Genomic DNA, 982,500 nt, shown 5'->3' with positions numbered 1-982,500 from the left:
TGTCCATGTACCTGTTCAAGTATCTCTAAAATGTTGTTCTAGTACCTTTCCTATCCATGTACCTGTCCAAATGTTTTTTTAATGTTGTAATGTACGTGCTTCAACTACCTCTTCTGGCAGATCGTTCCATATACCCACCACCCTCTGAGTGAACAAGTTGCTCCTCAGGTCCCTATTAAATCTTACCCCTCTCACCTTAAACCTCTGTCCTTTGGTTCTTACCCTGGGTGAAACTGTTTGATTTATTTAAGAAGGATTATATTCTTAATTTATCTCAATTTATGTTACTTTATTCATTAATTTTTAAAAGTTGTATCAGTTCTCATTTTGCATCTTCGTAACTTGAACCACGGCATTTCTCTCGCTGGATTCTAGAAGGATGAAGGTGGATGTAATTGAAACAAACCACATAATGAAATGCCTAGATAGAGTGGATGTGGAGAGGATGTTTCCAGTTGTGAGAGAATCTTGGACCAGAGGACACAGTCTCAGAATTAATGGACGTACCTTTAGAATAGAAATGAGGAGGAATTTCTTTAGTCAGAGGGTGGTGAGTCTGTGGAATTCATTGCCACAAATGGCTGTGTAGCGCAGGTCATTGGGTGTTTTTAAAGCAGAGATTGATGTATTCTTAACTAGTAAGGGTGTCAAAGGTTATGGGGAGAAGGGAGGAGAATGGGGTTAAGAGGGAAAGATAGATCAGCCATGTTTGAATGGCATACTAGTCTTGATGGGCCAAATGGCTTAATTCTGCTCCTATGATTTATGGTCTTATTGTCTTTCTCCAAAAACCAGAACACCCTGTGGTTTAGTTTAATTTAGAGATACAGCGCGGAAACAGGCCCTTCGGCCCACCAAGTCAGCACCGACCAGCGATCCCCACACATTAACACTATCCTGCACACACGAGAGACCATTTACACTTATACCAACCCTATTAGTCTACAAACCTGCACGTATTTGGAGTGTGAGTTGAAACCGAAGATCTCGGAGAAAACCCACGCAAGTCACGGGGTGAACATACAAACTCCGTACAGACAGCACCCGTAGCCAGGATTGAACCTGGATCTCCGGCGCTGTAAGCGCTGTAAGGCAGCAACTCTACCGCTGCGCCATCGTGTTGTTGCAAACTAATAATTTTTATTCAAAGTATTTGACAGTGACAGAATAAATAGACCTGTTGGGTCCATTTTGGCTCCTGCCCTCAGCTAGTTCGCTACAGGTATTGAGCCACTGGCTTCATTAATGTTCTTCAATCCCAGTTGTTCCGATCCACTGCCTCACTCCCAGTATTTGTGTTCAGGAAGGTCAGTCCAGATCTTTTGAGTTAGTTTAACAAATTTCAAGGGAATTGTGTGACATTCTGCATCCCCTTTAGAAGATTCTAGTTGCTTGAGAAAGTCCAAGTACATAAATCTCCCATTGACCTGGAAAATCAACATGGAGGATCCCAATTGAAAAAAAAGCACTGGGCCTTAGCTTCAATGTATTCATGGATATCTTGAAATACTTTCTAAATCCTTCACCAACATATGTGAATGGAGAGCAATTAAAAAATGGTAATGAGCATAACCTTTTTGTCACTTGCCCCACTGAAGAAACTGCAACTACCTAACTCTGCTCTTTACTGGTGATTTAATCTTGCCTCAGCCAGAGGATTTGGAAACAGCAATTTTCAAGATACCGATAATTCCTCAGCTAGCAAGACCCCAGAATGCATTAAAAATTAATCATCATAAAAATGTATAATTTCAACTGGAGGTCTGACATCATATAACTGTTAATAGCACTTTATTTCTACATGTTTTTGGAGATGTCTGGCGTCTTTGTTCATTTCATTTCAACGCTACGCAATAGTAATGCATAATGATCTGGGCTTTCTACAGGTGTACAGTTGTGACACAGTTGCACAGCTGGTAGAACCACAGCCTCGCAGTGCCAGAGACCATGGTTCTATCCTGACCTCGGGTGCTGTCTGTGTGGGTTTTGTGTGTTAGAAACATAGAAACATAGAAAATAGGTGCAGGAGTAGGCCATTCGGCCCTTCGAGCCTGCACCGCCATTCAATATGATCATGGCTGATCATCCAACTCAGTATTCCGTACCTGCCTTCTCTCCATACCCCCTGATTTTCCAATGGGTTCTCATGGGTTCCCATGGGTTTCCCCCAGATGCTCCAGTTTCCTCCCACATCCCAAAGACATGCGGGTCTGGAGGTTAATTGACCTCTGTAAAATTGTCCCCAGAGAGTGGATGCAAAACTGGGATAACATAGAACTAGCACAGATAGACACAAAATGCTGGAGTAACTCAGCGGGATGAGCAGCTCATTCTTTCTCTCCAGAGATGCTGCCTGTCTCACTGTGTTACTCCAGCATTTTGTGTCTATCTTCAGTGTAAACCAGCATTTGCAGTTCCTTCCTACATAGAACTAGTGCAAATGGGTGATCGATGGTCGGTGTGGAGTTGGTAGGCCAAAGGTTTCCATGTTCCCATGCTGCATCTTTCAATCAATCGACAATACAGACCTGTACAGAAGTGAGAAACAAGGCTAAGAACTCTGTTCATTCAAAACAAGTAAATCATAGAAGTGATAGCAAGCACATATTTTTCCACCCTTGCAGTGGCAACCATATTAAAAGGAACGTTGTGATGGAAATGCACCCACTGAGGTACATTCAATTATTAAAACTCACAACCAAACTGAAAATAATTGCATTTGTTGCAGTGGGTATGTTTGAAGGCACAATACGCTTTACTTGTGAAAAACCAATTCTGCCCCCAGGAACATTGTAGCATATTACCAATAAAACAACAGTTTGAGACAGAGTGAAAGGAGTTCAGAGACAAGAGGCTGTAGATGCTGGAGCCTTGAGCAAAACACAACTCTGCTGGAGAAATTCAGTGAGGCAGGCAGCATCTGGAGAGGGAGTGGACAGAGAACTTCTTCAGAGGTGTACCCCGAAGCCTTTACCATCATAGCCGGGGACTTCAACAAAGACGACGATAAAATCACTTCCGAACTACCACCAACATGTCTCGTGCAGCACCACAGGATTCAACACCCTTGATCACTGCTTTACGACCATCAGAGATGCCCATTGCTCCATCCCCTGCCCTCACTTCGGGAAATCTGACCAGTCAGCTGTGTTGCTTCTTCCTGCATACACGCAGCAACTGAAGAGCACGTCCCCAGCGGTGAGGACTGCACAGAGCTGGTCAGGGGAGGCAGAGGCACAACTATGGCACGGCTTGGAGTCCGTAGACTGGGCAATGTTCAAGGACTCGGCAACGGACCTGAATGAATACGCCACAGTCGTTACAGACTTCATAACGAAATGTGTGGAGGGCTGTGTTCCTACAAAAAACATCTGAGTGTCAGAAGCCTTGGATGAACCAGGAGATCCGCATTCTTCTGAGGACCAGATCCTGGGCATTCAGGTCTGGCAATGCAGAGGTGTACAAGAAGTACAGATTTGATCTTGACAAGTCCATCAAAAATGATAAAAGGGACTTCTGCTCTAAGCTGGAGAATGAGGTGGGTGTTCGGTAACGGTGGCAAGACTTGAATACCATCACTTCCTACAAGGCGAAATCAAGAGGCAGCTCTTGTAACAGCGAAGCAGCACTCCCTGACGAGCTCAATGCGTTCTACGCAAGCTTTGATAGGGAGAACACTGACATGCCTTCCCGAGCCCCCATTCAGTCACAGGGTATTACAGTCACAGTCACAGAGGCCGACGTCAGAAGATCCTTCAGGGGGGTGAACCCTAGGAAAGCGTGTGGACCTGATGGTTACCCGGTCGAGTCTCAAAACCTGTGCAGACCAACTGGCTGGAGTTTTTCGGACATTTTGAACCGCTCATTACTGAGGTCTGAGGTTCCCACCAGCTTTAAGAGGGCATCAAGAAGAGTCAGGTGATGTGCCTCAATGACTATCGACCAGTGGCACCAACGTCCATGGTGATGAAGTGCTTTGAGAGGTTGGTTATGGTGCATATCAACTTCCAGCTCAACATGAACCTCGTCCCACTACACTTTGCCTACCGCCACATCAGGTCAACGGTGGATGCGATCTCACTGGCTCTCCACTCCCCACTGGACCACTTGGACAATAAAAACACATAAGTCATGCTGTTGTTTATAGACTACAGCTCAGTGTTCAATACCATCATCCCCTCCAAGCTGGTTCCCAAGCTCACGGAACTGGGTCTCTGCACATCCCTCTGCAACTGGATCCTCGACTTCCTCATCCACAGACCACAGTCTGTTAGAATTAGCAGAAACTCTTCTTCCTCAATAACAATCAGCACAGGAGCACCTCAAGGCTGTGTGCTCAGCCCCCTGCTCTACTCAGTCTACACTCATGACTGTGTAGCTGGACATAGTGTGAACTTCATCTTCAAGTTCGCCGACGACACCACCGTTGTTGGACGAATTACAGATGGTGATGAGTCAGAGTATAGAAGTGAGATCAACCGATTGACCAAATGGTGCCAGCACAACAACTTGGCTCTCAACATCAGTAAAACCAATGAACTGATTGTGGACTTTGGAAGGATGAGGACCCATAATCCTGTTTATATCAACGGGACGATGGTGGAGAGAGTCAAAAACTTCAAATTCTTGGGTGTGCATATTTCCGAATATTGTTCCTGGACCCAGCACACTGATGCAATTATAAATAAAGCACATCAACGCATCTACTTCCTGAGGAGATTATGGAGGTTCAGTATGTCAGAGAGGATTCTCTTGAACTTCTACAGGTGTACAGTAGAGAGCATATTGACAGGTTGCATCAAGGCCTGGTTCGGCAACTTGAATGCCCAAGAGTGAAGAAGACTGCAAAAAGTTGTGAACACTGCCCAGTCCATCACCGGCTCTGACCTCCCCATCATCGAAGGGATTTACCGGAGTGTGTAGGAAGAACTGCAGATGCTGGTTTCGACCAAAGATAGACACAAAAAGCTGGAGTAACTCAGTGAGACAGGCAGTAACTCTGAAGAGAAGGAATGGGTGATCTTTCGGGTTAAAAACCCTTCTTCAGACCAGTTAGGGAAAAGGGAAATGAGAGAAATAGATGATGATGTAGAAAGATAAAGAACAATGAATGAAAGATATGCCAAAAAGTAACGATGATAAAGGAAACAGACCATTGTTAGCTGTTTGTTGGGTGAAAACAAGAAGCTGGTGCGATTTGGGGAATGATGGGGAGAAAGGGAATGCCGAGGTTAATTGATATTAGAGAAATCAATATTCATACCACTGGGCTGTAAGCTGCCAGAGCAAAATATGAGATGCTGGTGCTCCAATTTGCATTTAGCCTCACTCTGACAATGGAGGAAACCTAGGACAGAAAGGTCAGTGTGGGAATGGAAAGGAGAATTAAAGTGTTTAGCAACCAAGATTTTAATATTTTTGCTGCAGAAAATGCAAATATTCTACAAGTAGAATGGTTGTAATAAATTAAGATGATTGCAATTGGATAATGCAAATCATATAATCAGCTTCCCAAAGACATGGAACAAAAGTAAACATGCACAATTGAAGCAATAACCTTCTCAAGCAAGGTTAAAATATAGACAGGGTAATTAGTCTGTTCTGTTTCAATGGAAGTTTTCCAAATTCAAAGTGAAACAAAAGTATTGGAAGAAGGTATTCTCGGATAATAAACAAATATATCACTAAAGAGATTAAATGTGTTTCTCCAGTAACCATCGTAGAGGTTCTCTCTCTATCTCTCTCTCTCTTTCTTTGATGTTTCTACAATGGAATTACTACAATTCTCCTGCTCGTTCAGGTTCTGAAGATCAGTAAGAAGGGCGGCATAGTGATGCAGCAGGTGGAGCTGCAGCCTCACAGCACCAGAGACCAGGGTTCGATCCTGACCTCGGGTGCTGCCTGTGTGGAGTTTGCATGTTCTCCCTGTGACGGTGTGGTTTTCCTCCAGGTGCTCTGGTTTCCCCCCATATTCCAAAGACATGCGTGTTTGTAGGATAATTGGCGCCTGTAAATTGCTGTTAATGTATAAGGAGTACATGAGAAAGTGGGAATAACATAGAACCAGTGTGAACAGGTGATCGATGGTCAGCTTGGACTTGGTGAGCCTGTTTCCATGCTGTTGCTTTGAACTAGAGGGGACCTAATTGAAACATACAGAATAGTGAAAGGCTTGGATAGAGTGGAGGTGGAGAGGATGTTCCCACTAATGGGAGTGTCTAGGACTGGAGGTCCTGGATATTTTCTCAGATTTAAAGTAACTAGTCTCTTCCATGCACAAATCTAATGTCCTTTATTATTAGGATGTACTGGATCTCTCAAAACTCTCTCTCCATACTCCAAAACCGTTGGAACAGATTTAATCCCTGGAGGAGCATGAAAATGCTTCCATTAGTGGGACCTTTCCATTAGTGGGAGAGTCTGGAACTAGAGGTCACAGCCTCAGAAATAAAGGACATTCTTTTACGAAGGAGATGAGGAGACATTTCTTTAGTCAGAGGGTGGTGATTCTGTGGAATTCTTTGCCACAGAAGGCTGTGGAGGCCACATCAGTGGATATTGTTTTGGCAGAGATAGATAGATTCTTGATTTGTACAAGTGTCAGAGGTTATGGGGAGAAGGCAGGAGAATGGGGTTAGGAGGGAGAGATAGATCAGCCATGATTGAATGGCGGAGTGGACTCGATGAGCCAAATGGCCTAATTCTATTCCTATTCCTTATGACCTTATAACTAAACCTATTCCACCCAGTTTACAGTATTGGAAATGCAATGCTATTCTTTTATTGCAATGTCAATGTCATCCCATAACTCCCAAACTATCAGAAACATGGATGTGTATTCTGCTCAGATACTGCAGCAGTTCGAAAACATTACTTATCAACATCTTCTCCCGGATAATTAAGCATAGGTATGAATACAACACATTGTTAACAATGGACATATCTTGTGAAAGAATGGAAATACATCCTTTCCTTATTTAAAACCTAATTATTTGGCAGTGGTTTGAATGGGAATGCTTACCTAATAGGAATGTTTAAGAACTTTCAAGTCGGGAATGTTGTTGAATGTTCTCTGACAGGGGATAGTTATTGCTTGCCACTTGTAGACAATAGCGAATATATTATTATTGCCACTTGTAGACAATAGCGAATATATTATTATTGCCACTTGTAGACAATAGCGAATATGTTATTTTTTAGCCCAAGTCAAAATGTTATACAAATCTTTCTTTACAAATTGTTTTATTCACTCAGTCATGTTGGCACTGCTTAGGTTCAATGTCAAGAAAGGTGAACCCTGGGGCCTTTCGACTGCTCTTGACCCAAGAAGAAAGGAAATTAATTTCACTCTTCTAAAGTACAAATTCTCTGGCAACTCACCAGCATCGTGTTGCAACTTAAGAGATTGTGGCTGGCATCGTGACAGCTTTGTGGAATGGTCTGGGTGACAAGAGAGAGGCAAAGGCGTCTTCCTCATGGTAAATTCTTTGTGGTGGTCCTGTCCCAACTCCTGCTCTCCGCACCGGGAACATCTGGCAGTGAAGTGCCGACCCTTCTACCTCTTAAGGTAATTTAGTTTACTTTTTTTTAGTTTAGAGATACAGCACGGAAACAGGCCCTTTCGTCCCCACTGGGTCCGCGCCGACCAGTGATCCCCGCACATTAACACTATCCTATACCGGCAAGGGACAATTTTTACACTTACCAAGCCAATTAACCTGCAAATCTGTACGTCTTTGGACGTGAGGAAACTGAAGATCTCGGAGAAAACCCATGCAGGTCACGGGGAGAACGTACAAACACCGTGCAGACAGCACCCGTAGTCGGGATTGAACCCGGGTCTCCGGCGCTGCATTCGCTGTAAGGCAGCAACCCTTCCGCTGCGCCACCGTGCCGCCAATTCACTTCCATCATCTATATCCCATCCCAGGCAGACATTCATGTAGCGCGAGAGGAGCTGCACGCCATGGTTAACGAATACCAGACAGCGTACCCCAACACCTTTCCCATCATACATATAACATATAACATATAACAACTACAGCATGGAAACAGGCCTGTCCGGCCCTACCAGTCCACGCCGACCATTCTCCCTGACCTAGTCTCATCTACCTGCACTCAGACCATAACCCTCCAATCCCCTCCTATCCATATACCTATCCAATTTACTCTAAAATAATAAAATCGAGTCAGCCTCCACCACTTCCATCGGAAGCCCATTCCATACAGCCACAACCCTCTGAGTAAAGAAGTTCCCCCTCATGTTACCCCTAAACCTTTGTCCCTCAATTCTGAAGCTATGTCCCCTTGTTGGAATCTTTCCCACTCTCAAAGGGAAAAGCCTACCCACGTCAACTCTGTCCGTCCCTCTCAAAATTTTAAAAACCTCTATCAAGTCCCCCCTCAACCTTCTACGCTCCAAAGAATAAAGACCCAACCTGTTCAACCTCTCTCTGTAGCCTAAGTGCTGAAACCCAGGCAACATTCTAGTAAATCTCCTCTGTACCCTCTCCATTTTGTCGACATCCTTCCTATAATTTGGCGACCAGAACTGCACACCATACTCCAGATTCGGCCTCACCAATGCCCTGTACAATTTCAACATTACATCCCAACTTCTATACTCGATGCTCTGATTTATAAAGGCAAGCATACCAAACGCCTTCTTCACCACCCTATCCACATGAGATTCCACCTTCAGGGAACAATGCACAGTTATTCCCAGATCCCTCTGTTCCACTGCATTCCTCAATTCCCTACCATTTACCCTGTACGTCCTATTTTGATTTGTCCTACCAAAATGCAGCACCTCACACTTATCAGCATTAAACTCCATCTGCCATCTTTCAGCCCACCCTTCCAAAAGGCCCAAGTCTCTCTGTAGACTTTGAAAATCTACCTCACTATCAACTACTCCACCTATCTTAGTATCATCTGCATATTTACTAATCCAATTTGCCACACCATCATCCAGATCATTAATGTAAATGACAAACAACAGTGGACCCAACACAGATCCTTGGGGCACTCCACTAGACACTGGCCTCCAACCTGACATACAATTGTCAACCGTTACCCTCTGGTATCTCCCATTCAGCCATTGTTGAATCCATCTTGCAACCTCACTATTAATACCCAACGATTTAACCTTCTTAATCAACCTTCCATGTGGAATCTTGTCAAATGCCTTACTGAAGTCCATATAGACAACATCCACAGCCTTGCCCTTATCAATTTCCCTGGTAACCTCTTCAAAAAATTCAAGAAGATTAGTCAAACATGACCTTCCAGGCACAAATCCATGTTGACTGTTTCTAATCAGGCCTTGATTATCCAAATAATTATATATATTGTCCCTAAGTATCTTTTCCATTAATTTTCCCACCACAGACGTCAAACTAATAGGTCTATAATTGCTAGGTTTACTTTTAGAACCTTTTTTAAACAAAGGCACAACATGCGCAATGCGCCAATCTTCCGGCACCATCCCTGTTTCTAATGACGTTTGAAATATTTCCGTCATAGCCCCTGCTATTTCTGCACTAACTTCCCTCAATGTCCTAGGGAATATCCTATCAGGACCTGGATACTTATCCACTTTTATATTCTTCAAAAGTGTCCGTACCTCCTCTTCATTAATCCTCCTAATTTCCATCACTACTCTACTTGTTTCGCTTACCTCACATAATTCAATATCCTTCTCCTCGGTAAATACCGAAGAAAAGAAATTGTTTAATATCTCCCCCATTTCTTCCGGCTCAGCACATAGCTGTCCACTCTGACTCTCTAATGGACCAATTTTATCTCTCACTATCCTTTTGCTATTGACATATCTGTAGAACCCCTTGGGGTTTACTTTTACATTACTTGCCAAAGCAGCCTCATATCTTTTTTTTTCTTTTCTAATTTCCTTTTTAAGATTCCTTTTACATTCTTTATATTCCTCAAGAACCTCATTTACTCCCTGCCGCTTATATTTATTGTATATCTCCCTCTTTTTCCGAACCAAGTGTCCAATTTCCCTGGAAAACCACGGCTCTTTCAAATTATTATTCTTTCCTTTCCACCGAACAGGGACATAAAGACTCTGTACTCTCAAAATTTCACCTTTAAATATCCTCCATTTCTCTATTAGATCCTTTTCATAAAACAACAATTTCCATTTCACTCCTTTTAAATCCTTTCTCATCTCCTCAAAATTAGCCTTTCTCCAATCCAAAATCTCAACCCTTGGTCCAGATTTGACCTTCTCCATAATGATATTGAAACTAATGGCATTATGATCACTAGACCCAAAGTGCTCCTCAACACATACCTCCGTCACCTGACCCATCTCATTTCCTAACAGGAGGTCCAACACTGCCCCTTCTCTGGTAGGCACCTCTACGTATTGCTGCAAAAAACTATCCTGCACACATTTTACAAACTCCAAACCATCCAGCCCTTTAACAGAATGTGATTCCCAGTCTATATACGGAAAATTGAAATCACCCACAATCACCACTCTGTGCTTACTACTAATATCTGCTATCTCCTTACATATTTGCTCTTCCAATTCTCGTTCCCTATTTGGCGGTCTATAATACACCCCTATAAGTGTTGCTAAACCTTTCTCATTTCTGAGTTCCACCCAAACAGCCTCCTTATTTATTTATACCAAAGGGATAATAACATAAAAAGGCCAGTTGAAGAATTCTCTTCCAAACTACCACCAGCAAGTGTCCTGCAGCACCAGAGGATCAACCACCCTTGATCACTGCTATTCCACCTTCAAATATGCCTATCGCTCCATCTCTCACCATCACTTTGGGAAATCAGAACACCTGGCTTTGGTCCTTCTTCCTGCATGTAGGCAGCATCTGTAGAGCACAGCTCTAGAAATGAGGACTGCACAGAACTGGTCAGGGAAGGCAGAGGAACGACTCTGTAATTGTATGAAGTTACGAATACTTGACTTAACGGTACCCTATAGATATAAATAAGTGTTTTGGGAACGAGTTATAGATTTGAAGATTATGCAGAAACAAATACTCACACTAACAACATTTTAGATGCAATAAGTACTTTGGTCTTACTCAGCTTTTCAGGAAGTAGCTTCCAGACCCCTACCACCCATTGAATTAAACATTTTCTCCCCATTACTCCTTTTACCAATAACGTCAAGTCCATGGTTATTGATCTGAGGGAAATAGCTTTTTCATATTTGTTTTTTTCTGGTGCTCTTCTTATTGACTGTTCACCACAAAGAATTGACCATTCACCCTCTGTCCAAAGTGGGGCAATGCCAACCTAGCCAAATTTTACTCATAACGTAATGAGTCCACTGACAGAGGCACAGGTATCTAAACCTCTGGAAGTCTTCATCTTCTTCATATGGCCTTGCATGGGATACATTTTGCCATTGCCATTCTGGGTTTCTCTGCAGTAAACAATGACAGCAATAAAAGCAATGAGCCAATTGTTCCAGAATTTCAAGTTTGCAGTTTTTGACTTTCTTGGGAGGGGGAGGAGTTGGTTATTGATCAATTTGAACCTTTTCCCAGGCATCCAATTGTATCACTCCGATGTACAGGCCAATGCTAGAGAAACACTGTGCTTATGCCTGTCTCAATCCTGGTATTTTTCACAGCCGGTTACCAAAGTCATCCATTCCAGCATTAAAAATCCAGTAACTGACCCATATTTATAAAAATGGAACAGTTTCCAGCTAAGCTTGGGCTTAGTATAACCACAAAATTACAAAAGGTGAGAAAAGGCAGGTGAAGGAAATGTGAAATAAAGCAGAGAATGTTGGAAATACTCAGCAGGTTAGGCAATGGAATTTTAATTTTTTTCGTTTTAGAGATAGAGTGCGGAAACAGGCCCTTCGGCCCACTGTCCACACTGACCAGTGATCTCCACACATTAACACTTTCCTACACACACTATGGACAATTTACATATACACCAAGCCATTTAACCTACAAACCTTTGGAGTGTGGGACAAAATCGAAGATCTCGGAGAAAACCCATGCAGTCACGGGGAGAACGTACAAACCCCGTACAGACAGCACCCATAGTCAGGATCAAACCTGGGTCTCCGGCGCTACAAGCACTGTAACATAGAAACATAGAAAATAGGTGAATCGAGTAGGCCATTCAGCCCTTTGAGCCAGCACCTCCATTCAATATGATCATGGCTGATCATCCAAAATCAGTACCCCGTTCCAGCTTTTTCCCCGTATCCCTTGATTCCCTTAACCCTAAGAGCTAAATCTAACTCTCTCTTGAAAACATCCAGTGAATTGGCCTTCACTGCCTTCTGTGGCAGAGAATTTCAAAGATTCACAACTCTCTGGGTGAAAATCACAACTCTCTGGGTGAAAAAGTGTAAGGCTGCAAATCTACCGCTGCGCCACTGTGCCGGTCTGTTTTATTTCTTTAAAAATCACATAGTCTCAAAAAAGGCCAACAATTCAGACTACTTCACCACTAAAGTTTATTGCTTTTGACACATTGTGTGGATACTAAAATCACTCCCATGTGGCTGTAAGTGAAATTGTGGGATGTAACCAACAGGATCTATGCTCTGCTAATCCCTGACCCACATATTAGCTATTGGTTCAAGTTTGAAGTTCTGATGTAGACATCAAGCATGTATATATTTAAAATGGGAATAAGTCAGTGCCTGGGAATTCTAGACCAATTACTTTGATATAATTTTGGTCAGAAAATTAATAGAGAGGCTCTTTGCAATCATTTGCAAAGGTTATTATGAAATCCCAACATGGCTTTTGGAAATGGGGTCCTGTCTCATCAGTTTAGTTTAATTGATAGATGATGTTAGTGCAGTGGTTATTAGACATCCTGATATCCAAAAAGCCTTCAATAATATGGCAATTGGAAAACTGTCAGGTGAGGTGGCTTTCAACGTGACAGGCAGTCAAGTTTTAAGCTTGGCAATAAATTGATTGGATTGGTGTAAGATGATTATACGTCATAGGACATGGTGTTAAATTGGATATACAGTCACGACGATTTCCATGATACAAACATGTACAAGAAATAGGTGCTACACAAAATGAACATGGTCCAATCTGATTTCCTTTGGATTCCACATGAGAAATATTTTTCAAGGGAATAACTAATATGTTATAAGGGTTATTTGGTTAAGGCTGCAAAGCGGGAGAGGATTATGAGGTTGTAAATTATGATACATTGAAAATTGATAACCAATTTTGCAAGGCTTTATTAAAAGCCTGCTTTTCTACTGAGGGTATAAAATTTACTCTTTCTGTTACGTGGATTGTAAGATCTTGTAAGATAAGCACTTGAGAGTCTCTGATAGGTTACTTGATCTACTGTAGGCAAATTGTTGAAGCTATTTCCACATTAATGATCAGTAGTGAGTTCCAGTATTTTAACCTTTCAAAATCATGATGGCGGAATTCTCTTCACATTAGAGAAGATCTTGCGAGTGGTGATTTTACCTGCTTTCTTCGTGTTGTGAAATGCTGGCAACAAACTCCTTGGACAGTTGCTGCAATGCACTCTTGGACACTCTCCATCCATGACGGTCCATTGGTGAAGGAAGTGAATGTTTAGGATAATGGATCAAATGGATTTATTTTTGTTGTTGGTGAAATGTTGTTCCTTAAGTGTTTTCGGAACTGGAGTCACCCAAGCAAGTGAAGGGTATTCCATCATATTCTTATTGAGCATTATAGATGGTGAACTGACTTTGGGCACTTAGAAGATAAATCGTTCATCACAAAATAGCTGGCATCTGACCAGTAAGAACCCAAGCCTTTGGTCAATGCTGACCACCTACACCCTGCAATCATCCATCTTCCTGGGATAGCCATGGTTAGGCTTCAATAATGATTTTACTGTTGAATTGCATCTGGTTTATTGCATTCAGTGCACACAATAAAACTTTCATTTGGCCACAGCTGGAATGTTATATGCAGTTAGCATACGGTATGCTGTTATCTGGTTAGCATACGGTAAGGGGGACAGGAATACACTCGAGAGGATACAGAGGGTTGTACATAAGGTTGTTGTGTCACTAAAGATGGAATGTCAGAGCTTTGAGGAAAGACTGGAGAGGCTATGGGTGTTTCCCTTGGAATACAAGAGATAGATGGAGCATTATACAATCGTTTATTCACAAAATGCTGGAGTAACTCAGCAGGTCAGGCAGCATCTCAGGAGAGAAGGAATGGGTGACGTTTCGGGTCGAGACCCTTCTTCTGACTGACACCATACAATAGTTGGTGAAGTGACTTTGGGCACTTACAAGATAAATCGTTCATCATGAAATAGCTGGCGTCTGACCAGTAAGTTAATATGGGCGGCACGGTGGCGCAGCAATAGAGTTGCTGCCTTACAGCGAATGCAGCGCCGGAGACCCGGGTTCGATCCTGACTACGGGTGCTGTCTGTACGGAGTTTGTACGTAATTCCCCGTGACCTGTGTGGATTTTCTCCGAGATCTTCGGTTTCCTCCCACACTCCAAAGACGCACAGGTATGTAGGTTAATTGGCTTGGTAAATGTTTAAAAAAATTGTCCCTAGTGTGTGTAGGATAGTGTTAATATGTGGGGATCACTGGTCGGAGCGGACCTGGTGGGCCGAAGGGCCTGTTTCCGCACTGTATCTGTAAACTACACTAAACTAAACTTGAAAGAGGCATACAAGATAATGCCTTAGGTAAGATGGCTTGTGGGAAGCCTATATGCATGATGAAGATGTCTAAACCTAGAGGCCCTATGTTTATGGTGAGGGGTAAGAGGGATTGGCGAGTCCAAAGATTTTTTCTCTGACCCTAAAGGTGACAGTTGTCTGTGACGCACTGCCTGAGAAGGTGATGTAGGCAAGTACTCTTACAACATTAAAGAAGTGTCTGGATGTGCACTTGAATCGCTGAAGCAAAGAAGGCTATGAACCGAGTGCTGGAAAATGGGATTAGTAAAAATGGGAAGAATGACGGGATGAACATGATGGACTAAAGGTCTTGTTTCTCTGCTACATGCCTCTACTTCAGGTGGTCCCCCCTTGGCACTGGAGAAAACAAATACAGATTGTCTGATTGCTTTGTGGACCACCTGTATTCAGCTCAAAGGGCCAAATGACCTAATCCTGCAACTGCATTTTATATTCTTACTAGACCAAGTGGACCCGTTGGGCCCAAACCTCTCCTGCATTGGTGCAGCACCCTCTCCTCCCCCCTCCCCCTCCCCCTCCCCTCTCCCTCCTCCCCTCCCTCCCCTCCCTCCCCCCTCCTCTCCCCTCCTTCCTCCCTCCTCCCTCCCTCCCCACCACCTACTCCATCCCCCTTAATTGCCCTTATCCTCCCCCCGTCCCTCCCTCCTTCCACCCTCCCTCCCTAGGAGATAGATTTAAACTTTAAAATGTGAATAATTTTAAAAATATAACACCGATCTCAATGAAACTTCTTCCATTAGCACCAAAGGGACGACGGTGAGTAAGGTGGGCCTAAAATTGTTGCGCTATCGTGTACCGTTTTGGTTGTAGTTCAGGAACAAACAAACAAACAAACGAGATCTTTAGTATATAGATGGCTGTATCTCTCTGTTTTTTTCTTTCTCCCAGTTCTGATGCAGAATCTTCAACCTGAAACGTTAAATCTGTTTGAGACACAAGGAACTGCAGATGCTGGAATCTTGATTTTTTTTAAATCACGGTGTGATGAAGTAACTAAGCGGGTCAGGCAGTATTGGTGGATGGGATGGATAAATGACATTTCAGGCTGGGACACTTCTACTGATGCTGAGTGTTTGCAGTAATTTCTGCTCTTCGGCTATAGTCTGAATGAAGGACTGCATAATTTGATAATTATTTACTCTGAATTGTGTTCCGTTTTGGTTGTGCAGTTGAAGAGTTATTGCTGTTGGCCACGTTTTCCGACAGATGACACATTCGGGTTCAGAAGTCAGAGAAAAAATTCCCAGCAAGTTTTGCATGAATAGAACATCCTGTCCCCGAAGGTTATAGGATGTGTTAAAGCTGCGCACAAACAGCTCCATGCCTGAATGAAACACAGTGGAGAAGAAATTGTCATTTATTTTCTTGTGTGTTGTAATATTCCTGACTAAATTTTAAACCTTTGTTTAACCACTGAAGTGATCTCAATACTCATAGCTGCATAAAATTTACACTCCAAGACAGATCAGGTTCTGTTACCATAGCAACACACATTGTTACCCTGAAGCATTGGATTTAAAGACATCAATTTTACTTTGCAAAATTGAGTCTAATGTTTTGAAATTTATGATATGAGCGTTTTTCTGAATTTTTCTTATATATATATATGATTGCAGTTTACCAGGAATTAAATTAGTAAAAAAGATTGGAAAACATAATTAGAAATAAATGCCTAATCTGCAATTGAATTGCACAAGGAAAATGGTAGATAATACACATGTACAATAAACAACAAAACAGAAATTAAAGAGTTAAACATATCTTGACAAATCTTACAATCCAAACTGATTTGTATCTAAATGTCTTATGAAGCCTTATGAGGAACAGTCACAGAATCATAGAGCACAGAAACAGGCCCTTCTGCCCAACTTGTCCATGCCAACCAAGATGCCCCATCTAAACTAGTCCCATTTGCCAGTGTTTGAAATACTTTGTCTAAACCTGCTTACAAATTGAGTCCTATTGTGACTTAAATGCAAAATTATGCACTTGATTTTACAACCTATGTTCATTCTTGATATTGTTCATCACCAGCAATTCAGCCTTCCAAAGCATACCTCTCAGTCCTGACAATATTTTCTTTGAGCTTATATTTGAAGGTTTCGAAAGTCCATTGACCTGCCAGTGAAATTGCTGGTGTACCACTATGATTTTCCACTCAGATAGTAATTGGTTCAGGGACACATTTACAGTCATCTGAGTGGGTATTATTGAGGTTTAGGAACAGCATTGCCTGAGGAAAAGAATTTCTGTTATTCCATTTCCTTTCAGTTCTACAATATTTGGTATTGCTTCTTCACAGCTTCAGAAATGATAGAAACCTGTTTTTTTGCAAATGACAGGTCTTTCCTGGATATTTTCTCAGATTTAAAGTAACTAGTCTCTTCCATGCACAGATCTAATGTCCTTTATTATTAGGATGTACTTTCACTATTCAATCACCAAATGTGTGGCAATACGATCCTGGGGTGTAATTGTGAAACTTGACACCTTCTAGTACACAGATTGATTTGTATTTTAGTGAGCTAAAATCAAATACAAACCATCAAGCTGCCTTATTTTACAATTAGCAAGCAAATATCTGAAGGAACAAAGCAGCAAATTCTTGTACTTTGGAGAGAAAAAAAATCTTCACATTGATCCTATTTGTTGGTGAAGTCTTACAGTCTTATAACCATATAACCATATAACCATATAACCATATAAGAGTAAGACAGCACAGAAACAGGCCCTTAGATGTAACAGGCCCTAATATGTAAAGCGTCTTTGGGTTTCTAGAAAAGCGCTATATAAATGTAATGCATTATTATTATTATTATTATAAGATTATTTGGTCAAATGTATGAATGGAATCCGATGGTTTACCTGGGCTGGGTCTCCTTGCTAGGTTTCTGAATGGTCCTTCCATAAGCTAGGGTACTGTCTGATTTACTTCTATCCCATTGTGAACATAGGACTTTGTCAATGCAACTGCAGCACAACAATGCTGAGAACTATATTCTGCATTCTGTATCTTCCCCTTTGCTCTATCCATTTTACTTGAATTTGACTTGATTGTATTTGTGTATCGTATTATCTGATCTGATTCAACAGTATGCAGAACAAAGTTTTTCACTGTACCTCAGTACACATGACAATAATAAACCTAAACCTAAATTAATACCTGTTTTTTCTTTTGTTTGTATTGCAAATCAAGTTGCCAATTTGCTATCACTTGCAATGCACGATCAATTGTATCCCTCCCCACTCCCCTTCCACATGTCTGATGGAACTATGGGAACAATGTGCTATGTGCTTTAATTTCACTCTGTTCAGTCTAAATTAATAGGAAGTAGTTTGTAAAATCAAGTATCGTGATAAATGATAGAGACAACCTCCTTTCAATAGCAATGAACATTAGAACTCATTAAATTGGATCGGTGACCATTTTTCAGCATGAACTGACCTTCTTTGGTTATGTACATCATTATTAGTGCATTGCCAAGGAATTTATTTCTGTTTTTAAACAGAGGCCAAATCTAATAAGTTTTAAATGGCAAGTAATTCCTACCCTCCGTGAACCAATGTTCTCCCCTGTTTGACTGCAAATCATTTTGAACTAATAAGCCCAGTGCCGGATGATATTCTGGGTAGCGTTAAAACTGTAAGCTTGAAAATGATAATAATACACTTCTCTGGCTGATACACTTCATGAATAATTGGACCAGATGCTTCAAAATAAACCCTTGACTATTGTGGAATAGTGTAGCACATTATTCTGTATGAAAATATATTTAAATTTGAGATGCCATAGAAGGAAATCACAAAGGGAGATTGTGGAAAATGCATGTGGTGAGATCTACCATTGTATAGCCACCGGATAGAGGTTTTCCTCCCCCACCTCTCCCCCTCCCCTCCCCCCCCCCCCCCCCCACCTATTGTTGCTACTGGTTACATCTTCCTCAACCATAAGACGCAAATGGAGCCACATAATCTGTGATGAAGTAGTGGAGAGGGACCCCAGCAGTCCTTCTAGGCGACACAGAGGTTCATGTGCACTGTTTCTGACCTCATCTACTGTGCCTGGTGTTCCCAATGTGGCCTCCTGTACATGAGCAAGACCAAGTGTAGACTCGGCAACCGTTTCTCCATCCGCCAAGGCCTACTGGATCTCCTAGTTACCGACCATTTTAACATTTACACATTCCTTTACTGACCTTTCTGGCCTGGGCAGTGCACTCCATAACTCAACGTACTTTTCGACTTTTTCACACTATTCTTGACTGTTCAATTTTGCAGAGGTTTAGAAATGATTTTGATTGGGGTATGAACTAGACCGGTGTTCACTGTGTAAAGAGAAACACCAACAGAAGATAAAATATATGTGGGGGAACTGTAAACAGAACTCGAATCTCAATGGACCAGGAGAGATGTACAGATTTTGTCTTATAGTCAGCAACAAATTCCCTCTGTTCCTTCAAGTATTTGTTCCTCTTTTGACTGATCCTCCATTGAATTTGTCCTTCCACTTCTGCCTTACAGCGCCAGAGACTTGGATTTGATCCTGACTACAAGTGCTGTCTCTATGGAGTTTCAACATTCTCCCTGTGACCAAATGGGTTTCCTCTGGGTGCTCAGGTTTCCTCCCACATTCCAAAGACGTGGAGGTTTGTGGTTTAATTGGCTTCTGTATGTTGTCCCTAGTGTGTGTAGGATAGAACTAGTGTACAGGCAATCGTGGTCGGCGCAGACTCGGTGGGCCGAAGGACCTGTTTCCACGTCATCAGCCAATGATCAGCCATGATCGCATCGAATGGCGGTGCTGGCTCGAAGGGCCGAATGGCCTCCTCCTGCACCTATTGTCTATTGTCATATCTCTCAAACTAAAACTAAAAACTTCTGTGAATTACTGCATCAGGCAGTTCACAACCTGGAGATCTTGGCAAATGGACCTTGACTATTTTTCAAGCTTTAGGCAAATGAAGCACAATCTGAGAATATCAGTGTTGCATCTTCCGACTCTGAGTGTTGTACGCATCTCATTACACCAAGTCAAGTCAAGTCAAGTCACGTTTATTTGTCACATACACATACAAGATGTGCAGTGAAATGAAAGGTCACCCACAATCCAGCAATAGAGCAATAAAAATAAACAATTTCACACACAATCACAACCAACACAGAACAAAAAAAAAAGAAACATCCATCACAGTGAATCTCCTCCAGTCACCTCCTCACTGTGATGGAAGGCCATAATGTATTTTCTCTTCCCCTGCCGTCTTCTCCCACAGTCAGGCTGTTGAAGTTGCCACGTTCCAGGCCGCGCCGGACGGTGAAAGGTCCAACACTTAGTTTGTGTCCTGGACCACCACATTGGTGTCATGAGCTGTGATTGGATATGATCTAAGTTCCCAGGAGCCACTCCACTGCTTTCTACATGGTGAGATTGAGATGTGGCAGCTGACAAAGGAGTGAGTGTAAAGACACAGGTTTTGATGCTGATGGTGAGAAACAAATGGGCAATTTGATATGGGAAAAATTCCTTGTTGATACCGGCGTTTTTAATTAAGCAAAGGATGTAGACAAAATCTATCCTTGGCAATCCCATGAGTGTAGGCAGTTCAATGACTTCTGCTGCTGCCAGCTGAAATTAATTAAATGGCTTGATTTCACAAATTGTAATTGTGACATTAGATATCTCCGCACACCTGTTTGGCTCATGTTATAGACATCATCAACAGTAACCTTAAAAACATTAGAAACATTAAGAGCACTTCCAGTCTCTCCATTTTCTTCTTCTCCGGGCAAGCAAGTTGGGCAATTCTGCCCTAGATGGGATGGGGTGAGATAATGGAAGCTCCACATCTTGGGAAAATGGGATTATTTTAGATTAGATATTTTAGTTAACATGGATTATTTGGGCCAAAGGGCCTGTGTCCCTCCTATATGATTATATGTTTCATCTAAAAGAATAAAAGCAAATCCTGAAGGGACCTAAAATGACTGTACCTATTGTTCTCTCTAGATCCATTTTTCTCTTTGGTCATTTATAACTTTGGATTTCCTTTCTCATCCTGCTACTGCTTGGAGCTGCTCCCTCACCAACCTCAATGTACATTTAAGGCTATTGTAGTTCAATACAAAGATCTTGAATTTATCATCACCATGAAGGAGCTCAAATTCAAGAGTGTCCGGCTACACATTGCAGCAATCATGCTTCCTGGATAGTCCTGGACAACTGTTTTACTGGCCGAGGCATGTATAGAATGTTACCCTGAGAAAAGGCAACATGTTCATTAAAGTGATGTTGTAGCGACCATAGAGAATGGTCCAGGTCGTCGAACCCTCGGATTGGCCAGCGAGGTCACGTGGGAACGCGACCATAGGGATTGGTCCAGAGAGCGACATCGCTGATTGGCCAGCGATGTCATGTGCGCGTTTGGCGCCCGTTTTAGTCAGTTCGGCGAAGTCTTCAAGGAAGACAGTAAGTTTGTATTGGTTGTCCCTTACCTTGTTGTTTAACTCTGTATTCGAATATTGCGGCTGCAATAAACTCCTCTTACAACCACCAAGTTTCGGACTCGCTATATTGGTGACCCCGACGTGATCTGGACGATCACCGACTGAGCAGGAACCCGACGCCTCGTTGACGATGACCGAGCAGGGCACACCGGAGTCAAGCGCGGCAGACGTTCATCTACCGTTGTTTTGGACGCACGCACCGCAAGCTTGGTTTATCCACGCCGAGGCTCAATTTCATATAAAGAAGGTGTCGGACGAATCCACGAAGTACTTCTACCTCGTCAGCGCTCTATCGCCGGACACAACCAAGCGCGTGATGCGGTTCATCGTGAATCCACCTGCGGAAAACAAGTACGAGGCCATGAAGAAAGTATTACTGCGAACCTTCGGGTTTAATAAGCATGGCGGTGCGGCAAAACTTCTGCACCTACCGGATCTTGGAGACCAACTGCCTTCAGTCCTCATGGCCGAAATGATGATGCTAGCCGGTGAGCATACGGATTGCCCTATGTTCGAACAGGCATTCCGCGAGAAACTTCCCGAGGATGTCCGACTGCTGCTCACGGATTGTTCTTTTAAGGACCCCGAAGCATATGCAGCGAAAGCGGACGCGCTCATAGCGGCAAAAAACAAGGCAAGTGGTTCGATCAACAAAGTCTCGACATCAGTTACCACGCCACAGCGACGGCAAGATGGCGCCACGTCTCCCGCCAATTCTCCGAAAGCCCGCCAAAAAGATCCGCACAAGCGCGGCTGGTGCTATTATCACCTACGATGGGGTAACGGATCCCGCAACTGTCGTTTGCCTTGTACCTTCGCGGGAAATGCCTCGGCCGATCGTACATAGGGGCAGTTACGATTGGCCAGAACCGGCGCCTCTATGTCCATGATCGATTCACGGACACAGAATTTTTGGTAGACACGGGAGCCATCGTCAGCATAGTGCCACCGACCGACCTCGAAACCAGATCGGGTAAGACAGGTCCCACCCTCATCGCGGTTAATGGCAGCCCAATTCCCACTTTCGGTACACGGAAGATGTCCCTTGTGTTAGGCCTCCGCACGTACGAATGGCCATTCATCATAGCCGACGTCAAACAAGCGATCCTGGGCGCAGATTTTCTCTGGGCTTTTTCACTGGTTCCTGATGTCCGCGGTAACGACCTCCGACCCTCTGCCGAAGATGAGCACGTCGTTCCGACAATCGCCTCCTCGCCCAGCCCTACTGTCCAGGCCGTCGTCGCGGCCCCCGACTCGTATGCTGCGATTCTGGCAGAGTTTCCAGAGCTGCTCGTCCAACGTTTTGACACACCTTCGGCTAAGCACGGTGTGGTCCATCACATCCGCACCGAAGGCCCTCCCGTTTTCGCTCGGGCCAGGAGACTACCGCCAGACAAACTGGTGGTGGCAAGGGCGGAGTTCAGGAAGATGGAAGAAATGGGAATTGTCCGTCAGTCTGACAGCCCGTGGGCCTCGCCGTTACACATGGTCTCCAAGGCATCTGGGGGGTGGAGACCATGTGGCGATTATCGGCGTCTCAATGCTGTCACCACGGCTGATCGCTACCCCATACCGCACCTACAGGATTTTTCATCTGGGCTGGAAGGAGCGGTGGTGTTTTCCAAAATCGATTTGGTGCGAGGATACCATCAGATTCCGGTGCGACCGGAGGACATACAGAAAACTGCAACTATTACTCCGTTCGGGTTGTTTGAATGGTTGCGTATGCCTTTCGGTTTAAAGAACGCGGCACAGGCTTTCCAGCTACTGATGGACCGCGTGGGCCGGGGTTTACCCTTTTTGTTTATTTATCTAGACGACATCCTGGTCGCCAGCCCCTCAGTGCAGGAACACCAGGCCCATTTGCGGACCGTGTTCCAACGGCTCCAAGACCACGGGCTCATTATCCAACCCTCCAAATGTCAATTCGGCCTTCCTGCTCTTGATTTTCTAGGGCACAGAATTACCCCTGCCGGCGCCTCCCCTTTGCCCGAGAAGGTGGAGGCTATCCGGGCATTTCCCAGGCCCACCACAGTAAAAGGGCTGCAGGAGTTCGTAGGCATGGTTAATTTCTACCATAGGTTCGTTCCGGCAGCGGCGCGAGTCATGCGCCCGCTTTTCCAATGCCTTGCAGGGAATCCGGTAGAGTTGTTGTGGTCCCCGACCGCAGAGTCGGCTTTTACAGCAGCTAAGGCAGCCTTGGCAGACGCCACCATGTTGGTCCATCCGAGCCCCTCCGCCCCCACGGCCCTGACGGTTGACGCCTCTGACGTGGCGGTGGGCGGGGTTCTGGAGCAGCAGGTCGGTGGCCGTTGGCAGCCTTTAGCGTTTTTCAGCCGGCAACTAAATTCGGCCGAGCTGAAGTATAGCGCATTTGACCGAGAGCTTCTGGCTCTCTATTTAGCTGTTCGTCACTTCAGGTACTTCCTCGAGGGCCGCCCATTTGTGGCATTTACGGACCACAAGCCATTAACATTTGCTTTTTTGAAATTGTCTGACCCATGGTCGGCCCGCCAGCAGCGGCACCTGACTGCTATCTCCGAATTTACCACCGATGTCCGTCATGTCGCGGGTAAGCTTAATGCCGTTGCTGACGCCCTGTCTAGACCTGCTTTTCCCCCTATTTCGGTGGTGGACTGCGAAGTGGATCCCCAGGAGCTTGCGGAGGCACAGCTCCTAGCGGATACCGTTTCGGCTTACCGGTCCACCACTTCGGGATTGAAGTTGGCCCAGGTAGCTTGTGGGTCGGAGGGCACGAAAGTCTGGTGCGATGTTTCTCTTCCCCGTCCCAGGCCGGTAGTACCGCCCTCCCTTCAGCGCCGGGTTTTCGATGCCATTCATGGGCTGGCGCACCCGTCCATCCGCTCCACCTCTGCCTTGGTAGCAGCGAGGTTTGTCTGGCATGGCCTGCGGAAACAGGTAGCGGGGTGGGCACGTTCCTGCGTGCCCTGTCAGACCGCTAAAGTCCAGCGCCACGTCCAGCCACCCGTACAGGATTTCGAGGTCCCGGCTGTTCGTTTTTTCCACATCCACGTGGATTTGGTCGGGCCTTTGCCTTCCTCCCGGGGCTACACCCACCTCCTCACGGTGGTGGATCGGTTCACCCGGTGGCCAGAGGCTTTCCCATTGTTTGATATTTCATCAGCGTCTTGTGCTAGGACTTTGGCCCTTCATTGGGTAGCTCGTTTCGGGGTCCCGGCAGTTATTACCACTGACAGAGGGCCACAGTTCACTTCGTCCCTCTGGGCCGCGCTGGCAGAACTGTACGGGTCCAAGTTACAACCCACGACTGCATATCACCCCCAGGCAAATGGACTCGTAGAAAGGTTCCACCGCCAACTTAAGGCGTCCCTCAGTGCAAGGCTTGAAGGCCCGGACTGGGTAGACCAACTCCCTTGGGTTCTTTTGGGCATCCGGACTGCTCCTAAGCCAGATCTCGGTGCGTCGTCCGCAGAGCTAGTATATGGCTCGACACTTCGAGTACCCGGAGATCTGTTTCCGGACCCTTCAGACCTGCTGCCTACAGTCCCATCAGTGTTAGCATCTCTCCGGGAACGGGTGGGCTCCCTGGCTCCAGTTCCGACTTCACGTCATGGGTGTCCCATGGTACACGAACCGTCTTCCCTGAAGGACTGTGAGTTTGTTTTTCTGCGTAAAGATGCCCATCGCGCCCCGTTGCAGAGGGTCTATCAAGGGCCGTTCCGGGTTTTACGTAAGGGAACGGCTACCTTCACCTTAGACATGTGCGGCAAGAGTGAGCTCGTCTCGGTGTCCCGGCTCAAACCTGCCCATTTGGACCCGGATCAACCAGTCCTGGTCGGTCAAACCCCTAGGAGAAGCCGACCTCCGTTAGTTCCGCTCAGTACGGGACCCCCCGTTCCGACAGTTCCTCCAGGACCCCCCGTTCCGGCAGTCCCTCCAGGACCCCCCGTTCCGGTAGTTCCTCCAGAACCTCTCGTTCCGGCTGTTCCGCCAAGTCCGGAACCTCCGGCTCCTGTGGTTCAGGCTGTCCCTCTCCATACTCGTTATGGTCGCGAAATCCGGCTCCCTGCTAGGTTCCGCACCTCGGGTTCTGGGGGGGGTCATGTAGCGACCATAGAGAATGGTCCAGGTCGTCGAACCCTCGGATTGGCCAGCGAGGTCACGTGGGAACACGACCATAGGGATTGGTCCAGAGAGCGACATCGCTGATTGGCCAGCGATGTCATGTGCGCGTTTGGCACCCGTTTTAGTCAGTTCGGCGAAGTCTTCAAGGAAGACAGTAAGTTTGTATTGGTTGTCCCTTACCTTGTTGTTTAACTCTGTATTCGAATATTGCGGCTGCAATAAACTCCTCTTACAACCAACAAGTTTCGGACTCGCTATAATGTTCCTGTTAAAAGGCGGTTGCTGAGGATTTCCTCACCAAAGGGTTCTTTAAGTTTCCCTTTGAAAGCTTTTGAAGATGTTTGCGGCAGCTTACATTGTGTGTCGCATTTGTTCAAGAGTGAAAGTGTGAGAACAGCAGCAGATGGTAAGTGGGAGTGCGCAGTCAGAAATAGTGTGGTGAAATCTCTTGGAGTTGAAACTGAACTCAAAGAAAAATGCAAGAAGTTGCACATCGGCCCACATGCAGTTATAGAACTGTACATCAGAGAAACAGGCCCTTCATCCCAGTGTGTCTTCCTTTTTGTCCATCTGCACTGTTCCTATTTGCCAACATTAGGACGTATGCTTTTTTTGTCTTGTAGAAACAAAGAACTACAAGTGTTGGTATACCAAAAGAGAAACAAAGTGCTCCTCTGCTGATCAGGCAGCATCCCTGGAGATGCTGTGCAAATCAGTGCACATAGGAATGGATAGGTGACGTTTTGGGTCGGGACCCTTCTTCTGACATATTCACCTATCCATGTTCTCCAGAAATGCTGCCTGACCAACTAAGTCAATCCAGCCCTTTGTGTCCTTATTTGTCTTGCCTTTTTAAACGTCTCTTAAACGTAGGGAATGTATCTGATTCCACCACCTTCACTGGCAAAACATCCAGATATCAACTACTCTCTGTGTAAAAAACTTACCTTACAGATTTCCTTTAAAAGTTCTTCCTCTCACTTTAAACCTAAACCCTTTTATTTTTGATACCTCTATCATGGGAAAAGGATTTTGATAATCTACTCTATTTATGCCTCATAATTTTCTTTGTATCCATCAGGTCCTCTCACAACTTTGTTGACTTGGTCTCTTTGACCTTGCAAAAGCATTCAGCTCTGTCTACTGAGCAGAATCCTTCCTAAATTTGACTATCATCAGATATTCATCTCTGTCTTACTTCTGTGTAGGAAGGAACTGCAGACGCTGGTTAAAACCAAAGATAGACATAAAAAGGTGGAGTTACTCAGTGGGACAGGCAGCATCTATGGAGAGAAGGAATGGGTGACGTTTAAGTAACCCCGGCATTCCCTCTCTCTCCATCCCTCCCCCACCCAAGTCACAACTGCTTCTCGTTTTCACCCAACAAACAGCTAACAGGCCTGTTTCCTTTATCATCGTTACTTTTTTGCATATCTTTCATTCATTGTTCTATATCTCTCTATACCATCATCTTTATCTCTCGTTTTCCTTTCATAAGTGCTCCTCTGCTGATCAGGCAGCATCCCTGGAGATGCTGTGCAAATCAGTGCACATAGGAATGGATAGGTGACGTTTTGGGTCTGGACCCTTCTTCTGACATATTCACCTATCCATGTTCTCCAGACATGCTGCCTGACCAACTAAGTCAATTCAGCACTTTGTGTCCTTATTTGTCTTGCCTTTTTAAACGTCTCTTAAACAAAGGGAATGTATCTGATTCCACCACCTCCACTGGCAACACATCCAGATATCAACTACTCTCTGTGTAAAAAACGTACCTTTCAGATATCCTTTAAAACTTCTTCCTCTCACTTTAAACCTAAACCCTTTTATTTTTGATACCTCTATCATGGGAAAAGGATTTTGATAATCTACTCTCGTTTATCTCTCGATACCCTTTCCCGTGACTTTCAGTCTGAAGAAGGGTCTTGACCCGAAAAAAACGTCACCCATTCCTTCTCTCCAGAGATGCTGCATGTCCCATTGAGTTACTCTGGTTTTTTGTGTTTATCTTCTGTCTTAATTCTGTCTATGATGACCTGATAACCTCCACAACTTATCCTCATGGCAAACCCATACAACACACTATCAGAGATGTTTCATTTTTCTTACATTTCCCTTCCTCCCATCGTTCTACAACTTCAACCTACCTTGTTTTCTCTCTTCCCCTGTTCACTTGGAGAATCTTGACTCATTTTCTCTAATGCTGCCTAACTTGCTGAGTGTTTCCAGCATTTTTTGTTTTTATTACAGCTAACAGTTAAGTGCCACAAACATATCATTGTTACATTTCACATATCTGCACCGATTTTTACAACACATTTTTTTTCTCATCCAGTGCCATCTCCTCATTGCTATTTTCAGCCTTGAATTTCTGCAGCGATTAAAAAAACATTAACTGCAAAATATTACAACAGCATCCGAGAGTGAGAATTAAGACACTAAATGGAAATAGATTTTGTTTCTACTGATTCCATATGCAGTGAAGAATTTAACTGTGTTTCTACATGCCCACTTTCCCAAAGATTGAAAATTAATTGAAGTTCCATTTATGCAATCCCCATCAGTCCGAAGGGCCACAGACAGTTCCAATTAAATTTAAACAGGTATCTACAATCTGTCTTATTTAAATTGGGTAGTCAGTCTGAAGCCATTGGGGAGAAAAAGATAGGCTAGAAAGAGACTTCATGAATGGTCAAAGTCCTTTAATGTGCTCCAATTTGCATCGCGCTTGAGTGCAGAAAATGCAACGTTTATGCTCTTTTGCCCAAGGAATGATTCTCTAGCCTGAAACCATACAAAATAAAAGATAATGGCTTCAAATGCTTGACTGAGCAGGAGGAATAGCATCCTTGTTATAGTATCTTCCTGGCCATTCAACTGCAAAAGCACTTAGGACATTAGGAAGCCTGTATTTCTAATACTTTAAAACCCATGCCAAGAAGTAGTGCAGCAAAATAATTATTTAAGAAGCCAAAATAAATGAGACCAGATCAACAAATATAATGAAGTGATTACTGGACCAAAGCAGCTTGAGTATTGGAATGGAACAATTAGAATCTGTGAACCAAAAGGGACTTTGTAGGATATCTATTAGATGCCACTAAATTATAGAAATGGAGTTTGAAAGGAGATTAATTTGTTATTCAATTTAGGTTGCTGAACCAAAATTTGAGAGAAATTTAATTTGTTATCCTTACAAAATTACTAAATTGGAGTCTGAGGTGAGCTTGATTAATTCTCCAGTATTGACTGGCTTTGTTAGAGATTGAAAAAAAAGAAGAGTTAGCTCCATAGAAGTAACTTATAAAGGGGAGCAGAGAGCAAACAATTATTTTGTTCAAGGCTAAGTTATTACTGAGATTGTAGCAGGAGGGTTAGTGGGTGCAATGTAATTTGGTGAGAGCAAATGGTGAATTGATTTAAGGAGAGGGGTGAGTGTGAGGCATGAGAATGAGTAAATAAGGTGAGCATGAGAATGGATGAAACAAAATCAGGCGACTGCATTCAACCTGCATTTCTGTCGAAGCAATGACGGCATGCAATTTAAAATTATTTATGAAATAAACAATCTGTTGCTATGGAAGCACCGTTCAACAAATTAATTTCTAAGAATCTAATCATGGGAGGATAAATTATTCTGGGAATGTGATATTAGTGGATCATGAAAATGTTGATTTATCTAGTTATTTATCTAATCCAAGTCTGAGGGATAAAAGGAATATGCTTTGATTTGTTCCAGTCATGGTGGCAGGATGAAAGCAATGACATGTAGAACTTCATACGTCATCAACATTGGTGGCAGGTTCAACCGAAGACACAAACATGTACTGCAGAGAGTTGTAGGCATATCTCAGTCCATCACATAAACCAACCTCCCTTCCACTGACTCCATCTACACTTCACGCTGCCTTGGCAAGGCCACCAGAATAATCAAAGACTAGTGGCACCCCGGTCACTCCCTCTTCTCCCCTCTTAAAACTGCGAATTTATTTTTCTGATGATTCCTTGGACAGTAGCTTTTAGTTGCCTGAAATAAACTGCCAGACATTACTCCTGCCCTTCCTCTCTTCCAAATGGATCCTGACCTGAAATGTTTCCACGCCATGTTCTCCAGAGGTGCTGCCTGATCTGCTGAGTTACTCCAGCACTTTGTGTCTCTTTTGAATTATTGTGACATTGCCTGATTGTCTAAAAGCAAAATAATGATCAAAACCTAGTTTGGAGGAAAGGTCCTCGACCAAATCATTATCTAATTTTTCATTTAACATATGCTGACTGACTGGCTGATTATTTTTCTTTTTTTTCTATTTTATTATTTCATTACTATATATGCCTAGAAAAAAACTTGAATTGGAGTTTAGTTATGGAATTACATTGCTTTCCTTTCACTGACCTTGTTAAGCTAGAGTTTAAAGCTATCATGAAAACTGTGTTAGTTTGATCTGAAAACAATGGTTTTCAATCACACATGATCCATTGCTTTCAAGTTTCTTGTTAGTTAAATATAAAACTCAGGAACAATATCTTCAGTATTTTAGCAGATTTTAAAAAGTACAGTGTTTTGCAACCATCGTACTGTGTTTTTTGTTACCCTATAATTCTGCTCCTTTAACAGTTTTGCTTTTAGAAGATGGGAACAGGAAAACTTACTTAGTTCCTCAAACTTGTTCTGTCATTTAATTAAAAGTAGTCGACTTGTACCTCAGCTCATTTTACCCATCTTTATTTCATATCCATTACACATACACCTATCAAAATATATCTCCAGTTTGATTTAAATTTAAAAAAATTATATCAATAGCTTGGAGCCACAAGAAACTGCAGATGCTGGAATCTTGATAAAAGATCCAGATTTTTTTTATCAAGTAGGAACTCAGCAGGTCAGGCAGCACCTGGGGAGAGAATAGACAGACAGGGTTTCAGATCAGGATCCTTCTCAATACTCCGATAGATGCAATGTCCCAAACTAAATGTAATACATGAGATGTGATCTAAATGGAGCTTGAGATAGAGCTCCCGTAATGTAATACCTCAAATTCCATTAGTCCTTTTAATTACTTTTGTTCCTGGCCACTGGGTTTTAGTGATTTCTGCTCCTCCGCAGTTCTTAGTTTCTTCCCATTAATAAAATATTTTAATCTAACTTTCCTTCCTCCAATGTGGATGAAATCACATGACCTCACATTGAACTCTCATGTGCCGTTGAGGTTCTTGGCCTATGTTTAACCTAGCAATGTTCCTTTGCAATATTCTGTTCCCGTCAATGCTATTTATTGTGCTGACATTATGTCACCAGGAAACATGAATAAACCACAAAGGTACATAGTTATGATTTTTGTTTCATCAGCATGTTGTCCAATGCGATGTCCTAGGCTTTCCTATTTTCAAATACTACATTACTGAATTTCACTCCGCACAGTGGCGCAGCAGTAGAGTTGCTGCCTCACAGCGCCAGAGACTCCAGTTCAATGCTGACTATGAGTGCTGTCTGTACGGAATTTGTACATTCTCCCTGTGACCGCGTGGATTAAATCTGGATGCTCCAGTTTCATAGAAACATAGAAACATAGAAAATACATGCAGGAGGAGGCCCTTTGGCCCTTCGAGCCAGCACCGCCATTCATTGTGATCATGACTGATCATCTACAAACAGTAACCAGTGCCTGCCTTCTCCCCATATCCCTTGATTCCGCTAGCCCCTGGAGCTCTATCTAACTCTCTTTTAAATTCATCCAGTGAATTTAATCCAGTTGGGCTGATCACCAACGGTGATGAAACAAACTACAGAGTGGAGGTGCAGAACCTGGCGGACTGGTGCTCAGATAACAACCTGTCCCTAAATACCACCAAGACCAAGGAGCTGATCATCAACTTCCTTAGATCACACAGCGGGGAATACGCTCCGATCTTTATCAACGGGGACAGTGTGGAGAGAGTGTCCAGCTTCAAGTTTCTGGGCACTCACATTTCGGAGGATCTCACATGGTCCACTAACAACGCTGCGCTGGTCAAGAAGGCACAGCAACGACTGTTCTACCTGAGAACACTGAAAAAGTCTGGTCTGCACCAACAGCTGCTGACGACCTTCTACCGCTGCACCATAGAGAGCATCCTAACGCATGGCATCCCTGTGTGGTACCTCAGCTGCTTGGAGGCAGAGAGGAGAGCTTTTCAGCGGGTAGTCCATAGAGCTCAGAAGACTATCGGAACACAGCTACCAGCCTTGGAGGGCATCTACAACACAGGATGCCTCAGAAAAGCCACCAGCATCCACAAAGTCTCCTCACACCCCCGCAATAGTCTGTTCGAAATTCTACCATCGGGCAGACGCTACAAGGCCTTCTACGCCCGCACCTCCAGACTCAGGAACAGCTTCATCCCCAGGGCCATAGCTGCCATGAACCGGTTCTGCTGAGCCGGATGGTCACATCGCACAGTGAACCGGCACAGACCTTCTTGCATTTTATTCTGTTTTAAAACTGTTTCTAACTTTGTTTCACTGGGTTGTCTAAATTTATACTGATTAGCTAATTAATTTATTGCATCGTATGGAAGTCGCATTCCCAATCTCGTTGCATCCCTGTACAATGAGGATTTAAAAGGAGTGAAATGGAAATTGTTGTTTTATGAAAAGGATATAATAGAGAAATGGAGGATATTTAAAGGTGAAATTTTGAGAGTACAGAGTCTTTATGTCCCTGTTCGGTGGAAAGGAAAGAATAATAATTTGAAAGAGCCGTGGTTTTCCAGGGAAATTGGACACTTGGTTCGGAAAAAGAGGGAGATATACAATAAATATAAGCGGCAGGGAGTAAATGAGGTTCTTGAGGAATATAAAGAATGTAAAAGGAATCTTAAAAAGGAAATTAGAAAAGCGAAAAAAAGATATGAGGCTGCTTTGGCAAGTAATGTAAAAGTAAACCCCAAGGGGTTCTACAGATATGTCAATAGCAAAAGGATAGTGAGGGATAAAATTGGTCCATTAGAGAGTCAGAGTGGACAGCTATGTGCTGAGCCGGAAGAAATGGGGGAGATATTAAACAATTTCTTTTCTTCGGTATTTACCGAGGAGAAGGATATTGAATTATGTGAGGTAAGCGAAACAAGTAGAGTAGTGATGGAAATTAGGAGGATTAAAGAAGAGGAGGTACGGACACGTTTGAAGAATATAAAAGTGGATAAGTCTCCAGGTCCTGATAGGATATTCCCTAGGACATTGAGGGAAGTTAGTGCAGAAATAGCAGGGGCTATGACGGAAATATTTCAAACGTCATTAGAAACAGGGATGGTGCCGGAAGATTGGCGCATTGCGCATGTTGTGCCTTTGTTTAAAAAAGGTTCTAAAAGTAAACCTAGCAATTATAGACCTATTAGTTTGACGTCTGTGGTGGGAAAATTAATGGAAAAGATACTTAGGGACAATATATATAATTATTTGGATAATCAAGGCCTGATTAGAAACAGTCAACATGGATTTGTGCCTGGAAGGTCATGTTTGACTAATCTTCTTGAATTTTTTGAAGAGGTTACCAGGGAAATTGATAAGGGCAAGGCTGTGGATGTTGTCTATATGGACTTCAGTAAGGCATTTGACAAGGTTCCACATGGAAGGTTGATTAAGAAGGTTAAATCGTTGGGTATTAATAGTGAGGTTGCAAGATGGATTCAACAATGGCTGAATGGGAGATACCAGAGGGTAACGGTTGACAATTGTATGTCAGGTTGGAGGCCAGTGTCTAGTGGAGTGCCCCAAGGATCTGTGTTGGGTCCACTGTTGTTTGTCATTTACATTAATGATCTGGATGATGGTGTGGCAAATTGGATTAGTAAATATGCAGATGATACTAAGATAGGTGGAGTAGTTGATAGTGAGGTAGATTTTCAAAGTCTACAGAGAGACTTGGGCCTTTTGGAAGGGTGGGCTGAAAGATGGCAGATGGAATTTAATGCTGATAAGTGTGAGGTGCTACATTTTGGTAGGACAAATCAAAATAGGACGTACAGGGTAAATGGTAGGGAATTGAGGAATGCAGTGGAACAGAGGGATCTGGGAATAACTGTGCATTGTTCCCTGAAGGTGGAATCTCATGTGGATAGGGTGGTGAAGAAGGCGTTTGGTATGCTTGCCTTTATAAATCAGAGCATCGAGTATAGAAGTTGGGATGTAATGTTGAAATTGTACAGGGCATTGGTGAGGCCGAATCTGGAGTATGGTGTGCAGTTCTGGTCGCCAAATTATAGGAAGGATGTCGACAAAATGGAGAGGGTACAGAGGAGATTTACTAGAATGTTGCCTGGGTTTCAGCACGTAGGCTACAGAGAGAGGTTGAACAGGTTGGGTCTTTATTCTTTGGAGCGTAGAAGGTTGAGGGGGGACTTGATAGAGGTTTTTAAAATTTTGAGAGGGACGGACAGAGTTGACGTGGGTAGGCTTTTCCCTTTGAGAGTGGGGAAGATTCCAACAAGGGGACATAGCTTCAGAATTGAGGGACAAAGGTTTAGGGGTAACATGAGGGGGAACTTCTTTACTCAGAGGGTTGTGGCTGTATGGAATGGGCTTCCGGTGGAAGTGGTGGAGGCTGGCTCGATTTTATTATTTAAGAGTAAATTGGATAGGTATATGGATAGGAGGGGATTGGAGGGTTATGGTCTGAGTGCAGGTAGATGAGACTAGGTCAGGGAGAATGGTCGGCGTGGACTGGTAGGGCCGGACAGGCCTGTTTCCATGCTGTAGTTGTTATATGTTAATGACAATAAAGATATATTGTATTGTATTGTATTGTATTGTATTGAATAGGCCTCTAATGCCTTCTGTGGCAGAGCATTCCACAAATTCACAACTCTCTGGGTGAAAAAGTTTTTTTCACCTCAGTTTTAAATGGCATCCCCTTTATTCTTAGAGTGTGGCCCCTGGTTCTGGACTCCCCCAACATTGGGAACACTTTTTGTGCATCTAGCTTGTCCAGTCCTTTTATAATTTTATACGTTTCTATAAGATCCCCTTTCATCCTTCTAAATTCCAGTGAATACAAGCCCAGTCTTTCCAATCTTTCCTCACATGGCAGTCCTGCCATCCCAGGGATCAACCTCATGAACCTACGCTGCACTGCCTCAATAGCAAGGATGTCTTTCCTCAAATTAGGAGACCAAAACTGCACACAATACTCCAGATGTGGTCTCACCAGGGCCCTTTTCACCCAGAGAGTTGTGAATTTGTGGAATTCTCTGCCACAGAAGGCAGTGGAGGTCAATTCTGGATGAATTTAAAAGAGAGTAAGATAGAACTCTACGGGCTAGTGGAATCAGGGGATATGGGGAAAAGGCAGGCACAGGTTACTGATTGTGAATGATCTGCCATGATCACAATGAATGGCGGTGCTGGCTCAAAGGGCCAAATGGGCTCCTCCTGCACCTATTTTCTATGTTTCTATGTTTCTAATAATCTGCCTCCTTGTTCTTGCCTCCCAAACTCCAAAGACATGCAAGTTTGTAGGTTAATTGGCATCTGTATATTGTCCCCAGTGTGCAGGATAGAACTAGTGTACAGGTGATCGCTGGTCGGCATGGACTCAGTGAGCCAAAGGGCCTGCATCACTAAAACTAAAACTAAAACCATAAGCTGGAAAGAGAGAATGTTCACGGATGATAAAACGGTACTCAAGCCCATTTCCAATTCCTCAGGTAATGAGGCAGTTATGCCTGCATGGATGATAAATTGACATGACTCGATAAATCACAAGCAGTATTCATGCATTACAAGTGAAGGCATTGATCATCTCAAACAAGGAAGAGACTAACCATCTATTCCTGAGATGTAACAGCATATCCATTACAAAATCTTCCACCATCAATATCCTGAAAGATGTCCTGACAGGCACATAACTGTGGTTACAAGATTCACTGCAACAATTAGCCAAATTTGTGATCCCTACCACGTTATAGGGACATTGGCTGCATTATAGTAGTGTTGTTGTCTGTTCATGGTTGGGCACGGTCCTTCTTTGAACAGTGGCTCAACCAGTTCCCCTTCACGAATATACCCTTTTTTATTGCTGAACATGTTCTTATATTGTTGTACGACAGATGTACAATCCGACTATACCTCTAGTCCACAGCAAGGTCACCTGAGTGCCCTCCAATCTTCTTTCCTCAAGGAGTGAACCAACCAGATCTTCTCCACCAACACACTATTCGTCTGGCTGAACCTGTTCCCATTTTCAACAACTTTCTTTGGGCAGCACAGGAATTTATTTTAGCCAGAGAGTGGCAAATCTATGGAATTAATTGTCACGGTGGGCTGTGGAGGCCAATTCTTTGGACATTTTTAAAACAGAGATCGAAAGGTACTTGATTAGTAAGGGTGTCAAAGGTTATGGGGTGAAGGCAGGAGAATGAAAGTTGAGAAGGGAAGATAGATCAGCCATGATTGAATGGTAGAGTAGACTCGATGTGCTAAACAGGCGACCTGCGGTTCAGAGGTAGACTTGGAAGAGTACACATCCACTGTGCTCTCCTACATCAACTGCTGTGTGGAGAATGTCACAGTGGACAAGGAAACAAAGATGTTCCCAAAACCGGAAACCATGGATGAACAAGGAGGTACAGAATCTGTTGAGGGCACGCAACAATGCCTTTAAATCTGGTGACACTTCAGCACACAGTGTTGCCAGATCAAACCTGAACAAAGGTATAAAAAGGGCCAAAGACACCCACAGGCAACGGGTGGAAGACCACTTCAATACCAGGGACACCAGAAGCATGTGGCAGGGTGTCAGGGACATCACTGGCTACAAGAGCAGCCCTGCCTGCCCCCACAGCGATGTCACACTAATCAACGAGCTTAACACCTTCTTTGCCCGCTTCGAAACTGGCAACATCACCATGAGTGGAAGAACCCCAGCCAAGGCGGAGGGACAAGTCTTAACAGTGAGCACACAGGAAATACAATGCGCTCTGTGAAAGGTCAACCCATGCAAGGCTGCAGGCCCGGATGGAGTTCAAGGAAGGGTACTTAAGGACTCGAACAGCTGGCTGAGGTATTCACCAGGATCTTTAACCTGTCGTTATCTCTGGCTATGGTCCCCAAGTGCCTGAAGTCGGCTACCATAGTGCCGGTGCCGAAAAAAACAAAAGTCACCAACCTGAACGACTACCGTACGGTTGCCCTAACTCCGATAGTCATGAAGTGCTTTGAAAGGCTGATCCTCTCACACATCAAATCCAGCATCCCTGCCTCACTGGACTCGCATCAATTTGCATATAGGGCAAATAGATCCACAGAGGATGCCATCTCTCTGGCTCTTCACAATGTCCTGACTCACCTGGAGAGACAGGGTACGTACGTGAGGATGCTATTCATTGACTATAGCTCTGCCTTAAACACGGTCATCCCCACCAAGCTCATCACCAAACTCCACCAGTTAGGCCTCAGCTCGTCGATATGCGACTGGATCCTGGACTTCTTGATGGAACAACCGCAGGCAGTGAGAATGGGCCCGCATCTGTCCTCCATCATCACCCTGAGTACCAGCACACCACAGGGCTGTGTTTTGAGCCCCATGCTCTACTCCCTATTCACACACAACTGTGTTCCTGCATTCGACACCAACACCATTGTCAAGTTTGCAGACAACACAACGATGATCGGGCTGATCACCAATGGTGATGAAACAAACTACAGAGTGGAGGTGCAAAACCTGGCAGACTGGTGCTCAGATAACAACCTGTCCCTAAACACCTCCAAGACCAAGGAGCTGATCATCAACTTCCGTAGGTCACACAACGGGGAATACGCTCCAATTATTATCAATGGGGACAGTGTGGAGAGAGTGTTCAGCTTCAAGTTTCTGGGCACTCACATTTCAGAGGACCTCACATGGTCAAGAAGGCACAGCAACGACTGTTCTACCTGAGAACACTGACAAAGTCTGGTCTGCCCCAACAGCTGCTGACGACCTTCTACCGCTGCATCATAGAGAGCATCCTAACGCAAGGTATCCCTGTGTGGTATCTCAACTGCACGGAGGCAGAGAGGAAAGCTCTTCAGTGGGTAGTCTATACAGCTCAGAGGATTATCGGAACACAGCTGCCAGCCTTGGAGGGCATCTACAACACACGATGCCTCAGAAAAGCCACCAGCATTCACAAAGTCTCCTCACACCCCTGCAATAGACAGTTCGAACTTCTACCATCTGGCAGACGCTACAAGGCCTTCTACGCCCACACCTCCAGACTCAGGAACAACTTCATCCCCAGGGCCATAACTGCTATGAACCAGCCCTGCTGAGCCGGATGGTCACATCGCACAGCGAACCGGCACAGACCTACTTGCATTTTATTCTGTTTTAAAACTGTTTCTAACTTTGTTTCACTGGGTTGTCTAAATTTAAACTGATGAGCTAATTAATTTATTGCATCGTATGGAAGTCGCATTCCCAATCTAGTTGTACCCCTGTACAATGACAATAAAGATATATTGTATTGTATTGTATTGTATTGTATAGCCTAATTCTGCTCCTATAAAGTATGAACTTATAGAACTCTGGGACTCTTTATCTAACAGGATCACCATAGCAGTTTCAAGAGGGGATTCGTAATCAAAGGGACACCCTCCAAAGACACTGTATAATATCCAGGCTTACTGCAGTCTACAAAGAAACCCACTCATTAGCTCCAACATTGCCCATCTTTCATACAGTCGGAACAACAGACCAGGAACTCGACTAAACCAATCCTTGAATTATATGACCATCAAGACCAACAAAGACTGTTTCCAATACTCTCTGTACCCCAGAACCATCCCTGTTTGGAATCCTTTTCCACCGCATATAAAATCTGCTGCTGATAGTAAATCTTTTAAACTGTTGCTTGCAAACACTAAATTTTAAATCTGCAACTGCAAGCATGAGGGACTACACGTTTATAGCCCAACAGCGGCAGTTGGTGCAGTAGCAACAAAACAAGACAAGACAAGTTCTCTGCAAAAGTAAAAGATGGATAATAAATGCTGGCCTTGTCAGAGCCGCCCACGTTGTATGAAATAATTCAAATTGTAGGAACTTGATTTAATGTAGAGGTGTCCATATGTCAGATGCTTCCAACCTGCAGAGGCCTGTGCCCATTATTTGTATTAATTTTGACAATACCTGAGAACACTATCAATGCCTCACACCAGTCCAAAACAAAGCACCATATATTGAGTGTAGGGAGGAACTGCAGATGCTGGTTTAAACCGAAAACAGACACAAAAAGCTTGAGTAACTCAGAGGGTCAGGCACCATCTCTGGAGAAATGGAATAGGTAATGTTTCGGGTCTGAAGAAGGATCTCGACCCGAAACATCACCCATTCCTTTTCTCCAGAGATGGTGAGTTAGTCCAGCTATTTGTGTCTGTCCTCACTTTATATTGAGGTGCTTGCACCCAATAAGTATGTACATCAATGCAGATTCCACAAGTACTTTTTCACACCAAGAATCAAAATGATTTCTTTATTCAAACTTCTATTAATAGACTACAACTCTATATCACTTTCTCTTTAGCAAATGTACAGGTGGTTTTGCTAAAACACATGTTTCCCGAATGCTAATTGGATAGAACAACAGTGATGCATCATGGAACAATATCTGCATTATGGTTATCTCTCAATTTCGAGCGGGAACGGGAGAACCACTCAAATGTTACTTCTGAAATTGACAAAGCAGAAAAAAAAATGCTGCCACTCTCTCCCTGTAACTTCCCCGGAGTAATCAGACAAAATTGTCCCCTAAGAACACAGCTGCTACTTTAACCACGGGTGGCCGTTGAAATTGACCAGCAAACTCAAGAATTTCCAGTTGATTAATATAAATATTATTTGCAACCATTTGAACAAATAAACTTCTGCTTTCCAGGTGGCAAATTAAGCTTCTTTTTTGTGACAATTTATTGTGATCTTTGCAGGGGAAAATAATCTTTCAAGGTGTAATTAGGAGACGGTTCCCTGAGACTTGCACGTAAGTTCATAAGGTCAAAAGAGGTGAAGCACGGAGTTGCTCAAGGAGTACATGGCAGCTTCCGGCATACACTAGTAACACATGCAACACTTACATTCTTATCTTGAAAAAAACGCCAAAATGGTCAATTTTTGTTCTGTAAAAAATGGGGAAGAAGCTGAAGGATCCAGCGGAGGAAGAGGAACCGGGCGGGAGAAAGGCTGCAAAGCCCGCGGATGCAAGAAGCAGCTAGGAAGACGTCTGACCAGCCAGCGGGAGAAGGGAAAAGGTGGCCGGGAAGGGAGGCAGGGGAGCAAGGCCGAGAAGCAGAGGGCCGCCGGGGGGAGAAGAAGAGGAGGAGGAGGAAAAGATGGGGTTGAGCGAGCTGGGAGAGGAGCAGCGGGAAGACCCCGAGCCGAGGGGCCTGGAGGGTCTGCAGGGGCAGAAGTCGCGAGCGCTCGGGGCCTGAGGGCGAAGGGCCCAGGGAGCCGTGCTCGACGGCCTTGGACGAGGAGGCGGTGGAAGAGGAGGAGGAGTGGAGTGTTGAGCCCGAAGAGGAGGAGGAAGTGGAGCCGGGGAGAGGCCGATCGGCAGTGGAGATCAAGTAGCAGCGAGAGCTGGGCCGGGCGATCGGAGCTGAGGTGGAGGACCAGGCGTGGCTCTGCTCGGCGGCCCCAGCCACGGGGTGTTGAGTGCCGGCCAAGTGGAAACAGAGCTCGGCAGCCCGGCTGATGGAGAGAGCGAGCAGGAAGAAGGGCTGGAGGGCCAACAAGAGCGGCGAGAGGCCGAAGAGCCGCAGGAAGCGAGGCGTGGAGCAGGAGTGAGGAACGCAGGATCGGCGAGAGGTGGCGGGACACTCGGAGCGCCAGGAGGGAGCCGGAGATGCGCTGATGGGAGAAGACCAACTGCAAGGTCCAGGGGAATACAAGCTTCAGCAAAGTGCAGCTGCAATATTCAACTGCAACACCCTCTCAAATTAGGACTGACGAATTGTTCCACAACAGATAGTATAAGAAAATAGCTGCAGATGCTGGTACAAATCGAAGGTATTTATTCACAAAATGCTGGAGTAACTCAGCAGGTCAGGCAGCATCTCAGGAGAGAAGGAATGGGTGACGTTTCGGGTCGAGACCCTTCTTCAGACTGATGTCCGGGGGGCGGGACAAAGGAAGGATATAGGTGGAGACAGGAAGATAGACGGAGATCTGGGAAGGGGGAGGGGAAGAGAGGGACAGAGGAACTATCTAAAGTTGGAGAAGTCAATGTTCATACCACTGGGCTGCAGGCTGCCCAGGTGAAATATGAGGTGCTATTCCTCCAATTTCCGGTGGGCCTCACTATGGCACTGGAGGAGGCCGAGTGGCCAAGCACTTCAACTCCCCCTCCCATTCCCAGTCTGACCTTTCTGTCATGGGCCTCCTCCAGTGCCATAGTGAGGCCCACCGGAAATTGGAGGAACAGCACCTCATATTTCGCATGGGCTGCTTGCAGCCCAGTGGTATGAACATCGACTTCTCCAACTTTAGATAGTTCAACTGTCCCTCTCTTCCCCTCCTCCTTCCCAGATATCCCTCTATCTTCCTGTCTCCACCTATATCCTTCCTTTGTCCCACCCCTCTGACATCAGTCTGAAGAAGGGTCTCGACCCGAAACGTCACCCATTCCTTCTCTCCTGAGATGCTGCCTGACCTGCTGAGTTACTCCAGCATTTTGTGAATATGTTCCATAACAGAAGTCGTTCCAATCATAAAATAGAAGAAAAAGACTAAGCAAATATCCAATTCTTCAATGCGTTGATGCTGGGACAGATGCTGGTACTGCCAGCCATAGTAAGCGCTTACCTGAAGTTCACCGCTTGCACTCCAGAAGGTGTTGTGTGGCAACAGTACGGGTCAGGGGTCGTGACCTCACCTGCCGTGCAACCAAAGATAATAGAGGAGCAAGATAGACCACTCGACCCTAAAAACCGTAGTAGGTCATGGGTAAATCTCAGCGCCATTTTGGTAAGCAAAATCGCTGGAATCGTTATGGCATCTACAAGCTCAGCGCACTGTTCTGCTGTAAATTGTTCAAATCGCTAAAGCAAACGACCCGAACTGTCTTTCTTCAGGTTCCCCAAGAACAAAGAAAGGTGAGAAAATATTATTTTCTGTCGTTTATTATATTATTAAAATATTATTTTCACTTGGTGAGGATGTTTGATCCCCCCCCCTCCCCAATCCAGGATACCTGGCTATGCTAATGCCATAGAGTAACAATAATTTAAAAGAATATAAAGTATGCAGAACTTAATAAAAAGTCCTTTTAATAGTAAAGTTATCAATTTTTACACTGCTGTACATTTTTGGTTTTGTTCTTGTTCTAAGACATTCATGCTAGAGTCTCAGGTCCAAAAGAGGATAGAAAGAAAATGCTAAAAGGGTCTATGTAGGAAGATTTTAAAAAGCTCTTCTACATTTAAGGTAAATTAACATATTGGAGGAAAAACATTTTCAGTCAGAGAATTGTGAATCTGTGGAATTCTCTGCCTCAGAAGGCAGTGGAGGCCAATTCTCTGAATGCATTCAAGAGAGAGCTAGATAGAGCTCTTAAGGATAGCGGAGTCAGAGGGAGAAGGCAGGAACGGGGTACTGATTGAGAATGATCAGCCATGATCACATTGAATGGCGGTGCTGGTTCGAAGGGCCGAATGGCCTACTCCTGCACCTATTGTCTATTGTCTATTGTCTAAAAATGCACCTTCGATTTTCAGGTCTCTCCTCACCCCTGAAAACAATGGCACTTAAGTGACATGTCATCCATTCTACTCACTGACTGGTCACTGAGGCTTTTCCCTAGTGGAATCAAGGCCATCCACCCAGCAACTGCTGCTGCCCTGGCCTGGATGTCTACCCTTGACCTACAACTCTAGGCTGTGCACGGCACACGCAAGAAGAAGAGGATCCATTCTGCAGGTTGTAATAATAATCAAATTTGTTCTTATGTTAATCCTATATGATCTTTTCTATAATTTCAGATGTCAACAGTGGGTCCAGAATACTCATCGACAAGATCTCCTATACCGAACTCCGGAGTACTTGCCAAACAACTGCCGTCTTTGTTCAGAACACTTCGAACTTCACCATTTTTCCAACAAGCAGACCAAGAACAGGCTGCATTGGAATGCAGTTCCAACGCTCTTTGAGATCCCTAATCCGCCAAAACTTCTGTCCACCCCACGCATGTCACTCAAGAGGAAGAGTGAGAACCTCCCATCTTCCCCAAAGCCTTCAAAGCAGCAAAGAGGTAGGCCAAATTGCAAGTAATCTTTTCCTTTTTTAAATTACAATAATTTTCTCACTTTGGCTAAATTACAAATTTGTATCCTAACTGATACAATTGGTACTGGCACAATATGCAATAGCATGTATGGTACTTCTCTTTTCATTTGTAATAGAATGTGTACTTGTATTTTCTTTTGGTAGACTGAAATTGGTGCATCACATCTATTTTACTTGATAATTAGTGGTAGATGCTGATTTATTTACATGTATATGCTAAATCTATCTCGTTTGTATACCTCATTTTTTTCCCTTCCTCATGATTTTTTGTCTTGGCAGCGTCACACAACACACAGGCCGAACATTCTTACTGCTTCGCTGCAGACCAAATTCATGAGAATGAACCCAGCAGTGTTTCTGCAACTCCTGGTACAGATGATCCTCAATTCACACCAAATGTACATGACACCAGAGCTCTGAAGAAGGAAAGACAGCGTATTTTCTGTCTCAAAAAGAGAGTAGAACTGTTGCAAAGATCAATGGACAAGGAAATTAAAGAAAGTAAAACAATTAGTGAGTTGATCAGAGGAGCTGGTGAATTCTTACAAAAACCAGCCCTGTCTTTCTTTGAGGCACAATTGCGGAATGCGTCAGGACGTGGAGGATCAAGAGGAAGACAATGGAGTTATTCAAGTTGTCTTGTCCCTCTACCACCAGAGTCCCCATGCATACCAGTTCTGCCAAAGCGTTTTCACATTTCCATCAATCACATCACTGCGTAGGTGGTTGAGTAATATGGAAGTGAGGCCTGGGTTTCCCCCTAATGTCTTTGAACTTTAGAAAGATGGGGTAGTAGGAATGACAGAGATGGAAATGTTCTGTGTAGTGTCCTTTGATGAAATGAGTCTACGTGCAGGACCCTCATACAATATTACAGAATATTCAGTAGAGGGTTTTGAGGACTTTGGATCCCTAGGGAAGACGTCACGGCCTGCCAACCATGCTCTCGTTTTCATGGTTAGAGGCTTGATGGGAAAATGGAAACAACCTCTAGGTTACTTTCTGTTGTGAGACTCCACAAAGGCTGACAAACTGGAAACATTACTAAAAGAATGCTTACAAAAGGTGAAGGCCATTGGACTACAGCCGAAGGCTATGGTTTGTGACCAAGGCTCAAGCAATGTTCGAATCTACACAAAATTGGTTGTGACAGAAGATCATCCTTTCTTCGTCCACGGGGGAGCCAAGATCTATTGTATGCATGACCCACCACACTTGTTAAAAAACACTAGGTTAAATTTGGAAAAGTATGTATTTGAAGTCAAGAGAGAGGATGGCAATAAGAAAAATATCTGATGGTCACATATTTGCAACTTGTATGACCTTGATTCTCAGTTGCCCATAAACTGACCAGGGGCCACTTTGTTCCAAACAGCTTCCCTAAAATGAGAGTTAACAAGGCAGCGCACGTGCTCAGCATTCGGGAGCAGCGGGCGTCTACACCTATTCAGCTCTTGGAAAGTTGCCTGGGGAAGCTGTTTATACGGCGGAGTTCATTGAAATGGTTGATGGGCTGTTTGATTCATTTAACAGCAGGTTTTTCAAGGACCCCAAGAAGTTGAGGAGGCCTATTTGAGACAATTCTACGCATAAGTCATTCTTTGATTCATGTTTGCCTGTACTCCAAAGCTTGACAGTGCTTGGATCAAAAAATGTGTTGTTTGTCAAGGGATGGCGGCTTGCAATTTCTTGCGTTTCACGGCTGTGGCAGCACATGAAGGAAAGCACAGACGTTCGTTTTCTGTTCACATCTCGGCTTAATCAGGATATTGTTGAGAATTTGTGCTTCACTATTTGGCAAAAGGGCGGATTCCTAGACAATCCATCAGTGAAGGAGTTCCGATGGGCTTTTCGAATGGTTATGGTAGCTGAACTGATAAAGCCAGCCGTGAGTGCAAACTGTTCCCCCGACTCTGACACATTTATCTTAAAACTGCAAACACTCACAAAAAGCAGAGTAAAGAAACCATCTCCATCTATCTCCCACGCCAATAAGACAAAGCAGGGCAATGCAGTCTACAGCATTTTACTTGATCTCCCTGAAGTGAATACACTGGCTTACATCGCAGGTCACATCTGTTGCAGAATCATCATCACTTCACATGAACTGTCCTCAACATGCCAGACACGCAGAGAAGTTCTACTAGACCGGATGCGCCTTTAGTTCATCCTGCCGTCATGTTCATCCATCATAAAGCATATGACACATCAACGTCTGACTTTGGTTCCTTGATGGTGCCTTCTGAATTCTTTCTAGTGTTCTGTGAAGTATGTGAGATTGCACGGAATTTGACGATGTCAAAATGACCAGGAACAACATCTCCCATCTGATAAACCAAGCAATACAGAGTACACAAGAATGCAAGGACATGAACCTGTGCAACAAAAGAATCAAGGCTAGAATTGTCTCAATCTTTGTGAGTGTTCACATACATTATGGACTCAAATTTAAGAATAGAAAACTGCAGGACATGACTTAAAAGAAAGTGTAAGAAAGCTCAAAAAGTGCAACATAAGTTGCTTGAAATATATATTTAAAGTAATACACTTGTTTATGTATATAGTTTGAAATTTTGTATTGTTACCCACACAAAATTATGCAAATTACGATGTAATTATTATTGTCTATAAGTTGGACATTTTATCCTTTGGGGTAAGGAAGATTAGATACTGAAGCAATCGGTACTGTATTGTCGGTAAAGTAATTCTAATTCTCCCAAAAGCTCTTTTTATATGAGATTATTCTGATAGTAAATTGCCACTAATATTTCTTCATTCCTTCTGTAGAACGTAATTGTAATTAATCAGTAAAAAGCAACATATAAGTGCCAATGGGGAAAAGGAAATTAATAATGCAATCGAGGATTCGCTGCATGGTGGCTCTATCTGCATTTATATGGAAGACTACTGTATTTAGGTGCTTGGAATGTACTTTTGCACATTTGCGACTCGCGATATACTGCTGATTATTTTTGCAATTAACAGATAATCTAACTCCAGTCTTTCTCAAAGAATACGCAATTGATTATATAATTTGCGTTGTGATTTTGAGCCACCTTTGGTAATAATTTGAATTCGTTATTACATAATGTTAATTCGTTGCTAAAACTGGAGCTGGAGCAATTCCTGCAACTTAGAAGTTAGAGCGCTTGAAGTTTGTTGCATGCGTGTGTGCGCGGCCACTCCTGTTGTTAACAAGTGAGGTAGGAGGGGTGCGAGTTTGGGAACCTGCTGCAGGGAATGAAGCAAATTGAAGGGGTGTGTCGGACTGTAACCGAGAGAAAGGCGGAAAATAAAAGAAATGGCATCGCCACTTCGCTGCAAGGCAGAAGGTGGGTGATTGTTTCTTGCAAACAAACAAGCCAGCGGGTGGCTGCACAGTTGGAGCTTGGGCTGGAGCGGCGCGCGATCCAGGCACGACTTGTCCCGTCCCTGGGTAGCTCGCGGGGAGGGAGCCCCTCTGTTGCCCCGGGATACGGCGGCCGTGTTCTCCCTCCCCCCCTCAGTTCCCGCTCTCGGCTCGAGCCGCCGCCCGCCCGGCCGGCGTTGCCCCGGTGACCACCAACGGTCCCCCGGGCGCAGTCAGCGCGGCGCCGGGTTCAGACGGAGCCAGGCCGCCGGCCTACGCTAGGCCCGGCCCGGCACGGCACGGCACAGCACGGCACACGGGGCTCCAGCTCAGTCAGTCATCCGTTGTCAGGAGACTGCTGCCGGAAAAGAATGAAGCCCCTTGAAGATAGTGCATATGTTTGTTCATGGTGAGACAATGTCAACAAGTAAAACATCTTTAAATCACAATGAGCCAGGCTGATTTCACTGGGCCTCTGTGCACTGAAATAATATATACTTTCTGCAAACTGTGAAAACTTGCACCTCAGCACAACTTTATGTTTCAGCAAGGGTATTGTGGGCACCGCTCACAATGCCAGAGGCGTTTTCACTGATACTCAGTGACCTCACGTGTGGGAAATAAAAGTTGTTGAAAATCTAAAGCCGTTTACAATAATATCCTGAATGGAGTTTCTTAAAATTAAAATAATTTTCCTTTAGGGCCATCAACTAAGCCTTCCGCAGTTAAATATCTGCCTTGTGACTTCTTACTTTCTTCTAATCTGCTTACAGATCAATTTTGACTCGCAACACTCTTATATCAAGTCCCAAAACTAGTTAAAATAGTATTAGCAAGGAAACTGACAAAACCAGTTTTGTTGACATTTGTCATTCCCAGTTACACTTTTAGGTTTATTGGACTTTTACTTTGGTTGCTGTTTTGTTGGCAGTGGTGATTGAAAATAACTTGAAAGTGCTCAATTTTGTATACTTCAATAGGGAGACCAAAACCAGGGTAAGGAATTGCTGATAAGGAAACCACAACCTGAGTCTACTCTGTCAATGATAATCTATTGCTGTCTCATAACTGAAGCGAAATAATGTTTCATTCCTTCCCTCCAGAGATGCTGCCTGTTACTCCAGCTTTTTGTGACTGTCTAATGTTTCATACTTTTCTGTTGAAAGATGGTGGGATGTTTATCCGTTCATGATATTTACTAAATACAAAACTATGATGGAAATACAAACTTTTCCTTTTGTTAAATCCTCCTGGTCCCATTTACTTCTATTACAGGTGTTTTCCTGCACCTCCCCATCTTGAATTGGCACTATCTAAACTAAATTGGCACTTTTCAAATTGGTTCTCACATCGTTTCATTTGACTGTACCATTCCACTGTTTTGTACTCAGCTTTGTGTTTATTGTTGTATTTATCATTGCCATGTAAACTGTTTACATTCTGAGCTTCATATGAATGAGGAATTTCATATCCTGGTGTATATGACAATAAACAAATTTGAATCTGACTCCCCTTTCCCCTCTCTCCCCCTTTTAATTACCACATTAATTATTTTTGGATCTGCAGACTTCTGTTAAAATGGAATCCATCCGTTAATACTCTAGGGAAACATGAAGAATCATTACCCCAGATTCAGCCTCTCCGTGACCAATGATTGCTTGCTCTCATGTAGATGTGTTAGAATGGATTATTTTCCAATTTAGCCACATGAGTATAGTAATATATAGATTGTCATGTTACTCAGTAATTCAGACACACCATAGATGGTATGTGTAAGAAGGAACTGCAGATGCTGTTTTAAACTGAAGATAGACACAAAAGCTGGAGTAACTTAGCGGGACAGGCAGCATCTCTGGAGAGAAGGAATGGGTGACTTTTCGGATCGAGACCCTTCTTCAGCTTTTTGTGTCTATCTCCACCATAGATGGTGGCATATTGATATACGACAATTGATAGGGAAATGCTCTGGGAATCCTTAATTATGACAGTAGTAGATTTTCATAAAACACATTCACTAATGTATTTTAAAGAAGTGTATTTTCCATTCATCATCCTTTTAGCTCAAAAGTGATTGAAATAACACAATAATTTGTTAATCTTTTAACAACTCTGACTCCTGCCAAAGTAAAATAAAAGATGAATTAGGGCTTTGATTTAATATGGTTCTGATGTCAACTTTTGAAATTTGCCTTACTCCAAATGTTAGTCTGCCCTTATTCCTGCTTTCATTAGGTTTAGACACTGGCATCAGGTTTAGACACTCTTTCATCAGGTTTAGACACTTTTTTGTTTTCAATATTTAAAAAAAAAGAATGGACTTTAAAATAGACTGAAAGGTGGCCTTTGCCAGTTTGAGTGATTTAGCAATAGCTTGGAATGCAGCTTTGTAATCATGATGTTAACTGGATGTCAGGGTTATGAAGAGAAGACATGAGAATAGGGTTAAGAGGGAAAGATAGACCAGCCATGATTGAATGGTGAAGTAGACTTGAATGGCCTCATTCTGCTCTTATCATTTTGAAGATGAATAATTAGTTATCAAGGATATTGCTATATAATTAAAGAATTCAACTAAACTTTTTTGTTACAGTATTGAGTATAGAAGTTGGGGAAAAAAACTGCTGATGCTGGTTTAAATCAAAGGTAGACACAAAATGTTGGAGTAACTCAGCGGGGCAGGCAACATCTCAGGAGAGAAGGAATGGGAGAAGTTGGGAGGTCATGTTGCAATTGTATAAGACATTGGTGAGACCACATTTAGAGTATTATGTTCAGTTCTGGACACCATGAAATAGGAAAGATATTGTCAAGCTTGAAAGGGTTTAGAGAAGATTTACGAGGATGTTGCCAGGACTATAGGGAGAGGTTATGTAGGCTAGGTCTCTATTCCTTGGAGCGCAGTAGGATGAGGGGTGATGTTAGATTTTTTTTAGATTTAGAGATACAGCATGGAAACAGGCCCACCGAGTCCGCGCTGCCCAGCGATCCCTGCATATTAACACTATCCTACATACACTAAGGACAATTTTTACATTTACCCAGTCAATTAACCTACATACCTGTACGTCTTTGGAGTGTGGGAGGAAACCGAAGATCTCAGAGAAAACCCACGCAGGTCACGGGGAGAACGTACAAACTCCGTACAGACGGCGCCCGTAGTCAGGATCGAACCTGAGTCTCCGGCGCTGCATTCGCTGTAAGGCAGCAACTCTACCGCTGCGCCACCGTGCCGCGCTGTAGAGGTGTATAAAATCATGAGAGGAATAGATCGGGTAGATGCACAGAATCTCTTGCCCAGAGTAGGGGAATCGAGAACCAGAGGACATAGGTTCAAAGTGAAAGGAAAAAGGTTTAATAGGAATCTGAGGGGTGACTATTTCACACAAAGGGTGGTGGATGTATGGAACAAGCTGCCAGAGGATGTAGTTGAGGCTGGGGCTATCCCAACGTTTAAGGAATAGTTAGACAGGCACATGGATAGGACAAGATTGGAGGGCTATGGACCAAGCGCAGGCAGGTGGGACTCGTGTAGCTGGGACAGTGTGGGCAAGTTGGGCTGAAGGTCCTGTTTCCACACTGTATCACTCTATGACTCTATGAAAACAAAATGTCTGACTTTGATATCTTTGTCACATAACTATTTCTTCCAAATCAGCTTTTGACCAGTGTTAGACATAATGCTATAATATAATTACAAATCTAATACATCCAAATTTCTGTTTATAACACATTATTAGTCTGACTTCGTTAACTGGCACTTGTCATGTCATAGTTCTCAAAAACATAAAGAAACAAGGCAGCACTTCAGGATCATATAATTCGTGAATCACGTTGCGTAAGTGTCTTGGTGCAATTTGAATAAACTTGCGTTCTCAAAGACTATTAAATTTTGTAACCTTCAGGTAATGATAATTGAACTTTGTGCCTTTATGTCACCTGTACTGATCTATCCTTCATGTTCTGATCTTAGAAAGCAGCAGTCTGATTTACTAGTCACACCAGAGAGAGTTTGCGAACCCTTGTATTTACAAGAAACCTTGCATTTATGAGGATTTCTTGTAAAAATCCTACTTTCTTCTTGAGATATCACATTTTATTGACCTTTAATACAAAGGAAGACAGCAGTAAATTCTCTGTATAAGTAGGAATTATGGAGCAAAGCATGTGGAAGAAAAGTTCAAAGACTGCGTGCCATTTGTGAGAACCAACAGTCAAGAACAAAAAAGTTAATCAAATGAATCATTTTAAGCACTTCGGATGCTGCATCTCATGCTTTTCTTAAGAAAGTGTATTTAAAAAAAAATAGTTGTGTAACACAATCTATATTCTAATATATTCCTTTATTCATCCCACACCGGGGAAATTTACAAACTCTCGTTTGTTTGTTTGTTCCTGAACTACAGCCAAAACGGTACACGATAGCTCGACAATTTTAGGCCCACCTTACTCACTGTCGTCCCATTGGTGCTAATGGAAGAAGTTTCATTGAAATCGGTGTTATATTTTTAAAGTTATTCACATTTTAAAGTTTAAATCTATCTCCTGGGGGGAGGGGGAGGGTGAGGAAGGAGAGTGAGGGGGGGAGGGGAAGGAGGGGGGAGGGAGGGAGAGTTATATAGCGCTCAATGATAATGGAGTCAGGGGGTATGGGGAGTGAGCAGGAACGGGTACTGATTGTGAATCAGCAGCCATGATCACATTGAATGGCGGCGCTGGTTCGAAGGACCAAATGGCCTACTCCTGCACCTATTGTCTATTTGAGAGGGGAGGGGGGGAGGAGAGGTTGCTGCACCAATGCCGGAGTGGATTGGTCCCAACGGGTCCACTTGGTCTAGTGTATTATAATGCTCCACTTCACAACAATTTGGTAAATGTAGCTCTCCGACTATTTGTATCTTTCAGTCTTTTATTTATGATTTTGCTTGGCAATTTTAGCTTTTACAACATTGTCCTGGACTTGGTTTTGATAGTTTTGTGTCAGAATGTGACTTTCTGGGTTAAGTCAGACCCTGCAGTCACAGCAAGTGTAATTTGTTTAATTTCTGTTGATCCATTGGAATGTTGTTATTGTAATTGTTAAATCGCTTTCTCTTTGATTTCTTAATGATATCTGGTTGGTTGGCTTTCCAGAATTATTGTCTCCTACTAATGGTTTTACATTGAGTTCTTGCAATTTAACTAGCACTCTGTGTTCTGGAAGAAGGCTATCCACTTAACAATGAATAGATCTAATCATATCCCAGTGTACCTTTATATTCATTTGCGAGTGATTGAAATGCTAACAGTAAATTTTGGAAGCTGCATGAATTGATTTTTTATATATTAATTTTTAATCCAAAAATTGTTCATTTTATTCATAGTGGGAAAAAACAAGTTAATTTTTGAAAGTTTTACGATGGATTGAGTGAAATTGCCTATTTGGTTGTACGATGTACATTTGCCTTGCATGAGTTACAAAGTCATCTCAGTTTTACTCAAGTAATATGTTTTCAAGAGAGAGTTAGATTTTGCTCTTGAGGCTAAAGGAATCGGGATATGGGGAAAAAGCAGGAACGGGGTACTGATTTTGGATGATCAGCCATGATCATATTGAATGCTGGTGCTGGCTCCAAGGGCTAAATGGCCTACTCCTGCACCTATTTTCCTATGTTTCTTTTTCTATGTTTCTAAGTAGCTAATTAGTTCACTTCATATTCCTCATTTTCCCATAACCACAGTATCCTTTCCTGGAATTGCAAGTTCTTGGAGTACACTTAAAAAAAAAAAAGAGCACTCTGAAAGAGTGCAATCATACCCTTGGCTTCTCTTTGCTAGCAAGTCATAATTTCGGCAAATTGGTGTCCCTGGTATTGATTACAGGCAAAACCTCTGATTTATCCCAAGCAAGACGATTAAAGATATGCACAATGTAAAATACTGTATGTTGTAATTTTTCAAAAATGCTTAATATTTACCCTTTTTATCATTTTATATAGAATTTGCTGAATCGAAGCCAAGTTAACGTAAGATGCTAACTAAGTAAATCAGGGAATGTTAATAGGAGGTGTGTAAATTGTTCAGTTTTACAGCTTTCCCCAACTTCAATATGTTTCAGTGCAAATAATAGATTTTATGAATTCAATTTTAAATGCAGGGATATGTTAATGAATTAAAAACATGCAAGCTCAATTGAAGTAATGACTAGAGTACTGATCAGCAAACCTATTGTCTCAACCTGCCATGTCACCTATTCCTTTTCTCCAGAAACGCTGCACTGTTACTGCAGCATTTTGTGCCTATCCTGAATGTACACAATTATTGAGCAGTTTGCAGATTTGTCCTTGAAGTCAGTTACTGACAGAAATATAAAGAGCTGATAACATCATAGATTGGGCAAAATAAAGTTGGTGACTGCCTGAGAAGTTGGAACTGCTCCCAAATCAGGCATGGTTTAATCAATCTTAGGCATTTTCCCTTGCTGTTTACAGAGCTTTCTGCTTGCATGGTGCTTCCTAAATTTTATTAGCTGACCCAACAATGAATGTTCACTTGAATAATTTTCAGTATTGGCATAAATTCCGAGTTGAAGGAAAATAGGCTGATCTTTCAGTTGCATAGAGAATTTATTTGGATCAGAACTAAGAGACGGTTGCAGATGGATTTACATAATGTGGAGAACTTTAAATAAAGAAGCTTATTGTCATTCTACTAATTTGCATTCAATAGGTTAGTGTATCCTTTTTGACTTGTTGCAATGTTTGCAGACTAGGTGCATAAATATTGATTCTACTTTATAAAGCAAAAATTTCAACCCTAATTTAAGTTACTGAATTCAATTTATAAGCATATTTGAAACTTAAGATGGAATATATTGAAATCTTTACTTTAGATAGCATTAAAATAACTTCAAACTCTCCTGAAAGTGGGGTGGTACGTTCTAGCAGATAAAGCAGTTTCATGATTATGTGTACAAAAGCAAAATACTGCAGATTTCAGATCTAAATAAAGACAGAAAATGCTGAAAAAAATCAAGCAGGCAGCACCTTTGTGGAGAGAAATGGTGTTAATATTTCAGATTGATGATTTTTTTAGAATCTTGTTTTCCCTCATGTGAATAAAAGGCTCATGTTGATGGGATAGAAGTACTTTAGGAAAAGGATTAGGAAAAGGATAGGTAGTGTAGATGGTCAACTTATTTTCCAATAGAGGTATCCAAAACAAAAGAGCATAGGTTTAAGATGGAAGAAAGTAGTTTTAAAGAGGATTTGAGGGATGGGTCTTTTCACAGAGAGTGGTTGATATTTTGAATATGCCGCCAGAATAAGTGGTGGCATTGGATACAATTACTGTAGTAGGTTTAGAGGCATTTAGAGAGATACTTAAATTGGCAAGCATAAAAGGACACAGCGGCTAATGCAGGCAAATGGGATAAGTGTAGATAGGCAGAACGGTCGACATGGAACTGATGGCAAAGAGCATGTCTGTGCAGTATGATTCAGACTTTGAAAGAAGGAATGTTTGTTGTGCCAGTCAGATATGAAGAGTTTCTGTGAACTGAGGAATTTTATTGGCTTGAACTAATTCCCATACAAAGATAATTTGATCAAAAATTATTGAAAACATTTATTAAGATGCCTGAACTTTCTTAACAATGCTGTAGGCGGTCAAAGATGAAGTTCAAGTAAATGTAGTGGAGGAATTGCAATGAAAAAGCATTGCACTTATTCAGTCTGAAGAAGGGTCTCGACCTGAAACGTCACCCCCTTCTCTCCAGAAATGCTGCCTGTCCCACTGAGTTACTCCAGCATTTTGTATCTATCTTCAGTTCTTAAAAGGTTTGTTAGATGTTACACTATCTGGAAAACCTAAGGTCTCATGTGGAATTATCTAATATGAAGCCTGCAGTTTGCATCTCGTTACATTTGGTTTATTTAAAGTTATGTCTGGGTAATGTATATCATTAGAATTTGAACTTGTGGACCAATTCCTTAATTTTCCTGACGTTTCTGAGCAGAAACTGATGTGCAAAGATCAACTGCACGGCATTAATAATACCCACATCTCAAGGATATGATTATCATTTGAATATATATATACAGCATCTAAAGACAACACTGAATTTTTTAGGCGGTTTGTTCCTATTGTAATGAAGAATTTGAAATGAAAAACTATTTTGCAGCATTTTTCTTTGTTTGCTGAATTACTTTCTTACTGTGGTAAAGCTGTTTTTCCGCCTTAAAGGAAGTTCATGTATATTGGTGCAATCATGTCTTCTTTCAAGAAAGCAAATTACTTAAATTATGTGTAGTACATATTTTCAAGCAGAATTTATTTACTTCACCCCTCCTCTCCCCCCCCTCTCCCCCCCCCCTCCCCCCCCCCTCTCCCCCCCCTCTCCCCCCCCTCTCCCCCCCCTCTCCCCCCCCTCTCCCCCCCCTCTCCCCCCCCTCTCCCCCCCCTCTCCCCCCCCTCTCCCCCCCCTCCCCCCCCTCTCCCCCCCCTCTCCCCCCCCTCTCCCCCCCTCTCCCCCCCCTCTCCCCCCCCTCTCCCCCCCCTCTCCCCCCCCTCTCCCCCCCCCCCTCTTCCCCCCCCCTCTCCCCCCCCCGGTGGTGGTGGGGGTGCAGTTTCAGATTGGCATTTCAAACAAGCGTTACCATATCAGGATGGGATGTGGGAGGCCGCTGGCAGACAGGCATCAAATTGTGGATGCCATTATGTTAATCCATTTGTTCAGATGGGTGGAGATCCTGTAAGGAAAATCATGGATTGGTGTGAGACATCCTGTTTTATTTTTCATTGTGATTGTGTCCAGTGTAACACAGAAACATGGCACAACACAGTTGAATTTCTAAGTAGTCAAATTCTAAGAGAATTTCACAAGGAAGATATAAGAAAGCTGTTTCTTCTGGCTCAAGACCAGAAGAAAGATCTTCAGAAACAGAAAATACATGCATATAACTGCCTGAAAGCAGAAATTAACCAAGGGAATATTTTTGTCGTAATCCAGATCAATTATTGTGGAGTTCTGGAGAAGAGTGCTTTGGATGTGTTTCTGAAATTAATTATTTGAAATATGTATGACATCTGAACTAGCAATGTGTCTTCATTAAATACAGGAAAATTATTATTGTCTCGTTTTATTAACGCAAGGATATTAGTCTGAAATAAATGTTGAATATGGAAAATACTATTGCTCACAATTTGTCATTTATTACATATATAACTTTTCATAAAGGGTACAAACAATTTTGTTCATGTTGACAGGTTTATCGCTTGAGCATTAAATGCCCTAAGTTTATGAGAATCAAGGCATAAAATTAATTCTCCCTTTGAGTGAAGTTTGCCTGAGCAGACTCACATCAGCCTGAAGAAGGGTCTCGACCCGAAACGTCACCCATTCCTTCTCTCCTGAGATGCTGCCTGACCTGCTGAGTTACTCCAGCATTTTGTGAATAATTGCCTGAGCAGAGATGCTTGTGGTTATTTAAGGTCCATCATCAGCTTCAGGACGTTGCTGCTGGAGTTTCTCAAAGCATTTGCTTAGCTCGAACCACCTTCAGAAGGTACCACAAAATGCTGGAGTAACTCAGCAGGTCAGGCAGCATTTCAGGAGAGAAGGAATGGGTGACGTTTCGGGTCGAGACCCTTCTTCAGACTGATGTCAGGGGGGCGGGACAAAGGAAGTATATAGGTGGAGACAGGAAGATAGAGGGAGAACTGGGAAGGGGGAGGGGAAGAGAGGGACAGAGGAACTATCTAAAGTTGGAGAAGTCAATGTTCATACTGCTGGGCTGCAAGCTGCCCAAGCGAAATATGAGGTGCTGTTCCTCCAATTTCTGGTGGGCCTCACTATGGCACTGGAGGAGGCCCATGACAGAAAGGTCAGACTGGGAGTGGGAGTTGAAGTGCTCACCCACCGGGAGATCAGGTTGGTTAAGGAGGGCTGAGCGAAGGTGTTGAGCGAAACTATCGCAGAGCCTGTGTTTGGTTTCGCCGATGTAAAGAAGTTGACATCTAGAGCAGCGGGTACAATAGATGAGGTGGAGGAGGTGCAGGTGAACCTCTGTCTCACCTGATCTGCTGAGTTACTCCAGCATTTTGTGATACCTTCCTATCCTATTACCTTCCTATTTTCCTGATACCTTCCTATTTTCCTATCCTTCCAACCACCTTCAAGTAGTTTGCTTTGTTTTGAATGCGGTTGTATCTGAGGATTATTGGAACTGCGCATATCCAACATGTGGAGGGTTTTCTGTCACACTTTAGCTCTTCCACAAATGAAACTTCTGGGCATGCATGCTGAAAGTTCTGGATAATATTTAAGTAGGGGTAAAAAGTACCAGATAACATTCAATGACAAGCAATGATCATCTCCTGAAAGGTGGAAATTGACCAGTTAGTATTGATTGTTAAGGGCTTAATTGGTTGTCAAGGGCTTAATTATGTTCTCTATCAACATTAAGTGGGCTGCCATTAATCTGTAACTTGGTTATACATGTTTAAAAGTACCTGTATTGAGTAACTCAATTCCTGATTCCTCCAAATAGAAAGAGAGAGAGTCGTTGTCATGGAGTGATACAGTGTGGAAACAGGCCCAACTTGCACACACAGGCCAACATGTCCTCACTACACTCGTCCTACCTGCCCGTGTTTGGCCCGTATCCCTCAAGACCTGTCCTATCCATGTACCTGTCTAACTTTTTCTTAAATGTTGGGATGGTCCCTGCCTCACCTACCTCCTCTGGCAGCTTGTTCCATACTCCCACCGTCCTTTGTGTGAAAATCTTCCCATTGATTCTTTCCAAAGCACACCTGGGCTGTGATAGAACACGCTCCACTTGCTGAATAAGAGCAGTGCTAATAACCCTCGCATCCAACCTCTTTCAGAACAAGATAACATGTTTAATTCACCATTCTTCATATTAGTTTTGTAAAACACTTTGTTTCTAGATCTTCAGCTTTGTGCCAACCATTTGCCAAGGCCAGTATATTAAGACCAACCCTATTGAAATGACCTGCGCAAGTCATGACTTCAACCTCGGCCAGCATACCGCGTGCGGCTGGCGGGGATCCCAATCAGCGGTCAAAATAATAAGATTGAAAGTGAAGTCATGGTCATCTTCAAACCCGACGGACGAACAACAACAACATTGAAATGAATGAGGTCACCAACCTGAATGGGGAAAATACAAGGTAGACCCAAAATGCTGGAGTAACTCAGTGGGTCAGGCAGCATCTCGGGAGAGAGGAATGGGTGTCGTTCGGGTCGAGACCTTTCTTCAGACTCGAACCCTAAACGTCACCCATTCCTTCTCTCCCGAGTTGCCTGACCCGCTGAGTTACTCCAGCATTTTGTGTCTACCTTCGATTTAAACCAGCATCTGCAGTTTTTTTCCCTGTGGAAAATATTTTTTTTTTGCTCTATTTGAATTAATAGTAATGTTTTAAATTAATTCTGTCGATTTAAAGTTATCTTTAAGTTCATTTAAAATTATTTAATTCTATTTAATCTATTTTTAATTGTCTCTGATAGCAGTCATCAGGAAACATTTGAAAAGACCTTTGACAGCATAAACTGTAGGCCTATTTGCTGCCGGTAGATTGTTTTATTTTCTTTCAATTTTCTGCTTTTTTCATTTGTGTTCGATGGTTAATCAACTAATTTACTATCACATTCACACAACTCATTATGGTTATTTTATTTTCTCTTGCTCTAAGCTGCACCGTTACCCATTTTGAGATTTGATGCTAAAGGAGGGCATGCTTGTTTTTCAGTTCAAATAATGGACTTTTATTTTAATTAATCTTTTCATCAGTTGGATGTGAACTGATCTAATTTCTAGCATTTCTGTTCTGGTTTCATATGACCAAAATTTGAATCAACTAAAATGTATCTTGGATGTAGGAAATTATTTGAATGTGTTCTTTCTGACACTCCAAGGAAAAGTAACCTCAATACACCAAAACAAATGCAATGCAATTGCAGCATGAAACGTGAGCACCTCAGATTGGATGGGAGGCAACGTCGGAGGTGGTGGATGTATATAAAGAATCTAAGTGGTAGAGTCAAAATACCAACAAAGTACAAGGCTGTGAATCAAGGTTTTCTTTTGCTATATGTGCTCTTTGGCCAAGAAGACAGTGGATAGATAGGTATGTTTTCACATGACTTATGAAGTGTGATTTTTAGCAAATATACAAGAGGAGCTATAATGAAATTTTCCTCCAATTCATAACTCTCAATGTCATGTTGCTACCTCCTGTAGATGACTCAACCGAGAGCAGTTAGACTGATAATGCATCTGAAGTTTGATCGAATTTGTAGCTGAAAACAGATTTATAAAGTTCAGAAGAAAGTAATACATAATCTGCTTGAAAGCTAATTCCTTTGCTTTAGTTGATTACACAGTACATTAACTTCACTACATCAAGATATATTTTCAGTGTAACATTAAAATGCTCTGCATTGTTTTTGTCTTTTATTTTATTTAGTCATAGAGTTGTATAGCACAGAAGTGTGCTCTTCGTCCAGGCTGACCTTTTGCCCTTCTATCCCGCCAGCCTTTCCTCTTTGAACGTCTATCTAAAGGTGCTTCATCAGTACCTCTGCCAGCATTTTCTATACCTCTCATCACTCTTAAAAGACCTAACAAAACTCTGTCCTCTTGTTTTGATAGAATATTTTGACTATCCTATCTGTGCGTCATGTAATCTTATACTTCTTTCACTTCCATCACTTTTCAACCTTCTTTGCTTCAGGGAAAACAAACTCATGACTATCCAATCTCTTCTCATTGCTAACGTCCTCCAATCCAGGCATCATATTGGTTAATCCCCTCTGCACTTTATCCATTGCAACTACATCCTTCATATATTGTAGCTATCAAAACTGGTCTAAATGTTCCACGTGGTCGGCCCAGTGTTTTGTAAAGTTGTAATATAACGTCCTGATTTTTATGATCTGTGTCCTTAACTATGAAGGCAAGCATGACATATGCCTTCTTTATCACTATATCAACTTGTGTAGCCACTTTCAGGGAACTATAGACTTAGCACCACTCATTTGTTGGGATTAAATTCCAGTTGTCAATTTCCCAGTTGATCGAACTCCTGCACCAGACTGAAATGACCTTCATCACTGTTCACAATACCACCACTTTAGTTTTTAAATATATTTACATTTGTTTTTAATCTAGTATTTACAAATATATATCAAATTCAAACCAAATTAAAACCTTGTCATCTTTGTCCAGGACGCTCTTCTGCTCCTGTTGAACCCACAGGCCTCGGGACATATCCTGAGAACAGGAGCAACCTGTTGGCTCTTGGTCCCGGCTCGGGTATGAGTGATCTCCTTAGCCAGACCTAATGGTAGAGAACTTTTACAACAGTGACCTCTTCTTACTTTTGTTGAAAAATAATATCTCAACTGTTCCTATATGTTTAAAACAAAATATGTTGCCTACTTGGAAATTGTGGTTCAATGGATGGCCAAACTTGCACTATTCACTGTCATTGCTCTGTGAAGCTGACAACAACTTTGGCAACTGTCAATGTGCAGTTAAAATTAGAAATTCAAGTTTTACTACCAGTGATATCCTGATGCATCTTACAGCAGATACTGTTTGCGCAGAATCAGCGATTTCTGTTTCCGTGCAATACCCAGTTTACATATATTCAAAGTGTTAAACTTTGATGAATAGAATGAAACTAAGCTCTTCAATGGTTCAATGGTCCTTTGTCAAAACTTAGGAAATTCATGCATCAAAGCCAATTTTATTTCTATGTGTGTTTTCTTTCTAAGGTCAATACCTTAAGCACTGACTTGAAAATCCAAGTAACTATCTCCAGTGTAAGATTTAGATTTTTTTTTTAGATTTAGAGATACAGCGCAGAAACAGGCCCTTTGGCCCACCGGGTCAATAGACAATAGACAATAGACAATAGGTGCAGGAGTAGGCCATTCAGCCCTTCGAGCCAGCACCGCCATTCAATGCGATCATGGCTGATCACTCTCAATCAGTACCCCGTTCCTGCCTTCTCCCCATACCCCCTCACTCCGCTATCCTTAAGAACTCTATCCAGCTCTCTCTTGAAAGCATCCAACGAACTGGCCTCCACTGCCTTCTGAGGCAGAGAATTCCACACTTTCACCACTCTCTGACTGAAAAAGTTCTTCCTCATCTCCGTTCTAAATGGCCTACCCCTTATTCTTAAACTGTGGCCCCTTGTTCTGGACTCCCCCAACATTGGGAACATGTTATCTGCCTCTAATGTGTCCAATCCCCTAATTATCTTATATGTTTCAATAAGATCCGCCCTCATCCTTCTAAATTCCAGTGTATACAAGCCCAATCGCTCCAGCCCAGCGATTCCCGCACACTAACACTATCCTACATCCACTAGGGACAATTTTTACATTTGACCAGCCAATTAACCTACATACCTGTTGGTCTTTGGAGTGTGGGAGGAAACCGAATATCTCGGAGAAAACCCACGCAAGTCACGGGGAGAACGTACAAACTCCGTACAGACGGCGCCCGTAGTCAGGATAGAACCTGAGTCTCCGGCTCTGCGTTCGCTGTAAGGCAGCAACTCTGCCACCGTGCCGCCCCTTGGAGAATCTTGGAGAAAGCTTGGAGAATCTTTTTTTCTCTTTATTGCTTGAATGAAGCTGAAAATGGCGTTTTTGCATTTAGTTCAGTTCAGTATAGTTTATTGTCATGTGTACCGGGACAGTAAAAAAGCTTTTGTTGATTAAATGTATTACATTATTTAAATAACACCATTTAATGATTAGAACTATAAGGATTCTATTATCTGAATAACTATCAAAATGATAGAAAATAAAGCCAGTACTCAATGGGTTAATTTGGCTTTGTCTGGTGATAATCCTTGCTGAATTATCAGGTTATACGGGTGAAAGTGAAGGCTTTGATTTTTGTTGGTAGAAAGTATTAGATGGTGGTCCTAATGCAGAATCTCATTAAAGAAACTGTCAGGACTCGTCCACTTCGTCATCACCTGGGTTATCCTGCAAGAGGCAACTGTCGCTTCTTGTCAGTGCATTATAAAAGAGGCACTTACAAATAAATGAAAAATGTCACATTTGATATCAGTCTTTAAAGCTTATCGTATGTCAGCTTTGCCACAAACTGCCCCCGTTGCTCTTTATTTCAGGTTTTGGCGTCTTCAGCAGTCAATAGTTTTAGGATGGGTGGAGTCTCGTCCATTTTATTAGAGGTAAGCACCATAAGAATTGCCTTTATTGAAATACCAGAATTGTTTGGATTGCTGCTTCAATTGCCTGATATATTGACAAAAAACAGTAGGAGCTTTGTGTGAATGGTATGGTAATGCTAGAATCTGAAAGAAGTTACTGCAAAGATGTGTTTTTTTAAATGGATTAAATTCCAAAAAGTAATCTACTATAAAGTTTATAAACAATTACAATGGTGGACTTGATTGCTAGTACAGTATTGTTCTACTTTAACATAGCTTTTCCTTTATGTTCATCCCTTCCAAAAGCAGATCTTCTAAAGGCACTTCACTAATTTCTCTTTTCAAGTGCCTTATCTTAGACTGATTAGTTTGAGATCTCACATGCCTATTAATTTCGCAGAAAATCATGGCTTTTATTGAATATGTTGAACTGATAGAAGAGTTTAAATTCTCAATCACAATATTTTCTGGCATGGTTAATTTGCACCAATTTCAGTAACTATTGATTTGCACATAGTGAGTTTTATGTATATTTGTACTTGTGAGTACTATGCAGTGTACTTGAAACTTATCCAGTTTTTATTTGAAAATAATGTGGTTGATCCCCTTGCATTTATGTGGACTGGAAATACCATTCTTGTAAACGTACCTCAGTCTTCTGGAATAAATAAGGCAATATTCCAAATCATTGCAATTATCACAAACAATGATGCTTAAATATTTGCTTTTCTTTAGTTGCATTCTTAAAATATTACTGGTTCCCAGACTCGAACATTATTTTGCCTTGGTTCAGATTTGCTTGTGGTTTCCAATGAAACATTATCTAAATTCAAATTGAACTCCAAAATGAAGATGTCTTTAAATGGATTTTACTTGAAACACTGGAGAAATTAATTTTAAGGAGGTTCCCGAAATTGAGGAATGACTAGCAGTTTGGTTGAATCATCCATGTTCTCCAGAGATAATGCCTGACCTGCTGAGTTTGTGCCTTTTTTTGGTTGAATCATTCGATGGAATTAACCAAAGAACAATGATGAGCAGAACATGGTGCAATAAATAATGCAGCAAAGTTTTGCAGGTAATGATAAAATGCTTTAGAAAGAGTAGGCAATATGGATTTTTTGGATACACATATTGTGCTGATAGATGAAAAGTGATCATCAAATATATTTTTCCCTGTCTTCTTCCAAAATAGACCTCCCTGAAGAAGGGTCTCGACCTGAAACGTCACCCATTCCTTCTCTCCCGAGATTATGCCTGACCTGCTGAGTTACTCCAGCATTTTGTGAATAAATCGATTTGTACCAGCATCTGCAGTTATTTTCTTATACACCCTGATCAACAGCTCCCTTCTTCATTCAAATCCACTGGAAGTAAAAGTGAAAGAATGTTAGTGAGCTTCTGCAGGCCAATAACCCCAGCATTGGGGCCCAAACTCATTTAGAAACATAGAAAATAGGTGTAGGAGTAGGCCATTCAGCTCTTCAAAAAGCCAGCATCGCCATTCAATATGATCATGGCTGATCATCTAAAATCAGTACCTGCTACTGCTTTTTCCCCATATCCCTTGATTCCTTTAGGCCTAAGCCAAATCTAACTCTCTCTTGAAAACATCCAGTGAATTGGCCTTTACTCCTTTCTGTGGCAGAGAATTCCACAGATTCACAACACTCTGGGTGAATATGTTTTTCCTCGTCTCAGACCCAAATGGCCTACCCCTTATTTTTAAACTGTGACCCTTGGTTCTGGACTCTCCCAAAATGGGGAACAGTTTTCCTGCATCTATCCTGTCCAATCCCTTAAGAATTTTATATGTTTCTATAAGATCCCCTCTCATCCTTCTAAATTCCAGTGAATACAAGCCCAGTCGACCCATTCTTTCATCATATGTCAGTCCCGCCATGCCGGGAATTAACCTGGTGAACCTATGCTGCGGTCCCTCAATAGCACGAATGTCCTTCCTCAAATTAGGCGACCAAAACTGCACACAATTCTCCAGGGCCCTGTACAACTGCAGTAGGACCTCCTTGCTCCTTAACTCAAATCCTCTCGCAATGAAGGCCAACATGCCATTAGCTTTCTTCACTGCCTGCTGTACCTGCATATTTACTTTCAGTGACTGATGTACAAGGACACCCAGGTCACATTGCATCTCCCCGCTTCCTAATCTGACACCATTCAGATAATAATCTGCCTTCCTGTTCTTGCCACCAAAGTGGATACCCTCACATTTATCCACATTATACTGCATCCGCCATGCATCTGCCCACTCACCTAACCTATCCAAGTCACCCTGCATCATCACAGCATCCTCCTCACACTGCCACCCAGCTTTGTGTCATCCGCAAACTTGTAGTTGTTGGAGTGCAATTTTTGTCTTGTCTAAATCATTAATATATTTTGTAAATAACTGGGGTTCCAGCACTGAGCCTTGTGGCACCACACTAGTCACTGCCTGCTATTCTGAAAAGAACCCGTTAATTCCTGATCTTTGCTTCCCTGTCTTCCAACCAGTTCTCTATCCATGTCAATACCCTACCCCCAATACCATGTGCTCTAATTTTACACACTAATCTTTTGTAATCTAACCTAATATCTGTAGGTTCTGATGGTCAGGGCACACAATTCACATACCTGATATCAGACCTTTGAAACTGATACAATGCTGAGGTCTGCAATGAAAAGTGATCATAGAATGGACTAGATTCCAAAGTTAAGTAAAGTAAAGTACCTTTATTGTCATCCAAAAACATGTTTTTGGACGAAATTACGTTACCCACAGTCAACAATGACAGGCAATAAAAAGAAAGCAATAAAACACACAATCACAAAAAACAACATAAAACAAAAAACATCCATCACAGTGAGTCTCCTCCAGTCACCTCCTCACTGTGATGGAAGGCCAGAATGTCTTTCTCTTCCCTGCCGTCTTCTCCCGCGGTCAGGCAGTCGAAATTGCCACATCGGGGCGGTCGGGGCTCCCGACATTGAAGGCCCGCCGGGCGGTGGAAAATCCCGCGGCCTATTCCAGCCTGCACCAGACGGTTAAAGAGGCAAAATAAGTTGATAATATCATGTCGATAATTTAGAGTTGTGATGATTGGGATTTCTAACAGAAAATAGATAATGAACTTTGTGTATCTGTACTTATGAAAAACAGACTATCATTTAATTGTAGTCAGTTGATGTGGATATTTACCTCTCATTCTGTAGTTTATACAATAATTAGTTGTGCAACTAAAGTATGCAGATATGCATCATCATTAACTCCAGCCTTTAAACACAAATAATGAGATTAAACACAATACAATTATAATGAAACCCGATTGTTTCCAAACCATTGTGAGATGCATTGTGCAGAAATAGTTGATTTTTCCTTTCAAGGCCGAATTATATTTTAATTTAATGAAGATTTATTTTCAGTTTCAAGCTAAGGCAATAATTAGTACCACTAGCAAATCATTTCTGTAAATTAATTTATGCAACAAAATTTTAGTGGAAAATATTCAGGATATTTTCTAAATGGGGAAAGGATTCAGAAATCTGAGGTGCAGAGGGACTTAGGAGTGCTGTTGCAAGATTCCCAAAAGGGTAAATTTGCCGGTTGAATCGGTAGTAAGGAAGGCAAATGTAATGTTAGCATTCATTTTGAGAGAACTAGAATAAAAAAAACAGGGATGAAATGCTGAGGCTTAATAAAACACTGGTCAGACAACATTTGGAGTATTGTGAGCAGTTTTGGGCCCCGGATCTAAGCAGGCATGTGCTGGCATTGGAGAGAGTTCAGCTGAATTGAAAATATCACTCCACCATAACCAAAATCATAATTGATTGGTATGTGGACTATATTTCTAGTATCTGACTTCTGATCTTCTAATCTGTGGTGGTCTTTTAAGACCATCTGAGTGGAAAGGTGGAGGTTTTAACTCTTAATAGTGCAGTAGTCCTTCAATATTTCAATGTTAGCTTAAATTTTGTGGTTAACTCGTAAGATTGGGCCTTGAATCACATTTTTAAAGATTAGAAGGTGAAAATTAGCACTTAACCTCTCTTAGTCATGGCTATGTTTTATTGCCATTGCATGTGACTGCAATTGAGTAATTGTTCAAACAACTATCGAGTCAACTCAGTGGGATCTTCAGAGTTGCTGAAATTTAGTATTCAATTGAAAATATTCTGAGAAGTTTTATCAAAGTGACAAGATAGGTTCCCCATTCTGTTTGTGTAGAAATAAATGGTCCTCATTTAAAATCGTGTTATTAATGCTGAAATTGGTCTTGGGTGAGCAACAAGTGTGATAGAGGAAGATTCGGATAGGATTTCTGTTTTGTGTTATTATCCAGTGATATTGGTTGGAAAATAACCATGTGTAAAGTGAGAATGTAATGGGGATTGGCTAATTTCTCCCTCTGTTTAAATAGCATACTATTGTTTTTTTTTACTAATAAAAATTGAAACTGATGTTTTTGGGCTATTTTGATGGAGATAGCAGAGCAAAGTAGTTGGTGCAACAGTGGTCCGTGCCCATTATCAGCCCAGGTTACATGGGCTTCCTTGCAGTTCCACAATTGGACAGTAAAATGATCTAACAAATGGCAGTGCTTGGACCAGGGTGTTGCTTGTCCCTTTGATGCAACAGTGTGTTTGTTATGATGAGGCAATGTTACACGAATTTTGTCAGGCGAAGACTGCATTGGCGTTAGCTTTCCCCATATCTTGTAATCACACCTTGCCACGGGTGCTATTTCTCTTCCAGAATATAGTTGTTCAGGAGGATCAATTTGTCTTAAGTGATAGAGAGGAGATTTTGTTTTCATTCTTGGCCTCGCCTAAAGTTTCTAGGGTTGGGATATATGCACTGATAACTGCAATGTTTTGATTCTGTTTAGAATTAACCAAAGGGTCACAAGGCACTCATTATTTTTACAGGAGAGTTGCTGGACCAGCTCATGCAAGATGAGGAAGCTCATTTTGAGAAGGTGGAATTCTGATTCTGGTTTGCCTCACCTGGAGATATTCTTTAAAATTGCTATTTCCTGCCTATCATGTCTCACTTATTATGGCGATGTTCTTGTTTGAGATTCCTACCCATGAGAAAAGAGCGTTCATGTCTCTAGTTGGGGTTGTTAAGGATCCAATTGAAGATCTAAAAGTGGTGAAGAGCTTCTGCAACTTTAGATACTTCATATGGATAGAGGGTGAGGTACCAGAGACCTTGGAGGTCTTATATTCATGTCCATCTTCAAAAAAGGGGAATTGAAAAGACTGACTCAAAATTATGAGTAGAATACAAAGTACTGGAGTAACTCAGCGGTTCAGACCACTTGTCTAGAGGACATGGACAGGTGATATTTTGGGACGGGACAGTCTGATTGTAGATGCCTGACCCGCTGAGTTACTCCAGCACTTTGTGTTATTACATAAAACTAATAATGTAAAACAGTACAGCACAAGAACAGGCCCTTTACTGTGAGAGAATGATGCCAAGACCAATTCTTATTTGCCTGCACATAATCTATATCCCTCCATTCCCAACATGTTCATATGCCTATCGAACGGTCTCTTAAATGCCACTATCGTATCTGTTTCAGCCACCACCCCCGACAGTGTGTTCCAGGCACTTGCCACCCTCTGTAAAAATAAAGTCCTCTAGTATGGATGTTTCCATCCTGCAAAAAAAGGTTCTGACATTTTGTCTATGTTCTGCACGAGATTCCAGCATCTGCAATTCCTTGTGTCTCAAAACTATGAGTAATGGTTCCTGATATCTGCCACAGAAACTCATGTCCAAGGTCTGTCTGATTCTTCCAAACATTTAGTGGCAGAATGGACATGACGGTTACCAATGTATAATCCAAGAAAAATGCCAGCAACAGCACCACCATGTGCACTTTAATAACCTGACTAAAGCTTTCAACTCCATCAATTTGGAGGTACTGCAGAACATCTGTAAATGTAACCTGCCACAGAAATTTGCTTCGGGTGTAAAGTATTTTGATTTTGTTAGTATGGTTCCTCTTTATAAAAAAACTAGACCAAGTGGACCCGTTGGGCCCAACCTCTCCTGCATTGTTGCAGCACCCTCTCCTCCCCCCTCTCCTCCCCCCTCTCCTCCCCCCCTCTCCTCCCCCCCTCTCCTCCCCCCCTCTCCTCCCCCCTCTCCTCCCCCTCTCCTCCCCCCTCTCCTCCCCCCCTCTCCTCCCCCCTCTCCTCCCCCCCCTCTCCTCCCCCCCTCTCCTCCCCCCCTCTCCTCCCCCCCTCTCCTCCCCCCCTCTCCTCCCCCCCTCTCCTCCCCCCCTCTCCTCCCCCCCTCTCCTCCCCCCCCTCCCTCTCCTCCCCCCTCTCCTCCCCCTCTCCTCCCCCCCCTCTCCTCCCCCCCCCCTCCTCCCCCCCCCCCTCTCCTCCCCCCCCTCTCCTCCCCCCCCTCTCCTCCCCCCCCTCTCCTCCCCCCCTCTCCTCCCCACCCTCTCCTCCCCCCCCTCTCCTCCCCGCCCCTCTCCTCCCCCCCCTCTCTCCTCCCCCCTCTCCTCCCCCCCCTCTCCTCCCCCCCTCTCTCCCCCCCTCTCCTCCCCCCTCTCCTCCCCCCTCTCCTCCCCCCCTCTCCTCCCCCCTCTCCTCCCCCCTCTCCTCCCCCCTCTCCTCCCCCCTCTCCTCCCCCCCTCTCCTCCCCCCCTCTCCTCCCCCCCTCTCCTCCCCCTCTCCTCCCCCCTCTCCTCCCCCCCTCTCCTCCCCCCTCTCCTCCCCCCCTCTCCTCCCCCCCTCTCCTCCCCCCTCTCCTCCCCCTCTCCTCCTCCCCCCCTCTCCTCCCCCCTCTCCTCCTCCCCCCCCCTCCTCCCCCCCTCTCCTCCTCCCCCCCTCTCCTCCTCCCCCCCCTCTCCTCCTCCCCCCCTCTCCTCCTCCCCCCTCTCCTCCTCCCCCCCCCTCTCCTCCTCCCCCCCTCTCCTCCTCCCCCCTCTCCTCCTCCCCCCCTCTCCTCCTCCCCCCCTCTCCTCCTCCCCCCCTCTCCTCCTCCCCCCCTCTCCTCCTCCCCCCCTCTCCTCCCCCCCTCTCCCCTCCCTCTCCTCCTCCCCCCCTCTCCTCCTCCCCCCTCTCCTCCTCCCCCCCCCTCTTCCTCCCCCCCCCTCTCCTCCTCCCCCCCTCCTCCCTCTCCCCCCTCTCCTCCTCCCCCCCTCTCCTCCTCCCCCCTCTCCTCCTCCCCCCTCTCCTCCTCCCCCCCTCCTCCTCCCCTCTCCTCCTCCCCCCTCCTCCTCCCCCCTCTCCTCCTCCCCCCCTCTCCTCCTCCCCCCTCTCCTCCTCCCCCCCTCCTCCTCCCCCCCTCTCCTCCTCCCCCCTCTCCTCCTCCCCCCCTCTCCTCCCTCCCCCCCTCTCCTCCCCCCCTCTCCTCCCCCCCCCCTCTCCTCCCCCCCCCCTCTCCTCCCCCCCCCTCTCCTCCCCCCCCCTCTCCTCCCCCCCCCTCTCCTCCCCCCCCCTCTCCTCCCCCCCCCTCTCCTCCCACCCCTCTCCCCCCCCTCTCCTCCCCCCCCTCTCCTCCCCCCCCTCTCCTCCCCCCCTCTCCTCCCCCCCCTCTCCTCCCCCCCCTCTCCTCCCCCCCCTCTCCTCCCCCCCCTCTCCTCCCCCCCCCTCTCCTCCCCCCCCTCTCCTCCCCCCCCTCTCCTCCCCCCTCTCCTCCCCCCCTCTCCTCCCCCCCTCTCCCCCCCCTCTCCTCCCCCCCTCTCCTCCCCCCCCTCTCCTCCCCCCCCTCTCCTCCCCCCCCTCTCCTCCCCCCACCTCTCCTCCCCCCCCTCTCCTCCCCCCCCCTCTCCTCCCCCCCCTCTCCTCCCCCCCCTCTCCTCCCCCCTCTCCTCCCCCTCTCCTCCCCCCCTCTCCTCCCCCCCCTCTCCTCCCCCCCCCTCTCCTCCCCCCCCTCTCTCCCCCCCTCTCCTCCCCCCCCTCCCCTCCCCCCCTCTCCTCCCCCCCTCTCCTCCCCCCACCTCTCCTCCCCCACCTCTCCTCCCCCCCCCTCTCCTCCCCCCCCCTCTCCTCCCCCCCCTCTCCTCCCCCCCCTCTCCTCCCCCCCCTCTCCTCCCCCCCTCTCCTCCCCCCCCTCTCCTCCCCCCCTCTCCTCCCCCCCCTCTCCTCCCCCCCCTCTCCTCCCCCCCTCTCCTCCCCCCCCCTCTCCTCCCCCCTCTCCTCCCCCCCTCTCCTCCCCCCCCTCTCCTCCCCCCTCTCCTCCCCCCCTCTCCTCCCCCCCTCTCCTCCCCCCCTCTCCTCCCCCTCTCCTCCCCCCCTCTCCTCCCCCCCTCTCCTCCCCCCCTCTCCTCCCCCCTCTCCTCCCCCCCCTCTCCTCCCCCCCTCTCCTCCCCCCCCTCTCCTCCCCCCCTCTCCTCCCCCCTCTCCTCCCCCCCTCTCCTCCCCCCCTCTCCTCCCCCCCCTCTCCTCCCCCCCTCTCCTCCCCCCCCTCTCCTCCCCCCCTCTCCTCCCCCCCTCTCCTCCCCCCTCTCCTCCCCCCTCTCCTCCCCCCCTCCCCCCTCTCATCCCCCCCTCTCATCCCCCCCTCTCCTCCCCCCTCTCCTCCCCCCCTCTCCTCCTCCCCCCCCTCTCCTCCTCCCCCCCTCTCCTCCTCCCCCCCTCTCCTCCTCCCCCCCTCTCCTCCTCCCCCCTCTCCTCCTCCCCCCCTCTCCTCCTCCCCCCCTCTCCTCCCCCCCTCTCCTCCCCCCCTCTCCTCCCCCCTCTCTCCCCCCCTCTCCTCCCCCCTCTCCTCCCCCCCTCTCCTCCCCCCCTCTCCTCCCCCCCTCTCCTCCCCCCCTCTCCTCCCCCCTCTCCTCCCCCCTCTCCTCCCCCCTCTCCTCCCCCCTCTCATCCCCCCCTCTCATCCCCCCCTCTCATCCCCCCCTCTCCTCCCCCTCTCCTCCCCCCCCCTCTCTCCCCCCCCCCTCTCCTCCCCCCCCCTCTCCTCCTCCCCCCCTCTCCTCCTCCCCCCTCTCCTCCTCCCCCCTCTCCTCCTCCCCCCTCTCCTCCTCCCCCCCTCTCCTCCTCCCCCCCTCTCCTCCTCCCCCCCTCTCCTCCCCCCCCCCTCTCCTCCCCCCCCTCTCCTCCCCCCCTCTCCTCCCCCCCTCTCCTCCCCCCCTCTCCTCCCCCCCCCTCTCCTCCCCCCCTCTCCTCCCCCCCTCTCCTCCCCCCCTCTCCTCCCCCCCCCTCTCCTCCCCCCCCTCTCCTCCCCCCCTCTCCTCCCCCCACCTCTCCTCCCCCCACCTCTCCTCCCCCCTCTCTCCTCCCCCTCTCTCCTCCCCCCCCTCTCCTCCCCCCCCCTCTCCTCCCCCCTCTCCTCCCCCCCCTCTCCCTCCCCCCCCCTCTCCCTCCCCCCCCCTCTCCTCCCCCCCCCCTCTCCTCCCTTACTGTTTATGATAATTTAATTTGCAGTTTTGGATTTAATCAAATTATATTTGTGTTATGTGTACAGGCAGCCTGTGATTCCAATCATTCAATCAATATTTTTGAGTCTCTTGCAGTGTGATTTCACAACACAACTGGTATTATGCTGTATAACTGTGCAAGATTTTATTTGCTAGCTCAGCATGACAAATAATTTGACAAAGTCTGTCAAAGATGACAACTAAAGCATTTCCTTCACTACCTTGAGGTTGTCTGCATTAAATAGCTAGAGCATTGTGCTTCATTAAACTTTCAACATGAACTGCCAGCCACTCATTGTCTTAGTGATACTGAATGCAATTTCCAGTTAACATCAAAACATGGGTTTCTTCTGAGCATGTTCACTCAACAGGCGGATACAAATTATTTTTGTGAATCTGAGTTTCGTTGGTCAGGCTACCATGTTCTGGAAAATTAAACTTACCATTTATTGCTGGATTGTTTAAATATGTAGGTAAATCAGCATCTGCAGTTCCAAGTGTCTATGTTTAAATATATTGTTTGACTATGTATAATTTGTTAAAAGAATCTGCTGATAGGAATCACTGTTGATGGTTATGCTTTGGATCTACACAATTTGAGTCCATGCATCTGACAAATTCTGCAGAAATTGATGTGATAGACATGACATTTTCTGTCCTGCAATTAATTCTGCACAACTGTGGTGTAAATTGGGGTAGATTCTACTTGACTGACAAGTTCATACTCTTGAATCTTTAACCAGAAATTGCCTTTCCTTTCTTGCTACTAAGGATCTCTTGTGGCTTTGCTCACACAATTTTGGAGGCCATGCTGTTACAAGATAGAAGGGCTGGATAAGAGAGGGTTATTGTTGTGAATTAAAGATGAAGGTAAATTGTGTGGAACATTGCATAGACAAAAAAAGCAGTTGTTTTTCATTGTTTCCAAAAATAAATATACCCTGTTGCTCATTTATAAAAGCTGCAATGAATAAATCTACGTACGTGGTGGATGAGATACTTCCGCACACAAAACAAGACTGTCTAGTCCTCTAGATCCTGTCTCAGTCTTGCAGTGATCTAGTTTATTTATTTTCAGTTTTTAACATGTAGTACTCAGTGATTGGAATTGGTCCTGTGGGTTTCTCAATTTTGCTATTTTTATTCAGCCTCAAAGGTGGTTTCATCTCTGCCAGCTGGATTAGCAAATGGGCCATTGCCCGGAAAATTAGCATTTTTTCATAAAAGCCTAAAGTCACATGAATATCTATTTCACGTTTCAGATTCCTCATTTCTCAGCCAAAAAGACCAATCTATCCAGTATTTCCTCAAAACCAAGGCAGCTGACATTCTTTCTGCACTGCCTCAAAATATCCGTAATGTAGACATACATATCATTGCACTGTTTGAGATGCTGGTTTTGGACGAAATATTAACTGGAGCTCCCATCTGCTCTAGATTGTCATTTAAGATTCCATGAAACAATTTGAAGAATAGGGTATTCTTCAGCCTGGGCAACATTTATCTCTAAGCCCACAATATTAAAAAATGACTGTTAGACATATATATGGCTGTTCTTTCTCCTTATTATCTCATTAAAGGAACATTATCCACTGTTTTGCTTCACTGTAATATATACCACATTTCAACATATACTAGACCAAGTGGGCCCGTTGGACCCATTCCTCGTAGAGGGGGGACAGGGAAGGGGAGAGGGTGTCACTGACCTAGGCTCCGTGGTGCCAGCGCTGCAGCGAGAGCGAGCCTTGGACGCAAAGCCTCTCCTAAATTGGTTTAGCACCTTAATGACCCCCCTCCTACCCCCCCACTCACCCACTTCATGTCCCCCCTACCCCACCCCCACTTCCCCCTCCCCACCCCTACTCTCCCACTTCCCCAATCGGGTGTCGAGCATGTGGTTGGAGCTGAAGACAACATGGCAACCCTCCCCCAACTGAGCATGCGCCGGAGTTGACCCACTCCATCTCTCCTCCACTCCACGCCCACCCTCCCCCCCTCACCCACTCCATCCCCCCTCCTCTCCCCCCACCCCCCTCCCCTGATGCTCTCGTCATCCCCTCCCCGACCCCCTACTCCCCATACCCCGCAATCGGGCATCGAGCGTGTGGTTGGAGCTGAAGTCAACATGGCAAGCCTCCCCAACTGAGCACGCTCCCCCAACTGAGCACGCTCCCCCAAGTGAGTTCACCCACTCCATCCCCCCTCCCCCTCCCCCCACCCCCCCAGTCACCCACTCCATCCCCGCTCCCCTCACCCATTCCACCCCCCCACTCACCCACTCCATCCCCCATCCACTCCATACCCCCCTCCCCCACCCACTCCATCCTCCTCCCTTCCCTCACTCACCTACTTCCCCCCACCCCCCTACTACCCCCCACCCCCCACTCACCCACTCTCCCACACTCCCCCACTGCACCCCCCTCCCCCCTCACCCACTCCATCCCACCTCCCTCACCCACTCCATTCCCTCTCACTCACTCCATCCCTCCTCCTCCCACACCCACCATCTCCCTCCTCCTCCCCTCTCACTAACTCCACCCCCCCATCCTACTTCCCCCACTCCCCTCACCCCCACTCTCTCCTCCCCCCACCCACTCTCTCCTCCCCCACCCCCACTCCAACCCCTCCCTCCTCCCACCCACTCTCCACCACCCCCTTCCCCCCCACCCCCACTCTCCATGCCTCCCACCCTCACTCTCCCCCCCCCTCTCCCCCCCCTCTCTCCCCCCCTCTCTCCCCCCCTCTCTCCCCCCCTCTCTCCCCCCTCTCTCCCCCCCTCTCTCCCCCCTCTCTCCCCCCCTCTCTCCCCCCCTCTCTCCCCCCCTCTCTCCCCCCCTCTCTCCCCCCCTCTCTCCCCCTCCTCTCTCCCCCCTCCTCTCTCCCCCCTCCTCTCTCCCCCCTCCTCTCTCCCCCCCCACTCTCTCGTCCCCCCCCACTCTCGTCCCCCCCACTCTCTCCTCCCCCACTCTCTCCCCACACCCATTTCCCCCCCACTCTCTCCCCCCACTCTCTCCCCCCCACTCTCTCCCCCCCACTCTCTCCCCCCCACTCTCTCCCCCCACTCTCTCCCCCCACTCTCTCCCCCCCACTCTCTCCCCCCCCACTCTCTCCCCCCCACTCTCTCCCCCCCACTCTCTCCCCCCCACTCTCTCCCCCCCACTCTCTCCCCCCCACTCTCTCCCTCTCCCCCCACTCTCTCCCCCCCACCCTCCCCCCACCACCACTCTCCATGCCTCCCACCCCCACTCTCCCCTACACCCATTTCCCCCACTCTCTCCCCCACCCTCTCTCCCCCCCTCTCCCTCCCCACTCTCTCCTCCCCCACCCCACTCCATGCCTCCCACCCCCACTCTCCCCCCACACCCATTTCCCCCCACTCTCTCCCCCCCACCCTCCCCCCACTCTCCCCCCCCACTCTCCCCCCCCACTCTCCCCCCCCACTCTCCCCCCCCACTCTCCCCCCCCACTCTCCCCCCCACTCTCCCCCCACTCTCCCCCCCCACTCTCCCCCCCATTCTCTCCTCCCCCCATTCTCTCCTCCCCCACCCCCACTCCAACCCCTCCAACCACTCTCTCCCCCCCACTTTCTCCCCCCACTCTCTCCCCCCCCCCACTCTCTCCCCCCCCACTCTCTCCCCCCACTCTCTCCCCCCCCACTCCCCCCCCACTCTCTCCCCCCCACTCTCTCCCCCCCACTCTCTCCCCCCCCACTCTCTCCCCCCCACTCTCTCCCCCCACTCTCTCCTCCCCCACCCCCACTCCCATTTCCCCCACTCTCTCCTCTCCCACCCCTCCCTCCTCCCACCCACTCTACACCACCCCCTTCCCCCCCACCCCCTTCCCCCCCACCCCCACTCTCCTGCGAGGAGGATGCTAGGAGGCTGCAGAGTGACTTGGATAGATTAGGCGAGTGGGCAAATGCATGGCAGATGCAATATAATGTGGATAAATGTGAGGTTATCCACTTTGGCGGCAAGAACAGGAAAGCAGAGTATTACCTGAATGGTGACCGATTGGGAGAAGGGGAGATGCAACCTGACCTGGGTGTCATGGTGCACCAGTCATTGAAAGCAAGCATGCAGGTGCAGCAGGCAGTGAAGAAAGCGAATGGTATGTTGGCATTCATAGCAAGAGGATTTGAGTTTAGGAGCAGGGAGGTTCTGCTGCAGTTGTACAGGGCCTTGGTGAGACCGCACCCGGAGTATTGTGTGCAGTTTTGGTCTCCTAACCTGAGGAAATACGTTCTTGCCTTAGAGGGAGTACAGAGAAGGTTCACCAGATTAATCCCTGGGATGGCGGGACTTGCATATGAGGAAAGACTGGATAGACTGGGCTTGTACTCGCTGGAATTTAGAAGACTGAGGGGAGATCTTATAGAAACATATAAAATTCTTAAGGGGTTGGAGAGGCTAGATGCGGGAAGATTGTTCCCGATGTTGGGAGAGTCACAGCTTAAGGATAAGGGGGAAGTCTTTTAGGACCGAGATGAGAAAACATTTCTTCACACAGAGAGTGGTGAGTCTGTGGAATTCTCTGCCACAGAAGGTAGTTGAGGCCAGTTCATTGGCTATATTTAAGAGGGAGTTAGATGTGGCCCCTTTTGCTAAAGGGATCAGGGGGTATGGAGAGAAGGCAGGTACAGGCTACTGAGCTGGATGATCAGCCATGATCATATTGAATGGCGGTGCAGGCTCAGATAGCTGAAAGCAACCCCAGCTCACTGGAAACTAGCAATTTTCACCATCAGCATCGTCCATGCTGAGGAATGGCTTCTGAGATTTGGAAAGTGCTCTTCATTTTCCAAAGATTTGTCATGGATCTTTATTAACAGTGGTGTGGGTTTGATGTGAGTGGGTTAGTGAGGACTTTTGTCTTCTGGGTGATTTGTGTGTGACACTTCAGTAAAGATGCAGACAATGCCGACTAGACTCTGGCTGAGTGTGCACACAAATGTCATTTGGGTACTGTAATTTCATTACTGAAGTTGGAGTAATCTTGGCTCTGGAGTGGTGGTAATGGAAGTTGAACAGTCTTCTGTTTAATCTCCAGATCAACTCTTCTCCAGAAAGAAGCTTGTTGATGGTGATATGAATTGTTGTAGCAACAAACATTAAAAAAAGATTTGTGCAATATCACTGACTTGCTCTACCTTAGCCTTAAAAGGCATTGTGTCTTTGGGGGGAATCACTGGGCTTGCTTGCCTGCCTTATGAATTATAAAAATGAATTTTTGATCATCTTGATAATAGGCATTGGCCGATGAAGTTTGAACACCTTTGTGAGGTGAAAAATTTGCCAAGTCAGGTGTTGTTTTTTGTTCTTCATATTTTTCTTGGATTATTTATGTTATGTAGATTAAGCTGCTGAATGTGATTCTAGGTGCTGTCCTTCACCAACTAGGAAGAGTCCTTAGAGTGGGATTCTTGTTGTAGTTTTTTCCCCTTCCTTTTTTGTTAAGAAAGTCATAATCACAGGTATTTTTGAGAGATCCTTGCAGATCCTTCGAGCCAGCACCACCATTCAATGTGATCATGGCTGATCATTCTCAATCAGTACTCCGTTCCTGCCTTCTCCCCATACCCCCTGACTCCGCTATCCTTAAGAGCTCTATCTAGCTCTCTCTTGAATGCATTCAGAGAATTGGCCTCCACAAAATTGCATTTTGTTTGCAATTATTGTATTTGTAATTTGGCCTCCACTGTCTTCACAAAATTGTATTTTGTTTGCAATTATTTGTACTTGTATTTGTAAAAACGTTGTTTGCTGCTCTAGCTATTTCTTGGCACAATCACTCCTCAGTGAAGCAGAGTAAAAGGGCAAAAAAACTGGTTTGGGATAAGACACAAAACTAAGAAAGATGATTAGTGGCAGTCAGAAACAATTTGGAACAGAAGATCAGAGCTCGAAAACAATTTATCATCTGCACAAAACTCATTTTTCAGCATTTTTTGTACAATAAGCATACTTGGCATAAAATCAACTTCAAGAAAGCATAAAATAGAGGGTAATAGATGGGCTGCTTATTTTATACACTTGACAAATCCATGGGGATTTCCTTTCCATTCATTTAAATAGTTAACAAGGCGTATAATTCTCACCAGTTTCTCATCATCATATTCATCTGTGACTCAAATTCTCCTTCATTCCGATTCTATTGATTCTTATGCATTCATTTAATGCAACTCCCGCAAGCACCTAAATTATTCTCCTCCACCTCCTCCAGATCATTGTTCACTCTGTAGCTGCAGTCCTTCTGTTTCTGAATGACAAATGCCGTAAGAAAACTGAAGCTTCCTTCCATCATGGTTAAAATAACACAGTTTCAGCAGTTTAATTTTATGTTTTTGGTACACTAACTATTTGTACATCTTGGAAAAGACCTCTAACATTTTACCATGTTTTGAAGGTCAGGAGAAATTGATGCAACTGAGTAGAGATCCACGGGGACTCCATTCAGGGGAAAACAATTATGTTAGAAATAGGATTTAAAGGACAAAGATATGTGTTGGGGCAAGCTAGATTTTTCTTCTGAGGACAAAGAATGAGAATTAAATGAAATTATACTTGGGTCATGCATTTCAAGATTAAAGAAATTATTAGAGGCTCTTCAGCTTGAAAATTTTGAATATAAGTTGAACATGCTTGGTAGCATATTGTTTAATGATTTATGAATAATGTGCTGATTGGATGTGTTTAGGAAGTATGTGCAAGAAGTAGCAAATTTTCTGAGTAAGTGGTCTTTAACACTGAAAATATAGATCCGTCCAGACGATCATAAAGTAATATAACAGAGGCCATTCAGCCATACATGTATACATTTTTTATACTTTCAATAATTTACCTGTTTCTGACTGGAAAGTTTTACTAAATCTGCTTCGACAATAACCTACGTGTTGTGTTGCAAATCATATAAATACATCGTTTTTCCAAAAGATATCTGGTTCTTTTGCTATTCCTCTTAATTCTCTGAGCCATCTGCCACTGGAGAGTTCCTCCTCATTTACTTTATCAAAAAGCTATTCTTTTTTGAAAATTTCCATAAAATTTCTTAATTGTCTCTCTACAAATATTCCATACACCTGAATAATTTTTATGTGCATAAATCTCCAAGTATCACTGTACCTCCACCATTTTTAAAATTGAACCACTTCATTTGTGTTTCAGCATTAAAATGAATCTCTTCTTGATCATGTGGTAAATTTTATCTGCTGTTTGTCATTCCTTTTCATTAATTTGTCTGTGCGCTCCTGAAGTTCTTTGCTATACTTCCTCAAAACTGAATAAATTCGGCATGTCACCGAATATTTCATCTAAGTTCTTCAAGTGCCACTATATCACATCAAGCTTCCTGGCCATGCTTTCTTCTCGACGTCTCCATTGAGAAGAAAGCATAGGAGTCTGAGTACCTCTACCTCCAGGTTCAAGAACAACTTCCTCCAACTACAGACTCTGCAATACTATGTGTTTGTACTTTAGTTTTTGTATTATCATGGTCTTATACAGGTCATGGTATTATATTTGTTAATTTATTGTATATTTAATTTTGTTGCTGCATCAAATGTTTCTGTAAAGTTGCAGCAAGTGAGAATTTCATTGTTCTGGTTCACATCTGATGCAAGTGACAAATGGACACCCTGGACTCTTGACTATTCACTTCACTGTTTCTTCGTTTGTTGTGATCTGAACACATTGAAATTATATCTGTATGCTCAAACCGAGATCAGTATGGTTAATATATGTCTATCTTTTCTTCAAGCTTTAATGCCAACTTCAAGGGATATCATTGCATACTTTCTTGAAATCTGAAACCGACTGTTCTATACTTGTTATTCCCCTAGCTAATCTTTCCATACAACCACTGCACATTTAATATTGGGGACAATCAATTTTGATAACGTAACGTTTTAGCAACTGCAATTAGAAAGTCAATGCATATAACTTTAACCACTAAACCGCAACAATAGTCTCTGTAATTTTTGTTGCTGCATTATTAATGAAAAATAGCCACCAAATCAAAGAGGAGCCTTAGTTTCTTGATAGCTTGTTCTTCGTATTTGGGCACCTCACTGCCCTAATCACCACATTATGTATAGAAGAAACCATGCATCCTTTGAATTTGATCCATATGGATTAGTGTTCAGTGTCCTCAATTCTTATTTCCCTGAATAAACTTGTATTAATGATATGAATATTGGAAATCTGAATTAAAACCAGGTGCTTTAAACACATCAACGGGGAGACTAATCGAGTTAATGTGTCAAGTTGATGGCCTTTCAGTAGAACTGGGAAAAGTTAAACAGATCTTCATCTCTGTGGCATGACTTACCTCCTGTATCTAAGCTTCCAACATTTTGAGATTTACAAAATAGAAAGAAGCTATTTGGCCCATTGATTCTATACTACCTCTTGTGTAGAGCAATATAGTCAGTTACATTATACTGCATATTTCTTCTTGACCTACAGACTAGAAGAATTAGGGGTCTGTGACTGAGGCAGATATGATAGTAGCAGTTAAGAGACTTTTGGATAGGCATACTGATATGCAGTGAATGGAGGGATCTGAATTGTGCAGGCAGTTGAGAGTTGGTCTCAGCATCATGTTTGGCACAGACATTGTGGGCTGAGGGGCTTGTACTTGTGCTGGACTCATCTATATTCTATTTCCCCTTAATTGCCTCCCAGTTAATTTATAAAAGGCCTGTTATGACTGTGTCCATCCTTATTATTAGCAGTAAGCTCCATGTCATTGGCTTTCTGCTCCCCAAAATGTTTTTACTCATTTCCAACTCTGCCCTGTATCTATAGCTCATCACTTATTATTTTTAATCTGTGTCCCATGTTCCTATTAAATATTCATTAATTAGAAGAAATTCTATCTATCCCATCGAAACACAAGTCTCAAATCTTCTTTGAACTTCTTTGCCTAATGAAAAACAACTCTAGCTTCTCCAGTCAAACTTGTAGTTAAAAATTCCAGTAATCCTCTGCGCACTTTAGGATTTCCACACTCTTCCTAAAGTGTGGTGTCCAGAATTGGACACAATTTAAGCTGTAGCCTAACTTGTATTGAATCAAAGTTCAACATCACCTTCAACCTTTCGTTCTCTTGCCTTTGTAACGCCCAGGATTCCCTTTCCGTTAACATTGAGACAAAAGGAACTGCAGATGTTAGAATCTTGAGCAAAATACAAAGTGCTGGAGGAACTTGTGGTCAGGCAGCATCTTTGGAGGGAATGGACCGGTGTTATCTTGGGTCAGGATTCATTCCTTTTGTTTTGCTAGCCACACAATACAATACAATATCTTTATTGTCATTGTACAGGGGTACAACGAGATTGGCAATGCGACTTAACAACCTCTCCAAACAACCTCTAAAAACGACTTCAGATTAATGCTAGCTTTACCCCGATTCTTTTGTTCCTGAAAATTCTTCAGCATTGTGCCATTTGGCCTATAATGTTCTACAAGTTTCTGCAAATAGAACATAGATCACAGAACATAAAATACGCATTTAATTCTTCTCTGCTTTAAATTTAATCTGCGTCTTATTTGCCATCTACCAACTATATCCACTTGCAGATAAATTCTCTCTGTTTATTACACCTCTTCCGAGTTTAGTGATGTGCAAATTTGGAAAATTTACTGAGCACGCCCATATCTAAATCATCAACATAGACAAAAAATACCGTGGACTTGGGTTCACCACACTGAGATACAGTGAAAAACTTTTGTTGCGTGCTATCCAGTCAGCAGAAAGACAATAAATGATTATAATCGAGCCATTTACAATGTAAAGATACATGATAAGGAATAAGGTTTAGTGCAATGTAAAGCCAATAAAGTCCGATCACGGAAAGTCCAAGGGTCATCAAAGAGGTAGATAGTAGTAAGAAATGTTGCTGTATGAATAGAGATTTAAGATTGTGGAACAATTGTAATATGTGTTTGTAGATCTGCTTCTGTGGCTAGTATACCAATAGTCGCCTGGGTTGGTTGCCATCTTGGAAGCATAGCTAGTGTTTGGGAAAGTGAAGGGAGGGGGAGGGTGCTGCACCAATGCAGGAGAGGTTTGGGCCCAAGGGGTCCACTTGGTCTAGTTCCCTTTAAACTCACAGTTCACTGGAAAATGTAGTACACTAAAGTGTAATATGCAAAAAAAGGTGACTTAAAAATGCATTGCAGCTATTAATGAAGTAATATTCAATAATCTAAAAAATATATTTGGCACCACAAAAGTGCTGTACAATAAATGATTTGTTAAAAATGGTGGTTCTTGGCATGGAAGTTGAGGAAATGGTGGATATTATTTCATCACAATGGAAAGGAATACAGAATTTCAAAACCATTACAGCAAGGATGGAGATTATTTATTCCATAGTGCCATAGTGATGCCCACCGGAAATTGGGGGAGCAGCACCTCATATTTCGCCTGGGCAGCTTGCAGCCCAGTGGTATGAACATCGACTTCTCCAACTTTAGATCGTTCCTCTGACCCTCTCTTCCCCTCCCCCTTCCCAGATCTCCCTTTATCTTCCTGTCCCCACCTATATCCTTCCTTTGTCCTCCCCCCCCGACATCAGTCTGAAGGGTCTCGACCCGAAACGTTGCTCATTCATTCTCTCCCGAGATGCTGCCTGACATGCTGAGTTACTCCAGCATTTTGTGAATAAATACCTTTGATTTGGAAAATGATCACCAATGCGTCCACGATTTCTAGAGCATTCCTTGAGTACCCTGGGATGCAGCCTACAGTCCCATCAGTCTACCCAATACTATTTCTTGCCTAATGCAAATTTCTTTCAGTTCCTCTGTCTCCCTTGTCCACTAGTACATCTGGGAGATTGTTTGTGTCTTCCATAGTGAAGACAGATCCGAAGTACCTGTTCAACTCTTCCGCCATTTCCTTGTTACTCATAATAATTTCACCCGTTTCTGCCTTAAAGGGACCCACATTTGTCTTTATTAATCTTTTTCCCTTAACATACCTTAAGAAGCTTTTACTGTCCTTCTTTATATTCTTGGCCAGCTTCGCATCGTACCTCATCTTTTCAGCCCGTATTGCCCTTTTTGCTATCTTCTGTTGTCCTTTGAAAGTTGCCCACTCCTCTGGCTTACCGCTACTCTTTGCTATGTTGTACATCTTTTCTTTTAGTTTTATTCCATCTCTAACTTCCCTTGTCAGCCACGGTTGCCTCTTACTCCCCTTATAATCTTTCTTCCTTTTTGGAATGAAATGATTCTGCACCTTCTGGATTATGCCAAGAAATTCCTGCCATTGCTATTCCATGGTCATTCCTGCAACGATTCTTTTCTAGTCGACCTTGGCCAACTCCTCTCTTATGCCTTCATAGTCCCCTTTGTTCAACTGCAATGCTGACATTTCTGATTTAACCTTCCTCTCAAATTGTAGATTAAAACTAATCATATTATGGTCACTACCTCCAAGGGGCTCCTTTACCTCGAGTTCCCTAAATAAATCTGGTTGTCATTGGACAACACTAAACCCAGAACTGTCTTCTCTCTGGTATGCTCCAGTACAAGTTGTTCTAAGAATCCATCTCGGAGGCACTCTACAAACTCCCTTTCTTGGGGTCCAGAACCAACCTGATTTTCCCAGTCTACCTGCATATTGAAATCACCATAACCACAGTGGCATCACCTTTGTTACATGCCGGTTTTAACTCCTGCTGCAACTTACACCCGAAATCCAGGCTACTGTTAGTGTCTTCTTACCTTTACAATACCTCAACTGCATCCACAGTGACTCTACATCGTCAGTCCCTATGTTACCCCTCACAAGGGACTGAATTTCATCCCTCACCAACAGAGTTACCCCACCTCCTCTGTCCACCTGCCTTGTCCTTTCTATAGGACATATAACCCTGAATATTCAGTTCCCAGTCCCGATCCTCCTGCAGCCTCGTCTCTGTTTAATTCTGTGGTCTTTCTTAACTTTTCCTATACTCTCTTTCCCTTTAACTCCATCCTTGTCTATCCCATTTGACAACCCCACCCCCATTTAGTTTAAAACCACCCGTGTAGCAGTGGCAAACCTGGCTGCCAGAATGCTGGTCCCCTGCCTGTTGAGGTGCAACCCGTCCCTTATGTACAATTCACCCTTACCCCAAAACGGATCCCAGAGGTCTAAATCCCTGCCCCCTGCACCAGCTCCTCAGTCACATTCAGATCCCCTATCTCGCTGTTCCTGTCCTCACCAGCACGAGAAACTGGAAGCAAGCTGGAGATAACCACCCCGGACGTCCTGCTTTTCAGCCTTCTTCCGAGTTCCCTAAAGTCACGCTGCAGAATATCTTTCTTCTTCCCGATGTCGTTTGTGCCGACATGCACTACCACTTCCGGCTGCTCACTTTCACCCTTGAGGATGCTCTGCACTCGGTTCGTGACATCCTGGATCCTGGCACCAGGGAGGCAACACACCAGGAATGCCGCAGAAACCCTTGTCAGTACCTCTCACTACTATACTAGTAGTAGTGAGAGATACTGACAAGGGTTTCTGTGGCATTCCTGGTGTAGAAACAGAAACATAGAAAATAGGTGCAGGAGTAGGCCATTCGGCCCTTCGAGCCTGCACCGCCATTCAATATGATCATGGCTGATCATCCAGCTCAGTAGCCTGTACCTGTCTTCTCCATACCCACTGATCCCTTTAGCAAAAAGGGCCACATCTAACTCCCTCTTAAATATAGCCAATGAACTGGCCTCAACTACCTTCTGTGGCAGAGAATTCCACAGACTCACCACTCTCTGTGTGAAGAAATGTTTTCTCATCTCGGTCCTAAAAGACTTCCCCCTTATCCTCAAGCTGTGACCCCTGGTTCTGGACTCCCCCAACATCGGGAACAATCTTCCCGCATCTAGCCCCTCCAACCCCTTAAGAATTTTATATGTTTCTATAAGATCCCCCCTCAGTCTTCTAAATTCCAGCGAGTGTTGCCTCCCTGGTGCTACTAGTCCCATACTACCACGGCTCTGCCTGACTTCGGTCTCTTCGGCTTTGTCTCAGCGCCATGTTTTGCCTCGCTGACTTATCTGCCGCTCAGACTGGCAGTGTCTTTTGTCCCCACAGCTTCCAAGAGGGTGAACCTGTTTTCAAGAGGTACAACCCCCAGGGTCTCCTGTACTCCAAGCTTCCTTGTGCAGGAAAAAAACCTGCAGATGCTGGTTTAAATTGAAGGTAGACACAAAATGCTGGAGTAACTCAGGTCAGGCAGCATCTCGGGAGAGAAGGAATGGGTGACGTTTCGGGTTGAGACCCAAGCTTCCTTCCCTTCCTAACCGTCATTCACCTTCTCTCTTCCGGTACCTTCGGTGTCACAATCTCCCTGTAGGTCTTGTCCAGGAACATCTAATTTTCTCAGATGATCCTGAGGTCATCCAGTTGCCTCGCCAGTTCCCCAAAATGGTCCTTCAGGAGCTGAACCTGGACACACTTTCCACATTTGTAGCAGTCAGAGGCCCCAGCAGTGTCCCTGACCTCTCACATCCTGCAAACATCACACTGACTCAGCTTACTCCTCGCCGAAGACTCACACTTTTCTCACAAGGCACTTCCCTCAACTAGGCTGCTCCCCCGAGAGCAAGCCTTGCTTATATTAGCTGTTAAATTGATTAATTGACTAATTAGATAACTTACCAATTTGCTAATTTAATTGCTCAGCTAATCCCCACACTCACTCCTTCACCTGCTGCACCTCTGCCGACCTTGAAGGTATATAATTGTAGGCTGATCCCGACCGGTTTTTAAATCTCCTGCTCCTGTGAAAAAAACTCTGAAAACTCAGAGTTTGAAGTGCATTGCCGTCACTTTCTAACGCAAGTTGAAAAGACAATTAATACATAAAGCTAAAACATTATGAAATGCTTTAGAAAATATATAATGTCTGTCATGCAGATGCTGGATGGAAAAAAGAGTTATTTTCTTTGCAGGATATCTGGGATCTGAGTGATGAAGCACAGCCACTGTGCTGTACTATGTGGGAGATTTGGGATGTTTCCTGTGGCCAGTGGTACTATACATGTAGGAAATGCATCAAGCTACTCAAGCTGGAGTCAGTGCAGAGGACAAAAGGAGGTGTCATACATTTCAAGAAGTAGTCACACTGCAGGCCTTGAGACATCGAAAAGGGTAAGAGGTGAAGTGAATTCCATGGAATAAATCAGCATTAGTGAATGCTGAGAATATTGAAGAGATATAATCCATAGTATTGCAACTGTGGAGATCTCAATAGAATAGATTAGTGAAAGGTCATAAGTGATAGGAGCAGAATTAGGCCATTCGGCCCATCAAGTCCACTCTGCCATTCAATCATGGCTGATCTATCTCTCCTAACCCCATCCTCCCACCTTCTCCCCATAACCCCTGACCACAGCTCTAATCAAGGGTACAAAAGTTAGAAATGCCATAGATGATGTGGCAACCACGGAGAGAGATGGAGGTAATGCATTGTATATTATATCTCTGGTGCCTGGGTACGGAATAACATGAAAAGGATGCTGAAGGTTCTTTAGGCATTAGTGATGAGCAGTAGGTCATGATACACATTGGAGCCCACAATGCAAGAAGGTAAAGAGTTGAGGTGCTATCCAAAAGTATTAACTGTTGGTTTACTCAGTTCCGGCCAGGAATAACTTGTTCAGGTTGGTCTGGTTGGACCTCAGCAGTTTTTGGAGATCAATATAAATCTTTAGGCAGATGAAAAAGCAACAATGGTCAAAAAGTGAATGGACTGTCTTAAAACATAGCCCGTTTCTTTTAAGGGAACTAGCCATCATTGTCTTGTTTTGTTCAGTTTTAGTCCATATGCTTGGCCCATCATCACTTGCCTAGGGGAGCATGGCAAGGGATGAGCCATGCATGGTGCTTGGCGAGGGACACCCAGAATTATTCAAAATTGAAGTAGTTAAATCAGGTGATGATGTCTGATAATCTTTTGTCAATTTTGTTTAATATTTTATCCATTGAATGGCATTGACTAATTTCAATATAGATTGTGAAACTTTGATATTGAGCAGTCGGTCTCCTGGCCTTTACAGCATTAAATAAAACTGGAAATTTTGAGAATACTCATTCGGTCAAGTAACATGTGTAACAAATGCAGAAGTCACTTACATTAGTGCTGCCTAGTTTGACATCCAGTAACACGGCAATTTAGTTCCTTTTTATTCAAGTTTCTTTCCTCTTTCTTCCTTCTGACATTTTCCACAACTTTGAACAGCTGAAAGCAGGCAGTACTTGTTATTAACTTAGGTTAAGGTAGAGGAATGGATTTGGAGGGAAGGGCTATGGAAGAATGTATAAGGAATGTGTGTACCTTGTTTGTGTGTGTGCATCTGTACAGATCCGGTGCATCAGTGTGTAGAAAATGTCATCTCTGTATGCTCATGTACATGTAACACTGCAACAGAACATGAAGGTCAATCATCTTGGACTTTCTTGATGGACCAAGCCCTTGCAATGACTAGAGCAAGTAAAGAATTGATGCTCTGGCTTAAGTGTCTTTTATTTGTGTGTGGAACAACATTTCTCGAGTTTAATGTCTGTATGTCGTTGGGATTTTTTGGAGAGGAAGTTTATTGTGACAAAATTTCTATTTAATTTTTGTTTAAGAGTATATTTTGTTGTTTAATCCTCTATAACCCTACATTTTCAAGAGTTTGTTATGCCATTTTTATATTAAGTGCTTGGAGCACTTTTTTCTGTTTGGATTATTTTCAGAGGATGAAAGATGTCAGCTTTTTTGCAGTCCTCCTTGTTATGAATGTCATTCAAGTGGAATGCTGGAGATGAAACGGTATGGTAGCGCAGCGGTAGAGTTGCTGCTTTACAGCGAATGCAGTGCCGGAGACTCAGGTTCGATCCTGACTACGGGTGCTGCACTGTAAGGAGTTTGTACGTTCTCCCCGTGACCTGCGTGGGTTTTCTCCGAGATCTTCGGTTTCCTCCCACACTCCAAAGACGTACAGGTATGTAGGTTAATTGGCTGGGTAAATGTAAAAATTGTCCCTAGTGGGTGTAGGATAGTGTTAATGAACTGGGATCGCTGGGCGGCACGGACTAGGAGGGCCGAAAAGGCCTGTTTCCGGCTGTATATATATGATGATATGATATGAAGTAAAGACATTCTGGTCAAGAGAAAAACTTGCTTCGATGTGATGATATGTGAGCATCTTTCTGATGCTTATTACCTACATAAGATATTCACACATGACATATTGGAAGTTATAAATGGTATAATAGATGAAGGAATAAAAGTAGCAGCAGAACTCTATCTCTGGGCCCACCAGCCTGTGACTTTTCTGTCTTTTAAAATGAATGGGTGAAAAATCATGCCTGGTGATCTCAGAAGTGGAAAACCTAACCAATGCCTTCAAGAGAAAATAGGAAATTCCATTTGCAATAAATTAACCTGAAAGAATTCAGATCAGTGCCTTTCTCTGCAAGTTCCATTAACGTATGTCTTGATCCATGACCAGTAGTTATTGTGGATCTCTGTAGATGGAACAGGTATATAAAGAAATGATGCAGTGCATTGTAGATAATTTATATTTCTGAATGCCAAGGCCATCCTGGAGTTCAATTTGAAATGTAATTTGATGGCTATGGCCTTTGACCTGCCAGTACTGGTTATGTGGATAGTCAAAGAATACTTCTCCAACTTTTCTCTACGCTCATTTCTGTTTTTCTAATTTCAGCTTTCTGTTTTTCTTTTTGTTCTTTTACTGATTTATTTTTCTTTCTCCATAATTTCTCCATGAATATATCTCTTTTTCTCATATTTCTTTTCGTTCTTCCCTTTCACCCTTCCTCCTTTCCTGCCATCACATGCCCTCTGCACTTATTTCCTCTCCATATCTTTTTCTCCTTTGTTTATTTCTCCTTTTTTTAAATGCTTTCATTTGTTTATTCAAAGTCCTCAAACTTGGGGCTCTTTACGTGCATGTTTTGAAGGAGTAAAATTGCTACATCATAGGTTGCTGGTTACTTTGACATTTACTTATTCAGTGCTTTGGTAATGTAAGTATGTCATGAAACAAAAACAATTATTTGATTTATTTAAAAAGCCATTTGGTTTTTTTCCTGTAACTACTGGAGCTGTTGAGTCCTTACTTACTGAGAAGCCTGGTATTCCACATAGTGTTATAAATGTCATGGGCTTAACATTTTTCAATGATGCAAAGTATTATTATTTTCATCTTATGGATTATCATTGAAGGAAGAATAAGTTATGGTTTTTGTACTGATCTCATTTAGTTTAATTATTTTCTGAGCATTCCTGATTATAGAAACATAGAAAATAGGTGTAGGAGGAGTCCATTTGGCCCTTCGAGCCACAACCACCATTCATTGTGATCATGGCTGATCATCCACAATCAGTAACCTGTGCCTGCCTTCTCCCCATATCCCTTGATTCCACTAGCGCCGTGAGCTCTATCTAACTCTCTTTTAAATTTATCCAGTAAATTGGCCTCCACTGCCTTTTGTGGCAGAGAATTCCACAAATTCACAACTCTCTGGGTGAAAAAGTTTCTTCTCACCTCAGTTTTAAATGGTCTCCCCTTTATTCCTAGACTGTGTCCCCTGGTTCTGGACTCCCCCAACATTGGGAACATTTTTCCTGCATCTAGTTTTATGATTTTATACGTCAATAAGATCCCCTCTTATCCTTCTGAACTCCAGTGAATGCAAGCCTAGTCTTTCCAATTTTTCCTCAAATGACAGTCCCTCCATCCCAGGGATTTACTTCGTGAACCTACGCTGTACTGCCTCAATAGCAAGGACGTCCTTCCTCAAATTAGGATACCTAAACTGCACACAATACTCCAGATGTAGTCTCACCAGGGCCCTATACAACTGCAGAAGGACTTCTTTGCTCCTGTACTCAAATCCTCTTGTTATGAAGGCCAACATGCCATTAGTTTTCTTCACTGCCTGCTGTACCTGCACGCTTACTTTCAGTAACTGGTGTATAAGGACACCAAGGTCTCGTTGCACTTCCCCTTTACCTATCTGACACCATTGAGATAATTATCTGCCTCCTTATTTTTGCCGCCAAAGTGGATAACCTCACATTTATCTACATTATACTGCATCTGCCATGCATCTGCCCACTCACTCAACCTGTCCGAGTCACCCTGCAACCTCCTAACATCCTCTTCGCAGTTCACAGCTTTGTGTCATCTGCAAACTTGCTAGTGTTACTTCTAATTCCATTGTCCAAATCATTAATATATATTGTAAATAGTTATGGCCCCACCATCGAGCCTTGCGGCACTCCTCTCTCCACTGCCTGCCATTCTGAAAAGGGCCCGCTTATTCCTACTCTTTGCTTCCTGTCTGCCAACCAATTCTCTATCCATGTCAATACCCTACCTCCAATACCATGTGCTCTAATTTTTCTCACCAACCTCCCGTGTGGTACCTTATCAAAGGCTTTTTGAAAGTCTAGATACACTACATCCACTGGCTCTCCTTCATCCATTTTACTTGTCACAGCCTCAAAAAATTCCAGAAGATTAGTCAAGCAGGATTTCTCCTTCATAAATCCATGCTGACTTGGACCAATCCTTTTACCGCTATCCAAATGCGCCGTTATTACCTCTTTAATAATTGACTCCAGCAGCTTCCCCACCACCGATGTCAGGCTAACTGGTGGATAATTCCCCGTTTTCTCTCTCGCTCCTTTCTTGAAAAGCGGGATAACATTATCTACCCTCCAATCCACAGGAACTGATCCTGAATCTATTGAACATTGCAAAATGATCACCAATGCATCCACGGTTTCTTGAGCCACCTCCTTGAGTACACTGGGATGCAGACCATCAGGCCCTGAGGATTTATCAGCCGTCAGTCCCATCAGTCTACCCAATACTATTTCTTGCCTAATGCAAATTTCTTTCAGTTCCTCTGTCTCCCTTGATCCTCTGTCCACTCGTACATCTGGGAGATTGTTTGTGTCTTCCTGAGTGAAGACAGATCCGAAGTACCTGTTCAACTCTTCCGCCATTTCCTTGTTACCCATAATAATTTCACCCGTTTCTGCCTTCAAGGGACCCACATTTGGCTTTATTAATCCTTTTCCCTTAACATACCTAAAGAAGCTTTTACTGTCCTTTATATTCTTGGCCAGCTTCGCTTCGTACCTCATCTTTTCAGCCCGTATTGCCCTTTTTGCTATCTTTTGTTGTCCTTTGAAAGTTGCCCACTCCTCTTGCTTCCCGCTACTCTTTGCTTTGTTATACATCTTTTCTTTTAGTTTTATTCCATCTCTAAATCTCTAAATTCCATTCCCCTTGTCAGTCACGTTAGCCTATTACTCACTCCCCTTATAATCTTTTTTCCTCTTTGGAATGAAATGTTCCTGCATCTTGTGAATTATGCCCAGAAATTCCTGCCAGTGCTGTTCCACCGTCATTCCTGCTAGGTTCCTTGTCCATTCGGCCTTGGCCAGCTCCTCTCTCATACCTTCATAGTCCCCTTTGTGCAACTGCAACACTGACATTCCTGGTTTAACCTTCTTCCTCTCAAATTGCAGATTAAAACTAATCATATTATGGTCACTACCTCCAAGCGGTTCCTTTACCTTGAGTTCCCTCATTAAATCTGGTTCATTCACTGAATCCAGAATTGCCTTCTCTCTGTTAGGCTCTAGTACAAGCTGCTCTTAGAATCCATCTCGGAGGCACTCTTCAAACTCCTTTCTTGGGGTCCAGAACCAACCAATTTTCCCAGTTTCACTACATATTGAATTCCCCCATAACTACAGTGGCAATACCTTTGTTACATGCCAATTTTAACTTCTGCTGCAACTTACACCCTATATCCAGGCTACTGTTTGGGGGTCTGTAGATAACTCCCATTAGTGTCTTCTTACCTTTACAATTCCTCAACTCTATCCACAGTGAATCTACATCATCAGTCCCAATGTCACCCATTTATCAGATTTTGTATGGGGTATTTTTATTTTGTGTTGAGTTTGCATGCAATGTCTGCTAGCATTTTTTTCTTTTAAATAGATATGTGGTGAAATACCTATTGAATATCCCATTCTCAACACCGGTCCCCCACAAAAATGCATTCTTAGTCCTCCAATTCCAACTGTAAGTTTGCAGACACCACCAGTGAAGTGGGCCGAATCACGAACAATGACGAGTACGGGAAGGAGGTAGAGAACTTTGAACTTAAAACTCACAGCCATACAAAGAATGCGATGAGTGTGTTTTGCACTGATTCGTGTAACCCACTTAGGAATGCTACTTCAGGAACAGAGTACTGCAGAAAATGTTCATCTTAGATTCCTCAATCAATTGATTTCCTGTGGAAAAGATGACTTTGGTGCTGCATTTGAAGGTGATAATTCTCTCATTTATTATCTATTAACTAGAAGCATATTGGACTTAATATGTTTCACTGAATTATTACAATTCAAGGCACCTGAACAATTTTCCATGAATGTAATGTTTTTTGGATATGATGAGAATTTCAACAATCCAGCATGGACTTATAAAATGTGAACTGTAGATGCAAATTTGCATTCTAGACTCTGCTTTTGCCACAATTCTGGCAATTTATTTTATGAAGTCACTGCTTCATTGAAAATATTTTCAGCAAACATGTTTTTTTAAAATTTGTAAGCATTTAATATGCTAATGGATTAAAAGAGCACAAAAAATCTAGTTTTTTAATCATTGCAGACAATAAACTTGATTATCAAACTACGATAATGGCCTTCTGTCTGTTTAATGCTAAAGTTGTATTGCCATTTCTGAATCAGCACAAAATCATTTTGGGAAGCATCAGCTCAAATATAATAGGAAAATGTGGTTATTGATTTGTTATGAAACTGCACTGAAGTGGGTGGTAAGACTGATTCCAGATACTCATCATATATATTTGGTTGGTACCGAGCACATTACAAACAATATAAAACTGCTAGGTGAATTTATTAGAGGACCTGAATATTTTTAAAATGTGTAGGATAATTTCATTGCTGACAGAAGATCAAAATATCCATCTTCTGTTATTTAACAGTAATTAGTAGAGCTAGGATTTTGCCATGTGCCATAAATGCCATTTCATGCCTTTTTTGATGATTTCAGCAAGATAATGTCTTTTTCATGATCGAGTGCATAATCAGCCTTTTTTTGCCGTAATAACGTAACTTACAAGAAAATTTCCACCACCGGGGCAAAACCGGGGGCGCCACCCTTGGTCGTTTATTCGTGGGTAGTGGACGAGGCCCCAGTCTTTTGCAGTCAGACTGTAAGTGGGTGTTAATTGGTGATTGGAGAGGGGTGGGTGGGGAAGGGTCCAGTCTTTTCAAACTGGAGTCGGGGTGGGTAGGTGTGAGGTTGGGGAGGGGATACCAGGGTTAAGTTTCTGTTTATCGAACCTGCAGTAGAACTCGTTCAGGTCGTTGGTCAGCTGACGATTGTCCAAGGAGCGGGGGGTTTTCCTCTTGTAGCTTGTGATTTTTTGCCATCCCTTCCAAACTGAAGAAGAGTCATTAGCTGAGAACTTTCTTCTCAACTTCTCAGAGTACCTTTCCTTGGCAACTCTGATTCCTCTTCTCAGCTTGTACTTGTCCTGTCTGTAGACGTCTGCATCCCCGCTCCTGTAGGATCTCCCTGCAAGCGTCAAAATGGCTAAAGTGAAGTCAACGCCTTGTAAAAAAGTGAACGATTTGGTGAGAGTGTACAGGAATAATATATTCTCTACAGACAACTGTGTGCTGTTTTGCAAAGCATGTGAGAAAGCAGTGTATTATGAGAAGAAATACTTTGTCTCCCAGCATATATAGGCAACTAAACACAAGTTGGCGGCAGAGAAATTGAAGGCGGGAAATATGCAAGCTTGTCTCTCACTACATTTACTGCTGGCTCCAGTCGCAAATCTGAGTTTTCTGTGCAAGGCATTTATTGATGCTGGAATTCCACTGTGGAAATTGGAAAACAAATCTCTCAGGTATTTTCAGCTGCAGTCAGGATCGTCAGTGAAATCATGCAGAAAAAGTCCCTCCACCGTGATCTTGTGTTTATTGCTTCCAATTTTGCAAACTTCCCACAAGCTATCACTTCCCTTCAGAAACGTGGCGAAACATTAGTGAATAACTTGCAGGTTTTCAACAAAGTAACTGACGATATTCGTAAAGTTCCTGGCGATGTAGGTAAAGACATACAAGGAAAATGTGAGAGTGATTTTAGGTAACAAGAATCTTGAAGAAATACAAAACATAGCTAAAGTTCTCAAAGGTAGTTGTTATGCACAAGATATCGGCATGAATATAGAGTCTGTAGCTTGTTTCGGGTATGCACCAGTGACCTCAGCTGGGGTAGAAAGAGGTTTTTCACAACTGAAGCATATTCTGTCTGACAGACGGCATAGTTCAACAGTTCAACAACAGTTCAACAACAACAGTTCAACAGAGCTTTATTTGTCATTCGGTACCAAGGTACCGAACGAAACTACATAGCAGTCACACAAAAAAGAACACAAGACACATAACCCCAACACAAACGTCCATCACAGTGACTCCAAACACCCCCTCACTGTGATGGAGGCAACAAAACTTCCACTCTCTTCCCCACGCCCACGGACAGACAGCTCGTCCCCGACCGACCCGCACAGTCCCCGCAAGGGGGTGGAAGTCCTCGCGGCCGAGTCGCACCGGGCGCTGAGACACCAGATAATTTGAAAACAATGCTAGTAATTATGTGCAACCAGGCAACTTTGGTCATTTAATGTAGTATACCTTTTATATTATCCTTTTAAACCATATTTTGGTGGTGGAAATACATGCTTTTTTATGCCTTTTTTTTGTCAATAAATGCCTTTTTCAAAATGTTGTTATGCCTATTTGCCTGCCTATTTCAGAGATTTTTTGCTCCTAAACATCGTGGCTCTAGTAATTTGTTTGACCGAGGAACAAAGCTGTGCAAATATATGTAACTACAAATGTAGGGCTCCTTTGTGGTTGTCATTCTTGTGACTTTCAGTCAGGTACAGTTAGCTGTCTAAGTCTTTTCTATCTTTCAATACCTGATTGGAAGCTGAAGTATAATTGGAGCTTTAAAGTTTGAGACCACCAAATGTAATCTTACGAAATCCCCTCTGCATAATCCATTTATTCCAAGTGAGCGGACCTCAGAGAATACGAAGCAAGAATGCATTTTCATCATTAAATGTTCACCATGATGGCATGTATTACAAAATCATCGCCCGGTGCAGCTCGGCTGCGGGGCTTTTCATCGCTGGTGCGGCTCGGCTGCGGACTTGACATCGCCCGGTGCGGCTCGACCACGGGACTTAGCAGCGCAAGGCTTGGTCGCGGGCCTTTCATCGCCCGGTTCGGCCGCGAGACGTTTCAGCGCCCGGTGCGAGGACTGTGCGGGTCGGTCGGGGACGAGCTGTCTGTCCGTGGGCGTGGGGGGAAGAGAGTGGAAGTTTTGTTGCCTCCATCACAGTGAGGGGGTGTTTGGAGTCACTGTGATGGACGTTTGTGTTGGGGTTATGTGTCTTGTGTTCTTTTTTTCTATGACTGCTATGTAGTTTCGTTCGGTACTTCGGTACCGAACGACAAATAAAGCTCTGTTATACCTGTTATACCTGTTATACCTGTTATATGCATAAAAATAACTTGTTTAATCCTAGATATTGCACTTAATTATGTGAGGATTTTGTTTATATTTTATTAAGGGTCTACAAACATTTTTTCTAATCCTTATCGGGGTAATTAATATTCCATGATTGTTGATGAGTTGAGAGAGTGTGCCATTTCAGTCCTATTTCAATATTCTCTCTACAGTAAAGAAGGCTGTTACTTTCAAGGTATAGTAGGAAAATAACTGCAGATGCTGGTACAAATCGAAGGTATCGCAAAATGCTGAAGTAACTCAGCAGGTCAGGCAGCATCTAGGAGAGAGGGAATGGGTGACGTTTCGGGTCGAGACCCTTCTTCAGACTGATGTCAGGGGGGGCGGTACTAAGAAAGGATATAGGTGGAGACAGGAAGACAGTGGGAGAACTGGGAAGGGGAGGGTGAAGAGAGAGACACCATCTATAGTTGGAAAAGTCAATGTTCATACCGCTGGGCTGTAAGCTGACCAAGCAAAATATGAGGTGCTGTTCCTCCAATTTCCGGTGGGCTTCACTATGGCACTGGAGGAGGCCCATGACAGAAAGGTCAGACTGGGAGTGGGAGGGGGAGTTGAAGTGCTCAGCCACCGGGAGATCAGGTTGGTTAAGGAGGACTGAGCGAAGGTGTTGAGCGAAATGATTGCCGAGCCTGCGTTTGATCTCGCCGATGTAGAGAAGTTGACGATGTAGGAGCCAGCGCTGCCCTCGCAGCTGCGGCTTGCCTGCAATCCGTCCGTCTTTTGTGTTTTTTGTTGTCTTTGTATGAATTGTAGTTTTAATATGGTGTAGTGTTTGTATGTTATGTTGGGGGGACGGGGGGGGACGGGGGGGGTGGGAGGGAACGGGAACTGTAAAATTCTCTCTCCCGAATGGAGCCGCGACCTTTGTTTCTGTGTCGTGTCTCCGTTCCCGCTGCGGCCTACCTGGGGCTCTGGTTCGCAGAGCCCGCAGCCCGGACTCACCACCTGCGGCGCTGGCCGCCTTCGGATGCTGCGGGAGCGGCTGCGACTCGTCTCCGGAGGCTTCGGCGCGGGCCGTGTGGATGTCGGAAGCCCGCAGCCCCCTGGGTGGGGGCCGACATCGGGACCTGCGGCAGCGACAGCGTCTTCACCCGCCCCGAATCGCGGGGCTTGGGTCGGCCCGCCGCGGACCTTTCAGCACCCGGCGGGGGCTTCAATGTCGGGAGCTCCGACCGCCCCGACGTGGCAACTCCAACAGCCTGACCGCGGGAGAAGACGGCAGGGAAGAGAAAAGACATTCTGGCCTTCCATCACAGTGAGGTGACTGGAGGAGACTCGCTGTGATGGATGTTTCTTTTGTTTGGTGTTAGTTTATGATTGTATGTGTTATTGCATTTTTATTGATTATTCTTATTGGTCTTATTGTTGAACTGCGGGTAATGTTTCATTTCACTACACATTTATGTGTATGTGACAAATAAACGACTATTGATTGACTATTGACTATTGATCTGGAGCAGCGGATACAATAGATGAGGTTGGAGGAGATGCAGCTGAACCTCTGTCTCACCTGGAAAGACTGTTTGGGTCCTTGGTGGCGCAGCGGTAGAGCCGGATGCAGCGAATGCAGCGCTGGAGACTCGGGTTCGATCCTGACTACGGGCGCCGTCTGTACGGAGTTTGTATGTTTTCCCCGTGACCTGCGTGGGTTTTCTCCGAGATCTTCGGTTTCCTCCCACACTACTCCAAAGACGTACAGGTATGTAGGTTAATTGACTGGGTAAATGTAAAAATTGTCCCTAGTGTGTGTAGGATAGTGTTAATGTGCGGGCATCGCTGGGCGGCGCGGACTCGGTGGGCCGAAGGGCCTGTTTCCACGCTGTATCTCTAAATCAGGGGAAAGATGAGGGAGTGGGGGCCTGGAAACCAGAAGTTATCGAGGAGACGGAGAGCATGTGAGGTGTCTTGGACAAGAGACAAGGACTTTCTATGGTTTATTCATTCCTTCTTTGGAAAATAAAATTTAAAATAATTATTGACATTTGTTATATGTTTCTATTTGGAATCTTGAAAATAATGGAAGTTTTTCATGAAACACAGTGTTTGGCTCGCGTGATGTAGATCACTTAATAATGATCAAGAGATTAAAGGGAAATTCAGATAAAACTTCTTTACCTAGAGAATGATCAACAATGTAAATTGCTATCACAAAGCGTTGTAGTGCTCTTGATGTACCTGTATATGGCGAAGGAAGAAGGGAATGTAAATTTCAGAAAATAATGATGAGAGGAGACTCAAATTTGGTGTAAATGTCAACCTGGTTTGGTTGGGCAGAATGATCCATTTCACTTTGAAAAGTAAGTACTGGAGTAACTCAGCGGATCAGGCAATATCTCTGGAGGAAATGGACAGGTGACATTTTGGTTCGTATCAGGCTACTACTTTTTATGTTTCTAATTGGTCACCTTCCGAATTCAGCACCCACTATAGGAGGAAGCACATTTCCAATTAGCCTGTGCATCACATTTCATAATTGGTAAACTTCTGGTTAAATTGGTATATTTTGTTTACCATCAGTTGAAAGTTTGTGCTCATAACCATATCAAATAGCTTGGATGTTTTGTGTGGAGGCACTACATCAGGATTTGAGGCCCTACAGATTCAAGACCTACATCAGGATTTGAGTCCACAAACTATGTTAAAACATTGTTGTACTGCAACTGCAATAGTTTACAGAGGAAATACTGAACTGAGAATCAGCTTTGCTTGCTCACTTGAATTGCAAGATGTATAATATCACTTGAGATGAGCAGAGATATTCATACTTGACTATAATCAATATTCACACTTTGGCCAAAACCTCCTAATAGTCAATTTGCCCCTTGGACTGTTTCTAAGATTTGGTGGCAGGAGAACAAACGGAAGGTGTGATTGTCACTGTTATTCTATGGTAGCATTGCAGGTGGACTGTTTTATCAACTTTTCAGTGTATCATCCTACTCCTTTATAATTGGAGATAAAACAAGATATCTTTCATAACCCATTTTTAAGAGGATTAATTGATCTTGCTTTCTGAAGGAAGCAGATTAATTTGATGGAATTTCCCATTTGAGTTAACTGAGAAAATGTTATTTTGTTTGCAAATCTCTGAACTGTGACTGAGTGGTATCACGTTTATTTCTGCATCAGAAAATTTCATGTTATTGCCATATTCCAGTGACTGGATGATTTTTTTAATGGCTAAAGTAGCATGGTGGTTGGGATACTGGACCAATAATCCAGTAGTTTAGACACATGGAATTAAATTCACACACCATCACCACAGCAATAATGTTTAATTCACATAACTCTTAATTAAAGAAAAATAAGATTGTATTTCACAGGGTGATAGCATCATGCAGCAAGAAAACAGGGCCCTTCAGCCCTATTTATTCATTCTTACTAGGATGCCCCATCTAAGCTAGTCCTGTTTGCCCACATTTGCCCCTATCCCTCGAAACCTTTCCTATCCATGTAACTGTCCAAGTGTCTTTTAAATGTTGTTATTGTACTTGCCTCAGCTATCTCCTCTGGCAGGTCATTCCACATACCCAGAACCTAATGAACGAAAAAGTTGTCCTCGGGTTCCTATTATATCTTTCCCCTCTCACCAGAAAATAAATCTATTTAATGAATTCAAGTCTTAAATCTGTTGTCCTTACTCGTCTGGCCCATAAGTGTCCTGGCCCAATCCTTGACTATCCTCTGAAATGAACTAGCAAACACTTTTTGTTTGGTTCCGAAATGCAGCTTGGAATCAGGCCCTTTGGCCCACCAAGTCCACACTGACCATCGATCACCCATTCACACTAGTTCTATGTTATTTCATCTAGTCCCTACACTAAATTCACTGGAATTTAGAAGGATGAGAGGGGATCTTATAGAAACATATAAAGTTTTTGAGGGATTGGACAGGCTAGATACAGGAAAATTGTTCCCGATGTTCGGAGAGTCCAGAACCAGTTGTCACACTTTTAAGAATAAGGGGTAGGCCATTTAGGACTGAGATGAGAAAAATCTTTTTCACCCAGAGAGTTGTGAATCTGGAATTTTCTGCCACAGAAGGCAGGGGAGGCCAATTCACTGGAAGTTTTCAAGAGAGAGTTAGATTTAGCTCTTAGGGCTAACCGAATCAAGGGATATGGGGAAAAAGCAAGAGTGGGGTACTGATTTTGAATGATCAGCCATGATTATATTGAATAGCTCGAAGGGCTGAATGCCCTACTCCTGCACCTATTTTCTATGTTCCTATGTCTTTTACACGCTCATGGCAATTTATAGAGGCTAATTAACCTACAAACCCACACACCTTTGGAATGTGGGAGGAAACGAGAGCATCCGGAAGAAACCCACACCTTCACAGAAAGAACGTGCAGACTCCACACAGATGGTACTCGAGATCAGGATTGAAGCAGGATCGCTGGTGTTATGAAGCAGCAGCTCTACCAGTTGTGTCTCTGTGCTGCCCTCGAGGGTATTTCGGGATGCGCTATATATGTATTAAATATCTAATTTCAAGGCTATAATATCAATTCTAACCAATTTAAAGCCAGGAGTCAACATTTCAAAATCAACATCTTGCTGCAATCTATATTTTGTTTGAAAAGGCTGGAAATGTTGATCAGGTCAAGAGAGGAACAATGTTCCCCCTCCACTCATTCCTTTGCCGTCCTCTTTCAGCGGGCATTGCTGATATCTGTCATTAATTCTTTCCTGGCTTCCATCTCAAACCTTCTCATTTGTGAAGGTCACGCCTTTTCTGCATATTTAAAACTTGTTTTAATACTAACTTTTATCAGTTCTGATGAAAAGCTATTGACCTGAAATGGTACTTCTGTTCTTAACTCCACAAATGCAAAATGACCTCCTGAATACTTCCAGCATTTGTTTTTATTTCAGATTTTCAACATTTGCAGCAGTTTATTTCCTTCCTGTTTTTAGTTCTCAATATTTCAGATTATCATTTCAAATCTTCCAGTTTGTTTTATTTTGTTTCTTCTCCATCCCTGGGTATCTTTACTGTTGAATAACACCACTGCCAATTCTACTCGATCTGTAGTGTGGAGAGATATTTCTTCAGTCCTGGTACCCATTAATTGGTTTAGTTTAGGTTGCATTTTACGATTTCATGTTGTTTTCCACTCATTTACAACTTGTAGAAATGTAATCAATTTAGAAAAATCTCCTAACGTTTGGCCAACAATCCATGGGAATGAAATTATTATGTTGTTATTGTCCTTATTGTGATGTTTATACTTTTTTATCTAAACATATTACAATAATGAATACCTAAATCCTGGAAGTTTGTATCTACCAAGTATGTATGTATGGGTTTTGTTTTCCTTGGAGCAGAGAAGGCTGAGAGAGATCTTGAGAGAAATCTCCAAAATTGTGAGCGGCGTAGTGAGTAGAAATCTTCCTCAAAGCAGAAGTGTCTGTAACCAGAGGGCATAGGTTTGTGATAAGGCATTGGGTTTCAGAGGGGATAGAAGGAAAAGTATTTCACTAATTTGGTGGTTGGAGTTTAGAATGTACAATCTAAGAAGTATCTAAATGAGGTCAAAGCATATAAGGCTACTGATCAAATAATGGTAAATTGGATGGATGGGGTGGGCCAATGGTCCTGTTTCTGAGCTGTATGACTCAATGGAAACATGTATAATTGCAAATAGTGAACAGACAAAGTTATACTGAAGTACCAGTTAATTGCTACAAATCGGGGAACTAAGTTTCCAATGTTCAAAAATGTACATTCGATATCTATGCAAAGGACAAAGTCTAATACAGATACAGGGCGGCACAGTAATGTAACGGTAGAGCCCAGGTGTGACCCTGACTATGGGTGCTGTCTGTATGGAGTCTGCATTATCTCTCTATGCCGGCGTGGGTTTCCTCTGTGGGTTCCGGTTTAAACCCACATTCCAAAGACATGGAGGTCTGTAGGTTAATTTGCTTCTGTAAATTGTCCCAAGTGCGTAGGATAGAACAAGTGTATGGGTGATCGCTGGGCGGCGTGGGCTGAGGGGCCTGTTTCCATTCTGTATCACTGAACTAAACTAAACAAGAGCAATTATTTGAATATATCAGAATGCACGACCTGTTATTTTTAAATTCCACTGTACCAATGCTGAATATTTTCTCGTGTTGTAATTTTGTGTTAGCTTAATTGGGATTGCTTCACACAGAATTTTGCTTTGTATACACAGAAGCATTGCCCAAATGTAATAGGAATTAGTTCAATTGCAAATTCATTAGTCCTGCAGTCCTCGAAACAGTAACAAGCACTTCCCTCGTGTGGTGAGACGAGCAGGAGTAGAGACTTGGATATGGTGAGGGAGGCTAGTGAAGGAGGAGTAATGGTTACTAGGGTTGATAGCAATTGAGGGTGTGGGCGGCAACAATGGGTTGATTGATGGAGTGGCAGCAGCAGTAGCAGAGTCCGAGAAGAAAAAAATCTAAGAAAATGGGTTGATTCAAATTCAATGCAGAAATATCCAGGTAAATATTTACATTATAGAATCATTCTCTTGTGATAACACGTTAGTAAGAAACCGGAAGCGTCGAGAGGGCTTCTTGGCACACATTAAGGTATGATTTTTGAGCAATTCATTTTAATTGTGCACATTTATTTCTTAACTGAAATAATTAGGCTACAATGGGAAAATTGTAAAAGATATTAAAAATACAGATTCATTTAAGGAAAGTGAGATGATGTACACACATTTTTAGAGGCTTAAGGCTTTAAGGCATTTTTAGAGGCTTGATATGAAAATATTTGAAGTGAGTTGATCCAATTATGTAATTGGGGTGGGAATACACCATTTAATTCCTTGAGTTGTGAAACATGCATTTTCATTTCCTTTAGACGACTATTTCAACACTATCCTGACTGACCACTCATGTACTAACTAACATAACATGACATCATGCAAAACTGTGCTGATGGTATCTTTACATGCATCAACCAGTTTTATCCTATCACCATTGTACTTGCAGGCATATTGGATCTCAGTTCAATTTAAAAATTCTCATCCTTGTTCAGATCCTCCCAAGGCGTTGCCCTTCCCAATCTTCACAGTCTCTTCCATTTCATAACGCTTGCTACATTAAATTCTGACCAATTATGCACCCATAAATTTAAATAAAATTCTATTCTCCTACAGATTAGGGTAAATTGTGACCTGATAACATTCTGTGATATTTGTATTTAAATAATATATTTATTCAAGCTCATGGAAAGACTTAGTTAACACCAATATCCCATATTATTAATTTGATTTTGACTACTGCTATGAAGGGGGAATCCTACAGGAATTAATATTTTGATATTTAGAAAAAAATAATTTCCATTAATATACCTTTCACAGCCTTGAAATATCTTATAGGACAACAGTTAAGTATTTTTGTGGTGTAATTACATACGATGCAGGTAATTGTCACCCCCATCTTGCACACCGTGGTCTAAAACATAAATGGAATAAGTGATTAAATAACTAGATAACCTATTCCAGTGACGTTGGCTGAATGAATATTTATCACTCAGAATTAACACTCCTATTGGTCTTCAAATTAAAATGATACTTTCCCCACAACAGTGGGTCTCGGTTTAATGTGGCTTTTGAAAAATGCCGACATAGCTGGTGAAGCTCCCCCTTAGCACTATACTGAAATGTCGACCAAAAGTTTGAACACGTGAACTTCTTATCAGAAGTAGCATATAACCTTGTTCCAGTCTTGATCTGTTATTTTATTTAAATATGCCCAAACTCAGTTATTTATTTTCAAAATGTTATTGTTTTTGTGGATAACTGAAAACTTGCACTCATACGAAGGTGGGTTATGACAATTTAGTTTCCCAAATAGGTGTATTTTATCTCAATTATGTAAGAATGATTACGTGTTAAATTTTGTGCTAGTTTTCTCTGAATCCAACTTTGAAATAATGAGATTGTTTGCCCGAGGAAACGATAGCTTTCATTCTGTTAATGGAACATTTAGTTATTTTTCCCAACTGGCTCTCGTCCAGGGGCTACTTCGTCACCAATGTAATGGATGGATGCAAACAATTGCAATGCTGCATACATAAAGACACCATCTTGACCTGTATCTGGGAAATTATCATTCTGGTAGCTTTTACATTCTTGCCAAATATGAACGTAGTGGTAAACCATATAAATATGGGGAATGTATGATTGTATTTGTTACGCGGAGGATGGTGAGTGCCTGGAACGCACTGCCAAGAGGGTGGTGGATCTCCATTTCTTTTAATTTAAAAGTTGTTTTAAGAACAGTGCAAAGAGTAAGAAGAATGGAAGGGGTGCAGAAAATTGAGAGGTAACTTGATTAAAACATATTAGATATATTGGATGTAGAAAAGAGAATTTAGAATCCGAGGCCCCTTGTTTTAAAAAAATGTATTGACATTTGAGACAGAAATGGGGTGTATTCTTTTCTAACAGCAAGTGTTTGAAATTCTCTTCCTCAAAGTACAAATGAGGCAGACTTTAAAAAAAAATAGAACAGGGTGGACTCGTTGGGCCCAAAGCTCTCCTGCATTGGTGTAGCACCGTCCCCTCCCCCCCTCCCCCCCCACTCACCCCCTCAAACCCCCTTTTCCCCCCCTCACCCACCATCCCCACTCAACCGCCCTTATCCCCCCTCCTCCCCTCACCCCCTCCACTCTTCGGGGCTCTCTGGCAGGCCTCCCTTTCCCCTCTTTCCCCCCTTCCCCTGCTTCCACTCACCAACTCCATCCCCCCTCAACCCCCTTATTCCCCCCTCCTCCCCTCCCCCCACTCACCCACTCCATCCCCCCTCAACCCGGGCACCCAGGATCTTGGAGATCCTCGAGACTGTCCCCTCATTCAGCAGCAGCGGCAGCTCGACGGCTCAGCAGCAGCAGCAGACGCTTGACGGCGATGGCCGTTGCTTTGAGTGGGAAGGTGGGCACCACCCCCCCCCTCTTTGGCCGCCACTCCCGTCACTCTGGTGGGGTCCCATTGTGACGGGAGGGTGGAAAAGTGATTTTTTAAAAGTTTAAAATGTCAATAACTAAAAATACAACACCAATTTGAACGAAACTTGCTATTTGCACACCCCAGGAGTAAGGTGGGCCTAAAACTGCCGCACTATCGTGTGCCGTTTTGGCTGTATTTCGGGAACAACAGACAAATATATACACAAACACACAAGATGAGAGTTTTAGTAATATGTATAGATAGATTTATAAAGCAGAGATAAATAGATACTTGATAAGCAAGGACATAAAAGGTTATTGTAGATGGATAGGAATGTAGAGTTAAGGTTTCAATCAGATTAATCATGTTGTTCTTGAATATTAGAACAGGCTCAGGTCAAAAGACTGAATCAATATACCTAATGTTCTGAAGAGTTTACAGTCTTACAAACTTTAGCTTTTGGTAATGTGAGAATGTTTCCTTTTAATGCTTTTGATAAATTAAAATGTGAATTCTGAATAATTATTATAAGTCTTGGAAATGAATATGCCAAGTCATTGTTGATTCGGTTATTGGCTGACCAATATAGACTTCATTGGCAACCTAAGTAAGATCTGGGATTTGGGATTAAGGATAGAGGCCAGGAAATGAGTTGGTGAATAATGGTGGTGTGTGGATGTCCAAGAGAAAGCTGGGACTGGGTGTTGAGGTGATTGATCTGAAAGATTGAATACGGGATTGGGCTGGCATTGGCGTTGAGATCAGGTAAGTGGCCAATGAGGAGGAGATAAGACTTTTCTTTGCCTTCCATCACAGTGAGGGTGTGCCTGGAGCAATCACTGTGATGGTTGTTTGTGTTAAATTGTAATTGTGTGTCTTGTGTTCTTTATTGTTTACTGTCGGACCCTGACGTGAGAGGACGCTGGCGCTGTTTGTTCGCCGCTTCTCCGTCTGGAGAAATCTTTTGTTTGTTTGTTTGTTTTTATGTCTTGTTTGCTCTGTAAAGCGTCTTTGAGTTTCCTGAAAAGCGCTATATAAATTAAATGTATTATTATTATTATTATTATTATTATTATTATTATTATTATCACAGCAGGCCTGGAGATTGAGTAAGTAGTAGAGGGCTTGGGCCTGAATTTGGCATTGGGATCAGATAAGTGGCTGATAATTTGACCTGTAGTCATGTGTGATTTGATGAGGGTCAAAGAATGGTGTATATGGTTGGTGATGGTGATCTGACAAGTGGCTAAGGTTTTGGATTTGGATTCTGGATGGAAGATTGGAGGGCTGGGAGATGAGAAGCATTTTGGTTTTGTGAGTTCAAACCCAGATGTTGTGAGGCTGGGAATGAGATTAGAGAATATAATAGTCGGGTGGTTTGTGGAGCCGGCCTATTGAATTAAAGGAAAGTAGGAAATTTAGCTGACAAGCATCCCAACTGCATTCCCAGTCCCAGCCCCAGGACTTGAGAGTGATTGATGATCACTCACAAGACAAATTGGTCTAATACAATCAAAATAAGCACTGCGCCGTGCACAACTGATGTGGAAAGGCGCTGGTCTATAAGGCGCTGGTCATGCTGTATTTGGAGTATCGTGAGCAATTTTGGGACCATACCCGAGGAAGGATGTGCTGGCTCTGGAAAGGTCCAGAGGAGTTTTACAAGAATGAGTTTACATTAATGAGTGGGTTAACATATGAGTGTTTGACGGCATTGGGCATGTACTCGCTGGAGTTTAGAAGGATGAGGGGGGCCCTCATTGAAACTTACCGAATAAAGGGTTGGATAGAGTGGATGTGGAGAGGGTGTTTCCATGAGTGGGAGAGTCTAGGACCAGAGGTCATCGCCTCAGAATTAAAGGAAGTTCCTTTAGGAAGGAGATGAGGAATTTCTTGAGTAAGAGGGAGGTGAATCTGTGGAATTCTTTGTCACTGAAGGCTGTGGAGGCCGTCAATGGATATTTTTAAGGCAAAGATAGTACGGGTGTCAAGGCAGGAGAATGGGGTTAGGAGGCAGAGATAGATCAGCCATGATTGAATGGCGGAGTAGACATGTTAGGCTGAATGGCCTAATTCTTCTCCTATCACTTATGATCTTATGACCAGGAATTCCAATCAAAACCCAGTGACTAAAAATGATTTAGAAAAAGTTGTAATCATATTTGCCTAACATTGAAAAAAAAATCAATATCACATTAATGAATTGTTTGGCAGTATTGTTTCATCAAGATCACTGTGGGTTTACGTAATAAATATCACAGCTTGTCACATTCCTTTACCCTGAGAAAGCACAGTTGGCGAATATCCTATGTTTTTAAGGATTACAAATGGTGTATGATGTCGTCTTGTATTCAACCAACCTAGCTAGCTTCTGGTCTGAAATTATTCCACGTAATCTTGTGTTTGAATTGCTTTGCATTTATGCTTTTCTATTCCTCATTTCCAAAACACTTTTTTTGTGAAAAATATTTAATGAGTTCTAAATTATCATATTCCATTTAATATGTAATCTTCATTTTTTCTTTCAAACATTGTTTGTTTACCTTGTTTTTAATTGTGTAGGGAAAAAAAACTGCAGATGCTGGTTTAAATCGAAGGTAGACACAAAATGCTGGAGTAACTCAGCGGGTCAGGCAGCATCTCGGGAGAGAAGGAATGGGTGACGTTTCGGGTTGAGACCCTTCAGACTGCATTTTTAATTGTATTTGTTAATTTGAATCTATTTTGGGTTATTTTTGAAAAGTGGGTTAACTTGTGTAACAGACTTCAATAAATATCAGTTGATCGTTTATGCATTAATTTCAATGCTAAATTAATTATTTTTGTTTTCTAATGGTGGTCGGCAGAATTGAATTTACAATCCATGCTCCTTATAATATATTTTTCTCCAGTAAAGTAAATTATTTTAGTTCTAAATTACTGTGCATTACTGAAGGGAAAGAAAACTAGAACATACTTCACCAATATCAGAAAATAATATTTGGTAAACAAATATTTTAAAGATTCACGTTTACGACTTTAAAAAAAAAATCACACCTGAAGGTTAGTTTGTCGACTTTTATGGAGTGAAATAAGTTTCTAAATATCCTGTTTATAGTTCATTGAGTGTACATAAATTAGAAATTATTACCTGTAATACCAATTTTTGCTGTTTGCTATTCTGAATAAACTTTGACAATCATTATAATTTATAAATCTATATACTTTGAGTGTGGTTTTATTATAATTTATAAATCTATATACTTTGAGCAAATGATTTCCAGTAGCGTGCAGTAACATTTAGAGTTTATTTTCAAAAAGCTCCCTATTTGAACAGCACTGTGGAATGATCCTAAAAAAGCAGAGAGAATCACCGGCTGCCCATTGCCCTCTCTGGAGGATATTGCCATCTCACGCCACCTCAGCAGAGCCACTAACATCATTAAAGACTCCACACACCCGCGGTCACCACCTGTTTGAACTGTTGCCCTCTGGCAGGCGTTATAGGTCAGCCAAAACACGCACCTCCAGACTAAGAGACAGTTTCTTCCCCAAAGCAATCTGCATACTCAATATGAAAAGCTACTGAATATTACTCATGCTGCACTCTTCCATGCTGTTACCTATCTCACCATTGTTTATTGATATATTGCAATATTGATTATTTATTTATCTTAAGCCCTAGTTAAATAATATTGTTTTTAAATTGTGTCCTGTGCTTTAATGTTAGTATATTATGCACCAATGGAGTGGCAATAATAACTTTGTTGTATGCAGTGCTTTCAACGACAAATAAAGGCATTCATTCATCCTTATTGATTCTTCTGCCTTGCTCCTTTTTCCTTCTCTCTCAACAGGCTGATTTATTTTGATCTTGTCTATTGTCACAGACTCTTCTGATTGTAGTTCTATGACCATTTATTGAAATCTTGTTGAAATAATTTAAGACATTAAATTAAACAATGAACGACTATTTAGATGGCATCTAATCCTGTCCTAAAGACATTGAAAGCATGTTAGTGTTTTGCTAATATAACTATATTTTACATCATTGGTGAACCAATTGATTAAAGCAATTCTATCTATAAAATGCATTTGATTGCAATTATACTTTGCTGCACATTTGTGTTCTGCACCAGTGAGGTTGTTGGAAAGAAAAAGCTGTGAATCTGAGGCATTATCTCTTGCCTCTCTTGCATTATTTTCGAGTTTCTGTATTTTCTGTCTGTGCTATGAAACTGGATTTTTTTCTTTGTAGCTAGTTCAACAAATTTAAAAAAGTTATCTTATGAATAGAGGGTCCCTGATGAATAATGATTTAGCCAGGCCATTGTAAACCTTTATAAATTAATGATAGGTATCACAAAATGCTGGAGTAACTCAGCGGGTCAGGCAGCATCTCAGGAGAGAAGGAATGGGTGACGTTTCAGGTCGAGACCCTTCTTAAGACTGATGTCAGGGCAGGGGGCGGGACAATGAAAGGATGTAGTGAGAGGCAGGAGGACAGTAGGAGAACTGGGAAGGGGGGGGGGGGAAAGAGGGACATAGGAGTTATCTGAAGTTAGACAAATCAATGTTCATACCGCTGGGGTATAAGCTGCCCAAGCGAAATATGAGATGCTGTTCCTCCAATTTGCGGTGGGCCTCACTATGACAACGGAGGAGGCCCGTGACAGAAAGGTCAGACTGGGAGTGGGAGGGGGAGTTGAAGTGCTGAGCCACTGGGAGATCAGGTTGGTTAAGGCGAACTGAGCGAAGGTGTTGAGCGAAACGATCGTGGAGTCTGCGTTTGGTCTCGCCAATGTAGAGAAATTGACATCTGGAACAGCGGATACAATAGATGAGGTTGGAGGAGGTGCAGGTGAACTTCTGCCTCACCTGGAAAGACTGTTTGGGTCATCAACAGTCAACAGAGCTTTATTTGTCATTCGGTACCAAGGTACCGAACGAAATTACATAGCAGTCACACAAAAAAAAAGAACACAAGACACATGACCCCAACACAAACGTCCATCACAGTGACTCCAAACACCCCCTCACTGTGATGGAGGCAACAAAACTTCCACTCTCTTCCCCACGCCCACGGACAGACAGCTCGTCCCCGACCGGCCATAGGTCGAGGGGGGAGGTAAAGGGACAGGTGTTACATCTCCTGCGGTTGCAGGGGAAAGTGCCCGGGGATGGAGTGGTTTGGGTAGGTAGAGACGAGTGGACCAGGGAGTTACGGAGGGAACGGTCTCTGCGGAAAGCAGAAAGGGGAAGAGTTGGGAAGATGTGGCCAGTAGTGGGACCCCTTTGGAGGTCACGGAAATGTTGGAGGATAATTTGTTGTATACACTTTCTGATGAGGTGGAAGGTGAGGACAAGGAGGACTCTATCCTTGCCACGAATGGGGAGAGGGGGAGCAAGACTGGAGCTGCGGAATATAGAGGTGGCCCTAGTGAGAGCCTCACCTATAATGGAAGAGGGGAAGCCCTGTTTCTTAAAGAATGAGGACATCTCTGATGCAAATGTGGTGTAGACGGAGGATTTGGGAGTAGGGGATAGACTTTTTGCAGGAAACAGGGTGGGAAGAAGTGTAGTCAAGATAGCTGTGGGAGTCAGTAGGTTTGTAGTAGATGTCAGTCACTAGTCTGTCTCCTGTGATGGAGATGGTGAGATGGTGAATTAATTAACCGAATTAATTTCCATCTACCTTGACTCCATCCTATCCCCTCCTGGTCAAATCCCTCCCCACCTATGTCCAAGACACCTCACATGCTCTCCGTCTCCTCAATAACTTCCGGTTTCCAGGCCCCCACTCCCTCATCTTCACCATAGATGTCCAGTCACTCTACACCTCCATCCCCCACAAGGATAGTCTTGAAGCCCTCCGTTTCTTCCTCGACTGTAGAATCAGCCAATCTCCATCTACTAACACTCTCCTCCACCTAGCAGAGCTGGTTCTTACCCTCACCAACTTCTCCTTTGACTCCTCCCACATCCTCCAAACCCGAGGCGTAGCTATGGGCACTCGCATACAATACAATATATCTTTATTACAATCCCTGTTCCAGGCGTAAACAGGCGCCATCCCCGAACTCTACCTCCGCTACATTGACAACTGTATTGGTGCTACCTCTTGTACCCATGTAGAACTCACTGACTTCATACATTTCACCACTAATTTCCATCCTGCTCTTAAATATACTTGGACCATCTCTGACATCTCCCTACCATTTCTGGATCTCACCATCTCCATCACAGGAGACAGACTAGTGACTGACATCTACTACAAACCTACTGACTCCCACAGCTACCTTGACTACACTTCTTCCCACCCTGTCTCCTGTGAAAAAGTCTATCCCCTACTCCCAATTCCTCCGTCTATGCTGCATCTGCGCCCAGGATGAGGTGTTTCACACTAGGGCATCAGAGATGTCCTTATTCTTCAGGAAGCGGGGCTTCCCCTCTTCCATTATAGATGAGGCTCTCACTGGGGCCTCCTCTTGTCCTCACCTTCCACCCTATCAGCCAGCGTATATAACAAATTATTCCCGAACATTTCCGTCACCTCCAATGGGATCCCACTACTGGCCACATCTTCCCATCTCCTCCCCTTTCTGCTTTCCGCAGAGACCGTTTCCTCGACTCCATTCAAGGACCCAAACAGTCCAGGTGAGGCAGAGGTTCACCTGCACCTCCTCCAACCTCATCTATTGTATCCGCTGTTCCAGATGTCAACTTCTCTACATCGGCGAGACCAAACGCAGGCTCAGTGATCGTTTCGCTCAACACCTTCGCTCAGTCCGCCTTAACCAACCTGATCTCCCGGTGGCTCAGCACTTCAACTACCCCTCCCACTACCAGTCTGACCTTTCTGTCATGGGCCTCCTCCATTGTCGTAGTGAGGCCCTCCGCAAATTGGAGGAACAGCATCTCATATTTCGCTTGGGCAGCTTGCACCCCAGCGGTATGAACATTGATTTGTCTAACTTCAGATAGCTCCTCTGTCTCTCTCTTTCCCCTCCCCTTCCCAGTTCTCCCACTGTCTTTCTGTCTCCGATTACATCCTTTCTTTGTCCCGCCCCCTCCCCTGACACCAGTCTGAAGAAGGGTCTCGACCCGAAACGTCACCCATTCCTTCTCTCCTGAGCTTCTGCCTGACCGGCTTAGTTACTCCAGCGTTTTGTTATACCTTCGATTTGTACCAGCATCTGCAGTTATTTTCCTACGTAAATTAATGATGGTTGAGCAAGATTGACACTTACAGCAGGATTGAACTATTGAATGCGGCACTGCTTGGAACATACTTGGTTATGACCATTTTACATTGCAGTATATATTTCTTCTCCTTTTCTTCTAATATTCAGGATTTCTTTGTGCATTTTTCATTGTTCCCTTTATTTCTCTCTTAGCCCCCACATTTCTGAATCTCACTTGTTAGAAACACTCTTAATCTCTCTCACTTTCTCCATTATTTAATGTCATTTATAGTACATTTAATTTTTCAGACTTGAATGCACTCGTGCATAATTGTGGATACGTTCAAAAGTCAGATATATTATGAAATTGAAATATTCTGCGTAAATCATGGAAATAATGATTAATTTCCTTTATTTACTGAACAGTGTGTGTGGATAGTTTTGTATTCCATCTCTTGAGTTAAGAATCACATTTAATTTTGTTTCAGCGCATTAAATATTTTCTAGTTTTAGAACTTCAGGTTGACTTTGCTTATAATAAAGATGGAGTGCAGGTTCCAAAAACCTCTACAGAACCATTTGCTGCCTCTGTCAGAAAACCTGTGAATATTTGGTATCTTAGTTAATTTGCAGTTGAATGTTGTAAAAATGATCCTCTGATTATCTAATGCACATTTATGAAATATAAGAATGTTGGAACCTAAATATAATTTTAAAATACTAGTTTTGAAAACATTTCTTTGATGAGTTGCATCTGAACCTGAGGGGAACCAATATCCTGGCGGGGAGATTTGCTAAGGTAATTGCGGAGACTTTAAACTAGTACGGTTGGGGGGAGGGACTCAAACACAGATAGCTAATAGGCAGTGTGTGAGGCAGGAGGCAGAAAAGGGAAACACTCAGACCCAATATGTAGGAGAGAAAGAAGTGAAAAGAAATAAACTGAGAATAAGATATGATGGGTCCCTTAAATGTGTATATTTTAATGCTAGGAGCCTTGTAAGAAAGGTGGATGAGCTTAGCCTGGATTGACATCTGGAAGTATGATGTTGTGGCGATCAGTGAAACATGGTTGCAGGAGGGTTGCGATTGGCAATTAAATATTCCAGGATTTCATTGTTTCAGATGTGATAGAATCGGAGGGGCAAGAGGTGAGGGTGTTGCATTGCTTGTCAGGGAGGATATCACAGCAGTGCTTTGGCAGGACAGACTAGAAGGCTCGATTAGGGAGGCTGTTTGGGTGGAACTCAGAAATGAGAAAGGCTTAGCAACACTTATAGGGGTGTATTATAGACCGCCAAATAGGGAACGAGAATTGGAAGAGCAAATATGTAAGGAGATAGCAGATATTAGTAGTAAGCACAGAGTAGTGATTGTGGGTGATTTCAATTTTCCGTACATAGACTGGGAATCACATTCTGTTAAAGGGCTGGATGGTTTGGAGTTTGTAAAATGTGTGCAGGATAGTTTTCTGCAGCAATAAGTAGAGGTACCTACCAGAGAAGGGGCAGTGTTGGACCTCCTGTTAGGAAATGAGACGGGTCAGGTGACGGAGGTATGTGTTGAGGAGCACTTTGGGTCTAGTGATCACAATGCCATTAGTTTCAATATAATTATGGAGAAGGCCAAATCTGGACCAAGGGTTGAGATTTTGGATTGGAGAAAGGCTAATTTTGAGGAGATGAGAAAGGATTTAAAAGGAGTGAAATGGGACATTTTGTTTTATGAAAAGGATATAATAGAGAAATGGAGGATATTTAAAGGTGACATTTTGAGAGTACAGAGTTTTATGTCCCTGTTCGGTGGAAAAGAAAGAATAATAATTTGAAAGAGCCGTGGTTTTCCAGGGAAATTGGACACTTGGTTCGGAAAAAGAGGGAGATATACAATAAATATAAGCGGCAGGAAGTAAATGAGGTTCTTGAGGAATATAAAGAATGTAAAAGGAATCTTAAGAAGGAAATTAGAAAAGCGAAAAAAAGATATGAGGTTGCTTTGGCAAGTAATGTAAAAGTAAACCCCAAGGGGTTCTACAGATATGTCAATAGCAAAAGGATAGCGAGGGATAAAATTGGTCCATTAGAGAGTCAGAGTGGACAGCTATGTGCTGAGCCGGAAGAAATGGGGGAGTTATTAAACAATTTCTTTTCTTTGGTATTCACCGAGGAGAAGGATATTGAATTATGTGAGGTAAGCGAAACAAGTAGAGTAGTGATGGAAATTATGAGGATCAAAGAAGAGGAGGTACAGACACTTTTGAAAAATATAAAAGTGGATAAGTCTCCAGGTCCTGATAGGATATTCCCTAGGACATTGAGGGAAGTTAGTGCAGAAATAGCAGGGGCTATGACGGAAATATTTCAAACGTCATTAGAAACGGGGATGGTGCCGGAAGATTGGCGCATTGCGCATGTTGTGCCTTTGTTTAAAAAAGGTTCTAAAAGTAAACCTAGCAATTATAGACCTGTTAGTTTGACGTCTGTGGTGGGAAAATTTATGGAAAAGATACTTAGGGACAATATATATAATCACGTGGATAAACAAGGCCTGATTAGAAACAGTCAACATGGTTTTGTGCCTGGAAGGTCATGTTTGACTAATCTTCTTGAATTTTTTGAAGAGGTTACCAGGGAAATTGATAAGGGCAAGGCTGTGGATGTTGTCTATATGGACTTCAGTAAGGCATTTGACAAGGTTCCACATGGAAGGTTGATTAAGAAGGTTAAATCGTTGGGTATTAATAGTGAGGTTGCAAGATGGTTTCAACAATGGCTGAATGGGAGATACCAGAGGGTAATGGTTGACAACTGTATGTCACGTTCTAGTGGAGTACCCCAAGGATCTGTGTTGGGTCCACTGTTGTTTGTCATTTACATTAATGATCTGGATGATGGTGTGGCAAATTGGATTAGTAAGTATGCAGATGATACTAGATAGGTGGTGTAGTTAATAATGAAGTAGATTTTCAAAGTCTACAGAGAGACTTGGGCCTTTTGGAAGGGTGGGCTGAAAGATGGCAGATGGAGTTTAATGCTGATAAGTGTGAGGTGCTGTATTTTGGTAGGACAAATCAAAATAGGACGTACAGGGTAAATGGTAGGGAATTGAGAAATGCAGTGGAACAGAGGGATCTGGGAATAACTGTGCATTGTTCCCTGAAGGTGGAATCTCATGTGGATAGGGTGGTGAAGAAGGCGTTTGGTATGCTTGCCTTTATAAATCAGAGCATCGAATATAGAAGTTGGGATGTAATGTTGAAATTGTACAGGGCATTGGTGAGGCCGAATCTGGAGTATGGTGTGCAGTTCTGGTCGCCAAATTATAGGAAGGATGTCGACAAAATGGAGAGGGTACAGAGGAGATTTACTAGAATGTTGCCTGGGTTTCAGCACTTGGGCTACAGAGAGAGGTTGAACAGGTTGGGTCTTTATTCTTTGGAGCGTAGAAGGTTGAGGGGGGACTTGATAGAGGTTTTAAAAAATTTAAGAAGGACGGACAGAGTTGACGTGGGTAGGCTTTTCCCTTTGAGAGTGGGGAAGATTCCAACAAGGGGACATAACTTCAGAATTATGGGACAAAAGTTTAGGGGTAACATGAGGGGTAACTTCTTTACTCAGAGGGTGGTGGCTGTGTGGAATGAGCTTCCGGTGGAAGTGGTGGAGGCAGGCTCGATTTTATTATTTAAGAGTAAATTGGATAGGTATATGGATGGGAGGGGATTGGAGGGTTATGGTCTGAGAGCAGGTAGATGAGACTAGGTCAGAGAAAGTGGTCGGCGTGGACTGGTAGGGCCGAACGGGCCTGTTTCCGTGCTGTAATTGTTATATGGTTATATGGTTATATGGAATAGAAGTAAAAACAGGATTAAGATTTGCTTTCACAACTATAGCTATAAATGATTTAATCCTCACTAGAATCTCAACATTTCCGCCTAATCTCTTGATTCCCCAAGGGACTCATTATAGAAATACGACTGAAAGAATTAATTAGTGCATTCAGATCGGTTGTGGCCTTGATGCACCAGAGACCGAATGTTGGTCCATTGGAGCATGAAGAATAATACAGTGTGTTTCAGATCTAAAGGACATAGTGACAGGGATGTTGTGGGAGCTGTGTTTTATTTTGCAAATCCAATCCATTTTTTTAATCTGTTGGTATATCATATGCATATTTAGGTTAATTGTTCCAAATTATTCATCCTTCATTGTTCAAATAATCCAGTTAACTATTTGAGAAAAAAATATCTTGTCATTAAATGTACTCTTCCATAATATTATCTTTCATTTTTTGTTGACTTCAGCAGAAATTTGCCATTCTCTTTGAAATGCTTGACAGGAAGAGTCTTTCTGTCTTTTACAGTTCTCTCGATACTACTGGTACCAGAATTGCTAACTTAAATAAAAGCAACTTCAGCCCAAGGGAGCGAGGGAAGATGGTTGGACAAGATTTTGGTTTGAGGCAATGTATAGCATATAAAAAGATTGTCATGTTATCTGCATGCAGAATCTTGAAAATAAAGGATATGTTGTGTTTGCTACAGAGCTCTGTACTTGGGTAGAATGTAAAGTCTTCAATGGTTTTCATTTGGCAGATGATAGTTAGTTTACGCCATGAATCTAAATGGAACTTTGTAAGTGAACATATTTATATTTTAAAACACTAGATCGAGTTCTATTTATTCATGTGAAGAGTTGAACATTTACAATTTGGAAATTCGAGTCATTGTTTCCAGTGAAGGAGATTGGAAAAGGTTTAGTTTAGTTCAGAGATAGAGTGCAGAACTGGGGCATTCGGCCCTCTGAGTCCGCACCGACCAGCAATCCCCGCACACTAACATATCCTACACACACTGGGGATAATTTACAATTTTACCAAGCCAAATAACCTACAAACCTGTACGTCTTTGGAGTGTGGGAGGGAATCGGAGCTCCCGGATAAAACCCATGCAGGTCATGGGGAGAACGTACAAACTCCTTTCAGAAAGCACGTAGTCAGGATCAAACTCTGGTCTTTGGCACTATAAGGCAGCAACTCCACCACTGGGCCACCGTGCCGCCCTGGTGTTTTAAGTGTTAGGCTTTTATATTCACACAAGCTTACAAAAATACTCCGAAAGAAAGATAGTTCAAATACTCCAGACCGTAATTTTAATATTGCAAAGACTGAAAATGATATAGAATTAGTTAAACCAATTTGGTAACATTCCTGAATCTTCGCAAATTTGAAACTTGGGTCAAGATATAGAACAAATTTGAAATGCTTCATGTGCCCAGCATGAATGTTGCTTTTAAAAATACTTATTTCCTATTACACTGGGGAGAATTCTAAATTTCCTCAGTAATTAATATCACAGTTTTCAAGAGTATTAGGATTTTATCAATAATGCTTTATATCTCCTTGAGAATGCAATGTATAACAATGTAAATTTAAGTTAATTTTCATTTATGGCATCTTTTAAATCTCATCAGTATGGTTAGCTTTTCCTAGCTACTTTCTTCCTCGGGCATTTATATTTTATCCAATCACAAAAGACAGTTACCCTGTCTGATAAACTGATAAACAACCCTAAAGGTAATTCTTTTAGCAACTTTGCAATGAGAATTTTCAGATTTTGTTTTAATCCCACTGTGCTTGGAAAAAATCCAATCCATTGTTGATCCTTCCTGTTATCCTTTCCTCCATCAGTGTTGCTGACCTTTTTATTTGAAACAAAAAGTGAACAATAAAAGCTATGGATGAATATTTGCAAATTGCACATTTATTTTGGTTGGTTTGCATAGCAATTTGGTTTCAAAACAGCACCTGATCCCCAAGCCCTTTGATGGTGGAGGCATGGTAGATGTTATATTGTTGGAGTTAGTACGCGTAATCTGCCAACATGTGGAGTGGTCAGATCAATAATACACTTAAACATAAATATTGTCTTACGATAAAAAGGTAATTGGTGATCTAGAAATTAAGGAGCTTTTAGGAAAGCTTAAATTGATAGCTTTTAAATGTTCATGTAAAACTTTATTTAGTTCAACCTGAAAGCAAGATTGGAACAAAGCAAACGCTGCAGCTATGAAGTATGAGTTGGTTTTGGTAAATCGCAAAACTACACGAAAAGGCATGATAGTAACTGAGCAAAGATCAACACTTAAAGAATGGCTTTATAATTTACAAAAGAATAAATACACGGTTTAAAAGTAACGTCTTTTAAAATTCAATCGAGAAAATGGTCTAAAAGTGGATATCAAGAGAAGTTAAAGATAACATGAGATGGAAGGAAAAGGTACATAATGTCGCCACAAAAAACATTAAACCCGAGGAAAAGAAAAATTGCAGAAATTAGCAATGGAGGTCCAAAACCTTGACAAGGTATAGGAAAGTAGAATTTGAGGCTGAACTTGAAAAAGTATAAGAAACAATCTTGTAAATATGTGAACGGGAAACTATTAGCCATACCTAAAGTGGGTACATTATAGAGTGAAACAGGTGAAAATATTTTGAGTAGTAAGGCAATGGTAGTATTAAGGCATTAATAAAATAATAGTATTGGAGAAATTAAAGGGACCGAAAAGCCCAGGACCTGCTGGTCTGCATCCTAGTGTTTGGATACCTTTAATCCTATTATCTTGGCCTTTAAAGGATGGTTACAAGCAATCTCGGAGAGTGTAGCAATCATTACAGCTCCATTGAAATGAGTATACACTCTCAGAGATAGATGTCAGAATATGTGGCATAGCTGCCGCAAGCTAATTTTCAATTTGTGCCTTTGATTTATGCATGGGCACCATATGGCTCTTTGCATTGTAATAGTTTGCTGTAGTTTGCTTGATATTACCTGGAGTGATTATCTTGCATGCAGATATTTAAGCTACAATTTATTTCTCTCTTGTGGCTTCTAGATTTACTGCCATCACATGGCCTATTGAATTCTCTTTTTAATGTTACTTGAGTATTCACTCTCTTATGCTTTACTACTCTGGGATGCTCCAATTGCATTAAATATCCTTCTGTTACTCACTTGATGTATTTTGCATTCCTCTGATGTTATTGATTAAGATTTGCTAATATGCATTCCAATTCTTGATAACCATGTGCATTACTTAAATTTAATTCTTCTCTCTTATTTGGGAGTCTTTAAGTTTAGTGCTCAGGTATCCTTTGGAATTAGCTGAAGATTTAGGTAATTTGAAAGACATGGGAGGATAGAGCTATTGCACTCCATCCAGTTCATACTCATAGCTTCTTATGCAATCCAACACTCACTTATCTCCCTTTGCCAATTATGTGCCGTTATTTTTGTGTCCCCATTTGCTTCAAGATATATTTGCAGATCATAGGAGATCTCCAGAACAGATGTCATAATAATTTATCAATTAGCTCTCAATCAACAGCACCTTGGGATTCTGTATCACATTGTTCAATTTCAAATTTGTGCATGGTTTTCATTACATTTAGTATATGTGGCCTTACATCTGCAAAATTCATCACGCAAGCTGCTGGATTGTCATAAAATCCCAGCAGGCTGGCTGAAGCTTTTAAAATACATTGATAATAGTTGGGATGCTGTATTGCTTTGTCCAAATAAATCAATATAAACAGAGTAGTTCTGCTCATTGAGAGCTCTTGGCTTGGTTTGGAGTGTTATTTACTTCTTAATTGCTTTATTTGCAGTTTGAATTTTGAGGTCATGTTGTTTATATTTAATTCTTGGGCTTGGAGGTGAATGGATATAGCGACAACTGCAATGCAGGGCTTAAATTTTGACAGGTTGGCAGCTGTTTGGGGAATGAAAGAGCGTGTGTTGGCAGAGACAGCAACAGCAGTAACTGGGAAAGTGGTAAATGCAAGCAATAGTATATAAAAAAAGTTTAAAGTTACAAATTGAAATAAGCATGGCTCATTCTTAAATTTTGTTTCACTTTTCTACATATTTTCCAACTCTCTTCTTTTAATGTTAACTTTTAACTTTTCCCTTAACTAATTCACACAACCTAATTTCCCAGTTGCTGGACACTTTAATTCTCCTTTCCATTCCTACACAGACCTTTATTCACAAAATGCTGGAGTAACTCAGCAGGTCAGGCAGCATCTCGGGAGAGAAGGAATGGGTGACGTTTTCGGGTCGAGACCCTTCTTCAGACTAATGTCAGGGGGGGCGGGACAAAGGAAGGATATAGGTGGAGACAGGAAGATAGAGGGAGATCTGGGAAGGAGGAGGGGAAGGGAGGGACAGAGATTCTATTGCATCCGCTGCTCTAGATGTCAACTTATTTATATCGGCTAAACCAAGCGCAGGCTCGGCGATCGCTTCGCTGAACACCTGCGCTCGGTCTGCATTAACAAAACTGATCTCCCGGTGGCCGAGCACTTTAACTCCCCCTCCCATTCCCAGTCTGACCTTTCTGACATGGGCCTCCTCCAGTGCCATAGTGAGGCCCGCCGGAAATTGGAGGAGCAGCACCTCATATTTCCCCTGGGCAGTTTGCAGCCCGGTGGTATGAACGTCGACTTCTCCAACTTCAGATAGCTCCTCTGTCCCTCCCTTCCCCTCCTCCTTCCCAGATCTCCCTCTATCTTCCTGTCTCCACCTATATCCTTCCTTTGTCCCGCCCCCCTGACATCAGTCTGAAGAAGGGTCTCGACCCGACACGTCACCCATTCCTTCTCTCCCGAGATGCTGCCTGACCTACTGAGTTACTCCAGCATTTTGTGAATAAATCGATTTGTACCAGCATCTGCAGTTATTTTCTTATCCTATACAGACCTTTCTGTCCTAGGTCTCCTCCATTGTCAGAGTGAGGCTAAACGCAAATTGGAGGAACAGCATCTCATATTTCGCTTGGGCAGCTTGCAACCCAGTGGTTTGAATATTGATTTCTCTCACTTCAGGTAGCCCCTCCATTCCCTTTCTCTCTATCCCTCCCCCATCCAGGTCGCACCAGCTTCTCATTTTCACCCTACAAACAGCTAACAATGGCCTGTTTCCTTTATCGTCGTTACTTTTTTGCATATCTTTCATTCATTGTTCTTTATCTCTCCACATCACCGTCTATATCACTCGTTTCCCTTATCCCTAACCAGTCTGAAGAAGGGTCTCGACCCGAAACGTCACCCATTCCTTCTCTCCAGAGAAGCTGCCTGTCCCGCTGAGTTACTCCAGCTTTTTGTGTCTGTCTTCGGTTTAAACGAGCATCTGCAGTTCCTTCTTACACATTTCGTCTGCTCCACTGCAAAATTTCGTCAAAGTATTCTACTTTGATGAAGCTCTCCTCTCTCCGACGTGAGTTCTGCAACATCCTCTCTCGCTGCTCCCCCTCTGTGATTCCTCCTGCTCTCCGACTCTACCACCACTTTTTAATCCATACTCGCCACCACAGCCACGTGTGTTTTCTCGGTGCTTGCCTGCGCCTCCATCTTCTACCTCGTGGATTCCAGCTCCGGTTCCAGACATTCCATTTCGGACCCAACCCGGATTACAGGTACAGACAGTCGATCTGCCGCTTTTCGCAACAGTTCTCCTTCCATGCCCTGCGTTCTACACTGACTGCGATGCACCGGCAGAAGCAGGCCCTCGCTCTGACGCTCCCACAGATCCGGGCCTCACTCACCCAGACCAGCAATGGACCCCAACTGTACTTCATTCGACGCCAGATCCACACCCTTAACTAACGCTTCCTCGCCTATCTGGGATCCCTACCAAGGATCACAAACTTGCCCACCAGTCCCTCCACCGACACTCCTCGACTCGACCACCCGCAGGCCCGTGGCTCCACCGCTGGACCGCGCCGCCTGCCTGAACACCACGAGGCTGAGATTGCCACCACGAGGAGCTGCACCAACATTCTCCGACCCTCACCGCCTTCCCGGCCGAACCCAGGCCCAGAGCACCGAAACTGCCGCAGCTGTCGAATCTCACAGCCTCCCTGGGGCCACCGCTGTTGTCGCTGTCTCTAATCAGTTCCCTGGGGCCAGCGAAGCTACTGTCGCCGACCTTCACTTTCTCCCCGGGACTGCCGATGCTGCTGCAGCTGACCCGTATCTCTGCTCCAGCCCCCCACGGGCCTCCACCAGGGACTCCGCCGACCCTCGCCTTTCCACCGCCCACCAGCGGGCCGGAGCCGTCGCCTCACCTGAGTTCCAGGCTCAGCACCAGGCCCACAGCCTCCACGATGCAGACTCCAACATCATTTGGTCTGACTCTGCTGAGTCCTACTGCTCCCCCCCTCCTACAAGGAACCTCTGTAGTGATGGGTCTTCCCCTTCCCCCTCTTTTAACCAGGTTACCCTGACCACGCCGCAGCCATTCAATAGTCCTCACGCTCCCCTCCTCTCTGAACACCCACCATCCTCCCACCAGATCATATCATCATCATCATCATATATATACAGCCGGAAACAGGCCTTTTCGGCCCTCCAAGTCCGTGCCGCCCAGTGATCCCCGTACATTAACACTATCCTACACCCACTAGGGACAATTTTTTTACATTTACCCAGCCAATTAACCTACATACCTGTACGTCTTTGGAGTGTGGGAGGAAACCGAAGATCTCGGAGAAAACCCACGCAGGTCACGGGGAGAACGTACAAACTCCTTACAGTGCAGCACCCGTAGTCAGGATCGAACCTGAGTCTCCGGCGCTGCATTCGCTGTAAAGCAGCAACTCTACCGCTGCGCTACCGTGCCTCTTGCCTCTGTCTTTTTCCACTCCTCGGCCCTCCTCTGACCACAACCCCAACCCTTGTCGTGTCTTCACTATCCCCTCTGACTTTCCCCTTTCTGATACAGAATGGTCTGTCCTCAACAGAGGCCTCACCTTCGTTCCCCTCCGCCCCGACATCAACGAGTTTTGGGTCTGCCAAGACGTAGAGCTTTTCTTCCATCGCCTCTGTGCCTTTTTCTATGGGAAGGAGTCCTCACCACCCAGTGATGACCCCTTCTCCCATCTCCACCGGTCCCCCTCCTCTCGGACTTCCCAGAACGGCCTTCTACCTTCTCTAGACCTCTTTATTTCTAACTGCCGGCGTGACATCAACCGTCTCAACTTTTCCTCTCCCTTTCCCCCTCACCCCCTTCTGAACGTACAGCCCTCCACTCACTCTGCAGCAACCCTGACATTATAATCAAACCCGCAGACAAGCTAGTCAGAGTAGGAATAGGAGGATATTTCATATGAATACGTGGCTTGAAAAATGGTGCAAGGGGGAGGGATTCAAATTTTTAGGACATTGGAACCAGTTCTGGGAGAGGTGGGACCAGTACAAACAGGACGGTCTGCACCTGAGCTGGAATGGAACCAATGTCCTAGGGGGAGTGTTTGCTAGTGCTGTCGGGGAGGATTTAAACTAATGTGGCAGGGGGATGGGAGCTGGAGCAGAGAGACAGAGGGGTGTAAAATGAGGGTAGAAGCAACAGGTAGCAAGGTGAAAAGTAAAAGTGGCAGGCAGACAAATCCAGGGCAAAAATCAAAAAGGGCCACTTTTCAACATAATCGTACAAGGGGTAAGAGAGTTGTAAAAACAAGCCTGAAGGCTTTGTGTCTCAATGCAAGGAGTATACGTAATAAGGTGGATGAATTAAATGTGGAGATAGTTATTAATGATTATGATATAGTTGGGATTACGGAGGCATGGCTCCAGGGTATCCAAGGCTGGGAGCTCAACATCCAGGGATATTCTATATTCAGGCGGGATAGACAGAAAGGAAAAGGAGGTGGGGTAGCGTTACTGGTTAGAGAGGAGATTAAAGCAGTGGAAAGGAAGGACATTAGCTTGGAGGAAGTGGAATCGATATGGGTAGAGCTACGAAACACTAAGGGGCAGAAAACGCTAGTGGGAGTTGTGTACAGACCACCTAACAGCAGTAGGGAGGTTGGGGATGGCATCAAGCAGGAAATTAGAAATGCATGCACTAAAGGCGCAGCAGTTATAATGGGTGACTTCAATCTACATATAGATTGGGTGAACCAAACAGGCAGGGGTGCTGAGGAAGAGGATTTCTTGGAATGTTTGAGAGATGGTTTTCTAAACCAACATGTCGAGGAACCAACGAGAGAACAGGCCATTCTAGACTGGGTATTGAGTAATGAGGAAGGGTTAGTTAGCAGTCTTGTTGTGCGAGGCCCCTTGGGCAAGAGTGATCATAATATGGTAGAGTTCTTCATTAGGATGGAGAGTGACAAAGTCGATACAGAAACAAGTGTTCTGAACTTAAAGAAAGGTAACTTTGAGGGTATGAGGCGTGAATTGTCCAAGATAGACTGGCGATTGATGCTGAAAGGGTTGACGATGGACATGCAATGGAAGGCATTTAAAGGTCGCATGGATGAACTACAACAAGTGTTCATCCCAGTTTGGCAAAAGAACAAACCAGGAAAGGTAGTGCATCCGTGGCTAACAAGGGAAATCAAGGATAGTATTAAAACAAAAGATGAAGCATACAGATTAGCCAGAAAAAGTAGCATACCAGAGGACTGGGAGAAATTCAGAGTCCAGCAGAGGAGGACAAAGGGCTTAATTAGGAAAGGGAAAATAGATTATGAGGGAAAACTGGCAAGGAACATAAAAACAGACTGCAAAAGCTTTTATAGATATGTCAAGAGAAAAAGATTAGTTAAGGCAAATGTAGGTCCCTTGCAGTCGGAAACAGGTGAATTGATCATAGGGAACAAGGAGATGGCAGACCAATTGAACAAATACTTTGGTTCTGTCTTCACTAAGGAAGACATAAACCGTCTGCCGGAAATAGCGGGGGACCGGGGGTCTAAAGAGATGGAGGAACTGAGGGAAATCCAGGTTAGTCGGGAAGTGGTGTTAGGTAAATTAAATGGATTAAAGGCAGATAAATCCCCAGGGCCAGATAGGCTGCATCCCAGAGTGCTTAAGGAAGTAGCCTCAGAAATAGTGGATGCATTAGTGATAATTTTTCAAAACTCTTTAGATTCTGGAGTAGTTCCTGAGGACTGGAGGGTAGCTAATGTAATCCCACTTTTTAAAAAGGGAGGGAGAGAGAAAACGGGGAATTATAGACCAGTTAGCCTAACATCGGTAGTGGGGAAAATGCTAGAGTCAGTTATTAAAGATGTGATAGCATTACATTTGGAAAGTGGTGAAATTATCGGACAAAGTCAGCATGGATTTACCAAAGGCAAATCATGTCTGACGAATCTTATAGAATTTTTCGAGGATGTAACTAGTAGAGTGGATAAGGGAGAACCAGTCGATGTGTTATATCTGGACTTTCAGAAGGCCTTCGACAAGGTCCCACATAGGAGATTGGTGTACAAACTTAAAGCACACGGTATTGAGGGTTCAGTGTTGAGGTGGATAGAAAATTGGTTGGCGGACAGGAAGCAAAGAGTAGGAATAAACGGGTCCTTTTCGGAATGGCAGGCAGTGACTAGTGGGGTACCGCAAGGCTCAGTGCTGGGACCCCAGTTATTTAGTGTATATTAATGATTTGGACGAGGGAATTGAATGCAACATCTCTAAGTTTGCGGATCACACGAAGCTGGGTGGCAGTGTTAGCTGCGAGGAGGATGCTAGGAGGCTGCAGAGTGACTTGGATAGATTAGGCGAGTGGGCAAATGCATGGCAGATGCAATATAATGTGGATAAATGTGAGGTTATCCACTTTGGCGGCAAGAACAGGAAAGCAGAGTATTACCTGAATGGTGACCGATTGGGAGAAGGGGAGATGCAACGTGACCTGGGTGTCATGGTGCACCAGTCATTGAAAGCAAGCATGCAGGTGCAGCAGGCAGTGAAGAAAGCGAATGGTATGTTGGCATTCATAGCAAGAGGATTTGAGTTTAGGAGCAGGGAGGTTCTGCTGCAGTTGTACAGGGCCTTGGTGAGACCGCACCTGGAGTATTGTGTGCAGTTTTGGTCTCCTAACCTGAGGAAAGACGTTCTTGCCTTAGAGGGAGTACAGAGAAGGTTCACCAGATTGATCCCTGGGATGGCGGGACTTACATATGAGGAAAGACTAGATAGACTGGGCTTGTACTCGCTGGAATTTAGAAGACTGAGGGGGGATCTTATAGAAACATATAAAATTCTTAAGGGGTTGGAGAGGCTAGATGCGGGAAGATTGTTCCCGATGTTGGGGGAGTCCAGAACCAGGGGTCACAGCTTAAGGATAAGGGGGAAGTCTTTTAGGACCGAGATGAGAAAACATTTCTTCACACAGAGAGTGGTGAGTCTGTGGAATTCTCTGCCACAGAAGGTAGTTGAGGCCAGTTCATTGGCTATTTTTAAGAAGGAGTTAGATGCGGCCCTTTTTGCTAAAGGGATCAGGGGGTATGGAGAGAAGGCAGGTACAGGTTACTGAGCTGAATGATCAGCCATGATCATATTGAATGGCGGTGCAGGCTCGAAGGGCCGAATGGCCTACTCCTGCACCTATTTTCTATGTTTCTATGTGCTGTGGTAGTCTGGCATGCTGACCTCAACCGGGCTGAGGCCAGGCGACAACTCTCAGACACCTCCTCCTACTTATCCTTGGACCATGGTGCCACAGATGAGCACCAGGCCTTAATCTCAAACACCATTACTGATTTCATCACTTCTGGCTGTCTGCCTTCCACAGCCTCCAACCTTATCGTTTCCCAGCCCTGCACAGCCCGTTTTTACCTTCTCCCCAAAATCCACAAACACAACTGCCCTGGCAGACCCATTGTTTCCACCTGCTCCTGTCCCACGGAAATGATTTCCACGCACCTCGACTCCATCCTATCCCCCATTGTTCCATTGCTGAGGTTTGGGTTTTTTTAGGATTTGGGTTGAACCCATGTTCTAGAATCTGATGGTTGAAGAAAAGTAGCTATTCCTGAACTTGGAGGTATGGGTCTTGAGGCTTCTATACCTGCTGCCCGATGGTAGCAACGAGAAGAGGACGTGGATCATTGATGATTGATGCCGTCTTCTTGAAGCAGAGCTTCACGTAGACGCTCAGGAGGCCATGTTTCTGCAAAAGCAAAGTTCTTTGTGAGAGAAGAGTTCTTGGGCTGTGTATCACAGTTAGTGAAGGGAAGATCACGAAGGGAATGATTATGATCATCCCTATAACTCCCTATAACTAGGGAGTAGGTAGACCACTCAAGGATAAAGGGAATTTATGTATAAAACCAGGAACTGCAGATTCTGGTTGAAACAAAAAGATCCAAAGTGCTAGACTAACTTAGTGGGTCAGGGAGCATCTCTGGAGAACATGGATAGGCGTTATATTAGTTTGGCAGCATCAGGAGTCTGAAGGAGGGTCTGACCTGGAATATCGCCTGGCTATGTTTTCCAGAGATGCTGCCTGACCTGTTTCATTACTCCAGCACTTTGTGTCCATTAGAGAAATTTATGTTTGAAGTCAGTGGATTTAGGTAATGTACTAAATGAGTACTTTAATTCTGCTTTCACAGAGGAAATCTATGCCCCCCCCCTCAGCCTCCTTCGTTCCAGGAACAAGACCAGACTTTCCAATCTCTCCCCTTTAACTGAAGTTTTCCAAACTGGGCAATATCCTGGTAATTTTAATTTGTCACCAGCAGTACTGCATTGTTGATACAAATATGAAAAAAATGATAAAGTGGCATCGTGATCATTGGATCCTAAATAGTTCCTCAAAGTTTTGTATTTAAAAATGGAGCTAAAAAGAATATTTTGCTGTGGTGAGCTCAGTGTGTGTTTTCACTGAACGTTGTGTTTGCTTTTCAGTTCTAAATTAGGTACTCGTTTCTTCAAAATAAACCAATCAACAGACTGATCACCAGGTGAAGTTCAGGTTTTTGTTAATTCAGGCATTGGTGAATATGCAGTTAAAGCTGGGATTTATTTTGATATCACTTGAAGAACCAAATGTTAAAGCTGTGGGATGATCTATGAAAGAGTGAACATGCCTGATTTACACATGGAGATGGCAAAGTTCTTTGCAATAGCTCATGCTGTTTGGTGCAAACTCTTGTGGTCCAGCTTTGAACTGTGATTATATATATATTTATCAGCTTTGTTAAGGATTTTTCACAGCAAGGTGTAATGGGCTTAAGGCAGTGTTTCCCAACCTTTTTTCCCTTGCAGAACCCTTGAAATAATTTTCATGTCTCAGGGAACCCCTACATAAAAATTTGTCACATACAGCTCCTGTCCACTGACCACTAAAGGCCGTTTCACACTGGCGCCGTATAGATGTCGCTAAATATATTCCCTATGATTATTATACTTTTAAATGACATAACAGGTTGAAGATTTTATTATAATACCCAAGAATTTTCCAAGAATATGCCGTACGTGTATAATAAAATTCCGAATATGAAATTAAACACAAAAATGACAAAAATGCATTTACATATGATTAGCAAGGATGTGCATTTCTGCTCTACATTGGTTCTAGTCCTGTGGAAAACAAACCCACATATGACCACTAATTGTAGTAATTTAGAGTATAATGTCATCTTGCTTATTGAAGTACATATTGAGGAACTTGTTGAAGTAAATTCGCACATAAATTGATAATCTGCTCAAAACGGTGGCAATAGGCTTTTCTGCTGTGTTTTATATTTTAACCATGACTTAATTAAATATATAGTTATATAATCTTGCACTTAAATTTAATATTTACTCATTACAGTTCCACCACTGATTTTCTGGCATTCTTGGTTCCAGAAAATCAGAAAATGGTTTATCCATTTTACCTGACCAAAGGAGGTACCGGTACAACCGGTACCGGAACGGTCCACCTAGGCTGCTGGGGGGCCGAGATACCGGCCTGCAAAGCCGGCCAAGGAAGTCGGCTATGGGGATAGATGTGCTGGCTCCAGCTGGGCTGGAGTTCCAGAGCCCCGGCTGCAGGTTGCAAATTCAACCCACCGATCGGCCATGGAAGTCCCGATGAGGTCGAGATTGGCTGCCTTGCCCAGCCTAGGTGCCACATGTTTGGGGAGACTTCCAGGGTGCGGGGGATGTCTCACGGAACCCCTAGCGACCTCAGCGGAACCCTAGTGTTCCGGAGAATCCCGGTTGAGAAACGCTGGCTTAAGGTGTAACTTGTGAAACTGCTAGATGTTTAAATATTGGTTTATTTTAACAGCGACATTACCAATCCTTGTGTCATACACATAAGACATTGAACTTCAGATGGGCTTAAAAATGTTTGTAAAATTTGAATTAAAATTATCATCATACACCATTTTGACAAAGAACAAAGCAAGATTTTGGCAGGTTAAACAATACTCCAATATAACAATATAAAAATATCTGTTTTAGATTATTTTAAGCGTTTGCCTAACCACTTCTGACTCGACAAATATTGTAAAACTTCCATAGCCTAGAAATGTATAATGCAAATATTTGGAATGATTTTGCAAAAACTGGATGGGTGGGATTGAGTTGACAATTTATGCATTTTACTACATCACTGCAGTTATATATTATATGACAGATAATTGCCACATCTCACTTTGGACAAATGCAGTTTTATTTTTGAACTGTTTGTATACTCATTTCCATCTGCTGTTATATCTTTCTTGTATATTTTTTAAATTGTGTTATAAAATGCCTTTGTTTATAAAAGTCAAAAAGTGTATTGATTGCATTATCAGAATGAGAAGCCATCCATCATCATGGTTCCAAAGCTATGAAAGCTTAGTTCATTTCATCACTGTAAACTGTATAGATTATTTGGATAAATAGATGATATTTGTTGAAATTGATATATGAGTGACAATACAAGCATGGGGGAAAATCAAGTCATGAAACGGTACATGAAATGGATTCTTCAGAATGTTTATCAATCTCATTACAACAGTATGTAATGACAAGGATTTTAAAAAGATGAAGGGATTTCCCAGGGTCAATGCGAGAGATTATTGCCTCTCAAGAATAATCCCAAATAAAGGGATCTTAGTTTTTATGTATAGTCACTTAGGAATGAAAGTGGAAGTCACTTTTTTGATACCATGGATATTGAAAATCTTGGATATTCTCTGCAAAAGGCTGAGTTGATAGAAATTTAGAATTAAGTCAGTAGATTTTTATTGGGTAAACATGGAACAAAGTCGGAAATTGGAACTAACCCACATATCAACCATGATCTGATTGACTGGGGACCAGTCTGCAATTAGCAGAAGTGGCTTAATGTTATCCATGATGTTAAGATGGATTATAGATATATACTGATAACAAGAACATCTATGAAGCAGAAAATGGACCGCAAGTGAAAAATGTGCATTATCATTGTGCCACTCTTGTTGTTGGGTTCCATGAAATGCCTTTTGGGCAGCAATATTCTATCACTCATGAGGTCCGAGGGCTAAAATGTACATCTAGGGTTCTCTTCCTTCAACTCTGCCACGGTTCATGGAGAAAGACTATTGGTTGCAAATTGCGGGTGTGGGTGAGTCATGGGAAGAATTGTTGAGTTGTTGACTAGTTGTTTGAAAGTAGCATGTTTCAGGTGAAGTTGATCAGAGGTTGGAGAGAAGAGGAAAATGTTTTGCATGGGACCGGGCGGGGGTTGTTGGAATGGGAGAATCAGTCAAAGGATTGTACAAAGGATACAGGGGCAGTAATGATCATTGACAGAGTTAGGATGAGAGAATGGGAGAACTGATGAAGGTAACCACTTAATGGAGAATCCATATAGTGGATCAGTACTTGCTGGCAGCAGTCCAGCTAAAATCAGGGCACCTTTAACTAATCGTGGCTTCAATTTTGTAGTTGCTGCATTTTGTTGTACAGCATAGAGTTGTACAGCATAAAAATAGGCCTTTGGTCCACATTGTCCAGACTGATGTTTATGCCATCTGTACAAATCCTATTTACCTGCATTAGTCAGTATTTTTCTATTCCTTATCTATTTAAATGACTGTCTAAATGTCTTTAAAACATCGTGATTGAATCTGACTCCAATTCTACTTCTGACAGCAATTTCCAGATATGAAACACTCTCTCCCTTTAAAGTTCGTATGTTCTCTTTTTTTAAATATCCCCTGGTGAAAAGATTCCATTTACCCTATCTAAGTCTCTATCATGTTATCCCTCACCCCCCCCCCCCCATTGTTCCAGGAAAAACAAACCCAGTCTATCCAATCTCTCTCCATAACTAAAGTTCTTCTGATAGTTCTCCTCTGTACTCTTTCTAGCGCTACTACATCCTTGTGTGTTGACCAGAATACTCCAATTTCAGTCTAATCAGTGTTTTGTAAAGTTACAACATAACATCTCCACTTTTATATCCTGTGCCCCAATCTATGAAGACGAGCCAACCATATGTCTATTGATCTATGTTGCCACTTCCAAGGGAATATGAACTTAAACCTCTAGATCCCTCTGTTCATGAGTGACCCTATGCCCTTGTGACCATATACTGTATATATGTCCAGCCTTTGTTTGACTTCCAAAAATGCATCTCTTGGGATTAAATTCAACCTGCCAAAGCTCAGCCCAACTTTCTATCTGATCTATATTATGCTATAGCCTTTATTGCCTATCCACAACTTCACCAACATTCATGTCGCTCACAAACTTACTAATCATAGCACCTACGTTCACATCCGAATCTTGAATTATATATCACAAACTGCAAGGCTTCTAGCCCTGATCCCTCTGGTACACCACTACTTACAGACTTCCAGTCAGAAAAACATCCTTCCACAACTATCCTCTGCCTCCTTATCACCAAGCCAGGTGACTTTTCGGGTCGAGACCCTTCAGGTCTGAAGAAGGGTCTCACCCCGTAACGTCAACCATTCCTTCTATCCAGAGATGCTACCTTTCCCGCTGAGTTACTCCAGCATTTTGTGTCTCTCTTCAGTTTAAACCAGCATCTGCAGTTTCTTCCTGCAACATCTTTCCAAAAACATGGTGCCCAGAACTGAACACAATACTCTAAATGTGGCCTCACCAATGTCTTACACAACTGCAAAATGATCTCCCAACTTCTATACTCAATACTCTGACTGATGAAGGCCAATGTGCCAAACGCGTTTTTGACCACCCTATTTACCTCAGACTCCATCTTCAAGGAACCATGCACCTGCACTCTAGAGCCCCCTGCTTTACAACACTCCCCAGAGCCCTATCATTCACTGTGTAGGCCCTGCCCATGTTAGACTTCCAAAATGCAACACCTCACATTTCTCTGTATTAAATTCCATCAACCATTCCTCAGCCCACCTTGCCAATCGATCAAGATCCTGCTGCAATTTTTCACAATCATCTTCACTATCTGCAAAACCACCCACTTTTGCATTATCTGCAAACTTGCTAATCTTGCTGTTCTCGTCCAAATCATCGCCCCTCTTTTCCAGGCAGTTTCCCCAGCAACCTCAAAAGATGCAACACTTGTCCCTACACCTCCTCCCTCGCCTCAATGCAGTCCTTCCAGGTGAGAGAAAGGTTTGCTTGCATCTCCTGCAACATCATCTATCAATTTAGTGGTCTTGATGTCCCCTCCTCTACATCAGTAAGACCAATCATAGACTAGATGACTGCTCTGCCCAACACTTGCGCTCTGTCTGTCAGAGCCTGCTGGACATTTGAATTTGTCTTCCCATTTCCACACTGTTTGTCCATTGCCAGAATGAAGCCATACACAAACTGGTAGAACAGTACCTCATATTCCGCTTGGGTAACCTACAACTTAACAGTATTAACATTGAATTTTCTAATTTCAGGTAACCTCATCCCCTTCTCATCTTGCCCACTACCCCCCTCCCTTCCCCCATGCACACCTCTCTTTTGTCATTTTGTTCCTTTCCCCTCCTCCCTTTACTCATGTCCCACCCATATTTCTATGTCATTAAAAAATACGAAAATCACTCGTTGTATTTTGTGTTTTCAATTTAGCATAAAGCTACAGCTGATGCATAATTTTGTTTTTACTTTATTGCCATCTTATACTTTTTCTCCATGACTCGAATATTTTTTTAAATTCTGCTTTTCAAGCCTGCAGAAGAATTGGCATGAGCTGAATATGATTTAATGTGTACAAACCGTGACATTTTCTTCAAGACAACTGCCATGAAACAAATCAGATTTAATGGACTAAAGCAACAACCACTGTATACGTAATATGTAGCACAAAGGAACATTACTAATGAAGTATAATTGTATTATTTAAATGCAATGACAAAGCATTTAATGTTTCAATTATCTCCATGCTTTTCTTATTTTGTGTTACAGCTATTTGTATTGCTTGTGACATGAAGAACATTGAAGGACCATTTTTGATCCATTCAATAATTCGTAGCTAATGAAGTGTCAACAAAAGACCACGTGTTTGTTACAGGACCCTGTAACTTGTTGGGATCCGTTTAGAGTCAGTTCCCAACTGCTGGTTACCACATTTCGAGATCTAAGTTTGCAGGTTTGATGGTATTGTTAGGTCCTGAAATCACGGTGATTGACTGCCCAATGTCCCGTTATGCCTACTTTGAAACCAGTAGCCCATATTTAGTTCCAACTTTGTGCTACATTGGGTTTTTAAAATTGTTTTTTTTGAGGGATTTAGTGCAGGTTGAAAAAATCTTATCAGAGATATAAAATCGGAAGATACTTACAAATTTTGTTTTTCACTTAAAATCTTAAATATTTTCTAGCAAATTGTATGCAATTGTCCAACTTTTGAAGTTCAAATGATTTAATGTAGTTAAATCTGTGTATGAAGCAATATACATCATTAAGGGAAGCAGGAAATGGCATTTCAGTTTTGAAAATGTAAAAACTGCATTGATCTCAAAGGCAAGTCATCCATCAAAATTTTGAACACCAATCCAGTTGCTCTTGGCTGTGAAGGTACATGATTGCCATTTAATATTCATGTAGCATTTCTAGAAAAGGTCATTCCACTTCACTCTCGTACTCTTTTTCTTGTGGAATGCATTATGTTGCAGAAGGAGGTCTGGGAAGGTTTTATTGGCCCATGGTATTTCTATGAAGCACACAGTTGCATTTCCAGTTGAATTTTATTAACTTGAAGAACAGATTGAATGTAGTGATGTTCCTAAAGCACTGCATAAAATGTTTAAATTGATTTATTTTCCATAAGAGGGAAAGTGCTTTCTGTTCAAATTATTGTAAAGCCACTTGTAAGGGACTGTTGCAGACAAATATGAAGTTCAGTTTACAGTAAGCAAAAAGCTTTGTTGAACTTTCATCCTTCTGGGAATCTGCTATCCCATTTTGAAGTTGTGTTTGTTTAATGCAGGTATTAAACATCCAGCTGGATTAGTCGTCTCATGTGTAAGGAACCGATGGCAAAGCCAGCAATAGGTATGAGGATTCACAAGAGCAAAGTTCAAAATGAATAAGCAGATTCTTAAATTTATCTCTAGATTACCATTAAATTACCATGGTTATTCAATGTAGTAATATGTGGATAAGGCATTTGAAAGAATGGCTCAGTGTAGCATACATAATAATTGTTTCGATTTATGGACTGTTAGCAAAGATGGTTTCCCACTGGAATAGAGTGCAGTTATTTTAGGCCTGGATCTGGGTCTTGGATAATTGAATAATAGGGGCTTTCAAAGGGCTGAGCTAAAACAGAAGGGGGAGTGTGAAAGGGCATTTATAAATCTGACGAAGAAGCAAATGGTTTCTGAGAAATTGTGATTTTGGTATACGGAGTGATGAATATCTATTTACTTGCAAAACACTGTACAAAGCAGCATACCAATAAATTGATGTGGTGGGCCCATGTTTATTATGGTTGTGCAGCCATGTTGGGTGGAACTCAAAGCTTCATGTCTTTGGTTTGACCAATAAGAAAATGAATACATTTGGGGTGGCCATAATACGAGAATTAATCAGTGCAGGCGCATCATTATTTGCGGTAACTGGAGGCGGTAGTGGGTTTGACAGATGTGGGAAAAGTGATTATGTGTTGATTGGAGGTCCAGGAGGTACTGAAAGTAGATGAGATAAGGTTTGTTGACATTGAGGGCTTAGAGTGGGGTTGTATGTGACATGGGGGCTTTGGGTGATGAAGGTGCGGAAATAATTGATTGGCTTTTATGATAATAATCTCTGGAGTGTCAGTGTAAGTTCGAACGAAGTGTCCAAGGCTGCACAGTAGGACTACGGATGGAGCTGGGGGTGAGATTCTGAATTAGAGAGGTTATTAAAGTTATTAAAGTATTGATAGTGACCATGATTTAGAGTGCTGGTCAGATCTTAATAAAATACTAGACCAAGATGACCTGTTGGGCCCACATTTCTCCTGAAATGGTGCCGCACCCTCTCCTCCCCCTCTCCTCCCCTCCCCTCTCCCCTCTCCCCCCTCCCCTCTCCCCTCCTCCCCTCTCCCCCCCTCCCCTCTCCCCCCTCCCCTCTCCCCCCCTCCCCTCTCCCCCCCCTCCCCTCTCCCCCCCTCCCCTCTCCCCCCTCCCCTCTCCCCCCCTCCCCTCTCCCCCCCTCCCCTCTCCCCCCCTCCCCTCTCCCCCCCTCCCCTCTCCCCTCTCCCCCCTCCCCTCTCCCCCTCTCCCCCCTCCCCTCTCCCCCCCTTTCCCCCTCACCCCCCTCCCCTCTCCCCACCTCCCCTCTCCCCACCTCCCCTCTCCCCCTCTCCCCCCATCCCTCTCCCCCTCCCCCCTCCCCTCTCCCCCTCCCCTATCCCCCCTCCCCTCTCCCCCCCTCCCCTATCCCCCCCTCCCCTATCCCCCCTCCCCTCTCCCCCCCTCCCCTCTCCCCCCTCCCCTCCCCCCTCCTCTCTCCCCCCTCCCCTCTCCCCCCTCCCCTCTCCCCCCTCCCCTCTCCCCCTCCCCTCTCCCCCTCCCCTCTCCCTCATCCCCTCTCCCCTCCCCCTCCCCTCTCCCCCCTCCCCTCTCCCCCCTCCTCTCTCTCCCCTCTTCCCCCTCCCCTCTTCCCCTCTCCCCCTCCCCTCTCCCCCTCCCCTCTCCCCCTCCCCTCTCCCCCTCTACCTCTCCTTCTCCCCCTCCCCTCTCCCTCTCCCCCTCCCCTCTCCCCCCTCCCCTTCTCCTCCCTCCGCTCTCCCACTCCCCTTCTCCCCCCTCCCCTTCTCCCCCTCCCCTCTTCCCCCTCCCCTCTTCCCCCTCCCCTCTTCCCCCTCCCCTCTTCCTCCTCCCCTCTTCCTCCTCCCCTCTTCCCCCTCCCCTCTTCCCCCTCCCCTCTTCCCCCTCCCCTCTTCCCCCTCCCCTCCCCTCTTCCCCCTCCCCTCTCCCCCTCCCCTCTCTCCCCCCTCCCCTCTCTCCCCATCCCCTCTCCACCCCCCTCCCTCCACCCCCCTCCCTCCACCCCCCTCCCCTCCACCCCCCTCCCCACCACCCCCTTCCCCTCCCTCTGACTCCATCCCCCTTATCCTCCCTCCTCCCCTTCCCTCACCCCCCCCCCCCAGGAGATAGATTTAAACTTAAAAATGTGAATTACTTTAAAAATACAACTACGATTTCAATGAAACTTCTTACATTATCACCAAACGTACGACGGTGAGTAAGGTGGGCCTAAAATTGTCGCGCTATTGTGTACCGTTTTGGCTGTTGTTCAGAAACAAACAAACAAATGAGAGTTTTAGTATATAGATAAGTATAGACTCTTAAGTATAGCATTACTTAAATGTGGATACTCCGGGTCGATATTATACTTTAATTAACAATCATATTAGCCAAAACGATTACATGAGATAACATCATCAAACCATGCCAATGATATATGATTGGTGTAAGGTTTCTACGATGACTGGAAATACTCAGACAGATTTCTGTCACAGTGTTTGAGAGTGATAATAAATGTTGCTGCTGCCTTTTTATGACTTTTCGCTCCATATTGGATTTCATAGCCTTGAAAGAAACAGCATGCCAGGCAGGCTCCAATATCTCAGCCGGAGTTCAATAACTAATGGGAGTTCAATGAAACTCTTAAATCAGGAAACATATTTTTAAAGTTACAACTGTCCGGAAATATTTCCTGAATGTTTGATGCATCTGTAACAAATGAAATGAATCAATTACACAAAAACAAATATATGAGTTTGCTCTATTGTAGAGATGTGGTTGCATGATCACCATGTTGAATAACCATCAATGGGAAAAGAATAGGTGAGTACTCAGATAACTGAGATGATTATGTTGGTAGTAAAGAAGGTCCATAGAAAGGTTGGAAAGTTGGTATGGATGGAGATATGAAATGTTAAGGGATAGTGAACACGATTGGAAGCAATTTGTAGGCCCCTAATAGTTGCAGTTGTACAAAGAATTAATCAAAAATAAGTGGAGGATGTCATTCAGGATAGTGTAATAATCATGCAAAACTTTAAACTTAGACTGGATAAATTAGATTGATGGTAGTAGTTTGGAGGATGAGTTCATGGAATAAATTTGAGACAATTAATACTCCAAGTTGTGGAACCAACCAGGGAACAACTCTTTATCATCTTGAATCGTCTAATCTGACAGGGTTAATTAGTAATCTAATAGTAAGCGATCCTCTAGGGAAGAATGGTCATAATATTACATTAACTTAAAAGCCACCTGAGTGTGAAACCAGTGTCTTCAATTTAAATAAAGCCAGTATGTAGGAATGAAGAATGAGTATAAGAAAGACGCTGGAAAGGCAACAGAAAATATTAAAATAATATTTCATAGTTTACAATGGATATGCATTCCATAGGGAAATAAAGGCAATCTACAGGAGAAGTAACCCATCTGCAACTAACTGAGGAGATTTAAGGATGCCACTTGATTTAATATGTTACTAGACCAAGAGGCCCCGTTGGGCCCAAACCTCTCCTGCATTGGTGCAGCAACCTCTCCTCCCCCCCTCCCCTCTCCATCCCTCTCTCCTCTCCATCCCCCCCTCCCCCCCTCCCCCCTCCCTCCCCCCCTCCCTCCCCCACTCCCTCCCTCCCTCCCTCCCTCCCTCCCTCCCTCCCTCCCTCCCTCCCTCCCTCCCTCCCTCCCTCCCTCCCCCCCCCACCCTCGCCCCTCCCTCCCTTCTTCCCCTCCTTCCCCTCCCCTCCCCTCCCTTCCTTCCCCTCCGCTCCTTCCCCTCCCCCTCCCCTTCCTTCCTTCCACTCCCACTAAAACCTCCCCCTAAAACCTCCCCCCCCACCATCCCCCTCAACCCCCCTTATCCCCTCACCTTCCCTCCCTCCCTCCTTCCCTCCTTCCCTCCCTCTCTCCCTCTCTCCCTCCCTGATAGATTTAAACTTTAAAATGTGAATAACTTTAAAAATATAACCGATTTCAATGAAACTTCTTCCATTAACACCAAAGGGATGACATTGAGTAAGGTGGGCCTAAATTTGTCGCACTATCGTGTACCGTTTTGGCTGTAGTTCAGAAACAAATGAGAGTTTTGGTATATAGATATTGGAGGAAGAGTAGAAGAGTAGAGTAAATCTTTAAACCTAAGGATTGTGACATTGCTGATCAGCATAACTAGTAATTGATAAAAGGGTTGGGAGGGAATTAGGAAGGAATACAACATAGGTAGTTGCAGCAGGCACTATAACAATATTGAAAAGACACTTGGACAGGTAAGTGGATAGAAAAGGTTTAGAGGAATGTGGACCAAACATGGGCAAATGGGTCCAACTAAGATGGGGAATCTTGGTTGGCATGGATGAGTTGGGATGAAGAGCCTGTTTTCATGTGTACGGCTTGATTGTAATCATGTTTTGTCTTTCTGCTGACTATATAGCATACAACAAAAGCTTTTCACTGTACCTTGGTACATGTGACAATAAACAAAGCTATAAAATATAAAGACTCTCAATGTAAAATATTGTGAGCTTTGTTCATTTATTTTCTGGACTCCGGATATCACTGCAAGGACAGCATTTATTGCCTATCTTTAATAGCTTGAGGCACCGGTTGTGAGGTACTGCGTTTAATCGCTGAAATGTTGTTGGGAAGGGCCTTCCAGGATTTCGATCCAGTGATGAAATGAAGGACTCTATTTTCGAGAGGTGCAGAGGTTAAGTTACTGAAAATATTCAACATGGAGATCAGATATTTGAATAGGAAGGGAGTTGGTATCTGGAGAGAGATGGAAAGAGTGGATCAGCAATGATATAGAATGGTGGAGCGAACCTGAGGGATTAATTGTGTAAGAAGGAACTGCAGATGCTGGTTTAAACTGAAGATAGACACAAAAAGCTGGAGTAACTCAGCGGGAAAGCAGCATATCTGGAGAGAAGGAATGGGTGATGTTTCGGGTCGAGATCCTTCTTCAGATTGATTCTGCGGGAGACAGCACAAGGCATGGGTGAGTCTAATGCTTTAATATGTCTGAGTACATAAGGATTGCAAAAGAAAATAATAAGATTGCAGCTAGTTTGTCTACCAACCTGATTGTTAGATGATATAATAATGGAGACTCAAGAAACTGCAGATGCTGGAATCTTGAGCAGAATCCAAATACTGGTGGAACTCAAGAGTCTGAAGAAGAGTTCCGACCCGCGATGTCACCTGTCCATGCCGTTCACAGATTGTGTTGTGACTTGCTGAGTTCCTTCAGTACTTTGTGTGCTTTGCTTTTCACATCCCAAAAATGTGCAGACTAGTTGGATAATTACTTCTGTTAACAATAAATTATATAGAGTGTATAGTGGTAAAATGGGGGGAAGAGTTGATGGAAATGTGAGCAGGTTACAGGGAAAATGAGTGGAGAATGGAGTTGCTCTGAGCCAGCAGAGATCGTCTCTTTGTCATTTGTACGGAGATGACAACATTTTGGCCATTTCCCCCTGCTGTCTGAATATCCATGCACAAATTCCTTTATATGGTGGTACTATTTTCTCTTCTGAAAAATGTCTCAAAGTCTGTCTTTTGCCAAATTTCAATTATTCCTTTTGAACTTATTTCCCCAACTTGAGATTTGATTCCCCTCTAACATTATTTTGAAAGAGCCATGAGATGATATCTGTTAAGAATCCTTAAAAATTATCTATTGGTGACTATGACAAAGGTGCTAATTTAAGTTTAAAAAAAAATCAATCAGAGTTCTAAGCAAGGTCATAATACCTTGCTGCTTTGTTGAAGTTTATTAAAGCAAGCCTTTCACAAAATATTTAATTGTGAAATTAAGACATTCTAGCCCCATTTTTGTTGAAAATACTTGTAATTGTAGGTAAATGACGGCTAGTATACTCTTTTAAATGAAAAAAACTATTTTTATTTGCCAAAAATATATTAATTCATTTTAATGAAAAATACAAAGGAAAATGCCCTTGCTCGCAAAAGGACTCATCTATCTATATACTAAATTGTTTGTTTGTTCCTGAATTACAGCCAAAACGGTACACGATAGCACGACTATTTTAGGCCCACCTTACTCACCGTTGTCCCTTTGGTGCGAATGGAAGAAGTTTCATTGAAATCGGTGTTATATATTTTAAGTTATTCACACTTTAAAGTTTAAATCTATCTCTGAGGGAGGGGGGGGGGAGGTAGGGAAGGGGGTGGTGAGAAGGGGAAGAGGGATGAGGGGGATGGAGGGGGGGCAGTGGAAGGGGGGTGGAGGGAGGGGAGGGGGGTGGAGGGAGGGGAGGGGGGTGGAGGGAGGGGAGGGGGGTGGAGGGAGGGGGAGGGGAGGGGAGGGGGTGGAGGGAGGAGGAGGGGGTGGAGTGGAGGGGAGTGGAGGGAAGGGGGAGGGGGAGGGGGAGAGGGGAAGGGGAGGGGGAGAGGGGAGGGGGAGAGGGGCAGGGGAGGGGGAGAGGGGAGGGGGAGAGGGAGAGGGGAGGGGGAGGAGAAGGAGAAGGAGAGGGTGCATCACCAATGCAGGAGAGGTTTGGACCCAGTGGGTCCACTTGGTCTAGTTAAAAATAAAAGCTCAGAACTTGAGCTATTTAAATCAAATGCAAAGAAATTTCAATTTTGTAAAGTCAGCAACAAAATGCCGCATAAAATCAAAGAGAATATTTAATGGTGATAGGTTATTTTAGAAAGCGCATCTGTAGCGGGGAACCCTCATAGACAAGCCTAACATTCACAGGTACCTGGTAAAGTAAATACTCTGCGCTTTCTTGATTACCACATCAGGGTGAGGGGACCAGGATAAGTTGCTGGTAAGGTGAATGCTTTGGAACTTGAAGATTTCACCCATCTCTCTAGCAGCTCCAATGCTGAGGATTGGGTTGTGATAACCGACTTTGCTTCCTTGACCTTTTTCTGTACTCCGTCTCATTGATTTTGGTCTGGTCGATGATAGTGGCATCACAGGCAAACTTAAAGATTGAGTTGGCATTATATTTGGCCACACAGCCATGGGAGTTGAGTAGGGGACTGAGCACAATCCCAAGGGGCACCTGCATTGAGGGTCAGGCTGGGGGAATTGCTGTGATCAATTCTAACTGATTGAGGTCTGCTGGTCAGGGAGTCCAAAAGACAGCTGCAGATAGAAACCCCGAGATCCGGGAGTTTAGAATGAGCTGTTCAGTATTATGGTGTTGAAGGCTGAGATTTTGACAATGAATAACATTGTGACTGAGGAGTTTTTATTGTCATGGTGATTCAGAGTTGATTGTAGTGCAAGGGAAATGGTATTCTCCTATTTTTGCTGTATGCAAATTGCTTTGGCATTGTTAGGATTTTCAGGAGAAAACTGGGATGATTCTTCTACTTGGAATTTGTAATTGAACATAGTTATAAATGGCATATGCTTTGGGGAATCCAGTGGCAACGTTTTGTGACAGATTTGGCTCCAAAAACAGCAAATTACAACATAAACGAATACAAGTAAAAGATGTAATGTTAAGTGCGTTATCTTACAAAAAATAGTTTAAAACCAATATATATTCAATCTGAAATGAAAACCATAATTTCTGAGAGATTAATAAAGATGTGATTGGATACTTTCTCTACCCATTATGGCAGATGGACAGGCTGGAAGGAGCATATTTTTTAAATCTCTTTCTTGGGTTGTGATCAGTATTAGTAAGGTCAGGATTTCAGGATGTTGAATTCCTCTTGAAATGAGTGCATTTCAGAAGATCATTCATAGTCAGGTGACTTGCTGTGAATCTGGAGTTGCATGCTGGCAGTCCAATTAAAATAAACTAAGTTAACGAATCAGATGTGTTTTTAATGTCAATTTGGATGCTTCATTTCAAGCACTTAATTCAAGAAGTATTCAATTACCAGAATTCAATTCTCCAGATGTGTGGTGAGATTTCAACTTGTGTCCTTGGTTTGTTAATTTTCAGGTCCAGGGATTATTATCCCAATAATAAAGTCACGATTGTACCGTAATGCACTTGATGCAGTCCAGGGTTAATGTTGGAACTGTGAAAGCAAAGGAATAAATAAGCCTGTTCAGCTGCTTTTTATATAGCTTTCTGTGCCCCGGCAGATTCGCTCTTCACTGATCAGTTCAGACTTTACTTTAGACTTTAGAGATACAGCAAGGAAACAGGCCCTTCAGCCCACCAGTCCGCGCTGACCAGTGATCATCCTGTACACTAGCACTATCCTACACACTAGGGACATATTTCAGTTTTTACTGAAGCCAATTAACCAACAAACCTGTATCTCTTTGGGGTGTGGGAAGAAATTGGAGCACCTGGAAAAAACCCATGGGTATGTATGTACGTACAAACTCCATACAGTCAGCACCCATTGTCAGGATCAAACCCAGGTCTCTGTTGGCCACAGCTCTACCGTAGGCCACTGTACCGCCCTGTAAGGCATGATAAATTTATGAATCTTGGGGAATGTATATTACTGGATTTCAGTGTCTGGTTTTCGCCTGGTTATAAGTTGTTACTTTTGAATGAGTTAAAATGTATTTCCTGATAATTAGTTTTGGTGGAAATCCTTTCAAACTTGAAAATAGCTTTAGCTGCTGGAAGCAGCACACCAATTCTGCTTAGCTTTCTGGCTGTGGTTGGACTTGCCTTGCATATGAACAGCATGCAAGCTGGTTTCACTCTTGGCATTTATTGATCTTGCAAATTTATACAGTTTAAAAACACTTATCTTTCCCTGAATGCCTTCTGAGAATTTCTTTAATACAGACCCTACCATTCTAAATGGAAGTATTTCATAAGTAATCATGTTTTATATCAAATAGGTGGAACTTATAGTAGAAATGTCATCATTTAACTGCTAGTACAGTACCCTCCATGATGTTTGGGAGAAAGATCCATCATTTATTTATTTGCCTCTGTACTCCACAATTTGAGATTTGTAATAGAAAAAATTACTTGTGGTTAAAGTGCACATTGTCAGATTTTATTAAAGGGTATTTTTATACATTTTGGTTTCACCACGTAGAAATTACAGCTGTGTTTTTACATAGTCCCCCCATTTCAGGGCACCATAATAGACAATAGACAATAGGTGCAGGAGTAGGCCATTCGGCCCTTCGAGCCAGCACCGCCATTCAATGTGATCGTGGCTGATCATTCACAATCAGTACCCTGTTCCTGCCTTCTCCCCATACCCCCTGACTCCGCTATCTTTAAGAGCTCTATCTAGCTCTCTTTCTGGCTTCCCATCTTTGCTATGTTATACTTCTTCTCCTTTATTTTTATACTGTCCTTAACTTCCCTTGTCAGCCACAGTTGCCTGTTACTCCCCTTAGAATCTTTCTTCCTCTTTGGAATGAACTAATACCTCCCATTGTTGTTCCACCGTCTTCCCTGCTAGGGTATCTTTCCAGTCAACTGGCCAGCTCCTCTCTCATGCCTCCATAGTCCCCCTTGCTCAACTGCAATACTGACATATCCGATTCTCCCTTCTCCCTTTCAAATTGTAGATTAAAACTGTTTATATTGATTAAACATATTATGAACACCTAATGACTATTTTACCTTGAGTTCCCTTATCAAATTCGGTTCATTACACAACACTAAATCCAGAATTGCCTTCTCCCTGGTAGGCTCCTGTACAAACTGCTCTAAGAATCCATCTCAGCAGCACTCCACAAACTCCCTTTCTTGGGGACCATTACCAAGCTGATTTTCCCAGTCTACCTGCATGTTGAAATCTCCCATAAGCACCGTAGCATTACCTTTGCGACATGCCAATTTTAGCTCTTGATTCAACTTGCATCCTATATCCAGGCTACTTTTTGGGGGCCTGTAGATAACTCCCATTAGGGTGTTTTTACCCTTACAATTCCTCAGTTCTGTCCATACAGATTCTACATCTCCTGATTTTATGTCACCCCTTGCAAGGGACTGAATATCATTCCTTACCAACAGCACGACCCCACCCCCTCTGCCCACCTGTCTGTGTTTGGGACATGTGGCTTCACAGGTGTTTGTAATTGCTCAGGTGTGTTTAATTGCCTCCTTAATGCAGGTATAAGAGAGCTCTCAGCACCCAGTCTTTCCTCCAGTCTTTACATCACCTTTGTAAACTTTTATTGCTGTTTATTAACATGTGGACCAAAGTCAAAGAAGCCATTATGAGACTGAGAAACAAGAATAAAACTGTTAGAGATATCAGCCAAACCTTAGGCTTACCAAAATCAACTGTTTGGAACTTCATTAAGAAGAAAGAGGGTCACTGGTGAGCTTACTAATCGCAAAGGGACCGGCAGGCCAAGGAAGACCTCCACAGCTAATGACAGAAGAATTCTCTCTGTAATAAAGAAACATCCCCGAACACCTGTCCGACAAATCAGAAACACTCTTCATGTGTCAGGTGTGGATTTGTCAATGACCACTATCCGCAGAAGACTTCATGAACAGAAATCCAGAGGCTACACTGCAAGAAGTATACCACTAGTTAGCCGCAAAAATAGGATGGCCAGGTTACAGTTTGCCAAGAAGTACTTAAAAGAGCAACCGCAGTTCTGGAAAAAGGTCTTGTGGACAGATGAGATGAAGATTAACTTATATCAGAGTGATGGCAAGCGCAAAGTATGAAGGAGAGAAGAAACTGCCCAAGATCCAAAGCATACCCCCTCATCTGTGAAACATGGTGGTGAGGCTGTTATGGCCTGGGCATGTATGGCTGCTGAAGGTACTGGCTCACTTATCGCCATGGATGATACAAGCGCTGATGAATTCTGAAGTATATAGACACATTCTATCTGCTCGTTCAAACAAATGCCTCAAAACTCATTGGCCGGTTGTTCATTCTATAGCAAGACAATGATCCCAAACATACTGCTAAAGCAACAAAGGAGTTTTTCAAAGCTAAAAAATGGGCAATTTTTGAGTGGCCAAGTCAATTACCCAATCTGAACCCAATTGAGCATGCCTTTTATATGCTGAAGAGAAATCTGAAAGGGACTAGCCCCCAAAAGAAGCATAAGCTAAAGATGGCTGCAATACAGGCCTGGCAGAGCATCACCAGAGAAGACACCCAGCAACGGGTGATGTCCATGTATTGCAGACCAAGCAGTCATTGCATGCAAAAAATATGCAACAAAATACTAAACATGACTACTTTCATTTACATGACATTGCTGTGCCCCAAACATTATGGTGCCCTGTAATGGGGGGACTATGTATAAACACCGCTGTAATTTCTACATGGTGAAACCAAAATGTATAAAAATGGCCTTTATTAAAATCTGACAATGGGCACTTTAACCACATGTGATTTTTTTCTATTACAAATCTCAAATTGTGGAGTACAGAGGCAGAGACAAATAAATAAATGATGGGTCTTTGTCCTAAACATTTTGGAGGGCACTGTAGATGAGAAGCTGACGGAGCCCAAAAAAGACAACATTTGGGTTCTAATATTACTTGTAGAAGAGATAAAGAAGCACTATTACAGATGCTGCTGTGGATGGTATATCAACTTAAGGATTGCAGAACAATGCACGCCCTCCTTCCAACAATTTAATAAACACGAAGATTTGTGGAAATCATTGTGATATTGTGGCATGAATTTATTTGGAACATAATAAATTTCATGTCTCATGACCATGTCCGACACAAACATTGTGGGCCGAATGGCCTGTTCTTGTGCTGCAGTGGCTTTTGTTCTAAAATGTCTTCATTATGATTTTTTTAAGGATACTTATTACACAAATAAAAGAGCCGTCATGATTGGGAACATTGTTCACTTCCTACCTCTCTGAACTGAAAACGTAGAGGGAGAATTGTTGTGTTCTTACTGGAATTTAAACATTGTTTAAATTTTTGTTTTAACCTGGTTGAGCAAATACTTTGGTTGCTTGTGGATTGCTATTATTCTGAGGTTTTTAGGTCAATTGGAGAATGCAACATCTCTCTGAACATCAAACATACAAAACGATAGTTCAAACTGTTTGATTAGTTAGAATTCATGTTGTCAATGTAAGTAGCACCATTTGCAGCAACAGAAAAGCAGTGTTAGAATGGATCATGGTAACAAGTCCCAGAGGGATCTATATATATTTTAAAATCCACATCCCGTTGCATGCATGGCTGATAAATTGGGTTTTACAATACCGGAAATATTGAACTTGGTGTGCTGCGGATGTTTTGTGAGTGGGGAAGCAGAATAAAAGATTTTCCAACCCAGCCTTCATTGTGGAACTTTAGCTGAAGCCTACATAATTTATTGGTATTATTCAGGAAACATAGAAACATAGAAACATAGAAAATAGGTGCAGGAGTAGGCCATTCGGCCCTTCGAGCCTGCACCGCCATTCAATATGATCATGGCTGATCATTCAGCTCAGTAGCCTGTACCTGCCTTCTCTACATACCCCCTGATCCCTTTAGCAAAAAGGGCCACACCTAACTCCCTCTTAAATATAGCCAATGAACTGGCCTCAACTACCTTCTGTGGCAGAGAATTCCACAGACTCACCACTCTCTGTGTGAAGAAATGTTTTCTCATCTCGGTCCTAAAAGACTTCCCCCTTATCCTTAAGCTGTGACCCCTGGTTCTGGACTCCCCCAACATCGGGAACAATCTTCCCGTATCTAGCCTCTCCAACCCCTTAAGAATTTTATATGTTTCTATAAGATCCCCCCTCAGTCTTCTAAATTCCAGCGAGTACAAGCCCAGTCTATCTAGTCTTTCCTCATATGTAAGTCCCGCCATCCCAGGGATCAATCTGGTGAACCTTCTCTGTACTCCCTCTAAGGCAAGAACGTCTTTCCTCAGGTTAGGAGACCAAAACTGCACACAGTACTCCAGGTGCGGTCTCACCAAGGCCCTGTACAACTGCAGAAAAATGTCTGAATATTGCCAATAAATTATATAGGCTTCCGATAAAAATATTTTTTGTTTGAATGAAAAATCTCATAACTTTTTTCATAGCTATGATTTTATAAATCGGTTTTAGTTTTAATAATGCTTTTTCCAAAATGCTCAAAAACATAAAAGCTTCTGCCAAAACAAATTAAAAATGTTGCATCCATAAATTTTATTTCTGGTAAAGATAAAATGAGCTGGGGGAAGTATGACCTGTACAAAAAGGACGGGTTGCATCTGAACCTGAGAGGAACCAATATCCTGGCGGGGAGATTTGCTAAGGTAATTGCGGAGACTTTAAACTAGTACGGTTGGGGGGAGGGACTCAAACACAGATAGCTAATAGGCAGTGTGTGAGGCAGGAGGCAGAAAAGGGAAACACTCAGACCCAATATGTAGGAGAGAAAGAAGTGAAAAGAAATAAACTGAGAATAAGATATGATGGGTCCCTTAAATGTGTATATTTTAATGCTAGGAGCATTGTAAGAAAGGTGGATGAGCTTAGAGCCTGGATTGACATCTGGAAGTATGATGTTGTGGCGATCAGTGAAACATGGTTGCAGGAGGGTTGCGATTGGCAATTAAATATTCCAGGATTTCATTGTTTCAGATGTGATAGAATCGGAGGGGCAAGAGGTGGGGGTGTTGCATTGCTTGTCAGGGAGGATATCACAGCAGTGCTTTGGCAGGACAGACTAGAAGGCTCGATTAGGGAGGCTGTTTGGGTGGAACTCAGAAATGAGAAAGTTTTAGCAACACTTATAGGGGTGTATTATAGACCGCCAAATAGGGAACGAGAATTGGAAGAGCAAATATGTAAGGAGATAGCAGATATTAGTAGTAAGCACAGAGTAGTGATTGTGGGTGATTTCAATTTTCCGTACATAGACTGGGAATCACATTCTGTTAAAGGACTGGATGGTTTGGAATTTGTAAAATGTGTGCAGGATAGTTTTTTGCAGCAATACGTAGAGGTACCTACCAGAGAAGGGGCAGTGTTGGACCTCCTGTTGGGAAATGAGACGGGTCAGGTGACGGAGGTATGTGTTGAGGAGCACTTTGGGTCTAGTGATCACAATGCCATTAGTTTCAATATAATTATGGAGAAGGTCAAATCTGGACCAAGGGTTGAGATTTTGGATTGGAGAAAGGCTAATTTTGAGGAGATGAGAAAGGATTTAAAAGGAGTGAAATGGAACTTTTTGTTTTATGAAAAGGATATAATAGAGAAATGGAGGATATTTAAAGGTGAAATTTTGAGAGTACTGAGTCTTTATGTCCCTGTTCGGTGGAAAGGAAGAATAATAATTTGAAAGAGCCGTGGTTTTCCAGGGAAATTGGACATTTTTTTCGGAAAAAGAGGGAGATATACAATAAATATAAACGGCAAGGAGTAAATGAGGTTCTTGAGGAATATAAAGAATGTAAAAGGAATCTTAAGAAGGAAATTAGAAAAGCGAAAAAAAGATATGAGGCTGCTTTGGCAAGTAATGTAAAAGTAAACCCCAAGGGGTTCTACAGATATGTCAATAGCAAAAGGATAGCGAGGGAAAAAATTGGTCCATTAGAGAGTCAGAGTGGACAGCTATGTGCTGAGCCGGAAGAAATGGGGAGATATTAAACAATTTCTTTTCTTCGGTATTCACTGAGGAGAAGGATATTGAATTATGTGAGGTAAGCGAAACAAGTAGAGTAGTGATGGAAATTATGAGGATTAAAGAAGAGGAGGTACTGTTGTAGTCTGTGGCCTATTAGAAAAAACAGGCAGACAACCGAATTCGTTTAACCTCTTTATTCTACTCACCCAGGTGGGAGAGAGTCTAGAAACCGAAGCGTTTAGAAACGCTTAGGAAGCTAGTGTAGTCTCTCTCCCCGAATGCTAACAATTACACATATTTATACCCGAAATACATGTGTCAGTACATTTCCTGTTGCTACCTTATATGGCAAGTTTTACAATGTCCTATAAATCTTTGTCTCTTTCGGGACCTCCGTGTCCGTTGTGTCCATCATGACCTCTTCTTTCTTGGGAACAGAGGGCAGTCCATATGGCAAGTTGTTCTTCTTAACACTTCAAAGGATGGCTAACCATCAAAGCCTTAAAGCCAGTTGCCCATATCAAAGGATACCCTTAGCCATAAACAGGATGTCTTGGCAACATAATCGAGCTGGAGCTTTTACACCTTTTTAACACCCCTGCAATAAAACCCACATGGCTACGCTGAATTTGAGCCCTTACATCCCCTCTTTGATTATACTATAATCACAGTCTTTTAAAGTGGTTGATTGACAAATATTTGGCATATACATGGACCGAAACAATAACAGATTAACAGAATCACAACAATTAACGCAATGATACTGCCATAATGGAGAATCGGCCCCCACACATATCCTAAGCCAAACCAATCCCATCCTGAAGCATTAATTCGATCTTGGGCTAAATCTGCCCCTATTTTCTTAGTCAAGTCAAGTCAATTTTATTTGTATAACACATCTAAAAACAACCCACATTGACCAAAGCGCTGTACATCAGTTCAGGTACTAAGAACAAACATACAATGGCACACAAACATAACAGCACATATATAAACAGTTCACAGCACCCCCTCAGAGGGCTCAAACGCTAAATGCTCTTTCTATAACCTCCTTCACATGCCCCGCGATATTGGTGATATTAGAGGATACATCTGGTACAAATGTACAACATTCTTGCCCTATCATAGCACAGGTACCCCCTCTCTTGGCTAGCAGGAAATCTAGAGCCATACGATTCTGGAGAGCGACAAGATGCAGGGCCACCATTTCAGTTGTTAACTGGCCTATTTGTTCCTGAGTCTCGTACAGTCCATCAGCGGTACAATTTGCTAATTGTTCCAGGGCACTAGCTAAGTTTCAAATTTCAGTTCCCGCCCGAGCGGTTCCCCATCTCGGGAATATTAGCCACCAAAACCCCTCAAACTCCAATACAACTCGATTAGAGCTCCACTCTGGATGCTGCAGAGGATGATTTATGATTTGTAAAGGTGGGATCACAAAAGCTAGATAACAGCACCCTGTCCAGGTCTCATAAGATCCCTGATCATACCGTGGCGAAAGTCCTGGTAACCAGACATATGCTCAGCTCCCACATTTTAAGTAAGTCCCATTAAGAGGTCTTGGGGGAACTGCAGTACTGATATGGGTGCATGTGCTGAATCCCACAGACAGACCAACTTCATTTGGTCTAGATCCCATTTTACAGAAACAAGTTGTATTTATCGGTGTTTCTGGAGAGTCATGAGGAGAATTAACTTGTATCCGGGGCCAATTCTCCTGTGTTTGATTAAGATAGGGTCTCAAGGACCACCCATTAAAACATTGAAATCCACAGTCATCTGGTCGGTTATCATAATCCGTACACCAATTATTGGAGCCAGGGCTCTGTGAGTGATTCAAAAAGAACCGGGCAGACCTGGTGTTCTAAAGCACCAGCTCACCCTCCGAGCAAATGGTTATCGCTCTCAATACTAGGCAGTAAATAAGTCAATAGTAAAGCGTGCACGGAATAGGAGTAAGGAAAGGTGTTATCCATAAAATAGTTCACCATGACGTTGCTACGCCTGATTAAAAGCTTTGTCAACTTGTAACATGAATTTAAAAATACCTGGACTGAAAGACAAAAACAAAATTCCCATGTAACCTCCAATTTTTCCCAGTCTATTCTTCCCCTCATCTCCTCTCGTAGGGACGACTGATGTAACCCTCGAGTTCGTCTACATCGACCCTGATACGGCTGCTGCTTCTTACATGGAAAACTAAATTCATCTGTCAGGCATTGGAAATTAAGCTGGCACAAAGCATGTCCACAGGGTACAACCCAATAGGCTTGGTCTCTCAATTGTTTAGCTCTGGTCTTATTAAACCATTAAACTATCCTGAGCAGGGTCCTATTCCTTCTGCCTTCCAGGGTATTGTGCCTTTGTCTCCTCTGCACATCATCTGATCGTCTTTACATAAATGTCATGGAGTAAATACAGATTGACCACAATACCATATAATTCTTGAGTGCACTTCCCCTAATAGCAGGAGTAACAATAGCTAAATAGCAACATCAATAGCAAAATCAATCCATCAGCTAAACACATCAACAATAACTAAGCAATACTTATAACTATGTACACGTGGCAATTCAATAAAATCAATTTGTAAACCCCAATGTATTTTGGGGTGATACCATGTAGCATTTATTACATCCAACATTCCCCTCTTACCAGCATAGGTAAGAGAGTGCACATAATACAACAAAACAGGTAAAAGCGCGTTAGGGACACAAACTTTGCCAGAGGCAGTAACCCAAAGCAAGTCAGATTCGCAAGGGGAACACCCATCCTGGCTCCACTGGTGTCTCTCAGCCTCGGGGGCGTCCCCCTGAAGCTGGCAGAATTCCGAAACACTGGGCATAGCGGTAGTTGCAGAAAACTGCTGTTGTTCGCCTGAAGAAACTAAAATGGTTGGGGTCAGGGCCTCTGTGCATGCCAATGTGTCAGCCAATGCATTCCCGAAAGAAATGGGATCCTTGACAGATGTATGCGAATTACATTTAATGACAGCCAAGGTTTTTCGGGAGTGTTAAACTCGCTAGTAGATTTCAGAAAAACAGGACATTTTTAATAGGAGTGCCTGCTGCAGTCAAAAAGCCCCTGTGCTGCCACAGGTTACCAAAATCATGTGCAACCCCAAAGGCATATCGTGAGTCGGTGTAAATACTAGCACATTGGTCAACGCAAAGGTGGCAGGCCTGCTGGGCAGCATGAGGTGTACTGAAAAAGGCGAGGGTGGGCAGCATCCTCAATCTCTAGCGCCGATCGTGCGGATTCTTACTCGTGGCGCAACTTAACCCTTTGTCTGGGACCTATCCATATTCCCTGATGCTGTCTCATTATCGGGGGGTAGTCCCCAATATCCTGACGGGGAGGGTAGAACCGGGACTGGCACCACCGCAGCCGGTGGATCTGCCTGTGGGGCTGTGGGGATCGGACACGTCCAGGGTTCCTCGTCACCCTGGACTCCTGATTACCTAATAAAGCCGCTATATACTCCAGTGGTTCGGATTCTGACTTTTGTTGTTGTGCGGGATATATCCCTTTGGTACCGGTTTAAAATTCACCTCGAGCTCGGGTAGCACGGTCAAGTCTTAGATCATACACCTTCATTTTCCCTCCAACTTCGCTCCCTCGACTCCTGATGGCACTTCTGCACCCCCTCTTTGATAGTCTCTACATTCCATGTACCTCCTAATGGCCAGGCCTCGTTTCCCAATCTTTTCATTAACGAAGCAAATAAATAAATAACACATGTGTTGTACCGGGGCACCGCCATCACTCTTATCCAAAGACTGTCCCATATGTCTGATTGTCAATTATCCGAAAATATGTTATCAATAAATACTACCAATAAATATTACCAATAAATATTAATTGCACCCAGACCAAGACAATGACAAGAGTGACCGCCCCTTACCTTCCAAATCCGGAACCTTATCCTTATCCTTTTCCTTATCGGTTCGTCTGTGAATCTCAGTTGAACACGAAATCAACCCCAAACGAGGGACTTCAGTGTCTGAAAAACGTCAACGTCCGGGGTCTCGAACAACGGTCGAGAAGTGCACTCTGTCCCCTGCGGACGTGTTTCAGCCACCGATGCCGCTTAGTCGTTCGTGGTTGACGGTGCCAAAGAGATCCTGCCGACTACGCCAAATGTTGTAGTCTGTGGCCTATTAGAAAAAACAGGCAGACAACCGAATTCGTTTAACCTCTTTATTCTACTCACCCAGGTGGGAGAGAGTCTAGAAACCGAAGCGTTTAGAAACGCTTAGGAAGCTAGTGTAGTCTCTCTCCCCGAATGCTAACAATTACACATATTTATACCCGAAATACATGTGTCAGTACATTTCCTGTTGCTACCTTATATGGCAAGTTTTACAATGTCCTATAAATCTTTGTCTCTTTCGGGACCTCCGTGTCCGTTGTGTCCATCATGACCTCTTCTTTCTTGGGAACAGAGGGCAGTCCATATGGCAAGTTGTTCTTCTTAACACTTCAAAGGATGGCTAACCATCAAAGCCTTAAAGCCAGTTGCCCATATCAAAGGATACCCTTAGCCATAAACAGGATGTCTTGGCAACATAATCGAGCTGGAGCTTTTACACCTTTTTAACACCCCTGCAATAAAACCCACATGGCTACGCTGAATTTGAGCCCTTACAGTACGGACACTTTTGAAAAATATAAAAGTGGATAAGTCTCCAGGTCCTGATAGGATATTCCCTAGGACATTGAGGGAAGTTAGTGCAGAAATAGCAGGGGCTATGACGGAAATATTTCAAACGTCATTAGAAACGGGGATGGTGCCGGAAGATTGGCGCATTGCGCATGTTGTGCCTTTGTTTAAAAAAGGTTCTAAAAGTTAGCCTAGCAATTATAGACCTGTTAGTTTGACGTCTGTGGTGGGAAAATTAATGGAAAAGATACTTAGGGACAATATATATAATTATTCGGATAAACAAGGCCTGATTAGAAACAGTCAACATGGATTTGTGCCTGGAAGGTCATGTTTGACTAATCTTCTTGAATTTTTTGAAGAGGTTACCAGGGAAATTGATAAGGGCAAGGCTGTGGATGTTGTCTATATGGACTTCAGTAAGGCATTTGGAAGGTTGATTAAGAAGGTTAAATCGTTGGGTATTGATAGTGAGGATGCAAGATGGATTCAACAATGGCTGAATGGGAGATACCAGAGGGTAATGGTTGACAATTGTATGTCAGGTTGGAGGCCAGTGTCTAGTGGAGTACCCCAAGGATCTGTGTTGGGTCCACTGTTGTTTGTCATTTACATTAATGATCTGGATGATGGTGTGGCAAATTGGATTAGTAAATATGCAGATGATACTAAGATAGGTGGTGTAGTTAATAATGAAGTAGAGTTTCAAAGTCTACAGAGAGACTTGGGCCTTTTGGAAGGGTGGGCTGAAAGATGGCAGATGGAGTTTAATGCTGATAAGTGTGAGGTGCTGCATTTTGGTAGGACAAATCAAAATAGGATGTACAGGGTAAATGGTAGGGAATTGAGGAATGCAGTGGAACAGAGGGATCTGGGAATAAATGTGCATTGTTCCCTGAAGGTGGAATCTCATGTGGATAGGGTGGTGAAGAAGGCGTTTGGTATGCTTGCCTTTATAAATCAGAGCATCGAATATAGAAGTTGGGATGTAATGTTAAAATTGTACGGGGCATTGGTGAGGCCGAATCTGGAGTATGGTGTACAGTTCTGGTCGCCAAATTATAGGAAGGATGTCGTCAAAATGGAGAGGGTACAGAGGAGATTTACTAGAATGTTGCCTGGGTTTCAGCACTTAAGCTACAGAGAGAGGTTGAACAGGTTGGGTCTTTATTCTTTGGAGCGTAGAAGGTTGAGGGGGGACTTGATAGAGGTTTTTAAAATTTTAAGAGGGACAGACAGAGTTGACGTGGGTAGGCTTTTCCCTTTGAGAGTGGGGAAGATTCCAACAAGGGGACATAGCTTCAGAATTGAGGGACAAAAGTTTAGGGGTAACATGAGGGGTAACTTCTTTACTCAGAGGGTGGTGGCTGTGTGGAATGGGCTTCCGGTGGAAGTGGTGGAGGCAGGCTCGATTTTATTATTTAAGAGTAAATTGGATAGGTATATGGGTAAGAGGGGATTAGAGGGTTATGGTCTGAGAGCAGGTAGATGAGACTAGGTCAGAGAGAGTGGTTGGCGTGGACTGGTAGGGCCGAACGGGCCTGTTTCCGTGCTGTAGTTGTTATATGGTTATTTATATGGAGCAAAGTTAAAAGCAGCTCTATAAAGTTGGGATGTGATGGATAATTGATTTTTAGATGTATCTTCGATGGACATTTTTGTTTTTGCTTAAAAACCCATTTTAGCAGGCTTAGGGTCATGACACTCTCGTCTATGATGAATTGATCCATTGATGGGCAGAAAGGTCATCAAGTATTGTACATGTGGACACAAGGTACTGTAGATGCTGGAATCTTGTGTAGAATATAAAGTGATGGAGTAACTCATCGGGTCAATCAGCATCTCCGGAGGACAAAGGCAATGTTTCGTGTCAGGATCTTTCTCTGGTCTCTGGTCCCTTCTGTGTTTGAAGAAGGGTCCTGTCAGCTATCCATGTCCTCCAGAGAAGCTGCGTGACCCACTGAGTTACTACAGCACATTGTGTTTAGTTTAGTTTAGAGATACAGCGCAGAAACAGGCCCTTCGGCCTACCAAGTCCGCACCGACCAGCGATCCCCACACATTAACACAAGCCTACACACACTAGGGACAATATACACTTATACCAAGTATACAAACCCAAGCCAATTAACCTACAAACCTGTACGTCTTTGGAGTGTGGGAGGAAACCAAAGATTTAGGAGAAACCCTATCTGGTCACGGGGAGAACATACAAACTCCATACAGACGGCACCTGCAGTTGGGATCGAACCCGGACCTCAGGCGCTGCAAGCGCTATAAGGCAGCAACTCTACCGCTGCGCACTGTACTGCGTTCTGCATGAGATTGCAGCCTTGTTGTTCTTTGCGTCTGCTTTTTGAAAAAAAAATTCCATCCATTTGCTATATGACGCATGCAACCCATGGCTCTAACCAGTGGGTCCATAGAAGATGGATTTTTTTTTGTGATTCCCCAGATAGCTGAAACATCTTAATTCTCAGTGAATAAGGTATTTTAATCTTAAATTTTAAAACATCTTGAGTTATTAACAAGTGAATATTTTTCATTTTTCTTCTTGGAGTGCAACAGCAAGTACACATTAAACAAACACACACACAGGCGTCTTCGTTCCGTGAGCAGCACAAAACTTCACTTAAGACTTTCGGCTATCGGGGAAGGGTGACGGGAGCAGGCTGCGTGATGGCTGGACGCTCCTAGTCAAGAACCGGCACAGAAGCGATGATTCAGTCGCTACCACGGAACGTAGACCATCATCCTCGACCTCGAGGGATAGCCAGGACGATTTTTCATTTCTAGAAAAATTGCATCACCTACAATTATCATTTTTCTTCATTGCTTTTTATGAGGTAGATAGTATTGATGGACGTTTGGAAAGATATGTTGAAAGTGGCCAGAAGGCATCTTATTACTGATGCTTGCTAATTCAACTTAAATTATACAGCTGAATTTTCTCAACATTTTTTTTAATCATCTTTAGCGCTCTGCTGTCTTGGCAGAATTTCAAGTAGCAGTAATTACTTGTAGTGTAGTTCATTGCTACAATTCATTGGAAATTGAATATAAGAATTTAACAGTTTAACTCAACACAAAATAACTTGCATTTTCATGCATCAAAATTAACTAAGAATTTCAAATTTGGAGAAGCACTTTCTAATTTATACAGAATTGGTTATATGTGTATAGAATCATCTTCAGAAGCTATTGACCTTTCTATATCTGCGCAAGTTAATTTTTGGGGGAATCCCAAATATGTCATGTTCCTTTGCTCACCCCTGCAGAACTACATTTTCTTCTGATTTTTCCTATATAATGTTAAGTGAGCACTGACTAAGGTCAATGAAGCATTTAGATTCTACTCTACCAAGGCCTTCCGTACTTCCATGATTGCATATGTCACGTTTTTCTCCCTAATTTGGTTAATTTTTCCATAACTAGGTAATCTCCTCCAACTTAATAAAAAGCTAGTGACATACAAACAAAAAATTGCAGATGCTGAAGATACAAAAATAAAAATGTAAAATTCTACACTTATTCATCATGACAGGCAGCTTCGCTGGAGAAACAAATGAAATGTTTCAGGTCAATGAAGCATTTAGATTCTTGACCATATACATACCTGCATATTTGTGAATAGTTGTGCTTTCCTGAATATTACAGCGCTCCTGCACTAAAAATCTAATTGAAACATGAACAGTGGCACATATTCTGCCAATGTCCCTGTTTGCACAGGACTGATAGCTGTTCACATTGAAATAATGCATACGACAGCTTAATTACTTCTGTTGTCAGGTTTCTGAACGGTCTTTCCATAAGCTAGGGTATTGCCTGAGTTCCTCAACCCCAATATGGACCTTGGATTTTGTCTATGGAACTGAAGAATGGGAGATGTTTTGGGTCGAGACCATTCTTCAGACTGACTGAAGAGGGTCTCGACTCGAAACGTCACCCATTCCTTTTCTCCAGAGATACTGCCTGTCCCACTGAGTTACTCCAGTGTTTTGTGTCTAGCTACCTTCCATTTAGGCTGAAGTCTGTAGGAGTATGCATCAAAGAAACCCTATCAAAATAAAATAAGCACATTAACTTTTACTGCTAATTTGCCCAAGAATAATTACTTTTTTCTTGTTAAGGTCAAGGTGTAGATGAAATTGAGTTGTTTTAATAATACTCATTTTCTATATTTAGCATTGGTGTTAACATTTGGAACAAAGTGAGAATGAAATCTGTCATATCCCTCTGAGGAACAACATTTTAATGGCGACAGTAAGGCTGGCAATGATACTGTGGAAACAAAATCCGGATGATACAGGAAAGGCTCTTTCAAGTTATCCAGGCAGAGAAATTGTTGCTTACGTTTGCAGTGGCACCATAGATTTTGTGTTTTTTACTGCAGTGGTCAGCTTCCTGACTAGAATTGTAGTCCTTTGGCATCCCATAAGCAACGAATGATCTGACAACCACATTTGAATAAAGTTAACACAGAGGATTGCAAAATTGAATGAATCCTGTTCAGTGGAAGAAGGTGGTAATGCTACTTGATTCACTACCTTTATTTGCAAATGAACTGCATTTTAGGTGAATGCCATACTGGTAATGGAAGATGACGCGTGACAAATTTATCACCCAGTTGCCAGCTAATCATCTGAAATGTTTTTGCTTCCACACCATTAGCTTTTGTTCCCAAATATCTGGTTTTGGGCCTTTCGTATTTTTGCCTACATATTTGCCTCTGTGTTTTTAGATGTCACAAAGTGTCAGATTTGGCATTGTTCACATTATCCATCCAGGTCACGTGACACGACCTCTGTTGATAACTTAACTACTTTAAAATTTTCAAACATTTATTCAACATCCAGAACAAAATTAGCATTAATTTTATGCAATTAAATATTGGGAAGAAAGAAAGACATGTCTTCTGTCTCCACAAATTCTCATCTTATGGCTCCATCCCATTATTTTTTAAATGATGAGAAATGGAGGAATAGGTCCTCCATTGCATTACTAAACATAGCACAAAAAGTAAGGAAATTTGTGTTTGGTAGATTATTTCTTTCTCTGCCAATGCCAAACAGCTTATTCTGCTGTTGCTATTGACTCTTGTTTTGAGCTTCTGGTACCCCCAGGTGCTGACAATCAGGTGCCTGATTGGCACCTGATTGACAGCATCTGTGAGCATGGGCCCTGCTACAGTGGTCAGTAGGTGTCTGCTCCAAGAATCGGCATGCCACGTTTGACTGATCTGGATAGGGCCCGTGCGATAGGGCAACTTCAAGCTGGTGTTCCGCAAAACCAAGTTGCGGCATTATTTGGAGTGAGCCCTAGTACCATCTCCAAAGTGAAGGCCAAGTTCCATATAACGGGGGATGTCAGAGACAGGCCGCGAAGTGGGCGTCCCAAGAAGACGACACCCGAAGAAGACCGTTTCCTCACCCTGTCAGCACTTAGGAACCGTAGGCTGTCTTCTACAGATTTGCAGTCAAGGTTTGCAGGACGATATGGCCGATGGCTCTCTTCCCAGACAATTCGGAACAGACTGCACGCAGCCGATCTCCGGTCTCATAGGGCTGCCAGGAGGCCTGGCATGACTGCCCTTCACCGTCGGCAACACGTGCACTGGAACCTGAACATGTTGAGGAACGTTATGTTCAGCGATGAGTCCAGATTCTGCCTACGGCAGTTGGATCATATGGTCAAAGTGTGGAGAAGACGCGGAGAACGCTATGCTGATTGCGGCACCGATAGAGTAACATCTTTTGGTGGAGGCAGTGTGATGGTGTGGGGCGGCATCTCCCTCACTGGAAAAACGAGGCTTGTCATCATTGGAGGCAATCTCAATGCAGAGAGATATCGAGATGAGATTCTGCAACCAGTGGCAATCCCATATCTCCACAGTCTGGGACCGAACTCTATCCTCCAAGATGACAATGCTCGCCCCCACAGAGCAGGGTTTCTCAGAGACTACCTCCTGAATTTGGGAGTGGATAGGATGGAATGGCCTGCCAGCAGTCCTGACCTCAACCCCATTGAACACTTGTGGGATCAGCTTGGGCGTGCTGTTCGTGCCAGAGTGACCAACACAACCACGTTGGCTGACTTGCGACAAATGCTGGTTGAAGAATGGGATGCCATCCCACAACAGTGTGTGACCAGGCTGGTGACCAGCATGAGGAGGAGGTGCCAGGCTGTTGTGGCTGTGTATGGTTCTTCCACACGCTACTGAGGCTCCTGTTTATTAAATGAATAAATTGTTAAATTGCCAATATGTCTTGTTTCTTCAGACTTCAATCATCCAATCCACCAAACAACACCGAACAAGAGTCAATGGCAGAATAAGCTGTTTGGCATTGGCAGAGAAGATTTGGCAGATTTTTCATGGGCGCAACCCACATACTCAGCTCTGCTGCTCATCCCACAAATGCATGTTCCTTACAAATGTGGCACCATTTAAAAGGGAAATAAACAGGCTTTCCAACGGTATAAGATTTATTGCCAAGAAGCATTGTTACAACAAATAAATAATCTACCAAACACAAATTTCCTTACTTTTTGTGCTATGTTTATTTAAAAATGATTATGGATGATCATTTAAATTCCAAACCTTGTTCCTGCTTTCTCCTCATATCCATTGTTTCCTTCGCCATAAGAACTGTATCTAATAATTTTCTTAAATATATTTAAAGATATGGCCTCAATTATCTTCTGTATCAGACAATTCCACAGGCTCACCATCATTTGGAGAAAATAAGTCTTCTCATCTCAATCCTGAATGGCTTACCCTGTATCCTAATTGTAGATGGACTTCCCCATCATTCCACAATCTTATCCATCAGGATTTAGATTCATAAAGTTATACAGTATGAAAATAGGTTCTTCGGCCCAACTCCTCTGAACTGCCAAGTTGCTGATCTAAGCAAATTCCATTTGCCTTTATTTGGCCCACTGTACTAATAGGTTGATAATTTGCTCTCTTTTTTACTTTCTCCCTCGTTTTTTTCAATAGTGGAGTTTCCTTCAATGTGTAGCATCTGATTCGGAATAAAAGAAAATGTTAGGAAAACAAAATCACCAATTCTTTCACTGTTTCTAGGACCACCTCTTTAAATACTCCGGGATGCAGGCTAACAGGCCATGGAGATTTATTGGCATACTTTTCTCACTGTTACTCATTATCTTCAGTTCTTACATCTCACATGATCCAAAGTTCCATAACATCTCTGGTAGGTTATTTTTGTCCTCCTTGTGAATGCAGACCAAACAATTTGTGCAATTTAGTTTAGTTTAGAGATACAGCGCAGAAACAGGCCCTTCGGCCCACCGGGTCCGCGCCGACCAGCGATCCCCGCACATTAACACTATCCTACACCCACGAGGGACAAACCTGTATGTCTTTGGAGTGTGGGAGGAAACGGAAGACCTCGGAGAAAACCCACGCAGGTCACGAGGAGAACGTACAAACTCCATACAGACAGCGCCCGTAGTCGGGATCGAACCCGGGTTTCCGGCACTGCATTCGCTGTAAGGCAGCAACTCTGCCACCGTGACCGCCCAAATAATATAACTTTTTTTTGTTTCCCATAATAACTCCTCTGTTTCTTAATGTAAGGGGGTTGAATTTGTCTTTGATCTTTTTCTTGACACGTATAGAAACTTTTAGAGTCCATTTTTATGTTTCCTGCAAGATTACTCTCATATTATATCCCCCACACCCACCCCCAATTCCTTGGTTCTCATCTATCAGGATTGCTGGGGGGGTTTTGGGACCACTGTATATGTCTCCTTCGTGGATCTAAGATCAATCCTTTTTTCTCCTGTTATCCATATTATCTACTCTTCCTGCTTAATTTTTGTGCCGGACAGGAATGAACTACTATAGTTCATCCATATTCAAATGTTTGTTGATCCAAAATAAACCCCATTTTGGTAATGTTCCTCGTTGGATCTTGCTCAACTCTTGCCTCATACAATTGTTGTTTCCATTATTTAGATTCAGGACCCTACCACCAGTTGCAACTACATCACTCTCCACGTTCACAAACTTTCGAATGAATCATTTCTAATTATACAATACCCAATAAATGATGTCTGCTCTCCAGTTAGTAAGTTTCTTAATGTATTTGAAAACCATCCCACATGCAATAGACTATAGACAATAGGTGCAGGAGTAGGCCATTCGGCCCTTCGAGCCAGCACCATCATTCAATGTGATCATGGCTGATCATTCTTAATCAGTACCTCATTCCTGCTTTCTCCCCATACCCCCTGACTCCACTATCCTTAAGAGCTCTATCTAGCTCTCTCTTGAAAGCATTCAGAGAATTGGCCTTCACTGCCTTCTGAGGGAGAGAATTCCACAGATTTACAACTTTCTGACTGAAAAAGGTTTTCCTCATCTCTGTTCTAAATGGCCTACCCCTTATTCTTAAACTGTGGCCCCTGGTTCTGGACTCCCCCAACATTGGGAACATTTTTCCTGCCTCTAACGTGTCCAACCCATATATGTTTCAATAAGATCCCCTTTCATCCTTCTAAATATCCTTCAATGTATACAAGCCTAGTCGCTCCAGTCTTTCAACATACGACAGTCCCGCCATTCCGAGAATTAACCTAGTGAACCTACGCATTCTTGGAATACCTCCTTGTGATTTGAACGACAAATTGATGTGTCAATTAAATTTGCCATTATTGTACCTACCATTAATTTCCTGGTTAATGAGTTTTTGCACATTACCAATTTTTGGAGGGGAGGTACACATCTCCGGCATGCAGTTTCTGCTTTGAGCTATTTCTTTGCTCTACCCATGCATATTTCACCTGTATCTATAAGTGTAAGAAAATAACTGCAGATGCTGGTACAAATCGAAGGTATTTATTCTCAAAATGCTGGAATAACTCAGCAGGTCAGGCAGCATCTCAGGAGAGAAGGAATGGGTAACGTTTCGGGTCGAGACCCTTCTTTAGACTGATGTCTGTCTGAAGAAGGGTCTCGACCCGAAACGTTACCCATTCCTTCTCACCTGTATCTATGCTAATTTCTTCCTCACTATTGTACTGATCTCTTTAACCAGCAATGCTACCCCACCTCCTTTTTGTTTTATTGTCTGCCAGTTTGAAATTGAACCAAATGTCTGCAATTTTAGTGCCACACTTGACCCCGAGAAAAGCCTCACAACTAAACTATACCATTACTAACATCCCATACCTCTATCTGCAATGCTGCCTCGAGTATAGCTTATCTCCAGATGAAGCCTCACCTGTACATTTGTTACTTCTGGAGGTAACTATTCCTGGCTGACCTTAATAAACCTGGGGTTATACACCGATGTGCCAAAACATTATGACCACTGATAGGCAAAGTCAATAACATTGATTATCTTGTTACAATGGCACCTGTCAAGGGGTGGGATATATTAGGCAGCAAGTGAACAGTAAGTAACAGGAGAAATGGGCAGGAGTAAAGACCTGAGCGACTTTGACAAGGGCCAAATTCTTATGGCCAGATGACTGGGTCAGAGCATCTCTGAAACGGCAAGGCTTGTGGGGTGCTCCCAGTTAGCAGTGGTGAGTAGCTACTGACAATGGTCCGAGGAGGAACAAACCACAAACCGGCGACAGGGTGTTGGATGCCCAAGGCTCATCGATGCGCGAGGGCAATGAAGGCTATCCCATTTGGTCCGAACCGACAGAAGGTCTACTGTGGCACAAGTCACAGAAAATTTTAATGGTGGTCACAGGAGGAATGTGTCACAATACACAGTGCATCATACCGTGCTGCGTAAGGGGCTGCACACGGAGGACCAACAGCATATTAGGCAGGTGGTCATAATGTTTTGGCTCATCAGATCATAATGTTTCGGCTGATCGGTGTATAAAGCACTGCTGCCTGTGCCTGAAATTGTATCAAGTCTTGTTCGCACTATGTTTTTGTGAACCTATGCTGGGTCCTGGTTTCAATTTTAAAATTGACATCCTTGTTTTCAGATGCCTAGCCTATCTCTATAATCACGTCTCCTCAATAATGATCTGCATTATTCTAATTCTGGTAATTTAAGAATCTCTGGTTTTATTTACCCTGTGTCAGTGGCAGTAGTGATTTGAATTTCCAAGGCTCCATGCTCTTCAATTCCCTTATTAAACAAATCTGTATCTCTTTAAGATTGAATCTTAAAACCTGCCTCTTTAATCAAGAGCCAGTTATCTGCCATGACTTCTTCTTATATGCCTTGAGTTGCATTCTATTTAATAACACTTCTGTGAGGGGACTCAATGAGAAAATTTCTGCTCTAATGGTATTGTATGAATATAAGTTAGCGCAATTAGCATGGACTTGAGCGGTTTGCTTGTATTTCATGTTTGTAAGTGTTAACTCTTCTGCAACGACAATATTTGCAGTGACAGCTACATGTCTGGAGGCCAAAAGTATTTCATTCTTGGATGTAGCTTTAGCTGAACTGATTTCTGTTCACATGTTTCATCTTGTCTTTGAAGCTTTGCTTGTCAGAGGGTAGAACAACGATGGATTATTTTTCACATTTCGGCAATAGATCTTTGAATTAATTTAACAATTTGAAGTAAGTTGCTATCTTTATTCAAAATTTAAAGGGGAAATTAAGTATGTTATTTTTATTACGCAACTCAAAAATATTGTGAATAAAATCTAAATTGACAGATTATTTTCCACTTCCCCTTTCCACTAAAATAATTGAGAGCCAAATTGTGAAGATGTGAAACTGGATTCTCCCTATTTTAAATCCCTGTGAAGTAATTTTTTTCTTGAAGGTAAAATGTTTCCTTAATATTATTGTGTCAAACAGGGATGAATGATGCTTTGAGCATACTGATCAACAGAAGCTCTGTCTGACATGGAGAAAATGAATGGGATATTCTTTAAAGGTCATTGACAGTATCTGGATTATTTTCAGTGCAGAAGAATACAGATAGAATTGTATATTATGTATTCTCCAGAGGGGAAATTTTAATTCCGTAATGACACCAAGTTCAGAGAATGAGGACAAAGTGGAATAAGCTTAAAAGCTTAAATGGTGTGAGCAATATTAGTTTAGTGTCGAGATACAGCATTGAAACCGGTCCTTTGAACCCCCAAGTCCACACTGACCATCAATGTCCCACTCACTCTTGTTCATTGTTATCCCATTTTCTCATCCAGTCCCTGCACACTAGGGGCAATTTACAGAGGCCAATTCACGTACAATGTCTTTGGGATGTGGGAGGAAACCCGAACACTCAGAAGAATCCCACATGGTCACAAGGAAAATGTGCAAACTGCACACAGATAGCACCCAAGGTCAGGATCGAACTTCGATCTCTGTTACTGAGGAGCAGCAGCTCTACCAGCTGTGCCTCTGTGAAGCCTCATGGTGGAGCATTGTGTCTGTGAGGTAACATGAGGCAGGAAATAGTTATGAATCCCTTTGTTATCTTTGTAACTTCATATAGTTAAGAAAAAATTCCAACCACAAGATAATCCCAGATTGAAGCATTCCTCTGGGGTGGTTGGAAAACAAACTACTTCGAACAGCCTTGTTTGCATGTGCTACATTTGAGAGTTATGAGCTGAATGAAACAGATTAGCTGTTTCTCCAGTTGGAAGTTTTGTTGACCACTGGAGGTGACTTGTTGGTCTTTATTAAAGCTAAAAGACAGATTTTATCTCAAGGCCTTTGGAACCATCCTAAGCCTGGGGCTGGAAATGGATAGAGAAGCAATGAAAAGATGTATGCACAGTTGGATAGGTGCTTTAAAATGGATGTGGTCACAAAAAAATGGAACAATCAGGAGAATACAGTCATAGTGCATTTGTAAAGTGAATGGAGATGTTTCGCATTGCAAACTACATTATTCATGGTGGCCCAGAGCCCTGTGGAGAAAATTGGGCAATCTTTTTGACCAAAGCAGTCCTTAAAATTTATGAAGATATCAGAGACTGCAGATGCTGGAATATAGTACAACAGCCAGCTGGAGATACTCAGCAGCTCGATCAGCATCTGTAAGGGGAAGAGAATTGCCGTGATTTGGGGTCAAAAGCCTACATCAGGACTGAGAGTAGGGAGGAGAGACAGCCAGTATAAAGAGAAGAGGGAGAGTGGTGAGATGGAGCCAGAGGTAATTGGTGAACTGAGGAAGGGTGATGGATGATGGGCATATGGAGTTAGGTAGGGGAGGCAGAGATGGAATTGGGTGATAGTTGGAAGCAGACTGAAAGAAAAGAAAAGAGGTAGATGGAACCAGATGGGGGGAGGGAATGATGAAGTCGGAGACAGTTTCTGGAGGGTAATAAGCAGGAAAAGAAGGGTACCAGTGCTGAAATATAGTACATAAGGATGGTGATAATCCGAACTATATGGGGAAAGGTGAATGGCATCATCCACCAATCCATCTTCCAACCTCGCCCTGACACTACCTTGATACATCTGCTTGCACCCTTCACATTCCTCCAATCACTTCCAGTTCGTATCTCACACTTTCCCTCTCCTCTTTACAATGGTTGTCCCCCTTCCACCTTCAGTCCTGATGCCAGGTTTCGACACAAAACATGCACAATTCCTGTTCCCACATTCAACCCACTGAGTTCATCGTGCAGATTGTTTTTTTGCCCCTGAAATTTATGAAATCCTATAAGAGAAAAAGTGCTCCAAGACTTTATGGCAAAATGGAACAGTTGGAAGTATGAGCCAGTCAAGATACTGTATTTTATTATTTTGTGACAAGGAATCATCCCTAAAATGTGAACACAAGTAAGTTCATAATATAATAATAATAATAATAATAATAAGCATTTATTTTATATAGCGCCTTACCAGAAGCTCAAAGCGCTTTACAAAAACAATCATAACATAAAAACAAACAGACAAACTATCCTAACGGAGAAGCGGCGAATAAACAGCGCCAGCGTCCTCTCACGTCAGGGTCCGGCAGTAGACAACAAAAAGCACAGGACACACAGATACAATTTTAACACAAACAGCCATCACAGTGATTGCTCTAGGCACACCCTCACTGTGATGGAAGGCAAAGAAAAGTCTTATCTCCTCCTCATTCTTCTCCCGTGGTGCCACGAGGTGATCGAGGCTCCCAACTTTTTGAAGCCCCCACCGGGCGATAGAAAGTCCCAGGGCCGAGCCGAGCAGGCCGATGAAGGTCCTGAGCCCCCACCGGGCGATGGAAAGTCCCAGGGCCGAGCCGAGCCGAGCAGGCTGATGAAGGTCCTGAACCCCCACTGGGCGATGGAAAGTGCCGCGGCCAGGCCACGCAGGGCGATGAAGGGCCTGCGGGCGGGTCGATCGTACCTCGGGCTCCGGGAGCTGCTACGGCTGGAGCTCCCAAAAGCCGGTCGCCAGCCAGGGACCTGCGAGCTCCCGATGTTGCGGTCTGCAGGGCCCACGGCCGAAGCCTCCGAGATGGTAAGTCCAGGCCCTGCGACCGGAGTCTTCAAGGTCGATCCCAGCTGGAGGCCGCCGACTCCACGATGTTAGGCCGTAGCGCGAACGGAGACACGACACGGTAAAGGTCGCATCTCCGTTGAGGAGGAGATTAGAAAAAAGCACTCAATAGCACTCAAAAAGTCTTCAGGGCCAGATTGCGTAGCCTGAAGAATGAATGTGTTCAGCCAGTCAAAACATATTGTCCAAGGATAGATATTCAGAGATGGAAGAAGTGAATTAGCTGCAAATAAGAAGGCAACCAAACCCTAATATTGATTTGATGGCCATACTCTATTCTCTTTGAATCTATCATGATGAGCAACAGAGAAGTGGACGTGACCATTGTGGATCTACTGGTAATATTGAAGCCATGGTAAAGTCTTGCATTTTGGGACGTCAAACCAGAGTAGGACTTTCACAGTAAATAGTAGGGCCCTGGGGAGTATTGTAGAGTAGAGTGACATAGGAGTAAAAGTTCCTAGTTCTCTGAAAGCGGTGTCACAGGTAGATAGGGTGCAGAGAACGATTTTTGGCATGCTGACTTTAATCGGTAAAAGCATAGAGTATTGAAGCTGGGATGTTATGTTGAAGTTGTACACAATAATGATGAGGCACTTGGAGTACCGTGTTCATTATTGATCACCCTGCTATAGGAAATATAACTTTAAGCTTGAAAAAGTGCAGAGAAGATTTATAAGGATATTGCCAGGACTAGAGGGACTGAGTTATAGGGAGTGGTTGGGCAGGCTATGACTTTATATTTTGGAGCAGAGGGAATTAAGGGTTATCTTATAGAGATGTATAATCATGAGGGGAAATTGATAGGGTGAATGCACACAGTTTTCTTTAGCAGGGTTGGGAAATCAAGTACTAAATGGCATAAATTTAAGGTGAAAGGGGAAAGATGTCATAGGAATCTGAGGGGCAACTTTTACACACATGGTTACATGGAAATAGCTGCCAGCGGCAGGATGAGACATCTATAATAACAACATTTAAAAGACATTTGGGCAGGATAGGAACGTTTTAGAGGGATATATGGGTCAAAAGCTTGAAAATTGAATTTTCTTAAATAGGTATCTTGGTCACCATGGACGAGTTGGACCAAAGAGCCTGTTTCCATGCTGTTTGACTTTTTGATACTGGTCAGCATTTAGTGTAGAATTATCTTTTCTTGAAGGCAGAAGGCTGTTGCTAATAGCGAACAGGTGATATTGCTAAGGCACATCAGAAGCAGAACAGAGTAGGAAATGCTGTAAGGAATAATCGCTGGTTAATTCTTCCAACACATGGGGCATTCACATCATCAGTATCAGAACAATGACCAATTGGTGTGTCAATTAATGCCATTTCAGAATTTCTTTATCATAAAAAGCTGAACAATCAATCGCAAGCTGAAAAGAAAAAAATCACGTAGAGATCTGTAGCTATGGAAGAGGGAAGATTTCTGTCTAGCAACTGTGTCGATTGTGGTCAAAAACTGTGTCACTTGGCTATCATGGTAGTGAAACGTGACTAACCATCCTTGAAAGGAAGTAATCCGCATGGTTTATTGAAGCTATAGTCAATAGCAAAATCATTGCATGGTGACATTGCTTCACTGCAAGAATTTTTCAGAGTGAACAGAACTAAATTTTGCAAGGATTTGCAGGATTGGTATATTGTTGGTATAGTTTTACCATCTTAGCCATGAACAGCCAAACCCATGATGACAGTTCGAAAGAAATGCTCCAACATTTGGAAAACCACACAAAAGTGAGCTATTTCACAATTCTATAAAGTACGGGTCATAAAGTGGACGTGGTTTGTCTGCATCCTGACACTCACCTTCGCCTCTTTATATTAGCTTCTCCACTCACTCTCTACTCTTAGTTCTGATACAGGTTTTTAACCACAATTGTTGATGATTTCTTTCCCTCACAAATGCTGCACAACCTGCTGAGTTCCTCCAGCAGATTGTTTGGTGCTTCTCAAACAAATGCTTGGTCCAAATTTAAAATCCAGCTATCACAGACAAGCAGAGTTTTGCTAATATTGAACCATTCTTCAAGCCATTACTTATAGATCACCATCTGAGCTGCTTTTCAGAAAACAGTCAAACAATATTCCCATTGTTGAATCAAACAATACAAAGAGACCATGAAACGACTAACAAAAAGAAATCTGAAATTGAACAAGATGTTTAGAGGCAAAAATTACAAGCAGCTGAAATGGATACATTAAAGACTTGTGAAAATATTTGGCCATATTTTTTGGTAGTGGCAAGATGAAACGTCAATCATATCTTACTTATCTGTCAGCAGCACTTGAAAGGTTGTCAAATATGCTTTGAGTGTTACTTGCACTCAGTTACCCTGTCCACTGGTGCCCTTTGTTAGTTTTGTCTGGACCATTCAACTTCATCATCACAATACAACTTTGTCCAAACATGGAAATATAACATGGTATTCCAGAGATGAGTTGAGGCTCTTTCATAGCAACATCTTACTGCGTGTGGCATCAAGCAGACCGGGGAAAGCGGAACTCATTGCACATAGAAGGGAAATTATTCCAGATATTAGAGTTGTGCCTCACATAATGGAAAATGGTTATTGACAATTATTGATCAATTGTTGCTGATTGATAGGTAAGGTGTGGCAAAACTAACCTCACCACTATCAAACAATTCAGCAAAAATTGTCACAATTCTTTAAGCTAGCTATTTCAGCTAATTGTTGTGGTTATTTTTCACTCTGAACTTCTTGTTCGGTTTCAGATTTCTTTCTATAGCTTTGTTCAATGCTCCTTTCATGGTTCCCTTTGTTGTAGTTGCAGAGCAGTCATCCACACCGCTGAACATTGAAGCAGGAGTTACTCATGGCAGTGATCTAGGCTGAATCATCCTTTTTGTTGATTGGCTAGGCCATGGTGGACATGCTTCTTAATATCCCATCCTATTGAGAACTCCACATAACATGGAGCAGTTCATACCTGCAATTATTAAAGCCAACACAATATTTGGACATTTTTCCACAAGCATAATTTAATGACCCACTCTTGATATTCAATGGCTTTTTAATCACCCTATTTCCATTGACATTCAGAGGGTCAACAGTGACCAAACTCAATTAAACTAGCTGCGTTAACACTCTCATTACACGTGAAGGCTGCAGATCCTCTGACCATCTGACACACCAGAAAATTTCCACCACTTAAAAAACACGTCTGGAGTGTGATTGAATACTCGCCACTTGTCTGGATACTCCCAACAACATTCTGAAACTCAATATCATATTGGATAAAACAGTCTGGTTGATTGGCAATCTATTACATTCACGCCACCACCATTGGAATATCATTGCAGTTTTTAACCATCCACTGCAGTTGCTTGCCTAAGCTACTCTGACATCGCAAATCTGCTATGACTCCAGGATAGAAAAAGGTAAAAGTACGCGGGAAAGCCACCAATTATGGACTCCTCTTCAAATTGCATAACACTCTGATTTTAGGAATATTGCCATTTCATTAGCATTGTTGTGTTGAGGGAGTAAACCTATCACAAGTCCAGTGGTGTTGAAAAATGTGGTTCACCACCATGAATAAATAAAAACAATGAATATTGGGAGAAATTAAACTATATTTGAATCGGGTAGTCTAATTACAAGTAGATTGATTCAAAATTTTATAATGTGGTTTTAAACTAGGTGGTTAAAGGAGATTACTTTTAGGAGAAAGGAAAGATATTATGAAGTTCAATTTGTTCAAAACAAACTTGTTTAATAAATACAAACATGCATCATAGAAACATAGAAAATTGGTGCAGGAGTAGGCTATCCGGCCCTTCGAGCCAGCACTGCCATTGCATATGATCATGGTTGATCATCCTAAAATCAGTACCCCGTTTAAGCTTTTTCCCCCATATCCCTTGATTCCCTTAGCCCTAAGAGCTAAATCTAACTCTCTCTTGATTGATCATTGATTTAGTTTCCATTCAGAGATGAGACACAAAAACTCCCTTTTTGCCGGAGGAATAATATACTGCTTTGCATCCTATGACCTTGCATGGTTCATTGCTCTGGAAAGTATCACAATCTGAGTAAGATGATGTCAACTAAATTTGGCGTAAGTAGCTTCGTGTTATGGTGGAACAAGGCTGATTTGTATTGATGTTCAAGACAGTTACCTAACTAATGTCTGCTTTAAAGGCATGTTTGTATTTATTAAATAAGAAGAGAATCAGATTTGGCTGAGATGTTCCCTGTGGTTAAAAAGACCACAAATGAATTATTTCAATTGGGGAAAATGATGGAGGCTAAAAGAGAGAGAAATAGAGAACTTGAGGGACAGAGGCACATTGATTCTCCTGCATTTTCACAATAGCCTACATAGAAACGTAGAAAATAGGTGCAGAAGGAGGCCATTTGGCCCTTTGAGCCAGCACCGCCATTTATTGCAATCATGGCTGATCATCCACAATCAGTAACCCGTGCCTGCCTTCTCCCCATATCGCTGGATTTCGCTAGCCCCTAGAGCTCTATCTAACTCTCTTTTAAATTAATCCAGTGAATTGGCCTCTACTGCCTTCTGTGGCAGAGAATTCCACATATTCACAACTTTCTGGGTGAAAAAGTTTTTTCTCATCTCAGTTTTAAATGGCCTCCCCTTTATTCTTAGACTGTGGGCCCTGGTTCTGGACTCCCCCAACATTGGGAACATTTTTCCTGCATCTAGCTTGTCCAGTCCTTTTATAATTTTATACGTTTCTATAAGATCCCGCCATCCCGGGGATTAACCTCGTGAACCTACGCTGCACTGCCTCAATAGCAAGGATGTCCTTCCTCAAATGAGGAGACCAAAACTGCACACAATACTGCAGATATGGTCTCACCAGGGCCCTGTACAACTGCAGAAGGACCTCTTTACTCCTGTACTCAAATGCTCTTGTTAGGGAGGCCAACATGTCATTAGCTTTCTTCACTGCCTGCTGTACCTGCATGTTTACTTTCAGTGACTGGTGTACAAGGCCACTCAGGTCTCGTTGCAATTCCCTTTTTCCTAATCTGACACCATTGAGATAATAATCTGCTTCCTTGTTCTTGCCGCCAAAGTGGATAACCTCATATTTATCTACATTATACTGCATCTGCCATGCATCTGCCCACTCACTCAACCTGTCCACGTCACCCTGCAACCTCCGAGCATCCTCTTCGCAGTTCACACTGCCACCCAGCTTTGTGTCATCTGCAAAATTGCTAGTATTACTTTTAATTCCATCTAAATCATTAACATATATTGTAAATAGTTGCAGCCCCAGCACTGAGCCTTGCGGCACTCCACTCGCCACTGCCTGCCATTCTGACAGGGACCCGTTTATTCCTCCTCTTTGTTTCCTGTCTGCCAACCAATTCTCTATCCATGTCAATACCCTACCCCCAATATCACATGCTCTAATTTTGCCCACTAATCTGTGTAGGACTTTATCAAGGGCTTCGTGAAAGTCCAGATACACTACATCCACTGGCTCTCCTTCATCCATTTTACTTGTCACATCCTCAAAAAATTCCAGAAAATTAGTCAAGCAGGATTTCCCCTTCATAAATCCATGCTGACTTGGCCCAATCCTTTTACTGTTATCCAAATGTGTCGTTATTACTTGTCGTTATTACTTACCTGTTTTCTCTCTCGCTCCGTTCTTGAAAAGTGGGATAATATTAGCTATCCTCGAATCCACAGGAACTGATCCTGAATCAATAGAACATTGGAAAATGATCACCAATGTGTCCACGATTTCTAGAACCACCTCATTGAGTACCCTGGGATGCAGACCATCAGGCCCTGGGGATTTATCAGCCTTCAGTCCCACCAATCTTCCCAATACTATTTCTTGCCTGATGCAAATTTCTTTCAGTTCCTCTGTCTCCCGAGATCCTCTGAAGAGTAATTCTAGGTCTCTATTCATATGGATGGTTAAATGTTAAGAGCAACATATTAAAATAAGAACATTCATGTTAACCATCAATGGTTTTGTGGAGCAGGCATATTGATTGTAAATTACATAATTTAAAAAGACACACGGATGTATACCTGTTATTTGGTACTTCGATCAGTTTCTTGTATTTTTCATATGCTATCTTTTCGCAAGCATTTAATATATTCTCCTGAATAAAAATGCTTTTGAATTGGTTTCAAAAATAGTAATGAACGTTGCAACGTGCCGTATAACGTACTGAAATTATAAAAACTAAAACAACAGGACAGTTACAGGTTTTGTCCATGGGTTTCTTTGTGTGGTAGCTGATTGCACGCCAGATAGAACAGAGATTTTGATCCATGGCTGCTGTGTTTTGCAGTTTACACTTGGGGTGTCAGCAGAGGTGGTGCAGCACTTAATATGTTCAGTCAACTGCAGGCAAGGAAGGAAGGATGCCAGATTTGAACCGAGGATCATACAGAAGTTGTCCCATAAATGGGCCATATACAGAACCGCAATATCCTATTATAGTTTCAGTTCTTCTTCTTTACCATCTGTAATTCATGTTTGGTCATGTTTCCTTTCCAGAATCAAATGTTAACAATGAAATCAACATTAACATCTCTGCATTGAGAACAACTGAAGGAGGAGTCAAAGTGCAAATAACTTCTTAGAAGTAAGAACTGACTTCGTTTTTTTACCATTTTTCTTTAGAGTGATTCAATGAATCAATTTAACATGATATATTCATATTGGAAATAGTCATTAGAAAGAACATTCTCAATATATATATCCTGCATAAATGATTTTCTTTTAAATCCACAATGCTGAAATATAAATCTTAAGAAAAATTAGTCTCTGGTTATTCACATCCTGCTGAAAGTTTGGAGAGGGGAAAAAATAATTGTCAGCTGTACTGGAGACTTGTTTGACAAAAATCCACTTTGTGGGTTACATAATTTGCCCACTACTATATATTATAGTTATGAACTTATTGGTCCATGTAATGTTTACAAAACCTGCTAATTTTAGCTAAGTTTTTTCTTTTTGTTTTTTGCACATATATCTTGACATGCATATTTTTCTAAGTAATTAATATTTTAGTTACATTGATCTCTCAATTTCTAATTTGTAGCATTTGCTTTTGTCATCTGTGATTTGCTAGGCCACATTTTATCTTCTCAAATATAAATTGTGATTGATATTGAGAAGCAATATATTTAAAAACTATGTGTTGCCTCCTTAAGATTCAAGAGATTCAAGATTCAAGATAGCTTTATTGTCATCCAAATTGGACGAAATTCAGTCACCCACAGTCCAACAACAAAAGCATCGAAATAGGCATTAAAATTACACAACCCCAAAAACTCACAAAAGAAGAAACATCCATCAAGAAAACATCCATCACAGTGAGTCTCCTCCAGTCCTCTCCTCACTGTGATGGAAGGCCACAATGTCTTTTCCCTTCTCCTGCCGTCCTCTCCCGCGGTCAGGTTGTTGTGGTTGCAGGCCGCTCTGGACGGTCCGCAGCGGCCCGAGCCTAAGGCGAGTCGCAGCCGCTCCCGCAGCCTCCGAAGACGGCCGGCTCCGCCGATGATAAGTCCGATCCAGGGCGGGCGAACACGCTGCCGCTGTTGCTGCTCGTCGGGGCGGTCGTGGCTCCCGACATTGAAGCCCCCGCCCAGCAGAGAAAAATCCCGCGGCCTATCTTAGGCCGCGCCGGATGGTGAAATGTCCGCGACCCAAGCCCCGCGATCCGGGGCGGGCGGACACGCTGCCGCTGCCGGAGCTCCCGATGTCGGCATCCACGCGGCCCGAGCCTAAGGCGAGTCGCAGCCGCTCCCGCAGCCGCTCCCGCAGCCTCCGAAGACGGCCGGCTCCGGTGATGGTAAGTCCGGTCCGCGGGCTCAGCGAACCAGAGCCCTTGAGGCCGCCAGCTCCAGGAGTTGGGCCGATGGTAGGCCGCAGCAGGAACGGAGACACGACCCAGAACACAAAGGTCGGGTCTCCGTTCGGAAGGGACACATATTTACAATTTTACAGTTCCCCCCCTCCCCCCCACACCCAGACATAGTACACAAACACAAAAACACCACATCGCATCTACAATTAAGACACAAAAAAACAACAAAACACAAAGACAAATGGACCGCAGGTAAGCCGCAGCTGCTAGGGCAGCGCCGCCAATGTGATTTAGGCAAATCAGCATGGTTCATTGAGATTTCTCTCACCAATCAATCTGACAACTGACATTTGGCTTGTGTGTTATAATATATTTATTAAGATTATGATGGTGGCATAATATTTAAAAGTGTAATCAAATTTGGTTTGAATATTTGCATGTAATCAACATTTTGAACATTTGTATCAGATTGTCAGTGGATGGGTCTTCAGGAGACTGCTGGATTCTTGCCAATAGTGTCTTAGCGTGTCTCAGATTTAAATACATGCTCTTCAAATGTAGGTGTTTGAGGTGAGCTGTATATAAACGCCGAGGCATTTCGACTCTTGATGTGCCAACAGACCTGCTTGGAGCACCACTGTACTGATGGGAAGAGTCGGGTGCCCTTTGTGTTGCGTCCCCTCAGCTTCCACAAGTTGGGCTGGGTTTACCAGTTGTGCCATTGTGCCAGACATCATGCTGGATATTAAGTCCAATTTATTGTTTGTTATATTTCTTTGTGTTATTCATTATTTAATAGTTAATGCTTTTAAAGGTTTTATTTATTTATTTAACACTTGAAAGGTAGTAGTTTTTATAGGAGGAGTGAGCCAAATGTCCCTCTAATCTGTTCCATTATTCAATGGATGATCTTGGGCCATTTTCTTGCCTGATACCCATATTTTCTGATTCTCTCGGTGCTCAAAAATATGCCCGTCATCTTCAATGTACTCAATCTTTGTAACCTTTGGTTCTCTGAGGTAGATGCAACAAATATTTAAGATCTCTGTGCAAGACTATTTCTCCTCCCCTTACAGGTCCAACTGCAGCTGTGAAAGTTAAACATAACTTGCAAGGCTTTTCTCAAGATCAAAGCAATGCTGAAACTGGAAGAAACCGCTTTGACCTTTTCACTTTTGTTCAGAAGAATTTGAGATTGTTAATTATTAATTATGATGCCCAGTGAAAGGAATCTGAGCAAATTCAACTATTCCCAGTGGACGAGGGAGGAATGGGGGAGTCACAGCCCAGACATATCTCAAAACTATGAATTTCACTTAATGATGTTTGAGAAACTGAAGGTGGCTGTGCTATAGAGTCAGAGTCATACAGCATGAAAATGGCCTCTTGGGCCCAATTTATCCAAGTTTTCTACCTGGAAAGTCCCATTTGTGTATGTTTGGTCTAGATCCCTCTCAACTTTTTCTGTGCATGTACCAATCTAAATGTCTTTTAACCTGAATTGTACCCACCTCAAGTGCTCCCTCTGGCAGCTCATGCTACAAATCCACCGCCCTACATGTGAAAAAATTGCCCTTCGTACCCCATTTACATCTTATCCCTCTCAAATATCTATGCCCTCTAATCTCCAACTTCCTATCAAGGGAAAAAGACAGTGACCATTCACCTTAGCTATGCCGTTCGTCTATATACTAAAACTAATTTATTTGTTTGTTTGTTCCTGAACTACAGCCAAAACGGTGCACGATAGCGCTTCAATTTTAGGTTCACCTTACTCACCGTCATCCCTTTGGTGCTAATGGAAGAAGTTTCATTGAAATCGGTTATATTTTTAAAGTTATTCACATTTTGAAGTTTAAAGCTGTCTCCTAAGGAGGAAGGAGGGAGGGAGGCGGGGAGGATAAGGGGGGTTCAGGGGGATGGTGTGGGGGGAGGGAGAGGGGGGGAGGAGGGAAGGGGAAGGGAGGGGGAGGGGAGGGGGCAGGAGAGGGTACTGCACCAATGCAGGAGAGGTTTGGGCCCAACGGGTCCACTTGGTCTAGTTATTTTATAGACCTTCATAAGGTAACCCCTCAGCCTCCTACGCTCCAGGCAAAACAGACTCCACCTATCCACTTTCTTACAATTCAAGCCTTCCAGTCCTGATATAATCCTTGTGAATCTTTACTGCACCATTTCCAGCTTAGTCAATCCTTCCTATAGCAAGGCAACCAGAACTGAACACAATACTCCAGTGTGGCCAAACCCACAATTTCTAAAAGTATAACATGACGTCCTATACTCAGTATAGAATATTCCTATACTCAATACCTCGGCTCATAAAGGCAAGCATATGCCTTCTTCATCATCCTGTCTACCTGTGTGGCCATTTTCGGGCAACCATGTAATTGTACCCCAAGGCCTCCTTGTTCTACAACACTCTCAAAGGCCCTGTCATTTATTGTGCAAGTCCTGCCTTGGTTTAACCTCCGAAAATGCAATACTTATACTTGTCTGAGTTAAATTCCATTGACCAATTCTTGATCCACTTTCCCAGTTCATTTAGGATCTTTTGTAATCTTAGGAAACCTTTTTTTACTGTCTACAAGACCACCAATTTTAGTTTCACCCGCAAACCTGCTAATCATGCCAACACATGGTTATCCAAATCATAAATATAGATGATGAGCAACAGTGGGCCCAACACTGATCCGTGCGGCACATCACTAGTCACGTTAGATTATTCCTTTTGGTGAAGCTTATATCCTTCATTTTGAGCACTGCCTTTTTCTCAGTATCGACAGTATTTTATTTTTGCATTTGAATAAAAAATAATAATTTATAGATCTATTTTTGTCATATAAATGTTGTTTAAAGTAGGCTGACAATGTCAGTAATGTTTGTAGACAGTGGTGAATAATTAAGCATAGTTGGTTGATGATTAAGGGAGCCCTGAGTTGCTTTCCATGTGCACAGCATTAATGCTGTGTGTTTGTCCTTGTCTCGAAAATGTGATCACAATTCTATTTCACCTTTCAAGGACGTATAGATAGTAGGGCAGAAATGGAAGGTACGCTGTGCATGTCAAGGAAGTGCCACAATTGCAACATAAAGTTATAGCAGCCATCAATCAGACACAGTTTCTTTTCCATAAATAGTCAGGCAAGAGCAGGATTTGTGTATAAGAAAATAACAGCAGATGCGGGTACAAATCGATTTATTCACAAAATGCTGGAGTAACTCAGCAGGTCAGGCAGCATCTCGGGAGAGAAGGAATGGGTGACCTTTCGGGTCGAGACCCTTCTTCAGACTGATGTCAGGGGGCCGGGACAAAGGAAGGATATAGGTGGAGACAGGAAGATAGAGGGAGATCTGGGAAGGAGGACGGGAAGGGAGGGACAGAGGAACTATCTAAAGTTGGAGAAGTCAATGTTCATACCACTGGGCTGCAAGCTGCCCAGGCGAAATATGAGGTGCTGTTCCTCCAATTTCCGGTGGGCCTCACTATGGCACTGGAGGAGGCCCATGACAGAAAGGTCAGACTGGGAATGGGAGGGGGAGTTGAAGTGCTCGGCCACCGGGAGATCAGTTTGGTTAATGCGGACCGAGCGCAGGTGTTCAGCGAAGCGATCGCCGAGCCTGCGCTTGGTTTCGCCGATGTAAATAAGTTGACATCTAGAGCAGCGGATGCAATAGATGAGGTTGGAGGAGGTGCAGGTGAACCTTTATCTCACCTGGAAAGACTGTTTGGGTCCTTGGATGGGGTTGAGGGGTGAGGTAAAGGAACAGGTGTTGCATCTCGTGCAGTTGCAGGGGAAAGTGCCCGGGGTTGGGGTGGTTTGGGTAGGAAGGGACGAGTGGACCAGGGAGTTACGGAGGGAACGGTCTCTGCGGAACGCAGAGAGGGGAGAGGATGGGAAGATATGGCCAGTGGTGGGGTCCCATTGTAGGTGACGGAAATGTTGGTGGATAATATGTTGGATCCGCTGGCTGGTGGGGTGGAAGGTGAGAACGAGGGGGATTCTGTCCTTGTTGTGAGTGGGGGGAGGGGGAGCAAGAGCGGAGCTGCGGGATGTAGAAGAGACCCTAGTGAGAGCCTCATCTATAATGGAGGAGGGGAAGCCCCGTTTCCTGAAGAACGAGGACATCTCGGAAGCCCTAGTGTGAAACACCTCATCCCGGGCCCAGATGCGGCGTAGTCGGAGGAATTGGGAGTAGGGGATAGACATTTTGCAGGGGACCGGGTGGGAAGAAGTGTAGTCCAGATAGCTGTGCGAGTCAGTGGGTTTATAGTAAATGTCCGTCACTAGTCACTAGCAGGATTTATGTATATTTGGTGAACTGTGGAATTAATTACTGCTGCCCTGCTTAACCAATCTTCTTAGCTATCTTTGGACTTACAAGCCATTTCAAAAATGATGACATGCAGGCTTTGCTTTCTTTGAGTTCTCTCACATAAGTGAAGTACCTGGGCATTTCACAAAGATGAAATAAAATTTTAGAAATTATTGGTGTGATTGATAAAAGTGACTTTTGGAGCAATTATATTTATGTTCACATTGAGGATTAATTAACCGTGGGTATTTTGACTTTTTAGCACACTTAACTTTCAGTCATTTAGAAATATTGTTCATTAATTACGAATTTTGCAAAGCATGTGGCAATTTCTCGATTGGAAAAGGATCCTAGCAGGAATGACAGTGGACAGCAATGGCAGAGATTTCTGGGCATAATCCAGAAGATGCAGGATCATTTCATTCTAAAGAGGAAGAAAGATTCTTAGGGGAGTAAGAGGCAACCGTGGCTGACAAGGGAAGTTAGGGATGGATAAAACTAAAAGAAAAGACGTATAACATAGCAAAGAATAGTGGGAAGCCAGAGGATTGGGGAACTTTCAAAGGACAACAAAAGGTAACAAATGGGCGATACGGGTTGAAAAGATGAAATACGAGGGGAAGCTGGCCAAGAATATAAAGAAGGACAGTAAAAGCTTCTTTAGGTATGTTAAGAGCAAAAGATTAGTAGAGACAAAAGTGGGTCCCTTGAAGGCAGAAACGGGTGAAATTATTATGGGTAACAAGGAAATGGCAGAAGAGTTGAACAGGTACTTCGGATCTGTCTTCAAAAGGAAGACACAAACAATCTCCCACATGTACTAGAGGACAGAGGAGCTAGGGAGACAGAGGAACTGAAAGAAATTTGCATTAGGCAAGAAATAGTATTGGTAGACTGATGTGACTGAAGGCTGATAAATCCCCAGGGCCTGATGGTCTGCATCCCAGGGTACCCAAGGAGGTGGCTCTTAAAAATCGTGGACACATTGGTGATCATTTTCCAATGTTCAATAGATTCAGGATCAGTTCCTGTGGATTGGAGGGTAGTTAATGTTATCCCAATTTTCAAGAAAGGAGCGAGAGTCAAAAAAGGGGAATTATAGACCAGTTAGCCTGACATCAGTGGTGGGGAAGATGCTGGAGTCAATTATTAAAGAGGTAATAATGGCACATTTGGATAGCAGTAAAAGGATTGGTCCAAGTCAACATGGATTTATGAAGGGGAAATCCTGCTTGACTAATCTTCCGGAATTGTTTGAGGATGTGACAAGTAAAATGGATGAAGGAGAGATGTAATGTATCCATACTTTCAGAAAGCCTTTGATAAGGTCCCACACGGGAGATTGGTGAGCAAAATTAGAGCGTAGGGTATTGACATGGATAAAGAATTGGTTGGCAGACAGGAAGCAAAGAGTAGGAATAAATGGGTCAATAGACAATGGACAATAGCAGGAGTAGGCCATTCGGCCCTTCGCACCAGCACCGCCATTCACCGTGATCATGGCTGATCATGCACAATCAGTACCCCGTTCCTGCCTTCTACCCATTTACATGGACTTCGCTATCATTAAGAGTATCTAACTCTCTCTTGAAAGCATCCAGAGAATTGGCCTCCACTGCCTTCTGAGGCAGAGAATTCCACAGCTTCACAACTCTCTGAGTGAAAATGTTTTTCCGCATCTCCGTTCTAAATGGCCTACCCCTTATTCTTAAACTGTGGCCCCTGGTTCAGAACTCCCCCAAAATTGGGAACGTTTCCTGCCTCTAGCGTGTCCAATCCCTTAATAATCCATTCATTAAGATCCCCCCTCATCCTTCTAAATTCCAGAGTATACAAGCCCAGGCGCTCCAGTCTTTCAATGTACTCCAGTCCCGCCATTCCGGGAATTAACCTTGTGAACCTACACTGCACTCCCTCAATAGCAAGAATGTCCTACCTCAAGTTTGGAGACCACAACTGCACACAATACTCCAGGTGTGGTCTCACTAGGGCCCTGTACAATTGCAGAAAGACCTCTTTGCTCCTATATTCAACTCCTCTTGTTATGAAGGCCAACATTCCATTGGCTTTCTTCACTGCCTGCTGTACCTGCATGCTTCCTTTCAGTGACTGGTGCACTAGGACACCCAGATCTTGTTGTACTTCCCCTCTTCCTAACTTGACACCATTCAGATAATAATCTGCCTTCCTGTTCTTACCACCAAAGTGGATAACCTCACATTTATCCACATTAAACTGCATCTGCCATGCATCTACCCACTCACACAACTTGTCCAAGTCATCCTGCAACCTCATAGCATCTTCCTCACTGCCACCCAGCTTTGTGTCATCTGCAAATTTGCTAATGTTACTATTAATCCCTTCATCCAAGTCATTAATGTATATTGTAAATAGCTGCGGTCCCAGCACGGAGCCTTGCGGTACCCCACTAGTCACTGCCTGCCATTCTGAAAGGGACCCATTTATCCCTACTCTTTGTTTCCTGTCTGCCAACCAATTTTCTATCCATGTCAGCATCCTACCCCCAATACCATGTGCCCTAATTTTTCCCACTAATCTTCTGTGTGGGACCTTGTTGAAGGCTTTCTGAAAGTCCAGGTACACCACATCCACTGACTCTCTCCTGTCCATTTTCCTAGTTACATCCTCAAAAAATTCCAGAAGATTAGTCAAGCATCGTAGCGTGTGCACACACTATTTCCCAATATTAAAGCTGGCAGGCTAAGAGACTTTCCTATATGAACATTTCTAAAGTCTCTATTCATGTAACTCCATTTGTCAGTAAAACATTTCCCCTTCGTAAATCCATGCTGACTCGGAAAGATCCTGTTACTGCTATCCAAATGCTCCGCAATTTCTTCTTTTATAATTGACTCCAGCATCTTCCCCGCCACCGATGTCAGACTAACTGGTCTGTAATTTCCTGTTTTCTCTCTCCCTCCTTTTTTAAAAAGTGGGATAACATTACCTACCCCTCCAATCCACAGGAACTGATCCTGAATCTATAGAACATTGGAAAATGATCTCCAATGCGTCCACGATTTCTAGAGCCACCTCCTTAAGTACCCTGGGATGCAGACCATCAGGCCCTGGGGATTTATCAGCCTTCAGTCCCATCAGTCAACCCAACACCATTTCCTGCCTAATGTGAATTTCCTTCAGTTCCTCCGTCACCCTAGGATCTCTGGCCACTAGAACATATGGGAGATTGTTTATGTCTTCCTTAGTGAAGACAGATCCAAAGTACAGGTTCAACTCATCTGCCATTTCCTTGTTCCCCATAATAAATTCACCTGCTTCTGTCTTCAAGGGACCCACATTTGCCTTAACTATTTTTTTTCTCTTCACGTACCTAAAGAAGCTTTTACTATCCTCCTTTATATTCTTGGCTAGCTGACCTTCGTACCTCATCTTTTATCCCCGTATTGCCTTTTTAGTTATTTTCTGTTGCTCTTTAAGAGTCCCAATCCTCTGGTTTCCCGCTCATCTTTGCTATGTTATACTTCTTCTCTTTTATTTTTATACTGTCCTTGACTTCCCTTGTCAGCCATGGTCACCTCTTACTCCCCTTAGAATCTTTCCTCCTCTTTGGGATGAACTGATCCTGCACCTTCTGTATTATTCCCAGGAATACCTGCCATTGCTGTTCCACCGTCTTCCCTGCTATGGTCTCCTTCCAGTCAACTCTGGCCAGCTCCTCCCTTATGCCTCCATAGTTCCCTTTGCTCAACTGTAATACTGACACTTCCGATTCTTCCCTTCTACCTCTCAAATTGTAGATTAAAACTTATCATATTATGATCAATGACTCCTAATAGCTCTTTTACCTTGAGTTCCCTTATCAAATCCGTCCAGTTCATTACACAACACTAAATCCAGAATTGCCTTCTCCCTGGTAGACTCCAGTACAAGCTGCTCTAAGAATCCGTCTCGGAGGCACTCCACAAACTCCATTTCCTGGGGTCCATTACCAACCTGATTTTCCCAGTCTACCTGCATGTTGAAATCTCCCATAACCACTGTAGCATTACATTTTCAACATGCCAATTTTAACTCTTGATTCAACCTGCACCCTATCTCCAGGCTACTGTTTGGGGGGCTGTAGATAACTCCCATTAGTCTTTTTACCCTTACAATTCCTCAGTTCTGTCCATACTGATTCTACATCTCCTGATTCTATGTCACCCCTTGCAAGGGACTGAATATCATTCCTTACCAACAGAGCGACCCCACCCCCTCTGCCCACCTGTCTGTCCTTTCAATAGGTCGTATAACCCTGAATATTCAGTTCCCAGCCCTGGTCCTCTTGCAGCCATGTATCTGTAATTCCCATAACATCATACTTGCCAATGTCCTTTTCAGAATTGCAGGCAGTGGCGAGTGGAGTGCCGCTCGGCTCGGTGTTGGGGCCACAACTATTTACAATATATATTAATGATTTAGATGATAGAATTAAAAATAACACTAGCAAATTTGCAGATGACACAAAGCTGGGTGGCAGTGTGAACTGCGTGGAGGATGTTAGGAGATTGCAGGGTGACTTGGACAGGTTGAGTGAGTGGGCAGATGCATGGCAGATGCATGGCAGATGCAATATAATGAGATAAATGTGAGGTTATCCACTTTGGTGGCAAAAGCAAGGAGGCAGATTATTATCTCAATGGTGTCAGATTAGGTAAAGGGGAAGTGGAATGAAACCTGGGTGTCCTTGTACACCAGTCACTGAAAGTAGGTGTGCAGGTACAGCAGGCAGTGAAGAAAGCTAATGGCATGTTGGCCTTCATAACGAGAGGATTTGAGTATAAGAGCAAAGAGGGCCTTCTGCAGTTGTATAGGGCCCTGGTGTGACCATTTCTAAAGTATTGTGTGCAGTTTTGGTCTCCTAATTTGAGGAAGGAAGTCCTTGCTATTGAGGCAGTGCAGCATTGGTTCACGAGGTTAAAGGAAGAAGGGTCTCGACCCAAAATGTCACCCATTCCTTCTCTCCAGAGATGCTGCCAGACCCGCTGAGTTACTCCAGCATTTTATGTCTACCTTCGATTTAAACCAGCATCTGCAGATTTTATTTCCTTCACGAGGTTAATCCCTGGGATGGCAGGGCTGTCATATGAGGAAAGATTGGAAAGACTGGGCTTGTATTCACTAGAGTTTAGAAGGATGAGAGGGAATCCTATAGAGACGTATAAAATTATAAAAGGACTGGAGAAGCTAGATGCCGGAAAAATGTTCCCAATGTTGGAGGAGCCCAGAACCAAGGGCCACAGTCTAAGAATAAAGGGGAGTCCATTTAAAACTGAGGTGAGAAGAAACTTTGTGGAATTCTCTGCCACAGAAAGCAGTGGATGGAAATTCACCGGATGAATTTAAAAGATAGTTAGATAGAGCTCTAGGGGCTAGTGGAATCAAGGGATATGGGGAGAAAGCAGGCACTGGTTACTGATTGTGGATGATCAGCCATGATCTCAATGAATGGCGGTGCTAGCTCATAGGGCCAAATGGCCTCCTACTGCACCTATTTTCTATGTTTCTATGATGCACTCTAATCCTTTTAATAAAATGATATGAAATAGGGAATGCTTTACTTTTGAGCTTTGAATTTTAATCAAATTCCAATGTTGAAAATGTGGAATATTGTCTTGAAACTACATTATGCAGTGTGTATTTTCAAGATATAGAATTCATGTTGGGCTATTTCCATATTTTCAATGAATCCTCGCTGTACTTCAGACGTCATGCTGTTATCATTCCATAGCAAGAAGTTTAGATTATTTTATAAAGCAGTTCTGAAGCAGTCTTCAACAGATAGTATTTCCACCTTCACCAAAAGTTGGAAGTGAATGGTCCTTGGAGATCAGAGGACAGTGGCATGATGTGCTTCATTTTCCTATTGGTGAGTAATTGGATTGTCAAACTATTATACATTCGTAAAAGAGATTTGTATAAAACAAGCAGAAAAGGGCCGAACAATCCTTTGGGGTTACAGTCCATGGCTCACCCTCCATTCGTATTTCATTTCTCAGAGTTTCAATTCCCATTTTGTCTAAAAATCTTTCTCATCCCTTGATATCCTTAAGATGCTTTGCCATCAAACTACTGAAGTTCTTTGATTTTCCTTTTCCATCCAAAGTCCTCTGAGAAAGAAAAATTTAAAAATTCACAACTTTTGATCAAAGAAATTCAAAGGTTTCAAAGGTCTTTTATTGTCACGTGTACCAATTAAGGTACAGTGAGATGCGAATTAATATACAGCCGTACGAAAAAATAAGGGGAAAAAATAAGGGGAAAAAAACACCGACACCGGCCAACAATGTTCCAGCTACACTATTCCCACTTGCCTGCGCTTGGTCCATATCCCTCCAAACCTGTCCTAACCTTTTACCTGTCTAACTGTTTCTTAAACGATGGGATAGTACCAGCCTCAGCTACTTCCTCTGGCAGCTTGTTCCATACACCCATCACCCTTTGTGTGAAAAAGTTACCCCTCGGATTCCTATTAAATCTTTTCCCCTTCACCTTGAACCTATGTACTCTGGTCTTTGATTCCTCTGCTCTGGGCAAGAGACTCTGTGCATCTACCCGATCTATTCCTCTCTTGATTTTGTACACCTCCGTAAGATCACCCCTCATCCTCCTGTGCTCCATGGAGACCCAGCCGACTCAACCTCTCCCTATAGCTCACACCCTCTAGTCCTGGCAACATCCTCATAAATCTTTTCTGAACCCTTTCAAGCTTGACAATATCTTTCCTATAACATGGTACCCAGAATTGAACACAATATTCTAAATGCGGTCTCACCAATGTCTTATACATCTGCAACATGACCTTCCAACTTCTATACTCAAAACTCCGACTGATGAAGGCCAAAGTGCCAAAGGCCTTTTTGACCACCTTATCCACCTGCGACTCGACCTTCAAGGAACCATGCACCTGTACTCCTTGATCCCTCTGCTCTACAATGCTACCCAGAGGCCTACCATTTACTGTTTACGGTCCTGCCCTTGTTCGACATCCCAAAATGCAACACCTCACACTTCTTTGTATTCAATTCCATCAACCAATCCTCGCCTTTACCGACCATAATCCCCTCACCTTCGCATTCGCCAAGGTTGCGGAGCCTTGGTCCGCTCTGCAGTAGCGCCAACTCACGTTAATCTCGGAGTTTACCACGGACATCCGCCACATCGCCGGGTAAAGTAACCTGGTCGCAGACGCCTTGTGGTAGCTGTTCACGACGTGGCCCCGGGAATTGATTATTCCGCTTTGGTGGCGGCACAGCTGGCGGACGAGGAGATGAAGGCATACCGAACTGCGATCACAGGTCCGGTGCTCAAGGACGTTCCTTTGGGTCCCGCCGGCATCACCGTCCTGTGTGACACCTCCAAGGGGCAGCCATGGCCGGTTGTTCCGGCGGCCTGGCGTCGTCGGGTTTTCAACGCCATTCATGGTTTGGCCCACCCATCTATCCGGGCGCCCATGCAGCGCCCATATGAAGGTCCTTTTCGGGTGCTGTGACATGGGCCCACGACTTTTGTATTGGACATGGGGGGTCGACAAGAGACTGGGTCAGTGGCTCGCTTGAAACTGGCCCATTTGGATCTGAGCGAGCCAGTACAGGAGGCCCAGCCTCGCCGTCGAGGGCATCCGCTGTCTCGGGTCCAACCTAATTCGTCCTTACAGGGCATGCTAGTTTTGCACGGGAACGTACAACAGCAACAATGTGGTTCGTATTGGCTCAGGTGTGTTGGGTTTGCTTACCATGTGACATCCATCACATGACCTCACATGTCGTTCCACATCTGTTTCCATCCCTGGCCACCATACTTTAATACAAAGATTTTGTTTCGTTCCAACAACTCCTAAATGTCGTTTGTGAGCCAACTCGGTCATCCTTGATCTCAGCTTTGTTGGCACTATGATCCTGTTTCCTCTCAGGACATACCTTCCAATTGTGCATTGTTCATCTCTGATAGCTGCATATATCCTGTGTGGACATACCTTCCAGTCACCTCTTTGGATCCTCTCCCTAACATCTTGTAGTTCTGGATCCTTGTCCGATTCCGTTTTGGACGATCAGCCATGGTTACAATGAATGGTTTTATTGGGCCGAAGGGCCAAATGGCCTCCTGCACCTATTTTCTATGTTATTTCCCTTGTTCTCATGTCCATGCAAAGCCTTATTTCTCCATTTGGTTTTGGAGTAACTCAGCAGGTCAGGCAGCATCTCAGGAGAGAAAGAATAGGCGACGTTCGGGTCGAGACCCTTCTTCAGACTGCCTTAGTGATGCAGCAACAAATTCTGCCTTATCACCTGCTTGGACATCTGCCTTGAAACATCCAACCGTCAGGTAGTTTCGATGATGTACACGGATACAATTTATTCTCCCACTTTCTTTAAGTGCATTTTATCTTATTCCATTTTAAGTCTTCCCACAGAGCTCTCTCAATAACATAGCTGTCACTCCCCGAGTCTACGAGTCACGTGTGGCTGCGCCTAACGGCTGCGGCTCTCTGGCAGTCTGTTTGTCTTTTTTTTCTTTTTTTGTGTGTGTCGGTGTTGGGATGGTTTTTGTTTCTGTTTTTGGCTGTGTATGTGTGGGGGGTGTGGGGGGGGGGTGATGTGGTGGGGTGGGGGAAACCTTTATTTTATTAGGTCTCTTCCCCGGGGCGCAGCTCAGCCGCGGGGCCTTCCATCGCCCGGGGGGCCTTCCATCGCCCGGCGCGGCTCGGCCGCTGGACATAACATCGCCGGCGCGGCTCGGCCGCGGGACCTAACAGTGCTCGGTGCGGCTCGGCCGCGGTGCCTTCCATCGCCCGGTGCGGCACGGCCGCGAAACAGTTCAGCGCCCGGCGAGGCCGCGGGACCTTCCATCGCCCGGTGCGGCTCGGCTGCGGGACTTAACATCGCCGGCACGGCTCGGCTGCGGGACGTTTCAGTGCCCGGTGCGGCTCGGCCGCTGGACTTAACATCGCCGGCGCGGCTTGGCCGCGTGACGTTTCAGTGCCCGTTGCGGCTCGGCCGCGGGACTTAGCAGCGGCCACGGTGCCTTCCATCGCCCGGCGAGGCTCGGCCGCTGGACTTAACATCGCCGGCGCGCCTCGGCCGCGGGACGTTTCAGTGCCCGGTGCGGCTCGGCCGCGGGACGTTTCAGTGCCCGGTGCGGCTCGGCCGCGGGACGTTTCAGTGCCCGGGGGGCCTTCCATCGCCCGGCGCGGCTCGGCCGCTGGACATAACATCGCCGGCGCGGCTCGGCCGCGGGACCTAACAGTGCTCGGTGCGGCTCGGCCGCGGGGCCTTCCATCGCCTGGTGCGGCACGGCCGCGGAACAGTTCAGCGCCCGGCGAGGCCGCGGGACCTTCCATCGCCCGGTGCGGCTCGGCTGCGGGACTTAACATCGCCGGCGCGGCTCGGATGCGGGACGTTTCAGTGCCCGGTGCGGCTCGGCCGCTGGACTTAACATCGCCGGCGCGGCTTGGCCGCGGGACGTTTCAGTGCCCGTTGCGGCTCGGCCGCGGGACTTAGCAGCGGCCGCGGTGCCTTCCATCGCCCGGCGAGGCTCGGCCGCTGGACTTAACATCGCCGGCGCGGCTCGGCCGCGGGACGTTTCAGTGCCCGGTGCGGCTCGGCCGCGGGACGTTTCAGTGCCCGGTGCGGCTCGGCCGCGGGACGTTTCAGTGCCCGGTGCGGCTCGGCCGCGGGGCCTTCCATCCCCTTGCGGGGGCTGTGTGTGTCGGTTGCCTCGGCAGGGGTCGAGCTGCCTGTCCGTGGGCGCGGGGGGAAGAGAGTGGAAGTTTTGTTGTCTCCATCACAGTGAGGGGGTGTTTGGAGTCACTGTGATGGATGTTGGTGTTGGGGTCGTGTGTCCTGTGTTCTTTTCTTTTTTGCTGTGTCTTGTGGCTGCTGAAATTTCGTTCGGTATTTATACCGAATGACAATAAAGTTCTGTTATACTGTTATATGACTACTTCCACACCTCCAATTCTCACCGGCACCTTTGCATGCTTATTGTTGATAGCAACTGACGGTCTAAAAGCATATCCTGATTCCATCCTTGTTTCGTCAAGTTTACATTCACTTGAACATTCATCAACTTGGCGTAAATTTTGATAGTATCCATCTCTCTACCCTCTTCCTCCAAATTAATTTGTTTTTCCATCATCTCTCTTTGGTTTGCCTGGAGTTCGACACTTCTTTGCAAAATGGTATTTCTTTCCCACACCTTCTACACGTTTGACCTCTGGCAGGGAAAAATGAATCCTTGGCAAAATGTCCAAAATTCCCACATCGAAAACACTCACAGTCATCTTCTGTGACCCTTTGGAATGACCCTTACCATGTCCATGTTCCTTGTGCGTGCCAGTAGATGTCATCTTGTTATCTTGGCTTCCTCCATCCATTCACATGGTCTGAAACTCGGTTTCTACGGCCTCAAATGAACAGGCAATTTTTTGTGTTTCCTCTAATATTAGCGTTTCACCTTTCTCCAACAACATTTGTTTGCACCACATAATACTTCTTCAAAGCAGCAACTGCCATCACATAATCTGCTTTTCCTCCTGTCTCCGAAAGTATTTTGAAAATCTCCCGAAGTGAAGCTCCAGCACTGAACAATAACAATGCTCTCCGTCGTGTGAGCTCCGGCGTTGCTCCTTCAACAAGCAGACCTACGCTGTCTGTGTCGGAGTAAAATTCCTCTAGCCACGCCTCAAACTTTGCACTCACAGTATTCGCCTCCTCATTTGGGTCGAATTAATTCAAACTTCTAATTCCAGTTGCTTTGTTAAACGACATATCTGCTTCAAAAGTTGAACTAAACAATCTCTAGTTCATCCTCGTTTGAATGTCAGATCCTCGTCTGTAATAAACGTGCTTCAAGGACACTGACCATAAATGCTTTGTTTTATTCATCCGCCATTCCTCTACATCCCGGCAACATGTGTCCTCTGACCTTTCTGACTCATAGTAACACGTGATACATTTAAATACAATGTCAGTTACCATGACAAACAAGTGTGCCACTTCAAGGTTAAACAGTGGAACAGCTAGAAGAGCCACTGCTCACAACATCTGAAATGCCCTTGTTTTTCAGAAAATGTGTTCTCCCTCTGCTGCGGTTGATGGAGCCTGACCTGTATCTCCTCCATTTCCTGCACCTCTGCCTTCTCTCCAACTCCCGTCAGGTAGAATAGAGGCAGAATTTCCTTCATTCTTGCTTTTCATCCTACCTGCTTCTACTTCCAGCACATCATTCTTTGTCATTTCTGCCAAATGCTCTTCGATCCCACACCAGTCGCATCTTTCCCTCTCCCCCCTTTCTGGTTTCTGCTAGGACTAACCCCGGACTTCCAGGTTCACATATGCCTCTCCACCCACTTTTCACCATCCCCTGGCACTTTCCCTTACAGATGGTGCAACAGTTGTCCCTACACCTCCTCCTTCATCACCATCCAGTGGCCTAAATAACTCTTCCATGTGTGAAGAGATCCACATGCTTCTCCAACTTCTTCAGTTGCATTCACTGCTCACGATGAGGCCACCTCTACATTAGCAAGACCAATGCTGATTGTGAAAATAATTCACCCTCCCTTTGTTTCCAATATGTTTGCCATTTGAAATCGATAGGGTCATGAATCGTGCCACTCCCCACTCTAACTTGCCATAGGATCTGAATAACAGTTCCAGATGGAGAATCCTATTGTAACTTGTTTCCACCACTTGACTTTGTGTGGGGCAGCAGAGACAGCTAATTGATTCAGTCTTCCAAATCAATCAGTAAATCCTGGATTTCACATTTTGTAATATGTAGTGAAAGTCCAGGACTGATTTCAGTTTGCAGTTGCTGTTAAATCTAAGACTAAACATGAAATGGATTTAATTCGCAAATTTGTGTGCACTTTGGATCATTTTTACTTCCCTTGACAACTGAGTGCACTCATGCGCTCTATTTTGTTGGATTGTTATATTCCTTTTAATCATCTTGATTTCATTGGAAGTTCGATAGAGTAAAATCAACATCTCATTGTGAAGAGTATCTTAAATGAGATTTGTAATCAAGGAATTGTTATCAATAGATTGTGGCGCCTTCATGCCCACGTTGGTTTTGCATACAGCCTGTCACCACTGGCGACTTGCCAGCAATCACGCGAGAAGGTCCAGCATCACAAGAGCTCAATAACAACTCCAAGGTCAGATGCGCTAACTGGCCTTATCTGCACACTGGTTATGATTGGTGAGAATGTAGGGAAAAGGGGCTTCCGGAATAAACGTGACACAAGGTGTCTGGCTCAGCTAAACGTCGTTTGTTCTTTGCTTTCTCTCATGGGATTTAGTAGATCCTACAACTGGTGACCCCGTTGCTACCCGCAATCTTCCACTAACTCACAAAATGTATGACGATAAAAGTGACGAAGTAAAATTCGGGTACCTAGCAGCTCGTTTTCCAGAGCAGATCGCATGGAAGTAGAGGACGTGCTCCTTAATCCTGAAGAAATGATGCCATACGAAGAGCTTAAATGCGCTATCTTGGAGCAAATGCAGCCCGCGAAGCAAGCCCGCACTTCGGAGCTGCTGGGAGATGATAATCTTGGCAATAGGAGGCCATCACAAATGCTGCGGAGATGGCGCAGGCTGGCAGCAGATGAAAAGATTGATGGTGATGTCTGGAAACAGAAGTTTCTCCGCTGCATGCCTACTCGGGTGCAGGGGCACCTGATGGGTATGTTTCAAACAGGCTGACGTTGTCATGGAACCAACCACTGCGTTGCAGGTGACAGTGGTTAATGCAACAACAGTAAAGCCGGAAAATGCACTGCAGGAACAGCAAATTGCAGCGCTCACTGCGCAAGTTGAGGTTTTGGCAGCCCAGCAGAACCATCCCCGTTTCAGGTTCAACACAAACCTTGAGGGCCGGGGACGGGGCCGAGACCGAGGTGACACCCAACGCATTTGCTGGAAACATCGGAAATATGGTGTAGTGGCCTGGTCGTGTCAACCTCCTTGCTCCTTCTACAAACATCAACACCCGGGAAACAACGAGGCCCGGCAGTAGAGGCGACTGCTGCCCGTGGGCAAACTAGCCACCACCTTTTTCTCAGCGACCGCCTCTCAGGTATGCAATACCTCTGACTCTGGCGTCGTGTGATCGGTCTTTCCTCCCAGTTCCCAAGAGCATTTTCACCCTAACCCTGGATGTGTTCTCACTGCCGGGAAAAATTCTAGCATACAGACATTTGGTCAGAAATCAATCACACTTGACTTCGGTCTGCAGAAAACGTTTCGCTGGATTTTCACAGTCTGTGAAATCAAATGTATCAAAACCCATTATCGGCGCTGATTTTCTTTCACACTTTTCTTTGCTGGTGGATTTTAAAAATCAGCATTTAAGTGATTACTGCACCCGCGCACAGGTGAACTGCATCTGCCGCCCAACAATGACTGTCTCTCGCCTTACCAGCCTCCAACCCAGCCCATATCAGGAGTTACTTAAACAATTCCCATGACTAATAATTCCGTCTTACCAACACAACGATATCAAACACTCTGTCACGCATCATATTCAGACCCGCGGCCTTCCAGTTTCGGCAAGAGGCGCAGGTTACCTGTAGATCGCCTCAAAGTCGCAAAGGGTGAATTTGACCATATGTTGGAGCTGGGGATCATCCGCAGGTCTAAGAGCTGCTGGGCATCACCTCTTCACATGGTCCCGAAGAAGTCTCCTGGAGATTGGCGTCCCTGCGGCAACTACTGTTTGCTTTACGGAACGTAGCACAATCATTCCAGTGTATCATGGACCACGTACTCTCCGGCCTCTATTTCGTCTATGTATACATCGACGACGTGTTGGTAGCGAGCTACAGCGAAGATGAACACAAGAAACACCTCGGATTATTGTCCCGGCGTCTCAACGAATATGGTATTGTCATTAACGAACAAAGTCGTGTTTGGCACTCGCGAACTCACATTCCTCAGGCATCACGTGACGGAGAAAGGCATCTTGCCCGGCGAAGTAAAGGTGCAGGAAAATCCGAAACAACCCAGTGGCAAATTTGTTAAACCAATTATGCCGATTTTTGGGGATGATGAATTTCTACCGCCGCTTTCTACCAAACGCTGTTGGTTCCCTATTACCCTTGACCAACTTACTCAAAGGTTTGGACAAATCGTCTTCAAAGAAACCATTGTGTTTACCTGAGGATGCAGTTCAAGCCTTCAACGCCGTTAAGAGGACTCTCGCCGACACAACTATGCTGGTCCATCAGAAGCCCAATGCCTTATTTTCAATTACCACTGATGCCTCCGTCAACGTCGTGGGAGCCGTCGTCGAGCAGCGAGTCAATGGCAGGTGGGAGCCTCTGGCATTCATTTTGGCAAAATTATCACCCACTCAGATGAGGTACAGTACTTTTGGGCAAGAACTTTTCGCTATGTACCTTGCCATTAAGCATTTCCGCCATCTGTTGGAAGGCCGTCCCTTCACTATTTATACGGATCACCAACTGCTCACATACACTACTTGTACAAGTGCAGGGAGCTATTCACCGTAGGGAATCCGGCACTTGGACTTCGTTCTGCAATTCTCCAGTGACATCAGGCATATTCAAGAAAAAGCAAATCCAGTTGCCGAAGCCCAATCAAGACTGGAGTTGGATGCTCTGAATGCAGACACACTCATCGATTTTTATGCCATGGCAGCATTCTGACCCCGATCCTATCTATTACCACCGGACACATATAGCCCTAAAATTGGAAGATGTACCTATTGGTGACACGAGAGAAACCATCATATGTGACACTTCCACTGGCAAACCAAGGCCGTTTGTGCCTCGGATGATGCGTCGAGAGGTTTTCAGCTCGCTGCACAAATGATCACATCCAGGCAAGAAAGCTACGATAATACTAATCTCCAATACTCATCTGGTCTTTCATCAAGCGTGACGTTGGAATATGGGCGAAGACTTGTCTACCGTGTCAACAATCCAAGATTTCCAGGCAAACTAGGACCCCTTTCGGTGAGTTTCCTGTACCGAACACCTGTTTCGAGCATGTTCACCTGGACTTGGTCGGCCCACTCCCACCGTCAAGAAATTACACATATCGGCTCACTTGTGAAGACCGGTTCATAAGATGGCAAGATGCTATCCCAGTCATCAACATTTTAGCAGAAACAATAGCCCGCGCTTTTGTTGACTGATGGATTTCGGTCTTTGGGGTCCCAAGTACGATCACAACAGACCGAGGACCTCAATTCGGGTCGGCGCTGTTTCAAACACTAACCAACCTCTTGGGTACGAACCGGATCTGAACAACTGCGTATCATCCACAAGCGAATGGCCTGATTGAACGGTTCCATCGCCAGTTGAAAGCCGGTCTGGTAGCTGGAAGAGACGCGTCGCATTGGAGTGAACAGTTGCCTCTGGTTCTGATTGGCATTCGTACGGCGGTGAAAGCAGACCTAGGATGTTTGTTGGTGGAAATGGATTATGGCACAACTCTGAAGCTGCCCGGTGAATTTGTCGAACCAATCCCCATAAACAGATCCGATGATCCAAGCAGGTATGTCGATCGATTTAGGCAAACTATGTAGCTACAGTTGCTCCTCAACTTACGATGTGGTTGCGTTCCGATAAATCCATCGTAAACACATTTAAATACACTTGATCACATGACCGGAAACGAGCTGCAGTTCACTGCTGTTGCTCAACGTTTGCACCATCGCAAAGTTGAAATATCGTAAGTCGAAGCATCGTACGTTGAGGAGCATCTGTACTCAGGCCAACACCGACACGTCGAACACCTGCAATAGACTACGTGCCTGCTGACCAAAGATACTAGAGGAGCAAGATAGACTCCTTGACCCTAAAAACCGTAGTATGTTATGGCGCCATTATAGTAGGCAGAAACTTGCAGAAACATTTACAAAGAAAAATAACAAAAATCTGTGAATTGATAGATGAGATATATTCTGCATTTTAATGGTATCATCACGCATTCTGTTCCTCCATAACACTAATTACACTGTGATAAGCATAGCGAACGGCGGATTTTGCCTACTAAAATGGCGGACGTTACGCTCCTTTGCGTACTGCACTTCAGTATAGGCAATTTCAACGGAGTGGTCTATCTTGTTCCTCTAGTATCTTTGCTGCTGACCTCCATCGCTGCACACATGTTTTTGTTCGACATGACGCCGTTCACTGACATCTTCAGCAAGCATATGATGGCCCTTACCGTCGAAATGAAAAACGGATACCGTATACGTTGAACGGTTAAAGCCAGCATACGTCGAGAACCAACCGACTACCTCACCCACCAAACCGACTAAGTCATAAGACCCCAACACTTCCTGTCAAAGACTTTCCACACTGTAGTACCAAACAAGATCAGGCCGTAAAATCAACCCATCAGACCGGTACGGTCAGGACAAAGCCAGGCAGTCGCCATCTTGTATGACTCGGCGGCTGAGGGGGGGGGGGAGCTGTGGCGCATTCACGCCCACGGTGGTTTTCCATACAGCCTGTCACACAAGAAGGTCCAGCCACAAGAGCTCAATAACAACTCCAAGGTCAGATGCACTAATTGGCCTTATCTGCACACTAGTTATGATTGGTGAGAATGTAGGGAAAAGGGGCTTCCGGAATAAACGTGGTGTCTGGCTCTGCTAAACGTCGTTTGTTCTTAGCTTTCTGTCGTGTGATTTAGTAGATCCTACAAGATAATGATAAACTCATTAAATAAGTAAATTGTTTATTTTAAAGCATAAAGTGTTCAGCAGAAATGACATTTTTGCACTATATGAGTGGGAATTGAAGATTCTTATCAAAAGTTAATCTAAAATATTTCAAATTTAATTGTCTTCCTGTTTTTGGTTCAATTAAAAAGACAAGTGAAAAATTATGACCATTGAAAGAATTTATTTAAAAAACATTGGGGAATGTAAGAATGTTCAAGTGCCAGAGTACATAGTTCTAGATGTTTATTAACCAATTGAGTTTCTTCCAAATGTGTGTCATATTCCCCTTAAAATTGCTGGTGTTATCGCCTTTGATTATTTTTCTCAACAAAACATTTCAAACAATCATATTCTATCATCAACTTCATATTTTGTCTAAACTTTTTGTTCTCAAGCTTTATAGTAGATAGTTCATTAGGTTTCAGCGTTGCTGGATATTGAAAAATTCTGTTAGTTTGTATTGATTTCTCTGGTGCTTCTTCCTGAAACTCTCACCATTATGGAAGCCAGTCTCAAACCAATTTGATTTATTCCTGAGAGAACTGGAAAAAGCAAGGAAGAACTGGAAAGGGCACACGATGAGACCACCAGCTATGGCTCTATCATGCTGTTCTAGTAAAGTCATAACATTGGCATCCATTCAACAATGAGGCATGTTGTACAATATAACCTGTTAACAAAAAGGACATATTTATTTTGGGCACCCATTCCTTCTCTCCAGAGATGCTGCCTGTCCCACTGAGTTAATCCAGCAATTTGTGTCTTTCTTTGATTTAAACCAGCATCTGCAGTTCCTTCCGACATATAGGAAGAACCATTATTGACAGTGCTACCAAGAGGCACTTAACATTGGATTGACCAGGAACACTCATCACAGCAAGGTTTAACCACAGAACTCAGAGCTCTAATTCAGTAGTGAGATGAAAAAGATGGAAACAATATGGTGAAATTGAACTCGATGGGTTCAAAGTGAGAATATGCTGATACATGGCATCTTTTGGCTGATGCTGGAGCATAACTGCAACACTTTTTGGTTAGAATTCACTTTTTTTTTGGAGTAATGAGCAGGAGGAAGGTATCTAATCTTGATTTGGTTAAGTGTTCTGTTGCACAGTTAGCAAAACATTAATATTGCTATTCGGTTTACTATATCTTGCTGAATAGAAACATTAATCTCCAAAGAGATTACTATAAAATACTTGTTTAGGTTGAGCAGTTTACATCATCAGATGTGTTTGAATTGAATAGTGAAATAAGATTTCATTTGAATATTTTTTGTTTGTTCTCAATAACCTGTGATCCTGCAAGATTTGATTTACAGCTACATGTATTTCAATTTGTCTGTTATGTTGGTTATTTTTTCATGCAGTTCAGTCAGTGTATGTTCTGTTATCTTTCAAAACCATTAATCATTGTAGATAGGGGCGTTTGTAATAAGTAGTTAAATGTTCTATGGGTCATTCAGCAAGGTGATATGACCTTGGAATAAAGTATGTTAAATTATTTAGGGGAGAGTGTTATAATTTTAAGATCTAACCTACATTTCACTGTTTTATAATATGCCACTGGTGAATTTGTAAAACCACAAGGAACTTGGTCTAATCCACGATAGTCATTAATTAATACGCCTTGTTATTCCTAGATGGTCCAAGGGGTCTCATTAATTTACTGCTCCAATTACAAATGGGTTCGGGAATTTTGTCAGCTAGTGACCCATAGCTTAGACAGTCTGGTGAACATATGAATGTAAAATTAGCACTAGCTAAAACAAAGCATTCTTTACACTTCACCCCTGAATGCTGCAGATGCACACTAAAAGAGCTATGCTTGGAAAAAGTAATTACAGCAGTCATATTCTCAGTTCTTGAAATATTGTGGGACCTTCAATATCCCAATGGGTACTAACATTGGATGAGATTTCCAATGAAGAATATCCATTATGAAAACCAGTGCATGTATACACCTATAGTTCAAAATCCCTTTGGTATCATCATATCTTATGCAATTATCTATAACACATTGGTGACACTTCCTTAGCTTAGATAATTAATAGTGTAGGAGCCATTTACGCTTAATTTAGTTACTGTCATTGTATTATGGCTATGTTTAATATTTCTAGTTTCTGTCTTTTTTGCATGCTTGTGGGTGTGATTTGATATGTAATGGGGAGTGTCTATATGGGAGGAGGCTAGCGTAGTGACAGAGATTGTGGGTCAGTTTAGTCTCGGAGGATGGAGAGAATACAGTTTTTTACCACGCACACGCCAGTCACACTCATGTCTGCCACACTCGCGACTGCCACACTCGCGCCAGCTACACTCACAAGGACCACACGGTAACGACTACATGATTTTTACTGTATTGTTTGAAGAAGAAACAGTTGATAAGAACAAAAAGTTATGAATTTCTCTTTTGATTTGTGCTACTTTAATAAAGACCAATAAATCAAGAAACAGTGTTTGGAAGATTAGTTTTTGTTACCTCAGAGTGCGGTGTGTGCGTAAGCTATACCTCCATTCCATCCCCAAGCAGTAATGGCTATCGAAGTTGGACTTTGAGAAGGTATAGAAACTGCCATTACATTAGAGTAAAAAACTCTTCTCTGAATGGATTAGAGTAAAAAACTTCTCTGAATGGATTAGAGTAAAAAACTTTTCTCTGAATGGAGCCATAGAGTAAAAATCTTTTCTCTAAATGGACTAGAGTAAAAACTTTTCTCTGAATGGACTAGAGTAAAAAAAGCTATTCGGACAGAAGAATCTAAGAAAGACTTGTTCTACAAGCAAAATCCGATTCAACAGTGGAATTGAAGAGGAAGCTGAATCTGTGCCAGGGATTAGAGCTGAAATCAAAGGAACAAAGAATCTGCCGGTCGAAGGCAAATTGACACGGTCTACACCTGGATCATTAGAAGATTGAAGACTTCATTGACCGGGTACCGTGAGTAGACGACTGTTTAGTCGTAATTTTAAGTCAAGAAGTTTAAAAAACTTAAAAGCCTGTGAGAAAATTCTGCAGAAGTACTATTTGATACAAGAAGCTTGTTTATGCTACGAGGAGATAAGAAAACCAAACTCGCAGAGCACGACCTTGAAAATTAACGATGTTGTGAACTACAAGATAAGGTGCTCAGCTAGCGATTGTTTACCATAGGTACTGGCCAAAGACTCTCAGCCTTGGAATTAATGATGTGTTTTGAAAAAAAAACCTCATTCAGTTTTGAATTCTTCTGGTGTTTCTGGAACATCGCGATAAGCACCAATTCATCATGGATCTTCCATCAGGTAAGTATGAAGAACCACCACAGGAGGGAGATGCGGAGCAAAAATCAAGAAGATATGAGAAAAGGGACATTAAACTTTCGGAAAAAGGGAGAGGCAGCCTATCTGGAAAGATGCCAGAAGGAGAGAGACAAGTTGTGGAAGCAGGTCATCAAATTAATTGAATATCAGAAGGAACTAATGGAATCAGATGGGAATGCGAACATCAAGAAACAGCGTTTGGAAGATTCGTTTTTGTTATCTCAGAGTGCGGTGTGTGCTTAAGCTATACCTCTATTCCATCCCCGAGCAGTAATGGCTATCGAAGTTGGACTTTGAGAAGGTATAGAAACTGCCATTACAATAGCATCAACCAAACTGAATCAGAAATTCCCACAAAACCAATTAAATAAAGGCCCAGATGGTGTAATACAAATTTTCGCAAGATCACAACATTTTCTTTAACTGTTGACAGATCCAAACTCATCTCTCATTGAACACCCTCTAACTGAGAATTATCAAGGCTTGTTGCCCCAGGCTCACCATGAGAAACGCTTCTCATTCACAGTTGTCCCCATACAATGCTGATCTCAACCTCTGTGTGTCCACATATTCGCACTTAGTTTACTTTGATTATGAGAAATTTCAGAAATGTTGGGTATCATTGAAGATCATTTAGAGTCATGCAGCACGGAAACAGGCCCTTTGGCCCATCTTGCCCATGCTGATGCCCCATCTACACTAGTCCTGCATGCCTGCGTTAGGTCCATATCCCTCTAAACCTTTCTTATCCATGTACCTGTCCAAACATCTTTTATATGTTGTTATAGTAGTTGCCTCAACTACGTCCTCTGGCAGCTCCTATTAAATCTTTCCTTTCTCATCTTAAATGTAAAAAATAAACTGCAGATTGGCTGACTGTTGGCTAGGGACAGATGTGAGCCCAAGAGGGTTACATAACTACGAACTGTGGAACGAATGAACCAACTTTTAGTGGAGGATGGGGAGGAGGGAGGGGGTGCGCGGTGGGAGAAGAGGTGAGAGGAAGGGGTGGAGAGACGTGTTTGTAAAAGTTACCTAACATTAGAGAATTCAACGTTCATGCTGCTGGTTTGCAATGCGGAATATGAGTGCTATTCCTCCACTTTACCTGGACTTCACTCTGGCAGTGGAGGAGCCCCAGGACAGAAAGGTCAGTTTGGGACTGGGAAGAGGAGTTACAGTGGTTAGCAACTAGGAGGTCTAGTGGACATTGGCGGAGCGAGCGCAAGAGTTCAGCGAAACGATCGCAGAATCTATGCTTAGTCTCACTGATGTACAGGCATAAACTTCCCCTCTCTACCCCTTCCTCCACTATAAGTCAGTTAACTAGTTCCACAGTTTGCAAGTATGTATCCCCTGGTTCTTACTCTGGGTCAAAGACTTTGTGCATTTGCTCTATCTATTCCAAGATAGGGTAAATGTAAAGAGGACCTGCACACTGTACAGTGATAATGAGAACTGCAGAAAAGGAAGTAGAAAGAAAATAAAAGATTGAGAAAGGTGGATATAGTTTAATATAAAGGGAAAGGTATCAAGCTGAGAAATCTTTGTGGTCTGCCTGTAATTCAAGAGGGAGAGAAGGAATGGAACTGAACACAAACAGAATATCCCAATGAATTCAAAGTATCAAGGCATCAGAAAAATAGTTGGAGAAATTAACACAATAGTTTTAATATCCATTTGAAAAGAGACTATTTATTTTGGTATTTGATAACCAGCTATTGGGCTGTGCATCTGGCCTCAATAGCCTGGATTTCGTAAGAAATTCGAGCAACATAAAGTTACAATGATTTATTATTGTGCCTGTCAAAATAAGTGGTTTTCCTGTGCAGCAAATGATTTAACCATCTTGCCACCTTTGACAATTTTTTTCTAACCATACCTACTTCTTCAGGTGATGTATTTATTCAAAATGGGATTTCCCAAGTGCATTTTTCTCTGGCGACTGTCCTTTTAATATCTTAGTTATTTATTTTAGTACTTAATATCTTTTTTGGACAGGAAATATGAGTAAATGTTAAATTTTGTAGTGTCCTTATTGAAAAGAACTGCTGCAATGGAAAATACTATTTTTAAAAGTCTTAAAATACTATTTTTAAAAGTCTTAAAAGTCTTAAAGGTTCTGCTTTAAGTGACATGATCGAGGTGACCTGTTCAGGATTATGAATTACTTTGCTAAATATATGTGAGAAACAGTAATTGCTGAACAGTTAAATTGATTTCACAAAAAAATACTCTTTCAATTATATCTTCACTCCTTTTACCTCACCAGTGCATAAATTATTAAAGAAAATCCAACACTCTTAAATTTCAAGGGCACAACCTTCAATGATTGACAGATGGCTTGAGCTTTGTATGTCCCAGCACAAGGTTCCAAAATGCTCATCTCTTTACAGATAGTTGTCCTTTCTTTTTTCTTATGTACTTGTCTGCTAATGTATTTAAAATCAGTTTGAGGAATTTAAAATAAAAGCAACTCCAAAAAGGCTGTTGTTATTCAGAGGGAGACTGACCTGGTTTCGTTTTGTAGTCGATTCTATTATGTTTCCCACTCAGTAATGCCCTAGATCATTTAACTTTGATAAAACTGTGATGCAATACACAATATGCAATTCCTATTCTACTGCATAAAGTTGATGTTATATTCAGATGCTCTGCATTGCTGAATTCTCCATAAATTTCTGTGCACATTTAATTTATATCTCACTAGATTTCAGATATATGTATTATAAGTTAATGCAGTATATATCAATCTTCATTATTGACACAACCTTATAATCACACAATGAAAAGCTGAAGGAGACTGGCTTTATGTGGATTAGAGTTTTGAAAGTAGCTGTGAGGGAAGAGGAGAGAAGACCAACAGTGGAACTGCCGTTGGTTTTCCACCAAGCTGATCTTTCAATGGTTAATTCAAATAGTTTTGCAGCCAATTACATTTGATACTCAAACGACAAAAAAACAAGAAATTCCCTCTCATATTTGAAAGTAAGTGAACTTATTATTGGCTTTTAAAAATGTAAATATCAGTTTTAAACTATAATATGAATGGTTATAATATGCATAGCTTCTAGTAAGTTTCATTTGTGTAGTCTAATTAACAGAACTTTAGTATTGTTGGTGAGAATAATGTAGTTACATTCTCACAGTGATACGTTTGCTTATTAAAAAAGCTTTCATACAGGAAGTTAAGCAGAAAATGTTGAAAACCAGCACCAGGTCTTGACTGAATGTCCCTGATGTTCAGAAACATTTGAGAATTATTAAAAAGTAAGTTAAAAATGTGACATAAAATTAGCTGAATGGACTTTAAAAAATACTCCAAACACAAATAAATAAATGTAATACCTTATTCTTACTTTTCTTCCTTATAGCTGTAAAATTTAAATTGAACTGAATGAACTTGGAAATTCCATGCTTGTTACAGATCCAGATTTGATGCAGGTTTTGGGAGATCATTTCACATGTTGTGGGGAATTCTAGCAAATTGTTACTCCATTGTTGAACTCTGCAAAGCCAAGTGTGGAGCACAGCTGAAATCACAGACAAAGCCAGGCTTCCTTCCCAATTCTGGATGTCCTTCTCAATTGATGCAGGCATTCCACTCTTGCAAACATCCAGAAGGCTAAATTTTGGAAGATCTTTTGTAGAAACCCAGCAAAATCCAGGCCTTTGTGTAACAGATGGTAGTCACAAAATGCTGGAGTAACTCAGTGGGACAGGCAGCATTTCTGGGGAGAAGGAATGGGTGACATTTTGGGTCGAGACCCGAAACGGCCTTCTCTCCAGAGATGCTGCCTGTCCTGCTGAGTTACTCCAGCATTTTGTGTCTGCCTTTGATTTAAACCAGCATCTGCAGTTCTTTCCTGCATGTGTAACAGATGGTTGTGGACTTTGCAAAAAAAGCTGAGGGTACAGATATGTTGAGAGCCATATTACTTTAATGTGTGGGAAAATGAACTTCTGCCTCTTACATCTACAATACTTTCTAACAATATAGTAATACTCTGTAACAGGCCTTTAGGTTTGAGATTAAAACATCTGTACTCTAAATGACATTTCTCAAAAATCATATGCAGATTTATCATAGAATGTTCCCGTATTGATTAATTATTAAACCAAAATATGCAACTAAATATATGTGCTAACTTTATCTTAGATATTGACTTTATTAATAGTGGTTTGTAAGCAACAGTACAATGTAGGTTATTCCCAATTAATATTCCATAATTTTTAATTGCATAGAAATCTCAACACAAAACATGGATTTTTATCATGACCATTCACTTTGTCAAATCGTGTTGCTTATTTTAGCCACCCTTGTTTGCTCCTAGCTGATTCACAGTCTGATCCAATACTCTTATTGCATTTTACAAGTTAGAATTAACTGAATGAGATGGCTTGTGAGTGACATAATTGTGAACAAAATGCATTTCTTGAATTAAATTTGTTTTGTAGTTCAGTATACAGAGTGTGTTTTGGTGCTCTTATGACTGTCCACGAATTAGTATCATTCATCATATATTCATGGATGTCTTTGCTCTTTGGCCTTTTTCATAGTGTCTCATCATTTGTCATTTAGTAGGCATTATTTACCCTCTTGTATTTGGAGTAGGTGTCTGAGATTCACGTTAAGAGTCTGAACATTAAGTGTTGACATACTGTTCACAAATAGTCGACATAAATAGACACAAAATGCTGGAGTAACTCAATGGGTCAGGCAGCATATCTGGAGAAAATGGATAATTGACACTTTGGGTCAGGACCCTCCATCAGACTCCTGATGAAGGGTTCTGATCCAAAACGTCACCTGTCCAATTTCTCCAGAGATTGAGTCTGAAGAAGGGTCTCGACCCGAAACGTCACCCATTCCTTCTCTCCAGATGCTGACTGTTCCACAGACTTACTCCAGCATTTTGTGTCTATCTCCAGAGATTCTGCCTGATTTGCTGAGTTACTCCAGCATTGAGTGTCTATCTGCAGTATAAACCAGCATCGGCGGGTCCTTTTTATAACATAACATAACATAACATAACATAACATAACATAACATAACATAACATAACAACACTTTATTGTCATTCGGCACAACACCGAACGAAATTTCAGCAGTCACAAAAGAAAAGAACACAGGACACCCGACCCCAACACAAACATCCATCACAGTGACTCCAAACACCCCCTCACTGTGATGGAGGCAAGAAAACTTCCCCTCTCTTCCCCCTGCACCCACGGACAGGCAGCTCGACCCCTACCGAGGCAACCGACACGCACAGCCCCCGCAAGAGGATGGAAGGCCCCGCGGCCGAGCTGCCCCGGGCACCGAAACGTCCCGCGGCCGCACCGGGCGATGTTAAGTCCAGCGGCCGAGCCGCACCGGGCACTGAAACGTCCCGCGGCCGAGCCGCGCTGGCGATGTTAAGTCCAGCGGCCAAGCCGCGCCGGGCACTGAAACGTCCCGCGGCCGAGCCGCACCGGGCACTGAAACGTCCCGCGGCCGAGCCGCACCGGGCACTGAAACGTCCCGCGGCCGCACCGGGCGATGTTAAGTCCAGCGGCCGAGCCGCACCGGGCACTGAAACGTCCCGCGGCCGAGCCGCGCTGGCGATGTTAAGTCCAGCGGCCGAGCCGCACCGGGCACTGAAACGTCCCGCGGCCGCACCGGGCGATGTTAAGTCCAGCGGCCAAGCCGCACCGGGCACTGAAACGTCCCGCGGCTGAGCCGCGCCGGCGATGTTAAGTCCCGCAGCCGAGCCGCGCCGGGCGATGGAAGGCCCCGCGGGCGAGCTGCGCCCCGGGGAAGAGACCTAATAAAAGAAAGGTTTCCCCCCGCCCCCCCACACCCCACACCCACACATACACAGCCAAAAACAGAAACAAAAACCATCCCAACACCGACACTAACAAAAAAAAGAAAAAAAGACAACAGACTGCCAGAGAGCCGCAGCCGTTAGGCGCAGCCAACTCCTCACATTAATGCCATGTTAACTCCTGCTATCTTCTAACATTGACATTCTTATTGCAGAGTTTTGGAATTAATTATTATACCTGATTATTAACCCAAGCTAATGTCAAACACTCTGCACAGACAGTGACTTTGACCTCATATGTATGATTCTTCTACTAGACAATAGACAATAGACAATAGGTGCAGGAGTAGGCCATTCAGCCCTTCGAGCCAGCACCGCCATTCAATGCGATCATGGCTGATCACTCTCAATCAGTACCCCGTTCCTGCCTTCTCCCCATATCCCCGCACTCCGCTATCCTTAAGAGCTCTATCCAGCTCTCTCTTGAAAGCATCCAACGAACTGGCCTCCACTGCCTTCTGAGGCAGAGAATTCCACACCTTCACCACTCTCTGACTGAAAAAATTCTTCCTCATCTCTGTTCTAAATGGCCTACCCCTTATTCTTAAACTGTGGCCCCTTGTTCTGGACTCCCCCAACATTGGGAACATGTTTCCTGCCTCTAATGTGTCCAATCCCCTAATTATCTTATATGTTTCAATAAGATCCCCCCTCATCCTCCTAAATTCCAGTGTATACAAGCCCAATCGCTCCAGCCTTTCAACATACGACAGTCCCGCCATTCCGGGATTAACCTAGTGAACCTACGCTGCACGCCCTCCATAGCAAGAATATCCTTCCTCAAATTTGGAGACCAAAACTGCACACAGTACTCCAGGTGCGGTCCCACCAGGGCCCGGTACAACTGTAGAAGGACCTCTTTGCTCCTATACTCAACTCCTCTTGTTATGAAGGCCAACATTCCATTGGCTTTCTTCACTGCCTGCTGTACCTGCATGCTTCCTTTCATTGACTGATGCACTAGGACACCCAGATCTCGTTGAACTCCCCCTCCTCCTAATTTGACACCATTCAGATAATAATCTGCCTTTCTATTCTTACTTCCAAAGTGAATAACCTCACACTTATCTACATTAAACTGCATCTGCCATGTATCCACCCACTCACACAACCTGTCCAAGTCACCCTGCAGCCTTATTGCATCTGGTATATCTAAATATATTGACTTAATGGGAAATAAACCTTTGTTTTCTTATTCCTATCAGAATTAAATTTATAACATAATTTACCACAACAAATAAATGTATCTCTGGCAAAAGCTACTTTTCTCATCACCTCACTGTCTTCTCAAGAAATTACTAAGGATTTATTTTTGGTATACGGCTTCTTGTTATCTGGATAAGCTCTTGAAGAGATCGTTGAAATGAAATTGCTTAACCTGCTTTCTTCCATGAAAATGGATGTAGCTCTATTGATCTTTTTGTAGTTCAGTGAGATGGTTCATTACTGGATCCTCTACTCTCGTCTTACAGTTTGTAGATTATTCCATTCTGGGGTACGTAAGTTATCTTGAAACATAAAAGCAGACCAAGTGATTGGGCAAAACTGAGATGAACAGAGCTTAATGTGTGGAAGGGAAAGATCTCTACTTTGCACAGGTCAAGTTAGAATATTTTCTGAATTGCAGGAAACCAAGAGCATAGGCTATAACTCCTATAGCACGGTAGCGCAGCGGTAGAGTTGCTGCTTTACAGCGAATGCAGCGCCGGAGACTCAGGTTCGATCCTGACTACGGGTGCTGCACTGTAAGGAGTTTGTACGTTCTCCCCGTGACCTGCGTGGGTTTTCTCCGAGATCTTCGGTTTCCTCCCACACTCCAAAGACGTACTGGTATGTAGATTAATTGGCTGGGTAAATGTAAAAATTGTCCCTAGTGGGTGTAGGATAGTGTTAATGTACGGGGATCGCTGGGCGGCACGGACTTGGAGGGCCGAAAAGGCCTATTTCCGGCTGTATATATATGATGATATGATATGATCCCCAAAGTTGAAACACCAACAGGTTAACTTGGTGAACTGGGGCCACAGACTTATGATTCAGACACAAACTGAAGGGTGTCAATGCTCAATGTGAGGGAACTGTCCACATGAAACGGGTGGCCAGTCTTTTGTACTAGCCTAAGATTGATCACGACATGGAAGATAGAGGGAAGGACAGGAAGGTCTCCTCACAAACTCCCATCCCTGCTGAAATGAATGCCGTAAAGACATTTCCAAAGGAATATCTTTATTGGAGACCCTAGCAATCTCTTTGACTGTCATTAGAAAATCATCATCAACAACTGAAGACTACCCACCACTTGGTACATTCCCAATCAACCATTGCCTCCTCCTAAGCATATTCTACCTAAGTGTGATGAAAGGCCAGCCTTTCCTTGTAGTTTTACCATCACTGTTATTGGAATGACCAATATTGTTCCAATTATTAGCAATACTTTATGGTGCACAGTCAGAAGGTTGTGATTCCTGACGAGAAACATCTGAGATTGAATAAATGACAGCTGGAGCTTTTTTAACCTCTGCATAACTTTTCTAATTGGAGGCTAGGGTGCCTGAAGCATAATGGTAGCTTGTGGCCATATTCAATAATATGGATCATGACTGTACTTATCCCTTAGCTGGAGGCATCATGTATCATTTACAGAGATATGTTCTCAAAATCTCTGTAAAGCGTCTTTGAGTATATGAAAAGCGCTATATAAATAAAATGCATTATTATTATTATTATTATCTGTCAGGATGGTTTCCACAGGAAATAATGGATGAGGCAAGTTTCACTAATTTTAGATAAAGCTTATATGTTTTCCATTGCTCTTCAGTCCAGAGCCAGGGCTCACCTTTATGTTTTAACGTGAAGAAGACTTGGTATGGTCCTTCTCCTGGACCACCCATATTAACGCAATGACCAAGAAAGCACACCAACGCCTCTACTTCCTTAGAAGGCTTAGGAAGTTCGGCATGTCCCCTACAACTCTCACCAACTTCCACAGATGCACCATAGAAAGCATTTTATCAGGATGTCTCACAGCTTGGTTTGCAGACAGCTCCATCCAAGACCACAAGAAATTGCAGCGAATTGTGGACGCAGCCAGACCATCACACAAACCAACCTCCCTTCTATTGATTCCATTTATACCTCATGCTGCCTTGACAAGGCCAGCAGCATAATCAAGAACGAGGCACACCCTGGCCACTACCTCTTCTCCCCTCTCTAATCTGGCAAAAACGCACACCTCCAGATTCAGGGACAGTTTCTTCCCAGCTGTAATCAAGATTGCTTGATGCACCAATGTATTTTGTGTTTCAAGTCCTGTGTGTCTCTAATAGGCATTCTTTCCCTCAACTTTGACAAATTATTCATCCTCGAGAACATTTTTAGTTGTTGAACATGCAGTTCAAATGACTAATAGTCATCTCTTGATGAGCAGCATTCGTTGCCTGCCATAACTATTATTCTGGTTCAAGAATCATGTTCTTTCTTTGCTCTGAATAATTTTCCAGCCACTGCCGATCGATGCAAACTCAAAGCCGGTACTGTGCTGTTGGTTCTTTCGTGTTGCTGCTTGAGAAGGAAAATGACTGAAGTAAAGCGCTCAACAGGTCATCCTGTATTCAAAATTTTCAACTAAACAGCAGAGACCTATCCAATTACATATGACATCTCATCCATATATTTATGTGCTTTTTTCCCAAAACGCTGATTAATTTATTACTAAAGCCATTGACAGAAAACTGCATTTAAAATCTCCTGCCACTCTTTAGATCTTGCAACTTCATTTGCTTGTCTTTGCTGACTGTCAGTTTCTCTCTGCTCTTAGAGTTAATTACCTTCACAGCCCAACCTATTTTGCATGTATCTTCTTGCCCAGTCACAGATAATTCTGTTTGGCCCAATACACCCTGATACAACCATCAACTGGTTTTAATCCAGTAGCTTTTTACATTGCTTCCATTTCCACGTATGCTCCATGAAGGAATTATGCTTGCTGCCTGAACATCTGGCTTTGTTTATTGTGTTAGCTTATTTTCAGATTTTCCACATAATTTCATTAAGTTCTCTCATATGATATTCTGAAACAATTGCATATTGTCTAAACATTTTATTAACATTTAATGTTAAATTTTGAGATTCACCGTGTTACAAATCTACCTGTGTTCACAAAACTAGTATCAACATTGCAATGATGTGATTCTTAAATTTGATCAAGAATATTAGATATTGCAGTGGGTGCTGCAAAGTAAATCAGATTTGAATATTGATACAATCATTTCAAACTCTATTAGAAATGTGTTCGATATTCTTCTGCAGCTGTTTTTATGCAACCAAGTTTAGCCTTCTTGTGCTAGTATCTATCTTTAATGTTGAAGGAATACAAACTAAAAATAAACTCTGGTGTTGATTAAAATGAATGAAAACCTGCATGCATAATGATAAGCCAGGCACAGAACTAAATAAAGGTCAAGGGTGCTATCTTGAAAGTAGAAATTTTGAATTTTGAATCTCCGGTAGGCTTAAGTGAGCCCTTCCGACTTTTGTTCATAATGTGCATTGAACAGACTTCATGCTAATTCCTGCACTTGCACCATTCGCTCTCTCTTTAATACTGCAAATCCTCATTTAGGGAAGGGGCTGGACTAAAACCTTAAAGTACATTTCTTCTGCCAAATTAATATATGACTGATGTTGCTAGAATAAAATAAGTGGCAGTGAGAGCGATGCCTACTTTAACAAATAGAATAACTTCGGTAAAATGTTAGGTACACTGGGTTTTTTTAATGTTGTGGAATCGAAAATTATGTTTTTTTTCTGTACTGAACCATAATCACAATTATTGTAAGATTTAAATCCCAGCATGGCAATTGGAGAATTTCAGTTTGAGTAATGAAGTAAAAGTAGTTGAGTACTAAACTACCATCTGTTGACTCTGAGATCCATCATCATGAAATGCCTTGAGAGGCTGGTCATGGAGCACATCATCTCCAGCCTCCCAGAAAGTCTTGATCCACTGCAGTGTGCATACTGCTGCATGGCAGATACTATCTCCCTGGCCCAACACTAAAATATCTGATAACAAGGACACCTTTTATTGACTCTGCCTTCATCAGCATAATTCCAATCCCTAATCCTCTTTTTCACAATCCCACACCTTTTACCCCGATTCCCTTAACCCTTCATGCCCTTTTGATTTCCCCTCTCCATCAAGACATCTCCAAGTTTTACAGTGTCCTCCTCACTGAAGATTCCCTGAAGACCCGGATTTCCACCACTCCTTCCCCATGCTTGGTCACATATATCATCACTTCTTCCAATCACAATTACCAATTTTCAATTAGATCATGGCTACAGGGCCCAATTATACTAAATGATCTGATTCTCAGACTTCAGATATGATTGAATTTGAGTACACTGAAATCTCAAGGCAATTCTGCCTTCCCGCTGGCTGTGGTAGAAATCGCATGATATCTCCTTATTTCAGATGCAACACACGATTCACTGTTTCCTTTTTCTTTAAAATGAGTATTCCAAGAAATTAAAAATGAACATTTTCCTAAATGCTTATCTTTAAAATCACTCTAGGTTGATTATATTTGTGCGCATGATTGGCATGGGTTGGTGACTTGTTACTGTGGAATACTCACTGACCTATCATATCAAGCACCTTAGCCACACTTGTGGCAGAGTCTTCAGATGTTGCACTGAGCTCTTTGGCCCCTCAGACCACACAGAACTGGCTAGAAACATTAATCTTTATCCTGAAGAACTGCTGAAGAAGAAAAGGTTAGCACCCTAAAGCATATTCAACTTACTCTGCCTCTTCACACAGTTTTAATCCCACTTCCCTGCCCTTACCCCAAGGAGTTAAAAAATTTCCCTTTCCAATTGTCGTACACACCATACATGTGTGGGGAACCTCTTGCGTCATTACTTCTCAGGATGTAACAAGTTTCAGAAAACAAAATATTGCAGAAAGGTTACTTTTGAATGTATTCTCTAGCAGGATAATCTAATTTTTTTAAGTGAAAACATACAATTTGTTTCAGCACACAAGTTGAATTAAGCTGTACTTCAATTATGTTACAATTGCTACATTACTGTTAGTTGTGTCAGAAGTTGAAAGAGTTTAATTTAACTGTAAGGGACCTGCAATAACCAGTTGAATCTAGAATGAACACATCGTAGGTATTTCCCTTATAAAAAGAGATATTGGCCACATTACAAAAGGAGCAAGAAAACTATTTCACTGGGCAGCTGTATCTATCCAGGACTGTTTGGGAGCTGTTCTTTAATTAGAATCTCGACGCAGAATCATGCATAATGGCAGTAAGGATGTCTTTAGTGAAGCATGCCTCATTTCCAGCAATAAATCAAACCTCAGAATGTGCTTAAGATTGTTCTGCCACAGCTGTCAAGGTCATTGTGGCTATGGACCAGCCATAGCTGGAAATATATTGCAGTTGCTTCCCATGGTTGTTTCAGGGTGTTCGCAGATGCTCTCAGTAACAAGAAGACTGAATCGATTTAATTTTGTTCTGCCCGAAAGCTGCAGGTGAAACAGTCATAAAGCTTTATAAAGATAGAAGGCATCTCTATGGCGTAGATGCCATAAAGAGTGGTCACACCATGCTACAGCACCATATATCAACTCGGAGGTGCATTGTGTTCAGAAAGGAATTTCCTCTCTCCCCAGCACAATTTAATGCCAATATCCTGACATCATACACAATAACTTAATTCTGTGGCATTCTGTAGTGCAGTCTGTGTTAAGCCAGCACGATAAAGAAAAAGAAGCCACTGGGGAACAAGGACTATCAGTTAAGAAGGAACCTCAACACCAAATGAGCCACCAAATCAGTTAAGAATGAGCAGGGAAGTAGGATTAAAAGAGCATGAAGAGGCACAGTGGCACAATGGTAGAGTTGGTGCCTTACAGCACCAGAGACCCTGGTTCGATCTTGACTACGGGTGCTATCTGTACAGAGATTACACATTCTTCCTGTGACTGCATGGGTTTTCTCCGGGTGTTCCGGTTTCCTCCCACATTTCAAAAGGTGTGCAGACATTCAACAATTAAAACGTTAATTGTCTTTCTGTAAATTGTCCCTTTCTGTAAAGTGTAAGATAGAACTAGTGCATAGGGTGATTGTTCGTTGGCATGGACTCGGTGGGCCGAAGGGCCTGTTTCTAGGCTATGTCTCTAAAACCAGTGTGGAGGTCATGTGCACATGGATAGTGTGCATGTAACAAATCCATATTGACATATGTAATTTTTGAAAGCTGACATTGAACAAATAGAGAAATATCTTTGATCTCTCTAAAGGAACCTATAGCAGTCAGTCATTTCAGATTCCAAAACATCTCCAGGTTGATATATAATGCCTGTAACGGTTGGTTTATTGCATTTTCTTTTCATCAGTCACTATCTGTGTGGCAAATAAGTGCTGAGTAAAAGGAACGAGGGAGGAAATAACCTTGGCAGCCCCTGTTCTGTCAGGTTTTCCACGACTGATTCGTCCATTTTGTGTTATCAAAAAATGCAAACCCAATTTCTCATTTTATCTCTGCTGTTTTCCTTCACTGGGCCACTATCGCAATAAAAGCCATCAAGAAAATCAACATTCCAAACTAAATTTCTAAATCAGAATATATGAAAGCGTGGACCATTAACAACTTATTATCGGTGTGTATTCTTTTAGTGTCAGTTTTCCCATTTGACATTGCCTGTCCGAGCTTGTATGCATACATTAGCAATCCAGTATTTCCAGTGTAGCTGGTGAGTTTGACCTTCAGATGAGGGGATTACAGATGAACAGTGTTGCACCCAGAAGGTGCAAGAAATGTAGCATTTTAGTATGGGTGACTTCAGTCTGGGTTGGCAGGGTGCTCAATGGGCAAGGACACCTGGTAAGTAGAAGTGGTGGAGGTAATTTTAATGATATGCTGGATTGCCTTTGAAGACTGGTGTCAACAAATGTGAGAAATGCAGGCTGGGATGGCATGACAGAACACCCAGATGTTGGAATACTTCTCTTTGTGTTGCAATTGAAGATGTGTTATCAGTCAATAGAGACAATAGAGAATAGGTGCAGGAGTAGGTCATTCGGCCCTTCGAGCCAGCACTGCCATTCAATGTGATCATGGCTGATCATTCTCAATCAGTACCCCGTTCCTGCCTTCTCCCCATACCCCCTGACTCCGCTATCCTTAAGAGCTCTATCTAGCTCTCTCCCTTAAATGCATTCAGAGAACTGGTCTCCACTGCCTTCTGAGGCAGTGAATTCCACAGATTCACAACTCTCTGACTGAAAAAGTTTTTCCTCATCTCCATTCTAAATGGCCTACCCCATATTCTTAAACTGTGGCCCCTGGTTTTGGCACCAGGTCACAAGGTTCTGAATCTCCTTCTTGCTATTCTGTCTTGTCATTATTTAATATCTGACCCACTATGATGATGTCATCTGCGAATTTGTAAATGAATTTGGATTGATATTTGGTTGCACAGTCACGAATGTACAAGGGGTTTAGTAAGGGGCTGAGAACACATTCTTGCGGGGCACCTGGGTTGCGGATTATCGTGGAGGATGATTTGTCATCTAGCCTCACTGATGGTGGTCTAGTGGTCCGGAAGTCGAGGCTCCCGTTGCAGAGGGGAGTGATCGTCCCATCTTTACTTAATTTTTTGAATTTTAGAGACACAGCACGGAAACAGACCCTTCGGCCCACCGAGTCCCATTGACCATCGATCAACCATCCATGATAGGGGCGGCCACGGTGGAGCATCGGTAAAGTTGCTGCCATACAGCGAATGCAGCGCCAGAGACCCGGGTTCCATCCCGACTACGGGTGCTGTCTCTATGGAGTTTCTACGTTTCCCCCGTTACCTGCGTGTGTTTTCTCCGAGATCTCCGGTTTTCGCCCACAATCCAAAGACGTGCAGGTTTGTCGGTTAATTGGTAAACAATTGTCCCTAGTGGGTGTAGGATAGTGTTAATATGCGGGGATCGCTGGTCGGCACGGACCCGGTGGGCCGAAAGGGCCTGTTTCGGCGCTGTATCTCTAAACTAAACCCTTACACTAGCACTATCCTACACACTAGGGCCAATTCTCAGAAGCAAATTAACCTATAAAAACCTGTTTTTCTTTGGAGTGTGGGAGGAAACCGGAGCACCCGGAGAAAGCCCACGCGGTCACAGGGAGAACGTGCAAACTCCGTACAGACAGCAGGATGGAAGCCAGGTCTCTGGTTCTGTGAGGCAGCAACTCTACCGCTGCGCCACCTTGGTACTCCTTTGGGACATATTGCTCCAAACCATTCCTATCCATGTACCTGTCTGAGGGTCTTTCAAATGTTTTTACAGCACCTGATTCTCTGACAGCTCATACCGTAAATCACCACTCTGTGTCATCATGTCATTTGAGCCTGCAAGTGACCACGTGGTATGCCCACTTTTTCCCACATGTTCCTGGCAGATCTGCCAATATATCAAGCCAATGGCTACCAAATGTTGTGAAAGTTTCTTTCTTCCAGTGGTGTTTAGAGAAACCCTGAACTGATGCCAGCTTTAGTTAGTATTTTACTTTTGTTCCACTATTACAGAGCCAAAACTCCTCGATAGAAACACAAGTTTTGTAGTGAAACTACTTTGTAAAGTGGGGGTGTGACTGCGTTCTGCAGCTGCGGCTCACCGGCATTCTCTCTGTCTTTTTTTTGTTTTTGTCTTTGTTATCGTTTAAATGTTTCTTTTGATTTATTTTTAACTCTGTATATGTGGGGGATGGTGGGGGGGTGTGGGAAACCTTTTTTTCCAATCTCCTCCTCAACGGAGATGCGCCCTTTATCGTGTCGTATCTCCGTTCGCGCTACAGCCTAACACCGTGGAGTTGGCGGCCTCCAGCTGGGATCGACCTTGAAGACTCCGGTCGCAGGGCCTGGACTTACCATCTCGGAGGCTTCGGCCGTGCGCCCTGCAGACCGCATCATCGGGAGTTCGCAGGTCCCTGGCTGGCGACCGGCTTTCGGGAGCTCCAGCCGTAGCAGCTTCGACCGCCCCGGAGCGCGAGGTTGATCGACCCGCTCGCAGGCCCCTCATCGCCCTGCGTGGCTCGACTGCGGCACTTTCCATCGCCCGGTGGGTGCTCAGGACCTACATCGGCCTGCTCGGCTCGGCCCTGGGACTTTCCATCGCCCGGCGGGGGCTTCAAAAGTCGGGAGCCTCGATCGCCTCGTGGCACCACGGGAGAAGAATGAGGAGGAGAGAAGACTTTTCTTTGCCTTCCATCACAGTGAGGGTGTGCCTGGAGCAATCACTGTGATGGCTGTTTGTGTTAAAAATTGTAATTGTGTGACTTGTGTTCTTTATTGTCTACTGCCGGACCCTGACGTGAGAGGACGCTGGCGCTATTTGTTCGCCGCTTCTCCGTCAGGATAGTTTGTCTGTTTGTTTTTATGTCTTGACTGTTTTTGTAAAGCGTCTTTGAGCATTTGGAAAAGCGCTATAAAAAATATTTTTTTATTATTATTATTATTATAAAGTGCAATCACATGCATAAGTTCTAATAATGGAGCAAGATTTTTATTTGAAACACATTAATACTTCAAAGCAGACAAAATACCTTCTTTTAGCAGCACGATTGAACAGAGTTCATTATTATTATAGAGGTATGAAAGACACTAAATACTGGAGTAACTGAGCGGATTAGACAGCATCTCTGGACAACACGGACAGGTAACATTTTGGGTCGGGACCCTTCTTTCTTTGGTAAACTAGCACCTGCGATTTCTCGTTATTTAATTTATGTTATATTTTAATAAAACTTGAAATTAGAATCAATGTCTTATTGCGGTTATAATTGGGACAAAATACGATATTAACAAGGATCTTCCATTTTGATTTTTTAAAATTGTAGCTAGACTGTATTGCACGTCCCATGTTGATGTATTGCTGCAATAATTGGCTGACAAATATACGAGCTCTGCCAAGGTGTTTCATGCTTTACAATGTGCATAGTTAACAATAATTATTCAAGCTGGTACTTTGATGAAGGTTTGTTAAACATTCTGAGTGCAAGGGGAAAGTGTAACGTGATTATTATTTATAGTTATAGAGAAATTCAATTTCACAAAATCACGGCAGCACACTTCACGACGGTGTATTATATTTTTATTGGAAGAAGGAAATAGCTTTTTTCAGTCAGTATAACCACTTCCATTTCAGTTCTGGTAGTAGATTTATGAAAGGTTATATTTACTCAACTTATTGGACAATATATGTAACTTATTGTGCAATAAATGTGTGGTTTTAAAAGCATAAAACAAAGGAATTTACTTTATTCAAGCAAGGAGAATTCATAACTGCAGAGATGTTGAAACTCCAGGGCAGTTTTATCACCAAATATTTTCTTTTATTCAGCAGATGTTCAATTGTCTTGTTGAAATCAGACATTAATATTGATTCTTCTGTCAAACTGGGAGATAAAAATGATAGTTTCAATAATAGTGCTGTATAAACAATATTCAGGGAATAGTCAAACTGATGTTCTGCTCAGTTGGATTGTCTTGTTAATTATATCTGTACTGTGTGTCTGGATTACAACAAGCCAACTGTTAACTCCAAGAGAGTGATTTAGGTTTTTAAGTATTCTTCTGAGAGCTACTTGGAATACTTGACCAAGAACTTACCTTTTGTTTTAAATGTTGGGAAAAAATATAAGTTCATGTCATTTGTAATAATTTGATTAGGGAGAAGGAATTGTTTTTCAAATTTGAAATATCAGTAAAACATTAATTGGAACCAACAATTTGAATATATTTGGGTTTAAAGTTGTTAGTCTCTGTTGGTAGTACTTTTTATCTGCAAAGAACAATGATTTGGAATACACAATGGGAGGTTATTAAAATCTTTGAGTGCTTTGCAGTACAATCTCCTGATCGTTCATTTTCCTGAATTTATATGATGTTTAATTGGCATGCACAAGTTAGAATATTGGGACCAGACAAGTAGTCGTAATTTATTTAGCAATATCACGTACAATGGTTTCTCAGCCATAGGTATTACACCTCCAGGCAGTATTAGAAACATAGAAACATAGAAAATAGGTGCAGGAGTAGGCCATTCGGCCCTTCGAGCCTGCACCGCCATTCAATATGATCATGGCTGATCATCCAGCTCAGTAACCTGTACCTGCCTTCTCTCCATACCCCCTGATCCCTGGGCCACACCTAACTCCCTCTTAAATATAGCCAATGAACTGGCCTCAACTACCTTCTGTGGTAGAGAATTCCACAGACTCACCACTCTCTGTGTGAAGAAATGTTTTCTCATCTCGGTCCTAAAAGACTTCCCCCTTATCCTTAAGCTGTGACCCCTGGTTCTGGACAATCGGGAACAATCTTCCCGCATCTAGCCTCTCCAACCCCGTAAGAATTTTATATGTTTCTATAAGATCCCCCCTCAGTCTTCTAAATTCCAGCGAGTACGAGCCTAGTCTATCCAGTCTTTCTTCATATGAAAGTCCCGCCATCCCAGGGATCAATCTGGTGAACCTTCTCTGTACTCCCTCTAAGGCAAGAACGTCTTTCCTCAGATTAGGAGATCAAAACTGCACACAATACTCCAGGTGCGGTCTCACCAATGCCCTGTACAACTGCAGTAGAACCTCCCTGCTCCTAAACTCAAATCCTCTTGCTATGAATGCCAACATACCATTCGCTTTCTTCACTGCCTGCTGCACCTGCACGCTTGCTTTCAATGACTGGTGCACCATGACACCCAGGTCACATTGCATCTCCCCTTCTCCTAATCGGTCACCATTCAGGTAATACTCTGCTTTCCTGTTCTTGCCGCCAAAGTGGATAACCTCACATTTATCCACATTATATTGCATCTGCCATGCATTTGCCCACTCGCCTAATCTATCCAAGTCACTCTGCAGCCTCCTAGCATCCTCCTCGCAGCTAACACTGCCACCCAGCTTCGTGTCATCCGCAAACTTAGAGATGTTGCATTCAATTCCTTCGTCCAAATCATTAATATACACTGTAAATAACTGGGGTCCCAGCACTGAGCCTTGCGGTACCCCACTAGTCACTGCCTTGTGAACATAAATTACATCATGGCTCTTAAAGCAGAAATAATTAGTCCGTGTTTGGAATTACACATGGGAGAAAAAATGTTTAAAACGAAAAAGATAGTTTAAAGGAGCAAACTATATAATAATATGTTTTATATCTATTTTTTAACTACAAATCCAGTTCTTTGCAGAGAAAATGTTGAGCTGCTTAGAGAAAATCGACAATAAGTTGCAACTGAAAATAGTGGAATGCTTTTATGGCTGTAAATCTAATTGGGCAACAACAAATATAAATGTGTTCTAGATCCTATTTTTTTTCCATTCTGTGCAAAAGTTGAACAGGGAGTCCCAACTCAATGTTTTTATAAGACTATTTCAGAAATCTATAACTAGCTATTACCAACACAGTCCATCTCTTTTACATTTCTACGTCTATGTACCAGACTTTCTCTTCTATTCACTTGGTTTCCTCTTTTCCCCTACAGCTGACCCTTTTCTTTCCTCCCTTTTCTTTTCCAGAGTAGCCCAGAGAAAACCATTAAGTCCATCAAGATCAAGCTGGCCAAAAATGGAGGCAGTTTTTCCCACTTGCCAGCTGGAGGTGCTCCACCAGATCCTTTTCAAGGCAGTGAGGATTTCTGCCTGCATCGAGTTCCAAGTCCTCGCCAAGTGAAATAATGTTTTTCTCAGCTACCTGTTATTCTTCCATCAATTATATTAAAACTATGGTCTCTGGTTACTGTTCTCTCTGCAAAGAGTTACGTCCTATCTGGTTACCTTGTTCAGGCCTCACATACTTGTATACTTGCAACATGCAGCACTTACTCTAGGTGTTTAGACAGCGACTATTTTGTTTCATAATTAGAGACCGCACAAGCAAGGTATTAATCAATGCAAGCTTTATTGTGGACAAAACATCTATTCTTAACAACTTATACTTATCAATGCCTGGTGGATCCCCAGTCAGTGGCAGGTGGCTCCGACTACAGCATAGTTCGCAGTTTCCCATGGTACTGGTCGGGACCAGTCCGAGGATGGTCCCACTCACCGAGCGCCACGGGATTCTGTCCTTGTTGCGAGTGGGGGGAGGGGGAGGGGGAGTAAGAGCGGAGCTGTGGGATGTAGAAGAGACCCTAGTGAGAGCCTCATCTAGCGGAGGATAGCGGAGTCAGGGGGTATGGGAGAAGGCAGGAACGGGGTACTGATTGAAAATGATCAGCCGTGATCACATTGAATGGCGGTGCTGGCTCGAAGGGCCGAATGGCCTACTCCTGCACCTATTGTCTATTGTCTAAGCATTTTTACTTTTCCACTTTTGCTTTCTTTTGTTCTGTTTTTTGTTAATGACTTTTGTAATTAACATTTTTACTCCTTCCTTGCTCTCTGATTTCTTTTGCGTTTGTTTTTCCATATGCTCATCTTGTGTTTAACATTCACTCTGGCATGCAAGCTAAATCCCAAATAGCAATAAGGTGTCATGCTCAATCTAAGGTGTGAGCTACCTTCTTTTATTGGGTTGACATAAGGCATACCGAAAAAATACACAAAGTACTGTATTAACTCACCGATCTGGCAGTATCTCTGGAGAACATGAATAGGTGATGTTTTGGATCGGGACCCTTCTTCAGACTGATTGTGGTAGGAGGGGAGAAAGCTGGGAGAGAATTGAGGACAAAGCCTGTCAAATGATAGGTGGATACAGGTGGGGGGGGGGGGTTGTTGATTGACAGATTGTTGGACAAAGGCCAGAGATGAAAAAGCAAAGTAAAGTAAGAATAGAAGCACAGTTTAAGAATAAGGGGATAGGCCATTTAGAACGTAGATGAGGATTTTTTTTTCACTCAGAGTTGTAAATCTGTGGAATTCTCTGCCTCAGAAGGCAGTGGAGGTCAATTCTCTGAAGGCATTCAAGAGAGAGCTAGATAGAGCTCTTAAGGATAGCGGAGTCAGGGGGTATGGGGAGAAGGCAGGAACGGGGTACTGATTGAGAATGATCAGCCATGAGCACATTGAATGGTGGTGCTGGCTCGAAGGGCCGAATGGTCTCCTCCTGCACCTATTGTCTATTGTCTAAGTACTGCAAATTGTGAAGGCAAGGGGCAAAAATGGATGTGAATCCAGGTGGGACACTGGGAAGAGAAGGGGAAGGGCGGGGACATTATTTGGAGGTTTGTTACCTAAAATTGGAGAATTCAATATTCATACCAAGCTACCCAAGCAGAGGTGCTGTTCCTCTAGTTTGCATGTGGCGTAAGTCTGGAAATGGAGGGCGCCCAGGATAGAAAGGTCAGTTTGAGAATGGGAAGGGGAGTTAATGATTAGCAACTGGGAGATCCACAGACCTTGGCGGATCATGCGCAAGTGTTTGGAAAAATAGTCGCCTGGTCTATGCTTGGTCTCGCCGATATATTGGCCAACTGAGTAATACTGCTGGTACAGTACTAACCTGTTGTGTTAGAAGCCCAAAGGTTTTTGGTGAATGCTGAATGCAGTAGATGAGGTTAGAAAAGGTACATGTGAACCTCTGTCTCACCATAGGAGTCTTCCATCCTTATCTCCACAATTCGCACCTGTTCTATCCTTATCTCCTTAACACATTTTTCATCTTTTCATCTTTGGCTTTTGTTCAACCATCTGCCAATCAAAACCCCACCTCACTTGTATCCACCTATCATTTGGCAGGCTTTGTTCTCCCACACTTTGCTTCCAGCTTTCTCTCCCCCCCTACTCCCCCACTGCAACCAGACTTGTGAAGGGTCCCGACCTTAAACGTCACCTATTCATGTTTTTCAGAGACCAGCTCTTTGTGTCTTTATTTGTAAACCAGCATTTGCAGTTCCTTGTGTCTCTAATGTTAACTAAGGTTTCCCAGATAATGAAAAGAGATAGATTGTACTTCTGATCAATTTTTATTGAACCTCGCCAGAAATCCAGTTGTGATCATTGGATACGAACAGATTAAGATTGCACTCTGATGTTTCCAAAAAGAGTTCTCAGAGTTCATAAATGAAGGACTTGTGCAAGCAGTTGGAAAGCACTGGTTTTCTTTGAATTGCAGCTCAGCAAGTAGCCAATAGTTTACGGCAAGAAAATCGGGTCCAACATTTTCTTGGGTAGTGGGAAAGGAGATAAAAGTAAAGAAGCAGCAATTGCATCTGTTTTAAGCTTATTGGAGGCCTTTTGTCATGAATTTTAATCCCATTTTATGCCCTGCCTTTCCAACTGTTCAAATAGTAGTCTTCAAAGTGCAAATAAGTAATGGCTAGAAGGTAAAATATTAAGTGATTTTCAGTTGGTGGAATCCACCGGAGGAGAATAAGTCTATGAAGGCATTTTAGTGAATGTAACTTGCATTCACATTGTAAATGTGTAACTAAAGGTCTGCAGTGTTAGCTCGAGATGCACTAAATCCTGAAATACCTTCATGGATATTTGCATTATGAATTTACTCGTATCCTTTATGATTCAGTATTCCTGTCCTGCAACATGCAAACATTTTCACATTGACAAATTATTTATAGATTAGTTAAGCTATTAGTGTTCTGATTGAAATTCTGAGTTCATATTAACAACTAATTAGGCTACAGAAGCATGTATCCTGTTTATCAAACTTATTGGAGCCTCTGACAAGTGTGTTTTATCAAAATGTTAGGATAATTAGCCAGGGGATAATTACACATTTTCAGTGTGAGTATATCTACTGTTTATGAACTGCTAATTGAATAGTTTGTGTTTAACTGTGGTACAATACAGGAAGAAATCAGTATTTACTCTGAACTTTCAAAACTATGCAATATATTTTCTGTCATTAATGTTTAAGCTCTATTTTAGCATGATGTTAACTCCAATAATGGAACAACTCCTTGCGGTGTTAACATGCTTCCTTTTATTTATATCTGGTTGCATAAATTATTTGATAGATAATGTTTATTGGATATATAAAAGCAGATTACAAGTTAATTGTATGCTTAAGATCATCAAATGATCTCAAGCATTTGTGATCTGAATGTCCTATTGATTCAGCAAAATGTTAATATTTGGAACAATGGTTCAATGATTCAATGGTCCTTTATCGTCACGTGCACCGAGGTACATAAAATTACATAAAACATTTAAACATAAACAGCCACCACAGTGGCGTGGGGGAATCTCTAAGGCACACAGCATAAACGGAGACACACAGCCATCAGTGCAATGTCCGGGCCACACACAGGCTCCTTCACCGTGATGTGACCAGAGTTGTACCGACCGCTGTCACTCTGTCTGCAGTCCCTGTCCGCCCGAACAGTCAGCAAGCCGCCCGCACTCACACCAGACTCCAGGATGTTCCCATGGTGTCGCGATGTCCCTGCAAACACGGAGATCACGGCACTCACGGCAATCCCTCCGAGTCCCCACCAGCAAAGGCAGCACGTCCATCATTTTTCGGCGACCTCGCATTCCCAATTGTGATGGAAGGCGAGTAACATTTACCTTCTTCCTCCTTTTCTCCCATTGTCGGGATGATCAAAACATTCGTAGTCAGGGCGATTGAAGCTCCCACAGTCTGCGATCGAAGCCCCTGCAAAGGGGTTGATCGAGGCTCCCGCAATCGGGGCGGTCGAAGCTCCTGCGGTTGGACTCCCAAAGTCGATCCCTAACAAAGGACCGCCAGCTCTACGATGTTAGGCCGCAGTGCGAACTGAGATACGATACGGAAAAAGTTGTATCTCCGTTGAGGGAAGAGATAAAAAAGGTTTCCCCCAACCCCTGCCCCCCCCCCCCCCCCCACCCCCCACATAATACAAAACTAAAGATACACTAAACCAGACCAAAAACAAACAAACGAAAAAGAAAGGGACGAGACAGGCTGTTGGCGAGGCTGCCACTTATGGCGCCACCCAATGGAGGGTGACATTGCCTAAATCATGGTACATGTTGTAATTTGGTATATTTCTTCCTTTTAGTTTAGTTTATTGTCACCTGTACCGAGGTACAGTGAGAAGCTTTTTTGTTGTGTACAATCCAGTCAGTGGAAAGACTATATATGATTACAATCATGTAGTCCACAGGGTACAAATGCAGGATAAAGGGAATAACATTTAGTGCAAGATAAGGTCCAATTAAAGATAGTTTGAGGGTCTCCATTGTGGTAGATGGTAGGGCAGGAATGCTCTCTAGTTGGTGATAGAATGATTCAGTTGCCTGATAACAGCTGGGAAGAAACTGTCCCTGAATCTGGAGGAATCTGGAGATCTTATCAAAACGTATAAGATTATTAAGGGGTTGGACACGTTAGAGGCAGGAAACATGTTCCCAATGTTGGGGATTCCAGAACAAGGGGCCACAGTTTTAGAATAAGGGGTAGGCCATTTAGAACTGAGATGAGGAAAAACTTTTTCAGTCAGAGAGTTGTGAATCTGTGGAAATCTCTACCTCAGAAGGCAGTGGAGGCCAATTCTCTGAATGCATTCAAGAGAGAGCTCGATGGAGCTCTTAAGGATAGCGGAGTCAGGGGGTATGGGGAGAAGGCAGGAACGGGGTACTGATTGAGAATGATCAGCCATGATCACATTGAATGGCGGTGCTGGCTCGAAGGGCCAAATGGCCTCCTCCTGCACCTATTGTCTATTGTCTATTGAATGTGTTTGCACACCTCTGCACCTCCTGCCTGAGGGGAGAAGAGGGAGTGACTGGGGTGAGACTCGTCCTTGATTATAAATACTGTTTAGTCTCAATATGCAGCAATGAGGTTCATTCCATTGAGCAGGATAATAAAGAATGGAGGAACAGTTTTGAAGGTTGCAGGGTAGTTTAGGGTACTGGGTAAGAATAGTGCAACATGCTTGATGTCATTGAACATATAATTTGTATCGTTATTTTTGGTCACATCAGTTCTGTCAAAGGAGTGGAAATCTGGTTATAAACTTACGGAAGAGTAAAGTTTCAGTAAAGATGGGTGCAGACAGTATGCTTTTTTATGATGCACCTACAGAAGTTTGGAGGAATCACTGAAGACATGATGAATTTCCACAGTCTCCTCAGGAAGTAGAATTGGTGTGTTTTCTTGGCTGTCGCATTCATGTGGTTGGTCCACAACAAATGATTGGTAATATTAACACCAAGAAACTTGAATCTCACAACCGTACCGGTATGTACTCCACAATGCACCCTGAAGTCAATAACTAGCTTCTTCATATTGCTGACATTGTGGGAGAGGTTATTGTCCTGACATTATGTCACTCAGATCTTTATCTCCTTCCTGCACTTCATCTCGTCATTGTTCATGGTAAGACCCACCATGATGGTGTTGTCTGCAAACTTGTAGATGGAATTAGAGCAGAATGTGTCCGTGAAGCCATGAGCGTGTCGGGAGTATAGTAGGGGATTGAGATTGCATCTTTGTGAGGCACGGTGTTGAGAATTATTGTGGAGGAGTTGTTGCCACCTTACCTCATTGACTAAAGTCTTTGGGTCAGGATCTACTGGCGGAGAGAGGAGCTGATTCCTAGGTCCCAGAGTTTGGAGATTAGTTTGGAATGGATCATGATGTTGAAGGCAGAGCTGCCTTGAAGGCAGAGCCTAACTTGAGAGTCCTTGTTACCTAGTTTAGGGCAAGGGAGATATCATCTGCTGTGGACTTGTTGCAAAGGAAGCAAACTGCAGTAGATCATGGCTGGTTAGGAAGCTTGAGTTAATGTGCACCATCACCAGTCTCATGGATGGTGGATGTTAGAGCTACTGGACGGGAGTCATTAAGGCAAGCCACCTTACTTTTCTTCACCACCTGGATGATGGTCTTTTTGAAGCAGGTGGGGACATCAGAATGGAGAAATAATAATAATAATAAAAATGCATTACATTTATATAGCGCTTTTCATACACTCAAAGACGCTTTACAGGGATTTAAAGAACATAGGGAAGTGAATAAATAGATAAATAAGTAAACGAACAGAGAAAGGAGACAGAAGGTGAGGTGACCGTCAGTGGTTGAAGGCAGTACTGAACAGGTGAGACTTCAGTGATGTTTTGAATGTGGTGAGTGAGGAGGAGTCTCTGACGGTTTGGGGTAGTGAGTTCCATAGGGTGGGAGCAGTGATGGAGAAAGCCCTGTCCCCCCAGGATCTGAGTTTGGTCCGGATGGGGGGTGATAGGAGATTGGCAGCAGCAGAGCGGAGGGTGCAGGTGGGAGTGTGCCTGTGGAGGAGGTCAGTCAGGTAGGATGGGGCCAGGTTATGGAGGGCTTTGTAGGTCATGAGGAGGATTTTGTACTGGATTCTCTGGGGGATGGGGAGCCAGTGGAGTTTGTAAAGGACGGGGGTGATATGGTCACGGATCGGGGTGTGGGTGAGTAGACGGGCAGCGGAGTTTTGAATGTATTGAAGTTTACTGATGATTTTTGAGGGTGCGCCATAGAGGAGGCTGTTGCAGTAGTCCAGACGGGAGGTGATGAAGGCGTGGATGAGGGTTTCTGCAGCTGTGGAGGAGAGGGATGGACGGAGACGGGCAATGTTTTTGAGGTGGAAGAAGGCTGTCTTTGTGATGTGTTTGATGTGTTTGTCGAAGGAGAGGGTTTGATCAAAGATGATTCCAAGATTCCGGATGTGAGGGGAGGTGGATACTGGGAGACCATCAATATTGAGGATGAAGTTTTGGGTGGATTTGGTGAGCGTTTTTGGACCAATGATGATGATTTCAGATTTGTTGCAGTTGAGTTTGAGGAAATTTGATTGAAGCCAAGATTTTATTTCAGTGATGCAGTTTGTCAGTGTAGAGTGTGGTGGTGGAGATTGACTTGGTGGAGATGAGGAGCTGGATATCATCGGCGAAGCAGTGGAAGTTGAGACCATGACGGCGGATTAATTGACCAAGGGGGAACAGGTAGAGGATGAAGAGGAGGGGGCCAAGGACTGAGCCTTGGGGGACACCTTGGGGGAGGGGAGCGGTGGGGGATTTACAGTTGTTAATGGAGATGAACTGGTGCCTGTCAGAGAGGTAAGATTTGAACCAGGATAGGGCTGTGCCGGTGATGTTAAAGGAGGTTTCAAGTCGGGTGAGGAGAATGGAGTGATTTATGGTGTCAAAGGCGGCGCTGAGGTCAAGTAGGATGAGGATGTTGAGGTTGCCAGCGTCGGAGGAGAGGAAAAGGTCGTTTGTGATTTTGAGGAGCGCAGTTTCAGTACAGTGGTTGGAGCGGAATCCGGATTGGAATGTTTCATACAGGTTATTGGTAGAGAGGTGGTATTTGAGTTGGGAAGCTACAGCACGTTCCAAAACTTTGGACAGAAAGGGTAGGTTGGAGATTGGTCTGAAGTTGTTTGGGGTGTCAGGGTTGAGACCAGGTTTTTTCAGAATGGGGGTGACAGCAGCGATTTTGAGGGATGGCGGGACAATGCCAGTGGACAGGGAGGAGTTTATTGTTGCAGTGATAAGTGGAGAGAGAGCAGGAAGGCAGGCCTTGACAAAGCTGGAGGGGATGGGGTCCAGAGAGCAGGTGGCAGTTTTTATTCCTGTGAAGAGGTCAGAGAGGTCGGTGGTGGAGACTGGAGAGAACTGAGGCAGGGGTTGACAGGATAAGGGGGGGCAGGTGGTTTGAGGGGGAGCAGGTGCGTTGGTGGTTAAGGTGCTGTAGATGCTGTCTATTTTGCTTTGGAAGAATGAAAGGAAAGTGGTGAGAGGTTAAAGATGGTTAAAGACTCCCCCAACATCAGGAAAATGTTTCCTGCATCTGGCATGTCCAATCCCTCAATAGAGATAGAATCTAGTCAGAGACAGTAAAACTGGTTGGAGAACTGGAAAAGGGGAGGAGATGGAGAGAGAGAGGGAAAGCAAGGGCTATTTGAAGTTAGAGAAGTCAATGTTCATACCACTGGGGTGGAAGCTACCCAAGCGAAATATGAGTTGCTGTTCCCCCAATTTGGGATAGGCCTCACTCTGACAATGGAGGAGGCCCAGGACAGAAAGGTCAGATTGGAATGCGAGGGGGAGTGAAAGTGCTGAGCAACGGAGAGATCAGGTAGGTTAAGGCGGACTGAGCGGAGGTGTAAAGCGAAATGATCGCCGAGCCTGCGCTTGGTCTCGCCGATGTACAAATGTTGACACCTGGAACAGCAGCGGAATCAGTAGATGAGATTGGAGAAGGTGCAAGTGAACCTCTGCCTCATCTGAAAAGACTGTTGGAGTCCTTGGATAGAGTCGAGGGGGGAGGTAAAAGGACAGGTGTTGCATTTTCTGTGGTTGGGGAGGGAGGTTTTTTAAAATCTCCTCGGGGGGGGGGGGGGAGGATGATTGGAAGACGTTTCTGGCTAATGGGGAAAAAAAATCGACATAAATGACAAGCTTTAATTTCATAGTTTCACACTGAATTGCTGATTGGATTGCAAATTGATCAAGGAAGTGTGCACACCCATTCTGCGTTTAACTTTTCATTGACCATGTGTTGCCTTATTAACATAATAATTATCCTTCAATGGAAACAGGTATAATTGCAAATAGTGAACAGATAAAGTAATACTGAAGTACCAATTAATTGCTACAAAGTAGGGAACTAGTTTTCCAATGTGCACAAATGAACATTCGATATCTGTGCAAAGGACAAATTATAATCCAAATTGTAATCGGTGGTGCAACGGTAGAGTTGCTGCCTTACAGCGCCATGGACCCGGGTTCGATCCTGACTATGGGTGCTGTCTGTATGGAGTTCGTATGTTCTCCCTGTGACTTGTGTGGGTTTTCTCCGGGTTCTCAGGTTTCCTCCCATACTCTACGCATTCTGGCAGGGAGGTTTGCCACTGCTACATGGGTGGGTTTAAACTAAATAGTGGGGGGGGGGGGAACAAATGGGATAGACAAGGATGGAGTTAAAGGGAAAGAGCGTGTGGGAAAAGTTAAGAAAGGCCCCAGAATTAACAGTGCATAAAGCTCACGAAGGGATAGGGGAGTAATGCCAAGTAAAATAGGAATCAATGTGAAAGGTGAGGAGAGTAATGGATTAAAAGTATTATATGTAATGCGCGAAGTATAAGAAGTAATGTGGATGAGTTTGAAGCTCTGTAGGAGATTGGTAGGTATGACATTATGGGAACTACAGAGACGTGGCTGCAGGAGGATCGGGACAGGGAACTGAATATTCAGGGTTATGCGTCCTATACAAAGGACAGGCAGGTGGGCAGAGGCGGTGAGGTAGCTCTGTTGGTGAGGGATGAAATTCAGTCCCTTGCTAGGAGTGACATAGGGACTGACGATGTAGAGTCGCTGTGGATAGAATTGAGGAATTGTAAAGGTAAGAAGACACTAATGGGAGTTATCTACAGGCCCCCAAACAGTAGCCTGGATATAGGGTGTGCGGCAGGAGTTAAAATTGGCATGTAACAAAGGTAATGCCACTCTGGTTATGGGAGATTTCAATATGCAGGTAGACTGGGAAAATCAGGTTGGTTCTGGACCCCAAGAAAGGAAGTTTGTAGAGTGCCTCCGAGATGGATTCTTAGAGCAGCTTGTACTGGAGCCTTTTATTCACAAAATGCTGGAGTAACTCAGCAGGTCAGGCAGCATCTCGGGAGAGAAGGAATGGGTGACGTTTCGGGTCGAGACCCTTCTTCAGACTTTGTACTGGAGCCTACCAGAGAGAAGGCAATTCTGGATTTAGTGTTGTCCAATGAACCAGATTTAATAAGGGAACTCAAGGTAAAGGAACTGCTCAGAGGTAGTGATTAGTTTTAACCTTAATTTGAGAGAGAGAAGATTAAATCAGAAGTGTCGGTGTGCAGTTGAACAAAGGGGACTATGAAGGCATGAGAGAGGAGCTGGCCAAGGTCGACTGGAAAAGGATCCTAGCAGGAATGACGGTGGAACAGCAATGGGTCCCTTTCGGAATGGCAGGCAGTGACCAGTGGGGTACCGCAAGGTTCGGTGCTGGGACCCCAGCTATTTACGATATACATTAATGACTTAGACGAAGGGATTAAAAGTACCATTAGCAAATTTGCAGATGATACTAAGTTGGGGGGTAGTGTGAATTGTGAGGAAGATGCAATAACGCTGCAGGGTGACTTGGACAGGTTGTGTGAGTGGGCGGATACATGGCAGATGCAGTTTAATGTAGGTAAGTGTGAGGTTATTCACTTTGGAAGTAAGAATAGAAAGGCAGATTATTATCTGAATGGTGTCAAGTTAGGAGGAGGGGGAGTTCAACGAGATCTGGGTGTCCTAGTGCATCAGTCAATGAAAGGAAGCATGCAGGTTCAGCAGGCAGTGAAGAAAGCCAATGGAATGTTGGCCTTCGTAACAAGAGGAGTTGAGTATAGGAGCAAAGAGGTCCTTCTACAGTTGTACCGGGCCCTGGTGAGACCGCACCTGGAGTACTGTGTGCAGTTTTGGTCTCCAAATTTGAGGAAGGATATTCTTGCTATGGAGGGCGTGCAGCGTAGGTTCACTAGGTTAATTCCCGGAATGGCGGGACTGTCGTATGTTGAAAGGCTGGAGCGATTGGGCTTGTATACACTGGAATTTAGAAGGATGAGGGGGGATCTTATTGAAACATATAAGATAATTAGGGGATTGGACACATTAGAGGCAGATAACATGTTCCCAATGTTGGGGGAGTCCAGAACAAGGGGCCACAGTTTGAGAATAAGGGGTAGGCCATTTAGAACGGAGATGAGGAAGAACTTTTTCAGTCAGAGGGTGGTGAAGGTGTGGAATTCTCTGCCTCAGAAGGCAGTGGAGGCCAGTTCGTTGGATGCTTTCAAGAGAGAGCTGGACAGAGCTCTTAAGGATAGCGGAGTGAGGGGGTATGGGGAGAAGGCAGGAACGGGGTACTGATTGAGAGTGATCAGCCATGATCGCATTGAATGGCGGTGCTGGCTCGAAGGGCTGAATGGCCTACTCCTGCACCTATTGTCTATTGTCTATTGTAATGGCAGGAATTTCTGGGCATAATCCAGAAGATGCAGGATCATTTCATTCCAAAGAGTAAGAAAGATTCTAAGGGGGAGCAAGAGGCAACCATGGCTGACAAGGGAAGTTAGGGATGGAATAAAACTAAAAGAAAAGATGTATAACATAGCAAAGAGTAGCAGGAAGCCAAAGCATTAGGAAACTTTCAAAGGACAACAGTGTAGATTAGTGTAATGGTGTCACTCATGTTATGTGTCATGCTTTTGTAGTTACGCCCCTTTAGCTTTTGAGTGACCACTGCTTGTGTGTTTGGAGTGAGTGTAAGTGGAATGTGCAGGCGTGAGGTCGTGCTTGCTATGTAGTTAATAAAGTCTTTGGATCATTATCCAGGTCAATTATTAAAGAGGTAATAACGGCGCATTTGGATTGGTCCAAGTCAGCATGGATTTATGAAGGGGGAATCCTGCTTGACTAATTTTCTTGAATTTTTTGAGGATGTGACAAGTAAAATGGATGAGGGAGAGCCAGTGGATGTAGTGTATCCAGACTTTCAGAAAGCCTTTGATAAGATCCCACACAGGAGATTGGTGGGCAAAATTAGAGCACATGGTATTGGGGATAGGGTATTGACATGGATAGAGAATAGGTTGGCAGAGAGGAAGCAAAGAGTAGGAATAAACGGGCACTACAAACTCCGGTTGTGAATTTGTGGAATTCTCTGCCACAGAAGACAGCGGTGGCCAATTCACTGGATGAATTTAAAAGAGAGTTAGATAGAGCTCTAGAGGCTTGAGGAGTCAAGGGATATGGGGAGAAGGCAGGCACTGGTTACTGATTGTGGATGATCAGCCATAATCACAATGAATGGCAGTGCTGACTCGAAGGGCCAAATGGCCTCCTCCTGCACCTATTTTCTATGTTTCTATGTTTCCAAAGACGTACACGTTTGTAGGTTAATTGACTTTGGTAAAAATTGCAAATTGGCCCTAGAGCGTAGGCTCGTGTTAGTGTGCAGGGATCACTGGTCAGCGGGGACTTGATGGACCATATGGCCTGTTTCTGTGCTGTATATCTGAACTAAAATAATTAGGAACATGAACGCGTATCACGATATATCCAAAAGGTCTTTACATTTCTCACAAGGTAAAGGAAATTATGGAGGCACAAAGAACTGCAGATGTTGGAATCTTAGGCAAAGTGCAAAGTGCTGAAGAGCTCTGTGGGACAGGCAGCATCTATGGAGGGAATGGATGGGCGATGTTTTGGACCCTTCTTCATATAAAAGAAGTTGTGGACTCAATTAATTATGCTGTCATTTACCGTGATCCAGATTTTCTGAAAGCATTTGCACTGAAGCGGTTACCTACTGCCAAAAATAGTGAAAAAATAAGTTTCATAAGATGGCCTCTGTGAAAAAAGGTGGGAATTATTGTTTTGCTGGATAATTGGCACTACTCACAATGTTGCCACGTAGGCAAAGTGGTCTTTATAATCTTCTTTGAAAGTTGCTCGCACTATTGTAATATAACATTGCATGAGTTGCACTGTAGCCAAAGCCATATTTACAGATTTTATAGGATTTCTCTACTCAAGTATAGGACACTTAAACAATGTAATCTAAATAGTAGCAAGCCCATCAATTCCATCAATAGAAGGTTATATTGTCACATTGCTAACATGTTGAATGTGTTAACTGAATATTTTTTTTGGGGGGGGGGGGGAATGGCAACCATTCTTCCAATTTACATGTACTCTAATTGGATAGTACAGCTTTTTCCCCTCTTCCCCTCTGTTCTCAGGCTTCTGAATGTTCCTGCTATATGCTAGGATGCTGTCAAATTCACCTCTACCCCCTTTAGGAACTTGGATATTGTCTATGGAACCGACATGCCACAATGCTGAGAACTATATTCTGCACTCTGTATCATCCCCATTGCTCCATCTATTGTACTTGAGTTTGACATGATTATATTTGTCTATGGTGTATCTGATCTGTTTAGAAAACAGAGTATTAGATGTTAACTTCGATGAGATTGTTGCAAAATTGTGAACAGTATGGGCCAGATTCAATAAATGCCAGGAGACTGATCTATGAAAATGTATACTTGGATAATTGATTGTTTGTAACATTCTAAAATATCTGTGATCTCCAAGCTATTTAGTTTAGTTTTGAGATACTGCGCGGAAACAGGCCCATCGATCCACCAGGTCCGCACCAACCAGCGATCCCCACACATTAATACTATCCTACACACCAGCCAATTAACCTACATACCTGTATGTCTTTGGAGTGTGGGAGGAAACCGAAGATATCGGAGAAAACCCACGCGGTCACGGGGAGAACGTAGATACTCAAGTCAAGTCAAGTCAAGTCAATTTTATTTGTATAGCACATTTAAAAACAACCCACGTTGACCAAAGTGCTGTACATCTGATTAGGTTCCAATGGAAAAAAAAAAAGAAACATACAGTAGCACGCAAACAGTTCACAGCGCCTCCTCAATGAGCCTCAAACGCTAGGGAGTAGAAATAGGTTTTGAGCCTGGACTTAAAGGAGTCGATGGAGGGGGCAGTTCTGATGGGGAGAGGGATGCTGTTCCACAGTCTAGGAGCTGCAACCGCAAAAGCGCGGTCACCCCTGAGCTTAAGCCTAGACCGCGGGACAGACAGCACCCGTATAGACAGCACCCGTGGTCAGGGTGGAACCCGGGTCACTGGCGCTGCAAGCGCTGTAAGGCAGTAACTCTACCGCTGCACCACAGTGGCCAACCTCAACTTTGAACGAAGAAAATGAGGGATTTGTGAGCTGTACTTTCAGCCATCATCATAGAGTCGCAAGTTCCAAGGAGGAAGCTGTTTGGTTTCTCACACTTATACAGGACCTAAATGTTTGTTTGTAGCTACAGTGCCCTCCATAATGTTTGGGACAAAGACCCATCATTTATTTATTTGCCTCTGTACTCCACAATTTGAGATTTGTAAAAGAAAAACTCACATGTGATTAAAGTGCATATTGTCAGATTTTATTAAAAGGTATTTTTATGCATTTTGGTTATGGCCTGGGCATTATGACTGCTGAAGGTACTGATACACTTATCTTCATTGATGATACAACTGCTGATGGTAGTAACATAATGAATTCTGAAGTGTATAGACATATCCGATCTGCTCAAGTTCAAACAAATGCCTCAAAACATATTGGCCGGTGGTTCATTCTACAGCAAGACAATGATCCCAAACATACTGCTAAAGCAACAAATGTTGCAACAAAAGGAGTTTGTCAAAGCTAAAAAATGGTCAATTCTTGAGTGGCCAAGTCAATCACCTGATCTGAACCCAATTGAGCATGCCTATTATATGCTGAAGAGAAAACTGAAAGGGACTAGGCCCCAAAACAAGCATAAGCTAAAGATGGCTGCAATACAGGCCTGGAAGAGCATCACCAGAGAAGACACCCAGCAACTGGTGATGTTCATGAATTGCAGACTTCAAGCAGTCATTGCATGCAAAGGATATGCAACAAAATACTAAACATGACTATTTTCATTTACATGGCATTGCCGTGCCCCGAACATTATGGTGCCCTGAAATGGGGAAACTATGTATAAACACTGCTGTAATTTCTACATGGTGAAACCAAAATGTATAAATCTGACAATGTGCACTTTAACCACGTGATTTTTTTTCTATTACAAATCTCAAATTGTGGAGTACAGAGGCAAATAAATAAATGATGGGTCTAGGTCCCAAACATTATGGAGGGCACTGTAACTTGTATTAGCTGCTTGTCCCTTTTTCCTTTTTGTATGAATTTTCAATTGCATCCAAATCTCTCTCATCTGCTATCAGTCTGTCCCAGTAGCGGTTGGTGAAAATCTGAATAAGAATTGCTTTTGTAACTTCCGCTTTGATGCTGGATTGTGGCTAAGTGGTGCTAACTAACTGGAAGAAACTGCCTTGCGATTTAGTCTTTATAAACCAGATGAAAAGCCAGTGATAAATAATTGTGTGACCAAGGATGAGTACAATTAATTTGGCATATTGTGGACTTGATTTACATGGTATGGGGATATGCAGTAGTTTTAATATTCTTTTTTTTTTTAAATTTTAATCAAAAATATTTATTCAAATATTAAAATAATATATACAATACATTAAAACCAAAACAGAACCCACCACCAGAATACTATACAAACAAATATACTAATTGAAACTATTATACAATTATATTACAATCCCCATCCAGGATACATCCAACCCCTCGCGGGGCCCAGCGGTCCCGGAAATCCTCCAGTGTGCCCTTGGACAGCGTGTAGTCCCTCTCCAACACCACCCGGGCGCGGATGTAACCCCGGAAAAGGGGCAGGCAGCTGGCTCAGGCGGAGCCCTCTTCCGCCTGGCGCCGTGAGTTGCGGATGGCCAGCTTGGCCAGGCCCAGGAGCACCCCAACCAGGACATCTTCGGCTCTCCCCTACGCACAGGCTGTCCAAAGATGAGGATAGTGGGTGAAAAGTGCAGCCAAAAAGCAAGGAGCAGCCCCATTAGATATTGGTTTTAATATTCATGGTCCCATTGCACTGCTTAAAAGAGAGCAGGTGAATTCTCATGCCCAACCTTCATTGCTTAATTAATTAATATCAATAAACAATAGTTTGTGTAGGAAGGAGCTGCGGATGCTGGTTGAAACCAAAGATACAATGCCCTCCATAATGTTTGGGTCAAAGACCCATCATTTATTTATTTGCCTCGGTACTCCACAATTTGAGATTTGTAATAGAAAAAATCACATGTGGTTAAAGATTTTTGAAAGTGAGAGAGAGAGAGAGGGGCCAAAGTTTTGTCAGAATTCTGGTTACACTTGCACCAGTGCATTCACATCTAGTGATTGTGCGCATGGTCTACCTTGAGATATATTGCCAGATGATTACAATAAAGAGGAACACGAGGTTGAAAATTTGAAATACAACCTTTGGTAATATTGGTTTTGCTAATGACATATTAACGATGTTCAAACCAAAACTCAACAGTCCTCCAATTACTGGTGCGGTCGATGCCAAGTTGAAAAATAAATAATATGTGAAGACACTGATTATAATTATTTTCTACTTGATAGCCATACTTGTCATATTTGAAAGAAAAGCGAATGGTGGTGAATAATGAAGCAATACAGTTACCTGTTTAAATTTTAAATATTTAAAAAAATGTTTTGGTGTATCATTATTGGACATTCCCACATTCTCTCAATGCAATTTCAGATGAGATCATTCTGGGAAATGATTGGGTCCTTGTTGTCCAGGACATCTTCCCTTTTGATGAGTTTATGTATGGACCAGTGCATTTCCCCCAGTTTCTTACAAGGTGAATATTGGCAAGCAGGCAAACAAACCCACTGGAAAAGTTACGATCTGCATTTGTTCAAGGGGAAATGTCAAGATTATGCAACATATTCTTATGATTTAATCTTTTTAAACTTCAGTATTTTTTCTGGCAAGTCTGTGCCATATCCTCCCTAAGGCCACTGCATTCCTCTTTGGATGCTGTGCCCAAAACAGCAAATAGTTTACAGACCATGTGAGGTCAGACCAAAGTTTAGTAAAAATATAACTTACTGTTTGTTGTTTTCTGGGATTTCTGAGAGTGAGAGAGAAAGAGAGAGAGAGAGGCCAAAATTTTGTCAGAATTCTGCTTGCACCGACCGGTGCATTCACATTTAGTGATTGTGCGCATGGACAGCCAAATCCATTTGCTGCTCCACAGTTCCTAGTCTTGGCTGTTTGCAATTTTTTTTTTAGATCTGAAGTTGATAACTTCACAAATTATATCCCATCTGCCTGTGGTGACTTGTGAACTAAGCCAATCGGAGGTTGAAGCTAGTTGAATGAATGAATGAATGAATGAATGAATGAATGAATGAATAAGTTTATTGACCAAGTATGTACACATACAAGGAATGTGCCTTGATATAAAAGTCTTAATTCACCTGGAGAAGCAGACATTCACTTGGAGACTCTTGAAGCATTTCAAAAACACAAAATACGTAATTTTTTTATATTCTTAGGGTTAAAGATAACAGCAAGTGATTTCATGCAATTTCAATAGCTACAATGATATTTGATATTTTGAGCCTGGCAAAAGGTTCCATTGAATCACACATTGACAATGTGGGAACGCTGTAACTGACAAGACAGTTCTGAATGTTCAAACACCTCAGCCTGAACAAAGTAATTCACATAGATGGTCGAAAAGATTCTGGAGGCAGGTTCTGTAACCCAAACACCCAGAATTAGTGTTGTGAAAGCTGACTCTCTTGGGCACACAAACACCCCAAATATGGATAGACAGAACAATATGCCTATGGTCATGTTTGATGTGCCAAGTGTCAGGTGAGTTTAATTTAGAGATACAGCGCGGAAACAGGCCCTTTGGCCCACCGGATCTGCGCCGACCAGCAATCCCCACCCAATAACGCTATCCCACAAACACTAGGGACAATTTTTACAATTTTACCAGGCCAATTAACCTACAAACTTATACTTCGCATGTGGGAGGAAGTCGAAGCTCCCGGGGAAAACCCATGCAGGCCATGGGGAGAACATACAAACTCTGTCCAGACAGCACCCATAGTCAGGATTGAATCCGGGTCTCTGGCGCTGTAAGGCAGCAAATTTCCCGCTGCGCCATCGTGCTGCCCAAATCTGGTCTGGAAGTTTCCTTCATTTCCATCATAATGGTGTGGGGATGGGGAGTTTGAGTGGTGGTGGGACTCACGTTTAAAATGGTGGAAATGTTGGAGAGTGAGATGTTCAATGGGGTGAATGTTGAGGACCCCAGGAGCACTCTACCCTTGTTCCATCTAGGGAGAGAGGGCACTGAGAGCAGGCATGCAGTATACAGGAGAGACACGGGTGAGGGTTCCATCAAGAACAAGGGGGAGGGGAGAATTTGCGATCTGAAGAATGAGGACATCTCAAATGTCCTAGAGTGGAAAGTCTAATCTTGGGAGCAGATGCGGCGGAGACGGAAAATTGAGAGTCAGAGCTGATATCCTTGCAAGAGGCAGGGCGGGAGGATGTGTAGTGACGTTAACTGGGAAACAGTGGGTTTGTAGAAGATGTCAGTCTGTTTAATGTGTCCACAGTGCGTTCTACATGATCCCTACAGCAGTCCCATCTTCTGTCCCCACCCCTTTCCGCTTTGCATTCAGACCATACACATCGCAACTCTTTGGTTCACTTATCGCTTCCCACCCAGCCTGTCCCCTCCCTGGGTGCTTTCCCCTGCAACTGCAGGAAATTTCAACACCTGTCCCTGCACCTCGTCTCTCACTTCCATCCAAGGATCCCAATAGCCCTTCCAGCATTTTGTATTTTTCGCATAATTTTAGCACCTGCAGTTTCTTGTGACCTGATTAAGATGAAGATTTTTGGTTTGATGTAAGCCATAAACATAACCCTTTGCCTTATTAGCTGATGTATACGAGAACGTGTCATGGTCATATCAGTAGATAGCCTGTAATGTAGACATAAAGAACTGTAGATGCTGGTTTATACCAAAGATAGATACTAAAAGTGCGGGAGTAACTCAACCGATCAGGCAGCATCGCTGGAGAAAAAGGATGGGTAACGTTTCTTTAGTTTAGTTTACTTTAGTTTAGTTTAGAGATACAGCGCGGAAACAGGCCCCCTCGGCCCACCGGGTCCGCGCCAACCAGCGACCCCCGTTTATTAACACTATTCTACACCCACAAGGGACAATTTTTAAAACATTTCCCAAGGCAATTAACCTACATACCTGTTCGTCTTTGGAGTGTTTCTGGTTGGGACCTTTTTTTCAGACTGAAGGTAGATGGTGGGAGGGGAGGGGGAGGTGAAGAGCTGGGGTGAACTCCTTATTCCAGATGTACATTGTAACTCTTTCTCCGCTACATTGACGACTGCATCAGGGGTACCTCCAGCACCCGTACAAATATAATGGACTTTACTAATTGTACCATTAAATGTCACCTTGTCCTTAAATTCACCTGGACTATCTCAGACTCCTCTCTCCCCTTTCTCAAATTCTGTTACCATCACAGGAGACAGACTATTGACGGACATCTATGACAAACCTATTGACTCCCATAGCTATCTGAGCTGTTTAGTTTTGTTTATTTTCAGGTGTACCAAGGTACAGTGAAAAGCTTTTTGTTGCGTGCTATCTGGTCAGTGGAAAGATATACATGATTACAATCAAGCGATCCACAGTGTACAGATACAGGATAAAGGGAATAACGTTTTGTGCGAGATAAAGTCCAGTATAGTCCGAATAAGTATAGTTCGAGGGGTTGTAAGGCATAGTCATGAGTCAAAAACACCAGGTGGCGCCACCACAGTGACTGCCTCGCCAACAGTCTGTCATTTCTAGTTTTTAGTATTTTAAGTATGTGTTAAAAGTATGTTTTAGTGTTTCTTGGTTTGTTTTATGTGGGGGATGGGGGGGGGTGGAATTGGGGGAAACTTTTTCTCCATCACCATCACCTCTGCGGCCTAACATCGAGGAGTTGGCGGCCTTTGCTGGAGTCTGGCCTGGTGCTTCAAATCGCGGACGCGATGCGGACTTTAACATTGTGGAGCTGGAATCCTTTGACGAGGATCGACTGTGGAGAGCTCCAACCGCGTGGGCCTGTGGACTTTAACATCGAGAAGCCCGCGGTCTCTGGTAAGAAGAGGCCGAATCGGGAGCTCCATGCCGCGGAGAGTATTTCAATCCGTCCCAACCCCTGGAGATTCGATCATCCCGACTCGAGGGCCTCGGACAGTCGGCAGCGGCGACTGCGGACGGTTCAACAGCCCCGACCGCGGGTGAACAAAGAGGAAGATGATTGAACTTTATTACCTTCCATTACAGTGAGGAATGTGGAATCGGCTGTGGTGGATGTCTATGTTCAATATGTGGCTGTGTGTCTTGTTGCATTTTACTTAGTATTGCTGTATGGTAACTCAAATTTCACTGAAACTTAATTGGTACATGTGACAATAAATTGAATCTTGAATCTTGAGGTATATGGTAGCTCAAGACTGCTCTCTAGTAGGTGAGGTGGTAGGAGAGTCAGGAAGGAGTTAATGGGCCTGTGTGAGAGAATCACTTGCGGGGAACCAGGTGGGAGAATGGGACTAAGGGGAATGTTTCTGAGACGTAGCATTGACTTGTTATGCCAAATGGCCTCAATCTGTATTGTAAGGAAATTTGAGAAACAATTGTCAATCCTGTAATCCTGTGGCAACAATTCTGTAGGCTGTTATTTTTGCTAATAATCTCACATGCCAAATCTTGTCTCCTGAAAAATAGCAACATCCATAGTCACTTCTCCTTCCACAATATTAATAATTTCCTCAAGATATTCAAATAGGTTAATCAGATCTGATATTCAAGGCAAATCAAGGCCAGGATCTGACAGGGCTGTTGCTATATTTCTTATAATACTGCATCTTTATCATCAGGTTTCCTAAATATGCTAAATCACATTTTTTCAGTTAATTTCCATCAGTCTTTGGAAAATATCCAACATGTTATTCTCTGAACTATATTTTAGAGTAAAATCCTGGATAAGTGATAAGTAAAAATGATAAGTAGTTCATTTTTTCATTATATCCCTCTGAAAGCAGTAGGGGCCGAAATATAATATTGTTCCTCTCTTCTTTTAAACATTCATTTATCATCCAATATGTGTCTTTTGAGCATGGGGATTTAAGAATTTTTTTAAAAGCCACAAGAAATGGAATAGAAATAGGCCACTCAGGCTCTCAAGCACGGTTTCCCGTCTTCATCCTCAAAGAGCACTTTATGCCTTATCCCCATGATCCAGAAATCTGCCATTCCCTGCTTTGAACACCATCAATGACTGGGCCTCCACACCCCTTGGGTGAAGAGAATTTGAAAGATTTACCACCCTTTGAGTGTCTCCTTTCAGTCCAAAATGGCCGACCCGTTATTTTGCATCTGTGATGGCTAGTTTAAACTCCTTAGCCAGAAGAAACATCCTCACAGTGTCTACTCTTTTGAGCGCTACATTTTGTATTTTTGAATTAAGTCACTACTTGTAAGAAAGGTGAGGGAAAGAGGAAGAAATGGTAGACCATATCAGAATATGCTGCAAGATTGTGAACAAGGATGAGTAATATTACTTATAGTTATAGAGTATACTCTCTGTATTGCCTTTGATGATGATACTTTGATGATGCAACATAATTTTGATGTTCAGTGTGTTAATACATGGACGATTGAGGTGAGCAATTGGTTCCCTTTATTATGATAGTAATCTGATGTGAAGTTTTTTTTAACTGAGAATGGGTCTGGATATATAGTAATAGACCACCTTTTAACAATACTTTTTGAACCATTTAAATGCATTCATGGGGCAGCAGGGAACAGTTCTTTATAAAATATTTGTTCCATATAGCAGGCTTCGTGCTACCTTGAATTTATTGAGTTTGACGAAGCACAAGAGGCAGTGTAGATAATTTTTATGCCTTGTCGCTTACAGGCAGCCTTATGAGCCTGATAGAAATCATGACTTTTAAAAACCTCTGATTCAACCCAAAGGAAGTTTAAAAAGAGCATCTTTCATGGGCTTGTAACACTGGGCACTATCATATGTCCATCATTCAGTGTGATATTTACGCATAGGATTGAGATTCTGGCGTTATTTCAACTAATCAATGCAGAGAATGTTTTTCAAATTTTTATTTTGCATTGATTTAAAGTTGCAAAGGTTAAATCAATATAGTGATAAATATGGTTGGAAATCTTTTGCAATTAACATCTGCCAGTCTGTTGTGAAGTAAGCTCATTTCTCTTTATTCATTTAAGTGGGACTAAAAAGAAAGTACTATCATGTAATATGCCACTTTGTGGGAATTTTGGTTGAGTTTGATAACTGAGATAGCCCCCCCCCCCAAATTCTGATGAATTAAAAGAATTTCCCTCCAATAATAAAATTGAAAACAGGCCAGATATATTATAAATGTTGTGACCTACTCTTGGATAAAACTCTTGGGATTATAGTATTTAAACTTAATCCTATTTACATATTTTTTCAGTGGAGCTAATCTTCAATTGATTTAGTAAAGCAATCCTTAAATGATCCATTCCAACATGTTTACTAAATAACGTGCATGATATATATTTTTAATTTGGTTATCTTGATAACATTAAAATGGATAAATCCCCATGATTTGGTGGAATCTGTCCTTGGGTACAAGGGAAATTAAGGAATGAAATTGTTTCGGCTTTAACAAAGATATTTGAATCCTCTTTAGGCGCAGGCAAGGTCCTGTTGGATTGGAGAATTACTAATGTTGCTACTTTATTTAAGAAGGGTATTGGCAAAACACAGGAAATTATCGGCCAGTAGGCCTTACACAAGTGGTAAGGAAATTATTGGGGAAGATGCATGGACAGTCAAAAAGCATGGACAATCAAACTTGCTTGCACTCCTGGTTTGAATGTGAGAATGCTCGTTATAGCCAATTGCATCATTCATTCAATTTTCACCCACAAATTGTTGTTGGGGAGGTTACAAACACCAGTAGTGACCACAGCTGCCCAAGTCAGCTGAACAGCAAAACTTTAACATTTAGTGTAAATTATTTTGTTTGTCTCCTTATAATGCCATATTGAAGGAAAAGTGACAAGCTTTGAAACATTTGTACGTATGAATACAGCCTGCTTGTTGATATTTATTGAATGTCACTACCATCTTTGTGATCCAATAGCAGCTATTTTTAGCCACAACCTTCACATTTAATATCCACAAACAAGAACTACAAAATCTACCAAATATGACCGAGATACATTTCTGCTTCACCATTGTTCTCAAAAGTGATTGTTCAGCCTAACTACACAGGAATCCAGAATTTAGCTTGACTGGAAGCGCTAAGAGAATAAAACATGAAAATGCATAAATAGCTAAACGTAGCAAGCGTTCTCTACCATCAAGCAGTGACAGGCATCCCAATGGTTTTTACATTGGTCCATGGATCTGGTTAAGGTGGGCAATCACAGCTCCTGGCAGCAGGCCTTCAAGGCTTCCACCGAAGCCAGCTGCCTTATCCCACCCGTCGAAGATACGTCCTTGTCCTGGTGTCTCAGGAGAGAGAGCAGGTGGTGTCCACTGACTCTGAGAGTTTTCTAGGACCAATGCTTCCTCGACATGAATGATCATACTTGAATTTGAATCTTGTGTATATTCTAATGGAAATGTATTTGTGGACATGGACATGACCTTTTTTAAAATATATAAAAGGAACAAAAATTGATACAGCCATAAGGCGTGTAAAAAAAGCAACATGGTTTAACTTTAGTGAAGTAGAATACAAGTGCCGGGAGATAATTTTAAAGGTACATAGAATTTAGACAATTTTTGGTGGTGCTGCTCTTGGAGAAAGTATGGATAATCTGTCCTGATATTAAAGGGAGTGTGCTTTCTGAAACCATTGAGCAAGTGGGACTCTCCACTGAAAATAAAACACAGAAAGAAGATATAAAAGAGATGGAAAACATAGAAAATAGGTGCAGGAGGAGGCCATTTGGCCCTTCGAACCAACACCGTCATTTATTGTGATCATGGCTGATCATCCACATTCAGTAACCCGTGCCTGCCTTCTCCACAGATCTTGGAAACCATGGAGGTTTGATAAGGTGATGGAGGAGAAATTGTTTATAATTGTTTTGCTGGGTAGCGGAGGGAGGCAAATGTAATATAACTATTAACAAATCAAATGCAGGTAACCCCAATGTTACTGTCGATTAGTAACAGAAATTCGTCCTTCTTGAATTCACAGATCGCTAATCATAAGTTTTAGATACGGAATAAAATTCACTCTCATGGAATTTATGTGAAGATAGTAAATAAGCACCAAATGTTTTTTTTTACCTTGTGTTTCTTGACGCATGTGCCAATGAAGCAGTTTTGCATTATGGCAAGTCGCACTATAGACTGTTTTCTAGGAGTTCAAACCCCCCCACACTCCATCCTTAACATGGTGGGGTGGGGGTGGTGAGGTTACCTGTATTGAATTCGTTAGGGTTAAGCTTGTTGCCACATGGAATGACGAAGCAGAAAGAATCCATGTTAAAGGAATCTTGGGAAATAAATAGAGAGAGCAAGGGTATCATGCTGCACCTTTATAAAACTTTGATTTGGCCATTACTAGAATATTGTTTTGGGCACTACATTTGAGAAAAGATACAAAAGGCTGTGTGTTAGTGCAAAAGACATTTTCTGGAATGATCCCAGCAATGGGAACCATTAGTTGGGTGGATGGACTGTAGGAACTGCACTTTTTCATTATTGAATAAGATTGAGAGAGTATCTGACATGGAGGATGTTGAATGAAGGTAATCAACCAAAACAATGACATGGGGATAAAAATGTAACATAGCAAGCGATTGGGACTTGGAATGCACTGCCAAACAGAGCAGTGACAAAAAATTAAAATGTGCTTTTCAAGAATGAGCTGGACTTGAAATGGAAAAAATATGTACGGCACTGGGGATTTCTTTAAAATCTAGCAAGCATTGATACAAAGGGCTGAGTGATCTAATTTCACACTGCAATTTTTCAGTGAATTTGTTGAGAGGATTGAAAGAGAGAATAGATTGGGGTTGAAGGAGGCTCATTTTGCGTGTGCTCATCAACAAAGTCCATAAGGGCAGACCAAGATTTGTGTGGTAGATTTTATATAATACTATGTAAATTTCAGTAAGGAAATCCTTATTTAATTATTTTAGATTTCAAATGTTTGTAATCTTTCTTTTGTGGAACCCAATGGGTATTTCATATATGGCTTTTGATAATGCTTCCCAAGTGATATGAGGTTAGAGTGCAAATCTACCAATGGTTTGAAGAATTATGTCTAAAATTGTACAGTCAGCAAAAGAGAGATCTTTCTGATCTTTGACAGATATCTGTTGAATTTCAAAAGTGTGATGTTTAAATTTAAAAAAATTCAAGCAAAGCTCTCAATCATAGAACTTTCAGAAACATCTCTGTTTTAAAGTCACTTGAGAATTGTGGATTTTTCTTTAGTAGAAACCTGTGACAATGGATTGGTGCAGCACTTGAGCAAGACTTTTTTCATGTGTTTTAGTTTTCTTATGCAGATATATATTTATTTTTCTGAGCTGCATTTGTTACACAGCTTACTTTTGGATACTTACTTCTTAAGAACTATTGATCTAGAAATTCATTGGTGCTGTACCTACTATGCAGGTGTGAAATAATATACTTCAGATTCACTCCACATTGAAAATTACTTCCTATTCACCCCCCACTTTCAGCCGATTGGGCTCATGTTTAAAACTGGCTTTGATATTGGTTTGACCCTCCTTGGAGGGCAAAAATGGGGCAGGTGATAGCTTTGACAGAGATGATTATCGAGAATCCGTAGAGATTTTACGTATCTTAAGGGATATGGTACAAATTGCCCAAATAAGTGGTTGAGACAGGTCCAATAAGAATGTTTAAAAGACATTTGGACAGGTACATTCAAAAGAAAGGTTTAGAGGAATGTAGGTTCATGGTTGGAAAATGGGACTAGTTTAGATGCGCAACTTGTTTGGCATGGGTGAGTTGGGCCAAAGGGCCTATTTCTACGCTGTATGATTCTGTGACTTAACTATTTGCTTTTTGTTTTAGAACTGTTTAGTTCTGCTGTAAAACCATCGATCTGTAATATTAATTCAGCTTTTCTTTTTTTTTTCTGCAGAAGAGCCCTATCCGAAATATTCTTTTTTCCCTGTCCATTCACCCATCTTCCAATCACTCTGCAACTTAATTATAACTTCAACTTCTCAGTTCAAATGAGGGGTCTGTAACCTGAACATTAACTGTTTCTTTTTCCATTGATGAATTCTAAACTTTTGATTATTTCCAGCATTTAAAATTTTTATTTCGGACATCTAAAAACGACAGTGTTATTTTCCCTTATGGATAATGGCTAATGCTATATAACAATATTTAACGTTCTCAATCACCACTGTGTACAGGGTTTGCCTATTCTTCTGTCAAAGAACCCTTATGTAAGTTCGTACTGTTTAATGTGTGCTATTTTAAGGCAGTGTTTTACATAAACTAGTATGTTCCTGTTGATTATAACAATGTGTCTGTACCTAATTCTTCAGGCGAACAGCTGCTGTTTGCTCATGTGTCATGACTTGGCACAATTTGTGCTTAACTCCTTCACAGAAAACAAACTCACTGAAACAAAACACTGATTCTGGTGATACAATGACTACTTCAATGTGGTGCTGGTTCATGGAACTGCCACTAATTTCAATCTGGTGATGGGACAATAAACCACTATCATCCTTGTTGCACAATGTTTAACAAGTTGGGAGACATACTTACTATTACGTTAGAAGTCAGACTGTTGGATATTTCTTTTTCCTGAAGGTGTACTGGTCAACTGACTTTTTTTTTGTTTGATAGGTTAACATTTTTTTCTGTGCAAACTTGTTTTTGGTAAACCTGTAGCAAATGAAAGTACTCTTGAGGAAAAACATTTTCAGTCAGAGAGTATGAGGAACATTTTTTTCAGTCAGAGAGTATGAGGAAAAGCTTTTTCAGTCAGAGAGTTGTAAATCTGTGGAATTCTCTGCCTCAGAAGGCAGTGGAGGCCAATTCTCTGAATGCATTCAAGAGAGAGCTAGATAGAGCTCTTAAGGATAGCGGAGTCAGGGGGTATGGGGAGAAGGCAGGAACGGGGTACTGATTGAGAATGATCAGCCATGTTCACATTGAATGGCGGTGCTGGCTCGAAGGGCCGAATGGCCTCCTCCTGCACCTATTGTCTATTGTCTATTGACTTTTAGTTTGTCAGAGAAATACAGGCTTTCTAGAATACAATGCTCAGACAATCACATTAAAGAATTCTTAGACAAAATAAAACAAATTTGTGCATGCCAGAAGTAATTGATATTCATCCTTGACCTGCCAAAATTAAACAATCATATCATATCATATCATATATATACAGCCGGAAACAGGCCTTTTCGGCCCTCCAAGTCCGTGCCGCCCAGCGATCCCCGTACATTAACACTATCCTACACCCACTAGGGACATTTTTTACATTTACCCAGCCAATTAACCTACATACCTGTACGTCTTTGGAGTGTGGGAGGAAACCAAAGATCTCGGAGAAAACCCACGCAGGTCACGGGGAGAGCGTACAAACTCCTTACAGTGCAGCACCCATAGTCAGGATCGAACCTGAGTCTCCGGCGCTGTATTCGCTGTAAAGCAGCAAATCTACCGCTGCGCTACCGTGCCTAATGTTACATGTTCCTAATTTTGTTTTACTGCATGAATTATTAGCATAGAGTTTCTTGTGTGCTCAGAAGAGGTCAGTAAATACGTTTTGTGATCTATTGAGATGATGGTAGATCAGAATATGAGAGGGAGAACGATCAGAACTGTACTTTGATCCATAGATGGGGGTGGAAGGGTTGAAAGGGATGTGAGTTTTTTGCGTCACTTCCGAGAGGTTGAGAGTAGGGAAAGGAATCAGATCTTTGTTCTGTGGCAGGGAAAAGTCGTGGGAATGGAGATTTATACCTTGGATCAGAGGAGACAAGAATCTGTTAGATTGGTAATGAGATAATTGATAGCCCAAATCTGTGGGATCGTAGAGTATTAGGCCTTTGGGCCAATGGGTTGGTGAGTTGGGTTTTGGGGATAATAATGCAGAGAGTTGGAGGTAAGCATTGGGTGAGCATATCAGGAGTGGAAGCATGGCTGGTAGGATTATTGGTGCAATATAAGGGAATGGGTGGTACCAGGAAGGCTAAAGTAAGTAAGAACTTGCCTAATCTCAGTCCAGCATGTCATGGGAAGGTCTATTTGCTCCAGTATTAGTTGTTTAAGGGTGACATAGCCCAACTTCCTTTGTAGTACAAAAATGCTGCACAGTGCATGTTTTGTTCCCCCAGCATCCCTGATGTAAAAAAATTCAGGAAAATAGGTCATTCGTGCTCTTCTGTCTATTTAAATTGATGGAGTGACCCAGAAATGAGCTTTACCTATCACACCAGGAAACACTGATTTTCAAATCCTGACAAAAATATTGTTGTGCAATCAAATTTGAAAGTAATTTTTTTTCACATGTCTCATGATTCACCTTCACTTGCCCAAACGTGTATGAAATATTGGAGGGAACTGTCAAGTTAGTTCCATGTCAAGTGTCTCTGAAGTAGAATGACATAACAAGACAAGAAAAAAATAGTTTGATAACTTTGCTTTATAGTTGAGTTAAGAGCACTGGAGAATACAAGTTAAATGGAAGTCCAGAGGCATTAAAATCGATTTTATCTTTTAGTAAGACCATCAACTGTGGATCAAAATCTAGTAGCTTTATGTATGATCTCCTAAATTACTCTAAAATAAATTGGAAGAATGAAATTGTAGGTATGAATATGGATACCAGTAAACTTGTTAATAATAACTCTAATTTATTCTCTTTTAGGAGATGAACTGAGATCCATAGAAATAAAGATCTGCAGATGCAGGTTAATGCACAGAAGGACACAAAGTGGAGTAACTCAGCAGGAAAGGCTGTAACCCTGGAGAACTTAGATAGGTAATGTTTTGCATCAAGACTGCCTCAAGAAGGGTCTCGACCCAAAACATCACCTATCCATGTTCTGCAGTGATGCTGCCTGACTTGCTGTGTTACTCCAGCACTTTGTGCCCTGTTCCCAGATCCCTTTGCTTTGAGGTGGTTCCATTTGAGGTGTTAAAGATCATATCACTCTCATGGCTTGGTCAATGTAATGAATAATGTTTGAGCATTACAAATATATTTTTTTGTGGGCTGTTTATCAATTATTATTCAGCTTGGGTAAGCATGGAAATATGAGGAGAGAGGCTTGCCAGTTCTTGAAAGCTGTGATTATTTTCACTTGCCTTGAGATGTCCCTACAAACTAGCAAGTTAATATGTAGTGACGTCCTAGCTAGGCAAATACTGAGCGGTGTGCTTTATCCTGCTTTCACAGGATTTAGGATTTTAATTATTCAAAAATAATGCCACTCTGCCAGAATTTCCAAACACTTGGAATGGATATCTCTTCAGAACTGTTGTCATGATTGTCAAGAACAAAAGGACAAACCGAACAGCTATGTTTTGTGTGAGCACAATTTTTGGAGCTCTGGGATTCCATGAATAGTGGAACCACAGGTAGTCCGGGCACTGATGGAAGTGTTAGACATGCTTGCCTTTGTCGGATTTGAGTACAGGAGCAGGGAGGTTCTGCTGAGACCACAACTGGAGTATTGCGTACAGTTTTGGTCTCCTAATCTGAGGAAAGATATTCTTGCCATAGAGGGAGTACAGAGAAGGTTCACCAGATTGATTCCTGGGATGGCAGGACTTTCATATGAAGAAAGACTGGATAGACTCGGCTTGTACTCGCTGGAATTTAGAAGATTGAGGGGGGATCTTATAGAAACTTACAAAATTCTTAAGGGGTTGGACAGGCTAGATGCAGGAAGATTGTTCCCGATGATGGGGAAGTCCAGATCAAGGGGTCACAGTTTAAGGATAAGGGGGAAGTCTTTTAGGACCGAGATGAGAACGTTTTTTTTCACACAGAGAGTGGTGAATCTGTGGAATTCTCTGCCACAGAAGGTAGTTGAGGCCAGTTCATTGGCTATATTTAAGAGGGAGTTAGATGTGGCCCTTGTGGCTAAAGGGATCAAGGGGTATGGAGAGAAGACAGGTACAGGATACTGAGTTGGATGATCAGCCATGATCACATTAAATGGCGGTGCAGGCTCGAAGGGCCGAATGGCCTACTCCTGCACCTATTTTCTATGTTTCTATGGTATTGAGCTCATGTTACAGCTGTCCAAGACATTGGTAAGGCCAAATTTTGAGTGCTGTGTGCAATTTTGGTCGTCGTGACGTAGCAAAGATGTCATTAAACTGGAAAGGAATTTACGAAGATATTGCCTGGACTGTAGGGACTGATTTACAAGGAGAGATTGGGCAGGATAGTACTTCATTCCTTGGATTGTAAGAGATGAGGGGTGATCTCAGAGGTTCTCAAAATTATGAGGGTCAGAGATAAAGTCAGTCCTTTTCGCAGGATTAAGGGAGTCTAAAACTAGGCAGCATAGGTTTATGGTGAGAGGCAAAAGATTTAAAAGGGACCTGTGGGGCGACAGTTTCACAAGAAGATGGTGGATATATGGAATACGCTGCCAGAGAAAGTGGTAGAGGTGGGTATAATTATTACATTTAGAAGACAGTTAGATGGGTACATGGATACGAAAGGTTTGGTGGGATATGGCCCAGGCACAGGCAAGTGGGACCAACTTGGTTAAGCAACTTAATCAGCGTGGAGCAGCTGGACTGAAGTGCCTCTCTCTGTGCTATACAGCCGTATGACTTTATTAATAATTTAGACATTTACGTGTACTGAATTGTAAATAAGCAGTAAAAAGGTGATAATTGTTATTTTGGATCTCCAAAGAAAATGGAGAACCAAGAACCAAGTAGAAACAAAGAACTGCAGATACTGGTTTATACCAAAGATAGACACAAAGTGTTGGAGTAACTCAATGGGTCAGGCAGCATCACTGGAGAAACATATAGATGACATTTCAGGTCGGGCCCCTTCTTCAGATTGCAAATGAGTAAGTAAAAATAAATAAGTCTGTATCAGGTTTTTTTTAAACGACCAGAGAAGTTAATGAGTCTGAAAAATCATGAAGTCTGAGAACATGATGATCTATATCTGAGAGTTTGGAGAAAAGTGGTTAAAAATATATTGAATGGATACACTAGTTAACACATTTCAAAATTAGATTCTGGAAAGTTTCCTGCAGATCAGATGATTAAGAACATTTATAGACAATAGACAATAGGTGCAGGAGGAGGCCATTCGGCCCATCGAGCCAGCACCACCAGTCAATGTGATCATGGCTGATCATTCACAATCAGTACCCCGCGCCTGCCTTCTCCCCATATCCCCTGACTCCGCTACCTTTAAGAGCTCTATCTAGCTCTCTCTTGAAATCATCCAGAGAATTGGCCTCCACTGCCTTCTGAGGCAGAGAATTCCACAGATTTACAACTCTCTGACTGAAAAAGGTTTTCCTCATCTCCGTTCTAAATGGCCTACCCCTTATTGTTAAACTGTGGCCCCTGGTTCTGGACTCCCCCAATATTGGGAACATGTTTCCTGCATCAAGCCTGTCCAATCCCTTTATAATCTTATATGTTTCTATAAGATCCCCTCTCATCCTTCTAAATTCCAGTGTATACAAGCCAAGTCGCTCCAGTCTTTCAACATACGACAGTCCCGCCATTCCGGGAATTAAACTAGTGAACCTACGATGCACGCCCTCAATAGCAAGAATATCCTTCCTCAAACTTGGAGACCAAAACTGCACACAGTACTCCAGGTGCGGTCTCACTAGGGCCTTGTACAACTGCAGAAGGACCTCTTTGCTCCTATATTCAACTCCTCTTATCATAAAGGCCAACATACCATAGGCTTTCTTCACTGCCTGCTGTACCTGCATGCGAACTTTAAGTGACTGATAAACAAGGACACCCAGATCTCTTTGCACTTTCACATTTCCTAACTTGACACCATTCAGATAATAATTTGCCTTCCTGTTCTTTCCACCATAGTGGATAACCTCACATTTATCCACATTAAACTGCATCTGCCATGCATCTGCCCACTCACACAACCTGTCCAAGTCACCCTGCATCCTCATTCAAGATTCAAGATTCAAGATAGCTTTATTTGTCATCCAATATTGGACGAAATTCAGTCACCCACAGTCCAACAATAAAAGCATTAAATAGGCATTAAAATTACACAACCCCAAAAACACACTAAAAAAGAAACATCCATCAAAGAAACATCCATCACAGTGAGTCTCCTCCAGTCCTCTCCTCACTGTGATGGAAGGCCACAATGTCTTTCCCTTCTCCTGCCGTCTTCTCCCGCGGCCAGGTTGTTGTGGTTGGAGGCCGCGCCGGACGGTCCGCAGCGGGCCGAGCCTAAGGCGAGTCGCAGCCGCTCCCGCAGCCATAGCATCTTCCTCACAGTTCACACTGCCACCCAGCTTTGTGTCATCTGCAAATTTACGAATGTTACTTTTACTCCCTTCATCTAAGTCATTAATATATTGTAAATAGATACGGTCCCAGCACCGATCCTTGCGGTACCCCACTAGTCACTGCCTGCCATTCTGAAAGGGACCCATTAATCACAACTCTTTGTTTCCTGTCTGTCAACCAATTTTCTATCCATGTCAGCACCCTTCCCCCAATACCATGTGCTCTAATCTTGCCCACTAATCTCCTATGTGGGACCTTATCAAAGGCTTTCTGAAAGTCCAGATACACTACATCCACTGGCTCTCCCTTGTCTATTTTCCTAGTTACATCCTCAAAAGATTCCAGAAGGTTAGTCAATCATGATTTCCCCTTCGTAAATCCATGCTGACTCAGAACGATCCTGTTACTGCTATCCAAATGTTCCGCAATTTCTTCTTTAATAATTGACTCCAGCATCTTCCCCACCACTGATGTCAGGCTAACTGGTCTATAATTTCCCGTTTTCTCTCTCCCTCCTTTCTTAAAAAGTGGGATAACATTAGCTACCTTCGAATCCACAGGAACTGATCCTGAATCTATAGAACATTGGAAAATGATCACCAATGCGTCCACGATTTCTAGAGCCACTTCTTTAAGTACCCTGGGATGCAGACCATCAGGCCCTGGGGATTTATCAGCCTTCAGTCCCATCAGTCTACCCAACACCATTTCTTGCCTAATGTGAATTTCCTTCTGTTCCTCCGTCACCCTAGGACCTCTGTCCTCTAGTACATCTGGGAGATTGTTTGTGTCTTCCTTGGTGAAGACAGATCCAAAGTACCTGTTCAACTCGTCTGCCATTTCCTTGTTCCCCATAATAAATTCACCTGCTTCTGTCTTCACGGGACCCACATTTGTCTTAACTATTTTTTCCTTCTTCATGTACCTCTTCAGTATTCTTGGCTAGCTTACCTTCGCACCTCATCTTTTCTCCCCGTATTGCCTTTTTAGTTTTCTTCTGTTGCTCTTTAAAAGAGTCCCAATCCTCTGGCTTCCCGCTCATCTTTGCTATGTTATACCTCTTCTCCTTTATTTTTATACTGTCCTGGACTTCCCTTGTCAGCTACGGTTGCCTGTTACTCCCCTTAGAATCTTTCTTCCTCTTTGGAATGAACTGATCCTGCACCTTCTGTATTATTCCCAGAAATACCTGCCATTGTTGTTCCACCGTCTTCCCTACTAGGGTATCTTTCCAGTCAACTCTGGCCAGCTCCTCTCTCATGCCTCCATGCTCCCCTCTCCCTCTCACATTGTAGATTAAAACTGATCATATTATGATCACTACCTCCTAATGGCTCTTTTACCTTGAGTTCCCTTATCAAATCCGGTTTATTACACAGCTCTAAATCCAGAATTGCCTTCTCCCTGGTAATCCATCTCTAAGAATCCATCTCGGAGGCACTCCACAAACTTAGTTTAGAGATACAGTGCGAAAACAAGCCCTTCAACCCACCGAGTCCGCACCGACCAGCGATCCCCGTACATTAACACTATCCTACACACACTAGAGCCAATTCACACTTATACCAAGCCAATTTATCTACATACCTGTACGTCTTTGGAGTATGGGAGGAAACCGAAGATGTCGGAGAAAACTCACGCGGTCATGGGGACAACCTACAAACTCTGTACAGAGAGCAGTTGTAGTTGGGATCGAACCTGGGTTTCTGGTGCTGCAAGCGTTGTATGGTAGTAACCCACCCGCTGCTCCGCCGTGCCGCCCTACAAATTTTGATAATATCCCACTAAACAGATTGATAAACCGGATTAGAGTGTATGGAATAGGAAATGATATACTCGTATGGAGAGAGAGCTACCAGAGAAAATTCTGTGAAAATATTTCTGTCGCACTGTCAGTTAGAGCATTAGACACTGTGCTACATATAAACCTTGCTGACTGATAGGAGATGGCTTTGTTCCAGAATCTGCTTCCAGACTAGCTTGTGATGAGAGCTGAGCGAGGAGCTGAGGGAATTCCAGAATGAAAGTAAATTCTAGTTTTATATTCATTTATATTTGAATCATTTCAAAAGTTACCCGCCAAAATCATGCATCCAAAAGATCCAAATTATTTTTTGGAGTCACTTGCAAAGCCTGCAAAAAATGCAATTAGCAGAAACTCCCAAAGTTGATGAATTCATCCTTTGGGATTGCCAGTTTTGTTGACAAGGCCTATCTCTAATGAGATGTGTCTAAAACTAGCGCAAAAGATCATAAATGTGGAATATGATTGGTTTATATTTGTGTGATGTTTTGCACTGTCAAGCAAATTACGCTGAAATAAATGAAATTGAGTAGAAATTCCTTGACAGATATGCCTGAAGTGGCTAACATTGTTTTGATAAACAATAGACACAGAATTCAAGGGAATGGAATCACTTTTCACGTCAAATATAAGTATATAGGTTTTTTAACATATGTTTGTTTTCTCACTGCACATTTAAATTTCTGAAGCCCAGTCATTTTTTATAAATATGTACCTCAGCCTACCGTGCTGTCTGTGAATACAGTTAATATTTTGTTCACATTTCAGTATAATGTAGCAGTTGTGACCTACTTTTTTTCTGATCTTCTGAGAAGGAATAGTTAAGCCCTTAGCTACAGTTTGTCAATGCTAGGTTCACCTAGCGTTTATCATTTAATAAATTAGCTTGGAATATGTACTGCCAGGAACTGATCATTTAGGACTGTCTTTTCTATTGTTTAATTGGAGCCTTTAATATCTCTTTATTTACCCACCTTATCTTCATGGTCCTGATACCTGTACATGATTAAAGCATCAATCTGTCTCTAAAATTCTATCTGCAGATTTCCACATCATGCCACCTCTCCCTAATTTCAAAACTTCCTCAAACATTTTAATTTCCAAATATATATTTGATTTTACCCTTTTTTCTCTTGATGTTTACTTCCACTGAATTTTTCATCTGTTCATATGTCATGGAGTCATAAAGCCATAGAATTATCCAGTGGGAGAATCTAGGACTCATAGCCTCAGAATTAAAGGACTTTCTTTTAGGAAGGAGATAAGGAGGAATTTCTTTAGTCAGAGGGTGGTGAATCTGTGGAATTCTTTGCCACAGAAAGTTATGGAGGCCAGGTCAGTGGATATTTGTAAGGCAGAGATGGATAGATTCTCAATTAGTACAGGTGTCAGAGGTTATGGGGAGAAGGCAGGATAATGGGATAAGGAGGGAGAGATAGATCAGCCATGAACCCAGAACAAGGGGTCACAGTTTAAGGATAAGGGGGAAGTCTTTTAGGACCGAGATGAGAAAGTTTTTTTTTCACACAGAGAGTGGTGAATCTGTGGAATTCTCTGCCACAGAAGGTAGTTGAGGCCAGTTCATTGGCTATATTTAAGAGGGAGTTAGATGTGGCCCTTGTGGCTAAAGGGATCAGGGGGTATGGAGAGAAGGCAGGTACGGGATACCGAGTTGGATGATCAGCCATGAACATATTGAATGGCGGTGCAGGCTCGAAGGGCCGAATGGCCTACTCCTGCAACTATTTTCTATGTTTTCTATGTTTCTATGATTGAATGGTGGAGTAGACATGATGGGCCAAATGGCCTAATTCTACTATCCCTTATGACCTTATGAGCATGGAACAGATCCTTTGGCCCAACTTATTCCTGCCAACCGAGATGTCGATATGAGCTAGTCCCATTCACCTATGTTTGGCCCCTATCCCTCTAAACTGTTTCTATTCATGTATCTACCGTTATTTTATATGATTATAAAAATACAATTATATTGGGAGTTAAGTGCATTAATATAAGAACACCATTTTTTGCTGTCATGTGGCTCATACGATATTGGCCATGGAAGTTTTTTGATGGAATATAATAGCAGTATTTGAGTATCTGGATGCCTATGTAACTTAATGGAATGAGAGTTTTCCAATAAGGCAATGTAGAAAATCATTGCGTATTCCAGCTGCATCCGAAACAAGTTTATGTGGCATTATTTTTCCTGCATGATGTTACTATTTAGATGTATAGTATTAAAATGTTTATTCATAACTAAGAGCAGAATATACATCAGTATCATTATTTCTACATTTAAAGATGCAGAGGTAATATACCATAGCGTAAGAAAGGAAATAGGAACTATAGACAGTAATTGCTGTGGACCCATGAAGTGCAAAATTGCGCAGGTTGCCATGGCAACGCAGGATAGTTCCCTGAGCAATGAGTAGTGGATTGATCCACGGAGATTTGTTTGTGATGGGAAAGAAAGGGGAATTAAAAGCAACTCTGGAGTCTTAGTACAGTATTCGTGAAGGTTTGCCAACATCAAAGAGTGTACAGCTGCTTTCCTTGGCTGAAAAGCCAGTTGATCTAAAAATAATTAAACTAGAATCTTAAAGTACATTTTTATAAGCATTGTCATTTTTATTGAAAAATTATTTGCCGTTTCAAAATAGGAATTTAAAAACTGAAGAAAATTTTATTTTAAAAACTATGAGAATTCCTGATTAAAATTCAACCACAGGGTATACATCGTGTTATTAAATAAAGAATGGAGGAATTTTTTGAAAAATATTTATCTTCCATTCCTGTTTCTAATCTAACTCGGATAGCGGAGGGCAATATGTATCAGACCTCCTCCCTTCAGCTATGACGGAACATTTTCCAGGAACGACAGCTCGTTTAGTCAGTAACTGCCCTGTATTCCAGTTTTTTTCTGACTTAGTCCAATCAGTACAGAGTGAACATTAATTGGTTTCAGTAGTTGAGTGCAGTAGTTGAGGGATGGTATTGAGGGCACAACTTCGATGGGTGGGCTGAAGTAAAAGTACAAGGATTTTCACTTTTTAGTTTATCAATTGTACAATCAATTAGCTTTGTTCAAAGGCATTTTTTCACAGGGATTATTTCTTCCACCTTTTCAATTCAATCTCATACTTAGTCTTTTCAGTGAAGCTCATTACATTAAGTACATTACATAAGTATTTGTAGCAGCCTTGAAAAAAATGATACAGCATGATATCTACTCAAAGAAATAAACGGGGGTGGCAAGTTCAAGGTCTGTTCTTTATGCCAAGTTTTGACGGAAGTTGCAACTGATTTGATTTTCATGGGGGGATTATATTCACTGCTAGAAATAAATAAAATCTTGTGAATATATTCAACTTGTGGTCATTTATGACGTTATTAAAAGCCCCAAACCATTTTATAACCTCACACCCTGTCAAAGGCTACTTCCTATTCCTTGCCCATCAAGCATTGGAAAGACATGTCTTTAGGCAGAAATTTAAAACAGCAATTTCAAAGGACCCTGAGCTGAATTCCAGTAAAGTTAAGAGTTTTGCACAGTTTTTGCACAGTTAGCGTTGATCTCACTTTTAGGTTAGGAAAGTGTTTATCTGTCAAAGATTCTGATTTGTTGAACCACTTTGGGCATTGCATTCATTTTGGAAAGAAGCTCCTTCTAAGCACACCTTCTTTAATGGAGAAAGAAGAGCTGTATTTGCACACGACAAAAAAGAATGCCTCAACATTAATTGGCACTCATAGAACCAGGTTAATTATTTTATGATTAACTTGGTCATATCATATCATATCATATATATACAGCCGGAAACAGGCCTTTTCGGCCCTCCAAGTCCGTGTCGCCCAGCGATCCCCGTACATTAACACTATCCTACACCCACTAGGGACAATTTTTACATTTACCCAGCCAATTAACCTACATACCTGTACGTCTTTGGAGTGTGGGAGGAAACCGAAGATCTCGGAGAAAACCCACGCAGGTCATGGACCTCCCACATGAAAATTTAACAGAACACGAGTCCCAAAGTATTGGGCACTACTGAATCAACCTAATGCACAGATAATGCATTTTCTTCATTTATGGTATCAGTGCAGGCCATGAAAAGAAAACAGTAAATGTCATTGAGAAAAAGGGCTTGAGTTTGTCTGGGATTAGAATTGTGAATGTGAATGGAAGTGGGTCAAACAGTGGATATTGGAAAACAATGTCAGCAGTTTGTGATTGTCCATTAAAACAGGGTTTGTGGAGGGAATGGTCAGGGCTGGGGCATCGTGAGATTAGGGTATCAGGTATGAATCCTGAATCTGTGGAGGTGTGGGTACCGATTGTGCCTAAAACAAAACAAGTAAGTCAATAAATTGAAAGGGACCAAACGGAGTCATATTCCCAGTACTGGCTTTGTGACAGCCCCCTATAAATCACATTGCTGCATTAATAATCTTGTCCATTAGATGAACCATTCCATCCTCATTATAATCAATAGTTCACGACCTAAAGTCCATGGTTGAATTTCTGGAGTCCCACAGTTTGATCTCGGAATCATCTTATGGCATTCCATTCCACACACACAAAAAATAAATTGGGGGATATTGTTCATATGCCCCCTGGGCCTGATGGATTACATCCTAGGGTCTTGAGAGAAATAGCGGTGGGGATCGTGGATGCATTGGTGATAATTTTCCAAAGCTCCCTGGAGTCAGGAAGGGTCCCGGTGGATTGGAAAATGGCTAACGTAACACCTATATTTAAAAAGGGAAGTAGACAGAAGGCTGGTATTTATAGACCGGTTAGTCTAACATCTGTGGTGGGTAAAATGTTGGAGAGCATTATTAAAGAAATACTGACGGGGTATTTGGATAAACATAACTTAATTGGACAGAGTCAGCATGGTTTTACGAAGGGGAAGTCATGTTTGACTAATTTGCTTGAATTCTTTGAGGAAGTAACATCTCCGGTGGATAAAGGGGAACCGGTGGATGTGGTATACTTGGACTTCCAAAAGGCTTTTGATAAGGTGCCACATAAAAGACTATTAGTTAAGATAAAAAATCATGGGATTAGGAGTAATATATTAGCATGGGTAGAAGATTGGCTTTCAAACAGGAAGCAGAGAGTTGGGATAAATGGATCATACTCGGGATGGCAATCGGTGACTAGTGGGGTTCCGCAGGGGTCGGTGCTGGGACCCCAGCTGTTTACAATTTATATAAATGACTTAGAGGAGGGGACCAAGTGTAATATATCCAAGTTCGCAGATGACACAAAAATGGGAGGAAAAGCAATAGACAATAGAAAATAGGTGCAGGAGAAGGCCATTCAATGTGATCATGGCTGAGTGAGGAGGATAGAAAAAGCCTGCAAAAGGATATAGATAAGCTAGGAGAGTGAGCAGCGACTTGGCAGATGAAATTTAATACTGATAAATGTGAAGTTATGCATTTTGGAAAAAAAAATCATAAAGCAAGTTATTTTCTAAATGGGGAGGAGCTGCTTGGTAATACAACGCAAAGGGACCTGGGGGTACTAGTACAGGAATCACAAAAAGTTAGTATGCAGGTGCAGCAAGTGATTAGGAAGGCCAATGGAGTCTTAACCTTTATTGCCAGGGGGATAGAGTATAAAAGTAGGGAGGTTTTGCTGCAGCTGTATACAGTATTGGTAAGACCACATTTGGAATACTGCCTGCAGTTTTGCTGTCCATATTTAAGAAAGGATGTACTTGCTCTGGAGGCAGTGCAGAGAAGGTTTACATGGTTAATTCCAGGGATGAGGGGGTTGACATATGAGGAAAGGTTAAGTAGGTTGGGACTTTTCTCATTGGAGTTCAGAAGAATGAGAGGCGATCTTATTGAAACGTATAAGATCGTGAGGGGCCTTGATCGGGTGGATGCGCTAAAGATGTTTCCGATGATCGGGGAGACCAGAACTAGGGGGCATAGTCTTAGAATAAGAGGGGGCTCTTTTAAAACTGAGATGAGGAGAAACTTCTTCACTCAGAGGGTGGTTAGTCTGTGGAATTCGCTGCCTCAGGGAGCTGTGGAAGCAGGAACGTTAAATAAATTTAAAACGGAAATAGATTGTTTTTTAATAGACAAGGGAATTAGGGGGTACGGGGAGCGGGCAGGGAAGTGGACATGAGCTATTGTTAGTATAGTAAGACCTGAGTAATCTCCTGGACAAGTTTTGATCGCCTAGCTTGGGGTCGGAGAGGAATTTCCCGGATTTTTTTCCCAAATTGGCCTGGGTTTTTATCCGGTTTTTCGCCTCTCCCAGGAGATCACACGGTTCGTTTGGGTGGGAAGAAGGGCGATAGTGGGAAGGGGGTTGGGGTAGGATCAGCCATGATCGTATTGAATGGCGGAGTGGGCTCGAGGGGCCGGTTGGCCTGCTCCTGCTCCTATTTAATTGTGTTCTTGTGTTCCTGCTTTCCAGAATTCTTTTCCCTTCAGCTCAGTCAGTCTGCTAACTGTACATGTGTTCCATCAGCTTACTGGTGTCTTGTTTGCTGGAGTAGGCACATCCATCATTTTCCACTGAGCATTTGAAATAAGAACAGAATATGGTATTCACATAATTTGCAGGAATTCTTAAGTGTCAGGCATCATTGACTGCTCTTTAATGTCTATGAGGTCCATGAGAGGCTTGCCTCAAGGTGATAATCTCCATAACTTACAATCATTAGCATTCAATCAATGGGCATTTGGTGTGTGCCGAGCTGATTTTAATGCTGCATAAATTGACCCCAAGTTGCAAATCGAGGACTGAATTATTTTGAGACATAGTCTATTGGTTCCATGGCTTGGGAACCAGACTTTTAATTGAACAAAATATTGGAATTTTTCAGAAAAAGATAGCTGTCTCGAGCATGGCTTCCTGCAAAACAATGGAGAAAGTGGTGTGCTCAATGCTCCATTAATTTGATGTGGAACATGTACACATTACATGACTAGTAGGGGTAAAGAAAGGATTTTGAAGACTATGGATGGCCTGATTGAACGTGCCACAGTGCAAGCAGCTGGCATTTTTGTGAGCAACTCATTGAAAACCACTTGAGGAATAATCCATGCTTCCCGACTTTCATAGTTGTGTTTATTATATGGGCAACTACAATCAATAGCAATGTCCAAATATCGCTACTGATAATATGCCGCTTATTATAACATTACTATGTGTTATAGGAACATTCCCTGCATAAAATGATTTCAAACAGGGTTTTTTTCCGGCTTACAACAATTCACACCATAGCGCCTGTAGAAATTGTGCTTCCCTGCGGCTATAACATTGCAGAAAGGAGACTATAGACAATAGACAATAGGTGCAGGAGGAGGCCATTCGGCCCATCGAGCCAGCACCGCCATTCAATGTGATCATGGCTGATCATTCTCAATCAGTACCCCGTTTCTGCCTTCTCCCCATACCCCCTGACTCCACTATCCTTAATAGCTCTATCCAGCTCTCTCTTGAATGCATTCAGAGAATTGGCCTCCACTGCCTTCTGAGGCAGAGAATTCCACAGATTCACAACTCTCTGACTGAAAAAGTTTTTCCTCATCTCCGTTGTAAATGGCCTACCCCTTATTCTTAAACTGTGGCCCCTTGTTTTGGACTCCCCCAACATTGGGAACATGTTTCCTGCCTCTAACGTGTCCAACCCCTTAATAATCTTATACGTTAATCTCATCCTTCTAAATTTCAGTGTATAATACTATAGTATAATAAAGAGGTTAAAAGAGATGCTTGCAATTGGCGATCAAAAGCTCAGACCTAAGTAGGTCCAACAGCAGATTGTAACAACTTTGCCTGCATAATCTGGTCAAGCTTGCCTTTTGGCACTGCAGAGGACATTGATTTAGAAGATCACAAGAATGGTGGTTGACACAAGAGACTACAGATACTGGAATCTTAAGTAAAATATAAACTGATGGAGGAACTCAGTGGGCCAAGCAGCATCTGTGGAGGGAAAATAGGCAGATGACATTTTGGGTTGGGATCCTTCATTCTCGAACACTGGAGTAAAGGGATAGCTATTGGAATGAGATGAAGGGAAGGGGTGCAGCAAAAGCTGGCTTTACACCTTTTTTCGCTCGGAGAATATCATGTGTGATTATATTGTTTTATTTTTGATATAATGATTTTGTACTATTTAACTTTCACAACTGCATGGTCAATCTGTTGTATTGCATTGACCGGAAAAATAAATAAACAAGTAAAGAAATAAATAAAAATAAAATGATCAGTGGATCGAGGTAGGAAAGGGCTGCTTGGCAGATGAGTCAGGTGGGGGAAGGATGGGTAGAGGTAGTCAAAGGCTTGAGGTGATGTGGAGAAGCCAAAGGGAATCTGATAAGAAAGGAAGGGAGGAGTGAAATGTAGAACAAGAGGGAGGGATGATTGGTAAATGAGAGTATGGGTGTATATGTGGGTGGGGTCTTGTGGAAATCTTCTTTCTAAATCCCATAATGTTTGCCTTTGGCCTCCATAATCAGAGTGAATTCACAAGCAAACAGGAAGAACAGCATCTCTTATTCCGCCTGGGGAGCATACAAAATTTTCAGGTTCGATGCATTGGTTGAGTTGAAGCCTCCAAGTGTATATAATGTAATCAAATTTTAAGATTTGATCATTTTTGTAAATGATCTGTTAAAAGAGGCATTAAAATAATGCATCTTAAATAATGTGATTTAAGAAAGGCACATATTTCAAAAATGAATTTGGCAGTTTCCAATCAGATTAACTAATACAGATCTGGTATCGCTCATGAAGGTCATAAGATCATAAGTGATAGGAGAAAAATTAGGCCATTCGGCCCATCAAGTCTACTCTGCCAGTCAATCATGGCTGATTTATCCCTCGTCACCTCATTTTCCTGAAGAAAGGTCTTGACCCAAAACGTCATCCATTCCTTCTCTCCAGAGATGCTGCCTGTCCTGCTGAGTTACTCAGCTTTTTGTGTCTATCTCCCATTCTCCTGCTTTCTCCCCATAACCCCTGACACCCGTACTAATCAAGAATCTATCTATCTCTGCCTTAAAAAATATCCATTGGCTTGGCCTCCACAGCCTTCTGTGGCAAAAAAAATCCACAGATTCACCACCTTCTGACTAAAGAAATTCTTCCTTATCTCCTTCCTAAAGGAAGGTCCTTTAATTCTGAGGCTGTTATCTCTAGTCCTAGGCGCTTCCCACTAGTGGAAACATCCTCTCCACATCCACTCTATCCAAGCCTTTCACTATTCGGTACATTTTAATGAGGTTCCCCCTCATTTTTCTAAACTCCAGTGAGAACAGGTCCAGTGCTGTCAAATGAAATGTGATATAATTTAAATTTCTTGCTGAAAGAAGTGTCCATGTATATAATTTTCCCACTATTCTGAACTTCAGATCTGGATAATATGAGGATCTTTAGCAAAGGGCCAATATTCAGTTTGCAGTTAAGATTTTTTTTTTTTTTTCTTTCGCACAATACCTTTTAATTACAAAACACAAAGGGTTGGAGTAACTCAGTAGGCCAGTAGAGGAAGTGTGCCCTCCATTTCCTCTACGGTTTCTGCTTGACCTGCTGAGTTTCTCCAGCATTTGGTGTTTCACTCAAGATTCCAGTATCTGCAGTCACTTTTGGCTCTTAGTTGCAGGTGACCTGAGCTATCAATCCTGGATGTATGCCCTGAAATGTATACACTCTTGTGTCAAAGTCTCAGGTTTGCATGCATATACCATGTGAAAGAACTTGATTCTTATTGCTATTCTTCTGGCACACTTCTGTTCACGTAGATTTTGATAAATTCAATTCATCACAGTTATAATAAAATTACTTATTAAACTCATTACTTTGTAATTACACAACCTGGCCTCTAAGTGGCTTTCTTTACAAATTGCCTGAAGTATTTTCTGAAAAATGTATTTTTTTGCCATCTCAAATACCATTGGCCGATATACAAATTTGAATCCAGATTTTACAGCCCAAACAGGAGTAATGTACCTAACTATCGTGAATATAGATGGAATATTTTTTGTTGATAAATAATTATTGATAAGCGATAATCAGAGAATGGTTATATCAGAGAAATAAGCTTTTCAGCCCATTGTATCTGCTCACTTCTCCACCAACTCAACTCTTGAATTCCATCCCCAAAGTTCTGCATTTTTTCTATCATCATGTCCTATTTTGGCCAAAGTAAATCTTCTTCCCCTGTATTTGCAAACAGTTTATTTCAGATTTTAACCAAAAGCTGCATGAAAAAAAATCTCACTCTTAATTTTCTTTCCCTATAGTTTATTGCTGTGACTTCTGGTTCTTGATCCCAAAGGGACAGTTTCCAATTGTCCAATCTGTCCATTCCCTTCTTAATTTTATCTATACATTTGAAATCTCATGTTGGCTTTTTCTTGGAAATCACTGCCATCCCCTTTGTAATTTTTTGATAATGATCTCAGGAAGCATTCTCATAAATCTTTTCTGGACCTTTTCTAACACCTTTGAATTCTTACTACAAAGTAATGGCCAAAATTGTACAGTATTCCAGGTGAAGCCAGCCAAGTGTTTTATGAAGAATCAGCATGACATCCCTTTTTTTTTGGCATTTTTATTGATTATTCTTATTGGTCTTATTGTTGAACTGCAGGCAATTTTTCATTTCACTGCACATTTATCTGTATGTGACAAATAAATTGACTATTGACTATTGACCATTGACTATTGCCTTTATACTCTGTGCCTCTGTCAATAAAGCCAGGATTATGGTTGCTGGTTTCTCAACCTGCCCCGCCACTTTCAGTGATTTGTACATACATAGATAGCCCAAGGTCTGAAGAAGGGTCTTGACCCGAAATGTCACCCATTCCTTCACTCCAGACTTGCTTCCTGTCCCGCTGAGTAACTCCAGCTTTTTGTGTCTATCCAAGGTCCCACTGCTCCTTTGTTCTATTTGGCTCACTGCATTCCCTACCAAAGTCAGTTATGGGGAGAAAGCAGGGGAATGGGGTTAGGAGGGAGAGATAGATCAGCCATGATTGAATGGACTTGATAGGCCGAATGGCCTAATTCTGCTCCTATCATGACATTTCTCTGCATTAAGTTTCATTTGCCATGCGTCAGCCGATTTCAACAAACTCTTTATATTTGCTCCAGTCTATCACTATCCTCTTTGCAGTTCACAAGACTGCCATGCTTCATGTCATCTGCAAACTTAGAAATTGTGCCTTGCAATCCCAAGTCTAGATTGTTAATATTGATTAAAAAAAACAATGTGCCTACCATTGTTCCTTGGGGAACGCCATGATTCACATTCCTCCAGTATGAAAAACTATTCACCAGTACCCTCTGGTGCTGGGCTGCTTTGCCTAGTTAGTATCCATGTCTTGTTTGCACCACACGTTTCAATGTGACTGGTAGATCTGTTATGTATCTACTTATGCAAAGCCTTCTGAAAGTCCACAGGTCAATCACGTTATCTTTATCAATTCTATCTGCTCTTTCATCAGAAAATTCAGTTGTGGAATGAGAGGATTTCTTCAAGTACCTTCGTGTAGATTTAAGAATGTGGAAGACATTTGAAATGGCTAAATTGTACCAGATTGCTCTATAGATGATGAGGAGGAATGACAAATCTCATGGGGTTTTTGCTAAAGTTGAAACTGTCAAATTGGATCTGATTAAATTCCTGGCTGGAATAACAAATCAGGCTGCTGACTGGCTTTCATTCAAAGATGCTCAAAGAAATGATGTCTCTGCTTTGTGAATCTCTCTCTCATACATGAACCTCAGAAAAGAAAAAAAATCTGCAAATTTGCTGTTTTGATTGCTATTATCAACTTCAGTAATTTCTAATCTATGTTGCTCTTACAAAACTGTCAGATTGACAGTAACATCATTATAATGGAATCATTTGCAAAATAATATCTTAAAATGCCTGAAAGTATAATTTTAAGGAACAAAGAGAGGCAGCACAAGGAATGAACATGACAAACCACTTTAGAAGTGAGATCTATTATGAATTTTAATTTCATACCTTATATTCAATCGTGGATGTTAATTATTGCAGATAGATTTTTTTCTTTTGTTGCCACTTGGTAAAAACCAAATGTAAAAACGTATTATAAATAGTCCACAAATTTACACAATTTAACCAGGTGCTGCACCTGCACACAATAAACTCAGTGGTCTAGATCATGGTAATAACAAGATAATTACCAATGAGATGTACCATCTGGCTCACAGTTCACCCATTCAGAGAGATTCTAATATCCCACCATTGTAACATCTAATGGTTTTTTAAATGATTCCAAGGTTTCTGGCTGCATTACACCGCAAGGAATCAACGTCAGAAAATGCAGGAAGCATTCAGCATTTTCTGACGTTGATTCCTTGTGGTGTAATGTTACAATGGTGGGATATTAAAATATTTGTCTGCTCTGGATTACGAATGCCAGATTTATGGACACCGCATGCATACAATGAGCGATTAGGAAACTGGATAGGGTAGATAGTCAAAACATTTGATATGAGGAAAGACTGGATAGACTGGGCTTGTACTCGCTGGAATTTAGAAGACTGAGGGGGGATCTTATAGAAACATATAAAATTCTTAAGGGGTTGGAGAGGCTAGATGCGGGAAGATTGTTCCCGATGTTGGGGGAGTCCAGAACCAGGGGTCACAGCTTAAGGATAAGGGGGAAGTCTTTTAGGACCGAGATGAGAAAACATTTCTTCACACAGAGAGTGGTGAGTCTGTGGAATTCTCTGCCACAGAAGGTAGTTGAGGCCAGTTCATTTGCTATATTTAAGAGGGAGTTAGATGTGGCCCTTTTTGCTAAAGGGATCAGGGGGTATGGAGAGAAGGCAGGTACAGGCTACTGAGCTGAATGATCAGCCATGATCATATTGAATGGCGGTGCAGGCTCGAAGGGCCGAATGGCCTACTCCTGCACCTATTTTCTATGTTTCTATGTTTCTATGAATGAAGATTGGAACGGTAGTAACATAAGTGTGCTTTGCCAATCTCTTTGAATGTTGACACAGATTATCCTGTTTAGAATCAATTGGTACCTGCCCATTTTGCTTTGACTCTCTCACAATTCTCCTCCCTGAATTCTCCCAGTACTCTGGGATTTATGTAATTTATTCCAAGTGACATTTTAAAAAACCTCATTGAGCTTGTTGAAGAGTTTTATTTGTTAAACTTGGGAGAGTAAGTTGGGAGAATATTTTTCTCATATAATTTCTTGGAAGTAATGGATATGCTTGCATAAATGGTATTTTCAATGAAATGAATTATGTTATTCTACATTTGGTTTCCAAGTAATTCCATTATCAGATACAATTTTAAATCCCCAAAAATGCGTTTAGTTATCAATAAAGTAGGTAAATCGTCAAATAATATAACAAATAGGCATGGTTAAAATCACAAAATGCCCTATTTTGTTTGGCTACTACGTTTATTCTATTGTGCTCGGAAATAGGAGGTAGTGAGATCAATGACTACACATCAAATTACCATGGAATATCTGGGAGCAAGCAGCATCAAGGTTCTTTGTTATTTCATGCCACTTTTTGCCCATCCACTTGAACCACACACACGCAAACATGCACTTATACGTCCTTAAACTTTGATGCCAATCCACTGTTCAGAAATGGATGCCCTCTTAGACTCCACATTCCTATTGGCCTTCTGTACAAGGGATCTTGCCAATTAGAGCACTTTGAAAATAAATTTATCTTCAAATTTCAGCAAATCCTCTGGGCTGGAACATACTACAACGAGCCCTAATTGTCAAGTAGTAAGTCTTGCCTGTTGGGAATACCAGTCTCCATTGATGCACTAGACCTTGACTTAGGCATTGAAGTGAGAATGCTCAAATCGTGGGAACTTGCTCATCTCTTCCTGAGACGGAAGATATTTTGCTTCACGGCAAAGATCAAGACAAATTGAGGATGCTAAAAATGGCAGATAGCTAACCTATTTGAGGAAAGAGACCGGCAGAAAAGTTAAAGAATTTCCACATCAAGACCATAAAAATTATTGTTAATCCAGTTGTTGTGCAATTTTTTTGGTGTAATTTATGCTCTCACTATTTTTTACCATGAAGGCATCAAAGATCCTTCCTGGTATTCTGTATTTATTAGACTGTGGTTATCCACAACCACACTGCCCTCAGATATCCAAAACAAAATCCAGCAATTAATTAGTACAACCTTGAATACAAGGCAGAAATGAGCAATTCATGTATTATAAAAATATTGGCATTGAATGTAATTCAGGAGGCTCATTTATATATTCAACTATCACCAAATATTTGTCAGTACTGTAACAGGAGGCCCTTGGGAGATCTGAGTATGTTGGTTTTGCCAGTCAACTGGTTTCGAACTGGCAGGCGGATTTCCTTTCTGTTTTTGACTGCGAGATAATTAATCTGCCCTGGAGGCTTTTGTTTCTTTCCTTGTTAATGAGATGTTTACAGCTAAGCCTGCTTTTGACAAATGGATCTCTGCAGGGCTCCATTCTTGCCATAGATGACAAAAGGACTGTCTTAGCATATATTTGTTAGTTGATTGTAACATGAACAAGTTTATTTAAACTGATGGTATTTCAGTTTGACAAATATGATGACATTTTTATATATCGTAGTGCACAATGTTGAGCAGAGGGTCAAAAGTAATGTATTTAAGCCGTTTAATTTGTTACCATAGAAGATTCTCTGGACTGAGGAAGCCATGCAGCCAAACAAAAAAAGGTCCGAAACATCACCTATCCATGTTCTCCAAAGATGCTGCCGGACTTGCTGAGTTACTCCAGCACTAAGTATCTTTTTTTTGTATACCAGCATTTGCATGAGAACACTATAGCAAATAGTGTTTACTAAGAGGTTGGCTATTTTCATGAGGAATGGTTTTCGGTAACACAGCATTGTTTGAGTGGAATAATTATTAATTCTTTTTAGCTGCAAACAATGGCAACCAAAAGTAGAAAATGTCCACAATCCCCATTCCTAAAGTTCACAAAAATGGATTGGAAAAAAATGATGACAATAAAAATATGATACATTTCCAGAGATGAGATAAGCTTGAAAAACTAAGTGAGGAATTAATACAACTGTGTAGTCATATCTTCAGGTCTACGCCACCTTTGAGTGCAGAATTGCTGAGTTTTCCCTCTGGTGTTCATTGCTGAATTTTTCCCATTTCAATCAATGGAAACTTGAGTCAGTAGACTCTAGAGGTAGTCATTACTGCATTGCTGAAAACATTGCATATGTCACTGAAACATAACGGGTTTAAAAATATATAAAGACAGAAATGGTAATATCAGATAATACTTTTGCATTCTCAAGATTAGCAATTAGTAACTTGCATTCAGAAACAATAGGTCCATGGAGGATACCATCCCTCTACAAACTACATTCCGTTCTGGATTACCTTAACAATAAAACCACCTATGACACATGGGTATTCATTGACTACAACTCACCCTTCAACACTATAATACCGAATAAGCTCATCTGTAAACTCCTGGACCTTGGCCTTGGCAACTCCATCTTCAACTGGCTTCTGGACTTCTTGATCGGCAGATCTCAGTCAATTCGAATTGGTCACAACATTTTCTCCACACTGACCCTCGACTAATCAGGGTTGTGTGCTCTGTCCCTTGCTCTTCTCAATGTATATCTATGATTGTGTGGCCAAGTACAGTGACAACTCAATCTTTAAGTTCGCTGATAATACCACTTCAACACTTCAGCCAAATCAACAACTATGATGAGACGGAGTACAGGAAAGGTATCATGAACCTTGAGTCATGGTGTCAGATAAATAGCCTTTAAACCTAGCAAGACAAATGAGATGGCTGTTGACCTAAAGAAGCGGGAACATGACTGGACCCTTCCCTCATCAACAAAGCTGCTGTAGAGATGGTTGACAGTTTCAGGTTGCTGGGCATCCATATCACCAGCAACTTAACCTTAGCATATTTACTTTCTTAGGCATCAGAGACGATTCAGCACGTCCACGAGGATTCCACGGATGCACATTAGAATATATTCTGATGGGTTGCATCTTAACCTGCTATGGAAACTTCTCATCTCTTGACCACCTGAACACAGCCCAGTCCATCACAGGCTCGTCACTTCCTTCCACCCAGTCCATCTTAAAGGTGTGTTGCATCAATAAGGCTGGAAGCATCATCAAGCATGCTTGCCACTTTTCTCCCTTCTGCCTTCAGAGAGAAGATACACAAGATTGAAAGCTCAGGCATCCAGACTGATGAACGTCCCCACTGCTATCAGACCTTAACCACTCATCTCATCCACATTTCCCCTCCTGGATACTATTAATCTCAACCTCATTCGGTTATTCCGTTGTTGCACTGTAGATTTTTTTGCAGCACTTCTGATTGCATTACAATCTTTGCACCATTCTGCTTAGTTGATTTTTAGTTTAATTTAGAGATACAGCGCGGAAACAGGCCCTTTCGGCCCACCGGGTCCGCGCCGACCAGCGATCCCCGCACATTAACACTATCCTATACCCACAAGGGACAATTTTTACATTTACCAAGCCAATTAACCTACATACCTGCACGTCTTTGGAGTGTGGGAGGAAACCAAAGATCTTGGAGAAAACCCACGCGGGTCACGGGGAGAACGTACAAACTCCGTACAGACAGCACCCGTGGTCGGGATCGAGCCCAGGTCTTCGGTGCTGCATTCGCTGTAAGGCAGCAACTCCACCGCTGAGCCACCGTACCGCCGTTCTGCTGTTTTGTACTTGTTTTTATTGTATTTATATTACGTGTTGTGATGTCTTGAGAGGACGGGAGCTTTTCTCTTGAAGGTTGGGAGGTGTGGGTGCCGGAAATTAAGACAGAAACGTTCTTGTTTTCAAACTTAAATTCCATATATTTAGTCTTTTCCAAAAACAGGTAAACTTAATTGTTTGCAGATAGGTACACAAAACCAAAACAGGTAGTTAAATCAAAACTGTAGCTTGCTGCCTTCATACAAAATATAACTCAAACACTGCTTCTCTCCCTCTCTGCTCCAGTCGTTGTCTCTCTCCTTAAATATACTGCTTCCCTTCCCTTTTAGCTCTGTCACTGAGGCAATCAGCTCATCTGGTTCAGCTGGGCAGCAATCAGTGTCAGCAGCAATCAGCAGCAATCAGCAGCAATCAGTATCAGCAGGGCAGGCAGCCCTGCCGACTATGGGTTTTGTAGTCTTTTGCTGGCAGCCATGATGGTTTGTAGTCCTTGTTGCATCCACCAGGAGGAAATGTATCTCCCCTCTATGACTCTACCTCTCATGATATCACAGTGTGTATGCTGTTTAGTCTGTGAGCTTCATGTGGACAAGGTATATCATTACACCCCGGTATATATGACAATGAACTGACCTGAGTTTGAATCTCAACAACTTAAAAATAAATAAATTTATGATCACATTCTGTTACCCACATTTGGTAGGCATGGAGAGTGGTGCAACTGGCAGAGCTGCTGCCTCACAATGCCAGAGAACTGAGTTCGATCCTGACTTTGGGTGCTGTCTGCGTGAAATCTGCACTTTCTCCTGGTGACCGCATGGATTTCCTCCGGATGCCCTGGTTTCCTCCTGCATCCCAAAGAAGTGTGGGTTTGTAGGTTAATTGGCCACTTTAATTTGCCTCTAGTTTGTAGGGAATGGATGAGAGAGTGGGATAACATAGAATGAGTGTGAGAAGGTGATTGGTGTCGGCGTGGGCTCGGTGGGCCAATGGGCCTGTTTCCATGCTGTATCTCCAAAGTAAACTAAACTACTACTTGGCAATAAAGTTATCGTATCCAATAAATCATAATTTGATTTTTTTAAATACTGAGGTGTTCAGAGTTTTCACACTCCTTCCAGAAAAATGAATCTATGATGATTAAATAGCTGCAAAATAAAAATAAAATCTATCTTTGTCAGAAATAACAATAACAATAACATAGATGGAGGCCAGTGTCTAGTGGAGTACCCCAATGATCTGTGTTGAGTCCACTGTTGTTTGTCATTTACATTAATGATCTGGATGATGGTGTGGCAAATTGGATTAGTAAGTATGCAGATGATACTAAGATAGGTGGTGTAGTTAATATTGAAGTAGATTTTCAAAGTCTACAGAGAGACTTGGGCCTTTTGGAAGGGTGGGCTGAAAGATGGCAGATGGAATTTAATGCTGATAAGTGTGAGGTGCTGCATTTTGGTAGGACAAATCAAAATAGGACGTACAGGGTAAATGGTAGGGAATTGAGGAATGCAGTGGAACAGAGGGATCTGGGAATAACTGTGCATTGTTCCCTGAAGGTGGAATCTCATGTGGATAGGGTGGTGAAGAAGGCGTTTGGTATGCTTGACTTTATAAATCAGAGCATCGAATATAGAAGTTGGGATGTAATGTTGAAATTGTACAGGGCATTGGTGAGGCCGAATCTGGAGTATGGTGTGCAGTTCTGGTAGCCAAATTATAGGAAGGATGTCGACAAAATGGAGAGGGTACAGAGGAGATTTACTAGAATGTTGCCTGGGTTTCAGCACTTAAGCTACAGAGAGAGGTTGAACAGGTTGGGTCTTTATTCTTTGGAGCGTAGAAGGTTGAGGGGGGACTTGATAAAATTTTAAGAGGGACGGACAGAGTTGACGTGGGTAGGTTTTTCCCTTTGAGAGTGGGGAAGATTCCAACAAGGGGACATAACTTCAGAATTAAGGGACAAAAGTTTAGGGGTAACATGAGGGGTAACTTCTTTACTCAGAGGGTGGTGGCTGTGTGGAATGAGCTTCCGGTGGAAGTGGTGGAGGCAGGCTCGATTTTATTATTTAAGAGTAAATTGGATAGGTATATGGATGGGAGGGGATTGGAGGGTTATGGTCTGAGACCAGGTAGATGAGACTAGGTCAGAGAAAGTGGTCGGCGTGGACTGGTAGGGCCGAACGGGCCTGTTTCCGTGCTGTAATTGTTATATGGTTATATGGTTATATGTAGTTTTGGCTGGTGGAAGCATTATTTATGAAAACTAATTCCTTATTTTAGTAGCTAATGGAATAAGGCAGTTTTCTGAACGATTTATTTTTATTTGTTGCTGAAGACACAAAATAAACTTCAGATCCTGGTCTCAAGAAGGAATTGATTACTTCCACAAAATCATCAAAACTGTACTTTGAAGGCACTATGCGTGGGTAGTTTAGTATTCAATTTGAGAACTTTACATACCTATAACTATTTTCCTGCTTTCGTCGATTTCTGTTGACAAAATACAGTAAAGTTTGGCCTAATAAATTGGTTATAAATAGTCAACTAGTCTTTGCGCTCAATTTTATATCTTCCAATGTATATCTATATACTAAAACTCTTGTTTGTTTGTTGTTTGTCCCTGAACTACAGCCTAAACGGTACACGATAGCGCGATAATTTTAGGCCCACCTTCTCACCGTTGTCCCTTTGGCACTAATGGAAGAAGTTTCATTGAAATCGGTGTTATATTTTTTTACGTTATTCACATTTTAAAGTTTAAATCTATCTCCTATGGAGGGAGGGAGGAGGAAGGGGGATGGAGGGAGGGGAAGGAAGGAGGATAAGGGGGGTTGTGGGGGATGGAGTGGGGAAGGGGGGCAGGGGGAGGGAAGGGGGTGGGGAGGGGGGGAGAGGGGAGGGGGGGGGAGAGGGGAGAGGGGAGGGGGGGGGGGGAGAGGGTGCTGCACCAATGCAGGAGAGGTTTGGGCCCAAAGGGTCCACTTGGTCGAGTATTTTCCTAAATGTGAGAATCAGGCAACGTTGATGTTTTCAGTCATAATATTCTTCACAAATAATGTGAGGGGCTGTTTCACGTTCAGATTGAATAACCACCTTATGCTTGACAGAAATTCAGATTAAGTAGTTCTATCATATATGAATCAAAAATCATAGAATTGCATTGGGAACCTACAGGACAAATCAGTAATGCAGTATGATCTGTAATCACAACAATTTCTGGCAGTTTTTATGATTTCTGCCTGCAATGTGGCTGAGATAATGTTCCCAAGATTAAAAAACAAAGGCAAATGAAGGTCAGTTGTTGAACTGTAAAATCATATTAAGGATGGCTGATAAATGTTGGAATTAGAATTTAATCTTACTTTTTGAATGCAATTATACTAATACATTAACCAATTACTTTTCAGGAGTATGTTAAATACTGCTGTCATTATAAAGTTGAGAAATTATTGTATGTTTTTACTAAATTGTAGATTTTTGAATTAGATCTGAAATTGCTGTAGAAATAGAATAAATCTATATTAGTCAAGCTGTTTTGAAAGATATTGGTCCATGTTACTTCTGGTTACAGATCCACAACAAACTACCAACTGTGTCTTGCTCTTTGGACCATGCAGATCTGACGTTTGCTTATGTGCGTTGAAATACAGAAGTCAGGGATGCGTTGGAAGTCAAATGCCAGCATATTAAACTCTCACTTGGCCTTTGAGTTTATTTGCAGAGTACTGTCAGACAGCCTAGCTACCTGGTGAACGTAGCATAATCAACCTGGTCGCTGATTTTGATTAAAAAAAGTAAATGAAGATTTTAATTAATTGGAGATGTGTTGAATTAAAGCTATATTAAAAAAAATTATTGAACAGTTTTTAGCTGTTTATCTGAGATATTTTAAAACAATTCCAAGCCTTTGACAAGCTGTCAAACGGTCATTCGGGCCTTTTGGGAGCCTGACCTCGTGGGGCCTAGTTGCCACTCATGAAGTATTCTGTTTACTTGGGAATCGTCGACATGGAGGGTCAATTCAGTTGACCCTCCACATTCACATCCACTTTAGGCAAGTGTGGGGGTGCCAATCTGGCATGCTTTGGCCCTGTAACAATTTGTGCAGTTTTAGTTTCATTTCCTAAATATTTTTTTACTGAACAGTTTAAGCGTTCTACATGGGATGTTAAAGCATCAGGCTAGATTGTCTTAAACTCGGTCTCTGCTTAGACTCCGAACCTATGGTACCTGCCCAGATGGATTTATTTTGTGTCTCGCAAGGATGACCCAAATCTGTCCATTTCCTAGCACCAATGCTGCCTGACCCACTGAGTTCCTCCAGCAATTTATTTGATACTTCTTTTTGTTAAAACTTTACTCACCCTTGTTTGCCCTGCTATTTGCAATTCTCCATCCAGAAGTTCTTTTTTTTTGTTTGTACTCCCCTATATACTTATTGCATGTTTGTTTTCCACATACTTATTTAATTTTAGAAATTGTGCACACACACAAGGAATAATACCAAAAATATATAAGAAAATAACTGCAGATGCTGGTACAAATCGATTTATTCACAAAATGCTGGAGTAACTCAGCAGGTCAGGCAGCATCTCGGGAGAGAAGGAATGGGTGACGTTTCGGGTCGAGACCCTTCTTCAGACTGAAGAAGGGTCTCGACCCAAAACGTCACCCATTCCTTCTTTCCCGAGATGCTGCCTGACCTGCTGAGTTACTCCAGCATTTTGTGAATACCAAAAATATGATGATTTAAAAATAATGGATATCAAAACCTGTGAAGATTAGAAGAGATTCCTCAAAAAGTTCAGTCCATCGATCAGATGGGTTAAATGCAAGAGGAAGTTATGGTGCAATGCAGTAGAAATCTTGGAAACATGAATTTCCCTAGAACAATGAGTAGCTCACACCTAGTTGAAAAGAATCCCCCTGAAAGAACAAAATTAACACATAGACACAAAAAGCTGGAGTAACTCAGCGGGACAGGCAGCATCTCTGGAGAGAAGGAATGGGTGACGTTTTGGGTCGAGACCTTCTTCAGACGTCTTGACCTGAAACGTCACCCATTCCTTCTCTCCAGAGATGCTGCCTGTCCCGCTGAGTTACTCCAGCTTTTTGTGTCTATCTTCAGTTTAAACCAGCATCTGCAGTTCCTTATTACACAAAATTAACTCTAACTTGCGGTGCAGCAATTTCCACAGAGAAGCTGTGACATTGAATTAAACTATTGTTCTCTATTGAACCTGCTGCTAACTCTGTTAAACATTTACAAATATTCAAAAGCTATTGGAAGTATAACTTCTTTTTCATTAGATTATTTACAGATTTATGAAACTAAAACATAAATATGAATAAACAATTGAATCATTTAAATTAACTCAATTAAATTGTAAAAATACATCTCATCTGAAACGCCCACCTCCTCCACAGTTCTGCCTGACCCATTGAAATGAATAAAGTTGTTAAACATTCACCCCATTTTCCAGGCCATTTTCCCCATTTAACAATGATCAACTATCTCTTGTGAGGAAGTCTGGCATTTCCATTTGATGAATTGATCACACATTCTATGATTTCCACTTTGAAAATTAAAAGGTTGGAGGTTGGGAAATGTGTTTTTGCAGAAATTTTAGACTGAAGAGTTTTTTAACTGTCAGTGGGTTTCAAGACAGAAGCCATAAAAAGGGTTTAAAAATGAAAAGGTCGTTTGGTTTACTTAAGAGCTTCCCAGTCTAATTCCATCTTCCCCACCCGGTCTGTAGCCTTACAGGTCATAGCTCTTGAGCTACACGTTCAAGTTCTTGTGATATGCAATGAGAGTTTCTGCCTAGTCAGCCTTTCAGGCAGATACTTACAGACTTGATTTTTTTTCCATATCTCCCCATTACTCCTTCTGTCCAATATATTAAATCCATTCCCACTGTTTTTTTTGACCTCTTCTAGAAAAATAGATTCCTCTGAATTATTCTATCAAAGCCTCTCCTAATTTTATGCATTCCATTTGAGTCTCCCCGAGGCTATGCAGTCTTTAATCATATCACAAATGTCAATTGCTGGCAACATCCTCACAAACCTATGATCCCTCTCATACAGTCACAGTTTTTCTGTATTGTGTTAACCACAGCGATGCACAGTTGTCAAGCTTTGGGCAAATTGATATAGAGTTGTAGCATTACTTCCCTGCTTGTATATACCATGCCTTGGGTTTCTTGCTGGCCTTTCACCTGGCACTCGGTAAAACACTGACCAAAATTTGGAAAGAAGGATATTTGAATTTTTTCTCGATCGGGGCTTCACCAACAAGGCAAAATCACCTGACTTCCATTCTCCCTCATTTATAGCTCATGCCTAATAGACTTGAACAGACTACATTTATGCATCACTTAAACATCACAAGCATGTGGTAGGTCTGGAGTAACATGCAGGCCAAACAGAATAAAGACTTTATAAATAAAGTTTCCCCCGGCCTTTTACTTCAAATACTTTCAATGCAAATGCAGCCTCATGTGGATAATATTGTGTATACAAAACAGTTTGGTGATTTCAAAATTAACTTTTTGTACAAGATACCAATCTGAATGAAATCTTCCAGATTTTATGTGGTAAAAGGTGTATGTTTATATGAAAGTTCTAACTCTCTCTCAAAACAGACACAGTACTGACGTGCATAGTGCATTGGAGTTCAATGAATGCCGCACCTGGTGTATTGTGTGCAGTTTTGGTCTCCTAATTTGAGGAAGGACATTTTTGCTATTGTGGGAATGTAGAGTAGGTTCACCAGGTTAATTCCCGGGATGGCAGCACTGGCATATGACGAAAGAATGGGTCGACTGGGCTTGTATTCACTGGAATTTAGAAGAATGAGAGGGGATCTTATAGAAACATATAAAATTCTTAAGGGATTGGACAGGCTAGATGCAGGAAAAATGTTCCTGATGCTGGGGGAGTCCAGAACCAGGGGTCATAGTTTAAGAATAAGGGGTAGGCCATTTAGGACTGAGATGAGGAAAAACTTTTTCATCCAGGGAGTTGTGAATCTGTGGAAATCTCTGCTACAGAAGGTGGTAGAGGCCAATTCACTGGATGTATTCAAGAGAGAGTTAGATATAGCTCTTAGGGCTAATGGAATCAAGGAATATGGGGAGAAAGCAGGAATGGGGTACTAATTTTGGATGATCAACCATGATCATATTGAATGGCGGTGCTGGCTCGAAGGGCCGAATGGCCTACTCCTGCATCTATTTTCTGGTTCGATGCTGGAGGAACTTAGTGGGTCTGTTATAAATATGGATAGGTGACATTTCTAGTCAGGACCCTTCTTCAGACTGATTGTAGTAGAAGAGAGAAAGCTGAACGAGAGGTGGGGAAAGGACAAAGCCTGGCAAGTGATAGGTGGGATAAGTGGATACAGGTGAGGGGGTGTGTATTTGATTGGCAGATGGTTGGACAAAGGACAGATGAAAAGACAAAAAGTGTGAGATAAAGATAGAAGAGGCATGAAATATGATGTCAGACGAATAATATAAGTGGAAGCGAGGGGTGGGAAAGAGGGAAGAGAAAGAAGTGTACATCTAGTTGGGGGATATCTCTCTCTCTCTCTCTCTCTCTCCCTCTCTCCCTCTCTCCCTCTCCCCCTCTCCCCCTCTCCCCCTCTCCCCCCTCTCCCTCCCTCCTCCCTCCCCCTCTCCCTCTCCCTCCCCCTCTCTCTCTCTCTCTCTCTCTCTCTCTCCCTCCCTCTCTCTCTCTCTCTCTCTCTCCCTCTCCCTCCCTCCCCCCCCAGGAAAGGTCCTCAGTGATGTGCACACCGAGGAACTTAAAGCTGCTGACCCTTTCAACCTCAGGATTTGACCTTTAAAAAACTTGTGTCTCCTTGTTAGTTTTCTTTCTTGGACATAGTGATCAGTGACTTTTTTTTTACAGTCTTCACCAATCTAATGTTTAAATTTGAAAATCAGTCTTTAAAAATTGTTCGGTAAAATTATTGGACCAATTTGAATCTTTGCAGCTGAAAGTAGTCAACTCCCTGAACATTAGTAGGTAAACGAGGGATTGTCCTGATGTTTTATGGTTTCATTCAACATTAAATTTTGCATTTAATAATGGTGCACGGTATGAATAAAAGTACTTTACAGATTGCTGCTTCAGAAAAAATGATTGGCATTCTGCGTTGCCCTGAGATTAATGTGGAGATTGATTGCTGGTGTAGGTAAATGATGACAGCTGTGTTCTGTTCTGGGTAGCTATCCATTTAACCTGCAGTATATTACCGGAAAATCATAATTAGTCTTAAACCTGATTTTGAATTCTATTTAACTATGTTGTATTGACCTCTATTATTCACTATATCATCTTTCAAAATTTACTGTTGTTTCAACATTAAATGGAATATATTCAGTAAGCTTCTTTGAATGTTCTTTTGAGGATTTGTCAGTCATTCTTGTTTTGATTTTTGAATTGCTGTCTCTACTTTTTTTCCCATTATTTTTCTGATATCACCTGATGTCTACTTTACCTCAATTTGTGTCCCATTTATCATGTAGTTAAACAAAGTCCTCTGCAATTATCATCCAATTCCCTGCAAGAGCCGTGTAATGTTGGAGTACATTGAACTGCAGAGCCATGGGCGCAACCAATATCTTTGTGATTAATGGGGAATGCATTTCTAGAATCTGCAGAATATTACATCAAGAAGCATATCTTCCTACACACCGAGTACAGATATTAATTGTATGTTGTTTTGCAGCAATCATTTGCCCTATTTAGTGGGTCAATCATAAAGATGAAAGCTTCAAAGAAACATATATTGACAGTTTGAAGTAATGTACTTCAGGGAGCATGACAACAGCACCATTTTCCATATGGCGAAACCAAGATAAACATTTCAAATTTGGAGTTGTTGGCAATATCATAACTATCTTGAAAATACACAGCGCTGGAGTAACTCAGCAGGTCAGGCAGCATCCAGGCACATTGTGTCTTTTTTAGTAAACATCTGCAGTTTCTTGTTATCATAAATGATAGCCCTGGATTTTGCTGGTAAATGCCAGCATATGCAGAAATTCCACGTCTTTCCAACATACAGTGCATTCAGAAAGTATTCAGACCGCTTCACCTTTTCCACATTTTGCTACGTTACAGCCTTATTTTAAAATGGATTAAATTCTTTTTGTTTTATCATCAATCTACACACAATACCCCATAATAAAAAAAGCAAAAACAGGTGTTCAGAAATTTTTGCTAAGTAATTAAAAAGAAATAACTGAAATATCACATTTACATAAGTATTCAGACCCTTTGCTGTGACACTCAAAATTGAGCTTAGGTTCATCCTGTTACCATTGATTATCCTTGAGATGTTTCCACAACTTGATTGCAGTCCACCAGTGGTAAATTCAAGTGATTGGACATGATTTGGAAAGGCACACGCCTGTTTATATAAGGTCCCACAGTTGACAGTGCATGTTGGAGCAAAAACCAAGCCATGAAGACGAAGGAATTGTCCGTAGACCTCCGAGACAGGATTGTGTTTAGACAGATCTGTGGAAGGGTATAAAACAATTTCTGCAGCATTGTAGGTCCTGAATAGCACAGTGGCCTCCGTCACTCTTAAATGGAAGAACTTTGGAACTACCAGGACCCTTCACAGAGCTGGCCGCCCGGCCAAACTGAGCAATTGGGGGAGAAGGGCCTTGGTCAGGGAGGTGACCAAGAACCCGATGGTCACTCTGACAGAGCTCCAGAGTATCTCTGTGAAGATGGGAGAACCTTCCAGAAGGACAACTATATCTGCAGCACTTCACCAATCAGGCTTTTATGGTAGAGGCCAGACGGAAGCCACTCCTCAGTAAAAGGCACATGACAGCCCGCTTGGAGTTTGCCAAAAGCCACCTAACGGACTCTGACCATGAGAAACAAGATTCTCTGGTCTGATGAAACCAAGATTGAACTCTTTGACCTGAATGCCAAATGGTGTGTAGATTGATGATTAAAAAAAATAATTGAATCCATTTTAAAATAAGGCTGTAACGTAGCACAATGTGGAAAAAGTGAAGGGGTCTGAATACTTTCTGAATGTACTGTACATGGGAATGATTGGCTCAGGATGTATAAACTTTATCACTGAACTCCCCATATGGTCCAGCAATGGGGTTGTATCTTACTGAGTTTGACATTTATCCCGGGGAATTGGTGCTTAGATCTTGTGTCAGGTTAATCTTGGCTCAGCAATCATGAGCCCATTGATTTTATTGAGAATTGTAGAGCTGGAGAAGAAAGTTAAAAGTTCCTATTTAAAATTTTTGGGTCGTATTTTATATGTTCAATTATGTATGTTTTCTTTACGTTAGATTGGTAGTTTTTAAAAGGTAATATTTAAATATTTCATTTTAAAATACATGTCAGACATTTAGAAACATTTAAAATCCTTAGCATTGATAGCCAGCAAAGGTGGATGACGGCCTTGAATGACAAAACTGAAATTCTCAATGAAAACAGAAAACAAATTTGAAGGAAACAGTAACTCTGCTTATCTTTGGCTTAAACCATTTAATCTGCCTCACTCTCTTAATGCTACAGTTTTAACCTTTAGTTTCAGATTTCTAATATCCTGTATCATTTTATTTTTACCAATTTGAATTTCTTGCCCTGGTTAATGGTTTGGTAGTAATAGTTTGCAAGGGTCTCTTTGTTCCGGGTGGACTTGAATTAGTAATGTGTGTAGATATAATATGAAATAGAAACATTGTTTTGAATGGCTGAATCTTATTTTGAAGATGTGATTTCTAGTCATATACACTCTAGACAGGGGAAACATCAACTTTATTCCTATATTGCTTGCATCTTGAGAAATTTGTAGTTAGTATTTGTCTTGGTATATGTTGCCTCTGGTATTGGTAAAAATAAAATGATACAGGATATTAGAAATATGTTGACTGCAGTGAAGTAAAAAAAAAAAAGGATTATTTGCATTCTAATTGTGTATCCTCTTATCTGTTGCCAAGACCTGCAGGTTGAAAATTCTGCAGAATTTTCTCAGCAGTTCTGATACCTATGGGTGTTTTAAACAACTTTGTCCCCAATGTTTGTATTGTTGGAAATGCAATTAAGCAAGAAACCTACGTTCAGCTTCCTTGGTGCAGATTTTTTCCCCAATGCTCTAACAGTGATTTAATTTCACTGAGGAAATTCTAGGCCAAGCTGAGTACTAATTAATTAGACCATTAAAACAAATGCACATTTGTCTGCCTAGAATTTTCTCTGTCCGCAGGAGTACATGAAGACCAAATGTAAAGAGATAATTCATTCCATTCATTCATGCTAATGCATTTACACTTTTAATGTATATTCAAGTTCGGCCTCGGTAAATGGAACTGTAAGACATGTTTTCCTTTAATTTTGTGGCTTGGCACTTGAGGAGATCAGCTTGTATTGAAGAGATCTGTGTTTTTTGTAGTGGTTGCTGATGACAAGCATTTTGGTTGCTGCATGTGAGTATTTTCTTGGGCTCTAATGCCATCATTTTCCCTTTGATGCTACTGAATGTTTTGCAAATGGTGCTCTGGCCAACTACAGTGATGTAGTTAGTGTTATGGAATCAAGTATTTGGTTTTCCAAATATTCTCAATTAAAGAGAAATGCAAAATGAAAAAATATCTAATTATTGTGTTTCTCCTTTAAATAATTTTCCCAAGTACTTTTTGAAAACTGAAATAGAATGTATTTATTGTAAGTTTCTCTATGGGCATGAGCACTATTTTAGCATCTGCAAACTAACCTCGTTTGTCCTGCTTAGATATTACAGATTTGCAGATACTCATAGTGTAAGGGGGAAATAGGGGACTGTTTGGCTCATCAAACACATTTGAGTTGAACCTAAGAGCCAGTCTCCCCCAAAGCTTGGAAAATTATTTTCTTACGAGTATTTGTGTTAGTACAGATACAACTACCTCCCTGTGTGTTTAACTGGAAAAAATGAACAATTGGAACTGAGCTGTTAATCTTTTGCCTTTAAATTTTGTGCAGTAACCTATTTCAGAGAGACTCTATGGATTAATATGGTTTTGTTATGTTATATATGGTTTTGTTATAAAATGAAAAACCTGGATTGGATTATGCAGAGTAATGTGAAGATCTATTTTAAAGTGTTCTATAAAAGGTAAATTATTAACAAAGGTAGTCATTGGAGAAATGATGCACTGAGACGGCAATGTTGCTTTAGAAAGAAGCAGTTAATTTTTCAGGTCCGGGATCTTTAATTAGAAAAATATACCTTTTTGATCGCATTTGCTGCCAACGGGAGTAACTTTCAACTCCCTTCGCCAGGTAATGAGATTGCTTTTATTGAGAAATGGAGGAAAGGAAAAGTCCAATTTAGTTCATTTGCTTTCGGTGAGTAAACCAATAATCTGTCATGGGGCGGGTTCCAGGAGGAATGGAATCTAATAGCCATGTGTGACCTTGACAATGTGCAGGAATTTGCTAACAATGCAGTACTGTCAGACAAAGCGGCAGCAGCACAGGAACAGGCAGGTAATCGAGGGATTTAGACCATGTGCAGGCAGATAGAATTACTATCGATTGGTATCATGGTCGGCACAGACACCATTGGCCAAGGTTCCTGTGCTGTACTGTTATATATTCTATGATCTATCAATCCCAGGCCGTTCCACTCCCTCATGGGGCTAGTGGCTATTCACACTATACCCTCACTTGCTGAAACACTATTTTAGGCAGACACTATACTAGACAGTAATTGGAATTGTTGCAATCTGAATGATGTACTTTTTTCAGTAAGAGCATGCTGCCTGTAGTAAATAAAGTTGCAGTCCTTGCCAATAATATTAGGAACACTCCTTAGAGGAAGAGGTTGACCTCCTCATTTGGTATGGATCAGAGTAGAGGGGTTCAAAATGTGTGGCAATTAAATCAGGTTGATGGAAGATAGTGGCGGTGAAGTTAAATAGTAATGAAGTGATAGCATGACAACGCTGAAAATGGGTGGCAAAAGAAGGAAATGGAAAGGCAAATGAATGGGTAGGTTTGAAATATGTAACAATAGAAGTTCCATATCATTAGCAGGAATATTTTTTTATGTCTATACATTTGGTGTATCAAAATCCAAGCCGAAGTTGATACTGGGCTGTCAGTCTAATTTTAAACAGAGGATAGACACAAAATGCTGGAGTAACTCAGCAGGACAGGCAGCATCTCTGGAGAGACGGAATGGGTGATGTTTCGGGTCGAGACCTTTCTTCAGCATTTTGTGCCAATCTTCGGTATAAACCAGTATTACAGTTCCACACTACACTACTAATTTTAAACATATTGGCCAGGATCTTGCTGAATTGCAACATGCATTCCCAATGACTCTGCACTTACCAAAAACTTGAACCTGCTGTTTGAAAGCATTCTGAAACTGATCAGCGAGCTTTTGCTCATTGCCACGCCTTGAGTGAGGTGATCAAGTCAGATGACTTGTTCACATCAAATCTTGTCCACTGAGAATATATTTGACAGAAGGCAAAGTCACATTGCAATCTTTGTTCTCTGCTAAAAATGTCAAGGTTTAAAAGAGTGTTTTATTGTCATATGTACCAAAACAGAACAATGAAATTCTTGCAGCAGCAAAACACATATATAAACAAAGTACTCAGTAAATGCCGTAATAAACAACAAAAAAGTTCAGTATATAAAAACCAAACAAACAATGATAGTGCAAAGACAAAAACAATAAAAGCAATGCCCCCCAAGTCTACGTAGTTCGGAGCCTAATTGAGGTGGTTGTGCGTAAAAGCCTGATGGGTGTTGGGAAGAAGCTGGTCCTGAAGCAGAACATTCAGTTTTCAAGCTCCTATGCCTTCTTCCCAGTGACAGGAGTGAAATGGCAGTGCGGCCAGAGTGGTGTAGGTCCCTGACAATGCGGGCTGTCTTTTTGAGACAGCGACTCCTGTAGCTCCCTTAAAAGACGGTGGAGAGGTCAGTCCTCGTGATGGACTGGGCAGTATTCACCCCTTTTTGCATTCTTCTGTGTTCATTTTCAAATTCAAACACAATTGTTTCTAAAAATATTCCTCACACAAATAATTAATGACATTGCTGCTCACCTTATCTCTTTCTTCCCTGCAGTAATAAAATCTTTGTTGAAAATATTAGCTTCTGGGATCCTTCGCTATATTAGATCTGGTGCAAGATTAGAGAACAGTGTTAAGTGGTGGAGAATCAGAGCAAGTTGTAGCCCACTGGCAGACTCCAAGTGGAGTCTATTACTAAGTGTGCAGTGGTGCGGTGGAGTGTACTGACAGATTTATCATCTACAATCTGTTAATAAATTCAGAACTTCTGCCTTCATTTATGAATATACAGAAGCACTAATCTTGTTTGCATTTCCATATGGAACTATTGACATTTACCAGTGCAATTTAGGCCATTGTCTTGGTCTTAAGACCAAGGCTGTGGCAGAGGTTAATTAAGATTTAACCACACTGTTGTGCTGCTGAAGTCACATTTCGGGCAGACTAATAAAGGACAACAGATTTCATTCCTAAAGGAAAGAGATTACCTCCCCTAAAGGACAGGAGCAAATTATTTTTTGTGTGCCAGTCCAATTGATATGTGGCCCTGTTGCAGGCATGGGCTTTGTTGCAGATTATTTCATTAACAAGTTCATTTCCACAGCTGCCATCATGGGATTTGATCTCTTGTTTCCAGATCATTATTAGTTTAGTAACATCGCTGCATTCAATTGAAGACGTGATGCTCTGTCGAAAAGCCAAATCATTGCTTTTGTTTTCTTTTGGAGGTATTGAGGTACAAAATGGTGTAATTTCTCTTCCATTCTCCAGCAACTATCCTCTGTGTATAAGTATTTAGTTTGACCTTGGAAAAACCCTTGAGATTTCAGTGAATGACAAGTTCAATACCACATTACAGTTTGAGTTTATTGCCCAAAGCAACTAATTTATTTATATGTTTCAAGCCTAACCATTTGTATCAACTAATCATTAACACAATTGGAAATATGTACTCTGCGCCTCATTTTCAGAAAATTGACAACATACCAAGAGTAACAATACATTTATGAAATAGTGCAATAGTGTAAAGGTAATCATTAATTTTCCTTTTCTTTTATCCTGCTCTCACACAAGAAGAATGCCTTAATTAATTTTCCTTTTTACCTGTGCTCCATTGCATTGTAGGCACCGTGTAGATTTTAGATTAGATTTTTTTTAGATTTAGAGATACAGCGCGGAAACAGGCCCTTCGGCCCACCGAGTCCGCGCCGCCCAGCGATCCACGCACATTAACACTATCCTACACACACTAGGGAATTTGTTTTACATTTACCCAGTCAATTAACCTACATACCTGTACATCTTTGGAGTGTGGGAGGAAACCGAAGATCTCGGAGAAAACCCACGCAGGTCACGGGGAGAACATACAAACTCCGTACAGACGGCGCCCGTAGTCAGGATCGAACCTGAGTCTCCGGCGCTGCATTCGCTGTAAGGCAGCAACTCTACCGCTGCGCCACCGTGCTGTAGTGAGAGATATGGTAAATATCGGCGGTCACAGTGGAGCAGCGGTAGAGTTGCTGCCTTACAGCAAATGCAGCGCCTGAGACCCGGGTTCGATCCTGACTACGAGTGCTGTCTGTACGGAGTTTGCACGTTTTCCCCATGACCTGCGTGGGTTTTCTCCGAGATCTTCGGTTTCCTCCCACACTCCAAAGATGTACAGGTTTGTAGGTTAATTGGCTTGGTAAATGTAAACATTGTCCCTAGAGGGTGTAGGAAGGTGTTAATGTGCGGGGATTGCTGGTTGGCGCAGACCCGGTGGGCCGAAGGTCCTGTTTCCACGCTGTATCTCTACACTAAATATAATACACGTTAATCTTAGGTCATGGATTAACTACTCAGGAAGTCACTTCTCAGGAAGAGTAGCTATGTGCACCAAATAGGACTAGATTTTTGTATGAAAGATGTGTTCAAATAATCCAGAAATTACCCAAAAAGTGTGAATACTCTGCATCCCATGATAGAATAGAAAAATGTACTTGGGACGTAGAGCGGTAGGTTGAGTAACGTGTATTTGATGACATTTAACTATCTCCCTTCTTCTCTGAATTCGTTTCTTTTTCACTTGTTACGTAGTATATTCACAATACAGTCATTAGTGGAGGGTTTCATAGCCAGAGGCTATTTTGTTGAAAAATAAAGCCATCAGAAAGTGTGATCCAGTGAAGCTAACAGGCTGCAATTGAAACCCATTTGTTTCTGCCTGAAGGTTGTATTTTATTCAAAAAGGCACAAAGTGCTTCACAGAAGATCAGGCAGCATCTCTGGACAACCTGGATAGGTGACATTTTTGGGTTGGGACCCTTCTTCATACTGATTGCAGGGTCCCAACCCGAAACGTCACTTATCCATGTTTTCCAGAGTTGCTTCCTGACTAGCTGAAGAGGGTCTCAACCCAAAACGTCACCCATTCCTCTCTCCAAGATGCTGTCTGACCTGCTGAGTTACCCCAGCATTTTGTGATACCTTCGATTTGTACTAGCAGCTGCAGTTATTTTCCTACACAGCTGAGTCACTCTAGCGCTTTGAGTCTTTTTTTTGTAACCCTGCATCTGCAGTTTCTTGCGTCTCCTATTGGGCTTTTTTCAATTACACGTGGCGTTTCATGTTAGCTAGGTTCAATAACATTCAAGGGAATAAAATTTGTGACTTGTATTTTCCCATTTGAAATGTAATTTCAACACATGATTCCATTGAAACTCTTTATCCAATTGAAAGCTCATTAAACTGAAACCTCATTGTAACTATTGAAATTATGTTTGATCACCTGACATGTAATTCGAAATTGTAACATTGTAAGATATTAAAATTATATCAAAGAGCAGATACAAATCAGATAGGAGGAGGGGAAGAGAGATGAAGATATATTTCTTCAGGTCAGAAAGGATGAAGGAGTGAAAAACTTAGTGTTAGATCAAAGTGGAAGTTACAATTTCAGCTTTTAATGACCAGCCTCAAAAGTAAGATCACACAACTGTGTGGGGACTGCTAGTGGGGAAGGAGGATTTACCAGAAGCTGTACCTCATTGGAGTGTCATAGGATTGATTCTTAGATGATCATGCATATTAGGAGCACAGAGGGGGTAGTAACAAAAGCATAAGGGATCATGGTGGTGGCTATAACATTAAGATTGCTGTAATCTCTCACCTTCCGATAAATGTATTTCATCGTAGTGTAAGAAATTCTAGTCATGGGGGCATACAACATGGAAACAGGCCCTTCGGCCCAACTTGCCCATGTCAGCCAAGATGCCCCATCTACACTAGTTCAAACTGCCTGCATTTGCCCTATATCCCTCTAAATCTTTCCAATCCATGTCCCAGTCTTTTATTATTTATTTAAATCTGCACCAAATGAATAATTAATGGTATTTGGCTCAGTGTAAACATAGGCCAGCTGGGCAGGACACAATTCCTACATCTTGTAGATATTTTGAGACCTGGAAGTTTAATTGATCACTGTAAATGTACCTTTTCTCCAGAGGTGCTGCCTGACCCGCTGAGTTATTCCAGCACTTTGTATCTATCTTCACCGTAAATTTTCCTTGGTGTCTATGTGACTTTGGGAGAGTTTGGGAGAGTTGGTGGGAATATGGGGAGAATACAATTAAAATGGTGTAGGATTATTCATGTAAAAGGCTGATTAACAGTCTGTGCATTGTGGGTAGGATGAAGAGACTGTTAAAAAGTAAAATAGTTCAGCGCTGTGATACTGCTAGAGTTGATGGGAATTTGGGGAGAGCAAAATGGGATTAATATTACTGGGTACTTGATAATTCGGTTTCGATTCAATGGGCCATAGGGCCTATTTCTATGAAGTATTTCTTTAGGACTCTGCGACTCCACATCCAAGTAATTGTAACATACATTCTTTAAAGAAAAAATGGCTTTGTTCATAGATGATTTCATATGGAGTTCGTAATTTGAAATCGAGCTATCAGGTAATTTCTTGCTATAAGGTAGAATTTCTGCTCTTGGTTAACTCGTTTAAAGAATTGCAATGCTGAACATGAGAAAAATGCAAATAGGTCCAAGTTAACTGATCTGCCAAAACAGCAGTGGCTGTGCATAGATTAGTTTTCTATATTTGACCGAATTAGTTTTGTATTAATCTCAGACTGGCATGATTGCCAAAAACTGGTACACAAGCAATTTGTTGAGATTTGTGTAGAATATTTCACAATTAAACAACAGTTAGTGGAGGCCAGTTCGTTGGATGCTTTCAAGAGAGAGCTGGATAGAGCTCTTAAGGATAGCGGAGTGAGGGGGTATGGGGACAAGGCAGAAACGGGGTACCGATTGAGAGTGATCAGCCATGATCGCATTGAATGGCGGTGCTGGCTCGAAGGGCTGAATGGCCTACTCCTGCACCTATTGTCTATTGTCTACTCATATTTGTGCCTTTGACTTTTGAGATTCACCTGCTTGCATTCTGTTAGATTTGCCATTTGACAGATGTGCCATTTTACTCATTCTGAGCATGTCCAAAGCATCTCTTGACAGAGTAATGAAACCCTAGATTATTGTGTGCAAGATGGGGGCTTTTTTAGATTGAGTGATTCTGTTGAGTGGGAAAAAGATTGAAATCTGGATGAATTTTGACATTTGTTGTGTATACTTAGGTGTGTTATTTGATCAATGTGGAGTGCTACGATGGAAGATAGATTTAGTTGCTGAAAATGAATACGTGCCTCGATGACATCATCATATTGCAGTGAAGGAACTCCATTCACGGAACTATGGTTAACCATCTGAAATATTTCATTTTCAATTTGGTATCGGAATACAGTTCAATCTATCTATAGTATGTATGCCGCAAAATTATTTTTTTATTGCTTCAGTACATTGTTGTCCAGGACGATTATTAAAGGAAAACTCAAATGATTCTTGATACATTCATAACTTGATTTTCTCCAGGTTTCCTGTACACTCCTTTTGCCCATGAGATTTGGCTTCTGTCTACTTAATCATTATCACTAAACTGCTTTTCCAGTCCCATAGTTGCCAACTTTGTTCTCTTGTTTCACTGTCCCCATCTCTTTAAAAGTCATCATCCCAATCTCATCCCATTCCTCAAACACCCAAGATTTTACTGTTCGTTTTTACCCTCTCAAGTCCTTGAATGCATTGTTATACGACCAACCCAGAGCCATCCTGTGATTCGCCACCATTATTCTAACTGATTTCCTCCAATCAGAATGATGACACAGCACCATAATGGTCTTATCTAAAATCATCAGTGGCATCTAATTATGAATATGACCATGAACCACATGGAGTCTTTGACATGATCTAACAAACCATAGCATAAAGAGACAGTTTTGTTATCCAAGTCTTGCTTCATTCCACTCAGTCAACTGACAATCCGCTATCCAAACATTAGAAACACTCATGTGTAGGAAGGAACTGCAGATGCTGGTTTAAACTGTAGACACAAAATGCTGGAGTAATTCAGCAGGGCAGGCAGCATTTCTGGAGAGAAGGGAATGGGTGACGTTTCTATTAGAAAAGCTGAATTCATTAACCTCTGTCCTATTACTTATTCTGCATTCTCACCATCAACTCCATCTTCTCCGCAGATATTGTGTTTGGATGATATATATTTTTGCATCCTCAGCACCTCTTCATCAGGTGGAACTCTTGGGGCCACTGTGCTTATTATAGGAACAAAAAGAATGGGACGCAGTTAATAACATTCTTACCCAGTTTCTATGAGAGGTTGTGAACTAAAAATGTCATCACTGTATCTTACTCTACATGACCTGCTGAGTAAGTTTTTATATTTCAACTGTTTTCACTATTTTGTCAATCTCAAAATGTATGCTGAATCTGACTGAATCATCATCATTATCTCAAAAGCACTCTCCTGCCAACACACCTTCCATCTATGTGCTTTTACCCTCTAAAATTAAATGCAGAATTGCATCTCTCTTGTTGAGCTTGCAGCATCCTGGCTAAAAGACATTCCCTCAAATGTAATTTTGTTTTTAACAGTTTTCTGTCCTTTGTAGCGATTTGTTCATATTGTTACTATTGGGACAGTTGAAATCTTGCAGTTACAGTTCTGTTTTTTTCTTTCTCATTCCAATTGCTTGTAGGCCTATAGTACACTCTGAGCTATGTGATCATTCCTTTTTTGGTCTTCAGTTCAATCCCAAGCAGCCTCATTTGATGATCCTCCAAACACATCATCTCCTTTCACAGCTGTTTCTTTAACCAATATATTGCCACCTCCTACCCACCCTCAGCTTTTAAACCTTTCATATATGAAAACCCTGAACAGTAAGCTGCCAATCCTGTGTTTCAGTAACAGTTAAAAATTGTTATTCCGTGTGTTTATCAGCATCTTCATTATTCACTATACTCCTTGGATTAAGAAAGATACCATTAAGCTCAGACAGTACAATCCGAGCCTCAGTCTCAGACTGTACTGATTAGTACAGGTGTCAGAGGTACAATGCTTTCCATAATGTTTGGGACAAAGGCCCATCATTTATTTATTTGCCTCTGTACTCCACAATTTGAGATTTGTAATAGAAAAAAATCACGTGGTTAAAGTGCACATTGTCAGATTTTAATAAAGGCCATTTTTATACATTTTGGTTTCACCATGTAGAAATTACAGCAGTGTTTATACATAATTTCCCCATTTCAGGGCACCATAATGTTTGGGGCATGGCAATGTTATGTAAATGAAAATAGTCATGTTTAATATTTTGTTGCATATCCTTTACATGCAGTGACTGTTTGAAGTCTGCGATTCATGGACATCACCAGTTGCTGGGTGTCTTCTCTGGTGATGCTCTGCCAGGCCTGTATTGCAGCCATCTTTAGCTTATGCTTCTTTTGGGGGCTAGTTTTCTCTTCATATAAAAAGCATGCTCAATTGGGTTCAGATCGGGTGATTGACTTAGCCATTCAAGAATTGACCATTTTTTAGCTTTGAACAACTCCTTTGTTGCTTTAGCAGTATGTGTGGGAACTGCCGGCCAATGAGTTTTGAGGCATTTGTTTGAACTTGAGCAGATAGGATGTGTCTATATACTTCAGAATTCATTATGCTACTACCATCATCAGCAACTACCATGAGCAATTACAAACACCCGTGAAGCCATGTGTCCCAAACATTATGGTGCCCTGAAATGGTGGGACTATATATAAACACAGCTGTAATTTCTGCATGGTGAAACCGAAATGTATATGAATGGCCTTTATTAAAATCTGACAATGTGCACTTTAACTACATGTGATTTTTTCTATTACAAATCTCAACTTGTGGAGTACAGCGGCAAATAAATAAATTATAGGTCTTTGTCCCAAATATTATGGAGGGCACTATGGGGAGAAGGCAGGAGAATGGCGTTAGGAGGGAGAGATAGATCAGCCATGATTGAATGGTAGAGTAGACTTGATGGGCATTATGGCCTAATTTTACTCCTATCACTGATGACCTTATGACACCACTTTATTATTTGCCCAATTTCACTGCTCTAATTAATTTTCTGCCTTCCATTTCTAGTCCTGCTTTCTCTCCCAAATAAATCTTTATAAGGCTTTGCATCCTCCTGCCATGCTATTTTAACCCCTTTTCAACAGTAGCATATCTGTGAGGATATTGTTTGCAGCCTTGTTGACTTCCAATTTACCTCGTCTGCAGAGTCCAAGCTTTCCCAGTAAAGTTCCAAATGCCACAAGAACCAGCAGCCTGTTTTCATCTGCCAGCTCTCCACTCAATGCATGAATCTGCATTGTTCTGTTTCTGTACTCACTGGCACATGGCAGCAGAAGTAAATGTCACAAAAACTAAGGAGCTGATTGTGGATTTTAGAAGGGCTCAACATCCAAGGACGTACACGCCACTGGAAATAAATGGGTCTACTGTGGATAGGGTGAGCAGCTTTAAATACCTGGGAGTTCACATCAAAGAGGATCTGACATGGACAACACACATTGCCGCACTGGTGGGTAAGGCAAAGCAGCGCCTTTACCACAAAATGGCGGCGCGGCCCAAGCAGCTGCGGCTTACCTGCGGTCCGTTTGTCTTTGTGTTTTTGTTGTTTTTTTGTCTTAATTGTAGATGTGATGTTGTGTTTTTTTGTGGTACTGTACTATGTGTGGTCACTGTATCATCATATCATATCATATATATACAGCCGGAAACAGGCCTTTTCGGCCCACCAAGTCCGTGCCGCCCAGCGATCCCCGTACATTAACACTATCCTACACCCACTAGGGACAATTTTACTATGTGTGTGCGGGGGGGGAACTGTAAATTTGAAAATTTGTCTCTTCCGAACGGAGACCCGACCTTTTTGCTGTGTCGTGTCTCCGTTCCTGCTGCGGCCTACCATTGGCCCAACTCCTGGAGCTGGCAGCCTCCACCCGGGACCACCTGGGGCTCTGGTTCCCAGAGCCCGCGGACCTGACTCACCATCAGCGGAGCTGGCTGTCTTCGGAGGCTGCGGGAGCGGCTGCGACTCGCCTTCGGAGGCTTTGGCTCGGGCCGCATGGATGCCGACATCGGGAGCTCCGGCAGTGGCAGCGTGTTCGCCCGCCCCGGATCGCGGGACCTGGGTCGGCCCGCCGCGGACATTTCACTGTCCGGCGCGGCCTAAAATAGGCCGCGGGATTTTTCTCTGCTCGGCGGGGGCTTCAATGTCGGGAGCCACGACCGCCCCGACGTGCAGCAGCAGCGGCAGCGTCTTCGCCCACACCGGATCGCGGGGCTTGGGTCGGCCCGCTGCGGACCTTTCACCGTCCGGCGCGGCCTGGAACGTGGCAACCTCAACAGCCTGACCGCGGGAGAAGACGGCAGGGGAAGAGAAATTACATTCTGGCCTTCCATCACAGTGAGGAGGGGACTGGAGAAGACTCACTGTGATGGATGTTTCTTTTTGTTTTGTGTTTTGTGTTGGTTGGGATTGTGTAATTTGCTTATTTTATTGCTCTATTGTTGGACTGTGGGTGACGAAATCTCGTCCAAAAGACCTGTTTTTTGGATGACAAATAAAGGTAAATCTGAATTCTGAATTCTGAATTCTCAGACAGCTGAGGAAATTCAGTGTCTCTGAGGATCCTTCATTGCTTCTACTCTGGGGCTGTAGAGAGCATCTTGTCCGGCAACATCACAGTCTGGTTTGGGAACAGCTCTGCCCAGGACAGGATGGCCCTGCAGAGAGTAGTGCGTTCGGTGAGTGGGAACTACACTCGTCCCCCTGCAGGACCTATACATCAGGAGGTGCAGATCCAGAGCAAGTAAGATTATGAGGGACCCCTGCCACCCCAGTAACGGACTGTTCCAGATGCTACGGTCAGGCAAACGCCTCCGCTGTCACGCTGTGTTGGGAGGGTGAGGATAAAACGGAGTTTCTTCCCACAGGCCATCAGGACTGTTAACTATTATAACTCCAGGGACTAAATTTTCTTTTCTGTATTAATTTTAATTTATATGCTGTAACTGTAATTCTTTTTTTGCACAATCCGCAGGCATTGCCACTTTCATTTCACTGCACATCGTGTATGTGTATGTGATAAATAAACTTGACTTGACTTGACTAGTGATGATTACCTTTGAGACCGTAATCCTTAATCCTTAATCTCCTTGCTAAATCTTCAATATCTGTCTGCAGGACATCAACTCTTTTATATCCTTTGCTGGAGTAACTCAGCAGGTCAGGCAGGGCATCTCTGGAGGACATGAATAGGTGATGTTTCGGGTCGGATCCTTTTATATTCTTGTTGTTGGTACTAATGTGGTAGATGACGCCTGGCTGTTTAAGATATAAAACATTATAGCCCTTCAAGGCTGCTCTTCCAGACCTCATAACAAAAGCATATTTTTTAGACACCACCAATAGTCATCTAATTTAGAAGAAGAAAGTGATCTTATTTTGTGATAATCTCCCACTTTCTTACCATGCACCACTGATCAAAATATGTACAATGATGTTCATTGTTACATGATAATGTGGTCTGAAATGTTCTCCAGGAAAGAGAATTCTGAGGAAGTCCTGAGGCACAAGATGAAAGATGAAATAAAATCATTGAATATGACAAAGTGGAATTTCAATATGACTTTAATTTTGAAGTAATATTACCTTAAGTTCAGAAAAGTAATTAACATTGACTTGTAGTGAGTCCAGACGAGTGGTATTATCCAAATACTTTATTGGTATAAAACCCGTGACAAACGCAACAGACTTCTTTCTGGACGAACACTAACTTCACTCACTAATCTAATCTCTAATCTAACGTTTGGCGCCAAGCATTTAAATACCCCGCGCTTCCTCACCCCGTGACCGTAACCCAATCCGAGGGTTCTATTACCTGGCCAATCCCTATGTCCCTACATGACCCCCCCCCCAGAACCCTCGAAACCATACCTCACGGGCGGCCGAACCTCCCGCCCAGAACGTGTACGGATAGGGGAAACCGATACCCCCAGCGTGACAGGAGGCGGGGTGGACGCCGCCGCTGGAGGCGATGGTGGGTCCACTGGAGCGGAGGGTGTAGGTAACGGGGGGCACTTGATGAACAACGGCAGCCCGGGACCAACCATAGGCGGCGGAGGCCCAAGAGGTGGTAAACTGGGCGCCGCTGACGGGACCAGTCAAGCAGCCACAGGCCGGCCCCGGCGCGGCGGCTGAGCCACCGACACGGGGAGGTCCTGGTCCAAATGGGCCGGCTTGAGACGGGACACTGAAACCAGCTCCTGACGATTTCCTACCTGGCAATCTTTCCGAAGAAACACGAAATCACAGCTCCGCAATTCCGAAGGAACGTGAACTGCTGTGCTTCCGTGACTAGAGGTGGGGACTGGAGCCAGAGAACCCACCCGTTCCCGGAGGGAGCCCAAGACTGACGTGACGGATGGCGGCAAGGCGGGAGTGGAAGGGAGAATGTCGCCCGGCACCCGCAGGGGCGAACCGTAGACGAGCTCGGCCGAAGATGTGCCCAGCTCAGCCCGCGGGGCCGTACGAATGCCGAGGAGGACCCAAGGCAGCTGGTCAGCCCAATCGTAGCCAGTCAGGCGAGCACAGAGGGACGCCTTCAGCTGCCGATGGAAACGCTCAACCATCCCGTTGGCTTGGGGATGATAGGCGGTGGTCTGCTGTAATCGAGCACCATACAGCTGCGCCAGCGCAGCCCAGAGGGACGAGGTGAACTGGGCTCCCCGATCTGTAGTGATGATAGCCGGGACCCCGAAACGAGCCACCCAATGCAACGCCAGGGCCCGTGCACAGGATGCCGCCGAGGTGTCCGACAATGGGAGCGCCTCCGGCCAACTAGTGAACCGATCAACCACCGTCAGTAGATGAGTGTAACCCCTAGAATAGGGCAATGGACCCACCAAATCCACATGGATGTGGAAAAAACGGGCGGGGGGAACCTCGAATCTCTGGTATGGGGGCTGGACATGACGATGGACTTTGGAGGTCTGGCACGGAATGCAGGCACGTCCCAGGCTGCCACCTGCTTTCGCAGGCCATGCCAGACAAACCGGTCAGCCACCATGGCTGAAGTCGCCCTGATGGACGGATGTGCCAGGCCATGAATGGCCTCAAAAACCTTACGCCGCAGAGCGGCAGGCACCACCGGGCGAGGGCGTGGGAGAGTAACATCGCACCACAACTTGATACCTGTGGGGCCACACGCCACCTGCTCTAAACGCAGTCCCGAGGTTGTGGAGGCGTACACCGCGGCAGTCCCTTCCAGGCGCTGAGCCTCCGCTAGCTCCTGGAAATCCACATGTTTACCAACCACGGCTACGGAGGGAACGGCCGGCCGGGACAGGGCATCAGCAACGGCATTCAGCCTACCCGCAATATGACGGATATCGGTCGTAAACTCCGAAATGAGGGTTAGGTGCCGCTGCTGGCGAGCCGACCACGGATCAGAAACCTTAGCAAAAGCGAATGTCAAAGGTTTGTGATCCGTGTAGGCTACGAAAGAACGGCCTTCTAAAAAATAACGGAAGTGGCGGACTGCTAAATAAAGGGCCAGGAGCTCTCTATCGAACGCACTGTACTTGAGCTCCGCTCGAGAGAGCTGCCTGCTGAAAAACGCCAGAGGCTGCCAATTACCGTCGACCTGCTGCTCCAAAACCCCACCCACCGCCACGTCTGAGGCATCCACCGTCAGAGCTGTGGGGGCGGAGGAGCGCGGGTGCACCAGCATGGTGGCGTTGGCGAGAGCCTGTTTGACCGCAACAAAAGCCGTCTCCGCAGCTACGGACCATACCAACTCCGCGGGGTTACCTGCGAGACATTGAAAAAGGGGGCGCATAACCCGAGCTGCTGCAGGCACGAACCGATGATAGAAATTGACCATGCCCACGAATTCCTGCAAGCCCTTGATGGTAGTCGGGCGGGGGAAAGAGCCGACCGCGTCCACCTTAGCTGGTAAAGGAGTGGCACCGGCCGGAGTAACCCGGTGACCCAAAAAATCCACCGCGGACAGGCCGAATTGGCATTTGTCCGGATGGAGAATCAGGCCATGGTCTTGCAGCCTCTGGAACACCGTGCGGAGGTGGACCAAGTGCTCCTGGACCGAACGACTGGCAATCAAAATATCGTCTAGATAAATAAAGACAAACGGCAACCCTCGACCCACCCGGTCCATCAGACGCTGGAATGCCTGAGCTGCATTTTTAAGGCCGAAAGGCATACGCAACCACTCAAACAGTCCGAACGGGGTGATGGTCGCTGTTTTCGGAATGTCCGGCGGGTGGACCGGGATCTGATGGTATCCCCGCACCAAATCAATTTTTGAAAATATTGTCGCCCCCTCCAGGCTAGCTGAAAAGTCCTGAATGTGTGGAATCGGATAGCGGTCCGGCCGTGTTGCCGCGTTGAGTCGACGGAAGTCACCACATGGTCTCCACCCCCCAGACGCTTTGGAAACCATGTGCAAGGGGGAGGCCCACAGACTACTCGAAGGCCGAATAATTCCCAACCTCTCCAAGTTTAGGAACTCCTCTCGCGCCCTGGCCAGCTTGTCGGGTGGGAGGCGCCGTGCCCGGGCAAAAACCGGCGGCCCTTCGGTTGGGATGAAATGGACGACCCCGTGCTTCTCCGAAGGTGAATCAAAACGCTGGACGAGGAGCTGCGGGAAGTCGGCTAGGACCGCATCGAACTGACCGGGAGCCATGGTAATGGACTGGATAACTAGGCTGGGTGGGGCGGCGCTTGTAGAAGCCTCTGGCCCAGTACCCCGAGGCCGTTCATCAGCCGAGGGTTGTAGGCCCCTCCCTCGGACGTCTGCGACCAAGGAAAACGCCCATAGGAAATCTGCCCCCAATATGGCCTGGCCCACATCCGCAACGATGAATTCCCAACGGTAAGTCCTGGACTCGAAGGACAGGGACGTGGTCCTTTTACCGTATGTACGGATGGTGCTACCATTCACTGCAATTAGGGGCGGTCCCTTTTCCCCCACTCGAACTTCACAGTCATAGGGGGGCACAATACTTACGACCGCTCCCGTATCCACTAGGAAAACGATCCCGGTACTCTGATCCGTAGCGTAGAGGCGGTGGTTACGGCCAACCGAGACTGCCTCTACAGTCGATCGGCCCAGGCGTTTCCCGGAAACGAACATGGGGATCTACAGCTTCGTGCCTCGCTGCCCCACCGCCGATGGAAAGAGCACCAGCACCGCCTATCCGGCTCTGTTGGTCGAGCCCGCTGCCAATGAACAGGCGCCGCCGCCCTCTCTTGGCGGGCCGGCTGCGAAATAGCGGCCGATGCGTCGCTCTCCCGGCCGCACCCCCGACTGCCGCTGGGCCTCGAGACCCGGTTAACGGAGCCGTCTCGGGTGTTGCGCTCCCTCACGAGCGTGTCGGCCTTCTCGGCGAACGCTACCGGATCTTCAAAAGGGACGTCTGCCAACACCAACCTGACGTCCCCAGGTAGCTTCTCCCGAAAGGCCGCTTCGAATATCATGCACGGCTGATGGTCGCCCGCCAAAGCCAGCATCTCGGACATCAGCTCCGACGGCAGCCGCTGCCCCAGGTCTGGCAAATGGAGGAGCTTCAGAGCCCGCTGGCTCTGGGCCCAGCCGAAGGTCCGCAGCAGGAGCTTCTTGAGCCCCACGTACTGGTCCGTTTGGGGTGGACTGGTCAGGTATCGGCTGACCCGCGCAGCCACCTCCGCCTGCAGACAGCTCACCAGGTGGTGGTACTTCTCCTGGTCTTCCTCCACCTTTTTAAGATGGAACTGTGATTCTGCCTGCACAAACCACAGGTGCGGCTGATGGGCCCAGAACGGCGGTAGATGGATTTCGCCCGCGCTCGCTCCCGCCTGCGACATGCTGCTGCTTTCTTCCTACGTTCGAGGTCACCAATGTAGTGAGTCCAGACGAGTGGTATTATCCAAATACTTTATTGGTATAAAACCCGTGACAAACGCAACAGACTTCTTTCTGGACGAACACTAACTTCACTCACTAATTTAATCTCTAATCTAACGTTTGGCGCCAAGCATTTAAATACCCCGCACTTCCTCACCCCGTGACCGTAACCCAATCCGAGGGTTCTATTACCTGGCCAATCCCTATGTCCCTACAGACTATTACATTTAAATTAATAATGCAAATACAAAACATTCTGCCCAGAAAGCTTGGGTCACTGGTTAAACTAAACCAAACAAAGATCAAAAGTGGTCAAATCTTTCATTGGGTTGTTGGCAAATATGAATTTTATTCAATTTTTAAATGAAGTACCATCGACACCAAAATTATTTTCATTCCATATTTGCCACCCAACTTGCTGAAAAATTCCAGCATTTTCAGTTCTTGTTACATAGTTTAAACGTTTGCGTTACTCATCTTAAAAACTGTTACTAAAACGAAGAAAAAAATTATTAAAAATAATGCAGAGCTAACTTGAAATATTTGAAGTAAAACACCTAAGTTTAAGTTAATTCAAAGAGATATAAACTTTCTGAAAATTGCCGCTCTACCACACAGCCATTTCTTTATACTGAAATGAATGTCGTCACTGTATCTGGACTTGGTCTCACGAAATATAGATTCAAGTGGCCAAATTTCACAGTATAATTTTATAGTATAATACACTACTAGACTCCATGAACTCTCAAGGTCAAAGCAGTATCAGGAAATCATTGATGACGATGTTTTATGAAGTTTGGGGCTTGTATGTTTTTGTATCAGTGCACAATATTCCCAAACTAACTCAAGTTTCAGAGAAACTGCAATCATTTCTCAGGAAAATCAAGGTAATTGTGTGATTTAGTCAGTTTAATCTAAAGTACATTGGATAAGAATATAGAAACAAAGAACTGCAGATGCTGGTTGATACACAATAAGACACATGTGCTGATGTAATGCTGGGCCAGGCAACATCTCTGGAGATAAAGGGATTGATGACATTTCGGGTTGACACCCTCCTTCAGTCTGAAGAAGTGTCTCTACCTGAATTGTCACTTATCCATGTTCCCCAGAGATTCTGCCTGACCCGCTGAGTTACTTCCGCACTTTGTGCCCTTTCCTGGATATGTATATAACGTCAATCTGCAATAGCCAAAGATTAACAACACCATCTGACATAGTTTCCTGCTTGAAATTGGTGCTGGTCGTTTCCTCACACACTCGTGACATAAAGTTCCTGTAAGTTTTGGTTAATTTTATGCATGTAAACTGTTGTTGGAAAGGAAGACCTCTCACAGAGTGATGGTAAGGGGACTGTTAGCCTAGGTTCCAGCAGGCAGTGAAGAAAGCCAATGGAATGTTGGCCTTCGTAACAAGAGGAGTTGAGTATAGGAGCAAAGAGGTCCTTCTACAGTTGTACCGGGCCCTGGTGAGACCGCACCTGGAGTACTGTGTGCAGTTTTGGTCTCCAAATTTGAGGAAGGATATTATTGCTATGGAGGGCGTGCAGCGTAGGTTCACTAGGTTAATTCCCGGAATGGCGGGACTGTCGTATGTTGAAAGGCTGGAGCGATTGGGCTTGTATACACTGGAATTTAGAAGGATGAGGGAGGATCTTATTGAAACATATAAGATAATTAGGGGATTGGACACATTAGAGGCAGGAAACATGTTCCCAATGTTGGGGGAGTCCAGAACAAGGGGCCACAGTTTAAGAATAAGGGGTAGGCCATTTAGAACGGAGATGAGGAAGAACTTTTTCAGTCAGAGAGTGGTGAAGGTGTGGAATTCTCTGCCTCAGAAGGCAGTGGAGGCCAGTTCGTTGGATGCTTTCAAGAGAGAGCTGGATAGAGCTCTTAAGGATAGCGGAGTGAGGGGGTATGGGGAGAAGGCAGGAACGGGGTACTGATTGAGTGATCAGCCATGATCGCATTGAATGGCGGTGCTGGCTCGAAGGGCTGAATGGCCTACTCCTGCACCTATTGTCTATTGTCTATTGTCAATAAAACTAAAATATAAGCTTGTGAGCAAGTCAATTCTTCAGGTTCTGAAATGGAAGTGGGTAGTTTAAGCATACTTTAATTTAAAAACCATCATTTTTAAAAGTTTGAACCATTATAACATATTTTACCCATAGTAAATCTGGAGCAAGGATGCGAAGCTACACTGCCTTTGTCATCTTCCCAAATTGACAAAAAAAGGCGAAAATCACTGCATGCCATTAAATCCTTAAGTTTATTACCTTTGATCCGTTCCTTCCTTCCTGTCTTGTGCCCTCTTACATACTGTAAATGTACAAAATAAATGAGCGGTCAATTCTTTGCTTGCTCAAAAGTTCTGGAAATTTGAGCAGACAGTGAAATTTTGAAGTAGTTTTACCCAGGATGTAATGTAGCATCAAAACAAACTGCTTGAGGTTTCTGTTTTAAATAAGTAAGTTCCACAAGATCAGGGAAAGTAGTATTGCCTGCTGTTGCTAAACAATGCAGATATTTGTATCTTTACCTCATAACTGACATTAGATTAGCTTGATAGACAGTCTGAAGAAGGGTCTGACCCGAGACGTCATATGTTCCTTTTCTCCAGAGATGCTGTCTGACCCGCTGAGTTACTCTAGCTTTTTGTCTATCTTTGGATGAAACCAGTATCTGCAGTTCCTTCCTACACATTAGATTAGCTTGGTTATGCTGTTGGTATTGTTTTGGTATGTAATCTAAACTTTTCACATGTTCAAAATGTAATGTGTAACTGTATTGTTAATAGATTAGATACCTATATCAACATGCCTTCGATTTGAACAGAATTTCAGTGGAAGTATTGAGTTTTGCATTATTTACTTGTCATGTTGTGTGGGTAACATGAATCCAGAAGGGTGAATATTGATTCTTAGTCACTGAATTAACCATGTGCAGCTTCCTGGGGCGAATATGCCAGTTGTCTGGAGCATTTGTGGGAGGAGACGAAACGTTGGAAGGATTTATTCTTGAATTATAAATGATTATCTTGAAAGCTATGGAGTAGTGTTTAGATATGATCTGTTTATCTTTTGCATATAAATTGAATGCCAAGAGATGAATATTTAAAACAAACAAGGCAATCTCTTGTGATGATATTCATGCAGTGTTTGTGTTCAGGAATGCAGGATTCCGTTTTATCTTTTAAGAAGACAGCACCCATTCTGTGCAACCCAAATGGCACAAACAGGAGATTTGGTATGGGGCTGCTTTTCTTTCCTTCAGGAAAGGCCAGGTTTACCTTGAATCACTATGGATTTTTTTTGTTTTCATTGACTTTTTGTATAACTATTTAAGAGATAGATACCATCTACTATCATGATTGTTCCTTCCATTCTATTTGGCAATGGAATGTCAATTAAAAAAAGAATTCCAAAGAGTTCTATGTTATTTTTTTCTAAATAAATCACAAATACATTGTAAGAAATGACATTAAAAGGCTGCGTATTATTTAAATTCCACCATCTGCAGTTTCTTGTGTTTAGTTTAGTTTAGTTTCAGCCCACTGAGTCCGTGCCAACCACGGGCCATCCGTACATTAGTCCAATCGTACACATTAGAGATAATTTATACATGCTAATTAACCTACAAACCTGCACATCTTTCTGTCTCAATTATTTAAGTTATGATAGATTGAGAATTGTTGATGTATAAAGAGATCTCAGCATCTTTGTGTATCTGTCACTGAAAGCAAATGTGCAGGTACAGTTAGCAGTTAACAAGGTAAATGGTAAATTACAAGCGGTTTTGAGAACAGGGACAAGGATGTTTCATTGAAAATATAGAGTGCCTAGTGAGACCACATCCAGGGTACCATGTGCAGATTGGTGTCCTTACAAAAAAAATATATACTTGCCTTCGAAAAAACACTAGCAGGACTTCCCCTAGCTGTGTCTAGAAAAAGTGGTTACAGTCTCATAACATTTAGGGCTGAGATAGGAAGACATTTCTTCACTCCCGGTCTGGAGGACCTGCTGAATGTCCTGCAACTGAAGGCTGTAGAGGTCAGGTTATTGATCACATTTAGGAAGGAATGGGATTTAATGTAAAAGGCAGCAAAGGTTATAGGTAGAGAATTGGAATATGGTATAATAGTGTGTCATGGTGGAGCATTCTCAAAGGCCCTTCTACTGCTATTTTTCTGTTGATGCATTATGATGGCAGTTGATGAAAACCATCAATAGACAATAGACAATAAGTGCAGGAGTAGGCCATTCGGCCCTTAGAGCCAGCACTGCCATTCACTGTGATCATGGCTGATCATCCACAATCAGTACCCCGATCCTGCCTTCTCCGCATATCCCTTGCCTCCATTATCTTTAAGAACTCTATCTAACTCTCTCTTGAAAGCATCCAGAGAATTGGCCTCCACTGCCTTCTGAGGCAGAGAATTCCACAGATTCACAACTCTCTGGGTGAAAAAGCTTTTCCTCATTTCCGTTCTAAATGGCCTACCCCTTATTCTTAAACTGTGGCCCCCTGGTTCTGGACTCCCCCAACATCGGGAACATGTTTCCTGCCTCTAGCTTGTCCAATCCCCTAATAGTCTTATATGTTTCAATAAGATCCCCTCTCATCCTTCTCAATTCCAGTGTACATAAGCCCAGTCACTCCATTCTTACAACATATGACAGTCCCGCCATCCCGGGAATTAACCTCGTGAACCTTCGCTGCACGCCCTCAATAGCAAGAATGTATTTCCTCAAATTTGCAGACCAAAACTGCACACAATATTCCCGGTGTGGTCTCACCAGGGCCCTGTATAACTGCAGAAGGACCTCTTTGCTCCTATACTCAACTCCTCTTGTTATGAAGGCCAACACTGCCTGCTGCACTGCCTTCTTCACTGCCTGCTGTACCTGCATGCTTCCTTTCAGTGACTTATGAACAAGGACACCCAGATCTCGTTGTACTTCCCCTTTTCCTAACTTGACACCATTCAGATAATAATCTGCCTTCCTGTTCTTGCCACCAAAGTGGACAACCTCACATTTATCCACATTAAACTGCATCTGCCATGCATCTGCCCATTCACCCAACCTGTCCAAGTCACCCTGCATCCTCATAGCATCCTCTTCACAGTTCACACTGCCACCCAGCTTTGTGTCATCTGCAAATTTGCTAATGTTACTTTTAATCCCTTCATCTAAATCATTAATGTATATTGTAAATAGCTGCAGTCCCAGCACCAAGGCTTGCCACTAGTCAATGCCTGCCATTCTGAAAGGGACCCGTTAATCCCTACTCTTTGTTTCCTGTCTGCCAACTAATTTTCTATCCATGTCAGTATCCTACCCCAAATACCATGTGCTCTAATTTTGCCCACTAATCTCCTATGTGGAACCTTATCAAAGGCTTTCTGAAATTCCAGGTACACTTCATCCACTAGATCTCCCTTGTCCATTTTCCTAGTTACATCCTAAAAAAATTCCAGAAGATTAGTCAAGCATCGTAGCGTGTGCACACACTATTTCCCAATATTAACGCTGGCAGGCTAAGAGCCTTTCCTATATGAACATTTCTAAATTCTCTATTCATATAACTCCATTTGTCAGTAAAACAAATGACATGGTAGCAATGTAAAACCATTGGACTAAAGATTAATGGCCTGATCTCTTGCACTGGAGAAATTGGTTTGAATTACATGAAGAAGTAAACAAAACAGAATGGAAACAATGCCTCTAAATATGATACCAAGAACAAATATTGCAAAACTGAAATAGCATCGTCAAGCCAGTCAAATGAACTTTGATATTGTATGGTCCAGTCTTCTTTGGTCTTCAGGTTTAGTGCATGCTACATACAAATGGAATCTAAGCAGAACAATCTGTTTGGAATTTGCAGAAAATTGGTTGGCAGGATATGCAGCAAACATAGTTGGAAAGCATTTGTAACATGACAGGTTTTTCCAGGAGAGTTCCAAATGACATAGGCTGTGTCAATTTGGTCTGGAATGTAAACTCTTCATCATTTTTGAACATGTACTGAATACATTTTCAGCATGTGGCCTTGAATGAGCAAATGATCAGTCACAGGAGATTAGATAACAGATTCATTCCAATCATGAACACTCAGCAAACTACGGCACAGGTTGCACTGGGAAAGGTCAAGAATTGAGTACGACAAACATGAGCACTTTACAACTCCTGCCTCAGAAATGACCTAGTTCTACTTCAATTTGCGTATCGCCACAACAGGTCAAGAGCAGATGCTATCTCACTGGCTCTCCAATCTGCTCTGTTCAATCTGGATAATAAACTACATTTGTCAGGCTGCTGTATATCATTCAACTCCAAAATCCTCACTGATCTCCAAGACCTGGGCCTCTTTATCTCCCTTTACAAATGGATCCTTGTCTTCCCCATCGGTAGACCTTAATCAGTGTCTACTTTAACTCACTGACCATCTACACAGGTGCACCTCAATACCACGTGCTCTACTCTCTTTACACCCACGACTGTGTACACAGCTCCAATGCTATCTTTAAATTCGCTGATATCAGCACCGTTGTCAGCCAAATCATGTGCGGTGATGAATCAGTGAATAAGAGAGAGAAAGGACACCTGGTTGAGTGTAGCCACACCAACACCTTGTTTGGTGTCAACAAACCTAAGGAACTGACTGTTGACTTCAGAAAGGGGAGATCAGTAGACCAAGTGCCAATTTTCATTGGTGGGCTGGTGGTGGAGAGAGATAGTATCTTCATATTTCTGGGTGTTACAATTATAGATTGCCTGTCCAGTGCTCAGCACATAGATGTAATCACAAAGAAGCAATGCCAGCACCTCTACATTCTTGGAAGTTTCTAGAGATTTGGCATGTTTCCGAATACTTTAACAAACCTCTACAGATGCAATGCAGAAAATATTCTGAGTGGTTGTAAAATGAGAATTCCACAGACAGGAGTGCAAGAGGCAGCAGAGAGTGATGGATTCAGCCCAGTTCGTCATGTTGCCTCAAGACGTTGGCATCTATCATCAATGATCCCCATCATCCGGCCCATACCCTCTTCTCGCTGCTCCTATGGGCTGAAGGTCCAGAAACCTGAAATCACACACCACCAGATGCAGGATCAGCTACTTTCCTACAATTATCCGGTTCTTGAACCGATAACTTGTTGATTTTATAACATTTGATAACCACAAAATAATGTAATCTATATTCAAAATATAAATAAAATATCTTGTCATCTTTCCTATTTATTTCTTGACTGCCTTTTTTTTATTAACTCTCTTTTATTTTTCATCCCATGGTGCATTCTTGTGTTTTTTCTTTTTTAAAATTCAGTTCCTGAGGGAGCTTTGCTGAACCAAAATTTGAATAAAAACCTGGCCTGTTATCCCCAGTCTTCAGTCCTGGGAAATATGGCTACATTAAATTTGAAGTAAGCACCATCTGGTGCTTGTTCTTAAGAGAACCGATAGATCTGGCAGGGAACATAGATACATAGACAATAGGCGCAGAAGTAGGCCATTTGGCCCTTCGAGCCAGCACTGCCATTCAATGGCTGATCATCCACCATCAGTACCCCGTTCCTGCCTTCTCCCCATATCCCTTGATTCGCTAGCCCTAAGAGCTCTATCTAACTCTCTCTTCAATGCATCCAGTGAATCGGCCTCCACTGTCTTCTAAGGCAGAGAATTCCACAAATTCACAATTCTCTGCGTGAAAAAGTTTTTCATCTCAGTTCTAAATGGCCTACCCTTATTCTTAAACTGTGCCCCCTGGTTCTGGACTCCCCCCAACATTGGGAACATGTTTCCTGCATCTAGTGTGTCCAGTCCCTTAATAATTTAAAATGTTTCTATAAGATCCCCTCTCATCTTCTAAATTCCAGTGAATACATGCCCAGTCGCTCCATTCTTTCATCATATGACACTCCCGCCATCCTGGAAATTAACCTCGTGAACCTACGCTGCACTCCCTCTCGAGCAAGAATGTCCTTCCTCAAATTAGGAGACCAAAACTGCACACAATAGTCCAGATGTGGTCTCACCAGGGCCCCGTGCAACTGCAGAAGGACCACTTTGCTCCTAAACTCAATGCCTCTCTTTATGAAGGCCAACATGCCATTAGCTTTCTTTACAGCCTGTTGTACCTGCATGCTTACTGTATGGAGAATCGGAGAAACTTACAGAACTGCATGATTTGTGTATGGAGAATAGGAGAACATTTTTAAACTGGGAGAAAGATGACCACAAGTGAAGAGATGTGAAAAGGAATCAAATGTAATTAAGGAACATAAGGATAAAAAGCCAGGACAAAAAAACCCACTGAGATGTACAAGCATCGATGTCAGAGTAAGCTTATGTTTAGGTGCATTAGGATGGAGAACTAAATAAATATAGAGAAGTCATGGCAACAAAAAAAGGGTCAACCCTATGGTCAAGCACAGAATGGACTCAAACAATACAGGGCCGGCTTTTATTTCCCTCCCCAAACCCTCATCATGCTGAACTTGATTGGCTATTTAAAGGCAAATTATAAATGAATCATATTGTTGAGGATCTTGAGTCACATTTAAGATGGGTCAGGTGAGAATAATATTAGAGATTCAAATAGATTTTGCAATAATCTATTGCAGTGGATTGCTGATGTTAACCTCTTAACCCAGAGATATTTCATTACTTCAGTTCTCATTCCCAGCTCCCACAGCACAGTTCACACCAATGTGCCCAGCACATAGTAATGCAGCTAATGAAGTTGTTACCTCAAAGTTGGAGAAATCTGGGCTCAAAGTTGGAGAAATCTGTGTGTTCTGGTTTCCTCCCATTTTCTAAAGACATGCAGGTTGGTAGATTAATTGGCCTCTGTAAGTTACGTGATGGGCGAATAAAAGGAGAGTAGTGTACTTGACGGTCATTGCAAACTCGGTGGGCCAAAGGTCTGTTTCTGGGCTACGTAGACTACTCATTTGTTTCAATAATGTCGCTCAAGAAAGGAAACCTGCCATCCCATCTTGGTCTGGCTTGTCGTGTGATAACATTGTGGTTGACATTTTAAATATCCTTTGAAATGGTTACCAACTTCTTTTCAACAGGCTATAAACGCTGGCCTTGCCAGTGACATCCAGATGAACAAATTAAAAACAAAACACTATGGCAGCTTTTAATTTGCTTGGGCTGGCTAACTGATTATACCACCAAGTAAAGCTGAAATCTAGTGCACCGAAAAGGATTTGTGCAAGACTTTTTCTGATCATAAGAAAACAAGAAATGTTTGTTACAAGAGTGTTGCAGAAGCAGCAGAACGTGAATGTTCTTATTTGCTGTTTTTGTTTTGAGAAAGCTATCAAGAGTGTACAACTGCAACATTGGAGATGATACTACACTTGGCTTCATAGGAAGGTCTTTTCCTAAACTTGTAGATGGTCCACAGCTTGGACACTGTGTACTGTTCAGGTGAAGAGAAATTTCAAATGAAGTTACTAAGACTGGAAATCTGTAACTATGAGAAAGATTAGATAAGTTGAGTTTGATTCTTTTAGAACAGATGAAATTGAGGGTAGAATTAGTTGAGTATCAAGTGATTAATGATCCATATAGATGAAATAGCCTGAAATGGGCCAAAACATGATGGTGAATGAACGTCTCACACTTGGAGAGAGCAAGCAGTTGGCATCTAATGAGTGGGAGAGGCAAGGGGAGGGGACAGTGGTGAGGGTGAAGCAGGTAAATCGAGAGGGACAGGAAGGGGTTAAGTGAAGACGAAGGATTCAAGGAGAGTGTGGATGGTGGGAGGGAGTGGGAGTGGGAATGGATACTGAGGAGGATTTGGCACAAAGGAAGGAGGGAGACTGAAGGAGTTGGTTAGTGGAATGTTTACAGAGGTTTAGAAAGAGGGAGGGAATTGGGTGGGGATGCTGCAAGAGATGGGTGGTCAAGGAACTGAGCTAGTAGATGAAGTCCTCCCATTGTCAAGCCTGCATAGTTGCTAATGCACATTGATCATCACACCTAAAAAGGAATTCACACGTTGGCGGATTTTATTTCTCAGAACTGGAACACAAGCAAGTCATCTGAGAGCTTGATATAAATCAAAAAGAAGAGTAATTGTGAAACTGTTCGTTATAATGGGCTCTATAACATGTTTTAGTTTGAAACCTGAAAGTATAATTTTGACTGAATTGTGACACAATATTGTTAACGTCTGAGTCGTGAGAACTTTATTCTCAAGTTTTAGTGAGAGAGTAGTTGAACATGCTATTTTGTTGGAATGAATTATATTTCTATGTTCTAAGTACAGATGTGTATCTCAAATAGATGACAAATCAGACCGAACCATACATATTTGCCACATGCTGTGCCATCACACTATAATTAATGTCTAAAGCTTCATTTGATGTTGTTTAAAAAATGTCATAATAATTTCAATTTTAATCTTTTGGATGCAGGTGGAGAAATGGCTTATCGGAAAGTAGATCAGAGATTTCCAGTACATAGGCAGAATCTGGATACTGAAGAACTTCCAGTCACTTCTCTGGAATTAGAATGGGACATGGAAAAGGAGTTGGAAGAAAATGAATTTGAAGGCATTGAGCCAGATGATTCTAGGCAACACCATTTGGGAAACTCGACTGGAAATACTGATCTTGATATGGAATTTGTACAACCTTCAGCATCACCACGGGGAAGATTTGAACGTCTGGAAGAAGAGTGTGATTATGTGGCTCAACCAAGAGCAGCACCAAAAAAACAGCAGAGCAACTTTCCAACAAAGGCAAAACTCTTTGCTGCAGGGATTATTATATTTATTTGTGGTCTTCTAATAGGTTACTATGGGCGGAAAGGTACCTCAAAAAATGTATTGGAAAATAATGTAACAACACCAACACCACCTGCATCCTCAGCTGCTGCACCTGATGACAGCGAAATCTTTCAGTATGTCCTTCAGGCAATCGAGGGTGACAGTATCAGGAACTTTTCTAGGTGAGTTTAATTGTGATGCAAAATATTAGGCATGATAACTTTGAAGCCAATGTAAAGACAAGACAAAGTAGGCATATTTCTCTGCACATTTTCCAAGAATAGCACAGTCTTTGATGAATTATTGTTTTACTTATATTTGTGAATTGTGCTTGAGATTAAAACTGAAGATTTTTTAAGATTAAAAAATGACAGTTAAAATCACTACATTTTATTCAGAAATGCATTTAGCATTACGTTATAACATTTGGAATTATAAATAAAGATTGCTCCAATAATTTTCTGACGAGCAAGAGCTATTATGTCACCATTTCAATTGCAGGTTACCAGTAACTTCATGGTGAGAAACACTTTAGCTGCATGATTAATTCATGCCTGTGACGAGAAGTGTCCATGAAAATGTCTTCTCATTTTTAAACAGGTTTTATGTATGTGATCTTGGGAAGTAGGTGTTACTGACAACTTGGATTTATTGCACATTTCATAATTGCCCTGAAAGCAGATGTAAGTTTACCTTTGAATGGTTGCAGGATTTTAACCACGCAGTAATAAAGGAATGGCATTATATATCCATGTTTGTGTTTAACTTGGAAAAAAGCTTGAAAATTATGCTATTGCCATGACCTTGTTGTTTTTATATTCCTCAGTGATGCACATTAAGCAGGTATGATCTCTATATCTCGTATAAAGTAAATAAACAACATCAACCATAGTAGTGAGTTTGGATATATGGGCCATTAATGATGGTACTGTTCTGTCATTTATTTTGGTGAGTTCAATGAATATGTTGCAGATTCACCACTCTCTAGAGGTACATTGAGTTTTCATCTCCTTATTTAGCCTTGGTGTTTAGCAATTACCTACATATTGTCAACCAGTGCCCTAACTTTAATTAATTATTGATTACTCCCCACTGCAACCAAGATGTCAATGGCAGGGATTTGACGATGGTAATGCTGTTGTAAGGCCCAGAGGAGGGAGTTGCACATGGATTTTTTCATGTATTTTTCTGAAGATGTAACAATATATCACGGCAGAGCAACTCTGATGGAAAGTTGGCATTTATTAAAGTAATAGACAATAGACAATAGGTGCAGGAGTAGGCCATTCAGCCCTTCGAGCCAGCACCGCCATTCAATGCGATCATGGCTGATCACTCTCAATCAGTACCCCGTTCCTGCCTTCTCCCCATACCCCCTCACTCCGCTATCCTTAAGAGCTCTATCCAGCTCTCTCTTGAAAGCATCCAACGAACTGGCCTCCACTGCCTTCTGAGGCAGAGAATTCCACACCTTCACCACTCTCTGACTGAAAAAGTTCTTCCTCATCTCCGTTCTAAATGGCCTACCCCTTATTCTTAATAAAAGATTAACATTAATACAAAAAAGGTAAATGCACATCTGCTATATATTAACAGTTGCTAATATTCGCTCACTATTGTCTGAATGTGTCGAAGCAATATGAGTATCCATTGGTCTAAAGCAACATAGAAACATAGAAACATAGAAAATAGGTGCAGGAGTAGGCCATTCGGCCCTTCGAGCCTGCACCGCCATTCAATATGATCATGGCTGATCATTCAGCTCAGTAGCCTGTACCTGCCTTCTCTCCATACCCCCTGATCCCTTTAGCAAAAAGGGCCACATCTAACTCCCTCTTAAATATAGCCAATGAACTGGCCTCAACTACCTTCTGTGGCAGAGAATTCCACAGACTCACCACTCTCTGTGTGAAGAAATGTTTTCTCATCTCGGTCCTAAAAGACTTCCCCCTTATCCTTAAGCTGTGACCCCTGGTTCTGGACTCCCCCAACATCGGGAACAATCTTCCCGCATCTAGCCTCTCCAACCCCTTAAGAATTTTATATGTTTCTATAAGATCCCCCCTCAGTCTTCTAAATTCCAGCGAGTACAAGCCCAGTCTATCCAGTCTTTCCTCATATGTAAGTCCCGCCATCCCAAGACTTCACACAATGCTTGTGATATTTGAAAGACTTTTGAGTATAAGCCTAAAATATTACATGTGGATTCTAGATTTTTAACATATGCTTTGTACGGGTGCAAAGTAGTGGTGTAGTTACTGTTCCGAAGGTTAAAGCATAAAATTTGATTACACAAAGGAAGCAGTTCAACCATTTTGCTACACTAAAGTTATCTGGCTTCACAATTTACACTTTTATCCTTGTTTCCCACCTTCTGTCTGTTCATCTCCTGCCTTTGTCCAACCATCTGCTTATCAAAGACCCCCCTCACCTGCATTTACACATCACTTGCCCCCCTCCATGCTTACAGCTTTATCTCCCCCCCCCCTTCTTCCCCACAACAATCAATCTGAAGAAGGGTCCCAACCTGAAACATCACCTATCAATGTTCTCCAGAGGTGCTGCCTGACCCACTGAGTTACTCCAGCACTTTTTTGAAGTCTGTTACCTTGCCCTGAAACAGTTGATAGTGATTTCAAAGGCATAACATCCAGTCATGGACCATTTAAAAAAAATTGTGCCCTCTCATAACTTCAAATATTAATTAGGAATTATCATAGACTATAAAAAAGTACAACACAAGAATGCCCTTTGGCATTCAGTATCTGTGCTGAACATGATGTCAAGATAAATTATTCTCATCTGCCTACACATGATCTATACCCCTCCATTCTCAGCATATCCATGTGCCTATCTAATAGTCTCTTAAAAGCCACTATTGTATCTGCGTCTACCACCAATTCTGGTGGCATGTTCGAGGCATCCATCATCCTCACCGTAAAAACCTTGCTGTGCATACCCTTTTGGAACACTAGTTCTGAACCTCGGTATCTTTTTCTACCTACAGAAATTAGGTTTTGTTTATTTCTCATCCTTGTTACTACAGTGAAGTACTTTAGCCCCCTCCATTTTATATGAATGGACCAATCTAGTCTCTTCAAGTAACAAATGGTCATCGTGAATCTAGGAGGCTGCAAAGTGCTCAGATGACGTGCTGTTCCTTCAGCTTGCTTGATTCCTTGTTATGAACCATGCAACACACAAATGGGTCAGAATTATTGTGCAATGGAGAATTAAAAAAGCAGAGCCAAGAAAATAATTTGTTCCAGTGGAATCGAGGACCAGAGGACATAGGTTCAAGGTTAAGGGGAAAATATTTAATAGGAATTTGAGGGGTAACCTTTTCACACACAGGGTGGTGGGTGTATGGAACAAGCTGCCAGAGGAGGTAGTTGAGGCTGGGACTATCCCAGCGTTTAAGAAACAGTTAGACAGGTACATGGATCGGACGTTTGGAGGGATATGGACCAAGTGCAGGCAGGTGGGACTAGTGTAGGTGAGACATGTTGGCCAGTGCGGGCAAGTTGGGCTGAAGGGCCTGTTTCCACGCTGTATCACTCTATGACTCTATGACTGAACGCAAGTGTTCGGCAAAATGGTTACCCACTCTGTATTTGGTTTGTGTAAGGTAAAGGAGACTCAGTGTTGAGAAGTTTTCCTTCTGTATGTGTTATTCAAACAGAACAGATGTGCAAGTGAGATCCAGACTTACGTATAATGTAGAACCTCTCTGCAGTTGTAAAAGCAGGGCACCAATACTACTGGAAAATAGCAGATAACATCCTGTCTTCAAACAGGAAAAGTTTAAGCAGTTAGGGATATGCAGATTTAGTCAGATTTTGGAGCTTGGGTGCATGGGCAAATTGTTGGAGGATATTTTGTTCTAAGGAAGAAATAAAAACCGAGATTGTTTTTATTTATTTTGTTCATTCATGGAATGTCTGTATCATGGGGAAGCCCATCTGACTGTCTTTTGAAAGCAAATTTTCAATTTTGTAATATATTGAAAACGATGTGATAGAGGGATCTCTCTTTTCCGTGTTTTATTGGTGTCTCTCAGCTGCCTTCATGTTTAATGGCCACTGATCATAGTTACCTCTTCAAAACGTAACATATTTACTTATTTGTTATTGGCCTTTGGTTAAAACTATTTCGCACCTTCTTTCCATCGTTCCCCAGATTCTTTTCATCACTATTTAGTGAGGCACTACATGATCATTTCACTTAAATCTCACAAAGCCGTATGCTTAAAGCATTGTGCCTTCGTGAATATGCCTGCACTATCCAGACTTTTGAAACTGACAGGTTACCACTACTCTATTGCTTTCTAACCGCAATACTAAGGGTACAACTTACACAGTATGTACTTACATTGAGTGTTGCTGCTTTGTACTTTTCAAAAGAAAGAAAGCTACATTAATTTTCAGTGAAATAAAAATATACTGTCTATTCAGCTCACCCATTACGAGAACATCTCCTCCCTGCTTCACAGATCCCCATGACTCCCATCCCTCGCCTTGTGCTTAAAGCTTGTGCCTTGTGCTTAAAGCTTTCCGCATGAAAGGATTGCAAGATAATTGCGTTTTTCTGGTGTAGGTACAGATAAGTGATTTGTTTACAAATAAAGTCTGTTTTGCACAATATTTGTTTTGACTTTTGCAATTATATTTATGGAAACCTATTAATAACTTAAATGTGAATGCTCTGACTAAATCTATTTACAACAAAGAATGTGATGTATAGCAATTGAGCTGTTACTATGTAATCATGGCAACGTTGTGAATTCTCAGTTTATATCATATGGTGAAGCACTAACTAGGTGGTGGGATTAGACTTCCATCAGTAAATACTGGGACATTGCAAGTTGTGATGATAATCTTTAGGCTGATCAAAACCTTTTATAAGTTTTATGGCTGTATTGTACGACCCTGTGCACTGAGAAGATTAAGAACTTCAGTCCAGCAACAGTTCTGTAGATGAGATGAAATAGTTTGTGCATTCAAAATACTGCTTCGTGTTACAAACCTATCTGATGACCATGAACCACTTTACAGCCTTTATTGTGCTTCATCATTAATGGGTTTGCAATAAAAATGAATGAAGATAGCCGTAGTAACAAAACTATATGGAATGGTGTGTTGTTATGCTAATTGGGTACATTTTTAAAAGCAATGGGGAAATGATGTAGAAATAATAAAAAAAAGTAAGCTGCTTTTGAAGTTGCTGAGATACATTGCAAATGAAAACAGTAAATTTGTTGCTGGACGGAATTGATGGTTCTCAAGGGAAGTGATTTCAAATGAAAGTTTCTTGCTTTGCCAGATAGATTGCCACGACTGAGGTCCAGTAACTGATGAAAATTTACTATTTGGCCATAATTTCTGTTCACCTTAGTAATATATTTGCTTAGACACAATGCGCACTTTGCTTGTGAAATAATTAAATAATTGTAATGTAGTTATAAACTGCACTTTGAAATTGCATACTTGATTAGTGCAATAGTATATTGAATATATTTGGAAGTGTGCTTTGGGGTAACTGTGTTGATTTATCTTAGACTTAAATGGATTACCTTTAAACTAACTGCTGTTTCATGATATGACGTGTGATTTAATTGTGGTTCCCACTCAACTCTCTGTATACAGCCAATGGCCATTGATGATTTTTATATTATATATTTATCTGTTAAAAGCTGTTAAAATATCCAACTGGAATATCGCTGATGCATTCAAGAGGATCGACACTATTTCATTATTGCACAAGCTGTGATTGCATCGTTGTGAATGCCACTTTTGATTTCTTATCAGAATGCTTCACCACTCACTCGCTTTGAGTAGCCAAAGTCATCGTGAGATTAGAATTGGCCTTCTGGAAGATTTCCCAAGCCGATTTCTGACTTGGGAATTGTTTTGGAAGTCATCTATTTTAATTTATTGTAATCAATAAAGATTTGGCCATTGACTGCAGAAAATATCCATATTTTAGAACATTCTCTAAATACAGCAGGTCGGGCAGCATCTGCGGAAAGAGAAACAGAGTTAACATTACAAGTTAAAGATCCATCATCACACCAAAGGAATTAAACCTGAAACCTTAGCTCCGTTCCCTCCGCAACTCCCTGGTTAACTCATCCCTTCCCACCCAAACCACCCCCTCCCCAGGTACCTTCCCCTGCAACCACAGAAGATGCAACACCTGTCGCTATACCTCCTCCCTCGACTCTGTCCAGGGACCACGACAGACCTTTCAGATTAGGCAGAGGTTCACTTGCACCTCCTCCAACCTCATCTACTGTATCCATTGTTCAAGATGTGGACTCTTATACATCGGCGAGACCAAATGCAAACTGGGCGATCATTTCGCGGAACACCTGCGCTCAGCCTGCCTTAACCTGCCTGATCTTCCGGTTGCTGGACACTTGAAGTTTCTTTCCCATTCCTCCACAGACCTTTCTGTCCTCGGTCTTCTTCGTTGTCAGAGTGAGGCTAAATGCAAATTGGAGGAACAGCATCTCATATTTCGCTTGGGCAGCTTGTAGCCCAGTGGTATGAATATTGATTTCTCTCACTTCAGGTAGCCCCGGCATTTCCTCTCTCTCTTTCCCTCCCCCACCCAAGTCGCACTAGCTTTCCATTTTCACCCTACAAACAGCTTACAATGGCCTGTTTCCTTTAACATCGTTACTTTTTTTGCTTATCTTTCATCATTTCTTCTTTATCTCTCCACATCACAGTCTATATCTCTCGTTTCCCTTATTTCTAACCAGTCTGAAGAAGGGTCTCGACCAGAAACGTCACCCATTCCTTCTGTCCAGAGATGCTGCTTGCCCCGCTGAGTTACTCCAGTTTTTGTGTCTACCTTAGCTCGTTTCTCTTTCCGCAGATGTTGCCTGACTGTTTTTGGTATTTTGCATTTTTATTTTAGCTTTGGAACCTGCAGTTCTTTGATTTTATCCATAGGTCTGAGATAGACTCAGTCGTATTATGTTAGCGTGCTCCAGATGTTGGTGCTGGAGTTTTTGAAGTATCCAGTTGTAATTAGTTGTAACCAGATGACCTATTCGCAATAACATAATTTTTAAAAAGCAGGAGTAGGCCACTTGATCTCTCTAGTGTGCGGCTTAACTATTGTCTTATGGAGTTACCTAACTCTTATACTCAACACCCTAACCGATGAAGGCCAGCATACCATATGCCTTCTTTAGCACTCCACCTTCTTGTGATGCCACTTTCAGGAGGCTATGGACTTGGACACCCATGGAAAATGCAGAAAGTATCGTTTATATTCCAGACCCAAATCAATTTCAGGGGAATGACAGAGCAGAGAGGACCTCAGAATGTAACTTTCTCTCCCAAACCTATCTATGCCGCCTCCTTTTCCTCAAAGAGTGTCCAAAATACCCCTCTTTTCAAAATATTTTCTTACCCTGGCCAACCATTTGGATTATATCAGGATAATCACCTCACCAACATCTACATGACAAATTGGAAACAAATCTGAGATATGTCTTCTCCACAAAAGTCAGGATAAATCCAACCCTGCTTGTTGACAATTGTTGGTCTACTCTTGAAAATCAATAAAGTGGGGGAACGTGCTGTCAACAATTTTTTTCTCCCTCTCTCTTCTTTTATCAAATGGCACTTGCTCATTAAAAAACCATGTTAAGTGATGCTCTGTTTCAATTGTGCCAGGAGTATTCCGCTAGAGAGCTATTTCAAAAATGAGCTGAAATCCAAGGATGAAGTGAGAAAATCTGCCCTTGATGTAAAGAGCATTTACCAGGATGTAACATTAATGTCCTTGGTAAAACTGAACTCAGTGCGAATCAAGGAGATATTTCATTGTTAGCCAAATCCCTGCATCATACAAAGATATGTGATTGTGGTTGTTCAAGATCAGTAATCCCATTTTAGGCCATTACAGCAGAGTTCATGAGCTGTACTCAGAACAGCTCAGATGGTTGATCACTTCAACCATCTTCAGCTGTTTCATCAATGACTTCTTGACTACCATAAAATCAGACATGTCTCTCCTGAAAATAAGAATATTTAATCATGATTCTGCTCACACTTCATACCAGATGACCCGACCAGATCATTTTTCTACTTTAATGAAGCACTTTGGGTTACAAAATGTTTCCGATTATTTACTTCTGAATAAATGTAAGATCAATTGCCATGGCCTACGTCCTAAATAACAAACACATTTTTGACAGAATTATTTGGCATTATGGCACATTTATACCAAAAAAGAGTAATGTTTAAGTCCTCTTTAAAAGACTGCAAGATCAAACAAAGCATGATACATCTGCCACTCCCATGATTAACTACATTTGAGATACTGAAGGTCAATTGGCAAACTCGTTGCGTATCAGAATTTTAACTAGAGTTGAATAAAATCTTGTAGAAATAGTAATTTTCTTTAATTTCATTTAAATTCTACGTGCATGTAACATTGACAATTATCCTCTTATATTTTTGAACCAGTTCTGAGTTACAAATTTCTGTTAAACAAATGGCGTGGTGAACAATGTTCATCCTCCGTTGTTAGGAGTAAAATGAGAACGCTGTATGCGCTGGGGTGTTGCTGTCAGGAGGAGTAGTTTTTGGCCCCTCATCATACTGGAGCACTGAAGCTTGTGGGCCTCACTCCAAACATTTTCACTTGAGTGTGGTTCTGGTGGCAATGGAATTATACCCGTGCATAAATCAGTGCCTTTTGGAGAAGTAAGAAAAATTGGCCATGGATTCAAAAGAGAAAAGGTTATTAATCTCATCCTAAGTTGGAATGCATGGACATACAAGGCATGTAGTCAGCATTTGTAGCAAAATATTAGATGAAAAATAAGCTGCAAAGCCCACAAGCCGCAAAATAATCGGCTAAGAGAAAATGATAAAACTAGAAGCACATACATAGTCATCTCATCAAAAATTTTGAGTGATAGAAAATTAAGTCATACAAATGCAAGATAAAACTTAAATGCAGGATTAATCATTTGTATGTTTTGATAGTAATGTACTACACAGTTCCTGAGGAGTTTCTAATTATGTTGGTTTTATCTCATGACAAAGATTCACATCCACAGTACAAATAAAACCACACAGTGCTGGAGGAACTCAGTAGCTCAGGCTACTGGAGAATGCAGCCAGGCGACGCTTTGGGTCAGGACTCCTCCTCCGACAGCATTTGGAAACAGGGGAATGAAGACATATTGAAATAAAGAATATCGAAACAAAGCACTGCCAATGGTGGTTAATACACACAAGGGCACAAAGTGCTGGAGTAACTCAGCGGGTCAAACAGCATCTCTGGAGAACATGGATAGGTAATATTTTGGGTCGAGATCCTTCTTCACTCTCAACCCGAAATGTCACCTATCCACGTTCTTCAGCGATGCTTCATGACCTGCTGAGTTACTCCTGCACTTTGTCGTTTTTGCATATTTTGCATTGCAGTTTCATCTTTAATTTTAAATGACTGCAGTTTAGTATTTGTGGGTTCCGGTGAATAACTTGTTCTTGTTTTGATATTACCTCCAACAACAGAACAAAAGATTATCATCGGCCTGGATTGAATTCTTCTGTTTTACAATAAATATTGACATGGCAGCAGTTTATCTTTGTCAGTAGTTGTGGTCACAGGCGGCACAATTTCTTCTGCAGAATGAAGTTATTGTAAAAAGTGATTGATACAGCAAGTGGATGAATATGATTCCTGTGTGGTGGAAGTCTGTACTTTTGGCTCTAACCTGTGATTCTGACAGGAGAAGGTAGATCATGAAAGTGATAATGTGTTCTGCAGCCTTTGCTAAAATTCTGAGTTTGCAAGTGCAATTATGCACAACAAATTGACATTAATGCTGTGAACCATTGCAATAGGTGAGCTGTGGAGAACAGTGTGCTGACATTGCTGGTTACAAAGATATTTGCAATGTCACAATAATTTAATTAATTTTAATATGTGATGAGGATGAATTTCCTTTTCATTTTACTGTGGAGAAATGGGTTAGAACTGTTCTGTTTGGTATATTTCAGCATAAGGAAACTCTTAAACTGCTTCCTCCAAGTTGACTCATGCCTTGAGTCTTCCATCATCTGTCTTCCAGTTCAACACTGACTTGATGTTTAAATGGCAAAGTGAACCAATGGGTTTCCTGGTTAATATTGGTCTTTCACTTGCACAAAATTGAGAAAGTGATTTGATTCACTTCCAAATTCCTGCACAGTTCCAAACCTCTAAGTTTAAATTATGGTCTCGATGAAGAACAGCAGAAGTGAATAGAATTCCTGACCCAGAATTGTTTAGGGATATTCAAGGAATGTCTTCTGCTTGAATTCTATTCCTCTGCATTTAATATAGTCCTGTGTGTGGTAAATTCGAGGGCAATTCTTTCAGGTTAGTGACATTGCAACAATGATTTACCAGTAAAGGCAGAGTAACCCGACGTTTTTGGTGTTGAATTCTCCAATTGTACTGGTCTGTGGGTAATAATTGGGATATAGTGGGTCCTTTAATCAGAGGCAATCACAGAAGCGGGAAACTTGATATGAAGTCTCCACGTGTTCACTAGGGGATTTCCTGCACTGCACAAAATACGTCCCTGATGCAGTATTTGGAGGGAGGATATAAAATTAATGGGGGGTGTGACTGACTAACCAAAATCATATAATAATAATATAATTACTAGCCATATAATAAAAACTATAGTAATAATATATTGTATTGTATTATTGTAACCATACAAAAATAATGCCATACAATAAACTAAGATTACAACAGGAACATGGAAGGTGCTGTTCTTAACTGTAGCTGGATTTATGCTTTTCAGTTTCGTCAGATGAACCACAGGTGGTTGCCCAACATGCTCATTCTTGTGCAAAAAGGAAAGTGCTGGAAGAGCCTAGTGGGTCGGGTGACATCTTAGGTAGCAATGGATAGATGGGTGTATCGGGTCGGGACCCTTCTTTGACTGATAGAAGGGAGGATAAAGTATGGAGGGGAGGGTGAATGATTGAGAGATAGGTGGAATGACACATGAAAGATAAACATATTGGATGAAAAATAGTAAGGAATGTCTGCGGGATCTTCTAAAAGTAATTTCAGAAATTCCCACGGTATCTATTTTCCTTCAACACTGCACTACAAATGAAGAACATGTTCATATTTAAAACACTGTTATAGATAGATACACAGATACATAGACAATAGGTGCAGGAGTAGGCCATTCGGCTCTTTGAGCCAGCACCGCCATCCAATGTGATCATCCACAATCAGTACCCCGTTCCTGCCTTCTCCCTATACCCCTTGATTCCACTAGCCCTAAGAGCTCTATCTAACTCTCATTTGAATGCATCCAGTGAATCGGCCTCCACTGCCTTCTGAGCAAAGATACTAGAGGAACAAGGTAGACCACTCGACCCTAAAAACCGTAGTACGTCATGGCGCCATTTTAATAGGCAGAAACTTGCAGAAACATTTTAAAAGAAAAATAACAAAAATCTGTGAATTGATAGATGAGATATATTCTGCATTTTAATGGTATCATCACACATACTGTTCCCCCAAAACACTGATTACACTGCGAGAGGCATAGCGAACGGCGGTTTTGCCTACTAAAATGGCGGACGTTACGCTCCTTTGCGTACTACACTTCAGTATAGGCGATTTCAACGGAGTGGTCCATCTTGTTCCTCTAGCATCTTTGCTTCTGAGGCAGATAATTCCACAAATTCACAACTCTCTGGGTGAAAACGTTTTTCCTCATCTCAGTTCTAAATGGCCTACGCCTTATTCTTAAACTGTGGCCCCTGGTTTTGGACTCCCCCAACATCGGGAACATGTTTCCTGCATCTAGCGTGTCCTATCCCTTCATAATTTTAAATGTTTCTATAAGATCCCCTCTCATCCTTCTAAATTCCAGTGAATACAAGCCCAGTCGCTCCATTCTTTCATCATATGACAGTCCCGCCATCCCAGCAATTAACCTCGTGAACCTACGCTGCACTCCCTCAATAGCAAGAATGTCTTTCCTCAAATTAGGAGACCAAAACTGCACACAATATTCCAGGTGTGGTCTCACCAGGGCCCCGTACAACTGCAGAAGGACCTCTTTGCTCCTATACTCAACTCCTCTCGTTATGAAGGCCAACACACCATTAGCTTTCTTCACTGCATGTTGTACCTGCATGCTTACTTTCAGTGACTGATGTTCAAGAACACCCAGGTCTCGTTGTACTTCCCCTTTTCCAAACCTGACACCATTCAGATAATAATCTGCCTTCCCGTTCTTGCCACCAAAGTGGATAACCTCACATTTATCCACATTATACTGCATTTGCCATGCATCTGCCCACTCACTCAACCTGTCCAAATCACCCTGCATCCTCATAGCATCCTGTTCACAGTTCACACTGCCACCCAGCTGTGTGTCATCTGCAAATTTGCTAATGGTACTTTTAATTCCTTCATCTAAATCATTAATGTATATTGTAAATAGCTGTTGTCCCAGCACCGAGTCTTGTGGCACTCCACCAGTCACTGCCTGCCATGCTGAAAGGGACCCGTTAATCCCTACTATTTGTTTCCTGTCTGCCAACCAATTTTCTATCCATGTCAATACCCTACCCCCAATACTGTGTGCTCTAATTTTGCCCACTAATCTCCTGTGTAGAACCTTATGGAAGGCTTTCTGAAAGTCCAGGTACACTACATCCACTGGCTCTCTCTTGTCAATTCTACTTGTTGCATCCTCAAAAAATTCCAGAAGATTTGTCAAGCAAGATTTCCCCTTCGTGAATCCATGCTGACTTGGACCGATCTTGTTACTGCTATCCAAATGCGCCGCTATTACATCTTTAATAATCGACTCCAGCATCTTCCCCACCACCGATGTCAGGCTGACTGGTCTATAATTCCCCGTTTTCTCTCTCCCTCCATTCTTGAAATGTGGGATAACATTACCTACCCTCTAATCCACAGGAACTGATCCTGAATCTATAGAACATTGGAAAATGATCACCAATGCTTCCATGATTTCTAGAGCCATCTCCTTAAGTACCCTGGGATGCAGACCATCAGGCCCTGGGATTTATCAGCCTTCAGTCCCATCAGTCTACCCAACACCATTTCCTGACTACTGTGAATTTCCTTCAGTTCCTCCATCACCCTAGGTCCTCTGTCCTCTAGTACATCTGGGAGATTGTTTGTGTCTTCCTTAGTGAAGACAGAACCAAAGTACCTGTTCAACTCGTCTGCCATTTCCTTGTTCCCCATAATAAATTCACTTGTTTCTGTCTTCAAGGGACCCACATTTGTCTTAACTATTTTTTTCCTCTTCCCATATCTAAAGAAGCTTTTATTCTCCTCCTTTATATTCTTGGCTAGCTTACCTTCGTACTTCTTTTTTTCTCCCTGTATTGCCTTTTTAGTTACCTTCTGTTGATCTTTAAAAGTTACTCAATCCTCTAGCTTCCCACTCATCTTTGCGATGTTCTATGTCTTCTCTATTATTTTTATACTGTCCTTGATTTCCCTTGTCAGCCACGGTCGCCTCTTACTTCCCTTAGAATCTTTCTTCCTCTTCGGAATGAAATGATCTTGCATCTTCTGGATTATTCCCAGAAATACCTGCCATTGCTGTTCCACTGTCATCCCTGCTAGGGTCCCTTTCCAATCAACTTTGGCCAGCTCCTCCCTCATGCCTCCATTGTCCCCTTGCAACTGCAATACTGACACTTCCGATTTTATCTTCTCTCTCTCAAATTGCAGATTAAAACGTATCATATTATGGTCACTACCTCCTAATGGTTCCTTTACCTTGAGTTCCCTTATCAAATCAGGTTCATTACACAACACTAAATCCAGAATTGCCTTCTCCCTGGTAGGCTCCAGTACAAGCTGCTCCAAGAATCCATCTCGGAGGCACTCCACAAACTCCCTTTCTTGGGGTCCAGCACTAACCTGATTTTCCCAGTCCACCTGCATGTTGAAATCTCCCATAACCACTGTAGCATTACCTTTGTTACATGCTAATTTTATCTCCTGATGCAACTTGCACCCTATCTCCAGGCTACTGTTTGGGGGCCTGTAGATAACTCCCATTAGGATATTTTTACCGTTACAATTTCTCAGTTCTATCCACAATGACTACATCTTCTGACTCTATGTCACCCCTCGCAAGAGACTGAATTTCATTCTTTACCAACAGAGCCACCCCACCCCACTGGCCATCTGTCTGTCTTTTCGATAGGACATATACCCCTGAATAACAAAGACTGTTCTACTTAAGAACACTGAAAAAGTCTGGTCTACCCCAACAGCTGCTGACGACCTTCTACCGCTGCACCATAGAGAGCATCCTAACGCATGGAATCCCTGTGTGGTACCTCAGCTGCACGGAGGCAGAAAGGAAAGCTCTACAGCGGGTAGTCCATAGAGCTCAGAGGGCCATCGGAACACAGCTACCAGACTTGGAGGGCATCTACAACACACGATGCCTCAGAAAAGCCACCAGCATCCACAAAGACTCTTCACACCCCTGCAACAGTCTGTTCGAACTCCTTCCATCGGGCAGACGATACAAGGCCTTCTATGCCCGCACCTCCAGACTCAGGAACAGCTTCATCCCCAGGGCCATAGCTGCTATGAACCGGTCCTGCTGAGCCGGATGGCCACAACGCATAGATCAACTTGCACTTTACCCTGTCCAAAACTGTTACAACTGTTCGTTTCGTTGGGTTGCTGCTGGAATTTAGAAGGATGAGGGGGGATCTTATTGAAACATATAAGATAATTAGGGGATTGGACACATTAGAGGCAGATAACATGTTCCCAATGTTGGGGGAGTCCAGAACAAGGGGCCACAGTTTGAGAATAAGGGGTAGGCCATTTAGAACGGAGATGAGGAAGAACTTTTTCAGTCAGAGGGTGGTGAAGGTGTGGAATTCTCTGCCTCAGAAGGCAGTGGAGGCCAGTTCGTTGGATGCTTTCAAGAGAGAGCTGGATAGAGCTCTTAAGGATAGCGGAGTGAGGGGGTATGGGGAGAAGGCAGGAACGGGGTACTGATTGATAGTGATCAGCCATGATCGCATTGAATGGCGGTGCTGGCTCGAAGGGCTGAATGGCCTACTCCTGCACCTATTGTCTATTGTCTATTGTCTATTGTCTAAATTACCTAAATTAGTGCATCGTATGGGAGGCGCATTCCCAATCTCGTTGTACCCCTGGGTACAATGACAATAAAGATATATTGTATTGTATTGTATTGTATTGTATATTCAGTTCCCAGCTCCGATCCTCTTGCAGCCATGTCTCTGTAATTCCCACAACATCATACTCACCAATTTCTAACTGAACCTCGAGCTCATCCACTTTATTTGTTGGCATTTGTTATGAGTTTCCACTTTCATCCCTTGCTCCTTTTGATTATCAGAAGACGCGTTTATTTTCACTCTAATTGTTTATTCTCTTCCATTTAGTGTTGCTATTATAGAAATGTTTCCTTCTTTCCACAATTTTAATTGTCAGGCTCTGGTCTTCTCACTGTTGTAACATTTGATGAGCTGATGCCGACTGTATGAGTGCTGAAGAAGAACATAGAAACATAGAAAATAGGTGCAAGAGTAGGCCCTTTGAGCCAGCACCGCCATTCAATATGATCATGGCTGTTCATCCAGAATCAGTACCCTGTTCCTGCTTTCTCCCCATATCCTTTGATTCTGTTAACTCTAAGAGCTATATCTAACTCTCTCTTGAATTCATCCAGTGAATTTGCCTCCATTGCCTTCTGTGGCAGAGAATTCCACAGATTCACATCTCTCTGGCTGAAAAAGTTTTTCCTCATCTCAGTCCTAAATGGCCTACCCATTATTCTTAAACTGTGGCCCCTGGTTCTGGACTCCCCAAACATGGGGAACCTTTATCCTGCATCTTGCCTGCCCAATCCCTTAAGAATTGTATATGTTTCTTTAAGATCCCCTCTCATCCTTCTAAATTCCAGTGAATATAAGCCCAGTCGATCCCGGTGCTGTACCCAGCTAAAGAAACAGAATATATTAGTGAAGAAAGATTTGATGGTGAAGCACATCAATTACAAGGGATACATCACGACACATTATGTGAGTCAAATCAGCCAGGGGAACATTTTGTATTTTCTCTGATTTGTCCAAGATTCATGGTTTCAGGAACGGTGTATGGGTAAGAGGGTTTCCAGGTTTCATGTACGGTGTATGGGTAAGAGGGATGTAGAGTCAGGCAAACTGAATTGATTTAATTTATTTCTTTTAAGAGGAGAATTGAGTCAAGCCAAACAATTTTGTGTTTTATTTTGTAGCTTTGCAGATTAATTTGGTTGTTCCTTTATCACGGTAAGAAAAGGTAGAAATGCCAACATCTGAAATGAACACATCACATTTGCAGAACATTTCCCTGAATTTATTGCTAAATAAGAATAATTCCAAGCCTCCAAAAAGAGAAAAAAAGGGCAAGCACAATTATTTTGCACTTATTTTATTTTGCAATTATTTTATTACTTGCACTTCATACACATCTTTTATTACTTGCTAATACTGCACAACAGTCTTCATATGAAAAACATTGTGCCATTCAACAGTTTATATTCAACAGTTTTGGTACTGATCAAGGAACAATCCTGTCCTTTTGACAGCAGAGGTGTGTGGCATGTAATAATCCACAGAGAACTACATTGGAGGAAGAGTGATATTGGTCAATAGACAATAGACAATAGACAATAGGTGCAGGAGTAGGCCATTCAGCCCTTCGAGCCAGCACCGCCATTCAATGCGATCATGGCTGATCACTCTCAATCCGTACCCCGTTCCTGCCTTCTCCCCATATCCCCTCACTCCGCTATCCTTAAGAGCTCTATCCAGCTCTCTCTTGAAAGCATCCAACGAACTGGCCTCCACTGCCTTCTGAGGCAGAGAATTCCACAACTTCACCACCCTCTGACTGAAAAAGTTCTTCCTCATCTCCGTTCTAAATGGCCTACCCCTTATTCTTAAACTGTGGCCCCTTGTTCTGGACTCCCCCAACATTGGGAACATGTTATCTGCCTCTAATGTGTCCAATCCCCTAATTATCTTATATGTTTCAATAAGATCCCCCCTCATCCTTCTAAATTCCAGTGTATACAAGCCCAATCGCTCCAGCCTTTCAACATACGACAGTCCCGCCATTCCGGGAATTAACCTAGTGAACCTACGCTGCACGCCCTCCATAGCAAGAATATCCTTCCTCAAATTTGGAGACCAAAACTGCACACAGTACTCGAGGTGCGGTCTCACCAGGGCCCGGTACAACTGTAGAAGGACCTCTTTGCTCCTATACTCAACTCTTCTTGTTACGAAGGCCAACATTCCATTGGCTTTCTTCACTGCCTGCTGTACCTGCATGCTTCCTTTCATTGACTGATGCACTAGGACACCCAGATCTCGTTGAACTCCCCCTCCTCCTAACTTGACACCATTCAGATAATAATCTGCCTTTCTATTCTTACTTCCAAAGTGAATAACCTCACACTTATCTACATTAAACTGCATCTGCCATGTATCCGCCCACTCACACAACCTGTCCAAGTCACCCTGCAGCCTTATTGCATCTTCCTCACAATTCACACTACCCCCCAACTTCATTGACTACAAAATTGAGTTGAATTATTGTTCTCAACAAAAGAATTTGCATTTAGAGTAAATCTTTTGAAAGTTACTGACCACAGATTGATTGCCATTTTTTTAATAACTTTGACTTGATCATTGGACTATAAACTATGTGTTTAGGCCTTGAGAATGCAGCGAATTGTATTTGCCCACAAGTTCTGTGCATCAAAAGAAGATCAGAAGCCCTGCTGGCAATCCCTGTTGGAATATCCTCCTTAATCATTTGAGATCTACAAAGGCATATAATTATAGCATTTAAATCAGAGATACGTCAAAGTTACCACAATATTTATAGAGTAGAGTGAAAACAAGATTCATTGGTGTCTCAATGTTTAAAAATCTATTATCTATGTGTACTGTATGACAGCTTTGTCCAAAATCCATGCAACATATTACAAAAAAAAATCAAATTAAATATTGTTTAAAATCAAATCATAAAGATTTGGGAATTGTTTATATTGGTAGCACATTAATATGTATATCAACACAAGGTTCTTCATACACAAATTTTGGTGTTGATAATTTTTTGGAAAAAGCAAAAAATATGTCCCAAATGTAAGTTCTTATCACATCTATTTTCACATTCCCCATGATATGTTTCAATCCTCTTTGGAGATGGTATTTATTCACAAAATGCTGGTGTAACTCAGCAGGTCAGGCAGCATCTCAGGAATGGGTGACGTTTCAGGTCGAGACCCTTCTTCAGACTGAAGAAGGGTCTCGACCCGAAACATCACCCATTCCTTCTCTCCTGAGATGCTGCCTGACCTGCTGAGTTACTCCAGCATTTTGTGAATAAATACCTTCGATTTGTACCAGCATTTGCAGTTATTTTCCTACTCTTTGGAGATGGCATATTTTCCAGTGGATAGTTGATTCAGTCAAGGACTTTTGAAGATGCCCCCAATGTAATGAATGTCTAATGTCCAATGAAAGTCCACTGAAGACAATAGACAATAGACAATAGACAATAGGTGCAGGAGTAGGCCATTCAGCCCTTCGAGCCAGCACCGCCATTCAATGCGATCATGGCTGATCACTCTCAATCAGTACCCCGTTCCTGCCTTCTCCCCATACCCCCTCACTCCGCTATCCTTAAGAGCTCTATCCAGCTCTCTCTTGAAAGCATCCAACGAACTGGCCTCCACTGCCTTCTGAGGCAGAGAATTCCACACCTTCACCACCCTCTGACTGAAAAAGTTCTTCCTCATCTCCGTTCTAAATGGCCTACCCCTTATTCTTAAACTGTGGCCCCTTGTTCTGGACTCCCCCAACATTGGGAACATGTTATCTGCCTCAATGTGTCCAATCCCCTAATTATCTTATATGTTTCAATAAGATCCCCCCTCATCCTTCTAAATTCCAGTGTATACAAGCCCAATCGCTCCAGCCTTTCAACATACGACAGTCCCGCCATTCCGGGAATTAACCTAGTGAACCTAAGCTGCACGCCCTCTATAGCAAGAATATCCTTCCTCAAATTTGGAGACCAAAACTGCACACAGTACACCAGGTGCGGTCTCACCAGGGCCCGGTACAACTGTAGAAGGACCTCTTTGCTCCTATACTCAACTCCTCTTGTTACGAAGGCCAACATTCCATTGGCTTTCTTCACTGCCTGCTGTACCTGCATGCTTCCTTTCATTGACTGATGCACTAGGACACCCAGATCTCGTTGAACTCCCCCTCCTCCTAACTTGACACCATTCAGATAATAATCTGCCTTTCTATTCTTACTTCCAAAGTGAATAACCTCACACTTATCTACATTAAACTGCATCTGCCATGTATCCGCCCACTCACACAACCTGTCCAAGTCACCCTGCAGCCTTATTGCATCTTCCTCACAATTCACACTACCCCCCAACTTAGTATCATCTGCAAATTTGCTAATGGTACTTTTAATCCCTTCGTCTAAGTCATTAATGTATATCGTAAATAGCTGGGGTCCCAGCACCGAACCTTGCGGTACCCCACTGGTCACTGCCTGCCATTCCGAAAGGGACCCATTTATCCCCACTCTTTGCTTTCTGTCTGTCAACCAATTTTCTATCCATGTCAGTACCCTAACCCCAATACCATGTGCCCTAATTTTGCCCACTAATCTCCTATGTGGGACCTTGTCGAAGGCTTTCTGAAAGTCGAGGTACACCACATCCACTGACTCTCCCTTGTCAATTTTCCTAGTTACATCCTCAAAAAATTCCAGTAGATTTGTCAAGCATGATTTCCCCTTCGTAAATCCATGCTGACTCGGAATGATCCCGTTACTGCTATCCAAATGCTCAGCAATTTCGTCTTTTATAATTGACTCCAGCATCTTCCCCACCACTGATGTCAGACTAACTGGTCTATAATTACCCGTTTTCTCTCTCCCTCCTTTCTTAAAAAGTGGGATAACATTTGCTATCCTCCAATCCACAGGAACTGATCCTGAATCTATAGAACATTGAAAAATGATCTCCAATGCTTCCACTATTTCTAGAGCCACCTCCTTAAGTACTCTGGGATGCAGACCATCAGGCCCTGGGGATTTATCAGCCTTCAGTCCCATCAGTCTACCCAAAACCATTTCCTGCCTAATGTGGATTTCCTTCAGTTCCTCCATCACCCTAGGTTCTCCGGCCCCTAGAACATTTGGGAGATTGTGTGTATCTTCCTCAGTGAAGACAGATCCAAAGTAACGGTTTAACTCGTCTGCCATTTCTTTGTTCCCCATAATAAATTCCCCTGCTTCTGTCTTCAAGGGACCCACATTTGCCTTGACTATTTTTTTCCTCTTCACGTACCTAAAAAAACTTTTGCTATCCTCCTTTATATTATTGGCTAGTTTACCCTTGTACCTCATCTTTTCTCCCCGTATTGCCTTTTTAGTTAACTTTTGTTGCTCTTTAAAAGAGTCCCAATCCTCTGTCTTCCCACTCTTCTTTGCTATGTTATACTTCCTCTCCTTAATTTTTATGCTGTCCCTGACTTCCCTTGTCAGCCACAGGTGTCTCTTACTCCCCTTAGAGTCTTTCCACCTCTTTGGAATAAATTGATCCTGCAACCTCTGCATTATTCCCAGGAATACCTGCCATTGCTGTTCTACCGTCTTCCCTGCTAGGGCCTCCTTCCAGTCAATTTTGGCCAGCTCCTGCCTCATGCCTCTGTAATCCCCTTTGCTATACTGTAATACCGACACTTCCGATTTTCCCTTCTGCCTTTCCATTTGCAGAGTAAAACTTATCATGTTGTGATCACTGCCTCCTAATGGCTCTTTTACCTCTAGTCCCCTTATCAGATCAGGATCATTACACAACACTAAATCCAGAATTACCTTCTCCCTGGTAGGCTCCAGTGCAAGCTGCTCTAAGAATCCATCTCGAAGGCACTCTACAAACTCTCTTTCCTGGGGTCCATTTCCAACCTGATTTTCCCAGTCTACCTGCATGTTGAAATCTCCCATAACCACCGTAGCATTACATTTTTGACACGCCAATTTTATCTCCTGATTCAACTTGCACCCTATGTCGAGGCTACTGTTTGGGGGCCTATAGATAACTCCCATTAGGGTCTTTTTACCCTTACAATTTCTCATTTCTATCCATACTGATTCAACATCTCCTGATTCTATGTCACCCCTTGCAAGGGAATGAATATCATTCCTTACCATCAGAGCAACCCCACCCCCTCTGCCCACCTGTCTGTCTTTTCTATACGTTGTGTACCCCTGAATATTCAGTTCCCAGCCCTGGTCCTCTTGTAGCCATGTCTCAGTGATCCCTACAACATCATACTTGCCCATGACTAACTGAGCCTCAAGCTCATCCACTTTATTTTTTATACTACGCGCATTTAAGTACAACACTTTAACTTCTGTATTTACCTCCCCTCTCACATCGTTCACAATTGGCCCTACCCTTAATTTCTTTTCCCCTCTAGAACTTCTGTTCCCATTCTTCCGAGAGTCTTTTGCAATATCTCCTGTATTCCCTTTTACCTCATCTTCATATTCACAATTTGTTAACCCCTCCCCCCCACTACTTAGTTTAAAGCCACAGGTATCACACTAGCAAACCTGCCTGCCAGAATGTTTGTCCCCCTGCTGTTAAGATGCAACCCGTCCCTTTTGTACAAGTCACCCCTAGCCCAGAAGAGATCCCAGTGGTCCAGAAATCTAAATCCCTGCTCTCTGCACCAGTCCCTCAGCCATAAATTCATACCCTCTATCTCTCTGTTCCTGGCCTCACCAGCACGAGGTACCGGTAGCAGTCCAGAGATAACCACCTTCGACGTCCTACTTCTCAGTGTTTTTCCCAACTCTCTAAACTCCCGCTGTAGCATCTCCTTCCTCTTCCGCCCGACGTCATTCGTGCCCACGTGCACAACGACTTCAGGTTGATCGCCTTCCCTCACTAGGATTTTCTGAAGCCGGTCTGTGATGTGTTGAACCCTGGCACCAGGGAGGCAACAGACCATCCTCAAGTCCCTCCTGCTGCCACAGAATCTTCTGTCCGTCCCTCGGATTATGGAGTCACCGACCACTACGGCTCTTCCTGACTTCGGTCTCCCCTGTCGAGTATCCTTGCCAACAGGTCCGCCACTCGGACTGGAAACGTCTTCTGCCCCGACAGTTCCCAAGAGGGTATACCTATTTGCAATAGGCACAGCCACTGGGGTCTCCTGTAGTCCACGTCCACGTCCACTCCCCCCTGAGAAAGGTTACAAATATCAAACAGGTCATACAATACACAATAGATAATATTCCTGTTCAATAATGTACGGCTTCACTCATTGAAACTGTATATACTCTCTACATGGCGCATTGGGCTCATAATATAAATGTCAGTATAGGTTCACCTAAAAGTTTTCATTGTTAGCATTCATTCTAAACATGGGCATGATTTGTAGTTTCTCATTTTGTGCTAGTTTTGAGATTTTTTTCCCTAAATTTGTATACAAGCTTATTTGTATTACCACCAAATATAAAATTGTTGTGAGAACATAAGAAAACAAAAGGAATATATTTTGCTACTCCCACATGCCTGTTATTCAATAAGATCAGGTGCCTCAAAGCCACTTTCCTGTACCAGCCCCTTATCGCTAGATCTCTTCTACCTAAGAAAACAATCAACTTTATCTTTAATATACTAAACAACTGAGCTTCCACTGTCCTGTTTAGACAGATGGGTTCAAAGATTCATCCAATGTGGGTGAAGACATTTCTCCTTCTTGTAGTGCTAGATGGCAAACTACTTGTTTTGAGGCTGTTGAACCACAGTATATAGAAACATAGAAAATAGGTGCAGGAGGAGGCCATTCGGCCCTTCGAGCCTGCACCGCCATTCAATATGATCATGGCTGATCATCCAGCTCAATAACCTGTACCTGCCTTCTCTCCATACCCCCTGATTCCTTTAGCCACAAGGGCCAAATCTAACTCCCTCTTAAATATAGCCAATGAACTGGCCTCAACTACCTTCTGTGGCAGAGAATTCCACAGACTCACCACTCTCTATGTGAAGAAATGTTTTTGCTCATCTCGGTCCTAAAAGACTTCCCCCTTATCCTTAAGCTGTGACCCCTGGTTCTGGACTTCCCCAACATTGGGAACAATCTTCCCGCATCTAGCCTCTCCAACCCCTTAAGAATTTGATATGTTTCTATAAGATCCCCCCTCAGTCTTCTAAATTCCAGCGAGTATAAGCCTAGTCTATCCAGTCTTTCTTCATATGAAAGTCCTGCCATCCCAGGGATCAATCTGGTGAACCTTCTCTGTACTCCCTCGAGGCTAGAATGTCTTTCCTCAGATTAGGAGACCAAAACACCACAATGAGCAGAAACATCATTCTGCTCTCAACCCTTTTAAGCCCCGCAAGAATGTTTGTTTTGATGAGGTCCTCTTTAAATTCTGGAGAGTGGAGGCCTGGTCTGTCAAAGGACATCCCACCATCCCAGGGTCAGTCTCGTGAAAGTACACCAGTTCAATTGGCCAGCATTTCAGAATGTAATTTTTATTAGCAATATGCTTAAAAAATTATTTGATAAATTTGCGAGTGGTAATCAAATTTGAATGTAATTTGAGCAGAATAGTAATTTTCCTGGAAAAATGCAACAAAAAAAATCAAGTTACTTTAAAACTGTGTACATTAGTGCCCTGATGCCAAAAGTAACTTAATTTTTAGTGCTCTCAAAAGCCAGCAAGTGATTCAATTAGCTGACACACATAATGGTAATTATATTGATTTGGAGTTGTGCCAGTTTTCAACAAAAATTGATATATTTTCACAAGATTGGGGAAACTGGAGGTATGCTGAATAGAATTTGCATGATAAAGTCAACGTTTTTTTGTGATGCATTTGACAATTTTGGCAAGCACAATTTTGGCAACCTTAATCTTTTTATGTAAACCTTTCTAGGTTTCAGAAATGTAAGACAACTGAAATAAGCTCTGACAAGATGTGATTTGCAATTTATTCATGTCCATGACTTGCTCGAAATCTGCTGATACAAAATGCCAGCATCGATTGCAGCAAGCTACATAATCATCACATCAAATAAAGATGAGCGTTCTTACTTTTATCCATGTCCTTTCTTGTGACTTGCAGAAAGGAGTCTTCAAAAAATGGATAAAGATTTTCTCATATTATTAATAATAATAAGAGAAAGGCAATTTATTTCTCCAGATTAATCTATTTTTACTTTACATGAGATGTACAGATATATTTATGACCCAACAATCATAGAATAGTAACGGAATAGTAGGATACCATTGGCACTTTGTCCAAAGCAAAGTAAAGTAAATGAAAGCATCCAGTGCAAAATGTAATTTGGTAAAATTGCCTTTTCTGCAAGTAACTAATGACATTTTTTGACAAAATGGAATTCATGGCATGAAATAGGTGAGATCTTACCTATCATGGCAGATCTTACCTATCATGGAGATCATGGCATGAAATAGGTGAGACACCAGGTGAAGCAGTAAAAATAGACAACATTTAGCACTTTGAGACTACCCACTCTCTATATTTATGTTTTTTTTAAACCTGTATTCCTATATTAATCTGTAGTTCATGCCAAATTTTTAAATGTAAGAAAGTATGCCAATGGGAAAAAGAATCCTTTGTTTTCTTTGCATGGAAAGCTTGGAGACGGTATGCAATAGTTAAGTTGTCAAGAACAGTTCCCTGGTGCGAGTGAAATAAGCTCTGACAAGATGTGATTTGCAATTTCCCAATGTTTATTTGTTTTGTTCAATCCAACTGAGATACAACGTACTTTGCAAATGGCAGGAAGATAACTAAAGGAGGAAACATATGGAGATTGTCAGCATTATGTGTAGCATGCAAAGACCTGAGAACAAGAGAAAAATAGAATGTCAGTTATGTTGCTGCATTATTTTTAAACTTGTGTCTTTGTAGGTTACTGCAGCTGAAAATAGGTTGCCAAATTTATGGCATCCATCAGTGAGATCGGGACTGTGTTCCATCAGCTTACACTTCTTTTGTTTTTCATGATCATGGATTACCTTTCACAGTTGTTAGATCATCATTATATTAATCCTTTTAAATAAAGAAATGCATACATATATTGCTTCTGTAAGCATAGTTGCCCATTGATACAACACTAATTTATTTTAGACAGGAACACAGAAGAGGAATTTGCCTTTTGCCTTACTATAGTTTTAAAACATTTAGCATAATGGAAGAGAACATTTCTTCAGTAAAATTTAATTTTCTGCGGCATAACATAGTTATGTTGTAGGAAATAAGCTTATTTTAAAATTGTAAACATGCACTTCATTCAATTTGGGGATTTATAGTATGTCTGACAAGAACAGCATTTAATGCACATCCCTAATGATCCTTGAGAACAGAGAACATAGCACAGGAACAGGCCCTTTGACCCAGGATGTTTAAACTGATCCCATTTGCCCACATGTGCTCCTTATCCATCCATTCCCCGTGTATGCGTGTGTCTATCCATTAGCCTCTTTAACACCACTATCATATCTGCTTCCAACAACATCCATGGCATTGTGTTCCAGGCGCCTACCAGTCTGAGTGTACAAAAACACTTGCTGCACACATCTCTTTTAAACTTTCCCCTCTGACCTTCAAGCTATACCCCCAGGTTCTGACTGTCCACCCTATATCTACCTCTCTTTAGACTTTAGACGAGGCTTGCCCCCTCACGTCAACTGAAAGTGATTGTGCCTGCAGGAAGTCAGCGCCCAGCAACAGCTGGGACATGTCTGCAACGGTGAAAGGCCAGGTGAAGTGGCAAGAGCCAAAGATAAGTTCGTATGGTGCTGCCATTCGCGGCAGTTAACGAGGGCCCCCGCTTCCCAGAATGAGTGACCACCCCCGATGGGGGCAAAACACTGACTTCTGCCCCTGTGTCCACCAGGAATTGTCGCCCCGAGCGCCGGTCCCGTGCATATAAGCGGTGTAGCTGGCCAACTTCTGAAGTGATTACTGGCGGCCAGCCCCGGCATTTCCTGGACAAACAGGGCGAGCGGCATTGGTGGGCCGCGGAACCCCAGCGTTGATGGTAGAAGCACCACTTCTTCTTGTTCATACCAGCTTCTCCTGGAGCAAGAGACTCAGCTGAGCCCCCGGTGGGCTAGGTCGCTGTGCCCTCGAAGGTGCTGTCGACACACGATCGAGCGAACCTCCGCCCTGCCGCCTGGCCGGCCACAGCTTGTCTGTGCATTCCGCTAGCTGCAGGGGGTCATGCAAACTCACCCCTGAAAGCAGCAGGCGGATGTCATCGGGCAACTGCTCTAGGAAGGCATACTCAAAAAATGGGCAGGGCCGGTAGCCGTCCCTGAGCGTGAGCATTTCGCTCAAGGGGGCGATGGCCTACGGTCGCCGAGCCTGCCCATGTGGAGGATCCGCGCTCCAGGCGGCTAAGCCCGAAAGTGCGGAGGAGCAGCGCTTTGACGCCTTTGCATTTGTGGGCTGCTGGCGGCTCGCGCAGGTAAGGCTCTAACCGACCGGCCGTCTCCTGGTCAAGCACGCCAACAACATAGAAGTAGCAGGTGTCGTCGGCTGTAATCCTGCGGATGTGGACTTGAGCTTCCGCCTGCTGGAACCACACCTGGGGCTGCGAGGTCCAGAAGACCGGCAGCATAAGTGCGACCGCATTTTGTTGGGCCTGGTCGGCGGCAACAGCGGGCCGAGTGCTGGCGGCGTCCATTATTGCGATCCAAAATACCTATTCGGACCGTCGGGGTCACCAATGAGGCAGGACACGAGTGTCAAGCAAAGCCAATTAAGCGGGACACGTGTAAAGCAAAGTTTTCTTTACTCCTCAAGCACCGTACAATTCCCCAAACCCCCAACCAGTTCAAATTCTCCTGGAACTCCACTACCAACTGCCACTCCTCCCCATTCCAAGTTCTGTGACCCCACCCCCCGAGGGTTCGCACCCCGCGTGGCTCACCACCAGGGACCGCCACACCTACACCCTCTTGGGATAATTTTAGAACTTACCAAAGCTAATTAACCTACAAACCTGTGCATCTTTGAGTGTGGGAGGAAACCGGAACATCTGGAGAAAACCTACGAGGTCACAGGGAGAATGTACAAATTCCGTACAGGCTTCCCCGTAGTTAGGATCAAACCCTGGTCTCTGGCGCTGTAAGACAACAGCTCTACCACTGCGCCACAGTGCGAACCTCAAACTTTAAAACTTCTACTAGATCTTCCCTCAGCCTCTGATGCTCCAGAGAAAACAATCCAAGTTTGTCCTACCCTCATCAATCATTTTTGTCACCTCCTCCAAAACGCAATCTGGTTTGTAAGACCTGGCATGAGGTTCACTGGCCTGTAATTTCCTCGGTTATTCTTATTTCCCTTCTTAAACAAAAGAACAACATTGTCTCCAGTCCCCCAGGACTTCGCATTTAGCAATCTTCTCTCTTGCCTCTCTCAAAATCCTGGGATAGATTTTATCACGCTTGGGGGACTTATCCATCTTAACGCTCTTCAAGAAACCCAACACCTTCTTGATCTCAAAATGCCCTAGCACATCAGTATCCACACAGCGGGATATTGTAACTTTGTCAACGCCAGAAACATGGCGACTCTTTGTATACTGCGTAGGTATATTCTGCTGTATGATTTTACAGGATTGTGTGTAAAACAAAGAATTTCACTGTACCTAGGTACATGTGACAATAAAGTATCATCATCATCATCACCATCACAGTGATCGTACTGTCCTCCCTGACCTCCTTGATGAATACTGAAGCAAAGTTCTTTGTCCACATCCTCTGATTCCAGCCATATATGCTCCACTTTATCCGTGAATGTTTCCACCCTCTTATTATAGTTATCTTTTTTTAAACATTTTATAACCTTCGGATTCTCTTTCATCCAACTTCAATGATATTTCACGGCCTTGACTGATCCTCCTAATTTGTTGCTTGAATCCTTTCTTGCTTCTTTATGTTCCTTCCAAGGCACTGAATGATTTCATCTTCCTAAATTTTATGTACACTGCCACTTTGTTTTGACCAAATTTACAACCTTATATTTACAAGCCCCTTTACATTGCCTTCCTTGTTGCCTGAAGGAAATTAGTGAACTAGATGACAATCCAATAGTTTTGTGATCATCTATACAAAGCCTGTTTTTAATATATATATTCCTGTCAATAGTTCCTTAATTTCCATGGGGGATTTAAATTCTCATCTCTGGATTGTTAATCCCGGCTTCTGGCAGGATTGTTTGGTAATTTTGATGATGTGGCAGCATTGTATCCTAGTTTATTGAATGGACGAGATTGATATTTTTGAGTTATTAAGCTCCAGGCATCTACTTTATTGTGAATTTGTGGTGTTATTAGCTTATAAATGGGTTGGTGATACATTTGTATGTTTGGACCTGTGAGTTGGGAAACAAGTTACAAAAGCTCCTTTGATTACACTTTTCAGTAAATAGAATCATTTCATTCTTCTGTTCACAAAACTGCAATCCAGGCTGAAAAGAAATCTATAGCCAATGAAAGCAAAATAAATAAGTAATATGTGATAGGTACTTGATAGACACTGCATGCTCTTGTGACCTTGTATAATAATAGGACGTTTCTCATAAATGTTTAAGGCATAGTCCATGATAAACTGAACACTGAGGTCAGAGGGTATCAGCAGCTATTACAAAACTACGAATCATCCTCAAAGCTGTCCTGTTCAATGGATTATATTGTGACTGGTTTTGTTGGAAACAGCAGAAAAACAGTTTTTTTGTGTTTGGAAGTCTTACAGAGGAAGGTGTATCATTTTGAAATGAGGCAAGACTGTAATGAAAGTCAGCTCGAGGGCAGTATGGATGAGCTTATAAATCCTGTTTCACTGTTGCCTGAGCCTACAAGTGGGTGATGTACAAGGTTTGTAAAGTAACTGGTACAATTTATTGCTTCATTTTGGGATAGTTTCAACAAACTGAATACAAGTGTGAAAACTTTGTTCCCCATGTATCTTTCTCTTCCATTTTTAGACTTTGGCCATACTTAAATAGAGATTTAAGGTGACTACCAAACCTATTCCAGTGAGTTCATTGAATTAAACCCAACACAACATGTGCAGAATTGATCAGGAGATAACAGAATCAAAGTTTATTCACATTTTACCCTCAAGGTTAGACAGACAGGAGATGTCAAATATTGTGCAATGCTTCATCCATCTCCGATCAGAATTTCTCAGATCTGTGTTTGAGAACTGAAATGTCTCTACTTTTAATTAACACTCAGTTACCCAGTTATGGGAGAATCTGTACAAAGGCAGACCTTTAAATGAGATTCTGGCTTGGAAACATATCCATCCTCATATCTCCTGGATACCCACATGCATGATTTCATAATACCCCAGTCCCGAAGCTCTTGTGAATTAATTGCTATGTGTTTAGCTATTGTGTTTCCTGATATTTTCCAAGGCAGTAGCAAGTAACAAACCCTGGTGCAATTTCCTGTACATTCTGAGTTTAGGACTAATAGAGGGATTTGTGGGCATTGGGTGGAGAGAGTGCAATGGTCATGTGGTCCAATAAAGGCTCAATAGGTTTGGCCAGGAGCACTTAAGCCTGAGATTCATGTGATCAATCATTGGGGCATCTTGATGGAGAATGCTTAAGAATAGGGCCTCTGGGAAGGTTGGGGTGTGCCTTATAACCCTTGCTCAGGCTTCATATTTCATTCTTCTCTCCTTATTTCATAGCCTTTTCTCTTTTCATCTCTGGCCTTCATCCACCAATCTTTGTCTGCCATTCAAATGCCCCTCGTGTGTCACTTGCCAGACTTTGTTCCACCCCTACCCTAAAGCTTTTCTAGCTTTCTTTCCCCTTCTATAATCAGTCTGAAGAAGGTCCCGACCCGAAACATCACCTATCATGTCCTCCAGAGATGCTGCCTGAGCCGCTGAGTTACGCCAGCACTTTCTGCCTCATTTTATAAACCAGCAACAGCAGTTCTTTGTGTCTCAAGTTTTTTCTTTCTGTTGCTGCTTAGCGTACAGTTCCTTATTTCAATCCAGTGAGTTATAATCTCTTGCCATGTATGGATGTATCCAAAGGCATCTTACTTTCAGCACAATACAAATATTTTTGTTTAATTCTTTGTAATTATAAAAATCTTCTGAATTCTGCAATTTTGAAAAAAAGCATTTGTTATTACGATAAATTAAAAATTTCTTCAATTTTAGTGTTCTACCCACTAAAGTCAATTTCGGGAAGCATTTGCAAACTTTAACAGTTCATGTTTCTTAATAAACAAAGATGACATGAACTCAGATTTGAATTTGACACTAAACCTAAATATTGAAATGTTACTGTGCAGTATTTCAGAAAGTATATTTCCAGCTAATTATGATGTTGAATTTGGAATTTCATTGATGGAGGAGCACAGTGAAACAACCAATTTAAAATGGCAGTTATGTCACAGCAATATCACTACTTTTCCCATATTTGTCAAGCTGTCAAATATTAAATATGTGTGCCAACTATTTGCCTTGTGTTTGATATTAGATGTATTTATCAGCGTACTAGAATTTGAGGATTATTTTGATACTTCTGGGAGGATCTTCTTTAATTGGGTGTACTATTTATTAATGCTCGATATACCTGCAATCTATTCTTTTGTATATTATACTGAGAAAGTGAAGAAACTGGACAATGACTCGGGTCTAACAACTTTATTCAGGGCCTCAAACGATGACAATCAATGATATATTTTTATTGGGCACGATAGATTCTGAAAGGCTGTGGAGGGCAAGTCGGATATTTTTAAGGCAGAGATAGATAAATTCTTGATTAGTATGAGTGTACTTAGTATAATTAGCATGGGGGCAGGGAGTTGCACCGAGTTCACCATCACTAAGATGAAACTCGGTGGCAGCGGGAGAGTCGGCAGCGGCAGCGGAAGACCCGGCGGCGGCAGCAGGAGAATCGGCAGAAGTGGGAGAGTCGGCAGCGGCAGCAGGGGAGTCAGCAGTGGGAGACTCAGCAGCGGCAGCGGGAGACTCAGCAGCGGCAGCGGGAGACTCGGCGGCGGCAGCGGGTGCCCCGGCAGAAGCGGGAGCCTCGGCAGTAGTGGGGCCTCAGCAGCAACGGGAGCCTCGGTGACCGTGGGGCCTCGCGGTCAATGAGCGTGAGAGGAGGAGAAGACAATGGGGACCCGGCTTGGGGGGACTCTCGTCAAGAACAATGGTGACCCGGTGTGGGGGGGTTGCTGTGAAGAACAATGGAGGATCCAGCGTGGGGGGTCACTGTGACTAATAATGGGGGCCCAGCATGGAGGAACCACCTTGAAGAACAATGGAGGACCCGGCGTGGGGGGGGGGCGTGAAGAACAATGGGGACCCGGCGTGGGGGGATCGCTGTGAAGAAAGATGGGGACCCTGCATTGGGGGATCACTATGAGCGACAGTGGGAGAACAAAGGGGCACCTGGTGTGTGGGGAGGGGGGGGGGGCACTCTAGTTTAGAATCCTCTGCCCAGGGAATAAGTCTGTGTTTGTTTGTTCATTTGTTCCAGTGAAGGCACTGTGCACACGGTACCTAGCCAACAGTCGCTTGTCTTTTTCTTTTTGTTTTCACTTTTAATTTCAGGTTTCTCGTGGACCCTATTGTGTGTTATGACTGTTGACAGACCAATTTCCCTCCGGGGATGAATAAAGTTTTATTGTGTCATATTGTATCGTTTCGCGGATAATCGGGAGAAAGCAGGAGAATGGGGTTAGGAGGGAGAGATAGATCAGCCATGATTGAATGGCGGCGTAGACTTAGTCATAGAGCGATACAGTGTGCAAATAGGCCCTTAGCCCAACTCGCCCACACTGGCCAACAATGTCCCAGCTACACTAGTCCCTGCGCTTGGTCGCATATCCCTTGGACATACCTGTCCTATCCATGTACCTGTCTAACTAGTTTCTTAAACGATGGGATAGTCCCAGTCTCAACTACCTCCTCTGGCAGTTTGTTCCATACACCCACCACCCTTTGTGTGAAAAAGTTACCCCTTGGATTCCTATTAAATCTTTCCCCTTTCACCTTAAACCTATGTCCTCTGGTCCTCGATTCCCCTAATCTGGGCAAAAGACTCTGTGCATCTAACTTGATCCATTCCTCTCGTGATTTTGTATACCTCTGCAAGATCTCCCCTCATCCTCCTGTGCTCCATGGAATAGAGACCCAGCCTACTCAACCTCTCCATATAGCTCACACCCTTTAGTCGTGGCAACATCCTTGTAAATATTTTCTGAACCCTTTCAAGCTTTCCTCTAACATGGTGCCCAGAACTGAATACAATATTCTAAATGCGGACTCACCAACGTCTTATACAACTGCAACATGACCTCCCAACTTCTATACTCAATACTCTGACTAATGAAGGCCAAAGTGCCAAAAGCCTTTTTGACCACCTTCAAGGAACCATGCACCTGTACTCCTAGATCCCTCTGCTCTACAACACTACCCAGAGGCCTATCATTTACTGTGTAGATCCTGCCTTTGTTCGACGTCCCAAAATGCAACAGCTCACACTTTTCTGTATTAAATTCCATCAACCATTCCTCCGCCCACCTGGCCAATCGATCCAGATCCTGCTGCAATCGTTCACAACCATCTTCACTATCTGTAAAACCCATTAACTTTTGTACCATCAGCTAACTTGCTAATCTTGTCCTGTATGTTCTCATCCAAATCATTGATGTAGATGACAAACAGTAACGGGCCCAGCACCGAACCCTGAGGCACACTACTAGTGACAGGCCTCCAGTCCGAGAAGAAACCTTCCACCAGCACCCTCTGCTTCCTTCCATGGAGCCAATTTGCTATCCATTCAGCTATCGCTCCTTGGATCCACATTAGGCAGGAAATGGTTTTGGGTAGACTGATGGGACTGAAGGCTGATAAATCCCCAGGGCCTGATGGTCTGCATCCCAGAGTACTTAAGGAGGTGGCTCTAGAAATAGTGGAAGCATTGGAGATCATTTTTCAATGTTCTATAGATTAAGGATCAGTTCCTGTGGATTGGAGGATAGCAAATGTTATCCCACTTTTTAAGAAAGGAGGGAGAGAGAAAACGGGTAATTATAGACCAGTTAGTCTGACATCAGTGGTGGGGAAGATGCTGGAGTCAATTATAAAAGACGAAATTGCTGAGCATTTGGATAGCAGTAATGGGATCATTCTGAGTCAGCATGGATTTACGAAGGGGAAATCATGCTTGACAAATCTACTGGAATTTTTTGAGGATGTAACTAGGAAAATTGACAAGGGAGAGTCAGTGGATGTGGTGTACCTCGACTTTCAGAAAGCCTTCGACAAGGTCCCACATAGGAGATTAGTGGGCAAAATTAGGGCACATGGTATTGGGGGTAGGGTACTGACATGGATAGAAAATTGGTTGACAGACAGAAAGCAAAGAGTGGGGATAAATGGGTCCCTTTCGGAATGGCAGGCAGTGACCAGTGGGGTACCGCAAGGTTCGGTGCTGGGACCCCAGCTATTTACGATATACATTAATGACTTAGACGAAGGGATTAAAAGTACCATTAGCAAGTTTGCAGATGATACTAAGTTGGGGGGTAGTGTGAATTGTGAGGAAGATGCAATAAGGCTGCAGGGTGACTTGGACAGGTTGTGTGAGTGGGCGGATACATGGCAGATGCAGTTTAATGTAGATAAGTGTGAGGTTATTCACTTTGGAAGTAAGAATAGAAAGGCAGATTATTATCTGAATGGTGTCAAGTTAGGAGGAGGGGGAGTTCAACGAGATCTGGGTGTCCTAGTGCATCAGTCAATGAAAGGAAGCATGCAGGCACAGCAGGCAGTGAAGAAAGCCAATGGAATGTTGGCCTTCGTAACAAGAGGAGTTGAGTATAGGAGCAAAGAGGTCCTTCTACAGTTGTACCGGGCCCTGGTGAGACCGCACCTGGAGTACTGTGTGCAGTTTTGGTCTCCAAATTTGAGGAAGGATATTCTTGCTATGGAGGGCATGCAGCGTAGGTTCACTAGGTTAATTCCCGGAATGGCGGGACTGTCGTATGTTGAAAGGCTGGAGCGATTGGGCTTGTATACACTGGAATTTAGAAGGATGAGGGGGGATCTTATTGAAACATATAAGATAATTAGGGGATTGGACACATTAGAGGCAGATAACATGTTCCCAATGTTGGGGGAGTCCAGAACAAGGGGCCACAGTTTAAGAATAAGGGGTAGGCCATTTAGAACGGAGATGAGGAAGAACTTTTTCAGTCAGAGGGTGGTGAAGGTGTGGAATTCTCTGCCTCAGAAGGCAGTGGAGGCCAGTTCGTTGGATGCTTTCAAGAGAGAGCTGGATAGAGCTCTTAAGGATAGCGGAGTGAGGGGGTATGGGGAGAAGGCAGGAACGGGGTACTGATTGAGAGTGATCAGCCATGATCGCATTGAATGGCGGTGCTGGCTCGAAGGGCTGAATGGCCTACTCCTGCACCTATTGTCTATTGTCTATCCCATGCGATCTAACCTTCCAGAGCAGCCTACCATGAGGAACTTTGTCGAACGCCTTACTAAAGCCCATGTACACAACATCTGCAGGTCTGTCCTCATCAACCTTTTTGGTCACATCTTCAAAAAAATCAATCAGATTTGTGAGACACGACCTCCCACGTACAAAACCATGCTGACTATCCTTAATCAGCCCTTGCCATCCAAATGCCTGTATAACCTATCCGTCAGAATACTCTCCAGCAACTTACCAACTACCAAGCTCAACGGCCTATAGTTTCCAACATTTTCCCTGCAGCCCTTCTTGAAAAGAGGCACAACATTTACCACCCTCCAGACTTCCAGCATCTCTCCTGTATTTAAGGATGACGTAAATTTCAACCAGGGCTCCCGCAATTTCCTCTCTAGTTTCCAGCAATGTCCTTGGATGGACCGAATGGCCTAATTCTGCTCCTATCACTTTTGACCTCATGATACCTGGTTTTCAGTAGTGTAATTTATTATTTATTCAATTGTACCACATAAGGCCTGATTTATCGATGCAATTGCTTGTGTGGTAAGGTGAATGAATTTACTTGGACTCAAGGGTCACTTTAATCAATATTAAATCTACTTTAACTTATTTAACATACCTTCATATGAAATCCTCTGAAAAGCTAAGGTATCCTTCATGTACTTGACATTGCAAATTATTGTATTTTAAACACACGTTTACTGTACCTACATATAATTTTATTTGTGATGCAATCTCAGATATTTTAACGCTATGTTAATAAATATATATATATAGACACTATTTTATTAGTTCCTGTAAAATTTATCTCATTCTTGCATGTAACTTGTTATTGCTAAAGATGCACCAAGAATCCAGTGCAAAGATACCTTGAAGATATTTTCATCCTGGCTTCCACTTTGGATTTCCATCTGTTTTTGTTGAATGTGCTGACAGCTTCTTATTGAGGCTTAATATCTTTGGGATTCACTGACATTCTAAACTGCTTAATATTTGTAGTTGGTACTTCAAACCGACAATTGCAACTAAATGCACAAAACTTCTGATAGCGTTTTGGATTCTGCTACCTTTTAATGGCATTTTCAGTACAACATCTGGATTAATTTTATTGAAGTAGGCAAAAAAGCAATTGAAATGAATTTAATTATTCTGAAATAGATCTACAGAACAGAAAGCATGTGCAACCTGCAATTGGTTATCCAAATTGAGACATTAGTTTATTAACCTCACAAATAAGTTTGTATATGTAACATGTTGTGAATACGTTGATGAGTATGTTTGCATTTCGAATCTATCTTTGGTTTAAACCAGCATCTGCAGTTCCTTCCTACACATGCGGTAGAAGACATGTTGGCAGTCACTCCAGAGAACTGACAGAACATTCTCTTTCACATGTTCCTAAATTCTTAAAATTATAATCTGCAGTTATTGCTGACTGACTCGTTTGTGATAGAATGTGGCACCTTGTGGCCTCAGGACTGGAGAAGGGGTGAACAGTTTTAACTGACTGCATGATTTAGAATTTATTTTTAGAATTTATTAAAACTGAACAGTTTTGTGAATGTGTTAAAATGCTGCCTGAAGGTTTATTTGTCCTTGAGACTACTCAATTCTAAATTGCATTATTTTGTTTCTTTCTAGCCTAGTCCATACATAGCCAAGTAAAAATCTCTCCATATTGGTCTTTGTTGGCCAATATCAATGTCAATTAAAGGAATACGATGTTGATGTTGGGTGGCAGAAGGCTTGTATGGAACATAAATACCTGAAAAGATATATTTCTATAATATAATATCTTAGGATGGGCTATTTTTACTTAAGACTGCATTATGCCTTTGGCTGTTATAACAAGTCTCATCTTACATCATCCATTTTTTTCAGGCTGAATTTTATTTCTATTTCCCAATCTATTATTTAAAATCCATTTCCGTTTGCAGCTAGAATATAAATAGAGTATACTGTATATCTGTTCTCCATGCCTTTCAATGAATAGATCTTGGTTGTATTTACGAATGAGTTCTTAATATATTGTTTTTATTTAGTTAGTACATTTGCATTTGATGAACACCTCCTTTCTCGGCATCTTATAAATTGGAATGAAAATATAGAGAAAGCATTTATGTTATGTTTATCATAGCCTCAGTATGTCTCAGCATTCCTTATAATCTTTTGATATACAATCATTCTTATAATAATACTTGTAGCATTTATAGTCTATCCAATTCTATTTGAGGCAAATATAAGTATAAATCTCGATGCGTACTTGTGTATGAACGTGTGTATACACACTCATGAACTGAGGACAGCAGGCGCTTGCGCACACACGTGTGTGTATGTGTGCGCGTGCGTGTGCACACGGTGGTGAATCTGGAATTCATTGCCGCAGAAGATTGTGGAGGCCAAGTCAATGGATATTATTAAGGCAGAGATAGATAGATAGATTCTTGATAAGTACGGCTGTCAGAGAATATGGGGAGAAGGAAGGAGATGGGGTTGAGAGGGAAAGATAGATCAGCCATCTCTCGCTCACACACATTAATAGGATTTATTATATTACTACAAGGAAATCTGTACTTTGTACAGATGTTTGAGGATGCTTCGGTTTTACTTCCCAATCAATGAATTTAAGAAAGCAAAGTATAATTCAGAACATTTTAACGTTTTTTTTGCAGAACAAACTCTTCATTGAACCTATCAGCATTTGACTTAGTTAAGGACAACAAGCAAAAACAGAAGATAAAAATCATTCTGTATGTGAATAATAACTTTCTTAAAATTGGCAGTGCTGGCTCGAAGGGCCGATATGAGAAAGACGAAGAAGGCTATGAGAAATTCATGATCTCTTTGAATGTGCCTGTTCACTATTTATTACTGCACCTGTCCATCTTAGATTTTGCTTCCGTCTGCAATGTACAGGAGCTAATTTAATTTCTGCTTAAAGTTCATAATGAGCACACACACACACACATTTATGTTATAATCAGACACATTTCCAGTTCCCCGTTGTGGTGATTTAATCACCACATGTGTTGTGGGGAAAGGAGAGTTAGGCAAGATTAGCAACTGGAATTTTCTCAGCATCATTGCCAGGTTAGATTTGTATGGTGTGTCGGATTGTGTCTTTAGCAACAAATTTGGGCTGCATGTTCATGAGGATAATACAACAATTTTTGTGTAGGTATTGCACTCCTGGGGTGGGATTGTAGTAGAAATCTCTGCAGGATTACGGGAGCCCCCAGGCTGTTGTGACATGTGTGGATAGTGACATTGGCTTTGTAGAAAACCAACAACAAATATGATTTTTTTACAATAGAGCACCAATTACCATAAATGATTATGTAAGTTCAGGAGCTCCTCTACTTTAATTTGTCAGCATCCTTAAAAAGTAGTGAACAATTAAGGTTCACTTGATAATCAGGGATTTGATAAGGTTGGGAAAACCATTATGAATGGTAATAGGGGGAATAATGACGATATAAGAATTTGGGAACTTAAGGTCAGTTACCAACTGGGACATTGCCATCAGAATACACAATGCAAAAGTTTATATTCAAGGTTGTGCAGGTTTTCTTATTCCACACATTACAAAAAATTCTTATACATGAAAATAATTCCATTTATTCATTAATATTGATTTGCTGAAGAAACTATTTCAAGGATGAAATCCTTTTTTTAATTTTGAGGCAATGTTCTGAAAATGAGATTTGTTCACTGTTTAAAGGCCATCCCCTCCCCATCCTATCAATGCACTTGATCTTTGGGGCACAAACTCTAAAAATAGAATTCAGTATTTAAAGGTCAGTAATCTAAGTATAGAATGTAACGCATCTTACTGATATCACAAAATATACAGTGAAATAAACTGTAGTTTCTTTCAGTATATATTTGAAGTCTGAAAAAGGGTCCCAACCCAATACGTCACCTATCCATGTTTTCCAGAGATGCTGCTTGAGTTACTCCAGCACTTTGTTTTTTTGTGTGATTTCTTACAATACAATACAATACAATACAATACAATACAATATATCTTCATTGTCATTGTACAGGGGTACAACGAGATTGGGAATGCGCCTCCCATACGATGCAATAAATTAATTAGCTAGTCAGTATTAATTTAAACAACTCAATGAAACAAATTGTAACAGTTTTAAAACAGAATAAAGTGCAAGTAACCGGTTTGCTGTGCGATGTGACCACCCGGCTCAGCAGGACCGGTTCATAGCAGCTATGGCCCTGGGGATGAAGCTGTTCCTGAGTCTGGAGGTGCGGGCGTAGAAGGCCTTGTATCGTCTGCCCGATGGTAGAAGTTCGAACAGACTGTTGCAGGGGTGTGAAGAGTCTTTGTAGATGCTGGTGGCTTTTCGGAGGCATCGTGTGTTGTAGATGCCTTCCAAGGCCGGTAGCTGTGTTCCGATGGTCCTCTGAGTTCTGTGGACTACCCGCTGAAGAGCTTGCACCTTATTTTGCATCAATTTGAGTACTGAAATTGGACTTAACTAAAAGACGTATTAGATATAATATGTTCCTGAAACATTGTTATGAAGTAAGCCAACCATAACCTGTGGGGTACAAGTAGAAATGTAAGGGAAACTGTGATAGCAGTGGCTGAACTGATCACCCTAGGTTGACCAAGATATTCCTGAGTGGCTTAGTGTGCCTAATTACCTCAAGCTTTACCAGGCGTACTTTTGCAACAGCTTCACTAGGGATTTATGCTTCATAAAGCAGGTGACAAATTGAACCTGTGAAAGGAAGAGGTTGACAATGTATTCATTTATGTTTCACAGTAATGTAACACAGTGAGCTTTCAGAAAAATATCACCTTGTATTCCAACAGACTTACTAATAAAATGTGTTGAATCAGTGTTTTTGTCATGTGAATGACAAAGATGATGGGTTTTTTTCTGTTACCTTCTCTGCCTTTTGGTATAACTGTCCTGGAAAAGCAGCAGTTAAAATGTTATTCATTTTTCATATTAATGACTATTTTATATTCCCAATTCCTTTCTGTAGGCTCCATTGCAAAATCTCATTTGTATGCTGTGCGTTCCTTATTTTGGTGGCTGTTTGAGGTTGAAGAGTAAATCTTTGACTCCATTCATGTTTTCACATACCATGGTCTGGTCTGTACAATGTTTGTTCTTTTGGAGAAATAGTATTTGATCTTTGAATTTTATTTTGGATGTTCAAGGTCGATGTGCTTTTAAGGTCTACCAGAAGACTTGTCTGCAAAAGAAAGTAATTAACCATTGTTTTTTTCTTTCCTCGTTCATAAATTGATCCTCTAAGCAATGGATGCCAGTTAAATAAAAGAACATTAATTTCTTGGGGTAGCGTAAGAAAAGTCAAGATTGTTTTATTGTCACATGTCCCAGATAGAACAATGACTTTCTTACTTGCTGCAGCACAACACAATATGTAAACAATATAATAAATGAGAGAGAAAAAAAGTTCAGTGTGTATATATACACATACTCACAAGTACACACACACATACGCATATATATATATATCTATATATGTATATAAATATATATATATATATTATATATATTATATATATATATATATATATATATATATATATATATATATATATACACACACACACACACACACACAAAAAACAAAACAATAGTAGTGCAATAATAGCAGTAACAGTCTATTGTAGTTCAGAGCTTATTTGAGGTTGTGGTGTTAAATAGCCTGATGGCTGTAGGGACCAAGCTGATCCTGAACCTGGACAGTTTTCAGGCTCCTGTACCTTCGTCCGGATGGCAGGAGTGAAATGAGGGTGGTGTGGGTCTCTGATGATGCTGGCTGCCTTTTTGAGGCAGCGACGCCAGTAAATCCCTTCGATGATGGGGAGGTCAGAGCCGGTGATGGACTGGGCAGTGTTCACAACTTTTTGCAGTCTTTTTCGCTCCTGGGTGTTCAAGTTGCTGAACCGGGCCGTGATGCAACCAGTCAATATGCTCTCTACTGTACACCTGTAGAAGTTCAAGGGAATCCTCTCTGACATCCTGAATCTCCGTAATCTTCTCAGGAAATAGAGGCGTTGATGTGCTTTATTTATAATTGCATCAGTGTGCTGGGTCCAGGAAAGATCTTCGAAAATATGCACACCCAGGAGAGTTACCTAAAATATGGTGGAAGTCTAATTGTTGGTCAATATTTAATTGAATGGAATCCATACCCAGGCATAAGATGACTTTGCAAGTTTACATGACCCAAAGTTTAAACTGCATGAACAATCAGTGGGATAAGGATGGCATGTTAGCCAATCAATTTGAACCAAGTGAATCCAATTAATTACAGTGCAGCTATTAAAACTGAATATTGTATTGCCATTGTGCACTGCAAGAAAATATGGGTTGCTTTTGAGCCAAAATGTATTTGAGGTTCCTGGTACACAATAGTTAAACCCTGCTATTAATTATAAGTGATGTCATAAGTGAATCAAAATTAATCACAGTTTTATCTCTGCAAAAGAATGAGGGGAAAGCGAAATAAATATCTCAATCTGGAACTTGGCATGAACTGTAAGGGAGTGCTGTGATGATAATGTCATAAATTTGAATAGTTCACCAAACCTGTACACTAGTTTATATATGTAATGTTTTTCAAACAAACTGATGTGGTTGTTATTTATAAGTTCTAGGAACAGAATTAGGCCATTCTGCCCATCGAGTCTACTCCACCATTCAATCATGGCTGATCTTCCTTTCCTTCTCTACCTCCTGCCTTCGCTCCATAACCCCTGACACACGTCTTAATCAAGAATCTGTCAATCTCTGCCTTAAAAATATCTATTGACTTGGCCTCCACAGCTGTCTGTCAAATTAATTCCACAGATTCACCACCTTCCGACTAAAGAAATTCCTCCTCATCTCTTTCTAAAGAGACAACTTTTTATTCTGAGGCCATGACCTCTGGTCCTAGACTCTCCCACTAGTGGAAACATCCTCTCCACATTCACTCTATCCAGGCCTTTCACTATACGGCAAGTTTCAATGTGGTCCTCCCTCAGCCTTCCAAACTTGGTATTTTACTTAACTTGATAATTAGTTTTTTTATTATATTATACATTTAATAAATGTATAAATACTTGACCTCGACAATTTAAATACCATATTAATGTTAAAGGATTAAAAAAATCATTCACTGTAAGTTTAAGAAAATCCACTGATAGGTGTATTTCAAGAGGGAGATTGTGAGAAACTTGAGGGTAAATAGACAATAGACAATAGGTGCAGGAGTAGGCCATTCGGCCCTTTGAGCCAGCACCACCTTCAACGTGATCGTGGCTGATCATTCTCAATCAGTACCCCGTTCCTGCCTTCTCCCCATACCCCCTGACTCCGCTATCCTTAAGAGCTCTATCTAGCTCTCTCTTGAATGCATTCAGAGAATTGGCCTCCACTGCCTTCTGAGGCAGAGAATTCCACAGATTTACAACTCTCTGACTAAAAAAGTTTTTCCTCATCTCCGTTCTAAATGGCCTACCCCTTATTCTTAAACTGTGGCCCCTGGTTCTGGACTCCCCCAACATTGGGAACATGTTTCCTGCCTCCAACGTGTCCAACCCCTTAATAATCTTATATGTTTCAATAAGATTCCCTCTCATCCTTCTAAATTCCAGTGTATACAAACCTAGCCGCTCCAGTCTTTCAACATAGGACAGTCCCGCCATTCCGGGAATTAACCTAGTAAACCCACGCTGCACGCCCTCAATAGCAAGAATATCCTTCCATAAATTTGGAGACCAAAACTGCACACAGTACACCAGGTGCGGTCTCACTAGGGCCCTGTACAACTGCAGAAGGACCTCTTTGCTCCTATACTCAACCCCTCTTGTTATGAAGGCCAACATTCCATTGGCTTTCTTCACTGCCTGCTGTACCTGCATGCTCCCTTTCAGTGACTTATGCACTAGGACACCCAGATCTCGTTGTACGTCCCCTTTTCCTAACTTGACACCATTCAGATAATAATCTGCCTTCTTATTCTTACCACCAAAGTGGATAACCTCACACTTATCCACATTAAACTGCATCTGCCATGCATCCGCCCACTCACACAACCTCTTTAAGTCACTTTGCAACCTCATAGCATCTTTCTCACTGTTCACACTACCACCCAGCTTTGTATCATCTGCAAATTTGTTAATGGTACTTTTAATCCCTTCATCCAAGTCATTAATGTATATTGTAAATAGCTGCAGTCCCAGCACCGAGCCTTCCGGTACCCCAAGGCTTGCGGTACCTTACGGTAAAGGATGCAGAACGCCAGGAAGAAAGTTTGATTGCAGAGCTAAGACTCCGAAAAGTTAGTACGAATAAGATAATTAAAAATGCATTGACAAAAAATGTGAGTGAGGAGACCCATTGTGTGAAGATGTGGGACTGGAGAATGATGGTGCAAAAGATGGCATAATTTTAATCATTGCACATTTGCAACGTATAATTAATTGCATTTAAATGTTTATTGATGAAGGTTTCTATACTTTGGAGACTTGGAAATATATCAGGGATCTGCACAAGATCCACACTGTTGTCCTCCACATTGTAAAATGGAAATTCCCAGCAGACACCATTTGTGAAAAGGGGAACAGAATCAACATTTAAATTCAGTGATGAATTGTCATTGGTCTGCAGTGCTTTTTTTATTACTTTCTCCAGAGATACTGCCTAGTCTGTGAAAAAAATCCAATATTTTTTCAGATTTCCATCTTCTGTTGATTTTTGCTCTTTGATTACTCTATTCCTCACTTTGCTTAGGCATAATATGCTGATACATTTTTAGCTTTGAATCTTTTGGTCATGTGCCAGTCAGAACAGGTTCTATTTTTTCAAGAGAGAGAAGAGCTGTAATGCCCAGAAAATAATTTAGTGGCTGCATCTGCTAAACCACGATGCATCGATTATGTTTCAGAAAGGAAGTTTCAAGTTGTGTGTAAGTGTATTTTAATGTGCTGCATGCCATGTAGATGTGGGGGTAAAATGTTCAATGAAATGCTGGCAGAGGCATGGATTTATAATCCGGATACCCAGGTCAAATCTGTTGTCAAATTTAAATGTCACTAATAAATTAGAATTTAAATAAGGGTAATGACAATCACATGACCACCAGGTTTTTGGAATAAGTGTTGTCCAGCGGAGAGAGTCTGCCATCGTTACCCAGTCTAGGCATTGGATGATTCTAGATCCACCAATGTTATTGACATTTTTGGGGGCTAGCTAGCCACTCGGTTACACTTCAACAGGAGAACCACTGATATTTAGACGGTGACTTTCCATTACCTTCTCAAGGGTAATTAAGAATAGGCAATGAATCTTGGTCAGTGTTACATAGATCTTGAATAAAGAATATTTTTAGAAAAAAAAATCTCCATTAATGTCCAAACGTAGCTCAGAAATTATTGGATATGAATGTTATATTTAAAGCTTCTTATGATAGGATCACAATTGGTGTGGAATAGTGTTACATTACTGTAAATGGTATATTATTCCAAGTGTGATATTTCTGCAAGCTGAGTGAGGAACGATATTGCCAGGTGCAATTATACCATTAACTAATCCTCGTATATTCTGTGTACTGAGTACATATATCATTCAGCCAGCGCATAGCCGGATGCTGAAACAATGAACAGGTTGTCAGGACACAGGACATCAGGGGGTATGGGGAGAAGGTAGGAACAGGGTACTGATTGTGAATGATCAGCCATGGTATTAGCGATGAGGTGAGTAAAGGGGGAAAAATGTATATTGCATGAAAAGAATAATCGTGAAATCCAAATAAAATCAATTCCAGTTTATGCCAATTGTTGTTATAACAACAACAGTTCCGTTTGACGGCACTGGGCCTATGCTCGCTGGAGTTTAGAAGAATGAGGGGGGGGGGACCTCGTAGAAATGTACAGAAGAATGAAAGGCTTGGATAGAGTGGATGTGGAGAGGATGTTTACACTAGTGGGAGAGTCTAGGGCTGGAGGTCATAGCCTCAGAATTAAAGGACTGTGGCGGCGCCCGGGGGCTAGGCCACTCCCTTGGTCATTCCACTCGGCACTCAGTGGACGGGAGGGATTAGGTCACTTCCTGGGTCAGTTCCCTTGGGTCAGGTGGTCTGGGACTATAAAAGGTTTTGGGTGTGTCGACTCACGAGTTCTTGAGTGCGGTGTTTGGTGCCTTAGGTAATAAAGTTATTAACTACTCACCTGGCGTCTGGCCTGATTACCGCGGTGACCGCACCCACTACAGGACGTTCTTTTAGGAAGGAGATGACGAAGGTAGACACAAAATGCTGGAGTAACTCAGCGGGTCAGGCAGCATCTCTGGAGAGAAGGAATGGGTGATGTTATGGGTCGGGACCCTTCTTCAAAGCATTTGTGACTATGGAGATATCTCTTGAAAGATTAAGCTCAAGCAGACAACTGATGGATGCATTATCAAAGAGAAAGGGTGCTGAGTTGTGGATTGGCATGCATACCTTTGAAGCCAAGCCCTGAAAATATCACTGAGAAGGAAACACCAAAGAAAAAAAAAAAAACTAAGAAATTTTCTGCAACAAATCCAATACATGAATCGTTTCATTCACACATATCGGAACATACGGTAAACCTGAGAAAACTATTGAAAGAAGGTGCGTAATACCGGTCACAATCTCAGGAAGTGCATTTCAACAAACTCAAGGAAATGTTTTGCATAGAGACAAGCCTATCATACTGCAACGGGGAAAATGTAATTTTACAGTTAGATGCTTCTATTAGAGGCCTTGTAATAGTTTTAGTACAAGATGGCCAGCTGACAGTATTTGCATTTAAAACACTTCTGTCAGCTGAAAAAGTGATATGCTGACACTGGAAGAGAACAATCAGCAGTTGTGCAATTAGAAAAAAATCCTCACCTATCTGTATGCGAGGGAGTTTGTGGTCAGAATTGATTACTGATCTCTAGAGCAAATCTACATGGAAAACCTATGCAGAGCACCAGGGAAACTGCTAGGATTATGCTTGAGGCTTGAGACTTGTAACTTCACTGATATGTCAACCAAGGAAAATAATTGGTGATGTTGACACAGGAGAATCATAATTTGGGATTTCAAGGCATGAGAATATATTCCTGGGTAAAAGTGACACCAATGACCTAAAATCAGAGATGAGAAAGATGGGGGAGTTACACTTGCTTTGTCAACCAGTGAATCAAAGATCGCTTGAAAAGATGAAATAACCAGACCCAGCAAAATAAGCTGTTGTCAGTCAAAGTGGTGTCTCATTGATAAATTAATTCCATTGTCTTGACTTCAAATTATCTAAAGATTCAAGGATATTTCCCACAGAAGTTATAGGTTGATGACATGGGTAGTGGGAAATGCAGGCTGAGAGTTTAGTCAGCTGTACACTCATCGACATGTACAGAAAATACAGCTAGAATAGTGTTACATATTGTCTATATAGAGGTACATAATGAAAAATTATGATGGCTGAGGGAGATCATCTGGACTGTGGTGTATCATGAGAGCTGATATGTTCACACAATGAAGAATGCTACTTCCTGCCTGTATACTTGTAGTTCCCATTCATCAGAAGGACAAAGGATGAGAGCTATAAGAATAATCACTGCAGTCTGCAAACTAATGGAAGCAATATAATGCAGGTGCTGGAAATCCTAAAGAAAAACAGAAAATCCCATAAAATGCCACAGATCAGACATGATTGATCCCCTTGTAATTTTCTCTCTCGTTCCACGTGCTGAATGGCCTGTGAAAAACCTGGTATTTTCTGTTTTTTACTGCAATTTAACAAGGGATTTGGAGAAGCGTCTTCATCTCCTCTCCCTGAATAAATATTGTATCCCAGTTCCATTGGCACCATCATCGGTTTCTATTCATCAACAAACAGTCTTTGAATATTTTCAAAGCAGATTCTTGATAAGCAAGGTATTGAAAGAATACATTGGCCAACTTGAACGCTAAGTTATGGTTACAGTCAGATCAGCCACAGTTTTATTAAATGGTGGAGCAAGTTTGAGGGGTTTGCAACTGCTTTTCATTCGGATATTTGTATTAAATTATTTTCCAGGTGGAGTAAAAAAATATTGATAACAGCTCTTGATGTTGTCCTTTTCATCATCAAAATTGCCACAGTGCTGAATGAAAAAGCTGCCTCTCAGAATTTGCAGGCAGTAAATTAAGACATTCAACCACACAAAATAGTGCTTGCGTTTTAAGAGATCAATTTTCATTATTACAGTAGATGATGGAAAATCTCAAACTAACCACTAATCTTTCTACATGCCCATCCATGGTCATTTAATATTGGAATTCAACATTTATTGTGTGATGGTAGAAGCTAAATTTACACCGTTTCATAACCTATTATTTTCCTTATGAGTTGTTGGTCATGCTCATGCCTTGACATTGGAAGCTGGAATGGCAGTGCAAACTAAATACATCATCAGTGATTCCCAAAATACCGATGGGTTTGATGGACTTACTTTTTAACACTTACTCTGTAGGTGGATCTTATATTTCTGTGCTCTTATCTATTTGAATGAATGCATAATTAAAGACAAAAGGACCAGAAGTTCTGGAGAGCAGAAGCCGAAATTCCTGGTGGCATATTTAGTCCAACATTGAAAACAAACATGAAATGTTATCCTTCCAGAAAATATGATGAAGCCGTTGCTGCCAGGGGCTGGCTGGGTGCCATCAGTGTGAGTGATATGTATTTGTGTGTCTCGGCAAGATTAATACTCTGAGTGCAGCAGACTCTGTAAGGTACTCTGTGGCAGCCAGCCAAATAATCCATTAAGGTGGGATTTAGTTAAATCTGCAAAGTAATTCATGGAAACAAAAATACTTCATTTAATTTTCAATAGATATTTCTCCCACCACTTTGGATATCATCACCCTATAGCCAATTTCCTCAATGGCAGAAGATTGATTTATTGCCAGATAATAAATAGTGCCAATGAAGTTATTATTAACAGGTCATGTGTGATTTGGCATCAAATGAATTTTCACCCTTTTGTGTAGAACTACATTTGTACATGTGTCTGCTATTGTTCATTTAAGCATTTTTGGCTGTCAAATTGTAAGAGGGATTCGCACTACCTGGGAGTAACATTATCTCAGTTTCTTTTAATATTTATTCACTCACAGTCGGTAGGAATCACTGGCAATGCCAGCAGGTATTATCCATGCTTACTTGTCAAGGTGATGGTGATTTGTGTGTTTGTGAAGAGCAACAGCTTTTGTATAACCTTACTGTAGTATTGAGAAGAGAATTCCAGTCATTGGATCCCCGTAACAATGATCTGCATCCAATGGCAGATGTGGTAGAAGTTGGAGCAGTGCTTGGAGTCGCTTATGTTTACATACTTGAGTTTTTCTGCGTAGTAGAGATGAGATATTCAGAGCTGCAGAATGGAAACACCGAATGATTGCAGCCTAAAAGGTGTCCAGTTGTCTTCTTGAGTCCATACTGCCTCTCTATATATAGGTCTCACTGATCCACCTGCTCCCCCATAACCAGGCAGATTTTTTTGGTTTGCATGTAGTTACCCAACTCCATTTTGAATGCAACAATTACTTTTGCCATCATTACTTTTGCTGGCCACTACAACTTTGATCCATAGTTTGACAGCATTTTATAAGAATTATATCCTGGAAACTAACCCTTCGGCGCACTGTTATACAAAATGTTGCCTGAACAGTCTGTAACCCATGGTGGTGTGTTTAAAGCCCATAGCACTGTGTTTAAAGCCCATAGCCCTGTGCTTAAAGCCCATAGCGCTGTGCTTAAAGCCCATAGCGCTGTGCTTAAAGCCCATAGCCCTGTGCTTAAAGCCCATAGCCCTGTGCTTAAAGCCCATAGCACTGTGTTTAAAGCCCATAACGCTGTGTTTAAAGCCCATAGCGCTGTGTTTAAAGTCCATAGCGCTGTGCTTAAAGCCCATAGCCCTTTGCTTAAAGCCCATAGCGCTGTGGCTGGTAGCACTATATTTATACCTCATACTGTTGTGTTGTGGCTGGTAGCTCTTTGTTTAAATTCCCACGCACTGGTGCTCTTGAAACCTGTGCGTGCCAAACCGGCAGGGTTATGTGTATTACCTTTACACGCCAAGTCTGTAGGGCTGTGTATTGCTTTACGCGCCAGTCTGCGGCTGATAACGCTTTGTTCCCAAACGGGGGGCCTTTGCTCAGATGCAGTCCCCTGCCATTGGTTATAGTTTGAATTTGGCCAGGACTTAACGGCGGTTATTTCAACAGCTGATTTCTTACCTGTATAAAGGCAGGCACCAGTAAGCCAGAAGTTAGTTCATGTACGAGAGGGGTTCACCGGCGAGCTGAGTCACGATAGGCAGAGGCAGGGGCAGGGGCAGGGGCAGAGGCAGAGGCAGGGGCAGGGGCAGGGGCAGGGGCAGGGGCAGGGGCAGGGGCAGGGGCAGAGGCAGGGGCAGGGGCAGGGGCATAGCAGGGGCAGGGGCAGAGGCAGGGGCAGGGGCAGAGGCAGGGGCAGGGGCAGAGGCAGGGGCAGGGGCAGGGGCAGGGGCAGGGGCAGGGGCATAGCAGGGGCAGAGGCAGAGGCAGGGGCAGGGGCAGGGGCAGGGGCAGGGGCAGGGGCAGGGGCAGAGGCAGGGGCAGGGGCAGGGGCAGGGGCAGGGGCAGGGGCAGGGGCAGGGGCAGGGGCAGGGGCAGGGGCAGAGGCAGGGGCAGGGGCAGAGGCAGGGGCAGGGGCAGAGGCAGGGGCAGGGGCAGGGGCAGAGGCAGGGGCAGAGGCAGGGGCAGGGGCAGGGGCAGGGGCATAGCAGGGGCAGAGGCAGAGGCAGGGGCAGGGGCAGGGGCAGGGGCAGGGGCAGGGGCAGGGGCAGAGGCAGGGGCAGGGGCAGAGGCAGGGGCAGGGGCATAGCAGGGGCAGGGGCAGGGGCAGAGGCAGGGGCAGGGGCAGGGGCAGGGGCAGGGGCAGGGGCAGGGGCAGAGGCAGGGGCAGGGGCAGGGGCAGGGGCAGAGGCAGGGGCAGGGGCAGGGGCAGGGGCAGGGGCAGAGGCAGGGGCAGAGGCAGGGGCAGGGGCAGAGGCAGAGGCAGGGGCAGGGGCATAGCAGGGGCAGGGGCAGGGGCAGGGGCAGGGGCAGAGGCAGGGGCAGGGGCAGAGGCAGAGGCAGGGGCAGGGGCAGGGGCAGAGGCAGGGGCAGGGGCATAGCAGGGGCAGAGGCAGAGGCAGGGGCAGAGGCAGGGGCAGGGGCAGGGGCATAGCAGGGGCAGAGGCAGAGGCAGGGGCAGAGAGAGGGAGGTGTGCTGCTGTAAAACGGATCCCGTGCATACTGAGACAAGTATTGTTTTTGTTCTCTTGACAATAAAACTGATTTGCGACTGGTTTACAGATGAGTGAGCCTTTTTCTGTTCTACTAGTCAGATCCTTGAACCTGTTCTCTTGCAACAAGCACCAAGTCCACCCGTTCACACTAGTTATATGTTATCCCACTCCCTTAACACCAGAGGCAATGTACAGAGGGCAATTAAGCAACAAACCCGCATGGCTTTGGGATGTGAGAGGAAACTGGAGCACCTGGAGGAAACCCACGCGGTCACGGGGAGAATGTGCAACCTGCATGCAGTGCAGAGGCAGCAGCTCTACCACTGCACCACTGTACTACCCCAGCCCCGCTTTCATGTTTCCTGCCGTGACCACACCACATCTGGTGATGCTTGCCTGCGCTACAAATAGAGTTCAGCTAAATGTCTTTTCCCCACGACAGCTGGGCAGCAGCAAAACATTCTGTTTACCATGGAGGAGGAAAGGGCTGCAGAGGAGAAGAATGGAGCTCCAAGATTTACACATAAAAGGGACAAAGGAGTACTTATAACTGAGGTGCAGACCAATATTGCTGAGATTTCCCCATTTCTCTCCCTGTAATGGTCAACTGGTACAATAGCTTAACATGAAACTCACCCAGGCTTCTGTAAGGGTTTTCTTCTAACTGAATGAGAATGAACTGCACTGTGTCAAAATATTAACTACTCTATTTCCCTCCCCATTTATTGACAGTCCCATCAATTTACTGTGATGCACATTACCCTCCGATGTATTGACTTTAATCGTGAAATGCCAGAATGCATATCCCAGGAGGAAAGTGTACTTTAAGCAGTAATCAGAGTTCTTCAAGAGAGATGTAATTTATCAGTAAATTCAGAGTTGTTGTAAAGAGCCCTTTATATAACTGGATTGGGGATTAATTCACTGAAGTGCTGTGGACTGTGCATCAGAATCTGAGAAAATATTATGCATCACCTGGATATCACCGGGTAGTTGTCTTAGCTGCTGCTGATCTTCAGGTTTAATCTCCTGGTTATCAGCCTGTAACTCTTTTTGTGCAAAGCCAGGAATCTCCGCTCAGTCCGCCTAAACCCACCTGATCTCCCGGTTGCCAAACACTCTATCTCTAAACTAAACTAAACTTTAACTCCCCCTCCCATTCCCACACTGACCTTTCTGTCCTGGGCCTCCTCCATTGTCAGGGTGAGGCCCAGCGCAAATCGGAGGAACTGCACCTCATATTTCATTTGGGCAGCTTGGGCAGCGGTATGAATATTGACTTCTCTAACTTGAAGTAACCTTTGCTTTCCCTCTCTCTCCATCCCTTCCCAGTTCTCCGACCAGACTGATTGTCTCTGACTACATTTAATCTGTTTGCTTTGTTGTTACCTTTTTCCAGCTAACAATGATCTATTCTACATCTTCCTTGATATCCATCCCCTTTGTCCTGTTTTCACACCTTATATTTCCTTATCCATGTATCTCCCTCTTCCCTGACATTAGTCAGAAGCAGCGTCTCAACCCAAAACGTCACCCATATTCCTTCTCTCCAGAGATGCTGCCTGTCCTGCTGAGTTACTCCAGCATTTTGTGTCGATCTTCATGAATCTTGGCCGATCTATCTGCCTAAGATGCCCTCCTTTTTAAAATTAAAAATGGAAATTAACAAAAAACATTATACTGTCCACTGCCTCTATATTACGAGTCAACATCACTCGGATATCTTCCTTGATTAATAACGCAATGGCATCTCGTAATGTGGTAGTAATGGGGTATAATTCTTGGAACGATTCACATAATAGCAGTGTGTTTAGATGGCCCTATTAATTGGATACTATATAATTGGAGATTAAATAAATGGTACACACCAGTTGTGTGTTTGAAACAATTGCCCAATGTGGTGCCATGAGGAAAAACGGAAGCTGAAAAATATTTCTCAATACTAAAAGTGTCAGCAATATTGTAAAAATACTGTGGCAGCTGGATTATTGACTTTATTAATTCTGGGGTTTTTTCACAGAGGGGTATGGAAAAATGGTGGTTATTTATTCAGAAGTGACAACTTTTAAAAACTTTTTTGCTTGTATTTGATTCATGCTTTTATTCGTTAAAAGCAGTCATTAGCTTTTGTGAAAACAGACGTACAAATTTTTGAAGAAAATGGGTTGAATTCTGTCAGCTTTTTTTACATCTAACAATTATCTTGTTCAACAATTATCAACTTTAGATAGTTCCTCTGTCCCTCTCTTCCCCTCCCCCTCCCCATATCTCCCACTGTCTTCCTGTCTCCACCTATATCCTTCCTTTGTCCCGCCCCCCTGACATCAGTCTGAAGAAGGGTCTCGACCTGAAACGTCACCCATTCCTTCTCTCCTGAGATGCTGCCTGACCTGCTGAGTTACTCCAGCATTTTGTGAATAAATACCTTTGATTTGTACCAGCATCTGCAGTTATTTTCTTACACTAAATTATCTTGATGTAATTGGTTCAGTCCAACTGAAACGGTTTGTTTTTTTTACTTCCAGCTTTGTTTCTCTGTTCTATAAGATTCAGTACAAAATATGTAGCAGTACCTTCACTCATTAAAAGTTGTGTAACATTAAGTGATATTTTATTTCAATTTGTTAAATATCAAATAATGATCAAATAACTGCTTTCATTAAAAATGTTAGTTTTTCTAAATGAGTGACTGATAATTGCATTTAATGCATTGAGATAAAACTTGGTAAGTTTGACTGTTCTGTACAAATTTACAATGGGAAATGGAAAAAGTTTACGAAATCTGCATTTTGAGTTTATTGAGGAGATGACAAAGATGTTCGATGAGTGTAGGTCGGTGGATGTTGTCTACATAGATTTTAGTAAGGCATTTGACAGGCTGGTTTAGAAGATTAAGATGCGTCATGTTAACAGTGACTTGGTCCAATGGTTTCCTAACTGGCTTACTGATTGAAGACAGCGGGTTGTGGTGGAAGGACAATGTTCGGGCTGAAGGTCAGTGACAGTGGAGTTCTGCAGGGATCTGTGCTGGGACCTCTGCTATTTGTGATAAATGACTTGGACATAAACATGGGTGGCTTGTTTGTAAGTTTGCAGATGGTACCGAGATTACAGGGCTCATGTACTGTGAAAAAAAAAAGTTGTGCATTTCATTTTTTTTAAATACATTGCCGGATTAGAATATTAGATTATTTGTTTTGTTAAATTTTATAATTCAAGATTGATTGGATGTCTGGAACACATTGCCTGGGGTGATGATGGAGGCAGATACCATAGTATCTGAGAGACATAGATTTAAGAGACATTTAGATTGAAATGTAGGGAATGGAGGAATATAGATTATGTGTAGGTAGATTAAGAGATGGTCTTGGCATCATGCTCAGCACAGACATTGTGGCTGACGGACCTGTTCATGTGCTATACCGTTCTATGTTTTATATTACAAATGTGAGATTTTTTAAATTAAATTGTGAAATATAAAATGATAGAACTGTGAAAACATGGAAACAGGCCACTTATCCCATTCAATCCAAACCAGCTGTATAAAAGAGTCATGTGGGTGTTGCTACTAACCCCATAGCCCAGTCTGAAGAAGGCTCTTGACCTGAATCGTCATCTATTCCTTCTCTCCAGAGATGCTGCCTGTCCCGCTGAGTTACTCCAGCTTTTTGTGTCTATCTTCGCCCTAAATTTATTTCCTTGTAGATACTTCGACCTTCCTTGTGCACACCACAATTGAACCTGACAATCCTACTTCCGCTGATGGTGCATTGCAGACTTATATTAACTCATGTTAAATGTATTCCATGCCCTTTACAAAACCTTTCTTAACATACTGTTACTTGACCTACTCCCAAAACTGGACATGTATGCAAGGGGAAGAAGCTACTTAGGGTCCAGTTTGAACTTTGTAGATCACATAGATCACGAGAGGTTGAGTAGGCTGGGAGTCTATTCCTTGAAGAGCAGGAGGATGAGGGGTGATCTTACAGAGATGTATAAAAGCATGAGAGGAATAGATCGAGTAGATGCACAGTCTCTTGCGCAGAGTAGGTGAATTGAGGACCAGAGGACATAGGTTTAAGGTGAAGGGGAAAAGATTTAATAGGGATCTGAGGGGTACCTTTTTCGCACAAAGGGTGGTGGGTGTATGGAACAAGCTGCCAGAGGAGGTAGTTGAGGCAGGGACTATCCCAACATTTAAAAAACAGTTAGACGCGTACATGGATAGGACAGGTTTGGAGGGATATATGAACTAAATGCAGGACAGGCCGAATGGGCCTGTTTCCGTGCTGTAGTTGTTATATGGTTATATGGTTATATGGACAAGTGTAGCTGGGACGTGTGGGCGAGTTGGGCTGAAGGGCCTGTTTCCACACTGTGTCACTCTATGACTCAGAACATTGACACTCACTGTCTTGGATATTGGGAGAGGTGCTATTTTACTGTTGGCATCTGAACCAGCACAGCATAAGGCACTACTTTTGTAAAATGAGGGAAAGAAAGCTATGTGAAATTTAACAAACAGAATACTACAGCAACAAGGTATATTATATTTTCCACTCAATAATGAGTCAAAAAATTTTAAGATAAATGTAATAGTCAGAAAGAACCAGCTCATTTCTACTGTACTCTGTGGAAGAGGCACCATTATTTTGAAAGGGCAATTACATGGGGAATTTTACAGTGAAATGTAGATTTGTTTTAGTTTCAAAAAATTCACTTTTTTTGTGAAAATATATTTTTAGTGGCTATGTAAGCAAGAATTGCAACATTATGTTCAGACTTTCTCAAAGAATGACTTTATCGGGGTTTGCTTTTCAAAAGCCTACCAATCTTAGAAGGACATATTTATTTATTTGGACAGGCTTTTTTCACAATTGAAATTATAATATGATGCAAATTTTCTCTTACGTTATCCCCATATTGTCTGACATAAAACAGGATATGCATTGGCATTAACTTATAATGCACATCATTATGTGCATAATAAACTAAAGTGTAAACTAAAGTGATAAGTGCATGGCATCGCTCAAAAATTGAGGCAATACTTAGTCGCTTCAACTTAAGCAGCCTTTGCATTTTGGAACAAATTGCTCTCATTTTATCTGGGCCAGTCCAGACAGTCTTTTCTCTGCATAAGATCTCCATTTAGCCACAATGAGTATTCTTTGCAGCTTCACATATATTCTAATATCAGCCTGCACTGCTCTTTGTTTCTACTCTTATCATCCTGTCACAAAGTCTGTTGTAGTGCGATTACACACACTTACTGCATACTGCTTCAACAGTCTGTTTTACAATTATCTGGATTGCATCAGTCTCTGTATCTGCTTCGTTCAGAGTGTCAGATATATATAGTGGTGACGAATTGCATATTTAAGAGATGATTGAATGCATGCTTTGTTTCTGACAGTGAAAAAGCAGCACTAAATAACAACTCCATCTTAATTCAAAATAAAATATTAACTGACCAGACACCGTTTAAATTTTCGGCAGATTGCCAGTCACTATTGAATAAAGGTGAATTGTTATCTTTTATATACAGCTGTGAAGGTAAAAGAATTTCATTCATGTTGGTTCAGCATGTTCATTACATCCATTTTATGTCATTTTTAATGTATTCTGGGAAGTGGCCACTCCATCAAAGTATTTTACTTACACTAAAATTATGGTGATTTTGTTTCTTACCTTTATTAGTAACTTCAACAGATTTTTGGAAATAAACATTTGAACTTGCAAATATGCCCTCTGCAATAAATATGAGTTTAGAGATTGACCAGTTAGGTAGAGTAATGTGTGAAAATGTTAAGGATTTGATTAGGGGATAATATTGTAGGAGCAATCCTTTTACCTAAGCCTGTGCAGTCAAAGGTGTGTATTTGGTTATGAAACACAATACAACAGACCGTTATGTTATGTAAGGGTAATAATGTCCAGGCAGAAATGTCTGGAAGTGGCTCAACTGGGGGGATCTCAAAAGAACCGCCAACAACCGAGTGAGGTGGAGGACATTTGTCAATGGCCTATGCTCCCTAGAGCAGCAAAAGGCTGAAGAAGCAGAGTGTAAAAATGGTCGAAATTTTCCATTGATGTTGAACCCAATAATACTACAGATTATCAAACAGAAAAAAGATGGTGAAGGAGGAAATATTAAGTGAGGCCCACCGGAAATTGGAGGAACAGCACCTCATATTTCACCTGGGCAGCTTGCAGCCCAGTGGTATGAACATCGACTTCTCCAACTTTAGATAGTTCCTCTGTCCCTCTCTTCCCCTCCTCCTTCCCAGATCTCCCTCTATCTTCCTGTCTCCACCTATATCCTTCCTTTGTCCTGCCCCCCTGACATCAGTCTGAAGAAGGGTCTTGACCCGAAACGTCACCCATTCCTTCTCTCCTGAGATGCTGCCTGACCTGCTGAGTTACTCGAGCATTTTGTGAATAAATACCTTCGATTTGTACCAGCATCTGCAGTTATTTTCTTATATTAAGCAGGTGTGTGTTGAGTGAAGAATGTAGAATAACAATTGTAGGATACATTGTGTGTGTGTTCCCCCACCCCTCAAAAAACCCTCTAAGCTGCATTAAAAAGTCATCAAAATGATCCAGGGAGTCTGGTTTCAGATTGTGTGCAGAATACTTTTCTCACCCAGCAGAAAGCCCAATGTCCAAAGAATTACCAATTCTACGCAGCAATAGGAAATGGACTAACATATATAAGTAAAGCAAACCGTGGGGAGCATCTGGTCAATAGCAGTTGCAAAATAATGTTTAAGATGAAGACTGAGCAGGGCTCGAAGTGCCGAATGGCCTCCTCCTGCACCTATTTTCTATGTTTCTATGTGCAGCAAAATACAAAGTAATACGCGAGGAAAGAGCCAATGCTCAGGGAAAAGAATGCAGCAAGGAAAATAAACTGGAATGAATGCTGACAACTAAAGAAATAGAACAGCGGTGGAAATATTTAAAAGAGTAATCTACAGTGTCGAGGGGAAATATATTGAGGCTTGGCACAATGCAATTTTTATTAGTGAAAGTCAATGAATGTCATTTCGCCTCGTGCACACAGAACAACAAAACCATTTCTATTTGTAATAGTCAGAATTCATTAATATATTGATCAGACAACCTTTTTAAAATGAGCATACAGCCTGAGGTAACATTTGTATTTGTCTTTCTTATAAATGTATCTCAACTGCCAAATGAACACACTGCTTTAAAAACAGAAAAAAATAACATTATTCAGAAAGCAAGAAAATAACAGAAGCTGGAAATCTGAAATAAAAACCATATAAATATTATGGCAAAGGAACAGGGCTGGGATCCTATGCGACTGATCACCTTCAGAATCCCTAAAGTCTATCTGCTAAGGCACATGAGGAGCATGATGGAGTAATCTTCCCTTGCCTGGATCAGTGCAGTACCAACCACACTCAAGATGTTCACACCATCAAGGACAAAGCAGCCTCCTCGATTCACAACCTGCCAACTACCCGAACCATTTTATGGAATAGTATATATTCTGTTGCATTGGAGCCTTTTCTGGAGTCTGCTGGAGTCATTTTTCATGTGGAGAGCACTGTTAGTAATGACTTAGGGAACTGAACATTCAATGAAACAAGGCTCTTCTGCTTCTGCCACTTTTTTGATTCTTTCGTCATTGATCTCTGCAGAGTTAAAAATATTACCTCCTCATTGGGAGTCAAAAGCGTGACCTCCACATCTGACCGCCTTTTCGTATAATATTGGCCTGAAATGAGAATGTAGATAGTGTGAGAACCATGAAAGTAATTGAGACATTGACATCAGTGGTGTCAATGCCTCAATTATCAAAGGGAAAAAATTATGATGTTTGCAATCTGAAATGATAAAGTACAAACTTTGTTAAATAATGGGTGTGAATTGAAGGGAACACTTTCAGTGTAAAGCGAGGCCACTACCTTGAGTTCCAACTAGGGAGAAGTATATTAATGTGTTAAGCATTTCATTGACTGAACTTGACCTGTAGTGTACAGATTTCTAATTGTATGCCAGAGTAATAAATTAACTTGTAATGTAAATATTCTTCTCTATATATAGTGAAATAATGCTGACATGTTACATGGGTGAACTCAGAACCAATGATCATTTTCACAGTGGATTTTGTGGTAGAAAAATAAAGGCAAGGTAATTTTATTTTCAAAGGTTTCAAAGGTTTATTGTCACATGTACCAATTAAGGTACAGTGATATGTGAATTATCATACAGCCATACGAAAGGAAAGCAACAAGACACACAACCGCATAAAAGTTAACATAAACATCCACCACAGCGGATTCCCCACATTCCTCACTGTGATGGAAGGCAGAAAAGTCCAATTTTAGCTGTGATTCTTCAGTTCCTGAAATCTGAATGTACACTATAGTTATTTTCTGCCATGTAACCCAAAGGGATTAGAATCTATTTTGTTTATCATAATGTTCTTTTCCCTTTGATTATTTATGCTGAAAGAACAAGAATAAACTAATTTCTTTCTAAAAAATAGTGAGAGGTCATTTTGAAGGGTATCTTGCGTTTGCATTCTGCAGTAAACACTGTCCTTCAAAGACAATGGCATGAAAGGAAATGAGGCAATAAAAATCCAAATGCGCCATCAGTAATGTACTACCTGCAATGATAATACTTGCTATTCAGTACCCATTTACACGTCTATAGCAAATATCATGAGCTTCTCAAAATGCTGTGCTGATGTTCATTTTCCTCTTGAGAGAAAATACCTGCTATTAATCACCACAATTTCATTGTTAATTAAGATAGCTGTTCATCATTTTGAAAAAAAATGTACATTTTCTGCAGAAAGAAATCATCTTTCTTCTTTCAAGTGTAACCCTAATGCACTTCAAAGAAAGTATTGTTTTACTTAATGTGACCCAAATTCCTTGAATTATTATTGTGCATGGATGAGTCGAACATCACATTTGGGCAAGAAATTAAATTCACAGTAAATTAATATGGACAGACTGTAATGATGTTTATTTGAATACTGAGACCTGAATATATTTTTACTTTCTCACAGAACATGGAGTACAGTACTTTGACTTTGTTGCCTCTACCTTGCACTAAACGTTATTCCCTTATCATGTATCTATACACTGTAAATGGATCGATTATAATCATGTATTATCTTTCTGCTGACTGATTAGCACGCAACAAAAGATTCTCAGTGTACCTTGGTACACGTGACAATAAACTAAACTGAACTGACAGCAATTTACAAAGATATTTTGAGCGAACATTTAACATTCTTTCAGAAAATAATGAACTCCAAAAGGCAAATTCTTCACACAATTTATATAAAGCACATTTTAATTATGTGGCACTGTGCTAATGTATCTCTGTAACTAACTTTTATCTCAGTGAATCATAACCGCAGTATATAGATCAGATTAAATTGTCTGACTTTATTCATGAGCCCTTTTGCATTATGAAATGCTTCCAAATATTTTATGACTTTTCCACTAATTATTGCGATTAATTCTGTTTTAACAACTGTCCTGCTACAGGGAGGAAAGCCTGTGTATATTTTTAGCAAAGATAATGGAGGGGGACACTGTGATGCTGGGATTACTAAATCTGCACTGAAAACAGGTTGCAGGATAAGGATCCATGACCAACCTGTGCACTTTCAACCTGGTGCAGACGGTGCAATACATATCCATGTTCCTTGCTCAGGATCATGAGTTAAATGACCAGCTGGCTGCTGATTATCTTCATGTTTATAGGGTCCAATTTAGTAAGAGGATGGCTAGTTCAATGTGTCTCAATGAAACAGGAGCTGCATTGTCAAAGTCTTTCCAGAGCACCAGATAGCCTCCAAAAGACTTGGAAGAGGCAGCATGCAAGCAAAGACTGATGGATGTACAAAACAAAATGCTGGGTGTGTTAGCAGCCCTGTAAGCATACCAGCAATGCTTCAAAGGAATACATGAGGCCATGGAGTCCATCCTTTCCTGTATGGGAGTGGAAGCCAACTCCATTTCAACACATGCAGATCAAACCATCAAACAGAGCTTCTCATGTTGATAACTTGGCACACACATTGTGGGCCGAAGGGCCTGTTCGTGTGCTGCACTGTTATATGTTCTATAATGCAGCACGTTAAGATCACCCAATGTTTGACAGACTTTGTGGAACAGGATATATTTGTTCTAAAGGGTCTTGAGGATCTAAAATACTTCAGCAATCCCATCCTTCATATTACTAGAATCATTAATGTGCCACCTTAGGGGAGTGGTGCTGCGGTGATTTCCATGGAGCATGAAATTACTATCATGTCTCAGCTTCTTGATCTTGCTATTCAATCTCTGCCCGTAGGTTTGTTGTTGCTTTCTAGGCACTCTGCAAATCCAGGTTGCTGCAACTCATGCAGTGTGAATTTTGATTCAGGCCATTGTCCAGATATATTTGCATCCTCAGTAATTGGAAGAAACTGGCTCCGAGCAGGGGAATTCAGGCGTTGCAGAAACACATGAGGGTAATCAGTTTGACAAATCTCTTTGTCACAATTGGATATGTAGATATGTTTTGAAATATTCTGATGCTCTGAGCCAGTTTTTTGAAGACGTGACTAAAACGATCGATGAGGGCAGAGCTGTAGATGTTGTGTACATGGATTTCAGTGAGGCATTCGACAAGGTTCCACATGGTAGGCTGCTCTGGAAGGTTAGATTGCATGGGATCCAAGGAGAGATAGCTGAATGGATAGCAAATTGGCTCCATGGAAGGAAACAGAGTGTGATGGTGGAAGGTTGATCTCGGACTGGAGGCCTGTGACTAGTGGTGTGCTTCAGGGTTCGGTGCTGGGCCCGTTACTGTTTGTCATCTACATCAATGATTTGGATGAGAACATACAGGGCAAGATTTGCAAGTTTGCTGATGTTACAAAAGTGAGGGGTTTTGCTGAGAGTAAAGATGGTTGTGAAAAATTGCCGCAGGATCTTGATTGATTGGTCAGGTGGGCTGAGGAACGGTTGATGGAATTTAATACCGAGAAATGTGAGGTGTTGTATTTTGGAACGTCTAACACGGGCATGACCTACACAGTGAATAGTAGGGCTCTGTGGAGTGTTGTAGAACAGATTTAGGCGTACAGGTGCATGGTTCCTTGAAGGGCGAGTTGCAGGTGGATCTGGTGGTCAAAAAGGCTTTTGGTACTTTGGCCTTCATCAGTCAGCGTATTGTGTATAGAAGTTGGGAGATCAAGTTGCAGTTGCATAAGACGTTGGTGAGGCTGCACTTAGAATATTGTGTTCAGTTCTGGGCATCATGTTATAGGAAAGATGTTGTCAAGCTGGAAAGTTTACAGAGAAGATTTACGAGGATGTTGCCTGGACTAGAGGGTCTGAGCTATAGGCAGAGGTTGAGTAGGCTGGGCCTCTATTCCTTGGAGCGCAGGAGGATGAAGGGTGATCTTATAGAGGTGTATAAAATCATGAGATGAATAGATTGGGTAGATATTTATTTTTTCATATTTCATATTTCAGATACAGCGCGGAAACAGGCCTTTTCGGCCACCAAGTCCGCACCGCCCAGTGATCCCCGCACACTAACACTATCCTACACACACTAGGGACAATTTTTACATTTACCCAATCAATTAACCTACATACCTGTACGTCTTTGGAGTGTGGGAGGAAACCGAAGATCTCGGAGAAAACCCACGCAGGTCACGGGGAGAACGGGGATGGTCACGGGGATGCCCAGAGTCTCTTGTCCAGAGAAGGTGAATTGAGGTTCAGAGGACATAGGTTTAAAGCGAAGGGGAAAAAAATTAATAGGAATCCGTGGGGTAACTTTTTCACACAAAGGATGGTGGATGTATGGATAAGCTGCCAGAGGAGGTAGTTGAGGAAGGGACTATCCCAACATTTAAGAAGCAGTTAGACAGGCACATGGATAGAACAGGTTTGGAGGGATATGGACCAAATGCAGGCAGGTGGGACTAGTGTAGCTGGGACATGTTGGCTGGTGTGGGCAAGTTGGGCCGAAGGGCCTGTTTCCATATTGTATCACTCTATGACCCTATGACTCTATGATGAAGTAAACACTGTGATGGCCATCAAAAGAAAGAAGCAAAAATTATGTGGAATGAGAATTGGGATTGTATTCATTGAAAGCACAGTCTGATTAGTTGCTCTTTGTATTCCTCTCATTCTCCTTCTCATCCTCCACCAGCATCTGCTTCACAGCAGCAAGGAAGAGCTGAGCTTGTATTATATCACAAATCACATTGAATATTGTGATTTGCTTTTGTGGCATGTTACAATCCTTCTCCAGAAGGTCCATGGTATGGTTCCATACTAGCTGGACATTCAGAAAGTGTCAGTCTAAATGGATGTGAAACATCTGTATTCACATATGGCGCCTTTCAGATGAAATGAATGCAGTATGTGCCCCTCGGCATCTTGAGAGCCCCATATTTCTGTTAAGAACTGGTTACTGAAACTGATGCTCCTGATGTATAATCCCTTGCTGAGGTGAACATTGCACTTCTGAGCTGAGCACCCAGAATGGTATGACACTCTTATCCCCTCTCTTTCACTCGCTGGCCCTGCTCTCTGTACCTCTTTGTTATTTCCATGTCAGATTCTTGGAGGATTGTAAACATAGATGCAATGGCTGGGGACACATTCCCTATAGTTTGGCCATCTGCAATATTATCTTCTCCCTTTGAAACGCCATATGTTCCAGAAGATTTGTCATTCCTTTATTTCATTATTTTCCCTAAATTGACCTTAAATCATGAATTTGATACTTCTTTTGCTGGTGTGATACTAATATAATAGTATTAGTGCATGGTTATTTTATCAGCAGGTTTGAATCACAAGAATGAAGATTGTGCCATTTACAAATTCCCTCGGAATGTGTCAGGCTTTGCATTATTATGTAACAGCATGTTACATTAACGTATTGCATAAAAATAAGCAGCATTATCATATGTTGGGATAGGTAGGGAGCACAAAACAAAGTGCACTTTATTGAGCTCTTAAACAATTACACACCTGAAATGTTGACTGTTCCTCATTCCGTATTTGCTGCCTGACTTGCTTAGTTTACCAGGCATTTTCTATTTTTGTGTGCATTTCATTAAGCTCCGAACAAAGTCTCTAGTTTCTTTCAAAATTTGCATCGTCGTACCATTGAAATTTTGTATTCAAAACTCAGGCACAATTTTCTATAATTCACATCTTCACATTATTTAATTTTAATATTTCCAACTACCTGGTATAATAGCTACAAATAACAGACTTCAATTTACAGAAAAGTGAGATGTATTCATTGAAAGCGCAGTCTGATTAGTTTCTCTTTGTTTTCCTCTCATCCTCTCATTCTCCTCCAACATCTGCTTCGAATAGAAAAGTACTGCACAGGAACAGGTCCTTTGGCCCACAATGTCTGTGCCATACATGATACAAAGAAGAACTAATATAATTTGCACATGATCCATATCCCATTACATTTTCCTAAAGCACACTTTATCTATTATTTGCTTATTTGCAAATAAAGTTCTTATTTGCTGTTATGGGAAATATCTCTAAGCTTTGCAGCATTTTATAGTTGCCTGGGAACTTCTATTTTTCAATAATTCTTGACTGCAAATTGTTTTTGCCATTAATCAATAATCTGTGGCTGATTTATTTGGCTGTCTGCAGCATTGAAATTTCCATTTGGTTTATCTGTCCTTCAGTTGCTTGCATAACTCCTTTGGTTCTGTAAGTGCTGCACCTGTTCACTCTCCTCCATCTAGCAGTGATTTTAAATGACTTCGATGATTTGCCAGGCAATTTAATATTTCAGTGTGCTGGTGATCTGTAACTTTGTTGCTTCCACATTAGCAGTATGGAATTAATTTGGCAATCAGTCAATTGATGTGGAATGGTCTCTTTGGATTTTCCAAATGCTTTCAATAAGGTCACTCACATGACAAAGTTAGAGTTCATGGCATTGGGTTTAATAGGCCTGTGTGTTAACAAATCAGAAAGAAAGAGCAGAAATAAATGGGTTCTTGGTTGGCAGATTCTGACTGGTGGGGTAGATTGGTGTTTGGGTCTAAACTGTTCACAAACTACATCAATGACACAGAGGGCATTTCACGTGGCTAAAGAGTCTGGAACCAAGGGTTGCAATCTCAGCCTGCTTTTGTACCCTATGATTCAATGAATAAAGGGTAGGCATGTTGTGACTGAGGTGAGAGAAATTAATTCATGCACAGTGTGGTAAGTCTTCTCAATTCTCTATCATAATCGGCTGTGAAAGCTCAGTCATTGACTACGTTCAAAATTCGGATCAATAGGTTTCATGTCATGAGAGGAATCAGAAGTTATGAAGCAGGGAAACATTCTTGGGCCAGAAAATTAGCTATGATGTTATTGAATGGCAGAGCAGGCTTAAGGGACTGAATTGCTTCTCTGGCTCCTATTTTACTTCCTAGACGTTTTATGTTTTGGAGACTATTTTTCGATTTCCAAATGTCTTAATAGCACAAAAAACTGTTTTCAGCAGGTCCATTTAAATATTTAATTCCCATTAAATTTTCACCCATTCCTTCTCTCCAAACAAATGTCCAAATTGGTATTTTAAACTTAAATTTCAAATGTGTTATTTATTAGTGATTGTGTTAACATATTGTGTGAATGACTTGTACCTTTGGGTTCTCCTCTTGGATAATAAAAGCTGATTAAATCTGACCTTTGAAATGCCATCATTTCCAACAAAGCACATTCACGGCTCCAAGGCTTTGAATCTCATTTTTTATTTATTAGGTTGCACCATGCTCAGAAATATAAGCGCTTTTTGCTTCGGCTTTTATTTTGCGAAATCCAGCAATGATTTTCTTTTCCACTTTTGCATTTCACCAGCTGGCAAGCTCCTTCCATGTTTCTTATGGGAATGCTGCACGTTGGATGAAAGGATCCTTAACTGTGTTTTCCATTCATTTTTTTAAACATATTTCTCTCAGACAATGCAGGGATAGGTAACTGTGTCGGAAAGAACCTCAGATGCAGGTTTAAATCGATAGACACAAAATGTTGGAGTAACTCAGCGGGCCAGACAGCATCTCTGGAGAGAAGGAATGGGTGACGTTTCGGGTCAAGTGTGAAGAAGGGTCTCGACCCAAAACGTCACCTATTCATTCTCTCCAGAGATGCTGCCCGTCCCGCTGAGTAACTCCAGCATTTTGTGTCTCAGGGATTGGTAACTGTTCTTTTTACAGATACCCAGGTACCTTTCTACCCAGGTATAAGCCAATGGTCCAGAGGCTGCCAGTGACCACAAGGTCAGTGCGGAGATGGTCATAGGAGGCCTGTGAAGCTCTACAGGGCTGTTTTGAGGTCACAGACTGGGACGCACTCTATAGTCCCCATGGATAGGACATTGATGGACTCATGGACTGTTACCAGCTACATAAAGTTCTGTGTGGATAACGTTATCCCTGAGGAGACTGTACATTGTTTCCCCAACAACAAGCCCTGGGTCACCAGTGATATAAAGGCCCTTCTCAACCAGAAGAAGAGGGCCATCAGGAATGGTGACAGGGAGGAGGTGAGGGTGCAGAAAGACCTGAAGGCGAGACTGAGACAGGGCAAGGACAACTACAGCAGGAGGAAGCAGAAGCTGAAACATCAGGTGAACAACATGAGGGATATGTGGAGTGGTATGAAGAGCATTACAGGCTACAAGAAGACCAGAAGCCTGGGGAGGGAAAGCAATCAGGACTGGGCCAATGATCTAAAACTGTTTTTTAATAGATTTGATGTTGGGCCTCTGCCCACCCTCTCCCGTGCCCCCGACAGACTCCCCCCCTCTATCCCCCTGGTCCACTTCCTCTGCCCTTTCTTTGCCGAGCCTGACCATCAAGGCTGAGCAGGTGAGGAAAGAGCTGAGCAGACTCTGCCCAGGCATGCCACGAGTCCCGATGGTGTCAGCCTTAGGGTACTCAAGGTGTGTGCCAGCCGGAGTACTCCAGCATATCTTCAACCTGAGCCTGAGCCTGGAGATGTGGAAGACATCCTGCCTGTTTCCAGTACCAAAGAGGACGTGCCCCAGTTCCTTCAATGACTACAGACCGGTGGCGCTGACTTCACACATCATGAAGTCCATGGAGAGGCTGGTGCTCATTCACTTGCGGCTGCTGTTTAAACCCTACCTGGACCCCCTGCAGTTCGCTTGCCAAACAAAGATGGGGGTTGAGGACGCCATCATCCACCTGTTGCATCGTTCCTATGCTCACCTGCATAAGCCGGGAAGCACTGCGAGAGTCATGTTTTTATTTACTTCTCCAGTGCTTTTAACACCATCCGGCCTGCACTGCTTGGGAGCAAACTGACGAAGATGAAGGTGGATGCTCCATTGGTGTCCTGGATCACCAACTACCTGACTGGAGGTGGAGAGGCTATTCAGGAAACAGCAAAGCCGAAAATCTCCAGGACCGGACAATGTTTCCCCCTCTACCCTCAAGCTCTGTGCCGAACAACTGGCACCGATCTACACAGACATTTTCAACCAGTCCCTGCAAACCTGCACTGCCCCTGCCTGCTTCAAGGTCTCCACTATTGTCCCTGTACCCATAAAGATAAGGATCACTGGTCTTAATGACTACGGGCCTGTCGCTCTGACCTCTGTAGTCATGAAGATCTTTGAAAGACTTGTGCTGGCCCAGCTGAACAAAACATCACAAACCCCCTGCTGGACCCCCTGCAGTTTGCATACAGGGCCAATAGATCGGTGGATGACGCAGTCAACCTAGGCCTGTACTTCATCCTCCAGCACCTAGACCACAAGGGGACCTATGCCAGGATTCTGTTTGTGGACTTTAGCTCTGCATTTAACACCATTGTGCCAGAGCTACTACACTACAAACTCTCCCAGCTGACTGTGCCTGAACCCCTCTGTCAGTGGATCATCAACTTCCTGGTGGACAGGATACAGCATGTGAGGCTGGGAAAGCACATCTCGGACCCGCAGACCCTCAGCATAGGAGCACCGCAAGGCAGCGTACTCTCCCTATCTCCTTTACTCTCTCTACACCAACGACTGCACCTCCACAGACTCCTTTGTCAAGCTCCGCAAGTTTACGGATGACACAACTCTGATTGGAGTGATCCAGGATGGGGAGGAATCTGCCTACAGACGGGAAGTGACACAGCTGGCGTCCTGGTGCCATCACAACAACCTGGAGCTCAATGCTCTTAAGACAGTCGAACTAATTGTAGACTTTCGAAGAGCTCCCCCTCCCCTCCCCCCACTCACCATCAACACCATAGTCACATTTGTGGAGTCATTTAAGTTCCTTGGAACCATCACCTCCAGGGACCTTAAATAGGGGGCCACCATCTATTTCCCCGGTGTTGGACAAATAAAGGAATATATTCTTCTTCTTCTTATTATTATTATTATTATTATTATTATTATTATTATTATTACCATCAACTCCACAGTGAAAAGGCCCAACAGAGGATGTATTTCCTGCGGCAACTGAGGAAACACAATCTGCCACACGCAATGATTGTCCAATTCTATACTGCTATCAGTGAGTCCATCCTCACCTTCTCCATCATGGTCTGGTTTGGCTCAGCCACCAAGCACGACATCCGGAGGCTGCAATGGATCGTTCGCACAGCTGAGAAGGTTGTTGGCTGCAACCTTCCCCCCTTGTACACTGCAAGGGCCAGGAAGCGAGCGGGCAAGATCATCTCTGACCCCTCTCACCCTGGCCACAAACTCTGGAAGGCGACTCCGGACTGTCAAAGCTGCCACAGCCAGACACAAAAAGTAGCTTTTTTTCCATGAGTGGTAGTTCTACTCAATAATCAATGTCTGCAGGGTTTTTTTTTGCTCTGGTTTATTTTCACCCACATGTTTAGACCGTAATGTTGTATCCTTATTGTTTTGATGTGGTTAGTCTTTATTCTTAATTGTTAACTGTATGTTTGTGTTGTCATTTGTGAACGGAGCACCAAGGCACATTCCTGGTACGTGCACATACTTGGCCAATAAACTTATTCATTCATTCATTCAATATGTCAGGCTACAGAACTGTGTCTGGGACATGGTAGTGAGCAACACAGGGGCCCCACAGGGGACGGTCCTCTCTCCCTTCCTGTTCCCAATCTACACCTCGGACTCCAGGTTTAACCTCGTCTCCTGCCACCTTCAGACGTTTTCAGGTGACTCTGCATTTGTGGGCTGCATCAGTGAGGGGAGGGAAGCTGAATACAGAGGTGTAGTCAATGACTTTGTTGAGTGGTGTGGGCTGAATCACCTGCAGCTCAACACCAACAAGGCTAAGGAGTTAGTGGTGGACTTTAGGAGGAGATGAACACTCCTGTCCCCTGTCTGCATCAATGGTGTGGATGTGCAGTTTACAGGGAGTACAAATACCTTGGAGTGTACCTGGACAGTAAACTGGACTGGTCCAGGAACGCTGAGGCCCTGTACAAGAAGGAACAGTGCCGGCTGTACTTTTTGAGAAGGCTCCGCTCCTTCAACGTCTGCAGTGAGATGCTGCAGATATTCTACCAATCGATGGTAGCCAGTGCCATCTTCTTTGCTGTCGTGTGCTGGGTAGCAAGGCGAAGGCTGCCAACACCAATAAAGATTTAAAAAATCATCAGGAAGGCTGGGCTCCTGATGAATCCAACTCTGGGAGCAGAGCTGGGTTCATGGGAGGTGGTCTTGGAGGGGAGGATACTCCTCAAACTGCAGAGCATCTTGGACAATACAGCTCACCCCCTCCATGACACACTGAGGACACAATGACACCTGAGGGGTACCTACAGCAACAGACTGGTCCCACCAAGGTGTAGTACAGAACGCCACAGGAGATCCCTCTTCCCTGTGGCTATCAAACTGTACAACTCCTCCCCCATTCGTGGGGTAGACTGACTCCCTCCCCACCCCCCCCTCCCTCCCCCCAATCTTTGCACATCCCCAATCCTTTCCACTCGTCACTTTAATTTCATGTTTCATGTATTTTGTGTTTAATGACTGTTGGCAGATCAATTTCCCTCCAGGGATAAATAAAGTTCCATCATATCGTATCGAACACCAACCTAGAACCACGGAAAACACAGTCAACAGCTTCAATAAATATAACTCATATCCAAAATGATGGCATTTTGAGCAAAAGCTGCACAGCGAAGACCTAAGATCATCAACACCATTTTAAGACAACTGAGAGATTGTTGGTTTTTTCCCCACATCACTTTGGATTTAGAATTCATATTAATATTCTGAAATTCAATTTAATTCCATCTGAAATCTGAAACGCTCTTAAAATTTGAGAATTTTTGTTATCAATTGAAAATGTGGTCAGTTCTCTAAGTTCCTTTGTGATTGTCCCCAATCCACACTTCGAGGGGTTGTTCCAGCATTATTGTCATTTTCTTCACTATCTGCTCCAACTGTCCATCAATGACTCAAAAACAAAAAGATGTCTTTCAATTAACTGATTGAGGAATGTTCCGCCTCCATTTGGATTCTATGTATCTGGTGACCATGAGCTGGACTCCTATCATTTGGATTCCATGTATCTGGTGACCATGAGCTGGACTCCTATCATTTGCCCAGTAACATTTATTCAAAAGAATTGTAATATCAGAATCAGTTTAATGACATCATGACGAATCTGCACCTCCACTCCACATACTTGCTTTTGACTTATTTTCCCTGATGCACTTAACAATAAAAGCAGGTGATCCCACTTTCTTTGGGAAGGGAAATCAAAATTTTCCCAATGCTTTTTACTTCCTTTGTGATTCCTTACTCCACCTCTGAATGGCATGTCTCATTTTAAGATTGCGTCACCTTATTCTGGATTTTGCCACAAGAAGAAATAGATTTTCCATGTCGATACTAGTAAATTACTTGATCATTTTATAAACATGATTGAGACCTCATAAATGGCTAGCCCCAAAGATCAAGCTATCCGGCATGATTGCCTCTTTCCCAACATTAATTCTATTCTGCTATAAACCGTAAAAGGCAAATAAGTGTAATATCATCAAGCAGACTGAGCAATCAATTACATTTTTGCAGAAAACAAGCATAAAGTGCTCTCATTTTTCAAAATATCTTTAATCATTTATTGTGGGTAAAATAACTTTGAAACGTATTCATGAGATTAAGATAGAATCTGAACTATCACATGACTAAATTACCAAATACTTTAAATATATAAATCAGAACAATGGTGTACTAAAATCCTTATTCTGAGGGAATTAACTTTCCAGCTAAAATTGTTTTTCAAGAGTGGAGAAGTGTTGTGCAATAATTATGGCTTAATAATATCTTGGATCTAATTCAACAAGATATAACACTATTGAGAGTTTTATAGGAGACTGTTCATAAAAATGTTGAAATTCTTGTCAATGCAATAACATCAAAAAGGATTTCCATTATACAGGCTTTAATGTAAAGGAGTAAGCGATAACTGACAACAACTTCTGAATTTGTACATTCAGCTACATCGACTCAAGAAATTAGGTTCATTGTGCGATGTAAGTGAGCATTGACTGTTTTGATAAGATTACAGCTGCAATCTTGAGCTTTAAGTGTTATCATCCCCGTCTTTCTAAGCTCAAGGGATTGCTTAGTGGAAGGCCAAGTTTATTGAATTAGGTCTTGTGATACAATCCTTTAATCTCTAGCATTATTCTCTGATGCCCATCTTCCAAAGTTTACATATATTTCTAGTTATTCAATGCACAAAACTCCACTGCGTAACCGAAACATTGCTTCCTCACTTTTGGATTCCAGCCTTCTTGAGATAGAGAGCAAATACTCCAATAACATTTTGAAGTTAATTCATGCAGCCCAGATGTACGATTTGATACGATAGAACTTTATTCATCCCAGGAGGGAAATTGATCTACCAACAGTCATAAAACACACGATACATTAAACATGAAATTAAAGTGACGTGGAAAGGATTGAGGATGTGCAAAGATTGGGAGGATGGGGGGGAAAGGGGAGTCAGTCCACCTCACGACAGAAGGGGGAGGAGTTGTACAGTTTGATAGCCACGGGGAAGAAGGATCTCCTGTGGTGTTCTGTGCTGCATATTGGTGGAACCAGTCTGTTGCTGAAGGTGCTCCTCAGGTTGACCAGAGTGTCAACGTTAATGTATACGTTAAACTAAGGCTATTTTAAATAACATTTGGATAATTACATAAATTATAAAATCAAAATGTGAGCAAACATCTGAGCCCATTGTGTGAGCGTGAGTATGTTTATGCAGCCTTCGATATTATTTAAAAAAGCTGCTTGCTTGGAAGCTCTGCTGTTTTAAACTGGTTGTGCCACATCCTCAGATCCAACTTCTTTTGTCAACTGAGCTGTTATTTTGATCTATTGTTATCACAGCAATTGTTGAACAGCTCCGAGGAGATCACAAACTGAAAAGTGACAATAGTGGTAAATCTTTGTTATCACGGCAATTGTAGAGTGTGAGAATAGCTGTCTCAGATAGTGTATGCTTCCTTACAGAACTACTGACCTTACATTGTTAATTCTCCCTGCAGAACTGGAAGCACAACCGATTTGTTTCCTAAAGTTAGTCAAAATGCATCCTGCCTCAAGGAAAACATGTTAACAAATTAATCATGAGATGGTAAACTCAGTTTGATGAGATTCTTGCACTGTGCTTTGTACTAATAATCCAAAAGATGCAGGATCATTTCATTCCAAAGAGGAAGAAAGATTGTAAGGGGAGTAAGAGGCAACCGTGACTGACAAGGGAAGTTAGGGATGGATAACACACAAAAGAAAAGGTGTATAACACAGCAAAGAGTAGCAGGAAGCCAGAGGATTGTGCAACTTTCAAAGGACAACAGAAGGTAACAAAAAGGGCAATACGGGGTGAAAAGATAAAGTATGAGGGTAAGCTGGCCAAGAATATAAAGAAGATTGTAAAAGCTTCTTTAGGTATGTTAAGAGAAAAAGATTAGTAAAGACAAATGTGGGTCCCTCGAAGACAGAAACAGGTGAAATTATTACAGGGAAGAAGGAAATGGCAGAAGGGTTGAACAGGTACTTCGGATCTGTCTTCATTAAGGAAGACACAAACAATCTCCCAGATATACTGGAGGATAGAGGATCTAGGGAGACAGAGGAACTGAAATAAATTTGCATTAGGCGAGAAATAGTATTGGGTAGACTGAAGGCTGATAAATCCCCAGGGCCTGATGATCTGCATCCCAGGGTTCTCAAGGAGGTGGCTCTAGAAATCGTGGACGCATTGGTGATCATTTTCCAATGTTCTATAGCAGGGGCCTCCAAACATTTCAGCATGAGGGCCACATTATATATTTGGCACATTTTTGCGGGCCGTAGGAAAAAATAAAAGAGTGTGAATTTTATAAATTTAATGAACTCAACAAAGTTTAGACTAGGTTAAGTTCGATTAGATTAGGAAAGGTTCAACTAGGTTAGGTTAGTTTAGATTAGGTTAGGTTAGATTAGGTTAGGTTAGGTTAGACTAGGTTAGATTAGATTAGGTTAGTTTACATTAGGTTTGTATGGCAACAAATAAATAATATTCAATTTTTAAAAAGAGCTTGAAATATTGGAATACATATATACCGTAGGTATACAATTATTTATAAAACAGAAAAAATACAGTAACCACCACTGGGGGAGAGAGAGAGGAGAGAGAGAGGTGGGGGGGGGGGGAGAAAGTGGTGGGGGGGGAGAGAGTGGGGAGGGAGAGAGTCGGAGTGGAGGGAGCAGCGGGTGAGAGCGGGAGCGCGGGGAGGGGGAGGATGTCAGTGCCGCCACTTGCGGGGGCTGCTCCGTCCCTCTCTCGCCCCCGCTCTTTCCCCTCTCTCTCTCCCAGCGCCAGTAAGATCTGCGCTGCTCCACTCTCTTCCCCTGCCCCGTCTCCCTCTAACGCAGCAAAATAAAAATGAACACAAATTTAGTTGTTGTTCAGAAGCCCCGCATCCCCGGGGCGAGCGGCGGCGGCGAGGAGGGAAGTTTCACTTGTGTTTGGTCTTATTTCGCTGCTTTCGAGGGAGACGGGGCCGGGGAAGAGAGTGGAGGAGCAGCGCAGATCTCGCTGGCGCTGGGAGAGATAGGGAGGGAGGGAAGGAGAGAGAGAGGGAGGGAGGGAGGCAGGGAGGGAGCAGCCACCGCTGACACCCTCCCCCTCCCCGCGCTCACCCGCTGCTCCCTCTACCCTGGCTCTCTCCCACACCCCCCCTCTCTCTCCCCAGGGTGAGTGGCGGCGGTGGTGGTGGCAGCGAAGAGGGAGGTTTCCTTGGGTTTGTTGTTTGCGAGGGGGCGCTGCGATCTCTCACCTTGTCCCAGCTCTGGGTCGGTGGCGATCCGCTCTCCGATGAAACTTCGCCGGCAGCTTCTGCCTCCAATCCCCACTGTCGAAGACCTTGCTGCGGGCCGGATAAAATCTCGTGGCGAGCCGGATGTGGCCCGCGGGCCATAGTTTGGAGACCGCTGTTCTATAGATTCAGGATCAGTTCCTGTGGATTGGAGGGTAGCTAATGTTACCCAACCTTTAGCCATTAGGGACTATAATGAATACGCTGTAACTTTGTTGGTGCCCTATATGTGGCGACTCTTTGCTTACTTTGTGTATGGCATGCAAAACAAATAATTCCACAGTGACATGTGAAGACGAGAGAGAAAACGGGGAATTATAAACCAATTAGCCTGACATCGGTGGTGGGGAAGATGCTGGAGTCGATTATTAAAGAGGTCATAACGGCGCATTTGGATAGCAGTAAAAGGATTGGTCCAAGTCAGCATGGATTTATGGAAAATCCTGCTTGACTAATCTGGAGTTTTTTCAGGATGTGACAAGTAAAATGGATGAAGGAGATCCAGTGGATGTAGTGTATCTGGACTTTCAGAAAGCCTTTGATAAGGTCCTACACAGGAGATTAGTGGACAAAATTAGAGCACATGGTATTGGTGGTAGGGTATTGACATGGATAGAGAATTGGTAGGCAGACAGGAAACAAAGAGTAGGAATAAACGGGTCCTTTTCAGAATAGCAGGCGATGGTGGGGTCGCAACTATTTACCATATATATTACTGATTTAGATGATGGGATTAAAAGTAACACTAGCAAATTTCCAGATGACGCATAGCTGGGTGGCAGTGTGAACTGCGAAGAGGATGCCAGGAGGTTGCAGGGTGACTTGGACAGGTTGGGTGAGTGGGCAGATGCATGGCAAATGCAGTATAATGTGGATAAATGTGAGGTTATCCATTTTGGTGGCAAGAATGGGAAGGCAGATTATTATCTGAATGGTGTCAGGTTCGGAAAAGGGGACGTACAATGAGACCTGGGTGTTCTTGAACATCAGTCACTGAAAGTAAGCATGCAGGTACAACATGCAGTGAAGAAAGCTAATGTTGTGTTGGCCTTCATAACGAGAGGAGTTGAGTATAGGAGCAAAGAGGTCCTTCTGCAGTTGTGCAGGGCCCTGGTGAGACCACATCTGGAGTATTGTGTGCAGTTTTGGTCTCCTAATTTGAGGAAGGACATCCTTGCTATTGAGGCAACGTAAGTTCACGAGGTTAATCCCCGGGATGGCGGGACTGTCATATAACGAAAGATTGGAAAGACTGGGCTTGTATTCACTGGAATTTATAAGGATGAGAGGGGATCTTGTAGAAACATATAAAATTATTAAAGGACTGGTCAAACTAGATGCAGGAAAAAAAATCCTAATGTTGGGGGAGTTCAGAACCAGGGGCCACAGTCTAGGAATAAAGGGGAGGCCATTTAAAACTGAGATGAGAAAAAACTTTTTCACCCAGAGTTGTGAATTTGTGGAATTCTCTGCCACAGAAGGCAGTAAAGACCAATTCACTGGATGAATTTAAAAGAGAGTTAGAGTTCTAAGGTCTAGCGGAATCAAGGGATATGGGGAGAAGGCAGGCACGGGTTACTGATTGTGGATGATCAGCCATGACACAATGAATGGCGGTGCTGACTCGAAGGGCCGAATGGCCTCCTCCTGCACTTATTTTCTATATTTACTACAATTGTATCAGAAGAATAAAATCTTGTTTCTTTTTAACTGAGTTTGTTCTGTTAAAATCTAATCATTCACCTTGACCATTACTCTTTGGTTAACCAATGCATTATTTGTATTAACTTTGGAAACTTTAATAATAGCTCTGCTTTTAAGTATATCTAGCAGGCTTTATGGGATACTCTACCTGCTTATGAAACCATATCCTGCTTCAGAAACCACAATTTGCTAACAAAATCATGCCCTGGGTAACCAGGCTCCTAAATCTCCCAATGCTTTGTTGATTTTAGCAACTAATTGGTGAGTATGGTCTGTGTACTGGGTCTGCTCAGCTATGTAAAATTATGTTCACATGCTGCCTGAATTTATTTGTTATTTATCAATTCCCACTAAGATTGAATTCTGAACTTTGAAAGCAACTAAGTCTTGGGCAGAGTAAGAACCGTATTGATCAGCAAAAGAATGGGATAGTTCCAGTAACATGATCTTTATTTATAAAGGATAAAATACATAATATCCCATAGTTGGACACATGCTCAACAAATTAGTCATGCTGAAAATCAAACATAAAGGTGTCCTTTTTACTATAATGTGCTTTGCTCTTGTAAATGGTGATATGGTGGGATTTTTCAGTGTAATGTAATGTACTGATATCAAGCACTGTATAATATTGATGCACGAGTGAGATATTGTATACACCAGAGTCACCAACTAGCAGCTTTCAGGCCATTTGTTTGCACTTACCCTGAAGGTCATTAGTCATTGATTTCTAAGTTGCTTGTGAATTTTGAATGAGAACAGACCTAACAATGGGCTTGTCCTAATCATGGCAAACCTCACTGCTTTGTTTCATTGGTTTATTTCTTTAACTTTATAATACGTCTATCTCTTTTCAATCTTAACTGCTACTCCTGTCTGATGATATAGTATTTTCATAGATACACATTTTCATTTTCATATCAAGACATTGATTGTGAAAATATTAGAACATAGAAACATGGAAAATAGGTGCAGGTGTAGGCTATTCAGCCCTTCGAGCCAGCACCGCCGTTCAATATGATCATGGCTGATCATCCAAAGTCAGTACCCTGTTCCTGCTTTCTCCCCATATCCCTTGATTCCGTTAGCCCTAAGAGCTTTATCTAACTCGAACAGTTGGGAAAGTTCACACTGTGGCATGTTTGGCGTTTCAGAACTCTGGCCATGAACCTGTAAGCTTGGTCTCATCTGCCTCTATCCTCGAAAAAATGTCATCACGTATGATCGTACAACTGACTCAAACTCTGATGCCTCCTCCCTGCTTCTTCCCACATTCAGTAGTTTGGTGCTCTTCCTCACTGCTGAAATAATTTGACAATCGGAACTCCCCAGTTGAGGTTACTTTCCATTTTATGTTTATTTCACTTCGGTTCTTTCTATTTCCTTTGCTTAGAGTCATACAGTGTGAAAACAGGCTTTTTGTCTCTAATTGCCCCTGCTGACCAACATGCCCCATCTACACTAGTCCCACCTATCTGTGCTTGGCCCGTATCCCTCTAATCCTATCCTATCCATGTACCTGTCTAAATGTTTCTTAAACATTGTGTTAGTACCTGACTCAACTACCTCCTCTGGCAACTTGTTCCATACACCTACCACCCTTTGTGTAAAAAAAGCTGGCCCTCAGGTTCCTATTAAATCTTTTCTCCCTATGTCCTTTGGTTCAATTCCCCTCCTCTGGGTAAAATGCTGTGCATTTATCCTGCCTATTCCTCTGATAACTTGAACACCTCTATTAGATCACACCTCAGCCTCCTGCGTTACAAGGAAAAGAGTCCTAGCCTACTCAACCTCTCCCTCTCGGCGGGAGTGTCCCAGAGGCCGCACCTGCTCGATCCACCCGCCGTGTGGGCCTCAGCGGCAGCAGCGGGGCCTCGGCGGCAGCAGCGGGGCCTCGGCGGCAGTGGGCCTCGGTGGTGGTGGGGCCTCGTGGTCTATGAGCATGAGTGGAACACAATGGGGACCCAGCGTAGGGGGACCGCTGTGAAGAACAATGGGGACCCAGCATGGGGGGACGGTGGGAGAACAAAGCGGAACCCGGTGTGGTGGGGGGGGGGGGGGGGGCACAGTTTAGAATCCCCTGCCCAGGGGATAAGTCTGTGTTTGTTTGGTTGTTCTGGTGAAGGCGCTGTGCACACAGCAGCCAGCCAACAGTTGCGTGTCTTTTTTTTTGTTTTCACTTTTAATTTCAAGTTTTTGTGTACCTTGTGTGTTGTGATTGTCAGCAGACCAATCTCCCTCCGGGGATGAATAAAGTTTATCCTATCGTATCCTAGCTCAGGTCCTCGAGTCGTGCTTCTTTTTACTCTTTTGTTTTTATCCACATTCCCCTTTTCTATCCTTAATTTTCCTTTCCGTCTGAATCTCCAACCTTTGTCTGCTCTCTAAACTCACTCCAGTAAATTATCCTCTCCTTTTTCCTTTTCTTTTCCCAAATCTCCTATTCATTTTCCTCCCAATTCCTTCCCACATTTTTTTCAGTCTTACTTCTGCTTGAGTATCATACATTGGTTTCACTTTCTCTTTGTATCATGAGAAATTGACCAGCTACATTTAAAAATGAGAGGGTCTGGTATTTGCAACATAAAATACAAAAACAATAGGAGTGTGTTATCATATTTATTTTGTGTAACTGTTGGTTTCGATGTGTATTAATCTCAACATATTTATTCGTGTATGTAATATTTCATTGTAATTGTGATAAATGTGATGAGCATTGGAAGTAATTATTCTCCTTCTACTTTTGTTTAGGGATTTTACAATATTTGCTGCTGAGTCAGGCCAGGGGAGTTCTGCGACACATATAATGGAGCAGTGGTCTGCATCTGGTTTAACAGAAACCCGCTTGGTAAATTACACAGTCCTTCTCAGCTTGCCTGATACAGACCAAAACAAAATCATTCTCACGAACAGCAGCCAGTGCTTTTATCCAAGTGGACAGCAATGCAGAACTCTCCCCTCAGCCCCGCGTGGGACAAAGGAGAAGAATGACCTTCTTTATTCCTATGCAGCATATTCTGCCAAAGGATCTCTGGAGGTAATGAAAGTGTTAGAAACCAATTCTGCCTGTCATCTTAGGGTATTTCATTTACTTGGTAAAATCAGAATTGCTCCAAATATTTTGACAAGGTTATTTGTTCTGCATTGTGGAGCTGCTCTGTCTTATTTTGCAGTCCAGTCATGTACATCTATCATAAGTCAGCCTTTGTGAGAGATCCAATTTGTGGTCCCTGCGAACAGTCTAAATAGTATTCATAATCCCTAAAACCCACCTTGAAAACCTACTTAGTGCCATCAAGATAAATGGTATACACTGGAACTTAGTTATAATTTGTCGTGCAAAGTAAGATGACATTTATCTTAAGTTCAGTGTTATGTAGGTCAGCAGCCTTTTCCTTGGAACCCATTGTACCACCTTATTAGTGTGCAGAACTCAAACACCAAACCTCTATATACAATGTCACAAGAAGCGATCAGTCTTTGGGTTTCAATGAACTCCAGGGGGCAGGGGCCAGTACGATAAGCCCTTTGCCTTTGGCCCAGGTTGGTTGGGATGTGGGGTTATGTAGACAGTGGGGTGAGGTAGATGGAGTCTGACCAGCACAACCCAGCCCAATCCCCACTTTTGGGCATAATGTAAATATAATGTGGATAAAAGGAACTGCAGATGCTGGCTTACAAAGTGCTGGACACAAACTAAGTGAATGAGGCAGATCTCTGCAAAACATGGGTTGGTGACGTTTTAAGTCGGGACCTTCTGTTGATTTGTGACAAATAATTAGATGTCAGTAATTAAGTATAATTTTTGTTTAGTTTAGAGAGACAGGCCCTTCGGCTCACCGAAACCGTGATGACCAGCGATCCCCGCACACTCGCACTATCTTACACATACTAGGGACAATTTACAATTATACCAAGCCAATTAGCCTACAAACCTGCACTTCCTTGGAGTGTGGGAGGAAACTGGAGATCCTGGAGAAAACCCATGCAGGTCATGGGGAAAACGTATAAACTCCAAACAGACAGCACCCGTAGTCAGGATGGAACCGGGGTCTCTGGCGCTGTGAGGCAGCAACTCTACCGCTGCGCCACTGTGCCTGTGCAATCTTCAAAATGTAAAATGAACATTAATAGGTGACAGTGTAACTTGCTGCCATAATCTATATTTTCCAACTTAAAACAAAAGTAAACAGGTATGAAAACCTTTATGAATAATTGGCACTTGCCTTTGTAGGGAATTTGTCAACTTTGATCTGAAATATTTGGTCTTTTATTTTTGTCTTTATCTAAAGATACTATGTAATGCTCCTCTTTTTCTTTTTTGAAAAATGTTATTGCATTCCTTGCTGCAGTATTCTGGCTGGAATGACTGGCCTTTCAGTACTACAATCACTTTTGATTTATTGAAACATAAAAAGAACTGCTAGAAAACTGAAATGAGACAAAAAATGTTGCAAACACTCAGGTCTGGCAGGTTCCATGGAGAGAGAAAAGGAGTTAATGTCACAGGTCTGAGATCTTTCATTAGCAAGAGGAAGCAGTAGAAATCAAGTTTTTTGAATATTGCGGGTAGGTTGGAGAGAACAAAGGGAATGTGTGTGATAGTGTGGAGATGGGTTAGTTTGGGTGTTTGATTAGCACGGGTGTCAGGGGTTTTGGGGAGAAGGCAGGAGAATGGGGTTAAGAAGGAAAGATAGCTCAGCCATGATTGAATGACGGAGTAGACTTGATGGGCCAAATGGCCTAATTCTGCTCCTATCACTTATGAATTTATGAGACACGAGGGACTAAATTATGCAAAAGGTGGCCATGTAGGCTGAGACAGGGTGGTGAAAAGACGCAAAGTGCTGGAGTAACTTGTTACAAAATGAGTGATATCTTTTTGTTCTCTCCTCTGACCTCAAAGAGAAACTTAGAAATACAGAACGCTGCAGTTGCTACAAACTCGAAATGAAGAAAAAGCTGCACAAATGCAGTAGGTCAGTTAGCATCTGTGAAGAGAGAAAAACACATTTTACAATACAGCTTGATAACCTTTCATCAGAACTCAACATTTTTGATACAACCTGCAGAGACTAGCAATCGGAAACGGTTGAATTCAATGTTGTTCCGAGGGTTTTAATGTGCCTTGTGGGAAGACACAATGTTGTTCCGAGGGTTTACCATTGCTTCACCTAAGAGAAATGTTTAGTTCCCAAGATGCTGTTTCTTTAGTTTCGTTTAATTTAGAGATACAGCGTGGAAACAGGCCCTTTCGGCCCACCGGGTCCGCGCCGACCAGCGACCCCCGCACATTAACACTATCCTACACCCACTAGGGACAATTCTTTTACATTTACCAAGCCAATTAACCTACAAACCTGTATGACTTTGGAGTGTGGGAGAAAACCAAAGATCTTGGCGAAAACCCACGCAGGTCACATGGAAAACGTACAAGCTCCATACAGACGGCACCCGCAGTCGGGATCGAACCCAGGTCTCTGGCGCTGCATTCACAGTAAGGCAGCAACTCTACCGCTGCCCCTGGAACCGCCCCTAAAAATCTACTGTGATTTGCTACACCTCATTGCATGAGGCCACGCTTTGGGTATTGTCTTCACTTTTGGTCACCCTGCTATAGGATGCAGGGGGTATGGGGAGAAGGCAGGAACGGGGTACTGATTGAGAATGATCAGCCATGATCACATAGAATGGCGGTGCTAGCTCGAAGGGCCGAATGGCCTACTCCTGCACCTATTGTCTATTGTCTATTAAGCTGGAAAGAATGCAGAGAAGATTTACAAGGATGTTGCCACAACTTGAGGGCCTAAGCTATAGGGAGAGATAGGAAAGGCTAGACTGTAAGCCTTGGATTCCAGGAGGCTGAGGGATGATCTTAAAGGGATGTGTAAAATCATGACAGGAATAGATAGGGTGAATACACAACAAGAACTAGAGGGCATTGGTTTAAGGTGAGAGGGGAAAGATTTAATAGAAACCTGAGGGGCAACTTTTTCACACACACGTGTGTGAATATATGGAATGAGCTGCCAGAGGAGGTAGGTATAATGACATGTAGAAAACATTTGGAGAGGTACATGGATAGAAAAGGTTTAGAGGGAGATGAAAATTGTCAGCAAATGGGACTAACTTAGAAGGGGCATTTGGTCGGCATGGACAGGTTGAGCTGAAGGGCCAGTTTCTGTGCTGTTTGACTCAATGGTTCCAAAGGCAGGAACTGAATCTGTAGTCAATAGACAATAGACAATAGACAATAGGTGCAGGAGTAGGCCATTCAGCCCTTCGAGCCAGCACCGCCATTCAATGCGATCATGGCTGATCACTCAATCAGTACCCCGTTCCTGCCTTCTCCCCATACCCCCTCACTCCGCTATCCTTAAGAGCTCTATCCAGCTCTCTCTTGAAAGCATCCAACGAACTGGCCTCCACTGCCTTCTGAGGCAGAGAATTCCACACCTTCACCACCCTCTGACTGAAAAAGTTCTTCCTCATCTCCGTTCTAAATGGCCTACCCCTTATTCTCAAACTGTGGCCCCTTGTTCTGGACTCCCCCAACATTGGGAACATGTTATCTGCCTCTAGTCGTTTGCGTAACTCTTAGTAACGTAACCTTGGAAATAAGCCACCTGAACTCTGTGCCAGGCACTATTACCTAGGTGATGTGTAAGGTCTTACACAAGAAAAGGAAAATAACAGTATTTATTGATATCATGAAAAATCCATCAAATTGGAGATGTGTGCCACAGCAAGCAGCCTGTAAAGCAAGAAAAAAGATAGTTTTAGGAAACAGAAACTACTTCAATTTCCTCCATAAAGATGATAATACTCCAGAAAATGCCCGATGTGGAGATGGGTTAGTGCATAAATCATCCCGCATTCTCAAAATCAAGTTGTCACCAACTTTCATTGACAAGGGAATATCGATCCGTACGGCAATATACAGCTAATGAGGTAAACCTGTAATGCTGAAACTATTAATTAAATCCATGAGGACATGGTTTTATAAAAGATGTTAGCCAATGTGGTTTTGTTATCTTGTATTTTGCCCTTTAAAATGAAGTAAAACACTTGAAATGTTGGGAATCCACTTGCAATCTAATTTGATCACGCTTGTATTAGAACGGCTGTCATCCTTTGAATGTGGTTTTAGCTATACTTTTCAGTTGTAAAATTGGTTAATCAATTATTTTTAAGAATGCAATGTATGGATTTAGAATAAAGTAATGAGTTAAACCCAAAACACCATTATCTGCAAACTCAATGCCAAATCATTGTATTTCAAAAGCCAAAAGGACTCAATTTTGCATCCTATCTTAAATCACTGCTCCCACTGGACCACCTTGCAAACAATTTCATTTGTGTTTCATTTGTTGTGCTGGGAGTCCATACAAACCCCTTGTGCAGTTAGGAAGATTTATTACCAAGGAATGTGGCACAGTTAAGATTTGAATGCCTTGTGACCACTATCAATAGGTTTTGTTTGATTGACCAACAGTTGTATTGTTCTCCTTCATAATGTAGATGAGATTATGCAGATAATTTGTGAAAATATAGCCTTCTGACTCCTTAACTGAGAAATGAGGATGATTAATCAGTAATTTATTTATTATCATTCTCAAACAACGTTAAGGGGCACGTTTCACCTACCTATTTAATGCTGCTGCCAATTTAAAATAAAAAAAATGTTTCTGTCACGAGGAAACAATGATTGAGATTGTTACCAAAGGTTACCAAGGAAAGCTGGAAATCGGGTCACAAAGTTGAATTCTGTGAGACTGTTAAAAAAAAACCAATCTAAAATGGCGGTGCCCAGTGGATATATTGGAAGATTGGGTGAGTTCCAGCAAAGCCGGGAAACGTTCAGTGCATACATCGAACGTTTAGAGATGTTTTTTGCTGCAAATAACATCACTGAAGTAGAAGCTTCTGATGCAGAATCAAGACGGTTGAATGAAGCAACTCAAACTAGGAAAAGAGCAATTTTTCTCACTGAAATGGGTCCCGATGTTTATGATACAGTAAAGAATTTATTAGCTCCAGCCAAACCAAAGGACATGCCTTTGAAGGATATTCTGAAGAAGTCAACAGAACATTTATTGATCTCTCTAGTTCAAGAGAGAACTAGATAGAGCTCTTAAGGATAGCGGAGTCAGGGGGTATGGGGAGAAGGCAGGAACGGGGTACTGATTGAGAATGATCAGCCATGATCACATTGAATGGTGGTGCTGGCTCGAAGGGCCGAATGGCCTACTCCTGCACCTATTGTCTATTGTCTATTATGACCCTAAGCCCTTAGAAATAGCTGAAAGCTATCGTTTTGGAGCGAGATGCCAACTTCCAGAGGAGGATATTAGTAATTTTATCAAGAGGTTATCAATTGTAATTTTGGACATTTCCAAGACTGGGCGTTAAGACACCGTTTCGGATGTGGACTAAAAACTGAGTGGATCCGAAGTAAGCTGATGACAGTGTATGACCTGATCTTTGAAACAGCTTGTAAAACTGCTTTGTCAATGAATATGGCAGAAAGTGGTTCTAGAGAAGTCAGGACAACTTCTAGACAACCAGCGGAAGAGTTGAACAAGCTGCAGTCCAGCAAACTAAAGATGGATAAGTCGACAAAGATGTCAGAGAATCGTTATCCATGGAAGGGTAGCAAGACGACTGCAAAGTCATGCTATCGCATTTAAAGGTCGCATGGATGAACTACAACAAGTGTTCATCCCAGTTTGGCAAAAGAACAAACCAGGAAAGGTAGTGCATCCGTGGCTAACAAGGGAAATCAAGGATAGTATTAAAACAAAAGATGAAGCATACAGATCAGCCAGAAAAAGTAGCATACCAGAGGACTGGGAGAAATTCAGAGTCCAGCAGAGGAGGACAAAGGGCTTAATTAGGAAAGGGAAAATAGATTATGAGGGAAAACTGGCAAGGAACATAAAAACTAACTGCAAAAGCTTTTATAGATATGTGAAGAGAAAAAGATTAGTTAAGACAAATGTAGGTCCGTGCAGTCGGAAACAGGTGAATTGATCATAGGGAACAAGGAGATGGCAGACCAATTGAACAAATACTTTGGTTCTGTCTTCACTAAGGAAGACATAAACCGTCTGCCGGAAATAGCGGGGGACCGGGGGTCTAATGAGATGGAGGAACTGAGGGAAATCCAGGTTAGTCGGGAAGTGGTGTTAGGTAAATTAAATGGATTAAAGGCAGATAAATCCCCAGGGCCAGATAGGCTGCATCCCAGAGTGCTTAAGGAAGTAGCCTCAGAAATAGTGGATGCATTAGTGATAATTTTTCAAAACTCCTTAGATTCTGGAGTAGTTCCTGAGGACTGGAGGGTAGCTAATGTAACCACACTTTTTAAAAAGGGAGGGAGAGAGAAAATGGGGAATTATAGACCAGTTAGCCTAACATCGGTAGTGGGGAAAATGCTAGAGTCAGTTATTAAAGATGTGGTTCTACTGCAGTTGTACAGGGCCTTGGTGAGACCGCACCTGGAGTATTGTGTGCAGTTTTGGTCTCCTAATCTGAGGAAAGACGTTCTTGCCTTAGAGGGAGTACAGAGAAGGTTCACTAGATTGATCCCTGGGATGGCGGGACTTTCATATGAAGAAAGACTGGATAGACTAGGCTTGTACTCGCTGGAATTTAAAAGACTGAGGGGGGATCTTATAGAAACATATAAAATTCTTAAGGGGTTGGAGAGGCTAGATGCGGGAAGATTGTTCCCGATGTTGGGGGAGTCCAGAACCAGGGGTCACAGCTTAAGGATAAGGGGGAAGTCTTTTAGGACCGAGATGAGAAAACATTTCTTCACACAGAGAGTGGTGAGTCTGTGGAATTCTCTGCCACAGAAGGTAGTTGAGGCCAGTTCATTGGCTATATTTAAGAGGGAGTTAGATGTGGCCCTTTTTGCTAAAGGGATCAGGGGGTATGGAGAGAAGGCAGGTACAGTTTACTGAGCTGGATGATCAGCCATGATCATATTGAATGGCGGTGCAGGCTCGAAGGGCCGAATGGCCTACTCCTGCACCTATTTTCTATGTTTCTATGTTTCATGATCAGCATTTGGGAATGTGTCTAATAAAGAATCTAGCTAGAAGCTATCTATGGTGGCCTGGTCTAGATAAGGACATAGAACAAACGTTGAATTTTCCCAAACCATCTGCCAATGGATCAAGGACTTCCTGACCAACCGCCCCCAGACCGTCAAAATAGGCCCTCACCTCTCCTCCACCATTACACTGAGCACCGGCTCACCACAGGGCTGTGTGTTGAGCCCCATCCTTTACTCCCTCTACACTCGCGACTGCACCCCCACCCATCCCACCAACACCATCATCAAGTTCGCGTATGACACGACTGTGGTTGGACTCATCTCAGGAGGAGATGAGACAGCCTACAGGGATGAAATCCAAAGGCTGGCAGCATGGTGTTCAGTGAACAATCTTGTCCTGAACTCCTCCAAAACAAAGGAACTTATAATAGACTACAGGAAAACCAGTGCAGAACACGACCCACTCTACATCAATGGGGTCTGTGTGGAAAGGGTACCCGCTTTCAGGTTCCTGGGTACGCACATCGCAGAGGATCTTACCTGGTCTACCAACACCATTACCACAGTGAAGAAGGCACAGCAGAGACTCCACTTCCTGAGGATCCTCAGGAAGACCAACCTGCAGGAGAAGCTCATGATGTCCTTCTATCGCTGCTCCATCGAGAGTGTGCTGGCATACTGTATAACCACATGGTATGCCAGCTGCTCAGAAAAGGACAGGAAGGCCCTTCAGAGGGTCATCACGACGGCCCAGAAGATCATCGGCTGCTCACTGCCCTCCCTGGAGCACCTGTTCAGCCTGCGCTGCCTCAGTAGAGCAGGAAAAATAATAAAAGACCCATCCCACCCCGGCCACCGTCTGTTTGTTCTTCTGCCCTCTGGTCGACGTTTCAGGTCGATCAAATCCCGAACAAACAGATTCAAGAACAGTTTTTACCCCAGGGCCATACGAGAACTGAACACCACTTTCTGCAATAGGTCACACTGTTAAAACTTTTGTATTTAATATATTGGTATTTATTTGTTTTGCATTTATTGCATATATGTTTTTTACGCACCGTCAGGATTGCTATTTTTTAATTTCGTTGCACTTGTTGCAACGACAATAAATGAATATTATTATTATTATTATTATTATTGAAATAGTGTAGCACATGTCAAGCAGTTGGAAAGAATCCACCCACAGTACAGCTACAGCCATGGAAATGGCCGGTTAGAGTGTGGCAAAGATTACACATTGACTTTGCAGAGTTAGATGGACAACAATTGTTCATTGTGATTGATAGTCACTCCAAGTGGGTTGAGGTGTTTTCGATGAAAAAAACGACATCCAGCAAAACGATAGACATTTTGCGTGGGTTGTTTGCGTCCTATATATTTCCAGAGGAAATTGTGTCTGATAACGGACCACAATTCTGTTCACAAGAGTTTGCACAATTCATGAAAGGGAATGCTGTAAAACACACTAGAGTAGCTCCATACCATCCTGCTTCCAATGGAGCAACAGAACGCACAGTGCAAATTGTGAAGCGTACTTTAGTCAAACAACTGCTGGATCCAAATCCAAAGAAAAGACAGTTGTCTTTGTTTCACAAACTGGCTAACTTTCTGATTACATATCGAAACACACCTCACACCACTACTGGTCAAACAAGAGCTGAACTGTTCTTGAAAATAAAACCCAGAACAAGGTTTTCACTGTTGAAACCAAACTTGGCTCAAACAGTAGAAGAGAAACAGGAGAAACAAAAAGCATATCATGACGGAAGTAGAGTAAAGGAAAGGAGTGTTGAGATGAATCAGAAGGTAAAGGTGAAAAACCATCATCACAAGTGGGTGAAGTGGTTACCTGGAAGAGTAGTGAGAAAGTGCGGACCACGGACATACTTGGTCAAGATGTTTGGAAGTGGAAAGGTGAGAAAAGTACACATTGACCATGTCATGCCTATGAAAGCACAGACAGGGTTGAAATCAGACCAATTAGACGAGTCAGATAATTGGGTTACCACTCAAGTACAGGTACCAGGTGAACCAGAAATGGTACAAGAAGGTACACAAGTTAGTGAGAGTTTGAATCAGCCTGAAAATGGAGGTTCAAGTGGGGTTGACAGTCAAACAAAATTGACTGATGGACTGGAATCTATGAGTGTAGGTCAAAAGGAAGGCTTGACTCGATTAAAAATGAGTCCAAGTGGCTCTAAACAGTCAGAAACTGTTGGTCAGGGAAGATATCCAGAAAGAAGGAGAAACCCACTGGTTAGGTTAAATTTGTGAAGTTATTTCCTGAAATGCACATATCATTGTATATGCAAAATATATGCATGATGCCCTCATTTTATTCAGGTTATATAAAAGTAAACTATCAGACAAGATTGTAATAATTTCATACCGTTGGTTATATTCAAAACAAAATGTCCACAAGGAAATATTTTTTTTTAAATTAGGGTGGAACGAGTTGAAATAGTGGCACCTTTGGTTGGAGGATTGTAAATGATTGAATAAACCACAGTACAGCTGTGCAGTTATGTTCCGGTCAGCAGTGAGTTCACTTGTTATTCTGTGTCTGAGCTCAAGATATCACAGCTAATTGTTTGGAATTGTGCCGTTGGCAATGATTCTATTTCCAATCATTGTTGTTAAAACAAATTGATATATCCCATTTTTGATTTGGAAACAACGAGTTAAATTGAGCAGGTAGTTTGGAATGGGACTGTTTGCATTCCACCCTTCATGGACTTGGATTTACCTGGTGTAAGTTCCAAATTTACTAAATGGCAGATGCAACAGGATCGAGAATGCCACATCCAAATTATCCTTTTTACGTAAATGATGAAAACCTCCCCCAAACGCACCCCTTTCCCCATCGCCCCAGAATTTATGTCTGTTCACCCTTAATGTTTGTTAAATAATTCTTGTAAAACCAGTGTTTCCTAATGTTTATATTCAATCTAGTAGTTTCTGAATCGTGAGGAAGGATATTCTTGCTATTGAGGGCGTGGCAGCGTAGGTTTACTAGGTTAATTCCCTGAATGGCGGGACTGTCGTATGTTGAAAGACTGGAGCGGCTAGGCTTGTATACACTGGAATTTAGAAGGATGAGCGGGGATCTTATCGAAACATGTAAGATTATTAAGGGGTTGGACACGTTAGAGGCAGGAAACATGTTCCCAATGTTGGGGGAATCCAGAACCAGGGGCCACAGTTTAAGAATAAGGGGTAGGCCATTTAGAACGGAGATGAGGAAAAATGTTTTCAGTCAGAGAGTTGTAAATCTGTGGAATTCACTGCCTCAAAAGGCAGTGGAGGCCAAGTCTCTGAATGCATTCAAGAGAGAACTAGATAGAGCTCTTAAGGATAGCGGAGTCAGGGGGTATGGGGAGAAGGCAGGAACGGGGTCCTGATTGAGAATGATCAGCCATGATCACATTGAATGGCGGTGCTGGCTCGAAGGGCCGAATGGCCTACTCCTGCACCTATTGTCTATTGTCTATTGAATCAGTGTTTAGGCTCTGGACATAAAATTAAAATTAATTGCTTTACTATAAATTAAGGCACAGAATTTGAATGTGAATTTTTAGGTCTAATTTGATATATTCAATGCATAAAGGAACTTGTAAGGCAGAGATGGCTATTGCACTTGACATTGGGCTGAGTTACATTGGATTCAGCGTGCAATCTGGACGCACCACATGCAGCCTCCGCCTGTCTGCACTTGCCTGGGCTGGATGCAGAAGGTTAACCCTGCACAACTGACAAGCATCCAGCTATGCATGCTGAGCAGCTAATGCCATTGTGCTCAGTTGAGCTATGGGCAGCCTTTGACATCTCTGGAGCATCATCTCATTTGAAGACATACGAGCTTTTTAAGAATTTACAAATATTTTCAATATTTATTTTGATATTTAACACAATTTTAAAACATCTAATTGATAAAAATATTTAGAAAGTGAATTAAAAACTAAAACTTTTGCAGGTCAATAAAAACATTAAAGTAAAAACAGAAAATGATGGAATAACTCAGCACCTCAGGCAACATCAGTGGAAAGATAAACCGTTTCAGTTCTGGAACCCTTTAACAGATGTTTGAACCTGGAGTCCAGGACCTGAAATGTTAATTGTCTCACTTTCCATAGAGGCTGCCTGACCTATGGAGGTTTCCGTTTTTCTTTTAGATTTCCAGCATCTGTAGTTTTTTTTAATTGTCATTAAACTAAAATAACTATTTTTAATTAAAGATCATTTCCTTTCCAATTCTGCAGGATGAATTTCACTGCCTATGTATTGTTGCCTTTCTGGTATAGGATCAGAGATATACATTTCCATAGGGTAATGCTTGGGAATCCCAGCAAGACCAGACTGTGTGATTGAACTCCATATGAAGTCCACTATTTGAGGGCATTCACAACCACAACACCATCTGTCTCCCATGAAAGTGCAGACCTGGATTGGGTCGACATAAATGGTGTACTTACATGTCTGGGAACAGCGGAACACTATGGTTCCAGCACGATTTGACCCATTATCATGCAACTGATTAATTGGTATTGATTTTGTAAGCTTCCTTGTGCAAGCGGGATAAATTGTGGATGCAACATGGCAAAAGTGCCAATATCTGAGACAAGAATGAATTGTACTAGTGATGGAGGAGTTGGAAGTGAATTTGTCAAGTATCTCACAACTTAACCTGTGTAAATGCCATCTGTGCCTTGTACAAAATTGAACATCTTAAGTCGTGTAATGTCAGGAATTTCCCTTTGCCTTTAACAAATGCTTCTTAAAATGTCAGCAACCTTTCTTTACATTATCAAACTCTTAGTGAAGATTTTTAATACGTTTTAAAAATAGTGCCAATTTTCATATTAGGTTTTGCTGTATATCATTTCAATTAAATAACCAAATTGATTTTTTTCAAATTTGATGGAGCAGATGTCAGCTAAATTAATATTAGTTTTTTTAATATTAAAAGTCTCAAATTCTAACATTACTGGAATTTTTCTGAAATTGGCCTTTGAATGGAATTACAGACAGTCTAGATAATAAACCTAATTAAAAAGTCGAACTTTCAACCAGCCTCAGTTTCATGTTATGAAAGTATGCTGCTAAATGTAAAAACTAATATTCCCTCAAAACGATTAGTAACATTCCAGAGCAATGTCACAAAGTTCATTATTATAATATCCAGCAGTATTAGACATTAGTTCACAGCATAGATCAAGACCTGTACTAAAGGATTTAAAATCCACTTGTGAATTGTTTGAACATGATGTAGATAGCCAATTTTTGAAAGGTTGAAAAGATGTATTTTTTTTTGCAAGATCACTGACTGAGATCAGTCACCAGCTCTAACTAAAATATGACCAGTGTCACATTTTTATTTTGTTTTCTTTCCAGTTGACCAATCACACCATAATAGCTTTAAACTCTTCATGACCCTCCCACACATTGGAAACCTAGCATGAGGCCCTGCCTTGAAAATACTCAGCCACAGATTTCCCACTGTGTTCTTAGGCAGAAAATTTCAAAGATTCCCTCTGTGTAAAGTCTTTCTTCTTATGTTCACCCTGAATGGCTAACCCTTTATTTTGACTCTGCAGTCTTGGTTTTGGGCACCCCAAGCATGCGAGACATATATTATGCCCCTTGTAATTTATTTCATGAACCATCTCTCATTCTTCTAAACTCAAGAGTATACAGGCCCAGTCTGTTCGATCTCTCCTCCAATAGCAAAACTGTTATTCTCAGGATCAATCTGGTGAAATTTCACTGCACTTCATCTATCACAAGTATGCCATTTCTTGGATAAGGGGAGCAGATTAGTGCACTGCATTCCAGATAGGTCTCATCGTGGTTCCATTTAATTGGAAGATTTCACACTTCTTGTACTTGAATCCTCTTCCAATAAAGACCAATTTCTGCTTTCCTAATTGCCTTTACAATAGACAATAGACAATAGACAATAGGTGCAGGAGTAGGCCATTCAGCCCTTCGAGCCAGCACCGCCATTCAATGCGATCATGGCTGATCACTCTCAATCAGTACCCCGTTCCTGCCTTCTCCCCATACCCCCTCACTCCGCTATCCTTAAGAGCTCTATCCAGCTCTCTCTTGAAAGCATCCAACGAACTGGCCTCCACTGCCTTCTGAGGCAGAGAATTCCACACCTTCACCACTCTCTGACTGAAAAAGTTCTTCCTCATCTCCGTTCTAAATGGCCTACCCCTTATTCTTAAACTGTGGCCCCTTGTTCTGGACTCCCCCAACATTGGGAACATGTTTCCTGCCTCTAATGTGTCCAATCCTCTAATTATCTTATATGTTTCAATAAGATCCCCCCTCATCCTTCTAAATTCCAGTGTATACAAGCCTAATTGCTCCAGCCTTTCAACATACGACAGTCCCGCTATTCCGGGAATTAACCTAGTGAACCTACGCTGCACGCCCTCCATAGCAAGAATATCCTTCCTCAAATTTGGAGACCAAAACTGCACACAGTACTCCAGGTGCGGTCTCACCAGGGCCCGGTACAACTGTAGAAGGACCTCTTTGCTCCTATACTCAACTCCTCTTGTTATGAAGGCCAACATTCCATTGGCTTTCTTCACTGCCTGCTGTACCTGCATGCTTCCTTTCATTGACTGATGCACTAGGACACCCAGATCTCGTTGAACTCCCCCTCCTCCTAACTTGACACCATTCAGATAATAATCTGCCTTTCTATTCTTACTTCCAAAGTGAATAACCTCACACTTATCTACATTAAACTGCATCTGCCATGTATCCGCCCACTCACACAACCTGTCCAAGTCACACTGCAGCCTTATTGCATCTTCCTCACAATTCACACTACCCCCCAGCTTAGTATCATCTGCAAATTTGCTAATGGTACTTTTAATCCCTTCGTCTAAGTTTGTTAATTTCCAGTCTCTCCAGATACCGGCCTTTTCGACCTCTCACATATAAAATTACTTGATTTTTCTATTTTTTGTCTGTCAAGCTGTTCTCACATTTTTACATTATATTCCCATAACCATGTGCATGCCATTTATCAGGCCTGTCGGCATTCATCTAAAACTTCTCTGTTTCATAGAGTCACAGACAATCATAGAGTGATATAGTGTGGAAACAGGCCCTTCGGCACAACTTGCCCACACTGGCCAACAATGTCCCAGCTGCACTAGTCCCACTTGCCTGCGCGTGGTCCATATCCCTCCAAACCTGTCCTATCCATGTACTTGTCTAACTGTTTCTTAAACGATGGGATAGTCCCAGTCTCAACTACCTCCTCTGGCAGCTTGTTCCATACACCCACCGCCCTTTGTGTGAAAAAGTTACCCCTCAGATTCCCATTAAATCTTTTCCCCTTCACCTTGAACCTATGTCCTCTGGTCCTCGATTCCCCTACTCTGGGCAAGAGACTCTGTGCATCTACCCGATCTATCCCTTTTGTACACGTCTATAAGACCCTGAGGCACACCACTAGTCACAGGCCTCCAGTCCGAGATCAACCTTCCACCATCACACTCTGCTTTCCTTCCATGGAGCCAAGATCAGTGGAGGCAAAGGGATAGTCGATGTTTGCCTCCACAGATTCTGCTTGACCTGCCCTTGTGTCTCACATGGCCACCTAGCTTTATATAATCAGCAAGCATGGATATGTTGCACTTGGTCCCCTCAGTTAAATCATTGATAAAGATTGTAAACATTTGAAGGCCAGTACCCATCTCTGTTGCACCTCACTGGTCACAGCTTTCCAATCTAAAAATGACCTATTTATTCCTACTTTCTGTTTTATTACCAGAACAAGCATGATATTTTATCAGAACAATGTTGATCAGAACATGAAGCTCTCAACAATTTGTACCAATAAACAATAGATTGGTTGACTGCAAATGCCTTTAATAGTTATACGATTCCTTGGTAACTGACATTGCCTGCCACATCCACACTCAATTAACAATCTCCCTGATCTCATCCTTGTTGTGAAATTATTGTATCCCGCTGTCAAAAACAGATTTATTTAATTAAGTTGCATGAATCATATTCTGTATTCATTTATAATAAAAGCAAACTAACAGAAAAAAGCTAATTACATTTATTCAGTGGCCTTCTGGACCTCAGGATTTTCCAATTCACAGTCAATTAAGTAGTCATGTAGTATAGATAACGTTATAAAGTGTGCAAACTTGACAATTAATTTGTGCACAGCATTTTTTTAAAAGACCAGTGAGCTGAATTTTCTTCTTATTTCTGACCCTCAACACCTCTTCTCATCCACTTAGCCTCCTCCGTTCATTTCCCCATACAAGTGCGTTCCACTCACAATTCCCTACCCCAGGCCAGGGCAACACCTTGACTTTTATTTTGTATCTTCCCCCTTGTCTGCCCAAATGACCAGATCATCCATGTCCTCCTGAAATAAAAATCTTTCTTCCTCTTTGTCAATCACTCAACCATTTTTTATGTCATTTAAAAAATTCCCTTTAATTCATTAAAACATACAATAAGCTGCAAGAGAATTAGTACTGAGTCTTCTCAAACAACATAAGTAAGAGCTGGTGTAGATGAAAGACCAACTGAATAGTTTTGTGGTTTGGAAATATCACCTATTGAATTGCATTAATAGGAGTTATTCACATCCAGAAGGCAGAGGAAACCTTGATATAATAATGCTCAAACAAAAGGTGGCCTTTTGGCAGCTCAGCACTTAATGCAGTGAAAGCTTGTGCACAACCCGCAGGCATTGCCACTTTCATTTCACTGCACATCGAGTATGTGTATGTGACAAATAAATTTGACTTGGACTTGGACTAATTTGTTCCTAAATCTTATGGAAAGACTTGAAGCTGCATCCTTCTCGCTAAAGAAGTGTCTTGAACTGCGCCGAGGCTGCTCAGTTCTGCTTTTTGTTTTCCTTTTAAACGTTTAACTGTGATGAGCTTTGAATTAATTGAATCATCAATCTTTTCAGCAGAGATTCACCAACCTTTTCAGCTAAAATATCTGTACCTGTTTTGATGCAGATGCAATTAATGGGCTGCGTGAACAAATGCAACAGCTGAAACTCTTTACTGAATGTTAAAAACAACTTGCTTTTTGCTCTTTTTCAGGCGGAGATCATAGATGTACAGTACGGAACAATTGATGATTTGCTCCGACTTCAATCCAGTACCAATGTAACCAAAAAAATTGCACTAATTAAACTTGGACAGGCACCTTTACTGTATAAGGTAGGGTTAATTAAAGCTATTTTAGACGTTTTTGATGAAATTATTCCCAATATATTAATGGTTTGGTTTTATTAAAGGTGCTGGGTGTCCTACATTGCTCTGTATTTGCACATGCTGTTAATCCAATGAAAGGAAACGCAATCACAAAGAGACATTGTTAGTGAGCATAGCTGGAAGGTTTCAAGTAACATATAGTGGAACGGGACCCAGTATGTTCAGACAACCAGATATTTCTTTCCAGTACCTGCAATCTCTTGTGCCTCTAAAATCCTTAATAGATATGTTTTAACACACAGTCATTAATTCAATTATAACAGGTTAGAAGGAATGGATTTCAAGAAATCTTTTTATTTGACTTGAGTTAAATGTTTGATTAATCGAATTATTGTCACAAAAAGTCAGTGTTCCTGAATTATTATTTCTAAAGATGAGAAAGTTTGTGTAAATTAGATGTTAATTTACAAAAGAACATTGTTGTTATCAATGTAATGAATAAGCTGGCTTGCGTGACCTTGATCATCAACCAATAATGTGCAGCGCCAGTTCATAAAAAAGACAAATCAAGCTCTTGAGGCGGATAGGTCAGCTGTCTTTTTTACCCTAATATGATTAAGTTAAAAGATAATTTGTCACTATGACATCTAATGGTTGTTGAGGAATAAAAACACTCATAAATTAGCACAAATTAGCACTAAAACTGACATTCAGAAGCCGTATGTGACAGCTGCTGCAAGAAATCGAAACAAATGCAGTTGCAATGATAGGTCTGAACAATAACGTCAAATCCAATGGAAACGCATGTTGCCGATGAAGAATGTTAGAAGTGCCTCTTGCCTGAACAACCAGATGGCACATTTTTACCATGTTAAAAAAGCATATGTATTATGGTCTGTGAGTGAGAATATACTATCTTGGATAGCAGGATGTGTGTGCACGCTTTTGGCAATAGAACATTGAATGGAATGTGATCTCGCGCAGAAGCCTGAAGACTTAATGTGTACATCGGTTCAGTGTTCTATCTTGTTATTAAATCACTAACTTCTTTGGATGCTGAATATGTTTACACATGTTTACATAACCGTCAATCTTTTAGTTATAAATGATAAAGGCAGATAAGTATTTTTATTGCGGACAGACTGTTGTTTCAATAAAAACTAAATAATAGGATAATTATCATAAGATAATTAGAATTAGTGAACATTTGGTGCACTATTTATAAATGGTAAACTTGAGCATATTGCCCTAACGCCGATAGTCATGAAGTGCTTTGAGAGGCTGGTCCTCTCACACATCAAATCCAGCATCCCTGACTCACTGGACCCACATCAATTTGCATACAGGGCAAATAGATCCACAGAGGACGCCATCTCTCTGGCTCTTCACACTGTCCTGACTCACCTAGAGAGACAGGGCACGTACGTGAGGATGCTATTCATAGACTATAGCTCCGCCTTCAACACGGTCATCCCCACCAAGCTCATCACCAAACTCCACCAGCTAGGCCTTAGCTCGTCATTATGTGACTGGGTCCTGGACTTCCTGCTGGAACGACCGCAGGCAGTGAGAATGGGCCAGCACCTGTCCTCCACTATCACCCTGAGTACCGGCACACCTCAGGGCTGTGTTCTGAGCCCCATGCTCTACTCCCTCTTCACACACGACTGTGTTCCTGCATTCGACACCAACACCATTGTCAAGTTTGCAGATGACACAACGGTGATCGGGCTGATCACCAACGGGGATGAAACAAACTATAGAGCGGAGGTGCAGAACCTGGCGGACTGGTGCTCGGATAACAACCTGTCCCTAAATACCACCAAGACCAAGGAGCTGATCATCAACTTCCGTAGGTCACATAACGGGGAATATGCCCCGATCTCAATCAACGGGGTCAGTGTGGAGAGTGTCCTGCTTCAAGTTTCTGGGCACTCACATTTCGGAGGACCTAACATGGTCCAATAACACTGCTGCGCTGGTCAAGAAGGCACAACAAAGACTGTTCTACTTAAGAACACTGAAAAAGTCTGGTCTACCCCAACAGCTGCTGACGACCTTCTACCGCTGCACCATAGAGAGCATCCTAACGCATGGAATCCCTGTGTGGTACCTCAGCGGCACGGAGGCAGAAAGGAAAGCTCTACAGCGGGTAGTCCATAGAGCTCAGAGGGCCATCGGAACACAGCTACCAGACTTGGAGGGCATCTACAACACACGATGCCTCAGAAAAGCCACCAGCATCCACAAAGACTCTTCACACCCCTGCAACAGTCTGTTCGAACTCCTTCCATCGGGCAGACGATACAAGGCCTTCTATGCCCGCACCTCCAGACTCAGGAACAGCTTCATCCCCAGGGCCATTGCTGCTATGAACCGATCCTGCTGAGCCGGATGGCCACAACGCATAGATCAACTTGCACTTTACCCTGTCCAAAACTGTTACAACTGTTCGTTTCGTTGGGTTGCTGCTGTCTAAATTACCTAAATTATTGCATCGAATGGGAGGCGCATTCCCAATCTCGTTGTACCCCTGGGTACAATGACAATAAAGATATATTGTATTGTATTGTATTGTATTGTGATTGGATTCAATCAGACTGAATGGATTTGCCACCAGCTAAGGAATCAATATGTAATATTTGGAATTTTTGTAGGAATATAAATTGTAAGGTCATAAAACATTTTGGGGCATACGCATGATAATTTGTTTGCAAAAATTAAAAATATTCTATATAATTTAAAAATTAATAGTTGGTCTGAAAATGTCACCTTAATAAATGTTTCGGAAGGCACAAAAGCATTATTTACAGTAGAATTGGGAATAAAAGCTTGTGAAGAACATCATCATTCTGATGATGATTTCTATGCACTTGCAAAAGATAGTTCTCACAGTCAGACATAATACATGATCTTATCACAATCAATGAGGACGCAGTTCTGGTCGCCCCATTACATGAAGGATGTGGAAGCTTTGAAAAGGATGCAGAGGAGGTTTACCAGAATTATATCTGGATTAGCTACAGGGAGAGTTTTGACAGACTTGGAAAGCCAGCGGTTGAGGGGAGACCCCATTGAAGGATATAAAACTGTAAGAGGCATAGATAGGGTAGACAGTCAGATCCTTTTTTTCCCATGATAGAAATCTCAAATACCAGAGGGCATAGCTTTGTGCGAGGGGCAAGCTTCAGGGAGATTTGCATGGCAAATTTGTAGTACAGAAAGTGGTGAGTGTTTAGTTGTTTTAGTTTGGTTCAGAGTGCCTGGAATGCGCTGTCAGGGTGGTGGTTGAGGTAGATACGAGAATGGTATTTAAGAGACTTTGGATAGGCACATGCAGGGATTGGAGGGATATGGATTATATGCAAACAGATAAGAGTTGTTCTGGACATCAAGCTCAGCACAGACACTGTGGGCTGAAGGGCCTGTTGTGCTGTACTGTTCAATATTCCATAATTTATAATAATACACAGTCTCACAGATTTATCAAAAACACGATAAAACAGTAAAAGTTTAAAGTTAATTAGAACATGGTTAATTAATTATTATTTTTGAAGTGAATGCTTATTTGAAATGTATTTTTAGCAGATGAGAGATATTTACTCCATAAAATTCAAGTATTAAGGCGTTTTAGTGATTGCCATTACTTTAGATGATGTACGAATATTTGGAATCAGGATAAGCATACTCACCATTAATCCTGGGCACAAAAACATTTATATTCCTTTGCATATTGCGCAGGAACTTGTAAGTGAGTTTTAAACTGTCGCCTAAACAGGGCATGAAAGAGAGGAATCCAAATATTTAAGTCACTGTGCCTTTTAAAAAATATATTTTAGATTTACAATGGGCATAATTATGGCAAATGAATTCTAACATAAGCAAATGTAGAATCTTGCGAATTGGAATCTGTGGAATCTGCCTTCCAGTGAGTCAGTCTGAGTCTGAAGAAGGGCCCGACGCAAAACGTCATCTGTTCACTTCCTCCACCCATGCTGTCTGGCCTGCTGTCCTCCAGCACTTTTTTGTGCTCAAGATTACATCTGCAGTTCCTTGTGCCTACATATAACAAGGCATGTTATATCCATACTCCACTTTATGATGAATAATATTATGAATAATCCTTTATATTATTAAATATTTATGCAAAAAGTTTACAATACAATTTTAAAAAAATAGTGCTGGGTAGTTTGCCAAGCAGGAATAATGCATTGAAGAGTTAATGTGGGCCATATATAACAAAGTGCATGATTTTTAGTTCAATTTACAGTTTGGCTTGACTGTAAGTGACTTGCAGGTCAGTTCAACTAATTTCCCTCAGTTGTGATGGTGAAGGCTGTAAATCATCCCCTTGTGAAGAGGCGTTGAATTACATACAGCCACATAGTGTCGCCATCCACATAAGGATGGCCATCCCAGAAATTGCTGTCCATTTCACAGAGCACTGATGGTGAATAGCAATAGTCTTGCTCCAATGAGTCGCTAAAATCCTATGCAATGGGTAACATCAATAGTCAATAGTCATTTATTTGTCACATACATGCAGTGAGGGGGCGTGGCTGCGTTCTGCAGCTGCGGCTCACCGGCAGTCTCTCTGTCTTTTTGTTTTGTTTTTTGTTATCGTTTAAATGTATGTTTTGATTTATTTTTAACTCTGTATATGTGGGGGGTGGGGGAAACTTTTTCTAATCTCCTCAACGGAGATGCGACCTTTACCGTGTCGTATCTCCGTTCGTGCTACGGCCTAACACCATGGAGTCGGCGGCCTCCAGCTGGGATCGACCTTGAAGACTCCGGTCACAGGGCCTGGACTTACCATCTCGGAGGCTTCGGCCGTGGTCCCTGCAGACTGCAACATCGGGAGTTCGCAGGTCCCTGGCTGGCGACTGGCTTTCGGGAGCTCCAGCCGTAGCAGCTTCGACCGCCCCGGAGCGCGAGGTTTGATCGACCCGCTCGCAGGGCCTTCATCGCCCTGCGTGGCCTGGCCGCGGCACTTTCCATCGCCCGGTGGGGGCTCAGGACCTTCATCGGCTTGCTCGGCTCGGCCCTGGGACTTTCCATCGCCCGGTGGGGGCTTCAAAAGTCGGGAGCCTCGATCGCCTCGTGGCACCACGGGAGAAGGATGAGGAGGAGATAAGACTTTTCTTTGCCTTCCATCACAGTGAGGGTGTGCCTGGAGCAATCACTGTGATGGCTGTTTGTGTTAAAATTGTAATTGTGTGTCTTGTGTTTTTATTGTCTACTGCCGGACCCTGACGTGAGAGGACGCTGGCGCTATTTGTTCGCCGCTTCTCCGTCAGGATAGTTCGTCTGTTTGTTTTTATGTCATGACTGTTTTGTAAAGCGTATTTGAGCACTTGGAAAATCGCTATATAAAATAAATGTTTATTATTATTATTATTATTACATACACATAAATGTGCAGTGAAATGAAAAATTACCCGCAGTTCAACAATAAGACCAATAAGAATAATCAATAAAAATGCAATAACACATACAATCATAACCAACACCAAACAAAAGAAACATCCATCACAGTGAATCTCCTCCGGTCACCTCCTCACTGTGATGGAAGGCCAGAATATATTTTTCTCTTCCCTGCCGTCTTCTCCCGCGGTCAGGCTGTTGGAGTTGCCACGTCGGGGCAGTAGGGGCTCCCGACATTGAAGCCCCCGTCGGGCGGAGAAAATCCCGCGGCCTATTTCAGGCCGCGCCGGACAGTGAAAGGTCCGTGATTCAGACAGTGGATTCACAGTGACTGAATATTTGCTCATGCTTTGGATATTAGATGGCCCAGTTGGTGTCATCTGAGAATTTTGAAAATGTAAATGAGTGATCTTTAATTAATACTAGCTGGGCGTGGAACCGTTGGGTCCAAAACTCTCCGGCGGGCCTGGCAACCCTCCGTGCAAACCTCTCCTGCGGGCGCGGCAACCCTCCCCCAACTGACACCCATGGACCCGTTGCCGGTCGGGGAGTGTCCCCCGGGGCCATGGGCAGGCGAGGGGGTAGAGGAAAGGGGAGAGGGAGCCGCTCACCTCGGCCCCGGGCGGCCATCACGTCGGCCAGAGTGAGCTGTGGACCTGTTGGGTGGAAACCTCTCCTGCAGCGGCAGCTCGGCGGCGACGGCCATCTTGTTTGACCCTCGGCCGCCGCGCTGCACCACGGGCGGACGGTCAGGCACGGGGCACGGGGCACGCCGGGATGGGCGCCAGTCCTCCTGGCGGGGGGGGGGAGGGGGAGCGCATTTATTAAAGTTTATTAAGTTAATTGTTTTTAAAATGTAACAAAACTTGATCAATCGAGACCACAGGGGAATGGTGAGTAGGGTGGGCCTAAAATTGTTGTGCTATCGTGTACCGTTTTGACTGTATTTCGGGAACAAATCTATCCACAAACCCACAAATAGATGAGAGTTTTACTAATATATAGATATATGTAAGTGCTGATGATTTGCACTGAGATAGTACACAAAATTACATGGATTTTCTGTTAAGTGAAGTGCAGTGCTGATGGGCATAGTGAACATTTTGAGGAGGTAACGAGGCAGGGTTAGGGTAGTTTATTATAGTCCGTAGATTTTAGAAACTCTTTGACAGGGTTCCCCATGTCAGCTGATCAAGAAAGTATAAGCCAATGGGATCTCACAAGGTGGCATATTGGATTTGGTCATTGATGGATGTCCTTGCTTCAGAAAGACTGCTTCCAATGAGGTTCCAGAAGTTTCAGTGTTTGGTCCTTTGCTGTTTTTGAATGGATTAATGAAAGTGGGTGAGGCGGCACTTTCATGGCAGGCATGGACGTGATGGGCCAAATGGCCTCATTCCCTAATGTCATTTTTCTGTGATTCTGTAACACATCTTTTGGATTTGAGTGTGGTTTAATTTATGTGAAGTTGCTGGAAACACTACATTAAACACCATAAGCAGCCGTTTGCACAATTTTCCAGAGCTTTTCCCAATGCCTACATGCACAGTTTAACAGGCATTCATGAAAATCTTGAATATAAAATGGAGGAAATTAATATAAAAAACATGACAAAACTGCAATGGGAATTGTCTGTGCAGTTGTAAACCTGCAACGTTGCTGCTGATCAATTTGATGAAAAATTGCTTTATAAGGATTACATTGTTATACCATGTAAGCCATAATGTATTTCTCAGCTGCTGAGATAGAGCACTGATCATTGAAAAAGAAAAGCTATAATTATTAAATGAATAACAACTCTGGGTCAGTCAGAATGTAGTTGCTGTGTGGTAGGGGAATAGTGAAAATTGGAAAATGTCTGCATCTTGCAGGCTCTGGGAAGAAGCATTTAGCAGTCAGTACGTGATATGTTTTTTAATGTAAAAAAAAACTTTTAGCTCCTTGAATATCCTTATGATGTAAAGCTGCGATGCTGGAAATTGTCTTTTCCTAATTATATTTTAAACGTTGCTTGTCCTTCAGTGTGTGTGCTGAGTCACCTTGCACATCTGTGCAATCAAGTTATTTTCCACAGCATCATTTCTGATGCTTGTGTTTAATTGTATTTCATTTAATCAAAAAACAAAACAAATGTTCAGGCATTTTGCCAGCATAATTTCATACTCATTGTAAGCAGGTATACTGAATAAACATTTAGAAAAAGAACAGAAGTGCATTAAAATGTAGAATTTACTGCTGCATTTCTCTTTGGTCCCACAACCACTTGCTCTCTGCATTGCATTAGATGAGACTTCGGCAGCTAATGTTTGCAAAAAATGATGTCCTCATTCTTTAGGGAACAGGGGCAAGCTGCAGTGCCCAGGAGTGGATCACCACCTCACATCCTGGATTCTGGACTACCTCACCAACCTACCACAGTAGGTGAGGACAAAGGACCTGGTCTCGGACAGGGTGGTCTGCAGCACTGGGGTTCCGCAGGGAACAGTGCTAGCGCCATTCTTGTTCACCCTGTACACTGCGAACTTCAAGCACAGCTCTGCAGACTCCTATCTACAGAGGTTCTCTGACGACTCTGCCATCGTCGGCCTCATCACAGGCGACGATGACAGGGCGTACAAAGAACTGATCAAGGAGTTTATGGACTGGTGCCAGCGGAACTGCCTCCGGATCAACGCTGGGAAAACCAGGGAGATGGTGGTAGATTTCCGCAGGCACAGACAGGTCCCCCCGACACCGATGAACATCCAGGGAATGGACATCGAGAGGGTGGATTCTTATAAGTACCTGGGCGTCTACCTCAACAATAAACTGGACTGGACTGAAAACACCAATGCGCTATTTTAGAAAGGGCCAGAGCAAACTTTATCTGCTAAGGAGACTCAGGTCCTTTGGAGTGCAGGGGGCACTCCTAAGGACCTTCTACAACACGGTGGTTGCATCGGCCATCTTCTATGGAGTGGTCTGCTGGAGCAGCAGCATCTCAGCGGCGGAAGGGAAAAGACTCGACAAGCTGGTCAGGAAGGCCAGCTCTGCCCTGGGTTGCCCCCTTGACTCAGTGCAGGCGGTGGGAGAGAGGAGGATGATGGCAAAGCTAACATCGCTGCTGGACAACGACTCCCACCCGATGTAGGACACTGTCCACTGCACTGAGTAGCTCCTTCAGTGACAGACTCCTTCACCCCAAGAGCGAGAAGAAGAGATATAGGAGGTCCTTCCTTCCCGCTGCTGTGAGACTGCACAACCAGCACTGCTCCCAGCAGACGAGTCAACAATAACAGCTAAGCACACACAGAAAACAGATGACAATTCATGTATCTTTTATTTATAATGAATGATCTCTTGCTCTCTTGCTATCCACTTTGCTGCTGTAACACTGTAAATGTCCCCGGTGTGGGACGAATAAAGGAATATATATTATTATTATTCCCCTCTTCCATTATAGATGAGGCTCTCACTAGGGTCTCCTCGATATCCCGCAGCTCCGCTCTTGCTCCCCCTCCCGCCATTCATAACAAGGACAGAGTCCCCCCTGTCCTCACCTTCCACCCCATCAGCCGTCGCATACAGCATATAATCGACATTTTCGCCACCTCCAACGGGATCCCACTACTGGCCACATCTTCCCATCTCCACGGCTTTCTGCTTTCTGCAAAGACCGTTCCCTCTGCAACTCCCTGGTCCGCTCGTCCCTTCCCACCCAAACCACTCTTCCCCAGGTACTTTCCCCAGCAACCGCAGGAGATGCAACACCTGTCCCTTTATCTCCCCCCTCGACTCCATCCAAGGACCCAACAGTCTTTTCAGGTGAGGGTTCACTTGCATCTCCTCCAACCTCATCTACTGTATCCGCTGTTCCAGGTGTCAACTCCTGTACTTCGGCGAGACCAAGCAAAGGCTCGGCGATCGTTTCGCTGAACACCGCCGCTCTGTTAGCCTTAACCTACCTGATCTCCCGGTGGCTCTCCCTTCCATTCCCAATCTGACATTTCTGTCCTAGGCCTCCTCCATTGTCAGAGTGAGGACCAGCGCAAATTGGAGAAACTGAACCTCATATTCTCATATTTCACTTGGGTAGCTTACACCCCAGCAATATGAACATTGACTTCTCTACCTTCAAGTAGCCCTTGCTTTCCCTCTCTCTCTATCCCCCCCCTTCCCAGTTCTCCCACCAGTCTTATTGTCTGCGACTACATTCTATCTCTGTACCGTCCACTCCCCTGACATCAGTCTGAAGAAGGGTCTCGACCCGAAATGTCACCCATTCCTTCTCTCCAGAGATGCTGCCTGTCCTGCTGAGTTACTCCAGCATTTCGTGTCTACCTTTTGCAAGGAATGACACTGATATGGAGAGTCTTCAATAAATTTTCCTCAGATCCATTGCAAACCAATGCAAATGTTAGTGAGACTTAAAATCCACATGGCTATGTCAGAAGAGTACAAAGTTACTCCAAAAAGTTTTGCTCGACCATTAAAAAATTAAACCACGCCTTTACAGAAATTATAATTGGCAGATTCACATTTTCTTTTATTTTTATAATACCTTAGAGTAATGAAACTTGGCATGCCACACAGTAAGACGCTTTCATGTTTAAAGTGTGATTCATACCCATAGATTAATCTTAATGTCTTTTGCACCTAATGAATTATTTATGAAACATTGTAGCTGGTATGTAGGAGAGCAGAGCAACATCATAGTAGGTATGATAATTCCCTTTCGATAGGGCGATTTTGGAGACAACTCTTTCTGAGCTTTTCATTATGGTACTGAGATTACAATAATTATTAACTTGCTGAGGGATAAAGGAGAATCTGCCAACTGCCCATGTAGGGTTTTTTATATCCATCTATAAAGAGAGATCACAACGGTTTAACAGCTCATCTGAAATAATGGCATGGAATTTGTATTAATAATCACAGTTATTATGCAGTAAATTGGTTCATAACTTCTAATGTTTCCCATGAAAATCTAAATATAATAGTAGAGAAGTTGTTATTCCTCAAGAGTCTGCGTTGAGTGTATCTACCGAGAGACTATTAAATATAAATCATACAATGACATGAAATTGTGCTTTTTCTCACTATTTCCACCAAATATTTATGCTGTTCATTACTCTGCTCAAAGGTGCCCTGCAGAGGGTGTCACTAGAAGAGGCCCTAGAGCAAGTCTCTACCCGAAGGCCCATTCAAACTTTGTGGACAGCTGGCCGAATGTTAAAGGGAAATCACCATTGCTTTACAGTTGCTGCAGTGGAAAAATTGCATGGGCTTATAAAATGGTTGTTGGAAAATAGTCACCTTGACATGCATTCTACTTTGTATATGGGATGGCCTGCAATCCAGGAAAATTCGTCAGGTTTCTTCAAGAGTGCCAGCGTGATGAAACAAGATGCTGCCTCTGTTGGTTCGATACTACTGAAAGAGAAATATTATGAGGTGAAGTGCAGATTCATCAGAATAGTTAAATCACATAGATAGAAGTAAGGGATAATTAAGGGCTTTATCGGCTACAGGGGGACCTGTGCTTGGTCTCGCCGGTTACATCAAAAACTCTTGTGGAGCAAAATTTAATTTTACTTTTAGTTATCTGCACACCTTGACTGTGAAATTATATTTTCAACCTTGTGATAATTGCATGAAAAGTATTTCTCTTCTCATCGCACCAAAGCAGATACACATTCTCTGGCCTACTTGACTTAAGAACTGGAGATGTTCTTGTCTTTTTCTTCACCAAATCTTGTTTGTTTGAGAACTATTATATCACAGGATTAAAATGATAAAATCTCATTAATTGATTTTAGATGTATTCACTTCTAATCCAAGCATGTGAATGGATTTCATGAAAAATAAGTGTTTTTAGTTACTTCATCCATTTTTATGGATTTTCTTTTGTACAGAAAATCTATTACAAGAATACAATTAAAGTTACTTTCAATTTAATCTTTGTATTGATCACAATAAGCCTTTCAGCCTTGCCTCAAATTTTGATCATTGTTGCATTTTCAAAATGTCATGAAAGAAATGTAATTATTTTGTTTTGTATCAACAGTGATAATGTAAGACCATATTACAGAATCCAGTTAAACCTTTTCAAAGTTTTAAAATTATAATATTGTTTAACTCACAATTAAATATTATTATTGTTAACCTTTTCTTTCACAATGAAACTTGTTAAATGTTGTGTTCCATTAATTTTAGTTACATATATTATTCTGGAATGATATAATTCAAATCTAGCTTGGTTTTAGTACTGGTTTCTTATTGTCACATGCATCATGATTTAGTGATAAGTCTTGTTTTGCATGCAAATCATATAATATGTAAATAGGTCAGTTAGTGCAAATGAGAAAATAAACAAAGTGCAGTAGTGTTACAGCTACAGAGAAAGTACAGATACAAAAAAAGTATAGGGACTACAACAAGGTAGGTTGGATTATCCCTTGCATACGAGAGATCCTTTCAAGAGTCTGGTCAATAGACAATAGACAATAGACAATAGACAATAGGTGCAGGAGTAGGCCATTCAGCCCTTCGAGCCAGCACCGCCATTCAATGCGATCATGGCTGATCACTATCAATCAGTACCCCGTTCCTGCCTTCTCCCCATACCCCCTCACTCCGCTATCCTTAAGAGCTCTATCCAGCTCTCTCTTGAAAGCATCCAACGAACTGGCCTCCACTGCCTTCTGAGGCAGAGAATTCCACACCTTCACCACCCTCTGACTGAAAAAGTTCTTCCTCATCTCCGTTCTAAATGGCCTACCCCTTATTCTCAAACTGTGGCCCCTTGTTCTGGACTCCCCCAACATTGGGAACATGTTATCTGCCTCTAATGTGTCCAATCCCCTAATTATCTTATATGTTTCAATAAGATCCCCCCTCATCCTTCTAAATTCCAGTGTATACAAGCCCAATCGCTCCAGCCTTTCAACATACGACAGTCCCGCCATTCCGGGAATTAATCTAGTGAACCTACGCTGCACGCCCTCCATAGCAAGAATATCCTTCCTCAAATTTGGAGACCAAAACTGCACACAGTACTCCAGGTGCGGTCTCACCAGGGCCCGGTACAACTGTAGAAGGACCTCTTTGCTCCTATACTCAACTCCTCTTGTTACGAAGGCCAACATTCCATTGGCTTTCTTCACTGCCTGCTGAACCTGCATGCTTCCTTTCATTGACTGATGCACTAGGACACCCAGATCTCGTTGAACTCCCCCTCCTCCTAACTTGACACCATTCAGATAATAATCTGCCTTTCTATTCTTACTTCCAAAGTGAATAACCTCACACTTATCTACATTAAACTGCATCTGCCATGTATCCGCCCACTCACACAACCTGTCCAGGTCACCCTGCAGCCTTATTGCATCTTCCTCACAATTCACACTACCCCCCAACTTAGTATCATCTGCAAATTTGCTAATGGTACTTTTAATCCCTTCGTCTAAGTCATTAATGTATATCGTAAATAGCTGGGGTCCCAGCACCGAACCTTGCGGTACCCCACTGGTCACTGCCTGCCATTCCGAAAGGGACCCATTTATCCCCACTCTTTGCTTTCTGTCTGTTAACCAATTTTCTATCCATGTCAGTACCCTACCCCCAATACCATGTGCCCTAATTTTGCCCACTAATCTCCTATGTGGGACCTTGTCGAAGGCTTTCTGAAAGTCGAGGTACACCACATCCACTGACTCTCCCTTGTCAATTTTCCTAGTTACATCCTCAAAAAATTCCAGTAGATTTGTCAAGCATGATTTCCCCTTCGTAAATCCATGCTGACTCGGAACGATCCCGTTACTGCTATCCAAATGCTCAGCAATTTCGTCTTTTATAATTGACTCCAGCATTTTCCCCACCACTGATGTCAGACTAACTGGTCTATAATTACCCGTTTTCTCTCTCCCTCCTTTCTTAAAAAGTGGGATAACATTTGCTATTCTCCAATCCACAGGAACTGATCCTGAATCTATAGAACATTGAAAAATGATCTCCAATGCTTCCACTATTTCTAGAGCCACCTCCTTAAGTACTCTGGGATGCAGACCATCAGGCCCTGGGGATTTATCAGCCTTCAGTCCCATCAGTCTACCCAAAACCATTTCCTGCCTAACGTGGATTTCCTTCAGTTCCTCCATCACCCTAGGTTCTCCAGCCCCTAGAACATTTGGGAGATTGTGTGTATCTTCCTCAGTGAAGACAGATCCAAAGTAACGGTTTAACTCGTCTGCCATTTCTTTGTTCCCCATAATAAATTCCCCTGCTTCTGTCTTCAAGGGACCCACATTTGCCTTGACTATTTTTTTCCTCTTCATGTACCTAAAAAAAACTTTTGCTATCCTCCTTTATATTATTGGCTAGTTTACCCTCGTACCTCATCTTTTCTCCTCGTATTGCCTTTTTAGTTAACTTTTGTTGCTCTTTAAAAGAGTCCCAATCCTCTGTCTTCCCACTCTTCTTTGCTATGTTATACTTCCTCTCCTTAATTTTTATGCTGTCCCTGACTTCCCTTGTCAGCCACAGGTGTCTCTTACTCCCCTTAGAGTCTTTCCACCTCTTTGGAATAAATTGATCCTGCAACCTCTGCATTATTCCCAGGAATACCTGCCATTGCTGTTCTACCGTCTTCCCTGCTAGGGCCTCCTTCCAATCAATTTTGGCCAGCTCCCGCCTCATGCCTCTGTAATCCCCTTTGCTATACTGTAATACCGACACTTCCGATTTTCCCTTCTGCCTTTCCATTTGCAGAGTAAAACTTATCATGTTGTGATCACTGCCTCCTAATGGCTCTTTTACCTCTAGTCCCTTTATCAGATCAGGATCATTACACAACACTATATCCAGAATTGCCTTCTCCCTGGTAGGCTCCAGTACAAGCTGTTCTAAGAATCCATCTCGAAGGCACTCTACAAACTCTCTTTCCTGGGGTCCATTTCCAACCTGATTTTCCCAGTCTACCTGCATGTTGAAATCTCCCATAACCACCGTAGCATTACATTTTTGACACGCCAATTTTATCTCCTGATTTAACTTGCACCCTAAGTCGAGGCTACTGTTTGGGGGCCTATAGATAACTCCCATTAGGGTCTTTTTACCCTTACAATTTCTCATTTCTATCCATACTGATTCAACATCTCCTGATTCTATGTCACCCCTTGCAAGGGAATGAATATCATTCCTTACCATCAGAGCAACCCCACCCCCTCTGCCCACCTGTCTGTCTTTTCTATACGTTGTGTACCCCTGAATATTCAGTTCCCAGCCCTGGTCCTCTTGTAGCCATGTCTCAGTGATCCCTACAACATCATACTTGCCCATGACTAACTGAGCCTCAAGCTCATCCACTTTATTTTTTATACTACGCGCATTTAAGTACAACACTTTAACTTCTGTATTTACCTCCCCTCTCACATCGTTCACAATTGGCCCTGCCCTTAATTTCTTTTCCGCTCTAGAACTTCTGTTCCCATTCGTCCGAGAGTCTTTTGCAATATCTCCTGTATTCCCTTTTACCTCATCTTCATATTCACAATTTGTTAACCCCTCCCCCCCACTACTTAGTTTAAAGCCACAGGTGTCACACTAGCAAACCTGCCTGCCAGAATGTTTGTCCCCCTGCTGTTAAGATGCAACCCGTCCCTTTTGTACAAGTCACCCCTAGCCCAGAAGAGATCCCAGTGGTCCAGAAATCTAAATCCCTGGTAATATCTGTTCTTGAATCAAATGGTGTATGCTTTCAAATTGGTATCTTCAACCTGATGAGAAAGGGGAGAAGAGAGAATGACTGTGGTGTGAATGGTTCTTGATGATGTTAGCTGCTTTCCTGAGTCAGTATGATGTTTACATGGAGTTGAGGAGGCTTGTTTCACGTGATTTTCTGGGATGCGTCCACAACGCTATAATTTCTTGTGGTGTTGGGCAGAGCAGTTGCCAAGCCAAGTTTTGTTGTAAGCAGACAGGATGCTCTCTATGATGCATCTATGGAAATTGGTAAGAGTCATTGAACACATACTGAATTGCTTTTGTTTTTCGGAGGAAAGAGAGGGTTTGGTGTTCTTTCTTGGTTATGGCATCAATGTGGTTGGACTGGGATAAATTGTTGGTCATATTTTCACCAAGGAACTTGCAGCTCTCGACCATCTCCAATTCAGCACCATTGATACAGACTGGAGCATGTACCTCATCCCGAAGTCATTGACCAGCTCCTTTGTTTACCTGATGTTGTTGTCTTGACACCATCCAATAAACCTCTCGATCAACTTCCTACTCTTCGTATCATCATTGTGTGTTATCTAGTGGTGACATCTGCAAACTTGTGAATGGAGTTAGAATTAAATTTGGCCACACAGTTGTGAGTGTATCGTGAGTGTATTAAAGGGCTGAGAACACAGCCTAGCAGGGCACTGGTATTGAGAATTATTGTGGAAGATGTTTTGTGCTTTAGCCTTACTCTGCAGGTCTGTGTAGTTTCTGAGATCATGGCCAGGGAGTGCAACCGGGCCAATTGCGCCCTGCACATGCACTCTCAGGAAAGCCGTTCTGATGATGTGGATACAGGTGCACCCAGGGCTATTGGGCCAGGTGATCTCATTTCACTGAACTTCTGTTCAAAATGAGGATGAAATGCGATGAGATAATTGGTGAGGGATGTGTTGTGGTCAGCGACATTGCTTTTTAGTCTGTGCAGCATGCAAGTCTTGCCACAATCGACGAGTGTCGATGTGGTTTGCCTGGTTGATTCTAGCTTGGCCTGGAATTTTTTCTTCCCATCCTCTTGGCTTTGTGAAGGTCGTACCGAGATATCTTGTGCAGGTCAGGATCACCTTGTTTGAGCGTTTCAGACTTGTTCTTCAGTCACGAGTGGATCTCACAGTTCATCCATAATTTCTTGTTGGGGAACACTTAGATTGACTTCTTTGGCATGCAGTCCTCCACACACTTACTGACAACGTCTCTGATGCCAGCAGTGTAATCTTTGAGCTTGGCTGCTGAGTTCTTGAATATGGATGCCGACCGACTCAAAGCAATCAAGTAGGAGCTCATTTGTTTCCTCAGACCAGCATCATATGACATAACAAGTGTTCACTAGATTTCATGGTATTATCATTGTCATGAATAAAACAGATAGATAAAATTTAACAAATATTTTAAGTGCTCCATATGTCAGGAATAATACTGAGAGTGTGCGCAGCTGTCATACCTAAGAGCTCAGACGTAGGCTCAGTATGCAATGCAATCTTACGTGTAATTATTTTCATAGGCAGCTAACTCAAAGTGAAGTATGTTTCATTAGAACTGTCTAGATGTGGCAAGCAATTTTGGATGTATTAAATGGGCAGTTTGTATTTGAGCTTTATGACCCCCATCTCCTATACTAGTCACATACTGTCTACCAAAGTCACATTAAAAAAGTAAATGAACTGTGAACATAGTGAATATTTTTGCAAATAGGTTTGCATATTTCCACAGTAAGATTAAAATAATATCCATAACAATGGCCACAGAATATGTGGTTGGAGGTTACTCGAATGTCCAGGATTATTATGTATTGAATTACAATTTGGGATTCTGCAGGATGCCAGCTAATGGTAACAATTATGTTTTTAACTCCACTACACTAACTGAAGGTTTTGAAGCCTTTATGAACCAAATTGTGCTTTCTGATATTTGCAGCTCTCATTACTACTGGAGGCTGGTTTTGGAGGAGCTTTAGTCTACATCGATCCCTGTGATTTACCCCCAGGGGAGAAGATGGGCAATGAAACGTTTTGGCTTTCTTTAAACCCTGGAGGAGATCCATCTACACCAGGATATCCCAGTGTTGGTGAGTAAAAGAGGTTTCCTAACATTTGTTGCCAAAATATCGTAGCTGTAGGGAAAACTGGCGTACCAGATGTCTTTTGTCAAATATTGTGATTTTCGGTACATGATTTGCTAACGAGCTATCTGGAATTTTGCATAAAAGCCCCAAAAGCACAGAGGGCAGGACCTGAATCAAGGCAAGTCACTTGCAGCAACAAATCATTTGCCCTGGTCATAACGACAGGAAAAAATAATTTGCATTGGTTCATTTGTACTGCTGATTATTTGCTCATTTGTGTCAGATAAAAGCATGTGTAGATCTATAACTGACGTAGGCAGCAGCTTTCTCTCTAAACTGGATTGTTGTACTAATAACAGCTTTAATACGCAACTGTATTGAATCATGATGTAATTTCCCAAGCTGAACTATCTGAGTAAGACACTATAGAGCCAATTATTGCTAAATTATTTCATTCTCTCCAAACTGCTCATTTCTTAGCATACTTGCCCCTGTAAGATGACACCTATTTAGGGTGAATTACATGTAAATCATTTTCCCTGAAGCGCAAGAACAGCACAGTATGTTCCTGAATAATTGTACTGAATATTTTAATATTCTGACTCATCAACTTTCTTCATATGGACATTGTACAATACCACTTTGATGATTTAGTAAGAAGTAACCTTGCATCAAATGATTTGTAAAGTAACCTGACGTGGCTGATACTTTAATTTAATTTCTACGGTTTGTAGAACCCAATGGTCAATATTAGAGATTTATTCAAATATATAACCTTCTCATTGTGAAATATATGACTGATTGCAGTGTTTAAGGAGCTTTTATAGACTTGGAATCAAGGTACGGGATTAACAGTTGATTTTGAGTCATCCTGTGGCATCTGGTTGATCTCATTAAATTCTTAAGTATTATTCTAAGAGAGCACAAAGATAATTACCGTGGACAGTTTAGACTTACACAGCACAGAGTGTTCTGAAGTGGTTAAAGTACAATCTCCAGGAATTCCCTTTGACATCTACTTTCATTATCTCAAAGCACCTTTCATGTGGTGAGATTCTGAGGAAGGTCCTAGCAATTATTTCAGTGGAGCATTTGGTACTTTAATCTCTATACTGTGTATATATGTTTCATAATATGTGGGATTACATTTTCAAATGCAGAAATGGTGGGGAAGGCAGATCTAACTGCATTTTTCAAAGATGAATAGATTGAATAAACCAGGGAATGAAGTGAACTAGATTCTACTCTGAAAAACCAGTCTGAAGAGCAAATCATTTTGTTATGTGCTGTGATAACTTGTCAACAGTCTGCATCTATTCAAAAAGCAAGGATGAAATTATTTATTCAGCATCTTAGGCAAGTAGGCCTAAAGGGGAAATGTCCCTCTCTGTGGAAACCCAAGCAATGTTGGGGCAGAGATCATTGCAGCAAAGCTTCATCAGACTGATTTGAGGAAAGGTGAGTCTGTTCATATGAAGAGAGTTTGATCAGGCTTGTGCTCAGGCCTCTGGAGGGAAGAGAGGTGACCTCATTGATATGGGGAAGATGCAGATAGGATACAGAGAAGGTTCACCAGATTGATCCCTGGGATGGCAGGACTTTCATATGAAGAAAGACTGGATAGACTAGGCTTAGACTTGCTGGAATTTAGAAGACTGAGGGGGGATCTTATTGAAACATATAAAATTCTTAAGGGGTTGGAGAGGCTAGATGCGGGAAGATTGTTCCTGATGTTGGGGAAGTCCAGAACCAGGGGTCACAGCTTAAGGATAAGGGGGAAGTCTTTTAGGACCGAGATGAGAAAACATTTCTTCACACAGAGAGTGGTGAGTCTGTGGAATTCTCTGCCACAGAAGGTAGTTGAGGCCAGTTCATTGGCTATATTTAAGAGGGAGTTAGATGTGGCCCTTGTGGCTAAAGGGATCAGGGGGTATGGAGAGAAGGCAGGTACAGGTTACTGAGCTGGATGATCAGCCATGATCATATTGAATGGTGGTGCAGGCTCGAGGGGCCGAATGGCCTACTCCTGCACCTATTTTCTATGTTTCTATGATACTATCCCTGAGCAAGGAATCTAGAAGCATGTGGCAAAATAGGAAATAGGCCATTTTGGATTGAAATATGAACAAATTTCTTCACGCAAAGGGTTATAATCCTTGGATAGACATAAGATGCTGCAGTAACTCAGCGGGACAGGCAGCATGGGTGACGTTTTGGGTCGAGACCCTTCTTCAGACTCAGTCCTTGGATTTCTCTTCTGAGGGCCGTGGAGACCCGGCCATTTATTGCATTCATAACAAAGATGCAATATAGAAATGAGGTAGAAAAATTGTTTTGCGCAGAACATGATCTTGTGAAAGGGAATGCACGAAAAGCTTTAACTTCCCATTTCTGCTGCAATTACTTCATGTAACTTTAAAAAATATAACCATGGTTCTTGAGAACCTGCCCTTTCTGTTCCCATTGCTTCCATATTTTCACAGGATTAAGAGAAATAGAGATATGATAAACTGGTGGCACACATTATTCAGGCAGCACTCTGGTGTTAGTAGTTTGCGGGGTCATTTTAAAAGGCAACTTAAGATCACAACACATTTTTTTTTACAAGAATTTGCTCATTAACATTGAGTCGGGCAGTTCTCATCAAGAGAGCAAGCACCAAATTGTGCAATTTAAATTGTTCTCCACTGCAAGTGAAACTTAATTTACAATGGTATAAATGATATGCACCCCATGCAGCATACTTACCATAAATATTTCTGTACTATAATAACTAAACACAACTTTGAAGCAATGTGCTTTCACACCTTCTGTTAAATTTATAGTCTTGTTTATTAATATCAACCAAAAGAGGCCTCAAAATGATCATGGGGTAATTGGGTTGTAGGTGACAAGAGCATGTGTCGAGATTACCGAGGGTGCACAAGGGATTTACTGAGATGGTACCAGGAATTAAAGTGTCTATTACGGGAGATCAGTGAAACCAGTGTACACCTTCTTATAAGAAATAAACTTTAAAACTGTTGTTCAAATTGCAAAGGGTTTTAATGAGATAGTTTGGGAAAAAGTAGTATATGTAAAGTTCATAATTATTATTTGATTATATTCAAAATAATATTATTTATGTATAATAATATTATGGATGTGATTTATGAATATCATTTGCAATTATAGTTGATACAATATGATACGATAAAACTTTATGTTTTATCGATAAAACGGATGTTTGTGTGTGTATGTGTGTCCACATGCATTGATATTTATATGACATTTTATTTGAGCACATGTGCACATGCATGGCCTTTTCTGTACAAGATTTTTCCTCTTCTTAAGTAAAATATCAGTACAAGCAAAACTATAATGAACTGTGGTGTCAGTCATCCAAATGAATGACATTGTTAAATCAATCCTTCACAATCTTAACAGGTTTCATTTAAATCAATTAAAAACAGTTGTTTTTACAATTGTTTTTGTCTGGGTGAATAGCTTCTTCATGACATCATGCTGTTCATGTGTAATGTTTAAAGAAAATTAAGTAGTTCATTTGAAAAATGACTAATCACAGCCTCATTGTTACACCATCTCCAGCAATTTAACTGTAATTACATTTTGTGCTTAAAATCCTAGTTTGTATTCCTAATCATCTGTTGAATCTGTGTTCTATTTTAATGCTACCTTGATTTTCTGTTCCTCTCCTGATTTGCTGGACTACCCCACTGCATACATTCTTGCTTTGTGACCATTGTACATGGTGCCTGCTGTCCTCACTTTGGTTGGTTCTACCAGATCCAGTCTTCCTTGTTTTTTTAGCGTTGTCTCGATATTCCAGTGTTTATTCTGTGGAATTCTCCGCCTCAGAAGGCAGTGGAGGCCAATTCTCTGAATGCATTCAAGAGAGAGCTAGATAGAACTCTTAAGGATAGTGGAGTCAGGGGGTATGGGGAGAAGGCAGGAACGGGGTACTGATTGAGAATGATCAGCCATGATCACTTTGAATGGCGGTGCTGGCTCAAAGGGCCGAGTGGCCTCCTCCTGCACCTATTGTCTATTGTCTATTGTTTAAAATGTCCAATACCATCCAGGATGGACAAAGCCACATGACTATTGTCAGTATTTGTGAATACACTCCAATGACAATTTTTAGGCTCGTTTTTCATTTTTTAATTTCTAAAGTACAATGGCAGCACTATTGCACACTTTTCATTCAAATACAATTAAAAACGATCTAAGGGTCCCAACCAGAAATGTTACCTATCCATGCCCTCCGATGACAATGGTCCTTGATTATGTAAAAGAGTCATGAGATTCGTACCAGCAGTACTATATTTGTAGACAAAAATGTGCAGGCATGCACGGCTAATGAACATACATGTCTTGTGGCTGGAAAACAAAAATAATGATGTTAAACATTTTGTTCACAAAATAGGACTGCATACAAGCAATGGAACAATGAAATTCTTACTTGCTGCTGCCTTACAAGCCATTAATGCACTAACACACAAATAAAAATACAATAATCAATAATACAATAAATTAATAATGAGTAATACGAGAGGATCTGTGATGAACCCGGCAATGTCTACCACTTTCTACAGCCTCCTTCATTCCTGGGCGTTCCAAGTTCCAACTTCCGATGTAAGCAGTCAGTGTGCTCTCTACCGCACTCCTGTAGAAGTTCAATAGAGTATTCAGCAACACACCAAGTCTCAACATTCTAAGGAAGTAGAGGCGTTATAAACTTTCTTTGTGATTGCAACAATGTGCTGGACCCAAGACTGATTGTCAGAGATGTGCACACTCAGGAACTTGGAGCTGTTGGCTCTCTCAACCGCTATCCTATTGTTGAAGATATCTTCATGGATCTTTGGGTTTCCTTGCCTGAAATCAGCCACCAGCTCCTTGCTCATTTTGAGAGCATGATTATTGGTCTTGGAAGTGCAGCGCGAGTATAGTAGGGGGATGTGGATACATTCTTGCAGGGAACCGGCGTTGAGTATTATTGTGGAGGATGTTTTGTTGCCTATCCTCACTGATTGTGGTCGATGGGTCAGGAAGTTGAGGATCCAGTTGTGGAGGGTGGCGACTCCTCGGTCCTGGAGTTTGGAGATGGAGTTTGGTAAGATACATAAATTTAAATTAAAATCGCACACACGAGCAGTTGAACCATTAAAAACTTTTTCAACTCAGTTTCACTCATTTATTTCAGTAGGATCACTGAACTACTACTAGTTGGTGCTGCTCTCATTTGAGAATATGTGCCTCAGTTAGGATGGTGTCAGGTATGCCTTCGTGGGCATGTTTTTGGATTATGTTTTACTGCAATTCCCTTCAGTTCCCTGTTCATCAGCTCAGGGGACAATTGGAAAGGCAAAAGGGCACAAGGTGCTGGAGTAATTCTGTGGCTCAGGCAGCATCTATGGATATGTTTTTGGGTCGAGACCCTTCTTCAGAAAATGAAATGAAAAGGCATTCTGTGCCTGAATCCAAAAAGAACTTGCCGCCAATTGATATTGGAATATAGAATCTATGAAGCAAGTCCACCAACTTGCAGGATCAGGGAGAAGTTCTCTACACATTAAAATACATTGCATGATTCCTTTATGAGTGAGCCTAAAGGTTCTGAATGCTGCTTTGCTTCGTTCATTTTGAAGCATTTCATTACAGTGTCATCATCAGGTATTCTCCTGTCATAAGCTCCAGTGGTGAGGGAAGGATGGCAATCAGATGTGAGACCCTAAATCTACTATCTGTGGGTGCCTGGCAATCCTGCGATTTGCTCCATTAGCCAAGCCCACAAAGGCGAGGCCCAAACGCATGCTGACTCCCTATCATTAATGGCATGCACATTCCTCTGCCATGCAGGCCAAGACGCTCACCACCAGGTTATCATGTGAAGCTTTTATCGTTTCCAGTTGACACTCAACAACTTCACCATCTCATGGATTAACACTTGCAAAGTGGATTCTAAGTGGCAAAATGTAATTACTTCGAAATGTAACTTCCTTTTCCTTTGTGTGAGCAATTCATTGTGTTGGTATTGTTCCACAAAAACAACTTCAAATTTCCCTCACAATAGGACAGTCTCTTGTCATCAGACACAATGTCAACTATGGCTATGTGTCAAACACTGACTTCCCAAGGACACCCAACACTCACAACTGATTTGGATAAAGAGAAACTCAAATGCGCACACTGCATTCACTTTGCGTTCCTTCTGTTACTGAACATCTCAGGGTCTCTTTCCATACACATCATGAGAGCCAGAAGCTTTTCAGGATGTGAACTATTTTTATACATCCAATCATAAGTAAATCTATCTAATTATCGACAAATCAGCCTTGTGCATGCCATCAAGTGCCTGTTTTGCTGCCAACACAGACTGCTGCTATCATCTGGTGGCAGAAATTTCAAAGCTGAGACAGAATGGTGTGATTCAGCCGCATGCAAAGTTTCTACTGACTCCACTAATTCTACAAATCCTTTCAGCAGGGCCGGAACCGTCCTGGTATCTTGTTCCTTCTCTCCCGAGATGCTGCATGACCCGCTGAGTTACTCTAGCATTGTGTGTCTACCTGGTATCTTGTTGTTTTCTCAGAGGCTGGGATGCAGATTCATGATCAACTGATATTAAGGTCTGTAAAGGCAGCTAGTTGAAGAAAGTGCCATTGAGAAAAGACCAACTATGTTCCTGTAGAGCAGACTCTACAAGAGGCTCTTAGTGGATGACTGCTACTTCTATTTCTCAAGTTCTCTGGACTGAGATGATCCTGACAGGTATTGTTTCATGCCAGGCTTCAATCTGAAGAGTTTGTCTCACTGGCCACTACAGGTTGGTAGTGGTGGGAATACAGTGCTGTCATGTCATGGACTCATTGATGTCCCAGCGGTTCTTCTGCTAAAGGGCAGATTGCTGAATTGTTATCATTACTTTGAAGCTCTTGCAGTTGTCAAGATCAGAGCCAGCAGGCTGAGCTTCCACTGTAGATTTTGCACAGTGAATGGCAACAACCATTCATAGAAACATAGAAAATAGGTGCAAGAGTAGGCCATTCGGCCCTTCGAGCCTGCACTGCCATTCAATATGATCATGGCTGATCATCCAACTCAGTATCCTGTACCTGCCTTCTCTCCATACCTCCTTATCCCTTTAGCCACAAGGGCCACATCTAACTCCCTCTTAAATATAGCCAATGAACTGGCCTCAACTACCTTCTGTGGCAGAGAATTCCACAGATTCACCACTCTCTTTGTGAAAAAAAACTTCTCATCTCGGTCCTAAAAGACTTCCCCCTTATCCTTAAACTGTGACCCCTTGTTCTGGACTTCCCCAACATCGGGAACAATCTTCCTGCATCTAGCCTGTCCAACCCCTTAAGAATTTTGTAAGTTTCTATAAGATCCTCCCTCAATCTTCTAAATTCCAGCGAGTAGAAGCCGAGTCTATCCAGTCTTTCTTCATATGAAAGCCCTGCCATCCCAGGAATCAATCTGTACTCCCTCTATGGCAAGAATGTCTTTCCTCAGATTAGGAGACCAAAACTGTACGCAATACTCCAGGTGTGGTCTTACCAATGCCCTGTACAACTGCAGCAGAACCTCCCAGCTCCTATACTCAAATCCCCTCGCTATGAATGCCAACATACCATTCGCTTTCTTCACTGCCTGCTGCACCTGCATGCCTACTTTCAATGACTGGTGTACCACGACACCCAGGTCTCGTTGCATCTCCCCTTTTCCTAATCGGCCACCATTCAGCAGGTTTCCACTTCTATACTGGGATGTGATATTGATTTGGAGCCCTCGGAAGAGCTCGTGTGGTCACAGGGAGAACTTGAAACCACCACCACCAGAGGTCAGGATTGAATGGTGGAGCAGAAAGGCAATAGCTCTACTAGCTGTATCTGTGTGTGCTGGAACAGATGGACTGCAGGCCCGGTAAAGCCAACATTAGAACGGAACTGCTTAATATCTCACTGTTTTCCAGGCAGGTGGACAATGCCCCAAGCATTTTTAAATGTCTGTTCAGCAATTTTCATTTGCAGCCTAGAAATATGAATAAAGCTTGAAAAGAAAAGTTTTCATTCAAAAATTTATAATTACGCTTGAGAATGGATGGAAAAAAGCAAACATGTGAAGCTAGGCACCTCGTTAAAAATGTTGAGAACATCGTGTCTGTAGGCTCCCATGTTGCAGTCGATATCTACATCTTTCAGGAGAGAACTGGTTTGCAACATCACACAAATTTCTCTTTGTCTGGCCACAGTCTACAATGTCATGTCTCATAATTCACCAGAAACAGGTCCCAAATTTACCCCCTCAATGTGCTAAGATCTAACGTCGAACACAAAGTAACTCAGCGGGTCAGGTGACACCCCTGGAGGAGCCGGATTGGCGATGGGACCCTCTTTCAGACTGGTAGGGTCTTGGCTGGCTTTACAGCACAGAAACATGTCGTTTGCTCATTGTGCCCATCTGATCTTTTTGCCTGCCTACATTAATTCCATTTACCCAGATTACTACCATCTTAGTCAGATGGTATTTCTTGTGTATTTCAAATGAAAAGGGTCTGTTCAAGAGAAGGGCAAGTGAGGCAAGAAAGAGGAATACATTGAACCTGGATGCTACAAGGCAAAATGGAATATAGGATGAGGGAGAAATGAGATGTGGCAGAGAGGATTTAATATGAACGTATCATCGTCGGTGTTTATTTGTGCATGCGTGCATGTGTATGCACAGATTTTTGTGGCAATAATTTACTGCCACCATGCAACACCAGAACTCGCATCCTGAACAACACACAAAGTGCTGATGCATTTCAGCAGCTCAGGCAATAAGAAATGGATAAGTGATGTTTCAAGTCAGGGCTCTGCTTCAGACAGGTTGTAGTAGTGGGGAGAAAGTTGGAAAAAAGGGTGGGGTTGGACAAAGCCTGGAAAGTGGAAAACTCTGAAGCAGCCATCTCAAAGTAGCTATGTTTTGAGGAGATTTTTCAGTAAAGCAGTAAAATGGAGACTCGAGGAACTGCAGATGCTGGAGCCTTGAGCAAAACGCAAAGTGTTGGAGTAACTACCTATTGTTCTAACCAGCAGTTTAATGCGGACAGTACTTTCTATTTGTAAATGGTAACAACATTTAAATTCAATTCTGCCAATTAATGATAACGCTGCTGGATAAAATTGACAAATACTAATTGTTTTTCCTCCAAGGTATTGAAGTTACTATATTCAATTACTGAATTATTTTATTGTTAGTTCATTTTAGACTGTAATTTAAATTTCCCAAATATTTTCTTGCTTTAATTGGTCATTACACATGCATATCTTTTAACGGTTGTGATGTCAGAATGGAAAGTAACCTCAAGATGAAACATTTTAATTGGCTTTCTTCATGATATTCTCGGGTAGAAATGCAGTGTATCATTTTTTAGTTGTTCCAGTTCAGTCATTATTTAGACTAAGATGAAAACTAATTCTGATTTGTTTTAACAAATAAAAAGCTTCTTTATTCAGAAGGGAGTGAAATTGAGTGAAAAGCAAGAAAGACTCTTGGACCTAGACATTGGCTCACCTTGTCCTTTGTTGGCACAGGCCCCTTCCCTGGAGCACGCTTGAAAAGCAAGGCAGTTTCCCATGGGTGTTCTGCCAGCTATTCTGAATTGGTAAGCATTTAAAGTAACGACAAAATAAACGTATTTAAAATCCCTCACTGCAAAGTCTTCAGTTTTGTGTACCACTGAGGTCCTTCGCCACCAGTCTTTATCACTCTTTTTACAAATGGATGCTTTCCTTTTTTTACCTTCCTGCTTTGCTTATTTGATTTTTAATCAGACTATAAGTTATTAAGATTAACTGTGTCAAAAAATAGTGGTAGGTTCTGCAGATTTGAACAATTTAAATGTACTGTTTGCATTCTTTTGGGTCTATACTTTTGGGAATTGCTATTCAAACTGCTTTTGTTTGACATGTGGCTGCTTTGTCTGCCTTATTAAAAAATACAAATAACCATTGTAATGTATATTAAATTAATATGTTGATAAATCTACATCAACAGCCACTTACGTTTATGGATGTCTCTGCTTTTCCTGTGCCCAGCCTATCAGACCTAGTTAACAAGGCTTTCTCAAGCACCAATATTTATTGCATTGTTTTCTTGAAGCTGCTCAGTTAGATGAGATTATCAAGCAAAGAATTGTAAATCAGCACCATTCAAATACATAGGCAGGCATTCAGAGCAATCAAAGGGTCCTTGCAATTCTCCTATCACAGCTCCTAATGGCAAATAAATAGTTCCTCACGTGAATCATAGTTATGCAACATCATAGGCTTGGAAACTACTTAGGCTATTAGTATCCAAATTTAATTTAAATTTGATGTAAGGCTGTGAAATTAATGAGTTAGTGCCCTTTCCATTTTCTCCCATCTCCCCTCGGGCAGAAGACAGAAAAGCTTCAGATTCATTATCAGCTTATTTCCTGCTGTTATTGGACTCACAAACAGACCTTTCATATGCAACGGATGCATTACCGATTCCAAACCTACCTTGTTGCAACACTTGCCCTTTTTAATCTGCACATTATCCCCAGTTCTAACACCGTACTCTGCACTCTGTACCTTTTTTTTTTTTACACCACCTATTGTACACGTGTATAGTTTGCTTGTCATCATATTTGAATTATTTACCTGGATAGCACGTGAAACAAAGTTTTTCACCGTATCTTGATACGTGACAATAATACAGCAATACCCATTGCTTGGATGGATGGAGATAGGATGAACCTTCCTATCGCCAACTAGGGAGCGGTTCTGAGCTACAGTCTACCTAATTGGAGACCCTCCGACAATTTTAATCAGACCTTTCTGGACTTTATCTCGCACTAAACATTATTCCCTTTATCCTGTATCTGTAAACTGTGGGCAGCTTGATTGTAATCTGGTATAGTCTTTCCGCTGATTGGAGAGCACGGAACAAAAAAGCTTTGCACCCTACCTTGGTGCACATAACAATAAACTAAACTAAATTAGTGTTTCAAAAAAGAATGACAGCATCCAGGACGATACAGCCTGCTCTTTGTCACCCACCCGAAATGTTCATTGACCAGTTTACCAGGGTTGCAGGATACACCCAACCATAGTTCACCGCAGTAACCTCCCAATGTTTCATTTAGAGCACCTTCCCAATGCAACATTTCTGTAGTCATGATGTACAATAGACAATAGACAATAGGTGCAGGAGTAGGCCATTCAGCCCTTCGAGCCAGCACCGCCATTCAATGCGATCATGGCTGATCACTCTCAATCAGTACCCCTTCCTGCCTTCTCCCCATACCCCCTCACTCCGCTATCCTTAAGAGCTCTATCCAGCTCTCTCTTGAAAGCATCCAACGAACTGGCCTCCACTGCCTTCTGAGGCAGAGAATTCCACACCTTCACCACTCTCTGACTGAAAAAGTTCTTCCTCATCTCCATTCTAAATGGCCTACCCCTTATTCTTAAACTGTGGCCCCTTGTTCTGGACTCCCCCAACATTGGGAACATGTTTCCTGCCTCTAATGTGTCCAATCCTCTAATTATCTTATATGTTTCAATAAGATCCCCCCTCATCCTTCTAAATTCCAGTGTATACAAGCCTAATTGCTCCAGCCTTTCAACATACGACAGTCCCGCCATTCCGGGAATTAACCTAGTGAACCTACGCTGCACGCCCTCAATAGCAAGAATATCCTTCCTCAAATTTGGAGACCAAAACTGCACACAGAACTCCAGGTGCGGTCTCACCAGGGCCCGGTACAACTGTAGAAGGACCTCTTTGCTCCTATACTCAACTCCTCTTGTTATGAAGGCCAACATTCCATTGGCTTTCTTCACTGCCTGCTGTACCTGCATGCTTCCTTTCATTGACTGATGCACTAGGACACCCAGATCTCGTTGAACTCCCCCTCCTCCTAACTTGACACCATTCAGATAATAATCTGCCTTTCTATTCTTACTTCCAAAGTGAATAACCTCACACTTATCTACATTAAACTGCATCTGCCATGTATCCGCCCACTCACACAACCTGTCCAAGTCACCCTGCAGCCTTATTGCATCTTCCTCACAATTCACACTACCCCCCAGCTTAGTATCATCTGCAAATTTGCTAATGGTACTTTTAATCCCTTCATCTAAGTCATTAATGTATATCGTAAATAGCTGGGGTCCCAGCACCGAACCTTGCAGTACCCCACTGGTCACTGCCTGCCATTCCAAAAGGGACCCATTTATCCCCACTCTTTGCTTTCTGTCTGTCAACCAATTTTCTATCCATGTCAGTACCCTACCCCCAATACCATGTGCTCTAATTTTGCCCACTAATCTCCTATGTGGGACCTTGTCGAAGGCTTTCTGAAAGTCGAGGTACACCACATCCACTGACTCTCCCCTGTCAATTTTCCTAGTTACATCCTCAAAAAATTCCAGTAGATTTGTCAAGCATGATTTCCCCTTCGTAAATCCATGCTGACTCGGAATGATCCTGTTACTGCTATCCAAATGCTCAGCAATTTCGTCTTTTATAATTGACTCCAGCATCTTCCCCACCACTGATGTCAGACTAACTGGTCTATAATTACCTGTTTTCTCTCTCCATCCTTTCTTAAAAAGTGGGATAACATTTGCTATCCTCCAATCCACAGGATTCAATCCTGAATCTATAGAACATTGAAAAATGATCTCCAATGCTTCCACTATTTCTAGAGCCACCTCCTTAAGTACCCTGGGATGCAGACCATCAGGCCCTGGGGATTTATCAGCCTTCAGTCTCATCAGTCTACCCAAAACCATTTCCTGCCTAATGTGGATTTCCTTCAGTTCCTCCATCACCCTAGGTTCTCCGGCCTAGGTCAGTAGAAACATGGGAACAGGCGAGCTTGCACCCAGATCGTGCCTCACCTTGAGTTAAAGATGTATAGCTATTCCTTAATGTAAGAAAATAACTGCAGATGCTGGTACAAATCAAAGGTATTTATTCACAAAATGCTGGAATAACTCAGCAGGTCAGGCAGCATCTCAGGAGAGAAGGAATGGGTGATGTTTCGGGTCGAGACCCTTCTTCAGACTTCAGTCACTATAATCACCAACACCATTGCCATAGCACGTTGTGCATGTGGACTTCAGCAGCTCAGTGAGGAACTGCCTCTTCAAAAACAATTTGATGTAGTTGAGTCAGCAATGGCCACAGCCCGTAAATCAACAGAAAGATACTATATTCCATTTACTTTTATTGTTTAAGCCTAAAAAACATCAAGGGACTACAAAGCTTTACCTTTAATGCACAGAATAAATTATAATATACCACTTTATCAAAATCTTTGCATTTCAAAATACAGTAAAGTAAAGGAGGCACTTTTTCTAATTGTACATAATTTCAGTCATAATAGTTTTTTGATGAGTTATTAAATTAACATTGCAAAATAAAGCTCTTATATGATGGTTTCATCAGAAATGTATTCTTATGTCCTTGAACTAAATACATACCTGTAAAAGAGACCTATATTTATACGCCACAGTGTAATAGTTATTGGTTTACACATCATTGCAAATAAATTATTTTTTAACAAGGTTGCTTTTGATCTAAAACCTGGAATGCCCAAGGAGGTCCAACCATCTCTGATTGTGGCAGGTTGCAGACAGCTATTTCACTTGTATAGGTAGTAGCTTAAATGTACCTTACTGAGTCAGAGTCAGAGCTATGAACATGGAAACAGGCCCTTCAGCTCAACTCATCCTTGCCGGCAAAGTTCCCTAACTGAGCTGGTCGTACTTCCCTGCACCTGGCCCATATTTCTCCAAACCTTTCCTGTCCATGCATCTGCCCAAGACTCATTCAAATGTCATAATTCTACCCACCTCTGCCACTTATTCTGGCAACTCTTTCTATGTACACATCACCCTCTGTGTTGAAATGTCCCCCGGGTCCCTTTTAAATATTTTTCCTCTCATCTTAAACCAGTCTGAAGAAGGGCCTTGATCCGAAATATCACCTATCCAAGTTCTCCAGAGAAGCCGCCTGACCTCCAAAGTTACTCCAGCACTTTGTGTTGATATGTGTATTAATCAGTATCTCCAGTTCTATGTTTTGATATCTTAAACCTATGTGCTCAAGTTTTACACTCCCCTGCCCTGGGGAAGAAACTGTTTGCTATTCATCCAATCTGTGCCCCTACAGCTTTGTGGTTCCTTGCAGTTTTATAGGTTTGAACAATAAAAGTAAATGGAATATAATATCTTTCTATTGATTTACGGGCTGTGGCCATTGCTGACTGCACCATATCAAGTTGTCTTTGAAGAGGCTGTTTTGAGCTTCCTCGCTGAGCTGTTGCACTCCATATGCAGAAGGTGTTGGGGAGGGAGATACAAGATTGTGAACATGTGATTTTATATACCTCTATATAGTTCAATGGTAATTTATTTGTCACATGTACCGAAGGTACAGTGAAATCATTTTTTGTTTACAGTTCAGTACCAATATCACTACACATAAGCTCTTAGATACAATATGATAAACATCTCGGAAACAGTACAAATGTATAACAGTAGTACACCTAGACAGTACACAGAGTCACCAGTCTTTGTGCCATTTTCAAGTCCCAGTTGTTATGGGTGCAGAATTCTTAACCTGACCGTGAAGGCCTGTTGTCCTAGTGGCATTGCAGGGTCTACGTGGCCAAACATGGCTGTTGGTGTCCTCCACTGCTGCTCCACCACTCTATGCCTTGGACACCCCACAGTCACCTATGTTCCAGCGGAAACAAGATCCAGCCAATTCAGTCTCTTTTGCAATGCAAACCCGCCAGACTCTTCCTGGTGCTCTGGTTTCCTCCTTATATCCAAAGATGTGTAGTTGGTACATTAATTGATCACAGTGAAGTCATAGATTCACACAATATGGAAACAAGCCTTTCAGCCCAATTGTCCATGCCGACCAGTGTTCCAGCCACCAGTCCATGTACACTAGCCTCACCGCCCATGATCAGCCTTTCCTATCCATGTAGCTGTACAATGTCTTATAATTGTTGTTATAGTACAACAACCTCATCTGTCTCCTCTGGCAGCTTGTTCCATATACCTACCATCTTCTGTGTGACAAAGTTGCATCTCAGGTTCCCATTAAATCTTTCTCCTCTCACCTTAAACTATGTTCTATGGTTCTTGATTCCCTCACTCTGGGTAGAAGACTCTGTACATTTACACCATTGATTTCCCTCATGGATTTCCTCTATGAATGAGTGGTGAAACCTGAGAGCATTTCATGGGAATATGGGGAAAATAAATATGGAATTTTTGTAAATGGACATCAGTCTCAGTAGACCAAGGTCCTGTTTCGGTGCTGTATGACTAATATCAACGGAAATATATGACAAATCGCCTATTGTACACCTTGCTGCCTCGCTAGCAGTCTGCTTTTAACATGCGTCTTAAAATCTGTGTCTTTAATGGTATGTGTTTAATTATATTGATTTTTTTTCTTGAATGTTTCTTCCCTCTTGAGTTAAGTGCATACTGATGCAATACCATTCACTGGATGCCAGTAACTCATTGGGACATTTTCCAAGTGATTATGCCTTAATCTGACTAGTGCACAGTTCAGCTGTGGAGGCGTGCAGATTTTACCAATGCCTCACACATTGCCTCTCAGCAATGTTAATAGATGAAGAATAAATTAACAAACAATGGTTAATTTTTGTCCATCCCCTAATTTAGGAATAATTTGGGCTCCTTAAATGAAATACATTAACTTAGTAGAAATCCCCAAATTTCCAATCTGCATGGCAAGACATTAGTTATTTAATGTACAGCGTAATTCTCTTATCCTTACATCCTTATCCTTAATCCTTACAGCTTAAATGTAAGATCAAGGGAAAATTTTAACTTTTCAGGGAGAAAATTGTCAAGGCATTACAAAATATATCGACTTTATTATTTGTGATTGTTGAATTTACACTGTGAAATTCCATAGTGTCAATTCTTTGTAGAACCAAGGAACTGCAGATGCTACTTTACATAAAAGGACACAAAGTGCTGGAGTAACACAGCGGGTCAGACAGTATCTCTACAGAATGTGGATATGTGACATTTTGGGACGGGACCCTTATTCAGATCTATTGTGAACCCTTTCCCTCCTGAGATAAATAAAGTTATATCGCATAGCATCGTTTCTGGATCATTTCTGTGATCTCTCCTGTTTTAATGATCTTGATAATTCAAAAAGATGCGTGGCCATTTGATGAAAATATCAAAGTAGTTTAGTTCAGTTTAGTTTATTGTCACATGTACTGAGGTACAATGAAAAGGTTTTGTTGCGTGCTAACCAGTCAGCGGAAACATAGAAACATAGAAAATAGGTGCAGGAGTAGGCCAATCGGCCCTTCGAGCCTGCACCGCCATTCAATATGATCATGGCTGATCATCCAGCTCAGTAACCTGTACCTGCCTTCTCTCCATACCCCCTGATCCCTTTAGCCACAAGGGCCACATCTAACTCCCTCTTAAATATAGCCAATGAACTGGCCTCAACTACCTTCTGTGGCAGAGAATTCCACAGACTCACCACTCTCTGTGTGAAGAAATGTTTTCTCATCTCGGTCCTAAAAGACTTCCCCCTTATCTTTAAGCTGTGACCCCTGGTTCTGGACTTCCCTAACATCGGGAACAATCTTCCCGCATCTAGCCTCTCCAACCCCTTAAGAATTTTATATGTTTCTATAAGATCCCCCCTCAGTCTTCTAAATTCCAGCGAGTATAAGCCTAGCCTATCCAGTCTTTCTTCATATGAAAGTCCTGCCTTCCCAGGGATCAATCTGGTGAACCTTCTCTGTACTCCCTCTAAGGCTAGAATGTCTTTCCTCAGATTAGGAGACCAAAACTGTACACAATACTCCAGGTGCGGTCTCACCAAGGCAGATACAGATTTGCGTAAATAAGATAGGGTGCATCATTAATATAGAAATCATTCAAGTAGGTTTTCAAAGAGTATCTATGAAGTAAAGAAGTTGCAAACAACCTTCAGCATTAAAAGTTTATGATGATGCATCCTTGGGAACAAATTGTATAAAGGCAAAAAGGTACAGAGGGGGAAAGCAGGGATTTTTGTGTTCAAATGTTGAATTGCTTCTCATCAAAAGAAGTTTGGAAGGTTTAAGCCTTACCTTGAATAACCTTTGATCTCTCCCACTTTCTATAAATCAGAGGTGTAGCCAGAGTCACTTTCATGACCCGAGCTATGCCTGCCATTTCATTGGATATGTGGAGCAGACTGTGTTCCAGACCAATTGTGGCAACATTCCTCAACTCTTGTGTTGGAAAGAACTGCATGTGCTGGTTTCAATCGAAGGTAGACAGAAAATGCTGGATACTCCAGCATTTTGTGTCATTCCGCAACTCTTCCTCGTAACATCGGCAACTGCATCGATGTTGTCTACTGGTATTGTGCGGAACTCGTTAATTTCATCAACATCACCACTAACGGTATTTACAGTGGCTTGCAACTTCATGAAGTCTGACAGCTTAGAGCCACTCAATGAAATGGTGGGTGCAAAGCTCAGCGGGCTTGCAGCATCTCTGTAGGATATGGATATGCAACATTTTGGGGCAGGACCCATCTTCAGACTTTTCTTCATTTTGTTTCCCATCCTGAAATGTGGCATATCCATGTCCTCCAGAGATGCTGCCTGATTTTCTGATTTTGCCCAAGATTCCAGCATTTGGAATTTCTTGCTTCTGCAATGAAATAGTGGGCGGTTAGGTTGCTGATACAGGAGGTCTGAACTTCTCTGGATGCATTGATTGCTGAGAGGATCTCTCACGTTCTGCTGGCTTGCTGCATCCTGCACTGGCATGGCACAAAGAAGAGAAGAGATTGTGTGAGCAGAGGAGGAGGAAACAGCAATGAGCCATCTTTTGGCCGTATTGTGGAGAACCAACCTGGTTGATGACAGCTCCTCAAACCCACTTAATTTGTCACAAAACACTTTAGGAACTTACGAAGTTCTGAAAAGTGTGGTGTGCAAATGCAAGCTTTTTTATTTTTACCCAGATCACGACAGACTGCTGGTGTGTCAAGTGAGGGTTCAATATTAGAGCTGTCAATTAAACACTTCTGTCACCTTTAGGAATGAGTCGAAACATTCCCTGCAGTCATCAAAATGAATAAGGCAGATAATGGTTTAACGATCTGGGATGAGACAAGTGATCCTCATTTTTTTCAGGTTGAAATAAATTGTGGTGTCTGATATTTCACAATTTGCCTCACTGACTTTAATGCATATCTTTAATGTTTCACTGCAGCCTTTTCAAACAATTCTGTACATTGACTTTGGTCTTAAGGCACATTTTAAACTCATTTTCATATTTCTTGTGTGAAAACAACAAACGTTCCAAAATAAGATGACTACCTTCATTTTGAATTTTCCATCCCCTTGCGGGGACTGTGCGGGTCGGTCGGGGACGAGCTGTCTGTCCGTGGGCGTGGGGAAGAGAGTGGAAGTTTTGTTGCCTCCATCACAGTGAGGGGGTGTTTGGATTCACTGTGATGGATGTTTGTGTTGGGGTCATGTGTCTTGTGTTCTTTTTTTTTTGTGTGTGACTGCAATGTAATTTCGTTCGGTACCTCGGTACCGAATGACAAATAAAGCTCTGTATTCTCTGTATTCTGTATTGTTACCCTGCATTTCCTGGCTCAGTGTAATGGGCTGAGCTTCAGTCTGTTCACAATGTGTGTAATGATGAGTGCAAGGTCTGACCAAAAACTGACATCAATTCTCACATTTTCCATATCCCAGCTAATTTTTAAATTTGTGACTGAAAAAACAAAGTCTTAAAAAAATACTTTAGTTCTCCTGTTTGCAGTGCAGGTTTCTTTTCAACAGTGTGTTTTTGGTTCAGAGCAATGGATTAAATAGTGTAAGAAAATAACTGCAGATGCTGGTACAAATCGAAGGTATTTATTCACAAAATGCTGGAGTAACTCAGCAGGTCAGGCAGCATCTCAGGAGGAGCACCCATTCCTTCTCTCCTGAGATGCTGCCTGACCTGCCGAGTTACTCCAGCATTTTGTGATTAAATGGATTAAATAGTGTTGTTCACAGAAATGCAAAGACATTCTGTGAAGTGCAGATTTATCTGTAAAATCTGTCATTCTTGTCTTCTGTCTAAGGACTCTGCAGTGAGAGATTTCCACTGGGAGTAACAGTTGACAAAAAAGGGAGATCAGAGTCACCATTTTTCAATGGAAGGTCATTTTCTAGATTCTTTCAATTCATACCCCATTCCCGGAGGCCCTGCCACATACTCTTACTCTTAGCTCTAGCTCGTTCATTTATTTTATTATTGTGCTGCAAAATTATTTTGTTCCAATTAGATTTTGCCCCTTTCTGCTGTTTTGCACTTGTCCTTGTTATGCTGTTGCATTTATCATTACTATATGTATTGTTTACTCTGTGAGGTTGATGTGAACAAGGGATCTCACAGATAATCCCTGGTGTATATGACAATAAACTAATTTAATCTAATTCTGCAACAATATCCTAGGGCAAATTTTCATCAAACTATAAGCTGTGAACAATTAAACAAAATGCTCTTTTTTCTCTTTGAAAATGCCCTTTTCAATTTCAAATATTTAAACCAATTTTCCATCATTCCATTTAATTTCTGATGAACAGGGAGTCTTGTTATCTACATCTTGCTCATAATTTTGAAATAGAATTCCTTACCCCTTTTATGAATTTGATGCCTCATTATCACAGCTTTCACAATATTTCTAGCTGAAATCTGAGCATTGGTGAATGCATGTTCAGGATTTAACACCTTCAGTTCACAATATTTAGCATGTGTTTGCATAGTAATTCTATTTTGAATGCAGTATTTATAAATATTCTTGGCATATATGTGAGAGATGTTTCAGTAAAAGTTAAAGACAATTGTGGCAAAAAATGGCGTGTATTTGCTTTGTATTTAATTGCAAATAGCTAAGTCTTCAGGGAACTAGTGGATAATGGAAAATAAATGCATTTGGAACAGCTCCCAGCAGGTGAGGAGCATACTAGATAGAAACAGCAGTAAGAGCCTCAAGTGCTGAACGAACTCAGCCCAGTGAAAGGTAAAGGTGGAGCACTGAAGGATGAGTGAAGATTTTGGTGGGAAGGAACTGCAGATGCTGGTTTACACTGAAGATAGACACAAAATGCACAACTCAGCGGGACAGGCAGCATCTCTAGATGGAAGGAATGGGTGAGACCCTTCTTCAGGTCGAGACTCTTCTTCAGTCTGATGCATACATCTCATGCCTGAACTTAAAACAGAACTCTGTGGGTGTACGGGAGGGGGCTCCCACCAAGAACAAGCGGGACCCGGCAAGGGGGGCCGCAGAGAGAATAAAGAGTGGCCTGTTGTGTGTGTGTGGGGGGGGGGGGGGGGGGGGTTGGGGCTGAGACCTAAGAGGGACCATTAGGGACTATAATGAATACGCTGTAACTTTGTCGGTGCCCTATATGTGGCGACTCTTTGCATACTTTGTGTATGGCATGCAAAACAAATAATTCCACAGTGACATGTGAAGACAAGAGAGACAATGGGGAATTATAAACCAGTTAGCCTGACATCGGTGATGGGGAAGATGCTGGAGTTGATTATTAAAGAGGTAATAACGGCGCATTTGGATAGCAGTAAAAGGATTGGTCCAAGTCAGCATGGATTTATGAAGGAGAAATCCTGCTTGATTAATCTTCTGGAATTTTTTGAGGATGTGACAAGTAAAATGGATGAAGGAGAGCCAGTGGATGTAGTGTATCTAGACTTTCAGAAAGCCTTTGATAAGGTCCCACACAGGAGATTGGTGAGCAAAATTAGAGCACACGGTATTGGGGGTAGGGTATTGACATGGATAGAAAATTGGCTGGCGGACAGGAAGCAAAGAGTAGGAATAAACGGGTCCTTTTCAGAATGGCAGGCAGTGGCGAGTGGAGTGCCGCAAGGCTCGGTGCTGGCCAAACTCAATATCCTGCCCGATATTAAGAGACCAGTTTCCAAACCTGGGAGCTCAAACATTAAGGTAACTCTGAGAACCTCCTTGCTGAAAGATCCAACTGGCTGTTCATAACATTGCACTTTGGTCCATTTTTGCCTGTGCTGATCTTAAGTCCATGCCAAAGATCCTGAGACCGCAGTAAGTTTCATAAATTACCCAGACTCAAGTCAAAACTTGAACATCCTCCTTTTTTTCCTCAGGTTGTCTGCTCCTGGAAAATCCATCCATTCTTTAGTCACCTCCTGACAATGATTCCAGTGCTCTTTCAGGCTTTCAACCTTGCACCCTCCATAAACTTGAGCTTATCCAAAATCTTGCTACCTGCAATCTAGCTTGTAACAAATCATGCCACCATTGTCTCTTAGCTCATTGAATAAATGGTGGTGGTCAACTGGGATCACATCAAATTTAAAACGTTCATGTTGACTTCATATTATTCCAAAGTCTCATCATTTCTCTGTAACTTCCTCAAATACCACATCCTTCAATATCATTTTTTTCAGTTTGAAATAAATGGTGGACTCTGATATTTCATGATTGATATTCACCAATTCACTTCCCTAATTTCCATTCCTACATGGTCATGGATGTGCCACAGGTCCTAAGTTCTAGAATTTCCTGTTTGAAAAGCTCCAACTCCATGCCATTCTCTCCTCCTTTAAGATACTCCTTTTTGGTCATGTGATTGTTCATCTGACCTAACATTTAGTTTAGCTGCAGGTTCTGATAACATTCTGTAGTGTAATATAATGGTTTGCCTTTTCAAGAATACTGTGTAGGTTTAGTTTACTGACAAATGCAGAATTTGTACATAAAAATAAATATCATGTGTAATTCTCAGCGAATGAAGATGCTGAGAGTCGCCCCAAGATGAATGCCCTCAGCTCTTCAGCTTTGTTTTAGAATTCACCTATCCTCTCATTAGACTGGTCCCGGACTACTGTCCAAATAAACTCTCAAACCTCCATGCACTTTTGTAAGTTAATTGTTACAACTGAACATCATATTTTATTCTTCGCAACTAGAAAGGGTCAGAATTGTAACATCCATATACTTTGAAATTTACACCTGATATCTAACTTTAAAATGTAGCCATTGAAAATTGTCCTGTTTAGTGATTGCTAATTAAGCGATGCATTCTCTACCCTCAATACCTGGTCAGCAGGTTGCATTTGCGCTTCACGTACGCAGGCTTTGGGGGGGATGTAAACTCCAGCGAGAATAAAAGAGGTAAATTCCCTCGGAGAGTAAAAGGGTTTGCAGTTGATAAAGAACGATTCTAGATTGGGGGAACAGAAGTCACACAGTACCGTGATGTCGCTGCTCCAGTCCTGGTTAGTGTGTAAGCATATTCCACCTCCTCTTGATTTTCCCGCTGCCTCTGTGTCGCGGTTCGCTCTGTGTAGTTGAAAGCCAGCCAGTTGCAGCGTGCTGTCCGGGGTTGACTCACACAGCCAGGTCTCGGTGAAGCACAGGGCAGCAGCTCGACAGAAGTCCTTGTTAGTATGGCACAGGAGTTGCTGTTTGTCCACTTTGTTGTGGAGAGAACGTAGATTTGCAAGGAATATACTCTTGAGCGGTGTGCGTAATCCTCGTTGCCGGAGTCGGGTGAGTGCTCCAGAGCGCTTCCCACGGGTCCTCCTCCGTTTCAAGACTTTGAACGCTGCCACAGCCCCGCCAACGAGTATGTCCAAATAATCCAGCAAGTGAGAGAAATGCGGAACAATGTTTGAAGGTACGGTATGTCTGGTGTTAAGGTGCACCTCTCTCATGAAAGTGATCTTTGTGGGATTTCCACAGACAACACAAACGAACAAGTACATACAAAACAGCAAGGAGCAGCACACCATGGCAGCCATCGTCAGCATCACAGAGCAATCTATCATCACAATGATGATGATAGAATGATTTATGTTAATATAAGAAAATAACTGCAGATGCTGGTACAAATCGAAGGTATTTATTCACAAAATGCTGGAGTAACTCAGCAGGTCAGGCAGCATCTCTGGAGAGAAGGAATGGGTGACGTTTCGGGTCGAGACCCTTCTTCAGTCTGAAGAAGGGTCTCAACCCGAAATGTCACCCATTCCTTCTCTCCTGAGATGCTGCCTGACCTGCTGAGTTACTCCAGCATTTTGTGAATGAATACGAATGATTTATGTTGTGTTGCAAGTATGACAAACAGCTTATTCAGAGATGCTGGATCAAGGTTACTGTAAAAGCATGAAATATGTAGTATTTGTTGCCCATATTAGAAACTTGTAGCATTGTGGCCTGGTGTTTCTATTCTAAACTATTCTTTTTTCTTTCTCCTTTCCTGCTTCTCTCTCTTTTTGTGTGGGCACTCTTCCATACTAATCCTACCTGAACTGGATCTCCATTCTGAGTGTCTATTTCCTTCTAAATCAGTCCTGTCTTGGCAGTATGATCACACTTGTGACGTCAGAGGGTACTTGCAGTAGCGCTGATTGATGTAAGTAGTGTCCGTAAGTAGCATGCATTAATTTGATCAATATGGGAAATTATTTGTAACATTCCAGTAAAACGTATTGAAAGTATTGTTGAACTATTCATGTGCATCCAAGTATTTTGTTACAGGATACGTATGGAAGTCACTGTGCGTAAAACCTAAAGGATGGCAATATGATGAGATTGGATACTGGTCACAGAGGTTTTTAACAAGTAAATTATGTCTTAGCATGGCATTAAAACTCACACATTTCAATCCACATAATATAAAATCCCCGATGTTCAGTTACTACAAATGTTGTTATAAAATAGTTGAAATCATTTGAAATCCTTATAGATTCACTAATTATGCCAAAGAAGACTACACCAGCACATCCTGAGAGAAGCAGCAAATCACTTTGGATAGACTCTTGACTTCCATGTATTAACGCACATTTGTATGCTCTGGAAGTTGCTGTCAGATTTTCCTCATTAAAATAATGTGCGCAGATGCTATGTATTTAAAAATAACACTTAAAATAGCAAAAATGAGGGAGACCATATAAATAATTTAGTTTTGTAGAGAGCAGGCCATATTCTGAGTAGAGCAGAGACTTTTATGTTTTTATTTTATACTACTGGGAAGCATTTGGTTATGAAGAAAGAGTTAGTTCCAAGTTAACATTGGTTTTCTGTAGTTTAATTCTAGAATGCAGTAGAATGAGAGGTTTGAGGGGGTGAGAAGGCAGCTTTGCAGGGCACCGACCGGTGTTGAGGTTTATCGTGGAGAATGTTCTGTCGACTTTTATTTGTCAGTCTAAATTGTAGGTTTTCTGAAGTACAAAAGGCCGTAGATTATCCCTTCCGATTAGTGTCAGAAAATAACTGCAGATGCTGGTACAAATCGAAGATATTTATTCACAAAATGCTGGAGTAACTCAGCAGGTCAGGCAGCATCTCAGGAGAGAAGGAATCGGCGATGTTTCGGGTCAAGACCCTTGATTATGTTAGCAGATAATGACAGATCATATGATTTTAAATGATTAATCAAAGACCAATTAATTCTCCAGAGAAATATTTCAATGGTTTAGCTGTCCCACTTTTATTTTGTAATTGTGTGTATTTTTTAACCTTTCATTTAAAATATCTCATTCATATCTGGAATGCCTCAGAAAATGATGGTACATGAGAATAAATCGTATTAAAATAAGTAATGTGATAGCCAAATGCCCTGCTGGGAAATATTGAAGTGGAGGCAGCAACTATAAACCTTTTGAAGTGAATGTATGTGTAAGTTGAAAGGTTTATCTCTTTATCATTGCTAGTTGCAAGAATATGTGGAACAAAGTGGCCTCATCTGTTTAGAGTTGCACAATAAAGTTTCCATGAAGGCTGAGTGAATAAAAAAGAAGCTCTGTTTATGTAACAGTGATAAAATAATACAATTGTGGATGTATCCTAACAGTGGGGCCAATATAGAATAATTCAAGGATAATTCAATTACAGTGTTCAGTTCTGTTCTGGTAGACACAGTGTTGTTTAAGGCTATCGCCTCTAAGAATTATGTCAAATAACTAACTGCTCTTTGGGCTGCAACCATGTGTAAAGAAAGTTCCAGAATCCATGAATCTTGTTTGAGCTGTCCATGTCCCACATGTAAAAGTGTATAAGCTCTGCAGTGGACTTTGTTGAGAACCGAGTATGAATTCTTTACACTATAATTCCTCTCAATATATACTTACTAAATTATCATGTGATTAGGTCATTGATAAGTCCTGCCTGAGATGCTTATTTCCAAGTTAAACAACCCATAAGATAGACACAAAATGCTGGAGTAATTCAGCGGGACAGGCAGCATCGCTGGAGAGAAGGAACAGATGACCTTTCAGGTCGAGAGCTTTCTTCAGACTCGTGTTTGTTACTTAATTCCTAATGTTCGGTGTTATATAGCCGAATGATTCTGTTATAAGGGGTCTGGATTTTGCCCATTTATGGGTTTATTGTTCAAAAGTAGATGTTTTTGTTAATCCTAACATATGGTTACATTAATAATTGACTGGCATGCTGTGTTAAATGCAAATGTTATTCCAAAGGGAGAGGGTTGCCTAGTGCCAATAGCAAGGATATTAATGCAGAAAAAGTGGCATTGCGAGATCAAATATTTGGAATTACATGTTACAGGATCCAGTATGATGGAAGTACAAAATTATTCACGAGTTTGTTTGTACAGTTAACAACACAACACTAATTTAATTCCAATTGCCATCAATTTGGTCTTCAGTTTTTTGTGATTTTTTTTCTCTCTCCAGTAATGTTCAATGCAAGTTGAAGCAATACATTAGTATTCTGAACCATGAACAAAAACCTTGGAAATATTGAGCAAGACAGGAAGCATGTGTGTAGAGAAAAAATGGTGTCAATTTACATTTCACTCAATCTCGCAAAAACTGTAGGTTTCACAAGTTTTAAGCAGGTTGAGAAATTGAAACAATGAAAGGAGTGTAAAGAACAAAAGAGAAGGAAAGTCTAAAGTGTGGACACAGAACTACAGACCTCGTTTACAAAACAAGACACAAAGTGCGAGAGTAATTCAGTGGATCAGGTAGCATCTCTGGAGAACATGGATATGTGACGTTCCAGGTTGCGCCCTTTCTTTAGACTGATTATGGTGGAGGGAAAAAGCGGGAAGAGAGGAGGGGAAGGACAAACCCTGGCAGTGACAGGTGGATATCGGTGAGGGTGGGTTTTAGATAACACGTTTTCAAAATATTTTCAAAGCCCCCTCACACCAGTATCACCTATCATTTGCCAGGCTTTGTCATGCCCTTCCTCTCTTCCAGCTCCCCCCCCCCTCCACCCTAAACAGCCTAAAGATGGGTCCTGACATGAAACACCACCTATCCATGTTCTCCAGAGACTTGCCTGACCTGCTGTGTTACACTGACTTTGTGTCTTTTTAAGGAAAAAGTCCACGTTGCATCATTATTTAATAAAATGCACAATGTGGGTTTTCACAATAAACAACAAAGCACTTGATTAATTTGATGACCTGTGAAATAAGGAATTTGGAATTAAGTCGACACAATGGATCCATCTGTGTACAGACCCTGCAGTACAGAGCAGAGGGTGCATTTCAAATGTGTTTATTGTGTGATCGGCAATCTTACATTCAGGTAAAGTTATCACCTAATTGCAGAATAGTGGTGGGGGATAGGCCAAGGTTGAGGGGTCAGTGGAAGCAGAGGAAGGGAAGTGAATATACTGATGTCATTAACCATAAGCGTGGTCTCAATCAGATGACAAAACCCATTTTATCTTTCTTCTGGTCCTCATTATTACAGCATCGCTTGGCTGCCACAAGCAAATAAAAGCTAACAGAAAATCAATGTTTCACATCATACGAAGATCAGTTATTCACCGCCTGAAATACATTAGTATCTGTCTCTTGCATGCAAGTGCAGAGCCTGGCATCGTATACCTGACAGGGTATCTTTTATTTTGTTGCTGACTTGCTGGCAATAGTACAGGTTGAAGTGCTTGGCGATCTGAAATTAGAGTGGCACAAGGTTGTGGTTATTTTGGTAAAGAGAGCCAGGGAGGTAAGAGGTATAGATGTGCACCACTTATGTTGTAATATATAAGACAAGGGGGATGTTGTGATATTGCTGGGACTACTTTGTGTATCCAAGGACTACTTTGTATGCCTGTGTATATAAGTGATTGGTGTGATTAGGCGGTCACTCTGGATGCAGGTGGCCACGGAATAAACAGCCTGGAGTTGAGCTCCAGCAATGTAACCTTTTAAACATGTGTACTCGTGGTCCTTCCAGAGTCACAACAAAGGTACAACAAGTACCGGACCACGAAGAACAACATGGTGGCAGCGGCTTGGTGTTTCGCCTAGGGAGGGAATGAAGCATGCCCGAGCAGAAAAGGTTAAAAAGAAGAAAAAAAGGAAGAAAAAAAAAGCCCTGAAGGGAAACAAAACAAAGGAAAAGTTTCCAGCTCGGTACGGGACGTTTGGAGTGCATCCCGACAGGGCCAGTGTGAGTTGGTATAGTTACCTGCTCAGTAGTCGGAGCTGAGTTGCCGACGTGACGCTGCAAGCTGCTGGGGGAGGTGCGTGTAGGCTCACGTCGCGCCCCAGCACCTGTGTAGGCCCGAGATTAGAAGCCTGCGACTGCTTCGCGGGGGAGAGACCGGGAGACCCGACACACACGGAGATGTGCGGTGACCGGGGAAGACCGGGAGACCCGACACACACGGAGATGTGCGGTGACCGGGGAAGACCGACACCCATGGAGGTGTGCGGCAACCGGAGGAGACCGGGAGGCTCGACACCCACGGAGGTGTGCGGTGACCGGGGAAGACCGACTCCCATGGAGGTGTGCGGCGACCGTGAGAGCCCCGGAGGAGACCAACACCCACGGAGGTGTGCGGCGACCGGGAGAGCCCCGGGGGAGGCTGACACCCACGGAGGTGTGCGGCGACCGGGAGACCCGACACCCACGGAGGTGTGCGGTGACCGGGGAAGACCGACACCCGCGGAGGTGTGTGGCGACCGGTAAGGCCGACACCCACGGAGGTGTGCGGCGACCGGGAGACCCGACACCCACGGAGGTGTGCGGTGACCGGAAAGACCGGGAGACCCGACACCCACGGAGGTGTGCGGTGACCGGGGAAGACCGACACCCGCGGAGGTGTGCGGCGACCGGTAAGACCGACTCCCACGGAGGTGTGCGGTGACCGGGGGAGGCTGACACCCACGGAGGTGTGCAGCAACCGGGAGAGCCCCGGAGGAGACCGACACCTACGGAGGTGTGCGGCGACCGGAGGGGGTCGGCGACCGGAGGGACCGACCACCCGCGGAGGTGCAGCGGCCGGTAAGGCCGAGGCACTGCGTACTTACCCAGGCGCGTCGACCGTAGAGTCGGGAGGCCCTGGGCCCGAGGCAGCGGCAACGCGTTCGAATTTGAGCGGCAGCTGCCGGGAGCACCTGTGGGCGGGGCCGGGGAGCACCTGTGGGCGGGGCCAGCGGCAACGCGTTCGAAAAGTTGAACGGCAGCTGCCGGGGAGCACTTGTGGGCGGGGCCAGCGCACCGCGATTACAGCAGTGCCAGCCCAGCAGTGACAGCCCAGCAGTGGCAGCCCAGCAGTGGCAGCCCAGCAGTGGCAGCCCAGCAGTGGGAGCCCAGCAGTGCCAGCCCAGCAGTGGGAGCCCAGCAGTGCCAACCCAGTAGTGGGAGCCCAGCAGTGGGAGCCCAGCAGTGCCAACCCAGCAGTGGGAGCCCAGCAGTGCCAACCCAGCAGTGGGAGCCCAGCAGTGCCAGCCCAGCAGTGCCAGCCCAGCAGTGGGAGGCCAGCAGTGGCAGGCAAATCATGGTGGTGGAGCATCTAGAGCCTACACTACGTTTGATCTATACAGCACGTCTTCTTGAGGGGAAGATATGGAACAAAATGAATATTTTGTGTTTAATGACCTGTGTAGTGATCTGTGTAATGAAAGCTTAATGTATTATATTTGATGCTTTTGTATAAATGTATATATCTGTGGAGTGACCACACGGAGTGAGTGACCACCCGGAGGTGAGTGACCACCCGGAGATGAGTGACCACACGGAGATGAGTGAAATTCCGCAGAGGAGTGACCACCATGATGGCGAAAAAAAAGCAATTGTGTTTAATTGTGTTTAGTTGTGTTATTGGTTTTGTTTGCAAAAAGCAATGGTGTTTTGGTTTTGTTTGTTAAATATATTTTAGCCCTCGAATGGTAAAGAAAACAATTTTATATAAGACATGGGGGATGTTGTAATATATAAGACAAGGGGGATGTTGTGATATTGCTGGGACTACTTTGTGTATCCAAGGACTACTTTGTATGCCTGTGTATATAAGTGATTGGTGTGATTAGGCGGTCACTCTGGATGCAGGTGGCCACGGAATAAACAGCCTGGAGTTGAGCTCCAGCAATGTAACCTTTTAAACATGTGTACTCGTGGTCCTTCCAGAGTCACAACAAAGGTACAACAGGTACCGGACCACGAAGTACAACAACTTACAGCTTGCAATCCAATGCAAACGTGCGGATGATTGGGAAGTGGAATGTGAGAAAGGGATTTTGATATGATAATATAATATTGTAATAAAATGATTGTCACTAGTATTTATTTGTATGTGGCTTCCACTGATCCTGGAAATTAATTTTGATGTGTTCCAGGGCAGGTTGGGGTGACCTTCTCAAGGTTGGCTGATAAGTTTGGTCTTTGGGTGGGCTTGCAAAATGTGAGACATTTGACCACAAGTATACTGAAGGTTTTCTAATCATGCCACTGTCATTTCTTGTGATGCTAGTTAGGTGGGCGAGAGGATTTGATGTTGATCAATTGGCTGCCATTCACCTTTAGGCATGTTGATGATTTGTACAAGAGTAATATAAGAAAATAACTGCAGAGGCTGGTACAAATCAAATGTATTTATTCACAAAATGCTGGAGTAACTCAGCAGGTCAGGCAGCATCTCAGGAGAGAAGGAATGGGTGATGTTTCGGGTCGAGACCCTTCTTCAGACTGATGTCAGGGGGGCGGGTCAAAGGAAGGATATAGGTGGAGACAGGAAGATAGAGGGAGATCTGGGAAGGGGGAGGGGAAGAGAGAGACAGAGGAACTATCTAAAGTTGGAGAAGTCAATGTTCATACCACTGGGCTGCAAGCTGCCCAGGCGAAATATGAGGTGCTGTTCCTCCAATTTGCGGTGGGCCTCACTATGGCACTGGAGGAGGCCCATGACAGAAAGGTCAGACTGGGAATGGGAGGGGAAGTTGAAGTGCTCAGCCACTGGTTGCTGGGAAGATCACAGTTGCTGAGGTTAGTGTTGTGCAGCGTTCAAGAGTTGATGGTTGCTGGGAAGAAGTCGTTCTTGACTCTAGAGGTCCCAGTTTTCAGGTTATTGGAGGTTTATAGATATCCTTGTGTTGTGTTATACAACTGGAATAAAAATGAAGGGGAGAGATTTGCCTTGGCCATCATCATGAAATGTGCAAGAGTTTTAACCTTTGGTTGTATTCACCTCCACACACTTGTACTGGTATCTGTACATATCTGAACGCACAAATATGAGTGAAACTGAAGGACAGTACTCCTGCAACTATTTGGTGATGCAACATATTTATCTGTCCTTAATTAATAAACTGGTCTTTTAGATAAAATGAAAAAAATAAAACGTTCAATCCACAATGCAAAATAGCAGATAACAAAATGGAAGATTTTACTGAAGAGGAATTGTCAGAGGTTGAATTTTGGACATCTTCCCAAGTCATTTCAAGAGAAAGTGATGCAATTTACTCCCAAAACACAAGTATATCAGATTCTTATGTTTGGACTGCATCAGGTCCATGACTTAATGTATATGTTGTTTCATTGAGTGATGTTTGAGACTTGGTTCTCTGTTCTCTCATGGCATGCTGGACACCTATCTTGTATGTAGATCCTGCTGTAGTTTTCTTTTATTGAAGCACTGAAGTAGATTATTGAGGAATAGATATCCTGCTTGCCTCATTCACTGGAATGCTTTTCTCCCCAGTTTTTGCACTGTTTCAAACGTTATATAATTCTTATTTCTCTTATCATTTCCTATTTCTTCATAATTGTTTCCCCTTCCAAATTTAAACTCAGAAAAATTGTTCAATGATTTTTCAGTAATTTTTAAATTATATTTTCAAGCTTCAGTGCATATTATAATTATCTATGTATTTTATAAGAAATACCTTGTCCTCAAGTTACTTGTATTATAAATGAGCACAAATTCATCATATCATAATAATAGTAATTGATTTTCTTTAGGAACATTTTATCCTAGTTACCATAGCAGCAGAAATAAAATGGATGTAAATGAACCATTATAGATTCAATGAAAAACTGGCTGAAGTATGTAGAGATATTCACTTCAGAGTTCAAAATTTTTTAAATGAGCTATCTACATCGGGAACAATCATATGCTTCCATTGAATGGACAGTAATGTATTCTGATGACCTGAACCTGAGTACACTGGAGTTAATGTGTAATGAAGCCATATTTGTTTGTGTCGACATAAAATATTGTTTGCATCACTTTCTCTAGAAGGTGTATTATCAGAATAACATTGGAAGGTTGAAGAGGATTTGTGTCAATTTAGGATTCAGTGCACTAAAGTGTTTAAAAACAAAATGGAAATCTGGAATATCAGATTGAATAATGACAATATATTGTATTTGATATGGCAAATTTCCTATAAATGATTTTATAGATTTGACTTAATGCAATGAATATGAATATTCTGGATGAGTACATGTTTCTAATGTATTTTTATGTTGTGCTCAGACCTAATCTGATAGTCCCAGTAAAAAGCCATGGCTATTTGTGTACTGGCCATTTAGAAAGAACTAGACCAAGTAGGCCCAAACCTCTCCTGCATTAGTGCAGCACCCTCTCCTCCCTCTTCCCCCTCCCTTCGCCCCCTCTCCCCTTCTCCTCTCTCCCCTCCCCTCCCCTTCCCCTTCTACTCTTCCCCCACCCCCCCTTCCTCCTTCCCCCTCAACCCCCCCTTACCCCCCCCCCCCCCCTCCATCCCCCTCCCTCCCTAGGAGATAGATTTAAACTTTAAAATGTGAATAACTTAAAAAACTTTAAAAATCCTGACTAAGGGCGCCGTCTGTACGGAGTTTGTACGTTCTCTCCGTGATCTGCGTGGGTTTTCTCCGAGATCTTCGGTTTCCTCCCACACTCCAAAGACATACAGGTATGTAGGTTAATTGACTGGGTAAATGTAAAAAATGACCCTAGTGTGTGTAAGATAGTGTTAATGTGCGAGGATCGCTGGGCGGCGTAGACTCGGTGCGCCGAATAGCCTGTTTCCGCGCTGTATCTCTAAATCTAAAAAAATCTAAATCTAAAAACATTACACCGATTTCAATGAAACTTGTTCCATTAGCACCAGAGGGACGACGGTGAGTAAGGTGGGCCTAAAATTGTTGCGCTATCGTGTACTGTTTTGGCTGTAGTTCAGGAACAAACAAACAAACAAGAGTTTTAGTATGTAGATGTTGTAGAATCCTTAAGAAGCATCGTGATCTTATGCAACTGTGAGTGCTTTTTAATTAATGCCCATTGTGTTTTAATGCAAAATCTTCATTTAGACCACTGTGTTTGGTTTGTCTAGGTTGTGAGCTTGCTACAAATTATGAATAAACAAGGCATAACTCAGGTGTCACTTTGAAGGAGAGAATTGTTGAAGAGGTCCTCTTCACAGGTCCATTTATTTCTGAACTCTCCTCCTGCACAATGCAGTGCCAAAGAGAACTTGTGCCTCTTCAGATGTCCATGCATTCAATTGGTTAAAGAATGAAATTGCTGACAGATCAGGTTGCTGGAGTGCTGAAGATAAAATTGCAACATTCCTAACCTCTAACATATCTCTTTTAGCCACTTGGCTCCCACCAGTTTTGAGGCCGCAAGGCCAGGCATTCTGCATCAATGACTAGGCCTTAAATCAATACGATATGGAACAACCCATCCATTCAATGCTGAGGCAAAGATGAACAGCAAGAGTTCAGATACATCTGCATTTGACTTTCAGCATATTCCAGGCTTCCTTGCTGATATGTGCAGATTGGAAATAAGGAACATGCTGACACTAGAGCTAGCTGACACTTCTGTATAGAATGGTTAGCTAGCCAGCATTATAATCAACCTATTTTCTTTATGCTTTCTCTTGACCAAACCTAGGCAGCAAATTCTAAACTTGAATTATTGATGGTTATATGATTTTAAAAAATCAAATTTATATAATAAGTGGAAGCTGTGTGTGGTTGCTTTGTAAAGGGAGAGTATGCTGTTTACATCTAATTTTAAAGATAAACCTTAATGAGGCAAACTCAGTGCTTGTGAAGCATTTGTGCAAGCACAGTTCACAGACATTAGTGATCCACTAATGGTTGCAGCTCATGAAGTAGTAATGGAGGAACCCACAAACACTGATGCTCATACAAAGAATGGCAGGATGCAGCTATTGAAATATAACATTGATTTGTGAACAACATTAATGCACACTGTTGGAAACAGTTTACAGTCAAATATGCTATCATTCAGATTAATTAATTAATCAATAACACTTCATTGGCTTCTTCTTTCCATCTTGGAATCATATTATTGATGCAACATCCAGCTTTGTAAACCAAATTTCTCAATTTAACAATTAAAAATTGTGAGGTTATCTACTTTGGTGGTAAGAATAGGAAGGCAGAGTACTATCTGAATGGTGTCAAGTTAGGAAAAGGGGACGTACAACGAGATCTGGGTGTCCTAGTGCATCAGTCACTGAAAGGAAGTATGCAGGTACAGCAGGCAGTGAAGAAAGCCAATGGAATGTTGGCCTTCATAACAAGAGGAGTTGAGTATAGGAGCAAAGAGGTCCTTCTGCAGTTGTACAGGGCCCTAGTGAGACCGCACCTGGAGTACTGTGTGCAGTTTTGGTCTCCAAATTTGAGGAAGGATATTCTTGCTATTGAGGGCGTGCAGCGTAGGTTTACTAGGTTAATTCCCGGAATGGCGGGACTGTCGTATGTTGAAAGACTGGATCGACTAGGCTTGTATACACTGGAATTTAGAAGGATGAGAGGAGATCTTATTGAAACGTATAAGATTATTAAGGGGTTGGACACGTTAGAGGTAGGAAGCATGTTCCCAATGTTGGGGGAGTCCAGAACCAGGGGTCACAGTTTAAGAATAAGGGGTAGGCCATTTAGAACTGATATGAGGAAAAACTTTTTCAGTCAGAGAGTTGTAAATCTGTGGAATTCTCTGCCTCAGAATGCAGTGGAGGCCAATTCTCTGAATGCATTCAAGAGAGAGCTGGATAGAGCTCTTAAGGACAGCGGAGTCAGGGGATATGGGGAGAAGGCAGGAACGGGGTACTGATTGAGAATGATCAGCCATGATCACATTGAATGGCGGTGGTGGCTCGAAGGCCGAATGGCCTCCTCCTGCACCTATTGTCTATTGTCTAAAAGCACTGCGGTCAGGATCTAACCTGGATATTCTGTGTTGTGAGACGGCAGGTCTACCAGCTGCACCATTGTGCTGCCATGAAAGGCATATCACATTTGACAGCTTTGCTTGAGTATTTTGAGGATGTAACAAGCAGAGTGGATAGAGTGGAACCCTTTGATGTGTTATTTGGACTGCAGTCCACATAAGAGGCAGGTTAACATTAAAAGCCCATGGTATTAGAGCAAGTGTGTTAGACTACATTAACAACTTGTGATTACATAAAAAACAAAGAGTTGGGATAAATGGGTATTTCTCAAGTCGGAGGGATGAGACTAATGGAGTATTCCGGGGATCTATTCCTGGTCGAGGTGGCAGCAAAATGTCAGGCATTCGAGCTTGCCAATGATATGAAAATAAGTACAGAGACAAGTCAAGATTGTTTAATTGTCATATGTACCAACAACGGAACAATGAAATCCAAACTAGCTGCAGCTTAACACAATAACACGTAGATAATATATAATAATCAAAAATACAATAAATTATAAACCATAATACGAGATAACTGTAATAGTGCAAAAAAGGGAGTCTGTGGTACAACCAAAGACAGTCCAAAGACGATCACAGTTATCGTCCATAGTTCATAGTTGAGTTAGTGTAGTGCAGTATTCAAGCACCTAATGGTTGCTTGCAAGAAGCTGTTCTTGAACATGGTGGTGATAGTTTTCAGGCTCCTTTACCTTCTTTCTGATGGGAGTATCGAAATGACAGTGTGGTCAAGGTGGTGTATGTCTTTGATGTGATTGGCTGCCTTTTTGAGGCAACATCTCCTATAGATCCCTTCGATGATGGAGGTCAGTATCCATGATGGACCGGGCAATGTCTATCACTCTCCGGGCTCTCCTTCATTCCTGGCCATTCCATTTGCTGAACTAGATGCAGCCAGTCAATTAGCTCTATATCATACACCTGTAGAAATTCAATTCAAGACAACAGAGTATTTGTCAACGTACCAAATCTCCTTAATCTTCTAAGGAGGTAGTTATGTTGTAGGGCTTTGTTTGTGATTGCATCGATGTGAAGGACCCAGAACAGTGCTTCAGAGAATGCACCCTCAGGAACATGAAGCTGATGAAGAAGGGTCTCGACCCAAAACATCACCTTTCCAGGTTCACTGGAGATGTCTAACTTGCTGAGTTACTCCAGCACTTTATGTCCTTTTGTGTATTAACCAGCATCTGTAGTTCATTGGTTGAACAATTTAAAATATGTCATTGGTACAGTGTCTGGCAACACAATCCTCTGGCTGCAGGCCATTCATGCCTGTTAACAGCACTGTGTGAACACGTCTCTCAGCTAACCTTCAATAGTATGGCAAAATGACTCCATTTGAATTTTTTGGCTGTGGCAAATCAAGTGATGATGTACTTTATATTCATTTCCTTCTGTTCCCACCAGCAATATTCATGGTGCAGCAAGATAAGATAGAAAAAGCAAGAGAAAGGTGTTAACACCATCAGTGAGAGAATGTTATTTGAACAACATCATCAGAAATAAGGATAGACCCAAAATGCTGGAGTAACCCTGCCCGTCAGGCAGCATCTCTGGAGAAAAAGAATCTGAAGAAGACTCTCAACCCGAAACGTCACCCATTCCTTAAGGATAGCGGAGTGAGGGGGTATGGGGAGAAGGCAGGAACGGGGTACTGATTGAGAGTGATCAGCCATGATCGCATTGAATGGCGGTGCTGGCTCGAAGGGCTGAATGGCCTACTCCTGCACCTATTGTCTATTGTCTATTGTCTATTGTCCTTCTCTCCAGAGATACTGCCTGTCCCGCTGAGTTACTCCAGTTTTTTTAGTCTATCTTCGTTGTAAACCAGCATCTGCAGTTCATTCCCACACACCAGAAATAAGGATTGATTAAAAGAATCTTGTTATCTTTAATGATATTACATTGATCAATATTCAAATCAACTTGAGGGTCTCCGCTTTGATGTTGTGGGGGAGGGGAGTCGGGGGGGGGAAGTTGGAAGCGAGAAAAATATTAGACCAAAGCAGGGTCGGCAACAGATAACCTCAGGCAAGGTGGTTCCCTGAATAGACTGATTATTGGCTAGAAACTGTGTGGGAATGGGAAGGGGAGTTAAAGTGGTTAGCAACCTCTATCTCGCATGGAAGGACTGGTGGGCTCGCTGGAAGGTGTCTCCACCCCTTTCCGCCGTCCATTGATACCGCTTCCTACACAACTCGGCATGGTAGCGCAGCGGTAGAGTTGCTGCCTTACAGCGAATGCAGCGCCGGAGACCCGGGTTCCATGCCAACGACAGGTGCTGTCTGTACGGAGTTTGTACGTTCTCCCCGTGACCGTGTGGGTTTTCTCCGAGATCTTCGGTTTCCTCCCACACTCCAAAGACATACCGGTTTGTAGGTTAATTGGCTTGGTATATGTGTAAAAATTGTCCCTAGTGTGTGTAGGATAGTGTTAATGTGCCTGGATCACTGGTGGGCCAAAGGGCCTGTTTCCACGCTATATCTCTAAACCAAACTAAACTAAACTAAACCCAACTAATGCCCAGTATTTGTGATGAGCAGAATCACACAACTCTTGCCCATCAGCCTACGCGCAACATCCGTTGCCATTCATTTCCAGGCAGATGTACAGCACAAAATGTGAACGGGACAAAAAGGCAATGAGCCTCCTCCAAAAGAAGAGATTTTCTTCTCACCAGGAAAGTTCTTTCGATAACCACAAAGTTACATGAAATGATTTTTCATCTGAGAGCCCATTTGTCTATGTTAAAGACATTGGTACATTACTGAATTCAGCAGAATCCATCGAATTGGCAGATTTCATGTGTCATGACTAATCCAACCCAACTAAACCACCTTTTGCCAAAGATACAAGGCATTCTAAACTCAAGCAAGCATATTTTGCTTTCTAAAATTGTACAGGTGTAAAGCATGACACAGATGACAAACTGTCTGACAACATCATTCAAAGTGCATGAAAAGTAGCTCGTGGGGCGCATATCATTATAAATTTATTGTATTTGGCTTAAAATGAAAACTTAGAATGAGTAGAGGCACTACTTAAAATGAAGAGATAACATCCTTCCAAATGGAAGCAGATGAACACAAGACATTGTATAAAATTGTAAACACCCAAAGGTATGAAAGATGTGAATTCATATTTTGGAATAAATGTTCTAAACCTGAAATAAAAGGAGAAACACAAGAAACTGCATATGCTGGAATCTTGTGCCAAAATAAAGTGCTGGGGGAACTCAGCAGGTCAAGCAGTATCTGCGGAGGGGATGGACAAACGACATTACGAGTCAGGGCCCTTCTTCAGACTGAAACATCTTCTATCCATTCCTCCACATGTACTTTTTAAAACTGGTCCTGAGTTCAGTCCGATTATAGCAGTTATTTTTAGTTGTGGCTGTTCACAGAATGGCAAGCTAGCATACATTGTGAGATATATTTTATAATTCAACTTCTTTGAAGGGTCTATTAACATAGAATATTAGGCTTGATCCTTGCTCTAAACGGTATTATTTTCTGATTGCCCAGACTCAAAATTACATTCTGTGTCACATATTGAAAACAAACATAGAGGTCAAAGCACATACTGAGACTATCGTTGTTTATAATGAGATTCATTACAGTTCAATTTTCTACTCTGAGATTATAGCACAAAAACCCGCTGAGAAAAATATGCCAGTAGAACAAAAGCCTCTATAAATGTTTACATACTGTCATTTGGTCTGCTGTGTTAATAAACTAATTTCTTTTCTTCCTACAGATATGAAATGAGTTCCTTCTTTTATTATCATGCACAGGCAAATAATCTGATTCCACTGAATAATTACTTGTATCTCATTTGTACAAAATTAATGTGTTGCAAATCCAGTTTGAGCCTTCAATTTCAACTTGCTGGTGGGGGGCTGGCCATTATGACTGACTCCAGGCCTTCTGGACACAAGGACATTGCTTTGCTCCAATTTGGCAGCCACCTCATTTCTGGTGGAGTTTACAGCACACATAGGCTGGTAGAGCTGCTGCCTTGCAGCACCAGAGTCCCAGGTTCGAGATTGACCTCTGGGCAGTCTGTGTGGAGTTTGCACGCTCTTCTTGACACTGCGTTGGTTTCCTCTGGGTGCTCCAGTTTCCTACCACACCCCAAAGACATGTGGGTTTGAAAGTTAATTAGCCTCTGTAAATTGACCCCCAGTGTATAATGAATGGATGAGAAAGTGGTATAACATGTTTATATTCGAGATACAGCACGGAAACAGGCCCTTCGGTCCACCGAGTCCGCACCTACCAACGATCCCTGCACATTAACATTACCCTACACACTAGGGAGAAATTTACATTTACACCAAGCCAATTGACATGCAAACCTGTACGTCTATGGAGTGTGGAAGGAAACTGAAGATCTCGGAGAAAACCCACGCAGGTCATGGGGAGAGCGTATAGGCAAGCACCCGTGGTTAGGATCGAACCAGGGTCTCTGGCACTGTAAGGCAGTAGCTCTACCGCTCTGCCACTGTGCCGCTCCTGGAGCTAGTGGTTGTCGGCGTGGAGACTGTGGGCCACAGGGTCTGTTTCCCCGCTGTATCTCTAACCTAAACAATTGGTCGCTCAATATGCCAATGCTATATTGTCGATCCAAAAAATGTAGGTAGAGAAGGCCGCTAGCTGCTAAAGTTCAGGCCGGTGAGAATTTACATGATGCCCTTCACTCACTCTACACTATTATTTTCAGTACGTTCCTTCTGGAAACAAGAATGTGAACCATCATTGATGAAGAATCCAAAATCTCGACCTGGTCTTGGCCTGTGTGTCCACAACTTAAAACCCACATTTTTTACTTCTTCTACTTATATAATTCTTCTAATAATTAAAAGTACAACAATTTTTTCAAACAGCAGAAGCATTCTAGTGAATGTAAAGTATAAATAGAGTGACATGGATTAGACTATATATTTTGATTAATTCTCTCAAATTAAACAGTTTGCTGCACTACTTAAAACTTATATCTATATACTAAAACTCTCGTTTGTTTGTTTGTTTGTTCCTGAACTACAGCCAAAACGGTACACGATAACATGACAATTATAGGCCCACCTTACTCACCGTCGTCCCTTTGGTGCTAATGGAAGAAGTTTCATTGAGATCGGTGTTATATTTTTTGTTATTCACATTTTAAAGTTTAAATCTGTCTCCTAGGGAGGGAGGGAGGGAGGGAGGGAGGGAAGGAGGGGATGGAGGGAGGGGGAAGGGAGGGAGGATAAGGGGGGTTGAGGGGGATGGAGTGGGGGGGGGGGAAGGGAAGGGGAGGAGGATGGGAGGGGGAGGCGAGCAGGGAGGGAGAGGTAGGAGGGAGGGAGGGGGAGTGTGGGGGCGAGGGGAGGGGGAGGAGAGGGGGAGGAGGGGGGGGGAGAGGGGAGGGGGGGACGAGAGGGTGCTGCACCAATGCAGTAGAGGTTTGGGCCCAACGGGTCCACTTGGCCTAGTTGTAAATAAAAATACATGAATATCTGAATTCCTGTCTGTGGGTGGTGTGGAAATATATAATATGATCAGCATGCCATTTCATGTAGTATTACGATCTTATTAATTGTGTACTATTTGTATTATGAGGTATTCATGATTTATTCAATTATGTAAATAAAGTAGGCATGGATATATCTGTATTAATGCAACAAATGGGTAGGAAGGAAATAATTGAATTTGGGTTGATCATAGTTGATGTTCAAGTTAATTGATTAATCATAATGTCCACTAAACTCTGGCTACTTTTGTAGAAAATGTATTGTACATTTTTTTTAAACTTACTCATTTACTGTATGTAGTGACAGTGTTGTGAGAATTGCAATCATTGTAATTAAGCGACTTATATTGAAATGTCTTTAAATGAAACTGTAATAGAGCAACTGTTTTTCTAAAATGCATGAAACATTGTCAAAAGTGTGTTATCATAGTCCTATTTATAGGAAGCATTGAAGCAAAATTGTTGCTTTGAAAGCAGGGTGCAAAACAAGAACATATTAGTGTCACTTCCTCTGCATTTAACATTGAAAACAGATTTAAAGCCGTTGGAATGCAGGTGTTTGCCTTCGGAAACATCGTGAAATTGCCGTGAGGGGGGAGGGGAAGAACAATGTAAGGGCCGGCGTGGGGGGACTGCTGTGGGGTGGGGGGGGGGGGGGGGGGGGGGGAAGAAGCGAACAAAGGAGGAGCCAGTGTACTTTGTAACTGTCTGCGCCGCAGGTGGCCACTATTTGTAAATGTACATTGGCTGTGCAAGCAAAGAATTTCACTGTGCCTTGTCACATGTGACAATAAAATATTCCATTGCATTTTTCATAATATATTTACCCAAACAATTTGGCAGACTTGGTTCTCAGCAAGTGATGTCCAGTTGTTCAATCTTGTGCTGTGATCAGGTGCTGGTTTACAGCAAGGTGGGAAAGGTAAAAATCTACCCAGTTCACGTCACGTTCTCTGCTGCTTAGGTCCATGACTCTGGGATATTGAAATCGATGCGATTGCTGTGAGAATGGAGGTGAAATGGCCTGATGTGTTGTAAGAAAGTGAGGATCAGGAAATTGGAGGGTGTTGAGTCTTTCACTCAATTAGCATTAGTGGAAGTCAAGGGCAAACACACCCTCAATAGCTTTCCTTCAGAAATATAAACAGTTGCTGTAAAAACCCATAAAGGATAGCTTGTAAATATTCTATGGAAGGAGCTGGCCTATTGAACTAAATGGCCTCATCTTGTTCAATACTTTCAGCATATAGATTTTTCACAGCCTAATTTTTTTTTTAGTTTAGAGATAAAGAGCGAAAACAGGCTCTTTACAAACAGGCCCATCATGTTCAGCGATTTCCACATATTAACACTATCCTACACACGCTGGGGATAATTTACAATTTTACCAAACCAATTAGCCTACAAACCTGTACATCGTTGAATGAATGAATTAATACTTTATTGCATACCCAAGGTCTGCAAAGAGTTGCCACATAAAGGGTGCCGAAATGTGACAAAGTATCCCGTGTCAGGTCCTCATTTGTACTTCCCCCACCCCTCACAGAGGTTCCTCCACGCTCAGTCCTCCTTCGTACTTGGAGGTGCGCCCTCTGGCTCCCACGTGGCCCGTCCTCGACAGTAACCGCCAACCTGGACCGCCAGCGCCCTCATCGACCACCATTCACCTCCTCGTCGATGGCCGACCCGACCTCCACGCCAAGGAGCTCCACATCCCCAGAGACCGGCCACAGGGATCCACTGACCCAGGGATCCACTGGCCCAGAGACCGGCCGCTGGGATCCACTGACCCAGGGACCGGCTGTGGGGATCCACAGACCCAGGGATCCACTGGCCCAGGGACCGGCTGTGGGGATTTGCCGCCCTGTTTCATCGCGGCCTTCTGAGAGGCATGGGAGGAAACCGAAGCACCCGGAGAAAACCCATGCAGGTCATGGGGAGAACATACAAACTCCGTACAGACAGCACTCGGAATCAGGATCAAACCGGTTCTCTGGCATTGTAAGGCAGCAACTCTACGCGCTGTGCCACCGTACTGCCCCCAGGAGCGTTCAGGAAATTAGCCCAAAGGAACTGTGCATCACCGTGGCTGGCTTTGCAGCAAGAGAAACAGAGCAAGCAAGCTGCAACCCCTCTTTATTGTTTTTTAGATTAATAATATTGATGCAGATTTACTGGTTTCTTGTATTAATATCGAGGTCAAGATAAGTGCAGACAGCTCTTTGTGGTGTTTCTCCAAACATAATCTTGTAGGGGACTAACAGCCGAGTCAAACCTGTCCATGGTTGATGAATGTTCAATCTGACATGGGAGAGGCAATCTAAATCCACTCCACTGGTCTTTGTGACATTTTCACTGTATTGAATCTAGGAGCAAGCAATCTAATTCCCAATGCAAAGCAAAGCAGGCCAGATCAAATGTTGTTTTATTTAGACTAAAATTGAATGCATCAGTCTCAGAAAGCCATCAATACTGCACTAAAACGATGATATAGGATCTGCATTGCAGTCACTTGAGATGTTTATAATAAACAGAAATACACAATGAAGAGATATTTTTACTTGGAACTAAACCATGCAGATAAATTACCATGTCTGCAACTCTCCACTTTTAAAATAGCAAAGCAAAATAGTATACGAAAATACAGTTGAGATTAATTCTCTATGTAGCTATCTGATATATTAGAAAACTCTTGTCTACTTCTTGAAGATTAGACTCCATGCGGAATTTAACAATATCAGTCTTTTGTTGCTTTCTTCACTGATGTGGTGATAGCTTTCAGTTTCATTTTGGTTCTATTTACCCAACACGAACATCCATGAGTGAGTTCGAGGTTTTATCTCCCCTCTTGTCAAGAAATACTCCTTATTACACATCTGAAATGCCTAGATGTAATTTTACAAAGACGTTCCCTTGTTTCCCTCAACAAAATAAGTGGTTTATTTGCATCTATACAACCAAACCTTGTTTAAAAACCTTGATCAGACCTCACAGCCTTTTATATTCAAGGGAATACAAATCATGATATGATCGCTCTATATTCTGTTTCTCTGCCTAAAGCCCAGAACATTACTCACGCCAATTGTTAGGGGAAATACAAGTAATTCCTTCTTGGCTTTCAGACTTCCTGGTGTGGTCCAGTGGCCCAGCTGGTAGAGCTGCTGCCTCACAGCGCCAGAGACCCGGGTTCCATCCTGACCTTGGATGTGTGGACTTTGCACATTCTCCCTATGACTACATAGGTTTCTCTGGATGCTCCAGTTTCCTCCCACATCACAAAGATAAGCGGTCGTAGGTTAATTGGTTGCTGCAAATATCCCCTAATGTGTGTAGGAAATGGCCCCAAAAGTAGGATAATATTCTTCTTTCTTTTGTACATTTCTACTTATCTTATTGTGATCTGAGTGTTTCCCTTCGCTGGATCTGTCTTCACTTTGGACGTTAGATTTGATAGATGCAGCGCGGAAGCAGGCCCTTCAGCCCGTCGAGTCCGCGCTGTCCAGCGATCACCCCGTCCACTAGCACTATCCTACACACTCAGCACAATTGTACCGAAGCCTATTAATCTACAAGCCCGCACATCTTTGGAGTGTGGGAGGAAACTGGAGCACCCGGAGAAAACCCACGTAATCACAGGGAGAACATATAGACTCCGCACAGCCAGTACCTGTACTCAGGATCGAATCTAGATCTCTGCCGCTGTAGGGCAGCTACTCTTCCACTAGGCCGCTGTGCCACCCCACTGTCAATTCACACAATAATCGTTTTGATTTTAATGACCATATTTGACATTAGAACTCTTGGATTTTACAGAAATGATTATTACTGGTATATTAATACTTTTGACCTGTTTAACAAGCTACATTTCAATGTTGTTATGAAGAGCATAGACTTTAAATGTGGAAATCCAATCAGAAGACAAAAGTGACTCTTTTAAAATTCATTATCTGTCAAATACTTTTACTCATTATGATTTTATGTAGCAAACTTTCTAAAGATTTGTGACAAATTTTCAATATCTTTGGAATATAATTAGTTCCCTGTGGATTACAGAATTTCTCATCAAAGACATGAGCCTTTCAGTTTCAAAGTAGGTCTCCAAAGCATTGGCCTGCCATCACAAGAGGGCCTAGTTGCCCCAGTGACACAGATATACTCGCCCGAGGCTGTAAGTTTTGATGTTTCTATCAAAGTCATTCATCAGATTATCCAAGTCTTTCTGATTTATTCAAACTTTTTTAAGGCACTAAATAAAAACTGGTGACATTCAAGGGGTTTGAAAGCTTCACACTTACAGTTAAAATCAATTATACATAGTGTTTGAAATCAGCCAATTATATCCTGTCAATGGTGTCCTTCGCAAAGAGAAATGAGAACACAAGAATTTTCTAAAGACATGGAGAGAAATGCCGTTCAGCAATGACCATGGACCACCTATTTACACAATAATCCTACATTAAATCTGTTTTTAATCTTTCTACTTTCTCACCAACTACTCTTAGATTCCACCATTTACCTACATGGTAAGGCAATTTACAGTAGCCAATTAACACACCAACTTGTGTAGCAAGGAACTGCATATGCTGGTTTACATCGAAGAGAGACACAAAATTCTGGAGTAATTCAGTGGGACAGGCAGCATCTCTGGAGCGAAGGAATGAGTGACGTTTCGGCCCGAAGCGTCAGCCATTCCTTCTCTCCAGAGATGCTGCCTGTCCTGCAGTTACTCGAGCATTTTTTGTCTAACACACCAACTTGCCTGTCTTTAGGATGTGGGATGAAACTGGAGCACCCGGTGGAAACCAACATTGTCACAGGGAGAACATTCAAACAAAGTCCGTGGTCCCTGCATGCTTCAAAAGATCCATCATTGTACCGGTGCCAAAGAATGCCTCTCCAGATTGTTTAAATGACTACCGACCGGTGGCCCTCACCTCGGTTGTCATGAAATGCTTCGAGAGACTAATGAAGAAGCACATCTGTGCCCTCCTTCCTCGCAACATGTACCCATTACAGTTCGCATACCGTCCGAACAGGTCCACGGATGATGCGGTCTCCCAGGTTCTGCACACCGCTCTCTCTCATCTGGATAGCCAGAAGGGGGGCCATGTGAGGATGCTGTTTATTGACTTTAGTTCAGCTTTCAATACCATAGTCCCCAGCAGACTGGCTGAGAAGCTGCTGGAACTGGGGCTTAGCACCCCTCTGTGTTTCTAGGTCCTGGACTTTCTCACCGCCAGGCCCCAAGTGGTCAGGATGGGGGAACACACATCTAGCCCCCTCACCCTGAACATAGGATCCCCCCAGGGTTGCGTCCTTAGCCCCCTACTGTACTCCCTGTACACACATGATTGTGGGGCCAGGTTCAGCTCAAACTCCATCATCAAGTTTACTGATGACACTGTGGTGGTAGGCCAGATCTCCGACAACGATGAGAAAGCCTACCGGGAGGAGGTGGCTAATCTGGCACTCTGGTTTCAGGACAATAGCCTCCTCTTGAATGTCAAAAATACTAAGGAGCTGATTGTGGACTTTAGAAGGGCTAAACATCCAAGGACGTACACGCCACTGGAAATAAATGGGTCTACTGTGGATAGGGTGAGCAGTTTTAAATACCTGGGAGTCCACATCACAGAGGATCTGACATGGACAACACACATTGCCGCACTGGTGGGTAAGGCAAAGCAGCGCCTTTACCACCTTAGAGAGCTGAGGAAATGCAGAGTGTCTCTGAGGATCCTTCATTGCTTCTACTCTGGGGCTGTAGAGAACATCCTGTCCGGCAACATTACAGTCTGGTTTGGGAACAGCTCTGCCCAGGACAGGAAGGCCCTGCAGAGATTAGTACGTTCGGCAGAACGCACCATGGGAACTACACTCGTCCCCCTGCAGGACCTATACATCAGGAGGTGTAGGTCGAGAGCCAGCAAGATTATGGGGGACCCCTGCCACCCCAGTAACGGACTGTTCCAGATGCTACGGTCAGGCATATACCTCCGCTGTCACGCTGTGAAAACGGAGAGGATGAGACGGAGTTTCTTCCCACAGGCCATCAGGACTGTTAATTATTATAACTCCAGGGACTAAATTTAGTCTTTTCTGTATTAACTTTAATTTATATGCTGTAACTGTAATTCTTTTTTTGCACAATCCGCCGGCATTGCCACTTTCATTTCACGACACATCGTGTATGTGTATGTGTATGTGACAAATAATCTTGACTTGACTTGACTTGACTCCACACATCCATAGCCCGGATTGAATCCAAGTCCATGAGGTAGCAGCTTTATTAACTGTGCCACAATGTGCCAAAATATTTCATATAATTATGAGACAGCAATGCATATATGTTTTTGTTACTTTTATAAAACATATTTTAAGATGTACAATCCAACCACAAAAGGAGATTAATGTATCAATATATTGGAGTAAGAATAAAAATAATGATATATCTCCTTTTAAAGTTGCAAAATAATTTAGTGTTGAAGTCAAGATCCATTAGCAACGATTATTTTTCCTCGCAATAAATGGAAAGAAATTTAATTTGTGTAAATTAAACAAGCTTTTTTGTGTATTGATTAACAAGCAGATTGGAGTAGCCAGCTCTACATGGACCTCTGAAAATGGAATTTTGTTGAGAACATACAGAATTGCTTAAAGTGTCAATGAAGTAATATAATCTTAGATTGCAAAACAAACTTCACAAAATATACACAGGAAGAATCATGCTAATCCCTGACAAATCCCAATTCTCAAATAAAAGATGATTATTTTCTTGATTGATGTGAGACCTTTTATAAATGTCACCTTCTTTGCTAGATACATTGCAAATGTATTGACAGTCAGTGCACGATTTGCACGGTATTTGAACTGTTACTATTTTAAGAAAAGTACAGAGCACATTTATGGAGCAAATGTTGTTTTCAAAATTATCTTTATTTTAAAATGACTGAAGTATAAAATGCATTGTCAAATAAAAGTTCAAATAAAAGGTGTTGTGATTACGAAATTAGTGAAAATGGGTAGTACATTTTATTAAAACAAATCTAAATTTTAGTGAAAACATACAAGTATAGATTGTTTATAATTTTTTTTAATGTACCATTAGATTTGTTAGGTTTTGGAAAAAATCCTGAATAATACCGATTATAACAGAAAAGCTTGATGATTACAGTTTGTGTAATAGTTGACCATAAAACTATTTTTCTGTTATATGACTTGTTTTTTAGACACCAGTTTTCTTGATTTGTAAAATATCTCTGTGCAGAAAAGACAGCCAATCATTATTTTTACTCTTAAGAACAAATCTGTAAATGTGCTATCTCATGTCGAGCTGGGTACTTCAAACTGTTTGTTCTAAAATGCATTATATTTAAATGGGAGCTTGGTAAATTTATGTCAGTAATAAATCGCAATAGTAAAAATAGGACTATTTTATATATTCGAAAAAGAAACAGCATTTTGTCAGGAAAGTATATTTGTTGATCATGTCAGACTGTGATGCTCCTTTTCCCTAGGTATACGTCTTAGCTTGTTTTGTGGAAGCTTGTATTTGTAATACAAATGTTCTTTTATAGTGCAACCAAGAATATATATTTTTATTCTCATCTTCAGTTTTCCATTGTAACATTGTAACAAATGTAACAACAGGTCATTTTATCTGTCAAGGCCACTGCAACATAACCTTCCAACTTGTATTCTCAATACTCTGACTGATGAAGGCCAATGTGTTAAAAGCCTTTTTGACCACCCTATCTACCTGCAACTCCACCTTCAAGGAACCATGCACTTGCACTCCTAGATCCCTCCGCACCACAACACTCCCCAGAGCTCCACCTCTATGTTGGTCCTGCCCATGTTAAGACTTCCCAAAATGCAACACCTCCCATTTCTCTGTATTAATTTCCATCAACCTTTCCTCAGCCCACCTGGCCAATCGATCAAGATCCTGCTGCAGATGGACAGAGATGGCAACATTTCGGGTCAGGACTGCATTAGCACGGATCAGCGTCTTTTTTCTATATGTATCACAGTTATTTAGGCGAGTCTGCTGTTAATTCTTCAAGAGGTTTCACCTTCCCTCAGCCACGAAAAGGAATATTTCAGTGAAAAATAATGAATTGGATGAAGTACAGATGGAGTCGATGGTGGGGAGATAGGACTGTGTGATGGGCTGGGTCACACCCAAAACTCCTGCAATGCCCTGCGGCCTTGGGCAGAGCTGTTCCCAAACCAAGCTGTGATGCAACCCAACAGTATGCTTTCAATGGTGTATCTGTAAGGGTTTGTGAGAGTCATTGGAGACATGCTGAACTTCCTTCATATGCTGCTTTCCAGAACATCACAGCTCACAGAATAAAAAAAAGATTATAGCATGGAAAGTATGTGAGCACAATCCAGTAGTCCAACCCAGATAAAACTGGCTACTTTAGTTTTGAGATACAGCGCAGAAACAGGCGCTTCAGCCCACCGTGTCCACGCCGACCAGCGATCCCCGCACATCAACACTATCCTACACACACTAGGGACAATTTACAAATTTACAAAGCCAATTAACCTACAAACCTATACGTCTTTGGGATGTGGGAGGAAACTGGAGCTTTTGGGGGAAACCCACGCAGGTCATGGGGAAAATGTACAAACTCTGTACAAACAAACAAACTCTGTAGTCAGGATGGATCCCAGGTCTCTGGCACTGTAAGGCAGCAACTCTACCGCTGCGTCACCGTGCAGTCTTTTCTCATTGCATTTGTGCTTCCCAGTTACTAACCATTTTCCATTGGAAATAGTTTTTCTTTATTATCTCCTTTGACAAAACCAGTCATCATTTTGAAGTCAAATGATCAAATCCCTCAAAAATTGAACTGGGATTTTAATTGTCATAAGGTCCCAATTTTATCTGTTGTAACAGGGTTCCATCCACTTGCATATCATGATGATTATATAAATTGCAAATATTAACAAATTGGCAGTCAGCATTTTTTTTTCAGATAAAAATAGAAACATAGAAAAATAGCTGCAGGAGTAGGCCATTCGGCCCTTCGAGCCAGCATCGCCATTCAATATGATCATGGCTGATCATCTAAAATCAGTACCCCGTTCTTGCTCCCCCACTGTCTTCTGTGGCAGAGAATTCCATAGATTCATAACTCTGACTGAAATTTTTTAATCCTCATCTCAGTCCTAAATGGCCTACTCCTTATTCTTAAACTGTGATTTCTGGTTCTGGACTCCCCCAACATTGGGAACATTATTCCTGCATCTAGCCTGTCCAATCCTTTAAGAATGTTATATGTTTCTATAAGATCCCCTCTCATCTTTTGAAATTCCAGTGAATGCAAGCCCAGTCGACCCATTCTTTCATCATATGTCAGTCCCGCCATCCTTTGAATTAATCGGGTGAACCTACGCTGCAATCCCTCAATAGCAATAATGTCCTTCCTCAAATTTGGATCATTTTAACATCTATCCTTATTTTTAAAAATGGCTGATGAACAGAAATAGAAACAGAAATGTTACAACTACTCAGCAGCTCAGGCAGCATCTTTTATGTAGAGGGTAGTGACCATGTTGAGCTAATATATGTTTGTTTGACTTTAAAAGGTGGAAGCTTCAGAGAGCATCGCACAAACCTTACATCTTTGCTGGTCCAGCCAGTTGCTGCATCCTTGGCTAAATCACTTCTTTCTTCCACTGAGGAGCTAAACAGAAATGGATGTTTTCACCTCACAAATTCAAGTCGAGGTAACTAATGTAGTTTCATGTACTTTTATGTGGCTAATAATTTTTTATTGCAACATGTTTTTCCATGCACAATTTTGAAAACACTTCAGTGCAAATGAACTATGCAAAAAATGGTGACATGATTCATGCTAGTTTAGAGAGGAGAAGCAACAAATCGTACATTTGTGTTCTTGTCCACGCATGGGGAATCTCCCAACATTAAATTCCTGTTTTGATTTGCATAACACTTCATCTTCTTGTTGCAACTCTGAAGTAATGAGAATTTGTTACAAATTTTTGTATATAATTTTTTTTACATCATTTATTAGTTTATTTGTGTCAGTCTGCTTAATTAACATTTCATGTAAATACAGTGTAAAGATAAGTTATAAAGTTAAACGATAATTCTGTCAAGAAAAGCACTTTTTGAAAAGAGTATTTTTTGTGTGATCTGGTATTGATTGGGAAAATATAAACTGTGGTCTGACAGACTAACCAGAACAGAATCATTTCTGGGTCATCTATATACTAAAGCTTCTGTTTGTTATCTTGTTTGTGACTGAACTTCAGCCAAAACGGTACACGATAGAACGGCAATTTTAGGCCCACCTTACTCACCGTTGTCACTTGAGTGATAATGCAAGCAGTTTTATTGAAATCGGTGTTATATTTTTTAAGTGATTCACATTTTAAAGTTTAAAAGGAGGGGAGGGGGAGGGGACGAGGGAGGGAAGGGGGGAGTGGGGGAGAAGGGAGAGGGGAGGGGGGGGTTGAGGAGACAGGGGAGGGGGGGAGGACAGGGTGGTGCACCAATGCAGGAGAGGTTTGGGCCCAACGGGTCCACTTAGTCTAGTATTCTATCACCTTACTCACCTCAGATGTATACTGCTGCCTTCCAAGCAGGATTGCAAGTGAGAGAGTTGGCTGCAGGGCAATGGTGCATGAATAGCTGGAGCCAGTGATGGTAGAAGAGATGCTGGCATCTTCAGGGGGAAAGTGTTGTGGTCCTCAATTCTAATGCAACTTCCAAGGGCAGGAAAGACAAAAGGTGCAGATCAACAGCACACAATAGGCACTTACATACTTTCAATAGACAATAGACAATAGACAATAGACAATAGGTGCAGGAGTAGGCCATTCAGCCCTTCGAGCCAGCACCGCCATTCAATGCGATCATGGCTGATCACTATCAATCAGTACCCCGTTCCTGCCTTCTCCCCATACCCCCTCACTCCGCTATCCTTAAGAGCTCTATCCAGCTCTCTCTTGAAAGCATCCAACGAACTGGCCTCCACTGCCTTCTGAGGCAGAGAATTCCACACCTTCACCACCCTCTGACTGAAAAAGTTCTTCCTCATCTCCGTTCTAAATGGCCTACCCCTTATTCTCAAACTGTGGCCCCTTGTTCTGGACTCCCCCAACATTGGGAACATTGGGAACATGTTATCTGCCTCTAATGTGTCCAATCCCCTAATTATCTTATATGTTTCAATAAGATCCCCCCTCATCCTTCTAAATTCCAGTGTATACAAGCCCAATCGCTCCAGCCTTTCAACATACGACAGTCCCGCCATTCCGGGAATTAATCTAGTGAACCTACGCTGCACGCCCTCCATAGCAAGAATATCCTTCCTCAAATTTGGAGACCAAAACTGCACACAGTACTCCAGGTGCGGTCTCACCAGGGCCCGGTACAACTGTAGAAGGACCTCTTTGCTCCTATACTCAACTCCTCTTGTTACGAAGGCCAACATTCCATTGGCTTTCTTCACTGCCTGCTGAACCTGCATGCTTCCTTTCATTGACTGATGCACTAGGACACCCAGATCTCGTTGAACTCCCCCTCCTCCTAACTTGACACCATTCAGATAATAATCTGCCTTTCTATTCTTACTTCCAAAGTGAATAACCTCACACTTATCTACATTAAACTGCATCTGCCATGTATCCGCCCACTCACACAACCTGTCCAGGTCACCCTGCAGCCTTATTGCATCTTCCTCACAATTCACACTACCCCCCAACTTAGTATCATCTGCAAATTTGCTAATGGTACTTTTAATCCCTTCGTCTAAGTCATTAATGTATATCGTAAATAGCTGGGGTCCCAGCACCGAACCTTGCGGTACCCCACTGGTCACTGCCTGCCATTCCGAAAGGGACCCATTTATCCCCACTCTTTGCTTTCTGTCTGTTAACCAATTTTCTATCCATGTCAGTACCCTACCCCCAATACCATGTGCCCTAATTTTGCCCACTAATCTCCTATGTGGGACCTTGTCGAAGGCTTTCTGAAAGTCGAGGTACACCACATCCACTGACTCTCCCTTGTCAATTTTCCTAGTTACATCCTCAAAAAATTCCAGTAGATTTGTCAAGCATGATTTCCCCTTCGTAAATCCATGCTGACTCGGAACGATCCCGTTACTGCTATCCAAATGCTCAGCAATTTCGTCTTTTATAATTGACTCCAGCATTTTCCCCACCACTGATGTCAGACTAACTGGTCTATAATTACCCGTTTTCTCTCTCCCTCCTTTCTTAAAAAGTGGGATAACATTTGCTATTCTCCAATCCACAGGAACTGATCCTGAATCTATAGAACATTGAAAAATGATCTCCAATGCTTCCACTATTTCTAGAGCCACCTCCTTAAGTACTCTGGGATGCAGACCATCAGGCCCTGGGGATTTATCAGCCTTCAGTCCCATCAGTCTACCCAAAACCATTTCCTGCCTAATGTGGATTTCCTTCAGTTCCTCCATCACCCTAGGTTCTCCAGCCCCTAGAACATTTGGGAGATTGTGTGTATCTTCCTCAGTGAAGACAGATCCAAAGTAACGGTTTAACTCGTCTGCCATTTCTTTGTTCCCCATAATAAATTCCCCTGCTTCTGTCTTCAAGGGACCCACATTTGCCTTGACTATTTTTTTCCTCTTCACGTACCTAAAAAAACTTTTGCTATCCTCCTTTATATTATTGGCTAGTTTACCCTCGTACCTCATCTTTTCTCCTCGTATTGCCTTTTTAGTTAACTTTTGTTGCTCTTTAAAAGAGTCCCAATCCTCTGTCTTCCCACTCTTCTTTGCTATGTTATACTTCCTCTCCTTAATTTTTATGCTGTCCCTGACTTCCCTTGTCAGCCACAGGTGTCTCTTACTCCCCTTAGAGTTTTTCCACCTCTTTGGAATAAATTGATCCTGCAACCTCTGCATTATTCCCAGGAATACCTGCCATTGCTGTTCTACCGTCTTCCATGCTAGGGCCTCCTTCCAATCAATTTTGGCCAGCTCCCGCCTCATGCCTCTGTAATCCCCTTTGCTATACTGTAATACCGACACTTCCGATTTTCCCTTCTGCCTTTCCATTTGCAGAGTAAAACTTATCATGTTGTGATCACTGCCTCCTAATGGCTCTTTTACCTCTAGTCCCCTTATCAGATCAGGATCATTACACAACACTAAATCCAGAATTGCCTACTCCCTGGTAGGCTCCAGTACAAGCTGTTCTAAGAATCCATCTCGAAGGCACTCTACAAACTCTCTTTCCTGGGGTCCATTTCCAACCTGATTTTCCCAGTCTACCTGCATGTTGAAATCTCCCATAACCACCGTAGCATTACATTTTTGACACGCCAATTTTATCTCCTGATTTAACTTGCACTCTAAGTCGAGGCTACTGTTTGGGGGCCTATAGATAACTCCCATTAGGGTCTTTTTACCCTTACAATTTCTCATTTCTATCCATACTGATTCAACATCTCCTGATTCTATGTCACCCCTTGCAAGGGAATGAATATCATTCCTTACCATCAGAGCAACCCCACCCCCTCTGCCCACCTGTCTGTCTTTTCTATACGTTGTGTACCCCTGAATATTCAGTTCCCAGCCCTGGTCCTCTTGTAGCCATGTCTCAGTGATCCCTACAACATCATACTTGCCCATGACTAACTGAGCCTCAAGCTCATCCACTTTATTTTTTATACTACGCGCATTTAAGTACAACACTTTAACTTCTGTATTTACCTCCCCTCTCACATCGTTCACAATTGGCCCTGCCCTTAATTTCTTTTCCGCTCTAGAACTTCTGTTCCCATTCTTCCGAGAGTCTTTTGCAATATCTCCTGTATTCCCTTTTACCTCATCTTCATATTCACAATTTGTTAACCCCTCCCCCCCACTACTTAGTTTAAAGCCACAGGTGTCACACTAGCAAACCTGCCTGCCAGAATGTTTGTCCCCCTGCTGTTAAGATGCAACCCGTCCCTTTTGTACAAGTCACCCCTAGCCCAGAAGAGATCCCAGTGGTCCAGAAATCTAAATCCCTGCTCTCTGCACCAGTCCCTCAGCCATAAATTCATAGATGCACTGTAGAAGCCAAACAACATATTATGCTATTTTAGAATGTTGCCAGTAGAAATTAGAGTGAGCCACAAGAGACTGCAGATGTTAGAATCTTGAGCAGAAACCGGAAATGTTGTCAGTCCACTTCCCTCCACAGATGCTGCCTGGCCCACTGAGTTCCTCCAGCACTTTGCTTTTTGCACAGATTTGATGGTGCTACCATATCAAATAGGTAGGAAGGAACTGCAGATGCTGGTTTACACCAAAGATAGACACAAAATGCTGGAGTAACTCAGCGGGACAGGCAGCATCTCTGGAGAGAAGGAATGGGTGACGTTTCGGATTGACCTGGTCTCAACCCAAAACGTCACCCCTTCTCTCCAGAGATGCTGCCTGTCCCGCTGAGTTACTTGAGCATTTTATGACTATCTTCTATATAATGCTGTTGTTGGGTGACCATCTTCGAACTTGGCGGCTTCAGTTAATTCCAGCTTAATGGATAATGCTTTATCTAGTTAAACACCAGCCAGAACAATTTATCCACTTTTTTTTAACACCAATTCAGTGGAACACATGACTGATTGTCCCTGCATTTTTCCCATTCTTCTTCCGATGTCATTTCAGAGCACCACACAGAGGTACTGAGCTCCCTCGTGAGCAGTCCAAGTGGGAAATAAGACCAGTGCTCATCAAGGCTCTATCACAGCCTGCAGGCTCCCTGCTAACAACATCACTAATACAGAGCCTTCAAAGTGCTTTGAGAATGACAGCATTATTTATTCTGCTATAGATAACTATAGTGAAGTGAAAGAATTACCAGTGGTTCATCAGACTTTGGATCTAAGATGTGATAACATTATCCATGTTGATTGTATGGATTGACATTCTGAATGGGATGTCATCTATTCCTGGAGACTTACTGGGAGTACTTCCATCAACGATTTGGATTCAATCATTACTGATGATTCTACAAATCATTTTGGCTCTGGAGGTCAGTAAATAGGGACATCTATTACAACAAAGCCTGCAAACAATGGGTGGATAAAAATAGAGGGTTGATTGGTAGAGGAGTGGTGTAGGGGACAAAGGCTAGAGGTGAAAAGAGACATAAAGGTGTCGGATAGGGAAAGAAGAGCTGTAAAATCTAAAGCCGTAGGGAGGAATTTGGGTGGATGGGAATATGGGGAAGGGGGGAATAAAAGAGAAATATGGGACTTTGGAATAGGAGATGAGCATATGGATGAGGGGAAAGAATTAGGGTAACTGGGCTGCTGCATATGTGGATACAGGTGAGATGGAGTGTTTGGTAGATGGGTGAACCTTTTTCTTAGTTGGCTGAAGTTGTGCGAGAGCGTTGGAAATTGTGGTGAATTTCTTCATCAACGCCTGCCTTCGCTTTCGCTGGGAGGTGGCTCCTGAGATCTGAATTGTGATCCAGGTTTCCAGGTTTCCTTGATTGTCAGGGGATGATGCTGTGTGTTAGGGGCTGGTTAGTAGGTTAACTTTGAACTCCAGATGTTTAGCATAAGCCCTATCCGCTCTTCAATGAAGGCACTGGCAGGGTTTGGCAGTATTTCGGAGCTAAACCCTCTGAATGTATATTGATGACTAAAGCTTCAGTGATCTTGATTCTAGAATAGAGACAATGAAGATTGAACAGTTTCTTCATCTCCATCGACATTGTGTCACAGTGAAAGATCCCTCAAGCTATTTTACTTTCAATTACTCTTTTTCTTTCATTCCTTCTAATTATCCTGGAGCTTTTATATCTATGTGATATCTATGTCCACTTTCTTGGCTATTTCTTACCCTTTTATTGACTAATCAATCTTGTTTCTGATAGATTTATGTCCCATCATTAGTTTAAACTGTTAATTACAAGGTGTGAGAGTTTGCAGCAGAATTAACAATGTGACCATCAGGACTATCAATATTGTTTCAAAGTAACTCAGGCAGCAACATCTGGAGACGAGTTGCTGTCTGACAAGTCCTAGTTCTCTACAAGTTACAACTGTAGAATCATACAGCACAGAAAATGGCCCTTTGCCTTCTCATTTCCTAATGTCCATACTGACAATCATGTATCCATAGACCATAACACTTTGGCTATTTGGTCCATCGAGTCTGTTACACCATGCAATCATGGCTGATCTATTTTCCCCTTTCAAACCCATTCTCCTGCGTTCTCCCTGTAACTTTGACATCCTTACTAATAAAGAATCTATCAATCTCCCCTTTAAAAATACCTAATGACTTGCTGTCCATTGGCAATGAATTCCACAGGTTCGCGACCCTTTGGCTAAAGTTATTCCTCCTCATCTCCATTCTGAAGTTACGTTCATTTATTTCAAACCTGTGCCCATTCATCCTGGACTCTCACACTACTGGAAACATCCTCTCCACATCCACTCTATCTAGGCCTTTCTTTATTCAGTAGATTTCAATGAGATTCTCCCTCATCCATCTAAACTAATCCCATTTCCCAGCATTTAGTCATTTGCTTTCCATATTTTGTTGATTCAAACGAATGTCTAGATACTTTTTAAGAGCAACCATCTCCACCAAATTCAATAATGATCTGGGTGAAAATATATTTCCTCAGCTTCTTTCTAAACCTCTTACTCCCAATCCAAAACCTGGGGTCTCTAGTTTTAGATATCTCTGCTAAGGGGAAAGGATTCCTACTAACTAGCCTATCTGCGACCCTCATAATTGTGTAGAACTCTACCAAATATTGTCACATGTATACCTCAAAGAAAAATGTCCAATTCACATGTATGGAGATGTGAATCTGCAATTTGTATCTGTTCAATACAGAAAAGTTGGACCTTGTGTAAGTTTTATTTTAACATCATGGTAAGTCCATATTGGGATTTTCGTTTAATTCAGAATGGTCAGAAAATAAAGTCATGCCAATCATTTAAGAAGCTCTCCAGCTTTTACAAAGGAAATTGTAATTGAAATGTTATAAAGTGGCAGAGTGAAAACTTTCAGTTTGTAGTAGTTATTCTGTTTATGTAAAACAATGCATAGAAGTGTCATGGCTTAAATATCATTTTCATGTTGTTATGTCGAGCTGAATTGCATTGAATGATAATCAAACCAAATCTTGCTTCATCTAACATTCATTAAAGATCTAGGAAATGCAAATGTAAAAAAAATTGACAATGCAATTCAAGTCACAGTGGGAGTTCCACTGTTAAACCGTGACTTGCATTATAATGTAAGTAGATAAAAGCCAACATGAATAAACAACCACAACAAAAAAGAGACTCAAATCCTTCATGTGAGCTATTATGCAGTTGAACCTAAGTAGATACTGACAGTTGACTGGAATTTGTAGCAAGATATTGACCCAGACAGGTTGGCAAAGATGATGCTGTTTATAAAGAAATATTGTGGGAAGTAATGTTTAACAATTTGTGATTCTCACTTAATAATTCTGCCCCTGTAAACAATGCTGCACCAGTCAATTGAGTCAGTGATCCCATCGGCTGGTGAAGCTTACATCCAGGGCGGCACGGTGGCGCAGTGGTAGAGTTGCCGCCTTACAGCGAATGCAGCGCCGGAGACCCGGGTTCCATCCCGACTATGGGCGCCGTCTGTATGGAATTTGTACGTTCTCCCCGTGACCTGTGTGGGTTTTCTCCGAGATCTTCGGTTTCCTCCCACACTCCAAAGACGTACAGGTATGTAGGTTAATTGGCTTGGTAAATGTAAAAATTGTCCCGAGTGGGTGCCGGATAGTGTTAATAAACGGGGATCGCTGGTCAGCGCGGACCTGGTGGCCCGAAGGGCCTGTTTCCGCGCTGTATCTCTAAACTAAACTAAACTAAGCTTGCATACCAAATCTACCAATCCCAATTGATGTCTCTGAGACCGTATTGTGATGCAAACATCACAGAGGGACCATGCTAATACTGGAGAAGTGTGAGACTGAACACCATTTGTCACTCAGAACCGATATGTTATTTCGTTTTGATTACATTTTTAAGGAACAAACAAACTAAAATGAAGCTCCAAGGAGAAACACGTGCAGAATATAAACTATTTTCTTATGTTGACATGTAGAATATATTGCTATTAACTATTTTCTTGAAAATTCCCATGATTTGTGAACTGTGAGAGTTCACCCAAGCAAAATATTTGGAGGGATGAGATGAAACTGAAAAAAATATTCTGCAATAAGTAATGATTGTTGTCAAGTCTTTCTGATTTTTGGATATGAGCTTCAGTTTTATTTCTAATTAATGAATGTGCTGGTGAACTGCGCTTCTGAGAATTAGACAGTCTGAAAAGGGGAAACAGGAAGGACAGTGTGTGAAGGCATTGAGGTGGAGGCACCAACAGGTATGCTGCATCAAATAGCTGAGAAAAACGCAGGTTGGAAACCTTGAAGCAGCTTGCATGGCAATAATTTGATAGCAGATCAGTGTGAAGCTGGGGGATTTCAGGGGAAAAACAAAAGAAAAATAATCTGGAATGACAAAATCTAGAATAAATGCTGTGAAAAACACTGAGCAACATTGCCAAATAAAGTGATTGAAAAAACTGAAAAATCATTTTGAAATGGATCAAATGATTAAATAATCAGAAATATGTTGCATATTTTTGTTTTATTCTGGAAAACTGGAGGGAATTGGCCTAAATTTGGCCTAATATCTATCAATTACAGGGCAAACAAAATCTATTATTGCCTTTCAATCCAATTTTGTGGTCATTTGACAGATCACATTTAGTTTCATGGGCAGCGTTACTGAGCCAACAAGATATCCCCGACAAGGCATGCGTGCTACAAAATACTTTCACTCCTTCTGGTGGCACAGCGCAGCATGTTTAATACTTAAACTCTTATCAGCTGTGTTCTCTTCACACCCACGCACCACACAAATATTCCCTTAGCAACCATGCCATCGCCAATGAACAGGACTGTGATGCTAAAGAATTAAAGTGATTCTGCACTCATAGCCATAGCAACAACCACGAAACCTATTGAGATTGTTTTTCTTTGACTTCTTTGATGCTCTGGCAATTGTAACCGCAGTATCATTCTAACCTTTGGTAAATGTTCCCTTTCCCCTATGTACTCTTTTACACCCTCCTCCTTCCCAAGTTCTCTTGCAGTTGTTGAAAATGCCCATTTTGTTTAGATACTAGAAGCTAGACATTTGGGAAATGTGAGACATTCCAACAAAGCTAAGATATCTGTAAGAAGGAACTGCAGATGGTGGTTTAAACCGACGATAGACACAAAAAGCTGGAGTAACTCAGCGGGACAGGCAGCATCTCTAGAGAGAAGGAATGGGTGACATTTCTGGTCGAGACCCTTCTCAGACTGAAGAAGACTGAAGAGATGCTGCCTGCCCGGTTGAGTTACTCCAGCTTTTTGTGTCTATCTAAAGCTAAGATATCCTTTCACATTATACCTCAGGCGTAATATTTACAAGGCTTAATGGAAGGTAATTGGGAGTCACACTCCTGATAATAATTTCCCTTCTGGATTCTTAGTTTGAATTCTTTGTAACAATTGGCGCGCCACCACCTTATAATTATCGATGCAACTGAACAAAAAGCAGTAATTGCTACTTTGCTTTTCTGATCTGCAGGAATTATTGCCAATCATAATGAGCAATTTCTAATGGACCTTCTAATAACATGTGTTACTAGAGTAATCTTAGTCAAATCACTTGTCCTCTGATCCAATTATGATTAATGAATCTGAAATACCATTAGCTTGTAAGTGCAAAATATTCCTTTAGAAACATAGAAACAGAAAATAGGTGCAGGCATAGGCCATTCGGCCCTTCGAGCCAGCACCACCATTCAATATGATCATGGGTGATTATCCAAAATCAGCACCCTGTTCCTCCTTTCTCCCCATATCCTTTGATTCCATTAGCCCTAAGAGCTATATCTAACTCTCTCTTGAATACATCCAGTGAATTGACCTCCACTGCCTTCTGTGGCAAAGAATTCCACAGATTCACAACTCTACCTGAAAAAGTTTTTCCTCATCTCAGTCCTAAATGGCCTACCCCTTATTCTTAAACTGTAACCCCTGGTTCTGGACTCTCCCAACATTGGAAACATTTTTCCTGCGTCTAGCCTGTCCAATCCCTTAAGAATTTTATATGTTTCTATAAAATCCCCTCTCATCCTTCTAAATTCCAGTAAATATAAGCTCAGTCGATCCATTCTTTCATCATATGTCAGTCCCGCCATCCCAGGAATTAACTTGGTGAACCTGCACTGCACTCCCTCAATAGCAAGAATGTCCTGCCTCAAATTAGGAGACCAAAACTGCACACAATACTCCAGGTGTGGTCTCACCAAGACCCTGTACAATTGCAGTAGGACCACCTTGCTCCTACACTCAATCCTCTCGCTATGAAGGCCAACGTGCCATTGGCTTTCTTCACTGCCTGTTGCACCTGCATGCTTACTTTCAGTGACTGATGTACAAGGACATCTGGGTCTCGTTGCATCTCCCCTTTTCCTGATCTGACACCATTCAGATAATAATCTGCCTTCTTGTTCTTGCCACCAAAATGGATAACCTCACATTTATCCACATTATACTGCATCTGCCATGCATCTGCCCACTCACACAACCTGTCCAAGTCACCCTGCAACCTCATAGCATCCCCCTCGCAGCTCACACTGCCACCCAGCCTTGTGTCATTCGCAAACTTGGAGATGTTTTAAAGATTTATTCTGTTTCTTTATCCACAGATGCTGTATTTTAGCATTTTCTTTCTTTATTTCAGGTGTACAGCGTGGTTACTATTCTGTTTTTGTGTACCTTTGACACTCATATCAGATGAATGATATTTACTGGATCATTGAAGTTCCCTGTGATCCACAATAAGCAGCTTGTACATCTGCATCCAAACTTCAAAATTGTTTCCCCATTCTATGGATCGACATGTACATCAGCCAAAACATTATGACCTGATGAGCCAAAGCATTATGACCACCTGCCTAATATGCTGTTGGTCCTCTGTGTGCAGCCCCATACGCAGCAGGGTGCGATGCACTGTGTATTGTGGCACATTCCTCCCGTGACCACCATTAACATTTTCTGTGACTTGTGCCACAGTTGACCTTCTGTTGGTTCGGATCAGACGGGATAGCCTTCGTTGCCCTCGCGCATCGATGAGCCTTGGGCGCCCAACACCCTGTCTGTCGCCGGTTTGTGGTTTGTCCCTCCTCGGACCACTGTCGGTAGATACTCACCATTGCTGACCGGGAGCACCCCACAAGCCTTGCCGTTTCAGAGATGCTCTGACCCAGTCGTCTGGCCATAACAATTTGGCCCTTGTCAAAGTCGCTCAGGTCTTTACTCCTGCCCATTTCTCCTGCATCCAACACATCAACTTCAAGAACTGACTGTTCACTTGCTGCCTAATATATCCCACCCCTTGACAGGTGCCATTGTAACAAGGTAATCAACGTTACTCACTTCGCCTGTCAGGGGTCACAATGTTTTGGCTGATCGGTGTATATGTCTCACCTTTGTGTTTGTGCCCATTTTGTTGCTTCACACAGAGTGAACCACCAGAGCCACTGTTAATTGTTCATAAATCTGTATTTCCATTGTCCTGGTAAATATTGAATTATGCTCAACAGTTTGACTGATGCTGCTGCCAACTCTAATAATGGAAGACTTCCCTTGTTGGGGTTCTTAGAATCAACAACCCCACCAAGAGCAAATTTTGCACGACTACATTGCTTTGTTCGGATAAATTGACACTCACAAAAGGCATTCTGTTTGGCAGGCTGTGCATGTTGTAATACTGCACAGAGCTTGACCAAAATGTGCGAATAAATGATTCTTTCTCATTCCAATCAGAATTCTTCTGTTCAAACTCTCGTAATCCTTTGCATTAAATCTTAATTTTCAGTATTGATTGCTAAAATCTCATTTGTCTCCCTTGCTTAATGTCTGAGAGTCAATGCTGACATTGCACAGGAATTATTTGCTTTTATTTCAGGCGATTGATATGGTTGACCAATTTAATTTTACTTCTGGTGCCCTGAGCTGTTGTGTTGCATTCAGCAGTCCTCGCTTTTATCCAGAACGTGCCTTCCTGTTGTCAAAAATGATAAGTGGGAATCCTCTTTGATGGTGAAGCACTGCATCTCCTTGTAGTGAAAGTACATCTAGTCTATTGCAGCTGGAATACAAGATTTATATTTGATTTGCATTGTAGAGCCAGCACACAACTTTTAACCCTTCAAATTTCTGGAGATTGTTTAAGTAATTACAATGTAATATGAAGTATAGAAAAACAGTTGTACAGAAAAACACTAAGTGCTGGAGCAACTCAGCGGGTCAATAGACAATAGACAATAGGTGCAGGAGGAGGCCATTCAGCCCTTCGAGCCAGCACCGCCATTCAATGCGATCATGGCTGATCACTCTCAATCAGTACCCCGTTCCTGCCTTCTCCCCATACCCCCTCACTCCGCTATCCTTAAGAGCTCTATCCAGCTCTCTCTTGAAAGCATCCAACGAACTGGCCTCCACTGCCTTCTGAGGCAGAGAATTCCACACCTTCACCACTCTCTGACTGAAAAAGTTCTTCCTCATCTCCGTTCTAAATGGCCTACCCCTTATTCTTAAACTGTGGCCCCTTGTTCTGGACTCCCCCAACATTGGGAACATGTTTCCTGCCTCTAATGTGTCCAATCCCCTAATTATCTTATATGTTTCAATAAGATCCCCCCTCATCCTTCTAAGTTCTGTGGAGAACATGGATAGGTGACGTTTCACAGAGTGCTGGAGTAACTCAGCGGGACAGGCAGCATCTCTGGAGAACATGGATAGGTGACGTTTCACAGAGTGCTGGAGTAACTCAGTGGGTCAGGCAGCATCTCTGGAGAACATGGATAGGTGGCATTTTGGGTTGGGACCCTTCTTCAGTTTGAAGAGGGTGGAAAGAGCTCGGGTGGCCCAGAAACCGCTGATACACGTGGATTCCTGAATGCTGTCAAAGCTACACAACATCCCCAGCAGTGAGGACTGCACAGAGCTGGTCAGGGGAGGCAGAGGAGCAACTCCAGGACGGCTTGGAGTCCGTAGACTGGGCAATGTTCAAGGACTCAGCTACGGACCTGAATGAATACGCCATAGTTGTTACAGACTTCACAAGGGAATGTGTGGAGGGCTGTGTTCCTACAAAAAACCATCTGAGTGTTTCCCAACCAGAAGCCTTGGATGAACCAGGAGATCCGCATTCTTCTGAGGACCAGATCCCAGGCATTCAGGTCTGGCAACGCAGAGGTGTACAAGAAGTCCAGATTTGATCTTGACAAGTTCATCAAAAATGATAAAAAGGACTTCTGCTCTAAGCTGGAGGATGAGGAGGGTGTTCGGTAACGGTGGCAAGACTTGAATACCATCACTGCCTTCCCGAGCCCCCATACAGTCACATGGTATTACAGTCACAGTCACAGAGGCCAACGTCAGAAGATCCTTCAGGGGAGTGAACCCTGGGAAAGCGTGTGGACCTGATGGTTACCCGGTCGAGTTCTCAAAACCTGTGCAGACCAACTGGTTGGTGTTTTTGCGGACATTTTCAACCGCTCATTACTGAGGTCTGAGGTTCCCACCTGCTTTAAGAGGGCATCAATAATACCTGTGTCCAAAAAGAGTAAGGTGACGTGCATCAATGACTAACAACTGGTGGCACTAATGCCCGTGGTGATGAAGTGCTTTGAGAGGTTGGTTATGGTGCATATCAACTACCTCAACATGAACCTTGTCCCACTACACTTTGCCTACCGTCACAACAGGTCAACGGTGGATGCGATCTCACTGGCTCTCCACTCCCCACTGGACCACTTGGACAATAAAAACACTTAGGTCAGGCTGTTGTTTATAGACTACAGCTCAGTGTTCAATACCATCATCCCCTCCAAGCTGGTTACCAAGGGACCTGGGGTGGAGGAACTGCACCGAGGAGTCCCCTGCAACCTGTTTCTCTCACGTTCACAGACTCGCCAGCTGCCTGCCACTGCTGCGGGCTGGAAGAGTCTGTGTACCACGTGTACATGGAGTGTGTGAGTCTGTGTACCACGTGTACATGGAGTGTGTGAGTCTGTGTACCACGTGTACATGAAGTGTGTGAGTCTGTGTACCACGTGTACATGGAGTGTGAGTCTGTGTACCACGTGTACATGAAGTGTGTGAGTCTGTGTACCACGTGTACATGGAGTGTGTGAGTCTGTGTACCACGTGTACATGGAGTGTGTGAGTCTGTGTACCACGTGTACATGAAGTGTGTGAGTCTGTGTACCACGTGTACATGGAGTGTGTGAGTCTGTGTACCAGGTGTACATGGAGTGTGTGAGTCTGTGTACCAGGTGTACATGGAGTGTGTGAGGTTGCAGCCCCTGTTCCAATATCTAAAGGGGCTGCTCCTTGCCTTGTGGCTGCACTTTTCACCCACCATCCTCATCTTTGGACACCCTGTGCGTAGGGAAGAGGGCAGGGCTGAGGATGTCCTGGTCGGGTTGCTCCTGGACCTGGCCAAGCTGGCCATCCGCGAGTCACGGTGCCAGGCGGAAGAGGGCTCTGCCCCAGCCGGCTGCCTGCCCCTTTGTCCGTGCCCGGGTGGTGTTGGAGAGGGACCGCGCGCTGTCCACGGGCACCGTGGGAGATTTCCGGGACCACTGGGCACCGCGGGGGGTTGAATGCATCCTTGACAAGGAGTGTAAGACAGTTGTATATTAGTTTAGCGTTTGTCTTGTATTATGGTGGTGGCTTCTCTTTTGGTTTTATTGTACTGCACATATTATTTTAATATTTGAATAAATCCTTTTGATTAATAAAAAAAGCTGGTTCCCAAGCTCACGGAACTGGGTCTCTGCACATCCCTCTGCAACTGGATCCTCGACTTCCTCATCCACAGACCACAGTCTGTTAGAATTGGCAGAAACACTTCTTCCTCAATAACAATCAGTATAGGAGCACCTCAAAGCTGCGTGCTCAGCCCCCTGTGAACATTGCCCAGTCCATCACCGGCTCTGACCTCCCCACCATCGAAGGGATTTACTGGCGACGCTGCCTCAAAAAGGCAGCCAGCATCATCAGAGACCCACACCATCCTGGCCACACTCTCACTGACCCACACCACCCTGGCCACACTCTCACTAACCCACACCACCCTGGCCACACTCTCATTTCACTCCTGCCATCGGGAAGAAGGTACAGGAGCCTGAAAACTGTAACGTCCAGGTTCAGGAACAGCTTCCTCCCTGCAGTCATCAGGCTATTAAACACTACAACCTCAAATAAGCTCAAAACTACAATAGACTACTGTTGCTATTATTGCACTACAATTGGGGTTTTTTTGTGTGCACTTACGTGTTTATAAATATATATATATAAACATAGCACAAAAAGTAAGGAAATTTGTGTTTGGTAGATTATTTCTTTGTTGTAACAATTCTTCTTGGCAATAAATCTTATACCGTTGGAAAGCCTGTTTATTTCCCTTTTAAATGGTGCCACATTTGTAAGGAACATGCATTTGTGGGATGAGCAGCAGAGCTGAGTATATGGGTTGCGCCCATGAAAAATTTGCCAAATCTCTGCCAATGCCAAACAGCTTATTCTGCCATTGACTCTTGTTCGGTCTTGTTTGGTGGATTGGATGATTGAAGTCTGAAGAAACAAGACATATTGGCAATTTAACAATTTATTCATGTAATAAACAGGAGCCACAGTAGCGTGTGGAAGAACCATACACAGCCATAACAGCCTGGCACCTCCTCCTCATGCTGGTCACCAGCCTGGTCACACACTGTTGTGGGATGGCATCCCATTCTTGTCAGCACCTGGGGGTACCAGAAGCTCAAAACAAGAGTCAATAGCAACAGCAGAATAAGCTGTTTGGCATTGGCAGAGAAGATTTGGCAAATATTTCATGGGCGCAACCCATATACTCAGCTCTGCTGCTCATCCCACAAATGCATGTTCCTTACAAATGTGGCACCATTTAAAAGGGAAATAAACAGGCTTTCCAACGGTATAAGATTTATTGCCAAGAAGCATTGTTACAACAAAGAAATAATCTACCAAACACAAATTTCCTTACTTTTTGTGCTATGTTTATATGTGTGTGTGTGTATATACACATACTCGCAAGTATGCATACACATATATGTAAACATACGTATATATATATATATATATATATGTGTTTATATATATGTGTGTGTGTACTTGCGGGTATGTATATATACACACTGAACTTTTTTTTTCTCGGTTATTATATTGTTTAAAGTGCACTATGTATGCATATTCTGGTGTGTTGCAGCAAGTATGAATTCCATTGTTCTCTCTGGGACATAAGGCAGTAAAACACTCTTGACTTGACTTGACTCAAACATCCAAACGACTAACAGCGCACCTCGCTTAGATTCAACAAAGATGAACTTCTCAAGTACAGCATGGCAGTCAGCACCCATTGAAAGACATACTTTGAAGAACTTCTGCATTGTGTCTTTGTCCTTGATAAATGCTCCCTTGACTCCATTCCACATCAATCCATCCAGTGCAGTCTTACCATCACTCCAAACCATCAAAATCACAGGGCCATATACTAACTAATAAACAAGAAGATCTTGAGATGATATCTCAGTCAGCGCCAAATCTTAGCAGTGAAGAGGTTGAGTTACAAATTCACAATCTCATTTCCAATGTCCAGGAGAGACAATCATGCCAAGGAACCACTGAGAGCTAAAATTATGACTTCCTTGAAGAAAGGAGCTAAAGAAGAACATGTTTTCCACAGACTCTCATGTCTGCTGCAGGAAAAGTCATTGGCAGTGTTCTCAGCTACCCGCATTCAGAAGTTGATAACTGCAGCCTCTATTGTAGTGTGGATTGTATCTGCCTAGATAAGATATAGTCGTCAGTGCATGTTAGTTCCTAGCAATATGCAGGGAACAGCACTATGCCTGGCCTTATAGGAAATGCTGCCTGACTTGCTGAGTTACTCCAGCATTTTGTGAATAAATACCTTCGCAAAAGTCTTTGACGCTGTCAGTTAAGATGAATTGTCCTGTATAATCCAGGGAGCTACTGACACTCGATACTTTCCCTGGCCACTCATCTTCCTTCATGTTCCCTTTCTTATTCTGCCACAATCTCCATAGTTCCTTGTAACCATCTCAATTTCCACTATCCTGTAAATCTGCCTTTTAACCTGCTGATTCTGCTTCATGCAAAGGTGTTGTGGCAAATTTGTGTCAGAACCTAAATTGTACTGAAGGCTGAATTAAAGAATACCATGATGTGACTGGTTTTGCTCAGCCATCCACAGGCAGGCAAATGCCTCAGATACCAGTAATTCTTCACATTAACTTAGGCACTGGTCTGTGTAAAAACTGGCAGCAATCCTCACTGCAGAGCCATCTGTTTCTTTTAAGAGATATTTAATCACCTCTATCAATTCTTCAACAAATTTCACAATGTATTTAATAGTGATGGTAACATTCAAGTATAAGGTTTCTATTTTTATTTTTGAAGGATAATGAAATGTCATGTTCATGAGTTTAATGTCATTGTTTAAATTGGATTTGTTGTTTAATATTCAGTTTGATCCCAGTTGCAAGGTTAGACTTCATAATATCAAGAAGAATTCCAGCTACTAGTTCTTATTGACCAAATCAGGTATTACAGTGCAGGAAGGAACTGCAGATGCTGGTTTAAGCCGAAGAGAGATACAAAATGCAGGAGTAACTCAGCGGGACAGGCAGCATCTCTGGAGAGAAGGAATGGGTGACGTTTCAGGTCGAGGCCCTTCTTCAGACTAGGTATTGTAGTGTTGTTCCCATTGAAGTGGATTAAGTACAGAGAGCATGATAAAGAGAGATGTGGAGGGGGTGTTGGGGAGGGAGACTGGGTTAAGAGGAAGGGTAGAAATGACAAAATGAAAAAGAGCAAAATTTAGGTTTAGGTTTATTATTATCATGTGTCCTGAGGTATAGCGAAAAAGGTTTTGTTTTGCATGCTATCTGATCGGTTCAGTTAATAATATACATAATTACAATCAAGTCAAACTTGAGTACAGTAGGTCAAGCAAAGGGGAAGATACAGAGTGCAGAATATAATTCTCAGTATTGTAGCGCACCTGCTCCATAGACAAAGTCTACTGCCTACAACGAGTCACATCAGACAGTACCCTAGATTATGGAAGGACTGTTCACAAGACTGGTAACAGAGGGGAAGAAGCTGTTCCTGAGTGTGGTGGTGCGCGCTTTCAAGCTTCTGTATCTTATACCGGATGGGAGCGGGCAGAAGGAATAACTAGTCTGAGGAAGGGTCTTGACCCGAAACGTCACCCATTCCTTCTCTCCAGAGATGCTGCCTGTCCCGCTGAGTTCTCCAGCATTTAGTGTCCATTTTAGGAATGACTGGGGTGGGAATGCCTTTGATCATGTTGGCTTTGTGAAGTGTAGTTAGAATTTAACTTCATGTAGTTAAGTACAACTATATTAAACTTCAATTTCAATAGGAAGTGTCTTGGCAAGATAGCATTATCACAAAACCTCCAGAGATGGAACGCAGCTCCAACTGCAGTTTTTTAATTTGCACATTTAAATATATGTGCGATTGCTAGAAGCTGCTGTCTGATTCACATGTTGATGAATAAAGCATTGTCCACCTTCACGATTGTTTCTACAGCAAAATGTGCCCTATTGTTCTGTCTTCTCTTACAGAAAGCTGGAACCTTAATCAAACGTGCTTAAACAAAGAGATTTTTTTTTAAATTCGGCTGGCTTCTCATTATTTTTCTGTCATTGTTGACCCAACGGGTCCACTTGGTCTAGCACCATTTAAAAGACATTTGGACAGTGCATGGATAGGAAATAATTAGAGGAATATGGGACTTGCATATGTGGGCATCTTGCTCAGAAAGGACAAGTTGGGCTGTTCACTCCACCACTCTAGTGAAAATCAACTCTTTTTCCATAGTTTCCGATTAACTAATTTTTTCTGCACCTTAATTCCTCATATTTAAGGAATTATTAAATAAATTACTATTGTAGAAATTCTCATAAAACTGCAAGGCACATCCAATTCCCAGTCGAATATTTGAGAAATGTAACAATTTATTTTGATATTTAGAATTCGGTAGCATTTTATATTATACATTAGAATATTCAGGTTACCATCACTTTTTAATTTTTAAATAACTTTATTTATAATAAATACAGCAAATGCATTCATTCTTATGCATTAATTATACCCATAGTTTTTTTTTAAATGCACGAACAGCACGTTTCACCATCCAGTGGAGTTGAATGTGGTCCAACCCCATAAAGCCTTTGCATTGTTTGCAGTTTTTGTACAAGGTTCAGTGTGTTAACAGGTCAGACAGCATCTGTGGAGCAAGTGGACAGATGACATTTGTAGTCGGGACACTTCAGATCCCACCCGAAAAGGTTGTTTGTCTATTCTCTGCACAGATGCTGCTTTACCCACTGAGTTCCTCCAGCACCTTGTGTTTTGCTCAAAATACAACCATCTTCAGTTTCTTGTAACTTCAGTGTCTATCAGCATTCACCCCTGTTCCTTGTAATCCGCCAGTCGGGGACATCTCCGTGCCCTGGAAGGCCAACAACTTTCATGCAGACCAAAGTGTGTCTTTCAACATGTTTATGATCATCCATTTGCATTTGATGTTTGTCTCGGTATGCATTCCTGTAACTAGTCCATAGATCAAAGTCCTCTGTTTCACAACTGCTCAGGGCAAACCAAAACAAGCAATTATTTCCAGACGTTCTTGGAAAAACACAACCCACAAAGAGATTTCCGATCATCTCATCCTCACCACAGTCATTCTCGATGGCAGCATGTGCTGACAGCGATACTCTGGCTGTGCAGGATGTGATAGAGAGGGCCCTTCTTGCTGCCGGCAAAGCAAGGTCTCGGTGCCTGTTTGTGAGTTCTGATGATGAGCCATTCTGTCAAATATCTATGATATTTTGCCGGGAATCCATCCCTCAGGATCCACCATGCCTTCCATTGTGTGATGGACGTGGCCAAAGGTGCATTTTTGCAGAAAGCTTTCCATGAAGGACACATAGTCTGGCAAGGTGCACCTCTGAAAAATCTCTCTACTGTCCAGTATTGCAGTGTGTGGAATTGTAGAGACACAAGGGACTGCAGCTGCAGGAATTACAATAAAGACACAAAGTATTGGAGTAACTCAGCGCGTCAGGCAACATCTCTGGAAAACAGGGATAGCTGATGTTTTTGGTCGGGACACTTTTTCAGACTGATTGTGGTTGGGGGATGGGGTAAGAAAGCTGGAAGAGAGGAGAGGCAGGATAAAGCCTGGTAAGTGACAGCTGGATACAGGTGTGAGAGTACTAGGTGAAAGGGACTGGTCAAGATGGGGGATCGGATGGAATCAAAAGTATTTGGAGATGAGTTATGTATGGCTGGAGAAGGCAGAAACAATGGGTCTGCCAGGGCAGTTGTTTGTGTGGATTTTGGGAAGGAGATAAAAGTGGGCAGTGCAGGGTTGGGGAACGATAAGGTTGGAGGCTGTGGAAGAGAGATCTCCCCCTGGGGAAGAGGTGATGAGATGGTAACAGTCTGGGAGATGATGGCTTTGTAGGTCGGATGGGATGGACAAGGGGAGGCCAGGCTTTGTTGTGCCCCTCCTCTCTTTCAACTTTTTACTCTCACCAAAATCAGTCTGAAGAAGGGGCCTACTGGAAACGCCATCGATCCGTGTTCTCCAGACCTGCTGCGTGACTGTTGTTACTCCAGCACTTTGTAACTTTTGTTGAAATTATATTATGTATTATTCATTATTCAAGGTCTGCAGTGAGATGCTGCAGATGTTCTACCAATCAGTAGTAGCCAGTGCCATCGTCTTCACTGCCGTGTGCTGGGGCAGCAGGGCGAAGGCCACGGATGCCAATAAGGTTAACAAACTCATCAGGAAGGCTGGCTCTGACCTGGCGGAGTTGGATTCATGGGAGGGGGTCTTGGACGGGAAGATGCTCCTCAAACTGCAGAGGATCTTGGACAATACAGCTCACCCCCTCCATGACACGCTGGTCAACCTGAGGAGCACCTTCAGCAACAGGCTTTTCCCATCAAGATGCAGCACAGAACGCCACAGGAGATCCATCCCTGTGGCTATGAAACTCCTCCCCCTTCTGCCATGTGGTAGACTGACACCCCTCCCCCTCCCCCCCCCCCCCCCCCATCCCCCAATCTTTGCACATCCCTAATTCATTCCACTCGTCACTTTAATTTCATGTTTCATGTATTTTGTGTTTTACGACTCTTGGCAGATCAATTTCCCTCCTGGGATAAATTAAGTTCTATCGTATCGTATCGTATATCATTTTTGCTTGTCTGATTCGGTTTATTGGTGTCACGCCTCGCTGTATAATGGAGTTTCGATCATAAGTTGATTCTTTGCACACTTAACATTTGATATTGAACCTGTTGTTTAAGGTATTAACTATTATTATACGGGAATGTATTCGAGGTACTATAGTTCTTAAAGTTGCTGAGTCGAATAGCATTTTCAGAATCAGCCTCAGTTTCCATAGAACGGATAAAATAATTGAGTTTGGAAATACAGCATGGAGGCGGCTGCTTCGGCCAACAAGTCCATGCCGACCATTGCCCATCCATTCACACAAGTTCTACATTATCCCATTTTTTGCATCCACTCCCTACACACTAAGGGCAATTTACAGAAGCCAATTAGCCTACAAACCCGCATGTCTATGGGATGTGGAAGAAAACCGGAGCACGCAGTCACAGGGAGAACATGCAAACTCTACACAGACTGCACCCGAGATGAGAGTCGAGGCCGGGTCTCTGGTGCAGTGAGGACAAGAACAAAAGGGACAAGAAAGAATGAATCAGCTCCAGAACTAAAGCCGACAAATAGCAAACATTTGAAAGAAGAATCACCAGAAAACGATGTGGCCATATTTTATATCGTAGTTGAAGCTTTAATTTCTTTGAAAACCCCTTGGTCTAATAGCAGCAAAATGTGTTAGATTTAGTATCAGTTCTCAGCAGTCATTGCTGTAGTACATGAAAGTTTTTTTAATTAAATGAGTAGATTGGGATAAAACTACAATTCTCCAGAGAAATCAAGTGAGAAAGTTGCTGAGAAAGCTCTCTTGCGTTTTTGAAGTGGTGAATATTCAGTGCAGACTGTGAATTACTGTGCATAATAATCCCTTGTAAAAAGGAATTAGAGTCAATCAAATAGCATTTTGTTTTGTGTGTATCTCAAACAATCTCAAAAAGTAAAGCATTCTGACCCATTTTACCCCTTGCCTGAATGGCTTCCCACACTTTACTTTAGTTTAGAGATACAGCGCGGAAACAGGCCCTTCGGCCCACTGAGTCCGCGCCGACCAGCAATCCCCCGCACACCAACGCTTTCCTATATGTGTTTACTCATGAACACAGCCCAGTCCATAAAAGGTTTGTAACTTCCTTCCATCCAGTCCATCTTCACAATGTGTGACATCAGGAAGGCTGGGAATATCATCATTCTGGACATTCCCTTTTCTCTCCTTCCCCCTACTGGGAGAAGATACTGGAGCTTGAAAGCTCGGGCATCCAGATGTAAGTACAGCTTCTTCTCCACTGCTATCAGATTCCTCAACTAATTCTTTCCCCCCTCCCTCCTTCCCAGAGTTGCTGCCACAAGCTCTTACTCTTAGCTCTCCCCTCACTCAGTTATTCCGTCATTTTACATTGATTTTGTTTGCATTTATTCTAACCAGGCGACTATCTTTACGCCTTTCAATTGCTTTGCAGTTTTAGTTAGTGGCAGCGTTTCTGTTAACAATCTTTTCTTCACAAGACCTTGCTGGGGAGAAGCCATGCTGTGAGGGGGAGCTCGCATTGTAGGTTCAATGCAGAGCACAAGTTTTGATTCAGCTGGGTTTTCACAAGTTGAGCAGATCTTTGGAAATAGTGCTGGTGTAGGGTAGGGACTGCAAGGAGGGAAGGATAGATTGAAGGGTATATGAACGCTATAGGTTGTTTACATTTAAAAGAAAGACACAAAGTACTGGAGGAACTCAGTGAGTCAGGCAGTATCTCTGGAGAACTTTGTTGGACGTTTTGGATCTGGACCCTTCTTCAGACTGTGGTGGGGGAGGAAGGAAGCTGGAACCGAGGCCAGGACAAAGCTTAGCAAGAAATTGGTGATTTTGTAACAGTGGTGAGATTTAGATCATATCGTTTCTTTTCTATTCCAAGATCTGAATCATTGTTTAGTTAGTAATGTGGAACAAACTAATTAAAGGTTTGTATCGGGAGGAACTGCAGATGCCGGTTTAAACCGAATATGGACACAAAATGCTGGAGTAAGCGGGACAGGCACCATCTCTGGAGCGAAGGAATGGGTGATGTTTTGGGTCGAGACCCTTCTTCAGACTCGTCAGGGGAAAGGGAAACGTGAGATATAGATAGTGAAGTTGACAGATATAGAACAAATGAATGGAAGATATGCAAAATGAAAAGTTTGTTTTTGTGTATATCGTTGATGAATTTTTGTTGTCAAGGTAATTCTTTACATTGAACGTTATAGCAGCTGACAGGTTTTCTCTTTAAACATCCGTGAGCAGTCACTGAGGTGCATCTTCTTTGTTTATGACCAATGAGCCGTCAATCAGTCAGTATTCCGAGTGAAATGGTGAGTGATTGACAGCTACTTAAAGAGCAGAAATGAGACTGCAATTAAACGAGCTGATTGCCACTGTCTGAAAATGTTAAATGCTAGACATTTTGTATATTAGACCTGTGATGCTCTGTGAAAACCACTTTGCATCAACAGCATTTTAACCGTTCAGCTGCAAAACCCTTTTGAATAGTGCAGACTATCATTTAGAAAATTGCTGCACTAACAGGGCAGTGGAACTTCAAACTAAATCATTTATGTATAATGAACTTTTTGAATGACACAAAAGGTAATTCGAGTTTCACTGTACCTTAATTGGTACATGTGCCAAAAAAACTGACTTTGAAACCTTGAAGTAATGTTTCAAATAAATCAAGTAAGTGTTATTTATGCTTTAAAGAAAAAAACACATAGCTGTACTCAAACTCTGTAAAAAAAAATCAGTCATCAAAGAATTAATTTCAATTGATTAATGGTATTCCTGTGCTTATGTACAGATAGATTGTCAGATTCATTGATGTGCTAGATCTGAATTCTGCAACTTGATTTAATCAGTTTTAGAAGTTAGTAACACAGAGGATGAAAATTAACTTGCAGAAGTTTGTAAATAATTTATTTGGACTATTATAATTTGTCATAACCTCCCAAATCTGCAACCACTACCAATTTACAAGGGCAAAATCAGTCGATACCTCTGAATCCTACTATCTGCACGTTATTTAAATTTGTAAATAGATCACTGTTGTTTCTAAGTCAAAATCCTGAAACTCCTTCACAATATAAAGGTACCTTTATTCAGAAGAAACAGAAGTTCAAAAAGAGGACTCTCCAAGATCATCTCCAGGATAATTTGGGGTGGAGAATAATTACTGGGGTTGTCAACAATCTCCACATCCAGTAACTGGATAACGGTATGAATGAATGGTTCAACATATTGAGCATTCTATGCAAGTGCGTGTCTGTTACCTTTACTCCAGATCTTTTTAGTCTCTACTTGTTTTTTTTAATTGCAGTCAGTAAAACCATCAGGCTGGAGGTGGGAAAAGTCTCAGAATATAAGACAATTCAGAATGTAATAGGCTTCCTCAAAGGATCTATCAACCCAGGTAATTACATTTTTTATGCTAGTAAACTATTTTCATTTTTTGTATAACACATATTGAGGTGCTACGACAGTGAAAGTGATTGCACACATATTTTGTAATGTTAGAGTTACTGTCCTGGTTAAATTCCTTATTTATTTATCAAATTATGTGGTACTTTCTGTTGCATTCCTTAATAGCTTGGCCAGCATTTTTCAGTTCAATGAACGATCAAAGATTGAGATGAAACATAGTTCCCAGAAAACCATTGAAATTCAGATATGCACATCCAGCTTTAGGACGTGGGACTACTAGTAATTGGTGCTGCATTTTGGTGCTTTACTGCATCCCTTTTGAGATGAGATTTTCATTGCAAGTGTGGAACGATTTTTTCTGCTTTTCATTGCTTTCATTTTTGTTGTGGTATGTTTTACCAAGTGCAGCATTTAGACCAAATGTGATTACAGAGAGAATGCACACTGCAGGTGACCTTTGAAAATACTGTATATTCTACCTTGACCATTAAATTAAAATTGAATCGGTCATGCAATTGAAATGCTTTGTCCACTTTAATTTTTTTCCATGAATAACCAGCTGATCAAGAAGGTCACAGTTATGTTACTTCATTACCTCTGGAACTGGTGTACTTTCTTCCCTTGTTCCAGTGAGTGCATGGCCAATCCGTGGAATAAAATCCACAGGGAGAGAACAAAAATAGTTGGTATTGATTCACTTAAATGCAAATGAGATAAAAATCTTCCTGAAAATAACATTTTTGGGATCAGGAGATTAGTTAATTGAGCCATTCAATGTGTTATGTGAAGCATGACTTTGCTGCACATAACCTTGGTAACCTTGCACCTCTGATTTTGAAAGTTCTTCAATGTATGAGTCTTCCTCACATTGTATTTGGCTCAAACATAGGGTCATTAATGGTAGATAGACACAAAAAGCTGGAGCAACTCAGCGGGCCAGGCAGCATCTCTGGAGAGAAGGAATGGGTGATGTTTAGGGTCGAGACCCTTCTTCAGACCAGTCAGGAGAAAGAGAAACGAGAGATGCAGACATTGATGTGGAGAGATAAAGAATAATGAATGAAAGATATGCAAAGAAGTAACAATGATAAAGAAAACAGGCTATTGTTAGCTGTTTGTTGGGTGAAAACGAGAAGCTGGCGTGACTTGGGTGAGGGAGGGATGGAGAGAGAGGGAATGCCGGGGTTACGTGAAGTTAGAGAAATCAATATTCATACCACTGGGCTTTAAGCTGCCTAAGCAAAATATGAGATGCTGTACCAATTTGGCCTTCTCTAAGTTTTTCTGCAGTCAGTTTGATCTGGCCTAAGGAAGGACATATTCCTGAAAGGAAGAAATGTTCCTATGAGGTAACATTGAGTAGGCCAGTCTGTCTTTTTTGCCTTCTATCTCCTGACAGCAAATGCTTATTCTCATAACTTCAATGAATAATGATAATAACTAATCACCATTCGCTCAGTCCGCCTGGACCTACCTGCACTTCCTCCAACCTCATCTACTGTATCCGATGTTCAAGATGTGGACTCATAAATCGGCAAGACCAAACGTAGACTGGGCGATCGTTTCGCTGAACACCTTCGCTCAGTCCGCCTGGACCTTCCTGATATCCCAGTTGCCAAACACTTCAAATCCCCTTCCCATTCCCTCACTGATCTTTCTGTCCTAGGCCTCCTCCATTGTCAGAGTGAGGCTAATGACAAATTGGAGGAACAGCATCTCATATTTTGCTTCGGCAGTTTACAACCCAGTGGTATGAATATTGAATTCTCTAACTTCAAGTAACCCCTGCACTCCCTCTCTCTCCATCCCTCCCCCACCCAAGTCGCACCAGGTTCCCGTTCTCACCTAGCAAGCAGCTAACAATGACCTGTTTCCTTTATCATGGTAACTTTTTTGCATATCATTTGGTCTATATCTCTCTACATCACTACATATCTCTCGTTTCCCTTTCCCCGGACTAGTCTGAAGAACGGTCTTAACCCAAAACGTCACCTATTCCTTCTCACCAGAGATGCTGCCTGTCCCGCCCAGTTATTCCAGCATTTTGTGCTATCTTCGCTATAAATTTGTATATATATAATAGATAGATAAGGATGTTCTGTCTCACCTCCATGGGCAGTAATTTTAGTTAATCCCAAACCCCTCACAAGGTCCCTGGTGCCATAGTCCATTGCTTGAGGTGAAATGTTTGTTCTGCCAGTCTGCTGTTCAGTAACAATCCAACACCTTGCAATTTACTGTGTTTTCATTGCAAAGGAAGTTATTTATGTTCAATTCGGTAAGTAAAGGAAATGAATAAAGACTTGGATATCTGAGGAAGAAATGTCACATTTGTAGTTCCTTCCTACATTAAAATCTATCTTTCAGGCTACTATCCTTACACTTCCACTGGAGTCTGACATGGTTACAGCACTGAAACAGAGCTGAATTAAATTACTGTCAAACAGCAAAACCATTTCCTTCTGTTACTTTCATAGTTCAATCCCAATGAACATTTGGTCCACTAAAATGGGCTCAGACTAAACCTTTTGCAAACAACCACTGATAGTAGATAACCATATGCTTTTTGTGTGAGCTGCAGATTTAGTTGGAAAGGTCTGTTTAGCAGGTGGCACTGACAGATTTTTTTTATAATTCAATTCACTATTTTGATCTGATATTTATTTCTTTATCATTCTCAATTTATAATCCTAATCAATATTAGTTTTATTTAAATTACCTAATCGCATGTCGGCTGATTTCTAAAAGTAACTGAATTTCTAAATAGTTGTGCTTGCTCATCAACAAAATGGAATTCTTAGAAAAAAAAAATTCCATTGCCATTCAAGAAGTTTATGTTGTGTAGGAAAATAACTGCAGACGCTGGTACAAATCGAAGGTATCACAAAATGCTGGAGTAACTCAGCGGGTCAGGCAGCATCTCTGGAGAGAAGGAATGGGCCCCCATCCCTTCTCTCCAGAGATGCTGCCTGACCTGCTGAGTTACTCCAGCCTTCTGTGATACCTTCAAGAAGTTTATGTTTATCGGTAATAAAGTTAATGTCCTGCATGATTGAATTTCACACAATGATATTGTGCTGTAATGTGAATTGAACACAGAACATACAATATAGAACAGTACAGCAGAGGAAGATGCCCTTCTGCCCACAATGTCTGAAGGCATCCCCTGCATATCCATGCACCTATCTAAAAGCCTCTAAAATGTCACTATTGTATCTGCCTCCACCCCTGGCAGCTTGTTCCAGGCACCTACCACCCTCTGTGTAAAAAAACCCATCATAATTATCATTGATCTTAATCATGCACAAGTTCTGGAAGTGCTGAGGGGCAAATGGACGACAGCTTTCGGTCACTAAAGATTGTTTTATCCTGGCACATGCTGATGACTCGATAGACCTTGAGGGCTTTGAACCACTTCAGAGATTACTTCATTGGGATGGTTCGGTCTGTCCCCTGTCCACTTCTTCCTTCTAGTCTTCTCTCCTTTCTCTTTCATTTCAACCATTACATTGCTTCAACCCCTTCAGTTTTCCAGTCAGAGAAAAGGAACTTCTAGCTTGGGCTTCAGCCCTGTACACTCATTATTTTCCTCATCTCCTGCACACACATAGTTAGTGTCCCATTCAGTTCACTCGACAAAATGCCCTTGGGGTCCTCTCTCCGATTATTATCGGGTGCAGCTTAAACCAGACAAAGGGCTGCTTCTAGGCACAGACATCGCCACCTCCTCAGTTCACTGTCGCACCGAACACCACAGCCCCACCCGGCTCGGACACGCCCCGCAAAGAGTGGGTCGCCCTGAACCGGCTCCGCACAGGGGTCGGCCAGTTCAATGCCAACGTGCATCGTTGGGGGTTGCGTCCATCAGCAGCCTGCGTGTGTGGAGCAGACCAGCAAACAGCGCATGTTCGACTGCGCTGTCCTCCGTCCCCCTGGTGGAGAGGTAGACCTCACGGCCCTCGACAACAGCACATTGCACTGACTACAGCGCCTGGAGGCCGTTACATGATTTCTGCTGCCTCAAACGCAAGAAGAAGTAGGCTAACTAGGCATTGTGCCCTTGGCAATTGTTGATCTATGTGAGATTACCTCCTTAACCAGGTTTTATATGCCAAAGAACTAACCTGACCTTGTTCTGTCCTTAGAATAATCAAGCATAAAACTTACAAATATACCATGGGTATGTATAACTCCCCTAACACTAAAGCTCCATATGTATACATGTACGAATTAACTGTTTAAATTTGCACAAAGGACAGAAAAAAAGTAATTTGTTTTAGTCTATTTCATGTAGCCCATCATGCCACATGACTAAAGTTTTTGGGAATGTGCAATCAACAAAGAAAGCTAGAAATAAGGAACAGCAGATGCTGATTTATTTTTTAAAAAGAACACAAAGTGCTGGAGTAACTCAGCAAGTCAGGCAGAACATGGAGAGGTGACATTTTATAATAATAATAATAATAATGCATTACATTTATATAGCGCTTTTCAAACACTCAAAGACGCTTTACAGGGATTTCTAGAACATAGAGAAGTGAATAAATAGATAAATAAGTAAACGAACAGAGAAAGGAGACAGAAGGTGAGGTGACCTTCAGTGGTTGAAGGCAGTGCTGAAGAGGTGAGACTTCAGTGATGTTTTGAATGTGGTGAGTGAGGAGGAGTCTCTGACGGTTTGGGGTAGTGAGTTCCATAGGGTGGGAGCAGCGATGGAGAAAGCCCTGTCCCCCCAGGATCTGAGTTTGGTCCGGATGGGGGGGGACAGGAGATTGGCAGCAGCAGAGCGGAGGGTGCAGGTGGGAGTGTGCCTGTGGAGGAGGTCAGTCAGGTAGGATGGGGCCAGGTTATGGAGGGCTTTGTAGGTCATGAGGAGGATTTTGTACTGGATTCTCTGGGGGATGGGGAGCCAGTGGAGTTTGTAAAGGACGGGGGTGATATGGTCACGGATCGGGGAGTGGGTGAGTAGACGGGCAGCGGAGTTTTGAATATTGAAGTTTACTGATGATTTTTGAGGGTGAGCCATAGAGGAGGCTGTTGCAGTAGTCCAGACGGGAGGTGATGAAGGCGAGGATGAGGGTTTCTGCAGCTGTGGAGGAGAGGGATGGGCGGAGACGGGCAATGTTTTTGAGGTGGAAGAAGGCTGTCTTTGTGATGTGTTTGATGTGTTTGTCGAAGGAGAGGGTTTGATCAAAGATGATTCCAAGATTCCGGATGTGAGGGGAGGTGGATACTGGGAGACCATCAATATTGAGGATGAAGTTTTGGGTGGATTTGGTGAGCGTTTTTGGACCAATGATGATGATTTCAGATTTGTTGCAGTTGAGTTTGAGGAAATTTGATTGAAGCCAAGATTTTATTTCAGTGATGCAGTTTGTCAGTGTAGAGTGTGTGGTGGTGGAGATTGACTTGGTGGAGATGAGGAGCTGGATATCATCGGCGAAGCAGTGGAAGTTGAGACTATGACGGCGGATTAATTGACCAAGGGGGAACAGGTAGAGGATGAAGAGGAGGGGGCCAAGGACTGAGCCTTGGGGGACACCTTGGGGGAGGGGAGCGGTGGGGGATTTACAGTTGTTAATGGAGATGAACTGGTGCCTGTCAGAGAGGTAAGATTTGAACCAGGATAGGGCTGTGCCGGTGATGTTTGGTGTGTGAGGAAAAGGAAAACTGATATGCCATCAGCTTTCTTGGAATAAATATATATGTCCTCCCTTAGGCAATGCTATCTGTGATATATTACAGATACCTCCAGTTCCAGCCTGGGACCAGCCCAGCCATAGATTCTGAGAGCTGCCAAGACCTTATTAGCCATTAGCAGAACAAGTCTTGCACTGCAGCATGGCTACATTTCTGGCAGGTGCATGTGGGAACATTCCAGAGAATGAGCTTGAAAAAGGGCCCTGACCTGAACATTTCCCTCTAAAGATACCGACTGATCTGCTGAGTTACTCCAGCATGGTGTTTTTTGCTCAAGATTCCAGCATCTGCATTTCCTTTGTCTCCAACAAGCATGCTGATAGGCTTTTTATAGAGCTTTGATAGATCTAGCCTCCAGCTGAAAGGCACCTGGCTGATTGTCCTTCTCTTCACATCCCATTTCCCCATCTACCAGCATACTGTCCTGTTCTCCAGGCGTTTGTACTCACCTGGGGTCTGCCTGATCTAACAGCCTGCAGAATGTAATGCAAGTTCAAAGAAGATGTATGCGCAAATTTTTACACAGAGAGTGGTGGATTCCTCAAACGTGCTGTCAGGCATGGTGGTGGAGGCAGATACCATGGCGGTGTTTTAAGAGGCTATTGGATCGGCACATTGGTTAGGCAGGTACATGGAATGTAGCGATATGGATCACTTGCAGGCAGAGGACATTAGTTTATCTTAGCATCATGTTCAGCACAAACATTGTTCAACACCCATGGCAGCAAATTGTCATCGGTAGTCATCAAACAACAGGTGCTAATTGATCAAATTCCACAATTGTGGCATTGCCACACAAATTTTCTTGTTTCCGATCCCATTATACTTACCCCTGGCAATGAGAAGGTTCTGAATAGCTGGAAGAGTGTCAGGATTCAAGCACTCAATTGAATTGCACCCATATAACTAGAGTAGTGCCCAAATGCAAATCACCTAGATAGAGTCGTAGAGCATAAAATGGGGAGGAAGGAACTACAGATGCTTGTTTAAACCGAAGATAGGCACAAAATGTTGGAGTAACTTAGCGGGACAGGCAGCATCTCTGGAGAGAAGGAATAGGTGACGTTTTGGGTCAAGACCCTTGAAGGATCTCAACATGAAACACCACCCATTCCTTCTCATCAGAGATGCTGCCTGTCCCGCTGAGTTACTCCAGCATTTTGTGTCTATTTTCGTAGAACATAGACATGGAACTGTACAGCACAAGAACAGACCATGTGACCCACAATATCTGTGGCAAACATAATGTCAAGAACAACTCTTATCTGCTTGCACAGGATTCATATCCTCCCATTCCCAGCATAGCCATGTGGCTATCCAAAAGTCTCTTAAATACCATTGTCATATCTACCTCAACCACCATTCCTGGTACCGTGTTCCAGCCACTCACCACCCTCCAAGATTCCAGCACCTGCATTTCCTTGCGTTTCCAACAAGAATACTGATTGTTTTTTTTATAGAGCTTTGATAGATCTCGCCTCCATCTGAAAGACAACTTTCCTCTTGTACTTCTGGCTGATTGTCCAGCAAAAAAACTTGCTCCGAGTCATAGAGTCAGTCATGCAGTACGGAAACAAACACTCCCACCCAGCGCCCCATGCTAACCAATATTCCCCATCCAAACACACCCCATTGCCCAGGCCTCTCTCTCTCTAAACCTTAGCAGTTTATTATTGTCATAGGTACCGAGGAACAGCATACTCTCCATTCAATGAAAGACTATTCATGATTATAATCAAGCTGTTCACAATGTACAAATGCCGGATAAAGGGTATAATATTTAGTGCACAATAAAGTCAGATTAAAGATAGTTCAAAAGTCTCCAATGGTAGACGGGGGGGGGGGGGGGGGGGTGACCACATTTTAGCTGATGACAGGACTGTTCAGTTGTCCTGTAACTGCTGAGAAGAAACTGTCCCTGAAACTGGAGATCTGCATTTCCAAACTTCTGTACCTCTTGCCTTATGGATGAGAGGAGAAGAGGGAGTGACCGTACACCTAATCAAACCAAGACAAGGAGAGAATTAGTGCAAAATAAAATTTAACATAATAGGAGTCTATTCATTTGGTTGTTGGACTTTGAAAACATTGCCTAACAAACTTGCAGTTTCCTCAAAAATATTTTAATTGTCTCTCCAAATATTTATTCACTCTTCCTGTGACTTGAATCTTTTTTACCACTCAGTGTTCTAACAACCCACGACTAAAAATATTCAGTGTTTCTGTTTGTTCTTTTGAGAAAGAGGTGTTAATCTCATACTGCTTCATTCAACACCATCTGTTGTTTAAATGCAGTATAGCATCAATCCTGGTTCACAAAATTGTACCCATGCTTTGAACCAAGCCACCGCCAGCAAGTGTAACTGAAGTTTCATTGAACATCGAACAGTACAGCACAAGGAACAGGCCTTCTATGCCGAACATGATGCCAACATAAACTTATCCCTTCTGCCTGCAGATGATCCATATCCCAGCTCGTAGAAATCTTCCACTTTAAATATATCTAGGTTTCATTTGAATTGAATTAAATTGAATAAATTTTATTAGCCAAGTATGTACACATACAAGGAATTTGCCTTGGTGCTTTGCTCGCAAGTAACAACATGACATACAGTAAACAATTAAGAATGAAACATGATAATTTAAGAATGAAACATTATAATTTCAACATGGGGAAAAAAAATTGGGAAAAAAAGGAAGGTACATTATAATAGTTTATTGTTTATAGATACAGACTTATTTGATGCAGTTTAAAACAAGCCATCTTATTAATTTAGTGCTCCTAATTATAATATATCGTCAATACCGGGAGTATTAGCGCTGAAAGTTTTATGATCTTGCTTTATATTTGACCTTCATTAAAATAAAGTTTGCTTTAACTGTAATTAGTGCAAACTAATCTGTAATATAATATGCATACACATTTGAATAACAGCTATAAAATTAATTACATTATTATACAGTTTAATTTAGACATTGTTAACATTAGTGATTTTCCGTGCCAATGGATTGTTTTAGATGTAATGCTTAAGACGGCACATTTTCTTTAAGATGACTTGATGTGCTGCACCAAACGGAAATTTGAAAGACTAAAAATTGCTGGAGTTGTGAAGGTAATAGGTCTGCAGGGGCCTTGTTTTATTCTTAGTACAGTACATTGCTTGAGCTAATAAAATGTTCACACTGTCAGGATGAAACTACTTAGCATTCAGCATCATTTGGTGTGTTTTAAATGGGCTGCACAGTTTAGTGTGTTAAGCAGCATGCTAATGAGATTTTTTTAGAATGAAGGTCAAAGTACTGGCAGTAAAACAATAATGCTCTGTATTTTGTCGAAAATTGAGTTGGATTATGCAATGGTGATAAGCTTGATTGTTATTGTCTTGAGCATTATTAGTCACTAAGATAGAAATTTGTCCTCAATCACTTGTGCTAAGTGTGCGTTAGAGGAGCAGCTGAAGTCCATGGAGCTGAATTGCAGAAATAATTATAATGTGCAGTTGTATTGATGGAGAATGGACTTCTATACTCAGTTTCTCTGGATTTATTTGCTTCATCTGCTGACTACATGATCTTATGATCTATATGACCATCAAGATGAATCACCACGACCACCCCCTTCCAACCTGATAGATATTGATAAACACAAAACACATGTAATATATTTAATGTATGAGGGGAGATGAAAATATGTGCATTTAAATAGCACCTTTAATGTCTTGAAGACATGACAAAGTGAATAACAGCCAATAGATTACCACTCAGAAGCAGTTACAGTTGATGAGCAGAAAAACCATTAATGAGTGTTTTTGTCCAATTACTGTGCTTTACTGGATAATTGTAAATTGATAGCTTGGATCCACAAGTATAGTTATTGCTTGCCGGAGATTGCAACCAGATCATCAAGCACAATGAATATTGAAATGACATATTTCCTTGCAAATAGGAAGGGCAGTTGTTTGCAAGACCACTGATGGCTTCAGCCGTACGTGTGGGATGTGGGCTTCTATGACAGAATGCTGTGAATCTATAGGTGTTCACATTGTTCGCAACCTAACATAATCTTAGGATTTAGAACAGGTCACCTCCTGACTGCATTTTCATTTCTAGTTTCCATCAAGAAAGATTATATGTTTTAGATAAGTAAATGTCAGACAGCTGTGCTGAAGTATTTTGAAAAGCATTATGTTTCAAACTACTCAAACAATTTAGATTTTCTTTTCTGATGTTTCCAAATGTGTTTTGAATAATTAGAAGATTTTTGCAAGATATTTTCCATCACCTTAGATTGACTGTGTATATGTGCTTGGATTTCTGCACTGTCTGCATTTCTGACTGCACTGCATTTCTGCATTTCTGACTACACTGACCCCTTCCAACCCTTCCGAATTTGGCGGAAAGTTTCCGCTTTTTTATTTCATTTCCACCATTCCGATTTCGTCTCACATTTTTCAGCAAAGCAGTCGGTAATTGCAATTTGTCGATTCAACCGCTAGAGGTCGCTAGGGGTTCCGCGAGAAATCGCTCGCGCCCTGGAAGTCTCCCCGTAAATGTGGCATCTAGGCTGGGCAAGGCAGCCAATCTCGACCTCATCGGGACTTCCATGGCCGATCGGTGGGTTGAATTTGCAACCTGCGGCCAGGTCTCTGGAACTCCAGCCCAGCTGGAGCCAGCACATCTATCCCCATAGCCGTCTCCTTGGCCGGCTGGATAAACCAGCAAAGCTCTGGAACCAAGAGTGCCAGAAAATCAGTGATGGAACTGTAATGAGTAAATATTAAATTTAAGTGCAAGATTATATAACTAAATTAATTAATTAAGATGGGGTTAAAATATAAAACGCAGCAGAAAAGCCAATTACCACCTTTTTGGGCTGATTATCAATTAATGTGCAAATTTACTTCAACAAGTACTTCCGTATGCTTAGTCGAGTCGCATATATCAACTCTTGCTTCATAACTTAGTCATACATTTTATGACCATTGTTCTTTTATTCAATACCAAGAGAATTGGGATGTGTAAGGAAAAAGAAAAATAGGAAAGACAAAACAAACCATTTTTTCTTTGTGTTGCTAAAAGTATCTCTGTTCAATAAGCTTTCTATAAATAACAGAATATACTCCATGATTGGCCTGACATTGTACATGCAGTCCAAGAACTACAGACTGTTGGAAATAATAGTCGTTTTTCACATTTGAATGTAGCGCAACGCGTATGCACATTTGGCGTGCATACCTTTTTTTGCTGAAAAGTTGCATTACGCACCATATTATGAATTTTGATGTAAAATTCTGAATTTTGGACATCAAAATTATAAATTTGTAAAATCAAATGTTGGGGGGTCTGTAAACTGCATTTCTGACTGCACTGTCCTGCCATGATAATATGAGGCAATTCTGTGGAAAGTGGCATCACCAGAGCAGCAAAGCCAGACGAAGTGAAAAATGAAAAAAAGTAGAATGGAGGCCTTCCAGGAAGCTGGGTGGGAGGATGAAGAGTCAAGGTAGCTGTGGGAGGCCCTGAGCTTCTAATGGATGTTGGCTACTAATCCAGCCATTTAGTTGGATGACCGACAATGGGCCTGTAATGATCCCTGAACACAGACCTCCAGTGGGAAAAACAACCTTCTATCATTACCCTCTGCTTCCTAACTTCGCCAATTATGTATCCAATTAACTAGCTCTCCCATGCGATCTAACCTTCCAGCCAAGCCAACCATGCAGGACCTTGTCAAAGACATTTCTGAACACCATATAGATAATGTTCATTGCCCTGATCTCATCAATCCTCTTGGTTACCTCTTCAAAGAAATTCCTAACGAATTTGTGAGTGGCACTTTCCCATGCATGACTATCTTGTTACACAATGAGTAGTGATTGTTGGAGGTCAGTGATGGCAGCACTATGATGATCCTCGGGGAATCATTGTATCTCAACTCAATAGCTGCTCCACTAGCGACACCCCTGCATTATAATGTCAGGAATGGGGAAATTGACTGATGATTGCACAATGTTCAATTCCTCTGCTCCTCGTATGATGAAACTGTGCACACTAACAGAAAGTAATGGACAATATCCTAGTGTGGGCGGATAAATGCCAAATAACATTCAGACCATACAATTGCCAGGAAATACACGTCTCCAGCAAGAAAAAAAGTCTAGTCACCTCCTCTTGACATCCACCAGCATTACTCTCAGCATCACCAGCATTCACGCTATCAATATTTTGGGGGTCACTATTGACCAGAGACTTAAAGGGAACACCCCTTAAATATTGTGGCTGTAAAAGGGATTGGAGTTGAATATTCTGTTGTGAGTGATACTGCTTTTGACTTCCTCAAACCTTTTCACTATTCTCCAGTGTGGATTGTAATGGATTGGACCATTCTTAATGGTCCCCTGATGAATAAAAGCAGCAAACAATGTTACTTCACAGGTTTGTTACAGGCTTGTGGAAAGTAGCCTACACATCCCATTTTCTTTTAATCCTTTAGCTGTTAAAAATGTATTGAACTAAGTCCAGTATATACTGAGAGACTGAGCAACCACAGCCCCTTGGCTGGAGAATTCCACAGATTCACCTCCCTCCAAGTGAAGAATGTCACCGAATCTCAATCCTGAATAGCTGACCCTTATTTTGAGACAGTGACCCCTTAGTTCCAGTTGGCTAGGCTAGAGGAAAAATAACTGCGTACAATACCAGTAATGCCCATAAGAATCCTCTAATATGTTTCAAAAATATTTCATTCTGCAAGGAAGTATAGGCCCAGTCTCCTTTATCTCTCGTTATATGCCCATCTCTGGAATTAAACTGGTGAGTTTTCACTGTAGTCCCTCAATGGCAGGTATATCCTTCCGCAAGAAGGGAGACCAGATCTGTAGACAACATTCCACATGAGGCCGCACCAGGGCTCTACATAATTGTATTCAGTTATTAACCCACACCGACCATCATCAATCATCAGTTGTGTTCCAGAGCACTGCAGACCTGTCTGACCCTGGAGTTTAATTACCTTATCCATCACAGAGGGATGATGTAGTTGTAAATTTCCATAACCTGGCATGCCACCTTGGAGTTTGGACACTGGTGTCATTGAAGAAGCAGAAAAACTTAAATCCAGAAAGAAACCTTGGGTTTATTGTATTGTTAATGTATTGTTACCTTAGTCACTAGTGTAATGAAGCAAAGACAAAATTCATCCCCTGTCAACAGTGCTAAATGTGCAGCAGGGTAGAAGCAGCACATTCTAATGCGCCTCCATAATTCATATTAATTAAAGTTAATAGAATCGAATTTCAGAGATAGAATACTATGTAAGAATTTTAAAAGACATTTGGACAGATAGATGGGTTGGAACGATGAAGAAGGCTAATAGCCACATATAGGCAAATGGGGCCAGCCCAGTATGCCAATTTGGACAGCATGGCCAAGGTGGGCTGAAGGGTTTGCTTATATGCTGTATAGCTCTATGACTCAATGACTCGGCCATGGGCAAAGCATATTTGGTACTCATGACTGGGGATGAATTTCATGGCAAATGAGATCAAGGTACTCATTCTACTTTTGATCAAGTGTGGTATTTACATAGTAAAATCAAACCCAACACTCTCTGAAGCCAACATGAGCTGCAACAGATGAACCAGGCATTGCAACCAAAGGCCTTCATGTATGGTCTTGTGGGATCATGACTGGATGCAGACTGCATAATTCTAACTCTAAGCCATTTGGTCAAAATTCTCTTGGATGGTAGCTTGAACCACTGGCTCCTCAGCTAAATACATGCACCAGCTGTTTGAACTTGCGGTTCCTCTCTGATTCTTGAGATTGTAGATATTTAGATGAGGCTATTGTAAAACAAAATGTGATAAAATAAAAAAGCATTGTCACTGTAGATTATGAAATGTAACATTTGAAGATTGACGTAAGTGGTAGTTATGCTGTTAGCGAATCATAGTAATCAACAACACCGATTCTATATGGCTGAGTTATCCAAGTCTCTTTGTGTGCGCTTGCAATCATAAATGTACAATATCTGCCAGTTTTAATAACAGAATGATTTTTTCTCCTCCCTTGAATGAGAGCTTTCACCCCAGTAGTGGTTTCCATAGGCAAATAGCTGGACCACATTGAATGAGCGGAAATGCAAGATGAGCAATTTTTACCCTTAATTTATTTACCCTATCTTGCTTTTCTCTCTAAAATTGGACCTGATTGGAAATCGTTTGGACATCAATTCAAATTGGACATTATTCTAACAGTGTTCTTCTTTAACTTTCCAAATGAGCAGAGGGGCCATGACAGACAGATAGTGTGATTTCCACGTTGAGATACAATAGGAGTCAGTTTTTATCTTTCTTCAGGAAATGGCACATGTTTGAATGCACAAGTGAATCAATGAAATGTCTTTTTGCTACAATTAAAGACAAAGGGACAGAGAGAAAGCCTGAACTATTGCAGGCATTGATCTTATTACTTGGAGCTTTATTGCAGATGATTTCAATTGGCTATGTTATGCATCCATTGACCATTCACTTCTGCAGAAATTAAACATAGATTCATTTGTTAAATACCTAAATTACTGAATGTAATTCTTGCTTTAATTTCTGTGGCTTCTTTGTGAAAAAATCCTTGTTACCAACTAACAAAATATACATTTTTGTTTCCAGATAAGTACGTTATTGTTGGTAGTCACCATGGCAACAAGGAAGAACCCTGGACCAGCAGCACTTCCATCATTACAGAGATAATCAAAGCGATCATGTCCCAGGTTCAGAAGAGACATTGGCGGCCAAACCGCAGCATTTTATTCTGTTCCTGGGGAGGAACTACATTTGGCAACATTGGCTCATATGAGTGGGCAGAGGTATGGGTGTGATTTACTTCAAAAATGTTTCCTTTCTGTGAAGAACCTTGTTTGTTAGTTCAAAATATATGCACATAAGTTTCATCTGTGATATGAAAAGTCATGTTGGCAGACTTTGAACCATGTTCATTCATATGCATCTTCACTTTAACAGCGTATCCTTTGAAGTCCTTTCACTGCAAGTAAATCTTCTGAATTAACATTTGACATAAAAATAACTCAATTATTGCACACCAACAGCTATTTGTTGAAGAAAATATAATTTGATTTTCTATCAACTTTAAATTGATGCATTTTGATTTTTAATTATTCTGCTGTGTCAAGATGAATAATACCAAAGCTGAAAAATAGCTGAAATGCTTCAGATACCTGATTTTAGTATAAAACACACCCAATTCGGGTGCAACACAACTAATAGATAAATGAATGGCCATACACCTTCACAGAAATGTCCTGTTTTGATTTTCTCTACAATATTTTCATATGCCTCCTGAAGAAAATTGAAGATATTTTGTGCTGAATACTCCACATGAGAGCTTGTGATTAAACTTTGGTTTTTAATAGATGCATACATTTCCATATAACACGATAAAAACCGCTGTGATTTGGTAAACAAGAAAGAGAAAAGGAAGGAGATAAAAGAAATGGATAAAAAAAGGACTATCTTCGATTTAAAACCAGCATCTGCAGTCTTCCTAGACATTTTAAACAGGTAGTGTTGGGGACACACTTGGTAACTGAGGAAAATATGAGCCTGGTAGAAGTAGGAAAACACATTCCAAAGCAATGGAGCAAATAATGGAGCAATGAGAAAATTCAGAGAGGAGAGTAGGTAAGCAGGAATTGGAGGAAAGCAGTCACTGCAAGGGTAATGGAAGAACGGGGAAACTGGATCAAAGAAAATGGAAGAATATTGAAACACATATTGAAAAAATGAACAGTAGAGGAAACAAGAATGTGGTCAAAATATGAAGATGCCTTTTCAATTAGGAATTAATTAGGAATGTAGCCTCCTTTTGCTCTGCTATTTTATTTTATTCGCACATGTTTAAATTATAATGTTTTATTTTTAATTGCCCACTGTATATCATGTTGTTATCCTTGCGAGCAAAACCCCAAGGTAAATTCCTTGTTTGTGTACATACTTGGCCAATAAAATTTATTCAATTCAATTCAATTCAATTCAATTATGCTCAGAGAGAATCATGGCATGTTACAGCAAAGTTGTTCATATCACCCTTCACTCTTGCACCAGCTTATTTCTAAAACTGTCCAATTAATTACATTCTACTGCAGTTTTTCTTCCACCTATATTTTTTTATTCCCTCCATGTGTGCATGATGCATTTAAGTGCACATGATGCATTTAGCTCTATTCTCCATTCACAAGCGCATCGCAAGGTGACCTTCTGCCTGGAGTGTGAATCATCCTACATTCATTTCTTCATTTTTGCTATTTCACCTCATTTTCAATGGCTTATCATTTCTACCTTCCATTTCATTTGGAGATATGTGCTTCTGCATAACCCCAAGATTATGTCGATTTAAACTTTATTATATTACCTCCAAAAAAGTCAAATTTTCTGACTTCAGTGAAAGATGAGGTATTTTTACAATTTATCCATCTCATCCATGATTTGTTACTTTAAATCCCGACTGCGGGTGCTGTCTGTACGGAGTTTGTTCATTCTCCCTGTGCCCTTGTGGGTTTTCTCCGAGATCTTCGGATTCCTCCCACACTCCAAGGACGTACAGGTAGGTAGGTTAATTGGCTTAGTGTATATGTAAATTGTTCCTTGTGTGTGTAGGATAGCGTTAATGTGCGGGGATCGCTGGTCGGCGCAGGCTCAGTGGGCCGAAAGGCCTGTTTCTGCGCTGTATCTCGAAACTAAACTAAACTAAATATGTTTTAAATTCAGATGTGGAGAATGTAGTGAAATAGAGCTTAGACACAAAATGTTGGAGTAACTCAGCGAGTCAGGCAGCATCTCGGGAGAGAAGGAATGGGTCAAGACCCTTCTTCAGACTGATGTCAGGGGAGGGGGCGAGACAAAGATAGGATGTAGTCGGAGACAGGAAGACTAGTGGGAGAACTGGGAAGGGGGACGGGATAGAGAGGGGAAGCAGGAACTACCTGAAATGGGAGGTCAATGTTCATACCGCTGGGGTGTAAACTACCCAAGTGAAATATGAGGTGCTGTTCCTCTAATTTGCGCTGGACCTCACTCTGACAATGGAGGAGCCCCAGGACAGAAAGGTCAGATTGGGAATGGGAGGGGGAGTTGAAAAACTAAGCCACCGAGAGATCAGGGTGGTTAAGTCGGACATTTTAGTTACTTTTTTAGTTTAGTTTAGGGATACGGTGTGCAAACATGCTTTTCGTCCCACCAAGACCGCACCGACCGTATACTATGTCAAACACACTAGGGGAAATTTACAGAGGGCCAATTAACCTACAAACCTGCACGTCTTTAGGGATGTGGGAGGAAACCGGAACAGCTGGAGGAAATCGACGGGGTCACAGGGAGAAGGTACAAACTTCGCACAGACAGCACCCGTAGTCGGGATTAAATCCAGTCTCTGGTAGAGGTAGCATCACGACCACTGCGCCGCTGTCCAGGCCTATGACTTACTGAAGATAGACATAAAATGCTGGAGTAACTCAGCGGGACAGGGAGCATCTCTGGAGAGAAGGAATGGATGACGTTTCGGGTTGAGACCCTTCTTCAGACTTGGCCTTATATTGTGTAGGAGAAGGACACATGCCAGTAGTTTCTCTAGCCCCTGCATGCACCATCTCAAGGGTAGGCCTTTGGTGGAAATCAGATTGTGGCTTTGAGGGAGAATGCAATCAGCCCGAGGACAAAGGTATCTTGCTCACTAGTGAGTGAGAAAGCACAACTGCTCTTCACCAGATGAACAACAAATTTCACAATGCAATCGCCTCAGCAACTATGAAGTCACAATAGAACAGATCATGTGACCTTCATATGTGGCACAAGGGAAAGGGATCCTCATTCTGTTTGTCACACCAGTGGTTATGTGTACGTCAAAATTGAGTCGCACACATAAAGTGCAAGAAAGTACTAAAAATGCAAAGGCATAGTCACAACAAATAAAAGGAAGCTCCATCAAATGCCATTTCATTACAAGATGATACAAAAAATGCATCAAAAAAGGGAGGAAAAAAGGCTTTCTGAAAGTCCAGATACACTACATCCACTTTCTTACAGTTTGGCTTTCTGCCCAACCAATTGTTCAAGGGCTTTTGATCGCAATATGCGCCTTAACAAAGAAGCGTTCAACAAAGAAACTGACGTTACTAAAGAACATCCATTTTACTTGTCACATCCTCAAACAATTCCAGAAGATTAGTCAAGCAGGATTTCCCCTGTATAAATCCATGCTGACTTGGACCAATCCTTTTACTGCTGTGCAAATGCGCCGTTATTACCTCTTTAATAATTGACTCCAGCATCTTCCCTTTCGTGATCTTAGCTTTCAGCCACTGAAGGGCGTAAAAACATCAAGCCTAACTACAGAGAGCTAAAATGTCCAGCATTTATTCCAAATAATAATAGATAGGAAGACTAAATTCATGACTGTGATCTAATTATAGTATACTGATGAGTTTCATTAAACTCCTTGAGTTCTGCTCTTGTTGTTTATGATGCCTTCTGTTCCTTTGATTAGATTATGGCCATGTAATTACTTTCTGCTACCTTTTGTTTTTAAATATACAATTTACATTATTGTGTTGTAAATAATGTCTTTCTTTTAATGTTTGAGAGTATCATTCTGCATTAATGACAAGTTAGAAATATTTCATTCGTTAATTCAGATTCAGTGTCAGAGCCACCTTTAATTAACATTACAATGAGCTGGGAGCTGATTATCCTGTTGAGGCTATTGTGTAAATTGGAAAACAATAATTTATTAGGGTGAGATGAGCAAGTGAGACTTGGGATTTGTCAGTGCCTAGAAAAGGTTAATAGTTGCTTTTACAGTTTCAAATTTGATCTGCTTTTAAATTAAATAGGCCTCTTGCCGTCCATGATCTGCTTTACTGTATCCTGAGATCAAGAGTGGAGATTCTCATTTTCACACATAGTGCAAGAAATTGGAAGGAGCGTTGTCTTTCGACATCATATTCATTAATATTTTCTTGCTTTTATGCATATTCTCTCCTCCGGTGAACTTGTCTGAAGGGAAGGTTGATGGTTTTGCACTAAGACGTTATATGGAAGGCTTTCAAGGATCAAAGATTGATGATAGAGATTGAAAGAGATGGTGCAAAGGCTTCTTTTTTGAAAGAAATAGTTTTTAATGATTATATTTTTTACATCAGCGAAACCAAACGCATGCTCGGCGATCGTTTCGCTCCACACCTTCGCTCAGTCCGCCTTAGCCAACCTGATCTCCCGGTGGCTGAGCACTTCAACTCCCCCTCCCATTCCCAGTCTGACCTTTCTGTCATGGGCCTCCTCCAGTGCCATAGTGAGGCCCACCGGAAATTGGAGGAACAGCACCTCATATTTTGCTTGGGCAGCTTGCAGCCCAGCGGTATGAACATTGACTTCTCCAACTTTAGATAGTTCCTCTGTCCCTCTCTTCCCCTCCCCCTTCCCAGTTCTCCCTCTATCTTCCTGTCTCCACCTATATCCTTCCTTTGTCCCGCCCCCCTGACATCAGTCTGAAGAAGGGTCTCGACCCGAAACATCACCCATTCCTTCTCCTGAGATGCTGCCTGACCTGCTGAGTTACTCCAGCATTTTGTGAATAAATACCTTCGATTTGTACCAGCATCTGCAGTTATTTTCTTACATATTCTTTTCAGCAATGACCCTATTAGATCTTAGCAGTATAGAAGCCGAGAGAGAGAGAGACATACGTTACCTATTTTAATCAAAAATGATTGTACAGCCTCATTTCATTCTTGACAACAAGCCACAGCTGTTGGATTTTAAGGATATATTCTTGCGTGCTGCAAGATTATGTTCATAATGAGTTTTATAACTCTGCAATGGAAATTAAATCCATTCTAATAAATAACCTGCCGTTGTGTTTTTGGCCAAACAAAACTGTAGTAGTTTCATCAGCAAAAAAGGAGACGGTAGGTACAAGCATCTGGGATCAAGAGAATCCCTGGAACAGGGAATAGGGAATGAAGGAATATACTTAAAAAGGGCAAAAAGAGAGGCAAGAGAGAGCTCTGGCTACCTAATTGTTCTACTGAACCCAAATACATTTTCATGAATTATTACCCATGTAATCTCACATCTTTTTTTATCTTAATCTGCTGTACTTTCAGGAGAAAAGTTAAACACATATTTCCAATTCAATCCACATCGGCACAAATTTCCCAAGTTATTTTAAACAGTGAACAGTTCTCCCAGCCCTGATTGTCACTTTTTTTTTGCATTTTGAGATGTGGTGTTCTTATTCTGCAGCAAATATAATGGTGCAGCCTTTGTTAGCTTTCCTTTGCTTTCCTGAATTATGTCAATAGATTATGTCTGTTCCTCCCTCTTCGTGAGATCTGGATTGTGATCCATATTAATTATTGTAACTTTCCACTACCTTAATTGTTGGTGTGAAAGGGAGCTTCCTTTCCCTTCAACTGGAACGTTAGACTCGAGCAACCTTGAAGCTAATGGCAGATTTTTTCTGGTTCATTGGTTCATCAGGCTCAGGGTTAGGGCTGACGTGTTCCTGTGTGACAAGAAACTGAAGTAAATATCTGTGAGAAGTAACTCGGCTGTTTTTTACAGCATCCTCTGTTTTTTCACAATCGTTACCATGTCATCCCCATCAAATGTGTGACAATGTTGGGTCCAACTTTAACTGAGATGCTGTATGTTCAAACCTGTGAACAAACATGAGTTCCTGAGCAAACTCTAGTTTTATTCAAGACCTCACTTTTTACACACAGGCTTCTTCTTCTTTTGCCTTGCCTCCATAGATCTGCCAACATTACATTTTCAAGTGATACCTTTCTGCATTCTGCATTCATTATTTCCTCCCAGATTTGATCAGTGTTATGGACTCTCAAATTTCTCTCTCGTAGATTTGGTAAAGCAATCCATCAAAAATCCTGAATTTATCTTTGAATGTTCAAGTTAGGGCAGAACTAAGTGGGAGCCCCTGCTGCTTCTTTGACAATCCTATCAACCCTTGCAGCATTGTATCAACTGGAGTACCTCATCAATGGCTTAGCTACAGGCAGATCCTTCAATATATTCATTTGCTCTAATTCTGTGCAGAGGAAGATACACACAGCCCAGTGCGTCTGTACATCTTACTGGCTGGGAGGTAACATTTTCTGAATTGTATATCTGTAAATGTATTTATTAGTCCCTTTCATGCTTGCAGAAGATTCTTCGTCACAGTCATTCAAAGAAGGTTGTGACCGTCTCTGCCTTGTACTAGGTATCTGCCTCTCTTGGGTAGTTCATGGACCACTCAACTCAAGCCTAGTTCTCAAAATGGAGAGTTTTCCTTTACAAATTCAGTGTGGGGTGACACAGCATCTGGTCGAACTCTGCTTTGCATGCACAACTAGTTGGCCATTTTTGATCCCAATCTGAGCACTCTGCTTGTTGGCATTTTTCTGTCATCTGCTGTGAATAGTACTTTGATTTATTGGTTTGTTTGCTGTTGAATGTCTTTCCAACGACACTTAATATCTTTCTTTGTCAGTTATCTCAATGGTTCACATTCCTCATGCAAATGGGAGAGGAATTTCTTAAGTAGTTCACAAATCCTCTGAAACATTAGATTCCAGTACTATCGGTTGGACTTGGCAGTCGCTTCACTGTGCTCACCTTGGCTGGTCTGGTTTACAATAGACAATAGACAATAGGTGCAGGAGTAGACCATTCAGCCCTTCGAGCCAGCACCGCCATTCAATGCGATCATGGCTGATCACTCTCAATCAGTACCCCGTTCCTACCTTCTCCCCATACCCCCTCACTCCGCTATCCTTAAGAGCTCTATCCAGCTCTCTCTTGAAAGCATCCAACGAACTGGCCTCCACTGCCTTCTGAGGCAGAGAATTCCACACCTTCACCACTCTCTGACTGAAAAAGTTCTTCTTCATCTCCGTTCTAAATGGCCTACCCCTTATTCTTAAACTGTGGCCCCTTGTTCTGGACTCCCCCAACATTGGGAACATGTTTCCTGCCTCTAATGTGTCCAATCCTCTAATTGTCCAAGCCCTCTCTTGTAATCAGTGATCACATGACCCATCCAGTGAACCTCATTCGGTTTGAACTTTAATTGTTGCATGTTGCACCAAAGCTGAAACTCCTCAAATCTGTTCCTTCAGACTGTGGCCTTTCTGTCACAGTCCATTAAGGCCTCTGCTTCACCCTCCACTTCTCCAAAAACAACAATGTCAGCCTCTGCACACTTTTTGTTGGCAAGTCTTTTCTCAAGTGATTCACTGGGTGGAATAAGGTTTACACAACATTCGAGGGTGAACATGAGAGCTAAATAGCCCCTTTAATGTCCCCATGCACAGTTGTGGTGTCATGAAAATATTTCCTTAATGAATATTTATGCATGTGGATGATCCATGGAGTCAAAAAATTGTTTTTAATTTATTTCTGCTGAAAAAAATTACAACTTCATTCAGGTTTGAAGAGAATCAATTTAGCTCATAACCTATCCAGCAGTCAGTTTCTTATGAATTCTGCATGATTGAGATCATCCCTCAGAGCATTCACTGCCCTTTGCAGATTTCCAAGTGATGCATATCCTTCCTGTCATATAAACCCTGAAAAAATTGCTTTCTGTGGACTTTTAGAACTCAATATTGTCAGCAGTAAAATTACCTCAAGATCAAATTGGCTTAGAAGAACAAAGATACACTCCTTAACAAGGGCTGCAACCATTCGATGTTGGTGTGATTGGACCCTGTTCATAGGCTGACAGGTCATTACGAGTTTGTATTTGAGTGAAAATTGGGATTTCAACCTCTGCTTGTTTATTCAGTGAGTTCCATTAAAGGGAGCATCTCAAAGATTTAATACATGATAAAGCAGGATCACCTCTTAACATCCAGCAGTGAAGGAAAATGAAAAACATATTTTGGTTGAATGAGCTTGAAGAGAGCTTTTGCAGCATGTATGATATTATCTAGACAACTTTCAATGGAGATTCCTGCAGTTTCTCAGTGCATCTAATGAAAATAATCTTGCACGGTTTGTGCACCACAGAGATAAGTCAAAGCATGGAAATTCATGTAATTTTTTTAGAGAAAATAGTCAAATTGGAAAAGGGAGCAAGTAGCTGTGAAACTAAAGGATGGGATAAAAAAAACTGTAAGAAATTTAGCTTGGAAAAACAAGTCAAATAAGTTTAGGTGGAGATAAATAATTGAAGTAAGCCAGAAAACATCGGTAGAAATTGTCTCAAACCACCCAAGTAATGGTGGTAATTCAGCATATGGTTCTAATGAAGACAGTAGAGTAGCATATAATGTAGAAGTGTTCAATCTTCATAGAACAGGCAAAGAAATTTAATAGTAATAATGTAGAGGACGAATACACTTCGGTTTTCCAGAACTGTATGTTAAGAAATCAACCAGGAGAAACAATCTAGTTTGGATCTATGAACATTTTTTAAAATTGCAGACGCTGGTAATCGCAAATAAAAACAGGAAATGGTGGAAACACTCAGCATGTCTGACAGCATCTGTGGAAAGAGGAACAGTTGAGATTTCCGGTCAAAGACCCTTAAACCTGTTTTCTGATATATTGACAACTGTATGGATGCTGCCTCTTGCACACATACAGCATGATTAAATATAATTGCTTTTGCTGTCAGTTCTCCCCCTGCTCTCACCTTCACATGGTCCATCTCTGACACTTCCCTTTCTGGATCTCTCTCCATCCAGGGGATAGGTCGGTGACAAATATCCTTCACAAACCCGGAGACTCCCACCGTTATCTCAACAATACTTCCCCAAACCTTTTACTCTGTAGGAATGCATTACATTCTCCCATTTCCTCTGACTCCATCAATGGTCTCCAGTTACCAAGTCTTTCTGCACTAGGTGCCTCTGAGATATCTTCCTATCTCTTAAATGGCTTCTCCTCCAACACAGGAGAGAGAGCCCTCAAATATGTCTCATTTGCTCCTTCGCACTCATCCATTTGTAGATTGAACAAGCATGAGAGTTGTCCCCTGTCCCCACTTTCTACCTGGACTGACATGCTACAGCCAAACATGCTACAGGCCATCCTTTGCGCCTTCTATCACCAGACCCATCTTCCCTCCTAACTCTTTCAACATTTTGAACATAGAACAATATAGCACAAGAACAGGATCTTTGGCCCACGACGTCTGTGCCAAACATGATGCCAAATTAACCTAATTCCTTCTGCCTGTACATGATCCATATCCCTCCATTCGTTATGTAACTATGTGCTTGTCTAAAAGCCTCCTGAATGTCACTATCATGTTTGCTTCCACCACCCTCCTGGCAGCGCATTTCACCAACGCCCCTCGCCCTTCATTCATTCGCACTATCTTTGATCGGACTTTACTGGCTTTACCTTGCACTAAACGTCATTCCCTTATCACATGATACACACTATAAATGGCTGGATTGTAATCATGTATTGTCTTTCTGCTGCCTGGTTCACACGCAACGAATGTTTTTCACGTGACAATAAACTAAACTGAAACTAAAAGGTTGTCCTGCACATTTTAAACTTTCTCCCTCTCATTTTAAAGCTAAGACCTCCAGTAGTTGATATTTTGAGAAAAAGATTCTGACCATCCATCCTATCTGTGCCCCTTCAAAGAAAACAATCTAAGTTTGTACAGCTTTACAGCTAATATCTTCTAATTGAGGGAAATAGGGTTCTGTTTTGAATGTCAAGCACATGAACAATATAACCTGCTGAAGTGAGTGTAAGTAGTTCTCATCACTGGGGATGTTGGGCTGAAAGAGGGCACTGATATTGGTTTGCTTCTCCTTACAGAGAATATGGGGGATTTAGTAGACATTGTTTTGTGGTGATTTGCCTGTTGAAACGAATCCATCTTTCTTGTGTGTAATGTGATGACTAGAACTGGACACAATACAAGAGGTGTGGTTCAACTATATCCAGTTGATAGATGAAGGCATCCCACATGCCCTTTTAAGTGCTATATTGCCCTCCCCTGCTACCTTTAACTATCTATTCTGATCTGCTTTCCAAAGAGCCGCAGGCCCTCTCATTTATTGTGCATTTCATTGCATTGTCCCACTCCCCACATAAAATCACCTTACACTTCTCCGGGTTATTTGCAGATAACTACATGTCCATACAGCCTGGAGCTTTCCTCTTTGCTGTCAACCACATGGCAATTACCATCGTCACGGTGAGCACTTCAGCAGAGCTCTTCACAAAATAACAGATACACAGTCTGGCAATTACTCCCAAATCACTTGAAACTGCACAACGGACCGTTGACTGTATAGGACCAGAATGGACAGTATAGAAGTTGGGAGGTCATGTTGCAATTGTATAAGACGTTGGTGAGACCGCATTTAGAATATTGTGGTCAATTCTGGGCACCATGTTATAGGAAAGATGTTGTCAAGCTTGAAAGGGTTCAGAAAACATTTATGAGGATGTTGCCAGGACTAGAGGGTGTGAGCTATAGGGAGAGGTTGAGTAGGCTGGGTCTCTATTCCATGGAGCGCAGGAGGATGAGGGGAGATCTTATAGAGGTGTACAAAATCATGAGAGGAATAGATTGGGTAGATGCACAGAGTCTCTTGCCCAGAGTAGGGGAATCGAGGACCAGAGGACATAGGTTCAAGGTGAAGGGGAAAAGATTTAATAGGAATCCGAGGGGTAACCTTTTCACACAAAGGGTGGTAGGTGTATGGAACAAGCTGCCAGAGGAGGTAGTTGCGGCTGGGACTATCCCATTATTTAAGAAACAGACAGGTGCATGGATAGGACAGGTTTGGAGGGATATGGACCAAGCGCAGGCAAGTGGGACTAGTGTAGCTGGGACATTGTTGGCCGTTGTGGGCAAGTTGGGCCGAAGGGCCTGTTTCCATACAGTATCACTCTATGACTCTATGACCTACTAGCAAGGGATTGTTCTCTTTATGATCCCTGGTCCACACATCCATCACCTCCAACCACGTATCTTTTCAGTGCTTGTTCCCTATCTTCAGCAGGACATGCAATACCTGGTCTTTAACCTCATCGCTTCCCACGAGCAGAAGCAGTGATTCACTTGGACTTATTCCAATTTAGTGTTTTGCATTCAGTGCTTACAATATAGTCCCTCTACACTGGAGAAACCAAATGGAGATTGGGGGAACGTTTTAAAGTGCACATTACTTTCTAGTCGAGAGAGTTGACCCTGAGCTTCAAATAGGCTGTAACTTCATTTCTCCATCCCTTTCCCACTCGGAAGGAGCTACCTGTGGATCCTGCGCTATTTCATAATGTACAAGGAAATCAAAGGGTAAATGGTTAGTCCCAGAAAAAATGAGCCATGATTTTATTGAGTGGTGGATCAGGAAAGAGGGGCCATATGGGAGACTCTAACTTCTACATCTTACATTCTTTGCCAAGTTAAGTCCTTGAGGCTTTCTCTTTATGACGACTACTGTTTTTTTGCTATCGTAAATCAGAAGGGCAACTCTGAACTTAAAGTTACATAAGTAATGAATTCAGTTTCTTGTAAATAACCGTGATTTATTCTGTAACACAGCATGAAAGAAAGTTGTTTGGCCCAGGTTACTGTTCTAGCTCTGAGAAATCTTCCGTATTGGTGTCTCTCTCCCTTGCCCAGACCCTGGGGTCTGCACATATTTATCTATTATCTATCCATGCAATTCCCTTCTGATTATTAATATGAGGATGCAGGGTGACTTGGACAGGTTGTGTGAGTGGGCGGATGCATGGCAGATGCAGTTTGATGTGGATAAATGTGAGGTTATCCAGTTTGGTGGTAAGAACAGGAATGCAGATTATTATCTGAATGGTGTCAAGTTAGGAAAAGGGGACGTACAACGAGATCTGGGTGTCCTAGTTCATCAGTCACTGAAAGGAAGCATGCAGGTACAGCAGGCAGTGAAGAAAGCCAATGGAATGTTGGCCTTCATAACAAGAAGAGTTGAGTATAGGAGCAAAGAGGTCCTTCTGCAGTTGTACAGGGCCCTAGTGAGACCGCACCTGGAGATATTGTGTGCAATTTTGGTCTCCAAACTTGAGGAAGGACATTCTTACTATTGACGGAGTGCAGAGGGGGTTGACGAGGTTAATTCCCGGAATGGCGGGACTGTTGTATGTTGAAAGACTGGAGCGAGTGGGCTTGTATACTCTGGAATTTAGAAGGATAAGAGGGGATCTTATTGAAACATATAAGATTATTAAGGAATTGGACACGCTAGAGGCAGGAAACATGTTCCCGATGTTGGGGGAGTCCCGAACCAGGGGCCACAGTTTAAGAATAAGGGGTAGGCCATTTAGAACAGAGATGAGGAAAAACTTTTTCACTCAGGGAGTTGTGAATCTGTGGAATTCTCTGCCTCAGAAGGCAGTGGAGGCCAATTCCCTGGACGCTTTCAAGAGAGAGTTAGACAGAGCTCTTAATGATAGCGGAGTCAAGGGATATGGGGAGAAGGCAGGAACGGGGTACTGATTGTGGATGATCAGCCATGATCACGGGGAATGGCGGTGTTGGCTCGAAGGGCCGAATGGCCTACTCCTGCACCTATTATCTATCGTCTTTTGTCTATTAAATATGCTTCTGTAGTGGGCCAAGTAGGCCAAAATAACGACAAGTAGGCAAGGTTAACGAAAGCGTGTTTACTGTATCACTGGAACTCCAAAAGGGAATGAGAGTCATGCGGTCCTTGACCTTTATACTCCCGGCCGAAGTCCGCCTCCTTGGCTCGACCCATTCCCGTGCCGAGGGGTCGTGAGTGGTATGGCCCGACCCTCGGGAGCCGCCACACTTCCACAAATATTTTACTTACATTTTATAAATGCCCACTTCAATATTTTTAAATGGTAAAATACTCTATGAAATCTGCTTTAAATCAGCAAAATCTTTTAGGAATTTTAAAATATGTTTGAAACAGATTTGCAGCCATTAGTGACAATAATGCAGTAATAATTTGCCAATTTTGTTTCACCAAAGACCAGAGTAGTTGATGAGCTACTGAAAGCTATTTTTGGAGACAGGAGGGAAATATATTTTGCCAGCAATATGAAACACTTCCGATTATTTGAATTAATAACCATTCAAACTTTGCAATGCTGCCAACTTTAACATGATCGACCAATAACTCAAATTACCTGCAGCGAGCTATCCATTTGAGTTTTACTATTTTGCGAATAATTAATTTTTAAATGTGGCCACCGTCCATTTTGTGTTGATATGTATTGGCATGTAGCTGAATGATTCCAAAATGTTTCTTCCAATCTGGTGTTTTGCATCTGGTTTCGGAGTCCTGTTTGTTTAATCTATGAATCTTTCATTTAAACAACGTGTGGAGTGATGGGCTCAAGGACTTCATTGAGTCTGAAAAGAGAAAGATATTTCTCACTAAATCTCTACGAGCAGTCAATCTAAGCTCAAGATACCCGCAAAGCCCTTCTGCCAGCAGGTTCTTGACCAATCTTCCCTGCCCTCACTGGCTGCTGATTTACATTATCTGGCATGACTTCACTTCTATGCAGCACCAGGGAAGCATGTTGTCGGAGAATTGCTGTTGTTCAAGTTTTAATAAGTAACCTGCCAAAGACTCATCGCCCAGAGGCTAAACTCAATCTGACAGGGATTTTTTTAGACGAGAGGAGGTTTAATTCCTTAAGGGTTTCAGTTGCATTTCTGTTAAAAAGTAGAATGCTACATAACTTTTACAGTTGTTTACTGTTTTAGGAACACTTTGACTAGAAATGTAGTCAATGGCCTTGATGTTTTTTAACTTCTACTTTACAATGCAGTTTAGATGCACAGAGGAGATTCAGAGGAATGCACTTCACGTTAAATAGTTTCACTCTTTCAATTAAAACAACTTGAACAATGATGTACTTAAAATTATTTTGAAAATCCCCAAAAATGTTCTTCTTGCCTTATGAGCAACTCAGTGACAATACTGACAGGGAAAGACATCTGCAGTCTTATTATCCAATTACTATATTTTATTTTTACACCATGCAAAACAGAAAATATATAAAACAGTATGTGATGGACAAGATGTTTGTGCACATGAACTTAATATATCCTGTTACAGCAAAGCTAATTGGCATTGGTTTTAGAGGGCAGCACAGTGGCACAGCTGGTAGAGCTGCTGCCCCACAGTGGTAGTCTCAGTTTTGATCCTGACCTCAGATGTGGTCTGTGTGGAGTTTGCACGTTCACTCTGCAAAGCCTTGGTTGCTCCGGTTACCCCCTACATCCCAAAACGTGCAGGTTTGTAGGTTCATTGACCTCCGTAAATTCAGTCTGAAGAAGGGTCTCGACCCGAAACATCACCCTTTCCTTCTCTCCTGAGATGCTGCCTGACCCGCTGAGTTACTCCAGCATTTTGTGTCTACCTCCGTAAATTGCCTCAGATGTGTCGGGAGCGGATGACAATAGACAATAGACAATAGGTGCAGGAGGAGGCCATTCGGCGCTTTGAGCCAGCACCACCATTCAATGTGATCATGGCTGATCATTCTCAATCAGTACCCTGTTCCTGCCCTCTCCCCATACCCCCTGACTCCGCTATCCTTAAGAGCTCTATCCAGCTCTCTCTTGAATGCATTCAGAGAACTGGCCTCCACTGCCTTCTGAGGCAGAGAATTCCACAGATTTACAACTCTCTGACTGAAAAAGTTTTTCCTCATCTCCGTTCTAAATGGCCTACCCTTTATTCTTAAACTGTGGCCCCTTGTTCTGGACTCCCCCAACATTGGGAACATGTTTCCTGCATCTAACGTGTCCAACCCCTTAATAATCTTATATGTTTTGATAAGATCCCCTCTCATCCTTCTAAATTCCAGTGTATACAAGCCTAGTCGCTGCAGTCTTTCAACATATGACAGTCACGCCATTCCGGGAATTAACCTAGTGAACCTACGCTGCACGCCCTCAATAGCAAGTGGGATAACATAGAACTTGTGTTAACAGGTCGGCATGGAGTCAGTGGCCTGCAGAAATCCAAAACTTGGGTGTCACTGAAAATCCACGTACATAAGACTTGATTCCTTTGCCCAGTTGTGCTTGTGATTGTAATCTCCCCAGCTACGAGCTCGCATGTTGCATTTTAGCAGATTTAAAAAAAAGTTACTGGTCTTTAGATGTAGGCCAGTCTGTGTGAACCTTTAATTACACGTCAGGGATTGAACATAAAGAAAAAATAAATATTCATGCAATTTCTTTCTCATTCTACCTGATGATATTATCTTGCTCAGTTACCTTCATCGTGTCAGCCTTTATTAATCTTTTGAGTTCCAACGAAGTAATTAACCTCAGCCTGTTTTCTCTAAAGGCATGTGTTGATTGCAGTGGAATCCACTGAGATGAGACTGACTGACAGTTTTATTCATATAATATATAACATGTATTAGAAAACAGAGGAAATTAAAGCACCAAGAAAATATTCCATTCAAGGTTTACAATAGAGAGTGGGTATTTCAATATCCTAGTGTGTATTTTATGTTATGCCTGATGTCTACATTAGCGGCCTTGTTTGGAGTAAGGGAACAATGTCAATAATTTTAGCAATGGTATCCCCCTAGTAAAAGAAAATGTAACTGATGCTCTCTCAGGTCGATGTACATGATTTCAAGAAAACAAACAGGTTATTCTTTGTGCATTGGCCAAAATATTTATCCCTCAATCACAGCAGGGAGGCATGAATGGGCTGAAGATGGACACAAAGTGTTGGAGTAACTCAGTGGGCCAAGGAGCATCTCTGGAGAACATGGATAGGTGATGTTTCGAGTCAGGAACCTTCTTCAGATCAAGCATTTTCTCCAAAGGTGTTAGGAAGTGAGGGACTCCCAAGCAAATGCAAAGGCCCGGAATTATTGGTTGCTCTTTGGTAGAATTTTCCTGATCGCACCACAGCCTCGGACATCCCACGGGCTTCAGAGTTTAACCCTAGGCACTACAGTGGGCAGTCGACCTGCTGAACCAGTGCAGAGTCACCACCGGCATGGGAACACCGATAAGGAGCAAGGATAAATTGTTGGCCAATTATATTTGTTTATTGAGGGTGATAAAATATTTTTATTATTAGGAGGTTTTTTAGTTTAAAACGTTACAACATACAACGTTACAAAGTCGTCTTTTTGCGTCTCATTGTCTGTACTCGTTCTCACCTAGTACACAGCTAATAATGGCCTATATTATCATCACTTTTTTTGCATACCTTTCATCCATTTGTTCTCTATCTTTCTACATCACTGTCTCTATCTCTCGTTTCCTTTCCCATGACTCTCAGTCTAAAGAAGGGTCTTGACCCGAAATGTCATCTATTTCTTTTCTCTAGAGATGCTGCCTGATCGGCTGAGTTACTCCAGCTGTTTGTGTCTAACAACATTTTAAAAATAGCTTAATATTCCCATAGATTTTAGATGATTTCTGGGATATTTAAAAAAATGAAAGGTCTTGAGATGTTTGACAGCCAACCAAGTGCGGCCATAGGAAAGGCACAAAGGGCCATGGAGTAACTCAGTGGGTCAGGCAGCATCCCTGGAGAATATGGATATGTGATGTTTCGAGTCGGGACTCTTCTTAAGATAACATGGCTTAACTGGCTGTCAATTCATTATTATAGGTATTTTTCTGACAGAGCTTCTGGCTATCCAGGTGAAGGTACTCTGTTGTATGAAGCCTAGCTACTAGGTAAACGTGTGTTAGTTTAGTTTGGAGGTACAGTGCAAAAACAGGCCCTTCGGCCCACCAAGCCCCCGCATACCAGCGATCCCCGCACACTAATCATCGGACAAAGTCAGCATGGATTTACAAAAGGCAAATCATGTCTGACGAATCTTATAGAATTTTTCGAGGATGTAACTAGTAGAGTGGATAAGGGAGAACCAGTCGATGTGTTATATCTGGACTTTCAGAAGGCCTTCGACAAGGTCCCACATAGGAGATTGGTGTACAAACTTAAAGCACACGGTATTGAGGGTTCAGTGTTGAGGTGGATTGAAAATTGGTTGGCGGACAGGAAGCAAAGAGTAGGAATAAACGGGTCCTTTTCGGAATGGCAGGCAGTGACTAGTGGGGTACCGCAAAGCTCAGTGCTGGGACCCCAGTTATTTACAGTGTATATTAATGATTTGGACGAGGGAATTGAATGCAACATCTCTAAGTTTGCGGATGACACGAAGCTGGGTGGCAGTGTTAGCCGCGAGGAGGATGCTAGGAGGCTGCAGGGTGACTTGGATAGATTAGGCGAGTGGGCAAATGCATGGCAGATGCAATATAATGTGGATAAATGTGAGGTTATCCACTTTGGCGGCAAGAACAGGAAAGCAGAGTATTACCTGAATGGTGACCGATTAGGAGAAGGGGAGATGCAACGTGACCTGGGTGTCATGGTGCACCAGTCATTGAAAGCAAGCGTGCAGGTGCAGCAGGCAGTGAAGAAAGCGAATGGTATGTTGGCATTCATAGCAAGAGGATTTGAGTTTAGGAGCAGGGAGGTTCTACTGCAGTTGTACAGGGCCTTGGTGAGACCGCACCTGGAGTATTGTGTGCGGTTTTGGGCTCCTAATCAGAGGAAAGACGTTCTTGCCTTAGAGGGAGTACAGAGAAGGTTCACTAGATTGATCCCTGGGATGGCGGGACTTTCATATGAAGAAAGACTGGATAGACTAGGCTTGTACTCGCTGGAATTTAGAAGACTGAGGGGGGATCTTATAGAAACATATTAAAATTCTTAAGGGGTTGGAGAGGCTAGATGTGGGAAGATTGTTCCCGATGTTGGGGGAGTCCAGAACCAGGGGCACAGCTTAAGGATAAGGGGGAAGTCTTTTAGGACCGAGATGAGAAAACATTTCTTCACACAGAGAGTGGTGAGTCTGTGGAATTCTCTGCCACAGAAGGTAGTTGAGGCCAGTTCATTGGCTATATTTAAGAGGGAGTTAGATTTGGCCCTTTTTGCTAAAGGGATCAGGGGGTATGGAGAGAAGGCAGGTACAGGTTACTGAGCTGGATGATCAGCCATGATCATATTGAATGGCGGTGCAGGCTCGAAGGGCCGAATGGCCTATTCCTGCACCTATTTTCTATGTTTCTATGTTTCTAACGCTATCCTACAACACTAGGGACAATTTACAATTATACCAAGCCAATTAACTTACAAACCTGTTCGTCTTTGGAGTGTGGGAGGAAACTGGAGATCCCAGAGAAAATCCACCAAGGTCACGGGGAGAACATACAAATTCCATACAGACAATCACAGACAATCAGGATCGAACCCGGGTCTCTGGCGCTGTAATGCAGCAACTCTACCCCTGCGCAAACGTGCTGAACACGCGCATGTGTATAAGTACTATGAAAGTTATGAATGAGAACATGCGGCTTGCTACTATCAGCAAGGCCTGACCCATTATTTGGACCTTGCCAGATAGGTATTTAAGGGAGACCCATTTGAACAAACTGTGTGCTGTTTACTATATCACAATAGACCATAGATAATAGGTGCAGGAGGAGGCCATTCGGCCCTTCGGCCCTTCGAGCCAGCACCGCCATTCAATGTGATCATGGCTGATCATTCTCAATCAGTACCCCGTTCCTGCCTTCTCCCCATACCCCCTGACTCCGCTATCCTTAAGAGCTCTATCTAGCTCTCTCTTGAATGCATTCAGAGAATTGGCCTCCACTGCCTTCTGAGGCAGAGAATTCCACAGATTCACAACTCTATGACTGAAAAAGTTTTTCCTCATCTCAGTTCTAAATGGCCTACCCCTTATTCTTAAACTGTGGCCCCTTGTTCTGGACTCCCCCAACATTGGGAACATGTTTCCTGTCTCTAACGTGTCCAACCCCTTAATAATCTTTTACGTTTCGATAAGATCTCCTCTCATCCTTCTAAATTCCAGTGTATACAAGCCTAGTCGCTCCAGTCTTTCAACATATGACAGCCCCGCCATTCCGGGAATCACGCTAGCGACTAGCGTTCAGAAGTACTCCATTGGCCACAAAGCACAATGGGATAATCTGGAAACATCGTAGAAGCTACAGCGTAAATGTATGCCTTGTTCTTTTTCTAGAAACATGGAAATAAAATGATCATTATTTATTTATCAGTTATTCTGCACTCACTATCTTCCGCTGTGCTCTATCTATTTTACTTGTGTTTAACTTAATTGTATTTTTGCATAGCATATCTGATCTGATTGGATTACATGCAAAACAAAGTATTGCATTGTACCTCTATACACATGACAATAACAAACGTGAACCTAATGCAGCAGGCATATTTCTGTTTTTCAGGAGATGGAACTTGTTCTGCAGAATAATGCTGTGGCTTACATCAACCTATTCAAACCTGTTGTGGGAAATGGAAGCCTGAATACTGTAGCATCTCCATCGCTCTGGCAACTCGCAACGGATATTATCAACATGGTATGTCCCTTTACTGAGGTGCCCAAAATGATGTTTATATTAATTTATTGATGATCTGTTTGTTTTAATCAGTAAAATATTGTTGAATAGTAGCATTACATCAGATATTTTGTGAAAGTGGTCAAACTACAAGGAGAGCTATTTCATTTCTTTCTCTCTTTTACGTATTTGCAATTTTATTTCTCTTTTTATTAGGCATCCCTTATTTCCTTCATACATTTATCTGCTTTTCCATTATTGTTTCGTTTCCTGGATGGTTTTTAAAGTACTAATTTCACTCATTTTTCTTTTGCTTGCTTTCTTATTAAACCGATTTCCTTTTTTAAATTGCTGTCATTTCAGCTGCACAAAAATGATATTAAAATGATATAAATTACTAGTTGCAGAAAATAAGGGGAAACCAACGTGGCAACAAGGAGATGCAAAAGACTAATGGACTGGCCAAGCCATCCAGCAGACAAAAACAACTAAAATGCAAACCTAATCATTGTAATATACTCCATATATTTCAACCAAATGTGGGAGATAATCATATAAAACAAATTGAATTAACACAGGCAGATCTTGAAAGAAACCTGAAATTACTGTTCATCAATTTCAGTGTTCTAACAATGAGGCTAATTTTAAAAGGTAATAGCTTGTTAAGATATAATGCTGGAACATGTGAATATAAATCTCAGGAGTTCTTCTGTGGCTTTATAATACACCGATGAAACTTCATTTGAAATTATTTATGCTAATTTGATTACTGTGTTACAAGAGAAACTTGCATTTCGAAAGGGTTCATAAATGATCAACAAGACTAATCCCAGGGTGAAGTGGATAAACTGCAGAATGACTGGAGAAGCAGGTTTCACAAATTGCAAAAAAACCGTCCTTCGGAAGTGGGCTCGTTGGTTAATGTATGAGGGAGTATTTTTGCTTTCAGTATTATCAACGATAAGGACACAGATTATGCTTATTTTAAGTGGTATTGATCAGTTTCAGCATTTAACTCAAATTCATTTGCAAATGGTTGAATGAAATATCAGTCACAAGCCAGTGCAACTCAGCAGTTTAAAAAAAAATACTTTGGTGTAGCTTGCCATTCACAGAGGAATTTATTACAACAAATGCATTTTTAATTGATTGTCTTCTTTGAATATTTATTCACAAAATGCTGGAGTAACTCAGCAGGTCAGGCAGCATCTCAGGAGAGAAGGAATTCCTTCTCTCCTGAGATGCTGCCTGACCTGCTGAGTTACTCCAGCATTTTGTGAATAAATACCTTCGATTTGTACCAGCATCTGCAGTTATTTTCCTACATGTCTTCTTTGAATAACTACATTTTAAATAGCTGGAAATGACTGCAAAATTTTGAGGAACGATTTACTGGCTCATTAGGTCTGTGAGACATCAGAGTCCATAGAACAGGACAGCATCGGTACAGGCCTTTCAGCCCACAGAATCCATGCCAACCATGATGCCAAGTTAAACTAATCTCTGTAGATGAGTCACTATATTCCTGATCCAGGCCGGGTCCTCAGACTGACATCCTGTGGTATGTGTTTTGCTCATGCCTGGATGTAGCTTTATTGATAAGATATTAGAACAATCGAGATGCTTGAGACCGTGGGACTCTTTCTCTGCAGTTTCCAATGCTTATGGCCAATAAAGAACTTTATGTGAAGTTAAGCGACTTGTCGGCATTACAACTTCCTACATGGTGTCAGAAGTGGGATTCGAACCCACGCCTCCAGTCGCAGACCAGAACTTGAGTCTGGCGCCTGAGACCACTCGGCCATCCTGACCAGCCTCTACAGAAGAAATCGTAGATACCTCTTACCGGTAGAGGAGCCGGTAAGAGGCGTCTACAATTTCTTCTGTAGAGGCTAGAACTTTATGTGAAGTTGTGACGTCATCATTACAACTTCCTACAATCTCTAGTGCCTGGACGTGACTCATATTCCCCCACATGTTATTTTAAACTTTGCTCCTCTCACCTTAAAGCCATGCCCTCTAGTTTTCGACATTTCCATCCTGGGATAAAGGTTCTGACTGTCTACCCGACCTATGCCTCATTAGAAATATAAAAACATAGAAAACATACAAGAATAGCTGCAGGAGTAGGCCATTCGGCCCTTCGAGTCAACACCGCCATTCAATATGATCATGGCTGATCATCTAAAATCAGTACCCTATTCCTGGTTTTTCCACATATCCCTCAATTCCTTTAGCCCTAAGAGCTAAATCTAACTCTCTCTTGAAAACATCCAATGAATTGGCCTCCACTGCCTTCTGTGGCAGAGAATTTCACATATTCACAACTCTTTGTGTGAAAAAACGTTTCCTCATCTCAGTCCTAAATAGCCTACCCCTTATTTTTAAACTGTGACCCCTGGTTCTGGACTCCCCAACATCAAGAACATTTTTCCTGCATCTAGCCTGTCCAATCCTTTAAGAATTTTATATGTTTCTATAAGATCCCCACTGGTCCTCCTAATTTCCAGTGAATACAAGCCCAGACAACCGATTCTTTCATCCGCCATCCCGCCATCCCGGGAATTAACCTGGTGAACATACGCTGCACTCCCTCAATAGCAATAATGTGCTTCCTCAAATTAGGAGACCAAAATTGCACACAATACTCCAGCTGTGGTCTCACCAGGGCCCTGTACAACTGCAGTAGGATCTCCTTGCTCCTAAACTCAAATCCTCTCGTAATGAAGGCCAACATGTCATTAGCTTTCTTCACTACCTGATGTACCTGCATGCTTACTTTCAGTGACTGATGTACAAGCACACCCTGGTCTTGTTGTACCTCCCCTTTTCCTAACCTGACACCATTCAGATAATAATCTGCCTTCCTGTTCTTGCCACCAAAGTGGACAACCTCACATTTATCCATATTATACTGCATCTGCCATGCATCTGCCCACTCACACAACCTATCCAAGTCATCCTGCAGCCTCATAGCATCCTCCTCGCAGTTCACACTGCCATCCAGCTTTGTGCCATCCGCAAACTTGGAAATGTCACATTTAATTCCCTCGCCTAAATCGTTAATATATATTTTAAATAACTGGGGTCCCAGCACCGAGCTTTGCGGCACCCCACTAGTCACTGCCTGCCATTCTGAAAAAGACCTGTTAATTCCTACTCTTTGCTTCCTGTCTGCCAACCAGTGTTCTATCCATGTTAATACCCTACCCCCAATACCATATGCTCTAATTTTGCACACTAATCTCTTGTGTGGGCCTTGTCAAAGGCTTTTTGAAAGTCCAGATGCACCACATCAACTGGCTCTCCCTTATCTTTTCTACTTGTTACATTCTCAAAAAATTCCAGAGGATTAGTCAAGCATGATTTCCCCTTCATAAATCCATGCCAATCCTGTCACTGCTTTCCAAATGCACTGCTATAACATCGTTAACAATCGACTCCAGCATCTTCCCCACTACCGATGTAAGGTTAACTGGTCTATAATTCCCCGTTTTCTCTCTCCCTCCTTTCTTAAAAAGTGGAGTTACATTAACTACCTTCCAGTCCACAGGAACTGATCCAGAGTTGAGAGAACATTGGAAAATGATCACCAATGCATCCACGGTTTCTAGGACCACCTCCTTGAGTACTCTGGGATGCAGACCATCAGGTCCTGGGGATTTATCTGCCTTCAGTCCTAACAGTTTACCTAACACTATTTCCTGACTAATGTGGATTCCCTTCAGTTCCTCCCTCCCACTAGATCCTCGGTCCCCTAGTATTTCTGGGAGATTGTTTGTGTCTTCCTTAGTGAAGACAGAACCAAAGTACTCGTTTAACTTCTATTAATCTTATATGCTTCTATTGGTTTTCCCCTCAGCCTCCTTCACTCCAGAGAAAACAATCCATGTTTGACCAAGCTCTCCTTATTGCTAATACTCTCTAATCTGGCAACATTCTGGTTATCCTTTTCTGCACCTTCTCCCAAAGCATCAACAATAGTGTAATAGGGCGTCACGATAGAACGACACACAATACTCCAAAAGTGCCCTAATCAAAGTCCTATAACGTTTTAGCATGACTTCCTGACTCTGACACTCAATGCACTGACTGTTGAGTGTGAAGAATGGACCCGATCAAATATGTCACCTATTCATGTTCTTCAGAGATGCTGCCAGACCTGCTGAGTTACTTCAGCACTTTGTGTCTTTTTTTGTAAACCAGCACCTGTAGTTGCTGGTGACTCCAAGGCAATTTGATAGTGTGCCTAATGACAGGTCTTTCCTGCACCTTGGTCTTAGCTTTGAGTCTTTAAAGATGTAAGAGAAAACCACTGAGGATGTCCTGTGTGTAGATTTCTTCCATCTCTTGCAGCATGACAGAGCTTGTAAAAAGAACAGGATGAGGAACAATTGCTCAAATTCCCAAACTTTGAAATCGTAAAAGCAGAGCAGAGAGTTTAAGTAATCGTCACTTATGAAGCTTCCTTGATTGCGTCGGTTCAATTTGAATCTGAGTTAGTTTCTTTATAAAGTAAAAATAATTTTGTAACTTGCACTCCAACCGATTTTGAAAAAAAAGATGCAACTCTAGGAGAAATCAAAGGCTTTGTGCTTCCCATGTTTCCTGTGCATTGCTCTGCATGTTACTTCATTAGTGTCGAGGAACCTGCAGGGATGTATATATTACACTGATAACAAGGAACAAACAGTAGCTACTTGATACAATTAAGTCATGGAACTGTATAGTCATGGCAGAATAGATCTGTAATTTCACAATAAACTTACAGTGCAGACTTAAACTGGCAAGACGGAAGATCAGAGAAGTAAAAGGTGGTATGTGGAATATTGGTCATACAGGACCATACACCTTGGCCCAACTTGCCCATGCTCCATCTACATTGTTCCGCCTCCCTGAGTTTGGCCCGTATCCCTCCAAATCTTGCCATGTGCCTATACAAATGCCTTTTAAATGCTGTTATAGTACCTGCTTCAACTACCTCCTCTGGCAGCTCATTCCACCACCCTCTCTGTGAAAAGGTTTATCCCTCGTTTTCCAATTAAATCTTTCCCATCTTACTTTAAACCTCTGTCTCAGCCTTCCTAACCTCTCCGTATAGCTCAGGCCCTCGAGTCCTGGCAACATCCTTGTAAATCCAAGCAACATCCTCTTAAAATTATAGCTACTAAAGAAAGAATAGGGCAGAATAGTACCTCAGATCCAATCTGGCTAGGTCAGGAGCTCTAGCTTATTCGATAAAGCACAGGAATCCTGGAATTATAGACAATAGACAATAGGTGCAGGAGGAGGCCATTCGGCCCTTCGAGCCAGCACCGACCGCCATTCAATGTGATCATGGCTGATCATTTTCAATCAGTACCCCGTTCCTGCCTTCTCCCCATACCCCCTGACTCCGCTATCCTTAAGAGCTCTATCCAGCTCTCTCTTGAATGCATTCAGAGAATTGGTCTCCACTGCCTTGTGAGGCAGAGAATTCCACAGATTCACAACTCTCTGACTGAAAAAGGTTTTCCTCATCTCAGTTCTAAATGGCCTACCCCTTATTCTTAAACTGTGGCCCCTTGTTCTGGACTCCCCCAACATTGGGAACATGTTTCCTGCCTCTAACGTGTCCAACCCCTTAATAATCTTATACGTTTCGATAAGATTTCCTCTCATCCTTCTAAATTCCAGTGTATACAAGCCTAGTCGCTCCAGTTTTTCAACATATGAAAGTCCCGCCATTCCGGGAATTAACCTAGTAAACCTACGCTGCACGCCCTCAATAGCAAGAATATCCTTCCTCAAATTTGGAGACCAAAACTGCACACAGTATTCCAGGTGCGGTCTCACTAGGGCCCTGTACAACTGCAGAAGGACCTCTTTGCTCCTATACTCAACTCCTCTTGTTATGAAGGCCAACATTCCATTGGCTTTCTTCACTGCCTGCTTTACCTGCATGCTTCCTTTCAGTGACTGATGCACTAGGACACCCAGAACAATTGCTCTGTAGAATTGATGGAATTGTTCTTCAGGGAAAACAATTTTCTGAAATTCAGGGCAATGGAAAGAGTCATATCGACTGACAACAGAACAATGAAATTCTTACTTGTAGGGGTATAACAGGCTGCACACAAATACATGCAGATAATATATAATAAACAAAATAGACCATGGATCTAAGTGGGAAGAAGCTATTCTACAAACTGGCGGTCACAGTTTTCAGACTTGTATATCTTCTTCCCGACGGTCGGAGTGAAATGGGAGTGTGGCCAGGATGGGGTGTGGGTTTCTGTGGAAAATGCACCTGTTCAAGACAAAACCAGCTTGAAAAGTTAGAAAGTAGTCTCATTAATGGAGATGCTTGATTACGTGCACCACTTTGGTGTAACTCTTGGCACTACACAAGACAAATGATATTTTAGTCAGAGTTAGTAGAAAGATTGTCGCACCAGTTTAATCTAGCAATTTTGGAGATTGTGGAAAGTTACAAATTTTGAACCCGAAACCAAAGGTCATGCAAGACCATTAATGATTAAAGTTGGGTTATCTCAACTGCATAATGTTGGTGTCCTTCTGAATCGACCTCTGTAGGACATGTTCATGTGCAGTTAATGAACAAGCAAATTCATTAAAACAAATAGTTAAATATTGAGCATCCAAGACTATCAGACCAGATGCATTATCAGGATCGCCTTAAGAAGACATTTAGTGACAAAGGGAATTCAATATTCACACGACAGGCAAGTGAGGATGAATTTTCTGTAACAGTTGTGAAGGTCTGCAGAAATTGATGCAGAAAGATTTAGTTTTCTATGTATACTTTTTGGCTGCATGACTTCAGAGACATGCTTGAATGAGATCTTACAAAATTTCAATCAGAGATGTTACACAAACCATCAGGGCCTCATCTATGTACACCAGTATTTTTATTGCACTGGGCTTCATTGTACACATGCCAGCTTTATTGCCACGTAATTACATTTTGCAACAGAAATTGCGTGTTTTGTAATTTGTTCTTCAAGGTTAACGCTAGTTGCAATTCCTGTCAATAAAACCGAAAGAAATTAGGGCGTCACTGTGGCGCAGTGGTGGAGTTGCTGCCTTCCAGCACCAGTTCCCGGGTTCAATCCTGACTATGAGTGCTGTCTGTATGGAGTTTGCCTGTTCTCCGTGTGATCACATGGGTTTTCTCTGTGTGCTCATGTTTCCTCTCACATTCCAAATTGGCTTCTGCAAATTGTCCCCAGTATGTAGGATAGAACTAGGGTATGGGTGATCTCTGGTGGGCCGAAGGGCCTGTTTCCATGATCTATTTCGAAATTAAACTAAATTAAATTACTTTGATTTTATCAAACAATTGATCAATGTCACAGATTTTTCAAATAAATTCTTGTCATTATAATGCTTGGATGGAATTAAAGACATTTATTTGTTTGAAAGAATAATTTCCTTTAAAGAAGTTGCATCTCTCCATTCCTTTTGGAGATTGAAATCCCACATTATTCCATTGTCTGTAAATTGGGGGAAATGCAATATATGGGATTAATTGCATTTAAAACAATTTGCTAATCAGAATGTATCAGCAACATTGATGTTAAACCACTTACCAAATATTTAGCAAGGTACTTAATGAGATTTTAAAAAATCTTTAAAACTTTATTACTGCAGTTGTGCAGTGTGCATTTTTTGTGTTTAATGATTCAGCTGAAACTGAAAATACAGATTTACTCGCAAGTTCACAAATGCACAAATGCCTATAATCTTGTACAGTTTACTCATAATATGAGGCTGCCATTTTGGACTGAAAAAATGCCTGTTGTTCAGTCATTTTAATTAAGCAACTAGATTAAAGTAACAGAAAAATCTTTGTATGGCAATGTGAATTATGCAATAATTTAAAAAAACCCATTTAGAATTAACTTGAATAGAATGCTTTGGCAGGCATTTTGCTTGGTGTTGAAAGGATTCCAAGATACATTGATGTTATTATTGATGGAGCCATGGAAATCTGCACACCCTTTAAACCACCCCCCGCCCCTGCCACAATGTTGCTATTGGTTTAAGGCTCTACACCCCTATTATTTTCGTCAACCAACTATCACATGAAACCCATTCAGTCTTGCCCAATGAGAGATATTCCCTTTGTCCTTTCCATCACCTTTTCTGCAACCTCAACCTAACATGTTTTCTCACTTTCCCAGTTCTAATGAAGGGTCTCAGACTTGAAATGTTATCTGTTTCTATTTTCCACAGATACTGACTGACCCGAGTGTTGCAGCATTTTCTATATTAAGTTCAGATTTCCAGAGTCTGCACGATTGGATTTTCCTCTCTAAGAGCTTTAACTTTTGACTGAAGCGCATATTTAAAAGTTAAAATTTCGGATTACTGCAAGATAAAAGCTTGTTTATGGAACCAACTCTTGTCTTTACTCAAGCAGAGTATTTGACACATCATAGACTGTAAAGAGATTTGATCCAAGGATTGACACAAATAGCTGGAGTAACTCAGCGGGACAGGCAGCATCTCTGGAGAGAAGGAATGGGTGGCTTTTCGGGTCGAGAACCTAGGAAACTGATTTTGGCTTCAGAAAGCAGTACCTGACACAATATTTTGGAGTAGGAAGGAACTGCAGATGCTGGTTTAAACCAAAGATAGACACAAAAAGCTGGAGTACTCGATCCGAAATGTCACCCATTCCTTCTCTCCAGTGATGTTGCCTGTCCCACTGAGTTACTTCAGCTTTTTGTGTCTATCTACAATATTTTGGAGGGTTCATTGGGTTTTGGAAAAAGCACCAGCAACATATTGAGTGCACATGTTTAATTATGGTCCATCAATTTTTTAATACAACATTCATTTCCACCTATTCATAAAGGCATGTTGGCCTTGAAATTCTATAATGGACCATAAAAGTCTTTTATTGTCACGTGTACCAATTAAGGTACAGTGATATTCGTGTTACCATACAGCCATACTAAAAAAAGCAACAAGACACGCAACTACATAAAAGTTAATATAACCATCCACCATAGGGATTCCACATTCCTCACTGCAATGGAAGACAATAAAGTCCAATCTTCCCTCATTTTTCTCCCATGGACGGGGCAGTCGAACCATCCATCGTGTCGATTGAAGCTCCCGCGTCGGGGCGATCGAAGCTCCCACATCGGGGGGCGGTCGAAGCTCTTGCGGCCTGGACCTCCCAAAGTCGGTCTCTAACCAGAGACCGCGAGCTCCCCAATGTCAAAGTCCGCAGGCTTCCGCCGTTGAAGCTCAAAGGTCGATCCCTGGCAAAGGGATCGCCAGCTCACGATGTTAAAATCCCGCAGGCTCCCGCAGCTGGAGCTCCCGAAGCCAGTCTCCAGCAGAGGCCTCCAGCTCCTCGATGTTAGCCCGCAGTGTAGACGGAGATACGATATGGAAAAAAATCGCATCTCCGTCAAGGTAAGAGATTAAAAATAAGTTTCCTCTAAGCCCCCCACCACCCCTCCACATAAAACAAGCTAAAGAACACTAAAATCATACATTTAACACATACTAAAGAAACACAGAGAAGGAAGGGACAGACAAACTGTTGGCGAGGCAGCCATTGCTGGCGCCACCCGGTGGAATCATTGTGCTTGATGACATTCTATCTTGGAAGCTGGAAGTTGATACCGAGGTCAACAATAGCAGGTGGTGTGGACAAGACAGGCAGGAGCCTGGTGGAGACTGAGGAAAGATTGTTGGGTTAAATTGCATTTATTTCAATGTTAGAAGCCTGGCAGGTAAGGCAGATGAACTCAGGAAATGGATAGGTACCTTGGAATATAAAGGCCATGGCTGTGGGAGGGACAGGCTTGGCAGCTTAATGTTCCATGATACAGATGCTACTGGCAGTAGGGAGGTGGAGTTGAGCTTATAGGACTTGGTATTACAATCCCTACTATAATTGGCACCTTCTTAATATCTTGAGTGGGGGTGGGGTAAAGACTTCATTTGGGTCATCAGGTGGGCACCCTCTTTCCTTGGTGTTTCGTTGATAGGCCCACGACACCTCCAGAGGGCTCAACAGCGATACCTGGCGTCCCAGGTGCGCTCCCCTCCGTTTTTACCCCTCTTGCTGGTCATTTTGCAGTCCAGTTGGAGTCCTTCCTCTTCAGCCACAGCCAGTAGCTGCTTCGCTCGGCAGCCTCTGACAGCGACCTGGCGACCTGACGGAAAGCCTGTCCTCGGACTCCCATTCCCTTCAGGAGTCTGGTTGTTGACATGGCTACAAGCCCTCTACAACCAACAAGGAAAGAGAGGAGAAGGGAGTTGCACTTTGTAACCAAGGAAATTATGATGTTAATAGGCTGAGATTAAATTACAGAGGGATCATCTAGTGAGGATTTTGAGTGGAGCTGAGAAATATGAAGGGTATGATGATCTCATTGGGATTGTACTGTTGGCTCCTAAATGGTCAACGGAAAGTAGAGGAACAAATATGCCAGAATATTTCACTTGGGCAGCTTACAACCGTACAATCATCATGGGCTAGTTACCTTGTATTATTGATCAATAATTTATTATATTACTGATTATGTTATATTTATTGGTTATTACATTAATAACCAATAAGATTAATTGGCATGTTAAACTGCAGCAAGAAAGAATTTCATTATTCTGTAGCACTTACATATAACAATTACATTCTTTTGATTCCTGACTAACAGTCCAATGCAAACCTCGATCAAGCACAATAATGCACATTTTATACAGAGTGTAATTTTGAAGGAAATGCTTTGAATTGTATCTCAACAGTATTTAGTAACGTAAAATGTGATTTTTTCATTAAATATTCATCACCTGCTTTACATTAGCTTTTGCTGGAGGGATTTTAGAAAAGGGTAAATATTTCCTTTGTGCGAAATCAGCAAATTCCTTCATTCTTTCTGTTAATTTGCGGCAGTGAATGAACATAAATGAAGAAGTTTCCTTTTCTCTGCATAAATTTAAAAGTTAGCACCTGTCTTTGGGGTACGATGAATTCTAATTGTGAGCAAGCTTGCAGACAGTTTAAAGATCACACAGCTGTATGCCGAAAGAGATGGCGAGTGGAAATTTTGTGCACCACTTTCACTTCAAGAGCTGAAGTCTTTTGGAATCAATTAAACCACAGTCTTTTTACTTAGCATCAATTTAAATTAACTGTCACTGCAAATAAATTGCTGGTGGTAAGACTATAGGGGCAATGGCTAGATTCCATTTAATTTATTTGGCTCTGATTATACCAGCAGATGTCACTTGGTGGGCCCACTGCATTCCAAGCCTGCATTTCTTGCTTGTTCCAATTAAAAGATTTAGTGCTGAATTAGGCAATTGAGCAGGGAATTAAAAAAAAGCACAGATCATTTTACTTCCAACTTATGTGATGTTAATGAACAGACAGACAAAATTAAAATAATTCAGATGTTTTGATTACTTTCAATGAAGGATATAATAGACTGGGGATATATCTGTCCTTTACTATTCTTTTAGTTTTACATTTAACATAATTGAGGTTTAGTCAGAGTAGTTATTAAAATGGGATATTATTAAAGTAATACCAAGCATATGTGGATCACTAATTTGGTTATAGTTGGTCGTGCACTGTAGTAGCTAATCTATTTCAATATTGCATCATAAATCCAATGAATATGGCGATGCTAGCATAGGGGGACTACTTGCATTTGAAGAGGAAGAAAATAAAATCTATGTTGCTATAACAAAATTGGCATTTGTCTAATCTTGTCAATAATCTTCTATGACTTCTAACATTTACGAGTGAAAGTAATGTGCTAAAAGGTGTTAAATAAACTGATTCAAAGCTATGAAGCCATTTAGTGCCATTAAGGGTGTTAGGAAGATGTCAGATGGCATTTTACATTTTGCCGGAAATCAGTGCTGACATATTATAAATAGCATATTTTGAAATTAGTTCAAAAGAGCTGCTCTGTAGATCACACATTCAGCAAGTCTGTTCCAAGTTCTGGTTACTACTAAGTGGTTAATCACCATCTCATTGCAGACAGATATAGACAGAATTGGACAGCAAGTTGACAAATGGTGTGTTATCTTTAGCGCTGGGAAGACTAAGTCAATAACTTTACTGAGATAGTTTGCCCACCCAGCACTCTATAAAAGTACGATGACTTGGTATGTACATTTGAGTTACGCTTAGACATGTAGTTGATAATAATGGTCACAAAATCGATAGGTTAACTTCAAGTAAGCTGAGTTCCACATTAATCGAGAGCCAGTTCAAACCTAATGTCATCCCATGATGATCCATTTGTCAAATGGAATATTTATCTTTTCCTTGCAGCCAAAACAATTATTTTAAATATTTCTACTCCCCATTTCTCAAGACTAAAGAAGAAAAGGACGATTGTGTCCCAAGCACTTCTGCTTCACTGGAATTCAGCGTGTTTGTGTTAAATAATGACTTTCCTAACCTGGTTGCAGTAGAGAACATCAAGCTCATAGGGAACTGTTTGAGGTGGGATATAATTATATCGAATAAAATCTAATTACTTTAAACCATGACAATCTACATTATCAATATTTATAATTCTCCAGTTACATGGAAACAACAGCAAAATACTGCAGATGTTGGACATCTAGCATCAAAACAGATATTCTTGGAAATGCGTGCAAGGTCAGACGCCATTGATAGAAGGAGAATCAGAGTTAATGTTTCATGATTAAGTTTCTAATGAATGGTCATGAACCTGAAACATTTGCCCAGATTTTTGTACCAACGGACGAAGCTGTTAACATTTTCCTACGGAACTGTCAATTGCTTCCAGATTACCGTACAAATATTGAAGTTTGGGAGTATGTTCTCCACCGTGCTGTGTTATTAGACTCCACGTGGAGGGAGTGAGAAGTTACTGCTACTCCAATCCACACAAGCTGTGACACAATTGTTCCTGGCACTGGGACTGCTTCCTGATCCATTGAATGGCAGGGAATCAGCTACAAAAGGCTCAGAGAGATATAAATATATATTTTTAATGGTATCATTAGTTTCTGTCCTTCTTTTGAAGCAGATGCATAGAATAAAACCATGTCCAGAAGCTCACACAGCAAAATAATTATAATAGCGTAACTATGCCTGATGACAATAAAGAGATAATAAAAATGCATGGCACATTTGTTGTCATTATGTCTGATTAAAAGAGTAATTGAGAAATATCCCAGTTCTTACCTCAGCCTATAGCCTTGTAGATACAGTGCATCAAGTCCATATAAAGGAAATGTCTGCCATCATCATTTCAGGTAGCAAATTTTGGACCTCTCCCAACTGTCAGATTTCCTTACAATTCCTCTCAGCCCTCTTCCAATTATCCTAAATCTGTGTCCCCTCGTTATCGATCTCTCTGCTGACAGCAATGCATCCATCCTCTTCAACCCATTTGGATTCTTACAGTGTTATGCACCTTAATTGAATCTTCCTTCATGGCTCAAAGTAAAATAAAAAATATAACAATCATCATCAAAAAGGGGGAAAAGGGGTGAATACTCCTAGAGGTGGGAGGGTAGTGTGGGTGATAATTCACAAGCATGAGCATAACATCGGGGCTCGAGTGATGAAGACTGGTTGTGTGCAGTGCTAGCTCCACTCTAAGTTAATTCAGCAAGGCTCACATACAAGTACAGGTTCCTTATGTCCCGAGAGTTTGAGTGCCAGAGCAGGCTAAACTGGCTTCTCGCTCACTCATGAAGATTAGTCACCTGGGACTGGTACAAGTGGGAAAATATGCTCCCATGAAACTATCCCTTGATGTGAGTCACCAGCTGCAAATACTTTGGGGAATATTGACAGGCTAAATAAATATGAAAGATGTACTGATGCACAGTTTATCCAATATTAAATGAAGGTGGCCAGTAATGAAAGTCATGATTTAATTTAAACCATGCGACAGTGTTTTGATTTCAGATATAATAAGCAATCTGGGTTACGGTTGATCTTGAAATGTTGCTGTTTTCTAAACCAAAGGTCAAGCTTTTGTTCAAATTAATTTCCTTAATCACAGAATCATCATCCAAAATCATGGAATTGAATTACTATTTTTCCCCTTATCCATTAAAAAATGTGTGCTTGTTGAAGGAAGATGTTACTTATGTGATCATACAATTTATTATAGTTTTGGCTGAAAATTGATGTATCTTTTTAAAAAATACCTTCCATTTTAAATATTATGTGAGCTGTTTTACCGAGTTGAATCATAGACAATAGACAATAGGTGCAGGAGGAGGCCATTCGTCCCTTCGAGCCAGCACTGCCATTCAATGTGATCATGGCTGATCATTCTCACTCAGTACCCCGTTCCTGCCTTCTCCCCATACCCCCTGACTCTGCTATCCTTAAGAGCTCTATCTAGCTCTCTCTTGAATGCATTCAGAGAATTGGCCTCCACTGTCTTCTGAGGCAGAGAATTCCACAGATTCACAACTCTCTGACTGAAAAAGCTTTTCCTCATCTCAGTTCTAAATGGCCTGCCCCTTATTCTTAAACTGTGGCCCCTTGTTCTGGACTCCCCCAATACTCCAATCATTGTCAAACATTTAGTGCAATTCGTACACTCCATCAATGAAACAACTCATTCTTTCCTTTATTTCTTGGACAGACCTGGATTGTTTTCTCCGGAACGCCAGAGGTCGCGGGGAGACCTGAAAGAAGTATGTAACATTATGAGAGGCATAGGTAGAGTAGACAATCCGAACCTTTTTCCCAGGATGGGAAAATCAAATACAAGAGGGTATAGGTTTGTGGGAGGGGCATGTTTAAAAGAAGATGTGCGGGGCAAGTTTTTTTAACAGAAAGGGTGATGAGTCCCTGGGACCCACTGCCAGGGATGGTGGTGGAGGCAGACACTGCAGTGGCATTTAAGCGACTTTTTGGAAAGGCACATGGAAATGCAGCGAATGGAAGGATATGAAATAGTTATAGGCAGATAAGAATTGGTCATGGCATTATGTTCGGCACAGAGGTTGTGGGCCAAAGGGCCTGTTCTTGTGCTGCACTGTTCTATTTTCACCTAGACTTATAACCACCATAAATAGAAGGCTTATGTACAATTGCATACAATCTTTCTCTGTTGATGATGTTTGGTGTAAAACTACAAATTCTGCATTCTGTTGTTGAAGGCATTGGCTTATTGAAAAGTAAATAGAAACAACTGTTTTTCTATTTTCATAAAACTGGTTGCTCTGGCGAGTTCCATTGCTACTCCAATATTTATTGCTACCTCAGGAGGAGCTAATTGATCCAAACTACACTCGGTATCTTTAATAACCAAAGGCCATTATGAATAGGGGCTAACATCGCTGGTCTTGAGTAAAAAACTGCAGTTGGCAAGGATGTTGGCAAGGAATTGCACTAAATGACGGTCAGGGATGGTTGGGAGGAGCTTCAAGATCAGGCCCTGGTGCCACACAGTATCACAGGTGGCAGTGAGGCCCACCAGGGTGATGGTCAGGGATGATTCGGAGGAGCTTCAAGATCAGGCCCTGGTGCCACACTGTATCACAGGTGGCAGTGAGGCCCACCAGGGTGATGGTCAGGGATGGTTGGGAGGAGCTTCAAGATCAGGCCCTGGTGCCACACAGTATCACAGGCGGCAGTGAGGCCCACCAGGGTGATGGTCAGGGATGGTTGGGAGGAGCTTCAAGATCAGGCCCTGGTGCCACACTGTATCACAGGTGGCAGTGAGGCCCACCAGGGTGATGGTCAGGGATGGTTGGGAGGAGCTTCAAGATCAGGCCCTGGTGCCACACTGTATCACAGGTGGCAGTGAGGCCCACCAGGGTGATGCCCGCCTTGTCACCCTTTTCGAAACTGTCTTCGATGTCATTGGTCAGCTTGACTATTTGGTGGGTGGTGCAGCGTCCACGCCGAAATCCGGCTTGTTCAGCGGGTAGTTGATTGGATGGAGCCGGGCCAGGAGAAGCCGTTCCAGGAGCTTGTACAGGAGTGAGAAGGGCCGATAGTTCCTTGGGTCGTCCGCAGGCTTGTTTGGTTTTGGTAGCGCAATGACGGTGGCTTTCCGCCAGATCTTCGGAATGGACTGACCAATGAGGCAAGAGGAGTAAAACTCACGGAGCCAGGCCAGGCATTTAGGACTGCAGTGTTTCAGGAACTCTGGGTGGGTGTGTTATCAGGACCCTGAGCTTTTCCACATTTCAGTTGAGAGATGGCAGAGGAAAGTCCTGCAGAGGAAAATGGGTGCTGACAGGTGCCCATCAGTGCCTGGAGCTTTCCAAAGATTAGTGGAATCATGTTTGACAGAACGAGTATGGTTCTTGTCCGCGTCTCTGGAGTGGCCTGGCAATCTAGCCGACTGCGATGCCTAAGAAACGGAGTCCCCCAAGGCTCGGTACTGGCCCCCATGCTCTTCAACCTCTATATCAGCGATCTGCCACGCACGACCTCGCGCCAGTATGGATATGCAGATGACTTGGCCCTACTGCACTCGGACAGGAGCTGGTCAAATGAGGAGGATGTGCTCTCGGCGGATATGGAACTTGTCGCGGGCTACCTTAAGACCTGGAGACGAAAACTGAGTGTGGCAAAAACCACCACAACGGCCTTTCACCTGAACAACAAGGAAGCTCAACGCCAGCTAACCATCACCCTCAATGGGTCACCCCTACCCTACAACCCATTTCCTACATACATCGGGGTGAAACTAGATCGGCAGCTGACCTACAAGCAACACCTTGAAGCTCTCCGTGCTAAAGTCTCGGCACGGAACAACCTCCTGCGTTGCTTGGCCGGATCGTCATGGGGCGCCAGGAAATCTACTCTCCGAACCAGTGATCTTGCACTCATGTACAGCGCTACTGAGTACGCCACCCCAGCATGGTGCCGCAGCACTCATACCAGCAAGCTAGAGCCACCCTCAACGACACCATGCGGATCATTACCGGCTGCCTACGCCCAACTCCGACGGATCTCCTGCCGGTGCTCGCTGGTATCGCACCCGCCAAGCTTCGCAGAGAGTTCTTCACTCATAGGCTGGTGTGCAAGGCCCCATCGGACGCCAAACATCCTTTGCACCACCTCGCCCAGGATTCACAGCAACTGGGACCTCAAAGCCTGTCGTCTCGTCACCCTTTCTCCCGTCATGCAGCGACCCTCTGTGGCTCCGGTTTCAACATACTAGGAGCATGGAGAACCAGCTGGGAACAGACATCGCCACCTCCTCAGTTCACTGTCGCACCGACCACCACAGCCCCACCCGGCTCGGACACGCCCCGCAAAGAGTGGGTTGCCCTGAACCGGCTCCGCACAGGGGTCGGCCGGTCCAACGCCAACATGCATCGTTGGGGGTTGCGTCCATCAGCAGCCTACGTGTGTGGAGCAGACCAGCAAACAGCGCAGCACGGCGTGTTCGACCGCGCTGTCCTCCATCCCCCTGGTGGAGGGGTAGACCTCACGGCCCTCGACAACAGCACATTGCACTGGCTACAGCGCCTGGAGGCCGGCACATAACTCCTGCTGCCTCAAACGCAAGAAGAAGAAGAAGGGGCAATCATTGCTCTTCATGTTTTCCGTTCTATATTACATTATCTCTTTGATATGAATAACTTCTCTAAATTAACATTTTAATTTAAAATTGAAATGAAAGATGAAACCTTGTGCTGTTACAGTAAGAATCATATATTAGTGGTAGGGTATACATTTGTTCATTTTTCTTTCTCATTGCTATTTGACAGGTTTACATTCATTTTGAAATATTCATATTAAAGCACAGATTTGTCAGACAGGCATAAAGTTGTAATTTTGCGGTTGTTAAATTTGGGTGATTTTAAGTTTTCTGAAATCACCAGGATACCCTCTGTAATTACACAAATGAATCAATATCTTAAATGTATAATCACAAAGCATTTCAATTTAAATAAACCGGCCGACAGGCGGCACGGTAGCGCAGCGGTAGAGTTGCTGCTTTACAGCGAATGCAGCGCCGGAGACTCAGGTTCGATCCTGACTACGGGTGCTGCACTGTAAGGAGTTTGTACGTTCTCCCCGTGACCTGCGTGGGTTTTCTCCGAGATCTTCGGTTTCCTCCCACACTCCAAAGACGTACAGGTATGTAGGTTAATTGGCTGGGTAAATGTAAAAATTGTCCCTAATGGGTGTAGGATAGTGTTAATGTACGGGGATCACTGGGCGGCACGGACTTGGAGGGCCGAAAAGGCCTGTTTCCGGCTGTATATATATGATATGATATGACAGTGTTTTCCTTATCATTGCAATCACTTTGAGTTTTCCGCATATTACGCACAGCCCTTTTACCCAAATCGCCCATTTCAGTGACAACTTTCAAGGTCGATGGAACAGATGCAGCAGCAACTAACAGAGATGGCTATATACTCAAGAAAAGCAACCATATTACTCACAGTGGCTTTATCCATTCACAACATTCATAACGCCTGATTTCTGCTGTTTAGAACTTATGAATCAAATGACACTTTACACAGTTATACAGCATGGAAACAGACCCTTTGGCCCAACTTGCCCATGCTGACCAAGATACCCCATCTGCACTAGTCTCACCTGCCCGCGTTTGGCCCAGATCCCTCTAAACTTTTTCTATCCATGTACCTGTCCAAATCTCTTTCAAATGGTGTTATAATGCCTGCCTCAACTACCAACTCTTTGATGTTTTGAGATGCACAATAAAAATTGCTAGGTGTAATGAATGAGGGAAGCACAACCCATACGTTAAACTAAATAATTAGGGAAACTTCTGGATATAATCAGCAGGTTAGGCATCATCTGAGAATAGAGAAACAGAGTTAATCTGTTAATGAGGGCTCATCGACTTGAATGTAAGCTTGCATCTAAATAGACAATAGACAATAGACAATAGGTGCAGGAGTAGGCCATTCAGCCCTTCGAGCCAGCACCGCCATTCAATGCGATCATGGCTGATCACTCTCAATCAGTACCCCGTTCCTGCCTTCTCCCCATACCCCCTCACTCCGCTATCCTTAAGAGCTCTATCCAGCTCTCTCTTGAAAGCATCCAACGAACTGGCCTCCACTGCCTTCTGAGGCAGAGAATTCCACACCTTCACCACTCTCTGACTGAAAAAGTTCTTCCTCATCTCCGTTCTAAATGGCCTACCCCTTATCCTTAAACTGTGGCCCCTTGTTCTGGACTCCCCCAACATTGGGAACATGTTTCCTGCCTCTAATGTGTCCAATCCCCTAATTATCTTATATGTTTCAATAAGATCCCCCCTCATCCTTCTAAATTCCAGTGTATACAAGCCCAATCGCTCCAGCCTTTCAACATACGACAGTCCCGCCATTCCGGGAATTAACCTAGTGAACCTACGCTGCACGCCCTCCATAGCAAGAATATCCTTCCTCAAATTTGGAGACCAAAACTGCACACAGTATTCCAGGTGCGGTCTCACCAGGGCCCGGTACAACTGTAGAAGGACCTCTTTGCTCCTATACTCAACTCCCCTATACTCGTTCCACAGATGCTGCCAAACCTGTTTATTTATAGTATTTTCTGTTTTTGTTTCAATTTTGCAGCTTCTGCAACTTCTGCACAGATCTAATTAGTGGTGGTAAATGACTAACAGAGAACTGAATGGTTATATTGAACAATGAAATAGGGTTGAAAAGTAGGGACGCATGAGTATTGCACTGAGCATTCCAAGTTGAATGCTTTGGCATGGATGAGATGAAGCATACAGGAGCATGCAAAGTATTCTTGGACATCACGCTCCATTGCTGAAATCTGGTTTGGGGATATCCTCTTTTTGCAGGCACTTATCTAGCTCACCATTCCGCCACCATCTTCCCATCCTCAGCTTTCCAGAACCATCAACATCTTCATCTCCACAGTGGGCGGTCAGACTATCAGTTCACCCATCAACCTAAGTCCGAAATGAGCACCACCGTCCTCTGTTCACATCCCCTCTTCCTTATCCAGCGATGACACCAATCGCCTACCTAACTTAGCCATTAACCATCATTCCCAAACATAATCCATCCCACCGTTATGTACCAACCCAAAACAATAGTCCCATGGACTTGGCCAAACCTATCAGCATCAATATCCCTACCCTCCTTCCCCATCCTGACTATTCTCACTGTGTCTTTGTGATGATAATGGTTCACTCAGGTACATTAGAGTCAGACAGCATGGAAACAGGCCCTTCAGCCCAATGCATCCATGCTGACCAATATGCCCTATCTCAGCTAGTCCCATTTGCCTGCTTTTCACCCATCTATGTACTAAAACTCTCGTTTGTTATCTTGTTTGTGACTGAACTTCAGCCAAAACGGTACACGATAGCGTGACAATTGTAGGCCCACCTTACTCACCGTCGTCACTTTAATGGTAAAAATGGTCGTTTTATTGAAATTAGTGTTATATTTTTAAAGTTATTCACATTTTAAAGGTTTTAAAAACCACCGCATGTGCAGTTGGGGGCTGCCTGAGGGAGGGAGGCGGAGGGAGTGGGAGGAGGGTGGATAAGGGGGGTTGAGGGGGAAGAGGAAGAGGAGAGGGGGAGGGGAGGGAGGGGGTAGGCGAGAGTGCTATGCAAGTAGTTTTATTGAAATCCGTGTTATATTTTTAAAGTTATTCACATTTTAAAGTTTAAAAGGATGGGGAGGGGAGGAGGGAGGGAGGGGGGAAGGGGGGAGAAGGGAGAGGGGAGGGGGGGTTGAGGAGAGAGGGGAGGGGAGAGGACAGGGTGCTGCACCAATGCAGGAGAGGTTTAGGCCCAACGGGTCCACTTGGTCTAGTATTCCTCTAAAACTTTCCTATTTATGCTCCTGTCCATGAACTCTACGTCGAGGTTTAGGAGTTATATGAAAATGAATTAGTTAGATCAATGCCATCTTTAACGAAGATGCAGTCAAATTTGCAGTTAATGTTTTGAAAATAAGTGGAAGATGTAATATACAAATTTTATGTTCTGCATTTTCATTTAGTTAAAAACACAACCTGTTAATCTGTAAGCAGTTATTGAACACGTTTTGTGATTTAAGATATTATAATTTTGTTATGGAAATACAAATACAGAAGCAAATTTCATGAAGGTTTGATTTAGTTGAGTATTGAATGCAAGTTTTTATTGGAATTTAAGTAAAATCTTTCAATTTTAATTTTAAGTCATGATTAGAGCAAAGCCTTGCGGCCATGGTAAGCATCAACCATTTTGTTCTGTGTGGATAATGCCCTTCAAGGGCAGGAGATGAAGTATTTAGGGCAAGGTATGAATGCAAGTGCACAGATGTATTTTATACCACTCTGCAAATTTTATGGACACATGAAATAACTCTTTTTGTTTAAAATACTGCAACAAGGCAGCAATGGAAAATAATGTTTTGAGCAGAAAATTCAATTCAATAAATATTCACCATCAAGTAGGAAATCTAAAATGTCATCAGGAGGCATATTGAGGCTACGCTTGGCCTTGTTGAATCTTGATTGCTTTACAGAAAGAGGTACTTTCCTAAGTTCCTCTCCACAGCGCTCTTGAAAATTTGCCCTCCCACTGTTCAGTGCCAACTGACCTTTGATGCATCTCCCAAGTAGCCATTATTAATGTCTGCACATTCACAGTGATGTTAGCAAGATACTCAATCATGTGAGACATCAGAACCAAGTGGGATTTTCTCTTCAGGTGCATTTTCAGCGGAGGTCAGTGTATGACAATCAGTAGCATGAACCGTAACTATTAATTTTTCTCTACTTGAGGGACTTTGAGTCCAGCTGTAACACTCCTACACCACCTAAGCTTAATTCTTCCAACTCTGTGGATTGAGCCTGGGACGTTTCAATCTCTATGTAGCTTAAGTCTTTCACTGCCTAAACCGGCTGAGCTGTCACAGAAATCCAGCGAGGAGACTCAGAAATTGTAAATGCAGCAGTTCCTTTATTCTTCAGTGGATTATCTGGAATAAGTAAGCGAGCCAAGGGAAAATATCCTCTGTAACCACAGAAGCAAAATCATAACCACTTTTTCATAACAGAAAGCCCACAAAGGATTTTTTCCTGCTGCTCAGCAATGCTCTCATGTTCTTAAAGCAAATTCAGTTTAGTTCCTGTTTAGAGAATTAGTAGAAAGTTGCATTTGACTAAACCCTTGTATTGTTACTTATATAAATTGTCTGTACAATTCAAACTGGAGGCCTGTGACTAATGGTGTGTCTCAGGGATCAGTGCTGGATCAATGGATCAGATCCATTGCTGTTTGTGCTTTATATCAACAATTTGGATGAGACCGTACAAGGCACGAGTACCATGTTTGCAGATGACACTAAAGTAGGTGGTAATGTAAATGACGAAGATGGTTATCGTCATGGATTTTGATCAGGTGGGCTGAGGAATGGCTAATGGTGTCCAATGCAGGTAAATGTGAGGTGTTGCATCTGGGGAAATAAAACCAGGGTAGGGCCTTCTCAGTGAATGGCAGGTCCCTGTGGAGTGTTGTAGAGCAGAAGGCTCCCTGAGTACAGGTTTTAGTTCCCCAAAAGTGGCATCACAGGCCAATAGGGTGGTAAAGAAGGCTTTTGGTACATCGGCTTTCATCAGTCAGGGTATTGATTATAGAAGTTGGGACATTATGTTACGGTTTTTTCAAGACGTTGGTGAGGCCACATTTGGAGTATTGTTTTCAGTTTTGGTCACCCCACTGTAGGAAGGATGTCATTAAATTGAAAAGAGTGTAGAAGGTTGGATAATCTAGGACTTTATTCCTTGGAGCACAGGAGGCTGAGGGGTGATCTTATAGAGGTGTATAAAATCTTGAAGGGAGTAGATAGGGTGAACGCACAGTCTTTTTACTTAGAGGAGGGGAATCAAGAACCAGGGAATATAGGTTTAAGGTGAGAGGGGCAAGATTTAATAGGAACCTGTGGAGCAACTTTTTCATTCAGAGGGTGGTGGGTATATGGAAGTAGTTTAGGAAGATACAATAATAACATATAAAAGACCCTTGGACAAATACATGGAGAGGAATGGTTTAGAGAGATATAGCCCAAACATGGGGAAATTGGACTAGCTTAGACAGGGGACGTTGGTCAGCATGGATGAGTTGGGCCAAAGGGCCTGTTTCAGTGCTGTATGACTCTATGACAGAGATAGAGTAGACAGTCAGAACCTTTTTCCAAGGGTGGAAATGTCAAGGGAATATGTTCAAGATGAAAGAGACAAAGTTTAATCGAGATGTGTTGGGCAAGTTCTTCCCCCTGAGAATGATGAGAGCCTGGAACACAGTGGTGGTGGGTTGAGATATGAGAGTGGCATTTAAGAAGCTCTTCGATAGGCAGATGGATGTGGAGGGAATGGAAGGATATGGATCATGTGCAGGCAGAGAGATTCATTTAACTTGGCATTGTGTTTGGCATGGGTTATGTGGGCTGAAGGGCCTGTTCCTGTGCTATGCAAAACTGATGTAAAACTTAACAGTACGACTTCTTGAGTTGGTAATTCTCTGACTAATGAGTTTTCACTGTATCTCGGTACATGTGACAATAAACTAAACTGAACTCAACTAAGGGTTGGACTTTGTAGCATTGAAGGTTGATGCCTTGGTGGTTATGGAGCTTCACTGGGCAACACCCATGTCATTGCTACCTGGTAGTATCCTCTGCACAGGGAAATACTGAAAATCAGCTTCACATTCTGTACTGGAAGGAACTGCAGATGTTGGTTTACACCAAAGGTAGACACAAAATGCTGGAATAACTCAGCAGGACAGGCAGCATCTCTGGAGGGAAGGAATGGTTGACATTTTGGGTCGAGACCCTTCTTCAGACTCTTTCACATTTTGTGCCCTGTGGAAGGGAGTGTCAATAACCTTTCATATCATATCATCATCATATATATACAGCCGGAAACAGGCCTTTTCGGCCCTCCAAATCCGTGCCGCCCAGTGATCCCCGTACATTAACACTATCCTACACCCACTAGGGACAATTTTTACATTTACATTTACCCAGCCAATTAACCTACATACCTGTACGTCTTTGGAGTGTGGGAGGAAACCGAAGATCTCGGAGAAAACCCACGCAGGTCACGGGGAGAACGTACAAACTCCGTACAGTGCAGCACCCGTAGTCAGGATCGAACCTGAGTCTCCGGCGCTGCATTCGCTGTAAAGCAGCAACTCTACCGCTGCGCTACCGTGCCGCCTGCGTGATCAATCTTGCACTTTCTTTCAATGGCTTCTTGCAAAGTAAACTTTTGCTGCATGGTTGAACTGTTAGGATTGGTCTAAATTGGTGAGGAGGTAAGGTTGGAATAGGCAGCATTAATGTGCTGGGCATTGGTTTTAGGCCGCCATTAGATGGGGAAAAAGGCTGGGAACACAATGGCATTTCAGTGGAGGTTGAACTGTTGCGACATATTGCAATAGACCACGAGAGGAGAAGTAATAAGAATTATGATGTGTTGAAAGCATAGAAAGGTCAAAAAGAATATATAATGCACAGCAGTTAAACATCAAATAACTCGCAGTTGCATGCTGATAGTAAATGTATATATGGAAAAGCCCGCTGGAGGATAGCGTTGGACCAATAAAAATGAATCAATGTTTCAACATCTCTGTTTAAAACAGTGGCAATCCCAGCTGCAGAGTCCTGCAGTCAGTCACGTGGCTCCGATGTCCTGAAAGTGCTGAGGAAATCTTTGCGAGGAGAGCGACTTGCCACTCTATTTTATTCCATTTTTCATGTTGTCTGGGGCTGATCTGTTTTTAAGCTTGTCATGTTGACTTTTATTATTAGTTGTAGAACAGGAAATCTCAGCAGGTGCACACTTAAATGTAAAGTAACAGCTCCTAGTTCCTCCTAGTTCCCATAAAGTGTGAACAGATGCACTCCACAGGAATTCCTTGCTTTGACAATATTGGAATATATATGCCTCATTCAACTGACTGATTCCGGGGTTGCCCAATGACATCCCTGTAGCGATCATAGAGAATGGTCCAGGTCGTCGAACCCTCGGATTGGCCAGCGAGGTCACGTGTGAACGCGACCATGGGGATTGGTCCAGGGAGCGACATCGCTGATTGGCCAGCGATGTCATGTGCGCGTTTGGCGCCCGAAATAGTTAGTTCGGCGAAGTCTTCGAAGAAGACAGTAAGTTTTTGATGGTTGTCCTTTACCTTGTTGTTTAACTCTGTATTCGAATATTGCGGCTGCAATAAACTTCTTCTACAACCAACAAGTTTCCGGACTCGCCATATTGGTGACCCCGACGTGATCTGGACGATCACCGACTATGCAGGGACCCGACGCCTCGTCGGCGATGGCCGCGCCGGGTACACCGGAGTCAAGCGCGGTAAGCGTTCACCTTCCGTGGTTTTGGACGCACGCACCGCAATCTTGGTTTATACACACCGAAGCTCAATTTCATATAAAGAAGATATCGGACGACTCCACGAGGTATTACTACCTCGTCAGCGCTCTATCATCGGAGACGACCACGCGCGTGATGAGGTTCATCGTTAATCCACCTGCGGAAAGCAAGTACGAGGCCCTGAAGAAAGTATTACTGCGAATCTTCGGGTTTAATAAGCATGGTGGTGCGGCAAGACTTCTGCACCTACCGGATCTTGGAGACCGACTGCCTTCCGTCCTCATGTCCGAAATGATGATGCTAGCCGGTGAGCATACGGATTGCCCTATGTTCGAACAGGCATTCCGCGAGAAGCTTCCTGAGGATGTCCGACTGCTGCTCACGGATTGTTCTTTTAAGGACCCCGAAGCATATGCAGCGAAAGCGGACGCGCTCATAGCGGCTAAAAACAAGGCAAAGGACCAGGCAAGCGGTTCGATCAACAAGGTCTCGACATCAGTGACCACGCCACAGCGACGGCAAGATGGCGCCACGTCTCCCGCCAATTCTCCGAAAGCCCGCCAAAAAGATCCGCACAAGCGCGGCTGGTGCTATTATCACCTACGATGGGGTAGCGAATCCCGCAACTGCCGCTCACCTTGTACCTTCGCGGGAAATGCCTCGGCCGATCGTACATAGGGGCAGTTACGATTGGCCAGAACCGGCGCCTCTATGTCCATGATCGATTCACGGACACAGAATTTTTGGTGGACACGGGAGCCATCGTCAGTATAGTGCCGCCGACCGACCTCGAAACCAGATCGGGTAAGACAGGTCCCACCCTCATCGCGGTTAATGGCAGCCCAATTCGCACTTTCGGTATACGGAAGATGTCCCTTGTGTTAGGCCTCCGCACGTACGAATGGCCATTCATCATAGCCGACGTCAAACAAGCGATCTTGGGAGCAGATTTTCTCTGGGCTTTTTCACTGGTCCCTGATGTCCGCGGTAACGACCTCCGACCCTCCGCCGAAGATGAGCACGTCGCTCCGACAATCGCCTCCTCGCCCAGCCCTACTGTCCAGGCCGTCGTCGCGGCCCCCGACTCGTATGCTGAGATTCTGGCGGAGTTTCCAGAGCTGCTCATTCAACGTTTCGACACGTCTTCGGCCAAGCACGGCGTGGTCCATCACATCCGCACCGAAGGCCCTCCTGTTTTCGCTCGGGCCAGGAGGCTACCGCCAGACAAACTGGTGGTGGCACGGGCAGAGTTCAGGAAGATGGAGGAAATGGGAATTGTTCGTCAGTCTGACAGCCCGTGGGCCTCGCCGTTACATATGGTCTCCAAGGCATCTGGGGGGTGGAGACCATGTGGCGATTATCGGCGTCTCAATGCTGTCACCACGGCTGATCGCTACCCCATACCGCACCTACAGGACTTTTCATCTGGGCTGGAAGGAGCGGTGGTGTTCTCCAAAATCGATTTGGTGCGAGGATACCACCAGATCCCGGTGCGACCGGAGGACATACAGAAAACTGCAACAATTACTCCGTTCGGGTTGTTTGAATGGTTGCGTATGCCTTTCGGTTTAAAGAACGCGGCACAGGCTTTCCAACGACTGATGGACCGCGTGGGCCGGGATTTACCCTTTTTGTTTATTTATTTAGACGACATCCTGGTTGCCAGCACCTCAGTGCAGGAACACCAGGCCCACTTGCGGACCGTTTTCCAGCGGCTCCAAGACCACGGGCTCATAATCCAACCCTCCAAATGTCAATTCGGCCTTCCTGCTCTTGATTTTCTAGAGCACAGAATTACCCATGCCGGCGCCTCCCCTTTGCCCGAAAAGGTGGAGGCTACCCGGGCATTTCCTAGGCCCACCACAGTAAAAGGGCTGCAGGAGTTCGTAGGCATGGTTAATTTCTACCATAGGTTCGTTCCGGCAGCTGCGCGAGTCATGCGCCCGCTCTTCCAGTGCCTTGCAGGGAATCCGGTAGAGTTGATATGGTCCCCGACCGCAGAGTCGGCTTTTACAGCAGCTAAGGCAGCTTTGGCAGACGCCACCATGTTGGTCCACCCGAGCCCCTCCGCCCCCACGGCCCTGACGGTTGACGCCTCTGACGTGGCGGTGGGCGGGGTTCTGGAGCAGCAGGTCGGTGGCCGTTGGCAGCCTTTGGCGTTTTTCAGCCGGCAACTAAATTCGGCTGAGCTGAAGTATAGCGCATTTGACCGAGAGCTTTTGGCTCTCTATTTAGCTGTTCGTCATTTCAGGTACTTCCTTGAGGGCCGCCCATTTGTGGCCTTTACGGACCATAAACCATTAACATTTGCTTTTGTCAAATTGTCTGACCCATGGTCGGCCCGCCAGCAGCGGCACCTGACTGCTATCTCCGAATTCACCACCGATGTCCGTCGTGTCGCGGGTAAGCTTAATGCCGTTGCTGACGCCCTGTCTAGACCTGCTTTTCCCCCTATTTCGGCGGTGGACTGCGAAGTGGATCCCCAAGAGCTTGCGGAGGCACAGCTTCTAGCGGATACCGCTTCGGCATACCAGTCCACCACTTCGGGATTGAAGTTGGCCCAGGTAGCTTGTGGGTCAGAAGGCACAAAAGTCTGGTGCGATGTTCCTCTTCCCCGTCCCAGGCCGGTAGTACCGCCCTCCCTTCAGCGCCGGGTTTTCGATGCCATTCATGGGCTGGCGCACCCGTCCATCCGCTCCACCTCTGCTTTGGTAGCAGCTCGGTTTGTCTGGCATGGCCTACGGAAACAGGTAGCGGGTTGGGCGCGTGCCTGCGTTCCCTGTCAGACCGCTAAAGTCCAGCGCCATGTCCAGCCCCCCGTACAGGATTTCGAGGTCCCGGCTGTTCGTTTTTTCCACATCCACGTGGATTTGGTCGGTCCTTTGCCTTCCTCCCGGGGCTACACCCACCTCCTCATGGTGGTGGATCGGTTCACCCAGTGGCCAGAGGCTTTCCCATTGTCTGATATTTCGTCAGCGTCTTGTGCTAGGACTTTGGCCCTTCATTGGGTAGCTCGTTTCGGGGTCCCGGCAGTTATTACCACTGACAGAGGCCCACAATTCACTTCGTCCCTCTGGGCCGCGCTCGCAGAACTGTACGGGTCCAAGTTACAACCCACGACTGCATATCACCCCCAGGCAAATGGACTCGTAGAAAGGTTCCACCGCCAACTTAAGGCGTCCCTCAGTGCAAGGCTTGAAGGCCCGGACTGGGTAGACCAGCTCCCTTGGGTTCTTTTGGGCATCCGGACTGCTCCTAAGCTAGATCTCGGTGCGTCGTCCGCAGAGCTAGTATATGGCTCGACACTTCGAGTACCCGGAGATCTGTTTCCGGACCCTTCAGACCAGCTGCCTACAGTCCCATCAGTGTTAGCATCTCTCCGGGAACGGGTGGGCTCCCTGGCTCCAGTTCCGACTTCACGTCATGGGTGTCCCATGGTACATGAACCGCCTTCCCTGAAGGACTGTGAGTTCGTTTTTCTGCGAAAAGATTCCCATCGCGCCCCGTTGCAGAGGGTCTATCAAGGGCCGTTCCGGGTTTTGCATAAGGGAACGGCTACCTTCACCTTAGACATGTGCGGCAAGAGTGAGCTCGTGTCGGTGTCCCGGCTCAAACCTGCACATTTGGATCCGGATCAACCAGTCCTGGTCGGTCAAACCCCTAGGAGAGGCCGACCTCCGTTAGTTCCGCTCAGTCCAGGACCCTCCGTTCCGACAGTTCCTCCAGGACCCCCCGTTCCGGCAGTTCCTCCAGGACCCCCCGTTCCGGTAGTTCCTCCAGGACCTCCCGTTCCGGCTGTTCCGCCAAGTCCGGAACCCCCGGCTCCTGTGGTTCAGGCTGTCCCACTCCGTACTCGTTATGGTCGCGAAATCCGGCTCCCTGCTAGGTTCCGCACCTCGGGTTCTGGGGGGGGTCATGTAGCGACCATAGAGAATGGTCCAGGTCGTCGAACCCTCGGATTGGCCAGCGAGGTCACGTGTGAACGCGACCATGGGGATTGGTCCAGGGAGCGACATCGCTGATTGGCCAGCGATGTCATGTGCGCGTTTGGCGCCCGAAATAGTTAGTTCGGCGAAGTCTTCGAAGAAGACAGTAAGTTTTTGATGGTTGTCCTTTACCTTGTTGTTTAACTCTGTATTCGAATATTGCGGCTGCAATAAACTTCTTCTACAACCAACAAGTTTCCGGACTCGCCATATCCCCACAATTATCTGCTGTGTGCTTTTACACAGTAGATTTTACTTTTAACCAATAATAAGATGGTCAAATGTGATTTCATACAACCTCCCACCCCCCTCCAAATCCCTCTTCAATTCATATTTGTCAGACCAATCTTTGATCTAGATCAATCTTTCTAACTTCATACTGTGAAAAAAGACTGATTTGCATTCCACTTGCTGCGTGACATGGCTTGTGCGATTATTCATAGGAGTGTGAAACATAGTAATAATCTAACTGAACAATTCACAGGCTAATGCAAAGTGCTAGACTTCAATGATTAGACCATTGGGGAGTTGTGATTTGATTCCTTAATGTAAAATCATTCGAGGATATAGTGGGGCAATTTTAACGTAACATCTGGTGGGGAAATTAATGGAATAAGGAGTAATTCAAGATTTAAAACTGTACAGCTTGTTTCCACTAACTTAAATGGATTGTGATCAATTCAGTCATATTTAGTAAGTTTAAATTCCTCCCAATAGCTTTGACAGCGCTTAGACGTGGTAGTTTGGAGAGGGGCTTCTGCTGCTGGACATTGAGGGGCTGAGACCTGTGGGAACACTCCTCAAACAAAGGAAGGGAGATCACCACAAACAGGGTTGTGAATGGCAAAGTTGGAGTAAAGATGCATGCAAACATTCTGAATAGAACATGTTATTTTACAGCTGTCCAAGACTTTTGTGAGGCTGCATTTAGAGCATTGTGTTCAGTTTTGGCCACCTTACTTTAGGAAGGATGTTGTTAAGTTGGAAAGAGTGCAGAGAAGAATTATGATGATGTTGCCGGGACTTGAGGGCCTGAGCTACAGGGAGAGGTTGGGTGGTCCAGGACTTTATTCCTTGGAGTGCGGGAGGCTGAGGGGTGACCTTATGGAGATGTATAAAATTATGAGAGGAATGTACACGGTGAATGCACAGAGTCTTTTACCCAAGGTCGGGGAATCTGAGGACATTGGTTTAAGGTGAGAGGGGAAAGATTTAATAGGAACCTGAGGGGCAATTTTTTCACATAACGGGTGGGCATATCAAATGAGCTGCCAGAGGAGGTAGTTGAGGTAGGGTACCACAACAACATTAAAAAAACTTTTGGACTGCTACTTGGATAGGACACATTTAATGGAATGTGGGCAAACACAGGCAGGTGGGAGCAGTGTAGATGGGGTATCCTGGTCAGTGTGGGCAAGTAGAGCTGGAGGTTTGTTGCTGTTCTGCATGACTCTATGATTCTTGAATTAAGGTACAGTGAAATTTGAGTTACCATACAGCCACACTAAGTAAAAAGCAACAAGACACACAACAACATAAAGTAAAATTTAACATAAACATCCACCACAGCGGATTCCACATTCCTCACTGTGATAGAAGGTAATCAAGTTCAATCATCTTCCTCTTTGTTCACCCGCGGTCAGGGCTGTTGAACTGTCCGCAGTTGCCGCTGCCGACTGTCCGAAGCCCTCACGCCGGGATGATCGAACTCTGGCGTCGGGACGGTTGACAAACTCTCTACGCGGCATGGAGCTCCCGAGTCGGCCTCTTCTAACTAGAGACCGCGGGCTTCAAGGTGTCAAAGTCCATAGGCCCCGCGGTTGGAGCTCTCCACAGTCGATCCTCAGCAAAGGATTGCAAGCTCTGATGTTAAAGTTCCCGCCGTGCCCGCGGCTTGGAGCGCCGGGCCGGTCTCCAGGAAAGGCCGCCAACTCCTCGATGTTAGGCCACAGAGGGGACAGAGATACGAGACGGAGAAAAATCACATCTCTGTCGAGGTAAGAGATTGAAAAAAAGTTTACACCAATTCCCCACCCCCTACATAAAACAAACCAAGAAACACTAAAACATACTTTAACACATACTTAAAATGTTAAAAAACAGTAGAAAGGACAGACAGACAGCTGGTAAGGCAGCCACTGTGGTGGTTATATTTTTTATGATGAATAGAGTTTATTTTGGGCCAGGAGTTTGACGGTGCTCATTGGGAAACAAGAACAACCTGTTGAACTTTGTTGAACATCACTGGTCGATACCTAAAACATTGAAAGATGTGGAGGCAGGTAATACAGGGAATATACTAGAATCTGGCACAACTTGAGTGGGCATCTTCATGCCTTGGCTTTGTTTTTTCTAGTTTTAGAGATACAGCATGGAAACAGGCCTTTCAGTCCACTGAGTCCATGCTAACCATCGATTATGAGTATGACTATCGACTTTCTCATCCACTCCCAACACACCAGGAGCAATTTACAAATGCCAACTAATCAACAAACCCACATGACTTTTGAGAAGTGGGAAAACTGAGGGGAAACTCACTCGGTCACAGGGAGAACATGTAGACTCCACACTGACAGCACCCGAGGTCAGGATTGAACCTGGATTTCTGACGCTGCAAGGCAGCAACTCTACCAGCTTCGCCCTGTGCCATTGAAAACTAAGAAATTAAAACATAGAAACATAAAAAATAGGTGCAGGAGTAGGCCATTCGGCCCTTTGAGCCATCCAAAATCAGTACCCCGTTCCTGCTTTTTCCCCATATCCCTTGATTCCGTTAGCCATAAGAGCTCTATTTAACTCTCTCTTGAATACATTCAGTGAATTGGCCTCCACTGCCATCTGTGGCAGAGAATTCCACAGATTCACAACTCTGAGTGAAAAAGTTTTTCCTCATCTCATGAGGAACATCTCAAAACAGGTTTATATAAAGTTTGGATAAATTCATGTGCTTGGCAAAATAAGCCGAGGGGTGGGGTTTGGATTTTTCAAATCTTTAAGTTTATTTGGCTGCAAGCATTTTCACTTTACACTTCACTGACTTGTCCACTACTGGCTAAAGGGAATTAAATCAAGAATTTGTGCATTCTGAATATATGAATATATGTAGGAAGAGGAAAATGCAAAAATAAATAAAATTGGGCAATGGGCTTTCAATGCTATTTTTAACATCATCAATGTTGAAATAAATAAATTCTAATCTTCATTTATGCTCCAATGAAGTGTGCAATTTTACCATGAATAAAAAATTGCAGGTCCAACAGAATCAGGTCATTGCAGGTGTCTGTAAAGTTGAAATATACCTGTGTGGCTGAGATTTGGCCCCAGTTATAGTGGAATGGGCCTTGTTGGAAGCTAATTACCTGAGGTGTTTTAATTGCTGATGTTTTAATTGCCAGTGTCTTGAAAGAAACAAAGAAAATCAAAAACAACTGACTGATTTGATCGGTTGGCTCGTACCTGTTGACAATTGTTCATTGGAGATTTCCTGTGTCGTTTCCGTGTTCCTTTCTGTTTTGTTTGTGGGTAGTTTGCTGCCGGAGTTGGTATTGCAGACAATCAATCTTATTGGATGACATTGATTTATGCTTTATTTATCTGAGCCTTGGTGTACAACAGCTTAAGTCCAACACCAGGGGAAATGTAATATGTTGTATAGTGCCTGGTGAATATTTTGAATTTAAGATTCTTTCACATGCCTTGCAAATGCGACAGATATAGGTCTGTTAACTGTTAAATGACTAAGATTGGAATGTTTTAGAACAGAGTAGGAAAATTCAAATGAATTATATACAGTGGGGGGAAAAAAATGAATTATGTTATTAAATGACTAACCTGGTTGTTAGTATCTAAGTGGAAGATACTATTTTTTTGTAACAAATGATCAGGACATTGGTTTGGGAAGCTAGTTTCATCTCTTAATTCTGCTCTCAAAATTTGATCATGGCTAATCTCTATCTTAACCACATCTATCTGCCAGTGTTCTCTGCTTTCTACCTTGGCCAACAAATGTTTGTCAAGCAGTTCTAACATTTTCTTGTCAGTGTTTTAGTGCTAGGGTCACACAGATGGAAATAGGCCCTTCGGCCCAACTTGTCCATGCCAACCAAGTTTCCCCATCTACATTTGTCCTACCTGCCCGCATTTGGCCCATACTCCTCTAAACCTCTCCTATCCATGTACCTGTCCAAAACTCTTTTCAATGTTGTTATAGTATCTGCCTCAACTACCTCCTCAGGCAGCTCATTCCCTACACTCGCAACCCTTGATTTGGTGGAAGGAGTTCCATATGTTTTCCCTAGATTACCTCTCAATACCCCTCTTATCATATCATATCATATCATATACATACAGCCGGAAACAGGCCTTTTCGGCCCTCCAAGTCCGTGCCGCCCAGCGATCCCTGCACATTAACACTATCCTACACCCACTAGGGACAATTTAAAAAAAAATTTTTTTTTACATTTACCCAGCCAATTAACCTACATACCTGTACGTCTTTGGAGTGTGGGAGGAAACCGAAGATCTCGGAGAAAACCCACGCAGGTCACGGGGAGAACGTACAAACTCCTTACAGTGCAGCACCCGTAGTCAGGATCGAACCTGAGTCTCTTCTAATCTTAAAGACGTAGGCTGTACTCTCTTACCAGAGGACATTGTTTTTCTCCCTTCATTCTATCAAATCCCTTAAGCACTTTAAACGTCCATTGTTCACCTCTTAATCTTTTATAAGGTTTAACAAAATGTCATATTTTACAGTATCCAAGAGACACTGCTTAATTGTGTTAAATCTTTTATGTGTTGCCAACAATACTGGTAACCCCATCCTTCAATACATGTTTGTTTGTTTGTTTGTTTATAAAATTCATGATGATCCTTTGGGAAGGAGAGATGAAATTGCCATTACACTATCGCAATTCCATATGCAATAAATTACGAGTTCAGCAATTAGGGCCTGTCTGTGCAGTGTGGCATTTGGAAAATAATCCATGAGCATAAAATGTTATTTTTAGATCCATCTTTGGCATAGTTGAGAAAGGCAATAAACAGTGCAAGCATTTTGAAAATGATTGGAATGTTGGCTTTGGTGATTGGTTGTTCATCGACAGTTTTTTAACTGTGCCATTTCACTTAAATGAATTGGCACAAGTTAATTATGGTAATTTATCCTTATGAATATGATATTGGAGCCAGCCAGGCACTTTGGATCTGTAGTGCATCTGGCATGTTCCTCCACTCTGTAGAAGTGTGATCAATGAGGAATTATCCAACCTTAGTGCCATACTGCAATATGCAGGATATTAAGATGCATTTGCACTGTAATCAAAAACCTCAACAAAAATGCAGATGGTGGAAATCTGGAATAAAATCAGAAACATTGGAGATATAGACAGGATTTGGTTTTTATTTCGGGCAACATCTGAACTGAAGATTTCCAGACTTGCCTTCATATGGCCAGTAGCATTGAGATTAGTTCTACTTTAAGAAATTTCCTCAGTGTTCCTATTGCTATTTATATTATTTTTGCCCCCGACTAATTTTCATCACCACCCTTCCATCCTACCAAACTCACACCTCATTATTTTTCCAATCCACAAAATCTTGTGGCGACTGTTTATCCCCACGCAACTTCCCCGCCAGACCAACTCTTTCAGCAAACTCCCCGTGCCTGCTTCAACTGCCATTACCATAACCTACATTATTGTACAACAGGATCCATAACCTACCTTATTTAACAACAGGAAAAGCCTTGTCTTTCAACTTCGTTATGGCCTTACACGGTGTTGTATTGATTTGTCTCTTTTGATGCAAAATAATTTCTGGCTAAACATCTTTTCCCTTCTCTTAGTGTGCATTGTAGAATTTTAACAGTCCCATAATACATCTAAGCTAGAAGAACATGGAAAGTTCAGTGACATTTATGAGATATAAATTTCTTCAGATACATTGAGAAATTTTTCAACAGTGTAAAAGATTGGTACAGTTGCCATTTTATGTGGAATAGTGTGCTTTGCAACTGGAACAGTGCAGGACTTACTCTATGAATTATTTTAAACATTGGCTACTAACCTATGTTGATAAATGCATTTCTAATTGTAAATAATTCAAATTTATCCTTTGAATAATGGAAGAGAAGCCCCTTCCAGCTGCCTTATTTATTCTGTTGAGTTGAGTCTGTTTGCAATAGAACTCATAATTAGACATGGTTTAGCATCAAATATCTTCCAGTCAGGATACAGCACTTAAATGCCTTTTTATGAAATGGAATTGTCAAGTATTTTCAGTTTCTTGGAATCCACATTGTAACCACCATTTAACATTGAGGGGGCAACAGATTACCAATGCCAGAGTCTAAGCGACTTTACAATTGAAATTACTTTGTTGCATACAAGAGGAAATTGGGAAATGTGTCCCCAAAGGAATTGCAACAGGGATAAAACTGCTGCTTTCTCTCTTTTCCTGTGCTTTCTCTCATTTCCCGTATATCGTTCCCGAGCTATACTAAATCAAAATTGCATGGCACTTGCTTGATTGGATCAATTTTGATGCCTCTCCTGCTTCTCCCCCCTCCCCCCCCTCTGGCTGGCCACTTAATGTGAATTTTTATAAAATACAGGAATGAATAGGTGACCATGTCAATATTTTAGTATTGCTGTTTGGATGTAAATGTTGTTCAGTTCTGTACCAGTACAATAGACAATAGACAATAGGTGCAGGAGGAGGCCATTCGACCCTTCGAGCCGGCACCGCCATTCAATGTGATCATGGCTGATCATTCTCAATCAGTACCCCGTTCCTGCCTTCTCCCCATACCCCCTGACTCCGCTATTCTTAAGAGATCTATCTAGTAGTGTACAATTTTCCAACATTTGGGAGCTGATATAATAAATTTAGTTATGAGATACAACATGGAAACCGTCCCTTTGGCCAAACGAGTCCAGGTCAACCATCTATCGTCCGTTCACACGAGTTCTATGTTATCCCACTTTCACATCCACTCCCTACACATTCAGGTGATTTTTTACAGAGCTAATTAGCCTACAAACCTGCATGTCTTTAATATGTGGGAGAAAACCAGAGCACCCGGAGGAAACCCACACGGTCACAGGAAGAATGTGCAAACTCTGCACAGACACCATCCAAAGTCAGGAACAAAGCTGGGCCTCTGGCGCTGTGAGGCAGTGACTCTACAGCTGCACTGCTGTGCCGACCTTTTTTGTTAATATAATGTGTGACAAAATCATATCTGATACACTTGCTTTAGAATGCATTTGAAAGGTGTCAGTTGCATTGAAATTGAACAATGTGTTACCTGCATTGGTAATAAACCGTTAGAGACTCCCCCACACTCACCACATTCAAAACATCGCTGAAGTCTCACCTGTTCAGTACTGCCTTCAACCACTGAAGGTCACCTCACCTTCTGTCTCCTTTCTCTGTTCATTTATTTATTTACTTATTTATCTATTTATTCATTTCCCCTATGTTCTCAAAATCTCTGTAAAGCGTCTTTGAGTATATGAAAAGCGCTATATAAATAAAATGTATTATTATTATTATTATTATTATATAACTGTTTAGAGTCAGATGTTCAAAACTTTTTGAAGCTATTTGCATTAACATTTTTCAGCTTGATCTCCTTATTGTTTCCACACTTGCTAGATGTTGTATTTTAGCCAAAACTGAACACAACTCTTAGCAATATCATTGTTCTTTATGAGGTGTTCAGCTTTGCATTCGTGCTCCAATAGAGGACATTTCAATAGGTGCTCCTTAGTTTGTGGTTCAGTGCCACATGTGCAGATGATGTCTTCAGTGTCTATATAACCCCACTTCTTGAGAGTCGATTTACAACGACCATTTGCAGCTCTGTCTGTTGAGGCATTTCCATTCAGCCCAGCTTGATTCGGCCCCAGGAGGGAGTTCTTCTTTGGCACTTATGGACATGAATGTCGTTGATGGGAGATTGGCTAGTCTCTCTTCCCACAATGCAACCCTAGTCCCTTCAGCTTCAGCCTGACAAGGAAGCAAGTGTAGCATTTCATGTGTTCATTAATCATTGGAGCAGAATTAGACAATTCAACCCATCGTGTCTACTCCGCCATCCATTCAATCATGACTGATCTATTGTTCCCTCTCAACCCCATTCTCCTACCTTCTCCCCATAACACTTAGTGCCCTTTCTAATCAGGAAACAATTTCTGAATTCCAGGTAACATTTCTTGTAGTAAAAACTGAAACTGCTTCCCTTACTAGCAAAGCAGGCATCATTGATGAATTCATCGTTGACCCAGAAAGGCGAATCAGATGTTGCTCTTAAAGTTCATGTTGATCTTCAGTGGAACTGTGTAGGCTTCAAAGACAGAGAGATTACAAAGGGAGTGGGGTGGAAATTTAAAGTATTATGCAACTGAGCTGGGCGTCATCCTTGCAGCATCTCCCTCAAAGTGGTCAAAGTGCATTTGGTTTCCACAAGGTAGAGGAAACTTCATTGTGAACAGTAAGATCTGTTCACTGGAATGGAAGTACAAGAGATCATTGTTTCGCCTTGAAAGAGTAGCTAGGTCCTTTGGGATTGGGAAGACAGGACGTGAGAGGGCAGATATGGCATTTGCTTTTGTTGCATGGGAGTCTATTTTGAGGAATGGGATGGTTATTGGAGGAGACAGAAGTGAATCACAGCCCTCCAGATGGACTAATAGTTCCAAATCCTGAAAATCCAGGGGATAGAAATATATGGCTGATGCCAATCTGGATGATATGGTTCTTCACACTGAGGATGTTGGATATCACAAAGGATTTGGGATTCCTACGTGTGATCGAGCTCGCAAGAAAGGGAGTGATAGCAGCTGCCATTTTCTTGTATTTCTGTATCATAAATGTATGCTTATTTTGAAATGTATTGAAAAGAAAAGTTATTTTCTGTTACAGTTCAACATAATAGTTAGGCACAAGCAGGGGGGAATTTGATAGTTTTTAAACAAAAGGACACAAAATACTGGAGTCACTCAGCGGGTCAGGCAGCATCCCTGGAGAACATGATAGTCGGTGACCCACCCATGTTCTCCAGAGGTGGTGTCTGACATGCCGAGTTACTCCAGCACTTTGTGTCAAAATGACCAGAATAAGTTAATTACTAAAAGTTCTAATTTTTAGATCTGTGTTGAAAAATATACATTAGCGATTAGCTAAATAGAGTTACACAGCATGGAAACCGATTCTTTAGCCCACCAAGACCACGTCAGCTGCCAAGCACCCATTTCTACTAATCCAACACTATTCCTGTCTTATGCTCGGGACATTCTCACAAACTTCCATCAGTTTCTACCACCCACCCCCATTCAAGCAGCAACTTACAGCAGTAAATAAGCTTCCCAACATGCCTGTCTCTAGGATGTGGACAGAAATGGGAATACGCTGGGGGGGTGGGGGGGGAGGGATCTTACCCGGTTAAAGGGAGAACATACAAATTCTACATTAACTGTGCCAGAGGCCAGGATTGAACCGGGATCACTGAATGTTTGCGGTAGCGGACTGCTCGCTGTGTCAGTGTAGGGCAACGTATGGGCGTAGGGCACTGTGTAGAGGAACTGAGATAACATGCTGGTGCAGTGCTGTTGACCTTTAAATATTGTGCTGATCTCCCTTCCTGCAAGACATGACTCCAGCGAGCGTGGAGGTTTCACCTTGACTTGAGTTTTCCCAGGGCCTCTTGTTGAAGCTCGTGGCCAGATGTTGCTTTGACGTCAAGGACAGTCTCTCTCACCTCAAGCTACTGAAACATTAAACAAAAGACATCTTGGTCGACATACTCATGCATATATGCATTGTAGAAAGTCCCTATTGCATCATAATTAATTGGTAGGTACTTAAGCGTAAGTACGCTGGATTAGAGTGTTTTTCGTGTAAAATGTCTGCTTTTTTTTGGGTGTCTTGGCAAATTCTCAGATTTTGCAATCATTAGAGCAGGCAACAGTTTTGGTCGCCTCTTGAGCTTCACGTGACATGAAGGTATATTCCTCGACCAGCCATGCATTTTAGCAAATAATATATTTGTGGCCTTGAAAGATCTGTCTTTTAGGGACTGTCACCTTTGAATTATGAGCATAAGATTAGCTAGTGCTCACACTGCTTTAGTGTAATTTACTAGAATTACTATTTGATAGATTTTCGGATCTAAATCTATAACACATTTTGCTTCTGCAGAGATTTTCTTCAAACTGCACAAATCAAGAACGGTGTTCGGGAAGAAAGGTCAACTCAATTCAGGTGGAAGGGAACAGTGATTTCTTCATCAATCATCTTGGAGTGCCAACTGTTCAATTTGCATATCAAGGGACAAGTGCATCAATGGTAATTGTACTTTTGTGGTTTGATTTCTGCTGTTTTCTGGAAGTCATTTTATGTCAATTCACATTTTTTTGCAAAATGTGCAGCAGGAAATCAATTTTGTTTTGCACAAGTGGATGGGTTGGGTAAAAGCACAATAAGATGTTTTATTATCTTAATTTATAATGAGGGGAGACAACTGCAGTGTAAAGGTGAGAATACAGAGCTTAATGTTTATTGTTTTAATAACTATATTAAATTAGCTGTAATTTGAAAGAGTTTAAATTGAATTTGCTAATAGACACATGCATGGATCTAATATTGTAGAAGCAAGGAAACTAGTTTACAAAGTGCTGCATTAACTCAATAGGTCAGGCAGCATCCGTGGAAAGCATGGATAGGTGACGTTTCAGGTCTGAAGAATGGTTGTGACTTGAAACGTCTCCTATCCATGTTCTCCAGGGATGCCGTCCAACCCGCTGAATTATTTCAGCACTTTGTATCTTTTTATTGGATCTAATGTTAATTTGACCTAATTGTGAGTTGCAATCATTCCATGAATTACCTTGTAATATCTCAGTGGAAGATTGTAGATTAGATGTATCTGTTGTATCTGTTATTAGATTATCTAATAACAGATACAACATTAATCATGCCTGATTGTTGACCACCCAAGCTGCTACCTGCAGTGCCTGCTTGTCTGCCTGGAGATTACCCAGGTGCACAGGCCAATCAGCCTGAGATAGTACCGCTGAGAGGCGTCCTGTGAAGCAGAGGAGGCCCTGAATATCCAGTGGCATTTGAGAGCTTACTGCTGTCAATAGCTTCTGACCTACTTTTAATTGTCTCCGATTGTTTTATTTTAATCAAATAGATTTAAATAACCAAAAATGTGTACATTAATTACCTTTAAACAATATAAAACAATTAAATATACCTTAAATACAAACAAATAATTAAAATCATTAAAGTAGCTCAATCTGTCCTCTCCACTTACCATTTTGCACAAGGTCACTGATTCGACCGAGTAGTTGCAGAAGTGTGGGAAGTACTTTTGCACAGCTGGCTGATAGCTACTGGTTTCCAATGTAACCGCCAGCTGATAGTCAGCTTGATGTAGCTTGTTGAGTTTAACTGTTGAATGAACCATGTGTCATAATATATTGTGCAGGAAAAGCTAGATGAGAATAATTAGTAGCGATCTTGAAAGGTCGCCAAGCACTGCTTCTCTCTCCACTAAAACCAGACTCCAACCCCTGTTCTCCACATTCAAACACATCAAATCCTGTTTACTCCAGTTACTAATGGGTGAAGCTTGTGCTATTTTCCGGGCGGTTGGGGGCGATTGGTTTGTAAAACTGGAGGTGTGTAAAACATGAGCACACATGGAATGACATTACCGAGTCCTGAAATACAAAAATACAAATACTTGCTCCTATAAGTGTCAGGCTGACAGTCCTCTTCCAAAGAATCTCAAACATCGTGTCTGCATGTGTCTGTAACATTCAGTCTTTTCAACTCATAAACCATATTCCCACACATAGTCAACTTAACATTGTTAATTAATGTAGATTCGCTGTAGCAGCACTTTTCACGGTGACCCTGTCATGTCACTTTTAGTTGTGTTGCCTTTGAAATGTGTCACCAACACTGCCTTTTCCAGGTGCTATCTCAATAAGCATTACAATGTACATTGCCATGAAATTTGCAAGATCTACAGGATGTGGTGAAACGTTAAGTGCAGTTCAACTTTGTCGTTAAAAAGAGGGTCAAATCTTAAATCAGTTTTGCTACCTCTGGAACCTTGTATTATTTAGACTTAATTAAATGTGAGTAAGATAGTAACAGTTCGAAGTCACCACTCTCCTCAATAAAAGAGATGTCACAGTATACTCTACTGTTTTAATAAGTTCAGATTTATATGCCTTCAAGGCAGTCTATGTATGTTTGCCTATGGGCTACAGCAGGGGCCTCCAAACTTTTCAGCATGAGGGCCACATTATATATTTGGCACATTTTTGCAGGCCGCAGGAAAAAATAAAGTGTGAGTTTTAGAAATTTAATGGACTCAATAAAGTTTAGACTAGGTTACGTTAGATTAGATTAGGAAAGGTTAAGCTAGGTTAGGTTAGATTAGGTTAGTTTACATTAGGTTTATGCGGCAACAAATAAATAATATTCAATTTTTTAAAAGAGCTTGAAATATTGGAATATATATATACTGTAGGTATAGAATTATTTATAAAACAGAAAAAATACAGTAACCACCACTGGGGGAGAGAGAGAGGAGAGAGAGAGGGGGGTAGAGAGGTGGGGGGTAAAGAGAGTCGGGGTAGAGGGAGCAGCAGGTGAGAGGGGGAGTGCGGGGAGGGGGAGGGTGTCAGAGGGTCCGATGCCACCACTTGCATGGTCTGCTCCTTCCCTCTCTATCTCTCTCTTCCAGCGCCAGCGAGATCTGCGCCGCTGCTCCACTCTCTTCCCCGGCCCCGTCTCCCTCTAACGCAGCGAAATAAGATCAAACAAGAGTGTGGTTGTTGTTCAGAAACCCCGCATCCCCGCGGTGAGCGGCGGCGGCGAGGAGGGAAGTGTTTGTCCTTATTTCACTGCGTTCGAGGGAGACGGGGAAGAGAGTGGAGGAACGGCGCAGATCTCGCTGGCGCTGGGAGAGAGGGAGAGAGAGAAAGAGAGAGGGAGAGAGAGAGGGAGCAGCACCCGCAAGTGGCGGCGCTCCTTCACCGGACCCTCTGACACCCTCCCCGCGCTCCCGCTCTCACCCGCTGCTCCCTCTACCCCGACTCTCTCCTTCCCCCCCCCCCCCCCCCCCTCCCTCTCTCTCCCCGGGGTGAACAGCGGCGAGGAGGGAAGTTTCCTTGGGTTTGATGTTTGCGAGGGGGCGCTGCGATCTCTCGCCTTGTCCCGGCTCTGGGTCGGTGGCGATCCGCTCTCCGGCGAACCTTCGCCAGCAGCTTCTGCCCCCAGTCCCCGCCACATAAGAGCTTGCCGTGGGCCGGATAAAATCTCGTGGTGGGCGGGATGTGTCCCGCGGGCCATAGTTTGGAGATCCCTGGGCTACAGTAATAATATTATCAAAATCAAGCAACAAAAACATGCACTTACAAAGCTTTTTTAAATACCGATTAAAACCCATCTATATATGATGTTCGAGCAGGTGACTGAAGCTCGATTCAAAGGTAGATTTTAGAGAAGAGGAGACTGATGGCATGGAGGTAGGCATAGGGAGTGAGTTTGAGAACTGCTAACAGAGGCCAGCTTTGAGAAAGCACAGGGACCTCTTGGAGGTGTGGTTATGGAGAAGGAAGGTGAAGGGCACGGGGGCAGATTGACTGAGACTGGGTGGAGATCAGTGATGTTGCCATGGTAAAGGAGTGGATCAGGTATCGATGGAACATCTGCTTATCATAGGATGTAGAAGTTTTGGACTTTGGCTTTGAACCATCTTACTGAGGTGTTCAGCAGAGGGGTTCTGAACGTTGGACATTTACAGGCCATCATTTAAAAAGAGTGTACCAATTGACAATACTTTCTCCAGTTATTAGAATTCCAGCATATTTCCCACATGTTACGGTCTGATGCCGGCTACAGAAAGGGTCCGTAATCCATTGTCTTGGATGATGATTTACCAGGATTGCAGTAAAGCAAGACCTTGCAACAACACTGGCTGAACCGTTGGTGCTCTGATGGCTTTGTTCACCATGTTTGTGCATTATTCACAAACTTGCAGGCTGCCAAACTCGAGGCTGTAGATTTGAATCTCCATTGTTGATTATCAACACACTGGAAGCCAGACGGAGGTAAGTTATTTGCACAGGAATTCATGGCAGAATTGTGCACATACTGGGAAAGGAAAGGAAGGGCTTTTGAGATAAGGAGCACTTCTTATCTCAGATAGAAGGCACAACAAAAATGGCTCTAATCAAACGATAGAAAAATGAATCAACATGTGAGCAGCAGGGAAAGTGATTACAGTCACTGCCCACATGTTCAGCCCACTGATCACCCCTGAGAGGCAGAAAACCACCTTTGGTGGGAGAAAGAATGGAAATGGAAATGTCAAACACCTTGCTTACTATCCTGAGAGGCACAGTGCAACGATCCTAGAGCAAGCACAACAATCATTGGTGCCGAGCCAGTAAACAGTGGGGAATTACTCAATGATTTGATGTTGATTGAACAGAAAGATTCCCTTTAGGTGACAGAATAAGGTGATAGAAGGGAATGGAGTGGTGGCCAAATGATTTAATATTGAGAGCAATGTTGTGCTTCTTTCACATTCTGCACCTGCAGAGGAACTGTCAATGGATTAAGTGGTTATTTAAGGGAAGGCCTTGTGAAAGAGAGCCGAGCATAAGTCTCCTGCAACCAGCGAAGTTATTTCAACAATATCTGTGAATTATTTTTATCTTTGCCCTCATTCACTTTTGCTGGAAAATATTGATCCTTCTTCATATACCCTCTATTTATGCTTCTTTGAATGTCAACGTTGAGGAGTATGATCATCTAACACATTGCATTGTAAGCCCACTCATTGATCTGTAATCCATTGAAGTGCAGCTTCAAGAATCCAATACTGTGTTCATTATAACCCTGACAGCTGCATGCACTGCTTTGCGACTGCTGTTTATGGCTCACACATTGCTATTATGGAGTCAGCCTTGCATTTTTTTAAATTAAATAATCGTGGTAGTGATGACTCAAACAAAGGCATCTTAACCTCTGCCTAGGAAGTCATCATTGTTTTACAAGATCCTATTTTTATGTCAGTATGGAGAGATTTGGTTTCTATCATTAAACCTAAGTCGGTGAATGTATTCTTCACTTTCAAAAGTAATTTTTCATCCTTCTGTTATTGGGTTTTCCCACTAGGGTTGCCAACTTTCTCACTCCCAAATAAGGGACAAAAGGTGACGCCACATGTGACCTCACCCAGCCGGCGGCCACGTGCTCCCGCTCCACCAATAGCGGCCGCCCGGGCCGGGAGGCAGGTCGCTACGCAACCTCCGTTAGGTGAACACACTCGGCCCCGCTCCCCGAACACACTGTCCGGGCCTACAGCGGCCCCCGGGCACACTATACGGGACAAGGGCGGTCCCATACGGGACAAAGCAATTTAGGCCAATATATGAGATGTCCCAGCTAATACGGGTCAGTTGGCAACCCTATTTCCCACTTCCATGCGATTTTAATTTTGTAATTTCCTATCTCTGTTTGATATTTTATCCCTTTCTGTCCCTTTATTGATTTAAATCTTTCTACACCTTTTCTATTTTCGTGCCATTGGGAAGTCGATGGAAATTTTAAAAAGCAGGTTTACATTTGGTGATTTCATAGAACCATCTGACTAAATGTATCTTTCAGTATGTTGATATCAATATAAAGGCCCCGTTTTTGCTTGTCAACATTGATGGATCACTCTCTTATGTACAGTCCCACATCTGCCCAAAAGGACCAGCTATACCTGCAGGTGGCACTGTGATAAAGGTTTTCACTGTAGGATATCATGCCTGTGTTTAAAAATTGTGAAAAATTCTAATAGGGTTAAAAATATTTTCCTCTTCAATACTTGCTGTTTTAAAGAAAAATTAATTAGAAATATCAGCAGTGTAAGTAGAAACTTAACGATTGTTTTGCAGCTGTCATCTGAAGCTGAACAAATGGACGTTATCTTTCTTTCTTCCTCCTCCATCTGCCCAGTAAAGCCTCCAACTTATATATTTGAGTATGAGATGCTAAATTCAGCTACAGGTTTTATCAAATGCAAATACAATTACGACTCTCAAAGGCTATTTGGACAGATAAATGGATAGGAAGGGTTTAGAGGGACCTGGGACAAATGTGGGCTAATGGGACGAACCCACAATGGCAACATGGTTGGCATGGACAAATGGGACAAAGGCCTAGTTGCCATGTTGTACGGCCTTATTACTCTGTGACTCGATAATGAAAACAGTAAAACATGAGGCGCAGATGAGGTACACGAAGACTAGATGGTAGCTCATTCGGTGCCTTTAATTGAGAAGGGTAACAAGCATAATTGCTAGGCAGCACTTAAACTAAAATTAGCTTTCTGTTTGTTAGACCTGAACCATTTAAACTTCCGTTTGCTTTCATCTCACACTGGGTGAATGCGAGGTAAGGGAATCAAAACCTAAAGGGTGCAGGTTTTAGGTGAGATAATAGACAATAGACAATAGGAGCAGGAGGAGGCCATTCGGCCCTTCGAGCCAGCACCGCCATTCAATGTGATCATGGCTGATCATTCTCAATCAGTACCCCGTTCCTGCCTTCTCCCCATACCCCCTGACTCCGCTATCTTTAAGAGCTCTATCTAGCTCTCTCGTGAATGCATTCAGAGAATTGGCCTCCACTGCCTTCTGAGGCAGAGAATTTCACAGATTCACAACTCTCTGACTGAAAATGTTTTTCCTCATCTCAGTTCTAAATGGCCTACCCCTTATTCTTAAACTGTGGCCCCTTGTTCTGGACTCCCCCAACATTGGGAACATGTTTCCTGCCTCTAACGTGTCCAACCCCTTAATAATCTTATACGTTTCAATAAGATCCCCTCTCATCCTTCTAAATTCCAGTGCATACGAGCCTAATATATAAGACAGAACACGACATGCCAGTGAACCTTACATCAATGGTGGGAAAGTTAATGGAGGGGATTCTGAAGGTCGGGATTTATTTATGTTTATCGGGGCAAGGACTGATTAGGGATAATCAACATGTTTTTGTGCAGAGGAAATCATGCCTCATAATTTGATTGAGTTTTATGAACCAAGAGGATTTCCATGGTCTGAAGGGTAGATGTTGCCTACATGGATTTTATCAAGGCTTTTGACAAGGACTCATGTGGTAGGCTGATAAGGAAGCTTGATGGTAAGAGGCAGAAAGGCGTAGAGGAAGGTTGGAGACCTGTGACCAGTGGTGTGCCACAGGGATTTATTGTTTTTGAAATGTTAATCATTTGGATGTGAGTGTAGGTGGCACCTAACATCAACATTGGTAGCATTGAAGGCAGTGAAGAAAGTTGTAGAAAGTTATAACGGAATGTAGATCATCTGGAAAAGTGGGAAAGAGAGGCACAAGAAATTGCAGATGTTAGAATCTTGAGGAAACACAAAGTACTGGAGGAACTCAGCAGGTCAGACAGCATCTGTGGAGGGAATGGCCTGATGACGTTTCAGGTCGGGTCCCTTTGACAAACTGATTGGAATCAAGGAGCGAAAGTTGGAAAAGAGAGTGCAGTACAGAGTCTGACAAGTAATAGGCACATGGGTGAGTAAGTGCGCAGGAGAAAGTGGACAAGAAATGGCTGATGGAATTTAACTCCGACAAGTGCAAAGTGATGCATTTTGGACAATAGACAATAGGTGCAGGAGGAGGCCATTCTTCCCTTTGAGCCAGCACCGCCATTCAATGTGATCATGGCTGATCATTCTCAATCAGTACCCCGTTCCTGCCTTCTCCCCATACCCCCTGACTCCGCTATCCTTAAGAGCTCTATCTAGCTCTCTCTTGAATGCATTCAGAGAATTGGCCTCCACTGCCTTCTGAGGCAGAGAATTCCACAGATTCACAACTCTCTGACTTAAAAAGCTTTTCCTCATCTCAGTTCTAAATGGAAGGTTAAACCAGGACAGAACATACACAGTGAATGGCAAGGCCCTGGGAAGTATTATTGAACAGAGACACCATAGGCTACAAGTACACAGTTCTCTGAAAGTGACGACGCTGGTAGAACACAGTTGTGAACACTGGCCAGTCCATCACGGGTACTGACCTCCCCACCATTGAAGGGATTTACCAGAGTCGCTGTCTCAAAGAGGCAGCCAGCATCACATCACCACCCTTGTCACACATTCATTTCACCCCTGCCATTGGGAAGAAGGCACAGGAGCCTGAAAACTGTAACGTCCAGGTTCATGAACAGCTTCTCCCTACAGCCATTAGACTATTAAACACTACCACCGCAAATAAGCTCTGAACTACATAGATATTATTGTTATTATTGCACTCTTATTGTTTGTTTGTTTTTTATGTGTACGTACGTGTGTGTGTGTGTGTGTGTATTGTTTATTATATTATCTCATTTATTATATTGTTTACAGTGTACTATGTTTACATATTCTGTTGTGCTGCTGCAAGTAAGAATTTCATTGTTCTATCTGGAACAATAAAACACTCTTGACACTTGTTCTCTGAGAGTGGCCATGCAGGTAGACGTGGTGGGGAATGTGTAGTGCATGCTTGCCAAGAGTTGGGACGTTATGTTGTAACTGTGCAAAGCATTGGTTGGGCTGCACGTGGAACACTCTGTGCAGTTTGGTGTCCATACTGTAGGTACAGAAATAATTCCCAAGGATATTGCCTAGATTAGACTGCTTGAGTTATAACGAGTGACTAGACCAAGTGGACCCGTTGGGCCCAAACCTCTCCTGCATTGGTGCAGCACCCTCTCCTCCCCCATTCCCCCCTCCCCACTCCCCCCTTCCCCCTCCCTCCACCCCCCTCCCTCCCCCTTTCCTCTGCCCCTTCCCCTCCCCCCCACACCATCCCCCTTATCCTCCTCCCACCTCCCTCCCCCCCTCCCTCCCTCCCTAGGATAGATTTAAACTTTAAAATGTGAATAACTTAAAAAATATAACACCCATTTCAATAAAACTACAATTTTTACCATTAAAGTGACAATGGTGAGTAAGGTGGGCCGAAAATTGTCGCGCTATCGTGTACCGTTTTGGCTGAAGTTCAGTCACAAACAAGATAACAAACGAGAGTTCTAGTATATAGATTGGATACCCTGGACCTGTTTTCTCTGGAGCGAAGGAGATGACATGATGTGGGTGTGTGCAATAATTCCACACATAATGTAGTTGGTATTCAGGAATGAGCCACCAGAGAAAGTGGCAGGGACTGCAACAGTAATAACGTCCTGACAGGGTACTTAAATAAGCAAGACATAGAAGGATACATAATTCATGCAGTCTAGTACGATTAGTATTGATAGGCATGATAGTTGGCATAGACATGGTTGACAGAATACTGTGCAACTCTGCGACTCTATCACTGGATTCCTTAAAAGTGAAACAAAACCTACAGATATACTGGGAACGTGAAATAAATACAAAGAAATGCTGGAAATACTTAGAAGACTGATCAGCATCTATGGAGAGAAAAACGGAATTAACTTTTCAGATCCATTTCTATTAAAGCTAGGTAAATTTAGAAATAGGAATGGAATAAAATACTTTAATGTCACATGTGACAAGTCGCAGTGACATTCGTTGCTTGCACACCCAAGGTTTGCAAATAGTCAAATAGTCGCCACATCCGACGCTGACAAAGTTGCACATCACCCCCATCGGCACCTCCTATATGTGGGAAAGAAAACTGCAGCTGCTGGTTTAAATCAAAGGAAGACACAAAATGCTGGAGTAACTCAGCGGGTCAGGCAGCTGAAGAAGGCTCCTCCTATGTTCTCCCCCCACGCCCCAGGGCCTCCATTATTCACCCACCCTCACGGCAGCCCCCCACACCGGGTCCTCCATTATTCTTTCCCCTCTCCTCCACACGGTGGTTCCCCCACGCCCTCATCAACCACCGTCGCTGCTACCAAGGCTCCATCGTTTCCGGGGTCCACCGCCGAGGCTCCACCGCCGCCGAAGCTCCAGCACTGCCGCCGAGGCTCCACCGCCGCCGAAGCCCCACCTCCCACCACTGCCGCCGAAGCACCAGCACTGCCGCCGAGGCTTCACCGTCGCTGAAGCACCAGCACTGCCACCGAGGCTCCACCACTGCCACCGAGGCTCCACCGCCGCCGAAGCCCCACCTCCCACCACTGCCACTGAGACTCCACCGCCGCCGAAGCACCATCACTGCCGCCGAGGCTCCACCGCCGCCGAAGCCCCACCTCTCACCACTGCCGCCGAGGCTCCACTGCCGCTGAAGCCCCACCTCCCACCACTGCCACTGAGGCTCCACCGCCGCTGAAGTACCAGCACTGCCGCCGAGGCTCCACCGCCGCCGAAACCCAACCTCCCACTACTGCCACTGAGGCTCCACCGCCGCTGAAGTACCAGCACTGCCGCCGAGGCTCCACCGCCGCCGAAGTGCTACCGCCGCTGCCGAGGCTCCACCACCGCCCCGAGGCCCCGCCTTTGAGGCTCCACCACCGCCCCGAGGCCCCGCCTTTGAGGCTCCACCACCACCCCGAGGCTCCGTGCCGTCGCCGAGGCTCTATTGGCTCAGGCAGCTTCACCGCCCAAGGGGATGTTTTGTCGACAAGGCAAAGGGTTGAAGAGAAAAAAGAATATGTTTGTAAACCAAATGGTGGTGCTGCTGACTGAGGAAGGGTGGTGAAGACTTGCTAATAGAGATGTATGACAACAAAGGAGAGATTCTTGAAGTTTCAGTTTATTGTCACGTGTACCGAGTTACAGTCTAAAGCTTTTGTTGCGTGCTATCCAGACAGTGGAAAGACAATACATGATTACAGTCGATCCATTTACAGTGGATAGATACATGATAAGGGAAATGTTGCTATATGTTGTAGGAGTAGAGATTTAAAAGTATGGAGTGGTTGCAAAATGCGATTGTAGACCTGCTTCTGTGGCTGGCAAGCAAATAGTCTCCTAGAAACCGGAGGTATCACAAAATGCTGGAGTGACTCAGCAGGTCAGGCAGCATCTTGGAGAGAAGGAATGGGTGACGTTTCGGATGTGATACCTTCGATTTGTATCAGCATCTGCAGTTATTTTCCTAGAAACCGGATGTCATCTTAGGTCTTTTACATGCAGTGCCACAAGAGGTTGACTGATTCTTACATAAAAGCGTACAGCACCCTACATATAAGGAAAATCACCAGTCACTGTAACTCGAAAGGTACACAAATGAAAATATCTCACGTGCAATAAAGGTTTAGAATTTATTTTCAATGTAATGAAAGTACTTTAAGCCTATTTTACCGTATGGAAATTGATCTGTTACACATCGTGCAGTGTTCTTGATATCTTCAATGCAACTATTTATGTGAACTGCAGAATTTTTAAGTAAAACACTGACTGCAGCAATACTGATTTAGTGGTTCTGGTATTGCATCAGGCTAATCTTTTGGAAGCACTTCAATGAAACCTATTCGATATCTGACTTTAGGGACTGACTTTAGGGACAGCAAACATAAAAAGCAAATCTTTTTTATTCATTGAATTGCCATTGAAAATATAGAAAATTAATTTGTCGATGTTATCTGTTAGCAAAACCTCACTATAAAATCACATAGTTGAGAAAGATTTTCCTCCTTCTCTTCCCTCTACCCCATCTGAATTCACACCCATTTTCCCCCTTCACCGTCCCCTGTCCCCTTCAACCAATATCCTTTCCTCTGGCTTCATAATTCTCACCTCTTCTGTTATTTTCTCACACTTTTTGTCTTTTTATTTCTACCTCTTGTCCACCCCCCCACCTGTATCCACCTATTACTTGCCTGACTATGTCTTGCCCCCACCTCCCAGCTTTTTCACACCAACACAATCAGTCTGAAGAATGGTCCCAACCCAAAACGTCACCTATCCATGTTCTCCAGAGATGCTGCCTGACCCGCTGAGTTACTCCAGCACTCTGTGAAACGTCACCTATCCATGTTCTCCACAGATGCTGCCTGACCCGCTGAGTTACTCCAGCACTCTGTGAAACGTCACCTATCCATGTTCTCCACAGATGCTGCCTGACCCGCTGAGTTACTCCAGCACTCTGTGAAACGTCACCTATCCATGTTCTCCACAGATGCTGCCTGACCCGCTGAGTTACTCCAGCACATTGTGCCCTTTTTGAGAAAGGGTTAAGTCAGTCCCCTCTCAGATTCCACAGCTACACACCCGGAGCAACAATCAATGATCAGTTAATCTCCCCATGCTTCTCCACTTTTGCTCCCTGGTTAATCCCAATTTCTATCACTGCACAAGTCATGTTTATGCTTTGGCTGCCAGGCCTTAAACTCAGCAATTCCTACCCGCAACCTCTGTCTTTAGAAAAAGCATGGGTGCTGATGATGCACAGATGCATCGACTGAACTCACATAATCCTGCGGCTTTTATAAAACAGAACAGTACAGTATAGACCCATTGGGCCATGATGTCAATGTTGAACATGATGCCAAATTAAACGAATCCCTTCTGCTGGCGCATGATCCCTATCCTCCCATTCCCAGCATATTTATATGCCTGTCCAAAAGCCACTTAAAAACCACTATCATATCTGCTTATAGACAATAGGTGCAGGAGGAGGCCATTTGGCCCTTCGTGCCAGCACCGCCATTCAATGTGATCATGGCTGATCATTCTCAATCAGTACCCCGTTCCTGCCTTCTCCCCAAACCTCCTGACTCCACTATCGTTAAGATTCTGTCAGATATGTCGTAATCACCAGCGTCTTAAAGAAAACATGGTTTGATTGCAATAATTTCAGACAGATCACCCTGCTGTCTGCCAAAGAAAAAGTCATCGCAAGATTGGTGAGGTCAAATCTGGAGTATGGTGTGCAGTTCTGGTCGCCAAATTATAGGAAGGATGTCGACAAAATGGAGAGGGTACAGAGGAGATTTACTAGAATGTTGCCTGGGTTTCAGCACTTAGGCTACAGAGAGAGGTTGAACAGGTTGGGTCTTTATTCTTTGGAGCGTAGAAGGTTGAGGGGGGACTTGATAGAGGTTTTAAAAATTTTGAGAGGGACGGACAGAGTTGACGTGGGTAGGCTTTTCCCTTTGAGAGTGGGGAAGATTCCAACAAGGGGACATAGCTTCAGAATTGAGGGACAAAGGTTTAGGGGTAACATGAGGGGGAACTTCTTTACTCAGAGGGTTGTGGCTGTATGGAATGGGCTTCCGGTGGAAGTGGTGGAGGCTGGCTTGATTTTATTATTTAAGAGTAAATTGGATAGGTATATGGATAGGAGGGGATTGGAGGGTTATGGTCTGAGTGCAGGTAGATGAGACTAGGTCAGGGAGAATGGTCGGCGTGGACTGGTAGGGCCGGACAGGCCTGTTTCCATGCTGTAGTTGTTATATGTTATATGTTATATGTTAAGAGTCCTCCCCAACCAGCTCCTCCTGGTGGCCAGAGGTCTTCCCTCAGAATCGCAGGATGGATGGTGCATGACAAGTCCAAGGGAAATGTAGAGTGTCCTGAAACACTATTTCTGCCACGTTACCTTTCTTTCCTGCTTTCAACTACTTCTTGGAACCTACCTGTGGTTTCCTGTCCTCTTAGCAATTTATGTGGCACTGTGTTAAATTCTGTCAGGTGGTGCTTTTGTAAAGTATCTTTAATTGTTCTGATTATGCTAAAGAGACTATTTGAATGCAAGTTGTTGCAGTGACTGATATTTATTTAAGTAATAAATGTAACGGCGAGTGGTCATTATTTGATGCAAGACTCAGAATAGCACATTTCCTGCTTGAGTGAAAATAATTATGGCAACAAATTCAGTTTTCAATTTAGATTCAGAATGTTAAAAATTCAATATACAATTAATCAGTAAAGATGTTTTCTGTTTCACATCAGAGGCAGAAAAATGTTTAATATTCATGAAAATAAAACAAAAGAAAACAGATGCTTCCTGATTAAGGCCATAGTTGTGATGACAGGATGACACCGAGTCAAACAATAGCTCTGCTAGCCACTTATTTGTGTGTAATTTATCCCAGCTGCAGAGGACTTTCAAAGCTAAAATTGTGCTCATTTACTGAAATTCTGCAGAAACAATAAGTGGATCGGACTACAATTAAGGTTAATTAATATAAACAAACATTGTATAATCAAATCATATAATCAAATATACATAAAAAACAGATTTTTAGTTTTAGTTCATTAGTTAATGTCTCAAATCGTGGCAAAGTATAATGCTTGAAGCAAAGTGCTGGAGTAACTCAGTGGGTTACTGAGCATCTGTGAGAAGCATCTGTGGAAAGAAATGGACAGACAATGTTTTGGGACAGGACCCTTCTTCAGATTTGAAGCGTCGTTTGTCCATTTCCTGATGTCTGACTTGCTGAGTTCTTTGCTCAAAATTCCCGCATCTGCAGTCTCTTATTTCTCTATTAAACTTGAAGCCCTGACATGAACCCATCATGTCCATCAGAGTGAGAAACCTTGAAGGTGAATGTACCACATGGTATATTTTGCAGGCGCCGGTTGACTATATGTGCAGTAATTAGAATATTTAGTAGGAAATCTCTGCTTAAATGTGTAAGCTCCTCTGTTGGTCGATCTGACTATTCTTTGTAAAGAATGTACTTTACCCACATTTTGCTCTTGTAAAAATCTTTGACACATTGTATTCTGTGAAAACATAGAAGCATTTTTGTTCACAAAATGCTGGAGTAACTCAGCAGGTCAGGCAGCATCTCGGGAGAGAAGGAATGGGTGACGTTTCGGGTCGAGACCCTTCTTCAGACTGACCCTTCTTCAGAAGCATTTTTGTTGTTAGTTATGAGTAGGAAGGAACTGCAGGTGCTGGTTTAAATTGAAGAAAGACATAAAAAGCTGAAGTAACTCAGTGGGTCAGACAACATCTCTGGAGACAAGGAATAGGTGACATTTCGGGTCGAGGAGGGTCTTGACCCGAAACGTCACCTATTCCTTGTCTAAGAAGGAACTGCAGATGCTGGTTTAAACCAAAGATAGACACAAAATGCTGGAGTAACTCAGCGGGACAGGCAGCATCTCTGGAGAGAAGGAATGGGTGATGTCTCCAGTTGAGACCATTCATCAATCTGAAGAAGGATCTCGACCCGAAACGTCACCATTTCTTTTCTCCAGAGATGCTGCCTGTCCCTCTGAGTTACTCCAGCATTTTGTGTCTACCTATTCCTTGTCTCCAGAGATGCTGTCTGACCCGCTGAGTTACTCCAGCTTTTTGTGTCCATCTTTTGTTGTTAGTTATATTGTTTGATGTTATCTTGATGGCCATTGTAAGGCACAGATCATGTACAAATAAAGGTAGTGCAGAAACATCATCAAAACACAAAACTGAAGGGTTGTGAAGCTTAGAACAACTTCATTTAGCGTTATACATCTCGTGGAGTCCTGTAGGGAAACACAAATGTTTGCAGATCTTGCAGTTAAGTGGGAAATCTGCCAGCTGAATCTGTGCCAAAGTAACCTGGTTCAAATCCAGCAGGCAGGCAGCTTCACTTCAAGTAAAAATAACAGCTGTGAAGGGAGGGGTTTGCAAGGTTTTTTTTTAACTTAATGCAGTTAATTTAAAAGCTATTAATTGTATCATATGTTTAAAGTCTTTATTATAAATTCAGATTAATATTATCAGAAATAACTTTGGATGTTTTTGTCGAGTCAAGAGTGCAGATGGTTTAATTGTCAAATGTGCCGGCAATGGAACAATGAGATTGTTACTTGCTGCAGCTTTACAGGTCCAGTAATGCAGTAACCAATAATCAAAAATAGTCAATAGTCAAAAATACCAAAGATAATAATCAGTAATACTAGGTAACTAGACTGTAATAGTGCAAAACCAAAGACTGTAGTGCCACCAAAACAAAGCCCATAGTTGATCCTAGTTACAGTGGTCGGGCAGTGGTGAGTCTTGTGCAGTGTTCAAGAGCCTGATGGTTGATGGCAAGAAGCTGTTCTTGAACCAGGAGGTCATCGTACTCAGCACAGGCTCCTGTACCTTCTTCCTGATGGCAGTAGCAAGATGAGAGGGTGGCCATGGTGTGTGGTCTTTGATGATATTAGCTGCCATTCTGATGCAGCGCCTCCTCTAGATCCCTTCGATGGCTGGGGGGTCAGTACCTGTGATGGACCAGGTAATGTCGCCCACTCTCTGCAGCCTCTGTCGCTCCTAGGTGTTCAAGTTACCAAGACAGGCCATGATGTTTATAAATGTTCACAGACACTCAATATCCTTGACAGCTAATGGGGCTTAATTGGCTCTCAAATCATTTTGGGGGGGTGGGAATGCTATTTTTAAATGGAAAGTCTAGTACTGGGCTAACCTAAATTGATAAGCCACTGGATGTGTGGAAGATTGTGCCGTCAGCCACTGGATGTGTGGAAGATTGTGCCGTCAGCCACTGGATGTAAGAGTTGCCTGTAAGAACAGCTCCATGAGTGATTCAGACTTTTATTTATCTCCTCAGTTGCTTTCAGAAGAAAGCATTACATTGAGAATTGCTATTTCAAAATGAATGCCTCTTTTACATTCAGTCATATGAAATAATTTAGTTTCTAATTTCTCCAAACTGCGCAAAAAAATGTGTGACATGAAAGACGGAAACATAACAGACAACATTGGTATGCAATGACACACTAAGTGGATATTTGAGGCAATTTCATTTTCAGTTGCGTATTATGTTACAGAAACAAAGCTCCATATGATTTTGAACGTATAATGTGTGCATTATATCTTCCTGTAAAATCGTAAGTTATTATGTTATAAATTTATATTAACTTTTGGGTGTGCATTTCACTTGTTTGGGCAATAGGCCTTGAATGCAAACTGATCAAATTATTGATCCTTTTAAGAACACTGGATTTCATACCGTACATTATAAATCAAGGAATAGTTTCAGAAGGTGGATAGAAATTAAAAAAACATGAGAGAACTGATTTAATTTTCTCCAGTTGCTAAGCCATTGAAATGTGCATTGAACAGCGTTCAATTGTTTTAAATTAAATAATAAGATAGAGGAATGGTTGTCAGTTATATGTTGAGGTGGTATTTGAGCACTTTGCCATTGTACAGCATTGATCTGGTTTGGCATCTCTATATCCAGAGTTTTGTTAAAAAGGAACCCAGCATGCAATTTTTCTGCTATAGTGAAATTTTGTCAACCTTTGTATCCAAATGGAATGTATTTATACATTTGCAAGAAACAGAAACAATCGGCAGTTTGTGAGCTGTAAAGACAATGATGCAGGGTAAGATTATTCTTAATATATTTAATGGATTGATTTCACCCCATCTAAAAATTGAAAGCGTTAGTTTCTTGGTTTACATTACACTAATATATAATCATGTCTCACCATTTCTAAATAAATCCAGTCGGTAATTTTAAGCTCAAAGAAATAGTGTGAGACAGAGCACAGAGCTCCTTAGAAAAAGCACGGATGCTAATGATGAGAAGATCCATCGACTGAACTTGCATCATCCTGAAGCATTTGTAGAGCAGAACAGTAAGGCACAGGACAGATCATCCGGCCCATGATGTCTATGTTGAGCATGATGCTAAATTAAACTAATCTCTTCTGCCTGCACATGGACCATATCCCCCCCCCCCCCCCCCCCATTCCCTGCATATTTATGTGTCTGTCCAAAAGCCAGTGTCGTATCTGCTTCTACCAGATATGTTATAATCATGAGTGTCTTCAAGAAAAAGGATGTTTGATTGCAATAGTTCCAGACAGGTCGCCCTGCTGTCTGTCAAAGAAAAAGTCATAGCAAGAATCCTCCCCAACAAGCTCCTCCTGGTGGCCAGAGGTCTTCCCTCAGAATTGCAGTATGGATGATGCATGACGTCCAAGGGAAATGTAGACGGTATGCCTAAACACTATACGTGAGTTTTCAACACCACACAGAAGACTTGGACTTAATTGAATGAAACGGGGAAATCCTCAAATCTAGTTGTCCTCTAAAAGTCATTAGAATTCTACATCAATGGCACGCAACCCATGTTCTGATCAATGCGTCCACCACACCCTGACCACAAAGCTCACTCATGCATGGACTGTACTCAAGCATGGCTGCACCATTCTTAACCCTGCTCATTGTTGCAAAGCACCTCATCTCCAGCAAGCTTCCTGCGGGAATGAGATGTGGCGAGTGGGAACCTGTTCAATCTTTGTGTCTCCAATCCTAAATTAAACCTGGTCATCATTTGAAAATGTTGTGTATAGCCTTCTTCAACACTACTAGTTTTGAAGAGCAATCCAATCATTCAAGGTAAGCACTAAATGCTTTTGCATATTGATATATTTAACAATTCCAGTTGTATCCAATTTCTGCCAGTTTGCCACTTTTCCACATGGTCTAGTCGAGTTGAGTTGATTATCATCTACATAAGTACATTGAGGTACAAGTACAATGAAACTTGCAGCTGCATCTCAGGAACATAGGACCAGACCAGCACATAAAAACAAAATACACATAAATCACGCATAAATTACACAATATTTCTAAAAGAAAGACTGTGCAAAAATAGGAAATTAGTGCAAAAACATAATTAAAAAAAGACAAGCAGTGCAAGTAGTGGTCCGCAGCTGAGGCAGGATTAGTCGTGTGCAGGTTAGCTGTAGCTGGACAATGTGCTGTGGGAATTCGAGCTTCTCTACCTCCTGCCCATTGGTGTGAGAGAGAAGAGAGCATTGCCCAGACGATTGGGATTCTTCAGCTGCCAACCAGCGCAACCCAGGTCACAGAATGATCAGTCCCACTCTCCCAAAAATGGGTAAAGCATCAGGTTGCTTGGATTTAGTGTATCACGGGAATACACCTTTTTTTTTGCCATTAACTCACTAAGCTGAACTGAAGGACTTTTTTGTGCAATGTTGCGAAGTCACCACAGAACACAGTTTCTTAAAACGATAGCAATCTGCCCATTTGATAGTAAGAGTACAGCTTATTAGCCACTGCACACGGACTACAGACCAGAACATGTACAACTCATTCCCCATCAAAACATGAGAGTGGTAGCAAAGGAACAGGTGAAACTTATCAGCATTTTATTCCTGTGCCTTTTGATGTGCCATTTCAATATTTATTTTATATTTTATTTAGAATGTTGATTATTTTACTTATTTATGTTCTTGCATTATTTAAATGTATTTCATATTTCCTGGTTTGCTTTATCTCGATTATTTTCCCTGATGCGTTGCATATTTTATGGCAGGTTTCTGATTATACTGATTTATTTTTATTTTTGATATATTTCTTTATATAAATTTATGCATTGAACTCAAAGAAACAAGAAATCTGCTTGATGGCAATTTCCATTCATTAGACGGTGGTAATATCTTTTTATTTTTTGTAAAGCTGCTAAAATCATGTTTGATGATTCTCATCCTACCCACTTTCTGCAAGTAAAGAGGTGGCCAGTTGAAATGTGCGTGTAGTTGCTAGAAACATACTTTTTCTTTGTAGTTTAAAGCAGAGATAGATTCTCGATTAGTACGGTGTCAGGGGTTATGGGGAGAAGACAGGAGATTGGGGTTGAGAGAGAAAGATAGATCAGCCATGATTGAATGGAGGAGTAGACCTGATAGGGCGAATAGTCTAATTCTGCTCCTATCACTTCTGAACTTCTGAGCACATTTAAGCAGGCGACAAGATCTGTCATCCCAAGGAAACACCCTCTTTTTCCCCAACTGCTGGAGTGAAACCTGGAGTACATTATCCACCAGGCCCATCTCTCTCAATGTAGATACGAGAGTGCCAAATACATATCTTCACAGGACATCCCACCAGCTGATGCTGCCTGCAATTCCCAGCAGATGAACTTCCACCCCCATGCAATTCTCAACAAATCATGGAACGTTTCCATGCGAAAGGTGACCATTTGGCCCATCATGCCTGTACTAGCTGTCAACCAGCGCAACCCAGAACACAGAACAGTACAGCATAGGAACAGGCGCTTCAGCCCACAATGCCTGTGCTGAACATGACACCGTTAATTAAACCATTCTCCTCTACCAGCACATGATCCATATCCCTCTATTTCGTACATATTCATGTGTCTTTCTAAAATTCTCTTCAATGCAACTATTGTATCTGCTTCCACCACCACCCCTGACAGTGTTTTCCAGGCACCTAGCACTGTGTTTAAAGAAAAACTATATATTCATGTCAGGGAAAGTACAGACAGGCTAATTGAATACCAGTACATGCAATTAAATCTCCAAGTGAAGTATTTCTTTTTTGAATAAATTATTCAGAAGGTTCTTGCCAATAATAGTTAAGAAATTAAGCTTTGGGATTTCAATGAAGTCTAGCCGTTAAATAGCTTGAAATTGCTCACCCATTGAAATCTAACCTGGAGTTAAAATCACGTCAGTTGCTGCAGTGAAGTACAATAAAACACTCTCGCTGGTGAAATTAAAAAGATGAGTTGCTTGGAAATCTTAGCGAGCGCCATAGTAACCTCCCATGATGCTGGATTAGAATTGCTATCAGTATCTCAATGGCTGATATCTCTAAACAGCCGATTATTCCTGTTGGTTGCCACAGTAATGCATTGATATAGTTGTCACTGCCTACAAGCTCTAAAGTGTCAGGACGAGAATTAGAAACATAGGAGTGAACGACAAGCCGCGGTAGTGTCACCACACTAAGCAAACTCACAATTGACCAGCGGGGACAAGTGCAATTGGCCATGCAGTTGGAAAGACCAATTGGATCTATTTACTAATGCCGATAATGTTTGGTATTGCATGCTCAACATGAGAAGGGGAGTCAAACAGATAATCAACGATTGACTTGTTGCAACCTCCTTTAATTAGCTTCCTATTTCATTTTTCAGTGAAGGACTGAAGTGTATTTTTGCATTCAAGTTGCCAGCTTTATTTCACTGTTGTCATTGATCTCAACAATTATATTATGCTAACATATTATCTGTTTGAATTGGAAGGCCCCTCAGATCTTCAAGAAAAAAGGGCACTTTTTACAGATTGACAAAAAGTAATTTATCTTTTGTCCACATAAATAATTTACTGCGTGATTCTATCTATTGTATTAAATTTGAACCCCATCCCTGCATTACAAGCACAAACCTTACTCAGTTCACGTAATGCAATGGTTTATGCTTCAGGTGTAAATAGAAAAATATTTGAACGTCTTTATGATCTACTTATCTACCGTTTCAATGAATGTGAAGCAGCACTAGAGAACCAATAATCTCGACCACTGCTCCTCCACAATCAGAGATGCCTTTTGTTCTGTCCCTAGCCTACCCTTTGGAAAGTCAGACCACTATACACCTTCTTGCTGTGTTCGGCAGTGACTGAGGGGCACAGCTCTGTTGGTGAGGATTGTACATAGGGAATCAGGGAAGGCGGAGGGGCAACTTTGTGGCCTCTTGAGGCCGGCAGGAGATACAAAAGCTTGAGAGCACCTACCACCAGATTTAGGAACAGCTTCTTCCGTACTGTTACTAGGCCACTGAACAGACCTTTCATAACCTAAGTGTGCAGTCCCAATCTCTTAACACATCTCATTGCAACCCTTGAACTTTATCCACTTTCTTTGCAGCTGTAACATTATATTCTGCACTCTGGTTATTTCTCTCTTTTATTTGTTTTACCTGTTCTCTCTTTTGCCGACTTCCTTTTGTTCTTGCTTATGGCTTGTGTGTGTTGTATAATTTGACTGGATAGCAAGCAAACAAAGATTTTAACTGAATCTCTGTACATGTAACAATAATAAATCAATACCAACCCCAATATCTAGTTTCAGTTTATGCAAGCTTGGAACCTAGAACAAAGAACACAGTACGACACAGGAATGGCGCACAATATTTCAATGGCGCACAATATTTGTGCCGAACATGATCTCATTTGTCTGTACATGATCGACATCCCCCTACCCCTGCGCTTCCATGTGCCTCTCCCAGAGCCTCGAACGCCACTAGACCCAGAATGGTAAGCAAGACTCGGTTTTTGATCTAATGACAACAACACAAGAAAGAAGAGAAAGGTTTATTCAATACTGAAGCTGAGAAACACCATGAAGGATGAATCTTAAACATTTTTCACCCAGCAGCAACAATGAAAATTGCATCGATTTCAAAATTATAAGTAATGATCAGTTTCTTGGACTGAGCTGCTGACTGCTCAATGGTGTACATCAAGAGGTTCCGCAAAGTGCCAAAAGCTACAACCACTCCAAATCAGAAGACAGTCAGGTGAGACTGAAAGCCCAAGCACAGATGCAATACATATTTTCTCAGAATGCTAAAAAAAATAAAGCTGTTAACCATGGTCTCAAACTGCTCAAATAGACTAATTCTATTAGGAAAGATTGATTCAATGAATTTAAAATGGATTAGAAGAATATATTTCATGTGAAAACTACTGCTCAGCTCATGCTACTGCTCATATTGTCTGGATAAGCTTCTCACACCATATCTGTTGGCTGGGGTTAAAACTCATAAGACTTACATGTTCATTACGCCTAATATCAACCAGTTTTCTGTAGGCTGGGATTCACACCATGTGTAAAGATGTTCAAGAGGAGGAGGAGGAGTTACAAATTTCAAACGACACAATGTATTCATTAAAAATGCATGTGTTGTTTAGGCACCTTTCCTTGTTGGGGAGTTCAAAGCAAACACAGAGCTGTCTGGCCCTATGGGACCGATAAGCCGACCCTCAAACGATCCATGAAAAGTAAACAATACCATTTATCCGCATCATTGGAATTGTGTGCAGTCACTCGTACCTTATTTGTAGGTCCACCAAAGAAATCTGCAGGAACGAACAGCAACACACCTGCAGGTGTTGGAAATGAACTAAAAATAGCAAGTTGGCAACAGATCGGGTAACAGGAGAGAGAAGCAGAACTAGTGCTTTGGTTTGACTACGTGTCAACATAGCTGGAAAAGTGAGAAATAAAAGCATGTTTGAAGCTTTAACGAGAAAGCCGGATGTCGAGAACATAGGGTATGTCTACAATCGTGTAGAGACCAAGATTGCCCTTGTGACAGAAATACTGTTATTGATGTGGTCAAAGAGAGGATGATGGTTGCTGGTCATAGTTGAACCAGTCAGGTGCAGTGCAAACAGGGGTGATGGTTGAGAGCGTTTGACAAGAAAAAAAACCTAATGCTGCAATTGTGTGATGCAGATAGTTTCTGGTAATTTGAAATGAAAATGAATGCTGAAAATAGACAATAGACAATAGGTGCAGGAGGAGGCCATTCGGCCCTTCGAGCCAGCACCGCCATTCAATGTGATCATGGCTGATCATTCTCAATCAGTACCCCGTTCCTGCCTTCTCCCCATACCCCCTCAGCAGATCATTTAGCATCTATATGAAGAGATGAAAATGATTTAATGTAATGGGAAGATGATTTTACATCGGAACTGGTGAGTTCTGACACAAACAGGAAAGACTTGCCGCCTGAACTTATTGAATTCAATGTTGTCTTAGACAGCTGTAGTGTGTCTCAATGGAATGTGAGATGCTGTTCCATGAACCTATGTTGAGCTTCATTGGAACAATGTAGGAGGCCAAAGTCGGAAAGGGCGGTCTGGTATTGGGTTTGATCACCTGTCAACATAGCTGGAAACGTGTGAAATAAAACCATGTTTGAAGCTTCAAATAGGAAGGCAAGTGTAGAGAGCATACTGAGCAGAGGTGTTCTACAAAGGGGTTCCTCATCTGCATTTGGTTACTCCAGTGTCGAAGAGACCATATCATGAAGACCATATGCAATCCATTAAATTGGAAGAGGAGCAAGTCAAAAGGCCGCTGGATTTAGCATCGCTGGCGCGGCTCGGCCGCGGGGGCTTCCATCGCCCGGTACGGCCGCGGGACCTAACAGTGCCCGGCGCGGCTCAGCCACGGGGCCTTCCATCGCCCGGTACGGCCGCGGGACGTCTCAGCGCTCGGTGCGGCTCGGCCGCGGGGCCTTCCATCGCCCGGCGCGGCTCGGCCGCTGGACGTAACATCGCCGGTGCGGCTCGGCCGCGGGACTTGGCGGCGCCCGGTGCGGTTCGGCCGCGGGGCCTTCCATCGCCCGGCGCGGCTCGGCCGCTGGACTTAACATCGTCGGCACCCGGCGCGGCTCGGCCGCGGGGCCTTCCATCGCCCGGCGCGGCTCGGCCGCTGGACTTAACATCGTCAGCGCCCGGCGCGGCCGCGGGGCCTTCCATCCCCTTGCGGGGGCTGTGCGTGTCGGTCGCCTCCGTTAGCTGCCTGTCCGTGGGCGTGGGGGGAAGAGAGTGGAAGTTTTGTTGCCTTCCATCACAGTGAGGGGGTGTTTGGACTCACTGTGATGGATGTTTGTGCTGGGGTCGTGTGTCCTGTGTACTTTTTTCTTTTCTTGTTGTGTTTTTGTGACTGCTGTAATTTTGTTCGGTATTTGTACCGAATGACAATAAAGTTATTCAAGATTCAAGATTCAAGATGCAAGGTCCTTCAGCTGGAAGGATTGCTTTAATTTCTGAATGAAGAGAAGGAAGGAGATAAAAGGACAGATGTTGCATCTCCTGCAGTTGCATGGCAAAGTGTTGAGAGAAGGAGGGGGGTTTGAGAGGACGGAAGAGAGAACGAGAGAGTCAAGGAGGACGCGATGTGTTGAGAATGAATAAAGGGGAATGGGGCAAGTTGCAGTGGAGCAGTCAAAATGTAGAAATCTCTTGCGGCAGAATATCGTTGAAGATGGTGGAAATTGATGAAGATTGTGGAGGCTGCTGGGGTGGAATGTAAGGACAATTTTGCCCTGGATGGCAGGAAAGTTGCTGAGAGCGGTAGTGCTGGAAGCAAGCAAATGCGACTGTCAGGATTGGAGAATGCGGCCACAGAATGAACCACGACATATGTGGAATTGGCATCTGAAACAGATAGAATTACAAATTGAGGGTTGTGAACCACCAATGTGCGCACCATGGAAGGAGTCACATTCCTTTTCGCAAGTTCTTCCTGAGGAGGCTGTACTGAATAGTGATCGACAATTTGAACAATTTGTGGAATGAACAGGAATCAGACATCGCTTCAGATCTCCTTACGATCTGGCCTCAAACAGAGAAACTGAGAAATCAATGTATATGGTGAAAGAAGCAACTACCGAAGCAAGTCATGCTGAACAGATAGAATCTTGCAATGAAACATCGACTCGTGATTTCTTTCTGAGATACCTCCAGATAGGAGGCTGCAGAGTGACTTGGATAGATTAAGCGAGTGGGCAAATGCATGGCAGATGCAATATAATGTGGATAAATGTGAGGTTATCCACTTTAGCAGCAAGAACAGGAAAGCAGAGTATTACCTGAATGGTGAACGATTAGGAGAAGGGGAGATGCAACGTGACCTGGGTGTCATGGTGCACCAGTCTTTGAAAGCAAGCGTGCAGGTGCAGCAGGCAGTGAAGAAAGCGAATGGTATGTTGGCATTCATAGCAAGAGGATTTGAGTTTAGGAGCAGGGAGGTTCTACTGCAGTTGTACAGGGCCTTGGTGAGACCGCACCTGGAGTATTGTGTGCAGTTTTGGGCTCCTAATCTGAGGAAAGACGTTCTTGCCTTAGAGGGAGTACAGAGAAGGTTCACTAGATTGATCCCTGGGATGGCGGGACTTTCATATGAAGAAAGACTGGATAGACTAGGCTTGTACTCGCTGGAATTTAGAAGACTGAGGGGGGATCTTATAGAAACATATAAAATTCTTAAGGGGTTGGAGAGGCTAGATGCGGGAAGATTGTTCCCGATGTTGGGGGAGTCCAGAACCGGGGGTCACAGCTTAAGGATAAGGGGGAAGTCTTTTAGGACCGAGATGAGAAAACATTTCTTCACACAGAGAGTGGTGAGTCTGTGGAATTCTCTGCCACAGAAGGTAGTTGAGGCAAGTTCATTGGCTATATTTAAGAGGGAGTTAGATGTGGCCCTTGTGGCTAAAGGGATCAGGGGGTATGGAGAGAAGGCAGGTACAGGTTACTGAGCTGGATGATCAGCCATGATCATATTGAATGGCGGTGCAGGCTCGAAGGGCCGAATGGCCTACTCTTGCACCTATTTTCTATGTTTCTATGGACCTCATACTCCACGACAGGACACACTGCTGATGAACAGAAGACTCCAAAGTCATCTGATGAACAGAAGAATGATCAGGTCCCTGAGTCTGGTTCATCTGAATTTGGATGGTGAGATAGAAGGACAGTTGAAATAATGCTGTGAAGAGATTTGTATTACATCATAATGTATTACATCATGAGAACAGCTGTCAGATTGCACAGGAGGAAATAAACCATCAGATTGTGGGAAGACACCGATCCAAGAAACGATCTCATTGGAGTTAATGAGGGATCCAGAGTGATTTATGTGGACCACTTTATCTCAGCACAAGATAGACGAATGAATAGAGGAAGATTGTCAGTGCGAATGTCCTCCTGAAATGAATCATGTAGTTATTGAAGAGGAATTGAAACAACATGAATGACAGGAGAAATGAAGGGAGAGTTTCAGAGAGTCGGCAGCTGCATGCTACATCAGCAAATGTGTCTCCAGGATGAATCAAATAACATCAGTGCAGTCATGAAAACTGGAGAGAAAATGAAACACAGCGAACCAGTTATAGTTATAAATGTTATAGTTATAAATGTCATTAAATTTGTTTAATTCCTCATCCCTCTTATGGAGGGAAATAGTGAAATACTAGACCAAGTGGACCCGTTGGGCCCAAACCTCTCCTGCATTGGTGCAACACCCTCTCCTCTCCCCTCCCCCTCCCCACATTCCCCCTCCCCCTCCTCTCCCCCTCCCCTCCCCTTCCCATCGCCCTCCCCTCCCCCCTTCCCCCTTCCCCTCCCCCCACTCCATCCCCCTCCTCCCCCTTCCCCCCACCCCCTCCCTCCTGAGGAGATAGATTTAAACCTTAAAATGTGACTAACTTAAAAAATATAACTTCGATTTCAATGAAACTTCTTCCATTAGCACCAAAGGGACGACGGTGAATAAGGTGGCCCTAAAATTGTCGCTCTATCATATACCATTTTAGGCTGTAGTTCAAGAACAAACAAACAAACAAACAAACGAGAGTTTTAGTATATAGATGTGTAAATGAGTGAGACATTGCTGCAGGTCTTGTTGGTTCATGTGTGTATCGTTTGGTGTTGCCTGAAAATATCTCAGAAAAATTACACATCTTTTGGAGCTAGAAACTGCAGATGCTGATTTACAAAAAAGTATCTCTCGAGAACATGGATAGGTGACGTTTTGGATCAGGACTCTTCTCCATGCTCGAGAGCTATCTGTGTTTCCCATGTAGTTATCTACATGTTTTTGTATTTAAGACTCAAAACACTTCGGGATGTTACAATCCCTATAACTAAAGTCGCTTCATATCATTGATTGATTGCAATTTAATAGCTACAGACAAGATAGTCTCCATTAATTGTCCTGTAAATTTTTGCGAATGTATAAACAAATATCAATGCTGAACATATATCGCACTTTATATTTTTGAATTTCATTTGATTTGTGATTTTCACATCTCTTTAAAAATATTCTGTGGTGTGTTTGATCCATTTACATTCTTACATTTTCATGGGCAAATTGGTTATGAACGCCATGAAAGAAACAAAGACCAACTGTATTGATAGGTTAAAATGCACTCTGGTCAAGGTGCAAGTGAATAAAAAAAAGTATTTTCACCAGAAAGGTAAGAAAGATGCAAATCAATCATCAGTCATCATCAAAAAATTAGTTTGTTAAAATGTGTCGATTGTTTTTTTAACATCTCACTCACAAATCAGAAATAGAAAACCAACCAATTAAAGAACACAATTAAAATAAATGGCCATAATGTAATTTCACAGATGAAGGGAAATGTATGTAAAAATTAGGTAGAACAAAATATGTTTTTATACTCCATTTCACTCAAAATGGATTATGTAGTTTAGAAAATTAAACATGTGTTTGCATCATTAAGCAAGTTTTGCAATGCACTATTAACATAATATAAAAAATATTGTAAATATTGTTTTAGTATTCCCAATTTGTTATTCTTTATCTCGTAGTATTGTGCATTATTGCTGTGCTACAATAATGGGCCAAGCAGTGCCAGACATAGGCTTCAGATAGACAAACTTCAGAAGCTGCATTATAGGATTACTTCTGAACATTCACACAGGGATTGTATATAAAATCTAAAACAGTATTTTGGAGGTAAAGAGCACATGGAAAAATTGGCAATGAGATTATACAAAAGAACCAATTCTCCGCAGGATGTACCAAACAGTAATTACAGAGGATCAACATATTTAGCTTGCAAATACTGTAAATGCATCAATTAATTAACGGTGTGGGACTAACAGAGGCAAAGAATGTTGGTCCAAGTTTAAAATAGAGACTAATTTTATTTTTCTGAACAAGAATCTTGGCACTAAATCAAAGTACACTGAGCTTCAATCCAGTGTTTGAAGAAGATAACCCATTAAAGTTCCAACTGAATTGAGCAAGTATGGAGACCTGTTGTTAAAATGCAGATATGCTCTGATCCAAATCATTTTTAATATTTGCCAGTGAAAAGCTGCACCCATGCTTCAGCTTTATTTTTTGTCGTTGTTAAGAGGATCACTGACTGGAAAAACTGTAGAGAACGCATTTGTCACACTAATACTCTACCATGATGATAGATGTTTGGAGTTTAGTTTCTGCAGAAAAATGAAAAATGTAGAAAGATCCCTGTTTTATATTGCCAGCAGTAAACAGTATTACCTCCATGCCTCCTGGGAATCTGCTTTAGCAGCACAGTTGCTGCAAAGCTGAACCCATGCCACATTGCAGGAACTACCTGCCCAGGAGAATTGTGTCCTTGCATGTGTTGCAGTGGCACCCATCCACATCATCAATCATCCTGACAGTGTGGCACCATGGCGTTGTCAGGGAGACGGAGCCTGGCAAGGCTGCTGTTCCAAATGATCAAAGCGGACTTCCAGGGGAAGGAGCAACCAGCACAAGTGTCTCTGAGGCTATTAAATAAAGAGTCATTTCTCCATGAATGATAAGTGTCTCTGGGTCATTGCTAGAGAGCACCACGACATGCACAGCTTGGTTGATTTGGTTATGCCCATCAGTTATCAATATGCCAGGTTTGCTAAAGTAACTAGGCGGCACGGTGGCGCAGCGGTAGAGTTGCTGCCTTACAGCGAATGCAGCGCCGGAGACTCAGGTTCGATCCTGACTAAGGGCGCCGTCTGTACGGAGTTTGTACGTTCTCCCCGTGACCTGCGTGGGTTTTCTCCGAGATCTTCGGTTTCCTCCCACACTCCAAAGACGTACAGGTATGTAGGTTAATTGACTGGGTAAATGTAAAAATTGTCCCTAGTGTGTGTAGGATAGTGTTAATGTGCGGGGATCGCTGGGCGGCGCGGACTAGGTGGGCCAAAGGGCCTGTTTCCGCGCTGTATCTCTAAATCTAAATAAATCTAAAATCTATGAATGTACATAGATGTACCATTAACTACTGCCAACATGTATTAGTTACGCTGTACACTGAATGACTCTGTACACTGTGGATGGCTCCATTGTAATCATGTGTTATCTTTCCGCTGACTGGTTAGCATGCAACAAAAGCGTGCAGTGGCACGGTGGTGCCGCAGTAGAGTTGCTGCCATACAGCGCCGGAAACCCGGGTTCCATACTGACTACTGGCGCTGTCTGTACTGAGCTACTGACTACTGGCGCTGTCTGTACGGAGCTACTGACTACTGGCGCTGTCTGTACAGAGTTTGTACGTTCACCTTGTGACCACATAGGTTTTCCCTGGGTGCTCTAGTTTCCTCCCACACATCAAAGACGTACAGGTTTGTAGGTTAATTGACATTGGTAAGGATTGTAAATTGTCCCCAATGTGTAGGATAGTTCTAGTGTGCGAGAACTGCTGTTTGGCATGGATTCGGTGGGATGAAGAGCATGTTTCTCTGCGGTATCTCTAAACTAAAAAGCTTTTCACTTTACCCCGGTACACGCGAGAATAAACTAAACTAAACTAAACTATGAGTTATTGATATGCCAGGTTTACTACAGAAGCTGTGTCCACAGATGGCCATTAACTACCGCGATCATGTGTGGTGCAGTGTGCATGACTGATATTTCTGACCATTTGGGTTTTGATTTTAGAGTTAATCAGCTGGGTAAATAGAGCTACAGAATTTGACAATTTTCTGCAAAGGTTGGTTAAGGATATACAATTATTTGCTGAAAGTTACTAATTATTTTGTATTGGTGAAGCCATTTCAGTGAGGTGTGTAGATGAGAATGATAATGACTTTATTAAATCCACCATTCCTGCCAAAAACCTAAACTAAACTGATAGTTGACTTTCCCTTAGTTGTTTAATAACTCATCATTTAAAAATACAGTTAAGAACAGATGTTATTCTCATCAATTATAAGAAAACTGGCCAATGATTATAAAATATATATTTCAAGTAACTAATCTGGGGGCTACCAGTGTCTTTCAGAACTCACTGAGTCAAATTGAAGTTAAAGGTAATTCATCTTATACATGTGTAAAGATTACTTTAAGGTTACTATAAATTATAACTCAAAAGCCCTCAGAGAATTTTGGCAAATTCCATCCATTAGTTGTGCTCTTCTGCAGCAAGGGCACGCATTAACAAGGGCTCCTCAGCAGTGTTCTGTATGGTGATGAATTAGGTACAAAGAAAGACTGTATGTTCATGCCAAGTCCCAAATGAAAAGTAGATTGAACCAAAGGGAGGCATTTGTAAAACTGCTGAATGTAGGCAGATTTCACATTGGAATGCTGAGAAAGTGGAAGCAAAAATATAGCTTGCACGGGGGTTTTAAAAATATATATTTCCCTAATGTAGTAGGAAACTGTGCATTGGCTCATCAATGCAAATAAACAGAAGGCAACTCAGTTGATTTTTAGCTCATGCATTCGACTTAATAAACACCAAAGCTTGATTCTCCTTTTAAAATATCAATGTAAGAAACCAAAGGGCCCAAGATTTATGGCAGCAACATTTTTACCTTCACCTTTGGATTGCTGGCTTCCAGAGGTTTCATGCAGAGATAGACTTCATAGGTCTGATGTTCAGAGCTCCACATTGCCAAGCCAGGGCTTCTCGTCAACTGGAAGCGATTGTGAATGTTCAGATATTGTGTAATCACTGGCAATATCTCCTGATGGCTCTGCATACGAAGATCTCATGATATTTTCATTCTGAGCCAATTCACTGTGCCCCCCAGCGGAGAGATGGCGGATTGTTTGAGGACATGGGATGAGATTGCTTTCTATTCATTGTTCTTCATGTCAGTCTGGACTTTAGAAAAGTACCAGCAAGTAAAACAAAAGCCACTGTGGAGAGTGCCATGGGAAGAATTCATTGCTGGAGAATTTGTGGACATCCTGCAGTGCTGTCTGGAGAGTTTGTGTTTAATAATGTTTTCCATTATTTATCCTGTAACATTAAGACATCCGACTGCTGTGTATATAATACTTGAAATAATGCAAGGTGTTGTGATCAATCTTGTTGATGAATTCCAGGACACTTTTCATTTATAGTTAATATATTTTTTTACTATCGTATCAGTAAACAAGAGAATATATGGTCATCCTGGGTAAAATGAGAAATTTAACATGTAGTTGTAGATCACAAACACAGATACTGAACTAATGCTTTGCATATGCAATGTTAGTTGATCTTACAGATGTTAAATCATAGAGTAAATTCAACATTTCACTTAGCCAATACTTCAGTCTGGATACCTTATGGATAGAACACGTTGTGTATGGTGATAAGGGCTACAAATTACATCCAGACATTTAATTGTTATCGATCCACAAAATAAAATATATGCTTAGAAATTCATTACCTAATACCCTCCCAATATCATCTTCAGATGTCTCAGAGAAGTGTAAAGAGCCTGTCCCACTTAGGCGATTCTTTAGGTGACTGCCGGCGACTGTCAAAGACTTAGCAGATCGCCAAAATTTTCTTTTACCCGACGGCAATGACCACGACAATGCCAAGTCAGGTCGAGATTACACCGTCTTCGGAAACATCGCGAAATTCCCACGCTGTCAATGCTTCACCGGCATCCTAATTTTTGCTGAAATCACTGACAAGTCGGTAAGTACTTGAGAGTTTTGAAATATAACATCTTGCCCGGGTTACTTGAAAACCAAGCTTCACGGTAACAAGGCATAAACTGGATTGACTTCCAGTTTACTAATAGCAGTATTAAGAAATTTAATTTTAAAAGTGGTTAAATGGATTTTTGTGCAGAGTGTGGGCATTCTTTGAAAATGTACGGGAGATGCATATCTGTTTCTGGGTTGCATATCTAGGTTGGGAGCCTACTTTAAATGTAATGGCTGATGGCCATAAACATCGCGAAAATTCCCACGCTTACCTGACCGTCAAACTGTCGCCTCCAATCTACCTTTCAAATGTCCTGACGGTAAATAAATTGGTCAAACACAAGTATTTTATGGTATCTTCAAATGACTTTACTTAATCTAATATTATGTGCTTTTAAATGCATCTAAGAGAACCTAGCAAACCTGGGGACAGCATGCAACAGCGCCCGCAATAAGCAACGATACCTGGCGCCGAGAAATTTCACTCCAGTTGATTTCTCAGCGACACGCTAAGATCCACTATGATTCTTGGAAGACTCCTCACGATCATGCCCGCGACACCCCGGCGAACTGTCGGCGACAGCCTAGTCACTGACAGTCGCCTTAAAATCGCCTAAGTGGGACAGGCCCTTAAGAATGCTTTACTCTGTCTCCTAAACTCCTCACATGGAAGTCAAAAGAATGAAATATTTTCAATCTCTTACCTTGCCGGAGATGCGATTGTTTTCCGGATCGTATCTCCGGTCGCTCTGCGGCCTAACATCGCGGAGCTGAGGCCTTGCTCGGGACTGACTTTGAGCCTCACCGCGAGGCTTGGGCTTACCATCAATCTTACAATCCCTTGCCTGGGATCGATGTTCCAACTGCTGCCAGCGGACTTTAATATCAAGGAGCTCACAATCTCGGGTTGAGACCGACATCGGGAAGCTCCAAAAGCCGCATGACTTTTGACTAGCCCCCGACCCGGGGTAGATTGCCCAGCACGGGGGAGCTGAGATTCCCCCCCCCCGCTGCAGGAGTTTGATCGCCCCGAAGAGAAAGGCCCGCCGCCGGCTATGGGAATAAGATCGTCCCGTCAACGGAAGGTCAGAGCCCCCCGACCCCTGGAGGACAAAGAAGGGAAGAGATTGCACTATTTTTCGTCTTCCATCACAGTGAGGAATGTGGAGGAGTCACTGGGGTGGATGTTCATGTTAAAATGTATTTTGTGTGTTCTGTTGCTTTTTATTGGTATAACTGTGCGGCAAATGAAATTCCTCGTATGTTGCAAAACATACTTGGCTAATAAAGTATGATTATGATTATGATATATGGAGTGTGGACAACTCAAAAAGGATTTTGGCCATATTCTGAAATCTAAAGCTAATCCATTTTAAGCCACTATTTTCCAGCTGAACGAGAAGTTAGTGAAGAGCCATCTTGATTATCTGTCTGAGAGGATGATACAATCCATACCAGAGCATTTAATTGTTCCAAAAAGATACCTGTGTTTTTTTTTGTTTCATCACTTTAAAGGAAATCCATTCTGTGAACAACACCTTCACGTCAATCCTTAATAAATCTTAAACAGACATGAATCTATGTTCTTTTGTCATATTCTAGTCATTGTGGCAAATATTTCAGGTTAACCTTTTCATGCATTTAACTATCTTGTTTGGTCATGGAGGACATTTTTAGATACCAGGCTAAAAAGTTTCATTTGTTTTTGTTTGCCAATGTGAAATGTTAGTGAGAGTATTGGACACCTGATGCAATTATCTCTACACATTTGGTTCGAGTGGACCTAAATAGGTTACTGACAGATGATAGTGTATAACACCATTAGTCAAGAGGGAAATCCGTTTATTGGGCTGGAAATGCCCTGCTAAGCTTCTAGTATGACAAGGAAGGAATGTACACTCGTTATGAGCTAGGTACCCTCAGCTGCCATATTAATGCAGACAATAAAATATGTTTCCGGTCCCAATGCTGAAATAGTTTCTTTGTGTTCAAATGTGGGGTATTGAGTTCCTGCAAAGCATTAGACAATATGTTCGGCAAAACTAAGCTTACAAGGAGGAAGTCCATGATGCATCTACTTCTATCTCCAAGATGTAATTAAACTATACTGTCCAGAATATGGACCCAGGGGGTGTGGAGTTGTGGCACTCAAATTATATCGATTGATGCCAGCTAGAGCTCCTACCATCATCCCAAACATCACCAGTGCCAAATGCCACCATTCCATCCTTGGTCACCCCCCAGGGTACCCACAATAACTGGCAAACAATGTCCGTCCTTCCCTGCCCCCCTTTTCCCCTCTGCTATTCCAAGTCCATTTTAAGAAGTAATTGAGGTCTTCTGCTGGTGTCGTATCATTTGTTTATGTTTATTCAACAAGATCCCATGGAAAAAACCCCACTCACCACCGTGATGGCAATGAGGCCAAACACCTAGTCGTTCAAGTACCCGCACGGCCCTTTGTGCTGATGTTCCTTGTACTGACAAAGACGCTCTTTGCTTCTGCTTTCTCACAGGGACCAGGATTTCTGTCCGAAGCTCTTGTAGTTCATGATGCGTTGGCAGCACAGGCTTTGGATCCATTTTTTAATCTTCATGAAACTGTCGCTAAGGTAAGATTTCTTGCATTCTGAATACTAAGGGACCTGGGGTCTGAATTTGTCCCACAGTATGTCAACTTGCAAAACATTTGTGTGTTTAATGTAGCACAAAATGATCGTGTAAATCATTGAGTGTACTTATGGGTGGCTCGTTGGCGATTCATATATTGCTGCTGCCTGACCCGTGTTCAATCCTGACGTCTGCTACTATCTGTTTGCAGTCTGCTTGTCCCCCCTGTGATTGCATGGGTTTCCCCTGGGAACTCCTATTTCCTACCACATCCCAAAGGATGCGCTGGTTGTTAAGTTAATATAATTACAGGTGTAGGTGGGAGGGTGGTGGGTGGATCAGAGTAGCATTAACAGGCATGTGTAAGAGAATAGGTCACAGGAATAAATGTGCCAGTGGGATTGATGAGATTTCTGATGAGAAGTGCTGATATAGACTCGAAAGGTCGAACAGCCTCCTCCTGTCATAAGAAAATATTAAGAATATTAATGAATATTTAAAGAAGATTCAGTTCCATTTTTAGGTTTCTTCATTAATGTATTTAATTTTCCAGGATGATGTTTGAATTTGGTCTTTTGCAAATTCCTCACTGTATCATACAGTCTTAGTGTTTCTCAGGGACATAATAAATATATCTCCTAGTAATTTGGACCAGGTGCTTTGCCTAGATATCTCTTCTATATTTACCAAGCCAATTGAAGCAGACGTTTGGTGAGATTTAAATTGTTTAGAAACATTGAGCTGATTGGCTCGGCGATCGCTTCGCCCAACACTTTCGCTCAGTCCGCCTGAACTAACTTGGTCTCCCGGTGGCTGAGCACTTCAACTCCCCCTCCCACTCCGAGTCTGACCTTTCTGTCATGGGCCTCCTCCAGTGCCATAGTGAGGCCCACCGGAAATTGAAGGAACGGCACCTCATATTTCGCCTGGGCAGCTTGCAGCCCAGTGGTATGAACATTGACTTCTCCAACTTTAGATAGTTCCTCTGTCCCTCTCTTCCCCTCCCCCTTCCCAGATCTCCCTCTATCTCCCTCTATCTTCCTGTCTCCACCTATATCCTTCCTTTGTCCCGCCCTCCTGACATCAGTCTGAAGAAGGGTCTCGACCTGAAACGTCACCCATTCCTTCTCTCCTGAGATGCTGCCTGACCTTTTGAGTTACTCCAGCATTTTGTGAATAAATACCTTCGATTTGTACCAGCATCTGCAGTTATTTTCTTACACTTATTATGCAACCACCTTCAGTTAATTTCCAATACCGAAGCATCTAGTTTTGCAATAGTGTTAAAGTAATGAAATTACTATCCAAAAACATGTGGTTTTCATAAATGATAGGAGCAGAATTAGGCCATTCGGCCCATCAAGTCTACTCCGCCATTCAATCATGGCTGATCTATCTCTCCCTCCTAACCCCATTCTCCTGCCTTCTCCCCATAATCCCTGACACACATACTAATCAAGAATTTATCTATCTCTGCCTTAAAAATACCCATTGACTTGGCCTCCCCAGCCTTCTGTGGCAACGAATTCCACAGATTCACCACACGATTTGAAGGACGGAACTAATTTTCGTACTTATCTCTCCAGTAATCCACCCTCTGTTCAGCCTTTTGCTGCCTCGCCACCTTGTTGCAGAGATTTCTTTGTGTCCCTGAAAAAATTCAATGCTATTATTAGCTGCTACATTAGTATTTAGTGTGAACAATAATTAGAATGTTAAATTATCTGTTAGCTGCACCAAACTGGCTGAGACCTTCCATCTGAAATCTACATCTGTCATCCAATTCTTCTGTAAATTTAATCAATGGATTTAATCAAGCACTAAATTTCACTCAGTAGGTTACATTTTTTAACAACTGCAATTCATCATGGCAGCACAGTCTGAAATCCTAAAATGCGATATTGAAGCTGCTGAATGTTTACATCTTAAAGCTCTGATATACCTTCCCCAGATTAAAAGTATGAGTGGGTGTCCCAAGCCGATGATGCATGTATGATGGTTATTATGTTTAAGGTAAGCACATGGATATGTAGGGATATGGATCATGTGCAAGCAGAGATTAGTTTATCTTGGCATCATGTTTTTTAGAGCATGGAGCATATGCAGGGAGAAGGATTAGTTTAAGTCGGCAGAAGGGCTTGTTCCTCTGTTGTTACTGTGCTATGTTCAACACTCTACTATTTTCTGCCATTTATCAGTTCATGGAATTCTACAATGCTGTTACCAGTCGGGTAAATTGATCTTCTCAGAATTGTCACACGTTATAGTGATGTTATCACTTTATTAATCCTTTTATGTCTCCACAATTGGTCTTCCACAAAGTGCATTTCATGAGGTGTGTGAAAATACAGAACTTCAACATTTTCCTTGCGATACACAAAAATACTGTTTGCTGTGATATTCCTTAATTTTACTTAGAAACAAAGTTGAGTCAGTGCCACAAACAGATGCACAGTATGATATTGACATACAAGAAAGAAAAGCTTATGCCCCAATGGAGCCCCATGGATCACTATCCTGACATGGTAGAAGGACTTGCGCTGTGCCAATGAAAATAAGACTGGTGCTCACAGGAGTCCAACACTCCTGGTAGCTCATCCATGGAAGTAATGTCAAAGGTGAAGTACCATTAACATAGAACTGTACAGCAAAGGAACATGCTGTTCCTTTGCCAAACATGCCAACCCTTCTGCCGACTTAAACTTATCCTTCTGCCTGCCCATGCTCCACGTCCCTCCATTCCTGCATATTCATGTGTTTATCTAAAAGCTTGTTGGACACACTGTCATATCTACTTCCACCACCACCCTTGGTAGAGTGTTCTAGGTATCACACACTGTTGACAAAAACTTGGAGGGGGGGAGGAGGGAGGATAAGGGGGGTTGAGGGGGATGGAGGGGAGGGGGAGGAGGAAGGGTGGAGGGGGGATGGGTGGGGGTGGAAGGAGGGTGGGGGGGAGGGTGGAGGGAGGGGGGGGGGAGAGGGGAGGGGAGGGGGAGAGGGGTGGGAGAGGGGGGGGGGGAGAGGGGAGGGGAGGGGGAGAGGGGTGGGAGAGGGGGGAAGGAGAGGGTTGGGCCCAACGGGTCCACTTGGTCTAGTATATTTTAAAGTCACAATAGTGGAATTATTGAATGAGTTGGCGTTGTAAGAGTAAGAGTATGTAGCAGCATGTGTGGGAGGGGTTATGAAAGGGGTTTCGTTCAGGGGACAGATAGTAATGGGGAGGAAGCTGGTAAGTCTGCACATCCATGTTCAAACTCTCCAAAGATAGAAGTGAGGAAAGTAAATGAGCAGGGTCGCAGGCCTGCCTGACGATACCTCCAGCCTTCCCGACGTAACACACCATGAGGCTCCACCATACGGAAGTGACCAAGTCCGTGATGGGCTGGGCTGTGGTCACCACTCTCTGCAGATTCATGAAGTCAAGAGCTGACAGTTGCCACACCAGGCTGAAACAGGTACAGCAGGCAGTGAAGAAAGCCAATGGAATGTTGGCCTTCATAACAAGAGGAGTTGAGTATAGGAGCAAAGAGGTCCTTCTGCAGTTGTACAGGGCCCTAGTGAGACCGCACCTGGAATACTGTGTGCAGTTTTGGTCTCCAAATTTGAGGAAGGATATTCTTGCTATTGAGGGCGTGCAGCGAAGGTTTACTAGGTTAATTCCCGGAATGGCGGGACTGTCATATGTTGAAAGACTGGAGCGACTAGGCTTGTATATACTGGAATTTAGAAGGATGAGAGGAGATCTTATCGAAGCGTATAAGATTATTAAGGGGTTGGACACGTTAGAGGCAGGAAACATGTCCCAATGTTGGGGGAGTCCAGAACAAGGGGTAGGCCATTTAGAACTGAGATGAGGAAAAACTTTTTCAGTCAGAGAGTTGTGAATCTGTGGAATTCTCTGCCTCAGAAGGCAGTGGAGGCCAATTATCTGAATGCATTCAAGAGAGAGCTGGATAGAGCTCTTAAGGATAGCGGAGTCGGGGGAATGGGGAGAAGGCAGGAACGGGGTACTGATTGAGAATGATCAGCCATGATCACATTGAATGGCGGTGCTGGCTCGAAGGGCCGAATGGCCTCCTCCTAAACCTATTGTCTATTGTCTAAATCCCATCAGAATATTTTCTAAAGCACACATGTATAAGTTTGAGAAAATCCTCACAGACATGCAGAACCTTCTCAAAGAAAGTAACTAGACTGACTCACTCTTGATCACTGCATCCGTGTGAAGGGACCAAATTAGGTTGCTAGTGATGGGTTTGCCTGATTAATCTCAATACCTTTCTGAAATTTTACCACAGGATTTTAGGCTTAGAATTTCTAAAGTATGACTTGAACTCATTTTTGTGGGGCTTTTTGAGAGGGGAAAAATGCTCTTTGAAATCTTGAACCAACCCATGCAATTTAGCAGCTTTGTGGATTAACAAACACTTAGGAAATGTGGAATTCCTGTTAAGCAGTAGATAGTGCACACATCACCACAGATTTTACATTTGATATTGCATTTACTATTCGCATTGAATTAATAATTTTAACTATCATTTAATATTTTGTTCTGATCCGCAGAATTGATAGTCCATGAGAGTGTCAGTAACAGAGGGAGATAGCTCCCAGTTGGTTTAATGGATAAGTATTTTTTCTTTATATAGAAACAAGGAACTGCAGATGCTAATTTACCAAAGTCAGTCACAAAGTGCTGGAGTAACTCAGTGGGTCAGGCAGCATCCCATAGAAAGGTAGTGTTTTGGGTTGGGACCCTTCAGTCTTTTTCTTGAAAAAGGGTCCCGAACTAAAAAGTCTCCTATCCATGTTCTCCAGGGTTGCTGCCTGACCTGCTGAGTTACTCCAGCATTTTGAGTCGTTTTTTTCAACGTTGTAGGGTTGAGCCAAGAAACCAGTCTAATCTGGGGTTCAATCACTGTCCTTTGTTGTTTGTATCTGGGTGTTTCCGTAAATAAGGGTACCAATCTGTGACATGGGTGGCCAAATTTGAAATAACATATAACATATAACATATATAACATATAACAACTACAGCATGGAAACAGGCCTGTCCGGCCCTACCAGTCCACGCCGACCATTCTCCCTGACCTAGTCTCATCTACCTGCACTCAGACCATAACCCTCTAATCCCCTCTTATCCATATACCTATCCAATTTACTCTTAAATAATAAAATCGAGCCAGCCTCCACCACTTCCACCGGAAGCCCATTCCATACAGCCACAACCCTCTGAGTAAAGAAGTTCCCCCTCATGTTACCCCTAAACCTTTGTCCCTCAATTCTGAAGCTATGTCCCCTTGTTGGAATCTTCCCCACTCTCAAAGGGAAAAGCCTACCCACGTCAACTATGTCCGTCCCTCTCAAAATTTTAAAAACCTCTATCAAGTCCCCCCTCAACCTTCTACGCTCCAAAGGATAAAGACCCAACCTGTTCAACCTCTCTCTGTAGCCTAAGTGCTGAAACCCAGGCAACATTCTAGTAAATCTCCTCTGTACCCTCTCCATTTTGTCGACATCCTTCCTATAATTTGGCGACCAGAACTGCACACCATACTCCAGATTCGGCCTCACCAATGCCCTGTACAATTTCAACATTACATCCCAACTTCTAAACTCGATGCTCTGATTTATAAAGGCAAGCATACCAAACGCCTTCTTCACCACCCTATCCACATGAGATTCCACCTTCAGGGAACAATGCACAGTTATTCCCAGATCCCTCTGTTCCACTGCATTCCTCAATTTCCTACCATTTACCCTGTACGTCCTATTTTGATTTGTCCTACCAAAATGCAGCACCTCACACTTATCAGCATTAAACTCCATCTGCCATCTTTCAGCCCACCCTTCCAAAAGGCCCAAGTCTCTCTGTGGACTTTGAAAATCTCCCTCACTATCAACTACTCCACCTATCTTAGTATCATCTGCATATTTACTAATCCAATTTGCCACACCATCATCCAGATCATTAATGTAAATGACAAACAACAGTGGACCCAACACAGATCCTTGGGGCACTCCACTAGACACTGGCCTCCAACCTGACATACAATTGTCAACCGTTACCCTCTGGTATCTCCCATTCAGCCATTGTTGAATCCATCTTGCAACCTCACTATTAATACCCAACGATTTAACCTTCTTAATCAACCTTCCATGTGGAACCTTGTCAAATGCCTTACTGAAGTCCATATAGACAACATCCACAGCGTTGCCCTTATCAATTTCCCTGGTAACCTCTTCAAAAAATTCAAGAAGATTAGTCAAACATGACCTTCCAGGCACAAATCCATATTGACTGTTTCTAATCAGGCCTTGATTATCCAAATAATTATATATATTGTCCCTAAGTATCTTTTCCATTAATTTTCCCACCACAGACGTCAAACTAATAGGTCTATAATTGCTAGGTTTACTTTTAGAACCTTTTTTAAACAAAGGCACAACATGCGCAATGCGCCAATCTTCCGGCACCATCCCCGTTTCTAATGACGTTTGAAATATTTCCGTCATAGCCCCTGCTATTTCTGCACTAACTTCCCTCAATGTCCTAGGGAATATCCTATCAGGACCTGGAGACTTATCCACTTTTATATTTTTCAAAAGTGTCCGTACCTCCTCTTCTTTAATCCTCCTAATTTCCATCACTACTCTACTTGTTTCGCTTACCTCACATAATTCAATATCCTTCTCCTCGGTAAATACGGAAGAAAAGAAATTGTTTAATATCTCCCCCATTTCTTCCGGCTCAGCACATAGCTGTCCACTCTGACTCTCTAATGGACCAATTTTATCCCTCACTATCCTTTTGCTATTGACATATCTGTAGAACCCCTTGGGGTGTCCTGTGTTCTTTTCTTTTTGCTGTATTTTGTGTGACTGCTGAAATTTCGCTCGGTGTTGTGCCGAGTGACAATAAAGTGTTGTTATGTTATGTTATGTTATGTTTACTTTTACATTACTTGCCAAAGCAGCCTCATATCTTTTTTTCGCTTTTCTAATTTCCTTTTTAAGATTCCTTTTACATTCTTTATATTCCTCAAGAACCTCATTTACTCCCTGCCGCTTATATTTATTGTATATCTCCCTCTTTTTCCGAACCAAGTGTCCAATTTCCCTGGAAAACCACGGCTCTTTCAAATTATTATTCTTTCCTTTCCACCGAACAGGGACATAAAGATTCTGTACTCTCAAAATTTCACCTTTAAATATCCTCCATTTCTCTATTATATCCTTTTCATAAAACAACAATTTCCATTTCACTCCTTTTAAATCCTTTCTCATCTCCTCAAAATTAGCCTTTCTCCAATCCAAAATCTCAACCCTTGGTCCAGATTTGACCTTCTCCATAATGATATTGAAACTAATGGCATTATGATCACTAGACCCAAAGTGCTCCTCAACACATACCTCCGTCACCTGACCCATCTCATTTCCTAACAGGAGGTCCAACACTGCCCCTTCTCTGGTAGGCACCTCTACGTATTGCTGCAAAAAACTATCCTGCACACATTTTACAAACTCCAAACCATCCAGCCCTTTAACAGAATGTGATTCCCAGTCTATATACGGAAAATTGAAATCACCCACAATCACCACTCTGTGCTTACTACTAATATCTGCTATCTCCTTACATATTTGCTCTTCCAATTCTCGTTCCCTATTTGGCGGTCTATAATACACCCCTATAAGTGTTGCTAAACCTTTCTCATTTCTGAGTTCCACCCAAACAGCCTCCTTAATCGAGCCTTCTAGTCTGTCCTGCCAAAGCACTGCTGTGATATCCTCCCTGACAAGCAATGCAACACCCCCACCTCTTGCCCCTCCGATTCTATCATATCTGAAACAATGAAATCCTGGAATATTTAATTGCCAATCGCAACCCTCCTGCAACCATGTTTCACTGATCGCCACAACATCATACTTCCAGATGTCAATCCAGGCTCTAAGTTCATCCACCTTTCTTACAATGCTCCTAGCATTAAAATATACACATTTAAGGGACCCATCATTTCTTATTCTCAGTTTATTTCTTTTCCCTTCTTTCTCTCCTACATATTGGGTCTGAGTGTTTCCCTTTTCTGCCTCCTGCCTCACACACTGCCTATTAGCTATCTGTGTTTGAGTCCCTCCCCCCAACCGTACTAGTTTAAAGTCTCCGCAGTTATTTTAGCAAATCTCCCCGCCAGGATATTGGTTCCCCTCGGGTTCAGATGCAACCCGTCCTTTTTGTACAGGTCATACTTCCCCCTGAAGAGGTCCCAATGATCCAGAAACTTGAAACCCTGCTCCCTGCACCAGTTCCTCAGCCACGTATTTATCCTCCACCTCACTCCATTCCTATTCTCACTATCGCGTGGCACAGGCAGTAAGCCTGAGATTATTACTTTGGAAGTCCTTTTTTTTTAACTCTCTTCCTAGCCCCCTGAATTCTCCTTTCAGGACCTCTTCCCTTATCCTACCTATATTGTTGGTACCTATATGTACCACGACCTCTGGCTCCTCTCCCTCCCCTTTCAGGATATCCTGGACACGCTCAGACACATCCCGGACACCGGCACCAGGGAGGCATACCACCATCCGGGTCTCCCGACTGCGTCCACAGAAACGCCTATCTGACCCCCTCACTATAGAGTCCCCTATTACTACTGCTCTCCTCTTCCTTTCCCTACCCTTCTGAGCAACAGGGCCGGACTCCTTGCCAGAGGCCCGGGCACCGTCGCTGCCCCCAGGTAGGCTGTCCCCCCCAACAGTACTTAAACAGGAGTACTTATTTCCAAGGGGTACAGCCACCGGGGTACTCCCTAGTCCCTGCCTCTGTTCCTTGCCCCCCCTAACAGTGACCCACTTGTCTACCTCCCGTGGTCTAGGAGTGACCACCTCTCTGTAACTCCTATCTATAACCTCCTCACTCTCCCTGATCAGACGGAGGTCATCAATCTGCCGCTCCAGGTTCCTAATACGGTCCCTTAGGAGCCCCATCTCGTCACATCTGGCGCAGATGTGGATGTCTGGAAGACTATCAGACTCCCAGATTCCCCACATCCGACACCCAGAACAAAAAACTGCCCTGGCACTCATACTCTCCAAACAAAGCCCCGTGCTCGATTACTAAACCTACCGCCCGGCCGCTACTCCAACCGCTCCAACCGCCCACCCAAAAGAACTGAGTGATCTCCTGGGAGAGGCGAAAAACCGGATAAAAAACCCAGGCCAATTTGGGAAAAAATCCGGGAAATTCCTCTCCGACCCCAAGCTAGGCGATCGAAACTAGTCCGGGAGATCACACAGGTCTTACTCCTTACTATCCCCACACAATCCCCACACACTACTTCCCAAGCAATACAGCTTGGTGCTGCTTGCTGCTTGCTGCTGCTTGCTACTGCTGCTGCTTGCTGCTGCTACTGCTGCTTGCTGCTGCTGTATTAAATCATAATGAAACACCACAGGATTAAACATGGGCCTACCGATGATCCTTTTGAGCTCATTTGTGATCAAAATCCACCAAGATTTGACCAAAATTTAATACGCACAAAAATGGGGGGGGAAAACGAGAATTAAAAAATATATATAAGACATATGTGACACTTACTGATTTCTAAGCTCCCTTACAAAATGGCGGCACATAATCCACCACGTGGTCCTTAGTTCACGCCTGGGTCATATTATTTCATATTTCAGATACAGCGCGGAAACAGGCCTTTTCGGCCCACCAAGTCCGCGCCGCCCAGCGATCCCCGCACACTAACACTATCCTACACACACTAGGGACAATTTTTACATTTACATTTACCCAGTCAATTAACCTACATACCTGTACGTCTTTGGAGTGTGGGAGGAAACCGAAGATCTCGGAGAAAACCCACGCAGGTCACGGGGAGAACGTACAAACTCCTTACAGTACAGCACCCGTAGTCAGGATCGAACCTGAGTCTCCGGCGCTGCATTCGCTGTAAAGCAGCAACTCTACCGCTGCGCTACCGTGCCGTCATTATAATTGCGTTGTTTGAATTTTTTTAAATCGCGACGAGTGCAAAAGAAACCCGGGAAGGACTACAGAATGAGACATCGCTAAAATAGGTGAGCAAACTAGAGTTTTATTTCATGATTTTAAGTTCTAATCTTTATTAAGTATTAGACAAAGTGGACCCGTTGGGCCCAAACCTCTCCTGCATTGGTGCAGCACCCTGTCCTCCCCCTCTCCCCTCTCTCCTCAACCCCTCCCCCTCCCCTCTCCCCCACTCCCTTCTCCCTCCTCCCCTCCCCTCCTTTTAAACTTAAAAATGTGAATAACTTAAAAAATATAACAGCGATTTCAATAAAACGACTTGCATTATCACTAAGGTGACAATGGTGAGTAAGGTGGGCCTAAAGTTGTCGCGCTATAGTGTACCGTTTTGGCTGCAGTTCAGTCACAAACAAGATAACAAACGAGAGTTTTAGTATATAGATTTCAATGGAAAGCGTAAACTCAAAATAACAAAATATAAACAATAAAAAAAGAAACAGTAAATGTAAAGATGGTTCACAAGTGACACATTTCACACGGGACCAAAGGGGCTCACGTTCTGCTGCAAAACCGTGGGACATCAGAAAACCATCTCATCGGGTAATAAATGATAAAAATCATAAGCATAATCAGAATTTGGCTTATATGGAGTTATTTAATTGCAAAATTAATGTAATCTTTCTGGTATAAATTAACCTCAGGATTTGATGAAATCATGCTTGAAAAATGTCACAAAGAGAGGCAAAAAAACACAGGGACATATCTGATATTTTTCTTTGTAAAAACAGATTTATTTTTTTTTGCCTCGTCTCATTATTTTGGTTATACACCATGATCTATGTTACTTCAAATACAAGATATGAAACAATGGGAATATTGCATAAAAAACAGGAAAATAACCTGAAAGTTTGGAGACCAGTTTCACTACTGAGTGCTGTATGTATGGAAACACCCATATCTAAATGGGATTGTATCAGGGGAGGCACTCCCATGTAGAAACATTGCATCTAAGTAATCTTAGTGATTACAGAAAATTATAACTAGAATTGCAAGCAACAAGCTATTTCTAAACACAGTAAAATAATTCCTGCCACAAATAATGAATTGTCAATAAAATATACTGTAGGTATTAATCTCATGAGTATGTCCACAATAGTTCTTTAGCATATGAAACTTGCGGATGTTACATCTTCAATTTTATGTCTGTGATAACCTATAGGGTTCATTACATTTATTTTTGTGAATTCCATATACTTTCACAAATAAATTAAAGATGTTGACCTTATTATTAACAAATAAATATCTAATTAAAGAGTGGCGAAAATCTTTCAGTGAGAATGTCATTGAGCCCATCAGCACAGTTTTTTCTTTGGAACAGATTAAGCAGCAACTTTTGACAACCAGACATACACAAATAAATGGAGAAATTAGGAAATCACAATTCAAGCTGCTTACTCCTTCAGAATTGTGACTCTAATAGTTTTGCGCTGTGAGTCTTCGTATTCAGCCACATGTGGTACTTTATAATGGCTTAATACATCTTAATTATTGCAAATCAATCTCCCGTGCTCTGTAAATTCATGTTTAAAAGTCGAGTATCACATTTTTCATAATTAAACTATTATTTAAAATTTGATTAAATACATTTTTTTAAAAACATTTTCTATTTCTTTTATCTCGCCGTAATGTTATCCTTCTCTCACTTTGCTTTCTGTAATTGACTCTGGCTTTTAACTAAATATTCTAACATGTTTTTTTGCTTTACCCTCTGCTGGGTTGAGATTTAATCGTGTCATGCAAGATTTCATGTGCCATAGGTCTCCATTTATGCACAGTTTTGATCTCAGTTTGCATTTGTAATTTGGAAATGTCACAGACTATTTGTAACAACGAATCCCCGTTCCAATCCTGACACTTGCAAACTGAAGAGTAAACATGCCAGTCTCGGAGAAAAGTTTATTTCCACGCATACACAATGTGTATCTGCATGCTGTAAATCTTGCCACCAATCTTACAGTGGTGAGAAATAAACCTAATCTAAAGCCCAGTCAGGTAATAGTGTTGACACAAGGAACTGCAGATACTGCTTTTCAAAAAATGACATAAAGTGCTGGAGTAACTCAGCGTGTCTGGCAGCATCTCTGGTGAACAGGGATACAGTAGGTGACATTTTCAGGTCGGGACCCATCTTTCTACCTGTGCCCCATCTGACGTGCACCCATTTCTTCCACGATCCCGCCTTCCATTCCCCTTCTTTCCACATCTCACACCCTTTTGTCCTTTCTTCTCTGGCCTTTTTCCAACCATCTGCGACTCAAACCCCTTCTCACCGTATCCATCTACCAGTTTGTCCCACTCCCATCTCTCTTGCAGCTTACTCCCCCTTTCTACAATCACTCATGAAGGATCCCGACCCAAAATCTCTGTTCTCCAGAAATTCTGTCTGACCAGCTGTTACTCCAGCACTTTGTGTCCGTTAATAGTGTTGCCCATCTTCACCTGGAGGAAGTCCAATGGCTTCTCTCGATGCCATGGACAATCCCTCCTGCTAGCAACAAATGGTTGACCATTACCCAGGAGTTGGTCATGCACTCCATCACTGCAGCTGCAAGAACATGGTGAATTGGGTGAATGGCATGGAGGAATGACCCTCACCTCACAAAGACGCTCCATCATCTGCAAGTGCACGCCAGAATTGTGAGAGGATTTCTCTACCACTCACCATGAACACAGCTCCAAAGGCTGCAAAGAAGATTGAATTGATTCTTGACAAATCAGTGTCTTAACCATCAACCCATGCACTTCAATCACTGCTGATTGTCATTGATGACTTGGGTGCACCATGTTACGAGCAGCTTGTAAACACTTCCTCTCATCAGTACACTGAAACCTCTCAAACCCCATTAGCTGGAGGGACAGGGATAGCAATCACTTGACAAACTATTACCTGCAAGGTCATTTCTGAAGTGTACGCCATCCTTATCTGGAAGTATACCTGTCTTCCTCTGTGGTGTCTTATTACTGGTGCTAGAGCAAAGCAGCGGGTCTGGGATATGTATTCTGGAATAATCATTCAATGCTGACCTGAAACAATGTCCCTGTCTCAGAATGCCATTAAAAATATTTAGGATTCTCATGACGTCACTCTGTATCTGCGTGCGAATCACAGCAGAGACGTATGTTCATTGACTATGCATCTACATTTATTTAGTCAGTGCTCTATATATCTTCATCTGCACCGCTGCCACACAGCACTCCTTCAATGGCTGCAGCCAAGCTGATGAATGGTTGCTCCTTGCACTGGATGAAACGGAGTGTTCATACATTGTTACAGGTAGATTTATCACATGATTGTCGTGTACAATTAGAAGCAAAGCACGAACATGCGCATGGAGGCATAAACAAATGACAAGTTCACGGACGCCACCATCGGTAGTGGGCCGGATATCAAATACTGACGAGACGGAGCACAGGGAGGAGATTGGGAACCTCGTGGCCCTGGTGTCAAGACAACAACCTTTCTCTCAATGTCAGCAAGACAAAGGAGATAGTGATCGACTTCAGGAAGCACATACCCGTGTTTGTATTGACGGTGCCGAAGTAGGGCGGCACGGTGGCGCAGCGGTAGAGTTGCTGCCTTACAGCGAATGCAGCGCCGGAGACCCGGGTTCCATCCCGACTACGGGCGCCGTCTGTACGGAGTTTTACGTTCTCCCCGTGACCTGCGTGGGTTTTCTCCGAGATCTTCGGTTTCCTCCCACACTCCAAAGGCGTGCAGGTATGTAGGTTAATTGGCTGGGCAAATGTAAAAATTGTCCCTAGTGTGTGTAGGATAGTGTTAGTGTGTGGGGATCGCTGGACGGCCCGGACCTGCCTGTTTCTGCGCTGTGTCTCAAAATCTAAAATCTAGAGATGGTTGAAAGCTTCAAGTTCCAAGGAGTAAATATCACCAGCAACTTGACCTGGACTAACTCTATCGAAGCAAAGGCTAAGAAAGCATACCAATGCCTCTACATCCTTGGGAGCCTCAGGAAGTTCGGCATGTCCCCAACAAACTCTCACTGACTTCTGCAGATGCGCCATAGAAAGCATTTTATTGGGGTGCATCACAGCATGGTTGGGAAGAGCTCCATCCAACAGCTCAGGAAACTGCAGAGAATTGTGGACGCAGCCCAGACCATCGCACAAACCAATCAGTGACCAGTGTCATTCTTCTACATGCTGCCTGGTCTGGGCGTCTTCCAGTAATAGTTGTTGCCAATGTGCTCCTCCCTTTTAGCAGTGTAGCCATGACTTCAATCAGTACTGGCTTCATACAGCTGCAGCACAAGCCTCCTCAAATGACTCCCTGTTATTCTCTGCCAACACAAAATATGCAGAAAATAACTTATTTAACTGAATAAATCACTGCACAAAGTAATTTGTGACACCAAAACCAATTAGCATGAGTTCCATTGCTTGGCTGTTTTCCAGCAAGATTAAATATTCATACCTGTGTGATGCAGGATAGGTCTGCAATCCGACGCTGCTCTATTCCTGTTTGCACAGATCTGACATCACTTGTAAAGGGTTTTGCACTAGTTCCTGATAACCACAAATCTGAAGAACAGTCTCGACCCGAAACATCACCCAGTCCTGCTCTCCAGAGATGCTGCCTGACCCACTGAGTTACTCCAACATTTTGTGTCTAATATCTACCACAAATTATTGTCTCCCCTAAAAAGTCTGAACAAACATGAGCCTAATAAATAATGACCATACCCGCCACTTGCTGCACGATTTTTGTTACTGTATCCTGTGGCAAATATTTATTCACATTAGTTTTCGCAAATTAATGAGCAAATTAATGTGCTCTCCTGTGTGAGGAGAGCACACAATCTTCCCCTCTTGCATTAATTTTTGAAACGTTTCCAACATCAGAACAGAGTAATATTTTGAATATGTTATTTACCTTTAATTTTAATTAAACCGTATATTGGCCTAGAAATCCAGTCAAGGTTTGTGTGTTTTCTTAGTGCTTCACCAATGAATTGATAAATTTAGTTTGGTGATACAGCATGGAGCCCTCTGGCTCACCTTGTACATGCCAACCATCGATCACGCATTCATGCTGGTTCTATGTTATCCCACTTTCACATCCACTCTCCACACACTAGGGGCAATTTACAGACGGCCAATTAACCTACAAATCCGCACGTCTTTGGGATGTAGGAGAACACCGGAGCGCCCGGAGTAAACCCACGTGGTCACAGGGAGGACCTGTGATCCCCAAAGACGTGCAGGTTTGTAGGTTAATTGACTGGGTAAAATGTAAAAATTGTCCCTAGTGTGTGCAGGATAGTGTTAATGTGCGGGGATCGCTGGGCGGCGCGGACTCGGTGGGCCGAAGGGCCTGTTTCCGCGCTGTATCTCTAAATCTAAAATCTAAATCTCCACGCAGACAGCATCCGAGGTCAGATCGAACCCGGGTCTCTGGCACTGTGAGGCAGTGGCTCTACATGCAGCACCACTGTGCTGCCCACAGGAGCATTAATGAAGAGGATTGATTGATGAAGAGGATTGTAACTTCATAGCATCCACGGCAGTTATTTGATCAAAGGAAGACTGGCCATGCATTAGTAATATCTGTGGCTTGATGTTGCTGATATAGCATTGTGACATGGATATGATGAAGAAATGTGAAGCAATGCAGAAAACCATCTATACAAGGGTGTTATGATTGCTTAGGTACGTTCAGGATTCATGTCTGTCTCCCAAAATTACACAAGGTCAATGTGCTCAAATGGACAAAAGAAGCACACATTGTATGCATGCATAAATCACCTGCTAAGACACCCAGCTCACACTGCACAACCCAGAGGAGTGCCATTTCAGTGCGTATTTTTATGTTCAGTTGAATTTCTCGGCCATTAGATTTTTGCTAAGCTAAACATAAAAAATCGATAATTTACAAATGTGTCAGTTAATATTACTGCACACACACATCTACTTACCATTGCAGAAAAGCAAATGAACAATACAATCTGAAAAGTCATACTTGCAGATGAATTTCCACTGAGAGCTATTTTAATGCTATCGCTGATCCTGTGTGGTTGAATGGGACGTGCAATGAAGTCTGAAAGTGTTACTGTGGGAATTTATGGATACTATTTTGAAAAACAAGTCTGTGGTAAATCTCTATTTAGAACTTTAAATATTCCTGTCTCACTGGTGGCAGTTACAAAGAAAGATGATATACTGTTTGAAACATTATACAGGAATGAGAAAAAGGAAAAGTTTGGAAGTGGAAGACTTTAAAAATAAAAGGCTACAAATGGTGGAAATGTGAAGCTTAAATAAAAAAAGTCCCAGATGGAACAATCCATATTTGAAGACAACACATTATACTCTTATCTCTCATATGGAAACAAAACTAGAAAGAGATTTTTTTAAAACTTAACAGAGGAAATAGATTTCAAGAGATTTCAAGATTCAATTTTTTGTCACATGTACCAATGAAGGTACAGTGAAATTTGAGTTACCATACAGCCATACTAAGTAAAAAGCAACAAAACACACAGCCGCATAAAATAAAATTGAACATAGACATCCACCACAGCGGATTCCACATTCCTCACTGTGATGGAAGGTAATCAAGTTCAATCACTAAAACATACTTTTAACACATATTTCAATATGAATTAAAAATGTGAAAAAAGGTGTAATGAAACGTGTCATAGATACAAAAACTAGAAATGAGGTACGGATAGGACCATAAACAGTGAGAAAGGTAAACTCATGATCGATGATTCTAATGGTGGGATAGTGTAACTAATTTCCATCAAACAGGCTAACCGAAAAAGTTACAGTAGAGTAGTAATGAAATTGACATTACAACAGGAAAGGAAAGTCATGCTGGACAAACAAGGCAAACCGAAGAAGGAAAAACTCTTGGACCAATAGCTTGCATTTGGAGCCACACAAAATAACTATTGAATAGATATGGAAAACCGATGGTGCATAGTATAGCTGAATATGAACTGTGGTCAGGCTGTGGACATCAGACTAGTTAACTGTACTGCAGTGGAAGAAAGATTTTAGAAGCTTTGCTGAAAATGAGGAAAAGAATTACAATGTCACTATTGATTTCTAAAAAAAATGGTATGCTCAGCAAACGTAACTGGATTCTGAAGAAAAAAGCAGAATGATTAAGAAACCGTAATGGAGTGGATGCAATAAATGAACGTTTGTAAATTCATTTAAGCAGCGCATATTTCTTAGGTGCTGTGATTGATTTGTGGTGCAAAATCATTTGCTAAATGCAAACGAGAACCATTAGTGTTTAGAGACCATAATGAAAGCTTTTGGCACTTACTTAGATGCTGCACTTATGCACAATGCCTGTGGCATCAATGCACATGCAGATTTCAGGCTTCTCAATGTAGTGCTAGTAACCATCTCCACCACCATCACATGCAGTGTATTCCAGATGTACTCATCTGCGTGAAAAATGTCTTCACTGAATAATGGCTTGGATCTGGGACACCATCGACTTCCTAGATTGATGCCAGGATAAGGAAAATAAGGATAAGTGCGGCACGGTGGCGCAGCGGTAGAGTTGCTGCCTTACAGCGAATGCAGCGCTGGAGACTCAGGTTCGATCCTGACTACGGGTGCTGCCTGTACGGAGTTTGTACGTCCTCCGCATGACCTGCGTGGGTTTTCTCCGAGATCTTCGGTTTCCTCCCACACTCCAAAGACGTGCAGGTTTGTAGGTTAATTGGCTGGGCAAATGTAAAAATTGTCCATAGTGGGTGTAGGACAGTGTTAATGTGTGGGGATCGCTGGGCGGCGCGGACCCGGTGGTCCGAAGGGCCTGTTTCATCCGCACTGTATCTCTAAATCTAAAATCTAAATCTAAATTATGCCAAAGTGAAAATATAGGAGAAAGTTCCTGTATTCTGCTGAACTTAGGAGAATGTGAAATGATGTTATTGAAACACATGGTACGGGATAGTATTAATTGCGTAGATGTTAAAAGGCTGTAACCTTTGGCTAGTGATTTTTGAATTAGAGTGCTTCTTCCTGGTAACAAAGGTCATTCATTTAGGACTGAGATGAGAAGAAATTTCTTTACTCAGAGGATGGAAGATTTTACGAATTCTCTATTCCAGAGAGCTGCAGAAGCTTAGTTATAGAGTATATTCGGTGTTGAATTTCAATTGATTTTTAGACTCTGGGGACAGAGCAGTGTGAAGACAAAATGTAAAATCAGCAATCAAGGTATTGGAAGGTATGATGAATTCTGAAGTTCCACCTGGCCTCGTCATGTTTCCTCAATTCTAACATTCTTTAGTTAGAAATAACAAATGAAGAATCACGATGAAAATACTGGGATTACTTTCTAAAGAAATATAATTTAGGCGCATGGAAGAAATTCTACATTTATGCGGAATTGTGATTAGACCACGTGGAATTTTGTGAGCATTCTTGGATTTAATAGAGCAAGAAGGATTCTGAACCAATGCAGGAAATAACAAAATAATCACCTCATATCACAAAATATGCAGAATACTAAATTCTATCCAACGATGACATTTATTCTGTGTGCAAATATTCTTATAAATGAAATTGTTACAACTAACAGCATTGAATTTAGCAGGTGAAGTGAAATTAAAATAGAGAGACAGACTGAAATGACTTTAAGAGTGGATTACCATTGATAAAAGAATACAAGCCAGGATGATCGGACTTAAAGAGGTCCAGAACAACTTAGAAAATGTAGGAGTGTCATTCCTTATCTTCAGATCAATATTCTGCATGATTTTGTCCTATTGTGCAATTAATTGTAAATATAAACGTTAATAGTCATACAGCATGGAAACAGGCCCTTCAGCCCAGCTCTTCCATCACAGCCAAGATGCCCCATTTACACCCTATGCCCAATATCCCTCTTAACCTTCTTTTCTATTTACCTGTTCAAGTGCTTTTAAATGCTGCCTCAACTACCTCTTCTAGCAGCTTGTTCATATACCCACCACCCTCTGAGTGAAAAAGATGCCCTTAGGGTTCCTAATAAATCTTTTCTGTCTCCTCTTAAACCTAGAGCTTTTGGTCCTTGATTTTCCTACCTTGGGTAAAAGACTCTGTACATTCACCCTATTTATTTCCCTCGTGATTTTATACACTTCAATAAGATCACCCCTTAGCCTCCTGCATTCCAAGGAATAAAGTCCCAGCCTGCCCAATCTCTTCCTTTAGCTCAGGCCCTCGAGACCTGGCAACATTCTCGGAAATCTTCTGTGCACTCTTTGTGTGAAAAAGTTACCCCTCAGTTTCCTTTTAAACCTTATCCCCTTCACCTTAAACCTATGTCCTCTGGTCCTCGATTTGCCTACTCTGGGCAAGAGACTCTGTGTGTCTACCCAATCTACTCCTCTCATGATCTGAGGTTGAAAATGAAGGAAACAAATTTCAATGGCTGAACATTTGCTGCAGCTGCTTCCCCTTAAGATATCAACACTGTCTGTGAATGATGAACACGGCACAAGAAATACATGGGTCACTATTTCAATTCTTTTTATGGTGGTTTAAAAATGGTGATGTTATCCCTTTAGGCTTTCTGGTTTAGAACACTCGCTACCTCAGGGGACAATTGCTACAGCCTAGATCAGTAATAAATGCCACAGCAAAGGTCACAAGGAATTCATGCAGTGTAAGTTTATTTATACACGTAAAATATGATTTAAGATTATGGAAAAGTGGGATGAAGATTCTTTTGTTACCAGGTATTATCAAACACTGCAGAGTAGCTGGCTGGCTGTGTGCTGTTAATTCTGCCGGCTGATGTGTTTCAAGCCGTGTGTAATGGGATTTTGTTTTTGGCATACTGTACAAGCACAACAAAATGTTATGAATGATTAAATGTGAGATGGCTGCATTGTTACACAGTCTGAGTCGCATGTCTCCACGTTCTTCAGTGTTTATGTCGCTCTGAAGGTTAAATATGATTGACCTTAGACAAATCGAGGCTACCAATACCTGTTATTAATGTCAAGCACCATGGAGCCATGCAGGCAGCTCAGGCTGTCCATCTGGGACCAGCAGCAGCCAATATTATGCAGCAAAACCAGACAGACGCATTTTTCAAATCCTTATTGAATGATTTTTTTTCTGCTTACTATCTTAACGTGATTAGAATTATATCTGTGTCATTAAAGGAAATAATTCTTCTAAAAAAAACTACTTATAGAAACATAGATGTATAACATTACCACAAAATGTGATTCAGTGTGGAAACCTGAGTAACTCTCATTGAAGGAGGAGAAAATTGGTGGAAAATCTCAGCTGGGAACCATTCCTCTGAGTGAATCTAATGCAGACTGTTTATCCTGAAAAAGAAGAAAATGCATTGTAAGGCATTAACACTTCATTGATAAGAGTTTGACAATACCTGGTAACAAAATAATCTTCATCCCACCAGCAACGTAACAATTAAATTCTTACCATTTGCAGTTTAACAGGCTCATTAACGCAAATACATATAAATAAATATGAAGTAATAACACTACTGCTGGGTAACTATTGTGCCACCAAAAATCGTGGTCTGTAGCAGATTGTAGATCATTGATTCTAATCGTTTATTTAACATTTTCTCAGGATATAGATCCTAAAGCTGTGGTCCTTAGTTCTGAGCTCCAACGTTCCCCATTCTTCCTGCATCTAGTGTACCCAAACTCATCACGACTTTATCAATTTCAGCAAGATCCCCTCTCATTCTTCTAAATACGAGTGAATACTAGATCAAGTGGACCCATTGGGCCCAAACCTCTCCTGCATTGATGCAGCATCCTCTCCTCCCCTCTCCCCCCCTCCTCCCTCACCCTCCCCACCTTCCCCTCCCCCCTTCCCCTCCCCCCACTCCATCCCCCTCAACCCCCCTTATCCTCCCCCTCCCTCCCTCCCTCCCCCTCCCTCCCTAGGAGATAAATTTAAACTTTATAATGTGAATAACTTTAAAAATATAACACCGATTTCAATGAAACTTCTTCCATTAGCACCAAAGGAACGACGGTGAGTAAGGTGGGCCTAAAATTGTCGCGCTATTGTGTAGCGTTTTGGCTGTAGTTGAGGAACAAACAAACAAACAAACGAGAGTTTTAGTATATAGATGAATCGATTAATCCCAATCTGGCTTTGTCTGTCAGTCCTGCCAGCCCAGGTATCAGTGGGGTGAACTGTTACTGCACTTTCCCCATTGCAGGAACATCTTTCCTCATACTGCATACGGTACCCAAGGTCACCATTGAATAATGTTATATTTTCAGCAATTTTTCTGAACAACATGCAAGCTTTTCCGTTTGCTTTTGTTAACTCACACAGTTTTGCTTGAGAAAGGAAAATGGTGGTTTGTACTTTGTATTGAAATGGCTGGTTACTGTTCAATGATTATGGACTATAAAGAGTGGGACAACTAGGACTTGGGTTGATCTACCAATTGTCATCAGTGATGGTGGATGTTTAGAGATACAGCGCGGAAACAGGCCCTTCGGCCCACCGAGTCCGCGCCGCCCAGCGATCCCCGCACACTAACACTATCCTACACACACTAGGGACAATTTTTACATTTGCCCAGCCAATTAACCTACATACCTGCACGCCTTTGGAGTGTGGGAGGAAACCGAAGATCTCGGAGAAAACCCACGCAGGTCACGGGGAGAACGTACAAACTCCGTACCGACGGCGCCCGTAGTCAGGATTGAACCTGAGTCTCCGGCGCTGCATTCGGTGTATTACATCTGCAGATCGGGGTGGCTAAATGAGTTGATGGTGACTGAGAATTCTTTTTTATTATAAACGTACAACACTCTTTTGAGTAGCTCGGATCTGAATTGTAACTCCACAGAAAGCTTATAATTATAGATGTAGATTTACATGGGTGAAATTGAAATTCCTGTGTAAGTGAGAAAGTTGTAATTCACTATAAAATCTTAGAAGAAAACGTTATTTTAACTTGCCAGCCTAGAAGTAATTCAATTATGCATTTTTAAAATGCTTAACATTGTGATAAAATGTTGTGCAAATGCCATACAAAGCACTCCTACAAATTAAAACAGATGTCATTTTAGTGCAGCAAGAACAACTGCTAATTTGGTAAAGGGGACCCGGGAGATGTTTCCCAGGATGTATTATGCCACTTCAAATGCAAGTTGTAGGAATTTTCCAGTTTGATGTTTTCCACTACTTGGAGAGGTAGTGTTCCATGATAGACTGTAACTGGAGTTGTATTGAATATTAATGCATGGCGTCCTTGCTTTTGCACAATGCAGATGGATCAAACAAAAGGAGTTTTTAAAAAAATGGCCAAGAGAGAGTTAGATTTAGCTCTTAGGGTTAAGAGAATCAAGGGATATGGGGAAAAAGCGGAACAGGGTACTGATTTTGGATGATCGGCCGTGATCATATTGAACGGTGGTGCTGGCTTGGAGAGCTGAATGGCCTCCTCCTGCACCAGTTTTCAATGTTTCAATGTTTCTGAAGTTTGATCAAGCACAACTTTTTATAATATGCAGAATAGCTCAGAATTGTTACATCATTTATCATATAAATGATTTACAAAGGTCACATTGTCAATATTACTCTTTAAAAGATATCTTTCTATAGATTCTCCATTCTGTGATTCTCACAAATGGTTTTGCTGCTGTACTCTACCAGTGTTGCTGTACATGAAATCAGGGTAACGAGGGGTTCAGTTTAGTTTATTGTCACGTGTACAGAGGTACAGTGAAAAGCTTTTGTTGAGTGCATCCAGTCAGCAGAAAGACAATACATGATTACAGTCGATCCATTAACAGCGTATAGATACATGATAAGGGAATAATATTTAGTGCAAGATAAAGCCTGCAAGGATAATCCGAGGGTCATCAAAGAGGTAGATAGTAGTTCAGCACTGCTTTCTGGTTGTGGTAGGATGATTCAGTGGCCTGATAACAACTGGGAAGAAACTGTCCCTGAATCTGGAGGTGTGTGTTTTCACACTTCTGTACCTTTTACCTGATGGGAGAGGGGGGAAGAGGGAGTGGCCGGGGGTGAGACTGGTCCTTGATGATGCTGCTGGTCTTGCCGAGGCAGCGTGAGGTATAAGTGGAGTCAATGGAAGGGAGGTTCCAAAATTCGCTGGACACAGCCCAGACCATCACACAACCCGGAAGAAGAGTCCCGACCTGAAATATTATCTGTCCATTCCTTCCACAGATGCTACCTGAGCCACTGAGTTACTCCAGCACTTTGTGTTGAACATGAAATCAGGTTTGCTGCAAGCTCCCATAATCATCCTGTCAGTAGCAGCATAAGCAAGGGCAGGTTGGGTAGCTGGTCTGCATCTCACAGTTAGAAACTATTTATCCTTCCTTTACTTTCCCTCAATTACCCGATCAACATGGAAAACTTGAATTGTGGAAAGTATATATGTAAAATAACCCTTAACTATCCTGTCACATGACTAATTCACCAAACCAAGGTGTCCTTCAGACACTGCAGTATAATTTTTAAAAGTTCATCACTTAATCAAAAGTGAAGGGAAAATAATTTATTCATCACGCTAAACTGTATTTTTATATTCTTGAATCGTTCTTGTTAATTTTTTTGTCAAGCATTCTGGTGACCATTTTTCTGCCTGATTGCCCCTCAGTTCTGCTAACTTCTCTGCCATGCCCTTTTGCTTCTTTTTCGACAAAGCTCTAAGTTCGAGCTAAACTCAACTGCTCCCCCTTCAGATGATTATCCAAAGAGCAGTGCATCTTGAAACTCTATCGTTAACACGTGAGTCAGATTTTAAGGATCTGATTCTAGTGGCAGGATGGAGCAGTAATGGCAACATAGCTTTGCCTTCCATCACAGTGAGGGTATGCCTAGAGCAATCACTGTGATGGCTGTTTTGTGTAAAAAATTATATCTGTGTGTCTTGTGCTTTTTAATGTCTACTGCCGGACCCTGATGTGAGAGGACACTGGCGTTGAGTATTCGCCGCTTTTCCGTCAGGATAGTTTGTCTGTTTGTTTCTATGTTAATTGTTTTTGTAAAGCGCTTTGAACATGTGATAAGGCGCTATATAAAATAAATGGATTATTATTATTATTATTATAGCTAGTTACTGGTGCTGAGTCTAACCAGTGTGCAATAACTGCACACTGATTTTGTCATCAAGAATTGTACTGTGTAAAGCTTATCGAAACAAGGAACTGCAGATAGGCACAAAAAGCCGGAGTAACTCAGCGGGACGGGCAGCATCTCTGGAGAGAAGGAATGAGTGACCTTTCAGGTCGAGACCCTTCTTCAGACAGATGCTGATTTGCAAAAAAGATACAAAGTGCAGGAGTGAATCAGCGGGTCAGGCAGCATCTCTGCAGAACATGGACAGGCGATGTTTCAAGTCGGGACCCTTTTTCAGACTGATTGTGGTGGGGTTGAAGAAAGCTGGAGGAGAAGAGAAGCAGGACAAGGCTTTGCATGTGATACAGTGAATGAAGGAGTTTGGATAGGCAGATGGTTGGACAAAGGCCAGAGATGAAAAGATTAAAGATGTGAGATAAGGATAGAAGAGGTACGAATTGTGAAGCCAGAGGAAGGAATGTAGATAGGAGGGGAGGGGGACGGAAGAATTTGGTAAGAATCCAGGTGGGGCACAGTGAAGAGTGAGGGAAAGAAGCAAAGGGTGTTTAAAGTTACCTAAAAGTGGATAATTCAGTGTTCATACCATTGGGTTGTAAGCTAAATTAGTGGAATATGAGGTGCTGTGCCTCCAGTTTACATGTGGCCTCACTGGCAATGGAGGAGGCCCAAGACAAGTCAGTATGGGAATGGGAAGAGGAGTTAAAATGGTTAGCAACCGGGAGATCCAGTCGGCCTTGGCAGACTGAGTGCAAGTGTTCAGTGAAACAGTTATCAAGTGTACACTTAGTCCGGCCAATGCAAAGGAGGTCACATCGGAAACATTGGATGCAGTAGGTGAGGGGAGAGGAGGTACACGTGAAACTCTGGAAGAACTGCTGGAGTCCCTGGATGGATGTGAGGAAGGAGGTTCTCTATATGTCCCGATACCCTACTACATATTTCTGGGCTGCATAGTGGCACAGCTGTAGAGCCCCTGCTTCTCAGTGCCAGAGACACGGGTTCCATCCTAACCTTGGGTGCTGTCTGTGTGGAGTTTTCCCATTCTCCCTGTGATCGCATGGATTTCCTCCAAGCACTCTGGTTTCCTCCCACATCCCAAAGACGTGCGGGTCTGTAGCTAATTGGTCCTCTGTAAATTGCCCCTAGTGTGTAGTGGATGTGAAAGTGGGATGACATAAAACAAGTGTGACAGGTGGTCGGCATGGACTCGGTGGGCCGAAGGGCCTGTTTCCAGATGTAGAAAAAAGTGCTGATGCTGTTAATAGCTGGAGTAAATGGAATACATTTTGGTGGCATTGATTTAATGGAGAAACAGAAAATAGGAAGACAAGCAGGTCATTCGGCCCGTCAAGTCAGCTCTGTCACTCAAAATAATCATGGCTGTTCCTCTATCATTCTTCCATATTCCTGCTGTCCCCAGGTCTGTAAAATATACTAACATGTGCAGGTGAACCATTGTGCTGGTCAAAGGCATTCAGAGTGAAAACCTGAGGAAAATGATATCTCTAGACAGCTAAATTAATGTAATAATTTAAAAAAACAAATACTGTTTTATTCAATATTATTCACTTGCTGCAAATAATTGGTTGCAAAGCACTATATTCACTGCATGACATTTGCAGAAAAATAATTTTGCTTCATGTATACTTCCATTACAAAGTTTATTCCAAAAAAAAACCAATTGGCCGAGATTGCCTCTTTCATCACAGAGACAATAATCTGATCGAGTGGATCCATCCAGTTGGAAACTGTCCACTTTGCAATGCTTGATTTTAATGAAATAAAAAGTGGGTAGGTTCTATAATAGACTGACATTCCACTCCACCAGATTACTACCGAGGCAGTTGAGATGAAAACCTGTCCATTATGTTAAAGAGCATAAGGTGAAATAAAATAGAAGAGCAATCATGGAGAACATTTTTACTCGGAATGAAAGTGAGTTATGGAATAATTTGGCAGAATGGTCGTTAAAGAAGGCAGTGTAAATGGATCTGAGGGAACATTTTTAATGCATTTCTGAAGAGAAGGGATTGAAAGACATGGTGAAATGATAAGTAAATGCAGTTGACCTCATTGTTTCATCTTTCTAGTTCCTAAAAATGCCTCCAATCAAATTGAAAATTGTTTGTTATTGTTGTTATCTTCCACCTTGCAAGCCAACTTATAACACTGCATCTTACACATGAAGTGCTGAAATAATTTTGTTCGCTCGACAAGCAGACTCCTGGAATTGAAATTGAACCTTTTCTAAATCTCAATGCATTTAATTGCATTTGTCACTGCGTCTGTCGGATACAGTAATCAGAATTCTGCATTAATAATGCAAAATAACAACATTTGAATTACTCTGGGGATGCTTGCCTTTGCAAAAATAAAAGTACTTGCCCTAATTGGGTACTTTTGTACACAGGTCGTGTGCATTTCAGCTTGATCAGTTTGCTTCAATGTCAAAATTGTTGAAACCACCATCCCTGTTTTTGTTCCTCACAAACTCAGTTCTTCATTGCTCTCTGAGCAATGTTCCTTGCATAATTTTGGACTCACCCGAATTCAGAAGCTTGTTGCCTATCTCATGACAAGTGTTATTAACTCATCCCTCCCTGTTTGATGATCTACCTTGACTCATTTGGACTGTTAAATTTTCATCTGTTTTTTTAAACATTTAGCTTCTCATAGGAAGGAACTGTTGGTTTAAACCGAAGATAGATGCAAAATGCTGGAGTAACTCAGCGGGACAGACAGCATCTCTGGAGTGAAGGAATGGGTGACGTTTTAGACAATAGACAATAGGTGCAGGAGTAGGCCATTCGGCCCTTCGAGCCAGCACCGCCATTCAATGTGATCATGGCTGATCATTCTCAATCAGTACCCTGTTCCTGCCTTCTCCCCATACCTCCTGACTCCGCTATCCTTAAGAGCTCTATCTAGCTCTCTCTTGAATGTATTCAGAGAATTGGCCTCCACTGCCCTCTGAGGCAGAGTTTTGGGTCGAGACCCTTCTTCAGACTGAGAGTCAGAGGAGGGGGAGGAGATACAGAGATAAGGAGGTGTAAGGTATGAGATCAAGACATCAAAGTGGGTAGAGATCAAGGAAAATGTAGAATAGATCATTGTTAGCTAGGAGAAGGTAACAACAAAGCAAACAGAGATAAAATATAATCAGGGACAGTCAGACAGGTCGGAGAACTGGGAAGGGAGAGAGATGGAAAGCAAGGGTTACTTAGAGGGTAAGTTAGAGAAGTCAATATTCATACCACTGCTCATGCTGCCCAAGCGAAATATGAGGTGCTGTTCCTCCAATTTGCACTGGGCCTCACTCTGACAATTGAGGAGGCCGAGGACAGAACTGTCAGTGTGGGAATGGGAGGAGGAGTTAAAGTGTTTAGCAAAACCTTTCTGTCCTGGGCCTCCTCTATTGTCAGAATGAGTCCCAGTGCAAATTGGAGGAACAGTGTCTATCATCAGCTTCTCATTTGCTTCATCCCTGTAAATCTTTAGGATCACTGAACATTTCTACCTCCCGTTATCAATGATGACTGTGCAAGCAGCAGTTTAGGCACTACGTTCTGGAATGTTCTCCCCTTGATCTCTTTGTCTTTTTGCCAGACTGCTACCTTATATCTTGTACCCTTTATTCTTTATTTGTCCACTGTGGACAGTTTGATTGTATTAATGTATAGTCTTTTGTTTGACAGGATAGCACGCAACAAAAGGTTTTCATTGTTCCTTGGTACACGTGGCAGTAATAAACTAAACGAAACTACCTCTCTTCCCTCGTGTAAGGTACTCAAGTTCTGAGGTTCAGTTCACATGATAATCACTCTTTCAATGGATTGTGTCTAATGTCATTTAGTAATGTCCGTCTAAAGTACCTTTGGGGATTTTGCCATGTTGACGTGGCTATCTCAACACAAGCTGTAGGCATTGAATCAATTATTTTCTCTACTTGGTCAGTCTGAGGCATTACTACTCAACAAATAGCATATGCCCACTCCGAACTCAACCTGCGGTGCAGCCGACATTATCTTGTCAGCACTTAGTTAAATTGCTAATGTTCCTTTAATCATACTTTTTTGAAAGGCCTAGTCATCCGTATGTCAAAATGAATTGGATATCCACTGCAGGCATCAGTGTGTCTATTACTTACTAAAAGACTAAATAAAATTATATGAAAACATATACTGTTTAATTCATCGATTCAATTACTGTTTCGTAACCTGCTGAGCTAAACAGTTCCCAACATTTTGCCACTTGAAACACATCCTCTGAGTTGTCCCATTTATGATTTACTAAAATTAATTACTAAAATTAATGTCATGTGACTAAATATAAGCATATATATTTAATGCAGTTCATTAAGGAAGCTAAAAATTGATTCATATAATCCTGTGCAGTAGGCAACTATTAAAATTTGTGCAGGAGAAAACTGCAGATGCTGGTTTAAATCGAAGGTAGACGCAAAAAGCTGGAGTAACTCAGCAGGTTAGGAATCCTCTCTGGAGAGAAGGAATGGGTGACGTTTCGGGTCGAGACCCTTCGTCAGACTGATGTCAGGGAAGGGAGCGGGACAAAGATAGAATGTAGTCAGAGACAGAAAGACTAGTGGGAGAACTGGGAAGAGGGAGGGGATAGAGAGGGAAAGCAGGGACTATCTGAAGTTAGAGAAGTTAATGTTCATACCGCTGGGGTGTAAAACTACCCAAGCGAAATGTGAGGTGCTGTTCCTCCAATTTGCGTTGGGCCTCACTCTGACAATGGAGGAGGCCCAGGACAGAAAGGTCAGATTGGGATTGGGAGGGGGAGTTGAAGTGCTGAGCCACCGGGAGATCAGGTTGGTTAAGACGGACTGAGCGGAGGTGTTCAGCGAAACGATCGCCGAGCCAGCGCTTGGTCTCGCCGATGTAGTGAAGTTGACACCTGGAACAGCGGATACAATAGATGAGGTTGGAGGAGGTGCAGGTGAATCTATGCCTCACCTGGAAAGACTGTTTGGGTCCTTGGATGGAGTTGAGGGGGGAGGTGTGTCTTCTATAAAAACGCTCAGTTAAGTGCTGCCACAGTTGCGGGGACTTGGTGAGACGGGACTAACATTACTCTATTTTGCATGGCAGATAGTGTGACTTCAGGAGGGGCAGTGGTGACCTAGTGAGTTGAAACAAATCACTGCCCCTTGTTGATCTTATCTAAGGTGGGCCACGCTCAGTACTTCATATAAAATCTTGAAATGCTTTACTTAGAGTCGTAGAGTCCTACAGTGTGGAAACAGGCCCTTCTGCCCAACTTGCCCATGCTGCCCAACATGCTCTACATTAATCCCACCTGCCTGCATCTGGACCATATCCCTCTCAACCTATCTTTTCCATTTACCTGTCCTAATATTTCTTAAACATTGTGATAGTATCTACCTCCACTACTTCCACCAGCAGCTCGTTCCATATACCCACCACCCTTTGTGTACAAAGGTTGCCCCTCAGGTTCTAATGAAATCTTTCCCCCCTCACCTTAAATCTTCTTGGCAGCCTACACCCAGGATGCCAGTAATACCAGTGGTGTCCGCACTGAGGCGCTTATTGAGAAGATAGCTCTGCTGAGTGATCTAGGAAATAATCCTAGCAAACAATCGAGCACGCATGATGAGCTTTGGAAAGTATTTGCGCCGTCTTCATATTGAAGCGGCCCGATCAGTTTTGTCAATGTCATCAGTGTATCCCTTTACATAGTAGGAAATGTAAGATCACAATTTGCTTTGTGTCGAATGTGAGACTGTTGCTGAATAGACCTTTGAGCTTCATTTGTTGTTGGTGACAGCAGAAAAGGGTGTTGAATGGCTCTGACCTCATTAGGATGTGTGTCTGATTCTGGGCAAATGTCTAGATGTGCTCATGTAGTTTACATTTGACACAGTTTCACCAAGAAAATACCATTTGCGATATTTAAATATTGGTTATTCCTTCAGAATTAAAGGACGTTCCTTTAGGAAGGAGATGAGGGGAAATTTCTTTAGTCAGAGGGTGGTGAATCTGTGGAATTCTTTGCCACAGAAGGCTGCAGAGGCCAAGTCAGTAGATATTTTTAAGGCAGATATTGATAGATTCTTGATTAGTACGGGTGTCAGAGGTTATGGGGAAAAGGCAGGAGAATGGGGTAAGGAGGGAGAGATAGATCAGCCATGATTGAATGGCGGAGTAGACTTGACGGATTGAATGGCCCAATTCTATTCCTATCACTTATGACCTTATGATAATTACCTCAGGGAAAATTGATATCGGATTGCCCTGTGTGATTTTGTCTGGGATATACGATCTACCTTCTAGGCATGTGTGCTGACATTTTTCTGATTCAGAGATATAATGCCAACCAACTGACTCATAGACGTATGATAAATTTTACCCTTTCGATTGTTACATTTGCCCACTATTAGTATTTTGCGAAAATGGAATCTTATGATCTTGAATCATGCAAGAAAAAAGCAAAAATGTTGAAATCCTACATTGTTGTAAATCTGTTGAAAGAAGTAGAGAAGTACATGCACAGGGCTATAAAATACCCCAACCAGGACAAAATGGATTTATTTCTGGTGACAATTGCAGTGCAACACGAGTGGAATATTTTGTACATTGAATTAGCGAGAGTGTGGCTCAGGGATGCTTATAGAGCAAGGTGGTAGTGCAGTCATAGTAACCTCTCGCTGCACTTCATAAAAATGATTTGGTGATACTGCCTGACCACTGGACTATGCTGAATGCAGGCAGACTTGGAAGTGAATCAATTTGCCTTTGGCATTTGCCCTCAAACATTTCCAAGCAATTACTTTGCAATCTCAGTAACACACATAACTTATATCTTCCAATCATTGACACAATAACCTGTGACAGGAGGCTGACAAACATCCATCTTTATCCAGAAGAACCAAAGGCTGTTTTTATGTTGTCGGGCTGTTTTTATTTGTATTTATTTTTGGTTTCTGCGTTTCCGATGACTGCTGCAGGTCGGCTATTTTCCAGGCAGACGTTTCACCTATAAAATTTACCATAAAATGGAACATTTCTCACGACGCCACCATTCCCTTTCTGCCCCCCACCATCATGAACCCCTCTCATCAAGGACTCATCACAGAAACAGGGAAACATAGAAAAATAGGTCATTCAGCCCTTCGAGCCAGCACCGCCATTCAATGTGATCATGGCTGATCATCTAAAATCAGTACCCCGTTCCCGCTTTTTCCCCATATCCCTTGATTCCTTTCACCCTAAGAGCTAAATCTAACTCTCACTTAAAAACATCCAGTGAATTGGCATCCACTGCCTTCTGTGGCAGAGAATTGCACAGATTCACAACTCTCTGGGTGAAAACCTTTTTCCTCATCTCAATAGACAATAGGTGCAGGAGGAGGCCATTCGGCCCTTCGAGCCAGCACCGCCATTCAATGTGATCATGGCTGATCATTCTCAATCAGTACCCCGTTCCTGCCTTCTCCCCATACCCCCTGACTCCGCTATCGTTAAGAGCTCTATCTAGCTCTCTCTTGAATGCATTCAGAGAATTGGCCTCCAATGCCTTCTGTGGCAGAGAATTCCACAGATTCACAACTCTCTGGGTGAAAACTTTTTTCCTCATCTCTGTCCTAAATGGCCTACCCCTTATTCTTAAACTGTGACCCCTGGTTCTGGACTCCCCCAACATCGGGAACATTTTTCCTGCATCTAGCCTGTCTAATCCTTTAATAATTTTGTATGTTTCCATAAGATCCTCTCTCATCCGTCTAAATTCCAGCGAATACAAGCCTAGTCGACCCATTCTTTCATCATATGTCAATCGGGTCATCCCGGGAATTAACCTGGTGAACCTACGCTCCACTCCCTCAATAGCAAGAATGTCCTTCCTCAAATTAGGAGACCAAAATTGCACACAGTACTCCAGGTGCGGTCTCACCAGGGCCCTTTACAACTACAGTAGGACCTCCTTGCTCCTAATCTCAAATCCTCTCGCAATGAAGGCCAACATGCCATTAGCTTTCTTCACAGCCTGCTGTACCTGCGTGCTTACTTTCAGTGACTAATGTACAAGGACACCCACGTCTCATTGCACCTCCCCTTTTCGTACTCTGACACCATTCAGATAATAATCTGCCTTCCTGTTCTTGCCACCAAAGTGCATAACCTCACATTTATCCACATTATACTGCATCTGCCATGCATCTGCCCACTCACCCACCCATCCTAGTCACCCTGCAGCCTCATAGCATCGTCCTCACTGCTCATACTGCCACCCAGCTTTGTGTCATCCGCAAACTTGGAGATGTTATATTTAATTCCCTCGTCTAAATCATTAATATATATTGTAAATAACCGAGCCTTGCGGCACACCACTAGTCACTGCCTGCCATTCTGAAAAGGACCTGTTAATTCCTATTCTTTGATTACTGTCTGCCAACCAGTTCTCTATCCATGTCAATACCCAACCCCCAATACCATGTGCTCTAATTTTGCACACTAATCTCTTGTGTGGGACCTTGTCAAAGGCTATTTGAAAGTCCAGATACACCACATCCACTGGCTCTCCTTTATCCATTATACTTGTTACATCCTCAAAAAATTCCAGAAGATTAGTCAAGCATGATTTCCCCTTCATAAAATCATGCTGACTTTGACCGATCCTGTCACTGCTTTGCAAATACGCTGCCATTACATGTTTGATTATCGACTCAATCATCTTCCCCACTAACAATGTAAGGCCAACTGGTCTATAATTCCCCATTTTCTCTCTCCCACCTTTCTTAAAAAGGGGAGTTCCATTGGCTACCCTCCAGTCCACAGGCACTGATCCAGAGTCGAGAGAACATTGGAAAATGATCACAAATGCATCCACGATTTCTAGTGCCACCTCCTTGAGTACTCTGGGATGCAAACCATCCGGCCCTGGGGATTTATCTGCCTTCAGTCCCAACAGTTTACCCAATACCATTTACTGACTAATGCAGATTCCCTTCAGTTCCTCTCTCCCACTAGATCCTCAGTCCCCTAGTATTTCTGAGAGGTTGTTTGTGTCTTCCTTAGTGAAGACAGAACCAAAGTACTCATTTTACTGTTCTGCCATTTCCCTGTTTCCCATTATAAATTCACCTGTCTGATTGTAAGGGACCTACATTTGTCTTCACTAATCTTTTCCTTTTACATATCTAATGAAGCTTTTTCAGTTTTTATATTCTCCACAAGCTTCATTTTATGCTTTTTTCTCCCTCTTAATTAACCACTTTGTCCTCTTCTGTTGAATTCTAAATTTCTCCCAATCCTCCGGTTTGCTGCTTCCTCCGGCCGATTTATTCCTTGGATTTAACACTATCCTTGATTTCCCTCGTCAGCAATGGTTGAGCCGCCTTCCCCGTTTTATTTTTTCACCAGACAGGGATGAACAGACGTACAGGTATGTAGGTTAATTGGCTGGGTAAATGTAAAAATTGTCCCTAGTGGGTGTAGGATAGTGTTAATGTACGGGGATCGCTGGGCGGCACGGACTTGGAGTGCCGAAAAGGCCTGTTTCCGGCTGTATAGATATGATATGATATGATATGATAACAATTTCTGGAGTTCATCCATGCGATCTTTAAATCTTTGCCATTGCATCTCCACCGTCAACCCTTTAGGTATAATTTGCCAGTCTATCCGAGCCACTTCCCTTCTCATACCTTCAAAGTCTCCTCTCTGAAAGTTCAGAACCCTAGTCTCTGAATTAACGATGTCACTCTCCATCCTAATGCAGAATTCCACCATATCATGGTCACTGTTGCCCAAGGGGCCTTGCACAGCAAGATCGCTGACTAATCCTTCCTCATTACACAATACCCAGTGTAGGATGGCCTGCCCTTTAGACGGTTCCTTCACTGGAAGGAGATGTTGACAGTTGCATATGTAAGTGGCTCCGTCCTCGCTAACCAGGTAGGAGAGCGGTTCATTGGCAGGGCTGTGGATGTGACCCAGACGGCCGTAGCCCTCGGTGGTCTGGAGGCGAACGACCTGTCCACTGGAGAGAGGTTTAAGCGGCTTACTGAATTTGTCGAAAAGACGTTTTTGTGCATTGCGCTTGAATTGTAGTCGTTTCTGGACCGCGGGCGTAGAACAGACCGTGGGGCTGCAAAAGCTGCTGGGGTACAGGCAGAGCAGCATGGGTCTGGTGAGACAGACAGCAGTCACTGGGCTGGGGAACCCAGTATGGGATCCCTGGCAATGTTCCTTAAATTGAGTCGGTCCAGGCAGACGTCAGATTTAGCGAGGTAGGAACGCTCCCTTAGTTGTTTTGCGCGTCGGACCGCTCGTCCGGTGAGTCCGTTGGACTGCGGAAATTCAGGGCTGCTGGTGAACTGCCGAAAGTCCCAACGTCGTGCAAAGTTTTTGAAAAGCTGGCTGGTGAACTGGCTGCCGTTGTCGGACAGAAGGCGTGCAGGGGAGCCACGTACGGGGAAATGGCGTTACAGCTTCTGGATAACGGCTTCGGATGTGACGGTGTGGGGTAGATCGATGTCAAACCAGCCCGGGTAAGAGTCGACAAGAACCAGATAGTGTTTCCCATGCCGTTGGAATATGTTGGTGGCTACTGTGGGCCGCGGTAGAGGGGGAACAGGGTGCGGCAGGAAGCACTGCTTCTGCTGGTGTGGCATTAGGCTGTTGCAGATGGCGCACACTTCAGTTTTGTCACGTATGTACTTGGTCACACCAGGCCAGTAAAACATGCTATGTGCCCGTTGTAAGGTTGCCTCCACACATGGGTGAATGAAGTACTTGTCTCGGAGGACAGCTGGGACAACTGCCTTGTGGCCTTTGTTTGCTTTTTTTAATCAAAAAATTTATTCAATTATTAAAAGTAATATTTACAATACCTTAAAACAAAACAGAACCCACCACCATAATACAAGACAAACAAATATACTAAATAAACCACAGTACAACTATGTTACAATCCTTGTCAAGGATGCATTCAACCCCCCGCAGGGCCCAGCGGTCCCGGAAATCCTCCAGGGTGCCCGTGGACAGCGCGTAGTCCCTCTCCAACACCACCCGGGCGTGGATGTAACCCCGGAAAAGGGGTAGGCAGCTGCCTTGTGGCCTTTGACTATAATCCTGTCCTGTAACACCAGCTCGTCGTGAGCCAGGAAGTATGGGCGGATCGCGAGCGGGGTGCTGTGTTGTTTATCCGGCCAACCACGCCGGGTGACTGTGGACAGCAGTTGTAAAGTCCCGTCAGCAGCCGTGTGCTCAGCCAGGCTGCTTAGGCAATCAGTAGGAACATACAATACCTTCATTACGGAGAACTGATCCTGTTCAGAGGGCTGTTGTTCGCTGGTATTGCGTGGCGCCCTTGATAGCGTGTCAGCAATGTGCATGTCCTTGCCTTTTTTGTAGACAATGTCGACATCTAAACGCTGCAGCTGCATCATCATTCGTTGCAGGTAAGTCGGAGCAGCGTGGATGGGTTTGTTCAAGATGGTAACCAACAGCAGGTGATCCGTTTCTATTGTCACAGACTTTCCAAAAAATAAAGTCCTTGAATTTCATGCAGGCGAAAATCACTGCAAGCAATTGTTTTTCGATCTGTGCGTAACGTTGTTTAGGGTTGGTTAGCGTGCGAGAGGCTTAAGAAACAGGCTTGCAGTCGCCATCTGCAGGCAAGCAGCACCAAGTCCGTACTAGGACGCATCACATGTGAGTGTGACTGGCAACTCTAAAGCGAACTATGCGAGGGTGGGTGCGCTGGCCAGTTGCAACAAGGATATCAAAAGCTCTTTGGTGCTGGGGATACCAGGACCATGCAGCGTCTTTGTGTGTCAGTCCCACAGGGGGGCAGATATATCGCTGAGGTTGGGAATGGATTTTCCTAGGTAGTTGACCATCCCAAGGAACCTTTGTAGAGTCATAACGTCAGTAGGAGCCGGCATGTCATTGATAGCAGCAGTCTTTGAAGGGTCTGGCCTGAGGCCATCACTCGAGAAAACATGGCCGACGTAGGTAACTTCCAGGACCCGAAACTTGCACTTCAGGGGATTGAGTTTGAGCTGAATGACTTTGGCACGGTCCAGCACGTTCTTCAGATTGGCCTCATGCTCAGCCAAGTCGCGTCCGTAGACAAGAATGTCTTCAACAATGATGGCGCATGGATATACCGCAAACAGTTGTTCCATCGTGCGCTGGAAACCCTCGCTGGCAGCGTTGATGCCAAAGGGCATCCTCAGGAATTTGTAACAGCCAAAGGGGGCGCTGAACATAGTAAGGTTGGACGAATCTGGGCCCAGCGGAATCTGCCAGAACGAATTTCTGGCATCCAGAACGGAGAACACCAATGCGTTGCCTATTTGAGCAGCAACTTCCTCTACCGTTCGCATTGGGTAGTGCGGGTGTTTGATAGCCATGTTGAGGTCCCTGGGGTTGATGCAGATACGGATTTCCTCCGTGTTTTTCTTCGTTGCAACCTCCATGGTGGAAACCCAGTCAGACGGGTCAGTAACTTCAGCAATGACACCCAGGGAAACCATCTGCTTGAGCTCGTTGTGTACTCTGTCACGCATGGCATGCGGAACACGATGTGGTGCGCGAACCACAGGAGTGACTTGGGGATCAATGGCGATGTTGTACTTGAGGGGCAGCTTGCCAAGCTCATCGTTAAACAGTTCTCCATATTGAGAGAGTATCTGCTGAGTGGGGCCCTCAGCGAGAAAGAGGTGATGGACCGCACGGGCAAAGTGGACGAGGCCTAGATCATGGCATGCATTGGTACCAAGCAGAGTCTCACAATCTCCCTTGACGATATAAAAGTTCAATGTATGAGACTGCGAGTCTATGATGCAGTTTAAATCAGTTTGCCCAAGTGGGTGTGGAACCTCACCCCCGTATGCCCGGAGCATGCCCTGAGGCCCGGAGCGTGCCCGAGGCCCGGAGCGTGCCCGAGGCCCGAGGCCCGGAGCGTGCCCGAGGCCCGGAGCGTGCACGAGGCCCGGAGCGTGCCCGAGGCCCGGAGTGTGCCCGAGGCCCGAGGCCCAGAGCGTGCCCGAGGCCCGGAGCGTGCCCGAGGCCCGAGGCCCAGAGCGTGCCCGAGGCCCGGAGCGTGCCCGAGGCCCGAGGCCCGAAGCATGCCCGAGGCCTTTTCAATATGTTCAGTATTACGTATCTATTTAAACGCAGCCAGCGAGATGACATTACATCTCGCACCGGTACCAACTTTAGCGGTCACAGGTTTGTTATTCACAAACATGGTTACCTCAGGGTCAAGTTACTTGTTAGAGGAAGGCAGGAGAGAGTGGATGGCGGGACTGTTATTACCTCGGCTTTCGTTATCAGCAGACTCATGGTGCAACAGGTGCAAACTCGTCCTTGGGACCGATTGAGTCGCACGGGAATGACAACATTTTGCAGAGTGGTTGAATTTCTTGCAGAAATTGCAGATTTTACCAGAAGCAATACAGAACTCCGGAGTCGGAGCGTGAGAATAGCCACAATTAGGACATCGAGCTACAGACCTTGTCCGCTGCCAGGGCGGGGAAGGCTGGGGACGATTGTTCCAACTAGAGGTGTCTGTGAGGTTAGCACTATACTGGGCACGTTGGCTAGAGCGCACAGACGTGGTGTGAGAAGCCGTTATTTCAGCAATGCGACAGGCGTGTTCGGCTTGATTTAGAGTCAGTTCAGTGTTACAAAGTAATTCGTCTCTCACCTTGTCATTAAGCATCCTCCAACGAGTTTGTCGTGGACTAGTTCATCGCATAAATCTCGAAATTGACAGCGCGCAGCCATGTGTTTCAAGTCACTGATAGAACACTCTATCGGCTCGCCAACTTGTTGCATACGAGCAAAAAACTTGGTACGTTCGATAATAGAGTTCGAGGGAAGGTCGCACAACTGTCTGAACTTTGCAAGTAGGACAGCAGGGTCATCAATCGTTTCTGCAGGCACTCGAATCTGTCCGTCTGCGCGTAAAACAGCAGGCTGAAAAGTGAAACGGGCCGCACGTTTCATTGCCTCAGGACCAGCCATGTTTAGCAGCACGGAAGCACGAACATCTGGAGGATCGTTGCGATGCTCGATGCGAATGTAGTGAGTATAGTCGCGCTCAAAAAGGCGCCAGCGTTCAGCAATGTCAGAGTCAAAGATCAGAGGACTAGGACAGCGAGACGAGTTTGCCATGATAGAGTTAACACGCACATAAAACAAATGTAAAAAAACAAAACCCGATAAACATGAACGGAGTGGGTAAGAACCCCTCTGACACCATGTAATGAGTGGAGTCGTACACACGTCGTAATAATGCAACACACATTTATTACAGTCCTCTTACAGCATAGATCTGTAAGACGTCACATGGATTAACAGCTACTCCAACTGCCCTACATAAGCAAGCTCTTGGTAATATATATCGCATATTAGGCGGAGCAACTACTATCAAGCGCTACAATTGGTTAGTAGGATATAACCAATCTACACTTACCTTGCCGGAGATGCGATTCTTTTCTAGATCGTATCTCCGGTCGGTCTGTGGCCTTACATCATGGAGCTGGCGGCCTTGCTCGAGACTGACTTTAAGCCCCTCCCCGGGGCTGTGGACTTACCATCGAAGCCTGCGATCTCTTGCCTGGGATTTTCTGCAGATCCGTGTGGATTTCACCATCGAGGAGCTCGCATTCTTGGGTAGAGACTGATGTCGGGAAGCTCCAAAGCCGCAAGAGGTTCGACTAGCCCCGACCCGGGATCCGATCACTGGCGCAGGGAGCTGAGATCCCCCCAATGCAGGAGGTTGATCGCCCCGACACGGTGAGCCTGACTGCCGGCTACGGGAGCCAAGATCGTCCCGTCAACGGAAGGTTCGAGGCCCCCAACTGCGGGAGAACAAAGAAGGGAAGAGATTGAACTTTTTTTTCCCTTTCCATCACAGTGAGGAATGTGGAGGAGTTACTGGTAGATGTTTATGTTAAAATGTATTTTGTGTGTCTTGTTGCTTTTTATTGGTATGACTGTACGGCAAATCAAGTTCCTCGTATGTTACAAAACATACTTGGCTAATAAAGTATGATTATGATTATGATTCTCCCTTTGACGATGTTAGTTCACTCTGGATCCTCCAATTTGTTTTCAATGGTTCAATGGTTCCTTTCTTATCACATGGACCAAGGTACAATGAGATTCTTTTCTTGCATACAGATCAATAAGATTATCATGTACCCTTTATCATGTGTCCGTACACTGTGGATGGCTTGATTGTAATCATGTATTGTCTTTCCACTGACTGGTTAGCACGCAATGAAAGCTTTTCACTGTACCTCGATACACGTGACAATAAACTAAACTAAACTAACGGTTATTGCCTTACATAAGTACAATCCCCGGTTAAGTACATAATACATAGAAACAGCCCACCGAGTGTTATGTGCAATAGTTGCCCGTCCCAACTGCAGCTGGCCCATGATGGCCGATTGCAGCCGTCGCCTGCATCGGTCCTGTGAGCCGTCATCTCTCTCCTTCCACGACCGTCTTCAACCTCCCACAGCCGACCTTGTAGGCTCGGAAGCTTTGACCGCCCCCCGGTTCTTCCTACCATCCCTTATCTAGCGTCCATCGCTGTCGCTGTCTCCACCTGCTCTCTGGTTCCTGGTCTTCAGGCCGAGCAGGCGCGGGGCTTGGCTACCTGCCCTCTCCAGGTTCCACGGCAGGCGAGTCAGGCCTACTGTCGGGTTATGGCCATGGCCTACCGGGACCTTCTGCTGCACGCGGCGGGCCTTTCCACATCGGGCGGCACGGTGGCGCAGCGATAGAGTTGCTGCCTTACAGCGAATGCAGCGCCGGAGACTCAGGTTCGATCCTGACTACGGGCTCCGTCTGTACGGAGTTTGTACGTTCTCCCCGTGACCTGCGTGGGTTTTCTCCGAGATCTTCGGTTTCCTCCCGCACTCCAAAGACTTACAGGTATATAGGTTAATTGGCTGGGCAAATGTAAAAATGGTTCCTAGTGTGTGTAGGATAGTGTTAGTGTGCGGGGATCGCTGGGCGGCATGGACCAGGTGGGCCGAAGGGCCTGTTTCTGCGCTATATCTCTAAATCTAAAAAAAAAAAAAATTTAAATCCCAGAGATGTGTGGATTGCTAGCGGAGATGGCTGCCGTAAACTGCCCCTAGTATTGTGTGGGTGAGGGACAGCATCTGGAATGAGTTGTAAGCAATGTGTAAGGAGAATATCAAAAATAGGCTTAGTGGAAATGGCGCTTGTGAGCCAGTGCTGGACCAAAGGCCCCGTTTGATATGATGTGACTCTTCGAGGTAGAGCACCACAACAATGAATGCCACCTATAAGGTTATCTTCGCTGCAACATATATTTTCAATCTAAAATTAATCCCTAAGTACACATATTTTATCTAATATAATCCTCAAAAGAAATGAAAACGTGCATTCTAACCTTGTCTCCATCTTTCAATCAATAGTCGTGCCCAATTGTAAACTAAGTTGTGATTTCAGTAGGTGAAATTATTCAATTCTTTCTTAGCCGTTAAAGAACTAAGGAATCCAAGAGATTTAAAAAGTTTTATTTATATTGCAGCACTCATCAAATTATCAAGACTTTTTTAACAAACTTTTGCTCCAAAGTCTGTTTAAAATACCCAACGAGCTTAATTTGAATATAGTTTACCTGGTTCCTGATATTCTTTTACTGCTTGTTAATATTTTTTAAATAATGCATGAATTTAAAACACATTAAAGAAAAAGAATGAACCACACATTCAATATATTTACAATTTTGGCCACAACAAATGAATCAGTAACTCATCATCTTTTATTAATGATTGAATGCTTCCCATTGATCATTTTAAAATGGAATGTTATGCTGCACAATTTATATTATGCAGAGATCTCTCTTTATACTTTTGTGTCATGGGATATAGAATACAAATCTAGATAAATCTAGTTCTACTCAAAAATGGTCATTATTTCCTACCCGTGTAAAAATATTCACGTCCACTGATGTAACGATTTTGCTTGGCCTTTAATCATTGAACAATATAGATCATTTAACTGGCAGTCCTGTGAAAGCTTTAAGGGCGGCACGGTAGCGCAGCGGTAGAGTTGCTGCTTTACAGCGAATGCAGCGCCAGAGACTCAGGTTCGATCCTGACTACGGGTGCTGCACTGTAAGGAGTTTGTACGTTCTCCCCGTGACCTGCGTGGGTTTTCTCCGAGATCTTCGGTTTCCTCCCACACTCCAAAGACGTACAGGTATGTAGGTTAATTGGCTGGGTAAATGTAAAAATTGTCCCTAGTGGGTGTAGTGTTAATGTGCGGGGATCACTGGGCGGCACGGACTTGGAGGGCCGAAAAGGCCTGTTTCCGGCTGTATATATATGATATGATATGATAAAACCCACACGGTCGTGATCTTCAATGTTCCAGTTTTGAAATGAAAGTCGCAATGAGTTGTGAATCACATACTAATAGGAGAGTCACGGTTATATAAGAAAATAACTGCAGATGCTGGTACAAATCGATTTATTCACAAAATGCTGGAGTAACTCAGCAGGTCAGGCAGCATCTCGGGAGAGAAGGAATGGGTGACGTTTCGGGTCGAGACCCTTCTTCAGACTGATGTCGGGGGTGGGACAAAGGAAGGATATAGGTGGAGACAGGAAGATAGAGGGAGATCTGGGAAGGAGGAGGGGAAGGGAGGGACAGAGGAGCTATCTGAAGTTATCACGGAGCTATCACGGTTACTCAATTCCCTTAAATAAAATGCATACTGATTTAAATGGCATGGTGAATTTATCAATTAGAACAGTAATGAATAAATAAGTCTCGCACATTTGAATCAGATCAGCCTGAATAAATCTTCAGTCAAAAGCAATAATATGTGGATTTTCTGGTGAATTTTAGCAGAAAGGGCAATTTCATTTTACACATTGCAATTGTCAAGTCAAGTCTGCTTTATTTGTCACGTACACATACAAGATGTGCAGGGAAATGAAAGTGGCAATGCCTGCGGATTGTGCTAAACTACAAAACAGAATAGAACAATTTTAAAAATGACACAACACAAAAAATAAATGAATACAGTAAATTAGTCCCTGGTGATATAAAAGTTGACAGTCCTGATGGCCTGTGGGAAGAAACTCCGTCTCATCCTCTCTGTTTTCACAGCGTGACAGTGGAGGTGCTTGCCTGACCGTAGCATCTGGAACAGTCCATTGTTGGGGTGGTAGGGGTCCCCCATAATCTTGCTGGCTCTCGATCTGCACCTCCTGATGTATAGGTCATGCAGGGGGGCGAGTGTAGTTCCCATGGTGTGTTCATCCGAACGCACTACTCTCCGCAGGGCCTTCCTGTCCTGGGCAGAGCTGTTCCCAAACCAGACTGTAATGTTGCCGGACAGGATGCTCTCTACAGCCCCAGAGTAGAAGCATTGAAGGATCCTTAGAGACACTCTGAATTTCCTCAGCTGTCTAAGGTGGTAAAGGCGCTGCTTTGCCTTACCCACCAGTGCGGCAATGTGTGTTGTCCATGTCAGATCCTCTTTGATGTGGACTCCCAGGTATTTAAAACTGCTCACCCTATCCACAGTAGACCCATTTATCTCCAGTGGCGTGTACGTCCTTGGATGTTGAGCCCTTCTAAAGTCCACAATCAGCTCCTTTGTTTTAGTGACATTCAAGAGGAGGCTATTGTCCTGACACCAGAGTGCCAGATCAGCCACCTCCTCCCCGGTAGGCCTTCTCATCGTTGTCGGAGATCCGGCCCACCACCACAGTGTCATCAGCAAACTTGATGATGGAGTTTGAGCTGAACCTGGCCACACAGTCATGTGTGTACAGGGGGGCTAAGGATGCAACCCTGGAGGGAATAGACAATAGACAATAGGTGCAGGAGGAGGCCATTTGGCCCTTCGAGCCAGCACCGCCTGTGTTCAGGGTGAGGGGGTTAGATGTGTGTCTCCCCATCTTGACCACTTGGGGCCTGACGGTGAGAAAGTCCAGGACCCAGGCACACAGAGGGGTGCTAAGCCCCAGTTCCAGCAGCTTCTTAGCAAGTCTGGTGGGGACTATTGTGTTGAAAGCTGAACTAAAATCAATGAACAGCATCCTCACATAGCTGCTGCATAATGGGTCAACAGTTGGATTTGTGCAGCTTTGTACTGAACAGCATGAGCACCACATGTTTCACTAGGCAGGCATCACCAGGCAATATCTGATGTCCGTCTACAGCTTGTCAGCATAAATGTGGCCCGCCCTGTGACCCAGACTCCCCATTGCAATGATTGGATGGCCCGCCAACATATTCCACCACAAGCAAAACACTGAGTGTTGGAGGAACTCAGCGGGTCAGGCAGCATCTGTGGAGGGAAGGAACTTCAGTCTGAAGAAGTATCCTGACCAGAATTGTCACCCATCCATTTCCTCCACAGACGCTGCCTGATCCGTTGAGTTCCTCCTGCACTTTGTGTTTGCCTCAAAATTCCAACATCTGCAGTTCATTGTGTCAACATATTCCACTACCACTAGATCAAAATCAGCTTGGAGAACTTCAACTCTCTTTTAGTTTTGTTTTGTTTCGTTTCGTTTCGTTTAGAGATGCAACACGGAAACAGGCCCTTCGGCCCACCGGGTCCGCACTGACCAGCGATCCCCACACACTAACACTATCCTACACACACGAGGGACAATTTACACTTATACCAAGCCTCTTCTTCTTTCGGGTCCATCTTCTATGTTTCAAATGTAACATCGCTGTCATCGTCCGTCCTGAAAAGGACGCAAGCTTCCGGCGACTGTCAGTGGGAGCCATCACTTGTACAGTAGATGATGGTGGTAGCAGAATTAGCTCAGGACACTTCCAGTTTCCAGCCCTGTGATGTGGACACTTCTGCTATGGGGCCTACACCAAGCCAATTTACCTACATACCTGTATGTCTTTGGAGTGTGGGAAGAAACCGAAGATCTTGGAGAAAACCCGCTCGGTCATGGGGGAAGCGTACAAACTCCGTACAGACAGCACCCGTAGTCGGGATGCTGTTGTTGTTTTAAGAGTCAGAGTTCAAGAGTCAAAACTCTTGTTTTTAATTCATTAACTCTCATCCATGATACAGTGGATGGACCTGGTACTATTCATGCCGACCTTTTAACATATCATCTGTCAGAGAAACATCTTAGGAGGCACAGAATCACAGTCATACAGCACGGAACCAGGCCCTTTGGCTCAACACACCTTGCCGACCAAGATCCCCCTCTATGCTTGTCCCACCTGCCCACATTTGGCCCATTTTCCTCTAAACCTTTATTATTCATGTGCTCAGCCTAATGTCCTTGAAATGTTGTTGTAGTACCTATCTCAACTCTGATATCTCTGAAAGCTCATTCCATGTGCCCACACCCAGTGAAAAAATTGCCTCTCAGGTTCCTATTAAATCTTTCCCCTCTCACCTTAAACCTATGACTTCTGGTTCTTCCTTCTTCTCCTCTGGATTAAAAAGCTCTGTGCATTCATCCCATCTATTCCCCTCAAGGTCTTATATAGCTCTATAAGACCACCCCTCTGCTTCCTGCGCTCCACAGAATAAAGTCCTAGCCTGCCCGACCTCTCCCTCCTGCTCAGGCCCTCGAGTGCTGGCAACATACTCACAAATCTTCTCTGCACTTGGTCCAGCTTAATGACATCCTTCGTATAACAGGGTGACCGAAGCTGAACACAAGAGAGTAGTTTTACTCTGTATTTAATTAGAATTAGTTTGGCAACAAAAGTTGCGAAGAATCTTTGTTTCTCACGCTAATTAACAGGTCTTCTAAATAAATTGTTTACTGTACATCGTGTTGGTACTTGCGATCAAAGCAGCAATTTAAATTCCTTGTATGTACACATACTAAGCTAACAAAATGTATTCAATTCAATTCAATCATTGTCCTTATGTTTTGCTGACTGATAATGATGCAAGTGACAGAAAGTGACTTTTTGTGTCTTTAACATTTGACTTCATTTTCCATATGTTTCTGCAGGAGTGAATCTATTAGTTAGGTTGCTCTTGTCTGTTTAATCTCAACAAGAGTTTGCACAGTTAATTATTGGAAGAGCAAGATGATAATATCACAGCAAATGAAGTTGCCCCTGTGGGATCTGGGTGAATAGTACAAGCAACCGAATGCCCCTTAACCAGGCAGACTGTAGGCTACATAAACCAAGAAAGAAAAGATAAAATTAGTATAGGCAAATTCAATGTCAAACCAGGCACAGAAAGATAAATGAAGGTCAATGACAAGAGGCAGGAAACATGTTCCCAATGTTGGGGGAGTCCAGAACCAGGGGCCACAGTTTAAGAATAAGGGGTAGGCCATTTAGAACTGAGATGAGAAAAAACTTTTTCACCCAGAGAGGTGTGAATCTGTGGAATTCTCTGCCTCAGAAGGCTGTAGAGGCCAATTCTCTGGATGCTTTCAAGACAGAGTTAGATAGAGCTCTTAAAGATAGAGGAGTCAAGGGATATGGGGAGAAGGCAGGAACGGGGTACTGATTGTGGATGATCAGCCAGAATGGTGGTGCTGGCTCGAAAGGCCGAATGGCCTACTCCTGCACCTTTTGTCTATTGTCTATTGTCTATTGAATAAAGAGAAAGGAAAATAAGAATACAATTTAGTTTCCAATTTAGCAATTTTACAATATCCAACAATTAAACCCTGACAGTAACCTCCAGAGTTAACTGTTTATTTGTGATATTCACCAGAACAATTACATTCTTCCTTCACATGCACATTAAACGCAACGACAACAATAAATACACAATAAATTATCAGTTATTCTAATTAAACCAGTCCGTGATAGTGTAAAAACAAAATATAAAGAGCAACCATAGAGGTGCAAATCTGCTTGTAGTTTGGTGCTGAGGTAAGGTTGCAACCAGTGTTTTGCAGTGTGGCTCAAGAGCCTGATGTCTGATGGGAAGAAGCTGTTCATGAACCTGGACATCTTAAGGATAAGGGGGAAGTCTTTTAGGAACGAGATGCGAAAACATTTCTTCACACAGAGAGTGGTGAGTCTGTGGAATTCTCTGCCACAGAAGGTAGTTGAGGCCAGTTCATTGGCTATATTTAAGAGGGAGTTAGATGTGGCCCTTTTTGCTAAAGGGATCATGGGGTATGGAGAGAAGGCAGGTACAGGCTACTGAGCTGGATGATCAGCCATGATCATATTGAATGGCGGTGCGTACAGGCTCGAAGGGCCGAATGGCCTACTCCTGCACCTATTTTCTATGTTTCTATAACGGTTGTCAGGCCCCTGTACCTTTTTTTCCAATGGTAGCAGCGAGAAAAAAAGAATGACAGCCTTAAAAATAAATTTTCAGTGCCAGAGATATTCCATAACGTAATTAATAATTGGCACAAAATGCTAGAGTAATTCAGCAGGTCAGGCAGCATCTCTGGAGAACATGAACATGTGACGTTTCCAGTCGAGACCCTTCATCAGACTGCTCAGTCTAATGAAGGATCTCAACCCGAGATGTCACCTATTTCTTGTCTCCAGAGATGCTGCCTGACCCAGTGAGTTACTCCAGTATTTTGTGTCTATCTTTGTTGTAAACCAGCATCTGCAGTTCCTTCTTACACATTAACAATTGGCACTTTGATTAAAAACATCAGAGCTCTTGCTGAATATTTGCAAATCTTAAATGGCTCCAAACCAGTCTACAAATCCAACCTATTGTGTGAGGATTTGAAGATTTGAAGATTTTCACCAGGCATATTTAATGCACAAGTGTAAGAACAGCATGCAATTCAATTGTATGCTTCACAAACCAAGCATCAGAATGGCACATGTTTAACAACTACCTATTCTGTTAATTTGTATCTTGCTTTCTCAAAAATTGCTTTCATATTAATTACGGTCAGGTCTAATAACTTTATTGTTACTTTTATTACATGTTATGGACCAACACATTATAAGTGAGATACTCTGCACAATTATGCTGTGACCTGCTGGTATAGTTGATCCCATTCAGATACTTCCAATTACTGCCATCCTCAAAATGACGGCTATAAAATGGATTGGTCGTTTTCAAGTCCGTTCTAACCGTTCCTGAGCATCTCACCTCACAGTTCATGCAATGAAAAATGCGAATAGGTTGATGTAAATCACAATTTTGAAAATAAACCTTGCTCGCTCAACCACCATCCCCCCATTAGCACACGTCACACGCACACGTGTGTGCACGCAAAATCACGGGTACATATATTGATGCAATCTTTTTCACAGTGAACATCTTCCCTTGCCTTGGCAGCACATTTACATATTAGCTATCTTCAGAACAACATTTTTCTGCAGTGTGCATAAATCTACTGAATTTACAATTAACTTGGTGCTTATAAACTGCAAATTAAACCATTGGCATTGCCCTGTTCGTTATATCGGAACATCATTTTTCACAGCGATATCATTGCCCGTTATTAGATAGTGGGAGAAAAATCACCAATGGTACTGCGTTTGAAAAATTAATTAAATAAACAAAGTGCTAATAAGTTCCTCATGTATGACAGAGCAGTAAGATCGCACAAATTTATTCATTTGCAATGGATTGCTAAATTAGATCATGATTGAAAAGTCAGGCTTCATGTTTTAGCACAAAATTATAAGCTTCTGAAGAACAGTTATTCAGTGCTGGCATGTGCAGATGCAATTTATAGCCCAGCAAATTGTTGAACTTAAAATAACTCTTTGTAATGTAGCTTAAATTATGTCCATGCAATACTCCTTCATGGCTGGCAAAAAATACCTCCAGCCTGTGTGCATATTGGACTTGGAATGAAATCATGACAAGCTGTAGAAGAGATGTGTAGTTACCCAGTGTGGTGGGCAGAAAGCACCTATTCATTATGATTATATCTTATGGCATTTGCATTGGGCTTCTCTCCGGACATCTTTCAGACACTTTCAGCCGCGATGGCAGCCTCGCCAATAGTCTGTTGGCGTCCTTTTTGGTATTTTTTGTGTGTTTTTAAAGTTTGGGTTAATGTTCTCTGATTTGTTTTATGTGGGGGGTGGGGGAGGGGGTCTGGTGAAACTGTTTTTCAATCTCTTACCTTGCCGGAGATGTGATTGTTTTCTGGATCGTATCTCTGGTCGCTCTGCGGCCTAACATCGTGGAGCTGGAGGCCTTGCTTGGGACTGACTTTGAGCCCCACCGCGAGGCCATGGACTTACCTTGCCTGGGATCAACGCTCCAACTGCGGCCTGCGGATTTTACCACAGGAGCTCGCAGCGTCCGGTAGCTCCAGTTGCAGAAGGTGTCGACTAGCCCCGACCTGGGGTCTGATCGCCCTGCACGGGGGTGCTAAGATTCCCCCCAAAGCGGGAGCTTGATCGCCCCGACGCGGAGGGCCCGACCGCCGGCTAAGGGAGTCAAGGTCATCCCGTCAACGGAAGGGTCGAGGCCCCCGACTGCGGGAGAACAAAGAAGGGAAGAGATTCAACTTTGTTTCACCTTCTATCACAGTGAGGAATGTGGAGGAGTCACTGTGGGGGATGTTCATGTTAAAATGCATTTTGTGTGTTCTGTTGCTTTTATTTGGTATGACTGTGTGGCAAAACAAATTCCTCGTATGTTGCAAAACATATTTGGCTAATAAAGTATGATTATGATTATGACATTTGAACTATCAAAAATACTAAATAATATAATCAAGTTAAAGTTAAATTTTTCTTAAACTTTGTGTTAGAACAATTAAACTGATCTCTGAACTGAACTAAACTAAACTAAACCTATTTCTACTCCCTAGCGTTTGAGGCTCATTGAGGAGGCGCTGTGAACTGTTTTGTATGTGCTGTTATGTTTGCGTGCTACTGTATGTTTCATTTTTTTCCTAATCAGATGTACAGCACTTTGGTCAACGTGGGTTGTTTTTAAATGTGCTATACAAATAAAATTGACTTGACTTGACTAAAAAACTAAACTAACACCATTATTTTCCTCATCTGCAAAACACAATGGGATAAGAGAACATTAAACATCAGTTGTATTGGAGGCTACCCTAGAGAGCAGAATGGGAGGACCATTCAGTAGTGATAACAGAGGGAAAGTAGCTGTGAATCCGTGCTTACAAGCAACAGCATCTACTGCCCGGCAGAAGAGGGGGAAAGAAGGAATAACTGAGGTGAAAAAGGACTGTGATTATGTCGGCTGGATTCCTGAGGCAGCGTGAGGTGCAGATGGAGTTAATAGAGGGAAGGTCAGTCTGCTTGATGGACTGGGCACCATCCACAACACTGCAGTTCCTTGTGGCCTTGGGCACAGCTGTTCCCAAACCAGACTCTGATGCAACTTGAGAGCACATCTGGAGAGGTTGGGAGGAGTTGGTGGACACATGCTGAACTTCATCAGTCTCCTGACAAAGTCAGGGTTGGGGTGCTCTCTTTGCTGCAGCTTCGATGTAGTTGGTCCAGAACAAATTGTTGGTGATATTTGAAATACCAACAATAACAACAAGAAGCGTAACTTTGAGATATAAAGTGATGATATTTCACATGGATACTGAAATAAATGTCAACTTGGACTATAATTTATCCCAGGAGCACAATCCTTCTATCTGTCTATTTCAGCTCACCCATTCAATACTGTCACCTATCATTAATCATGGCAGAAACTAAATGGACTTTTGGATGAAATATGAAATTTGAAATGGAAAAAAAGTGTAATTGAATATGAATGAACAATCACCGACTTAAAAATATCTTTCCAAAATCATTGATATGTTTTAAAATCATTTTTTTTAAATGCAGGTTGAAAGAGAAATGAAACTTGGGCCGCTAAATCATTTTCCATGCATTATTCTCTCCTCTGTCTTTTTGCTTGAGTGTTTTTTGTGCTTAGATTTAAGTTGCCGTGATATATTGGGCCTACTCTGGCTGGCCTTTCACAAGTGGTTGCCTCGTTATCAAGCAGCAGAGTCATTTTCTCTGGTCAACTGAGCTCTGACATCTGCCGTACACATCTTCTCTGGGGATTTGCTCACAGGCCAATAAAAACCCTCCTGTGATACCAGGAAGGAAAAGAAAAATCTCATCCTGTATTGAAAAAAACTTGAGTGTGATATCAAGCTTGCCTTCTTTGCAGAAGTAATAATTATGAACAAGTGTAAGTGTCTTGGTGACTCACTGGACCAGTTCCATTTTGATTGTCATATGTCCAAGTGCAGTCACTTACTGGTGCAGTCTTCTTCTCAATTTCACAGTGCAATGATGAAGAATACAAGTGGTTTTGCTGTCATTACACCAGCAATGTCTAGTATATGATTTCTTTCCCATTTTTATGAGCTTTGCTCCAAAATTCTCTTTAACCTAATGCACCTTTATAAAACGTATCCTTTACATTAAGATTGGTTATGATATAAATTTGTTCAACTGCTCCGAGAAGCAAATTAATTGAAAAGTATCTTCTAATGGACAAGATTACGTAGTTCCATATGCACCTCGACACATTGAATCCAAGGAATGGAAAGCTTCTATTTCACCATGCCTGCATGAATCACAATACGGGTATTAAACTGTGAGAGCATTAGCTTTGAACTGCATCATTAAGTATGGACCTAAGACTCGTGTCCAATTTGAATTTTTTTTTTAAAGAGATTATGACAAAGAGACGAATCATGTTCGATGAAGTATTCCACAAATTTCTCTTCCCAGAATATTTCCAGCTCATAGTTGTACTGAGTAGCATAATGCTGACTCGATCTAAAGATTTGGTCTGAAGCAAAGGGAAACTACTTGTACAATTAATTAATCTGGGATAAAACAACTGCTAGAATGAAGTGGTTTGTAGAAATAAGGAACTGCAGGTGCTGGTTTAACCAAGGAAAGACACAAAATGCTGGAGTAACTCAGCGGGTCACGCAGCATTCCTGGAGAACTTGGATAGGTGACGTTTCGGTTTAACTGGGTTTGGCGGGCTCTTTCCACATGCAGTACAGTGTGTTTGATGCATGGAATATGTGAAATTTGCTAACAGCAGGATTCTTTTCTTTTATTTCATCCAGAATTATCTGACAGCAATAAGGCTTAAAGCAGCCTTTCCCTCGAAATGCTTTGATACTCAAAAGCCACTCCGGACTGAACCAACAGTGAACGTTGTGGAACTATTTGAATGTCTTTAGCTATGCAACGAACATTCAAAAGTGACTAAAATCAATGCAAAACGTTTTTAAAAAAAGTAAAATTATTGTATTTTACAATTGCAAAATGAATACATTTAAACTGTCAGAGAATGCTTAAAGCAGCCTTCCTTTTGTCAAAAAAGATCAATTTGCTCTACCCTGAGATCTAGCTTTACTTTTCCTTTATGTAAATACGTTGCTCAGGAATATAGATTGATCTGACTGATAGCATGACAAGTTAGCATGAATAGCTGTTGTCACAATGAATCACTTCCAAATCCCAACAGCTGATTTCTCATTTTCTAACCCTGTCTTTTCAAGTCGTGCTTCAGTCGTTAACACTGCAGAATAGTCGGTTTGTAATTTAAGTAGTCTAACCTGCCAAGTGGTTCTGATTACTTAGCAGTGAATAGACAGGTTTATGAGCACCAGTCATACATTACCACCTGTTCATATAAACAACAACAAAAAACAGACCATCAGTGCTACCGACAGAAAATACACTGCTGAATGCCCTGTAGAGATGGCAAGATAAATCTCTTCATAGCCTGATAACCCGTGAAAGCTGATAACCTAATGAAATCCATAGAATGAAAACTGGACAGGTTCTAAAATGGGTTGAAGATCTGATCTGTTGGATTACCATCAGGGTGGTGAAAGGGAAAATATCCACACAAGAAGTGATTTTTATGGCTGTAAAGAACTCACAAATCTATTTCAAAATTTAGCTTTGGCCAAGTGGTATATGTTTTAATCAAGTCAAATTTTGGGGAGTCCAGAACAAGGGGCCACAGTTTAAGAATAAGAAGTAGGCCATTTAGAACTGAGATGAGGAAAAACTTTTTCAGTCAGAGAGTTGTGAATCTGTGGAATTCTCTGCCTCAGAAGGCAGTGGAGGCCAGTTCTCTGAATGCTTTCAAGAGAGAGCTAGATAGAGCTCTTAAGGATAGCGGAGTCAGGGGGTATGGGGAGAAGGCAGGAACGGGGTACTGATTGAGAATGATCAGCCATGATTACATTGAATGGCAGTGCTGGCTCGAAGGTTCAAATGGCCTCCTCCTGCATCTATTGTCTATAAATTGATGATATTATTGAAGGGATAATCTGTAAGATTTTGGTTGTGGTACTTGGGAGGCAAATGCGGGGAAATCGCACCAGTTTAGGAGCATCGTGGTCAGCATGGATGAATTGGGCTGAAGGGCCTGTCTCCGTGCTGTAAGATTCTGTGACAATTCTGTGATATTAATGTTGCTCTGACAGAATTGGATCCCATCCCAGATTGAAGACCGCATCACTCCCCCCCTCACACAGTCAAGGATTGGCGCTAAACCAAGGCTCCCAGCACTCGTGCCTCTCAATCTTCCCCTAGCCCAGCCACGGGGAGTTGGGCCTACATGGTCTGGCAGCCTGTTCTGAAGTGTTCCTCACCTGGACACACTGTCTGTCGAGCAGACTCGTAAGTCTCAATGGTTGCATGCCAGTGACATTAAAATCCCACAGCCAGAGGGTGAAGATTGTGACCCCTTCTGAAGATCCACCCCAGCTCCTCTTTCCAGTAAATATACTGGACGTCCCTGTGTTTATCTGCAGTGCATTAGGCAGCTCTCACGTCAACCCCTGGAGAATCACTTTCTGCTTTAAATTGTACACTTAAATTTGCTATCAGCCTGCATTATTTCATCAAGCACTACATGTTGAGGCTCTTATACACAAGTAACATAAGGACGTTAGAAATTGAAGCAGGAACGAGCCATTTGGCCCCATGCATCTGTTCTGCCATTTAATAAGATCACGCTACTTCTCTGCCTCAGCGCCACCTCCTGCGCAACCATTTATCTCTTGATTCCTTCACCATCGAAAGATTAGACAATATCTGCCTTGAACACACTGAAGAACAGTCCCTGCTGAACCTGTATTTCTGACACAACCATATTTGTGACATGGTTATCTTATGCCTCTGGACTTGGTTATGTCAGCTGTATGCCTGCAATAAGAATTGTCATTACTGCCTCTGGCAAACATAACTGATGTGGAGATTTCCAAGCACAGAGCTGTAGTTTTACATCTACAGTTAAATGATGGAGGAAATACTAGCATCATAATGTAAATCATCAATGCTGAACATTTATCGTTTTGATGTAAATATAGCTCTAAGATTTATGCACGTTATGCACTGAAATTAATTCAAGTGGTATTGAAACGTGACACTTGTATCAGTGTATCACAGTTTAACTCGTGCTCTCAAAATCCCATTTTGAATTATTCAGTAGCCATCTAACTGCTTTGGTGAGGGTGCACATGAGGTGGTTGTTGTTTCAATGCTATCACTCTGTGAAGAGTGTTTTTTAACTTTTATTGAAAACTAGACGACCGGTGGACCCATTGGGTCCAAACCTCTCCCACGGGCCCGGCAACCCTCCCCCGACTGACGGCCCGTTGCCAGCCGGGGCGGGCGAGGGGGGAGAGGAAAGGGGAGAGGGAGTCACTCACCCTGGCCCCGGGCGGCCATCGCGGAGGCCAGCAGCAGGAGAGTGGCCGCAAGGCGCTGCCGCATGTTCGTCCTGCCGGCAGCCATCTTGTTTGACCCTCTGCCGCTGCGCTGCACCATGGGAGGAAGGTCAGACGCGGGGCACGCTGGGACTGGCGCCGGTCCTCCCGGCACTGCTGCACGGGGGGCATTTATTAAAGTTTATTAAGTTAATTACTTTGAAAATGGAACAAAACTTGATCAATGCACACCACAGGCGAATGGTGAGTAAGGGGGGCCTAAAATCATTGCGCTATCGTGTATCGTTTTGGCTGTACTTTGGGAACATGCATACATACATACATACATACATACAAGATGAGAGTTTTAGTAATATTAGAAGATGTCACGTTGTAAGGTTTCATGAACAAGAAAAATTGGGGGTGTTGTTTTTCTGTAGCTTTTTATTAATGGAGGTGGAGAAGGTAGTGTTATTATTTTGTTTAAGATATTTATGCTTTGACTTTGCTGTGCACAATAGAATGATTTCTGCTGAAGTAAAGACCATTTCCCGTTCTGCACCTCTTGATTTGTTTGTTGCAGTTGACAGCTGAAATTATTCTGCACATAGCCAATGATCCAGTACTACCTTTCAGTGTTTTGGATGTAGCCCTGGAGGTTCAAAAACAACTCACAGGTAATGTGACTACATTAGTAATTGAACTCTTGAAATATTATTCATTTAAATTTGAAGAGAATACTATACATTGAAGTTCATTCCTTTATTTCTTTCTAACCTCAAATCATAGATGACCAGGCTTTCCAATGCCCTGCACGGCACACATTCCGACATTAGAATTGATTGATATAATCTGAATCATTGCTGGTATGATACATATTCAGACCATGCAGCTATTTTTGTGCAAAACCATCTTTTCTGTGCATAATAATCATCCATTTTTTTTACAAAGACCTTGATATAATACTATGAGATCATAGAACATCGGAAATACAGCACTAAAACAGGCCCTTCAGTGCATAATGTCTGTGTTGAACATGCTGCCAAGATAAACTAATCTCATCTGTTTGCACATGATCCAGATCCATCCATTCCCTGTATACTCAGGTGCCCACGGGCCTATCTAAAAGCCTCTTAAACGCCACATCGTATCTGCCTCCACACCACCCCTTGGCATCCATCGCATTCCAGGCACCAACCACCCTCTATATAACATCTTCCAAAGCACATCTTCTTTAAACATTGCCCGCCTTATCTTAAAGCCATGCTCTCTAGTGTTACACATTTTCACCCTGTGAAAAAAGTTCTACCATTCTGGTAGATTGGTTAGGTTTAGGTTTAGATTCATTATTCTGAAACCCAACAACCGGTCAAATTTAACCAGCCTCATGCACTGCCTTGAGGACATAAAATGTTGGATGGCACAGAACTTCCTTCAACTAAACGAGAGCAAGTCTGAGGTCATCCTATTCACCCCGCCCCCCCCCCCCCCCCCCCCCCCCCGACTCCATCAAAACGATAACAGGCAGCCTTGGAAGCCTATCCTCCCTCGTCAAACCTCATGTCAAAAACCTTGGCGTGATATTTGACTCTGCATTAAAATTTGATAAGCAAGTCAACGCTGTGGTAAAAGCCAGCTTCTTCCAGCTTCGTACCATAGCTAAAATAAAACCATTCCTCCAATTTGACAACATTGAAAAAATCATCCACGCATTCATTTCCTCCCGCCTAGACTACTGCAACTCCCTATACACTGGGATCAGCCAATCATCCCTGTCCCGCCTGCAATTGGTCCAAAACGCCGCAGCGAGACTCCTGACGGGTACCCGTAAAAGGGACCACATCACCCCGATTCTGGCCTCTCTCCACTGGCTCCCAGTACAGTACAGAATCAACTTCAAGCTCCTCCTATTCACATACAAAGCCTTAAACGGGCTTGCCCCCCCTATATCAAAAATCTTCTAACCCACCACTCTATCTCCAGGTCCCTCAGGTCGGCCGACTTGGGGCTACTGACTATCCCGCGGTCTAAGCTTAAGCTCAGGGGTGACCGCGCTTTTGCGGTTGCAGCTCCGAGACTGTGGAACAGCATCCCTCTCCCCATCAGATCTGCCCCCTCCATCGACTCCTTTAAGTCCAGGCTCAAAACCTATTTCTACTCCCTAGTGTTTGAGGCCCTCTGAGGGGGAGCTGTGAACTGTTTATGTATGTGCTGTTATGTTTGTGTGCCATTGTATGTTTGTTTCTTAGTACCTGAACTAAGTACAGCACTTTGGTCAACGTGGGTTGTTTTTAAATGTGCTATACAAATAAAATTGACTTGACTTGACTTGATTATTGTCACATGCACCGAGGTACAGTGAAAAGCTTTGTTTTCCAGACTATCCACTCAGATCAGATAAATGATACATAAATGTAATGAATCAAATTCAAGTGGAGCAAAGGGGAAGATACAGAGCGCAGAATATAGGTCTCAGCTATGTCGCACATGAGTTCCATATACAAAATCCAATGTCCACCATGGGATGGAGGTGAATCGGACAGTACCCTAGCTTATGGAAGGACCCTTCAGAAGCCTGAAAACAGAGGGGAAGAAACTGTTCCTGAGTCTAGTATATTTATCACACAAAGGGTGGTGGGTGTATGGAACGAGCTGACCGAGGGGGTAGTTGAGGCACGTACAATCGCAACGTTTGAGAAACATTTAGACAGGTACACGGATAGGACAGGTTTAGAGGGATATGGGCCAAACGCAGGCAGGTGGGACTAGTGTGGATGGGACGTGTTGGCCGGTGTGGGCAAGCTGGGTCAAAGGGCCTATTTCCATACTCTAAGACTCTATTTGTTTGCATGTGTTTCTCTTTGTTGCTACTTCAGTGCATTTCTTCATTATATACTGTACTTTTTAAAGATGAAAGTGTTGCTTCAGATCAACTTCTGACACTCGCCAGCGCACTGCGGGAAACCGCACAACTTTTTCAGTCGGATGAAATGCGACCAGCTAATAATCCAAAAGAACGAGACCCAGCACACCTGAGAATGTTGAATGACGTGCTGCAAAATGTGGAGAAAAACTTCCTCGTTAAACAGGCTCCTCCAGGTTATTATAGGTACTGAAAAATCTTCTTGTCATATTTATCATTCAAATACTTTTAAATATGAAGTAATTTTGAAAGAGAAATATTAATGTCTCTTGAGAAATAATGACATATAATATTTGTACATTACCTGATGTTTAAATCAAACATTTAATACCATTCAGAAAGCTCAATTTTAATATTTTGTCGGGAACAAAAACACCTTACATCTTGGAATCTAAAGCAACCATAATTAACATATCTTAGAAGTCTGAAGATACAAATAAAAAATATTCTCATTATTGATACTGCTACGTCCGTCCTCCTTCCCTTGGGATCAGAGGTTCATCAATTCTAGGAGCAGAATTAGGACATTCGGCCCATCGAGTCTACTCTGCAATTCATTTGTGGCTGATTTATCTTTTCCTCTCAAACCCATTCTCCTGCCTTCACCCCATAACCCCTGGCATCCGTACTAATCAAGAATCTGTTAATCTCCGCCTTAAAAATATCTATTGACTTGGCCTCCACAGCCGGGTAAAAACATGGATGAAGTTTATCTTTATTCATTTGCTGGAGGGAGATGTTTTGGGATGGTAGAGAACAAGAAACAATCAACCAGTTGGAATTGTGCCAGCTTATTTGGTAATTATCCAGTATTTCCTGCTTCCAGTTGTTTTGATATATCCTTCTAAATTATTATTTTCAGTATTTATTGAATTCTCTTTTGATTCGTGTTGAATCTCCCTCCAGCAACCTTTCAAACAATGACTCACACCGTGAACATTTGCTTCTTTGTGTAATCTCTCATTACTTTGTGAATCCATTGAAGTCTGTGACTTGCCAACCCACCTGCCAGTACAAGTGGAATGGTCCAGCACAGGGACAGGCCCTTCGGCCCACAATGGTGATTTATCTTCTTTTACTTTCATTTATGATTTTCAACACCACTATTGGATCTTCCCCCTTTTCACTGCCCTGAGAAAAATGTCCACAGCTTCTTCTGATTCACCCCAATGCTGGTAAATTTAGTTTAGTTTAGTTTAAAGATACAGGCCCCTCGGCCCATCGAGTCCGCACTGACCAGTGATCCCCGCATATTAACACTATCCTACACACTAGGGACAATTCTTTTTACATTTACCAAGCCAATTTACCTACATACTTGTACATCTATGGAGTGTGGGAGGAAACCGAAGATCTTGGAGAAAACCCATGCAGGTCATGGGGAGAATGTACAAACTCCGTACAGACAGCACCCGTAGTCGGGATGGAACCCGGGTCTCCGGCGCTGCAAGCGCTGTATGGCAGCAACTCTACCGCTGCTCCACCATGCCAGTGCAAATTTCGTCTGCATTTTCTTGTGAATTACTCTTTTAAACTGTTTATATGATTATAAATGACTTTTAGCTGTCCTATTGAATGAACCACTAGGGTGATAATCATTCCTTGCCCCTATCATTCATTCTTTAGTTATTCCCTTTACTTCCCACACTCAACTTCATTCAGCACAATTACATGAATCATATGATCACCATAGTCTATGTTTTGATCTCATTTTAACCTTTTCAGCTTTGGTCATCTTAATAACTCTGCCCCTTACATGCCTTTGCGTTCCGTCTGAAGAAAATATATTCATAGCCATTCCTTGATTTACAATGCATTTGTGGAAAATATTTCATAAAAGTACAATTTTATACACTGAAAAAGCTGTCCAAAATGTATTATGGGCATTTTGGTACAGTGTATTCCAATGTATATGGTGTAGAGCACTGTTCATTATAGGAAAGAATAGCCAGCTGAGTTCACGATATATCCCCCAATGAGTCCACATTGCTACAGCAATATTTCACAAATCAAATATTTGTAAATGTACTCTTTAAAGGTCACTGATTTTTTTGTAATGTTTATTCAAAGTTGTGGAGATCGCCAGCAAGCTTAGTATTACTTTTGTGAACTGCCACAGCCTTCATAACGTACTTCTGTTCTGGGGTTAGGAAGGGACTTCTAGTTCTTCAAACCATCAGTGGTGAAACATTTGCAATATATTTCCAGCGGCAGGATGATACGTAATTTGGATGTAGAGACAAGGAACTGTAGATGATGGTTTACAACAAAAAAAGACACAAAGTGCTGGATAGATCAGCAGGTCGGGCAGCATCCCTGGAGAACGTGGATCGGTGGTGTTTCGGGCCTGGACCCTTCTTCTTTGGTGATGGTGGGGGAAGGGGAGGGGGCGCAGAAGGAAGCTGGAAGAAGGAAGGACAGGACAAAACCTGGCAAGTGATAGGTGGATACACGTGAGGTGAGTTTTGGATAGGCAGATGGTTGGACAAAGGCCAGAGATGAACAAAGCAGGAGTGAGACAAAGGATTGAAGAGTTGCAAATTGTGAAGCCAGAGGGAGGAATGTAGGGGAGGGGGAGGGGAGAAATAGGTGTGAGTTCCGGTGGGGCAGAGGTGAGAGAGGGGGTGGGAGTTGTTAGAGGTTACCTAAAATTGGAGAATTCAATATTCGTACCTTTGCTACCCGTGTAATATGAGGTGGTGGTAACTTGTAGATAAGTATTCCCATTCACTCGCTGACCCTACTTTAGGTGGAAAATATTACACGGTTGATAGGTGCTGTTGAAGAATTGCTCCATTTTTAGTTTGCCCCCTAATTTTGATTCCCTTGATCCTGGGCCAGATGACCTTTCCGTTCACCGAAGCTAACAGTTTTCCATTTAAAGACAGCACTTCTCCGTAGATGATTGTACATGTTGATACCACGATTGCTGTTCCTACCACACATTCTTCATCGACCCGCTGTGTTCCCAGAACCAGATACAGCATTCATTTTGTCTTTGTGGAACTAGAAAATGTACAGGATTTCTGTCTCTTGTTAATGCTCTTACATTGGTGTTGTCCCAGCTATGGTAAAGGAAATGACCACCCACCCCACCCCAGAGATTGTTGCTCTTGTTTGTTTTCACCTTTCCACACTTTATGCCTCTCCTTATCCCTATTTGGTGGTCTGCCGTACATATCCAGAAATAGCCCTGTATTTGTTCTTCAGTTTTAACCAAACTGACGCTGTTGTGTATGACTTTTTACAAACATCATCCCTTTTCAGTATTATACTTTTTTTTTTAATTGAATTGAGTTGGGGTGAAACAGGCCCTTCACCCCAACTCGTCCCTGCTGATCAAGGTGTCTATCTGAGATTGCCCTGTTTGTCTGCATCTGAAAAAATGTTGAAAGGCTGGAGCGATTGGGCTTGTATACACTGGAATTTAGAAGGATGAGGGGGGATCTTATTGAAACATATAAGATAATTAGGGGATTGGACACATTAGAGGCAGGAAACATGTTCCCAATGTTGGGGGAGTCCAGAACAAGGGGCCACAGTTTAAGAATAAGGGGTAGGCCATTTAGAACGGAGATGAGGAAGAACTTTTTCAGTCAGAGAGTGGTGAAGGTGTGGAATTCTCTGCCTCAGAAGGCAGTGGAGGCCAGTTCGTTGGATGCTTTCAAAAGAGAGCTGGATAGAGCTCTTAAGGATAGCGGAGTGAGGAGGATGGGGAGAAGGCAGGAACGGGGTACTGATTGAGAGTGATCAGCCATGATCGCATTGAATGGCGGTGCTGGCTCGAAGGGCTGAATGGCCTACTCCTGCACCTATTGTCTATTGTCTATTGTTTATTGACCCCATCCACCTTATCAACACTCTCATCATTTTAAATAGCTCTAAGGTCATACCTCAATCCTCTACGCTCCAGAGGAAAACATCACAGCCTGTTCACCCTCTACTGATAACTCAAATCCTTCAGTTCTGGCAAAATCCTCGAGAATCTTTTCAGAAACCGTTCCAGCTTAATGACATCCTTCCTATAGCTGGGTGACCAGAACTCTGCCAGGTTCCCCCTAGTGGTCTCACCAACAATTACACAGTTGCAGCATAACATTCCAACTCCGATGTGTAGGAAAGAACTGCAGATGCTGGTTTAAATCGAAGGTAGACACAAAATGCTGGAGTAACTCAGCGGGTCAGGCAGCTTCTCTGGAGAGAAGCAATGGGTGACGCTTCGGGTCGAGACCCTCCTTCAGTATGAATGACCATCTGAAGAAGGGTCTCGACCCGAAACGTCACCCATTCCTTCTCTCCAGAGATGCTACCTGTCCCGCTAAGTTACTCCAGCATTTTGTGTCTATCCCAACTCCTATGCACAGTGCCCTGACCGATGAAGGCAACCGTGCTAAACACCTTCTCCAACTCCGTCCCCCTGTGTTGCCTCTTTCAGGGATCTATCAACCTGTACCCCCATGTCTCTCTGTTCAACAACACTCTCTAGGGCTCTGCCATTTACTGGTTCAGTCCTGTCCTGGTTTAACTGACCATAATTCAACACGTCACACTTATCCAAGTTAAATTCTATCTCCATATTTCTTGGCCTGCTTCCCCAGTTCAGCTAGATCGCGATAAAGATTCTTCACTGTCCATTACGCCACCAGTTTTGGTGTCATCTGCAAACTTCTTGCCATATTAACAATGTTGTTATCTAAATAGTTAATATAGATGACAAGCAAAAGTGGACCTAGCAATGATCCCAGTGCCAGATCACAGGGCTCCAATCCATGGAAACATACAAACATAGAAAATAGATGCAGGAGGAGGCCATTTGGCCCTTCGAGCCAGCACCGCCATTCATTGTGATCATGGCTGATCAGTAACCCGTGCCTGCCTTCTCTTCATATCCCTTGATTCCACTGGCCCCTAGAGCTCTATCTAACTCTCTTTTAAATTCATCCAGTGGATCAGCCTCCACTGTCTTCTGTGGCAGAGAATTCCACAAATTCACAACTCTCTGGGTGAAAAGGTTTTTCTCACCTCAGTTCTAAATGGCCTCCCCTTTATTCTTAGACTGTGGCCCCTGGTTCTGGACTCCCCCAACATTGGGAACATTTTTCCTGCATCTAGCTTGTCCAGTCCTTTCATAATTTTATACGTCTCTATAAGATCCCCTCTCATCCTTCTAAACTCCAGTGAATACAAGCCCAGTCTTTCCAATCTTTCCTCATATGACAGTCCCGCCATCCTGGAGATTAACATTGTGAACCTATGCTGCATTGCCTCAATAGCAAGGATGTTGTTCCTCAAATTAGGAGACCAAAACTGCACACAATACTCCAGGTGTGTTCTCACCAGGGCCCGATACAACTGCAGAAGGACATATTCCTATACTCAAATCCTCTTGTTATGAAGGCCAACATGCCATTAGCTTTCTTGACCACCTGCTGTACCTGCACGCTTACTTTCAGTGACTGGTGTACAAATCCAAATGACAACAACCAGTATCACCCTTAGACTCCTTCCACCAAGCCAATTTTGCCAACAAATGGCTTGCTCTCCCTGTATCCCGTGTGATCTAACCTTATAGACCAGCCTCCCATACGGGACCTTGTCAAAGACCCGGACAATATCCATCACCCCACTATCCCTTTTCCTTACCTTATCTGATAGTTAGGTTTAGTTGCTTAAAATTCTCATGGCAGTTTACGGGTTTCCTAGTAACCAAAATAAATCAGCATCAATATAAATCAAAGCTATGATGATACTGTGTGAATTCCAAAGTACCATCATTCCATGTTGAAGCACAGTAGAGAGCTAATTCTAGGATTCTTTTAACTTTGGGAGCATTATTGAAAGAAAGGTCCAAGTGGTCTTTTAAAAATAATAACGAGGCTCAAGATACCAGAATCTGCAGGTCCTTGTGTCTCCCTAAGAACTAGGTTCACTTGATGACGTAACCACCTCCAATCAGGCCATCACGGGGCCACTGATTATAGGTTATGAGGCAATGAAACTAGGCTGACACACTGGTGTGATGTTGACATTAAGCTATGGTCCCAGCTTGCTGCTGCTCTATTTGGATGAATGTCATCTCAACCTTTGTACGCCATAAGGAAGAGCAATGGTCTCATTGTCTGCTAACCAATATTTACATTCTCCAGCCATTAGAAAGAGATGACATAGTTTTTGATTCGACTGCAGTTTGCAGGAGCTACTTATGTGTAAAATCATTAGTATATTCATCTGTGGTATTTAATGGCATTTCAGGGCACTTCATTGTATGTCAAGCATTTCACAATATCCCAAAGGCACGATACATCATTATATATGTTTAAATTAATGTTTTTTCTTTAAAAAAGTCACTTTGTTAAGGTTTTTATAGTAATGGAATTATACGGACAAGTCAGCAAGTAGCTATGCTTCATTGTGGGATGTGAAATAAGGCTGTAAATAGCTTTGATTACAGCTTCTGTTTAGTGGAATTTGGCAAAAGAGGTAACATTTTCTATAAATCAATATCCTCTTTTGATGAATAGTCCTACTTTCTGGGAAATTGATTTTTTCATGCATTTTTACAAATTTATTATAATATTTTAAAACAAGAATAGATTGTAGGTCAAAAGGAATAGGCTTTTGAATCAATCTTGATATCTCAACAAAGGTGTGCATGCAAGAAGCTTTGAAATGTGTCCAAACCAGTCCCAGGTGCAACGATACAGTCATTTGCGGGGTAAAAAAACAAAGAGCTTTTGGAGCTGTTTCTTCACGGTACCACAGTGAGTATTGATTTGGTTAAACCAGATCTGTCAACTGGGGCATTATAAATAAGGCAATTCTTCATCTGTAACCAGAGAGGCTTAGGTATAATTTACAGCTGATGACAATAAGGCAAGGCCAGATCACGAAGGCATGGCTTTGATTTAAATTGCCTCTAATTTGGATCAAAATTTTCTTTCCCTTTAGACCTCCTGATTTATCAGGGTTGAGAGCTCGCTGATTATGTGTCAATGACTTTGTCTGCTTTGCAGAGTCAGAGAGTCTTGCAGCACAGAAACTGGCCCCATGGGTGCAACATGTCCGAGCTGAGCACTTTGACCATTTATCCCGACACCATTCGCCTTTCCAGTTCCATATCCTCGTACACATTGCGGTCTGTGCCGATCTAAATGTTTCTTAAATATAGTGCTTATATCTGACTCCACCACCTTCCCTGACAGTGGGCTCCAGATATCATCCACTCTCTGCCTAAAAATATTTTCCCTCAGATCCCCTTTAAAACTCCTTCATCTCACCTTAAACCTATGCCCTTTTGCTTTTTGATACCCCCTGCAAATGAAAATGTTTCTCAATATCTACCTTGTCTCAGCCTGCAATAATTGTATTTGCTTCTACTCATCCTCCTTCCCTCATGGGAAAACAAACCCAATCCATTCAATCTCTCCTCATTACGGAATTGACGCAAAAAATATTTTTTTATAAGAGTGCATCTATAGATGGGCAGATCTGCATCAAGAGGGCAGATTTTAGCCTCCTCCATTGTATGGAGACCAGAAATGTTAGAAGAGCATAAATCAACAACCGATCCTTGTGCGGTACTCAGTTATGAGCTAGTGTAGTACAGGGACAATGGCAGGCAGAATGTGGGCTGTGTTTTTGATATACTGACCAGGTACGATGCTACCCTGCAAAACAGACACTGATCAGTGAGGGGGAACTTGCTCGGGCTACAACCCAGAGGAAACCCAAAATAGAATTTAAAATGTTCTCGTGGATTGAACATGCTTTGCTGGGCCACGCAATCTCGCCTCTGCTTTCGATTACATCTATCTGTCATTCCTTTTGTTCATTGCAGCCAATGTTCTGATCCTTGCAGAGGTCTGACTACTTTGCCATCCTCTTAATAGCACCAGAACCTAGGAAAGAGGGTGCTGAATTAGAACATAAGAAAACAGGCTACTGAAAGGGTTAAAGTGTGGTAAAGATTTCCATAGTTGCAGTAGCGGCAAAGAAAACAAGTGAAAGCATGTAATAAAGAGAATCCTTGACAAGCTAGCATTTCTGTGAATAAGACATGCATGTACCTGCTACAACTTGCTGCTGTTTCTCCTTTAGGAATGTCGCCTTATTAAGCAAATTCAAAGTTCAGTACAAGACCCTCACTGTCACTGTGAACGTCTCATTAAAATGGCATGTGTTCTAATATCATTAACATGCAATTAATAATGTATTTGTTTCCTTTTACTACCTCATTAACATGACTGTGTGTCATGGTGATAAATCTACAGTGTCTTCAAGTCTGGAGTCAGGAATGTCTCCCTTTGATGGACTTGCCTTTATTGAGAGGAGTCTTCTTCTTTCATGTCCATCGTCTATGTTTCGAATGTTCGGCCAGGCTCTTGCACAGTGGACCGCCTTCTCGTTTGCCTTCCAGGTCTTCCAGTCACACCTGTGACCAGGTGGTAGTTGTTCCTTGGTTGGGTTGGGAAGAGTATTGAGTACAAAAGTTGGGACCTCATGATGCAGCTGTACAAATCATTGGTGAGACCACATTTGGAGCACTTTGTGCAGTCCTGGTCACCCAGCAGTAGGAAGGATGTCATTAAGTTGGAGCAGGTGCAGAAGAAATTGCCCAGGATGTTACCTGGGCTTGTGGGCTTGAGTTACAGGATGATGTTGGATAAGCTGAGCTTATGAGGCTGAGGATTGACCTTATTGAGGTGTACAAGATCAAGAGGGTTATGGATAAAGTGGATTCTCACACTCGTTTTCCCAGCAAAGAGGATTTTAAAATTAGAGAGCATAGGCTTACGATAAGAGGGCAGAGATTTAAGAGGAGCGAAGGAGCAACTTGTATGAGCTCCCAGAGGAAACTATAGAAGCGGATACAATTAGGATTGTGAAAAGAGATTTGGACAGATATATGTAAGAAAATAACGGCAGATGCTGGTACATATTGAAGGTATTTATTCACAAAATGCTGGAGTAACTCAGCAGGTAAGGCAGCATCTCAGGAGAGAAGGAATGGGTGACGTTTCGGGCAGCATCTCAGGAGAGAAGGAATGGGTGACTGATCAGTCTGAAGAAGGGTCTCAACCCGAAACGTCACCCATTCCTTCTCTCCTGAGATGCTGCCTGACCTGCTGAGTTACTCCAGCATTTTGTGGACAGATATATGGATAGGAAGGGTTTAGAGGACTGGTGACCAAATGCAGGCAAAGGGGACGTCCAATATGCCAACTTGACTGACAAAGGGCCTGTTTCCGTGCTGTATAGCTCTATGATTCTATGACACTGGAACCGAGAAGACCCAAAGAACGTATTATGGATATTAAATAAAATTCCTGAGGTATTTCTGTGATAAAAAAAGAAAGCAAATGACCTTTTCATTCGTGCATGGAAGCATGCTGAAGAGGTGCTGTGTAAACCACAGCAGTTTATTCCAGTTCTATTAGTTTTTCATGTGCATCTTTGCAGATCTAGAGTGCTAAGTAGGACCAAAATCTGTAATCACACAGTAAACAATAACAATTTCACCGTTCTTGTACCAGAGTTGTACTTACAAAAGGGATGTTAGAATTGAATCCACTATTTGATGGTATTGAAAGCAGCGTTGTAGACAGTAAGGATGTGATGGAACACCCTCCACTTCACAAGTTCACGTTGAGGAGAACTTGTAGATTATACAGGAGTAGAATTAGGCCATTTGGCCCATCGAGTCTACTTTGCCATTTAATCATGGCTGATCTCTGCCTCCTAATCCCATTCTCCTGCCTTCTCCCCATAACCCTTGATACCCGTTCTAATCAATAAGTTGTCTGTCTCTGCCTTAAAAATATCCACTGACTTGGCCTCCACAGCCCTCTGTGGCAATGCTCCACAGATTAACTATCCTCTGACTAAAGAAGTTCCTCCCCACCTCCTTTCTAAAAGAGCGTCCTTTAATTCTGAGGCTGTGACCTCTGGTCCTAGACTCTCCCACCAGTGGAAACATCCTTTCCACATCCACTCTATCTATGCCTTTCATTATTCTGTAAGTTTCAATTAGGTCCCCCCTTAACCGTCTGAACTCCAGTGAGTACAGGCCCAGTGCTGTCAAACGCTCATCATATGCTAACCCACTCATTCCTGGGATCGTTCTTGTAAACCTCCTCTGAACCCTCTCCAGAGCCAGCACATCCTTCCTCAGATATGGGGCCCAAATTTGCTCACAGTGCTCCAAATGTGGCCTGACCAGCGCCTTATTGAGCCTCAGCATTACAAGTCTCTTTTGGTATTCCAATCCTCTTGATATAAATTTGCCTTGATATTGAATTTGCCTTCCTTACTACCGATTCAACTTGCAAATTAACATTAACAAATTAACATCCCTTTGCACTTCTGATTTCTGGATTCTTTTTCCTTTTAGAAAATAATCTATGCCTTTATTCTTATTACCAAAATGCATGACTCTGCACTTTGCTATACTGAATTTCATTTGCCACTTCTCTGCCCACTCTGTACAATCTGTCCAAGTCTTTCTGCAAAGTTCTTGCTTCCTCTACACTGCCTGGCCCTCCGCCTATCTCAGCATCATCTGCAAACTTGGCCACAAATTCTTCAATCCCCTTATCCAAATCATCAACCCACAGTTCCACAGCAGCCAGAGTACGGTGGATTTCTCCCCCCATCAACACCCATTCACTCACCCCACCACTGACACATGGTGGCAGCACTTTGTACCATCCACAGGATTTAGTGCAGCAACTCACCGAAGAAAGTTGAGCAACGGAACACCTGGAAGTTGCCCTCCAATCTAAACACCATCCTGACCTGAAAATGTATTGCCGTTCCTTGACCATCACTGGCTCATAGACCAGAAAGTCTCTGTTGCTTCACTGCTTGCAGACACACACCTTAGGGTCTGCAGCAGCACAAGAAGGCAGCTCACCACTATTGTGGCAACGAGGAATGGCCAGTTCCACGCTGGCTCAGCTTGCCAAGCCCAAATCCCTTCAATGAAAATCAAAAAAAATCATGCATAGTCACAAAAGAGTTTCTTAATGTCTATAGTTACATCAAGATCTTGGGTATCATTGAGCCCAGTATCATCTACCCAATCAAGATTGATAGTCTAAACGTTAACCATTGTGATTCTGGCAAACTTATCTTACGATGAAGGAATTATGTTCCAGCTTGAGGTTACCTGAATGAATGAATGGATAAGTTTATTGGCCAAGTATGTACACGTACAAGGAATGTGCCTTGGTGCTCCGCTCGCAAGTAACAACACGAACATGCAGTAAACAATTAAGAATAAAGCATAAAACATTAATGTACTGTACAGGAAGACCTTTCAAGACTCCTCTCTACCATAGAGGGGCTGTTCTCTGTGAGAAAGCCTTGACACATTCACAGAAATTCACTCTTGAGCTCATCATTACTTTTGTTGAAAGATTCACCGTATTGGCAACTGTTTGCTGCAGCCAATTTATAAATTAGTTTAGAGTGTAACATCAGCAAACATTTCAATCTTGTCTTTGTTTTCATTGTAATATATTGTTTTGTTTTCCAGAAATATCCTGTATCACCTCGAAGAATCATCAGATCATTTTTCTATTTTAAAAGAAGCTTTTAACCACTCCAGACTTCAAAAGTCAAACCAAACTCTATCTACAGTTCTATCTGAGGTGATCAACTGCATTAAGTCTGCTCAGGTGTATTTAAAAACAGGTTTGGATGTGTTTGAGAATATTCAAAACACAAAAAAACAAAACAAAGTTTAACAATGTGCAATGGTGCATAGGTTAACGATTTCCTATTTTGGAATATATTCCTGAAAAAAGGAATCTAATTTTGCCAAAGGATACGTGGTTACTTACAACAGGAATTGAATATGGTGCCCATTTCATTGATCTAAGTACCATTTGATGGTGATCTTTATTGATAAGTGGCAATTATTATTACCAACCCAATTGAGTCAGACTCAGTAATTGCAGTCATGGGTTAATAAAATATGGCATAGATAATATTAATGTCGATACCAGGTCATAGAATGGCCGGATAGTTGCAGTCTTAAAAGGCCGTTAACTTCCAGGTTGGAAAGTTGAGGAAAAAGAGATTTACATTGCCAGAAATAATCATTCAGTCCATTTTCAAAATGAATGCTGAAACCAATGAATTGTATAAATGCTTAATTATTTTCATTATAAGATACCTCAAAATGGGCAAATAGTGACGTTGACAAAGTCTCGTGAGAATTTTATTTGGTTATAAATCGTAATGTGCCTTCCAGATTGAAGTGTATGTTAAGAGAATTATTCATTGCAACCTGTGGAATAATGCCAGAAAATGGCACAAATTTGTAAAGTCAATGCCTTGTATAAAACAGAGAGACCACTTATTTTTAACTCAACAGATAGTACAGGAAACAAATCTATATATTTTTCAGATTAATCTGCAAAAGCACATTATTGTGATAATATCTGCTGTACCTGAACCATTGTATTTTGACAATTGAATGCTTGTTGAGAAGCTGAACATTTGGTACCTATTTAATTTTTTAATATCAGTAAGTACATTCTCAACCAAGATAGAAAACATGAGATGTTTTTACTTAATAGTGTGGCAGATGGATGGCTAGTTTTCAGAGTATTTGTGTAACACTTCAATATTAGCTGTGTTACAAAAAGTTCCAAAGTTGTATTGTTACTTTCCATATGTTAAATTAAATTTGAAGTGGATTATTTTCCTATTGTGAATAAGTTAGAAAGTCACAAAATGTTTCTTCCTCAGCTCCAACTGAGAACCAATGTAATGGAGACACATGGAACTGCAGATTCTGGTTTACAAAAAAAGGCACAAAGTGTTGGAGTAATTCTCCGAGTCAGGCAGCATCTCAGGTTAATATGGATGAGTGACTTACTGTTTCGGTCTTAAGAAGGGTGCCAAGCCGAAACGTCACCTATCCATGTGCTCCAGAGATGCTGCCTGACCCGCTGAGTTACTCCAGCACTCTGTGAAACGTCACCTATCCATGTTCTCTAGAGATGCTGCCTGACCCGCTGAGTTACTCCAGCACTCTGTGTCTGTTTTAGAGAACCAGTGTAAATTGTAAATGCAATCCTAGCAATCTTCAAAACTGTGGAAAATATCTGTGGGTCACCTCGTACTCCTGCAAATATTCTTCATGTCCCCATTAAAAACAAAATCACCTCAGGGTAACAATGAGAGATATGAGCTTGAATTCATTGTCACCATTGCTGTTAATTGGGCAATAACAGAAACTGGTTACTGGTCAGAATTAATGATTCTTTCAATACTTCCTGATCGCCTCAGGAAGTTATGCACCTTATGTACATAATGAAAGAATAAAGAATCAAATGATGGTGTATATTTTTTGGAAAATGTCTGAACAAGAAGTTCAAAAGGTATAATTTTTGCATTGACCACATTTTGCATTTTCATAGAGATACAAGGAACTGCAGATGCAAGAGTTTTGTGCAAAACACAATGTACTGGAGGAAGTCAGTGGGTCGGGCAGCATCTGTGGAGGGAATGGAGAGAAGACTTTCGGGCCATGATCCTTCTTCAGACTCTGAAAGGTCCCGACCTGATACATCATGTATCCATCCCCTCCATACGTACTGCCTGACCTGTTGAGTTCCTCCAGCACTTGTGTTTTGCATTTTCTTATCGGTGTTCACACGATGAATTTCTAAGAGTGAAATGTTTATTTAATGTTTTCCAATTCTCATATTATTTCTGGTTATTGACCGTTTTTTCCGAAAAGAATCCCGATTAGCATTGCCACCTCCTCAGCCAGTCTGCGTTTTATGTTACAAAATGTGATGTAGATCATTTAAATTAAAGACAACTTAAATATCAAATATAATATTGAAATAAGATAAGATCAAATTGAAAAAGGATAGCCGAAGGAATGTAATTAAAATGAAATACAGAATCATTCCATGTGCATGGATGATATACCAGCCAAAATATCCAGTTCCTCTATGTCCCCTGTACAAAGCACCTGATAAGCAAATTGAGAATGAGAGTGAATAATTATAAGGAGTAAATACAATAAAGTATAAGTTATGACATCTACATTGCAATTCAGCACAAAGAAAATATCAAAAATAAAGTACACACTGCATAATTTAACTTCATAATATTATTACCTGTCCAATATAATGCAAATAATGATAAAAGATTGAAAGCTTTGAACGTACTTTCATGCACATGTAATAAAATGATTTGTTTATTTTGGAAGATTGGCTTTCAAGGAAATGGACTACATCTGAGCACCTGAACTATCTCACTTAAATCCTGAATCCCACCTTGTTGTTAAACAGGGGGATGCAAATCAGGAATGAACATGTGTTGCAATTGACAATTGTAGGTAAATTCAGTGTGCTCATGCCAGCACCAAGTTATTAGAGTATAATCTTCAACCTCTTGTTCGCAGGATTACAGAATTGTCATAAGGTCATAAGTGATAGGAGGAGAATTAGGCAATTCGGCCCATCAAGTCTACTCCGCCATTTAATCATGGCTGGTTTATCTCTCCCCCCTAACCCCATTCTCCTGCCTTCTCCCCATAACCTCTGGCACCTGTACTAATCAAGAATTTTTGTATCTCTGCTTTGAAAATATCCACTCTTGGCCTCCACAGACTTCTGTGGCAAATAATTCCGCAGATTCACCACCCTCTGACAAAAAAAAAATCCTCATCTCCTTCCTAAAAGAACGTCCTTTAATTCTGAGGCTGAGATCTCTGGTCCTAGACTCTCCCACTTGTGGAAACATCCTCTCCACATCCACTCTATCCAGACCTTTCACTATTCTGTACGTTTCAATGAGGTCCCCCCTCATTCTTCTAAACTCCAGCGAGTACAGGCCCAGTGCCGACAAACGCTCATCATAGGTTAACCCACTCATTCCTGGGATCGTTCTTGTAAGCCTCCTCTGGACCCTCTCCAGAACCAGCACATCCTTCTTCAGTTTATTCACAAAATGCTGGAGTAACTCAGCAGGTCAGGCAGCATCTCGGGAGAGAAGGAATGGGTGACATTTCGGGTCGAGACCCTTCTTCAGACATCCTTCTTCAGATTTGGTGCCCAAAATTGCTCACAATATTCCAAATGTGACCTGACCAGCGCCTTATAGAGTCGAAGCATTATATCCCTGTTTCTGTATACAAGCCCTCTCGAAATAAATGCTAGCATTGAGTTTGCTTTCTTTACTACTGATCCCACTTGCAGATTAACTTTTTGTTAATCCTGCACCAGCACTCCCAAGTCCCTTTGCACCTCCGATTTCTGGATTCTCTCCCCATTTAGAAAATAGTCTACGCCGAATTGCACGACTCCACACTTTGCTACACTATATTCCAAGTGCCACTTCTCTGCCCATTCTCCCAACCTGTCCAAGCCCTTCTGCAGAATCTCTGCTTTCTCTACACTACCTGCCCCCCTTGTCAGAAGGTTATTAAATACATTTTCTTCTCCTTGTAACTGGGGACTCAATATTGTTCAGCTGCATGGTGAAGGGGCTGGAGTGGACATCTGTCATACCAGGTCTTGCCTCACTGCATTGCTCCAGGATTCCAGGCTATCTCGTGATTAAACCATTTCTTTGTACAAATCTAGGGTCAGGAGGAAATGCTACAGACCCCAATCATCAGTCAGCATTCTGTCACTGTTGATCAACAGTGAATATGTGTACATCCCAGTGCATATCCTCACCTTTCTCTCCTCACAATGACTGACATTTTGGGGATCATAATTAAGACATTTTAGCATTTTCTCTGCCCCCCAAATCATGTAAATTCCGCATGGAGCCCTGATCTTGCTTGCTATTTCCCTCCATCAGGCACCTGCCAAACTGAATCTAGACAGGTTGAGATGCTGCCTGACCCGCTGAGTTACTCCAGCATTTTGTGTCTACCTTCGATTTAAACCAGCATCTGCAGTTTTTTTTTCCTAAACCTGAATCTACATCTCTGTCTATCTCATGCTCATCCATAAAAAAGGCTTTTGGAAGAAAATATGGATAATCAACTCCTCCCTAATCAACGTTTTTCTGCCAGAGAATCTCCATGTAGCATTAGACATTTGTTAGTGGTGGGGTTGCATTCCTGTTGGAAACAAGTTGTGTACATGGCAGAACTGCTTTTCCAAAAAATCAGATCGCGGGTTTCAGGAGACTTATAGATGAATCTGCAATTGATAATAAGATCAAATTGTGAAGAGGCAATAAGCAAGAATATAACAGTAAGAAAAAAATTACAAGCTGCAATTTTTGTTTGGTTATTCCAAAACCAGTAAACAGTGCAAATGCATTCTGTGGCTGATATTCTAAAATGTGAAAAGGTATGATTTTCAGAAGTAGTCTTGTGCTTTGTGCAGTTTCCAAAATCTTCAGACAGACATACTCTAAAGAGAAGCATTTGCATGTAGTAAGCATCTGCACATCAATCTACGATATATCAATATTTCAGGTTATTGGTTATATTTTTCTCAATTTCAATTTACAGTATCAATACGCAATCTCTCAACTTATTCACAATTTTAAAAGTGTTGACCCTTAAGTTGCTGTGTTGTTATCAGCACACAAGAGTAAATGGAGGTGTTGACCATAACATTTAAACCAAACAAAAGTCTGCAAGAATTCCTGAAAACTGTAGTAAGCATTTGCACATCAATCTACGATATATCAATATTTCAGGTTATTGATTATATTTTTCTCAATTTCATTTTAAGAAAATGATTTCCACTTATTTATTTTGTTTATAAAGTTCGTACTGGAGTTAGTCAGAATTCTATAACGGAATGGAATGAAATTGTGATTTTTTTTAATGATGCAAATAGAGATGTTATAAAATCATTCTTGAAATTGGGGTCTAAAAAGTGATGCAGCAAATTTGTGAGCAAATGCTCATTTATGAGTAGTAATTTCACCTGTGATGAGAGATTTTTTTAAACCAAATTGATTTCTAGAAATAACTGCATAAAAAATAATTCTCTTTTAAGTATAATAATTAATATTGGGGATATCATGATAAAATTGGTTCATTTCTGTATATAGTACCTGAATGGGGCCAGGTTTAATCAGTACATTTATCTTATTTAGAGGTTAAAGGCTTTGGTTTGTGATATGTGGGTGATGTGTGGACATTTGGTACAGACACCTTCATGAGAGATTACTCTTAAGTGTAATAGAAGGCAAAAAAACAGGGGAGATCTGATTTTAAATCTTCAAATTTCATCCTGATTGCATGCAAAATAGGTTAAGGAAATACTGAAATTAAAATCAGAAGATACTAGAAACACTCAGCAGGTCTGGTAGCATCAGTAGAGAGAGAGAGAGAGAGAGAGAGAGAGAGAGAGAGAGAGAGAGAGAAACAGGGTTAACATTTTAGGTCTGACACCCTTTGTCAGAAATTAAAGATAAAACAAGGACATTCATCCCTCTAAGGAAAGCAGAGGAGAACTTCTTCCATGTTTGAATTCCTGGAAGACCAGAGGCAAGGCTTCAACAGTAAATGGAAGTCGGAAAAGTGCAGGTGTTAGAAATCTGAAATAAAACAGAAAATGCTGGAAAGATTTAGCAGTTTGGACAGCACATGGAAATAGAAACAGGGTTAATTTTATGTCTAAAACTCTTTGTCAGTCCTCTTTCCACTGAACATTTTCTGTTTTTATTTCATATTTCCAGCATCTGCAGTTTTTTGCTTTGAGCTTCACTGCTAGTACTTAATACCAGGTTAGGTCACTGAGAAAGTATTTTCATTGTCAGACCTTATTGTCAAACACAAATTAAGCCGCCCAATGGTCACTGAGAACCAAGAGGCAACTTGGGTGAAATTTGGAACACAGAAGGTGAAGGGGTAATCTTATAGAGGTAGATAAAATCACGAGGGGAATTGATAAGGTCAACGTACAGTCTTTGACCTAGTGTAGGGGAATCAAGACCAGAGGACATACGTTTAAGATGTGAGGGGAAATACTTAATAGAAACCTGGGGGTTAACTTTTTCGCTAGAAGGTGGTGGATGTATGGAATGAACTACCAAAGGAGGTAGTTGAGACAGATACAGAAACAACATAAGACATTTTGCCAGGTACATGGATAGGAATGTTTTAGTAGGATATGGGCGAAATGCAGCAAATGGCACTAGCTTAGATGGGGCAGTGTGGACAGCATGGACCAGTTGGGCTGAAGGGCCTGCTTCTGTGCTGTACGACTCTAGGAAATGGTAACCAAAATTCTTGAAGCAGCACATAAAGGTAGGTGCACTCAGTTTGGGGAGTGTGGTTGAAGAGAGAATGTTTTGTTTCCTGGGACAAATGTTGGCCACAATGTTAGTTTCTGAGGTCATGAGGATCACCACTGACAATGTGCATCCTGTTTGACAGAAATGTTTAGCCTGGTGTTAGTTTAAATCTCCCTTGAGGCAATGAGCCAGCCTCATTCACCAAAAAACACGAGGGGTTCTCTCCAAACATGTGCATTCACACAGAGAATCAATAAAATTCTGGAGTTCATGTATACTATAATTTAATGGAAATTAATTGTTTCAGTTATTTTGTGTTTGATTTCTTCTAGAAGCTTGTTACTGTTCATATGTATCCCATTACACACCCAAAAAAAGGTTCTATTGTCAATCTATGTATATGTTTGATCAAAGTCATCAATGAAAGATTTGCTCTGCCATTTTTTACTGTATATTAAGTGACAAATGGGTTTGATTTTCTAAATTATTTTGATGGAAAAGTACTGTTAAATGACCAAAAATCTTTTTTTCACTTCTCATTCTCTTGGTTAAGCAATGTTTGATTGATTGATTGAATATTTACAGAAATCGGTTTAAAATGCAATATATGGGTGCTTTCAGTGAAATATGCAGTTTATATTCACAAAAATGTATTACAAGGTACTGTGGGCTTCTATTTTTAATTAAACAATTTTTGCAAAATTTTGTGTATTTATCATGCTTGTGTATTTATCGTATTTCCTCAAAACTGTTGAACCTCAAAGGCTGGCTGAAGAATTGAACATTTTATTAATCATTTTCTCAGAAAATAGAACCACAAAATGAATTGTTTCATGATAAACACATCATGCCATCCACTGATCTGGAGATTGTAATTGCAACTATTTACAAAAATTACAACTTGATGATTGAACTGGATGGGTTTAAAATGTCTATAAATGCACACCCCTCAGCATAGTTTTGTCAAAAAATGTTTGTGAAACCAGATTTCAACCAAGGAGAAGTTACTTTGGTAGAAAGTTATTGATCCAAAGTCAACTTAGATATCCTTAAGATAGGCACAAAGTGCTGGAGTAACTCAGCAGGTCAGGCAGCATCTCTGGAGAACATGGATAGGGAGATAGAAACATAGAAAATAGGTACAGGAGGAGGCCATTTGGCCCTTTGAGCCAGCACCGCCATTCATTGTGATCATGGCTGATCATCCACAATCAGTAACCCCTGCCTGCCTTCTCCCCATACCCCTTGATTTCACTAGCCCCTAGAGCTCAATCTAACTCTTACAAATTCATCCAGTGAATTGGCCTCTACTGCCTTCTGTGGCAGACAATTCCACAAATCCACAACTCTCTGGGTGTAAACGTTTTTTCTCATCTCAGTTTTAATTTCCTCCCCTTTATTCTTAGACTGTGGCCCTTGGTTCTGGACTCCCCCAAAATTGGGAACATTTTTCCTGCGTCTGGCTTGTCCAGTCCTTTTATAATTTTACATGTTTCTATAAGATCCCCTCTCATCCTTATAAATTCCAGTGAATACAAGCCCAGTCTTTCCAATCTTTCTTCATATGACAGTCCCGCCATCCCACAGATTAACCTTGTGAACCTACGCTGCACTGCCTCAATAGCAAGGATGTCCTTCCTCAAATTAGGATGTTTCGGGTCGGGACCCTTCCGACTAGGTATTCTTAGTGTTGAGAGGTGTTTTAAAAATGTTTATAACTATTTAGGAGAGTGTTTTAACTTTTAATTTATTTAGGTTCTATTTATATTTTTGATAAAATTATATTTAGTATTTCTGGATAACTCAGAAACATCGAATGTTTTTAAACTTTGACAGTATTTGACATTTTCAGCTAAATAAGGGAGCATGGCTTAGCTTACTGTCCAAACAACGTTTCTCCTTGTGAGTAGGTCTTGTTTTGACCAGCCCACATTAGTCTATTACACAGAACAGTACAACACAGGAACAGGCCATTTGGCCCACAATGTCCGTGGTGCTTGCCTTTGATCAATATCACCATTCCTTGCATATCCAAAATCCTCAGATGCCACTGTTGTAGGTTCTTCCACCACCAGCCCTGGCACCAATAAAATGAAGTGCGGTGTTGTTCGAACACGAGGTTTTACCATGACATATCAGATAAAGTCATGAGATTTCTTTCATCTTTGTTCCATCGTGTAATGGATTAGGCAGTGCACTAAGTTCACTTGCCACCTCATCTCAACCCTTCAGGAGATGGCCCTGGCAGGCTGCTCCCATCTGCATTCCCATCCCCCCCTTCCAAATCCACTGAACAAAACAGATCATTATTTTACTTTCAATCAATGTTGCATCACTTGCTGCAGTGGATGTGGTGAACAGCTTCCTGCAGGGCAGCAACTTGTACTGTTAGGCTGCTGGACAAGCAACCCTTCCATTCACAATGAGAATACTGTTTCAGGCCTATTTGCTGCACAGGGCAATTTCAAACCTGACACTGCGATCTTTAACTGGAGGCAATTGAATTTCAGGTGGAAACACCCCCTCCATAATCAGCAAACATTAAGTACACTTTGATATTTTAACAATTATATTCGTTTGCAACCACATATAGGCCGTGTCCTGTTCATTTAGGTTCCAACAGCAGTTATGTGCATTAATAGAGATGCATCTTTTTTTTTAATCAAAAATATTTATTCAAATATTAAAATAATATATACAATACATTAAAACCAAAACAGAACCCACCACCACCAGAATACTATACAAACAAATATACCAATTGAAACTATTATACAATTATATTACAATCCCCATCCAGGATACATCCAACCCCTCGCGGGGCCCAGCGGTCCCGGAAATCCTCCAGGGTGCCCGTGGACAGCACGCGGTCCCTCTCCAACACCACCCGGGCGCGGATGTAACCCCGGACAAGGGGTAGGCAGCTGGCTCGGGCAGAGCCCTCTTCCGCCTGGCGCCGTGAGTCACGGATGGCCAGCTTGGCCAGGCCCAGGAGCAACACAACAAGGACATCTTCGGCCCTACCCTCTCCCCTACGCACACGGTGTCCAAAGATGAGGATGGTGGGTGAAAAGTGCAGCCAAAAAGCAAGGAGCAGCCCCTTTAGATATTGGAACAGGGGCTGCAATCTCACACACTCCATGTACACGTGGTACACAGACACACACTCCATGTACACGTGGTACACAGACACACACTCCATGTACACGTGGTACACAGACACACACTCCATGTACACGTGATACACAAACTTCCAGCCCGCAAAAAAGTGGCAGGCGGCTGGCGAGTCTGTGAACCGCGCGAGGAACAGGTTGCAGGGGACTCCTTGGTGCAGTCCCCTCCACCCCAGGGCCCCGATGGAGAGGGGCAATAGTGATGCATCTTGGGTGGAACCAAGTGATGGATTAAAATGGTTTTAACTGTCACTACCTGTTGGTGTTTAAGGCAACATTGACCAGTCTTTATATCCCGGGGTTAAAATCTCTTGAGCATTAGCTTCTGCATTAAGAATAGTTTCTCAGCCCTTGTTCTTATCAATGTCACACTGATTTAAGGTCCAGTATTTATTGTTTGAATTCTGTACTTTTGGTTATGTTTATTCATTTGGGAACTATTTCTCAGAACGGATCGGTTACATTGAGTGTCAAGTCTGGCTAACTTTCAACATTCTTCAATTTACGTTTTAGCCACTTTCTCTTCTTTATATAAAATATGTAAATTTATTCTGAAGCAATTACGTTTGCCATCTTTTTGCTCATTTGCAATTTTGTCCAATTTATTTTCTATTTTCTAAACCGTCTCCACTACATTTATTATCCTCCCCTGGTTAGTTTCACTGGTTATTTGGACTAATTGCAATAATACTGTCAAGCTAAAGCACCGATACAAAGTCAATAGACAATAGACAATAGGTGCAGGAGGAGGCCATTCGGCCCTTCGAGCCAGCACCGCCATTCAATGTGATCATGGCTGATCATTCTCAATCAGTACCCCGTTCCTGCCTTCTCCCCATACCCCCTGACTCCGCTATCCTCAAGAGCTCTATCTAGCTCTCTCTTGAATGCATTCAGAGAATTGGCCTTCACTGCCTTCAGAGGCAGAGAATTCCACAGATTTACAACTCTCTAACTGAAAAAGGGTTTTCCTCATCTCCGTTCTAAATGGCCTACCCCTTATTCTTAAACTGTGGCCCCTGGTTCTGGACTCCCCCAACATTGGGAACATGTTTCCTGCCTCTAACGTGTCCAACCCCTTAATAATCTTATATGTTTCGATAAGATCCCCTCTCATCCTTCTAAATTCCAGTGTATACAAGCCTAGTCGCTCCAGTCTTTCAACATATGACAGTCCCGCCATTCCGGGAATAAACCTAGTAAACCTACGCTGCACGCCCTCAATAGTAAGAATATCCTTCCTCAAAGTTGGAGACCAAAACTGCACACAGTACTCCAGGTGCGGTCTCACTAGGGCCCTGTACAACTGTAGAAGGACCTCTTTGCTCCTATACTCAACTCCTCTTGTTATGAAGGCCAACATTCCATTGGCTTTCTTCACTGCCTGCTGTACCTGCATGCTTCCTTTCAGTGACTGATGCACTAAAACACCCAGATCTCGTTGTACATCCCTTTTCCCTAACTTGACACCATTCAGATAATAATCTGCCTTCCTATTCTTACCACCAAAGTGGATAACCTCACACTTATCCACATTAAACTGCATCTGCCATGCATCCGTCAAAATATAGGAATTAATTTCCAATGTTTCCTACAACTTTAATATTTATGCAAGTTAGAACAGTAGGGTATAAGTACAGTGCAGCACAAGACCAGACCCTTCAGCCCACAATGTATGTGCTGAACATGATGCCAAGACCATCATATCTACCTGCACATAACCCATATCCCTCCATTCCCTGCATATCCATATACTTAACCAAAGTCTTTTAAATGCCACAAACATATCTACTTCAACCACCATCCCCGGCAGTGCGTTCCAGCCACTTATCACCCTCTGTGTAACAAACCTTGCCCCACACATCTCCTTAAAGATGTACTTACAGATTACCATTCTATACAAACATTAGATTCTTATTGTACAAATAGAATTTTGTGCAGCATCTTGTGAAGATTCATTGGACGTTGAGGGATATCACATTATGAAGCTTCCGCAAAATTTATTTAAAATATCACCCAAAAAAATTGAAGGTCTTTGTTAAGTCAGCAATTTCTAAAACTGGTGTTTTGGCAAGAGATACAGCGCGGAAACAGGCCCTTCGGCCCACCGAGTCCGCGCCGTCCAGCGATCCCCACACATTAACACTATCCTACACGCACTAGGGACAACTTTTACATTTACTCAGTCAATTATCCGACATACCTGTACGTCTTTGGAGTGTGGGAGGAAACCGAAGATCTCGGAGAAAACCCACGGAGGTCACGGGGAGAACGTACAAACTTTGTACAGACGGTGCCCGTATTCAGGATCGAACCTGAGTCTCCGGCGCTGCATTCGCTGTAAGGCAGCAACTCTACCGCTGCGCCACCGTGCCGCCATTTTACCATTGACAGAAGTGGGAGTCAGATCCCAAGGCATGAATCGGCTGGCACGCTCTCATGCTGGAGCTCAAGTGCATTGGTGCAAGACAGCAGAAAACATGAGAGATCAAAACCCCAGGATAATCTTATAGAAACGTATAAAATTATAAAAGGACTGGACAAGCTAAATGCAGGAAAAATGTTCCCAATGTTGGGGGAGTCCAGAACAAGGGGCCACAATTTAAGAATAAGGGGTAGGCCATTTATCATATCATATCATATCATATATATACAGCCGGAAACAGGCTTTTTCGGCCCACCAAGTCCGTGCCGCCCAGCGATCCCCGTACATTAACACTATCCTACACCCACTAGGGACAATTTTTACATTTTTACATTTTACCCAGCCAATTAACCTACATACCTGTACGTCTTTAGAACGGAGATGAGGAAGAACTTTTTCAGTCAGAGAGTGGTGAAGGTGTGGAATTCTCTGCCTCAGAAGGCAGTGGAGGCCAGTTCGTTGGATGCTTTCAAGAGAGAGTTGGATAGAGCTCTTAAGGATAGCGGAGTGAGGGGGTATGGGGAGAAGGCAGGAACGGGGTACTGATTGAGAGTGATCAGCCATGATCGCATTGAATGGCGGTGCTGGCTCGAAGGGCTGAATGGCCTACTCCTGCACCTATTGTCTATTGTCTATTGTCTATTGTTGGGGGAGTCCAGAACCAGGGGATACAGTCTAAGAATAAAGGGGAGGCCATTTAAAACTGAGGTGAGAGGAAACTTTTTTTCACCCAGAGAGTTGTGAATTTGTGGGATTCTCTGCCACAGAAGGCAGTGGAGGCCGATACACTGGATGGATTTAAAAGAGAGTTAGATAGAGCTCTAGGGGCTAGTGGAATCAAGGGATATGGGGAGAAGGCAGGCACGGGTTACAGGCGGCACAGTGGCGCAGCGGTAGAGTTGCTGCCTTACAGCAAATGCGGCGCCGGAGACTCAGGTTCGATCCTGACTACGGGCGCCGTCTGTACGGAGTTTGTACGTTCTCCCCGTGACCTGCGTGGGTTTTCTCCGAGATCTTCGGTTTCCTCCCACACTCCAAAGACGTACAGGTTTGTAGGTTAATTGGCTGGGCAAATGTTTAAAAAAAATTGTCCCTAGTGTGTGTAGGATAGTGTTAATGTACGGGGATCGCTGGGTGGCAGGGACTCGGTGGGCCGAAGGGCCTGTTTCCGCGCTGTGTCTCTAAATCTAACAAAAAATGTGGATTGTGGATGATCAGCCATGATCACAATGAATGGCGGTGCTGGCTCGAAGGGCCGAACGGCCTCCTCCAGCACCTATTTTCTATGTTTCTATGATTGAATAGCGACATAGACTCGATCGGCCAAATGGCCTAATTCTGCTCCGATGACTTATAATAAACTTATGAAAACAAAATCTTCGTCAAGCATGGAGAAACAAGGAGTTGTAGATGCTGGTTCACAAAAATGAAACACGCAGTGCTGGATTAAGTTCTCCAGAGATGTTGCCTGGCCCGCTGGCAAAGTTACTCCAGCACTTTGTGTCTTTTTTCTTCCTCAAGCATTTTCGTTGCAGTTGTTCGTTCAGTTGCCAGATGTTGCAGAGGGCAGTGGCAAAGGAATATACTTTTCCACTCTGCCAAAACAAAGTATATTCTTCTCCTCCTCTCCTCCTCCTCTCCTCTCTTCCTCCTCCTCTCCTTCTCCTCTCCTCCTCTCCTCCTCCTCCTCTCCTCTCCTCCTCCTCTCCTCCTCCTCCTCTCCTCCTCCTCCTCTCCTCTCCTCCTCCTCTCCACCCCTCTGCTTCTCCACTTCTTCTTCTCTGCTTCACCTCTCTTCCTCCTCCTCTCCTCCTCCTCCACTTTTCCACTCTGCCAAAACAAAGATGAACAAAATGTGTGTCCCCCCTCTTGCCACCAATTAGTTTAGTAGTCTTTGCACAAAGATCCCAGTGCGTGCAGCTTGCAAACGGACTTGCAATCTGAACTGATGGCAACATTGAGGTTGAAAACCTGGTTGTTTTGATGGCAAGGGCTCAATGTGAGGGTCTAGTCTGGGGAACAGCAACATCTCCCCCAGCAGTGCGGCAGCACCGCCCCGGCTGCGTCTCTCTCTCTCTCTCTCTCTCTCTCTCTCCCTCCCTCCTTCCCTCTCTCCCTCCTTCTCTCTCTCCCTCCTTCCCTCTCTCTCTCGCCGAGCAGCAGCGATGGCAGCTGAGCCGGGGAGCAGCCCCTCTCCGCGGGTCCCCCCTAGACCCCAGCCCCTGAGATGTAGCAGGAGGAGCCGCGACAGCCCCTGGAAACTGCGTCTGGTTTACCTGCAGTGTTGTGAGTTCAGCATCTTGTGTAGGGGAGGAGGAGGGGAGGGGAGGAGAGGGGGAAGAGAAGGAAAGGAAAGAGAGGAGGGGAGGAGAGGAGAGGAGAGGGGGAGGAGGAAAGGAAGAGGAGGAGGGGAGGAGAGGAGAGGAGGAGGAGAGGAGAAGGAGGAGAGAGGAGGAGGAGGAGGAGAGGAGAGGAGAGGAGGAGTGGAGAGGAGAGGAGGAGGAGAAGAGGAGGAGGAGGAGGAGGAGAGGAGAGGAGAGGAGAGGAGAGGAGGAGAGGAGAGGAGGAGAGGGGAGGAGAGGAGAGGAGGAGGAGAGGAGGAGAGTGGAGAGGAGAGGAGGAGGAGGAGGAGAGGAGAGGAGAGGAGGAGTGGAGAGGAGGAGGAGAAAGAGGAGGAGAGGAGAGGAGGAGGAGGAGAGGAGGAGAGGAGGAGGAGGAGAGGAGGAGTGGAGAGGAGAGAGGAGGAGGAGGAGAGAGGAGGAGTGGAGAGGAGAGGAGGAGGAGGAGGAGAGGAGGAGGAGGAACGAGGAGGAGGAGAGGAGGAGTGGAGAGGAGGAGGAGGAGAGGAGAGGAGGAGAGGTGAAAGAGGAGGAAGGGGGGCTGCGGGACAGAGACGGCGGCGCCTCTTTAACCCCTTGAGCTTCACCAGATCCACGGTTTAACCCCCAAATAGGGAACATTTCAGGCACAATTGGCGACGCCTGTTCCTCCCACGCGTTACGTGCTGGTCCTAGTCGTGGCTTAGTTGTGTATTCTGGGAACTGTCAGATTCTGTTTCACAATCACCCTCAGTATCATTGCATTCGTCTGTGCTCTTATTTTATGCCTTGGCGACTTGACCTGATGTTTTCACACGCAGTTTGCTAACTTGCACTTGTTTGTTTTTTGTGTGTAGTTTGTGCTGAAGTTTGATACAATCTGGTACGTGTTGTTAAAATATTCCGTTTTGAAAATGGACAGTGAAAGATGTGTTTGCAGGAGACAGTAACTTTGGTGAAGGTTCCCACAAAAAACCCTCAAAAACCTCCCCATCCAGTGAAATGATATTTACAGCGTGGTGCCCAATACCCAATGTGTTGCTTGGAACCAGGTGGGGACAATAGACAATAGGTGCAGGAGGAGGCCATTCAGCCCTTCGAGCCAGCACCGCCATTCAATGTGATCATGGCTGATCATTCTCAATCAGTACCCCGTTCCTGCCTTCTCCCCATACCCCCTCACTCCGCTATCCTTAAGAGCTCTATCTAGCTCTCTCTTGAATGCATTCAGAGAATGGCCTCCACTGCCTTCTGAGGCAGAGAATTCCACAGATTCACAACTCTCTGACTGAAAAAGTTTTTCCTCATCTCAGTTCTAAAATGGCCTACCCCTTATTCTTAAACTGTGGGCCCCTTGTTCTGGGAACATGTTTCCTGCCTCTAACGTGTCCAACCCCTTAATAATCTTATACGTTTCGATAAGATCTCCTCTCATCCTTCTAAATTCCAGTGTATTCCAGTGGGACTGATGACGGTCGACTCATCTCCAAAACGTGAGACGGCAGGAACTGCAGATGTTGGAAGCTCGAGTATGTTGTGTTGTCTTTCCATATTAGATTGGTTTTTTTGTAAAAACCTTAAAGTTTAAGTTTATTATAGTCAGACGCAGCAAGGTCCAGTGGAAAGAGCAGGCATCTTTCTACAGTTAGTATAAGAAAATAACTGCAGATGCTGGTACAAATCGAAGGTATTTATTCACAAAATGTTGGAGTAACTCAGCGGGTCAGGCAGCGTCTCAGGAGAGAAGGAATGGGTGACGTTTCGGGTCGAGACCCTTCTTCAGACTGATGAAATCTTTCTACAGTTGCTCAGTTCAATGAGTAGTCAGTTCGATAAGTAGTATTTTTAACATAGCCCCAGGCAAAACTTGAATCTGCGTGATATCAACCCTCCACTGCTCTTGTGACCCATGCATTGAGCATTCTGTCACATTGCCCTCACACTGCTGCTTTAAGGGTTTTCTTGCACAGTTCACACATTAACCATGTTCTTATTTACAATGAAGCAAATGTTGCACATATTACTCCATTCATTGTTAGTGAAAGAGCAATGATTTTCACTTCAGAACAATTTAATTTTGGTCCATTTTTAAAAAAAAGTACATTCCAGTGAAGAAGGGTCTCGTCCCAAAACCTCACCTATTCCTTTTTCTCCAGAGATGCTGCCTGACCCGCTGAGTTACTTACTGCATCTTCTTGTGTCTGCCTTCGGTTTAAACCAGCAGCTGCAGCCCCCCCCCCCCCCCCCCCCCACACACACACCACAATACATTTGATATGATTTAATGTTTGTTCAGTTTGGCCTCTTTGTAAGTTTGATTTTGGTTGGGATGTGTTTGGTGAGAATCATCGTTATCTGTCATGAAAACGAGGCATAGAGTCATACAGCACGGAATCAGGCCCTTCGGCCCACCGAGTCCATGCCGACCACCGATCACCCATTCACACTAGTCCTGTGTGATCCCACTTTCTCATCCACTCCCTACACACTAGGGGCAATTTACAGAGACCAATTAACCTACAAACCCCTCACATCTTTGGGATGTAGGAGGAAACTGGAGCACCCGGAGGGAACAGGCATGGTCACAAGGAGAACGTGCAAACTCCACACAGGCTGCACCCGAGGTCGGGATCAAACCTGGGTTTCCAGCGCCGTGAGGCAGCGGCTCTACCCGCTGCACCACCATGCCTTCCCTAAAGCACATCCTTTTGTAATGTAAAAGAACCTCAACTCCATCCAAGGACCCAAACAGTCTTTCCAGGTGAGACAAAGGTTCACCTGCACCTCCTCCAACCTCATCTATTGCATCCGCTGCTCTAGATGTCAACTTATTTACATCGGCGAAACCAAGCGCAGGCTCGGCGATCGCTTCGCTCAACACCTGCGCTCGGTCCGCATTGAACAAACTGATCTCCCGGTGGTCGAGCACTTCAACTCCCCCTCCCACTCCCAGTCTGACCTTTCTGTCATGGGCCTCCTCCAGTGCCATAGTGAGGCCCACTGGAAATTGGAGGAACAGCACCTCATATTTCGCCTGGTCAGCTTGTAGCCCAGTGGTATGAACATCGACTTCTCCAACTTTAGATAGTTCCTCTGTCCCTCTCTTCCCCTCCCCCTTCCCAGATCTCCCACTGTCTTCCTGTCTCCACCTATATCCTTCCTTTGTCCCGCACCCCCGACATCAGTCTGAAGAAGGGTCTCGACCCGAAACATCACCCATTCCTTCTCTCCTGAGATGCTGCCTGACCTGCTGAGTTACTCCAGCATTTTGTGATTAAATACCTTCCTTTTGTAATGTGATCCGTTGCCAAGAGTCGCAAACGCACCATGTAAATGTTACATCATCACATGACATTACAGTAAATGACATTACAGTGTACTGAGAATGGGAAAGAAAGATTGCCGGCATCTCTCTGGGCTCAGCTTTGATCCTGACTAGATTTTTAGCAGGCTTTCCTCGAGCCGTCTGAATGATGCCATTGGAGACGGTGATTGTTCCAAGCCGAGCTTCGTAGTTGTGATCAGTGACACAAGCAAAAAGTTCAGGAGAAATGATAAAGGCAAAATGGAGACACATGTGTCTTCATTTGATAAATGGATTTAATGCTCTGAGCAGATAGATGGAACTGTGGACGCTGCTGTTCAAGTTTGGACTCTTGTCAATCGATCTGTGTGATTAAATTGCTCCGTAATGGAATGCCTTGTAGATTGATGACTGTTGAAGTGCTGTATGATGTTTTTCCATCATGCAAGGATAAGCTCTGTGACCTATTTAGCTTGTTACTCCTTGCCAAACTGAAGAGATTTCTCTCACAAATACTGTACGCTTCTCAGACCTTATAAACCGGTTTAATCTCCAGTGCTACAAATAGTGGCCTGAAGATAAATAGTGTTGCACAGATCTCGGCTAACCTTCAAATCTATAAAGGTTTACTCCGTTGGATCGTTACAAAGGTTTTTCTTTTTTCTTTGCATCTGCTGATAATCGTGGAAACCTTCAGGAGAAACCGTGGTTTCTACCATTTTGCAAAGGTTTTTAAGGGTTACTGGCCAGGTATGGACCCATTGGGCCCAAATCTCACCTGCGAGCCCGGCAACCATCCGTCCAAACCTGCGGAAGCCCAGCAAGCTTCCCTCAACTAACGACACTCACCCACTGCACCCCTCCCCCCCCTCCCCCCCTCAAAACTTCCCCAGGCCCGGGGGCGGGCAAGGATAGGGTAGAGGGAGCCACTCACCCCGGACCCAGCAGCAGGAGCACTCCCCTCCCCCTCCCCCCCCCCCCCCCCCCCCCTCATTGGCAGAGAATTCCACAGATTCACAACTCTCTGGGTGTAAAATTCTTTCCTCATCTCAGTCCGAAATGGCCTTCCTCTTATTCTTAAACTGTAACCCCTGGTTCTGGACTCCCCCAACATCGGGAATATTTTCCCTGCATCTAGCTTGTCCAGTCCTTTAATAATTTTGTGCGTTTCTATAAGATCCCCTCTCATCCTTCTGAATTCCAGTGAACATGTCCAGATGCTGCAGATTTTGATGTTTAATTTAAGAGCGCCTTTATCACAGTCACATGGCTCAAGGTGCCTTGGGCCGCGTTGGCATTTAGTTTGACATTCAGACACAGCAATGGGAGAGGACGAAAGACTTAGTATCTTTTAAGAGCTTTTTACATGGAGAGAAAGATCACGGCCATAGAGAGAACCAGCACCGAAACAGGCCCTTCAGCCCACTGAGTCCATGCTGACCCATCAACCCCCATTTACACTAATCCCCTTCAAAGGTTCAAAGGTATTTTATAGTATAGTATAGTATAGTAGTAGTATAGTATAGAACTTTATTGTCATTCGGTACAAGTACCGAACGAAATTACAGCAGTCACAAAACACAACAAAAAAAAGAAAAAAAGTACACAGGCACACGACCCCAAGACAAACATCCATCACAGTGAGTCCAAACACCCCCTCACTGTGATGGAAGGCAACAAAACTTCCACTCTCTTCCCCCCACGCCCCTCCCACGGACAGGCAGCTCGACCCCTAACGAGGCGACCGACACGCACAGCCCCCGCAAGGGGATGGAAGGCCCCGCGGCCGAGCCGCGCCGGGCACTGAAACGTCCCGCGGCCGAGCCGCGCCGGCGATGTTAAGTCCAGCGGCCGAGCCACGCCGGGCGATGGAAGGCCCCGCGGCCGAGCCGCACCGGGCACTGAAACGTCACGTGTACCAATTAATGGTGGTGAATCTGTGGAATTCTCTGCCACAGAAGGTAGTTGAGGCCAGTTCATTGGCTATATTTAAGAGGGAGTTAGATGTGGCCCTTGTGGCTAAAGGGATCAGGGGGTATGGAGAGAAGGCAGGTACGGGATACTGAGCTGGATGATCAGCCGTGATCATATTGAATGGCGGTACAGGTTCGAAGGGCCGAATGGCCTACTCCTGCACCTATTTTCTATGTTTCTATGTTTCTAAGGTACAGTGAAACTCAATTTACCATACAGTCATCCTAAAAAAAGCAACGAAACACACAACTACATAAAAGTTAAATAAGCATCCACCATCATTCCTCACTGTGATGGAAGGCAATAAGTTCTAATCTTCTTCACTCCTTATTCTCGGGGCAGTCGAACATCTGCAGTCGGGGCGGTCGAAGCTCCCGTGACCTGGAGCTCCCGAAGTCGGTCCCGATCATCGGTCATCGAGCTCCACGATGTTAAAGTTCCTTAGGCTCCCGCGACCTGGAGCTCCCGACGTCGATCCCCGACAGGGACCGCCAGCTCCACGATGTTAAGTCCCGCAGGCTCCTGCGGTTGGAGCTCCCAAAGTCGGTCCCCAGCAAGAGGCCGCCAACTCCTCAGCGTTAGGCCGCAGTGCGGACGGAGATACGATCCGGGAAACAATCGCATCTCCGTCGAGGTAAGAGACTGAAAAAGTTTCCCCCAAATCCCCCCCCCACCCCCCGCTCCCCGATAAACAACACTGAAAAACACTAAAACATACATTTAACTCATACTGAAAAACAACAGAGAGAAAAGGAACGAGACAGGCTGTTGGCGAGGCAACCATTGCAGTGCCACCTAGTGGTCGGGTTCCCACCAACCATTGCAGTGCCACCTAGTGGTCGGGTTCCCACCAACTCTCCTTAGATTCTACCACTTGGAGACGAGGAGAGGAGAGGAGAGCTCTCGAGAAGGAGGTCCAATATCTACCTCGTTGGTAGCTGAAGAGTTAAACACCATTGATGGCGTCGTTGAGTTTGGGAATGAGACAGAGTGGAGGCTTCGGAAGAGTTGTAGGAGTTCCAGGTTTAGACAGCGTTGAGATCATGAGAAAATTATGAATGAACATTGGAATTTTAATTGAAAATCGAAGAACTGCAGCCGCTGGAAATCTGAAAGAAAATGGGCAGGTTGTGAATATGGTGCGGACAGGTCAGGAGTTGTGGAATGGATTCCAAATGGGGGAAAGAAAAGGGAAAACATCTCTGAGGGTGAGACCGAGGTTAATCTGATCCAAACCTTAACACTGACCAGTTGCCGAACCGGACACTGGCTTTTGTTCAGTGAGGAATGAGTGATAAGGGAATGGGCCAGAGTGTCAGTTAAGAGGGGAACTGGGGTGATGGTAACGTTTGAAGGGCAGAGCAAGAAAAGTTTTGTGCGAGTGAAAATCTAGAGGCAAGGTGTGGTGTGACATAGAAACATGGAGAATAGGTGCAAGAGGAGAGCATTTGGCCCTTCGAGCCAGCGCCGCCATTCATTGTGATCACGGCTGATCATCCACAATCAGTAACCCGTGCCTACCTTCTCCCCATATCCCTTGATTCCGCTAGCCCCTAGAGCTCTATCTAACTCTCTCTTAAATTCATCCAGTGAATTGGCCTCATCGAGTGAATTACTACAGATGTAATTAAAACAAATGTTAGTGACAAAAGTTGTCCAAATCTCATCGCACCACTGTAGGTGAATAAATATAAATAAGGTTGCAAACAGACTATTTCAGCTTTGGCAAGTGTTCAGGCAAGAGATGCAGTAGGTGGGCACGGAATGGGTATTGGGGATGGTGCTGGGGGGGGGGGGGAGGGAGATGGCAAATTAGGGCACAGAATTGTGGAACTAATTGGAGAGATCGCAAGTCTTCCTTCACACGAGTGACTGCCTGAGGGGAAGGACAGCTGAATAGTGAAAACTGATCAAACTGATGTCTTCTAAATAAATGTGAGGTTATCCACTTTGGTGGCAAGAACAGGAAAGCAGACTATTATCTGAATGGTGGCCGATTAGGAGAAGGGGAGATGCAACGAGACCTGGGTGTCGTGGTACACCAGTCATTGAAAGTAGGCATGCAGGTGCAGCAGGCAGTGAAGAAAGCAAATGGTATGTTGGCATTCATAGCGAGGGGATTTGAGTATAGGAGCAGGGAGGTTCTGCTGCAGTTGTACAGGGCCTTGGTGAGACCACACCTGGAGTATTGCGTACAGTTTTGCTCTCCTAATCTGAGGAAAGACATTCTTGCCATAGAGGGAGTACAGAGAAGGTTCACCAGATTGATTCCTGGGATGGCAGGACTTTCATATGAAGAAAGACTGGATAGACTCGGCTTGTACTCGCTGGAATTTAGAAGATTGAGGGGGGATCTTATAGAAACTTACAAAATTCTTAAGGGGTTGGACAGGCTAGATGCAGGAAGATTGTTCCCGATGTTGGGGAAGTCCAGAACAAGGGGTCACAGTTTAAGGATAAGGGGGAAGTCTTTTAGGACCGAGATGAGAAAGGTTTTTTTCACACAGAGAGTGGTGAATCTGTGGAATTCTCTGCCACAGAAGGTAGTTGAGGCCAGTTCATTGGCTATATTTAAGAGGGAGTTAGATGTGGCCCTTGTGGCTAAAGGGATCAGGGGGTATGGAGAGAAGCAGGTACGGGATACTGAGTTGGATGATCAGCCATGATCATATTGAATGGCGGTGCAGGCTCGAAGGGCCGAATGGCCTACTCCTGCACCTATTTTCTATGCTTCTATGTTTCTATGTTTCTTCCACCCTAACCCCTGTTCAAAAGCAACAGTACTTAACCAGTACTACTAGGTTAATTCCAGGAATGGCGGGACTGTCATATGTTGAAAGACTGGAGCGACTAGGCTTGTATACACTGGAATTTAGAAGGATGAGAGGGGATCTTATCGAAACGTATAAGATTATTAAGGGGTTGGACACGTTAGAGGCAGGAAACATGTTCCCGATGTTGGGGGAGTCCAGAACAAGGGGCCACAGTTTAAGAATAAGGGGTAGGCCATTTAGATCGGAGATGAGGAAAAACTTTTTCAGTCAGAGAGTTGTGAATCTGTGGAATTCTCTGCCTCAGAAGACAGTGGAGGCCAATTCTCTGAATGCATTCAAGAGAGAGCTAGATAGAGCTCTTAAAGATAGCAGAGTCAGGAGGTATGGGGAGAAGGCAGGAACGGGGTACTGATTGAGAATGATCAGCCATGATCATATTGAATGGCGGTGCTGACTCGAATGGCCTCCTCCTGCATCGATTGTCTATAGTCTATTGGGTCATCTGATGGGTGAAATGGAACACTTTGGGTGTCTCCCGAGCCCTCCTGGGTTTATTTGGGGAAGATTTAAAAGGTTGTTTTTAAAGTTTAAAAGTTCTATTGTATCCATTGTCTGGTTTCTGAAAACCTAGAGCAAAGCAAAGTGCTGGGGTGACTCGGTGGGTCGGTGGGTCGGGCAGCATTTGTGGAATTCATTGCCACAGACGGCTGTGGAGGCCAAGTCAGTGGACATTTTTAAGGCAGAGATTGATGGATTCTTGATTAGTGCGTGTATCGGGGATTACGGGGAGAATGGGGTTGAGAAGGGAAAGTTAGATCAGCCATGATTGAATGGCGGAATAGACTAGATGGGCCGAATGGTCTAATTCTGCTCCAATCACTTATGACAACGATTCGGGTCGGGAAAGCTGGGACATTGTTGGTCTATTCCCTCCACAGATGCTGCCTGACCCACTGTGCTTCTCCAGCACTTTGTGTTTGTGCAGGATTCCATCGTCTGCAGTCTGTTGCATCTCGGAAAGCCTGGAGTTTGTAAAAGTATGAATAATCCGCAGCAGCTTCTAGTGAGGAAGCTTGACTTGCAAGGCCACACGTATCTGCTGTTAGTTTGTACTGGCCTGTCCGAACACATTGCAGGCACCATTCCCACTGGCACAGGTTGTGGTTGTGCAGTGGGGAGTGACGGGTGGAACCCGCCAACACTGGGCACCTTGACAAATCTTCAGCAGCTTTTGTTCTCTTCAAATGTACCTTCCTGGGAACTGGCTCAATAATCGTCCTGCCCTGGTAGTAGATCATTACCAATACAGACCAAGGGCAAACTGCTGAAACATGTTAATATTTATTTAGAAACAAAGAACTACAAATGGTGGATAATACTAAAAGGATAGAAAGTGCTGGAGTAACTCAGCGGGTCAGGCAGCATCTGTGGAGAACATGGATAGGTGACGTTTCACAGAGTGCTGGAGTAACTCAGCGGGTCAGGCAGCATCTCTGGAGAACATGGATAGGTGACGTTTCACAGAGTGCTGGAGTAACTCAGCGGGTCAGGCAGCATCTGTGGAGAACATGGATAGGTGACGTTTCACAGAGTGCTGGAGTAACTCAGTGGGTCAGGCAGCATCTGTGGAGAACATGGATAGGTGACGTTTCACGGAGTGCTGGAGTAACTCAGCGGGTCAGGCAGCATCTGTGGAGAACATGGATAGGTGACGTTTCACAGAGTGCTGGAGTAACTCAGCGGGTCAGGCAGCATCTCTGGAGAACATGGATAGGTGACGTTTCACAGAGTGCTGGAGTAACTCAGCGGGTCAGGCAGCATCTCTGGAGAACATGGATAGGTGACGTTTCACAGAGTGCTGGAGTAACTCAGCGGGTCAGGCAGCATCTCTGGAGAACATGGGGAAGTGATGTTCCGTGTTCAGATTGAATAGAGAACAACCCCCCCCCCTTGTTCACCAGCAATGCTGCCTGACCTGCTGAGTTACTCCAGCACTTTGTGTCCTTTTTAATATTCATGTACAATGTTCCAGTGAGATATCATGTAAAATAAAGTTAAACGATAACATTTTCCAGGTTAAGAGCAGTGTGTTCTTGATGTGAAACTGAAATGGTGACTAGATCGTACATTTACAGTAAGATCGAAATTCCCTGACTATAACCACCAGCATTGAAATCACCAGGAAAGCTCAACAGTGTAAAGCTGTAGTGAGGTGTTACTCACATCTCACTGGCCTGAGCTGTATCAGGATTTGCCACTGGGCTGTTCCCAGCTGAAGTTGTGATGTCGAGTGTTCAATTCACAGTGCAGAGTGGAAGGAAAACCATTCTCGCCCCTCCTTCCCAAAATCTGCACCCCCTCATCCTCCACCCCCTCGCCACTCACCAAATGACAGTCAATCACACTGTCATGTCTGGCTGCCAACAGAAAACACACCCAAACTCCTGCAGGTCACTGCGTACACCTCAGCATTCCAAACTCTGTCCGTGACGACCTGTTGGGCGGTCACGGTGGCGCGGCGGTAGAGTTGCTCCCTTACAGCGAATGCAGCGCCGGAGACCCGGGTTCAATCCCGACTACGGGCGCCGTCTGTACGGAGTTTGTACGTTCTCCCCGTGACCTGCGTGGTTTTCTCCGAGATCTTCTGTTTCAATAGACAATAGACAATAGACAATAGGTGCAGGAGTAGGCCATTCAGCCCTTCGAGCCAGCACCGCCATTCAATGCGATCATGGCTGATCACTATCAATCAGTACCCCGTTCCTGCCTTCTCCCCATACCCCCTCACTCCGCTATCCTTAAGAGCTCTATCCAGCTCTCTCTTGAAAGCATCCAACGAACTGGCCTCCACTGCCTTCTGAAACATACAGGTTTGTAGGTTAATTGGCTTGGTAAATGTAAAAAGAATTATCCCTAGTGGGTGTAGGATAGTGTTAATGTACGGACCCGGGGGGCCGAAGGGCCTGTTTCCGCGCTGAATCTCTAAAATCTTTGTCGAAGAATAGACTGAGGGAACTGAGAAAGTGAGAATGAGTTGAGTTTGTTTATTGTCACGTGTACCGAGCAAGGTACAGTGATAAGTGGTTGTTGCGTGCTGACCAGTAAGTGGAAAGACAGTACATGATTACAATCGAGCCGTCCACAGTGTGCAGACACATGATGAAGGGAATAATGAGAATAACATTTAATGCTAGAGGAAGCCAGATAAAGCCAAAGTTAGATCAAATTTAACTGCAATTGTTAAAGACAAGGTTATAGTTGCATGCATTCGCAGTAACAGGATCATTCCGAGTCAGCATGGATTTACGAAGGGGAAATCATGCTTGACAAATCTACTGGAATTTTTTGAGGATGTAACTAGGAAAATTGACAGGGGAGAGTCAGTGGATGTGGTGTACCTCGACTTTCAGAAAGCCTTCGACAAGGTCCCACATAGGAGATTAGTGGGCAAAATTAGGGTACTGACATGGATAGAAAATTGGTTGACAGACAGAAAGCAAAGAGTGGGGATAAATGGGTCCCTTTCGGAATGGCAGGCAGTGACCAGTGGGGTACTGCAAGGTTCGGTGCTGGGACCCCAGCTATTTACGATATACATTAATGACTTAGACGAAGGGATTAAAAGTACCATTAGCAAATTTGCAGATGATACTAAGCTGGGGGGTAGTGTGAATTGTGAGGAAGATGCAATAAGGCTGCAGGGTGACTTGGACAGGTTGTGTGAGTGGGCGGATACATGGCAGATGCAGTTTAATGTAGATAAGTGTGAGGTTATTCACTTTGGAAGTAAGAATAGAAAGGCAGATTATTATCTGAATGGTGTCAAGTTAGGAGGAGGGGGAGTTCAATGAGATCTGGGTGTCCTAGTGCATCAGTCAATGAAAGGAAGCATGCAGGTACAGCAGGCAGTGAAGAAAGCCAATGGAATGTTGGCCTTCTTAACAAGAGGAGTTGAGTATAGGAGCAAAGAGGTCCTTCTACAGTTGTACCGGGCCCTGGTGAGACCGCACCTGGAGTACTGTGTGCAGTTTTGGTCTCCAAATTTGAGGAAGGATATTCTTGCTATGGAGGGCGTGCAGCATAGGTTCACTAGGTTAATTCCCGGAATGGCGGGACTGTCGTATGTTGAAAGGCTGGAGCGATTGGGCTTGTATACACTGGAATTTAGAAGGATGAGGGGGGATCTTATTGAAACATATAAGATAATTAGGGGATTGGACACATTAGAGGCAGGAAACATGTTCCCAATGTTGGGGAAGTCCAGAACAAGGGGCCACAGTTTAAGAATAAGGGGTAGGCCATTTAGAACGGAGATGAGGAAGAACTTTTTCAGTCAGAGAGTGGTGAAGGTGTGGAATTTTCTGCCTCAGAAGGCAGTGGAGGCCAGTTCGTTGGATGCTTTCAAGAGAGAGCTGGATAGAGCTCTTAAGGATAGCGGAGTGAGGGGGTATGGGGAGAAGGCAGGAACGGGGTACTGATTGAGAGTGATCAGCCATGATCGCATTGAATGGCGGTGCTGGCTCGAAGGGCTGAATGGCCTACTCCTGCACCTATTGTCTATTGTCTATTGTCTACTCATACCTGTTATGCCTGTTGTGCAAAGCTTGTAATGTCTGACTGATTTTCATCTGATTATGCTGTTTAATCTGTGCAAAAAGTAATATTTAAAGACCTGGTTAATTAATGTTTTTTTAAATTCAATTCCTTCAGATTTCGTTACAATTGCCTGCATTTTAGGAACTGGAATATTAGGTAAGTCTACTTCATTTTCACCTACAATATCACGCAAGTTACCTCTTTAAGTAATACTGAGTTGTACATTTGTCTTGCATTTCAAACAAAAATGAGCAAACGTCTGGGATTTCAGTTCAGTTTCAGTTTAGTTTATTGTCACATGTACCGAGGTACAGTGAAAAGCTTTTGTTGCGTGCTAACCAGTCAGCGGAAAGACAATACATGATTACAATCAATTAATTTACAGTGTACAGATACATGATAAGGAAATAAGGTTTAGTGCAAGGTAATGCCAACAAAGTCCGATCAAAGATAGTCCGAGGGTCACCAAAGAGGTAGATAGTGGTTCAGCACTGCTCTCTGGTTGTGGTAGGACTGATAACAGCTGGGCAAAAGACTGTCCCTGAATCTGGAGGTGTGCGATTTCACACATATACGCCTTTTGCCTGATGGGAGAGGGGAGAAGAGGGAGTGGGCAGGGTGCGACTGGTCCTTGTGGGGGGTAGGTGATAGTTTAGTTTAGTTTAGAGATACAGCGCGGAAATGGGCCCTTTCGGCCCACCGGGTCCGCGCCGACCAGCGATCCCCGCACATTAACAGTATCCTACACCCACTAGGGACAATTTTTACATTTACCAAGCCAATTAACCTACAAACCTGCACGTCTTTGGAGTGTGGGAGCAAACCGAAGATCTCGGCGAAAACCCACGCAGGTCACGGGGAGAACGTACAAACTCCGTACACACAGCGCCCGCAGTCGGGATCGAACACGTACAATAGGAGCAGATAGGACTGCGGTTTTAGAGGCATTTAGGCAGCTAGTGAACGGGAAAGAAAGAGTGGGATCCAGATGGACCTAGTCTGATTTGGCATCATGATCAGTGTAAGCAAGGGGGGGGCAGAGAGCCTGTTCCTGTGCGTTACTGTTCTACCTTCTATGTTCTTCTGTTATAGGGCTGCCAGGGACAGTGGCATATGCTGGGCTGCAACCTTTTTTGGTCTCATTTATAGCGGGATTTTTTATGCAGGTAAGTAAATGACAAAATTCTGTCTGAAGTAAGGTCCCAATCTGAAACGTAGTCTGGCCATTTCCCTCCACAGATGTCTGGAAATTTCCCTTGAGGGCTTTTTGCTGAAGTAATCCAGAAAGTGTGTTACAGATAACTCGCTTGACATTGAGGAGCTAATATATCATCACCTAAATTGCAAAAGGAAATATAATATTTTCTCTACAATATTGTACTATACTATATTTTCTTGATCATGTCAGGTATCTGGTAATGTTACTGTTAACATTTTCCATTCCTGTTTAAAACCATGCTGATGAAATTGGCTTGACTGAGGTATTTTTATGAAGAACATTTAATGGGCAGCACGGTGGCGCAGCGGTTGAGTTGCCTTACAGCCCTTGTAGCCCCAGAGACCCGGGTTCGATCCTGACTACGGGTATTGACTGTATGGAGTTTGTACGTTCTCTGGGTGGGTTTTCTCCGAGATCTTCGGAGAAAGTTGCCTCCCACACTCCAAAGACGTACGGGCTTGGTATAATTGTAAATTATCTGTAGTGTGTGTGGGATAGTGTTAATGTGCGGGGATCGCTGGTCGGCGCGGACTCGAAGAGCCTGTTTCCATGCTGTATCTGTAAACTAAACTAAAAGTGTGTTGCAAATAACTTGCTTGACATTGAGGAGTTAAAAGCTAATATATCATAATCTAAATATTATTCATTGCAAAAGGAATACTATATTTTCTCGATCATGTCAGTGGCGTCTGGTAATTTAGTTTTAGTTTCATTTAGAGATACAGCGCGGAAACAGGCCCTTTCGGCCCACCGGGTTCGCGCCGACCAGCGATCCCCGCACACTAACACTATCCTACACCCACTAGGGACGATTTTTACATTTACCAAGCCAATTAACCAACAAACCTGTACGTCTTTGGAGTGTGGGAGGAAACCGGAGATCTCGGAGAAAACCCACGCGGTCACAGAGAACGTACAAACTCCGTACAGACAGCACCCATAGTCGGGATAGAACCCAGGTCTCCAGCGCTGCATTCGCTGTAAGGCAGCAACTCTACCGCTGCGCCACCGTGCTGCCCAAATGTTACTATTAACATTTTCCATTCCTGCCTAAACCATGCTGATAAAATTGGCTTGACTGAGTTCTTTTTATGAAGAACATTGAGGACAATTGATCATTAGACAATTGGCAGAGGTAGAATTCAAAGATACATTACACTTTCTTGATATAGAAATCATTGCTAGATGTTGGCATTGTTTTTCATGTTAATGATGATAACTGGTATGGGTTGATTTTTGGAATCACTGGCAAAGTAGGATCCCTCTTGCACCCAGTTCCCCCTGACCCCCCGGTGCCCAAAGCCTTGTTCATTGACCACTGACCACCAGCCTTTCCTGTCCTCGGGCACAGTGGCGCAGCGGGTAGAGCCGTTGCCTCACAGCGCCAGAGACCCGGGTTCGATCCCAACCTCGCATGCTGTCTGTGTGGAGTTTGCAAGTTCTCCCTGTGACTGTGTGCGTTTCCTCCGGGTGCTCCGGTTTCCCCCCACATCCCAAAGACGTGTGGGTTTGTAGGTTAATTGGCCCTTTGTAGATTGTTCCCTCTCGTGTCGGGAGTGGATGGAAAAAGTGGAGCAACAGACTGTAGAACTAGTGTGAACGGGTATTCACTGGTCAGCATTGGACTCGGCGGGCTGAAGGGCCTGTTTCCATGCTGTATCTTTTAACTAAACTAAACTCTGCTCCCTGTATCTGGCCCCCACTCCTTCATGTGTTGTGGGGACACCTTGGGTTTTGGCTTTTAGGTTGAGCCATTATTTTGTCAATTGATTGTTTACTGAGATATTCCTTTAGGATATTCACATTGCTAATGTGTTTATTGTTGAGATGAACATTCAGTAGCGCAGGAACATTAGCATCATGGGTTATATCCTTATTGTACCTCATTTGAAAACCCTTCATTCAACATGTGTGTGGCTTTGAGCTTAGTTTTGTGTTGTTTTTTTCAGATGTTGGTGATTTATTTTTTTGTGGATTTATTGCAACGATGTCAAGTAGCTCAGCTAGAGGCTGTGAAGGTAAGCAAGTGTACTCTGACCTATAGAGGCCCTTCGGCCCTTCGGCCCTTCCCACTTGTACAGTGCACCCCACGAGAAATAATTCACTTCATGAAATATGTTTGTGTGCTCTACTTCCATTGCTGATTTTTATTTCTAGCAAACTGAATGGCAGCTCAAAGCTGTCAAAGGAAATTTGTACATTTCTACACGGGTTAGATTAACTTTCTAAAAAACATCACCACTAAAGCACATTTATAGACTAAAGGCTGTACTGTTCACGTTCAATGCATTGAGAATTTGAGCAGCTCAAATGTTTCAGTTTTTATTTACCATCAATTTAATTTCCTGATACTGCTTTGTTGGCAATATTTTTGAGTTTAGTTTCGAGTTGCAGCCCACCGACTCCGCGCCGACCAGCGATCCCCGCACACACACGCTATCCTACACACACTGGCGATAATTTACAATTATACCAAGCCAATTAATCTACTAACCTGTTCGCCTTTGGAGTGTGGGAGGAAACCAAAGATCTCAGAGAAAACCCACGCAGGTCACGGGGAGAACGTACAAACTCCGTACAGACAGCGCCCGCAGTCGGGATCGAACCCGGGTCTCTGGCGCCGTAGGGCAGCAACTCTATCACTGCGCCACCGTGCCGCGCATTATGTTAATGCATCTACTGTCAGTCATGGCAGTAACTTGTATTTTCATTAAAATGTTAGTTTCGTAGTTCGCATTATGGAAAATGTAGATCAACTTTGATTAATATTTCGATGAGGACAATTTTATTTAACTCAATGGTGCCTTAAGGAGGCGGAAATGAAAGTAATGGTGCAGTGTTCAGGGAGCACAGCGCATGCAAGCTAATGTGCATGGTTGCCTAATGTGGACAAGCGCAGGAGTCAGCCTGGCTGTTGCCATGGCAACAGAGGCTCAGCTATTACACACAGCAGAAAGGTGAAACCTCTATTGTCAAATTCACAATGCTATCTTTAATACGGAGACACCGAGTATCAACAGTGATGACTTTGTGATTTTTATCAACTGTATCATCCTCTTGCAAAGTTCAGGCCTGCCAAACCATTCTTCCCGCTGGAAGGCAACTGCGGACTGTCAAAGCAGCCACAGCCAGACATAAAAACAGCTTGTTTCCACGAGTGATAGTTCCACTCAACAACCAAAGTCTGTGGTCTCTTTTTCACTCTGGTTTATTTTCACCCAGATGTTTAGACCGTAATGTTGTACCCTTATTGTTTTGATGTGGTTATGCTTTATTCTTAATTGTTAACTGTATGTTTGTGTTGTCATTTGTGAGCGGAGCACCAAGGCACATTCCTTGTACGTGCACATACTTGGCCAATGAACTTATTCATTCATTCATTCATTCATTCATTCATTCTGATGATAAATTCCCCTTTAGCAATGTGGGTAACAATTTAAAATTATAAAACTGTTTTAAGTTTCACTGATGCGTTGAATTTTCTCTTGGAGAAAACAAAGTTAAACAAAGTTAAGAGAATAGGAAAAAAAACTTCAGATGCTGGTTTAAATCGAAGGTAGACACTAAATGCTGAAGTAATTCAGTGGGTCAGGCAGCATCTTGGGAGAGAAGGAATGGGTGACGTTTCGGGTCGAGACCCTTCTTCAGTCTGAAGAAGGGTCTCGACCCGAAACGTCACCCATTCCTTCTCTCCCGAGATGCCGCCTGACCCGCTGAGTTCCTCCAGCATTTTGTGTCGACCTTAAAGCCAAGAGAATATTGTCCATGCATTTTCTAATTATTCAAGAACCTTTTCTGTCTGCATCATTACTTTTCTTCATCTCGCAATCTTGCATTTTGAAACTTACTATAATATTCAGTACATAGAAACATAGAAAATAGGTGCAGGAGTAGGCCATTCGGCACTTCGAGCCAACACCACCATTCAATATGATCGTGGCTGATCATCCAAAATCAGTACCCTGTTCCGGCTTTTTCCCCGTACCAATAGACAATAGACAATAGGTGCAGGAGTAGGCCATTCAGCCCTTCGAGCCAGCACCGCAACATACCCCTTGATTCCCTTATCCCTAAGAGCTAAATCTAACACTCTCTTGAAAACATCCAATGAATTGGCCTCCACTGCCTTCTACGCCACAACTCTCTGGGTGAAAATCTTTTTCCTCATCTCAGTCCTAAATGGCCGACCCCTTATTCTTAAACTGAGACCCCTGGTTCTGGACTCCCCAACATTGGGAACATTTTTCCTGCATCTAATCTGTCCAATCCTTTAAGAATTTTATATGTTTCTATAAAATCTCCTCTCAACCTTCGAAATACCAGTGAATACAAGACCAGTCGACCCATTCTTTCATCATATATCAGTCTGGTCATCCCGGGAATTAACCTGGTGAACCTATGCTCCACTCCCTCAATAGCAAGAATGTCCTTCCTCAAATTAGGAGACCAAAACTGCACACAATACTCCAGGTGCGGTCTCACCAGGGCCCTGTACAACTGCAGTAGGATCTCTTTGCTCCTAAACTCAAATCCTCTTGCTATGAAGGCCAACATACCATTGGCTTTCTTCATTGCCTGCTGTACCTGCATGCTTACTTTCAGTGACTGATGTACAAGGACACCCAGGTCTCATTGCACCTCCCCTTTTCCTAATCTGACACCATTCAGATAATAATCTGCCTTCCTGTTCTTGCCACCAAAGTGGATAACCTCACATTTATCTACATTATACTGCATCTGCCATGCATCTGCCCACTCACCCAACCTATCCAAGTCACCCTGCAGCCTCATAGCATCCTCCTCGCAGCTCACACTGCCACCCAGCTTTGTGTCATCCGCAAACTTGGAGGAGATGTTACATTTAATTCCCTCATCTAAATCGTTGACATATATTGTAAATAACTGGGGTCCCTTGCAGCACCCTGTTTAAAGTACCTGTTTAAAACAGTGTAGGAAAGACATTTTCAAAATTGAACACTGTGTGCATTGCAAAAATAATTTGTGCTATTATCAAAACACACATATAGCGGTTCAAAATATTACGTTCTACAGATGATTAGTTGAGAAAGGGACCATCTAAATGCATTGTTCCAACATCTTAGGAAAATTAGAATTTGATAAGCCAAGGATATCGCTGAGAACAGACACAAAACGCCACCTATTGTCACATTCAGAGCTGCCACTCGATGCTGTGGGACACAGTCACAATGTGAGTTGTGTGATAATTTGTTGTTGTTTATCGCGACACAAGGAACTGTAGATACTGGTTTACAAAAAGAAGATGAAGTGCTGGTGTAGCTCAATGTGTCGGGCAACATCTCTGGAGGAAGTGGATAGGCGACGTTCTGGGTCGGGATACTTCTTCAGACAGCAAGAGGGTTTCCCAGTGAGAAACGTCACCTTTCCGAGTCCTCCACAGATGCTGCCTGACCCGCTGAGTTACTCCAGCACTCTGTGAAACGTCACCTGTCCATGTTCTCCACAAATGCTGCCTGTCCCGCTGAGTTACTCCAGCACTTTGTGTTTTTTTTGCCATTTGTTCCTTGTGTCGGTCACTCCAGGGCAGTTTTAATGAATGCGTTCATTATTTTCCAGCAGTTTGTGGTGGAAATGCAGGATGGTGATGTCCAAGATCCCGTTCCAGGTTTCACAGTGGATGAAGGAGAAGATGAAGACGATGCTGAGGATGCAGGTATTTGGCTGCTGTTGGAATGTTGTGTCAATGCTGGGATATGTTGATATATTTAGGCATGATGTTATGTGTGTTGGCCAAATTATACTGGTGCTCAAAGCACAGAGTCTATGTAGGGATTGTATATTATATTAACTATATATCATATGTAACATTATATTGTGCTAAATATATTCATTATATTAAATATAAGGGTCTCGACCCGAAACGTCACCCATTCCTTCTCTCCCGAGATGCTGCCTGACCTGCTGAGTTACTCCAGCATTTTGTGAATAAATACCTTCGATTTGTACCAGCATCTGCAGTTATCTTCTTATACTATATTTAATATACAGTATATATATGTGTAGGGATTTATATTTCTGTGCTTTGAGCAGCCTTTATGAAGAGTTCTGTCTTGATAAATATTTATTTTTAATTTATATACACACACAAACACATGTGTGTATGATTTAAAGACTATATATATATATATATATTTAGCACAATATAATTTTATTTATTTAATATATAATTCTTAAAAAATATATATATATGTTGATATATTGAGACATGATATCATTTATATATATATATATATATATATATATGTAAATATACTTTATATATATATTTGTTTTTTTAAAATTTTTTTAAAAAATATATATATATATATATTTTAATATATATATACTTTGTTGTTTGAGTACCAGTATAACATGGACAGCACACACACACACACACACACACATCTATATCTTGGTTAGGCCACATTTGAAGTATTGCATGTAGTTCTGGTCACCACATTACAGAAAGGATGTTTCGGCTTTGGAGAGAGGCCAGACGAGGTTTACCAGGATGATGTCTGGATTAGGAGGGTATTAGCTACAGGATGTTTTCCCTGGAATGCCAGAGGTTGAGGGGAGATCTGATAGAAGTGTATTATGTTATGAGAGGCATTGCTCGGATAGCTTCCGAGAAAGCACTACTTCAATGCGACTTCAACTTCAAGTAGTTGTTTCTGTCGCCTGTTATTATCTTCAGTTTCTTTCAACACTGAAACAGAAAAGCAACTTGTTTTATAAAGAGGCACGTGGCACAGTGAGGTTAATGCTTGGCTTCAGGGGAAGCTGACAAGCACACAGGAACCGAGTTATAGTTGATGGAATCTGTCAAATATCACAGTGTCCGGGTTACCTGTCGTGCCTCACCTGTATCGGGAGATTGTTTATGAGTAAAGTCCTCAATCTGAGGTTTAGTTTAGTTTAGTTTAGAGATACAGCGCGGAAACAGGCCCTTCGGCCCACCGAGTCCGCGCCGACCAGCGATCCCCGCACACTAACATCATCCTACACACACTAGGGACAATTTTTACTTTTACTAAGCCAATTAACCTACAAACCTGCACGTCTTTGGAGTGTGGGAGGAAACCGAAGATCTCGGAGAAAACCCATGCTGGTCATGGGGAGAACATACAAACTCCGTACAGACAGCGCCCGTAGTCAGGATGGAACCCGGGTCTCCGGCGCTGCATTCGCTGTAAGGCAGCAAATTTACCGCTGCGCCACCGTGACCGCCCATTATCCAGTGTGTTAGAGGGAGATATTTATTCCTAGTTTGTACATTTGTGATCTCGAGCTGGTGAGTCCAAGCCAAATGTGCTATTAGTAAAACAGTGTGAGAATATAAAACGTGCATTAAATGTCAAGGCAAACTTTTGTTAAGGCTGGCAGAAATGATTTGCTACAGTTTCTCTCGGGGAAAGTTAATTTTTGCAACCCTGAGGAACAGCTGAACTGGAAAATTAAATGGAAATACTGCTGTATGTTGTCAGTACCAGATTATAGACGATGAATTGCACTGATTTGCAGCTTGAATGATAAAGTAGAGGACGGTCTCTTATCATTCACTGTGACAAATGATGGAAGTGGAACACATGCCACACTGTTCAGGAACTTGATGGACATATCACCTGCAGAATGAGGATTTATGAAAGGGCTTATTCTATAAAACAACTCAGCGACACACAGCTTGCAAAGGCCTTCCTAATTGATCTTCACAGAGTAGCAAGACATTAACATTGGATGAGTTATGTGCTGAGAAATAATCGGGGCTAAGCAGCAATTTTTAAACTGGATGATGCTTGGCTGAATATTCTGAGTGCAGGGCATTTCTTTCTGCAGCGGTAGAGTTGCTGCCTTGCAGCGCCAGACACCCGGGTTCCATCCTGACTGCAGGCCCTGTCTGTACGGAGTTTGCACGTTCTCCCCGTGACCTGCGTGGGTTTTCACCGGGCGCTCCGGTTTCCTCCCACACTCCAAAGACGTGCAGGTTTGCAGGTTGATTGGCTGGGGAAAATTGCAAATTGTCCCTCGTGTGTGTCGGATAGTGTTAGTGTGTGGGAATCGCTGGTCGGCGTGGACTCGGTGGGCCGAAGGGCCTGTATCTCCCAACTACCGTGTGAGGTGTAGTGGTGCTGATGCAGTGGAAACGTTGAAGTCAAACAAAGTGCTGGAAAGTCAGGCAGCATCTGGGGAGGGAACGGACAGGTGATGTTTTGCATCAGGACCCTTCAAACAATGAGGTATTAAGGTTGCTGATTCTTTACCATTGTGAAATGACAAATGATAAAATATGGCTTTACCATTGTAGGGGGCAGAAGAGGAGAGTGGGAGCAAAGGCAGATAACTGGCCACTACCAGTTTGTTAGTCTGGTATCAGCTGCCTTTTAAACCTTGCATCTAATATTGCACCGTAAACGGGCAACACTGACACCTCTGGTACAGTTGAGGCTTCACAGCATCAAGGACCCAGGATCGATCCTGACCTCGGGTGCTCTCTGTGTGGAGTTTGTACGTTCTCCCAGTGGCCGCGTGGGTTTCCTCCGGGTGCTCCGGTTTCCTCCCACACCCCAAAGACGTGCGTGCTGTCGGGGTTAATTGGCCCTCTGTAAATTGCCCAGAGTGGGTAGGGATGAGAAAGTGGGATAACATAGAACTGGATACTGTATGTAATGGCAACTTCCAGACTTTTCCGATGAATTCTTTTCCAATTGCCATTACTACACAGGGAGTCGGAGTAATCTTACACAAACCCTAAAACAACAGATCTTCCAGTCTTTTTGTTTTCCAGTTTAATTATTGTTTATTGAAGTAGTTGTACAAACAATGAGATGAACATACCAGGCTATACTTATTTTGCATACAAGTCGTAGCTAGCTGCTCTGTCTCTCGTCTGGTCCAGGTCTCAGATCTTTCATAGAAACATAGAAACATAGAAAATAGGTGCAGGAGTAGGCCATTCAGCCCTTCGAGCCTGCACCGCCATTCAATATGATCATGGCTGATCATCCAACTCAGTAACCCGTACCTGCCTTCTCTCCATACCCCCTGATCCCTTTAGCCAAAAGGGCCACATCTAATTCCCTCTTAAATATAGCCAATGAACTGGCCTCAACTACCTTCTGTGGCAGAGAATTCCACAGATTCACCACTCTCTGTGTGAAAAAAAACGTTCTCATCTCGGTCCTAAAAGACTTCTCCCTTATCCTTAAACTGTGACCCCTTGTTCTGGACTTCCCCAACATGGGGAACAATCTTCCCAAATCCAGCCTGTCCAACCCCTTAAGAATTTTGTAAGTTTCTATAAGATCCCCCCTCAATCTTCTAAATTCCAGCGAGTACAAGCCGAGTCTATCCAGTCTTTCTTCATATGAAAGTCCTGCCATCCCAGGAATCAATCTGGTGAATCTTCTCTGTACTCCCTCTATGGCAAGAATGTCTTTCCTCAGATTAGGAGACCAAAACTGTACGCAATACTCCAGTTGTGGTTTCACCAATGCCCTGTACAACTGTAGCAGAACCTCCCTGCTCCTAAACTTAAATCCCCTCGCTATGAATGCCAACATACCATTCGCTTTCTTCACTGCCTGCTGCACCTGCATGCCTACTTTCAATGAATGGTGTACCATGACACCCAGGTCTCGTTGCATCTCCCCTTTTCCTAATCGGCCACCATTCAGATAATAGTCTGCTTTCCTGTTCTTGCCACCAAAGTGGATATCCTCACATTTATCCACATTATACTGCATCTGCCATGCCTTTGCCCACTCACCTAACCTATCCAAGTCACCTTGCAGCCTCCTAGCATCCCAGCTTCCAGTCGATTGTCTGTTCCCAGGTGTGTCCCCAGGTGTGTTCCCAGGTCTGGTAAGAACTGTATCCTCTCCCTACCTGTATCTGGCCACTCCCAGTCCCTTATGCCCATATATATACACCACCCTGTTCATCTAATGACAGGGCTTTCTCCATCGCTGCTCCCACCCTATGGAACTCACTACCCCAAACCGTTAGAGACTCCTCCACACTCACCACATTCAAAACATCACTGAAGTCTCACCTGTTCAGTACTGCCTTCAACCACTGAAGGTCACCTCACCTTCTGTCTCCTTTCTCTGTTCGTTTACTTATTTACTTATTTATCTATTTATGCATTTCCCTATGTTCTCTAAATCCCTGTAAAGCGTCTTTGAGTATATGAAAAGCGCTATATAAATGTAATGCATTATTATTATTATTATTAATGACCACCCCCAAGTGTCCAAGATAACACGGCAAGATATATCTAGACAAACCAATATAACATGCCAACTTTAGTCTAAACATTACATGGCTCCTGCAGTAAATGTGAATATAACACTGGTCTGAGGGGCTGCACAGAAATTGTAATGTATACTAAGTATCAGACACATTTACTGATGGTCATTGAGACTTGGACATTAAGCATTTGTCCTGAGCTGTTGGCAGGTCTGGAGGCAGGGCCACCAGATCCACTGCCAAGGGCGCACGGCTTGCTTGTTCCCCCTCTCTGGGGCTCAGACGTGGACAACGGGTTGAGCCAGAGTTTCGCTGCAAGATCAAGTTAGAACTGGTGGGCAGAGACTGTGGAAAAGCCAAGTCCATCCAGGGTGACCTGCCCCACAAACAGTACCCATGATCCACAATCCGTCTGAAGAAAGGGTCCCAACTCAAAACGTCACCCCTCCAAGTTCTCCAGCCATGCTGCCTGACCCGCTGAGTTACTCCAGCATGTTGTCTCTTTTTTTGGTGTAAACCAGCATCTGCAGTTCCTCGTGTCTACATTCTATTACCCAGACAGTTTTGGTCTTCACCTTCTTGCAGGTACAGCCTATGTTCTCTGCGCCCTTCTGCCTCTCTACAACTTAGACAATGCTCATTTGTTCACTTATCCAGTTTTGATGAAAGACCATTGATCTGAAGCATGCATCTTTCTCTCTCCACAGATGCTACCTAACCAGTTATGTATCTCAGCATTTTGCTTTTATGTTACAATTCACTGCATTTAACTTTAACTTCCCATGTTCTACGCGGAGTGCATATTAATTTGCAAGGGAATATTTTAGAAATATTGTCCACATTATTAAATTGGTAAATCAATAGAGACCATAACATTTTCAGCTGTATTGCTGCCACTAGAAGAATTTTTAATGGCGACTCGGTAAAGAAAATATTTAAGTTGCAGATTAATTTATGAAAAATTATACGGGTAGTTTTTTAACTGTTATTATCCATTGACTGACCACATTAATAAATTTTACATAAGCCAAATAACGGTCACTAACAACTAATCAATATTCATTTAACTAACAAAAATCCATTAGCAGCCTTGTCCATAAAATATTCTGTTTGACTTTGTGTAAAACTTCCTGGCTATTATCACTCTTCCAAACACTTTCCTGAACTGAAGTCCAATAATTTCTGATAATGTACAGTTTAATGCAGTTAAAAGCCATAACATGTATCAATGTTTCCTGCAGGAGTGGGAAAAACAAGATAAATTATTGAAAAGGATGATTGCTTTTTCATTTCCATTGAGTTGTCATAAATATTGTAACATTAAAGTGGGTAACAATCTAAGCTGGGCTGAGGGAGGCACCTGGCAACTAACACACGGGTCACTTCAATTAACTGGCGGCACGGTGGCGCAGCGGTAGAGTTGCTGCCTTACAGCGAATGCAGCACCGGAGACTCAGGTTCGATCCTGACTACGGGCGCCGTCTGTACGGAGTTTGTACGTTCTCCCCGTGACCTGCGCGGGTTTTCTCCGAGATCTTCGGTTTCCTCCCACACTCCAAAGACGTACAGGTTTGTAGATTAATTGACTGGGTAATATGTAATAACAATTGTCCCTAGTGCGTGTAGGATAGTGTTAGTGTGCGGGGATCGCTGGGCGGCGCGGACTCGGTGGGCCGAAGGGCCTGTTTGCGCGCTGTATCTCTAAATCTAAATCTAAAAAAATGTGGTGCGCCTAACATTTAAGAAACATTTAGACAGGAACATGGATAGTGTAGTGGCAACTTAGTCCTTCCTAATAAGGTCCTTAAGCTTACCGTTGACGAAGGAGGGGAGCGATGGTTTTTGACGCAAATAACAACAACAGAGAGATCTCACGACGTTGCAGTCTAATTAGTCATTTATTGAAGTAATAATACAAACAGATTAGTATATCTCCCGTCTTTAACTTATTTGTTTGACTTTGTTTGTTTGATAAGAACTTAGTATCTCACCGTCACTCCTTTGTATCCTGTTACTGACTTACTAAACCTTATGTCTGGTAGGCTAGGCTTGTATGGCTACTAAGACCCTATTATCTTAGCAGCTCCTGGTGTCACACTGAAGCATTACGTCAGTGCTGGGCAAATTATACTCCTAATACGGGCCCCGCACATGGCTTCTCCCAGTCCATATAAGTAAGACTAGTATTATCTCACAATAACCTCCTGGTGTCCAAAAATAATACAGCAGGACGCAAAGTAATATAATAATATGCTAAAATAGCTAATAAACGCAAAATGGCTCCTATACGCTGGCCCCTAATTGTTCTAAGTATATAATGAAACAATTACAAATAAACATTAAAAGGAGCCATAAAAGCTTCCTACATAATCAAAAAAGTATGCACTGTATGTTGGCATCTAATCTACTATAGTGATCCTTCAATCTTCAAAGGACCAGTCTTTGCTGTAATCAGGTATCAGCTTCCAGGAACAGACACGTCTTCGTAATATGTTTATTGTCACGTGTACCGAGGTACAGTGAAAAGCTTTTGTTGCGTGCTAACCAGTCAGCGGAAAGACTGACTATTGTTGCTTGTAGCATTATTGCAGTTTCCGTTATTATTCAAGATTAAATCATTTGGAATGCACTCTAAATGATTGCTTCCCTGGTTGTTTTTGTTGCAGATCATGTTTTATTGCAGCAGGCTGGTGAAGGGGATCGTTCTGTGAAGGATCACACTCCTAACCTGCACATACTGGGGGTCCTGTTCCTCAACAAGTACCTGAGTAGCGTCTTCAACATTCTCCTCATCCTAGAGTTGTAAGCAACACTTTTCCTTTTGAAATGTATTTTCCTACTCAGCGGTAGAGTTGCTGCCTCACAGCGCCAGAGACCCGGGTTCCATCCCGACTACGGGCGCTGTCTGTACGGAGTTTGCACGTTCTCCCCGTGACCTGCGTGGGTTTTCTCCGGGATCTCCGGTTTCCTCCCACACTCCAATGACGTACAGGTTTGTAGGCCAATTTGACTTGGTATAATTATAAATTGTCCCTAGTGTGTAGGGTAGTGTTAGTGTGCAGGGCGATTGGTGGGCCGAAGGGCCCGTTTCCACGCTATATCTCTAAACTAAACTAAAGCATAAACTTTTAAAATAATGATACGAATGAATTATACATTCAAGTACAATGCTTAGTTTAGTATGTTATTGTCTCGTGTACCGAGGTACAGTGAAAAGCTTTTGTTTGTTTACTATCCAGTCAAAGAATAGATGATTCATGAATACAATCAAATCAACGCATGCACAGATGAAAGTTAGAGGGTACAACATTCAAGATTCAATTTATTGTCACATGTACCAATTAAGGTACAATGAAATTTGAGTTACCATACAGCCACACTAAGGACACACAGCCACATAAAATTTAACATAAACATCCACCACAGCGGATTCCACATTCCTCACTGTAATGGAAGGTAATAAAGTTCAATCATCTTCCTCTTTGTCCACCCGCGGTCGGGGCTGTTGAATCGTCCACAGTCGCCGCTGCCGACTGTCCGAGGCCCTCGCATCGGGACGATCGGAACTCCCAGGTCGGGACGGTTGAAACTCTCTCCGCGGCGTGGAGCTCCCGAGTCGGGCTCTTTTTACCAGAGACCGCGGGCTTCACGGTGTTAAAGTCCACAGGCCCCGCGATCGGAGCTCTCCATGGTCGATCCTCGGCAAAGGATCGCAAGCTCCGCGATGTTAAAGTCCGCGCCACGCCAGCAGCTTGAATCGCCGGGCCGGTCTCCAGGAAAGGCCGCACCACTCCATGATGTTAGGCCGCAGTGGGGACGGAGATACGATACGGAGAAAAATCGCATCTCCGTCAAGGTAAGAGATTGAAAGAAAGTTTCCCCCAATTCAATTCCCCCCCCCCCCCCCCCACACACATAAAACAAACCAAGAAACACTAAAACATACTTTAACACAAGCTTAAAATAACAAAAACAGTAGGAAGGACAGACAGACTGTTGGCGAGGCAGCCACTGCTGGTGGCGCCACCTGGTGTATCAGTGCAAGAAATAACTTTGAAGTTCGATCAGGTCTGATTAAAGATCGTTCAAAGGACTCCATTGAGATAGATGAGAGATCAGCTAACTACAACCATAAAATTGTTGGCTGATTGAGAAATGTTGTTGAATCTTTAGGTCTGTTTAAAGCTGACCTGAAATAGAGTTTGGAAGTTGTATTTCAGAACCTGTGCCTTGACTTCTCCACTTAGTTAGTTAGCTGGGTTCGAGTTCATGTTTCCACTTAATTGCATTTTGTGCTATTATTAGGATTGTTGAATTAATAATTTTGAACCTAATTGTGATTTATCGTGTAATTAAATGTTATTCCTGAGTTAATGATGGTTTAATCACAATATGCAAAACCATAATGGAATAACCAATAGTTTTGAATGGTTCAATGCTTTCATAGCATCATACAGCACCATAACAGGCCCTTCGGCCCAACTTGCCCATGCTGACCAAGATGTCCCATCTATACTAGTCCCATCTGCCTGCAGTTGGCCCATATTCCTGTCCATGTACTCATTCAAATATCTATGAAATGTTATTATAGTACTTGCCTCAACCACCTCCTATGGCAGCTCATTTCATAAACCCACCATCCCCTGTGTGAAAAGGTTGCCCCTCGGGTTCCTATTAAATCATTCCCCTCTCACCTTAAGCCTCTGTCCTATAGTTCCTGATTCCCTTACTGAGTTTGTACGTTCTACCTGTGACTAAGTGGGTCTTCTCTAGGTGCTCCGGTTTCCTCCCACATTCACAATGACGTGCGGGTTTGTAGGTTAATTGGCTTCTGTAAATTGCCCCGAGTGTGTAGGATGCGAAACTAGGATTAACATTGAACTAGTGTAGCGGTGGTCGTTGGTTGGCATGGACTCAGTGGGCTGAAGGGCCTGTTTCCACGCTGTATCTCCAACCGAAACACATCGGTACCCAGGAACGGTCCAGCAATTGCTGCATTCCCTTCCCTCCATTGATCTCTCTGTCCCTCTCCCCACTATCCCCTCTTGTCTTCACCATTTGACCTCTCTACCCCAGTCCTGTCAACCCCACCTCCTGTCCTTGCTTACACCACATGCCACATGCCACACCACACGCCACACACCACACACCACACACCACACGCTACACACCACACGCCACACGCCACACCACACGCCACACCACACACCACACGCTACACACCACACACCACACACCACACGCCACACACCACACACCACACACCACACACCACACACCACACGCCACACACCACACGCCACACACCACACACCACACACCACACACCACACGCCACACACCACACACCACACATCACACACCACACGCTACACACCACACACCACACGCCACACACCACACACCACACACCACACACCACACACCACACGCCACACACCACACACCACACGCCACATACGCATACGCACACCTGCCCCTCACTGTGTGCTTCCAGCATTCTGGTGGAGTAACTAATGGTAGTGAAGCATTAGAAGACACAAAATCATGAGAGGAATAGATCGGGTAGATGCACACAGTCTCTTGCCCAGAGTTGGGGAATCGAGGACCACAGAGGATAGGTTCAAGGTGAAGGGGAAAAGATTTCATAGGAATCTGAGGGGTAACATTTTCACACAGAGGGTGGTGGGTGCAAGGAATAAGCTGCCAGAGGAGGAAGTTGAGGCTGGGACTATCCCAACGTTTAAAAAACCGTTGTACAGGTACATGGATAGGACAGGTTTGGAGGGATAAGGACCAAACATGGGCAGGTGGGACTCGAGAAGCTGGGACATTTTGGCCAGTGTGGGCAAGTTGGGCCGAAGGGCCAGTTTCCACACTGTATCACTCTCTGACTCCATTTCCAAAGCAAGTCCTCTTGCACGGTCTGGGACCTCCCCTGGCTGTAGATGAGCTGTACGTTACGAACATCAAACTGTTATTTCCATAACTACTCATGGAGGCTCCAGAATTGGCCTCCAGCTTTGGCATCTAAAACATTTCTTTCCAGAGTCCCCGAAAACAATTTCTGGTTGTAGTTGGGTATCGAACTCTACATAACATGAGCAGTCCTGACCACTATCTCCAGTTGGAGATAGACTCAAAATGCTGGAGTAACTCAGCGGGTCAGGCAGCATCTCTGGAGAGAAGGAATGGGTGACATTTCAGGTCAAGACCCATCTTCAAGTTCAATAACTCATTGAAGATCTTTGAACTATCTTTTATCGGACTTCATTGTTATACCTTGCATTAAAAGTTGTACCCTTTATCTGTTGTCTGTGGACAGCCCGATTGTGTTCATGGATACTCATTTCTCTGACTGGATAGCTAACAAACTAAAGCTTTTCACTGTAGTTTAGTTTTTCCGTTTGGTTTAGAGATACTGTGCGGAAACAGGCCCTTCAGCCCACTGAGTCCGCGCCGACCAGCGATCCCCGCGCGTTAACACCAGGGACAATTATACATTTACACCAAGCCAAATAACCCACAAACCTGTTCGTCTTTTTGGAGTGTGGGAGGAAACTGAAGATCTCGGAGAAAACCCACACAAGTCACGGGAAGAACGTACAAACTCCGTACAGACAAAGGCCCTCGGTACACGTGACAATAATAAACTGAGCCAAACATCGAGCAGACAGACTGTGGAAAAATACACTGATCAGCACAGTGTCTACACAGCAATTTGAATCTCTGTAAAACTGATTTCCAATTTGACAGTATGTAAAAAATATTTGGTCTTCATCTAATTCCTGATCGACATGTGCATTAATTTGCCTGCAACATCCAAGCATCGATGTAATGTCATAAAAATAATGTCAAAATCAATATTTAATTTTAAAATGCATCCAATTCGGTTAGCAGAGGATTGAATGCTGCTTCCACATGCGATACGGGTGATTATTCACAGGTTAATTGCTGCTAAATAATATATTGTAGAATCGAACAACTTTTGTGCTGTATCCTATTTGCATTTTGTTAGCAACTGCACATGTTGTGAAGAGGAGTTGGAATACTTTCCAGTCCCAATTAGCCCTCTGTGTAGAAAGGAACTGCAGACGCTGGTTTATACCAAAGATAGACGCAAAATGTTGTTGCAACTCAGCGGGTCAGGCAGCATCCCTGGAGTAAAAGGATGGGTGACGTTTCGGGTCGGGAACCTTCTTCAGACTGAAAGCAGAGGGGAGGGAACTGGTGTGAAGAAAAGGCCAGAACAAAGCAAGGCCGGCAACAGGCTGGGCATGAAAGGGTGGGGCCCACAATGGTCCATTGTTGGCTGGGGTAGTGGTGATAACGAAGGGATACAAGGATGTGAACAGTGGAACTAGTCGGAGATCGGGGGTTTGGGGGGGGAGGGGGGTTGAGAGGGAAGTCGGGTTATTTAAAGTTAGAGAAATTAACATACATACAGCTTGGTTGTAAGCTGCCCGATCTTCTAACAGACTTAGTTGTGATGTAACCTGGCTGAATCTCTAGCTCCCCCTCACCTACCGCCCGAGATCATCCTTACTAGTTCCAGCTGCCTCTCTGTCCAGAAACCCTTTGGAACCCAAACTACCAGAGCGGTACGGTGGCGCAGCGGTAGAGTTGCTGTCTTACAGCGATTGCAACGCCGGAGACCCGGGTTCGATCCCGACTACGGGTGCTGTCTGTACGGAGTTTGTACGTTCTCCCCGTGACCTGTGTGGGTTTTCTCCGAGATCTTCGGTTTCAATAGACAATAGACAATAGGTGCAGGAGGAGACCATTCGGCCCATCGAGCCAGCACTGCCATTCAATGTGATCATGGCTGATCATTCTCAATCAGTCCTCCCGCACTCCAAAAAGACGTACAGGTTTGTAGGATAATTGGCTTGGTAAGTGTAAAAACGGTCCCTAGTGTGTGTAGGATAGTGTTAATGTGCGGGGATCGCTGGTCGGCGTGGACCCATTGGAGATACGGTCCGGAAAACAATCGCACCTCCGGCAAGGTAAGAGATTGAAAAGGAGTTCCCCCCGCCCCCCCACCCCTCCCCCACCCACCCCCCACATAGACAATAGACAATAGGTGCAGGAGGAGGCCATTCGGCCCTTCGAACCAGCACCGCCATTCATTGTGATCATGGCTGATCATTCTCAATCAGTACCCCGTTCCTGCATTCTCCCCATACCCCCTGACTCCACTATCATTAAGAGCTCTATCTAGCTCTCTCTTGAATGCATTCAGAGAATTGGCCTCCACTGCCTTCTGAGGCAGAGAATTCCACAGATTCACAACTCTCTGACTGAAAAAGTTTTTCCTCATCTCCGTTCTAAATGGCCTACCCCTTATTCTTAAACTGTGGCCCCTTGTTCTGGACTCCCCCAACATTGGGAACATGTTTCCTAATGTATCCAACCCCTTAATAATCTTATACTTAATCACATACTTAAACCAGCGAACATTAATACATACTTTTAAAACTCACTAAAAATAACTAAGAAAGACAAAAGCGACAGACAGACTAGGCGAGGCTGCCAATGAAGCGCCACCTGGTGGTGTCGTTGAAAAGGATTTGGATGTTTCCTGAAGAACCATGATCTGCAGGCCCGTGGGCTGCAAGATGTGACCAGCTGGAGACCACCCGTTTCATAATTACTGCTTGATTGTCGGCTTGGTCACCTCGTCTACACACCCCACACATTGTAGTACCTTTCTGTGTGGTTTTCTGGGGAATATTCCATCCGCACCACTACTATTAAACCTAATTAAATTCCTGCTGTTCCGCGATTAGCTGGCTTTCTGTTTTGGCTTCTGGATATGAAATGCTGCCGTAAGTGGGATTGCTGGCTGTGATAGTTCTGCACACCAAGTGAGAAAAACAGCTGAAATTGCCAGTTGTTTTGTTAATAATCTTCACAGAATCGTCCGTCCTGCTGATCATGCAGCCTGTAATTAATAAATAATGCGTGCAAGTAGATAGATGTCATCACAGGCTGAATAATTTGAACAAGAGATCAAGACTTCACACAGAGGGTGGTGGGTGTATGCAACAAGCTGCCAGAGGAGGTAGTTGAGGCTGGGACTATCACAACGTTTAAGAAACTGTTGGACAGGTACATGGATCGGACAGGTTTGGAGGGATATGGACCAAACGTGGGCAGGTGGGACTAGTGTAGCTGGGACATGTTGGCCGTTGTGGGCAAGTTGGGCCGAAGGGCCTGTTTCCACACTGTATCACTCTATGACTCTATGATTCTAATCGTGCCTTCTCAATGTATTTGTGCACTTTGTATAGAGGAATTTTTTCACACAGAGGGTGGTGGGTGTATGGAACAAGCTGCCAGAGGAGGTAGTTGAAGCTGGGACTATCCCATCGTTTAAGAAACAGTTAGACCGGTACATGGATAAGACAGGTTAGGAGGGATATGGACCAAACGCAGGCAAGTAATGATAGCGGAGTCAGGGGGTATGGGAAGAGGGCAGGAACGGGGTACTGATTGCGGATGATCAGCCATGATCACATTGAATGGCGGTGTTGGCTCGAAGGGCCGAATGGCCTCCTCATGCACCTATTGTCTATGTGGGACGAGGGTAGCTGGGACACTGGCCTGTATCTCTATGACTCTATGAATAGTATTTGCTCAGTGGAACTGGGTATTGAAGTTGAGCAGTACTTACTCTACCTACTGTACTTGAGTTTGTATCTATGTATCATCGATTTGGATAGCATGTAAAACCAAGCTTTTCACTGTACCTCCTTACACCTGACAATAACAAACCTAAATCTGAAGAAGAATTAATTGGGGCTGGTGAAGAGGCCCCTGTAAAAGAACATTATTGCCTTATTAAATGCAACATTCATTGAGGATCTTCCTGCATGTCCATGTGCCAATCCAAAGGCTGTTAAAAGCCACTATCATACCTGCTTCCACCACCAACCCCAGTAGGACATTCCCGACACACGCCACACTGTGTGTGTGTGTGTGTGTGTGTGTATAAAATCTTTAAATAAATAAATAAATGCTGCCCTTCACATCTCCTTGAAACTTTCCCCCTCTAACCTTAAAGCTGTGCCCTCTGGTATCTGACATTTCCACCCCGGGGAAAAGGCTTTGATTGTCTGTCCTCATCGACGTCGCTGACAATCGTATCAGTGCTCCCTCGGCAGAGGCTGATGCACTGGGGAAAACAATCCCAGATGCCTCCAATCTCTCCTTGCATCTCATCCCCTCCAACCCAGGCATCATCCAGGTGGCCCTCTACTGCACGCTCTCCAATGCCTCCAACGCCTCCTCGCCCCTCCTGCCATGAGGTGGCCAGGCCGCACGCAATATCTGAGACGAGAAATTGGAAATGCACATCGATTTCTTCGATCCGGGAAATAAATGTCAGGTTGACGTATCTGTCTGATGCCTTGTACTACTTGGCAACCCTTTGTTAATTCTGATTAAGGGTCTTCACTTGAAATGTTAAGTTGTTTACTCTGCCAGAGATGGTAAATTAGAGGTGTGTTTCATCTTTATTTGATTATATTGGGGAGTTCCAGCATTAATTCGAGCAGCATCTCCCGGCAAGAAATTTGATGGAAAATCCATCCGCACAGTGAATTTCCCAGGAGTACGTATTTAATTGCTTAATGTAACTCTTTAATGAGTTGTCTCGGTGTGACCTGTAAGCCTCGCATTGACTGGAAAGGGAATAAGGATAAAAATAGCACCAAGGCTCCACCTACAATTATTATTCTGAGAAGAATGGGCGCATTATTTATTTGCTTATTACAGCAGTGATGCTGTAAATGATCATGTTTGCAGTAAATTGAGACTTCAAATAGAATGATTATGTAAAAAAATGTGTCACAAAATGTCATCCCTGCTCACGGCACTGTCTCGTTGGGTCGGTAGGTAGGTTGTACTGGGCCTCTGGGTTTTATTCCATTGATTTAAGTGGATGGAATGAATTTACCAGGCAGAGTTCAAGGTACTGACATGACAATTTAGTGCATTGCTGAGCAAGCTGACTTTGTAGACCATCAGAGTCCACTCCCATCACTGCAAGGGGTGATAGGTCGGGCAGTGCTGGCAGTGAGAGGTCTGAACAAGGATCTCACCCCAAACGTCACCCATTCCTTCTCTCCAGAGATTTAGATTTAGAGACACAGCGCGGAAACGGGCCCTTTCGGCCCACCGGGTCCACGCCGACCAGCGATCCCCGCACACTAACACTATCCTATACCCACTAGAGACAATATAATTTTTTTTACATTTACCTAGCCAATTAACCTACGTACCTGTATGTCTTTGGAGTGTGGGAGGAAACCGAGGATCTCGGAGAAAACCCACGCAGGTCACAGGAAGAACTCTGTACAGACAGCGCCCGTAGTCAGGATCGAACCCGGGTCTCCGGCTTTGAATTCGCTGTAAGGCAGCAACTCTACCGCTGCGCCACCGTGCTGCCCTAATGCTGCCTGACCTGCTGAGTTATTCCAGATCTTGTGTCTATCTGACGTGAAGGATCTTTGCTATGTTAATATTTCGAAGCTCGAAAGATGTGAAAATGCTTCAAACTATTTTTTAAAATTGTAAGTTTATTAATATTTTCACCGATGCATGGTGGATTTAACAAGATTATTCTATAAACGTCTTTGACACTTTGTCAGAGAAATACAACATCTGGAGGCACTGGGAAGTGCAGAGGCTTGTATACACTGGAATTTAGAAGGATGAGAGGAGATCTTATCGAAACGTATAAGATTATTAAGGGGTTGGACACGTTAGAGGCAGGAAACATCTTCCCAATGTTGGGGGAGTCCAGAACAAGGGGCCACAGTTTAAGAATAAGGGTTTAGGCCATTTAGAACTGAGATGAGGGAAAACTTTTTCAGTCAGAGAGTTGTGAATCTGTGGAATTCTCTGCCTCAGAAGGCAGTGGAGGCCAATTCTCTGAATGCATTCAAGAGAGAGCTAGATAGAGCTCTTAAGGATAGCGGAGTCAGGGGGTATGGGGAGAAGGCAGGAACGGGGTACTGATTGAGAATGATCAGCCATGATCACATTGAATGGCGGTGCTGGCTCGAAGGGCCGAATGGCCTCCTCCTGCACCTATTATCTATTGTTTATTGTCTATAATCTTCAGCAAAGCACAAAGTGCTGGAGGAACTCAACGTGTCAGGCAACATCTGTGGGGAGAATGGGCAGCAGCGTTTCAGGTCGGGGCCCTTCAAATGAAAAATAATCACCTCTGCAGCCAACAATGGACCATTGTGGGCTCCACCTTTCCTTGATCATCGTTCCTGGCTTTGTTTTGTCCTTTTGCATACCTTTTCATTTGTTCTTTGTACCTCTTTATATCTCTAGTTCCCCTTCTCTTATGACTCTCAGTCTGAAGAAGAGTCTTGACCTGAAATGTCGCCTATCCATGTTCTCCAGAGATGCTGCCTGACCCGCTGAATTGCTCCAGCATTTTGCTTTCAGAAAATGGCGCAGCAGTTGAGCTGCTGCCTGACAGCACCGGAGACCTGGGTTCGATCCTGACCTCAGATTCTGTCTGTGTAGAGTTTGTACGACCTTCGTTGAATTGAATTGAATAAATTCTATTAGCCAAGTCTGTACGCATATAAGGAATGTGCCTTGGTGCTCCGCTCACAAGTAACAACACGAAATACCGTAAACAATTAAGAATAAAACATAAAGCATTAAAACATTAAGAATAAAACATTTATAGTTTAAACATGTGAATGATATAAAATACCAGAGCAATAGGAGGCTACAGACTTTTGGTTGTTGAGTAGAGCTACTGCTCGTGGACAAAAGCTGTGTTTATGTCTGGCTGTGGCTGCTTTGACAGTCCGGAGTCGCCTTCCAGAGGGAAGTGCTTCGAAGAGTTTGTGGCCAGGGTGAGAGGGGTCGGAGATAATCTTGCCCGCTCACTTCCTGGCCCTTGCAGTGTACAGTGTTTATCATTGTATTGCAGCAAGATATGGTTACTAAAAAAGAGAATTACTGGGGTAAAACATCTCTGACACATTACAAATGTGTCTTCTGACCTTTGCAAATTACCATGACTAATATCAGCAAGTCTATTTTTCTGCAATTTGATATCTTCTCTGTGACTAAGCTGAAAGTCTCTGATCAGCTTACAGTTTCAGGAAGGCTTTACTAATGAACTCAATCCATGGTTGAACGTTAAGAAAGGAAGGGGAGGAAAGTGGAAAATGTTTTCATACAGTATCTTTATTAATATTTTTGCTTGAAAGCTTCAGCCTCTTTCAAAGTCTGGGCGGCAGTTCTGCCTGATATCACTCGGTGACTATCGATTGAACAAAGATCAAAGAATTTCACAGTGAGGATCTAGACGATTACTTGTACTGCTTTAAAGATCTCAACTGTGAATTTATTGTTCAGGAATCATCTGTCGAATGTATGTTAACTGTGAAAGTTTAACATTTAAACAGTGGGCAAATCATTAACTTTGACATCAGAAATAAGCCGTGTGTCTAGTTGGGGCGAATAACGACAACTAATTTTATAAATGAGGTAATCCTTTGGTGGCACAGCTGGTAGAGACCCGGGTTTGATCCTGATCTTGGGTGCTGTCTGTGCGGAGTTTGCACGTTCTCCCTGTGACCACATGGGTTTCCTCCCACATCCTAAAGACGTGCTGGTTTGTAGGTTAATTGCCCTCAGTAAATTACCCTTGGTGTAGGGAGAGGATGTGGGATAACATAGAACTAGTGTGAACGGGTGATCGATGATTGGCGTGGGCTCGGTAGACTGTAAGGCCCAAACATCTCCAAGTTTGCGGATGACACGAAGCTGGGGGGCAGTGTTAGCTGTGAGGAGGATGCTAGGAGGCTGCAAGGTGACTTGGATAGGTTAGGTGAGTGGGCAAATGCATGGCAGATGCAGTATAATATGGATAAATGTGAGGTTATCCACTTTGGTGACAAGAACAGGGAAGCAAACTATTATCTGAATGGTGGCCGATTAGGAAAAGGGGAGATGCAACGAGACCTGGGTGTCGTGGTGCACCAGTCATTGAAAGTAGGCATGCAGGTGCAGCAGGCAGTGAAGAAAGCGAATGGTATGTTGGCATTCATAGCGAGGAGATTTGAGTATAGGAGCAGGGAGGTTCTGCTGCAGTTGTACAGGGCATTGGTGAGACCACACCTGGAGTATTGCGTACAATTTTGGTCTCCTAATCTGAGGAAAGACATTCTTGCCATAGAGGGAGTACAGAGAAGGTTCACCAGATTGATTCCTGGGATGGCAGGACTTTCATATGAAGAAAGACTGGATAGACTCGGCTTGTACTCGCTGGAATTTAGAAGATTGAGGGGGGATCTTATAGAAACTTACAAAATTCTTAAGGGGTTGGACAGGCTAGATGCAGGAAGATTGTTCCCGATGTTGGGGAAGTCCAGAACAAGGGGTCTCAGTTTAAGGATAAGGGGGAAGTCTTTTAGGACCGAGATGAGAAAGTCTTTTTTCACACAGAGTGGTGAATCTGTGGAATTCTCTGCCACAGAAGGTAGTTGAGGCCAGTTCATTGGCTATATTTAAGAGGGAGTTAGATGTGGCCCTTGTGGCTAAAGAGATCAGGGGGTATGGAGAGAAGGCAGGTACGGGATACTGAGTTGGATGATCAGCCATGATCATATTGAATGGCGGTGCAGGCTCGAAGGGCCGAATGGCCTACTCCTGCACCTATTTTCTATGTTTCTATGTTTCTATTTCCAAGCTGCACCTTTCAATCAATTGATCATTAGTTTCACAGTTTAATCCAAGGTAAATAATGTTTAGTAGAGAAACAAATCAGAATCATTTTACATTCATTCATCCATCGGCATCAGAACATTTTGTGTGAAGGATCAATGGACTTTTGATGTATTATCTTGCTTGGGATCAGTTAGTAAAGTTTAACCATAGAAGGTGGACCAGTTGCCCACAAGGTCTGTACCGAACATGATACCAACTCCAACTCTTACCTGCCTGCACATAATGCATCTCCCCCCATTCCCTGCATATCCATGCGCCCATCCACAAGTCTCTTAAACACCATGATGGTGTAAACCTCCACCACCACCACCACACCTGGCAGTGCATTCCAGCCTCTCGACACTCTCTGTAAACAAAAAACTCTCTTTCAACTTTGGGCCTCGCAGCTTAAAGCTCTGCCCGCTAATCTTCTGGAATTTAACTAGGAAAATGGACAAGGGGAGCCGGTGGATGTAGTGTACCTGGACTTTCAAAAAGCCTTCGACAAGGTCCCACATAGGAGATTAGTGGGCAAAATTAGAGCACATGGAATTGTGGGTAGGGTACTGACATGGATAGAAAATTGGTTGACAGACTGAAAGCAAAGAGTGGGGATAAATGGTTCCCTTTCAGAATAGCAGGCAGTGACTAGTGGGGTACCGCAAGGCTCGGTGCTGGGACCGCAGCTATTTACAATATACATTAATGACTTGGATGAAGGGATTAAAAGTAACATTAGCAAATTTGCAGATGACACAAAGCTGAGTGGCAGTGTGAACTGTGAGGAAGGTGCTATGAGGTTGCAGGGTGACTTGGACAGGTTGTGTCAGTGGGCGGATGCATGGCAGATGCAGTTTAATGTGGATAAGTGTGAGGTTATCCACTTTGGTGGCAAGATCAGGAAGGCAGATTATTATCTGAATGGTGTCAAGTTAGGAAAAGGGGACGTACAACGTGATCTGGGTGTCCTAGTTCATCAGTCACTGAAAGTAAGCATGCAGGTACAGCAGGCAGTGAAGAAAGCTAATGGCATGTTGGCCTTCATAACAAGAGGAGTTGAGTATAGGAGCAAAGAGGTCCCCCTGCAGTTGCACAGGGCCCTAGTGAGACCACACCTGGAGTATTGTGTGCAGTTTTGGTCTCCAAATTTGAGGAAGGACATTCTTGCTATTGAGGGCGTGCAGCGTAGGTTCACAAAGTTAATTCCCGGGATGGCGGGACTGTCGTATGTTGAAACTTGTGTACACTGGAATTTAGAAGGATGAGAGGGGATCTGATAGAAACATATAAGATTGTCAAGGGATTGGACACGCTAGATGCAGGAAACATGTTCCAGATGTTGGGGGAGTCCAGAACCAGGGGCCACGGTTTAAGAATAAGGGGTAGGCCATTTAAAATGGAGACGAGGAAAAACTTTTTCACCAGAGAGTTGTAAATCTGTGGAATTCTCTGCCTCAGAAGGCAGTGGAGGCCAATTCTCTGGATGCTTTCAAGAGAGAGTTAGATAGAGCTCTTAAAGATGGCGGAGTCAAGGGATATGGGGAGAAGGCAGGAACAGGGTACGGATTGTGGATGATCAGCCATGATCACAGTGAATGACGATGCTGGCTCGAAGGGCCGAATGGCCTCCTCCTGCATCTATTGTCTATGGTCTATTGACGTTTCTATCCTGAGGATAAAGGTTCCAACCATTTACCCAGAACTATTGAAGTGTCTCAAATGCTAATTCTGGCAAAGACGCACTTCTCCAATCTTCAGTCGATGAAGACTATATCAGCAGGCCGAGACAGGCCAGTTTGTTAGTGTTGGTATCTGTCCTTTCCATAAGTCTCTCACGAAACATAACTATCATTCTTGGTGCTTGCTACACCTGATTTCCTAGAGCACACAATTTCCACGTTAAACATAAATATTGTCCAAATACATAATTCCTTGCGTTCTCAGATATTTGGAAAGTATTCACGTCAGTGTAAAATATTACTTTAATTTAACTATTACGGTTCCTTAGTTTATCTTTCCACCTTTGCTGCACTGGCTGCCACGTCTGATAAATTGGACTCTGGTGTCAATTATTTCAGGATTATGTATCAGTGGAGCTGCTGATTCGGCCAGGGGATTTGTGTTTTATGATGGGTGCTTTTTGTCTGCCATTTGTAGAGGATTTATTTCCACTTCGCTGCCATTGCAGGATCTGACAGTGCAATGTTTACGCTGTGAAGGGGAATGGATTTGACACCAATCAGAATGGTTAAGTAACCATGTATTTTATGATTTTAAAGATACATAAACCATGAGTCACTTTTGACCATGATTGAAATTGCAAAACTAAGACAATACACATGGGGACAATACACACGGAACGGCAGATGCTGGAATCTTAGGCAAACACAAAGTGCCGGAGGAACTCAGTGGATCAGGCAGCATCTGTGGAGGGAATGCATATTTTCGTTTAGAGATACAGCGCAGAAACAGGCCCTTCGGTCCAGTGAGTCCGGGCCGAACAGCGATCCCCGCGCATTAACACTATCCTACACACACTAGGGACAATTTACATTTACACCGCCAATTAACCTACAAACCTGCACGTCTTTGGAGTGTGGGAGGAAACCGGAGATCTCGGAGAAATCCCACGCAGGTCACAGGGAGAACGTACAAACTCCTTAAAGACAACGCCCGCAGTCGGGATCGAACCCGGGTCTCCGGCGCTCTGAGCATCTGTACCACTGCGCCACCGTGCCACAACATAGATGATGTTTCAGGCCAGGGCCCTTCTTTAGACTCTCAACAAATGCCATATTTTTCTAAAACGTGATGATGATAACTGCCAACTCATCTGTGCTGTAAGTGTTAACTACCTAAAGGATAAAAGAATGTGTTAAATTGTACCACAAATCTTTAGCGTTGAACAGAAGGTAAATGGCTAGCATACTGCATGTTCGTGATCGATAATGATTACTAGACAAAGTGGACCCGTTGGGCCCAAACCTCTCCTGCATTGGTGCAGCACCCTGTCCTCCCCCCCTCCCCTCTCTCCTCAACCCCCTCCCTTCTCCCCCCTTCCCCCCTCCCTCCCTGCTCCCCACTCCCCTCCTTTGAAACTTTAAAATGTGAATAACTTAAAAAATATAACACCGATTTCAATAAAACTACTTGCATTATCACTAAAGTGACAATGGTGAGTAAGGTGGGTCTAAAAGTGTCGCGCTATCGTGTACCAGTTTGGCTGAAGTTCAGTCACAAACAAGATAACAAACAAGAGTTTTAGTATATAGATTTAAGCTTTAATTAAACATCCAATGACCATGATTATTTTCTCCTTTTAAAGGCTCTTGTAATGTACTACTTGTGGCATTACTATTTCATCCCATTAATTTAATTTTAGTTTTAGTTTTCAGTGTTAGAGTTACAGCGTGGAAATAGGCCCTTCGGCCCACCAAGTCTCTGCTGTCCGCCTATCACCCGATCACTAGTTCTATGCTATCCCACTTTCACATCCACTCCCTGCACATGAGGAACAATTTACAGAGGGCCGATTAACCTACAAACCTGTACGTTTATGGGATGTGGGAGGAAACAGCGCAGTGCGCAGCGTAGCGAGGGCGTGCAGCGTAGGTTTACTAGGTTAATTCCCGGAATGGCGGGACTGTCATATGTTGAAAGACTGGAGCGACTAGGCTTGTATACACTGGAATTTAGAAGGATGAGAGGAGATCTTATCGAAACGTATAAGATTATTAAGGGGTTGGACACGTTAGAGGCAGGAAACATGTTCCCAATGTTGGGGGAGTCCAGAACAAGGGGCCACAGTTTAAGAATAAAGGGTAGGCCATTTAGAACTAAGATGAGGAAAAAAATTTCAGTCAGAGAGTTGTGAATCTGTGGAATTCTCTGCCTCAGAAGGCAGTGGAGGCCAATTCTCTGAATGCATTCAAGAGAGAGCTAGATAGAGCTCTTAAGGATAGCGGAGTCAGGGGGTATGGGGAGAAGGCAGGAACGGGGTACTGATTGAGAATGATCAGCCATGATCACATTGAATGGCGGTGCTGGCTCGAAGGGCTGAATGGCCTCCTCCTGCACCTATTGACTATTGAAACCAGAGCACCCGGAGGAAACCCACACAGTCAGAGGGAGAACGAGCAAACTCCACACAGACAGCACCCAAGGTCAGGATCGAACCTGGGTCTCTGGCGCTGTGAAGCAGCAGCTCTACCAACTGTGCCTTCGAGACACACAATTTTAGACTTTAGAGATACAGCGTGGAAACTAGATGACTTTCTGTCTATGTTCCCAAAAATACCAGATTTGTTTGCAGTGTTGTTTTTTGTAGACAAAAAGTTGCTGGTATACACACAATTTATAAACATACATTCATTTTCTATTAAGGTAGACACAAAATGTTGGAGTAACTCAGCGGGTCAGGCAGCATCTTTGGAGAGAAGGAATGGATGACGTTTCAGTCTGAAGAAGGGTCTCGAGCCGAATCGTCACCCATTCCTTCTTTCCTGACATGCTGCCTGACCCGCTAAGTTACTCCAGCATTTTGTGTCTATCTTCGATTTAAACCAGCATCTGCAGTTTTTTTCCTTATTCATTTTCTATGAAAATACCTGTCACACAGCTGTAAAATGAAATAATGATAATTACAACTTTTTAAGAGGTGTCAGCATCATGAAAAATCCACTGATTATCTGTACGAAATCTTCTGTACATAGCAGTTGTGATTATTGCGAAGTTGGGGGGCTGATAATTGCATGAAATATTTAAGCAGAGTTTTACTTTTCTGCAGCGTTTCCGTTGGAATCAGCTATGTCTTGGCCGGCAGCGAAGCCTTTGGTGAACTTTTACACATCAGGTGAGTGAACAATTATACGCATGTACTTATTTTTCATTGATCTGTGTTCAAATTTGTTGAAAAAGGTTCCTGAACAAACCTTTGAGAAATCATCATCAATGAAAACAATGATTTTGTTTTGCAATTAAAAGCTTTTAATTGTGTTACTTTACCTAGATTAAAATGTGTATAATATTTATATCTGCTCATAATTGATGTCAGTCAAGACTAAGTGTCATTCTAGGTGGAGATGTATTATTGTCATGTGTACTGCGGTGCATTGAAAAGCTTTGTATTGAAGTGAATAAATGTCATTAGCCAAGTATGTACACATACAAGGAATGTGCCTTGGTGCTTTGCTCGCAAGTAACAACACGACATACAGTAAACAATTAAGCATAAAACATAAAACAAAAACAAAACACAAATAAAACCAGTCAGATCAGAAAATGCTATACACAAATGGAATTCTCTGCCACAGAAGGCAGTGGAGGCCAATTCTCTGAATGCATTCAAGAGAGAGCTAGATAGAGCTCTTAAGGATAGCGGAGTCAGGGGGTATGGAGAGAAGGCAGGAACGGGGTACTGATTGAGAATGATCAGCCATGATCACATTGAATGGCGGTGCTGGCTCGAAGGGCCGAATGGCCTCCTCCTGCACCTATTGTCTATTGTCTATATTGTCTATTGTCAATCAAGTCAAACTCGAGTAGAGCAAAGGGGAAGAAGTCTGAAAAAGGGCCTCGACCCGAAACGTCACCCATTCCCTCTCTCCTAGATGCTGCCTGATCCGCTGAGTTACTCCAGCATTTTGTGATACCTTCGATTTGTACCAGCAACTACAGTTATTTTCCTACAGAGTGCAAATATAGTTCTCAGCATTGTAGCGCATCAGTTCCAGAGACAAAGTCCAATGGGATAGAGGTGAATCGGACAGTGCCCTAGCCTATGGGAGGACCGTTCAGAAGCCTGATAGCAGAGGGGAGGGAGCTGTTCCTGAGTCTGGTGTGTTTGTAGTGCGGATCTCCTCACAGTCCCGGTGACGATGAGCAATAGCTCACGGTTTGTGTGTTACCTGATTCCAAAAACATTCCAGAAAGACACGAGGAGTCAGGGATAGAAACCTGGAGCTGGCCGGCATTTTGTGTCCATGCTTGGTGTAAACCAGCATCTGTAGTTCCCTGGTAGACACACAATGCTGGAGTAACTCAGCGGGACGAGCAGCATCGCGGGGAGAAGGAATGGGTGACGTTTCAGGTGTACTGAACTGGCCAGTTCGATCCCGACTACGGGTGCTGTCTGTACGGAGTTTGTACGTTCTCCCCGTGACCTGCGTGGGTTTTCTCCGAGATCTTTGGTTTCCTCCCACACTCCAAAGACTTACAGGTATGTAGGTTAATTGGCTTGGTAAATGTAAAAAAATGTCCCTAGTGGGTGTAGGATCATGTTAATGTGCGGGGATCGCTGGTCGGCGAGGACCCGGTGGGCCGAAGGGCCTGTTTCCACGCTGTATCTCTAAACTAAACTAAACTAAAATGTAATAGGAACCTGAGGGGTAACTTTTTCACACATAGGGTGGTGAGTGTATGGAGCGAGCTGCCAGAGGAGGTAGCTACAGCAGGTACTATAACAACATTTAAAAAGACATTTGGACAGGTCCATGGATAGGGAAGGTTTAGAGGGATATGGGCAAACGTGGGCAGGTGGGATTGATCTAGATGAAGCATCTTGGATTTCATGGGCAAGTTGGGCTGAAGGGCCAGTTTCTGTGCTGTATGACTATAATTAATACATATCCAACCACCGTTTTATTGCAACATTTTTGTTGCTTGACCATTTACATTTAAACATAAATTTAAAGAGATTTATGTTATTAAATCGGCAAGACGGGTCATTTGAGCTCCGAAAATGTTAATGTTAAGACTGTGAAAACTCTCCGACACTGGAATTTTAAATCTTTGTGAGTTACTATCACCTGGATAAGCAGGGGAAACTCTAGAGGGGGATTGTCAAATTCTTATTTAATTTGATGCTATTAACTATTAGGTTATTGTACCGATGCTACACTCTGTGTTTTCCTTCCTGCACCCTACCTGGATAATGCCATAAAACAATAATCCAGCCGATCCATTATTATCATGCCGAGAGATGGTTTCTCTTATTAGAACATAAGGGTCTATTAACAAGCAGAGCTGTTTTTCATGGGATTTGTGACAAGTGCCAAATGTGGACTATCTACACAGCTCGGGGAGTTTCATGCAGCTCGCCGTTGAGACGGTGATAGATGGCTCTTGTCTCTCTCAATTGCAAGGATTTAAAGCTTCCACGAATAAACGGCATCAGACGTGAGGACTGTCATGTGTTGCAACCAACAAAACTCTGCGATACAGCACAAAACCTGTCTTAGATTCTCAGTTTCAAATGATGGAGCAAATCGTATTTTTAGAGTGGTTTCGAGGCACAACATGGATATGGGACCTTCGGCTACCCCAGAGCCCACCAATCACCCACACGCTAGTTCTACCCTGCGCACCAAGGCAATATACAAAAAGCCAATTAACCTGCTCCTGCGTGTTTAGATTTTTTTTTAGATTTAGAGATACAGAAGGTGTTGCAAGTTGGTGCAGATGACCAACGATGACCAGCGATTACCGCGTACACGGGCACTATCCTACACACGAGAGACAATTTTACTGACACCAATTAACCTACAAACCTGCACGTCTTTAGAGTGTAGGGGGAAAAGTGGGCACCTGGAGAAAGCCCACACAGGTCACGGGGAGAACGTGCAAACACCGTACAGACAGCACCTGTAGTCAATAGACAATAATAGACAATAGGTGCAGGAGGAGGCCATTTGGCCCTTCGAGCCAGCACCACCATTCAATGTGATCATGGCTGATCATTATCAATCAGTACCCCGTTCCTGCCTTCTCTCCATACCCCCTGACTCCGCTATCCTTAAGAGCTCTATCCAGCTCTCTCTTGAATGCATTCAGAGAATTGGCCTCCACTGACTGAAAAAGTTTTTCCTCATCTCAGTTCTAAATGGCCTACCCCTTATTCTTAAACTGTGGCCCCTTGTTCTGGACTCCCCCAACATTGGGAACATGTTTCCTGCCTCTAACGTGTCCAACCCCTTAATAATCTTATACGTTTCGATAAGATCTCCTCTCATCCTTCTAAATTCCAGTGTATACAAGCCTAGTCGCTCCAGTCTTTCAACATATGATAGTCCCGCCATTCCGGGAATTAACCTAGTAAACCTACGCTGCACGCTGGAGTTCTGGCGCTGTGAAGCAACAACTCTACCGCTGCGCCACCGTGTCACCCCAGTCAAAGAGTGATGGAATCAGATTCATTAGTAACTTGCGAATGGAATTTTTTTTTTTTGTTATAAAAGAGGAACATTATCGTTGATAGGGAGTTGATAAAGAGACCTTTATCAAGGTAAATTGATAACCTTGTAAAAAATATCAGCACATCCTCCGATCCAGATAGGCTTACTAACAATCGGTCATGTTGACAAAAATTCAGGAATCTGAGGTGATGTTTGTGATAAAAATGCCAACAGTGATGTTGATAAAACCATGGATATTGATCTGGAAAATTCAGTAAACTCCATTCTGGGAATTTTCTGCAAGATCATTGGAAAGGGATGGGAAAATTGTTTCCAGGAGTTGCAAAAGAATACCAGAGACGTGTCCATCTAGGAAAAGTTTGTAACACAAATCTTCACTGTAATTTAGAAGATAACCAGGCATATAATTGCCAACTGGAATCTCATTCCGGTGAGCAAATCAATTTGAAAAAGAAGCCTCTGAGAACATTGGCAGGAATAGGTTTTTTACAGATGATCTAAATCAGTAATGCTCCCATTGTCTTATATCTTTAGTTATCGCCATTAAAAAAAATATGGCAGTGCTGCCATTTCTTGAAAAATATCTTTTTGTTTTGGGCTGCGTTCACTTCTGCTCCTGGTCTTTGAACCTGCTTGTAGAGACCTTGAATTAAAATAGTGGGAGAGTCTAGAACTAGAGGTCACAGCCTCAGAATTAAAGGACGTTCTTTTGGGAAGGAGATGAGGAGAAATTTCTTTAGTCAGAGGGAGGTGAATCTGTGGAATTCATTGCCACAGAAGAGGCCAAGTCAGTGGATATTTTCAAAGCAGAGATAGATAGATTCTTGATTAGTACGAGTGTCGGGGGTTATGGGGAGAAGGCAGGAGAATGGGGTTAGGAGGGAGAGATAGATCAGCCATGATTGAATGGCGGAGTAGACTTGATGGGCCTAATTCTACTCCTATTCCTTATGACTTCAAATGGCTCATCGGCATCCAATCTGCCAATTGGTAGAAGGATTCGCCGTTTCTGGTGTAATGTTCCCGATCTTTCAGATGAACACACTAAAATCGGAATCTTGGAGGATAGAATGATTTTGGAAGATAAATTGCACTGGAGATTTTGACTACCAGGCTTAGTAGTTTTTAAATTCCTCTTGGGTTATTAAGCATTCAGCAATTACTACCGAATCACTGGTGCACCACTTAAATTTACCAACACTCAAATTTAGTTTGGAGATACAGCAGGGAAAAAGACCCTTCGGCCCACCGGGTCCACGCCGACCATCGATCGCCCATTCACACTAGTTCTATGTTATCCCACTTTCCCATCCACTCCCTACACACCAGGGGCAATTTACAAGAGGGCCAATTAACCTATAAACCCGCACGTCTTTGGGATGTGGGAGGAAACCGGAGAACACCCACGTGGTCACAGGGAGAACGGGCAAACTCCGCACAGACAGCACCCGAGGTCACGACCGAACCTGGGTCTCTGGCGCTGTGAGGCAGCAGCTCTACCCGCTGCATCGCCGTGACTCCTTGTTGACTCTCAAAGCCTGCTCACCCCACTTCCTTTCCTCGACTGCATCCGTATCCACCAGAATTGGGATTTCACGTGGAAAACCCTTGTTCCTGCCTCCCCGGTTTCCAAGACTGTGAGTCGTGAAGCAAGGAGGTGATTGTTCAGGTCACACTGTCATTTTGAGTCGGCCTGTGTTGGCTCGACTTCTAAAGAGATTTCACACTTTGTGTTATGTTGCAGTCTCAGCACGCAGAAGGAGACAGACGTATCAGAGAGGAGGGAGGATGTGGGGGAGAAGAGATAGGGAGGAAATTTCAAGAGATTTGAACACAATGTACGCAATATCTCAGGCTAATAGAAATTTGGTATTGGTATTGATTTATTAAAGTCGCATGTACCAAGATACAGTAACAAGCTCTCGTGTGCTATCCAATTTAATCAGATACCGTACATGAATACAATCAAACCATTCACATGTACAAAGGGTAGCGCAAATAGAAAAATGCCAGCGTGCAAAATCTAGTTTTCAGTAAGGTAGTAACTGGTGGGTGAGTGAGCAACCATGCATTGTAGTAATGGTAAGGCACCATTGAGACTTGGTACAGAGGAGACGGCACGGTGGCGTAGCGGTAGAGTTGCTGTCTTAGAGCGTCAGAGACCCGGGTTCGATCCTGACTACAGGTGCTGTCTGTGTGGAGTTTATGCGTTCTCCCCGTGACCATGTGGGTTTTCTCCAGGTAGCTCCGGTTTCTTCCCACACTCCAAAGTCAAGCAGGTTTGTAGGTTAATTGGCTTTGGTAACAATTGTACAATTATCCCGAGTGTGTAGGATAGTGTTGGTGTACAGGGTGTTGGCCGGCATGGACTCAGTGGGCCAAAGGGCCTGTTTCTGCGCTGCATCTCTAAACCAAAACTAAACTAGGTTGCTTAGAGCTGAAGAGCAACATGGAGTGAGTGTCTCGCTAGACCTGACTCTGAATAAGGGTCCCGACCAGAAACGTCACCTATCCACGTCACCAGACCTGACCCGCTGAGTTACTCCAGCACTCTGTGAAACGTCACCTACCCATGTTCTCCACAGATGCTGCCTGACCCGCTGAGTTACTCCAGCACTCTGTGAAACGTCACCTACCCATGTTCTCCACAGATGTTGCCTGACCCACTGAGTTACTCCAGCACTCTGTGAAACGTCACCTACCCATGTTCTCCACAGATGCTGCCTGACCCACTGAGTTACTCCAGCACTTTGTGCCCTTTTCTGTAAACCAGCATCAGCAATTCCCTGTTTCTATTCGACATGAGTAGATTGTAGAATATGACCGAGTTAATCAACATATTCCGAATTAACTGGCCACAGAAGACTAGTATTTGAGAATGATACCATCAAGCCTGACCAGGTGCAGTAACTGTGGTACAAGGAGTATTAGACGACAATGCTACGGTCATTGAGGATTATATTGTACCCTCCTCTTGATTATAAAAAGCATCAGTTATTGAATTATTAAGATGGACAATCGTTGAAAATATTAGGACAATTCAGACCGTTTGAAATCAATCGCAGTGGAGGCATTTGTGTTTTTATTTTGCGGGAAGATTGCAAGATATTTGCATTCCTAAGAATCGTTTCATGTGTCTGTATTGATGTGAAACGTTGCCAGTCTACACCAACCTTTATTGAATGTTGCATATCTCCATTACTTCCCACAGGCCATCAGGACTGTCAACTTTTATAACTCCAGAGACTACATTTTTGTCCACACTATAGTAACTTATTAACTTTATTTATATGCTGTAACTGTAATTCCTTTTTGTGCACAATCCGCAGGCATTGGCACTTTCATTTCACTGCACATCGTGTATGTGTATGTGACAAATAAATTTGACTTGACTTGACAATAATGAAGTTATATAAATGAAGAGTTGAATAAATTAAGTGATCAGACGAAGTTCAATGTTAGAATGAATTGCACAAAGTACAATTAATCATTCTGTTTATGCAATATGGCCTTTTTTATAAATTCTACCATATTAATCACATCATACTTTTTCATACCAATGAGTTAGATGTTTAATATTTAGGCACTCTCCAGAGAGAAAATATGCTATGTTTCATATCATATATCATATATATACAGCCGGAAACAGGCCTTTTCGGCCCACCAAGTCCGTGCCGCCCAGCGATCCCCGTACATTAACACTATCCTACACCCACTAGGGACAATTTTTACATTTACCCAGCCAATTAACCTACATACCTGTACGTTTCGTCGGATTTGAGTTAGTCTGCTGTACTGAGGAAAACTACCTTTGCTTACTGTGTGGCACGGTGGCATGGTGGCACAGCAATAGAGCTACTGCCTCACAGCGCCAGAGACTCGGGTTCAATCCTGACTTATCGGTTCTTGTCTGTACGGAGTTTGTACGTTCTCCCCGTGACCTGCGTGGGTTTTCTCCGAGATCTTCGGTTTCCTCCCACACTCCGAAGACATACAGGTTTGTAGGGTTAATTGGCTTGGTATAATTGTAAATTTGTTCCTAGTGTGTGTAGGATAGTGTTACTGTGCGGGGAAACGTTGGTTGGTACAGATTCATTCGGTGGGCCAAAGGGCTTGCTTCCGCCCTGTATCTTTAAAAACTAAAAAAAAGCTACTGGGTACACAAGCTAAATTACTGGGTGGCATCTTGGGCGATGATACTTTCTTTGGCGATTAAAAACCATTATCTAAATCTGTGTGATACGACCCTCATGAATCCTTGACTATGTTGTTAGGTTCCAATATAATGTTAATTTGAACTGAATCCAGTCCTTAAAAAAAAAATGCCGAAAGGAAAACAAATGTGGTGGCATTTTGCCACATGGACTGAACTGTCCGAGACACCAAGGAAGAGAAACATGGAAAGGTGTTTTATTACCTTGCAACATCCTGTTAATAAATAGGATGGAACTAGTCGGCACGGACTTGGTGGGCCGAAGGGCCTGTTTCCGTACTGTAACTCTAAACTAAAGTAAAATCTTAATCCTTGTAACTTCAAAATTCATGTGACTAAGAAGGATTTCTGCCATTCTGATTAGTGGCGTGAAACATGCATGTTTAGGCTGTCATTCTGGTAAAGTGAAACCCGCAGTGACATCCAGTGATTAAAATGTCTTGCTTTGTGGTCTTGCTGCTGTTTTATTTGTATATCAAACATCAAAATCCCAGTGCTGGATCCATGTAGACATTATCTCGGCTGTGCCAATAGGAATTACTTTGTTATCTCTTCCTCTGAGGCAAAGGTTTTTGTTTGTTCTCATTAAAGTTAGATACACTTATTCTGTGGAGTAGAATTTTATGGACAATAAATGCTCTTCATTTTAATGAGTGCAAATATGCTTCCTTCCCCTTCACTTTAGTCTATGTTTTAATAATCTTGCATTGAATGAGGAAATAAACATCTTCTCCCTCGCAACTTAATTAACCTGCTCCCTGTTACCTTGGCAACTTAATCATGGCATAACCACTAACTTTACGTTATAAAACATTGGACTATGTTATCCTAGATCTGGCAGAAGTATTTTTTTTTTAAACATTCCAGTCGGATAAAGTACTTTTTTTTTTCCATCTTTTAATTTTTAAATTTAGATGTGACTTTGCCATGAAGTAAAAATTAAAAATATTAACATTGGATAAATAAACCATGTGTTTTCACTTCCACGTTTCCTCCCGCACTCCAAAGACGTACAGGTTTGTAGGTTAATTGGCTTGGTAAAATTGCAAATGGTCCCTGGTGTGTGTAGGACAGTGTTAGTGTGCGGGGATCGCTGGCCGGCACGGACTCGGTGGGCCGAAGAGCCTGTTTCTGCGCTGTATCTCTAAACTAAACTGTTCAAGTGACTAATGTTAATGGACATAAAACGGTATCGAGGACACAGTCACGATATGGCGTATGAGTCTGTCGAATGCCTTTAAGTATCTGTACTGAAAAAGATCATTGCACCAGGACGTGGAGAAGATTTACAATCAGTTACAGTATGTTTCAAAATGCAATATTCAAGGCAAGGAGGTCGCAGTGAATGGCGTGAGGAAAGGTTTTGCTTTGGCACTTGGATGGTGCTTGCAACTTGTATTGCCCAAGAGCTCCTGCTGGTAAGTGACATAATTCCACATCTTTCTGCAGTCTTTGTAAAACATTTTGGAAGGAGTTGTACATAAATTCTAAATCTTTATATTGCGTCACCAAGAGTGGAAGTAAATCAATGAGCATACAGATGGTTGTAGCGAAAGTCAAGGACCTGCAAGTTGGCATGCATAACTCACAGAGCACCTTGCACTGGTGACGATTCACATCACGAAAAAGTACCACATCTTCATGCCCAATAAGAAATTCAACTCCAAGCTTTCGACAGTGTTAGATATCTACCAAGTGCTGCAGTAACTCAGCGGGACAGGCGGTGTTAGCCTGGGTGCTAATTTTCTGGTGTAAAACAACTCCAAAATGATGGCAACTAATCTAGGACCCCTTCCCAGATCTCCCTCTATCATCCTGTCTCCACCTATATCCTTCCTTTGTCCCGCCCCCCTGACATCAGTCTGAAGAAGGGTCTCGACCTGAAACATCACCCATTCCTTCTCTCCTGAGATGCTGCCTGACCCGCTGAGTTACTCCAGCATTTTGTGAATAAATACCTTCGATTTGTACCAGCATCTGCAGTTATTTTCTTACACTAGGAGACACAGTTGATCTGTGGATTTTCAAACTCATCTGTCTGAAAACAATCAGGTTTTCTCAGCCAGTTCCCCTGACACCCTGCTCTCAATGTCCTCGGGGAGCCGGCTGTGATTCGTTCTGTGTCTTTTCATATCTCTGGTTTCCCTCTCCCCTGAGTCTCAGTCTGAAGAAGGATCTCGACCTAAAATATCACCTACTCCTTTTCTCCAGAGATGCTGCCTGACCTGCTGAGTTACTCCAGCCTTTAGTGTCTATCCCCTGAAACCTTGCTCTCTCAAGGGGAACAGTGAGACAGCATTCCATGTCCTTCCTGAGATCTGTGACTTCCTGCAATCTCGAGTCCAGGCTCATTATAGATCCAATTGAAACACGGGCATGAAATCACTGGATGGATTTAAGAGAGAGTTAGATAGAGCTCTAGGGGCTAGTGGAATCAAGGGATATGGGGAGAAGGCAGGCACAGGTTATTGATTGGGGACGATCAGCCATGATCACAATGAATGGTGGTGCTGGCTCGAAGGGCCGAATGGCATCCTCCTGCACCTATTTTCTATGTTTCTATGTAATCTCTCAGTTGGATTTCCTATGTATACAATAATTATAAATAACATTAGGCCGACACAGTGCGGCAGGATGGCGCAGCGGTAGAGTTGCTGCCTCACAGCGCCAGAGGCCCGGGTTCCATCCTGACTACTGTCCGTACGGAGTTTGTACATTTTCCCTGTGACCATGTGGGTTTTCTCCGGGTGCTCCGGTTTCCTTCCACACTCAAGACGTGCAGGTTTGTAGATTAATTGGCTGCTGTAAATTGTCCCTAGAGTATAGGATAGAACTTATGAATGGGGATTGCTGGTCGGCACGAACTCAGTGGGTTGAAGGGCCTGTTTTCACGCTGTTTCCCTAAGCTAATGACCTGCAAAGTTGTTTTAACAGCATAGTCATACAGCGTGGAAACAGGCCCCTCTGGCTAGCTGGCCCACACCGGCCAATGTGTCCTATCCACACTAGTCCCACCTGCCTGCGTTTGGTCCATATCCCTCCAAACCTGTCCAATCCATGTTCCTGTCTAAATGTTTCTTCAACATTGCGATAGTCCCTGCCTCAACTACCTCCTCTGGCAGCTCGTTCCATACACCCACCGCCCTCTGTGTGAAAAAGTCACCCCTCAGGTTCCTATTATAAAAAGATTTAAAGTTACCATTCAAAAGTAGAAATGCAATTCACAACTTGGGCTGTTTAACAAATTCCCATGGCAACAGCATGAGAAACTGTTGTTTTATTAATGCACCATAGAAACATAGAAAATAGGTGCAGGAGGAAGCCATTCGGCCCTTCGAGCCAGCACCGCCATTCATTGTGATCATGGCTGATCATCCACAATCAGTAACCTGTGCCTGCCTTCTCCCCATATCCTTTGATTCCGCTAGCCCCTAGAGCTCTCTCTTAAATTCATCCAATGATTTGGCTTCCACTGCCCTCTGTGGCAGAGAATTCCACAAATTCACAACTCTCTGGGTGAAAAAGTTTCTTCTCACCTCAGTTTTAAATGGCCTCCCCTTTATTCTAAGACTGTGGCCCCTGGTTCTGGACTCCCCCAACATTGGGAACATTTTTCCTGCATCTAGCTTGTCCTCAGTATAATTTCTCAGTATAATTGAGAATCACTTCATTATAGGTGACACCAATGCATTGTCCATCTTCTCTCAGCGCAATTTAACGATAATACCTTTTAGTGAATTCCTACCAAATTATATGTAATTAACGCACTTCAGCAGATAATAACAATAATGAAGTTAATTTAACTTCAACAATTGTCTTTAATATTTACGACCATTCCTGATTTCTGGCCAGTTTTCCACATTGGCTGAAACAGATTTCAGGGAGCTGACCAAAGAGGTACATTGAGATGTGGACTCTTAAAAGTATATTTTCTCCTCTCAAATATAATACATGACTTTAGTTTATTTTAGAGATACAGTGCGGAATCTAAGGATGTGGGGGAAAAGCAGGAATGGGTTACTGATTTTGGATGATCAAATTGAATGGCGGTGCTAGCTCGATGGGCCGAATGGTCTACTCCTGCACCTATTTTCTATGTAAGCCCTTCAGCCCATCGAGTCTGCACTGACCAGCGATCCCCACACACTAACCCAATCCTACACATACTAGGGACAAAAATACAATTTTCCAAAGCCAATTAACCTACAAACATGTACGTCTTTGGAGTGTGGGAGGAAACTGGAGATCTAGGAGAAAACCCACGCAGGTCACGGGGAGAACGTACAAACTCTGTACAGACAGCGCCCGTAGTCGGGATGGAACCCGGGTCTCCAGCGCTGTGAGGCAGCAACTCTACCGCTGCACCCAATTGTACCAATGCTTTCAATGATCAAACTGGTAAGAACTTGACTCCTATTTCCATCATATAATTGCGTCTGGTTTCTCGGAACCTTTATTCAAGGTTCCTCTGAAGTTTGCATAATCTACCGCCAAATAATTACTTATACATTTTGAGCATCAAAGGGATTTTATAAAAAGCAGAGTAAACAGAGCCCGAGGAAAGACTGCATCCACATTAATCTGCTCCTTTGAGCCTGAACATTTAAATTTGAGCATATTTAACCATTATTCATGCATATCAGGCTGAGCATGTTTAACAGCCTGCAGTCAACGAGCTTTTGAATTTTTTATGTGATTTATACTTATGCCATAAAAAAGCACTGAACAGATCTGAAAATGCAGAGGTAGTCTCAGTGAGGATAATATTTAATTTTTGAAATACAGTACGGTAGTGAGATACAGTAGAGTACTTGAGTCCACGCTGAGCATTGATCGCTCCGTTCGCACTAGTTCTACATCATCTACTCTACACACTAAGGGGGAATTTAGAGAGGGGCCAATTAGTCTACAAAACCCGCACGTCTTTGGGATGTGGGAAGAAGCCGGAGCCAACCCATGCTGTGACAGGGTGAACAAACGAATGTCATTCACCCTCTACCCGGTATCATGTGTCTGCACACTGTGAATGGCTGGACTGTAATCATGTATTGTCATTCCGCTGACTGGCAGGCACGCAACAAAAATCTTCCACTGTCCCTCGGTACTTGTGACAATTAACTAAATGCAAATCAAACCCGACCCGGGATAGCGCCCAAGGTCAGGATCGAACCTGCGTTTCTGACGCTGTGAGGTGACTGCTCTACCAAGCTGTGCCCCTGTGTTTTCTTTGTGTTCAAACTTGTGATTAACAGGTTAATGTGAAACATCTGCTGTATCTGAATGTATGGCTGGAGTTGGGAAATTGTCATGTTTGGGAGATGAAGCCAAATACTTTTTTTTTTGGGGCAAATATTTAAATGTTTGGAGGTTTTGATGAGACTACAGCGAATTATAGTTCTGTAGATGCGGCTTGTTTACACACAGGGGGGCCCAGTAATGAGAGACAAAGAACGTACTCAGAATAAGCTCTGGTGTTTTCCACCTGCAGTATTTATATGTCTGCTTCTTGCATCCAATGTCTGGAAAATTACTCCCACAAGCAGAAAAGTTTAAAAAAAAACTAAATCAAAGCACACCACTGCCAAATAGGTTCTTTTAAAGCTTTTTCTAACGGAAACAGGACAACCATGATCTGGATTAGGAGATTCCATGAGTATTACTGAGGCGATAATGAATTAAACCGTGTTGGGATTTTGGTTAAAGAATCCATTTTAGCGAGGACATTGGAATGAACTCGCGCTGTCTTTTGAAGAGTGCACCGACATTGATTTTAGCTTTAAGTGTAAGAAAATAACTGCAGATGCTGGTACAAATCGAAGGTATTTATTCACAAAATGCTGGAGTAACTCAGCAGGTCAGGCAGCATCTCAGGAGAGAAGGAATGGGTGACGTTTCGGGTCGAGACCCTTCTTCGGACTGATGTCAGGGGGGCGGAACAAAGGAAGGATATAGGTGGAGACTGGTTTATCATGGAAAGTAATGAGGCTATTGACAGGCAGGCATTAAAGTCAGTAGGTAGACACAAAACGTTACCCATTCCTTCTCTCCAGAGATGCTGCCTGACCCGCTGAGTTACTCCAGCATTTTGTGCCTACCTTCGATTTAAACCAGCATCTGCAATTCCTTCTTACACTTAAAGTCAGCAGGATACTTATGCTAACTTAAGTTCTGCTTGAAGCTTTGTTCACTTATTATTGCATGGTGGCATAGCTTAGGAACTGATAATGGTGCAAGCAGGGTATTTATATTTAATTGAAGCTTTTTTTTTGTCATTTTTCAATTTTTATATTTACAAGTATCTCAAAATTCTCACGGTGCTAGAGTGGAGCCAAAAGATAAAACCAGGGATGCAGAAACGTATAAAAATTGGAGTGACCTTATTAGAAAATGTATTGTTCAAGCAAATAAATCAGGAATTTGGCTTATTGGCTTATTGGCAAATTCAGAAATCAGGTTGGATTGTTCAAAAGGCTACATTGGTTTTCTATTCATCTGCTTCAAATTAAATCCAATGAGCTTTTTAATCTTGCTAAGGCAAGCAGAAGTAAAAATTGAAGGTACTTCTTCACTATGAGATAAATGTGCTGCCATGCTTTCTGGCTTTTCATCCTCTTAAAGATTAACATGCACAACGATGTTTTTCAAAAATATGTATTCAACTCATATGCATTGAGTTTGAATATTTATGCAAAAAAAATTGTTTTTTATTTGCGACAGCAGCACATTAATAAAACATCTCTTCGTTTTGAAACTTCTCTTACGTTGACCTGATGACGTGTCCCAAGCTAATTATGTGCGGATCTAATTTTAATTGTGTGTCTTTTGGTTTAAATACTTGCCACCTTTCGAGCATTCGTTGGTGAGAAAGGAAAAGAAGACCTCCATCAACTACTTTATTAAACTAATTTGTAAAATTTGAATGGTCCCTTCATGATAGAGAAATGTGTTTTACAGATAAAGGTGCAAGTATATCGTTGAATGACAACCTAAATAACATAAACGTAGACTTTGAATGGCTACTGTCTTTGAGACTTTGACTTATTTAAGTCACAGGATAGTTGCAATTGAGAAAGACTATTTGACCCATCTTGATCTATAAATGTTAATGTCCACCCACTCCCCCTTCCACCAACATCTCTTCCTTTGGCTTCATACTTCGCACCTCTCCTTATCTCCCGCCTTCCCATCTGACAGTTCAGACACTTATTCCAAGTGCTTGATCCCACTTTGCCTGAAATCTGTCCTTGTGCTCCGTCTGCTAACTTCATAAGTTCTAGGAGCAGAATTAGGCCATTCGGCCCATCCAGTCTATTCTGCCATTCAGTCGTGGCTGATCTATCTTTCCCTCTCAACCCCATTCTCCTGCCTTCGCCCCATAACCCCTGACACCCGTACTAATCAAGAATCTGTCAATCTGCGCCTTAAATAGACAATAGACAATAGGTGCAGGAGGAGGCCATTCAGCCCTTCGAGCCAGCACCGCCATTCAATGTGATCATGGCTGATCATTCTCAATCAGTACCCCGTTCCTGCCTTCTCCCCATACCCCCTGACTCCGCTATCCTTAAGAGCTCTATCCAGCTCTCTCTTGAATGCATTCAGAGAATTGGCCTCCACTGCCTTCTGAGGCAGAGAATTCCACAGATACACAACTCTCTGACTGAAAACGTTTTTCCTCGTCTCCGGTCTCCGTTCTAAATGGCCTACCCCTTATTCTTAAACTGTGGCCCCTTGTTCTGGACTCCCCCAACATTGGGAACATGTTTCCTGCCTCTAACGTGTCCAACCCCTTAATAATCTTATACGTTTCTAAAAGATCCCCTCTCATCCTTCTAAATTCCAGACAATAGACAATAGGAGCAGGAGGAGGCTATTCAGCCCTTCGAGCCAGAACCGCCATTCAATGTGATCATGGCTGATCATTCACAATCAGTACCCCGTTCCTGCCTTCTCCCCTTAAAAATATCAATTGACGGCCTCCACAGCCTTCTGTGGCAATGAATTCCACAGATTAACCACCGTTCTCACCTCCTTGCTAAACTTGAATCCGTGATCTTTATTTCCACCACTGGTGTCTAGATCACATCCATGGTTAACCTACTGTGCAGCTTTGAAAGTCAATGGTGCTTATTTGTCATTTCGAGCGGCTATGTTCTGGAACAACGGAACTTTCACTGCCTGCGCTTCTTGGGCAAAATCTATGGAATGACAATAAATAAATATATACAATAAATGATCAGTTATTCTGAGTCACCCAGATCATGACAGTGCATAAAGTGAAGAACACAGACACATTGTGGTGCAAAGTTTGATAGAGCTCTTAAGGATAGCGGAGTCAGGGGGTATGGGGAGAAGGCAGGAACGGGGTACTGATTGAGAATGATCAGCCATGATCACATTGAATGGCGGTGCTGGTTCGAATGGCCGAATGACCTCCTCCTGCACCTATTGTCTATTGTCTATTGTCTATAAAGTTTGGACAGACACAAAATGCTGGAGTAACTCAACGGGACAGGCAGCATCTTGGGAGAAAAGGAGTGGGTGACGTTTCGGGTCGAGACCCTTCTTCAGACAAAGTTTGTTGTGTTTCAGCCAGGTTGAGGTAGGGTTGTGGTTAGGCTTGTGCAGAGTGATCTGTGGGATCACTGGTTGAATATGTTTGTTCCAGATTAAAGAGCCTGAACGTAGAATAGTGCACCTCAGGAACAGGCCCTGAGGATCGGCTCACAATGTCCATGCTGATCATGATCCCAAATTACACTCATCACAGGCAGACACAAAATGCTGGAGTAACTCAGCGGGTCAGGCAGCATCTCGGGAGAGAGGGATAGTCCAAGGGTCGCCAAGGAGGTAGATAGTAGTTCAGCACTGCTCTCTGGTTGTGGTAGGATGATTCAGTTGCTTGATAACAGCCGGGAAGAAACTGTCCCTGAATCTGGAGGTGTGCGTTTTTACACTTCTGCACCTTTTGGCACGATGGGAGAGGGGAGAAGAGGGAGTGGCCGGGGTGCGAGTGGTCCTTGATTATGCTGCTGGCCTTGCCGAGGCAGCGTGAGGTGTAGATGGAGTCAATAGAAGGGAGGTTGGTTGTCCACAATTCACTGGTTCTCTCGTAACATTTGATCATTTAGACGAACACTTGACATGGCTCAGAGGGCCGAATGCGAGAAAGTGAGATAACTATGGATGTTATGAAGCATTGTTGCAATATTACATATATATATCGACATTTTATTCACTTTAGGCATGTATACATCATTCCATTCTTCACATGGATTTTGTCCTTGGGAGTTATTTTGGCTCAAGTGATCATACAACCAATCACATCCATTTTGACACTGGCAAAAGGAACCTTGTTGATCATCATAGTGAGTATAATTTTCTATCATCTATTTCGTTTTGCTCTAAATGTGTACACTAGACAATTAAAAAAAAATAGTCTTTACATATGAATTACCTTCATTGGTTCCCATCAGTCTCAATCTCCTCTGCATTATTTATCGTGTGGATCAGTGGTGCAGCGGGTAGAACAGCTGCCTCACAGCGCCAGAGACCTGGGTTCATAGAAAATAGGGGCAGGAGGAGGCCATTTGGCCCTTCGAGCCAGCACCGCCATTCATTGTGATCATGGCTGGTCGTCCACAATCAGTAAAGACGTACGTCCAAAGACGTACAGGTATGTAGGTTAATTGGCTGGGTAAATGTAAAAATTGTCCCTAGTGTGTGTAGGATAGTGTTAATAGTGTTAGTGTGCGGGGATCGCTGGGCGGCGCGGACTTGGTGGGCCGAAAAGGCCTGTTTCCGCGCTGTATATATATGATATGATATGATAACCCGTGCCTGCCTTCTCCCCATATCCCTTGATTCCACCAGCCCCTAGAGCACTATCTAACTCTCTTTTAAATTCATCCAGTGAATTGGCCTCCACTGCCCTCTGTGGCAGAGATTTCCACAAATTCATCCAGGTTCGATCCTGACTTCGAGTGCTGTCTGTGTAGAGTTTGCATGTTCTACCTGTGACCGCGTGGGTTTCCTTTGGGTTTCCACCCTCATACCAAAGACGTGCCGGTTAGTGTCGGTTAATTGGCCTCTAAATTGTGCTGGGAGTGTTGGGGGAGTCCAGAACCAGGAGCCACAGTTTAAGAATAAGGGGTAGGCCATTTAGAACGGAGATGAGGAACAACCTTTTCAGTCAGAGAGTTGTGAATCTGTGGAATTCTCTGCCTCAGAAGGCAGTGGAGGCCAATTCTCTGAATGCAATCAAGAGAGAGCTAGATAGAGCTCTTAAGGATAGCAGAGTCAGGGGGTATGGGGAGAGGGCAGGAACGGGGTACTGATTGAGAATGATCAGCCATGATCGCATTGAATGGCGGTGCTGGCTCGAAGGGCCGAATGGCCTGCTCCTGCACCTGTTGTCTATTGTCTATTGTCTATTGGGAGTGGATGTGAAAGTGGGATAGCATAGGACTTGTGCGAACCGTGAATCAATGATCAGCGTGGACTCGGTGGGCCGAAGGGACTGTTTCCATCCTGTATCTCTGAACATTTAAAATCCATCTGTGTAAGAGCATTTATGTTGTAGAGTCGTGATCTGTTTCTCTTGCACTGTATGTCATTTTTACATATAAAATGGGGATTTTTTTCAACCCCAGGTTATCAGTGCAAAGGTAATATTTTTTTTAGATTTAGAGATACAGCGCGGAAACAGGCCCTTCGGCCCACCGGGTCCGTGCCGCCCAGCGATCCCCGCACATTAGCACTATCCTACAGACACTAGGGACAATTTTTACATTTGCCCAGCCAATTAACCCGCACGTCTTTGGAGTGTGGGAGGAAACCGAAGATCTCAGAGAAAACCCACGCAGGTCACGGGAAGAACGTACAAACTCCATACAGACAGCGCCCGTAGTCAGGAGCTTGATGTGGTCCGAACCTCCCATCTACCTCACTGGAGACATTTAAACTATTTTAATTGGACTTTACAGGACTTTATCTTGCACTGAATGTTGCGGCTTTTATCCTTTATATGTGTACTGTGGCCAGAGTGACTGTGAGCATCTTATCTTTGGGTAGCACGCAAACAAAAGCTTTTCGCTGTACCTCGGTAGGCGTGACAATAATAAACTGAACTAAACTATGAGCTGGTCTGTAAAAGATGTGTGAGTGAACCTGGTGGCATTACTCTAACACAAACGCTCCCTGAATCACGATGCTTCCATTTACCATTTTTCGACTTTACGATGGTGCAAAATTCATCAGAAACCGTACTTTGAATTTTGATTTTTTCCCGGGCTCTCAGGCCGCGGCCACCGCCCCGTTAGCCCCTCAGCCCGGCACAGGATCAACATTTACCCACCACGGCTGCAGCAGCGTCACTCAAACGCCCCACCGGGCGCGCGCTCCGGTTAGCGACGAGGCTTCAGGGAGCATTGAATGCATTTTTGACTCAACGATATTTTCAGTTTACGACGGGTTTGTCGGAACGTGACCCCATCGTAAGTCGAGGAGCGCCTGTAATCGCTGTTCAACTCTTACGCTTTGCGAGGCGAGGCGACCAAATTACCTGATGATTTGCAAACGGCCTGAAACTACTTTGAAGATGGATCCAAAACACAGCGCCTCTTGCACCTGGGACCAGTAGACTATCTCTGTGCAATCTACTAATCGGTGATGTGCTTTGGTTCAGCACTACTCTACTGGACCGCTTGTAAGATAAGAAAAGGATTTGTCTGTGCGTTAGCACTTTGCACGTGTGACAATAACAGCACTGGTGACGTAAGCACCATCGATGTCCTTGAGAGCTGGCAGGACCGCATGCAAAGAGCATTGGGTCACTGTGCCATCTGCTGCTGGGACTCTGGGGCCAGTATACATCATAATGCTGGCAAACTCAGAGCCAGTGAAAGCCAACGGAGTCCAAACCCTGGCAGCCCTTCCTCGCTGCGGACATGACCTCATTAGACGATGAGAGAAACATAGAAAACGGAGAAAAAGGGGTCACAGTTTAAGGATAAGGGGGAAGTCTTTTAGGACCGAGATGAGAACGTTTTTTTTCACACAGAGAGTGGTGAATCTGTGGAATTCTCTGCCACAGAAGGTAGTTGAGGCCAGTTCATTGGCTATATTTAAGAGGGAGTTAGATGTGGCCCTTGTGGCTAAAGGGATCAGAGGGTATGAAGAGAAGGCAGGTACAGGATACTGAGTTGGATGATCAGCCATGATCATATTGAATGGCGGTGCAGGCTCGAAGGGCCGAATGGCCTACTCCTGCACCTATTTTCTATGTTTTCTATGTTAAAATAGGTGTAGGCCCTTCGGCCCTACGAGCCAGCACCGCCATTTCAATGTGATCACGGCTGATCATCCAAAATCCGTATCCCCAGTTCCTGCTTTCTCCCCATTTGCCTTGATTCTGTGAGATGTGGACTTCCTCTCTCGATTGCCCCATCTCACTGCAATGCTGAAACCCAACCCATGCTAGTAATTGGTCTTGTGCCTAACACAAGCAGCTAGTCAGCGCAACGATCTTTGAAGACTTGTCACGCCAACCTAATGCAATTCACCGGCTTTTCACAGCTGAAAAGAAATGTGGAGATGTTCCTTGAGATGCCTCCTGCCGTTCCCTCAGGGGCTGTTAGTTACATCGCTCAAGGCCGTTGTAACTCAGCAAGCCTGAAACTGGCAACTGCTATTTTGTACGCCCAAGAAAAGAAAAAGACAAAAATGGACTGACTTTTCTCTGGCAGCTCCTTCCCACACCCACCGCCCGGTGTTTCCAACAGCGATCTCGTGAAATATGCTGTATTTATGTGAAAATATAACACCCAGATTTAATGTCAACACTCTGAGGAAAGGTGTTGAAGTAATATCGGCACTTCTTCTGAGTTATAAATAATTTCTGTCTGCAAAATGCCTCGGGTCAAATTACAAATAGCGTACCAATTAATACCAAATCCAGCTGCATTCACATCAAATGTGTGTCTTAAGACTCCTTGATGTTGTGTTGCCCAGGTGGAGTGTGTGTGTTCAGTCTGAAGAAGGGTTCCGACACAAAACATCATGTATCCATGTGCTCCTGAGATGCTGCCTAACCTGCTGAGTAACTCCAGCATTTTGTGTTTTTCCTTGCGTGTGGGGTGTTTGGTTACAATCAAGGTGACCTTGTTGAGACATGATCTCAAATCTGGGCCCTGCAAATGTTTATTGGTGGACAGGAAGGGCCTGTTACCGCACTGTATCTCTAAACTACAATGTTAATAAACTACCGTTACAAACCTCAAACCTCAAACCTTCTACGGTGGAATGAACCAAATGTGTGACGGTCAACGTGGAGAGTTGCTGCTTCTTCACTGCGCCAGAGACCCGGGTTCCATCCCGACTACGGGCGCCTTCTGTACGGTGTTTGTACATTCTCCCTGTGACCACGTGGATTTTCTCCGAGATCTTCGACATGGATAGGTGAAACGTCACCTATCCATGTTCTCCACAGATGCTGCCTGACCCGCTGAGTTACTGCAGCACTTTGTGTCTTTTTGTGTAAACCAGCATCTGCAGTTCTTTGCGTCTAAACTTCTATCTGATCGCCTTCAATTGCACTCTCTCTTTTTTGGACGGCACGGTGGCGCGGCGGTAGAGTTGCTGCCTTTCAGCAAATGCAGCGCCGGAGACCCGGGTTCGATCCCGACTACGGGCGCCGTCTGTACGGAGTTTGTACGTTCTCCCCGTGACCACGTGGGTTTTCTCCGAGATCTTCGGTTTCCTCCCACACTCCAAAGACGTGCAGGTTTGCAGGTTAATTGTCTTGGTGTAAATTGTCCTTAGTGTGTGTAGGATAGTGTTATTGTGCAGGGATCGTTGGTCAGTGCGGACACGGTGGGCCGAAGGGCCTGTTTCTGCGCTGTATCTCTAAACTAAACTAAACTAAACTCAGCGGGTCAGGCAGCATCTGTGGAGAACATGGATAGGTGACGTTTCACAGAGTGCTGGAGTAACTCAGCAGGTCAGGCAGCATCTGTGGAGAACATGGATAGGTGACGTTTCAGGTCAAAGTCATCCATTCCTTCTCTCCAGGGATGCTGCCTGACCCGCTGAGTTACTCCAGCATTTTGTGTTTATCGTCGGTATGAACCAGCATCTGCAGTTCCTTCCTGCACACAATGGCTGCATCAATATTGATGTGAAAGTCTTGATTATTGATCCTTTAATTGTGAAATGGCTGCTCTTGTTAACGCTCCAGCACGTACTGTATCCAAACTGTACTCTTGTGTGCCTCCTGTGACTCCATGGTGTAAACCTACTTGCTCCTGTGATTTACCTTCCGTCGGGACTGTGCCTGATGACCTCGGTGTTGGTTTGCTGTGCTGGAGGCAGTTTGCACACACACAGACATGTGTGCGCTTGTTTGTGGCAGCAAAACATCTTACAGCTCAAATCCCAGCCGAGTGGTTCCCATGGTAACAGTGGCAAGGTTTCTCATCATAACTGTTGTGTTTGTGCCTCTCACACTTGCCTCATCTGCACACTGGAGTTGTCCACGTGTTGCCCATCGGTGGATGGCGAGCAGTGTTTGCGTTTAAAATGCCGTGCTGGCTGCGTCTCCCCTTCTTCCTGTTTGGATGAGACTCCCCTCAACGCCAGTTTTGTACGTTAGATCCCTCATGTTTAGTGACTTGGACTGTGGACTCGCGTGGACGCGCGCGGGTGGGGGGCACCGTGAGGGATGACGATAACAAGGGGGGCGGTGTTGGAGGGGAACCACCGTGAGGGATGGGGATAACACGGGGGGACTCTTTGTTGGGGGACCACTGTGAGTGGTGGGGATAACACGGGGGGACTCGGTGTTGGGGGGAACCACTGTGAGGGATGGGGATAACAAGGGGGGCGGTGTTGGGGGGGAACCACTGTGAGGGACGGGGATAACAAGGGGGGACTCTTTGTTGGGGGACCACCGTGAGAGGTGGTAATAACAAGGGGGAACTCTTTGTTGGGGGACCACCGTGAGAGGTGGGGATAACAAGGGGGGACTCAGTGTTGGGGGGACCACCATGGGGGATGGGGATAACAAGGGGGGACTCAGTGTTTGGGGGACCACCATGGGGGATGGGGATAACAAGGGGGGGACTCAGTGTTGGGGGACCACCATGGGGGATGGGGATAACAAGGGGGGACTCAGTGTTTGGGGGACCACCATGGGGGATGGGGATAACAAGGGGGGGACTCAGTGTTGGGGGACCACCATGGGGGATGGGGATAACAAGGGGGGGACTCAGTGTTGGGGGACCACCATGAGGTATGGGGATAACAAGGGGGGACTCAGTGTTGGGGGACCACCGTGGGGGATGGGGATAACAAGGGGGGGACTCAGTGTTGGGGGACCACCATGGGGGATGGGGATAACAAGGGGGGACTCAGTGTTTGGGGGACCACCATGGGGGATGGGGATAACAAGGGGGGACCCGTTGTTGGGGGACCACCGTGGGGGATGGGGATAACAAGAGGGGACCTGGCGTGGATACTGTGTATGCTTTGTAACTTTGTCAGCGCCCTTTATGTGGCGACTATCTGCATACCGTGGGTATACAGGCAAAGAATTTCACTGTGACTTGTCAGATGGGACAATATTCATTCATTCATCTCTAAGTCTCATCTCTAAACCGATCCAAAAATGCATTAGTTCCACCCACCTCCAGCTGTGGCTCCCAAGGGGATTCTGATCTTGTAACACCGTGTCCTGAGCTGTGTTGTCTCCTCCACAGGTGATGGTGATGTTCGTTGTGGGCTCTGAGGTCCACCAAGAAATAAGCAATGATTTCTCCTTCATCGGCAAGCCGTTCCTGATGGGCACTGTTGCACTTGGTACGTTATTCTTGTATTTGTGTTGGAAGGAACTGCAGATGCTAAACCAAAAGATAGACTCACAAAGAAAACACAACAACTTCTCCTTTGACTCCTCCCACTACCTCCAAACCCGAGGCGTAGCTCTGGGCACTCGCATGGGCCCAGCTACGCCTGCCTCTTTGTAAGGTACTTCGAACAATCCTTGTTCCAAGCGTACAGTGGCCCTAATCATTTTCCAATGTTCTATAGATTCTGGATCAGTTCCTGTGGATTGGAGGGTAGCTAGTGTTGTCCCACTTTTCAAGAAAGGAGGGAGAGAGAAAGCAGGGAATTATAGACCAGTTAGCCTGACATCGGTGGTGGGGAAGATGCTGGAGTCGATTATTAAAGATGTAATATTGGCGCATTTGGATAGCAGTAACAAGATCGGTCCGAGTCAGCATGGATTCACGTAGGGAAATCATGCTTGACAAATCTTCTGGAATTTTCTGAGGATGCAACTAGTAAAAAGGACAAGGGAGAGCCAGTGGATGTAGTGTGCCTGGACTTTCAGAAAGCCTTTGATAAGGTCCCACACAGAAGATTAATGGGCAAAATTAGAGCACATGGTATTGGGGGTAGGGTATTGACATGGATAGAAAATCGGTTGGCAGACAGGAAACAAAGGGTAGGGATAAATGGGTCCCTTTCAGAATGGCAGGCAGTGACTGGTGGGGTACCGCAAGGCTCGGTGCTGGGACCCCAGCTATTTACAATAAACATTAATGATTTAGATGAAGGAATTAAAAGTAACATTAGCAAGTTTGCAGATGATACAAAGCTGAGTGGCAGTGAGAACTGTGAGGAAGATCCTATGAGGATCCAGGGTGACTTGGACAGGTTGGGTGAGTGGGCGGATGCATGGCAGATGCAGTTTAATGTGGATAAGTGTGAGGTTATCCACTTTGGTGGCAAGAACGGGAGGGCAGATTATTATCTGAATGGTGTCAGGTTTGGAAAAGAGAAAGTACAACGAGATCTGGGTGTCCTTGTACATCAGTCACTGAAAGTAAGCATGCAGGTACAGCAGGCAGTGTTGGCCTTTATAATGAGAAGGGTTGAGTATAGGAGCAAAGAGGTCCTGCAATTGTACAGGGCCCTGGTGAGACCACACCTGGAGTATTGTGTGCAGTTTCGGTCTCCTAATTTGAGGAAGAACATTTTTGCTATTGAGGGAGTGCAATGTAGGTTCACGAGGTTAATTCCTGGGGTGGTGCGACTGTCATGTGATGAAAGACTGGAGCGACTGGGCTTGTATTCACTGGAATTTAGAAGGATGAGAGGGGATCTTATAGAAACATGTAAAATTATTAAAGGATTGGACAAGCTAGATGCAAGAAACATGTTCCCGATGTTGGGGGTGTCCAGAACCAGGGGCCACAGTTTAAGAATAAGGGGGAGGCCATTTAGAACTGAGATGAGGAAAAACCTTTTCACCCAGAGAGTTGTGAATCTGTGGCATTCTCTGCCTCAGAAGGCAGTTGAGGCCAATTCACTGGATGCAATCAAGAGAGAGTTAGACAGAGCTCTTAGGGCTAGCGGAATCATGGGATATGGGGAGAAGGCAGGAACGGGGTACTGATTGTGGATGATCAGCCATGATCACATTGGATGGCGGTGCTGGCTCAAAGGGCCGAATGGCCTCCTCCTGCACCTATTGTCTCTGTATCTACATATCCCCAAACTCCATCTCCACTACATTGGCGACTAGCTCATGCACACATGCTGATCTATAATCTCCAGCTTTTTATGTCTATTCTTGTATTTTCCTATACGCTCAGAATGGAATATGTTTATTTGAACGTTTTTGTACTTAGAAAATTATGTGATTGCATAGTTACTTGAAGGAGTTACTTGAACAATTCACTGGATGGATTTAAGAGAGAGTTAGATAGAGCTCTAGGGGCAAGTGGAATCAAGGGATATGGGGAGAAGGCAGGCACGGGTTACTGATTGTGGATGATCAGCCATGATCACAATGAATGGCGGTGCTGGCTCGAAGGGCAGAATGGCCTTCTCCTGCAACTATTTTCTATGTTTCTATCTATGTTTCTATGAATATAATTTATTTTGCATAATCAAAATGCCAGTTGAAATATCATTGTCATGATCTGTCTTAAAGTCGTTAAGTAACTGGATAAATATATTAGCTACAGTATAAGGAGTTTCAAGGTTTAAGATATGTTAGATAGACACAAAATGCTGAAGTAACTCAGCGGGACAGGCAGCATCTCTGGAGAGAAGGAATGGGTGACGTTTCAGGTCGAGACCCTTCCTCAGACTAGAGTCAGGGGTGATGGAAACGAGAGATATATAGACGGTGATGTGGAGAGATATAGAACCAATGAATGAAAGATATGCAAAAAAGTGACGATGATAAAGGAAACAGGCCATTGTTAGCTGTTTGCTAGATGAGAACGAGAAGCTGGTGTGATTATGGTGGGGGAGGGATGGAGAGAGAGGGAGTGCAGGGATTACTTGAAGTTAGAAAAATCAATATTCATACCACTGGGTTGTAAGCCGCCCAAGCGAAATATGAGATGCTGTTCCTCCAATTTGCAATTAGCCTCACTCTGACAATGGAGGGGGCCAAGGTCAGAAAGGTCAGTGTGGGAATGGGAAGGGGAATTGAAGTGTTTGGCAACTGGGAGATCAGGTAAGTCTAGGCGGACTGATCGCCCAGTCTACGTTTGTGTTCACCAAAACGATCGCCCAGTCCACGTTTCTTAGATTTAGTTCACTACAACAATTTGCTTACAATTAGTTTAGTCTCTGAGTGACACAAGTGCTAAAATCATGAGCAGAACACAAAGTGCTTGAGGAACTCAGAGGGTCGGGGTAGCATCAGGGGAGGGAATTGACAGATAACGTTTCGGGTCGAGACCCTTCTTCATTCCGAACGACTATTGAATAGTTGTTGGATATGATCATTAGTCAAATCAGAGTTGACAGTAACTTTCGAATGAACTGAATATGTTTGAACGGGAAACAATCTTCCAGGGCAATGGAGAAAGACAAGTTCCAAACTTTCAAGAGCTCTGTTGGGCTGCATGACTCGAACGGGTGGATGGGCTAAAATGAAATTGAGCCTCGAAGGATCTTGCCCAATCAATGGCAAATACATTACCCTTGCTGTAACAGCAGAGTTAGACTTTAGAGATACAGCGTGGAAACAGGTCCTTCAGCCTGAGTCTGCTTCGACCAGCGATCACCCCGTACACGAGCACTATCCTGCACACCAGGGACAATTTACAATCTTACTGAAGCCAATTAACCACGTCTTTGGAAGTGGGAGGAAACCGGAGCACCCGGAGAAACCCCAAGCGGTCACGGGGAGAACGTGCAAACTGCGCGCAGACAGCACCCGTAGTCAGGATGGAACCCGGGTCCCTGGAGTTGTGAGGCAGCAACTCCACCACTGCGCCACCGTGCCACCACTTTGCCTTTGTGAGAACAAAGAACACTTAGACCATTTTACAGTGAAGCATCTGTTACACACATGTTCCCGTCCTTTCTTGGTTGAGAATACATTTATTCCCCAGCTCGCTTGCTGCTCGATGCACACAAGCATTTGAAAAGGACGCAGAGAAGATTTACCAAGATGTGGCCATGGCCTGAGGGCCAGAGCTAAAGGCAGAGGTTGGCCAGGCTAGGACTTTGTCCCTTGGAGTGCAGGAGGATGAGGAGAGATCTTGCAGAAGTGTATAAGACCATGAGTGGAAAGGATAGGGTGAATGCACAGTCTTTTACCCAGAGTGGGGAAATCAAGAACCATAGAACAGAGGATTAAGGAGAGAGGGGAGAACTTTAATAGGAACCTGGGGGACAACTTGCTCCACACAGAGGGTGATGGGTATATGGTACGAGCTGCCAGATGAGGTGGTTGAGGCAGGTACTATAACAATATTTAAAAGACATTTGGATAGGAAAGGTTTAGAGGGATATGGGCCGAACGCAGGTATGTAGGACTATGGTGTAGATGGGACATGTTGGTCAGTGTGGGCAAGTTGGGCAGAAGGGCCTGTTTCCACGCTACTTAACTCTATGAAGGCCCTATTGCCCAACTTGCCCACACTGACCAACATGTCCCATCTACACCATAGTCCTACATGCCTGCGTTCGCTAGTCCCACCTGTCTATGAAGGCAGGTGGGACTAGCGTAGATGGGGCACCTTGTTGTGCATGGGCAAGTTGGGCCGAAGGGCCTGTTTCCACTCTGTGTAACTCTATGAAGGCAGGTGGGACTAGCGTAGATGGGGCACCTTGTTGTGCATGGGCAAGTTGGGCCGAAGGGCCTGTTTCCACTCTGTCTAACTCTATGAAGGCAGGTGGGACTAGCGTAGATGGGGCATCTTGGTGTGCATGGGCAAGTTTGGCCTAAGGGCCTGTTTCCATGCTCTATGATTCTACATTCTTACCAGTGGCCAAGTCATGATGCTGCTATTTCACCCCTCCCCCCCCCCCCCCCCCCCCCCCCTCCCCCATAGATGAGTTAGAATTTCCTCTGTGCACAGTTTAAAATCTGTTAAGTGTAAACCTGTTCGCATTGAACAGCTTTTAAATACACACAGATAAATCAATATGTTGCTGGTGAGGTGAGCACTCTAAGCAGTGTGCCGAAAATAGCAGAGAGAACAAATTAAACCCTGAAGGCGATGAGATTGGATTTCATAAATAGCTGCACCTTGGCTACCAAATTGGATAAGGATGTGCAGATGAATGGAAAATTGTCCTGCTGAATTGAAAATTGCCGTGGCAACAGGAAGCAGAGGATAATGATAAATGGATGGGTTTTATCTGTAAAAGCACCCGGGGCCAGTCCGGCTTTTACAAGGATATGATTTTCACAATCACATCATCAGGTGCCATTAAATATTATCAAGAATACAAATAGCATTAACCCCTGGGGCAGATGCAACATATTACACTGAAAGTCATCCCGACAAATTAACAAAGTGCTTCACAATGCACCAGGAAATTTAACTTGTTGACCCGTAGCGTGAAGAAAGATCATAATCACATAATTTACATGTCATAAAGACTTGCCTTTATGCCGAACCACCTGAGAAACAGTGCTGAGACAATAGATAATAGACAATAGGTGCAGGAGGAGGCCATTCGGCCCTTCGAGCCAGCACCGCCATCCACCGTGATCATGGCTGATCATTCTCAATCAGTACCCCGTTCCTGCCTTCTCCCCATACCCCCTGTCTCCGCTATCCTTAGGAGCTCTATCTAGCTCTCTCTTGAATGCATTCAGAGAATTGGCCTCCACTGCCTTCTGAGGCAGAGAATTCCACAGATTCACAACTCTCTGACTGAAAACGTTTTTCCTCATCTCAGTTCTAAATGGCCTACCCCTTATCCTTAAACTGTGGCCCCTTGTTCTGGACTCCCCCAACATTGGGAACATGTTTCCTGCCTCTAACGCGTCCAACCCCTTAATAATCTCCAACTTCAGATAGCTCCTCTGTCCCTCCCTTCCCCTCCTCCTTCCCAGATCTCCCTCTATCTTCCTGTCTCCACCTATATCCTTCCTTTGTCCCACCCCCGACATCAGTCTGAAGAAGGGTCTCGACCCGAAACGTCACCCATTCCTTCTCTCCCGAGATGCTGCCTGACCTGCTGAGTTACTCCAGCATTTTGTGAATAAATCGATTTGTACCAGCATCTGCAGTTATTTTCTTATACCCTTAATAATCTTATACGTTTCGAGGGCTATATATAGAATTATTGTTTCATGTGCAGTGCCAGTTTATACAGGAATGCATTGCATCTATTTTGTGCAAAACAAGATCTTGCAAACAGCATAGTGATGGTTGATTTATTTTTGTTGCCGGGCTGGACTAGTTGAACTCCATTGACAGCAGACAACATGCCAACTGTGTGGCCCTGGAGAAGCCAGGAACTGCAGGTGCTGGTTTACAAAAAAAAAGACACAAATTGCTGGAATAACTCAGCAGGATGTGAGGAGGTGATGTTTCAGGTCTGGACCCATCTGAAGAAGGGTCCCGTCTTGAGACGTCACCTATCCATGTTCTCCAGAGTCGGTGCCTGACCCATTGAGTTATTCCAATACTTAGTGTCCTTTGTTTCTGTGTTGCCCCTCTGCTCTGAGGTTAACTTTCTTCCTATTACATTTCTTAACTTTTGTTTTTTCTGAACCTATTTTTTTTTTAAATGTCCTTAAATCACTTTTTGATTTGGAGATGTTACTACTCTTTGGATGAATGGTGAATTTGATTAGATGCAATGAATTCTCCTGACAGTTGAGACAATTTTGCTCAAATTCTCCAGAAGGTCTTATAATTTGCTAATTTTCTGCACTGCTGGAGAAACTCTGGAAATACCATTGCTCTTATTCAAATGCTTCATTTTAAATAAATTATTTCCCATTTTTCACAGGATAAAATAAAATAAACTCAAAGAACTTAGTCACACAGGGGCAAATATGGTTGGTTTAATGAAATGTTGGAAGTACATAATTTAATTTTAGTTGCATACCTGTCCCAGCTAAAGGAACATCTTCAGCAATAGACTGGTTCCCACCAAGATGCAGTAGAGAACGCCACAGGAGATCCTTCTTCCCTGTGGCTATCACACTGTGCAACTTCTCCCCCTTCTGTCGTGGGGTAGACTGACTTCCCCATGGATAGGTGACGTTTCACAGAGTGCTGGAGTAACTCAGCGGGTCAGGCAGCATCTCTGGAGAACATGGATAGGTGGATAGATAGAGTAGACAATCAGAACCTTTCTCCAGGGTGGAAACGTGCAATACCAGAGGGCTGGGCTTTAAGTTGAGAGGGGTAGTGGTGAAGGCAGACAGTGGTATTTAAGAGCCTTTTAGATCGGCATATGGATGTGCAGGGAATGGAGGGATATGGATATGGATATTGAGGGCGGCACGGTGGTGCAGCGGTAGAGTTGCTGCTTTACAGCGAATGCAGCGCCGGAGACTCAGGTTCGATCCTGACTACGGGTGCTGCACTGTAAGGAGTTTGTACGTTCTCCCCGTGACCTGCGTGGGTTTACTCCGAGATCTTCGGTTTCCTCCCACACTCCAAAGACGTACAGGTATGTAGGTTAATTGGCTGGGTAAATGTAAAAATTGTCCCTAGTGGGTGTAGGATAATGTTAATGTACGGGGATCACTGGGCGGGATCACTGGGCGGCACGGACTTGGAGGGCCGAAAAGGCCTGTTTCCGGCTGTATGTATATGATATGATGATGATATGATATGATAAATGGAGGCAGAGGAGATTCATTTAACTTGGCATCATTTCACCACTGACATGATGGGCTAAAGTACCTGTTCCGTGCTGTGTCAGGGTTAGGGTTGCAGTTCTAAGGAGTTACTTATGTCCGAAGATGTTTGGCAGTTCTGTTTGCGCTGTCTGTGTGGAGTTTGCACGTTCTCCCTTTTAACAGTGTGGGTTTCCTCCGAATGCTCCGGTTTCCTCCCACATCCCAATGTCGTGCCGGTTTGTGGGTTCATTGGCCCACTGAAAGTTGCCCGCAGTGACGATGGAAAAGTGGAATAACATGGAACTGGTGTGAACGGGTGATCGCTGGTCGGCGTGGACTTAATGGCAACATGGCCAGTCTCCATGCTCTATCTCGAAACCCGACTAAAACATTAAGACCACTGTATACTCAAGGGCCTGTGCTAAGCTAACACAATACCCCTTACACAAAGAGCCCTTCTTCAGGCATTCTTTAGCGCTGTACCAGTCTTAACTGTGTTTGTTTTCGGAAAAGTCGGGTTTTCAAGTTAGCTTTCACAACTTAAGAAACTTGGTCTGTTTAACTGAGGCTGGGGATTTGAGAAAAGGTTAGTTTAGTTTAGAGATACAGCGCAGAAACAGGCCCTTCGGCCAACCGAGTCCGCGCCGACCAGCGATCCCCGCATATTAACACTTCTACACACATCAGGGACAATTTTTATATTTACCGAGCCAATTAACCTACATACCTGCACGTCTTTGGAGTGTGGGAGGAAACCGAAGATCTCGGAGAAAACCCACGCAGATCACGGGGAGAACGTACAAACTCCGTTCAGACAGCACCCGTAGTCGGGATGGAACCCGGGTCTCCGGCGCTGCATTCGCTGTAAGGCAGCAACTCTACCGCTGCGCCACCGTGCCGCGATGTTCTAAAAACACTTCTATGGAGAACTAAAATGTTCCCATTTCAAAAGCAAGGGGATATTCTGTGCAAAACATATGATTAAGCGTGAACATGTTTTGATTTAAAATTAAATATGTTGAAATCTTTTAATGTTAATTACCTATTCGAACATCTGTGTGTTATTAATTTTGCTGGGTCTTTTTGTTTGCATCAATTAGGCCTAAAGAAAGTTTCACACAAGCAATTTGATTTGCTAATTATATCATTAAAATGGCAAAACAATCCGTCGTTCACATTGGCATAGGCCGGTGTAGCCAGTGCATTCATGCAGTGATGTTTCAGCCCTGTCTCTGCCCATGGACAAAACATGCCTCCTACCATTTGTGTGGGCGGGCTGGTGCTGGTACCTCTGAACTTGACGCCCTTCTCCGAAGGTCAATGGCAGAATAGCAATCTTCAGGGAACAGTGGGCAACCCAGTACTTTTTTTACGACTGGACACAAGGCACTGATGATGCTAGTGTACAGAAAAAGACACAAAACAGGTCGGGCAGTATCTCTGGAGAACATGGATCAGCGACGTTTCAGGTCGGGACCTTTCTTCAGGCAGTTATAGCAGGGGGAGAAATCTGGAGAAGAGGTGGGGGGGATGGGACAAATCGCCGTGAGTGATAGGTGGATGCAGGTGAGGGGAGAGGGGGGGTATCACTGGCAGATGTTTGGACAAAGGCCATAGAGGAAAAGACAAAAGATTGTAAGATATGGAGAGAAGAGACGTGAAATATGGATGGAATTTAGGTGGAAAGGGAAGGGGGAAAGGGAACAGAGAAATGGGTGCCATCCAGGTGGGGCAAAGGGAAGGGAGAGAGGAAGGGAGGGGGGAGTTTCTATGTTAGTTAGTTACCTGAACTTGGAGAATTCAATGTTCATACTGTAGCGACCATAGAGAGTGGTCCTAGTCGTCGAACCCTCAGATTGGCCAGCAAGGTCACGTGTGGGCGCGACCGTAGGGATTGGTCCAGAGAGCGACATCGCTGATTGGACAAGGTTGTCATGTGCGCTTTTGGCGCCCGAAAAGAGTTAGTTAGGAGACGTCTTCGAAGAAGACAGTGAGGTTTAATGGTTGTCCGTTATCTTGTTAAAGAAACTTTGTAATCGAATATTGCTGTCGCAATAAACTTCTTCAACAAAGAACAAGTTTCCGGACTCGCCATATTGGTGACCCCGACGTGATCTGGGCGATCACCGACCATGAGCGAACACGACGCTCCGTTGTTGGTTGCTGCGCCCGGCACACCGGAGCTAAGCGCAGTAAGCGTTCACCTTCCGTCGTTTTGGACACATCAACCACAATCTTGGTTTGTCCACGCCGAAGCCCAGTTTCATTTAAGAAACATATCGACAGATGCCACGAAATACTACTACCTCGTCAGTGCTCTGTTGCCGGAGACGACCACACGCGTGATGCGGTTCATCGTCAACCCTCCTGCGGAAGACAAGTACGAGGCCATGAAAGCACTGTTACTACGAACCTTCGGGTTCCATAGGCATGACCGAGCTAAAAAACTTCTGCACCTACCGGATCTCGGAGATCGGCTGCCGTCCGTTCTCATGGCCGAGATGTTAATGCTAGCCGGTGAACATACGGATTGCCTCATGTTCGAGCAGGCATTCCGAGAGAAGCTTCCCGAAGATGTCAGACTTATGCTCACGGATTGTTCTTTTAAGGACCCCGAAGCATATGCAGAAAAAGCTGATGCGCTCATGGCGTCCAAATCAAAAGGAAGCGGTTCGATCAACAAGGTCTCGACACCAGTGACCACGCCACAGCGACATCAAGATGGCGCCGCGTCTCCCGCCAGTCCTCCAAAAGCCCGCCAAAAGGATCCGCACAAGCGCGGCTGGTGCTATTACCATCTACGATGGGGTGGAGAATCCCGCAACTGCCGCTCACCTTGTACTTTCGCGGGAAATGCCTCGGCCGATCGTACATAGGGGCAGTTGCGATTGGCCAGAACCGACGCCTCTACGTCCGAGATCGATTCACGGACACAGAATTTTTGGTGGACACGGGAGCCATTGTCAGTATAGTGCCGCCGACCGACCTTGAGACCAGATCGGGTAAGACAGGTCCCACCCTCATCGCGGTTAATGGCAGCCCCATCCGCACGTTCGGTACGCGGAAGATGTCACTTGTTTTAGGCCTCCGCACGTACGAATGGCCATTCATTATAGCAGACGTCAGACAAGCGATCCTAGGCGCAGATTTTCTCTGGGCCTTTTCATTGGTCCCCGATGTCCGCGGTAACGACCTCCGACCCTCCGCCAGCGAGGAGCCCGTCGCTCCGACAATCGCCTCTCCACCCAGCCCTACTGTCCAGGCCGTCGTCGCGGCCCCTGACTCGTATGCTGAGGTCCTGGCGGAGTTTCCAGAGCTGCTTATCCAGCGTTTTGATGCCCCTTCGACCAAGCACGGCGTGGTCCACCACATCCGCACCGAGGGCCCTCCCGTTTTCGCTCGGGCCCGGAGGCTAACTGGTGGTGGCGCGGGCGGAATTTAGGAAGATGGAGGAAATGGGAATTGTCCGTCAGTCTGACAGCCCGTGGGCCTCGCCGTTGCATATGGTCTCCAAGGCATCTGGGGGGTGGAGACCATGTGGCGATTATCGGCATCTCAATGCTGTCACTACGGCTGATCGCTACCCCATACCGCATCTGCAGGACTTCTCGTCTGGGCTGGAAGGTGCGGTGGTGTTTTCCAAGATCGACTTGGTACGAGGATACCACCAGATTCCTGTGCGGCCGAAGGACATACCAAAAACTGCCACGATCACTCCGTTCGGGTTGTTCGAATGGTTGCGCATGCCTTTCGGTTTAAAGAACGCGGCACAGGCCTTCCAGCGACTGATGGACCGTGTGGGTCGGGGTTTACCCTTTGTGTTTATTTATTTAGACAACATCCTGGTCGCCAGCCCCTCAGTGCAGGAACACCAGGTCCACTTGCGGACTGTATTCCAGCGGCTCCAAGACCACGGGCTCATTATCCAACCCTCCAAGTGTCAATTCGGCCTCCCTTCTCTTGATTTTTTAGGGCACAGAATTACCCCTGCCGGCGCCTCCCCTTTGCCCGAGAAGGTGGAGGCTATCCGGGCATTTCCCAGGCCCACCACAGTGAAAGGGCTGCAGGAGTTCGTAGGTATGGTTAACTTCTACCATAGGTTCGTCCCGGCGGCTGCGCGGGTCATGCGCCCGCTCTTCCAGTGCCTTGCGGGTAAACCTGTAGAGTTGATATGGTCCCCGGCCGCGGAGTTGGCTTTTGCAGCAGCTAAGGCAGCTTTGGCAGACGCCACCATGTTGGTCCACCCGAGCCCCTCCGCCCCCACGGCCCTGACGGTTGATGCGTCTGACGTGGCGGTGGGTGGGGTTTTGGAGCAGCAGGTCGGTGGCCTTTGGCAGCCTTTGGCGTTTTTCAGCCGGCAACTAAATTCGGCTGAGCTGAAGTATAGCGCATTTGACCGAGAGCTTCTGGCTCTCTATTTAACTATTCGTCATTTCAGGTATTTCCTTGAAGGCCGCCCATTTGTGGCCTTTACGGACCATAAACCATTAACATTTGCATTTTTCAAATTGTCTGACCCATGGTCGGCCCGCCAGCAGCGGCACCTGACTGCTATCTCCGAATTTACCACCGATGTCCGTCATGTCGCGGGTAAGCTTAATGCCGTTGCTGACGCCCTGTCTAGACCTGCTTGTTCCCCCATTTCGGCGGTGGACTGCGAGGTGGATCCCCAGGAGCTTGCGGAGGCACAGCTTCTGGCGGATACCGCCTCGGCATACCAGTCCACCACTTCGGGGTTGAAGTTGGCTCAGGTAGCCTGCGGGTCGGAAGGCATAAAAGTCTGGTGTGATGTTTCCCTTCCCCATCCCAGGTCGGTAGTGCCGCCCACCCTTCAGCGCCGGGTTTTCGATGCTATTCACGGGCTGGCGCACCCGTCCATCCGCTCCACCTCTGCTTTAGTAGCCGCTCGGTTTGTCTGGCATGGCCTGCGTAAACAGGTAGCTGTTTGGGCCCGTTCCTGCATCCCCTGCCAGACCGCTAAAGTCCAGCGCCATGTCCAGCCCCCCGTACAGGAGTTCGAGGTCCCAGCGGTCCGTTTTTTTCCACATTCACGTGGATTTAGTCGGGACCTTGCCTTCCTCCCGGGGCTACACCCATCTCCTCACGGTGGTGGATCGGTTCACCCGGTGGCCAGAGGCTTTCCCATTGTCCGATACCTCTGCTGCCTCTTGTGCCAGGACTTTGGTCCTCCATTGGGTAGCACGTTTCGGGGTTCCGGCGGTTATTACCACCGACAGGGGGCCGCAGTTCACTTCGTCCCTCTGGGCCACGTTAGCAGAGCTGTACGGTTCCCGGTTACAACACACTACAGCATACCACCCCCAAGCTAATGGACTTGTGGAGAGGTTCCACCGTCAACTCAAGGCGGCCCTCAGTGCGAGGCTTGAAGGCCCGGACTGGGTGGACCAACTCCCCTGGGTCCTTCTCGGCATTCGGACTGCTCCTAAGCAGGATCTCGATGCTTCGTCCGCGGAGCTAGTATATGGCTCGCCACTTAGAGTACCCGGGGATTTGCTTCCGGACCCCTCCGGCCAGCTGCCTCCAGTCCCATCAGTCTTAGCATCGCTCCGGGCACGGGTGGGTTCCCTGGCCCCAGTTCCGACTTTACGTCATGGGTGTTCCATGGTCCACGAACCGCCTTCCCTGAAGGACTGTGAGTTTGTATTTTTGCGCAAGGATGCCCATCGTGCCCCGTTGCAGAGGGTCTATGAAGGGCCATTCCGGGTTTTGCGTAAGGGGACGGTTACCTTCACCTTAGACGTGGGCGGCAGGAGTGAGCTCGTCTCGGTGTCCAGGCTTAAACCTGCGCACTTGGATCCGGACCAACCAGTCCTGGTCGGCCAACCACCTAGGAGAGGCCGGCCTCCGGCAGTTCCGATCAGTCCAGGACCCCCCGCTCCGGCAGTTCCACCAAGTCCAGAATCCCCTGCTCCTGTGGTTCAGGCTGCCCCTCTCCTTACTCGTGCTGGTCGCGAAATCCGGCTCCCTGCTAGGTTCCGTACCTCGGGTTCTGGGGGGGGTCATGTAGCGACCATAGAGAGTGGTCCTAGTCGTCGAACCCTCAGATTGGCCAGCAAGGTCACGTGTGGGCGCGACCGTAGGGATTGGTCCAGAGAGCGACATCGCTGATTGGACAAGGTTGTCATGTGCGCTTTTGGCGCCCGAAAAGAGTTAGTTAGGAGACGTCTTCGAAGAAGACAGTGAGTTTTAATGGTTGTCCGTTATCTTGTTAAAGAAACTTTGTAATCGAATATTGCTGTCGCAATAAACTTCTTCAACAAAGAACAAGTTTCCGGACTCGCCATAATACCGTTGGGTTGTAAGCTACCCAAGCAGAATATGAGGTGCTGTTCCTCCAGTTTGCATGCGGTCTTCCTCTAGGGGTTGCCAACTATCTCACTCCCAAATAAGGGACAAGGTGACGTCACCGCCCCACGCCCCACGTGACCTCACCCAGCCAGCGGCCACGTGCTCCCACTCCACCAATGGCGGCCGCCCGGGCCGGGAGGAGGGTTGCTATGCAACCTCCGTTAGCAGCGCCCGGGCCTCCGGATCTACAGCGGCCCCCGGGCCTACACTGTCCGGACCTACAGCGGCCCCCGGGCCTACATTGCCCGGGCCTACACTGTCCGAACCTACAGTGTCCGGACCTACACTGTCCGGGCCTACACGTCCGGGCCTACACTGTCCGAACCTACAGTGTCCGGGCCTACACTGTCCGGGCCTACACTGTCCGGACCTACACTGTCCGGACCTACACTGTCCGGACCTACACTGTCCAGACCTACACTGTCCAGACCTACACTGTCCAGACCTACAGTGTCCAGGCCTACAGCATCCAGGCCTAATATGGGACAAGGGCGGTCCCGTACGGGACAAACCAATTTAGCCCAAAATATGGGATATCCCGGCTAATACGGGACAGTTGGCAACCCTAGCTTCCACTGGCAATGGGCGAGGTCCAGGACAGGAGGGTCAGAATGGGAATGGGAAGTGGAGTTACAATGGTCAGCAACTATTTTGAGGCTGTGGCTGCAACTCATGGACAAGATGGAGACATTAAAATGTAATAAGAATGAAATAATCTTCCACAGCAGGTGAGAGTGTCACAGCAATGCTCACTGTTGATCTCTAGACTTGATGGATATCTTTAGTTCTGGCTCATAATTGGATTATCCTATCAAATATGAATTAAACTAATAGCTTTGCCTGCTTTGTTGTAGGGGGCGTTGTGAATGTGATGCCAATACTATTTTCAGATATTTCACCAAACAGATCTCAGGTAGGTGTGTAAACTTTCTCAGGGCAGAATGTTGCCATTCTTTTCAATTATTTGTGATCGGACAGTAAACTGATTTTATGCTTCCTTGTCGCCTTCCCCTCAGATGACGATGAACCTACTAAGGGAGGCACAAAATGCTGGAGTAACTCAGCGGGACAGGCAGCATCTCTGGAGAGAAGGAAGGAATCAGAGATGCTGCCTGACCCGCTGAGATACTCCAGCATTTTGTGCCTCCCTTCGATTTAAACCAGCATCTGCAGTTCTTTCTTACACAATGAACCATTCTACATCTCTTAGTATAAGACAGTAACTGCAGATGCTGGTACAAATCGAAGGTATTTATTCACAAAATGCTGGAGTAACTCAGTAGGTCAGGCAGCATCTCAGGAGAGAAGGAATGGGTGACGTTTCGGGTCGAGACCCTTCTTCAGACTGATGTCAGGGGGGCGGGACAAAGGAAGGATATAGGTGGAGACAGGAAGATAGAGGGAGATTTGGGAAGGGGGAGGGGAAGAGAGGGACAGAGGAACTATCTAAAGTGGGAGAAGTCGATGTTCATACCACTGGGCTGCAAGCTGCCCAGGCGAAATATGAGGTGCTGTTCCTCCAATTTGCGGTGGGCCTCACTATGGCACTGGAGGAGGCCCATGACAGAAAGGTCAGACTGGGAATGGGAGGGGGAGTTGAAGTGCTCAGCCACCGGGAGATCAGTTTGGCCAACGTTGACCAGTTTGGCCAACATCTCTTTATCATCGTCTGCTTTAATCAGTCGTTTTCACACCGTACCCTTCCATATCTCTCGACTCCCTCACACCTGACTCTCAGTCTGAAGAAGTGTTTCGACCCGAAACGTCACCCATTCCTTCTCTCCAGAGATGCTGCCTGACCCGCTGAGTTACTCCAGCACTTTGTGTCTATCTTTGGTTTAAGAAACGTTTACTTGCCTGTAATTGGGATAAACTGATTTTACGCTTCATCTCGAACGAATCCCTTTGGTTTTCTCGTAACTTAATAAGATTTCCCTTCTCCATAATAGTGTGAGTAACATTCGAAACACAGAACATAAAAATCTGCAACAAAATCACTTGTCAATATGAAATGGCAAGTCTAATCGTAAGCAACATTAACATTCTATATAAACCACATTTCCCTCCTTGCTGGATGAAGGAAATAAACCGACTCGATACATAATATTTATTTCTGTATTCATATTAAAATTGCATCTTGTGCAGTTATTTAATCCGGTCAACCTTATCATCGTGGGGATGTGAATCAAAGATGTGCAGGGTGAGGTTTTCTACACAGAGGGCGGTGGATGCATGGGGTGGTGGTGGAGGCCGATACGATTGTGACATTTAATCATTTAAATCAGTAAATTAATGATTTAATGCCACATTTAATCTGAAAGTGGCATTTATGCAATATATATATATATATATACATGTGTGTGTGTGTGTGTGTGTGTGTATACATGTGTGTGTGTGTATAGATGTGTGTGTGTGTGTATACATACATATATATGTGTATACATGTGTGTGTGTGTGTGTGTGTGCGTGTGTGTGTGTATACATATATATATATGTGTGTGTGTGTGTGTGTGTACATGTGTGTGTATACATATATATATTGTGTGTATACATGTATATATGTGTGTATACATATATATGAGTGTCTGTATACATATATATGTGTGTGTGTGTATATAAGTGTATATATATGTGTATACATATATATATATGTGTGCGTGTGTACACACACATATATATATACATGTGTGTGCATGTATGTGTATGTTTGTATGTATATGTTTGTATGTGTGCACATATATATGTATGTTGGTATGTATATGTGTGTAGATTTATATGTATGTATAGATATGCAGGGAATGGAGGGATATGGATCATGTGCGCGTAGATAAGAGATGATCTTGGCATCATGTTCAGCACAGACATTGTGGGCCGAAGGGCCTGTTCCCGTGCTGTACGGTTCTATGTTCTATGAGTGCTGCTTTAGGATACAGATTTTCTCGGTTGAGCCCAATCATCGCCCATTGGCCAAACCTACCGTAATCATGGAATGTGTGATATTAATTATTGATCGATTATTTTAGGGCCTATTTCGCTTATTCAGTTTGCGATGTGTGCTCGTGTTAATGTTGAATTGTTTCATGTTCTTGCTTGTGGAAGGTCCTGTGGTTTCGGAGGGCAGTCACTGGAGGCCTTGCTACATGTGCTGTGCTGAATATTTTCTGGTAGGTGCTACACCCATGATGGTTTCATTGAAAGCGAGCTTGTTTCCAGAACGACAGCACTGCATTATTAACCCCTGAAATGCCAGATAATGGCAACAGCCATAAATATTGAACTTGATACAGCGTCGATGATTATAATAAAAAATAAATGCAGCGCGATGACTTAACTGCAAGGGTGGGAAAGGAGGGTTTTGGTAGGTTGGCCTTCATCAGTTGGTCCATTACAGGAGGGGTGTGGAGGTTTGGAGAGGTTTACCTGGACCCTGGCAGACACATAATGCTGGAGTAACTCAGCGGGTCAGGCAGCATCTCGGGAGAGAAGGAATGGGTGACGTTTCGGGTCGAGATGCTGCCTGTCCCGCTGAGTTACTCCAGCATTTTGTGTCTACCTTCGATTTAAACCAGCATCTGCAGTTTTTTTCCCACACATTTGACCTGGATCCTCACTGGGTTTCAGCCTGAACAAGAGTTTGGACAAACCTGTATGGCTTTCTCTGGAATGCCGAAGGTTGAGAGGAGACCTGATAGAAGTTTTATAAAATGATGAGAGGCATAGATAGGGTCGACAGTCAGAACCTTCTTCCTAGAATGCAAATGTTAAAGGCTAGAGGGCAGAGCTTGAAGGTGAAAGGGGCAACAATTATAGGAGATGGGCGGAAGGGCCGAATGGCCTACTCCTGCACTTATTGTCCATTATCTATTGTCATGTGCTGGGAAAGTTTGGGTGCCTAGAACGTGCTGCCAGGGGTGGTGGTGGAGGCAGATACGAGAGGCTTTAAAAGGCCGATAGAGAGGTGTTTCAGAGGCTTTTAGGCAGGCACATGGAGATGGGGGGGATATGGATCACAGGCAGGCAGAGGAGAGGAGTTTATCTTGGTAACATACTCAGCACAGACATTGTGGGCTGAAGGGCCTGTTCTTGTGCTGTACTGTTATGTGTTCTATGTATTTATAAATGTTTTTGTTTAGTATATCAAGCTAGGAGTCTAGAGGGGAAGAGAAAAGACATTGTGGCCTTCCATCACAGTGAGGAGGGGATTGGAGGAGACTCGCTGTGATGGATGTTTCTTTTGTTTGGTGTTGGTTTATGATTGTATGTGTTACTGCATTTTTATTGATTATTCTTATTGGTCTTATTGTTGAACTGCGGGTAATTTTTCATTTCACTGCACATTTACGTGTATGTGACAAATAAATTGACTATTGACTATTGAAGTAGATCCTTTTAGCTCCCTGCGGTCGTTGACACTGGATTGCCCCACCCTGCCACCCTCTTGTTGTCCATTCTCGACACACATAGCTTCCATCATCCGACTTCTGACGTACACTGGCTCCGACAATGACGTGGTCTCCGTGAGTTATCAGACATTGATTTTATTTTAACGGGTTCCCTTTTTAGACAAACACAAACGCAAACACATCCTCATGTGTAGGAAGGGACTGCAGATGCTGGTTTACACCTAGGAGAGACACAAGACGCTGGAGTAACTCAGCGGGACAGCCAGCATCTCCGGAGAAAAGGAATGGGTGACGTTTCAGGGTCGACACCCTTCTTCAGACTGAGCGTCAGGGGAGAGGGAGACACAGATAAGGAAGTGTAAGAGATCAAAAGAGATGCAGATCAAGGAAAATGTAGACGAGACCATTGTTAGCTCGGAGTAGGTGACAACAAAGCAGACAGACACAATGTAAGCAGAAAGACAGTCAGGCTGGTTGGAGAACTGGGAAGGGGAGGGATGGAGAGAGAGGGAAAGCAAGGGTTACTTGAAGATAGAGAAGTCAATATTCATACCGCTGGGGTGTAAGCTGCCCAAGCAAAATATGAGGTGTTGTTCCTCAGCTAATCTACAAAAATGTTGAAGGTACTGTTCTTGATTCAGAATCCTTTAGAAGGATAAGAGGGGATCTTATCGAAATGTATAAGATTAGTAAGGGGTTGGACACGTTAGAGGCAGGAAACATGTTTCCAATAGACAATAGACAATAAACAATAGGTGCAGGAGTAGGCCATTCAGCCCTTCGAGCCAGCACCGCCATTCAATGCGATCATGGCTGATCACTCTCAATCAGTACCCCGTTCCTGCCTTCTCCCCATACCTCCTCACTCCGCTATCCCTAAGAGCTCTATCCAGCTCTCTCTTGAAAGCATCCAACGAACTGGCCTCCACTGCCTTCTGAGGCAGTGAATTCCACACCTTCACAACTCACTGACTGAAAAAGTTCTTCCTCATCTCCATTCTAAATGGCCTACCCCTTATTCTTAAACTTTGGCCCCTTGTTCTGGACTCCCCCAACATTGGGAACATGTTTCCTGCCTCTAATGTGTCCAATCCCCTAATTATCTTATATGTTTCAATAAGATCCCCCCTCATCCTTCTAAATTCCAATGTTGGGGGAGTCCAGAACCAGGGGCCACAGTTTAAGAATAAGCGGTAGGCCATTTAGAACTGAGATGAGGAAAAACTTTTTTAGTCAGAGAGTTGTGAATCTGTGGAATTCTCTGCCTCAGAAGGCAGTGGAGGCCAATTCACTGAATGCATTCAAGAGAGAGCTAGATAGAGCTCTTAAGGATAGCGGAGTCAGGGGGTATGGGGAGAAGGCAGGAACGGGGTACTGATTGAGAATAATCAGCCATGATCACATTGAATGGTGGTGCTGGCTCGAAGGGCCGAATGGCCTCCTCCTGCACCTATTGTCTATTGATTCAATGCTGCTTCTCTACCTTTAAAGGTAATCAAAGTTCCTGTTTGTACTGAGATGGGCCAGAAGGTTGTTCTTGCTGAATGTCAGATTTAGCGCCGTAGCTTTCAATGACCGACAGACCCGTTTCATCGCATCTGTACTGATCAGCAAATTGGCCAGCAACAGATGTGTGTCCTCAGCTAGAGAGAGACCAGGATCATCTCTGCAAGTGTTTCCAGATGTTAAAATGTAGATTCAAATTACCTCTGACATTGTTATTTTTGTAATGATCCTTAGTTCAGTTGAGTTTAGTTTAGAGATACAGAGTGGAATCAGGCCTTTAACCCCACTGGGTCCACGCCGACCAGCGATCCCTGCACATTAACGCCACCCTACACACCCCAGGGACAATTTTACATTGATCCATTTATACCAAGCCAATTAACTTACAAACCTGCACGTCTTTGGAGTGTGCGAGGAAACTGAAGATCTCGGAGAAAACTGAGGGCGTGCAGCGTAGGTTGATTCCCGGAATGGCGGGACTGTCATATGTTGAAAGACTGGAGCGACTAGGCTTGAATACACTGGAATTTAGAAGGATGAGAGGGGATCTTATCGAAACGTATAAGATTATTAAGGGGTTGGACACGTTAGAGGCAGGAAACATGTTCCCAATGATGGGGGAGTCCAGAACAAGGGGCCACAGATTAAGAATAACGGGTAGGCCATTTAGAATGGAGATGAGGAAAAAAAAATTCGGGTCAGAGAGTTGTGAATCTGTGGAATTCTCTGCCTCAGAAGGCAGTGGAGGCCAATTCTCTGAATGCATTCAAGAGAGAGCTAGATAGAGCTCTTAAGGATAGCAGAGTCAGGGGGTATGGGGAGAAGGCAGGAACGGGGTACTGATTGAGAATGATCAGCCATGACCACATTGAATGGCGGTGCTGGCTCGAAGGACCGAATGGCCTCCTCCTGCACCTATTGTCTATGGTATAAAACCCACGCAGGTCACAGGGAGAACGTGCAAACTCCACACAGACAGCACCCGTGGTCAGGATGGAACCCGGGTCTCTGGCGCTGTGAGGCAGCAACTCTACCGCTGCGCCACTGTGCCGCCCTCAGTAAGCATGGACCTAGCCTTTCTCAAGGGTTGGCTGCTTGAAATATATCTAGATTAATGATTTACTTTGACTAAAAAGGCTTTTACATGCAATCTTTCTCAATTATTCATGGTTTTGAATTACAACAAAGTGAAGTGGCTATTGGCTTCCATTAGTCTGTGTTGTTACACACCTTCAACATGCAACAGAATCAGAGCAGATGGCTGGATGATAACTACGGGCGTAGGACTTAAACCTCAATTAGTGAATTGGTACCATAACAACATTTAAAAGACATTTGGACAGGTTCAAGGATAGGAAAGGTTTCGAGGGATATGAGCCAACGTGGGCAGGTGGGACTGGTGTAGATGGTCGGCATGGACAGGTTGGGATGAAAGGCTTGTTTCCATGCTGTGTGACACTATGGCCATTATCTGGAGAAAAGTGATGTTATGCATCATTCTAAATTAAATTCTAATTAAATTCATTCCAAAACAAAAACATTCAGAATATTTCGTCAGCAGTTTCAACAACTTTTGTCGTCTGCCTTCAATACTGATCCTATCCAAACTCGTGGTTAAACTCCCAGAGCTAGGGGGCAGCACCCTCTCGGCCACTGGATTTCCTGACCGATAGCCCATGTTCAGTGAGGACAGGCAATAAAACATCCTCCGCGATCATTCTCTTGCATTTCTGATGCTGTTGTGCACCAGTGATTCGGGGAATCGGAGTTACAATTTCTGCCTCGAATAATGCAAAAGACATGAAATATATTCTTCTTATTCAATGTGGAATCAAAGAACTGCAGATGCTGGTTTATACCATAGATAGGCACAAAGTGCTGGAGTAACTCAGCGGGTCGGGCAGCATCTGTCTGAAGAAGGGTCCCGACCTGAAACTTCACCCTTTTCCTCCAGAGACGCTGCCTGACCCGCTGAGTTACTCCAGCACTTTGGTGCCTATCTATGGTATAAACCAGCATCTGCAGTTCTTTGATTCCACATTGAATAAGAAGAATATATTTCATGTGAACAATTTGATCTGCTTTCCCAAACTAAGCTTGACACCTTCCACAGTGGCATTGTTTCTGCTAGTCTAAAGAAGGGCCCGAACCCAAAATGGTGTCATTCCATTCACTCCCTATAGATGCTGCCCGACCCATTGTGTTCCTCCAGCACTTTGTATTTTGATCATGGTTCCAGCACCCGCAGTTTGTTGTGTCTTCAGACTATTTCTGCTGCTTATATTACTGCACCTTGTTTGAGAGCCCTTGCCAGTTAAAAAAACAATGAAATAGGTACGCTGTGCGCTTGATCTGAATGCCAAACTGTAGACCTGATCTGGTTGACATTTCCATCCACCTGCACAGATCCTTTTACACCCCAAAACTGACCTTGGAACTCAGTTTGAAGAAGGGTCTCGACCTGAAATGTCACCTGTCCAATTCCCTCCACACATGCGGCCTGACCCGTTGAGTTCCTCCAGCACTTTGTGTTTTATTCAAGGTTTCAACATCCGCAGGTGAAATGTGTATGAAGGAACTGCAGATGCTGGTTTAAACCGAGTAGGAAAGCATTAGGTGGCGTTTTGGGTCGAGACCCTTCTTCAGACTGAGAATCATTAATCTCCTGACTCTCAGTCTGAAGAAGGGTCTCGACCCGAAACATCACCTATTCCTTTTCTCCAGAGATGCTGACGTCCAGAGATGCTGAATTTTCTCCAGTTTTTTGTGTCCAATGTCTGCAGTTCCTTGTGTCTTTCACCTGAGAAACACTCGTATCACAAAACCATTTAATTCCAAGCCTTGTTTGCCCCTTTCTTTGCTGAGGGCACCTGCCATAGAAACCTTCACCTTTGAGGGAATCTGAGGGGTAACATCTTCGCACAAAGGGTGGTGGGTGTGTGGAACGAGCTGCCAGTGGAGGTAGTTGAGGCTGGGACTATCCCGACTTTTAAGAAACAGTTAGACAGGTACCTGGATAGGACAGGTTTCAGGTTTGGAGGGATATGGGCCAAACGCAGGCAGGTGGGACTAGTGTAGCTGGGACATGTTGGCCAGTGTGGGCAATTTGGGCCGAAGGAACTGTTTCCAAGCTGTATCACTGTGACTCTAAGACCTCTGCCTTTATCCATTTCCCCATACATGACTATGGCCCCATTCTCCGCCATCTGTAATACATTCATTTAAATCCCTGCTGTCAATATCCCAGGACAAGTGTTCCAGGTACATTAACCTTCATTACCTCTGATTTTAAGGATCGGTTGTTTCTGTTTAAGTCTTTCCATGTCTTCTGATTTCCCGCTATGTAGAATCGTCTGCAGTCGGGATCAATTCTCCTCTGAGCCCTTATTCCTCTGACCCTCTCATTTTGTGCATCACATTATTTTCACAGAACTGTTCCTTTTACGCACACACTCATTTCCCATTCTGCTTTCGTGTTAGTCAGAGAAAAGAAGATTAAATATACAGCTCAGGGTTACAGGACAGACTGAACTGAAACACAGTTCTGCATCGAAGCTTGTTTACCTCTTTCCCAACTTGTCAAATGGTGAAGACTCTGTCACTGCTTACAATTTGATGGGATCAAAATATACCTCAAGTATAGGTCAGAGGCATCTGGAGGGACCCAGCGGATATATCAGTGACTTAACCAAACAACTGAAGACGATGTGGGTAGGATTTGCCCTTCACTGTCTGCACGATTCATCGTTGACAGTTCTGTTAGGTTATATAATGAACACGCAAGAAAATGTAACACGTTCCAATTGTGATGCAGGTCCTTGAATCAAATATAGCTCTTCCCTCTCTATCCAAAGACATCTACAGAAACTCTGTCAAACCCATTTGCCAATCTAGCATCAACTATTCAGCACAGCGGGTAGAGCTGCTACCTCACACGACAGAGACCCGGGTTCGATCCTGGCCTCGGGTGCAGTCTATGTGGAGTTTGCACGTTCTCCCCGTGACTGTGTTTGGTTTCCACCGGGTGCTCCGGTTTCCTCCCACATCCCAAAGGCGTGCGTGTTTGTAGGTTCATTGGCCTTGGGCGATGCTTTGGGTCGAGACCCTTCTCCAGACGTCTAACTAAGGGCCTCGACCCGAAACGTCACCCATTCCTTCTGTCCAGAGATGCAGCCTGTCCCGCTGAGTTGCTCCAGCATTTTGTGTCTATCTTCGATTTAAACCAGCGCCTGCAGTTCTTTCCGACACATAGACTTAGTCTGAGCGGGTGTCCGATGGTCGGCGTGGACTCGGTGGGCCGAAGAGCCTGACTCCATGCTGTGTCTTTAAACCAAACTGAAGACGATGCCTCCAGGAGCTCAAATAACATCCACTCTTGCTATTGAGGGCGTGCAGCGTAGGTTTACTAGGTTAATTCCCGGAATGGCGGGACTATCATATGTTGAAAGACTGGAGCGACTAGGCTTGTATACACTGGAATTTAGAAGGATGAGAGGAGATCTTATCGAAACGTATAAGATTATTAAGGGGTTGGACACGTTAGAGGCAGGAAACATGTTCCCAATGTTGGGGGAGTCCAGAACAAGGGGCCACAGTTTAAGAATAAGGGGTAGGCCATTTAGAACTGAGATAAGGAAAAACTGTTTCAGTCAGAGATTTGTGAATCTGTGGAATTCTCTGCCTCAGAAGGCAGTGGAGGCCAATTCTCTGAATGCATTCAAGAGAGAGCTAGATAGAGCTCTTAAGGATAGCGGAATCAGGGGGTATGGGGAGAAGGCAGGAACGGGGTACTGATTGAGAATGATCAGCCATGATCGCATTGAATGGCGGTGCTGGCTCGAAGGGCCGAATGGCCTCCTCCTGCACCTATTGTCTATTGTCACTCATGACTCAGGCCTGTGCACAGTTGCAGAATCTGAACCTGTGCTCCTACTGATGCGGTAAATCTGCCCAGCATCTGCCCACTGTGATCTGCAAAGTGGGGCTTTAATAGTGCTGCTATTAACATATTTGCTTAATAAATAACAAAAACAACCGCCAATTACACAGATATTGTAATGTCGCAAAAAGTCTAAGGGCTTTTTGCAGGCAAGGCAAAGATTTATTGTTCGCCCTTAATTGGTTCCCTGACTTAAATGGCTTGCTTGGCCATTACAGAGAGCGGCCATGAATCAAGAGAGCTAGGCAAGGCAAGGCAAGGCTGCTGGAGTTCCCATTTTGGGTAGTTCTTGTGCACAAATTTGACAATTTATTGGTATCAAGGTCATTGATACTGGGAGTGCATTCTTAGCTGAGAATCGTATAATTGATTTAAATTACCCGAAAGAAAATGTAGGATTCCAACTTGTATTGCAGTTTCAATGATCCAACGTTGGATACATGTCTCGTAAATAAATACCAGCAGATTCCTCAAAGTCCCCGAATCTTATCACCAGAGGAAGTTCTGGAAGTTTCTCTGAATCAGCTGGGAGGATAGACACACTGATCTCAGTGAGCTAGGGGAGGGTGGTAGTGACCAGAGGGTGGTGGGTGTATGGAATGAGCTGCCAGAGGAGGTGGGGGAGGCAGGGACTACAACAACATTTAAAAGACATTTGGACAGGTACACGGATGGGACAGGTTTAGAGGGACATGGGCCAAACCCGGGCAGGTTGGACTAGTGTAGATGAGGCATCTTGGTGGGCATGGGCAAGTTGGGCCGAAGGGCCTGTTTCTGTGCTGTATGACTCTGACTCCATCACCAGCCTAGACCCAACACCAGCTCAGATGTGCAGGGAAGGAACTGCAGGCGCTGGTTTACACCGAAGATAGACACAAAATGCTGGAGTAACTCAGCGGGTCGGGCAGCATCTCTGGAGAGAAGGAATGGGTGACGTTTTGCGTCGAGACCCTTCTTCAGACTGGTTGGGGATAAGGGAAACGAGAGATATGGACGGTGATAGAGAGAGATGAAGAACAATGAATGAAAGATATGCAAAAATATAACGATGATAAAGGAAACAGGCCATTGTTGGCTGCTTGTCAGATGGCCTGGCCTAATTGCCGGGGTGCCTGACAACCCATCAGTTTCTCTAGGCATTGTGTTCAGCACAGACGCGGGCCGAAGGGCCTCTTCTTGTGCTGTACATTTCTATGTTCTGTGTACCTTTACCTTTTACCTAGTATGCACTCAATGGCCAAATGGCCTCCTTCCATTCCACGTCAGAATGAGAGATTGAGGTGAGTGAAACTTAATTATCAAGCATGAAAGTCCAAAGCACAAGAACATGGCGGTAGTTGGATTTTAAAAAAAGGGTACAGACCGGAAATGTGATCTGTCCCCTCCCTCCACAGATGCTGCCGACCCGCTGAGTTCTTCCAGCACTTTGTGCTTTGCTCATGATCCCAGCATCTGCAGTTCCTTGTGTCATAGCCTCGTCTCCCTTTGCTGAGATTCAACAGAATCGTCCTTGGTGAAGACTCTGAAAGGAACCAAGAATCATTTAGCATTCCTTTGGACCTTTGGCTCCCTGAGTAAATGTCCTCCTCATTCCCTCACCCACCCCTCTTCACATGTTAATAAGGGCAATGTTGCAGGAAGGAACTGCAGATGCTGGTTTATACCGAAGATATAGACACAAAGTGCTGGAGTAACTCAGCAGGTCAGGCAGCATCTCTGGAGAAAATGAGTGGGTGACGTTTCGGGTCAGGAACCTAATCCTTTTTCTCCAGAGATGCTGCCTGACCTGCTGAGTGGGACTCTTTGCCACAGAGTGGGACTCTTTGCCACAGAGTGGGACTCTTTGCCGTAGAGTGGGACTCTTTGCCGCAGAGTGGGACTCTTTGCCACAGAGTGGGACTCTTTGCCGTAGAGTGGGACTCTTTGCCACAGAGTGGGATTCTTTGCCACAGAGTGGGACTCTTTGCCACAGAGTGGGACTCTTTGCCACAGAGTGGGACTCTTTGCCACAGAGTGGGACTCTTTGCCACAGAGTGGGACTCTTTGCCACAGAGTGGGATTCTTTGCCACAGAGTGGGATTCTTTGCCACAGAGTGGGACTCTTTGCCACAGAGTGGGATTCTTTGCCACAGAGTGGGATTCTTTGCCACAGAAGGCCGTGGAGGCCAGGTCAGTGGATATTTTTAAGACAGAGATGGATAGATTCTTGACTAGTAGGTGTCACAGTCTGTCCTGTTCACTCACCTGCCAGCCACGCCCACCACGTTAAGCCAACTCCCCTCACCTGTTCACTCACCTGCTCCAGATCACCAATCAAGCCAGCATATAAACCCTTCCTGCACACACACACTCTTTGCCAGATTGTTCTGAGCCCTGATGCAAGACTCTCCAGCATTGTCTCTTGGATTGATTTCCCGTTGCCGATCCTGCCTGCTCCCGACCTTCATGCCTCGTCGTAGCCCTGGTGAATGCCTCAGTCTTCTGTCCACGAGCAGGTAGAAATAAAGCTCATTCTAAAACTACTTCCTTGGTTCCGTGTGCTGCATTTGGGTCTACCTGCGGTCCGTTACAGTCGGTGTGTCAGAGGTTGTGTGGAGTAGGCAGGAAAATGGGGTTAGGAGGGAGAGGTAGATCACCCATGATTGAATGGCAGAGTGGAGTTGATGGGCCGAATGGCCTAATTCTGCTCCTATCACTTATGATCTCATGAGTTACTCCGGCACTTAGTGAATATCCATACTCAATATCCTGACTGATGAAAACCAGTGTAGGTGACATTTCAGGTTGGGATCCATTTTTGACATTCTCCGTAATCTTTTACAGTTCCCTTCTACCGTTGCTGCCTTCTTTTCTCAAGTTCTCTAATTTCCTTCAAAATTATACATGCTAATTATCTATTTACCCACCAATTAAATGTCATTATGTAATTCAAGTGACAAGATTAAAACGAGATTAAGTGCATTTCATTTTTCAAAACTAAAGCTCGGTGCATTATGTGGCTTTAACTAATCTGCAGCTCCACAACGATAGCAGACTGACCCTAATTATGAATGTCGTGAAGAAAACATTCGTACCCAGCGGACCCAGATTGGTTCCTTTGTTTAATCATCATTGATCAACAAACTTGGTAAACAAATTGCGGCACGGTGGCGCAGCGGTAGAGTTGCTGCCTCACAGCGCAGAGTTCGATCCCGACTAAGGGTGCCGTCTGTACGGAGTTTGCACGTTCTCCCCGTGACCTGCGTGGGTTTTCTCCAGGATCTCCGGTTTCCTCCCGCACTCCAAAGACGTGCAGGTTTGTAGGTTAACTGGCTTGGTATCATTGTAAATTGTCCCTAGTGTGTGTAGGATAGTGTTCGTGTACAGGGATCGCTGGTCGGCACGGACTCAGTGGGCCGAAGGGCCTGTTTCCGTATCTCGATTCTGAACTAAACTAAAAAAAAATTGTTATCTTCAGAAATAATTTCAGTGAGCAAGGGGATAAAATTGTTTCATCTTCTTGAGGGAAGTTCTTCTGCTCACCTTTCCTGTCGCCTCAGACGTGCTCATGGATTTTAAGAATTTTATTATAATTCAATCCAGTTAATTACCATTTGATGGCAATGAATAAAGTCTTGTAAAATTGCAGTTTATTGATTTAACAAGAGGAATTTGCAGCTTTTACCACGTTTTACACGGTAGCGCAGCGGTAGAGTTGCTGCTTTACAGCGAATGCAGCGCCGGAGACTCAGGTTCGATCCTGACTACGGCTGCTGTACTGTAAGGAGTTTGTACGTTCTCCCCGTGACCTGCGTGGGTTTTCTCCGAGATCTTCGGTTTCCTCCCACACTCCAAAGACGTACAGATATGTAGGTTAATTGGCGGGGTAAATGTAAAAATTGTCCCTAGTGGGTGTAGCATAGTGTTAATGTACGGGGATCGCTGGGCGGCACGGACTTGGTGGGCCGAAAAGGCCTGTTTCCGGCTGTATATATATGATATGATATGATAAATATTACCAACTTATAAATAGGCTGCTGAGTATTTAAATCCTGCACATCGACCTGCGTTCCTGTCCACCCATAATAACGCTCACACTTTTATCCGACCGCCCAATGCTGCTGTAATAATATTCAGATCATCATCATCATCATATATATAATCAGCCGGAAACAGGCCTTTTCGGCCCTCCAAGTCCACGCCGCCCAGTGATCCCCATATATTAACACTATCCTACACCCACTAGGGACAATTTTTACATTTACATTTACCCAGCCAATTAACCTACATACCTGTACGTCTTTGGAGTGTGGGAGGAAACCGAAGATCTCGGAGAAAACCCACGCAGGTCACGGGGAGAACGTACAAACTCCTTACAGTGCAGCACCCGTAGTCAGGATCGAACCTGAGTCTCCGGCGCTGCATTCGCTGTAAAGCAGCAACTCTACCGCTGCGCTACCGTGCCGCCCCCGATGATGGACACTAAATGTTGGCAGCATCTCTGGACAAAAGAAATGGGTGACGTTTCAGGTCGAGGCCCTTCTTCAGACTGAGAGTCAGGGGAGAGGGAGACACAGAGATAAGGAAGGGTAATGTGTGAAAATGAGACATCAAAAGAGATGTGGCTCAAGGAAAATGGAGAATAGATCATCGTTAGCTCGGTGAAGGTGACAATGGAGCAGGCAGAGATACAATTTAATCGGAGGAACAGTCAGACTGGTCGGAGAATTAGGAAAGGGGGAGGGGTGGAGAGAGAGGGAACGCAAGGGTTACTTGAAATTAGAGAAGTCAATGTTCATACCGCTGGGGTGTGAGCTGCCCCAACAAAATATGAGGTGCTGTTCCTCCAATTTGCGCTGGGCCTCACTCTGGCAATGGAGGACGCCCAGGACAGAGAGGTCAGTGTGGGAGTGGGAGGGGGAGTTAAAGTAATATTCAGTCTCTGCTCCCAACACCCTCCGAGGAAGAGAGTTGCAAACCCTTCAAAAAATAAATAATTGTCTTCTCCCGAAAGGTCACCAGGAGAATGTGCAGCATTCCTCCAGCACTTTGTAATTTGCTCAAGATTCCTGACTTGCAGTTCCTGGTGTGTGTTTAATAGCTATTGGGTTATATACCTCAGTATCATGTAACCATTCAACTTAGTCTGAAGAAGGTTCAGACTAATTTGGCCGTTAGCGGCACGGTGGCGCAGCGGTAGAGTTGCTGCCTTACAGTGAATGCTGGCGCTGTCTGTACGGAGTTTGTACGTTCTCCCCATGACCTGCATGGGTTTTCTCCAGGATCTTCGGTTTCCTCCCACACTCCAAAGACGTACAGGTTTGTAGGTTAATTGGCTTGGTATTAATGTAAAAAGTGACCCTAGTGGGTGTAGGATATTGTTAATGTGCAGGGATCGTCGGTCAGTGCGGACCCGGTGGGCCGAAAGGGCCTGTTTCCGCGCTGTATCTCTAAACTAAACTAAACTAAGGTTCCTGAGCTGAAATATCGTCTGCCCATTTACCTCCACAGATGCTGGATGACCCGCTGGGTTCCTCCAGCACTGCTCAAGATGATTGTAAAGTTCTTGGTCTCGGAGTTTAAAAATATACAGTTCGAGCTACTCAGTGGGAGCTTAGCTTGTGTCGGACAATTGCCACCTACAACTATTACTGTGTACAACATGTTCCTGCCATCAGCATAAGTCCGATCACGTTACATTTCCTGGACTGTGATTATTCATGTTAATTTGTCAAACGATCCAGAATTTGGAGAACTGAAAACCAAATAATAAAGGAGAAAAATAATTAGTCTTTGATCATCCAGATTTTCCATTGGACAAACCTTTAGCCTTGAGTAGACACAAAGCGCTGGAGTAACTCAGCAGATCAGGCAGCATCTGTGGAGAACATGGCTAGGTGACGTTTCACAGAGTGCTGGAGGGCGGCACGGTGGCGCAGCGGTAGAGTTGCTGCCTTACAGCGAATGCAGCGCCGGAGACTCGGGTTCGATCCTGACTACGGTCACCGTCTGTACGGAGTTTGCACGTTCTCCCCGTGACCTGCGTGGGTTTTCTCCGAGATCTTCGGTTTCCTCCCACACTCCAAAGACGTGCAGGTTTGTAGGTTAATTGACTGGGTAAAATGTAAAAAATTGTCCCTAGTGTGTGTAGGATAGTGTTAATGTGCGGGGATCGCTGGGCGGCGCGGACTCGGTGGGCCGAAGGGCCTGTTTCCGCGCTGTATCTCTAAATCTAAAAAAAATCTAAAACTCAGCGGGTCAGGCAGCATCTGTGGAGCACATGGATAGGTGAATTTTGCAGCTCGCCAACCTTCTTCAGACTGAATTAGTCCAGCACTTTGTATATTTTTCTGTAAATCTGCAGTTCCTTGTGATTCCACTTTATACTTTACTTTGGAGATATTGCATGTAAACAGGCATTTCAGCCCACTGAGTCCACGCCAACCAACCCCATACACTAGCACTGTGCTACCGAAGCCAATTAACCTACTAACCTGCACTTGTTTGGAGCGTGGGAGGAAACCGGAGCCCCCGGAGAAAACCCACACAGGACAAGGGGAGAACGTACAAACTCGCCTTACTGCGCTGGAACTCTGGCTCTGTAAGGCAGCAACTCTGCCACTGCGCCACCGTGCCGCATTAGACAATAAGTGCAGGAGGAGGCCATTTGGCCCTTCGAGCCAGCACTGCAATTCAATGTGATCAAGGCTGATCATTCTCAATCAGTACCCCGTTCCTGCCTTCTCCCCATACTCCCTGACTCCGCTATCCTTAAGAGCTCTATCTAGCTCTCTCTTGAATGCATTCAGAGAATTGGCCTCCACTGCCTTCTGAGGCAGAGAATGCCTTGGGACATGAAGTTGATGCATTTGATATTTGAGGTAGTTCTGGCAGATCCAACGTGTTAAACTTTCTCTTGTAGGTGTTGGGCTGTATTGAATATTGTTCCCCAGACATCTGTGTGCAAAATTCCACACGACGAGCATTACAACCGGAGTTTCCTTGCTGCACATGAGACGGCCGCGGGCTACGCCATCGCCTACTGCAACATCTCTTTGGAAGCGTGAGTAACCTACAGTCGTTATCTTGTGTGAATAATCGCCACTCGTTGTAGATTAGTGTAATGGTGCCACTCATGTTACGCGACATGCTTTTGTAGTGACACCCCATTAGCTTGTGAATGACCACTGCTTGTGAGATTCCATGAGGTCGTGCTTGCTATGTAGTTAATAAAGTCTTTGGATCGTTATCCAGGTGTAAGGCTTCTGTTATTATACGGTCACCACAACACCCATCAGAGTATATTCGTCATCAGAGAGTTTCTGGGAAATATGTATTAAATGTGATTTTACATGATTACAGCAAGAAAGTAAACCTAAGACATCTTCAAAGAAAGGCACAAAGTGCTGGAGTAAGTCAGCGGGTCAGGCAGCATCTCCAGGGAACGTCTGTGTTGCCTTTTGACTTTAGTGACACAGCGTGGAAACCGGTCCTTTGGCCCATCGAGTCCGCACCGGCCAGTGATTACCTCCTACACTAGCACTATTCTACACACCAGGGACAACTTGCAATCTTACCGAACCCATTAACCTACAACCCTGTACGGCTTTAGAGTGTGGGAGGAAACAGGAGCACCCGGACAAAACCCACACATTCACGTGGAGCACGTACAAACTCCGCACAGACAGTACCCCGTAGTCAGGATCGAACCTGGGTCTCTGCTACTCTGAGGCCAGCAACTCTACCGCTGCGCCACCGTGCCGCCCACTGTGTCTATCTATCTCTGAGATGTCACCTATCATGACCTCCACAGATGCTGCCTGACCCGCTGAGTTACTCCAGCACTCTGTGACTTTCTTTTTGTTAACCAGCATCTGCAGTTCTTTGTTTCTACTAAGATACCATGGGTTGGACATTTATATTAAATATTGAAGATTGTTGTGTGCCTATTTTTCTGACAAGGTTCAATGGAGCATTTTCTCTTAGTTTTAAGAAAGGTCTTTATGAAAAATATTGTGGATCTTGGAATGTTGACATTTAGTGTCAGGATACAGAGTGCTGCAGTAACTCAGCAGGTCGGGCAGCATCTCTGTAGGGCATCGTAGGCGATATTTCAAATACGCTGCCTGGGTTCCTCCAGCACATTGTGTTTTACTGAAGTTTACAGCATCTGCAGTTCCTTGTGTCAGGCATTTAGTGTCCTTCCTTATTTGTCCCTGAGCTCAGGGGGTAGTTTATAGTGGAGAGCATTGGTTGGGGTGGAGTTGTGTGGAGTTTAGATGGGGAAGGATGGCAGATCCATGATGGACATTTGTGAACCAAATGGTTTTTGTGACAGACAGTGACATGGAACTAGGGTTGCCAACTGTCCCGTATTAGCCGGGACATCCCTTATTTTCGGCTAAATTTAGAACGGAGACGAGGAAAAACATTTTCAGTCCGAGAGTTGTAAATCTGTGGAATTCTCTGCCTCAGAAGGCAGTGGAGGCTAATTCTCTGAATGCATTCAAGAGAGAGCTGGATAGAGCTCTTAAGGATAGCGGAGTCAGGGGGTATGGGGAGAAGGCAGGAACGGGGTACTGATTAAGAATGATCTGCCATGATCACATTGAATGGTGGTGCTGGTTCGAAAGGCCGAATGGCCTCCTCCTGCACCTATTGTCTATTGTCTAAATTGGTTTATCCCGTACGGGACAGCCCTTGTCCCATATTTGGCCGAGACGGCACTGTAGGCCCGGACGCTGTAGGCCCGGACGCTGTAGGCCCGGACGCTGTAGGCCCGGACGCTGTAGGCCCGGACGCTGTAGGCCCGGACGCTGTAGGCCCGGACGCTGTAGGCCCGGACGCTGTAGGCCCGGACGCTGTAGGCCCGGACGCTGTAGGCCCGGACGCTGTAGGCCCGGACGCTGTAGGCCCGGACGCTGTAGGCCCGGACGCTGTAGGCCCGGACGCTGTAGGCCCGGACGCTGTAGGCCCGGACGCTGTAGGCCCGGACGCTGTAGGCCCGGACGCTGTAGGCCCGGACGCTGTAGGCCCGGACGCTGTAGGCCCGGACGCTGTAGGCCCGGACGCTGTAGGCCCGGACGCTGTAGGCCCGGACGCTGTAGGCCCGGACGCTGTAGGCCCGGACGCTGTAGGCCCGGACGCTGTAGGCCCGGACGGCACCATAGGCCCGGACGGCACCATAGGCCCGGACGGCACCATAGGCCCGGACGGCACCATAGGCCCGGACGGCACCATAGGCCCGGACGGCACCATAGGCCCGGACGGCACCATAGGCCCGGACGGCACCATAGGCCCGGACGGCACCATAGGCCCGGACGGCACCATAGGCCCGGACGGCACCATAGGCCCGGACCGCACCATAGGCCCGGACGGCACCATAGGCCCGGACGGCACCATAGGCCCGGACAGCACCATAGGCCCGGACAGCACCATAGGCCCGGACAGCACCATAGGCCCGGACAGCACCATAGGCCCGGACAGCACCATAGGCCCGGACAGCACCATAGGCCCGGACAGCACCATAGGCCCGGACAGCACCATAGGCCCGGACACCACCATAGGCCCGGACACCACCATAGGCCCGGACAGCACCATAGGCCCGGACACCACCATAGGCCCGGACACCACCATAGGCCCGGACACCACCATAGGCCCGGACACCACCATAGGCCCGGACACCACCATAGGCCCGGACACCACCATAGGCCCGGACACCACCATAGGCCCGGACACCACCATAGGCCCGGACACCACCATAGGCCCGGACACCACCATAGGCCCGGACAGCACCATAGGCCCGGACAGCACCATAGGCCCGGACAGCACCATAGGCCCGGACACCACCATAGGCCCGGACACCACCATAGGCCCGGACACCACCATAGGCCCGGACACCACCATAGGCCCGGACACCACCATAGGCCCGGACACCACCATAGGCCCGGACACCACCATAGGCCCGGACACCACCATAGGCCCGGACACCACCATAGGCCCGGACACCACCATAGGCCCGGACACCACCATAGGCCCGGACACCACCATAGGCCCGGACACCACCATAGGCCCGGACACCACCATAGGCCCGGACACCACCATAGGCCCGGACACCACCATAGGCCCGGACACCACTATAGGCCCGGACACCACTATAGGCCCGGACACCACTATAGGCCCGGACACCACTATAGGCCCGGACACCACTATAGGCCCGGACACCACTATAGGCCCGGACACCACTATAGGCCCGGACAGTGTAGCCCGGGGGCCGTTGTAGTCCTGGATAGTGTAGGCCCAGGCGCCGCCTACCGGAGGTTGCGTAGCAACCTGCCTCCTGGCCCGGGTGGCCGCCATTGATGGAGCGGCAGCACGTGGCCGCTGGCTGGGTGAGGTCACGTGGGGCGCGGGGCGGTGATGTCACCATTTGTCCCTTATTTGGGAGTGAGGAAGTTGGCAACCCTACATAGAACATAGAACAGTACAGCGTAGGAACAGGCCCTTCAGTCCATAATGTGTGTACTGAACATGTGCCTACGCATGATCCAGGTCATTCCATCACCTGCACATCTACATGCCTATCTGAAACCCTTAAACTCCAACACCACCGAGTTTCCTAATAACATTTGGAGTTGGAGTTTGGAGCACTTGGAGTTCCGCAGGGGTCGGTGCTGGGCCCACTGCTCTTCACGATGAATATTAGCGATTTGGACGCAAATAGGTGGAGGGGCAGGTAGTGTAGAGAAAGCAGGGACTTGGATAGGTTGGGAGAGTGGGCAGAGGAGTGGCGGATGGAATACAGAGAGGCAAAGTGTGGAGTCATCTATTTTGGTAGTAAGAATAAAGGCGTAGACTATTTTCTAAATGGGGAGAGAATCCAGAAATCGGAGGTGCAAAGGGCCTTGGGAATGCTGGTGCGGGATTCCCAAAATGTTAATCTGCAAGTCGAATCAGTAGTAAAGAAAGAGAACTCAACGCTAGTATTTATTTCAAGAGGTCTTGTGTACAAAAACAGGGATGTAATGTTGAGGCTCTAAGGCGCTGGTAAGACCACATTTGGAATATTGTGAGCAATTTTGGGCCCCATATCTGAGGAAGGATGTGCTGGCTCTGGAGAGGGTCCAGGTGAGGTTTACAAGAACGATCCCAGGAATGAGTGGGTTAACATATGATGAGCGTGTGTCGGCACTGGGCCTGTACTCACTGGAGTTTAGAAGAATGAGGGGGGACCTCATTGAAACGTACAGAACAGTGAAAGGCTTGGATAGAGTGGATGTGGAGAGGATGTTTCCACTAGTGGGAGAGTCTAGGACTAAAGGTCACAGCCTCAGAATTAAAGGACATTGTTTTCGGAAGGTGATGGGGATCAATGTCTTTAATCAGAGGGTGGTGAATCTGTGGAATTCTTTGCCTCAGAAGGCTGTGGAGGCCATCAGTGGATATTTTTAAGGCAGAGATAGGTTCTTGATTAGTACAGGTATCAGAGGTTATGGGGAGAAGGCAGGAGAATGGGGTTAGGAGGGAGAGATAGATCAGCCATGATTGAATGGCAGAGGAGACTTGATGGGCCGAATGGCCTAATTCTACTTCTTTTTCCTCATGACCTCAATGTTTGGTTACAAAAGGACATATGCGATAAAAATTAATTTCTGTTTCTCAACATTTGCAAAAGTGTGGCATTCCGGAGTAACCATTGGTGCAGATTATTTAATGCTTACTCCCCCATGATTACAGTCTGTTTTCTTTAGTGTAAAAGGTTCCTTTGTAAATTTGGATCTGTTAATGAAGGTGTGACTGGAATTGTGTTGAATCGAACGCTATGAATCTAACGCTACTGAATGTGGTGGCACACTGCCACCTGCAGAACGTTTCAGAAACATGCTGCAGATAAGCCAATCACTCGTATGTACAATACGTAGTATAAGAAAATAACTGCAGATGCTGGTACAAATCGAAAGTATTCACAAAATGTTGGAGTAACTCAGCAGGTCGGGCAGCATCTCGGGAGAGAAGGAATGGGTGACGTTTCGGGTCGAGACCCTTCTTCAGACTGATGTCAGGGGGGCGGGACAACGGAAGGATATAGGTGGAGACAGGAAGATAGAGGGAGATCTGGGAAGAAGGAGGGGAAGAGAGGGACAGAGGAACTATCTAAAGTTGGAGAAGTCAATGTTCATACCACTGGGCTGCAAGCTGCCCAAGCGAAATATGAGGTGCTGTTCCTCCAATTTCCGGTGGGCCTCAGTATGGCACTGGAGGAGGCCCATGACAGAAAGATCAGACTGGGAGTGGGAGGGGGAGTTGAAGTGCTCGGCCACCGGGAGATCAGTTTGGCCAACGCGGACCGAGCGCAGGTGTTGGGCGAAGCGATCGCCGAGCCTGCGCTTGGTTTCGCCGATGTAAATAAGTTGACATCTGGAGCAGCGGATGCAATAGATGAGGTAGGAGGAGGTGCAGGTGAACCTCTGTCTCACCTGGAAAGACTGTTTGGGTCCTTGGATGGACTCACCTGGAAAGACACACATCGTTGAGTTATGTATTGTGGTCAGTGTATATCAGTGTGAGATGGAGGTTTGTGTTACGCCTGCTAGGGTTGTTTTTGCATTAAAGCATCGTGTCACTTGGTGAACTACTGTGCTATGCGTTATGCAGTGGAGGGTGGACAGATGCAATAAATATCCTACCCTGGCACTCCTAGCCTGTGTTATAGAAACATAGAAAATAGGTGCAGGAGGAAGCCATTCGGCCGTTCGAGCCAGCACCGCCATTCATTGTGATCATGGCTGATCATCCACAATCAGTAACCCGTGCCTGCCTTCTCCCCATATCCCTTGATTCCACTAGCCCCTAGAGCTCTATCTAACTCTCTTTTAAATTTATCCAGTGAATTGGCCTCCACTGCCCTCTGTGGCAGTGAATTCCACAAATTCACAACTCTCTGGGTGGAAAAGTTTTTTCTCATCTCAGTTTTAAATGGCCTCCCCTTTATTCTTAGACTGTGTGGCCCTGGTTCTGGACTCCCCCAACATTGGGAACATTTTCCCTGCCATTTTGTTATGTGATACTCTACGATATAAAAACCATCCAAACCACCACACTGGCGATGAGACTGGATACCTCCTGGGAGAGTCCGTATTACTGGAGTGAGACAAGCACTCTGTGGCCTAACCCTTTGTTGTTGTTGTCGAGCTGGAAAGGGTACAGAGAAGATTTACGAGGATGTTGCCGTGACTCGAGGGCCTGAGTTACAGGGGGAGGTTGGGGCAGGCTAGGATCAATTCCTTGGAACGCAGGAGGATGAGGAGTGATCTTATAAAGGTGTATAAAATCATGAGAGGAATAGATCAGATAAACCCACAGAACCTCTTGCCCAGAGTAGGGGAATCGAGGACCAGAGAACATAGGTTTAAGGTGAGGGGGGAAAGACTTAACAGGAACCTGAAGGGTAACCTTTTTACACAAACGATGGTGGGTGTATGGAACGAGCTGCCAGAGGAGGTAGTTGAGGCTGGGACTATCGCAATGGTTAAGAAACATTTAGACAGGTACATGGATAGGACAGGTTTGGAGGGATATGGACCAAATGCAGGCAGGTGGGACTAGTGTAGCTGGGACATGTTGGTCGGTGTGGGCAAGTTGGGCCGAAGGGCCTGTTTCCATGCTGTGACTCTAACTAAAGCATGCCATTTCAGTGCTGTATCAGTTGCTGACTCGTCAAAAATCGACCCATCAAACCATTAACACTGATAATCTATCATCTGATTATTCAGAAATACCAATGTTCCTGTGCTGGCTTTTAATTGAAAGTAGACACAAAATGGTGGAGTAACTCAGCGGGTCAAGCAGCATCTCGGGAGAGAAAGGATGGGTGACGTTTCGGGTTAAGACCCTTCTTCGGACTGATGTCAGGGGAGGTCTCGACCTGTCACCCATTCCTTCTCTCCTGAGATGCTGCCTGACCCGCTGAGTTACTCCAGCTTTTTGTGATAGCTTCGATTTGTACCAGCATCTGCAGTTATTTTCCTGCACCCCTAATTTTTCAGTGTAGTTTAGAGATACAGCGCGGAAACAGGCCCTTCGGCCCACCGGGTCCGCGCCGACCAGCGATCCCCGCACATTAACACTATCCTACACCCACTAGGGACAATGTTTACATTTACCAAGCCAATTAACCTACAAACCTGCACGTCTTTGAAGTGTGGGAGGAAACCGAAGATCTCGGAGAAAACCCACGCAGGTCACGGGGAGAACGTGCAAACTCCGTACAGACGGCGCCCGAAGTCGGGATGGAACCCGGGTCTCCGGCGCTGCGTTCGCTGTAAGGCAGCAACTCTACCGCTGCCCAATCTAGGCATTGTTCTAGTAAACCAGCACGGCATCCTTCCCAAAGCAATGTGACTGTTCCTGGCTCTAACCCACCTGCTGGAGCTCCATATTGGCTCTTCCTACGAAGTGCGTGTGCGTGTGTCAGCCCTGTGGATGCGTAGGCAAATTGAAACGACTGACAGGAAGGCACTGCCTCGCCAGGGACACCTTCGGTAAACCGCTGGCTTGTATTGACAGACAATGGGAAATCCAGGTCACAATACAAAGGCCAGTGCACATAACTGGGGGGAGGGGAATGATTGAATAGATTGTGGTTTTCCAGACGATAAAAAATGACAAGCAAAAACGAAGGCAGCTGAGTGTTAAAACCTCATTAGGTGGGCAATAAAATGATAATTATTTTGCAATTTCAAGAATAAGCTACCTAATGTTGTCGGGAACATTTTTCAACTAAGTTGATGTATTTATTAAAATATTAACCACCCGCATTTCTGGAAATTTAATGCATCAATTTGTGCAGGATGTTTGCAAAAATATATCATTAAAAACGTCTGCAATTTCTTAAAATAATCACAACCCCCCATTCATGCTGAACAAGACCAATGGGAAATAGAAACAATATATTCAAATCAATATATTCAAACCAACACCTGCAGTTCTTTCCTACACAATATATTCAAATTTTGTATTTTTAAAATAAATTTTTAAGCTATTTTTTAAAAAATGATTTAAAAAGCCACATTTGCCATGTTGCACATTTCAACTGTCTCTCGCCAGGTTTTTGAATACATGAGCTAAATATTTATACAAGGAACTGCAGATCCTGGTTTACATTTAAAAAGTTATAAAGTGCAGGAGTAATAGACAATAGGTGCAGGAGTAGGTCATTCGGCCCTTCGAGCCAGCACAGCCATTCAATGTGATCATGGCTGATCAATCTCAATCAGTACCCCATTCCTGCCTTCTCCCCATACCCCCTGACTCCTCTATCCTTAAGAGCTCTATCTAGCACTCTCTTGAATGCAGCAGGTCAGGCAGCATCTGTGGAGAACATCTATAGGTGACGTTTCACAGAGTGCTGGAGTAACTCAGCGGGTCAGGCAGCATCTGTGGAGAACATGGATAGGTGACGTTTCACATCGAGACCCTTCAGACTGTGTGAAGAATAGTCCCGACATGTTCTCCACAGATGCTGCCTGACCCGCTGAGTTACTCCAGCACTCTGTGTCCTCTCAGTGATCTGTTTTGTTCCTGCTGTTCATTGATTATTTCATGGACTACACTGTACTGACACGTTGACATTCATTTTTGTCACTTCTGTTCAGAAGAACATTTTATTTTGCAGTCATTGACAGCGTTCTATTTGTTTCTCATTGCAGTTTGCCAATGTCCTTGTTTTTTTGGGACATCACAGCAAGGCTGTCATTTATTTCAGAAACGCTCTGGTGATGGGGAGCTGTGCTTCTTCACAGAGAGAAAGTCACAGCAACCTAATTGGCACTCATGGTTACTTGCTGCAACACTCTCCCCTCTCTAGATTTTGCCCACTGCTGTCATTCATCACTTCCTCTAACTTTTGACCGATTTCTTTGCAATGATGTAATTTCCCACCAACACCTGCTCCCTGTTTAGCAGACGCTGGCATGGATGGCAGGTTGGCTGGATGGCAGAAGACAAAGAGTGGCGATGAAGGGGGCTTATTCTGCTTGGCCGCCAGTGGCTAGCGGAGTTCCGCAGGGCTCGGTGCTGGGGCCACCATGCTTCACGTTGTATATTAATGATTTGGACGAGGGGATTGAAGGCTCTGTGGCAACGTTTGTGTTGGAGGGGAGGGACAGGTAGTGTAGAGAAAGCAGGGACTCTGCAGAAGGACTTGGACAGGTTGGGAGAGTGGGCAGAGAAGTGGCAGATGGAATATAGTGTGGCAAAATGTGGAGTGCAGGATTCCCAAAACGTTCATCTACGAGTCGAATTTAGAAGGATGAGAGGAGATCTTATCGAAACGTATAAGATTATTAAGGGGTTGGACACGTTAGAGGCAGGAAACATGTTCCCAATGTTGGGGGAGTCCAGAACAAAGGGCCACAGTTTAAGAGTAAGGGGTAGGCCATTTAGAACGGAGATGAGGAAAAACTTTTCCAGTCAGAGAGTTGTGAATCTGCGGAATTCTCTGCCTCAGAAGGCAGTGGAGGCCAATTCGCTGGATGCATTCAAGAGAGAGCTAGATAGAGCTCTTAAGGGTAGCGGAGTCAGGGGGTATGGGGAGAAGGCAGGAACGGGGTACTGATTGAGAATGATCAGCCATGATCACATTGAATGGCGGTGCTGGTTCGAAGGGCCGAATGGCCTCCTCCTGCACCTATTGTCTATTGTCTATTGAATCGGTAGTAAAAAATGCAAACTCAATGCTAGCATTTATTTCAACAACCTGTGGCAAAGAATCCCACAGATTCACCACCCTCTGACTAAAGAGATTTTTCTTCATCTCCTTCTTAAAAGAACGTCCTTTAATTCTGAGGCTGTGACCTCCAGTCCCAGACTCTCCCACTAGTGGAAACATCCTCTCCACATCCACTCTATCCAGGCCGCTCACTATTCTATCTGTTTCGATGAAGTCCCCCCTCGTTCTTCTAAACTCCAGCGAGTACAGGCCCAGTGCCGACACACGCTCATCATAGGTTAACCCACTCATTCCTGGGATTGTTCTTGTAAACCTCCTCTGGACCCTCTCCAGAGCAAACACGTCCTTCCCCAGATATGATGCCCCAAATTGCTCACAATATTCCAAATGCGGCCTGACCAGCGCCTTGTAGAGCCTCGACATCATATCCATGCTTTTATAGACAATAGACAATAGGTGCAGGAGGAGGCCATTTGGCCCTTCGAGCCAGCACCACCATTCAATGTGATCATGGCTGATCATTCTCAATCAGTACCCCGTTACTGCCTTCTCCCCATACCCCCTGACTCCACTATCCTTAAGAGCTCTATCTAGCTCTCTCTTGAATGCATTCAGAGAACTGGCCTCCACTGCCTTCTGAGGCAGAGAATTCCACAGATTCACAACTCTCTGACTGAAAAAGTTTTTCCTCATCTCAGTTCTAAATGGCCTACCCCTTATTCTTAAACTGTGGCCCCTTGTTCTGGACTCCCCCAACATTGGGAACATGTTTCCTGCCTCTAACGTGCCCAACCCCTTAATAATCTTATACGTTTCGATAAGATCCCCTCTCATCCTTCTAAATTCCAGTGTATACAAGCCTAGTCGCTCTAGTCTTTCAACATATGACAGTCCCGCCATTCCGGGAATCAACCTAGTAAACCTACGCTGCACGCCCTCAATAGTCCCTCCTGGTGCGGTCTCACTAGGGCCCTGTACAACTGCAGAGGGCCCTCTTTGCTCCTATACTCAACTCCCCTTGTTATGAAGGCCAATATTCCATTGGCTTTCTTCACTGCCTGCTGTACCTGCATGCTACCTTTTAGTGACTGATGCACTAGGACACCCAGATCTCGTTGTACATCCCCTTTTCCTAACTTGACACCATTCAGATAATACTCTGCCTTCCTATTCTTACCACCAAAGTGGATAACCTCACACTTATCCACATTAAACTGCATCTGCCATGCATCCGCCCACTCACACAACCTGTCCAAGTCACCCTGCAACCTCATAGCATCTTCCTCACAGTTCACACTACCACCCAGCTTTGTATCATCTGCAAATCTGCTAATGGTACTTTTAATCCCTTCATCCAAGTCATTAATGTATATTGTAAATGGCTGCGGTCCCAGCACCGAGCCTTGCGGTACCCCACTAGTTACTGCCTGCCATTCTGAAAGGGACCCATTTATCCCCACTCTTTGCTTTCTGTCTGTCAACCAACTTTCTATCCATGTCAGCCTCCATACAAGCCTCTTGAAATAAATGCTAGCATAGAGTTTTCTTTCTTTACTCCCGATTCGACTTGCAGATGAACTTTATGGGAATCCTGCACCAGTACTCCCAGGTCTCTTTGCATCTCCGATTCCTGGATTCTCACCCCATTTAGAAAATTGTCTATGCCTTTATTCCTACTACCAAAATGCATGACTCCACACTTTGCGACACTATATTCCATCTGCCGCTCCTCTGCCCAATCTTCCTGGTGGTGGCACTTTCAAGCTTCTGCACCTTCTGCAGGATGGGAGCGGGGAGAAGGAGGAGGAATACTTTGGCCAGGCGTGCTCATTCCAGTGTGAATGTCCTGTGCTGTTTGGAACCAGTAGTTCAGTGATCACTGAAATGGATGAGAACATTTTAAAAAAAGCTCGTTTATAAATAATTTCAGAATAGTTGTTATTTTGAAATTGATGAAAAAGCTGTGATTGTTAAAGAGTTATTTCATTATCTCTGTAACATTGAGCAAATTTTACAAATGGGCCGTTCGGATTAGTGAGGAAATTTAGCAGAATTGAATATATTTAACGTTGATTGCAGATTGATGTGACTGATAGATCAGCCATGATTGAGTGGCAGAGTAGTCTTGATGGGCCGAATGGCCTAATTCTGCTCCTATCACTTATCATGAGTGGAAAGAGGTGGCCCCTCGGGTTCCTGTTAAATCTTTCCCCCCCTCACCTTAAATGTCAGGTGTATTCTCTAAAGAGTGGTTCCCACCCCCCCCCCCCCCCCCCAACCCTTCCCATGTTACTGACCTCCACCACAGTGATGCTGTTTAATCTGAGTTGGAAATCTAATCTGCAGTAGGTCTTGCATTGCCAAGCATTAGTGCATTGTCGGATCTTCATGTACAATCTGTGCATTTCACATCCATGAAAAATGCTTCCTCTTTTTTCGTTCAGATCAGAACAGGCAGGAGAAATAGCCACCGTTCCTCTCACAAAGGTAAGAAACCTTTTGTGTCTTTCCTGTTTCGTTTAAGAATAAGGGGTCGGCCATTTAGAACTGAGATGAGGAAAAACTTTTTCAGTCAGAGAGTTGTGAATCTGTGCAATTCTCTGCCTCAGAAGGCAGTGGAGGCCAATTCTCTGAATGCATTCAAGAGAGAGCTGGATAGAGCTCTTAAGGATAGCGGAGTCAGGGGGTATGGGGAGAAGGCAGGAACGGGGTACTGATTGAGAATGATCAGCCATGATCACATTGAATGGCGGTGCTGGCTCGAAGGGCCGAATGGCCTACTCCTGCACCTATTGTCTATTGTCTATTGTTTTAGGTTCACATGCAAGCCAAGATGTATCAGTTAAGATTCAGACATTGAATGGGTGATGGTGCTGACAGGATCAGTTTCATAAGGTTATAAGTGATAGCAGCAGAATTAGGCCATCGAGTCTACTCCGCCATTCAATCATGGCTGATCTATCTCTCCCTCCTAACCCCATTCTCCTGCCTTCTCCCCATAACCCCTGACACCCGCACTAATCAAGAATCTATATATCTCTGCCTTAAATATATCCACTGACTTGCCCTCCACGGCCTTCTGTGGCAAAGAATTCCACAGATTCACCACCCTCTGACTAAAGAAATTCCTCCTCATCTCCTTCCTAAAAGAATGTCCTTTAATTCTGAGGCTGTGGCCTCTAGTCCTAGACTCTCCCACTCATGGAAACATCCTCTCCACATCCACTCTATCCAGGCCTTTCACTATTCTGTACGTTACAATGAGGTCCCTCCTCATTCTACTAAACTCCAGAGAGTACAGGCCCAGTGCCGACACACACTCATCATAGGTTAACCCACTCGCTCCTGGGATCATTCTTGTAAACCTCCTCTGGACCCTCTCCAGAGCCAGCACATCCTTCCTCAGATATAGACAATAAACAATAGATAATAGGTGCAGGAGTAGGCCATTCGTCCCTTTGAGCCTGCACCGCCATTCAATGTGATCATGGCTGATCATTCTCAATCAGTACCCCGTTCCTGCCTTCTCCCCATACCCCCTGACTCCGCTATCATTACGAGCTCTATCTAACTCGCTTTTGAAAGCATCCAGAGTATTGGCCACCGCTGCCTTCTGAGGTAGAGAATTCCACAGATTTACAGCTCTCTGACTGAAAATACAGTGTCCAAAGTTGGTCACAGTATTCCAAATGCGGCCTGATAGTGCCTGATGGAGCCTCAACATTACATCCCTGTCTTTGTACACAAGCCATCTCAAAATAAATGCGAGCAGGTGCTGGACTCTTGAGCAGAGCACGACGTGCTGGAGGAGTTCAGCTGGTCAGGCAGCATCTGCGTGCAGAACTCATTGATTTCATCATGTTCACCCTGCTGTCAAATACACTCGGACTCCCTCTGAAACCTTTCTCCCCTTTCCCAATCCCTTTGCCTCCATCACAGAGGACAGGCCACCTCCCCCTCAGATGCTGCCTGACCCACTGAGTCCCTCCAGCACTTTGTGCTTTGCTCAGGGTGCCAGCATCTGCGGTTCCTGTGCCTCCTAAAACCATCACTGAATGTTACGGACATGTAGCAATCTGCTGGAACAATTTCCGTGTTTCCGAGGCTGTTGACATATCTGTGTAGATCAATGTTTTTGCAACAGCACTCCCGTACGTACGCACATTCTCTGCACATTCCAAAACCAGGGGCCGCATGGATAGAGTCACAGTGATACAGTGTGGAAACAGGCCCTTCGGCCCAACCTGCCCACACCGACCCACGTGTCCCAGCTGCACTCGTCCCACCTGCCTGCGTTTGGCCCACATCCCTCCAAACCTGCCCCATCCATGTACCTGTCTAAACGTTTCTTAAACATTGCGATAGTCCCAGCCTCAGCGACCTCCTCTGGCAGCTCGTTCCGTACACCCACCACCCTCTGTGTGAAACAGTTACCCCTTAGATTTAATTCACAATATTTTTAGCAAACCGTTCAACAAATAATGGATTGATTCATTTATAACAACAAGGGGCTGCAGTGGCTGGTGTAGACCAGAGAAAGACACAACATGCTGCTGCATCTCAGTGGGTCAGGCAGCATCTCAGGAGAACATGGAACTATGATTCACTGCCTTTAGTATTGGTTTTTAAGCATTAATTCTCCCCCATGCACCGCTAAATCACAATAGCAGTGGCAATCTATATTGACTGCCGAACATGGTTTTCCATTTGTTACTATCCCGACATCAGTGTAAACATTCAGCTGCCAGAACGCACCGCTGTGATTTAATAGATAAAGATTAGCGAGTTATGCTTTGTTTACAAATAATTCATTCTTTAAGTAACCGCGACATAAAATATTCAAAAGTCTTTCTTAAAAGCTTCATTTCATTATCATGATCTGATGGTAAGGAATATATTAGTGCTGCTTTTAAAATGGACTTTCAATTAGTGGAAGGCAGACACAGAACACTGGAGTAACTCAGCGGGTCAGGCAGCATCTCTGGAGAGAAGGAATGGGTGACGTTTCGGGTCGAGACCCTTCTTCAGACAGATCTGCTTCATTCAGTTAGTGGAGTTGAGCTTCCAAATGCCTTTGTTTTTACAGAGTAAAGCAGGGCTGACTAATCTTGCTGCTTCGTCGTGCATGCAAGTCGCAGAGGTGGTGAGAGCAGGTATTGAGGGGAGTTGTTCTGATTTAGAGATACAGTGCGGAAACAGGCCCTTCGGCCCACCGAGTCCGCGCTGCCCAGCGATCCCCGCACACTAACACTATCCTACACACACTAGGGACAATTTTTACATTTACCCAGTCAATTAACCCACACACCTGGGACGCCTGGACTAACTCTTCAGCCTTCCCGATGAGTCTTGGGCCTAACTCTACGAAACATCAGTGAAGGGAGATGCCCACATGACAACCCCGGTGATAAACTTGCATCTACACGCCCAGTCTGTGTTGTCCCATACTTTAACTGTGTAAAGGCATTTTAGATTCGCATGAGGCATTAATTTTTAGTTCAGAGATACAGCGCGGAAACAGGCCCACTGAGTCCACTCCAACCAGACACACACACACACACACACACACACACACACACACACACACACACACACACACACACACACACATACACACACACACACACACACACACACACACACCACCCCCCCCCCCCCCCCCCCCCCCCCCCGGAGTGCGGGAGGAAACAGAAGATCTCGGGGAAAACCCACGCAGGACACGGGGAGAACAAGGCGACACCAAGCGCAGGCTCGGCGATCGTTTCGCTGAACACCTCCGCTCAGTCTGCCTTAACCAACCTGATCTCCCGGTGGCTCAGCATTTCAACTCCCCCTCCCAGTCTGACCTTTCTGTCCTGGACCTCCTCCATTGTCAGAGTGAGGCCCAGTGCAAATTGGAGGAACAACACCTTATATTTGGCTTGGGTAGTTTAAACCCCAGCGGTGTGAACATTGACTTCTCTAACTTCAGATAGTCCCTGCTTTCCCTCTCTATCCCCTCCCCCTTCCCAGTTCTCCGACCAGTCTTACTGTCTCCGACTACATTCTATCTTTGTCACGTCCGCTCCCCTGACATCAGTCTGACGAAGGGTCTCGATCCGAAACGTCACCCATTCCTTCTCTCCCGAGATGCTGCCTGACCCGCTGAGTTACTGCATTTTGTGTCTACCTTCGATTTAAACCAGCATCTGCAGTTTTTTTTTTTCTTGTCATCTCTCCATATTCTATTACCATCAGCTTGCCAGGCAGATTTGTACATAGTCTTTAATGTTAATTGGTTATAAAATTAAACATAAGTAAATGTACTAAAATGAGAGTATGAGATAGGAAGTAAAATACAAATGTTGATTTCAGTCGTCATGCCCAGAAGGAGCAAAGAGATGGAGCTGTTACTTTGATCCTTTTTACTGATCAACCTGTCCCTGTGAAATCTAGCTGGCTCCCAGTTTAATGTCTTTAGACATTAGACTTTAGAGACAGTGAGGAAACAGGCCCTTCGGCCCACCGTGTCTGTGCCGACCAGCCATTGATTACATCAGCACCATCCTAAACACGAGGGACAATTTATAATTTTTTACCAAAGCCAATCAACCTACAAATCTGTGTTTTTTTGAGTGTGGGAGGAAACCAGAGCACCCGGAGAAAACCCACGCAGTCACAGAGAGAACGTATGAACTCTATACTGACAGCACCTGTAGTCGGCATTGAACCCAGGTCTCTGGCGCTGGGCTCGAGGTGTTTATTCATACCTTAGTCAGCTGGAATAAAGCTTTGCCATCTAGAGGGTTATATCTGCTTTGTATTCTGGAAGGACGATTTGAGGGAGCAAAAGTTCAGAACTCGAAGGTCATGGGAGATTAGTGGAGTAATCCCCTGACATCAGTCTGAAGAAGGGTCTCGACCCGAAACGTCACCCATTCTTTCTCTCCCGAGATGCTGCCTGACCCGCTGAGATACTCCAGCATTTTGCGTCTACCTTTGTTAGTAGATTAGCCTGGCTCAAGTCAAGTCAAGTCAAATTTATTTGTCACATACACATACTCGATGTGCAGTGAAATGAAAGTGGCAATGCCTGCGGGTTGTGCACAAAAATAATTACAGTTACAGCATATAAATAAAGTTAATAAGTTACTAAACATAGCACAAAAAGTGTCGACAAAAATTTAGTCTCTGGGGTTATCAAAGTTGACAGTCCTGATGGCCTGTGGGAAGAAGCTCCGTCTCATCCTCTCCGTTTTCACAGCGTGACAGCGGAGGCGTTTGCCTGACCGTAGCATCTGGAACAGTCCGTTACTGGGGTGGCAGGGGTCCCTCATGATCTTGCTTGCTCTGGATCTGCACCTCCTGATGTATAGGTCCTGCAGGGGGACGAGTGTAGTTCCCATGGTGCGTTCTGCCGAACGCACTACTCTCTGCAGGGCCATCCTGTCCTGGGCAGTATATAAAAGTGGCCAGCTCAATTAGTCTCCCTGCTCCCAAGAATCGTGTCAGTTACAGCGAACAGTGTGATCTCACCATTCATATATAGAAATGAGAATTAGTGATACATTACTGGCATATTTAAATGCCACAAAGGTGGTCTGATGATAAATGTCACTGACAAAAAGCTCGACGACAAATGTCATCAGGTCAAGTTGTGAACATCTTTTATCTATCGCTTTGCTATTGAAACACATGATAGCATTTGAAACCATCGGCCAATTCAATCTCTCATCCAGTTACGCAGATCGTAATTGTTGGGTGCTTTCAATGACCTTTCAGGCAAAAATAGAATGTTTTTTGAGTAATTTTGTGCAAATTATACTAATTCTCTGCAATATATTGATGCACTGTAATTCCATAAACTATTATGTTGCAGTTGATAAATTACCTTAATGTCCCTGATTATTATTCTGTGCATTATCACTCGGTAATGGGAAATGCAACAACACTAAAGAGTGGTGACAATGGGAAGTGGATTTTAATGTTCTTGTCAACTGGCTAGGAGCAAGTTGTCACTAAGCCATTGGCTAATGGATTTTTTGTTTTGGATGCCACTTTGGGTGCTGGTTTATTGGTGATAGCAGGGATTCAGTATTGTATACCATTGTAACGTATTAGCAGCTCCACACATGCACGTACAAACTATTAAACACCACAACCTCCAAATAGACTCCAAATTACATAGACTTGGGTATTATAGTTCTGCAATGGGTAGAGTTGTAGAATTCTACCGGTCTCTGCACCAGAGTCGTAGATTCATACAGTGTGTAAACAGGCCCTTCAGCCCAACTTGCCCACACCGGCCAACTTGTCCCATCTAAGCTAGTCCCACCTGCCTGCGCTCGGTCCATATCCCTCCAAACCTGAGCTATCCATGTATCAGTCTAACTGTTTCTTAAACGTTGCGATAGTCCCTGCCTCAACTACCTCCTCCGGCAGTTCGTTCCATACACCCACCGCCCTCTGTGTGGAAAAGTTATCCTTCAGATTCCTATTAAATCTCCCCCCCCCCCCCCTCACCTTATTGCTGTCTATTGTTGCTGAATATTTATTTGTCTGCCTGTGTTTTTATACAGATATTGACTTTTGTTGTTGGTTATTATGGGGTTTACAGAGTACGATATTTACATATCAATAGACAATAGGTGCAGGAGGAGGCCATTCGGCCCTTCGAGCCAGCTCTGACATTCAATGTGATCATGGCTGATCATTCTCAATCAGTACCCCGTTCCTGCCTTCTCCCCATACCCCCTGACTCCGCTATCCTTAAGAGCTCTATCTATCTGTTGTGCTGCTGCAAGTAGGGTTTTCATTGTTCCGTCTCAGGACATAAGACAATAAAACACTCTTGACTCTTGACTTCAGCAGAAAACAGTGATGTGGAATGCTTCGAGTTTAGAGGTGTGCTTAAGGGTAATGTTTTTGTATTTGAGGAGAGAGACTGGTTAGTGATTAAGGTAATTACCACACCTTAAACCTTTTGGACATTATTTTAAACAATTGCAGAAAAGGTTTACCTGAAGAAGGTTCTCGACCCAAAACGTCACCTATTCCTTTTCTCCAGAGATGCTGCCTGACCCGCTGAGCTTTTTGTGTCTATGATCAGAATGCAGAATGAATTAGAAGGTATTAACTGTAAGGAGAGGTTGTTTTCTCTGGAGCGTCAGAGGGTGAGGTGAGAACTGATGGGAGTGAAAAAATGATGACAGGCATAAGACTATCCTGCGGTCTAGGCTTAAGCTCAGGGGTGACCGCGCTTTTGCGGTTGCAGCTCCGAGACTGTGGAACAGCATCTCTCTCCCCATCAGAACTGCCCCCTCCATCCACTCCTTTAAGTCCAGGCTCAAAACCTATTTCTACTCCCTAGCGTTTGAGGCCCTCTGAGGGGGCGCTGTGAACTGTTTATGTATGTGCTGTTATGTTTGTGTGCCATTGTATGTTCGTTTCTTAGTACCTGAGCTGATGTACAGCACTTTGGTCAACGTGGGTTGTTTTTAAATGTGCTGTACAAAGAAAAATTGACTTGACTTGACTTGACTTGACTTTGTCTCAAAGACTAGGGGACACAGCTTGAAGGTAAGACAGACAAACTTGAAAGGCGGTGTATGGGGCAAGTTGTTTGTACACAGTGAGTGGTGTGTTGCCTGTCTAGTACCAGTATAATGACATCTTAACCCAGAGAGGTGACAGGTCCTACGTAGCTCATGGTCAGATGGTCATTACTGGAGATATTAGACAAGGGGGGTCACGGTGGCGCAGCGGTAGAGTTGCCGCCTTGCAGCGAATGCAGCGCCGGAGACCCGGGTTCCATCCCGACTACGGGCGCCATCTGTGCGGAGTTTGTACGTTCTCCCCGTGACCTGCGGGGGTTTTCTCCGAGACCTTCGGTTCCCTCCCACACTCCAAAGACGTGCGGGTTTGTAGGTTAATTGGCTGGGCAAATGTAAAAATTGTCCCTCGTGGGTGCCGGATAGTGTTAATGGTCGGCGTGGGGCGAAAGGGCCTGTTTTTGCGCTGTATCTCTTAACTAAACTAAACCAAACCAAAGGGGTCTTGGGAGAGCACCAGGAGCTAGGTTAGTGAGTCAAATGTCTCCTGAATCCTGCAGCTCCCTACCCAAGAGTGTTGGAGGATTGAGGGAGGGTCGTCATCATTCAGGCTTCCTGGTCTCCACAATACCCCACTGCAGTATTACCCCACCCACACGAACATTGGCTTGTGAAGAAATAGCTTCAGGGCGGCACAATGGTGAAGCCTCACTGCCCCAGGGACCCAGTTCCATCCTGACCTCGAGTGCTCTCCGTGTGGAGTTTGCATGTTCCCCCTGTGACTGTGGGGCTTTCCTACGGGTGCTCCAGTTTCCACCCACATCCCAAGATTGTAGGTCGATTGAGCCCTGCCTTGTAAATCGCCCCAGTGTGCAGGGAATGGATGGGAAAGTGGGATGACCAGTGTGAATGGGTGAGTGATGGTCGGTATGGAATTACATAGAAACATAGAAAATAGGTACAGGAGTAGGCCATTCGGCCCTTCGAGCCTGCACCGCCATTCAATATGATCATGGCTAATCATCCAGCTCAGTATCCCGTACCTGCCTTCTCTCCATACCCCCTGATCCCTTTAGCCACAAGGGCCACATCTAACTCCCTCTTAAATATAGCCAATGAACTGGCCTCAACTACCTTCTGTGGCAGAGAATTCCACAGATTCACCACTCTTTGTGTGAAGAAATGTTTTCTCATCTCGGTCCTAAAAGATTTCCTCCTTAAGCTGTGACCCCTGGTTCTGGACTCCCCCAACATCGGGAACAATCTTCCCGCATCTAGCATCTCTAACACCTTAAGAATTTTATATGTTTCAATAAGATCCCCGTGCTTGATGGGCTGAAGGGCCTGTTTCCAGCCTGTATATCTAAACCCTAACCTAAACTCCTGTGGAAGATGAACGCTTGGTATTGGAAGAGGCATTCCATGTTATTTGAGGAGGAAGACCATTTGGGTGGCTTCAGTTCTTAGTTTAGTTTAGAGGTACAGCGAGGAAACAGGCCCTTCGGCCCACCGTGTCCGTGCCGACCGGCGATCCCCACACTTAACACTATCCTACACACACTAGGGCCAATTTACATTTATACCGAGCCAATTAACGTACAACCCGTACGTCTTTGGAGGAAACCGAAGATCTCGCAGAAAACCCACGCAGGTCTCGGGGAGAACAAACAAACTCCGTACAGATGGCGCCCGTAGTCGGGATCGAACCCGTGTCTGTGGCGCTGTGAGGCGGCAACTCTACCGCTGCGCCACCGTGCTGCCCTAGTGATCTGTTTATAAAGTTTTTTAAAACTTTTGATATTGTGGATTTCGGTGGCCAGACCAACATTGTGCCTGAAATTATGGTCTATCCTCTGCTGTGAAAGTGCCTGCTCATTCTAACACGATGCTTCCTGTCCTGCAGGCAGTATTTTTCACTCGACATTGCCACTTGCCTCCCTATTCCCCGAGCGTCCGTTTCCTTAACCTTCCTTTTATCTCCACTTCATCAAATGTCTTTCGAAAGTTCATTTCAATAATTTCCCCTTCGTTGCAGTTTTTCTGTGCCCTGTTTTTATTCTCTGTGATTAAACCACGATTTCCATGCCTTGGAATGAATGTGATGTAGACTGATTGATTGCACAGGACGAGGGTTAATCTATGATGAGATTTGTGTGCGATTGGCCAATGCTCAGGGCAAGGGGGCACCCATTTAGCTCTGAGATGAGGAGACATTTCTTCACTTTAGAGATACAGTGCAGGAACAGGCCATTCAGCCCACTGAGTGCGTGCCAACCATTGATCACCCTGAATGCAAGGGGGATGGGAACGCTGAGATTGCGTTTACATTGGACAAGTGTCCACGTTAATGTTTAGGAAGGAACTGCAGATGCTGGTTTACACCGAAGATAAACACAAAATGCTGGAGTAACTCAGCGGGGGCAGGCAGCATCTCTGGAGAGAAGTTTAGGGTCGAGACCCTTCCCCAGACCGAAGTGTCACCCGTTCCTTCTCTCCAGAGATGCTGCCTGGCCCGCTGAGTTACTCCAGCACGTTGTGTCAATCTTCCATGTTAATGTCGATGAGACTTTTGAAGTACATTTGAGGTGAAAAGTGAAGATATAAGGCAAGGTCGAGCCTTTGGTGAAAGTGGTCCACTACGGGCATCTTGGTGGGAGAGGTTAATGGGGCATTAAAGCTGTCCAGAGACAAACCCAAGTGATTTGAGCTGCAGTCGTTGTTCTTGTTGGTGAAGAACAAAGGAATGATTTGCAATGCTATGGCAACCACAGTTTAAACCTTGATCATAGACGTTATTACTGAGGCTGTTGTGATTGACTGCAGTGTGGCACTTCCACCAATTATCTTTCTCATTGGTAGATTCTGCATCACTGGCTTAAACCGTGGGGGGAAGGGGGGGGGAAGAAAAATGTCATAACGTTCAACAACGTTCCCTGTCGGGCCCGCACTTCCTAACTCCGACGTTTCAAAAGTGATGGAAGTGGAAAGAGTTATTTCCGCGTATCGGGGAAGAAGAATCCGAGACCCCCCCTCCTCAGTCCCCCCCAATTATGTCTTGAATGAAAGTGAAGATTTCAGCAGCAAAAATGTACATTCTCCATCGTATGTGCAGTCAGACGCAGTGGAAAAGATGTCGGGGAGAGCACAGAATTCAACGGGGAACAGTTACAAGATAATAGCGAGTGAATGATTAATGCACACCACTAACCTCTCCCTGTAACACAGGGAGTGGTTAGTGGTGTGCATTAATCACACAGTGGTGTGTATGAATAACTGATTACATTGTTGTTCAGACAGCATGCTTCATTTTTATGCATCTGGGAAATGTTGTCCCTGTGCCTCTGACGATTTCACTGCTCTCCCTGTAACACAGGGAGTGCAGTGAAATCGTCAGAGGCACAGGGACAACATTTCCCAGATGCATAAAAATGAAGCATGCTGTCTGAACAACAATGTAATCAGTTATTCATACACGAGACGACTATTGTTACAGAATAATTCAGTGCAATCTGGTTTGCATAACTCAAGGTGCAGAAGAACATTGATTTTATTTTTTAAATGTCACCATTTGGGGAATCCCAGGCAGGCACGATGACGCAGCGGGTAGTGCTGCTGCCTCACAGCGCCGGAGACCCGGGTTCCATCCTGACCACGGGCGCTGTCTGTACGGAGATTGTACGTTCTCCCCGTGACCTGCGTGCGTTTTCTCCGGGCGCTCCGGTTTCCTTCCACACTCCAAGGACGTGCAGGCTAATTGGTTTGTATAATTGTAAGTTGTCTGTAGTGTGTGTGGGAGAGTGCGAGCGATTGCTGGCCGGCATGGCCTCAGTGGGCTGAAGGGCCTGTTTCCCTGCTGTATCTCTAAACTAAACTAACCAGAGTCCCTGCCAGTACCGGTGTTTATCACATCCCTGAGGCCCTTAAACTGAGTGATGTGGTCGGCTATTTCAGAGGCCGTGTGAAAGTTGCCACGGCGGTGGTTTGGAGTCAAATATCATCCACACTGTTCAGTTCAGTTTAGTTTAGAGATACAGCGCGGAAGCAGGCCCTTCGGCCCACCAGGTCCGTGCCGCCCAGCGATCCCCGCACACTAACACTATCCTACACACACTAGGGACAATTTTTACATTTACCCAGTCAATTAACCTACAAACCTGCACGCCTTTGGAGTGTGGGAGTAAAACTGAAGATCTCAGAGAAAACCCATGCAGGTCACGGGGAGAACGTACAAACGCCGTGCAGACGGCGCCCGTAGTCGGGATCGAACCCGGGTCTCCGAAGCTGCATTTGCTGTAAGGCGGCAACTCTACCGCTGCGCCACCGTGCTGTACAAACGAGAGAGTGTAATTGAAGGCGATCAGATAGAAGTTTAGACACAAAGAACTGCAGATGCTGGTTTACACAAAAAGACACAGAGTGCTGGAGTAACTCAGCGGGTCAGGCAGCATCTCTGGAGAACATGGATAGGTGACGTTTCACAGAGTGCTGGAGTAACTCAGCGGGTCAGGCAGCATCTGTGGAGAACATGGATAGGTGACGTTTCAGATTGGGACCCTTTTCAGATTGAAAATTCCTGACAAGTTTATATGGATCACGTGCAGGACTCCCGCCAGCCTCCGATGCCCCAGAGAAAACAATGCAAGACTGTCCAACCTCCCCTGATAGCTCATGCCCTCTGATCCAGGCAGCGTCTGGTGAACCTCCTCTGCACTCTCTCTGCAAAGCCTCCACATCCTTCCTGCAATGGGCCGACCAGAACAGCACACAATGCTACAGTTACAGCCAGACCAAAGTCCTGCAGAGCTGCAATCTGATGGCACATTGCAGAGAAGGAGGGGTAGCGGAATTTATGCCTCGATGTGAAGGAACAACGGCTTCAGGCCTAGATGGGGCATCTTGGACGATATGGGCCAAAGGGCCTGTTTGCGTGCTGTAAATCTCTACATATATATAATTGATTAGAGTAGGGTATATTTGAAACACAAAGAACTGCAGATGCTAGTTTACTCTACTGGATCGACTAGGCTTGTATACACTGGAATTTAGAAGGATGAGAGGGGATCTTATCAAAACGTATAAGATTATTAAGGGGTTGGACACTTTAGAGGCAGGAAACATGTTCCCAATGTTGGGGGAGTCCAGAACAAGGGGCCACAGTTTAAGAGTAAGGGGTAGGCCATTTAGAACGGAGATGAGGAACAACGTTTTCAGTCAGAGAGTTGTGAATCTGTGGAATCCTCTGCCTCAGAAGGCAGTGGAGGCCAATTCTCTGAATGCATTCAAGAGAGAGCTAGATTGAGCTCTTAAGGACAGTGGAGTCAGGGGGTATGGGGAGAAGGCAGGAACGGGGTACTGATTGAGAATGATCAGCCATGATCACATTGAATGGTGGTGCTGGCTCGAATGGCCTCCTCCTGCACCTATTGTCTATTGAGTAGAACACAAATTGCTGGAGGAACTCAGCAGGTCAGGCAGCATCTGTGGAAGGAATGGACAGGTGGAGTTTCAGGAGTTTCAGACCCTTCTTCAGACTTAAGAAGAAGTATCTGAAGAAGGGTTCCGGCCTGAAACGCCACCTGTCCATTCCCTCCACAGATGCTGCCCGACCCGCTGAGTTCCTTCAACATTGAGGTATATATGACTTAGTTCATTTCAGATTTATATGACAGTAATTATCAAGATTCTTGCAGAGTTCCATGAAACCCATGCATTATGTCCGAAGGCATACAGGATTAGAAACAACACCACATCTATTGGCAGTGACAATATATGTCATTATTTAAGTGTAAATACACACAAAATGCTGGAGTAACTCAGCGGGACAGACAGCATCTCTGGAGAGAAGGAACGGGTGACGTTTCGGGTCTAGGCTGAAGAAGGGTCTCGACCCGAAATGTCACCCATTCCTTCGCTCCACAGATGCTGCCTGTCCCGCTGAGTTACTCCAGCATTTTGCGTCTATCTTCGGTTAAAACCAGCATCTGCACATTATTTAAGTGTAGCAGGTCTCTGTGCAGAAGAGTGTTGGCGATGTCAGATTTGAGCAATGGAATGGAAGTGTTATGTTTGGTGTGTGTGTCTGCATTACTCACACATGCATCACAACACAGCAGCTTGTCACTGCAAAGTGGTGTTGTTCTTTATTTATTCTCCCACCAAACATCATTGGCGATGAATCTCCGGACTGAAGCTGGTTGTTTAGAATCTCAGCAGAACAGATTTGGTTCATTCGAATGCCTTGGATTTTTTAGAGGAATGCCTCAAATGTGCGTCCTTTTACTGACACTGTTTAGCTTAGTTTTGAGATACAGCGCAGAAACAGGCCCTTTGCCCACCGAGTCCGCGCCGACCAGCGATCCCCGCACACTGACACTGTCTATCACACTTACATTCTCTATCGAAGCCTATTAACCTACAAACCTGTACGTCTTTGGAGTGTGGGAGGAAACCGGAGCACCCGGAGAAAACCCACGCAGGTCACGGGGAGAACGTACAAACTCCGTACAGACAGCGCCCGTAGTCAGGATTGAACCCGGGTCTCTAGCGCTGTGAGGCAGCAACTCTACCGCTGCGCCACCGTGCCACCCGTCTTGGGACAACTGCAGGGGAGTTGTTCTCTGTGCTCACAGTTACTCCAGCACTTTGTGTCTTTTCTCATTCAGACTATCCACTCTCTCCGACTGACAGCTTGCCCTGAATTTGCTGCGTATTTCCATCGATTCTGGGTCTTGGATGATTTTTGTGGTGGTCGGGCTTCATATTGAGAGCGGGTCACCTTGTCCACACTGCTGGCTTGTGCCGCTGGGCTGTAGGGTCATCGGCAGTAGATGTGCTCATCCTGCTGGGAGCTCATTACAACAGTGTGAGTGAGTGTCGGCACACGACATGGCCAGCATCACAGAGAGTGGCTCGCCTGAGATAAAGGTGAGGCAAGGCCAGCATCACAGAGAGTGGCTCGCCTGAGATAAAGGTGAGGCAAGGCCAGCATCACAGAGAGTGGCTCGCCTGAGATAAAGGTGAGGCAAGGCCAGCATCACAGAGAGTGGCTCACCTGAGATAAAGGGCAGTACCTGTTGTCACCAGTAGCTCTGTGCTGTCAGCTTGCAGCCCGCCGAACAATGGAATAGTTGCTTGGCTTTGTACAGCCAACTCCCTTACTTTGGCCTGTTGGAAGCTTCTGAAAGCATATATATAGACATATGTGTGTGTGTATGTATATGTGTGTGTGTGTGTATATATGTGTGTGTATGTGTGTATGTGTGTGCATGTGTATATATGTGTGTATATATATATATATATATATACACACACTCACACACACACACACATATGTATATATGTGTGTGTGTGTATATATATATATATATATGATCAGTCTGAAGAAGGGTCTCGACCCGAAACGTCACCCATTCCTTTTCTCCCGAGATGCTGCCTGACCTGCTGAGTTACTCCAGCATTTTGTGAATAAATACCTTCGATTTGTACCAGCATCTGCAGTTATTTTCTTATATTTCTTACACTATATATATATATATATATATATACACACACAAACATATGTATACACACATTATATATGTATACACACACACACTGAACGTTTTTTTCTGGTTTATTATATTGTTTACAGTGCACTATGTCACATATTGTGTTGTGCTGCTGCAGGTAGGAACGTCATTGTTCTATCTGGGACACACGACAATGAAACACTCTTGTCTCTTGATCTCGGCTTCTCAATAGCAGAGACTGTAAATGCACGATGTTTTAGCACCAACCTGCTATAACTTGCTTCCAAACTGTGCAGTGAGTTTCACCGTGAAATGTCGAATGTAAATGAAGACGGCCATCAACATTTATCAGCAGAGTCACAGGAGCTGTACCATGATAAGGAAATAAATGTCATTTCCTCCACTGCTGCCCATTTAATTAACTGTAGCGATTTTCATTACCTAAATTACAACGAGACAGAGATGGCCAATTGTACAACAGCCTCACTCCCCCTTCCACGATGGCACCTACTTCCTTACAGTGACCTCTGAGTGTAAAATATCAGCAGTAGTTGGCTGTGAGTTTTGCAATACAAGTGAATGAGCATCGTGGGGCACAGCTGAACGGATTCATGTGAGGCCGCTGTCTGAAGAAGAATCCCGGCCCGAAACATATCTGAGGAAGGATGTGCTGGCTCTGGAGAGGGTCCAGAGCAGGTTTACAAGAACGATCCCAGGAATGAGCGGGTTAACCTATGATGAGCGTTTGTAGGCACTGGGCCTGTACTCGCTGGAGTTTAGAAGGATGAGGGGGGACCTCATTGAAACGTACAGAATAGTGAGCGGGCTGGATAGAGTGGATGTGGAGAGGATGTTTCCACCAGTGGGAGAGTCTAGGACCAGAGGGCACAGCCTCAGAATTAAAGGACGTCCCTTCAGGAAGGAGATGAGGAATTGCTTTAGTCAGAGGGTGGTGAATCTGTGGAATTATTTGCCACAGAAGGCTGTGGAGGCCAAGTCAGTGGATATTTGTATGGCAGAGGTAGATAGACTCTTGATTAGTGCGGGTGCCAGAGGGGAGAAGGCAGGAGAATAGGGTTAGGAGGGAGAGATAAATCAGCCGTGATTGAATGGCGGAGTAGACTTGATGGGCCGAATGGCCTATTTCTTCTCCTATCACTTATGACCTTATGAAACGTCACCTGTCCACGTTCTCCACAGATGCTGCCTGACCCGCTGAGTTACTCCAACACTCTGTGTCTATCTGTGGCAGCTGTCTGTCTGTTTGAGAGACGCGGTTAAATGTAGAAGAGGAGAGTGAAAGTGAAAGCAAGCGAGTGGCGAGAGTGACACAGTGTGGAAACAGGCCCTTCATAGAGTGACACAGTGTGGAAACAGGCCCTTCATAGAGTGACACAGTGTGGAAACAGGCCCTTCATAGAGTGATACAGTGTGGAAACAGGCCCTTCATAGAGTGACACAGTGTGGAAACAGGCCCTTCATAGAGTGATAGTGTGGAAACAGTCCCTTCGGCCCACACCGGCCCACACCGGCCCACACCGGCCCACACCGGCCAGCATGTCCCAGCTACACTAGTCTCACCTGCCTGCCTTGGACCCATATCCCTCCTATCCATGTACCTGCCTAAATGTTTCTTAAACGTCGGGATAGTCCCAGCCTCAACTACCTCCTTTGGCAGCTCGTTCCATGCACCCACCATCCTTTGTGTGAAAATGTTACCCCTCAGATTCCTACGAAATCTTTCCCCCTTCACTGTAAACTTAGGTCCTCTGGTCCTCGATTCCCCTTCTATGGGCAAGAGACTCTGTGCGTCTACCCGATCTATTCCTCTGATGATTTTGTACACCTCTATAAGATCTCCTCTCATCCTCCTGCGCTCCAGGGAATAGAGACCCAGCCTACTCAACCTCTCCCTATAGCTCACACCCTCTAGTCCCGGCAACATCCTCGTAAATCTTCTCTGTATCCTTTCCAACTTGACATCACAGTGGCGCAGCGGTAGAGTTGCCGCCTTACAGCGAATGCAGCCCCGGAGACTCAGGTTCGATCCCGTCTGTACGGAGTTTGTACGTTCTCCCCGTGACCTGCGTGGGTTTTCTCCGAGATCTTCGGTTTCCTCCCATACTCCAAAGACGTGCAGGTTTGTAGGTTGATTGGCTGGGCAAATGTAAAAAATTGTTCCCAGTGGGTGTAGGATAGTGTTAGTGTGTGGGGATCGCTGGGCGGCGTGGACCCGGTGGGCCGAAGGGCCTGTTTCTGTGCTGTATCTCTAAAAAGAAAAGCATCTTTCCTGTAACACGGTGCCCAGAACTGAACACAATGCTCTAAATGTAGCCCCACCAACATCTTGTGATCTTTGCGTTGCTATTTTAACTCTGTACCAGTCAGCCGACATTAACATTCACGCAGCAAAGCTGTGCAGGGACTGCACAGTGCAAAGATGACTGAAAATGACTGAATATGTCTGTCAGCTTGCTTAGGTGCACAACATTCAAGGCAAGGAACGTTCTTTGAAAGGTCTGTGGGAGAATGTGTCACTATTGCGGTGTGGAACAGCTGGGTAAATTTAGTTGAGTTTAGTTTGGAGATACAGCTCGGAAACAGGCCCTTCGACCCACCGAGTCCCCACCAAACAATATCCTACACATACTGGGGACAATTTTACCGAAGCCAATTAACATACAAACCTGCACGTCTTTGGAGTGTGGGAGGAAACCAGAGCACCCGGAGAAAACCCACGCGGTCACAAGTAGAACGTACAAACTCCGTACAGACAGCACCCGTAGTCTCTGGTGCTGGGGGGCAGCAACTCTACCGCTATGCCACCGTGCCACCCAAATATATTATCATGAGCAATGGTCTCGCTGTTGTGTGGACTGTAACACTTGCTGTCTGACATGCTGACTGTCTCTGTGTTGTAACACTGAATGGGCAGATTCAGCAATGGAGTCCAACTCTGGGCTCGGACATCTCCTTCAATCAAGTCAAGATGAAGGTAAGATTTGTAAAATGCAATTTGCCCGGGCCTTTGGCTCCAGCCTCTACATGCCCATGGGGCAGTAAACATGCAGTGTAATGTGGAGGCAGTGATTGCTCCAGAGAGCTGCCAGCACTGATCCAGGTGCCTGCACGCCGAGAATCCACTCAACACTTTGACAACTTCTGAATTTGGTTCGTTTTGCTCCTTTTGGGTGCAAATGCGCTGTTTTCTATTCTGAGCAACATCACCTTTCATAGAAACATAGAAACATAGAAAATAGGTGCAGGAGTAGGCCATTCGACCCTTCGAGCCTGCACCGCCATTCAATATGATCATGGCTGATCATCCAACTCAGTATCCCGTACCTGCCTTCTCTCCATACCCCCTGATCCCTTTAGCCACAAGGGCCACATCTAACTCCCTCTTAAATATAGCCAATGAACTGGCCTCAACTACCTTCTGTGGCAAAGAATTCCACAGATTCACCACTCTCTGTGTGAAAAAAAACGTTCTCATCTCGGTCCTAAAAGACTTCCCCCTTATCCTTAAACTGTGACCCCTTGTTCTGGACTTCCCCAACATTGGGAACAATCTTCCTGCATCTAGCCTGTCCAACCCCTTAAGAATTTTGTAAGTTTCTATAAGATCCCCCCTCAACCTTCTAAATTCCAGCGAGTACAAGCCGAGTCTATCCAGTCTTTCTTCATATGAAAGTCCTGCCATCCCAGGGATCAATCTGGTGAACCTTCTCTGTACTCCCTCTATGGCAAGAATGTCTTTCCTCAGATTAGGAGACCAAAACTGTACACAATACTCCAGGTGTGGTCTCACTAATGCCCTGTACAACTGCAGCAGAACCTCCCTGCTCCTATACTCAAATCCCCTCGCTATGAATGCCAACATACCATTCGCTTTCTTCACTGCCTGCTGCACCTGCATGCCTACTTTCGTTGCCCCAAATCAAGCCGAGCTCCAAGCTTGTCTTCCAATGTTACAGTTCGTGCTCGCAGTGTCTACCCACAACCCAGAAGCCAGGTGATCAAAGAATGAAAGCTCTCCCATCCGGGGTCTGTTTTTAAACTTCTGCGCTCTGATCAGTGCAGATTAGTACGGATGTCAGAGGCTGTGGGGAGAAGGCAGGAGAATGGGGTTAGGAGGGAGAGATAGATAGATCAGTGACTAGTGGGGTGCCGCAAGGCTCGGTGCTGGGACCCCAGTTATTTACAATATATATTAACAATTTAGACGAGGGAATTAAATGTAACATCTCCAAGTTTGCGGATGACACAAAGCTGGGTGGCAGTGTGAGCTGTGAAGAAGATGCTATGAGGCTGCAGGGTGACTTGGACAGGTTGTGTGAGTGGGCGGATGCATGGCAGATGCAGTATAATGTGGATAAGTGTGAGGTTATCCACTTTGGTGGCAAGAACAGGAAGGCAGATTATTATCTGAATGGTGTCAGATTAGGAAAAGGGGAGATGCAACGAAACCTGGGTGTCCTTGTACATCAGTCACTGAAAGTAAGTATGCAGGTACAACAGGCAGTGAAGAAAGCTAATGGCATGTTGGCCTTCATTGTGAGAGGATTTGAGTTTAGGAGCAAGGAGGTCCTACTGCAATTGTACAGGGCCCTGGAGTATTGTGGGCAATTTTGGTCTCCTAATTTGAGGAAGGACATTATTGCTATTGAGGGACCGCAGCGTAGGTTCACCAGGTTAATTCCCGGGATGGCGGGACTGACATATGATGAAAGAATGGGTTTGTATTCACTGGAAATGAGAAAAATGCTGATTATATGTGACATTCAGTAAATTGCATTCTAATATTTACTTCTTATTGAAGTCAAACTCGGAGCTTATAACTTGCAGAGTTTGATTACAGCCACTCCTTAATGAGACACTTGAGTGGCGTATCTGGGCCTGAGTGCAGCACTGGCTGTGTGAGCAGTGGCTCGTGTCTCGGCTTCTGTGTCTCCACCTGCTCTCACTAATGCTGCAACACCCCAGGGCAGGGCAGGGCAGGGCAGGGGCACCAATGTGAACTGCTAGAGTGAGGCACCAAGGAACTATGCACTATTATTTGCACTATTAGTGTTTGTGTGTGTGTGTATGTGTGTATATATGTATATAGCGTGTGTGTGTGTGTATATATATGTGTGTATGTGTGTATATATGTATATAGCGTGTGTGTGTATATGTATATTGTATATACGTATGAATGTGTATATAATACACACACACAAACACATACGTGTATGTATATATGCACATGTGTCTGTGTGTGTGTATAAGTATAAGTGTGTGTATATATATATACGTGTGTGTGTATATATATGTGTGTGTGTGCGAGTGTGTATATATATAAGTGTGTGCGTGTGTGTATATATACGTGTGTGTGCGTGTGTATATATTTGTGTATGTGTGTGTTTATATTATATATAACGCACACACACACATACTGTGTGTCCATGTGTATATATATATATATATATACATACACACAGTATGTGCGTCCGCATGTGTGTGTGTGCACATTATATATATATATATACGCATACACACGTACACAAAAACAAACAAACAATAATAGTGCAAATAATTATATATATATATATACACACACAGACACACTGAACTTTTTTTTCTTGTTTATGATATTGTTTACAGTCTGAAGAAGGGTCTCAACCCGAAACGTCACCCATTCCTTCTCTCCTGAGATGCTGCCTGACCCGCTGAGTTACTCCAGCATTTTGTGAATAAATACCTTCGATTTGCACTAGCATCTGCAGTTATTTACTTACACACACACACATATATATATATATATGTGTGTGTATATATATATATATATATATATACAGTATGTGTGTCTGTATGTGTGTGTGCACATTATATATATATATATACACATACGCACATACTCAAAAACCAACAAACGATAATAGTGCAAATAATTATATATATATATATACACACAGACACACTGAACGTTTTCTTCTTGTTTATGATATTGTTTACGTGCACTACGTTTCCATGTTGTGTTGTGCTGCTGCAAGTGGGAACGTCATTGTTCTATCTGGGACACACGACAATAAAACACTTGCCTCTTGACCAGTGGTGCAGCGGTAGAGTTGCCGCCTCACAGCGCCAGAGTCCCGGGTTCCATCCAGACTACGGGCGCTGTCTGTACGGAGTTTGCACGTTCTCCCCGTGACCTGCGTGGGTTTTCTCCGGGTGCTCCGGTTTCCTCCCACACTCCAAAGACGTGCGGGTCTGTAGGTTAATCGGCCCACTGTAAATTGCCTCCTAATGTGTAGGGAGTGGATGAGGAAGTGGGATAACATAGAACTAGTGTGAATGGGTGATCGATGATCAGCGTGGTCTCGGTGGGCCGAAGGGCCTGTTTCTACGCTGTATCTCTAAACTAAACCAAACTAATAATAATTTTCCAGTCCTGAATTATGGGATTAGGCTTGTGTTTGCATCCATTCCAGATAGGCTGAACTTACCTCTAATTATATACAGAAGATAGACATAAAATACTGGAGTAACTTAGCGGGACAGGCAGCATCTCTGGAGAGAAGGAATGGGTGACGTTTCGGGTCAAGACCCTTCTTCAGCCGAGACCCGTAAAGTCACTCAAACATCTCCAGAGATGCTGCCTGTCCCACTGAGTTACTCCAGCATTTTGTGTCTAATAATGACATATATTGTCACTGCCAGACGTACAGAGCATTCAGAAAGTATTCAGACCCCTTCACTTTTTCCACATTTTGCTACGTTACAGCCTTATTTAAAAATGGATTAAATTATTTTTTTTAATCATCAATCTACACGCAATATCCCAAAATAAAAAAGCAAAAACAGAGACCCGGGTTCGATCCCGACTGCGGGCGCTGTCTGTACGGAATTTGTACATTCTCCCCGTGACCTGCGCGGGTTTTCTCCGAGATCTTCGGTTTTCTCCCTTACAGGTTTGTAGGTTAATTGGCTTGGTTTATATGTAAATTGTCACTAGTGTGTGTAGGATAGTGTTAATGTGCAGGGCTTGCAGCCTCGGTGGGCTGAAGGGCCTATTTCTGAAGTGTATCTTTAAACTAAACTGTAGCGTACAGCATAGGAACAGGCCCTTCGGCCCACAATGCCGAACATTGTGCCAGGATATGGATCTTGCATGGGCAGAGTAGACGAGTTTGTCTTGCCATTATGTTCAGTACACATACCTGTAGTGTATGCTGAAGGGACTGTTCTTGTGCTGGCCTATCCATGTACCGGTCTAACTGTTTCTTAAACAATGGGATAGTCCCAGCCTCAACTACCTCCTCTGGCAGCTCGTTCCATACACCCACCACCCTCTGTGTGAAAAAGCTACCCCTCGGATTCCTATCAAATCATTTCCCCTTCACCTTGAACCTATGTCCTCTGGTCCTCGATTCCCCTACTCTGGGCAAGAGACTCTGTGCGTCTACCCGATCTATTCCTCTCATGATTTTGTACACCTCTAAAAGATCTCCCCTCATCCTCCTGCGCTCCATGGAATAGAGACCCAGCCTACTCAACCTCTCCCTGTAGCTCACACCCTCTAGTCCTGGCAACATCCTCGTAAATCTTTTCTGAACCCTTGTTCAGGGTCAGGTCAGGCGACTTCTCTGGACATAGATGACTTTTGGCCGCGACTGAAGAAGAGTTCTGGTCCGAAACATCGCATGAAACATGCGGTCTGAAACATCGCATGAAACATGCGGTCTGAAACATCGCATGAAACATGCGGTCTGAAACATCGCATGAAACATGCGGTCTGAAACATGGCATGTCTCCAGAGACCTATAGTTACAGTTACTGTTCAGATTATTGGCACTTGTACTCGCTGGAATTTAGAAGATTGAGAGGGGATCTTATAGAAACTTACAAAATTCTTAAGGGGTTGGACAGGCTAGATGCAGGAAGATTGTTCCCGATGTTGGGGAAGTCCAGAACAAGGGGTCACAGTTTAAGGATAAGGGGGAAGTCTTTTAGGACCGAGATGAGAAAGTTTTTTTTCACACAGATAGTGGTGAATCTGTGGAATTCTCTGCCACAGAAGGTAGTTGAGGCCAGTTCATTGGCTATATTTAAGAGGGAGTTAGATGTGGCTCTTGTGGCTAAAGGGATCAGGGTGTATGGAGAGAAGGCAGGTACGGGATACTGAGTTGGATGATCAGCCATGATCATATTGAATGGCGGTACAGGCTCGAAGGGCCGAATGGCCTACTCCTGCACCTATTTTCCATGTTTCTATGTTTATGTATAGTGAAAAGCTTTTGTTGCGAGCTAACCAGTCAGTGGAAAGACAACACATGATCGCAATCGAGCAATTTACAGCGTGTAGATACATGATAAGGTAATAGCGTTTAGTGCAAGGTAAAGCCAGCAAAGTCCGATCAAGGATAGTCCAAGGGTCACCAATGAGGTAGATAGTAGTTCAGCACTGCTCTCTGGTTGTGGTAGGATGGTTCAGTTGCCTGATAACTGTTGGGAAGGAACGGCGCTGCCAAGCTTTGTTTGGTCTGCCGGCCCTGTGCTGAGTTACCAGCTGCTGCTTATTGATCCATTCTATTGACCATTTGTAGGAATGACCTACAGAAGTGATCTCAAACACTTTGGTTTGTTTCTCTGGAGTATTGGAGTTTGAGGGGAGCCCAGATAGAAGTATGATGAGTAATTATTCTGAGAGGCATTGACAGGGTAGACAGTCAGAACCTTTTACCCAAGGATGAAATATCAAAGACCAGAAGGCATCAGGTGAGAAGGACAGAAGTGAAAGGAGATGTGCGGGTCAATAGACAATAGACAATAGGTGCAGGAGGAGGCCATTCGGCCCTTCGAGCCAGCACCGCCATTCAATGTGATCATGGCTGATCATTCTCAATCAGTACCTCGTTCCTGCCTTCTCCCCATACCCCCTGACTCCGCTATCCTTAAGAGCTCTATCTAGCTCTCTCTTGAATGCATTCAGAGAATTGGCCTCCACTGCCTTCTGAGGCAGAGAATTCCACAGATTCACAACTCTCTGACTGAAAAAGTTTTTCCTCATCTCAGTTCTAAATGGCCTACCCCTTATTCTTAAACTGTGGCCCCTTGTTCTGGACTCCCCCAACATTGGGAACATGTTTCCTGCCTCTAACGTGTCCAACCCCTTAATAATCTTATACGTTTCGATAAGATCTCCTCTCATCCTTCTAAATTCCAGTGTGTACAAGCCTAGTCGCTCCAGTCTTTCAACATATGACAGTCCCGCCATTCCTGGAATTAACCTAGTAAACCTACGAGTTTTGTTTTCACAGAGGGTGGTGGGTGTCGGGAACGCGATGTCAGTGGTGGTGGTGGAGGAGGCAGATACGATCGTGGCATTTAAGGCACATGGGTGTGCAGGGAATGAACGGATATGGATTATGTATAGGCAGAGGACATTAGTTTATTTTGGCACTGTGTTCAGCACAGGCATTGTGGGCCGAAGGGCCTGTTCCTTTGCTGTACTGTTGTAAGTTTAAGACAACACAATTTAGAACTTTGATTGAATGGCGGAGGAGACTTGATGGGCCGAATGGCCTAATTCTACTCCTATCACTTACGACCTTATGATAACTCTGTTAATCACGAGAACTGATTAGCGCAATCACCACCTTGTTATCAGCCTTGTTTATGCATGGGCATTAATTATCCTGCAAATCCCAGCGATCTCATATTTTTCGAGCTGGTTTTTCAAGCAGTTTTTGATCATCACATTCCTGTTATTTCCTCAATTAAATCAATTGGGTCGTTGGGACAAAGTTTAAAGTCCGTCATTCTTAATAACGGCAGCCCTCTCACGTGATTATATGTGACATTCAGTAAATTGCATTCTAATATTTACTTCTTATTGAAGTCAAACTCGGAGCTTATAACTTGCAGAGTTTGATTACAGCCATTCCTTAATGAGACACTTGAGTGGCGTATCTGGGCCTGAGTGCAGCACTGGCTGTGTGAGCTTGTGGCTCGTGTCTCGGACTCTGTGTCTCCACCTGCTCTCACTAATGCTGCAACACCCCAGGGCAGGGCAGGGCAGGGCAGGGGCACCAATGTGAACTGCAAGAGTGAGGCACCAAGGAAATATGCACTATTATTTGCACTATTAGTGTTTGTGTGTGTGTATATATGTGTGTGTGTATATGTATGTTGTATATACGTGTGAATGTGTATATAATATACATATGTGTGTGTATATATATATATATATATATATATATATATATATGTGTGTGTGTGTGTCACTCAAACATCTCCAGAGATGCTGCCTGTCCCACTGAGTTACTCCAGCATTTTGTGTCTAATAATGACATATATTGTCACTGCCAGACGTACAGAGCATTCAGAAAGTATTCACACCCCTTCACTTTTTCCACATTTTGCTACGTTACAGCCTTATTTTAAAATGGATTAAATTCTTTTTTTTAATCATCAATCTACACACAATATCCCAAAATAAAAAAGCAAAACCAGAGACCCGGGTTCCATCCCGACTACGGGTGCTCTCTGTACGTTCTCCCCGTGACCTGCGCGGGTTTTTCTCCTGGATCTTCGATTTTCTCCCTTACAGGTTTGTAGGTTAATTGGCTTGGTTTATATGTAAATTGTCACTAGTGTGTGTAGGATAGTGTTAATGTGCAGGGCTTGCAGCCTCGGTGGGCTGAAGGGCCTGTTTCTGAACTGTATCTTTAAACTAAACTGTAGCGTACAGCATAGGAACAGGCCCTTCGGCCCACAATGCCGAACATTGTGCCAGGATATGGATCTTGCATGGGCAGAGTCGACGAGTTTGTCTTGCCATTATGTTCAGTACACATACCTGTAGTGTATGCTGAAGGGACTGTTCTTGTGCTGTACTTTTCTATGTTCTATGTTCTTTAATCACCTGTGCCTGCACCTGATCCATACCCCTCCATTCCCTGTATATTCATGTGCCTTTCTAAAAAGCCTCTGAAACACCACTATCGTATCTGCCCCACCACCACCTTTTTTCTGTGAACGAAAGAAATCTTGCCCCTCACACATCGTGTCTTGTACTGTTCAAAATATTCCGCTCACCGTCCACCTGCTAATTCATCCAAATAAATGTCAGTATATTCAGCCACCTCAGGTATTTGTGGTATTTACGATATTCTATTAACAGCTGTAATTTTAGCACACTTCTGTAAACCAGTGGATTTGGAAAATAAATTTCGACATCATAAATGTAAAACATAATTCTCTTACAATCTTAATATTGGACTTTCAACGCTTAAAATTAACTCATAACATGATACCTCATAAGTTCTAGAAGCAGAATGAGGCCATTTGGCCCATCAAGTCCACTTCACCATTCAATCATGGCTGATCTATCTCTCCTTCCTAACCCCATTCTCCTGCCTTCTCCCCTGACACCCGTTCTAATCAAGAATATGTCAATCTCCGCCTTATTAATATCCACTGACTTGGCCTCCACAGCCGTCTGTGGCAATGAGTTCCACAGATTCACCACCATCTGACTCGAGAAATTAAATCCATTAATAACTAATTTAGTCATTTTAATAAAAAAATACAGCTCATGAGTAATCATACATTTGTAAAATTAATATTTGGAAAAAAAGAAGGAAAATTACAATTATTTTACCGGAAAGTTCAAGAGAAATGAATTACTCCAGCACTTTGTGTTCATTTTATAGATTGTTGGATGTTCTAAAGTAACAGGGTTATTGAAACAGCTTGTGGAAGAAAAGCCACAAACCTTTTTGTACTCGGCTTTTCTCCAGTCTGAAGAAGGGTCTCGACCTGAACGTTACCCATTCCTTCTCTCCACAGATGCTGCCTGACCCGCTGAGTTACTCCAGCACTCTGTGAAACGTCACCTATCCATGTTCTCCACAGATGCTGCCTGACCTGCTGAGTTACTCCACCAATCTGTGTCTATCCATAGAAACATAGAATATAGGTGCAGGAGGCCATTTGGCCCTTCGAGCCAGCACCGCCATTCATTGTGATCATGGCTGATTATCCACAATCAGTAACCCGTGCCTGCCTTCTCCCCATATCCCTTGATTCCACTAGCCCCTAGAGCTCTATCTAACTCTCTTTTAAATTCATCCAGTGAATCGGCCTCCACTGCCCTCTGTGGCAGAGAATCCCACACATTCACAACTCTCTGGGTGAAAAGGTTTCTTCTCACCTCAGTTTTAAATGGCCTCCCCTTTATTTCGATGTACCTTGACATACGAGGAACTGAATGAACACCACCTCATATTCCACTCATCACCCCACGGATGGAACATTGAATTCTCCAGTTTCACATGACACCCCTCCCCACTCACCTCTCTTTCCCCTCCCCACCATTTCTCTCTCATCAGATGCTACACGTCCAGAGTATTTCCAATATTCTGTTTATATTTTAGATTTTCAGCAACAGAAGCTTTTTTGCTTTAATATTCTTGTACTTTATTGTTAATAAGAAACAAGTGAGCATGGTACTGCTCCACACAGGAACAGGCCCTTCGGCCCACAATGTCCATGCCAAACATAATGCCAAGTTAAACTGGGCCCATATCCCTCCGTTCCCTGCGTATCCATGTGCCCATCTAAAAGCCTGTTCAATTTAGAGATACATCGCGGAAACAGGCCCTTCGGCCCATCGAGTCTGCGCCGACCAGCGATCCCCGCACATTAACACTAACACATTAACACTCCCCTACACCCACTAGGGACAATTTACATTTATACCAAGCAATTAACCTACAAACTTGTTCGTCTTCGGAGTGTGGGAAGAAACCGAAGATCTCGGAGAAAACCCACGGGGTCACGGGGAGAAGGTACAAACTCCGTACAGACGGTGCCCGTGGTGGGGATCGAACCCGGGTTGTTGACGCAGTGATGCAGCAACTCTACCGCTGTGCCACCCTTTAAATGCCACTGCCGTTTCTGCCACCACCACCCCCCTCCTTTGGCAGCACGTTCCAGGCACCCACCCGTGTAAAAATAAAACCTGCCACGCACATCTCCTTTAAACTTTGCTCCTCTTACTTCAACTTTACCTCTCTCTCCAAATGATTTATATATCAATCTATATTAATCCAATTGTGAGGATCTATCTGCTGAGGTGTTAATTACAGTGATTTGTTTTCTTTGCGTGTAAGATCTATATACTAAAACTCTCGTTTTTTTAATCTTGTTTGTGACTGAACTGCAGCCAAAGCAGTACACGATAGCGCAACAACTTTAGGCCCACCTTACTCACCATTGTCACTTTAGTGATAATGCAAGTAGTTTTATTGAAATCGGTGTTATATTTTTTAAGTTATTCACATTTTTAAGTTTAAAAGGAGGGGGAGGGGAGGAAGGAAGGGGGAGTGAGGGAGAGGGGAGGGGTAGGACAGGGTGCTGCACCAATACAGGAGAGGTTTGGGCCCAACGGGTCCACTTTGTCTAGTTATTAACGTAAATCTGGCATCTGATCTTATGGATCAACCTGACCACCTGGTCTGAAACCCAGTGCATGAAGCTGTACAGTCTGTGGCTGCCCCCTACTGCTGAGCTGCAGTACTGCTCCGAAGGTGCTTGAGCTGAAACTAATACAGGAATACTTCAGGGAAACATGGAGTTTAAAATGAGAGGAGGTCACCAGAGAATGGTGAGGACAATTTCCGGTTGGTCTGAAGCAGGGTCCCAACCTGAAAGGTCACCTATCCATGTTCTCCAGAAATGTTGTCCAGAAAAGTTACTCCAGCACTTTGAGTCCTTTTTTTGTAAACTAGCGTTCATTGTTTCTCTGGTATTTTGCTCTTTGCACCACCTGCTGGACTTCTGCATGGCTTGATTATACTCGTGCATTGTGTAATGTGGACTCAAGGATCTGCAGATGGTGGTTTACCAAAAAAAAGAGATAGTGTTGGAGTAACTCAGCAGGTCAGACAGCATTTTTGGGAGAAGGCAGGAACGGGGTACTGATTGAGAATGATCAGCCATGATCACATTGAATGGCAGTGCTGGCTCGAAGGACCGAATGGCCTCCTCCTGCACCTATTGTTTATTGTCTCTTTCTTGATTAGTTCGGGTGTCAGAGATTATGGGGAGAAGGCAGGAGAATGGGATGAGAATGGAGAGATAGATCAGCCATAATTGAATGGCGGAGTAGATTTATTGGGCCGAATGGTCTAATTCTACTCCTATCAATTATGATCTTATGACCTTATAACTCAGTGGGTCAGGCATCTCTGGAAAACATGGATAAACTGAAGAATGATCTCGATCCGAAACGTCACCTATCCATGTTCTCCAGAGATGCTGCCTGACCCGCTGAGTTACTCCAGCACTCTGTGAAACGTCACCTATCCATGTTCTCCAGAGATACTGCCTGACCCGCTGAGTTACTCCAGCACTCTGTGAAACGTCACCTATCCATGTTCTCCAGAGATACTGCCTGACCCGCTGAGTTACTCCAGCACAACTCATCCATGCTGACAAAAATCCCATAAGCACAAGTCTCATTTGCCCACATTTGGCCCGTATCCTTCTAAATTTGTTCTATCCATGTACCTGGCCAAGAGGCTTTTAAATGCTCTCATGTGGTCTTTTATAGAATTGCATTTTAGACGAGTGCGATATTGCCACGTTATACTAATGTTACCCGGCATTCAGTTAATCTGTGGAATGCGATATTGAATCTTACAACCATATTTAACCCTCAGCTGGCATAAAATTAATGACACAAGAGGCGACATGAGCTGGGATCTTGAGTAAAAGAACAAAGTGCAGCTCAGACAGCATCTGTGGAAGGAAATGGACAGATGACGTTTTGGGTCAGACCCTTCTTCAGACTGATCAACTACAACAAGACACCATGTAGAAATCTTTGACTTCACCACTAATTTCCACACGGCCCACAAATAAACCTGGACTGTCTCTGTCACCTCTCTCCCCTTTCTCCATCTCTCTGTCTCCATCACAGGAGACGGGCTATGTACAGACATCTACTATAAACCATCAATCTGAAGGTCCCGACCTGAAACATCGTCCCTCCATTCCCTCCACAGTTGCTGCCTGACCCACTGAATTCCGCCAACATTTGTGTTTTTAGGCATAAAGTTAATAGTTCATTCAGTGATGTGTCATTAGCTTGGCATACAAGATTACTTTGACTTCTAGTCATTTTCTTTCACACTGTTTTGAATCTGTCAGGAGAAAAATCTGACTTTTTAAAAACCTGATTTAAATGATCTGCTTTATTGCCATTTCCTATGTGGCAGCTTTATCGGTGGATAAAGATGTTTTCATTCCTGGTATGAATCTTTCACGATATGGCCCAAATATATTTGGTTACTTAGTGATGGTGGCGCAGCGGTAGAGTTGCTGCCTCGCAACGCCATTGACCCGGGTTCCATCCTGACTACGGGTGCTGTCTGTGTGGAGTTTGTACGTTCTCCCCGTGACTGTGTGGGCTTCCACCGGGTGCTTTGTTTTCCACCCACATCCCAAAGACGAGCAGGGTTGTGGGTTAATTGGCTTCTATAAATTGCCCCTAGTGTGTAGCGTAAAGCAGTATGAATGGTTGATCGTTGGTCGGCATGGACGCTGTGGGCCGAAGGGCCTGTTTCCATGCTCTCGGTCTAAAACCAAAATTAATGTCCATGTATTCCATAATAGAAAAATATACGTTGTTTCTTCCCTGGCAGTCGTCTGAGAATTATTTTTATGGGATATCGTGTACACCTTGTCACTAATAACTTTTTTTATTGCAGATCTGTACGTAGAAAAGTGTTAGATTATAGTTGTTTTAATCATTGTGAGGCAGCTTTGCTACTTTACATGGAGCCAACAGTAGTGGACCACAAATGTACTGACAGCCATGCTTTTGGGATACAAGAGAAGGTTCAGAATGTTTTGTACTCTGTCAACACCATCAAGGCATAATTAGTTATGGTTTATAAATGTGATCTGTGATTACAGAACATAGCACAGCACAATCCTTAACAATCTTTGAGGTTTCACAGAGCGCTGGAATAACTCAGCAGCTCAGGCAGCATCTCCTCACAACATGGATAGGTGACATTTCAGGTTGAGACCCCTTAGTTGAGTTTAGTTGAGAGATACCGTGTGGAAACAGCCGTTTGGCCCACTCGAGTCCCACCAACCTACGACCACCCGCACAGACACTATGCACAGACACCACGCACAGACACCACGCACAGACACCACGCACAGACACCACGCACAGACACCACGCACAGACACCACGCACAGACACCACGCACAGACACCACGCACAGACACCACGCACAGACACCACGCACAGACACTACGCACAGACACCACGCACAGACACCACGCACAGACACTACGCACAGACACTACGCACAGACACTACGCACAGACACTACGCACAGACACTACGCACAGACACTACGCACAGACACTACGCACAGACACTACACAGACACTACGCACAGACACTACGCACAGACACCACGCGCAGACACTACGAACAGACACTACGCGCAGACACTACGCGCAGACACTATCCAACACCTCAGGGACAGTTTGCAGAAGCCAATTAACCTGTAAACCCACGTCTTTGGAATGTGGGAGAAAACCGGAGCACCCGGAGGGAAGGCAGGCAAATACAGGGAGAACATACGGACTCTGTACAGACAGCACCCATAGTCAGGATCGATCACGGGCTGTAATAGACAATAGACAATAGACACAGGAGGAGGCCATTCGGCCCTTCGAGCCAGCACCGCCATTCAATGTGATCATGGCTGGTCATTCTCAATCAGTACCACGTTCCTGCTTTCTCCCCATACCCCCTGACTCCGCTATCCTTAAGAGCTCTATCTAGCTCTCTCCTGAATGCATTCAGAGAATTGGCCTCCACTGCCTTCTGAGGCAGAGAATTCCACAGATTTACAACTCTCTGACTGAAATTTTTTTTCCTCATCTCAGTTCTAAATGGCCTACCCCTTATTCTTAAACTGTGGCCCCTTGTTCTGGACTCCCCCAACATTGGGAACATGTTTCCTGCCTCAAACGTGTCCAACCCCTTAATAATCTTATACGTTTTGATAAGATCTCCTCTCATCCTTCTAAATTCCAGTGTATACAAGCCTAGCCGCTCCAGTCTTTCAACATATGACAGTCCCGCCATTCCGGGAATTAATCTAGTAAACCTACGCTGCACGCCCTCAATAGCAAGAATATCCTTCCTCAAATTTGGAGACCAAAACTGCACACAGTACTCCAGGTGTGGTCTCACAAGGGCCCGGTACAACTGCAGAAGGACCTCTTTGCTCCTATACTCAACTCCTCTTGTTATGAAGGCCAACATTCCATTGGCTTTCTTCACTGAAGAAAGGCAGCAACACTGTACTGCCCTTCTTCAGACTCGGGTGATGATCCGGTTGAGACCCTTCTACTGACTCAATCCTTGTCCAGATTTAGGAATACATGCTGAAGGCCCACCACTGAAAATGTGTCTCCATTTTGTTGGGTTTGTACAAAGTCATCTAAGAACTGATAAACTGGGTGCAAAAGCTAAGCCCAGGCATATCCCAGATTTCATATTAAAGAAACTGCGCAAAATGGCGTGTGGCTCTTTTTCAGCGAGCTGTTTCAACAAACCCGTGACACGAGAATGTCCAACAACGTATAAAGTGGACAGAAAATGCTGGAGTAACTCAGCAGGTCAGGCAGGATCTCTGGAGAACAGCTATAGGTGACGATTCCGGTCAAGACCCTTTAGAATGAGTCTTAAGAAGACTCCCGACCCGAAACGTCACCTATCCATGTTCTCCACAGATGCTGCCTGACCCGCTGAGTTACTCCAGCACTCTGTGAAACGTCACCTATCCATGTTCTCCACAGGTGCTGCCTGACCCGCTGAGTTACTCCAGCACTCTGTGAAACGTCACCTATCCATGTTCTCCACAGATGCTGCCTGACCCGCTGAGTTACTCCAGCACTCTGAAACGTCACCTATCCATGTTCTCCACAGATGCTGCCTGACCCGCTGAGTTACTCCAGCACTTTGTGTATTTTTTTTAAATAAACCAGCATTTTTATAAACCAGCACCTGCTGTTTCTTGTGTCTTAAAATCGACCTTTTATTTTTCTTGATAGATTATAATGGGACAGTACAGAAGATTTGCCTGGGTGGCCTGGTTTACGGAGATTTTCATCACTGTCAGCATTACTGTTTCCTTTTTGATCCTTGGATCAGCAATGAAGCATGCATGTAGGTATACTTTCCATTACCTGGTTTAAACTTAAATGCCCGGGAGTTCATTATACTTTTAAATTCTTAATGAAGTGCATTCAATCTTCTCAGGAATTGGTTTATTCAATTGGATAGTTTTGAAAGTTTTTTTTTCACTGTAACTTTTAGCATGATCTGATTGTATGGTGTTGTGCATTGCTCCCAGCCCCAGCACCCACGTTTGTTCCTGACCCCTGGGCGGTTTGAGTTTACTGAGTTCAGTTTATTGTCACGTGTATCGAGGTACAGAGAAAAGCTTCCGTTGCGTGCTAACCAGTCAGCGGAAAGACAAAACATGATTACAATCGAGCTACCCACACTGTACAGATACATGATAAGGGAATAACGTGAATGATGTCCAGTGCCAGACAAAGTCCAGTGAAGGCCTGTCAAAGATAGTGCGGAGTTGCTGTTTGTGCGGAGTTTGCAGGGTGTGGGATTTAGAAGGATGAGAGATCTTATCGAAACGTATAAGATTATTAAGGGGTTGGACACGTTAGAGGCAGGAAACATGTTCCCAATGTTGGGGGAGTCCAGAACAAGGGGCCACAGTTTAAGAATAAGGGGTAGGCCATTTAGAACTGAGATGAGGAAAAACTTTTTCAGTCAGAGAGTTGTGAATCTGTGGAATTCTCTGCCTCAGACGGCAGTGGAGGCCAATTCTCTGAATGCATTCAAGAGAGAGCTAGATAGAGCTCTTAAGGATAGCGGAGTCAGGGGGTATGGGGAGAAGGCAGGAACGGGGTACTGATTGAGAATGATCAGCCATGATCACATTGAATGGCGGTGCTGGTTCGAAGGGCCGAATGGCCTCCTCCTGCACCTATTGTCTATTGTCTATTTCCCAGATTCCCCAGCTTCTGGCCAAATCCCAAAGGTTGCACAGGTTTGCTGGTGACTGAATTACCCAGAGTGCAGGTGGGTAGCAGAATAATTAGAACATAGCACAGGAACTGACCCTTCGGCCCAGGTCAGTGCCGAACATGAAGCCCAGTTCTGAAGAAGGGGCTCGACGTGAAACATCACCTATCCCTTTTCTCCAGGGATGCTGCCTGACCCACTTGAGTTACTCCAGCATTTTGTGTCTATCGATGATGCCAAGACCAACTCTTACCTGCCTGTACTCCATGCCCTTCCATTCCCTGCATATCCATGTGCCTTGCCAAAAGTCTCTTGAACGCCTCTATCATATTTGTCTCCACCACCACCCCTGGCAGCACGTTCCTTGGTCCCAGGCCCCCACCATCCTCTGTGTAAAAAAAACGTACTCTGCACATTTCCTTTAAACTTTGCCCTTTCACCATAAATCTATGCCCTCTAGTATTTAATATTTCCCCCCCATGATGGAAAAAGATTCCGACTGTCTACCCTACCTGTGCCACTCATAATTTTAGATACAGTGCATTCAGAAAGTATTCAGGCCCCATCACTTTTTCCACATTTTGCTACGTTACAGCCTTATTTTAAAATGGATTAAATTCATTTTTTTATCATCAATCCACACACAATACCCCATAATAAAAAGAAAAAACAGGTGTTTTTGCAAAGTAATTAAAAGAAAGAACTGAAATATCACATTTACATAAGTATTCAGACCCTTTGCTGTGACACTCAAAATTGAGCTTGGGTTCATCCTGTTTCCATTGATTATCCTTGAGATGTTTCTACAACTTGATTGGAGTCCACCAGTGGTAAATTAAATTGATTGGACATGATTTGGAAAGACACACACCTGTCTATACAAGGTCCCACAGTTGACAGTGCATGTCAGAGCAAAAACCAAGCCATGAAGACGAAGGAATTGTCCGTAGACCTGAGACAGGATTGTGTCGAGACACAGATCTGGGGAAGGGTATAAAACAATTTCTGCAGCATTGCAGGTCCCGAAGAGCACAGTGGCCTCGGTCACTCTTAAATGGAAGAACTTTGGAACCACCAGGACTCTTCATAGAGCTGGCCGCCCGGCCAAACTGAGCAATCGGAGGAGAAGGGCCTTGGTCAGGGAGGTGACCAAGAACCCGATGGTCACTCTGACAGAGCTCCAGAGTTCCTCTGTGAAGATGGGAGAACCTTCCAGAAGGACAACTATACCTGCAGCACTTCACCAATCAGGCCTTTATGGTAGAGTGTCCAGACGGAAGCCACTCCTCAATAAAAGGCACATGACAGCCCGCTTGGAGTTTGCCAAAAGGCACCTAGTGGACTCTCAGACCATGAGAAACAAGATTCTCTGGTCTGATGAAACCAAGATTGAATCTTTGGCCTGAATGCCAAGCATCACTGCTCATCACCTGGCCAATACCATACCTACGGTGAAGCATGGTGGTGGCAACATCATACAGTGGGGATGTTTTTCAGCGGCAGGAACTGGGAAACTAGTCAGGATCGAGGGGAAGATGAACGGAGCAAAGTAGAGAGAGATCCTTGATGAAAACCTGCTCCAGAGCGTTCTGGATCTCAGACTGGGGCGGAGGTTCACCTTCCAACAGGACAACGACCCTAAGCACACAGCCAAGACAACGCAGGAGTGGCTTCGTGACAAGTCTGTGAATGTCCTTGAGTGGCCCAGCCAGAGCCTGGACTTGAACCCGATCGAACATCTCTGGAAGGACCTGGAAATAGCTGTGCATCGACGCTCTCCATCCAGCCTGACAGAGTTTGAGAGGATCTGCAGAGAAGAATGGGAGAAATGACCCAAATACAGGTGTGCCAAGCTTGTAGCGTCATACCCAAGAAGACTTGAGGCTGTAATCGCTGTCAAAGGTGCTTCAACAAAGTACTGAGTTAAAGGGTCTGAATACTTATTATGTGATATTTCAGTTATTTATTTTTAATTACTTTGCAAAATTTTCTAAACACCTGTTTTTGCTTTTTAATTATGGGGTATTGTGTGTAGATTGATGATGGAAAAAAAAAGAATTTAATCCATTTTAAAATAAGGCTGTAACGTAACAAAATGTGGACAAAGTGAAGGGGTGTGAATACTTTCTGAATGCACTGTACATGTGTCGGGACTCCCCTCGATCCCCAGCCTTCCAGACAAAACAATCCAAGGGCGGCCAGGTGGGACTAGTGTAGATGTGGATGGGAATGTGGGTCAGCATGGCCGGCTTGGGCCGAAGAGTCTGTTTCCACACTATTATGACTCAGTGACTCTAATCCAAGTCTGTCCAGACTCTCCCTCAAGCTGATGGATACCTGGTGTCGACAACCAGGGAGAGAGAACAGGTCACCAAGAAATCAGTGGTGGGCTAGGATTGATAGAATTACTCGGAGAGCCAGCATAGCATTGATGGGCCGAATCACCATTTCCTGGGTCACTATGAAATTTTCAGTTTAGAGATACAGTGCGGAAACAGGCCCTTCGGCCCACTGGGTCCGTGCCAACCAGTGATCCCCGCACACACGAGGGACAATTTTTACATTTACCAAGCCAATTAACCTACAAACCTGCACGTCTTTGGAGTGTGGGAGGAAACCGAAGATCTCAGAGAAAACTCACGGGGAGAACGTACAAACTCCGTACAGACAGCGCCCGTAGTCGGGATGGAACCCGGGTCTCCAATGTTGCATTCGCTGTAAGGCAGCAACTCTACCGCTGCGCCACCATGCCAAGATAGGATTGGAAGCACATTAGCGATCGAGCCCAGAAAAATAAATATCAGACTATAAATACATTATTTAAATTTTTTTTAAATTTAATGAGCATTTAGCTGCGTGCAGGTTATCCTCTAAAATTAATCGTGGTAATTGCTCTCAAAATCCCAGCAGGATGTTGATGCTCATAAACTGTCAACATTTAATTAGGGTCTATTTGCTTGAATAACAGTAATGCCATTTAACCACTCTTTAAAATAGATCTGTATTGACCCAGTATTAGATGTTAACAGTTCACTAAATTGAAGAAACTGTACTGCTTGTTGGTTTGAGTAGAAGTGATGCCTCGGGTAAGAACTTGATAGAATCTATCCTTATCCATGATAGTATTTATTCACAAACTGCTGGAGTAACTCAGCAGGTCAGGCAGCATCTCAGAGAGAAGGAATGGGTGACGTTTTGGAGGAGGTGGGGATAAGATTTAATAAGAACCTAAGTGGCAACTTTTTCATTCAGAGGGTGGTGGGTATGTGGAAGGAGATGCCAGAGGAAATAGTTAAGGCAGGTACTCTAACACCATTTAAAAGAGACTTGGACGGTACATGGATAGGAAAGGTTTGGAATGGGACTAGCATAAATGGGGCATCTTGGTTGGTATGAATGAGTTGGGCTGAAGGACCTGTTTCCATGGTGTATGACCCTATCATAGCAGTGTGTGTTCCTCCACTTTGTCAGTGTGTAGTTGCCACTTTGAGGCAAATTCAGCTGAATGTATTTCCCTCCCCGCTTGCAAAATGCCACATCTGAACGCGAGACCTTTTAAAACGAGTTGTTCAATTCGATGTTTCAACGAAATGCCTTGCGTCAGAGTATTAGTATTCAGAATTTACAGCACAAATTGGAAATTTGGACCCTGGTGTTTACTTGTTAATTCTCCTCTTACTGTGCTGTAATTATTGTATTAGGTAAAGCCGGCACTTATCATGAAACTTCCAATTAATTTCAAGAGACTTTGAATCTCATTGCAATCAGTGTGTGTACAGACATCTCTGGGTGTGAAGTGATGTACAATAATTTATCAATGTTAGTGACAGGGATTAGCTGCCACAGGTAGCAGTGGGACGTCCTCCAGGACATCTGTATTATAACAATTAATGAAGGGGAATAAATAACCTTGGATTGAAGCAGGTTGGGTCTGCAGTTTAATTTATAACCATTTTTAACGTTGAGCAAAGTTGAAGCAAATTTTATTAGATTAATTGGTTCATTAAATTGACATGTCAAACTGATGGTGAATAATGTTTCCTGAATATGACTGAACGAGAGACCATTGTCATCCAAGGATGACAATGTAGGGGCGGGTGTTCATTATAAAAGCTTTTTGCTGCTCCCTGCAGCTTAGCTTATGTAAAGATTTACTACACCTATTACTATGTGGAATTGTTGCATTATCTTTTTCAGCACCGGCTTTAGTCTAACTAAACTACTTGATTCGTTGTCGAAAAGGAATAGTTTAAAAACATTGTTAATAATGCATAAGAATCTATCTGAAACATTCCCCCCAAAAAATCAAACAAAATGCACGGCATTTAATCCAAAAAACATTATTTGGAGTCAATAATTCATGGCAGTGTCAGGTTTGCAAAATCATTACTCTTCAGCTGAAGCAGTGGGAGTAAAAAGCAGATGTTAGCTTCGGAAATTCAGAATCAGCGTTAACTTTAATGGCAGTTTGCGCTTTATGAATGAATTTGTAACTGCTTCAGTGAGGAAACATGTTTCATAAGATTAATTAATGATGTAAATCATTATCATTTGCACCAAAATTGTTCTGACATTGTTATGGTGCAGCTTTCAGCTACACTATTGCGCACACAGGTTACAGGTGTACAAGGCCTGGCTGAGGACACACCTGGAATACTCTGTGCTGGAAAGATCATGGCTGACCTATCTCTCCAGCATCTGTGTGTCAGAGGTTATGGGGAGAAGGCAGGAGAATGGGGTTAGGAGGGGGAGATAGATCAGCCATGATTGAATGGCAGTAGACTTGATGGGCTGAATGGCCTAATTCTACCACTCTTATGATCTGCGGTTTATAGACAATAGGTGCAGGAGGAGGCCATTCGGCCCTTCGAGCCAGCACCGCCATTCAATGTGATCAGGGCTGATCATTCTCAATCAGTACCCCGTTCCTGCCTTCTCCCCATACCCCCTGACTCCGCTATCCTTAAGAGCTCTATCTAGCTCTCTCTTGAATGCATTCAGAGAATTGGCCTCCACTGCCTTCTGAGGTTTCTCATTTCCGTATTGGAAATGTTCATTAGTTTTACTTAAATTAACATCTAACTGAAGTAATAAAGCAATTTAAAGTATTGATTGAATGCTGAGATTTGTGACTCATTCACCCTTAGCGTTTATGCTTTTACATCTTTATTTCAGTGGAAGGTTGGGTGGATTCTTTCTGGAACGGAAAATGTGAAGGTGCTTCCGGACAGTGCGAGAAGTCATGTTCACATCTTACCAAGATTAAAGATTTACAAAGGTAAAGCCACAGTTTAATCTCAACTCGCGATTGTGAGTTGGTTGTAGAGTATCTGCTGGGGATGTTGATGAAACATTATCTGATTGTGCTTCACAACATATCAGAGAAGGGTGAAAGTGTCGACGTCCCTCGACTCGTGCAAATCATAGTGTGCGTGGGTACATCTGGTAGTGCAAAAGAGAAAGGAAACAGAGTGCTGCAACTGCAGAGAAAGTGCAAATAAAATAATGCAAGGGCCGCAATGAGGTAGGTTGGAAGATGAGCAAGCCCCAGCTGATGGGAGGGATCGCTCGGTCGTCTGGTAACAACGGGGAAGCTGCTGCTCCTGAATCAGGCGGTACGTGCCTCCAAGCTTTTGTATCTTCTGCCCGAATGGAGAGGGACGATGATGGAATGATCTTCAGAGGTTTGAGCAGCCCTTGTAACAATGTCATGTGTTGGAAGTAGTTTTAAAACACTTTTCCAAACAGAAAATTTATGAAAAGCATTGAAAGATAGCCATCAGGCTATTAAACACTACAACCTCCAAATAAGCTCTGAACTACATAGACTTAGGGGCATTGGTTTGGTCTTTTTGCACTATTATAGTGTGTTTTTATGTGTGTGTGTGTATGTGTGTGATATATGTAAATATAAATACACACACACACATATATATATATATATATATAGTATAAGAAAATAATTGCAGATGCTGGTACAAATCGAAGGTATTTATTCACAAAATGCTGGAGTAACTCAGCAGGTCAGGCAGCATCTCAGGAGAGAAGGAATGGGTGACGTTTCGGGTCGAGACCCATCTTCAGTCTGAAGAAGGGTCTCGACCCGAAACGTCACCCATTCCTTCTCTCCTGTGATGCTGCCTGACCTGCTGACTTACTCCAGCATTTTGTGCATATATATATGTGTGTGTGTGTGTATGTATATATATATGTGTGTATGTGTATATATATGTGTGTGTGTTAGTATACATATATACACACACTGAACTTTATTTTTCTTGTTTACTGTATTGTTAACAGTACACTATGTTTACCTATTCTGTTGTGTTGCAAGTAATAATTTGATCGTTCTATCTGGGACATATGACAATAAAAAATTCTTGACTGTTGAAAGTTGAGATTATTCGGTGATAGAAAAAAAAAAAGGCCAGAATTAATTTGGTGATTATTAAAATAAAACTGGAATTCACAGCACAGAAGTACTGCCAATTCGGCATTAATATCCAAATAATCTGAAGGACTTGGGATTGTTTGTGAGTCTTCTAACGCTTTCTATTTCAAACTTCATTTTCGATTTTCTGAAAATGGGACCAAGGCACATTACTGTGGACTCCATCTGTTCAATTATGAAACATTATTGCAAGAAGATATTTTTAAACCCATAGGGACTGGTGAACAGAGTAATGTTATAAATCCTGGAATGGGAAAACTTTTCTATTGGCTCTAGAATAAACTACTAGCAGCTTCTTGTCATGAAGGGAAGTTACTTGAAATATGTGTAGGAAAGAACTGTAGATGCTGGTTTAAATCGAAGGTAGACATAAAATGCTGGAGTAACTCAGCGGGACAGGCAGCATCTCTGGAGAGAAGGAACGGGTGACGTTTCAGATCAAGACCCTTCTTCAGTTTTGACCCAAAACTTGACCCATTCCTTCTCTCCAGAGATGCTGCCTGTCCTGCTGAGTTATTCCAGCATTTTGTGTCTTACTTGAAATATGCTCGGGAGTACAGTGGCCAGGAATATATCGTGGATTTGAACTCTGAAACAGACTCATACTTTGAAAGTCTCTTACCTGCCTCGTGCTTTGATCTGTCACTATCATGATTTTGTTCACCATTTCTTAATTTTTATAGACAATGGGTGCAGGAGGAGGCCATTCGGCCCTTTGAGCCAGCACCGCCATTCACCATGATCATGGCTGATCATCCACAATCAGTACCCCGTTCCTGCCTTCTCTCAATATCCCTTGTCTCCGCTATCTTTAATAGCTCTGGTTTGGTGATGTATCTTAATGGTCATATTCAAGCTGGTTAAATTGAGGTGTTTTTAGTGCCGTTCTATTTCATTTCTTATATGATCATAATTTCTCAGAGCAGAATTAGGCCATTCGGCCCATCAAGTCCATACTGCCATTTAATTCATGGCTGATCCATCTCCCTCTCAACCCCATTTCTCCTGCCTTTGCCCCATAACCTCTGACACCCATTCTAATCAAATATATGTCAATTTCTGCCTTAAAAATATTAATTGACTGGCCTCCACAGCCTTCTGTGGCAATGAATTCCACATTCACCAACCTATATATATATATATATTGCAATGGATAATACAATTGCTGTCTTTGTTGTCTTTTTATAGTGTCACTCGAAGATTAGTTTGTCTTCTGGGATTCAGTATTATTTTTGTGGTGGCTCTGTCTAATCCACAGGTAAGTTAACAATGAAATCTAACCTATCCAATCCTTCCTTTTAAATTAAAGCCTCCATTGCAGACAACATCTTGGTAAATTCCTTCTGCCCTATTTCTAATGTTAGCACATCTTTGCTGTAGCGTGGTGCCCAGAACAGTACACCCCTTGGTGTGGTATCAATGGTACATTATTGCCATGTATACCCAAGTACAGTGCATTTATTTTTGCTGCAGAGAGTTCACTGACAAACCTAAGGTACATTAGGCACATACCAGGTACAAGAGTCGCTGTGTTTTATGTGCCTTCCTGTACTCTTAATGTCTGAAATCTGTTTGAAAAATGTTAGTCATTTGTAATATTGTGGAGTAAATTCTGGAGTATTGTGTGCTAATTTGGTCTCCTAATTTGAGGAAGGACATCCTTGCTATTGAGGGAGTGCAGCGTAGGTTCACGAGGTTAATCCCTGGGATGGAGGGACTGTCATATGAGGAAAGATTGGAACGACTAGGCTTGTATTCACTGGAGTTTAGAAGGATGCGAGGGGATCTTATAGAGACGTATAAAATCATAAAAGGACTAGACAAGCTAGATGCAGGTAAAATGTTCCCAATGTTGGGGGAGTCCAGAACCAGGGGCCACACAGTCTAAGAATAAAGGGGAGGCCATTTAAAACTGAGGTGAGAAGAAACTTTTTCACCCAGAGAGTTGTGAATTTGTGGAATTCTCTGCCACAGAGGGCAGTTGAGGCCGATTCACTGGGTTAATTTAAAAGAGAGTTAGATAGAGCTCGAGGGGCTAGCGGAATCAAGGGATATGGGGAGAAGGCAGGCACGGGTTACTGATTGTGGATGATCAGCCATGATCACAATGAATGGCTGTGCTGGCTGGAAGGGCCGAATGGCCTCCTTCTGCACCTATTTTCTATGCTTCTATAACTTGGCCATAACGGCTCATTGTCCTGGCGGCAGCGTTGGGTGGGAGTAGCAGGGGTGTCCTGGCCAGGCGATGTGTCGATATTATCCATCGCTGCTCCCTGCAGCTGTGACGTGCACATGCCATCCCTACTCCTGGACTCAGTTCCCTGACCGATTAAGGTAACCTTCTTCATTATCTACTACTCCATTATTGTGTGTGGTAAACAACCTTACCACTAAGTCTATGTACATTCTCATCCAAATCATTTACGGGTACACTGTGCAGCACAAAGGGTGTCACAGTGGTGCAGCAGGTTGACCTCTCCCTCACAGTGCCAGGGACCCGCGTTCAATCCTGACCTCAGACCGTGTGGAGCTTGCACATTCTCCCCGTTACAGCTTGGACAATAGGTGCAGGAGGAGGCCATTCGGCCCTTCGAGCCAGCACCGCCATTCAATGTGATCATGGCTGATCATTCTCAATCAGTACCCCGTTCCTGCCTTCTCCCCATACCCCCTGACTCCGCTATCCTTAAGAGCTCTATCTAGCTCTCTCTTGAATGCATTCAGAGAATTGGCCTCCACTGCCTTCTGAGGCAGAGAATTCCACGTCATAGATTCACAACTCTCTGACTGAAAAAGTTTTTTTCTCATCTCAGTTCTAAATGGCCTACCGCTTATTCTTAAACTGTGGCCCCTTGTTCTGGACTCCTCCAACATTGGGAACATGTTTCCTGCCTCTAACGTGTCCAACCCCTTAATAATCTTATACGTTTCGATAAGATCCCCTCTCATCCTTCTAAATTCCAGTGTATACAAGCCTAGTCGCTCCAGTCTTTCAACATATGATAGTCCTGCCATTCCGGGAAGCTTGGGTTTCCTCCGGGTGCTCCGGTTTCCACCCACATCCCAAAGACGTGTGGGTTTGTAGGTTGGTTGGCCCTCTGTAAGTTGCCCCTAGATTGCAGGGTGGGGATGTGAAAGTGGGATAACATGGAACTAGTGTGACGGGGTGATCGATGGTCAGCGTGGGCTCGGTGGGCCGATTTCCATGCTTTATCTCTAAACTAAACAATGGTACAACAAAGTATGTGGTGTTTGAATATATCATCTTTGTTGTTGGTTTCCACAGGGATTTGTCATTGTGCTTGACAAAGTGGCCTCATTTGCTTTGAATCTTAAAGCTGGTCTATTCATTTTTCTAATGGTGCGTAAGGCCCACTCAGAGCCCTACAAGTAAGTACATGAATGTTGAGTTCATTCATACAGATTGAAACATATTGTAGTTTATTCATTTTTAATCGAACATTAACATTGTTATAATGTTGTAAGTTATCAATTAGACAGATACATGGATAGGAACGGTTTAGAGGGAGATCGGACCAAACACAGGCAAATGTGTAGGAAGGAACTGCAGACGCTGGTTTACAATGAAGATGGGCACAAAATGCTGGAGTAACTCAGCAGGTCAGGCAGCATCTCTGGCGAAAAGAAATAGGTGACGTTCCAGGTTGAAAACCTTCAGTCTGAAGGAGATCCTCGACCCGAAAAGTCATAGATTCTTTTTCTCCAGAGATGTTGCCTGACCTGCTGAGTTACCCAAGCATTTTGTGTCTATCTCCTGGGCAAAGGGACTAGTTTACACGTGGCATCTTGGCCGGCATGAATGAGTTGGGCTGAAGTTCCCATGTTGTATGACTCTGCAAGTTGAAGCATTAATATTATTTCTCCAAAACTGAGATGAGGAAAACATTTTTCAGTCAGAGAGTTGTGAATCTGTGGAATTCTCTGCCTCAGAAGGCAGTGGAGGCCAATTCTCTGAATGCATTCAAGAGAGAGCTAGATAGAACTCTTAAGGATAGCGGAGTCAGGGGTTATGGGGAGAAGGCAGGAACGGGGTACTGATTGAGAATGATCAGTCATGATCACATTGAATGGCGGTGCTGGCTTGAAGGGCTGAATGGCCTCCTCCTGCACCTATTGTCTTGTCTAAAACCAATAAGAATCAAAGCCTTGTCAGAATTGGACCAGTCAATGGTAATACTGCACGAGTTTATTTATTTTAGAGAGAGCCAGGGAATAGTTTGTTACAGGTGACAGTCCATGTAATGTAGAATGTGTATCTTCTGCCAGATGATTTGGAACTGTTAACCACCTACATTACTTTTCTAGACATATAACAGTGCCTTTGCCTGCGAGCCGAAGGATCTTGATGTTACACTGGCTGCTGCCAGTGTATTTCCTGTTTGCTGTGGCATACGACATTTGTCAGTCATTGACTTTGCTCGCAGCTGGGTGGCATCCGATGCATTTGTTGTCAAGGAACGACACAGTGTGATACACCGACCAATGCCTGAAAATGGAAAAGTATACATTAGCTTTGGGTGTGTAGGAAGGAACTGCAGATGCTGGTTTAAACCGAAGATAGACACAAAATGCTGGAGTAACTCAAGGAATGGTGACGTTTCGGGTCTCGACCCTTCTTCAGATTAGTCTGAAGGGTCTCGACCCAAAACGTCACCTATTCCTTTTCCCCCAGAAATGCTGCCTGTCCCGCTGAGTTACCCCAGCTTTTTGCATCTATCATTAGCTTTCTGGCAATTTGCTTTGAATATTGTCTTCACTGCATTATTTACAATTGATTGTAAAGGACAATTTGCTTTATTTATAATCTGTAAAATTACAATTAGATTTAGATTTAGAGATACAGCGCGGAAACAGGCCCTTCGGCCCACCGAGTCCGCGCCGCCCAGAGATCCCCGCACACTAACACTATCCTACACACACTAGGGACAATTTTTACATTTACCCAGTCAATTAACCTGCAAACCTGCACGCCTTTGGAGTGTGGGAGGAAACCGAAGATCTCGGAGAAAACCCACGCAGGTCACGGGGAGAACGTACAAACTCCGTACAGACGGCGCCCATAGTCGGGATCGAACCCGAGTCTCCGGCGCTGCATTCGCTGTAAGGCAGCAACTCCATTTGCGCCACTGTGCCGGAATATTACTGGTATTACAACATTCCAGCCTCTTTGAGGAAAATGTCAGATTTTAAAGCAGCTTTCATTCAGGGAAGAATGATTTCCTGAAGCCTGAAACATGAATGTTATTTAAGTTAAACGCTAGAACTAAGCTGTAAAATAGCTCACCGCAACGTCTTGCTACACTCACTCCAAACCACTCCCTCCAGCCACAAGAGATGTAACACCTGCCCATGTACTTTCTCCCTCGCTGCCATCCAGGGACCCCAACATCTTGCCAGATGAGACATAGGTTTGCATGCATCTCCTCCACTGGATCCAGTGCCTGACCCACTGAGTTACCTAATAAAGCCATTAATTCTTAGATAACAATATAGGATGTAGTCGGAGACAGGAAGACTAGTAGGCATTTTGTGTCTACCTTCGATTTAAACCAGCATCTGCAGTTTTGTTTTCCTACAGTCAAGTACAAATCAGCACTCACCAGATTAACTCCATTCATTTTTCCTCCTTTTCATTAGTTTTACACCTGATAAAGTGATTTACAAAGTTAAAGTTAAATGACTGGAGCATTGAAAAGTATAATTTCACCGTAAGATTGTGCGTAGCAGTATCTTGGACAGCTGAACTTACCTCTTGTCGAAGTCTTATTTAAGTGTGGGAAAACATTATACAGTAAAACTCCAATAATCTGCTAGACACTGTTGGGAAATCAGGGTACATCATCCATTTCATTATACAAGTGGACATCTCAAAAGTGAATTAAAAGTATAACTTAATTTTTAATTATGTATTACTGTAATACTTCATTTTAATGCAGCCTTAATAATGTATTATTATGGTATTACTTAATAATATATTATTAAGTATTACCTAACTTAATAATATGGTATCAATAGGAGTAACACTCTGCCTGTTTTATGTAATTGAGAGTCCAGTTCTTTATCACAGCATGCCTTTCCTTAAAATATTTGGTTAAATGCAGATTTTTTTGTATGATGTTTCCTTATTATTTATGGGACGATTAAATAATTAATTGTGCACAAGAGATGGATCTAAAATTTGACTGTTATCCAATACATTGTATACTGTACACTTACTGAATGACATTTTGTTTCTCAGCTATCTCAAGAACTCATTACTTGTCCAATGAAAAGCATTGTGATACTGAATTAATGTCAACGGTTTATCAATGCAACAATATTGCATTATTTGTGTTAAGTTTAAAAATGCACTATTTATTATAAATTAATGGCTGCAAACAAAGAATATTTTAACACAAGAATATGTGTGATGATTGGTATTTTGGAAATTGTTGACCTGCTGTGTATCAGGTATTGTGACCGACCGATGACTTTCATTCTGTCTCCTGGCACCATCTGCAAGTTCTTGGTTGATCTGATTAATGATTCCATCTCCTTAAATTCATAACTCTCTCCAACTATGACAACTGCACACTGATCACTGTTATAACCCTGTCTGAAGAAAGGTCTCGACCCAAAACGTCACCCATTCCTTCTCTCCAGAGATGCTGCCTGACCCGCTGAGTTACTCCAGCATTTTGTGTCTACCTTCCATTTAAACCAGCATCTGCAGCTTTTTTTTCCTACACTGTTATAACTCTGTTCCGTTGACTGGATATTAGATGAACCCAACAGCCATCATCATTAAAAAAGCATCACAATACTTTGCTGAATTCCTATTTAAAAGTATTAATTCCAAGGCCAACCTTTATAGACAATAGACAATTGTCTATAAAGGTTGGCCTTGGAATTAATACTTTTAAATAGGAATTCAGCAAAGTATTGTGATGCTTTTTTAATGATGATGGCTGTTGGGTTCATCTAATATCCAGTCAACGGAGCAGAGTTATAACAGCACCCCCTCTAAAATAGCACCCCCTCTAAAACAACACTTAGGAACCTTGCTGCTGCAACCTGAATGTTAAGCAGAATTATGATCGGGGCCGTGGATAGATTTTGGAAGAGTGGAGGCTATTTCTGGATTACAGTCATTGAATTTACAGCTTCCTGAGATTTGCCTGGTAACCATACATTTTGATCCAAGGCCTCCAAGACCCACAACACATCCAATTTGCTCATCTCTCCTGTGAGTTTAAGCAAAGTCATGGTTCTCTAACCAGGTGATGAGCACGTATGGAATTGGTACCGTGTTGTTCTGTGTACATAGCACATCGCCACATCTAATTTAAACGCAAGGCACATGGTGACAAGGAGCTTACAGCCTCCGAAGAACTACAACATACACAATTTGGAAAAAGCTGGAGATTAAAATGGTTGGTATTAGTGTATGTAATAAACCTCACCAAATTGGAAGATACTGGTCACAGCTGAAGAGACGGAGAACCAAAAAAATGACAACTTTACCTTAAATTCTGTGCCGATGCTTTGTTTTTGAAAGTTGAGAAACTGGGTAGGTTATTATAAATCCTTGAGAAAGTCACTGAAGCCAGGATCCCCCTTACATATCAGAAGTTCAATGCATTTTGTACATTACGCTGCAGTGTCAATAAACTGCTGAAGGGTTGTTGGATCAGAGAGCAGCAAACAAATCAGAGAAACAAACAAAAATAATTAGGAAAACTCCAGCTGATGCTGAAACTTGTTGGTTTTGAGAGGACGACAAATTACCACGGGAAGAGTTTTTCAAAACTCTTTAGATTCTGCATTAGTGATAATTTTTCAAAATTCTTTAGATTCTGGAGTAGTTCCTGAGGATTGGAGGGTAGCTAATGTAACCCCACTTTTCAAAAAGGGAGGGAGAGAGAAAACGGGGAATTACAGACCAGTTAGTCTAACATCGGTAGTGGGGAAAATGCTAGAGTCAGTTATTAAAGATGGGATAGCAGCACATTTGAAAAGTGGTGAAATCATTGGACAAAGTCAGCATGGATTTATGAAAGGTAAATCATGTCTGACGAATCTTATAGAATTTTTTGAGGATGTAACTAGTAGAGTGGATAAGGGAGAACCAGTGGATGTGTTATATCTGGACTTCCAGAAGGCTTTCAACAAGGTCCCACATAAGAGATTAGTATGCAAACCTAAAGCACACGGTATTGTGGGTTCAGTATTGATGTGGATAGAGAACTGGCTGGCAGACAGGAAGCAAAGAGTAGGAATAAACGGGTCCTTTTCAGAATGGCAGGCAGTGACTAGTGGGGTACCGCAAGGCTCAGTGCTGGGACCCCAGCTATTTACAATATATATTAATGATTTGGACGAGGAAATTGAATGCAACATCTCCAAGTTTGCGGATGACACGAAGCTGGGTGGCAGTGTTAGCTGCGAGGAGGATGCTAGGAGGCTGCAGAGTGACTTGGATAGATTAGGCGAGTGGGCAAATGCATGGCAGATGCAGTATAATGCGGATAAATGTGAGGTTATCCACTTTGGTGGCAAGAACAGGAAAGCAGAGTATTACCTGAATGGTGAACGATTAGGAGAAGGGGAGATGCAACGAGACCTGGGTGTCGTGGTGCACCAGTCATTGAAAGCAAGCGTGCAGGTGCAGCAGGCAGTGAAGAAAGCGAATGGTATGTTGGCATTCATAGCGAGGGGATTTGAATATAGGAGCAGGGAGGTTCTGCTGCAGTTGTACAGGGCATTGGTGAGACCACACCTGGAGTATTGCGTACAGTTTTGGTCTCCTAATCTGAGGAAAGACATTCTTGCCATAGAGGGAGTACAGAGAAGGTTCACCAGATTGATTCCTGGGATGGCAGGACTTTCATATGAAGAAAGACTGGATAGACTCGGCTTGTACTCGCTGGAATTTAGAAGATTGAGGGGGGATCTTATAGAAACTTACAAAATTCTTAAGGGGTTGGACAGGCTAGATGCAGGAAGATTGTTCCCGATGTTGGGGAAATCCAGAACAAGGGGTCACAGTTTAAGGATAAGGGGGAAGTCTTTTAGGACCGAGATGAGAAAGTTTTTTTTCACACAGAGTGGTGAATCTGTGGAATTCTCTGCCACAGAAGGTAGCTGAGGCCAGTTCATTGGCTATATTTAAGAGGGAGTTAGATGTGGCCCTTGTGGCTAAAGGGATCAGGGGGTATGGAGAGAAGGCAGGTACGGGATACTGAGTTGGATGATCAGCCATGATCATATTGAGTGGCGGTGCAGGCTCGAAGGGCCGAATGGCCTACTCCTGCACCTATTTTCTATGTTTCTAAGAAGGTGCAGCGTTTGAACTAAATCAATGGCATCATTATGGAGGCTGGATCCGCCCACAATTCAGATAATAGATCAATGGGCGGAGGTAGATACTGAAGTTCACAGCAACATGGGTGGCAAACCAACCGATTCCATCACAGTAACCAAATGTTTATGATGTACAAGCGACTCAAATCATTGCCAAAAGTACGCGGCGTAAGAAGCTGACTTCCATTGCAATATTCACAAAATGCTGGAGTAACTCAGCAGGTCAGGCAGCATCTCAGGAGAGAAGGAATGGGTGATGTTTCGGGTCGAGACCCTTCTTCAGACTGATGTCAGGGGGGCGGGACAAGGGAAGGATATAGGTGGAGACAGGAAGATGGAGGGAGATCTGGGAAGGAGGAGGGGAAGAGAGGGACAGAGGAACTATCTAAAGTTGGAGAAATCGATGTTCATACCACTGGGCTGCAAGCTGCCCAGGCGAAATATGAGGTGCTGTTCCTCCAATTTCCGGTGGGCCTCACTATGGCACTGGAGGAGGCCCATGACAGAAAGGTCAGACTGGGAATGGGAGGGGGAGTTGAAGTACCAATATTAACTTGTTAGCTGTAAACATTTAACTATCCTTGATCATCATGATTAACCTATCCACTACTGATAACAATGTCTACCCCGAATTAACAATTAATGTTACGTTATTTCCAGTTCTATAATTAGCATACAAAAGTTGTGGCTAGAGTACCAAGCAGCTACATTTTAATACGTTACAGAACACCAATTTTGTAGAACGATGCACTCTACATGAATATCCTATAGACATTTATTCCTTCAGTCATTATTACATCTCTGTAATTGGCAACATCTCTATTGTTCAGAATATTTCCATCCAATTTAGCACTCTGCGCCTCAGACATCACAATATGGATGAATATAATGCAGCTTGGTAGTTAAGAGGCAAGGTTAGCTGTTGTCAAAGTGGAAGACATGGGAAAACTTGGAGACAGGACAGTGGGTAATCAATTTTATCAAGGTGGCACGACCTCTTGGTTATGAAAGGCATAGACATCATCATCTTATAACAAAATGAGGCAAGCACACACAGCAATCCAGGCTCGCAGATCATTAAGCAACAGGGGAACAGATCGTTAAAAGCAACGCAGCAAACAAAATTCTGCAAATGCATCAGAGGTCAGACAACATAAGGCTGCAGGGTGACTTGGACAGGTTGTGTGAGTGGGCGGATACATGGCAGATGCAGTTTAATGTAGATAAGTGTGAGGTTATTCACTTTGGAAGTAAGAATAGAAAGGCAGATTATTATCTGAATGGTGTCAAGTTAGGAAGGGGGGATGTTCAACGAGATCTGGGTGTCCTAGTGCATCAGTCAATGAAAGGAAGCATGCAGGTACAGCAGGCAGTGAAGAAAGCCAATGGAATGTTGGCCTTCATAACAAGAGGAGTTGAGTATAAGAGCAAAGAGGTCCTTCTACAGTTGTACCGGGCCCTGGTGAGACCGCACCTGGAGTACTGTGTGCAGTTTTGGTCTCCAAATTTGAGGAAGGATATTCTTGCTATTGAGGGCGTGCAGCGTAGGTTCACTAGGTTAATTCCCGGAATGGCGGGACTGTCGTATGTTGAAAGGCTGGAGCAATTAGGCTTGTATACACTGGAATTTAGAAGGATGAGGGGGGATCTTATTGAAACATATAAGATAATTAGGGGATTGGACACATTAGAGGCAGGAAACATGTTCCCAATGTTGGGGGAGTCCAGAACAAGGGGCCACAGTTTAAGAATAAGGGGTAGGCCATTTAGAACGGAGATGAGGAAGAACTTTTTCAGTCAGAGAGTGGTGAAGGTGTGGAATTCTCTGCCTCAGAAGGCAGTGGAGGCCAGTTCGTTGGATGCTTTCAAGAGAGAGCTGGATAGAGCTCTTAAGGATAGTGAAGTGAGGGGGTATGGGGAGAAGGCAGGAACGGGGTACTGATTGAGAGTGATCAGCCATGATCGCATTGAATGGCGGTGCTGGCTCAAAGGGCTGAATGGCCTACTCCTGCACCTATTGTCTATTGTCTATTGACTCTCGAAGCAGAGACCAAAATTATACAAAACATTTACCAAATAAAGTTATTTCTAAAGTAAGGTTGATACAATTTAGGTAAGACTTTCTTCACTCAGTATTCCAACACTTGCAATGAACTCAATCCACTATTAATGGATAGGACCAGTTTGGAGGGATAGGGGCAGGCAGGTGAGACGTGAGTAGCTGGGACATGTGGGCAGGTATGGGCAAGTTGGGCCGAATGGGGCTGTTACCACACTAACTCTATAAAGTGAGGGTAGAAACAATAGGTAACAAGGTGAAAAGTAAAAGTGGCAGGCAGACAAATCCAGGGCAAAGATCAAAAAGGGCCACTTTGCAATATAATTGTATAAGGGGCAAGAGTGTTATAAAAACAAGCCTGAAGGCGTTGTGTCTCAATGCATGGAGTATTCGGAATAAGGCGGATGAATTAAATGTGGAGATAGTTATTAATGATTATGATATTAATGATTATGATTACGGAGACATGGCTCCAGGGTGACCAAGGCTGGGAGCTGAACATCCAGGGATATTCTATATTCAGGCAGAATAGACAGAAAGGAAAAGGTGGTGGGGTAGCGTTGCTGGTTAGAGAGGAGATTAACGCAATGGAAAGGAAGGACATTAGCTCGGAGGATGTGGAATCGATATGGGTAGAGCTGCGAAACACTAAGGGGCAGAAAACGCTAGTGGGAGTTGTGTACAGGCCACCTAACAGCAGTAGTGAGGTTGGGGATGGCATCAAGCAGGAAATTAGAAATGCATGCACCAAAGGTGCAGCAGTTATAATGGGTGACTTCAATCTACATAGATTGGGTGAACCAAACTGGCAGGGGTGCTGAGGAAGAGGATTTCTTGGAATGTTTGAGAGATGGTTTTCTAAACCAACATGTCGAGGAACCAACGAGAGAGCAGGCCATTCTAGACTGGGTATTGAGTAATGAGGAAGGGTTAGTTAGCAGTCTCGTTGTGCCAGGCCCCTTGGGCAAGAGTGATCATAATATGGTAGAGTTCTTCATTAGGATGGAGAGTGACAAAGTCAATACAGAAACAAGTGTTCTGAACTTAAAGAAAGGTAACTTTGAGGGTATGAGGCATGAATTGTCCAAGATAGACTGGCAATTGATGCTGAAAGGGTTGACGGTGGACATGCAATGGAAGGGATTTAAAGGTCGCATGGATGAACTACAGCAAGTGTTCATCCCAGTTTGGCAAAAGAACAAACCAGGAAAGGTAGTGCATCCATGGCTAATAAGGGAAATCATGGATAGTATTAAAACAAAAGATGAAGCATACAGATTAGCCAGAAAAAGTAGCATACCAGAGGACTGGGAGAAATTCAGAGTCCAGCAGAGGAGGACAAAGGGCTTAATTAGGAAAGGGAAAATAGATTATGAGGGGAAAACTGGCAAGGAACATAAAAACTGACTGCAAAAGCCTTTCTAGATATGTGAAGAGAAAAAGATTAGTTAAGACAAATGTAGGTCCCTTGCAGTCGGAAACATGTGAATTGATCATAGGGAACAAGGAGATGGCAGACCAATTGAACAAATACTTTGGTTCTGTCTTCACTAAGGAAGACATAAACAGTCTGCCGGTAATAGCGGGGGACCGGGGGTCTAATGAGATGGAGGAACTGAAGGAAATCTAGGTTAGTCGGGAAGTGGTGTTAGGTAAATTAAATGGATTAAAGGCAGATAAATCCCCAGGGCCAGATAGGCTGCATCCCAGAGTGCTTAAGGAAGTAGCCTCAGAAATAGTGAATGCATTAGTGATAATTTTTCAAAACTCTTTAGATTCTGGAGTAGTTCCTGAGGACTGGAGGGTAGCTAATGTAACCCCACTTTTTAAAAAGGGAGGGAGAGAGAAAACGGGGAATTATAGACCAGTTAGCCTAACATCGGTAGTGGGGAAAATGCTAGAGTCAGTTATTAAAGATGTGATAGCATCACATTTGGAAAGTGGTGAAATCATCGGACAAAGTCAGCATGGATTTACAAAAGGCAAATCATGTCTGACGAATCTTATAGAATTTTTCGAGGATGTAACTACTAAAGTGGATAAGGGAGAACCAGTCGATGTGTTGTATCTGGACTTTCAGAAGGCCTTCGACAAGGTCCCACATAGGAGATTGGTGTACAAACTTAAAGCACACGGTATTGAGGGTTCAGTGTTGAGGTGGATAGAAAATTGGTTGGCGGACAGGAAGCAAAGAGTAGGAATAAACGGGTCCTTTTCGGAATGGCAGGCAGTGACTAGTGGGGTACCGCAAGGCTCAGTGCTGGGACCCCAGTTATTTACAGTGTATATTAATGATTTGGACGAGGGAATTGAATGCAACATCTCTAAGTTTGCGGATGACACGAAGCTGGGTGGCAGTGTTAGCTGCGAGGAGGATGCTAGGAGGCTGCAGAGTGACTTGGATAGATTAGGCGAGTGGGCAAATGCATGGCAGATGCAATATAATGTGGATAAATATGATGTTATCCACTTTGGCGGCAAGAACAGGAAAGCAGAGTATTACCTGAATGGTGACCAATTAGGAGAAGGGGAGATGCAACGTGACCTGGGTGTCATGGTACACCAGTCATTGAAAGCAAGCGTACGGGTGCAGCAGGCAGTGAAGAAAGCGAATGGTATGTTGGCATTCATAGCAAGAGGATTTGAGTATAGGAGCAGGGAGGTTCTACTGCAGTTGTACAGGGCATTGGTGAGACCGCACCTGGAGTATTGTGTGCAGTTTTGGTCTCCTAATCTGAGGAAAGACGTTCTTGCCTTAGAGGGAGTACAGAGAAGGTTCACCAGATTGATCCCTGGGATGGCGGGACTTTCATATGAAGAAAGACTGGATAGACTAGGCTTGTACTCGCTGGAATTTAGAAGACTGAGGGGGGATCTTATAGAAACATATAAAATTCTTAAGGGGTTGGAGAGGCTAGATGCGGGAAGATTGTTCCCGATGTTGGGGGAGTCCAGAACCAGGGGTCACAGCTTAGGCATAAGGGGGAAGTCTTTTAGGACCGAGATGGGAAAACATTTCTTCACACAGAGAGTGGTGAGTCTGTGGAATTCTCTGCCACAGAAGGTAGTTGAGGCCAGTTCATTGACTATATTTAAGAGGGAGTTAGATGTGGCCCTTGTGGCTAAAGGGATCAGGGGGTATGGAGAGAAGGCAGGTACAGGTTACTGAGCTGGATGTTCAGCCATGATCATATTGAATGGCGGTGCAGGCTCAAAGGGCCGAATGGCCTACTCCTGCACCTATTTTCTATGTTTCTAATATGCTTATTGATTGTTGCACCCAGATTTTGCTTTGGGTGTCTCGTGAACAGGTACATTAGTGGGCGAGCAGGGACTTGCATCCGTGCTGAATGTCTCATTGACTGTTAATAATGCATGCAAAGAAAATATGGTTCAGAGAATCCTCTTTTGCAAAATCAAAAAGTAAGAAATTGGGACTGAAAGTTTAAAAAAAAGAATACACAGAGAGTCAGGAAGCAACCGCAGAGAGAAAATGAGTCAACCCCTTAGGGCCAATCATTTACTATCACTGAACTAGTACCGAGACCATATTTTTTGCGCAACTTCAATTCTGAGAAACTGATTGAATCAAACATAACTAGGTTTTCAGAAGGCATTTAAAATAAAGGGGTGAAAATTGACTGATGCAATGAATGAAAAGTAGCTGAAAGCTGACCAATAAACTAAAATCAAAGTGTGTGTGTGTGTGTGTGTGTGTTTGATCTGTGGGAAGTGCTGGGTGGGAAAACAGATCAGGGGATAAGTAATTTCATTATTCAAGGACCCTTTTGGTGTCGTCTGGTGTTAACACTTTAGTGACAATGTTACAAATCCTGCTGGGCTAAAACTCAAGGAATCAAATGCAGAAAAATTGCTTGTCATCAGAAATGATTTTTAAAATAAGACAATGCATTTGTGATCATAAACAACGAAAGACAAATACTTGTGATTATTCATCTTGCGGTAAAATAATACAATTATCACTTCTACAGGCAATGAAGATATCCAACAGCAAGTGGGCATTTGAACATTTTAAACTAAATATTGAGACTTCTTATGCACAAATGTAGCATGAAAGTCTAAGAATAAATGCCAACAAACATTATAGTTTGTTTTAAATATCAATTGAGCTAAATACAGGTCAATAGACAATAGGTGCAGGAGAAGGCCATTCGGTCCTTCAAGCCAGCACCACCATTCAATGTGATCATGGCTGATCATTCTCAATCAGTACCCCGTTCCTGCCTTCTCCCCATACCCCCTGACTCCGCTATCCTTAAGAGCTCTATCTAGCTCTCTCTTGAATGCATTCAGAGAATTGGCCTCCACTGCCTTCTGAGGCAGAGACTTCCACAGATTTACAACTCTCTGACTGAAAATGTTTTTCCTCGTCTCCGTTCTAAATGGCCTACCCCTTATTCTTAAACTGTGGCCCCTGGTTCTGGCACAACACTGAATTTCCAGCACCCTTGGTTCCAGAGGCTTTCTGGATTATCCGATTTGGCCGGAGGTCAGAGAGGACAAGAGAGGTCACAGAGATACCGGCCGGCAAAGTCGGCCTCGGACGGCTGTGGGAACGGATCTGCTGGTTGTGTTTGGGCCAGAGTTCCAGAGCCCCAGCCACAGTGGAAGTCCCCATGAGGTTGCGATTGGCTGCCTCACTCGGCCTGGGCGCTACATTATCGGGGGTACTTCCAGGGGGGAGGGGAATCACTATCGTGATTTTGTCTGGATTAAAGGAGCTGGATCACCAGTTGTCGGAAAATCGGTGGTGGACCTGTAATAACTTGGACCAGTACAAGAATGCACTACAATAGGTCGGAAATTGTGAACTCTTTCAAATAATCACAAGTGTGCAGGCTTGAGTCATGAATCAGATATACTCCACTGGTTGGATTCCCCGACTTAGGCAAGACATAAAATTTTAAATGTTCACGATTAACACACCTCTCTATTGCTTCAATTACTGTAATTAGATTGTGCCCATTAAAATTATAATTGTTGCTTTACATCCAAACTCTGTCTCCAAGTGGTGTAAATTCCAATAGCTGTATCATGTATAACAACTAATTAAATGAGTACAATCTTTCTGTTGGTACATATATCGTTTAGAAAGTGGTGAGGTAAATAACCCAATAGGTGTTAAAGCAATTTACTACAGGTGGGATGAATCTACCTATAAATGCTAAAAATGCTCTGCAGGAACTTTCATTGTTCCGGCATGGCAGCTCCATGCCAGTGTCCCAAGGTGGCGCAGCGGTAGAATCGTTGCCTTACTGCGCTCACAGTGCCAGAGACACAGGTTCAATCCCGACTACGGGTGCTGTCTCTGTACGGAGTTTGTACGTTCTCCCCGTGACCGTGTGGGTTTTCTCCGAGATCTTCGGTTTCCTCCCACACTCCAAAGACGTACAGGTTTGTATGTTAATTGGCTTGGTATAAATGTAAATTGTCCTAGTGTGTGTACGATAGTGTTAATGTGCAGGGATCGCTGGACTCGGTTCAATCTCTAAACTAAACTAAGTTGAGAGCTGCCACATCTTTGCTATTACAGATTGAACATAGAAAATAGGTGCAGGAGGAGGACATTCGGCCCTTCGAGCCTGCACCGCCAATCATTGTAATCATGGCTGATCATCCCCAATCAATACCCCCTGCCTGCCTTTTCCCCATATCCCTTGATTCCACTAGCCCCTAGAGCTCTCTCTTAAATCCATCCAGTGATTTGGCCTCCACTGCCCTCTGTGGCAGAGAATTCCACAAATTCACAACTCTCTGGGTGAAAAAGTTTTTTCTCACCTCAGTTTTAAATGGCCTCCCCTTTATTCTAAGACTGTTACCCCTGGTTCTGGACTCGCCCAACATTGGAAACATTTTTCCTGCATCTAGCTTGTCCAGTCCTTTTATAATTTTATATGTTTCTTTAAGATCCCCTCTCATCCTTCTAAACTCCAGTGAATACAAGCCTAGTCATTCCAATCTTTCCTCGTATGTCAGTCCCGCCATCCCAGTGATCAATCTCGTGAACCTACGCTGCACTGCCTCAATTACAAGCATGTCCTTCCTCAAATTAGGAGACCAAAACTGTACACAATACTCCAGATGTGGTCTTACCAGGGCCCTATACAACTGCAGAAGAACCTCTTTACTAATTACTGAAATTCTCTTGTGATGAAGGCCAACATTCCATTAGCCTTCTTCACTGCCTGCTGTACCTGCACGCCAACTTTCAGTGACTGGTGTACAAGGACACCCAGGTCTCGCTGCACCTTCCCCTGACCTAACCTAACTCTATTGAGATAATAATTTGCCTCCTTGTTTCTGCCGCCAAAGTGGATACCCACACATTTATCTATATTATACTGCATCTGCCACGCATCTGCCCACTCACTCAACCTGTCCAGGTCACCCTGCAACCTCCTAACATCCTCTTCAGAGTTTACACTGCCACCCAGCTTTGTGTCATCCGCAAACTTGCTAGTGTTGCTTCTAATTCCCTCTTCCAAATCATTAATATATATGGTAAACAGTTGCGGCCCCAACACTGAGCCTTGCGGCACTCCACTCGCCACTGCCTACCATTCTGAAAAGGACCCGTTTACTCCTACTCTTTGCTTCCTGTCTGCCAACCAATTTTCTATCCATGTCAACACCCTACCAATACCATGTGCTCTAATTTTAGTCACCAATCTCCCATGTGGGACCTTATCAAAAGCTTTCTGAAAGTCTAGATACACTACATCCACTGCCCCCCCTTTCATCCATTTTACTTGTCATGTCCTCAAAAAATTCCAGAAGATTAGTCAAGCATGATTTCTCCTTCATAAATCAATGCTGACTTGGACTTATCCTTTTACTGCTATCCAAATGCACCGTTATTACCTCTTTAATAATTGACTCCAGCATCTTTCCCACCACCGAAGTCAGGCTAACTGGTCTGTAATTCCGTTTTCTCTCTCGCTCCTTTCTTGAAAAGTGGGATAACATTAGCTATCCTCCAATCCACAGGAACTGATCCTGAATCTATTGAACATTGGAAATGATCACCAATGCGTCCACTAATTCTAGAGCCACCTCCCTGTGTACCCTGGGATGCAGACCATCAGGCCCAGGGGATTTATCATCCTTCAGTCCCATTATTCTACCCAATACTATTTCTCGCCTAATGAAAATTTCTTTCAGTTCCTCTACCCTCCTAGATCCTCTGTCCTCCAGTACATCTGGGAGATTGTTTGTGTCTTCCTTAGTGAAGACAGATCCGAAGTACCTGTTCAACTCTTCTGCCATTTCCTTGTACCCATAATAATTTCACCCGTGTCTGCCTTCAAGGGACCCACATTTGACTTTGCTACTCTTTTTCTCTTAACATATCTAAAGATGCTTTTACTGTCCTTCTTTATATTCTTGGCCAGCTTCCCCTCGTACTTCATCTTTTCACCCCGTATTGTTACCTTCTGTTGTCCTATGAAAGTTTCCCAATCCTCTGGCTTCCGCTACTCTTTGCTGTGTTATACATCTTTTCTTTTAGTTTTATTCCATCCCTAACTTCCCTTGTCAGCCACGGTTGCCTCCTAAACCCCTTGGAATCTTTATTCTTTTTTGGAATGAAATGATCCTTTTGAGAAGTGGTGTAAGAAAATAACTGCAGATGCTGGTACAAATCGAACAGTGACAAGGCGGTCACATAAGCTGCATGTAGGTTAGTGTGAAGGCCGTCAGCACCCTTTCCCCCTCAACTATCATCACATACACAAGGCTCACCACTGCCGAGCACACCGTATATCTGCTGCACATGGCTGCAATTAAATGCCAAAACTCCCAGCTCTGCAGAGCCAAGCCTCAGAGAGACAGACAGTCACACATTGATGTCTAGTGGGGATACTTTAATTCACATTTCCTAACTTAGTTTAATTTTTAAATCGGGATTTGAATTGTGATGCTTGGATATGTATCATTTGATACAGGCACAATTATTTTGTGAATAAATACCTTCGATTTGTACCAGCATCTGCAGTTATTTTCTTTCACCACTTCTCAAAAGGATCATTTCATTCCAAAAAAGAATAAAGATTCCAAGGGGTTTAGGAGGCAACCGTGGCTGACAAGGGAAGTTAGGGATGGAATAAAACATGTATAACACAGCAAAGAGTTGCATACAGCAAGTCAGGCAGCGTCTCAGGAGAGAAGGAATGGGCGACGTTTTGGCTCAAGTCCCTTCTTCAGACTGATGTCAGGGGGGGGGCGGGACAAAGGAAGGATATAGGTGGAGACAGGAAGATAGAGGGAGATCTGGGAAGGAGGAGGGGAAGAGAGGGACAGAGGAACTATCTAAAGTTGAGAAGTGGGCTCACCTCGAGCAGTGACAAGGCGGTCACATAAGCTGCATGTAGGTTAGTGTGAAGGCCGTCAGCACCCTTTCCCCCTCAACTATCATCACATACACAAGGCTCACCACTGCCGAGCACACCGTATATCTGCTGCACATGGCTGCAATTAAATGCCAAAACTCCCAGCTCTGCAGAGCCAAGCCGCAGAGAGACAGACAGTCACACATTGATGTCTAGTGGGGATACTTTAATTCACATTTCCTAACTTAGTTTAATTTTTAAATCGGGATTTGAATTGTGATGCTTGGATATGTATCATTTGATACAGGCACAATTATTCATTAAGATACGTAGTCCAAAAATCTTCATCGAAATATATATTGTAATGATTTAAACTAAAGACTGCAAAAGCAATCTAATTTCTGCAACATTATCTTTGCTGCAGAGATTTAACATGTGATTTTCATTTCAAGGTTACCTTCTGGAAAATCCTCTTGTGCACAAAGTAGTGTAAATGCTTTTCAATTGCATGTTGTTGTTCCTATCTCAATGGGTAAGGTGATGTGGACGATATCACATGCGCGAGAAACGCCAGCACAATCATCAACCGTATGAAAGTGGACCACACTTGGTGTATCTCTGGTCCACTCACGTAGTGGACAGAACCTCGAGAGGAAATGGCCAATGGCCACTACAACGTTAGAAGATGCGTTAAATGGATTTTGTGCATCGGTCTGCGTAATAACTAATTCCAGTCCAATCTCTAAAGTTTAACCACTGTAATATTGAAGCTTATTACAATAAATATTCCAAATTGTTGATAACTTCTTACCTGGAAGCTGCACCGTTAGCATGTCAATGCACCTTGCAATCAGCCCTGTCCAGATAATCCCTGTGGGAAAGGGCTTTCAATCATTGCTTTGGCCGACTGCTGTTTCTGGATTTTCCCGTTGCTCAGAGAAGAGGCCAGAAAAAAACCATCACGAATTGACTGAACCATGTTTTTTTAATTTTTTTTTCTCTCCAAAATAGATTTCCTCAGTTGTCACTTCACACAATGTGGGTTGTCGTGAGTCATATAGAACTTTTCAAAATTGCTTAACGTGGGTATAAAGAATCACTTTACACCATGCTTACACAAAATGTTTTTCTATTGGTTTAAGTATTTGGTTGATAGCATAAAGGGCGTGCCGCGCAGCAGGCTGGTTGACCTCTCACGGATCTCGATATTAATCTGTTAGCACATTTAGAGCCTCAAATTAAAATTCACACATCTTCTATAAATCCTTAGGGGGCTCGGAATACAGTTAACAATTAAATTACTGTTATTAACTTTTAACATACAAGAGTTGACTTTAATTACGCTAAATGTGAAGCCAGACATACAAAGTCCAAAACAACAATAATGTAATATCAAAATATATTTTATTCTGGACCTAATTTGGATCTGATGCAAATTATGGTTGTCAGATCAATACGATGCAAAGGGAAGCTGAAACAGATGTGCCTTGGCGGGGGGGGGGGGGGGGGGGAGGCTGGAGGAGTGGGGAGGTGAGAGGGAAATTGATGTAATGTGGAACCTAAGTACATCATCAGGTGATATTTACATGGTCCAGGACAGTATGGTACATCAAAAAATCAGTCTTTTTTTTAAAACAGGTACAAATAAAAACAGAACAATAAAGAGTCCAAAGAGTAGAAAAAAACTTTCATGGCCTGGTTTACAGGTTCACAATTTTTTTAAATTTGAATTTGTGAGAACTGTAGAAATGATACAGACGTGTGAATCCAGTGCTCGAGTCCCAGCATTATCCCCTGAAATCATGTCCTAAGTTCGCCACTCTGAAAGCACTGAATGCATCGAATGCTGTCTTTACAGACCTAAACACTGCACTTGCTTCAACTATCTAGTCTCATTTGCAGCCCATACTAAAACAGCACTTGCAAAAAGGTACATATGAGCAACGGTTATAACAGTACATGTTGGTTTGACAAAGGGGAGCCATTTTTAATTCATAGCAAATGTACGATAATTTCCAATAGTACGTATCTTATGTGTAATGATTACTAGTTTTAGGTAGTTCAAACAGCACTGTACGGTAAATTGTCATTATTTTGGTGCTTTGAGTTTCCCCAAAGTCGTAGATATAGATCGGACCCTTAAATCAATGAATTCTGTATACCACAACAAAACGTAATAACAAATGTGTGTGTTAAAAATAAAAGAGCTGCCATCTATTCAACAGCCAACTAATGACAAATACCAATTCAGATAAACCCCATCTTCAGATGACTGCTGCTCCATTTTGTTAAATGGCCAAACCTGACCAGGTAACTATCAAGCTTTTTGGACTTTCCAATCAGTTAGGTTTTAAAAACAAACAGAGCTATTCTTACAACTCCACCCTCAGTTGAATTATTAAACTGTAACCAGAAAGCTACATGCCCGTTTAAAAAAAAACACGGGTGGCCTGTTTACCACTTGTCAGCCCTCAATGAATGATGAATGCTCTTTAAAACATTTAGATGAGAGCTTTTAACTTCTTAATTAAAAGAAACCAGGGCAGGATCATTCAAGTACACTTTCTTTCAATTGTCAATTATAAATGCCTCATGCATTATGTTTAGAGGAAGGAGGGAAATACAAAAAAATGGTGATTTAACTACGACTTTGCAATAAACTGACAAAAGGAGTTTGTGAGAATGATAAAACCAGTCTTCATTCATCATCTTAATATGAAGCAACCTAAAAAAGACCAGTAAATAAAAGAAACAATGGGCTTCTGTGTTACAAATGTGTAAAGCTGCCTAATCATTTATCTACCTTTGATAAATCAACTGATAAATGTCTGAGCCATTCTGAAGTTACTGGCCATTTTTAGAAGTGCACAGATACTTTAAAATTTCCGCATGAACAGCAGCTATGTGATTTTTCCAAGTCATCTATGATCAAAATCTAACATTGCTGTAAAAATTCTTCTTAGTCACGTTTCATCTTTCAAAAAAAAAAGTAACTAGCCTTGCACTTTTATTGAGCAGGAAACAAACCAAGTTTGAAGAGGTGTTATAAAGCCTTTGCAACAGTGTTCAGTATTCATTGACCTGTTGCTGCATGGGATATGGGGAAATAGAAGAATACGTTTGTTAAACTAACATCTTACAATGCATTAAATCCAAGAATTTGAAACCTCAAACGTCTTTTCTTCATATGAAAAAGTAATTGGGCGTCTTGTAGCAGAAATATTTATTTAACCACTTCATCATCTGAAGAAGGGTCCCTGAGGTTTAAAAGCTCAGATATGCTTTTCTTTATAGTATAATATACTTTTATTCTAAAAAGAAGCTATTGCAACTATATTACCTGTACTTCACTGAGGGTTGACTGCTTTAATTCTCTTTTCTTGGTGCTCATGTTTTACACATGGGTTGTTAATCTCAGATCAGCCCTCTAAAGTACGTCCACTTAATGGGTTATCCATAGAAACATAGAAAATAGGTGCAGGAGGCCATTCGGCCCTTCGAATGGCGGTGTTGGCTCAAAGGGCCAAATGGCCTCCTCCTGCACCTATTGTCTATGTTTCTATGGATAACCCAGCAAGTGGACGTACTTTAGAGGGCTGATCCGAGATTAACGACCCATGTGTAAAACATGAGCACCAAGAAAAGAGAATTAAAGTAAAGTCAACCCTTACCTTAGCAACAACATAAAAATTATGCCTGCTCGATTTCCGCTCTGTGACAGAGGGGTTAAACCACCTCATTGCACTGGATACATTTTAAAAACATTGCTTACGAGATATCAGTCTTAATACTGGAACCTTGCTGTGAAATTTGTGCCTGCAGTTCTACCAAAGAATAAGTAGACCTACACCAATAATTCTCTATCCAGAAAAGTTATCTTCCAAAATTCTATAAGCTGCTCTATCAATAGTGCACAATCCAACCATATACAAACTATGGTCTTAAAGCAAATGGATGTATTCCTGCATCAATTCTTTCTTTGTGCCCATTTGTTTAAATTCTCATAAATCGGCAGAAAAACGTCCCCATTGAGAAACTACTACATTTAGCCACATCACCTGTATAAACCACTGCTTGTTATCTATGACTGATGTACAATGAAACTAATTTTAGACTGAGATTTGGAGCTGTTTTACATTTCCCCACGTTAGTTTGTGAGCCACAAAATGTACCAAAAAACATACTAAATACACTTGTCATTCTGTTTATAGTATCTATAAAAAAGTGTGTTAAGTGTCAGTAGGAAAAAAAAATAAACAAGATACAGTCACTCTTACATCATGCAACTGTAAACTAAAGTGAAAAAAAACAATGTTTAAAAACAAGGGAGCAAAGTATTTGCTGCTGATTTCAAGAAGCTGGCATGTCTACACACAGATCTGGCATGTCTACACAGATCTGGCATGTCTACACACAGATCTGGCATGTCTACACACAGATCTGGCATGTCTACACACAGATCTGGCATGTCTACACACAGATCTGCTGAACTGCTGACAAGATAACTCATTCTACATAGACTCTGGACCAAAAAATAACATTTTTGTCCTTTGATATTATCTTCCCATTTTGGTACACATACGGTCTCATGTCAAGTCTGTTTCAAGTTGTTTTAACTCTTCAAGAAAGATTGACTTTCCTTTGTGGGGGTGGAACTTCCAGCATTAAGCAGTCAGGGTACTCTTTACATCAGGGCTCAGTTGTCCTGGGTTTTGCATTCTGACTTGTTTTGGCTGTAGTGGACTGGCCATGGTTCAAGTGAGACTGTAGCAGTGCATGGGGCAGGGACAGTCATTTTGGCTATGTACACATTCATTGTCGGTCCATGGCTTCCAGCTAGCAGCGCTATTTCCGCAGATCTAACACACAAACCTTGGAGAGAGAGAGAAAAAAAAGAAACATCACTTGGCTGTATTTATTAAATTTTCCATGTTTACTATTTAATTTAATTTGGAGATACAGCATTGACACAAACCCTAAGGCCCACCAAGTGCACATCGACCATCAATCACCCGATCACACAAGTTCTTAGCTATCTCACTTTAACATCCACTCACTACACACTAAGGGCAATTCACAGAGGATACTTAGCTACAAACCACAACTACCTAAAGTATTGCTCCAAATTATTGTGGTGACAATTTAAAGGTTAATTTGAGCACATTGCTCAGGGTTTTCTTTTGCACAAATGCACTTGCTTAGAAAGTTTAGGAAGGCAATGAAAATAGTGTAGGAATTAGTTCAATGGAGGATTAGCAAGGGCTCATGGATACGCTATTACATTTAAGGCAGGAGGGAATTGCTTGCTATTGCAGATCAGCACGATCAGATGTAATCAGTGAGTTCAGCTTGGTGTTAGATAGCATCAATGTCAGCAATGGTTTGCAGCACACAATGCTGGCTAGCCTAAAAAGAAAACAAGCCTGGAGCAGATTTTGGCGAGAATGTGTCTCTGGGGCAGACAGATTGAAAACACCCAGTTTATGTCATTTGCATGTTGTATGGACAGTGTCTATCTTTGGTGTAAACCAGCATCTGCAGTTCCTTCCTACACAGTATAATAGCAATGTTGAGTTTAGTTTATTGAGATACATACTCTATGGTTGCTTTCGTCATGGGCAGCATAGTACAGATGCCCCCCGACTTACAATGCTTCGACTTTACAATGGTGCAACGCTGGGCACCAGCAGCGAGCCTCAGCTCACTCCGCCCACCTGATCAGGTGTATTAAATGCATATTGACGCACGATATTTTTGGTTTAGGATGGGTTTATCGGAACGTAACCCCATTGTAAGTTGAGGAGCATCTGTACACCGCCTCTGTCATGACTATCAAGAAGGGGGGGGGGGACATCAAGCAGCCAAAGCTGAAGTTCTAGAAACAGATTATTGGAAACTAGGAAAGATTATGAAGCCAAACCTCAAAGACAGTAATGCTCAGTAGAACCTAATGAACAGTGAAGAAAGTATCGAAGATCAACTTGGGAAGTGGGCTAAGGAATTTAACTTGGTGGATGGACAGGAAAGGTTTAGCAGGATACAGGCCAAACAGAGGGACCAGCGTAGATGGATACAGGCCAAACAGAGGGACCAGCGTAGATGGATACAGGCCAAACAGAGGCAGTGGGACCAGCGTAGATGGATACAGGCCAAACAGAGGGACCAGCGTAGATGGATACAGGCCAAACAGAGGGACCAGCGTAGATGGATACAGGCCAAACAGAGGCAGTGGGACCAGCGTAGATGGATACAGGCCAAAAAGAGGCAGTGGGACCAGCGTAGATGGATACAGGCCAAACAGAGGGACCAGCGTAGATGGATACAGGCCAAACAGAGGCAGTGGGACCAGCGTAGATGGATACAGGCCAAACAGAGGCAGTGGGACCAGCGTAGATGGATACAGGCCAAACAGAGGGACCAGCGTAGATGGATACAGGCCAAACAGAGGGACCAGCGTAGATGGATACAGGCCAAACAGAGGCAGTGGGACCAGCGTAGATGGATACAGGCCAAACAGAGGCAGTGGGACCAGCGTAGATGGATACAGGCCAAACAGAGGCAGTGGGACCAGCGTAGATGGATACAGGCCAAACAGAGGCAGTGGGACCAGCGTAGATAGAGGGACAGACAGTTAGCAATTTCCAAACTGTTGAAAAGTAATTGCTCCCCCAAAGATGCCACACATGCAGAATATTTGATTTTACTCCAGTGTTCTGTTAGGTGGCGCTGGCTCGAAGCACCGATTGGCCTCCTCCTGCACCTATTTTCTATGTTTCTATGTTGGTAGTTATATTCTGTAAACTTTTCACTAGACCAACAAGCAACTGGTGAACTTAAATTTATCTGGAGTTCTGCTCAAATTTTCAACTACATTAAAGTTGCTGCCTTACAGCGCCAGAGACCTAGGTTCGACCCTGACCACGGGTGCTGTCTGTACGGAGTTTGTATGCTCTCCCTGCGACCGCGTGTGAGTTTTCTCCGGGTGCTCCAGTTTCCTTCCACACTCCAAAGACGTACAGATTTGTAGTTTAATTGGCTTGATATAATTATAAATTGTGACTGGTGTTTGTGCAAAAGTACTATAGTGTACAGGGATCGCTGGTCGGCACGGACTCGGTGGGCCAAAGGGCCTGTTTCCGTGTTGTATCTCTAAACTAAACTAAACCAGGCACTTGTTTAATGGTTAATGCCATCCCTCCAGTTCCAAACAGAAAGGAGCTGTTGAAAATTAGCCAGGGCAACAAAATTGTCCCGATGACATAGCTGGTTCTCAATTTTAATGGAATAGCTCAGAAATTAAATATTTTATTTATTTAATGCAAACTAAAGGGTTTTCAAAGTAATCAGAAAAGACCGCAGGTGGTGATAATTTGTGCATCGGGTTCTTGTGTACACTGCAACCATAACATCTTCTTCAGATCCAGTGTGTGTGCCCATAATCATTTAAGTATCTAACCTTGATCCCCACGGTTCGACACTTTTGATTTCCCACGATGGATTGTAGCTTTAGTTGAGCAAGCCATTAGAAGTTTCAACAGTTTGCTACACATGTAATTAAAATGCCTCTGAACCCAGACCCACTCCGCTGATTAAACTGCCAGCAAAATCAGTGCCGCACTAAGGGCTGGATGATTTATCTTTGACACAGCTTTGCTAGTCACTGCCGTTCCAATCGACTTAATGTAACATTTGCTCCCAATTTTGTATTGAATAGTTAAGCTAGCAAATTGGTTAAATACAAATCGTTAAATTATCTGCAGCTCAGTGGGCGAGTTAACTCTTCCAAGCCCATCTTTGTTTATCCAACAGGGTGGTACAGCAGTAGAGTTGCTGCCTTACAGTGCCAGAGACCCGGGTTCCATCCTAACCACGGGTGCTGTGTGTACGGAGTATGTACGTTCTACCTGTGACCTGCATGAGTTTTCTCCGGGATCTCCTGTTTCCTCCCGCGTTCCAAAGATGAACGAATTTGTAGGCTAATTGGGTTGATAAAATTGTAAATTGTCCCTAGAGTGTGTAGGATAACGTTAGTGTACGGGGATCGCTGGTCAACGCGGACTGAGTGGGCCAAAGGGCCTGTTTCCGCGCTGTCTCTCTGAACTAAACCAAACAGAAAATATGCTTAACATCTCTCTGTAAGCTATTTAGTTTAGTTTAAAAATGCAGCAAGGAAGCGGGCCCTGCGGCCCACCAAATCCGTGCCGACCATTGATCAGCCAATCTCGGTAGTTCCCCAACTTTCTCATCCACTCCCTACACACTCGGGCCCATTAACCTACAAACGTGCACATCTCTGGTACTTGGGAGGAAGACAGAGCGCCCGGTGGACCGAGGGCAGATTCAAACCTGAGACTCTGGTGCTATGAGGCACTGTGCCACCCTTAGGCAGCATCTGTTCAACAAGAATTTTGCACTAAATGTTACATTAACTGAATTGGCAGGGCAGTGAGCATCAAAGCTACGGAGAAGAATCATTTAATCCTGAGAGCTGCACTGATTTCACTTTCACACAAGGATAGAGTAATGGACAAGAGTCTTGTACCAGCTTGTAAGTTTACAAATGATTAGACACAGGGATTTGCAGATGCTGGAATTGTGACCAAAAGAACACAAAGTGCTGGAGTAACTCAGCAGGTCAGGCAGCATCTCTGGAGAACATGGAGAAGTGACGTTCCAGAGTGCTGGAGTAACTCAGCGGGTCAGGCAGCATCTCTGGAGAACATGGAGAAGTGACGTTCCAGAATGCTGGAGTAACTCAGCGGGTCAGGCAGCATCTCGGGAGAACATGGATAGGTGACGTTTCGAGTTGAGATCCTACTTCAGACTGGCGACATTTCGGGATGGGAGGCTTTTCCAGACTGTTCTCCAGATGTACTTCCTGACCCGCTGAGTTGCTTTAGCTTTTCATGTTTTTTTTTACAATTCTTTACTTATATCTAATAGTTTTGGAAGAAAGTGGCTAAACAGGAATAATTATTTGCATTGCAGGCGAGCATGGAGGACAGAAATAGTAATCCAGCAAATAGCAGACAAATAGAATAAAGTTTGAAGCATTTCCAGATGGATCCCATGGGCAAAATGAATTCCAAAGGAGAGCACAATGCTTGCGATGCTAGAGCCACATGTTCATGGTCAGGCAGAGAGTAATTAATCTGCGGGCCAATTTTGCTTGGCAAATTGCAAAGCAAACAGCAGAAAGAGTTTAAAGAAATCATTTCAATCTTACTGACAAAATATGTCGGGGCCTCCCATGCAAATGTGGCAGCAGAGAGGCCTGGACAGAGCAACTGGGAGAAAAGAATCATACAGCACAGAAACAGGACCTTCAGCCCAACTCAACTATGCTGACCAAAACATCCCACTAAGCCAGTCTAACTTGTCTCGGCTTGGCCCATAGAAATTATGCAGGGAATTTTGCAAAACTAGCTTATATTAGCTTGCACTAGTTTGGGCGACACGGTGGCGCAGCGGTAGAGTTGCTGCCTCACAGCGCCAGAGACCCAGGTTCGATCCTGACTACGGGTGCTGTCTGTACGGAGTTTGTACCTTCTCCCCGTGACCGGGTGGGTTTTCTCCGGGTGCTCCGGTTTCCTCCCACACTCCAAAGACGTACAGGTTTGTAGATTAATTGGCTTTGGTATAATTGTAAATTGTCCCAAGTGTGTGTAGGATAACGTTAGCGCGTGGGGCTTGCTGGTCGGCGCGGACTCGGGAGCCGAAAGGTCTGCTTCAGTGCTGCATCTCTAAACTAAACTATATTTAAACAAGTTTGCAAAAGAAAAAAATCATGGACATTAAGTCAATAGGTGGAGACACTGGAGTGAATGTAAACATTCTCTGGTATTGTAACTGCGAGAAGGACTTTGACAGAGCTTACAATCTGTCCTCACTGGTGCATGATACTAAAGTAAAGTGGTGTTGAACTTCAGATGCAACAGTGACATGATCACATTAGCTAGAGGGCAACATTACAGCTCGTCATATTACACAAGCAGATTCCAGAGTGGACCAAAAATAGAAATCTGGGTTTGGAAATAGTTGACAGAGGAATGCACTGAGGTATCGAAAGCTCATTATGAAGCTGATCTTAAAATTCTTCGAGCGCACAATTCGGCATCTAGAAAATGCATCCCCATTTTGGATTGATGTTTTGCAGTATATATTGAGGGTTAATTAAATGTGAATTGTGCCAGCAGGGTTTCATGTCATTTGTGAAACTTACTGAACCATCCGATGCACTTGCACCCACTTTATCACCAGCTGCATTCCAACACACTTCAAAGATTCCTCCCGTTCCCCTGTAGCTGTGGACAAGAGAGCCTATCTGTAAACAAACACAAACATCTTCAATTACCAAAGGTGAGTCGACATCACAAACCTGAATAACATGCATTCAAACAGAGAACAGTACAGCATAGAAACAGGCCGTTCGGCCCACAATGTCTGTGCCGAACATGATGCCAAGATAAACTAATCTCCTCTGCCTGCACATGATCCGTACCCCTCAGTTCTCTGCGTATCCATGCCGCACTATTCTCCTATTGTATTAACAGTTACAAATGTATTGTATGTACAAATAGTACCCTGCATTCACGGAGAAATAATGAACCTGCACTGTAAAAGGAAAGGTGAAAATATCCACGTTAATGGAAACACAATAACCATCAACACTGAGGTAAATAGTGCAGACATACTTACATACAGGGGGGCGCCGAGAACTGAGGGGCATTGGGGAAAAGAGGGTTCTTTGTAATTTTGTTGGCGCCCTCTACCTGGTGACTCTGAATGCCTAGGTCTGCAGAACAAAGCATCTCACTGCGATTTGTCATATGTGACAATAAAAGTGTCTCAATCAATCTCAATCTCATGTGATTATTATTCCGTTATAAGAGCTTTCTGTGTTTCTATTCTGTACACAACGGGTGAGATTTTGTTAAAGATGGAATTTGACTTGGCAGTAAATACCTGTGTATTCCAGATGTGAACACACTTGTCAAAGGAGCCACTGGCCAGGTATCTTCCATCTGGGCTGAACGCTACACTGTATACAGGTTCCTGATGTTTGGTCAAAGTGTGGATGCAGATGCCCCGGTCCACGTCCCATAACCGTACAGTAGAATCAAACGATGCACTGTGGATGGACAAAGATGCCAAGTTGTTAGAGCACACGAAGACCACACCAGCAACACCCATGACTCAGAATCATACCGCACAGAAACAGGCCCAGCTTACCCACGCCGATCAAGGTGCCCCATCCACATTAATCCCACCTGCCCGCATTTGTCCCATAACCCTCTAAACCTTTCCTGCCCATGTACCTGTCCAAATGTACCTGCCTCAACTACCTCCTCGCACTTGTTCCACATACCCACCACCTTGTGTGTGAAAAAGTTGCCCCTCATGTCCCTATTAAATCTTCCCCCTCTCACCTTAAACCCGTCTCTTCCGGATCGTGATTTCTCCACTCTGGGTAAAAGACTGTGCATTTGCTCTATCTATTCCCCTCCTGACTTCTTTCATCTTATGTCTGAAGAAACCTCCATTATAGTCTTCCTATACTTCCTTTTATATTTGAAAAGCAATGGTCAGATTTAAATAGTTTTAATAAAACCCTCCATCTCTTGTTATCTTCAGCCAAGATCAGAACTTCTCTACAACTGGCCTCCTCCTCCTCATCGCTCCACCCTACAGCCAATGCCTCATATCTGGCGTCCCCTACCTCTGTTTCTGCACCTATCATTCCTCCTTTACGATGCCCCTAAGTCCTCCCTCTTCGACCAATCTTTTACTCATCTATTCTAATGATTTCTTGTATAATTCAATATCAAATTTTGTTCGTTAATGCTCCTGTGAAGAACTTTATCAGATTTCTCAATCTAAAAGGCATTGTATACATGCAGATACAAGGAACTGCAGATGCTAGAATTTGGAGCAAAATACAAAAGTGCTGGAGGAGCTCAACCGGTCAAGTAGGATCTGTGGAGGGAAGGGCAATGTTTCAGGTCAGGACCTTATTCCATCCATCTGCCAGTCAAATCCCTTTACCTGTACCCACCTGTCACTGAAGAGTCCCGGCCCAAAACATCACGTATCAATTCTCTCCAGAGATGCTGCCTATTCTCTCCAGAGATGCTGCCTGACCAGCTAAGTTCCTCCAGCACTGAGATTTTCTCAAGATTCCAGCATCTTCAGTTCCTTGTCTCCACCCATCAGCTGCCAGGTTTAGTCCCACCCCCACCTCTCTTTTCCAGCTTTTCCCCCCATACTACAATCAGTGTGATGAAGGGTCCTGACCTGACATGTCACCTGTCCATTCCCACCAGATGCTGCCTGACCCACTGAGTTCCTCCAGCACTGTGTGTATATTGATGCAAGTTATTCTTGCTCATCTTACAGCTTTGGATGCCCTTTGAGATGGAACATCAGAGAAAAAGACCTACTTGGGTTTCTACTGACACTGGTATTTTTTCATACCTTGCTAACATAAGGTTGGCATTTGGATTGTTAGTACCAGGTCCTGTTGGACTCCACTTGATGGTGTAGATTTCCTTGTTGTGCGCTTGCAAATCATGGACACATGCATCCTGCTTCATGCTCCAAATCTAGACGACAACAGCATGGCATGAAAACATAGAACACTCCTCGCAAAATGTTTCCATGTGCTACACTAACATGCTCAACACTGCAGTTAGAACTTTTATTCCATTTCTTTAAAAAGAGGAAAATCTACTGTAAGAATTTGGACGCATGTTTGTCAACTGGGTCTGACTCAAAGATGTTACCGAGAATACAAGCACTAGTTTACAAACGATAAATGCTTTGTGCGTCAAAGTTATCAGCCTTGTGTTTTGCAATGGGGTTCACTGCCAGACCCTGGTCAATAAAATGGCAAAGTAGAGCAAAGTCCATTATCCTAAGTGCTGGCATCAATTCAAAAAACTACTTTAAAAGATATTTTATGATCATTCTTACCAGCAATTACTTGGCTCTGGAAATTGCAAATATGCAGAGACATATATCAAGGCAGGACCTTTCACAGATCTTTAATGGATACACTTGATTGATCTCAAAGGATCATCACTAAAAATAACTGATTGCGATGACATAATCTTCCTCATTTGTTGTGGGGGTGACTTTAGCCAAAGTTACAATCTGACAATGGACCATGAGGAGCAGTTACTGGGCACTGTGCTCCAACTCCAGGGAACTCCATCTCCACAGGCCGATCGATGCAAGCCGTACAGTAAGTCCGCAGACAAGAACAACCCACAAGGGTCGACATGGACCTCTACTGCTGGATGTTGTGCTGTTGCAGCTTTGACGCAGAGATACCACAACAAATAATGTTTCTTTATGTGCACAACTCGCTTGTTCTGCATGAGTAGATGCAAAGGGAGATTTCAGAACAATTAGGGCAGAATTAGGTTGTCTCTGATGACACGTCTGAGCAGCTCTTTTCTGCACAATATTCCACGCTCCTCGAGCGTGGTCTCCAACGGCTGAACTGCACCTCCAACATATGCTGCTCACTTCCAACCTACGCCACATGGCCTTTGCACAACCACCAACTGCAAGATGTTTCAGGTGTAGAAATGGTAGCTGGCCTCGCCAAATACAAGCACAGTTCAGACTAGCAGTCACCCTCCAGAACCAACTCTTTAATTGCCTACACTGCACAGCAAATGGTGCTATCAAAAACCCCTTCCTCTGTGACTAACCAACAACTAAACTGATGTGGATGAATGTTGGTAATGTCTCCCAGCAAAACTCCAAACAAGCACTGTGCAAGGATTGAAATCACGACATACTTAACGAGGGGAATGGATTAATTGCTGTAGTGCTTGGTTTAATTTCCAGAGGGGCTAAAATGTTGCCAGAAAGCATCAACCTTCCACCACTCAACACTGAAAAGCACTTGCTAATTTGGCCCTTGACTGTTCTGCCACTTAAGATAATAAATAAGATAGTATATCTTCATTAAAATCATTCCACAGAATCATACCGCATAGAAGCAAGTAGTTCATCCCACCATTTATGTGTCAGCCAAGTGCTGATCGATATTAACCCCATTTTCCAGCGTTCGCCTTCTATGCCAAGATGCCTCAAGTATTTGCCCAAATACTTCTCAAACGTTGTTGGAATGCCAGGCTCCACAACCACCTAAGGCAGTGTGCTCCAGATCTCAAACCAGGTGAAGAAAATACTTCCACAAGTCTCCTTTAAATCACTATCCTCTCACCTTAAACCAGCGTTTCTCAATCTTTTTACCCTTGCGGAACCCTTGAAATAATTTTCATTTCTCAGGGAACTCCTACATAAAAATTATTAATGGGGGGGGGGGGTTGCCCAAGATGGCCACCGAGTGACGGGAGTGGCGGCCAATGAGGGGGGGGAGGGTTTGTGCCCATCTTCCTGCTCAAAGCAAGGCCGTCACCGTCGAGCCGCCACTGCCACTGAGCCGTCGAGAGAGGCCCACAGGAGAGTTTTGCACCCGACAGGTCCACGCCCGGCTAGTTTATCACTATATCTCTCGGAACCCCTAGTGGCCTCTAGCGGGACTCTAGGGTTCCGGGGAACACCGGTTGAGAGACGCTGCCTTAACCTAACCCCACTGGTTACACGTCCTAGCTCAAGGTCACCACCTTCATTGGCACAGTGACATTCTTCCCAAAGCATGGTGGCGAGAAATGGGTGCAATAGCCCACTTGCAGCCCAACAAGTTATGAACATAGAAAATAGGTGCAGGAGTAGGCCATTCGGCCCTTCGAGCCTGCACCGCCATTCAATATGATCATGGCTGATCATCCAACTCAGTATCCTGTACCTGCCTTCTCTCCATACCCCCTGATCCCTTTAGCCACAAGGGCCACATCTAACTCCCTCTTAAATATAGCCAATGAACCGCTCTCAACTACCTTCTGTGGCAGAGAATTCCAGATTCACCACTAACACAGTATGTGTGTTCCTGATACCTGGCAGGCTTATCTGGGGAACAATTTGCTTCAGGATTTTCAACATGAATCAAGCAAATTAGCCTTGCATAATCAATATAGCTGTTCATGGAAGAAATGAGCAAAGTGGTCACTGCAAATACATAGTTCAATACCTGCTTACAGCTTCCCTTTTTACATTTGTTCTGAATGTGGACAACAATGGAAAGTCCGGCATTTACTTCCCATCTCGAACTGATCTTGAGAGGATGGTGATAAGTGGCATTCTTGAAACGCAGTCCTTCTAGTAAAAATACTCCTGCAATGCTGTAGGATGAGATGTACCAGGACGTGGATCCAGCAGCAAGGATGAGCAACCATATATTCCTAACTCGGGATGATTTTGTGACAAGGGGAACATGTTGGTATTCTTCTGCACTTGCTGCTGGGTGGTCACTGCCCAAAGCCACATTCCCTGCACCACAGCCACACCATCATTTAATGCCACACTTCTGACTCTGTGATCGCAATAACACCTCATGGATGTAATGTTTTCAAGGCACCACTTTCCTTCTTCATTAAACCAGCTCAGACAAGATCAATGCCTGGAATTCTTTTGACAAACATGCATACGTCCAACTGCAGATATTAATCACCAAATTCAACAGAATGGTTAGAGGTGTTAGGCTTAAACATTAGGGAATTTTCCAGTTTATCCATAACACCTGATTTAATCTGTGCTTTCCAAAATTCAGTTTGACCAGGCACCAGGGGCAACCTGATTGATGTGATTGTTCAGTCCCTTTTTTTTAACATTATTCACGTCTTTAAAACATTATAACAATATTTTATACACAGCAAACTATATGAATTAAAATGTTAGCTACCTTCAAGGTCATGTCATCAGAACAAGATGCAAGGAGAGTCCCAGTTGGATCCCACTTGATTGCATTCACTTCATTCTAAGAAAAAGAGCCAGGTTATTGGCTATTAAAAATAAAAAGGTGCTCACTTTATGTTAACAGTAAGATAAAGAACGTTAAAATATTTTGTTTGCCCCTGTAAGCGGAAGGTCAATAGAAAATAGACTACGTTGATAATTTTTTTTCTTTTGCTTGCTAAACTTACAATATTAATGTGTTAGTGCCCAGGTAAATGGACAAGGATACTAATATCCTGGTAAAGTCTTAGCTAAATGAAGAAATCAATAAAGCAGATGATAAAACAAAATCCTTTTAATTTGAAGAACCAGCATTGTTTGCAATTCTTTTTCATTAAAAAAAAAGGCCGGGATCAATATCCGGAAACATAGAAACATAGAAAATAGGTGCAGAGGTAGGCCATTCGGCACTTCGAGCCTGCACCGCCATTCAATATGATCATGGCTGATCATCCAGCTCAGTAGCCTGTACCTGCCTTCTCTCCATACCCCTGATCCCTTTAGCAAAAAGGGCCACATCTAACTCCCTCTTAAATATAGCCAATGAACTGGCCTCAACTACCTTCTGTGGCAGAGAATTCCACAGACTCACCACTCTCTGTGTGAGGAAATGTTTTCTCATCTCGGTCCTAAAAGACTTCCCCCTTATCCTTAAGCTGTGACCCCTGGTTCTGGACTCCCCCAACATCGGGAACAATCTTCCCGCACCTAGCCTCTCCAACCCCTTAAGAATTTTATATGTTTCTATAAGATCCCCCCTCAGTCTTCTAAATTCCAGCGAGTACAAGCCCAGTCTATCCAGTCTTTCCTCATATGAAAGTCCCGCCATCCCAGGGATCAATCTGGTGAACCTTCTCTGTACTCCCTCTAAGGCAAGAACGTCTTTCCTCAGGTTAGGAGACCAAAACTTCACACAATACTCCAGGTACGGCCTCACCAAGGCCCTGTACAACTGCAGCAGAACCTCCCTGCTCCTAAACTCAAAAGTTATATTTAAAAAAATATTAATTATATAAATTGTATGAACAAGCAAATATCAAAGGAATAAAGAATCTATATTTAGTAAGGTCATGGCTGGTATAGAAAAGGTGAATGAAAAGCTGTCGCTCATATTAGCACATAGTTCAAGGCTGGGGTCACATATTTAAAGTTTTGAATGAAACAATTTCATGCAGGGAGTGCAGGATAAAACACTATAGTCGTGATTTGGACATCACGCATGCGTGGACAGTAGAAACAGAATTCAACTGGCCTTTGAAATAGAATTGGACACATAATTGACAAGAAATATTTAGCTCAGCTCTTAGGGCAGACTGAGGATATAGGTCTGACGGGACCATCCCACCAGGGCTGGGACAGACTTTTTTGGCCAAATGACATGCACATAATTCCATGTTGTTAGAAGTTGTAGTTAAATAAGGTGAAAATCAATAATTTTGGAGTTACAAATGTTCATATTTGGAAAATGAAACCCAATAAGGTTTGAGTTCATCTGGTCTTACAGAGATCATAGCCTAATGTTCACTATTGAATACATTTCCACCTTCCTTTCCACCAACCATCAATGAATAGGTTAGAGATTAACCTAAAATTATCCAACCTAATTAATCATTGCAAGGGCCAGGAAGTGAGCGGGCAAGATCACCTCTGACCCCTCTCACCCTGGCCACAAACCCTTTAAAGCACTGTCAAAGCAGTCACTGCCAGACATAAAAACAGCTTTTTTTTCCGTGAGTAGTAGCTCTACTCAATAACGAAAAGTCTGTAGTCTCTTTTTGCTCTGGTTTATTTCACTCACATGTTTAAACTGTAATGTTGTATTCTTGATGTTTTATGCTTTATTCTTAATTATTTACTGTATGTTCGTGTTGTTACTTGCGAGCCGAGCACCAAGGCACATTCCTTGTATGTGTACATACTTGGCCAATAAACGTATTCATTTATTATCACTTTATTAATTCGGTGCTATCAGAGAAAGAATAACTGCCACAAAAATAGACGCTGTCTTATTGTAGACAGTCATTACCGTGTGTCCCTGGAATGTCTTGATGGGCCCATCTGCACCTAGTTTACAGGCATGGATGCACATGTCTGTGCTGCAAGAAGCAAACGTGTTGTTGTTCTGCCAGTCAACATCTAGTGCTGGGGCTACAAATGAAAGTAGAGAAGAGAAACATATTGGTAAACAGTAATGGACATAATATTTGGCCCAATCCTACAACACTTAAAAAAAAACAAAGGTATCACAAAATGCTGGAGTAACTCAGCAGGTCAGGCAGCATCTCAATAAAGAAGGAATGGGTGACGTTTCGGGTCGAGACCTTTCTTCAGTCTGAAGAAGGGTCTCGACCCGAAACGTCACCCGTTCCTTCTCTCCTGAGATGCTGCCTGACCCGCTGAGTTACTCCAGCATTTTGTGATACCTTCGGTTTGAACCAGCATCTGCAGTTATTTTCCCACATTAAAAAAAAACCAAATCTGCTTTCAAATTATAAAAGGAAGAATATTCAGGGGTATTTGGTAAAACAGAAAACAGCTAGGCAGAAAAACTTTTCAGCCAACTGGCTCTCCCAAATTAAGGTCTCGCAATTACCCAACTATTCCACCTGTCCCTTCAAACAACCTAAAGGCAGAATTATAAAAAATATTCGGATTATAAAATTATATAAACATACAGTCGATTGCAGCATCACAAGTACAAATTTCAAGCACATTAAAGACCATCAAAAACTAGTTGGAAATTCTCACATGGGATTTGGAAGTATTGTTTATAAACACTCTACACTGTTAAAATGCGAAATACAATCCAAATAGCTTAACGTTCAAAAATACTGCAAGATTCTTCCACTTAAGGTTAGGTTTGTACATACTCTTAATTAAATAACTTGATTGAAATAATTCTTGATCAATTAGGATTAGTTAAAAATTAAACGATACATCTGCTAGTTCTGCTTCCAACAACAGCTTCGCATCTAGCTCATAAACTGATGAAAAACCACATTACATTCCCCATTACCTTAGCTGAGTCCAACATTCACTACAAAACCTCTTGGGCAGAATTGATCACCACCGCACCATTTACCTCATCTTGCCGGGAAAACGATGATCAATAAGTGAAACTCTCCCATTCTGGACAGTAATCACATTCCCCATTACTTTAGCCGAGTCCAACATTCATTACAAAACCTCGGGCAGAATTGATCACCACCGCCCCATTTACCTCATCTTGCCAGGAAAACGATGATCAATAGGTGAAACTCTCCCATTCTGGACATAATGAACCAATGCTTCTCGATACACATCTGTATTCCAACTGTTACAATGCCACGGGCAAATTTAAAATTAACAACCAGGTCAAATGTGTGTTGGGAAATAATTAATGTACATATTTATGTCAAATTAACTTACCAACAGTCTGCAGTAACTGCAGTAGAAATTCACACAAATCTACTTATAATAATAGCTTTGATTGGAGACCAACTCCTCTGCACACATACCACAGCAAGACCTTTGGCCCTCATGACAGTGCCGACCATGGTGCCAATTTGAAAGGCCCATGTGCCTGCACATGGTCTATATCTCTCAATTTCCTGCCTGATCAGGTGTCTGTCTCAATTCCTCTTAAACATTGCTATGCTATCGTAAATATTTCTTTTGGTAGCGCGTTTCAGACACCCACCATTTTCTGTACAAAATAATGTAAATCTCCTTTAAACTTTTCCCTTCTCACCTTAAATCCATGCCTTCTAAAATGTGATATTCCTTGCCTTGGAAAAGGCCACTGGCTATCCACCCTGTCCGGGCAGCTCTAAACTTTACACACAGTAAACCTTTGTTTTAACGGACCGCTTTATGTCGGGTATCGGTTACAGCGGACGGACCTGCCAACACCACCTTGCACCGCCTCCCTGGCCACTCACAGCCCCGACATCCAATGCCTTATTTAACCTGGAGAATGCATGCATAAATTGACCTACTTTCTCTTTCAGTCTTTGTGCTTTGAATTTTCAATTACAGAATAATTCCCTGACTTTTTAACATCTTAAAGTTCCAAAAATCATAATTGCTGTTAATCATGTAACCATTTGAAATAAAGTCTGAGAACTTCATAGACCTTTCACTTTTTGAAAGACAAAGTATGTAACTTGAGACCATGTGCAATGTTGGTTATTTAGTCCTTCAATTTGTCTGCTTGGGATTATTATCCTCAACAAAAGGTAATAATCATCCCTAGCACTCCATTAAAAAGTTATAAATTTAACCATTCAATGAGAGGAAAGGATTAAATAGCTATGATGAATATTCTGTGCTTACCAGAATGAAAAGGAAATTGCTGTTTGGCCTCTCCAGTATGAGCATCCCAAATAATTGTTGTCTGTAAACATCAGAATACAAGTATTAGTCCAGAGATGTTTGGGACTTTTTCCTATTGAGAGGGCCAGACTGTGAATCCAAATCACTTTTAAGGGCACTTGTGAGGAGTACTTTATTGCAAAATCACACTTATCCAGTCACCAGCATAAAGCACAAATTCAAGTTTACTAATTTTTTAATGAATTCACCTTCAGATTCAGTGTTCATCTTTTAAATTAATCTTTTAATCCCTCAAGGCACTTAACGGCAGACTTAATTACAAACATTTCATCGTGGAAATTATTGTATCCACTATTTTACGAAATTTAGCCATTTACAAAGTATAATTCAAAGTTGGCATTGTTTATTTTCATTTTAAAACAAAATCCTCCTGTCTTCTCATCTTGACTCCTCTCTAAGTTGAACTCAGCCAAATGCACCCGTGTCTATTTTACACTGATTTTTGATAGATTCAAGGTCAGTTCATGAAAATGTCACCGTTTCATAACTATACATTGAAACAATATTCATATTGCTCCAGTGCCAGTGGAATCTGAAGCTTCAAATATAAAGTTATTTTTTGCCAGAACTGAAAATTAATGGAGTTATGGCCAGCTACAACCTCCAGCCTTCATTGAAAAGATACAAAATTAAGTTAATGTGAATTAAATGTTATTTTTATGCTGGTAATTCAGAAAGTTAATGTCCATTAAGGCTCAGATAGAAAATGCCATGAGAAAAATAGTTATGGCTCGAAAAATCCTCGACCCTCCTATGCTCAATGTTAATTCGTTTTGATTTTGATTTGTTTCGTTTAGTTTAGAGATACAACATGGAAACAGGCCCTTCGGCCCACCGAGTCCCCGCCGATCAGCAATCCCCGCACACTAACGCTATCCTAAACACTAGGGACAATATACAATTTTTACAGAAGCCAATTAACCTACAAACTCGCACGTCTTTGGAGTGTGGGAGGAAACCAGAGCACCAGAGAAAACCCACGCAGGTCACGGGGAGAACGTACAAACTCCGTACAGACAGCAGCCATAGTCAGGATCAAACCCAGGTCTCTGGCGCTGTGAGGCAGCAACTCTACTGCTACGCCACCGTTGATTTCCTCATCTCAAATAAACCACCATTATTTGTGCGATTTTCTGTTTCAAGCCACTGATAACGTGGGGTTTTGCACCTTTTGTTTCACCAAACATAGTGTGCATAAATTCACCGTGTAGGCCTAGATTATGTCATTTTGCAGGTGTGTTTTCTAAATTTAGCCCAGTGACATACAGGTTAGTGATCGCCAAATTGGCACAAAGCTGGTACTGGAGTTTACTGACATAAAATTAAACAGCTTAATTCAGCAACGCAACAGTGATCTGCACTTGCAGACCAATGAGGTCAGCAGTTTACCCAGTCCATTCAAGCATATCCAATGCTCTTGTGAAGACCAGAAACATCTGAGCCTCACAACTTGTGTATCCGTATTAATAAAATATATACATCATGTATCTCTAAGTAAGCACTTGAAATGACTTATCATAAGACATAGCAGAATTAGCTCATTTGGCCCATCAAGTCTGCTCTGCCCTTCAATCGTGGCTGATATACTTTTCCCTCTCAACCGCGTTCTCCTGCCTTCTCCCCGTAACATTTGACACCCTTACTAATCAAGAACCTACCAATCTCCACTTTAAGGATACCCAATGACTTGGCCTCGTTGTCTGTGGCAACGAATTCCAGTTTCATCATCCTCTGGCTAAATAAATCCCTGCTCATCTCCATTCTAAAGGTACATCCTTTTATTTGGAGGCTCTCCCCTCTGATCCTAGACTCTCCCACTAGTGGAAACATCCTCTCCACATCCACTTGCACTTGAGTCATGAACATGCTTTAGAATCTTACCTTGTCCACTCCCGCACTGAGGATAAAATTTCCTTTCTTGTTCCATTTTAATGCAAATATAGGTCCTTTATGTTGGCCTAAGGTACTAGCAAGATTGCCTTGAAATAAAAGAAAAAGATATTAATAAGAATGGAAGCAGACCAATGATTACACAATGCTCGTTACCATTTACAGCGAAGCAGTACATACAACTCATGCAAAAAGATCTTGATAACATTCAGGCTTGGGCACACAATTTACTACACATCAAAAAAACACCCAAGTACACTGACCACAGCAAGGGTGATGGATGGATCCAACATCATTTGTAGTGATGAAGACAAACTCCAGAACTGGGAGCGTGCTACAATTAGCATCTGCCTGGGATTTAAGTGGAAAACTTCCAAGACAAAGTACTTTCCAACATGACTGAGCCTAATCCTCCCCCTTGGCATTCAGTGACATTATCCCTTGCATCACCAAAGATCATAATATCATGCGATAGGAGTAGAATTAGGCCCATCAAGTCTACTCCGACAATCAATCATGGCTGATCTAGCTTTTCTCCCTAACCCCATTCTCCTGCCTTCTCCCCATAACCTCTGGCACCCGTACTAATAAAGAATCTTTCTAACTCTGCCTTAAATATATCCGCTGACTTTGCCTCCACAGCCTTCTGTGGGAAAGAATTCCACAGATTCACCACCCTCTGACTAAAGAAATTCCTCCTCATCTCCTTCCAAACCTATACCTTCAAAACTGAGTTATTATAGACCAGCAGAGCATTTTGTGGATAGCTAATGACTCCCCACATCCTTTACATCACCTCTAATGCACAAGAGAGCATGCGGTGAAATATTTTCCAGTTAATCTAGAAGCATGCAGCGCAACAATATTTGAGCAGCTTGACACCGTCCAGGCAAGGAGTCTAACACAAAAGATTAACAGGCACTCCCTCCAACATCAGTGCCTCATTGAGCGTACAATCTACAAGATGCTCTGTATAGACAAAGCAAAGCTTATTTTGATAGCCCTTCTTAAACAGTGCAAGATCCCAAAGGACATGGGAAACAGACAAATGGGAACACCACTGCCTGCCACTTTTCCTAAAGTTTAGAGAAAGAAGCAGTATTTTGTCTCCAGAAGCTTGAAAGAAATCACCACCAGAGTCAAGAATGGCTTCTTCCCCTTGATTATCAGACTTTTGACTGATCCTTCCATAAACCAGGGTGCAGTCCCAATTTTCCAACCTTCCTCAGTGGGAACATTGGATTTTTTCTCTGGAACTGTTATGTTACAATGTTGGAAAATTATATTCTGCATTTGTACTGTATTTTGCTTGATTGGGCCCATGTATAGTATTACCTGTTTTTGACTGGATAGCACCACGTACCTCAGTACATGTAACAATAATACAGCTTTTCACTGGACCCCAGTATATGTGATAATCATTAACCTAAACCCAATGAAGACTGGATAACCACATACTCTCGTCAAAGTATGGGGTAATTAACAATCCAGATTAAATGGCCAATGATGGCAGATGGGATAAATCTCGCATGGGCCATGGGCTTTTCCATGGTATAACCCGATAGTCAAAGACAGGATTGCAGCAGGTCATAAAGAGAAAGTGGTTCCACACTGGACGTGAAAACAAAGACAATATTGCAAATATTCGGACTGCTTTTGTACCTTTTCCATGAATCAGCTCACAATATTAATGTCCTCCCTTACTAGACAACACCTGAGAGGGAAACAACTGGGGATGTGAAGCCCCGGAGTGTTCGGAGAGCCGGCACAGATTCAATAGTCTCCCTCTCATTTGACACTCACCAATATAAACATCTCAGACATCAGGAGATGATTTACAATAGACAATAGGTGCAAGAGGAGGCCATTCGGCCCTTCGAGCCAGCACCGCCATTCAATGTGATCATGGCTGATCATTCTCAATCAGTACCCCGTTCCTGCCTTCTCCCCATACCCCCTGACTCCGCTATCCTTAAGAGCTCTATCTAGCTCTCTCTTGAATGCATTCAGAGAATTGGCCTCCACTGCCTTCTGAGGCAGAGAATTCCACAGATTCACAACTCTCTGACTGAAAAAGTTTTTCCTCATCTCAGTTCTAAATGGCCTACCCCTTATTCCTAAACTGTGGCCCCTTGTTCTGGACTCCCCCAACATTGGGAACATGTTTCCTGCTTCTAACGTGTCCAACTCCTTAATAATCTTATACGTTTCGATAAGATCTCCTCTCATCCTTCTAAATTCCAGTGTATACAAGCCTAGTCGCTCCAGTTTAATGCAAGGGAAGGAGGGGGGACAGGAATTGGATCAAATAATCTTGAATCTTGAACCAGTAAATGCAGTTTACTCACCATCTTTTGTCCATATTCTCGCAAATCCATCATACGAGCCTGTGGCCAGAAGTGTGCCTTCACTCTGTGGCATTGGAGATTAACAAGAATTGCAATCAACAAAACTAGGAAATGTGTACACATGCAATAAGTAGCTGAACTATAATTAACTGTAATATGTTCAATTCAATCCTCTGTCTATTTTAGACGTTGGTGTTGGCAGGACCAAAACATAATCTATGTGCTTGCTATCGTGATCAAAGCTGCACACGCTACTTACTCCAAGTGCGCTCCAGCCAGCGTGTTGTAAAGCCGCGACATAACATCCCAACTTTTATACAATATGTCTCTCCCTACCAAGACAAGCAGGCCATTCGCTTCTTCATCAACATTCTCAGCACCCTAGCATCCTATCCCTTATTTGTCTTCCCAAAATGCATCATCGTGCATTGTCAGGATTACATTTTATTTATTAATGCTGTGCCACCTTTATATCCGATCTACATTCTGCTGTGCCACAGACGGTCACAACATGATATCTGTGGCATAGGTAAACTTACTACTCGTTCTGCCTACGTTCACATCCATGTTGTTGATATACATCCCATACAAGGATCCCAGCACCGATCCCTGCAGTACACCACTGGTCAAGACTTAAGGAATGGCATCTTTCCACCGCTATCCTCAACTCAGTCTCCAATCACCAAGCTGATTTTGGATTCAATTAGCAAGCTGGCCTTGAATCCAATGGACCTTAACCTTCCAAGTGGGACCTTGTCAAATGCCATACTGAAATCCATATTGCTATTTGTGATAGAAAGACCTGGATTATGTATTACAGAAACTAATGTGCATAAATGTTGCAATGGGCATTGTAGATATTTCCGAGAATCAAATGAAATTAAACTAAAATGTTAGCAATTGTCAAATCTTGTACACATTGCATTTAGTACAGATTTTGATAGATTCACTACTTACATTCCAGTCTAACGACGTGACATCTTTGTTGCTTGGTACATCTTGACCGCCTTCCCTTATGCAATGTCTAAGTACCAGCTGAGTGGGACCACCACTACTGTTTTCGCTAAGGTTCCAAATACGTGCTGTTGAATCTCCTGACCTGAAGGATTAAAGTTACAAATTAATTTTAAAACTTAGGTCTCAAATCTCTGCTGAATACTTCATGTTTTGAGCAAGTTCAATGAATAATTATGTTTAAATAATACAAAGATCAGTTAATAACCTAAGCATTTTATGAAATTACATGCACGTTAAGATGGCTGACAATAGATCAGTCAGCTTATTTAAACAAACTGCATCTTTTTTTTTTTAATTGGCCAAATGATTTTACCGGATAATATTTTATATTGCGGTTGCTATTGGCTGAAGCAGCTTACCCAGATGCCAAGAGGTCGCTGACTGGATTCCAAGCACAAATGAAAACTTCCGACTCATGGCCACGCAATACCATTGCTTTATTGGATGGAATATCCACGTCTACATCAACTTCCATCATATCTGCATGGTTATCTATTTGTGTAAAAAAATAAAATAATTTACAAATGTTAAGTTACTACTAAACAAAGAAATGGACAGAAAGTCGATGCAAAAAATTTTTTTAGGGAGAATATCTTTGGCACACATTGTTCAATGTATGAAATGGTAACCGTTTTGTCTAATGGGAACCTCGTTTTTGATTAACAATGTAAAAACGGTGGCTGCAAAGCTCCAAAAATTCAGTCAAAAAGCTTAAATACAGTAAAACCCTCATTATTACAGACCTCTTTATAAGGATTCTGGTTATCTATATAACAACACAGGTTGCTAGTTACACTGTGGAAGCTATTAAAATTGACAATGCAATGAAACTGACTCGGCATTGAAATTGACAAACAATTGCTTCGATCGTCACTTAACTCTATTGAACAGCCTTTAGTATTTTTAGCTTCCATTAACAAAGATATATTTTTTGCTGTTAAGAACTTTGTACACCCAGCAGCTTAGGCAGGTTAATGTTTTTGGAAGGAGAACGCTTAAGGTTAATATCCTTTCACCCTGAAGACTGGATAGGCAGTTGATTGTGGGAACCTCACTTGGAGCGGGACAGGGATTCCACACTGCGTGCCTTCCCCAACCTCTCATTTTGCTGCCAATCTCTATAAGCAGCAGAGGCAGTGGTCATTGCTGTTCCCCACCTGCGCTGGACAAGGAATGTGCCGGGCTCTCGGATTCTGACCTGGCACCCCGGCAGTGATGTCAATATGGGGACAAAACCATACTCAGTTATAGACGATAATCGGGAATGACAGACACCATTCCCTCCCCCCCCCCCCCCCCCCATCCCCCCACCACAATGGTCCATGATAACAAGGGATCACTGTACTTAAAAAAATATTCTAATACAAGTATCTGAAATAATGCATGCCAATTTGTTAGCAATGAAACCCACACATAATGTACTCATGCAAAAGGTCCCAAGGTGAGGTGGATATACAGAGGATGTTTCGTCTTAGGGACAACTCTAGAGTTGGAAACCACCTTCAGCCCATCAGCCATGCTGACCAGATTTTTCTACTGAGCTAGTCACGTCTGCCTACGTGGTTCATATCCCTCAAAACATTTACTATTTATGTATCTGTCTATATGTCTTTTAAATGTCACCATTGTACCTGCCTCTGCAACTTCCTAGAATTAGAGATCACTATCTCAACAAAGAAGCCACTCAATTAAGCACAATTTGTGACAATTTCACAAATGTCTTCTTCAAACACTGGTGAAAGCTGAGGCTTTTTGAGGTAGATTCCTGATAAGCAAGACAGTGAAAAGAGACAAAAGTAGTGCAGATGTTTGTGCTACTGCCTCACAATCCCATCAATTCTGCTTTGATCCTGAACTAAGATACCATCAGTGTGGAGTTAGCACAATCTCAACTCAAAATCTGTAAAAATATATGGAAATATTCAGGTCAGGCAATGCTGCAGGAACAGCAGCAGCCAAGTTTTGGATACAAAATGCCAGCTTGCTTTTGTGCTGCCTCAAGCTTCAAACATTATCCTTGTACATTGAACAGTGATCATGTGGGTTTCCACTGAGTGCTCCGGTTTCCTCCCACATCCCAAAGACATGCTGCTTTGGAGGTTACTTGTAAATGGGTGCGGAAGTGGAATAACATAGCGTGAACAGGTGATCGATGGTCAACGTGGGACAAAGGGCCAGTCTCCATGCTGTGACCTTTACTAAACTAAACTTTCATTCAATGTATACTCTCTATTTGCATTAAATTCCAAGAAATGTCATGAAGATTCAATTATGGTATTGTGTGGAGAAGGGGGGAGAGTAGATTTTATTCTTATTTATACTTACTTGTAACCGTGTGCCCTCCGTTTTCTTCTCCGTTTGCCGTGTTCTCCCCATTCTTCGTTGCTCCCTGTTGATTGACCGCAGCGGCAGCAGCAGCAGATGCCTGTTGCTGCTGCAGTTTGTCCCTGTAAGCTTGCTGCCTTGTCTGCACCACATCAGGCATAACAGCATCAATTAAAGAAAGGGACTCAATTGGCCTCCCATCAAATAGTGTGCCATCCTAGAGCAGAAAGCTGTGGCTCAGAATAATGACATTGTTGTATTTGCTTAACATTAAAAATTACATTTCAGCAATTCTACTTTATCAGATATTTTGGTTACATACGGACAGATCATCATTTGTTTTGTAAGAAAATAACTGCAGATGCTGGTACAAATCAAAGGTATTTATTTCACAAAATGCTTTATCTCATAGATTTAATTTCACGTTTATGCAAAGTTAAAGCCAAAATATATCTATGAAGATAAAGCATTTTGTGAAATAAATACCTATATATCTATGAGATACGAGTTACTCAGCAGGTCAGGCAGCATCTCAGGAGAGAAGGAATGGGTGACGTTTCGGGTCATGGGGGGGCGGGACAAAGGAAGGATATGGGTGGAGACAGGAAGATAGAGGGAGAACTGGGAAGGGGGAGGGGAACTATCTAAAGTTGGAGAAGTCGATGTTCATACCGCTGGGCTGCAAGCTGCCCAAGCGAAATATGAGGTGCTGTTCCTCCAATTTCTGGTGGGCCTCACTATGGCACTGGAGGAGGCCCATGACAGAAAGGTCAGACTGGGAGTGGGAGGGGGAGTTGAAGTGCTCAGCCACCAGGAGATCAGGTTGGTTAAGGCAGACTGAGCGAAGGTGTTGAGCGAAACGATCGCCGAGCCTGCGTTTGGTTTCGCCGATGTAAAGAAGTTGACATCTAGAGCAGCGGATACAATAGATGAGGTTGGAGGAGGTGCAGGTGAACCTCTGTCGCACCTGGAAAGACTGGAAACATCATTTGTTTTTGATGATCCAACTGTTTATTAAGTACACTGCTGACACCATCTTTTCATGTTATTGGCTCTTATGCAAACCCAAATTAAAACCTTTCAATTTCTCCTTCCTTTAAAATGTCCCTTAAAACTTCTTTGGCAGTTTTAGCTTTATTTGCACTAGTATTTCCTTATGTAGTCCATCGTCCAGTTTTTGTTTGAGTATGTTTCAATAAGATGTTTTGGGATATTTTGGTGTATTGAAGTTACCAGTTAGGTCTCATAGTTCCAGTCAAGAGTGATGTACTTACCTTCAGCTCTGAACATTTGGACATTAATTAACATTGACTTTAATTAATTTTTCCCCCAAAGCCTAACATTTACCATGATTTAAAAAAAAATCAAACTACTGAAAATAAATGAGGAAAAATAAGACCGAAATGAGAAAGTTTTTTTTCACACAGAGAGTGGTGAATCTGTGGAATTCTCTGCCACAGAAGGTAGTTGAGGCCAGTTCATTGGCTATATTTAAGAGGGAGTTAGATGTGGCCCTTGTGGCTAAAGGGATCAGGGGGTATGGAGAGAAGGCAGGTACAGGATACTGAGTTGGGTGATCAGCCATGATCATATTGAATGGCGGTGCAGGCTCGAAGGGCTGAATGGCCTACTCCAGCACCTATTTTCTATGTTTCTATGAAAAAAGCTGCTAATGGAGTTTTGAGATTTTTCTTTTTAAATCAAGGCATTTGGGCAAAAACCAATCGCTTCTTTGAAGCGCAAGTTCAAGGTTTGGGTCACCCCCTTATATTAGAATAAATATTGATGCCATAATAGAAGATAGAACAGGCCCTCGGCCAAAATATCATGATGACAAGACCATCTCTTATCTACCTGCACATAACCCATATCCTTGATATAGATCAGTAGGTACAACATAAAGGGTGAAAGGAATTTGTCACAAAATCTAGTTGGATCAAGTAACAACATCCATGTCTTCAAATTATGGAAAGATAATACAAAACAGTTAACTACCACTACCCCTCTCCCCCCTCCCCCCCCCCCCACAAACAACATTTATATTGTCTATTTCCAACAGCACTTGTACACACACACACACGCATTTATAAGTCTTATCTATTCCAGTGCATCTCCTTCATTTGTTATGCTGCTAGTTACATTTAATTTCACGTTTATGCAAAGTTTAAGCCAAAATATGTCTATGAGATAAATCATATTAATTTGCATGAACATATTCAGAAAGAAAATATATATTCAGAAATAACGATTACATGAAGGTATGCCAGGATTTACAACCTATGCAGACTTTAATCCCAGTAATGTCCTCTGAAGTATGTGAGATACTAACCTCATTGATACTGACTTCTGCTTCCACATATTGCAAACCTTTCTGTATGATGGAGATGAGAGCTGCTGGTGGCACCAGGGCTCCGTTAATATTAGACTGGCTGATGTGACTCTCTATACCAAATGTGAATGCTGAATGGGAAAAACCTTTGATAAAACAGAAGGGAGAAAAAGAAAGCATTTTAATGACTTAAACATACAAACATCTGCACATAGGCTTACAGAAAGTAGGCCACTGAGAAAACACACTTCCCTGACATAAAGAACATAAAAAGAATGAGGATAAATAAACCAGAAGTTAGACAACTTCGGATATCAGGTAATTCGACTCTCATCATGAAGTTAGACAACTTCAGATACCACACTGACTGAGACCTCACTATGTACTACAAAATCTTGAGCACACATTCACCCCCTTCCATTAATGTCAACTGTTGTTATGCCTGCCAATTATAATTGAGGGAAAAAAGTGAAAATGTTGCAATTTTTTTAAAAATCAGTTATCTGTGGTAGCTTATCCAATTGAAAAATAATACTATTTTTTCCCCAAATTCCCATTCACATAAAAATCCTAATGAAATGTAGGCAATGCGATAGCAAATAACTTCTTTTAATGCCTTAATCTCAACATCTTGGTCTATTTCAAAAACTAGGTTCTGGTTAAAAAATTTCAACCACAACTGTGGACTGGAATTTCCAATATGTGCATGCTGAACGTGCAGTTTGTAGAAGATAGACACAAAATGCTGGAGTAACTCAGCAGGACAGGCAGCATCTCCGGAGAGAAGGAATGGGTAGTTTCAGGTCAAGACCTTTCTTCAGACTAGTCAGGGGAAAGAGAAACGAGAGATAGCGGGTTTGTAATAGACGTCAGTTGAGAGTCTATCTCCTGTGATGGAGACGGTGCGATCAAGAAAGGAGAGGGAGGTGTCAGAGATGGTCCAAATGAATTTGCGTTCTTGCAGAATTCTCTAAAATGCAAATTCCACATTAATAGGTGTAGGAAGGAAAGTTGTATCCACATTAATCACGATATTTTAAAACCTTTTCTCAATTAAATTGAAAGAATAAAATAGATCGCATTCTGAGAGCTTTCCTCTGGACAAACAATGAATCATTGAAATTGGCAAAATCTGTATCGAGCAAAGTGGGTGTAACAAAACCTTTACAATTCCAGTTTGCTCAGATCCTCAATCAGTGACACTTTATTGAGCTGGACACATGTGTTTCTCCTTCAAATTTTGCCTAATTCTACTCTCCTCGTACAATTGTTACACAACTGCACTCTCCTCACTGCTCCCAGGTCCCAAAGCCTTCTTGAAGGGCAACCCCATTCTCCGACTGCTGCGGCATTAATTAGAAACAGCATCTACATATAATTTTAAGCAATGAAATATACCAAATGGAGATGGCAGTGTGGGCAAACATGACCAGCGAAATAAGGTCATTGTGAAATCATGCTGATCCTGGCGCCGTTTGTCCTATTTCAAAAGTATACGTGAAAAGTAATATAAGAAAATAACTGCAGATGCCGGTACAAATCGAAGGTATTTATTCACAAAATGCTAGAGTAACTCAGCAGGTCAGGCAGCATCTCAGGAGAGAAGGAATGGGTGACGTTTCGGATCGAGACCCTTCTTCAGTCTGAAGAAGGGTCTCGATCCGAAACGTCACCCATTCCTTCTCTCCTGAGATGCTGCCTGACCTGCTGAGTTACTCCAGCATTTTGTGAATAAATACCCTGAAAAGTAATATACTGGTGTGGAAACAGGGCCATACAAGGCTGGGCATGACAGTAATTAAACATAGCACAAAAAGTAAGGAAATTTGTGTTTGGTAGATTATTTCTTTGTTGTAACAATGCTTCTTGGCAATAAATCCTATACCATTGGAAAGCCTGTTTATTTCCCTTGTAAATGGTGCCACATTTGTAAGGAACATACATTTGTGGGATGAGCAGCAGAGCTGAGTATATGGGTTGTGCCCATGAAAAAATTGCCAAATCTTCTCTGCCAATGCCAAACAGCTTATTCTGCTGTTGCTATTGACTCTTGTTTTGAGCTTCTGGTACCCCCAGGTGCTGACAATCAGGTGCCTGATTGGCACCTGATTGGCAGCATCTGTGAGCATGGGCCCTGCTACAGTGGTCAGTAGGTGTCTGCTCCAAGAATCGGCATGCCACGTTTGACTGATCTGGATAGGGCCCGTGCGATAGGGCAACTTCAAGCTGGTGTTCCGCAAAACCAAGTTATCGGCATTATTTGGAGTGAGCCCGAGTACCATCTCCAAAGTGAAGGCCAAGTTCCATATAACGGGGGATGTCAGAACAGGCCGCGAAGTGGGCGTCCCAAGAAGACGACACCCAAAGAAGACCGTTTCCTCACCCTGTCAGCACTTAGGAACCGTAGGCTGTCTTCTACAGATTTGCAGTCAAGGTTTGCAGGACGATATGGCCGACGGCTCTCTGCCCAGACAATTCGGAACAGACTGCACGCAGCCGATCTCCGGTCTCATAGGGCTGCCAGGAGGCCTGCCATGACTGCCCTTCACTGTCAGGCCCGTTTGCGCTGGTGTCGGCAACACGTGCACTGGAACCTGAACATGTGGAGGAACGTTATGTTCAGCGATGAGTCCAGATTCTGCCTACGGCAGTTGGATCATAGGGTCAAAGTGTGGAGAAGACGCGGAGAACGCTATGCTGATTGCTGCACCGATAGAGTAACATCTTTTGGTGGAGGCAGTGTGATGGTGTGGGGAGGCATCTCCCTCACTGGAAAAACGAGGCTTGTCATCATTGGAGGCAATCTCAATGCTTTCCAACGGTATAAGATTTATTGCCAAGAAGCATTGTTACAACAAAGAAATAATCTACCAAACACAAATTTCCTTACTTTTTGTGCTATGTTTAGATAGCACTGACAGGAAGTGTGCTACACACCTCCCTCCACTCCTTACTCTGCCCTGCCACTTCCACTCTTGTCGCTCCCACCCCTACAATCCCCGTTTTCCCAACCACCTTCTCAGCCAGAAGCGCTCCCACTGGAAGGAAATCGTTCAAACTTTTCAAACCCAACTTTTGATAATTGACATTCTTACCAGACTCCTGCAGATATCTATAAACCAGAAAGTTGACCTCATCACTGCTTATACTCATCTTCAGTTCCACTTAAACCATGAGGTCATTCCAGGGTAAGCCTATGTATTAAAAACAAAATAAAATCATTTGGGACTCATCCATTTCCTATCCAGAAAATGTGACTTACAAATCAATTTTGTGGTTATTTTTCATTCTGATGATGTGCAATAAGATGCTCTTTAAATGTCTACTGATGTCTATAATGAGCATTGAAACCCATTTTCACTTCACTTGTTCCAGGATCCATAATAGCGTTCAGTGTATCTTAATTTCACTTCATTTTTCTTATCCAACCATTTGAAAGCACCTGATCCAAAATTTTAATCTTATTAAAACATCTAATAAAATCACACCATACAATTCATTTGTGGAGCATTTTGGGCAAATATTAAAAATACTATGATTTATAAATAGGATTCCGCAATGTTCAACCAAAATATTTAAGATGCACAAGGGGGCATTTTGTTGTGGTAAAGTCATTTAAGGTCATAAAACAATCTGTATTCAAAATGCTGCAATCCACAAAAATCGAAACTGCAGTGCTCAGTCTACGGGCCTATGTTATTACAGCACACTGGCAAAGCAGTAGAGCTGCTGCTGCCTTATCGCACAGACTCGGGTTTGATCCTGACTACAGGTGCTGTCTGTATGGAATTTATACTTTCTCCATGTGACCGCGTGGGGTTTTTCTGGGTGCTCCGGTTTCCTCCCACACTCCCAAAGCATACAGGTTTGTAGGTAATTGGCTTTGGTAAAATAAGATTGTAAACTGCCCCTAGTGTGCAGGATAGTGCTGGCGTACGCGGTGATCGTTGGTCGGCGCAGACATGGTAGGCCAAAGGGCCTGTTTTCACACTGTATCTCTAAAGTCAAAATGACAGGGCCCTGATCCTGAGAACAGTCCGTAACATGGAAATGAACAATAACGGTGTGTGGGAGTGGATCACAGAAACAGCTGGTACAGTGAGCGAGCCTTCGTGGGTAGAGCAGCTGCCAGCCAGTCTCAATGATTCAGCAAGAGAGGGGGCAAGTCTGTTCAGCGTTCCCAGCTCTGCTCCATGCCTTCTCTCCCCATTCCCCTCGACCTGCAACCCAGCCCCCGTTTGTTACAGCTCAGGGGAAATGGGGAGAAAAGGCACGTGGAAATACCCCTCTCCCACCCAACAGAAGATGCCTGCAGCCACTGACAAATGGATCCCCATCTATCCTGCAAGCTTACAATTGCACAAAAGTTTGTGTAAAACGGGCATTTGTAACCTGGGAAGGATCAATATTTTATTTTTAAGCATTGGAAATTATAGTTGTCAATAATATAACAATTTTGAAGCTTGAATATCCAGCATTAATATTGGCAATAGCAATCCCTCTCATCCATATCCTTCCCCAAAAACACCTCCAATCCTGAACAAATGTAGTTGCATCTTGGCATTTATACGCCCAAGTAAACTATAACAAGATCCCTGCTTTCATTAGTTGAGCGGTCAAAGTATGCTTTGCTTTTGAAAAGCCAGTCAGACATGAATTGCAGCAGATCTAGGAGACCTGGAGCACAGTAAATGTATCTGATAGCACCTGTGCTGGATGAACATTGACTAGGTACAAAATGTACTGAATATCATGTTGAACTTTAGACTTTAGAGATGTAGCGCGGACACAGGCCCTTCGGCCCACCGAGTCCACGCCAATCAGCGATCACCCCGTACATGAACTCTATCCAACACCATAGGGACAATTTACAATTTTACCAAAGCCAATTAACCTGCAAACCTGTAAGTCGTGGGAGTGTGGGATGAAACCAGAGCATCCAGAAAAAACTCACGCTGTCAGAGGGAGAACGTATAAACTCGTACAGACAGCACCCATAGTCAGGATCAAACCTGGGTCTCTGGCACTGTAAGACAGCAACTCTACTGCTGAGTCACTATGCCGCCACTGCGAAAATGACAGATTATTCATTCAACAAGTGTTTAAAACACCCCTATTCTTCTTATGATGAAAAATGTGAATTTCCTTCTCCAACATTGTGATTTTAAAAACAAAGACTTTCGCTGAAAGCCAAGATACTGCAACACCACACCAGGAAACTGTGAGGACCACAAGTAGCATTTTCACAACATCTTTCCACTGAAGTCATATACTTGTTAATTTCCATCGTTCACAAGTTTTATTGTTTGGAAATTGTTTTGGTGAGATATCATATTTGCTATTACTGCACAGTCTGTTCATTTGTTACTTTTCTGTGTCATTTCAAGTGCACCATTAAACCTTACTACTTTTCTGTGTGAATATATGCAATTTTGAGTTGGAGAACTAAGAGGTAGACGCAAGGAACTGCAGATGCAGGTTTACAAAAATAAGACACAAAGTGCTAGAGTAACTCAGTGGGTCAGGCAACATCTCTAGAGGACATGGATAGGTGATGTTTTGGGTTGGAATCCTTCTTGGGGGATTTGGCTTTCTTTCACTGGAAAAAAACTGTTCTTAATACTTTATGCACCAGATGACATTTCAATTTAGAGATGTGTGTTCTATGGGAGTTTTTTGCCTTGAGGATGAACAAAATAAAAACTGGAAGAAAAATAAAATTGTCTGAATTTTAACTGGACTAAATTTCCATTAGTCTTCGTTTGATTTTACAACATTTCATTTTAGGTTGATACTTTTTTTGTGACGGTGCATGCTGATTAATTTCATCTTGCATCAATTGATTTTCTCATTGCTACTGCTTAAAGTTGATTTTATCCAACTATCCTCAAATAAGCTTGGAACTACAATAGACTATTATTGTTATTATCACACTACTACTATGTGTGTGTGTGTGTGTGTGTGTGTGTGTGTGTGTGTGTGTGTGTGTGTGTGTGTGTGTGTGTGTGTGTGTGTGTGTGTGTGTGTGTGTGTGTGTGTGTGTGTGAGTATGTGCGAGAGTATGTGTATATATACACACTGAACTTGTTTACAGTGTACTATGTTTATATATTCTGTTGTGCTGCAGCAAGTAAGAATTTCATTGTTCTATCTGGGACTTATGACAATAAAACACTTGAAAAAATTGTTTTCAGCAACGATTCACCTTTGTTGTTAATTGATTCCAAATTAAGCATAAACAAGGATATTAATAAATTGCTTTCAAGCTCTCGGTTTTCAATTAGAGAAGCCTGTCAAACAGAAACCATTACATGCAAATCATGTGTAAGAAGGAACTGCAGATGCTAGTTTACGCCGAAGACAAACACAAAATGCTGGAGTAACTCAGTGGGTCAGATAGCATCTCGCAAAAAGGAATAGGCTACGTTTCAGGTCGAGACCTTTCAAACTAATGAAGATCTAAATCTGAAGAAGGATCCTGACCCGAATCATCACCTGTTCCTTTTCTCCAGAGATGCTGCCTGACCCACTGAGTTACTCCAGCCTTTTGTGTTTATCTTCAAATGGAAATCATATCAAGTAAGAATTTTATTGTTCCGTCCTCAGTACAAATGACAATTAAACACTCTTGCTTTGAGAAAATCAATGGCTTCATGTTCTCCTATTAGAACACATTAAAACTTACCTTTCATGAATAGGCTATCAATGCATTCCCAATGTTAATTAAGGAAAGGTTTAAGGTTGGAGGTTTCGCGTCACCTTAGATCACTGGACATGTAGCAAAGCTGGAAAATAAAATAAAACGGAAATTACTTACAAAATTTGTATTGAAAAAATGGTGAGAAATACAAACAACAAAGTTTGTATGTGTTTTAATTGCTGACATGGCCATGTGTGGGATTATTTTTGTTATTTGGTAGTTTTCAGTGAGTATTGCAAGCATTTCCCCTGAAAATGCAGGCCTTTTGGCAGTTATATGCCTCATTATTTCACTAAACTTATGATGAGGCAGACATTTCAAAAGTGGTATAAGAAAATAACTGCAGATGCTGGTACAAATCGATTTATTCACAAAATGCTGGAGTAACTCAGCAGGTCAGGCAGCATCTCGGGAGAGAAGGAATGGGTGACGTTTCGGGTCGAGACCCTTCTTCAGACTGAACAAGTCAAAATGAACAATCATCAAGTCAAAAGTGGTGGTGGGGGAGGGGGGGGGGTGGAGAGAGATCTCACTGCAAGCAAAAATATTTGTCTATTAAAAAATTTCTATAACTTCTTAAGCAAATAATAGTAATAATAGCTACAGTAACACCGTTTAAAAGACACTTGGACAGGCACATGGATAGAAAAGGTTTAGTGGGATATTGGCAAATGGGGCCGGCTTAGATGGGGCTTCTTGGTCAGAATGGACAAATTGGGCCGAGGCCAGTTTCCATGCTGTATGACTATCTGAAATAAAAGGTGATAATAGAATGATAGACATAAAATGCTGGAGTAACTCAGTGAGACCTAATAATACTATGAAGGTAGACACAAAATGCTGGAGTAACTCAGCGGGACAAGCAGCATCTCGGGAGAGAAGGAATGGGTGATGTTTTGGGTTGAGACTCTTCTTCAGACTGATGTCAAGGGAGGGGGCGGGGCAAAGATAGAATGTAGTCGGAGACAGGAAGACTAGTGCGAGTAGATAGAGAGGGAAAGCAGGGACTATCTGAAGTTAGAGAAATCAATGTTCATACCTCTGGGGTGTAAACTACCCAAGTGAAATATGAGGTGTTGTTTCTCCAATTTGCGCTGGGCCTCACTCTGACAATGGAGGAGGCCCAGGACAGAAAGGTCAGATTGGGATTGGGAGGGGGAGTTGAAGTGCTGAGCCACCGGGAGATCAGGTTAAGGCGGACTGAGCGGAGGTGTGCAGTGAAATGATCGCCGAGCCTGCGCTTGGTTTCACCGATGTAGAGAAGTTGACACCTATTATTAGATCCCATCCCTAATAATAGTATGACTCAGCTTCCTATGAATGACGACTGCCCAGGCACAATCATCAAGTCAAGTCAAGTCAATTTTATTTGTATAGCACATTTAAAAACAACCCACGTTGACCAAAGTGCTGTACATCAGTTCAGGTACTAAGAAACAAACATACAATGGCACACAAACATAACAGCACATACATAAACAGTTCACAGCTCCCCCTCAGAGGGCCTCAAACGCTAGGGAGTAGAAATAGGTTTTGAGCCTGGACTTAAAGGAGTCGATGGAGGGGGCAGTTCTGATGGGGAGAGGGATGCTGTTCCACAGTCTCGGAGCTGCAACCGCAAAAGCGCGGTCACCCCTGAGCTTAAGCCTAGACCGCGGGATAGTGAGTAGCCCCAAGTCGGCCGACCTGAGGGACCTGGAGGTAGAGTGGTGGGTTAGAAGATTTTTGATATGGGGGGGCAAGCCCGTTTAGGGCTTTGTATGTGAATAGGAGGAGCTTGAAGTTGATTCTGTACTGTACTGGGAGCCAGTGGAGAGAGGCCAGAATCGGGGTGATGTGGTCCCTTTTACGGGTACCCGTCAGGTGTCTCGCTGCGGTGTTTTGGACCAATTGCAGGTGGGATAGGGATAATTGGCTGATCCCAGTGTATAGGGAGTTGCAGTAGTCTAGGCGGGAGGAAATTAATGCGTGAATGATTTTTTCAATGTCGTCAAATTGGAGGAATGGTTTGATTTTAGCTATGGTACGAAGCTGGAAGAAGCTGGCTTTTACCACAGTGGTTTGACGAGGGAGGATAGGCTTCCAAGGCTGCCTGTTATCGTTTTGATGGAGTCGGGGGGGGGGGGGGGGGGGGGGGGGGGGGGGGGGGGGAATAGGATGACCTCAGACTTGCTCTCGTTTAGTTGAAGGAAGTTCTGTGCCATCCAACATTTTATGTCCTCAAGGCTGATTAAATTTGACCGGTTGTTGGGTTTCAGGGGGAGATAAAGCTGTGTGTCATCCGCATAGCAGTGGAAAGAAATGCCGTGCCTTTGAATGATTTGGCCGAGGGGGAGCATGTATAGAGAGAAGAGAATGGGGCCTAGGTTGGAGCCTTGTGGAACCCCGCAGGAGAGGCTAGCCGAGGAAGAGGAATAATTTCCTATGTTGATGGAGAAACTCCTATTTTTGAGGTAGGAAACGAACCAGCTCAGGGCAGTGCCATCAACGCCAACCCCGTACCGGAGACGGTCAATAAGGATGGTGGGTCCACTGTATCGAACACTGCGCTGAGGTCGAGAAGGAGCAAGTTGCACAGTCGCCGGTGTCGATGGGGAGAAGCAGGTCATTGTGTACCTTCAACAAGGCAGACTCTGTGCTGTGGTGGGCCCTGAAACCTGACTGGAAACTTTCTAATTTTTATAATTTCTAATTTCTAATAATTGCTAGCATTTATCTCACAACAGTCCCATATTACATAAGCGGGTTAACCAGACAACTGTAAACCCCAATTTGTAGGCAGTAAATCATGAACCACTCTTCACCTACACCACAGATTAAAATGGCAACAAACTCTAACATTACCAATGCCAGAAACATGACTCAGCTTCCTATGAATGGAACTTACTGCAGCTGAAGAAAACAAAGAGCCCAAACATTGCAAGGAAGTGGCTGTCATGTGTACAAAGTTGCAAAGGGAGCCAAAGATATTCAAATTTCCAAGAATCATAAGTCCATTGTTGTGGGGCGTATAGTAGAAAAAGCTGAGTATACATAGTATTTGGTTTAAAAGTCAGAATATAGTTTGTTACTGATTACACCAGGCATGTGAGTGAGGTTATAAAAAAAAAGGAAAAGATCCGAGTGCTTTGTACAACGGGGGTCAAAAATTTACACACAAAATTACCAGCCTCTTTTCAAGCCTCTTTTAGTGCATTTCAAAGTAAAAACAGACATTACAAAATAATGTGAATATGTCGCTGTACAATAGACAATAGACAATAGACAATAGGTGCAGGAGTAGGCCATTCAGCCCTTCGAGCCAGCACCGCCATTCAATGCGATCATGGCTGATCACTCTCAATCAGTACCCCGTTCCTGCCTTCTCCCCATACCCCCTCACTCCGCTATCCTTAAGAGCTCTATCCAGCTCTCTCTTGAAAGCATCCAACGAACTGGCCTCCACTGCCTTCTGAGGCAGAGAATTCCACACCTTCACCACCCTCTGACTGAAAAAGTTCTTCCTCATCTCCGTTCTAAATGGCCTACCCCTTATTCTCAAACTGTGGCCCCTTGTTCTGGACTCCCCCAACATTGGGAACATGTTTCCTGCTTCTAACGTGTCCAACCCCTTAATAATCTTATACGTTTCGATAAGATCTCCTCTCATCCTTCTAAATTCCAGTGTATACAAGCCCAATCGCTCCAGCCTTTCAACATACGACAGTCCCGCCATTCCGGGAATTAACCTAGTGAACCTACGCTGCACGCCCTCCATAGCAAGAATATCCTTCCTCAAATTTGGAGACCAAAACTGCACACAGTACTCCAGGTGCGGTCTCACCAGGGCCCGGTACAACTGTAGAAGGACCTCTTTGCTCCTATACTCAACTCCTCTTGTTACGAAGGCCAACATTCCATTGGCTTTCTTCACTGCCTGCTGAACCTGCATGCTTCCTTTCATTGACTGATGCACTAGGACACCCAGATCTCGTTGAACTCCCCCTCCTCCTAACTTGACACCATTCAGATAATAATCTGCCTTTCTATTCTTACTTCCAAAGTGAATAACCTCAATGTACAATAATAACATTTAAGTAAATTTGCACATTAATTGATAATCAGCCCAAAAAGGTGGTAATTGGCTTTTCTGCTGTGTTTTATATTTTAATCCGGTCTTAATTAATTTTGTTATATAATCTTGCATTTGAATTTAACATTTACTCATTACAGTTTCACCACTGATTTTCTGGCACTCTTGGTTCCAGAGCTTTGCTGGTTTATCCAGCAGGCCAAGAAAGTCAGCTATGGGGATAGATTTACTGGCTCCAGCTGGGCTGGAGTTCCAGAGCCCCGGCCGCAGGTTTCAAATTCAACCCATCGATCGGCCGTGGAAGTCCCGATGAGGTCGAGATTGGCTGCCTTGCCCAGCCTAGGTGCCACATTTTCGGGTAGACTTCCAGGACGCGGGGGATTTCTAGCGGAACCTCTAGCGACCTCTCGTGGCCGAATTGACAAATTGGCCATGGAAGTCCCGATGAGGTCGAGATTGGCTGCCTTGCCCAGCCTAGGTGCCACATTTCTGGGGAGACTTCCAGGGTGCGCGGGGGAGATTTCTCGCAGAACCCCTAGCGACCTCTAGCGGAACCTAGTGTTCATTACAAGTCTATAGGAAAATAACTGCAGATGCTGGTACAAATCGAAGGTATCACTAAATGCTGGAGTAACTCGGCGGGTCAGGCAGCATCTCTGGAGAGAAGGAATGGGTGACGTTTTGGGTCGATTCTGAAGAAGGGTCTCTCCAGAGATGCTGCCTGACCCGCTGTTACTCTAGCATTTTGTGATAATTACAAGTCTATACATCGTTTATTGTTTATTTTCTTTATTTTTTCAATCTAATTTCTCCGTTTATTTGGCAAAGTGAAAAACGCTGAAACAATGCAAAAAGCGCGGAAAATGGATTTTAAAAATGCGGAAATCTGCAGGAAATTCACATGCCCGTTATACAAGACGACAAATCATATCTTCAGTGCTGTATTGACTTGACTCTCTGATTATATTTCAGACCTGCCAATTTCAACCAGGACCAGTGTTTGTCAGCACAGTCATTCCCAAAGTCCTCATCTTTACACTTACAACTAAGGGTAAACAAGGTGGTGCAGCTGGTAGAGCTGTTGTCTCACAGTGCCTGATTCACGGGTTCAATCCTGACCTTGGGTGCTATCTATGTGGAGTCCACATGTTCTCCCTGTGACTGTATGGGTTTCCTCCAGGTGCTCCTCACCTTCCACCCCATCAGCCGTCACCTACAGCACATAATCCTCCGACATTTTTGCCACTTCCCACCACTAACCACATCTTCCCATCTCCACCCCTATCCGCAGAGACCATTCCCTCTGTAACTTCCTGGTTTACTCGTCCAGTATTTTCCCCTGTAATCGCAGGAGATGCAACACCTGTCCCGTTACCTCCTCCTTCAACTCCGTCCAAGGACCCTGACAGTCTTTTCAGGTGAGGCAGAGGTTCACTTGCATCTCCTCCAACCTCATCTACTGTATCCACTGTTCCAGGTGTGGACTCCTATATTTTGGCGAGAACAAGTGCTGACTTGGCGATCGTTTTGCTGAACACCTCTGCTCAGTTTGCCTAAACCTACCTGATTTCCCAGTTGCTAAACACTAACTCCCCCTCCCATTCCCACACTGACCTTTCTGTTCTGGGCCTCCTCCATTGCCAGAGTGAGGCCCAGTGCAAATTGGAGGAACAGCATCTTATATTTCGCTAGGGCAGCTTACACCCCAGTGGTATGAAAGTTGACTTCTCTAACCTCAAGTAACCCTTGCTTTTCTGCATCCCTCTTCTTTCCCAGTTCTCCAACCAGTCTGACTGTTCCTCAGATTACATTGTATCTGTTTGCTGTTCGCACCTTCTCATAGCTAACAATTCTACTTTTTCCTTGATCAGCATCTCTTATGCTTCTTTATCTCTGTAACTCCCTCTCCCCTGACGCTCAGTCTGAAGAAGGGACTTAACCCAAAACGTCACCCATTCCTTCTATCCCGAGATGCTGCCTGTCCCACTGAGTTACTCCAACATTTTGTGTCTATCGTCAGTGTAAACCAGCATCTGCAGTTCCCTCCTCCACTTTAAACACGTTATTTGAAAGATAAATTGACTGTTTACTATGAATCACATGCTCATTCCACTGACTGACTGGCAATAAAACAGCTGTAAATGAAGTTGGAGGTCCAACTGCGCTGGCATGAGATGTAGGATTCACTGCAGCCACACGCAGCTCACTGAGCCCGATTCCATTAACAGCAACATTCTTTAACCTTGAGTGTTAACCAAACATCAGCCTTCAGTTCATTCCTGGGATAGTGTTACAAGTTCTCCATCTAACCATCCCCATCAGCTGAAATAACGTGAACAATAGGATTCGTACAAATATCCAAAACCAAGAAAATTGTGTCCCTGAAATTGAGCAAATTATCACATAAATGAACATCAACATTCATGTAAATGCAAAATTTGGAATGAGAGACATGATAACAAAATAGTATACATCCAAACACAAATAAATACGGTGTAAACAAACGCACAATGAGGCGAAAAACAATGAGACATAGGAAAATCCAGTTGTTGGTGAAAGGAAAAATTCAATTCTAGATTAATAGCATTGTTCTCTCACCCGAGTGCATTAATTACCCCAAAATGCTGAAACTTAATTCATGTTTTGTTAAAAGTTTAAGCTCACTTTGATACTGTATTATGCTTTCATAACTTCTGGCAAACAAAACCATGCACATACAATAAACATTTATTACAATGTATTGAACATACTGGTATCAGTCTTTGAAAGAACACTATGTACATTATTATATATTAGAAAATAGGTGCAGGAGGTCATTCAGCCTTTCGAGCCAGCACCGTTGTAACTATGAAACATATTTCTTGTAAAATGATTGTAATTCACAATATTGCAGTCTTTTACATACTCCCAGCTACTACGTTAATGCATAATAAGTAGAATCATGCTGGCTATGGCATTCAGCCACTTGCACTGTACCAAGCCCTGGAACGACTGATTGCAAGTCAGAGACTTGCCAACTGACAAACGTCACCACATCCACGATAGGTTCGGAGTAGAATTCAACAGCAGAGCACACTTAAATGATGCTCGCTGGGCTGGGTTGCAGCAAGTGCACAAACGAACGTTACTTGAATGCTATTCTTACTCAAAAGGTCAGATTGAGAGATTCCAGGCAATGGGAATCAGTGCAGCCTCCGGTGTCCTCTCCTGCCACTGTACACTTTTGCTGCATAGACAGTTCGAGACTGATAACATCCAGAATTCAATGAGAAAAAATAAGCTCTTACATTTTCCATTAAGTAGCCCACAACCAATTACAGAACTTCCAATCATTATTTGGTCACTTTGTACCGATAAATATCCAGATGAGTCATGGCCACAATGTGTAAATGGTCACATTAAAAAGAAATGCCTTTCTGTGTTTCTAATATTGGTGATGGTGATGGGCAAGGACTGGCAAGTGGGTCCAGATGAAGGGTGGTGAAAGCAGCAGAGGTCGGATGTGATGGGTATAAGTAACAAGGGTGATTGATGATGGAATCGGATGGGAAAGGAAGGGAGAATATGGGGCCAATTAAAGATAAAGTCTCCTTTTATATGTGCACTGCTTTCAACAGTTGGCCCAAGAAAGTAGAAACTTTGACTGAGTTCACAATATAGTTACAAAAAATGAATTTATACTACAATATACCGAAAAGAGAAGTCATTTTACCTTTTAGAACAATCTGTCATCGGTTATTGCTATAAATTCTGGTGCTTGTGGCAATACATAGCAATTACAATCTGGGCAAGAGACTTTGTGCATCTATTCGATTAAACTTGCTAATCCTGCGTGTAGAGGAGTTGAACGGTGCCAAAACAGTCCGCCTAGATCGCCAAGGGGCCGAGATACTGGCCCGCAAAGTTGGCCTCGGAAATCAGCTACGGGAACGGAACAAATTCGACCCGCCAATTGGCGCGGAGGTCCCGATGAGGTAGAAATCAGCCGCCTCACCTGGCCTGGGCGTCACATTCTCGGGGGGATTTCAGGGGGGGGGGGGGATTTCACGTGTGCTCTCATAATTTTGTCTGGATTAAAAGAGGTGCTGGACCATCAGTTGCTGGCAAATCGGTCGTGAACCTGCGTCTAGAATCTAGGGAAGGATGGCGGCCATGTGGGGTCGAATAAAAAGGTAAGTGCCATGTTTGTTGTTTTTATGATTCATAGAAAATCAGGGCATCCTTATCCTGATAACATTATTTTCCAACTGCACCATTTATTTAAGTAAAGTTAGAATGAAAAACAAACTTTGAAAAATCTTCCAAAATATAATAACACACACCATTACCCAACTTGGTTTGGAGTAGCAGTGATGTGAGGTGTTACGGGCAGAATATCACCCAGCTAAAACTGAATAATTAAATAACAATTTTTATTTACACAGCATTTTTCACATTAACAAAATGCGTAGGTGCATTATAAAAACAAACTTGGCAAACCACAAGGAAAAGGGAAACGGGTGACCAAAAGCATGGTCAGAGAGGTAACTTTTTGTTTTAAATGGAATATCTAAAAGATAGAGAGGCAATAGACAATAGGTGCAGGAGGAGGCCATTCGGCCCTTCGAGCCAGCACCGCCATTCAATGTGATCATGGCTGATCATTCTCAATCAGTACCCTGTTCCTGCCTTCTCCCCATACCCCCTGACTCCGCTATCCTTAAGAGCTCTATCGAGCTCTCTCTTGAATGCATTCAGAGAATTGGCCTCCACTGCCTTCTGAAGCAGAGATGGGAGTTTTTAGACTCGAGTCATAGAGCTATCCAGGATGGAATCAGACCTTTCGGCCCCCTTGCCCTTGCTGACCAAATAAGCATACTGGGTTAAGCTCATTTTTCTGCTTTTGGTACATAGACCTCTAAACCCTTCCTATCCATAAATGTATCCAAATGACTTTGAGGTCTTGGCAGCTTACGGCATCACTACATGAATAATTCAGGTATAATCAGGAATTCTGAATTGGAACAATGAGGACATCCAAAGGGTGTAAAGTTTGAGGGAATTATAAAGACAAGGAGAAGTAAAGGTGACAGGGGATTTAAAAAAAATTAAACCAAGGCACTTTCCAACTGGGAGCAAATACAATTAGTAAGGTTATGGGCGACAAAACCACACAATACCAGTTTGGATATGGCAGAATTTTGGATGGCCAATTCATAGTTAGTAACACAAGGGAAGCTAGCCAGACGTGCAGAAAGAGTAAATGTGAAACAAAGACATGGATTGGGTAACCAGTGGACTGATACAGGATCAGAGTCGGATGATGTTACAACAGTGGAAAAAGACCATCCTAAATTATGGTGCAAAGATCATGACTTGATGAGATGGAGATTATGCACTGCCAGTTTCAATTGCAGATGGTTGTCAAGGAGAAAAGCTGATTCAGTGTCTCGGAGAGAAACTCTGTGCTGCAATAACTTCTGTAATCCTGACTTCTATTTGGAAGGAATGCCTTTTTATTTGGTAAAGGATGTCTAAATAGAAATATTAGAGGGACCAAGTGGTCATAATCAACTGAGAAATCAAAATTGGCGCCCTCTTTTTGGATGGTTTACCAAAATGTAATTTAGAAATGAGAAATTGGAAAGACCAAGACTTGATTCTTGGGGAATCACCACATGTGCAGAAAAAGCAATCATTACAAGTGAATTTCAGTCTGCAACTGGATTGAAATTCCAGTCTCACCAACTAAATGGCACAACTATTACAATAATTACAGTAATGTAACTTTACTAAATATTAAGTGATTCATATCATATTCACTGTGAATACCATGTCACTATTTCCAAGTTCTTTTTACACCAAATGTTCAGTTTTTAATAATTAAGTTCATCCCAAATTTTATAATCAGCAAAATTCCCTGTGTTGCCCTGCAACCCAAGCATCTGCAATGCTGTTGCCCTGCCTACTACTGCCACCAGAAACTGTTCTACTTCAGGGATATTGAGAAACAAACACCATTAACACGGAACCATTTTGCATTTCTCTCCAAATTTACATGCACTCGGGTTTTCTGGTGCATTTGTACAACTAAGTCAAAAGTTTTCCCCTACACAAAGCAATAAGTAGGCCTGTTTAATCTAGTCAGGGACTCTAGCTTAAATACCACATTAAATTAGTGTGGCTGTCTGTGCATAAAGAAACCATATTCGTGTCATTTAATAGCTCACCTTCAAAGGAGATGAGAAAAATAACTGTCCTCCTTCTTCCAATTGCAATCTTTATATGAAAACCAAGTCTCATTCTTCTTTCATACACCTGATATAACCTCTATTTTGCTTTCTTTAAGCTCGCTGTTTTAACTGCAATCCATGAAGCAGCCTCAGCCAATTTTAAGACCATGGCTCACAATAACTGGAGAGAGATGCCAGAGTCACTGGAGCACCGGAACTGCCACTTCTAATCAAACTGAATTGCTTTTGAAATGAACCAACCAAGCATGAAGAAACGTTCAGACAGATAACCCAGTACATGACTGGAAGCTGAGCTGCAACTGTATTTTTCCTTATACCAAAAAAGTCAAAGGTGGTTTCCAAAGTGTCAATTTTTAAAAATGCATAATTTGCTTCCTTTATTGAGATTTTATTCAGATTTGGGAGAATAAGCAGAGAAATAGACTGGAAGAATTTTATTTTTTTTAAAGAGTTTATTTTATCAAAAAGACTTGTAGGAGTAGTCCCTAAATCAGTCACCAATAATAATTTTAAATCCTGAATTTTTTTCTGCAATTTTATTAATAAGTACAACAAAGTATAGTTGCACAAGTTACTGGATAAGCAGGAAGAATTCTCAACCATTGATCTGGAGACACGTGTTCAAATTTCATCATGGTAGCTGGAGTAGTTAACTTCCAGCAATTAGGCATCTGTATTAAAGCTAGTAGAAGGTTAATGAACCAAATGCAGGCAAATGGATCTAACCCAGAAAGCTCTTACAAACATCTACAGGCACATCATAGAAACCATACAGCCTGGTTGCATCTCAGCTTGGTTTGGGAACAACTCTGCCCAAGACCGCAAGAAATTGCAGAGAGTTATAAACGTAGCCCGGTCCATCACAGGGAGCAACTCCCTCCCCCTATTATCAGCCTTATGAACAGTCCTTCCATAACCTCGGGTACTGTTAAAGAAACATATCAAATTCTTAAGGGATTAGACAGGCTAGATGCAGGAAAAATTGTTCCCCATGTTGGGGGAGTCCAGAACCAGGGGTCACAGTTTACGAATAAGGGATAGGCCATTTAGGACTGATGAGGAAAAACTTTTCACCCAGAGATGTGAATCTGTGGAATTCTCTGCCACAGAAGGCAGTGGAAGCCAATGCACTGGATGTTTTCAAGAGAGTGTTAGATTTCGCTCTTGGGCTAATGGAATCAAGGGATATGGCGAAAAAGCAGGAACAGGGCACTGATTTTGGATGATCAGCCATGATCACATTGAATGGTGGTGCTGGCTCAAAGGGCCAAATGGCCTATTCCTGTTCCTATGTTCGATTCACCTCGACCCCATTGCATTCATTGGCGTTTCTCTATGTAACCATTGTGCTGCAATGCTGAGAACTTTGTTCTGCACTCTGTATCTTTCCTTTTGCTCTACCTACTGATATGATTGGACAGCATGCAAAACAAAGCTTTTCTTTGTACCTTAGTACACGTGACAATAATAAACATGGTCAGCGTGGACAAGATGGGCTGATGGGGCTGTTTCTGTGCTGTACAGCTCTATGAATGAGAACACCAAGACATTCAGTGCTAAACAAGCTCATTGCAGAAGGATGACCCTGCCTGCTTCATTGCTGATGAAGCACCGTGGCTCAGCAGTAGAGTTGCTGTCTCACAGCGCCAGAGATCCAGATTCAATCCTGACTACGGGTGATGTCTTTACAGAGTTTGTACGTTTTTTCCGTGACCTGCGTGGGTTTTCTCCGGGTGCTTCGGTTTCCTCCCGCACTCCAAGGACGTACAGTTTTGTAGTTTAATTGGCCTTGGTAAAATTGTAATTTGTCCCTTGTGTGTGTAGGATAATGTGTGCACGCGGTGATCTCGTTGGGGCCGAATCAGTTCCGCGCTAATCTCTAAACTAAACTAAAAGTGCATTTCCTTGCCCTGCGGCTGGTGCTCTTGCAACAATGAATCATCCATGGCTCAGCTGTGAGGCGGCTGGTGTTGAGTGTGCCAGAGTGGGCGATGTGGCTACTCAGCAGAGGGATGTTCGGATTGGCGCCACTTCTTGGCCAACTCTTTGAGTGCGGCCCATTGTTGTGGAACAGTCTATTTCTAACAAATATAAAACTCACTTATCCATCCAGAAGAATGGGAACTTACCAAACAGTGAAAGGCCTGGATTGGGAGAACGTAGAGACTAGTGGGAGAGTCTAGGACCAGAGGATATAGACTCAGAATTAAAGGTTGTTCCTTTAGAAAGGAGATGAAGAGGAATTTTAGTCAAAGGGTGGTGAATCTGTGGAATTCTTTGCCACAGACGGCTTTGGAAGCCAAGTCAATGGGTACTTTTAAGTCAGAGATTGGCAGATTCTTGATTAGTACAGGTGTTAAAGGTTATGGTGAGAGGGCAGGAGAATGGGGTTGAGAGGGAATGGTAGATCAGCCATGATTAAATGGCAGAGTAGACATGATGGGCTGAATGGCCTAATTCTGCTCCTATGGCTTATGAATATGAATTATGGACCTCAATACAGCAGCTATGGTTCTACAATGGGACGAGCTTCAATAATGTAAATGAATGAATGAATGAATGAATGAATGAATGAGTTTATTGGCCAAGTATTCAGAATTTTACATCTAAATTCATAATAGGTGCGTAATGCAACTTTTCAGCAAACAAAAGTATGCACGTACGCGTTGCACTACATTCATGTGTGAAAAACTACTATTATTTCCAACAGTCTGTAGTTCTCGCCCTTCAGGCGAGCGGCGGGGCGGACCGGGCGAGCGGCGGGGCGGGGCCAGGCGACGCGAACAGTGGGGCGGGGCCAGGCGAACGGTGGGACGGGGCCAGGCGAACTGCGGATCGGGGCGGGGCCAGGTGAGCGACGGGGCGGGGCCAGGCGAGCGTCGGGGCGGGGCCAGGCGAGCGGCGGGGCGGGGCCAGGCGAGCGGTGGGGCGGGGCCAGGCGAGCGGTGGGGCCAGGCGAGCGGTGGGGTGCGGCCAGGCGAGCGGTGGGGGGGGGCCAGGCGAGCGGTGGGGCGCGGCCAGGCGAGCGGTGGGCCTAAGTACGAATCACCAATGCTCAGAAGGCTAGACTAAATGCAGGTAAATAGGAAGAGTATTGATACGTACAATATTTCACATGAACATGGTGGGCTGAAGGACCTGTTTCTGTGTGGTACGACTTCGTAACAAATATAAAAGAGCAAGAAAAGGAATAGGTGACGTTTCAGGCCGAGACCCATCTTCAGATGGAGAGTCAGGGAAAGGGAAACAAAAGATAAAACTGTGCTCACTTGATGAGATATTAATGCTAGAGTTGTTTTATAAACTACAGATAACTGATAAGGAAGTACACAAACCTAGCAAAACACCAAGACATTACCCATTCCTTCTATCCAGAGAGGCTGCCTGTCCCGCTGAACTACTCCAGCATTTTTTGTCTATCTTCAGCAAAAATAATACCTTAACATGCCAACAACACAAAGATATGTGCAAATGTGAAGCTGAATAAATTCCAGCTTAGTTGTTCAGGTAGTTTATGTTAACTACAAAGCCATAAGGCGTTTAGAAAAAACACATGGTTTCAATATTCAAATGGTTGAGTAATTGTACGTAACAGCACAACATGTGCTAGACACAAAATGCTTGAGTAACTCAGCAGGACAGGCAGCATCTCTGAAGAAAAAGAATGGGTGACGTTTTGGGTTGAGACCCTTCTTCAGACTAAGAGTTTTGCTGGTTTTTCTGCTGCTTTTTTTTTTTGGTTTGTTTTTGCTGGTCTCGACCCGAAACGTCCCATTCCTTCTCTCCAGAGATGCTGCCTGCCTTGCTGAGTAACTCCAACATTTTGTGTCTATCTTCGGATTAAACCAGCATCTGCAGTTCCTTCCTACACAGCATAACATGTGCTACCTAACATTATGACTGTCAACCAACAGCATCTATGTCCTTGCAGTGCTCAACATTCAACACATGATGGCGCTGTGGCTGCGCACGGAGATGATAAAATAACCCAATGACAATAAAGGCAACTAAGAAACTCAGCTCCTGGTGCAGTGAACATTTCATCCTTCCCTGCTCTCATTTCTTTCTTAATTCTCCTTCCACATGTAATGTGGCTTGTACTTTGAGTGCCAGTCCTTGTCAACAGAGCTGTCATAGATGTTAAACACAATGTGCTGCAGTAACTCAGCGGGTCAGGCAGCAGCTCTGGAGGAATTGATGGGCAACATTGCAGATGTCAGGAGTTATGGGGAGAAGGCAGTAGAATGGGGTTTGGAGGAAACGTAGAAAATCGGTGCAGAAGTAGGCCATTCGGCCCTTCGAGCCAGCACCGCCATTCAATATGATCATGGCTGATCATCCAAAATCAGTACCCCGTTCCTGCTTTCTTCCCATTTCCCTTGATTCCATTAGGCCCAAGAGATATATCTAACTCTCTCTTGAATACATCCAGTGAATTTGCCTTCTGTGGCAGAGAATTGCACAGATTCACAACTCTCTAGGTGAAAACATTTTTCCTCATCCAAGAGATAGATCAGCCATGGTTGAATGACGGAGTAGACCTGATGGGCTGAGTGGCCTAATTCTGTTTCTATCACATGATCTGATGATGTTATGATCACGTGATAGGTGGATACAAGTGTGAGGGGAGGGGAGATTGATAGATCGGAAGACAAAAGCTAGAGTTAAAAAGGAGACTAAAAGGTGTGAGACACGGAGAGACAAGTGAACTGTGCACCCAATGGAAGATATATATGTGGAAGGGGATGGGTTGAAATTGCTGTTCTCTCCTCTCAGATTGAGAAATAATCATGATTTATGTGACTTTCCGCTTCTGTTTTGACTGCTCACTGATCGACCCATTATCTAATCCTCCAGTGCTGCAACTTGCATTCACCATACAGAGCCAGTACTAACATTAACCCTGACAGTCATTGTCATGTCTGTGTCCCTCCTTGGCCTTGATCTTAACTTACACCCACATATGGTCAAATCTTTATTTAACCTTCACATGAAGCCAAGACCCGCATCTGATTAATTAATCCCAATACCACCACCTTCTCTTCTCAATATTATTTTTGTTTAGTTTACTGATACAACATGGAAACAGGCCCTTCGGCCCACTGAATCCACATCAACCATCGTTCACACTTGTTCTTTGTTATCCCACTTTCTCATTCACTCCCTACATTTTGGGGGCATTTAACACAAACCCACACGTGATTGGGATGTGGGAGGAAACCGGAGCACCAGGAAGAAACCCGGTCACAGGAAGAATGTGCAAACTCCACAAAGACAGCACCCAAGGTCAGGATTGAACTCGGTCGAGTCTCTGGTGCTCTGAAGCAGCAGCTCTACTATCAGTGCAACTGTGCCTATTTTTCATGTTAATAATTAGGAATTTGACGAAACAAGAAACCTTTTGAATTAGTCCTGCAATATATACTCTTCTTTGTCTCTACTAATGCCTATTTTGTCTGTGATTCTATATATCGATTTCCTTACCAATCTGAGGAAGCAGCTTAAATTCACGTTTAATTCCATTTCCTTGGTTCTACCTTTATTTGGAACTATCCTATCCCCATCACCTTTCCTTCCAGTCTCAGATTTATCACCTCAGCATTCTAACCAGGTTTTCTTCCAGTCTCCCAATCTGTTTGCTTACATTTCTCTCTTCCTAATTTCACCTACCCAATTTACTAACATTTTTTCTCCAACTTCTTTACTTTATCCACCAACTTGTTAATTTCTCTTCAACTTCTCCCCCTCACAATTCATTCACTCTACATTCTCTTTCCAATCTAAAAACACCATGCAAGCATTGGTCAGCTGATCTTTTCAGTGTTTTACATGTTTGTACTATTAAACATGGACTTCAATATTTCATTTATAAGAATTCCCCGATAAGAAGAGGCTGTTACATCCTAATAATGTTAAAATAACATAGCACACAAATCAATTAGAAGATATTCTACCGCATAATGGTAGAGTTGCTGCCTTACAGCGCCGGAGACCTGGGTTCAATTCTGATTACAAGTGCTGTGTGTACAGTTTGCATATTCTCCCAGTAGGTTTTTTCCTGGTGCTCCCGTTTCCTCCCACACTCCAAAGACATACAAGTTTGTAGGTTAATTGGCTTCGATAAAGATTGCAAATTATTCCTCGTGTGTAGGATAGTGCTTGTTCACAGGGATTGCTGGTTGGCGCGGACTCGGTGGGCCAATTTCCGTGCTGTATCTCTTAACTAAAATAGACTTTGAAACCCCGTCAGATTTTTTTTTTTTAAACACAAAGTGGTGTAGTAACTCAGAGGGTCATGCGGAGGAAAGAAATGATGAGCAATATTTCTTCAAACTGAAGACGGGTCCTGACCTGAAACATTATCTATCTGCTCTGCCCACAGATACTGCCTGACCCGCTGTTACTCACACATTTTTGTGTTTTACTCAAAATTCTGAAGTCTCTTGTGTCCTCACCTTTTTTTTTAAACAGGTTGCATGCAAATGTTTGCTGCCTTGGGGTGCATGAAGGTTAGAAAAACCTTAAGTTTCTAAATGTTGAGAGGCACCAGTCATATAAAGGCCAATTTAAAAAAAAGGAAATTGTATATTCTATCAAATCCATTCAAACATTTTCTACCGTACAAACATATTCTCTCATTTTCTACACGGAGAGCATGCGCTCTACAATTTTCCTACCTTGTACTTCGATAAATGGGGCTTGCTCAAGATCAGAAGAGCCTATTAGATTGGCATTCCTTCCTTCTCTAGCCCTGGCCCTAGCCAGCCAGCAAGCAAGCTCTTCCTCAACAGGAGCTTGATAGTGATTGCAGGCCATTACTGCTTGGAAACAAAGGCCGTTCTATTTTTATTACCAGAGGATAAGATTGAGGTTACAAGGAACTGCAGGTGCTGGAATCGTGAGCAAAAAAAAAGCTGGAGTAGCTCAGCAGGTCAGGATGCATTTCTGGAAGGATAGGAGTGTGAAGAAGGTTCCCGACCCGAAGCGCTATCTGTTCATTCCCTCCACGGGCTATGAGGAACTGCCAGAGAAAAGAAGTTGAAGCCCAAGACAGATGAGTCATGATCACATTAAAATGCAGGGCAGTCTTGAGGGGCCATGTAGCCCACTCCTGTCCCTATTTTCCTATGAATTTCAGTTATTCAGACATTGTTTTCGTGTGATGGCCTAAATTATTTTAGTACCATGTAGGGGGGAAATTATACCTCCGGACTAAGTGTAAAGACAAAAACGCAAAGTAATTTATTGGCAAATTTTACTGCCTCTTCAGGTATTTTAACTGTTAATGCAATACAATAATGATGTGCAAATCAAGGCTGATTGCCTCGTGAAATGTGGCTCTTAAGATCTTAACCAATTTTGAAACTTCAGAATCACATCTACTTTCTGCATGAAAAATGTTTCTTTAGTCACTTACAAAAAATGTAATTTAAAAAAAAACTACAATCAAGAGCCAACATTGACTGAAACGACCCGGGAACAAGAATTATACCGAAACATTATCCTCACTTCTTTTTCCATTCTCGTCGAGCATCTCCAACACTTCATTTACATTTTTGTGAAGAATCCTGCCACTTTTTATTCAAGATGCTATACGTCCATTTCCTTATGCAGGACCAGGTGTCCATGACCTTTCCACACCATTTCAAAGTTAACACATATGGTCCAATGATTTGCATATCAGTATAGTCCCACCATCAGCTCTCAACCCATGACTCAACCCAGGACCCCCCCTGGACAAGAACAAGATGGACTCCTTTTGTGATACTGAGGATTACGTTAGTAGATTAGCGATTCATAAAATAACCCTACTAATCTGTAGGGATCAGGAGGTACTGCAAAATAGGCTGCAATTATAAGGCAAGAAATATGCTCTAGTAATAGTCTTTATATTAACTAAAACATCAAGATATTTAAATCCATTTGTAAAATAGATTAAGCATTCTGTAAACAATTCAAATCAGCAGACACTAAGCCAGGACAGCCATAGTGGTAGTCCCTCTATTCTTTCATACGAGGTATCTTCAGGGCACAATCCTACTCCATTTTATTTTGACAACAGCATCTTAAGTGTCTGAACAAGGGTCTCAACCCGATACTTCACCCATTCCCTCTCTCCAGAGATGCTGCCTGTCCCGCTGAGTTCCTCCAGCATATTGTGTCTACCTTCGTAGTAGTTTAAACTAGGACCTGGAAGCTATAATACTGTTATTAAATCTATAATTTAATTAAGCTGCTTAAATATAACCATAAATGGTATTGAATAAAAACTTTATCGGATTAAATTAGTAAAAGCTGGCCTAGGATATGGCTTGGAACATTGTGCCTGCTGCCCGCCCTTTGTGGGAGGTTGTGGACAGTGTGTTGGAATAAATCTGTGGACCAACTCAAATCCCTCCAGCTCAGAGTCATTAAGCTACAGTAAAGGTCAGAGATACTCCAGTGCACAAGGGTGGAGTCCAAATCATTTGGTCCTCTAGGATATGAATGTATTCTCAAAAGACTGTTCAGGAGCTGTGCCAACAAGGTAGGACCTGCGTAAGGGTGCATTGGGAGGTGGCAAAGGCTTTAAATAAGGAAGGTGGTGTGGAGATCTATAATAATTATAAGCAGCCTAAATATAAACCAAACATGAAAAATCAAGAACAGGAGCCCAAAAAGTTGATTACCCATACAGTGAGAAGAAGCCCTATTGTAAATAAATCACATGCACAAAATCGCATATACTGTTCTCAATAAAAGAGGGGAGTTGAAAGAAATTTTGTGTTGGAGGAATCAGACATGGCAGCAATTATTTAAACAAGGCTGCAGAAAATCTGAAATTAAACACTGCCAAATATAACGTATTTAGAAAAGATACATTGAAAAAAAAATGGGGAGGTCGATTTAGTGGTGCTTATCATAACATGATGGTAATAGAAATAGGGGCACGGCTATTAAGGAAGACAAAAATGTTATCTTTAATCTTAATCCAAATGGATTCTAAAGAATCGATCACACTAACAGATGCACCATAGCTCACAGTGGAGCAGGCATGGAGGAGGAAATATGTAGACAAATCATGAAAATGATTAAAACAGAACAATAATTATGTAGGATTTCAACCACTGGATATTAAGTGCACAGAGGAGATAGGTTAAAGGGAAAATAGGCTGCAATTCCTAAATGAAAGCATGACTCCTTTAAACCCAGTATGCCAACACAGAACAAGGGAGGATTCACTATTGGATAAGGCAATGGGTTAGGAGCTCAGCGAGATTAAAGATAAGACACAAGATAAGACAAAGACACAAGATAAGACACAAAAAGCTGGAGTAACTCAGCGGGGCAGGCAGCATCTCTGGAGAGAAGGAATGGGTGATGTTTCGGGTCGATTCTGAAGAAGGGTCTCGGCCCGAAACGTCACGCTCCTCTCCAGAGATGCTGCCTGACCCGCTGTTAGACTAAAGATAGATACAAAAAGCTGGAGTAACTCAGCGAGACAGTCAGCATCTCTGGAAAGAAGGAATGGGTGACATTTCGGGTCGGGTCTGAAGAAGGGTGTCGACCCAAAATGTCACCCATTCCTTCTCTCTAGAGATGCTGCCTGTCCCGCTCGCTCAGTTACTCCAGCGTTTTGTATCTATCTTTAGTTTAAACCAGCATCTGCAGTTCTTTCCTACACTCAACGAGATTAAACTCAGCTTTCGTTTCTATAGAGAAGATACAAGTCGCATTTCGTCTCCAGGTATAGGTCAGTTAATCGATTGCAAGTCAGTCTCCCTCTGTAATATTGTCTGGGTTTCCACCCACCCTGGTTCTCAGTTTTAACCAGCACACACTGCCCTTTCCTTGGCACCTTCTCATGTAGCCGCATGTATTTGCACGTTTATCTCTTCCTATCATTTGGGGATTCCCACACTACTTCCAGGCAAACCAGCGATTTACTCCTACATCTTGCTGTTTAGTACATTGCTTTGACTCTCCATCATGGTGGCCTCTACATTAGCAAAACTAAATGCACACTGGGTGACTATAATTTTAATTCTCTACTCAATTTTTTCCATTGTGCAAGCAAGACAGTCGTCGGACTTTGTAGTGTTCAATAACCTGATGGGTGTTGGGAGGAAGCTGTTCCTGAACCTGGAGGTCACAGCTTTCAGACTCCTGTACCTTCTTCCGGATGGCAGGAGTGAAATGAGAGCATGGTCAGGGTGGTGTAGACAAAGAATATTGTTAAATTCCAGATTACTAGTTTCTCAAGTTTATAATTGAAAACATGACAAAGCAACATGCTGTAATGTAGGTTTGGTTGTAGGTTTTGGAATTTATGCATATATATGTGCCAGAGGCACTATCGCATATTTGAGGTCATAGTGACAAACATTGAACGTCAATGTAATTCCAACCGTAACAGAGGGACCAATACCACTGTGACAGGATTGCTTCAGGATTTCAGATTACACACCAGATATCCAAGTTGATGGAAGTCATATTTGACTGCACTTTTGCTCCCATTCCTTCTCGTCCCACCTGGAGCATGGATAGGATTAGTCATATCCTTATTTCCTGTCCCATGGACTTCACATTCAAGGGAATATCCTCAGATTTCAGCAAACATCGGCATGACGGTACTACTGGATACATAACCAACTCTCACTTTCAACATTACAAATAAACTATTCCTTCCATGACTCCCAGACTGACTGAAGAAAGGTCCCGCGCAAAATGTCACCCATTACTTCTCTCCAGATATGCTGCCTGCCCCGCTGAGTTACTCCAGCATTTTGTGTCTATCTTCAGTGTAAACCAGCATCTGTACTTCCTTCCAACACATACCTTTAAGCTCAACTGAATGGCAAGTTCACTCCAAAACATATATGGTGTTCAATTCTAAATCAATAACTGATACTAGTCCTTAAACGTTTCACTAACTAGATTAAAAGATTTATCTTTTAACAACTATTCAATTTTCCCTAGTGTTTATTTACTTTTGTAAGCATTAATTTCTTACAAGAACTTAGCATGTCAAAAAGAAACTACACATCCCGTGTTCATTAATTAACTTATTATGCAGAAATTAAAACTTATTATTTTGTGTCTTAAAGCAACAGACACTTACTAAAAATAGTGAAATACTCAGGATCCTCTATCAGTAAGCTTAGGGGGGCAGATAGAGGCTGCAGAATGCAAATGCAGAAATGTTGAAAGCAGCAAAGACACACTGGGCTCCTATGTCTGATCTGTTTGGTCAAGACATTTCAATGGTAGACAATCCAATCAAAGTGCATGTCAACACACACCAACCAGCTTGTGGTACAAAACCAAGTAACCGGTGTCTTAAAATGTTCACACGTCTTCAAAATTATCACATTACGAGACACAGTGCACTCTAAATAGCCACATGTATTGAGAGGAAATTATGCAAATGGCCAACTTACCAGCTTCAATTCCTAATAGTGAAAAATTCAAGGTCTAGCAAATGGTGAATTATGTCAGCACTCCGAAAATGTTGCAGCACCTGTGTGAAGTACAAAAATGTGATAAATATGATTTTGACTAAAGATTATAAAGATTGAAGATGTAATAATAAATAATCTGCAGAGCAGAGCATCAGAAGATAATCCCAAATAGATATTGATTGCTTGATTGAAAGATACAGCATGGAAACAGGCCCTTCAGCCCACTGAGTCCATGCCGACAATCGTTCACCTAGTTCTATATTATCCCACTTTCCCATCCACTCCCTACACACTCAGGGCAATTTACAAAGAGCAATTAACCTATAAACCCGCACGTCTTGGGATGTGGAAGGAAACTGGACACCTGGAGAAAACCCAGATGGTCACAGGGAAAACGTGTAAACTCCACACAGACAGCACCCGAGATCAGGATTGAACCTGGTTCTCTGGCGCTGTGAGGCAGCAGCTCTACCAGCTGCACCATTGCATCAAAAAGAACGAATCTCATCCATTTCCAGTGCAATCAGCACGCATGGGATTAGATGATGGAGGAGGAGGAGCCAGCGCTGCCGTCGCAGCTGCGGCTTGCCTGCAGTCCGTCTGTCTTTTGTTGTTTTTGTATGAATTGTAGTTTTAATATGGTGTAGTGTTTGTATGTTATGTGGGGGGGAGGGGGTGGGAGGGAACGGGAACTGTAAAAAATTCTCTCTCCCGAACGGAGACACGACCTTTGTTTCTGTGTCGTGTCTCCGTTCCCGTTGCGGCCTACCACCGGCCATGCACCTGGGACCACCTGGGGCTCTGGTGCTGGCTGCCTGCGGATGCTGCGGGAGCGGCTGCGACTCGTCTCCGGAGGCTCCGGCGCGGGCCGCGTGGACGTCAGAAGCCCGCAGGCCCCTGGGTGGGGGCCGACATCGGGAGCTCTGGCAGCGGCAGAGGCAGCGTGTTCGCCCGCCCCGAATCGCGGGGCTTGGGTCGGCCCGCCGCGGACCTTTCACCATCCGGCGCGGCCTGGAATAGGCCGTGGACCTTTCACCGTCCGGCGCGGCGCTCCAATGTCGGGAGCCCCGACGTGGCAAGTTCAACAGCCTGACCTCGGGAGAAGACGGCAGGGAAGAGAAAATACATTTTGGCCTTCCATCACAGTGAGAAGGGACTGGAGGAGACTCACTGTGATGGATGTTTCTTTTGTTTGGTGTTAGTGTATGATTGTATGTGTTATTGCATTTTTATTGATTATTCTTATTGGTCTTAGTGTTTCAACTGCGGGTAATGTTTCATTTCACTACACATTTATGTGTATGTGACAAATAAACGACTATTGACTATATTGCAGAAAATCACAGTGTGTTCATAATGGTAAAAAATCAAGGACGGAATAGTTTAAAAAGAATATTGCCTAAAACTGCTCCCAAGGCATAAACAACAAATATAAACTGAAGGAAAATAAGGAAAATAAACCTGAGCACATTTTTAAAGCAATAAAAAATGAACCCATTATTGGTATAAAACAAATTTACTCTAATTAAGACATAAATTTCATTCTGTGTTCTACTTTATTCTTAATAATATTTTAAAACTTCAAACAGAAACAGGTAGCATGGAAGAGTTGGGCTGATGGTACCATTTCCACGCAGTATGACTCAAAATCATGCAATTCTACTGTGCTTTAATTTAAGCATCCGAAAGCTTGTACTGAAGTTAAACTTGTCGCCTGCAGATACTTCCTGACTTTACAACTTCCTAAAATTGTTATTGTCATACTTTTTTTCAGATTTCCCCAGTATGAATGTTTTGTTCACAATGACAATGGAACCCACTTTTACAAACACTGTCATCCTAATTCCAAAGATTTATCACCTACTTAGCCTAGGACATTGACCCCTAGTTTCCCTCTATCCCAAGAGCCTATAAACTACACCATCAAAACAACAAAAAAGGTTGTATCCAATGACTGGGATCAGTATAGACAAGTGTTTAATAGCAGGAATGATGGATCATGTTTCCATGCTGTGTTATTCTGCCTGGGGAAAGCTGTTGTAAAGGGCTTGCATGGGTGTACTTGCATGGGTGTACAAGTTTATAGAGTTAGCTATCATCTCATACAGCAGGACATGGGGGAACCATTGGTGTGCTGGTGAACCCTACACATGCATTCCACCATGGCACGCTATCCATGTTGAGAGGATGGCAACTTCATTTAGATTTAACTTCTGAACATGTCAAGATCAGTTGGATAAAAATATATTGAGAAGGCTCAATCAAGAGTATAACAGCCTACGCACTCAAACATATACAGTGAGCTCCATAATGTTTGGGACAAAGTCTCATCATTTATTTATTTGCCTCTGTACTCCACAATTTGAGATTTGTAATAGAAAAAAATCACATGTGGTTAAAGTGCACATTGTCAGATTTTAATAAAAGCCATTTTTATACATTTTGGTTTCACCATGTAGAAATTACAGCAGTGTTTATGCATAGTCCACTCATTTCAGGGCATCATAATGTTTGGACACCGCAATGTCATGTAAATGAAAGTAGTCATGTTTAGTATTTTGAATGACTGCTTGAAGGGCGGCACGGTAGCGCAGCGGTAGAGTTGCTGCTTTACAGCGAATGCAGCGCCGGAGACTCAGGTTCGATCCTGACTACGGGTGCTGCACTGTAAGGAGTTTGTACGTTCTCCCCGTGACCTGCGTGGGTTTTCTCCGAGATCTTCAGTTTCCTCCCACACTCCAAAGACGTACAGGTATATGTAGGTTAATTGGCTGGGTAAATGTGAAAATTGTCCCTAGTGTGTGTAGGATAGTGTTACTGGGCGGCACGGACTTGGAGGGCCGAAAAGGCCTGTTTCCGGCTGTATATATATGATGATATGATGATGAAGTCTGCGATTCATGGACATCACCAGTTGCTGGGTGTCTTCTCTGGTGATATTCTGCCAGGCCTGTATTGCAGCCATCTTGACAATAATAAACCTAAACTTGACCTAGATACTGCGTGTGTGAAGTGCGCATGTCCCCACTGTGAATACGTGCATTTCCTCCACGTGCTTCAGATTCTTCTCACATCCCAAAGAAGTGTGGGTTTGTAGGTTAATTGCCTTCTGTAAAGTTGCCCCTAATGTGCAGGGAGTGGATGAGAAAGTGGGATAACATTGAACAAGTGTGAACGGATAATTGATGGTCAGAGTGGACTCGGTGGCCTGAGCAGGTTGATGAAGAACAGAACGCACAAGAAGTATGTTCCGTAAATAGGAAGGGGGATGGCAGATACAGAGACCCCCACGTGGCTATAATCAGGTGCTCATAGCATGAATTTGCCAGGGAGGTCTCTAAAAGGACATGAGCGAATACCATATTGATGGTAAATAATTGTGCTCATTTCTGTCAGCTGAGGGAAGTATACACGAAGGCTTCTCTCCTTCCGTGGCCTATGAAGCAATAAACAGAAAATTGCGAGTCATGGCATATTAGCAGCAATGCTTAGCAACTGTGGCCCTGACCTCCATGAGCAAAACAATCAAGACACACACGGTTGTATTGAAATTGTAAATAGACACAAATCACAGCATGAAGAAACATGCCGAACTGACCCTTCCAAATAACATAGTATAAGAAAATAAAAGCAGATGCTGGTACAAATCGAAGGTATTTATTCACAAAATGCTGGAGTAACTCAAAAGGTCAGGCAGCATCTCAGGAGAGAAGGAATGGGCGACGTTTTGGGTCGAGACCATTCTTCAGACTGATGTCAGGGGGTCGGGACAAAGGAAGGATATAGGTGGAGACAGGAAGACAGTGGGAGATCTGGGAAGGGGGAGGGGAAGAGAGGGACAGAGGAACTATCTAAAGTTGGAGAAGTCAATGTTCATACCACTAGGCTGCAAGCTGCCCAGATGAAATATGAGGTGCTGTTCCTCCAATTTGCGGTGGGCCTCACTATGGCACTGGAGGAGGCCCATGACAGAAAGGTCAGAATGGGAATGGGAGGGGGAGTTGAAGTGCTCAGCCACCGGGAGATCAGATTGGTTAACATGGTTTCAGGAGAAACGGAGCTAGTAATGTTTAGTTGGGCCAAAGGCCCTGTTTCCATGCTGTATCACTAAACTAAACTACTGATTTTCCACATCAGTGCAAAAGCTTTTCACTGTACCTCGGTACACGTGACAATAAACTAAACTGAACAGAATGCTGTACATTGCCCCCCGTTTACATTATTTGGAGAGAAGGAATGGGTGACGTTTCGAGTCGAGACCCTTCGAGTCGAGATGCTGCCTGTCCCGCTGAGTTACTCCAGCATTTCGTATCTACTTTCGATTTAAACCAGCATCTGCAGTTCTTTCCTATAAAAATTTGGACCTCTACCATAAAATGTACTGGGGAGAACAACAACCTCTTCAACAAAATGAGATGAATTTTCCAACAGCTCTATGATGTCGTGAAAAATGCTAAATTGTTATCAAGTTTTGACAGAGCACCATAATATTCGGAGTTGTGTGAACACATTTCTTACCAGATGTCTCTGTAGGTTTGTATTTTAGGGCTATCAATTTGACTCAATATCTCCTCTCATGAAGGCATATCTCAGTGCAGTTTTGAAATCAAAGATTTAGATCTTTGACATCTAAAATCATTTCCCTCAATTTCCAAATCTGCAACACCAGCCAGTTGAAAGGGATGTAAAATCTCATGGTTAAGAGACTTCAGTCTTTCCAATTTCTTGTTGGAACCACACGATACGATATTGGCACCAGGTGTAGAAAATGCTCTACACCGTAGATGCAAACTAGAATTCCTTTTCAAAAAGGCTCAAAATCTAAAATCAGAACCCCAATTATGGTGGCTGGCACTTGGCCTTTCATATTTTGGAAGATCTTCAACTCCTTCCTACTTTGCTCGGAGCTATCATCCCTAGTAAAGTCAGGCAGATTTTACAGAGGAAAAAAAAAATGCTTTTAATAAGAAATCCCAAACTACATCAGATTCAGAACTGAAATAATAGTTTCAATCCTACAAATAAAAATTCTGAAACTATTATCATAATTGAGAAGATCAATGCTGATATCAAAACATTGAAAGCAGTCCAGTTGCTTCAGGGTGCCAATAAAAAGAATAAATTCATGACCATGTTGGTGAGCTCAACAAATGAGGGAAATGGCGGATACAACATTATGCGGGAAAATGCATGGTTCATGTGGATATCTGTTTAAAAGCACAGAAATTACAGCTCTAAAGACCTGTTCAGGCTATACAAACAACAGACGTTAGGATGCATTTGGTAAGTGCTGACAAGAGAAGTCATTTAAAACTATACTTGGCCCTAACACAATCACTGTGCAGTCTTCCTTTGAAGAGTAAAATGATAGAACACAGAACATAAGGAAACGCTTGTAAAACTGTGGAATAATATGCCTGGCGTTGGAGGAATGAGAAGGGATACAGCAGAAAGGGGATGTAATGGAAAAGTATGTTATGAAAGGGTTTGGATAAATTATATCTTTACAACTCCTCTTGATGTGTACAGACTTTAAGCACGAGATATCATATTTGATCTGAGCAGTGGTGAAAGAGAATGAGGAAGAGTAAACAGAAGGCTGCCACTCACAGTGTGACGCAACCTGTCCAGCATTAGCTTATCCAGGGTGGTGGATTTACAATGTTCTGTTAACATGCTCGTTTAATTTTGGACTTTTGGAACTGTTAATCTTTCCTAGTCTATTCTTTCAATTTTCCTTTATACTTGTTTGAACTTTATCTTATCATGATCCTAATTATTTCCATTACCTCACCAATATGATCTTTTAAGTAGTCCAACAATTTCCATTATTTATTTTCTCATTGAGGAAAGAAATAGTTTGCACATCAATCTAATTTCAATAATTATTTATTCCTCCCACCCTAGCTGTCCTTTCTTCCCACAATGCTGCTAAAAGGATTACATTGCTTATGCAAAAACAAAATGAATCTATCTTTTCTCTTTGTTGTTGTTGGTATTGAGTAAACTTTGTTTTCCTGCACTCTGAAAAAGTCAACTCCATTTCAGCCCATCATTTGGATAACTGGAGGCAAATAGTTTGATAAGCACAATTAATGTGAGACAAATCATACAAAAGCCGTGGCAAATTCTCAAAGCAAATGTATACAAACAAGTACAATGATCTCAACAGAACAAAACCCCAGTAATCTGGCATCTTCATGACTTTGGTGGTGCCGGATAAGCACACTTTTTCTTGCTTACTGGTTATTACTCTCATTATACACAACACACATTTTCCTCCTTGCTTGTCTAGATGTTGCTGTAGAACCTGTATTGCAGTGAACCAGGTGAATTTAAAGGGGAGCAGAGGATGGGGCTCCCAAGAAGTTTAAAGGGAATGCAAAATAGGGCCCCAATGTTTAAAAGTCAGAAAGACAAGCACCAGGCCTCAAGGTGTCACTTTCATTTTGCAACAGTGGTAGCATCACCAGTCCAGGCCCACCCCAGCAACTCCAACCTAGTGCTGCTGCCAAGATTACGAGCCTTTCTGACCACATTCGACTAACATTTTTAACAACTCTGAACGTCAAAGGTACAAAATGGCACTTGAAACGTGGTGACTCTTGCATACAGCCTCAGGTGTAATCTACTATTCTTATACTCATTGTAGTCAAGTATGATTGTGCTAATGTATAGTACGATTTTTACTGAACTGTATGCAAAAATAGTTTCCCTGGACCTAGGTACATGTGGCAGAAAAGTGCCATTGAACCATTGAGTAAATGATACGACTGAAAGACATCACTGTCACCACAAGTATTTGTTGTTATTGAAACCGTCACCACCTAATCCACCCTGACATTTCATCAGCCTGGCTTCATAACAAATAGAAATAGCTTGGAAAAAAATATCCACCTTGAAAAATCGCAAGGATCTCAAAAACAGTGCCCCACAATCTACCAACCACCAAGCCAACAGAAACAATGATGTCTCCACAAGTTTGGACTGCTGAAATCGATCGATTTACACCGAGAAAGAATTCTCGGCTTTTCTATCTGGTGGCACGGTGGCGCAGCAGAAGAGCTACTGCCTTACAGAGCCAGAGACCCGGGTTTGATCCTGACTACTGGTGCTTGTCTGTATGGAGGTTTGTACGTTGTCCCCATGACCTGCGTGGGATTTCTACGAGATCAGTTTCCTCCCACACTCTAATGACGTACAGTTTTGTAGGTTAATTGGCATGGTGTAAATGTAAAATTGTCCCTAGTGTGTGTAGGGCAGACGTCTGTCCACCAAATCATTGGTGGGTGCAGACTTGGTGGGCCGAAGGGCCCGTTTCCGCAATGTATCTCTAAACAACAAAAACTATACAGAGTGCGGTGTGTGCTTGGAGCAGCACACTGCTGGTAGTAGAGGTGGATATAATAGTGGCATTCAAGGGGTTTTTGGAAAGGCACATGGATATGCAGGGAAAGGAAGGATATGGATCACTTGCAGGCAGAAGCGATTAGTTTAACTTAGCATCACGTTCAGCATGGACATTGTAGCCGAAGGGCCTGTTCTTGTGCTGTACTGCTCTGTGTTGGTTCCCACATTGATGTCATCAGCCACCTCAAAAACCAAAATGGAATGAAATGGGATAAGTCATCTGTCAGAGAGATTTTCCATCATTTTGCTGATGACTAAACAAAGACTTGGCAGCAATTACTTGTTTAGAATTTTTCCGAATCGTACATCTGTGAGCATACACTGATGAGTGTATGCCTGTGTTGACCCTATAATGGATGATCAAGAGACTTCAGGTAATGCCATTAAATTTCAAATGTTTCATAGGTTTCTTAGAGTTGTGTTTTGGCGATGCTATGAATGCATGCGTCCACATGCTCTGCACAAACCTTTATCCTTCCAATATCTTCAGCTACATTGGTTTAACTTATTGTATTCTTACAACAAGTACACTCTTATAGGTGAAAAGTCAATATCTATGAGCCAATTATAATTCAGACATGTTTACCAAAATTAATATTGCACTAGAATCTCACAATCCTGATTGATAAAAGATAAACCAGTATTATTTTCAGATCAAAATACTAACTGCTACAATTGACATCCCAAAATCATTAGGTTTAGGTTTATTATTGTCACATGTACTGAGGCACAATGAAGAGCTTTAGCAGTCCAAGTCTGAGTGGGTCCACCCCAACACTTCTTGGATACCCAATTTCCCCACATTTGTTTTTTTTGTGTTTTTAGTTTAGTGTCACATGTACCGAGGCACAGTGAAAAGCTTTTGTTGCTTGCTAACCAGACCAGACGGAAAGACTATACATGATTATGATTGAGCCATCCACAGTGTGCACGATAAAGGAGATAATGCTTAGTGCAAGATAAACTCCAGTAAAGTCCAATTTACCTGGTTCAGATCTGCAAAACAAGAGCATTCTGGATCCAACTGGTAAGGCCGTTACATTTCAGGGCCATAATTGGTTTGAATGGGCATGACAGCAAAAAACAGCTCACCGTAAAACTGCTGTGGAAGTCTTTAAGCCTCGTCAAAGCCACATCTCCGGTTTTGCCAGGTATTAAAGCTGTGAAGCTTTGAATACGTCCGAGTGCCCTTGACATTCAGAAGCATTCAAAGACTATCTTAAAATGAAATAAATAATTCAGAAAGTTCAAGACAATGCTGTCCCTTAAAAGTACAGAAATAGTTAATTAAAATCATTAGAACAAGCATAATTAAAAGTATAAGAAAATAACTGCAGATGCTGGTACAAATCGATTTATTCACAAAATGCTGGAGTAACTCAGCAGGTCAGGCAGCATCTCGGGAGAGAAGGAATGGGTGACGTTCCCTCCTTTGAACTTTCGCCCTTGCATGGGGTCAGCAATCTTCTCCCAAACTGAACCTGGCATCAGATCAATGAACAGATTTCCCAGTAATAAACCTGGCAGGGGATCCATGAACAGATTCCCCAGCATTATGTCTAAGTACACACTTCCTTCATTTGACTTCAGACAGAGTCCAGCTGTGGAATAATTTGGTGGATGTACACACATTCTTCAGGAGAAAAATAATGATTTCCTTTCAAATTCAATCGGCTGACAGTCCATGGGGAGCAAAAGGTCTATGACTCATTGGAGTGTTTATGTTATCCATTTCACCCTCTTCTTCGATGGTGCTCTCAAGAGGTAAAAACAAAAGTAGGACACATTGCTCAATTTCTTTTTTTTTTATACAAAATTTGAAATTAGTCTGCACCACATTTTGAAAAATGATTATATGCAAGTTCCGAAGGAATAGATGACGATTACAAATTATTTTACACACACGGATTCACACGGATATAAAATCACTTGGCATCCAGTTTATCATCAACCAAAAAGCAACAAAATCTGCATGAACTTTGAAGGACTTTGTTATGGAACCTTTTCACTGTGCCTCGGTACATGTGACACTAAACTAAAAACACAAAAAAAACAAATGTGGGGAAATTGGGTATCCAAGAAGTGTTGGGGTGGACCCACTCAGACTTGGACTGCTAAAGCTCTTCATTGTGCCTCAGTACATGTGACAATAATAAACCTAAACCTAATGATTTTGGGATGTCAATTGTAGCAGTTAGTATTTTGATCTGAAAATAATACTGGTTTATCTTTTATCAATCAGGATTGTGAGATTCTAGTGCAATATTAATTTTGGTAAACATGTCTGAATTATAAAAGATCATACCCTGCAAATGATACCCAAGAGGGAGATCATGCTTAAAATTAAGTGATTTTCCCCAAATGCCATTTCCACAGTAAGTAAGAGGAACACAACGAATACAATTATCCTCCAACATTTCCGTCACCTCCAACGGGATCCCACTACTGGGCACATCTTCCCATCTCCACCCCTTTCTGCTTTCCGCAGAGACCGTTCCCTCCATAACTCCTTGGTCCACTCATCCCTTCCCACCCAAACTACCCTCTCCCCAGGTACTTTCCCCTGCAACCGCAGGAGATGCAACACCTGTCCCTTTACCCCCCCCTCTCGACTCCATCCAAGGACCCAAACAGTCTTTCCAGGTGAGGCTGAGGTTCATCTGCACCTCCTCCAACCTCATCTACTGTATCCGCTGTTCCAGATATCAACTTCTCTACATCGGCAAGACCAAACCATCGGCAGGCTCGGCGATCGTTTCGCTCAACACCTTCGCTCAGTCCGCCTTAACCAACCTGATCTCGCAGTGGCTCAGCAGTACAACTCCCCCGCCCACTCCCTTTTGTCACGGGGCCTTCCATCGCCCGGCGCGGCTCGGCCGCGGGACTTAGCTGCGCACGGTACTGCCGCGGGGCCTTCCATCGCCCAGCTCGGCCGCGGGATGTTTCAGCATCCGGTGCGGCTCGGCCGCGGGGACTTGGGCGTGGGGAAGAGAGCGGAAGTTTTGTTGCCTCCATCACAGTGAGGGGGTGTTTGGAGTCACTGTGATGGATGTTTGTGTTGGGGTTATGTGTCTTGTGTTTCTTTTTTTTGTGTGACCGCTGGTAACGTAATTTCGTTCGGTACCTCGGTACCGAATGACAAATAAAACTCTGTATTCTGTATTCTGTATTCCATTGTCATAGTGAGGCCCAGCGCAAATTGGAGGAACAGCATCTGATATTTCGCTTGTGCAGTTTACACCCGAGCGATATGAACATTGACTTCTCCAACTTCAGACTGTTCCTCTGTCCCTCTCTTCCCCCTCCCCTTCCCAGTTCTCCCACTGTCTTCCTGTCTTCTACTACATCCTATCTTTGTTCTGCCCCTCCCCTGACATCAGTCTGAAGAAGGGTCTCGACCTGAAACATCACCCAATCCTTCTCTCCTGAGATGCTGCCTGACACACTGAGTTACTCCGGCATTTTGTGTCTACCTTCAATTTGAACCAGCATCTGCAGTTATTTTCCCACACAATCAAATTTGTGATAAGAATTTTTAAAATATTTTCTCAACATCAAATTTTACGAACATGGAACAATTCTGGAATTAAAATTAATACAAAAAGAGAAGATGGTGAAAAAACAACTTTTCAAGTTGGCAACAAATTACAATAGATGCACTTTTCAAAATTTATGCGACAAACATATGGGGTTTGTGAGATGCCCAACAAATCCATCTTGGAAACTTGCAAAGTTTGGGAAAACAAACTGGAAAATCCAAAGTTCCAACCAAGTTCATTAAGATTTAAACCTTCCAGTACATAGCAAACCAAATCCTGTGCAATAAGATGCAGTGTTCTACTTAATTGAACACGGTAAATAATTACTATGGAAACAACCACTATCAAAGCTAAGAGTTTAGCTAGCCTACCATGTTAGCACCACAACATCAAGTGTTTCAGGTCATGCATACATCAAATCTGATAACACAAACAGCTGGGAACTTGAGGTTTATAGAAATGTTGCTCGACAACTTTAAGTACTGCCAGTATTTGTTGAGATCCTATCATCATGAGTTAGTCGCCCTAATATGACAGGTGGTTTCGACCAAGTACATTAGTTAGAAAATTGATTTGGAGGTTACAGTGTAATCCTGACTTGACCAGAGAGAACAAAATATGCTATTTTCTGCTCCCAAGATGGAAATGGCATCCCTTCGTTATTGACAATAACAATGAGAATGGCACAGTGGCGCAGCGGTAGAGTTGCTGCCTCACAGCGCCAGAGACCCTTCTCGATCCTTTCTACGAGTGCTGTCTGTTTGAAGTTTGTACGTTTCCCTGTAACTGAATGTTTTTTTGCTGAGTGCTCTGGTTTCTTCCCACATTCCAAAGACCTGAGGGTTTGTAGGGCAATTGGCTTCTGTAAATTGCCCCTAGTGTGTAGGATAGAACTAGTATACGGTGAAAGTCGCTGGTTGGCATGGACTCAATAGGCCAAAGGGTCTGTTTCCATGCCGTATCTCTAAAATAAACTAAATTAAACAATGATCCAGCAACAACCAAACCCAAATTTCCCCCAGATGGGTATCTAAGGTATCTTCTCGCTAGCAAGTGTGGAGTTTGGTTTATATTCTACAACATCCCTATCCTTCGCTCTGGAGTGGGATCAATGAAACCAAACTGCCACACCAACCCTTGCCCAACAGATTGCACCACTTTGAGGTGGTAAAAAAACACATCACAATCCATTCACCATCTAATTGTCCACTAGATTGTATAAAGAATAAGCCTGTGGTCAAGTTTAGTTCTCACCATTTATGTGGGCTGATTAGACGTTTATAATAATTTAATTAAATTGTCAAATATGGTCCTTTTCTGTAAATTTAAAGTTGTGTTTTTAAATCTGTAATTTGTGTAAAACCAAACCTAGGTTTGAATTCTGTAATATTAAAACTTCACAGGACATAATTCAATTTATAGTCATTTAATTTTGTTAGGCTAAAGTATTGTCTGTACAATGTCTAAAAGATAAAACATTATTCAGAATTAACAGCATTCCTGAATGTAAATAGATTTAAATGTTTAAAATCCTACAAAGATCATGTAAGGAGAGCATGTTGTATTCCAGTCCAAAACCACAAGAATACTATGGCATTGTGTAGAAAATTTAATTTAAATGGACAAAAAAAACCTAATCTAATAAAACCTGCAGGGACAAAAATAAAACAGTTGTAGGTTGAGATACAAGAATAGAACAGTAGAAAATATTAAAATATTTATATTTATTCAATGGCCATTTTTATCATTTTGTTCTGCAGCGTTATAGGACTTTGCTTAGGCCGCGTTTGGAGAATCGTGTACAGTTGTGGTTGCCCCATTACAGGAAGGATTTGGAGGCTTTGGAGAGGGTGCAGAAAAGGTTACCAGAATGCTGCCTGGATCAGGGGGTATTGCCCACAAAAAGATGGACAGACATGGATTGTTTTCTCTGTGGGTGTTGGTGGCTGAAGAGAGGTCTGATAGAGGTAGATAAAATTACGAGGGGCATAGATTGGGTAAATAGTCAGAACCATTTTCCCAGGGTAGAAATGTAAAAGACCACAGGGCATATCTTTAAGGTCAAAGCAGCAATGTTTAAAGGAGATGTGCAGAGCAAGTGCTTTTAAGGGCGGTGGGTGCCTGGAACATGTTGCCACGGGTGGTGATGGAGACAGATACAATAGTGGCATTTAAGAGACTTTTAGACACATAGATAGAAACATAGAAAATAGGTGCAGGAGTAGGCCATTCGGCCCTTCGACCCTGCACCACCATTCAATATGATCATGGCTGATCATCCAGCTCAGTAACCTGTACCTGCCTTCTCTCCATACCCCCTGATCCCTTTAGCCACAAGGGCCACATCTAACTCCCTCTTAAATATAGCCAATGAACTGGCCTCAACTACCTTCTGTGGCAGAGAATTCCACAGACTCACCACTCTCTGTGTGAAGAAATGTTTTCTCATCTCGGTCCTAAAAGACTTCCCCCTTATCCTTAAGCTGTGACCCCTGGTTCTGGACTTCCCCAACATCGGGAACAATCTTCCCGCATCTAGCCTCTCCAACCCCTTAAGAATTTTATATGTTTCAATAAGATCCCCCTCAGTCTTCTGCAGATATGCAGGGAATATATCAGGTGCAGGCAGATGAGGCTAGATTAACTTTGCATCATGTGGTTAGTCACAGACATATAGAGCCAAAGGGCCTGTTCCTGTAAGAAAAACTGCAGATGCTGGTTTAAATCGAAGGTAGACAAAAAATGCTGGAGTAACTCAACGGGTCAGGCAGCATCTCGGGAGAGGAATGGACGACGTTTCAGGTCGAGACCGTTCTTCAGACTGAAGAAGGGCCTGTTCCTGTGCTGTATCTTTCCATGTTCTATTTCACTTACATACAGCTGTATCTATTACTACAGTTTATTTGATCCTATTGAAATTAAGTGCAAGCAAAGAACATCAAAAGAGCTCATTTTCTTTTATAAAATGAATTTTTCTTTGCAATTTCTCTGAAGTTGGGACATTGCTTCATCTCGTTTGTCTTTAATATTGTTTGGCATCAAATCATCTGTAATTCCAAATTACTTTTGTTCGTCCCTCAATAGAATGAGATGGTAATAAGATGAAGGGAGATTAGAATACTTTAAAAGGAACACATAGATTTTAATTCAAAGATATAGATTTCAGTTCCAAATATCCTAAAGTAAGCAAACTCTACCTCAAAGGTTTTATGAAATATATTCAATTTCAGAAGAACTATACATGAAATGCAGCATAGGATGAGGTTCATTGCTATTTTCAGAATAATGGCCATGCCATTCAATGAAACACGAGTATAAAGGCAGCAAATGTTAAAAACTAAGAACACTAAATGCTTTGAAATGACATTGTTTATGCAAAGTCCCAGTGTTATCACAAGATCAAATTCACAGAGTGCAAGATTTCAGAATATAATTATCAAACACATTGACAACACACATTGAAACACACAGGGCAGCACGGTGGCGCAGCAGTAGAGTTGCTGCCTTACAGCGTTTGCAGCGCCTGTGACCTGGGTTCGATCCCTACTACGGGTGCTGTCTGTACGGAGTTCATACGTTCTCCCTTGAGTTTTCTCTGAGATCTTCGGCTTCCTCACACACGCCAAAGACGTACAGGTTTGGAAGTTAATAGGCTTAATATAAGTGTAAATTGTCCCTAGTGCGTGTACGATAACGTTAATGTGCGGGGATCACTGGTCGATGCAGATTCTGTGGGCCAATGGGCCTGTTGCCACGCTGTATCACTAAACTAAACATTCTCAACCCGAAACGTCACCCATTCCTTCTCTCCAGAGATGCTGCCTGTCCCGCTGAATTGCTCCAGCATTTTGTGTCTATCTTTAAACTAAGCATTGTTTAGAAATCTTGATTTAATCAAAATAAATCACACTATGAAGCTATAGATATCTGTAACAATTATCCACAATAAAGTTTGCAACTTTATGATTATTTATTTAATTTGTACCATCTGAGTAACGGCAGCATTTATTATTATTCATCCCCAAATGCTCTCGAGGTGATTTGTCTAGGTATGTGGCCCATGAAAAAGCTAACGAGCATTTTGAAGCGAATGAGTCTACCGCCATTGTGGTAACACTTGCTGCTCACGGAACAATCGTGTTAGGAGGGAAGTTCCAAATTTTAGACCTCACAATGTTGAAGGAACTGTGATATATTTTCAAGTCATGATGTGTGCACAATTTAAAAGAGGAACGTGCAATCTCGTTACTGTACAGCTAATAGCTTTGTGCTTGGTAGTCGATGGCATGGTTTTGGGAAAGACTGTCAGGGTTGATTCTAAAATACAAACTCTAGAGGCTACTCATAAACATTAAGGGCGGCACAGTGGCGAAGCGGTAGAGTTACTGCCTTACAGAGCCAGAGCCCAGGTTCAATCCCGATTACAGGTGCTGTCTGTATGGAGCTTGTACGTTCTCCCTGTGACCGCATGGGTTTTCTCCGGGTACTCCAGTTTTCTCCCACATTCCAAAGACGTACAGGTTTGTAGGTTAATTGGTTTCGGTAAAATTGTAAATTGTTCCTAGTGTGTAGGATAGTGCTAGCATGCGGAGATCGCTGGTCAGCGCAGACTTTGTAGACCGAAGAGCCTGTTTCCATGCTGTATCTCTAAATTAGAGCTAATAATTAGAAGCTCTAAAATTAGAGCAGTATGCTCAGTCTTGGTTGAGGCATGACTGCATGACTCCATGGCTAACTCAAGAACTTCCCATAATACAGAGAAGTCTAACTTACAGGGGCATAATCATGGAGTCATACAGCACAGAAACAGATCCTTCAGCCCAACTAGCCCGTGCCGACCAAGATGCCCCATCTACACTAGTCCCACCTGGCTGCATTTGGCCCATATCCCACTAAACCTTTCCTATTCAAGTACCTGTCTAAATGTCTTTTAAATGCTGTTATTGTACCTCAACCTCCTCTGGCAGCTCATTCCATATACCCACCACACTGTGTGAAACGGTTGCACACAAGTTCCCCCTCCCCCCACAAGTTCTGATTAATTCTGCCAGAAAGATTTTGCAAGGTTTTAAGATTGAGGGTTGTGTTTACAAGCCAGTTATGCTGCCGCAAGTACGAATTTTATTTTTCTGTTGTTGGCACATATGACAATTCAAACACTCTTGACTCTTGAATTTTCAAGAAATTCAGCAATCTCGCTGACAACCATGCGAGAACCAGTGAGTAAACGTTGGTCCAAGTGATTACGGAAATCAAGGATAGTCGCTTGAAAGTCCAAAATGAGGCACATAAGAAAGTCATGGAGCATTTTACTGCCATCTTGAAGCAAATGAGTCTACAGCCATGGTGGTAACATTTGCTGCTCATGAAAAAGGTTCTCCTCCTGCCCTTCTGCCAAATGCTGCTGCCTGATCAACACTGTCATATTTTCTACCAGGGGAGCTGCCATGAGACCACATATGATCTAAGCATTTGCTTGGAATCAGCCTTTCCCTATGACCTTTGAAAATCATGCTTTTCAAAGGTTCATGAACTTATCAACTATTACCGACAACTCCAGTCTGGGGAGAGGTTAGAATGACCATCAAACAGCAGAAAATCTGTAAGATCTCTGGAGCAAAAAAACCCAGCAGAGCCATACTCCTGGCCCAGCTCCTGACCTTCTCTGGGAACAAGAGACATGCTAAAAGGTGCGCAGAGACATTGCAGGCTCCCAATAGTGGCAATTACAGAGGAATCACTCTGCCATCAGTAAACTATCACACAAATCCTCCTCAACTGCCTACAACCCCCACCCAACAGCCAATAGGTAAAGGGAAGAACTGCAGATGCTTGTTTAAACCGAAGACAGACACAAAAGGCTAGAGTAACTCAGCGGGTCAAGCAGCATTTCTGGAAAAAAGGAACGTCACCATTTCCTTTTCTCCAGTTATGCTGCCTGACCTGCTGAGTTACTCCAGCCTTTTATGTCTGTCATAGCCAATGGGTATTAATGGACGTGATCTGCAACAAACAATAAATCCAAGAAAAATGTAAGAAGCAGCATCAAATATTGTATGTGGACTTTTTAGACATCGCAATCAAAACAAGAGTATAAATATCCAGTCCCTCACACCCAATCTGCCATTCCGTGGGATATCTTTCACGTCCACTGTCCTGCAAATTCATCACTGCCTTGACACTATTCATCAGCCTTCAATGGACACCACAGCCAATAAAATTCTTAACTGCATCGAGATCCTCCAATAATAGATTCCAATATTTTCTCTATTACCGACATGTTACATTTCTCACAACACAGGAGACCACTCAACTCACTGTTAATGCCATCTCAGAGCAAAGCCATCAATCCCTTCAACCCCCCCCCACCATCTTTTCGCTGTAACCCATTTCTTTTCACATGACCACCAATTTTGCTCCTATTCTCCTACTACCCCTTACAGTGCTGATAATTTACAATAACAAATTAACCTATCAAGCAATATCACACACAGAGCACTCGAGGCCAGGAATGAACCTAGGTTGCTGAAGCTCTCGCATGCTAACATTTGCTACTGTGTGGCCTGTCTGGTTAACATCCTATCGTTTCCTGCTTTCTCTCCCCCTCCTTTTGTGAAAAGTGAGTTTATATATGCTAGCTTCTCACCATTGTGGAACCAATGCTGCGGCCCTTCCAGGTGAGACAGAGGTTCACGTGCACCTCCTTTAACCACATCCACTATATCAGGTGTTCTTGGTGTGGCCTCCTGTACAACGGCGAGACCAAGCATAGACCCAGCAACGGATTTGTCGAACACTATAGCACTTGGTCCACCAAGTCCTGCTGGATCTCCCAGATGTTTGCCGTTTTAAATCCACTTCCCATTCCCACACTGACCTTTGTCCTGGACCTCCTCCATTGCCAAAGTGAGACCACATGCAAACTGGGGAAACACCACCTCATAATCTGCTTGGGTAGCTTACAACCCAATGGTATGAACACTGAATTCTCCTATTTTAGATCATTATAAAACCCTCCTCCTCGTCTTTCTTCCCCCATACACCCCCCATTTCCCACCGCCCTCTTCTCTGTGCCCCACCTGAACTCGCACTTTTTCCATCCCTCCCCTGCCACCTACATTCCATCCTCTAATTACATAATCCGCAGTTCATTGTTTCTACCATGTTTTTCCTACATTAAGCTAAAAATGAATGCGACAGAATTGCAGGTGAAACACATCATCCCCATCCCCAAGGGACTAAGAATGCAGAGGAGGAGGAGAATTAGAATTGGATATTAATAAACTGAAGAAAGATGCATTTTTTGATCATTCAGCAAAGATTACGGATTTTTTAAAATTCCAGCATTTGTGTCAATGCTAGTTCTATATTTAAATACTTTATCAAGTCCTTAATGTTTAACCATTATCCACTGTGTTATAAAAAAGAATCACTATGTTTCTACATTTGCCTCTTGAAAGATAAAACCAACCTACCAAGTTAATGCAATGTCCTACTCAAATTCTATGAATTGATGCTTTAGTTTTTTTTCAGATGAATGCCATTAATCTCTCTCACAAATTAATTTCCAACATGCAGCAGCATCTGAAGGCATGGGGCTTTCAAATTAGGTTATCCTTTAATAGATTTTTGGTTACATAACCAAACCAGAACATCAACTTCCCCCAGAAGTAAATGCAACAATATTCACTGGAGCTTTTAGGTTACTTATTATTTACCCTGTGGCATAGATTTTCCAAGTAGTTTGAGTTCTTTAAAAAAAAAAAAATTGAAATAGAGTATCAAAAGTCATGTTATGCAATACTAGTATTATGCATAGAGCGAACTGTGTGTCCTGCTAGCATATTTTCAAAAAACATAATATATGCAAGCAACAAGACTGGAAATTCAACACACATGCATGAAAGGTATATGGACAGGCACTTGGTTGGACATGGCTGGGAAGATATAGTCCTAATACAGGCAAATGGGATTAGCATAGATAAGCAACCATGGCATTGATGAATAGGGTGCAAGGCTCTTTTTCTGTGCTGACCTTTTTGTGATTCTATGAACTGTTCAATTGCCAAAACAAACACATTAGTGAGACTCCTAGGAGTCAGGTTTTAGTGCGTTGGGTGGGGGGGAAGCAGGGGGAAAGGAGGGAGTTACATCACCAGGTGGCACACATCAGGTTTTCTCTGTGATTATGACAGTGCATTAGCAGTAGGAGTGAAGATCAAGTTGGCATCAAATCAGTTCTGCACATTTCCGACATACATTTTAAACAATACAATTCACGTTAAAGATTGACGACAAGTATGTTTAAAATTCTTCTAGCCATGAAGTCCATGGTATTAAAATGCTGCTGGAGTGTGGTGACATTTTGTTAGCAGCTATGTAGAATAATCCTAAATACACCCATCTTAAACTAAGAAACATGGCATAAATGAATCAGTCATTAACAGGCTTCTGGGCATTTAAATGATTTAGTGATCCCACAATGGTTCTATGCACAGGGAGAACCAACCCTGCCACAGTACGCAAGGCATGGCCCATTCTCAGCTCTCCGTCCCAAAGGTTTCTCAATACTACGTATTGACCAGGCAGCCTCACCTGCCCCCCACAGAAAACTCTGTGGTACTCAGGCATGGCGGTTTAGTCCAACTCCTGCTCCCTCACTCCGAGAACATCCAACAGCGAACGGCCCTCCCTTCTACCTCCAAAGGGAATTTGCCCCCATTGGCAAGACTGCAGTCTACAGTCTGCCCCAGGCAGACATCTGGCTAGCATTGGAACAGCCGCATGTGGTGGTCAAGAAACACCAGAAGGTGCATCATGACGACTTCACCATCATGGTCAGGGACTTGAAGAATTGCTTGAAGACGCTTCCTGACTACCAACAGCATATTTCCTGCAGCACCATAGCATCAAACACACTTCACCACTGCTACTCCATCAGATGGCAATCACTCCAGCCCTCGCCCTCACTTTGGAAAAAAATACAGACTACCTGCTCTATCTAGCTCCTTCTTCTTGCGCATCGGCAGTGACCTGGGAGCACGGCTCAGGTGAGAAAGATTATACAGTAGTGGGTGGTCAGGGGAGGCAGAGGTGTGACTTTTTAAGAGAACTTGCACCCAGTAGACTATGCTATAGTAACGGACTTGAACAAATTTGCCACTGTCGTTCCGATTTCATAAGGAAACATATGGAGGAGTGTGTTCCCACCAAAAACATTCGAGGGTTCCCTAACCAGCAGCCTGGGCTGAACCAGGATATCCAGAATCTACTGAGCAGCAGTCTGCCGTTCCAGAGTCATACAAGAAATCCAGGCACAACGTGCAGAAGGCCAATGAGAATGCAAGATATTTCAGGACCAAACTGGGAGCTCAGACGGACGTTGGAAACTGTGGCAGGGCCTACATGCCATCATTTCCTACAAGGTGAAACCGAGATGATCAATGGAAGCACCACTCACAGGCAAGCTCAATGCTTTCCACTTCAAAAGGGAGAACAACGATTAACCTCATGGGCCCCCTCAGACTTTGATGACTGTGTGATCTTAGTCTCCAAGGCCAAGGTCAGAAGATCTTTTTTAATGGTGAATCCTCTGAAAGCATCTGCCTCTGATGATATAATAATAATAATAATAATAAGCATTTATTTTATATAGCGCCTTATCAGGTGCTCAAAGCGCTTTACAAAAACAATCAACATAAAAACAAACAGACAAACTATCCTAACGGAAAAGTGGCGAATAAACAACGCCAGCGTCCTCTCACGTCAGGGTCCGGCAGTAGACAACAAAAAGCACAGGACACACAGATACAATTTTTACACAAACAGCCATCACAGTGATTGCTCTAGGCACACCCTCACTGTGATGGAAGGCAAAGTCTTATCTCCTTCTCATTCTTCTCCCGTGGTGCCACGAGGTGATCGAGGCTCCCAACTTTTTGAAGCCCCCACCGGGCGATGGAAAGTCCCAGGGCCGAGCCGAGCAGGCCGATGAAAGTCCTGAGCCCCCACTGGGCGATGGAAAGTCCCAGGGCCGAGCCGAGCAGGCCGATGAAAGTCCTGAGCCCCCACCGGGCGATGGAAAGTGCTGCGGCCGAGCCACGCAGGGCGATGAGGGGCCTGCGAGCGGGTCGATCCTACCTCGCGCTTCGGGGCGGTCGAAACTGCTACGGCTGGAGCTCCCAAAAACCGGTTGCCAGCCAGGGACCTGCGAACTCCCGATGTTGCGGTCTGCAGGGCCCACGGCCGAAGCCTCCGAGATGGTAAGTCCAGGCCCTGCGACCGGAGTCTTCAAGGTCGATCCCAGCTGGAGGCCGCCGACTCCACGATGTTAGGCCGTAGCGCGAACGGAGATACGACACGGTAAAGGTCGCATCTCCGTTGAGGAAGAGATCAGAAAAAAGGTTTCCCCCAACCCCCCACCACCCCCCCACATACACAGAGTTAAAAATAGAACAAAACGTACATTAAACGATGACAATAGACAAAAAACAAAAAAAAGACAGAGAGACTGCCGGTGAGCCGCAGCTGCAGAACACAGCCACGCCCCTTTTATATCTGGCCGTGTTCTCAAAACCTGCACGGATCAATTGGCTGGAGTTTTTGTAGACCCCTTCAACTTCTCACTATTACGATCTCAAATTTCCACCTGCTTTAAAAGGACATTCATTACGTCACCATAAGAAGAGCATGATGACATGTCTCAACAATTATCGACCAGTGGCACTCATTTCTATTGCGATGAAGTGCTTTGAGAGATTGGTTATGATGCACATAAACTCCTGCCTCAGTAATGACCTGAACTCACTTCAATTCGGCTATGACCACAACAGATCGACAGTGGATGCAAAATCACTTGCTCCATGCTGTACCACAGCAACATCAACAGTCAACAGTCAACAGAGCTTTATTTGTCATTCGGTACCAAGATACCGAACGAAATTACATAGCAGTCACACAAAAAAAAAGAACACAAGACACATGACCCCAACACAAACGTCCATCACAGTGACTCCAAACACCTCCTCACTGTGATGGAGGCAACAAAACTTCCACTCTCTTCCCCACGCCCACGGACAGACAGCTCGTCCCCGACCGACCTGCACAGTCCCCGCAAGGGGATGGAAGTCCCCGCGGCCGAGTCGCACCGGGCGCTGAAACGTCTCGCGGCCGAGCCGGGCGATGGAAGGCCCCGCGGCCGAGCCGCACCGGGTGCTGAAACGTCCCGTGGCCGAGCCGGGCGATGGAAGGCCCCGCGGCCGACATGTACGTCAAACTATTGTTCATCGACTATAGCCTGACATTCAATAGACAATAGTGCAGGAGTAGGCCATTCGGCCCTTCAAGCCAGCAGCACCATTCAATGTGATCAAGGCTGATCATTCTAAATCGGTACCCCGTACCTGCCTTCTCCCCATACCCCCTGACTCCACTATCCTCAAGAGCTCTATCTAGCTCTCTCTTGAATGCATTCAGAGAACTGGTCTCCACTGCCTTCTGAGGCAGAGAATTCCACAGATTTACAACTCTCTGACTGAAAAAGTTTTTCCTCATCTCCTTTCTAAATGGCCTACCCCTTATTCTTAAACTGTGGTCCCTGGTTCTGGACTCCCCCAACATTGGCAACATGTTTCCTGCCTCTAAAGTGTCCAACCCCTTAATAATCTTATATGTTTCGATAAGATCCCCTCTCATTCTTCTAAATTCCAGTGTATACAAGCCTAGTCGCTCCAGTCTTTCAACAGACGACAGTCCCGCCATTCCGGGAATTAACCTAATAAACCTAGCTGCACGCCCTCAATAGCAAGAATATCCTTCCTCAAATTTGGAGACCAAAACTGCACACAGTACTCTAGGTGTGGTCTCACTAGGGCCCTGTACAACTGCAGAAGGACCTCTTTGCTTCTATACTCAACTCCTCTCGTTATGAAGGCCAACATTCCATTGGCTTTCTTCACTGCCTGCTGTACCTGCATGCTATCTTTCAGTGACTGATGCACTAGGACACCCAGATCTCATTGTATGTCCCCTTTTCCTAACTTGACACCATTCGGATAATAATCTGCCTTCCTATTCTTACCACCAAAGTGGATAACCTCACTCTTATCCACATTAAACTGCATCTGCCATGCATCCGCCCACTCACACAACCTGTCCAAGTCACCCTGCAACCTCATAGCATCTTCCTCACAGTTCACACTACCACCCAGCTTTGTGTCATCTGCAAATTTGCTAATGGTACTTTTAATCCCTTCATCCAAGTCATTAATGTATATTGTAAATAGTTGCGGTCCCAGCACCGAGCCTTGCGGTACCGCACTAGTCACTGCCTGCCATTCTGAAAGGGACCAATTTATCCCCACTCTTTGCTTTCTGTCTGTAAACCAATTTTCTATCCATGTCAGTACCCTATCCCAATATCATGTGCTCTAATTTTGCACACTAATCTCCTATGTGGGACCTTGTCGAAGGCTTTCTGAAAGTCGGGGTACACTACATCCACCAGCTCTCCCCTGTCCATTTTCCTAGTTACATCGTCAAAGAATTCCAGAAGATTAGTCAAGCATGATTTCCCCTTCGTAAATCCATGCTGACTCGGAACTATCCTGTTACTACTATCCAAATGCTCCGCAATTTCGTCTTTTATAATTGACTCCAGCAACTTCCCCACCACTGATGTCAGACTAACTGGTCTATAATTTCCCGTTTTCTCTCTCCCGCCTTTCTTAAAATGTGGACAACATTCGCTACCCTCCAATCTACAGGAACTGATCCTGAATCTATAGGACATTGGAAAATGATCACCAATGCGTCCACAATTTCTAGCGCCACCTCCTTAAATACCCTGGGATGCAGACCATCAGGCCCTGGGGATTTATCAGCCTTCAGTCCCATCAGTCTACCCAACACCATTTCCTTCCTAATGTGGATTTCCTTCAGTACCTCCGTCACCCTAGGATCTCTTGCCACTAGAACATCTGGGAGATTGCTTGTATCTTCCTTAGTGAAGGCAGATCCAAAGTACCGGTTCAACTCGTCTGCCATTTCCTTGTTCCCCATATAAATTCCTCTGCTTCTGTCTTCAATGGACCCACATTTGTCTTGACTATTCTTTTCCTCTTTACATACCTAAAAAAGCTTTTACTATCCTCCTTTATATTATTGGCTAGTTTACCCTCGTACCTCATCTTTTCTCCCCGTATTGCCTTCTTAGTTATCTTCTGTTGCTCTTTAAAAGAGTCCCAATCCTCTGGCTTCCCACTCTTCTTTGCTATGTTATACTTCTTCTCTTTTATTTTTATGCTGTCCTTGACTTCCCTTGTCAGCCACGGGTGCCTGTTACTCCCCTTAGAATCTTTCCTCCTCTTTGGGACAACTTCTGCATTAGTCCCAGGAATACCTGCCATTGCTGTTCCACCATCTTCCCTGCTAGGGCCTCCTTCCAGTCAATTTTGGCCAGCTCCTGCCTCATGCCTCTGTAATCCCCTTTACTATACTGTAATACTGACACTTTCGATTTTCCCTTCTCCCTCTCAATTTGTTGAGTAAAACTTATCATATTGTGATCACTGCCTCCTAAAGGCTCTTTTACCTCGAGTCCCTTTATCAGATCAGGTTCATTACACAACACTAAGTCCAGAATTGCCTTCTCCCTGGTAGGCTCCAGTCTAAGAATCCATCTCGGAGGCACTCCACAAACTCTCTTTCCTGGGATCCATTACCAACCTGATTTTCCCAGTCTACCTGCATGTTGAAATCTCCCATAACCACCATAGCATTACCTTTGCGACATGCCAATTTTAGCTCTTGATTCAACTTGCACCCTATGTCGAGGCTACTGTTTGGGGGCCTGTAGATAACTCCGATTAGGGTCTTCTGACTCTTACAATTCCTCATTTCTATCCATACTGATTCTACATCTCCTGATTCTATGTCACCCCTTGCAAGGAAGTGAATATCATTCCTTACCAACAGAGTGACCCTACCCCCTCTGCCCACCTGTCTGTCTTTTCTATACGTTGTGTACCCCTGAATATTCAATTCCCAGCCCTGGTCCTCTTGTAGCCATGTCTCTGTGATTCCCACAACAACATACTTGCCAATGTCTAACTGAGCGTCAAGCTCGTCCACTTTATTTTTTGTACTTCGTGCATTTAAATACAACACGTTAACTTCGGTATTCACCTCCCCTCTCACACCGGTCACAATTGGCCCTGACCTTGCTCTCTTATCCCATCTAGAACTTCCCTTCCCATTTATTCGAGAGTCCTTTGCAATTTCTCCTGTATTCGATTCCCCTCTAACTCCATCTTCATATTCCCAATTTGTCAACCCCTCCCCCCCCCACAACTTAGTTTAAAGCCACACGTGTAGGACTAGCAAACCTGCCTGCCAGAATGTTGGTCCCCCTGCTGTTAAGGTGCAACCCGTCCCTTTTGTACAGGTCACCCCCTACCCCAGAAGAGATCCCAGTGGTCCAGAAATATAAATCCCTGCTCCCTGCACCAGCCCCTCAGCCATACATTCATATCCCCGATCTCTCTATTCCTGCTCTCACCAGCACGAGGTACAGGTAACAGTCCAGAGATAACCACCCTTGACGTCCAACTTCTCAGTCTTCTTCCTAACTCTCTAAACTCACGTTGCAGTATCTCCTTCCTCTTCCTCCCGACGTCGTTCGTGCCCACATGCACAACTACTCCCGGTTGATCGCCTTCCCTCAATAGACAATAGACAATAGGTGCAGGAGTAGGCCATTCAGCCCTTCGAGCCAGCACCGCCATTCAATGCGATCATGGCTGATCACTCTCAATCAGTACCCCGTTCCTGCCTTCTCCCCATACCCCCTCACTCCGCTATCCTTAAGAGCTCTATCCAGCTCTCTCTTGAAAGCATCCAACGAACTGGCCTCCACAGCCTTCTGAGGCAGAGAATTCCACACCTTCATCACTCTCTGACTGAAAAAGTTCTTCCTCATCTCCGTTCTAAATGGCCTACCCCTTATTCGTAAACTGTGGCCCCTTGTTCTGGACTCCCCCAACATTGGGAACATGTTTCCTGCCTCTAATGTGTCCAATCCCCTAATTATCTTATATGTTTCAATAAGATCCCCCCTCATCCTAGGATGTTCCACCAGGGAGACAACAGACCATCCTCGAGTCCCGCCTGCCGCCACAGAATTTACTGTCCGTACCTCGGACAATGGAGTCACCCACTACTATGCCTCTTCCTGACTTCGGTCACCCTGGTCGAGTCTCCTTGCCTGGATTAGAGCCACCAACCTGTCCACCGCTCGGACTGGAAGCGTCTTCTGCCCTGACATCTCCCAAGAGGGTGTACCTGTTTGCAATGGGCACAGCCACTGGGGTCTCCTGTAGTCCACGTTCACTCCCCCTTGAAACGGTCTCCCACCTTCGCTCGACCTGGACCCTTGGCATGACAGCCTCACAGTAGGTCCTGTCCAGGAAACACTCTCATTCCCGGATGGCCCTGAGGTAAACAAGTGCATCCTCCTCGCCAAAGACTCGCAGGCAAAGACTCGCACTTTTCTCACAGGGCACTTCCCTCAACAGGGCTACACCCCTTGTACAAGCCTTGTTTATATCAGCCACTAAATTACCTAATTGGCCAATTTACCAAACCTAATTTAATTGATCAGCCAATCCACGTACTCACTTCTATCCTGCCTTCCTGACGAGCTTGGAGGTATGTGCTCACTGATTGCCTGCTCGCGTCCCCATTGTGGATATTGAACGTTGTCTATAGAACTATTGCGCTACAATGCTGAGAACTATATTCTGTACTCTACCTTCCACTTTGCTCTACCTATTGTACTTGAGTTTGGCTCGATTTTATTTATGTATAGTATGGTTTGATTGGATAGCATGCCAAACCTAGTTTTTTTTACTGTACCTCGGAACACGTGACAATAATAAACCAAACCCCAAGTAACAATTTAATTGTATCAGTTCATATGACAAATAAACGCTCTGATGCATAATCCAGGTTAAATTCTCTACTGCAAGATGACACAAAAGATGCTGAGTGATCAAACTAGCAGCTGGAATAATTACTTCAAATGACTTCTGGTTCAGCTAGTTCGACTGGATTGATGAAGGAGGCTAATACGACTATTAAAAGAGCACAAATTATAATAAAGAAACAACACGTTGAAATTTAAGAGGGCAAAAACAAATACTGCGACTGTTATAATAACTATGCATAGTACATAGTTCATAGTAACTGCAGAAATAAGCTGCTCCGGAAAATCAGGGCCACACTGACTCTTACTGTGATTTTCAACAGGATTTCACCGGCCCTAACTGCTGCCCATGCTCAATGCCATTTGTACCCACCCACGCAGGCCCATCTTTTCCAGATTTAGAGTCAAATAAGCCGAGCTCTCATACCAGAGGCATCATGCATGACAAAGCAGGTACCACAAATCTACAGGCTCTTAATGCAACATATCTCAAAGCTCTTGGCTTGATTGTATTCATTTACAGTATTATCGGATTTGATTGGATAGCATGGAAAACAAAGTTTTTCACTGTACCTTAGTACACGTGACAATAGACGTAAACCTGGCGCTCGTTGTATGGCCTTTAACTCAGCACTGACACTCAGAAGGTCAGCATTAAATTCAAGATTCCAGAGGTTATTCACTTTGGAAGTAAGAATAGAAAGGCAGATTATTATCTGAATGGTGTCAAGTTAGGAGGAGGGGGAGTTCAACGAGATCTGGGTGTCCTAGTGCATCAGTCAATGAAAGGAAGCATGCAGGTTCAGCAGGCAGTGAAGAAAGCCAATGGAATGTTGGCCTTCGTAACAAGAGGAGTTGAGTATAGGAGCAAAGAGGTCCTTCTACAGTTGTACCGGGCCCTGGTGAGACCGCACCTGGAGTACTGTGTGCAGTTTTGGTCTCCAAATTTGAGGAAGGATATTCTTGCTATGGAGGGCGTGCAGCGTAGGTTCACTAGATTAATTCCCGGAATGGCGGGACTGTCGTATGTTGAAAGGCTGGAGCGATTGGGCTTGTATACACTGGAGTTTAGAAGGATGAGGGGGGATCTTATTGAAACATACAAGATAATTAGGGGATTGGACACATTAGAGGCAGATAACATGTTCCCAATGTTGGGGGAGTCCAGAACAAGGGGCCACAGTTTGAGAATAAGGGGTAGGCCATTTAGAACGGAGATGAGGAAGAACTTTTTCAGTCAGAGGGTGGTAAAGGTGTGGAATTCTCTGCCTCAGAAGGCAGTGGAGGCCAGTTCGTTGGATGCTTTCAAGAGAGAGCTGGATAGAGCTCTTAAGGATAGCGGAGTGAGGGGGTATGGGGAGAAGGCAGGAACGGGGTACTGATTGATAGTGATCAGCCATGATCGCATTGAATGGCGGTGCTGGCTCGAAGGGCTGAATGGCCTACTCCTGCACCTATTGTCTATTGTCTATTGTCTATTGATACGAGTGCATTGGAAAATGAAGGCTCGGTGTAACAAGATCATTGATTTGAGCAACACCAGATACTGAAACGTGCTTTTGTTGTTGGAAGCACAAGTGGTCTGAAACATATATGGGATTATACCAGAGCACGTGAGAGAGAGCAGCCCAGAACGAACAATAATAAATACATGAGCAAAGCGCAAAGTGCTGGAGTAACTCAGCGACTCAGGCAACATCTGTAGAAAGAAGGCTGGGCAACGTTTTGTGTCAGGACCCTTCTTCAGAGCCGGAACCCTTCTTCAGACCTGAAATGTCGCTATCAATTCCCTCCACAGATGCTGCCTGACCTGATAAGTTACTCCAATATTTTGCGTTTTGTTCAAGTTTCCAGCATCTACAGTTCCTTGTGTCTCCAATAATAAAAACACACTGTCCATGGCAAGTTACCTAAAGTTGCTGTTTTTGACATGAACAATGTGCCCAGATGATAAACAAAATGCTGTTCCTCAAGCTTAGGTTTGGCCTCAATATAACAATGTGGGGGACTGGACAAAGAGGTCAGAGTGGACGTGGGATGTAGAACTGGAGTTGCTCATGTGAACAAAAGCAGATTGATCTGCAAAGCACTCAACCATCAGCAATTTCCCCTGTTCATCTCCACACACATACCGTATCATCTGCCAAGCATTTTGGGCATATTCAAGTTGATCATCAGTATTTTTTTATTTCAAAAATAAATGGAGATGTTTTATTGTTTTAATTAAATATTTTTAATTTAATTTTTGTTTGATTATTCGACAATTTTGATACTTAATGAAAGCTGTCATTGACAGGAGACAACAATCTCATAACAGATACATGGATTGGAAAGATTTAGAGGCATATAGCGAGCAAACAGGACTAGCTTAGATGGGGCATCTTGGACAGCATGGGCATTGAGCCAACGTGCCTGTTTCCACGCTGTGTGACCCTATGACTAATTAGCTCTGCCTTCCATCAAGCTCTGTCAGCAGCATTCCGAAAGTAGGATCTCAGGGTGGCTATTGAAGGAAGCAAGAGGAAAACTCACAAATTCTGGTCACAACCTTCCCAGTCTCTGTAGACCTGGAAGTGGTGTCATTGGGACTGGAGTCACTTACCACTTACAAAGAGAAACGTGATAAATATAAGATGGTAAAACACTGATGATGGGAATCTTTTATAGCTTATCAATAAACTAATTGACGTTTGGAGAAGTATAAGCTCATTGAAGTAGCCACAGATTTATTGAAGATAAATTCCATTCAACGACAGAGCTCTTTGATAACGTAACAAAATATGGGTTTAGAAAGGAAATAGTACTTAGATAGAAAATTGACCAAGAGAAAGAAAAGAACATGTAAAGATACGAGTCTTTTCATTCTTCCTCCGCCCCCACCATCCATCGCCCCCAAAGACAGCTAGGTAGTGGTGTTCCCCAGTAGTCGGCACAAAGATCATTGTTCTTTCTGAGATAATTAACGACAAGTGATGTGTTCAAAGTTTTCAATAAGCAACAAGCATTGGGACAGCAGGATTGTGCACCAGCACTGCTGTCCCACGGTTCACAGTGGAGATCAATCCAAACCTTGGCTGCTGTCCATGTGGAATCTGCACATTCAATTTAGTTTAACGATACAGCGTGGAAATAGGCCCTTCGGCTCACCAAGCCCACGCCGACTATCAATCACCCGTTCACACTCGTTCTACATGATCTCACTTTTTCATCCACTTCCTACACACTATGGGCAATTTACAGAGTGACAATTAACAGACAGCCCTGCCCGTCTTTGGGATGTGGGAGGAAACCGGATCACATAAACCCATCCGACCACCAGGAAAACATATATATTCCAGATTGGCAGCACTCAAAATCAGTATCGAACCCTAGTCTCTGGCACTGCGAGGCCGCAGCTCTTCTGCTGCACAATTGTGCTGCCCTTGTGTTTACCTTATCACTATGTGATTTTCCCTTGTGTTCCAATTTATTTCCACATCTCAAAAAACATAATGGCTGGCAAGTGAATTAACAACTGTAAATCGCCCTTTGTGTAATCCTGTGGCGAAATAACCAGACTATGAGAGGCATTGGTTAATGGGGATTAGCAGTGCCTTTTTTGTGACAGTACCGTGCCATACTAGAACTACCAAAAAGTTAAAAATTACACCTTCAAAGTTTTAGAATTTTTAATATTACAAAAATATTAAATTTAGAAGCAAGGTGCTTGGCAAAAGAACCAGATGTCATAAGGATATCCGTTTTGAAAACACTGAACTTCGTTAACCTCTGAAATTCGCTGCCTTGGAGCGTTATAAAGGACAAATGCAAAATATTTAAATGATAGGTAAAGAGCATAGGAATGAAATTAATTGGAGACCAATCAAAAAGCCAGCAGCTCCTTCTGTGCTGTTATCTCATTTCTAATATTCTGAGACCTTGCAGCCTTTCAACTTAGTCTTTGGAACTAAATATAGAAATGGCAAGAGTATAAAAATTCTGCCCAGCCTCCATCTTCACTCACCCTCATGAAAATAAATTGTGGTCTCGTTTGTAAAAAAGGTCAAATTAATAAAATCTTCTGCAGTCTATATCTGGCATTCAATGCTACATCCTTCTGTAACAGTGGTTTGGAGACGAATCCATTTAAATGTTGATATCTGGTCAATTCAATATGAATCAGACCTAATAGAGTACATTAAGTTCAGAGTTGCAGAGACCAGGAAATGTGCCCGATTCAGTGACCACAATCTATTTACAGTTCTTATAACATGTAAACAAGTCATGAAGGCTCTTCTAATTCCATAAAGCAGCATCTGACCATTACCTGGCTTAACCTTCATTCCCTGCACAAGTTTCCCACTCACCATCCCCACCACCACTTTACCAATTACTAAATATAAAGATGGCCTTGACTGCACATTTGATTCTGTACGAAAGGAGGTTCAGTTCAGTTTTATTGTCATGTGTACCGAGGTACAGTGAAAAGCTTTTGTTGCGTGCTAACCAGTCAACAGAAAGACAATACATAATCACAATTGATCCATTCACAGTGTATAGATACATAAGGGAACAACGTTTAGTGCAAGGTAAAGCAAGCAAAGTTTGATCAAGGATAGTCCGAGGGTCATCAAAGAGGTAGATAGTTCAGCACTGCTCTCTGGTTATGGTAGGATGATTCAGTTGGCTGATAACAGCTGGGAAGAAACTGTCCCTGGGTCTGGTGGTGTGCGCTTTCACACTTCTATACCTTTTGCCTAATGAGAGAGGGGAGAAGAAAGTGGCCAGGGTTGTCCTTGATTATGCTGCTGGTCTTGCCGAGGCAGTGAGGTATAAATGGAGTCAATAGAAGGGAAATCCATCAACCGGGATTTTGCAAGATCACATTAGAGGTATTTCCAAGTCATTATTTAAGTGGATATCCTAACGAAGACTCACTCGACTGGTTCTTTGGATGAAAGAATCAGTTTTCAAGGAAGGATTAAGAACATAGGCCTGTATTTTCTGTAATTTAGAAAAAAGAGGCGAGATTTTTTTGAAACATTTTGAGACACAAGGAACTGCAGATGCTGGAATCTTGCATATAAAACAGTGCTGGAGTAACTCAATAGGTCTCTGGAGAACCTGGACAGGCAATGTTTCAGGTCGTGTAGGAAGAAACTGCAGATGCTGTTTACACCGAAAATTTTATTAGGTCTCTTCCCCGGGGCGCAGCTCGGACGCGGGGCCTTCCATCGCCCGCGGGGCCTTCCATCGCCCGGCGTGGCTCGGCCGCTGGACTTAGCATCGCCGGCGCGGCTCGGCCGCGGGACCTAATAGTGCCTGGCGCGGCTCGGCCGCGGGGTCTTCCATCGCCCGGTACGGCCGCGGGACGTCTCAGCGCTCGGTGCGGCTTGGCCGCGAGGCCTTCCATCGCCCGGCGTGGCTCAGCCGCGGAACGGTTCAGCGCCCGGCGCGGCCGCGGGGCCTTCTATCGCCCGGCGCGGCTCGGCCGCTGGACTTAACATTGCCGGCGCGGCTCGGCCGCGGGACGTTTCAGTGCCCGGTGCGGCTCGGCCGCGGAGCCTTCCATCCCCTTGCGGGGGCTGTGCGTGTCGGTCGCCTCGTTAGGGGTCGAGCTGCCTGTCCGTGGGCGTGGGGGGAAGAGAGTGGAAGTTTTGTTGCCTTCCATCACAGTGAGGGGGTGTTTGGACTCACTGTGATGGATGTTTGTCTTGGGGTCGTGTGTCCTGTGTACTTTTTTCTTTTTTTTGTTGTGTTTTGTGACTGCTGTAATTTCGTTCGGTATTTGTACCGAATGACAATAAAGTTCTGTACTGTAGACATAAAATGCTGGAGTAACTCAGCAGGTCAGACAGCATCTCTGGAGAAAAGGAATAGGTGATGTTTCAGGTGGAGATCCTTCACACTGAGAGTGGTTCTTCAAGAAGCATCCCAACCAGGTGGGAAGAAGTGTAGTCCAGACAGCTGTGCGAGTCAGTGGGTTTATAGTAAATGTCCGTCACTAGTCTGTCTCCTGTGATGGAGATGGTGAGGTCCAGAAACGGGAGGGAGATGTCGGAGATAGTCCAGGTATATTTAAGGGCAGGATGGAAATTGGAAGTGAAGTGTATGAAGTCAGTGAGTTCTGCATGGGTACAAGAGGTAGCACCAATGCAGTCGTCGATGTAGCGGAGGTAGAGTTCGGGGATGGGGCCGTTGTTCGACGTACCCGACAAAGAGGCAGGCGTAGCTAGGGCCCATGCGAATGCCCATAGCTACGCCTCCGGTTTGGAGGAAGTGGGAGGAGTCAAAGGAGAAGTTGTTGAGGGTAAGAACCAGCTCTGCTAGGCGATGGAGAGTGTTGGGAGATTGGGATTGGCTGGTTCTACGGTCGAGGAAGAAACGGAGGGTTTCGAGACCATCCTTGTGGGGGATGGAAGTGTAGAGTGACTGGACATCCATGGTAAAGATGAGGGAGTGGGGGCCTGGGAACCGGAAGTTGTCGAGGAGATGGAGAGCTTGTGAGGTGTCTTGGACGTAGATATTACTATATCAGCTAAAAACTTATTGAAGAGATTCAAAGTATCATATGGTGTATACATGCCTCTGATTCTTGATGAGATACTTCATTGAATCAATTTTAAGATCAGTGAAAAATTCCACAAATCTTCGCAGAATTAAAAAAAATTAAATGATGGAAACAAAACAAGGATTAAGATGAAGAAAATCAGATAAACAATATCTTCCTCTAAATGCCCAAATCATAAAACTGACCGTAATTGCTAGCAGGGCATTCTTTTGTATTATTATAACCAGCATGTGTTACAATGTCTCCATTCACTTTACAACAATACCACAGATAGGAGTTCTTCCAGAAGCCACATTCCAATGTAAATAAAACAGCAACGCTTGACTGAGAAGCAGTAGGAACCATTTTAAGAGGCTGCATTTAGCTGCTCTCCAAAACTAGTAATACCTCTGACTTGAAATGTAAACACTAGTGCATGCCACCATTTTTTTTCCTGTTTTCACACCTGGCTAATAAGGATCTTCCACAACCAATGGCGAAGTCTGGCTGCCAGGAATTATAGTAAACATTTTCACACTGTGAATCAGCAGTTTGTGCATTCTTGCCACGCAATGGAATTTATTCTCCAGTATAAAGTACTCATATTTGCAATGTCGGCACACAAGTACAGAGCTTAAACTGGAATTCAAATTACCACGCTACCTGCATTGAACTCTCTCTGAGATTCAGTCATGACAGATATTCCCTTAAGCCTATGCAAAATGGAGGACAGGGAGAAAGAAAATGGGAGAGGGAGGAAGACAAAATGTGGGAAAACATATCCAGGTTAAATTCTGCGGGCATTTTGTTTTCAGCACAAGTCATACAACACAGAAACAAGCCATTTTAGCCCACTGCGTCCACATGAATCGGTGGGCACCCATTCCACTAATTTCACCTTCCAGGATGCTTTCTATGTCAATTATTAGACAATTTAAGTGTTCATCCAAACAGCGACAATGCTTCCACCATTCTCTCCGACTGTTCATTCCAGATACTCACCTCACTTTGGGCGAGATGGATCCTCCTCAGATCCCCTTTAAATCTCTTGCGCCTTATCCTAAATCTCTCTCCTTTGTTTTTAGTCACCAGAAGAAAGGTTTCGTGTGATCCACCTGATCTACAACCCTCAGTTTTATTTAACTCAATCATGACCCGTCTTTGTCTCCTCTATTCCAGGAAAAAAAAGACCTGGCCACTCTAGTCTCTCCTTATAACTGAAAAGCTGCATCCAAGGCAACATCCTTGTGAATCTCCATCACCATCACATCTTACCGGTGACCTGAACTGCATGCAATACCTCAGTTGAGGACTGACCAATGTTTTATAATATAACCTTCCTGCTCGTATTAATGTTCACTTCCTCTTCTAATAAAGGACAGTATCCCATGTTCCTCCTAACCACATTATCAATCTCCATTGCCATCTTCAAGAGCCTTTGGACTTGCATGCTAAGCTCCCTCTGTTCCTCAATACTCCCAAGGGTGTTAGTATGACTTAGTATTTGGTCATTAGAATGACCAAAAATGCTTCAACTCACACCTATTAGGATTAAACCCCATCAGCCCATTTCACCAACACATCAACATAATCCCAAAACACTCTCAATACCATCAACAATTCCACCACTCTGTGTCATGTGTGAATTTACTGATCTTGACTTCCACATTCACATCCATATCTTTCTTGTGTATTACAAACAACAAGTATCCCAGCACACATCCTGTGGAGGAGCACCATTAGTTACAGCATCCAATCACAACAAAACTCTCCATTATTGCCTTTGGTCTCCTTGATTCCAATTTGCAAACGTGCTCAGCATCACATTCTCTTACCTTATCGATCAGACTTTGTCAAAGACCTTACTGACGCCATTTAGTGTAAGAAAATAACTGCAGATGCTGGTACAAATCAAAAGTATTTATTCACAAAATGCTGGAGTAACTCAGCAGGTCAGGCAGCATCTCAGGAGAGAAGGAATGGGTGACGTTTCGGGTCGAGACCCTTCTTCAGAGGCCTAAATTTCAGACTGAAGAAGGGTCTCGACCCGAAACGTCACCCATTTCTTCTCTCCTGAGATGCTGCCTGACCCGCTGAGTTACTCCAGCATTTTGTGAATAATTACTGACGCCATTTAATCCTCGTCTACTCCAACGCCCTATTAATACACTTTGTTACCTCCTCAAAACAATTAATCAGATGGCTCCGACAAGATCTGCCCGTAACAAAGTCATGCTGGCCATCTCTGATCAGTCCCTGACTTTACAACTGATCATAAATCTGCCCCTCAGAAATTCTTCCAATAACTTCCATCCCACTGATATTAGGCTCACGGGTCTATAATGACAGGGCTTTTCGCTGATGCCCCTCTTGAAAATGGAGAAAACATTTGCTGACCTCCGATCATCTGGTAGTTCACTTACATCAACTAAGATTTTAAAATCTCAGCCAGAGCCACAGCAACCTCCCTTGCCTCCCCTTGTAGCCCGAGATAAATCTCATCTAAGCCTGGCGATTTCACCACCTTTAAGCCCACTAAAGCATCAAGTAAGTCATGTTTATTTACAGTGATGGGCTCTAGAATTTCACCTTCCCCTTCGCCAAGATCTCCAACTGCAAATGCCATTTCCTTTATGAATACTGATGTTAAGAATTCATTTAGGACCTCATCGATATCTTCTGCTTCCATGAACAGATTCCCCCCAATGTCCCTATTCTTTCCTTGGTTATTCTTTCACTCTTAATATACATAAAATGCCTTCAGATTTACCTTAACTCCATCCTCCAGTGACATTTCATGAACCCTCTTTGCCTTCCTAATTTCTTTTTTAAGCGACACTCTATACTCAATATACCCATGACAGGCATACCCTGTCTTTAATTCTCAATATCTGCCATATGCTTCCTTTTTTGTGTCTTTAACCTACCCTTGATATCTCTCAATCTCCCTAAAACATAAAATAGTACATGAACATAGCCCTTCAGCACACAATGTTTACGCTGAACATGATGCCAAGATAAACTAATCCCTTCTACTTGCACGTGATTAGTTGTGTTGAACATGATTAGTTCTTGAGCAAAGCCAAAATGCTGGAGTAACTCAGTGGGTCAGGCAGTATCTATGGACAACATGGATAGGCAACTTTTCGGATCGGGATTCTCCTTAGTTCTTGTTGCATTTGATTAGCTCTAGTCCGTATACCTGTTAAGCTTGGCTTTCACTCTTATTGGAACATGCTGGCCCAGAACTCCACTATTTCTCCTTTGTATGCTTCCAACCAGGATGTAAGCCTACCTGCAAAAAGATGCTCTCACACTCCTTTTGCCAAATCCTGTCTTATAGCGAAATTGGCCATTCCCAATTCAAGTAAATGTGAAGATATTTATGTCATGTTAATATTAGTCTCAAAAGGCATTATGTTAGCTGGTGTGTTTGCATTGTACAGAACCAGTCAAAACCATGAAAAATACAGGCAATTCAGGTTGACAAATTTAGGAATATGTGATCAGAAATAAGCAATAATTTGAAAGATATTCAAACTGAATCAATCTCTTCTCCATTTAACTTCAAGCTTAAATCGAACTGTAAGCAAGAAGAACCATTTGGTGCAGGCTTGCAGTTTTATACAAACAAAGGCTGTGCCATTGCAGACTCAATGGGCCGAATGGCCTACTTCTAATCCGATGTCTTATAGTCGATCGAATCCTTTGGGCGAGATATTAGGGCAAGTTGTTCGCTTGGATGTTAAAAAAAAGTTGCCTTGCCAACATTCCATTTTAAATGTATCTCACCAAATTGGTTTTACTTTCAGTCTTTGTTAGATAATAGGTCAAGAAGAATATTGGACCAGAACTTGGGCAGTCTTTTGCAGGCAATAACACAGATTAACAATGTATTTTTCCAATATTCATGTCCTGATCAGCAGCAGGGCTTTGCAGTTATTGTGACCTGCTGAGACTGCACAGGTCCTTCTCACGAAGCTGCTGAAATAAAAAATGCCCCCCGCTCTTTCTGGCTTAGCTTGTTGACATTCCAGCTGACATTATGAAGCATTCAAAAACTGTTAAAGGTCATTTTTTTAAATTAACAGTATAAATAAACAAAATCAAAATCCTTAAATACTTCAGAAGACAACCAATCATTAGCATTAACTAAATTTCCGATATTTATGAAGTAGACCCAATATGTCCATGTGCAGCCACCTCCTCCATTCACATTAACAGACACTATTCCTACGCCAGGTGCAATTGGAATAGGGTTTTCAGACAGAGTTCCCAGTATCACTGCTGTTGAACTACCAATACTCGGTTGGACGCTTCTTGGATCTAGTGGCATTGGGACGCAGACAGGAAAAGACTCACTACAATGGTTGACAGCAACAAGCTCTGGTCTTATATTGGAATCTCAGACATGGTGGCATTCACATGCTGAAATGACGGTGGTTCTGCTTGGCAGTGCTTGGGTTTCACTGCAATATCGAACCACCGTATTTACCAATAAACAACACCCCACTCCAGAGTGTAACATGTGCTTTAATGCAGTCAAACATGAAGTAGCGTGCAATTTGAACTAAATAATCCAACTCTTGTTTAACATGGACTGCACAGGAATAATATCTGAGATGACAAATCAATCCACTCATGCAACACACAGAATCAACACAACTTGTTGAAAGATAGCTGAGTGACAGATCTAACGAAAGACAACTGATGCTGACGCTACATAACGAATTTTTAAAAATTAGACCACACTGATATCAATTTTCAAATTACCCAAGGAGACAGAGGATGAAAGTGGGATAAATAAACGTTCTCGCCGAAAGAACAAAGTTATCTCACAAAATGACCACCATATCTGTTATTTCCCCAATGTAGTTTGCAGTTAGCAATAAAAACAATTTGCAAGGAGAAAACTTCATGTCTAATCTCATATTTAAAATGATTAAAGTCAACATGATCAATCCACACCAATTTTCTTAAAAGCAATGAAATAGTTCTTAGATAAAACATTCCATAACAACTATTGAATCAATGAGCCAATTCAACTGTGGTTGTGTAACATCTGCAGACGTTACACTGCCCGTGATGACACAGCAGCTGGCTTTTAACAGCATTAGATTTAACCATTTGTCAGAACTGCTGCAAGAAATTTAAAGCAACTTCATTAAGGACTCCGTTGAATGCGTGTACTAAAAATGATGTCTTGACTTATTCACTTCATGTCAGACTCTAAGACTTTTTCTAACCCTACACAATATTAAAGCGCACAAACTTCCAATGTTTAGTCTAGAGATACAGCGCAGAAACAGGCCTTTTGGACCAGTGATCTGCACAAACCAACACTATCCTACACACACTAGGGACAATTTCCAATTTTACCAAGCCAAATAGCCTACAAGCCTGTACATATTTGGAGTGTGGGCTGGGTGTGAGCACCCAGAGACAACCCATTCGGGTCACTTTGAGAACGTACAAACTCCGTACAGACAGCACCCACAGTCTTTTCCTGAATGGTAGAACGATTTACACACAACATTCTTTTACAGGTTTAGTTATAATTTTTCCAAGTTAATAAACAATTGAAACTTAATATAAATTGCTTTGACCTAAAAAATTCAAATAATTCATACTGATGGAAAGTTTGTACTGATGGGAAGTTCACTGAAACCAGCTGCACAGGGTGCAGTAACAAATGCAATGCTGACAATTTGGTTGCATAAAAGAGATATATAATTCAGGTCAGGAGACAATAAGCAGAGTTACAACCGTACCTGCCATACTGCACACAATTCAGGAGGCAGAACGCCAATAACAAAAAACGCCAAAAGTCAGAACAAAAAAGATAACCAGCAAAATATTTACTTCAAAGATTCATAAGGGATGAAGAATTTGAGACAGTTTATGCTACCCGGTGGATTCTCGGGAAATATCAAAGCAGATCTGGAGAGAAATAAAAATGCACAGTAAGAGAGGAAGGGAAAGGTGCATTGAATAGGTTGGTGGGTAAATAGACATAGAGAGGAGGAAGTGAATGTCATTGAAAGGGAAGCTTTTCTGCTCAGTGCCATGTGTAATATGCTCTTAACTCCTTAGTGTCTATTTCTGACAGCTCCTGCGAATGTCTGGTAGATAATGCACCAAATCCATTCCTACTCCTCAAATCATCGAGTCATACATCACGGAAAAAGGCCCTTCGGCCCAACTTGCCCAAGCCTACCAAGACCCCCATCTACACTAGTCCCACCTGCCCGCGTTTGGCCCATATCCCTCAAACATTAAACTGTTCAAAACCTTTCCTATCCATGCTAAAGGCCAGAACGGTGATCTGTATGTTGAACAGACATTTCTCGCAAGAGTTCTGCCAAAGTAATGATACGGGTTATTGGAAAGTTATTGGGATTTGTCCAAAGCTACAGCCTCATGTCTCAGAAACTGAAGGTGCCAGTCGGTTCTTGGGCTGCTTTCTTCCAAAAAACACCATCACTCAGCCCTTTAAAATGATAATGTTTGACATCCAATACACCTTGCAAGTATCACGCCCATTCCCATTTGTACCCATAATTTGGCGACCTGGAAAGTATTGAAGGAGGGCAGTGACTTGCTATCCTCAGTTGCTATTCTCTGGTCAAGCAACACTTCTGCCTAGTTTCCATGCCCACAGCTCATTAGCAACCAGTCCAGCGTTTGCTTCAGTATTTATTGCATTAGCAATTGCATCATGCACGTTTCCACCAGCAGTGTCATAACCTTTAATATTTATTGACCTTTGCCTCTAATATCTGACTTAGATACCAGCATTGCAACTCTTCAATTCACCCAGTCTATTAAACGTGAAGAGGCTTCATTCACACTGTTGTGCTCAGCTGTTCTGCAAATAACAATCAGTATGTAACACCAACAGCCTGCATGTATATGATGTATTGTACATTGTACATCACAGGGAAGTTATAAGACAAAATAGGATATGAGAGGGAAAGTATTTGGATCTAGATTTTATTAAAGTGGCATAAAAGAAAGACAAATAGGATAAGAGTTGGGAGGGGATGGAGGGGTTGGACAAGGCTAATTCTGAAATTGAAGCCAGCAGCTGATGTTGGAACTCTTAAAAAAGGTTATGCAAAATGGTGCAAATTGGAATCAATAACCCATTAAGTTTTACATAGTTGTAGAATTGGAAGGACAAGGATGAAGATCTTTACATTTTAACTGTGAATTACTGTAGTCGAGCAGCACAGTGGTGGAGCTGTAGCCCCACAGATTCAAACCTGACCTTTGGTGCTATCTGTGTGAAGTTTGCAGGATCCCACTGTAACCATGTGGGTTTGTCTAGGTGTTCCAGCTAACCTCCCAAATCCCAAAGAAAGGAGGATTGGTAGCTTCATTGGCTACTGTAAATTGCTCCAATGTGAAGGTAAATGGCAGAATTAGGGGGGGAAACTGACAGGAACTTGGAGGGATTAAAATGGGATCAGTGTATTTAAGTGCATGATTGACAGCATGGACTGGGAGGGACAAGCGACCTGTTTCCATCTTGTGCAACTCTCTGGCACCAGGCCAGCAAGCCCAGGACAATTGGGGGGGGGAGCGACAGGACGTTACAGTGGGAATTCACTAAATATCCACGGAATATTTGTCAAGGACACTGAATATAAAACTGCATTTGCATTGTGACGTGAACATCTATATACTAAAACTCTCGTTTGTTTGTTTGTTTGTTTGTTCCTGAACTACAGCCAAAACGGTCCACGATTGCGTGACAATTATAGGCCCACCTTACTCACCGTCATCTCTTTGGTGCTAATGGAAGTAGTTTCATTGAAATCGGTGTTATATTTTTTAAGTTATTCACATTTTTAAGTTTAAATCTATCTCCTAGGGAAGGAGGGAGGAGGGTTGAGGGGATGGAGTGGAGGGGGGAGGGTTGAGGGGATGGAGTGGAGGGGGGAAGGGGAGTGGGAGGAGGTTGGGGGAGAGGAGAGGGTGCTGCACCAATGCAGCAGAGGTCTGGGCCCAACGGGTCCACTTAGTCTAGTTTAAAATTAAAACAAGTACCAAACCCTGAGATATACAGAAATGTAACGAGTTCAAATTTATAGTGTGACTGTGTAGGTTTCTTCTGGTTCCCGTCCCCCCCCCTTCCCCCCCAGCACCACCACCACCACATTTTAAAGACGTGCACATTTGTAGGTTAATCAACCTCTGTAAAAGTGCCCCAAGTGTGTAGGGAGTGGATGAGTAAATGGGATAACATGGAACTGAATTCATAGTACAAATGAGCGATTGATCAGTGTGGACTTGGTGGGCCTGTTTCCAATGTGAATGACATTCCCAAACATCCAATTTAAAAATTGCAACTCCGACAGCCCGTGAACCTGGGAGCTTTACCAGCTGTCAAGGCCTTTCTGCAAGTACAGTCTGCTATTCACAAGAGAGAAGGCCTGGTGATGCAGTACACACTGCACTCGACCGACATTAAAAGCAGCACAGTGGCGTAACGGTAGAGTTGCTGCCTTACAGCGCCAAAGAGCCGTGTTCTATCCTGGGTGCCGCCTGTACTGAGTATGCACGTTCTCCCTGTGATTGCAAGACTTTTCTCCAGGTGCTCCGGTTTCCTCCCACACTCCAGACGTACAGGTTTCTAGGTTAATTGGCTTTGGCAAGTTGTAAAATTGTCTCTAATGTGTGTAGCTTAGTATATGGTGTGATCATTGGCTGGCGCGGACTCGGTGGGCAGAAGGGCCTGTTTTCGTGCTGTATCTCTAAAGTCTCTATTTCACTAACTTCTCTAACTTCAGATAGCTCTCGCTTTCTTTCTCCATCCCCTCCTCCTTTCCAGTTCTCCCACTAGTCTTAACGACCCCAACTACATTCTCTTTGTCCCGCCCGACATCTGTCTGAAGAAGGGTCTCAACCCGAAACGTCACCCATTCCTTCTCTCCAGATGCTGCCTGACCCGCTGAGGTACTCCAGCATTTTGTGTCTAATGCCATTTCAATGCTCCACTGCAAAATCTCAAGGTATGCCAACTTTGAAGAAGTTCTCTTCTCTCCAACAGTTCTGTGAAACCCTCTCGCACTGCTCCCCCTCTGTAATTCCTGCTGCACTTTGACTATGTTCTGCCGCCAAACGATCCCTTTCACCGGTATCCACCCATCACTTGCCAGGCTTTGTCCCCACCTCTTTTCCAGCATTCTCCTCCACCACACTGCAGTCTGAAGAAAGCTCCCCACCCTAATACTGGGCCACAAAGGATGACACTGTGCCATGAAGGATCCCAAAATTTATATTTCATGCTTAAATTTTGTTTTCAATGTTTTAATTTGATATTTGATGTTTTCATTTTGTGATTAATTTATCTGCAAAGTCAATATAAAATACGTTTCAAAAACCTGAATCATTTTAACAGAATTTTCAATTTATCATGCGATCCTAAAGCATGGGCCACAAGTCTAAATGTTTGATCATGAAAAGGTCGGCAGCCACTACTCTAAATCAATATATGCTAATCCTTGAATCTAAAACGCTTTCCCCTGTTTCAACATCATCTGTTGTAACTCAGGGTTTTCTCAGAAGTGACTTGAACTGCACTGTATGTCGAATTTCAGATTTATTTTTTTGCAAGATGGCGCCCAAACCAGGCAACTATTTGTGTGCTAGTCGCAATCTGAAATCACATATTACAATCGCTCCACGCTTTTAAATCGCTATCTGTACACTGTGGATGGCTCGATTGTAATCATGTATTGTCTTTCAGCTGACTGGATAGCACACAACAAAAGCTTTTCACTGTACCTAGTGTACACACTAGTGTACACACTAGGCCCCATCCTACCTGACCGACCTCCTCCACAGGCACACTCCCACCTGCACCCTCTGCTCTGCTGCTGCCAATCTCCTATCCCCCCACATCCGGACCAAACTCAGATCCTGGGGGGACAGGGCTTTCTCCATCGCTGCTCCCACCCTATGGAACTCACTACCCCAAACCGTTAGAGACTCCTCCACACTCACCACATTCAAAACATCGCTGAAGTCTCACCTGTTCAGTACTGCCTTCAACCACTGAAGGTCACCTCACCTTCTGTCTCCTTTCTCTGTTCGTTTACTTATTTACTTATTTATCTATTTATTCATTTCCTTATGTTCTCTAAATCTCTGTAAAGCGTCTTTGAGTATATGAAAAGCGCTATATAAATGTAATGCATTATTATTATTATTATTATTATTACACATGACAATAAACTAAAAAATAACTGAACTGAAACTAACTTGCTTTGGGTGTATCTGGAACTTAACATCCTCACTCCTGCTTTACATGGAAACCAGGTTTATATTAATAAAAAACAGAGAGCTGGAAGAACTCAGTGAATCAAGCAGCATCTGTGGAGAGAAATTAACAGATGTTTTTGGGGGGGTCAAGACCCTACCTCTGGCCTCGACCTGAAAATGTTAACTGTTCATTTATCTGTCCACTGTCCACCTATGTCGCCTAACCCGCCAAGCTCCTCCAGCACATTATTTTAACCCACATCTAAACAACATGGGTTTGTAGGTTAATTGGCCTCTGTAAGTTGCCCGTAGTATGTAGGAAGTAGATGAGAAAATGGGATAACATAGAACAAGCGTAAATGGGCAATCAATGATTGGCGAAGATTCGGTGGGCTGAAGGTCCTCTTTCCATGCTGTATCTCCAAACTAAACTAAACTAAGCAGGCAGCACCATGTAACTGGGTGACTTAATCTTGCCAGAACAAGCTAGGGGAGGCATTGCCGAAGAGTTGGAAAAGGGAATCTGAAGAGTAGACGGTTGGTGTTTTCTGAGGCATCGAAATACTGCTTAAACTTGGAGCCTGGTAACCAATGGAAGGTCATCATCCACTGCCTTTACCTCCCAGGGTTGAAGAAGGGTTTGAACCCGAAACGTCACCCATTCCTTCTCTCCAGAGATGCTGCCTGATCCGCTGAGTTACTCCAGCATTTTGTGATACCTCCCAGGTCAAAGATGCAAAAGGCTACCAGGACACCACCAATCCATTGAAATCAGCAGAGGAAAGATTCACAGGCTATTTCAGACCGATCAAAGGGCGGCACAGTGGCGCAGCTGATACGTGCGAGCTCATAGGTTAGTTGGCCTCTGAAAAAAATTGTCCCTGGTGTGTGAGGAGTGGTTGCAAAAGTGGGATAACGTAGAACTTGTGTGAACGGGCGATCGGTGGGCCAAAGGGCCCATTTCCACACTGTATCTTTCAATCAAAGGCAAAAAGAAATTCAAACTACAGTCAAAGAAGGCAAATTTAAAAACTGTCCATTGGTTTAGCTAGACTAACACAATTGGAAAAGCATCATTGAAACATCACTAAAACATTAACCAGCAGTAAAACCATGCCACAATCGCCTGATTTTTAATTGCAAGGGATAAAAGTTCTATTGTAGACTGCTCTTCGCTTCCTCAGTCAGGTCAGAATGGTGTAACTCAAAAAAAACAATGCATTTTGTCTTCTTGTCAGAAAATATCCAACATCCACTCCGACTAGCATGTGAAGTGGTTTACTGTGTTGGGAGCCATGAGAATGGGCCGACAACATACAAGTTGTAGCACTGCAGCTAGCTCTTCCAACTGATTAAATCTAAACAAATCTATGTTTGGATAATGGAAAATTCGTTTTACAAAGTGTGAAAAAAGTTCAATCAAATCAGCAGAGGTATCAAATCGTGTCCCCCATCTTGTGTGCATTTCTGATTCTGACAATAACAAGTTCCACTTGTACAGCATCTTAAATGTAGCAAACACAGTAAGATATTCCAATTCACGTGCACTTCTCTACAGCAAGACAATTCACAAGGGGTAAAATGGTACATTCCACAATCAACAAAAATGCATGTGCTTCAGTTTAGAATCTAACCACAGTGCAGCAAACGACAAAAATCAACAGAGCTGGGATTTTGGCTAACACCAATACTCTAGCTTTCAAAAAAGTCTTAATACTGAAATAGTAATCAACTAAATTCACCACATTAAATCACAGATGTTGCCTGACCTGCTGCATTACTCCAGCACTTTGTCTTTTTTATGTAAACCAGCATCTACAGTTTCTTGTTTCTACATTATGTCACAGTATTGATTTAACCCAGAAATTCCCTGAGTTAATGATGCCTTTTACAAAAGCCAAAAAAAAGATCATATTGCACAGAAGAGCCACCAACTTACAAGCACTCACGTGCATCATTTGTCTAATCAGAAACAATATCCTCCATTTATGACTCGATTTCATCACTGCATGCATGTTCAAGTCCAAATATGAATCAAAGCTATTTGGCAACACAATCAATTGATGGTACACTTTGTAGCAACCCAGATTTGTTAACTATTAAGAGTTCAACAGCAGATGATGTTCCAATTATAAGCTACTGTGATCAAAACATAAATTGTAATGTTACAGTTTTACAGCAGAGCAATTTACTGCAGAGTCTGCAAAAGGAATTTAGTGTTGTTGGATCTCAAGTAGTCTGGGAGTGCTAATTAGTCACTATTATAAAACATCATTTTTGAATTCAGGTCTGTACAGCGCTTTATAGTAAATGATAGTCAGAATTATACGGCGAAGAAACAGGTCATTCGGCCCAACTCATCTATGCCAAGATGCTCCATTTGCCCGTGTTTGGCCCATATCCCTCTAAATGAGTGGGGGAGAGGTGGGGGATGAGAGAGGGGGTAGGGGGGAATAAGTAGGGGTGGGGCGGTGAATGGGAGTCATGAGTGGAGAATGAGTGGGAGGGAGCGGAGGAAAACGTGGGGGAGGGGCGGAAGGAGAGCAGTGGGGGGGGAGCAGAGTGCAGGGGGGACCGCAGGGGTAGGGGAGCAAGGGGGGAGGGGAGAGCGCAGGGAGGGGTGGGAGAGCGCAGGGAGGGAAGAGGGGAGAGCGCAGGGAGGGAGGAGGGGAGCATAGGGAGGGGAGCCCGGGGGAAAGCAGAGGAAGGGGAGGGAAGGGGGGAGCGGGGCGAAGGGGGGAGCGGGGTCCGGGGGGGAAAGGGGGGCGGGGAGGGGGGGAAAGGGGGCGGGGAGGGGGCAAAAGGGGGCGGGGAGGGGGGGCAAAGGGGGGCGGGGAGGGGGGGCAAAGGGGGGCGGGGAGGGGAAAGGGGGTGGGGAGGGGAAAGGGGGGCGGGGAGGGGAAAGGGGGCGGGGAAAGGGGGGAGGGGATAGGGGGGAGGGGAAAGGGGGGGCGGGGAAAGGGGGCGGGGAAGGGGGGGCGGGGAAAGGGGGCGGGGAAAGGGGGGCGGGGAAAGGGGTGGGGGGAAACAGGGGGATAGGGGAGGGGACAGGGGGAAATGGGAGGGGACGAGGGAAAAGGAGGGGCGGGGGGGAAAGGGGGGGGCAGGAGGGAAAGGGGCGGGGGAATGGGGAGGGGGCGGAGGGAAAGGGGGGAGCGGAGGGAAAGGGGGAGCGGAGGGAAAGGGGGGAGCGGGAGGGCGAGGAGCAGAGGGGGCGAGGTGTGGAGTAGTTAGGGGAGGGGGAAATGAAGGAGTGAGTTGGGGAAGAGGAGGGGTGTGAAGTGGGGGAAGGGAGCAGAGGGAGAGGGGGAAGGGATCGGAGGGAGAGCGAGGAGCAGAGGGTGAGTGAGTTAGGGGAGGGGGAGTGAAGGGGGAGTGAGTTGGGGAAGGCGAGGGGTGTGGAGGGGAGGGGTGTGGAGGGGAGTGGAGGGGAGCGGAGGGGGGAGGGGAGCGGAGGGGGGAGGGGAGCGGAGGGGGAGGGGAGCGGAGGGGGGAGGGGAGCGGAGGGGGGAGGGGAGCGGAGGGGAGCGGGGTGTGTGGGGGGGAGGGGAGTGGGGGGAGGGGAGTGGGGGGGAGGGGAGTGGGGGGGAGGGGAGTGGGGGGGAGGGGAGTGGGGGGGAGGGGAGTGGGGGGGAGGGGAGTGGGGGGGAGGGGAGTGTGTGAGGGGAGGGGAGTGTGGGGGGAGGGGAGTGTGAGGGGGAGGGGAGTGTGAGGGGAGGGTGAGGGGGGAGGGGAGGGGAGGGGAGGGTGAGGGGGAGGGGAGGGTGAGGGGGAGGGGAGGGGGAGGGGGGAGGGGAGGGTGAGGGGGAGAGGAGCGGAGGGGGGAGGGGAGCGGAGGGGGAGGGGAGTGTGTGGGGGGGAGGGGAGTGTGTGGGGGGGAGGGGAGTGTGTGGGGGGGGAGGGGAGTGTGGGGGAGGGGAGTGTGTGGGGGGAGGGGAGTGTGTGGGGGGAGGGGAGTGTGTGGGGGGGAGGGGAGTGTGTGGGGGGGAGGGGAGTGTGGGGGGGGAGGGGAGTGTGGGGGGAGGGGAGTGTGTGGGGGGGAGGGGAGTGTGTGGGTGGGGGGAGGGGAGTGTGTGGTGGGGGGAGGGGAGTGTGGGGGGGAGGGGGAGTGTGTGAGGGGGAGGGGAGTGTGTGGGGGGAGGGGAGTGTGTGGGGGGAGGGGAGTGTGTGAGGGGGAGGGGAGTGTGTGAGGGGGAGGGGAGTGTGTGGGGGGGAGGGGAGTGTGTGGGGGAGGGGAGTGTGGGGGGGGGAGGGGAGTGTGTGGGGGGGGAGGGGAGTGTGTGTGAGGGGGAGGGGAGTGTGTGGGGGGGAGGAGTGTGGGGGGGGGAGGGGAGTGTGTGGGGGAGGGGAGTGTGTGGGGGGGGAGGGGAGTGTGTGGGGGGGGAGGGGAGTGTGTGTGAGGGGGAGGGGAGTGTGTGGGGGGGAGGAGTGTGGGGGGGGAGGGGAGTGTGTGGGGGAGGGGAGTGTGGGGGGGGGAGGGGAGTGTGTGGGGGGGGAGGGGAGTGTGGGGGGGGGAGGGGAGTGTGTGGGGGGGGGAGGGGAGTGTGTGGGGGGGGGGAGGGGAGTGTGTGGGGGGGGGAGGGGAGTGTGTGTGGGGGGGAGGAGAGTGTGTGTGAGGGGGAGGGGGAGTGTGGGGGGGGGGAGGAGAGTGTGGGGGGGGGAGGGGAGTGTGTGCGGGGGGGGGGAGGGGAGTGTGTGCGGGGGAGGGGAGTGTGTGAGGGGGAGGGGAGTGTGTGGGGGGGAGGAGAGTGTGTGTGAGGGGGAGGGGAGTGTGTGGGGGGGGGGAGGGGAGTGTGTGTGGGGGGGAGGGGAGTGGAGTGTGTGAGGGGGAGGGGAGTGTGGGGGGGGGAGGGGAGTGGAGTGTGTGAGGGGGAGGGGAGTGTGTGGGGGGGGGAGGGGAGTGGAGTGTGTGAGGGGGAGGGGAGTGTGTGGGGGGGGGAGGGGAGTGTGTGGGGGGGGGAGGGGAGTGTGTGTGGGGGGGGAGGGGAGTGGAGTGTGTGAGGGGGAGGGGAGTGTGTGGGGGGGGGAGGGGAGTGTGTGGGGGGAGGGGAGTGTGGGGGGGGAGGGGAGTGTGTGAGGGGGAGGGGAGTGTGTGGGGGGAGGGGAGTGTGTGAGGGGGAGGGGAGTGTGTGAGGGGGAGGGGAGTGTGTGGGGGGGGGAGGGGAGTGTGTGTGTGGGGGGAGGGGAGTGTGTGTGGGGGGGGAGGGGAGTGTGTGTGGGGGGGAGGAGAGTGTGTGGGGAGTGGAGTGTGTGAGGGGGAGGGGAGTGTGTGGGGGGGGGAGGGGAGTGTGTGGGGGGAGGGGAGTGTGTGGGGGGGAGGGGAGTGTGTGAGGGGGTGGGGAGTGTGTGGGGGGAGGGGAGTGTGTGAGGGGGAGGGGAGTGTGTGAGGGGGAGGGGAGTGTGTGGGGGGGGGAGGGGAGTGTGTGTGTGGGGGGAGGGGAGTGTGTGGGGAGGGGAGTGTGTGTGGGGGGGGAGGGGAGTGTGTGGGGGGGGGGAGGGGAGTGTGTGGGGGGGGGAGGGGAGTGTGTGGGGAGGGGAGTGTGTGGGGGGGGGAGGGGAGTGTGTGAGGGGGAGGGGAGTGTGTGAGGGGGGAGGGGTGTGTGTGGGGGGGGGGGGGAGTGTGTGTGTGGGGGGAGGGGAGTGTGTGGGGGGGGGAGGGGAGTGTGTGTGTGGGGGAGGGGAGTGTGTGGGGAGGGGAGTGTGTGTGTGGGGGGAGGGGAGTGTGTGGGGAGGGGAGTGTGGGGGGGGGGAGGGGAGTGTGTGGGGGGGGGGGTGAGTGTGTGTGTGGGGGGAGGGGAGTGTGTGGGGGGGGGAGAGTGTGGGGGGGGAGGGGAGTGTGTGAGGGGGAGGGGAGTGTGTGCGGGGGGGGGGAGGGGAGTGTGTGCGGGGGGGGGGAGGGGAGTGTGTGCGGGGGGGGGGAGGGGAGTGTGTGGGGAGGGGAGTGTGTGTGTGGGGGGAGGGGAGTGTGTGGGGAGGGGAGTGTGTGGGGGGGGGGAGGGGAGTGTGTGGGGGGGGGAGGGGAGTGTGTGTGTGGGGGGAGGGGAGTGTGTGGGGGGGAGGAGAGTGTGGGGGGGGGAGGGGAGTGTGTGAGGGGGAGGGGAGTGTGTGCGGGGGGGGGGGAGGGGAGTGAGTGAAGAGTGCGCTCCCCCCCCCCCTCCACGCTCGGGCCTACCCCCACAGGCCTCCCCCGCCTCCCCCCCCCCCCCCCCCCCCCGCTCTAGGCCGCGGCCGCTGCACTCACCGAGGCCCGAGGCCTCCTCTTCCTCCTCCTCTCCGCCGCCGCTGCTCCCGCCCGGCCCGGCCCGGCCCAGCCCGGCTCTCCCCGGCGCCGCCTGGCACTCGAGGCCCAGGCTCCCGCAGGCGGGCAGGAGGCTGGGGGTGAATGTCCGTCCTCGGCCGGGGCTGGTGGCGACGCGAATGTCAGTCAGTCAGTCCGTCAGGTAGGCTGAGCGCGGCCCAGTGCTCGCTGCCATCCGCCGCCCGCCCGCCCGCCCGCCCGCCTGCCTCCTCCGCCGGCGCTGCCCGTGACCCGGCCCGCGAAAATGGCCCGCGCGCCCGCCCGCCCGCCCGCTCTCTCACTCACTCACTGCAGCGCGGCTCGTGGATGGGGGAGGGGAGCAGCAACTCACTCTCACTCACACTCACAGCTCTGCAAATCCTCACCAACATACACACACAGTGTGGGGCTGCTGCAATCAATCCCATGCATTAATGCAACTGAGAGTGGGGGGGAGTTGTTTGTTCTGGTGCAAAAAATTTATATCCAGTGTAATGCAAAATATAATATCCAGTGTGGTGCAAAAAAATAATATCCAGTGTAGTGCAAGAAAAATAATAATATCCAGTGTGGTGCAAAATGATATCCAGTGTGGTGCAAAATATAATGTCCAGTGTGGTGCCAAATATAATATCCAGTGTTGTGCAAAATAATATCCAGTGTGGTGCAAAATAATATCCAGGGTGGTGCAAAATAATATCCAGTGTGGTGCAAAATAATATCCAGTGTGGTGCAAAATATAATGTCCAGTGTGGTGCCAAATATAATATCCAGTGTTGTGCAAAATAATATCCAGTGTGGTGCAAAATAATATCCAGGGTGGTGCAAAATAATATCCAGTGTGGTGCAAAATAATATCCAGTGCGGTGCAAAATAATATCCAGTGTGATGCCAAATATAATATCCAGTGTGATGCCAAATATAATATCCAGTGTTGTGCAAAATAATATCCAGTGTGGTGCAAAAAATAATAATATCCAGTGTGGTGCAAGATAATATCCAGTGTGGTGCCAGATAATATCCAGTGTGGTGCAAAATATAATATCCAGTGTGATGCAAAATATAATATCCTGTGTGGTGCAAAATAATATCCAGTGTGGTGCAAAATAATATACAGGGTGGTGCAAAATAATATCCAGTGTGGTGCAAAATATAATATCCAGTGTGGTGCAATATATAATATCCAGTGTGATGCAAAATATAATATCCAGTGTTGTGCAAAAATAATATCCGGTGTGGTGCAAAATATAATATCCAGTGTGGTGCAATATATAATATCCAGTGTGATGCAAAATATAATATCCAGTGTGGTGCAAAAATAATATCCGGTGTGGTGCAAAATAATATCCAGTGTGGTGCAAAATAATATCCAGTGTTGTGCAAGATATGATATCCAGTGTGGTGCAAAATAATATCCAGTGTGGTGCAAAATAATATCCAGTGTAGTGCAAAATATAATATCCAGTTTGGTGGGAAATACTATCCAGGGTGGTGCAAAATATAATATCCAGTGTGGTGCAAAATATAATAGCCAGTGTTGTGCAAAATAATATCCAGTGTTGTGCAAGATATGATATCCAGTGTGGTGCAAAATAATATCCAGTGTTGTGCAAAATATGATATCCAGTGTTGTGCAAAATATGATATCCAGTGTGTTGCAAAATAATATCCAGTGTGGTGCGAAATATAATATCCAGGGTGGTGCAAAATAATATCCAGTGTGGTGCAAAATATAATATCCAGTGTGGTGCAAAATATAATATCCAGTGTGGTGCAAAATAATATCCAGTGTGGTGCAAAATATAATATCCAGTGTGATGCCAAATATAATATCCAGTGTTGTGCAAAATAATGTCCAGTGTGGTGCAAAAAATAATAATATCCAGTGTTGTGCAAGATGATATCCAGTGTGGCGCAAAATAATATCCAGGGTGGTGCAAAATATAATATCCAGTGTGGTGCAATATATAATATCCAGTGTGATGCAAAATATAATATCCAGTGTGGTGCAAAAATAATATCCGGTGCGGTGCAAAATAATATCCAGTGTTGTGCAAGATATGATATCCAGTGTGGTGCAAAATAATATCCAATGTGGTGCAAATTAATATCCAGTGTTGTGCAAAATATGATATCCAGTGTTGTGCAAAATATGATATCCAGTGTGGTGCAAAATAATATCCAGTGTGGTGCAAATTTTATATCCAGTGTGGTGCAAAATAATATCCAGTGTGGTGCAAAATAATATCCAGTGTGGTGCAAAATAATATCCAGGGTGGTGCGAAATATAATATCCAGTGTGGTGCAAAATAATATCCAGTGTGTTGCAAAATATAATATCCAGTGTAGTGCAAAATAATATCCAGTGTGGTGCAGAATAATATCCAGTGTGGTGTAAATGATTTCCAGTGTGGTGCAAAATAATTTCATTTGGTGCAGATAATTTGCAGTGTAGTGCAAATAGTTTACATTGAGGTGCAAATAATATCCAGTTTTGTGTAAATAATATTCAGTCTGTTGCAAATAATTTCCCGTGTCGTGCAAATAATATCCGGTATAGTGCAAATAATATCTGGTATAGTGCAAATAATATCCAGTGTGGTGCAAATAATTTACATTGTGGTGCAAATAATATCCAGTGTAGTGCAAATAATATTCTGTCTGTTAGTGTAGAGCAAGTAATTTTCGGTGTCGTGCAAATAATATCCAGTGTAATGCAAATAATATCCAGTGTAGTGCAAATAATTTACTGTATAGTGCAAATAATTTACAATGTGGTGCAAATAGTTTATATTGTGGTGCAAATAATATCCAGTGCAGTGCAAATAATTTACTGTATAGTGCAAATCATTTACGGTCTGGTGCAAATAATATCCAGTCAGTTAGTGTAGTGCAAGTAATATCCGGTGTAGTGGAAAAAATATCCAGTGTAGTGCAAATAATTTACTGTATAATGCAAATCATTTACGGTGTGATGCAAATAATTTATAGTGCAGTGCAAATGATTTCCAGTTTCTGCATTTGAGAAGCTGAGAGAAAAGTATTATTTGTTCTGATGCAAATAATATCTAGCATGGTGCAAATAATTTACAGTGCAGTGCAAATAATTTTACAGTGTAGTTCAAATACGTTCCAGTATGATACCAGTAATTTACACAGTAGTGCAAATGATTTCCAGTTTGTGCATTTGAGAGTGATAGAAAATAGTTATTTGTTCTGGTGCAAATAATATTCAACAAGGTTCCAATAATTTACAGTGTAGTGCAGATAAGTTCCAGTGTAGTACAAATTATTTCCAGTGTGCAAATTTTTCTTATTTGCACCAGAACAAATAATACTTTTCTCTCAGCTTCTCAAATGCACAAACTGGAAATCATTTGCACTACTCTATAAATTATTTGAACCACACCGTGTCCAACCCTTTAATAATCTTATACATTTCGATAAGATCCCCTCTCATCCTTCTAAATTCCAGTGTATACATGCCTAGTCGCTCCAGTCTTTCATATGGACTAGGCTTGTATACACTGGAATTTAGAAGGATGAGAGGGGATCTTATCGAAACGTATAAGATTATTAAGGGGTTGGACACCTTAGAGGCAGGAAACATGTTCCCAATGTTGGGGGAGTCCAGAACAAGGGGCCACAGTTTAAGAATAAGGGGTAGGCCATTTAGAACTGAGATGAGGAAAAACTTTTTCTGTCAGAGAGTTGTGAATCTGTGGAATTCTCTGCCTCAGAAGGCAGTGGAGGCCAATTCTCTGAATGCATTCAAGAGAGAGCTAGATAGAGCTCTTAAGGATAGCGGAGTCAGGGGGTATGGGGAGAAGGCAGGAACGGGATAATGATTGAGAATGATCAGCCATGATCACATTGAATGGCGGTGCTGGCTCGAAGGGCCGAATGGCCTCCTCCTGCACCTATTGTCTATTGTCTACACCGTAAATGATTTGCATTATACAGTAAATTTTTTGCACTACACTGGATATTATTTCCACTACACCGGATGTTACTTGCACTACACTAACAGACTGGATATTATATGCACTACATCGTAAATGATTTGCACTATACAGTAAATTATTTGAGAGCAAATAATTATTTGTTCAGGTGCAAAGGACATCTAGTATGGTGCAAGTAATCTACAGTGTAATGCAAATAATTTCCAGTGTGGTACAGTATAAATAATTTCCAATGTACTGCAATTAATTTACCGTTCCTGCATTTGAGAAGCTGAGAGAAAATAATACTTTTGTTCTGGTGCAAATAATGTCTAGTTAGGTGCAAATAATTTACAGTGTAGTGCAAATTATTTCCAGTGTGATACCAGTAATTTACAGTGTAGTGCAAATTATTTCCAGCTGTGCATTTGAGAGTCTGAGAGAAAATAGTGCAAATTTATTTCCAATAAGATGCAAACAATTTCCAGTGCAGTGCATAAAAATTGCAGTTTGTGCATTAGAGAGCCTGATAGAAAAATTGTTCTGGCACAAGTAATTTCCAGTTTGTGTATTTGATTATACAGTAGTTAATTGCTATAGTGCAAATAATTTCCAGTGTGACGTGAATCATTTCCACTTTATGCACTTGAGAGGCCGGTAGAGTTGGTTGTTTGTTCTGGTCCAAATAATATCCAGACTGGCTTTTAGTTTAGTTTCGTTTAGATACAGCGCAGAAACAGGTCGATCGAGTCCGCACCGACCAGCGATACATTTATACCAAGCCAATTAACCTACAAACCTGTACGTCTTTGGAGTGTGGGAGGAAACCAAAGAACCCGAGGAAAACCTATGCAGGTCATGGGGAGAACGTACAAACTCAGTACAGACAGCGCCGGTAGTCATGATCGAACCCGGGTCTCTGGCACTGTAAGGCGGTAGCTCTACCGCTACGCCACCGTGCCACCCACTCGTACTGATAAAGAATGGTAATTTGTTACGGTGCAAATAATTTTCAGCTTATACATTTGAGAGACTCATAGAAAATTGTTACTTGTTTTACTACTTTATGCATTTGAGAGGCTGGTAGAAAGTTATTAAACAAAAGACCGCAGATGCTGAAATCTTGAGCAAAATACTAAGTGCTAAAGAACTCAATTGGTCGGGCAGCATGTGTGGAAGGAAAGGGATAGGTGACGTTTTTGGTTGAGATCCTTCTTCAGATTTCAGATGGTTATTTGTTCTGCTGCAATTGATTTCCAGTGCGTGCAACGTCTTAATATTTGATATCTGGTAGAAAATAATAATTTGTGTTCCACGAGAGATAGAGAGAGGGCCACCATCCGGAAAAGAAACTTCTGGCATTTGCAATGTGTTCATATTTTGGAAGTTGGGGGAACTGAGGTTACTTAAGTTTCCACTTGAACTAAAGACCGTTTCTTTCCAAAAGAGGAAATCCTTCAATGACAACTTTAATACTAATAGAGCTACTAAAAGTGACCATAAGTTTGAAGAGAAATCCATGAACGGTGGTACATTCCATGATGTTAATAAACTTCAGATTTTCTTTGCAACAGAAGGATTATTGTCCGATAATCCCACAAGCAAGGGCTCAATTTTGGTGAAGAAAGGAACTGCAGATGCTGGTTTATATCAAAGATTGACACAAAGTGCTGGTGTAACTCAGCAAAGGTATTTATTCACAAAGTGCCGGTGTAACTCAGCAAAGGTATTTATTCACAAAGTGCTGGTGTAACTCAGCAGGTCAGGCAGCTTCTCTGAACAAAAAGGATGGGTGCTGTTTTAGATCTGGGCCCTTGTACAATTCAGACTTGTACAATTTTTGTATAAATTTAGGTTTATTATTGTCAAGTGTACCGAGGTACAGTGAAAAAACTTTGTTTTGCAAGCTATCCAAACAAATCAGACTATATTATACATAAGATAGACACAAAAAGCTGGAGTAACTCAGCAGGACAGGCAGCATCTCTGGAGAGATGGAATGGGTGATATTTTGTGTCGAGCCCCTTCATATACATAAAACATAGCACAAAAAGTAAGGAAATTTGTGTTTGGTAGATTATTTCTTTGTTGTAACAATGCTTCTTGGCAATAAATCTTATACCGTTGGAAAGCCTGTTTATTTCCCTTTTAAATGGTGCCACATTTGTAAGGAACATGCATTTGTGGGATGAGCAGCAGAGCTGAGTATGTGGGTTGCGCCCATGAAAAATCTGCCAAATCTTCTCTGCCAATGCCAAACAGCTTATTCTGCCATTGACTCTTGTTCGGTGTTGTTTGGTGGATTGGATGATTGAAGTCTGAAGAAACAAGACATATTGGCAATTTAACAATTTATTCATTTAATAAACAGGAGCCTCAGTAGCGTGTGGAAGAACCATCCACAGCCACAACAGCCTGGCACCTCCTCCTCATGCTGGTCACCAGCCTGGTCACACACTGTTGTGGGATGGCATCCCATTCTTCAACCAGCATTTGTCGCAAGTCAGCCAACGTGGTTGTGTTGGTCACTCTGGCACGAACAGCACGCCCAAGCTGATCCCACAAGTGTTCAATGGGGTTGAGGTCAGGACTGCTGGCAGGCCATTCCATCCTCTCCACTCCCAAATTCTGGAGGTAGTCTCTGAGAAACCCTGCTCTGTGGGGGCGAGCATTGTCATCTTGGAGGATAGAGTTCGGTCCCAGACTGTGGAGATATGGGATTGCCACTGGTTGTCTGCACCTGGGGGTACCAGAAGCTCAAAACAAGAGTCAATAGCAACAGCAGAATAAGCTGTTTGGCATTGGCAGAGAAGATTTGGCAAATTTTTCATGGGCGCAACCCATATACTCAGCTCTGCTGCTCATCCCACAAATGCATGTTCCTTACAAATGTGGCACCATTTAAAAGGGAAATAAACAGGCTTTCCAACGGTATAAGATTTATTGCCAAGAAGCATTGTTACAACAAAGAAATAATCTACCAAACACAAATTTCCTTACTTTTTGTGGTATGTTTATATATATACACAATCAAGTCACAATCAAGTACAATAGATAGAGCAAAGTACAGGATACAGAGTGTGGAAAATAGTTTGGGCCATTGATTGAGATAAAGTTGTAAAAATAAATATTAGAGTCATGGAGTCGTATAGCGTGGAAATAGGCTCTTTGGCCCAACTTGTCCACACTGACCAACATGTCCCATCTACACTAGTCCAACCATACCCCTCTAAACTAACCCTATCCATGTACCTGTCTAAATGTTTCTTGAACATTGCAAGAGTACCTGCCTTAACTACTTCCTCCGGCAGCTCGTTCCACACACCCACCACCCTCTATGTGGAAAAACGTTACTCCCTCAGGTTTCCGTACAATCTTGCCCCCCTCACCTCAAACCTCAGTCCACAGCTCACTGTAAGTGGCAACACAAGTAGCTCGAGTAGTTGCAAAGAAAAGACCTCAAAGTGCTGGGGTAACTCAGCGGGTCAGGCAGTTTATATGGAGATAAAGGATAGGAGACACTTCGGGTCGGGACCCTTCTTCTGCCATGAGCTGGATTGCGTACGATGCCTCAGAGTGGAAAAGTCTCCCAGTATTCACATTCCTCACATAGGAATTTGTAATTATATGAGAGGGTACCAAACAATGGCGGCTGTTTGAAGAACCGTCTGTCATGATTCACGACGCAAACAAAATTGGAAAAGTAAGGGACCAAAATGGAAGTAAAAATTAGATTACATGTAGAGGATTATGAGTTGTTCTGGGAACCACATCTTCAGTGGAGTGGACACACAAGAAAACTTCAGCTGCTTGAATCATGAGGCTGAAGTGTTGTAGTTCGTGCCCTATCAACAGAATAGTCAGACAACCAAAATCATTTAACCACTTTATTCTACTCACCCAGGTGGGAGTGAGCTTAAATACCGGAGTGTTTAGAAACGCTCAGGAAGCTAGTGTAGTCTCTCTCTCCGAAAGCTTACATTTACACACCTTTTATACCCTAAATACATGTGCCAATATTTTTCCATCACTGCCTTATATGGCAAGTTTACAATACCCTATAAATCTTCATGTGTCTTTCGAGACCTCCGTGTCCGTCGAGTCCATCGTGACCTCTTCTTTCTTGGGAACAAAGGACAGTCCATATGGCAAGATGTTCTTCTTAACACTTCAAAGCTTTGAGGCCAGTTGCTGATATCAGAGGATACGATCAGCCATAAACCGCGCTTCCATGCTGACAACAGGATGCCCCAGGAATAATCCGAGCTGGAGCTTTTACACTCCTGCAATAAAACCCACATTGCTGCATTCGTAATGTTAGCCCTTACAGAAGAAGGGTCACAATGCAAACTGTGGTCTGTCCATTGCTGCCTGACCTGCCGAGTTCCTCCAGCACTTTGTTTTTTTTGCTGTCAGAAGTGTATGCGTTTTGGTTTTAGAGATACAGCGTGGAAGGTAGGCCCTTCGGCCCACCGAGTCCATGCCAAACAAAGATCACCCGTACACTATACGCATCCTACACACTCGGGCAAATTTACAGAAGCCAATTAAATGACAAATCTGCATGTCTTTGTGACGTGGGAGGAAACCGGAGCAACTGGAGAAAACCCACGCCGTCACAGGGAGGGCGTGTAAACTCCATACAGACAGCACCCGTAGTCAGGATTGAACAGGGTTGATTAGTATGGATGTCAGGGGTTATGGGGAGAAGTCAGGAGAATGGGGTTAGGAGGGAGAGATAGATCAGCTATGATTGAATGGCAGAGTAGGCTTGATGGGCCAAATGGCCTAATTCTGCGCCTATCACTTATGACCTTATGCACCCGATCTCTGGCGCTGTAGGGCAGCAACTCTACCACTGAGCCAACGTGCTATCCCTTCTTCAAGGGAGTACAGTAGAGGTTTACCAGAATAATACACTAAATGCTGGAGTAACTCAGCAGGTCAGGCAGCATCTCAGGAGAGAAGGAATAGGTGACGTTTCGGGTCGAGACCCTTCTTCAGTCAGAAGACGGGTGTCGACCCGAAACGTCGCCCATTCCTTCTCTCCTGAGATGCTGCCTGACCTGCTGAGTTACTCCAGCATTTTGTGAATAAATACCTTCGATTTGTACCAGCGTCTACAGTTATTTTCTTACAGAATAATACATAGTCAATAATAGCAAAGTTACTGGAATTTTTTTTAGATTTAGATTTAGAGATACAGATTGCACAAACAGATTGGAATAGATTGCACAAACTATCTTCTCTGGGATTTAGCTTATGTGATGTTTGTTTAAAATGACGTAAAATAACTATTATGTGAGATAAAAGAAATGCTAGTTTGGCTGGTTTGGGTATCTCAGACCAGGACGTGCAGTTGAAACATTTGGAACTCCATTCCACAAACTGTTGCCGATCATTTGTCGGCTTTGCTGCATGAAGTTCTGATCGCTCTAATACAGGGAGGATGTGGGGACTTTGGAGAGGGTGCGGATGAGGTTTACCAGTACAAATTGGAGGAACAGCACCTCATATTTCGCTTGGGTAGTTTACACCCCAGCACTTCTCTAACTTAGACAATAGACAATAGACAATAGACAATAGGTGCAGGAGGAGGCCATTCGGCCCTTCGAGCCAGCACCTCCATTCAATGTGATCATGGCTGATCATTCTCAATCAGTACCCCGTTCCTGCCTTCTCCCCATACCCCCTGACTCCGCTATCCTTAAGAGCTCTATCTAGCTCTCTCTTGAATGCATTCAGAGAATTGGCCTCCGCTGCCTTCCGAGGCAGAGAATTCCACAGATTCACAACTCTCTGACTGAAAAAGTTTTTCCTCATCTCAGTTATAAATGGCCTACCCCTTATTCTTAAACTGTGGCCCCTTGTTCTGGACTCCCCCAACATTGGGAACATGTTTCCTGCCTCTAACGTGTCCAACCCCTTAATAATCTTATACGTTTCGTTAAGATCTCCTCTCATCCTTCTAAATTCCAGTGTATCAGATAGTCCCTGCTTTCCCTCTCTCTCCATCCCCTCCCCCTTCCCAGTTCTCCCACCAGTCTTACTGTCTCCGACCACATTCTATCTTTGTCCCGCCCCCTCCCCTGACATCAGTCTGAAGAAGGGTTTCGACCCGAAACGTCACCCATTCCTTCTCTCCAGAGACGCTGCCTGACCCGCTGAGTTACTCCGGCATTTTGTGTCTACCTTAGGTTTACCAGAATGCTGCCTGCAGTAGGAGTCATCGCTGTAAGGAGAGGTTGGGCAAACTTTGATCGCTTTATCCAGCGAGTTGGTGGTTGGGCTGAGCCCTGATCATTGTTCATAAAATGACGAGAGGATAAGACTAGAGGGCACAGCTTTAAAGTGAGAGCGGGCAAAGTTGTGTGAGTTACACAGAGAGTGGTGGGTGCCTGGAACATACCATCGGGGGTGGCGTGCAAGCAGATAGAATAGTGCTGTTTAACAGGCTTTCAGATAGCAGGGAATGGAGGGACATGGATTACATACAGGCAAAGGAGATTAGTTTAACGGTGTCATACTCAGCATGGACATTGTGGGCCGAAAGGCCTGATCTAACTCTGAGAATGGTGAAGTAAAGGTATACAATACGATACGATGGAACTTTATTTATCCCAGGAGGGAAATTGATCTGCCAACAGTCATGAAACACAACATACATGAAACGTGAAATTAAAATGACAAGTGGAAAGGATTGGAGATTGCAAAGATTTGATGGTGGTGGGGGGGGGGGGGGGGGGGTGCGGGAGGGGAGTCAGTCTACCCCACGACAGAAGGGGGAGGAGTTGTACAGTTTGATAGCCACGGGGAAGAAGGATCTCCTGTGGCGTTCTGTGCTGCATCTTGGTGGTACCAGTCTGTTGCTGAAGGTGCTCCTCAGGTTGAACAGTGTGTCATGGAGGGGGTGAGCTGTGTTGTCCAGGATGCTCTGCAGTTTGAGGAGCATCCTCCCCTCCAAGACCACGTCCCATGAATCATTGTGTGATGTGCATCAAATATATCCAGACTCAGTAGTTCTCTGTAAAGAGATGTTCCCTCCAACATGCCTGCGTCAACAAAAATGGTTTTAATTAACACGTCCATGAGTACTGACAACTTGCTGGCTTATAACAGGATGTTTCCAGCCGGCCAAGGAAAGGCCATTGGAAAAATATCTTCACTTGTGCGGTAAGCATGATGTATTCATTGTTTCTGAATGCCAGCGATGCCATTAAAATTAAGCCTGACAGAAACTCTATTGAACAGAAGGATTGTGTAGGAAGGAACTGTAGATGCTGGTTTATACCGAAGATAAAGACAAAGTGCTGGAGTAACTCAGCAGGTCAGGCAGCACCTCTGGAGAAAAAGTCTGAAGAAGGGTTCCGGCCCGACACATCACCTGTTCCTTTTCTCCAGAGAGTCTACCTGATCTGCTGAGTTACTCCAGCACTTTGTGTCTCTCTTTGGACAGAAGGTAGTTGGAGTCAAATAGTGTGGAAACGGGCCCTTCAGCCTAACTTGCCCACACTGGCCAGTATATTCCAGCTACATTAGTCCCACCTACCTGCTTTTGGTCCACATCCCTCCAAACCTGTCCTATCCATGTACCTGTCCAATTGTTTCTTAAACATTGCGATAGTCCCTGCCTCAACTACCTCCTCTGGCGGCTCGTTCCATACACCCACCACCCTTTATGTGAAAAAGTTACCCCTCAGATCCCTATTAAATCTTTTCTCTTTCACCTTACACCTACACCTTTGATTCCCCGACTCTGGTCAAGAGACTCTGTGCATCTACCCGATCTATTCCTCTCATGATTTTACACACCTCTATAAGATCACCCCTCATCCTCCTGCTCTCCAAGGAATAGAGTTCCAGCCTACTCAACCTCTCCCCATAGCTCAAACCTTTGAGTCTTGCAAACATCCTTGTAAATCTTCTCTGTACCCTTTCCAGCTTGACAACATCTTTCCTATAACATGGTGCCCAGAACTGAACATATTACTCAAAATGCGGTCTCACCAACGTCTTATACAACTGCAACATGACCTCCAAACTTCTGTACTCAATACTCTGACTGCTGATGGCCAATGGGCCAGAAGCCATAATGTTCAGGAATGATCTGCAGACGCTGGTTTAAACCGAAAGTAAGACACAAAAAGCTGGAGTAAGTCGGCAGGACAGGCGGCATCTCTGGAGAGAAGGAATAGGTGGCATTTCAGATCGAGACGGGTCACCCATTCCTTCTCGCCAGTGATGCTGCCAGTCCTGCTGAGTTACTCCAGCTTTTTAATGCCAAAAGCTTTTTTGAGTTACTGTCCTCAGGCAATTTATTCTCAAGGTCAGTGGTGCGCACTTTGGTTTTGTTACAACCTACAAAATGCAGGCGTGTATCTGTTGGCCTGGTACCAACTTGGCCCGGTTACCATCATCTGATCTACCGGGTTTTGTTGTTAGGAAGGATCTTTCAGCCTGTTCAGTGATTAATAGAGGACTATTGTATTTCTAATCTTTCAACTTGCCTTCTGTTTCTTTACAATGCTGTCTGTACATAGGCAACATGGTAAACAAACCCCACTGCTTTAATTATAGTTGTAAATTCAAAAAATATAAATTCCTCTTTCATCCACCTCAGTGATGTGAAATCAAAAGCAAATTACGTGCCAAATATTAATTTGGGTGTGGAACAAAGGGGATTGCTTATGGAAATGAGGAAAGGAAAATATATAATAGATTCAGACACAGAGTGCTGGAATAACTCAGCGGGTCAGGCAGCATCTGTGGAGAACATGGATAGGTGACATTTCACAGAGTGCTGGAGTAACTCAGCAGGTCAGGCAGCATCTGTGGAGAACATGGATAGGTGACGTTTTGGTTCAGTCCCTTCAGGCTCCTTCTGAAGAAGGGTCACGAGTTAAAACATCACCCATCAATTTTCACCAGAGATGGAGTTACTCCAGCACTTTGTGACGTTTTTTTGTTAATCAGTATCTGCAGTTCTTTGTGTCTCCATATAAAATAGGTTTTCAGCGTTACGTTTACCATATCAGAAGACGGTCCATTAGATTGGGTTATTTTTAGTGGAGTTACTTGCATGTGATTATTTCCAATTGTGCAATGTTGGGATGTCTTTCAATGTCAGAGAATCACTGAGCTATCCAGCACGGAAATAGGCCCTTCGGCCCAACACTTCAAAGTCAATAGTGCTGTATTTGTTACATATGTAACTGTACAGTGAAATTCATTTTGCATTTTAACACTTGCAGGCGCTGCCATTCTTGGCACCATTATTCAAAGTCCAAAGTCTGGTGGGCCCAGGCACTCGATGTACAAAACGGCTCCTCTCCTCTCCTCTCCTCTCCTCTCCTCTCCTCTCCTCTCCTCTCCTCTCCTCTCCTCTCCTCTCCTCTCCTCTCCTCTCCTCTCCTCTCCTCTCCTCTCCTCTCCTCTCCTCTCCTCTCCTCTCCTCTCCTCTCCTCTCCTCTCCTCTCCTCTCCTCTCCTCTCCTCTCTCCTCTCCTCTCCTCTCCTCTCCTCTCCTCTCCTCTCCTCTCCTCTCCTCTCCTCTCCTCTCCTCTCCTCTCCTCTCCTCTCCTCTCCTCCCCTCCCCTCCCCTCTCCTCTTACCAAAGTTGTCCCACTTGCCCTGCCTGACCCATATCCCTCCAAATAAATATTTGATTCTCAGACACAAGGAACGACAGATGCTGATTTACAAAAAAAAAGACACAAAGTGCTGGAGTAACTCAGCGGATCAGGCAGCATCTCTGGAAAAAATGGATAGGCGACTTTTCGGGTCGGGACCCTTTTTCAGAATGATTGTGGTGGAGGGTGGGGGGGAGGGAGATCGCTGGAAGAGAGAAGGGGACAGGAATGGGTTCTCGACCGGAACCATCACCTATTCCTTCTCTACAGAGATACTGCCTAACATGCTGAGTTACTCCAGCATTTTGTGTCTATCTATACACGGGTCACAAAGGGAAGGGAAACTGGTTTATCCAGCTTGCTGCTGGAGTTGAGATAAATGTAAGTGATATATATATATGCTGAATCCATGCGTAAGAAAGAACTGCAGTCTGAAGAAGGGTCTTGACCCGAAACGTCACCCATTCCTTCTCTCCAGAGATGCTGCCTGTCCTGCTGAGTTACTCCAGCATTTTGCGTCTATCTTTGCTGAAACCATGGCTTAAATAGAACAGTAGACAGTCAAAGAGGAACCTACAAATACTGACCAGTCACATAACACTGATTATGTAAAGATAGAATTAACTGCTGTCTTTCCTGACATACATATGCTTGGAAATGAGGAAGTTATCTTGGTGGTTACAATGTGGAAATCTCGGCAGTAAAGTTATTAAAGGAAGACCCACATGTTATTTTAAAGCCTGTTGAATCTCCCGGTTGCTCACCATTTTTTAACTCCCCTTCTCATTCCCACACTGACCTCTCTGTCCTGGGCCTCCTCCATTGTCAGAGTGAGGCCACACAAAATGGAGGAACGGCACCTCATATTTCGCTTGGGCAGCTTACACCCCGACAGTGTGAACTTTGATAGACACAAACTGTTGGACTAACTCACCAGGTCAGGCAGTATCTCCGGAGAACAAGGATGGGGAAGGGTCCTTCTTCGGTCCTCAAACATAGAAACGTAAAAAATATAGGTGCAGGAGTAGGCCATTCGGCCCTTCGAGCCAGCACTGCCATTCAATATGATTATGGCTGATCATCCAAAATCAGTACCCTGTTCTTTGCATTCTCCCCCTATCCTTTGATTCCATTAGCCCTCGGAGCGATATCTAACAGAGACACAAAATGCTGGAGTAACTCGGTCTGAAGAAGGGTCTTGACCGGAAAAGTCACCCATTCCTTCTCTCCAGGGAAGCTGCCTGTCCCGCTGAGTTACTCCAGCATTTTGTGTCTACCTTCGATTTAAACCAGCATCTGCAGTTCTTTCCTACACGAGCTATATCTAACTCTTTCTTGAAAACAATGATCAGCCATGATCACATTGAATAGCGGTGCTGGCTCAAAGGGCCGAATGGCCTCCTCCTGCACCTATTGTCTATTGTCTATAACAACCAATGAATTGGCTTCCACTGCCTTTTGTGGCAGAGAATTCCACAGATTCACAACTCTCTGGGTGAAAAGATTTTTCCTCATCTCAGTTCTAAATGGCCTATTCTTACACTGAGACCCCTGGTTCTAGACTCCCCCAACATCGGGAACATTTTTCCTGCATCTAGCCTGACCAATCTAAGAATTTTATATGTTTCTATAAGATCTCAAGGTATGAAAGTTGAATTCTCAAATTTTAAGTAATACCCTCCACTACCCTCTCTCTCTCTTTCCTTTGCCCACGTCCAACTCCCACTCCGGTTGTCAAGTCAAGTCAAGTCAAATTTATTTGTCACGTACACATACACGATGTGCAGTGAAATGAAAGTGGCAACGCCTGCGGATTGTGCACAAAAAAGTTACAATTACAGCATATAAATTAAAATTAATACAGAAAAGAAAATGTAGTCCCTGGAGTTATAATAGTTAACAGTCCTGATGGCCTGTGGGTAGAAACTCCGTCTCGTCCTCTCCGTTTTCACAGCGTGACAGCGGAGAAGTTTGCCTGACCGTAGCAGCTGGAACAGTCCGTTGCTGGGGTGGTAGGGGTCCCCCATAATGTTGCTGGCTCTGGATCTGCACCTCCTGATGTATAGGTCCTGCAGGGGGGTGAGTGTAGTTCCCATGGTGCGTTCAGCCGAACGCACTACTCTCTGCAGGGCCATCCTGTCCTGGGCAGAGCTGTTCCCCAAACCAGACTGTAATGTTGCCGGACAGGATGCTCTCTACAGCCCCAGAGTAGAAGCAATGAAGGATCCTCAGAGACACTCTGAATTTCCTCAGCTGTCTGAGGTGGTAAAGGCGCTGCTTTGCCTTACCCACCAGTATGGCAATGTATGTTGCCCATGTCAGATCCTCTTTGATGTGGACTCCCAAGTATTTAAAGCTGCTCACCCCTATCCACAGTAGACCCATTTATTTCCAGTGGCGTGTACGTCCTTGGATGTTGAGCCCTTCTAAAGTCCTCAATCAGCTTCTCCCACTTCTCCGACCATCTCTCTCCCCTCCCTGCCCTCTTCCACCCATACCCCACCCTTGGGCTTTGCATTTCACTCCTCCTCTTCTCTCCGTATCCGACACCCTTTTGTCTCCATTTCACCTCCAACCTTCGTCATTTACTCCACCCATCCGCCTGTGAAACCTCCCTCACCTGTATCCACCCATCACTCGCCCGACTTTTATCCTGCTCCCACCTGCTATCCAGATTCCTCTTCCCCCTCCCCAACTACGATTAGTGAAGAAGGGTCCCGAAACCTGAAACATCGTCTGTCCATCCCCTCACCTGCTGCCTGACCCGCTGAGTTCCTCCAGCACTTTGCATTTTGTTGTTAGCTTAAATAACAACCTGCAACAGAAGATTTTAAAAGAACAAGAGGGGTGAGTGATGGAGCAATTAAGTCCATTAAAAACAATTAAAGAGGAATTAAAGAAAATCACCAATGTAAAAGACATGGTGTTCCTGTGTGCTAACATTCAAAAATGGTACCCTTCTTCTCTGCCCACTGAGTTGCTCCAGCACTGTGTGTCTTTTTGCCAGGTGTGCCCATTGTAAGCTGTAATGTTTTGTTCATGTAGCAGAACCACTGGGCCCAAGTGCAAAGGAACTAAAGAGGAATTTTATAGAGTCACTTCACCTCATCAGCATAATTCACATTTCAGTCTGCCATAAATAGCACCATAGAAATGTTAGTGCAGAGGGAACCTTTAGGCAGTCCGTGCCTGTTCAGATACAAGCTCCAGCCTGAAGCTGCCACATTCATCCCCACCACGCGGTCTTTCTCTGCCAGATTTAATTCATTCATCGATTGAAAGATGCAGCATGGAAACAGGCCCTTCGGCCCACCGAGTCCATGCCGACCAGCGATCGGTAGTTCACACACTAGTCCCGCGCTATCCCACTTTCTCATCCACTCCCTACACACTAGTTGGCAATTTACAGAGGGCCATTTAACCTATAAACCCGCACATCTTTGGGATGTGGGAGGAAAGCCCACATGGTCACAGAGAGAGCGTGCAAACTCCACACAGGCAACACCTGAGGTCAGGGTTGAACCCAGGTCTCTGGCGCTGTGAGGCAGCAGCTCTACCCGCTGCACCACTGTGCTGCCCCATTTAGATGTGAATTTATAAACGCAAACAGCTTAACACGTGTATTTTAAAAAGACAAAGTCCACACCCGGTGCACATGCTGGGTGCACTGGAGCAGTTCCCGATCCAGGCAAGCCCCAGGCTGCTACTGGGCCTCCTCCATGAGCGTCAACCAGCTTGGCCCCCTCTCCTCGCCCGCCCGCCCGCCCGCCTCAGTGTCCAGGGGGCGCCTCCTGCAGCAGACCTTGAAGGCCTGCTCCCTCTCCCAGCAGCCCACTCCTCACGTCCATCGTCACCAGTGGCTCCCTCCTCCTCCTCCTCCTCCTCCTCCTCTGTTCTCCGCCCTAAACTAGTTTTAGTTTAGAGATACAGCATGGTGTAAGGGGTTAAACATTCTAACATTTGGCCATATGGGTTTTATTGCAGGGGTGTAAAAAAGGTGTAAAAGCTCCAGCTCGATTATGTTGCCAGGACATCCTGTTGACAGCACAGGCACGGTTTATGGCTAAGTGCATCCTTTGATATGGGCAACTGGCTTTAAGGCTTTGATGGTTGACCATCCTTTGATGGTTAAGGGGAACATTTGGTCATATCGACTGTTCTTTGGTCCTGGGAATACCGAGGACAGTAGGTCACACAGGACACGGAGGACATGGGGGGTCCTAAAGGGGACATAAAGATTTATAGGACATTGTAAAACTTGCCATATATGGTAGCAACAGGAAATGTATTTTGGGTATAAATATGTGTAATTGTTAGCATTCGGGGAGAGAGACTACACTAGCTTCCTGAGTGTTTCTAAACGCTCCGGTTTCTAGACTCTCTCCCACCTGGGTGAGTAAAATAAAGAGGTTATACGAATTCGGTTGTCTGACTATTCTGTTCATAGGGCACGAACTACAACAATGGAAACTGACCCTTCGGCCCACCGAGTCCACGCCAACCATCGATCTCCCGTTCACACGCGTGTTCTATGTAGTCCAGCTTTCTCATCCGCTCCTTACACACGAGGGCAATTTCCAGAGGCCAACTAACCAATGTGTGAGGAGACCAAAGCAAACTCGCGCGATCACACGGAAAACGTGCAAACTCCACACAGACAGCACCCGAGGTCAGTATCGAACCCATGTCTCCAGCGCTGTAAGGCAGCAGCTCTACCCGCTGCACCACTCTACCGCCCGTTCTCAGGAAAGGTAGATCTGCAACTGCAGAGAATCTTTCACCAGCGTCTTCGCCCGCCCCGGATCGCGGGGCTTGGGTCAGCCCGCCGCGGACATTTCACCGTCCGGCGCGGCCTGGAACGTGGCAACTACAACAGCCTGACCGCGGGAGAAGACGGCAGGGGGAATA

At 43.4% G+C, this 982,500-nt stretch overlaps 4 protein-coding genes and 1 non-coding gene across 9 annotated transcripts in view; 3 read left to right on the top strand and 2 right to left on the bottom strand.

The window, feature by feature from the left end:
• Positions 1-45,804: 45,804 nt before the first annotated feature.
• Positions 45,805-670,282, top strand: naaladl2 (N-acetylated alpha-linked acidic dipeptidase like 2). The gene is made up of 17 exons (XM_078410100.1): positions 45,805-45,939; positions 61,116-61,178; positions 171,643-171,730; positions 216,759-216,967; positions 306,665-307,199; positions 384,822-385,107; positions 401,241-401,360; positions 418,455-418,605; positions 468,298-468,438; positions 493,468-493,560; positions 507,938-508,134; positions 527,601-527,732; positions 567,234-567,380; positions 601,727-601,822; positions 656,196-656,289; positions 658,523-658,721; positions 670,072-670,282. The coding sequence occupies exons 5-17, from the start codon at positions 306,673-306,675 to the stop codon at positions 670,280-670,282; spliced, it is 2,394 nt and encodes a 797-aa protein (XP_078266226.1). The 5' UTR covers positions 45,805-45,939; positions 61,116-61,178; positions 171,643-171,730; positions 216,759-216,967; positions 306,665-306,672.
• trnal-caa (transfer RNA leucine (anticodon CAA)) lies at positions 529,439-529,522 on the bottom strand. Its single transcript has one exon. It is a non-coding gene; the product is annotated as a tRNA-Leu (tRNA).
• Positions 670,283-684,495: 14,213 nt separating the features above from the next.
• LOC144599310 (uncharacterized) lies at positions 684,496-841,987 on the top strand. 2 transcript variants are annotated; one of them, XM_078410099.1, is made up of 18 exons: positions 684,496-684,656; positions 697,451-697,492; positions 698,429-698,502; positions 700,505-700,573; positions 704,154-704,247; positions 711,488-711,623; positions 728,359-728,424; positions 745,222-745,345; positions 751,733-751,832; positions 766,323-766,381; positions 768,568-768,632; positions 783,218-783,358; positions 795,469-795,511; positions 828,201-828,315; positions 834,373-834,475; positions 836,837-836,906; positions 838,935-839,038; positions 839,975-841,987. In XM_078410099.1, exons 1-18 carry the CDS (start codon positions 684,536-684,538, stop codon positions 840,138-840,140), a joined length of 1,692 nt encoding a protein of 563 aa, XP_078266225.1. In that variant the 5' UTR covers positions 684,496-684,535; the 3' UTR covers positions 840,141-841,987. The 2 variants fall into 2 exon arrangements, with proteins under 2 accessions (XP_078266225.1, XP_078266224.1); XM_078410098.1 differs by having other exon boundaries at positions 704,151-704,247.
• A 14,407-nt stretch (positions 841,988-856,394) lies between these two features.
• On the bottom strand, positions 856,395-964,233 carry tbl1xr1a (TBL1X/Y related 1a). 4 transcript variants are annotated; one of them, XM_078410938.1, is made up of 17 exons: positions 963,988-964,233; positions 913,997-914,076; positions 892,257-892,356; positions 888,667-888,765; positions 885,572-885,717; positions 883,243-883,459; positions 881,277-881,409; positions 880,858-880,999; positions 879,901-879,964; positions 877,544-877,641; positions 875,603-875,663; positions 873,315-873,436; positions 871,236-871,310; positions 867,893-868,020; positions 866,384-866,549; positions 865,641-865,742; positions 856,395-860,290 (listed from the first exon to the last, which is right to left on the bottom strand). In XM_078410938.1, the coding sequence occupies exons 4-17, from the start codon at positions 888,722-888,724 to the stop codon at positions 860,264-860,266; spliced, it is 1,539 nt and encodes a 512-aa protein (XP_078267064.1). In that variant the 5' UTR covers positions 888,725-888,765; positions 892,257-892,356; positions 913,997-914,076; positions 963,988-964,233; the 3' UTR covers positions 856,395-860,263. The 4 variants fall into 4 exon arrangements, with proteins under 4 accessions (XP_078267064.1, XP_078267067.1, XP_078267065.1 ...); XM_078410941.1 differs by having other exon boundaries at positions 883,243-883,384; XM_078410939.1 differs by lacking the exon at positions 963,988-964,233 and adding an exon at positions 922,520-922,613.
• Positions 930,544-982,500, top strand: part of LOC144599098 (uncharacterized) — a 79,626-nt gene continuing 27,669 nt past the window's right edge. Inside the window, exons 1-3 of the mRNA XM_078409817.1 lie at positions 930,544-930,656; positions 933,674-933,803; positions 963,968-964,186. Coding sequence (XP_078265943.1) covers positions 930,544-930,656; positions 933,674-933,803; positions 963,968-964,186 — 462 coding nt within the window. The remainder of the gene's footprint in view (positions 930,657-933,673; positions 933,804-963,967; positions 964,187-982,500) is intronic.

This window comes from Rhinoraja longicauda, chromosome 13 (assembly GCF_053455715.1).
Source record: "Rhinoraja longicauda isolate Sanriku21f chromosome 13, sRhiLon1.1, whole genome shotgun sequence".
NCBI lineage: Eukaryota > Metazoa > Chordata > Chondrichthyes > Rajiformes > Arhynchobatidae > Rhinoraja > Rhinoraja longicauda.
Note: the sequence above shows the minus strand (reverse complement) of the source record. Positions and strands in the feature narration are given on the sequence as shown.

Excerpts from the sequence above, each read along its gene's own strand:
- naaladl2 (XM_078410100.1), top strand. The coding sequence starts at position 306,673 with ATGGCTTATCGGAAAGTAGATCAGAGATTTCCAGTACATAGGCAGAAT. Across the intron at positions 508,135-527,600 it reads GCTCATATGAGTGGGCAGAG|GAGATGGAACTTGTTCTGCA; the intron begins GTATGGGTGTGA and ends TCTGTTTTTCAG. Across the intron at positions 656,290-658,522 it reads GGTTCAAAAACAACTCACAG|ATGAAAGTGTTGCTTCAGAT; the intron begins GTAATGTGACTA and ends TACTTTTTAAAG.
- LOC144599310 (XM_078410098.1), top strand. The coding sequence starts at position 684,536 with ATGGCAGCTGAGCCGGGGAGCAGCCCCTCTCCGCGGGTCCCCCCTAGA. Across the intron at positions 711,624-728,358 it reads ATTCTCCTCATCCTAGAGTT|CGTTTCCGTTGGAATCAGCT; the intron begins GTAAGCAACACT and ends ACTTTTCTGCAG. Across the intron at positions 728,425-745,221 it reads GGTGAACTTTTACACATCAG|GCATGTATACATCATTCCAT; the intron begins GTGAGTGAACAA and ends TATTCACTTTAG.
- tbl1xr1a (XM_078410938.1), bottom strand. The coding sequence starts at position 888,724 with ATGAGTATAAGCAGTGATGAGGTCAACTTTCTGGTTTATAGATATCTG. Across the intron at positions 881,000-881,276 it reads AGCGACCTCTTGGCATCTGG|GTCAGGAGATTCAACAGCAC; the intron begins GTAAGCTGCTTC and ends TTAATCCTTCAG. Across the intron at positions 873,437-875,602 it reads GCAATTTCCTTTTCATTCTG|CCCCAGCACTAGATGTTGAC; the intron begins GTAAGCACAGAA and ends TTTCATTTGTAG.